General features: G+C 41.8%; 3 protein-coding genes and 2 non-coding genes across 9 annotated transcripts; 3 read left to right on the top strand and 2 right to left on the bottom strand.

Annotated features, from left to right (window-relative positions):
• The first annotated feature begins 18,118 nt into the window (after positions 1 to 18,118).
• On the top strand, positions 18,119 to 150,925 carry MTR (5-methyltetrahydrofolate-homocysteine methyltransferase). Of its 5 annotated transcripts, none has more exons than XM_047824844.1 (34): positions 18,119 to 18,587; positions 21,978 to 22,189; positions 26,018 to 26,107; positions 28,316 to 28,385; positions 30,148 to 30,240; positions 31,688 to 31,794; positions 33,742 to 33,801; positions 34,529 to 34,623; positions 46,941 to 47,041; positions 48,128 to 48,189; positions 49,903 to 49,970; positions 52,870 to 52,949; positions 55,658 to 55,770; positions 59,456 to 59,596; positions 62,098 to 62,283; positions 74,697 to 74,876; positions 77,244 to 77,360; positions 77,639 to 77,779; positions 83,471 to 83,560; positions 84,632 to 84,784; positions 86,767 to 86,874; positions 87,955 to 88,055; positions 96,122 to 96,189; positions 96,770 to 96,890; positions 104,529 to 104,610; positions 109,701 to 109,799; positions 110,864 to 110,939; positions 113,921 to 114,076; positions 115,337 to 115,533; positions 118,259 to 118,459; positions 119,022 to 119,214; positions 120,494 to 120,606; positions 121,053 to 121,135; positions 150,470 to 150,925. In XM_047824844.1, the coding sequence occupies exons 1-34, from the start codon at positions 18,554 to 18,556 to the stop codon at positions 150,546 to 150,548; spliced, it is 3,870 nt and encodes a 1,289-aa protein (XP_047680800.1). In that variant the 5' UTR covers positions 18,119 to 18,553; the 3' UTR covers positions 150,549 to 150,925. The 5 variants fall into 5 exon arrangements, with proteins under 5 accessions (XP_047680800.1, XP_047680799.1, XP_047680803.1 ...); XM_047824843.1 differs by having other exon boundaries at positions 21,975 to 22,189; XM_047824846.1 differs by lacking the exon at positions 18,119 to 18,587 and adding an exon at positions 18,624 to 18,873 and having other exon boundaries at positions 150,470 to 150,922.
• LOC125148511 (U6 spliceosomal RNA) lies at positions 39,105 to 39,211 on the bottom strand. The gene has a single exon (XR_007145594.1). It is a non-coding gene; the product is annotated as a U6 spliceosomal RNA (small nuclear RNA).
• An 86,710-nt stretch (positions 150,926 to 237,635) lies between the features above and the next one.
• Positions 237,636 to 994,438, top strand: RYR2 (ryanodine receptor 2). Its single transcript, XM_047824653.1, has 105 exons — positions 237,636 to 237,683; positions 442,708 to 442,827; positions 506,371 to 506,475; positions 530,415 to 530,435; positions 539,496 to 539,510; positions 547,016 to 547,090; positions 550,531 to 550,609; positions 553,642 to 553,754; positions 561,622 to 561,721; positions 562,423 to 562,519; positions 592,414 to 592,488; positions 598,646 to 598,802; positions 608,736 to 608,900; positions 612,514 to 612,635; positions 617,705 to 617,888; positions 621,061 to 621,196; positions 634,918 to 635,013; positions 657,428 to 657,546; positions 657,895 to 658,028; positions 659,485 to 659,726; positions 665,920 to 666,112; positions 668,028 to 668,244; positions 670,524 to 670,628; positions 673,481 to 673,584; positions 685,270 to 685,353; positions 699,751 to 699,910; positions 703,032 to 703,179; positions 718,412 to 718,620; positions 720,951 to 721,125; positions 741,310 to 741,518; positions 742,517 to 742,869; positions 744,425 to 744,539; positions 746,085 to 746,245; positions 748,137 to 748,296; positions 748,675 to 748,761; positions 751,489 to 751,715; positions 755,059 to 755,863; positions 758,555 to 758,755; positions 765,623 to 765,728; positions 772,439 to 772,582; positions 774,568 to 774,841; positions 779,864 to 779,978; positions 781,324 to 781,456; positions 781,663 to 781,766; positions 786,564 to 786,699; positions 787,243 to 787,429; positions 789,557 to 789,662; positions 792,083 to 792,203; positions 797,312 to 797,481; positions 799,114 to 799,334; positions 800,643 to 800,733; positions 803,171 to 803,311; positions 805,150 to 805,313; positions 807,504 to 807,582; positions 809,121 to 809,210; positions 810,466 to 810,603; positions 817,297 to 817,374; positions 818,610 to 818,685; positions 822,910 to 823,033; positions 823,517 to 823,632; positions 827,021 to 827,085; positions 829,347 to 829,468; positions 836,046 to 836,095; positions 846,708 to 846,768; positions 847,988 to 848,226; positions 849,886 to 849,967; positions 856,920 to 857,050; positions 859,981 to 860,301; positions 861,399 to 861,639; positions 862,237 to 862,324; positions 866,072 to 866,164; positions 875,798 to 875,968; positions 877,069 to 877,128; positions 879,699 to 879,833; positions 883,156 to 883,191; positions 883,964 to 884,076; positions 887,087 to 887,183; positions 889,303 to 889,406; positions 890,933 to 890,984; positions 901,952 to 902,005; positions 914,229 to 914,328; positions 915,761 to 915,840; positions 919,331 to 919,407; positions 920,198 to 920,271; positions 930,137 to 930,217; positions 930,954 to 931,042; positions 932,934 to 933,062; positions 949,259 to 949,363; positions 951,806 to 951,887; positions 954,206 to 955,503; positions 956,237 to 956,304; positions 959,144 to 959,291; positions 962,290 to 962,376; positions 962,990 to 963,208; positions 964,698 to 964,828; positions 966,162 to 966,204; positions 969,293 to 969,426; positions 973,739 to 973,799; positions 977,432 to 977,578; positions 979,315 to 979,449; positions 987,148 to 987,304; positions 989,435 to 989,499; positions 991,138 to 991,238; positions 992,235 to 992,286; positions 993,040 to 994,438. Exons 1-105 carry the CDS (start codon positions 237,636 to 237,638, stop codon positions 993,133 to 993,135), a joined length of 14,904 nt encoding a protein of 4,967 aa, XP_047680609.1. The 3' UTR covers positions 993,136 to 994,438.
• Positions 642,860 to 642,966, top strand: LOC125148502 (U6 spliceosomal RNA). The gene has a single exon (XR_007145586.1). It is a non-coding gene; the product is annotated as a U6 spliceosomal RNA (small nuclear RNA).
• A 51,298-nt stretch (positions 994,439 to 1,045,736) lies between the features above and the next one.
• ZP4 (zona pellucida glycoprotein 4) lies at positions 1,045,737 to 1,054,010 on the bottom strand. The gene is made up of 11 exons (XM_047826042.1): positions 1,053,804 to 1,054,010; positions 1,053,254 to 1,053,541; positions 1,051,883 to 1,052,080; positions 1,050,999 to 1,051,186; positions 1,050,365 to 1,050,462; positions 1,049,366 to 1,049,496; positions 1,048,770 to 1,048,959; positions 1,048,546 to 1,048,693; positions 1,048,136 to 1,048,214; positions 1,046,097 to 1,046,213; positions 1,045,737 to 1,045,879 (listed from the first exon to the last, which is right to left on the bottom strand). Exons 1-11 carry the CDS (start codon positions 1,053,973 to 1,053,975, stop codon positions 1,045,776 to 1,045,778), a joined length of 1,713 nt encoding a protein of 570 aa, XP_047681998.1. The 5' UTR covers positions 1,053,976 to 1,054,010; the 3' UTR covers positions 1,045,737 to 1,045,775.
• Between the last annotated feature and the right edge of the window lie 81,004 nt (positions 1,054,011 to 1,135,014).

Here is a 1,135,014-nt window from a genome sequence, read left to right as displayed (position 1 = left end):
AGCCCCGCGTCGGGCTCTGGGCTGATGGCTCAGAGCCTGGAGCCTGTTTCCGATTCTGTGTCTCCCTCTCTCTCTGCCCCTTCCCCGTTCATGCTCTGTCTCTCTCTGTCCCAATAATAAATAAACGTTGAAAAAAAAATTTAAAAAAAAATTAAATCAAAAAGAAATAAACTTAAAAAAAAATTAAAAAAAATAAACATTTAAAAATAACTGATGCCGGATCCCACCCTAGGCCGCCCAGATCAGAGTTCTGATAGCGGTGGAGGTGGGAGAATCCAGTCCTCTGAACCACTGTTTCCCCTCGATCCATCTAATGTATGTATGCTTGAGGCTGAGAACCACTGCTTTCTCTGGGCCTCAGGACTCTGTGCTCTGCTCGGGTGATGGTCGCCAATGGGATAGGCAAACAAATACAGGGAAATCGATGCGTTAATGTCCGTGAGTGCCCGTAGGGGACCAGCCTTCCCTCTGGCCACTGTTCCCACAGGCACCTCGTACCCACCCATCCCTGAGCAGTGTTATTTCCAAAACCTCAACGATTCTAACAATTGGGTCAAGTGTCTCAGAGGTTGGGGAGGGTCTTTGCTCTTCTCCAGGTGGGGCAAATCCAATCATCCTTCCGGGTCTCTCTCCTCCTTTGTGAGGTGTTCCCTGGGCTAGCCTTAATCTCCTCTACATCCGGAGCTTATTCCTGCTCCCGCTTTGAGTCTGTCACATAGTGCCCTGGGGTGGTGCTGTGCTGAGGTCACCGAAGGGCAGGGACTTGTCTTCCCCGTGCAACCTTTAGCACAGGACCCGGCACAGGGCAGGTAGTAAGCACTGAATGAACAGTTTTGCATGGTTTCGCGAGTTTCCGTGTCGTGGAATAGCATGCACAGGAATGAGAAAAGGTGGAACTAATCAGGCCGGAGAGGGGCAGGAAAGAACTCAAACTGATCAGTGACTTCGAGTAGCAGCCTTCCAGCACAAGTCCCTGTGCGTGTGAAGATGTGTAAGTACTTCGTGGACGTGGGCGCCTTTAATGCATTTCTGGATCTTCAGCTTCCCAGATGTCCTCTTTCCTGACATCACAGGGTCTCCTTTGTCACTTTTGCTTGTAGGACTCTCCTTCTCCCACTTCTCAAAAGGAAAGCACACCCCTCACCTATTCGAAATCTAAGGTGCACCGACCTAAGGTGTAAAAATCTCCAGGGCTCCAAACAACGGGATCATTTGAACCGTTATTTGGGTGTGCTTAGTCAAGTTGCCATACTCCCAGCTGTAAAACTTTTTACCTTTTCTTGTCTTAGTCATTGCTCTGCTGAAGGTGAACTGGGGCTTCAGGCATAGAACGCGCTGGCCCTTGTGGGGACTTTCTGAAATCAGATACGTGTATCATAAAGTATGGGCAGTACCAGTAACGTCGGTTTTCACTTACAGACCTCCCCTCTTCCACTCCTCAGTTACTGCCAAAAGAATGAAGTACTCATGAGGGAGACTGGAGATGGAAAATCAGAGCATCAGTAAGAAAGATTAACCATCTAAATGGCACTTTTGGGGGTCCTGTATTTAAAACATAAGCAATTCATGGGGCGCCTGGGTGGCGCCGTCGGTTAAGCGTCCGACTTCAGCCAGGTCACGATCTCGCGGTCCGGGAGTTCGAGCCCCGCGTCGGGCTCTGGGCTGATGGCTCAGAGCCTGGAGCCTGTTTCCAATTCTGTGTCTCCCTCTCTCTCTGCCCCTCCCCCGTTCATACTGTGTCTCTCTCTGTCCCAAAAATAAATAAACGTTGAAAAAAAAATTAAAAAAAAATAATAAAACATAAGCAATTCTTTTCAGCTACTCTCTAGACCAATCCTTAGAATGAGCTCGCTGGTTTAGAAAAACACCACCCAACAACCAAAGCAGCACAGGTCGGTACAGGAGAGCTTTCTGACTTTTCATGTTTCACCAGACAAAATCTGTGGTAAATTTTTACGTGACTTCTTTGAGATTTGGTATGCATGACACAAGAAGCTATTTAAGACATATTTATCCAGGCATCTAAAATATTCCAGTTACAGTCCTGAACTTAATTCATCTTATGAAATATTTAATATATACTACTTCATGTTAGAAAAAAAATCCAATTTATACTAGATACGAGACCAATTGACTTTGACCAGTCTATATTTACTCTCATTAATCACTTTGAAAAAGTTTGATCAGTGTGTCTAACAAAATTAATGGAATCACTTAATTTTAGACATGATTTGTGTTTATTTCCAGACACCAGAGTTCGGTATGCATATGCGCACACGTGTGCCAAAGGAGTAACATTCCTTTTAGCATCCCCTCTGCTTTATGAATAACCTAAGACTGTAGCTGCATATTATATTGCATAAGTAAATGAGAAAAATTTGCAGAGTGAAAATGTTCTACCACATTGCTGTTCTACAACAGCATTTTAACCTTGACTTAACTGCTTCTACAAGACTTGTTGCATCATTTGTCTCTCGGTAGTTTTTATTCTATTCCTCAAAACACGTTAACAGTTTACTTGAATTGAAAAATAAAGTCACATTTTTTTTTTTTTTAATGACAGAAAGGAAGACTCATTGAGTTAACCGTTTAGCGTGATTTTGGTAATTAGGTTGCATGGGAGACATTTTCCATTTTTTAAATCATCTAAATCTGCAGCTCCAGTGTTTTGATGAAAATATAATTAAAGCACGTAGTAATAGAAATGCATTTTTTACAAAAGATTATTGGCAAAGGTGTGTTAAACGAGTTCCCCCAACACTTCCTGAGTGTAATGGACTGAACAAGGAGTCCTGAGGAAAGAGACAGCAGGCATTACCAACAGTCAGTTGTTAAGTCCGAGGGGTGGAACAGCCACAGCTTAGAAGACATCTGGGTCCTTGTTTGACAGATCTGTGCCTGTGACATGGGCTCCTCACCTCAAGACTGCCATGGAAGGAGACACTTGGATAGTTGACCCTTGAACATACGGGTTTGAACTGCATGGATCCATTTACATGCAGGGTGTTTATATATATATATATATATATATATATATATATGAGCAGAACTGAGCAGAACTAGAAATGTATTTTCCTTATGATTTTCTTAATAACACCTTATTTTCTCTGACTTACTTTATTGTAAGAATACAGTATATAATGCATGTAACATACAAATACGTGTTAATAGACAGTTATCAGTAAAATTCCAGTCAGCAGTTAGCTACTAGTAGTTAAGTTTGCAGGGAATCAAAAGTTATATGTGGACTCTTAGCTGCGAGGGGGGTTGGCACTCTTAACCGCCACGTTGTTCAAGGGTCAACTGTGTATGCTTTAAGCCACTGTATTTAGTGTCTCTGTTTTAGCAGCCTAGCCTTACCCCAAATAATAACATTATGAACTTTTACAAAAATATTTACTGGGGAGAGCACAAGCAGGGGAGGGGCAAAGAGAGGGGGAGAGAGGATGGGAAGTGGGCTTTGGGCTGACAGGCTGACAACAGCAAGCCCAATGTGGGGCTCGAACTCACAAACCAGGAGATCATGACCTGAGCTCGAGTCACATGCTCAACTGACTGAGCCACCCAGATGCCCCATTAACATCATGAACTTTGACAGCTTCCTGACCTGGTTGCACACCTGTGTTAAATATAGCTATATATATATATACTATAATAGTATACATACATATACTGTATTAATATACTTACTAATATCTTTCATATTATGGTATTTTAGATTGTCCTAAACGCTTCCACTTTTTTTTCCCTGTCAACTCATTTTTATAGACGTTTCATAATCGAAGATAGTGACATTTTGTACCAAACTCAACACATCTATTCATTCATTCAATCCATTCATTCATTCATTTGCAACCACTGCATATAATTTAATTTGAAGCACAATTTTCAGACATTCTTTGTTTTCATATGCTTTAGTCCTCTGTTTTTTTTTTTTAATTTTTTTTCAACGTTTTTTATTTATTTTTGGGACAGAGAGAGACAGAGCATGAATGGGGGAGGGGCAGAGAGAGAGGGAGACACAGAACCGGAAACAGGCTCCAGGCTCTGAGCCATCAGCCCAGAGCCTGACGCGGGGCTCGAACTCCCGGACCGCGAGATCGTGACCTGGCTGAAGTCGGATGCCCAACCGACTGCGCCACCCAGGCGCCCCTTTAGTCCTCTGTTTTATATACAGTTTCACCATTCAGCACCCCTCTGACTCTTTGCCATCAGAGTGAATGTCAGCAATTTTGCCGACACAGAATACTTCTATCTCTGGGGGTAAGGTTCTTTGTCTTCTTCCTGTCCCCACTCATCCATTTCTTCTCTTTAAAATAATTTCTGTCCTCTTTTGAGAACATTGTTTGATCAACAGAGACCACGTGATATGGCTCTTGAAGGAGAAGCATGTAGAATGTCTTACCTTCCACCTGGACCTTCCATTATGACATCACTTTCTTACAAGAAGATTCACAGATGGCATCAGGGGGGAAAGGCTCCTGCTCAGCCTTGCCCCCCGCCTTGCCATTTTATGTTTCTGGTCCCTGATCACCACAGCGTTTGGGATGCCGGTTATATGGGGATGTCAAACCATGTACAACTTGGCTGGCCACTCCTGATGCCCTCTTGCTACTGCAGTGCTTCTGAGCCCAAGAAATCAGCCACAGGGTGTTAAGGCTAATGCCTGTTCCCTCCTTATACTGCAGTGGGCCTCCAGGGTCTGGGGTCCACACAGCAGTACCAGACTTAGCTCTCACCCCCTTCCAGCTGAGGGGTCTGTTAGGATTCCTCCAGAAGCTCACATGCTGAATGAGTCTACATGCCCGAATCTCCCAGTGGGCAGTTCTGTGTGCACCAAGTTGTTGCTATGGAATTAAACTTGTATTGCCTCTTCTTCCTATATCCCACGGCCCCCAAACGGTTATAAAACTAACTGTTCATCGCCTCACTTACTTTTGATAATCACGGAAAGCTGTGGGGTAGCGTCTTGAGAGGCAGCTGGGGTTTGTGAGGCCGAGCAAACCTGACTGCAGGCCGCAGGCATATCCCCTTAGCTGTGCCGGCCCTGTTGTCAACTCTACCTTGTCTGCCATAACTATTAAAATATAGGATCTCCTGGGGCACCTGGGTGGCTCAGTTAAGTGTACAACTTCAGCTCAGGTCACGATCTCACAGTTCATGGGTTCGAGCCCCACGTTGGGCTCTGTGCTGACGGCTCAGAGCCTGGAGCCTGCTTCAGATTCTGTGTGTGTGTGTCTCTCTCTCTCTCTGTCCCTCCTCCACTCATGCTCTCTCTCTCTCTCTCAAGAATAAATAAAAATTTTTAAAAATTAAAAAAGTAAGGAATATCCTATCACATTCCCTCCTGAGAAACATATTTTGGGAAATACCGGCTTAAACATATAAACAGGATTTCAGGAAATTATGGCCCAGCGATAATCTCATCCAAATTCCTTCCTTTCATAGAAATGAGGCTCAGAGAAGAAATGTGATAGCCACGATCACAGCTCCTCACAGCATTCCCCTTGAATTCACTATGATCCTCATTCTATAGAAACCTGAGACCACCTTGGCTAAGTGACTATGATCACCCAGCTAGCAGAGTTGGGACTTCCAGAACTGTTCTTACCTGTTACCCTAAGATGAATTTTGAAGGTAGGCAATTCTAAGTCTTATTCTAATACCACACATAGGCCACATTCCATTTCCTTCCACGGTGTAGACTGTAGGAGCCATTCTTCAATATATCAAAAATCGACACTTTTCCCCTCAGGGGCTGGGTGTCTGAATCAACCCAATTCTGTTCTATACATGAAATGTTCCATCCCGAATGGTTCAGGAGAAAATAAGATATTAAATGGAAATATGCATAAAATTTGCAAAACCAAATGAATCCCCAGCCTGCTGGAGTATTTATTTAAGCAATAAACATATAAGAAGCGACTATTTGTTTGCTTCAGATGTATGAAAGCCCTGAAGACTCCGGATTTAAACGTAAAACACTGAATTTACATTTAAGATTTATATTTATGTCCTAACATATGTACTCATTCAATATTATGATGAGGTTAGAAATGAAACAGGTTATTATAGTCTGCAGACAAGGGACAAACCAAATCTTTCATTAAAAGCCCAGTACCCAATGAGATCAACTGAATTAGAAATTCTTTATTCCCGGGGCACCTGGGTGGCTCTGTCGGTTAAGCGCCCGACTTGGGCTCAGGTCATGATCTCACAGTTCATGGGTTTGAGCCCCACATCAGGTTCTCTGCTGTCCGCATGGAGCCTGCTTTGGATCCTCTGTCCCCCTCTTTCTCTGCCCTTCCCTTGTTTGTGCTCTCTCTCTCTCAAAAATAAACATTAAAAAAAATTTTTTTTAAAAGAAATTCTTTATCTAACATGACATAATGAAGCACAATGACAGGAAAACAAAATAAAACAAAACATGATCATCTGAATTGATACAGAAAGAGAATACCATAGGGGTGGTGCCTGGATGGCTCAGTCAGTTGAGCGTCCGGCTCCTGATTTCAGCTCAGGTCATGATATCACGGTTCCTGAGTTTGAGCCCCACATCAGGCTCTGTGCTGATAATGCAGAGCCTGCTTAGGATTCTCTGTCCCCTCTCTCTCTGTCCCTATTCCGCTTACATGCTCTCTCTCTCAAAATAAACTTAAAAAAAATTAAAAGAAAAAGAAAAAATATGGTAACATTCAACACCCTTCCATGATAAAAATGCTCAGTAAATAGTAGGTACTCCCTCAAGATGATAAAGACCACACGAAATACAGAAATACAAAAAAAACCTCACAGCTAACATCACATTCAATGGTGAAAGGCTGAAAGCTTTTTCTCCAAGATCAGGAACAAGGCAAAGATGCCTGCTTTCACCACTTCTATTCAACAGAGTACTGGAAATTCTAGCCAGAGCAATTAGGCAAGAATAACAAGTAAAAGACATCTAAACTGGAAAGAAAGTAAAAGGGTCTCCATTCATAGATGATACGATCTTATATATAGAAAACCCTAAAGTGGGGCGCCTGGGTGGCGCAGTCGGTTAAGCGTCCGACTTCAGCCAGGTCACGATCTCGCGGTCCGTGAGTTCGAGCCCCGCGTCAGGCTCTGGGCTGATGGCTCAGAGCCTGGAGCCTGTTTCTGATTCTGTGTCTCCCTCTCTCTCTGCCCATCCCCCGTTCATGCTCTGTCTCCCTCTGTCCCAAAAATAAATTAAAAAAAAAAAAAAAAAAACCCTAAAGAATTCACACACAAAAAATTTAGATCCAATAAATGAATACAGTGAGGATTCAAATATAAAATCAACACTCCCGAATCAGTTGTATTTCTATACATTTGCGGTGAACAATCTAACAAGGAACTAGTGAAAATGACTTCATTTACGATAGCATTAAGCAGAACAAAATACTTAGGAATAGACTGAATCAAGGAGGTTAAAGACTTGCACACTGAAAACTACCAGACGTTTCCGTGAGTTGAAGAAGACCTAAATAAATGGAAAGATATCCCACATCCGTGAACTGGAATATTGTTAAATGTCAATACTCCCCAAAGCAATGTACAGATTCAATGCAATCTGTATTAAAATCCCAATGGCATTTTTACAGAAACAGAAAAACTCACCCTAAAATTCATATGAGATCTCAAGGAATCTCAAATAGCCAAACTATCTGAAGAAAAAAAGAACAAAGTTGAAAGATTCACACTTCTTCATTTCAAAACTTACTGCAAAGCTAAACAGTGTGTTACTGGCATAAGGAGAGACATATAGGCCAATGGAATAAACTACAGAACCCAAGAATAAACCCTGACATGTATGGTCAATTGATTTTTGACAAGGGTGCCAAGACCATTCAATAGGGAAAGAACAGTCTTTTCAGCAAATGGTGGTGGGAAAATTTGGATTCCACATGCAAAAAATAAATTTGGACCCTTATGTTACACCATATGCAAACATTAACTCAAAATGAATGAGAGACCTAATCTTAACTACAACTACAAAAATCTTGGGAGAAAACATAGGGAACGTAGTGGGAAATGTTTATGACATTAGATTTAGCAATGATGTAGTGGGTATGACACCAAGAGCACAGTTCACAAAATGAAAAAATAGATGAATTGGACTTCAACGAAACTAAGGGCTTTTGTGCCTCAAGGGACACCATCAAGAGAGTGAAAAGACACTCTTCACAAATCGTGTATCTGGAAAGGGGTTGATATCTAGAATACATAAGTAACTCCAATACAACAAAAAATAAATGACCCCATTCAAAAATAGACAAAGGATTTAAGCAGATATTCCTCCAAACAAGATATACAATGGCCAATAAACACAGGAAAGTTGCTGGACATCACTAATCATTAGGGAAATGCAAATCGAAACTGCAAAGAGATATCATGTCATTCCTATTGAGATACCTTTTATCAGTAAAATGAAAAAGTGACAAGTGTGGGCAAAGATGCAGAGAAATTGGAACCCTTGCACGTTGCTGGTCGGAATGTAAAACACTACAGTCACTACAGAAAATAGCTGAGCAGTTCCTCAAGAAGCAATACGTAGAGTTACCAAATGATCCGGCAATTCCAGGTCCTAAGTTTATACACAAAGGATTGAAAGCAGGGGCTGGAGCAAATCCTCGTATGCTAATGTTCATTGTAGCATTATTCACAACGGCTAAAAGGTGGAAACAATCCAAGGGTCCATGAATGAATGAATAGGTAAACAGTATGTGGTATATTCATAAGATGGAATACTATTCAGCCTTAAAAAGGAATGAAGCTCTGATGTATGCTACACATGAGTGAACCATGAAAACATCATGCTGAGATAACTCATGTACAAAAGGACAAATGTTATATAATTCCAATTCTGTGAGGTACCTAAAGTAGTCAAATTCATAGAGACAGAAAGTAGATTATAGGTTACCAGGAACTGGGGCTTAATTGTTACAAAGTTGCTATTTGGGGTGGTGAAAAAGTTTTGGAAATGGATCACGGGGATGGTTGCACAATACTGTGATTGCAATGAATGCCACTAAATTGTATACTTAAAAAAGGTTAAAATGACAAATTTATGTTATATATTATACCACAATTAAAAAAATTAATAATGTGGGACACCTGGGTGGCTCAGTGAGTTAAACGTTTGACTTCAGCTCAGGTCATGATCTCATGGTTCATGGGTTTGAGCTCCACGTCGGGCTCTGTGCTGACAGCTCGAAGCTCGGAGCCTGGAGTCTGCTTCGGATTCTGTGTCTCCCTCTCTCTCTGCCCCTCCCCTGCCCCATGCTCTGTCTGTCTCTCTCTCTCCCTCTTTCTTTCAAAAATAAATAAACATTAAAACATTAAAAAAAATTTAATAATGTAATACACCAAAACCCATTGAATTGTACACCTTAGATGAGTGAATTGCATGGTATGTGAATTATATCTCAGTAGAGCTGTTAGAAAGAAAGACAACACAGCAAACAATTTGGAGGGGAAAAAGCTGTGATTCAAGAATTTCACAGGCAATCAGTCAGTTGTTCAAGCATATGAGCAGTAGAAAGACAAGTTACATATGGCAGAGTTTATAACATCTACGATCTATGTGTCCTTCAAACAATTACTTGCGACCAAGGAATACCCTTTCCAAAGAAGCTGTCTTGGGCCTCTTTTAGAAGAGCCCTATCCCATCCACGAAGGCTCTACTCTCATAACCTAAGCACCTTCCAAAGGCCCCACATCCCACCACCATCACATTGGGCATTAGAATTTCAACATACGAATTCATGTGAGGTGTAGGCATGGCGTAAACATGCATTTTTTTTAAATGTTTTATTTATTTTTGAGAGAGACAGAGACAGAATGCAAGTGGGTTAGGGGCAGAAAGAGAGGGAGACACAGAATTCGAAGCAGGCTCCAGGCTGTGAGCTGTTAGCACAGAGCCCAACGTGGGGCTCGAACTCACGGACCGTGAGATCATGACCTGAGCTGAAGTCGGACGCTCAACTGACTGAGCCACCCAGGTGCCCCATAAACTTTCAGCCCATAAGCACCAATTTTTTACATTGTAGTCCAAACCCATCTCCTTCCTTCAATCCTTCTCAGTTCTTTATATTTTGAATGAACTTCCTCCTTTTCTCTAGTCGGTAGCTTTTCATTTGTACTTCCCTTATTCAATTTCTGCTTTGTCTTCCTCATTTATTATCTCTCTTTGATCTTTGGGGTAGAAATCCTGTTTTGAACATCTCCGCATCCCCCCCAAAGCACCTGACACATTACTTATCTAGTTCAGGTAGTTAATTAGTACTTGTTTTATTGACTTTCTAAAGCTCTGATGTCAATATTTTTAAATTTTATTTGAGAGAGAGAAGAGAAAAAAAAAAAACCTCAAGCAGGCTCCATACTGAGCCCCTGAGGCGGGACTCGAACCCAGGACCCTGGGATCATAATCTGAGATGAAATCAAGAGTTGGACGCTCAACCGACTGAGCCACCCAGGTACCCTTCTGATGTCAATATCAATTATACATTTTGATAATCTGAATAATGCCATGGGTTTCAATTTACTTGAAATTAAATTAGTCCCTAATAAAAACATCCCAAGATTTAACATACTACAGAATTAACCCTGCACTGTAAATTAATAGCGTTTGACCAATGGAATAAGTAATTGGTGATTAAACATTTACTTGAAGAAAAACATACATTATGTAACTTTAATGTCTTCAGGCAATATTTCATTTTTGAGAGCTATCCAAATTAATGGCTTTAATAAGGACTTTATATCAAGGTCCTTAATACCAACCGGCCATCCAAGTATAAAAGGTTTGTCAGATATTATTAGAAGTGCTTGATACTTACACATGGGTATTCTTAATGGTATACCGGTATATTTATGTCCCACTTTAAGTAGAAAGAGCTTACATGTCCCAGTATGGTTGTCTGTCCCCGGAGAAGAACTAGCTGGCCACCCAGGCAACAGCCAGATGACTCTGAAGGCTAGTGGTCTCAAACCCTGATAGCCTGAGGCATGGATCTCCTACTAGTATAGAAACCCACTACACCAGAAACGGTTAAAGATCCCATTAGCCAGTCGGACATTCCTGCGTCCCTTCTCTGTGCCTCCATTCCTAAGCAATATTCAGCTTCACCCAGTGCCCACATTTTCTGAGGAACACAGTGTTTCTTTACCAGGATTAGTACCTTTCATTGAATTACAGTCAGCTTGATCTGGGGATTATTTTGCTTTATTTAATATTAACCTTGTGAGATTTATCTTACCATTGGAAAATGAAAGAATCCTATCTCCAATTTTAGAGAATGATTACAACTTTTAAGTATATCCTTGTAAAAACAAAACTCCTCTCTCTTTTATAGTCTGCTGTGAAATTTGAGCTAGCAGTGTTTATGTGATAAGATCTGAAAAATGGTGACGGCCATATGTCTCCAGTAATTTATTCTTTTTAAAAAAGATTTTATGTTTTATCTATTTTTATTTTTAATATTTAGTTATTTCTGAGAGAGAGAGTGTGTGTGTGCACACACGCGTGCACCAGTGGGGGAGGGGCAGAGAGAAAGGGAGACACAGAATCGGAAGCAGGTTCCAGGTTCTGGGCTGGCAGCACAGAGCCCGACATGGGGCTCAAACTCACGAACCGTGAGATCATGACCTGAGCCGAAGTCGGACCCTTAACCGACTGACCCACCCAGATGGCCCTTAAGGTTTTATTTTTATGTAATCTCTACACCCAATGTGAGGCTCAAACCTACAACCCTGAGATCAAGAATCGCATGCTCTACCGGCTGAGCCAGCCAGGCGCTCCCCAGTAATTTCTTCTTGCAAACATTTATTCACTTGCCACTGTGTGCCAGTAATTAGACGTTGCTGTAGATGTAGTTGAGACCAAGCCAGAAAAAGTCTGTACATGAATAAGACTTTCTTAAACGGAATAAAAGACTAAATACACAAGGCAAAAGGACAGGCAGAGTAGTAGGCAAGGTGCCTGACCTACCAGACCTCAGGAAGGTCTTGTACTAACACCTTGGGGAGGCCGTATGTCGAACATCCTTTGAACATGAAATTTTTGTCTCGCCCCGAATATCTCCCATTGAAAACGTAGCAGAGTAAAATTCCACGGTTTCAGGAATATGAATGGCATTTATTTAACTACTAAGAAAGCAGCAATGTTTTGTAAGCTCATGCTATATTGTAAAGGAGGGCCAGGGATTCTGTGTAACAGCTGACATTACAAGCGATTCGGGATGTCCAGTTTTCTGGGGGAGAGGGCTCTTGCATGAACCGCTCAAAGGAAAGTCTTAGCTTAGTGACAAAGTGCGTGAGTGCTGAAACCAGTTTTCCAGGTTTGAGGACCAGCTGCCAAGTACTGAAAATGTGACCTTGGGTTTAACTCTTCCCTCTTCTTCCTTTTCCTTTTCATTTAGGTTAATCAGTAAAGAGTGCAGGTGCAGAAGGAACAAAGAAATCTGTAACTGGTTGTGATCAACTACATGTAAACAGGACTGCAGTCTCATCAGCCAACTCCTCTTTCCCTTGTTTTTTTTTTCATCCTAAAACAAGGATAATAAGAGCACCATGGCACTAATCTTGCTTTATAATGATATAATTGATTATCATTTTTCCTACATTCTAGGCAGCAGCACCTGGGTCTGTCTCATTATTTTAGCTCCAGTGTCTGGCCAGTGTCAATAAATATTCGCTAACCAAAAGAACAAATAATAATGCCAACAATTCACAGGATTTAAGCAGATTTTTAAATGCCATACACCGAGAGTTCTTATTTTTTTTTTTAATATCTCTGAATTATGTCCCAAATACCGTAGAAATTCTAGATTTCACCCTGATTATCTTACTTGGACCTTGCCTCCCTGCCGCCCAGGCAAAGCCAGAAAACGATGTTTTAAATCATCCCTATTTTATTTTTAATTTTTTTTAATGTTTATTTTTGAGACAGAGAGAGACAGACAGACAGAATGCAAACCAGGGAGGGGCAGAGAGAGAGAGGGAGTCACAGAATCCAAAGGAGGCTCCAAGCTCTGAGCTGTCAGCACAGAGCCTGATGAAGGGCTTGAACTCACGAACCGTAAGATCATGACCTGAGCCAAAGTTGGATGCTCAACCAACTGAACCACCCAGATGCACCCCCCCACCCCATCCCTATTTGAAAATTTGCCCATTAAAGGAAACCAAAACCAAAATAATGGCTTAGATTGCTGAAATCTAAAAAAAAAAAAATTTTTTTATGTTTATTTTTGAGGGAGAGACGGAGACAGAGTGCAAGGAGGGGAGGGGCAGAGAGGGAGGGAGACACAGAATCTGAAGCAGGCTCCAGGCTCTGAGCTGTCAGCACAGAGCCCCATGCAGGGCTCAAATCCATGAACCAGGAGATCATGACCTGAGCTGAAGTCAGATGCTCAACCGACTGAGCCACACAGGGGCCTCTAGATTGTTGAAATTTTTAAGCACTGAATCTTAACCAGTTTCCTTTTGTAGTTATGAAAAAACAATTTGTTCTGGGGTGCCTGGGTAGCTCAGACAGTTAAGCATCTGACTCTGGGTTTTGGCTCAGGTCATGATCTCACCGTTTGTGAGTTTGAGCCCGAGTCAGGCTTGTGCCGACAGCTCAGAGCCTGCTTGGAATTCTGTCTCCCTCTCGCTCTCTGCCCCTCGCCCACTCTCTATCTTGACGTTTATTTATTTTTGAGAGAGAGAGAGAGAGAGAGAGCACAAGCAGGGGAAGGGCAGAGAGAGAGGGAGGCACAGAATCTGAAGCAGGCCCCAGGCTCTGAGTTGTCAGCACAGAGCCTGACTTGGGGCTTGAACCCCAGGAACCGTGAGATCATGACCTGAGCTGAAGTCAGACACCCAACCGACTAAGCCACCCAGGCATCCCTGAAGTTATTTTACTGTCATCAATAGCCCTGAGGAGGCCTCGCTTTTCTCCTGCACTGAGAGAATTAGCATCTCTCTCTAGGCCTTGACACCTGGGGAAATCAGTTGGCTCAGTCTCTGCCGCCTGCTCCACTGACTGCAAAAACAGCCTTAATTATCCAAGGCAGTTCACCCTTGACCTGCCTAATTATGCCAGCACCTGTATGCAGACATCACTTAACTAAAATGCAAACCATGGGCTTGATCTAGTAACATCGGTAAGACTAGCTCTCGTGTGTTGAACTCTTCAGTTCTTATGAGCAAACTCTTATTTTAATTTTCATGCTTATAAAATAGGATGCATATATTTGTTCCTCTTTTAAAGAGGCAGAAATTAAGGAAAAAGGAAGTACCCAAGGGCTCACACAACTAGAGAGCAGTAGAGTGGGGCCCCCAGCAGCCCAACACCAGCATCCGACACTGTAAGTTATGGGTTAGACAAAACTTAATTCCAAACACTGAAAATATCATCATTCAGAAGACAGAGAGGAGAGCATTTATAAATTTAATTGCAAGGATATTTAAAACTTTTTAAGAAAACCCAAAGCGTGGAGGGGGTTGCTCTAAATCTGCTTTGAGTTGGATTTTTGGTTTTGGGTTTTTGGGGAGCTGTCGGTTTGTTTTGATTTGGTTTGATTTTGCCTATGAGTACCAATATTTTTGTTTAATAAACAGGAATGTGGTATTTAATCTACTTAAGATGATGAGCTGAGAGCTAAACTTTTAGCTAACTGCTAAACTTTTACTTTTATCAATGAGATAGAAGGGAAAGTGACCTGATAAACACTTTGTAAAGTCTTATCTTTGAATTCTAGAAATTTCTTTTTTTTTTTTTTTTAACATTTATTCATTTTCAAGAGGGAGAGAGACAGAGCATGAGGGGGTGACGGACAGAGACACAGAATCCGAAGCAGGCTCCAGGCTCCGAGCTGTCAGCACAGGGCCTGACGCGGGGCCTGAACTCATGGACTGTGAGAACAAGACCTGAGCTGAGGTCAGATGCTTAACCGACTGAGCCACCCAGGTGCCCCTGAATTCTAGAAATTTCTATTCTGGACATGAAGGGGAATCAGAAGTAATATTTATTTATTTATTTATTTATTTATTTATTTATTTATTTTATTTTTTTTTTCTTACTTTATTCACAGTTTCCAATTTATGATGAAAGAGGGAGTAGTACCTATTCTTGATCAGTTGTCCTAGCCAGTCAGAGAGAAGTGGGTGCTCTCAGAGCACGCCAGAAATAGTTTTTAAACTGAAAAGTTAATTAAGAACAAATTCTTGGGGCGCCTGGGCGGCTCAGTTGGTTGAGCATCCAACTTCGGCTCAGGTCATGATCTCGCAGTTTGTGAGTTTGAGCCCTGCGTCAGGCTCTGTGCGGATGCCTCGGAGCCTGGAGCCTGCTTCAGAGTCTGTGTCTCCCCCTCTCTCTGCCCCTCCCCTGCTCATGCTCTGTCTCTCTCTGTCTCTCAATAATAAATAAATGTTAAAAAAAATTTAAAAACTTAAAAAAAAAAAACCTTCAGGTTTCGTTTATATTCTTTTTTACTTCCCTGTACTTGGTGACAAGACTGTATATCATAGACTCAGTAAATGCAGCTCAATTAGTGCAATCCGTGTCAGTAATCAAAGTGCTTGTTGACCTCTGTGCCTCTGAGGATGGGTCAAAATCTTGAGATTATGAAAGGATTTGAGGGAGGGAGGACAAAGTCAGGGATCTTCTGGGGAAAGCCGATGATCACCTTGACCACACCCCAGGGCAAGCAATACCTTGTTCCAGAACTGGCTCTCAGTTTACAGGCTCAGGACTCTCGACTGGCAGGACACCAATGCAATCTAATGGGGTTGACATACACAATCAAGCCCATAGAATAACATATAAAGCTGGAATACAGTTTACCCCTGGTGTACGGTGAGATTTGGATATACAGCTTCACCAATCAGAACTTCTTTCTCTGTAAGACAAACCCACTGGGAAAGAAGCCCAAAACTACCAAGGGGAAGTTTGGAGCCTTACTTCTACATAATGGGTATGATGGATGAGCTTAATGAGAGTCGGGGTGAAGATGGGGGGTGGGCTAGCAGACTGTCATCAGAATAAGACAATAGGTTCTTTTCTACAGAGACAGAGAAATTGAGGCTTTGCCTTGGTGGTCTCACCTCATCTAAAGATGTATTTGTATCAGTTTCTTAGGCTTGCTCTAACAAAGTACCACACAATTGGGGGGTGGCGGTTAAAACAACTAAACTATTGTGTGCCCGTCCTGGAAACTACAAGTCTAAAACCAAGGTGTCAGCAGGCTATGCCAACCTCTGCTTTTGCTGTCACATGGCTGTTTTTTCTCTTGTGTGTTTCTCTCCTCTTCTAATAAGGACACCAGTCACATTGGGCTAAGTGTCCCTTCCACTTGGACCTCATCTTAACTTGCCATATGTGCACCAAGCCTATTTCCAAGTAAGTTCATATTCTGAAGTGTTAGCGTTTAGAGGACTTCAACATTTGTGTTGGGGGACACAGGTCAACCCCTGACGGTATCCTTGGAACTTTTCTTAAAGTTGTGTGAGTTTCTGTACTAGTAATTCACTGCCCCTTTAGTCTAATTTGTTACCCCTTTAAGACTAAGAGAACATGGGGGGCGCCTGGGGGGCGCAGTCGGTTAAGCGTCCGACTTCAGCCAGGTCACGATCTCATGGTCCGGGAGTTCAAGCCCCGCGTCAGGCTCTGGGCTGATGGCTCAGAGCCTGGAGCCTGTTTCCGATTCTGTGTCTCCCTCTCTCTCTGCCCCTCCCCCATTCATGTTCTGCCTCTCTCTGTCCCAAAAATAAATAAACGTTGAAAAAAAAAAAAAGAATTAAAAAAAAAAAGACTAAGAGAACACTGGATCTGGTCAGTTTTAGCTGACAAAGCTAGTATCTGATGACTTGTTAAAAATACACACTTGATACACAATTCCTGCAATTTCTAAGACAGAGGATACTAAGTAACTAGGTACCTAAAAGATTATTTTTCAAGGGACTCATCAACAAACTGACAAGGGGAATAATTTAAAACTAGCCCTTACAATCTTAACAAGATCTTCAGCTGTTCAGGGCCATCCTATCCCGCCCACACTCTCCTTTGTTCCATTCACTCCCCACCCCCTCCGATTTTCCCATCTCCAAGTATGACCATTGTTGGTAAAGATGCTATACACATTGTTATAATTTTTACATTAAAAAAATTGAGGTATAATTACACACAGTAAAATGAGAAGGGCAGGCAAACTTGTACTTTAAAAAAAAGCTTTGTGAACTTCACAATTTGGTCTCACTTTTATTTTTCTAGATTCATTTGCTTTCCTCCCATCTACCAGGCTCATCCTTACAGAGCCGTCCTTTATTTTCAAATTCTCTCAAGTGCTGTGTTCCACCCAGGGAGTTTGTCCCAACAGGAATGGCCTTACCTGGCACACACTTCTTACTCTTCAAGACTCAGTTCCTTGAAGCTTCCCCCCAACAGCTTTAGAATACTGCAGCTCTTTTGTATCCATACGTGGTTCTCTTTTTTTCCTGCTCAATTTAGTTTTAAGTAGGTTGTGAGTTCCTTCTCCAAGATGGAAGCATTTCTTTGCATGCCCAATGCATGATACATAATAAGTGCTCAATAAAATTTCACTGTCAATAAGTGACAATTAACATGCCTATACGTACTTTACAGATTTCACAGCGCGTTCACACTATCTCATTTTCTCCCTACTACAACCTTATAAAATAGCAAAATCTATCATTTCATGCTTAGAGAGTGTAGAGTGGTGTTGCCTCAGATTAATTATTTTGCCCAGCGCCAGTCAGTAGCAAAACGTGACTGGTACTTCGTCTTCTGACTCCACGGTCCTGTCTCTTGACACCAAAACACGTTGAAAACCATCGTCAACTTCGCACTACGACCTAAACTTGGAGAGGTCACTCTGGCCGCACTTCTGGATATGGGGCTTGGAGACGAGCAAAGCCTCCTCTGGGCTCTAACCAAACACTGACCGCCTGGGATCCTGAACTACATCTCCCAGAGAACCCTGGGGAGAACCCTCAGGTGATTGGTTCAAACAGATCAGCCAATACAGCCGTGACGTGCTCGTACAGACCAATCACGGGCTGGAGGGGGCGGGACCTCCCACGCAGAGGCTAGATTGAGCGGAGAAACTAACTGCGTTGTAATGTGTCCCACAGCCCAAGGCGGCTGAGAGCTTCGGTACCGCGTCTCGGACGCCACGTTGTCCTCCTCTTCGGTTTCGGTCCGCGCCTTGCCCGCGACCCGGCCTCGGGCCGCCCGTGTCTGGCCGCCAGCCCCGCGCGGAGGACAAGCCGGGTGACCGCGAAGAAAGCACGTGCTCGAGCGTTGTAGCGGCCGAGGGCGCGCGTATCATCCCCGCGCCACGACCAGGTCCTGCGGGGGCACCTCCCGCGCGGCGTGCGGTGCGCGCAAGGCCCGGGGCGCGGCAGGCTCCAGGGCCCTTGGTGCTCCCAGCGACTGGGGCCTCAGGCAGGCTCCCGGGCGCTGGCTGGCGTCGCTCTTGGCCGTCTCCTGTGCAGAGCGCGACTTCCCGGCTTTGCCGCTGGCCTGAGGAGGAGGAGGAGACTCGGCGGCATGTCACCCGCGCTGCCAGAGCTGACGCCTTCCGGTAACGTTGCCACCCGGTCTCAGCGGTTCAGTTGTTTATTGACTCCTGCTGTGGGCTCCTAATCCCTAGGGTGATTCTCCTCCCCAATTGGAGACGCGCGACCAGGTTTCCCCGCGGGCGGGCGGGCGGCACCTTTGAACCTGCGGAGCAGCCCTGAGGTCCCACGTTGTTCTGCTTGGTTCCTTCCATACCTGTACCCCTCGCTCCCCAGACAGACCATCAGCAGCCGCGAAGCACCTCCCTGTCCCCGCGTCCTGTCCCTGAAACACGCTCTTAAAATGTCAAAGTAAGGAAACTTTTGCAGCTTGGTGCACCATATTCCAGCAGGGCGCTTTGGAAGTTTTGCAGGAGTTAACGTTCTTGTTCAGTACTTTTTGAGCATGTGCTCATCCAAAAGAAGTCCACGTGCTGAGACAGAGAGCAAACCCAGAGAACTATTTGAAACTGCAGCCGAACGTTTCTTTTCCACATCAGGGTTAGAGCAAACTCCAGTGTGCACAGAATTATCACTGTGTAAAAAAGCAGATAGAAGGTCTTGATGGGAAGTAGTAATCGCAGCTGATGGTGATGCTGGGGGCTCTGAGATTAACTTTGAGAAAAAAACTAGCTCAAGAACTGAAAATAATTTCAGCTTTATAATGAGCTCTGGGTCTCTAAGGTCGTCCCTGGTTAAAATTTGTGGTCAAATCTACCCATGAAAACATGTGAGCTATGAGGTAGGGAATGTAGCAAGAAGAGAACCAGTGATAAGGACAGAACAGGAGCTGCCTGTGACAGAAAGAGGGTGTTCATCTTGGGCAGGGGTGAATACTGAAGTCCTAACGCAGAAGGAAATTTATCACAGGTGAGCTAGTGAGCCTGTTGACTCTGGGGTTCTGATGTGGGTGTTGAAACCAGTGGAAATGTAACTGAGAAACATTTTGTCACTGATGCTATCAAATAAGATGTACAGAGGCCTATGTTACAGCTCTTTAAATAATATCTCTGCTTCATGACTTTTTTTTTATTAAAATTTTTTTAACGTTTATTTATATTTGAAGGAGAGAGAGACAGAGTGTGAGTCGGAGAAGGGCAGAGAGAGAGGAGACACAGAATCCAAAGCAGGCTCCAGGCTCTGAGCTGTTGGCACAGAGTCTGACCCCCAGGGCTCGAACTCAACACGAGAGCATAACCTGAGCCATAACCTGAGCCGAAGTTGGACGCCCAACTGACTGAACCACCCAGGCGCCCCTCTCTGCTTCATGACTTCTTACTTTCCCCCTTCCCATTTAATTACAAAAGGAAATACGTGCATTCCCTTTCATCTAAATGTATCAACAGCAGAAGGCCTCAGCTAAATGGGGGAAGTGCAAAAACTCGATATTTCTGTTTCCACTGTGAGAGATGTTGGGGAGAATGTGCCCTGTTAAGAACCTGACTAGTCAGGAGTAAAATGTACAGGATGTTCTGTGCATAATGAACGGAACGCAGATAAGCACGAGTGTATTTTGGTTATTGTTGTTCTTCAGGGAAGATCTCAATGACCATTTATCCTTGCAAGGGAAAGGAGAATTCTTTTTTTTATTTAAAAAAAAAAATTTTTTTTTTCAACGTTTATTTATTTTTGGGACAGAGAGAGACAGAGCATGAACGGGGGAGGGGCAGAGAGAGAGGGAGACACAGAATCGGAAACAGGCTCCAGGCTCTGAGCCATCAGCCCAGAGCCTGACACGGGGCTCGAACTCACGGACCGTGAGATCGTGACCTGGCTGAAGTCGGATGCTTAACCGACTGCGCCACCCAGGCGCCCCAAGGAGAATTCTTAAAGTGACTTTTAACTCTTACGAGAAGGTTCTGGAGGGCAAGGTGATTAGAAGCCAGTGAAAGATAATCCTCTACTGGAAAAGCATGAGGATTACAAAAGATAAGAACAGTGAACACTTAAACCCGCAAATCTGGGAGGAAGACCTCTTCAGGTTCTCTCCAGAATGGCTGTCTGTGTTCCAGCAAGCATACTTGAGGGTTCAGATTTTCTTTGACGTTATCCAGTCTTATAATTATTGCTCATCTATTGAGTATAAATATCATCCTTTTTTTTTTTTTAATGTTTGTTTACTTTTGAGAGAGAGAGAGAAAGAAAGAGACAGAGAGTGAGCAGGAGATGGGCAGAGAGAGAGGGAGACACAGAATCCAAAGCAGGCTCCAGGCTCTGATCTGTCAGCACAGAGCTGGACGTGGGGTTCGAACCCACGAATTGTGAGATCATGACCTGAGCCAAAGTCGGACGCCCAACTGACTGAGCCACCCAGGCACCCCTAAGCTTGTTTTAATTCACATCTAATCGCTAATAAGCTTGAGCATTTCTTCAATAGTTGTTGAGTATTATTTTATCCTTCCTTGACTTGACTATTCACATCTTTGTCAGAGTTCCTTGTATGTTATAGATGTTAGTCCCTTTCAGTTTTAGACATTGCCGAACCTTCCTCCAATCCGTAATCTGTTATTTTTGTCTATGGTGACTTTCATTTAATAAGAATCCTTAGTTTTTATGGAATCAAATTCATCGTTTTTAAAAATATTATAGGTTGGGCTTTTGAGCCTGAAGTCGTTCCCTATTCTAAGTAATGAAGATAGCCTATATTTTCTTTTTCCTTACGCAAATATAGTTTTATGGTAGACTATTTAGTGGGCCAAGTAAACTCTACTTTTTCAAAGTTAATTCAGCTTTTTTTCTGGGCTTTTAGTTTTCCACATAAATTATGGAATATGTCAAGTTTCTCATAGAAAATCATGTTTTGTTTAGTTAAAAAAAAACTTTGATCTCTTGCATATATGAAGACTCCTTTAACAAGATCTCAGTTTGTATATGTGGGGGGCAAGGTTGTTTTATGGTAAATAGTAAACTGACTTAAAGACCAAGAACAGTTTGTGTATTTCTGGATTAAAAAGTGAATACAGTAGGGACCCCGTGGAAGAATGCTTAGACTTTTTATGAAGATGGGAGGAGGAGTAGAGGCACACTCTGTGGTCAGATCTGCAGTGAGTGGAGAAGTGCTCCCTCCCTAGATGGAGAGAGAAGGAAAATGGAGTGAGCCAAGCCGTAAGAGGGTTTTGAGGCAGAGGCGGGTGAATTTTGGAGCTCCCAACAGAAGACTTCTTTGGGCAGAATTAGGTAGAATCCCCTACAGAGGGAAAAGGACTTGAAGCTAAAAGCAAGCAGGTTTGGGACAGCAGATACGGGACATGTTGAGGGCCGCCAGGAAAAGATGAACCAAGGAGGCTCAACAGGGAATTTTCAGGGACTCCCATAAGTGTAGTTCTGTGGCTTTTCAGTAGTTCTTAGAAACCTCCTCCCCCTGTCTTTTTCCGCTTTCAGTTTTGAAAGTCAGATTTTCACTTTCTTTAAAGCAGGTGTGAAGAAATCCCTGCGGGATGAGATCGAAGCCCTTCTGCGGGAGAGGATTATGGTGCTGGATGGAGGGATGGGCACCATGATCCAGCGGCATAAGCTAAGTGAAGAAGACTTCCGAGGTCACGAATTTAAAGATCATGCCAGGCCACTGAAAGGCAACAATGACATTTTAAGTGTAACTCAACCCAATGTCATTTACCAAATCCATAAGGTCAAGTATCCCCAGGGTCTTCTGTGTTCATTTGATTATTCTGTAAGTCGTTTCGTGTACGGAGGGCAGACCACTGTCCCCAGTGTCTGGAGGGGACAGAAGAAAGAGGTGGTTTGTTCACAAAGAAGGCTTGTTGGACACCAAATAAAGGTCATGCGCTGTGATGAGCATTCAGGATAAGGAGTTCAGAAAGGTAGTTGTTCTACCTTCGAGGCATTTAAAGTCCAGTGAGAAACCACAAAGATCTTGGACAAATTGGGGTATTCACGTATGCTATCCGACTTAAGTCACCACAACAGCCCTGATGAAGTGAAACCAAAGGTGGTTATTCTCATTTTGTAGATTTGGAAGTTGAGCCTGACGGAGGTTAAGGAACTTATCTGACATTAGGGAGCCTCCCTGACTTGAAATGCCATCCCCTTTCATTCCATTTTTCTGTGTCCAATAAAAATGGTTAGTCAACATAAAGAGATCAGGAGGAGGTAACTGGGTACGATACATTTTTATAACTTATAATTAAACACAGAACGAAATTGTTTTATAGATTATCATAGGAATTACACAGAACTGTGACTAGAAGAGGTATTAAGATGATCAAATCTGTTTGATCAAATCTGTTTTCCTGGTCTGGATTCAGTTAGAAGGACAAAGCGTATTTACCAGTTAAGCGAGAGAGTTTTATTTTCTGGAGAGGGGCATTGTTATAGGTGTTTCAAGCTCTTCTTAAAAAAAAAAAAAATGTCTAAACAAGTGATTAAGTGTTCCAGTGAGTATGGAAGGGATCATTTTATTGCATGGTCAAGACTTTTTTCTAGGTAAGGTGAAGGATAGCATTCATTTGAAGAAAATGCCTTTCCTTTGCTCATAATGGGAATTCTAGGTACCAGAAGATTTAGAATTGGTCCTTGAAAAGGTGTTGGTTCTGCAGGAAGAATGGTACCTAAGTTTTTCTGCTTGGCCTTGAGGCTGTGTAGTTAAATCCCGTCAACTACAGGAATGCCTTCATGGGTATGAATTGCTTGTTATGGTTACAAATACAGTTCTTATAATGCAACTGATAAGATCATATGAACTACCATGCCATGTAGCTTCGTCATATTGTTCGTGTGGATTATCATTAGATTATCAGCTTCTGCAGGACAGGGATTGATGCCTGTTTTTCATTGCCAAATCCCTACTGCCTAGAGCATCTCACACGTAGTAAGTACTCAGTAAATATTTGTTACAGAAAGAATCCTTGCCGTCTGTATTAGGTAGGCATCTAGATAGAACTACAAGGTACCCACAATAGGCACATGAAGGAAAAATGGCTGTAAATACAATAAAGTGTAGGTGGGTGTCCCATTTCTAGGGGTGCATTTTCTAGCTAGAGTTCTTCGAGTGCAGAGAACCTACCACATTTTTGGATGAAGAAAGGAAACACTGGGTTGTTTTCACACTTGGCTGTTTCTAGTGGCGTTAGTGACCACGGATCAGATCCCCTGATGGCTAATTTTAATGGAATGTCTCGGTTATGTTTGTAGTGTAGGTGCCCGACCCAGAAGCTTCTGTGATTGTAATGCAAGTGCCTGACATGAAGCTTTTGGCTGCCAAGATACCCATTTCAAAGACATCCATCTCATATTTAACGTACTACAGCTACCGACTAAACACTTAGATAAGAAACCAGGCTGTTCCCACCCATGAAGTTCTGCTTTTAGAGAGTCCTGGGTGACCCAGACAGCCAGCTATTTGACCCCATTTTTCCCCTTTCCACAGCCTGATTCCCACTCATGTCTTAAATTTGGCAATAAAGAGTGAAACTGCGAAACCCCAGGCACCCCATCCCTATAGCCCGGAAGAGGCAGAACCCCATGCCTGTGCTTCCCCCCCCATCCCCCCCCACCCCATGTGCCCCTCACCCCTTGCAGTGTGGCCCTGGGCATTCCTGTACCCTCCAGGACTTGGGAGTAATATACCTTTTTCTCCCCAAAGTGCCCTGTGGTTGTTGCTGAGATGTGTTTTGCGGTTATAAAGAACCACAATGGCTGGTGTGGCCACAACTTAGGTTCTGCCCAGGGAAAGTTTGTGGGAGCTGGCCACGAGGACTACCCTGCCTTAAGTATCACTGTCACAAAACAGAATTCAACACCTCTGTTAGCCTCTACAAATGCTCTCCTTAAAGTCCTTTAGTCTTGACAGCTTTCTCCAGGAGAAGAGTGAGGAGCAGGGACATTACGCAGCTTGCCCCTGATCACATGATTTCTGTCTAAGGCCCTTGAGTGGGATTCTGAGCCAGGACAAAAGGTGCAGAGAGAGGATGAAGAGCCAGAAGAAACACTTTTTACACTGTGTACAATGGACATTTTCAGATCCACACAAAATTGGAGAAAGCTGCGAAGTTAGAAAACTTTTCCCCCTAATTGTAAAGACAGTACATGTTTATTGCTTAAAAGAAGAAGTAGCTAGAAAATAGAAAACCATAAAAGAGAAAATCAAAACCAGGACACATCAGCACCAATAAATAATTGCTAGTCACATATTTTAATTTATATTTTAATCTAGTTTTTTTATACTGGGATTACTTTATACTGTTTTATAATTTGGATTTTTTTTATCTGTATACATGAGCATTAAATGTTCTTAAACATGGTGTAAGAACTTCATAATATATTCTGTGTATATGTTATTAATGAGTTTATTTATTCCTAGGCATTAATGTTGTTTCCAATTTTTCTTGCTCTTTTTTGAAAAATTAAATACAATTTGCTCTTATAAAACAAAACCCATAGGTAAGAATAAATTTGCTTTGACCACTACTCCAAATTTCTATTTTTTCTCCTGACCTAACCACTTACATTAGTTGGTGTGTGTCTTTCCAGATCACTTTGTTATGCATTTATATGTATGTATATATGTGTGTACATACATGTATGTGTATGCATACATATCGGTAGAAAATTCATACTGCTTGTGTACGTGTATGTTTTAAACTTCATGATGTCATACTTTACACATCAGTCAATTTTGGTTTCTACTCAGTGATACTTTTTGGAGATTTTTCCATGTCGGTATATGCAGATACAATGTTTTTTAGCTGCCACAAAGCATGTTATAAAGTGGATTAATTCTAGCTTATTTAGTTTTTCCCAACTGGTGGATATTTAGGATGTTTGTAACTTATAAATAGGTAAATCTTGGTTTTCATTTCCTAGCTGTTCTGCAAACAGTGTTGATCAGTTTGGGAAGGGTTGTGTTTACTCAGTACTGGGAAGTCAGGGGAGCTGAGAGATTCTCGAGTGTTCATCAGATTGAGGTTGAGAAGGTGTTGTCCAAAGAGTGAAGTGCGGAAGGTAGGTTGAGGAACTGGTTGATGCTGAGACCCTCAGGCTTCTGCAGGAGTGTAGTTCTGGCTCAGAGGGACCGGGAAACTGGGGTGGAGACAGCTCCCGGCAGAACTGGGCTCTCATAGTGTGGTTGTCAGTGGGAGCCAGCTTGTGCTCAGGCCGGAGAGTGCTGTTCGGGCCAGAACTCGATGCTTGTGTTTTCATACAGCCACTGTGAAGAGTTAGATTCTAGTCTAGGGAGGAAACTGGAGTCTAAGGAACTTGATTCAGTTCATACAACTTAGCATGTGAACTGTCAGTTCAGGGTCTGAGTTTGTTTAGAGCACATTCCTTTCTATGACATCCTTATGTCTTTTTGTACCTCTAGCCTCTGGTGTAGTGCCGGCCGCTTAGTAAGTGGTCCCAGGGTGTCTGGTGGTGGTGCCAGTGGAAAGTCCTATTTGTTTCTGGGGGACAGGGGTTCTCAAACTCACAGCATTGACATCACTGTCTCCTGTTGCAGGATTACTTGCTGGCTGGAGCGGATATCATTGAAACGAACACTTTCAGCAGCACTAATGTCGCCCAAGCTGACTATGGCCTCGAACATTTGGTAAGAACTCCATTGTGCCTCAAGTCTGAGACATTTCTGCGCGTTTGCTGCCTTGGTGGTAGTTGCTAGTGAGAAAACCACCAGAAGCGCGGAGTCCAGCCAGTGCCTAGATGCCTACTTTTCGTGGTCAGACTTGGAAAACAGTTTGAATCTCTTCTGCTTCTGAACATGGCAGACCGTTCATTTTGTAACTGGTTTCTTTTATGGGCACGTAATCAAATAAAAATGATACTTATAGTGGCTGCTGATAAAGGCATAATGATCGGCTGTGTGTGCAGTTTGGGGAGGCCTTTTCATGTACTGGGCGGCAGATTTGATTTTCTTTTTTTTTAGTTGTGGGGAAACACGCGTAACCTAAAATTGATGATCTTAGCCATTTTGAGCACGCACTTCGGTGACGTTAAGTACGTTCATGGTGCGCAGGCATCACACCTCCCATCTCTAGACTCTGGTCATCTTGTGGAGCTGAAACTCCGTAACCCCCGTTACCCTCAGGAACTCCCCGTTCTCCTGCCACCCCCCTACATCCCGGAAACCACCACTGTACTTTGTTTATGAATTTGACTCCTCTAGGTGCGTGACGTGAGTAGAATCATAGTGTTTGTCCTTTTACAACTGGCTTATTTCACTCAGTATAATGTTTTCCAAGTTCACTCATGCCGTAGCCTATGTCAGAATTTCCTTCCTTTTTAAGGCCAGATCATGCTCCATATTGTGTGTTCGTTCATTTGTTGGGAACACTTGGGTTGCTCCCACCTTTCAGTTATTGTGAACAATGCTACTACTACGTACCCACGATCTCCTTGCTTCCCTGCTTTTGTTTCCTGAGATTCTGTACGCAGAAGGGGAATTGCTTGCTTCATACGGTAATTGTGTGTTTCATTTTTTGAGAAACCACCATGCTGTTTCCCACAGTGGATGCACCATTTTGTATTCCCACCTACAGTGCACGAGGGTTCTGAGTTTTCTACGGCTCTGTCGACACTTGTTAGCTTCTGTTTTTGGGGTTTTTGAGTTTTGTTTTATGAAAGTAGCCATCCTCATGGGTGTGGGGTGGAGATCTGGTTTCTTTTTGATCAACATGATGCCCCTTTTCCAAATTTTATAAAATGTGGATGATGGGAATACGTAGTAGATGCCTTCGTTCCCCTTTTTGCGTGGGATTTTTCCAGACACATTCCTCTGTTTTCATGCAGGAAGTCCTGGTGCTCCAATACTGATTTTTCTCATGATGTTTTGTGAGATCTTGTGTCTTTTGGGTTATCAAGGGAAAATGATGAGTTTCGTGTGATTATTGGGCAGGAGTTGGCCAACTTTTTCTGTAAAGGGCCAGTTAGGTAGGTATTTTAGGCTTCGTTGGTCATATACAGCAACTCCTCAACTCTGCCATTATAGTGCAAAGGCAGCAATAGACAACATGCAAATGAATGAGCTTGACTGTATTCTAGTAACATTTTATTTATAAAACAGGCTCAGGCTAGATTTGCCCCAGGGGCTATAGTTTGCCACCCCGTATTTTAGGATATTCTGGCTTCGTAATTACTAACTCTGCGGATACATGGCACATAGGATCTTAGAAGGGATCCTGAAGACCACAAGTCTAGGACTTTCTAACCTGTGAAGCGGTGTCTGTGAACCCCTTTGAGGAGGCCTATGAACTTCTTTAAATTGAGGTTTGTGCATACTTTTTATTTCCCAGTGAGAGGGTTCATGGCCCTTTACGAAATTCTAAAGAGGTTAGTGATCTGTAGAAAGTTGGGAACCATTGAGTTCAGCCACCATCCAGTGAAGGAAGTCACGGCCGGAGACACTGCAACAGGAGTGGGCCACACAGGCTCTTGGGACAACCGGTCCTCCAACCCAGGCCTCCTGTCTTTTCCCATCACCATGCTTTTCGCTGATTCGCAGAGTATGTAACTTCATCATCTTACTCGTTGACATACCACATGTCCAGGCATTGCCCTTTTTATCATTTAGCTTACAGTTTAGGGGAAGAAGCTAAAACCAGGTCTCAAAGACTCTTGTCTTTCCTGCTGTCCTCACAGCTGGGGCAGCTGATAGGTCTTCTTGGCTAAGATTTCATTCCAAGCTTCTGTTTATTCCCTCTGTACTTCCTTACTGAATAAAACTGGGTTTTTGAAGGTCAGGAGTTCTTACTCGTATGGGAGGAAAAGAAGAGCGAGCTGACGTTTGCGTTTGATCTGCTAGGCCTACCGGATGAACAAGTGTTCTGCGGCAGTGGCCAGGAAAGCAGCCGAGGAGGTGTCTCTCCAGACAGGTAAGGAACGTCATCCTCCCGGGTTCACGGAGATGCTTCCTTTGAGATTCTGAGTTACAAGGTGCTGTCTTTATGGCCCTTTTCCCCCTGTGACCATCAGCCTGCTGGCCATGCCGCAGACGCTGTTTTGTACTTGTGTACAAGTTACTCTCTGCCCTTCCCTAAGAAGCCGCTCAGTGTCTCTCTGGATTTATTCCATGCCCATGGGCTCAGGCTTGACGCTGTGTTTCCTTTACTGGGGGTTACAGCTTACCTTTGTAGCTAGGACCGTAGCTTCCTTGCGTATTTGCAGCTAAAACGAGTTTTCTCCCTTTGGAAGCATGTCATTAGGTAGTTAAGGTGACAGCTGACTGGTTATCATGGTTAACATTAAGATACCTGATCTTATCCCTTTAAAGCTACCTCATCCCCATGACTGGCTTATTTAGGTAAAGAGATACTGCCTTTTGAGCATTTTCTGCTTCATACCACTGATGTCCTTAAAGGCTTTGTGCTGCACACCCAGGAGTGTGGCATTAGATTTAGTCTTGCTGGGACTTGAAAAGTGGCTCCCTGAAATAACTAACCTTCTGGCTGGCTGCCATTCACATGACTTGGGCGCCAGCTGGTGGGGAGGCTTTGAGGGAGGGAGAGGAATAGAAGAAATATGTGGAGCCCCTAAAGATTTGGAAATGTAAGATTATTGCCAACAGGAGAAAATATAAAGCAGAATTGTTAGGAAGTTAGACACAGCATACTAATGAAGACTGAAGCAATTCACGGGAGCTCTGCTTCTGAGAGATAATGCTTAAATCCAGGGGCACGCACAGACTGTCAGCCCGACAGGGTCGCAGGTCAGAGAATGTTAAACACGCTGAAGCGGGGAAAGAGAAGGACCTTTTTCTTATGTCCTCATTATTGTTCAGCTTTGGGAAAGGTAACCTGTTCATAGATTGGGTTATCCACTGGTCAGTGGTCTTCTCCAGTTAAGTGATACAGCATAACCCAGGTTACTGAGTGGTTACTGTCACCAAAGGCAAGGGGCAGTGCACCCCTTCCTCGGGCTTCTGTCATGACATGTAAATGGACATAACATTGGAGGCTCTTTTAGAAGCACCTGGACTCTAGCCTGGAGGAAAAGTTATTAAAGGATTACTACAAGAGTGGTTAAGATTTGATCTCTCATACTTCAATTTAGGCTTTATAATTGTTAATCCTGACTTAATATCCTCCCACAGTGACGGGCCTGAAGCCCAATGCTGGAGAGCATTTCAAGTTGAATGTTTCCATGAGGAGCTCTCACAGATTCTGTGTCAAGTTCAGGACCTTTGAGATTTCTTAAGAATAAGGGGAGATGATTTATCCAAACACGGCTGTGGTGATAGAAGAGGGGTTACTCACTGAAACACTTTGAAGCCAGATATGCAAGGATTCAGAGTCTTTTGGGTTGGCTTGGCAACAATATGTGCACATCCCCTGTGGCTCATCGTTTTCCTGGTGGGGGCCGCGATAACCAAACGCATGTTTGCAGTAAAATCTATGAATTGTCTCACTAAGTGCGATAAAGACTATAAATAGCCCCTTGTGGTTCAGGAGAGGTCACATCATGTTTTGTCGTCAAATGAATTAAGAACAGAATTTGTGCTTTTGTGCTTTTGTCTTGTAGAGTTGTAGATAAGGGGTTATAGACGTGTGTTGGAGGGAAAAATCTTAGAGCCTGTCGATTCACAACACAAAGTTCAGCCTGTTTAGAGATTTTACGCTTGTTTTTCTTTTCCCAAAGGAATCAAGAGGTTTGTGGCAGGAGCCCTGGGTCCAACTAATAAGACCCTCTCTGTGTCCCCATCTGTGGAAAAACCAGATTACAGGAACATTAGTGAGTATTTCTGGTATATAATCTTTGACCTGCCAGTATGTCTGTGTTTCAGTGATCCTAAAATCTGTAAAATGGGACGAGTAACAGGATCTTCCTCAGGGTTATTGTGACTTAATTGACATAAAGGGCTTACAGTGATCCCCGGAATGTAGTTAACCTCTAAACAAAGAGCTCTTGTTTTTATTACTGTCATCATCATCATTATTATTGTTACTGAGTTTGTTTTCAAATGTACATGGTATTGTGTTGGTGCTTCTTTATCTGCTGAGGAAATAAAACCAATCAAAAAAAAAAAAAAGCTTTAAACGGAACAGTTGGGTAGGTATGGACACCAGGCCTTGGTCTATTACAGAATAACTCACTGAATCTCCGTTTCATGTCAGAAAGCAGCCCAAATCATATGAACATACTAGTACTGTCGACATTATAAACTAGCATATATAAACAGTTACATTGAGATTTTATGAAAAATCTGTAGATCTAGGTCAACTTCTTAAACATCAAGACAATAAAAAAACAAAAAGAATGAAATTTAGCTGAATAATACTGATACTCTGTATGGTAAAGAGTTTTGTATAGATAACAAGTTCAGGCAAGTATAGTTTGTAGGTTTTTGGTTCTACAACTTTCCATGTAGTGATACCATGCTTCTTCACCAGGGATTGCTCTCTCATACTGGGCTTATGCCTGGCGATGCCCTCTTTGGTCTAACATGACAGCAAGGGGCTGAGTTCTCCTTTCTCTTGTGCTGTATACAGCAAGCATAAAGGTACTGTTGAGGTTTCTCTCGGGAATGTCCAAGCTTCTTTCTTGTTTGGTTGGGAGGTGAATGGGGAGAGGGATGACCTCTCAGACAGACATGGACAACTCAAGATGTTTCTAACAGAAATCTTACGCAACAGTGATTGAATTGAACACTTTGGTTACAGGCTGAACTTGCCCTTCAGGCAGGTTTCCTCTCTGGCAGAGTTGGTGTCAGAGGGCAGGAGTGAAGTCCACGGGACTGTGGCCTCTCACCAAGGCAAGTGTGAGGGAACGGGACGAGGCCTGCGATGTCTCCATGTCAGTGTGATATGTTTCTATAGCTGTCCCTCACACTCATCCCTTAACTGTCTGATTAAAACCACCTCTGGAATGAATGATCCACTCTAAAGATGTTGGAAGTAAGGTACGGGGCTCAAGAGACCATATGCCTGCCTACTCACTCACTCATTCTCGGCTCGTATGTGGTGTTTAGTAGGAGCAACTGTGTTCGGTTTACAGGTGTAATTTCCACCACGGCCCTATTCCTTTATTTGGTTTCTCACAAAAGGTGATGTTGTCCTTAAATTAAGCATCATGAACCAGCAATAGTTACTTGACGGTGCAGGCTTGAACACGTGTCCTGGCCACCGAGAGGATTTTGATGACTGAGTCCTGGATGTGATTTATTTATTCTTTTTTGCAGCATTTGACGAGCTTGTTGAAGCATACAAAGAGCAGGCCCAGGGGCTCCTGGATGGTGGGGTTGATATCTTACTCATTGAAACTATTTTTGACACTGCGAACGCCAAGGTGAGTTAAGGGAGATGAAAGGGACGGTGAGTGGGGTGGGGCTGTGATGATCGCCCGGTGTGGCGAGAAGACCGTCACAGCCATTGTCAAAGTTAGATAGAAGTCTTCTGTTCCATTCTCTTCTTGAACATTTCTAATTGCGGCCAGTGGAATGAGAAAAATTTCAAAAGGTTATCTTTTGAAGTTTCAAAAAAAATTTTTTTTAATTATGAAAGTAAATATTTATAGGTACAGCTACTAGGTACATGTATGCAGATGTAGTAAATACACACACATGGTTCTAAATGTGAATGATACGTAAAAATATGGAGTGAAAAGCAATATCCTTCCTTCTATTCCCTGGGATGCAGGTCTTTCCTGGACAGCCACTGTTAACCAGTGTGGGGGCCTGGTAGAGATGCTGTGCAGGTGTAGAAAGTGTGATAACATTCTTTAGATTATCGCGGGACTGGTTTCCTCCATGATGCATCTGGGATTTTTTTTTTTTTGATAAAGTTTTTTGAGATTTATTTATTTCGTTAGGAGGGAGAGTGAGTGTGTGTGTGCATGAGCAGGGGAGGGGGAGAGAGAGAGAGAATGTGGAGCCCGATGCGGGACTTGATCTCACGACTGAGATCATGACCTAAGCTGAAGTCAAGAGTCAGATGCTCAACCGAAATCAAGAGTCAGTGAGATGCTGGCTGAGTCACCCAGGCGCCTCTGGAATTTATTTTGGGGCGAGGAATGTGGTAGAGATGTACCTAGTAGTCTTTTTCTCTAAGGTGTACCTAGTTTTTTCTTAACATCGTCTGTTAAATAACCTGTTAGTTCCCAGTGATAGGAATCATGTGGAATGTCACCCAGACCATCCTAAATTCAGAAGTGCATCTGGGTAGAATCTGTTCCAGTAATCTGTCAGATGTCACGCTCCCATCCTGCTATTTTCTGTACATTATCATTAAAATATGTCTGAGTGACTGGTAGGCTTTTATTCACCTCCTTCCCGGAACCTCTGTTTTTCCCTCAGAATTTTCCTGGCTATTCTTACACATATATTTTCCATGAGATCTTTAGGCTCAACTTGCCTAGTTCTGAAAAAAAAAAAAGAAAAAAGAAATTCTCACATTGTCGATTTAGTAACCTTTTATGCCAGAGAACCTCACCATCACAATGAAGATCTACGTTGAGTACACGTTGCATTCTGATTTCCGAAAATTATGAAAATGTAAACCTCTTAGAATCAAGAGATGTAATGATGAAAAGAAGAAGATCAGTTCCCTGGAACTTAATAAAACACGGGAGTGTACACAGTAACTTGGGATTTGTACCTTTACAGCACATTCCAAGCTCACACTCTTTTGCGGTGATGCACACTGTTAGTTTCTGTACCTACTGTGGATATATGACGGTGTGGAAGGTGGAGGCATTCTTATGTATTTAATTATGTAATTAAAAAAATTTAATGTTTATTTTTGAGAAAGAGAAAACGAACAAGTGGGGGAGGGGCAGAGAAAGAGGGAGACACAGAATCGGAAGCAGGCTCCAGGCTCTGAGCTTCAGCACAGAGCCCGATGCAGGGCTCGAACTCACAAACCATGAGATCATGACCTGAGCCGAAGTTGGACGCTTACCCGACTGAGCCACCCGAGCACCCCGTTCTTCTTTATTTTTAATTTTGATTAGGAGAAGGAAGAAAGTGTAGCTCTTAAGCTCCTCTTTGGAGGGAATATCTGTTCGTAGGTAAACTCTGAGCCAGCATTTGTTTTGTTTTAATGTGTACAGTGTTATACTTGGGAAACGTGTGTCGGGATTGCACCTTGCAGGGCGGACATGCTTCTTCCCCAGAGATTGCGACGTTTATCTTACCTAGCAGGGTTTTGGAAAAGGGAGACTTCTGATGAGCCAGTTAGACTGACCGGGGACACAGTCTCTCAGAAATAAAGATGTTCTTCTTTTTACCCCCAACAGGCAGCCTTGTTCGCACTCCAGCAACTTTTTGAAGAGGAGTATTCCCCCCGACCTATCTTTGTAAGTTCTAAAATTTGCATGATGTATTGTGCCTTTTATTAATACTGTCATCTTGAGGGCAGGGTTTTGCCTTTCCTTGCCCAGGATAACTATCTTTAGTGTCTTTTAGCCTCCTCTGTTCACTTTCCTCCTACCACCAGCTCTAGACCAGTAGCATTCTGGAAATGCTAAGAAAATGAACCTAGAAGTGGTTGGCAGAAGCAGACCATTCCAAGGAAGCATGGCCGAATTGGTCCCCTGGAGTCCAGGGCTTAGGGACTCCTCCTGAGGAGTGGACTTGCATGCTGACTGACAGGGCCAGTGCTGACGACACCAGCCTGGAGTAGGCAGACCCACGGGAGAGGCCGAAGGCTGATGGTGGGAAAAGAATAGAATGAAATCAAGGGGTGTTGGATGAACCAGCTATGTATCAGCCAGGACAGCCAGAGGTCTCTGGGAAGGCCTTCTGCTGTGGGACCGGATGTGTGAACTCAGAAGCTTTGTTGGTCACTGGGTTTGCCTCAGTGACTTTCCCGGTTTTTTTGTTTTTATGGCTTACTAGCTCCTCCCCACAGTCACTTTACCCACGTCCTTTCTGACCACGATGGTAAGTGATTCCTTTTGTTAGAGCTCCACGGTTCCCTTCCTCGTGAAAGAACAAAGTCAGCGTGCTCATTTTATTTCACGTTTGTGACCATATTCTTAATTTGAGCCTCTGTCGTTGACAGAGTTTACTTTGTTAATTCAGATTTCAGGGACAATTATCGATAAAAGTGGGCGAACTCTTTCTGGACAGACGGGAGAGGCATTTGTCATCAGTGTGTCTCATGCAGACCCACTCTGGTAAGTGCTCATTCTTTCCTTGACCCCATTCCTTTTAGGGGTATCTTTTTGGATGGCTACAGAATGGGGCCTGGGAGGGGACTGGTCCTGCGTATTTCCACTGAAAAGCTTGCATGGGACGTTGGCTCTCTGGGAAGTACATTCAGACTTTTCCGACGGGCGTCAGAAGACCACTGTCGGAATGGGTCAGTTGGAGGGGCTGGGCTCGTATCTCCTGGATCGGGCAGATGGTTGCCTGTTTGGCTGTAAGCGTGCCCCTCACAGTTGCAGGCTGTGCTTGGCGCAGTCCTAATTCTGCAAAACTATTACCAGCGCTTACGTTGGTAGGACAGGGCTTTGCAAGGTGTTTTCTCCCCCCAGCTTAGGGAGCAGACGGAAGCAGTTCAGTGTGGGATCAGATGGGAATTCTCTAGCTCAGATTTTTATCTTTAAATAAAGTTAACCTGGCTTTTACGTTCTATTTTAAACTATCTCCCTATTTTTCTTATCAAAATGTTTTAAATTACATACCACAAGTGAAATGGAACCTCCCAGAATATATACTCTTTTCACCTGTGCCTTTTTTCCACACATGCCCTGTTCTTCCTGCCTGGAAGCTGTGCCTGCCGCCTTCTCTCTCTCTCTCCCTCTCTCCCTCTCTCCCTCTCTCCCTCTCTCCCTCTCTCCCTCTCTCCCTCTCCCCATCTCCCCCCCCCCCCCCCCCAACTCTGCTGACTCCTTGTTAGCCTTTACGAATCATCTCCAGAGTCCTCTCCAGGGAACTTTCCCTCTCTGATTAGCTCAGGTTGATGTTTTCAGAGCATTCTGTTTACTTTTATTATAGTCTCTGCCATAAAAATAATAGTAATAGACATTTATTGAGAGTTTTCTGTTTTAAGTGCTTTCTGTGAGTTATTTCTTTTAATTCTAGCAGCACCACCTTGAGGTAGGCACTGCTGTTTGTGTCCTCATTTTAATGAGACTGGAACAGAGACTCAGAGGCTGTAAGTCAGTAGGTGATCTAGGGATAGGAGCAGCTTTTAGCGACTGTGCTTCCACATTTCATCAATTATTTTCTTGTTTTATTCATGTTTTAATGTTTCTAATTTCATGACACGTCTTACAGTTGAGTTAATGTGGCAGTGTGATTTCTTAAAAGCTGCTATTAATTTAGAGTGCATTGTTATACAATTGATTGGGACTGATAGTTAAGAAAGTAACTGTATTGAACTTGACTGTGATTGATTGAACAGCTCATGAGCTTTTCCAGAGCAATCTCTTAATCATCTGCACATCTCTAATGCTTAATAGAGTCCTTGGTGTGTAGAATGGATGCAGTAAATGTTCAACTGAAAAACTGAAGGATAGGAAAATGTAGGGGTCTCTGAAGACAAACTTTATCTAGTTTACTTTTGAATTTTTTGTCTTTCCTTAAATATTTAAAAACCTTTTTTTAAAAATGTTCATATATTTTTGAGGGAGCGAGCGAGCAGGGGAGGGGCAGAGAGAGAGGGAGACAGAGAATCGAAGCAAGCTCTGAGCTGTCAGCACAGAGCCCGACGCAGGGCTGAAACTCGCAAACCGTGAGATCATGACCTGAGCAGAAGTCGGATGCTGAACCAGCAAGCCACCCAAGTGCCCCTGTATTTCCTCAGATATTTTTGAGTATTATTCTATTGCTCTTTTCCCCATCCCCTTTACTCTTAATCATGATCTGGTCGCATCCCTCGATACGTAGGTGAAACCCCTACGTTGGCCCAGGTGTCATCTTGGTCTTTGTTTTGCTGACCGTTCTCAGAGGACACCCTTAGAGGGCGTTCTCCCTGCCCCTGCCTCACCTGCAGGAATCCAAGGAGGATATTTTTATGGAGTTTCGAAAATACATATTTCTCTTCCTTCAGCAAACATGCAGTTAATTCTGACTTTCGACCCACTCAGCGGTTACTTTTTTTTTTTCCATTGTTACCCTATAATTCTTTCTGTGTCTTCAACGTCCATCTATAGCCCACTCACAGAGAGAATAGATCTGGTCTCCAATTTGTTATGAATCGTACAGACCGAAGGGGCGGATGGACAGGTAGAAAGCAGCCCAGGAATTGGAGAGTTTTATCAGATCCTGTTTGTATTGTTCTGGGTTTGGAACTCTGAGTGGTACCCAGCAGTTTGCTTTCTGGTTCAGGACTAAGAGTTGATCTCAGTATTGAGGAGGCTGGTTGACAAATCTATGAGACTTTTTAAAATACACACACCTATACCTGTGTGTATATAAGCAGATAGTATGTAATAAGGTGACTGTAAGAAACCGTTGCTTGCTGATTTTGATCATCACAAACTGTACATGTGTTAACAAAGTACAGTGGGACAGTGTCTTTGTATCATTATTACTATTAATTATTAATTCATTGAGCATTAATGGAAACCCTGTGCCCCGGAATACAGGCAAATGTGAAACAGTCCACAGTAGGAGAAATTCGTAAGTAAATTAAAATATAAAATGTCAACTGCTCTACAAAAGTATGAACAAAAATCTTGGAGTAGATGGGTTGGAGTGATGGTGTTCTCGTGGGATTCAAGGACAGCTTTGTAGAGAAGGTGACGTTGGAACTAATTTTTATTTTTATTTATTTTTTAATTTTTTAATGTTTTTTAATTTATTTTTGAGAGACAGAGTGTGAGCAGGGGAGGGGCAGAGAGAGAGAGAAAGACACAGGATCTGAAGAGGCTCCAGGCTCTGAGCTGTCAGCACAGAGCCCGACATAGGGCTCAAACTCACGAGCCGGCAGATCATGACCTGAGTCGAAGTCAGATGCTTAACCGACTGAGCCACCCAGGCGCCTCTGGAACTAATTTTTAAAGCCTGGGTCAGAGTTGGCCTGGCAGAGGCATATGGAAGTATCAGAATGAGCAAATAGCAATATAAAGACTATTTTTCTGAAACATTTTCATGTATCTTATTTTACTTTAACATTCCTGGGATCCAGATTGCTAGTTAGGCATAACTTTCTCACGCAGCAAATGAGGAACTGGAGCCACCTAACTGTTGAAGAGAGGAGTTAGGATTGGAATGAAGTTTAGAAAAAGTCCAAGGTCCTTTCTTTTTATTTATTTATTTTTTAAAGTTTATTTATTTGTTTTGAGAGAGAGAGTGCACAGTGGTGGAGGGGCAGAGAGAGAGAGAGAGAGAGAGGAGAGAGAATCCTAAGCAGACTCCATGTGCAGTGCAGAGCCCAACGAGGGGCTTGATCTCATGATCAGGAGAACATGACCTGAGCCAGAATCAAAATTTGGACATTTAACTGCCTGAGCCACCCAGGCGCACCAGGCGCCCCAGGCTGGGGTCCTTTCTAATGATAATGTGGTGATGTAAAACATTTTAGTTTATTACCTGGTGTTGAGTGTGGATGACGTAGCATAAGATTAAAAATAGATTAAGAGTGTTCCAAGTGGAGCTGTGTTCAAGGGTTGTGACTTAGCCGGTGCGTAGGACCTAGCAATCTTTTTTTTTTTTTTTTAAGGTACAGTTGACTTAAGATATTATATTAGTTTCAGGTGGATAACATAATGGTTTGACATTTGTGTACATTGTAAGACGATCACCACAGTAAATCCACCATGCAAAGTTGACATATATTACCAACTGTATTTCCCAAGCCTTGCATTCCATCCCAGTGACTTATTCTTTTATAACTGGAAGTTTGTGCTCTTCGATCTCCTGCACCCAAGTCACCACCCCCCACCCCCAAGCCCCTCCCTTCTGGCAGCTATCAGTCTGTTCTGCATTTGTGAGTCTGGGTTTTGTTTGGTTTGGTTTTTAAGTTCTGTGTGTAAGCCAAATCATGTAATATTTGTCTTTCTCTGACTTATTTCACTTAACATGATACCCCCAAGATCCATCCACATTGCTACAAATGGCAAGATTTCATTCTTTTTTATGGCTGAATAATATTCGTGTGTGTGTGTGTGTGTGTGTGTGTGTGTGTGTGTGTGTGACATCTATCCATTCATCCATTGATGGACACTTAGTTGTTTTCATATCTTGGCAATAGTAAACAATGTTGCAATGAACATAGGGATACATACATTTTTTTTGAATGAGTGTTTTTATTTTCTTTGGATAGATACCTGGTGGTAGAACTGCTGGATCATAGGGTAGCTCTAGTTTTAACTTTTTGAGGAACTTCCATGCTGTTTTCCACAGTGGCTGAACCAGTTTATATTCCCACCAACAGTGCACAGGGGTTCCCCTTTCTCCACATCCTTGACAACACTTGTTATTTCTTGTCTTTTTGATATTGTCCATTCTGATTGGTGTGAGGTGGTATCTATTTGTGGGTTTGATTTGTATTTCCCTGATGATGAGTCAGTCGTGTTGAGCATCTTTTCATGTGTCTGTTGGTTATCTGGTTGTCTTCTTTGGAAAAGTATTCAGATCTTCCCATCTTCTAATTGGATGTCTTTCATTGTATTATTGAGTTGTATGAGTTCTTTATATATTTTGGATATTAACCCCTTATCAGATAGATAATTTGCTCATTATCCTTGCTCAGGGGCCATGCTAATGTTCTCTGTATCATTCCAGTTTTAGTATATGTGCTGCCAAAGTGAGCACCAGGTATACCATTTACAGGTACCTTCTCCCGTCCTGTAGGTGCCTTTTTGTTGTGTTGACGGTTTCCTTCACTGTGCGGAAGCTTTACAGTCCGATGTAGTCTCAATTGTTTACTTTCTTTTTTTGTTTCCCTTGACTTTTCAATCTGATCCAAAAACCAACAAACAAACAAAAAACACCGCTAAGTACTCCATTGTGTATATAAACCACAGTTTCTTTATCCATTCATCAGTTGATGGACATTTAGGCTCTTTCCATAATTTGGCTGTTGTTGAGAGTGCTGCTATAAACATTGGGGTACAAGTGCCCCTATGCATCAGTACTCCTGTATCCCGTGGGTAAATTCCTAGCAGTGCTATTGCTGGGTCATAGGGTAGGTCTATTTTTAATTTTCTGAGGAACCTCCACACTGTTTTCCAGAGTGGCTGCACCAATTTTTACTCCCACCAACAGTGCAAGAGGGTTCCTGTTTCTCCACATCCTCGCCAGCATCTATAGTCTTGTGATTTGTTCATTTTGGCCACTCTGACTGGCATGAGGTGATATCTGAGTGTGTTTTTGACACAATGGAGTACTACGTGGCAATGAGAAAGAATGAAATATGGCCCTTTGTAGCAACATGGATGGAACTGGAGAGTGTGATGCTAAGTGAAATAAGCCATACAGAGAAAGACAGATACCATATGGTTTCACTCTTATGTGGATCCTGAGAAACTTAACAGAAACCCCTGGGGAGGAGAAGGAAAAAAAAAAAAAGAGGTTAGAGTGGAAGAGAGCCAAAGCATAAGAGACTCTTAAAAACTGAGAGCAAACTGAGGGTTGATGGGGGGTGGGAGGGAGGGGAGGATGGGTGATGGGTATTGAGGAGGGCACCTTTTGGGATGAGCACTGGGTGTTGTATGTAAACCAATTTGACAATAAACTTCATATATTGAAAAAATAAACAACAAAACAAAACACCACTAAGTTTGATGTCAAGGAGCTTACTGCCTATGTTTTCTTTCAGGAGTTTTATGGTTTCAGGTCTTACATGCAAGTCTTTTTTTTTTTTTTTATGTTTATTTTATTTATTTTGAGAGATAGAGAGTGTGTGTGAGCAGGGGAAGGACAGAGAGAGAGAGGAGGGAGAGAATCCCAAACAGGCTTTGCACTGTCAGCACAGAGCCTGATGCGGAGCTCAATCTCACAAACCATGAGATCATGACCTGAGCCAAAATTGAGAGTAGGATGCTTAAATAACTAACTGAGCCACCCAGACACCCCTTACATGCAAGTCTTTAATCCATTTTGATTGATTTTTGTGTATGGTATAAGAAAGTGGTTCAAGGTCATTCTTTTGCTTGTGGCTGTCCAGTTTTCCCAACACAATTTATTGAAGAGACTGTTCTTCTCTTGGATACTGAGAACAAACTGAGGGTTGATGGGGGGTGGGGGAGACGGGAAAGTGGGTGATGGGCATGGAGGAGGGCACCTGCTGGGATGAGCACTGAGTGTTGTATGGAAACCAATTTGACAATAAATTATGTTAAAAAAAAAAAAAAAAAAGAAGAGACTGTCCTTTCCCAAGTGCATATTCTTGCCCCATTTGTTGTAAATTAATTGACCATGTATGCGTGGGTTTCTTTCTTTCTTTTTTTTTTTTTTTTTTAACGTTTATTTATTTTTGGGACAGAGAAAGACAGAGCATGAACGGGGGAGGGGCAGAGAGAGAGGGAGACACAGAATCGGAAACAGGCTCCAGGCTCTGAGCCATCAGCCCAGAGCCCGACGCGGGGCTCGAACTCACGGACCGCGAGATCGTGACCTGGCTGAAGTCGGACGCTTAACCGACTGCGCCACCCAGGCGCCCCGGGTTTATTTTTTTCTATTGATTTGTATGTCTGTTTCTATGCCAATACCATACTGTTTTGATTACTCTAAGTTTGTAGTATAATTTGAAATCAGGGCATGTGATATCTCTGGGTTCGTATTTCTTTCTCAAGATTGCTTTGACTTCTGAGGGTCTTTTGTGGCTCCATAAAAATTTTAGAATTATTTGTTAGTTCTATGATAAATGCCATTGGAATTTTGATAGGGATTGTCCTGAATCTGTAGATTGCTTTGGGTACTGTGGACATTTTAACAATATTCTTTCATTTCATGAGCATGGATATTTTTCCATTTCTTTGTGTCATCTTCAGTTTTTTTCATCAGCATATTACAGTTTTCAATGTACAGTTCTTTCACCCTCTTGGTTAAATTTATTCCTAGGTATTTTATTTTATTTTTTTATTTTTTTTTAATTTTTAAAAAAATTTTTTTTTTCAACGTTTGTTTTTGGGACAGAGAGAGACAGAGCATGAACGGGGTAGGGGCAGAGAGAGAGGGAGACACAGAATCGGAAACAGGCTCCAGGCTCTGAGCCATCAGCCCAGAGCCTGACGCGGGGCTCGAACCCACGGACCGCGAGATCGTGACCTGTCTGAAGTCGGACGCTTAACCGACTGCGCCACCCAGGCGCCCCTTATTTTTTGATGTAATGTGTGGGATGGTTTTCTTAATTTCTCTTTCCAATAGTTTTAGTGTGTAGAAATGCAACATTTTTTATATTAATTTTGTATCTTGCAACTTTACTTAATTAATTTATTAGTTCTAGCGGTTTTTGGGGGGGAGTCCTTAGAGTTTTCTACATATAGTATCCTATCATCTGCAAATAGTGAGTTTTACTTCTTTCCAATTTGGATGCTTTTTATTTCTTTTTGCCTAGTTGCTGTGGCTAAGACTTCTGATACTGTGTTGAATAAAAGTGGAGAGAGTGGGCGTCCTTGTCTTGTTCCTGATCTTAAGGAAAAGCTTTAGCTTTTCACCGTTGAGAATGCTGTTAGCTATAGGTTTGCTGTATATGGTTTTTATAATGTTGAGGTATGTTCCCTCTGTATTCACTTTGTTGAGAGTTTTTATCGTCAGTGGATGTTGAAATTTGTCAGTTGCTTTATCTGTTGAGATCATAGGATTTTTATTTTTCATTCTGTGCATGTGGTATATTCCATTGGCTGACTTGCAGATGTTGGACCATCCTTGCATCCCTGGGATAAATCCCACTTGATCATGGTGTGTGATCCTTTTAATGTAGTGCTGAATTCTGTTTGCTAATATTTTGTTAAGGATTTTTGCATCTTTGTTCATCAGGGATATTGGCCTGTCATTTTCTTTTTTGGGGGTGTCCTTGCCTGGTTTTGGGTATCAGGGTAATGCCTCGTAAAGTAAGTTTAGAAGCATTTCCTTCTCTTCAATTTTTTGGAAGAGTTTGAGAAGGAAAGATATTAAATCTTCTTTGGATGTTTTGGTAGAATTTACTAGTTAGGCCTTCTGGTCCTGGACTTTTATGCTTCAGTCTCCAAACTAGGACAATAATTGGTCTGTTGAGATCTTCTATTTCTTCATGATTCAGTCTTGGAAGATTGTAAGTTTCTGGGAATTTATCCATTTCTTGTAGGTTCAATTTACTGGCATATAATTGTTCATAATAGTCTCTTATGACTTTTTTGTATTTCTTTGTTATCACTTGTACTTCTCTGCTCTCACTTCTGATTTATTTGAGTCTTCTCCTTTTTTCTTAGGGAGTTTAAAGTTTTGTCAATTGCATTTAATTTATCTTAAAAAATTTTTTTTTTCAACGTTTATTTATTTTTGGGACAGAGAGAGACAGAGCATGAACGGGGGAGGGGCAGAGAGAGAGGGAGACACAGAATCGGAAGCAGGCTCCAGGCTCTGAGCCATCAGCCCAGAGCCTGACGCGGGGCTCGAACTCACGGACCGCGAGATCGTGACCTGGCTGAAGTCGGACGCTTAACCGACTGCGCCACCCAGGCGCCCCGCATTTATCTTTTTAAAAAACCAGCTCTTCGTTCCATTGATCTTTTCTATTTGTCTTTTTAGCCTCTATTTCATTTATTTTTACTCTGAACTTTATTATTCCCTTCCTTTTGCTAACTTTGGGCTTCGTTTATTCTTCTTATTCTAGTTCCTCTGGTGTAAAGTTAAATTACTCATTTGAGATTTCTCTTGTTTTTTTGAGGTTGACCTCTGTTGCTCTGAACTTTCCTCTTATAACTGCTTTAGCTGCATCCCACAGATGTTGGTGTGTCATATTTCTCTTTTCATTCGTCTCTGTAGCTTTTTAATTTCTCCTTTGATTTCTTCTATGACACAGTAGTTGTTCAGTAACATGTTTAATCTTCACATATTTGTAGTTTTTCCAGTTTTCTTCCTGTAATTGATTTCTAGTTTTATATCATTGTGGTTGGAAAAGATGCTTGACACGATTTCAGTCTTCAATTTTTTGAGACTCATTTTGTAGCCTGACATGTGTTCTAGAGGATGTTCCATGTATACTTGAGAAGAACCTGTTTTCTGCTTTTGGGTGGAATGTTCTGTATATATCATTGTTAAGTCTATTGGTCTCATGTATCATATTAAGGCTTCCTTATGGATATCCTGTCTGGATGATCATCATTGATGGAAGTGGTATGTTACAGTCCTGTATTGTTGTATTGCTGTCAATTTCTCCCTTTAGGTCTGTCAATAATTGTTTTATGTTTTTTGTTGCTTTTGTGTTGGGTGCATATGTATTTATTGTTGAATTTTAAGATTTTGTTATCTTTTAATTACCATTCCTTTATCTGATATGTGTTTTGCAAATACTTTCTCCCAGTCTGTGGCTTGTCTTCCCATGATAGTGTCCTCTGCTTAGCAGAAGTTAATTGTTAATTGTAGTAAAGTCTAGCTTGTCAGTTTTTTCTTTCATTGATCCTCCTTTCAGTGTTGCCAAACTGACGACCACCTAAGTCTTCTGTGTTATCTTTTTTTTTTTTCTTTCAAGTTTTAATTTAAATTCCGGTTAGTTAACATACAGTGTAATATTAGTTTCAGGCTGTGTTATCTTCATATATATCTTTATATCTTTAATAGTTTTGTAGTTTACATTTAAGTGTGATCCATTTCGAGTTAATTTTGGTGAAAGTTGTAAGATCTTTGTGTCCTTGAATTCTTTCAAATATGGATGTCTCATCTTTCCAGGACCATTTGTTGAAAAGGAAGTCCTTTCTCCATTGGTTTGCCTTTGCTCCTTCATCAAAGATCACTTGGCTGTATTTGTGTGGTTCTTTTTCTGGACTCTTTTTCATTCCATTGATCTATTTGTCTCTTCTTTCACTGATACCATTGATTACCTTCGCTTGTAGTGAGTCTTGAAGCCAGGTGGTGTCAGTCCTTCCATTTTGTTCTTCTAATTCAGTATTGCACTAGTTATTCTGGGTTGTTCACCTGTCCATGTGAACTTCAGAATCAGTTGATTTGTAAAATAACTGGCTAGGATTTTCATTGGGATTGTGTGAATGAATATATAAATTATATATTATAAATAGGGATGAATTGGTATTTTTTTTTTTTTTTAATTTTTTTTTTTTCTTTTTTTTTTTTTTTTTCAACGTTTTATTTATTTTTGGGACAGAGAGAGACAGAGCATGAACGGGGGAGGGGCAGAGAGAGAGGGAGACACAGAATCGGAAACAGGCTCCAGGCTCTGAGCCATCAGCCCAGAGCCTGACGCGGGGCTCGAACTCACGGACCGCGAGATCGTGACCTGGCTGAAGTCGGACGCTTAACCGACTGCGCCACCCAGGCGCCCCGAATTGGTATTTTAACAATACTGAGTCTTCCTATTCATGTACATGGAATATCTCTCCACCTATTTAGATTTGCTTTGATCTCTTTATTCCAAGGTTTGTAGTTTTCCTCATGTAGATCTTGTACATATTTTGTTAGAATTACACCCAGGTATTTCATTTGTTTTCGTGCTGACGTAAATGGTGTTGTGTTTTAATTTCTTTTTTTTTTTTATGTTTATCTTTATTTTTGAGACACAGACAGAGCATGAGCAGGGGAGAGGCAGAGAGAGAGGGAAACAGAATCAGAAGCAGGCTCTGGGCTCTGAGCTGTCAGCACAGAGCCCGATGCGGGGCTTGAACTCGTCAACTACGAGATCATGACCCGAGCCAAAGTCAGACGCTCAACCGACTGAGCCACCCAGGCGCCCTGTGTTTTTAATTTCTAATATCAGTTGCTCATTGCTGGTATATAGATAAACAGTTGAATTTTGTGTATTAACCTTATATTTTGTGACCTTGCTATATATAATTATGTATTGATTCCAGGAGTTTTTAGTTGATTCTTTGGGATTTTCTACGTCGACAATCTTATCTGTGAACAAAGACAAAGTCTTCCTTCCCAATCTGTATACATTTAATTTCCTTCTCTTCTTGCATTAGCTACGACTTGCAGTATGATGTTGAGTAGGAGATGAAAATGGACATCCTTTGTTTTGTTCCTGATATTAGTTTTACATCATTAAGTATGATGTTAGCTATAGCTCTTTTGTAAATGTTCTTTATCAAGTTGAGGAAGTTTCCCTCTGTTCTTAGTTTCCTGAGAGTTTTTATCATGAATGGGTATCGTGTGTGTTTGTTAAATAAACTTTTTTCGGGGGGTGGTAATTTCAGGTTTATAGAAAAGTTGCAAAGATAGCAGAGAGAATTTCTATATACTCTGCATCTAGTTTTCCTGAATGTTACTATCTTACATAGCTATGGTCCTTTGGTCAAAACTAAGAATAGTATTGCTATTAACTAAACTCCAGACTTTATTTAGCTTTCAAGTGTTTCCACTAATGCCCCCTTTTCTGCCTTAAGATCTAATCTAGTATATACCGCATTGCACTTAGGAATCATAGCAAAAGAAAAAAAAAGTGAAATATGAAAAACTAAAAGTTCTCCTAGACTAGTAGCTTCATAGTTAATTTCTGAATTCCTGAAGGCCTTAGGGGCCCCCGCTGAGAGTGGGATTGGTGGGATTACTTGTTAGAGCAGCTCTGCTTAGATCTGTGTTATTTGAGTCCACAGTAAGTTTCATTTGCAAAATGAAACTTCATTTTATAGTGAAGAAATTAGCTTAATTTATAAGAGGACAAATTATAAGTCCAAGGTCACCTTGCAAGTCGGTTATAGAACAAAGACTAATGAATCTTGGTCTTCTGCACTCCCACAGTGGCTTCTATGTGTCATTAATGTGCCTTCTACCTCCATAATTGTCCTTTTTCTTTCTCTTATGTGTTGATTTCAGATCAGATGTTTATTAGCAGCGGTAGTTTGCAGGCATTTCTGCTTCACAGGATACCATTAACCAAACCGTGAACTTATTCGAGGAGATATCTGAGGCAGGGTCCTTTAGCTGTAACATCACCTGACGTGGGAGACGTAGACAGAAACATTCAGTGCTTCTGGGGACTTTGGTGAAATGGCTTTGTTTATATCTGAATGGAGGTGCTAAAGCTGAAGTGGAGATTTATTATCTGCTTGGTTTTAGATATAGTCCTTTCTTTATTGTGACTCTTTTTTAAAAAAAAATTTTTTTTTTAATGTTTATTTATTTTTGAGACAGAGAGGGACAGAGCATGAACAGGGGAGGGGCAGAGAGAGAGAGGGAGACACAGAATCGGAAACAGGCTCCAGGCTCCGAGCCATCGGCCCAGAGCCCGACGCGGGGCTCGAACTCATGGACCATGAGATCGTGACCTGAGTCGAAGTCAGACGCTTAACCGACTGATCCACCCAGGCGCCCCTATTGTGACTTTTTCTGTATGAAGATATTTTGTGTGCAAGATGATGCTCCTAATATCTTTTTGTTTTTACAGCATTGGATTAAACTGTGCTCTGGGTGCAGCTGAAATGAGACCTTTTATTGAAACAATTGGAAAATGTACAACAGCCTATGTCCTCTGTTACCCCAATGCAGGTGTGTATTTCTAGGGAGTTGCACCTGAGGAAATCCAAATACACAAGACAGGGATAGGTAGGGTTAAAAGAGTTTATTTTGCAGGTCTTGGTATATAGTTGACATTCAGTGGGAATCTTCTAAATGAAAATACAGTGGGTCTAGACCACTGTTTCCCTCTAGACTTGAAGGAACAGTTTGACTCAGCCTGAAAGCCTCGGAATTGGACAGAACTTTGGGGGATGAATCCCAGGTAGCCGAGCAGAGCCTTGCTTTTGGTGACAGTGCTGGCCGAGTGAATGTGGCCAAAGAGAGGAGTGCAAGAAAAAGAGGAGAGGGAGCCCTCCTGTCCATTCCGCTGTATTAACAAGCTGTGTGTTAGATTATTCCTTTCTAAAAGTTAGCTCTTCTAGTTTACTATATGTAAGAAATTTTAAGATATTTATAGGCAGTTCTCAAACTATCCAGTTAGAAACTGGTAACCCATTTTGGATTAACCAGATTTCCTGGTGAATGTTTTTGAGCATTTGCTTAGCTCCTTAGGGGTAGACATCATTTTCCAGCTTTCTTTCCCAAAATATATACATTTTAATGCTTAATAAATTTTCTTTCCCACCAGGAGAAGAAAACTAGAAGGGGATAATAAATAAAACAGGAAATTGGTTAATTAGATGCTAAAGTTTTACTGGAAACTTTTATTTGGAAAAATTTATTTGAGAGGTGATTGGTTGTGTTTTTTTTGTTTTGTTTTTAATTTTATAGCCGGTGCTCTCATCAATTCAAAGGATATGTAGTACTCTCCTAACCCCCGCCCCCAAGCAGCTAGCTGACGAGATTGAGTTTCCTTCGCGGGAAGGGGCTGGGGTGGTGACTCTTCTTTCAGATGGAAGAGAAATAGTCTCTGTTTATTTGCCTCTGTGGTTTTTTGGGGGGCGGGGGTGTGATACCTTTTCATTTACTGTGTTCATTATTAAGAATTATAGTTTGATTTTGCAAACAATCATCATATAATTATAAACTTTTCTCACTTTTAAACCTAAAGCCTTCGGCAACATTAGTCTGCACGTCAAGGCGATTTTCAGTAACGCTTGTAATCTGCTTTCCTAGGTCTTCCCAACACTTTCGGTGACTACGACGAAACTCCGCACATGATGGCCGTGCAACTAAAGGTTAACGATTCTCTTTCCCTTCAGTTTTTAAGAGATAGAGAAATGAAATCTTAGATTTACAGTATCTAGAGAATATTTAGAAAACTTAAAATTTTCTCCTAAAGCAATCCCCGTGTATGTATAACAAAAGCTGAACTACTCTGGGTGCCTGGGTGGTTCATTCTGTTAAGTGTCCGACTCTTGATTTTGGCTCAGGTCATGATCTCACAGTTCATGGGATTGAGCCCTGCATTGGGCTCTGTGCTGACAGCATGGGACCTGCTTGGGATTCTCTGTCTCCCTCTCTCTCTCGCCCCCCCCCCCCCCCCGCTGTCTCTCTCTCTCTCTCCCTCTTTAAAAAAATTTTGTTTTTTAATTTTTATTTCTTTTTGAGAGAGAGAGAGCATGAGCTGTCAGCACAGAGCCCGACGTGGGGCTCAAACTCACAAATCACAAGACTGTGACCTGAGCCGCAGTCGGACGCTTAACCGACTGAGCCACCCAGGCGCCCCTCTCTCTCTCTCAAAATAAATAAATATTAAAAACAACCAAACAAAAAAAGGCTTAACTACTCTGAATTAAGGTGGTGGAGGCAGAGGGAGGGGCTTGACGGCAGCATTTTTCTTCCCATCAGGCACTGGTGTCGCAAAATTCCCAGTCAGGTCCAACCCGAACTACTTGAAACTAGGCTGTTCTCTGCAACGCCCTCACGTGGTGGCTCCCCTCCCCCACTTTGCCTCAAGCATACTGTTGGGGAGCATTGATGTCTTCTTGCTCCCTGTTGTCACAAGGATACCTTCTTGCCCACACACCTCCCACCTTTGAATCCCAGGTCTTGGGACCGTACCACCCACTAACTCCTGGGTCTCTTTTCCTCATTCCTTGAAGTTTTAGCTTCTGGCTCATTAACATTCTCTCCTAAATGATTTCTGACTTAATTCTTGAGACTTCAAGACCTTTCTAGTAGATGATCTTTCCAGTTCTCCGACTTCTCAGTTCCTTGACTTCCTGTTTCAGTTACTGTCCTTCCCTAACTAGCTTGTGGTTAAATTCTACACCACACTGTCCAGTATGCAGCCACTGCCGTGTGCCGAGAGCTTGAGATGTGACTGAGGAGCTGAATTTTTAATTCTTTAAAATTTTAAATTAATTAAAAAAATTTTAAATGTTGATTCATTTTTGAGAGAGAGAGAGCACGAGTGGGGGGTGGTGCAGAGAGAGAGAGGGAGACACAGAATGCGAAGCAGGCTCCAGGCTCCGAGCTGTCAGCACAGAGCCCCACGTGGGGCTCGGACTCCCCAACTGTGAGATCGTGACCTGAGCCAAAGTCGGATGCTTAACTGACTGAGCCACCCAGGCACCCCCATAAAATTTTAAATTAATTTAAATGTAAAAGCTGGTATGTACTTTATGTGTTATTTGATGTGCTATCCAGCTCATCATGTGATTCCACTCAGCATATAGGTAAAAAAAAAAAGGTCTTTATTATGTCCAAGTAGGCAAATGATTACATCTTACATTTTAAATGGTATAAAGGATTTCATAGTTATCTGAGTTATGTTCCCTGCTTTAAACCTATCTAAGGCATGTGAAAGCTTTGTATCTTGGATTATGTTTAACCCTCTTTTTAGTGAAACGTTCATTTATGAAATGTAGATCTCTTTTCCGCTGAAGGGGTGGTGGTGAATTTTGAATTCAGATGGACTCTGAAACTGTTTCTTTTCCTAAATGCAGGGCTTTGCTGTGGATGGCTTGGTCAATATAGTTGGTGGGTGCTGTGGTACGACACCAGATCATATCAGGTGGTAATCATTTCTAAGTATTTTACCTTTTGTTGTGGGATGAATTGTGTCCCCACCCCCCAAAATTCATATGTTGAAGTCCCAACCTCCCAGTTCCTTTGAAGTGACTGTATTTGGAGATAGGATCTTCAAAGAGATGATTCAGGTGAAATGAGATCATATGGGTTGGCCCTAATCCAATATAACTGGTGTCTTTGTAAGAAGGGATAAGGACACAGTTTCACAGAGGAAGGGACCCTGTGAGCACATAGGGAGAAGAAGACATCTGTGAGCCAGAGAGGCGACCAGCTCTGCCAACACCTTCTTCTCAGACTTCTAGCTTCTAGAACTTCGAGAAAAAAATTTCTGCCATTTCAGCTACTCAGTCTGTGGTATTTCATTATGGCAGCCCCAGCAAACTAAGATACCTTTATACTGTGACAAATTTCAAAAACAAAAGAAGATTAATAAAATGAATCCCCATGTGCCTGTCACAGAGTTTCCATAATTTTCAGTATTTTGCTTTTCTTTCTTTTTTTATCTATTTCCCAATTTTTTCCCCTTAGAACATTGTAAAGCAAATTCCATCACGATATTCTATCCATAAATACCTGACTAATATTTGGAAAGTCAAGGAAGGACAGCTCATATTTCCTGTGGGCAAACACACATCCCCATTAGTTCTCTCATGGAAGGAAAAGATGACAAGACAACCAAGCTCCTTGAGGTCAAGAGAAGTCGCCTGGTCATTGGCCTAACCCGTGTTGTTGAGCGAGCATCTGAGGGACAGGGTGTGAAGGAGAGCATGTGTTCAAGTCCTTGCCAGTGTGTGGCTTAAAGAGGCTTGCAGTTCAGTGAGATAGGATACAGTTTAGGACTGTTTGTAACTTGCTTTTTCCCTAGAGTGACGGTCGATTTTGAGCCAGTCATCCCACTGTGCTGAGTCTGTGCACATGATATGTCCGCTGTTCTGATGTATCTAACATTTCACTCTTTTTGTTGGCTTCTGTGATAGACTCTGTTAAGAGCCTATATAATTTTTATTTTTATTTATTTATTTGTTTTTAATGTTTGTATTTATTTTTGAGATAGAGTGAGACAGAGCATTGAGCAGGGGAGGGGCAGAGAAAGAGGGAGACACAGAATCCAAAGCAGGCTCCAGGCTCAGAGCTGTTAGCACAGAGCCTGACGTGGAGCTCGAACTCTCAACCATGAGATCATGACCTGAGCCGAAGTTGGACGCTCATCCTACTGAGCCACCCAGGCATCCCTTGAGCCTCTGTTATTTTTTTTTAAATTTTTTTAAAAAATGTTTTTATTTATTTTTGAGAGAGAGACAGAGCATGAGCAGGGGACAGGCAGAGAGAGAGGGAGGCACAGAATCTGAAGCAGGCTCCAGGCTCCGAGCTGTCAGCATAGAGCCCAACATGGGGCTTGAACCACGAACTGTGAGATGACCCGAGCCGAAGTCGGACGCTTAACTGCTTAACTGACTGAGGCACCCAGGCGCCCCGAGCCTATGTAATTTTTAAAACCTCTTTTAAATAATATCTTAAAGCTATCAGTATCTTTTAAATAATATCTTAAAGCTATCAGTAGTTGAATATAGTATATCTTTCGGTTTCCTTTTGTTTTTAAGGTTATCCTCTCCTTTTTAAAAAGAGTTGTTTTGTTTTTATTCATTTATTTTTTAAAGTTTTATTTAGAGAGCATGAACAGGGGAGGGGCAAGAGAGAGGGGGAGATAGAGAATCCCAAGCAGGCTCCACACTGTCAGCGTGGAGCCTGATGTGGGGCTCAAACTCATGAACTGTGAGATCATGACCTGAGCCAAAGACAGATGCTCAACCGACAGAGTCACCCAGGCACCCCGAAAGAGAGTTGTTTTAAAAATACCTGTGGGGTGGGCCGCCTGGGAGGCTCAGTCAGTTAAGCGTCCAACTTCAGCTTAGGTCAGGATCTCACAGTCTGTGAGTTTGAGTCCCACATCAGGCTCTGTGCTGACAGCCAGGAACCTGGAGCCTGTTTCAGATTCTGTGTCTCCCTCTGTCTCTGCCCCGTTCGCACTCTGTCTCTGTCTCTCTCTCAAAAATAACATTAAAAAAAAAATACCTGTGTGATTGTGTGTATATACATGTAGGCGTATATGTTTCTATCTCTGTCTACTCACCTCTGTGTGTGTGTGTGTGTGTGTGTGTGTGTGTGCACGCACACGCTCTCCTGCTGCTTCTCCTGGGGCATCTGCATACTAATCTAGGTCAGCAGAGTGAGCAGTTCATACAGGTCCTGATAAATTTAGTGGAGTAGCCTGATTTTTCCAAGTTGATCTAAGACATGATTTACTACAGCCAATAAGGTTAAGAAGTGTGTGCACAATCAAAGCAAATTTTTGAGAGTAATTATTTTTGGGGTTTTAAGTGATTTCTTACTATATGCCCTCCCTACTGTGTGCCTATGCTTAGAGAAAACAGACCTAAAACACAGGCCTGCACTCGTGGCTCCCCATCTGCTGTGTGCTCCTCCTCTACGAGGAAGCCTTTTTTCTGTCAAACTACCAGGAAGCAAGCACATGGTTCATGGACGGAAGGCCCCATGTGGGTTTGGGAAAGGAAGGAGGGGATTTGCTGTTGGCATCTGCATAAACCATCCCATCCGTCTCTCAGTTTGTATCTCTGAGCGCAGAAGCTGGTACAGTCAGTGCCCAGCAGACTGGGCAGGTAGAGAGAAGTTCAAGTTTGTACGTTCGTTTTCGGCCTTGCTGAGAGAACTGAAAGGCGTAGCTGCTGCCGCATGTTTGGAATTAGGTACATAATTATGTGCATAATTATGTTAAATAGACTTAATTTCATAGCTGGAAATTAGCTTAATTCAATTTATTTTCTTCTGAATTAATGGATGTAGTGTTTTGTCTTTTAACTCAGGGAAATTGCTGAAGCTGTGAAGAACTGTAAGCCTAGAGTTCCACCTGCCACTGTTTTTGAACAGCATATGTTACTCTCTGGTAAGTGGTGGAGACACGATTGTTAGGATTTCAGAAACCACTTGTGGGTTAATTCCGTACGTTTATTCTGAGCGGTGGTGATACGTGTGCCAAGTAACTTGCTTCTTAGGTCAAGAGGTGTGCGTGTTTTCTGGCATTTAAGTGGCTTCTAGTGGAGAGTAGAGGTGGGAAATGTGCAGAAGGCACAGGTGGTTTGCCCAGGTGGGGTCTCTGCTCAGAATCAGAACTCACACAGTCGCAGCTCTGTTACGCACCGCTTTGAAAACACACTCTCGGCCACAGGCTAACCGTTTGAATCGTCGGATTTGCCGTTAGTTATTGAAAGTTCCAAACCGCCACAAACAGTGGTCTGTAATGACGGCAGCCTCTTCCTAGGAAATCGTTTGCTTCTATGATATTCTTGCCATGATCCTGCATTTGCTGTGTGTTCAGGACTTTACAAAGAGGTGTAGTTACTGTTCTGTTGGGTGCTCATCAGTCCTGTTAGGTGGGCAGCCTCCCTTTTCTGGAATGAGTTTTGATGTTCAAATAAGGAACATCATCAGTAAAGTAGTCCATTATGCCGACTATTAGAGAAATAACTTTAAGTTTTATATTTTCTCCACAATACTAAAATGACATATTCTTAGATGGTATTTTTAAGCAACAACAACAAAAATGTGTGTGTGTATATGTATTTATAGATATACAGATATATGTATACAATAACAGATTCTTAGAGAATCTGCAAATAGTGCACGTGGGAAATTATGCACCCTAATAACTTAGAATTTAACATTTCTCAAAATTGAAATATGTGTGTTCCTTATGTTCCTCTAAGGAAGTTGAAATAAAATCTAAGGACAGCAAAAGCAGCACCTCCTTTTCTCAGTCAGAACATATTTCATAGAATTCATCCCAGTGAGTGAGTGTGAAGTTGGGTTAAAAACCCTCTGCAGTCTTCCTGGCTTTCTGTTCATTTTCCAGAAGACGGAGAGCAGGCCTAGAGGGAGTGGGATTTAGGGGGTGATGGCACACTCCTTACCCCCGAACGTGGCTTCTGCCAGGGAGAGGTGTGGTAGGATAGTTGATTTCATCCTTAAATCTTAAGACTACTGATTGACTTTGCCAAGATTGAAACAAGAGAACCTTTTAGATAGGATTTTTAAAAAGAATTTATGTGGAAGAATCAAAGAAGCCTCTTCTTCCAATTTGAATTTCCAATGCTATTTCTAAATTGCTTTTAAAAATCACCTTCAATCAGATCTTAAAAGAATGACATCCAACACACTCCTTTAAATGGTTCTTTTATAGATTGCAGACGTAAGAAAAATGTAGCTTTTATGTCAGATACCTCACATTGATAATAGTTGAGAAGCACTTTGTATACAATGCTTGTAGGGTGATGACGCAGGGTCCCCCTCAGCACATAAATGTTGGCACCCCTGTTTGCCTGCCCTGCGAACCTTGGCGTCTGCCTCCGGATCAGGGGTACCCCGAGGTTCACGTGGAGAGTCACTACCAGTGGGAAGAAATCAAGACAGAACTGGGAAGGGATGTCTCCCCAGTCTGTTAACCAGTCTGGAAGACCTTCATAATTACTCATCTTGTATTCATTATTTTCCTCTCCCTGATATCTTGTTCCTTTTCAACCAGTGCTTTGGCAAAGGACGCAAAAGCCATTTTCTCTCATTAACAACAACAGCGATGACTGCAGATGCTAATTTTTTGCTTATCAGTATTATCTAGTCTCGTTTTTACAGTATTGCTATGAAATGTATGAAAAAAGTGTGAAAAAACATCCTTTTATGTCTCTCTTTTATAAAATCAGAGGCCACAAAAGAAGCGGCCCTGGTCTGTGTGCTGAAATAGCTGGACGGGGCTTGGAACCCGGGGCTGGCCGTCCCCAGATCCTGCCAGACCCTGTCTCCTCGTGCTTTAAATATCATTAGAACAGAAACAGATAACAGCGTTTTCTGTAGTGATAACTTTGCACCGCCTGTTGCTTTTTACCTCGGTTAATGTGTTCCTAATTGTAAAGCTGGTATTTGCCCCTAACGTGGCCCGTACCAGGGGAGATGTTACGTCCCCTTGGCAAATAAGGCAAGAGGTGCAGACAGCCCGAGTTGCATTTCCCAGAGTCCGCTCACGAGTGGAGGGTGTGCCGTGGCGACTCCGGTCTCCCAGGGCTCATCCTGGGTCCTTCCTGGTGACCCAGTCCGACCTTGCTGGTCCCGGGCTCTTGGCCTCTGGGTCAAAGACAGCAGGTAGAGTTCTGAGCACGCTGCTGGGGGGATGAAGGAAGCTTGCCCCGGCTGGGTTCCCGCTGATCTCCAAGTGGCCAGCTGCGAGCAGTCCTTTGGCTCCTGACCTCCCAGCCTTGGCCCCACACTCTTGGTGAAATAGGGGTATGATGATAATTTTTCCTTGTTTATCAAAGCTGGTATGATGCAGTTCCTTAGAAAAATTTTGAACTGAAAAGCCCTGAAATACTTCTTTTGAGAGTTGTGGTTGTAAGTGCAGCTGTAACATACAGCCTTTGTCATGTTTAAAGATTTCTGGGGGAAGAAGGCCGTGGTCCTTCCTCACCCCGCGTTAGGCGTCCTGTGTAGCCAGATGCGCTGTGCTGCCAAAACTTCTTTTCTTTCTCATGAAAGCACTTGTTTTCTGTCTGTCTCATATCATCATGTGAATTTCCAGAAAATTCTCAAAATGCTTCTCCTTTTAAGGTCTAGAGCCCTTCAGGATCGGACCGTACACCAACTTTGTTAACATTGGAGAGCGCTGTAACGTGGCAGGATCCAGGAGGTTTGCTAAACTCATCATGGCAGGAAACTATGAAGTGAGCATCTTAGTAAGACCCTTGAGGCATCTGCCATGTCGTCGGCTAGACGGCGTGTCAGTGAAACCGCTCTGCCTCTGAGAGAGTGATTTGCAGCGCGGTGGGGACTGTGAGGAGAACGGTCATGCGTGTTAGCAGCGGGCTGGGCAGCTGGGAGGGGAGGCTTCAGGAGACCGAAGCCGTTCTTACTAACGTTGATTGAAAAGAACCTCACTGGGGATGTGAAGTGGGGTGAGATGGGAGGGATCCCGGTTCCCACCTTTTCTGTTAATTGTGAGATAAATTTAAAAATTTGAGGGTACTCTTCATTTTGGCTTCTCACAAATCCTTCTAGAGAAAGAGGAAGCCGAGAAAATTCCTATCCACTTCCTCATAACCACATCAACCAAGTGACTCGTAGTGTTTCTGATTCTGCTGGCTCTGGACTGACACAGACAAGCAAACAGAAAAGAAGGACTAGGCCTCTGTCTTGGAAAGTTTACATGATAGTTTAGCCACAGTATTTTCAGGCTCAGTCATCCCGTGCGTAAGCAAAATCTGATCCCAAAACTGCCTCCCCTAAGCACCTGGATAGATTTTTTTTTTTTCTTATTAAAATCAGAAGTTAAAATTGGAGGAGTTTAGTCTGATTTATCTTATCATCAGCTGTCACTGAGGTTTTGCGTGCTTTAGGAAGTAGGTCTTCCAGAAACCAGTATCAAACCGGACTTGGTTGTACTCACCGAGAAAGGGCCCGTCTGTCATCCTTTGCGGCCCTCCAGCCGAGCCTCTTAGCCGGTTCCTGGCCATCGTGTCAGTCTTTTTCCCTGTGCTCCTGCTGCTGCTCGCTGCCACTGTGTGCTTCTGTCACCCCAGGCCAGAAGCTGCCACAGGGTGACATTTTTTTGCAGATGGGATAAAATCCAAACTCCTTAGGCCACTATTCAGTTCTCTCCATGCAGGCACCAGACCTCCCTCATATCCTGGTCTGTCATTTGAATACTCCAGGAGGCTTGCTTCTGCCCTGCCCCTCCCTCCCCCATGCCGTGCCTTTTTTTTTTTTTACATGTCTGTTCCCCTCTAAAATCCTCATGAGCCTTTGTGGTTCTATGGCGTTCTTCCATTGGCCATGTTTCTATTTATGTTTTGATTCTTAGGGTCATTCTGTAGCATCCCTTTCAGCCCTCAGATTTGACAGATTTGACACGGAGAACAGAGGGCGTTTTAGGAAGATGTAAGCAGATGGGGGTAACAGTGTCTAGCATTTAGGGGCGCCTGGGTGCCCCAGTCGGTTAAGTCTGACTTCAGCTCAGGTCATGATCTCACGGTTCGTGAGTTCGAGCCCTGCATCGGGCTCTGTGCTGACAGCTTGGAGCCTGGAGCCTGCTTTGGATTCTGTGTCTCCCTCTCTCTCTGCCCCTCCCCCGCTTGTGCGCACTTTCTCTGTCTCTCAAAAATAAACAAACATTAAAAAAATTTTTTTTTAAATAGTGTCTAGCATTTAGTAAGGTCTTACTATGGGCCAGTCGTGGTGCTCAGCACTTTACGTCACTGTTGAACCCACACAGACCTGTGAGATGGGTATTATTATTATCCCCATCTTCCCGATGGGCCTTTGGGGCAAGTTAAACTACTTGCCTGTTGTTTTCCGTCAAGTAAGTGATAGACCCCCAGTGTTCTCTGCTGTCTCTGCCTAGAGTCCACAGGACGAGGAGGTGGTGGAGGCTGGAATGGGATCAGTAGGGGTGACTCCTTATTTGATTCTAATTTCCCTTGAAGTAATGATCCCTCAAGGCTTTGCGGTTTGCTGGGAAGAGCACTGGCCTAAAAGAAACCCCAGTGCTGAGTGTTGCTCACCTTGTACACATGACTTCATCATAGTGAGCCCGTGTGGGAGACTCGGACCTCCACGCTCTCACTCCATGACTCTTCTGGAATAGAGAGGCAGGGTGTTGGCATCTCTGCTGTCCGACTCTCTTGATCGCCAGTCTTGCCAGGTTGCCCCCGTCTCCTCTCTGCTTCCCCCAGTCTGTCCCCCAGGGGCCAGCCGAAGACTCTCCCTCTTGGGTGGCTTCCTCCATTTCAGTCCGCAGAGACCTGGCCCTTCCCTGCTGCTCGTGCAGCCTCGGCGCTGGACTCACCCCAAGTGGGGCAGCACTGCCAGCTGTTCTGTGGGCCGGTGTCGTCCGCCCCCGGCCAGGTGCGAGCCCTTCCAGGATAGGGATGGGGACGCGTGCTGGAAAACACTTTTTGGTTTTGATTTTGAATTTTGTTGTCGTCTTTTTCCCGTGTAACCTTGGGTCATCACGAATGGTCTTTCCTCGGGTAATGCCAGAGGCTCCCATGTCTGCTCTATCATAGTGATGGCTTGACAGTTTCTATGTGGCTTGCTTAAGCCAGGGAAAAATTAGGACAACATCAGAAGCTACCGTTGATTTTATCCTTACTTATTTTACTGTGTTATGAAGTGGACTGTGAAGACCCAAAATAAACTCTGTTTTATCAATTAGCATTTATAGAACGTGTATATTTTGCCCAGCATTGTTCAGAGGAGAGCAGGAAAGCAGGACCTTTCTAGAGTCCTAAACACTTAACGCTCTATTTTGAGGAATAAGCTGATACTCCTGAAATCACGAGGACAGGATGATGTTGTAAACCATGCCATAATGATCACAGCTGTCACAGAAGTTGGGAGGCGGCAGAGCGTTGTGGAATAAGCAGTGTTTCCCACCTGAAGGATGTTCTCTGGAACACTGATCCTACAAGATATTCCTTAAATGGTTGTAAATGGGAAATGCCGCGTATTATATCCTGTTCTTGGATATTTGCAGTGCGTAATAGTGTATTACAGGATTTGAAAAGACTTCCAGTATAAAAATCTGCTGAGTTTTATTTAACTCCTATTTCATGTAACTCTTACCAATAGCCGGCAACATGCTTTGCATGTCTTGGCAAACACTGAAGAGTAACAGAAGTTTTGGATGGTGTCTCTGAGGACTTCTTTTGGAGGAGATGGGGCTTGAGCTGGGTCCTAAACGGTATAGAAGGGAAGGAGATTGTATTTCTTTTTTAAAAAAATTTTTTTTTTCAACGTTTATTTATTTTTGGGATAGAGAGAGACAGAGCATGAACGGGGGAAGGGCAGAGAGAGAGGGAGACACAGAATCAGAAACAGGCTCCAGGCTCTGAGCCATCAGCCCAGAGCCCGACACGGGGCTCGAACTCACAGACCGCAAGATCGTGACCTGGCTGAAGACGGACGCTTAACCGACTGCGCCACCCAGGCGCCCCAAGGAGATTGTATTTCAAGCAGGGGGACAATGTGACCTGTGACTCGGAAGTGGAAAAGACGTGGCTGGGTGAAGGGAACCAGGAGGGGAGGAATGGGGAGTTCAGTTAGGTAAGAAGACAGGGCCAGGTCATGGCGGGCCTGGGACACCAGGCTGGGGAGTGTAGCTTCTCTATGGCAGGAAAAACAGCGCCTTGGTGGATTCCGAGTGATGAAATGATGTGATGGAGGAGATGTTAAAGAAGGGTCAGTCGTCCGTCTGTGATGATTGGTGGGAGGAGAGCGGGCCCAGGGTTGGGGTGGCTGGCCAGTCTAGTCTGATTTGGAAGGACTGCCGGGAAGGTAGGGATGACTTTGGCCTGCCTTCTCTCGGGTCGCCCTCTCCTAATGCTGCCTCCTCTGGCATTCTTTCCTCAGGAAGCTCTGAGCATTGCCAAAGTGCAGGTGGAAATGGGAGCCCAGGTGTTGGATATCAACATGGATGATGGGATGCTGGATGGTACAAGTGCAATGACCAGATTTTGCAACTTTATTGCTTCTGAGCCTGACATTGCCAAGGTTGTACAAAATGTTTATTCCCCAAGGGAGTTCACCTGCCCTCACTCTGTCACTCATTTAACCTCGTCAATTGTCCCATGGGTCTGTCCTCTCATACACTGGTTTTCTGGTTTCTTACGGTGAACACCCAACAGTTTCTGATTGTCAGTTTCTCCTTTAATGGCAGCCTTTTGATATAAACCAGAGAGAGCTGTGACCTCAGCTCGGCTGTTTCCAAGGCTTCTGGAATTGCTCACAAGAATTGAGTTTCCTCTGATGTCTGGATGGCCTAGGAACCTGCTTACCGTGTCTCCGAAGGATGCAATTACCCGCTTTTACCAAGTCATTGGTTCCATTTCTAACACAGGGCCGCTCATCAGTTCTTCTTTATTTCAGGAAGAAGAGACCCGTTTGGGCTTATCAGAGTAAACAAAATTATAGAACAAGATTAAATTGAAGCATTCTATGTGAGCTTTTACATTTGTTCTTTAAAAGATGAAAGTTAATTGTGTCCAGTTTTAAAAATATTTTTTAGATGGATTCTAAAATCTTTAAAAATTTTACTTCATTTTCTACCATTGAATTTGTGGTGAGAAGTGATTTGTGAAGTTCTTAAAGGAAACTTCCTAGTGCTTTGAGGGACGAGGCTGTCTGCCTTTCATTAGGCCCATGGCAAACGCTTAAGTTAGACATCTTGTGGTAAGCAGTGAATTACATCGACCCGTCTTTCATTTGTGTCTTAAAACTCCTCAGTCAAAAGCCCTGTCACTCCTCTGGGAGTAAATATTTTGAGAATTTAAGGTGCGGAGAAACCAAATGACTTGTTCCAAGTCCATCAGAATGAGAGGGGGAGCAGCTTTTTATCTGCTGAGCGGTGGGAAGGGGGCCCTACTGGGGTCGGAAGACTCTCCTCACGGTCCCAGGCAAGTCCGCTGACTGTTGACCCGCGTTTCTTTCCGCTGCTTTGTCTGACTCGTGAATCGTGAACATAGGAGTGCCTCAACAAGGAACAGCCTTAAGTAACCGAAGACCTTATGAATCACTGTTCTGATTTCTCCAGTAACTTTGTCTTGATCTCTCCTGGTTTTGACCTCCTACCACAATTTACTTGAGACCAAATTATGAACAACTGGAGTCGAGCATAAAAACGTGTGACTAGCCCATATTTACCAGCACAGCTGGGACACCAAACTTAGCCAGCGGTTTAGAACGTGGGCCTGGTATCGTCACTGGTGCCTGACCCCTTTCCTAGCAAACCTGTCATTGCCAGTGTGGTAAGAAAGAGCAGAGTCGATGGCTCCCTCGTTCCATCATGCTCTGCTTTGGAAGAGTGGCCTACGGACGAGCCGACTGCCCTGGGAACCTTCCCTGCGTCCTCCTGCCCTGCTCTCTCTCTGCCCTAGGTGGGGCGAGGTGCCCCCGAGACATGCTGCTCACCTGCCCCCGCGTTACCCACACTTCATGGCACTGTGTGTCTAGTCGTTTATCTTAACAAGCTTGGGGAAGCCCGGGAGCCTCCTGCTCCATCAGTGCCCCCCAGTCTAGCACGGGGCCTGACGTGGGCGTCACTTTAAGTAATGGAGCTTAGATCAGCTGCCCTCTTTCATTTCTTTGCTTGAAGCTAGTCCTGCCTTGGAACCCTTACCTACTTTTACTTTTCCTGGAACAGAGGCATGAATGCACAGAGACTGTTAAAAATGAACCCGTTCTCATCTGTGCGTTCCAGTTTTGTCCTTTATTTTAGTTATATGCTTTTATTAAATATTACATCTTTCCCTTTCTAATAGTAAAACGCTTCTACTTCTAAAACTCTTCTAGACACCCCCGCCCCCAGTCAGGAAATTGATTTTCTTTTCTTTCTCTTTTTTAAAAAAATTTTAATGTTTATTTATTTGTGAGAATGAGTCAGGGTGTAAGCATGGGAGGGGACGGAGAGAGAGGGAGACACAGAATCCGAAGCAGGCTCCAGGCTCAGAACTGTCATTGCAGAGCCCGATGTGGGGCTCAGACTCAAGGACCATAAGATCATGACCTGAACTGAAGTCAGATGCTTAACCGACTGAGCCACCCGGGCACCCCAAGAACTTGATTTTCTAAAGGGAAGATTGAATTTGAATAACTTGGCTGGAAGGCTGTTCCCAAGGGTGTACAAGGCTGAGCATTAAGCCCAGAGTCAGATCAGGGATGTTCTGAATCCTGTTGGAGATTTAGTTTAGGCACTCGAAAGTGTAACCTGGAAATGAAGCCGGTGAGCTGACCTCAGTGGTTTCATTCCAGTGGTTAGTCGTGATCTTTGATTTATAAATTTCTGGTTCCTACGTGGGGTCTCTTGTAAGACTGGAATTACTCCCAAGTATTTTGGGCTTTAAGAATGAGTACCTTAAAATCCTCTTTCTTCCACACTACTATTATTTGTTTGTTGTTTTCCTAAATAAGAAATAAGGAATATTTGGGAGCCCTTGGGTGGGAGTTTGTAGTGACTTGTAATTTTTCTGTGACTTTTCTTGCCCTTCTGTTCTCAGGTGCCCTTGTGCATCGACTCCTCCAATTTTGCTGTGATTGAAGCCGGGCTGAAATGCTGCCAAGGGAAGTGCATTGTCAATAGCATTAGTCTGAAGGAGGGCGAGGGCGACTTCCTGGAGAAGGCTAGAAAGATTAAGAAGTTTGGAGCTGCTGTGGTGGTCATGGCGTTTGATGAAGAAGGGCAGGTGAGTGAGGACTTTTGACTGAGCTCCATCGCGTTACACGGGCTAGACCAAGCAGCAGAAGACAGTAGAGTCCAGAACACCATAAGTACCATGTGGGTGTGCACGGGTAGATACACATGTCATGCACGTGTACAGATACTCGTCGCTACAAATAGGAAAATCTGATATATTCTGAAGTCATTGTATCAGTTGAGGAAAGTATTATTCAGTGAATGCTATTAGACCGACTGGCTGTGCGTTTGGAAGAAAATAAAGTAGAGCCCTGTTTCCCACCGTATCCTAAAATGCAGCCTACGTCAGTTAACGATCTTAACGGAAAAAACAAAATTCTGAGGAGTATATGGGCAATTACCCATCTAAACTTGGGAAGCCAGGAGGAAAATTAATAGAGGTATCCACCTGAAAATGTTTAACTTTCTGGGGTGAAGGACATGGTACCATCTGCAACATGAGTGGTAGCAGTGGGTTAACATCCCCAACATGCAGCGTTTCTGTAAATTGGAAAATAAAACACCCAAATCAAGCCAAAAGAAGTCTAGACAAAGGAAGTGAAAAGCAGTTTATAGAAAAAGAAAAGCAAAGAGCTAATAAATCTAGGAGAAGATACTATACTTTGTAATGATTAAGGAAATAAAAAATGAAGCATTAATAGGATATTTATTTTTTTAATCAAAGAGAAAAATCTCTTTTGCACTCTTCTGGATTACTTGAATTTTTCTCCTAGTGAAAACATATCTTTTGGACAAAATCAGTAACACTTTAGTCACAAACAATTTTACTCTAAAACTACAAAAAGCAGAGAAAGGAAAGAAAATGAACATATAATTCCACTACTCGTCAGTCATACAAAATAAGAAGTCAGTGTGTCCCGATCTGAAACCACGCCTACCCTCCAGTTAACTGGCGTTTTTTTCCTCAGCTTATACAGGCATACATGTATCCACATAAGTCTTGTTTTATTAAATAAAACCGGGATCATGTTGTCAAATGGCTCCTCTCGTCATGTCCCTGCCACGGTATCAGGGAGGGGCAGTGGCAAACTTGAAACATAATGTCAAGCGAGCAAAGGGTGTGCAGTGATTATGTTGTATTGATGCTTTATACCTCACGTGACTTTTAGAACCATTTTTGTGTCTCTTCAGTATTTTTTATTTTTTTTAATTTTTAAAAAAAAAATTTTTTTCAACGTTTTTTATTTATTTTTGGGACAGAGAGACACAGAGCATGAATGGGGGAGGGGCAGAGAGAGAGGGAGACACAGCATCGGAAACAGGCTCCAGGCTCTGAGCCGTCAGCCCAGAGCCCGACGCGGGGCTCGAACTCAAGGACCGCGAGATCGTGACCTGGCTGAAGTCGGACGCTTAACCGACTGCGCCACCCAGGCGCCCCCCTTCAGTATTTTTTAAAAACAATGAAAAAAAATTCCATCCCTTGTGAGTCAGCCCCCCTCCCCCACCCGACCCCAGGAATGTCATAATAGGTCGATACGTGAAGGTACGTGTTCAGGCTCCTCGTGGTGTTATGGTCGGAGAAACTGGCAAAGAGTCTGACAGTCCATGAATAAAGGATGCCGCACAGAGCACTGTGTACCGGCTAAACAGGAAGAGGTGTGGAACCAGGTCTACAATATATCGAAAAATGGGGAAAAAAGGCAGCATGATCCCGGTTTTATTTAATAAAACAAGACTTACGTGGATACATGTGTGTCTGTATAAGCTGAGGGAAAAAAATGCCAGTTAACTGGAGGGTAGGCATGGTTTCAGATCGGGGCACACTGACTTCTTATTTTGTATGACTGACGAGTAGTGGAATTATATGCCCTTTTTCTTTCCTTTCTCTGCTTTTTGTAGTTTTAGAGTAAAATTGTTTGTGACTAAAGTGTTACTGATTTTGTCCAAAAGATATGTTTTCACTAGGAGAAAAATTCAAATAATCCAGAAGAGTGCAAAAGAGATGATTTTGGTAATGGACATGTATCGAACCTTGACTCCTACCAAGCAGGCATGCTACGCACGTTAAATCAGCTTTTTGCCCCAGCATAGAAGTGTTGGCTACGTTTTATTATTTTTTTCGTATTCCACGTGAGGAAACCAAAGCGCTTGAGTCCCTGTTGTCACACAGGTGGCTGGTGCTAGGATTTGAGCCCGGATCTGGTGTCATTCACCGGCCTCTTTGCTAAATGGTCGGGTGAAAGAACCCAGGGTAAGGCTATCCGGGGAAGAGTTGGCTGTTTTACAAAAAGCCACCTCAGAAAGTCCTTCTGAAGAGGAAACACATTAAAAACCTGAACTAAACGAGAAAGCCATGGGACCATTTAGGGAAAGAGGAGAAGTTCTCGAGAATTAAACATTTTATATAAGTGAATTTACACCTGCCGTTCTGGAACCTTCCCCCGACTCGGCAGAATATCGGCATCTTCCTGTCTTGGTAAATACGAGTTATAACTCCGTCTCTGATGGTTGCGTTAGATTCCAGGATTGTGTGTTTTCCTTAGTCTGATATTGAATGACATTACAGTTGTTTCTAATTTTTTAGTGAAAGGAACGTGGCCGGCAAATTCCCGAATTCATTCAGCTATTTCCTCTGGGAAATGGTTGTCCTCGGATGTGCGGATGTTTAACATTTGGACACGTACCGTTAAGTCATCCTTTTGCAAAGTTGTTATCCAGGCCTCTTCCCCTGCCAGTTCAGTGTGGTGAGACCTTCTGGCATTGTTTTTATTTTTACCTAAGATGTCTATGTAGGTAGTTACAGAGGCAACTACCGCTGTGTGGGTTTTTCTAAAACCCAGAAGCCTCCAGCCCTCTAGCCCCCCAGCGGCAACCATGTCAGCTTTTATCTGAGACTCACAGCAGTTCCCTCCTTGTCTTCAAATCCCAGTTTTAGGTATTATTTATTGCCTCTCTATAGTGGGGATGAGTTTGGCGTTTTTACTATCCTCTGTACCCCCACTTCACACATCTTTACTTGTATCCCCCCCCCCATCCTCCCACTACGGTTAATTTTAGTCGTGACTATTTTCGGTGCTCACATCACTAAGCAACGTACAAGCCCAGACATGTGGTCGTATGCGACAGTTCCTTTTCTTTCCTGCACCCTGTTTGCTTTCCGTGAAATCAGTACTTTCCGTCTGCTTTGTTTCTCATACAGTTTATTTTCAAAATATCCTCTAGTTGTGTAAATTTCCAGTATCCAGTGTATCCAAACACAGTCAGAAGGTGGTCATTTAAATTTATTGAGGAATGCTGTCTTCAGGTCTTCTGACACAGTCTGGGAAGGTCGTAGTCTGACTGACAGCTGGCCCTGTGAAGCGTCCCTCGCCGTCCTCCTGGGTATTCCTCTTACTCCTCCCTTAGATTTTTAGATCTCCTAATTGCCTCATTCTTTTTTTTTTTTTAATTAAGACTTTTTTTAATGTTTATTTATTTTTGAGAGAGAGAGAGAGAGAGAGAGAGTGCGAGCAGGAGAGGGGCAGAAAAAGAGGGAGACACAGAATCCAAAGCAGGCTCCAGGCACGGAGCTGTAAGGACAGAGCCCGATGCGGGGCTCTAACTCACAGACTGGGAGATCATGACCTGAGCCGAAGTTGGACGTTCAACCGACTGAGCCACCTGGGTGCCCCTGCCTCATTCTTGGTTTGAGCTCTCCTGTGGTGAAGTGCATTCTCTGTTACCTTCCTAAGAAAGAAAACATGGCGGTAAAATTTTTTAAACCGTATGTGTCTGAAAATGGTTATATTCTACTTTTATACTAATCGACAGTTGGACGGGGGTATAGGATAGAAGCTTGAAATTCTTTCCCCTTTGCTTTGAAAACATGGTCTTCTGGTTTCCACTAGGGCTGTTCTAACCCTTCGTTCTTTATTGTGAAACCTATTTATTTTCCTACTTTCTGGATGCTTCTTGGATCTTCTCTGTCCATGGTGTTCTGAAATCTCTTGATGATGAGTCATCTCTCATGGGGTGCACCCAGTGGTCTCTTTTGATTTGGGAAACTTGAGGCCACAGTTGCAGCAAGTTTTCTTGAATGTTTTTATCTTCTCTTTTCGCACATGTGGTGTTCAGATATTGCATGTTTTGGAAAGATTGCCTAATTTTCTTTTCTTTCCTGTTTTTTTCAGCCCTAGCATTTTGCTGTGCTCAGTGTGAGATTTCTACACCTGTATTTATTCTCCAGACTCTCTATTGAGTCTTATTTCTAGGAGCTTTTTTTCTTTTTGTTATCTAAGTGTTCTGTAAGAAATTGGTATAGACATCTGTTATTAGTTGATGGAGGCAGATACTGGCTTTAATTCTTTCAAGTGCATCTTGAGGCCCTGGTGTGTGCCAGGCCCTAGGAAGATAGCAGGGCATAAAACCTAGTCCCTGTCCTTGTGCAATGTGTATTTTTAGGGTGCACAAGGAGTAAGAAATAAAAACACAGGTCACACACACCGTTCAACATAAACATGTTGCATGTACAGTACTTGGGAATAATTTGTACATAGGTGGGATTTAAAGCAGGGAGACTGTGTCTCCAAAGGAATGACTGTAGAGCAGAAGTCCCAGGACCAAGTGCATCTTGGAGCTGCAGTGCTCAAGGCTGGGGAGAGGAGGAGACCCCATGAGAAGAGTTCGAGGAGGAACAGCCTGTTTGTAGGAGAGGAACCAGAAGACGGGTTTCACTGGGAAGCCAAGTGAAGAACAAGCAAGAAGGGCCCGATGAGCTATTTTAAAGAGCTGTGGTTAGATCAAGTAGGATGAGACAAAGAATTTGTCACTGGATTTAGAACTGGGGTAGTTGATGATCTTGCTGTACTGTTTCCAAGGAGATGAAAGCTTAATTGGAGTGGGTTCAAGAGAGAATAGGAGAATTGGAGGCAGCAGGTGTAAACAACCTTTTTTGAGGAGTTTTGCTTTAAAGGGGAACAGAGGAATAGTGTGGAAACCAGAGATGGGTAGGGGGTTAAGAAAGGGCGCACGCGTGTGTGTGTGTAGACGGATAATGTGATGATATGTCTTTGCAAGCCGATGGGATTGATCTGGTAGAGAAAGAGAGAGGAATTAATGCACCAGGGAAAGGGGGTGTTTGCTAGCTCTGTGACCTTGTAAGTGGGGAGGGCCAGCAATCAGTGTGCAGGTTGGGGGGGGGTGGCCGTGTGCTCACACTGCGGGAGCGAAGTTGGAAGCGTGCAGATCCAGAGGCACGCTGGGCGGTGTTCTGGGGCGAGTCTGTAACTGCTTGTGTTTTCTCAGTGAAGCAGGCAGCAAGGTCAGCTCAGAATGGGAATGCAGTGTCGTGTGCTTTGCCAGCAGCGTGTCTGTGTGTAGCCAGCAGTGTTTGTAGCCAGTCTGTGTGTAGCCAGCAGCCTCCATGGAGAAGGGGTCTCTGCCGGGGCTTTTAAAAACCATGCACAGCCCTGGACTCCACCCTTTCGGTTCCTGGCTTGTGTGGTCTGGGGTGAGACCTGGGCTAAGTAATTTTTAAAAATTTTAAATTCCAGTATAGTTAACATACGGTGTTACATTCGTGTTAGATGTACCATGTAGTGATTCGGCAATTCCGTACATCACCCTGTGCGCCTCGCCTCGAGTGCCCTCCTTAATCCCCATCACCTGTTTCACCCGTCTCCCCACCCACCTCCCTTCTGGTAACCGTCGGCGTGTTCCCTGTAGTTAACAAGAGTCTGTTTCTTGCTTAGCCTGTCCCTCTCTTGTTTTCCTTCCTTGGCTCATTTGTTTTGTTTCTTAAATCTGGCTTCAGGAATTTTGAGGCCTTAGAGGTGATGTGTATACTGTGATTGGAAACCAGCAACGTGTATCTCGGTCCTCGTAGCACCCACCTGGGGGTAGCTGTCCTCCCATGTTAGAGTGAGTCAAGGTCAGATGGTTAGGACGTGCTGGAGCCAAGTTCGGATCCCTGATCTGCCAGTTTGAATACTGATGCGTGTTTCCAAGTCCTGTGTAACTTACCCCATGCCTTGTCCGTTCGCATTGCACAGTGTTCGGTCTGGTCTGAGAACGAGCTTTCCCAATGTAGATTTGAATGTGACTAGAAGTAAAAAGCAAGTGTAGGGAAAGAATCGTTTTAATCTAGTTATGAAAGAATGCAGATTAGAGCAATATTAAGGTAATGTTTTATCTGTACTAAGTCAGTAAAAGTAAACTTAAAAATGATCAAAGCCCATGCTGGTGTAGCAGTAGAAACAGAAAGCCTTATTCATCCTAGAGCATAGTATCAGGCTGGGACGGTCCTTTTGAAAGATGCCGTAATGCCTGCCAAGACATATAAAAATGTTCATACCCTTTGAGCTAATGATCTCATTTCTGGGAAATTATCCCAATAGAAGAATTCGGCAGCATTAAGAACACTATATACGCAAAGATTTTTCACCAGCTTTGTTGAAGAAAAAGACACGTAAATGCCCAACTGGAGAGAAATCTTTAGCTTAGATTACATCATTCTGTTGGGATATTATTCAGAGTATTCAAATATTAATTACGAAGATTATGGCAGGGTGACAGTGCTTATAAAATGTAAATAAAAACATAAAACCAAAAATTATTTAGACACTGTATACATGACAGCGTAAAAACTACATTTAATAAAGATCAGAAGAAAATGCTGTAAAGGAAAATAATTGTTACTATAAGGCAGTAGAACTAAAGATTCCTTTTAAATACTGCTTTCCCTATTTAAAAATAATTTTTCTGTATGATTGTAGACATATATGTTTACTGAAGAATTATAAGAAATTACAAAGGGGCGCCTGGGTGGCGCAGTCGGTTAAGCGTCCGACTTCAGCCAGGTCACGATCTCGCGGTCCGGGAGTTCGAGCCCCGCGTCGGGCTCTGGGCTGATGGCTCAGAGCCTGGAGCCTGTTTCCGATTCTGTGTCTCCCTCTCTCTCTGCCCCTCGCCCGTTCAAGCTCTGTCTCTCTCTGTCCCAAAAATAAATAAACGTTGAAAAAAAAAAAAAATTAAAAAAAAAAAAAAAGAAATTACAAAGAACAACAAAAAAATTCACGTATTTGCAAAGCTCAGAAGCCAACAATACAGATATTTTGGTTATTCTAAAGGCATGTCTTCTGTCAGTGAATTCTCCTCACACTCTTGGGTGTAGAAACAGTTAAGAACCAAGATTTGCTTTGCTTGGATGACATGGTTGCTTCTAAGGAGAAAGCCGTTCTCTTAAATATTTGTTTTTGAGAGAGAGAGAGAGAGAGAGAGGCAGAGAGAGGGGGAGACAGAATCCCACGCAGGCTCTGCACCATCAGCACAGAGCCCGATGCGGGGCTCGAACCCCCGTGAGATCATGACCTGAGCTGAAATCAAGAGTTGACGCTTAACCAACTGAGCCACCCAGACGCCCCGAAAGCCTCTCTCTTAAATGGAAAAACTGTTGGAACTGAACAGAGGGGGGATCTCAAACCTGCTTTTGTTGCAGTATCTGGCTGCCGTCTTCGGTTTATGTTTGTGATTCATGTTGCACTGAAAACTGCGAGGTCAATGTCGGATGTGGCTGAGGGGGCTCTGGCCCTGAGACTTCTGGAGTAAAAGGCAAATAAGGAAGCGTTTCTTTGTCTTTTGCTGATGTTCATAGTTTTGATTGCCTGTTATTTTAACTCCTTTATCCTTGAAATTTCTATGGGAAAATAATGTTATTACTACTACTAGATTTAATTTTCCTTTTCTAATTGAAATGATTATTTTGATAGAATAATTTTTGATAATGTGAGGTTTCTTAGAAATATAATTATCACCTAAAAGGATGGGCTTATATCATTTTTGTTTGCATGTGTGCAAACTAATTTAAAAGGATCAGTATCCTATAAATGCATCCGTTATATTCACATTTTCCTCTGTTAAATGATTTGAAAATAATTTTCCAACTTATGGAGAAATAAAGCCCCATTGGGATATTGATTAAAATTTAACCCTAACCTAGAGTATGATGATATCTTAGCAATATTCCTAGTTGTCATTTAGGAGCATAGGATGTCTTTCCAGTTATTATTAATGAGGTTTTATAGTTTTTCTTAAATAGAGAATTTCGGGAACCTTCCTAGGTGTTTTGTGTCACTTTGTTGTTGTGATTGGCTTATTTTTTCCTTTCGTAAATATTTCTCCTTTGGTAATTATCTTTTAGATTTTTATTTCATGACAGCTTCTCTGTTGAATTTAGATAAATTGATACCGTTTTTCAGTTGAATGTCTTGTATTTTCCAGGAAGCTATGCGCCATGGTATCGTAAATGGTTCTAGGAAAGGGAAGTAATAGTGAGTTCTCAGTTTTCCCTTTATTTTTACCTTGCTGAAGGTAGTTGACCCACGCCTAGGAGCTCATTCTCAACGTTTTCTCCTCTGATCCTCTCCGAGCTTTGTTAACATCCTACAAGTATTTCTGCATTTCAGAGGCCTCCTATTCAGTGGCTATGGAGAGGTCGCCACTGCCCAGTTAAACTTACGTGATTGGATATTTCTGTTCTTGGGCCTTTCCTTCTCAGGTGGACTATAGGTCTGAAGTCCTTGCAAAGACTTCTCCAGATTGCTTTTGGAGGCGGGAGTTCATGACAGGGATGTGAGGAACAGAAGGCCTCCACGCCTCTCTTGGTCCCCAGGCCTCCACGGAGCCTGGGATGCTCGTTACCTCACAGGAGTAACAGCACAGCTGGGGGACCTCCAGCTCAGGCTCTGGCTTCCCAGCGCGCCTGGCTTTCCTCTTTGTGACGGAGAAGATTTGAATGGGGTCGCTTGGCCCCAGCTAGGAAATGGTGCTGCTTCACCTGGGCCTTAGCATTGGCCTTGCAGAGTACAGTTTTCCAGCATGTGGCTTCTATCTGTAGTTTCTGGAGAAAAGCCACGGGCAGGCTTTGGATCATGATGATGACTACACAAATGAGTCTGGCCTCTGATTTCCTCATCTGCTGTGTCCCCAGTGGTCACATCTGAGACCCTGTCCTCCCTAGTGTTAGCATACTGTGGAGATTGTCTCTGTGTCTCATTGCCCTGTCTCCCATCTTGTCCATTTCCCCTTCAAAGTCTGAGTCCCTGGCATCCAGATTTTTTGCTTTGAGCATGAGCTGTGCCAGGGGCACCCCTCCCTCCCTTCAGGCGAGGGGTGAACCAGGGGCCCTCCAGGTTGGCCTTGCATTTCCAGCGACCCCAGTGCACTCCTCCACCGTGGGCAGGGTCTCCCCGTCTTCACCCCTGGCCTTCACTTCTGCCCTCGTGATGCTGGGTTTCCTAACACCTGCCCGTGGCTGCCTGTGTCCGTCCGCACATTTGCCACCATGCAGAATCCACTCAGAAGGCTTCTGAACTAAGCCCACGCCCTCTGTGGTTTTGGAAAGCCAGAGTGTTTTTCCTTGTAAACTTCTTTCTTCAGGTTTCTTCCTTCTGACTCATCGGTGCCCTGCTGATGGTGGCACCCATGTCCCTATCACTTCTGGTTTGGATTTTGTGGCAGCGGGATGGGCCTCCTGCTCATTCTTAACTAAAGCATCTGCCTACTGATGGCTGTCTGGCTTTCTGCAGCCTAAGAGTAAATCGGGTAGATGGCGAGATCATAAATGGCCTTTATTCCTTCCTTCTCGACCCTGAGATTTGTGGACTCATCCCTGAGGTTTTCTCATCGCTTGACCTGAAAAGGTGCTGCTTCACCGATCCAGGACCCCAGCTTGGCTTTACAGGAGAATTGCCAGGGGCTTCTAAAGATATCGTTGCTTAGCTCTCTTCTCAAGGTCCTGATCTAACCGGTCTAGGGGGAGGTCCAGGTATTAGAAAACAGACAAGGAGCCCCACAGATGACAATGTGTGACCAGAGTGTAGAACCCTTGCGAACAGAGGGAGGCTCCCATTCTCTTCTTTCCCTGGACCTCTCTTCTGGATCCTGTGAGATCCTCTGGCATAACTGCAGCTTGCTAGCGTGTTAATCTCCTAACCCTGGTTGAGGAACATGACAGAAAAAATCCTGGCGAATCTAACATGATATGACTTGCTTCTGGCAAAGGTCTGCACACCGAGCCTCTGTTCATTCTGAGATTCATTTGTTTATTCAATGGCCGGGAGTTGAGTGTCTGTTAATGTGACGGGACTATTCCAGGTGCTACAGGAACAGTTTGACAAGGATGTATCCTTACGAGGCTGAGAGTTGGTGATTCTGTTCTGGCCCGAATAACGAATTCCTGCCCTTTGTGGACCCTCCTGCTTGTTCCGTGGGCAACGCTGCCTGCTGGCACACGGCTGGGCTTCCCTGCTTGCCTGCGCACGACACCCTAAGCCCTCCACACTTGGCCACGTGTCATTCGTGGCTCAGAGAAGTGAGCAGGACCTGGATCTCTTGACCTGCCAATCAAACTAGGCTGTAAGAGACACTGGCAGTGCTGGTAGCCCCAGGCCCCTCTGCCTCTTTTAAGGAGCTTGGCTGGGCCATGAACCTAGAAGCTAGAACCCTTATTGGGCTCACTGGTGAAGGGTGAACCAAAGTCCAAGACTAAAGCCAGCCCTGGATGGCCTGCTCCTGACTGCTTTCTCCAGGCCTACATCTTGGCCTTAACCTTGTCACTCTAACTGAAGGAGTAAGTTGTTGAAGAAATTCATTAGGGAAGAAGAGAGCTTGCCACCTTCCCTAAAGCCTGGAGTGGTGGGGCCACAGAGCCCACTCCTGTCTCCCTTTCCCTTGGCCCTTGGTGCTGCTGAGTCATGGGGGCACTGAACCAGCTGAGGTGACATCTAACCCCACCAGCTGCAGGACGCAGGGAAAGATTGGAAACCAAAGGGAACAGTTGAAAGAATACCAAAGTAGGCAAGCTATTGAAAGCCTGGATCTAAGGGTGAGTTCTTTGTGTAATTCCCGGCCGTGCCTTTTCTGGGGGGTGGGGCCTCTCTAAGTACGCTCATCTGTGTGCTCACCTGGAGAGCTTGCTCTCTGGAGGTCAGGACACTTAGTGCCCACGTCTAGGCAAGGGCGCCCTCCCTCAAAATAGCTTGTAGACTCAACACGTAGTTCAGTGGTGTTGGCCATTTGTCAGTAACATTTTGCACACAGAATTGTGTGTGGCTTATTTTTTTGGATTGTCATGATAGCAAGTGTTCAGTTTTTCTTCAGAGCAGATTTGATTTTTTATGCAAGAAATCACTTGGGGCACCTGGGTGGCTCAGTCAGTTGAATGTCCAACTCTTGTTTTGGCTCAGGTCACGATCTCACTGTTTGTGGGTTTGAGCCCTGCCTTGGGCTGTGTGCTGAAAGTGTGGAGCCTGCTTGGGGTTCTCTCTCTTCCTCCCTCTCTCCCTCCCTCCCTCTCTCTCTCTCTCTCTCTCTGCCCCTCCCCCACTCACACTGTCTCTCAAAAATAAATGTTTTAAAAATATTTAAAATAACTCAGAATGTAATTTGTTGAATAAGCCCTGTGTTGAGGCTGTAAATTTGGTCTGAAGATAGTCTCCATCACAGAGTTCAGAAGGGCTTTGAGTAAAAGCAGTGTTGATTCAGTAAACGGTATCGAGCACATACTTTGGCAGGCACAGCTCTAGGCACAGGGGATACAGCAGGACTGGTATTCTGGCTCATCAAGTTAATAAATAATAAAACATAAGAATAGTAAGTTGCCAAATAAATACAATTTCTAGAAAGAGGTGCCACGAGGGGGATGGGATGGGGGAAACAGGCAGGGTGGCAGAGGGGACGGTAAGGAAGGCCAAACTGGGAAGAGCTGTCTGGGCTGAGACGTGTGTGATGCGAAGCACAGAGCCATGTCCCTGTGTGTCCCCGGCAGTGGCAGCAGTGCATTTCGCTCTAACGTAGAAGCTTGGCAGGTGTCCAGACCATCAGAGGAGCAGGGGGAAGAGTCGAGTAGATGAGAGCAAACGTTAGGAAATAAACCCGGAGATGTGAGCCCTGGCTGTAAGGCTTGAGGGGCAGCAGCTGGGAGTTTTGAGTCTTGCTGGAATCTGTTCCTTGCTTTCTAGTGTCACCGTTCTGAAGAGTAATATGGATTCTATTTACATTTATGATTTAAGGCACACATTAATTAGCCAGTGCATGGGGGGTGGGGAAGAAGGTGGGGATTCTTGGATCTTTGTGGAGTACTGGAGCAGGAAAATGCCAGAAACCTTCAGAAGTGTTGCCTGGGTGATGAGTTAAGGTGCTGCAGGCAGATCTCGACAGGAGGGACGCTGACTCGTTAATTTGTTCCTCAGCAGCGTTTGAGTTTTTACGTGTGTGTATTTTTTAAGAAGCTTATTTATTAGTATACCACATGCGTGTGTGTGAGATTTTATTTTCACGGACTCAGTGTAGCTGTTGTGCTGGCGACAGTCTGTAAAACCCAAGCATTGGTACCCAAGTGCCTTCGACAAGTGAAATGTGCTTCTGTTTTCATAGATAACACTTCATTTTTCTATCTCAAATTACGTCTTTTCCTCCCGTCCCCAGGCGACAGAAACGGATGCCAAAATCAGAGTGTGCATCCGGGCCTACCATCTACTTGTGAAAAAACTGGGCTTTAATCCAAATGACATCATCTTTGACCCTAATATCCTCACGATTGGTACTGGGATGGAAGAACATAACCTGTATGCTGTTAATTTTATCCATGCCACAAAAATCATTAAAGTAAGTATGGATGTTTTCTCTTTCCTCCCCAAGACATCACTCACATTTATCCCATGGCTCCAGTGAGTAGTTTGAGCTACATGATTATTGGCTGGGAATGTCGACATTTTACTCTTAGGTAGTAAATTGGTTTTCGGAAATTTAGGGGCCTTTTTAATTTTTCACGTATGTGTTTTACACTATGGAGTATAACATACCTACTGGAGAAAATATATAAAAGGTACAGAGTATAATAAATAAATATGAATCACGTAGTAGTTTTTACATAGGTCATGAAATAGAACGTGCCTCGTGCTCCCATGACTCTCCCTTTCAGATTACGCTCTCATTCTGAATTCTATGATGTAACCATCATCCTGAATTTTATGATACCACTTTGTTGCTTTTCTTTAGAATTTTATCGCTTATGTACAGTCTGTATTTGCAAATTCACCCACTTGGTAAAATTTATTCGTGACCCCAGAATCAGTACTCATGGTACTTTTGCAGTCGTTCACGGACATGCCCGTGTGCAGAGAGGTGAAAAATTCAAGCGGCCCCACCTACACGTTCCCAGATGAGGTCAACAAGGACATACTCTCCTGCTTTTCTCAGCTATCATCCTGCAAACAAGCGTCCATTTCGTGGTCTATTTAAGTGCTATGTTTTTCACATTTTTGAGCATTTTCTTGGTAACTTCTTTCCCTGTTTCAATGGCCCCCAAGTATAGTGCTGCAGTGGCATCTAATGTGCCTGAGTGTGGGAAGGCTGGACATGCTTTGCAGAGAAAATACTTGCATTAGGTAAGCTTTGTTTAGATGGGACTTGTAGTGCTGTTGGCTGTGAGCTCAGTGTTAGTGAATCAATACTATACGTTAAACAAGATGTCTTTACACAAACACACGTAAGACAAGTTTATATATTGATGAGTAGATGAAAATTGTGTGACTGGAGGTTCACGGGAACAGAACTCTACTTTTCCCTCGGAGCAGTGATTCCGATATTCCTGGATTCATTGTTCACGGTGACTTTATGGAACAAAACTACCACAAATAATCAACTGTGTACCCAGTGCTTTGCCTAGTTTTGAGCTTAATATAAGAATCTTGGGGCCGCTGGGTGGCTCAGTTGGTTAAGTGTCCGACTCGATTTTGGCTCAGCTGACAATCTCATAGTTTGTGAGATTGAGCAAGGAGCCTGCTTGGGATTCTCTCCTTCTCTCTCTCTCTCTCTGTCTCTCCCTAGTATGCACACATGCTCTCTCTCAAAAAATAAACTTTAGGGGAGCCTGGGTGGCTCAGTCAGTTAAGTGTCCGACTTTGGCTCAGGTCACGATCTATCTCACAGTTCATTGAGTTCAAGCCCCACATTGGGCTATGTGCTGACAGCACGGAGCCTGGAGCCTGCTTCGAGTTCTGTGTCTCTTCCTCTTTCTCTGCCCCTCCCCCGTCCCTTCTCACATTCTGTCTCTCTCCTCCCCCCCAAAAATAAATAAACATTAAAAAAAAAACCCTTTAAATAGAATCTTAAGATTTGTATGTCTCTTTTCCTTACCCAGACTTACTTAAAAGATTCTTCTATGTTGTCATTATACTTTGTTCATTTTTATTGATGTATAATATTTTATTGTGTAACTGTTCCACAATCAACTGTTCTGCTGTTGATAGACATTTGGTTTGTTTCCAGTTTTTGGACCATATAAGCAGTGCTGCTGCGAACATTCTTGTACGTGTAACTTGGGTGCACGTGCATGAGTTTCTTTATAGCATACACCCAGAAGTGGGGTGCTTGGGTCACAGCAGTAGATAAGGCGAGCTGTCTCCCTAAGTGCTTGAGCTGGTGTGTACTTTGACCAACGTAAGGAGGGGTTCCTATTGTTTCACATGCATGCTCATGCTTGATATTGTCATCACGTGTGCTAGGAGCCTCAGTTTCACGTTGTGGTATAATCAGCCAAGTTTATGGTGAACTAGGGAGTTGGTTGATTTAGGCTACAGAAGCCTTCGAGTGAATGACAGACTACTCTGTCTCTCTCTGTGTTTTCTGTCTCTGATTGTTTCTTTTCTCTGTGATTTATTCGGCAAGTATTTTATGGCACACTCACCATGTGTTGTGGCCCCATCCGGCTCCCTGTAGAGATGAAACGGATACAGCAGAATCTTTTATCTTCCCATAGGGGATTAGAGCGTAGGAGGAAAGACCGTCTATGAAAGAGCTCCTGCAATGTCGTGGTAGGGCAAGTTGAGTCCATGTCTGGCTCCAAGTAGCTCTGAATTACTTCGAACTTCACGTTTTTTACTTTCCGCTCTTGTATATGTAGCTTGAGGAGTGTGATTGCTACTTTTGGCAAAATAGGGTAATCTTTTCACCTGTTAAATTTTTTGCTAGGAAACATTACCTGGAGCCAGAGTAAGTGGAGGTCTCTCCAACTTGTCCTTCTCCTTCCGCGGAATGGAAGCCATTCGAGAAGCAATGCATGGGGTTTTCCTTTACCATGCCATCAAGGTACAGTACAACACCTGTTTGCACTTGGAGCCAGTTTTTAATCGGGGCAGGGGTTTGCAGATGTGGGGACAGACTCACGCAGCTGGCCTGCTGCAGCTTCTGTGGCTAACGTTTTATCTGTGCTTTATACATCGTCTGTGGCTGCTTTCACGGTACAGTAGCAGAGCTGAGTAGTTGTGATGGACACCGTGGTCTCAAATATTTTCTACAGAAAACGTTTGCTGACCTCTGAATTTCCCTGGAAATTCTCATTTTTTTTTTCTTTGTATTGCCCTTAGTTTGGTATGGACATGGGGATAGTGAATGCCGGAAGCCTCCCTGTCTATGATGATATCCATAAGGAGCTCCTCCAGCTCTGTGAAGATCTCATCTGGAATAAAGACCCCGAGGCCACTGAGAAGCTCTTACGCTATGCGCAGGTAGAGACAAAAGTGTTCTGACAGATGGCTTTTCCTGTCTGAACTCGTCACTCAGGTTCATTAGACCATCGTAGACTAGAAGCAAGTGTCTAATCCAGTCTTTGGATCACTTAATTTCTACAGAGAGTTCCAGAGAAGGTGTCTTAGTTAAGGGTAAGGAAGCAGAAGCAGGCCATACCCAGCCTGCTTCAGTGTTCTGAATTTAGGCTTCTGTACATTTATTTTAAAACGTACAATTAGGGGCACATGGGTGGCTCAGTCAGTTGAGTGCCCGGCTCAGGTCATGATCCCAGGGTTGTGGGATCGAGCCCTACATGAGGCTCTGCACTGAGCTTGGGTTGTGCTTGAGCTTCTCTCTCTCTCTCTCTCTCTCTCTCTCTCTCTCTTTCTCTCTTTCTTTTTCACTCTCTCTCTGTCCCTCTCCCCTATTTGTGCTCTGTCTCTAAAAAAAATTTTTTTTAATTTTTTTTAAAAATCAAAAAAATGGTGTATTTGTAAAAAAAAATAAATAAATGGTAAAATTAGTTTTTTCTCATACCAAAGTCACACATGTTAATTCTAGAAAATTTACAAAATACAGATAAACAAAAGAAGAAAATAAAAATCAGAATCCTACCATCCAAAGTTAACCACTGTTGAGATTTTGTTATAACTTTCTAGTCACGTTTCCATTTTATGAGATATTTTTCTTCCTTGTAATTTAAATTAGCTATTTTGGATTTTCCTGTGCGGCTGTGTTATTTCTGGGTTCCCACTGTGACACGTTTATGTCTGTGTGCCTGTTGATACTAGGGTCTGGTCCACCTGTGGCAGCGTTCTGCATTTGAGGGCTTGTGGTCTGTTCACCTCTGATCTATAGACATGAGAATAATTACAGTGAGTCTGAAAATCGGTTCCTTGTTTCCCCTTATTATGTGTCAGGCAGTCCTGGGTACATTAAGTATGTGTTATGGGTGTGGCTTCCTACAGTTCTAAGAAAGATGAGATCTTTACCTCAAAAAAACTTTCTCATTTATTTCTGAAAGTGAAGGCAAAGGAGGACGTTAATGTCACAAAGCACATTGTGAAGGTGGTAGAGTGCTCTCGCGGATGTTGTCTCCCTCGTTAACGTTTTCTGTGTTAAAATCTGAATTTAACTCTGGCAGAGATGCTCACTTTGAGCTTCCATCAAAGAGTGAGTACTAAAGAGCTCTGGAGGAAGGCTAGGAAGGTTCAGGGTTAACTGCCTCCGTGTCAGCTTACAGGTGACAAGACTTAAGTTTCTGAAATTGCTGTGGGTTCATTGAAGCTCACGGCGTTCAGACTGTGTACCAGTGAGCACAGGCTCCTCCTTCCCGTTCCTTAAACACATTTCCGATTTCTCTCGTGGGCCAAGGCCAGGATGGATCCGGTCTTGATTACCGCAAATATAATCAAGTTGTGCTTCTCACCTCATTGCATACGAAACAGTCTCTGGATCGCCCCCACCCCCCCTTTCCAGGACTGTTTCTGCTCATCTAGACAGAGTGCTTAGCCCTTTAATAGTCTTCAGACATCAAGAACCTGAGTGTGGAACGCTATTCAATTTTCTTCCGAGCCTGTCTTCCGCTGAGTGGGGAGACCTGTCTGTTAGTAACTCGGGGTTCCGGTGAAGCCAAAAGGGCATCCGAGTTTCTATAACCATGAAGTTATACCAGAGTGTTCTCACCCACACAGTGATGTGCTGTTTCAGTTTTTCCTTCACTGTCCAGATGAGCCAGCTCTCACGGAGGATAGGTGGGAATCCTTGTGTGTAAGGCTGTTGTCATTTAAGGTTTTGTTGACTTTGTAGGTGATGTCAGTCCTTCTTTTCCATCTGTGTTTTAGAGTTTGCTTACAGATTTTTGTTTCTGTGTATCCTGCTGAGCTGTAAAGAGGTTTTGCCCCTGGGGCACAGCCAAACTGAGGGAGATCTTAATAGCAATTCCAAGAGCTTAACAATCCATCATATAAGAAATTTCCTCCCTCTTAATGTAGCCACAAGGACTTACTACAAGCCATTGACCCGTCTGTCAAGTAGGCTGTCTACCTTCAAGGTGACTTCTGTTACCATTAAGGGAATTAATAACCAAAACAGGTATACTTTAATAAGTCCCACGAGTTGCCAGCTCTGTAGCGATTTCTCAGGATGTACCAAGTGCAAATGGAGCATAAAAAGCAGTGATATTAAGGGGCAAGTAAAGGTTGAAGATTTTTTTTTTTTTGTAAGAAAATGATTATCTCTTTTTGTTATTAAACGATGCAGTCTGCACTCAAGTCCCTGTGTGATACCTTGTTGAACAGGTGGAAAGCATCTTCTCTCTGATCTCCCTAAGCTCTCTAATCCCACTTTGGGGGAGTTAATGGGTTTGTTGAAAAATAATTCTTTTAATCGGGTGCAGACTGACCTGTGATGAATAAATTATTTTTGGTAATGACATCTGGAGATGGCATGGTACCATGTGATCTTTGAGCAGTTTCCTTACCAAGCAGTACCCTAATGGAGGTCATGACCCCTTTGGGCTGGAAGGATCTCTGTTCTGAACATAGTCATTCCTGAATGACCTTGGATTGTGAGACTGTTCTTGATACTTTTCTGTGAAAAAAGTTATCTGATCCTTCATCTAGCCTTCATCTTCCTCATTGCCATTGGAGGTCGCCTTCTTCTCTGTCTTCCTCTGGAGCAGTTTACTCCCCTTGATGCCAGAAATGAAGCAGCAATCACCGTGAAGACCCTGTGACACAGAAGCTCCCCTAGAGCGGTAGATATGGATATAAGGAACAGCCAGATGGACATGACAGTTGATTGGTCGCTTTACTTGGTAGCTTTGTATTTGCTGAGCTTCCACAGTGGGTCTTGTGTGTGTTTCACCTGTGAGGCATTCTGTGTTTCGCTCGTGGTGAACATCCTGTTGAGTAACTAGTTGGAGAGCAAGGTGGACTCTGCGTGGCATGTTGTGCTTCTGAAATAGCCGCCCTCCAGTGTCCCTCTTGCTTGAAGCACTGATTTTCTGCAGCACGTTCATTGGGTGGGGTAGTTTTCATTTGCTGCAGCCGCCAGCACTTTGGTGAAATCCTCACTGGCCTTCCCTGTGTCCTCATTGGCCTCTGTAATCACGTTCCGTCTGGGCCCCTCCCCACCACGTAAGTGCCGCACACCGTGGGGTTTCTGTGGACACACCAGGTCCTTGTTCCAAGAGTGTTTGCAACACTGCCCTGTTTTCACTCCTCCAAGTCCACCCCGCAGGCAGGAATTGTCTGATGGCTCATAGAGCAAATGGGGTGTTCTGTGTGTCAGGTGACATGAATGTGAGCTTTAGCGGGGCTTTGTCTTTTCTCTTTCTGTTTCTTTCTGCAGTGCCACACAGCTCTGGTTTTGTGGGTTTTGCCATCGTCGTGGCTGGACGGTATGACTTCGTATGCCTCTGCCACATTTTCTGGATCTATCCACCAGCGGACATTTAGTTTGCTTCCGTGTCTCGGCTCCCGTGACTCATGCTGCAAACTATTCTTTTTAAATCGCCATCTTTAGTTTTTCCGATAGGTGAGGAGACCCTTGTGCCATCGTTACTGCAGTGAGCACCCCAGCCCTGCAGTTCTGGGGTTCTCCCAGGTCCTTCCGTCTCTGCTCACACATGGTCTGTCGCTTAATGTCTTTGTGTTTGTCTTCTTCCTTCCTGTTACCAACATTGTAGTCCAGGCCTTTATCCCGGACTGTTAAAACCTCCCCCTTCTGGGCTTCTCTTAAAAATACTGCTTCGTTATTCTGCAGCTTCAGAACTTTGAATTTTGTCCTGCGCCCCCACCCCTTACCCCTGCCCCACAGTTGCCTGTGAGGTTAAATCCAGGCTCCATCACATGGATTTCTGGTGCTCCGTGACTTGGCCTCTACTGTCGTGTATAAACACTGCTGCAGAAATTCTGGTTTTGTTCAGCATTAAACCACTCAGCCAGTATTTACTGAACTCTCGTTCTGTGCTGTGTACCTCACTGTGCCTGGAGGATCCAAGTAGTAAGAGAGACGTGCTCTGCGGTTGAGTGAGACGCACAGAAAGGCACAGGACAGGTGTAATCCAGCGCAGTGAGTGCGGGACGCCGTGAGAATGCATAGGAGGGACACTGAACCTGAAGGCGTACAGGTGGTCAGGGGAGGCCTGGAAGCTAGAGAGGAGCGAGCCGGCGGGCGAGGATTTGGTGTTGGAGTGCGGTGCTAGTGGTCCCCCAGGGAGGGGCATTTGCATGTAGCGGGTGGGGGGCTGGCCCATAGGTGGGTGCTGAGTGAATGCGTGTCAGGTGAAAGACTGTGAAGGCCCAGGGGCAAGGGAGATGATGGGGAGTGTGAGGAGCTGCAGTGTTTGGGTAGCTGGGCTCGCTGGGCCGGCGGGGCAGAAGACGCAGCCGATGCGGTCAGGGGGAGAAAGCCAGATTGGCGCGTGGCACGGCCTGGAGCGGAGCCGTGGCCAGAGGTCCTTGGCCTAGAAAGGGAATATATCCCTTGGCCTAGAAAGGGAATATATCCCTGGAAGAATAGGACACCTACAGTGAATTTTTTCACGGGGGTGGGGGGGAGGTGGGGAACGGGGAGGGGTGCTTCGTGATTTGCATTTTAGACAGGCCCCTCTGGTTCCAGTGCAGAAGGTACACTGGGGTCGGGGCGGCTGTGGGCTGCAGAGACCAGCTCACGGCTCGGACCTTGGAAGCGCGGAAGCACGGCGGGGAGAAATTAAAAAAAAATTTTTTTTTAATTATTATTTCTGAGACAGAGCATGAGTGGGGGAGGGGCAGAGAGACAGGGAGACAGAGAATCTGAGGCAGGCTCCAGGCTCCGAGCTGTCAGCACAGAGCCCGACACGCGGCTTGAACTCATGAACCGTGAGATCACGACCTGAGCCGAAGTCAGTCGCTCAACCTACTGAGCCACCCAGGCGCCCGGCAGGGAGAAATTTTGAGGGCTTGGTGAGTGACCGAAAGAGAGGAAGGGATGAATGTTCACAAATGTACTTAGATTTTTGGTGTGGGCAAGTGATGCCACCACTTGAGATGGAGAAACAGATAAGGCCACGCAATTCACCTCATGGACCACGGTCATTGCGCTTTTTGTCCCTTTGCCGAATCTGTCCGTTTCCTCAAAGTCTCTCTCCCCCCGGGTTTCTGGTGACGACTCATTCCTCGAAACCCTGGGTCTGGTTTGTAGCACGTAGTTGTCTGGATCATCTACTCATCCAGCCCCTGGCACGTGCTTTCTCTGCTGGCTCCCCTTCCGCCTCCTTACAATGTGGTGGGGTCCTTGAGAGCGTGGGCCGTGTCTTGCACCCCTTGGGTGTGCCCGCGTCCTGCGTGCTGTGTGACTCGGCACATGACAGCCTCTCCACACGTATTTGTGGGTAGTGATGCTCCACGTGGAGGCCTTCGGAGGCCCAGCACATGTGGGAACAGCTTCTCTTTCTGCCTGGCCATACTTCGTTTGAAATTGCTCTCTTAGGAAAGGAGGAACGGAGCCTCATTTTGTCCTTCCACCACAAGCTTAAATTCTAAAACACCTCTCCTTGTCTCTGTCCTTCCCTCAAACATTAATTGAGATCTTAATTCATGCTGGACACTCAACTAGGCACCAGCAATATAAAAGTAGAATAAGCCATAGTTTTCTGCTGTGAGGGCTTGTTGTACCCACTCTCTGTCCTAATTTCAACTCAGACTCATGGCAAAGGAGGGAAGAAAGTCGTCCAGACTGACGAGTGGAGGAACGGCCCCATTGAAGAACGCCTCGAGTATGCCCTTGTGAAGGTGAGCTGTGGGAGCACGGGGTGAGTGAGAACAGGCTGGCTGGTGGAGCCTCGCGGTGGTTGCTGGAGGGGAGATTCCCTAGACCACTCCTGAGCAGTTTGGACACTGTCCCCCACCACGGAGCACAGTTGGCGGTGTCTAGAGGTAGTTTTGGTCGTCACAGTAGGGGGTGGGAGGTGTTCCTGGCATCCAGTGGCCGGGGATCCCGTAAACCTCCTCTAGTGTACAGGACGGGCCCGCGTGACAGAGAATTATTCAGCCCAGAATGTCCGTACTGCCAAGGTCGGGAAATGCTGTTCTAGACCAAGTTGCCGTCATTTGATCCACGAGCAAGTCCTGGATCTTCTGCTGATAATTTGGACTTCAGACAACATAAGCTCTTGGCTTCGGTGTCCTCGTTTGTGGTCCGGAGAACTTCCGAGTTCTCTTTTTGGCTCTCGAATTTAACTTTCAACCTCTTGACACTTTTTTGAGTGGTTTGGAATCACTGAGCCACATTCAGGTTGTGGAATCACTGAGCCACATTCAAGGGACCTTGAACTGGGGACACCGAGGATTAGGGCTTGATCAATGAAGGCTGGGTGAGTCAGCGGAGGCTTTGTGGGTTTGGACTTCGCCTAAGGGTCCTGCCCACTGTCATTCCTCCCCAGCCCCAGAACTTTACCTTGACAACACACACTGCTTCCACAGGAGGTCATTAGTAAGGCATACTCTGCTAAACGTTCAGGTAGGACGCAGTGTATTTTATGATGAATTTGGACTTTACTCACAGTATTCCTTCTTTCACTTCTGCATACTTTTAGGGAGTGCTTACCTTGTATCAGTAAAGCCAGCTGAGCACTTTACATAGGTTATTTCATTTAATTCTCAAAACTAACCACATGAGGCAGGTACTGTGTGACAGTTTAGGAAACTGAGGCTTGATAAATTGCTGAGATTAGTGAGCCAGGATTTGAACCCGCGTACTCTAATTCCAAAACCTGTACTCGTAAGCATTTCTATGATTCATTCTTTATTGACTGGCCTTAGGCCAATTTTTAATGTGATTTTTATCCTTTTTTTTTTTAATAGGGTATCGAAAAACATATTATTGAGGATACTGAAGAAGCCAGGTTAAACCAGGAAAAATATCCCCGGCCTCTGAATATAATTGAAGGGCCTCTCATGAACGGCATGAAAGTTGTCGGTGACCTTTTTGGAGCTGGAAAAATGTTTCTGCCTCAGGTTGGCAAAAGATGGGGGTTGTTTTTCACAATTGAAAGAAAAAGACTGTCTTTTAGTAAATAGTAAGTTCAGGTAGATTTCTCAAGTTTGAAGTTTGACAAGAGCTCGTGGGCACTGAGATGTGGTCATTCTTTCTGTAAATGTCCTACGAGTGACGTCCGGGAGGTCCGTCTTCAGGGCGATGTGCAGGCTAGAGGTTAGAGGTCATCTGGAAATCCTTTACTTTGTGAGGAGGAAGTGCCACCACATCTTACTCCCAGCACCTATCTGCTCTTCCCCCAAATTAAAATAAAACCCCTGCTTCATGTAAAGTTAATAACGTCAGCATTTGATTTGACCAGCCAGTATTCATTTTGAAGGATGCGTTTAGAATAGTGATAAACATTAAATTTTATGTTTCGAGAAAACCAGAACTCTTATTTTGATTTATAGGGGATACTAACCATATCAGTTAACAAAACGTCTGTGGGGCCATCAGGGTTGGGGCTGCGAGTCATACGGAACAAGGCCCTTTTTGGTTTTTCTAATTACTCTTCCTGTATTTAACTAAATGCCCACTTTCTTTCATAACATTCACCCTTTCTCTAACAGCTTTTTTTGTTGTATGATTAACATACAATGAAGTGCATGTTTGTGGAGGAGACAGTGTGAAAAGTTTTCACACGTATGCACCAGCCAAACTACCACCACACACGAGACGAGGAACGATTTGTGGTCCGGTCTTCATCTCCTCCAGCCTGTGACAGTTCCTCAGTCTTTGTTTTTCATGACGTTGACTTACTTTTAACTTTGCATTTTTAAGGTGACATTAGACAGACACACTGCAAACATATCTTGAAAAATGGCTTGTATATCCCTCCCCCAGCTTCTTCCCCAAAGGTAAACATTTTTCCTTGACCTGAGTGCAGTTAACAGCGGTGTAATGCTGTTAAATAAAGACCTTGCTCAGATTTAACCAGATTTTTTTTTTTTAATGTTTGTTTATTTTTGAGAGAGAGAGAGGAGGCAGAGCATGAGCTGGGGAGGGGCAGACAAAGAGAGGGAGACACAGAATCCAGAGCAGGCTCCAGGCTCCAGGCTCCGAGCTGTCAGCACAGAGCCCGACTCGGGGCTCCAACCCACCAACCTCGAGATCGTGACCTGAGCTGAAGTCAGATGCTTAACTGGCTGAACCACCCAGCTGCCCCAGATTTCACCAGTTTTCCCACTACTGTTTTCTTTTTATTCTAGGATCCCACACTGCTCTTATCCTGGTCTCTCTGACAGCTCCTCAGTCTTTCCTTATGACCTTGATTTTTGAAGAGTGCAGCACAGTTTTTATATAGCTGCCACTCAGTTTGGGTTTGTCTGATGTTTGCTCATTTTTGGCAAGCATAAGGGTGATGCTGTGCCCTTCTCAGTGGATCCTATGAGGAGGCCAAGAATGTTGCTGTGTCTCATTACTGGTTATATTAACCTTGATCATTTGGCTAATGGTGTCTGCTGGGTTTCTGCTCTGAGAATTCACTTGGAGACGGTGCATCGTACTCCCACCCATGAATATTAGCATACGTTGATGGATTCTGTAAAAGGCCCCGTTCTTGCTTCAGCATAAGCCTTAATTATAAGTGAATTGTAGTGCTGGGGAGCAAGACGGGAAGGCTGAGAACGGGCTCTGGTGAGTGGAAAAGGGCACACAGAACTTGGAGAAGTGATGGGCGGCCTTCTAGGCTGAGAAACAATAGTGTGCAGAGAGGTTCAGAGGACAGGAATCGCAGCACGGGGGTCCTAGCCTTGTTTTCCTTCTGTGCCTCATTCATTGTCTTTCTCCACGAGGAACTCATTCCTCATCCTGTCTGCTGTCAAAAGTGGACTCCGGTGTGGCTGACCCGAGGCCGAAGCTTGCGTTCTTCATTTATGCTAAATTAAGAGGCTACAAGGGGCCAGTAGCAACCGTTCGGGGGGTTTGGTAAAAGATGGTGGACTCTGTGTATTTTTCCTAGGTTATAAAGTCAGCTCGAGTCATGAAGAAGGCCGTTGGCCACCTTATTCCTTTCATGGAAAAAGAAAGAGAAGAAAATAAAACGCATGCTGGCATAGAAGAAGAGGAGGCAAGTCATTTGTCCAGGCCGGTGGGCCCTGGGAGGAATTGGCCTCAGAGACGGTTACTGCGTTGGGGTAGGGACCACGGGGCTTGGCTGTGCCTGTCACTGATTGATAAAATAGAGCCGTGATCTCTTTTACCAGATATCAGAATACCCTGGGATTTTCCTCTGAATGTGGCTCTCTGAATTTTTAATATGAGCGTAGTTTTCCAAACCGAGCCCGTGATTTCAAAACAAAACCACTCTGTTTATCTGTTGACCGTTCACAAGGCTCCTACTGTGTGCCAGATGCTGTGCTAGACACCGTAGCTGTAGAGATCGGTCCCTCCCCTTGAGGTAACTGAGTCAGGATTGGCTTTGGAAAACCTCTTCACTGATTTTTCTCTGTATACTGGTAATGTCCTTGGCACTGCTTCCGGATCCAATTTAAATCTTGTTGGCTGTGCCGCCAGCGTCAGTCATGAAGCTTTGACCTTGTTCAGCTCCCCGAGAAGCTCAGCCAGCTTTGGCCCGTGGGATTCTGAATCCTTAAATTGGTGTGAGCTTGTGAATGACTCCGACAGACCTCCCACTTGCCTTGTGTGCCTTTTCCTTTTCTTTTTAAAAATTAACTAATTAATTGAGGGAGGGGTTGCTGGCAGGGCTTAGGACAATGGTATTGAAGAAACAAAAGATAATTAAATGCTGTTGAGATGGTGGTTCAGATTCTGATGAGGCTTCTCCCTCTGTTCCCCGCCTCTCCCTTTTCTGCTCACAATAAATATTTCTCAGACAGTGTTTTTGCAGTTTAAGATCTGTCATTCAGCTATGGGACCGTGTTGGATTCGAACTTAAACTGTTCTTCGAGGTGATGGAACCCATGCTTGAAGTTCCCTGAGCTCCCCTGCTAGGCAGGCTGCCTTGGAACTGCTCGGGGGCACAGCTTTGTACTTGCGGAGCATGTGATGTGGGTTCTGGGTCAGTCTCTGGGGTTGTCTTTGTTGTATTAGAGTGCTTTCTGTGGCAACACTTGTCTGCTTCTAGAGATTTAAGTTGGTCTGTGCTAAGTGACCACAGCAGCGCTCAGCTGCTTGGTTTGCTCCCCAGGACCCCTACCAGGGCACCATCGTGTTGGCCACCGTGAAAGGGGACGTGCACGACATAGGCAAGAACATAGTTGGCGTTGTCCTTGGCTGCAATAATTTCAGGTGAGTCAAGACCCCCCCCTCTCTCATCCCCTTTCTTATTCAAAAATTAAAGCATTTGGAGCAATGATTCTGTATTGGTTGGGAGGGGTAGGGTCCAGCCGTGGATGTTGGAGGTTATTTTTAATTTCTGTTTCCTGACTGTGTTTTCGCACTTCCACATTGAACACACCTTTTCAAATGAAATAAATGAGTAAGTTTGTCACCTGTTAATCTGGTTGAAAAGGACAAAAGGAACAGTAAAAACTATTCAAGCCAGATCAGAACAACCAAGAGGCTTCTTGAGAATTGACCTTGGGCCGGAGGCTCTAATAACTAGAACACTGGGCTCCTGCCTGCAGCCCGTGGCCTAGAGCGGGTTCTCTTTTTCTCCTCAGTAAACGATGGCAGTCTTAGAGCGGAGATCTTAGAGCTGAGACTTTGGCTAAATGGGGTTTTATAAGAAGGCTTTGACTGTACAATTCTCTCCTTCCTCTGCTTAGAACAGCACTGTGCATGCCTCTTGGAAATGATGAAGCTAGATTTTGGAATGTACAGAAGTAAAATCTCTTGCTGATGTGTCTCTTTATAGTGGATAAATATTCAGCACTAAGTTATTTCCATGTGAGAGCTGAAGACCTATAGTAAGTGTATGTTTTGCTCAGATTTCAACATATTCTTTATGATCCAACGCCTAATACAACTAATGCCTTCTCTGGTCCATGTCCAACCACAGTCCCTGTGAGTCATGGACTTCCTTCCAACGTACTCTGTCCTCTCTGAAGAAGAGAGCCAGGCCTGTGGCGCAGCCGTGGCCCCTCACGGGTCGCTCCGGCTGTCCCGTGACAGTTACCCTTCCAGCCCCTCCCTCCTTTCAACTTGGTTAACCATCTCTGTATTCGAGGCCAATTTAATGCAACCAAGAAGCCCTCAGGGAGGCTGGAGTCAAGGAACGAGAACGGTGTCAGGATGGCACTTTTGCCCCTTTCTTCACAGACATTTCTGTTTTCTGCCCACTCACTGTCAGAACACTTAGTACTGTCTCCCAGTCTTGCAAATGAGGAATTTGGGGATGTATTTATTCTTTTTTAAAAGGTAAATACATTGGAGGTGTTGTCATGAGATTTCAACTATAGAGTAAGTATTTGGATAAGGGGTTTCCTTCCTGAAATCTACAAGATATCTCTGCTCTGGTCTCACCTTTTCAAACCTGATGTCGTTGGTTTCTGTTTGCATTCATCATAATTAGTCAGCATTGAATTCAGCTTACAAGTGTTTATAGATCGTCTGCTATAGGCCACACATTGCACTAGAGACACCAAAATGATTTAGTTGACTTCTCTCAAGAAACTCAAGAAATTTACTATTTATGAGGCTAAATAGCCAGGTACCTATACAGTTGTGATTGTGGTCCAGAAACTGTTGAAAAAAAGCAGCTTGTAGGTAAACTTCTTAAAGCAATTCTTGAGATATTTATTGTCATGAGTTTATAATTTTTTATTTTCAGAAAATGGATAAGTAGCCAAAAGAATCACACTAGGAATGTTTTTTCCTCCAGTTAAAGACGTTTTAAGAGGCCGGGGAGAACTGTGGCATTTCTCCAGGGTGCTGCTCCAGCTGAATGTCAGCATCTGTGAAACCTGCTTATTGAACCCGAGGCTTTCCTCCAGCACATCCAGTTCCTCTGTCCTGTGCATTGAAGGGGTGCTTGTCTTTGCTCATAAGTCTAACTGGAGAAACATCTGCTAGTGAAACTGTAATTATTCCTTTTATAAAAACATGAGTGAACATACAAACCTTTTCTATCACGACACACGCCCTCTTGGGTCTTGTGTCTCTTAACACGTGGCCCCCTGATCAGTTTAATTTTATGGTGTTAGCTAGTAGGCAAGTGCCCCCCCCCCCCCCCCCCCCCCGCCATCTACCTTATGTAGTTAAATGTATACTTTTGCTGAGCCTCCAGGTTCTAGGCTGGATCTGGAGTGAACCACGCAGCTAGTGAGTGAGTCTAGCAAACCATCCAGAACCGAATCTTAAGGCAGCTTTCTAGTTCCAGGCTCTTTGTCATCGATGCAGAAAATCTCATAAGGTGGTAAGGATTTTTTTCTTTTTGAAGGGAAAAGAAGTCAAGAGGACTAAAGATGATAGTTCTGTCCAGACAGAGAACATTTTTATGGGGATGATGCATTAGATTCTGTGATCTAGTAGAACATGTAAATTTGAGAATTTGAATAGACCTGAGGGATAGATCCACCAAGAGGCCACTAATACCTAACATTTGGTTACCACTTCACAAATGAGCTAGTGCTTTTATATCACTGATTTTTCTGTTTTCTGTCTTCTTTTCCTGATGGCTTTCTTTTCCTTTCTTTTCTTTCTTCCTTCCTTCCTTCTTATGGTTTTGATCCTGTTCTGCCTGCTTCAATTATTGTCTTTCTCATTTTACAGACGAGGAAACTGAGGCTTAGAGAAGTTCAGGAGTTTCTTCATGGTCACACAGCCAGCAAGTGGCAAGCCATATACTCAGGGCTTCTGATTCCAAAAGGGAGGACTCTGCTCTCTCAGTTTATCTTCCACTATTGATTATAAAGTTAAACAACTCTAACTGTAATGTTTAATGTTAACATTCTAGTTAAATTCCTCTTAAGTAATATAAAGTATTTAAAAATGTTTTTTGATCAGATAGTACCTGAAAATGGATTTTAAATAGGCTCCTTAATAATTTTTATATAAAAAGAAAATGTGGGAGCACCTGGGTGGCTCATTTGGTTGAGTGTCTGACTCTTGATTTCGGCTCAGGTCATGATCTCACGATTTGTGGGTTCAAGCCCTGCATCAGGCTCTGCGCTGACAGCATGGAGCCTGCTTGGGAGTCTGTCTCTCCCTCTCTCTTTGCCCCTCCCTGCTTGTGCTCCCTCTTTCAAAATAAACAAACATTTTTAAAAAATGCACACTGGTAAAGCACAGGTAAACGCACACTGTAAACACAGTTAATGCACATTGTTTGTGTAAGAAAAAGTAGGATATGCCAGCAGAAAATTTAAAATTAGATATCCTATATTTGGGTGCCTGGATCGCTCAGTCGGTTAAGTGTCCAGCTTCGGCTCAGGTCATGATCTCATGGTTCCTGACTTTGAGCCTCATGTTGGGCTCTGTGCTAGCTGTGTTAGCACAGGTCAGAGCCTGGAGCCTGCTTTGGATTCTGTGTGTCCCCCCTCCCCCCAGCCTGCCCCTCCCCTGCTTGTGCACTGTCTCACTCCGTCTCTCAAAAATAAATAAATGTTAAAAAAAATTAAACATAAAATAAAATTAGATATCCTATATCTAGTACTTTAAAAATATGGATCTGGTGAATCATAATAATAACAGAGGCCTGTTTATATTTAACCAGTTGTTGCTAATCTGTCTAGTATGAGTAAAAATTAAGCAATATACAGATGGCTATAAATGAAATACTTTCAAACTGAATAATATTAGAGTGTTCAGTTGAGTGAGAAAAATGACAAGTCAAGGGCAGACTAGTCCAGTCCTATGCTCCACACATGCTCACTAGATAATTATTCAGAGATTTTCAAGCTGATATGTATATATAGGTGTGGGGGGGGTGTTACACAGTTTTCCTGGTTTATTGAGATGTAATTGACCTAAAACATTGTATAAGTTTAAGGTGTACAACGTATTGGTTTGGTACACTTACATACTGTAGTGTGATTACTGCCATAGTGTTAGCCAACAGCACTTTCACTTCATATAGTTACCGTTTCTGTTTTTATGGTGACAGCATTTCATCCACATCCTGGCCAACACTTGTTACCACGCGGCTTTCTGATAACAGCCATTCTAACACATTTGAGGTGATATCATTTTGGGTTTTATTGGCATTTCTCCGATGATGAGTGATGCTGAGCGTCTTCTGATCTACGCTGTTGGCCCTTCAGATGTCTTCTTTGGAAAAATAGCTATTCGGTTCCTCTGCCCAACTTGTTATATTTGAAAGGGAGACTTTCCAGAATTTGTCTCATTCATTGTTTTAAAAAAGGAGAAATGGAAACAGACACTGTCAGCACCGCGTAAGCACAGATTGGAGACTTTGGCTGGGGACTGCAGAGTGGTTGGGTGCTTCCATCTAGTGGTAGCGTGTGTGAATTGCAGGATCAGAGACAAATGTCATCTTCAGTTCTCTTCAAGAGACAGCAAATGTGAAGCATTTGATGATGGATGCAGGTGCATGGCTTTGATTTTCCTTTTTAATTTCTGTAGAGAGTAAAAGGGACTTCTTATCTATTATAATATCGTATGTATTCTCATCTAGTATTGGATGCCTTTGCTAAAGCATCGAGTGCAGCTTACATTTTTTTTTTTCTGAATTAAAAGCCCAAAGTAAATGCTTGTGTTTAAAGCTCTCTTATAAACACTTTAGAAAGAGGATTCCTAAAATCAGCATTTTCCCATAACATTAATTTTTTATTCTCTGTAGTCTCTCCTGTGGCATAATGTAAGAATGTGGATTAGAAGAGGCCTGTGGACATGGGCACACGGCTCCAATTGAAGAAACCAGGGGAAACCAGGGGGAATGGAGATGTATGTGGGGGAAACAGGAAGTTGCAGTAAAGCAGAGGGACAGTGGAAAGGGATGGCGGGAAGAATGGCAGCAGCCATAGAAGGCCCCCCCCCCCCCCCCCCCCCAACGCTTCAGGTCATTTCCTTCAGCTGAAGTTCCCCAGGGCCAGCTGGTTCATCATTCTGGACCTTTAGTGCCAGTCTCTGTGTAGACTACCCTCTTTTTTCCTTCATTGAGCTAATACCTACTTACTTTTTTCAAGATTCAGCCCAGGTATCCCCCCTCCTCGGATGCTTCTAATGGTCATCAGTTTAGGTGACAACACTCCACGAATGTCACACCGTATGCATATTCCGAACCTGCCAATACTTTCTCAGCCCAGATGTGTGGGGAACATCCCTTTTCCCTTGAGGGTGGGGCTGGGGGCGGCCTCTGTCTGGGCTTGCTTGTCCCTAATGGTGAGCAACCACCTCTATGCATCTCAGGGCTGTAAGTATTACTCTCTGTGCCTGGAAGGTCAGGAAGTACGCCCCCGATGAATGATCTGTTTGACTGTTTCCCAGTATTCTTAAGACGGGCTAATAAATTGGAAGTTGAACTTGTGTCCCAGTCGCCTCGCCCACTGTTTTCAGAACTCTTCTTTCCTCACTCGTCATGGGTTTTCTCTCTTTTCCTGATTTTTTCTTCTCTGTGCGACCCCCAAATAGGGAAGTGCTCCAGGGCTCAGGCTTTGGACCTCTTCTGTGTCCTGCCACCCACAGTGGTGCTTCTCAGACTATCATGTGTCTTCCCCTCCCCTGGGGGTCTTGTTAAAAGACCCGATGAAAGTAGGTCTGGACCCAAGGCTCTGAGTTTCCAGGGGGCACATCCAGGCCAACAAGGCCCGGGACGGCCTTATCTCGTCCAGTCTCGTGACTTTCTAACACCTTGGTGCCAGGTGCCAGGTTCTGTCTCCAGCATGGACCCCTCACCAGAACTCCAGACTCACGTATCCAGTCGGCTACCTGAGAGCTCCATTTGGATATCTAAAGAAATCTCAAACCTGGTATTTTGAAAATTTCACTAGTTGCCCCCTTAAGATGCCCTCTCTGACCTCTGTGCCTACAGTTTCTCCCTTTCCACATTTCTGTCCAGCCACAGGGTCTCCTCAATGTCCTCAAACAAAGCAAGCATGTGTAAGATGTTCCCGAAGGACACACTGATTAAAACAAGAAAAAGGAATGAGAGCAAGTTGATTCTCGCCATCAGACTGATGATTTGTAATTGAATTTTGAAAATACCATATGACGTTGAACACAGCTTTGAAATGTATGCCGTCTTGTCTCGATTTAAAAAGCAGTACGCTATTGTACTTAATTTTGTATGCAACAGTCTATATTTAGTCCTAGTTTAACAAAAGGTGTAGTTACCAGCCTTTCCTAATTTGCTAAAAACAAAAACGTGGCGTCATCTCACTGTTGTTAGGACCTGCCGTCCCACATCAGTAAAACGCAGAGCATTTACTCTCTGCTGGGTTAGTGCCGACAAAGCTGAGCATAGTTACTGTTGATTTGAAATTGTCTTGCTTTTTACTGGGGATTCATATGGGCCAGTTTTTTTCTTTTCTTTTCTTTTCAAGTAACGATGGGAGCAAGCTAGAAAGTGAGTATAAAAAGATACATAGTGAGAAGCAAGACTCCTTCCTGTCAGGCATCCCCTCTGACCAGATGATGGTGTGTCCAGTAGTAGTTCGTTGATTTTCTTTTTTTTTTAAATACTTTGCCTGTTTTATTAAAAAAAATTTTTTTTTAATGTTTATTTTTGAGGGAGACAGAGTGCAAGTAAAGGAGGGGCAGAGAGAGAGGGTGACACAGGATCTGAAGCAGGCTCCAGGCTCTGAGCTGTCGGCACAGAGCCCGACACGGGGCTCGAACTCACGAACTGTGAGATCATGACCTGAGCTGAAGTCAGATGCTTAACCAACTGAGCCATCCAGGTGCCCCCAATTATTTTGCCTATTTTAATTGTTGACATTATGAAAGAGGTGAAAATCATGCTGTGAAATGCATACTCATGATGAAATTAAATTGTAAAAATGACCACCATGATGGGTGCTTTCTAAATCTCGAATAGAGGAGTCGTACATGGAACGTTGTCCAGGGTGGGAATCCTCTTGAGTTCAGAAAGCGCCTCCTCTATCAATTGGAGCCCCTCCAGTCTTACTGTGTTCCCACAAAGCGGGCCCCTGCACTTCTGCTCCGTGCCCGCCCTCCATCTTGTATGTGGCCCTCAAGCCCTCGGGTCAGCTTTTCCTTTGAGTCTCTTACCCTGTCTCCCTCAGTGATTTGCTCCCTGGTTCTGTCTCCCTCTCCCGTGACTCAGTAACCAGATTCTCATATTGTCTGCTTTCCGTGAGCAGGAACCGACCTTCCTGATGGTCCTTCACATTGGCTTCCAGCTAGTCTCTCCTGTTCAGTAGGTGTTTACTGAGTGAACTCGCCCAGTGTTTTTATTGGCCTCAATGGCCAAGAGAATGGGTTTTGGTGTCAGATCGTGGTTCTTGTCCCAAATCTAGTGCTAATTAGTTGTGTGGACAAAGTTGCTTAATGTCTCTGGGCCCTTCTTCAGTAAAATGGAGCCCATGGTGGTACTTGCCTCCTGGAGCCGCTTTGAAGGTAGAATGGGATTGGTGATGCAAAAAGCTCAGCGTGGTGGAGACGGCCCACGTGTCCACTGACCGGCGAGCGAATAGGCACAACGTGTGTGTCCATTGTGCTAAGTGCAATAAGCCAGATATAAGGACAAATGATGTATGAGTCCACTTACACAAATGTCTAGAGTTGGCAGATTCACAGGGACCACTGGGAATGGGCAACTGTTGCCAGATGATTAGAGTTGCTATTTGGGGAGATGACCGGGTATTGTGATGGTTGCACAGCACTGTGACTGACTCTGATTAGGGCCGCTGAATTTTAAACTTAATCGTTAGAAGGGCACATGGTATTTTATGTATTTTACTAGAGCTTAAAAAAAATAATAACGTAGGGGTACCTGGGTGGCTCAGTCGGTTAAGCATCTGACTCTTGATCTCGGCTCAGGTCATGATCTCACAGTCCATGAGTTCAAACTCTGCACTGGGTTCTGTGCTGATGGTGTGGAGCCTGCTTGGGATTCTGTCTCCTTCTCGGTGCCCCTCACCAGCTTGTTGTCTCTCTCTCTCTCTCTCTCTCTCTCTCTCTCTCTCTCTCTCAACATAAATAAATAAACTTAAAAAAATAATGTAGTATGCCAAAAATAACTGAACCATGTATTTTGAATGGGTGAGTTTTATGCTGTATGAATTGTATGTCAATAAAGCTGCTTTAAAAATCTTAGCCTGGCACCCGGCCTGTGGCAAGTACCTAATAAATGGTAGTTGTAGTTGTCATTGTCCACCCTTAGTGAGTCACTGTGATTCCAATTTCCATTAGAGGGGTATTTGATGGCTAAGTAAGGCTTTGTCTCTCTTGGCTTCTCCCCAACTTTCTCACCTCTCATTTCTGTACCTCAGAGTTATTGATTTAGGGGTCATGACTCCCTGCGACAAGATACTGAAGGCTGCCGTCGAGCACAAAGCAGGTACTGTGCCTCGGACTTCTGGGCCCTCCGAGTGTCCTTTCCCCCGTGTCTGTCTGTCAGTAAGTGGTGATGCCCCAGCCTGTCCAACAGGTGCCAGCTCCTGGGGGGGGTGGGGGCCTGCTTTCATTGTCATTGATGGTGGGGGTCGAATCAGTGAATAGGTGACTTTGAAACTCCTTGCAGCTTGGAAGACGGGGAATGAAACGGGCTTCTTATTACAGGGTTGCATTAGATTTTTTTCCTCCACATCTCATCGTCTCATCGTTTTTAATGTTTCTTCAGACACCGTGACACGTCCAAGTCTGGGAAATCATGAACAATGTATTTTATTTGCATGGCTTCCCCCAACTGTGGAAAGTACACTGTTGTAACGTTAAGTTACAAATCCCATTTATTATGCAAAGCAAACAAATAGTAAATCGAAACTCCCCAGTCAGGAGAGATGTCTTAGAAATGGGGAGTCGATGTTAGTTAGGTCTCACGGTCTTTATTACAGAGTTGCTAAAACGAGTCTTCCATACTTCTCTGCTTTTGTCTCATCTTCATTCTCACTGTCCTTTCTTCTTTTTTGAAATACTAGATATAATAGGCCTGTCAGGACTCATCACTCCTTCCCTGGATGAAATGATTTTTGTTGCCAAGGAAATGGAGAGGTTGGCTATAAAGATTCCGTTGTTGATTGGAGGGGCGACCACATCGAGGTAAGTCATGCTAATGAGCTCCTTGCTGTCCTTTAAATTCATTTAAATGCCAGTGTTTACAAACAGTGATGAAACCTGGGTTGTTTTTTATTATGCTTAGCTCATCGGCTCCTTGTTCTATAAGCTCACGAGCTTTCAGTCTTCACTTGGACCAGAGCCTGGGCCAGGACACTTCTGCAGCACGCTGTAGGAAACTTCCTGTGTGATCTCCCCGCCCTTTGCCTTTTTTGGGATTCCTTTGGCTTGTCATTGTCTTTTCCTTAATCCTCTCCCCTCCCATTCAGTTCCTGAGATTTCTGTTAAACTCTCCTCTTGAAATCAAGCCAGGTGGAGAAGGTGTATTTTTTGGCACAAAGACATTTCTTGAACTTTAGCCCACTCTCTGTCTTGAAGCAGGTGTCTGATTGAGTAATTACAGGTTCCCTTGAAGAAACTCCAACCTGGAAATAGTTGAGGCAGAAGGCCAGCCTAGCAAGAACGAATCAGAGAATCACCTTGGGAAGTTGTTTCCGAAAGGGGGAACCTTTTGAGAACCTTTGGATTAAACAGTTTAAAGAGGAGAAAGTTCTAAGTTGGTCACATGGCCATTACAGAGTTTGTCAGATTTTTTTCCTGAGGGTCATGATCATAATGATGTTTGGGGGGAAATATGTTAATTATGGGCACTGTTAGACTTTTTATGACATATTCTTTATGCCCCATACTGTTTACTTTGGCAGGGAATAATGCCCAGGGGGAACACTGAACTTGATCCTACACTAGAAATGACTGTGCACTAAGCCGGGTTTTCCAGAAAAACAGAATCTGTAGGTTGTGTATATATATTTTCTTTATGTAGATTTTAACGTTTATTTATTTTTTGGACAGAGAGAGACAGCATGAACGGGGGAGGGGCAGAGAGAGGGGAAGACACAGAATCGGAAGCAGGCTCCAGGCTCTGAGCCATCAGCACAGAGGCCGACGCGGGGCTCGAACTCACGGACCGCGAGATCGTGACCTGAGCTGAAGTCGGACGCCTAACCGACTGAGCCACCCAGGCGCCCCTATGTAGATTTTATATATCACTTTGTATTATATTAATATAATACGTACACAGAGAGATGTATTTTAAGAAATTGGCTCATGTGATTGGGGGGCCTGGGAAGACTGACATCTGCAGGGAAGGTCAGAGGGCTGGAGTCCAGGCAAGAGCAGATGTTGCAGTCTTGATTCCAAAGGCTATATGGAGGCAGAATTCCTTCTTTCTCAGAGGACGTGAGTCTTTCCTCTTAAGGTCTTCAATTGATTGGACGAGGCCCACCCACATTATGGAGCATAATCTGCTTCACTCAAAGTTTGCTGACTTTTTTTTTTAAGTCTATTTTTATTTATTTTGAAATAAGTAAGTGGGGGAGAGGCAGAGAGAAAGGGTGAGAGAGAAAGAATCCCAAGCAGGCTCTGCACTGTCAGCCCAGAGCCTGATGTGGGGCTTGAACCCACAAACTGTGAGATCATGATCTGAGCCAAAACCAAGAGTCAGACACTTAACTGACTGAGCCACCCAGGCACCCCAAAGCCTGCTGGTTTAAATGTTAATCACATCTAAGAATCATCTTTACAGAAACATCTAGATTGGTGTATGACCAAAAACTAGATCATGTGGCCTGGCCAAATTGACACATAAAGTTAACCATCCTCCCATTTATAATCTGAATGGATTATTTTCACAAGTAGTAACAGTGTTATATGTCATTTATTCACTAAGTACTTTTCATGCTTGAAGGACTTAATAAGGTGGCTGTTGTCGCTCACCTTGGAAAGCTGAGTTTGTTTTTCCCACCAAGGACTTACCCACTAGGATGTGTGGCAGATTATTCTCCAGGCATGTGACCAACCGTTGATAGCTGGAGTTTCAATGAGCATGGTCTTGGGTGATTGATTATTTTAACGTGAATATTCATTAGCTTAGTAAAGAGAATGATAAGAGAACTCACAGACCTTTATGAGCATGAAATGCTTTTGGGATCATGGTTGTAAAACAGAATAAATAAATATTTAAAGAAGCAGATGTAACGAAACGTATTATGAGCTAGGTAAATGTGATGTGCAAATTGGAACATTACAAAATAGTCCATTCTGTTATATCTCTTACCAAGTAAAAGCCACCAGATTAAAGAGGTTTTTTTAAAAAAAAAAATATCCAGAGGCAACATAACTACTTTCCTAAGATCCATCATAAGCAGAATTAGCCATCAGTGCCTCCTCACAGTTATAAGCTGGGATATCAAGTCAGAATTCATCAGATTGGAAGTCACCCACTGTCTCTCTGTGCGGTTGCACAATTTCTGTTCTCGGGGTCTGGGGAAGGGCGCTGGGACAGCTGGGTCCCCTGACCTGCCAGAGTTCCTTCTTCTCTTTACGAGGTCTGCCTTCTCTGGTTCTGTTCTCTTCCATGCCTGTTGCTGTTTCCAGGAAATTACTTGGAAAATAAAAGCTAGTGGCAGTCCTGCCAGATAACCATTCCCTTCTCCATTGCGGTGCCAGAAACGCCTGTGCAGAATAGATTTCCTGTGCAATCTCTCCGAGCCTGGTGTAACCCTCCCCCCTTCTGACTCCGTTCTAAAGTAGTGACAGTGGGTGAGGCCTCACTTAACGGTGCTTAATCAGGCCCTCATATTTGAGTAAGCCCTTTGACTGAAATGTAGCAGGCATACAGAAAAGTGCACAGATCACAGATACACAACTTGATGAACGTTTACAGAAATGAACCCCCGGTAATATTGCACTTTGGGAACTTTGCTGGGTGCCCCCACCCAGTCATCCTTTACGACAGAAGTAACCACTGCCCTGTCACCGTAGGTTGGTTCTGCCCGCATTTCGGCTTCATATAAATGGAGTCCTGTGGCGTGTACTGTCTTGTGTCCAGCTTATTTTGTGCAGTGTTCTACCTGGGAGGCCCAAAGCAGCGGTTACTGTGGTTGCTGTTCCATTGTGGTGCAATATTCCGTCGTATAATACACTGTGGCTTAGTCATCCATGTGACTGTTGGCGGGTATTCGGTTTTTCCAGTTTGGGGCCGTTTGGAAGAATGCCACTTGCTGGGTCATACGCACGTGATCATTGGCGTTAGACGTTGCTGGGTAGTTTTCCAAAGGGATCGTATTAATTTACACTCCCACCGGCAATTATGAGAGTTCCAGTTATTCCACACCTTTTTCAATTTTATCCATTTTAGTAGGTATGTAATAACATCTTGGTATGGTTTTCCTTTGTATTTTCTTGCTGATTAATGATGCTGAGTACCTTTTCATGTGTATGTTGGCTGTTAATCTTTTTTTTGGCTGTAAGTTGGCTTTTTTGTTGGCTGTAAGTCTTTTTTTTTTTTTAATTGGGTATTCTGCCTCTTTTCTTACTGACTTATACATGTTTTTTGTTTATATTGGACGCAAGCCCTTTATTAGAAATATATATTGCAAGTGGATTCTTCCATTATGGCTTGCCTTTTGCTATCTTAGTTGTATTTTTAAATAACAAAGTTTTTAATTTTCATGAAGTCTGATTTATCAGTCTCTTCCTTTACAGTTAGTGCTTTTTGCATCTCTGTAAGATGCCGTCTACTCCTGGGAGAGTCTGCTTTGCTAGAAGGCGTTCAGAGTTTGAATGTCTCAGAAGCCCTCTGAGAGCCCTTATTATTGCCTCCTGTAGACCTGTTGAGAGCTCAGCAGTGTTCAGTTTTTTCCTTTGCTAACTGTTATTTGAGCAGATGGCAGCTCAGGACTTCCAAGTTGTCATGAAAGATGATAAGGAGGTAGAACTCCATGGCTCTTCCAGATCTCAGTGGCCTGTGGTGGCGTGATAGAATTAGAATTGTACTCCCAAGACATTCACAGTGAGCCTTAAGGCTGTCTGATGGATCCTTGGAGAAGCCAAAAGGACTGTACCGATTAGGGGTCATGTGGGCACGGAAATAGGCCCAGAGTTCCCTTTTGAACCCATAGCTGTAAGAGAATGGAAAACCGAACGTTCTCCTGTCTGTAATGCGTATGGTTTTGTATCACAAACTGGAATTGACTTTAATGGCAATCTGGCCCTGTTAGCTACATACCTTCTCAAAGACACAAGTGTGGCAGTTAGCTTTTCTAAGTGGTTTAGAGCCAATAACTGCAAAGTGTCTTTTTCAGTTATTTTTTGTGAGTAATGGAGAATTCAGAAGGAATTCAGTGCCCAGAAATAGAGGTAATTTTCTGAACTTAAATATTTTTTAATTGTTAGGAGGGAAGATGCTGAGTGATATAACTGTACTGTTTTCCTCTTTGAGTTGGCTGCAGGGAAGTTCGAAGCTCAGGCCTGGGTGGTGTAGGATTTCAGGGACCCGACTTCTGCGTCTGACCCACTGCTCAGTGTTCGTGCCTTTATTTCCTCTCTCGTTTTTCTCACCAAATTCTAAGGTTTTATTTCTTATTTATTTGTGTGTGTGTGTGTGTGATGCTGCATTTAGGTAAAACATTTTAATTCTGGAAGGATAAGGCATGAAATAAATGCTTGGAGTACTTGTTCTTTTTCAGTGCTTTTCAAATAGACCTTCTAAAGTTAACCCTGTCATGCCCATTTGGCAAGTATGGGAGGCGACTAACTGGGTCCCCGGCATTGGGGAATGACTTAGCAGAGCCAGATTTGAGACTGAGCCTCAGGGGGCTAGCCCCGTGTTGTTGGTTTGTAGGAGGGCAGGAGGGATTCCAACATTATATATCTTTTCAGACTTCAGACAGAAGTCTGCCTCCAACTGGAGAGGGCCGCATAAATGGAAGCTTAGGAGAAAGTAGAATCAATATCATACCGTTTTATAAGGAAACCAAAAGTACTCTTGATGGCCAAGCAAGCACAGATTTAATGGCTGTCCTCATTTGGCTTTGTCATTTTTTTATTACTATTTTTTTTTTTAATTTTTTTTTTCAACGTTTATTTATTTTTGGGACAGAGAGAGACAGAGCATGAACGGGGGAGGGGCAGAGAGAGAGGGAGACACAGAATCGGAAACAGGCTCCAGGCTCTGAGCCATCAGCCCAGAGCCTGACGCGGGGCTCGAACTCACGGACCGCGAGATCGTGACCTGGCTGAAGTCGGACGCTTAACCGACTGCGCCACCCAGGCGCCCCATGCTTTGTCATTTTTTTTATGCTGGAAAGCAACACTTTGCTTTTATGTGGTGGTGGTAGTGTTTTTAAAAAGTGGAACCCATTAGTTTCTTCTTGGTACCCTTGTCCAGAGATCACCAGTGTGAGAATGGCCGGAATTGCACAGAGAACGCTTGGATGCTTAATAAATATTAATTATGTTGACTTGAAGGTTTAAAACTGTACTGGTTCTCTTCAAGAGAAATGTCAACTAAGTCACATTAGGCTTAGTGTTTCCTAGAGGAACTCCATGCAGAATATACATTGAGGTACATTTGTGTGCTTGAAGAACTGACCACCTAAAGAAGAGGAAGCAAACATAGTCTCACTTATATTCTGTTGTCAAACTGGAAGTAGTTTCTTCTTTAAAATTTCCTGGGGCGCCTGGGTGGCTCAGTCAGTTGAGCATCTGACTTCAGCGCAGGTCATGATCTTGCGGTTTGTGGGTTCGATCCCTACATCGGTCTCTGTGCTGACAGCTCAGAGCTTGGAGCCTATTTCAGATTCCATGTCTCCCTCTCTCTGCCCATCTCCTGCTTGCGTGTGTGCTCTCTCTCTCTCAAAAATAAACATTAAAAAACAATTTTTTTTAAATTAAAAAAACAAAAGTATTCCTACTATTTGAAAATCTACCCCTGGCGTGCCTGGGCAGCTCAGTAGGTTAAGCGTTCAACTTTGTCTCAGGTCCATGAGTTCAAGCCCTGCGTCGGGCTCTGTGCTGACAGCTCAGAGCCTGGAGCCTGTTTCAGATTCTGTGTCTCCCTCTCTCTCTGACCCTCCCCCATTCATGCTCTCTCTCTGTCTCAAAAATAAATAAACATTAAAAAAAAAACTTAAAAAAAAGAAAATCTTCCCTTTGTAGAATACCAAAGATATTTTCAAATCTTTGGTCCCTGGGCATGCAGCGGACACAAAACACTCCCTCCGGACGCAGTGGAGTTGGCGTGGCTGCTTCAGGAGTACGGTCTGGTTCTCCCTGCTGCTCTGCGCCCCAGCGCCCGACTCTGGAAGAGTCTCTTGCACTCAGTGGCTTAAGCCTGCACTTCCATTTGATGGCTCACTTCCTGTGACTTCCGGCTTCTGTCCCTTGCTTCCTGTCTGTGTGTGGAGATACTTGCACAAAGGGGACAGGTGAAATGTCAGTCTTGTCTGTCTCACCGCAAATGAATTTTTAGTCATCCCTCAGAAGTCTATTAAAAACACGCACATACATCAGTCTTCTCATATCCTCTTGGTTTTAAAAATTTCCTCAGTAGTCCACGCTTACTATTAGAACATGTCAGACACTTCAGAGGAACGTAAAGTAAAATTTATTCTCTCCCTTCCCGTCCTCCGTTCCACCTCCAGCCGCTGTGTAACCAGTGTTGACATCTGATGTGTATCTGGTTTTTGCTAAATGTACGGAAACTCCTATGTAAGGTTGGAGGGTTAGGGTGGGTTGAGGGTGGTAGTGTGGTTTTTAAAACACAAACGTACTGTTTGGTATTTTGTTGTTTCCCCACATAGTAGCATAGTCTGGACATTCTTGCCAAATGAAATGCATTTGGGCCGAGGGGGAGAATGTGAAAGCATCTGACGCGGGGAGGAGCTGCCTTGGGGGCGAACGTGGGTCCAGCAAAGACCGACAGGGATGGCCCCCTCCCTGCCCGTCCTGGGGGAAGTATGGCTGCCGCCCTTGACGCGGCACTGCGGCCTGTGCTCAGGGCCCTGGTTTAACCGCAGTCGGGAGGGCACGCGGGTCCATCCTCACCCCTCACATAGTGGGCCGTGTTCTGTGAGGAAAGAGCGGGTGTGTACCCTGTGCGGTAAGACTGAGTCTCCAGAGACGGCTTACCGCGTACTTCAGTCAGGTCGTCTCAAGGACTGAAGCGTGTTCCTCACCGCTGATGTTCCCGAGTCTGGCAGGAGGGGTTTGGGGCCGAGCCGACGTTAGTAGAAGACTGTTGCTGCTTATGCCTCTCGGTTCCTTCGTGCCAAATTTATTCAGGGTCCGGGGCCCCTTATTACAAGTGCGAGGTGGGGTCAGGGCTGAGGAGCGTGGCCGGTGCGTCCTGGGCCCGCCGCCTTGGGTCTGGTTTCCCGGGCGCCCTGGCTGCCACCCCAGCTCATTTGGGGGAGGAAACGCAGTCTGACCTGTATGGCAGCCAAGGGCAGTCACCTGGGCTGGTGAGCTCCCTCGGTTCAGGCAGGCTGATAATGAGTGCGGCGTCACGGTCTCATTCCCAAGGGCAGAGAGCTGAGGACAGGGTCTTCCGTGTTTTGTCAGATTTCTCGTAGCCTGAGCCGACAGACCCATGTCTTCTCCCCTTGGATTCCCCGTCTTAGGGTGGGGAGGAAGTCAGTCTTGTTTTACGAGGGACACGTGAAGTTCGTTCTCTGGAAAGCACCCTGTGGAAACACGTTGTCTCTGATGGTTCCAAATGGGGGTCATGTGGGAGCTGTCAGCACTGATGGATATGTTTTTCTTTCTGACCCCTCTTTTTAGAACCCACACGGCAGTTAAAATAGCTCCAAGATACAGTGCGCCTGTCATCCACGTCCTGGACGCGTCCAAGAGTGTGGTGGTGGTAAGTGTGGGGCCTTCCATTATTTCCGCTACGTAAGGAGAGGAGAAAAGATTGTGTTCTGAATAAGGGGTATTTCCCAAGACGGTCTTTTATTTTTGTCCAGTTCTACTAAAATATGTGAAAGAATGTGTGAGAGCTTGTTAGGATGGTGTCACTGTGGTCGTCTGCACTGCTGGAGGGGGGCCAGGTGAGTGTGTCCTGTGCCTTCAGAGACCGCGTCCGAGTCACCGAGAAGCCCTGCCAGGATCCCTGTGACCTCGACACCAACCCAGAGGGAGAGAGATTTCAGCCACTTACGTATATTTACAAGTGTGAACATACATTGTCTTAACTCCATGCCAAGGCTAGAAGGAATGTGGGATTTTTTAAACGACCTGTTTCCAGATAGAAAGACATTTAATCTGGAATGGGCCGGTTGGCCCTACCCAAAGAGAGAACGTTCTCTAGATGTTCACAATCCAGAATAATAGATTCTTCTTCTCGGTGAATGTAATAAACCACTTTCCTGAGTGGTCTTTTAGGTTTTTCTCTGTCACTGAAGCCTAATGTCCTCTCTCGTTACATGTTTCGTTATTTTCATTGACTAAGAGGACATAATAGCTGGAGGGAATCTGAACGACCATGTGGTCCAGTGGTTTCCAAGTTTGTTTTAGTGACAGAAAGCTTGTCTTCCAGCGATGTCTTACTTGGAAGCTCAGTACAGTATGAGTTAGAGCAGCCCCTCCTATCCGTCACCCCACACCTAGTTCTTGAAAGAGCACAATTTGAAAATTGCTAGTCTCTGGGGGCGCCTGGGTTGGTTGAGTATCTGACTCGCTTTCGGCTCAGGTCGTGATCTCACAGTTTGAACTCGAGCCCCACGTCAGGCTCTGTGCTGACAGTGTGGAGCCTGCTTGGGATTCTCTCTCTGCCCCTCCCCCGCTCATGCTGTCTCTGTCTCTCTCATGTAAATAAATAAAAACTTAAAAAAACACAACCAAACCCGCTAATCTAGTCCAGCCTTCACATTTGTAGGCGAGGAGGGTTACCAAGGAGGGTCTGGGGATTTGTGAAACTATCAGGTGACATGGTGCAGCCCGAAGCTCGGGTGGCCACATTGCCTGAACTGTTTTCCAAAGACATCCTTCCAGATCTGTGAATTTATTTATATGGAGGTTGTACAATAATTGCTAACTTTATTAAAAATCGACAGTGTGCCAGACACTGTGGTGAGTGCTTTCCCTGGATTTTTAATTTAATCTCCATGAAGCAGATACTCTCATTATCCATGTTTAGAGTAGAGGAAACAGGCACAGAGAGGTTAGCACCTGTCTTGAGGCCACACGTCCATCAAGCGGTAGGGTAGGGCATGAAGGCCAGTGGTCTTACTCTCTGCTGCACGAAATGTGCTCCCATTAATGTTCAGTGATTCTTATTAAAAAGAATACAATCATTGGCTCCCAGGCGGCTGAGTCTGTTGAGCATCCAGCCTTTTTTTTTTTTTTTTAAGAGAATTATTGTTGTTTAGTTTCTATTTTTAAATTGTTATAAACTTTAATTATTTAATAATTAGCGTGAATAATTTAATATTCATGCATCCTCTTCTGTGAACTGTCAAATCTTACTGACCTCCTTATGGATATTTATAAACACTCTATATACATGACTCTGTACTTTTAATACTGTATGCTTCTTTTGTAGAAAGAGTTTTCTTTTTCTTTTTCTTTTTATTTCTGTTTTGAATTTACATCCAAACTAGTTAGCATAGAGTGCAACAATGATTTCAGGATTAGATTCCTTAATGCCCCTTACCCAATTAGCCCAGCCCCTCCCACAACCCCTCCAATAACCCTCTGTTTGTTCTCCATATTTAAGAGTCTCTTATGTTTTGTCCCTCTCCCTGTTTTTATAATATTTTTCTTCCCTTCCCTTATGTTCATCTGTTCTGGAGCATCCAAGTCTTGATTTCGGCTCAGGTCATGATCTCGGGGTCGTGGGATTCAGCCCCATGTTGGGCTCTGAGCTGGGCCTGGAATAAGATATATTCTCTCTCACTCTCTTGCTTTCTCTCTCCCCTCCTTCCCCCTGCCCCTCCTCTGCTTGCACTTTCTCTCTCTCAAAAAAGAAAAAAAAAAAGATACGGTTAAATCAGACTGGAATCATAAAGTCACATTTTTATTTACTCTTGACGTAAACTAATGTGTAAATAAAGTAGGTGTCTCCAAGTTAGTTTCAGGACAGTTTTTGTATTTTATATTTGAATTGTGCTTCATAAGGAGCTTGTATGGAGTTCATAGTTGACTAACCAGTGGACCTCTTTTTAAGGCTTGTTGCTATTTTCAAATGCTAATGAATGACTGAACATTTCTCATATGGAGACCAGGCCCTTGGCCCTTTTCAAGTACATGGTGCTAGCATTGCATCAGGGGAGGACTTTGGCTGGGAGGAACCAGCCTCTGGATTCCATTTTGAGTTCCCTCCTTCGCTGTCTAGAAGAGCTAAGCAGTAAGGGCCGAGCTGAGAGCCAGAAGATGAGCACGGCACTGGTGCTCCTTATGGGTCCGTCCAGCTGGACCGCCAGCAGTGGTTAGTGCTTCTTGGGTCCAGAGAAGTGGCCGCCTTCTGAAATTACTCAGACATAAGTCCAACAGTAAGTTGTTTGGGTTGTTGCTAGTGACGCTTTTCAGGATCAGTGGTGCAGTTTGTTTAGGCTGATTGTTGGTTCTGTGTCTTCGGGCTCGGCTGTGAGACACGTGCCAGCAGCCTGTGCTCTGGGTCACTGGCGCAGGTGTTTGAAAGATTCCCAAACATGGCAACGACCTGGTAGTTGGAGCTTTAGACCTCAGGATGCCCCTGCTTTCTTTCCTTTCTTCTTTTTTTTTTTTTAAATTTATTTTTGAGAGAGTGCAAGCGGGGGAGGGGCAGAGAGAGGGGGGCCGAGGATCCGAAGCGGGCTGTGCAGCAGTGAACCCGATGTGGGGCTTGAACCCACACACCGTGAAATCATGACCTGAGCCAAAGTCAGACGCTCAACCGATTGAGCCACCCAGGTGCCCCTTCTTTCTTTTTAAATAAACGAGGTGCCAGTATTTAGTCCTTTCTAAATTATAAAATATATTTTCAACTTATTCCCTCTCGTTCACTGCTATTGTCACCAAGAACAAAGAATAAAAGGAGGAAGAGAGAAACTGTGCTGTGTCCAAATGGTTGGCATGAAGACACGTGACTGGGCTGTGGTTTTATGGTGGAAAGATCATGAAGATTAGCCTGTATAATTGACCACGGACTTGTTTCCATCAAGCAAGTCAGACTGGGCATGGAGGGACTGGCTTGTCCCTTTGGCTCTGGGAACAGGGGGCCCCCCAGGGTGTGTTCTGTCTTCCCAATAGTCGCTGTGGCAGCGTATGGTTAAGTTCTTTGGATGTTTAGAAAAGCAGGCTTTTGCCTTCTCAGAGTCTAAAACCTAGCAGAATGCAATATTTTAAACAATATTTTAAGACACTGGTTGCATGTACTTTGGGGAGCTGTGGAGTAGGCATCCCTTTGCTGTTTTCATTGAGCTCTGCTGGTTTGCCTAAACGGGGACTCCATTGAGCCGAGGTTAATGTAAGGCTGGGAGGTACCCTGTGGTGTGAACACCATTCAGGAGCCTGTTTTTAGGCTCACCGCAAGGGTCTTTTCTGATTAGGTTCCTTAAGAAAGTGGTCTGGCTTTGTACTAACTCTTCGGGGATCGGATTGCTGGTAGAGATGCTTAGAAAAGTCACACAGAATCATAGACACTTAAAGCCGGTGGGTCCTTGAGCCATCGTCCGGCCTGCCTTGCTCAGTTTCACGTCATGGTTCTCGGCTTCCCTGCCCTCGTGTGTGTGTGTGTGTGTGTGTGTGTGTGTGGGTGGGGGGGGGGGGTGGCAGAAGTCCAGCTGGAGGCGCAGGGGTGGGGCGGTGCCTTGTCGTGAAGTGATCGTGATCAGGAGCAGCCATTTCTTGTTTTTGAGCTTTGGTTTTGGCTCTACTTCCACCAGCTTGGTAATGCTGGTCACAAATAATATTTTGCAGATCCTAGCTTTACAGTTTACCGAGTAGCCTCGTATTTGTCAGATGACGGGTTTCTGTTTTTTCTTAGCCAGTCATAGTTGACTGTGAAGATTAGCCTCATTCCTTCAGCAAGCGTTTAGTGAGGAGGCGCCCTGCACGTGCCAGGCACAGAACTAGAAACCAGGGACACGGAGTGGTTAAGGCGCAGCCCTGCCCTCAAAGGGTATGTCCTCTAGTGAGGCAAGGAGGTACGTAGACAGGTACTAAAAGCCTGAGGTAAATGCAGTGATGAAGACGTGAACCGGGTATCTTTGAAACACTGAAGAGAGGCGCCTAGCTAGTGTGCTGTGTGGGTCCCCAAGACCACGCTCCCCTTCAGTGATTTGCCAGAAGGACTCACAGAACTCAGAAACACTGTTATAATCATGGCAGATGGCCACGAGTCAGCAAAGGATGTAAAGGGTGGAATCCAAGCAGGACCAGGCACCAGCTTCCTGGTGTCCTCTCCTAGCGGAGTCACGTGGCCAGTGCTTAATTCTTCCACCAGTGATGAGTGTACGGGGGGCATTGCCAACCAGGGAGGCTCTCTTGAGCCTTAGTGTCCAGGGCTTCTGTTGGGAGTCAGTCACGTAGGAGTGCTTTAATGACCTGACTGACCTTAGTAACCAGAGCCTTAGTTACTCCAGAGGTCAGACGGATACAACATGAACAAGGGGGCCCCCTTCGTCCCTGGTCACGTTGTTAGTTAGCATAGACCATCCAGGGTGGCCCAGGGCTCCATGTAGACGAAGTGTCTCATCAGGCAGGACATTTCAAGGGCTTAGAGCTTATCTCTCAGGAACCATGAAGGGCTTTCTTTTGAATGTGTGAGATTTGGACATCCTAGGTCCTCTGAGGCAGCTCTTAACTGCACACCCTGGCAGGAGTTCACGAAGCTGGTGAAGGGAGAGGGGATGACGTTGACAAGGGAAGCTTCCTGAAGGAGGTGTCGGCAGCACTGACCAGTGTTGTCCATATTTTATTTATCTCCTTTTGCTCCTCTGTGGTTCTTGAACTTTGATCTTGCGTTTTCAGTGCTCTCAGCTATTAGATGAGAATCTCAAGGATGAATATTTTGAGGAGATCTTAGAAGAATATGAAGAGATCAGACAGGACCATTACGAGTCTCTCAGGGTAAGTGACAAATACCTGCTAGTTTGGGTATTAAACCGATCCTGCATTTTTTTTTAAAATGTGACTTCATTGTTTAAAGGAGGGCAACAGGTTTAGCATCATTTTAGAGAAGCCTTGTTTTCATGTTCAGATCAGAATTCTCTGGTGTCTAAGTTCCTGATAACTTGGGGTTATACTAAAATTAATTTCATTTATTCCACCAAACATTTATTGGGTACACAGTAGGTGTTAGGTGCTGTGCTAGACAGCAGAGCTATGAGAATGAATAAAACATATGCAGCGGGAGAATGGGAACTGAAGCAGCGTATAGAAAATGACTCCCACGGATCCTCGTTCTTGAAATAATGGAAGAAAATGACATTAGAGGGGACCGTTGTCCGCCTGTCTCCCTGACTGCCCAGCACGGACTGTGCAGAGCAGTGTCTCAACAACTGCCCTTCTCTAGATAAGCTTCAGGGGTTCCTTGGAAAGGAGGCATAATCACTCTTTAGAAGTCACTGGAATATTTCTTCCCGGTTCATCTGCCTGTTGGGCCTTGTGCGTAGAGGGGTGCATTTGGGGGGTGGCGAGGCAAGCGAAACGAGACAACAAACAGCAGGAAGAAAAGAGGTGTTTGTGAGATGGTGACCAGCCCAAGATACTGTGGCTGGCGTTCCGCCTCTTAGGTTTGCTCACAGTTGAAAATTTCTTAGTTTTGCCCTCTGGTCCAGGGGGCGGTCAACGGCAGGCCAGATAAGCCTGGCCTCAGGTATTCTAGAAGCACCGGCAGGACACCGCTCTGAGAAGGGCACGGGTCAGCTTTGTATCCACCTATCAATATTTAATGGATATTTATTGAATCTTTACTCTCCATTGTTCTGGTGCTGATGTGAAGCCCTCACATTGGGTGGAAAAGGAAGAACTTTTCAGGATATGAATTTTCATTAATGAAAGCATTTGTGGGTTTTTTTTTTTCCCTTTTCCTTTTTTAAATAAAACTCATGTACTAGCTTTTCAGACCTACTTTCATAGTAGCAGCTGAAAAACTAAGAGTCTCTGACTAAATAACTTCTCTTTTTTCATAGGAGAGAAGATACTTAACCTTAAGTCAGGCTAGAAAAAACGGTTTCCATATGGACTGGCTGTCGGAAGCTCCTCCAGGTCTGTTTGACTGTCAGGTGGAGAAAGGCTGTGGGTGATAATGTGACTGGAGAGACGTTTGCATTCAGCTGTCTGGGAATCAGGCAGCTGGAGATGCTTTATCGTGTCTAATAATGGTGATGAAGGACATTGATGATTGAAAATGAAAGGAAACAGGTACCATTTATGGAGGACCAAACTATGTCCTGAGACCGCTTGGAGTGTCTGAGTGCTTGACACAACCCCGTAGTGAATGTGCTGTTATCCCCGCTTAAATGTGAAAACCCCGAATTTCGGGTAAGAGCCTGAAAGGTTATTGGGTTCTATCCCTGGTCTGCCCCTTCTAACCCACACTCCCTCCTCTGTGCTGTGCTCAATTTCCACCCCCCCTCCCCGCCCCCCAAGCCTGACGCAGGTTCTGGGTGGTATAGTCACTGAGCGGCCTGGGTCACAGGCCAGGCCCCAGGGCCGATGTGTAGTTCTGAGATTGAAGATGCCCTCACACTGAACAGACCTTTAGAACATTCCGGCAAAGCTGGAGCTCCTGTTTCTTGTTTGCTCTCTCCCATTCCCTCTCTGAATGCTTCCCTCTTTCTGTTTCTTTTATTTGTTTTTTTTTTTTTTCCCCTTATTTCTAGCCAGCTCTCTTGCCTGATAGAGGTGTTCACGAGGGAGTAAAATATGGAGGATGTTTGACACGCTCAGAGAGGCATGAGATACACACGCACAGCCCAGACAGGGTGAACAGGGGTTGTATTCATTGAATCTGTATCTCCAAGGTAATACCTCAGATCCGCTCTCCTTGCTCACAACATCTGTGTTCCGCGCCTCCTTGGCTGACTTGAGAGCATTAAATTGGAAATGTAGGTGAGCTCGGTTCTGATTTCAGTCCTGCTGAGCCCTCTGTGGTTTAGTAGGAGGAATGCCACGTCAGGAGTCAGGAGGCCTGGTTCTCACCCCAGTTTGCCTCCCGGCTGCAAATCACTGACCTTGAGCATCCTGCATCCATGTTCGACCTCTTCTGATGTGTAAGAAGGAGTCACCCTGTGAAAGGTTGTAAGGATAAGAAAAGATAAACCTTCGAAAAGTGTAAATAACTAGTCTATTATTTTCTCTTTACCTTTCACTGTGAAATTAGAAAAGTCTCATAAGGGAAGTCCATTTTAACCAAGTCAAACATCCAGACACAGTTCAGTGGGGACATTCCTCTGAAGGCCCACGGTGCCAGGCAGCAGTCGAATGGCCACTTGTCCCCAGTGCGGGGCCTCTGTGAGGCTCTGGACCTGCTGCTTGAGAAGATCAAGGCGCTGACGTACAGCCCTCAGAAGTGTTTTTGAGGACACCCCAGTCTTAGACTAGTTGCAGGAAGTCAGGAAAGGGAGACAGAAGGGTTCTGTCAAGGTCGTTGGCGGTAAAATTCAAGACTGACATCCCTCAGTGACTGTGACAGGGCATTTCTCCCTGCCTTTCTAGGCAAGAGGAGACATTCATTAGGAGGAAATCTGTAGTTTCTTTTATCTGTCAAATGAAGCAACATACTGGAATATGATGAAGAAGTGATTATTCTCAATAGTAAAAACACGACCAGGAACAAATGAGAAAGAGCTACTGCGAACATGTGTGAAAAGATAGCGATTTCCAGGCAAGACTAAGCAGCAGCTCGCGCTTTTCCTGTACTCCTGCCTCACGTCCGCCTCTTACTATCTGACCAGACAAAAGTGCTCTTGGGACTTCGGTCCCAAGCACCTGAGATGGGCAGGATGGTGTAAGTTCTCTGACCCGATTTACAGACCAGGAAACTGAGGGCCAGGAAGCTCGTGTGTGGGCATCACTTCCGACTCCGGCCCGACCCCGCTGACCCCGCTGCAGGCAGGGTGCCGGCGTGCTGCTCTTCTTCATTCCTCGTCATTATTTAACTCGGGTCCTGTTTTACACTCACGGGGTGTGAAGCACAATATGTCGAACATCCATGAATACCGCCAGCCACCTCAGAAATAACCTGGTGCCCATTTTAAAAACAAAGCAATGCCGGGGCGCCTGGGCGGCTCAGTTGGTTAAGCGTCAACTCTTGATTTCAGCTCAGGTCATGGTTTCACGGTTCATGGGTTCGAGCCCCATGTGGGGCTCTGCACTGACCGTGTGGAGCCTGCTTTGATCCTCTGTCTCCCTCTCTGCCTCTCCCTTGCTCGTGTGCTCTCTCTATTTCTCAAAAATGAACATTAAAGGGGCGCCTGGGTGGCGCAGTCGGTTAAGCGTCCGACTTCGGCCAGTCACGATCTCGCGGTCCGTGAGTTCGAGCCCCGCATCAGGCTCTGGGCTGATGGCTCAGAGCCTGGAGCCTGCTTCCGATTCTGTGTCTCCTTCTCTCTCTGCCTGTCCCCCATTCATGCTCTGTCTCTCTCTGTCCCAAAAATAAATAAACGCTGAAAAAAAAATTAAAAAATAAAAAAAATAAATAAAAAATAAAAAATAAACATTAAAAAAACCAGTACATAAGTGGTTGAAGCTGCTTGTGTGCCCCTCCCTCCCCTGTACAATCCTGAATTTGATGCCTTGTTTCTGTGCATGTCCTTATACTTTGCCCATATACATATGTATCAGTGGGAAGTAGAGATTGCTGATTCTTATTTTCACACCTCTGGTAAGTGGTTTACCTTATGTGTCTTTCTACAGTGGCATTTACTTTAGTATTGTCTCCATCTGTACAAGTGAAGAGAAACCCAAGTCTTTTCTCTTTGACCAAAGGGCAGAGGGAAGAATTTTTAAGGGCTGGTGTAGACAGCTGTCTGGGAAGGGTAGTTTTATTTAAGATTTACTGCAAAATTTACAGTTCCCCTCCTTGTAAAGCAGCTCCTGTGGGTGACTGCGGGGAGAGAGAGCGTGGGGCCCCCGGAGCAGTACAGAGCTGGCCCAGGAGGCATGGCACAGACCCCTGCCGTGCACGTTAGGCGCTTAGCCGCAGGCTGCGGCATCCGTGTGACATCACTACTTCACTTTTACAGTGAAGCCCACGTTTCTTGGGACTCGGGTCTTTGAAGACTACGATCTGTGGAAGCTGGTGGCCTACATCGACTGGAAGCCTTTCTTTGATGTCTGGCAGCTCCGTGGCAAGTACCCGAATCGGAACTTTCCCAAGATATTTAAGGACAAAACTGTAGGTTCGTTCAGCAGACCCTTCCTTTCTGCACTGATACTCCAGACACAGTGTTGGGACTTTGAAGGGGAGAACAGGTGGAGAGCCGAGAGTTCAGATGCTGTGGGAGATGGTTTCTCGTTGTGGTCTAACGTGTGGGGTGTTGTTTACCTCTTCGGTGGCTTGAAGCTGCTAGATGGGTCTTTATGGACTGTAGTTGGCATTTCATTGATCTCTTCTTTAATAAGCCAGGCTCTTTGTTGGGCCCCGGGAATAAACACACCCCTGCCTTCTGGGATGTGGCCAGTAGCTGGCATAGCCGACGGCGATGGGCGGTTCTCACATGGCATGCCGAGCTCCTGCCGTGGGGCTGAGCCCAGGGCTTCTGTGGACCCAAGATGAGACAGACCTCAGACTGAAAGGTCAGGGGAAGCTTCCTGGGGGAGGTGGTGTTTGAACTGCTTTTGGAAGAGCACATGGGAGTTACTGAGGCTGGGACTGGGGATGTGAGACAGCACCGGAGAAGAGGACGTCCCAGGCAGAGGAGACAGGACGGAAAGGCACAGTCACAGGTGCCCATTTGGGGAAATGCCAGGAGTCCCTTGCGCCTGGAGCACTGGTCAGGGGAGGGGATTTGGGCGATCAGCAAGAGAAGTGGGGGTGAGTGGAGTTGTAGCCCCACCCCTAGAACCTGCCCCCAAAGGCCTGGGTTCACGGTGCCAAGCCAGTCAAAGGATCAGGAAAGAGCCCGATGAGAGCAAGGTGGCAGGTGGCCTCCTGGAAGTGTGGGGTCAGGGCAGTCCCCACTGTACGGGGGACAACCTGTGGGAGGCCCCTGAGCTGGGGCTGCCTGTGTGTGGTGCTGAAGCCACTTAAGAGGGCCTGGGCCACACTTGCCTCTGCAACCTGTCCCACATCCCCAGAGGCCCCTGGGAGGTCGGTGGGGTGATGGGCACACGAGCAAGGTCGGCGAGGAAGGGTCTGGGCTGCCCTGTCTGGCGACTGTGCTGGGAGCCACACGTTAGGCTCTCTGCCTCTTGCCGCCTGGAGGCATGTCAGTGGTTTGTGCTGGGGAGACAGGCGGGGCATGTGGTCAGCAGGAGCCACCAGCCCCCCGCTGCTCCCCTTAAGTCTTGATCCTCACAGGCAGCAGTGCAGTATTTGAGGGGAAAGGAGGGTGACCAGAGACGATGGCTCAGGAGGGGTGGTGGCTTTAGAAAGAAGTGGTTTTCGCTGACGATCATTGGCACTTTTAGGTGAATTCTTAACGGTGTTTTCCTAATAGGTGAAGAGGCCAGAAAAGTCTATGATGATGCCCAAACCATGCTGACGGCGCTGATTGGTCAAAAGAAGCTCCGAGCCAGGGGCGTGGTTGGGTTCTGGCCAGCGCAGAGCGTGGGAGATGACATCCACCTGTACGCGGAGGGTGTGGAGCCCCAGGCTGCAGAGCCCATCGCCACCTTCCACGGGCTCAGGCAGCAGGTACAGAGCCGCACTGACCACCCCGCTGCTGCTGCTTTGGTGGAAGCACTGAAAAAGTGTAAATAAGAATTAAATAAGTCTGAGCTTTGTGCAAATGACAGGGCTGCCCCAGCTCCCCCCCAAATGACCATGCACAGGCCCGAGGCCAAGGCGTTTGTGAGGATGATGGAGAGAAGCAGCCAGTGTGGGTGGAGAGGCTGGCCCCTCGGGCACCGGTGGGACTCATGGGTGAGAAACACAGCCGTTGCCTCGGTCATCACACACAGACACACATCTTGTTCCAAAACCTGGGTTTGCAGGCATGCGTGTTATTTAAAACAGGCTGGGGGCTCCCTTTCTGAAGGGGAAGACGGGTGGGGACAAACATTTGCTGCATGTCTGGGCGGTGCCAGGTGCTCTAGAGGTGCTGGACGGCCCATCGTGTTTCACATCCACATGGTCTTGCTGTGGGCAGTCCGCATCCCCCCCTGCCCCCCCGCCTTGCTGCGGGCAGTCCGCGACCCCTGCCTGCCCTGCTGTGGGCAGTTCGTGTCACCCCCCCACCTGCCATGCTGCGGGCAGTCCGCATCCCCCCTCTGCCCTGCTGTGGGCAGTCCGCGTCCTCCCCCTGCCTTGCCGTGGGCAGTCTGCGTCCCCCTTCCTGCCCTGCTGTGAGCAGTTTGTGTCCCCCCCCCGCCCCCAAGTGCCTTGCTGTGGACAGTTCACGTGCCCCCCACCTGCCTTGCTGTGGGCAGTCCGCATCCCCCCCTGCCTTCCTGTGGGCAGTCCGTGTCCCCCCGCACCCGCCTTGCTGCGGGCAGTCCACATCTCCATCCTGCAGGGGCAGGAACGGAGGCCGATGGGATGGAGCTAAGTGCGTAGCATCCAGAGCGTGAACCCGGCCTGTGCGCACTGGCTTCCCTCGGCACTGCCACTTCTCATGCTCACCCTGTGACAGTACAGATGTCCTGTGCGTGTCCCATAGCTGCTACAAAATACAGTTGTCCCCATCCAGAATTGGAACCAGGATGCACCAGGGTCGTTAACAAAGGGTTGCGGTGAATTACCCTGTGTCACTACCGTTTCGGGTCGTTCAGAAGCAGAGCAGTGTTACTGCTTTTAATCATCACCGCAATGTGTTTCATAACGATAGTGTTTTAACGGTCACCGCATCTGAAGGGCTTCTTAAACTCGGGACGTGAAATGATGCCACGATAGGATCACCAAAGGCAGCTGTACCATTCCTGTGTGCACGGGGTGCCAACACCATAGGCCACAAGGCAGCAGGCTCCACGTTCCCGCCCCTGCTCGCTAGGGAGCTGGTCGCTTGGCTTTCTCGGGTGTGATTCGGCTCGAAGGCCTCCGCCCAGTTTCTCATCCTTCAGGTCCTGCGTCCTCTGATCTCTTGTTACGTCCAACCATTCATGTCCTAACCAGGCAGGATGTGTCAGGGCGTTTAGTGTAATGACTTCTCAATGTGCATTTAGTACCCATTCCGATAGCTCTTTCTTGCAGTGCTCCAGAAGATTCTGGCTGCTCTGGGAGTCTTCTGTCTCAGTGGCTCTGGTGGCTGTCTCTTCTTAAGTGCTGTGGGGCTCTATGACCTGTCTCCCCTTGTGGGGCCGGGAAGCTTTGTGTCTCCCTCTGGCTTTTGTTAGCAGAGAATGTACAGCTGGAAAGCCGCTTCTCCCCGCATAGCCGTCCCCGTCCCAGAGCTTGGTGACATTTCCACAGGCTGTTATCAAACACCTTCTGGCCGGCAACCGTTTAACCACTTCCTGCCCAGCGTCGGTGAAGCTGTGCTTGTTTCCAGGGCCAGCAAGCAAGTGAGCCCTGTAGCTTCTGGTGCCGCCCACCGAGTCCCTGACTGGTCCTGTGCCCTACGGCAGTCAGGGGTATACAGTGCGGTGCCGGACCCCGCACCTGCCGCCATCTGACCCTGGGCTACCGGTCACGCTCTGTCTGCCTCAGCTTCCTGGCTGTGAAATGGAGCTGGTGGCATCACGTATTTCCTTCACACGGTTGTTGACAGCCTTAAATCAGTGAATTCCTGTAAAGCACCAGCCAGGAGTGTAGTGAGCACTCAGTAAATAGCAGTTTCATTGTTTACCTTCTCCGTAAGTATTTGTGGATTGTGAAATGTGTTTGAGACCTGATTTGTCAGTGGGGTGAGAGGCGAGACTCTCAGAAGCCGGTCCGGCTCAGTGCTCAGTTTGGTTCCAGGCTGGCCCAGGTGCGTCCTCGGCCGTCTCCTGAGCCACTGCCACGGTGGGCGGTACGTGGCCCTTGGCTGGTGGCCGGGAGCTTGTCGAGCTGCGTCCGTCAACGTGAAGTAGAGGCTTGTGCATTTGGTGGGTCCCTTTTGGATGCCGCTTCAGGGTCTAGTGTTGATCTGGAATTGGAAACACTTGTGGGGAAATTTTTTCTGATATGAATGCTTGAGGTTCCAGTTTCTAGCACGGTGCCTGGAGGCATTCGGGAAATGTTTGGTCCACGTGTGAGTGAGCAGATTCAGTGGTTTCTTGACCGCATGTCATGTCCTGTCTTGTGCTTTTTCAAAATCTAATTTCATTTGTTTATTCAACAACTATTTGTCGAATACTCACTTTGTATCATGCCCTCTTCTCAGTGCTGGGGGTGTAACCGTGAACAAGACAGACACCCCTGTTTGAAGCTTAGGGCCATCTGCAGAGACCAGACTGCTGTCCCGTGCTAATCACCCATCTGGCCACTGGTTGCTTTTCAGGCCGAGAAGGACGCCGCCAGCACAGACCCCTACTACTGCCTCTCGGACTTCATCGCGCCGCTGCACTCGGGCGTCCGCGACTTCCTGGGCCTGTTCGCCGTTGCCTGCTTCGGGGTGGAGGAGCTGAGCAGGGCCTATGAGCGGGAGTGTGACGACTACAGCAGCATCATGGTCAAGGCCCTGGGAGACCGGCTGGCTGAGGTAGCGCCACAGCGCTGGGTGGGGTGGGGAGCCCCAGTTCCGTGCCGTCGTTTGTAGCCGTCCTCGGACCTGTGACCTCTTTGCTGCGGTTCTTGTCTCTCCCGAGGAGCCTGAAAGATTCAGAACCGCTTCCTGTGTCAGGGCCCCTCGCTGTCACGTTGGCATCCTCTGTGGCTTCCCCATCTTCCTGTGTGTGGTGGGGTCACCTGAGCCATGCAGAGGTCCCCTCCTCTTCCCGAGGCTGACAGCGGAGGACCTGGAAGCAGTAACTGGCTTCTCCTCGTGACCCCTGTCCGCTGTAGACCATCAGGGAAGTGTTTCAGTTCAAGGGCCTGGAGTCCTTGGACCGTTGAATATGATACGTCAGAGCCCAGGCTGAGGCCAAGGCCGGCCACAGAGCAGCCAGTGAAACGACAGGCGAGCCGAGAGCCCAGCCCGTCTGCTCTTGCCTGCTCCGTCCTGGTGGCGGTGCAGGGGGTGGCAGGAGGGGGAGGGGGGCACCGGGGGGCACCGACGTGGGGGTCCCCCGCCTCCGCCCAAGCACGCCTCTCCCTGGCTGCAGGCCTTTGCGGAGGAGCTCCACGAGAGGGTCCGCCGGGAGCTGTGGGCCTACCACAGCCACGAGCAGCTGGACGCCGCCGACCTGCGCAGGCTGCGCTACGAGGGCATCCGCCCGGCTCCTGGCTACCCCAGCCAGCCCGACCACACCGAGAAGCTCACCATGTGGAAACTGGCCGACGTGGAGCGCTGCACGGGTACGTGCCTGGAGCTGGCGAGCGCCGTCCCTTGCCGCCAAGGACACGGGTGTGCGGTCACCCCCGTGACGCACAAATCTGGAAACACAGAACCCCGTCCTTTCTCACTTCCAGCTGTGTGTCATAGTATTTTACGTCCATATCATTATGCCACAGTCTTTAAACATTTTTTTTAATGTTTATTTATTTTTGAAAGACAGAGAGAGAGAGAACAAGTTGGGGAGGGACAGAGAGAGAGGAGACACAGAATCAGCAGCAGGCTCCAGGCTGTCAGCACAGAGCCCAGCATGGGGCCCAAACCCATGAACTACGAGATTATGACCTGAGCTGAAATCAGACACTCAATCGACTGAGCCGCCCAGGCGCCCCGCTCCCCCATCTTTAGGTCGATCACTTTCAGTTGCTTTCTCTCCACCGAGGACAGAGAATTTAGCTCGTCATACTCCCCCTGCATCCCTCCTGCCCTGTTTCCTGTCACAGGACTGTCACTGTTGTTGTCTCCAGTAGCGACCTTCGTGACCTTTAGTACCATAGTCCACACCACCTCCTCCTCCTCCTCCCATCGCTCACAGACTGTGTCTCTGGACACTGGTCTTGCAATAGGCCCAACCCGCCGCTCAGCTCTTTCCTCTCTTGGCTTTCACTCTTTATTGACACAATTCACAGTTTCAGTGCAATTAATCAGTAATCAGAAGCATGCCATCAGTGCCGATGAAGTGACAGGAACGTAGGTTTAGGTGAGGGACGGAGGCATTTGGATGTGGGTTGGCAGGAATGGCATGGACTCCCGGAGCCATAACATATGGATTTGAGTCCTTCCCTGCCATCAGCTACCTGCTGATCTCTGGCAGAGCATTTCCCCTCTGCCGCTCTGTTCCCCGTCCGTGAGATGCATGGCTTAGAGGACGTGGACAGCCCTGGTGTTCCCCCGGAGTTCCCAGCTCCTAGGAAGCGTCTCTTCTGAGTCCTGCCATGGGCTCATTCTCAGCGTGTGGCTGTCCAGGAGCCTGGGGTTCAGATGGAGCTTTCCTCGCGGGGTTGGGGCTCCTCGTCTGGGAGCCCAGGTGGAGGAGCAGACAGAGGCCTCTGTAGTCGATCCTGGAAGATTGAGGGGGGCGGGGTACATCCACTTGGCAGGAATTGCCACATCTTTCATGCTGTGTCATGTGTCCCCCTGGAAGGCATGAGCTCACTTCCATTCACGTGTTCAGCAAGAATGGCTGATAGCTTGCACGGGGCACTGAGGCAGTGACCGTGTTTCCCACATTGCTCTCTCTAGGCATCAGGTTAACAGAATCTTTAGCGATGACACCTGCTTCAGCAGTATCTGGCCTCTACTTCTCCAATTTGAAGTCCAAATACTTTGCAGTGGGGAAAATTTCCAAGGACCAGGTGAGTTAGCTGTTCCATTGTGTACGGCTTCCCTAGATGCCGGTCCTGTTTTAAATGGAACTGTGGAACTGGTTTTATTTCACGTGGGAATGAGAATACTAAGGGGAGAAAGTGTGACGAAATTTACTCCAGTCAACGTCTTAAATTGTTTCAGCCCATTACCCCGATTCTCGCCCTCCCACTTACACATAGACACCCCCACGCCCAGCACTCATACCCACAGTCCAGCCAGCCTCCAAGCACCACATACGCACTGCATGTTGTTTTCTGCCCAGAGAATAAGGCGACTCGGTGAACAGATAGATCTCCATCCCCGTTGAACTCCGGAGATTGCTATTAAGACAAGAAATGGAAGGCATTTAATGTTTCTTGGCAAATCCCCTGGAAACTTCACTTCAGAAGGTCTTATTGTTGTGGTTTGATACGCTGCTTTTAATCTTTTGCAGATTGAGGATTATGCTTTGAGGAAGAACATGTCTGTGGCTGACGTTGAGAAATGGCTGGGACCCATCTTGGGATACGATACAGAGTAACTTCTATTTAAAAATCCTTTTTTGCACTTGATCCTCACGGAAATACAATCTAGAGTGCCTTTAAAAACAACAGTAGCAACAGACAAGCGGGTCTCAGGTCTCTGTCCTGTGACATTTGCTCTGCCTCAGGGTTCGGAAGATTGACTGGTGGGACCGTGTGGAGGATCAGGGCCTTCCTGTGTCCTTGGGAAACCAGGGTCTTTTCCGGAGACCTTGACTGAGGAGCAGTAAGCCGGTGTCTGCGGCGGTGTCCCTGGTCTTTCAGGGACAAGGATAAGCTGGAGATAGAGGTCTTTTGCATTTCAAAGCAAGGCAGTTTGCTTGTTTCATTTTTACTTTGGGTTGAGAAGGCCTCTTATTTTTTTCTTTCTCTTGCTTTCTTAGAAAAGAGCCTGAAGCTTAGCTGAATAGAGAAATGTATAGAAGAATGTGACCCCGGGGCAAAATCACGCTGTGTGAAGTGGGGTGTTTTAATCTAGAAGGGTGCAGCGATGAACTGACAGGGAACGGAGTGCGACCCTGTGCTCTATCAGGAAGACCCCATCTTCGAAAGTCGTGATTACCGTGGGTGCAGAGTCCCCTTGGCAGGAGGCCGTTGACTAGCCGTTTGCCCCTGTGTGGCCAAATATGGTGGGTTCTCCTACCATTTCCGTCTTCTAATTCCTCATTCCCTTGCCCCGAGGGGGAAGAGGAGATAGGGAGAGAGCGGGGCTGCTGAGGGTCCTAACATCTCAGAGCTGTTTTCTGGAGCAGAGCAGGCTTCCTGGCCCAGGCGTCCTGGGTGGAGTTGGATGGGTGAAGAGCATTGTGATCCCTCTCAGTCTGTCTGCACTAACCCAGCTGCAGGTTCCTGCAGTGTAGACCTGGCCCCCCAGGGCTGCTTGCTGAACGGTAGCCTCTGTAGGGTTCAGGGGGTAGTGCCCCGAGCTCGGCACGCAGTGAGTCTTCCTGGAAAGGGTGGCAGACTGACGGAGGTGGAAAGACACTGGGGAGTGCGGGTGGTGATGGCGGTGCTGACTGCACGAGAGGCCCTTTCTGGGATTAGAACCCCATTTACACTGCGGCTGGGACAGAGAGCCTGCCTCCCGGGTCCTGTGAACCTTGGTACCCATTTTCTGTGTGACGGCCACCTCCCTTGCTCTCGGGGGGTGAGCCGGCCCCGCTTCCCAAAGCAGCTCCGTCAGAAGTGCATTCAAGGACCTTGGAGGTGAAGGGGGAACCGTAGGAAACGAGACCCCCATGCGTGTGCAGCGTGCACACGCGGACGCACAGAGCCGCCCCCGTGTCAGCCGTCCCGGGCCCACGAGGCAAAAACAGCCATGGACTTTACGTGCACTTGGTCTCTTGAGTGAGCATGGGACTCAGTTTCCCCAGGCACTTAGCTGGAGGACTTACTTTCGGTTCCATAGCAGGTGTGTCATTCTTGGTACATTCTTCTGTGAGAAACAAGACCTCCTCCGGGTAGTTGAGTGTATTTTGTCAGAGTTACAGTTGTTAAGTCTCCTGATTTCATTCAATATTTGCCATCTCTTCCCTCAGCTAGTTATGTGGTAGAATGGCTTCCTTTTTTGTTGTTGTTGTTGCTGTTAAGTTTATTTATTTATTTCGAGAGAGAGAGGGTGAGTGAGTGTGAGCGAGGAAGGCCGAGAGCATGACCCAAGCTGAAAGACGCTTAACCGACTGCCCTTAGAATGGCTTCCTTAAATGTACTGTTTATATAATCCCATGACGGATGCCTTTTTTCCTAGAGACAGAAACAATTGGTGCGAGTTCGAGTGCCTGTAGGTTCGTGAAAGAATATAAGCTACAAGTTGAAAACCCCTCCCTTCATAAATGTCAGGCGACTTCGAAGGCAGGGAGGTGGCCGTTCTGAATGCAGGGTCTTTTCCGTGTCGGTGCCTGCATGTCCAGAACCTCTTGTCACCATCTGTGGGCGTTGTCATTTCACTGAGGATCCCACCTTATTTTTCCCTCTAAAGAGGCCCTTGCTTGGAATCTTCCCCTCTCTCTGCTGCACTGAGGAGTCTGGTTTGTCAGGTGGTGGTTGAGAGCAGGTTTATGAAACCCCACTTCCTCCTTTGAGATATTCTCCGACATCCTGTCTACATTTATGGTTGACTTCACATAGAGAGTAGTCTGCCTTCTTTCTGGTTCTCTCTGGTATGCGTTCGACATATGGTGTCTCCCACCTTCTCCCCGCTTCTCTCCTGAATCCAGTGAGGTTAGGTTTTTACCTGCCTCTCCTGGCATCAGTGACCTCTCGGGTCAGACCCAGTGGCCTTCCCAGTGATTCTCATCCCTGTGGGCTTGAACAATACAGACCACTTCCTTCAACACCCTCCTTTCCCTGCTTCCCCCCTTGACACCACTCTCTGATTCTCCTTCTGTGTCCCTGATCACTTCTCAGCCATTTTCCTAGTTTTTCTTCCTCTGCCCATTTAAACCCTGGTGTCCTCAAGGGCCAGTCATCAGCGACCTTCTTCGCCGGTATAGTTTCAGTGGACGACCTCACGGACTCAGTATCTCCATCTAAGCTTGTCCTGCGGAGCACAGCATACATCCCACAGCCCCTTCCAGGAGGGCATACAGACACCTCAGACCCAGAGTGTCTCACCTCCTCACAAATGGTGAGATTCAGTCATGAACAATAGTGCTGTCGCTCCAGCAAGAGCCCTCACAGTCAGCCCATATCGCCTTTGGCTTAGACTGTAGCAGGTATCTGAAAAGTTAGCACACAAAAGACGCCGAGCCTACTTTAGTGGGGATGGTGGTAGAGATATCTCGGGAAGGCGATGCTTAGACGAAGGCCTGATCTGGGACCTGTGGGATAAAGGTGAAGACGCAAGGTAGGAACAAGTGAAGAGCCGTCTTTGTTTGTGAACAGGAATATTAATGCGGTATAGGTATCACATCTCTCCATACTGGTCTATAGGTTCAATGCCATTTCCAACAGAAATTACAGTAGTGGTTTTGTCACATGGGACAGGCAGATATTTAAATTTATGTGGAAAAAGCAAAGCACTCAGAATGACTGGATGCTTCTAAACGGGAAGCAGAGTTTACGAGGTAGTGAGTTTTGTGGTATGTGGTGCCAAGATGGGCATGCTGAGCAGTGCCGTGAAATACGGAGCCTGGAAAATAACCCTTCTGTGTGTTGACCTTCGAGACAAGGCGGTGGTGGCTGGGCGCATAAGAGACGGGCAGGATGACTCCATCTGTGGCGCAGAGCTGTGCCTACCGTATGGAAAGAGCGAAATTTGATTTCTGCCTCATGTGTTGTCTAACAACCAATTCCAAATATATTAAGGTCTTAAATACAAAAAAAAAAAAAAAAATAGCGTTTACACGAGCAAACCTTAGGGCAGGAAAGAATCCCCTGAGACATAAAGGACTAATCACAAAAGAGAAGATGATTGTATCAACTTTTTAAAATAAAGACTTACATTAAGCTGATAAACCACTTAAAGTAGGGAAAAGACAAGTCCTGACTAGAGGTGTTTATAATACAATTAATTGACAAAGGATTAGCAAACAGAATATATGGAGGGTGCCTATTTAAGAAACAAACCCAACAGAAAATTAGACGGAAAAGGCATTTCACAGAAGAGGAAGTACGTATTCAGGGAAATACGAATTAAGACCACAGCAAGATCCTGTTTTGCATCCATAACATTTGCAGAACTTGAGCTTGACAGGACCGGGTGCCAGAGAAGTTCTGTGAGAGCTCGCATGGTGTGAGCGCGTGAACACCTCTGCCTCCCAGAGTTGAACCCTTGCATGCCCTAGGATCTGGCTTATGGCTCGGGCTGCCCCTTGGAGATCCAACAAACTCTTACCTGTCCCAGGAGGTGTGTGCAAGAGTGTTCATAGTAACACCTTTGTGGTGGTCAGTAACCAAAAACACCAAAACGTCCATCTGTCTGTAGGAGAATGGTTAAGTAAACTAGGTATAGTCACGCTAAAGGGTATTGTTCAGTAGTAAAAACGGGTGAACTGCAGCTGTACCTGACAATCAGAGTGAATCTCAGGAAATATTACCAAAAAAAAAAAAAAAAAAAAAAAAAAAAAAGCAAGCTCCAGGAGACCATATATGCTATGATGTTATTTTTATTGAGCTCAAAACCAAGCAAAACCAAAGAGTGTATTGTCTAAGCACAGGTAAACAGTAAAACTGTGTTGTAAATGAAGAAAAAACAAAATTCAGCAGAGTAATTAACCCTGAGAGAGGGAAGCCGAGCAGATCTCAGAGGGACACATCGCTGGATGCAGGTTGTTACTCAGATTCTGGTTCTTGGGTTGTATGGTAGTCGATGGCTGTTTGTGATATTCTTTATAATGTAACAGTTTTATATTTGTGAAATGTATTTAATGCATGTATTAAGTGTATTATAAAATAATAAAGACAAAATAATAAATATCTGGAATGGTGACTTTTTACATAATACTGCGTATTTGTTAAAGCTGTTTTTTCAGAAAGGAAGGACCTTTCGGCCAGAGTGAACAGCCATGCAGAGGCAGGGGCAGAGGGGGTTTATGTGCACGCAGTGGTGCCGTGGGGCAAGGGCCAGCGTAGCTTCCCATGGCGGGCTTTGGTGAACAAGTGCACGGCAGCATCATTTGCTGTGGCACAGGATGGAGGGCGGGGGAAACAAATTTGACATTGAACACAGGCACTTGGATGCGTGCCTTTGGAATTTAGGAAGACTGGCCTTAGGATTGGGAGGCTTTGGTATGGAGGTGGAGTTCAGGCTGCAATCGTGGACGGGCAGCTTGTGGAGAATGTGAGGAACCCGAGATAGGGCTGGACCCCAGGACCAGGAGCCACAGGTACAGCTGTGGCATTTTAGGGGCTGCAGGGACCATTGGGGGACCGTGTTGGGTTGATGATTGAATGGGAGGTGAGGAGGCTCTCTGTTATTTAAAGAACATTGGGTGTTGAGTTTGATAAGTTGTTTATAGATTTTAGATACTAACCCTTTATGAGAGATGTCATTCGCAAATATCTTCTTCCATTCCATAGGCTGCCTTTTAGTTTTGTTGATTGTTTCCTTTGCTGTGCAGATGCTTTTTATTTTGATGAAGTCCCAGTAGTTTGTTTTGCTTTTTTTTTTTTTCCCCCCACATACCTCAGGAGACATACTTCTTACTAAAGAAGTTGCTCCGGCCGAGGTCAAAGAGGTTGCTGCTGTGTTCTCCTCTAGGCTTTTGATGGTTTCCTGCCTCACATTTAGGTCTTTCATCCATTTTGGATTAATTTTTACATATGGTGTGAGAAAGTGATCCAGTTTCATTCTTCTGCATGTTGCTCTCCAGTTTTCCCAGCACCACTTGCTGAAACTCAACACCCAAAAAACAAATAGTCCAGCTAAGAAATGGGTAGAAGACATGCATAGACATTTTTCCAAAGAAGACCTACAGATGGCTAACAGACACATAAAAAGTTGCTGAACATCACCCATCATCAGGAAAGTACAGATCAAAACCATGATGAGATACCACCTCACACCTGTCAGAATGGCTAAAATTAACAACACAAGAAACAACAGGTTTGGCAAGGATGTGGAAAAAGGGGAACCCTCTTGCACTGTTGGTGAGAATGCAAACTGGTGCAGCCACTCTGGAAAACAGTATGGAGGTTCTGCAAAAAGTTAAAAAAAAGGATTACCTATGATCCAGCAATTGCAGTACTAGGTGTTTACCCAAAGGATACAAAAATATTATTTCAAAGGGACACATGCACCCCGACGTTTATGCAGCCTTATTAACAGTAGTCAAATTGTGGAAAGAGCCCAGATTTCCATTGACTGATGAGTAGATAAAGAAGATGTGTATAATGAAATCTTGCCATTTGCAACGACATGGATGGAGCTAGAGTGTATTATGCTAAGCAAAATAAGTCAGAGAAAGGTGAATTACCATATGATTTCACTCATGTGGAATTTAAGAAAGGAACCAGTGAACATAGGGGCAAAAAAGGCAAACCATAAAAGACACTCTTAACTACACAGAATAAACTGAGGGGCCTTGGGTGGGGGGATGGGCCAAATGGGGGATGGACATTAAGGAGGACACTTATTGGGATGAGTACTGGGTGTCATATTTAAGGGATGAATCACTGAATTCTACTCGAACTAATATTACACTATATATTAACTAACTGGAATTTAAATAAAAACTTGAAACAAAAAACTAGATTGGAGCAGAAGAAAGAACGGAGATAGTATTTTGATATAGAAAAGGGCTTTCATGCCAAGGGGAAAATACAAATTAAGAGGGTTATAGATAGTGCAGAAGTAAGAAAATACCTATCTTTTAACGTAAGTCCAGAGAGACTTCCATCTCACAGCCCCCCACATTTCAAACCTGGGCGTTGTCCCTGCCCTCTCTTTTTCTGAACCTTCACATCTAGTTGGTTGCCGTACCCTGATGATTTTACCCACTAAATACCTCTCAGTCCCTCTCTCCTCCCCTGCCCAGGCTAAGATTCTTATTTCTCCTCTGGACTCAGAACACCAAGAGGGTATCCTGGACTCGAACAGCTGTTACCATGAGCTCTCGGAACCTTTATGCCCACCTGGCCCTGTTCCCCAGATCAATATGTCCCCCTCACCAAGGATATGTCCAAGCTCCTTACACACTTTCGATAATCATCTCCTGCATGCCCTGTAGGAGGTATCTTCTTACGTGGTCTCCTCCCCCTGACATAACTGACCCCCCCCCCCCCCCGCCCCACTCCATCCATGGGCTTCAGGAAAGCTTTCAACACTCCCTGCTGCAAAGCTACATGACCCCTCTTCCTTCCTGCAGTAGCACCGTGCGTATTTCCCACTGCTGTCATGGTGACAGAATAATCTATGTCCCCATTAGGCTGTGATTCTTAAAGGGCAGGTTGGAATCCTTGTTCATCTTGGTATTAGTGTGTCTCACTAGAGCTTGGTTCCTGATACGTGCTCAGTAAAGGTTGGCTTGAGTTGACGAGCAGACTCTCTCAGGGGGACAGTGTTTTGCAGGGAGAGCATTCTGTGAAGCTCCATGAGGGCGGGGTCCAAGGCTCACTGCCTGGGCTCCGAACCCCCAGAGCCTAGCCCAGCACTGGCCGTGTGGTTCCCTACATGGAGTGTTCTAAGTGAGCAGAGGGAGAACCGTGGTGATTTTCTCTTGCTCAGGAGACTGGGACATAAACAGTCTAGTACCCTCCACACCCACCTTCAGGATTTCGTCATAGCAGAAACAGCCCTGCTGATGCTCTCTTTACTGACCCTTGAAGACAGCACATGGGCAGCCTGCAGAAAAGTCACCTCACTTCAAGCTCACGTCATGGCCACACGTCAACTGTACGTGTTGTCCAATTACAGAACACAGGGTATATTAGAATTCCATATGTGTGTGTCTAAAAAAATGCTAGTATGTGCAGTGAAAATACCTAGAAGGTTACACAAGAAATTCTTAAGTGGTTACTTTTGGGGAATGGGATTGGGGGGCCAGCGGGGAGGGACTCAGGGTTTGGGTATTTCTCATTCTTTCTACACGGCTTCAGTTTTATAACAAGCATCTATTGTTACCCTTTTAAAAAAAGACGAGCGTGGCAACAAAGCCAGCTTGAAATAGATGTGATTTTGAATAATCTGAAAAGTTAGGATTTCAATCAATTCAGCCCTAGACGTGGTCCCATTTCTCAACACATGGAATATCTCATTCCATTTACATACTCCCTTCAAACTGTGATTTTCAAAGATATCTTTTGCCTCATTCTTTGCTTTTAAGTATTATTACAGCCTTTTGGAGACTCACAAAACAAGTGATTTTCTGTAATTATTGCCTAGAAAAGGGTTGGATCAAATGATTTTTGAGAACCTTAAGATTAGATGTTGCACGAAATGGAAGAAACAAAAACCAGACAGATTGATGAATGATGTTTATCACAGTCTCTGCTTTCCGTGATGCAATACATAAGTCAGCCTGTAGAGTGTGAAGCTGTTGGCAGCCGAGGAAGGAACTTTGAACTTTTTACAATCCTGTTTGTTCTTTTACCCAGAGGGAAACTCAGAAGAGAGAAAAGTGACATTTCCTTCTGAATTATCTGAAGGAATTTCAATGCTCACCCATCTATAGTCACGTGGGATTGTTTATTTTATTATAGAAGACCCATGTATTTTGTGCATGTTTTCAGTGAAAACCTGGGAAATCCACTTGTCTTGGTGGATAGTGCTAAATATCATTAATGAAACACAGTTTTCCCTGATGTGATAGATTGTTTTTCAACTGTGTTGAAATGAGCACATCAAAAAAATCTGAGGAATTTCAGTGAGGGGCTCCTGGGTGATGCAGTCAGTTAAGTGTCCAACTTCAGCTCAGGTTATGAACTCGTGGTTTTTGAGTTCGAGCCCCCATTGGGCTCTGTGCTGACAGCTCAGAGCCTGGAGTCTGCTTTAGATTCTGTCTCCCTCTCTCTCTGACCCTCCCCCACTCATGCTCTGTCTGTCTCTCAAAAATAAATAAACTTTAAAAAAAAAAAAAAAAAGAATGTCAGTGGAAAATACCCGAGTGTCAGAAATGCTCGGTTATTTTTTTAAATACTGCAACTCTTTTGAGAAAAGGGAGTAGTTAGCGCCAAGTCCTGTTTCAATGGCGTGTCTCCTCTAAAACTGTTCAGTCATCATCGGTTTTCTCCGTGCATTGCCGTGGGCAGGCTGTAACAGATCTGCTCGAACTGCTCAGGAAGTTGAAGCTAAGTGAGAGTTTGGTCATTAGCAGAGCCAGTGTTGTTTCCTGCTTTGCAGAATCCCATTTCCCCCACAATGTGCCATCAAGTTAATTAAGTTTTGAATACAGTTAGGGATCAAATGTCAACGAGTGAATATATTCCGTCCCACCCCCAAATTGGTGAGTTATAATGGAAGGAGGTTGGTACAGTTAGAAGTTGGGTCCCTCTCAGCTTGGCATAGGGATGGGTTTGGGTACAATTCTCTTCTATAATTAGAAAAATGATCAGTAAATGGAAAATATTCATGTTTCCCACTCTGTGCCTTATTACCCACCAGACTAGATGAGTTGAGAGAAGAACCCTATGAAAACTTACGAGCCCTCCATCTGTCTGCTGTAATTGACCATCATGAAGAAAACAGGCAAAAACAAACCTTTATCAGAAAGTTGGAGGCAAGGAGGCATGGTACCTATTCTGTTTGCTGAGCTACTCAAGGAAGAAGAGTATTTGCAATAGTTAATGCCAGAACCAAAAATTTAGAAATTCCGTCAGGCATGTAGTGGGAACTTAAATATTTCTTGGATGGATGAAATCGTATTAAAAGCTCAAACATCAAGAAACCAGCTAGAAAGGGAGATAAATCAGAGAAAGACAAATAGCATATGATACCATTTGTATGTGGAATTAAAAACAAAGAAATGATACGTGACATGATAAAGGTACGAGCTGAGCTACTGTAAAAATCCTACTGTAACATATAAATGTATCAAGCCACACATGGTGGGTCTTAGACTTCCACAGTGTTACATGTCAGTTATAGCTCAATAATAATAATAATCGTAGCTAGGACTCCCTGGAGCTTTTCCAGACACAGAGGTTTGCTGCACCTGTTCAGTGCAGGGAGACAATTGGGCAGAAACAAAACTGATGCATCCACCGGTGGCCTTTCCAAAATCTACTACTCCGTGATCACTGATCTCCATCACGATGAGTCACAAGTATTGCAATATTCCTGCAGTGCCTTCTGAATCATCAAAGACTTGTTAAAATTCAGTATGACTTCAGTATTAAGTACACTTTAGTGCGAATTACTATATTTGAAGGTTGGCCACCCAAGTGTGAGAAGTGTGATCCTTCTCCCTTAACCAGAATAGACTAAGAAGAATTCTTCCCCCATCATGTCAGATAACAAGAGTATCTTCTTCTGCTATCACTGTGTGGCAAAAGAGCCAAGCCTGACGTTGTTTAGCCCAGAGAAAGGGTTGCTGAAGTGAAGGAGGTTCATCAGGGTGTATGAAAAGATGCAGAAGAAATGTGGTTACAGAGTGAGGGAGTGTGTCGTGACAAGGATGTCAGCACATCCCCTGGAAGCTGAAGAGGCTGGTGCATGGCAAGGTTGAGTCATTTAGTGCCGTTGGCATTGAGGAGGGAGGAAGATGCTAATTTGGGATGGTTTGTATCAGATTAGCAAAAGTAGCTGACTCTTAAGAAAGAGTAATTAATGGGTTTTGTTTAGTGAAAAGTTATTAGCTTTGGATGCCACCTTTAAGTCTGTGCTCAGTGTGTAGGGTTGGAGCGGATGTGGAAAGGTGATATTTCTGGATGTGGGAAGCGAGGGTAAAACTTTCAAAGAGTTGGATAATGGAAGGAGCAAACATTTGTGGGCATATTTGGGAGGGGGCAGGGAAGAGGTAGGAAAGAATAATGACGGCCCAAACAATGGGGAGAGAGCACAAGGGACTTTACCCAAATATTTTCTTACCAGCATTAGAGGGATAAGCCTGCCTTCTATAGGGGAAAAAAAAAGTGGGTGAGGCTGTGTTGCTAATCGCTTTGATGTGAATACAGTCATTTCTATCACTCCTTTCAGATAAAAATATGAAAAACTTCTATTATTTTATAGATGTGATTGGTACCTGGCTCTCAGGGCCCTGCTAAGATTTGCAGCCATTTACGTGTACCTTTTTCTTCTCTCACGAGCTCCAACAGTGCTTACGATCTTACAGAGAGGAGGTGCTGGCTGGGCAAGTGCCCTCTCTTTTGCTTTGGCTGAGATCCCCAAGAGGGGAAATGTATACTGTGAGATGACATTTATGCACTCACGCGTATTCATTCAATTCATCCGTTTATATGCTCATTCATGAGTTTATGTATTGGGCGAGGTCCTGTTCTCGGGCATCATGTACAACAGTAGCAAGTGAGTCAGACTCCCTGGGCTCGGGGAGAGTAACATTGTCTGCAGAGTTTGTAGCAAGTGGACTCCCTCCAGTACCTTGTGTCATTCGCATCTTAAACTCAGAATCTCCACTGCAGATTTAAAAACTGGGGAGCCATCCGTCTCCTGTCTTCGTCTCAAGGGCACGGCTTGGAGGAGTATTGCACCACCCATGTAGGTTTCAGGCCTCTTTCCCAAGATTTTCCTGGTGCTTCTGAGTGCAACTGCTGGCCGTTAGGAAACTTTGACCTTGGGGCACCTGGGTGGCTCAGTCGGTTGAGTCCGACTCTTGGTTTCAGCTCAGGTCGTCATCTTGCGGTTGGTGAGATCGAGCCCCGCATCGGGCTCTGCACTGACAGCTCTCTCTCTGCCCCTCGCCTGCTCATGCTCTTTCTCTCTCTCTCTAAAAAAAAAATAATAAATAAACTTAAAAAAAAAAAAAAAGGCGGGGGGAACTTTGACCTTTTGCTTTGTCCCCTTACCACCCCCAGTTTTAGACCTCATCGAGTAAGCTTGGTTGCCTTTCTAGCTTAACCCAGCTAGAAACCAGTATGCCATGTAGTGCTGTTGAAAACACGGGTGCATTCCCCGGTGACCTGGTTCTGAACATTAATGTCCTTGTTGCTATGCCAGAACCGGGCACGATAAGTGCATGTGGGCACGGCCAAGCGGCCTCCTCCTGTGTTTTAGAGGGACGGGCCTGTGATCAGCCACGAGCACAAATGCAGCTCAGCGAATACAGATCCAAGACCAGCTGTCAGGCTTCCCTCCTCCTCATCACACCACGGCCTCGGGGGAACAAAAGTGCCCAGACATCTCCCCCCAAAGATTAACAAACTGTGCTTCCCAAGAGCATTTACTGATAAACATCTGCCTTCCAAAGAGAAACCACTTATTTAACCAACTGCTCTTTAGAGATTAATGACGCAACCTGCCTTCCTGCCATCGCTCTCAACCACGATTCCCTTTTTTGTCCTCCTCTTTGTCTTTCCTAAAAATTTGCTTTCTGAGCCTCGGTGCAGAGGAGGTAGCAATTGCACAGTAACGTAAATTTTAAAAAGCCCCTGCCTTACTTTACAACATCTTTTTGGTTCTGCCATGAAAGCGTATTTATGGTGAGTAAAATCTGTAGAACCCTGGTTTATCACGCTAAACCACTGTGCCCTCAAAGATAAACGCTCTTAACCAGCAGATCCCCTTCTGTGATGAACGCCAGCCTCAGTTCACGTGTCTTAGCCCTTCATCGGTCACTCGTGTGTGGCTCTTCTGAGATTACATACTGCTTTGTCACTGTATTTACATCACAGGCTGTATGTATTGTCTCCCCAATTAGATTGTGGGGTATTTGAAAGGACAGAACTCTCTCTTCTGCTTTCTTTGTGTGTTTGGAAACTTTGAAGAGAGCAGGTGTTTGTTAATGAATAATCCCCCCAAGATGACCAGTGGTATGAGCAGACTTGGGTTGGACTTTGTCTTCTCAGTGGATAGATGTGTGATGAATTACAGTGTATATTCCGTGTTGCTTCATAAATACCTCCCCCGCCCCCCCTCCCCCCTGCCAACTCATGCTTCCAACAACTACTAGCTTGGGGGTGACTTTGGTCAAGTTACACGACCTCTCCAAGCTGCAGCTTCTCCATCGATAAAACGACCATGATGCCAGTGCAAGAACTTGAATGTGGTACTCTCCAGAAAGCATCCAGCTATATGGGATGTGCCAGAAGGCCCTGAATGCCCATGAATCACGATCTCTGGAGAGTAGAGATCCTGTCTTCCTGCCATATTCCCAGCAAGCAGAATACGTAGAGGGACACGTTGTTCAGCACTCAAGGTCAGAGGCCCCGGGGGTGGTCAGTGTGAAGCATTTCCTTTGCAACGAAGAGTGTGTGGATGGCAGGCCTTGATCTCCTTGGAACACGGGCTGTACCAGGAGGGAGAGGCCAGAGACCGCTGCTGGGGTAGTCGCTGCGCCATCAAAGCTGTCTGCTTGCCGATCCCAGAGCAGGCGCCTCATGCGGTAGGCTGTTCCCAGACCCCCTGGACATAAGCTCCCCCAGTGCACCTGTGTCCTGATGGCTGTCTCTGTGTCTTGTCTTCGTCTCTCTGGACCAACACCTGCCTGTGGCTGAGCGTCTGCTGGGATGTGGTGGCACACTTAGCACAGTGCCTCGCTTCAAAGAAAAGAATCTTCACTAACTGAAGAGTGATGGTGTAGACCCTTGGGGGAGGTTTAATTTTCTCACTTTTTCACCACGCTACCAAAATAATGGATGCAACACCACATCACACATACCTCATTTACAGACAATGTGTATAAATCTAATTATGAATGCTAGTGGCCCAGGAGGAATTCAGGGAGGAGAGACCTGACTGTGGTAAGACTGGAAGATTTCCAGAAGGAGCCATAAATATTACAGACGAGCCAACTGGGTGCAAACCAAGGCCATGCTGGGAATTGAGATCTGGGTTTTGCGAAATGTCTTCTAACTGCAGCATCACATTTGTGTATATTAACCTTCCCTATAGAGGAGTTTTATTTTAATTTTGACTGGATTCATTCCTTTTTTTTTTTTTTTTTTTTTAATTTTTTTTTTCAACGTTTATTTATTTTTGGGACAGAGAGAGACAGAGCATGAACGGGGGAGGGGCAGAGAGAGAGGGAGACACAGAATCGGAAGCAGGCTCCAGGCTCTGAGCCATCAGCCCAGAGCCTGACGCGGGGCTCGAACTCACGGACCGCGAGATCGTGACCTGGCTGAAGTCGGACGCTTAACCGACTGCGCCACCCAGGCGCCCCGTTGACTGGATTCATTCCTGAGCAGAGTCGTAAGTGGGCAACTTATTTTGCTTCTACATTATAGACAACATTCGTGTTAGGGGATTGACATCTACAGATGGGTTACTCTGGTCGTCGGGAGAGTTACACGAGATTTAGTGAAATCCAACCCACAGCTGGAAAAGCACCTCCAACACACTGAGCTATATCTGTATTTTAAAAGCCCTTTTAAAAATAAGTAGTATTCAGGGGTGCCTGGTCAGTTAAGCATCCAGCTTCGCTCAGGTCATGATCTCACAGTTCATAAGTTCGAGCCTTGCGTTGGGCTCTGTGCTGATAGCTCGGAGCCTGGAGCCTGCTTCAAATTCTGTGCCTCCCTCTCTCTCTGTGTGACCCTCCCCTGTGTTTATGCATGCGCGGTCTCCCTCTCGCTCTCTCTCTGTCTCTCAAAAATTAACATTAAAAAGTAGTATTTTTTTTTTATTTTAAAACTTGTTCATTGCAAAAAGCATGTTAGCTATATAAAAGTATACAGAGGAAAACGATTCATGATTTAGCTACTAGTAATGTTTCATGACATTTCCTTCTGTTGTCTTTCTTCTTTCTTTCCATCCATGTGTGAGTAGGCGGAATAATGGCCCCTAAAGACAGCTGTGTTCTATGGCAAAAGGGTGGATGTTACCTTCTGTGGTGAAGGATGACATCAAATTAAGAATCTTGAAATGGGGAGATTATCCTGCATAGTCCAGTGGGGCCGAAATGCAGTCATAGGTGTCCTTAGATGAGGGAAGCAGGGAGAGATGTGATGCAGAACAAGGCAAAGTCACCAGTGAAGCAAAATGCCACTGGCCTTGAAGATGGAGAAAAGGGCCGTGAGCCAAGGAATGCAGGCAGCTTCTAGAAGCTCCAGAAGCCAGGAAATGGATTCTCCCCTAGAGCCTCTGGAGAGACCCCAGCACCTGACACCTTGATTCTGGCTCAGTGATACTGATTCCTGATTTCTGACCCACACAACTGTAAGAAACTATGACTGTAGATACCAAATTTATGGTAATTTGTTATAGCAATAATAGGAATGAATACACCATAAATCTTGACAGTTTTTGTACCTATTAACCTCCTTACCACATACCTTTTTTAATACAATTTATGTTACTATATATGTATACAAATACGTATATAACAATAGATACAATATACATTATGTATGCTATGTGTTAATATGTTTTGTATATATTGTATATATTCATGTATACATTATTTATTGTGATAAAATATATAAGACACAAAATTTACCATTTAAATGTACAGCCCAATGGCATGAAGTACATTAATGTTGTGCAACCACACCCCCATCTATCTCCAGAAGTTTTTCATCTTCCACAGCTGAAACTCTCTCATTTTTTTTTTTAATTTTTTTTTCAACGTTTATTTATTTTTGGGACAGAGACAGACAGAGCATGAACGGGCGAGGGGCAGAGAGAGAGGGAGACACAGAATCGGAAACAGGCTCCAGGCTCTGAGCCATCAGCCCAGAGCCCGACGCGGGGCTCGAACTCACGGACCGCGAGATCGTGACCTGGCTGAAGTCAGACGCTTAACCGACTGCGCCACCCAGGCGCCCCATCCTCATTAAACACTAACTCCCCACTCCCCCTCCCCTGCCCCCCCCCCCAGCCCCTGACAGCCACTGGTCTACTTTCTGTGTTTATTGATTTGACTCCTCTAGGGGCCTCATAGATTTGTAACTCTATGATATTCATCCATTTGTGATCGGCATTTCACGTAATGTCTTCAGGAGTCATTCATTTTGTAGCATGTGTGAAGCATTTCCTTCCTGATTAAGGCTGGATAATATTCCACTGTACTGATAGACCACATTTTGTTTATCCGTTCATTTGTCAACATTCGGGTTGCTTCCACATTTTGGCCATTTTGAATAATACTAACAATATAGATGTACAAATATCTGTTTACATTCCTGCTTTCATTTCTTCTGGGTACATACCCGGGAATGGAATTGCTGAATCATGTGGTAATTCTGTGTCTAGTTTTTTGAGGAACCTCCATACTGTTTTCCACAGTGGCTGCACCAGTTTACATTGTAATCAACAGAGCACAAGATAGTTTCTCCATCTCTTTGCCAACATTTGCTATTTTCTTATTTTTTCTGTAACTGCCATCCTAATGGTGGTTTATACACATATATTTTTATATTACCTTTTTTCCCACTCAGTTTTCTATCAGAGCCTTCAAAGATATTTTTGAGGCTTTATGACAATCTATTCTAACTGTGTACTATAATTTATATAACTATTCCTCCTTGTGGAACATTACGCCGTTTCTAATTTTTTGCCATTTAGATTACAAAAGTGTGAGCCTAATTGAGCACTAAACCTTTGCTCACATCTCTGAGAAGATCCTACGAATGAATTACTCAAGGGAGCATCACATTGAAAACTATTGGTGTGTTTAACAAAATTACTTTCCAAAAGGATGTTCTGATCAGCAGACCATGAGAGTACTGAGTAACCCATTTTTAAAATGTATTTTTTTAGGTGCAGAGTATTTCTACAATACAGATACAGATAAGACTACCTGTGGACTTGAACAATCATACTAGCAGAATCAACTTGTTTATTTGGGGGCAGAAGGCTCAGTTTTCAGTGTTGGAATGTTGAATTTAAAGACAGACCTGGTTTTCCCCCTTAGAATTCTGAAGTGAGAGAAGTACCATATGAAAAAAAGGCTGTTGCTAGAAGAAAATACATAATTTGCAAGCAAGTCATAAGACCTGAGCTCTGTTCTGGCTCAGCCACTGAAAAACCACGTGACTTTGGCAAGTCATTAAAACATCTGGGTTTCGGATGGTTCATTTACGTGTGAGTGGGTTCAGTCCTCACATTTCTTTAAGTATCATATATAATTATGGGTTGTGAGCTCATATCTGGTGGAGTTTTATCTGCTGGAGTCCTTTAGGCTTCGGTTAAAGATGTGTCCCTCTAACTAGTTCTTTCCTTCAGGCATACCAAGGGTATTATCAGCCTGAAATGACTTTTGTATGTGAATCTTGCAACGTAGAAATCCCTACACAAATGTAGTACAAATGTGTGCAAACATAGGATAGAAAAGGTCCATGGACAAACTCTCAAGGTAGTATTGATTTTGAAGACACTTAGACTTGAAGCACAGGATTAAACCAGAAAGCTCTCTTGTTACCTTGCATTGCTGATAGGCCATATTCTTAATTCACGCTTTTACTGGGGACGTCAGCCTGGAGGGTCTGACTCTTGTTGAGAACTTCTGCTGCATTTTCCTACCATGGGTCTAAGTCTTTATTTGTTTATTTTTTTGTCCTAACATGGCTATTAAAATGATAGCTGCTTGGCCATATAGGGGCCAAGGATAGTCCCCCCGCCGACCAAATGTGCCATTTCGATAAATTGATGATTTTAAATTAAGTTACTTAAGAAACAGCTGGTGCAGAAAGGACTCTGAGCCCCCTTTGTCTCCAGAAAGCAGGAAATAAATTTCCCACGGAAAAGGCACTTTCCCTAAAACTGGAAGGTAAAAAGACATCCTAATTACTAGAGGCAGGGAATTCAGAGTAGAGACGGCTGTATAAACAAGTCTTGTTACTTTGATTACTTCCCCTGACCAAATTCTAGGATTCCTTAGTAATTAAAGCACCTGAAGTAAGTCTTCTTTGTCCTACAGTTCTTCACAGATTTATTGTCTGTCTGTCTGTCTAAAAAGTATAAAAACTGTCAGCCTCAGTCATTTCTTTAGGTCTCGTGGGCTGCCATGTGCACTTAATTAATCTTTGGGTTTTTTCCTCCTGTTAATGTCTCGTGTCAATTTAATTTTTAGATGAGCTGGAAAAGTCTTGAAGGATAGAGAAAAAGTCTTCCTTCCCCAACAGCTGTCAAGTCCAGCAGAATTCATGAGAGCTGTCTGAACTTCTGCTTTTTGGTTTTGTTTCTGGCTTTTCCCTTAAGGATTTCCCTTACTTTCTTGCCTGTTTAGTTATATATTTATTTATTATTTTTTTCTCTCTTTTTAAAAATCTGCATCCAAGTCGGTTAGCATATAGTGCAGTAATGACTCAGGAGTGGAATCCAGCGATCTACCCCCTACATATAACACCCAGTGGTCATCCCAACAAGTGTCCTCCTTGCTGCCCCTTGTCCATTTAGCCCATCCCTCCCTGCCCAACACCCCGGCGGCAACCCTCAGTTCTCCGTATTTAAGAGTCTCTTGTGTTTTGTCCCCCTCCCTGTTTTTATATTATTTTTGCTTCCCGTCCCTTATGTTCACCTGTTTTGTATCTTAAATTTAGTTGTATATTTAAAAGGATGTTTATTATATTTTGTGCAACATTTCCAGGCGGGAAGATTCTCAGTTATTGTAATCTACCTTATTGCCAGAAATAGAAGTCGGCTGTTCTATGATTCTGTGGGTGTTAACCACTTTCTCCCATTTAGCTAATTTGGATATTTACCTTATTTCAACTTTATGAATTGAGTGTTGAATCCATCCATCATGAATCCATGATGCGTTGGAACATTCCTGACTCAGTTCTCTTGGAAGCATCTTAGTAAGCGACTGCCTGAATGTCCTAAAAGAGCTGAAAGCTGAGAACTTTAACTTCGATCTGAACTTAGCATAAAGCGATGCAATTGTCCTCCCTCAAACATTTCAGCCAGTGTCACAATATTGGCCATCAAGGTCACTTTTGTTTCAGTGCTAAGCAAGCATGTGTACTGTGTTGGGAAGGAACGAATAGCATTGTGCATCAGCAAAGTCCAGTCAGTTGTTAAGCTAAGGAGACCCGAGTTTCCTCTGTGGCCAGCACTGGGGGAGGTCTGATTGCACTTTGGATTCAGAATACTCTTGGGTTTCTTAGACTCTGGGGATGGAGGCACCTCAAGAACGTAAAAGATGGGCTACTAGTCGGCCTACAGATTATTGAGCCACTAATTGGAAAAATAAAGAATAAGTGACTATGTTTCTATCTAGATTCGGTAGAGTAGTTCACACCAAACTCTATTTTTTCTCTTCCACCGATTTTCTCATTTAAGAAATGGAAATTTTATTCTGGAATATCTCAAACTTAACACAGAAGTGGAATGAATAGTGTAATGACCCCATTGTCATCATCACCCAGTGTTAGGAGCTGAATTGTGTTCCCTCCAAATTCATATGTTCGGAGACATGACCGCAGAATATGAATGTAATTGCAGAAAGGTCCTTTAAAGAAGTGAGTAAACTAAAATGAAATCATACAGGTGGGCTTTAATCCAATATGGTGGTGTCCTTATAAAAGAGGAGATTAAGACAGAGACAATTCATGCACAGAAGAGTGGCCATGTGAGGACACAGGGAGAAGGTGACCACCTGCAAGCCAAGAAAAGAGTCCTCAGAAGAAACAGAACTCGTTGACACCTTGATCTCAGACTTGTAGCCACTGGAACTATGAGGAATTAAATTTCTGAGGTTAATCCATGTTACTTAGTTATGGCCTCTCTAGCAAACTAACATGCTCAACTTCAACAATTGTTAAAACATGGCTAATCTTTCCTTATCTAACTTCATCTAACATGGACTCCATATTGTAACAAGTCCCAGACATTATTTCATCTGTAAATTTTTTAGTATGTACCTCTACAAGGACTCCCCCCCCCCACACACACACAAACATGACCACATGGGAATGCAAACAGGTGCAGCCACTCTGGAAAACAGTATGGAGGTTCCTCAAAAAATTAAAAATAGAACTACCCTACAACCCAGCCATTGCACTGCTAGGTATTTATCCAAGGGATACAGGTGTGCTGTGTTGAAGGGGCACGTGCACCCCGATGTTTATAGCAGCACTGTTGACAATAGCCGCAGTATGGAAAGAGCCCAAATGTCCATCAACGGATGAATGGATAAAGAAGATGTGGTATATATATACAATGGAATATTACTCGGCAATCAAAAAGAATGAAATCTTGCCATTTGCAACTATGTGGATGGAACTAGAGGGTATTATGCTAAGCGAAATTAGTTATAGAAAGACAAATATATGACTTTGCTCATATGAGGACTTTAAGATAGAAAACAGATGAACATAAGGGAAGCAAAAATAATACAAAAATGGGGACAAAACAGAAGAGACTCTTAAATATAGAGAACAAACAGTTGCTGGAGGGGTTGTGGGAGGGGAGATGGGCTAAATGGGTGAGGAGCTTAAGGAATCTACTCCTGAAATCATTGTTGCACCATGTGCTAACTAACTCAGATGTACATTATAAAAAGTAAATAAATTATAGAGAAAAAAAATGACCACAATACCATTATGACACCTAAAATTTAAGAATACCCTAATATCCAGTTGGTATTTACATTTTCCTGATTATCTCGTGCTATTTATATTCTTATGGTTTGTTGAATTGGGATACAGATAAGGCCCATATGTTGTAATTGACTTAATGACTCTGAAATCTTTATTGATTCTCCCTCGTTTTCTTGTGTATTTTTATTGTAATTTTCTTTGAAGAAAGGAAGATGTTTGTCTTACAGATTTTCCTTGGTCTAGATTTGGTCTTTGTCCCCATACTACTGTTCAGCGTGTTCCTCTGTTCCTTTTGTTTCATGTAAATTGTCAGAATCCCTGCGTATTTGAAGATTTTGTTTGTTGTAGTGTTGCACAACCACCAAGTGGGTGGTGTTGGGAATGTCCATCAGGAGGGATATCATGTCTGGAGTCTCTCTTTTTTGTGACGTTACCTGCCATTGATGACCAGCGTCTAGATCTTTTCATTCATTAGGAGCTACAAGAGGGTGATAGTCTCATTCCGTCAGCTCATTATCTCAGCTCAAGTACTAATGCAGATAGAAACTTGTTCTCTTCAATTATTTGGTTACAGTGCAGATAATATAGAAACAGCAAAAATAGATACTTCTTTTACCTTATTTGTCATATTTCAAATGTTTCCAGTCTCCAAAGTTGACCAATGAGGCTTGTTTGATGGCACTATGAACTAACTCATAGACACTAACGTATTTGAAATGATTTCCTCCATTTCGTTTATTGTTTTATTTTGCTGTTCAGATTTTCTTACCTTTGACCAGTGTGGTATTACTCATTCATTCCTGAGTCCCTGTGATAGAAGTATAGTGATCTTTAGTAGTGTCCTTGCTCTTGTGTGATCCAGGCTTATCTTCTACATCTCCTTCCCCTTAGAATCAGCCACTTCTCAAAAATCCCTTGTCCTTTTAGCGGGAAATCGTGTTTAGAAACCACAATCTTGGCTCAGGGGTGCTGATCACTACTGGGATGATGCATTGATTCTTGCTTTATTCAGTGGGAAGAGCAAGGAAATATGATTTTTAAAAGTCTTTCCATTGAAACACAACTTAGATGCAAAAATGGCACAAATATTAAGCATGCAGCTTAGAGAATTGTTACAAATGTATACACCAGTGTAACCATTATTCAAATCCAGGCACAGTAGATCTACAAGCATCCGAGGAGCCTTCCTTTCATTCCTCCCCAGTTACTGTCACTCCCAAATGTACACATTCTAAGTTCTAGCACCATGAATTATTTTTTGTATATAAATGGAATGCTAGTGCGTGGGCTCTGCATTATATTTCTGAGGTTAAAGCATGGTGTGTGTCATAGTCGTTTTTATTTTTCATTGATGTATGCTATTGTTTGAATATACTACAATTTGTTCTTTCTACGGGTTGGTAGACATTTGGGTTGTTTCCAGGTTTTACTGTTACAGTGAAGCTTCTGTGAACATTTTTGTGCCTGCCTTTTGGTGCGCATATGCGCTCATTTACATTGGGTATATTCCTAAGAGTAGTTAGAGGGTATTTTCGGCTTTCATGATTGTTCCAAAAGCATCTTTCAAAGTAATTGCACCAGTTTACACCCCCACGCAGTTTATGAGTTCCAGTCGGTCCATTTAGTAGTCACTCTGGGTTGTAGGGTGACTGACTGACGGACCCTGACTTCTAGCTGCCAGTGTCATCATCTCTCTCCGCTGCGGGACTTTCTCTGAAGGCTGGGGCCTGCTGCGCCCATGCAGATAGCATCCCGGAAATACTCTAAGGTTACTGCCTGCAGGAGTCGCGCTAAACCCATAATTGACAGCAGTTGGTGTATAACTCCTCAGTTCCCTCACTCCTCAAGTAGGATAACTCTGAGGTGAGTGTTCTACAGTGTCTCTCAGAGTTCCCATGGGATTAAGCTTCAGTTACCCCCGGTGGGATGTGATCCCAAATAAATTACCTGCCCTTGAAACCTTGTCTCAGCATCAGCCTTTGGGGGAGCTCAAATACTGGTCTTCCACATCCTTGTCACTCTTGTACTGCCAGGCCTTTAAAATTTTAGCCATTTCGTGTATGATGGTACTATGACATTGTGACTTCAATTTGCTTTAACGTTATGACCATTGATGTTGAGAATCTTTTCATATTCATGATTTTATTTAAGATCATTTCCTCAGCACCCGTAAGTGAAGTTGTTCTTTAGTTTTCTTCTTAAAACAATCTTTATCAGAATTTTGTATCCCTGTGGCTCAGTTGGTTGAGCGTCTGACTCTTGATTTCAGCTCAGGTTGTGATCTCAGGGTTGTGGGATGGAGCCCCATGTGCTTTAGATTCTCTCTCTCTCACACACACACACACACACCCTCTCTCTCTCTCTGCCCCTTCTCCAGTTCACACACTCTCTCAACCTCTCTCTGTAAAATAAATACATTTTAAAAATCACATTAAAAAATTTTGTGTCTATATTATTCTTGCTTCATAAAACAAATTTGGTTTCTGTTCTACAATAATTTAAGTCTAATTGGGAATATTTGAATTTTGAAAGCTTGGTGGACATACCCTGAGAAACCACCTATGTTTGGTTTCTTTATGTTGTGTGTGTGTGCATGCATGTGTATGTGAATAACCATTTTATTTTTTCTATGATAGGTAATCTATTAAGACTTTCTGTATTTACTGGGACCAATTTTTTCAAATTGAAAATTATCCTTTAAAAATTATCCTTTTCATCTAGTTTTGTTTTTTAAGTTTACTTATTTATTTTGAGAGAGAGAAAGAGCACGAACAGGAGAGGGCAGAGAGAGGTTGCAGAGAGAGAGGGAGGAGAAAGAATCCCAAGCAGGCTCCACACCATCAGCATGGAGCCCGATGTGGGGCTGGAACTCACAAACTGGGAAATCATGACCTGAGCTGAAATCAAGAGACAGTTGCTGAACAGACTGAGCCACCCAGATGCCCCTCATCTAGGTTTTAAAATTATTTGTAGAGAGTTGTGCAAAGTAGTCTCATAGGTTTTTCCTTACTTCTTTCTCTTTGTTGGTTATTCCCATTTGTCACAGATACTTTGATATATTTATGTTCTATTACTTTTTGTCTTGATCAGCTTAGCTAGTGTTTTGCCTATTTTGTTGAGTCAGCTTTTTGATTTGTTATTTCTGTTGGTTTTCTGTTTTTTAAATCATTAAGTTTTGTTTGTATATTTCTTCTGTCTTCCACTTTCTTTGGTTTTTCTTTTTTACTTGGGTGTTTAATTCATTTTATTTTAAAATACTTACTGGTATGACATTTAATGCTCTGATAACTGCTTTAGTTTTATCCCACAGATTCTGATATATACTGTTCTTATTATTGTTATTTAAAAAGAATTTTGCTATTTAACTTTATGTTTCACCTTTTACCCAAAAATTAATAGCATTTTTTGCTTGTGACCTAAACTCTGACTAGTATTCTTGACTATTCCATGAGCACTTGAAATGGATGTGTACCCCTTATTAGTAGAGTTCAGAGTTAGGTATATATCTATAAAATCTATCTTGTTGATTGTGTTGCTTAAGTTTTCTATAGTTTTACTGATTTTTTTTTTTTTTTTTTTTTTAATTTTTCAACGTTTATTTATTTTTGGGACAGAGAGAGGCAGAGCATGAACGGGGGAGGGGCAGAGAGAGAGGGAGACACAGAATCGGAAACAGGCTCCAGGCTCCGAGCCATGAGCCCAGAGCCTGACGCGGGGCTCGAACTCACGGACCGCGAGATCGTGACCTGGCTGAAGTCGGACGCTTAACCGACTGCGCCACCCAGGCGCCCCTAGTTTTACTGATTTTTTAATCCATTTGATTGGTCTTGGACTGACAGAAGTATACTAAATTTTCCTATTGTTATTTTATTTCTGTCATTTTTTACTTGCATCTCCTTTGTGAAAATTCTTGCCAAGCATTTGATACATATAACTAATAGTTATTATGTCTTATTACTATAAGTAGTTTTCAAGCTAATGTGGTACTGCCTGCCATAACTGTAAACATACAGAATAATAGAATAGAATTGAGAGTTCAGAAATAAACCTGAACACTTACAGTCAGTTGATTTTCAAGGAGGGTGCTAAGACATTCAGTGGGGGAAAGAATAGTCTCTTCAACACACGGTACCGGGACAAGTGGATATCTTCAAGCAAAACAATGAAGTTGAAAAACCCCTACCGCACACCATATGCATAAATTAACCCAAGATGTATCAAAAGACTATTTTTTAAAAGACCATGTGAAAGTGTTAGAAGAGAAAAGGCATAAATCCTTACAACCTTGGATTAGGGAATGTTACTTAGACATGACATCAAAGGACAAGCACAAAAGGAAAAAAAACCAAGTAAATTTAACAAAATAAGCATTTAAAACTTGTCTGCCTTAAAGGATACCATCAAGAGAATGAAAAGACACCCCACAGAATGGGAAAATTTCTTATAAATCATAGATCTGATAAGGGAGTTGCATGTACAATGTAGAAAGACAATTACAACTCAATAATAAAAGAGCAAATAACCCGGGTGGCTCAGTCGGTTAAGCGTCCGACTTGGGCTCATGTCATTATCTCGCGGTTCATGAGTTCGAGCCCCGCATTGGGCTCTGTGCTGACAGCTCAGAGCCTGGAGCCTGTTTCAGATTCTGTGTCTCCCTCTCTCTCTCTGACCCTCCCCCGTTCATGCTCTGTCTCTCTCTGTCTCAAAAATAAATAAACGTTAAAAAAAAAAATTAAAAAAAGCAAATAACCCAATTTAAGCGTTGGCAAAATATTTGAATAAGCAATTCTCCAACAAAGATATACACATGGGCAACAAGCACATGAAGAGATGCTCAGCATCATTAGCCATTAGAGAAATGCAAATCAAAAGGCACAATGAGATGCTACTTCATATTTACTGGGATGGCGATCCTCAAAAAGACAAATAAAATGAGACAAACTGTAAAATTCCTAGAAGAAAATATGGAAGAAAATCTCCTGGACATTGGCCTTGCTAATGACTTCTTGGAAATGACACCAAAAACACAGGCAACAGAAGCTAAACCAGACAATTGGGACTACATCAAACTAAAAGCTTCTGCACAGCAAAGGAAACAATCAACAAAATGAAAAGGCAGGCTACAGCATGGGAGAAAGTATTTGCAAACATATATCTGATAAAGGGTACATTTCCAAAATATGTAAGAAACACCTACAACTCAATAGCAAAATAACCAACTCATTTTCAAAATGGACAAAGTACTTGAATAAACATTCCTACAAAGAAATTGAAGCATGCTACTGTAAGATTCTTGTGTTATTTGGGAAATGATATGATATTGCTTGAAGGTGGATGGATAAAATAAGGTGTGTACTGTAAACCCTAAAGTAAACGCTAACACAACAAGGAGTTACAGCTAGTAAGACAACAAAGGAGATAAAATTGAATAATAAAAATCCTCAGTGAAAGAAAGACATAAAAAGAGTAAAAAGGGCAACGAACAGATGGAACATACAAAAAATAATAGCTGTATGGAAGATTTAAATCAAAACATATCAGTAATTACATTAAATATAAATTGTATAAATATCCAATTCTCATGCAGAGATTATCAGATTGGAAAAAACAGCAATACCCAGCTGCATGCTGCCAACAAGAAACCCATTGTAAATGTGAAGAAGCAATTCAGTTAAAACCAGACCTGTGCAACCACCATTGCCATCTTTAAAGAATCTCCTCTTCATCTGATTATTATTATTATTATTATTTTCTTTTACGGAGAGGGCACATGAGCAAGGGATGGGGCAGATAGAGAATCTTTTTTTTTTTTTTAATGTCTTTTTATTTTAGAGAGAGAGAGCGTGAGTGGGGCGGGGGAGTGGGGGGGAACAGAGAGAGGGAAACACAGAATCTGAAGCAGGCTCCAGACTCTGAGCTGTCAGCCCAGAGCCCAGCGTGAGGCTTGAACTCACAAACTGTGAAATCATGACCTGAGCTGAAGTTGGATGCTTGGCCAACTGAGCCACCTAGGCACGCTGAGAGAGAATCTTAAGCAGCCTCTGTACGGAGTGTGGACTTGGGGCAATGCGGGGCTCCATCCCATGACCCTGGGATCATGACCTGAGCCAGAATCAAGAGTTGGACGCTCAACCGACCGAGCCACTCAGGGGCCCCTTCATAATCTTATTTTTAAATCTTGTACTATATGCCTCTTTATTAATCTTTTCTCAAATGAGGCAAGCTATACATGTTAAAATATTTATGAGTGATAGGATGAAATATATAGCCTTCACTTATTTTGAAAAGGAAGAAAGGCTAAGTGTCAATAAAATGAAACTGAAGAAAATAAAACAATAGAATACATCCAAAGAATGTGGAAGGAGAGAGAACATAAAAAATAAGAGCAGAAATCAATAATAATTTTAAAAATTACATTAGAAATCATCAATAAAACCAAAATTTTGCCCTAATAAAGTAGTTACTAATAAAGTAGTTACATCTCTGTTGAGATTAATGAAGAAAAAAATAGTAATGTTAGGAAAGAAAAAAGTTATATAACTACAGATCCAACCAAAATTAAAATAAGGAATATATGAACAGGTTTATGCTGATAAATTTGGAAGCTTAGATAAGCTAGACAAGTTCATAGGAAAATATGACCTACTGAAATCGTCTCAAAACAGAAACAGAAAGCCTGAATGACCCAATATCTATAAAGAAATTGAGATAGTAGCTTTAAATTTTTCACACAAAGAAAACACCAAAACCAGAGGACTTTTACAGGTAAATTCTGGCAATTTTTCAAAGAACAAATCATTCTAATCTTAGAAATATTCTTCCAGAGAATAATAAAAGATCAAATAGTCCTCAGTTTTTTCTATGACCTTTGCTTAATCTTGATGGCAAAACCAGACATTCTGTTGAGCAGAAGAACCAGGCATAGAAGAACAAGGGTTTGATGATTCCATTTATATGACGTTCAGGAGTAGGCTGAAAGTAATCTCTGGTGATGGACTTGAGAGCTTTGTTGTCTATGGTGACTGGGATTGACCAGAAGAGGGCACAAGGGCAATTTCTGGAATAATACAAATGGTTTTTTGTTTTTGTTTTGTTTTTTTGTTTGTTTGTTTGTGTTTCTTTTGTATCTTGGTTAGACTGTAGATTTATCAAACCTCAATGAATTGCACATCTAACATGTCTGCATTGCACTTCATGCAAATTGTACCTCAGGGGAGAAAGAAATTTAACGAATACTGAACTCTAGTTAGTAGGCTTGCTTTTTGTGGTGGTCTTGGCTAACAGTTCTAAAACTAGTTTTATTCCCAGCAAAGGAAACAAACCATCAGCAAAATGAAAAGGCAACCTACAGAATGGGGAAAAAAAAATATTTGCAAACCACCTCTTTGATAAAGGGTTAAATATACAAGGAATTCATACACCTCACTAGCAAAAAACCAAACAACCCAACTTAAGAAATGGGCGACAGATCTGAAGATGTTTCCCAAGAAAACATACAGATAGAGATACATGAAAAAGTGGTCAATAACACTAACCATCAGGAAAAACAAAACAAAAGAACCACTAACCATCAGGGACATTCAGGTCAAAACCACAATGAGATATCACTTCACACCTGTTAGGATGTCCACTAGCAAAAAGAGAAGAGATAGCAAACGGTGGTGAGATTGCTAAGTGACATAAGCCAGACAGAGAAAGACAAATTCTGCACGGTATCACTTATGTGTGGAGTCTTACAAAAACAAGTCAAACTCATAGAAACATAGAGTGGAATGGTGGGCAGTGGGGGTAAAGGGGAGAGGTTGATAAAAGGGTACAAACTTTCAGTTATAACACGAATGAGGTCTGAGGATCTAATCTATAACATGGTGACTATAGTTGATACTAGTGTATTGTATAATTGAAATTTGCTACAAGAGAGAACTTAACTATTCTCACCAAAAACAAACAAAAAACCTGCTAAAAAACCTAAAAAAAAAAAAAACCCCAAAAAGCAAATATGTGAGGTGCAGATGTGTTAATTGTGGGATTGTGGGAATTCTTTCATAATGTATACGTCTATCAAATGATCACATGTACACTCACAATATATTATAGTTCTGTCAATTATACCTCAAAAAAGCTGGAAGAAAACTCCTTTTATTAATAAAATGCATGTTTCTCCCGCTGGAGAAAGCAGTCACAAATATGGAAAGGAGGAGAGTTTATTGCCAAAACCAGCACTCTGGTTTCTCTTTTTCAATCTGAATTTTATTTTATTTAATTCATTTACTTATTTAATTTTTTTAATGTACGTATGTTTGTTTGTTTGTTTATTTTGAGAGAGAGAGAGTACGAGCAGGGGAAGGGCAGAAAGAGAGAGAGACACACAGAATCTGAAGTATGCTCCAGGCTCTGAGCTGTCGGCCCAGAGCCCGTCACAGGGCTTGAACCCATGAACTGCAAGATCATGACCTCAGCCAAAGTCGGACATTCAACCGACTGAGCCACCCAGGCATCCCTCAATCTGAATTTTTAAAAAATGTCCCAGAATTTGGAAACATTTTGGATAAATGAAAATTCATCATAAAATCAGGAACTTGATAGTTACAACTTTTGATATGTGTTGATTGTAGCTCAGGGTTATTCTAAGACCACATCTCAGATATCTGATAGATTTTGCTTTGTTTTGGCATTTCCAAAGAAAATTCCTTTTAAAAATTATATCCTGTAAAAAAAAAAAATCCCTTCCTTTCTCTCTGCCCTTCCCCTGCTCACACTCTCTCTCTCTCAAAAATAAACATTAAAAAAAAAGAAAAAAAAAATCTTTTGGGCAAAAAGATACAGTGGCTTTTAAAAATGCAGTTAACTGTTGAACAACAAAGGTTTGAACTGCACAGGCCCATTTATATGTGGATTTTTTTTCGATTTTTCCTTATGGTTTTCTTAATAACATTGTCTTTTCTGTCGTTCACATTAATGTGAGAATACCGTATATAATCCATGCAACATACAAAATATGTGTTGTTTATGTTATTAAGAGCATAAGCCTATTAAGAGTAGGCTATTAGTAAAGTTTCGGGAGAGTCAAAAGTTATATGACTGCACCAGGGTGGGAGTTCTGTTCCCCTAACCCCCACATTGTCCCAGTGTCGACTGTATGGGTGCAGGACACGAGGAATTTCCTGTCAAAAGTAGGCAACATCCTTGGCGAAGCCTGAGTTGTCTGGTGTTTCTACTTCAAGCCTCTTAGCTACATGTCTGGTCCTGTAGAACAAGAGCAGATTCCAGAAAAGTAATTTTTCTTCTTTTGTAGAAACTTCTTTATCTGGCAGAGAACGGTAACTCATCAAACCTGCATCAGAAAGCTACTTTTCAGCTCTCAGTCAATATGACCAACATTAGGCATCCATCAAATGAAGGATTGCGAGCAATAACCTTAAAAAATCCTGCCGGGCGACTAGTTATTGATTCTGTGTTCAGCCTGATGGATGAATGCGTAAAGGCAACAAGTGACTGCAGAGAGCACAGAGCTGGCCGCCTGCCTACTCTGGCAGGCCCCCTGGCGAGGGAGCACCGTCTTTGGCTTTACCAGAAACATGGTTCTGTCGTCATGATCAAGGAGAATTTGATCCTACCCGGAGGTCTGCTCTTCCTCACCTTGCCTTGGAATTTTCAGAACAGCCCAGAGAACAATTTACAATAAAACTTGATTACCTTCCCCCAGGCTGGTTGCATGGTTGAGACTGTTTGTGGGGGATGGGATTTGAGACTGAATACCAAGAAGAAAAAAAAAAAAAAATCGGTATGTTAACAGTATGAAGGAGCTTGGAGGAAGGGCTTAATTTATTTTGGAGATTAAATTCATTTCAGGAACTTTAAAAGCATTGATTCATATTAAGCTAATAAATGTGCTAATTACAGTTTAATCGTTTCACCTCATTAAGCCACGACCACAAGACCTCTCATTAGTCATACCACCTTAGTGGGTAAGAATGATTTCATGTGTTTTCCAAGGACTCCTGGGGTCAGGCAGCTGGCGTATGGCTGAGCTGCCCTTGAACAGAATCGGAAAGTAAGTGATCTCTCTGACGGCATCCTTCTCCCAAAGCCCGCTTTGACAGACTGTCAATGCCCTTAGGTTTTCCACCTTAACACGTCTGAAAGCTTTCCCTGACCAGTTGCCTTAAGAAGGATCAACGAAGGGAACTGTGCTTTATTATGGCCCTTGGAACTTGTATATGGCACTTGCAACGGTTTATTTAGGTTTCTATCCCTACCAGACTATAACTTCTAGTCAATAAGCTTTTATTGAATACATGAATGTATGTCCAAATGTATAAAAATGACTTATAAAATTGCCTGTTTGAAAGTAAAAGTAATTAAAATTTAATGAACTAGTTGGTCAGCTCCTGCTCGGCAAAGAGTAGGTCTTATTTAATCCCGAAGGACAACACGATATCTGGCCCCAAATTGTTGCTTCTCATAAATAATAATGAAAAAGTGATAATCTCTTAACCTCAAAGCAGCAAGTTCTAATGGGAGAATTCTTTTTTTTTTTTTTAGTTCTTTTTAATGTTTATTTTTGAGGGAAAGACAGAGTGTGAGTGGGGGAGTGGCAGAGAGAAAGGGAGACACAGAAGCTAAAGCAGGCTTCAGGCTCCGAGCTGTCAGCACAGAGCTCAAACTCATGAACCATTGAGCTGAAGTTGGACGCTCAACCAGCTGAGCCACCCAGGTGCCTGTCTAATGGGAGAATTCTGATCTTGGATGAGAGCAGACTTGGATTGGCATCTCTCCAGGTGACCCTTGGAATCATGTGTCTCCTTCTGACACTCCCAAAGGGGGAAATGCTTGTGTGAACAACTCCCTTTGACTCAGACCCACCAGAACCACAGCAAACAGCTGCCTGACAGTATTGAGTTGGCGGTCACTGGACGTGTTCAGGGAGCATCAGCATGTGTCAAAGTTGGGGGCCAGAGTCCCTGCTTTGAGAGGATTACGTGATCCCTGAGTTTCTGTGGCTCATGAACCTAGTTACTGCATCATTCACGGAGCGACAACAGGGAACGGTCATTACCTCTTAACGAGGGCTCAGCATTACCGGAGAAGCATGAGAATGTTTTCCAACACTGAGTGTGAAATGCTTGTTGCTGCTAGCTGGGATGCTCCAGCACATAAATCAATTCCTGAGTTAATTAGTCAGCGTCTGCTGAACACCTTGAAAATGGAAAGAGCCATATAACAAAAGTTATATAACAACTCTCCAGCTGCATCCTGTCCCCCCCCCCCCCAAGTCTTTGGAATAACTTTGTTCTGACGATTCATCTTTGCCTGTCTCCGAAATTGTGAACAAACAGATTAAGGTAAACAATTAACAAGAAAACATTTCGAAACCTCTCCTCTGCTAGAGGATGTAATTTGGCTGAGTGTTGTATATTTACTTGAGTTGATTGAAAGAGGGAAAAGAAAAATCATCTAGCACCATGCAAATCAGCCAGTGAAGTGTCGAGAGGGTGTGATATTTTTACAAAACAGTCCAGCTGGCTTACACTGTTGGTTTAGGAAAAAAACGTTCTATCATTTTCATTCCTAAGTTTAAGGTTTGTTTTGGAGATGGAAGGAAACTTCACGACTTGCTCTTGTTCCTGGCTAATGCTGACATGGAAACAGTGGGACGAAGAGAGAAATGGATGGGTGACAAAGGTAAATCGAGAGACTTGTGTCTCATGGGTGAGGGAAAGAGAGTTTGGTGGTGAACAGTCCCACTTCTTCCCCCATGCCCCCCAAATCCTGTGATAATGAAGCATTTTGTGCGTCTGCGGTAGAATTTAAACTCATAATGCGACTTGGTACTGTGAGGAAAAAAATAACGTCCGTCCTGGTTTAAAAATTTAGTCTTATCTGGTCATTTGGTTGTGCCCAGCTTCTCTTGACTAAAAAGGCTCAGCCTCGCAGATATGTTTTCTGTCACTTTCCATCTCAAAGGTGGTATTTGGGGACGCCTGGGTGGCTCAGTCGGTTGGGTGTGCAACTCTTGATTGTGGCTCAGGTCATGATCTCACGGTTCGGGAGTTTGAGCCCCAAGTTGGGCTCCGTGCTGGGTGTGGGGCCTGCTTGGAATTCTTTCTGCTCTCTCTGCCCCTCCCCCGCCTTAGAATAAATAAACATTTTTAAACAAAAGGAAAAAATAAAGATGGTATGTGGAATGGACTGAAGCTTACACACATCTTGCTCGCGTGGTGGGGAATTGGTGGGATGCTTAGCAGTGCTCTGATCTTCAGGGGTGACCTCTCTTGTCCATCCGGAAGCTGCTCGCCTTGCTAGGGTTTGCAGCTGAAGCTTCTGTCTGGTTGGGGCTCAGTCTAGACCAAAGCCGGGCTGTGACTCCCACTGGGCTGGGCCCCCATGGTGGCCCTGGAGAGCCACCACATCACTGCTACTGTGACCTCTGGTTCTCTCCCACCCTTCAGACTCAGTCACTGGGGGTCTTGTATTTTGAAGGAGTGCAAAATACCCCAGGATGTGCCTCTTTGGCCTAAGGATTATCTTGAGTCGGTTATTTTTAAGGAACAGCAGACATAGGAAAATCTCTAAAAAGGGAGTAGAAGTTACCATGTTGTGAGGGACATTAACATTTATAATGGAAGTCTCTGTTTGTAAAGTTGTCTTTCTCTCTCTGTCAGGCAGAAGAGAATAACTAAATCTCCGGAAACTTTTGTCAATGGAGAAGGAACTTAAATCTGCACAACAACCATACCCTGGCCACCCTGCTTTGCCTGGTCACCTCCCATAACCTGCCTTCCTCTACCCCTAACACCTTCTTTTGTCTCTAACTGGAGACGGTATTTAAGGTGGTGGCTTGGGCCACTTTGGGGAGTTACATGTTGTTAAACTTCTGTTTGTTTTTGTCCTGTTAATCTGTCTTATTTGGGGGTGGGTGGGTGTAGTGATGGTGTCACAGCCTAGAAACCCAGATGGGCAGAGGGAAAATTATTTTTCTTCCCCTCCAGTATACCCCATTTGAACTGAGGGAAGCTGTCAAGATGTGCCCAAAGCCTGCTCACCTGACCATCCTCTGTGGCCAAGTTCACTTTGAGTGGCAGCATCCTGGGTTGGCACAGGGAAGCCTATTATTGTGATCTTCTTCCAGAGCCCTAGATGAGGAGAGAGGAAGACACACCTTTCCTCTTCTTTCTATGGCCCCTCAGAGTGGAAAAGAGGGATTTAAATTTGTCTGTCCTCCTCTTTTGGTTACTATATGACTGCCCTAGGGCTGCCATAACAAAGCACCACAAAGTGGGTGGTCTAAACAATGGAAATGTATTGTCTTTCAGTTGTGGGGCTGGGAGTCTGAAATCAAGGTGTTGATAGGGTGGGTTCTTTCTGAGGGCTGTGCGAGAAGACTCTGTCCCAGACCTGTCTCCTTGACTTGTTGATGGCCATCTTTATGTTCATAGGCATTCTGCCTGTATAGCCGTGTCCAAATTTCCCCTTTTTATAAGGACGCCAGTCATGTTGGATTAGGGTCCACCCTAATGACTTCATTTCAGCTTCATTACCGCTGCAAAGACCTACCTTCAAATAAGATCACATTCTGAGGTACTGGGGTTTAGGATTTCAACATATCAATTTGAGAGGGGAACACATTTCAACATATAGTCATATTCTGCCTCTACCATGGAGGAACCCCGGTCATGGTATTCTCTCCATGAAGTGGTTGTTATGGGCAAGTGGGTTACCTCTTCTTCATTGTGTGGATGCCTCTATGACCTGAATCACTCAGGCTTGATAGTTAATATTCCAACGGAGGAGAGAAAGGTGTTTAATCTTTTATTAAAGCTGCAGCCTTATTGCAAGACTATTACTGCCTTTGTAGTTAATCCTACTTTACATGTCAAAAGCTGAGTATTAAGCTGTATTTATCTTTATACTCTTTCTGTGACATGTTTAATCTTCCCCATAAACATCCCCTCCTCCCAATTTGTGCCTTCCCCTAGGAAAATGGATGCCCCAGACCAACTAGGACGAAGGTCATGCAATGAGAAAGGTAAAAATATCAAATATTACTAAGTTTTAAAATATTATCCCCATTCCAATACATTGATGGATGAAGCCAGTATCCTTTGGAAGGAAGTTTGCCAAGCTGATTTTTAATCAAGTATTTATTGAAACCCATGGATCTTGATTGAAGAGAGAATCTGGTGTTCAGTTTGTAAATATGAAATTGGAAAAAAAAAAAATGTAATGCAGGGGAGGAATTGATTCCAGAAGCTGAAGAGGTAAGCTCAACTTAAGACAAAATGTTAAAAGCAAACATAGATGGAACATGAGGTGTTTGTAAGTCTTGATCCCTTTTCTCCCCTCCCCCTCCTTCCTTGATTTTCCTCTCCTAGCCCCTTCTCTCTCTTTAATTTTCCTTCTGCAGAGCCTGTCTGCATGCCCTACAGCTGGGGACGGAACATTTAGTACTGGGATTAACTGCATATGAGCTGAAAGAGCTTTTACGCATTGCTGCAGAGCTAACTAAAATTTGTGTTGCTTTTGGTTTCCGTTTTAATTTTAAAAATATTAAGTGCACCACTGGGGGCACCTGGCTGGTTGAGTCCGTGGAGCGTGCGACTCTCGGTCTCAGGGTTGTGAGTTCCAGCCCTACGCTGGGTGTAGAGATCACTTAAAAATAAAATCTTAAGGGGCGCCTGGGTGGCTCAGTCGGTTAAGCGTCCGACTTCGGCTCAGGTCATGATCTCACGGTCCGTGAGTTCGAGCCCCGCATCGGGCTCTGTGCTGACAGGTCAGAGCCTGGAGCCTGCTTCAGATTCTGTGTCTCCCTCTCTCTCTGACCCTCTCCCATTCATGCTCTGTCTCTCTCTGTCTCAAAAATAAATAAGCATTAAAAAAAATTTTTAAAAATAAATAAAAATAAAATCTTAAAAAATATATAATATTTCACCATCCAGAGAAAACTGTTTCTCCTAATATCCCTTTTACTCCTATTTTAATACAACGCATTTCGTTTTTCTATAACATGCTATTGACATACCCGTATACATAAATATTTCTGTGATATTGTAAGCTTGGGCCGCATACCAGATAGATCTCCTGATTCCCCACTTCTCATTCACTTTCCTATGCGACAGCATAATTGACATCATAATCACTTTTAATATTTGCATCATGTCTCAACACACTGATTTCTTCTCACTTACCATTTTTCTCTGTGGCACAATTTGAGAGTATCTAGTTCGGCAGTTTAATGATGACAGCCTTCCTCGAACATCTTGGGTTTTATCCTCCCACCCCCATTGAGTTGGTGGCTTAGGACATATTCCTTGCAGTGGGATTCTGGGGTCAATAATTATAAACACTCCCCTGGCTTCTGATAATTAATTTAATTGGGAAACGAATACTGAATTTTACAAAGAAATGGTCATGCAGATAAAATCGCACCCATATTGCCGGTTTTGCAATGGCAGACCAGCTATCCTGAATCACGTTCCTGCTATATACACCTAGCCTTCCAAGTACATGTTTGCTAAATGTGTCCTTGGCTTTGGAGAGCTACAGTATTATGCCTGAGGGCAGGATTTCTGCTCTACTTCTGCTCCCTTTCAGTCCCTGGGACATTCATTCTTAGCCGGCTGGGAACTCTGATAAATGCATCCAGCCGGATTCTGGCCGCGTGAGGTGGAGTTTGGGAGGAGAGGTGGTGTCTCTAGTGTACTCGTGTCTTTTTCCAGAATATTTCTGTAGGCGGAAGGAGTAGGTAGTGTTGTCAAGGCCTGAGAAACAGGACGCAGCTGCTTCTCAGAGCTCTGTGAGGAGACTGGAGGTTCACTTGTGAGCTGCTGTCTTTCCTCTTTCAGACGAAGCCAGAGTTGAGATATCTCACTAATGGAGTTCTCTGGAGAAACAGAGGTTGCCTTTCATGCTGCAGCCTGCTGCCGACTCTTAGATACTTGCAGCAGCTGGCAGGGCTGCTGACAAACATGTCCAGAGATAGGTTTGAAAGAGAAGGGAGATAGAAATGACTCTTCCTTGCCGCCCTTCCTTCCTTCCTTCCTTCCTCCCTTCCTCCCTCCCTCCCTCCCTCCCCCACTCCCTTCTTCCTTCCTTCCTTCCTTCCTTCCTTCCTTCCTCCCTCCCTCCCTCCCCCACTCCCTTCTTCCTTCCTTCCTTCCTTCCTTCCTTCCTTCCTTCCTCCCTCCCTCCCTTCCTTCCATCCTCCCTCCCCCACTCCCTTCTTCCTTCCTTCCTTCCTTCCTCCCTCCCTCCCTCCCCCACTCCTTTCTTCCTTCCTTCCTTCCTTCCTTCCTTCCTCCCTCCCTCCCTCCTGCCCTCCCTCCCTTCCTTCCATCCTCCCTCCCCCACTCCCTTCTTCCTTCCTTCCTTCCTTCCTCCCTCCCTCCCTCCCCCACTCCTTTCTTCCTTCCTTCCTTCCTTCCTTCCTTCCTTCCTTCCTCCCTCCCTCCCTCCTGCCCTCCCTCCCTTCCTTCCATCCTCCCTCCCCCACTCCCTTCTTCCTTCCTTCCTTCCTTCCTTCCTTCCTCCCTCCCTCCCTCCCTCCCCCACTCCCTCCTTCCTTCCTTCCTTCCTCCCTCCCTCCCTCCCTCCCTCCCTCCCTTCCTTCCTCCCTCCCTCCCTCCCTCCCTTCCTCCCTCCCCCACTCCCTTCTTCCTTCCTTCCTTCCTTCCTTCCTTCCTCCCTCCCTCCCTCCCTTCCTTCCATCCTCCCTCCCCCACTCCCTTCTTCCTTCCTTCCTTCCTTCCTTCCTGCCTGCCTGCCTGCCTGCCTTCCTTCCTTCCTTCCTTCCTTTCTATTTTATTGTTCTCCTTTTTTAAACATTAAAACACTCAGAACATTTTCTTTCATGGGAAGAGCCAATTCTACGCTGCACACTTGAGAACAAGACACGTAGCTCCATTACAACGAGCAGTGGGAAAATTCCAGCTTCTAGGCCCCTCCCCAAAGCTGGATGCAGGCGGCTCCCCCCCCCCCCCCCCCCCGCCACCCCAGACTTTCCCAGCTGAGATGGACTGAACCCGGAAGCCGGCATGGAGCCAGCAAGTGATGAAGCCAGGTGCTTGGTCTCACAGTATGACACCTGCTTTCTAATCAGCTGTGGAAGGAGAATGCTGTTGTTCATCTTGAAGTGATAGGTGATGAGTGAGGCTGGGCTTGGCTCTATTAAAGAAGCAGCAGTGTCTTATTCCAGAAGTGATTCCAGGTTGGATGGGCATGGCCACATCCCCCGGGTATACTATAAACCCTATGGAAATAGGCTTAGAACAGTGCACATAGGAAGCACCTGATAAAAATGAGGCACAATGGAATACTACTCAACAATAAAAATAATAAACTGCTAATACATGCTGCCTCATGGAGAAGTCTTCAAAACATTATGCTAAGAGGAAAAAAAAGCCACACAGGAAAAACCACATGTTACATGAGATTTCCAAAAAAGGAAAAGATATAAAGATAAAAGCCTATCAATGAGGACCTCAGGCTGGGATGGGAAGATTGACTACGAATGGCCATGACAACTTTTTCAGGTGTTGGAAATGTTCTAGAACTGGATGCTTCTCAATGGTACTGATGTTGCAGCATTCTGTACATTGATTAAGAACAATTGTAGTGCAATCCAAAAAGATATATGCATTCCTATGCTTACTGCAGCATTATTTGTAATAGCCAAGATATGGAAGCAGCCCAAACGTCCACCAGTAGATGGATGGATAAAGAAGATGTGGTATATATACATATGTACCATTATATATATAATATATATATAATATTCCATATATATTATATATAATATATATTATTCCATATATATTATATATATTCCATATATATATTATATGTATATATATATACACACACACACATACACACACAATGGAATGTTATTCAGCCATAAAAAATGATATCTTGCTATTTGCAACAACATGGATGGAGCTAGAGGGGATAATGCTAAGTGAGATAAACTAGACAGAAAAAGACAAATACTGTATGATTTCCCTTATGTGCGGAATCTGAAAACCAAAACAAACAAACAGAAAAAACAGACTCTGGAATACAGAGAACAAACTGGTGGTTGCCAGAAGGAAGGTGGGGGATGGGGAATGGGCGAAAGAGGAGAAGGGGATTGGGAAGCATAAATTTCCAGTTATAAAATAATTAAGTAACGGAGATTAAACGTACAGCATATGGATCATAGTCAATAATAGTATAATGCATGGTGACAGATGGTGACGGCACTCACCGTGCTGAGCACTGTGTAATGTATAGACTTGATCACCATGTTGAACACCTAAAACTACTATAACATTGTATGTCGACCATACTTCAATAGTAAATTTTTAGAAATTGTAGTGTACGATTAGAATGAGTGTATTTTTATGGAATGTACATGATACTTCAATAAAGCATCACAGAAACTAAAAAGAAAAAAGCAAACTTAAAATTCTCGAAGGAACGAAGGAGGGTGTCACATCCATAAAACTGTTGATCATGAAGTGAGGACACGTGACTTTGAAGAAAGCCTATTTGGATACCTTGAAAACAGCACAATTTTGCAAAAGCAATGTATTTTTCATTGGCAACACTGGAAGTCAGAGTATGGGGAAGGAATATGTATAAAGTGCCGAGGCAAAGAATGTGAGCTGTAATTCTATCTCTGGCCAAATAATCACTTAAGAGTTGGAGTAACTGGCAGTTTATGTCATATAAGGTCTTTATAAAGTTGTCACCCATAGATTTTGTATGGTTGTATTCCAGTTAGCAGATAGGAGAGTCCAGCAGCAAGACGTGTTATACAAGGTGTAACAGTGGGAACATGTAAGTAAAGTGTACTTTTTAAAAAAGTTTATGTATTTATTTTGAGAGAGAGAGTGCAAGCAAGGGAGGGGGGCAGAGAGAGAGGGAGAGAGAGAATCCCAAGCAGGTTCCATGCTCAGCGTGGAGCCGGATGCAGGTCTCTTAATGCAGGGCTTGATCTCATGACTGTGAGACGATGATGTGAGCCAAAATCAAGAGGTGGACGCTTAACCAACCGAGTCACCCAGGCACCACTGTACTTTTGTTTCAAATTCAGCCTTATATTAGAAAGACAGACCTCAGTTTTCAGGTTATGCATGTAGTGTGTAGAGATGAAACAAGAGAAAAAGTGTGTTAAGGATCCTGGTTTATCCTGGGGGAGACTGTTGAACTACATAAAACTACCATGTTCTGCAAATAAGAAATGACCCAATATTGGCAATTTTACATGGTTCAACCAAATCAGTACTGATTTACTCTTTAAAAGTATCCACAAAAAGAATAGAAATGGAATAGATATTCAAATCAATAGAGGGAGAAAGGGGGTATTTAAAAAAAATAAGCAGGGATGTTGAAGATCCTTTGGGTTGGAGCCATGCCTGGCTGACTTCAGGACCCCCACTTTCACCATGGGGTGCTAGGAGCCCACCCTAGTGGTCCATGCTGGGTGCTGCAACTTCCTCCCTTCTGACCAGAAATGTATGAAGAGTGCAGATTGAGAAGCTGATACACATTCTAGCCTCTAGGAGACCTTCTGGTTCTCAACTCTCTGCTCTCTAAGGGGTGGAAACTCAAACCTGCATTAGGGATGAAATGGGATCTGTGGTCATGGACCCCTCCTACCCCCATACAATAGGTGGAACTTCTAGTTAGAGGTGCTGAGGGACTCTCAGCCTCTGTCCTGTGCTCTCGGGTGGCTCTGTCTCACAGCCAGTGCTCTGAACAGGTAGAAACAGGCTCTGGTTTGGGAGGAGGGGGCCCTCTAGGCTCCCACCCCCAGCCCAAACAAGGAAGGCCAAATGGAGGCCAGGGTGAGGTCTAGAGAAAAGAGACCCAGGGTGCTGCTGAGGAGGCTTCTGCTCTAGACTAAAAGGGGCTCAAGGGGCTCACCCCATGTTCATTAGCTGGGGCTCTCCAGAGAACCAGAGCCAAGGGGGGATGCAGAGGGAAGAGGGAGAGTCTGAAATTGACTGTAGGGAATTGGCCTGCTTGACCATGGAAGGTGGCAAGTCCGCAGTCTACAGGCTGGAGACCCAGGGAAGCATTCATGCTTGCAGCTGAAGGCTGAAAGCCATCTGGAGGCAGAAGTTCTTCTCCTTCAGGGACCTCTTCTTTGATTGAATGACCTACCTTCATGATAGAGGAGGATCCGCTTAACTCAAAGTCTGCCCACTTAAATGTTAATCTCACCTGAAAAAAATACCTTCATAGTGACATATACACTCATGGCTGACCAAATGTCTGGGAACCGTGGTCTAGCCGAGTTGATACATAAAATCGCCTTAAGGCTGGGGCCAGATCCTCCAGGGACAGGGCAGCTGGAGACTCCACATGTTCCTTGTGACTTTGGGGCTGTGGCAGATGAGAAGATGAGATCCCATGCTTCTGAGTCCTGCTTGGGGGTCCTTATGTGAATACCAAGTACACATGACTCTGCCTCCCTACTCCCTCCCTCCCTGCCTTTTCTGAAATAACATGGGAAATGTTCTCTAACCCTGTTGGTATTAGGAGGTAGTTTGGTGATGTGCAAAGTCCACAGGATTTGGAGACAGGCAGGCGGACCTGGCTTCAAATCCAAGCTCCACCATTTATCAGTCATTGTAGGGCCTTGAGTAAGTAACCAAACCTCTCAGAGAATCAGGTTCTTGAAAATAAATCGAGAAGTTCTAGTGAGATAATGTGGGTAGGCCATGGCAAATAATAGGCAATCAACAAGAACTGGCCTTGCCACTCATCTGTAAGGCAAGAATAGGGGAGCTCTCACAGGCCCAAGCGGGGGACATGAAGATTATTTGGCTGCTTTAAAGCAAAGATAACAAATGGAGTTGTTAACTCAGGTTATATAAACACTGGTCTTTGGCAATGAATACAATTTCTTGGATACTTTCCTTCTGATGGTCTGTGTTTCCATGGGATGTGTACATTAGACACCAGAAAGACTTTGAACGGAGACTTCCAGGTTTATAGGCAAGCTCTGCCTGGAGCTGGCAGTGTAGTCTCAGCTGAGCCATTTCACTCTTTGTGGGGACATCTGTAAAGACGGGATTGGGCCTTGGTCTTAATTTCCTTTTCAGCTGTAATATTCCATGATTCTGCATGCCAGTGTTTGTGTTCTAAGATGTACAATAAGGTGTGCCATTTTATAGTTGGCCTCAAGCTGTGTTTAAGAGAGTTACAGTGCGATGTGACTCAGCCATGGGACTGCATAGCTTACAGGTGGAACATCAATCATTCCCAGGAGCAGATGCCTGGGTTTTAATGAATTTTGCCTCTTAGTTCTCTTTTTTTGTATATTGGCACCCTGTTTTCTCCCTAACTACTTTTAGTCTGGACATATTCAGAGTCTAGATTCTATTGACACAAGGTATACATTCTGAAGTCTTTAGAAATTAATTTTTCAGCTTGTTTGGAAGTTTTGAATGCTAAACTGTTGTTTTTTTTAATCTTGCAGAGTACTTTCCTTCCTTCCCAAAAAACCTTTTCAAATTTTTTAAAGTTTATTTATTTTGAGAGAGAGAGAGAGAGAGAGAGAGAGAGCGAGCATGAGCAGGGGAGGAGCAGAGAGGGAGAGAGAGAGAGAGAGAGAGAGAGAGAGAGAGAGAGAGAATCCAAAGCAGGCTCCACACTGTCAGTGCTGAGCCTGACGTGGGGCTCAGACTCACGAACCATGAGATCATGATCTGAGCTGAAATCAAGAGTCAGATGTTTAACCGACTGAGCCTCCTAGGTACCCGTTAAACCTTTTCGATTTTTCATTTGAAAACATAAATTCAAAATTATGAAACACAGGGTATTTTCTTGGAGGGAAGATACCATGTGTCTAATCTTGTTTTCTACAAGGTTAAAATTCATGGGAATTTGTCTGAGATGTCTCTGCTTTTAAAGTAGCCAGGACTCAGCCTTGATGTCCTGTGGTTTGAGTGGGCTCCATCTGGTAGTGCCACGTTAGGGCAGGTTGTCTGAGAGAAGGATGTGTCCGTGGTTTGAAGGAGAAACTCTCCCTATGCTACTACTGCTCATGTGCTATGCTTCTAAGACACAATCCCTAGGCCACAGAATGAGAAGCATGGACACTTAAATCCATGGGTAAATGAGGTGTAGACTCACAGTTGGATCTATTTCTTCTTTTTTTCTATACTTTATTTATTCCCTCTAAAAAAATACTGAGCTAGTACCCAGAACACGTGACTTCCAGTTTGTACCCTGCTTCTAACTGACTGTGTGGCCTTTAGGATGTCACTCAACTTCTCTAGACATTAGTTTCCTCATGTGTGAATTAGAACAATGGAGTAAATTGGGAACAGCAAATACACTATGCGCACATTACCAGTCACCCAACTCATGCAGGGAGCAGACATCACTAATCAATTGTAGCACTGCCAGCTACATAATGGTTAATTGATCAGCATGGAAAAGGGCATCTGTGTGTTGTCCTTGCATGAAATGTTATCTAAGGTCTGTGAAGGCAGTTTGTTTGAAATGTCAGAGAGTGGAATAGGTTGTCAGTGGGCCAGACTCTCATCTACCTAGAATTAGGAAAGTTGTACTTGAAGTAAGGGGGAGTGGCTAAAATGACCTTCAAACTACCCAACATGTCTCTAATCCTGTAGCAATTGAACTCAACCAAGACAACATCTATTAAACATCTACTTTGATAAAACCCTCTGCAAGTGACAGTGGGGTGCAAAGACAGTTCCTGGCCTCAAAAAAGTCAACTAGAGGAAGCAGGTAGAATGGTCTAAGCATGAATAGCCCTATAAGCAATGTGTGGGAAGTGTTTTCTTGCCCAGTTGTGAATGCTTTAAATACAAAATCTTGTTTAGTCCTCTCAACGACTATGAAAGGAGGTGTTTTTATTATCCCTGTTTTTCAGGAGGAGGAAACTGAGACCCAGCGAGATTCAGAAAACTCCCTAAAGTCACACAACTAGTTAGTAGCAAGCTGGGACTAAAACTCAGGTTCTCAGGCTCCGGAAGGGGATTCTAAGGAGATTAGGCTCATTGTTAGAGAGGGCAACATCTGCCTCAGGAGATGAGAATGATTTTAATAGGCAAGGAAGAGAGTAGGGCCTTTCAGGCTGAAGGAATGGAACCAGCATTGGGTAGAGTCCTGGAAGGGCAAGGAGAGCTCCAGGGCCAGCACTGACCACGTGCTCATGTTCTGTTTACCAACACTCCTGAGCAGATGCGAGTCCCCTGCTGAGTGTAGGGTCAGTAACGTCGGTTCTGTGATGGCTGGTGCAATAAATTGTCAGTGCGTGCAGTGGGTGATGAGGTCGGAGGTACCACTCCTGTGGGACTAAGAAGACCCGTGATTGGCTGACCTGATTTAAGGGTGATAATTCAGGCATTAATGTGATGAGGGCAAGTGGGGCAGGAGGCTGGTAGAGTTGTCTGGGTCAGAGGAAAGGAGGAGACCCCAGATAAAGAAAGTATCTGTGGGACTGAGGGAAGGGTACTGACTTTTAGGGGGAGCCATGAGTGTGGATGGGCAACCTGAAGACTGCTCTTCATGGTCTGGGTGATGGAGATGATGGGACACACACATACGCATGTGGATGTGCACCCACACTCACACTTGTCTGTCCTGGTCTGACACTGTTGTCAAAATCATTCAATGGCTAAGTGAATTATGCCTTAGGGCAATGAGATTTGACTGCATAATATAGTGGCTCATCAGATTCACTACATAGAAAGTGGATCCAACCAAATATGACCCTCCAGTTATTGAGTTATTGAAGCAGATAGCATGTAAAGGGAGGTAGATATGCACAAAAACAAAGCTGGAGGGTATTGCGAACCAGGTATCCCTTCTAGAAGGTGCAGACTGTTGCCTCTGATCCCAGAGTTATTGATCTCAAACAGTGCATTTCCAAAGCATTAGGGAAATATTCTGTCTGTACACACAGTCAAGGCCAGGAAGCAGTGACATGGTGCAGAGATAAAGGTGATGTGAGAAACTGTCAGAATCAGCATCAGGAGCACAGAAAACCTATGGGCTCGGCAGGTCCAGCCCAGTCACCATGACGAAGTCTGGGTGCTTGTCATGGGGAAGCTGCAACCAGGGCCTAGGAGTGGGTTCCTTGCTGGGACTGGTTTTCTCTGACAATAACCTGATGAGGTGGTCAGATGGGCGTGACATGGATAGGAAGTTCTTGCTCCCTTACTTATCGGCTTTGACTTTGGCATCAGCCAAACCCTGGCCTCCATTTCTTCATCTATGACAAGGACATGAAGGATCGTTCCTTGTAAGTGGTGCAATTAGCACATAGTTAGTGCTCAGGAAACATGAGCCATGGTCGTCTAAGCATTAGACTCATTTAGAATTCTCCTGTGTCTACGTAGATTCTGTGCTTTAGATCTCAGGCGATTCCAGGTAGACTTTTTATCTATCAGATTTTGGTTTATTTACAGTCGATTCTGGCAGGAGTCTTAGAAGTCATTTACTCTAACCTCCAGAAAGAATTCAGAGTATAATGCGTGTGCTTTCATTTGTATTTCTTACACCAAGCAAAGCCTCCCCACTGGGAGTAGATGTGTGACCCATACAGAAATCAAACCAACAGCAAGTCCCAACCAGGCGGCAGGTGGACAGTTTTCAAAGTGGCTGCTCACGCCAAGGTGGGTGGCTGTGGTAAGCACAGGGGGCTCTGTGGGGCCCAGGCCTTCTGAGTCATGGGGAGACTTTCCAGTAACATTCAGGCTGCTGTTTATTACCAGTGAGATCTGGGGCAGGAGAGGGAGGGGGTGGGAGCCAGCAGAGAGAAAAAGAGATCTTTTACTCCCCCAGCAGAAACAAGTTTGCAGCACAAACATTGAAGATGGGCCACGCCGCCTCCTCCCCCTCCTCCTCCTCCTCCTCCTCCTCCTCCTCCTCCTTCTTTTAAAGTTTCATCCATTTATTTTGACAGAGAGATAGAGCTGGGGAGGAGCAGAGAGAGAATCTCAAGCAGACTCCACATGGTCAGTGCAGAACCCAACGTGGAGCTCAATCCCACGACCGTGAGATCATGACCTGAGCTGAAGCCAAGAGTCAGACACTCAACTGACTGAGCCACCCAGTCACCCCGAGCCATGCCTTCTTGAAATCTAGGATTTTGACAAAAATTTGCAGCAGATAGGAGCAGGTGGAGCCAGAGCGATGGAGGTAATGATGAAAATTCTAGACGTAGCTTGAAGACCTTCACCTGTTAGGCTCTATTTGCTGGGCTGTTCTAATGCATCCGTCACAGCAGGTTTGGGCGTGTCCCCACTGGTGGCTGGAGGGAGCTAGCCCCGGGGTGGGCAGGCACTATGGGCCACACAGGAAGGGAGGACAGCAGCTTCCCCCCCTCTCTCTCCCTTCCTCTGTATCTGCTAGAACAGTTCATGGCTACCAGTCTCCAGCTCATTTCCCAGACGGGCAGGGGTCCAGCCCCCACCCCGGCCTGGGTGGTTGGGTCCCTGAACTTCTTGGCCAGGTTTCGCGAGCGGCTGCTGCACAGAGTCTGAGCCCTGCTCCCAGCGGTTCCTGCTGCGATGTGGACAGAACTTTCCGGCTTCCGACCCTTGTCTTCTGAGGCATTGACTCCCTGCTGCCGCCTGTCATGTGTCTGCCCTTGGTAGGGCAGGTCCGGGTGTGATTGTCGGTTAGCTGCCGCCCTTGGATTCACTGATGGCAGCTGTCCACCCTGTGTGACAAGGAGGCCCTCCGTGTTCAGGTTGGTGCCCTCCACCCAGCTCTGTCTGGTTCGTCCCCCTCCTCCACTGAGAAATCCCTATCTCCTCTTCTGAATTACTGACCTGGAGCCTGAGAATTTTCTGCAGTTTATACCTTCGCTCTGTGATTTGTGGGGCCCAGCACAAAATGAAAATGCGGAGTCCCTTGTTCAAAAATTCTGAAACATTTCAGGATGGAGAAAACAGCAGTAAACCGAGCACGGGGCCTTTCTCAGCTCCCCGTCCACAAAGCCAGCCCTGGCCTCACTGAACGAGGTGTGACACAGCCGAGGCCAGGGGGCTCATTCAGAGCTGGTGCTGGGCCTACAAAAGGGACCTACCTGTCCCTGTCCTGGGCGGTGGGACAGAATTGGGTCCCACACTGTGGTCGTCTGTTCTCTACCATTGCATGTTGTATATGTGACTGTGCACTTAGGAAAACTTCATTAAATGATACACTGCTCGTTTTATAGTGGGGGGGGGGGCTGTCCTTAGTAAATAGCTTTTACTATTGTTGTCACTCTAAGTCCTATTTTGAAGAACCTCTTCAGGTACTGTTACAGTGAAAAGTCTAAATTGAGTGACTCTGGATGAAGTTGTACCTGAGTTTCTGTTGCGGACGGCCAGCTTGGTGAGTGGCCACCCAAATTCTCGATTAAGACAGAAGGAGCTTGGCCAGATGGATAGCAGTGACCACCTGAGGAGTTTGACCAGGTCGCTCGTGATCCTTGTATATACCTTGGATTAATCCAGACCTGGCTTTGGCAAGCAAAACAAAAACAAAGCAAACGGGATCATACTGACTCAGTCAGCGGATGTTCTGTTCATCTAGATAAGTCTCTCCATCAGGTGTTCTAGGGCTTTGAGGGGGACCAAGATGCAGTTCTGGCCCCCAATCTCTATCCCAGTTGGGGTAGAGATTGCGGTGTGATACCGCTGGGTTAAGGGGTGGTTTGGCCCTGTGTTCCCGAGAAGTCCAGCTCATGCCGGCTGCGGGAGGCTGTGTAGTGGTGGGATGAGCGAGGTGCCCAGGGTGGACCGCAGCAACCCTGGGCGGCCAGAGACATTGTCTTCAGTGGGTCTCGACGGTGTCGGGTCTGAGTCTGGGCTCTGGGGTTGCTGGCCTCTAGCAACGCACGCATCTTTTCTGAGATTCTGGTTCCTCATCCACAAGATGGAGAACTCATCTCCCTCACACAGCTGTCAGGATGAGATGCTGAACGTGAAAGCACTTTGGAGCCACGTAATCCTCCATAAATGGCAGGTGTGAGTGCTGGCATGATCTCCCTCCTCCCTGTTCTGTAGCTCTTCCTTCCAATCCGACACACCATCCTTCCCACGTGCTCAGCTCTCGTAATTCTTTGGGAATCTTCTCCAGACCTTTCCCTTCTTGGGAAGAACCTATTTCTCATCTCTCCTCCAAACTTCGACTAGTCGGCAAAGAGTGGAGAATCAGATAAACTAATTTACGTTAAGGTGTGCATTAGTCTGCTAGTGTTGTCGGGATAGAATACCACAGACCAGGAGGCTGAAACAACAGCTACTTGTTTTCTCATGGTTACGGAGGCTGGATGTCCAAGATCAAGCTGCTGACAGGGTTAGTGTCCTCGGAGGCCCCTCTCCTTGGGGCGCAGATGGCTGCCCTCACATACTCTTTTCTCTGTGCTGGTGTGTCCCTGGCATCTCTTGTGTGGCCACATTTCCTCTTCTCGTGAGGATGTCAGCCGGGTGGACTGAGGCCCACCATATGGTATCATTTAACCTTAATTGCCCCTCTAAAGGTCCCTTCTCAAAACACGGCCACATTCTGAGCTTCTGGAGGTTAGAGCTTCATCATAAGAATTCTGGGAAACACAATTCAGCCCATAACAAAGTGTTAAGGATCAATGATCTCCTTCTAAAGCGCCTTGCATTCATGAAGAGGATGCCGAAGGAGGAATCATAAAGGAAGATTCTAGCATCTCATGACCAGTTGGGTGTGGTGGGGGGTGGGTTTCTGGCCGCGGATTTTCTTATCACCCTTCACAGACCAATATATAGGCAGCCACCTGCTCTGTCCGTGAACACAGCTGACGCCGAGTAGATGGACCGCATTTCATTTTCTTCCTGGATTCCAGCGAAATATGCCACTGTCACCTCCCCGCCTCTAAGGAACACCAGTATTTTTTAAATAGTTCCTTGAATAGCAGCTGTTTCAGCCCTGCCTGGAGGATTGAGCCGTCAGCCTTGCCAACTGTTGAGTACTACAGGGAGAGGCGTTCTGTGACTCTGAGAAAGGAAGAACTCCAGAGTGCCCCCTGGCAGGGCACAGCCGCGAAACAGCCACTTTTCACAGTCACGAAGCCGGCCCTGCTCCAGCCGCAGCGAGTGCTAGAGAGAAATTACTCGCTGTGGTTTTGGGGGGAAGCAACAGAGGGGATTTGTTTCTTTTTTTTCTTTTTCTTTTTTGTTTTTTTTTTTTAGCTTTCTGCAGAAACAGCAGGGTTCTTGCCGTGGGTCATTCAGAGACTCGGCGCACTAGGATCTGGATATATTGTTGGCAGAAAACAGCAAGCTGAGCCCAGCGGCTACCACTGTCCTTTGTAGGGGGTGTTAGGAAGTCCACCTGTTCCCCCAAAGAGATGGGACTTCTTCACATATCTATGACTCCCCCTTTCATTATCCCCTTGCTTGTAGAAAATGGGTATGAGTGAGTGAGTGTGTATGTGTGTGTGTGTGTGCGTGCGTGCGTGCATACACAGGCACGTTTGAATTCAGAGATCTGCTGGAGCTTTTAGAAACAAAATACTCAACAAATGCAAAATAATTTTATCTTGCTAATCAGAAAGGATGTCCTTAGCCCTTGTTAATGTGGGAGGAATGCCCTTTCATGGCTACACACACACACACACACACACACACACACAGCTAATTTTATGCACTAAGAAATTCATGAAATATTCTCCAGCCTCTCTGTCCTTCTTTCACAGAAAATGTGATGCTCGCTGTGGCCTCCAGGCCATCGTCATAAGCATTGCTTTCTCTAGTTTCATCCAGCTCTCAAGCTATCATCCAAAGCCTGTTGTCTGTTTCCATTTGCAGCACTCCGGCAGCCTGCTAGGGGCTGGCCCAGAATCCATAACTAACTGTAGTCTTTGCCAGTAGGAGTCACCGGCTGAATTCCCCGGTCAGACAAGACCTGGGGAAGCTTCTCCATCTGCCTGCAGTGGGGATCGGCCCTGTGCTGGCAGAATGGTGGCAGTTCAGAGAAGACTGGGGCCAGGCAGCTTTCCCCTAGGACGTGATCTGTAGTCATTTGCCAAGAAGCTTCCCTTGCCGTACTGAGCTGCAGCTGTCTGGAACAAAGGAGTAGAGACAAGGTACATTCTCGGGGATAAAGAAGGTCACCACCTTCAGCAAAGATAAATAGGGGATGAGAAAAGGTACAGAAAAGCTAAGGGGAAAGTAACATTCCATCACCCAAGAGACAGAAAGGAAGCAAAGGTCTCCTGGTGCCTGGATTGAAATAGGAAGTAGATGGTGAGAGCAGACTGAACTAGGTCTGCATGGGCCGAGTCCCACGGTGGTTGGTGACAAAGAGCCCCAGTGTTCAAGCGACAGGTTAGTTTCTTGTGCGTGTGGCTTGTTGCTAGTAGATCAGCCAGAAGCTCTGTCTCTTGTGATCATCCAGGAACTGGGCCCATGGAGGCTCCGTCTTGACTTCTAGGCAAGGAGATGAGAACATGTGTTAAGTTTCTATTGAGCGCTGGGTCTTTAAGCTCCCTCACCAAATAGACACATGACACATGTGACTGTCACATGTCACTACTAAGGTGACAGCTGACTCACACCTAACTTCCAGTCCTACCATGCTTAGAAGGAGAACAAGAGGGGCATCTGGGTGGTGCAGTTGATTACGCATCCAAATTTGGCTCAGGTTATGATCTCGCAGTTGGTGGGTTCGAGCCCCACATGAGGCTCTGTGCTGACAGCTCGGAGCCCGGAGGCCGCTTCAGATTCTGTGTCTCCTTCTCTCTATGCCCCTCCCCGACTCATGTTCTAGCTCTCAAAAATAAATAAATATTAAAAGAAGGAGAACCAGAAATTCGGGTGAATAGCACTAATGATGACCGTAGCAAGCATCAGAGAATGAGAGGAGGACAGAGGGAGACACAGTGAGTGGGAACCAGGATCACACGCATCAGCGGAGCTGGGTGGGCTCTGGGTAGGGACACCTGCACGTATCACGGAGGGCAGAAGTCTGGCAGGCAAGTGGTGTTACCATGTTCCTACACATGGAGTCTTGAGGTCAATATAACCTTGCTCCTTTCAGCTGCTACATTGCCATGAGGGGACACACACACACACACACACACACACACACACAGCCATGAAATCTCATCAGCTGAGTAAATTCACCTTTGCCCATTCTCTTTGTGTTTTCCACCTAGGACACCAGTTCAACTATGTCAGAACTTTTCACAATGTCCTATTTGTCTTGTCTCTTCTGTCTCTTTCTGTCTTTTTGTCTCTCTTTTGTCCCTCTATTTTTTTTCTTGCTTAGCTTCCAGTGTACATATTTTCTTTTCTGCTGTATCTAATCTGACACTAAACCCATCCAAAGTGGTCTTGATTTCAGTCGTGTTATTTTTCCACACTAGAATTTCCATTGGCTCATCTTTTCTAGTTTTTAGTAGTAATTTCTTGTTACCCACCGAAATATTTCATATTGTCTTTTCTTTCTCAAACATATTTGTCATGGTTGTTTTGAAGTTTGTGTCTGTTTTATTATCTGGACCTGTTGTGGGTCTGTTTCTGTGGTCTATTTTTGTCTCCATTTTTCATCATGTTTTATCTTTCTGTGCACCAAATTCTCTTCTAATGAGTGCCAGATATTGTATATGAACATCTGCAGAGAGAATTTGAGGCTTTTAATGCTGTGATATTCTTCCAGAGAGGATGCACTTTTGCTTCTGGCAGGCATCTGGGCTACAAACACTCCTAATTCCAAGTTGCCTTAATTCAATCAAGGATTTAGATTATTTGAAATTGAGCTTCAGACCCTGAGGGGGCTGGTCTGTTGGTTCACACTTATTTCAAAGGCAACTGATAGCCTAGGGTATTTTCCTGGGCTCCCCTCCCCAGCAGTCTCTGAAACCCATAGTGTCTCTGTCTCTCTCTGTCTCTTTCTGTTTCGTATTGAAGTATAGCTCGCAAAACGTTATGTTAGTTTCAGGTGTACAACATAGTGATTCGACAACTCTATAGGTTACGCTATTATGATATCATTGACTGTATTCCCTATGCTATAACTTTTATTCCCATGACTTATTCATCCAACTGGAAGCCTGTGTCTTCCCACCCCTCTTCACCCATGTTTGCCCATCCCTCCCCAGCCCCCTCCCCTCTGCCAACCATCGATTTGTTCTCTGTATTTGTAGGTCTGATTCTGCTTTTTGTTTGCTTTTCAGATTCCACCTATAAACGAAATGACGTGTGGAGAACGCTGCTCAGTGTTGCACGCTCTCAGCTTCCACCTGCAGAATTTACCAACGCCTCTAGGGGCAAGTGGTCCCAGATGCCAGACTCACCCCTGGGCCTCCTTTCTTCCTTAGAACTGTGATTCCTCGCTGCTTCGGTGGCTCTCTGATGCCTCCCAACAGATGTAGTTCTAGTTGCACCAGCCTTGCTCGCTGTTCTTGGGGGAAGAACCACTTCCAGAAGTGGAAATTTGGGAGGTGACATTTGGACCAAGACCTGAGTGAGAAAAGGCTGGCATCGTCAGGACCCGGGATCTGGGGAAGAGTGCTAAGGCCAGGAGATATCAAGAACAATAACTTGCAGTGAGTGAAAACGTGGCTATCTGTGTCCAAGGAGTAGAAGGCCATTGTGGGTGAGGATCAGTGAATGAGGAGGAGAACGGTAGGGTGAGAGGCCAGCTAGGTAGCCGGGGGCCAGACCATGTGGGTACTGGAGGTCATGGAAAGGAACACAGGCCCTTCCCTTAAAGAAGATTCAGAGGGATGTGGACACGTGTGTTTGTGGAAAGGGCTCCTTCTTCTTGGAACTGGCATCGTAGAGTGGCTCATGGATTGTGTTCAGTTCCCAAACACTTGCAATAAATGATCCAGTGGTCCTACTTGTAGATCTGGAAACCAACCAGAATTCCTAAGTTTTTGGCTTATTCACAAACCAGGCAGTTTCCCTCCATCAGAGCACATTGCTAGAGGGAGCAAATGGGAATAAACTCAGAAATGCCATTCGTTGGCAGATAGTAGCTGCTGGGATGCTAGGGAAATGGCCAGTTGATTGGATGCTTTTCCATCCTCCTTTTTTCTTTTCCTTCTTCCTCCTTCTTTCTCTCCATTACCTGTTGCTTCCATGCCGTCCAGTGTGCCATCCAAAGTCCCCACAATGTCCAGGCCTTCCAGAAAACTCAAGCTATGCCTCCTGTTCCCTGAGCTTTATGACTCCATTTACTGATGGACCTCTCTGCCTTGGAAGGTAAGAAATACACATTGAGTAAGTGTGTGACTGAGTGTCTAGGTAAAGCAATTCACAAAAAGGTCTAACTATACTTGACTGTCTCTGGACAGCACAGTTTACCTAAATGAACTTATTATTTCTAGATGATATATTAGAGCTGATTTTGAGCAGGATTTCAACATAGTTTTCTTTCCTTAAGAAACCTTCCAGGGAATAGAATGCCTGTTCTCAGCCCAAAACCCTGACAAGTTATCTCCGTTCCTCTCTCACTGTTTGGAAGTGTCTCGGCACCTCACGAAACTTAGGGGACAGAGGTTACTGCTTCTGGGGACACGCCTTGGTGTGGGAAGGAAGGTACTAAAACATTCAAAAATGGAAGTCATGTCTCCATGAATTTGAGGGACTCACATTGTTTTCAGCTCATAGGAACTTGAAATCAAGGACTCAGAGTCCTACTTGTAGATTGAAGATGTTATCCTTGGTTCTGAAGTTTTGGTGTTTTCAGAAACCAGGGAGCTTAGCTACAGAACCTCCTGCAATACGTACCTGGCGGGCCGAACGTGAAAGAGAGAACCTGTGTCCTAAAGTTCCTGCTCCTGTTTAGCCGGTGACACTTAGCAGGGTCGATCTCCTTCTATACTCTTGAGGATCTTAATTTCATATGGTCATATGATTGGTCCGAATCCAGGAATGGATGGCTGCAGGAGTTTTCCACCAAAAAATATCTCTGAAAGAGTGAGGGGGGATAAAGGACAAGAAAAACATCTCTGTTTATATTAACATTTTCTCAAATGGCATTATCTAATAATGTGTCCTTCGGGCTCATCCCACCCATAGTCAAGATTTCTGGGTCTGTGAATGCATCTTGTGCAGGAAATTCCATCCATTCCATTTAAGGGGGTACAGCATGCCCTGTCATGCTCAGCTAGGTGTTTCCTGCCTCCCCTATTTGACTGATGATGTGCCCTTGATACAGCTGTGTGTGCGATCCACTGTCCTTTCTGGAAGCGCTAACTCGTTCTCACTCCAGAGCCCTTCGTAGAAGACATGTCTACTTGTTTCGTTGTTTCCTGCGACATGTCCGATGAGCTGAGCAGCGTTCTGATCGTGTCATTCCAAACTTACCAGGAAGTTATCTCCATACTGAGCTCTTTGACAAGAGAATTCGGTGACAGCAGTATGCAAGAACAACAGCTCTGGGCTCCAGAAATGGCGCTGTTTTCCTTCCCCATAGCCTCAGCTCAGGCAGTTAGGCTCACAGATGGCAGCACAACAGAGGGCCCTCCTGGGGACATTCTTAAATCTGATTCTAGAATCAATACACATAGCACAGGAAGTGCCTGCAAGCAAATGCCTTGCATCCATGAGGATGAGGCTCTGTTCCCCGCCTGACCTGCGTCATCGGAACATGGCCCGTCCATCTGAGCAGAGCTAGGTGAGAAGCGTCTCATGGGAAGGAAGTGAGCAGTGGATGAGGCAAAGTGATTTACTTGAGGCTACTTCACAAATCAGTGCCAGACTTTCCTAAGAGAACCTAACCTCCTCTTCCCCAAGCTCAAGACATGGAAGCCTGCTGCTAGCCAGCACGAAGGGTCTGAGGGGCCAAGAATTGATTCACTGGTACATTGAGTGACTCTTTTGGGAGGGAGGTAGGGGCATCTCTCATGCCAGGAATTGAGAACACAGCTGCCGACAAGCTGATGTGGCCCCGTTGTCACAGAACTTTCATTCTATGGGGAAAGACAGACAACAAATAAAAAACGGACACACAAACAACGTTGTGATCAGTACTGTGAAGGAACCCCACAAGATGAGGCTCGAGAGTTTCAGAGAGTGGTCAGGGAGGTGCCTCTGAGGAAGGAACATTCAGGACTCCAAGATCAAAGGAAGAGCTGGAGCCAGCCAAGCACAGGTCAGAGAAGTAGGGGGACAGCTTGGCATGCTCCAGAAACTGTCACAATATCAGCGAGCCTGACAGTGTGGGGAGCAAAGGGCAGAGTGGCAAAAGATGAATGGAGACAAGGGAGCTGCCAGCCTGGATTCTAGGGGCTAGTTCTAGGTTAGGGGCTTTGATTTTACTCTGGGCACCCACAGAGGCTAGTGAAGCTTTCCAAGCAGGAGTGGCTGGCCACAAGTTGATTTGTCCCTTTAAAAGACCATTCTGGATACATGTGGAAAACTTAGACTTTGAGGGGCCAGAGTGGCAACGGGAACTTCTTGCATCACCGAGAGATGGCGGGGGTGTGGTGGACCAGGTGGTGGGCCATGGGGTGGCGGGAGTGGGCAGAGTCTTGTTATATTTTGGGTGTAGAATTGGCAGGACATCCAGATGGTGGGCTGTTCGGTGGGCAGGATGAGAGGATGGAGGAGCCCAGGGTGTTACCTAGATTCTTGGCATCAGCAACCGTCTGAATCGAGAGAGATAGCAGAGGCCACTCTCAAGGCGGGGAAGACGCGGGGAGGGACGGGTTTGCATCTCCTCTCCAAACGCACAGGTGAAGAAAGCTCTTGAATGTATACATTTGGCGCTGAGAGGCGTTGTCTGGGTTGAAGATAACAATGTGAGAGTCATCGAGATGTAAACGGTATTTAAGGAAATTGGAATCAACTAGACTGCCAGGGAAGAAAGTGTAGCGAGAAAGCAGACACGAACCTGCAGCAAGTCAGAGTTTCAATGTCTTACAGGGGAAGGGAAGCCCATGGGGTGACTAAGCATAGTCTGTTCATTTCCTGTTGTACTGTAAGCAGCACCACAGACATGGTGGAAAGGCATGTGAATGGGAGAAAATATTTGCAAGCCACAAATCTGGTAAGGGGTTCACATCCAAAATGTACAAGGACTCATACAACTCAATAGCAAAGAGAGAGAGAGAGAGAGAGAGAGAGAGAGAGAGAGAGAAAGAAAGACCCAAACGATCCAATTAAAAAATGAGCAGAGGAACTGAAGAGGCATTTTTCAGAAGAAAACCTACAAAGGGTCCAGGAAAAGATTATCAACATCCATGATCGCCGGGGAAACACAGATCGAAACCACAATGAGGTATCACCTCTCACCTGTTAGCACGGCTGTCATAAAAAGACAAGAGGCAACAAGCGTTGGCAAGGGTGTGGAAGGAAGGGAACCTCGTGCACTGGTGGTGGGAATGTGAATTGGTGCAGCCACTATGGAAAACAGTATGGAGGATCCTCGACAAATTAAAAATAGCACTACCATATGGTCCAGCTCTGGGACAAGCCATGTGCCAATGTGACTATGCCAGGTGGAGAGGACCTGGTGAACAGAGCCTCTGAGGTTTGAGAAACTGTAAGAAGGCCAGTATAAGTAAGGGGAATTAGAGAGAGAGAGAGAGAGAGAGAGAGAGAGAGAGAGAGAGAGAAAACGAGGAGATAAGGTCAAAATGAGAGGTTTTCCAGATCACACAGGACCAAGTAGGCCATGATAACGATTTACCCAGGGTGTGATGTGAATTCCATGGGGCTTTTGAGGAGTAAAATACAACTTGTGATTTTTAAATTAAATTTTGAAATTTTGAAATGATTTCAGATTTACAGAGGGATCGTGAGGATAGTAGAGAGAATTCCCGTGCGCTCTCTGCTGGTGTTCAGCCCAGCTTGCTCCTAACGTTGGGGTAATTAAGAGGCACACAGGCATTGCCGTGGTATTGGGACACGGTGATCCAAGGGATAGTTTCATGGAGGACCCCACTAAGTACAGGTCAGGATTTGCAGGTCGATTCCCAAACTACCGTCACCCACTGATCCTTAGTTGGCCCAAATTCCCAACAGGAAGGGGCACATTGCTCAGCAGTGTCTACCCCACCTGCCTTTCTCAGGGACTTTGTGGTCAGAACTCTCTTCCTACACTCCAAGATGCCAAGGTTTCAGAAAAGGAAAATTTTTTCCTGAATCATCAGGATTCTCTGGTTGGTGGCGCCTTGTAAGTAAGAGGTGTCATTCTACTCCGCACTTTTCCTCTTCTGTGCCCAATGCCTCCCTGGGATTCTGGACACGATTCCTTCTTCCTTCTCTGTCTCCTCCCTTCCTCCCGTCCTCCCTCTCTCCTTCCTTCCTTCTTTCCTTCCATCTTCCCTTCCTTCCTTCCTTCTTCCTTCCTTCCTTCCTTCCTTCCTTCTTTCCTCCTTTCCTCCCTTCCTCCCTTCCTCCCTTCCTCTCTCCCTCTCTCCCCCGCTCCTTCCTTTCTTCATTCCTGGGATTCACATGCTCATTGGGATTTTCTCTGCCATCTGCCGTTGTGGGTGAGCAGGAGTGAGCACCCACCCAGCCACTTGTCCGGCTGCCCCACCTTGCTGGCAAACAGGGCCCCTCATGGCACACTGGTGAGGAGAGGTCACGGTGACCACAGGAAGAATTTCATCTTCTAGCATCATCCCCCATCTCACAGCTTGGATCAGTTGCATGCTTTGCTTTCCTGGCTTTTGTCAATCACAAACTTCGAGGGCTCTGTTTCTTGTAGAAGAGGGGGAGGCAGTGGAGGCCGGGAGAAAGACACCCTGCATTCCACAAATATAAAAACGTAAAAATATCTCTCCTCAAGACAGAGTGATAAGAAACTGCAAAACCTGGCGGCAGAATTCCTTTTAGGGAGGAAATGGTTTTTAGCACAGCAGTGTGATAAACCTTTCGGCCTGTGAAATGATAGCTGTCAGAGGTGGCTTGGGTGGGTCAAGGGAGCTGCAAGACATTTGAATACCTCTGAGCGAGGGTTTCAGAGAGCTGGTGGCAGGGAGACAGGGGACATCCGGGGAGAAAGAAGGGCCAAGAACCCACGCAGGAGCTGGCACCTGGGGAGAAGGGGCCACTCATGGTGGGAACAGCTGAAGAGCTCTGAAGGGCAGGGATGTCTAAGGCTCTACTCTACACGATCTGCTAAACTGGCTGACAGTGTAAACACCTGCCCTAACTCCCAGAGTCCTCAGCAAAGTCCACCATGTAAATGGTGTGGGTTGTAAATCAAGGAAAGGGGCTGCTTTTGCTCTCTGCTTCCTCTGTAAAGTTCTCTGCGTGCCATTTTCCTGGTCCTGAGAAAGAGGAGAAGGTCAGCACGCTGATTTGTATCATGCCCCCCAGTGTCTCACTTCTGTGGTAATTCTTCCCATATTAATTTTTTTAATGTTTATTTATTTCTGAAAGAGACAGCATGAGCCGGGGAGTGGCAGAGAGAGAGGGGGACAGAAGATCCCAAGCAGGTTCCGAGATGACAGCAGTGAGCCCGATACAGGGCTCAAACCTGCAAACTGTGAGATTATGACCAGAGCCAAAGTTGGATGCTCAACTGACTGAGACCGGTGCCCCCCATTAATTTATTTTTAATTTTTTAGGTTTGTTTATTTATTTTAAGAGACAGAGACAGCATGAGTGGGGGAGGGGCAGAGAGAGCAGGAGAGAGAGAGAACCTCAAGCAGGCTCTGCACTGCCAGCACAGAACCAGCTGTGGGGCTGGAACTCAGGAAACCATGAGATCATGACCTGAACTGAAACCAAGCGTCAGAAGCTTAACTGACTGAACCACCCAGGTGCCCCATCCCCCTTTTAATTTTAAGATAAGAGCTTTTCCCTTACAGGAGGAAAGCCTACCGTTTCAGGTTGCCATTATTTTTTATATCATTTGGTAAAGAAAGAGTTCAAGCTTCGTTGGTGAGTATAAAATCAGTAAGTTTTATGATCTCATAGTCAGATCTACCAGAGAGCCCCAGGAAAGGGAGAAGGGCTTAGACGTTAGTGATGATTTTCCATCACAACAATCCAGTTAGATAGGAGAAGTGGGAGTCGGGGCAGCGGCTTGGTTCAAAAGAATGAAAATGAGAAATGGATTTTGAGCTGAGTTTAATGAGACTGCTGCAAAGGTTGTCTTTAGGTCTAGGCTAACTTGACATTTTAAGGAAAAAAAATATCTGGGAAGAGAATCAGCAGCAAAGTAGATGTTGGTAGTACTAGATTCCGGGGGGCAGGGGGGGGCACCACTAGGGAGATCAAAGACAGACTACAGAAAGTTAGGATGTTTGGTGGCCATTGGCCAGTAAATAACAAAAGAGGAGGAAACTACAACTAATCTGATTGTAAATTCCGTGTGGAACGAATTAATGCTTCAAAGATCACTGGGGAGGGGTGTGGGCAGGATGATGATAAATTAGTAAATTAGGAAGGTTTGCCTCCAGGTTTGCCTATGGTGGCTCCAGAGAAAATCCTTACCCTTTGTGGGCAGGGGGAGCTGGTCTTGACTTCCTGAGACGGAGTCCTCTGGGAATGGGCTACGATACCTTGAGGGCTCAAGAAAGTGATTCCTATTGCTTTTAATTCCTTTCCCTCTGGAATTTCCAGCAGCTGTGGAAGCAGGGACTGTGATAGGATAGCTTTGTTTTTAAAAATGAGATTTAGATTTAGCTCCAACTCCTGCTTATCAGGATTTTGAGTAATTCAATCTCAATCATGCATTTTGGAGGAGGGGAGGGAAGGAGGTGGGTGGGGAGGGTGACCACCTCCTAAGATCATTCAAGAGTTCTTAGGGTTGGAGATAAATGCTTTCCAGAAAATCTGAAGGGAGACCGTATTAGTTTCTTGTGACTGCTCTAACAAATTAACCCAAACTCGGTGGCTTCAGACAAAAGAAATGTAGTCTCTTACTGTCCTTGTGGCCAGAAGATGTAAAGCAAGGTTGTTGGCAGGGCCACATTCCCTCTGAAGGCTCTAGGGGAGAATCCTTCCTTGCTTTGTCCAGCTTCTGGTGACTGTGGTGTGTGTTCCTTGACGTTTTTTGGCTTGTGATTGCATTGGTTCATCTCTCCCTCTGTCTTCACATCACCTTCTCTGTGACTTCTCTTCTCTGTCTTATTTTCTGTATCTCTCATGACGATATTTATGATGGTGATTAGTGCCCACCAAGATAATCCAGGCTTGTTGCCTCATCCCAAGATCCTTAACCACACCCTCAAAGATCCTTTTTCCAATTAAGGTAACACTCAGAGTTTCTAGGGATTTGAGATGCGTATTTCCTGGGGAGCCACTCTTCAGCCTGCCCCAAGGACCTTCTGGTTTTCAGTCTGCTTTTGCATAATTGAAATGCCACATTGCCCTGGGGCATATGGTTCTTACTAAAGCTGGGGCTCAGAGACCTCTCAAGGAGGCTCCCAAGCCTTGATGTTTGGCCATCTCAGGTCTCTTCAGGCAAGAAAATTCTACTCTATCCCCTACTCAGTCTCAAAGATCTTTCTGTGGACCCTAGACGTGTTGTTGCAAGCCCAGTCTCCATCCTCCAGCCAGCTTACTCCCAAAAAAGAACAGACTGCCAAACAAATTGACTGTTGTCCAGCCACAGACACAGAATCTAGAGGTTGTGGGGGTTTCTGGGGTCAGCCAAGAAAGATGTGAGCTAGGAAGTAACAGTAAAGGTTGGGTTATGGAAAGGCCAAAAGACATAGCAACGATGTGTTGGCCTATGGGTCCTTGAGGGTGTGGAAAACAAGCCAGCATGGAGAGTAATTACTTACAACAGATGGATGGGAGCAATGGAAGGAAGTTCATAATGATCATAGTAATCAATAGTAATAATAATAGCACCCGGCAGGTGTGGACTATTAATTATGACTATACATTATGCTAAGCACTTTACAGGCAGGTACTTTGTTCGTCATCAAAACTTCCCATTTTATAGAAGAGAAAACTAAGACTTAGCAAGACTGGGTAATTTAGTCAAGGTCATCTAGTTAATAAGGCAGGACCAGGATGGCCATTTAGGTTTGTTTAATTCCATAGACTGTACTTGGCTAAGTATAAAGAAAACTGCTTTCCTGTGAAAGCCATTGCTTTGTTCAGAACATATAGCTGAGCAAGCCAAGCACTTTCCTTACTGTTTGGATGGTTTCTGAGTGCCCAGGAAGCCCTGTAATGATGTGATATGGACACAACTCATTCACATTCTGCACCGAAGCTCTGACCTTACCGCTTTTCTGTCCAGAGTTCAAGCTCCTGTGGACAAACAATCAAATCTCCCAACTCACTGAGGAAAGGAGAAACCCACACATACAGAGCTTCTAGAAAATGCTACTGACTCTGTAAGCATCCCTTTCCCTATCAGTATGAGAGTCTAAAGGTCCTCTTATGGCAGAATAAAATAATTGTGCTAAGACTAATACTTAGTCTTAATAAAGATGTAATAAAATGTGATAAAGAAATACATTTATTGGGAAATTACTCACCAGCATCCTATGGCTGAAGTTCTGGAACATATCAACATTTTGTGGTTTTGTCTCTGACGTGCTCCTGTAAAAGATCATGTGGCAGACCTGAGCTTCGAGCTCCTACTTTAACTTTAGTTGTTAGAAAATGCTTTTATTACAGAGTAAAGGGAGGAGTGAGCCTTCACAAATTGCAATCAAGGCACAAGACCTCCGGGGTCCTCACCAAGTCCTACAAGGAAGGCCCTGGATGGTGCTCTTGGCCCCAGCGTCCACGGACCCTGTGTAAAACAGGACCTGCAAGCTGTGTCCCTCCTTTGCTCTGTTTTTCTTCAGGGCACTCCTCTCTTCTGAGCCTAGCACAGAGCCTGGCACAAAGTGCCCACTACAATCTTGTTGACTAAATAAGTGAAGGAAAGGATAATTAACATATATTCACTCTTCATGCTAAAGAGGATCCAGGTTGTGCTGGTGTTTCTTCAGAGAAACACCAGCGTGGACTCATCCTCCACCAGAGAAGACAGAGAAATGGAGCAAGTACTGAATTCTCCAGTCCCGGGGACGACTTTTGCTTAAGTGACCTAGAAAATTGAGATTAGACTCTGTTTTGACCCAAATAGAACAAGAACTGCTTCAAATTACTTCCTCATTTTGTCAGTGACAGCCACGCCCCAGTTTGCTGAGATAAATTAGATTTTATCCCAATGCTGTCGTGGATCGCTGCCTAACTAATGATAAGTAAATGAAGTTTCCAATTTATCTCTTTTAAAAATGAGTCCAACTTACCAATTTTTTAAAACTTAAGACTATGATTTACATGCGGAGTTCTTCAGGTACTCCAAACAGATAACTCTTTATAGGCACCAAATTCTTTCAACAAAGAGCTTTTGTTTTAGGGCTTATATAATCCTATTTATACACTATATGCTTTGTCTAAGTATCAAAAGAGCTCCTGGTCTTTGCTTATTTGTTGTATATGTGATTTAAGGTCTGCCCCTTCCTTATTTGGATGATATTTTTCTTAGTTTTATTTAAAAAGAAGACGTTTGTCTTACGTCCTCACCTGAGTCACCTCCTTAGCAGCTATTTCTTTCTACCTCATGCTCTATTCCTAAAAGAATAGACAACAATAAAATACAACATTCAAAAAATTAACTGGAGAGATCTTTTATGTTCACAGATAGGAAGACACTATTGTTAAGATGTCACTTCTTCCTTGATTCCATGTAATTTTAATCAAAATCCCAATGAGTTCTTTCATGGATATAGACAAACTGATTCTATGGTTTATGTGAAAAGCTAAAAGACCCAGAACAACCAACACAATCCTGAAAAAGAAGACAAAGCTAGAAGGCTGCCTGTTGGACATCAAGACTTACTATAAAGCCACAGTCATTTGGACAGCATGATACTGGTGAAGGAACAGACCGTTGGATCAGTGGAACAGAATAGAGAGCCCAGTAATAGACCACACAAATGTTGTCAACTTATCATTGACATAGGAGCAAGGGCATTGCAATGGAGAAAAGGTATTTCAACAAATAGCACATGACCATATGCAAAAATACACACACACACACACACACACACACACACACACACAAAGCCTACCCATAGACTGTCCAGCTTCCATAGAAATTAACTCAGAATACATCTTGGACTTGATACATAATGGAAAATGAAAAAAGTTCAAGAAGACAACATAGGAAAGAAACCGAGTGACCTTGGGTTTGGCGATAAGCTTTTAGATATGCCAAAAACGTGGGGTGCCTAGGTGGCTCTGTCAGTTAAGCATCCGACTTCATCTCAGGTCATGATCTCATGGTCCGTGAGTTCGAGCCCTGCATCGGGTCTGTGCTGACAGCTCAGAGCCTGGAGCCTGCTTCGGATTCTGTGTCTCCCTCTCTCTCTGCCCCTCCCTCACTCACGCTCGGTCTCTGTCTCTCTCAAAAATAAATAAAGATTAAAAAAAAATCTTTAGATATGCCAAAAACGTGATCCGCAGAAGAAAAACGTTGGTAAATTGGGCTTTATTCAAATTAAAAAAAAAAAAACAACTTTCCTATAAGAGATACTGTCAAGGGAATGAAAAGAGAAGACCCAGCCTGGGAGAAAATACTTGCAAAAATGACTCGTATCCAAGATATACAAAGAAATCTTAAAACTCAACAATAAGAAAACAAAGAACCCAAGTTACAAAAACAATGGGCAGAATATCTGGACACCTCACCGAAGAAGATTCACAGATGGCAAATAAGCATATGAAAAGCTGCTCAACATTATTCGTCATTAGGGAATTGCAAATTAAAACAAGATACTATTGCACACTTACTAAAATGGCCAAACTCCAAAAAGCTGACAATACCAAATACTGAAGTCTTTCTTAATGTGTATTTAGAATATATTGTTTCTCAGAATAATTGTGTATCCTTGCAAGAGAGGAACCAGAGAGGATATTTGCACCACAAAACTAACCAATAAGGTTACTCAAGAATAAGAGAGAATTCTTACATCTCAGTAGGAAAAAGAAAGCAAACCAATATAGAGAACTGGGCAAAAACCATAATAATGTATTTTATCTAAGAAGAACCACATGTGGCCAATAGACACATAAAAAGATGCTAAGCCCCCAGGGGATTGCAAAGCCTGTGCACAAGTAGAACCCTATTTGATACCCATGTGATTATAAAAGTTAAGAAGTCTGACAATGCTAAGTATTAGTGATAACATGGTCATTGGGATCTCGCATATAATGCCAGTGGGAAAAGAAAGTAGCGACTGCTTTGTAAAATAATTTGGCATTATCATGTCCATTTCAATATTTGCACATTGGCAATTCCACTGTAGGTAAATATCCACCAGACCTTTTAGCGCTTGTGCATTAAGACGCACATGCGAGACTGTTCGTGGGAGTCTTGTTCTATACAGTAAAACAATGCAAACAACCGATGTCCTTCGACAAGAGAATAAATTGTGGTATATATGCACACAACGGACTATCACAGCACAGTGAAAAATAGATTAGCTCCAGCCACGTGAGACAACTTGGATGAATTTTAACTACACTTGTTAAGTAGCAAGCAAAATCAAACAGTGTATTGGTGGACAGACATATAGATGGGGTAAAACACAAAAAAGGAAAAAGGCTAAGAATGATAAACACAAAACCCAAGGTGTTAACTTGCTGCAGGAAGCAAGCGGGGAAGTGGGATAGTAGATGAGCATATGGGTGCGTGCGTGTCATTGGGAAATTTTTAAGTCTTTGGTGAGGTTGGCTTGGCAGTTTGTTATATAATAAAAATAAATCTGAAAGCAAGAGGGGTTATGTAAGGACCAGTGATGATTATGCATCAGGAGCCAAGGAAGACACTTGGTACAGGGCCATGCACTTAAGGAGCAAAACTAAACAAAACAAAAAGCTCGTTGATCACTTGTGTGATAACAAAGACACAATGTCCAGCCTACTCGTGGGAATAAGAGCTGCACTTGGGGACAGCCGAGGGGTAGGTGACAGTATTCCAGGGGGAATCCTTTCTCCTCCTCAGAGGGTCTCTTTGAGCCCCAGGATCCCCTCACTTACCCCCACCGGGCCCAGTTCTCTGTCCTAGCCTCCCCGTGTCCGCAGGTCGGTAGACCTGCTGGCCCATTGCCCCCGTGCCCACAGTTCTCCTCATCACATATTTGTCATATTTTCATTCTGTTTCCACTCCCAAATTTATATGATTTTGCTTTTGCCTCCAACGTGTACTAATTATTGTAATTTGAAGAGTGAACCACAACAAAGCAAAGTGGTGGAGGCAGAGGACGAGGGATTAAACATGCCAACCAAAGTGTGCTGACCCCCCTGCATCACCCCATGCATCTCGCCTTTGCACCTTGAAGAGAATAATAACTGGTGCTTTGGGGTGCCTGGGTGGCTCAGTCGGTTAAGCATCCCACTTCAGCTCAGGTCATGATCTCATGGTTGGTGGGTTTGAGCCTCGCGTCGGGCTCTGTGCTGACAGTTCAGAGCCTGGAGCCTGCTTTGGATTCTGTGTCTCTCTCTCTCTGCCTGCCCCCCCCCCCTCTCTCCACCGCTTGTGCTTGTGGGCTCTCTCTCTCAAAAGTAAATAAACATTAAAAAAGAGAGAGAAACAGAGTAACTGTTGTTGGTAGCAAATCGCACAAAACAAGGAATCTGGACATGGGCATTTCCAGATGGTGTTGATGCACTGGTTCAACCAAGTCAGGACCCTGGATCAGCACCCGAGTTGCTCTTGGCTTTCCCTTGCCGGGTGCCAGAGGGCAGCGGTAATGCCCAGCACCGTTGCCTCGAGTGGCGACATCAAGCAGAAAGGAGGAGGGCTCCTCCTCACATGGCTTCCTCCTCATGTCAGGGAGGGCTGTCTTTCCCACCACCCCTCACTGCACCGTGTTCCTGCAGGTGTCATGATTCTGAACCAGATCACATGCTTACTTCAAAGTAGCAAAGAGGGGATAGGATTTCCATGATTCCTGTGGTTCAGTCGTGATCCCCTTGTGCCGAGCACAGAGCCACCCTCCACCTGCACACAACTGGGGTTCAGGGAGGCAGGACTGAGGAGGACATGGCAGTCAAGAAGGTAAAGAATGGTGCCTGTCCCCCTATCGGTCTCTTGTGTACTTCAGAGTTGGTACCGCAGGGGTGACAACAACGCTGTACGTCCACTAACACTTCTCAGTTTGCAAAGTGTTAGCGTACATTGTTTCACTGATTCTCACCATGAGCGGGAGAGATAGGAGAGCCGTTCTTTGTCTTTCACAGAGAGGGGGACTGAGGATCGTAGGTGGTGAGTGATTCACCCATGATCTTGCAGCTTCTGGAAATAGAACAAGGGTTTCCGACACTGGCGTCCAGCGTCTTCCACTATCTTCTCCATGGGGACGTGGCAGGGTAACTGACAACCCACGGATGTGGCTGGACTGTGAGTTCCCTATGAATTTCCTCTAGGAGCCAATGATGCCCCACGTGTGCCCAGCAGATGTCGCGTGATGGGTGCTGGTTTGGGGACAGGCAGTTGCGGAGAAGGAGTGGGTGGGGAAACAGCATTTTTACACAGACACATCTTGTGCAAAGTAAGCGATGCCAGAGCAGAGGATGAGGTCCCGCAACAGAGGAGCAGATGTGTGAAGGCTGTGTTCAGCCCACGTGGTAGGCAAGAGCTCCAAAAAGCGTCCCTGCAGTCCAACTTGCTGTCAGCATCAGCATCAGCGCCTAGCCTCCTCTTAGTGATTTAAACCAAGAAAGATAGAGGTGATGGCTTTCAGGAAGCACTTGGGAACATGCACCGGGGACAAGAAAAGCATCCGGTTACTCTGAAGCCGAGGACCCGAGGCCATGAGATCCCACAGGTGCTCCTAGCTCCACCCCTAGGAATCCGCCAGAAGCTTCTCCAATGATGCGTGCTCAGGACAGGCAGGGGACTGTCTTCCCTGGAAGAGTAATTTGGAAATACATGTCAAGAGGTATAAGAATGTTAAGACCATTTAAACCATAGACAGCCCTCTTGAAACATCATATTAAGGAAATAGCTAAAGGGGAGGAAAGTGGAGGCTGGAGGGGTGGAAAGTGGATACCTATGTTGTTATACATATAGTTTTTCTACATATGTTAGAGAAAAGTTGGAAGCAAACACTCAACGGCAGGAAATAACCATATGATCTACTCAGTGGTATCCAGGCAGCTGTTAAAAAGTATAATTGTAAAATTTAGGTTTATTCAAGAAAAATATTTATTGAATGCTTGCAATATGCCAGACCCTGAAACAGTGAACCAAGCACACTGGGTCCCCTGCTTCTGCTAGTTTCTGCTGTGGTGTGCGTGGCACAGAAGGGCAGATACAGCAAGAAACAGAACTGGAGGTTCGGAATTGAGGGGAAAATACAGAAAAGAAAGATCATAAGTACAACATGGTCCTCTCTATGCGATGTATGTTCCAAGTCTGTGAACAAAGACCGGGAGGAAACAAGGAAAAAAATACATGGCCGATAGAATGATGTGATTGTGAACAAGTTATTTCCTTTATTGTTCCAATGCTTTCAATGCAACACTACAAAAAAAAAAAATCTAAATGGGAACACAAATTATCTGATATTTTTAGCATTCACTCTGGTGTTTCAGAAGAAATGTGTTTATCCAATTGTGTAGAAGTCAAAGAGAAACTATAATAAAAACGTCTTTGAGGAAGGAAGGAAAGAAGTGTCTGGTTTTAAAAAGACCCTCTTTTGTTCATACTTGTCTCTAGGTCCCAGGCCCATGAGAATCAGGCAAAAGATCTAAAATGCCCTTCTGACCTAAATTCTGATTTGCTTGGGCAAATCAGAACCTTCATAATCTTACCACCACAGTGGACCAGTGACATCCAGTAAAGGCACGTTCTCTGAACAACTGCAAAACCAGCAAGCATTTGGTGGCCACCTGTAGCCAGCTACAACGTTGAAGTTGCAAGTCTAATTGTAAATACGGAAACTGTGTTTTCATGCATGTTGCCTGCGTGCCAGCCGCCCAGCCCTCTAGACACAGATGGCTTCAGGTATCGAAGGGTTATAATGTGTTTCTTTAAAATATCTTCCCCCCCCACCCCCTTCTTGTTTTCTAGATCCAGCAATCATCTGTTTCAGGTTTCAGGCATTTGGGGTCATGAAGGAATCCACAGCACTTTGGGTAAAGAAGCCCTTTTTGGCTGCTCTCTTTCTACCATCTGCTCCTTCTGTTCCGGCTACTTGGAATCCCACCTGCTGCTTCACTTGCCGTGTCATTTGTCTTCAGGTCCTGCCCCGGGCTCTTCTGTGCCATTGCCCTGCGCTGCAGAACAGATGCTGTCTTGGAGCAGGCTGCATTTTTGTGAGCTGCAAGATGGTCCTTGCAGGTGTCTGGTGCATGAATTTCCAGCTTGCCAAATGCTTTGAGATAGGAAGCTAAAAATACACATGTGTGTGTGTGTGTGTGTGTGTGATTCTTCTTTGTGATTATGAGCAGCAAGGAAAAAGTGACAAGGGGATAAAGGCTGTGGATGGCTGCATTGTCATCATCATCATCGTCATCAAATAATATTCAGTAAGCTTCTTCTATATGGCTGATGTTAAGGGCAACTGTTGTCATTGTTGGACAAACGCTGTCAGTCACTGGCATCCCAGTTGACACACTGCAACAAGAATCACTGTGAGAAAGAAAGGAAGGGAATCTTCTACTAGATTTACCAAATCAATAGCAAGTGAACAAGTGTCCGCTCTCACAGCTGGGAGACCACTACAAAAAAAGGCCGAGCAGATTTCCAACAGGAGAGGCTAGGGAGCAGATTTTTCAGGATGTTGTGTTTCGATTGCTTCCTCTCTCTCACTTCTTTTTTTTTTTCAACGTTTGTTTTATTTTTGGGGGGACAGAGAGAGACAGAGCATGAACGGGGGAGGGGCAGAGAGATAGGGAGACACAGAATCGGAAACAGGCTCCAGGCTCTGAGCCATCAGCCCAGAGCCCGACGCGGGGCTCGAACTCACGGACCACGAGATGGTGACCTGGCTGAAGTCAGACGCTTAACCGACTGCGCCACCCAGGCGCCCCCTCTCTCTCACTTCTTAAAGAGCATTGGAGGTTGTTTTGCAAAGGTGAGTGATATTTTTGGTGGAGAGACAGTGGCAGTAAAGGAGGCAGGGATCCTTAGGTACGGAACTGGCTCTTCCACTGGGAGAATTTCCTCGGGAAAATCAATTTAGCCCCATGTGGGGAATTTAAAATTTCTTCGTCTAAAAATCGAGAAGGTTGGACGGGGTGGTGCCCTGCTTGTTTTAACACGGACATGCCACGTCAATTTATGGAATTTGAGAGAGCCTTTCGGTCTAACTCTGGCTCTCGGGCTGGAATATTCATGCACGGTGCTCTGTTCCACAGTGGAGTGTCATATACTGTGAGCCTCTGGCTTTGTTCTTATGGGAAGTCAAGAGCAGTGAATAGTATTGGGTTGTCCCAGCACTAAGCTTTCTCAGTCTTTGATCACAGAGAGGACTCTGGATCCTACTCGTACTCCTTGCAAAGAACTCTTCCTTCTGAATTGCTGCAGATCTCATAATTTCCAATAGCCTGTCAGTAGGTATGATTTCTGTGGCAACACATCATACCGTCGGCACCCCTTTTTGTCCACGGAGCTCTCCCATCCTGTGGCTTTTCTGATGCTTTTTCCGCAGAAGCAGACATTTCTCAACCTTCTGCCCTTGGCCTTCTTTCCTCCTTTCCTCATTGTCTCTGTAAGTGAGATTATCCACTCCTGCAACTTCGGCTGCTATCTTTGTGCATTTCTTCCCCAGAACCCATCTATCTGTGCCTCTGACCACTTTCTGGAATTCTCAGTATCTAACTGCCTGGTAACCATTTCACCCAGATGTCCTGCCCATGCATTGAGTTCAACATATTTGAAATGGACCTCATCAAGTCCTCAAATCGGTCCCGGTTCCTAACCAGTGTTCCCCAGGCATTGTGTCCAAATTCCAAAGGCATCTGTCAATTACCCTTGGTGCCTACCTTCCCCTCAGGCCCCACAACCAATTTGGCCTCTGTAGTGTCTTGGCAAGCCTCTAACCTTCTGGACTTTCTGCATACTCACTTAGCTGTGTATCTGCAGGTCTCATCCTTCAGTGTCAGTATTGTAACATCCTTCAAGTTTATGGAGAAAGTGTTGCCTATACTGCCTTTATCAACCTCTTCCTCCTGTCAGTTTCTTAATTGAAATATAATTCACACACCATAAAATTCATCTGTTTAAAGTATACAGTTCAGTGCTTTTTAGTACATTCACAAGGTTGTACAACCATCACCCCTATCTAATTTCAGAACATTTTCATCAACCCGACAAGAAACCATGAACCCTCCAGCAGTTACTCCCTTCTTTCCTTTTCCCAGCTTTTGGCAAACACCCATCTACTTTCTGTCTCTATGGATTTACCCATTCTGGACATTTCACATAAATGCATGGATACAATATGTGGTCCCTGTGAGTGGCTTCTTTTACTTAACACAATGTCATCAAGGTTCTTCTGTGTTGTAGCATGCATTGGGACTTCATTTCTATATTATAGGTGAATAATAACTCCATTGCATGGATATACCATATTGTGTTTATCCTTCTGTTCATTGATGGACATTTGGGTTGTTTCCATCTTTTGAATATTCTGAATAATGCTGCTATAAATATTTGTCTGAACACTTGTTTTCAACTCTCTTGGCTCTCTTGGATATATACCTAGAGTAGGAGTAGAATTGCTGAGTCTACGTTCGACTTTTTGAGAAACTTCCAACTGTTTACCAAACTGGCTGTACTATTTTACATTCTCACCATCAATGATGAGGGTTCTAATTTCTCTACATTCTGCCAATACTTGTTAATGTCTTTTTCGTTCTAGCCATCCCAGTGGATGTGCATTGGTATCTTATTGGGGTTTTGATTTGCTTTTCCCTAATGACTAACAATGTTGAGTATGTTTTCATAGGATCATTGGCTTTTTAGGTATCTTCTTTGGGATAATGTCTAATCAAATTGCCCATTTTTTCCATTAACTATTTTTTGTAAGTACAATGTTTATCTTATATTTTTGTTGGTTTTTCTTTTTTCATTGATACATAACTGACATTTAACATTATATTAACTTCAAAGGTACAATGTAATGATTTTGTTGTTTGTATATATAATGAAGTGATCACTGCAATAAATTTAGTTAGCTCCATTACCGCACACAGTTACATTTTTTTCTTATGATGAGAATTTTTAAGATCTGTCTTAGCAACTTTCAGATATACAGCACATTATTAACTATAGTCACCATGCTGTACGTTATATACCCATATACATATGTTACATACATACCAGTATTTACACCTGTTTTATTCTGGATCATTTTTAAAAATATAAATTCAGGTTTAATGATTTTTCTCCCTCTGCTGTATCCAATAGCCCATCAAAAAATTTGTTCATATCTGATATTATGCTTTCCATTTCTGGCATTTCTATTTGACTTTTTAAAAATAGGGGCGCCTGGGTGGCTCAGTCGGTTAAGTGTCCGACTTCTGCTCAGGTCATGATCTCACAGCTTGTGAGTTCGAGCCCCGCATCGGGCTCTGTGCTGACGGCTCGGAGCCTGGAGCCCGCTTCGGATTCTGTGTCTCCCTCTCTCTCTGCTCCTCCCTTGCTCACACTCTGTCTCTCTCTCTCAACAAACAAACAAACAAACAAACAAACAAACATTGAAAATAGTTTCTGTCTCTCTGCTTACATTAAGTTCATGCACTGGTCCATCTTTTTTTTATTAGATCCTTTAACATTTACATCACAGTTATTTTCAAGTCCCTGTTCCTGTTATAAGATCTGGATCATCTCTGAATCTGATTCTGTTTATTACTTGGTCTCTTGACCATGGGTTGTGTTTTCTTTGCTTTTCTATGTGTCTTGTAATTTGTTATTGAATGATGGGCATCATTGATAGAACAGTAGAGACTTGTGTAAGCAGTATTTACATCTGGAAATAGAAACTCTAGTTCATTTGTTAGGGTGTGTGTGTGTGGGTGGGGGGTGGGAATGAGTCAATCTAGTTGAGCAAGATTTGAGTTTCCTTGCTGTTTGTTACCCTCAGTGTACCATGGCTCCATATTCCTTCAGGGTTGGGCTGCCAGAGGGTTTTCCTCAGTGTTCTCACTCCACTTTCAGCCTTCAGCTATCTTTGCACATCTAAGCAAATGTGGATTCTCTCTCCACATTCATTCCTCTTCTCCATTGGTAAACTGTTACTGTTGATTACTCAGTACTGAATTTATTAGGAAGGGATAGAGAGGTTCTCATGGTCCTATTGGTCCAACTTCAGTTTTAGGCTTAAGGTTTTTGCTTCTTGTGAGAAGAACGTCTGGGGAAACAGATGATGTTTTGTGACTAGCCGCTAAAGGCAGCAGTCACCTGCCACACACCTGTGTCAATGAGAAGAGCTCTCTCAGGTCCCCTGCCCTGCCACCTTCAGTCTTTCATGTGAGTTCCATGTGTAGGTTCATGGAAAAGTCTTGGGATGAGTGCAAATTTTCTGTGTGTCTGGGGCTCCCAGTTCCAAACTGATGGACTAGCCACATGTGGCCTTAAGGAATTTGTTCACTTTTTAGCTGATGTCTATTCCTCCTCCTCCTCCTCCTCCTCCTCCTCCTCCTCCTCCTTCTCCTTCCCCTTCCCCTCCCTCTCTTCCCCCCCCCCCCCTCCTTCTCCTTTTTCTTCTTTTTAAGTAAGCTCCACTCCCAGCATGGGGCTTAAAGTCATGACCCTGAGATCAAAAGTTGGATGCTCTATTGACTGAGCCAGCTGGGCTCCCCTTAGCTGATTTCTTACCCACTTCTATCACAGCCTCTTTTTTGACCCATGTTCCTCCAATTATGTCCCAATATCCTTGGAGGGGCTTGCCACTCTTTGGAATTCAGCTCCTTTGGTTGCCTTGAAACTGCAGCTCTCTGTTGGGTTCAAGACAAGTTAGGATTTTGTAGACTATCCTGCTTTTTCTCCTTGTTGGGATCAGAGCAACATTCTCCTGGAGCTTTGCACAACATAGATAAGGAAAGGACTCCCAGACTCATCTCCTTTTGTCTTCTCCTCTTTACGTCTCTTTGCCTCTTCTCCTCTAAGCCTTACGTTAGCACAACATTCTGTGCTGCTGATACAATGCCATGCCACTTCCTCTGCCAAGGATATCTTGTCCTATCATTACCTTTTGCTTTTATTATTTATTTATTGTTGTTTTATTCAAATTTTTTTTATAAATTTTTTTTTCAACGTTTATTTTTTTTATTTTTGGGACACAGAGAGACAGAGCATGAACGGGGGAGGGGCAGAGAGAGGGAGACACAGAATCGGAAACAGGCTCCAGGCTCTGAGCCATCAGCCCAGAGCCTGACGTGGGGCTCAAACTCACGGACCGCGAGATGGTGACCTGGCTGAAGTCAGACGCTTAAATGACTGTGCCACCCAGGTGCCCCAATTTTTAAATTAAAAACAAATATTTTAAAAGGCTTGCTACTGAAGGCAGACACCCCTTGCTCCTTCTCTCTCCTCTGAGCCCCCTTTCTCAGAAAGAAACACTTTAAATGACACTGCTGGATGATTATTTCTGGATTTTTTTAGTTTTAGATAACATCAATTTATATTCCTCTTCCACCCTTCCCGCCTCACCCCCACCCCAAACATCCACCTGTTTGGTCCTCCTACTCCAACTTCCAAAAATATTTGCCTATATAATAATTTTGGTAAGATCAATATTTAGAGTTTACTTTAATATGACCTTTGAAATGGTATTCCAAACTGAGCCATGGAGTAAACTGTAATCATTTTAACTTTCCTGAAAAATCTTCTGCTTCCTCTAGAGTAATGAATTGTCTTGATTGCTTATTTGCTTAGTTTGTGTACTCATCTGGTACTGGTCATTAATTCAACCCCAAGCTCTGTGTTAATGTCTCCGTTTTCTTCTCCATACATTTGGATGCAGCCAGGTCTTTTATCAATTTCATCTTCTTTCTCATGTGGTTCAGCCTGACCCGACTGGCTGTGTTCTGTGCTTGGTGCCTCATTGATCTTGCTTGAGTCTTGCTTCTCTGTCAGTCAACCTCTTGAATTCCATTTCCTCTGCCATTTTTTTTTTTTCTCTTTTGGTTTATTTCATTGTTTTGATGGAGAATATACTCAGATTGCTTCCTCAGGTAATTATAGTTTCTAAGGTTTTTGTCATGTAAATTAAAGGTAGTAAAGCTACCTTTGAAAAAACTACCTTTACCTTGTCAGAGTGATCATTTGATTGGATGTAGTGCTCTACCTTGACTATAAGGCTCCTTTCAAAAGCTTAAAACATTGTGACATTAGTTTCTGGTGCCATTTTGATCTCTGCTTCATTGTTTGTCTTTGGTATTCCGAAATTTTATGACATTATCCTGGGCACTTCTCGGGCCCTTTCAAATGGAAATTCATGTCATTTGGTTGTAAGAAATTATATTCTTTTATTGACAGTTTCTTCCCTTTTCTCTCTTCCTCTCTGACTTAATCTTTGGGTGTTAGACCTCCTAAATTGGTACTTCAAATTTCTTATCATTTCTCTCTTAAAATGCATCTCTCTTTCTTTCTGTTTCATTTTCTGAGAAAATGCTTCAATTTTATTTTTCATTGCTTCTGCTTAATTTCTCATTTTTGCTCTCATGTTTTTAATTTCCAAGAGTTTTTTTTAATTCTCTGAATATTCCTTTTTGAAAAAGCATCTTGTTTTTGGTTAGTGGAGTAAAATCCTCTTTCTGATAAAGAAATATTTTTGAATTTTCTTCTTATATAGACTTTGTTTCCTCCAAGTTCTTTTTTTTACTATTTAAAAATTTTTTTTTGGATTCTTGCACCTATTTTAGAACTTTTCTTAAATGTCTGGTGATGCTTAGTTGTCTGTTCATATTTCAGAGTGGGATGTTAAGAAGACTATTGGAAGCTCTGAGTTTGTTGATGGGGCATGAGGAATTTTGGGATTCGCTGCAGGGAATGTAGCTGGCTGCTGCATTGGAAAACTCTGCCAGTAGGCATTAATTCTTTCAGAGCTGTCCAGATTCCCCAAAGGTCTTCCAATCTCCCACCTCCCGGCATGCTGAGAGCCGAATTGGGGAAGAAGGCTGGGGATTTCAGCATCTGTAAATAGATGTTCACTTAATCCCCTTGGTTTCAGTATGGCACTTCACCCCCAGCTGGGCCTGCAATCACTAAAGTAGGGACCCTTTTCAGAATAAGCCCTTAGTCTTTCATTGGGCTAGGAAGGGCCATCTACTCATTTGTATGGAGGCAGTTGGTGGAGTAGGTCTCGGGCTCTCCTTTGTAAACAGTTTAGCACCATTTTACTTGGTCTTGGTTCTCTATCAGTCAGCCTGTTGTGATCCCTGTGTCCCATGCCGATCTTTTTCTTTTTTTGATTTATTTCATTGTTTTGATGGTGAATATACTCAAATGATATTTACACTGTCCCTACACACACACACACACACACACACACACACATGCACACACGCACACACGCACACACGCACATCTTCCATAATTCCTCCTATGTGCTTCCATGAGATCACAGTGCTCTCTGCAGGTAGTTCCTTTATCCATCCATTCAGTAAATATTTACTGAGCACCTACTATGGGGCCCATGAGGGCACTAAGGTTACAGCATTGAATTAAGTATGCAGCCTTCACGGAACTTTCATTCTAGGGGGTGAACCAAACAACATGAAGGTAAACATACAAACGAACATGATAATTTCAAGTAATGGTAAGTATTATGAAGAAAATAAAACAGGGTACCAAATAGACGTGGGGTGGGAATGGTAGGACCCTTTTATAATGGGTCTAAGCTGTATTTTCTGAGGTGGTTAATTCACTCTCAATTTGAGAGTGTGCAAAGTAATCAGGGTCCTCATTTAGAGCCCAGAGGCAGATGGATAGTTGAGAGAAGGGTTTGAAGATCTGGAGGAATGTTTTGACCACAGACTATAATTCCCCAAGGGCCCTGGTGGGGGAGGTGGGGAGGGAGGTTGGGTAGGTGAGAAGGGCAGAGGACCAGCAGTGCAGAAGCAGGAGTCAGGTGATGCTGAGAGGAAGGTTTGAGCTGCTTGTGGTGGCTGAGGCGAGCAGGGGGGAAGGGCCCCATGGGGTAGTTCTGCTGACATTTTTAAACGGAAGGTGAGGCAGACATTCATGCTAGAGCCCAGTGTATTTGGCCATGGTTTGTATTGGGATCACCAGCCTCCACTGGAGTCCTCAGGTGGGGACTCAAAAGCAAGCACGTGGGGCTGCACTGTCTTCTTTGAGGGGTTCTCATGAATGTGTGTGGGAGCAAAGGTGGGTCCCCATTATTCGTTATGACTGGTGATAAGGCCTTTGGGAGGCAGAGGTTTGGGGAAGAATATTCTGAAAATTCCAGATTGTGAGAAAGCATCTGTGACCCTTTGGTGTCTTTCTCTCCTCTGTGACTGTCTTTCTGGCCTGGTCGGTCACACTAGTTAGATGATCTCTTGCCCAACATCCTTGAATGGAGACACACAGGGCTGTCAGTGTCAGGAACACCTGGCCAGCCTCTCCTGTGGACGTCACCCTGCTCTGTCCTTTGTCCTCTCCCCTGCCCCTTGCTGACAGGACTGTGCTCACGAGTTTTGGCAAAGCTGGCAGAGAGAATCGCTTTGTGTCATGCTGCTGTTGAGATGGCTTCTGTATAGGGTGGCCTTTTGTCTCCTTGGCTGTGGCCCTTTTGATAGGTCAGTGTCCTCATTTCCCCCATGAGTTTGAGGGTCACTGACATTCTGTGTCACTCAGTGACTTCACATGCCGCCAGAAGGGAAATGGGGTCAGGCACTCTATGTTTGCTCTGATGTCGGGGTTGCCCTTTTACCCCCAGAGCACTTTGTGGAAGGATGGACTTTTCTCCAGACTCGCAGCGGAGGAACAAAGGAGGGACACCCTACCAGTTAAATAAAAAGCCTCAAAAAGCTCCATAAATTCAACACCAAGAGTGAACCCTGATGTGAAAACTATGGGTTCTGGGCAATGATGATGCGTCAACGTAGGTTCGTTGATGGTGATGCACGTGCCGCTCTGGTGGGGGCCATTCATAATGGGGGAGGCCGTGCATGTGTCGGGGCAGGGGGTGTATGGGAACTCTCTGTACCTTCCTCTCTTTTTTGGTGAACCCAAACTGCTCTCAAAAAATAAAGTCTTTAAAAAAAATAAAGCGCTGTGAATTCCCAAAGCAGGATTTTAAAAACATGGTTTAAATTATAGGACGAAATAAGGTTACCTGACCCATGTGCCTAGAAAATTCGACTGACTTCTAAAGAGCTTTGTTTTTATTACCTCATTTGCAAGCCAATTAGCCTGGGCAGGGTCCTGGATGTGCCTTGCTGCCCAGAATGCGTGGGGACTGTTGGTTTAGCGCAGGCTGAGGCTCATTGGCTGTGGTTTCCCCCCAGGCTCTCCCCAGCCACCAGATGGACACTGTGCAGGCGTCCAGTTCTTATTATCTCTGTCGTTACCCCGAAGACAGAGGAAACCAGTGGGCCCAGGGGTCCAGGCAGGGTCAAGGCAGTGGGTGAGCCTGGGTATACTTCTTTCTCTCCATTCCCACTTGGGGATTCTTTTTGAGAGCAAGGAGGTTGGGGTTTCTCTGCACCATGTCACCTCTTGGCCTGTCTCCCCATTACTTTGTGAGGCCAGTGGGATTCCTGATTGTTGACTTGTGTCGGCAAAGCCTGTTCAGAGAGCTGAGTCTGAACCAAGACTCTGCTTACCAACTTGCTATGTTAGTGGCTAAATCACCAGAATTCTGGGCATCCGCTTTCCTCTCTGTACAGTTGGGGGAACTTTCAGAGCCTTACAGCTCCAAATATTCTGTAGTTCTAATGGTTTTCTGGATGTCCATAGGTGATGCACGCTTCTTTTTGCCCTTTACTGGCAGGAGCTGAGGCTTTTATTGATTTGGTTTGGTCTGAGGAGAAAGGAACCCCAGGCACTCATATTCTCCTCATTAATTTTTCATGTTTCACAGGCAGCTCTTACTTCTCCCACCAGGAAAGGCTGAGCAGTGGACCATCTGTAGCTTTTGAGCATCAGCTATAAGCTGAGCTCCCTCACCTAATGGTCACTGAGTCCCAGTGGGTGACTGGGGGTGGAGGCACAATGCTTCCCTTCTGTCTTCTCGGAGGTAGTGTGGCTGAGAGAAACTGGGGAAGGAGAACAGAGACACAGGGGAGAGGCAGGGCGGGGTGGGTGGGGGAAGAGAGAGCAGAGGGGTGGCTTGAATAATTGAATGGCAGTTGCCCTCCCCACAACGAAGCCACACCTGCCCTCCCTGGGCCCAGAGGATGGTGGTCATTTCCCAGCCAACAGCGGCTGGAGCCCAGGGTGGTCCAGTGGCTCTCTCCAAGTAAGAAACGGCAGCATTGCAACTTGAATTCCTACTGGTTTCTTCCCTGAAGCAGAGCTGGCTTCTGTCACCAGGGTACGTTTTGACCTTTCCAAATCGTCACTGAAGATAGTACTGTGTGTGACTGTTTGCTACTGGAGGACTCTTTTTCTCTTATCAGGGAAGTTCTGTGCGTCATGTTCCACAGGGCTATGGAGACCTGGTTGGCCTGGGGCACACAGACATGGGTGACCACAGCGCCCTCTGCACACTGTGTTAAAGCACACATCACAGTATTGGGAATTGCTTGTGTTGAATTCCTTCCCCCTGGATTCTGAATGCTCCGAAGAGAGGTCTTCCTTACTTGTCTGGTTCCTGGGATCTCATCCAGAGACAGACACACAGGAAGTGCCCATCAAATAGTTGTCCAGTGGCTGGGAAATAAATATGACCCTGGCTCGTATCTTCCCCTGGGGGTCCTGAGCTCTGGCATTTGGACTGAATGGTTACGGTTTATGGAAGCAGATTCTGTAGACTGGCATCAGGGAATAAAGGGGGTCAGCTGAATTAAAGTCTTTCCGTGTATTAAATGCCCTGGCTTCATTTCCAGGCTTTTTGATGTAGCTGGGAAAATCCACATTGAAATTCAAAATGATCTCCTTGGAGATCATCTAATGCAATTCCCTCATTCTCTTAAACAAGGAGATTCAGAGAAAATAAATTTATCAAGTTCCCCATTGGTAAGCACCCCTCCTAACTGCCTATTAGAAATCCTGCTTTGCAGTCCTATATTTTGACCAAATTATCTCGACTCCCTGTTTATTCACTTCTTCTAAGAATAGAAATGGCATGGAATTTAAAGAACAGAAATTGGAAAACTAGCGTAGTAAATGCATGGTAAGGAGAATATTTAGGTGGCTTGCTTCAGGATGCAGATACTTATCTTTGTCTTGTTCATTGGCTATCCACAAAGGACTTATTTATAGATGTATTTTCTGGAAAGGACAAAGGAGACCAAAGTCTATATTCTCATATCTCTTCCTTTCTTTCTCTTATGCTTAAGGTTTCCTGGGGGAGTTTTTTGTTTGTTTGCTTCGTTAAGTTTGCTATGTCTATTTTGAAACATAGAAAGTAAGCTAATCCTCTCTGTCTTTTCTCCATTCTTGCCCAGGCTGTGTCTCTGTTCCCAGGTGAAGACTGGCTCTTGAGCTATGTTCTTGGCGGCCTTCCCTTCTTCCTCTGATCACCAGTGAGGACACTGAGGAGGAAGAAGAGGAGAGCAAAGAGGAGGAGGAGGAAAAAGAAGAGAAAGACAAGAAAATCAAGCAGGGTCCAAGTCAGGAAATGAGCCAGCCAGGCTGCCATTGACATTGTGGTGAACGCGGGTGAAACCCTCTGGAGGTGTGCACTGACAGCCGCATACTACGGGGGCCTTAAAGTTAATAATCCTGGACCAAAGGACATTTTTTTCCCGGTAAAGGACCGTGGCCTACCTTCTACAGATACCCACCAACTTGACCTCCTTTTTCTCCTTCTGTGAAGGACTGCGGGAAACTTCATCATGGCCCTGCGTCTGGCGACAGCACCCTCAAAGGAACTGCCGAACTTCAGAATCCAGGAGGACTTGACAGATAAGCTCTCCAGGGGCTTTGGGGATCTGACTCCACCATGATTACTCAGGCCAGTATTAAAGCTGATACTTACTGAATCCTTTCCCTTACTAACCCTTTAACCCTTACGATATCCCCACTTCACAAATGAGGAAACTGAGCCAAAGTCCCCACAGCTGGCAAATCTGATGTGGCTCTATCACAGCCATTTGCTAGGGTGCATGCCTGGCCCCCCCATGGTAAGAGTTCTAGTGGCTGCTGTCTGGTGGACCCCAAACCCCCTTTCTCTCCCTCATTGGCTAGCCCTGGCCTGCTCCCTAGTGCCTGTCCTGATTCCCTCTCAAATCCTTGCTCTTTCCTCCAGCCACAGAGTTTCAGCAACCTGGGGCTATGGGTAGCAGGTTGGAACAGTTTCCTTCAGGAAGGGACTGAGGTTCCTTAACCCTGCTTAGCAGTCGTGCGGTGATGGTCTTGATCTTCTGACACCGATGCTATCCCCTCAGAATGCCTGGGCCCATATAATGTATCCCTCAGCGAGGCCCCGAAGACGTTCTCTCACCAAAGCAAGCGCTGGGGCTGGCCCAGCCTTGTGGTTCTTGCTTTGCCTTCAGGATGCACTTTGGCAAAAACCGTCAGGGACCTTTGAGGAACAAAGTTTATTACTCACAGATCATTACACGGCACATCCGAGGGCCGCACAACAAAGTAGAGAGAGGGGATGGGCCTGGAATTCTGAGGATAGGGTGTCTTGGGTTTCTTGGGTTCACTCTTTCTTGGATCACTTAAGGTCTAAGAGTGGGAATTAAGGCACTGGCAGGAGAAGTGGAGTCGCTCAAACTGTCATATGTAGCTTACCCGGAACCTTCTGAAAGAGGGGACTTTATGGGTTGTGGTGGCCTCATTCCTTATCTGGCTGTTTGGCCAGTAGCTGTGTCTTACAGCTGGTCATGTGTTTATTGGAGGTGGATGTCTTTGCCGTGGCTATCTCGGCAATCAAAAGCTTCACGTCAGGCGCATACATCACAATCAGAAAGCTTGATGTCGTGCCTACGCTGCACGTATTTTTATCAATTATTTTTGATCAAATATTGTGTCTCGCTAGAGACTCAACACACTGGTCGTGTGTAAGGTGGCTTTTTGCTGATGGAGAAAGTGGGAGCATGAGAGGTGGGGGAGGTGAGGGCTGTGCGGTCTCCTGCCTGCCTGTCTCTGGCGCTTTCTCTCCCAGGGATAGACTGAGCTCTGGAGGGACACCTCCTACTCGCTTCCAGCCAGAACGGCAAAGAGGAGCCCTCCGTCCACCACGGACCCCCGAGTTGGAGACAGAAATTCATTTTTTAGCCTAACTGGATGACTGGTCTTAGTTTCTACTTTTTTTTTTTAATTTTTAAATTGTTTATTTATTTTTGAGAGAGAGAGACAGAGCGTGAGTGGGGGGAGGGGGCAGAGAGCGATGGAGACCCAGAATCTGAAGCAGGTTCCAGGCTCTGAGCTGTGAGCACAGACCCCGATGTGGGGTTCAAACTCACCTCGAACTCACGAGATCATGACCTAAGCCAAAGTCGGAGGCTTAACCAACTGAGCCACCTAAGTGCCCCTGGGTGCCCCGGTTTCTACTTTTTAATCTTTTGATGGTTTCTGAATGTTCCTTTCTCTTTCTGCAGCCCTGAAATGCCATGCCATTCTTTAATGTCAAATTGAACCGGTGCACAATAGAATATTTCTTACCATTTGGGTACACATCAGCTCTGAGGGGTAATTTTACGGCTATGCTTTCTGACCAGACATTAGTAATATTCTGAAGCAAAAAGCATAAAAGAGAGCTGTTGCCATTGAGACACTAAATATGCATAAACACATTTTTAGAAGCCAGTGATTTTGTTTCAGGCTTTTGGGAAGTCTGGCTTGTTATTTTCTGATTGTAACACAATGGAGGACTAGGTCTGAAATTATATAAGAATGCCTCAGGAGCGTCATGCCTATGTTATCTGCGTTTTTAATGCCATTACGAGGACTTATCATAAAGATTCGAATTTCTGTCACAATTGAGTTTCCAGTTGCTGAACACGCCTAATCTCCAGTCTTCTCTTGAGTTCAAATCTTTATCTCATGTCTTCCTTAATGTAAATAGTAGTGCTCGGAAAGAAAACATGAACACGATGTTTCACACATAGGACGCTGGTTAGTTCAGCTCTGAGGGGCAGGTAGCATGTCGTCCTGTGCACAGCTCTGTCTCGGCTCTATTTTTATTTTTATTAAAAAAAATTTTTTTTAACGTTTATTTATTTTTGAGACAGAGACAGCATGAACGGGGGAGGGTCAGGGAGAGAGGGACACACAGAATCCGAAACAGGCTCCAGGCTCTGAGCCATCAGCCCAGAGCCTGACGCGGGGCTTGAACTCATGAACCGCGAGTGCATGACCTGAGCCGAAGTCGGATGCTTAACCGACTGAGCCACCCGGGTGCCCCTCGGCTCTATTTTTAAATAAAAAATACCTTTTTCTGTAAGAAGGAAAAGGTACCCGGTGAATATTTGTTGAATGATTAAATAAATTAATGAATGGATGAATACAGTGATGCTGATATGTACCAGTAAATAAGTCACTTAGTCATGAAGCATATTTTTGAGCATCTGCCCATCCCCCCTCGCTAGGATGAGGCCAGAGTTTTGTCTCATGTGTTCACAGGTACATCCCAAGTGCCGAGCACAGTGTCTGGCCCATAGAAGGCACTCAGTAAATATATATATATATATATATATATATATGTATATATATATATATATATATATACATACATACATATATATATAAATATATATATATGTATGTATGTATATAAACATTTTTTAAAATGTTTATTTATTTTTAATTTATTTTTAATTTTTTTTAACATTTATTTATTTTTGAGACAGAGAGAGAGAGAGAGCATGAACAGGGGAGGGTCAGAGAAAGAGGGAGACACAGAATCTGAAACAGGCTCCAGGCTCTGAGCTGTCAGCACAGAGCCCGACGTGGGGCTCGAACCCACAGACTGCAAGATCGTGACCTGAGCCGAAGTCGGACGCTTAACTGACTGAGCCACCCAGGTGCCCCAAAAAATGTTTATTTATTTTGAGAGAGAGAGAGAGGCAGAGTGTGAGTGGAGGAGGGGCAGAGAGATAGAGAGAGAGACAGAATCTGAGCTGTTAGCACAGGGCTCTAATGGGGCTTGAACCCACAAACTGTGAGATCATGATCTGAGCTGAAGTCAGACGCTTAACTGACTGAGCCACCCAGGTGCCCCAGTATTTCTTGAACAATTAGTGAATCTGAGGCTGTCACCCCAGACCACCCTCCCTCATCTCAGCCAGCTGGTTCCTAAATGTATAATTTTGGTCTCAAAGGGAATTGGGAGAAATATTTCAGGTGTGTTAAAGGATCAGAGCAGGGTGCTTGCTGTTCCTGGTGCCGTGACACGAATGTCTGTCCATGGGAGCTCTTGCTCGAAATGTACGGAAGGCAGCTGCAGACAGCAGCCTGAGCTTATTCATGTTTAAGGATTCTTCCAGATGACTTCTAACTTGTTTACTCTACAGTTTCCGACCAGTGATCTTGCACTTTCTGATTCCTCAAAATCGTCAGTTCTGGTGACTGCAAGGGCTCCAACGGATACTTGGCCACCCACGTTCCAAGCAGCGTTCTTTGCAGTAGCCAAAAAGCGGAAGCAGCCCTGGTGTCCACCGACGGATGGAGGGGTAAACGGTGGTATTCACTGTAGTACGGCCATACCCTGAAAAACTCTTCAGCCTCAAAAAGGAAGGGAATTCTGACACAGAGAGCCTAGGTGCTGAGAGCCCCAGATGAGCCCAGCTTTCCAGACGACTCTACCACAGCCCTAGACACGTGATGGAAACCATCCGGGACCCTCCTGAACAGGCCCCCTGCCAAGTGAGTAGCACTGAGAGACCCCCTGGAACAGGAGAGTTGCCTGCTGAGCCCTTGCTGAATTCCTGACCCACATGGCTGTGAGATACAGTAAAATGGCAGTTGTCGTGTTAAGTCACTAGATTTCAGGCAGTTACATTGCGGTAGATGACAGCTTTGCCACTCAAAGTAGCTTCGCTTTTGGAGATTATCTGCTGTCGTTTAAGCTAACAAGGGTCAATTAACTAGGGAAATTCTCCTGCAAGGCTGCTCTGAGTCTTAAGAAATCTCTGGGTGGCTAGATTTCCTCTATCTAAGCCAAGTGAGCACCATTGCAGTTACCAGGACGATTGAGAAAACCCTACCCTTTCTGCTGCTACTGGCCATGCATTTGGGGGTGGTCACAGCCTACTGACGCGGGACCGCACCTTTGCTAGTGGAAAGACCTGAGCAATAACACTAATGGAACTGAAGAAAAAAAAAAGAAAGACATGGAATAAAATGCCTATTGTATCTTGAAAAAAAATTAAGCTCCCGAACCATTTTGTTGTGGTGTTTTGGTTCTTATTTAATCAGAGTAATGTGTTTGTATGTTTCAAAGAAATTCAAGTGCTAAAGGAAGGCATTCAATAAAAAGCATCTCCATCGCCATTGTAGCGCCATGTTGAATAGACATGGTGTGAGTGGGCACACTTGTGTTGTTCCTGGTCTTAGAGGGAAAGCTTTCAACTTTCCTCCATTTAATATGTTAGCTGTGGCTTTATTATATTGAGGTGTTTTTTGAGAGTTTTTATCATGAAAAAATATTGGATTTTGTGAAATGCTTTGTCTGCCTCTATTGAGCTGACCATATGATTTTTGTCTCTCATTCTATTAATGGGTGTTATCACATTTGTTGATTTGCGTGTGTTGAATCTTCGTTGCATCCCAGGGATAAATCCCACTTGATCATGGCGGATGATCCTTTTAATGTGCTGTTGAATTTGGTTTGTTAGTATTTTGTTGAGAATGTTTGCATCTATGTTGATTAGGGATATTGGCCCATAGTTTTCTTTTCTTGCACTGTCCTTGTCAAGCTTTGGTATCAAGGTAATGCTGGCTTCATTAAATCAGTTCAGAAGTGTTCCCTCCTCTTCAATTTTTGGAAAGAGTTTGAGAAGAATTGGTGTTACTTCTTCTTTAAATGTTTGGTGGAATTAATCTGTGAAGCCATTTGATCCTGGAATTTTCCCTGTTGGAAGGTTCTTCCTTACTGACTCAATCTCCTACTTATTATTGATCCGTTCAGATTTTATATTTCTTCATGATTCAGACATGGTAGAAATATCCATGTCTCTAGATATTTATCCACTTCTTCTAGATTGTCAAATTGTTGGCATATAATTTTTTATAAATCTCTTATAATCCTTTGTATGTTTTGTGGTACCACTTATAATGTCTCCTCTTTCATTGATAACTTTGAGTCCCCTCTCTTTTTTCTTGGTAAGTCTAGCTAAAGGTTTGTAAATTTTGTTTATGTCTTCAAAAAAGAACATCACTGCATTTTCTTGATCTTGTCAATTGTTTTTTCTATTCTCTATTTCATTTATTTCTGTTCTAATCTCTCTTCTACTAACTTTGTGCTTAGTTTGTTCTTGTTTTTCCTGGTTCCTTGGGTGCTAAAGTTAGGCGGTTTATTTGATATTTTTCTTTCCATTATTTGTTCAGGAGTGTATTCTCCACATATGTGTGAACTTTCCAGTCTTCCTCCTATTATTGATTTTTAGTGTCATACCATTGTGGTCAGAAAAGTTACCTGGTATGATTTCAATATTTTTAAATTTGCTGACTCTTTTGGTAACCAAATACAGTATATGAATGTATATATTAAGGTAATGTATGAATAAATGTAACTTAATATTCTCTTATTATGGAGAGGTCCATTTAGTCTAAAGTGTAGTTCAAGTCCAATGTTTATTTATTGGTTTTCTGTCTGGATAATTTATGCATTATTGAAAGTGGGGTATTGAAACCCCTGCCATTATTGTATCATGGTCTCTTACTCTCTTCAGGTCTGTTAGTATTTGCTTAATATAATTAGGTGCTCCGATGTTGGTTCCATATAGTTTTATATTTAATTTTTATATAATCTTGATGAATCGGCCCCTTTATCCTCAGAATTATCTTGTCTCATACTACCATTTTTGACTTAAAGTCAGTTTTGTCTTAAAGAAGTATAGCTACATCTGTTCTCTTTTGCATTCCATTTGCATGGAATATCTCTTTCCATCTTTTCTTTTTGAGCCTATGTGTGTCCTTGAAGTTTAAGGGTGCCGCTTATAAGCAGCATATAGTTGAGTCTTCTGTGTGAGTATGTGTGTGTATTTTCTCTATGTTGTTTTAAAAAATACCTATTCCTCCACTGTGGGTGTTTTTTTTTTTCTTTTTTAAGTAGTCTTCATGCCCAGCATGGAGCTCAGTGCAGGGCTTGAACTCATGACCCCGAGATCAAGACCTGAGCTGAGATCAAGAGTCAGATGCTTAACTGCCTGAGCCACCCAGGTGCCCCGCCCTATGCCTTTTGATTGGAAAATTTCATCCATTTATACTAAAAGTAATTATTGGTAGGTAATGACGTACTATTGCTATCTTGTTAATTGTTTTGTAGTTCTTTTGTTCCTTGCTTCCTCTTTTGCCATCTTACTTTGTGAATTGATTTTTCTGTAGTCACAGACTTTGATTCCTCTATCTTGTGTATATCTACTATAGGTTTTTGTTTTGTGGTTACCCTGTGGCTTGCTTGAAACATCTCATAGATGTGATATTCAATTTTAAGCTGATAACAGTTTAATTTTGATCACATACCAAAACTCTATCCTTTGGGGTGCTTGGGTGACTCAGTGAGTTAAGTGTCCAACTCTTGATTTTGGCTCAAGTCATGGTCTCACAGTTGTGAGACTGAGCCCCACATCAGGCTCTGCACTGGGCATGGAGTGTGCTTAAGGTTCTTTCTCTCCCTCTCTGTCTGCCCCTCCCCCACTCATGCATACTCTCTCTCGGAAAACATTTTTAAATATAATTTATTGTCAAGGGGCTCTTAGGTGGCCCAGTCAGTTAAGCCTCCGACTTTGGCTCAGGTCATGATCTCACGGTTTGTGAGTTCAAGCCCTGCATCAGGCTCTGTGCTGACAGCTCAGAGCCTGGAGCCTGCTTCGGATTCTGTGTCTCCCTCTCTCTCTGCCTCTCCCCCACTTGTGCTCTGTCTCTCTCTCTCAAAAATAAATAAAATGTTAAAAAAAATTTTTTTAATATAATTTATTGGCAAGTTAGCTAACATAGAGTATATACAGTGTGCTCTTGACTTCGGGAATAGATTCCCATGATTCATTGCTTGCATACAACACCCAGTGCTCCTCCCAGCAAGTGCCCTCCTCAATGCCCATCACCCTTTTTCCCTCCCCTCCCCTCCCTATCAACCCCCAGTTTGTTCTCTGTATTTAAGTCTCTTATGTTTTGCCTCCCTCTCTGTTTGAAACTATTTTTTTCCTTTCTCTTCTCCCATGGTCTTCTGTTAAGTTTCTCAAATTCCACATGTGAGTGAAAACATATGATATCTTTCTTTCTCTGACTGATTTATTTAACTTAGCATAATATCCTCCAGTTCCACCCATGTTGTTGTAAATGGCAAGATTTCATTCTTTTTCATTGCCAAGTAGTATTCCAGTGTGTGTGTGTGTGTGTGTGTGTGTGTGTGTGTGTGTGTGTGTATCACATCTTTACCCATTCATCAGTTGACAGACATTTGGGCTCTTTCCATAATTTGACTATTGTTGATAGTGCTGTTATAAATGTTGGGGTACATGTACCCCTATGAATCAGTAATCCTGTATCTTTTGGATAAATTCTTAGTAATGCTATTGCTGAGTTGTAAGGTAATTCTGTTTTTAATTTTTTGAGGATCCTCCACACTGTTTTCCAGAGCGGCTGCACCAGTTTTCATTCCCAACAGTGCAAGAGGGTTCCTGTTTCTCCACATCCTCTCTAGCATCTGTTGTTTCCTGAGTTGTTAATTTTAGCCACTCTGACTGGTGTGAGGTGGTATCTCAATGTGGTTTTGATTTGTATTTCCCTGATGATGAGCAGTGTTGAGCATCTTTTCATGTGGCCACCCGGGTGTCTTCTTTGGAAAAGTGTCTATTCATGTCTTTTGCCCATTTCTTCACTGGATTATTTGTTTTTCAGGTGTTGAGTTTGGTAAGTTCTTTATAGATTTGGGATACTATTTATCCTATATGTCATTTGCAAATATCTCCTCCCATTCTGTTGGTTGTCTTTTAGTTTTGTTGATTATTTCCTTTGCAGTGCAGAAGATTTTTATCTTGATGAGGTCCCAATAGTTCATTTTTGCTTTTATTTCCATTGCCTTCAGAGACATGTCAAGTAAGAAGTTGCTGCGGCTGAAGTCAAAGAGGTTGTTGCCTGTTTTCTCCTCTAGGGTTTTGATGCTTTCCTGTCTCACATTTAGGTCTTTCATCCATCTTGAATTTATTTTTGTATGTGGTGTGAGAAAGTGGTCCAGTTTCATCCTTCTGCCTGTTGCTGTCCAGTTCTCCCAGCACCATTTGCTAAAGAGACTGTCGTTTTTCCATTGGATACTCTTTCCTGCTTTGTCAAAGATTAATTGGCCATACATTTGTGGGTCCAATTCTGGGTTCTCTATTCTGTTCCATTGGCTTATGTGTCTGTTGAGTTTTCCGTGTAGAGTATCCTGTCATCCGTAAAAAGCGGAAGTTTGACTTCTTTGCCAGTTTGGTTGCTTTTTATTTCCTTTTGTTGTCTGATTGCTGAGGCTAGGGTTTCCAACACTATGTTAAACAACAGTGGTGAGAGTGGACATCCCTGTCATGTTACTGATCTCAGGTAGAAAGCTCTCAGTTTTTAAAAATTAAAAAAACCCTATCCTTTGATTCCCTCACCCCCATGCTTTGTTTTTCATATGTAAATTTATATATTTTTATATTGTGTAAACATTAGTAAATTTTTGTAGTTATAATTTTTTTGTTTGTTTCAGGTGTACAATGTAATGATTTGATATTTGTATACATTGCAAAATGACCACTGCAATAAATCTGGTCAATATCCATCACCATACACAGTTACATATTTTTCCCCTTGTAATGAGAACTTTCAAGGTCCACTCTCCTAGCTACTTTGAAATATACAATATGGGGGGCACCTGGGTGGCTTAGTCGGTTAAACATCTGACTTCAGCTCAGGTCAGGATCTCACAGCTCGTGAGTTTGAGCCCTGTGTCAGGCTTTGTGCTGATGGCCCAGAGCCCGGAGCCTGATTCAGATTCTGTGTCTCTGTCTCTGTCTGTTCCCCACCTCTACTCATGCTGTGTGTGTGTGTGTGTGTGTGTCTCTGTCTCTCAAAAATAAATAAAAAACATTAAAAAACTTTTTTTTAAAAATGAAATATGTAATATGGTATTATTAACTACAGTCAGTCTGCTATACATTATTTTGTACTTTTGACTCCCTTTACCCATTTTGCCCTCCTCGGGAGCCAGGGCAAGTAGCAAGGGCTGAGGTCAACTGCAGGCTCCCTGGCATCTTCAGGGACCCTGGATATTGGTGTGAATGGCCACGTGTGCTAGTTCTCAGCATGGGTGCATGGCAGTGGAGGCCGGTGTCAGGAGTCAGGCTGGGGGCATGCAGGTACACAGCTGAAGGGGCTGTCCGCAGGTGAGCCTAGCGCTACAGGCCCGCGACAGGAGACAGGGCCAGACCCGGGCCCGCCAGGACTACGGGGGCCCTGGCTGTTGGTGTGTCCTCTGTGACTGAAGGCTCTCTCCATGGGTGTGCACACGGCAGTGGAGGCCCGGGTTGGGCATCACCGGGAACCTCCATTACTTCCATCGTGTGTCTGCTGTTGTCGGCTGCTGCTTTTCTTCCTCGCTCCTAGCCGTCTCTGTTCATCCGAGCTTTGCTTGTCCAGGTGGAGTGAAATCAAAGCAGGACCTTTGCGCTGTGCCCCAAAAGGCTAGAGAAGCTCAGCAGTCACCCCGCTCCCCCTTTCCTGGTGAGGGGAATTCTTTCCAGCTGGAGAGGTTCCTCTTGGTTCGGGGTAATGTTGGCTTTGGGGAGGGGATGATGCAGGCGAAAGGAGGCTGTCTTCTCTTCATGTGCGGTTATTCTTTTTGTTCCATTGTGTTGCTGAAGTCTCTTAAGTGGACTCCAGAGCTGTCTCAGAGCTGTTTTCACTCAGGGGCGGCTATCTAATTATTGACCTTTGTGGGGGGTCAGAGGCTGGGGTCTCCAACTCCATCATCTTGGTGACGTCACCCCCTGCCCCCCAATCCACTCTTGAGTTTGGAGCCTTGACGGTTGGAGCTCCCCTACTGGCATCCCCTGCACTCTTCCCCAATGCAACTTCTGGACAGTACCTTCCTCCACTCTTTTTTTTTTTTTAACTATTAAAATATTCCACATATGTACCATATTCTAGAATTTGTCAGATTTATAAAAAATCTTAATAGCTTACTTTTCCCGTTTCTTGCACTGTTTGGGGTTTAATTCCATTTGTATCTCTTCCCCCCGCCCCTCCTCAGGTGAACAGGATTTGGAAAGAAAAGAGCAGTAGTCATGTATGTTCCATTTGCTCATCATCTTGAACCTAAAACAAATAATACACTTTTGGATGTTGTCTTGGTTGAACCCAGGAGCCAGCATATTAGAGCTGTTTATTCTGGGTTTGGGATAGCTAGTTAGCATTATTCAGGTCCCCACCAAGGAAGGAGAAGTTGAAAAGGTTCATGGAAGCAGAAAGCAAGCAGTTACTATAGATTATAATTATTGTACTATGAAGGCAGTATTGCAGATAGGAAGGAAGTAAATATTTAAGTAGAATACATATATCTATGTACACCATATACCTTCGAGTCTATATATAAATAAGTAGGTGATATATACATTTGATTATTGCTAGCTTTTAGCATGTAAGTTTAGGAAGGCAGGAGTTTTTGTGTCTGTTGTTCATTATTCTATCCCCAGTGCCTGTTATGAATTAGGTGCTCAGTTAACACTGATCAAGTGAATGCATAAGTGAACTTACACACACACACACACACACACACACACACACACACACAGCCATTGCTGCTCTGGCTTGTTGCCAAGAAGTATTATATATATAGAAATTCAAATCTATGGGAACATTTAGCGTTTGATAGGCTTTCCTTCTTCTTGCCAAACCATAACTGTGTACGGTTGGAAATGGTATTTCCACTCATTCTTTGGAAAGTTGTCTTCATTTCTAAACTGTTTCATCATCTAAGTTAATTCTCCCTTTCTACACCGTGTGCATACTTTCAATTTTATGAGCAGGTTGAAGATAAATTTCAAGGATGTTAATGACTATGTTTTGAGGATATAAAGCAGGAGAGCACTGAAATTTTCTTTGTACAGTTTTTAATGCTTGAGGATCCTTAGCAATTTAACAATGACTATTTAAGCAGAATGTAGAAAGTCATGTAGATGTTTTGGATGTAGTAATGCGATAATTGTGGGTATTAGTAATACAAGTTTATTTTTTATTTTTTATTTTTTTTGAAATTTAGTAATACAAGTTTATATGCAACACCAATATTTGTTAAACATTTTGTGATTAATTATGTTCATCCCCTTCGGGTCAGTCCTGTGAGCAATATACGTGACTAAGTATTGCTAATCCTCATAACATTCTTGGGAGCTAAATGCTATAGCCTGAAGGTAACACATGTCTCAGATATTAACTGATTTTGCCATTAAAGAAAAAGGCTAAGAAGTCAGGAAAATGGGAGATTATGGTTCAAATATTATGAATTGATCTGAAAGTACTTGAAATTCTGCACAGTCCGTTTTGTCCAGCAGCCATGCTTTATCTTTTCTAAGCTTTTAGCTTTTCTTTCCTTTTTTTTTTTTTTTTTTTTTTTTAATTTTGGGACAGAGAGAGACAGAGCATGAACGGGGGAGGGGCAGAGAGATAGGGAGACACAGAATCGGAAACAGGCTTCAGGCTCTGAGCCATCAGCCCAGAGCCCAATGCGGGGCTCGAACACACGGACCGCGAGATCGTGACCTGGCTGAAGTCGGACGCTTAACCGACTGCGCCACCCAGGCGCCCCTAGCTTTTCTTTCAAGGCAAAGTCAAGCTAGGTTTTGTTCCCCGCCTTCAGGCAGTGAAGCTCAGCCTCTTTGAGGACAGGGTGCCCGTGCTCAGTTTTAAACAACACGGAGATCTGGCACTTTCTGAAAGCCAAGAGAAAAGAGGGAAAGGCGGAAGTGAGTTCCACCCTTAAATTCCTACTTTAATGCCAAGGCACTTCTTTTTTTAAAAAAAAAATTATTTATTTTGGCGAGAATTCAGGTGGGGGAGGGGCAGAGAGAGGGGGACCCAGGATCCAAAGTGGGCTCTGCTCTGACAGGCTGACTGCAGTGAGCCTGATGTGGGGCTTGAACTCAGGAACTGCGAGATCATGACCTGAGCTGAAGTCGGATGCTCAGCCAGTCGGATGCTCAACCGACTGAGCCACCCAGGTGGCCCCCAAAGGGCCTTCTGAGGGCTCAAGCAGAGAATGAAGAATAAGAATCGGAAATGCTATGGGGAGAAGACAAGAGCTGGATGAGCAGGAAGGAGCTGGTCCCTGTCCCTGATCTCTCTAGTTTCCCTAGTTTCCCAGCACGTTGCTTCTACATCTTCTTACTCCTTGCCCCCGCCCCCCCCCCCCAGCCCCCTGCCATCCCCTCCATCTTTACAGGATCCCTCGGCAACAGGAAAGGGAAGGCAGGGTGGGAGTACCGGTGAGCGCTGAGGCACCACAGTAGGGGAGGCAGAAGAGGAGGGCTTGGTTCTTACTCAAACTATTCAGTTCCTTCTCTCTCTGCTCCTTTTACTGGTCCGTTTCACTTTTGCACACCACCGGTCTTTGCCAATACAGCCCCAGAGACTCTTTAATACAGCATTAAGAATCCAGTTACAGGGGCGCCTGGGTGGCCCAGTCGGTTGAGCGTCCGACTTCGGCTCAGGTCACGAGCTCGCGGTCCGTGAGTTCGAGCCCCGCGTCGGGCTCTGTGCTGACCGCTCAGAGCCTGGAGCCTGTTTCAGATTCTGTGTCTCCCTCTCTCTCTGACCTTCCCCCGTTCATGCTCTGTCTCTCTCTGTCTCAAGAATAAATAAACGTTAAAAAAAATTTTTTTTAAAAAAAGAATCCAGTTACCAAAAAAACATCCCGTTACTAAAAGTGAATTGGCCGGTGCAAAGCAGGTATATCAGATAGAGAGGGTGCTCGGTCTCCAGCTACCGGAGCATGATGAGCAGAAAAAGTGGAAATGCCACGGGGCTGCCCTGACATCCAGTATCCGTCACGCGATGATCCCTGTCCCAGTGGTGAGCGGCAGAATTAGACAGAACAACTTGACGTAGCCAATCAGGATGAGAGAAGCCCTTTTGAGATTAGGAACCCACAAGGCAAAGAGATAAAACTACAAATAGAACATGCTTCACACACAGTAACTGTGGCCTTTGTGCGTAAGCGGTGGGGCTGTGGCTTAAGTGTTGGCATTTATTGTTAATATTTCTAAAAATGGCATAATCTAGAGTCAGAAAGCAACTGTGCATGTCTGAAATGAATAATGAAGACATGAAATCACTCCTAAGAGGACAGCAGCCCACTGATTAGCATACTAAGTGCAACATTTTCTAATTCTATGTGAGATACACATCTTAGATTATTTTTAAAACTATTTCTCACATAATCTTACAATGATCCTGTAAAGTAGGAAGGAAATTCTTCACACCCTCATTTGACCAGTGGGTCAGCTAAGGGCCCTGCCCTGGTCAGCCGACAACTGTTTCTGTCTTCGGCACCAACAATCGCCTGCTCACCCAGTGATTCTGAGTCATTTAAAGTTTGTGCCTCCCATGTCCGGGCAATATCTCTCACTTCTTTTCAGATATCCCACTTTTCTCTTCCATATTCCCTAGATCCTCACCAGTGTAGTATGGAGTCCCCTAGCTGAGCCCACTTGCTTCCTACTGCCTTCCCCCAACCCAACCTCAATTTCACACCACCTTCATGCCTCCTGATGTCAACATCATTTTCCCATGTCCCTGCAGTGCCTGGCCCATGGCAGGTATTGGATGAACCCTTGGGGCACAGACTCCTTCCACACTCTATTGAGACTCCCTGGTCTGGCTAACTAGTTCTCTGTGCGTGGTCCATCCCCGGGGTCTCCCAGAACCCCACGCTGGCTCCCACCCATGCTCCCGTAGGGGGCTCCTGATCCAGAAGGTGCTCTGCATTTGCCCTTTCCCGACCGGCAGTTTCCCTAACAGTCCAGGGCCAGCCTACCATCTGCCCCATGGCGGATGCCATGGGCTCTCTCTTTCCCTCATTCCTCTGAATGGTGCATCACTGTGGAGCCTTCTTGCAAACTGTCTTACTGGTATCACTGTCCTTCGGTTGCAATTTTGTGACACCAGCTAGATGCTAAATCACTCGAGGGAAAGGACCAACCCTCTCTTCTCCCAGAACACTTATTTATTCATAACTGTGCTTTAGCACATTCTCAACACTTCTCGTCATCCAGGGCAGGGGAATAGGACTCAGGTCTCCAATTCTCTCTCCACAAACCCATTGTTCTGGAAGTTACAGCACTTATGCCCTAATTCTCTATTTTCTATGTTCAGCCAGACAACTTGGCAGACAGTTCTATTAGTCAAGGAAAGTCAGAATTGTATCGTTTCACTGGAGACCAGATAAAACCACTTGCCTTTAGTTCTTTTTTTTTTAATATGAAATTTGTTCTCAAATTGGTTTCCATACAACACCCAGTGCTCATCCCAACAGGTGCCCTCCTCAATGCCATCACCCACTTTCCCCTCCCTCCCACCCCCCATCAACCCTCAGTTTATTCTCAGTTTTTAAGAGTCTGTTATGGTTTGCCTCCTTCCCTCTCTGTAACTTTTTTTTCCCCTTCCCCTCTCCCATGGTCTTCTGTTAAGTTTCTCAGGATCCACATAAGAGTGAAAACATATGGTATCTGTCTTTCTCTGTATGACTTATTTCACTTAGCATCACACTCTCCAGTTCCATCCACGTTGCTGCAAATGGCCAGATTTCATTCTTTCTCATTGCCAACTAGTAGTCCATTGTATATATAAACCATTTCTTTTTTATCCATTCGTCAGTTGATGGACATTTAGGCTCTTTCCATCATTTGGCTGTTGTTGAAAGTGCTGTTATAAACATTGGGGTACAAGTGCCCCTATGCATCAGCACTCCTGTATCCCTTGGGTAAATTCCCAGCAGCGCTATTCCTGGGTCATAGGGTAGATCTATATTTAGTTTTTTGAGGCACCTCCACACTGTTTTCCAGAGCGGCTGCACCAATTTGCATTCCCACCAACAGTGCAAGAGGGTTCCCGTTTCTCCGCATCCTCTCCAGCATCTATAGTCTCCTGATTTGCTCATTTTAGCCACTCTGACTGGCATGAGGTGATATCTCAGTGTGGTTTTGAATATAACCAATTTGACCACATTTTGAAAAAGTGATTATTTACATTCAAAATCACTTCATATACTTGTAGCGATTTGAGTTTTTGTTTTTTTAAGAAATTGACAGATGGGAATATTTTTCTCTCATTCTGTGATTAAAAAAAACAATCGAATGTTAGTATTGTCTACTTTCTAGATAGGATAGTCTGAAAGTTGAGGTAATCTGGCCTGGCTTTATGTTATAATTCATATTTTCATTTCAGTGCATGTGGAATATTTTTGAATACTTACGGAGTCACACAGTTCCATAGTTAGCTCTTTGGTATATAAATAGAACACTATCTTAAAAATAATTGTAACTGGGTGACTAATCTAACAGAGAGGTAGAACGACTTCTTGTTCACCCAAGTTGATTTCTCTGAGTTTCAGGGGCCATGGCCAAGGGCAGCCTCCTCACCACGTTTCTCGTCACCCCACGTTTCTTTTGCCCAGCTTCCCACACCTGGGCCCTGGACCATTCTTGTGAAGATCCAATCCAGTTTCTGTTTCTAACTAACCTGCATGAATGGTTCTGCCCCTCCTCTATCAGGATTCATAATGAAGACTGTGAGGTGGGGACCTGAGTGACACCAGGGGCCCCAGAGGAAACCAGCTTCTTCCATGTGTGGTGACTCCTCCCTATACTCCTCACTTTTTTTCCTCCCAACCTCGGAGCATTCCATGGAGTAGCTTTGGCTGACCCCACCCCGGCCATGTTGTCCACCCTCTGACAAGGTATCCAGTGCAGTAGTAGGCACCCAGTAAGTTCCGGGCTAAGTGGTTGGAGCCAGGCACCCTACTGAAGAGGTCCCAGCTGATGACTGAATGTCTAGGTTGTCTCTGACCTTGATGGTCAGATCATTGTGCTTTCTCTCTTCCAGAAGGCTGGGTCTTAGGAGTCAGCTTCCATAGCCTCCTGGTGATCCCAGCTCCTGGTTATTCCTGCCAGCACCATCCTGCTGGCAGCAGGCCACCATACCTGGGCCCATGTCCTAAGTTATGACAAGGGTGGGAGTGAACCTATGAATGATGACAATAGTGACAATTCCATGTATTGAGTATCAGTGATATGCCAAGACATTGTGTTAGTGCCCGTGAAATGCTTTCTCATTTAATCCTCACAATGCCCTCATGAGGTAAGAATTTCCCCCTCCCTTTTGCAATTGAGGAAACAGAGTCAGTAAGTATAGGTGACTTGCAAGGATATATAACAAGTAAGGGCAAGTTGGAATTCAAATCCAGGACCACGCTTAGTGGTCAAGCTCACACGCTTAACTATTAAGACATGTTGACTTCCAACAGGATTTTGGATTTTCTTTCCTTCCCATGATTCCTTTTTTTTTTAGACTTACAGGGTAAAACGTGTGAATCACACAAGCATGAATTTATTGTTCATTTGCATTATATCTTTGTCCAGATTAGGGTAGTTCTTTTTTTTTTTTTAATTGTTATTTATTTATTTTTATTTCCGAGGCCTCTGGTTCAGTGCTGTGCGTGTACTGGGTCCACAGTAGATAGGGACTGACTAATTAACGGTAGAGCCATGTTTCCTAAATGTAGAGATACTAGAGATGGTAGGACCCAGCTCAGACTTTGTCCCAGAATCCAGTACCACTGGTAAAACCAAGTCCTTGACGGGGTGTCCGCCTCTGTGCACTTGGTGACGCGTGTACCTGGTGCCTACAAGTAGCCGGGCTCCCAGTGACTGCCCTTCATGTGCTGACGTCTAGCCCTGTATAAACAGTTCTTTTTTAGAACACGTTCTTAATTCCTACACCCTTTGGTTTATCACTAGTTTCTTGAGAAAGTAATCTGTCCGCATTCTCCAGTCATAGGATGATGATTCAGGCCAGGGATCTGGGCCATTTTCCGGGCAGTAGCTGGACTCCTGGCCTCGTCCTGTGAGGACCAGAGCCAGCACACCACAGAGAGGTGCTCCTTCCACCCTCTGCTACTGATGCCAAGCCTTCTGCTCCCTTCCGCCTGCCCACTCATGCCTCTGTGGTTGCCAGAGCAACCATAAAAATATTACTCCACATGCTCTTGGAACAAAATGTCAGTGCACTTTACTATTGTTTTAATTTAAAAACTGAAGTGTGAAAATAACTCCAGCCTGGAAGAAATTCCCTGTCTGGCAGACAACTCCCTTTGGAAATCAGAGATACAAAATTAGGATGAAGAACTCAAGAGTAACAGCAATACTTAGGTTTATTAAAAGGACCCACACTCCTATGTCTAGTGCAATAGTCAATGTGCAATAAATGCTTGTTCAGTGAGTGAATGACCCACACTCCTACATCTAGTGCAATGGTCAATGTGCAGTAAATGCTTGTTCAGTGAGTGAATGAATGAGTGGAGAATGTGGCAAACTTTGGTGAAAATTTTAGGGAAAAAGTATTTGAAATTTAAAAGTGCTAATCCCCGGATGCTATTATATATTTCAGGATGGTAGGTAGAATCCACCAAGAACCTGAGAATGTGACTTTATTTGAACATAGAATCTTTGCGGATGTAATTAGTTAGAGATGTCACAGTGAATTGTTCTGGTTTTAAGGTAGACCCTAAATCCAATGCCCTTATAAGAAGAGAGGACACCAAGATATCTATATACAGAGAGGAAGGCCATATGAATATCATGTCAAGAGAAGCGGAGATTTGAGCTTTGCTGCCATGAGCCAAGGAACACCAACAGGAACTGGGAAATGCAAGGATGGATTCTTTTCTAGAGACTTTGGAGGGAGCATGGCCTGCTGGCACCTTGATTTCATACTTCTGGCCTCCAGAACTGGGTGAGAATACATTTCTGTTGTTTAGGACACCCAGTTTGATATAATTTGCTATGCAACCCTTAGAAACTAATACAGTGGGATAGATGAGATTAATATTGATGTTTCCTTATTTACTTAGTAGTCAGAGAGCATGTCATGAACTCCCAAGGTGTGTGGAAAAGTGAACTTAGCATAATTATCATGGTAAAGAAAGATAATCTCTTCTCTACCTATTTTCTGTTCTTTGGTACACCTTTTCTCCATACATTTATAGTTGCTCAGTGATACAGATGTAATAGGAAGAAAAACAACGGGAAGTTTTGGCTGACTGGCTAAGGAGGAAGGTGGGATAGTAAGGGAGAGGATCTTATAGGTCATCAAGATTGTGCCTCTGGAGCCTAGTCTGGATAATCAATTTCTTGGCATGAGAAAGTGAGAAGAACTTAGAGTTCTTTTGGTTGGTCCCAAAGAGGACAAGGGTCTTGAAAAAAACAGAGAAAAGGTGACGTATAAAGATGTCAAGGGAGAGAGAGTGGGGAAAAAAGGTGAGGAGACAGAGAAGAGGTGAGGAGAGAAATGGAGGGGAGAGACAGAGTGGAAGAGGTGAGAGAAGGGAGGAGAGAGGAGAAAGTCCTTGGGGGCAGGGGATGGGGGTTGAGGAGAGAGAGAAAGAAAAAGGAGGTGGGAAAAAGGGAGAGGAAGAGGAGTTAGAAAGAAAGGTAATTTTATCCAATCTGCCTTTTAATTGGAATGTTTAGACCATTTATATTTAATGCATTTAGTGACTTGTTTTTAAATCACCATCTTGCTATTTGTATTGTTTGTCCCATTTGTTGTTTCTGCTTTCCTCTTTTTTGCCTTCCTTCCTCTGGATCAGTCAAGGTGTTTTTTTTTGTTTTGTTTTTTCCTCTTTTTTTTTTTTTTTGTTTTTGTTTTTTCCTTTTGAAAGAGAGCAAGTGGGGGAGAGGGGCAGAGGAAGAGAAAGAGGGAGAATCCCAACCAGGCTCATGCTCAGCATGGATCCCCACATGGGGCTCCATACTATGACCCTGGGATCGTGACCTGAGCAAAAATCAAGAGTCAGATGCTTAACTGATTGAGCCACCCAGGTGCCCCAGGAATTTTATTATTGTATTTTGTGTCTTTTTTTTTTTTTTTGGTATATTAGCTATACCTCTGTTTTACTCATTTATTTTCTGTGGTACCTTTACAATTAAAAAGATAAATCTTTAACTTTCACAGTTCAGACTGCAAATAATATCACACCACTTCATATCTAGGGTAGGAATCTTGTATACTTCCATTTCCCCCTCCCATCCATTGTGCTACTGTTGTCAAACATTTTACATAACATTATAACATGTATTATAAACTTCACAACACATGGTTATTAGTTTTGCTTTTAAATAGTTTACCACCTAAAGAAATTTAACAATGAGAACGATAAGAAAAAAATGTGTCTTATTATACAAAAAGATCATATCATGTTACTTTATTGCTTAAAACCTTTCAACAGTTTCCTCTTGTGCCTTGAATTAAATCTAAACTTAACATGTCCCAGAGCTTAAATCTAGCTAGGGGGAAGGAATGTGTTTTTAGCTGGTTCCATGTTCATTTCATGAAAAGTTCTCAAGAAATGATAGCTAGCCTTATTATTATTATTATTATTATTATTATTTTAGAGAGCCAGCACAAGCAGGGGGGAGGGGCAGAGAGAGAGAGAGAGAGAGAGAGAGAGAGAGAGAGAGAGAGAATCTCAAGCAGGCTCCATGCTCAGTGTGGAACTTGCCCCAGGGCTTGATCCCATGAACCATGATATCATGACCTGAGCCACAATCAAGAGTCAGACACCTAACTGTGCCACTCAGGCACCCCAACTAGTTTCATCATTAATTCAATTTCTGTCTCAGTGTAATTTACATAGCCCCAAAGAGGAGTCAACTAACCTAGCTATAAAAGCTCCTTTCTCTCCTTCCCTTCCCTTCCCTTCCCTTCCCTTCCCTTCCCTTCCCTTCCCTTCCCTTTCTTCTCCAGCCCCTTCCCCATCTCATTGGCCATACTCTGCCACCTAGTCACAAAGGATTTTTGTTACAGAATATAACCTTTTGGATTTGTCATGTATCTCTTACATTTACCTTATATTTTTACTAAGATATTTTGAAAATATGAGATTTCTGCTCTAGTTATTTGCTCTTTTGTCAAAGACTGCTTTCTTCACTGTCAGTGCTCTACATTCTGATGGGAGGGACAGGCTTGTTCTCTTCTTCAGAACACTGAATTTAATTGTACTGTGATTACTGTTACACTGGGTTTCTCAGCACCCATTTCTCTTAACACTTTGGTAAACTGTCTGGCAGGTTTCCTTTTCTTGTGGTCTCTAAAATGACTGGTTTTGGGGGGTGCCTGGGTGGCTCAGTCAGTCAAGCACCCGACTCCTGATTTTCACTCAGGTCATGATCTCATGATGGGATAGAGCCTGCTGTCAGCACAGAGCCTGCTTGGGATTCTCTCTCTCCCTCTCTCTCTGCCTCTCACAGCTTGCACTTTGTCTCTCTCAAAACAAATAAATAAACATCAAAAAAATAAAATGACTGGTTCTTATCCCCAAACTCATCTATATCTGTGCGTGGGCTATTGAAGTTCTCCATTATTGCTAACTCACCTAATTTGACATTTCCCCAGGGCTGCTAGCTTTCCCTGCTCAGTCTTGTGGCTGCACTCCTGACATGGTATCACTCCTCATGGTTCTACTTTGTCCCTGTCCCTATCTTTCTCTGTCTTTCTGGCCCTTCTGACTCACCTGCTGAACAGAAGAACACAAATCTTGACACAGAAGACCTCCTCTTCCCAAGTAGCCTCCCCATACTACCATTGCAGGAGAGCTCTTTGTTCACTTAGTAGTTCATTCATTGCTTCTTTCAATCAATGTCCACTGACTCCCTCCTATGGACCAGGCACTGGGAACGAGAGTGCTCTGTGTGCAATGAATTAGGTCAGTCTCAGCGACCTATTGGCTTCTTACGGCTGATAAGTGTTCTAATTAAGAGACTTGGATAAGGAAGTTTGGGCTAGGTCCTTTCCTGATTGTACTGATGACGCTACATGGTAATGATGGGGTTACCTCAAGATTTTTCAGCTCTCACATCAGTCTTCCAACTGGTCCTTGTTTTCCCCAGTACTGCCTGCCCCTCCTTCCCCCGGTGCTTAATGGGCACATTGTTATCAAACAGAAGACACTCTCTTCTTTCAGGTAGAGCTCAAACACAGTGGAGCCAATACTCCTCATGCCGCCTCAAACTCTCTACTTGGACACTTCAGTTCTGTAATATGGTTTGATAATTTGCTCCCTTTATTTCCTTCATTCTTTTCTCTTTTAACTACTATGAGCTAGATGCCATATCGCCTAGCTTGAGACCCCAGGTTTTTCCTCTTTCTCTCCTTTATTTTTTCAATTCTGTCTTTTTATTCCACTTCCAGGAAAGCCCCTCAGTTTTAACATATAACACTTGGTTGAACTTTTAATTTTGGTTAACATTTGAATTACTAGGAATTCTTATGTGTTTTCTTATTATTCCTTTTGCATAGGCACTTGTTCTTGTTTTATGGGCATGATACCCTAAAATGAGTGATGATATTCCTTGTTACTCTTGTTATTATTTAGCTTTATTCTGCACCTTGTATTTTTTGTATCTTGAGGTCATTTTTCCTGTTTTTGCTGGTTTCTTTTTTTCTCAAGGTAGTGGCTTTCCTAAAACATCTGCTTTATCCTTGGCTTTATATTCTTATCTAGCATTAATGTATAGTGTACGTTAGGGGTCAAGCCCAAGCTGCGGTAACACAGAAGTTCCCAAACTACAACCGCCTAAACCAAATAGAGGTTTGTTTATTTCTCTCAGAGAGGAGAGGGGTCCCAATTGGTGAGGGGCTCCACTCTAACGGTCAGTAGAGCCCAGCCAAAGGTGACAGCAGCAGTTAGTAGCGCTGCGGGTTTGGGGAGGTGTGGTAGAGGGAGGAGATAGAGAATAGAGAGCCAGGACATAACAAAAATCTCTGACACAGGATAGAGGGAAGATGAGTAGGGTTGGTGGCAATTACAGACATAGGTGGGAGCAACCCCTGGCCAGTGCATGATTTAGGGACAAAGTTCCTGTGCCTGGGGTGGGACCTGACAAAGGTCAGGCAGACTCTCAGTCTAGAAAGAGACAAGGAGTCAGAATAGGACCCAGGGCAGAGCCTGAGGTGCTGTGCCCAGAGGGACTTAGAACCTTCTCGATTAAAAGTTTGCTTCAGACTGTGAGGCCACAGCTGCAGGGTTTCTTGCCTTAGGCTCTGTGATGGGGCTGAATGTTTGTGTCCTGCCCAAAATTCATACCTGAAATCCTAACCCCCAAGGTGATGGTGTTAGGAGGTGGGGCTTTGGGGACGTGATTAGGTCATGAGGGTGGATGGAGCCCATAAGGGATTAGTACCCTTATGTAAGAGACCTCAGATAGCTTGCTCATTCCTTCTGCCACATGAGGACACAGTAAGACAATGATCGTCTGCAGACCAAGTAGAGGGTGCTCAGAGATCTGCCAGTGCCTTGACCTTAGACTTCTTAGCCTCCTGAACTATGAGAGAGAAATGTTTGTTGCTTAAGCCACTCATTCTCTGGTATTTTTGTTGTAGTGTGGCAGCCCAAATGGACTAAGACAGGCTCAGACTGATTTAGGGACAGAGGGGAGAGACCCAGCATATGTATGGGATCAAGTGACTCCTTCTGTGGTTGCCTAAATAATAGGCTTTTGTTGTTGACGCTCTGGATTGACTTTCAGTGTTTGGAAACAAGAAGGGTCTGGTTTTTTTCCTAAGATATTTTATACTGAACAGACTAAGATTTGTGAACAAATAATTAAAATGCATTTTGGGGTGATTCCAAATCAATGCCTGGGTGATTCCATCAGTTAAGCATCTGACTCTTGATCTCAGCTCAGATCTTGATCTCAGGGTGATAACATCAAGTCCCATGTTGGGCTCTATGCTGGGCCTGAAGCCCGCTTTAAAAAAATGAAAAATATAAAAAATGAAAAAAAATACAATTTAAAGATATACGAATTTGTAGAAACTGAAAATGAAATATAAAATGAAGCCAGAGGAAGAAGACTGGACATTTTTTGCATATACTTTTAAAAGAACAATATAGTAATTTCCATATATGGAAAAACAGAAAAAACATAAAAGGAAAACTAACTGACTAAGCAAAATACTTTATAGGATATGGAATATAAGAGTAATATGGGGCTGAAAGTAGGGCAGTTTACAAGGAGAACCATGAAGAAATACTGCCATTTAGTAGGTAAAATGTTCATAGAGGAAAATTTAAAAAGACTCAATGTCTTAGTAATAAAATATATAAATGAAAGATTTTTGTTCATTAAGCAGACATAGAAATCTGATCTTAAATGATACCTACAGGGTGGAGGCATTTAAAAACAATTTCGTATCCATCCATGTATTCATCTCTATTGGAATAACACTATGTGATTTGACTTAGGAGGTATGAATTGAATCTAAGACTAAGGGGAAAAAAATCTGGGGCATCCGTGTCCACAAGTTTTGCTTATTGACAATTTTATGTATGGGGAAGCATTGGTTTTTCGAGAATTTGTGGAGAAGTTTGAACACTAACAAAAACAGTAAGTTGCCTATTTACAAAAAGAATAATCCAGATGTCTTCAGACTGACAGACACAACCTCCATATCAAGAAAGAAGCTGGAAGAAAATAATTGTGAAACCTTTTGATGAATATTTGAACAAGAGCAGTAGTAAACAGCATGGCTTTGCGAAGAACAAATCCTGTCAGACTAAATTAATCTCCTCCTATGACAGAATGACAAGTCTCTGGTTTGAGGGGGAGGTAAGAGATATTCACTATCATGACTTCAGCAAGGATTTTGATTTCTGCTTGGGAAGCAAGTAAATAGGTTAATTCCAGGCAATGGTGACTAGTTAAGAAGGAAATAGGACAGAATATCGAGAAGAGAGGTCAGGGGGGTTTCTTGGAGAGGATGCTTGAGCAATCACAAGGAGCCAGTCATGCAGCGGTCCAAGGGGGAGAGCCCCATGGAGCGAGCAGCTGGTGGGTGACCTTGCCCTCTTTGGTGGGTAGAAAGAAGTCCAGTGGGGTTGAAGTGTAGTGAACAAAGGCGGAATATGGATGACAAGGGGGCTCAGAAGAAACAGAGGATGCAGGACCTTGAGGGTGGGGGATAGAGGGTACGGATTTTATTTAAGGGCAGTGGGAAGAGGTTTGGAGATTGTAAGCAGGGAATAATATCCATTTTACTTTTGTAAAGGGTCCCCCTGGCTGCTGTGTGGGGTGACAAGAGTGGGTGACAGGGGAAGTAGAGAGAGGCGACAGAAGGAGAGCAGAGGACGAAGCCTTGGACTAGGATGCTGGTAGTGGGCATAGTTCAGAGGGCTAGATCTGGAACACAGTTAGAGGTAGGACTTGCCATGGATTACACATGGGGAGTGAGAAAAGAGAGTTGACCCAAGGGTTATGCCTGGGTCTTTGGCTTGATCAACCGTGCACCACCATTAGCCCAGATGGGAGAAGACTCAAGAAGGAGTGGTTTGGGGCAGAAATTTGGGGAATTGTTAGTTCCGTTAGGGATATGTCATATCTGACTGTCTGCACTCCATCCACATGGTAGTTGGATACTCCCACCAACTACTCTGGAGCTCAAGCAGCAAGGTTAGTGTTGGAGACAGACCGTTTATAAGTCACAGCATAGAGATGATATTGAGATGACCTCATTTGGACTCTCAGGATTTCTCTGTGAGGTAGCTCTACCCAGCAGCAATAGGTGAGTGGTGAGTATGTAGTGGTGCAGGTGTGACCAGATGTGTCTGTAGAACCCAAAGTCCAGGCAGAACAAGAGCAATAAGGAGGACAGGTTACATCAATAAGAGGGATTCCAGAGGCTCCTGGGTGGCTCATTTGGGTAGGCATCCGACTCTTGATTTCGGTTCAGATCACGATCTCAGGGTTCATGGGTTCGAGCCTTGCATTGGGCTGCACATTGAAGGCACAGAGCCTGCTTGGGATTCTCTCTCTTCCTCTCTCTGCCCCTCCCCTGCTCGCTCTCTCACACCCTCTCTCTCAAAATGGATAAATGAACATAAAAAGAGAGAGAGAGAGAGGGCTCCAGGGCCAATCTCTGTCCCACGAGCATAGCTTTACCAGATTTAGCAAATAAAAATATTGCATGGGACAATCTTATACTAACACATTGATTTGTTATTTATCTGAAATTAAAATGTAATTGGATGTTCTGTATTTTATTTGGCAACCCTAGTTGAACATCTAAAAGAGTCTGAAGCCTTCCATATATCTTCCTCTTTCTCCATCACATACGTCCCCCCCCACAGTAGTTCTACTTTTTAGTACGTTGGGTTATAATGCTGTAAACCTCTTTCCCCTCTTGGACTTTGTGTGTTTCCTTCCACAACCTTGTACAACCCTTATACTGGAAGACCAGAGCTAAGTAAAGGACATTCCAACATTCATCTTTTGCTTGTTTGTTTTTTTGTTTGTTTGTTTTCTCCTGTTCCATGAATAAAATCTCAGGCCCCTAATGGGGGCCCCTCTTGTCACTTTTAGTCATAAGATCAGTCTTGGTTCAATACCAGAATGTTTAGGCCAGTTTTATAGTCATGACTTTAAACTTCATCTCCTCTCTTGGAGCTTAGGAGCATCTGGCAGGGAATCCTAAAGGTGGGGATGGTGGGGTCCGCTTCTCTCTTATTTTCCTACCTTATCCCTGTCCTTCTCCCCTCTCTCCTCCTCCAGGCTTGGAAAGTGTCACTGAGAGGGAGAAAGAACTGGAAGGAAGCATGAGTAAAGTTACTCCCATTTGGCAGATCCTTAAAGGTGATTCTTTCTCTCAGAGATGCCTTCAGGGGTTTTTCAGAGGGCCCACCCCGCCTTCCCTCTGCTCCCTATAAGCAGCCATGCCCCTCCCCACTTCCCCCTCCCCTCCTAGTTTATGCTTCCATCTCTAGTCTCTGTGCTGTGGTCGTCTTGCCCTGGTGGGAAGTCCTCTTGGGTCCGGTGCCCTTAAAAAACAACAACAACAAAAAACCCTAACTTGCAGGAAAATGCCTCTGATTGTGCTAAATGCATCAGGCTGCTGGTGTGGCCTTGTCCCTTCCCCAGGGGAAGCCTCTCACTATTTGCCTTTCTCAGGCCGGAATCAGATATGAATCTCTAGGGGACCCACATCACACTTTCTGTATCCCCTCATTGGCTTTGAGTGAGGGATGCACCTGTCCTCTCCTCCCCCCAGACAGGGCGATAGATCCAGGATTTTGGCAGCACTCCACCTTCTCCAAAGACATCAGATCTCTCAGCCACTTCAGACTCGACCCTTTTATATCCACAAGCACTAAGGGCTTCAAGGTCAGTTTCCAGCACCTTCTCTGCAAGTCCTACATGGGTGTTCTGGAACTCCTCTTTATTACGTGGGAGTCTTTGCCACTTATTTTGTTGCTTTTGGCTTGGGTGCCTTAGCTGAAGTGGTAGGTGAAAGATTATCGTCTTACCATCTTTTGTTATATTTGTTTCTTTAGCCCCTAGTTCTGTGCCTAGTGTAGAGTAGACACCCAACAACTGTTTTTCTTTCTTTTTTTTTTTTTTTTAAATTTTTTTCAACGTTTATTTATTTTTGGGAAAGAGAGAGACAGAGCATGAACGGGGGAGGGGCAGAGAGAGAGGGAGACACAGAATCGGAAACAGGCTCCAGGCTCTGAGCCATCAGCCCAGAGCCTGACGCGGGGCTCGAACTCACGGACTGCGAGATCGTGACCTGGCTGAAGTCGGACGCTTAACCGACTGCGCCATCCAGGCGCCCCCCAACAACTGTTTTTCGAACCAATTAATTATTAATACGAAACTACAGTTAGGAAAGGAGGTTGGCAATTCCCAATCCAGACAGTCCATTAGTCTAGCACATGCAATTCCCTGAACCCTGAGATTTCACTATCGAAATGAGATGGGACATGAGGGAATTCAGAGTGTCCGCTCAATTCCTGGCTCCCGTAAGCACAATATGAAAGAACGTCAGTGACGGGCTCTTATGTAATGCGTTGGGCCATTTCAGTTGAAGTGGATCTTACGATGGTGCCACCACTTTTCAGCTTCTTAGGTCCACCCCTGAGACCTCTCCTTCTGCCTTGGTCCTTCCTGTATTCCTCAATCACAAGGACCACTCTTTCTGTGTTCACCGATCCCCCAAATCTGGATGACACCTTCTTACCATTCAGCTTACAAATCACTTCCTCCCTATCATCCTCACAAGCCTGCCCGCCCCCACCACCCCCCAACTCCTCATCCTAAGTACCTGTCACAGCACTTACCTTTCTGCATTGTGTACCCCTGGAAGCTACAGAAAGGCCAGCACTATCTCATTCACTCTGCATTCCAAGAAGAGAGCGCAGAACAAGGCAGTAAGGAATAATGAATAAGTGAGTGAATGAATGAATGAATGAATGGGCACTAGAGTATCAGTTGTAAAGCCTCCTAGGTTGGGTTTCACAGTGGATCTGTCCTGGCCTATAGCCTTCAGCTCTTGTCACACCCCAACATATGTCAAAGGGAGGGTGTTGGCTTGGGCAACCTCATCCTTTATGACTCCCATTGGTGGCACAGTGCACCGGCTAACTCAAGTTTAAGTAGAGAATTGTGCCCAAGTATCACATCACAGAGCTTGATCAATTATTTTCATCTTGAGGTCCATAGATCCTTTTCTCAAACTCATATTCCTTAGTTCCACCATCTTTAGAATGTCACCGTGATCATGGCATCCAATGGCAAATTAAAAAATGTAATTCTGTTTGTATCATAACACTGTTACTCAGTTAGTATGTAGTTGAGCACTGTAGAAGTCAGTGTTCAAATTCTTCTGGACTTTCTACTCTTCCAAAAGTATTACAGCATTGGATGAGCATGTCACCTTCTCTTTTCCCAGCACCACCTGTGCCCCCAGACAAATGGATCTCTTATTGTCAAATCAAGTTGAAGCTAGAATATGGTAAGAACTTGTAGCTTAAAAAAATCAGTATGTTTTGTGTAGAAGAAGTTTAGTATGTGTGACATACTAAACTGAATATTAGCAAAATAGCAAGAGGCTATTTTGGTGAATTACATATTAATTTTCTTAGGTTTTGGTGAATGCCTGAAGTATTTCCATTTGGGAACTAAGCAAATGGATGTCTTGATTTGATGACATAAAATATATTTCTTAAGGGATTGAGGACGTTCTTGAGACCACCCTCTTAACCATAAAGTTGTAAAAGTATGTACTTATCTCACACATAAAGACAATTATAAGGAGGTTGAGGCCAAATATATTGGTTGTCTACCCAATGTTCATGTTCATATACTTTCTTACCAACGGATCCATGATTTTGTAGAGGCTGTAATGTAACCAGCTAAAACCTGTATTTCATAGCCTCTCATATAAAGAAAGACCACATTCTGGTCAATGAGATAGAAATGAAGGTTATTTGTGGGGATTCTAGGAAAACTCCTTACAGGGTGGGTTAACTCATATGGCCTGTGCCCTTTGTCCCACCATACACCCCTTACTCCCATTTGGAATGGTGCTACAGCAGCCATTTGCGACAATGAGGCTTGACTCCGTGACCTAAGGATGATGGAGCTGAAACATACAAGGACGACAGCACACTGATAACATCACAGGAGCCACTGCACCAGTTTTGGATTGCCCAGTTTTAGATTTGTTAGTTTCAGGCATGTTACATGAGAGAAACAATCCCCTGTGTTGCTTAATCTCCTGATTTTTAGGTCTTTGTTCCTTGTAACCAAAAACATTCTAAAAGACAGTGGCATATTTGTGGGAATGTAGTTCATCTACCAAAGAAACTCTTTACATATAAATAAGCATGACAAAATTAGAAAAATTTTTATTTTTGAAGTTGTTGCACTGAACATACCATCTGATTGATTGTATTTCAGAGAATATAAGTAATTTTAGTTCTAAATTTAAATCACGTACACACACACACACTCTTCAGTGACTGTGTCCATATTCCAGGCATTGTGTTCTGCAAATTATATTCATTATCTCACATGATGTTCACAGTAAGCCTGTGAGGTATTATTATTATGATGCTCATCTTATACGTGGGGACACAGAAGTTTAGACTATCAAGTAACTTCATAGTAAGTGGCAAAGAAAGGCCTGGAACTGAGTTTGTTTAGCCTCAAAGCCCACACTTATGATTGCTACCTTGTCCTATTTCCTGGGACGTGAACAGACGAGCATGAGCCCCTTTGTCGGAGACAGTCACCAGCTCAACAGCAAGGGTGATGGAATACAGGATGCCTGTGTGTGTGTGTGTGTGTATGAAATCCATGAAGTTGTACCTCTGGGCAAAATTCAACAGATAAAGATACTCAGATGATTCCTAACACCCCAGAAGTTGGCATGCATAGAGCATGGAGATTCAGGTTAGATGTTAAAGTGTGTAGCCAACTAGGCTTAGTTTAAACCAGACTGAGCGTGTTAGGGCCTTTTCCTGAAAACAACGGTGGGCGTTCCCTCTTGGAATGGGGCAGGATACATAACCATGTTTACTGCCTCCCTGGCCTCATTGCCCACCACTCTCCCGCTCTTTTGCTCTATGTACTACACGGCCCTTCTTGCCATCCTACAAACAAGGCAGCTCACCTCAAAGCTTTGGCACACACCAGTCCTTCTGCATGGAATGCTCAGCCTCTAGAAAGCCACGAGGCACATTTCTTCACTTGATTCAAGTCACTGCCATGTGACTATACCAGCCTTCCCTTGACCACTTTATCTGCAAAATGGTCTCTTCTGTCACTCTCTGTCTCCTTATCTTGCTTTATATTTCTTCATAGCATTGAATGTATCTGACATCTAGATTTATTTATTTAGATCGATCTCCTTCCTTAGAAGAAGCCCCATGATCACGGACCTTATGCATTATTCACTAAGACAAGGCCTGCTCCAGTAAGTATTTGTTGAATGAATGAATTAATGAATGAATGAGTGAAGAGTGAGTTCAAAGAACCTGCTCATGTGTTATGTTATTACATGAAAACTTGGAAGACATTAGGGAGATTGGTCCTATTTGGGGGTAGATTCTAGATTCACAAAGGTTTCTGGGTTACTTTTGTGTTGTGAGCACATCAAGGTGGTTAGTACCTTGCAACTCATGAATGACCTCCGTGTAGGGGAAGAGATAGAAGGAAGAATGGTGTTTCCAAATTTTCTCAAAAGGAAAATAAAGCTGGAAAATTGTGTACAAAGTGGTAGCAGTGACCTGCAGTCTATGACCATGGAGAATAGAGATTCTTAATTACTACATGTGAAGAATGAGCACAATAAGAAGTAGAAGCCTCTAGATGGTTGTTAGTGCATTTGGGGATACTATCCTTAGACATGTGACTAGAATCCTGGACAATATGGGATGAAGGGCCGTGATTCACAGAAGGGAGTTACCATCTCTTGCCAGGGTAATCCAAAACTCAGAAGTGGGCTTTGAATTACTCCTTGGAGGATGGAACAGATCTTGACAAGATTTTGTGGCGCTAGGCAGCAGAAGAAACAGCAAAAGAAAAGGCATGATTGCTTAATGCCCATATTTTATCTGAAGAACAGTAGCTTGGTTTGGGACCAACACCAGAGAGTACTCGAAAGTAAATATTGGAAAGGAATCTGGAAGGCTTTATCATGGAGACCCTCAAACACCAGACTGAGGGGTTTGAATGTAATATGGTAGGTATCTGGAAGTCATTCTTCAATGGCTCCAATTCCTACTGTGCAAGGAAGTGGCTAGTTGTAAGTATTGTTGTAGGAGGTTATTCTGGTAGAGTCTGGAAGATGGCTCACGGTAAAAAGAACAAAACCCAGGAAGACTAGTTAAAAAGTTAGTGAAATAATTGGGGACCTAAGACAAGAATCAGAAAGATGTCTCTTGACCCAGGAAAGGACACTGATGTTAGGTGGCGAAGGTCAGGGAGTGTCTTAGTCTGCTCTGGCTGCCATAACAAAATCCCACAAACTGAGCAGGCTGCCTAACCAATAAAATTTTATTTCTCAAGGTTCTGGAGGTGCTCCCAAGGTAGGTTTCATTCTAAGGGCTCTTTTGGCTTTTAGGTAGCTGCTATCTCACTGTGTGCCCACAGGACCTCTGTATTCTCCTTTCCTCTTTTTATAAGGGCATTAATCCCATCATGGGACCCCCCCCTCTCTCATGACTGTATCCAAACTTCATCACCTCCCAAAGGCCCCACCTCCAATACTGTCATATTCGGGGTTAGGCTTCAATGAATAAATTTGGGATCCCACAAACATTCAGTCTATAGTAGGGAGGAATCAAAGAGGATGATTAGCTTTTGGATCCTAGTTTTGGTACAATAGGCATAGGCAAACCAGGAGGAAGACCCGCCTTAGGGAGTATATGACAGCCATAATGACTACTTGTGCAGGCACTGAGGCAGTTTGTGGTGGAGAGGTCTCTGGGGAGCCCATGGCTCCTCAGGAACCCTTTTTCAGCAGAGAAGGGCTCAATTAGCAAACTTTTAGTCATGTAAGGTCAACCCCCCTCATGGTGTCAGGGGCTCTGCTGACCCCAAGAGATAGATCGTGTTCACTTTTATCATCTGTATGCAGTTTGGTCTTGACCCTGGATAGCAGAATACTAATTATAGTTTGCGGCTTCCAAATGGTAAGCTCAACTTAGGGAACTGATACGATAGTGACGAATAACTTTCAAGTCTTGAAAAACTGATCTCCCCTAAGAACCCAAACTACAGGCCAGGACACAAGTTGGATTTTATTTCTGATCACATAGTAATCCCTGTTTCCTTTTCCAGAACTCATTTGGCATCCCATGAGCTCACAGGACCCCTAGGGTTGGTATGAAATCAGGAATAAATCTCCAGGGGCTGCCAGGACCTTTTTTAGTTTGTGTTAGTCTAGACTCTTCTGTGGTTTCTATGCTGGGTGGGGGAGGGCCAATGGCATGGAGCAGTGACAAAGATCTAAGGTTTGGAGACCCCTGACCTGGCCTCACCACTCAGCAGCTGGATGATCTCAGTCTTTACTTAGCTTTTCTAAGTCTTGCTATAAGTCTAGTCTGCTATAAAGATGGAAAGAAACAATAAAATTAAGTGCCTGGAGCACTTGCTCTGGGAGTAAATGCTCAGTGAATGAGCCTTTGTCATCATCACCATCAATCACCATGACCATGGCCATCACCATTACTATCATCATTTTGATGCCATTCCTGACCACCTTGCATCAATGCAGACCCAGAGATTCAGGCTATGCCCTCCAAGGATTTGCTGGAGTTTGTTTTTAGTTCAGGTCTACATCAGAACTGTACTATTTTAGGATACATGTACTAAAGATGGAAATACAGTGGACATTTTCTAAACTTTTCTTTGTCAACTTCTGAAACAGGATAGGAAGAGATGCTGTGAAAACCTCCTTATTCCCAATTGAAATTGGGAATCTGAGTTGATAAGCAGTAGGCTCACCCTTCAGATCCTGGGTCCTCTCCAGCCCAATTTCATCATGATCTAATGACAATAGCAGAGGCTTTCCCCTCAGCATTAGGGTCTTTAATTTATAACTGAAAGAAGCTGAACTAAAATGATAACACTGAGTATTTTAGCTCATTTTCTGTAGAAATCTTCAGCAAGAAGTTACTTTTTCTAATGCTCATGTATATCATTGGTGAGTTTAGTAAGTTGTGCATGTAAATGAAAAATCTCATTACTTGTCTTAATTTTTTCTTCTTTAAGGATGTCTAGAGTTCTGCCTAGGGAATAGTGGGCTACACTGGCCCACTCTGAGTTGATGATTGTAGAAAAATTCTAATTGAAAACAAAACAGGAAGTGATGGTTTCCCCCCTCACTTGCAGGATATAATATTGATCATAAAGTAAAACACCATTCAGATATGGACTAAAACATATGGAGATAACATCCTCTCAATGATTTTATAATCAATAAAGTCCTAAAATGGAGTGTTATGGGAAACAGGTATGTTTCTACAGAGTACAAAGATTACAATAAAGCAATATTAAGATGACAAATTTCAGTAACAAAAAGCAAAAAAAAATTATATGTAATATTGATATAAAAAAAAGAAACATTTTCATAAGAACTACAAGAACCAGGGGGAACCTGAGTGGCTCTGTCAGTTAAGTGTCCAAATCTTTTTTTTTTTTTTTAATTTTTTAATCTTTATTTATTTTTGAGAGAGAGAGACAGTGTGTGAGCAGGGGAGGGGCAGAGAGAGAGGGAGACACGGAATCCGAAGCAGGCTCCAGGCCCTGAGCTGTCAGCCCAAAGCCCGACTCAGGGCTCAAACTCACGAACCGTGAGATCATGACCTGAGCCGAAGTCGGACGCTCAACCGACTGAGCCACCCAGGCGTTGCAAGTGTCCAACTGTTGATTTCAGCTCAGGTCATGATCCCAGGGTCGTGGGACTGAGCCCCACCCATGTGGGGCTCCGTGCTGAGCATGGAGCCTGCTTAGGATTAACTTTCTCTCTCCCTCGCCCCTCTCCCCTCTCCCCCACTCACTTCTCTCTCTCTCTCAAATAAAAATAAATAAAGCACTATAAAAACCAGAGATATTAAATAGTGTTGGATGCTTATGGAATTTCTAAATAGACAAAATCTTTTTTTCTATTTTATGAAGTATAATTTTGTGTAATATCATTCTATTTTATGAAAATATGTACGAGCTACCCCCAATAGCTTAAGTCTACAATAAGAATTAAAGACATTGAACGTAAATTTTAAGCTGTAACCAAAATAGTTCCTTCTCTCAATTAAAATTATGTTCAAAATGGAGATAAGTTCGCATTCTATCATGCCATGATACTTCCAGTCAAAATCAATTTTTCTTGCCATGGTTGTTCACCAGAAGAAACTAGGAAATCATATCCGAGCTAAACAAACTGAACCCGTCAGCTTTTTTAGTTTTAATTTACATTCCAGTTAGCTATCATACAGTGTTATATTAGTTTCAGGTGTCCAGTTTAGTGATTCAGCACTTGCATACATCACCCTGTGCTCGTCACAACAAGTGCGCTCCTTAATCCCCATCACCTGTTTTACCCATCCCCCTACCCACCTCCTCTCTGGTGACCCATCAGTTTGTTCTCTGTAGTTAAGAGTCTGTTTCTTGGTTTGCCTCTCTTGTTTTTTTTCTCTATGATCGTTTGTTTTGCTTCTTAAATTCCACACATGAATGAGATCATATGATCTGACTGACTTAATTCACTTAGCATAATACTCTCTAGCTCCATCCATGTCAATGCAAATGGTAAGATTTCATTTTTTCATGACTGAATTATATTCCATTATATATATGTATATATACCATATATATACACCATTATATATATACGTATATATATATATATACGTATACGTATATATACGTATATATATATATATATACGTATATATATACACACACCACATCACATACGTATACGTATATATACGTATATATATATATATATATATATATATATATACGTATATATATATACACACACCACATCTTTATCCATTCATCAGTCAGTGGACATTTGGGCTCTTTCCATAATTTGTATTATAGATGATGTTGCTATAAACATTAGGGTGCATTTATCCCTTTGGATTAGTGTTTTTGTATTCTTTGGGTAAATACCTGGGTAACCCAATTGCTGGATTATAGGGTGGTTCTATTTTTAACTTTTTGAGGAAACTTCACACCGTTTTCCACAGTGGCTGCACCAGTTTGCATTCCCACCAACAGTGCAAGAGGGTTCCTTTTTCTCCACATCCTCGCCAACACCTGCTATTTCTTGTGTTGTTGGTTTTAGCCATTCTGACAGGTGTGAGGTGTTATCTCATTGTAGTTTTGATTTGCATTTCCCTGATGATCAGTGGTGTTAAGCATCTTCTCATGTGTTGAGACAGTTTTAAAAAATATTGCAAAAATTCCCCTAGCTTTTAGTAACTTATTAGTGTTCTTGTGAAAATCATCTCAATTTTTATAATTACGAAATATAGAAAACATATCAGAGTACCAAAAATAATATTCATACATATACTTATCACCAATATTAGATCACATGCTGTATTTCCTTTAGTTCTTTAAAAAATGAATATTATGATCATTCTCAAACATGTTTTTATACTTCTAGTACAGATTAGAGATCTATAAACCTCATAGTATTGTATTTTTATGTTCAAGTCCACACAAATGTATGTTTTACAAAAGTTCTCTGCTCGATTTGCTACTGAAGACTTACAATATGGTGAATATTAAGTACTCAGGCCATTTAACATGCTATCACTTGAGAGAATTAAAGAAGTAAATATAACTCTTGGTAGAAAAATGTATAGCTTAGCTAATATGCCAAAACGTAAAACCAGTGAGTTAGAGTTTTTATATTTTACCTACTATGTGGGTAGAATGGAGTAATTCCCAAACATACAATGTGCATGTTCAATTAAGAAATGGTCTATGTAGGCATAGTTATGCATAAAATACAGAAAAATTCAATTTTATGTCATAAATTTGGAAGATCAAACTATTTAATGTGAAATTATGAGCCAATTTCAGAGTATAGTCATCCTTCATGGAGGACTTTTACCTTTAGTGAGGACTCTGCTCATTTAGAGATTCCTAGGAGTAAAAATACACATAAATAGTAATGGTTTAAGATTTAGTTGTCGTGGATCACTGTACAAGAATATGTCAAGCACTTTAGGTGACTAGTATCATTGAACATAACAGAACATTCCTACTCTTACAGGGGAGGGAGAGTATTTATCACACCTGTTCTTTTTGGTATTCATTTTACTAGAAACAGGCAAAACCAGCTTAGCAAGTATAAAGTTGAGGAGAGCTGAAAATAAGATGTACGCTGCACAGAACTTGCTGGTAGGTTTTAGTAACTCATTCGATGCCGCAAAATGTGTAATGTTAGGTAAACTGATGCAAAACCTTAATTTTACTGTTCTTTAATCTTTGTGGGACTGACGTTTGGAAACTTCGCGTATGCTTATTAAGTATCTCAGGTAGCTGCGGTGGGCTAGGGACAAGAGATTAGTGCTTCTTGTCCACATCGTCTCAGACACCCTGCATTTTGTTAAGTCACAGCCCTTTGTCAAATGGCGACGTGGTGAGCTATTGGGTGGATTTGTGCAAGGTAAAGATATTGTGATATATGGTGAGGTGTTCAGATGTTCTGAATTTCTTCAGAAATAAATGGGTACCAAAGTCTATTTAGCTCATCAGCGATTCAAGTTTATTTGATCCCCCCCTTTCCTGCAGTTCCTAGTCGAATCAGTTGTCTGCCTCTGTTGTCTGCCTCGCACTACAGGTGTCTGCCATAGGCACTCCCCACATACTCGCGGAATGAATTTGTTCCAGTTCTGTGCACCGCGCACTTTGTACGGATGGCCTGTGAAAAGCAAGGTACACCGAGACTAGATATTGCAGAATCCCCTTGTCGGTCGGAAGTAGAGGAAATCCAAGTTTTAAAATACCCTGTGTTGGGTGACTTAATTTTCGATTACCCACTCCGTGCGTCCAGCTGAAAGATGATTCTTGCGCGCCGTCCGGGGTGCCGTGCGAGTTACCGCCGCAGCCCCCTCCGGGAGGAGAGAACGCTGAGCCACGGGTTTCACCGAAGGTCAGAGGGGCGGGCGGACCTGCGGAGGTGGAAGGCTGCGCGCTCCTCGGTGCTCGGGGCCCCGATACCCAGGGCAGCCAGTAAGCGGCGCTGGGCCTCGGGTTTGGCGGGCCCGAGCGGCGGGCTGCGGATTACCTGCAGCAGAGGGGAGCCGGCGAGCTCCTCCCCGCCCGCCGCCCCCACTCCCCGCCCCCACCGCGGCACCAGCCGGGGCTCCGCGGGCTGGGCGCACTCGCTCGGAGGAGCCGGGGCCGAGCAGTCGGCCGCCGCGGGCAGGGAGCGCGGGGCCGGCGCGGCTGGGCTGCGGGGTCGCCCTCCTCCCGCACAGTGCGGCGCAGGGAGGCTCCCGCCTCGGCCGCCCCCGCCCGCGCCTCCTCCTCCGCTCTGCAGGCGGGGACCGCCCGGCGCTCGCACCCGGCCGCCGCGGCCCCCTCCGCCCCCGGCTCCGGGCGGCGCAGCGGCAGCGGCGGCAGCAGCAGCAGCGGCCGCGGCGGGAGGCAGCGCGAGGGGCCGCCGCCGGGCTCCGCGGGGCTCGGGAGCCAGCCCCGGCGAGAAGGCGCGGAGCCATGGCCGATGGGGGCGAGGGCGAGGACGAGATCCAGTTCCTGCGAACTGTAAGCGGCACGCAGCCCGCGTTTCCCCCGGGGGCCGGGGCCGGGCAGAGCGGCGGGGGCGCGCGGGCGGGGCGGGGTGCCCCCGGGGCCCCGGGGGAGCCGTGTGGGAGCGACCGGAGGGAAGGGTGCGTGTCCGTGCGCGCGTGGGGGAAGCCGGGGCCGGAGCGCGGCGGGAGCGCTGAGAGCGGGCGGGAGGCGCGCAGCCTCCGGTCCCGGGGCGCCGAGGACCGGCGCCTCGCAGCCGCCGGAGTCCCGGAGGAGGGCCCGTCCGGCCTGACCCGTGGCGGGGCTTGCGCCTTCCGGATCGCCGCTGGGGGTGGTTGGTGGTGCGGGCCGGGGGGCCTGTGGGGCCCCGGGACGAGGGCTGTCGCCGGAATTCCGCCGCGGCGCGGTTTCCCCGGCTTGCGGGCTGGACCCGCGCGCTGTCGCGCAACCCCGGGACTCGCCTACTTGGCGTAGAGCGCGCCGCGGTCGGCTGGTCCCGGAGGAGGTGCGGGACGCGGCCCCCCCCCGCCAATCTCCCCCAAGTCAGGGTGCTGCGGAGGGGAGGAGGAATCGCCCCGGTGGTCACCAAGGTTCCCTGGCACGCGGGCCACGGTGCTGCGACCGTTTGCAGAACGTGGAAGGGACGGGAAGCGAGTGTGTGTGTGTGTGTGTGCGCGCGCGCGCACGCGGGGGTGGCGGGGACATCGTGAACGTGTCGTTCTCTCAATGCTGGCTTATTGAATGCCTAGTGCAGCAAAGTGTGAGCGCGTGTGCGTGTGTAAGGGCAGGGTGACTGCCCGGAATTTCCACACTGGGTGGCAGCAGGGAAAGGTTGGCTCCACACTGATAGAATTTTTTTTCTCCTTAAGTACCTCCTGGCGCTGCTCCTTCCCCTCGCTGATTTGTTCGAACGCTGCAGATACTTCCCAGGCTGAGGCATTGCTCACCTCAGAGCTGGGACTGGAGAGCCTCTTGGCAAAAGAAAATGCCATAACTTCGCGGTAGGAATAACCTAGTTAGCATTTGCAGCATCCTTTCTTTCCGTCGTTCCTTTCCCGGCACTTGTTTCCTCCCCTCCGAAAGATTTTTCCTTCCAGGATTCCCCCCCACCCCCGCCCGAGGACTGCAGCTTCTGCTTCTTTTCCTCAACGGTGCAAAAGAGATCACTTCCCAATTACCTGCACAGTCACGAAAATCATAGATTTAAATTTTGAAATATTAGCCAGACAGTAACTTTTAGGTGTGAAAATAGTGTAGATGATGTATACAGGAGCAGAACAAGTGAAAATGGTCAATTTGTTCAGGAACGTTGTAAGTGGCCATTTTTTTTTTCTTTTGGTCTTCTAATTTTTGAAGGCATTTATTTTTTCCTTAATATTTACGGTGGGGGTGGAAAGCCTTTGTAAAGGATAAGATCCAGGGTCGGCCTCAAATGGGGAATGATCTGAGCTAACGGCTACACGTTATGCACCATTATATATGCTGTTTGAAGTACAACTGGCCCACGACTGGACTCTGAAGAGCCTGTAGACTAAATCCTTGCTCGTGGGGAATGTTTCAAGCCTACTCATAACACAGTTTTTTTTTTTTTAAGTGAAAAACTGTCCATAAGGTTTAAAAAAAATTAATAAAAGACACATGGAAATAAATGTTTCTCCAAACCACAACATCTTTTGTTCAAGTGGACAAAGCATTATTTCCTGTGTAATTTTTAAATTGTTTTTTTTTTCAAACCCCATAGGGTTAAAATCAGCTAGAAAAATTTGGAAGGCTTCACACATTCAAGGGCTTCCTGCAGGCTTAAATGTTAAGCCACGCTGGTGGACGTGGTGTTATCAGAATACTTAATAGAGACCGGGGTAATGTGCGTGCTGATGGGGTTCTGCACATATAAAGTAATGTTAACTCCGTGCCACTCAACAGCTGCCTTTCAGCTGGTGCGACACCTTTGATAAGTGGGTCCTGTGTAGAGATTTGGCAGTCCTAGGCTGGGATTTTTCTTTTAATAAAACATCCGTAGGTTGTGCTGATGATAAATGACCTTGAAGGAGGTGGCACAGTGGAGCAGGGGAATATTTTTGGTATCGCTTAACGTTTAAAAGGAAAACATGCCGGTTCCTCTAAATTTTACAATTTTACGTGGGAATTCTCCAGTCCTTTACCACCAACTCCACTGCCTTCTGCCCTTGCTCCTTTCCATTTTATTCTGTTAACCTGAGACTGTGTTAATGATTCAGAGATGGTAATGGAGTTATTAACAGAGAGAATGTAGTTCTTACCGTAAATTCATCTCTCTCTCTCTCTCTCTCTCTCTCTTTCTCTCTCTCTTTTTTTCCCCCCAGGGCATTTCTCTGTTGTGTGCAATCTTCTCATTATGAGTTATTTCTCCTTCTCCTTCTGTTTTAAAGGAAATGGCCCAGAGAGGGTTAATAATCTGTATATTAGATGAAACAGTTATAGATCACAGTTGAAGCTATTGTGTTTAAAAAAAAAAAACGAATATCAGTCATTAGGAGACCTTAATTGTGTAGTTGATCATTTCATATATGTGATTAGAGCACCTTAAGTATTATCTTGGATTCTTATTTAAACACTGTGGCTCATTGACACATCCTTGGCATCCTTCTGTCCACAGAAAACTTGATTTCTTTTTCTTCTTCTAGAAGACATCGGTGATCACTGTTAAGGGAAGCAAAGGTGAACTTTTTAATGAACTGTGTCCATGAGTTATGTCCACTGCTGTGAATTAATTCGTCATTTGTGAAGGGGAGTTTTGTCACTGGTTAGCCTGTGCCAGGCTTTATCGTTATGCAGTTGTGAGTTTGCTGACATTTCTTGCAAGTGGTTATGTGGATGAACGATCATCTTTGATTCAGTGACTCCCCCACCAGCTGGAAGCTTGCCCACTCTGATGTGTTTATCTTGGAGAGAAAGTGAGAATGTGGACGTGTAAACCCTGGATGTGCTAAGGACCTAATCCTATCATAAAATAAGCCTTCAGCCCGTGATGGATTTGTTCAGTGTCCTATCCAAACATGCCTGTGATTTGGAATGGGTGGTTTATTTTAAAATTCTCAGTGAACTGTAATTTGGTACTAAAACCACGGATCTTTTTAGTAACACTCCTCTTATTTTCCTAGCAATCATAAAATTTTATAGAGGGAATTTCTTGACTTCAAGAAAGCCATGATGGAAGATGACCTTGGTCAGGGGTTAATTTTCCCAAGTACTTTGCTTTTCCTTCCTGTGTGTCGGAAAGTTCAGTTACTCTTTTTTGTGTTTATGCGTAGATCGAGATTGAAAACTTAATCCAAGCTGCAGACATTATTCCTATGGGGGTGTTTTGGCTTTCCTCCGGCCTTCCTTTGCAGAATGAGCAATTTAACTGTAGATTTCTTTGCAGGACGTGTACATCTTGGAGATAATAATAAGAATTTTAGAAAGTACTCCGCAATTAATAGTAAGAATCCTAAAGTATCAGTTCTAGCACCCAACAGTGTGAAGTAGATTGAGCCGGAATGTTTAGCCTCTTTTGTGGAGGTACAGGAAGGTTAATTGTACAAAGTCAGTGACTCAACAGTGCGGAACTAAGACTGAAATTCAGATTTTAGGCTAATGTCCTTTCCAGGAGAGAAAGGCTGCATATCAGCGGTTCAAGTAGGTTTCAGTGTTCCAGCAGACAGGGTACCCAGTGGCTTTTGTCAGCTGTAGGAATGTCATGGAGTACAAAGGAAAAGACTCTGAGTGGGCCGTGGGAATTTGCACCTTTTGTTCACTTGATAACGAAGGCATGACGATAGATGTGCACTGTGGTATTTTGTCAAGGGACGGATAGAAAGTGCACCCAGGCTTACATAATCGGACTTTTTTTTTTTTTTTTTAAATTTGTGTGTACACATTCACAGGTAGGGCAGGATCTGAAACAATTAGGGCACTAATTTATTTGACATTCAGTCTTATTTGTACTTGGGCTTTAGGTAAGTGTTTTTTTTTTTATCAAGGCTGAATTAGCCGAGAGAAGATTACAACTTCTGGGACTGTCCTTGGAGACAGGAGGAAGGCACACATTTGGCTCCTGAAACTGTGACATTACGGGAATTTTATTAATTCAGAAAAACATTTGTTGAGCACCTTCCGCATGCAGGGCGTGATATTCAGCGTGAAGGAAGCATCCAGAATACGGAGAGATGTGGTTTGCAATTATAATTGCAAAGAAGCGACTTAGAGGCTGGCGTGAAATCAGAAGGGAAGAAAACACATGTAAAAATTCTAGGATATTAGGGTAGGAGGAGACCTTTAGAAAACGACATCTCGTCTACCCCCCTTCTCCCCCCCCCCCCCCCCCCCGCGGTCATTTAAATAAGGACTAAAGCTCAGAGAGCTGAGGTGCTTTGGCCCAGTGTCCTACTCCAAATTAGGGGCTGTCTTGGTTCATGCTGTTATAACGAGACCATACAGTGGGGGAGGGGGGCTTAAGCAGATATTAATGGCCACGGTTCTGGAGGTTGGGGAGTCCAAGATCCAGGTGCAGGCAGCTGCCACGTGTGACCTCTTCCTGGTTTGCAGCTGGCCGTCTTGCCGTGTCCTCACAGGGCTGAGAGAGAAAAATCTTCTGCCCTGCGCGTCTTCTTATCAGGACGCTCACTCCATTCCTGAGGGTCCTAGCCTCCTGCCCTAATGACCTGCTAAAGGCCCCACTTCCTGATGCCGTCCCATTTGGAGTTGGCATTTCCCCGTATGAAATTTAGGGGGTTGCAAACATTCGGTCCCTAGCAGTGGCGGAGAGTCAAGCCAGGTGCGGGAAAATCTCTGCGGAACGGTCAGGGGGCTGGTTTTCAGCACGCCATCCTCCACCCACGTGTCCTGTCGTATCCTTCTCTTTCCCCTTCACAGGGTTCCCTGTCCACATCCGCCCCCGGCCTTCCAGCCACTGACAAGGACGCTGCTTTCCTTTTCTCTGAAGCTGCCGTTTCTCGCCCGTCCTAGACCTTGGCCCCTGGCCCCTGGTGCCGGGCGGGAGTCCGCACATACCCCTCCTTTCCCTGCCTCCCTCTCCGCTGTTCTTCTGGTCCACCTTGACGCACTCGGATTTCTCCCGCCCTAAAGTTTCTCCATTTAGCCGCTCAGCTCTTCCAAATGTGGGCTCCACCCACAGCTGGTCTCTGCCTCTCCTTGCAATTGCTACCTAGCTGCTTTTACTCCGAAAACCGCTGAGCTGGATGTTTCCAGGAGCCCCCTCCATGCCCAATCGAGATGTGCCCCTCCGCCCCTGTTCCTGTAGTCTCCACACGCTCTGCTAGACTCACCCTCCCTCCCGAAGTTCCTGTGTGCACTTTTGGAGACCTGGCACATTCGGAGTCATTTTGATATATATTTCTGATCAGGCTGGATCTTTGGAATAATAGAGTTTGAAAAGACTTCACGATGACCTCATCCAACTCTGAGAGCCAGAGCAATTATAGGAACTTTGTCAAAGTCACTCCTTCCTGCAGGAGAAACCCACCTCAGAACTGACCGTGCTCTGCCCCTCGCTGCCAGCTCTCCTGTCCTGAGCTCATGTGTATTCAGCCCCCTAAGTGGCTCTTCCTCCAGTGGCTCTGTGTCGGCCAGTGGCACTGCCATTTTGAGCTCTTAGAAACACCACTGTGGTCCTAACCTTCATAGACCTGCTCTGAGGTCTTTCTCCAACAGTTACCTAGCTTATGTACTTGGGGAATTTTTTTTTTTAATTTCCCTTATGGCATGAAGATAATATTAGGCATCTCGGGGATTTTTGAAGATCATGTGATAGAATTTATCTGCAAACCCTATTCCACTGCCTGGCTCATGTAGGCACTCCATGCATTTGTTGAGTTCTTTTCTCTTCTCTTCCTGTATCTTGTCATCATCTCCTGGGGTGTTTTCCTTGGCATCTGGCTCAGATTTAGATTTCTTTCACACCCCAGTACTTGTTGTGACCCTTCATTGTCCCTCTACCCCACCAGCCAATAGCAACCCACCTTGAATTCTCCTGCCATTTGAATCCTCCTAAAACCCGGTGCCCGTGACGCCACTCCCCAGTTCCACGTTCCTGTCACATGCGGTCTAGTTGCTCTGCCTGGTTCATGACCTTCTATAATCTGATTTTTGACACCTTACTTAAGTTCCCCATCCTCTTGGAGCCCTTGGGTCACTCCAGCCAATTGTGATTTTTACCTTTCTCGAACCATCTCTCGAGTGTCCCTGTTCCACACATTTTATCACTTATGTGTGGCCCTAATTTTGCTCCCCTGAGGCTCTGTGGGGGGGTTTGTGACTGTTGGGGGCATTCATTTCCCATGATGCTTAGCGCAAAGGACAGGTTTGAGAGGAATCGTGGAAATGGAGGACCAGGACAAGAGAAGAGTTCCTCCCTCTCTCCTCCTAATAGTTGTGAAGATCCCGTGAATGTGTTCGAATGCAGAAAGAAGTTATCTGTGATGAGAGAAGTAGACAAACATCGTGGGGATGGGAGAGTGTTAGTAAGATCCCTCCTATGGGCAGAAGAGTAGGAGGTTAGGGCAGGTGTGTGGGTGAGACAGACGAGGTGATGGTGGGCTGTGGGAGGGCTGCGGGGGCTCCTGGGCCATCAGGGGAGGGCATTTGGTGCTAGACATGTGAGGAGCATTCCAGAGAGGGAAGTTACCGAGACAACTGACCTAAGGAGAGAACGAGACTAAATGGAGGCCTGAGTGAGTCTGAGTGAGAGACACTGGGTCCCTGTCAGAATTTGCATTTCAAACGAGATGCTTCTAGATGGTGAGGTGACTCTCAGGGCGTCACAGGCGCTTCTGGTGGGGCAGTTGCGTCCACTTATTTTCATCTCTGTGAATCACGGGAAGACTATTGGAACATGAATGATTGTGTGACTTTGAGGGTGGAGGTGTCCTATGAAAATTCTTCTGGGAAAGGTCAAGTGGGGACTTGGCTCTGAGGGGCCCTCTAAGGTTGCCGTGTTAGGAGTTCCTGGGGTCAGCCAAACTCAAATCATTTAGAAGGATGAGCATAACAAAAAAACCTTACCCTTTTGGGGCACTTGGGTGGCTCAGTCGGTTAAGCTTCCAACTCTTGATTTTGGCTCAGGTCGTGATCTCATGGTTTGTGAGATCGAGCCGTGCGTCGGGCTCTGTGATGACAGGGTCCAGCCTGCTGGGGATTCTCTCTCTCCTTCTCCGTCTGCCCCTCCCCTGCTTGCTCTCTCTCCCTCAAAATAAATATTAATAATAATAAAAAACACCTTACCCTTGTGCTGGGAGTACATACTTTCAGTGACTTTTGAGGTCCTTGGAAATTCCCATCCTGGTAGATCACAGGGTCAGTGACTAAACTCCTAGTGAACCTCCTTTTTAATCTGCTCTCCTGGCTTAGTGAGGACTTCTCTAGCTTCCTGTTCTTACTTGGGTTAGTGAACAAGTGAGCATAGTTCTGGGGTTTCCTAAAACATTACAGTTGGCCTCAAAGCCCAGATGGGAGGTATATTTCCTGGTTCCTGTGGCCCAATGAAAGTTCTGTAGTGATGTTATTTTGCAATTAAACAGAAATCTGAAGTTTTCCACTCACTAGGAGTGTCCAGAGGACCTGCGTGTCGTTGCCTCTGAGCTCGTTAACCAGGCAGAGTTGTCAACAGAGTGAGGGACCAAGAGAGAGCCAGGGCCACCGAGGGCCCCGGTGAGACCTCCGCTAGGTGGCTGTGCACAGCCACTGACCGTTGCCGACTGGAGAGGAGGATTTGCCAGTTTACCTGAAGAAAACCTTAAGTCTAGCTGGGGAGCCAGGCAAATGCAGGGCAAAGTGAGGAACACCGCGGAAAGGGCTCTAGGAACTCACAGGGCGGTGGGGCCTTGTTGGGTCCGAGGGGGGCTGAGGCAGGAGTCACCCAGGGGGCGCCATGAGCACACACTTGTTCACAAGGACGCACACTTATTCATGTGTGTCGGAAGGTCACGTGTGGCTGGCCAGTGAGGGTCACGGGTCCCACATCGTCATCAGCACATCAGGAAGAGCAACCGAGTGTGGTCCACTTAATGTTTCCTTCCACAGCAAACAGTGTTTTCCCCTGTGAAACTCTGTGATTTGAAAAATTCTCTGCACACGTGTTCCCCTTCTAACGAAATTTTTAATTATTTCATTTCTCTCTGAATTTAGAATCTGACTCATAATGGTCACATGAACCCGTGAATTTTACTTGTGTTTTAACACGTAACCAAAGATATAATACATAAACCAAAGATATAAACCAAAGATACGTATATGGTACCTATAAAAGATATGTTTTTGGAGGACAAAAAAAGAAAAATACGGGACAACTCAAATCCTTGAGTGTTGAGTAAATCAGGACATTGTTAAAGTCAGTACTAAATGTCACACTGAGTTTATAGCCATTCAAAGTTGTGTTCGCTTGCTTCCCACAGCAGGTTTCTGATTATCAAATTAAAAGGAATTATGATTTAACATCTTTGAGATTTCGGTGGAGTTTGTATTTCTTTCACATTCAAAGAAATTTTCGTTAAGAAATTTTGGTCTCACACACACATACACACATATAATGCACTCACACGAGAGCAAGATAGTATTCCATATATACTTTTTCATGGGTGGCTTTCAGGGGTGGCTTCTTTTTTATTTTTTAATGTTTATTTATTTTTGAGAGAGGGAGAGGGAGCGAAGGGGAGGGGCAGAGAGAGAAGGAAGACCCAGAATCTGAAGCAGGCTCCAGGCTCCGAGCTGTAGGCACAGAGCCGGACGTGGGGCTCCAACCCACAAATCGCGAGCTCGTGACCTGAGCCAGAGTCGGATGCTCAACCGACTGAGCCACCCAGGGGCCCCACTCCATATTTCTTTTTTTACCAAATTTTGACCCAAAAGTGAAATTCTGTTAAATTAGTTTGGGGTGGCAGTGAAATGTTGTTCTCTGTTCCTGCTTCTCATACTTGAATGTCTCGTTTTTGTTCTTTGAACGCAGTAAGCGACAGGGCCCACGGGTGAGCCGTCTGTGAGAGATGCCATTTTGATGGGGGCAGGGCCAGAGACAAACCAGCATCATCCCATGTGTCTTTTGAGGTTGTCTGGGGGAATTCTTAGGGACATCTGGACAATTCTAGAGACTGACGGAAGTCACTTGAAGTATGGTGGCAGCCCTGAAGGGCCATCATCTCTCTGGTGTGGTCAGGAGACCGGGGCTATTTTACAGAATTATCTACCTACCGCTGTTGGTGACTTAATTTCTCGTAGGTATATTCGTAGTCACTGTCCAGAATGTCTGCTCTGGGTATTTCACTTTTATCTCCTCATGAAATCCATACAAAATCCCTCAGAGACAGGTACAAAGAAGTTCAGTCACTGGCCCCCTATTGCCAGACACAGGCTGTGGAGCTAGGGTTTCAGGCCCAGGCAGGTGGCTCTAGAACTTGCACACTTAAAGACTGTATGGGGTCCCTTTCGGCTGGAGATTAATTTGTTTTAAAACCAGAGGGAAGCTTGATGCCTTGCTTTTCTCTGTGGGAATGTACTTTATAATATCGAGTGTGAATTTCTTAAACTACCAGTGCCTCACAGGGTACATGCCACATGAGAGGCCCTCCTTGGGTGTTTGTGGAATCGAAGTGACTGGATTCTGTGAGACAATATGTTGATAATATGTTGACGATAAATACAGAATAGAGCAGTCATGTGCAAAGTTGACTAGGCTGTCCTAACTCAAGAGGCACACATCGGAAACTGAGTTTGTTCACGGTATAATAATACCAGGTACGTGGGAGACACTTGGCAGGCACAAGCCAGTCCCGTAGAGCTGAGGTGTCGAAACAGCGGAACTTTGTACACGTCACCTGGGGACTGGTAGGCTCGTGGTCCTGGAGGGTTGTGCTCTGTGTAAATTCAGAAGAGACAAAAGGTGAAGAGTGGTGAATGTAGCCATAATGGGAGGGCTCAAAGGCCACCTCCGTGAGGTGGGGTAAATTGCCACGAAAGTAGGTTTGGTTTTATCTAAGATGTGAAAAGAACACACAAAGGGCAGCATCCAGAATGTAGAACAATGTGTTAGGCAGGAGCCGAAGCTCAAAATGCCACATGATCTCTGAAAATGCCCCCGTCCCGATTCCTCTTTAGGGTTTCTGAAAGTTTGGGTTCATTTTATTTTTGGAACAGTGGACATTTGGGGGAATAGGCTGAGGGATGAAAATACATATCGAAGCGTCTTTTTGAAAGGAGAGAATATTTTAAAGAACTGCCCTTCAGGGACATGTACAGTTATGAGCCTATAGGGCAGAACATATTTTCTTTTCTTTCAGAGAAGAGCGTGATGGAAGGATGATTGAGGCACCTGAAAAAGTTAGCAGACATGCACACACGCATGCTCGCACGTCTTTACTGGATTTAATCCCCGATGGCATTTTATTTTTTTCTTATTCTCTCTTAGCGTATCCCTTCCATCCCTTCTGGTCCGGGACACATCTGTCATGATTTGTCTTCACGGACAAGGCTCACGGTTGGGAGTTTTGCTCAGCTTACAGGTTCTGGCTTGTAGGTTCAATGAAACATCAGGAGAACGTTTCTTCCCGAGTCACAGACAAAATGAAAAGCTGAGCTGAATGCTTTCTGATTGATGGCTGTCAAGGAAGCCGGAAGCGTCCAATTCTTCTGCTGTCCTCTCTGTGACAGTAAAGGGGGCCACTGTCTCCCGAAGACGGGGTATCATTATGGAGTATAAAGGTCCCATGACTGCGGCTACGGAGAACAGCATCCTTCAGGAAAGCCTGCACAATTGGCCCAACCTAAGTCCTTTGTACACACGTGAGGATACACGAACTGCAAAGGAGAAGAGAGAGTTGTGGTTTTAGCTCTTCCTTCTCCTGTTTACTGTCTTGTCTCTCCCACCCCGCCTCCCCTGCAAGACCGCTTTGATACGTGCGTATGTATGTAGTTACTTATTTGAGATATAATTGACCCATAGCATTATATTAGTTTCAGGTGTACAACATGATGATTCGATATTTGTATACATTGTGAAATGATCAGCACGGTAAGTCTAGTTAATGTCATCCCCACGCATAGTCACAAAATATTTGTTTCTCCAGATGAGAAATTTTAAGATCTTCTTTCTTAGCAGCTTTCAAATATGCAATACGGTATTATTATCTGTAGTCACCATGCTGTACCTCACATTTCCAAGGCTTAATTATTTTGTGACTGGAAGTTTGCACCTGTTGACCCCCTTCACCCATTTTGCCCCGCCCAGCCCCCAGCTCTGGCGACCACCCATCTGTTCTGTGTATCTGTGAGTTTTTGTTGTGTTCTTGTTTTCAGAGTCTACATACAAGTGAGATGAGACAGTATTTGTTTTTGTCTGGCTTATCTCACTTGGTGTCATGCCCTCGAGGGCCATCTATGCTGTCACAAGGGGCAAGATTTCATTCTTTTTTATGCCCGAGTAACAGTCCATGGTGTGTAAATGTATATACCACGTTTTCTTTCTCCACTCATCCTTCTGTGGACACTTACGTGGCTCCCATGTCTTGGCTGTTGTGGTAATACTGTCGTGGACGTGGAGGGTGCAGGTCTCTTTTGGAATTCGTGTTTTCCTTTCATTCAGTTAAATACCTAGAAGCGGATCCTGTGATAGTTTCTATTTATAATTCCTTGAGGACCCTCCATACTGTTCTGTGTAGTGGCCGCCCAAACTTACATCCCTGTTAATAGGGCACGAGGGCTCCCTTTTCCCTGCATCCTGGTGAACGCTTGTTACTTTTGATCCTTTTGATAATAGCCATTCTGACAGGTGTGAAGTGATAGCTCGTGGTGGCTGTGACCTGTATTTTCTTCTGGTTCATTTTGAAATATTTGTTGACCACCTACTATGTGCCGAGCACCATGCTAGGTGCTGGGACTCAAATCTCTCTGGGCCTGTTCTGCTTCAAGGAGTTTATTGTATCTCTGGTGGGTGGGATGGGGAATAAAGAAACAGCAAATGTCCTACCGTGGATCAGATGCAAGAAGGAGATAACTGCTACGAGCCAGGATGTTGAGGAGGGAAGGATGTGTGTCTGATAATTATGGTTGCCTAAGGCTTCCTGGAGGAGGCATTTATGGTCACAGTGTTTTCAGACTCAAAAGGAACGTCAGGTCCAGCTTAAGGATTTTCTAGTGGAGGAAAATGAAAGTTCCTCAAGAGTTTTGGCTCAGACAGGATAGCCACCATTCATTCATTCAATTCCCCCAGCAATCCATTACGTCCGCAGGGCAGTTGACTGCTTTCATGCAGATCAGAAGATAGATGTAGGGCAGTGACTTGCTCAAGGGCAGCGAGTGAGGACATGATGTGGGTGGTGAGCCCAGGGTCTTTGTGGCACTAGACCCCGTTGTTGTCCTTCCCTCTCTCCCTCCTCCTCCTGTCCTTGCCTTCTTTCTTTCCTTCCAACAGTCGGAAGAGTTGGGCAGGACTGTGGATGTGGCCGATGAAAAAAGAACTGCGGGTGTCCTGTCCGCCTCACTCTCCTATTTGGGTCATCTCTGCCTCTCCTTGGTCTTTTGAGCTATTTTACAATTCCTTAAGTTGTGGGAAACACAGAGCAGTGATTCCTGAGTGTTTGGTTGTCGATCACGGAAAATGCAAAGTGTCTGGTGGAACGTGGGCACTCGGCAGTTTTGCACATTGCTAGCAAGTTCAGGTTCATTTTTCTGGAGGACTTTGATATGCACACGTCCTTCGGATTCTCCTTTGAACCTGCTCTCTTGTCATACTGGTCCTTTATTGCTTAGGAATTCAGTAAAACCTCAGACGTGCGTTCATTTTATGTTTGCTTAAGAGTCGTGTTTTTACCTCTTTAAAAGAAATCTTTGATGTCACCAGTGCCTTTTAAAGATGGGTAGAGAGGGAGGGAGCTAAAACATAAGAGACTCTTAAGAACTGAGAACAAACTGAGGGCTGATGGGGGGTGGGAGGGAGGGGAAAGTGGGTGTGGGCATTGAGGAGGGCACCTGTTGGGATGAGCACTGGGTGTTGTATGGAAACCAATCTGACAATAAATTTCATATTAAAACAAAATAAAGATGGGTAGATTTTGATGAGTTGGGTGAGGCGGGTGGGTAGACAGGATCCCAGGTGAATCGGAACGCGAGTGGAGGCAGGGTGTGGGTTTTCTCTGTCTTCCCCATCCCCGATGCATTTTTACTCCTGTCTGCCCTGCTCCGTGTCCAGGAGGCTCCTGTTCTCCCCGGGCACTGGGAACACGCTCCTCCCTTGCTGCCTCCGGCCCAGGGCTGGTAACAGCTCCCCACCATTGCTGGCCCGGCTCTGTTGGACCCTGTCACCCTCCCTAGCGACTCCTTGCTCCTTTCATTAAACACCTTGCAGTGGAACCTTCTGGAGGGGTCGTCTCTTTTCTTGCAGGACCCTGGACTGTATAGCCGGGAGACACATGGGGCCATGGCCGGCGAAGAGACTGTGTGAGAGTGTGGGCTGTGGTAATCCCAGAAGGCTGGAGAGCCTTGACACCAGCAGGGGCAGGGATTTATCCCGAATTGGGAAGGTCAGAAGTGCCTCTGAAGTTATTCTTCTGTTTTCTTTTTCTTTCTTTTTTTTTTTTTACCCCCTCTCTGGGGAGGGAACTGGGTCAGAGCCTCTGTTAGGAAGATTAATACGGCAGCAATTTATAAGATGAATTGGCGTATGGAGAGATCAGATGGAGACTGCAGGTCGGAAGCCTGTTAGGGGACGGTCGCCGTGGAGTTGGCGTAAGATAATTCGGCCCAAATTTGTGTGCTGGCTGTGGGAACGCCACGGAGGGGAGAGGTTTAAGAGATGCTGTGGAAGAAGGAGAGGAAGAAAAGGAGGAGCTTAGGAGACTCAGCGACACGTGGCCCAAGTGAAGGTTTCAGGGGAGGGCTGTGGGGTTAAGTGCGGACATACTGATTTAGAGGTACGTTGTGGACTACCTTGCGTCCTCCCCGAAGTGATGCACCGGAGTCCTAACCGGTGACTCAGAGCGCGATCTTATTTGGAGACACGGTCAGTTAAAATAAGGTCGTTAGGGTCGGCCCTAATCCAAGGTGATTGGTGTCCTTATAGAAGGGAAGTGTGGGCTCAGACACATACAGAAGGAAGATGATGTGAAGATACACAGGGAGAGTGCCGTGTGCGGACAGGACGGGAGCCGTGTTCCCGCAAGCCAAGGGATGCCCGAGGCCCTCAGAAGGACCCAACCCTGCTGACTGTCTGATCTCGGGCATCTGGCCCGCGAGACGACAGATACTGAACCACCCAGTTGTGGCTCTTTGCCGCGGCGGCCCCAGGAAGCGAATAGTGGGCAACACTGGAAATGTGCATTTAGCGTTTGAAGAGGATGCGCCGGAGGGGGCAGATTTCGACGCCGTTGGCCTGACAGCAAAGGCGGGCAGATGGTGGTGTCCCATCAGGAGCACGAAGGGCGCCTGGTAGCGGAGGCTTGATGCGGTCTCTCCGAGGAAGGTGAAAACAGATGCCGGGTGCAGGAGAGAGGTGAGGGTGGCCGGAGCTGAGGAAGACGGTGCGGATGGACATTTTCATCCCGTACGTTGGTGATGAGGAGGAGGAGGGATGGGGGGGTGGGAGCCTGGCGGGGGGTGGGGGGAGGACGGGAGCTTGGAAGAAGTCATTACTTTTTTCTCATGGGCGAGACCATAATCTAAGTTAAGGAGGATGAGGGATAGTTGCTGGAGCAAGACTGTAGGTGCTGGGCAGGAGAGCGGCCGCCCTCCCCCTGCTGCCGTAACCGGGCACACGGGGACACTGATGCATCATCCCCTTATTGCAAATGCTTCATCGCTGCTTTACCTAATTCGAGAGCACACGCTCTTTTCATTTGGTTTTAGGTTAGCTTTGCACAATTGCATTTTCAGCTGGGGACCTTTTGGTACGCGGTTGAAGTCAGGGCTTCGTTGGCTCTAAACTGGGCGTGTTTCGTTTGGATGTTGCGTGGCGTCATCGGTGACGGAATGAGCCACCTGGGCTTGAAGCAGGCCTGTCTCAGTGGGGTCTGTAGAAGTCCCCAGTGCTGGTGTTTTTCTCTTTCCTTTTTTTCCCCTTTAGCTGCTGACTCAAAAAGATTACAGGGTTTGTACAGGTATTTACAAATAATTTTTTAGCGAATGGACAGCCTAGGAGTATATTAAAACAATTCTCTGACAGTTCGGATCAGGGGAACGTGTTGAAATACCGTAGGAAACAAAAGGATTCTGCTGCTCGCAACTGCCCTTGGCTCTCCTAGTATGATAAATAGCTTAGCCGGCTCAACAAACTTCAGTAATTTTTCAGAAAATTAAGCAATTTACACTTTTGAGATATTTTAATTTCCATAAAAATTACATTTGTATGTAATTGGCACTCTACGGCAGATATAATTTGTAGCTTGCAAAACTCTGTGTTTTGTTGTAAATCTAAGTAGTAAATGCATATAGCATTTAAGCGTGCACATCCCAATTTGTCTCATACTTGAACACCAGGGATATAAAAGTAAAAGCTGTCAGCAGATGTCTGTGCTTAACAACAAAGAATGTATCTTAATCTCTTTATTGCCCTCAATCACTGCCTGCAACACTTTCTTAAAAGGAAGCTGCTTTTGAGATGACGATTATCGTAGGATCTGCCCCACTAGCCAAAGCACAGGCTCGCCACCATGCATCGATACAGAATTAAGATAAAAGTATGTCACCTTTTGCCGCTATTAAATGAGATACATCTGACCTTGTTTAATGTACATAGGTACGTATGTGTAATAAATATGTATATGTAATAAATATGATATGCCACATATCAAACAAAGTTATACACTTTGCAACTTTTTAAGAACCTCTTCAATCAGTAATGTACTAGGTGAAGAATTCAGACACGTCATCTGTCTTTTTGGTCTTGCTGGGATGTGCCTGGGGTGCCAGCATTTGCTACACAAACAAGTTCAAAGACTCTACTTTTCCATGTGCCAGGATTAAATTTTAGAACGAGCCCAGACTCAGACGTAGCAAGCCACGCATACCCAGTTCTCACTCCTTTCTTAGGAAGTGAAACCACTCCGGGTGCCTGGGTGGCTCAGTCGGTTAGGCATCCAACTTCGGCTCAGGTCATGATCTCATGGTTCATGGGTGCGAACCCCGTGTCAGGTTCTGTGCTGACAGCTCGGAGCCTGGAGCCTGCTTCAGATTCTGTGTGTCTCTTTCAGCCCTTCCTCTGCTCGCTTGTGTGCGTTCTCTCTCTCTCTCTCTCTCTCTCTCTCTCTCTCTCTCTCTCTCCCCCTCTCAAAAATAAATATTTTTAAAAAGTTATAAAAAAGAAAAGAAAATGCAATCACTCTTGTGCAAATGTAAAAGAGGGTTTGGGCATGCCATGGGGGGCAAAGAGGAGCTGGACCAAATGATCTAGAGGCTTCTTCCTGTTGTCCCTGGGACTCTGTTGTCATTTCAGCCGGTTGCAGTGCTTATGGATGCTGATCCAGAGAGAAGGGGAGATGAGGACGATGGTAACACTCAAGCACAAACTAGAAGGTGGGAGGGAGGTAGCCACCCAACATTTTTATTTTAAAGTGGTAAGAAACTGCCATATCTACCGTGAGTAGAGCATTTTCTAGTTTTAGTCCTGCCAAGGACATTTTCTGCAGAACAAAATCTTGAATTTTGGATTGGCAGGATCGGCAGAGCAAGAAACAGGGCATAAGTTATATCAAAAAGAAATACTGTTCTGGAACGGCCCAAAGCGAGGACTGATGTCAGTAGGGAGTGGCACCAGTGATCCTATAAATCACGCAGGGGTCATGCAGTCACACAGGAGGGAACAGAGAGACATTTGTCCCTTCCCTCTACAGATGGGCAGCTTGAAGCCCAGAGTTCTGGAAGAGGGGGCATGTATAGAGATAACCCTGATGACTCAGGTTATAGAAATGGGTTTAAAATCTCAGCGTTAGCAATGGTGATGCTGTTGCCCTCTGCTGTGAATAATGGAGCAAACTAGAATCTGACTAAAATGGAGTCTGGTGAATAAATCAAGGAGAAGGGCTTGCAGATCTTTGCATAAGAGAGAAAATGAGTAATGGAACCCTCTTTTGCTTATTCAGGCCATCAGAAGTCAACATAATTTAATAGTACAACTTCCAAGATGGGGGCCAATATTGTGGATAAATGGAGTCTATTTTTTAAGGTTAGATAAATCCAGCCTATTTTTATGGGCAGAGGAAAATTATTGCTGACGTGATTTGATAAGGTTCTTCTGTGCCATAAACTGAACTACTGAGAACATAACAGTTTTTCACATGAAGTAGAGAGAAGAAAAACTACTGTAAATTATAGGAGACTAAGGCTGTGTTTATATTTGGGCGCTGAATTAATATGTTTTGGGGCACTCATTTAACTACACGATTGGCTTTGGGTTCCTTCAGTTCCTTATGAATGCCATCAATATCGGATTGACCATTTTTTAGGTTGATGTTTTCACTGAATGGTGATATTATGAATATACTGGGTGGGAGGGACCATGATTATTTATGTGCGTGTGTTTCTGTTTTCAGCAAGGATGTATTCACTAGCTTCTATGTATCAGGAATTTGTGGGATGCTGGGGGTTACCCTAGAGCTTCTTTCTTCATTTGTATTTTCAAATCGTTTTTATAGAGTCACTAATAAACCTCCTAAATAGCAAAGGGCTGAGGCTAGAACCCAATGCACCAACCTAGTAAGATTTCCTTCTAAGTCTGTGTCACGTCAGTTGTGTATTAGAATCATCCGGTCTGCATTTTCCCATTTTGTCCAAGGGGAGATTAACAAGGATTATCACATGCTGGCTGAAAACCCTCATATTTGTAACAGTGGAAATGGAAAGTACGTGTAAATTTATATATTACTATTGTTATTATTGTATTCTTAGCGTTTCTAAATACCTGTTAGGTATCTGCCAGGCATTCTGCTTGACTCCATGGATATAATGAGATATATAAGACATAGTTCTTGCCTGTAGGCAACTTTTCCTAAGACTGACTTATTGGCCTGCCCTAGACTCTTTTTCCTGTTGAATTTTTCTTAAGTAAATAAAAAAACAAACAAACAAACAAACTTGAATTCACAGTGTAATTAGATTATACCTATAGTAAAGCACGTAAGTTTTGTTAAGTTGGTTTAGTGCATTTTTTATTTGTTTTTAACATTTTTTAAAGTATAGTTGACCCACAGTATTATGTTAGTTTCAGGTCTACAACTCAGAGCTTTGACAAGTTTATACGTTATGCTATGTTTACCACAAGAGTTAACTGCCATCTGTCCCATTATGTTGCTGTTGCAATATCATTGGCCATAAGTCTTAAGTGCACAGCTTGATGAATTTTTTTCAGTATGAACACACCTGTGTAACTACCACTCAGACCGATCTGTAGAATGTTGTGTGCAATTAGAAACCTCTCTCACCCCCCCTCCCGATGGTTACCGCCTCTCCAAAGGTAACCACTGTTGTAACTTTTAGCAAAATAGATTAGTTCTGCCTGTTTTTGCATTTTATGTAAAATGGAATGTTACAACACGTGGTCTTCTGTGTCTGGTTTCTTTGCTTAATATTATGTCTGTGGGATGCGTCCATGTTGTATCGAATGGTGGCTCATTATTGTCATCGTTTTATGCCACAGTTGACTGAATCATTTGGTTGATAGATACCGGCTTATTTCCAGTTTTTACTGTTATGAATAGAGCTGGTATTATGAAAAATGCTGGTGCTCTCAAATGTTGAATGATCACCTGAAATACAGGTATGTGTACATTTCTCTTAGATGTGCACCAATGAGTGGAATTGCTTACTGGGGATACTTGAGGCTCAGGCTCTGAACACTTAACCAAAGTGGTTTCACCAGTCAATGCTCCCACCAACAGGACTTAGTCAATGTTAGTTTTTCTAATAAAAATTAATCCCTATGGCGTATATCATTGTGATTTTAATTTGCATTTCATGATAACTCATAACACCGGACATCTTTTTGTATCTTTAATGGCCATTTGGGTATTCCCTTGTGAAGTACCTATTCAAATGTTAACCCATTTTTTTTTTTTAACGTTTATTTATTTTTGAGACAGAGAGAGAGCAGAGCATGAACGGGGGAGGGTCAGAGAGAGGGAGACACAGAATCCGAAACGGGCTCCAGGCTCTGAGCTGTCAGCACAGAGCCCGACGCGGGGCTCGAACTCACGGACTGCAAGATCATGACCTGAGCCGAAGTCGGCCGCTTAACCGACTGAGCCACCCAGGTGCCCCATGTTAACCCATTTTTAAATAAAATTATCATTTTCTCATTAATTTGTTGACTGTTGTATAAGCTGCCTGTGTCAGGCCTTTTGTCAGGTCTATTGCAGATACCTTTTCCAGCATGGCTGCTTTCCCCCTCTTTTATGGGCATTTTGTTGTGGTAGTTGAACGGTAGTTTTTCCTTTCAGTGAATTTCAAGTGATCAGGTTTTTCGTTCATGATGTGTTCATGTTATACCTTGTTTAAGAAATCTTTGCCTACCCAAAGGCCACAGAGATTTTCTTCCGTGTTTTCTTCTGGAGTTTTATTATTTTAACATTGACCTTGAAGTCTATAATCCACGTAGAATTGATTTTCCATTATAGCTTGAGGTAGAGTTCAGTTTCCCCGCCACACCGCCATGGGTGTCCACTCGATCCAGCACCAGTCATTACAAAGACCACCTTCCCCCCACTTTCTTGCTCTAATCCTGTGACTTTTAACTTGGGCCAGTTTTATATTGACTTGTTATGCGTTGGTGTTAGTCCTCTGACTTTGTTCTAATTCCTCTTTCATTTCAGTTTAAATTTTGGAATCGGCTTGTGAATTCCAACAAAATAAACTGCTGGGACTTTTAATGAGATGACATTGAGTCTATAGACTAATTTGGAAAGAACTGGTATCTTCACGGTATTAAGTCTTAAATTTCTCTCAGGGATAGTACTTAGTTTACTGTGAGAGGCTTTTTGGATCAGATATATTCCTACGTTCGTGAAACTTATTGATGTTAATGTAAATGGTATCATTTAAAAATTATTTTCTAGAACCTAAGAATATAGTTACCTTTACATATTGACCTTGTATCCAGCAACCCTGCCAAGTTTACTTATTAATTCTAATAGACTACCTGTTGATTCTTTTGGATTTTCTCTGTGCCCAATTATGTCATCTGTGCCTAATGACCATTTTATTTTTTGCTTCCCCATTTTATTTCTTGTTCTTGTCCCATTGTACTGGCCAGGACCTCAGTAAATGACAGCTGTAAGGCATGATGGCAGATCTTTGATCCTTTTCCCCAATTTCTGAGGAAACTTAGAGAATTTCATCAACTATGATTGCTGTAGTTTGGTAAGAGGTTTTGTTGTGTTTTATTTTTTTGAGAGAGAGGGAGAGAGCGAGTGAGAGTGCAAGTGGGGGAGGGGCTGAGAGCGAGGGAGACGACAGAATGTGAAGCGGGCTCCAGGCTCCGAGCTGTCAGCACAGAGCCCAATGCGGGAGTCAAACCACGAGTCCAGAGATCATGACCTGAGCCAGAGTTGGATGCTCAACTGAGCCACCCAGGCGCCCCCATATTTTCCTTCTTTTAGATTAATCATGATTGATTTGTAATTATCTTGGTATGTTAAAATCATATTTAACTTTCAGCAGATGAAACCCAATCTTTGAAATGTAGAGATCCATGGTGAATATATATCAATCGAGGATCGTCTGGACTGGGACCAGAGAAGGCAGGGGCAGAGTGGAAAGTAAGGTGGCGGGGCAGTGATCGTCTCCCTGTGTGTGGCCAAGTTCAGAGGTTCCCAGTGGTGGCGGCAACGGTGTCCATCGGGAAATTGGCTATAATCAAGTATTTATTAACACTAGCTTGAGAGTTATATGTTCTTTTATTGCTCTTTCAGTGTTTATGGTAGAGATTATAGCATACATTCTTATTAGTATCTACCGTAAATGAGAACTTTTCTATTGTACTGGACAAAAATAGTGCTGTAAAGACCCCATAACATTTTAACTTCATTTACCCCCTCCTGATTTTTTGTGCTATTGTAGTCATGTATTTTAATTCTCTCTCTCTCTCTCTCTCTCTCTCTCTCTCTCTCTCTATATATATATATATATATATATATATATATATATATATATAAACTCCACAAGACATTTTTTATTGTTCTTTTAATAGTACTCATTTAGATTGATTTGTATGTTAGGCTGCCTTGTATCTCACTTTCCTTCTTGAATCACCATGCTTAAATCTGGGATCGTTATTCTATCTGAAGAACTCCCTTAGGATTTTTTTTTTTTAAATCATAGGTCTATGCAAAATAAATTCTCAGTTTTTGTTTGAAAGCATCTGTATTTCTCCTTGTCTGAGAATAGAATTGGCAGTTGTTGGTGGCTCTTTTTTTTTTTTTTTCAGCATTTGTAGCTTCTGTTTCTGTTTGAAAGGTCAGCTGTAAGTCTTATTTTTTTCTTTTCTTAATGTTTGTTTATTTTTGAGAGAGAGAGACAAAGAACATGAGCTGGGGAGGGGCAGAGAGAGAGAGGGGGACACAGAATCCAAAGCAGACTCCAGGCTCTGAGCTGTCAGCACAGAGCCCCACGGGGGGCTCCCAACTCACCAACTGTGAGATCATGACCTGAGCTGAAGTCAGACACTCAGCCAACTGAGTCACCCAGGTACCTCTGGTTTTATTTTCAAAGATGATATTTGCTTTCTGTTTATTCCTGTTTGGGATTTGTGAAGTATCTCAAATTTGTGGCTTGATATTTTTCATCCATCTTGGCTAGTATTTCTTCAAATATTGCTTCTGCCTCATTTTCTCTCTTCCCTCTTCTTTTGGACTCCAATTACATGTATATTTCTCCTTTTCCCTAAATATGTTTTATATTCTTGTTATGTTTTTACTTTTTTTCCTCTTTGTACTTCAATCTGGATATTGTCTTCTGACCTTTCTACCAGTTCCTTAATGTCTTTTGCTTTGTCTAGTCAAGCTGGTGAGCCTATGTACTGAATTCTTAAATTTGCAGTTATTTTATTTTTTACTAATAAGATTTTGCCTTGATTCATTTCCTACATGCTTACTTTCTTGTCATAGTCTTCCTCTTTTTATCTGTTTTCAAAAATATGTATCACAGCAGTTTCCTAATAGATAATTCCAATGTTGATATCACTTGTAGATTTGTTTTTATTGTCTTTTGGTTTTTCTCTTGGTTTTTATTCATTTGGTCTCAGTTTGTGGCAGCCATGCATTTTTTTTTTTTTGACAGCTGGGCATTATGTAAGGAAAATTGTAGAGGTGTGGGTGATGTTCTCTTTTTCCACATGTATTATTCCACAGAATATTCCCTATTCTTCCATAGATATATTAGTATCTGGGAGGTAGGTAGAGTACGGGCACATCCCGTTAATCTACCTGAGGTTTGTTTGTTTCCAGATTGCTTATATTTATAAGTATCACTCTTCCAGAGTCTTATCTGAATGCCTGAAAAACTCTGACCTGCAGAGACTGGGCTAGTGGTTGGGATCCCACGTACCAATAGGCAAAATTTGTGCCTTGGCCAAAATACTAGTTTTATAGGTCACGATCTATGGACATGGCTTAAGAACAGTTGAGGGTGCTATTGTTACACAAACTCTGTTGAAATCTATTACGGTAGACAGGACTATGTTCACTGTCCACTGTCCCTTACCATTGTGGCTGTTTATGTAAGTGAATTCTCTGTCTTAGTCTCCAGTTCCATATTTTCACAGGTGGATGGATGCTTCCCATTTGTTAATTCAGTGTCATCCAACCTATATTCTTATTAGGATTACATTTGTCCTGAGTTCTGCAAAAATGGGTTTGGGTATGGGAATTTCTTTAAGAAAGTCCTACTCTGTTATGATTGAAGCGAATGTTTAAATGAATTCTTGTTCACCAAAATCCATTTTTACTATGAGCTTAAGTAGTTTCACTGCCTTTGTTTTCTGGCTTTTGATGCATGAAACGAAATTCGTGGGTGTGTCGGTGGCTTAGTCGGTTAAGCATCTGACTTCAGCTCAGGTCATGAGCTCATGGTTCATGGATTCGAGTCCCGCATCAGGGAAGCACAAGGCTTGCTTTGGGTGAACATGAGCCCTGCTTTGGGTGAGCCTCTGCTTCTCTCTCTCTCTCTCTCTCTCTGCCCCTTGCTTACTTTCTCTCTCTCTCTCTCAAAAAAAAAAAAAAAAAAAATCTGTTGCTGTTTTTAGAATCTCCCTCTACTGTGGCCTTTAACTGACCTTGTCTTCCAACCTGCTCCTAGGTGAGCCAGTTGACAAAAAATATATACAATGGAGACATTGTACCGGGGCAAAAATCTCTTCTAGCTCTTAAACTTTGGCATAATCATGGCAACCCCAGGAGAAGTGCCTTTTTTTGAAAAGAGTTTATTTTTTTTTTAAAGTTTATTTATTTGGGGAGGGTTGCGGGGGGTGGGGGGAGAATCCCGAGGACACTCTGTGCCATTGGCGCCGAGCCTGACATGGGGCTCAGACCCACAAACTGAGGTCATGACCTGAGCCCAAACCAAGAGTTGGATGCTCAACTGACTAAGCCACCCAGGCGCCCCTCTGAAAAGAGTTGATTAAAGTAAGCAAAGTTTAATGATGGATGGGGATAAATGGTCCTTTAGAACATGGTGATCTTGAACTGCTGATGTTTTGTAAATGGAATTAAAAATCTTGTCTTTAGAGGTTGCTCTGGAAGAGTGTTAGTGAATGTATTCTAGGCCCTCAAAACCTTGATGTAATATACTTGCAGCTTATCCTTGTTACCCATCGTTTACTGATGATCTGGCTGTCTTTTGTGAGACGGGGAAAAGTGAGGGGAAAGACAAGAAAACCACTCAGATGTTTAGCAATAGAATTTAAAGGGAGTGATTTTAAAAGGCTGATTGATTTTCTCATGTGTATTGGTACATAAACTTACTGTTTATGGGATTTAATCATTCTTGAAATTATTTGTGTCTAGAATAAGTAATACACTTCGAAGTGGGTGCAGCAAGTTGGACATTTATAACTTGCACGATGGGTACACAGTGGACTTTTGTACTGGACTTAATTATTAATGTTTGTCATCTGGATGGCTAAAAGTAGTCCAGAGAAATCGGGAATGTTTATATAACATTTAACTTAAGAGAGAAATATTTCCCAAGGAAAATCCGTGATGATGCTTTTTGTCAGTCACTGCTGTTGCCTTTCACGGTTTTTTTTTTTTTTTTTGAACTTAAGAAAGTACTGAATTATCAGGAGTGAATAATTTTCTTCAAGTATTTTGACAGAGTCCAGTTCTTTCTTGTAAATAGTGTTAGCCAAGAGTTTGGACAGTTATTTATTTATTATTAATTTTTTTTAATATATTTTTTAATGTTTATTTTTGGGAGGGAGGGAGGGAGACAGAGTGTGAGCAGGGAAAGAGCCTTAGAGAGAAGGAGACACAGAATCGGAAGCAGGCTCGAGGCTCCGAGCTGTCAGCACAGAGCCCGATGCGGGGCTCGAACTCACGAGTCGCGAGATCGTGACCTGAGCCGAAGTAGGACGTCCAACCGACTGAGCCTCCCAGGTGTTTTTGTCCTTTTGAATGTTTTATGTCGCATACTGACCTGAAGCAGAGTAGGCCGCACATCCTGTTCACAGTCGGTCAAGAGCAAATCACCCGAGGGAATTAGAAGCAGTGAGATACGCGGGCCCTGCTGTCAGGGACCCTCCGATGTGGGGGAGGGAAAGCTGGCCACTTAACTGTGTTAAGCGGGTATTATCGATGCGGAGAGAACCGTGCAGCTTTTGAGGTCGGGTGGAGTTTGGGACGTTCTTCTTCGCATCAGTCGGGATGGGCTTCCTGACATCCTCGATGAGCAGATAGGGTGAGGGAGAGACCGGTGAGGGGGCACTGCCAGCCGGGGAACAGAGGCGAGGAGGCGTGAGGCGTGACCAGCTGGTGCCCGGCAGCCAGGGCTTCTGAGTATTCCCATCAGTGCGCCAGCTGGCGGGAGGGGAGCACGGGCCAGCAGGAGTGCTTGGACGTTTGCTGCCGTCAGCTTAGAAAAAAAAATTTTTTTTTGTAATATTTACTTTGTTTTTGAAAGAGAGAGGGTGAGCAGGGGACAGGTAGAGGGGGAGGGGGACGGAGGATCTGAGGATCCCTGCTGTCGGCACAGAGCCCGATGCGGGGCTCGAACTCACAAACTGTGGGATCATGACCTGAGCCGAATGAAGTTGGACGCTTGACCGACTGAGCCACCCGGGCAGCCCAGGCTGGTGTCAGTTTTGAAGCTGCGTGCTGTAAGCATGGAATGTATTTGGAGACTTGTATTTACTCTTAACAACCGTTTGGGGTTTTAGTCTTCTCTTGCATTGTATGTCAGAGCATTTCAATATAAAAATATATTTTTTAAGTTTATTTATTTTGAGAGAGAGAGAGGTGCTCCTTAATATAAAAATAATTTAAAATACTCAGCAGGTAGTTTAACTGGTGCTCCAGGAAGATGTAGCGTGTTCACTCTGTGACCTTTTACGACCTCCACCCCCTTGCACTGCTATAGACATCTGGGGCCTGGGGAAGAGGCTTTACAAATAGGAAGGTGGGGCAGTTAAGGAGTTAAAGACTAAACCACAATGTCATTTGAAGGAATTTGGATTTCATCTTGGAGTATTTAATTGATTGACTGTAGAACAAACATTTACCGAATGTCTAATTTGTGGTAGGTGTTGACAGTACAAATATGGCTCCTGCTTTGGGCGGGCCCCTACCTTGAGCGAGTGAGTCAGACCGTGATAGATGGATTAATCCAGCTACAACATGGAACATGGGTGGTAAGAGTGGGTCAGGGCCAGAGAAGAGCTTCAGTGAGAGAACTTTCAGTTGGAGGCCCAGGAAGCAAGTTAGTGGCATGGTCTGTATTCAGGATAATCATTAGAATGATTGCTGTCCAATATGGCAGCCAGTCACCACACACGGCTGTTGAACACTTGAAACATGGCTAGTGGGAACTGAGATGTGTTGTAAAGTGTAAAACACACACCAGGTATCAAAGACTTAGTGGGGCCAAAAAAAAAAAAAAAAGAAAAAGTAAAATGTTAATACTTTTGCAAAAGTGATTGCATGTTGAAAGAATACTTTGGACATATTAGATTATATAAAGTATACAGTTAAAGTTAACTTCACCTTTTTATTTTCACCTTAAAAAATTTTTTTTAACGTTCATTTTTGAGAGACAGAATGTGAGCGGGGGAGGAGCAGAGAGAGGGGGAAACACAGAATTGGAAGCAGGCTCCAGGCTCTGAGCTGTCAGCACAGAGCCCCATGTAGGGCTTGAACCCACCAACCGTGAAATCATGACCTGAGCCGAAGTTGGATGCTTAACCGACTGAGCCACCCAGGTGCCCCATCAAATATCTCATTTTAAACGTAAAGGACACCGAGGGACACAAACAGCTTAGATGCACTGTCCAAAGTCTCGTGGCTGCTCCTCATTCCTTCGGGTGTAATTCGTGCAAGCATCGCCCAGTGCCCGTTGCGTGTCGGGCAGAGTGTAGGACAGTTACCCAGACTTCTTGTCCAGGGCTCTCCTTTTATATTCTTTTAGTTACGTAACTTAGAGGCATCGGCCTGCCTGTCATCTGTATGAGGAGCTCGAAGAGTGAGCGAATCACTTCATAGCAACCTGTGTCTTCTCCCTGAACATGCGAGCATTTGATCAGTTGCAAAATATGGAGAAAATAGTTTGTCCTCCAAAGATGAAGCTCTTGTGAATTTTAGGTTTGCAGCTTTCTTTTTTCATGTTTATTTTTGAGAGAGAAAGAGAGAGAGAGGTAGGGAACAGAGAGAGGGGAGACAGAGGATCTGAAGCAGGCTCTGGGCTAAGAGCAGAGAGCCCAAAGCGGGGCTGAAACTCACGAACTGTGAGATCATGACCTGAGCCATTCAGACGCTTAACTGACTGCGCCACCCAGGTGCCCCTTTTCACCTTTAAAAAAAAAATGTGGCTGTAAGACAACTTAAGATCATACGTGTGGCTTGCGTTACATTTTTCAGACAGTGCTGCCCAGAGCTATGTGATAGTCTCGAGACCAGGAAGAATGGGTGGGTCCTTGGGGAGGCAGATGTAGCAGTGATAGGACACAGATGAGGCTCCTTTAAACCATAGGGGCCTCGAGCAGGATTCACCGTTGGGTCATTTGCATGCATCCTGTGTCACCTGCTCCTTTTCCCATAACCTGTTTCAGATGGTCTGTGTTGCCCCAACTTCTCGCTGCTCAGATGTATTTATGCTGTCGCCCGATGACTAGTCAGTCGCTCACCGTGGGTATAAGGCGTATTCAAATGCAGCATCGGCTGGGACCGGTGTGGAACCAAGGCGCGCACCTTCTGTGTCCTGTGTAGAGTCTGGCCTGTGCCTGGTCACTGAGGATTGGGGAATTAAGTCTTTCAGAGATGACTCAAGAGGTTTTACCCTTGAGATGTGACTAGAGATGTGAATAGAGATGTGGTTGTCTTAATAGAGGTTGCAGGTGATGGTGATGAGTCCTTGACTTCACAGCTGTGGCGTAGCTGGAGTTGTGTGGCTGGGCCTTGGGGGAGGGGTCGGGGTCGATACCACGGTTTGGGAGCCCTGTCCATAGAATGGCGTGTGGGAGTCCCTCCGTCGTTAGAGGATTAGAGCCTCAAGAACTGGACCTGCCCTGGGGCGCCTGGGTGGCTCAGTTGGTTAACCATCTGATTCTTGATTTCAGCTCAGGTCATGATCTCAACAGTGGTGAGATGGAGCCCTGTTTCAGGCTCTGCACAGACAGCACAGAGCCTGCTTGGGATTCTCTCTCTCCCTTTGCCCCTCCCCTGCTTGCGCACGTGCGCTCTCTCTCTCTCTCTCTCTCTCTCTCTCTCTCTCAAAAATAAATAAATATTTTTTTAAAAGCTTAGGAAATGGGGTGCCTGGGTGGATCAGTAGGTTAAGCGTTTGACTTCGGCTCATGTCATAATCTCGCAGTTTGTGGGTTTCGAGCCCCACGTCGGGCTCTGTGCTGACGGCTCGGAGCCTGGACCCTGTTTCAGATTCTGTGTCTCCCTCTCTCTCTCTGCTCCTCCCCTGCTTGTGCTCTGTTTCTCTCTTAAAAATAAATAAATTACAACAAAACAAAACAAAATACATTGTTTAAATAAAAAAACAACTGGACCCTCCCTGATTTAGGTTGCATGCTTAGATGTCGGCACTGTGATCGTAAAATCTGAGGCTCTAAGCAAAATTGTGGAAAGCCTGTTTCATGGTTCTGCTTCTTCAGGGTTTTCCACCTTTTCTGACCTTCTTTTTTTTTTTTTTTTCCCCCTACCTTCGAAAGAGGGTAAAATGTGAGAAGCAAGTTTGTGGGAAAGGAGGTCAACAAAAGTTCTGAGCCACAGATGTGATGTGTCTCCATTGGCATTGGTCCAGGAAGCTCTGGTTTATTCCTTACTCCCTGTGTGTAAGTTATAAAGGGACAACCTGGACCTCTGAGAGGTCTCTCCCTGTGTCCATACCCATATACACACACAGATGCGTCTCCATATGTACATGCACCTACCTACCTACATATGTCTGTGTCCAAATGCACTTGAAGTTACCAGATAAAATTCCTCGTGACAGTTTAGAACTTTCTTGACGAGTTTATGCTAAGATGTGTTACATATGCCACACTTAGGTTGCATGTATGCCCCACACGTCTCTCGCCATACTGTTGTACCCCCAGTGACCCATGCAGATCGAAGGATGGTTTTGTTGGTGATTATCTGGAAACTTGCACTTCCTATTGGCTTCCCTTGCTTACAGCGGTAGGAGACCGCCACCCAAGGGCTAAAGGCACAAAACCGTTACTCCTAAAAAATCGGCCTTTCCTTCTCCCAGTGCAGCTGTTCCTTTCCTGGCTGCCATCACTGGACTCTTGTTTTCTTTTAAATACTCCCTGGAAGGCAGGACTTGTCAGGGCCTTCATGAAGGGAAAAACCAACAGCTACAGAAGTCACTGAATGCTTGACGGGGAGGAAGAAGTGGAGACAAAAACTGACTAGAGGTGAAGCTTTCTGGCCCCATCACACACTGTCTCTGAGGTCACCAGCTGGAATGCTGCCTTGCTAAGATCAGGTTCTCAGAAGCTTTAATTGTTTAACATGGTGGCTAACGTTGTCGAGCACTTAGTAGGGGGCAGGTCCTGTTGTGAGCAGGGTTAGCTCATTTTCTCCTCCTGTGACCACGTGAGGTCTGTACTGTTAGTGTCTCCATTTTAATGGAGGCACAGGGAGATTAAATCACGCGGCTCGTCATTTTGAGCCGGCACTCAGAGCCTGCATGCTCACAGCTTTCCCAGGCCGCTTTAAAACAAAAGGTATGATGGGGCGCCTGGGTGGCGCAGTCGGTTGAGTGTCCAACTTCAGCCAGGTCACGATCTCGCGGTCCGTGAGTTCGAGCCCCGCGTCGGGCTCTGGGCTGACGGCTCGGAGCCTGGAGCCTGTTTCCGATTCTGTGTCTCCCTCTCTCTCTGCCCCTCCCCCGTTCATGCTCTGTCTCTCTCTGTCCCAAAAATAAATTAAAAAACGTTGAAAAAAAAAATTAAAACAAAAGGTATGTTGTAGGGGCCATCTGTGAGCTAAGATGCCACATCTTTCTAGTGGTCTGGAAGTGGAGTATTAAAAATGTTATTGTCGGGGTGTCTTTGTATGTTAATTTGTGGGTGCCATTTTTACGCACGGCCCCATTATCTTGTGGAATTAAAACCCTCGTGTTATGTTTCTTCAAGTATGAAGAAAATTACATAGGTATCATCTGTATGATATATATAATATATATAGATATATCATATTTGTCTATCCGTAGTAAAACCTTGGATTGCAAGTAACTTGTTCTGCGAGCGTTCCACAAGACGAGCAAACATTTCTAATAAATTTTAACTTGATAAATGAGTGACGTCTTGCAATATGAGTAGTGCGTGATGCCCGGTGTCCCATGATCCCAGCGGAGCCGATGGTTCTTGAAATCCGCTCTGACGGACGAGTGCTTCGGTTTACAAGCATGTTTCTGGGACGCATTATGGCCGCAGCCGAGGTTTCACCGTACATATCGCATGCATCTAGTACCCAGGAGAGACTTGCCTCTTCCAGCTGCCCCCTCCTGCAGTCTGTAGTGATACCAAGTTGTTAGTACTAGAGGGTTAACCGCCGAGAGCTCCGATAAGCAGATGTGTGTGGGCCTGTTTCTTCTCTCCGGAAAGAGTGTCAGATTGGACCCTGCTATTGTTACGGTTCATTATTTGAGGACTAAAATAAGGAGGGAAATAAAGGGCAAGTTTATAATTGATTCGGTTCACGTGTGAAAGGCGTGAGAGTCCAGCCACACCTGCATTGTCCGGTGACCTTGATTCTTGTGTCTCCTTGACGTCCTTATAAAATACTAGAGAAACCGCAGGAAGCATGAGTTAAAATCTAGCTGTTCTATGAAGTGAAGACTGGATGTTTCCACAAGTTACCGCATGACTTACCTTCTGTAGCCACTTGTGCTTTTTCTTTTTCCTGTGAGTGTTTACAGTGTTCTGTGGGGATCAGAACGCGAATTTGGGACGCAGCATGTCTGTGTCTTGCTGGGAAAAAAGCAAGGGGGCTGGCACACTGTTTATAAACATTCACAGCTCTTCCCTTTCGTAAACAACAAACAAAATATTTTTGAACCACACTCCATGATTTCCCTGCCAAAAACGTTTGGAGGCAGGAATGCTTTATTTACTCACCGCCCCTGCTGTAGTACGGCTCACCACTCTCCAGGACAGCTGCCTGAAAGATTACTGGTGGCCAAACGCTTTCTCTCAGCATTAGTCACCTTGAACTTCCCTGGTGGAGATGGGACCGTCTATTTAGGCCTCAAAACCCAGTGTATTTCTTATACACAGGACATCTCAGTGTGGACTGGCCACGTTTCATGTGCCCACTAGCCACATGAGATGGGTCATATGGGATAGTGCAGCTCTACGCAGAGATTATCTCACTCTCCAGCCTGGTTTCCTTTGCTTCCCACGCTCCTCCCACTACCCAGACGTGAATGCCTCAGGAGTCTGGTCTTCCCTCATGCGCACACACTTTCTCCCCTTTGACCATCTCATCTGCTGCCGGCCCCCGGCACACAGCATCGAGGATGCTATCTCAGTGGGCCAGGGTGCTCCGTTGTTGCCTCCAGTTCGGCTTGTCCAAAGTCAAAAGCTGGCTTCTCTCCTTTCGTCTGTTTTCCTGGCCTCTGATGTTGCCTCTGATTTTATAAAGCAGTAAGAGAACAATCAGGCCACATAAGCAGACTGAATACTCAGAAGCCGAGGGCTGAGGGCATCGTGGAAATTGAATGGCACTTACAAGAAAGCCCAACATACTGAATGATGTGCATAATTCTTACGGGCAGCAAGGTGACGAGGTATATATAGCTATTCGCGAACATTAAGGTGGTGATTGCTTTTATTCATGGGCAGAGCAAGCATGTTGGGAGCAAATGGGCAAGCGGGGGAGGGAGTGGCTCACGACCCTCTTTTTGGAACCTCCTTGCTGCCGGTGGAGTGGGGAGGGGAGTTGTGGTTGATGCCCTGCTTTCGTCAGTCCACGTCCTGGGAGCTGGTCTCGCCATTTTTGGTCACTCTTCCCAGTTTTAGTGCTTAGGGACTAGTGTTTTGCTTTTCATCAGGCACTTCTGGGATAAAAGAAAATTAAATTAAGAGCTGATCTGGGGTTCATGATAAGGTGAAATTAAGTGCTGGCTTCACCTGCTGCACCCACGCAGGAGGCCGGGGCTGACTTGCTCACAGGCCCTGACCTCTGAGAGCCTGGAATAACCTTGTCACCGGAGCTGTAGCCCCCAAATGCTGAATAGTGACAGGAGAGCTCGGGGTTAATGTGGCCTTTTTATTACTCTGTATTTTAAAAGTAGGTATTTCCCTGAGTTATCTTTCAGTCAAAACTATTCAAGGGTGCTATCGTCATTTTGAGCATGATTTGTAAAATTTGAAGTGAAATTTTAGTTTCTCTACAAGCTCGTGTAGTAGAGAACATCTAATTCATACCATTTTTTAAAAAAGTTTATTTTTGAGAAAGTGTGCATGCACATGGGGAAGGGGGGGGGGGGAGAGAGAGAGAGAGAGAGAGAGAGAGAGAGAGAGAGAGAGAGAGAATATCAATCCCAAGCAGGCTCCACACTTCCAGTGCAGAGCCCGATGCGGAGCTTGAACCCATGAACCACGAGATCGTGACCTGAGCCAAAACCAAGAGTTAGATGCCCAACCGAGTAAGCCACCCAGGTGCCCCTATAGCAGTGTAATAGTGAGCTCTAGGGATATTTGAATACTGTTTACAGTGGCATTTCCACCCCCTCCTCATGTAACTATTTTATAAAACATTCGGCCATCTCAGCTGGGGGAAGGAAACTCTCACATGGTGGAAAAGACAAGGGTTCAATTCCTGCTTCCACTGTTGGAAAAGTGACTTTCATCTCTCCCAGTCCCTTTCCTTTTGCATCAAGTAAAATCTGCCTCAGAAGATAAAATTCTTAACTTGCTCAATAAACGTTAATATCCTCTCTGCTCTTCCTGGGGGCTGGAGGGGGCAGAAGGAAGCCACAGGATGTACAATAGCTGTACTTTGGAAATGGTGTAATTGTGTGTGTGTGTGTGTGTGTGTGTGTGTGTGTGTGTGTGTGTGTGTGTTTAAGCAGATTGCTTTTCTGACATCACGAGCCAGGAGTGTTTGGAGGGAAATGCTCTGTTACTTGATTTTAGGTGGGGGCAGTATGAGGCTGATGGGCTCCTGGGGACTTGACGGGAGAGAACATCAGAGGGCAGGCTGCTGTGTAGACAGGGGCAGGAAGAGCGTAAGGTCCCTCAGACACTTGAAGGCGTGCTCTGTTTCTTTCCGTGGTAGCCTGCCAGGGTGGCCGTAACAAAGGACCACAGGCTGAGGGGCCTAAACAAGTGTCCCACGATTCTGGAGACTGGAAGGCCAAGATCAAGGTGTTGGGACGTCTGGCTTCCCCAGCAGTATCTCTGCTCTGCTTGTCGAGGGCTGACTTCTCACGGCCTCTTCGCACAGTCTTTCCTCCGTGTGTCTGCGGCCTAATTTTCTCTTCTTATAAGGGCACCAGGCAGATTGGATTCGGGCCACCCTAACGGCCTCAGTTTACCTTAATTACCCCATCACAGATTTTGTGTCCAAATACGGTCGCAAGGCTGGTAGGTAGGACTTCAATGTATACATTTTTGCGGAGGACACAGTTTAGTCCATAACACTTCCCATCTTAGCGACCAAGTTTTTTTTTTTTTTTTTAACTCTTCTGTGTTCTGGATTCATCCTTTCCGCCTTCCCCTCTGTCACCTTTATCTTACTAAGGCTCCCTCGGTGGGGAAGGTGGGGAGCCGACCTCAGTTTCAGCCGGGGCTTGCTCATTGGCCATCCTGCAGCGTCCTCGGTATTGAGGATGGCAGGCGGCAGGGGGTGGCCAGGAGCTCTGGTCGGGGCACGTCGCTTGGCTCTGTGAGGCTGGGAATGCTGGGGCCTCGGGAGGACAGGTCACGGGCATTGCTGTGGTTTGAGTGTGTCAAGATACAGGGCCTCCGTTCTCTCGCCGCCGTGGACCCTCGTTGGCCGAAAGCCGTAGACATGATGCTTTTCACTTGGATAGAGCTGATGACAGCGGACGAGTTGACGCTCAGCCTGGAGGACCATGGATCGCCTGTGTCGTGTGTGGACGTGTACCTGCACCTCTCAGATGGCAGTGCTAGGCATGCTGTGGCGTGAGTGCTTCTCTCTCCAGAGGGCACAGTGCATTTGCACGGCCATTGGCCATGAGAAAAGTTCTCAACTTGCACTGGCGAAAGATGGGGGGGAGGGACTTCCACGTTAAAGCTTTAATTTCCCTGCAGGAGGGACTGTTGTAGGAACAACTTACGGATTGCCAACCGGTTGCTGTTACTTTCTAGTAGCACCTGAACTAGCACCTGGGCCGAGAGAAGAATGTACTGACTTAGCTTCATTCACTGGGCTTGGCTTTTGCGGGGTGTATTTGTAGGAGAGCGTACCCTTTCGCTTACTGTCTTGCTTCAGGCGCAATCCTAGGCTTAGGATACACTGCTTTTTTGGCTTCTGTCCTTCCTTCTCTTCCCCTCCTCTCCCTCCTTCCCCACCTTTTTTTTTTTTTTTTTTTTAAACGTTGCTAACGTGATTACCTACCTGTGATGAATCATCCGGTTTTATAGTCTAGCAAAGTCAGGATAAAAAATGTAAATGTTTTTGTCTAAACAGAGATGCAAAGTGTGAGGACTGTAGTGAGTAATGACTCACGCTTTAAGTACCGTGTGTGGATGCAGATTTATTCCTAATACCAGATGCACCAGGACACGTTTTTTTCCCCCCTTCAGCCCACAGAGATGTCAAGAAGCAGAAAATGGGGTTCACACATTTTTTGCGTACAGGGGTGAAACCGGCCAGATCTCACCACATTCTCCGATTTGAGATGTTGACAGAATTGATGTCCCTCTCTGGGTCCGGCTGGCCATCTTCGGTTTCTCTTCTCATATTCCTCCTACCACCGTGGGGCTTGGACGTGTTTCTGAAATGAGCCTTAATAAAAATTTGAGATCTCCATTCAGCTCTCTGTGGTTTTCATCTCAGAGATTCTTCTCGGGGCGCCTGGGTGGCCCTGGGTTGAGTGACCGACTTCGGCTCAGGTCATGATCTCACGGTTCATGAGTTCCAGCCCCGCGTCGGCTCTGTGCTGACAGCTTGGAGCCTGGAGCCTGCTTCGGATTCTCTCTCTCTCTCTCTCTCTCTCTCTCTCTCTCTCTCTCTCTCTGCCCCTCCCCTACTCACACTCTCTCTCTCAAAAATAAACATTAAAGAACAATTACAAAAAAGGAAATTCTTCGCATTATTTAGAATAGAGAAAACACGCTCGACCGCTTTAAAGAGACAGTATTCCCTGCCCTTATTCCTCTGTGAATGCTGCTTTAAGTCACTGGTATGTGCCATCCATTTGGCATCTGCTGACACCAGGGGAGAACTGTGTCCAGTGACACCTTCACATCTAGAAGTGCAATGATGGCCACATTTGCTATTTCTGTCTTTCAGAGAATGCTGGAAATTGATGTAACTAGATGGCAGATGTGATGCTCCCTGAATTTACTCCTCCCAATCCCAGATCGCTTGGGACTAGTTACCTACAGAGACTAGTTACCTACAGAGACGTGCCTGGGATACGTACATTCATGGGTTGGCGGCCTTTGGGGTTTGGTCAAGATGTGGACGGTTAGCGAGGTCCTCCTGGCCACCACCACACTCTTTGTGACCACGACTCATAATAAGTCTCGATGGCTGGTCGGGAGAGATGGGAAGCAAGCTCTCTCTTTTCCTTCTTGTACTTTCCTTGCAAGAGTGGATCCTGTTGGACACACGTGCAAACATATATGACGTGTCTGCTAGGTGCTGGGCAACAGGACATAAATGCTTTTCGTGACCTGTCATCGCAAACACCTGTGCCGTATGAGACCAAACAGAAACAAGAACAAAACCAGGGGTGTGGATGTTGTCCCTGACTTTTCTCAGCTAGTATCATTCCGTGATTTGGGGACCTGTTACTTCGTCAAAGAATAAAACTGGGAACTCACAAATGAGTCTGCGTTGGTTTTATGTTGCAGAAAATACTGAAGGGGTGACGTCACTTTTCTACCCATCAGGTTAATTCTTTCTAGCCTTGTTCCTGTGGTAGGTGGTATTTTCCCCGTAGTACTTGATGTGTTTAGATGAAGCTGTCTTGTGAAGGACACGTTACGTGCGAAAGAGGTGGCAGGTCAGTATTCTGAGACACAGCATTGTATTGGATTTCAGTTAAGTGTTTGTATTATTTATGAAGCCAAAATAACCCTTTCTTGACTGAGTTTTTACTCTAATGGGAAAAACGCTTTAGCTCGTTAATAGCAGCCAAACCTGTATGGTTGCACGAAACTGACTCCCTCATTCTCGGGTTAAACTCGTAGAGAGTCACCGTCTACTTTCTCGACCTTTTCACTGCTGAGTGCTCCCTTTGAAGTATTTCAGACCTCAGGAGGCATCTGCTCAGTCCGTCCTTTTCTTCTGCCTCCATATTAGCCTGTTCCTGATACGGAGCGGCTGTATTCCATCACTGATCTCAGACTAGTGTTTCTTAGGTGTAAATGAAGAAAGCTAACATTTTGGTAGGCATGTCTCAGAATAAGCAGAATCCTTTCTTCCTATCCATCAGATTTTTATGTGCATTTCCAAAGAAGATAGTGGTTGTTAGAATAACCATCTCTTTTCTCTTGAATGCTTTTATTGTTGGAAATCATTTTTTGTTCAGCCCAGTTTACATTTGTCACTAAAAGGTAGTGAATCACTAAGAGGTAACCTAAAGCCACGTGATTTTTAAGAGCTGAGCTCCTGAGCATGAATTAAAACTACAATGTATCATGTCAGGTTTATGTATGACCTCACATTTTATCACCAAAATCTCTCAAAGGATACAACAAAATCCACACTAGCTTTGGCAAATGAATATTACATATTAGTTTCAGAAATAGGGGAAGATAAATAGGCTACAGTCTAGAAAAATAATTCACATGCCTTAACTATTCCCAGTGTATCCCATGTGATAGTGAAATGCATAATACAAACATAAAACTTAAGTTGGTAAGACTATATAATGAATTAAAAAAAATTTTTTTTTTTTACTTCTTTTTGAGAGACAGAGAGAGAGCATGAATGAAGGAGGAGCAGAGAGAGGGGGAAACACAGAATCCAAAGCAGACTCCAGGCTCTGATCTGTCAGCACAGAGCCCGATGTGGGGCTTGAACCCACGAGCTATGAGATCATGACCTGAGCTGAAGTCGGATGCTTAACTGACTGATCCACTAAGGTGCCCCTATAATGAATTTTTAATTAATCCCTGGCACTTCAGAAGATTACTCTTTTTTAAAAAAATAATTTAGAGAGAGAGAGAGGGAGAAAGAAAAGAAAGAGAACGCTGTCCATGCTGTCAGCACAGAGCCCAACTCGGGGCTCAGTCTCACAAACTGTGACATCATGACCTGAGCCGAAATCAAGAGTCAGGTGCTTAACCCACTGAGCCACCCAGGTGCCCCCAGAAGATTACTCTTAATCAGGTGGTTTGCGGAGATAAGTTTATAAGGTTGGTGTGCTAGATAGGAAAATCGCACCCCCTGCCAATATCCTGTCCTAATCTCTGGAACCTGTGAATGTTCCCGTACAGGCCACAGGGATTTAGCAGGTGTGATTCAATTAGGGATCTCTTGATGGGAAGATTATCCTGGATTATTTGGGTGGGTCCAACATTATTACAGGGTTCTGAGAAGAGGGAGGCAGGAAGCGGGGGAGATGCTACGCCACTGGCTTTGAAGCTGGAGGAAGGATGCCACCCAACAGATGGGTGCTCAGAATTTTAAGAAAGAATACAGCCTGGCCAACCCAGTTTAGACTTCCAACCTCCAGAACCGCGTGATAAATTTTAAACTTTAAAGACAACAAAGGGCACAGGGTGTGGCAAGGGTATCTGAAATAAAATTTATAAATCTAATCAGTTTGCCTTTGCAAAGGGAAGCCTTGGCTTCAACTACGAGACTTGGATTACGTAAGCCAGAGTTGGGCACTGCATATTTCTAGAATTTGGTCTTCAAATGGAATCCTATAAATACTCCCAAGTATGTACCGCATACTTCCTCCGCGGCTGCCTCCGTGGGACCGTGCAGCGCTCTTCCAACAAAGCTGATCCAGACGTTACAGGACGGCCACCCTCTGCGTGTCGGAAAAGCGTAACATTTTACTGGGCCCTTGTCTGAAATCACTCTGTAGCCAAAAAGTGCCACACAAAAAAGGGTTATTTTTCATAATTTTAGCTGACCGCAGGTACCACTGACATCTCCTTCTCACTAAAGGGAAACAAATGCCCCCGAGGCACGCCGTAGTGCCTCCCCCTTAGCCTGGTATCTGGAGATCGAGGACTAACAGTGTTCCATCTGCAAGGGGGATTTGCTTTGCTTCTTCGAGGCTTTGGGAAGCATTAACCAGCCACCGCCAAACAGTGCTCCTGGCTGCGGAGAGGTTCCAGGCAAAGGAGATCAACCAGAGAACGAGATGGCATACAATAGGCTTGTTATGAACTACTCATTGTGTGGCTCAACTTGGCTCAGGCAAGAGGAACCAGCAAGTGATAAGGCTATCAGCTGGTGATACGGGAAGGTAGACTTATGGTTGACCTTGAACTCTGGACATTGCATGCAGGAAGGACAGCATGAGCCCTGAGAAAACTGGGTTTCCCTTGAATTGTTCTTTTTTTTAAAAAAAATTTTTTTTCAACGTTTTTTAATTTATTTTTGGGACAGAGAGAGACAGAGCATGAACGGGGGAGGGGCAGAGAGAGAGGGAGACACAGAATCGGAAACAGGCTCCAGGCTCTGAGCCATCAGTCCAGAGCCCGACGTGGGGCTGGAACTCACGGACCGCGAGATCGTGACCTGTGCTGAAGTCGGACGCCCAACCGACTGCGCCACCCAGGCGCCCCTCCCTTGAATTGTTCCACTGGTTTCCCTTTTTTCATGCAGAAGTCTGCGTCTTCGAGTAAATTATTGTGACAAGTTGGACTTCTACACTGTCACAGGAAGATGGTAAAGGTCACGGCCCCCTGCGATCCTGAAAATTGTTTTGTGTTTTCATTGACCTTCACAGTGTTGGATTTATGGGAAGGGGGACTAAAAACTGGATTTGACAGTCTCTTCCTTCAACAGAAGGGACATGCCTTTGAGTTTATGACATTAAACAATGCCCTATTTCAAATACTTTCCACGGGAGAAAGAGTGCCCTGTTTGACTACCAGTCTGGGAAATCTCTCCTTGGACTTGTTTTGTTAGGGATTAAGTCACGTGCAACTCTCTCCTCCCTCTTTTGCCATGTACTCAAGATAATCCTGCTTCCTCCCTATGTGATTTTTTTTTTTTTTTTTTTGTAAACCAGAAATTAACACTTCTAGTTCACGGTTTCTATGAGAGTAGTTTCTTTACAGCACCTTGTGGAAGATAACGAGATTTAAAACTTAAAGTCTTGGGACTACATAGTTCTCAGTTCTCATTTCCCTGAGCAGCTTTGCTTTCTGGCAAACGGGATATACATTGGTGTTCTATTATTCTAACCGTGGTAATTCTATTATACGGTAACCGTATAATAACCATGGTATTTGGGAGTAGTATTGACTCTTAGGCTGGTTACTCTATCATCGGGAACCTGCTTCAGAAAAGAAAATATGGAGATCCTTAACTATAAAATTAAGTAACTATAAAATTACTTGGACTAGAGATGCACATTCCAGAAGAGTACTGAGTGAGCTCTTTGGCAAGTTCGGAACATGTCTTCTGTGACCTAGACGCTAGAGGGCAACAGCTCGTGCCCCCTTTCAATCTGTGGGGGTGTGTTCCAGAAAGCCTTTCTCCTAACAAATCTCTAATTAGGAGTCCTCCACCCCCAAGGAGCTGGAATGGAGGCCTGTCCCACCATCGGCTGTGGGAGGAGAGCCCCAAGTGAAAGCTGTCCAGTCATACTTGTGATTTTAGTCTATTTTTGTCTAGCCTGTTTGTTCAAAACCTTACTAAAATTGGGATAGACTAATGGCCCTCTCTTAAAATTGGATTGATTTTAGCTTGAATATATGTTTTCTTTTCTTTCTCAACTTCTGGATGGCTCCTATTCCAACTGGTATGATTCAAGTATTCCAGTGCAGTCAAGGATCCAAACTATGTCCCTTAGGTAGATAAATAAATAGAGAGTGGAATTCTTTAGAGCTGCCAGACTGACCTTTTCCATCAGCGCTAAACCCTGAAAAAGAGTACAGAGATTTAAAGCCTTGAGTTAAAAGGGGAAGAGATTGAGCTATTTGCGTTAAGGAATCCAGAACTCTCTATCTTGTTGGGTTCTTCATTCTTACGTATCAATTCATTTTCCTTCTGCTCAGCCGGCACGCTTATTAGCATTGAACACAAGACCCCTTGGGACCCCAGGAAACCACACCCACAAGATCCCAAGTCCCCGGAAGCAGGGTCCCTCTGCCCCATTTCTGAACCAAGCTCTCAGGCCTTGGCAGTGGCCGGAGCTGTCCCCAGGGCTGGGAGCCGCAAGGGTCTTTTGGCTCATCATCTCCATGACAGCCTGCTTCACGGCATGCTTCTCCTGCAGAACTCGCTGGGGTTTCTCCATTTGGTTGGTGAGGAAGCCTGTCTTCCTCTCGAAAAAGCCCTTGGCTTCCTCGGCTGTCTGCTCCCCATCGATGAGCATGTGTTCTGCATCATGTAGCTTCCTGGGGACACATGTAGAGCTTGTCGGTGGGGCGAGTCATTCTTACCTCTCTTGCTTGTGTTGGTCGCATTCAGACAGTCCTGGGCTTCCGTATGGTTGGTCTGTACCACCTTGAGCTGGGTGGCGGGCACGGGCAAAGTCTCCACTTCCTGGTCCACTGGGTTCTTGAACATTTCTAGCTGTGGTGGGTTTCTCTTGGTGATGATCACTGACTGTGAATTTTTAATAAGGAAGTGAACCCCAGATGACAGAACCGATTTTCTTTTATAGGGTGACTGTTGAGATCTCTTCTGTTACTTAAATCAGGTTAAATAAGAAAGAATTATGTTTTGGTAAGTCTGGCCTCTGGGTCTCTGGTATATTCACGATTTCTACTTAAAACCTGTTTCTCTTTCTCAGGGATCCTGGTGACACCACCCTCTACTCTAAGAGATTGAAAAGATGAGACAAAAGGAAAGTATCTTTCATAATACAATCAAAGCAACTTTCATTTTTGTCGGCAGGTAGGATATGGGTTTTAGGTAAAATACAAGTGGATGATGGGCATTAAGGAGGTCACTTGTTAGGATGAGCACTGAGTGTTATATATAAGTGATGAATCACTAAATTCTCCTGAAACCGTTATTACACTATATGTTAACTGACTTGGATTTTTTTTTAATGTTTATCTTAGTTTTGAGAGAGAGAGACAGAGAAAGAGAGGGAGAGAGAGAGATTGACAGAGCGTGAGTGACAGAGGGGCAGAGAGAGAGGGAGACGCGGAATCCAAAGCAGGCTCCAGGCTCTGAGCCATCAGCACAGAGCCTGATGTGGGGTTCGAACTCATGAACTGCAAGATCATGACCTGAGCCGAAGTTGGACACTTAACTGATGGAGCCACCCAGGTGCCCCTAACTTGGATTTAATTTAAAAAAAAAAAAGAAAAAATATATAATTCGTATATGTATATATGTAAATTGAGATATATATAAATTTATATATGTAAGATTTACATATATATAATTTATATATGTATAATTTATATGTAAATTTATACATATATAAATTATATATATGTATATATGTATAAGACTTCATCTTACTCCTGGGAATTTATTTTTTTTAACCAAGTATGTACTCCATGTACATCTGTTAGCAGTGATGTTAGTGATCATCACTTGGGCTGGAGACCTGGAGAAACGCAGCCTTACATTCTGTGGTATCTTGGCTGGCAAATGCCCCCCGGCCCATTGGCATTGGTGTTGCTCTGGTTTTGTTGATGCACATTTGTATTTTAGAAAAATAGATTGGGTCATGAATTTCCAAGTGAATTTCCTTTTCCATTTTCTTTCTTAAGATGCACGCATTAAAATTTTTGTACTTCAGATAAAAATCAAGATCAGCTCTGATGGTCTCTTTGGCTCCCTCTTCATTTCCCATAGGAATGGTAAAAATTTAATTATTCATGCATGAAAATGGCATTTGAGACCTTGAAAATGGAGACTATTTGGAAGGGAAAGTCACTTGTGGCATAAGAGCTCTGAACACAGAAGAGGGGTGAGTGGTGTAACCTTGACCATAGGAGAAGTCCAGGAGACCCGGAATGGACCCTGCTCACTAGTCAGCAGGGCCCGAGATAGCCTCTCCCTCCTGCACATCGCCGCCCCTGAGTCACATGCCCTGTGCCGCACGACACGTGATGCAGAAGGGATCCGACGGCCACCAGGGTTCCTTGCCTGCATGGACTCTGAGTCCCGTTACCCATCTGATAAATGAGAAAATAGTGTGGGTGTTAAGGAACAAAGAACTCAGAATATGCAATACCAGTATAAAGACCGTATTTAGGTTAACTCAGCCCAGCTGGTCCACAGACATTGCCGCTCTCTCCACATTCCAGAACCACAGATGGCCAGTCAGCCTCAATGGCTTCCTCTCCAGCCCTGTGCCATCGGTTACGGGATGAGTCCAAGGACAGGGGCATAACGTGTAAGGACAAATGATAAGTTAATACTCCTACTCTGTTTCACATCCCCTGTCAATAGGATCAATAGGATCTTTTGTTCTGATAAACATTGTGTTTGGAAACATATTTAGGTATTTATTGGGGGGAGCAATGAAAGAAAGAAGAGGTGAGTATTTAGTGCCACTCATTATTCTGAGTATTTAATTCTTCCCAAAATACTATAATGTAAGTGCTGTTATTTTTTCTGTTTTACAAATATGGAAACTGAGGCAGAGAGGATTTTTTTTTTTTTTTTTTTTGTAACTTTCCCCAGGCGAAGCAGCCAATTAGAAGCAGAGCTGGCCTCAGAGCCCAGCCCCTAAGCTCAAGTGCAATCCGCTTCTGCCCCGTCTCAGCCTCAGTTCCTGGGGTTAGGGTAGCTGCACATCCATACTTTCCTCCCTGGGCCTCCCACCTGCCCTCGCTACCAGCTTAGGTGAGAAATGGGGTAGTTTCCATTTTCCTTGGGTCCCCATTGGGATCAAGTGTGGAGCTTTTTCAAGGAATGCTTTCTGAAAAAAACCAGGGGCAGGGAGAGGATATGAAATGAGGAAAAGGAAAACGGAAAAGCAGAGAAGGAAATAGATGAGGTTGAGGAGAATGAATTTCTTTCCCTCATCCTGACATTCTGCACTGCGCGTCTCCTGCACACGCCTGGGCTTTCGAGGAGTTTCCCCGATCGATCTAGAATGTAAGTAGGCAGTTGCTGGGTGAACAGAAGCCACAGCAAGAAAGGCATTGTGTACCTGGAATTCTTGGTGTTTTTGAGTCAGCCACTGATTCTTCTCTTTTTGCGTGTGGGGGCTCTTTGGTGTCCCTCTGAAGTTATCCCGGCCCCTGAGGACAGAAGATAGTTCCTCACGTGGCCCTGCCCCACCTCTTCCCTCCCTGCTGCACTGACCTCTTGGTCACCCCTTCCATCCCATCCATCCAGACCCCATAGTGTCCCCTTCCCCCAGAACCCATTCTCTGTCCTGCCTGGTCTGTCCAAAGGGGACTGTCCCCATGGCTTATGTCTGCCACCGCCCCTCCTAAGCTGACAGAAGGCTCTCCTGGGGGCTGCTAACTCATTGCTGCGTGACGGTGCTTCCTTTCAGGGTCCAGAAGCTTCTCTTTCGGTGTCTGGCCGATTGCCTAATGGCCTGTTGTCTGCGGTTCAGCTCTCTCCCTTTCGGCTCACTGGCGTGACTTCCGGGTCCGTGGCTCAGTGAATAAGCAAGTTCAGACGCTTGGCTCTGGCCACTTTGTTCTTGTAGACTCATCCCCTTATTGCCTCCAGGAAAATTACCTGCCGGATTCGACTTAAGACAAACCAATAGGACCTCCCAAACAAAACTCTGTTTCTTTAGGGTTGATGCGACAATACGTGGTCCCAACATTAGCAAGGGAAGCTGTCTCATTTCTATTTTTTTCTTCTTTTGGCTCATCAATTACATATTTATTGAGCACTTACTAGGCTCTGTAGAGGTTGAAGGCAAACATACGGACACAGCGTGCGAGAGAATTCCTGCTCCTATAATGTTTTCAGTCTTGGCTGAAGCACATATACACAGGGGGCCTGAATGGCTCAGTCGGTTAAGCATCCGACTTTGGCTCAGGTCATGATCTCGTGGTCCATGAGTTCAAGCCCCGTGTCAGGCTGTGTGCTGACAACTCAGGGCCTGGAGCCTGTTTCGGATTCTGTGACTCCCTCTCTCTCTGCCCCTCCCCTGGTCACAGTCTGTGTCTCTACCAAAAATAAACATTAAAAATTAAAGCACATCTACACAGAAGGGGCTAGTTAATAGTATAAGGTAAGTGCCAAATGGGCCTCCAGACTGGTTTATAAATACCACAGTCCTTTATTTGCACAGAAGCAAAAGCAATGCCCCATCGTTAATAGAGGAGTTACTGTCCTACACACCCAGGAAGCTCTTAAAGAACTATACAAGAGGCACTTTTCATGTGTTTTTCACTACTTCTGTTTTTTTCACTTCGTTAGTAGCCTGGGGCTGTGGTGAGCCCCCAGAGATAGGATTGAGGCAGGTTGGTGGGGAACGGGACAGCAGGCAGGGAGAATACCCAGAGAGCACACGGAACAGGAGCGGGAATAGATCAGTGTACCCAGAGTCGAGGGTTCGTTTAGGGCCGAAGGTGGTGCTTTCTCGCCTGAGAAACACCCAGAAAGGTCAAAAACAGATTTCTGTCCCCAAACCCCACCCTGCGTGCACACACATACACACACACCAACAGTCCTTCCTCCGTCAGTGCGTCTTCCTTCCAGATACAAATAGAAGTATGTGCACTGCTCATTTAGGAAAGTAGTTACCACACGCAGGGCATTGACCTGACCTCCACACAACCAGGCAGACTCTGGCCTGGGCCTCAGGGCCTGAAGCGAGTGATGTGAGGAGACAGGGGACAGCGGAGAACCCAGTCGGGTGTTGGTGCTGGGGTGCCCTAACTGCTCCCGTGTGGCTCTTGGCTGTGGGCCTCGTTTGGCCCGCAGCTTGCTTGGGTTCCTTCCGGGCCAGGTGTACCATTCTCCCTGTCAGTCCGTGAGCACCCATTGGCACGCCGGCCCCGTTGACCTCTGTGTTGTTTGCAACCAGGAGCTCTGGTCTGGTTGTCCGTCTGTGGTCACCCAGGCCTTTCGTGGCCTACATCATCCCGGTGAAGATCCTCCACAGGTTCCCCATCTCTTGTGGCTGTAACGGACCTTTAGTGCCCGTGCCCTAGGTCTGCTCCTCGTCACTTCTCACCTGGACCCGGACAGGGCTCCCTATCTCCAGCCCATCTCCCACCCTTGTTGCTTGCAGTAGGACCTGGAGGGGCCACAGTGACCTCTCATCCCTGGCAGGTGCCTGCTTGAGGCTTGGCCCGTGGGGATTTGTGTCCGTCTTGCATTACATCTGGTGCTTGGAACTCCCCTCACCTGCGGTCTCCAGCTGTGCAAGCCCTGCGGTGGGGTGGGGGGCAGGTTGCATCATGCTCTGGGCCATTTTCTTCTGTTCCACCAAACTGCATACCTTCCCCCCCCCCCCCCCCCCCCCCCCGCTGCCCCGAGTCTTCCTAGGTGATTGGTGGGATAATTCGGGCTCATAAGTACCTTCGAGGGTCCTCCTTCGTTTCCTCGTTGTTCCTGCCTTGGTTCGAGCATGCCTGGTTTCTCACTGGGGCTCCTGTGACGGCCTTTTCATTCAGGCTCCTCCGGTGAGGTCTCTTCCCTCCACCACCCCCTCCTGCCTGCCCCCGGGTCCCCCCCAAAACTGCCCTGTTCACACACCCCACTGCTTTCCCCAACCTAGAAGGCAGCCAGTGCTTTCTCCCTTCAGTCTCCTCTTTGCTCCTTCCAGGTGATGTTCTAGGGCCGTGAGTTCACCAACATTGTTGTTTACGTGTGCTGTGCCTTTCACAGCTTCGTGGCTTTGCAGGTGCCGTTGCCTCTCCCTCCTTTCTTTGCCAGGCAAATTCTGCTGGTTTGTCAGCCGTCTTTCTCCTCTCACACTTCAGGATGCCGTGCACAACTTGATCGCGTGTTGAACCACAGATGGTGCTTCGGTTGTCTGTGAATGCACCTCTTTCTCTGCCGGGACCCCAGCATCTTGGAGGGTGGGGACGGCGTCTCCTCTAGCGTGAGCCCCGAGTTTTTAAGCACAGCGCTGGCGCACGGCAGGCCCTCTATACATGCTTACTGTTGTAGGATGGATTCTCAAGCAGACTAACCTGTGCCCTGATGGTGACGACTGTCAAGATCTCACCACATTCTCTCCTCTGTGGAGGCCCCATCAGGAGTGTCACAATACGCTGAGAGTTGCGGGCACTCTGGCCAACTGGGGGGAAATGGTGCAGAAGGGCCTTCTGGAACCTTCCAAGTAAGATGTCAGAGAAAGGTTGCTGCTCCCTCCGTGTGGGTCATCCCTTCTCCCGCGAGAAGGTTGCCAGTCTGGCGCACATGGTTGGGGGGAGTGGAGCGGAACCCCGCGCTAGCTCAGAGGCTTGGGGAAGGCTCTGGGGTTTATCAGGCACCTGCTATGCTCTAGGCTTTAGATGACTGAGCTACATTGTTAATAAACACTGTGCCCTCATGGAGCTTAGATTCTGGTGGGGGAGACACAATGAAAGATAAACATATTACGTGAATTGCACGGTATGTTAGAAGGTACTGGGGCGCCTGGGTGGCTCAGTCGGTTAAGCATCTGACTTTGGCTCAGGTCATGATCTCGTGGTTCATGAGTTCGAGCCCCGCGTCGGGCTCTGTGCTGACAGCTCAGAGCCCGGAGCTTGCTTTGGATTCTGTGTCTCCCTCTCTCTCTGCCCCTCCCCCGCTTGTGCTCTGTCTCTCTCTATCAAAAAAATAAATAAAATGTTAAAAAAAAAATTAAAAAAAAAAAAGGTACTGTGGGGAAAAAGTGAGAAGTAGACCAGGATAAGGGGGCTGAAGGAGGGAATAAGTAGGGTTTTAAATAGGCGACAGTCAGGATGGGGCTGCTTTAGATGGTGCCGCTTGGGCAGACTTGGGGGAGGTGAGGCTGTTTGTCCCGGGTCGTCCCGGCGGAAGGGGCAGCCACGCACGGAGACCCAGGTGGGGGTGTGCCCGGGGAGTCTGAGGAGGAGCAGGAGAGCAGGGCAGAGGACCCGGCTTCTGGCTGGCAGCGATCAGGGAATCCCTGCGGGGCTCTGAGCAGAGTGATGACTCCTCTGGCTGCTGTGTTGAGAACAGAGCAGGGGAGGTGAGGCGGTGAGGAACACCAGCTGCCCCAGAGCCCCTCCTGCTGTGCCCCAGGGTCCTGCCGGGCTTGTCCCTGGTGGCAGCAGGTGGAAATGATGCCGAGGGGCAGGACTCGGTGCACTGGGAATCTGGAGGCGGTGCAGGATTTCCTGGTGGTTCCCATGGGCGCTGTGAGGGGAGACGAGGGCTCAGGGTCTCTGAGGTTCTGGCGGGCGGCTGGAGCAGGTGTGGCCAGGAGGTTGGTTCTGGATACGTGGACGTTTTCCACCCCTGCCGGGGAGTCACGTGGAACAGCTCGGAGGTGGTTAGTTCGGGGGTCCAGGAGAGAGGTCTGCAGATACAGACTTGCTCTTGGGGACAAGGATTTCTCAGCACGGGGTATGTAAGGCGTCCCTTCCCCAAATGTGTGGAGGTGAAATCGGAATAAGACATCTGAGAATATGTGGGAAAAATGGGGTTGGAGGACTCACGTCAGGAGTGAACCAGAGGAGTCATATGAACATTCTTATGTTTCTTTATATTATTAAAGTTGTTTTTATTTTTATATTTTTTATTAAGAAAACAAGTGTTTTTAAATGTTTGTTCAGTTTTGAGAGACAGAGCACGAGCGGGGAAGAGGCAGAGAGGGAGGGAGACACAGAATCGGAAGCAGGTTCCAGGCTCCGAGCTGTCAGCACAGAGCCCGACGCAGGGCTTGAACTCATGAACCATGAGATCATGACCTGAGCTGAAGTTGGACGCTCAACCGACTGAGCCACCCAGGCGCTCCTATTAAAATATTTTTTAATGTTTGTTTATTTTTGAGACAGAGAGCACGTGTGTGAATGGGAGGGGGCACATTATGGAATGATATCAAAATGTCAGTGTCAAGGGACCTGACCACACAGTGCTCTGTCCTTCTTAACTTAGAGGTCATGGGTGCTGTGCTGTAAATCCCCCGTTATGATTCCTTGCTTATTAGAAAGCATTCCCTGCAATTGTAGTTTATCTGAGATGCTTATAAACTCACCTTGCCCTGTTACAGGTGATGCGTGCCTCGTTCTGATTTCTGGCTCAGAGCTCGTGGCTTCCTTCCCTGATGTCCTGTTCCTGAGGCACAGTCAGTCTCTGTTATAGTTGTAGAGATGCAGAGGGGAGTGGGGCTTGGGGTGGAAGACACTTCAGTCTGAACTTGACCGTCCTTAGCCTTTTGTGGCTTCCCTGGAGCCATCCCTGGAAAACCTCTCCTCTGCTAGGCTGCTTTACCTCCTGGCAAAAAGGTTCGAGCCCAGAGCTCCCAGTTTCTCTCATTTCCCCCGTGGGAGTGTTTCAGACTGACTTGCTGGATGGTGCTATAAACCTCAGTGCAGCTGCCTTATACATACCCAAATTTTGCATAACCGGGACACGGAACACTAATCATCAGGTTCCGATTAGGATTACTCACCTAAGCAGCACCCCTGGGGAGGCCCCGGGAATCTGCATCATAAGACCACACCCAGGGGAGGTATTCCAAGGGCCGGTGTCCCCTAGTCCTCTTTCCCGCCCAGGTTCTGAGCAAACTGAGAAGAAAAACAATGACTAGGACAAAAGGGAGGTCAAAATGTCATTTCTTCCCTAATAGAGGCTTGGCTGGAGGATGTCAGTTAAGTCAGCCCGCCTAGAGGCTTGCTGATTGAATTCTTGGAATGAGGCTTCTTTGCCTGGAGGCCCCAGCAGGCCCTCCCTTGGGGCAGAGGCCTGGAGCCCCACAGAACCTCACAGGCTGCAGAAGTTCACTTCCAGCGAGAGAAGGGGGCCCGGCTGGGCTGAGCTGAGCAGGGTGGGCGATTCTCCCAGATCTGTCAGTCTGAGAAGTTACTTCTTCCAGCAGGAACGTAGGTAGAGGAGAGACCGGGAGTCCAGGAGTGTGCTGGCGGTGGGGTGGGGGGAAGTCCCTCCTCTTGGCAGTCAGGAGTGAGAAAAGCCTTCTCCCTCCAAATGCCCCAGGTGATTTGCAGGATCTGGAAAATCTAGGAAGCCTGTCCTAGGATTCCTACAATATTGTCTCTGGTCTCTGATTTTTCTCTGGAATGCTTCACTTTTATGCTTTCAGGATCTCTGAGCTAACTCAGTTTCTGTGTTTTGGGGTGATGGCTCCCAAGTGCAGCTACGGTGTGCACCCCATGGTGGTTAGATGGGGACCTGCCTCACTGGGTCATCCATCGCCAGTGGCCATGCTGGTGATGCTGTTGTTTCACACAGACCTGAGCAAACGGGTTTAATTTTGAAATCACCAAAAAGTTTTTGGCTTGTGAGTACTTGCCTGTATGTATGGAACAGAATAATCAGGGGAAAACCTAACTCTCTTTCTCTATAAACTATATATATATATATATATATATATATATACGTATATAGACGTATATATATACGTATATATATATATGTGTGTGTATATATATATATATATACTTGCATTTTAAAATAATTATAGATTCACAGGGGTTGCAAAAATGTGCAGGGAAGTGCCACATGCCCCTCTATTTTTTTAAAATTTTTAAAAAGGAAAAATATATTTTTTTAAGCTGGCAAAAAATACATGCAGTGAAATTCAAAAGAACATGCAGTAACATTCAGGCATGGTTTTACTCAGAAACTGGACTCGAAAAGGAAGACATTTTGTTTTGCATTGATTTTTGTCTGCGATGTTAACTGTATGTTTTGGAAAAATCTGCAAGCAGCATCTGATACCTGTGCTTCACACCCCCCGAACGACCACCACGCCTGTGGATTCTCCAGAAGGGCCTTTGTGGCGGGCCCGGTCAGGGGGGGCAGCAGACAGGATCTCCTGCCTGCAGCAGGGGTGAAACTCATTTAAAAACTATGCGCAAGAGGGGTGCCTGGGTGGCTCAGGTGGTTAAGCACCTGACTCTTGATTTTGGCTCAGGTCATGATCTATCTCAAGGTTTGTGGGTTCAAGCCCCCCGTTGGGCTCTGCACTGACAGTGTGGAGCCTGCTTGGGATTCTCTCTCTCTCTCTCTCTCTCTCTCTCTCTCTCTCTCTCTGTTCCTCTCCCATGCTCTCTCTCAAAAAAAAGAAACCAACAACAACAACAACAACAAAACGTGCTAGGGCAGGTGGGGGAATAGGGAAAGCTAGATGATTGCTAGCCTACCACTATTTTTTGGGGAAGGTTACCTCCCGGAGGACTTCTGCTTTAAATGTCATCTTCGTGGCGTTCAGCGACCTTTATGGGGCATATGACCCAGCTTTGAGCTCCAGGGGAATTGCGCAATATTACAGGTTCCAGAGTTTGGCTCTAAGATACATACGTGGTCAGCTGCCCCCCTTTGCTAAGCTGAGAAAGTCTAGTCCCCCTGCCGTGCTTTCCACGGGTAGCAATGTTGGAGACCCCGTATCCTGTATTTCTTTTCCTTCTAGAGATGGAGAGCCCTAGAACTAAGCGTCCTGTGCTCGCTGATGCTTCTCAAACTTAAGCATGCATTGGAATCTTCTGCAGGGCTTGTTAAAATGTCTGGGGTACATTTCTAGCAAGTTCCCAGGTGATGCTGCTGCTGCTGGTCTGGGGACCCACTTTGTGAAGCGCTGCTGTAGACAAAGCCTGCAAATTCAGTGCACCCCAGGCACACACCTTCTACCTTCTGTCGCTCTGGGTCTTTGCTGCCCTTCCTTCCTCCCTTCCGTGTGGTGCTCAGGAACCTCCTGGTATGTGCAATCTTTCTGTTTTGATTAATTTGAACTGAGATTCCGTGTCAGCACATCTTTACGTTACTGCTGCTGGGCCATCGGCTCTGATGCTCCGTTTGTTATGTGGTCTCTCCCACAACCTCCCGGGGGAACTCTTGTGAGTCTCCCTTCATTGAGACTAGAGTTGGGTGGCTTTATTGAGGTCCAACGAGATCGCGGGTCTCAAATTCACAGCCTCTGTGAACAGTGCTGGGCCCGCTGTTCTCCCTGTCGCTATCATTAAAAAGCACCATTCAACCGGGTATATTTGAAGGTCTAATTGGCTTTATTAAATGATTCATGAGTCGAGCAGCATCCCATTTTGCAAGTAAAGGAGAGCTCCCAGGAGTTGTAAGTTGTACAGAATGGAGGGTTTTGTAAGAAGGAGGGTGGGGAAAGAAAGTATTTGCAAAAGAAAAGACTTGTTCCAGGCCAAGTAGCTTTCCCTTAGCAGCAAGGGCAAGGGGTGTTATCATGCAGATGACCTCATCGTCTTCTAGGGGATGGACAGGGACCCTGTGGCCAACCCATCGGTGCTAATTGGAAATTTCCAGACTGACCTTAAGATTTTGTTTCTGGGGGAGGTTGAAACTGCAGTTAGATTAGGTATTAAGCCCTGGTTTGGGGACTTGGCCTAAGGGACACCATTTTGGGTCTGGGGTTTTCTTCTCAGAGGAGCCCTGGGAAGTCCTTACCTGGAGCATTTGCATCCTGTGTGAGGAATTGGAGGGTGGAGTGTGTGACTGAATATTTACTGTGAACGTGCATTTGGTGAAATTTCTGACACTGTTATGTCAGGCTGCTACAGGGAACAAATTTGGTTAGATGGACATTCACGGCACTGTCCTTGTTGAATCAGTTGTAGGACTGTCTATTCCAGCTGTTAATATGTTGCTGTCCTTTCTGTCAAAAGTAGCAGAGAATGGAGGAGAAGTTATTCTATTTATTTCTGAGAGGAAATGATTATATCTCACTCCTTGCTGGCGACTTCCCACACATAATGCCTTCCACGCATGACAGAGACTTTCAGTGGTCCTGGCCAGTGGCCACTGCTGTGAGGATGTGGCCTGTCAGGCAGTTCTTGAGGGAAAGTAAAAATCTGAAGTCCTGTGTGTGAAGGGTGCTTCAGGGTAGGACTTGGAAATCCAGTGGAAAACATCAGGTAGGAGACCCTGCCACCTTTGGGATTCCCTTTCGCGGTGCTCACTTTTGCCTCTCCATACGGGGTCACAGAAAACTCATGAATTTGAGGTCCTGTAAACCTGCTTGGTCTGTGCCCTGATTCTGCCCCATGAGAGCTCTTCTGTGGGCTGTTGGGTGAGTTGTGGGGTCAGATGTCTCAGCCTGTAAAACTGGGATGATAAAATGTAACTCATGCCACGGTAAGGTCCATGGAAACAGGCACCATGTTTGTTGGTCCCCCGGTGGCATCCCCCTGTCCCACCTAGCGGCCATCAGATGGACATCTCATCGGTCATTTCCGCCAGGGGCTCGCGGGCAGGGGCGGGCCCCAGTGGCTGGTCGGGAGGATTAAGTGAAGTATGAGGAAAACAAGGGTCCCTCTCACTAATTATTTCCTCTTCTTCTCCATCTCTACCCTTTTTGGTTCCTTTAAAAATTTTACCTCCGCTAATATTTTTTGCCACGCTTATGCCTTAGGCAAGCAGAGGTCCAACCCACCTCTTTTACCTAAACTACACCATTTAAAAAAAATTAGTTGATGGCTCAGTCCTTCCAGGCAAATTTCTAGGATTCAGGGACTTAATGTTTTCTTCCTCTGACAACAAACGCTCACCTTTCCAGCCCACGTGTAACAGTCATCGTAGTTTTACGTTTCTGGCGGGGGGGGGGGGGGTGGTTCACGTTTGTTTGATTTATTTCCCTATGAGGATGCGAACCTCTTAGGAATGGGGCCCATGATTGTTTCATGACACGTAGCTGACTTTTAAAATAACAGTTGAGTTTCTGGCTCATGTTTAGTTTATGCTTCTTTGTGTAATTTGCTGTCATTCTTGTGTTTAGCTGGTTTATCCTTAATCCTGTATCTTGGTTGTTTGCTTTTTTATCCCTAAGTGCCCTAAGTCGCGGAGGCTTGGCGTTACATAAATATTTGTTAAATAAGCTTCCTAGAATCTTACCAGGGCTGTGTTCACATATCCCAGCAGTATGCTGCTTCTCACATGTGCTGGGCACTTTCTGCGTCACCGACCCAATACTCGGTAGGATGGAGAACCAGGCTCTGCTCTTGGGGTGTTAAGAATTCCTAAGGTTCAGCTTTTATAAGCCTGGAAAGGGAACTTTCCCCCCTCCCTCTGGTAGTAGGACCTTGCTGGTTCCTCTGTTACAGAACTCTGTCCCATGGTCATTTAAGGATGTGCCTGATGCTTGGAAGTTAGGATCATGTTGTACTAATGCGTCTGCTGGCACCTTGCATAGGTAGTTGCCCGTCTGGAGGAGGGCACTTCCTGAATGTTTGTGGAGTGGAATTGAAACTTCCGTGGAACGGGGTAGAGAAGCACGCAGCACACTTGGGAGGAAAGGAGATAACCGGAACTTTGCAGGCAGAGGAATAGACAGAGCTAGAAGGTGGAATTCAGTAGGCTAACACCTGTTGGCTGGTAGAGTGCTGAATTTCAGTCCCTTTTATTTCGACATCTCAGAGTGCATTATTTTTAAAGATCCCACGAGGATAAACACTTGTTAAAAATACAGTATTGAGGGGCGCCTGGTTGGCTCCGTCGGTGGAGCGTCTGACTTCGGCTCATGATCTCATGGTCTGTGAGTTCGAGCCCCGCGTCGGGCTCTGTGCTGACTGCTCAGAGCCTGGAGCCTGCTTCTGATTCCGTGTCTCCCTCTCTCTGCCCCTCCCCCACTTGCACTCTGTCTCAAAAATAAACAAACATTAAAAAATTAAAAAAAGCAAAAATATAGTATTGACATTCTGGTTCACCCTTCTTTGATGAAGTGAGGGAAATGGAAATGGAAAGCTCGGGAGGGCTCTCAGCTCGGCAGAACAGCTAGCCTTGGCAGGACACCTGCTCTGTGTCATTTCTTGTTGCAGACAGGCACAACCATTTGCTTCTTCCTCTCGAGGCCGTTTGCTCAACCAACACGCGGTCAGCCGGGCACCTTTTTGTGGAGGGAGGAGAGACTTTTATCTCACAAGTAGAGTATTTAAAGAAATACAGATGTCCCCGCGAAACCTCATAATCCAGCTGATCTCAATTCCCATCTAAATTGTACAGAAGTGATTCTTTTTTGGTGAGACATTTTTCACAGGAGTGTGGAGAGAGGGAGAAAAGTCAAGAGGCCGGGGTCCCCCAAGACAGACCTGGTCTATTCACTTTGACTAGGATGGAGCTAGGTTCTAACAGTTCTTTCCTCTTTACTGTGTTTATAGTTTCTTATCAAAAATATTGTCAAATTTAATCTGTAAAACATGATTTCTCTTTAAAATTTTAACCTCTGCAGATGACATTTCCCTGAAAAGTATTTTTTTAAATTTATTTTTATGTTTGTTTATTTTTGAGAGAGAGAGAGAGAGAGAGAGAGAGAGAGAGAGAGACAGAGTGTGAGCGGGGGAGGGGCAGAGAGAGGGAGACACAGAATCCAAAGAAGGCTCCAGGCTCTGAGCTGTCAGCACAGAGCCCGAGGCAGGGCTGGAACCCATGAGCCGCAAGATCATGACCTGAGCCGTAGTCGGACATTTAACAAACTGAGCCACTCAGGCGCCCCTCACTGAAAAGTATTTGAATAACAGAAGATGTTCTACCACGTGAAGGTTTTTGAAATGACATCTGTACCTTTCGCGTGTGATCCTGAATTCTAGAAGTTTCTATCATAGAATGTAAAAGTGTCAAGTGTTTGAGTTTGGACACTGCAGGTCTGTTAGAGCTTGTAAAAAAAAATTACTTTTTTATTTTTTTATTTATTTTTTTAACGTTTATTTATCTTTGAGACAGAGAGCATGAATGGGGGAGGGTCAGAGAGAGAGAGAGACACAGAATGCGAAACAGGCTCCAGGCTCTGAGCGGTCAGCATAGAGCCCGACGCGGGGCTTGAACTCACGGACCGTGAGATGGTGACCTGAACCAAAGTCGGACGCTTAACCGACTGAGCCAGGCGCCCCCCCCCCCCCAAATTTTAAAAGCTGCCACTCTTCTTTTTTAATTATTATTTTTTTAAATTTTATTTTTAATTTTTTAAAATTTACATCCAAATTTGTTAGCGTATAATGCAACGATTTCAGGAGTAGATTCCTTTGTGCCCCTTACCCATTTAGCCCACCCCCCTCCCACAACCCTTTCAGTAACCCTCAGTTTGTTCTCCATATTTATGAGTCTCTTCTGTTTTGTCCCCCTCCCTGTTTTTATATTATTTTCGTTTCCCTTCCCTTATGTTCATCTGTTTTGTCTCTTAAAGTCCTCATAGGAGTGAAGTCATATGATTTTTGTCTTTCTCTGACTAATTTCACTTAGCATGATGCCCTCCAGTTCCATCCACGTAGTTGCAAATGGCAACATTTCATTCTTTTTGATTGCCAAGTAATACTCCATTGTACATATATACCACATCTTCTTTATCCATTCATCCGTCGATGGACATTGGGGCTCTTTCTGCACTTTGTTGATAGAGCCACTCTTCTTCTACATCACTGGAAAATCCTTTTAGAAACCCTGCTTTTAAGGGAAAAACACCTGAGGGTAGATAGAACAGGATTCCACCGAGAGATGCCAGTTTAGGGGAGTAATCGGGGTGAGGGCCGGTCTGCCCTAGAGGGTAACAGCCCATGCTCTGGAGCCAGACTTCCTGGAACCCGCACTGTGGCCTTGAGCAAGTTGCTTGGCCTCTCTGTGCTTTGGTAGCCTCTTACTGTAGAAAGTGGGCACTCAGGAATGGTGTTTGCCCTCAAGGGTTGTCTGGAGGATTATTGGAGCTGATGCCGATCCTTGGGGTTTCTCGGTTTATACGTGCTTAATATTCATGGGGACTAGCGATTGATGCACGATATACATAGTATGTCTTATGCAATATTAATAGATTATTGTACATGCCTAACATTCATGGGGCTGATAATTAATATGCTAGTTTTACATGACATGTTTTATGTAATGGTAATAGGGATTTCGTACATGCCTTGCTACGGGGGAAATGAAGACGTTGGGCAAGCACGGTACGAGAATATGCAATATTTGAATTATGAAAGCTGTGGGGTTAGTTTCTGGTATTAGCAAGGAATAGTGTAAAAAGAATTTCAGCTTTGGGTGCTGAGGGTGGGGCTGTTGCTTCTTCCTTGAAGTCTTAGGGAGGGCATCTATTCTCCTTTTTTGGTTTACAAGACCAAGGTATTTTATACACTACAAGGACTCTTCATTTGAAGAGGCGGTAGGGGTCCTCGGAAGGTAGTGACTGAATGTGTATTCAGCTGTGGGCTCTTTGGTGGCCAAGATCATCCAGGAAAGCAGCAAGGGTAAGGTAGTCACCACCAAGTGGTAGTAGGTGGGGAGGGTGCCCAGACTTGGAGGTCTAAATTCGAAGGGGTTGGGAAGGAAAGGAGGGCCAGCAGGGAAGGCCAGTGAGGACTCTGGAGCGGCTGGCAGCCCTGTCCTCTTGAGGTCCGTCCACTTCCCTGGCACGGTCCACTGTGCAGGAAGCTGGGTTCTCTAACACATGCGGAAACCCTCCAGAGCCCCCAGCTCAGCCCCACCTTAGCGCGAAGGAAGACTCCCCGTGGTGGGTTAAAAAAGCATGGAAAGTGTTGTGGAGGCTTTCTTTAGGAAATGGGATAGATTTTGTTTTTTTCCTTGTGAGGATGAAAGCGTTCTTTTTGTTTTTTTTTTTTTTTTAATTTTTTTTTTTTCAACGTTTATTTATTTTTGGGACAGAGAGAGACAGAGCATGAACGGGAGAGGGGCAGAGAGAGAGGGAGACACAGAATCAGAAACTGGCTCCAGGCTCTGAGCCATCAGCCCAGAGCCTGACGCGGGGCTCGAACTCCCGGACCGCGAGATCGTGACCTGGCTGAAGTCGGACGCTTAACCGACTGCGCCACTCAGGCGCCCCGAAAGCGTTCTTTTTAGAAACGAAGTTGATTTTGTAGTACCTACTCCTAAAGACAAAGGTTCATTTTCCCACAGAAAACCTGAAGCCCCAAACATCAGAACTGGGCTTTGATGACCATCAGAGGTGTGAAGTCTCCTGTCGAGAATCAACTTCCAGGCCTTCACGCTTCCAAAGGTGTGAAATGTTACTCTTCAAAAGCTGTAAAGATAACCTAATAACATCTGAAACTTGCTCCATAGGTTTTTTTTGTTTGTTTTGTTTGTTTTTTGTTTTTATCCTAGTCCGTAGATAGGAAGGTGGAATGAATGGGATATTGATGTTAACCTGTTGCCCTTTTTAGTTTCAGCGTATCAATTAGTTCTGTACTTGGAACAAAACCTGTCTTGTGTTTTCTCGCCTATAGCTGAAAAGTGGAAGAATGAGTGGGCCTAGAAGAAAAGAGGAGAAAACTCTCATTTTGATAGGGTCAAAAGATGATTTCAGTTGATCTTAAAGTCTGCAATTAGGATATCAAAACCTGAATACCTTCTGTTGAAGAATTCGGATTCTTGCCTAGTGACTTTGTAAGCCTTCTGGGTTGACCCTCGCAAGAATCTGCAAAGACAGGTCAGGTGTGATCGTGGTCCTGGTTTCGTAGGGGAAGCTGAGCCCGGCTAAGTGACCCACCCAACAACCCCACCCGCTTTGCATGGACTTGTCACTCAGGGAGAGAGGAGGCAGGTAGGTGGGGAGATATGTTCCAGCACTTTCTTCCCTGGGGACCTGTTCCAAGTCAGGCTTTGGAGAGTGGCAGCCGGCCAGAGCATCCCGCCTGTACTCTGGGAGTCTGGTCTGGTGGAGCAGGCAGACATAATGGGAGACCTTCTGATCTCGTGAAGGTGTGAGCAGATGGTCTGTAGTCCTAGACCATCGAGGCACACATCCGTGTGTGTGAGTCCGGGAAGAGCCGGGTCACGGGAGTCTGCATCTTGAAGGGTAAATAAAAGCTTCTCAAAGAAGGAGATGCTTAAGAAGGAAGAGAGAGTAGCACATGTAAAAGTGGACAGAGAAAATGTAGAACATGAGGTATTGATTGGGCAGGATGGAGGAGTTAGGTCGGGTTCATATCGCAGGAGACCCTCTCTGTTGCACTGAGGGATTTTGACCGACTTCTCCAGGCAGGGGAGGTCAGTGGAGGTTTGTAAATAGAGGAGAAACATCAGGTTGTGTTATTAGGAAGATAAATACGGTAGCACCGGTGGAGGATGGACAGGGTGGGTGGAGGGATTTGTTTTTCTATTCGATTCTCTACTTAAATTGTGTGTGTTTGGATTTCTGCACTGAGGTTAAGGAAGGCTTCATGCTGAGGCTGAGATAGTGGACATCCTCAGGGAGAGCTGGGGTCTGTGACTGATGGGCTATCGTTTCAATCAGTTTTCATTTTTCCAAATTTTTGTTTAAATTCTGGTTAGTTAACATACAGTGCAATACTGGTTTCAGGAGTAGAATTTAATGATTCATTACTTTCATATAACACCCAGTGCTCATCACAAGTGCCCTCCTTAATGCCCATCACCCATTGAGCCCATTCCCTACCCACTTCCCTCCATCAACCTTCAGTTTGTTCCCTGTTGTTAAGAGTCTCTGATGGTTTGTTTCCTTCTCTCTCTTTTTCTCTTCCCATTTGTTTGCTGTTTTGTTTCTTAAATTCCGTATGAGTGATATCATATGGTATTTTCCTTTCTCTGACTTATTTTGCTTAGCATAATACATTCTAGCTCCATCCATGTCATTGCAAATGGCAAGATTTCATTCTTTTTGATCAGCAAGTAATATTCCATTGTGTATGTGTGTGTGTATCATCTTTTTTTTTCAATATTCTTTTTTATTCTACTAATTTTATTTTTTAAATTTCAATCCAAATTAGTTAGCATCTAGTGCAACAATGATTTCAGGAGTAGATTTCTTAATGCCCCTTATCCATTTAGCCCATCCCCCGTCCCACAACCCCTCCAGTAACCCTCTGTTCTCCACATTTGAGTATCTTATGTTTTGTCCCTCTCCCTGATTTTATATTATTTTTGCTTCCCTTTCCTTGTATTCATCTGTTCTATGTCTTAAAGTCTTCATATGAGTGAAGTCATATGATTTTTGTCTTTCTCTGACTGACTAATTTCGCTTAGCATAATACCCTCTAGTTCTATCCACGTAGTTGCAAATGGCAAGATTTCATTCTTTTTGATTGCCGAGTACTGCTCCATTGTATATATATACCACATCGATATCCATTCATCCATCAATGGACATTTGGGCTCTTTCCATACTTTAGCTATTGTTGATAGTGCTGCTATAAACATTGGGGTGCATGTGTCGCTTCGAAACAGCACACCTGTATCCCTTGGATAAATACCTAGTAGTGCAATTGCTGGGTCATAGGGTAGTTCTATTTTTAGTTTTTTGAGGAACCTCCATACTGTTTTCCAGAGGGGCTGTACCAGCTTGCATTCCCACCATCAGTGCAAAAAGCATCCTCTCTCTCCGCATCCTCGCCAACATCTCTTGTTGCCTGAGTTGTTAATGTGAGCCATTCTGACAGGTGTGAGGTGGTATCTCATTGTGGTTTTGATTTGTATTTGCCTGATGATGAGTGATGTTGAGCATTTTTTCATGTGTCGGTTGGCCATCTGGATGTCTTCTTTGGAGAAGTGTCTATTCATGTCTTTTACCCATTTCTTCACTGGATTATTTGTTTTTTGGGTGTTGAGTTTGATAAATTCTTTACAGATTTTGAATACTAACCCTTTATCTGATACGTCGCTTGCAAATATCTTCTCCCATTCTGTCAGTTGCCTTTTAGTTTTGCTGATTGTTTCCTTTGCTGTGCAGAAGCTTTTTATTTTGATGAGGTCCCAATAGTTCATTTTTGCTTTTGTTTCCCTTGCCTCTGGAGATGTGTTGAGTAAGAAGTTGCTGCGGCCAAGGTTAAAGAGGTTTTGCCTGCTTTCTCCTCAAGGATTTTGATGGCTTCCTGTCTTACATTTAGGTCTTTCATCCATTAAAAAAAATTTTTTTTTACTTTTTTTTTTTTTTTTCCTCTGAGAGAGAGACAGAGCACAAGTGGGGGAGGGGCACAGAGGGAGAGGCAGGAAGACACAGAATCTGAAGCAGGCTCCAGGGTCTGAGCTGTCAGCACAGAGCCCGACACGGGGCTCGAACTCACAAACTGCGAGATCATGACCTGAGCTGAAGTCAGGTGCTTAACCAGCTGAGCCACCCAGGTGCCCCTAGGTCTTTCATCCATTTTGAGTTTATTTTTGTGTACCGTGGAAGAAAGTGGTCCGGGTTCATTCTTCCATATGTTGCTGTCCAGTTTTCCCAGCTGAAGAGACTACTTGCTGAAGAGACTGTCTTTATTCCATTGGAGATTCTTTCCTGCTTTGTCAAAGAGTAGTTGGCCATACATTTATGGGTCCATTTCTGGGTTCTCTCTTCTGTTCCGTTGATCTGACTGTCTGGTTTTGTGCCATATCGCATCTTCTTTATCCATGCATCAGTTGATGGACATTTGGGCTCTTTTCATGGTTTGGCCATTGTTGACAGAGCTGCTATAAACATCCAAATCTGTATTTTTGTATCCTTTGGGTAAATACCTAGTAGTGCAATTTCTGGATCATAGGGTATTTCTATTTTTAACTTTTTGAGGAACCTCTGTACCGTTTTCCAGCATGGCTGTACAAGTTCGCATTCCCACCAACAGTGTAAGAGGGTTCTCCTTTCTCCGTATGCTCGCCAACACCTGCTGTTTCCTGAATTGTTAATTTTAGCCACTGACAGTTTTCAACCTTTGTGATTTTCCAGCACACACACAAATACCTGCAAATAACTCTTTCTCCTATTTCTAAAGAATTTAGGGGAATGTGCACACATGTAGGTACATTTCAAAGGGGAGTTGATTGGAATTTATCACCCCCCTCCCCTCCATTTTTTTAAAAGAAATTTCTTGAATTAGATTCCCAGGTGCATGTGAAACTACGGTCGGGAACTGCCACCATGGAGGAAGATAGTTCTTCCTACTGACTTAACACAAAGTGCTTTTCCACATTGTGGGAGCCACATAATGGAAGCCACAGACATTTCCCAGATGTAGCAAAGCGATTGCTGTTTTCATCATTCAGTAATTTGTTTCAGCTACATACTGGATGCTGTGCTGGTCCCTGGGGAAGCAAAAATAAAATTATTCATGGTCACTGCCTCCAAGGGACAGGCTCATTAGTCAAAAATACTTAGCCTGTAGTCAAATTAATAGGTTAGAAAGTAGAATGGAGGTTGCCAGGGGCTGGGGGAGGAGAAAATGGGGAGTTTGTTTAATGGGCGGAGTTTCAGTTCTGCAAGATGATAAGGGTGCCTGAGGTTGGTTGCACAACAGTGTGATATACTTAACACGACTGAACTGTATACTTAGAAGGGGTAAAGAAGGTAAGTTTAATAAGGTGTGGATTTTAACTACAGTTAAAACTAAAATGCTTTTGTGTGTATGTGTGCATGTAGCTTAATTAGTTTCAAAGCTGGTTTTGACTATGTTGGCTAGGAGTATTTCAGAAAGACTTAGTGTCTTCACTTCTTCAATGAGAAAACTTTATGGGGCGCCTGGATGGCTCACTTGGGGTAAGTGGCCGACTTCGGCTCAGGTCATGATCTCACGGTCTGTGAGTTCGAGCCCCGTGTTGGGCTCTGTGCTGACAGCTCAGAGCCTGGAGCCTGCTTTGGATTCTGTGTCTCCCTCTCTTTCTCTGTCCCTCCCCTGCTCACGCTGTGTCTCTCTCTGTCTCTCAAGCACTGAATAAATGTTAAAATGTATGTATATGTGTGTGTGTGTGTGTGTGTGTATATATATATATATATATATATATATATATATATATATATATATATATATAAAATTAGAAAACTTTGTCCCCGAGACCTGGAGTGCCTACATCACTATCACATGGCCAAATGAAAGGAGAAAGATTAAAATTTTTTTATAAGAAAAAAATTTTAAAACGCTAACAAAAGATATTCCCTATAGATATCCCAATAGATATTCCCTAATCCTTCTTGAGAGAATGTTGGTGTGTATGTCTGTGCCTCTTATACTATGTATAAACATACTTTATTTTATTGGTCTCCTTTTGAACACCATCTCATAACTCACCCTTTTTACTTCACGGTAGGTGGTGAATTTTTTCTAAGTCCTAAACCTTCCTCTACTGTATGATTTCTTTATTTTTTTTGTTTTAGAGAGCACGAGTTGGGGAGAGGGGTGGAAGGAAAGCAAGAGGGAGAATCTTAAGCAGACTGTATACTCAGTGAGTAGCCTGACACAGGGTTCGATCCCATGATGTTGGTTTTGTGACCTGAGCCAAAATCAATAGTCGGATGCTCACCCCACTGAGCTACCCAGGTGCTCTTCTACTGCGTGATTTTTAAAGCCCGTATAAGATGCCATAATAAAATGTATTTAGCCAATTATTTAAACGTTTAACATTTTAGGTTGTTTGTATAGTTTGCTAGTACAAAGCATGATAGGATGAGCTTCCTTTTATATAAATATTCAGAATACTTCTATGCAAGTGGCATTGTCGGGTCAAAGGGATGCTATATTTCTAAGGATTTTTTTCTTCTCTATTAACATTATTGAAGTAGTTATGGCTGAATATTTAAAGGAACTTAAGTTAATTTTTTGGACCTAATTCATGTGAAAAAGAAAAAAAAACTTTTATAAAAAATGAATTTGGAATGACATTGTTCTAACTAGTTACAAAGTTTATTTCTAGTGTGGGTACTATGGGTCGAATTATGTGGCCCCAAAATGCACATGTTGAAGTTCTAACACCCGATACCTCAGAATGTGACTGTTTGGAGACGGAGCCTTTAAAGAGGCAGTTAAGTTAGAATGAAGTCATTAGAGTGGGTCCTAATCCAATATGACTGGTGTCCTTGTAGGAAGAGATTAAGATACAGACACAGAGAGGGGCACATGGGTGGCTCAGTCCCTTAAGCGTCTGACTTTGCCTCAGGTCATGATCTCATGGTCCATGAGTTCGAGCCCTGTGTCGGGCTCTGTGCTGACAGCTCCGAGCCTGGAGCCTCCTTCGGATTCTGTGTCTCCCTCTCTCTCTGCCCATCTCCTGCTTGCACTCTGTCTCTCTCTCTCAAAAAAAAAAAAAAAAAAAAAAAATTAAAAATGTAAAAAAAGATACAGAGAGAGGACCATGTGAAAGCATGGGATGAAGACTGCCATCTGCAAACCAAGAAAAGAGGCCTCGGCAGAAACCAGTCCTCTTGACACTTTCATCCCCAGCTTCTGACCTCCAGGACGTAAATCGTTTTTGCCACGTAAGCACGCAGCGTGCACCACTTTGCTGCGGCGGCCCTCGCGAGCCAAGACGGTGGCTGCTTGTTGCCATCACATGCTGCACACATGCGTCGCGGTGCACCTGAGTGAACGCAGTGTGCTGGGCTGGTCGGAACGGACCGGACTCCAGGTGTCCAGAGATGCACCTACAGGTGGTGTGTCGAAGGGGCCATCCAGGCTCCAGCGGGTCCCTCCCTCTCCAAGGATGACTAGTTTGTTGAGGGGGGTCCACATGCATTCGATGAGTGGAAGGAAAGGCTAGGTTGGCCTCTGTGGGTGTGAGGCTATTCTGTTCGTGTCTTATTGGTTGAAGTCGGGGTGAGAAAAATGGACTGTACTCCGTGAAGGTCCTGCAATTTGTGACCCTTCGGTACCAGAGCCACCTGGAGGAAAGCCCCATTCACCTGGATCTCTGAAATCTGTCTGTTGGAACCACCTCTTTGCACTGGATCTCATCTGTGATCACTATTCTTTTTCCATTCATAGTTTTGGGTTTAGTTCGTAGCATGTATGCTATTAAGTGATAAATGATTTCTCCTAACACGGGTTATCCAAGGACTGAGAAGTCCCCTCTCTCTGAGAGTGCAAGCGAATGCTTTAGGCTAACTACCCAGGTGCTTGTTCTTAAAAGCAGAGGTAATACAGTGTGGTATTTATTTTTATGATCTCTGGAGTCAGCCCACTTGGTTTGGACTCTTGTGTCGTCTATTCACTTTGTATCCTTTAGCAGATTTACCAGCTTCTCTGTCCCTCCGTTTCCTCATCTATAAAATGGTTTAATAGTTTTTTAATCACAGGGGCATTGGGAGGATTAATGGGGTGATTTTTCTGTGGTCCGTGTTACATTGCCTGACACACAGTAAAAGGCTGATAATCGTTGGTTACTATTATCCTATTGTTTAAACATCCCATCAGAAAGTACCTTAGGAAGTGCACTTTGAGTTCCAACAATCCCGGACTACTTAGCTCCACGTAAGCGTGTGTCCGAAATCTAGTAGATTTGCCGTAGCTGAGTCATCTTTAAGATGCAGTCGTTAGGAGTCTGAAAAGAGACAGCGTGCGCACAGTGTTGAACACGTGCCTGGAATCTTCTCAGTGCGCAATAAATGGAGGCGGTAAATGTGCAGCGTGGAGTCACGAGGCGGGTCTGGGTTTGATTTGGGTCCACCTCTTCCCCTAAGTAGCTTTGTGACCGGTGAGTCCCTTAAGCTCTTCGAGGCTCATTGGTCTCCTCATTGGTAAAGTGTAAATAGTAGAGCCTACCTTATTAGGTCTATTTGAAGTTAATGTGCTTCATGGAGCTTTGTATTAATGTTTTTGCTGTTGGCATTGCTGTTTTCCCTGATCTGGCTCTCTACGTATATTCTAGCCAAGGAGGGATAAGGGCCTTCCAAAATGGAGTTCTGAGTGGCCGTGACAACCGTCTGTGTGGTGCGTCTGTGGCCCTGCTGGTTGCCAGGTGATCTGGAGATCTGCGAGGCGTTCTTTCCCTTCATGCCTTGCGCATCCCTCCTGAGGCTGTGGGCTCCATCCAAGAAGATGACCTTTCTAGATGGGAGGGCAGCTCTGCGGGTGAAGAAAAAGGAAGGGCTTCCTTCTCCTGTTAGAACCCACAGATCTGTTAGAACTGCAGGTGTGAACTGCAGGGCGTGTGTGTGTGTGCGTGCGTGTGTGCACATTCAGTTAGACCACTAACACACCTGGGTGGTGTGGAGAAGGCGTGGGACCAACTTATAAGGGTCAGAAGAGGAAAATCTCTGAGAGGTGAGGCTCATACAATTTGCAAAGTCCAGACAAACCCACAAACGCCATCCTTTTGGGGTTGTATTTAGGTCAAGGAGAGACATGAAAGGATTACTCGGGCCTCTGGTGAAACAGGGAAAAGAAGATAGCAAATGTTTGAGTACCAGCTTCATGCCAAGTGTTATGGCTGGCATGTTACAAATATTCTCTACTTCAGTTTAAGCGTAACTGAAGCTTACATACTCAACTCCTTTTTTTTTTTTTTTTTTTTGCTTCTGTCATCTCCTTGGTCAAGGAGAAGGCTGTAAAAACTTACTTGTAAGAGAATTGAAGCCCAGGAAAGACAAAGAGAAAGTAAACTCCAAATAAGTTGCTTTCCTGATCCAGACCAATTACCTACTAGAATTTTTTCCACAATTTGTAGGGAAGGTTGCTGAACCCCTGTCATTTGTCACTGAGGTGCTGTAGAAAAAGGAGAGGTCGTGGAGGACCGAGAATGGAATCTTACACACTTCAGATTGGGGTTTTTGATGTTAGTTTCAGATGAAGTTCTGGCTTGATCGTCAAATACGGTAAAACCGTGGATTGCGAGTAACTTGTTCTGCGAGGGCTCCGCAAGAAGAGTGAACATTTCTAATCAATTGTAACTTGATAAACGAGCGATGTCTTGCGATACGAGTGTATGTGACACCAAGTATCACATGATCACAACTGAGCCAGTGTTTCTTCTCTCTCTCTGTCTCTCTGTCTCTGTGGGATTATGGGTAGTTGTCTCCCATGCTTGGTCTCAGGCTTTGGTGTTTGGCAGAAATCAGTGATTTTTCAGAACGTTGAAAGGTGCCCACGACTGATACTAGTGTATTTTTGGTCACTTCAAAGCACCTATGGACAGTCCTTTTTCTGTTCCAGACAAGAGTGAGCTTACGAATGCTTGCTTCATTCTGGGTCAGGCTGCCTGCAGGTAGAGACCCTTTCCTCTGCCGCCCTATTGCCGGTTACACGAAATACAGTGTATGACAAGAGTTTATTAATACTACACTGTAGTCGACATCCATGTGAGCGTATGCAATGGCCTCCATGCAGAAAAAGATTCCACTGAGCGAATAGATAGCAGCGATTCCATTAGTGATAGTGAAGGTCGTCCTACACAATAACCCTCCTCTCTCTTGTCTCCTTCACACCAGCCATGAAACTTTTTGAAGGTAAGTGCAGGTTAATTTGTTTTTTTCTTTATATTTTGTATTTTCTTTGTTATTTTGTATTATATTACAGTATTGTAATCATTTTTATGTGAAGATCTTTGGGTTGTGGAACAGATCATCTGAGTTTCCATTATTTCTTATGGGGAAATTCGCTTTGATATCCAAGTGCTTTGGATTATAAGCATGTTTCCGGAACGAATTATACTCGCAAACTAAGGTTTTCTTGGATGCGTTCTGTGTGAAAGGGAAGCAGTAACCACCAGAGTCCCTCATGGGTTCACGTTCAAGCCACCATAGTGGGTGACCTCGTTGGATTCCTAAATATCACTACGCTGGAAACTGTTTTAACTGTGTGATATATAGATTCAGACATGGTGTCCTTGATAAAGTGTCTCTTGGTATCTTTGTGGGAAAAGGAGTGAGGCATAGGACAAAGTGTAATGGATGATGGCCCATGAATGTGGAGACAAAGCTAGTTCAGTGGCTGTTTTCTCAAAGTGCTAGTTGGTGAGTTGGGGTCCCCCCCTTCCCGCCCCGAGGGAAGCCTGCCTTAGTAGCTTTGGGGTTCAACTGTTCATCAGTGCTGTGAATGATGATAGGCTTCCCAGACCTGTGGAAAATTTGGTGTGAGTTAATGGGAGCTGCCAGAAAAATGGCATTGCACTTGAAGGTCAGGGATGCTGATGGGAATGATCCATCCAGGAGGGAGGTAATTCAGAGGAGAGGGGCACACTTTGAGCAGTGAAGTAGCTTCCCATCCACTTCACTGATTTGAAATGAAAAGTGGGTTCCTAAATAAGGAAAGACTTAAGAGAATCATGACCTTTCCTTTTGCAAAAGCTGAAAGGGGATGTGCACAAAATGACGGCCGGTGTTGGATGAATAAAGGCTTACTCAGCAAATTCTCTGATCCTCATTAAAAGACAGGAGAAGCACTTAGCTAGCTTTCTCGTAGGCATGCCGCCTGATTTTTGTTCGGGATTGCACAAGTACTCATTTTGTCATTGCATACAAGTTGAAGCTATGTGTAAATGTGCTATCGCTTTCTCAGATAATTTTTATTGGAAGTTAACACTTTTTCTCCTTAAACATTTTTTAAAAATGAAAACCTTTATATGTAAGGGCTAACGTGAATTTTCCAGAGACCCAGAGATAGAAAGACATTTATATCTTCTTTGAAGTTAATTAATGAACAGGTGTCCATGCCCTGGCAGTTGGGAATGATGTAGCTCTGTTAAACGTTGTCTTGTAATTTGTGTGTGTGCCTTTTATTTTATTTAAAAAAAATTTAATGTTTACTTTATTTTTGGGAGAGAGAATGAGCAGGGGAGACAGAGGCAGAATCCAAAGCAGGCTCCGGGCTCTGAGCTGTCAGCACAGAGCCCGACGTGGGGCCCGAACTCATGAACCGTGTGACCTGAGCCGAAGTTGGACACTTAACCGACTGAGCCACCCAGGCGCCCCTATCCTATTAATCTTGAAGAATCCTATAAAGGTTGTCAAGTGAGATACTGCTCGATAGCTGGGGACTTCTGTTTTACAGATGAAGGACAATTAGAGTAGTGAGTGGTGAGTGACATTCAGGAAATAAGCTGGAGTCTGGTCATTGGTATATGGCCCATTTTGTGATAACCCAAACCTGTCAGCGACCTTGTGTTTGGAAATTTGGAGAAAATACTAACTTCTGGATTGTTCAAGTTGGAATCGGAGAAAATATTAGCTTCTAGATTGTTAAAATCAGAAGAAGTTGGAGAGGTTCGTTATAGCTTGTCACTCAATTCAGGGGCCACTTCTGTGGTGTCCTCACAGTTGACCAGCATCTGCTTGGTTACCTCCAGGAACGGGCAGCTCACTGCATGTGTTTTCTACCGCTGTTGTAAGAAATCACCACAAATCTGGTGGCTGAAAAACACACACGTATTTACTGTCCTGCTGGTTTGGGATTCAGAGGTCTGGGATGGGTCTCACTGGGCTAAATTCAAGGTGGTGGTAGGGCTGCCTTCTTTGGAAGGTCCTGGGAGAGAATCTCTTTTTCCTGCCTTTCCAGCTTCTGTGGATTGCCTGCATTCCTTGGCCCCGTTCCATCTTCACATCCAGTAGCGGCGAGCTGAATCCCGCAGTCCATCATTCTGACTCTTAGGTCTGCTTTCCTCTTCCACTTTTAAAGGACCCTTGTTGGGGCGCCTGGGTGGCTCAGTGGGTTAAGCGTCCGACTCTTGGTTTCTCCTCCGGTCATGATCTCACGGTTCGTGAGGGCGAGCCCTGCCTCAGGCTGCATGATGACAGTGCAGAGCCTGTTTGGGATATATTCTCTCTCTCTCTCTCTCTCTCTCTCTCTCTCTCTCTCTCTCTCTTTGCTGCTCCCCAGCTTGCTCTCTGTCTCTCTCTTAAAAAATAAACTTAAAAAAAATTAAAAATAAAGGACCCTTGTGATTACATTGGGTCCACTCAGATAACCTAGGATGATTTCATTTTGAGGTGTGCTGATGAATAACCTTAATCCCACCTGCATCCGTGATTCTCCCTTGCCAGGTAAGGCAGCCTGTTCCCAGGTTCTGGGGATTCCACTGTGGGCTTCTTTGGTGGCTGGCCCTTTGCCTGCCATACTCACTGTCTTCTGAGCTAGTCCGTATTGTTGTCTTTTGGTTCTGATTTTGGGAACACCTATGTGCTGACTTAGGACAAGGACTTCTATTTATGCAACAGGTGAATTTTTGTAAGCAGAATCAGGAGGGGCACCTGGGTGGCTCAGTCAATTTGGTGTCAGACTCTTGATTTTGGCTCAGGTCAGCATCTCCCGGTTCGTGAGATCGAGCCCCAGGTTGGGCTCTGCACTGATAGCATGGAGCCTGCTTGGGATTCTCTCGCTCCCTCAGTCTCTGCTCCTCCCTTGCTCTTTCTCTGTCTCTCTCAAAATAAATAAATCAACTTAAAAAAAAAGTAGAATAAGCAAACCTGGGAAATCTTCAACCTTGAGCAAACCCACAGCATTGAATGCCGAGACTGAGAAAAAACTACGGTGGAAATTTAATTCATAGGGAGTAGGGTCTTGTGAGTGAGGTAATTTCTTGGTGTTTCCCAGACACAGGAGAAACTATGAATCTTGAACGAGGAGCACAGAAAAATCTGTAAAACTTTGGGCTGGTGACTTCATCTTAATTGCACTGCTTTACTTAGCTGAGGTTGGAAAGGTATTTTTTTTTAAAAATGTTTATTCTTGAGAGAGGGAGAGAAAGAGAGAGGCAGAGTACGAGCAGGGAGGGGCAAAGAGAGGGGGGAAACAGAATCTGAAGCAGGCTCCAGGCTCCCAGCTGAGCCATCATCATAGAGCCCGACGCGGGGCTCAAACTGACGAACCGCGAGATCATGACCCGAGCCCAAGTTGGCCACGTAAATGGACTGAGCCACTCAGGCGCCTCTGAAAAGGTGTTTTTAAGGTGACTGCCACCAGACCCGGGGGTCGGTTAGTTGTGAGTGATTGTAGGGCACTCTTGGACAGTTCTGACTTTGTTAGAGATTCGAATCTGCTGAGCCATGTGAACTTGGTCTGCTCTCGGTGACTCCCAGCCACAGGGGAAATCACGAAGCAAAGTGATGACTTCATAAAGCCTGTTTAAAAAAACAAGACAAAAATCCCCAAACTTGTAGGTCCTGTGATACTGCTTCATTCTGTTCACGTGGTAATTACAACAGCCGACTAACCCTTTCAGGTGTTCTAGTGTGGTGGGAATGGCTTCATTTGGGGGACATTAAAATGTAATCATAGACCGAAAAGAGACTAATTAAGCAATGATATGGAAGTGTTAGCAACACTGTTCTTACATTAAGTTTGTCAAGTGGCAGGTGGAAAGTTATCAAACCGAAGGAGAAATTGGTTTAGACAGTTTTTCCCACTAAGGCCCTTAGTGAAAAGCAAAATAAACATGTACTAAGTGGAATTTTGCCTTTTCCTTTGGTGCTTCTTTTGGTTGGTCAAGAAGAGACCTTTGTTACTGGTAAATTAAAACCCCTCTTTTCTTTTCTTTTCTTTTTTTTTTTAATTTTTTTTTTCAACGTTTATTTATTTTTGGGACAGAGAGACAGAGCATGAACGGGGGAGGGGCAGAGAGAGAGGGAGACACAGAATCGGAAACAGGCTCCAGGCTCTGAGCCATCAGCCCAGAGCCTGACGTGGGGCTCGAACTCACGGACCGTGAGATCGTGACCTGGCTGAAGTCGGACGCTTAACCGACTGCGCCACCCAGGTGCCCCAAAACCCCTCTTTTCAAAAGGTCACCTTCTCTAATGAACAGAACAAAGTGAACGTTGGCAGAAAGCACGTGGCAGCCATGGGGGGGTCTGCCACTCCCCTCCCCACTGCAAAAGAGTAGGTGGCGACACAGTGTTCAGCAGCTGGACCTTCCTATGTGCTGTAGGTCATGGCCGGCCCACTCTCTCGCTGGCCCGCTTCCACCCAAGGACTGAGTCTGGCAGAGGGAGACCAGGGCTGGGCTGTTCCTGCCCCACGGAGGACTCTTCTAATGGATAGGCTTTGCTGTCCTTCCTCTACCCCCCGGCCTCCTTCCTTCTCTGCCCCACTCGCTCCCCTTTCACAGGTGTCAGATCTGCATCTGGGTCTGAATGTTCTCCCTGCCTTGTCCCGCTTCATATCCCCTTTGTCCTTCATGGGTGTCTCCCCAGAAAATTGCTTGTATGTCTAAATCTTCCTTGGTGTCTGTTCTTTGGAGGACCTGCAGTGTTACACATGTAAAGAATCAGTGAATGAAATAGAAGGTCACTTGAGGATGATGTTGAATTTCCCTTGCCAAGCTTGGGGTACGGTTGACCCAACTCCTCCGGGTCTGCCCGAGACCTTTTGGGTTTTAGCACTGAAAGTCCCATGTTTTGTGAACCTTATCCTGGGTAAGCCTTGACGGTTGTCCACCCCAGTTGTGGGTGCACATGTATCTACTGATTGACATTTCCAGTCTTTTCCCCCAAGGGTTTGGAGTAACTCTCAGTCAAGGACTTACATAAGTTAATGTTAAAAAATTTATAGAATCAGGATGAAGCAAAGGAGGAAGCAAATGTCTTACCATAAGCACTGATCTATTTTGGGGAAACACTGTTTTTCTTGGCATTAAATTTTTAAAGGAATTTCTCACATGGGGCTTCATATAAGGACAATGAGTAATGTAAACATTGTCCTTCTCAGTAATTCTTCAGTAAATCAAAAAATGTTTTTCACATGGTCCTTTCTTTTAGGGTTCTTTTCCAAAACCAAGGGTATGACATTTAGGTGTGCCTTGCACAAATGTTGATTCGTGTTGATTTTATGAAGTTCTGGGCTAATGAAGTGTAAGTATACAGTGTTCTGTTCATCTGGAGTTATCCGAAGGAAAAACTTAGAATTTAGGAGGAGTAGTTGCATAGATGGTCTTATACCTTAGAAAAGTAGCTCTCAGAGAAGAAGCAACGGGCTCAAAATTTGCTCCTACTAAATATATCTGGGTAATGCCCTTAAAATTGACTATAAATGACAAACGCAATAGCAGAATGGTTAAAAACAAATACCTGATTTAGGTAGAAACGGGCTTTTTGTTTTTGTCAGTGCATAAGACCACAGAATGTGGAGAGGATGATTTATGGAGTGCAAGGTAAAAGGTATGGAAGTTTAACGACCACAGCATTGACTCATGCAATGAATCTTGGTTGGATTCTTGTCAGGGTACTGGAGGTATACCAGTGGACACAATCTCTTCTCACGTGGAGCCTGTATCCTGGTGGGGGCGGGGGATGTATGTCAGATGGCAAAAAGTTCTCTGGAGAAAAATAAAGCAAGGAGGGAAGTTTTCAATGGGATCCTTGGGGAAGGCCACATGAAGGAGGTACTGGGAGCACTGGGTACTTAGGAGAAGACCTGGGAGCAAGCCAGATGACCAGGTCTTGCTCTCTGCTTCGTCACATGTTCTGAGGAGAGCCATCTCACCGTGTGATGAAGACACTCAAGCGGTCGTAGAGGGGCCGTGTGAAGAGGAACCAGGGTCTTCTACCAACAACCAGCACTATGTGAGTGAGTCATCTCGGCAGCACATCCTCCTGCTTCAGCCAGTCCCTTCAGATGACTGCGGCTTTGGATGGCAGATCGATAGCAACCTGATGAGAGACCCTGAGCCAGAACTATCGCCTAAGGTGTTTTTAACTCCTGATTCACAGAAACCATGCTTTACGCCACTTAGTGTGGGGTTAATTTATTATATACTCATGGATAGCTAATGTGGATGGGCTTACAAACAGGCTGGACACTTCAGAGGACAGAATCTATGAACTTGAAGACGGATCAAGAAAAGTCAAACCATGGGGCACTTGGGTGACTCTGTCGGTTAAGTGTCTGACTTCGGCTCAGGTCATGATCTCACCGTTCGTGGGTTTGAGCCCCACGTTGGGCTGTATGCTGACAGCTTAGAGCCTGGAGTCTGCTTTGGATTCTGTGTCTCCCTCTCTCTCTGCTCCTCCCCCCACTCACACTCTGTCTCTCTCTCTCAAAAATAAACATTGAAAAAAATTAGAAAAGTCAAACCAGAATGTAAAAAATGAGAAGAATTGGAGAAACAGAACCAAATTAAAGAACAATACATCCGAGGTAATGTGGGGCAAATATCAAATACATGCAGTTGGGTTCGCAGAAGGAAAAGAGATAAACGTACGAGAGAAATGTGTTTAAAAATTATCGGTAAGGACTTTACAAGATGAATGAAAGACAACAAACCTTAGATCCAAGAATTTGAGAACTCCAAGCAGGATAATTACATAGAAAAACATATGTAGGCACATAGTAGTCAAATTGTTGAGAACCGAAGGTAAAGAGAAAAATTTTGAGAGAGTGCAGAGGAAACAGAACTGTTTCGGAGGAATAAAAGTTTAGTGATGTCTGCCTTCTCATAAACTATCCCAGTCAGAGGACACCTGAGTGCGATCTTTAAAGTACTGAAAGACAGAAAAAAAGTCAGCCTAGATGTTTTACCTAGACAAAAAGCTTTCAGAAATGAAGATAAAATAAAGACCTTTTCAGACCAGACAATCTGAGCAAACTCATTATCGACAGACTAAGAGTATATGAGATCTTAGATGAAGTTCATCAGGCAGATGGAAAATAATAACAGATGGAAGATCTACAGAGGAGTGAAGAGTGCTAGAAATGGTAACAATGTGGACAAATAAAAACAGACCTTTTTCTCTAATTTTCGATCTCCTTAAATAATAATTGGCTGGGGAGCTTATAACATGTAGAAGTAAAACGTGTAACGACAATAGCACAAAGGGCAGGAGGGTGCAAACACAAGTAGGCTGTACCTTATGTGAAGTGGAATAATATAGACAGTGATGTTAACAATGTATATTATAGGGGTGCCTGGGTGGCTCAGTCGGTTGAGCGACTGACTTCAGCTCAGGTCATGATCTCGTGGTTTGTGAGTTCGAGCCCTGTGTCGGGCTCTGTGCTGACAGCTGGGAGTCTGGAGCCTGCTTGGGATTCTGTGTCTCCCTCTCTCTGCCTCTCCCCTGCTTGTTCTCTCTCTCTCTAAAAAAATACATAAACATTAAAAAAATGCATATTATAAACTCTGGCGCAATAACAAACAAATTAAGGGATATAGTTAATAGCTAATTCATAGAGGAAAAAGTAAGAATTATCAATAAGAAAACCAGGAAAGGAGAAAAAAGAAGAGAGATAAAACAAGTAAAAAAATGAGTAGCAAAGTGGTAAATATACATTGAGCATATTGATAATTACATGTAGTATAAATAAATACCTCAAAGGCAGAGGTTGTTAGAATGGATAAAAAGCAAGAACCCAACTATATGCTTTCCATGGGAAGCCCACTTTAAATATAACGATACAGATAAGTATTGAAAAAATACTCAAACACTAATTAAACGAAAATTGGAATTCTAGATAAATCTTCATCTAGATTCTAGATAAAGAAGAATTACAAGGGATAAAGAATGATATTACATGATAAAGGCATCAATTCATCAAAAAGACAATTTTAAGTGTACATTCATCTAATAGAACTTCATATGAAGGAAAAACTGATAGACTTGAAAAGATAAATTGACAAAATCACAATTACAGTTGCATAGTTCAACTCTCCTATCTCTGTAATAAACAGGAAAAATTGAAAATCAGTAAGGATATAGAAAATTTCAACAGCATTTTCCATTCACAACATACATAGAACACTCCAACCACTCAATAGTACTTTGTAAATTTTTTTAATGTCTATTTTTGAGAGAGAGAGACACAGAGCATGAGTGGGGGAGGGGCAGAGAGAGTGGGAGACACAGAATCTGAGGCAGGCTCCAGGCTCAGAGCTGTCAGCACAGAGCCTGAGGCAGGGCTCAAACTCACAAGCCATGAAATCATGACCTGAGCCAAAGTTAAACGCTTAACCAGTTGAGGCACCCAGGCTCAATAGTACTTTTCATGGATATTCATCAAGGGTGACCATATTCTGGACCATTAAAAAATTCAAATTTAAGAGGATTGAGATCCCAAAGTAGTTCCTCTATTCAAAATAGAACTAAACTAAAAATGAATACAATAAAAGTATCTATAAGATATCCAATATTTGGAATTAAATAACTTTTTTTTAAACCCATAAAGAAGAAATGACAAGGGAAATTAGAAAATATGAAAAAACTTTTTTTAAATGTTTATTACTGAGAGACAGAGCATGAGCATGGGGGGGGGGGGGGGAGAGGGGTAGACACAAAATCTGAAGCAGGCTCCAGGATCTGAGCTGTTAGCACAGAGCCTGATGAAGGGCTCGAGCTCACAAACTGTGAGATCATGATCTGAGTTGAAGTTGGATGCTTAACTGACCTAGGCACCCAGAAAATATTTTTAACTGAATAAAAATCAAACAATAAAACTTCCAAATCATTTTAAAATAAGACAACAAAGGAAGTAAGTAGAGATGGGACAAATAAAAAACATATGGAAAGATGGTGTATTTAAACCCAAATATATCAGTAATTATATTAAATGAAAAATTTCTAAAATTGCCAATTGAAAGATAAGGATTGCCAGCCTGGATAAACAAATGAAACTCAAGTCTGTACTATTTACAAGAGACATATTTACAACAGAAAGACACAAATATAAGTGGAATACTGACTAAAGCTATATTATGTAAACACTATTTTAAAGATAGGTGGTATAATACAAGGTGAAGCAAATGTTAAGGCACAAAACATTAGTAGAGCTAGGGAGACCTTTTATAATGATAGAAGATTCATTTAATAGTTCTAAACTTGTATGTAACTGATGACATAGACATAAAAAATATAAAGTAAAAATTGGCAGAACTTTGAAGAGTAGTTACCAAATCGACAATCATAGCAGAGTTTAACATATCTCTCTTAATAACTGCTAAATAAACAGACAAAAGTTAGTAGCAATAAAGATGTGAACAATGATAGCAGAATTGACTCAAATGGTACCATGAAAAAACATTTCCATAGTACCAGGAAAAATATTTCCTGTAGATTTTTGTCAGTACTCCTTAGCAGATGGAGTCTGTTCCTTTTTATTCTCAGTGTTTCAGAAGTTTTTTTTTTTTTTTTTTTGTGAATGGATATTGAATTTTATCAAATATTTTCTCATCATCTCTGAGATGTTATAGTTTTTTGTCTTTATCCTGTTAATGTGATGAATAGTACTGATTCTTGAATGTTAAACCAAGCTTGCATTCCTAAAATAAACCCAACTTGTTTGTTACGTGTTATGATTTTTATATATTGCTGATTTTGGCTCGTTCACATTCTGCTTAGTAATTTTGCTCATGACTGAGATTAAGCTGTAGCTTTTAGCTTTTCTTTCTTGTAATGTCCTTGTGGGTTTGGGAGGGAGTTTAGAGAACATTCGCTTAGCTCTTAAGGTTGAAGGTCTGATTCAGTTTACCAGCGAAAGTGCTTGCGCATGTATAGAGAGACATGTAAGAATTTTTGTAGCAGAGTTCTGTGGGTAAGTTGTGGTTTTGCTGCACAATATGATAGCGTATATCAAAGACAACTAACTACAACTGGAGACAACACAATGGAACATGATATGTTGAGTGAAAGAAGCCAGATTTAAAGAATGTGTAGTATAGGTTGCTATTTTTAGATTTAAAAATTAGCAAAAATAAACTAGTGTCAGAGATACATGCTTAGATGTTAAGAGTATAGAGAGAAGCAAGAAAAGGAAGTGAGATTATGCTTCCATTCGTAGAGAAAGATGAGGGATCGTCCTCAAGTTGGGTCATGATGGAATTTTGGGAGTAATATTTTATTTCCTGACCTGGGTTGTGATTTCAAGCGTGTTTCATTGAGGGCTACGTATTTGTTTTGTTACTTTTTTTGCCTGTTTAAAGTGCCTTGAAAAGGTACAAGTCAATTCATGTTACTCCTGTGCATGAAACCTGCACAGGCCTCCACACACCCAGAGAAAAAACCCTTGCAAGTCCTTGCAGTGGCCTGTGACGCATAACAGAGCCTGGTCCCCTTGATACCTGTGGGTACTCCTCTCTTCCTGGCCTTCCCCTCTCACGCTGCTTCAGCCACCCTGGTTCCTCGGTGTCACTCCCCAACAGGCCAGGCCCGGACCTGCCTGAGGGTCATGTTAATGGCATACTCCATCCGAACCATCGCCCTCACTTTCCACAAGGCTCTTCCATACTTCCTGCAGGTCTGGACTCAGCCATGACCTTCTGAGTGAGGCCACCACTGTAATTTCTTCGGTAACTGGAACTCATTCCTCTCCCCGCATACTTTCCCTGGCTCCCTTCCCTGATTATCTTTTTTCTAAGTATCCTCCTTATCTAATCCATTATGTTTTACTTATTTTGCTTATTGTTCATCTTCTTCATTAGCCCAACAGAGCCACGAAGGTGGGATTTTTATGGTTTATCTCTACTGAACCCCCAGTATCTATGCACATGAAATATGTGCTGAAGAATATCATTGAATGCAAACATAGGTGAGATTAATGAATTTGGAGTTCAGAGCAATGGTCTACGCTGGAGCTACACGTTAGGTCATTAGGCTGGATGGAGGGCACCAAGAAGGGGTGAAAAAGACTGGAGGATTAAGGACAGAATCCAGGGAATTGAGGATCTAACAAAGGACTGGAGGAAAAGTAGGAGAATGTGACATTTTGAAAACCTACTGAAGAAAATCTTTCAGGGAGGATGTGACTGATAATAGTAGCCACATATTAGCCAAGTTTCCTGAGCCCTTTAAATATCATTCGTTTCATAAATATTCATTCGTAAATATTATTCCTCCTAACAATAGCTTTTATGAGATAGATACTGTCATTCCCATTTTAAAGAGAATGAAAGTGAGATGTGGCGAGATTAACTGATTTATCCAAGGTCACCAGGAAGTAAGTGGGGATCTAAGATTTGAACTCAGGAAGTCTGGCTCCTAACCAGTTTGCCGTGCTACCTGTCAATTAGGTTAAATGCTGCTGATCTTGTAAGATGGTGATTGGGAATTGGACTTACCACTCTGCAGCTTATTAATGACCTTGACCTAGGGTCATGGGGTAAACTTCTGATGCCAGTGGTGTAGGAACAAATGGAAGGAGGGGAATTGAGTGTGGATAACTCCTTAAAAAATTTGGCTCTGGGGTGCCTGGGTGGCTCAGTCGGTTAAGTATCCTACTCTTGATTTTGGCTCAGGTGATGATCTTACAGTTCATGAGTTTGAGTCCCATGTTGAGCTCTGGGCTGACAGCATGGAGCCTGCTTGGGATTTTCTCACTCCCTCTCTCTCCCTCTTCTGCTCATGCTCTCTCTCAAACATTTCAAAAAATAAAACAATAAAAAATTTGGCTGTGAAGGAAAGGAGAAAACGGAATGATAGCTGGATTGGGAAGCAGGGTCCGAGCGTTTTAATATGGGAGGAACAAAAGCACAGGACTATGTTCATGTAGAGGACCCACCTGAGAAGGAATATATGATGGTGCAGGAGAGAGGGGAGAGCAGTGTCCTTGAATAGGAGAAAGGAAGGGACGGGACCTTGTGTTTCTAGCTAAGGGTTGGCCTTACCTAGGAGCTAAGACAATCATCCATGTAAACAGGAGAGAAGGCAGAGAATATGGGCACAGTTGCACTTAGGTGGGTGAATGGCTGGGAGTTTGTGCAATTTTTCTGATTGCTTCTGCTTTCGTGGTGAGATAGGAGGCACGAGCTTCCACTGACAGTGAGGACTGGGGGAGAAGTTGAGTTTCAAGAAGAGAGGAAAAATGAAATACCCCAGGCTTTTGTGAGATTGAAGAGGGAAAGGTCCAAGCATTCCCTGTGGTCCCACTTAATTTAGGGTTCAGGTGGAGTTGGGCCATTAACCACGGTGGTTTTCTCAGTCAATGTGGAGAGAAGGAAGGGATGACAGGGGATGAGTGTGTTGTGTCAGATGTGCCCTGATGTTTGTGCCCTGATGGTTTGTACTTAACCTGAATGAGGAGGGACAAGAGGACTTTGGAGGAATAGAGATGGGTTTGGGAGGCAGGGGGCTGGTGGCAGGATCAGGGGTTGTAGGGTTAAGGGTATCAGAAAAGTCCTCCAGGCAAAGGACTAGCAAGAATGTGAGGGAGATGCTTAAACGTCGGCTTCTGGGGCACCTGGGTGGCTCAGTTGGTTAAGCGTCCCACTTCGGCTCAGGTCATGATCTGACACTTTGTGGGTTCGAGCCCTGCATCAGGCTTTGTGCTGATGGCTTGGAGCCTGGAGCCTGCTTCCGATTCTGTCTCTCTCTCTCTCTCTCTCTCTCTTCCCCTCCCTTGCATGCTCTTTCTCTCTCTCTCTCTCAAGAACAAATAAACATTAAAAAAAAAGAAAAACAGTGAGCTTCAGGAAGAATTAACCTTAGTAAGGTCTGGGGCATGACCTTAGTTATGAGGGTTGGACATCTGGTGGAGAACCAGATCCTTGGAAGAGAAGACGTTGTGGGCCATTTGCTTAGATGTACCATGAGGCCATTGGTTTAAAATGCATTTCCATGACTGCTTTTCTTACTTGAGATTTGATAGGCATTAGTGGAGAATTTGTTGAGTCTGATGAGGACCAGAATATTTTGCTTGCAACCAGTTGAAAGAAGAGGTACAATGAACCCTCTTATAGAAATGGAGATACCTAATGTGCACACCCATTCAGAATGCCTTCATTTTTAATGTTTTTATTTATTTTTGAGAGAGAGTGAGCGAGCGAGCGCAGGGGAGGGGCAGAGAGAGAGGGAGACACAGAATCCGAAGCAGGCTCCAGGCTCTGAGATGTCAGCACAGAGCCCGACGCGGGGCTCGAACTCAAGAACCACGAGATCCTGACCTGAGCGGAAGTTGAACACTTAGCGGACTGAGCCATGCAGGTGGCCTTTATTGTAATGTAGGCACGAGAAGAAAACGTGTGGAGTTGTGTGTATCTCAGCCTTTTAATACTGTACGTTCAGGCTTGGACTGCCTCTCACAGGGCAAGTAGACTTTCCTCAGTTGTGTGTGGGGAGTGAGTAGGGGGGACCCCCTGTGTAGGCAGTGATCGTCCATTAGTCAGGAAAGGCGAGAAGGGATGTGCTCTGTTGGTCATCCACATTTCCATTTGCAGCTGTTGGGGGCGCTTCCTGGGATTGACTTGTGCACGATCCCTCCGTGGCTTGGACAGAGTCAGCACTTGGGATGCACGAAGGGTATTGGGCTGCTTCTGGGATACCATGGTGGCGGAGGCCTAGGAGGTTCCTGGCTCAGAATACTGCTCTGGATGCCATTGTGCCCCCCTCTGGTTTGGCGGGCCCTGAGCCAGTCCGACCCTGCTGTGGGCACCCTCCCTTGGAGGAACCAACAACTGATTTTTGGTGTCGAGTTGTTTTTCAACAGGGCGATCTGATGTTCTCTTCATAAAGGGTGATGTTCTCTTTATAATGATGTTCTCTTTATAATTTTACCCGGGGTAAAATAGAATTTAATACTTTCAAAGCAAGCGGTCGAGGGGCCGTCAACATTTTTGATCTGTCCTAATGTATACAATCATAAATAGCTGTAAGAAAGTGTCAGGGACTGGAGCGCTTGGGTGGCTCAGTCAGTTAAGCGTCCAGCTTTGGCTCAGGTCATGATCTCACGGTTCATGAGTTTGCATCCCGCATCAGGTTCTCTGCTGTCAGCACAGAGCCTGCTTCAGATCATCTATCTGTCCCTGCCCACCCACTCCTCCGCATCTCCCCTGCTTGTGCTCACTCTCCGTCTCTCTCAAAAATAAATATTAAGAAAAAGCGTCAGGGTCAAGTGTTCTGTTTGTTAACTCCTTTCACCCTTGAAACGCTTTGTTGTTGTTTTCATTCCCATTCTGCAGGTGGGAAAACTGAGTCACGGAGCCAGAAAGTGGCAGGGCTGGGCTTCAAAGCCAGATCGTTGGCCTCTAATCTCTTTGCCCTACTTGCCATCCTGTGCTGTCCTGTGTTCTCACGGCGGCAGGAAACCGGGAAATGATGGAGCACAACCAAGCCAGCAACTTGAAAGTGGAGGCTGAGTCCAGAAAACCAACGACCTGGATCCCTTTTAGTGAACAAGTCAGCCGTCTGTAACATATCTGGTGTGCGAGCTCTCAGAGCTGGATGACTCATGCCGTCGATGCCTTATGTAAGGTTACTCAGTTCCTTTAGTTTATTTTCAGGTGTCTTCAAGAAATCTTAGCAACGGCAACCAAAGATGGGTAGCATCACTTTTGATTTATCTTTTCCATACAGTAGCGTGAGGCAAGTAAAAAAAAAAAAAAAAAGTTCCTATAATAGAATTTCATGGCGGGGGGGGGGGGGGTTCAGTTTTCCCGATATTGTTCTGGGACATTCCAGTCTACGCTCTGACTTCTATCAGGTTCTTCTTGCTGCTTGTGTTTTATGTCAAGTTTTGACATATGACTAATCGAGCCTCCTTAACTTTGATGGCTTTGTCTCTTGTCTCTTGTCCAGCCTTCCATTTCATACATCACATCCCTTTGGATCCCTCAAAGGGTCTTTGCCGTGACCAGCGAAGTCTTTCAAGTTGATAACCGTGCGGCAGAGAGAAAGGGCAGGGCCTCCCCCCGTGGAGGTGGATACGCAGGCATGTTGGCTTGTGGCCCCTCCTCCACTTGGTCACAGGGTCCTGGGGAAGGAGGGAAAGCTGCCCCCCCCCCCCCCCCCCGGCCCGAGGGACAGGGAGCAGAAGTCCCCAGTCAGTTCATGTTCCTGTGCTGCCTGCTGGTTCTTGGGAGAGAAAGACGTGTACGATTGCCTTCCGTAACTTGGGTGTGCGTGACAAACTACCCTTCTGTCTTGACCCAATGGTCAACTTTGCCAACTGAATTTCATTAACGGTCTCTGCCGCACTAACGAAGTAGGAGCAGTCGTCTGCTACGTGCTCAGAATGCAGCTTCCATGTAAAGACAGTAACGTGGAGAATGCTCTCGCTACGGTACAGAGGCTGTTGGAAAGCTATCGAGTGGAGGGCAGGATGGTGGAAGGTGCTAAATAACCTTGGCTCATTCTTACTGTGAACGGTCCCGTCTCCTCTTTCCTGTCGTCACCTGGGCTGTGTGACAGCGTGCGTGCTGGGCAGGAGGGCTTCCAAGAGCTCCAGACGATGAAGGGCCAGATCAAACCTTTCTCTCTTGCCTTTCCCCGCCATCTAGGCCGTGAGACTCCCAACAAGCTTACAAGGAGCACACCCTGCTTCCTGCAGCAGGGGCTCCGGAGGCTTGGCATGTTGCACAGTGGTGATCATTTAGAATGTGTACTCAGTGCCTTGGAACTCTCAAGAGCAGACTGTGTGTGGGAGGGACAAGTACTGAACGGGGGCGGAAGGTTTGCCCGTTCTAATGCACCACGGTGCAAAAGCCAAGTTCTTAGTACATCAGAGGTTATAGAGTGGAAATTAAAAAAGAATACTGGAGGAAATATTGTAGATCCCTCTAGCCGCTGGTCTCCAACTTACCCTTCATGAGCCTGTACTAGGGACCTTGCAAAATTTTACTTTGCCTTGCGAGTCACCAACTGATACAATTGTGTGTGTGTGCGTGCACACCCATTGTAACCATTAATTTCACTTCCCTTAATGAAAGATTCTCTGCCAGTGGTGTCGGTCTGAGTCAGCAAGAGTGGGAAGCATCACTTACCCTGTCATTGTCTAGCAGCTCGTTGCATGCGTTTGTTCTGCTGGGCTGACCTCGAATTCTCCAGCTCTGAAATAATTTGCTAGAGAGCGGGCTCTGGGCTGCCAGACAGTGTAAATATTAAGGCTTTTAGTGTCTAATGTGAGAATGTCCTTGCCACTGCTAATCTTTTCCTGGTGAAGAGGAAGAACAGGTGTGACCCTTGGGTTGTGGGTCGTTGAGGGTTGTCAAGAAAGTCAAGGGTTTTATGAGGTTGCAATCAATGTAATTTTCAGTAAATTGGCAGCGAATGATGTTTAGTAAAGGGCAGTCACTTTGAAAAATGGGTTGTCTTTGAAGGCGATGCTTCTCTTTATCCGTAGAGAATAAATTGAGATGTGCCGTGTGGTCTCCATTCAAATAAGTTTGAAAGACCGAAGGAAGAGAATTCCCTGCCTTTAACTGTCAGCTTTGGATGGATTTTAAGTAGTTTGTTTTGTAAAGGAAAATCTCCCCCTTAACTATCCGTAAGTTTCCATGAGCAGAAATTGATTTTTAAACTTTTTATTGTGAAATACGGTGTCCACACGTCTAGGAACAGTTAAATAAAGAAGCCAGCGCTTGTATAATCCCGACCCAACATAGGACCCTGTCAACACCACAGAAACTTGAGTGTGCTTTGCCCCTTCCAGGATAACCTGACCTTTTTGATAATCGTTTATTTGCTGTGCTTTCTAGTTATATCACTCTTAAACGCCGGTGTTTTTGTTCTTGTTCATCTCATTTTGCTGGAGAGATCTATTGTCTGGGAGATGAGAGACTTATTTACTTATTGCTTGTTTACTTGTTTACTTGTTTTTTCCCCTGGCCTTTCCCCCTCCAGTCCAAGATGGTTTTTTCATTTAGAGTCTCTGGGATTATTTTCTTAGATGTGGAAGAAAAAAAAAAAAAGAGATTTGGTTAGATTAGCAGTTTTGTAGTTTGTTGTTTTTAGGTCACATGATGTTTCTGAAACTGTGATAGAGAAGCAAATAAATTAATCTTATGTAAGCTTAGATTTATAAAACTTAGTCATTATAACATCCATAAGTGAGAACATGTGAGTGGTTGGCAGTATTTAATGTGTTAAATTTGTAATCTGGAGGTCCTCTATTTTGAAATGTTTATTTGTTTTTGAGAGAGAGAGAGAGAGAATGAATGAGTGAGGGAGAAGCAGAGAGAGAGGGAGACACAGAATCTGAAGCAAGCTCCAGACTCCAAGCTGTCAGCACAGAGCCCGATGTGGGGCTTGAACTCACAAGCCGTGAGATCATGACCTGAGCTGAAGTCGGATGCTTTACCGACTGAGCCATCCAGGCACCCCTCGGAGTCCCCTATTTGGAATTAATCCCATAATCCCATGCATAAGGTGTGTAAAGTTGAGTGTGTAATAGCCAATAAGCACATGAAAAGATATTTAACGTCACTAGTTACTAGGGAAATGCAAATCAAAACCACCCTGAGGTACTACTCCATACCTCCTAGGATGACTGTAACAAAAAACACAAGTGTTGGTAAGAATGTGAAGAAATTGGGACCCTCCTACACTGCTGGTCACCATGTACGATCATTTAGTTAGTTGCTTTGGAAAACAGCCTGGCATTCCTTAAATGGTCACACCTAGAGTTGTCATATGACCCAACAGTTCTCCTTTTAGCTGTATACCCAAGCCAAAGGAGAACATATATGCCCACACAAAAACTTGTACACAAATGGTAATCACAGCATTATTCACAACAGCCCCCCAAAAGTAGGAACAAGGCAAGTATCTATCAACTGACATATGGGTAGACAAGACGTATGCACACAATGGATTATGATGTGGTTGTGAGAAGGAAGCCCGTATGATGCATGCTGGGACGTGATGGCTCTTGAATACGGACTGAAAGAAGTCAGACGCTCAAGACCACATGTTGTGTGGTTCCATGCATATGAAGTATCCAGAATAGGCACATCTTTAGAGACAGAAAGTAGATTAGTGGGTGCCAGGGGCTGAGAGTGCTGGGAAGATTTGGAGGGTGCCACCTAAAGGGTGTAGGATTTCTTTTTGGGGTGGTGAAAATATTCTTTTTTTTAAAAAATTTATTTTTGGGGCGCCTGGGTGGCGCAGTCGGTTGAGCGTCCGACTTCAGCCAGGTCACGATCTCGCGGTCCGTGAGTTCGAGCCCCGCGTCAGGCTCTGGGCTGATGGCTCAGAGCCTGGAGCCTGTTTCCGATTCTGTGTCTCCCTCTCTCTCTGCCCCTCCCCCGTTCATGCTCTGTCTCTCTCTGTCCCAAAAATAAATAAACGTTGAAAAAAAAATAAAAAAAAAAATAAAAAAATTTATTTTTGAGAGAGCAAGCAGGGGAGGGGTGGGGGGGCGCAGAGAGAGAATCCCAAGCAGACTCTGCCCTGTCAGTGCTGAGCCTGACATGGGGCTTGACCCCACGAACCGTTAGATCGTGACCTGAGCCGACATCACGAGTTGGCCACTCAACCGACTGAACCACCCAGGCACCCCTGGGAGTGGTGACAATATTCTGAAATAGATTGTGGTGGTGGCTGCACAAGTCTGTGGGTATACGGAAAAGCCCTCAGCTGTATATTGCAAATGGATGAATTGTGTGGCAAATGAATCCTTACTCAATAAAGCCATTGTGAGAAAGTTAAATATGCAAAAGCGAGCTAATGATCTTGCATGATACACAGCAGGGGGTAGAAAAAGGACTCTGTTCCTGAGAGAAAAATACCATGATAAAATCTCTGTGAGCACCGTGTGATCAGTTATCCAGTCAGATACAGGATACCTTTCTATACTGACCATGACTTGGAGTCCTCTCGTCCCGTATTCCTAGTGACTTTGTTTCCATTATCACTGGACATTGCATTTTCCTAACATTTATATTCATTCTTTTTTTTAAATGAATGCCAAGACTGAAATGCATTAACGGTTTCCAGTAATTTCACCAATGCTATGATACTTCGTTTTGTCAGTATGAGGATGTTAACAACACAGCATTGCTGGGAGGCACTGCTTGGGCAAGTGATGGCCCAACATGTGTGGACAGAGATGTGTGCAAGTTCAAACTCAAGAACGAGAAGGCGGGGTGCCTGGGTGGCTCAGTCGGTTAAGCGTCTGACTTTAGCTCAGATCATGATCTCACAGTCTGTGAGATCGAGCCCCGCGTTGGGCTCTATGCTGACAGCTCGGAGCCTGGAGCCAGCTTCAGATTCTGTGTTTCCCTCTCTCTCTCTGCTTGTGTGCGTGCTCTCTCTCAAGAATAAATAAAACAGACAAAAAAGAACGAGAAGGTGATTTTTATATGTAAGTGAGGTTTATTCAAAAGCTGAACACAAAGTTGATGACGGAGGACAGTTTACATTGGAATGCATATATTTCTTTAGCTTTGAAACCTATCAGGAAAAGAAATCAGAATCAAATGTCATGGCACCCTGAAGCACTATTGTGGTACATAGTTTGTAAACCACAATCACTAGATAATATTTTTCAGTTCTCTGATTTTGCTTTTTAGTTCCCACCTGAATATCTATTGACCTCCATCCAAAGGACTCCTTGGACTGATTTTTTTTTTTTACTATGTGCCAACTGAGTAGAATAATCATTTGTGCTTGATTATTTGCATGGTCAAGTTTAAAATTATTTTTAGTGGTATTGCATGACAAACTTTTAAAAAAATGAGCACATGCAAATTTATTATTAAGCCAGTTATCACAGGTTAGATTTTGATTAATTGTTCTCCACACTGCTCTGTTAAACTGAATTTTCTCTGAAAAAAACTGAAAACACTGATGTCCCATCGGAGGGCATCTGAAAACCCCCAGCACAGAAGCCATTTATGTACAGCTTTGTATTCTCATAGGAGACAAGGGAGGCTGTTCGAGATGATCTCGTCCAACTTTCTATTTCCAAACAAACAGTTTGAAATTAGGAACTTCTAGTTGGTGGCATTTCTTGGTGAAGTCTATGGGGTAATAAATGTTAAGAGATTTGAATTCAAGGTGTATTAAAACATTTTAAATAGAAAGCTCTGGAAACCCATGGAATTTCTGGGTCCAGACCATGTCTGTGGCCATGGAAGTAGCTTAATTATTATCAGGTCGCTTTGAACTGTTGTAGCTGAGTTGACTCGCTTTGGACCATCGGATATCTTTGGATTATCTGCATAAAAGCATCCATAGTATCAGGGTTTCGCCTCACCTTTCCCAGCCTCTCTGTGTCCCCTAGATATACAGAGCCAGTCTGAGTCAGCTTTTTCCCTATCAGCAGCTGCAGGTTAAGGAACGCACCTGTTCTGTTTTTATACTCCTTTGTAGAAATATATTGCAATTTTTAAACACATTTTCCTGTTGGTAGACACTTAGACTGTTTCCCTTCTAAAAATTTCTGCTTACAAAACAGTTCTGCAAGGCACAATCTTGTCCATGTCTCATTGTGTACAGTGTGAGAACATCTTCCAGACATAAATTACGAATGGGTTGGCTGAGAAATAGAGCATACACCTATTTTATTTCTGTTTATTGTCTGACTGTGCCTTCTAGAATTTCTGGTACCATGGTGAATGAAACAGTGTTGGTGGATGTCCTTTTCCTGTTCCTGACTTTGAGGGGGATTTCTGATGTTTCACCATTAAGATGTTTGGTGTGGGTTTTTGGTAGACCTCTTTGTCAGGTAAAACAAATTCTCTTATTCCTTGTTTGGAAAGATTTTTTTAAGATTATAAGTGGTGGATGAGTTTTATCAGATACCTTTTTGGCCAACTTTGCTTTAATCCAGTCTCCAAGATGTTTCAAATGGGGCATCCTTCCAGTTTCCTAGTGTCTCCTATTTATGGGCTAATCTGGGGACCTCCAGTGACTTAAATTGAGCCTCTGTGTCTTGGGGAGGAGTCCTATAACTTTCAGTTAGCCACAGTCTGCCAGGAACCCCTGCTCTCCCATTCCCCTAAAGTGTTTGTGGGATTTACCAACAGATTCTTCCTTAAAACCAGCCAGTCAGATGTAGTCTTAAGCTTCTCAGTGGAGGGGTGCCTGGGTGGGTCAATCAGTTAAGCATCTGACTCAGGTCATGAGCTTCTGTTTTTTGAGTTCAAGCCCTGCATTGGGCTTTCTGCTGTCAGCACAGAGCCCGCTTCAGTTCCTCTGTCCCCCTCTCTCTCTGCCCCTCCCCAGATTGTACTCTCTCTCTCTCTCTCTCTCTCAAACAAAGATAAACATTAAAAAAAAATTAAAAACATAAAAGAAGCTTCGCATTGGAGACACCTTCTGACCAGGTAGGGGCCCCACACTGCACTGATGAGTTGGGTCCTGCCCTCAGTCTTTAGGGTATAGGGTGACCTCAACCTCCAGGGGAGGTGTGCACCCTAAGGGGTCTGAGCGCCCCTTTCCTCTATTTGTTGCATTTTTGGGCATTTGGACAGTTTATCAGGTGTTTGTATGAAACCAAAGTGCCAGTATCTGTTATTTATGGACAAAACGGGAAATGCTGTAAATTTCATGACACTTTATGTCCAGTGTCCTATTTGCTCTAAAGGAAAGTCGAGAAAGGCTGGCAGCTGGAGCTGTGAGTTAAGAAAATGACCTCCTGTTCCATTTATCTTAGGTAAATGTGAATAGCATCTCTGGGCATGGAGCCCAGGGAGGGAAGCGATCTGGTAGGATTAAGGCGACCACTCGGTGACGTGGAGTATTCCACAGACACGTGGAGGACAGAGGAGTGCAACACCATTGCTGGTGGCATTGCTAGAGCGAGCTGCAGCCGAGGGGAGCACACCCATATCTTGGGGGCAAAGAGATTTTGCAAGCTGGGGTCTTTGATCTCATCTGCTCAGTGAGCTCAAGGTCAGATGCACGGAAGGGGCTCTGACCCCCAGAGCACAGTGCATTGCTCCCTGTTGACGGCTTATATTATTGTATTTTCTCCTCTCCCTGTGTCACTGGAAGCTGTGAATGGGGAGAGCCCGTCAGGCTTGTCCCGCCTGGTCGTCTCCAGGACAGGGGGAGACCACTGCTGCGGGTGAAGTCTGCTGCCTCTCCTCGCTCCCTGCTGGGGGAGACCCCCGTCAGCTCCAGGTGGCTTGAGACTACATTCCTTCTTTTTTCAGTACCTCCTTGGCATTCTTAAATTTAACGTTCGCAGTTTGTCTTTGGTGAGTAACTCCTAAAGTCTGTGGCAGCACGTTTGTAAATGTGCCGAGGCACAAACATTTCCCTCTTGTTGGGTGGTTCTGATTTGATGGTGCAGAAGTGGAATGACTCTGCAAAATGTAAAATCAGGCCATTCCGTTCAAGTTCTCTGGTGGCTTCCCATGGGAGCCAGGGTCGATCCCAAGCTCCCTCCCAGGGACTCATACCCCAGCCTCACGGTCCTGCCTGGCCCACCAGCTTTCTATAAACCTCACTTTGGAGGGTTTTGCTTCTGAACGCAGACGTCCGCAGCTCTTCCTTGGAAGAGATTCCTTTACCATTGTACGTAGCTGCTTTGTACCAGCGAGTTTATGCCTCTGGTCACCCCCTAGCCCTCTCCATAGTGGTTCAGGATGGAAACAGGAAAGCCCAGCTTCCCGTTGAGGCAGAACGAACACTCCGGAGTTCCCACGTGGAATCAGGAACTTTGGCTGCAACAGCCTTCTTAGCTTGGCTTCCCTCTGCTCCCGGATCCCATCCCCAAACCCCTACCAGCTTCCTGGGAGCATTTCCCTACTGCCCCCCTGCATACAACTCTTCCTCCAAGAGTTGGATCCATGGGAATCCAACCAAAGACCCAAGTTTAGTAGCCTGTCTCCAACCACTCTTGGGGAAATGGAATTAAAAACTCAATCTTCAAAAAAATCTTAAAAAAAAAAAAATAAATGTTCTTCCAGTCCAGAAATCCTCTCCGCAAAGGTAGTAGAGAAAAAAAGCGTTTTATTATTGAATATGCATTAAGCCGGAATGTGATTACACGTGGGCAATCTGCTAAAACAATAAAGACGAAGAAATCTCACTTTCGTATATGGTGACGTAGACCCAGCCCATGGCATGCGTGGTCTCAAGACAGACAATAACTAATCCCCAGGTAAGACGACGTAACCTCACCATTTATTATACACAGTTCATTCTAAATTTACCTGGCCATTGGGGTGATCATCAGTATTAACTGGTTTTATACAAAGAAAAAGTTTATTTTTCCTACCTTTTAAAAGAAATTTTAATGTTTATTTTTGAGAGAGAGGGAGCAGGAGCCAGAGAGCCTGAGTGGGGGAGGAGCAGAGAGAGGGAGATACAGAATCTGAAGCAGGCTCCAGGCTGAGAGCTGTCAGCACAGAGCCTGACGCAGGTCTGGCTCGAACCCAGGACCCGTGAGATCATGACCTGAGCTGAAGTCCGACACTCAACACACTGAGCCACCCAGGTGCCCCTGTTTTTCCTGTTTTTAGGACAGGAGGTAATTTTGCAATTGGAGCCAGGTGCAGCCCACGAAGTGAGGCTCCTCCCCTCCTCCAGAGACTGGGACGGGGGGGGGGGGGGGGGGGGGGGTGCTCCCTCCCTTGGATGTTTATGTTCTGAAGAGATGGTTCTCAGGTCCTTGAGAGAGACCCATGTGGGTCACGTAGCTGGTAGAGCCTTTAATTAGCTGTAAAATAAGTTACATAGATTTCAAAGAGACAAGAAAAAATCTACAATCACTAATTTTCTAAAGCAAATACTCAAAGGGGAGGTGGCACATCACTTCCCATATTTGTAACTGTGGGAATTAAGCTTATTTCAAATTACTTGGTCTTCCATCATGTTTCAGTCCTAGCTGCCTTAGAAACTGTCATATACCTTATGTTACTTTCTTCATAGCTTTCTGAATGTGATATTTGATACATACACGATAGTATATGTAACACCTTGCTAAGTTACAAAGCCTAGTAATAAAGTGAATACTTGTGACCCTAGCACCTGGCTTGAGAACTAAACCATGGGTGTCCTGTTCTACCCTTTTTATTCCCTTCCAGAGACTTCCTAACCTGAATTTTATGTTGATTTTTTCCTTCCTTGTATCACATGTCGCATGTTTCCCTAACGGAAAGTTCTAAACGAAACCACTAATTTAGCTCTGCTTAGTTTCACACTTTAAAAAAAAGGGGGTGGTGCACAGGTACCTGGGTGGCTCAGTCAGTTAGGTGTCTGACTCTTGGTTTCAGCTCAGGTCACGATCTCATAGTTTCATGGGATCGAACACACATCGGGCTCTGCACTGACAGTGAGGAGCCTGTTTGGGATTCTCTGTCTCCCCTCCCTCTGTCCCTCCCCAACCTGTACCATCTCTCTCTAAATAAATAAATAAATAAATACATTAGTAAGTAAGTAAGTAAGTAAATAAAACTGAAAAAGGCACCCTGTGGGTTGTTTTTGGGGACTAGACTTTCACAGTTAGCGTTGTGTTTCTTTTTTATTTTTATTTTTAACATTTATTCATTTTTGAGAGAGAGAGAGCACAAGCAGGGGAAGGGCCGAGAGAGACAGAGACACAGAATCCGAAGCAGGTTCCAGGCTCTGAGCTGTCAGCACAGAGCCCGACGTGGGGCTTGAACTCATGAACCATGAGATCATGACCTGAGCCGAAGTTGGACGCTCAACCGACTGAGCCACCCAGGCGCTCCTATTAAAATATTTTTTAATGTTTGTTTATTTTTGAGACAGAGAGAGACAGAGCATGAATGGGGGAGGGTCAGAGAGAGAGGGAGACACAGAATCCGAAGCAGGTTCCAGGCTCTGAGCTGTCAGCACAGAGCCTGACATGGGGCTCGAACTCACGAACCGTGAGATCATGACCTGAGCAGAAGTCAGACGCTTAACTGACCGAGCCACCCAGGTGCCCCATCAGTTAGCATTGTGTTTCTGACACTCAGCTTATTTTTGCCCGAAGCACGTACATTCATTTTTGCTACAATCTGATACTTGGTGATGTGCACATTTAAGCACTTACATATCCATTCTCCTGTCTGTGGGCAAATGGGTAGTTTTCCTCTTCGGTGAAAATCTATGAACATTCTCGTGTCTCCTGGCACCGTAATCCGGAGTTACCGATGTGCACTAGGGTTGAAATACTAGGCACCTGTTTTTATTTTCCTTACAGCACAGATGCCTCTGAAGATACCTTGTTCATCTGTTTGTTTCCCTGTTTATCGTCCGTCTCCTTCTCTCCTGTTCCAGTGTGAGCTGTCAGAGAGTCCTCTGTGTGTACACATTGGGTCTAGATCTGCTGTACATGGGAACACCAGTGGCCCAAATCCTGAATAGTGGTTTTTCCTAAAAAGACCCTCCAGAGAATACCAACTCTCCATTTTGGTGATGGCAGCAAGGAACAAAAATGAGGGACACTAGGACACTGATGGTTACTAGCCTGAAAATAGAAGTTTTAAGGGAGAAATTATATGCCTTGGCTGTATCTTTGAGTGTAGGGGTTTCTGACCGTCAAGATCTATTATTAAAGTTTGAAAGGGTTTTCTCTTCCAGCTGCCACTGTGTTGGAGTAAACAATCATGGTTAAGGCATTGAGGTCTCGGTCAACAGAGCAATAATGTAAGTATTGGTAAGAGTGTTAGGTTACAGTTTGCCAAGAGGTGGGTATGCTGATAATAGATACTGACTGAAGAGGGGTTTCGGGTTAGCATCCGTTTGGATAACAGATGTGATATGTGGTGCTCTCTTGGGTGTAATGAAAACAGAATCAGGTGCTGAATTTCTCTTGAAAAGCCATCTTTTCAGAAGGAGTGGAAAGACTTCATCAGATGGCAGGGTTTGGAAATTTAGGGAGATGTCCAAGTAGGATTTAAAATCTTCGTGGATTTCCCTATTTTTAACCCCACCTTCTAATCTGGTGGGTGGTATCTATGGACTGTGAGAAAGCTGTCTGAGGAGCACAGCAGTTTTGCAAAGAGGTGCTCCTGGAGTCAGCGTGCGGTTTGTGTCTTTGAGAAGGTTGTTCAGTTGACACAGGAATGCGTGAGAAAACAGTTCCAGGAGTCACTGACACGGCCCTCTTGGGAACCCACTTCAAATATGCAGATAACATGGCGGCCGCATTCCTGGAGGAAACCATTCCCACCGCGGGAAGGGTCCTAGGATTGGTTCCTTCTCAGAGCACTTGGCTGCATTGGCAGCTCTTTTCCCTGACTCGTTCATTGGTGACAGCTTAAATCCTTTTAGAACTCCTTTTCTTTCTTAACCAGTTTCTCTCCACTAGTAAAAATACTTCTTAGGAGTTGGGCTGTTTTGAATTGTCATTTTGCCAGGTTTTTTTTTTTTTTTTCCCTTTCACTCAGAGAATGTGTGAATCTATTTCCAGAATGCATTGCCCTCATTTACTCTAGTGGTTTAATTTTTGAATTTTAAACTACAGATGCATCCTCCTGTTGAATCTTTGAACAAAGAGACGGTAGTTTGCGGACCTACCTTCTTTTGGAGTGTTTGTTTTGTTTTGTTTGTTTGTTTTTTGCAGTTAAAATCTAGAATAATCACCCGTTTATAATTAGGTTATCATTAAACATAACACTTAGCAAAAATCTAAATTTACCCTTAATCTTATGCCAGCTTTAAAATTTGGGGGGGGGGCTGTAAATTCCCTTTATTCTGAACTGGGGATGACTAATGCCTAAACAAATCTCTTAGTAAGAGTCTTGGGGGTCAAGCAGACAACTTGGAAATAGGGATTTTAAATTCCAGGAAACTCCTTTTACCTAAAAAAGAATACTGAGTGCCAGAAAAGATCAAGGATACCATGCTGAATTATATATTTACATAAGAGGCATTGAGAGATCTTTCTTTTTGATTAAAAACTGAAAGGGCTTTTAAAGCATTTTTAGCGTAGCTTAATTATTTTTTTTTAATTTTTTTTTAACATTTATTTATTTTTGAGACAGAGAGAGAGCATGAACGGGGGAGGGGCAGAGAGAGAGGGAGACAGAATCGGAAGCAGGCTCCAGGCTCTGAGCCATCAGCCCAGAGCCCGACGCGGGGCTTGAACTCACGGGCCGCGAGATCGTGACCTGAGCCGAAGTCGGACGCTCAACCGACTGAGCCACCCAGGCGCCCCAAGCGTAGCTTAATTATTAAACAAACAAGCACCTAGTCAGTCTTGCGAATTTTGATACATTTCCCTTTTTCTGTTACCTTAAGAGGGAAGGGGGTCTGTAGCTGTTCTCGTAGCATTAGCAGTATCCAGTGAAATCCAGCATTTCAAGCGGGCAGTGGTGGGACATACACACAGTGACCTGCTGCTGAGGGCATTCTTTCTTCCCTCTTTGCAGCTGAACTTTTCCTCCTCACTGATCAACTTCCTCCTGCACAAGTGATGAGCCTCTTACACCTTCAGCATTTTGAACGTGTCTAGGGGCAGCCATGCGACGTTGAGATTCCTTCGGTGATCGCATTTTCAAATTTTATTGTAGTTGCTGCCTCTTACGTCATGCATAATGTAAAAATAAACTCCTCGACACGAGGAGCCATCTCTTAACCACCTGTACATTCTCCGCTGGTTTATCTGGCACGTAGTCCTTGTGCCCTATTTGCTGAGCTGAATGTTTTGCAATCTTGGAGTGCTGTGGCTGTCAGAGAATCAGTTTTAACTGAATACGGCAAGACCGAACATGCGGTCAGTTATTGCAGAGTCGTCTTATATGGGAGAGTAACCGAGTAAGGCATGTTGGCCAGTTACAGTGGTGTTTTCTTTTTCTTTTTTTAAGTGTGATTTGACTTAACAAAATTTTAAATATTCTATGAAAAAATATTTAATGTTTGTTTTTGAGAGCATGTGTGCACATGTGTGCATGAGGAGGGGAGGGGCAGAGAGGGAGGGAGACACAGAATTGGAAGCAGGCTCTGGGCTCTGAGCTGTCAGCACAGAGCGTGACACGGGGCTCGAACCCACAAACCTTGAGATCATGATCTGACCCTAAGTTGGATGCTTTGCTTAACCAACTGAGCCACCCAAGCGCACCTCAGTGGTGCTTTCTTTTTTTTAATTTTTTTTTTTCAACGTTTATTTATGTTTGGGACAGAGAGAGACAGAGCATGAACGGGGGAGGGGCAGAGAGAGAGGGAGACACAGAATCGGAAACAGGCTCCAGGCTCCGAGCCATCAGCCCAGAGCCTGACGCGGGGCTCGAACTCACGGACCGCGAGATCGTGACCTGGCTGAAGTCGGACGCTTAACCGACTGCGCCACCCAGGCGCCCCTAGTGGTGCTTTCTTAAAAAGACTTCTGCTACCTTGACTTGACCTTGGTCTCCTTACAGTACTCCTGTTTGGTTTCATTCAGGACAGACTTTAGATATTTATTTTTGAGAGAAAGTGCATGAGCAGTGGAGGGGGGGGGGAGAGAGAGACAGTGGGACAGAGGATGTGAAGCAGGCTCTGGGCTAACAGCAGTAAGCCCAATGCGGGGCTCAAACTCACAAGCCGTGAGATCACGACCTGAGCCGAGATGGACGCTCAACCAACTGAGCCACCCAGGTGCCCCAAGGACAGACTTAACCCAGCCACTGGGCTTGTTAACTGTAATTATCTGAAAATTGGATGGCACAGTAGTTCTCTTGTGAACCGTGTTCTATAAGCTGTGGGACAACATGGGTGTGTAAATGGGCTTTGGCTGAAGTGTTCAGGGTCTAATAAACATGAGACTGTGGGATAAATAATTTGAAAAACCCCACCTTTCCTTTCTAATCTCCTTTTCTTTAGGAAATTGCTTTTCGTCTATCTCTGTACGCGATGATCGTGTGGGTATTCTATCTCTACGCAGAAGTGTATTAGAAAAGACAGCGTGCTGTAAGGGGAAGAACATGAGTTTTGAACCCATGCGGGCTTGTGTTTGAATCTAGGTTCTGGCTGTGTGATCCTTGGACAAATTACTCTGAGCTTCATTTCTTTATATAAAATGGTATGAGTTATATCTACCTTGTAGGATTGTTACACTGATGAGAGAGGATGAATGAAGTGACTGGCACACAGTAGGTATGAAATGGTAGTAGTTACTTTCATCGACATTGGAATTGCCCTGCCCTTTAAGATTGCCTAGATAAGATTTGGTCCCACCTCTATCCAGAGGCTTGAATTCCAAGAACCTCCCATCCTGTGACCTCACATCATCATGACATGCTCGTTGGAGGTCAAACCATGGTCCAACACGAAATCAAATGCTCTCTTTCTCTGTATGCTTTTAAATATGAGCGTGTCAGGAGGCCACTGTTACAGAAGGAGAGATACAGTAACAATCAAGAGCACGGGCTCTAAAGTAAGACACATCTTGTTCAAGTTCCAACTTGCTACTTCCGCTGTATCGGGAAAGTGATTCAATGTCTCTAAGCCCTGGGAAAGGTGAGTACCCTACCTGAAATGTTGTGAATTCTTCAGGTTCTTACATTTATGCACTTATTGCTGGCTCCAAGCTCTAGCTTCTTCCAGATTGGGTTTCTCTTTCTAGTAGACAAATCTAGTAGAGGCGCTGTTCAGAGCATCAGTGGAGTGTTCAGAGAGTCCGATGTACTGGGAGATAGTACGTCAAAAACTAAGGCGATAATTGTTTCCAGATGTGGTTGAGGGTGCATTGTTAGATCTGGGGAGTTTATTCAAAAGGTGCCTTTTGCATTATTTTCTATGCCTATATGTACCCTTGAAATATTTGAAACTTAAGAAAGAAATTTAAAGGAGGAAGGATAGGTGTGTAATTAGTACGTGATACGGCTAGCTAGGTTTAGAGATATTTTGGTGAGATTTAGCAGTTAGGTCCCCCCAAACATACTTGCCAATGAAGTGCTATCAGCAAATAAAGTAACTGACTCATTACAGAAGTTCATTTTATAAAGTTCACCATAGGCAACACTCTCTGTGGAGAGTACAAGTAGCAGGGTCCTGTTAGATCTCATTAAGAGTGAGATATGGGATTTCTTATTCTCCTTCAGAATGCAAAGAAGCTCACCCCACATCTGTTACAGACAGCCACAGTATCCTGGATTAATTTAACTTTTGACCTCTCCATGAATTTGATGGGAGCAACAAGATAGCTCATAACTGGTCTTTGGTGATCATATTACTTTGTTTCCTGGTGAAATGAAACCCAGGCTCCCTCAGCGAAGTAGTAAAGTGGGGCCCCTCTGGGAATTTTTATGGAGAGGAAGATCGACACCAGTATTTTCAAATGTAAGAGACAATGCCATCATGATTCACGTGCTGGCCTGTTTTCCACTCAAGAAAGCTCGTTAGTGGGGTTTTGAGGACTTAACGTGTGCTAGGCCCAGTGGCTAAGTATTCTCTGTACATCCTTGCTTATGACAGCCTTGTGAGGTTATGTTCTTTCATTATTTTCCTTTGTTCCTCACCGTTCCCAGGGCTTAGAGACACTGAATCACTTTCCCCATACAGGGGAAGTAGCAAGTTGGAACTTGAAGGTGTGTCTTACTTTAGAGCCCAGTGCTCTTGATGGTTACTGTATCTCTCCTTCTGTAACAGTGGCCTCCTGACACGCTCATATTTAAAAGCATATAGAGAAAGAGAGCATTTGATTTCGTGTTGGGCCATAGTTTGACCTCCTGTGAGCAATGTCATGATGATGTGAGGTCGCAGGATGGGAGGAATTCAAGCCTCTGGATAGAGGTGGGACCAAACCTTTTATTTTTGTGTCTTCGAGCAATTAACACTAGCATGTGGAAAGCCCCTGAATATAGGTTAAGGCAGGTAATTTTCTTGGACTTGTAGTTTGAAAGGTTATTTATTTATTCATTTATTTAATGGCATGGTTCACACAACTGCCTTCTTTTCTATGAAAGAAAATACTACAGGTAGAACTTAGGCTAATGGAAATATTAAACCTATGGTACATTTGACTGATTTTTGATAATATATCTGGGGAATTTGAAAATGCGGGGATGAAGCTCTTGAGTGTTTCAACGGGAAGGTTCTAGAAATCCTTCTAGATTTCATGTCTGGAGGCATTAGTAGGAAATCCCACAGATTTGGGCTTCAGAGGCTTTGAATTTGCTTTTGATTGTCAGGGATCCACTTCCCATGCTTCTGGAAGAAGAAAATTCTGCTTTGCTGGCACGAGAGTCCAGGGTTTAAGTCACAGTGCTTTCAGTTTGGCTCTGATTACTTCTTTTAGATCTCAGGGTCATGATTTTGAAGGTGAAATTTCACAAATAAACAGGAATCGCAGGAGAAAATAGATTGGGTTGATTAGTTTTCCTCTTGAGTTTTAACTTCTGATTAATTTTAGATCTAGGCATCATGATGATGCTGTCAGGAAAACAGTTTTAGGGGCCATTTAATTTTGCATTAGGATTGTACTGTGCTTGACTTTTAATTTTAAGCTTAGTATCAAGACATTAGTATTCACATGCCATTTTTGCAATTGCCAGAATTGTCCAGAGACCAAAGTGTACTTCTTCTTCTGAAAGACATTATTGCTTAAAAACTGGGTCTCTGCCTGTTCCAGTGATGGATATATCACAGTGGAGAAACGACCTTAACAGAGGGAGCCACCCAGACTTTTGGTATTTTGACTGTAAAGACAATGACTTTCAGTGATGCATAGGGCCCCTCTCAAAATGCTCTATGAATGGCTACTTCTAAATGTTACTTAGAAGGAACAAACGAAACGGTGTGTCCTGTTACAATGGATCTTTAAGCAGGGTAGTATATGATTGCAGAGTTCATTCAGAAAGACCTGAGTTCAAATTCTGATACTCTTGCAATCTTTCTGTATTTCCTTGCAAACCCCTATTTTCTCATCTGCTAAGTGAGCATATAAATAGTTTCAAAAATATCCAAGTTTATTGATGTTTAGCTCAGTGTGGGATCATTATTGTTATTGATATTGTATTGTTGCTTATGATAATCGAAGTGTCAAGGCGATTGCTGATGGAGCAGGGCAAGGGCCTTGTAATTGATGCCCTTTGGGAACTTTGGGCTAAGTGTGGAGTCCGAGGTTTTTAAGCAACGGGACATGACCTGTACTGATCTAGCATGTATTTACGAAAGACCTTTACAATAGTCACCGTGCTGGGTGCTGGATCACATTCGCTTTTTAAACAGGTGATTCAAGGGGCACCTGGTTGGCTCAGTCGGTTAAGCATCCGGCTTTGGCTCAGGTCATGATCTCGTGGTCTGTGAGTTCGAGCCCCGTGTTGGGCTCTGTACTGACAGCTCAGAGCCTGGAACCTGCTTCAGATTCTGTGTCTCCCTCTCTCTCTGCCCCTCCTCTGCTCGCACTCTTCTCTCTCTCTCTCAAAAATAAGCATTAAAAAAAATAAATAAAAAAAGGTGATTCAAGGGGCACCTGGTTGGCTCAGTCGGTTAAGCATCCGACTTTGGCTCAGGTCATGAACTCACAGTTCATGAGTTCGAGCCCCGTGTCGGGCTCTGTGCTGACAGCTCAGAGCCTGGAACCTGCTTCGGATTCTGTGTCTCCCTCTCTCTCTGCCCCTCCTCGGCTCGCACTCTTCTCTCTCTCTCTCAAAAATAAACATTAAAAAAAAAGGTGATTCAAGGGATGCCTGGGTGGCTCAGTCTGTTAAGCATCTGGCTCTTTGGTTTTGGCTTAGATGGTGATCTCACAGTTGCTTTGTGGGTTCCAGCCCCGTGTTGGGCTCCACGCTGGCTGCATGGGGCCTGCTTGTGATTCTGTCTCTCCCCTTCTCTCTCTGCCTCTCTCTCAAAATAAATAAACTTCAAAAAAACTTAAAAGGTGATTCAAGGTACAGACGCAGAGAGACTAGAAATAGAATGCTTAGGATGATATTGTGTGGATGCCAGTGGGAGATGATGAAGGCTTGGACAAAGAGTTGATGGATGACAGAGTATTTAGAGCAGAAATGGAAGTGAGGCAGATGAATTGGTCTGAGGAATGCTAGGATGGGAGAAGAATGAATTAGGGATGAATAAAGTGTTGGTACTTGGGCGAACGATGACTTTACTAATGGAGAGGCGACATATAGGAGAATAGAAATAAGTTGATAAGAGTTGGGAAAGGAGACCGTGTCTGTCTTTCCTAGGACTTCTTTAATTGAAATCTAAATTTTTTTTAAAATAACGATGGGTCTTTATTACCCATCATTTTTCTGACAGTTCAAATTAGGTAATAATATTTCTATCAAATAACTCTTGTGCACTGTTGCAGTATATTTGGTTGGATAATGAATTTAATGTTGAGTCAGCTGGCATGAAACAGTTCTAGATAGGACGAGGGATGTGTATGCAGAGCATATTTTTTGTGTAGTTCTTGAAGGTTATAAACTACACCTCAATAAATGTCTTTTAGTTTTTCAATAAGTTTGCAGGCAACCTGCGAAACCATTTTTAGGCCACGGGTAGAAAATGAACATCGTAAATTTAGATGATGCTTCTTTGAGTTGTTACATATTTTTTCATTTAAATCACCCCAAGGCTGTGTTTGTATTAGAAATAAAAATGTAGTCTTCTACTGTAGGAATTCTGTGGGCTGTGGAGTGGTGTTTCAATTCTGCAAAGGACAGATTAAAATAATGTGTCTCTTAAAGTTTTCTGGGTTGGTACTTATTACTTTCAAAAAGTTTCATTCTCCAGGGAAGTAGATTTAAAGGGTGGATGACCCTGGGAAGCACCTTTGTCATAAATTAATAAATGCGATTTAAGGAGAGGAGGACCACACGCACACATTCACACACACACACACACACACACACACACACACACACCCCAAAAAAACTGCAGCCTGGGAGAAGGGCTTTGGGTTGCATTGCTGTCGCCAGATAACATTGGTAACCTCCAATTATAGCCCCCAAAGGGAAGAGGTCACAGGAGCTGTGGATTATGGATGGTGCTCTTTTCTCTGCAAATCTGATTCTCGGCTTCTCTGCACCTTTGGTTTCTGAGAGCGCCTCGTGGGGCTGGCTTGTTCCTTCGTTGTTACTCTCCAGGGACACAAATAAAAGTGCTCACCTACTGATCAGTGAGTGATGCATCGCCTCTCTGAACAAAGTATTACTGGTGGGGCAGTCTGAGATCTGGAGATGTGCAGTGATTTGATGATGAAAATTTCCAGCTATTCTGCGATGAGGTTGTCCCCCTGGACCCTGTGAAGATCTGTGGGCTAGGAAAGTTAGGTGCAGCTTATTTATTTTTGTTTTTTTTTTAAGACAAAGACAAGTGTCCGTGCTGCACTAGTTTCCAGAGTGTTTAGCGTGAATCTACAACTAAGAAAATACAGTGTATGGCTTTTTATACAATTACTTGACTTTTTTTTTTGTTTGGATTTAGGATCTAAAATTTTTATTTTTATTGAGGTATAATTGACATGCAACATTTTATTAGCTTCAGGCGTACAATAAAATGTTTTGATACTTGTATAGATTGTGAAACCATCACCGTGGTAAGTCTGGTTAGCATCTGTCACATACACAGTTACAGATTTTTTTTCTTTTTTTTAAATGTTCAATTTATTGTTGAGAGAGAGGGCACGAGTGGCAGCGGGGGAGGGACAGAGAGAGAGGGGGAACAGAGGATCTGAAGTGGGCTTTGAGCTATCGGCACAGAGCCCAATGTGGGGCTCCAACTCACAAACTGTGTGATCATGACCTGAGCCAAAGTCGGATGCTTAACCAACTGAGCCACCCTGGTGCCCCAGAAGTTTTTTTCTTGCGGTGGGAACCTTCAAGATCCACTCTGTTAGCAACTTCCCAGTGTGGATTACAGTATTACGTTGTGCAGTGCGTTACCATTCCCAGGATGGATTTTATAATTGGAAGTTGGTACCTCTGCATCCCCTTCACCTGTCTCGTCTACCCCCGACCCTCCACCTCTCACAACCACCATCTGTGTTCTGTGTCTACGAGCTTAGCTTTTCTGTTTGTTTGTTTTTAGATTCCACGTGGAAATTATTTTCCGTTTCTGATTGGCCAGTAGAACACTGTTAAACTGCTTACCCAGCTTTCTGAAGATAAAGTAGGATTTAAGCAAAAGAATTCAGTAGTGACCTTTGTGGATTTGGACCTTCTTTGTCTTCCTAAGAGGTTTTATAGACTGCAGTGGGCATAACATACATGGTTTAAAGTATATTATACTTGTATATATTTTTGCTTTTACTCTCTCCCCATTGGTTTCAAGAGTGAAATAGGATTTTTATTTTATTTTCTAAATGTTTATTTTTGAGAGAGAGAGAGAACAAGGGAGGGGCAGAGAGAGATGGGGACAGAGGATCCCAAGCAGGCTCCGTGCTGCCAGCGCAGAGCCCGATGTGGGGCTTGAACTCGTGAACCATGAGATCATGACCTGAGCTGAAGGCAGACGCTCAACCGACTGAGCCATCCAGGTGCTGCAAGAGTGAAATAGGATTTTTAAACGTGTGTGAGTCCCTCTATAACAAGCTCCCATTCTTGTCAGCGGTGAAGATGGATGTGTGCTTCATCACTCTTCATCCTTTCCTCCTGCTTTTGAGAAGTCTCAGGTGCCCCTGGGGCCACTTGGCATTTCATGCTTCAGGGGTCTTTAGGTCTTTGGGGATTAACTTTGGGCAGCGGTCGTCTCTTTCTTTCCTCAGATGAAACTCCCTGATAAAAGAGGGGACCTGAACTAAATCAACACATGAAACTGATAGGCAGGCAGTGGGTTATGAAACTAAAGACAGAGACCAGAATTTGATTTAGGGGGAAGAATAGATGGTTTGATTTGAAACAGAAGGTGGATGTTTGTGGTTTCGTATTGGAAGAGAGCTTAGCGAGTTTTATTTTTCATGTTTACTTGTTTTAAATTTTTAACGTTTATTCATTTTTGAGAGAGGGGGAGAGACAGAGCATGAGTGGGGAGGGGCAGAGAGAGAGGGAGACACAGAATCTGAAGCAGGCTCCAGGCTCGGAGCTGTGGGCACAGAGCCCGACGCGGGGCTCGAACTCAGGAACCGCGAGATCATGAGCGGAGCCGAAGTCGGACGCTTAACCAGCTGAGCCCCCCACGCGCCCCTTAGTGAGTTTTTACTAAGTAAAGTAACTGTCCACCTGCATGTTCCTGTGGTTTCTATGTAAATGATTTAGTAATTCAGGAGCGTGTGCACGGCTGAGTATTTAACGGTCCTTCACGCAGTTCTAGATCTGATTGGGAGGAATAGGAAGGGTTAGTGTTGCTACTACTCTGCAGGGAGAGTGGAAGTTGAATTCTGAGTGTCTAGAAATTATAAAAGTTTGCCATGACCACGACATTGAGGGCAGCAACACAGGCATAAACTAATGCTCTCGTCCAGTCCCCTTGCCACTTGACCAGCTGTTTGCTTATGTGGCACTCCTCTGCCCCTGGGGCCGGTAGGGATCTTCATAGCCCTGATGGTGCCCTGTCACCTCTTCCAGCTGGGCCTTTACACGACTGCTCGTTCTGCCCAGCCTCACATCTGTCTGTTTCGGCTTTTCACCTGCAGGTGTCTGGTTGGACACTTAGGCCTCTGGGTTGGAGAGACCTGCCCTGGTCCTTTACTTAGCAGTGTGGGTCCTGTGTTCTCACAGCGTGTGGGGCACCCCTGCTGCATCCCTGAGCATCGTGTCACAGGTTTATCAAAATGTGTTCTTTGGGACCCTCCTTCCCCCACTGGTGGTACTTTCCACAAAATCTGTGGTCAGAAAGTTCTGGAATGGATGGTAATGATGTTTGCACAGCATTGTGAATGTACTTAAGGCCAGTGAACTGTGCACTAAAAAAATGCTTAAAATTATAAATTTTACCAAACAAAAAAGAAAGAAGTCTGGGAGAATAACTCATTTATACTCACTTCCTGGAGATTTTGCATTAAAGAATCTGAGAAGTCTTAGGGCACCTGGGTGGCTGAGTAGTTTGAGAGTCCAACGTGGGCTCAGGTCATGATCTTGCCATTCATGAGTTCGAGCCCCGCATCTGGCTCGCTGCTGTCAGCACAGACCCCGCTTCGGATCCTCTGTCCCCCTCTGTCTGCCCCTCCCCTGCTTGTGCTTTCTCAAAAAATAAACATTAAAAAAATATGAGAAGTCTTTTTTTAAAAAATGCTTATTCATTTTTGAGAGAGAGAACATGAGCAGGAGAGGGGCAGAGAGAGAGAGAGAGAGAGAGAGAGAGAGAGAGAATCCCAAGCAAGCTCTGTGCTGTCCTCACAGATCCCAGTGTGGGGCTTGGGCTCACAAATCACGAGATCATGACCTGAGCTGAAGTTGGACCCTCAATTGACTGAACCACTCAGGCACCCCAGAATATGATAAGTCTTAAAAACCTGTTTAACTTTGCTTGACTCAGTGTTCCCAATGCTGAGATATTTTTTTTTAAAAAGCGCAATTACCTGTTAATGTCTGCAAATTGATATTGTCATTAATATTATTAATTTTAATATTGATATTAAAATGCATTTTCCCGCTTAACTGTGGCTCTCCCACACTGTTTGGTGATCTTCCTGAGAGTATGGGCAGGACCACTTTTGTAGTCCTAGAATAGAGGCCAGAATAAGCCTTCAATAAGTATATTGTCTATTCAACTATATTGTATATTCAGTTCAGTAAGTATGTTCAACCAGTACACTGACGTATAGAGTGCAGTGGGGTCATGAAAGGAAGGTGGAGGTCTAGACCACTGTCACGTTTACGGTGTGGGTTCCGTGACCCCTTGGACTCTGACCGATTTCTTCACCTATGAAATGCAAGTGAAAAACACCGTATGAAGATTATGAGCGTTTGTGCACTTTGAGTATCTGGCATCGAAGGTAAACGAATGGTAGTCGGTTTCCTCTCCCCGTGGAAACTTAAATCATCATAAAGTACTTATAGACGAAGTGGTTCAGGTGTTCAGGATGAGATTCCTTCCCGTTGTGGGGAGTCAGGGAAGGTTGTATGGTCGTGGGGGGCTCAGCGATTGGCGGAGTTTGGACTGTGGAGATAAAGGGAGGAGACATTAAAGAGAACAAGAGTCAATGTATGGAGAGGAGAGAATGGAACACTCATGGACTCTTGAGAAAAATGTGTCACTTGCACATTATATCCCTCCCAGATACTCTTTCTCCCTCACTCTTAAGGAGGAAATTAGTGATGTTTCTTTCTTTAGACCTGCATCTATCAAGACCGCACAGTTTTGCCTTAGTTTCCTTTGTCTCCCTTTTTTCTTGTCCTCCTGCTCCTAAAAGTGCCTCGGCGTTTGCTTTCTCAACCTTCAACGGGTAGCATTTTGGTATGCTGTGTCTTTGTCCAAAATATTGTCTACTAACAGCTGAACTCATAGGCTGTGAGCTCTTTTAGGGCAATAATCATATTCTTTTTCATCCCTTCAGTGCTTAGAATGGTGCTCAACCCAGAGTAGTTAGGGACTAAATGATTGCCACCTGAATGCATGAACGAATGAATGAATGAAGAAAGAAAGAATGGATCTAGCTCTGTGTGTCTGAGACAGGCTCAGGATCTCTCATGAGTTTATGTGAAGTGCTAGGCGGTAGCCAGAATTGGAGAACAAGGCCTTTCTTTCAGACTTAATGTGATTGGACAGAGCAGCATGCTTGCGATACATAATATATGGTCCAGGTTACTCACTGTTGTTAGAAAGGCGTGAGCCGAATTGAGAAAAGAGAAGTGGAAGCTAATCGGTAGTCATGTTAGGTCCAGGACAGGGCGTGGTCTGTGGGGACCGCACCTAGGGAGGAACAGTGATCAGTAGACAGGAGAGTTCTGTGCAATGTGTGAATTGCTTTTATGACAAATACACATACATATATTAAAAAAATTTTTTTTAATGTTTATTTTTGAGAGAGACAGAACATGAGCAGGGGAGGGGCAGAGAGAGAGGGAGACACAGAAATTGAAGCAGACTCCAGGCTCTGAGCTGTCAGCACAGAGCCTGACGCAGGGCTCGAACCCACGAGCTGTGAGATCATGACCTGAGCCAAAGTTGGACGCCCAGCTGACTGAGCCATCCAGGGGCCCCAATACACTTATATTTTCATGGCCCTTGTGATTTGGCTCATTAAACACTTCATTGTGTACTCTGCAAGGAGCTGGGCATCAGAGGGATACAAAGACCTTATAATAGATTGATCCTTGGGGAAATTTTCAATTTTATAGAGAAAACATACACATTTGAGCTAGCTTTTAAGGCCCAAATCAATCACCATCTCATCCATAACCTCATCCCCAATGAACACACAAGCTTATGAAATTATTAATGTGAGTTGGAAACTTAATTCTGTGTCCTATTATTTACTAATTGCTTCCTATGTGGGGATTAGTTTTATTTTCCTCTCCAGAATGAATATTAGAGGCCAGGGACCATGCCTTACTAATGGGAATGATGAATACACCATGTTAATAGAATAATTTTACAGGATCCTAAAGTCTCTAACAATCAGTACTTGACAAACACATACTGTATTAGTAGCAGAGTATATTATCTTACCAATGAAGAATACCTTAGTATTATGATAAAGCCATTCCATTTATAAAACAAGTTGATTATTCATATTGATTGCATTAGAGTCTGGACTGTGTACACAATAATATATTTTATAAACAAAAGCTTGTCAGTTTTTCAACCAAATATCAAAATAGTTCACTTTTATCATGGTCTTCAACTGCATTTTCTTCCCTATTTTCTTTAATATTGTTTGTAATTCTTAAGTTGTACTGTATGAAGTGATGCTCTTTTCTACTTGGTTAACCAGATTTTGCCACCCTGAAAGACAATGAAATCTTTTCTTTCCCTCTGATCTGAGTCCTTGTTTTGAACTTGAGACAAGTGTTTGTGATTTTTTTTTTTTTTTAATGGAAGGGATGTTTGAGAGTGTAGCCCTGAGTGTCTGAATATATCTTCATCCTGTTGTTAATGGAGTTGTCCATTTTACTAATGTCTACTGACAGCCTGTCATTGATCTTTATAGTTCTTTTCTGGGAAGGTAAGATTTTACAAGCTCAAGGTGATTGGACTATACTTGGGATTTCCACCACCTCCCTGCCTCCCCAGTAGATGATAAAGCAAAACAAGAAACTAAGAATTGATTCTGAAAACTGGTAAGAGAAAGAATTATTCTTTGTAACATTTATAAACCATTATAATTTATATGTTATTATTTGTGCAGGTAGAAACATCATAACACTCCAGGGGACTGATTCACATTCCTGGATGTTAGACTCGTCATGGGGTTTTTGCTTATTTAAAGTTTTATTGCCCAGTGTAGTTGTTTCTATAGAAGCATTTATGAAATCCTATAATTTAAACTTGCTTAGTAGATAACTAAGTTACACATTGAACGGAGTGCTGTATTAAGAGATTCCGGGGGTTGGGGCACCTGGGTGGCTCAGTTGGGTAAGCATCCAACTTCGGCTCAGGTCGTGATCTCACGAGCTTGAGCCCCGGGCATCAGAGCCTGGAGCCCGCTTCAGATTTTGTGTCTCCCTCTCTCCCTGCCCCTCCCCCATTCATGGCCTGTCTCTCTCTGTCTTTCAAAAATAAATAAACGTTGGGGCACCTGGGTGGCTCAGTGGGTTAAGCGTCCGACTTCGGCTCAGGTCATGATCTCACGGTCTGTGAGTTCGAGCCCCACATCGGGCTCTGTGCTGACCGCTCAGAGCCCGGAGCCTGTTTCAAATTCTGTGTCTCCCTCTCTCTCTGACCCTCCCCCGTTCATGCTCTTTCTCTCTCTGTCTCAAAAATAAATAAACGTTAAAAAAAATACAAAAATAAATAAATGTTAAAAATTAAAAAATAAAAAGTAAATTTAAAAAAATTTCAAAAAAAAAGAGATTCTGGGGAACACCTGGGCAGCTCAGTCAGTTAAATATCTGACTCTTGATTTTGGCTCAGGTCATGATTTCGTGATTTGTGGGATCGAGCCCCGAATTGGGATTCTCTCTCTCCGTTTCTATCCCCCTCTCCCAAAATTAATAGAGAAATTTTAAAAACAAAAGAGATCCTGATAATTGTAGATTAGGAATCACCTGTTTGAGCTGTGGACTATGCAAGCAAATATCACGGATAAAAAGAGTAAGTGTCTGAAAACAGCGTGTGACCAGATGAAATTGTGGTTGTACCTCCATTAGGATTTTACTTGTTGTTACAAACCAGATGAATTTGAAGCATCTTCAGAGGCATTGGAGAAGCTTTGGCTATTTTGTTCCTCCTTAGTATCCTTCCGTGTTTGAACTGGTTTTCTGAACTGGTATATAGCTTCCTTTGGGAGGATGAGGTGTGGAAGCAGGTCACCCTGCTTATTCTTTTTGTGGATCATTTATGAGTCTGGCATTGGTAACTAAATACAGTCTGTTAATACGGAATAATCATGCCGTCAGTAATTACGTAATTCATCCAAGAGATCTTTATTGGACTTCCTGTGTGTCCGGTAACACTCCCCCTCCCCCACTGCCACAAATAACCTTAACCTCTGTCATCAGGGAGCTTTAAAAAAGGCTAAATAGAGAGGGACGCCTGGGTGGCACAGTCGGTTAAGCGTCCGACTTCAGCCAGGTCACGATCTCGCGGTCCGTGAGTTCGAGCCCCGCGTCAGGCTCTGGGCTGATGGCTCGGAGCCTGGAGCCTGTTTCCGATTCTGTGTCTCCCTCTCTCTCTGCCCCTCCCCCATTCATGCTCTGTCTCTCTCCCAAAAATAAATAAACGTTGAAAAAATTAAAAAAAAAAAGGCTAAATAGAGAGAATTAGGCATGTGATGACCAAAACCCTCTTTGAATTTAACAAACATAAGTAACTTAAACTTCACAAATATCTGATGGCCACAAGCATGTTAATGAACATTAGTGAGCATTAATGAACATCAGCCAGCCTTTTCTGATCATAAGTTGCTGTTGTTTTCCTTTAATAAAATGCTTGGGTTGCAGGAAAAAAATGTTTGTTGAGTAGTCGAATTTTACTAGGGAGTGAAATCACACATTGTAGGAAAATGCCACCATAACCATTCTCAAATATTTGAAATGTTCAAGTGCCACGATTCGCGATTATCCGAGGATCCTAACCATCTGAATGATGCACAGCATGGATGACTTAATGTTTTTCATATTTAAATCAATGGCATCATCAGTTGCCTTTATTACAAAAATGTCTTAAATGTACTTGGCCCCAGCCTTAACCTTTTAGCTGGGTATGGTACCTGGATTGTGTTAAGTATGGCTTAAAAGTCACTTCACCATTTCAAATACATAACCTCACAAAGACAGAGTTCTTTGAAATCCTTGTTTTATTCTTTTTACTGAAAAGAAGAAGAAAAAAGGAAGGTAAGAAGGAAGGAAACACCAGCGTTTGATGCCCCTCTGTTTTACAGACTCATAGTCTTAAAGACGTAGGAACACCAATAGGCTAATTTTCTGGACCAGAATATGCCAGCGAGCAGGCTTCACTTGGAGTAGAGGTGTTTCCAGTCAGCAGTTCTTAAAGTGCTTCTTTTTTTAATGCTAAGAAATTATTGAGCATTTTGAAGAGCTTCTGTTTATGTGAATTGCACTTATCAAAATATTAAATTTATTAACTTGTAACTTTTTTAATCATTTAAAACAATTATATTAACATAAGTAATGTCTTTTTTTTGTAAGTGTGAGTGCACCTACGAGTGAGGGAGGGGCAGAGAAGAGGGGGAGAGAAAGAATCTTAAGCAGTAGATTCCACACTCAGTGTGGAGCCCTACGTGAGGCTCGATCCCACAACTGTGAGATGGTGACCTGAGCTGAAATCAAGAGTCGGATGCTCAACGGATTGAGCCACCCAGGCGCTCCAGTAACATATTTCTTTTTTGTTTTTTTTTAATTTTTTTAATGTTTATTTGTTTTTTGGGGGGGGAGAGAGAGAGAGACAAAGCATGAGTCGGGGAGGGGCAGAGAGAGAGGGAGACCCAGAATCGAAAGCAGGCTCCAGGCTCTGAGCTGTCAGCACAGAGCCTGTCCACTTCGGGGCTTGAACCCACAAACCTCGAGATGATGATGTGAGCTGAAGTCAGATACCTAACCGACTGAGCCGCCCAGGAGCCTCATCCTAGTAATGTATTTCTTAATGAAATATTAAAAAAAATAGTGGGAAGAATAACACTGTAGATTTTTGCTCATTTCTAATGTTTGGCTTCAGAGAAGACAGCTGGATTCTTCTATCTGCTTTTGTATTCAGTCTCCTGTGGTGTGTTCCTTAAGGTAGTTACTTGCTGGAAGTATTTGAAGAAAATACAGCCTCACGTACATATGTGGTTGGAAAAGAGAGGACTTGTGGAGTCCTGGGGCCCCTCTAGCGGTCCTCGGATCACATGTTGGGAAACCATGATTCTCACCTACGAATTGTTGAATCTTTACGCTGTCTGGTACTTAATTTGACCAAAGATTGCCACCATTAAAGGCTCCGGGCTTGGTGTATCAATAGAACATCATGAATCCATTTAATATTTAGTAGATCTCTGGGGGTAGCTTAGGCTAGAATTCCAGAATACCCTTTTTATTCACATACCTATCAAAGAGGGAGTTAGACGTGTCCTCAGTGTAACTCTGGGGTCCTTTTAAATTAGAGAAACAGGAATATTGAAAAGCAGAAGAATACTCACCCTGCTGTGTAGTGCAACAGTGTTTCAGGAAGATGGTTATGCCAGTTGGAAAAATAAAGCATAGGGGCTCCTGGGTGGCTCAGTTGGTTGAGCGTCCAACTCTTGCTTTTGGCTCAGGTCATGATCTCATGGTCGTGGGATCGAGCCCTGCATCTGGCTCCATGATGAACGTAGAGCCTGCTTTAGGGATTCCCTCTCTCTCCCTCTCCCGTGCTCGCTCTCTCTCTCTCTCTCTCTCTCAAATAAAAAATAAAGTGCAATGAATATCTCATTATATAAAGCATCTGTAGGTAGAGTTACAGTTTTCTCTGGGAGTCTAATCCGGCTGTTACAGGGGGTGGCTGAGACGTGGTTTTAGAATACCCAAGGAGCAGAGGCTTCATCAGGCATAAAGGTTACTTATTTCTCCAGCTGCTACTTCAGTAGAAACGAGGACCAGGCAGAAATGCTTCATCTCCTTTACCCAGAGGTAAATCCAGTGGTATTTGATATTCTTATCTACACATTGTGTTTGATAGAAGTAGAGATTGAACAACAGCAGACTCTGGCCCGAGATAGGTTCCTCTTTCAGCTTTTCGAATGGGAACACACAGGCACCCATACCAACTACCGATGTTGGGAGCCCCCAGGGACTTCTAAGTACTTTCAACCCCGCACCTATGCTCAGAGTTAACCAGTGGTTCCTTCTTTTCAGACACCTAAGGGATATGCCGTACCACACTTCCAACAACAGCATCTCCTTAGAAGTTGCAAAGGATCACAGCTGCAAACTGCCCCCCACCTTCGCCCCTGCCTAGTGTTTTCCAGAATCCACAAGGTGTACATGGGCAAACGCCAGACGCCTTGGGTCTCCCTTAGGAGTTGAGGACGTAAACACTGCAGGTTTTATGACTGTACTTCACTTGATACTTAAGTAATTCTCTTGAATTCCTTTTTTCGTTCTTTTTAAAGCACTTTTTACCCAAGGAAACCCCGTTCTCAAAGTCAGATTCGTGAGTGGTGGTTGGCGAATAGGTCTTTCCTTCTGAAAACCAGAGACAGAAGAGGGAGCTGAGGACAGACTATTGGCTTGTTAGCTGCTGAGTGTATCAGCTTACCGCACAGATTTGGTTCACGTTTGAGAGGTCAGGAGTTTGGTATAGGCTTCAGCCACTGGATGTGAAATATAACCGTTTGTCTGTGTGCACATTGATAGATTGAAACATGGAGGAGGCCAGCTAAGGGGCTGTACTAGCCTGTCACCTGCTCGCCAGGTTGCTGAGGGAGGCAGGTGGGGGTGGGGGTCTGCCTCTGCCCCTTGCAGGATCCGAAAAATAACTTTATAGGAATGTCCTGGAGTGAATCAGATTCACTGTCTCAAATTCAGAAAGCTCGCAAAACTGAGGAATCCCATTAGAGCATGGACTTGTTATTAACTGATGCAGAGAAATGTTGCCATCGACCGGGCTGGAGTTTTGCAAACCCCATGATTCCTTGGTTCATCAGACAATAATTTTAGGCTCTTGGGGTATAGTGTGAACAAGACACCATTGTGTTGGGTGTGTTGGGAGGGAGGCAGGGTGAGGGAGCAGACATAGGCCACAAATAAATACAAGACTGAGAAAGCGATCAGATAATGATGCATGCTGTGCAGAAGGTGACCTTGGGAGGCTGTGGCGGCAAATGGCCTGATTGGTGGCCCACAGCGCACTGGCCAGCCCTTCTGGCAGTTAAACCAACGGGTGCTTGGTGAGGTTGGAATCAAAGACCCCTGGGATTCCCTCCCTTTTTGACAGAAAGACTGTCTGTCATCAGGTTCATAAAGACAATCTAGTTCATGCCAAAGCGCTCTAAGTTGATTTTGCTTATCTTTGTTTATAGCTTTCTTCTACTTTGCATGCGAACTCTCAGAAGGCAATTCCTCACCCCCCCTGCCCCGCCACCTTCCCCCCCCCCCCCCCCCGCCCCGTCCAGAATCCTCTGAGCTCTGTCTAGCTGCTGTCTATACCCCACGTGCCGGTTGTGAGGTATTGAAAATCATGGAATCATCTGGCCCTGTGTAGAAAGGTATTTTAGAGAATTATTTGCAGTGTTCGTGTTTTCAGGTCTCACGTCACTTACTGCTCATTTTGCTTTTTATTCCTGGAATGAACGTACTGATGGGGAGGGCGGACACTAAGGGGAAGCCGGAGATGGTTGAAAATCAGGAACATTATGGCAATGAATTTGTTTTCAGGAGAACATCTTAGGGATGGATTATTAACAAATTCATGTGCACATTCCTGCTGAATAGAGCGGAGACTTCTTGAAATGGATCAGAATCTCTTTGCTTTTGACTCACTTCATTTGAAAGCCCTGTAGAAACAGATCTGTGAATTATACATTTTTGAGACTGTCAAAAATGGGATTTTCTTAAGGTTGGGGTAACCTGTGAACTGCCTGTCCCCAAATTACTTAATATTGTTAATGTATTTTAATTAATATTCTTTCATTTATTATTCAAACTTCAGAATGGGAACCTGAGGGTGATCTTAATGCCCCACCTACCACACAAGGGTGAGTTTCCCTTGGGGGCCCCGGTTGGCTTGTCATGAGCATGTGTTTTTATGGGGCCTGCCCACTCCATCCTGGGGACTTAGCTTCTTAGGGACAGGTTCCAGTCCCCTCACTACCTCACCTAGAACACCTGGATGTTTTGCCATCTTCCCCTTGATTCTCTGATCTAATTTGTGAGCAGTCTTTTGAAAACTATTAGACAACACCAGCAATAAAAACAGATACTTTCTGCATGAATGTTTTTGGAGGCAGAAAGATGAGCCCATTAAGCATTTTGTTTTCTGATTCACATGAAACATTTGTACACATGGATGGTCTTTTTGAAATTTGTGATTTGCTGTTGTGGTTAATGATATTTAGACTGAAGTCTCTCAGGGAGGGAGCCCAGATTTTAAAATTATTTGGAAAATCTTCTTGTGAAATTAGCCATATAGTGAAATTAGCGATATGTTATAAAATCAGTGCACAGAGTGGACTTTTGAGACGCACATACAATCTAACCATGTGTGTGTATTTATTTTTAGACATTGTTCCATCGCTGAGTCATGTGATGTGTATTTAAGAGAACAGTAATTCCATGGAACACTTACATTTCATGTTGCCCATTGGGCAGAAGAGAGCGTTGATGATTCCAGTTATAGATCACACTGCAGTGTGGAAGGTCTCCATGACCTTAGAGCATTTGCTACCTCACATATCCTCCAGTTTGGAGTTGAGAGCATAAAAACATCAGGGCGTACCGATTAGGTTCTAGAGCTTTAGGTCCGATCTCTGGATAGCAAGACAGTGAGAAAATGCGTAGTCACCAGAGACTGTCCTTGGCATGAAATTGCTTGAGATGAAGCTAGATGTTTTTATTTGGGTTTGAACAAAAACATTCAGAAAAGTAACGAAGCAGCAAAGAAACTTAACACACAAAACTAACCTTGTCCTTGCACACTGACTCTTAACACTTAGCATTCTAAGATCGTCCAAGGAAGCTATAACCAAAGCCTTTCTATTCGATTTCCAAAGCCTGCTGTGTTGCATATTTGATGAAACAGACTGCAGATATCTGCAGTGGTGTTTGGGGGAATCCCTGCTGGCAGCTTTAGGAGTCTGTCCTTCTGGAGATTTCCAGGGGGTGGACCCTCTACCTGCAGAATAGGAGAGAGAAGCATGATGATTAACCATCACATAAGTAGGCACCACAATGATGTGTGAACCCTCAGAATTTCCCATCTGCACGTAAAATTCCATGTAGGGTTAGAGTAGGGACCTCCCATCCAACAGAATTGTGGTCCAGCTTTTTGTTTTCTGTTTTTTTCCCAGAGGAACAAAGACTGCTTTAGCAGTTTGTCTCCGGTGAGGACAGTTTTGCTGAGTAATATCTCTGGGCACGATGGTGAGGATCCTTTTGTTTGCTCTAACTTTTCGACTGGATGGATTATGATAGCTTGATCCCTCTTACCTGGAAGACCAGGAGTAAGCAGTGCGGTCTGTCAGTAGTTGTTTTCTGTAAATTAGGGCATTATTGAAGCCCTGTGATGGTTTGCATGTAAGGAGCCCATGGCGATTTCTTTTTGAAAGCTGGGATTTTGTTTGTTTTGTTTTTGTTTGTGCTTTTGAAAGCTGTGATTCTAAGTACAGGATGACTTTCTTTCTCTCAAAACAAAACACAGAAACAAACAGCAAGAATAGTTCCTCATTTTCCTGGATACCCATCCAGCCAAAGGGAACCGAATTTGGTTGGGATACTGACCTCAGGAGACCAGGAGTCCCAGGGTTGTGGCAGGCTGCAGCCAATGGCAGCACGGGCTGTCTTGGGAAAGGTCCAATGTTCCCTCCCTTGACCTGTCGGTGGTCCGTGTGGCTCCCGCCTGGGAGGAAGGGAATGTGGCCAGCTACCACACAGAGGGTGGATGTTAGCCCCACTCTGTGTCAGCGCTGTCCCTCTCAGGTTCCTGGGCATGACTCGTGAAATATTTCATTAGGGATGAAGCTTTAAGCAAAATGGCTTTGATCTTGATAGATTTCCAGGACGTCTCTGCATCGTCTTTTCTTCTTCAGCCTTTCTGGGGGAGGACTGTCAGCGCCTTACGAGGATGGAGGTGGAATGTGTATTGCATAATACTTGCATGTCGTTATGGGGGAAACCTAACATGGGAGAATTTAAAATCTTTAGATTTCATTGACCTGTTTTTGCTGATTTTGTAAACTGACTGCCATTAGGTTTGCCCCCCTTTCCGATGTTGAATGCTCTATATCTAGCTATAGATTTAGTTTGCTGGTTAAAAGGAATTTTGCCTTTTGGTATTTTAGGATGTTAATCTGGATATACTGGGAGTTTGTAAGCCTTTCCAATTCTTTCCCCACCGTGGTGTCCATGCGATTGGAAAAAGCTTGGCTGTTGATGATTCCGTTTTTGTTTTATTCTTTAGTCTTCCAAAAAGAACAGAGGTGATTAAATGTCTCATTTGAGATATTTTACTGTAGGAAAATTTTTTTTTTTTTTTAAATCTTTGGGTCTTCCATAATGGGAATGGGAATTTTGAGTACCTTGGATATGCCATGGTAATTTCTCTTTTCTTTTGATGATGATAGGCTGAGCTGTTTGTTATTCATAAAATATTAAATTGTTATTAAATTATAGTTAGCATGAACATGCATTCATCACTTTCTAAATGTCATCTAATCAAATTTCTAATTTAATTTCCCCCCACACACCGAAAGATCATTTTGTTTTTGTCTTGGCTGCTTATGATACAAATAGGCTTCTGTGTGTGATTGCTTTTTTACCAGGCGAAATATACTTCTAATTTCTTACCGGTTTTTTAGAGTAAATATGGGTGGAGTGTTCCTTTTACATTTCCAAATGCATAATGTAATTGAAATAATGTGAGCAAAAAAATGATAAAGGAGGTCTGCCTGGAAATACTTGTACCATTTTTACCCAGGTAGCTTTTTGGTGTTTGGATAATTCACGTACTCTAGGCATGAATATGCTTTTTAGTGAAAATTGTCAGAGTGGATACTACTTAAAACCCTACCATTGGTGAACTGTTAGACACCGCTGAAAATTTTTATCACTAAACATTGCTCTAAAGTTAGCTTTAGGTATTTAGGTATAGTTTGGACATCCCCCCCCCCCCCTTTATTCATTTGCTGAGTGCTTAATGTGTTAAGTCATTACTCTAGGTGCTGGGGTTAGACTGAATGGTGAACAAAATAGACAAACGCCCTTCTCATGGGAAGCTTCCCTTGGAAGACAGGAAGATTCCCACAATAAACAAAATAAGCGAACCAGATAATGGAAGACCGGGATATCGCTTTGAAGAAGAAAAACAACACAGTAATGAGAGACAGAACAGTAGAGAGTTTGGGGGTAAGAGGAGGAGGGTGTCTTAGGTTGATCGTTGGTTGATTTTTATGGATGTGCTATTTGGGTTGAGTCATGAGTGATGAAAACGAGCCAGCCCTGACAGCATCTAGGGGAAGAGCCTTCCACACAGAGAAGCAGCAAGTGCCAGGCTCTTAGGTGGGAAGAAGCTTGGCAGGTTGGAGGGCACTGTGGTACAAGCAGATCCAGGGTGTAAAGTTGGGGGGGTGGCAGGGCTCACTGGTGGTCTCAGTCTCAGGCAGGTGGTTGGGGATGTCAATGGCTAACAGAAGACTGGTGGGATAATTCTAAAATGTGACTAATACTGGGGCGCCTGGGTGGCTCAGTCGGTCAAGCGTCCGGCTCTTGATTTCGGCTCAGGTTGTGATCTCATGGTTTGTGAGTTTGAGCCCCATGTCGGGCTCTGGACTGACAGAGTGGAGCCTGCTTGGGATTCTCCCTCTCCCTCTCCCTCTCTCCCTCTCCCTCTCCCCCTCTCCCTCTCCCTCTCCCTCTCCCTCTCCCTCTCCCTCTCCCTCCCTCAAAATAATATAAGTAAATTAAAAAAAATGTGACTGAATAGAAACAACTAGAAAGTTTCAATTTAGTTGGAGTATATACTTTCGTTAAACTGTATATTTCTGGGTGGCTCAGTCAGTTAAGCAGCCAGCTTTGGCTCAGGTCATGATCTCATGGTTTGTGAGTTCCAGCCCTGTGTCGGCCTGTGTGCTGACAGCTCAGAGCCTGGAGTCTGCCTTGAATTCTGTTTCTCCCTCTCTCTCTCTGCCTCTCCCCCCCCCCCAATAAATAAACATTAAAAAAAATTTAAAAACCCTATATATTTCATTTCTTTTCACCCTCAGACCTATGTGGGTTTTTTTTTTCAATCTTTGCAATAAATACTTGTTAAGGATACAAGAAAGAAATGAAAAAAATATCTCTGGCTATAGAAAATTTTTCCAAAAACCCTTGAGTAAGTACATGTGACTTACAGGCAGGTGTTGAACTTCTGTGTGGAGGGGTCGGGTGAAGACACAGCTGATGTAAAACACAAAACCCGCCTTTAAAAGTGGTTCTGGAACACAGAGTAGCGTCAGGGCATGTGTGGGGGAGGAGGAGTAGACACAGAAGGAGGTGCGCGTGTGGGTGCTGGAAGAGGAGGGGACATCGGTGGCACCGGCGACTTTAATCTGTACTCTTGCCTAGTTGTGGCATGTCTCGGAGGTTCCTGGTGGGCGGGGCGGGGGGCGTCGGCGGCTATTGGGTATGATGGAGAGGAGAGTGAGGCCAGATGGGCCGACTGTTCTTGAAAATAGGTTGTCCTCGTAAGAAAAAAAAGTTTTCTTAAAAACAGTTTTAAAATACTCTGCCCTAGAATGTCCATCTTTGTCATGAAGTAATAACCATATGAGTGAAGCAGAGAACCATGTTGATGGAGGTCGAGGACTTTTCTCATTTCTAACCATGCATTTGGCCGCATGTTTACAACTCACTAAAACCGTCCTGTGGATGACCAGCTACTTCCAGGGAAAACACGGGAGCGATGGAAACATCTGGGTTTTATCTCCCTTCCGTGGACTCATTTTCCTTACTTGGTGTTAGAAACCTCTGGAGCTCAGTGCCCTAGGTAAGCTGCCAGTTGATATTTTTGGCTGTTAGCCCCTTGCACTGTCCGAATAATATCAGATCTTACCCGGGGGAAATCTCTAAGACTCCTCTGGAACTTCTCATTCAAAGTCTGCTTTCATCAGGGTTTCTCTCTAATCACGCGGTGCAGTGGTTTAGAAAAGGCTGCGGTAGATTCATCTGTCCCTCCCTCCTCGCTTCGCAGTTTTTATATTGTACAAATCAGTAGCGTTGTGCTTTGCTTCCCAGAGCTGATGATCACAGAGCTTGGTTTCCATGCTTTTGCGTCTGGGTTTCTCTGCTTTGCTCCCGTGAGGTTAAACACACTTGGCATTCTTTTCCACATCGTGCGTCCTGTACCTTGGCTACCTTTGCCTCCATATCAACGGCTACTAAGCAGCAGGCTGGCTGGGCTGGGCCCTTCCAAGTATGGAGACCTTAGAAAAGAGCATAGCAGGTTCATCAAAGTCTGAGTTAAATGGTCTCTCTGCCCCTCGCCACTAGTATTTGGGCATAATTAAAGCACTGTTTAATTTGTTCTGGGAGAAGAGATCTCGTTCCTCTTTAAGTTCAAGTATAGCTATAAAAGATGCATTTAATCAGCAGGCTCTTTCACTAGACTTCGGATTTTGTTTGCTGTTGGGTAGGTGAAACTCCTTTTGCTCCCCAGGCACGGATCCAGACACACAGCTTTCCGTCGTTAACCTAGCGTCCATCATGGGAACCAGGTTTAACCAGTTTGGGGTTAGCACCTGTGACAAGCCTTATTTAAGTGATCGCCGGTGAGATCTAGTGGCTTCTAGGTCTCCAGTGGGTGCTGGAAGAGGAGGGGGACATATGTGGCACTGGCGATTTTAATCTGTACTCTTGCATAGTTGTGGCATGTCTTGGAGGTTCCTGGCGGGCGGGGCCGGGTGGGGGTGGTAGCTGTTGGGTATGATGGAGAGGAGGGTGAGGCCAGATGGGCAGACTTTTCTTGAAAATAGGTTGTCCTCGTAAGAAAAAAAGTTTTCTTAAAAAAAAGTTTTAAAATACTGTGCACCCTGCCAGCGTGCACAGGAAGCAAAAAGAGATGATGATTTTTACAACTGCTTTCCTCTTAAATAACCGAATTTGAATTCTCTTTTTAAAGAGGAAGGCCACTGCTGCAATGAGTCTAACATCCTCATAAAGCCAGTGAAGCGAAAATAGAAAACTTTGATTAGGAGGGGTAACAAGAGATGTGAAACACAAATGCTTTCGGAAATTTACCCAGTCTTCCTTTGCCCTGGAGATGTTTTTGGCAAGACCAGTTTTATCGACTTAGGCTCTTTAAGTACTCACTGCGCATAGAATGTTGGGGCAGGAGAGATTGCTGCGTCATCTAGGTGGTAAGTGTGACTTCGGGGCCCCAGGGAGGTTCCCAAGGAATCCACATTTCCCCTTTCTGGGATGGCCGTTTGCATCATGCCATGCTGTTTACACAGCATGATAGGTAGACTGGGGTGCCTGGGTGGCTCAGCCGGCTCAGGTCATGATCTCACAGTTTGTGGGTTCGAGCCCCGCATCGGGTTCCCTGCTGTCGCTGCAGAGCCCGCTTCAGATCCTCTGTTCCCCTCTCCATCCCTCCCCCACTTGTGTTCTCTCTCTCTCTCTCTCTCTCTCTCTCTCTCTCTCAAAAATAAATACACATTGAAAAAAAAAAGGTAGACTTATAGCCTAGGTAAGATTGTTCTCTGTGTTCAAGTACTGGGGGAATCAGATGTCAGAGACCTGCTTAGTGGGCTGTTGGCTGCTTGTTGGGAATCAAAGCAATCCTATTGCCCACTTAATCCTCACCGTAACTCTCTTAAGGTTATTACTACTACTAAGGTGTTGTTGGCCCAACTTTTCAGACGAGGTTCAGGAAGACGAACTTGACACCCGGTGCCTTGTTATAGACGTTACAGGTTCAACTAATGACTCTCTACTTAGCAGCTACGTGTCCCTAGCTGGGGTTCCAAGCGGTTCTGAGAATAAAAAAGGAAGCCTTAACACACTTCGCTGGTGTCTGTCTTGCTTCATAGCTCACTGCTCCCCCCTGGGGTTTGGGCCTAAAGACAATTGGTTTGAGGCCTGGCACTCTTGCTTATCGGCCCTGTGTCCCGGGCACATGACTGAATCTCTCCAAACCTGAGTGGCCTCCTTTGTGAAACAAGAATGGAGAATGGTGGCAGAAGAGAACCCTTCGCACTGGGTTGTGGTGAGTTATAGGAGGTATGTGTAGGATGGGGTCCTGCACAGAGTCAGCTCCCCACGACGGTTAGCTCGTAATGTTATTGTGGTTACTTCATTGAGAAAACACCGAGTGGTAGTCCAGAAGTTGCAGGAGAGAAAAGCAAGGTCAGGTGGTAGTCGTCCTCCTTAGGAGTTACTGGTCTCGTTCTCTGTGCCTTAAATTTTGCACATCGACAGGCTGGGACGTGCCATCCACACAGACTCCTTGTCTGTATAGAAACACAGACACTTTTTATGCATGTTTCTTTTTGTTTTGTTCTAAGTTTGTCTTTAAATTCCAGTTAGTTAACATACAGTTTATATAGACATACAACATACAGTTGTATGTATATATAACATATATATACAACATATAACATACAGTTTATATAAGGTTTAGTTTACAATTATAGGTTACATTTATAACGTTTACAGTATAGTTTCAGGCATACAATACAGAGATTCAACACTTCCATAACCATACCACACCTGGTGCTCATCTCAAGCTCACTCCTCGGTCTCTTTCACCTATTTCACCCTTCCCCCCACCTCCCTTCTGGTACCATCAGTTCTCTATGGCCAAGAGTCTGTTTCTTGGTTTGTCTCTTTCTTTTTTTTTTCCCCTTTGGTCACTTGTTTTATTTCTTAAATTCCACATGGGTGAAATCATGTAATATGTGTCTTTCCTTCTCTGACTTGTTTCACTTAGCATTATACTCTCTGGCTCCGCCCATCCATGCTGTTGCAATGAGCAAAATTTCATTCTTTTTGATGGCTGAGTGATTTTCCATTGTGTATGCGTACCACATCTTCTTTATCCATTCGTCAGCCAGTGGACCCTTGGGCTGTTTCTGTAATTTGGCTCTTGTAGATAATATGCATGATTCTTTTTTTTTTTTAATTTTAATGTTTATTTTTGAGAGAGAGAGAGGCATAATATGAGTGGGGGAGGGGCAGAGAGAGAGACACACACACGCAGAATCTGAAGCAGGCTTCAGGTTCTCAAGCTGTCAGCACAGAGCCCAATGCAGGGCTCGAACCCACAAACCACAAGATCATGACCTGAGCCAAAGTTGGATGCTTAACTGACTGAGCCACCCAGGTGCCCTGATAATATACATGATTCCTAATTGCTGTGTAGGCATTAGAAAATTGGACAGACTCACTGAAAGAGTCTACCTTCGTGATAAAAGATTAACATAGTTAATTTAAGACAGCATTCCAAGGATACTTAATTATGGTAGAGTATTCATGAGAATTTAAAAAAAATGTTTCATTTTTGGGACACCTGCGTGACTCAGTTGGTTAAGTGTTTGACTCTTTCAGCTCAGATCATGATCTCATGGTTCGTGAGTTCAAGCCCTGCATTGGGCTCTGTGCTGACAGTGTGGGGCCTGCTTGGGATTCTCTTTCTCCCTCTCTCTCTGCACCTCCCCCACTTTCTTTCTCTCTTTCTCTCAAAATAAATAAAAATTAAAAAACGTTTCATTTTTCTTCATTCAATATAGTTTAATATTTAAGCAGAAGATATTTAATGGGTTAGACCATGAGTGGTACCTTTATAATAAAGCAGCGTGGCTCGGAGTTGTCCTTGAGTATTTTGAGTTTTAATCTGCCCTGAGGTTAGTGGTAGTATTAAAAAATCATAAACAACCACTATATTCTTGCTTAAATCAAGTTGGGTCATAATTTGTGAGCTGGTTTCTGGCCAGCTCTGAGGCATCACCTTTAGTCACTTGTTCCTAAACGAGGTTCCCTTTGAACCGAACTTGGAGTTCAGATGCATCTACTCTCTCTCGGTGTTGATCTTTCATACTTGTGAACCTGCCTTCCTCATCACCCTCCTGTTGCACCTACCCCTGTCCTCAGCCTGTGCTGACCTCACTGCCCCATTTGGGGTTCACCTCCCCACCTCCTTCTATGATAGCACCTGAGAGAATGAACTGTAGTCACCTACTTAGTTCTGTATTTTAACTTTAGACCAAATCTGAAATTTATTAATCTCATGCTCTTTCTAAAATATACCTGTTGCTGGGGCGCCTGGGTGGTGCAGTCGGTTAAGCGTCCGACTTCAGCCAGGTCACGATCTCGCGGTCCGTGGGTTCGAGCCCCGCGTCAGGCTCTGGGCTGATGGCTCGGAGCCTGGAGCCTGTTTCCGATTCTGTGTCTCCCCCTCTCTCGGCCCCTCCCCCGTTCATGCTCTGTCTCTCTCTGTCCCAAAAATAAATAAACGTTGAAAAAAAAAATTAAAAAAAAAAATAAAATATACCTGTTGCTTTTAGCAGTCAGCAAAGTGGGGAGGATGCACTTAGTTTGTGCTAAATAGTTAGGAGTAATCTCATAATGGAGCTGTTGTAGACCAGGCTGTTAGAAATACCCCAACAATGATACAGGATCACGATTGAGCAGCATTGGTGAAATCTTTTGATGACTTATGAGGGAAAGGTAATCTTTGTGATGGCTTCCACTTTAAAAAGAACCAAGTGACTGACTTACTTAAGTTAATCAATGAAGGCTAAAGAAACAATTAGTTAAGGTTTTCTCTTTGCAACATTTATTAACAAATATTTTCCTCCAGGTTTTAAGTGTATGATCATGAGTCAATCTTTATGATTGCAAAACCTTAGTCTTATTAATAATACATCACTTCTAAATGAATCGTGTGCTTCTGCATAGCTTTTGAATATGTAAGTCTTAGAATACTCCTAATCTGAAGGCTCCTATTTTTCTGTTTATTTAAAAAATGTTACGTCTTGCATTACATTTTATAGATAGGTTGTTTAGTATATATTCTCTGCATACCACATTCAATCTGGATAGTGTCCTCTAGGGCACCTTAACTGTATGCTATAGTTCTTGAATTTTTAATGTACTTTTCAGAAATACTTTTTTTCCCCTCTTTATTTTCCTTATGGTGGATCTTAAAATAGCAAATGGTTGCTCTGGAATCTGCTGTTATGCATGCCAGTCTGCTGGAAGCGTTCCAGGTTTATCTTCTAGTTTGGCCTTCAGAACATTTTGTATTTCTTTAGAGTCGTGCCCGTAACCATGTATGATTTCTCCCTTTCAGCATGTCTCTCTATACCTGCCTGCTTGTATAGGCACATGCTTGTATGTGCATCTATAATACATTTGGAAATTGGCTCTCTTGTACTTCATGTGGTAGAGCTAATGGAACCATTCATGTGAATTCTTTTGGAATCTAAACGTACCGTTCTTAATGCCTATGGCACACTTTATATATAATTTTGAACGCCTTTGAAAAGAGCCTTAAGATCAAAGTTGCTGTTCTATCATGTCCTAAACCACAGAGCAGTTCCAAAGCAGACAGCTGACTTTATCGTGTCGTGACCAATTCAGAAGGACCTGGGCAAAGACATTGGCGGCAAGAGAGCAGAGAAATACTCTGTCACTGACAGTAGAACAAATATTTTGAAGCTAAGAGTATTTCTGATTCCAGGCAGAGTGCCCTGCTAACTAAGACAGTCCTAGCCAGCACAACATCTGTTGGGTTCCAGATTCATCCTGGTCTTTCCCCTGTATTCCTCATTTAGAGACAAAAGGGCTTCTTAATAGGACCTCTTTCCTATCTTGACAGCCGTAATTTGGAAAGCCCGTAGCTGGTCTTCTCCGTCTGCCGTCTGTAGCGTTAATCACTGTCAGTGTTAGGCGCATTGTAGATACGATAGGTTGGAGAGTTAATTTTTAAATTATAATAATTTCCTGTGCACTCAGACAAATGGCGAATGTTATTTCAATCACATTCAGCTTGTAAAGTTTGCTCAGCTAATATTGTCTAACTTCAATGGACAGTGGTTCCTACTTTAAAATATACTATTATATATAAACATTTATGGTCCTTACAAGAATCCCAGAAACGGCTGTGAGGTGATTTTATTGGAGTCTGTCCCTTAGTTGGACTGAGCACTGTTTGAAATAAGTAAACCCTAGGTTTTGTGACATGCAAGTCTTACTATCTAAAAAACCAGACAGAGGCCCAGCAAAAAAAGAGAACTACAGGCCAATATCCCTGATGAATATGGATGCAAAAATACTCAATGAGATACTAGCAAATCGAATTCAACAGCATATAAAAAGAATTATTCACCATGATCAATTCATTCCTGGGCTGCATTCCTGGGATTCATTCCTGGGCTGCAGGGCTGGTTCAACATTCGCAAATCAATCAGTGTGATACATCACATTAATAAAAGAAAAGATAAGAACCATATGATCCTGTCAATCGATGCAGAAAAAAACATTTGACAAAATTGAGCATCCTTTCTTAATAAAAACCCTCGAGAAAGTCGGGATAGAAGGAACATACTTAAACATCATAAAAGCTGTTTATGAAAAGCCCACAGCTATTATCATCCTCAATGGGGAAAAACTGAGAGCTTTCCCCCTGAAATCAGGAACATGACAGGGATGTCCACTCTCACCGCTGTTGTTTAACATAGTGTTGGAAGTTCTAGCATCAGCAATCAGACAACAAAAGGAAATCAAAGGCATCAAAATTGGCAACGATGAAGTCAAGGTTTTACTTTTTGCAGGTGACATGATATTACACATGGAAAACCTGAAAGATTCCACCAGAGTCTGCTAGAACTGATACATGAATTCAGCAAAGTCACAGGATACAAAATTAATGTACAGAAATCAGTTGCATTCTTATACACTACCAATGAAGCAACAGAAAGACAAATAAAGAAACTGATCTCATTCACAATTGCACCAAGAAGCATAAAATACCTAGGAATAACTCTAACCAAAGATGTAAAAGATCTGTATGCTGAAAACTATAGAAAGCTTATGAAGGAAATTGAAGAATATATAAAGAAATGGAAAAACATTCTGTGCTCATGAATTGGAAGAATAAATCTTGTTAAAATGTCAAAACTACCCAAAGCTATCTACACAGTCAGTGAAATCCCAATCAAAATTTCACCAGCGTTCTTCTCAAAGCTAGAACAAGCAATCCTAAAATTTGTATGGAACCACAAAAGGCCCTGAATAGCCAAAGTAATTTTGAAGAAGAAGACCAAAGCAGGAGGCATCGCAATCCCAGACTTTAGCCTCTGCTACAAGGCTGTCATCATCAAGACAGCATGGTATTGGCACCAAAACAGACACATAGACCAATGGAATAGAATAGAAACCCCAGAACTAGACCCACAAAAGTATGGCCAACTCATCTTTGGCAAAGCAGGAAAGAATATCCAATGGAAAAAAGACAGTCTCTTTAACAAATGGTGCTGGGAGAGCTGGACAGCAACATGCAGAAGGATGAAACTAGACCACTTTCTCACACCATTCACAAAAATAAACTCAAAATGGATGAAGGACCTGAATGTGAGACAGGAAACCATCAAAACCCTAGAGGACAAAGCAGGAAAAAACCTCTCTGACCTCAGCCGCAGCAATTTCTTACTTGAAACATCTCCAAAGACAAGGGAATTAAATGCAAAAATGAACTGTTGGGACGTCATGAAGATAAAAAGCTTCTGCACTGCAAAGGAAACAATCAACAAAACTAAAAGGCAACCAACAGGATGGGAGCAGATATTTACAAATGACATATTGGACAAAGGGCTAGTATCCAAAATCTATAAAGCGCTCCCCAAACTCCACACCCAAAAAGCAAATAATCCAGTGAAGAAATGGGCAGAAGACATGAATGGACGCTTCTCTAAAGAAGACATCCAGATGGCCAACAGGCACATGAAAAGAAGCTCAACGTTGCTCCTCATCAGGGAAATACAAATCAAAACCACCCTCAGATATAACCTCACACCAGTCAGAGTGGCTAAAATGAACAAATCAGGAGACTACAGATGCTGGAGAGGATGTGGAGAAACGGGAACCCTCTTGCACTGTTGGTGGGAATGCAAACTGGTGCAGCCACTCTGGAAAACAGTGTGGAGGTTCCTCAAAAAATTAAAAATAGATCTACCCTATGACCCAGCAATGGCACTGCTAGGAATTTACCCAAGGGATACAGGAGTGCTGATGCATAGGGGCACTTGTACCCCAATGTTGATAGCAGCACTTTCAACAATAGCCAAACTATGGAAAGAGCCTAAATGTCCATCAACTGATGAATGGATAAAGAAATTATGGTTTATACACACAATGGAATACTACGTGTCAATGAGAAAGAATGAAATCTGGCCTTTTGTAGCAATGTGGATAGAACTGGAGATTGTTATGCTAAGTGAAATAAGTCATACAGAGAAAGACAGATACCGTATTTTTTCACTCTTATGTGGATCCTGAGAAACCTAACAGAAGACCATGGGAGAGGGGAAGGGAAAAAAGAAAAGGTTAGAGAGGGAGGGAGGCAAACCATAAGAGACTCTTAAATACTGAGAACAAATTAAGGACTGATGGGGGGTGGGAGGGAGGGGAGGGTGGGTGATGGGTATTGAGGAGGGGGCACCTGTTGGGATGAGCACCGGGTGTTGTATGGAAACCAATTTGACAATATCATATTAAAAAAAAAAATAAAAACCAAACTTTGATATCAGATTTATTTTATAGTCTTACTTTAATAATTTCCATTGGCTGTCCAATTTACCCAATTTGTGATCAAACTGTTAGTACTTTGTGTACCTGGAGAACCATGTGTTTTTTAAAGAGTATAAGTCTTTAACATTGCAGGGTGTTGCCTTTTGCTGGGATCTCAGTGAAAATATCCACATTTGATGCAGTTGGTCGCAAACCCTTAATTTGCATTGGACTGCCCTGTGTCTGGTGAAGATGTTCTTGAAGTTGGTACGAAAGCTTAGTAAAAGGTTCAAGAGCACAGTGGTTCAGGAAACTGTGTCTGACACAAGTTAATACTGGGAGGACACGTGTCAGACGTTTCATTAATACGGGAGGAAATAATATCTTGGTATTTACTGAGATTACCGGGGCTTTTCCCAGATGAACTAACTGGATCTTTTCATAAATAAATCGTCTTTAGTATATGTTATGCTGTCCTTCAAAATAATATCTCCTCATCAACCTCATAACGCATGGATCCTGGTTTTGGTGACTGTTAAGAGTATTTCTTTGCTCTCCTACTGGTAGTATCTTTTGCGTGTGTCCTTCTGAATTGGCCACTATGTAATAAACTCAGCTGCCTGCTTTGGAATTGCTCTGTCATTTTGGGACATGATGCGAATAGCAGATTGGATCTTAAAATTCTTTCCAAAATGATCAAGCTTTAGATATTTAAAATAATGTCACAGATACGTAAATTATGAACACTAGCAATACATTGACATTATGTGAGCACACCCCCCAGCTTAAGAACCATTGCCAGCTTCAGTCGTTTCCTGGGATCTTTTTCCTGATAGAAATTCTCATTTCCCAGTAGATAATCTCTATCCTTATTTTTTTTTCTCGTTTTCTTGCTTTCCCATGTAAAGAAAAAAAAAATTTTTTTAACGTTTATTTACTTTTGAGACAGAGTGGGGGAGGGGCAGAGAGAGAGGGAGACAGAGTATCCAAAGCAGGCTCCAGGCTCCAAGCTGCTAGCACAGAGCCGGACGTGGGGCTCCAAGCGGGGCTCCAACTCAGGAGCCTGGAGATTATGACCTGAGCCGAAGTTGGATGCTCAACCTACTGAGTCACCCAGGTGCCCCGCTTTCCCGTTTTTTAAAAACACACACCAGTGTGTTATTTGCTTGTTTCTGAGCTTGAAAAATGATTTCCCTTGCCATCAATGTATTCTGCAACTTGTTAATGTCACTGAACATTATGTTTCTCACTGATTCACACCAGTGCTGGTAGCTGTAGATCATTTATTTGTGCAAGTGTACCGTATTTCACTTTGTAAATAAATAACCATTTATGCAAACTATTATTGGTCATTAGACTCTTCCCTTAAGATTATTATTTTTTTTTAATAGCTTCTAGGAACAGGCTTGTAAATGTCTCCTGAAGTACACGTGCCGGAATTTCTTCAGGATTTACACGGAGGAAGGAATTTACTGGGTTGTAGGGTATGTGTTCGTGTTCACGAGATCATGCCAAGTTGTTTTCCAGCATCCTCTCTTGCCAGGGAAGTGTAAGAATTTGACTTGCTGTATGTCTTTGCCGTACTTGACATTGTCAGACATTAGTTTTTGCCAAGATGAGGGATGTAAAATGAAATCTCACGGTGGCTTTAATTACCATTTCTTTGATTCATCATGTGCTTGAATATCTCTTCGCATGGCTATTGGCTGTTGGTCTTTCTCCTTCCAGCACGGACGTCTTATTTGTCTTTTCAGCCGTAATTTTTCTTACTTTCTTTGCATATTCAGTTCTTTGTTGGTCACATGTGCCATCAACCTTGTCTTTTCCATTCTTCTTTCTGGAGTTTTATAGTGAACAGGCGTTCTTAATTCTTACAGTAGGAGAATTTGTCTAGTTTTCTTCATAGTTAGGACTCTTCTGTGTTTGAAAAAACCCTTCTCTCCTCCAGGGTCATGGTTTTGTTTCTGTTTTAATTTCCTTCTGAAAATCTCAGCATTTTCCTTTCTAACCTTTGGGTTCTTTATTTTTTTTATTTTTTTATTTTTCAATATATGAAGTTTATTGTCAAATTGGTTTCCATACAACACCCAGTGCTCATCCCAAAAGGTGCCCTCCTCAATACCCATCACCCACCCTCTCCTCCCTCCCACCCCCCATCAACCCTCAGTTTGTTTTCAGTTTTTAAGACTCTCTTATGCTTTGGCTCTCTTTCATTCTAACCTCTTTTTTTTTTTTTCCCCTTCCCCTCCCCCATGGATTTCTGTTAAATTTCTCAGGATCCACGTAAGAGTGAAACCATATGGTATCTGTCTTTCTCTGTATGGCTTATTTCACTTAGCATCACACTCTCCAGTTCCATCCACGTTGCTACAAAGGGCCATATTTCATTCTTTCTCATTGCCACGTAGTACTCCATTGTGTATATAAACCACAATTTTTTTATCCATTCATCAGTTGATGGACATTTAGGTTCTTTCCATAATTTGGTTATTGTTGAGAGTGCTGCTATAAACATTGGGGTACAAGTGCCCCTATGCATCAGTACTCCTGTATCCCTTGGGTAAAATTAAAAATAGACCTACCCTATGACCCAGCAATAGCACTGCTAGGAATTTACCCAAGGGATACCTTTGGGTTCTTAATAACCACTTAATGTAGGGCGTATAGTGTGAGGTGCATATCCAAGGTTTTTAAAAATGTACATAAATGATTGTCCTCGTACTGTTTATTTACTAGGCTATCTTTGCCAATTGCTACCTTTGTTGTACGTATGTTTCTGAGTTCTGTGTCCTGTAGATTTGTCTGTCCCTCTGCTAACACTCTCTTCTCTAAACTCTGTCTCTAAATGACAATAGCTATTGTAATAAAATTGATATCTTTTAGGGCAATCTTGCTCTTCTTCTCCAAGAGTGTCCTGATTAGCAAGTTTTATCTCTGCCATGTGACAGGTCACAGTGACACAGAAACAGCAGTGGGACATCTACATTGCTTTTACTCACTTTCAGAAATAATTTCAAATAGTCGAGAGATATACTTGTAGAGCTTGTTGGTCCAAAGATTCACTAAAACTGCCGTCTGCTGATAAGGTTAATCACACTGTGACTCAGCTTTTCCTATTGTAGTTTTTACAGGCAAGCTTGAAGATTTGTCAAGACATTCAGAAGCTGGTATTAGATTCTACTTGTGATCCCCCAGGGATATCTTTTAGGAGCCCTTCAGAATCCTGCAGGACAGTCCTCTAGAAGGGGGAAAGAGGAGGAACAGCTAATATATAGTGGAATCTATGAACTTTAGCTACTCCATTAAGCCCTTTGTCTGTATTATTTCATTTCCCTTCCCAGCACCTCTGTCCTGGGATCATACCTCTTGTCCTACGGCTGAGAGCACAGACTTGGAGGGTTAAGGAACTGCGGGGAAGTCCCATGGCTAACAGGTGTCTGAGTAGGGCTCCGTTCCCCTTGTGTTCCCACCCGGAACCCACACGCGTCTCACTCACGCCACCTGCCCAGCAGCATCTGGGCACTGCCGACCGGGCTCTGGGATGCGACAGAGAGGGATGTACAGAGTTGGGCTGCGTCCTGTGACTGTTCTCGCCGAGCTCCACACTGGCACTGGGTGTTGCTTGACCGACCAAGAGGAACCGAAGAGAATCAAAAGGGTCATCGTGCCCTCTGTGAGCCTGGCGGGCAGAACAAGGTGCCAGAGTGGCCCTGGCTTTCTGACCAAATTTCAGGTCTGTGGTGCCGAGCGATGAGGCTTTGACTGTGGGTCTGCGGATGACGGGAGGTCCAACCTACTGAACCTCGTCCTTGTCGTCCGCGATGGGCACGGTCCAGTGCAAGGGCAGGTCAGGATGCCTGATGGGCGAAGGCTGGTGGGGAGATAGTCTGGGACAGTGGCCAGATGGTGAACGCTGCATTTTGGTCCCCAGGTCTGCAAAGCGAGGCTCCTGGGGGGCAGAGGGGCGGGCACCGCACTGGTGGTGACCGATGGTGGATTCCAGGCTGCCTGTCCCCAGTTTCGGCTGCCCTCCTTCGCCTTTCAGTGGGAGACCCTGGGCTGCTGTGCAGCCTGTGTTTCCCAGTTTTCTCTGTTTGGACCTTGCTTTCTCTGTTGGCTCTCTGGTAACTGACCCTCTGGCCACTTCATTTGTGATACGCCACATGACTGAATGTCGCTCTGAGACTTTGCTGACTTTTGATCTTTCAGAGCGACCTCTGTTTTTATGCTTTGTCTTTCTGGTCAGCTCAGATAACGAATAATAATAATAATAATAATAATGATAATATAATAGTTACATTATTATTATTATAATCATCATCTCTGGTCAGCGCAGGTCATTATTATTATGATATGCTAATCCTCACCGAGCAGATCCAGGCACTGCTGTAGGTGCACTGTCTCATCTAATCCTTAAAACAGCTCAAGTAAGAGGTTCCAATGATTCTTTCCATTTTAAGTCCTTTGCTCAAGGTCAAGCTTCTGGGTGAGTGGGGGAGCCAGGATTTGAACTGAGGGAGCCCTTTGACATGTAAGCGTCCCTCAAGAGACCAGCAGACGTCAGAATGGCCCAGGGTGTGTCGGGTGATGGGGCAGCGCTGGGGACGCCCAAGACTCAAGTTCACGCGGGTTGGCTGTGGCGCGTGTCAGCTAGGAATAAAGTGGGTCATGGGGTACCGAACCAGCCAGCCCACCAGCCTCCGTGTCCTGGGGAAACAGCCACTGCACAACGGCTGCTCCAGGGAATTGCAGGTCCGCTAAACGTGCCGGATGAATGCAGAGTAGGTTCTGTGTGCAAAGGGTTAAGAAAGTACATGATAGGGTTTAGAAAAAGAGAAGGCTTAGCGGTGACATAATTTTATTCAAATTTGCAGTTCCTGTTAACAGCCGACTCGTTGTGGGGCGCTAATCCAGAAGGACTAGGAGCTTGGCAGTGGAGACGGGGACACAGTAAATTGAATTGCAGTTGGGTGCAGGCAGCCGTGGTGTGGCCCAGCAAACTTGGTCTTACATTTCTTCTAAAATTATCGGGGCGCCTGGGCGGCTCATTCGGTTAAGCGTCCGACTTCGGCTCAGGTCATGATCTCACGGTCCGTGAGTTCGAGCCCCGTGTCAGGCTCTGTGCTGACGGCTCAGAGCCTGGAGCCTGCTTCGGATTCTGTGTCTCCCTCTCTCTCTGCCCCTCCCCCGGTCATGCTCTCTCTCTGTTTCAAAAATAAATAAACGTTGAAAAAAATTTTTTTGAAAGAATAAAATTATGAAATACCAGGTGCATATGAAAGAACGCAGGTTATGTATGTATAGAGTATGTGGCTTAAACATAAAATACAACTCCCTGGGGCTTCTGCCTGGCCCCATCCTAGGCTCACCTCCCTCTCCTGGAAACTGCTGCCCTCTTGCCCTTAGTTTCTCCTTCACTTTGTGTCCTTGATTTTTACCACAGGATTCACAACATACTCCTAAATAGCATATTTTTAGATTTGCTTGCTTCTGAATTTTATAAAAACGGTATCCCGTGCCATCACACATATATTCTCTAGTGACTGGAACTGTGCTATTCTGCCGTGTGAACATACACAATGTGATTGGTTCTGGATTTGGAGTTTGGATCCTGGCGGGATCAAGGGACCCTCACAGAAGCCGGGAAGATTTGAAAGGTAGGCAGGGACCAGACATGTAGGCATTGCGGACCAGTGTAAGCGGTGTAGGTTGATTTCTAAATATAGCGAGATTCCATCAAGGTGTTCTAGGTAGGGACCTGAATATGACAGAACTTGTAATGAATAACCTCATATTTATATTTTAGGATATGCCACTTATCTGAGGGAACAGCCAGGAAAACGGATAACTCTGGCATGGTGTGATATGTGAAAACATTAGCGGGACAGCCGGACCGCCATTCCCTTTACCGGGCTCTTGCTTTGCTGGTGGCAAGGCACCGCTCTTCTCTGCCAAGATCCTGACTCTGGTCCTTCTGGATCAACCACTATATCACAAGTCGGTGGTGTGGGAGTTGCAGATTCGAATGAAGTTATAAGGCTCCACTAATCCCTGTCTTTTTCAAAAGCGTATCATCCCCAGTTTTGTAACCCTTTGCACGCGGGACCTCCGTGGCATCCATCTGTATATTTGATAGTGGAATCCTAGAGCGAGCCCTGGTAAAAAGTTTGGTGGAGGGTAAAGACCCTGGGAAGGGACTTGAGGAAGGTCAGTTGGAGGACGAGAGCCAGGAACAGGAGAGAAGAATTGAGGAGAAGCTGGAATTTGCCGTGTGTGAAGGAGGCAGTGGTAGTGACCGGCAGGATCACTGTGGGGGTGACAACTCCCAGTGGATCCACGAGTTAGGGGGCCACCCGTGACCTTTGATGGCAGTTTTAGGAAGGATGAGGGTGTAGAAACCACCAAGTACCTAATGAAGGAAAGTGTATTTAAATGTTAGTATGGCATATTCAGGTTACGAGAAGGAGAGAATTTCCAGATAGGAAAGATAAGGAACATACCTAGACATGAGTTTTGGGGACTCTTCTAAAGTCACCTTAGAAGGAAAGTCAAATGTCAGTTAAAATTTAGGCTAACGGAGAAAGACAGGGATGGGCTTCCCAAATGTGGATACAGTGCGGTCTCAACCTTTGTTCCATTTAGAGACTCCCCTTGGCTAAAATACCAGTGACATGGGACAGGGGTGGAAGAGAAGGGAGCGTTTTCCTCTGCAAATGAGGGCAGCTGGTACTCATTAGATTCTCCATGATCCCTTTGAGGTCCTCTGACGACTGAAGACCCAGCTTCGTGTTGCCTGTTGCTTTTCTGGGAAAGTCCATGGTTAGAACTCTCCAATCCCATTTACTTAAGGGAAGGAGGCTCCAAACACTATAAGATCTTATAGTGAATTGACTGGGCTTCATGACCAATCCTTCCCACGTAACTTGTTGCTTTAGGAAGCCACCTGTGTCCCTGTACCCTTCTGGGAGTTACCTGTGCTGGTGTTGATGCCTAATCCTCGAAGGGGGTGTGCTGGGAACCAAAGTGGCGGAACATCAGAGTCACTGCGGCAGACTGGGCTGGCACAGCCCGTGGGGCCTGTGGGGGCACCCTGCCTCCCCCAGAAGAGCTTATTTCCCAAGCCTCAGAAGGGCTGTGGAGAAGGGTGGTGGGTGCAGAGCCGGGGGAGGGGGCCAGAGTGAGGAGGAGACTGAAGAATGAATTCTCTCACTGCCGTCTTGGGAGGACACGTGGCTCCTGCCCTTTCTCCCGATGATGAGATGAGAAGATGCTGACTAAGCTTTCTCTGCTCTAGATGATGCAAGTTTTCTCAGGTTATGGAATATAATTTACAAGAAAAGAACGACTTTCCAGGAACCATTAATTTAATCAAGAGTGTGTTTTTTTCAGAGGCTTACGTAATTTGTTTTCTGTTAAATAATAGATGTAATTGTATGACTTAGAAGTTCTTGGCAGAATAGATCGCCTTTGACAAAAATAATACATAGTGTGCTCATATTCAAAAGTTAGGTCATGATTGACTCCAACTATCGCTGAAGTGCCATTTGGGGTAGGTGGTAGTCCATAAATGATCTGGGAGATGGGGCGCCTGGGTGGCTCAGTCATTTAAGCATCCGACTCTTGATTTTGGCTTAGGTCATGATTTCACGGTTTGTGCAGTCAAGCCCCACATAGGGCTCTGTGCTGAAAGCTCAGAGCATGCTTGGGATTCTCTGTGTCAGACCTTCCCCTGCTCTCTCTCTCCCAAAATAAATACATAAACAAAAAACCCCAATGATCTGGGATGTTCACTGTTTGTTTATATTTTTTTATTAAAAATGTGCAGAGCCTCCCATAGTCTCCCTGAAAGCAGGGCCAGTTTCTTTTTCAGTTGAGTTGAAGGCTCTCTTTCCTGTCTTTGTATTAAAAAAAACAAAAAACAAAAAACAACAACAAAAACAGTCCCAAGCATCACTGTTCTGTAGGTACAATTAGCATAACATATTTAGATTTCGGCATGTTTTTTCAGATTTACTTTAGTTAGGTGTTGTGCTCAGTTATAGGCTGGATGTTTGTGTCCTTCTCAAAATTCATAGATGGAAGCCTTATTCCTAAGCTGATGGGGTTAGGAGGTGGGGTCTTGGGGAGGTGATCAGGTCGCGAGGGCGGAGCCCTCCCGAATGGGATGCGTGCCCTGAGAAGAGCCCCCAGAGGGCTCACTGTGCTCCCTGCCATGTGAGGACAGAGTGAGAAGTCAGCAGTCTGCACCCTGCCAGAGGTATTCATTTTCACCAGAACCCTACTCTGCTGTGCCCCTTACCTCAGACGGCGACCTCTACAGCTGTGAGGGGCAAATGCCTGCCGTCTACAAGCCACTCAGTCTGTGGCACTTCAGTGTAGCAGCCCCAAGCAGACTAAGAAATGCCCCCTAGGCCTAAAGCAGAACTCCTTGCCTTTCCAGAACAAGGAAATCCACAGATTCCCCGTTACCAGCCCCTTCACCTTTGGGTTTAGAACAGGGGTCTCAGTCCCTCTCTGTCTTCATGCTGTCGGTCCTACAACTCACGGCAGACCTCCAGGCTCATACTAGGGGCAGGGGGGGGGGGGATTCAACGGTGGAGAAGACGGATCCCCTCCCTCTGGAGCCTCACGGTCTGGTTGGGAAGGTCAGTGATGGCACGTGGCTGCGTGTGCTCAGGAGAAAGCGAGTGTAAGTTCCCAGGCAGTTGTCAGGATTGGTTTCTCTGGGGACCGTGAGACTCGTGTGGTTACCACGCGGCTCCAAGGCTACAGAAAACCAAAGAAGCATAAGCGTTTGCTCCTTCTGCTGCCGGTCTGTTTACCGTAGTCGGAACGCAGCACGGCTTCTGGCAGCTCTACAGGACAGCGTTCCGTTTACCTGAAGTGCCTACGCTCGGAAAACCACAGAACGTGTTCACTTAGGGGCCTGGTGAAGGGGCTGTTGTATTGCCGGGATTGTATTGCCACAATCTATCTCTGGGTCCTTGGGTCAGGGGTCTGAGGGCCGGGGCTCCAGGACCTCCTGGGTCTGCAACCCGGGAGCCGTTATCCAGCACCCCAAGAAATGTAAAGCCCTCTTTGGGTAAATGATGCATCGTGATTCATGAGAGGAGGTCTTGTCCTGCAGGGCTTTGGAGTTGGGAACTAGGAAGACCCCTTTCTCTCTCTCCTTCTCTTTCTCTGTGTGCAATTTCCAGACGTAATTACTGCCTGTGGCAAACTCTTCCCATTAGTACAGATAGTCCATTTGGAGCTATTTTAATGCAAGCATTGTGGTTATGTTCGCCTCTTTTATAATCTACGGTTGCATATGCGAGAACAAATATGTGGTCCTCTCAGATCCTTAGGATAGCGATGAGAAGTCTGGAATCTAGCCCCCAAGCCCTTGTGGCGGCATCTAGTTTTAGCTTAAGTGGATCAAACTGAACACGTGAATCTGGATATTGAAGTTGCTTAAACTTTTTTTTGACTTTTAATGTGTCCATGATCCTGAATTTTTGGTCTGGTGCTTTGACTTCTGTTTGTCTCTTTTTCCCACTTGGGATTTACCAAGATCGAAAGGCGTATTCTGGGTGACAATTCTGGGCATCCCTTCTAACAGAAGGACAGAAACATATAAGATCTAGTTGTTTAACAGGGCACATCACCGTGCCTGAAGTGTACGGGCTGTCCTTCCCCATACTTCCCCAGAAATCCCGTTGTCTTGATTTACTGTCGAAACTAGAGAAAGCCTTTAAAAAACAATAATCATTTGCTTCTCCCTGTGGTTGTATCACCGAAGCCTGCAGTTAAGTTTTCAGCATCTGGATGTATTTTTGTCAAACAGCGGCAGTGCTAATAGGCTGCAGAGGACGCAGCCCGCCCCGTGGCTGAGCCTCGTTCCAATGCAGCACTTTGGGCTGTGGTCTGTGCTGGCTGGTGAAGGGAACCCGAGGAAAGGAGACCCGCTTTCTGCCACTTCCAACAGCCAGAGGCGGAGCTCACTGCCGCCTCGCCTAAGGAAGCCTGACTCCTTGCTAAGTTTGCAAAGGAAAATCAGTGGGAGCCTGAATTCCAGTTGGCGATATAGGAGGAATGGAGTGGTAAGGATAGGATAGAGACTGCAACTGTGACAGTGCTCTCTTGGCAAAGGCAGGTGGCAGAAAGGCACAATCGTCTGTGGACCAATAGACAGGGATTGTTTTAGGAACAGCAGGTCCTCCCCAGACCTAGAGGGTCCTCCCCAGAGCAGGGATTGCTCCTACTTGGTTTTTTAGTTGCAGTTTGCTTTTCTGTTATGTCCACAAAAAATCTTCAAGCCCTTTGCTCCGTAGTGTTACGCATACTTGTAAACAATCTCCCTTCATACTTGGATGTAACTTCTTCTTCTCATTGCACTGATCAGTAAGGCCATGTCACCCAGCCAGCAGCCTTAGCTGTGTCTCTCAGTCCTTAGGCCTTGAGCAGCTAGTTTGAGATGAGAAAACTGACAGCGATCTGGTCTCACGGACTGTTCTCAGTGAAGGAATGTAATAATAAATGCCTGCTGTAATTTTGCTGTGCAGGGTTAGGGAATGAGCATGCTTCAGCTGTAAATAGGTTTCCCCAAAGGATGTTTGCTAGCATTTATTTATAAATGTAGGTCAAAAAGAAGGGAACTGAGTGAGGGACTCCTCAGCTGGGGCAACTCTGGGAGGCTCTCTGATAAAAAGGGAAATTGACACGGGCCCCCTCTATTCCGACAATTTCTCAAGCCCACAATCGCTGGTCGGCTATTTATCTCTGTTTAATTAGGAAAAGATGGCATCTGTGGTGAGTTTCACTCTGTGGCGCAGGTTAAGTGTTTAACCAGAGAAGGTACTAGATCATACAACATGCAGCATCCTGCTCAGTGGCACAGGCTGGGAGTCCTGCAGCCCTTACCAGAGTGTGACCTGTCTCAGCCTCGATATGTGTATAAATTGGACATAATCGTTCTGATCTAACTGTTGGGATTGTTAACCAAGAAGATACATGTAAAGCTCTTAGCCCTGAGCCTGGCATCTGTGTTCACTAAATGTTAGCCGTCATCATTATGTTATTTAGAATGGATTCTTACGTGACTTTATTTGGGGAGTCCAACATCGCAGTCTGGTTGAGTAAACTCAATATTATTAAGTTCCTTGGATTTTTTTTAACAGGATTTTTGTTTTATGTCTTTTTTTTTTAAATTACGGTCATAAACACATAGGATTAAAATTTCCATCTTCACCAATTTTTATAACTTTAAAAAAATGTCTATTTATTCTTGAGAGAGACGGAGCATGAGCAGGGGAGGGGCAGAGAGAGAGGGAGACACAGAATCCGAAGCAGGCTCCAGGCTCCGAGCTGTCAGTACAGAGCCTGATGCGGAGCTTGAACACACAAACCGTGAGATCATGACCTGAGCCGAAGTCTGATTGATGCTTAACTGACTGAGCCCCCCAGGCACCCCTCCATCTTCACCATTATTAAGTGTCTAGTTCATTCGTGTTCAGTATATTCACATTGTTGTGCAGACACATCTCTAGAACGTCTTCATCTTGCAAAACTGAAACTCAATAACCATGAAAGCCCTAATTCTTTATTTTCTCTTCCCCCCAGCTCGTGGAAACCGCCTTTATACTTTCTGTGGCTATGATTTTAATGACATTAGAGACTTCCTATGGGTGGAATAATGTAGTATTTGCCCTTTTGAGACTGGCTTATTTTGCTTAGCATAATGTCTGCAGGGCCTCCCTAAATGTAGCATGTGACAGGATTTCCTTCTTTTTTGAGGCCACATGATATTCCATTGTGTGTATAAACCACATTCTATTTATTTGTTGATGGATATTTGGGTTGCTTCCATACTTGTATAGTGAATAATATACTACAATGAATGTAGGTGTGCAAATATCTTTTCAAGATCCTGCTTTGAAATTTTTTTTGGTTACTGAGAAGTGGAATTGCTGAATCATATGGTAATTCTATTTTTAATTCACCGAGGACCCTCCATGCCATTTTTCCATAATGGCGGCACCATTATGGCGGCACCAGCGGTCCACAGGGTTCCAACTTCCTCATATCCTCACCAACACTTGTTATTTTCTATTCTTCTGATAGGGCCCATCCTGATGCGTGTGAGGTGGTATTTCTTCGTGGTCTTGATTTGCTTTCTCCTGTGATTAGTGGTGGTGAGCATCTTTACATATCCTTGTTGACCATTTGCATATCTTCTTTGGAGAATTGTCTGCTCAAGTCCTCGGCCCATTTTAAAATTTTATTTTTATTTTTAAATTTTTGTTTAATTATTTTTTTCAAACTTTATTTAAATCTGAGCTAGTTTGCATACAGTGTGTAATGGTTTCAGGAGTAGAATTTTGTGATTCATCAGGTAAATGTAACAAGTGCCTTCCTTAAATTTTAAATCGGATTATTATTATTATGTTGAGATGTTTAAGCTACTTATATATTCTAGATATTATCCTTTTACATGATACGTGATTTGCAAATATTTTATCCCATGACATAGGTTGTCTCCACAGTCTGTTGATTTTTTTTTTAATGTTTGTTTGTTTTTGAGAGAGATTGCGCACCAATGGGAGGAAGGGCAGAGAGAGAGAGGGAGACACAGTATCTGAAGCAGAGAATCTGAGGCAGGCTCCAGGCTCTGAGCTGTCAGTACAGAGCCCAACTTGGGGCTCAAATTCACGAACAATGAGATCATGACTTGAGCCGAAGTTGGACACTTAACCGACTGAGCCACCCAGGTGTCCCGATTGATTCCTCTGGTGTGGAGAAGTTTTAAAGCCTGATATAGTCCCTTTTATCTGTTTATCCCCCCTTTGGCTGCCTGTGCTTCTGGTATCCTATCCAAGAAATCATGGCTAAATACTATGTCCTTAAGCTTTCCTCCTGTTTTCTTCTAGGAGATTTTTTTAGTTTTAGGTCTTCAGTTTCGGTCTTTAATCCATTTTCAGTTAATTTTGTATACAGTGTAAGGCGGGGGCCTGCTTCCTTCTTCTGCATGGGTTTGTCCAGATTTTCCGACACCATTTGTCGTCCTTTTCCCATGGTGTGGTCTTGGCATTCTTGTGGATAATTGTTTGGCCGTATGGGCAAAGGTTATCTTCTGGACTCCGTTCTGTTTCGCTGGTCTTGAGGCCAGTCCCTCACCGTCTTCGTTACTCCTGCATTTGTAGTAGGTTTTGAAATCAGGAAGTGTGGGGCCTCCAACTTCATTCTTCCTTTTGCAAGCTCGTCCTGAAATGATCTCAAGGGGGCCGGTGAGATTCCATATGAATTTTTGGATGTTTTTCTGTTTCTGCAAAGACTGTTATTGGAATATTGATAGGGATTTCATTGAATCTTGACCACCTTAGGTTTTATCAGACAAAACTTGTCTTGGCAAGAAAACTGAGTTGTCGGTTACAAAACATTTCTTTGGCTGTAGGGTGGCCTGTGTGGCTGAGTTTGAGTTCTGATTGAGGCCAGATGACAGAAAAGAGCAGCAGCATCAAACCAGGCAGACCTGTCTGTATCCAAATGGTTTCTCTCCCTAATTGATGAAAAAACTTTTTTAGCAACTTTTTGATTTAATGATAAAGGCAGTGAGCATTTATTATTCTTTTTTTTTTTAATGTTTGTTTATTTTTGAGAGAGAGAGAGAGAGAGAGGGAGAGGGGAAGGGGCAGAGAGAGAGGGAGACAGAGAATCTGAAGCAGGCTCCACGCTACCAGCTCAAAGCCTGTCGTGGGGCTTGAACCCACATATCAGAGATCATGACTTGAGTCAAAGTCAGACACTCAACTGACTGAGCCGCCCAGGCACCCCAGAGCATTTATTATTCTTGCTGACAAATATGTTTTATGTGAAAAACTCTCAGTTAACTTACTTCGAAGAGCAAATGACTGATGGAAATGTTTTATAGAGGAAAAGGTAGATGATAGTTTTCTCTTGTTGTTGCTGTTGTTACTGTTACTTGCTGAATAATATTTTCCACATTGTTGGGTCACATCTCTTCAGGGAGACGAGGTGGGTTTTGTGTATGTAAGGCCCGTGTCTTTGAATACATTTTTGAATTTCTTCCATGGTCTCATCCCAACACCCACTGTGAGATAGGCAGAACAGAAGCTTCTAGAAAATATTCGGTGTGGGGAGGGAGACAAGACTCGTAGGATTTGGGTGATGTGTCTAAGACCTGGTGGCCCTGAGGGGCAGAGCCAAGACTTGACCCATGCTCCGTGATCCCACGCCTGTCATTTCAGATGGTGTTTGGTGAGTTTAGTTAGTAATCTCAAATTCTGCGAACTCCCTTACATAACGGAAATGATAACAGAAACATGCATTTGACTACTGGGCTGGTTAATTAGCCTTTGGACAGTGCTTTTACATGGAGGTCAAAAGCTCATGGGAGACGTTAATCGTTTTAAAATCTAACAAAGCGAAGAGGCCAGAGGGCAGTAATTTCACCTCCCAAGAACCAGAGACATGACACTTTTAAACATAACTTACTAAAAGCCAATTTTCTTGATTTTTGTTTTACTCCACTTAAATGTGCTTCTTCAAATTAGGAATAACCACATAGCCATTGATAATGCATTACCTGTAACAGTATTCTAGATATGACATGTCGTTAATTTATTCTATGTTACTTAGAACCCAAACATAATGGTAAAGCAGACATGACCATTAAGTACCCTCTCAAATCCTGTGGATACCATGATACCTGTTTGGAGCTTCTCTCAAAATGACCTTTTTCTGCCTTTGAAAAAGATCTTGAATGGTTTTGAGAGGCTTCTAACTGGTTCACATCATCACTGTGACATATTAAAATGATTTATTTAAGGGGAATTCATTGCTCCCCCCCTCCCCCCAAAGATCAGTACCCTTACTCCCTCTGGCACTAGAGGTTCAGTATTGCATTCTGGGGAAGGTGTGGTTGTAAATTATAGATGAATTTGGATCTCATTTTTATATAACTCATTTCTTTTTAAAAACTCTGAGTACTTTGTGGAAATGATATGCACATTTTCTACTGGTGTCAAACTGAGAAGTCCTTATAAAGAGGCACAAAGTTGTTATAAAACTCTACGACAAAATTCTAGGCATCAGGACTTTGACCAAATTCAAGACGGATATATTTGTGACATCTCTGTCATGTTCTTCCTCACTGCGTTTCTAGTAGTTTAATAAAAAACTCGAATGAAGGGGACGTTGTCTTTCTCTTGAGTCAAACATTGCCTCATAACTGCTGTTCCATCTTTAACTTCTCCTTTTTTCCTCAAAACTTTGAGGAAGCAGGATCCTTTTGATGTCTTTGAGCACTTGCCATTGATTGAGCCCTTGAAAAGAAATTCTGCTTGGAAATGTCTTTCTTCTGCATTCCCCAGCATTTCCTTTGCATAAATGCATTTAATTTCTTCTTCTCTTGACCTTGATGTAGTTGCTGGCAGAATACAGATATGATTTCATAGTTCTTTGGCATTCACTGGTTTCCTTTTCTTATCCTAGACACCCTGGCAGGGCTGGCTAGGACCTGGAATAGAAATCCAGAGAAGAGGGTGCCTGGGTGGCTCAGTCGGTTGAGTGTCTGACTTCTGCTCAGGTCATGATCTCGCAGTTCATGAGTTTGGGCCCTGCATTGGGGTCTGTGCTGACAGCTCAGAGCCTGGAGCCTGCTTCGGATTCTGTGTCTCCCTCTCTCTCTCCTCTGCCCCTTCTCCGCTTGTGCTTTGTCTCTTTCTTGGTCTTTCTCTCTTTCTCTCTCAAAAATAAACATTAAAAAAAATTAAAAAGAAATCCAGAGAAGAAAAGAGATTCTGTGGTGATGATTGCAGCTCTTTCAGGCACAAAATCAAGGTCATTAATGAATTGATTATTCCGAAGTACTTTATGGAACCCCACTGTGTACTGTCTGTGAATGAGACATGGCACTGTAGTGCTAATCGTCTAGTCCTGAGATTCTTGCACAGGAGAGGTACCTCTGGAAGCATCGAATGCTGATGGCAAGTTTGGGGTGGGGGGGTAAGGGGTGGCTGGCTGAGCTAGAAAGGTACCGGCAGGGCCCATGGCATCAGGCGGGCAGGTGCTGAGGTCAGAGAGTTAAGGAGATCAGTACTGATCACTGATGCAGACCCCATCCCCTGGCCCAGAGGCCAGCCTGCGCTCATTTCCGGGTTGATATAGGGAGAGAGCAGGGCCCCCAGAATCAAGCTGTTGCTGGAGAGAAGGCTGACAAGGCATCTTTGCCCCTTGGGTCTAAGAGCCGGGAGTCTGGATCGGTGTTAGCGGCTGGTTTGCAGATGTCACGGTTGTCCCCGTTTGACGCTTTCCTTGATACAATGAAAGGCGGCAGAGGACTGGTGGGAAGAGCGGGGAACTCTGCTCCCTTGAGAATCCTCTGAACCCCAATTTCTTCCCGAGGAAAGTGGGGCTCTTCTCGGCAGGCACATAATGAGATGATGTTTGCACAAGGGCCTCACCTAGAGCCTCGTACCTTTCCCGTGGTCAGGAAGCGTTTACTGAATCTGAACTGTGAATAGATATTTTAACATGTACCCTGACTCTTTGAACTTTTTTTAAAAGCTTATTTATTTATTTAGAGGAGAGAGAGAGCATGAGCAAGGGAAGGGCAGAGAGAGAGGGAGAGAGAGAATCCTAAGCAGACTCCATGCCACCAGCACAGACCTCAATGTGGGACTTGATCTCACCATGAGATCATGACCTGAGCCGAAACCAGGAAGTCAGACGTTTAACCAGCTGAGCCACCCAAGTGCCCCAAACTCTTTGAACTCTTAAGCCATTACTCAAGCTGTTAGATTCATGCATGTAGGTATATTTTCTTGTTATTTTTCCGATATGTTTGTTTGTACTACAGAATTTGAACTTGCTTACTGTATAAATTTTGGAAACTACAGGAAAATCAATTAAAAACCTCAGTTATTCAAATTAATTGAATTTGAAATAAACATGAAATCACCCAACATTGTGGCACTTAGAAGAGCCAGTATTGGGATTGAAATCTCTCTCATTGGTTTCCTTTAGTGTTTTCTCTCCGTAATTGGAATGTACTCTCCTGTCTTTTGCACACACAAATCCATATATTGAGGCAATCCTGAATAAGTGCTTAAAAATACCAGATTTGGCACCAAATGGGACCTACCTTCTGGTGCAAGTCTACTATTAGTAATCGCATAACCTTGGGTTAGCCATTTGACCTCTTCGTAGTTGTTTACTCACCTGTGAGAGACCCAGTATTGCCCACCTCATTGTGTAGATTGGAGGAATAAATGAATTAGGCTCTGTGAAGGGCTTAGCATAAGACCCAGGAAATAGCGAGCCATCAGTAAATATGAACTGTGCTGCTTAATAATTATTGAGTAGTGAATATTAATGAGGAAATAAGACAGTTCTTTAGGAAAAGTCCTTCATAATTTTAGTCTTCAAATACCTCATTATTATATTTTTTCTTTTAATGTTTTATTTATTTTTGAGACAGGGCGAGACAGAGCATGAACAGGGGAGGGTCAGAGAGAGGGAGACACAGAATCTGAAACAGGCTCCAGGCTCTGAGCTGTCAGCACAGAGCCTGACACGGGGCTCAAACTCACGGACCGCGAGATCATGACCTGAGTCGAAGTCGGATGCTTAACCGACTGAGCCACCCAGGCACCCCAAGTACCTCATTATTTAATAGTACCCACTTGTCTGGCAGGTTGTGGAAATCCTTGGATACTGAAAGGCATCTGTTCATTTCTTTTCCAATCTCAAGAATCACCTTTTTTCAAGGGCACCATAGAAGTGTTTTTTTTCATAATGCAAAGGTCATGATAAGCTAAGAAATCATTAATTACAAGTGTCAAATAAATGTCAGCTTAAGGAACAACTGAATATATTACGGTTTAAGAATACTTACTGACATGGACTTTTGGTAGGCTACTAATGTTCTAATATTATTTTTACTGGCATTTTATTTATTAAAAAAATTTTTTTTTCTTTAGTGTTTTTATTTATTTTTGAGACAGAGAGAGACAGAGTATGAGCAGGGGAGGGGCAGAGAGAGAGGGAGACACAGAATCTGAAGCAGGCTCCGGGCTCTGAGCTGTCAGCACAGAGCCCGACGTGAAGCTCGAACTCACAGACTGTGAGATCATGATCTGAGCTGAAGTCGGACACTTAACCGACTGAGCCACCCAGGTGCCCCTATTTATTTTTTTAATGTTTATTTATTTTCGAGAGACAGAGCATGAGCAGGGGAGGGGCAGAGAGAGATGGCGACACAGAATCCTAAGCAGGCTCCAGAGTCCAAGCTGTCAGCATAGAGCCTGATGTGGGGCTCGAACCATGAACCGTGTGATCATGACCTGAGCCGAAGTTGGACACTTAGCCGACTGAGCCAATTCTAGACTTAGAAATGAACTCCTGCTTTCTGTTTAAGGATTATTTGCTCTTTTTAGTATTTTAAAAGGTTTTACCTGGTGTGCCTGGGTGACTTAAGTCAATTTAGTAGTCATTTAATCCATATTCTCATAATTTGAACCTGGGGCTCAACTGTCTAAACTTGAGTGGTGTCCCTGTAATTTCATTCCTGCATCTTAGTGGGAGAAGACCCTTTAGCGTTGAGTGAAAGGATGGAGGAGACCTCTGTTCCAGATTAGACCATAGATGATGTGACAAAGCTGTCTCAACAGCAAATGGTGTGAGTTGGAGGGCAGAAGATATCCTTGGGTTGAAAAAAGGGAAAACTGGCTAATTGCATTGTGAAGAACTTACTTTTGATTGGCAGGCAAAGCTGCATCGATAGTATTTCACAGAACAATTTCAGGCCTTTTTATGATCACTTGACTGTTTAAGAGCTCATCCTTTTTTTTTTTTCTTCAATGTTTATTTTTATTATGTATTTTGAGAGAGAGTGAGCATGAGTGCAAGCAGGGGAGGGGCAGGGGGTGGGGAGGGGAAGAGAGAAAGAGAGAGAGAGGGGGGGCAGTGAGAGGGGGTGGGGGGGAAGACTCCCAAGCAGTCTCCATGCTGTCAGCTCAGAGCCTGATGTGGGACTCGATCTCATAAGCCGTGAGATCATGACCTGAGCTGAAATCAAGAGTCAGACACTTAACTGACTGAGCCCCCCAGGCACTCTGCTCAACCTTTTTTATGGCAGTCAGTCTTAAGGAAACTTATGAACCACTTTGATTAAAATTCAGTGAGGGGGTGCCTGGGTGGCTCAGTCGGTTGAGTGTCTGACTTCGGCTCAGGTCATGATCTCACAGTTTGTGAGTTTGAGCCCCGCATCAGGCTCTGTGCTGACAGCTTGGAGCCTGGAGCCTGCTTTGGATTCTGTGTCTCCTTCTCTCTCTGCCCCTCCCTAGCTCACACTCTGTATCTCAAGAGTAAATAAACGTTACAAAAAAAAAATCCAGTGAGGGATAATTAAACATCTTTTCCACCCGATTCTGCTATTGCGGAGATGTTTACATAGGTTTGAATCTGATTCTGTTTTGTAGCGTAAAAGGTAAATAGTTCGCCTTGGTCTGATCGAGAGTATGTCTTCCTTCCTGTCAGCCTGGGCAACTTCTATGTATTCATTTTTAAGATCCAGGTTTTATTTTTAGTGAAATCTTCACTGGTTACTGTAGTCCCCACTTAACATATTTTACCTTCAGATTTGTCCATTTTTTTCAAAGATTTTAAAAAGTAATGAAATATGTTAAGCATACAAAATAGTGTCAAGACTGTTAAAACAAACACTCATGTACCCACTCCCCAGATTAAGGAGATGATTCACAGCTACGGTTGAAATTTACCATGCACTCCTGCCAGATAACGTTCCCTCCTGCCTTCGCAGAGGAAGCCCTTCTCCTAAATTTGATGTTTATCATTCACATGCATGTTTTCCTTACGTATCCATACATTAGCAATATATGGCATTTTGCATGTTTTAAAACATGATAAAATGATATATTTTTTGTATTCTTTTGTAATGTGCTTTTTCTGTTTAATATTGTTGGGAGATTTTTCCAGATTGGTCCAGATATTCCACCTCACTGATTTGTCATTGTGTGGTATTTCTGCAGGTAAGCACATTGCATATATATCACAATTTATTCATCCATTCGCCTGTCTTTGTGTATTTATATTGTTTTCAAGTGTTTTCCTTTTTTCTTCTTGAGACACTGTTCCAGTGAACATCCTTCACGTTTCCTTGGACACAGGTAGAGAGATTCTCTAGGGCATAAGCCCAGTGCAGGAATTACTAAATTTGAGCTTGTGAGTTTTCAGCTTTTCTAGCTGTTTACAAGTTGTTGTCCTGAATGGTTATGCTAATTACTCCCCCATTTATGGTGAATAAGAAAGAATTCCTGATTCTTCACATCTTTGCCCAAAGGTTCTATTACCAGACTTTTAATTATTTTGCCAATCTGAAGGGGTATAATAAAGTTATCTTGAAGTTTTAAATTTATATTTTCCTGACTCTTAGTGACTTCACACATCTTTCTGTATATTTATTTGACGTTGGGTTCCTTCCTTGAGTTTCCCATTTATATTCTTTGTCCATTTACCGTTGGGTTGTTTTCCTTGGTTTATTTCATGCTGTGGATATAAACATTTTTTCTTCCATATTTTGACTGTTTTCTCTCAGTTTCTGGCTTGTCTTTTAACATGGTATCTTTTGATGTATAGACTTTTGCACTTTGAATAAGTCAGGATTCTCAGCCTTTTTATGGTTTGTGTTCTTTTATCTAAGAAATTCTTCTTATCCTTGAATTCATGAAATTTTCTCCTGGGTTCGGTTTTTTTTTTTTTTTTTTTGTTTTGTTTTTAAGTTTCTATGTGTTGCTTATCACAATTACTCATTTAATTCACCTGGAATTTGTTTTAAAGTTTATTTTTTTTCCCGTAGTAATGATTTATTGCTGTTCACCTTTACCCCAATTATTGATACTTCAGCTCTGGTATATTTCAAGTTTCCATCTACTTAGGGGTCTTATTTTGTCCTTCCAAGGCTGTTCCGATTCTTTGCCATTGTCACATTGTCTTAACTATGGTTTTATAATAAGTCCTTTCTTTATCTTTTCATTTTTAACACGTTCTTAACTATTCTGGGTACTTGGCATTTTGATATGGATTTAAGAATCAGGTTGTCAAGGTCTATGAAATATACTGTTGACATTTTAATTAGAATGACATTGAATTTATGGGTCAACTTGGGAACAGTTTTCATCTTTAAAATATTGACCTTTCCTATCCATAAAAATGGTCTCTCTCTCTCCATTTATTTTGTTTCCCTTTAATGTATATCTATCAGGTTTTATAATTCTCTTCATAAAGCCTCATATGTCTTTGGTCACTTTGATTCTTAGATACTTATTATATGTTTTCTTGCTCTTGGAACTTTTAAAGATTCCATTTACATGTTCTGTTTGTTCTAGGTGTGTATGAAGTAAATTGAGTTTTTTTGTCAACTGATGTGATACTAGCCTCTTTGCTGAACTCTTACTCAAATATTTTGAAGATTCTGTAGTCAATTATATTGTCTGTGAACAGTGTGTTTTGTAATTCTCATATATATTTTTTCTTGTCTCATTGCATAGCTTAGATCTTTGGCATAGAGTTCAGTACAAGTGGTATAAAGTGGGTGTTAACTATGATGCTTGCTATAGGATTTTTATAACATTTTCTCAAGTTGAGAAATTCTCATCCATCCCGCTTTCACTAAGAGTTTTTTTTTTAATTGATACTGAATTTTTTAAGTACTTTTTTTTTTTTTTACTTTTATTGATTGACCATACTTTTCTGTCTCTTAATCAAGTCTTACCTCTGTATTTCCTAATTATATAACTACCTAGCCATATTGAGGCCAAGTCTTTTCTTTATGAAAAGGACTGGGCTATTTTTATCCCAACCAGGAAAATGAACAAACATAATTAATCAAGCAGGTTTCTGAAAGTACCTTTGTGTAGGTGTGGGCACAATCGCAGAACTGATGTGGACGGGAGGGGATGTCTTCTTGTGGAAATGAGAATGGTAGGGGTTGAGTGGAGGGCTTGTGGAAATGAGAATGGTAGGGGTTGAGTGGAGGGCTTGTGGAAATGAGAATGGTAGGGGTTGAGTGGAGGGCGGGAAGAAGGGGTGAACTTTTAGACTTGCAGTTGGGGGAACAGGAAATAAAATGAACAGTAGCACACAGCTAAGGTTAAAATTACCTTTTAGTAGCGCTACTCAGCAGTTCTCTGAATTTTTAAAAAAAAATTTTTTTTTCAACGTTTATTTATTTTGGGGACAGAGAGACAGAGCATGAACGGGGGAGGGGCAGAGAGAGAGGGAGACACAGAATCGGAAACAGGCTCCAGGCTCTGAGCCACCAGCCCAGAGCCCGACGCGGGGCTCGAACTCACGGACCGCGAGATCGTGACCTGGCTGAAGTCGGATGCTTAACTGACTGCGCCACCCAGGCACCCCAGCAGTTCTCTGAATTTAATGCCGTAGTGCTCCATAGCTGGAGTTTGGGGGCGGAGTACAGGAATTCAGGTAGCTGGACTGATCTAAAGATGTGGGTGTGCAAAGGGGTTGTCGCATAATGGCACTGGCATGTAGGGAATTAAGGAGGGGATTGTCCAAAAGAGGAGTTGATTTGACTCATCCTGGGCCGGTGGGATCTGCACTAAAGAAGGAAGAGAAGGCGGGAATAGGGTTGACACTCCTGGACAAATTGTTGGTAATGGAGCAGTGGGAAGGATGGAAGGAGGTTGTTATCTGATGGGGAAATTAGAGTATATGACTTAAAAGAGGACTGCTTTCAGGTATTGGCCAAGGCCAGGCTGTGGTCGTGCATTTCAAAGCTGATGATGGAGGGGTTTCCAGAGAGCACTGTAGGTGAGTCTGTTCTGCAGCTTGTCTGCAGAAGGAGTGGCCCACTTGTTCCCATCCAGGATAAAGGCACTTTTATCACCACAGCGCGATTTCGTTCATGTGTCACCTCTTCACAGGTGTCAGGCTGGTTTTCTGTCATCATACAAATGTGTTATCACCTGAACTGTGGTATGTTTTTGTGGAATGGAGTGTGGTGTTAGGCTGTTTAATCTTTGCATTTTTTCTGTTTTTTTTTTTTTTTTTTTTTTAGTTTCTTTATTTTGAGAGAGCGAATGAGTAGGGGAGGGGCAGAGAGGGAGAGAGAGAGAGAGAGAGGAAGAGAGAGAGAGAATATAAGAGTGTGGAGCTCGAAGTAGGGCTTGAACTCACAAACCCGTGAGATCATGACCTGATCCAAAACCAAGAGTCAGACGCTTAACTGACTGAGCCACCCAGGTGCCCCATAATCTTTGCATTTTAAAGGACATAGATTTATAATCTTCTTTATTAAGGATGTTTGGGTACATTTTTGAGTTATATTTTTGCGGAGGGTGGTCTTTTTCCTTAGAATTCTTTGTGTGTTAGTTTGTATACCTTTCATATTTATAAATAAGAAGAAACAAAGATTTCATTTTTTCAAATAGCCTTCTGCTCTGAGAGGTGTCAAAAAAATGCCGGGCACCCGGGTGGCTCAGTCAGTTAAGTGTCTGACTCTTGGTTTCAGCTCAGGTCACAATCTCGTGGTTTCATGAGTTCAAGCCCCATATCAAGCTCTGCACTGACAGCACGGAGTCTGCTTGGGATTCTCTCTCCCCTCCCCTTTTTTTTTTAAATTAAAAAAACGTTTATTTATTTTAGAGAGAAACAGAGGATGAAAAGGGGAGAGGCAGATAGAGAGAAGGAGACACAGAACCTGAAGCAGGCTCCAGACTCTGAGCTGTCAGCACAGAGCCAGATGCGGGGCTCGAACTCATGAACCGTGAGATCATGACCTGAGCGGAAATCAGAAGCTTAACTGACTGAGCCACCCAGGTGCCCCACCCCCCACCTTGCTGCCCCTCCCCTACTCTCACTATCTCTGTCTCCCTCAAAATAAATAAGTAAACTTAAAAAAAATTTTTTTAAGTGTGAAAAGGTTTTCAACTTGGAGGATGGATTTGTTTGTTCCTGGTGTTTTGGAAAGAATCAGTGTCCAGAATTTATTTTGTCATCCACAATTTTTAGGTTCTTGAAAAACTAGAAAAGGATTCAGAAAGTCACCATGGAAGGAATGTTTTTTTTGGAAATATGTTTGCTTTTTTTCTGTGAAGTGATAGTTCATTTATGACTTAAGGAAGATTTTCAACAATTTGAAGGATTATAGTGTAACCAAATTGGCCAGGTTTTCCATATTTACAGTAAGAATTTAACAAACTTAATTAAATTTCAGGCCAGTGCCATAACTGTTAGATTAATCCAATTAGGATTAATCCAGTTAACTTGACAAGTGCCAACTTCGTGCCAGATAGTTTGCAGGGTCCTGCAGAGCATATAAAATGAAAGTCTGACATGGCTTTTGTCTTCAAGGCCATTTTACTTTCGTCATAGAGGCAAGATATTGTTGGATTGGGGCGCCTGGGTGGCGCAGTCGGTTGAGCGTCCAACTTCAGCCAGGTCACGATCTCGCGGTCCGTGAGTTCGAGCCCCGCGTCGGGCTCTGGGCTGATGACTCAGAGCCTGGAGCCTGTTTCCGATTCTGTGTCTCCCTCTCTCTCTGCCCCTCCCCCGTTCATGCTCTGTCTCTCTCTGTCCCAAAAATAAATAAACGTTGAAAAAAAAAAGATATTGTTGGATTAAAAATAATACCCTGGAACAGCATAGGGTTGCATTAAGTTTTAGGCTTCTTTAAACCCTCGATCTATGAAAAATAATATTATGTCTGTAGACATCTCTGATGCATGGAAAAAAACTGTATAGAAGAGTTTCCTAGTAAAAATGAAATGATATATCCATATTTCCATTATAGTAATTAGATTCAAAAATCTGCTAATTTGAATGTATTTCCAAAATTTATATTCACGAACTGATTTTTGTTTATTGCAATAAATATTTTTTAAGTTTATTTATGTATTTTGAGAGAGAGAGTGGGCGTGGGTGCGAGCAAGTGGGGGAGGGGCAGAGAGAGAGAGGGAGAGAGGAAATCCCAAGTAGGCTCCACACTGTTGGCGCAGAGCTAGATGCGGAACTCCAACCCATGAACCATGAGGCCATGATCTGAGCCCAAAGTCAGATGCTTGACCAACTGAGCCACCCAGGCACCCCACAGTAAATATTTCTATAGCACTCATTCTGTATCTGTACTAAGTGCCTTACAACTGATAACTCATTTAACCTGTCAGAGGAACCATAGGTCTGTGGCTGTCCTCTCTCTTTTAAATATAAAGAAACCAGAGAGGTGAAGTAACTTGCCCAAGGTCACAGAGCGAATGTACGTACCGCAGAGCTAGGATTGGAATCCCAGTAGTGGGGCTCCACTGTGCCTCTTTACTTTAGTTTCTTCTGTTTTATTCTTTACCTCCTATTCATGTTGTTATCCTTTAGTGAATGAAGTGATACTCCTCGGAAAAGAAGTGGGAAACTTGAAAGTTTGGGGGGATTACTTTTGCTCTTCTGGACATCTTTTTAATAGTTGCCAGTATGTTGACGCTGTGGGTTTATAACTCTTCCATCCCTCACAAAAACATGCCATAGAAATCAGCGAGTACATTTTATTATATAATGATAATATCAGTTTTGAGTGCTTATTTCTCTGAAGTTGGTTCAAAGGAACCTTGATTTTTCCCATCAGTAGCTGAAGTTATATGTGCCGTGACCATCTCTTTGAGCTTTTACTCTCTGAGCCTGATTGCTTAGGGGTCTTGGCCGATAAGGAATGTGGTGATGGGGCTGGGATGGCAGCCACTAAGGACTGTGACTCTGTCAGTGTGTCATTTATATGAGAGTAAATACTGTAAGCTTCCCAATCTAGTTATTTCTGTCCCTCCTGCCATTCCTTCCCACCTAGATTTTAATGATCCAGGATAGCATTTGTGGGAAGATGATAATTTTAATGATAAACATCACAGTATCATCTTCTTGAGTTATGTTTTTAAAAGACGTCTGTTTCGGCGCGCCTGGGTGGCTCAGTTGGTCGAGCGTCCGACTTCGGCTCAGCTCATGATCTCGCAGTCTGTGGGTTCGAGCCCCGCGTCGGGCTCTGCGCTGGCAGCTCAGAGCCCGGAGCCTGCTTCGGATTCTGTGTCTCTCTCTCTCTCTGCCTCTCCCCACTCATGCTCTGTCTCTCTCTCTCTCTCTCTGTCAAAAATAAATTAACATTAAAAAAAATAAAGAAATAAATAAAAGAAGTGGGTTTCAGCCAGGGATTGAAAATGACTGGCCCAAGACATGTTGGACTTGAGGCTGTCATAGCCTTGCCTGCCAGGCACTGAAGGAAAGAACAAAACCAACCCGACTTGATGGACTTGATGCCTGTTTACTTCTGCTCTCTATTAGTGTCCCTTTGAGGTCCTGGCACTGCCCTGGCTATTCCTCAAGGCCTAGTTTTACTGGGAGAACTGGTCTTGACAGCTGTCATTTCGCTTCCTCCTAACAGTTTTGGACAGATATGTTGATTTGTAGCATCAGATGAGATGCACACCTAAGACAAAAATAGCTTTGTGATTCTTGCTGTGAAATCTCGTTTGTGTTTTTCTGGCTGTTCTAGGGACATTGCAAGCAGACGTTTGCAAGTAGATGTTCTTTTCCTAAAAGCTTGGTGCACTAGGTATGAAATTAATGGTTGGTTGGTGGGTTCATTGTTGATGGGAATCCAGGCCAGCGCCTTCCATAAACTAGCATCAGTATCCTCCTCACCTAGCCCCCCACCCTGTTCTTCATCTTCATCACTGAGGTTTCAAGGAAGGTCCCTTTGCATGTGGAATTCTCAGTGGATGGTATGCCCTGGAGGCTGCTGATGTCTCTCCTCCATTAGCTGTGTGACTCTGGCATTGAACTGTGGGAAAGCTTTATCTGATAAGCCTGTGGTTGCTAACACAATCTGGCAGGTGATGGGCTGAGAGAGAGTATATTCAGAATTTGTTTGATGAGCACCATTTGGTTCTTTCCAAGCTATTTCATCTCATCTATGGATTTGCTGACTTACCTGCCAGATGACAGAAAGACAGGCAATCACGACTTGGCTGGATTTTCTCAGAGAAGGCAGCTCCAAATAAGTGTGAGCGGAAGCTATAAAACATCGATAATACACAAGTTGGGGAAGTAAGCCTGACCTACACAGAAACTCTTATGGTTCTTGTGAATCCTATACACAAGGAGAGCTTTTCATTTTCACGTCATCAAAATCCTGGATTTCCTTATAAACTTCGCTTTATAAAATTTTCCTCAAGATAGACGCGTGCGTGATGTGACGGATACGTTTTTGTGTCTGATACTCGGTTCTCATCTCTTTGTCACTCATTTCTACTTTCAAGACTTCCTCCCACCAGGTTTCGATTCTGAGCATTTCCACATCAGGAGCAGGTTTGATGGGCTCTAAGCATGATTTAAATTTTACCCTGGTCCCTTTCCTTTCTTTGAAGATGACACATGGAGTTTCCTTTAAAAAAAGTTTCCTTTGAAAAAGAACTTGTTGACTGAAAACTTGTTGACTGAACAGTATTCATTCAGAAATTTTGAAGATGGGTGATGACATCTTTTAAGTGCTGCTTCTACTGAAATTTTCTTCTCTGAAATTTGGGGACGGCAGGAGGGTGGCAGGCGGGTGAGGAGGGCCACATTGTGAATGCTCAGCCCTTCTTGATGAAATGTCTACTACAGGACCAACTTTTTAAAGTAAAATAATGAAAGTTTTCTTTAAAGAAAGCTTTTCAGGGGTGCCTGAGTGGCCCTTGGTTTTGGATCAGGTCATGAACTCAGTGTTTGTGAGTTCGAGCCCCAGGTGGAGTTTTGTGCTGACAGCGTGGAGCCTGCTTGGGATTCTCTCTCCCTCCCTCCCTCCCCCCCTTTCTGTCCTCCCCCCACCTCTCAAAATAAATAAATAAACTTAAAAAAAAAAGAACTTGTAGTTAAAAAAAGAAAGCTTTTCATCACCCTTTCATGCTAATACACCAACTACATTTGCATGTGTGTTTAATTATAGTCTATATAGCTACAGTAATAGATGTATTTTCATATATTGACTTGTACACTTAATATCGTGTCATACTATTATGTTCCTCCCATGATTTAAATTCTCAATAAGATCGTATCCCATAGGTGTGCCTTAACTTAGGAAATTATTCCCCTATTGTGAGCTATTTAGATCACGTACGTTCTGTAGCTGTTTCAAACAAGGAAAATTAGTTTATTCAGAAAACGCTTGTCCAAGCAGCCATCCGTCTACTGTTGGACGCTTTCCTGGGCATATTGTATATTTATGGAAGAAGCCAAATATTTGAAAGACCAGTGGTGATGAAGTTGCCGGTGGGATAGCTCTTCTGGGAAAAGTTGTTTTTGTGAAGTATTTTGTTAGTTTGCCTAACTCCATATAATGCCTATTTTTTCTAAATTTTCCTAAGATGAACCAGAGAAAAAAATTCATTTATCCACTGGTAGGATGCAAGACTTTAAAAGGTTTCCATCCACAGGGTGCCTGGGTGGCTCAGTCGGTTAAGTGTCCAACTTCAGCTCAGGTCATGATCTCGTGGTTCACGAGTTCGAGTCCTGCATCGGGTAGCCTGCTTTGGATTCTGTGTTCTCCTTCTCTCTCTGCCCCTCTCCTGCTCATGCTCTGTCTCCTTCAAAGATGAATAAACATTGAAAAAATTTTTTAAAGGTTTCCATCCTTTTTGACTTTGTACATAATTACAAATCTATAGTAGCATATTAATTTTTCTTATTTTGCAACTTAGGATCTTTGAAAATAGTTGAGGTATATGAGGTTCTAGAAAGATTTTAAGGATTCAGATTTGCTCAGTGAGGCCCATGTGGCCATAGCCACATGTGATGCCTCCAGCTTTGTTCTTCTTTTTTGAGGTTGCTTTGGCTATTTAGGGTCTTAAGGTGTTGCATACAAATTTGGATTCTTTGTTCTAGCTCTGTGAAAAAAGCTGCTGGTATTTTGATAGGGATTGCATTGAATATGTAGATTGCTTTTGGTAGAATGGACATTTTAACCATATTTGCTCTTCTAATCCATGAACATGGGATGCATTTCCATTTCTTTGTATCTTTTTTTTTTTTTAATTTTTTTTTCAACGTTTTTTATTTATTTTTGGGACAGAGACAGAGCATGAACGGGGGAGGGGCAGAGAGAGAGGGAGACACAGAATTGGAAATAGGCTCCAGGCTCTGAGCCATCAGCCCAGAGCCTGACACGGGGCTCAAACTCACGGACCGCGAGATCGTGACCTGGCTGAAGTCGGACGCTTAACCGACTGCGCCACCCAGGCGCCCCTCTTTGTATCTTTAAAACATTTTTTTTTAATGTTTATTTAGTTTTGAGAGAGAGGGAAAGAGAGAGAGAGAGACAGAGAAACAAAGTGACAAAGTGACTGGGGGAGAGGCAGAGAGAGAGGGAGACACAGAATCCAAAACAGGCTCCAGGCTCTAAGCTGTCAGCACAGAGCCCGATGAGGTGCTGGAACCCATGAACTGCGAGTTCATGACCTGAGCCAAAGTCGGATGCTTAACGGACTGAGCCACCCAGGTGCCTAGCTCTTTATTCTTGAATGCTCCTAAAACCTCCCCTCAGGTCTAGAGGTCAAATTGATATGCCTAGCCCCGGCTGATTTCTGATATTGAGCGTGTGTGGGTCTGGGGTTGACCTTGGACTGAGTCAGCATTTCCCCTTGATCCTCCTGTGCAGGTGTGACCCTGTTTTTTCCTTGTCTCCACCATGATATGGGGCAAATAGACTTCTGTTCCCCCTGGGTTTGCATTCCTGGGTGCAGAGAGGTTGTGCTGACAGCCAGAGCTGTGAGGAAGGAGGGAACTGCTCCCCCACTTCTGAAAGCAGGCTCTAGGGTCCGTAGTTCCATTCTCTTCCTCCAGGAGGCAGGACGAGGGCACCTGGGCCAAAGGTGGGAGTAATTGCTCAGAGATGGGTAACTACTTAATTGATGTGTTTTTTGTTTTTTGGTTTTGTTTTAATTTGCAGTGCTGTTCTCTCTTGGCAACTCTTATGTGTTGTCATGGATATCTCTGTCGGAAGTTGTGGGAGAGCAAATGAAGCCTAGTGAGTTGGCTCTCGTCACAACAGAGGTGTACCTGCTGGGAGGTGGGTCTGATCCAGCTCAGTGTTCCCTCTCAGCCATGGCCCTGGATACTGCTGGGGCCCTCCGATGGCATTCCTGGATGAAGACACAGATGTGGATGAGTGTGCATTTCTTCCCTGTTGGAACAGGGCAGAGAAACTCTCAACTTTAGCCCCAGTTTCAGGCATGCAGTGCCGTCCCATGGCATGGACTCCAGAGCTTGGGCCACGCCCACACTTTTATTTGATCATATCTATCCAACCAATCAGTTTGCTTGGTGATGATGGTAATGATGCTACAGTTTGTAGGGATTGGTTATGATCTTTGAGTCATGCTTTCTGGCATGATGATTTTTTCATTTGTACCCCAGATAATCCTGATAGTTTTTCAGAGTTCATATTCTTTCAGGCAAGGAGATGAAGCCTAGACATAGGCTTGCAAGAATTCTCCTTGCTAGTCGGTGATCCATTTGGGATGAAAACCTGGTTTTCCCTGTACCAAGTCTAGTGCTCTTTTCTACCATTGTATCGATTCTTAAACCAAATCACTGAATCATTTGCTTTGGGGAAGGCATTTTTCATTGCATTGGATTTATTCTTTGCTTTATCATTTATCCATTTGACAGGTCTCTGAACCATGACTGGCCCACTTTTAAGAAATATCAACAGTGCCATGCTTGATTTACCTGAATGCCAAAGCGCTTTCAGTGTGTAGTGAATAATTGTGGTGTGTGTTTAAGGGTTATTCTTAATATCCTTATTAAGGATACTCACCCCCTCAATTTCACTCCAGCTAGAATGATTTATTGCACCTGAGGAAGGATGATAAGTAGGATACCCATTTGAGGGAAGTGTCACCTTTTTTGTGGGACATACTTAGGATAAAATTGATGATCGAAACAAATGAAGTTAATTAGATGAGGGAAATTAAATTGATAAATAAGATATTTGCAGTCAGATTTGCACAGAGCTATGAAGACATCTACAGATTTTATGATAGTGCCACGTTAAGTCCATTTGGCAGGTAACCAAGCATTAAAATAAATTGCAGACACCTGTCTTGTTTCTGCCTGCTCCTTGCAGTGTTTTTTCTTGCATTGTTGTTTACAAAGAAGTTTCTTTGAAAAAAGTTCAAAAAATATTAAAAATGATAACAGAAAAAAACTAAGCTCACTATGAACCCTATAATCCAGAGAGAAGTACCTCCATGTTTCTTTTTTTATACTATGCATATTAATTTTTTTCTCAATTAAAACTGCATTGTGGACATGTTTCCTGGCTAGATGTTAATAAAATCAGTTACCCACCAACACTTTCTTTTTTTTTTTATTTCTTTTTTATTTAAAAAAATTTTTTTTTTCAACGTTTATTTATTTTTGGGACAGAGAGAGACAGAGCATGAACGGGGGAGGGGCAGAGAGAGAGGGAGACACAGAATCGGAAACAGGCTCCAGGCTCTGAGCCATCAGCCCAGAGCCCGACGCGGGGCTCGAACTCACGGACCGAGAGATTGTGACCTGGCTGAAGTCGGACGCTTAACTGGCTGCGCCACCCAGGTGCCCCTCAACACTTTCAATGAACATTTAGGTTTATAAATAATGTTACAGGGAATATCCTGTTACAGGTACCTTATTAAATTTTTAAGAAAATTTCTAGAAATAGCATTGCCAGACCAGTATGCACATTTAAAAATTTTTTTGAAACATCATGCCAAAAAAAGGAACCTTGATGTGCGGTCCCAGCCAGGTAAAATAATGCTCATTTTCCTTTGTTTTACCCACCATTGGCTATTATTACTCCTTTTCATTTGGCAGCCTGATAGGCTACAAATGGTTTATTCCATAGTTTTGTATTTCGGTAGTGAGGTTGGGCCCTCTCTATTGTTGAGAGTATTGCTTCTTTTGTGAATGTTCTACTTAGTATTCTTTACCCAGTGTTTCTGTTGAGAAACTCTTCAGCGTGTAGAGCTGTTTATATGACAATATTCATCCTCAGTGAATCATATATGACTGCTCTTCCCAGTTTGTAATTTACCTTTAATTGGACTTATGGTGCTGAACTTTTGTTGTATTACTGTGTAGTCACGTTTTTATCTTGTCTACCTTTTCTTAAAATACTTTGTCTTTTCTCCAAGTTTTAGGACTTACATCTTCAATCCATCTGAAATTTATTCGGGGGAAGCTTGAGGTAGAGCTTTATTTTGTTTCCAGATCATTAGTTAGCTGATTGTCCCAATCATCATCTCATTGATTTTCACTGCTTTCATGTCTATGCACAAACTTATAAACTTTTTTCATATTTCTTTAATTAAGTTAACTTTATATTCTGTTTCAGTATGCAGGAGTAGAGCTAGCTTCATTCAAGACAGTTCTTTTTCCAGTATGGTGTTTGGTTCTTTCTTCTTGCTTTCTCGTTAATTTAATCATCCAGATGAACTTTAAGAATAAAAATATTTGGGGCTCCTGGGTGGCTCAGTCAGTTGAGTATCTGGTTCTGGATTCTGGCTCTGGATCTTGGCTTAACTCATGATCCCAGGGTTGTGGGGATTGAGCTCCACACTCTCTCTCTCTCTCTCTCTCGCTCGCTCGCTCTCTCTCTCTCTCTCTCTCTGCCCCTCTATCCCTTCGTGCGTTCTTTCTCTAAAAGTAAATAAATAAATAAAATACTCATTGAATATATTCCCAAAATAAATGTGAGAACTATACTTGGAATTAGACAGTGTTCTTATACTAGAGGCATCTTGGAGCACATGCCTAGCTAGCAGTTTGAAAATGACTTTAGAACTTGGCAAGAGCTTGTGGTTCTTGAGCAGGGAAAAAGAAAATGGCCCAAGGACCGTGCTCCTCACATGAGATGATATCAGCCTGGGGAAGGTGAGGATCCATGCGGTTTAAGTTCTTTCTCTTCTGTCAACAAGAAATGGCGACCGAATTCTGACACCCATGGTACTTTCGTTTGATCCAAGAATTGAGCCGGCAATCCGTGGGTAAAGCGACCTTAAATTTTTTTTTTCCCCCCACAATCATTTGAGAAACTTCCCAGGAGGAAAATCTGTAGCGTTGGCAAGATCTGAGTGAAATACTGCTTTCTCCTTGTAAGGGTGCACATGAAAAGGTAGTATCTCCCATTCATCAGCCTTCAGTGTCAGGGTCTGATTGGTTTCCTAGGCATTCTTAAGTCAGTGCTTGAAAAAGAACATCACGCTTAAAGAAAGGTCTGCTAAGTAATTGCAATTAAGCTAACACCTCTAGTAAGTTACTATCTTGTCAGATCTTCCAACTGCACTTTCTTTCACCTCCTTTTAGGTCCTACTGTTTGTGAAGTTACTGTGAATCCTTTAGTATTTTTTAGCTGCCCTGTCTGACTTTTTTTTTTTAAACACTTTTAGTTTTAAAATATGTTCTAGGTGTTTTGCGTGTAATGTGTAAAAATTTAACTAGAAGTTCATAGATGAGACAACTATTTCTTACTGTCATTCTTTTTCCTTTAGGATTACAATATTTTGCCGGTTAAAATTTTTTCGTATAAATGAAATCAAAACCAGAGAGAGAAAATATGGTAGAATTTAAATTTGGGAAATGAAATAGCAAAGGCTCAGCTCAACCTCAGCCTCACAATTATTTTTGATATTTCATAAGCCTACAAGTCAGAAGCATTTTTGGTATAGAAAACCAACACGTATTTTAGAATCTCGCAGAATCCTAACTTTGCAGCTTCTAAGCTCTTTAAATATTGATTAGCAGCAGTGGTATGACTCTGGGTTTTTACACCTTGTTTTTAGGACGTTGATTTCTTATTTATCATTCTTCCTTTTCTAAAACAAATTGAGATGCTCTACATGAGGATTCTTTTTTATTGGTAGTCCTGGAATCATATGGAGTATTTTTCTTCATGTAGTTATGTGTGTAAATTTCCCTGTATTGTTTCATGTTTCCTTTATATTCTCCTTCTAACTGGGTGTTTTGGCTCAGTGGTAATCATTTTAAACACATCAAAATACTTTTATGGGATTCGCACAAAAATGGGTAAGAAGGGAGGAAACAGACTAGGTTTTGAAGACCAGCGGATGCCAGTTTATTAGTCTTATAACCTTGGAAAGTTGTTATATTCTCATCTGTCTACTGAAGTCCTGTGTTGCCAAAGTTTCATATTTTAATAGATTAACATTTTAGTAGAAGTATGGACGGAATGTTACAGATTATTCATTGAAAGCTGTCCACATATTTTCTATTAAAATCTCGTAATTATATCATTAAAATTGTATTAGGTCGCAAAGCTTAAGGAATTACAAACACAGAACTGTATAATGCCATCTCATGCCAGTGTTACTGACACTTTGGTTTATGTAAGTTAATACATCAATATTTGAAGTTTAGATGACCATGAATAAATGCACGTAGTGAGGGGTATCTGAGTGGCTCAGTCAGTAAGGTGTCCGCCTGTTTGATTTTGGCTCTGGTTATGATCTTACAGTTCGTGAGTTCAAGCCCCACATTGGGCTCTGTACTGACAGCATGGAGCCTGCTTGGGATTCTGTCTCCCTCTCTCCCTGCCCCTCCCCACTTGTGCTCTTTGTCTCTCTCTCAAAAATAAATAGAAATTAAAAAAAGAAAAAGAAAAAGAAAAAACTATGTAGCTAAAGAAGGAACATGTTATATCATTCTCAATATAAATCCTATAATAAAATATGGAATGAAAAATATTTGTCCAATAATATCAAATATTAGAGCCTCTTGCCTTCAAATTTAACTTCAGTTCTGGTTTTTGAAGACTTTTCTGGTTCACAGATGAATTTTAGATTCCATTTGACTGTCTGAGTTTGTAATTCTATTTCTCCTATATATCTGTTTCAGTAGGTACATTAAATGCCAGTCATACTCAGCCTTCAATATTAGATTTTAAAAGAAAAATTTCTATGTTTTAGTAAAAAAATCAATAAAATAATAAAATACCTTAGGAACCTAAAATAAAACCTAGAAAAATGAAGATTCTTAGCCTTATGTTGGGTGCTAAATGATTGTATCTTTCAAAAACTGTAATGTATTCAATACATTATATAGATAGTGCAATTTAAAACATTCAACGTAAGGACACCTGGCTGGCTCAGTCAGTAGAGCATGCAACCCTTGATCTCAGGGTCATGAGTTCGAGCCCCACGTTGGGCATGGAGCCTACTTAAAATAAAAATTAAAAAAAAAATCATTCAGTATAGGGCCCAGTGTACCACATACTCATGAATGGTTAGCGCAGTGCCCTGGGCATTGCAGGTATTCAGTTGATGTTTTCGTAAGTGAAGGACTATTCCCCAAATCTTTCCTGCCCCTCAGGAGTACCTAGAATTCCAACTCCAGGACTGCATAGTATTTGGTTTCTAATAAAAAGTAGGGCTGTGATACATTGGGGGCCAGGCTGATGAGAAAAGACCTTCTGCACTCTGCCCAAGGAGAGGCTAGGGGTGGTTTTCCCCATGGGGACCTTGACTTCCAGGTCACTGAGCCTCCCGGGTGGAGAAGTGGTCTCCAAAAGGGAGGTGAGGTTGGCCCCCCCGTCTGTCACAGTTCTGACATGTGGAATTTACTTGGTCTTTCTTTCAAAGACATCCCTTATGATCCTTTGCTCTGTGTAATGCTAGTTCTGGTGACATTATTATAATAATTTCTTTTCCTTCTGGTGACCCGAGCTTCAGGCGGCTTGTTTATCTACTTGTCCTCTTTATGTTCGAATCCAGAAGACTTTTTTTTTATTGTTGCTGAAGAACATGGGTGGGAGGTGAGATGTACCTGTACCCCAATGTTTATAGCAACGCTTTCTACAATAGCCAAATTATGGAAAGAGCCTAAAGGTCCATCAACTGGTGAATGGATAAAGAAGATGTGGTTTATATATACAATGGAATACTACTTGGCAATGAGAAAGAATGAAATCATGCCATTTGCAGCGATGTGGATGGAACTGGAGAGTGCCGTGCTGAGTGAAATAAGTCAGTCAGAGAAAGACAGAAATCATAGGTTTTCACTCGTGTGGATCCTGAGAAACTTAACAGAAGAACATGGGGGAAGGGAAGGGGAAAAAATTGTTACAAACAGAGAGGGAGGGAGGCCAACTCCTCCCTTCATTTTTAAGAGACGAGACTCTTAAATACACAGAACAAACTGAGGGTTTACGGGGGGTGGGGGAGAGGGGAAAATGGGTGATGGGCATTGAGGAGGGAACTTGCTGGGATGAGCACTGGGTGTTGTATGTAAGCGATGAGCCACAGGACTCTACCCCAAAAACCAAGAGCACACTGTATACACTGTATGTTAGCCAACTTGACAATAAATTATATCAAAAAAAGAAAATAGCCATAGGAATATCTGGGCAAGTTTAGTTTGGATAGCAACTGTTTCCAGGGACTTTTGGTAGTGGCTAGAAGTAGAGACTGGGGACAGAGGGCCTGACTGAATCCTGGCTGCATCCCGCATACACAACCCTGGGCTTGTAACTTCTCTGTGTCTCCGTTTTGTCCTCTGTCAGGTGGGGGAAACAGCAGCACCTCGTGCCCAGGATTGCACACAGAGTACTTAAGCAGAGGCTGGTACCCCCTAAGAATCAGCTCAGTGAATGTTAGTGGGCGTGCCAACGGCAAGGTGTCATGCTGGCTCCAAGCCAAGAGGTTTGTGCCCTGTGATTAAATGGGAGCCATGACTGCTGACCCCCATCCCCTGTGCGCCCCCGAGGGGACCTCCGCGTCTTCCCCTGCACCCTGGGTCCCCACTAGGAGAGAGCAGTGATTTGTACTTAGGATTTGTGGTCTGCATTTGCAGGCTTTGCTGTATTTGTTTTGCCCAAAGGGCTATTGCTGTGGTTTCAGAATGTGAAATAATAGATAATGGGGACAAGGGGATTAATGGCAAGATTTAAAATCACTTAGTGACTAATATCATGGTGGCCTAGGAGATCTGTATCTCCTAGATCGTGGTGGGGCCACTATCCTATTAACATTTCTAAGCTATTTAGAAATCGGCTGGATGCTTTTTGTTCACGTTCATTTTTCATCTTTGCTCTTCCATTCAGGAAATACCAGGAGGGTGTAATAATTCCTTGTCATTTCTGGAAGGATAAATCAGATTATAGATTATTAAGGGTCATTTTTCATCTTGACGGTGGATAAACATTAAGAAGAATCCTTGCTGAATGGAAACTGATGGATTATGATCACAGGATTAACGAGACCACTCAAAATATTTCAGTGCTCAGCGATTGTTTTCTAGCATTACTGGAGGTGGATTCAGGAATATTGTGATTATGTACTGATTATTGAACACCTACTATCTCACCTAAATTTCCCAGAGTAGGTGTTTTATACTTGTGGGAATGCAGGCTAGGAGAGGTGGAATAACTGACTCAGGATGTAATGGATTTCAACTCCTAACTTCACCTTCTTTCTTCCATACTTTGCAAATCAAGGCTCTTGATACAATTGACTGCTTCCCATAAACATTGTTTCTAACTTCAATAAAATCTAGCCTTCCATAGGAGCCCATTCACTGTGGCGAATTTGGCATTTGAGTCCTAGAGGCCAGTGTTGAGCTACAGGGATTAAATTCAATAATGTACAGAAAGTATCCAGGGGGCACCTGCCACATAGTCCCAGTGCTCTATCTTTACCCTGGTCTCTAGCATTGGGAGAGGCTCCTGTGGGACCTTTTGAGGTCTGCTGGAATGCAGCTGCCAAGAAAGCAAGCTGGGGCGTCAGACAGACCTGGGTCTGGGTATGGTATGCTATAACTTTGGGCTGGAGACCACTTGGGGGTGCTTTCGGTTGCAAGTAAGAGACTCTTATTTCTGATTGCCTTCCACCAAAGGGGGTTTATTAACTTAAGTCTAGAGGTAGAGCCTGTCCAGAACTGGATGCTCCAGGAGATACATCTCTCTGCTCTGCTACATCGGATGTTAATCCGTCTATTAACTCAGAGCACGATGGCGCAAGGACTTGAAGTCATGCTGTGCAGATGTGGCACTGTCCAGAGGAAGAAAACACGCTATTTCTTCTGGGAGCCCTCTCCTAGTAGAGAGGAATATTTTTCCAGAAGCCCGGCTTCTCTTGTGTCTCAGTAACTAGAGGTTGGTCCGATGCCCATTTCTGAAATAAATTGCTCACCAAGTAAAAATAACCTCTGCAGCTCAGAGTGGGGTGGGTCCCCTTGGAGCACAGTGCTTTGTGGGGGAGGAGTGGGTAACTGCACAAAGCTAAGATCCTGTTAGACAGGAAGGAGGGAGGGGATACTGATCTGCTAAGTCTCGATTTCCTCATGTGTGAATGAGGGAGGCTAACCTTTACCTCACATGGTTGTCAAGTGAGACCAGCATCAGAACAAGGGATTACCATGAATTTGAAGGTGCGGGAGACCAGGGCCGCCCTCCAGCCTCTACTTAGTCTTGTTTACTGAAAGCTGTGCAATTTTAAATAATCTTGGGCTCTCCTTTTTTTAAAAAAAATTTTAACATTTTGTTATTATTATTATTATTTTTTTTTTGAGAGAGAGAGAGAGAGCACAAGCAGGGGAGGGGCAGAGGGAGAGGGAGACACAGAATCCAAAGCAGGCTCCAGGCTCTGAGCTGTCAGCACAGAGCCCCAGGCGGGGTTCAAACCCATGAATGCAAGATCATGACCTGAATCCAAGTCGGATGCTCAACCAGCTGAACCACCCAGGTGCCCCGGGCTCTCCTTTTTAAAAACTTTCTCAACAGCTATCTTTTGAGAGCCTGCCATGTGGCAGGCATTGTGCATGGAACCACATAGGACTTACCTGCTGTGTGTGTGTGTGTGTGTGTGTGTGTGTGTGTGTGTGTGTGTGTGTGTATGTGTGTACTATTAGCTATGACTATGTGTTACATTGTCTGTATGATGGTTAGTGAACACCTATCATGTCCTACCCTCTGTCACACACGCATCGTATGTATCATCCACGGTCCTCACACCTGCTTCTCAGAGCAGGTGTTTTACAATTGAGGAAATGCATGTGGGGATGTCAAGCTTGTATCATCAGGCGCTGGTTGGGGAACCACCTGAGGGGTCAAAACTACTCATTGTTTTGAAGCAGTCCTGGAAGTTCAAGTCTGCCTGGCTCTCCATTAATAGACATTGGAGATCTGTTTGCTTACCTTGAGAGCGGGTGGCTGAAGTATCTCACACATTTATATCCCTTGAAATGTATTGCTTTTCTGTTAACTTATTATTATGGTTAGTAAAAGACTTGAATGAAAACACGGATTTGGTGAAACGCCGCACCAGCTCATCTTCACTTTTGTGTATTTAAGACATTAAATTTAGCCTCTGCAATATGCCAGAAGCAGAGTGATTTTTCCGCAGAAAGTAGTCCGTGTTAGTGATAATGATTTGATTGACTTTGTTTTGGTCACAAGCATGACATTTCTAACACAGCAGACTTTCCAGGAATTAAGATCTTAGGGAAAGAATTGGTTTTAAAAAGCGAAGGGCATAAGACTATTGGGAGATTTCAGGACCTCTCAGACATTCTGCTGATAGTGCCTGTATTTAATTTAGTCACATGTACTGCCAGCTTTCCAAGAAGATTCTTCTAATATTTGCTTTATTCAGCACATATTCAGAAGTAGAGTTAGTAACTGGTTTCTTAACCTGTTTCTGGATTAAGGCACATTTAAAGCATCTGTCTGATTTAACAAGGAAGGAGGTGTTTCTGTCTCTTTATCAGGTGTCTCACTGAAGTGACATTGTCCAAGCAGTGGTCGGCACAGACATGAATTTTATTTTCCATGCCAGAGGGCCAGTATCAGCCCTGGGCCTAGGGGGAATGTTGCATTGATGTTTTCCATTTTGTCAATGGCATCATAGTCTTTCAATGGGATGGGTAGTGACCCTCCTCTTTTCTTTCTTTCTTTCTTTCTTTCTTTCTTTCTTTCTTTCTCTCTTTCTCTCTTTCTCTCTTTCTTTCTCTCTTTCTTTCTTTTTTTTCCTTTCTTTCTCTTTCTTTTTTCCTTTCTATTTCTTTTCTATTTTCTTTTCTTTTCTTTTCTTTTCTTTTCTTTTCTTTTCTTTTCTTTTCTTTTCTTTTCTTTTCTCTTTTCTTTCTTCTTTCAACAAATGTTTCGACTGTAAGGAACAGCTTTGTCCAGAATAGATGATGTGAGAGGTTTGAGAATAACCGTTAGCAGATACTATGGACAGAGGAAGCCAGTGGGCTTTGGAAAGACCTGTATTATTCCAGGAATATTGCATTTGTGTGATGTTTTCTGTCCTCTTTCAGATGTATGAAAATGGAGGTGTGGGGCCGGTGTTGGGGATATGTTGGTGCATAATAAGTTGGTGTGTAATTAGTAGGCTAGAGAGAAGCTGTCCATAGTATGTCTTCAACCATACTCTAAACTTGTTGGGTTGCCACAGTCCTAGCTTTTTGCTGTTACTGTCCCTTTTTTCCTTGGAGTTTTGGTAGCACACTGGAAAGAAATGTCTCTCTTCTTCCTTGAAGTTTTCAGTCTTTATTTAGGGTTTTGACAGTAGCTGTGATGTAGGTAGAGCCAAGCTGGGGAAAATGTTTTCATAGCCCAGTAGCAGCAGCATTTTCCAACCCCACACTTAACGTTTCTTCTTCATTGTACCATTTTAAGGGTACATGTGAGAGCAGGCTTGCCCTAAGTTAATTGTGCTTTTCTAAAAATGAGGTGCCTCCCCAAGCTTCCATTTTAACAGTGGCCCTTGCCTGTCATAGAGCAGTTTGAGCCCTAAAGGTAGCATGTAGCCTGAACGTGAGTGCTGGGGACTCATCTGAGCCCGTTACCAACGCTCTGTGTGGCTCTGTGATAGGCAGAAGTCACCAGTGTTGCTAAGGTAAGGCATAAAATCAATTTCAGTTACTAATGAGATGAAAGGTCTCTGATAGCCTGGTTAGCCTTTTAGCTGTAGGCATATTTGGTCAGTTAAATGCACTCTGGTATGTCAAATAACAACATTTTCTTCTCTCCTGATTTTTTTTTAGGGTACGTGATAAAGGGGAGAAATAACTGGTTGTGGGTCATAGAAAACCCTGGCAAAAAGAATGCCTGGGTTTTCTTCTGTTACCCAGAAACATTTGATGGGGCCACGGGTTGGCCTCCATTGTTCTGTCATCAGGCAGATTCGTGCACATCAAAAATTTGGAGACCAGGTGATGTATGATTACTGACTGACATGAAGGACAGCAACAGAAACACAAAGATCTTTTGTGTGTGTGTGTGTGTGTGTATGCTTGTGGAGTTTCGTCTTCTTGTTGAAAGGCAAGACCACTTTTTCAGGTGACAGTGCCCACAGTGGGCCAACTGATTCATTTTCCCACAATTTCTCCATTATCGTTAGTTCATCATTCTTGGCGTCCTACTGGAGACATGAATTCATAAAATGGAATCTAACCTAACATGGGCAAGTCTTATCTTGTGCAATGAGGTAATAATAATAGTGATAATAAGAAAAAAATGCTTATATTAGTGACACTAAAATTTGTTTATTATGTCCAAGCATTGTTCTAAGGTCTTTACATATATTAATCGTCCTATGAGTTACTATTATTGTCACTATTTTACAGATGAGAAGACTGAAACCCAGCAAAGTTAAGAATTTTGTGCACGCTCTTGTAGTCGGCAGAGAGGGTTTCAAACATTGTCTCTCCGTGTCAGATTCCCTACTCTTAACCACTGGGCTGTGTTTCCTAAGGTTAGATTTTGTTTGAGTCTTTTCAGAAGGTGGTAATGTTTCAGTCTCTGTGAGCAGGCCCAGCCAATAGACTCCCTTTTCTTGCTTGGGTTCCAAAGACCTTGGGAAAAACAAGAGGAGAGTGGGAGAGACTATGACATCACATTTATTACTGATTGGGTGGCCCATTCTTCTTGTGGGCAGCGTGTTCCCAAGAGGAGGAAAGGCCAGAACTGAGTCCTGAGTGCACCAATCGGCTAGGTTAGGAGGGGACACAAAGAGGCTCGAGAGGATCCTTCCTAATGGAAACAGGGGTGGTAAGAAGGGTCTCCCTCCCTTCTGCCCTCAGAGTTAGGAGTCGAGCAAGTCTGGAATCTAGCAGAAAGTTAACAGTACCTGTAGAGGGGTTGCTGTGATGTCGAGTAATACTTTTGTGGTTTGGTGAAAAAAATTGCACGATGGTATAAATATAGGTGGAATCCTCCTGAGCTCGTATTAAATTGCTGCATATTTCACCTCTCCCTGATTTCTGGAACTACAAGTGTATCCCTCTGGACCCATGTCCTTTCATTTCCTCTGTGGTCCTTGAAGTGCTTTGTCTTTTCCCTTCTGTTTTCAAAGGCATTGCCTACCTGTTTTTTCTTACCGACAACGTGACCGGTTCTTGGGCTTTAGAAGGCATTACTGTCTTAGTGAATGTTAGGATATAAATAGTAATTCTATTCATTTGGAAAAACACCTTAGCTCTCGAGGCACTGTAGAGAACTCAGGAAGCAGCATCTAAATAGATGGTTGTGAGAGAGAACTTAATAGATCATTAGACTTTAACTTGTTCCCCGTTGTCATAACCATTTAGGAGTGTTTAAAACTCCAGTGCTACTTTGCGGTATCGACAAGAAGGGATTCGCGGTGAGATCTGTGTTTCTTCAGAGTGACAAGACAGTGTAGGAGGCCAGATATTAATTTTGTAGGGTGCCCTCTAGAATGGAGTGGGGGAGGCGTGCATGTCACATGGCATTTAGTAATAATTATGTGTAAACAGTGAGGACTGACTTGTACTGTCCAGAACTTCTATAAAATGTTTTCTAAAATGCATCGCAGCCATTCTCTCCCTTTTCATGGTTTTCAAATGCTGTTTGGTGTGGAGCTTGAACGAGAAGCCTGCAGTGATATGAGGGAGGCGGGGGAAAAAAGAACAGTGATAGCTAACATTTATTGCATTTGACAGCGTGCCACGGACTGCTAACCACCTTAATCATTGCTTCCTTGAATTCCAGGAGGCATTTACCCTGCTGCAGATGCAGAATCTCGGGCTTGCAGTAGTGAAGTTAGCTCTGCACGGGCCTGCAGGTGATTGGGGGTAATGCTGTAAGCTGGGCTCAGTCGTGAGCATGCTAGGATTTCATCGGGGTGTTGAATCTGCCTGCATTCTGGTGCTCCAGCACACTGGGTCTAGCATGCCTGCCTGGGGCTGGGGAGGTGGTGTTTTATGCCAGTTAGTTCAGAGAGAGACAGAGAGACAGAGGGAGACACAGAATCGGAAGCAGGCTCCAGGCTCTGAGCTATCAGCACAGAGCCCGACGCGGGGCTCCAACTCATGAACTGTGAGATCATGACCTGGGCTAAAGTCGGACGCCCGGCCGACTGAGCCACCCAGGCGTCCCCATTTAGTTCACTTCTTAAGATTCATGTGCTGAGAGGTTTTTGCTCTAGCTTGGTGGTCAAAACACATTGAAGTAAAAACCAAAAGGCTTTGGACTGAAATTCACCGTGCTCCTAATGTCGACTAACGTGGCTCAGCGCACCTTGGTGGGTTCTAGCTGTGACGAGATTCCCCCACCACCCCTGCATCTGCTCCCAGGGCACTGAAGGGTATCGAAGATCAGCTGCCCCCAGCACCATCCCTGTTGGCCCCTGTAGAAAAACTCCAGCCTACAAAGGCATTCTTGTTCTTTTCAGGGGGAGGGAGGGAGGGAGAATCACAAGCAGGCTCCACACTCAGCATGGAGCCCAACGTGGGGCTTGATCCCATGACCTTGGGATCATGACCTGAGCCCAAATCAAGAGTCAGATGCTCAACCAGCTGAGCCACCCAGGCGAACCAGAAGACATCCTTCCTTTTTTTTTGTTTTGTTTTAAGTTTTTAAGCTTATTTATTTTGAGAGAGAGTGAGAGAGCTTGCACGTGCAAGCAGGGAAAGGGCAGAGAAGGAGGGAGACAGAATCCCGAGCAGACTCCGTGCTGTCAGCTCAAAGCCTGATAGGAGCTCAATCGCACAACCATGAGATCATGACCTGAGCCGAGATCAAGAGTCAGAAGCTTAACTGAGCCACCCAGGTGCTCCCTTCCTTTTTGTATTTCAAAAAATTTTTTAACATGTTTATTTTTGAGACACAGAGAGAGCACTAGCAGGGGAGAGGCAGAGAGAGAGAGAGAGACAGAGATAGAGACATAGAATTTGAAGTAGGCTCCAAGCTCCTAGCTATCAGCACAGAGCCTGATGTGGGGCTCAAACTCATGAACTGTGAGATCATGACCTGAGCCAAGAGCCAAAGTCGGACACTTAACTGACTGGAGCCACCCAGGCAACCCTCCCTTCCTTTTTTACTTTTTTTTTTTTTTAATGTTTATTTATTTTTGAGACAGAGAGAGACAGAGCATGAATGGGGGAGGGGCAGAGAGAGAGGGAGACACAGAATCGGAAGCAGGCTCCAGGCTCCGAGCCATCAGCCCAGAGCCTGACGTGTGGCTCGAACTCACGAACTGTGAGATCGTGACCTGAGTTGAAGTCGGACGCTCAACCGACTGAGCCACCCAGGCGCCCCACCCTTCCTTTTTTAAATAGAACTCTGCCGTCTGCCTCAACCATGTCCTCCAGATGCTTTTCTCTATGTCATGATATCTTGTTAATCTGAAAGGTGAATAAAATGGTGAAATACTACATTACCCTAAGAAAACTACAATTAATTATGAAAAGCAACTATCTTTTATTTATACTGGGGGAACCACTGAATGGAAAAAAAAAACAAATTGTGGCTAACATAAACAGAGAGGGAAAATCAGCCAAGTTTTAGTTTCAATACATCTAAAAATATATATTTCTAATATTATCCCTAAGGCTACTTGACTTATTTAAAAGAGGATGTTGACTTAAACCTCTCTTCTATATGATATGAGTTTGAGACTTGTTATCAAGTCATTTAATGCCAAATAGCTTTAGAAAAGGACAAAACCAGCCAACAATCACTTGACTAATAAGTCTCAAAATTATGTTAATTTTTTTCCAAATGGAGGTATTTTAAAAAATTGTCCTTGAAAGTGGAGACAAATTCAGTTTTTAAAAACATGTCTGTCGACAGCTCTTTCTGCCCATGCGTGCTGTCCTGGTGCTATAATAAAATCACCTTTTTACACCAAAAAAACCCAAAACAAACAAAAAAACAAAACAAAACAAAAAAAACCCTGAAAAGAAACAAACAAACAAATAAAATGCCTGTCTGTTAACCAACTGTAGATTTGTTCTGCTCCTTGATAGATGGCTTAATAGAAGTCAGTTGTATAGTGGGATGTTTTTGTTTTTAAAATGATATTCCTAAAATTATGACTAGTTGTAATTTAAAGTATACTTTTCCTTACATACAAGTTAAATCTGGTGAATTTCAGAAGAACATGATTTTAGCGTAACGAGTGAGGATTATGAGATTTGTTTACATAGCTGATTGTTTTGTCTGTAGCAGCTTTATATCAAAGAAAAAGGTCAACTATATATTTTTATTTTTTGCATCTGTTTCTTCCTGGTTTAAAAAAATTTTTTTTTAATGTTTATTTATTATTGAGAGACAGAGAGAGGAGAAGACACAGAATCCGAAGCAGGCTCCAGGCTCTGAGCTGTCAGCACAGAGCCCGACGTGGGGCTCGAACTCACAAACCATGAGATCATGACCTGAGCCGAAGTCGGATGTTTAACCAACTGAGCCACCCAGGCCCTGTTTTGTTTTGTTTTGTTTTGTTTTGTTTTGTTTTTTAAGCCAGTTAAATGCCTTGCTGAGTAGAGGTGTATAAAGCAAATTAGAGCTTTCTAAAAGTTCATCCACAAATTTAGTTAATGCTGATGATATGTATGTGAATCTATGATGGAGAGCCCAGACTTAGCAGTTCACATGGCTCGTTAAAATATGTATCTACCTCTTCTGTATTGTTTTACTGACATGAATTTCTCCCAAGGCCGAAACTTGGTTAATCTCCGCATAACCCACTACATGGTTATGAATACAGAAGATGCTTTTTCATGTTCCCCAACGAAGGGGATTGTACATGGTGCTAGAAGACTCCGCAGTCGGGCACTCAGGACCTGACCGGCTTCTGGGAGGTTTATGTCTGCAACACTGCGGTTATGGCTTACGTAGGTCATTGTGTGTTGTCCAGCCTTTCCACCTGCCCACGCCCTCCCACCCAATCTTACACTGCTTTGTTTTTTATGTTTTATTTTTTTATTTAAAAATTTAATGTTTATTTTTGAGAGAGACAGAGAGAGAGAGAGAACATATGCGAGAGGGAATGGGGGGGAGCAGAGAGAGAGGAGACACAGAATCTGAAGCAGGCTCCAGGCTCTGAGCTGTCAGCACAGAGCCTGACGCAGGGCTCAAACTTGTGAACTGCAAGATGATGACCTGAGCCCAAGTCGGATGCTTAACTGACTGAGCGACCCAGGTGCCCCTACTTTGTTTTTTAGAAGAGATGCCATAAATACTTATTTTCTTTGCCGTGGATTAGGGTGGTGAAGGACAAATCACTTAGCATCTCTAGGTCTCGCATGGGATTTTGCTCTGAGGGGATGAGGACGCCTGTTTTCCCCACTAGATGCCAAATAAGATGAGGCCTTTTCACTTCTGACCCAGTGTTCTGTAGCTTGTTTCTAATTAATTACAGTTTTTCTAATTTTAGGTAGGTAGCACCTTCTGTATGCTACGTGATGCCTATCTGTTCAGGCTGCTGTAACAGATTACCACAGGCTTATAAGCCCCACAATTTATTTCTCACAGTTCTGGAGGCTGGAAGTCAGAGATCAAGGTGCCCGCACGGTCGAGTGAAGGCCGTCTTGGGGGGTCACAGAGTTCTCACTCTGTCCTCACATAGGGGAAGGGCTAGGGAACTTTGTGGGGTCTCTGTTTTTTTAAAGTTTATTTATTTTTGAGAGAGACAGAAAGAGCATGAACAGGGGACGGGCAGAGAGAGATGGAGAGAGAGAATCCCAAGCAAGCTCCATGCTGCCAGCACAGAGCTCAATAATACGGGGCTCGATCCCGTGAATTGGGAGATTGTGACCTGAGCCGAGACCAAGAGTTGGCCTCTCAACAGACTTAGTCACCCAGGCGCCCCTGTGGGGTCTCTTTTATAAGGGCACTAAACCCATTCATGAGGACTTCATGTTCATGACCTAAGGCCCCACCTTGCACACCATCACTTGAGTGTTAGGATTCCAATGTGTGAATATTGGGAGACCTGAACATTCAGACCCTAGCACGTTATAAAATGTGAATGGAGAAGAGAAAGTTTTGGATGCCAGGATGATAGGAAATTTTGCTTGAATGTATTTCAAGACCGAAGGCTTTTTTGTTAACTGTAGCATCCATAGGACGTTTCAGATAAGCCCTGCGTAACTGATATTTTTATGAGCTTTGCATAGCAGGATAGGATATTGAGAGAGAAATCTGGGAAGCCTATAGGAAAAGGATGTGCAGATTGAAGAAACACCAGTTTGTTGTTAGGCAAGGCATATTTGTTTAGAGGAAGTACTCTGAGATAATTCCTGTATTTCCATGAGTATTGTAAATTCCCCTTTGGTAAGGGTCTCCAAATTTTCATGCCCAAAAGCTTTTAATTCTGAGAACACATTGCTGAATTGGAACCTGGACTGTTCTTAGAGGCTTGCAGATTGCTTTATCCATCTCAACTTCCTCTTTATGGAACCTTAAGCCCATCAGTTGAACAGAATTTTTTGTTCTTTTGGAGAGAGAGGTTTATGGTGTAAATAATCATTTTAGGTATTTAGGTAGCTTTTTATTTTTCTCTTGGTCTTATCCAGTAATTTTGTATTAGTTACTGATGGACCCCTTCTTGGTGACCTTTTATACTCTATTTCCATTGGGTGAATTTCTGATTAACATTTACTGTATTTTTATGCATGTATCGTGGCTAGAAATGGGCCTGTGCATATATTAGTCAAGTGTAGTGGCTATTTGTCTTGCCATTCCCAGCTTTGTATTCTTACACTTATTTATTATTTTTGTTTGTTTATGCATGCCTTGGAGTGTTCCTTAGGAAGGATATGCCCTTTTAATATATCTCATTTAGGAATTCTGAGAATCAAAGCTTCAGTTTATTTATTTATTTATTTTTATTAAAAAATTTTTTTTAAACATTTATTCATTTTTGAGAGACAGAAAGAGACAGAGTATGAGTGGGGAAGGGGCAGAGAGAGAGGGAGACACAGAATTTGAAACAGGCTCCAGGCTCTGAGCTGTCAGCACAGAGCCCCATGCAGGGCTTGAACTCACTGACCATGAGATCATGACCTGAGCCAAAGTCGGACGCTCAACCACCTGGAGCCACCCAGGCGCCCCTCAAAGCTTCAATTTAAATACATGACACAGTTCCTTCTCTATTCACTAGCAAGCAGAGCTGAGATGATGAAGTGAAGCTATTTATTGCCTGGTTATCAAACATTTGGAAGTTTTGGGTTTGTCCACTGCTGTTGCAACATTGATTTGTTCCCCAAGCGTATGTGAAGACAGCAACGTTTTGATCATTCATATCATCTAAGTAACGAGAGATCTAAGAGAAGGATAGATCATTGAGATGCTTTCCCATCATCCCTTAGGGCTAGACACCGTGATCATTAAAATAGTTTTTAGGGCAAAGGTGAGGGTAAAGATGTGCCATCATTTAATAGGCAAATGCTAACTTTCAGCATGTCATGTGTATGTATGTTTGAGGAAAGCATTTCAAACAAACCTTGGTGTTCACTCCATACTTTATCCCACTATTGTTTTGCATTTTGAGTAGGAATTTTATCAAACCTGCATTCACTCCCGCATATTCTGAGTGAATATGGCATGTCTCCGTGCACAAACCTCTCTCTTCCCTTCCGCGGTGTTCTGTCATCCGTTAGCTTTTCAAATTAAGAATAAAACACCAAAGGGGCGCCTGGGTGGCTCAGTTGGTTAAGCGGCCGACTTCGGCTCAGGGCATGATCTCGCGGTCCGTGAGTTCGAGCCCCGCGTCGGGCTCTGTGCTGACAGCTCAGAGCCTGGAGCCTGTTTCGGATTCTGTGTCTCCCTCTCTCTCTGACCCTCCCCCATTCATGCTCTGTCTCTGTCTCAAAAATAAATAAACGTTAAAAAAAATAAAAAATAAATAAATAAACATTAAAAAAATAATAAAAAACCAAAAATGTGATTTACAAATTGGAAAGGTTTATTCCTAATGACCAATTGATGGCTTTCATTAGCTCTGATACAAGGATGTCCCCTCCATGTCTCAGACACTTAGGACTTGCCGTTTCGGCTCACCTCCCATTCATTTGTAGTGGTTATTATAATAGGTCAGTGCAAGACATTGAAATTTTGTTTTGATTTTTTTACTTGCATCGTTATCATTTTTTTTTTCTTGCAAAGTTCCAGGAAAGAATTAGGAATTTAGGAAAAATGCACGTGGGGCACATATTTAAAGAGCTAGAATAGAGTCTAAGAAACCAAGCGAGAGTTACAGGATGAACATCAACTTAGTAAAAGCCTTAGGTATCCACAAGTTTGTTGTGACATTTTAGTTTGCAGAGGAGGAAAGTTAGGTCTAGGAAGATTAAATAGTTTATCCAAGATTGTAAAAGATAGTTATTGGTAAAGAAAGAAAGTCTGAAGTTCTTCTGAGTGTTAAGAATAAGTAACAAAAATTTCTGAAGGTAGCAGGCAGTAAGCTCTTTATCCTTTGAGCAGTAAACTAGAGAAAAAGAACTTACGCTGAATTTAAGTAATTTAATATGGAGTTTTTGATGGTAGAAGTTTTTACTAATAGAATGTGGTGCTTTGAGATATTGTAATAGAAAATGTGTTTGGTACGGTTCTTTCCTGAAGGGTGGGAGGGAAATGATTGGAGGTCTCGTCAGTGTCCTTTATTTATTGTCGTGCTCTCTGAAGGTCCCATAATTCAGCAAAGGAAAATATTGATAATCAGATACTGAGAATTCTAACCTTTCCCTTGGTCCCCTGGCCTTGGCCTCTTTCTCCACTATGTGAAGCCAAGATGAGGTCTGTGGAACCATCCACGAGACCAGTGGTCCTGGAGTTCTGTTCTTTTCATCTGTAGGTGCCTGGTATGTCCAGGTTAATAATCGACCTGCGACTCACTTCAGATCTAGAAGAGATTCACAGTTGACCTTTTGCAGTTAATGGTTTGACTTTGTTTTGAAGTGGATAATGACGTGGTCTATAGCATATTTACCAGCATTTGTAAGCGGGTTGTGAAAAACAGCAGAAAAGGGCACTAAACCAATCAGGGTGACTTGGGAGCATTCAGGTGAATGATCCCTCTACCTGGGTCCACTCAGCCTCAGCGCTTTTCCCAATCAGACTCTCTTCTTGCCTTCTCTTTCAAGTAGACACATATAAACTTAAAAATGCCATAGTTTGAAAGATGGGTCAACTTTTGCCTATAAATGGAAATGTGTGTATTTTTGCTGCTGTTGTTCTTTTGAAAAATGCTTCTGAACCTATGCATTTGGGCGTGCCCAGGTTTTGACGGTCCCAGAGCAGTGCACTTGAGCCAGGCTCGTGATTTTTCTTTCTTAACAGTTGCTGCACTCTGTAACATGTACACCAAGAAAGCATCTCGTTTTTTCATCGGCAGTTTACCCTGCAAGATTGCAAAGACTCTGAGGAATAATTAAGATTTAAATATTCCCAGCAGGGAGGGAGGGAGCTTGGATAAAGAAAATCTTTTTCTTTCTCTTTCAGGATTGTATCGTGAGAGGAGATCATTTGGTTTGCTCATTAAGACTGCCATTAATGCTTAAGCACAACAGAAAGTCATAGGCTTTTGCTGTATGTAGTTGTTTTCTTCTGGATTTAGTTCTCCAGTGTCCTAAAATCATTGAATGCTAGATGTTTTGAAAGGTTTGGAAGTTCTCCTGCTGTTAAGAGGTCCCCGCTGTCATGTTACTATGAAGGGTAAGGGATCAAGAAAATAGAGAACATAGATTCTTACAGAGGAGCAGTAACCTTATGGAAATCACTTTAGTACAAGGTCCCGTGGACATTTCCTACAGAAAATGACCTCCTTTCATTGAAAAGGTTTGAGGTTTGAGGTTCTGTGAATTTGAAGTTCTAATGTCGCCAGTACTGGAGGGATTTACTCAAGTTGCTGGTGGAACTCTTTTGGATGTATGTGGGGAAACCCAACTCCTGTTGGTACCAAGAAATAAATAAAGGAGGGTGTGTGGCTGACTCGTGTGATTGGAAGGTCCAGGGCAGGTCTCAGTTCACGCATGGCCATTTCCAGGGACCCGAGTGATGCTATTAGGACAAGTCGCCTTGGTTCTTGGCTGTGTTTTCTTTAGTATCGGTTTCACATTCAGAGAGGTTTTCCCTCTGACACGGCCGGATGGTCACCAGCAGCTCCAGGCACGCGTTCTACTAACTTGGAAAGAAAGAGAGAGCTTTTCCTTCCTGATAATTCATTGCCGTGATTGAGTCTCATTGCACCAACCTGGGTCATGTCACTAGGATGGAAGCGAGTGGTCACAAGTGGGCCCCTCAGAGGCGTCGGAGTGCATAATTCATTTTGCCCAGATCACCTAGACTGAGAGTCTGGGAGGAGAAGTTTGCTCCAGAGAGGAATATCAAGGTATCTCCCCAGAAGGGGCAGCGACTACTGGGCTATCCAGATGACAGATGGCCACTCCCTTCTGCTTTAAATGTACCGCCCTTTGCATTCATGTGCAAGGTGGTGTTTGAAAATTTAGAAGAAAAAATAACCTTTCCATGTTTAGTGCTTCCAGTCTGATTCCACTAGTTCAAGGTGGGGGGGGGGGGTCCCTCCTTGAAAGCCATCCATAGTGAAGCTTTGGAAGTATGCATTTTTTAAGTTTATTTATTTTGAGAGAGAGGGAGGGAGGGAGAGAGAGTCCTGAGCAGGCTCCACACCATCAGTGCAGAGCCCCGACGTGGGGATTCGAACCCACGAACCGTGAGATGGTGACCTGAGCTGAAACCAAGAGTCAGACACTTAACCGACTGAGCCACCCAGGTGTCCCATATTTTAAACAGTTTTTATTTTTATTTATTTATTAAAAAAATTTTTTTTTCAACGTTTATTTATTTTTGGGACAGAGAGAGACAGAGCATGAACGGGGGAGGGGCAGAGAGAGAGGGAGACACAGAATCGGAAGCAGGCTCCGGGCTCTGAGCCATCAGCCCAGAGCCTGACGCGGGGCTCGAACTCCCGGACCTCGAGATCGTGACCTGGCTGAAGTCGGATGCTTAACCGACTGCAGCACCCAGGCGCCACTAAACAGTTTTTAAATAATTCATTATTTTTATTTATTTATTTATTTATTTAAATTTTTTTTTTTCAACGTTTATTTATTTTTGGGACAGAGAGAGACAGAGCATGAACGGGGGAGGGGCAGAGAGAGAGGGAGACACAGAATCGGAAACTGGCTCCAGGCTCTGAGCCATCAGCCCAGAGCCTGACGCGGGGCTCGAACTCACGGACCGCGAGATCGTGACCTGGCTGAAGTCGGACGCTTAACCGACTGTGCCACCCAGGCGCCCCTAATTCATTATTTTTAGGTTTTATCACCACTAAAGATAATTTATGTATGTTTTATGACGAGGCCATTTAGATACCCTTTTGGTTCTGTTGGAATGCTTCTCTTTGAACTTTGGAGCTTGGAGAGGGCGCAGCTCACCATGCACCGAGGAGCAGCACGGGGCAGTTTCTACATGGGCTTCTGAAGGCAAACACGCTCCTGTTAATGTGGAAGTAAAATTCAGCTGTATTCGCGTACCTGTCAGGAGTGTGGAACAGTAAGGATATAGGCTCCGTTAGCACATGCAGGGAGAGGTTCATTTCCATTAAAACATATAAATAGATGGAGGCCACAGACCGTCCAGAAACCAGACTTTGTACAAATCGAGGCTCAGGTTTGAAGTCAATTGAGGAGTTTTAAGTACTGTGTCGAAGTGGGAGGGAAGACTCAACCAAGAGAATATTGAGAAAGCACGGGGCTGGTTGGACATCGAGCTGATCTTGGATTCTGGATTGGGAAATCCCTGTTTGCTTTCTTCTTGGGGTCTAAACAGGTGTGTCCGTCAACACTGTTGACCATTTGCTTTAATTTTGGAAGCAGCTTTAATCGGAAGTCACATCACACCCGGAGTGTTTTAGTCTGTTTTCCTTCTTTGCCTGCTGTTCTGTCCCTCCAGTTGGCCCCTGTCTGTGCCAGCAGCATTACTGAATTATCTGGACCTTGCCAGTGCTGTTCGTTTTCAGGCGGTTATAATCACTTTCTGGACACCAGTGTTGTTTATGAAGTATTTGAATCCTCGAGAAGAACATTAATGAAAGTAATTGAACCTCACTTTTTTTTTCGGCATGGTTGTTTATAGCTTTTGGCTTATTATATTAGATTTGGTTTTTGCTCAGAAATAGGATTATACATGATAATTATTTTTTATTTTTTAAAAATGTCTTTTGGTGTTTTATTAATTTTTGGGAGAGAGAGAGAGAGAGAGGGAGAGAGAGCGAGTGCAAATGGGGGAGGAGCAGAGAGAGAGGGAGACATAGATCCCGAAGCAGGCTCCAGGCTCTGAGCTGTCAGCATAGAGCCGGACACGGGGCTTGAATTCATGAACCATGAGATCATGACCTGAGCCGAAGTCAGATGCTTACCCAACTGAGCCGCACAGGTACCCTGATAATTCTTACTTTTTAAATGCTATTTGTTTTTAATCGTTTGTTTCCATGATTTAATGACCACTGTTTTTTTTTTTAATTTTTTTTAACATTTATTTATTTTTGAGACAGAGAGAGAGCATGAACAGGGGAGGGTCAGAGAAAGAGGGAGACACAGAATCTGAAACAGGCTCCAGGCTCTGAGCTGTCAGCAAAGAGCCTGATGCAGGGCTCAAACCCACAGACCGCTAGATCATGACCTGAGCCGAAGTTGGACGCTTAACCAACTAAGCCACCCAGGCACCCCTAATGACCACTGGTTTAATTTGTTGATTCAGCCAAGCCATGGAAAATTTAAAATATTTGATTGCCAATTTCAGTGGGAGATGAACTGTGAGATCATGACCTGAGCCGAGATCAAGAGTCAGACACTCAACTGACTGAGCCACCCAGATGCCCTGGAAGAGAAAAATCTTTAAATGATTCACAATTTGTCATAAATAGTTCCACAAAATGTTTTTTTCTGATTTTTCTGTGAGATTTCTTGAGAAGAAGGGAAAAGAAAAAGCCCTCAAAACTATTAAACAGTGCAGGAAGAATAAAGCATTTGGGCTTCTGGAAAAAAAAATAATGGTTTCTTTAAAATGAGCTTTTTAGGTACAGGTTCACTTTTCTTGTCATTTCCATCTGCCATGGAGTTTTAAATTACACAGACTTTCATATTCAGAGTGCCCACTCTTCCTGTTCTGCCCATTTATTGTGGAAGGGCCCCTGTGAGGGGCAATCTTTGAAGAAAGATGTTGTTACAATAACTACTAGGTGAAGGAAACATTAGAAATGGAGCCCACTCAGATGTCACAGACCTTCAAGGTGCTGCTGGGTTGGAAGCTTCATTATTTTCTGTTGCACAAGAGACTTCCTCTTTTCAGAGCTGATTAGGAAAAGGGACTCACATGACAGCTTAATAAGCTGTCCTTGCTGGCCATTGTAGATAAGTCACAAGCGTGCTGCACCATGGGAAGAACACACAAAGGAGAAACATTTTGTAGAACCAAGACTGTGCCACGGGGTGTTGGGGTAGCAGGAGAGAGGTGGATAGAACCTTCTGGTGATGGAGGGGAGAAAAGATAGCTTCAAGAAGAGAGCCTGCTGCTGGTTATGCTAACAGCAAAAGTAAAAGGCAGAGTCCAAGATATCTTAGGTGGGTCTTAGAGTTGACAACTTAAACTGTGATTGACCCACAGAGGGGCAGAGCAAAGGATTCAGAGGTTTCTGTAACCTTGAACTGTCAACTAGAAATCATGATGCTTTGGGTTGTTGCAGAATGATTAGATTAGCACCAAGATGATACATAATTTGGAAAATCCGTTTATTTCAAAAGAGAAATACTGCTTCAGGTTGTATTTCAGTTATTGCTTGGCTAAATCATCTTTTGCCAAGACACCTTCAACATGAACTGGGGGGGACGGTATTTTCTTGGTTTTTATTTTTCCTCATCAGTATAATCCAAAGAATCCCAGGCAGGAAATTCTTTTTCCTTATTCACATGAAATTTATTTTTTGCTTGTAATATGCCCTTGACACCTTTTGATTGCTAGAAAGGACAGAAAAGGATGTTTTAATATATCTATATTTGCTCTAAGGAGCATGCAAAGCAAGAAGGAATGAACCCAATTTTCATGATAAAGAGACTTAAGAAACTAGTCAAGAGACCATCTAAAAAATTCCATTTGGACTTTAATTTTTTAAAAAATATTTTGTAGTGTTATTTTTTTTGAGAGAGAGAAGAAGAGGGAGGGAGAGAGAGAGAGAGAAAGAGAAAGAAAAAGAGAAAGAGAAAGTTGGGGAGGGGCAGAAAGTGAGGGAGAGAGAATCCCAAGCCGGCTCTGCACCGTCAGCTCTGAGCCTGACGCAGGGCTCCAACTCATGAACCGTGAGATCATGACTTGAGCTGAAGTCAGACTCTTAACCCACTGAGCCACCCAGGAGCCCCCCCCTTCCCCCAATTTGGATTTTTTTTTTTTCAACGTTTATTTATTTTTGGGACAGAGAGAGACAGAGCATGAACGGGGGAGGGGCAGAGAGAAAGAGGGAGACACAGAATCGGAAACAGGCTCCAGGCTCCGAGCCATCAGCCCAGAGCCCGACGCGGGGCTCGAACTCCCGGACCGCGAGATCGTGACCTGGCTGAAGTCGGACGCTTAACCGACTGCGCCACCCAGGCGCCCCCCAATTTGGATTTTTAAAAGACATACAAAGGCGGTAGACATCGAACGTCGTCTTAGGCAAGTTTTTAACCTAAATATTTAAAAAAGGTGTTGAATTGAGCATTTTTGATAGTTTTTGATTGAGCATCCTTGACAGGATATCAGAAACCAGCGAAGCTTTAAGTGCCAGGTACCTGTAGATGAAAGTATTGGGGAATACCTTTGGCAGGTTCATAATTTCTTTGTCCAAGCCAAGTGTGGTATTTGTATTCCTCATAATATGGTTTTAATTTGTTGTTAAGCTTTTTTTTTTTTCTCTTAACACCGCGGTCTTTCATGGATGATATTGACCCAGGCTAAGCTCTTACAGGTGATCAGATCTCACCGCTAGTTGGTTTGCCACACTGCTAAAACTGTGCGTGACCTTGTTCATGACCTGTGTTGCTTGTCTGAGTTACCAGTTATGTGGATGTTAGTAATAACCAAGTGTTATATAGTACTTCCCAGTTTACAAAGGGCTTCATGTGTTTAATTTTATCTTTATGATAATCGTTGCAATATAGCAAGGGTAGGGGGTTTTTTTTTTGTATGAATAAGATAATTGAGTCTCATTGAAGGGAATTATTCTAAGATTAAGTAGCTAGAAAGTGAGAGATTTAGTATTTCTTGGTATTTTAACTTATCTCGACTGGACTTCTGTTGATATTTATTTTTTTTTAATGTTTATTTATTTTTGAGAGAGAAAGAACACGAGCAGGGAAAGGGCAGAGAGAGAGGGAGACACAGAATCCGAAGCAGGCTCCAGGCTCTGAGTTGTCAGCACAGAGCCTGACGCGGGGCTCGAACTCACAAACCGTGAGATCATGACCTGAGCTGAAGTCAGACGCTTAACTGACCGAGCCACTCAGGCACCCCTGATTTTTATTTTTATTTTTTAATTTTTATTTAATTTTTTTTAACATTTATTTTTGAGAGATAGAGACAGAGCACAAGTGGGGGAGGCACAGGGAGAGAGGGAGACACCCAATCTGAAGCAGGCTCTCAGCTGTGCTGACAGCTCAGAGCCTGACATGGGGCTTGAACCCATGAACCATGAGATCATGACCTGAGCCAAAGTCGGATGCATAACTGACTGAGCCACCCAGGTGCCCCTGATTTTTATTTTTTATTGACACCTTTTTATTCTATCACTTATTGAGAAAATCTGTAATATTCCAGGTATGACGCGGCAAGAATAAGGCATCGTCCTTGCCCTTGAAGAGTGTAGTCTAGGAAAAGAGAGGCATAGGCCCTTTTGGTGTGATGGATGCTGTGAATCACGGTCCCAGTGAGGACTTCCGTCAGTCTACTTCAAGATTTACATTGTAGTTTATATCTTGACCCTGTGGAGGTACGTTTTTTTTTTAAAGATATTTTTTAATGTTTATTTTTGAGAGAGAGAGACAGAGCATGAGCAGGGGAGGGGCAGAGGGAGAGAGGGAGACACAGAATCTGAGGCAGGCTCCACGCTTTGAGAAAGCTGTCCGCACAGAGCCCGACACAGGGCTCGAACCCACAAACCGTGAGATCATGCCCTGAGCCGAAGTCAGACGCTCAACTGACTGAGCCACCCAGGTGCCCCTAGTTTTGTTTTTTGTTTTTTTTTAATAGGTGAATGTAGCAGCCTTTCCAGCATGCCTCAAGTAGTATTGGGATGAATTAAACTGGATAGCAGGTGTGGAAGGGCTCTACAGAAGTCTATTACACGTGCAGCAGGCCGGGACTACACTCGCAGGTGGCTCACCCCTTTCTGCTCCTCTTCTGTCCTCTTCTTGTTTGGTCATGATGCCCGAGTACAGGTATGCTCCAGTGTAATCACACACCTACCTGTTCTGCCTTCTGTCTCCCCAGTGGACTCTGAGTGCTTTGAGGTTGCTGGCTGCAGACATTGTCAGGATGTTTAACTCCACCTTTGCCCCTGCCTGAGGCCATGACCTCTCCACCTGTGCTCTCGACACGTGGACGTGCGCCTGTGTCCCCTCTCCCCACAAGCTTTTTCCTCTGTTGGGTGTTTTCAGGACTATTCCCACCGTCCTACAAACAGCTGATAATAGAGTTTTCAAACATGTCAACAGTACCTCTCCTAGAACTTTCTCGTAGATATATATCATCGTGGCCTGGCTTCATTCAGACGAATGTCATCACAGAGCTTTTCCCTATATGGCCGTATAAAATATCGACTCCCGTTATATCTTTGTCCTCGCCTGCTTTGTTGTATTCACATCATTTCCCCGACATTACTGACGGACCGCAGGAGTTTTGTCTGTTTTGATCACCTCTCTCCACAGTGCCCAGAAGAATGCCAGAAATATTATAGGAGCCCCAAATATTTCCTTCCTTTATTCCATATTCCCTTTCTGCTGCTGTACCATTTGCTGCTCCCCCCCTTTTTTAAAAAAAAAATTCAGTTTATTTATTTTGAGAAAAGGAGAGACAGAGCAAGCAGGGGAGCAGCAGAGGAAAGAGAGAGAGAATCCCAAGATGGTAATCTTTAGCCTTTTTCTCACTTGGTGCTTGACTTCCACTTTGCAACCCACTTATCCTGCTGAGTCCTGGTGTTCCTCCTCCCCTATAGCCCATGGCCCTGATTCCCTAGGATTCTCTCAAATTCCATCTTCCCACCCTCCTCATGTTCCCCTCTCAAGCTCCTGGTGTTGGCGAGCCCCAGGATTAGGGGTTCATGTTTAAATTTTTTTTTTTAACATTTATTCATTTTTGAAAGGCAGAGAGAGACAGAGCGTGAATGGGGGAGGGGCAGAGAGAGAGGGAGACACAGAATCCAAAGCAGGCTCCAGGCTCCGAGGTGACAGCACAGAGCCTGACGCGGGGCTCGAACCCACGAACCACAAGATCATGACCTGAGCCCAAGTCAGTTGCTTAACCGACTGAGCCACCCGGGCGCCCCTAGCGTCAGGGTCTTTAAATACCTTGTCATACAGGTGACTCTGAAGTGTTTATCTTCAGCTGTCACATAGGACCTGACTTCCAGACTCCTTTCTCCAGCTGCCTGCTTGAAGTCTCATCTGGATAAAGGTCTTCCCAAACCCAATGTGTCCAAAGTTGACTTGACACCCGTCTTCCCTGCTGTCTGGCAGGCTTTCCCCCAGCATTCCCCGGTCAGGCCTAGAAGCTTGTAATTGTTCTTTTCACCGTCTCCATCCCACTTTCTGTCGATGCTACCTTCTTATATTCTGACTGTGGCCACTTCCCACCGTTTACACAGGCAGCACCCTGACCCAGGACGCCATCCTCTTTCGCTTCAGCTTCAGTAATAACTCTCAACTGGTAGTGCTGCTCCCAGCATGGAAGCTGGAGTGCTTCTTTTCAAGCGAAATGAGCCCTGTCACTCCCCGGATCACAGCCCTCCATGGTCCCCGTGCTGCTCGGACTGAACACCGAAGCCCTTCCCATGGCCGGCAAGGCCCTCTGGGTGCTCCGCCTGGTCCCTGTGCTCGTGTCCTCCTCTGTACCCACCGGCCCCCTTGCTCTTCCTGAGCTCACCAAACCCTTTCCCATTGCAGACTTGTTGTATTTGCTGCCCTGGAATCTCTGCCTCGAATATGTCACGAGCTAACTTGCAACTGTCTGATCTTGGTTCAGTGTCCTCTCAGCAGAGAGGCCGATCCCGACCCCCTCTGTTACTCAGGGTGTCAATCCCTGTCCTTCTGTGTTCTTGGCTCTTATCACTGCCTGGTGTTCACTTTTGTGACGGCTCATCTGCTGATTATTCCCTGAGGAGCGTAAGCTTTGCAGGTACAAGAACTTGTTCTGTCTTGTTGACAGAAGCCTGTCTTGAGTGAGTGAACTTAATCCTTACAAAAATAGAAAGGATGAAGCAACAAGTATTTTTTTACGTTTATGTATTTATTTTGAGAGCTGGAGACAGCATAAATGGGGGAGGGGCATAGAGAGAGAGAGAGAGAGAGAGAGGACCCCAAGCAGATTCCATGCTCAGTGCAGAGCCCAATGTGGGACTGGAACCCACAAAGTGCGAAATCATGACCTGAGCTGAAACCAAGAGTTGGACGCTCAATCGACTGAGCCACCCAGGTGCCCCTGACGCAACAATTATTAATTAATAATCTTCTATATTCTGAGTACTCTGTCCTGGGTAGTTTGTAAATATATTTTTGATTAACTTAATGTCTCGCAACAGCCATCTAAGGTGGGTGTTCACTTCATAGATGAAAATACTAGTCACCATGACTAGTAAAGAGAGCTGGTAACTGGCATTTAAACTCTGAGTTTATTTATTTAAAAAAATTTTTAAGTTCATTTATTTATTTTGAGAGAGCAGAAGCAGGGTAGGGGTGGGGGGGGGAGAGAATCCCAAGCAGGCTCTGCACTGTCAGCTACCCAGGCGCCCCTAAACTCTGAGTTTAGCCCAAAAGTAATGCTCCCCCCACTTACATTTTTTATTATTCTAAATTAAATTGTGTGTTTCGGACAACTTATTATAACTAACCATTCGGTAATGTTATTGTTTGCACCTCACAGATGAAAACCATTGAGGATGAAGGGTAGTGAATCGCCGGGAGCCGTGCAGCCAAGAAGTGCTCTGGACAAGGGCTTCCCAGCCTGGGCGTCTGATTAGGGCTCCAGCGGGCTCTTATTGTGCAGCTGGTGTCTGTGACAGGCATTTTGTGTGTCTCCCTTTATCCAGGGAGCATTTGTTTGCCACCTCTCATGCTTGACCCTTTGTAAACTGGCATTTGCGAGTTCAGTGCTAAGCTTCCGAAATCTAGCCCGAAAACTTACATCATGAATTTGCCTCATGTGCACGTTAACCTTTTGCCGATCGGTATGATGCTTGTGTAGACAGCGTGAAAACAACACTGGGGCTGACGTTTGCTACTTCATGCGTACTCAGTCTCTACAGCACGGACGTACTGGACTCTTACCGGGAAGAGGTTCATGCTCAGGTTGAATTTACTGGATCGTTGATTCATTCCCAGGTCAACAAAGAGCTCTCAGCTGAGATATTCACTGATTGCAAGAAAAGTGAGATAAATTACTGGAAGCCTATGAAAATAGAGAGGTCTGGGGGCCTGCTACGCTGGATGGTAATCTCTGTTTTCATTAAAGACTTACATTTATTATAGTCAGCAAGAACAGAATTTAATAGGTTTGCCAATTACCGACATAAATCGGAGGCTGAAACTGTCAACTACTATTTCACTGTTTTCCAAAAGGAATCTATAAATCTGTAGAAAAATGTGATACCTGTACATTTTGCACTATGAGCCCTTGTATAAACGTGCAGGTGGCGAGGTCCATATCAAACAAAACATATCTCAGAAACAAGATTGAGATAGTTTCTATGAATCGTATTATTACATGTTCCGTGATTTTGCTAAAAACTGTCTTGTTTACTCTCCTCTGGGTGGTTTACGTTCAATATATCTGTCCGGCCTGCTGTTAGCTTTTTTTTGATCAGTCTGGAAAATTTGTTCTGGGTTGTGCAGTACAGGAAGAATGCACTTACTGGAGGTCATAGAAATGTGTGTGTAACACCTAAAGAGGGAGGGAGGGAAGGACAGAGAGAGAGAGAGAGCAAGTGATTGCATGCTCACAAGAATGCATAGTGTCTGAAATTTCCTTATCTTGAAATAGTATATTTGTTATTATATAATATATAATTACTATATATACATATATGTGTATATGTATGTATATGTGTGTATATATATGTATGTGTGTGTGTATATTATATATATATATATATATATATATATATATATATATATATATATAGTGGGCATGTAGATTCAGATCTTAAAATTGCCTCTGAAATTACTTCTCCATCTTTTGGTATTCTTCCTTAGTGTTGGGATTATTAGTACCCAGTAGTTGTCTGTCCAGGGTCTTAATGTGGTTTATACAATCCGAGTCTAGTGTGGATCTGTGAGAATCTATACCACTTGCTCACTGTGGCCTCTTCCATTCTTCAGAGAAGAGAAGGTAGACTTTGAATATTCTAAAATATGCACGCAATCTCAACCAGTATATTATGCATGATGTGTACCTATATTTATACTTCTATATGGGTCTCATCTGCTCTGTATAGATACTAAATATTTCAGACCAGTAGGACTGAATAAATATATTTAATTTTTCATAGAGGCATAACGTCTCATCAATGGCTTGTACAGTAGGTAGAACACTCTGGTATAATTGCAGAATGAATCCTAAGGGGTCAGCTCGTGGGGCGCTCTCTTTGGTCTCTTAATACTTTATGCTTCAGCACCAGCCAGGTGACAGGGAGACATTATTAAGTGCTAAATTACTCTGCTTGTCTCCGTGTTTGATTTTTCCTGTTTTAGGTGCAAATAGGGGCTCTCGTTTCTTTAATAGGTCTTTCTTTTATTGTGTTCCACCAAACCCATGTATAGGTGTGACAGAGGATAACATTCTTACACTTAGCACACATATTAAGATGCATTTTAACAGGGATCTTTCTATATGTGGCAGTCTTCAATGCCAAGGAGAAGTTTCAGATCATTTCAGAGCTGAGAACGTAGGCTTCGACTTTATGCATGCTATTTTCTAAGTGGAAAAGAGAAACAGATACATTTCTGTTGACGTTACTGTTGGTGAATATATCTGTCAAACCCAGTCTCTCTCTGGCATGAAACAGACATTGAGAATGTCTGAAATATGTTGCCTTTCCAGATCTAATTTTTTACTTCCAAGTCAGCCTTCTTATGATAAACGTTAAATTAAATGCTAAATTTTTGTGAGCGGTTTCTACTGTTAGGATTCTACATATATGACCTCATATATTTTCCAGGCCATGTTAGACCCTCTTTAATTTCCTTTATCTTTTTTTTTTTTTTAATTTTTTTTTTTCAACGTTTATTTATTTTTGGGACAGAGAGAGACAGAGCATGAACGGGGGACGGGCAGAGAGAGAGGGAGACACAGAATCGGAAACAGGCTCCAGGCTCTGAGCCATCAGCCCAGAGCCTGATGCGGGGCTCGAACTCACGGACCGCAAGATCATGACCTGGCTGAAGTCGGACGCTTAACCGACTGCGCCACCCAGGCGCCCCTCCTTTATCTTTTTTTAATTCCAATTTTTGTTCTATCACAGCTCTGGAAATATTTCAGAGATTTATTTTCAAAGATCTATAACAGGAACAAAGAAATTTCCTTTACCGCATGGTTTCTCAGAAACTCTTATTCTTCTAGGTGATATTCGTAAGGGTAGTTTCAATGTTCCTCCCCCCCCCCCCCCCCACACACACACATTTTGAAACAAAATTTCACCAGAGAATAGAGGGGATACGTCGTATCAGGATACTGGAATGGATTTTTCATGTGGTCTTATGGGTGAATAGGTCCTGACTTACCTCAGTCCTTCTGTAGTTGGGATCTGATTGATGATAGGATTGTATCTGTGTCCATAAATTATTGGTGAGGTGTTCTTGTTGTGCTGTTTAGTATATCAGCCCGTGTGTGTGTGTGTGTGTGTGTGTGTGTGTGTGTGTGTGTTTCCTCTAGTAATTCAGCAGGTCTAATATTCCGTGACCCACCTTGTGCGAGGAGGGAGTGTAGTAGATGGAGCAGTCACCAGGAGGGAGGGAGTGTATCCCCTAACTGTTGAGACTCGCTTATGCAGGGCGATAATAAAAATCAGGCCAACTTTTGCTGGGTTTCATTACAGTGTTGCAGCTCCCTATAGAGAGTACTGCCTTCTTCTCTGCTCCTGGGGCAGACTGTGCCTGTGACCTTCCCCATCTTGGTTTGCCACTGGTGCTATTTCTTTTTTAAAATTTTTGAGGAAGAGAAATATATATATATATATATATATATATATATATATATATATATATATATATATATATATATAGGGAGGGAGGGAGGGAGGGAGGGAGGGAGAAAGGGAGAATCCCAAGCGGGGTCCGTGTTGACAGACAGATCTGTCCCTGTGTAGGGGCTTGATCTCATGAACCGTGAGATCATGACCTGAGCTGAAAGCAAGAGCTGGATGCTTAACCAACTGAGCCACCAGGTGCCCTGCTCCTAGTTCTTACTCCCTCTGCTGGGTGTTAGGATAATGTGGAAACTGAGGCCAGTGATAATTGAAGAGGAAGGGACTCTACTGAGTCCTAAGCCAACAAATTTATTTTGTCATGTATTTTGATGAGTTCCAGAGGATATGGCAAATGTCAGTACATTATTTTTTTTCTACGGTAGCCCAGAAAAAGTGTTAAACTAGTATTATTCCATCTCTGATGTGGAAGTTAAGCGGGTCCATTTTCCTCTTCTGTCCTCCTGGCTTCTACTTTGTTCTTTTCTCTGTCCTTTCTTAAAAATCTAATGGGGCGCCTGGGTGGCGCAGTCGGTTGAGCGTCCGACTTCAGCCAGGTCACGATCTCGCGGTCCGGGAGTTCGAGCCCCGCGTCAGGCTCTGGGCTGATGGCTCAGAGCCTGGAGCCTGTTTCCGATTCTGTGTCTCCCTCTCTCTCTGCCCCTCCCCCATTCATGCTCTGTCTCTCTCTGTCCCAAAAATAAATAAACGTTGAAAAAAAAATTAAAAAAAAATCTATTGAGCAGCATTACTTTAGACTGCCCTTTCTTAGTCTCACTTCTGACTATTGACTGGCTTTTAATTACTTGTTAATGATACATCCAGCCTTCTTTCTCCTCTCACCGCTTCCTGCTACTCCTCCATTCAAACCGTTACTCTCAATACGTTTTTCATTTGGTTTTGTTTCTAACACAGTTCAGTCTGCGTATAATAACTTTGTTCACTTTACCGATAGCCACATCATCGGACGTATATGTTTTTTAAAGTTTATTTATTTTGAGAGAGCGCACAAGCAGGGGAGGGGCAGAGAGAGAGGGAGAGAGAGTCCCAAGCAGGTTCTGCACTGTCCGTGCAGAGCCCGACACGGGGCCTGAACCGAAATCAAGAGTCAGGAGCTCAGCTGACTGAGCCACCCAGGCATCTCCAGACATATTTGATAAAAGGGAAATTGGAGGATTAGGTTCAGTTTCTTGGTAGATTCCTTCCCTTGCCCAGCCAGACTCTTGGTGCGATGATTTTACATCGGTACATGCAGAAGTTTGAGGATAGGCTTTCGAGTCAGGCGGACCCAGATTTTGGCCCCATTCCACCACACCCCAGGGTGGGTAACCGCGGGCAGGCGATTTACCGTCAGGATGCCTTTTTCTTATCCGTAAAGTAGCTGCCTTAATAGCACTTACTCATACTCAGGAGCATAATAATAGTACTTAACTCCTAGAGCTCTTCCTTTTCTCATTGGTTGACTGTGTTCTGAGCCAGATGCTGTGCTCTGTGATGAGTAGAAGTTGCTAAGTAGAACTGACATATGCCTTGCCTTGATGCGTCACTGAGGAATTGCGCGGTACCTGGGATGTAGGTGCTTCACGGTCGTTAGGTGCCCCTCGGGAAGAGGTAGGTAATAGATGGTAGTTCCTTTTCCTTTTGAAGGCATAGAAAGAATCCATTCTTTCTTTTATTCTTCAGATATCCTTTATGAATGCCTACTATGTGCTGGGCCCTGGGGGTCAGTATAAACAAGGTAGGCAGAAGACAATGAGCAAGAAAACAGTTAAATAAGACAATCGCGGAACATGAGTCGTGTGCCTGGGGGTTGGGTAGGAAGGGACGGAGAGGACTCTAAGGTAAGACCTCACTAATGGGAAGGAGCAGGCTTTGTGAAGGTCTGGAGGAAGAACATTGCTGCAAAGGGAAAAACAAGCAAGGCAGAACAGGGCTTTTCATGTCCGAGAAATAGAAGGGAGACGTGTGGCTGGATTGTAATGAGCAACGTGGAGAAAGACATGAGAGAGAGTTGTAGAGGTGGAGAAAATCGAGGGTGCAGGGCGTGAGATCATGAGAATGGGTTGACTTGTGTAAGGCCTGGGTGGTGGGAGGGCAGGTTGGAGGAACACAGGAGTTAGTAGAAGGAAGTTAGATGTCTGCTTTTAATTACTTTGATGGACAGTGCTACTTTCGGAGATGAGAAACAATGGGGGATGGCAAAAACTGGGGGGGGGGGGGATTTAAGAAAGATTTACGTTTTGGGTATGCTAAATTCCAAGGGGCACATAGACCTATTGCAGTGTGCTCATTATTTGTGACTGTTCCTAAGGGTAAAGGCTTACCTATGCCTTGTTTGATGCTTCCGTTGGTTTCTGCGGCATTTAAGAAAGGCATTCAAGAGCTCTGTAGATGATTCCAGCTTTTATTTTTGCTAAGTCATAGTTCGTAGGAGGCTGAAACTTCGTGTCATCAAGGCTTGCTGATGGCCTGTGAGACCAGCAGAGTCTCCATTGGTTACAACAGTGCAGGTCCTGGAGACACTGGATGGTTTCCTTAGAGCTTACTGGTGCACCAGATTTACTCCGCACCGATGGCCGGCTTGCTGTAGTGTATCAGGATGAAAAAGGTAAAGTTCCTCTCCGATAGCAGTGTTTATTTCTACCGAACTGGGACCAGAAAGGCATCGGTGACATATTTATATATTCAGAGGAAACATTCTGCCTTGCGACTTCTGTTTGCATAGTACCCCTAGTGACTCGGAGATGAAGAAAAGGTCTCATGTCTTGACTGTCTCCAGTATCTGGGTGTTTCTGTCCAGCTCTCCTTCAGCTGACATTATCCAGGCACATGCTAACGCCGCCCTCACGGCTCATCAGCTCTGACGTGCCGTTCGATGTATGCACTTTGGCCCGACAGTCATTAGCACTGAGCAACAGACGACTTCTGTAATAGGTCAAAGAGACGAAAAACAAAGCGTCACTGTCATCTTGCATAAAACCACACACGCAGCCTGAACAGTTAAGGATGTTAACAAGGTATCTGTTAGTTTCCTCTACCAAAAAAAGAAAAAGAAAAAAAAAAAAAGAGGAAGCTAGCGATAATTTATGCGGTAAGAGTGTACAAAGTATGCTTCATTTCTGTCTTTGAATTTCGACAAGAGCGGAATTCTCTTTTCTCTGTTTCATCTTTTCCATGGAACCGTAAAGTGTGAGTGCTGGAAGGGGCCTTGAAGGACATTCGGTTCATTTACCCGTAAGGAACGGAGGACCGCGTGGTCATTCTGCAGTGCCAAAGGGCTCCTGTTGCTGCAAATTAAACTATTACTCGGGAGAAGAGATTTTTCCCAAAGCTTCTGAAGCGTTGAGTCATTGGTGCTTCCCACGCCTCATTGGGTTTTGACACACCCTCACGTTCTGCGTGTGTGAGAGATTGTGGGTCTTTAGTTTTGCTTCAGTGACTTCAGTTTTAGTACAAAGCATATGTCTTGTGGCCAGGAATCCGTAACTAGTCGCGTATGGAATCTGGCGTCCTTCAGGAGAATTCGATGTGATGGCTCCTCTCTTTTTCCAAGACTTGTGACCATTTTACTGATGTCCAGCTCAGTGTGGCCCCTTGAGATCGCCATGTTTGCTCCTGAATCGCACGATAGGCCCCACAGAAGAGAGTTTTCCCAGCACACGTGGGCCGTTGATGACCTCGTTCCGAAGAGCCTACCTCAACCCATTCCTTGCGGCTGAATACCTTGGTTTCCCATCTTCTTGCCTCTTCTGTCGAATGTGATGGTTGGTGCCATTTCTCATTCAGGATTCTGGTGCTGTTATGCACATTATTATGCGTGCGTTCTCAGAGGAATAAATAAGGCTCTTCTCTGGGGAATTTATTTAGGAATGGAGCTGCCAGGTTGCAAGGCATGTGTTTCCAACATCAGTGCCAAATTGTTTCCTAAAATGGTTTTTAACCGTTTATTCTCCCACCAGACACGCATAAGAGTTCCCATTTTTCTACATTGTTGCCATCACTTGGTTGAACCTCTTGTCCTGTAATTCACCATTTGTATTTCATCTTCTGAAAGGCTATTCGTGTTTTGGGCCTATTTTTCTCTTTTTTTTCCCTCAGTGATTTTTAGAAGTCCTTTATGTGTGAATTTGTTTCTAGTATGAATTTCCAAAGTCTTCTTATAGCTTTGGGGTTGTTGTTTTTACTTTTATTGAATAGAGGTTCTTAATTTTAATAAAGTTGCGTTTCTTAATGTCTTCTTTTGTGTTATTTTTGTCTTGCTTGAGAAATCCTCATTTATTATAAAATTATACTGATATTCACCTGTATTTTCTTCTTGAAGTCTTAAAGTTTGCCTTCACAATTTAAATCTTAAATCTTGGGGCGCCTGGGTGGCTCAATGGGGTAAGCATCCAACTCTTGATTTCAGCTCGGGTCGTGATCTCACAATTTGCGGGATCGAGGGTCGCGTTGGGCTCTGTGCTGACTGCGCGGAGCCTGCCTGCTGTTCTCTTTCCTCCCACCTGTGCCCCTTCCCTGCTCACACTCTCTCATAAAAAAATAAACTTAAAAAAAGAAATCTTTAGGGGCGCCTGGGTGGCGCAGTCGGTTAAGCGTCCGACTTCAGCCAGGTCACGATCTCACGGTCCGTGAGTTCGAGCCCCACGTCGGGCTCTGGGCTGATGGCTCGGAGCCTGGAGCCTGTTTCCGATTCTGTGTCTCCCTCTCTCTCTGCCCCTCCCCCGTTCATGCTCTGTCTCTCTCTGTCCCAAAAATAAATAAAAATGTTAAAAAAAAAAAAAGAAATCTTTAAATCTTACAACTGATTTTTTTTTGTGTATGACATGATACAGGAATCCAATTTAGTTTTTTAAATAAATTATGTATTTATCTAGGCTTCTCGTCACTCTTATGTTACCACTCTAGCCCTTCTCTAATAAAAGTGCATTATTTTGTATTCTACATTTTCAGTTGCAAAGAATTATTTTCCGATTAACTTAAGTATTTATGATTATGTTTAGTGTTGCGTAAAGGGCGGGAGCCATCTAACTGATCAACAGGGAGGGATTATTAATGGAAAAAATGGCCCATTTTCACTCAGCATATTTTCGTGGTTTATATCAGAATAAAAAGCAACATACTAGGTTTTCAACAACTTTTACTGCCTTCCTAGAGTACCAATTTATTGCGGAGCATGCTTTTAATTGATTATTACTTAATATTATTATAATTTTATTATTATTTGTTACCAAATTCCACACTCAACATTTCTTAGAGCCCTTCGTCTTTATTTTGCATCTTTGCAGTAATATGTCACTCAGCAGTTATTGGTAGAACTGGGTTCTTCATAGAGTGTCTTCCCTGGATGGGTTTTCTGTTGTGAGCTCCAGCTGAAGACTCGATGTTAGGATCAGTGTCTCCTCAGGTGAGATCTTAAATGTTGATTAAGGAACGAAGATTGCTCTTCATTCCTGACACTGAGGTGGTCGTGTGCCTTGCCAGCCCATCCATGTTTTTTTTTTTTTTTTTTAATTTTTTTTTTAACGTTTATTTATTTTTGAGACAGAGAGAGACAGAGCATGAACAGGGGAGGGTCAGAGAGAGGGAGACACAGAATCCGAAACAGGCTCCAGGCTCTGAGCTGTCAGCACAGAGCCCAACGCGGGGCTCGAACTCATGGACCGGGAGATCGTGACCTGAGCCGAAGCCACTCAACCGACTGAGCCACCCAGGAGCCCCAGCCCATCCATGTTTTAGAAGTGTTGCTCTATGAGTAGTGGATTTCAGATGCTTTCTTCACTGAAAGGCTTTTCTTTTCAAAGTTTTTTTGATGTTTACTTATTTTTGAGAGAGAGAGAGAGAGAGAGAGAGATACAGCGAGACAGAGACAGAGTGCAAGCCTGCAGAGAGAGAGGGAGACGCAGAATCCGAAGCAGGCTCCAGGCTCTAAGCTGTCAGCACGGGGCCCGATGCGGGGCTTGAACTCACGAACTATCTGATCATGCCCTGAGCGGAAGGTGGATGCACGACCGACTGAGCCACCCAGGCGCCCCATTGATATGCTTTTCTAGCAGGTATTACCTGGCATTCTCCAAGAGAGTTGCACCTCTTGGTAAACATCATCTTGCCCTCTTTCTTAAAGATTATGATTTTTTGGGGCAATAATCTTGTTTACACCAGGCCTGGAGCTCACCCGAAGGCCCTCTACAGTGATCACAGAGATAGACCTTGTCTCAAGTGCAAATTTGCTCCCTGTTTCTCAATTAAAACCTTTCCACACAGACGAAGGGCACAGAGTTTCTCTGTCATATGAATTCTTTTTTTTTTTTTTAAAGATTTTTAAAATCTTTATCTATTTGAGAGAGCATGCGCACAAGCAGGAGAGGGGCAGAAAGAGGGTAGGGTGGGGGTGAGCAGAGGATCTGAAGCGGGCTCTGTGCTGAGAGCAGAGAGTCTGATGCGGGGCCCAAACTCACAAACTTGTGAGATCATGACCTGAGCCGAAGTCGGATGCTCAGTCGATTGAGCCACCCGGGCACCCCGTCTATCATAGGAATTCTTTAGTGTGAAAAAAGGCTAGCCTTCTGGCTGAAATATTCCCTGTAATCATTATATTCATACAGTTTTTCCCTCTGTGTGGATTCTCTGATGTCCATAGAGATAATCTACTCTGGGTGAGGGCTCTTCCTTATTCACTGCATTTACAACATTGCTCTCCAGTGTGAACTCTCCGATGTTATCTAGGGACAGAGCATGCATTAAAGGCTTTCCCACAGAAAGAAGGTACTCAGTGTGTCTTTTTTTTTTTAAACAAGTGTGGATTAAAAAAATGTACTCTTAAGGGCTGAATGATGACTGAAGGCTCTTATACTAAGAATATAGTCATAGGGTGTTTCTCCATTCGAATTTCCAGATGGGCATAAAGGTTAAATCTGTGGCGAGGGACCCTTCACTTTATTTATAGGGTTTCTCTCCAGTGTGATGATTTTTTTTTTTTTGGTTGTACAGCTATAATTTATTCAATAGTAGCTTTCTGGTTTCTTTTCCTACAATCTGTCAGCAAATTCTGCCAATTCTACCTTGCAAATATACTATGTTCAAGTTGCTATGTCTTTAGTAGGTTCTCAATTAAACATAGGTGGCCTGGGCTTTGCATCCTTGTGATAGGCACCATTTCTGTTGGCATGGCTTAGTTAAACGGCATCCGTACCCCAACATAATGGTTCAGATTTCATTTACCACGATAGCTTATGAGTAACTGTGTCAAATACAGACGTCACTGCTCACTCTTCGGTGTACGAATCCCCATCAGATAGGTAGCAGACGCACAGCATGATCAGTGACCAGTCACGTGGCTTCTTCCCGAGTCCGTGGGGATCGGTCACCACCCGTGTGTTCTTCGTGCTCTGCAAAGACCGTAGGCGTGCAGGTGCGTTAGTTACGTCCTCGTCTCCCTGTCATCAAGGCACGGGACATTTCGCGAACACGGGTGAGTGGGAATTGGCTAACGGAAATGGAGGCGCGGTAAAGAAACGAAAAGTGGGGAGACTGGAAATGAAATCCGCATCGAACAGAAGAGGAGTTGTAGATGCTGAGTCTGAGTGTGGGAGTGCAGACACAGCTGCCACTTGAGAAACCGTGGATGTGCAGCCAGAGGGACCGAGCGGAGGCGAGCTTATCGCCACAAATGAGGAATGTGGTTGTGACACAGAGGATGAAGATTGTTGCCGAGGAAGTAACACTGGCAAAGAAATTCACATCAGAGGAACTCTCAGAGATATTCTAGAGCCCTGAAGATGCTGGAGAATGAGCCAAATGTAGGAGTGCGACAGTTTGCTGAGACATAGAGGGGGGTGCTTGTCCCACAGGGAAAATTACATAACCAGCAGGATAAGGCAGGCCCCGTTCAGACTGCTCCTGATGAGCGTTTTACAAAGAACAAAAATACTTTAATTCTCAGTGTTCTTCATGTTTAAAATTATAGGGAGCTAAATATTTTACTGTTTTTTTTTTTTTCCATTTCTCTGTACTTTTATAACTGGTAGAGTTTTTAATGTTTGGACCAAAATTTTCAAAGGTACAATCGTGAATAGTTTCCCCAAAGATTTGCTTTGCACAGTCATTTTTCTGGTCGTACCATTGTGTGAACTGAGGACTATCTGTATTTTTTAAACAAATGACTGTAAACTCAGTGCAAGACCAGAAATATGGGCTTCTTTTTTTTTTTTTTAATCGTCTCAGCTCGTTTGCTCTGATAACCACATATTTGCTGTAAGAAAAACCAATAGTATAGATAGCATTTTATTTAGCCAATTGCCAGAAAAGCTAGAAGTGATGATGACGTCAAGGAGACAGACCAGTGACCGCTTATCACAGTTCCCGGAACATAGGAAGCACTCGATAAATGTAACATGTATCTAGAATTTGCTCACTTCCGTCCACCTCCACTGCTACACCCTGGTCTGGATCACCTTCATCTCCCTGCATGGCTGAAGTCACTCCCCTTAGATCCTTCTGTTTCTTTCTTGCCTCCCTGTGGTCTGCATTTAGTACAGGACCCAGTGGCCCCCATTCCCTTAGTAGAAGCTAAAGTTCAGACACAAGGCTCAAGGTCTCTCAAGGTGTGGCCCCACCCACTACCTCCCACCATCTTCCCCCTGACTACTCTGCTTCAGCCCCAAGGACATCCCCCTGACTACTCTGCTCCAGCCAGAAGGATGTCCTCTGTTTCCTTGAACATGCTGGGTTCAAGGTCTTTCGTGGTGTGGCCCCACCCAGTACCTCCCACCATCTTCCGGCCACAAGGCCATCCTCTGTTTCCCTGAGCATGCTGGGTGTTCAATGAACATGGCTTTCATTGTCCATCCCCCCAGGCAGTGCTCCTCCCGAAGATAGCCACGCGTCCATTCTTCTTCCCTGCTTCAAGTCTTTGCTCAGAATTCATCCCCTCAACAATACCTGACAGTTGTGTTCATATTTTTATGCTTCCCACCCATAGCAACACTCCTGATGCCCCTTACACAGTTCCATTTTTTTTTTTTTCCCATGGAACTTTTTACCTTTAACACGATTGACAGATTGACTGTGCTTTTGTTTATTGTCCCTCTTCCCCTGCCAAAAGGTAAGCCTAATGAGTGCAGGGATCTTGGATTTATTCAATGATTTATCTCAAGCGCTTAGGGGATATCCTATCACACATATCCTCGGTAAATATTTATTCAGTGACGAATGAATGTTTGAAAGAAGCTATTGATGTTGTTTGGTAATTATTTCCGCACTCTTGGCAGCATTTGTTAGAGAAATCATGTCTTATTTACTCATCACAGAATTGCCTGGAATGCAGCATTCTGGTGCTGGCTCCACCCCCACCCTTCATCCCTGCCTGCCCCAAATGATCTCTGTTCTTTTTTTTTTTATTAAAAAATTTTTTTTTAAAATGTTTATTTTTGAGAGAAGAGAGACAGAGCACGAGCAGGGGAGGGGCAGAGAGAGAGAGGGAGACACAGAATCTGAAGCAGGCTCCAGGCTCTGAGCTGTCAGCACAGAGCCCGACACGGGGTTTGAACTCACAAACTGTGAGATCATGACCTGCGCCGAAGTCGGACACCTAACCGACTGAGCCACCCAGGCGCCCCGAATAATCTCTGTTCTAAAGAGTTGTCAGGTCACAGGAAGACTACAAGAGCATTTAATAAAAGGAATTCAATCCAGCATATACTTATGAGGCATTCACTGTGTCTACATTGGCTGATGCGATTGCCTCTGTTTTCATTAAAGAAGTTATTTGATTGGACACCTGGTTTCTATGAAATTCAGTCTGCCCTGCTTGACTGTAGGATACAAGGCATGTAGTCTTTTGAGTTGGAGCCAGTTGTGGAAAAATTATTAAGACATAACTGAAAAACAAAGACAAGTTACAGAAGGTCTAGACCTGGATAAACATTTCAAGATGACAAGCATTGTTAGCATCTAAGGAAAACACCTGGTGTGATGTGAGGGACTTTTTAATGACCAGTGTCGTGAAGAACATTTTTTTGACTTTTCAAGGGCGCAGTATGTTTGATTTGCTTAGATTGTATATGAAAAGAGTTGTAATTGAAGTTTTATTATGTTTATTTGGAAATGGGGAAATTAGGGACTGGACTGCTTTTTTTTTTTTTTTTTTTAAATCCAGTGATCTTGGGGCGCCTGGGTGGCTCAGTCGGTTAAGCATCCGACTTCGGCTCAGGTCATGATCTCATGGTCTGTGAGTTCGAGCCCCGGGTCGGGCTCTGTGCTGACAGCTCAGCACCTGGAGCCCATTTCAGATTCTGTGTCTCCCTCTCTCTCTGCCCCTCCCCTGTTCATGCTCTGTCTCTCTCTGTCTCAAAAAGAAATAAACGTTAAAAAAAAAAATTAAAAAAAAAATCCAGTGATCTCATTGGGTTTTATATCGATGCTACGAATGATTATGATACATTAACATTTGTCACAGATATAGTAGGATCAGCAGTTTTCCTCAAATATTGCCCTTTTTCCTGGCTGAATATAACCAGAAAATCACCTAATGGAATCCTGTAATGCTGTCTTTAATTGGAAAGGTAGGATCTTATCTTGGCAATTCTAAAAAGCATCCCTATTTGTCAGCATGGTAGCACTTATTCATGAGCTAGTATAAAGTGGATTAAAATGATCATTTATTGAGTATATGTTCCCAGTGCAGTGTTAGATGCTGTAATTTAATAATTACATAAGTGAATGCATAATGACAACTAAAGGGAATACAGTGGTATAGGAGCCCAAAACAAAGGAAGTGACATAGCCTGGTGGGTCGGGGAAGGCTCACCTCAGGAGTGGGTGCTTGAGTTAAGTAAGATTTGAAAGATAAATGTGTCGTAACTAGAGAGAGATAAAGGGTTTAATAGCATGTGCAAACTCCTATAGGAATGAAGGAAGGTTGGCTGGAGGAAGTGTCAGGCTGGCACTCTTCTGTGCAGCGTGGAGCCTTGCACACTAAAAGAGTCTTTAGGTGTTTTTCCTTAGAGCAGCGGGAGGCCATTAATAGATTTGAATCCAGGAAACATTACAGTTGGTTGATGGTTGTGTCCTCAAGTTGAAGCGCCGTTGGATGGGAATTTGCAATGTGGAAAGCTATTCAGTGGGTTTTGAGGATGACTAACCAAGATGGTAGCTGGTGTGGTGAGAAATGGGTGGATTTGACGTAGAATCCATAGGACTTGGGGATTGTAAGCTGGATATCACTCTCACAGAAGCGCCATTTATCTTCATGAAGTTCATGAAGTTGCTCCTAGAATATTTGTTTTTTACAGTTTCATATTTTCAAAATTTGTGAAAAAAGAGGAGTAGTTTTGTTTCTTCAAGTTTGTTTTATATAAAATGGGAAATGGTGTCAGTTCAAGTGTTTCCAGGAACAGGCATGATACTTGTATCTCATTATTATGCTAGACATTCATGGTTAATGAACAGACTTTGAAATTTTAAAAAATGAAATGATAGAATATGAGCAGAATGCACTTTTGTAGTGTTTTGATTATGGAAGATGAGTTGCTGTGAGTTGAATCAAAATTTGTTGCACTAAGTCCTAGGAATGAGACATGGGAACTCAGAAAACCAAAAATACCCAAAGGCAAATACTTAAGGAGGATTTTAGTTGTTATGGGCTCGGGCAGGAAAAGTGATGGTCACAGTGTGCATTTAGGCACTCGGGTACACCAACGGCACATGCAGCTAAAAGGTAAAGGTCAGTGATGAGAGTTAGGAGCCTGGACCTCAGGACCAGGTAGCAAAGACTAATTCCGAAGCCTTATGACACAAGAGACACCCTTTCACTATAGCCTTATTGTTCTGTTACCTTAGCAGTATTAACTTTCTAGATCCCATCAGTATTAGGCTGTGCTTGGTTTGTTCTTGGAAAAGAAAATGGAGTGTGTGTGTGTGTGTGTGCGCGCGCGCGCGTGTGTACCTATATCCTTACGCACACATGTATGTGTCAATAAAAACCAGATTTACTGCACATGGGTTATAATAAATACAAAATAAAGCTACTTATTAAGACTTCTCAAATGCATAGTCAGTAGGCTCTCAAACCACAGTGGTTCTGGAGAAAAATTATGCTTTGAGATGAATGATGGGTAAGTTAAAGGGAACTGGCAGGTATTTATGAATTGGTCTTTGGTCCATCCATGCTCAGTATATTTTACTTTCTGCCAGGAAGGAACCCTGTGCTTACTGGAATATAAAATGGAAACAGCTGCCAGGTAAGCTGGAAAAAGCCTCAAAAGTCAGGCTAGGTTCTGTCATTCAAAGTGGAACCGTGATCTAACGTTGTAGCAACAGCCTCTCTCCTTGGTGGGGTGGCCGAACTCTTTTGAACTTAAGGTTGCTTCGTGGCCAGGCACTCCATCACAGTGTTAAGGCGCTAGGTGGAAGGGAAACTTTGCATGAGTGAGTTAGTTTTATACACTTAGTAGGGTAGTTCATATATTATTTAAGTTGGTTCCTTTCCCTGATATTTTGGTATGGACCACATATTAATGAGCACCTTCACATGTACTCTCATTTCTGGTTCTGTCCAAAGTATATGTACTTGTTTTAATATTCATCTGTTATTGATTGCCTTCAAGCTCTTCTAAGAGACTACTCACATGTCTCCTGGGATTTATATGCCTTCTGGGACCCGTTTGGGATCCTAATTCCTCGGATCCACTAGTTAGAAATATGGGTTCAGCCTCACCCAAGACCGATAGAACCGGAATCTGCATTTCAGCAAGACTCACAGGTGATAAGATGTGCATTAAAGATTGAGAGGTACTTTTTTAGATAATGATTGTAGTAAAAAACCAATTGAGCCTCTAGAAGCAACATGGGGCTGAGGACTTTTAGATTCAGATCAGTTAGGTTTAATGATCAGTTCCTAGAACTAGGTATGATCAGCCCTCTGTCAGCAACAAGTTATTTTGAACCTCATTGTCTTCATCTGTGTATTTGTGGATAATCTTTATATAATGAGATGTGGAGAATAAGTAAGTTAATGCCAGGGCTGACATAGACTGTTCTTTTTGGTAAATATGGTGTGCCTTCTTTTCTTGTGTGGCTTACTGAATAGCACTGTTATTCTCACCTATACCTTTCCATTTTCTTAATTCTCATTCCCAAAGTGTCTTTAATGAGTGCATCAAAGTAATTATTTACTAAATGGTACTTAGATAGACTCCAACTGCCGAAGGAGCCCATTTTACCCAAGAGTGCAGTTTGCATGCTGAAGTTAGTTCCAGCGGGTGTGAGTGGGACCAGATAGCAAAAGGCTATGGGGATTTGGTAAGGCACTGAGCACATCAGCACAATTCAGGTCTTTGTTATTACACTGCCTCTTTGGAAAGCACAATATATCTTTGATTTTGCAGATTATATAACCAACAGAAACACTTCATTATTTTTATTATAGCCATGCTGAGCATGAATTAATATTCAGATGTACTCATTATATGAAAATAATGCTATTTTTTTTAGCAGATGACTTTTAAGTTGTAACAATTGAATGTTCACTGGAAATTAATGGGCACCTGGAGGGATAGTCGGGAGGAAATTATTAAGAAATTGGACTTTGCCTGTGACTAGAGCTGTAGGCCAGTCATTAGATATTGCTTCACCATATAGGAAATAAAGCAAATGCCTAGGATTATGAAGGCTTTAAATGCAAATTAGAGTTGTACTTTTCCAATCGATACAGCAGATTCTCTGGGTTAACCCAAATGGCTTGTCTTCTGCTTTTGAATTTTTATCACAGCTCGTCACCCCCCACTCTGCCATTTTTCCCGGGTGAGGGTCTTCTAGGATATACTTGTTTGTTCCTTTTCTCGGACTCTAATTAAAAGGGTCAGTGAGTATATCCTTTTACTACTCTGTTAAGTGTCTTGTTGCGTTGTGTTTGAAGTGTCAAATGTTAGTGGTTGGACTTGTTAGGTATTTGCTACCTAGAACTTGTTAAGGTGAGATATTTTGTTTAAAAATGACAGTGGTATCAGGCACCTGGGTGGCATAGTTGGTTAAGCGTCCAACCCTTGATTTCAGCTCAGGTCATGATCTTACGGTTTGTGAGATCAAGCCCCGCATCAGGCTCTGTACCGACAGTGCAGAACTTGCTTGGAATTCTCTCTCTCTCCCTCCCTCTCTCTCCCTCTCTCTCCCTCTCTCTCCCTCTCTCTCCCTCTCTCTCCCCCCCCCTCCTCCTCCTCTACCCCACTCCCCTACTCAAGATCTCACTCTGTCTCAAAATAAATAATCTTAAAACAATGACGATGGTATCTCCCATTTATTGTCTATTTAGTGCCTTTTGCAGGTCAGTCATGGTGTGACTCCATTACCTTATCATCTTAGAGATGCAATACTTTGTCTAGGATCTTCTAACCTGTGCATGGCAGAGCTGAGATGGGAATCCAGTCATGGCTAATTCTCAGGCCTGTGTTTCTTGCAGTCCTCATGTTGCCTACACGGAGTCATCCCATTTACCGTCTTCCCCCTTGTATAACTTGTCCTGTAAGGCTGCTTAGTTAATTGGAAGCCAGTGTTGGGTTTCACAGGACTGAACTAGCAAATCCTCTCTCTGCCCATTTCTAAGCAACCAAGGGTCCTTTCGAACGTGGACAAGTAGCCGGTGTGTGGATGAACTGGGGTGACTTTCTGGGTTTGTCCGTTCTTGACCTGTTTTCCTCTGCTGGTTTTGGAGCGATGTGTGTGCCTGCTGTTGGAACCCATGTCGTTCTTGATGATTCGTGATGTCCTAGGCGTGCGTCAGGAAATTTCTTTGTAATTTGGATGATTAAAGCGGCGTGTAAGAGTGCTAACGTGGAAATTTTGTATTTTACCTTTCCTCATGTGGGTTGCCTCTGGAGATCAGCAATGAGAGTGAGAGAACTGTTGGCTGAGTTGAGTGGCTGCACCCTCTTTCTCCTGCCACCCCTTTTTTTACAAGTAGACATTCTCTAGGGATTGACTCGTGGGTCTTTTTGGCGAGTTGTTGTTCCCTTTGTCTCTGCTTTTTAATATGCACTAAAGTAATAGTGTCCAAGATCAGAGTTAGACCGCCTCGTCATGTCAGATCTCTAACTTTTTCTCCTTTTTCTCTTTTTGCAGGACGATGAAGTGGTCCTACAGTGCACCGCGACCATCCACAAAGAACAACAGAAACTGTGCTTGGCAGCGGAAGGGTTTGGCAACAGACTTTGCTTCCTGGAGTCTACTTCGAATTCCAAGGTGGGATAAAGCCCTGGGAGGCTGTTCAGATATTGGGGTTTTACTCATGGCAGTCAAGTTATTGACGGGCCCTCTGTAATTGCCTGTGGAGCAGAATAAACGAGAGGGGGTGTGGAAGATGTTTTGACTCTTCACGAAGCAAGTTTCTAGCTGGACCCCCACTCTTTGTAAGGAAGTCAGATAGGATTGTTGGCAAGAATCAAACAAAGCCCTTGCCCCCATCATGGTGTTTATATCCTCGCGGACAAGTAAACAAGTAAATAAGTGGTGTGATTTCAGAACGAAGCGCTATGGAGAAAGCGGAGTGGTAGGGTAGAGATTAATGGGGCAGGGACTCGCCCTTTCACAAAGGGTGTTTGGGGAAGGCTTGCTGAGGCAGTGACATTTGAGGAGTTTGGAGTGAAGTGAGAGAGTAAGCAGTACTAAGTACTCTGAAACATTCCAGAAAGAGGAACCAGGTGATGCAGGGGCCCCTGGTTAGGAAGAGGAGTTGTCACTGGGGCCCGGTCTTGGAAGGCCTTCCAGGCCACAGCCAGGAGCTGAGGTTTCTCCCTGGGATGAAGGGAGGCCATTGGAGCAGGTGAGTGATGCGATCTGATGTAGACGTTGCCAAGATCGTCCTGGCTCTCGTGGGGTTTGGAGGGTGTTGAGAGAGCAAGCATGGAAGCAGGGAGATGGTTGGAAGGTGTCTGTGGAAGTCTGGACACGAGCTGCTGGGTCTTCGGACCACAGCAATGGTGGGGGATCTGGAGGGGGAGATTGAGAACTTGCTTTCGGGACTCGCACCATGTGCTGAAAGATTAGATTGTGTCGAATGAGGGAAAGAGGAAATGAAGATGTCTCGTGGGTGGGAAGTCAACCAGAAATTGGTCAGTGTAGTCGTTTTTTGCGTAGTACTTCCTGACGTCCAGAACCCTTTGACGGGCAGTCTTACTCCATTGTTGTGGTAAGAGTGTGCATGGCTGTTGCTGTCAAATTCACTGCACAGGGGAGGTTTTGGAAAGCTAACAGAGGCCAGGTCCCATGTCTAAGATGCTCGCCGGGCCTTGACACAACAGTGTCAGGAACGATTCTTCCATGCTTTGACCTTGGCCATTTGAGTTCAAATGCTTCATTCTTTCCTTTATACCACAGCACTTCTCTGGTGAAATAATTATAATTCTGTGAAATGATACTGAGCACTGTGTACACATGATTCATTTATAATAATAATAATAAATTACAATTATTATGATAATATAATTAAATTATAATTGACTTATAATAATTCAATGTTAGTAACTTTACTACCATTTTAATAGTCGGTGGCAAAACGTGATCATGATGCATTTTATAGCTCTCCATAGATTTATTTACTTATTTTTAAATGTTTATTTATTTATTTTTGAGAAAGAGAGAGTGAGCAGGGGAGGGGCGGAGAGAGAGGGAGACAGAATCCTAAGCAGGCTCCATGCTGTCAACACAGAACTGGATGCGGGACTTGAACTCATGAACCATGACACCATGACCTGAGCTGAAACCAAGAGTTGGATGCTTAACCGACTGAGCCACCCAGGTGCCCCTGTTACTTAGATCTGTTTTAATTTTACAAGTGTTTATTCAGCATTCTCTTTGTATTAATGACTGTGACACTTGTCAGTCGTGAAAAATGGTCTTCTTAAAAAGAAAATATTAAGCATTTTTACATTTTTTTTTTCCCAACGTTTATTTATTTTGGGGACAGAGAGAGACAGAGCATGAATGGGGAGGGGCAGAGAGAGAGGGAGACACAGAATCGGAAACAGGCTCCAGGCTCCGAGCCATCAGCCCAGAGCCTGATGTGGGGCTCAAACTCCCGGACCGCGAGATTGTGACCTGGCTGAAGTCGGACGCTTAACCGACTGCGCCACCCAGGCGCCCCAAGCATTTTAACATTTAGGATGTTCCCTGTGGTTTCTGCTATTTTGTAGTGGCTGGAACCAGGCACACCATTTAGTTAGCTGGTTCTTGATTTTTCCCTTGTGTGGAACACAGTACTGGCTATTGTTTTCTTGTTCCTTTAACGTAAGAGCTGGTTTCCAGCACTAAAAATGAATGCTTCCTACTCGGTAGTGGGCATCTCATGTGGCAGTCAGGGCACTAATCCATGTAAACTGGTTACTTCCTCGGAGGCATGCTTAACTATCTCATTGTTAACTGATGACCTAGTGAACTGACCGCCTGAACCTTTTTTTGTTGTCATTTTGTTTTATTCTTCGCTCGTGTATTTGAAAATTTGCCTGAAGGATGAGATACTGAGGTTGTTCATCAAGCATAGAATGAAGTAGCAATTGAAGTCCAATAAACCAATTTGAACTTTTTTCTTTAACTTCTTTTTTTAAAATCTTTCTTAATGTTTATTTATTTTTGACAGAGAGAGAGAGAGAGAGAGAGAGAGAGAGAGAGAGAGAGAGAGAGAGAAACAGAATGTAAGCAGGGGAGGGGCAGAGAGAGGGAGACACAGAATCCGAAGCAGGCCTAGGCTCTGAGCTGTCAGCACAGAGCCTGATGCGGGGCTCAAGCTTACACGCGGTGAGATCATGATCTGAACCAAAGTCAGATACTAAGCCAACTGAGCCACCCAGGCGCCCCTTAAGTTCTTACAACATAAGTACAGTCTTACTTGAAAACCTGCTACAATGTCAGGTTTTTGTTTTGTTTTTTTTCCCCCATGTTTCCATTTGCCTTTGTTCTCGTATATCCTTCCTGTACTTTTCTGCCTGCTGAAATCCTGCTTGTCTTTCAAGAGCTATTTCAAATAGTCTTTATTCTGGGATGCTTTTTCCCAAGTTCCTGAATTCTCTTCTCTGTGCTTCTTAAGTGCTTTGTTTACACTTCGGTTTTGTTGCCCAGTGGGATTCATTCTGTATAATATCTGCACCACTTTCTCTCCCTGACTGTATCCATATGTATGTATGCTCCCAGACACATAGACCAGCTTCTGAATTCCCTGAGGACCAGAGCGTATTGGTTTATTTTCTTAACTCTTACTGCTCGGTAACGAGCACAGTGCCTTGACCTAGTAAGTGATCCACAAAACTTAGTGGACCATTAAGTTTGAGGGGAGACCGCTGATCTTAGGCCAATTATATTTTTTATAGACTTTTAACTTTCAGTAATAACGGAGTCAAAGCTCTGGATCTCCGTTCGTGTTTAAAGTATGTAAGCCTGGGTACAGATGTGGTTTGTGCAGATGTATCTGTTTTTGACTTTTCACTGGTGGAAAATGGGAGATGGTCCTTTTTCCCCCTCTCGAGTTTGTTGTCTCCTGTATTGATTATAAAAGTGGAGAGAACAAAGTTATCATTGGCAGTGAGCAAGGAGTCAGTCACTGTAAATTATATATGCGTTCCTGGAAATGATCCCAGAAATGTCTTAAGCTGCAGAATCTTTTTTTTTTTTTTTTCAACGTTTATTTATTTTTGGGACAGAGAGAGACAAAGCATGAACGGGGGAGGGGCAGAGAGAGAGGGAGACACAGAATCGGAAACAGGCTCCAGGCTCTGAGCCATCAGCCCAGAGCCCGACGCGGGGCTTGAACTCACGGACCGCGAGATCGTGACCTGGCTGAAGTCGGACGCTTAACCGACTGCGCCACCCAGGCGCCCCAAGCTGCAGAATCTTTTAATCAAAGACAGGGCTCTCTTTTCCAGAAGACTGTTTCATGCTGCTAGGATATCTCTCCATGCTGATTTCTGCCTGAGAGAGAATGGCTCGGAACTGCAGCATAGGTTTTCCTGAAGAGCATGCAAACGTCAGATCTGATGCTACCACAGTTTAGTCATTCCTAAATTAGAATCACGGATATTTACTGCACATTCTTTATATGAATGACTTTTCATTTTCTTTGTTTTACGATTGAGAAGTCAGGCTTTTGCTTTTAGGAACCCAGTCACTTTGAGATGGACCCACCTGCCCTCATTCAGTTTGAGGGGAAATGAGAAGCTCTCAGAGAGGCAGAGGGTTTCATCTCTGCGAGTCTTTACGTAAAAGTAGGCAGAGCTTGGAAGAGAGCAGAACTTCACGTACACACACAACACAGTGACACGTTACTAGGTGACACGTTATCCCCACGTATGTGTTGGGACATGAATGACAGGAAGTGGAGGAAAGATAGCACCATTTCTGTCGTGTCCAAAAATCAGTTACAAGTACTCATGGAGAGCATAGTGGGCCAGTGTGGAAACAGCAGCTGAAACCAAGAGGGAGCGAAGGAGATATGGTAAGAACGGGTGTTTCTGGAGCAATCTTGGCCCATGACTTTGGAAGGTAATATAGTAAAACCCCTTCCAGATAGGCCTTATGTTTTTTTTAATAAATATTTTTTTACTGTTTGTTTATTTTTGAGAGACAGGGAAAGACAAGGCACAAGCAGGGAGAGGTAGAAAGAGAGGGAGACCCGGAATCCAAAGCAGGTTCCAGGCTCCAAGCTGTCACCACAGAGCCCGATGCAGGGCTTGAACTCATGGACTGTGAGTTCATGACCTGAGCCGAAGTCGGATGCTTAACCGACTGAGCACCCGGGCACCCTCAGACAAGCCTTCCTTTGAGAATAAGCTTTTGAGAATCAAATATGGATTGAGCAGGGTGATAGGGGCAAAGAACAGACAGGGATCAGGTAAAAGGGAGGGAGGGAAACAGAGCCACCAGATCTCGGAAAAGAAAGGCTGTGTTTTAAATACTGGGTAAAAACAGAAGAACAAGTTGCCTAGAGCCGTGCCGCTAGAGAAGCTGACCATTCTCCTTTTGTCCAAAGAAGCTCCTTCCAGACTTATCTGTTTTTCTGAAATGTTTTTGTTACCTGTAGCCATAATTCTGCTCCTGGTTGGTGTCTCTCTTTTTATTATATATTTATAAATATATAAAAATATTTCTATATGTTATTTATTTCATATATGTTCTTTTATATAGTTATTTTTATATTTAATATAGAAATATATGATACATTGATATATACTATATTCATATATTTAAATATATAAATATTTACATATAAATTATTTTATGTATAAATTGTATATAAATTACATTATTATACATATATGCATAAATGTATATTGCACATATATATTATTTATTTATTTATTTATTTTTAAATTTTTTTTCTCGTTTTTATTTATTTTTGGGACAGAGAGAGACAGAGCATGAATGGGGGAGGGGCAGAGAGAGAGGGAGACACAGAATCGGAAACAGGCTCCAGGCTCCGAGGCATCAGCCCAGAGCCTGACGCAGGGCTCGAACTCCTGGACCGCGAGATCGTGACCTGGCTGAAGTCGGACGCTTAACCGACTGCGCCACCCAGGCGCCCCTGCACATATATATTATATGTGTAATTATACCATTTATGTCATGTACATAAAATTATGCTATATGTAAAACAGTTATATATACACATAATTATATAAATTACATGTAATTTATGTATTTATATATTTATATAAAGATACATGTTATATACATATAACTATACTTTATATAAAACCATATGTGTGTGTATATATATATATAATTATGTGTAATTTATAATAATGGGTGGAGTAATCTAGTTTATATTTATTTAGATAGTTATTTGAAGTTACCTTTTATATATTTTATATATATATATATTTATATATATATATATATTTTTTTATATATATATATATATGCTTTTATATGTTAAAGAGACAGAATAAAGAGCAGAATAATTTTAAGTCAGGTCCACCAGACTTAAAACTGTTACATGATGTTTCAAAATGAACTAAAGAAATTCAGAGACAACAGCATAGATTATAAACTCAGAAAAAAGGTGAGTAGAGAAGAGAAAGATTTGAAAAGAGCTGAAAGATCACAGGACTGAATTGTAAATCACAGACACACTAACTTTAGGAAAGGACACCAGAGCATATAAACCCATGGTAATGCCTTAAGAGTAACAGAAGAGGGAAAAGTGAAAACCTGTTAAAAAAACAAAACAAAACCCCAAAACTAGAGGAAAGAGATGAAAGCACCTGAGAGGCTTCCAGGTTCTTGTCCAGCACGTAAGATGCTTGGAAGTTGCCACTCCGTCCTAACAATAAGTAAAAAGCTGGGCAAACTGAAAAGCCAACAACCCTTCTTAGATCTGTGAGGCAGTGAGGTCACAGGGCAAACTTCTGCCCCCAAATCGGAGAGAGCGACAGGCAGGTGCACATAATCACAGCTCACGTGAGCAGTGACCTCTAAGGAACCGGTGCCTGATGGGACAACCTGAACTGAACTGATGAATCGCCGGGGGCTCCGCGTGGACTGCTCTAAGCATTAGAAAATCCCGGGGCCCCACACTTTTGGGAGTTTTCCCTCCTGGGGCTCCCCCCGGTTCTCACAGTGAATATTGGAGGAAAATTCCCTGGTGCTTCTGCCAGGGAGAGGGAAAAAGAACCGTTTTGAGATATTCCAGAGGATTATGTAAAAACATAATCAAGATATGTCATAATCAAAAACAAGATATGCCCTCTGGAGAACCTGTTTTACCGGCACTCTACCTGCTGCAATTATGTCAGTGACTGACCTACCCAGGGGAAAGGAAATTCCCGACTCCAGCCCACCTTAGCCCTCCCGTGCCACCTAAGAGGGGGGAATACTGAGAAACTTGTGAAATTCACAGTCCAGAAGAACAGGCTCACTGAAAGACTGAGACCTAATAACAGAACCAGAAAACACTTCCTCTTCCCGTACCTTACCAGCACGTTACTAAAGGCCTGTTTACAGCAGTTCCCTTTACCCAGTACCTCATGTGTGGCTATCAAGAAAAAACAAACAAACAAACAAAAAACCCAAGTACTGAAAGGCAGTAAACACATTTGGAAGGGACAGAACAGGGATCAGAACCAGACTCCGATATGGCAGCAGTGTTGGAATTACCAGACCAGGAATTTAAAACAACTATGATTAATATGGTAAAGGCTCCAGTTCATAAAATAGACAGCCTGCAAGAACAGATGGGCAATGCAAGCAGAGAGATGGAATTCAAAGACAGAAAAAAAGAAACGCTGGAGCAGAAAAACACTGACGGAAATTAAGAATGCCTTTGATGGGCTTATTATTAGACTGGACTCGGCTGAGCAAAGAATCTGTGAGTTTGAGGATATCTCCATAGAAACCTCCAAAACTGAAAAGCAAAGAAAAAAGTTGGATTGGAAAAAAACAGGACAGGGGCGCCTGGGTGGCTCAGTGAGTTGAGCATGCAACTTCTCTTCAGGTCATGATCTCACTTTGTGAGTTCAAGCCCCGCATTGGGCTCTGTGCTGACAGCTTGGAGCCTGGAGTCTGCTTCAGATTGTGTGTCTCTTCTCTCTCTCTCTCTTTCTCTCTCTCTCTCTCTCTGCCCCTGCTGCTGTCTGTCTCTGTCTCTCAAAAATAAATAAACGTTAAAAAAAAAAAAGAACAGGACAGAATACCCAAGAACTGTAGGACAACTACCAAAAAATTCTAGAACCATGATGAAAGGAATAGAAGAAATATTTGAAATAATAATGACTGAGAATTTCTGCAAGTTATTCTACAATATCTAACCACAGGTCCAAGAAGTTAAGACAACGCCAAGAAGAGTGAATGCAAAAACCCCACTACACGTAGGCATATCATTTTCAAGGTACAGAAAATTAAAGATAAAGAAAACATCCTGAAAGAAGCCAGAGGAAGAAACACTTTATACCTGTAAAAGGGCAAAGATAAGAATTGCATCCAATTTTTTGGAAACTATGCAAGAAAGAAGGGAATAAAGTGAAATATTTAAAATGTTGGGAGGGAAAAGCTATCAACCTAGAATTCTGTATCCTGCAAAATTGCCCTTTAGAAGTGAAGAAGAAATGACTTTCTCAGACAAAAATTGAAGAAATTTTTTGCCAGTAGACCTGGCTTATAGGAAACACTGAAAGAAATTCTTCAGCAAGAAGGAAGCTCAGAAACTTGAGTTTATATAAAGGAAGGAAGGAAGCATTGGTGAAGGTAAAATTAAAGTTTTTTTTATTTTTCTTATTCTTAATTGATACAATAGATAAAAGTTTGTTCAAAATAGTAACAGCAACACTGTATTTGCCTATGTATGCTTATGTGTAAGTGAAATGAATAATAGCATTTCTACAAAGGATGAGGAATGAATTAGGATTGTTTTGTTAAAAGGTACTTTCACTATCCATGGAATAGCAAATATAATGTTATTTGAAAGTGGACTCAGATTGGTTGTAAATGTATATTGCAAACTCTAAGAAAACCACTTTAAAAAAGTAAAAAGAAAAAAAAGAAGGGGGGGAATGCCTGGGTGGCTCAGTTGGTTGAGCATTTGACTTTTACTTTCAGCTCACGTCATGATCCCAAAGTCATGGGATTGAGCCCCATGTTGGGTTCTGCACTGAGCGTGGAGCCAGCTTAAGATTCTCTCTCTCTCTTTCTGTCTCTCTGTCTCTCTGTCTCTCTGTCTCTCTGTCTCTCTGTCTGTCTCTCTCTCTCTCTCTCTCTCTCTCTCTCTCACCCCTCCCATGCCCCTCTCCTCTGCTCACACTCTCTGTCTAAAAAAGAAAAAAAGTATAACTTATATGTGAAGAATGGAGAGAAAATAAAATCATATGAAATATTCAATTAAAGTCACCGAAGGCAGAAAAAGAATGGAAGACAAAAGTAGAGCAAAGAATAAGGGCAACAAATAGAAAACAGAAACAAATATGTAGATCTTAATCCAACTGTGTCAAGAATTACTTTGAACATCAACGGTCTGAATGCACGAATTAAAAGACTGAGATTGTCAGAGTGGATCAAAGATGACACCCAACTATTTCTTGCCTGCAAGAAACCCACCTTAAATATAAAGACACATAGATTAAAAGTAAGTGGATGGAGAAAGCTATATCATGCTAAAAATAATTGAAAAAGCAGGAATAGCAGCCTTTTGGGTAAGGAAAATTATCAGGGGGAAAGAAGGGCATTATATGATTATAAAGGAATCAATTTTCTAAGAAGACATAACAATCCTTAACATGTATGCGTGTAACAACAGAGCATCAAAGTATGTGAGGAAGAAACTAATAGAACTACAAGGAAAAATAGATGAATCCACTGTAATAGTTGGAGACTTCTGTCCTCCTTTATCAGAAATGGGGAGATCCAAAAGGCAGAAAATTAGTAAGGGCATAGTTGAACCACACAACACTATCCATCAACTGGATGTCATGGGTATGTATGGAATACTTTATCCAACGGTAGCAGAATGCATATATTTCTCAAGCTCATATGGACCCATTGACCAAGATAGACCATATTCTGGGCCATAACGTACAACTTAACAAATTTAAAAGAACAGAGATCATGCAATGTCTGATCTTAGACAACAAGTGAATTAAAACAGAAAGGTTGAAAATCTCAGAATACTTGGAGATTAAGTAACACCTTTAAATAACACTTGGTTAATAAATCTTAAGATAAATTTAAAAATATTTTGAACTAAATTAAAATGAAAACACAACTTACCAAATTTGTGGGATGCAGCAAAAGCAATGTTTAGAAATTTAAAGAAATTTAAAGGACTGGGTGCATCTATTAAAAAAGAGGAAGATCTAAAATCAATAATCTAAACTTCCATGAAAGAGAAGAACAAATTAAATCCAAAGTAAGTGTAAGAAAAGAAATGAAAAGAATTAGAGCAGAAATCAATAAAATTGAAAACAGAAAATCAAAATCAATTTTAAAAAGCTGTATTTATTGAACAGAGCAATAAAATTAGTAAGTTTCTAGCCAGGCTAATTAAGAAAAAAGGAGAATACAAATTACAAATATCAAAAATAAGAGACATCACTATAGATCCCACAGACATTAAATAGATAATAAACAATACTATAATTATCTGCCCCAAAATTTGATATATTGGGGGAATGGACAAATCCCTTGAAAGACACAATCTGCCAAAATTCACACAAGAAGATATAGACTTATATCTTCTTGATATAGAAGAAGATTCACACAAGAAGATATAGACTTATATCTTCTGAATAGGCTTATAGGTATTAAATTGAATCAACAATTAATAACTTTCCATACTAAAAGCAGCAGGCCCAGATGAATGGTGAATTTAAATCATTTAAACCATCAAGCATTTAAAGAAGAAACTAGACCAGTTAACTATAATCTCTTTCAGAAGCAAACGAAATATTTCCTAACTCATTCTCTGAGGCCAAAATTATTCTAAAATCAAAACCAAACACATTACTAGGGAAAAAAACCCTGAAGGTAAATACCTCTCATAAACAAATGCAAAAATCCCTAACAAAATATTATCAAATTGAATCCAACAGCGTATAAAAAGAATTATATGCTATCACCACATAGTATTTATCCCAGTTGAGAAAGGCTGGTTCAGGTTCAAAAATCAACTCGTATAATTTATCACATCAACTGAGAAAAAATGAAAAGTCATACAATCATATTAATAGGCTCAGGAATAGCCTTTGACAAAACCCAACACCTATTCATGATAAAAACTCTCAGTAAACAGGAATAGAGGGAAACTTTCTCAACTTCCCAAGAACTATGTATAGAAAACCTATAGCTAACATCTTAATAGTGAGAAAGCTGAAGTTTTCCCACTAAGATCAGTAACAAGCCAAAGATGTCCCCTCTCACCCCTGATTTTCAACATTATCCTGGAAGTCCTAGCCAATGCAATAAGACAAGAAAGATAAAAAAGGCATACAGCTGGGGAAGGAAGAAATAAAACTGCAGATGATCTTTTCATCTATGTAGAAAATCTGAAAGAATCAACTAAAACCTTCTAGTGTTAATAAATTATAGCAAGGTTGCAGGTTACAATTCTAATATACAAAACTCAGTCGCTTTCCTATGTACCATCAGTGAACAAGTAGAATTTGAAATTTAAACACAATACCATTTATATTAGAATGCAAAAAAAAAGAAAAAAAAGAAAAAAAGAAAAAACCCTAGGTATAAACCTAACAAAATACCATAAGATCCAAAATAAAACTCAGATGAAAGATATCAAGGAAGAACTAAATAAATGGGGAGATATTCTATGTTCATGAATAGGAAGACTCAATGTTATCAAAATGTTAGTTCTGTCTAACTTGATTTATAGATTTAATGCAATCCCTATCAGAATCCTAGCATGTTATTTTGCAGATATTGCCAAACTGTTTTGAAGTTTATTTGGAGAGGCAAAAGACCCAGAATAGCATAATATTGAAGGAGAAAACAAAGTTTCCTTATAAAGCCACAATGTTAAAGACAGTGTGGTATTGGTGAAAGAATATACCAGTAGATCAGTGGAACAGAAGAGAGGGTCCAGGAGTAGACTTACAAACATAGTCAACTGATTTTTGACAAAGGAGCAAAAGTAATACAATGGAGGGAAAATAGTCTTTCCCAATAAGAGGTGCTGGAATAACTGGACATCTTAATTAAAAAAAAAAAGTAAATCTAGACAGAGACATTATACTCTTCACAAAAATTAACTCAAAATGGATCACAGATTTTAAAATGTAAAACTACAAAATCCTAGAAAATGACGTAGTAGAAAACCTAGGGAACGTTGGGTATGGTGATGCCTTTTTCATATAACACCAAAAGCACAACCCATAAAAGAGTAAATTGGTAAGCTGGACTTCATTAAAGTTAGAAACATGTGGTCTGAGGAAAAATAGTGTCATAAGAATGAGAAGATAAGCCTCAGACTGGGAGAAAAAACTTGCAAAAGACACATCTGATGAAGGATTGTTACCTAAAATATCGAAAGAACTCCTAAAAGTCAGAACTAAGAAAGCAAACAAATGGATTAAAAAATGGGCCGAACACCTTAACGGACTCCTCACCAAAGAAGATATCCACATAACAAATAAGCACATGAAAAATTGCTCCAAATGATATGTCATCAGGGCAGTGACAATGAAAACAATGGGGTACCACTAACTCTATTAGATTGGCCAGATTCCAGAACACTGACACCACCAAATGATGGTGGGGATGTGGAGCAACGGGGATTCTCATTTCTGGTTGGTGACGATGGTGAATGATTCAGCCATGTTGAAAGACAGGTTGGCAGTTTCTTACCAAACTAATTACGACCTTACCATGATCCAGGAATGGTACTCCTTGGTATTTTACCCAAAGGAGTTGAAAACTTAATGGCCATGCAAAAAGTTGCACATGGATGTTTATAGAAACTTTATTCATCATTGCCAAAACTTGGAAGCAGTCAAGGTGTGCTTCAGTAAATGAACAGTATAAACTGTGGTATATACAGATGATGGAATAGTATTCATCACTAAAAGAAAATGAACTCTCAAGCCACAAAAGGACATGGTGGAAACTTAAATGCATATTACTGAGTGAAAGAAGCCAATATGAAAACCTACATACTGTAGGATTCCTGCTATATGACATTCTGGAAAAGAGAAAGCTCTAGAGCCAGTGCAAAGTTCAGTAGTTGCCAAGGGTTGGGAAGGAAGAGAGGGATGGATAGGTGGAGCGTGGAGAATTTTTAAAACAGCAAAACTATTCTGTATGATAGTATAGTGATGAATATATGTCATTATACATTTGTCAAAATTCATAAAATTCACAGCACCGAGAGTGGAACCTAGTGTAAACTATGGACTTTGGATGATTAGATGCATCAGTGTGGTTTCATCTGTCATAACAAATGTCCCAAGCACTGTGGTGGGGGATGTTAATAATGGGGGAGGCTATGCAGGCAGAGAGTGTATGGGCAAATCTTTGTACCTTTCATTCAGTTTTGCTGTGAACCTAAATCTGCTGTAAAAAAAATTGTCTATTCAAAAAAGCACAACAGAACATCTTAGAAGAATGTCTAATGTACTAAAAGATCCTGGCAAATACCAAAACTCAGGAATGCTTGCTTGAAACTGCACGTTGCAAAGCATGGTGCATACTTTGGAAAATCAATTTCTTTGTTGTTCAAGACAGATATTCTCATAAAGTATATTAATTAAAGGTAAAGAAGAAAAAATCTGTTGAATCCAGGCAAAAGGATAAGTCACTTTTAAAGGAAAGGAGGTCACGTGTCATCAGATTTGTTAACACCAATGCTTAAGAAACTCAAGGAAAGGAAATAGGAGTCAAGGATTCCAGCCAAACTGACTTTTTGTGGAAAAGCTATAAACAAACTGCTATGAATATGGAAAAAATCAGGGATATTGTTTCCATGAGCCCTTCCTTAGGAATTTACTGGAGAATGAGCTCCAGTAGATACTCCGGCATGAGGACTGGTTGTGAGCAAGCAACGTGCTCAAGAAGCAACTCAAGAAGCCGAGACTCCAGATGGTTTGAAGGAGAGAGCATCACATGTAGTGGTCCCATGCTTGACACTGTGAAGTTGGTATACGACCAAAACATGGGAGAAAAATGGGGAGACTTTATAAAAATTATATTAAACTTCCATATCAATAGCTGTAAGTGGACTTAACCTATTGAAATAAGAAGAACTTAAGATTTTCAGGTTGATTAACATAGCCAAATATGACATTTTGTATACTAAAACAGAGATAAAGAAAGTACAGATAAAAGGTTGGACAGGGGTATACTAAGAAGCACAAGTAAAAATAAAGTGACTTTCTCAACTCTGACCAGGTGTAATTGACACCAAAAACCTTGAAAAGAGACAAAGAAGGCTGTCTAACCAATGTTAAGGGGTATGCTTCACAATGAAGACGAAGTAGGTGTATGCACCCAGTAACAGAAACCACTTCCTGAAACCAGAAACTACAGGTGCCAAGAGGAAAGAGAAACTCAGTACTAAGAGGAGATATGACACACTTCAAGTGGAAAAAATAAGTAAAATGCTTCGTAAAAAAGGTCGATGAGGTCGACCTTATAAAGACTTGTCAAAATCTGAACCTCAGAGAGTATACATTTTAAAAAATTTTATTTATTTTTGAGAGAGAGAGAGAGAGAGGGCACGCACGAGCACGAGTGGAGGAGGGGCAGAGAGAGACGGAGAGAGAGAGTCCCAAGCAGACTTTGCATTGTGGGTGCGCAGCCCAGTGCAGGGCTCCATCCCACGAATCCTGAGATTATGATCTGAGCCAAAGTGGGATGCTTGACTGACTGAGCCACCCAGGTGTCCCGAGAGTATACATTCTCAAAAGGTTCACATAAAACAGTAAAGTATATTGGGGTGCCTGGGTGGCTCAGTCTGTTAAGCATCCGACTTCTTCTCAGGTCATGATCTCATGGTCCATGAGTTCGAGCCCCATGTCGGGCTCTGTGCTGGACAGCTCGGAGCCTGGAGCCTGCTTCAGATTCTGTCTCCCGGTCTCTCTCAGCCCCTCTCCTGCTCATTCTCTGTCTCTGTCTCTCTCTCAAAAAATAAATAAACATAAAAAAAATTAAAAAAAAACACTAAAGAATATTGACCATATCTTAGGTCACATAAAGAGAACCACAGTGAATTGCAAAGAGCAGCAGTAATACAAACATGACTCTACAGAAATAAAACCAGAAGTAATTTTTCAAAGAAAAAGACAAATCCCCACAAAGTCCCTTCTACCTAAGAGTTAAGAAGCCACACTATTAAATAAATGTTGAGTGAAGGTAGGAGCCTCAAATAAAAATTGAAGAATTTCTTGAACATAGTGAAAATGAATACATGATATTGTGACATGTAGAATATGTGAGACACAGCTGAGGAAGTTCTGAGGATAAGAATTTTAGCATTAAATCTATAAATTAATGAAAATGAAAGAAAAGAAACCCACAAATGACTTCAACAACCACCTAAAAACTAGAAAATAAAGTAAGCAAAAGAAAGTGATAGGATGCAATTAACAGAGTAAGAAGGAAATGGATGAGTTAATTTAAAAATTGGTTCTTTGAAAAAATCAACAGGCAAACCGCTAATTAATCCAATCAATACAAAGAAAAAAAGCACAAATATTCAAATATTAAAAGTTACATAAAGGAAGGAGGGGGATAATGATCAAAACAGAGGAAATTAAATCATAAGAGACCATTTGCTCAATTATATGCAGGTGGATTTGAAAATCTTCATGAAATGAATCATTTTCTAGGAAAAAATTAAATTTAGCACAGAAAGTCTGAGCAGACTAATTATTGAATAAAATAAGGCAGTAAAAGAATTTTCTGACAAGAAATGCGCCGAGTCAGATAATCCCTACTTACCTATACTACTTAAATTATTCCAAAACATAAGAAAAGAAAGAAAACTTCCCGTTTATTTCAAGTAAGTATAACACGGATTCCAAAATCTTAAAAAATTATTTTGGAAAACAGTGGATCAATTTCACTTACGAATATTGATACAGAAATCTGAAATAAAATATTTTTTTAAAGAAACCAATGTTGGGACACCTACGTGGCTCAGTCAGCTAAGCGTCTGACTTTGGCTCAGGTCATGATCTTGCAGTCTGTGGGTTTGGGCCCTGCATGAGGCTCTGTGCTGACAGCTCAGGGCCTGGAACCTGTTTTGGATTCTGTGTCTCCCTCTCTCTCTCTGCCCCTCCTCCACTCACACTCTGTATCTCTCTCTTTCTCTCAAAAATAAATAAACAAAAAAACAATAAAAAAATAAAGAAACCAATGTTGCATTAAAATGTGCATTATAACCCAGTGGTTTATTCTAGGAATGCAAGAGTGGCTCAGTACCCTCCCCCCCCCCCCAAAAAAAAAAAATCATTAATAATATTCTTCATGTCAGTTGTCCTAAGGAGAAAAATCCTTTGGATATCTCTGAAGATAGGGAAAAGTCATTAACAAAATTCAGTGTATGTTTCAGAAATTTATAAAGTAAGAATTGATGGATAGCTCACAAACATTATTTACAAACACTTGTGCACATACACAGACTTCAATTAAAAAGTGAGCACTTTATTTACAGGGAAATGCTCATGATCAGAATTAGGTATAAGTTAAAGAAGGATGGTCAGTATCTCCCTTGTGCAAGCGTGTATTGTAGGTTTGAGCCGATGTAATTAGACATAGAAACTTAAGTTTGGATAGGAAGAGATCATTGCCGATGATTGGTGGTAGTCTAAGAATTGCAAGAGAACCAGTGGAAAAACTGCAAGATGGGTGAGGAGAGAAATCCATAAAATAGCTGGTCATAAAATGAAGGTATCAATAGCCTCTCTATATATTGACCCGTTCGAAAGTATACTGAAGCATATACGTACATGTCTGGAGTGATACCTCATATGCACATGCAATCTACACATGTGTGAATACAAATTCAACTTTACCTTAAGTTAGAAAAGGGATCAGTAATAGTTTGGGGCCAGTGTTTTATCAATAAAGTCTCCCAAAAGGGAAAATTCATTAAAAAAAAAGATTCTTGGCAGGCCTGTGTGGCTCAGTTGGTTGATTGTCCGACCTTGGCTCAGGATGTGATCTTGTGGTTTACAAGTTCAAGACCCACGTCGGGCTCTGTGCTGACAGCTCAGAGCCTGGAGCCTGATTCAGATTCTGTGTCTCCCTCTCTCATTCTCTGCCCTTCCCTGACTCATGCTCTTTCTCTCTCTCAAATAAATAAATAAACATTAAAAAAATTAAAAAGAATTCTTATATAATGATCTTATTGCTACAAGCTTAGTTTTCTGGTGTTACTTTTTGTGGACTCAGGAGAGAGAGAAGAATTTTTAAAATCTGTTTCAGCCTAACACTTCAGTGATTCTGGATTTCCAAGACTGGTCCATATCTACTGCATGTATAAAACAACACTGTTTGTTTTTATCAGGCTTCCAAAAAGCAAGTTGAGCCTTGTAGATAGAACAATATCAAGAGCTCTTTCCATTTCTTCCAATTTCTGTGGCATCACTTTAATTAACAGTATTTCTTCCCTTAATGGAACATGATAGAGCAATATTTTATCTTCAGTGACTTCTCATTCCAGGATATTATTCACCATCATAAATAATGCATTAGGATATTAATGATGCATAATAGTTGTGATATTCCAGATGAACTACTCTTCTTATTCAAGTGAGAAATTTTGAATAATAAAAATGTCAGTATGGAATAAATTCTGGATGATGTAAGAAAGATTCACTTTAAAAATAAAGTTTATGAAATATTTAAAAAAATTTTTTTATATGTATTTATTTTTGAGACAAACAGAGCATGAGTTGGGGAGGGGCAGAGAGAGAGAGGGAGACACAGAATCCGAAACAGGCTCCAGGCTCTGAGCTGTCAGCACAGAGCCCGACGCGGGGCTTGAACCCACCAACCGTGAGATCATGACCTGAGCCGAAGTCGGACGCCCAACTGACTGAGCCAGCCAGGCACCCCAAGTTTGTGAAATATTTTAAACATGGTAGTTTGGCAGTTTAAACATGGTAGTTTGGCAATGTGTTTCTTTTAAAATTAATTGAAGTGATACAATTAACACAAGAATTCTCCCTTGATACAAGAATTAAGGGAAAATAAATATTAGCATTATTGTTTTTTTGTTCTATTTACTTTATTGTGATTTTTCATAAAATTTTATTTTGGGCAAGAGGAAGGAAAAAGGCCAGTGTGGTTGGGACGGAATATACATGACCAGTAGTCATACTTGTTTCTCAGAATCATCCTGCTTTGGTCATATAATCATTTCTTTGCCACCACTTTAAGAGGAAAACAAAGGAGATGGTAGGTGTGGCAGAAGGGGAACATCCTCATTTTGAACATCCAGTTCATAAAGAATGAACGGTCAACGATCGCATACTGACACAAAGTTTTGCTGGAACAGAAACATTAGGAGAAGATGCCTAACAGTTTTTGGCAGATCATGGCCAGAGGGGAGCTATCTGTTAACTTATAATTTGTAAGTTGTGTGGAAACAGTTATTCTTAGTGTCTCACATATACATTGACGCTGCCCAGTTAGGAAAGGGTGGTGATACAAAAGGACGAAGATAATGTAATTGAAATCCCTCAAGGAGGCAACATGCTAGGGGACACGTGAATAATACAGTAGTGATGCATTGTCTTATGAGGTAAAGACTCATTCTGGGAATATTTGTAAGTTTTTAAACAATTCTCATTATAGTAAAAAATTCCCATTATGTTTTTTTAAAATTTATTTAAAAAATGTTTAATGTTTATTTGGTTTTGAGAGAGAGGGAGAGGGAGAGGATGAGTGGGGGAGGAGCAGAGAGAGAGAGAGGGAGACACGAATCTGAAGCAGGCTCCAGACTCTGAGCTGTCAGCACAGAGCCCGCCGCGGGGCCTGAACTCATAGTCCATGAGATCGTGATCTGAGCCGAAGTCGGATGCTCAACTGACTGAGCCATCCAAGCGTCCCCCATTGTGTTTCTTGAAATGAAATGAAAACTTGAGAACATATGGACATCTAACACTGGAAAACAGTCTAAAATCTGGGAGAGATATTCACTAATTATAAGGTAGATGGAACCCGTTGGATAAAAACCTGCCTGGAGTTCATGTCTGACACACACAGTTTCACTGCAAACACCGTAGAAAGGTGGGCAGATGCTGTAATCCACCTAAGGAGCCTGTGTGCCTTTGCTCAAGGGGCTGTGCTCACAAGGAAAGTGAAAAGCAATGTTGTGTCCCCTCCAATGACTCCATCACCAAATTCACACTCCTGGCCAAATGGTGTGGGTGTTGGTAGACACGAAGCTGGTGATGACCCATTGCCTTCTTAGTCCTCACGAATGAAGTACCGAAGGCATATGCAGAAGAGGGGAACAGCATGAGCAGACACAGAGCCGAATGAAATGAATGCCTGTGAAGAAACTGGAAACTGCAGTAGGGTCTTGTACACCGTTTTTACCTTCTAGATCTGAAAGTCTGGTTTAGCCATCACTGGAGTGAACACAACTGTAGCAGATGATGATCTCCCCTAGGTGTTGACCCACTTTTTCTGTAAAAAGCCAAATAGTAAATACTTTAGGCTTTGTGGGTTAAAGGATTTTCTTACATCTACTCACCCATGACACTGTAGTGCAAGAACAGCCATAGACAGTATATAACATGGTTGTGTTCCATAAAAACTATACTGACGGGCACTCAAGTTCGAGTTTCTATTAATTTTGTGTCACAAAATGTTATTCTTGTGATTTCTTTTTCAACCATTAGAAAATATTGAAGCCACTTTTTGCTCAAGGGCTGTGCAGAAACAAAAACAGAGCCGCATCTGGTCCATGGCCTGTAGCGTGTCTATGCCTGATGTAACACACGGAAAATATTATATTCCTAACGGAGAAGCTACAACAAATACAACAGCGGTGACAATCAAAGATATGATGGAAGAAAAATGTTCTGTCTGCAGGTTAAATGTCCTCGCACTATCCTACACTTTGGAAAGGGAGTGGTTCTGGCTGGGAGCATGAGCGAAGTTTTATGAAGGCAGAGGCATGGAGTGTGAGTGGACTTCTTGACAGATGGTGATGAGGAGTTAATGAGTATGTTTGACATATGAATAAGGGAACAAAGGAGTAAAATAGGAGTATCCATAAATACAGTGTGATGTGGAAAGAAACATTTCACAAGGAGGATGAGGACAAAGGAAGAGGAGGAGAGGCATTTGTCTGTGAAGAAGAATTCCTAAGTGTTTTTGTGGGGGTTGAGGCAGGCCTTCAAATGCCAAGCGACCTGTGCAACTGTATTTGAAAGATAGAGACCGCTCCTGAAAGCTGTGGAACAATGGACTGTGTTATTCCAAGCTTTGCTACTATCAGAGGCAATCAAAGCCAGACACTGGTTAACATGATAAGGACAGATTTTAATCAGTAAGCTACTACTGCAGTGGGGAAGGAGGTCCAGTGGGAACTGAACTCAATTTTGATTTGTGCAGAGGCCACTTGGTCTGTTACAGGAAGAATGAGGGGGTAAGGAAGGGGGGAAGATGAGGGCTTGGTTGAGTAAAGGGAAGTGAAAAATAATGAACGAATGGTCAAGGTAAATGCTATTTAGTCCAGCTGTATCTACTAGCTGGCAGTTATTGAAGTTAGGATTCTCTTCTGGGGAGACAGGGGAACAGAGGCCCTGTCCTTCCTGATGATTACATTTCAAGGAATGGCTTTCAGGTTTTCAAGAAAGGCACTCTTGAGTTGCGGGAGATATAGGTATATCCCAAAGGGACAGAGGAAGGATTCACAGTTGTAAAGGCTTTTCAGTAAATGCTCTGAGAAAGGGTAGTAGGTCCTAGTGCCAGGTGTCGACTAGAGCAAAATATAAATTCTTTTGAGAGTCTTGAGCTTGCTCAGACAGGCTGTTTAAGGGTGGCAAGGGTCATCCTAGGGGTATTGCCTTGAGCTATTAGAAACTGTGTTAGTGATTAAGTCTTCCAGTGTGGAGGGGAGAGGATGGACAAAATCATTTTTGTTGAGAGTGTAGTTTTTATAGGCCAGTGTTGAGGCCTAGTCGAAAAGAGGGTTCTGAGGGGCCTGTAAGAGTTTGGCCAAGGAGCAACTCTTTGTCACTACTCACCGATGTGTATATTCAGACATGTATAACCTTCCCTGGAGGCATGAACGAGCCTGACTGAGTTTACTGGAAGAAGGCATGCCCTTGTGTATGCTTAGTTCGCTCTGCTCCTGGAACACCCTTGCTCAATGCTTCCCTTGAAGGAAGCCTTTTCATCCTTTAGGCCACTGTCCAAATAGGTCTTCCTTTGTAACACTTTCCTGCGTTTCTGATGCACCCTCCTCCTCCCTGCAAAAGTAACTCTCTCCTCTCATGCTCTCTCCTCTTCCCCTCTTTTCCCCCCATCCTCCTCTCCTTCTTTCTCTGTCAAGCAAAATGAATTCCTTCTACTGTACCTCTTGCTGCTAAATCACATGTCTCTGTACATTTACTTTTTCAAATTACTGTGAAATAATAATCATTAAAACACCTTCAGGCAGAGAGTATCTCCTTTATCTTGTGTTTCAGGCACATAACACATCTCTGAAGGAAGTAGATGATCAATGAATGGTAGTTGATTTTTACTGATTCTGTTCTTTCCTTTGGACCAATGGCTTAAATAATATTGATGTATCTATTTTGACAGTTCACCAGTTTGTTTGGCTTTTTTAGTCCTGCTGTACCTTCTAAAGAATGCATAGACTCTGTCCTCCTGACTTAAGGAATTAATTTAATGGCTTTGATTTACCAGGGTAAATATTCATACTTGTGACTATAATAAAGCTTAATCCTGTACAGATTGATAATGGATTTGGTACAGTGCATTGCAGGAATAATTAATTTACTACTTTATGTGAAGAATGAATCTTTGAACATCTTTGCTCATACAAAGAGCATCTTTGTCAGCATGCTCATACGTAATTAAAAAATATAAATTGTTGTTGACAAAGTTGATACAGAATGAAATGCTAGGATTTTTTTTTTTTTTTTGCCAGAATAACTATCTTGGCATAGAAATTTTTTTATTTCACATATTGTTTTATAGTAAGTGATAAAGAACTTGAGATTATATTTCTATTTATTTTGTTGAAATTATAGGTCAGGCAATATTACTTATAAAATGCTTAGCATGTATTTTACTATTAAAATATCCTCTTTCTTGAAAAATGTAATCAGGCTCCCACTGGAGGGGAAGAAAAGAAACCTAAAATAGCCAGAGAACAACATAAGAGATTTATTTATTTTTTCTTCTCTTTTGTTTTGTTTTGTTTTCTTTTCTTTTGAGAGCACGAGTGGGGGAGAGGGGCAGAGGGAGAAAGAGAGAGACTCTTAATCCACGCTGCATGTGGACAGAGCCTGATGCAGGGATTGATCCCATGACTCCGGGATCATGACCTCAGCCAGAAGTCAACTGACTGAGGCACCCAGGTGCCCCATAAGAGATTTATTTAATCAGATGTACTGTGAATCAGTTAGTAATAGTGGCAGGTTCTATAGAACATCAAATAAGGGAAAGACCAGTATAAGCTGGCTTGTCAGGAAAGATTTCAGAACGGAGATACACTAGAAGCAGGCCCTAGTGTAGTTGTAGGGCTTGGGTTGGTGATGAATATATTTGTGTCCTGTGCAGAAAGGGAAGAATACTGAGCTATGAATGAACTTGAAGATGGTCAAGAAGGGGAGAACAAGGACAACAAGGAGAGTGCTAACAAGAGGACAGGCTAGTTCAGAGTTAAAAGGCCAAGGGAGGAGAGCATTTTTGGTGGGAACAAAGTGACAAACCATATCAAGTGTAGCTGAGGGGCAGAGCAATGGGAAAATCCAACGGGTATGCATAGAACACCTTTGGAGAACTTCAAGTCGTTTAAATGTTGCGCTGAAATTGAAAAACATGTTCATGAAGGAGGCAAGTAAGCACATGAAAAGATGATCAACACCATTAGTTATTAGGGTAGTGCCTATTAAAACCACAGTGGTGTACCACTGCACAACCAGTAAAATGGCTGAAATTGAATGGACACATAATACCAAAAGTTGATGATACCAAGAGCAGTTTTCTCCTTCCAGTGTGGATGACAATGCAAAATGGCACATTTAGGAAGCAGGTTGGCAATTTTAAAGCGTAAATTTATGTACCGTTCCCAGCTATTTATCTGAGTTGTATACCCACGTTTCTGCCCAAACTCTTAGACGCCTGTGTTTGGAGCGGTGTTATTTATAAACAACCCAAATCTCCACGAACTGATAAAGCGTTACCATTTAGCAATACAAAGAATAGAACTTTTAATCTCTGCAACAACACAGGTGCATCTCAAGAGCATTAAGTGTCAGAAGCAAGACACTAAAGACTACATACTGAATGATTCCACTCATATGAAATTATAGGAAGACAAAGCTTCTGTGACAAAAAGCAGATCAGTGGTTGGCAAGGGCTGGAGGAAGGAGGTGGGAATTTATTACGGAGACATGAAGACATTTTTATTCCATGAAATATATGGAAATGATTTTTTTTTATGGTTGAGGTCACAGTTACATGGATGTAGACAAGTATTGAGCTCATTAAATTGTATACTTAGAAGTGGCAAATTTTATTGCACTAAATTATATCTCAGTAAAGCTGGTGTTTTAAAAATCCAAAAAGGCAAAGCCATGAAGCCAGATAAGTATATATTTGATTGCATTAAAATTAAAGACTACTGCATGTCAACAGAAGCCATTTAGAAAAAAGCCTCAGATGGTAGAGATTATTTTTAACATGTTTATATAAAACTGGTAAGACACTACTATTCAGAGTATATAAGGAACTCCTACCAATTAATAAAGAAGAAACAATATTCAAGTACAAAAATGTTCAAAAGGTTTGAAGAAGTAGTTCATGGAAAAGAAAACTCAGATTGCTTCCAAATATTTAAAAAGATGCTGAAGATCATAATCAGGGATGTACAGATTAAGAACATTCCAGTTCTTGTGCATGAAATTGGCAAAAGTTGGTAAAGTTTAGCAGTGTCAAATGCTGGAAAAGATAAGGATCAGTGGAAATTTTCATATAATCCTGTTAGGAGTATAAATGGACACAACCACTTTGGAGAGCAATTTTACAACTAGTTATTTTAGACCTTTTTGTATTAATTAAAATAATTTTACCGACATTAGACCTAAATGTTGGTTTAAGATGATACTATCTAGGACCTGGCAAATACACTCCAAGAAATATACCTGGCCTAGACCAACTCTTGCACATAGCCTCATGAAAATGTGTATACATACATGTTCATTTCAACATTTTTCTAATAACAAAAGCAATCAAAAGACCACCATTCACCTGTTAAAACGGTGAAATCCAAACCCCGAAAACACCAAATGCTGGCAAGGATGTGAAGCAACAGGAATTCTCATTCGTTATGGGTGAAGATGCAAAATGAAAGAGCCAATTTGGAGGACAATTTGTCAGATTCTTGTAAAACGAAACATCCTCTTAACCATACAGTTGAGCAGTTGTGCTCCATGGTATTTACCCAGATGAGCTGAAAATTTATATCCACATGAAAATCTGCACACAGATGTTTGTAGTGGCTTTATTCATCGTTACTGAAACCTGGAAGCAATTCAGTTGTCAGTAGATGAGTAGATATACAAACTGTAGTCCATCCAGAAAATGGAATATTAGCACTAAAAAGAAAGGAGGTATTGAGCCATGAAAAGACATGGAAACCTTACAGACCTATTACTAAGTGGAAAAGCCAATCTGAAAAGGTTACGCACTGTAAGATTCAAACTAGATGACATTCTGCAAATGGCGCAACTGTGGAGGTCATCAAGTTAGTGGTTGCCAAGGTGTTAGGAAACTAGGATGAATAGTTGGAGCACAGAGGATGCTCTGTATGATGCTGTAATGGTGGATCCATGTCACTGGATATTTTTCAAAACCCATGGCATATACAGCAGCAATAGCGAACTCCAATGTAAACTGTGCACTCTGAATGATAACGATATGTCAGTGTGGATTCACCAATTGTAGCAAATGGACAACTGTGGTGTGGGGAGGTTGTCTGTGTTGGTAGGGATGGGGGGGTGGAGGGCCATATGGGAACCTTTTGTACTTGCTGATCCATTTTTTGTGAACCTGAAACTGCTCAAAAAAATTTATTTTAAAAACATACAAACAAAAGGTCTCAGTAGGGAAATTGTCAGTAGGGAAATTGATAATTAAATAGTAGTATATTTAAACGACTTTATATATCTATATATGTATATGTATATATGTATATATATGTATATATGTATATATGTGTATATATATATGTATATATATGTATATATGTATTAATGTGTATATATATATATATATATATATACACACACAGTGAAACTATGAACCTAAATACCAACAAAAATAAACCCCAAGAACATAATGTTGAGCAAAAATGAAAATCAAATTGCAGATAGAGACCCAGAAGAGGATGCCATTTATTCATGTCATGTTACTATATGAAAACGAGTCTGTAATTAGTATTAGAAAATAGACATATGTAGTAAAATTCTAAAAAAAAGGCACTTGAATAATAAACACTAAGTTCAGCCGAATGGTTAGTCCTTCTTCAGGGGAACAAGCAGAATAAAATCAGGGCTGGATTCCTAGCTGGCTTTAACTGTGTATATAATAATTTATTTTTTAGCTGGTTATTGCAACATGGGTGTTTATTATAGTACTTTTTACTATTTTGTACTTCTGAAGTTCTTCATTTGAAAATAGCTTATGGAAGATGATACTTGATTTGTAGCTAGAACATTTTTTTTAAAGTTTTTATTTAAATTCCAGTTAGGTAACATACAGTATAATATTAGTTTTAGGTGTACAATATAGTGATTCAACACTTCTGTGCAACACCGTGTGCTCATCACAGCAAGCACACTTCTTAGTCCACATTGTCTATTTAACCATCCCCCCACCTGTCTCCCCTCTGGTGACCATCACTTTGTTCTCTGTAGTCGAGTCTGTTTCTTGGTTTGCCTCTCTTTTTTCCCCTTTGCTCATTTGTTCTTTTTCTTAAATTCCACATATGAGTGAAATCATATCATATTTGTCTTTCTCTGGCTGACTTATTACACTTAGCATAATACTGTCTAGCTCCATTGACATCATGGAAAGATTTCATTCTTTTTTTTATGGTTGAATAATATTCCCGTGTGTGTGTGTGTGTGTGTGTGTGTGTGTGTGTGTGTGTGTGTGTGTCTTTATCTTTTCTTTTTTATCCATTCATCAGTCAGTGGACGCTTGGGCTGTTTCCATAATTTGGCTCTTGTTGCTAATGCTGCTGTAAACATTGGGGTACATATATCCTTTGAATTAGGATTTTTGTGTTCTTTGGTAAACAACTAGTAGTGCAATTGCTTGATCACGGGGTAGTTCTGTTTTTAACTTTTGAGGAACCTCCGTATTGTGTTCCATAGTGGCTGTACCAGTTTACATTCCCACCAACAGTACAAGAGGGTTCTCCTTTGCCCACCTCCTTGCCAACACCTGTTCTTGTATTGTTGATTTTAGCCATTCTGACAGGTGTAAGGTGATATCTCATTATAGTTTTGATTTGCGTTTCCCTGATGATAAGTGATGTTGGGCATCTTTTCATGTGTCTGTTGACTATTGCCATCTCTGTGTCCTCTTTGGAAAATGTCTTCATGTTTTCTGCCTGCTTTTTTAATTGAATTATTAGAACATTTAAAAAATAAACAGTAAACCCTCAAGTAATTAATCTGGAAAGTTTCGATGTTATGAATAATAACTTTTTGCCTTTTTACATTTACATTTTAAAGGTTATGCCTTAAGGGGTACCTGGGTGGCTCAGTTAGTTAAATGCCTGACTTTGGCTCAGGTCATGATTAATTTGCGGTCCGTGAGTTTGAGCCCCACATCAGGCTCTGTGCCGACAGCTCAGAGCCTGGAGCCTGCTTCAGGTTCTGTGTCTCCCTCTCTGTCTGCTCCTCCCCCACTCACACTCTGTCTCTCTGAAAAATAAAGTAAAATTGTAAAAAAAGAAAAAGGTCATGCCTTAAAAGCCTCCAGTAGAAGTTGATTTACTGGAAATTAATTGTAATTGAGGGTTTAGTATTGGGGTAAGATAGTCAACTTGGTGAATAGAAATACAGGGATGGACAAGAGCTAAGGATATTTGCACTAAAGAACCGTACTGCAACTGTTAGTTTTGCCAGACTACTGCTTGGACTTAGTGTTCAGGCCACTAATAACTAAAGTTTACCACCAGTCTTTTAGTTCATAAGCTTCAATTTGCATAAAACATATGACCTAAAATAAGGTTCCAGATTTCATCCAGTCTCTTGTAGTCCTGGAGTTGTTGACTGTGCATAGGATTCTTTTCTAATTTTCCCAGATGTAGCTTCTTAATATATTTAAGATCTATGATTTTAGGGAGCTATTACCAATTAGTTGTACCTGAAGTGAAACTGATTTGCCCTCCTGGGTTAATCAAAATAGGCTAAATTATGCTTAATGAGAAAAAAAAAACCAGGAACCCCCAAATCTCAGTGGCTTTCTGTACATGGAGGGTTTAATTCACACACATGTTACATGTCCAACACTGATTAGAGGGCTCTTCTCCAGATGGTCGCTCAGGAACCCCGGGTAACTAACACTTCACATCTAGAATGACTTCATTTGTCAAAGTAAAGTAGTAGGAGAGAAGAGTGTGGAGAACTAACTTCCTTTTCTTGGTGGGGGGCGGGATTTGGTCCCAAGAAGACACACATCATCTCTGCTTATAGCTAATTGCTCAGACCTAAGGGTCTGACACAATTACAAGGGAGCTGGGAAATTTGAGGGATCTCATGTCTGTTCAGTAAGTATTAGGTATTTCTGTCACTTGGGATTACTTGAAGAGGAGTAGGCTTACTGTGTTTAGAAGGGCTCAGTCAAAAGGAACTGCATTGAAATTGCTGGGTTGTAAGTAGTTCTGTTTTTAATTTTATGAGGAACCTCCAAATTATTCTCCAGAGTGACTGCAGCAGTTTGCATTCCCACCAACAGTGCAAGAGGGTTTCCCTTTCTTTGCATCCTTGCCAACATCTGTTGTTTCTTGTGTTGTTAATTTTAGCCATTCTATAGGTGTGAGGTGGTATCCCATCATAGTTTTGATTTGTGTTTCCCTGATGATAAAAAATATGTATATATACACAATGGAATATTACTAAGCCATCAAAAAGAATGAAGTCTTGCTGTTTGCAACCATGTGGATGGGACTAGAGTATACTATGCTAAGCAAAATAAGTCAGTCAAGAGAAAGACAGATGCCATATGATTTCATTCATATGTGGAATTTAAGAAACAAAACAGATGAACATATGGGAGAGGAGAAAAGAGGGAGTAAAACAAACCATAAGAGACTCTTATTTTTTATTTTAAAATTTTTTTAACGTTTATTTATTTTTGAGACAGAGAGAGACAGAGCATGAACAGGGGAGGGGCAGAGAGAGAGGGAGACACAGAATCTGAAACGGGCTCCAGGCTCTGAGCTGTCAGCACAGAGCCCGACGTGGGGCTCCAACTCATGGATCATGAGATCATGACCTGAGCCGAAGTCAGACACTTAACTGACTGAGCCACCCAGGTGCCCCCATAAGAGACTCTTAAAGATAGAGGACAAACTGTGGGTTGCTGGAGGGAGTGGTAGGGGATGGGCTAGATGAGTGATGGGTTTTAAGTAGGGCCCTTGTTATGATAGGCCCTGGGTGTTGTAGGTAACTGATGAATTGCTGAATTCTGTTCCTGAAACAAATGTTGTACTGTATGTTAACTAACTAGAATTTAAAAAAATTTTGGAGAAAAAGGAACTGCATCGGATGAAGATCAGGACAGAATATAACATGGTGTTGTATGTGTATATAATATAATTTAGGGAATTTAGAATAATGAACACTTAAAAAATTTACCTGGGTCAGTCATTTCATTTTATAAATGAATAAAATAAATCCTAGTCACTTGCTCAAGATCACATAGATAGTGGCAGTGTTGGGACTAAGTTGAAAAAGAAACCAAACTGTCTTAATATATATAGACAATATTATTATCTAAAGGGAAAATATAAGAGAATCTCTAGATTAATTAGGACAAGTAAGATCATTCAGCAAAGTTGCTGGATATATGATAAATATATAGTAACGTTACTATATTCTAGCAATAACAAAATAGAAAATGCATTAGAAAATGTGAATGCATTATTCACAAAAGGCCATATTTCATTCTTTCTCATTGCCAAGTAGTATTCCATTGTATATATAAACCAGTTTCTTTATCCATTCGTCAGTTGATGGACATTTAGGCTCTTTCCATCATTTGGCTATTGTTCAAAGTGCTGCTATAAATATTGGGGTACAAGTGCCCCTATGCATCAGCACTCCTGTATCCCTTGGGTAAATTCCTAGCAGTGCTATTGCTGGGTCATAAGGTTGATCTAGTTTTAATTTTTTGAGGAGCCTCCACACTGTTTTCCAGAGCGGCTGCACCAGTTTGCATTCCCACCAACAGTGCAAGAGGGTTCCCGTTTCTCCACGTCCTCTCCAGCATCTATAGTCTCCTGTTTTGTTCATTTTAGCCACTCTGACTGGCATGAGGTGATATCTCTGTGGTTTTGATTTGTATTTCCCTGATAAGGAGCGACATTGAGCATTTTTTCATGTGCCTGTTGGCGAAATCACTGGAAAGGACATCTGGATGTCTTCTTTAGAGAAGTGTCTATTCATGTCTTCTGCCCATTCCTTCACTGGATTATTTGTTTTTTGGGTGTGGAGTTTGGGGAGTTCTTTATAGATTTTGGATACTAGCCCTTTGTCCGATCTGTCATTTGCAAATATCTTTTCCCATTCTGTCTGTTGCCTTTTTGTTTTGTTGATTGTTTCCTTTGCTGTGCAGAAGCTTTTTATCTTCATGAAGTCCCAATAGTTCATTTTTACATTTAATTCCCTTGTCTTTGGAGATGTTTCAAGTAAGAAATTGCTGCGGCTGAGGTCAGAGAGGTTTTTTCCTGCTTTGTCCTCTAGGGTTTTGATGGTTTCCTGTCTCACATTCAGGTCCTTCATCCATTTTGAGTTTATTTTTGTGAATGTTGTAAGAAAGTGGTCCAACGTGGATGGAACTGGGGAGTGTGATGCTAAGTGAAATAAGCCATACAGAGAAAGACAGATACCATATGTTTTCACTCTTATGTGGATCCTGAGAAACTTAACAGAAGACCATGGGGGAGGGGAAGGGGAAAAAAAGAGAGAGGGAGGGAGCCAAACCATAAGAGACTCTTAAAAACTGAGAATAAACTGAGGATTGATGGGGGGTGGGAGGGAGAGGAAAGTGGGGGAAGGGCATTGAGGAGGGCACCTTTTGGGATGAGCACTGGGTGTTGTATGGAAACCAATTTGACAATAAATTTCATATTAAAATAAATAACCTATGATTTAAAAGTCTCAAAAAAAAAAGACAAAAGTTATTCACAGTAACACCAGAAATAATAAGACATATGAAAGCAAATGTTACAAGGATGTTTGAGACCTCTGGTGAAAATGTCATTCTTATCGACAGATGTGAGGGAAGAACAGAATAAAAAAGATTGTATTCTTTAGGCAAACACGTAGATCATCATAGAAATTGTTAACAACACTTATAAATAAAACATATGTAAAGATGTTAGAGATTTGTAGAGAATGATTACCTCATCATTGAATATGTATTGTCAGTGTTAGGCTAGTATTTTGAAAAAGGAAATAATTTTTTTAGGATGTGTTAACCTGAATATGATGTTTTAGAACTGCATAATCCTTTGTATGTAGTCTTTATTTGCTAGCATTATATCAATCAAAAAAATAACCAGAGGATATGAAAATGATTAAAAGAAAATCGACTCTACTAATAGGTCTCATAGAAAAAGAGATAGAAGTTTTGAGTGTGCCTTGTTTGTCCAAGAAAATCAACTTATTAGCATTAAAAATACGAAGTGGTATTTATACTTCTGTGGCACTTATAAGGTTTGTGGCCATGGACAATTATTAGCACAAGTCCTGTTTCTCAATGTCTTCAGCTGTGAAGTAATTGTCCTTCCCTTATGCTATTATTATAATGACTATATGAAATAAATTAAAAGTGCTTTGAACAGTGTGCTTTTTAAGTGTGCAGTAAATGTAACCAGTGGTTTGTAGCAACTATTTTTATTTCTCTTACTGTAAGAGATGCTAATTGTTTTCCATTATTGCATAAAATGAAATGTGCATATATTCTAAAAATTAGTTTGGATAGATTTACTGAACGCTTTATCATAAAGTTAGTTAAGAGTCAAAACAACCCCTGTAACCCGTATTGTACATTTTATTATTTTTCAAAGTAACAAAGCATGTCTTGGATAGTTGCGAAATCACTGGAAAGGACATCCTTTCCCCCTTTAAAATTTCATCTGTGTTCTGTGACTTTTTGAACAGTTTGTTAGTTAATTCAAGAAACATTTATTGAGCATTTAATAAGTTTTAGACTCTAAGGATATGGGGTGCCTGGGTGGCTCAGTCGGTTGAGCGTCCGACTTTGGCTCAGGTCATGATCTCACAGCTCATGAGGTTTTTTTTTTTTGTTTTTTTTTTTTCAACGTTTTATTTTTATTTTTGGGACAGAGAGAGACAGAGCATGAACAGGGGAGGGGCAGAGAGAGAGGGAGACACAGAATCGGAAACAGGCTCCAGGCTCCGAGCCATCAGCCCAGAGCCTGACGCGGGGCTCGAACTCCCGGACCGCGAGATCGTGACCTGGCTGAAGTCGGACGCTTAACCGACTGCGCCACCCAGGCGCCCCTCACAGCTCATGAGTTTGAGCCCCACGTCGGGCTCTGTGCTGACAGCTCGGAGCCTGGAGCTGGCTTTGGATTCTGTGTCTCCCTCTCTCTGCCTCTAACCCACTTGCATTCTGTCTCTGTCTCAAAAATAAACATAAAAAAATTTTTTGTTTAGAATCTAAGGATAAAGTTGTGAATCGCTTAACATGAAAACAGCATCCCTTTAACATGAAGACAACAGGATCCTTACTGTTGTTGAGCTTTTATGATTGCTATGGGGATGGGAGGTAAATATTTGTTTACATATGGTAAGTGCTATCCAGGGTCCAGAATAAGATACCAATGGAGCCTATAGGAAGGTCATCTTGCTCAATCTTAGCATTTTGGATAAACTGATGCCTAAGTCAAGCCCTAAAGAATACAGGAGCTTCTTTGGGGAAGAACCTATAGATTAGTAGACCATGGCTATACAGAAAGCTTCTTATAGCCACACAGAGGGTAGGTCAGCCCCTCAGAAGGGAATAAAACTTACTTACGTTTTAGTTGTCTTTCGGTGTGCACTTTTTTGGCAAACACAGAAATTTCTCATAAATATGGAGCTTACCTACTATGTAAGATGCACTTTAAATTTTATTCATTTGTTTGTTTGTTTGTTTGTTTGTTTATGAGTGCAAGCAGGGGAGGGGCAGAGAGAGGGGGACAGAGGATCTGAAGCCGGGCTCTGTGCTGGCAGGCTGACAGCAGCAAGCCCGATGTGGGGCTCAAACTCACAAACTGAGAGATCATGACCTGAGCTGGAGTCGGGTTCAATTGACTGAGCCACCTAGGTGCCCCTGAGGATGCACTTTTAAGGTTTAAATAAGCTTTTTATATATTTGGAAAGATTTTTGAATGGAGTTGACTTTTGAGAATGGTTTTTAAAATATTGACATTTTATATCCATTGAATATATTACATTTCATTATTATTTACTCAGTGAGTTGACTGCTTGCATTGAGTGATTTTTATTTATGATGAATAAAGATAAATTGGTAATAGGTTAATAAACAATAAGTAGTTTAACATGAACAAGTTGATACATTTACTATGGTATGTTGATGGTTTTTCTTATATATCTAAGGGTAAAAAAGGATCAGCCTTGAGTTCTAAAAAATTGTGTTTCATTTCATGTTTAAATTTTTTTGTTCATTTTTGGTTTAGAGATCCTCTCGAGTAATTTTCCATCAGTGTTAATGAGAATAGTATTGGCAGTTTCCAGGCTTATCATGGTAAAGCAATAGAGGTTTTTAGAAATATCCTTAGTACTTTTTCTAACTGTTTAATATTTGATGAGTAAATGGTGCGTCTAGTTAAAATATAAAAATTATTTCCCTTAATTGGATCAAATTGATGGCCCAGTAATGATTAAATTGCCTAATGGGCTGATGGTTAGAAAAGCTTACTTTATGGGGCACCCAGGTGGCTCAGTTCGTTAAGCGTCTGACTTTGGCTCAGGTCATGATCTCCTGGTTCATGAGTCTGAGCCCCGCATTGGGCTCTGTGCTGACAGTTCAGAGCCTGGAGCCTGCTTCGGATGTGTGTCTCCCCTTCTCTCTGCCCCTCCCCTGCTCATGCTGTGTCTCTCTCTGTTTCTCAATAATAAATAAACATTAAAACAAAAGTTTTTTTTTTTTTTTTTAAAGAAAAGCTTAGTTTATGAAGGGGGATTTCTAAGTGCAATATACATTGATATTGCTTTGGAGTAGGAGGCACATAGGTTGGAAATAGAGTGTATTTTAAGTTCAGTTAAAGAAAAAGAATGTGAGAGAACTTCTTAAAATATGAAGCCCTATCTAATATCAAAAGCTTTTAGGACTTTAAAGGCATTGTAGTTCTATATTTGATGTCCATTTATTGAGAAAATGGGGCATGACTGAAAATACTATGAATTCAGAAACACTACTACCTATTTAAGTAAAATGTCTTATTGGATTAAGCAAATACATTTTGATTTTTTTAATGTTTATTTATTTTCTGAGAGAGAGTGAGAGTGAGCAGGTGAGAGACAGATAAAGAGGGAGACACAGAACCCAAAGCAGGCTCCAAGAGCAAAGCTGTCAGCACAGCTGGAACCCATGAACCACGAGATCATGACCTGAGCCAAAGTCAGATGCTTAACTGACTGAGCCACCCAGGAGCCCCTAAGCAAATACATTTTAAAATAGCATATGCAGTTGCAAATATGTGTGTATGTATTTACACACATACCTATACATATGTATACAAAGACATACATTTTAAAATGTGTAAATTATTCAGTATACAGACAGTGCTTTTAGAATGTTTGGTGCTTTTCCTGATTTCTTCCTGTAATCCATAATATTTGGCTTGCAGATTGGTAACCACTGAATTATGTGTTGGGAATTTCAGGGGGAATTCTTAGAGCATGGAGTCTTTGTGAGAAGAGTTAGTGAAATAATATTAATGAATGTGAGTCACTCTTTCTCTCTCTCTCTCTTTCTCTCTCTCTCACTGTGTGTGTCTCTCTTTCTTGACAAGGGAGTGGCCTAAATAAAATGCTTTATAAATTGTACTTGAAGTGTTGTGAATAAAAATGGAGTGAAGGACATCAAAATAAGGCAGGGAGGATTACTTCTTGTAGTGTTATGTATAAGGTAGTGAAAAACTGATTTGCATTGACATATATGGAAAGGGGTCCAAAAATTTGGAGAGAAAGCCATAGCAGGCCTTGGTGATGATATATTTCACATTGCCAGTAAAAGTCTTATAACATTGAGATTAAGTTCCTTAAACCTGGAGAAACATGGGTATTTTGGATAACTTAAAGAGACATTGAGGTTTTGGGCTATCAGCGTTTCCTTTTTTTTTTTTTTAAGTTTATTTATTTTAAGAGAGCAAGAGAGCATTCAGGGAGGAGCAGAGAGAGAGAGACGGAGAGAGAGAATCCCAAGTAGGCTCTGCAGTGTCAGCGCCGAGCCCAGTGTGGGGCTCGACCCTGTGATCCATACGATCATGACCTGAGCTGAAATCAAGAGTCAGCTGCCCAACTGACCGAGTCACCCAGGCTTCCCTGGGCTATCTATATTTCTACTAGTTATTGAAAGTTAGTAATTTAGAATGTATAATTAACATCATGTAGGATTTGGAGGTACCATAGTTTCTAGAATATTTTAAACACTGTAATGTAATATTTTAATATTCTTTATTGGCTAAAATTTCCACAAAAATTATCTAATATGAAGAAACTTAATTGAGATATTTTAGTATATGTCATAACTTTGTATCAAAAGGAAAAAAAAACAGTGCCATGAAATTCATACAGTGTGGTTTGTGTTTAAAATAAATTCCTAAAACTCATTCATTCTATAAATACTTTGAGTTACCTACCTCCTATATTCCAAGCAGTGTCCAAAATCATGGAGACAGGGTAGTGATTGAGACAGAGTTCATCATCTCATGGATCTTTCATTTTAGTGGACAAAGACAATAATTTTGTTACATTGGTGATACACGCTATAGAGAATGTGAAAATAGGTAAGGTGATAGTAAATGACACGATAGTTCCATTAGATTGGTTTGATTGTAAAGGCCTGTCTGATTGCTGAGTCACAAGAAGGAGCGAGCCATCAGATGTGTAGAGGAAGGACCGGTGTAGGCAGACAGAAGAGACGGTGTGAACACTCTCAGTTGGGGATGAGCGTAGACAGTTCAAGAAAGAGGCTGACATGGTTGGAGTCTAGCACATGAGGGTGTTGAGACGAGATGAGATCAGAGAGATAGGCAGGGGCCAAATCATCAAGGGCCTTGCAAACTAGAGTAAGAGATTTGGTTTGTATTTTAAGTTCAGTGGAAAGCCATCCGACGGTTGTGAACAAGCGTGTTACGTGATTTCTGTTTCTAATTTTTGTGCTGGTTGCTGCAGGGAGAGGAGATGGGAGAGGACAAGAGAGGACAGTAGCTTGAACTGGGGTGGTAGTAAAGTCAATCAAAGTGGCTGAATTCAGGTTCTTTGCCAGATGGAGGGCAAGAGCGGAATTAAAGCTTTTGGATTTGAGTGTATTGTTGAGATGAGGAAGGTTGGTGGAGAGCACTGAGAAAGGAAGGTATTAATATTGAATTCTATTCTGAGGAAGGTTGGTGGAGAGCACCGAGAAAGGAAGGTATTAATATTGAATTCTATTTTGACTGTCCAGGTTTGTGACATCTGAGTAGGGATGTCAAATATGTGGCTTAATGTTAGCCTGGAGTACCATGGAGACATCAGGTTCAGCGACATAGACTTGAGAGTCATTGGGTGGTGTCACAGTCACAGGTTTGGGTAAGAATCACCAGGGGAATTTGCAGTTATAGAAGACAAGGGGTCTCCAATCAAGCACTTCCTGCATTTAGAGGTTATGCATGGGGGAGCATGACTCAGCAAAGGTGACAATTCTTTTGTCTTCCAAGAATATCAGAATCTTTCTTAGAATCCTTATTGTCCGAAAAACTGGAAGAATGGGCTGGGTTTAATATTTCAGAAGGCGTATCAGAGATTATAAAATGTGCACACTTCATCTGGTTGCATTTAAGTGGTAAAAGTTGAAAAGTACAGGATGAGCCCCAAAATAAAATCATACTTTTGGAAACTATTTAACAGATGATTGTATTTGGGAAAAGTAAGGAATGTGAAAGGAACAAAATAGTTGTCAAAAGTACGAACGATGAAAGCAAAGATATAATTATAGTCATATTTCTTTTGTGGGAGAGGAACAAAAAATGAAACTAATGGAAAACTCCATCCTAGAAATAGAAATACTTGAGAGGGAGAAGAAGATTGATTTGTAAAGAAAAGGAGGGTAAAGAACAAAGAAGACAAAGCCACGAGGCTCTTGCATGGATTTAAATAATTAGAGGGAAAGGCTGAACTTAATCCTTGTGCTCTGCCTTAACAAACTGCAGGAATAGGTAAGACATAAGCTCATTAGTGTGTTTTAACACAGAGTGATGACTTCCACAAAGGTCAAAACCACCATCCTCCATGTGTACAACAGCCTACCTACTGAAAAGCAAGGTTAAGGTGGCTGTTTGACTTAAAGACTTCAGTGCACTGGTAAAACCCCGGAGGAATAACAATTTCAAACAGTTTAAAAGTATTTTCAGTAGAATCAAGTCCCTGGGGAGTATAAAGTGATGGCTTGGTTCCGAAGAAGTTGAGAGCAATGTAGTACCTTTAAATTCCAATAACCTCAGTTTTGAAGCTAGTTTTTAGTTTTAAAAAAGTACTCTGATCAAAATAACACCAGCATTCTTCACAGAGCTAGAACAAACAATCCTAAAATTTGTGTGGAACCAGAAAAGACCCCAAATAGCCAAAGCGATCTTGAAAAAGAAAAGCAAAGCAGGAGGCATCACAATCCCAGACTGCAAGCTATACTACAAAGCTGAAATCATCAAGACAGTATGGTACGGGCACAAGAACAGACACTCAGATCAATGGGACAGAATAGAGAACCCAGAAATGGACCCACAAACGTATGGCCGACTCATCTTTGACAAAGCAGGAAAGAATATCCAATGGAATAAAGACAGTCTCCTCAGCAAGTGGTGCTGGGAAAACTGGACAGCGACATGCAGAAGAATGAATCTGGACCACTTTCTTACACCATACCCAAAAATAAACTCAAAATAGATGAAAGACCTAAATGTGAGACAGGAAGCCATCAAAATCCTCAAGGAGAAAGCAGGCAAAAACGTCTTTGATCTTGGCCGCAGCAACTTCTTACTCGACACGTCTCTGGAGGCAAGGGAAACAAGAGCAAAAATGAACTACTGGGACCTCATCAAAATAAAAACCTTCTGCACAGTGAAGGAAACAACCAGCAAAACTAAAAGGCAACCAACAGAATAGGAGAAGATATTTGCAAACAACATATCAGATAAAGGGTTAGTATTCAAAACCTATCAAGAACTTATCAAACTCAACACCCAAAAAAACAAATAATCCAGTGAAGAAATGGGCAAAACACATGAATAGACACTTCTCCAAAGAAGACATCCAGATGGCCAACCGACACATGAAGAAATGCTCCACATCACTCATCATCAGGGAAATACAAATCAAAACCACAATGAGATACCACCTGACACTAGTCAGAATGGCTAACATTAACAACTCAGGCAACAACAGATGCTGGCGAGGATGCAGAGAAAGAGGATCTGTTTTGCATTTCTGGTGAGAATGCAAGCTGGTGCCACCACTCTGTAAAACAGTATGGAGGTTCCTCGAAAAACTAAAAATAGAAGTACCCTACGACCCAGCAATTGCACTACTAGGCATTTATCCACGGGATACAAGTATGCTGTCTCAAAGGGGCACATGCACCCCAATGTTTATAGCAGCAGTATCAACAATAGCCAAAGTATGGAAAGAGCCCAAATGTCCATCGATGGATGAATGGATAAAGAAGATGTGGTATATATATATAATGGAGTATTACTCGGCAATCAAAAAGAATGAAATGTTGCCATTTGCAACTACATAGATGGAACTGGAGGGTATGATGCTAAGTGAAATTCGTCAGTCAGAGAAAGACAAAAATCATATGACTTCACTCATATGAGGACTTTAAGATACAAAACAGATGAACATAAGGGAAGGGAAACAAAAATAATATAAAAACAGGGAGGGGGACAAAACAGAAGAGACTCATAAATATGGAGAACAAACAGAGGGTTACTGGAGGGGTTGTGGGAGGGGGAATGAGCTAAATGGGTAAGGGGCACTAAGGCATCTACTCCTGAAATCATTGTTGCACTATACGCTAACTAATTTGGATGTAAATTTTAAAAAATAAAAAATAAAGCTAAAACAAAAAATAAATAAAAAATATTCTGGAACTCATGGTGAGAATTTCAGTGTGAAGAGAGTATTCAGAAGCTATTGGGACCACTCAAGTATAAATTTAGTAATTGCTTCCTTTCAAAAGGCAGAGATTTTTCTTTATATATATATATTTTTATATATTACAATGATGCTACTAATGCATTTAAGTCATTCATTTCTTCAGGAGCAAGCTGTATCATTTCCTTAACCAATCAGATTATTCTTTGCGGTAATCATTCATCCATCCCTTGACCTTGGACACACGTTCCCTTATCAACTCTGCCACCCTCTGGACACAGGCTTAGTGCTGGGTGCTGGCATAGAAGGATGAAGAGGAGAATCCTGATCTCAGGAGCTCATGGTTTCTTACAGTGACCTAATGGTTCAAAGATATTATAGAGGATTCACACTCCTTTGAAGTTGTGTCCTCAGTTATGACTGTGTGCTTTTTTCCATCAGATTAACAGTGAGGTCTGTGATCAAAAAGAAAAAAAAGAAGGAGTAATAATGGTTGACCTAGGCTCTCAAATAATACTGTGTAACTGGGAGACCTAGTGTCGTTCTTGGTTTTGTTTTCTTCTTAAGGAATCGAAATTCTTAACCTTAACCTTGACATCATTAGTTCCTTTGTATTTGCTTTGGGGTTTCCATCAGCCCGAGAGGTCAGTGCCACTGCAGCAACGTAACAGGGTGAATGAGGCTAATTTATATATATATATATATATATATATATATATATATATATATATATATATAAGAAAAAAATTATTTTGTGACATTCACTATTCTCTTGTTTTTGTACCATAGGTGAACCTCTGATTGTTAAACTGTTCAACGTTTATATGAATGCACTTAGAGGTATTTTTCCTGATTAAAATTATGACTGCTTAAAGTACAATTCTTAGAGGGTTTTTTTTTATTTGCATAGATCTACATAGATTTTGCTCTAACCTCAGGATTAGTCTTGGCTTAAATTCTTAAAATGCTATCGCCTTTTCTGTTTCCCCCTCTTTATTCGGCTGCTGGAACTGAGAATTCCCATTGATCAGAGTGGTTTTATCCTAATGTGGCTCCTAGAAGGTGACCTTCTGCTAGAGAGAAGGGGGATGATGAAACTTGCCCAAATTTGAGTATGGAAGAAGGAAAGTGTAAGATGTGAGCCACAGAAGGTTCATAATAAAGAGAAGGAGTGGTACAAAATAAGGTCATTAGGCTGGGGTCTGTGAGCATGCAGCGTCCTTCAGAACTGCAGTGGAAAATTCTCAGCCCTGCGATGACACTTTGGTGTGGTGGAGTTCTGGGGGTGTGGTGGAATTCTGGGCCAGAAGAGATTTTCTGAGGCACCCGTGATTCTTTTCCCACTTCCATTAGTTCACAGTCATAAACAGTACTGGCTGGATCTAAGTATAGTATCCCTGAGTGGTGAGTTACACCATCTGCTAATAAAAAGTTTTACTCTTTGACATGTTCTGCTAAGTTTTTATTGTGGGTTGTGAATGTTTAATGTCCTCCTAGGGGCTTTTAGGAGAATATGTTTTCACAGCACATGTGGTGCCATTATCCTGTGAACCAAACTAATGGGTTTTAATTATGCCAAGGCTGTGGATCCTGGGGCTGCTGACAAATCCATAATGTGTTTGAAAATTGCTAGGATGGAAAGCACAGACCAAAGATTTAACCCGGAACAATGTCTGGAAAATAATTTCCTTTGCAGAGATGCTGCCTATTATTTTTATTTCTCAAGTTGAAGAATATGGTTGACTCAGGCGGCATTCACATCTACATGGTGGGGGGAGAAAGGGGATTCTCTGGATTTCGGGAGACCCAGATTGTAGGCCAGGCTTTTCACTTCACTTTCTGTTTGGGTCTGAACAAGTCACTTGACGTTAAGTACTTCGTGGAGCCTTGGCTGTAACACAGGTAAGAGCTGTAACCTAGGGACTTCCTGAAGACTATTGACGGAACCCAATAATTCAGTAATTCACGGACAAACAGTGGAAATTTGAGAAAGCACCTCGGTGTTTGTTTTGGGCAAGGGGGTTTACGTGAAAACAAACAGAGTCGTTAAGGGTTCTCTGCCTGGTTGGGACTCTGGTTGATTTTGTTAATATTTTCCCCTTTGATTACTATAACAGCCCTCTCATATTCTGTATTCCCTTAGTCTGTTAAACATGGCTGCCTGGAGGGGTGTAAGTTGCGCCTTGTTTTGCATCCCATTTGACATATATGTAATTTTGGCCTTTATCTGATCTCTTAGTTCTAAGGATGGGAGAGGATGAAACATTACCCTTGTTGCTGAAGTACTGAATAGAGCTCTGTTCTGCTACAAACTTTTCAGCGGTCATATATGTTTGCTGCCTGTCATGGGTTGCTAACAACTCACAAAACAGAGGTCTTGGAGGCCGACTTAGGCAAAACACTTCTATCCTAATTTTCCTGGTAATGCTCCTATAATTTGTCATGGGATGGTTATGCTGATGGTAGGGAATTAATTGGTGCCAGCAGGGCTATATGTTGACTTTTCCATTTTTTAATAAAATACTTCTAAACTTTCTGGAGAGTCCCAGCCTAGCTCCCTCGGTGCTGACAGGGCATCATGCCATCCATGAGGTCTATTGAGTTTTCTGCCTGTCAGTCCTAGGTGTAACTGAGTCTTTGTAACTGTCTTATAATAATTGAAGTGAATTTAATGGAAAAGTACTCATTAAATGTTTTTGGAATTGAATTGATAAGGACTCTGTTCCCTAAGGGGAAGGGAGGGGGTATGCTGTAAGTGTTACAGGAAATGTGGATGTTGTGTCATATGGCTTTGATTTAAATATATGCCAACTTTGTACTGACCAGTCGATTGCCTTACATACTTTAAACACCAATAAATAGAATCAAATAATTAACGGATTAAAAAAAACCCCTATAATCTCAATTAAAATTCTACTTGGAGCCTGAAGAAAAGACCTCTGCTTTTCTCTACCTTATACGTAGCTGAGAGCTTCCACCATTGAATACATACTTCTTATCTCTGTAAAACTCAAGCCTGCAGATATTTAGAATTTGTAGTTTCTTGTCCTCTCAAAAGAGATATACATATTGTTTATAGCATACTGTTTGTTAAAGAATTCAAGACAAAATGTTGTGGTAAAGCTATTGCAGGAACTCTATTTAATATGGATGGTAGAAAAGATATTACCAGTCACCATGGGAAACAATTTGTAATCTTCATAATTCCAGAACTCGCCAAGTAGTTGATATGTGCTAAAAAAGTTAAGTAGCCCTCTCTGCTAAGATCAGAGCTTCCTTGTTACAATTAGAAATGTTCTTATTTAGGATTTTTCCCTCGTATTTTTAAACAGTACTGATTTCTTAGTAATGAGGTTGGTATTTTCTTCTAGAATTTTCTTAGTTTCTTATGTTTCTCATCTTTATGGAATTAATTTTGATATGAGATGGGAGAGTTTTGTATTGTATTTTTTTCTTTGAATAGGCAGTATAATTGCCTGGTACAGAATTTAGAAGATACAGTGACAGTCTCCTTCCTACCTCTGAGTATCACTATATTAAAGTTCCCGAGAGTTTAATTATTTAGTAATTAAAAATATTATGTAGTCATTTGAAAATGGCTCTGTGGTTGTCCTTTTAAATTTTATTTTTATTTTTTATTTTTATTAAGTTTCTTTTATTTATTTTGAGAGAGACAGAGGCAACGTGAGTGGGGAAGGAGCAGAGAGGGAGGGAGGGAGAATCCCAAGCAGGTTCTACTCTGTCAGCACGGTGTCCAGTTCAGGGCTTGATCTCACAAAACATGAGATCATGACTTGAGCCCAAATCAAGACTCGAACACTCAACCGACTGAGCCATCCAGGTGCCCCTAAATTTTATTTTTAGAAGAAAACTTGTGTTTATGTGACCTGAAAACTTTATGCGTTCATGGTATCAAATGCACGCATGTACCTAATCCTTGCTTTTTCCCACCAGACATATAAATTAGGATAGTATTTGCAGTCATAGGGAGTGTAGAGGTTTTGTCCAGTTTTTAAAGCTGCCTCAGGGATGATTCGGATACATTTGGTGTGTGCTCTACTTTATATGACTGACATATTGCTTGAGAACATAGACTCCCGAAGCCGACTCCATGTATCTTTTATCCAGCTAGATATTCATACCCCATGGCCATTTTTTCTGTGTGTGTGTAAACCTTATGCGAGGGGTAAGAGATCTGTGTTTAGGGAAAATCTTGACTTAACAGAGTGTTAGTGGTGTGGGAGGGATATAGATTGTGCCAGTTCTATCTCTGTACCTATAATGGACCTCACTTTACAATACAGTTCTGAGTACAATATAATCCCTTTATAAGAAGTAGCTACAAGTGCATTACATGGATGAGTCGCGCTTTCAAAACATGCCCTCTCTCCTGCTTTGGCAGCGTTCATTCCTTACGGGGAAGATAATACGATGTTGAGGAAGGCATGGTGGACTGGAGGTCAGGAGACTTGGACTTGCCTCCACCCTCTTTGCATTTTGGGCACATCCCTTCATCAACTTATTTTCTTAGGTGTAAAATGCCAGTGATCGTTCATTTTCCTCATCCATCACAATTGTTTTGAGCATCACATAAAGTACCTAAAGTACGTTGACAATACGTACAGGACCACACAGATGTAAATTGCTGTTAGGGAAAGAGGAAAACTCCACTCTGCTGCGTATGTGTTCTGTCACTTGGGCTTTCTGATTCCAAGGCTATTTATTATTAGATCATTCTGTGCATCCCCAAGGTCATTTGGCTATCATCTTAGGGCTTCTTCCATTTCTATGTGTGGGGAACAGACCACGAAAGGAAAACCCAATTTTACTATTTGGTTTGCTGTGTGCCGAAACGTAAAATTTAAGACCTAGAAGTGTCCAGAATACATTGAGTACTGCTGCTAATCAATATGAGAATGACAAATACCCTAATAGAAAAAAAAAAAAAAGATGCACAGGAATAGGGGTTTCATAGAACGGGAAGTACAGATGAACCATGATACTACGAACACATTATCAGCCGTATTAATAACTGGGGACCTGAAAATTAAAAGCACAGTAAAGTACCATTTTACAGATTGGCAGTATCATTGTGGGCAAGAATTTGGAGTGGCAGGAATTTTCGCCCACTGCTGGCAGGAATGTATACGGGAAAACTGTAACTAGTAAACTCGAATATGTAGGAACACTGTAATTTATTTCACTCTTAGGTACATACTTCAGGAAAATGTGTGAGCACAAGGAAGCACATATAAGAATATCTGTTGTAGTATTGTTGATATGAAAATAATTGGAAATAGCATCAGAGTAAACAAATTGAGCTATAGTTATAAGCAGATTAGAGCAATAAAAAATGGATGAACAACATGTATTGCCATCAACATGGATGGATCCCAAAAATGTACTATTGCACCACCAAAAAATTATGAAAGAATATATAATACATGTTTTTAATTATTTAAAGCGCAAATGCCAGCAACCAAATTTAAACAATATATTGTGTAGGTTACAGAAATTTGTGATAATCTTATTAAAAAAAGCAAGGGAATGCTATTGGGTAAAGGTACACAGGGACCTCGAAAATCACTCATAATGTGTATTTTGTTTTTTAGTTTTTTTATTTCAGAGAGACACAGACAGCATGAGTGGGGGGCGGGGGAGAGAGAAGGAGAGAGAGAATCCCAAGCAGGTTCAGTGCTGCCAGAGCAGAGCCCCACACAAGGCTCAAACTCACGAAACCATGAGATCATGACCTGAGCCAAAACCAGAGTCAGCCGCTTAACCAACTGAGCCACCCAGGCGCCCCACTCATAATGCGTATTTGAACCTACTTGATGGATTCATGGGTTGGGTATTTATTTTATTTAAAACGTATTTCTTTACATATGTTCTTTTGAGGATATGCTACTTATTCAGTAAAACTATGAGGGCCCAGAAGATAATGGTGGGAGTCTAGTCTGCAGACTTTGGCCATAGAGGAAATGTTAGCAATAAATAAAAAAATTTTCTTGACTATTTTACTAATGCTGCCCTCATAAATGGAGGAGCAAGTGTGTGGATGAAGACACTAATGACTCACAATTAAACCGAGGCAAGAAACTTAAAATATTTATAAGACTGGACTATGGAGTAGTCAGTTATAATCACCTATAGTAGTGGATAGGATTAAAAGCCATTTTACTAATTTTCTGGTCATCTGTTTACATCTATCAAGACTAAAATGTGGGCCTTCTGAGTTCTAACACATTGTTTCCTCTGTATCCATCATGCCTAAATATGATGATTCATTACAATAAAAATATATAATTTAATGAGTGGAGAGGTAATTTTGACTTCTTTGAGATATACGGTTTTACCCCAACACTTTCATTAACTTGAACCTAAGAAAATAGCAATCCTTTGGGAGCCATGTTGAGTTGAATTTCTCTATAGTTTTTTCCTTATGATAAGATACCATTTGTCTACTGTACTTGAATCCAGCCAGTATTTTCTTTTCTACCTTAAAAGCTTTAAAATAGGGGCGCCTGGGTGGCTCAGTTAAGCGTTTGACTTCAGTTCAGGTCATGATCTCACAGTTAGTGAGTTAGAGCCCCATGTTAGGCTCTGTGCTGACAGCTCAGAGCCCGGAACCTGCTTCAGATTCTGTGTCTCCCTCTTTCTCTACCCCCTCCCCTGCTCATGTTGTGTCTCGCTGTGTCTCAAAAAATAACTAATAAAAAAATTTTTTAAGCTTTAGACTAATAACATTATTATTACTTGCTGCATCACTTGGTATATCGGGAGTTCTGTATTCTTTCACTTAGTGTTTACATCGTGAGGAAGTATCCGAAGTTCAGAGGGTTTTGGTGATTTACCCAAGATCCCACAGTAGCTGAGTTGAAGAGCTAGAATTCTAATCCATTTCTAACTACAACACAATGAATTGTCTTTAGCAGGAACTAAATGGTCAACTCAACAGTGAATGTATCTTGTGTTCTTCAGTGGAAAAGCAATGTGGAATGCTGGTCTAGATTTTCATAGTGTAATGGTGGCAAGGTCACATGGAACAGAGGTAGAACTTCCACAGAAATTCTGAAATTGCAGTCATGAATATGTTCAATATGGTTTTAGTTTGTGTGTATATTTATTGGTTTATTTACTTATAGAACTTTGTCATCTACCTTATTTATTAAGCTCATTTGTCCTTTGTTCCTGTTTTCCATCTGGGAGCATTCTGTCAAATTTCATGGCTCCTGAAATATTGCGTGCTTTAACCCTAGAGTCTGCTTTGTTCCTTCTGATATTTATACACATTCTGAGAACTCCTGATCCCAGTACTACTTACAGTGTAATACCACATTATATATTATATGTAATATATAATATTTGTAAAATAATATATGTATAAGGTAATATAAATAGATATATTTGCAAGTTATATTTGTACTATTAATAGTTACGTTGAAGTATGAGCCTTCTGTCAGCTGTACTGTCTGCTCAGTATTATTTGTCCCTTATTGTGGTCTGTAGAATAATAGACTTTTACTACTATCTCTGGTAGTGGTCTCCACTCTAAAATGTTGCCTCTGGGAGGTACAGGCAATTCAGTGAGTGTGGGAAGATAATATAACATGTTTTTGTATTTATTCAAAAACAAGAAAGAAACCAGATTTTATCAACAAACATGGCACAGTTTGAAAGTCTTGCAAGATTAATCCTGAAGATGAACAGGAGTTCCACAGTTAGGATTTGTTTGATTTTAGTGAATCATAACACAGTATCAGTTTAGTAGTTACCTATCTTATACGAGTTCCTAGATGAATTGGCTTAATAAATCTAGGGAAGCAAAAATAAGATAAAAACAGAGAGGGAGGGATGCCTGGGTGACTCAGTCGGCTAAGTGTCCAACTTTGGCTCAGGTTGTGATCTCACTGCTTGTGAGTTCGAGCCCTGCATTGGGCTCTGTGCAGTCAGCTCAGAGCCTGGAGCCTGCTTCGGATTCTGTGTCTCCCTGTCTTTCTGCCCCTCCCCCGCTCATGCTCTGTCTCTCTCTGTCTCTCTCAAAAATAAACGTTAAAAAAATTAAAGAAAAAAACAGGGAGACAAACCATAAGAGACTCCTTAAATACAGGGAAGGTGGGTGGGGCATGGGCGAACTGGGGGATGGGCATTCAGAAGGGCACTTGTTGGGATGAGCACTGGGCATTCTATGTGATGAATCACTAAATTCTATTCCTGAAATCATTAATAAAATAAATAAATGTCAGATGCTTACAGCAGCAACAGGCACAGAGTAGGGGCTAGCTGAGTATTAGCCATGATGATTATTTATTATAATTACTATTAAATATTCTAGTTCTAAGTTAGCTCAAAAAGTGAACAGTTGTCGTTTTGATTTTCTGTAGAATACAAATTGAAAACTATCCTCGCAATGTAGGCACAAATAAAAAGATGAAAATAAGAGTTGGTATTTTCACTTCCACCAACTCTTTAGCTTCCACAAACGCTTTGCCAGCTAGCTGCATTATGAAGTAAAACAACAGTAATTAGATCTGATAAGAAAACGGTCAAAAACACTCAAGTCTATCAGAACATTTATTTTAATTACAAATCTTATCCTGTGGTTTACTTGTTCCTTGAGCCATATAAACTAGTCAGAGTGTATAGTCATCAGAGTGAGACTTTTCAGAACTGAACTATTTATTTAAAGATTTTTTTAATGTTTATTTTTGAGAGAGAGAGAGAGAGAGAGAGAGAGCGAGAGAGAGAGCACACGCAAGTGAGAGAGGGGCAGAGAGAAAGGGAGAGAGAGAATCTGAAGCAGGCTCCAGGCTCCGAGCTGTCAGCACAGAGCCCAAAACAGGTCCTGAACCCACACACTGCGAGTTCATGACCTGAGCCAAAGTCAGACAAACTTCAACTGACTGAGCCACCCAGGCACCCCTCTTTTTCAGCTTTAAAAGCCTTTAAACAAATTACTTTTGAGATTAAACTTCACTTGAAACCAGTCTTTCATAGTATTGTATTACAAATTTTTAATCCATGATTTAAAAAACCATGAACCATATTCAGCCGTAATTTGTTCTGTTCAAGTAAAGTAAGTTATAGAAAATGTTTTAGCTTGATTTGTAATATTTTATAATGTATATTAGTACTGGAGTTCAGATGTATGATGAAAACAGTATTTTAATACGTTCTGTTTTGTAATTTATGTTCAAAATATTTGCTTATGGAGTTTGTGGTAGGCTCCATTGATGCCACAGGTACCTGGGTCCTTATCCCTGTAACCTGTAAAGGCATTATATGGCAAAGGGGATTTTACAGATGTGGCTAAACTGAGCATCTTGACATGAGGAGATTGTCCTGGATTAGTTGGGTAAGTTCTGATTGGAATTAGAAGTATCCTTCTTTTCTTTTTTTTTTCAATGTTTATTTTTATTTTTTTTGGGACAGAGAGAGACAGAGCATGAACGGGGGAGGGGCAGAGAGAGAGGGAGACACAGAATCGGAAGCAGGCTCCAGGCTCCGAGCCATCAGCCCAGAGCCTGACGCGGGGCTCGAACTCACGGACCGCGAGATCGTGACCTGGCTGAAGTCGGACGCTTAACCGACTGCGCCACCCAGGCGCCCCTAGGAGTATCCTTCTAAGAGGGAGGGTCAGAGAGATTTGACTACGGAATGGGAGAAGAGGTTGTGGTGAATGAAGATTGGTATTGGAAGGATATGCTTTGAAGGTGAAGTCAAGGAATACAGGTGATGTGTAGCCCCCGAAAAAGGCAGGGAACCCTCCCTTCGGCGCCAGGAATACAACGTTGCTCATATGTTTTTGTTTTTGTTTTTTTTTAATGTTTAGTTTTTGAGAGAGAGAAAGAGCACGAGCAGGGAAAGGGTGCAGGGAGAGAGAGAGGCAGAATCTGAAGCAGACTCCAGGTTCAGAGCTGTCAGTACAGAGCCTGATGCAGCTCGAACTCATGAACTGTGAGATCATGACCTGAGCTGAAGTCAGATGCTTAACTGACTGAGCCACCCAGGCACCCCCACCGTTGCTCGGATCTTGATGTTAGCCTAATGAAACAGATTTCAGGCTTCTGACCTCTATAGCTGGAAGAGGATAAGTTTGTGTTGCTACTGAATTCGTAGTACTTGGTTAAGCAACATTAGGGAAGTCATCCAGGGTATACAGTGAGAGAGGTTTGGAGACCAGTAATCTCTACTCCAGTTTCCAACTTGATGAAATGCTCTTGCTTGAGGTTACAGAAATTAGGTGTTTTACACCATCGTGTTTTAATTCATTTTTCTTCCTTCAATGGCCTCATATTGTTGATTTTTATGAGATCCCGATATTCCACTTTTAACACAATTTTCAGAAGTTCTTTTGAGAGGTGTCTGGGTGGCTCAGTTGGTTGAGCATCCAACTCTTGATTTCAGCTCAGGTCATGATCCTGAGGTAGTGGGATCGAACCCTGCATCTGGCTCTGTGCTGAGTGTGAAGTCGGCTTAAGATTCTCTCCCTCTCTCCTCCTGAACTTTTTTAAAAAGTTTAGTTCTTTTGAAAGATGATAATGAATAATTTAATAGGAAAAACCAAATTTAAAAATCAAATTGAGAAAGCAAAAATGTATTTCATATTTCAGCATGAATTTTCAAAGGCAAAAATATGTTCAAACAGGCATCCTGGAAAAATAAATCGTAGTTTAAGGAGCTGAGTTTTTACACTGTTTTTTGAAATGTGTTCATGGCTAAAGTTATATATGTAAAAAGGAGTGCTAGCTTTGCGGGTGCTCAGATTCCCAATTTGAATTTGAGTATTCTGTGATAATTGAATTGTTAGTCTATTGAGCATGCATCAATTCAGTGTGAGCTGTTTAAGTTGGTTAGTGTTTCAGGCGTATCATAGACTGGAAAGGTTTGAGTAGTTTCACGCTTAAAGATGAGAATGTTTTCTTCAACAGAGATGGAGACTTTCCTCAAGTCCTGATAAATTATGTGCTTACTTTTCACTGGTGATTATGGCCTGGTGCTCTGCAGGAAATGAGATCAGTCTAACGAAGATGTATTTCAGCAGGCACCGAAAACTTAACTAGATCATTCATTCTTTAAGCAATTATGGGTATAAACATAAAGTGTGGTTAATGGGGGTGAAATTAATATAAAACTGGGATTAGCTTGTAGAAAATAGATGGATGGTTATTTTAATGGACATTTTTATCATTAAATCTTTTTACTAGGAGTAAACGTGTCCTCATTCGTTCAATTTTATTATGTCATTTGCCAAACAAAAGATTTACAAGTGTGTAATTTTATCACCAAAGAATTTACTTCTGTAAAGATCCAACAAATTTTTCAGGTTAGTAACCTACCTATGAATGGAGTAGGTGTGTATGAATCCATCTAATTTCCTGCAATAAAGCGTCCTGAAATAACGTAATTAAATTCTGTGCAGAAAATGTTGATTTTTTTAAGTGTTCTTCAATCTTAAAAACATTATTTTTAAAATCAGCATGGGGGCGCCTGGGTGGCGCAGTCGGTTAAGCGTCCGACTTCAGCCAGGTCACGATCTCGCAGTCCGTGAGTTCGAGCCCCGTGTCAGGCTCTGGGCTGATGGCTCAGAGCCTGGAGCCTGTTTCCGATTCTGTGTCTCCCTCTCTCTCTGCCCCTCCCCCGTTCATGCTCTGTCTCTCTCTGTCCCAAAAATAAATAAACGTTGAAAAAAAAAATTAAAAAAAAAAATAAAATAAAATCAGCATGAATTAGAATTTTTAAGGCTTCACAGAAATGTTAGATTTTGCATTGTTTTAACATATTTACCTTGGAAAGATCACATCTACCTTATTTAAAAATCTTTAGTTAAAAATTTAAAAGTAATATAATTTAAAAATATTTCTAGGGCTTATTTATAATTTTTTTCCAGTGGTTCATTTGCAATGAGATGGTATATGTATCACAGAATTGTTTTTCTTTAATGGGCCTTGCCCATGGAGCACAGACAGTACTATTCAGACTTTTCAACAATATATATCACAAGTAAAGCATAGTGGAGGGTAAGGAAGTCTCTAGGTTACTAAAAAGTGAGAAAAGATGTGTTGCATACAAATATGCATCATACAAGGCAGTTTGAGTCAGAAGGAGATGCTGCACGGACGTACTACTTGAGCTTGGCATTGAAGGATGAGTAGAAATTGGACAAAGGACAAAGATGGGAATAGGAAATAGGTTTATGAAGAGTAGAGAGTTATCCAATGTAGCCCAATCATAGTAAGCATTAAATATAGGCTGGAAACTTAGGTTGGATCTAGAATATGGACACCAGGCAGGGAGCTTGGATGTAATTTACTAGGCAGTGGGATTTACCCCCTAGTTGTATTGAGGTTGTAATTGACAAATTAAAATTGTATATATTTAAGGTATAAAATATATACGTATAAAAAATATATATATACACATATATATCTCACATATATGCACACACACGTACACACACACATTGTGAAATAATTACCACAGTCAAGCCGTTTAACACGTCTCTCACCTCTCACAGTTAAAATTGTTTTTTATGTGGTGTGAACCCTTAAGATGAACTCTCAGCAAATTTCAAACAGGCAATACAGTATTGTTAGTAGCAGTTACTGTGCTATACATTAGATCTGCAGAATTACTCATCTTGCAAAACTGAAATGTGGTGCCCCTTGACCAAGAGCTCCCCATTTCCCCCTTTTCCCTAGCCCCCAGCCACAGTCATTCTGCTACATGCTTCTGTGGGTTTGACGATTAGAGATTTTACCCGTAGATGAAATCATGCAGTGTTTGTCTGAATCCAACTGATTTCACGTGACATAATGCCAGGTTCACTGATGTTGTCACAAACCACAGGATTTCCTTCCCTTAAAAAAATATTTTATCAAAATTATTTTTGATAGAGAGTGAGAGTGCACGAGCAAGTGGGGAAGAGGCAGAGAGAGAGAGAGAGAGAGAGAGAGAGAGAGAGAGAATCCCAAGCAGGCTCCAAGCTGTCACTGCAGAGTCCAATGTGGGGCTCAAACCCACAAACCGTGAGATCGTGACCTGTGTGGAAACCAAGAGTTGGACACTTAACCGACTGAGCCACCCAGGTGCTTCCCTTTTTTTTAAAGGCTGAATAATATTCCTCTGTTATTCCTCTGTTTGTATTTTATATATTATTAATTTTTTATTCAAGTATAATTTATAATATCCATCCCAATAATAATATTCTATTTTGTGTGTGTGTATGTATATACATCATATTTTCCTTGAAAAGTATACAGGGAATGGTTACTTTGATTTTTTGTCATTTTATTTTTTGTTTTATGCCTCCTCTTTTTTGTTGTTGTTTTTGTTCTTTTGTTCCTTAGTCATTTCCTTCTTTTGTGTAAAATGGTTAGTATGCCATTTTGAAACCTCTTTTGCTTATTTTTTGCTATGTATTTGTTTTTTAATTTTTTTTTAATGTTTATTTATTTTTGAGACAGAGAGAGACAGAGCATGAATGGGGGAGGGTCAGAGAGAGAGGGAGACACAGAATCTGAAACAGGCTCCAGGCTCTGAGCGGTCAGCACGGAGCCCGACGTGGGGTTCGAACTCACGGACCACGAGATCATGACCTGAGCCGAAGTCGGACGCTCAACCGACTGAGCCACCCAGGCGCCCCTGCTGTGCTCTAGGAATTGAAATATGCATTATTTTAATTTATTGTAACTCATCATTGTAACTTCACAACATACTTAAGGTTAATACTAATTTAATTCCAATAAAATAAAGAAACTTTGTTTCACATAGCTCCATTCTTTTTGTACTATTTTAAAATCATATATGAGTGTTGTAAATCCAATTATACAGTTTTATAACTGTTTTTTTATATAAGCTTATGTCTTTTTCCACCTTTATTGAGGTATAATTGACATAACACTGTTGTGTAAATTTAAGGTGTACAGGATGTTGATTTGATACACTTATATATTGCCAAAAGATTGCCACCGTAGCATTACCTAACACCTGCATCACATCACATAATTACCCTTACGTTTTTGTGGTGAGAACATTTAAGATCGTCTCTCTTAGCAACTTCCAAGTATATAATGCAGCATTATTAACTATAATCACTGTGCTGTAGATTCGAGCCTCAGAATTTATTCATCTTAAACTGGAAGTTTGTACTCATTGATCAGTGTATTATCTTTTCCCCACCCCCTTGTCCCTGATAAGCACCATTCTGGTCTCTGAGTTTGGCTTTTTTAGATTCGACATATAAGTGATACGCCGTATTTGTCTTTGTTTGACTTAGCTCACTTAGCATAAGGCCTCAGGTTCAATCCGTGTTGTTGCAAATGGCAGGATTTCCTTCTTTCTTACGGCTGAATACTCCATTGTGTCTGCCCCACATCTTCCTTATCCATCCATTCATCGATAAACACTTAGATCGTCCCCATATCTTAAATATCTTGATAAATGCTGCAATGACTATGGGAGTGCAGATCCTGTTTTCATTTCTGTTGCGTATACACCCAGAAGTGGAATTGCTGGATTGTAGGGGATTTCTATTTTTAATTTTTTGAGAAATCTCCATACTCTTTTTCATAGTGGCTGCACCAATTTATGTTTCCATCACATGTAAACATATTCCCTTTTCTCCACAATGTTGCCAATATTTGTTATTTCTTGTCTTCTTCATAATAACCATTCTATCAGGTGTGAGGTGATATCTCATTATGGTTTTTTTTTTTTTTTCTACTTTCTTTTTTTGTTTGTTTGTTTTTTTTAAATTTTTTTTTTTCAACGTTTATTTATTTTTGGGACAGAGAGAGACAGAGCATGAACGGGGGAGGGTCAGAGAGAGAGGGAGACACAGAATCGGAAACAGGCTCCAGGCTCTGAGCCATCAGCCCAGAGCCTGACGCGGGGCTCGAACTCACGGACCATGAGATCGTGACCTGGCTGAAGTCGGACGCTTAACCGACTGCGCCACCCAGGCGCCCCTCATTATGGTTTTTATTTGCATTTTCCTGACAGTGATGTAGAACACCTCTTTATGTACCTTTTGGCCATTTGTGTTCTTTGGAAAAGTATTCAAGTCCTCTTACCCATTTTTCTTAAAATTTTTTTTCAATGTTTATATTTATTTTTGAGACAGAGCATGAACGGGGGAGGGGCAGAGAGAGAGGGGGACACAGAATCCGAAGCAGGCTCCAGGCCCTGAGCCGTCAGCCCAGAGCCCGACGCGGGGCTTGAACTTGTCACCCGCAAGATCGTGACCTGAGCCGAAGTCGGCGCTTAACCGACTGAGCCACCCAGGTGCCCCTCGTCCATTTTTAAATTGGATTGTTTGTTTGCTGTTGAGTTGTATGCGTTCTTCATACATTTTGGGTATAAATCCCTTATCATAAATGTTTTGTCTTTTCATTTTGTTGATGGTTTCCTTTGATGTGTAGAAGCATTTTAGTTTGATGTAGCCCCGTTTATTTTTACTTTTGTTGCCTTTGCTTCTGGTGTCAAATCCAAAATCTCATCACCAAGACTGATGTCAGGTTTTCTTCTAGGAGTATTCTGGTCTCAGGTCTTGCCTTCATGGATTTAATACATTTTGAGTTAGTTTTTGTGTGTGGTGCAAGAGGGTGGTCCAGTTACATTCTTTTACATGTGGCCATCTGATTTTCCCTGTATAGCTTATTGTTTACCCATTGTATGTTCTTGGCTCCGTTGCTGTAAAGTAATTGACCATATATGCATGGGCTTATTTCTGGGTCTCCGTTCCATTCTATTGACCTACGTGCCTTTTTTTTTTTTTTTTTTAATGCCAATCCTGTCCTGCTTTGATTAGTACCTTTGTCATCTAGTTTGAAACCAGGAAGCACGATGCCTCTAGCTTTGTTATTCTTTCTCCAGATTGCTTTGGCTTTTTGGGGTCTTTTGTGGTTCCATACAAATTTTACGATTGTTTGCTCTCTTTCTGTGAAAAATGCCATTGGAATTGTGCGCCCAGCGTGGGATTGGATCCCACAACCCGTGAGATCATGATCTGAGTGGAAACCAAGAATCAGATGCTTAAACGACTGAGCCACCCAGTTGCCCCAGAAGAACACATTCTGATTTCCCCATTTCAAGGTTGTGTTACTTTTCTGCGTTTGGCTTTTCTTTTTTTAGGAACTTGCCTGGACTAAATCTGGGTAATATGTCTCCTCCGTGGTGTTTTAACACTGATGTCAGTGCTCAAATTTTTCTTTTCATTCTTATTTTTATTTCAGCCTGGATTCCTGTAGGTTGCCCTGTTCGTGTGTAGCATTGAGTGAGGGCAATGGTTGCACATGCATACTTTGAACAGTAAGGTTTCTGTCCTCAGCACATGGACTTGTGTGGGGTGGAGAAGTGCGTGCGAAGTTCAGGCCATTTGAACCCTGCTTCAGATTTACTTTCTGCTGGGTCCTTTGTGTCTCTTTGTGCGCGCACTACTCAGGGTTAGCCAGGAGTCTCTGAAGAGCTTGGGACTATTTTGCATGCTGGCAACCTCACTCAGGAATGTATGGAGTCAGACTAGAAGGGCTGTTGGGTCTTCCTGGAAAGGGTCACTTTTACAGACAACGTAGGGTATGTGACATCTGCTCCAAATCAGATGAGCTCCCTTCTGTGATGTGGCACAGCTTCTCGTCCTTACAGAGGACAGATGCTTGGGCCACACATTATTTTTGTTTTAGTTATCAGTGTATACTTGCTATCGTGACAATGCCACATGCTTTCTACATATGTGATGAACATATATGTATTTTGCTAATCCTTAAGAATATCTCTTTGGTGCAAAGTGAAACTTTGCTCCAAAATAATTTATGGTGACTTTCTTCTTGGGCTTGTATATTCATCCATTTACTTATGTAACTCCAGCTGTAAACTCTGAATTTAGTGGGGACCCTAGAGTTTTTTAATGGATTTCTCAAATTGGAGCCCAACTTCGTGGAACATCATTGTGTATTTATAGGACTAGAAACTATATGCTTTAAATTCAAATAACATAGTGGGCCATTACCTAGAGTCTGGAGAGTTAGGCTTTGATAAAGATTGTGACTGATAGGTGTTTGACTTAGCAGTGTTTAGAAGTAGGGGGCTATATCCAGTGAACCCTTAACAGCATGTATGGTTTTTTTTTTTTTTTTTAATTTTTTTTTTCTTTGAACGTTTTTTTATTTATTTTTGAGACAGAGAGAGACACAGCATGAACGGGGGAGGGGCAGAGAGAGAGGGAGACACAGAATCGGAAGCAGGCTCCAGGCTCTGAGCCATCAGCCCAGAGCCCGACGCGGGGCTCGAACTCGCAGACCGCGAGATCATGACCTGAGCTGAAGTCGGACGCTTAACCGACTGAGCCACCCAGGCGCCCCCAGCATGTATGGTTTTTAAGATACCTTCATATTGAATCTTAATTCATAGCGGAAATCTCTCTTTTGGTTTCTTTTTGAGTGTTTTGCTTTCAAAATATCATGTACTTGTGTTCTGCCCAACTATGGCTCCCACTCAAGATGTGAGAGCAGATTCGACCTGAGATCATATTCCTGGGTGTTATTAGAATGGGAGAGGTAATGTGTGATGGAATGTCAAACTAGTGTACCTCTCTATTTGCACTGACGCCTTTGAGTCATCTGAATGTTAAAGTAATTGTACAAATAAGATAGGTTGGCGTATCTACTTAATATTGTGTTTAAAGGACATTGTATAAAAAGATATGTGCCAGTGGGTGAAATGAACACGCGAGCAAATCATATGAAACCCTATGAAGTCACTCGGGATTTTCGTGATAAACTGCTGAATTGGTAGAGCTATGGCTCTTTGTAGTGGTGATTTACACTAATTACCAGTCATTTAAACCTCCTAAAAGATCCTTCTCCACCTGGACCCATGTTGTCAAGAACGCCAAGTGGAATGGCTTGAGTTTTTCTGAAGAGATTCAAAGCCTTTAGACCCCGGGAAACCCAGACATAATCAGTTTTATCTGTTACGATCGCATTTAGCCTTGTCTGTTACAAAGCTGAAAATGAGTTTACATAGGATAAATGTTTCTTTCTCTAAGGCAGTTTCATGTTAATCTTTGGTGCAAAGTGGGATGAAGGGAAAAAGAATATGACAAGAAAAACTACCCAGACCTGTGAACTCTCATAGAAAGGTGTGAAAGTCTTGTAATAACCACATTGCCAGGCTGGGCATATAGTGAAGTGTTATGATTGGAGTTTTGAAGACATATAAAGAGGAAAAAGTGAACCAGGATTTTTCTTATATCCTGCTTGATAATACCTTTTACAGTACTTCATGTAAGTCAATGGGATACAACACCATAATTTTATTGGAATGGTGGAATATGTAAACATTTTAAAGAATATTATTCCCCATCTGGTAGGTGAAATTTTGTCTGTTTCCTGTTTCTACTTGGCAGCTTAAAAAAAAAAAAACAACTTTATTTTTTGGAGAAGATACATTTTGGTACCTCCATAGTTCATGGAGAAGTTGACCCTCCGTGGTTACAGTCCCTTGCCAAAGGCCACTCAGCAGATGGGTAGCTGAGCAAAAACAAATCTGTCTCAACTTCAGACCATCTGCTCCACTCTAAAATATACTGTCTTCACATTTCTTGATAGAACATTGGTTCTTCTCTTAATTTACATCTCTGCGATTCTGAGCTTTCTATCTGATTTAGGTTTTTCTTAAATTAGGCAGATAAAAATGATATTTTATTGGCACTTTTCGGTTTATAATGCACTGATTTTCTTATTTGAACCTCAGAACAATTCTCTGAAATATGAAAAGCATTTTGCCACTTACACAGATGGGAGAGCTCAGACTGATTTACCTACAGTCCCTTGGCTAGCTACGCCCTGGGTCTGAGCGCCATGTCCTCTGATACACTGTCTTGCTCTTTTTCTTATGCTGTCAAACTGCCATGAGCTAACATCTCATTGATTTTCAAAATACATTTTGTGATATCTGAGTTACCCCACAGGTTATGTGGAGCACACTTGGAAGTCACTGCATAAAGGTGAAGCAACCTGTCTTTGTATCAGAAGCACTGAAACAGAAGCAAAAGTAGAGATCTGTCATTTGGGCTATGACTACCTACATCCCTGTAGGCAGAAACACTTGGAATCAGAGGTTGAGGTCAACTCATTGAACAGTGAACACTGTGTGTTGTAAGCTACCACATCAGGCTGGTCAAGCGGTGGCTGGGAGGGTGAGGGTCCAAGTTGAGTAACCGTGTTACATGGCAGAGAACTTGAACCAGTCTTCAGAAGGAATATGATACATGTAGATTCTCTAGCAGTCTGGGAGGAGCCTATATGGATAGGCTCATAGACAATGATCTCTAAGACATATTAGTAATTTAAAATACGTAATTTGGACAAAGGGAGCCCGTTAATGGGAAAAGCCATTCTGTACGCTTCTATGTGAGCATATGTGTAAGTGCACAACAAAAGACCTGGAAAGGGGCACAGCCAGAAGGTCATCAAGCTCCATGTGATGACACCTGGGAGGAAGGATAAGGGAGAATGAGTATAATTAAATTTGGGAAGAGAGAGCTTTCAGTTTTTTAGTATTGTTTGAATTTTCAATAAGGAAAATGTTTTCATATGTAATTCTATTTATGTGTGATTCAAAAACATGAAATAGTTTTCATAGGTGGAGACCTGGAAATGGATATTTTAGGCTAAAGGAGGAAAAGCATGAGCAGAGGTATGAGGATGCTAAAATGGAGTGATTAAGGGGCTCCTGGGTGGCTCAGTCATTTAAAGCGTTCGACCTCGGCTCAGGTCACGATCTCACGGCTCGTGAGTTCCACACCTGCATCAGGCTCTGTGCTGACAGTTCAGAGCCTGGAGTCTGCTTCAGATTCTGTGTCTCCCTCTCTCTGCCGCTCCCCTGCTCACGCTCTGTCTCTTTCAAAAATAAATAATAAAACCTTAAAATTTTTTTTTTTTTAAATGGAGTGGTTAGTTGCTATGCAGCTTTTATACAGCGATAAGAGATGAGCTGTGACTTACGTAGTCCCAAATAACCGGTTGCAGTTCAGTTAAGGTAATGGCATGTTTCAATAGGTTTTTTAAGTGGGTTAGGCAGATATATCTGTGGAAGCCAAGTGGTTTGATGGGTACCTCAGTTGGAAACCTAATTGATTTCACACAGACTCTCCAGTGCCAACAAAGCCAGATGCTGTATGTGGTTATTCTGGAGAATTTTCTTCCCTTAAGGCCAGGTAGCTGTTAGGCAGAGGAGAACAGTGACCAATTTGTATTTTAAAAAGAAGAAAAGATACCCAACCATGCTGCTAGCTTATTTGTTATTCTTGTGAACGTACACATATCCTCATCGAATTGGGGTTGTCTCTACGTGAAGAGTATTGCTAACCTTTCGCCTGCCCGCTTGGGGTACTGTTCTGGGCAGCCCAGGTAGACATTCAGACAGAAGCACTTTCTCTGAGTTGATTTCGCATGGAAAAGAAATGTGTGTGTGATGTGTAAGAGGTAGACAGACGTACATGCTGTGCTGTCCTCCTTAGTGTTACATTCTGACGTGGTCTCTTTCGAAGTCCTTATAATGGAAAGCATACAACATAAGGGTGGCTTCCACGATTTAGGAGCACACTCATTGTAAGGACAGCAGAGTCCCTTGTTTCAAAATATTTACTTACTTTGGGGAGAACGCAAGTCGGGGAGGGGCAGAGGTGGGGGCAGAGGATCCAAAGTGGGCTCCGTGCTGACAGCAGCGAGCCCGACGCGGGGCTCCAGCTCAGGAACCACGAGATCATGACCAGAGCTGAAGTTGGATGGTCAACCGACTGAGCCACCCAGGTCCCCTGTGAAGTTTTCTCATATTGCAGTTTGAAAACTCAGATTTCTTGGTAACAGGACTTTAAAAAATAAGAGATGGAGGACAAGATGATAGCTTGCAGATGTTTGTGGGTTGAGACTCTCACGCCTGAGGTTTCTAGAACATAATACTTTATTTCTTGTGCCTCCTGTTAGGAGTCACTTTGATTTCCAGCCATTTAGTTGGTTTGTAACTAAAGAACAAGACCCTTTATTTTTCACTGACTTAACTTTATTTTTGGGAAGTGGGAACAAAGGCTTAACATAAATACCATGTTATGGTTTAGCTATTATAAAACATTCAAGGTTATTTGAAGAAACATTCATCTACATTAAGGAATACTTTTGGTGGTTCACTTAAATTTTCTTTTTACATTTATTTATTTTTGAGGGACACAGAGAGATAGAGCACAAGCGGGGGAGGGGCAGAGAGAGAAGGGAAGACACAGAAACAGAAGCAGGCTCCAGGCTCTGAGCTGTCAGCACAGAGCCCGACGCGGGGCTCAAACTCACAAACCGCGAGATCATGACCTGAACTGAAGTCGGATGCTTAACTGACCGAGCCACCCAGGCGCCCCTTGGTGGTTCACAAGTTTGGGCACCTGGGTGGCTCAGTCAGTTAAGCAGCCAGCTTCGCTCAGGTCATGATCTCACGGCTTGTGGGTTCGAGCCCCGCATCAGCCTCTGCAATGACAATGCAGAGCCTGCATGGGATTCTCTCTCTCCCTCCCTCCCTCCCTCCCTCTCTGCCTCTCTTCCACTCACACTCTCTTTCTCTGTCTCAAAATAAAATAAACTTTAAAAAATAAAAATAAAAGATAACAAGTTATAGTAATGACTCTGTTGCGCAAAATAACCAGATGATTTTTCCTCAGAATGAAACAAACATGATACTACAGAGCTTTGATTTGTATCGTTTCACATTTTTGCGAAAGGGGTAAACAATATTTTCTTCTCAGCTTTTCTATTACATCTATGTGTATTTTGAGGAGGAGAGGGGCAAAGAGAGAGAGAGAGGGAGAAGAGAAAGATGGGTCGGAAGAAAGTGGGTTGAGTCTGAGAGAGAACTACTTTTGTGGATTGTCTGTTCCTTACTCCTGCTAACTCCTACTGTCTAGAAAAACGTGTGTAACAGGCATGTCATGCTGTGGCAAGATGAAGTTAGTATGGCAAGATGAACACATTCCAAATTCATGTTTTTTTCAAGGGTCTTTAAAATAAATGCAAGCTGTTGTAGTGATCCATACTTTTAACATTTTGATCAAATGAAGCATGAAACAATTTAATAAATACATCCAGTGTATAAACTTTTGAATGTTACCAGAAACTACCTTTTCTTGAAAATACTAGAACATTTTGGATATTATGAACAGGTGCATAATTAATGATTTTTTAAGTGTCTTTATTTTGAGAGAGAGAGCATGAGTGGGGCAGAGAGGGGGGGGGGAGAGAGAGAGAGAGAGAGAGAGAGAGAGATAGGGAGGGAGAGAGAGAGAATCCCAAGTAGGGATTCTCTGACTGTGCAGAACCTGATGCAGGGCTTGAACTCACACTATGAGATCATGACATGAGATGAAGTCAGACACGTAGCCGATGGAGCCACCCAGGCACCCCTGATTTGTGATTTCAAACACTGTTTCTCCAAAGCAGACTCCATCCAAGAGTCAGCTTTAAGACATGAGTGGTACTCCTGAGTGCCACAGAGAGAAAGGACAGTAATCAAAACTAATGACCATGGCTTCCTTATTTTGAGCTCTTGTTCTGTTCTTGACATTGTGATAAGCCTTTTTACTTACTTCTGTTTCACAGGAACTCCATGGGGATGGTGTAGTTGTTATAATTCCTAAACCATTTTCCAGGGAAGGAAACCAAAGATTAGAAAAGTTAGCAGCTAGTAAGTAGTGAGGCCAGGATTATTGCTTAGGTGACTGTGTATAGAATCCAAGCTCTTAACTGTTTTAATATAGTCATTCTTTTTTTTTTTTTTAATTTTTTTTTTCAACGTTTATTTATTTTTGGGACAGAGAGAGACAGCATGAACGGGGGAGGGGCAGAGAGAGAGGGAGACACAGAATCGGAAACAGGCTCCAGGCTCCGAGCCATCAGCCCAGAGCCCGACGCGGGGCTCGAACTCCCGGACCGCGAGATCGTGACCTGGCTGAAGTCGGATGCTTAACCGACTGCGCCACCCAGGCGCCCCTTAATATAGTCATTCTAAAGCAACTAATGGATGTGGGTCTGAAATCAGTCCAATGGTACATTGGGAACAGTTCTTGTAGATTCCTGAGAGCTATGTGTTACATATTTAGAAATTTTATTAGCTGATTTATAAACTTTGACTTCGAGATCAGCAATTATTAAAGTATTTGTGTCACAGAAATGGGCAAATGCTACCCATCAAGGCATTTTTCCCCCCAAGAAATTGGTTTACTAGCACACCATTTAATAACATGGTAGTCTACCCGCCATGTTGGTATAGCTTCCAAACTCTCACAATTAAATGGATAGGAATGGAATAAATGCTTTGAGTAACAGATTTTTTCCCCCATTGGCCTTTGTCTTGGTCCGATAAATTGCAGTTAATATAGTTAGAGCCGAGAAAGTTAAATTTAAAAGAATTTTTCCTAATGTCATAGTAAAAGAGAAGTTCTTGCCTAGGCTCTAGTCTTTCATCTGGGGGTTTTGGAAAGGGAGCCCTTGTCCAGCTGACTGCAGACTGTGAAAGCAGTAGCTATGCCCAGATCTGGGTGTTTGCTTTGATGACTACTTGAGGTAGTCTGAGAAGGAATGGAAGGAAATTTGGGGGCGTCAGAAGCCCTGAATAGGAGAATAGAGGAATCCAACGAAGGGAATTTCATTGAAAAAATAAAGAACAGTTGGGATGAGCACTGGGTGTTGTATGGAAACCAATTTGACAATAAATTTCATATTAAACAAAGAAAAAATAAAGAACAGGGCTATGTGGGTGACTCAGTTAAGCATCTGACTCTTGATTTCAGCTCAGGCCATGATCTCACAGTTCACGGGATTGAGCCCCATGTCAGGCTCTAGGCAAACGGTGTGGAGCCTGCTTGGGATTCTCTTTCTCTCACTCTCTCTCTACCCCTCCCCTACTGTGTCTTTCTTTCTCTTTCTCAAAAATGAATACATAATCTTAAAAGAAGATAAGTAATAGGGAGGCCTGGGTGGCTCAGTTGGTTTGGTGTCCAACTTTGGCTCAGGTCATGATCTCACGGTTCATGAGTTGGAGCCCCTCATTGGGCTCTCTGCTGTGAGTGCAGACCCCACTTTGGATCCTCTGTTTCTCTTTCTCTCTCTCTGCCTCTCTCTCTCTCTCTCTCTCAAAAATAGATTAACATTAAAAAAAAAGATTTAGGGAGGAAGGAAGGAAAGATAGATAGATACATACATACATATATACATACATGGGTGCCAGGAAGGTTTGTGGGGTATGAGTAACCTTAGTGACCAAGATTATATGTTCATTTCATCCACAAAAGAATTTTAATTCTGGAACCCTGGTTCTCCATTTTCCTTGAAACCATCAAGTATCATTCTCTGATGATAAGAATCGTTTTAATGGTAGTGATTCAATTTAATAAATATTTAGACATGAAAAATTGTAATTTTGATTCATTACATCAAGTTAGAATTGTGTTCCTAATGTTCGTTTTGTGAAGAAGACATTGTGTCACTTGCATGTACTGTGTAATGTATTCATAATGGTCTTCTGTTAGGAAAATCCTCCTTTGAGCCTCTTTCCAGACCCTGTTGGATTGCCCACTGGATCCTGCTTATCTAAAGCAAAAAGCATTCATGAACGATAATATACTTGCTCCTGATTGGGATAGTTGTGTCTAACTCACCAGTCAGTTCTTACCCTGTTTTCTTCACCACCTTGATAGTTAACCTTTTGGGATTTTCACAATTTATGGAGTTATTGATTGGAGTGGAAGTTTTAAAGGAAGGAAAGAGAAAGGGAAAATACACAGTCCCCACCCCACTCCAAGACAGAGCAGAAGTCAAATTGCCACGTCTCTGGTTAGAGGCCAAATACATATCCAACTTGAGTAAAACAAAGTAACTATCTTTTTTCTGGATGAAGAGAAGCCTGTGTAAATGGCTATTTTGTATCAATTCAGTTTTATATTTATTAACTTGGATAGTTTGAAGCAAGTATTATTCTGTGGTTTGTGTTTTTTATCAGCTGACTGCTCGGTAGGTTAGGAGAATGCTTGGAAGTCCAAGAAATCAGGATTTTTAATACTGCCTTGAAAAACTTAGTTATTGTGACTTTGGAAAAGTAACCTAACGTCTCTGTTTTTTTATCCGCATAACAATAGTAATCATCCTTACCATGGATGACCACACAGGTTTCTGATAAAGCTCTGAGTGCAGTGCCCAAGTGAGTAGGCACTCGGTACACCGTGGCTGTTGTTATCCATAAATTAAAATGTGGATTAAGTGTGAGCAGATTAGATAATGTATTTCAGTGATTGAGGAGCTGATAATAGAGAATTTATAAGTAATCTTTTTTTTTTTATGAAAGAAACTGAAGTTTAATAAAGTAAATTGGGTCCGACTGCTTGATGATGATGACGACAATGACAATGAAGATGATGACAACGGCTTCTCTCCCTCTTTCCACACAGAATGTTCCCCCAGACCTCTCCATCTGCACTTTTGTGCTGGAACAGTCTCTCTCTGTCCGGGCCCTACAGGAGATGCTGGCTAACACAGTGGAGAAATCAGAAGGGGCAAGTACTTAATTTATGTATACTTACGGTATTTTAATGAGTGGTTTCTTTCATAGGTATTGGATATCTTCTTTTTGCTAAAATAAGCCAATGTGTTTTACTTGTGATTTCCTTAAGTTTGACTTCCTGCTTTATCCAGCAGTCCTGTGATGTCTTAACGTAAAAAAAAAAATCCAACCTCAAGATGATGTGTGTCATTGAACCTCATGCTTATGTCTGTGGTTTAAAACAGAATCTTTCTTTTAGCATTTGTGTGTTTTCGTACATTTTCAGAGCTGTTATTGTTACCATTTTAATTAGTTGCTTTATGCATGGCTATTTGTCACTAATCTTCATGTCATTTTCAAATGCCCCTAACCATGTTGACTATGTTCCAAGCTTCTTTATGGCAAGTAAAATTTCATGGCACTCTTCTATACTTTAAGAAATAAAATTAGGGTGATAGGGCTTTAGTCGGAGTTTTGCAAGAAGCTAATAATTTTCTTCTGAATATTGGAAATCTTATTCTGTCCCCTAATGAAGACATTTTTCTTTGTAGCATATTTGGCAATTTAAATTTTTTTTCCATGCTATAACTTGCTACGACTGATTTCTGCACTGCTTTCAATTCTTAACCAATTCATTAAAGTTTAAAATTAAGCCAGAGGATGGATGGCCAAATTTTGGTTTCTTGTGGTTTTTTTGTTTGTTCATTTATTTCTTTATGGTGCTATAATTACTGCAGTGTATAGTTTAAGAAAGTACACCATTTCCAGGACTGAAACTGAAAATTTTCTCTTGCCATTACTGTTCTGTGTGTTACTGCTATTGTTTTTTTAATCATTGTTCCAGTTTAGATGAGTAAGAGCGTTGAAAAATAACACCTAGTTCTACAGAAAATGAGTTACGATGTGATGCATTTTCATTAGCCTTGTAATTTTTAAAAATTTAGTATTACACAAAATTGAATTGGTTTGTGCATCAATTCTAAATTTGTTTTAAATGTTAATAGTATACCAGTAACTATGGAGGAGAAGCTTTAGTGATTTGTATTTGATGGTAGAATAAACACTTACTTTACAAAAGGTCCAAGTATATTATGTGTGTTTTAACTTTTTTGAGTTCATTTTTGGTTACAAAAGTTTGAAATTACTGTATTAAACTATATAAAGTTTTTTTTTTTTTAATTCTGCTCTTTATTGCAAAGGTTTTAAAATAGGCTTACAGAGGAGCAAACCATTTCTCAGTTCAGCTAGGTTTGTTTCTACCTGGAATAACCTCTTCTGATTTTTAAACAGCACTGAAGCATGTCAGCTTGGAAATTCAAGTCTATTTTTAAATTTTTTTTTTTTTCAACGTTTTTTATTTATTTTTTTGGGACAGAGAGAGACAGAGCATGAACGGGGGAGGGGCAGAGAGAGAGGGAGACACAGAATCAGAAACAGGCTCCAGGCTCCGAGCCATCCGCCCAGAGCCTGACGCGGGGCTCGAACTCACGGACCGCGAGATCGTGACCTGGCTGAAGTCGGACGCTTAACCGACTGCGCCACCCAGGCGCCCCTCAAGTCTATTTTTAAAAGGAAAAATCATTTTTCTTTTGCCCCAGCATCTAGGAAAGTGTATTTTTATATTTTTACTTATATATTATATATGTAGTATATTATCTTTTTACTTATCTTTGTAGATACCAGCTTATATATATTGTATATAATTAATTATATGTATAATTAATATAATATAGTATAGTATATTTTTACTTATCTTTGTAGATACCAGCTTATGATGAAAGGGTCATAAATTTAAATTTTATGTTGCTAAACTCACTTTTCTAAATTTAACATATTTGAAACGATGTCTTATCCCTCCCAAATCATGGGGTTAGACTAGGTTAGCCCTAAATTTTCTGCGTGTATAGGAAGTACTGGAACTACCATTTTAGAAGTTATGTTTTTAAGATATTTATTAGAATTTCTGTACCCCCACCTAATCGTTTTATTTAGCTGTATTTTATTTTGAATTGTTCCCCCTCTGCAGGTTTCTCCCTGTTTCTAAGGTAGCAATTTATGTGATTTGTGAAACACCATGTTTTAAAGATCAGCATAGGGGCGCCTGGGTGGCTCAGTCGGTTAAGCGTCCGACTTCGGCTCAGGTCACGATCTCGCGGTCCGTGAGTTCGAGCCCCACGTCGGGCTCTGTGCTGATGGCTCAGAGCCTGGAGCCTGTTTCGGATTCTGTGTCTCCCTCTCTCTCTGACCCTCCCCCATTCATGCTCTGTCTCTCTCTGTCTCAAAAATAAATAAACGTTAAAAAAATTAAAAAAAAAAAAAAGATCAGCATAGCTGCCATAAGGCGTTAATTCAAAAGTATAAATTGAGAAAAATTTGCTATAGGAAAGGGACCCATTTCATTGACCTGAGTGTCAATTTTAGATGAGCAACTTCTAGGAGGAAACCACTGTCCTCCCCTCAAGGGGATCCTATATTTTGTAGGAAGAAAGACTCTTCCAGACCACAGAGAAGTTTTGATGATACCCTGAAGTGATACTCAGAATGTTTAACAAGTAATTTGGCACAGGTATCATTTTATCAGAGTGGGCCCCAGCTATAATGCTAGAGGCTAAGTCCTGGAGAGACTTGGGCATGGTCCCAGTGATTTGGGGGTATTCTGAGGTAGCCCTGGAATTTTCAGAGTTAGGGAACACTCAGGATTTGGTACCATGACTATTTACCAAGAAAGATAGAAATTCTCCATGTTATCAACCATCTAATGATAATAATACAAGCTAAATGGCATGTCTGATTGATCACATTTGATAGGTGGATGTTTCTGGCACTTGTAGGAATCAAGTCTTTTGGATTCCAAGGGTACCCATAGCCTCATAACTAACTAGTTCTACTTCGAATTCAATATAGGAATCTATGGCAAATCCTTTTGTCAAGCAAATTATCATCTCCAGCTTCATAAACTGTGCAGATTTGCTTAAGGAAAGACCCACTGCTACCAGGAGGAAGTATGTCAACAGAGTAATGCTGATTTTTCTCTTAATCAACAGAGCCTTGTTCTTCTTCTAAAAAATAATTCTTTCTAAATTCCTTATGTGATTCAGTAAATTGCATAATACCATTTAATGTCCAAAATGCTGTCATACGCACATAGCAATCTGAACACACTTGCAGATAAGGAAAAAAATTTCCATCTAAAGCCATCCTTTTTCATTTTTGCTCATGTTCTTGAATCTCTCTGAATAAATGCCTGGTTCTCATAAAGCTTCAGGAAACTAGCAAGAAATTCCCAACATCATTTGTGCCAAAGCAAATCATGAAAATTACTGATAGCAAAAGGGTATGTGTGAGATGAAACAGGGCAAAAATATTACCTAACTTGTGAAGTTTTTATTCCACAGAGTTGCTTATTGTGACTATTCGTAAAAGAAGTAACATTTTTGTGGCACAAGAGCATTCTGAGGGATTTTATCTAAAGGGATTTTCTGAAGTATCTGTTTAATAAAAAAAATGTGTAGTAAGACAGATCTAGATCATGTATTTATCCATTGACTATCATTCAGCTTTTTATTCTTATTCAAAGCATATCGATATTAAATAAACTAAGACCTGTTGATCTGAGTAGCTGCTCATAGAGCCTTTAACATTTTGAGGGTGGAGATAAAATATGTAAAACAAGAAAAGGAAAATGATCGCTGGAGCAGTGCCCATCCCTGGGCTTCTGTACATATACATCCTCGCTTCTGTTGCTCCTTCTGTCCTTCTCCTGGGTCTATAACTTGTCTGTTTGTGAATCCACATCTGTCAATGTCTTCTCACAGTTCAGATTTATTTTGCAGGCTGGTGGTATATAGCACAGGGCCAGTAGCAGGGCTTTATAGAATTAGAGAAATATTTGAGAATACGAGCTCCACTACGTATTCTTCTGTGGCTTTGGGGAAGGTAAGTCTTTGCCATCAGGTTTGGTGGTTATTACATTATGGTGCGTGTAGACTGCTTAGCGTACATTTAACAGTGGCTGTTGATATTCTTTTACTTATTCTTTTTCTCATCCCTGTATACTCCCTTGGGAGAACTGGTACTAATTTCTTACTGCCTTTTCCCTGGACTTGGCCTATTCTTTGCAATCGTGGTTAGTCTGGCTCTGGGTCCCTCTTCCTCCGACATTCCAACCCCCCATAGTTCTGCCAGTATACTGATGGCACAATTATGTTAAACTGTAGAGACTGTGATAGCATTCCCTATGTGTGTTGTGGTTAGTACAGTTTAATGAGTTAGGTGATCTTACACTTTTCGCTATGTTATTATGCCGTTGTTAATTCACAAACATTTTTAATGAATACTTTCTCCATACAGTTGTACTTGTTTAATGTATACTTTAAGGATTCCATTTCACAGGAGAACAGACAGGAACTTTCCGTATAGAATAGTGGAAAGAGAAAAAAACAAACAAACACAAAAAACAACTAAGAACAACCCCGAGATGATCTTACCAGTCAAAGGTTTAAAGTAGTTATTACAACTATGTTCAATGAAATAGAAGTTTCAAATACTTAACATTGAAGAATTATTCAAAGGAACCAACTGGAATGTCCAGACCTGAAAACCACAATATCTGAAAAGATCACCTGGCTAGCATGTGGAGGGGCTGGGGTACAAATCTCTATCCTTTGGGCTCTGAAGTCTATGCTTTTAAGCTCTTTACTATGGAATATCCATGTAATAAGAGCAGTGGCAGAGCCCGAGGTGGCATCACTGTTAAATCAGCGGGAAGAAGAAGGATGGACCCCATGGAAGGCTCTGGGAAGATAGAGTCTGAGAGATGAGGAGAACCGGGAGAAAACAGTCGCAGAAGCCACGTATATTGGTTTCTGTGGCTGCGGTGACAAATTACCACGCACCGGATGGCTGGAGACACCGTAAATTTATTCCAGTTCTTGAGGTCACACATCTACATTTATTCTCAGCGGGCTGCAGTCAAGGTGTCGGCAGGACTGGAGTCCCTGTAGGACTCTGGGGAAGAATCTGTTTCCTTGCCTTTTCTAGTTCACGTTTTTCATCTGTGGCCAATCCTCTGTCTTCAAAACCAGCCACGTGTATCATGTAACATACTTACAGATTCTGGGGATTAGGACGTGGATGTCTTTGGGGTACCATTATTCAGCCTGCTACTTCTGTGATGTCGTTGGAAGATGTTGTTGACAAGATCAGATGAAAATCAGAGAAATCGAGTTGGATAAGGACTGAAAAATATCCTTTTTTGCAAACCGATCAGTGTCAATTTCAGTCTATCTTATATATACGTACCAATTCACATTTAAGACATATTTAAAATATTTAAGACATATTTAAAAGACTGTATTCTCTGAAGAGTTTTTTGAGTTTTTAAGATTAATTGGGCATTCCAAAAGTGGATCTTAATGTTTCTTTTATATCCTTATTCTTGTATTTTGGTATATGCTCAGTGCACTGCATATAAAAGACTTATTTTTTCAAACTATCGGGCAGGTCAGAAATTAAAAGAGCTCATGTTGTGTCCACCCTGGTTGAGTTTTATTTCCATATTGATTTTTTTCCTTTTGCTTTCCTCTTCATTAAAGTGGTTTAGGATAGTGTGGTGGAAAGATGAAGGGTTAACAAACCATGCTTATGGTTCATATGAGATAGGTTGTGTTCTGTACATTTTTAAAAATGAGTTTCTCAGATTGCTAAGCTAGTGACTCATTGGAAAAAAAGTGAAGTTGACTTAAACCCTTGATGTTCATTAATTTTTAAATATGTTACTGCTCTGCATGTCCTAAGTCTTTATTAAAACACAGAATGAAATGGATGATTAGTATTACACTTTTAAATAGTGTCATGGCAGTAGATGCTGAAGAGACCAGATCCAAAGACTGGACCAAGATACTTTTCAGTAAAGAAAAATAATACCACACTCACAATTTTTATTTTTCTTATTTTTAATTTTTTTAATGTTTATTTGTTTTTGAGAGAGAGAGAGAGAGAGACAGAGTGTGAGCAGGAGGGTGGGGGGAAGCTGACAGAGGGAGACATAGAATCCAAAGCAGGTTCCAGGCTCTGAGCTGTCAGCACAGAGCCTGACACGGGGCTCAAACTCACAGACTGCAAAATCATGACCTGAGCCGAAGTCGGACTCTTAAACAGCTGAGCCATCCAGGCGCCCCACAATTTTTATTTTTGCTTCAGCATGATGCCTGCCTGGAATATGGTAGGGAATAAATAAATTTTATAAATATAGATAAATATATATGTCTTCATTTGTTTATTTACTTGCTTGATTAATGGTATGTTAAAAGTAACTTCTTTGACATTAGCTATAGCAACTTCTTTCTAGATATGTCTCCTGAGGCTAGGGAAGCAAAAGTGAAACTAAACTGTCGGGACTACATCAAAATAAAAAGCTTCTGCACAGCAAAGGAAACAATCAACAAAACTTAAAGGCAAGCTATGGAAATGGAAAAGATATTTGCAAATGCCATATCCAGTAAAGGGCTAGTTTCCAAAATGTATAAAGAACTTATATGACTCCACACCTAAAAAACAAATAATCCAATTAAAAAATGGGCAGAAGACATGAACAGACATTTCTCCAAAGAAGACATACAGATGGCTAAATGTATAAAAGATGAAAAGGTAATCACCATCATTTATCATCAGAGAAATGCTAACCAAAACCACAATGAGATATATCACCTCACACCTGTCAGAATGGCTAAAATCAAAAACTCAAGAAACAAGTGTTGGCAAGAATGTGGAACAAAAGGAACCCTTGTGTACCTGCTGGTGGGAATACCAACTGGTATAGCCAGTAAGGAAAATAGTGTGGAGATTCTTTCAAAAGTTAAAAATAGATCTACCTGTTATCCAGCAATCACACTACTGGGTATGTACCCAAAGAATGCAAAAACACCAATTCAAAGGGATACATGCACCCCTCTGTGTTTGTAGCAACATTATTTACAGTAGCCAAGATATGGAAACAGTCTAAGTGTCCATCAATACATGAATAGATAAAGACGATGTGATACATACACACACACTCACACACACACAAACAGTGTGGTGGAAAGATGAAGGGTTAACAAACCATGCTTGGGATTCATATGATATAGATTGTGTTCTGTACATTGTGTGTGTGTGTGTGTGTGTGTGTGTGTGTGTGTGTGTGTAAAGGAATATTATTTAGCCATAAAAAAGAATGAAATCTTGCCATTACAGTGACAGGGATGGAGCCTAGAGCCAAATAAGAAGACATGCAGATGGCCAACAAGCACATGGAAAGAGGCTCAACATCACTGGTCATTCAGGAAATACAAATAATCAAAACCACAATGAGATACCATTGCATGCCCGTTAAGATGTCCACCATCAAAAAGACAAGAGATCACAAACGCTGGTGAAAATGTGGAGAAAAGGAAATTCTTGTATGCTGTTGGCGGGATTGTAACTTGGTGCAACCACTGTGGAAGAAAGTGTGGAGAGTCCTCTAAAGATAGAACTACCATATGATTTAGCAGTTCACCTTCTGAGAATATATCCAAAGGTAACAAACACAATAACTTGAAAAGATATCGGCACCCATTTTCACTGCAGCATTATCTACAACAGCCAAGACATGAAAACAACCTAAGTAAGCATCCATTGATGGATGAATAGGTAAAGAAGTTGTGGTACGTGTGAGTGTGTGTGTATGTGTATAGTAGAATATTATTCATCCATAAAAAAGAATGAAATCTTGCCATTTGCAACAGCATGGATGGAAGTTGAGGACGTTAAGTGAGATAAGTCAGACAGAGACAAATACTGTATGACTCACTCATATGTGGAATCTACAAAAACAAAATAAAAACACAGTCATCGAAAAAGATCAGACTTGTGTTTTCCAGAGATGGGATGAGGGAGAACTGGAGGAAGGTGGTCAAAGGATAACAATTTCCGGGGAGTCCTGGGGAGCTTAATTGGTTGAATCCAACTCTTGATTTCGGATTAGGTCATGATCTCACGATTGTGAGTTCAGACCCAAAGTTGGGCTTCTTGTTGGACTCACTGCTGGGCATGGAGCCTGCCTAGAGATTCTCTTTCTCCCTTTCACTCTGCCCTTCCCCTGCTCACGCACACACGCTCTCTTTCTCTCTTAAAAAATTACATTTTTCGGGCCATCACCACATATACACGTACACACAACACATATATACATACACACACCACACACACAGACACCCACACACAATTTCTAGTGATAAGATAAATAGGTCCTGGGGCTGTAATGTGCCGTATGGTGACTAGTTAACTGTGCAACTATGGTGTATAGGAAAGTTGTTAAGAGAGTAAATCCTAAGGGTTGTCATCACACAGAAATTTTTTTTTCTTTTTTTACTTTGTTTTGTTATTGTATCTATGTTGAGGTGATGAATGCTAACTAAACTTATTGCAATAACCATTTCATAATTTGTGTAAATCAAACCATTGTGCTGAACACCTAAAACTTCTACTACAGTGATGTATATCAATTAATATCTCAATAAAGCCAGGAAGGGGGAAAATGTAATTAGTGCCTGCCCATGCATGCAATATAAAAATACACTTAAAATTTTTTTTGGATGTTTATTTATTTTTGAGACAAAACACAAGTGGGGGAAGGACAGAGAGAGAGGGAGACACAGAATTTGAAGCAGGCTCCAGGCTCTGAACTGTCAGCACAGAGCCTGACATAGGGCTTGAACTCATGACCCGTGAGATCACGATCTGAGCTGAAGCCGGACGCTTAACTGACTGAGCCACCCAGGTGCCCCCAAATACACTTAAATTTAAGTTAAAATTTAAATTGCAGCACCATTTCAACCTTTTATTCTCATAACAGTAATATAGAAGAGTATTGAGTGCGAATATTCTCTTCATAACCCTCCTTTGCCCTGAAGATCACTTTGCTCTAAGATTGGTTTATAGCCATCTGGAATGTCACGTATAAATATATTTTTCCATAAACTGGATCACATTACAGACTATTGTGTCACCTTTTACAACTGAATCATATATGGTTTTGAAAAAAATGACACACCAAAAAAATGACACACGGGCCTATGGTCCAGTTGTAATTGATCAGGGCTCTGGCTCAGGTTTTCTGTTGTTCTCTCCCTTTGTTGTCTCTGTTTGCTTGGTTCTTAGATTAGTTTCCCTTGGGATTACAACACGGCTGTAGCGACTTCAGACATGATATCTCTAACATCTTCCTTAGGCAGGCAAATGAGCTGGCTTTCTGTATTTTTGTGTATGACAATGAAGAAACCTCCCAGTAGACTTTCTCTCATGCACATTGCTGCATGCTTATGACTGTGGTATTTATTGGGGAACTGTGGTCAGCACAACTGGTTCCAAGCATAGGGAGGGAGAGAAGAAAGGTACATCCTATAAAATTAGGTTCTGTTTTTGGAAGAAGGAAGACAATCACATGTGTAAATAAACATTGGATAATTTCTAACGTTGTTTGCTACAGCACATGGCAGACACGGAGTTAGCATCCTTATGGCTTCATTGGAAATATTTACTTATAGTTGAGGTTCTCCAGAATCTAGAGCCAAGCAAGTTAAATCTTTATCTAGGAAAAGAGATCAAAGTCTATGCTTCATTTGTATCCAGAGGTCAGAAATGGAAAAGCCATATCCTTTTCTGCCCAACTGATTCACGCTGCATTCATTCCATGAAAGGGTAATGAGTTGCTGTCGGGAATTCTGGGCTGCAGATTCAGAGATAAATAAGAATGACTCTTTGCTCTCGAGAAATTTAGTGATCTAATAGTGACGAGAACATTTTCTCAATGAGTACAGAGGAAGGAGCCTCTACTCCCTTTTCCAGCACTGTTCCCCTATACATAATCCTATATTACACCATAAATGGCTGATGTCCTCAACAGGTAAAAACTGTGGAAAGCTTAGTGGATTGGTCTGTTTATATTGAAGACAATTTGATGTTATTATTTGCATTGAAACTTCAATTCCCAAATAGCTACTATAACTTAACATTTTCTTTCAAGCGGCTGACTTCTTTTTATCTTGCTGTCTGGGAACATCCATTTGTTCGGGAACAAATACTGTTTTGGGAATGGAGTTATAATGCAAATAAATGAACAAATCACCAGCTTTTTGTGGTCATTAGCCAGCATCTTGTCTAAAGCCTCTGTACATAGCCATGTACCTGTCTTTTATCTGTGAACTTGGTGCAGTGATTTAAAAGATGAATATGATTATAATCTAAAGGGCTGAGCCACAATTATTTATCTGTCACTTTTGTGAATGTGGATGTTTGTCTGTGGTTAAAATGTGCATCTTTTTTCTGTAGACATTTTCTGTTCTACTGTCTTTCTGTATCAAGAAAGACTACTTTCTACTCCAAAGCTAAGGATACTACATATTTCTATGTATTTGAATGATGTGGTTTCCAAAGACTCCAGCATCAAACTCAATAAGGAGGCCAATTTAATCCACATATAATTGAATCACAGTGGCTCAGTTCTGCACTGTTTTAGATTATGAATCTTGAATGTATAGATTATTTTATTTGATTACTCTCATTCAATTTGGGCATCTTCCTCAATTTTTTGTGCGTTTAAAAGTTTAAAAATATTTTTCACATGGAAACATGTGATAGCAGATGAATCAGATAATAAATTCACAGGACAAACTATTCCTGAATTGACCAGCGATTTAAAGGTATTCATAAACTATCAAGCCAGCTCTCCCTTAGTTTTTATTCTCTTAAAGTTCGACCTTATTTTCTTAAAACATTCTAGTCTAATTTGATAGAATACTTCTTTCTCTCACTGCTCCTTATCAGACTATACTGCCTGTTCCTCTCCTCATTCCATAGCTAATTCTTTTCCTTCCCTTGCTTGAGTGTTCTCCAAAGAACTGTTACCTTTTGACATACTATATACTTCTGTTTTTTTCTTTTCCTTTCTTTTCTCTTTTCTTTTCTTTTTTTAAAATTTATACCCATGTTAGTTAACATACAGTGTAGTCTTGGCTTCAGGAGTAGAATCCAATGATTCATCTCTTACATATGACACCCACTGCTCATCCCAACAAGTGCCCTCCTAAATCCCCATCCCCCATTTAGCCCATCCCCCCACCCTTCACTCCCTTCACTCCCTTCAACCCTCAGTTTGTTCTCTGTATTTAAGAGTCGCTTATGGTTGGTTCCCCTCTCTGTTTTTATCTTAATGTTTCCTACCCTTCCCCTACGATCATCTGTGGTGTGTCTTAAATTACACATATGAGTGAAATCATGGGATATCGGTCTTTGTGTGGCTCGTTTCACTTTTATTTTCATTTCTATTGTGTTTCAAGACCACCTGTCCCTACTAGATAGTAAACCCCATTGGTCTGTTGTGTTCACTTGCTCTATCATTAACACCTAGGATGCGTGTTACAAACCAGATGTTCAGGAATATTGCCAGCTTGAGGAAGGGCAAGATAGACTTTGTAAACCAAAAATTAGGGGGCTGAAAAGTGCCAAAAATTCTGTTCTTGCAGCTATTGTAATGGTTTTGAACAAAAGGTAGGACTTTTGCCTGTGAGGTCCCGCCTTTTGTCCCCTTGCCCCTCTCTGTTGTGGAAGAAAAGGGATGTTTTCAGAAGGGAAAATGAGAAAATAACCTTTGGAGTCAGGTACCCACACATTCTTGTTGGCCTGGCACAATCCAGGTTAAGCTCTCTTGTCACCACTCACTTTCTGCCAGTTCCCCTTTTTCCTGTCCACAGTGCCTCAGTCCGGGTGGGACGTTATATGGCCATCCCCAGGCATGGTGCCTTTGTGAACCAGATAGAAGGTCTAGAACCTTTCACCAGATGAAAATACAGATAAAATGTGTGCATACAAAATCTCTCACACAGTTTCAGATTTGAGGATTTAAATTTTTTTAATGTTTATTTTTGAGAGACAGAGAGACACAGAGCCCAAGCAGGGGAGGGGCAGAGAGAGGGAGACACAGAAGCCGAAGCAGGCTCCAGGCTCTGAGCTGTCAGCACAGAACCCAACGTGGGGCTCAAAGTCATGAGCTGCGAGATCATGACCTGAGCCGAAGTTGGACACTCAACCGACTGAGCCATCCAGGCACTCCCTCAGATTTAAAGATTTAGAAGGAGGCCAAGTGGCTCGCCTGAGTTGCAGCCACATACTCTCATAAGCTGTCTTTTGTTGTGATGGTGGTGATGGTTTTGTTTTTATTTTTGTTTTTTTGAGGGTGGGAGGGGTAGAGGGAGAGAGAGAGAGAGAGAGGGACTCTTAATCAGGCTCCACACTGAGCATGGAGACTGACACAGGGCTTGATCTCATGACCGTGACATCATGACCTGAGCCAAAATCCAGAGTTGGATGGTTAGCTGACTGAGCCACCCAGACGCCCCAGAAGCTGCCCTCGTTTGCAGCTAATCTCAGAGCTGTGGGAGAAAGACAAAGACCAGTGGGACCTGAGGATTTGAGAGATCAGGTGGAACGTTTAAGCCAGGTCTGGGGGTACAACCAGATTATGCTCATGTGGCTTCTCAGGTCATGGTGAAGCCAGTATCTCCAAGACTGTGTGGAGCCATGGGAGAGTTCTCTACTGGACCAGAAACCCTCGTAAACGCCCCTAGACCATTCACAAAGCGTCAAGAGAAGCACCCAAGGGTGTGCAGTATGGGCTCCATATTGTAGTGCACTGATTCCCATAGTTCTGGAGAAAGTGTGCCTGGTGAGAGACAGGAGGAACATATTGTAAACACTGCATTTTCTCGCATGAGAGAAAAGTGTCCTGACAAGATTAGACCATGCAAAGAGAAAGAGAAATGGTAGGTAAGTAACAGAAGGAGCCACAGTGAGCCAGGAAAATTGACTACTTTGTAAGCTGGGATCGGTTGCCTTTGCTTACTCTATGGATGAGTAACTATGGTCCAGGCTCTCTGCAGAGTAGATGGTGAGAGAGAGCCTGAGGAGCTAGGATTGTTTCTTCCAGGACAGGATGTGAGTGGAATGTGTGAATTGCAAACACCCAGCAAATGCTTTTTTAGGGAGTGTAGGGATAAAAACCAGGTTTCGGGGTCAAAGATTAAAACAGGATTGTCTGCACCCACCCCGTGACCTGGAAATTTCATCTTGTTTCTTACGGTTTACACGATAGAAGTATTAGTGTGTATGGCAATTATAACGAGTAGGGAAATGAATTATGTCGTTTATTCATTCACGAGCTCTGGTTGCTATACTTCCAGGATGGTTTTGAGGTGGATGCTACGAGATACTTAAATATGGCTGATTGGTTGGTAGTTTCCCCACAAGGAGTTTTTGGTTCCTCTGAGCATTGAGTAGGAAGGAGTCTGTGCCCTTGAATGGATCAAGCCAATAAGTAGGTCACCCTCATGCTGCTTTGTCAAGGATTGCTTTCACTATGTCCTCTTTCTAGTCCTTTAACTGGCTTATCAATGTTGTACAACGGTCCCCTGCCCGGACCGCTCCTAATGTAATTGTTACCATGTGACCTTGGTGCTTGTGAAGGAATGTAAGGCTCCAGTTTTCCTTTCTTTCTGCCCTTAGTTCTTCATTCTGTCCATTTTCTATCCAAACCGGACTCGCTCCCTGAATATGCTCTATTTTCCGCAGACACCTATTCTTTTTTTTTTTTTTTAATGTTTTATTTACTTTTGACAGAGAGCACATGAGCACGGGAGGGGCAGAGAGAGAGGGGGCAGAGGATCTGAAGCAGGCTGTACCCTGACAGCAGCGAGCCCAGCATGGGGCTCGAACTCGCGAACCGTGAGATCATGACCTGAGGCGAAGTCGGACACTCAACCGACTGAGCCACCCAGGTGCCGCCTGCAGATACCTGTTCTCATGTACTTAGCATACACATGCCTCCACGTACAGTCCTGGGCCTTTCACCCCACCCTTCTATGCACACGTTCAAGGTGTCATCCTCCTTGAGCCCTCTCCTAATCCTCCCAGCCAGAAGTAATATTTCTCTCCGCGGAGTCCCCTATCACTGGGCTTTCGTGTTTTCTTACATTGCTCTCCTTTTAGATTACATAGCAAATATTTAGTGTGTGTTATTTACAATTTATATACACACAATATGGTTTCATGTCTGAAATGTTTGTATTTCACTTATTTTTTTAATTGTTTTTTTCATGCTTTTTAAATTTTTTTTTAAATTTTTTTTTTTTAACATTTATTTATTTTTGAGACAGAGAGAGAGAGAGCATGAACAGGGGAGGGTCAGAGAAAGAGGGAGACACAGGATCTGAAACAGGCTCCAGGCTCTGAGCTGTCAGCAAAGAGCCCGACGCGGGGCTCGAACCCACGGACCGCGAGATCATGACCTGAGCCGAAGTCGGATGCTTAACCAACTGAGCCACCCAGGCACCCCTCATGTTTATTTTTGAGAGAGAGAGAGAGAGAGAGAGAGAGCAAGCAGGGGAGGGGCAGAGAGAGAGGGAGACACAGAATCTGAAGCAGGCCCCAGGCTCTGAGCTGTCAGCACAGAGCCTGACGCGGGGCTTGAACTCACAAGCTGTGAGATCAGATCTAAGCCGAAGCTGGAAGCTTAACCGACTGAGCCACCCAGGCACCCCCTCCCCCACCTTTTAAAATAATTTTTCTTTATTTTTTTTATGTTTATTTATTTTTGAGAAGCAGAGAGAGACAGAGCGCGTGTGGGGGAGGGGCAGAGAAAGAGGGAGACACAGGATCTGAAACAGGCTCCAGGCTCTGAGCTGTCAGCAAAGAGCCCGACGCGGGGCTCGAACCCACGGACCGCGAGATCATGACCTGAGCCGAAGTCGGACGCTTAACCGACTGAGCCACCCAGGCACCCCTCATGTTTATTTTTGAGAGAGAGAGAGAGAGAGAGAGAGAGCAAGCAGGGGAGGGGCAGAGAGAGAGGGAGACACAGAATCTGAAGCAGGCCCCAGGCTCTGAGCTGTCAGCACAGAGCCTGATGCGGGGCTTGAACTCACAAGCTGTGAGATCAGATCTGAGCCAAAGCTGGAAGCTTAACCGACTGAGCCACCCAGGCACCCCCTTCCCCACCTTTTAAAATAATTTTTCTTTATTTTTTTTTATGTTTATTTATTTTTGAGAAGCAGAGAGAGACAGAGCGCGTGTGGGGGAGGGGCAGAGAGAGAGGGAGGCACAGAATCTAAAGTGGGCTCCAGGCTCTGGGTTGTCAGCACAGAGTCCGATACAGGGCTTGAACCCACAAACTGTGAGAAATGACCTGAGCTGAATTTTGCTGCCTAACCGAATGAGCCCCCCAGGCGCCCCTCTCTTGTTTTTTTATAGAGCAGTTTTAGGTATAGAGGAAACCGTTGAGAAAGTGTTCATACTCTTTGCCCCCAATTCATCTATTATTACTGTCTTGCATTCATGTGGTACATTTGGTATAATTCATGAGCCACTGCTGATGCACCACGATCTCTCAGGGCCCAGAGTTTACTTGACGCTTCACTCTTCATGCTGTACATTCTGTGGGTTTTGACAGATGTATGATGTCATGTATGTACCACGATTATGTCATACAGAATGGTTTTACGGCCCTAAAAACCCCCTGTGCTTCCCTCCCTCCCCCAGCCACTGGAAACCACTGATATGTACTGTCTCCATAGTTTTGCCTTTTCCATGATTTTGATTAGTTGGACTCATACGGTACCTAGTCTTTTCATACTAGCAATATGCGTTTAACACTCTTCTGTGTCTGCTCCCAGCTTGATAACTCATTTCTTTTTATTGCTGCATAATATTCCATTTTGTGGGTGTCCAGCAATTTATCCACACACCTATTGAAGAACATCGTGGTTGCTTCCAAGTTTTGTCGACGACGTATAAAGTTGCCGTAAATCTCGGGCTCCACTTTCCATGTAGGCATGAGTTTTAAACTCCTCTGGGTAAATACTAAGGAACGTGATTTCTGGATCATAATGTTAGCATGTGTTTCTCGTAGCATCCACCTCAAATCCATCCTGGAAGAAACCCTATGTTTCTTTTTTGTAAGAGACTCTCTTCCAACGTGGCTGTACCATGCTGCATTCCGAGTAACAGTGAATGAGAGTTCCTGTTGCTGTCCCTCCTCGTTGGCCTTTGCTCTTGTCAGTTTTTGGATTTTAGGCATTCTAATAGATGTGCGGTGGTATCTCATTATCACTTCAATTTGCAATTCCCCGATAGCATATGATGTTGGGCGTCTTTTCCTGTGGTTGTCGCCGTATATCTTCTTTGATGAGGTGCCTGTGAGATCTTTTGCTAAGTTTTCAAGTGGGCTGTTTGTTTTCCTATTGTTGAGTTTTAAGAGTTCTTTGTATATTCCAGTGCTTGATGGTGTATGTATCTTGTGAAGATTTTCTCCCATTTGTGGCTCGTCTTTCCATTTGGCTAACAGTATCTTTCACAGAGCAAAAGATTTCATTTTAATGAAGCCCATCTTAGCTTTTTTTCCCCCCATGGATCAGGCTTTGGTGTTGTTATCTGAATAGTCATGGTCAAACCCCAGGTCAGGCAGATTTTTGCCCGTGTTGCCTTTTAGGGGTTTTATTGTCTTATGTTTTATATTTAAGTCTGTGATACACTTTGAATTAATTTTTCCCAAGAGTTTAAGGTGTGCATCTAGATTCATTGTTCCAGCATTGTTTGGTGAAAAGAGCATCTTTTTTCCATTGAATTACCTTTGTACCTTTGTCAAAGATCAATTGACTATGTATGTATGAGTCTGTCTCTGGGCCTTCTGTTCTGTTCTAGTGATCTGTTTGTTCTTTAGCCAGTCCTATATTGTCTTAATCGCTATCAGTTTAGAGTAAGTCTTGATGTTGGGTCGTGTCAGGCTTCTCAATGTTTCTCTTTCAATGTCTCGTTGGCTCTTGTGGGCTTTTTTCGCATTCCCGTAAAAGCTTTAGAATCAGTTTGTCAGTACCCACAAAATAACTTGTTGGGATTTTGATGGGAATTGCGTTGAATTGTTTTGTTAAAATCAGGGCATCCCTCTTTGCATCCCTCACTTTTTTTATAATAAATGGATCTGGAATTTATTTATGAGCTTATTGTTACATGGAGCTTATTATTACTCAGTGTAGATTCATCTGGAATTTACTTAAATTAGTATGGAAGTTGATTTTTTTCCCCCTGTAGCTAAGCAAAACTTCCATCATTGTTCATGACTGATGATTCCCTTTTTTATTGATTGTGAAGCCTTTTTAGTCATACATTAAATTCATACATTCCCAAATGTGTTACTCTGAATTATGTATTTTGTCATACATGTCTGTCCGTTATTATGCCCAAACAGCACCGATTTGATCACTGTATTTTGGAAATGTTTTAATATTTAATAGGACTAGTTTCACCTCACTACTTTCTTCCCCTCAAAAATTGTTCATACTCTTCTTAATTATTTATTTTCCCAAATGAATGTACTTGTGGCATTTAATTGAACATTATAATTCTCATAAGAACCTACCTGGAAGAGAGCCACTCTGTTATTTCTTAGCACCTATCTTGTTTAAATCATGTTAATATTAAAGTTTATGCAAGAGTCATTTTGACATATTCTGGCTTCGAGAAAGTAGGTGTTCCTAAGGATTTGGACAAATTCAGAAAGCAATTTAAACAGTATTACAGGAACTGTTCCTTTTCTAAAATGGGAATAATTCAGAGGCAGTAAATCTTAGTCCTCTATTATCTAGTTTAAATTTTAGAAGAAAAACAAATTAAACTTCAAGTAGGTTTTCTAAACTCTTTCCTGGAATTAAGTTAAATGTGTTAGTGTAGGAAATTGCTAAGTTTACTGTATTGTGTTAAGTCCGTTTCATTGTTTCACAGACTCCCCAGAATGTGAAGCTTCTGCCTGATTAATACAAAAATCAGAATAAAGCCAGGAAATTTGACTAAAGTGTAATACAGTGAATTTTACTGGATTTTTGTGACTTCATTTGCTTAACTAAATTTATGGTGAATTTTTTTTGCCCTTAAACTAACGGTAGAAAGGACTTCAGGGTCTCGTGTGGTTTAAAATACAAATCATGGGGTGCCTGGGTGATTCAGTCGGTTAAGCGTCTGACTTCGGCTCAGGTCATGATCTCACGGGGGTCCATGAGTATGAGCCCCGCGTCGGGCTCTGTGCTGATGGCTCGGAGCCTGGAGCCTGCTTCGGATTCTGTGTCTCCCTCTCTCTCTGCCCCTAACCCACTCGCATTCGGTCTCTCAAAAGTAAATAAACATTAAAAATTTTTTTTAATTAAAAAAGTTAAATACAAATCACATTCCATATTGAACTGTGGAGACATACTTCTTTTTATTTATAACTTATATACGTATGATTTATATATGTATAATTTATTTTTTATTTATTTATAATTTCCTTAACATTAGCACCACATCTATTTGTTCTAATTTAATACTTTGTATTTTCCATTTTAATATTATGTGGCTTGCTCCTGAGAGCGTTTAAGTAAACACCTCAGTTTGAGGTCCAGCAAATCTGCAGTTCTATTATTTATTTATTTATTTATTTATTTAACATTTATTTATTTTTGAGACAGAGAGAGGCAAAGCATGAACAGGGGAGGGGCAGAGAGAGAGGGACACGTAGAATCTGAAAAGGGCCCCAGGCTCTGAGCCGTCAGCACAGAGCCCGACGTGGGGCTCGAACTCACAGACGGTGAGATCATGACCTGAGCCGAAGTCGGACGCTTAACCGACTGAGCCCCCCAGCCCCCCATGCAATTCTATTATTTATAAATATGTATGAAAATTAAAAAGAAAAGAAAAAAATCCTTTCTGTTGAGACTAATATTTATAGGAGAGAAAGTGAGTATAAATATAATATAAAATATAAAAATATAAATATAAAAATACCTAGTACAGGTAGTAGGTTCTTAATGATATTAGTATCTTTCCCCTCCTGCTGCCAAGGGATGAGCTCATTGCTTGTTGAGATGTGATTGACCTACCTATATGCCGATATTTAATAAAAGCATATAATGTGGCTTTCTTTTAATTCCTTATTAAATGGCAGTCTGGTAACTTATTCAATTAATAACTAGGCACCAAGGAATCCATGTTTTGTGTGGGGAGGCAGAGGAAGGAAACATGTAAGCCAAAACAAAGCAGTTTTAATTTATTTTGAATCTTCTATTGTTTGCGTGAGGTCTTGTTGAAAAATGAGAGAAAATTTCGTTAGTTCCCTTTCCAAGTTGCAGTAGACCACTAATTGCTCCTTCAGCTGTTGAATAGATATGCAAATTGTGATATATTCATACAAAAGGGTGTTACAAAGCCAGGAAAATGAATTAATTCCTACTACCCACAACAGTGTGATGAGTTTTACAAACTTAATGTCCACTAAGAGAACATAGTCTATATTTTCAAAATAAGAAAAGTAAAACTTGGGTGCCTGGCTGGCTCAGTCGGTTAAGCGTTGAAGTCTTGATCTCAGCTCAGGTCATGATCTCACACGTTCCTGAGATCAAGCCCTGTATCTCACACCACTGACAGTGTGGAGCCTGCTTGGGATTCTCTGTCTCCCCCTTTCTCTTCCCTTACCCTGCTCATCCATCCTCTCTCTCTCTCTCTCTCTCTCTCAAAAATAAAATAAGTAGGGGCCCCTGGGTGGCGCAGTCTGTTAAGCGTCCGACTTCAGCCAGGTCACGATCTCGCGGTCCGGGAGTTCGAGCCCCGCGTCAGGCTCTGGGCTGATGGCTCAGAGCCTGGAGCCTGTTTCCGATTCTGTGTCTCCCTCTCTCTCTGCCCCTCCCCCGTTCATGCTCTGTCTCTCTCTGTCCCCCCAAAAATAAATAAACGTTGAAAAAAAATTAAAAAAAAATAAGTAAATATTTAAATTAATATTGATAGAATAATTGCTATCTTTGGGGAGGGTGTGAAGGAAGTTTCTAGGTCATGGTCGTGTCCTCTGTTTAGATCTGGAGCTGATTACATGGGCTCATTTACTCAGTAAAATTTCAGCAAACTCTATACTCATGGCTTGCATATTTTTCTGAACTGAATATATTCATTATTCAATATATTCAGAATTCAGTATATTCTGAAATGAATATATTCATTAAAAACATGGCCTCTCCAAATCATAATTTGCTTTAAAAAATCTAGATGACTTCATTGTGTTTTGAATGCTGGAACACAGTGTGCGAATTTTCATGTCCCTGCTCCCCTATTCCAATCTTAATAATAAACAGCCTGTGTGGTAGAGAATTATTTGTAGGGTAGAGAATTTCTTTTTCACTTTTCTCTAATTTATTACTCAAAAAAATTTAACAGCAGGGTAGTGGATTGTCGGCATGCATTAAAGATTTTGATTATTTGTTTGTGTTATGCCTTGATATTAAAAATTCTTGGGGCACCTGGGTGGCTCAGTCAGTTAAGTGTCAGACTTCAGTTCAGGTCATGATCTCATGGTTCTTGAGTTTGAGCCCCGTATTGGGCTCTGTGCTGACAGCTCGGAGCCTAGAGCCTGCTTTGGATTTTGTGTCTCCCTCTCTACCCCTCCCCTGCTTGCTCTCTCTCTCTCTCTCTCAACAATAAACAAACACTGTAAATGTATCTATGCAAAAAACCAAACATGCTTTGAACAAGTGATACTAAATAACATGTTTGATGTTATAGGTGCATTTTTCTTTCTCTTATCTTGATGTTAACATATTATACTGGGCGGCACTTAACTAACAAATAGGCTGTTGAGTCAGATTCTTGATTTCAGCTTGGGCCATGATCTCATGGTTCCTGGGTTTGAGCCCTTTATTGGGCTCTGTGCTGACAGTGCAGAGCCTGCCTGGGATTCTCTCTGTCTGTCTGTCTGTCTGTCTCTCTCTCTCTCTCTCTGCCTCTCCCCCACTTGTGCACCGGTGCGCTCTCTTTCTCTGTCTCTCAAAATGAATAAACTTGAAGAAATAGGCTGTTGAGCAATTTCAAATTGAATGCAGAATAAAAATTTGAGACAAGGAAAAAAAAAGATGATGTAACTTGAATATGGTGTACCAAGTAGTGGCATGAGAGTGTGGGGCTTTGCCGTTAGAGACACAATGTCAAGGTTAAGTTCCATTGTTTAATAACTAAGTGACATTTTTTCATTGTGGAGGATTTGTAACACCTTTATATGTCATTTTTATCTTCATATATAAAATGCAGATAAGAAGATTACATGTAAAACATTTAGTTCAAAGCCTGGCACATAGTAACTGCTTAATATGTGACTTACAGATTTAATGATAATAAAATTCTTCACCTTACACAGTAAGGCTTAACTCAACCAATTTGAATTTTTTTTTTCAACGTTTATTTATTTTTGGAACAGAGAGAGACAGAGCATGAACGGGGGAGGGGCAGAGAGAGAGGGAGACACAGAATCGGAAACAGGCTCCAGGCTCTGAGCCATCAGCCCAGAACCTGACGCGGGGCTCGAACTCCCGGACCGCGAGATCGTGACCTGGCTGAAGTCGGACGCTTAACCGACTGCGCCACCCAGGCGCCCCATTAACTCAAGCAATTTGAAAGAAACAACCAAAATTCATACTTTATAAACAATTTATATATCCTGAAAGTATTAATTAAAATATGAATACAAAGAGATGTCATATGAATATTTTATCTTTCATATAATGATACAATTTAGAATTAATTGCTTTTATACTATATTTTTAACTTCTGTCCTTTGCTAAATCAACTTGGAATTTAAACTACTCTTTTATTTTCCTTAATGGCAGTTTTGTTTTCTTTGAAAAATGAGGTTGCCATTTTTTTTAGTCTTATTATGATAGAATACTTAATGTAATTTCCTAGAGATGTTAATATATTTATTTTCTCTAATGTAATTTCTGCACATTTTAAAAATCCCAAATATTTGGATAATAAATGATTAGAATAAATGTTCATTTGTCTTATATGCTTTATGGATTTGGTAATTATTTAAACTATAAAATTAATCAAGGTTATTGTGAACTTTATATTTCCCTTCCTCAATTATCTCCACAGAAATCATTCTCCTCTTCACCTTTTGCAGGCATTTAATGAAATGGTTCTTGTTAACATTAGTAAGAGATGTGTCATGAAATCGCTCTGCCTTGCTTATGCATAATTACAACTTTATTGCCGTTTAGTCTTTTAAATCTGTGGGCCATTTGTCTTGTCTTTTGTGTTGATGTGATAATTCACCTCCAGCACATGCTGTTGCTAAGCCTTTCTTTGGGTATTGGGATACTGAGTTTGTTATATTGCTACTAATTCTTGCTACTTTTAAGAAATTGTTTCTCCTTGTAACTATAGATCAGTAGAGAGCTTCTATTACTAATATTAGTTACTGACTTTTGATTACAAGTTCTTTCTTCTAGAAAAATCCTACAACACTTTATCTTTGCAGTGATGCAAATGCGTGTGTGTGTGTGTGTGTGTGTGTGTGTGTGTGTGAGAGAGAGAGAGAGAGAGAGAGAGAGAGAGAGAGAGAGAGAATGTTTAACATTTAGAAGTGAAAATGATGGATTAATAAACTGTCTTTGCTCATCAACGGAGTCATTGCAAATATGGCATATTTTGTTTTCCCGACAACTATTTAAAGGAAATCATTTCACATTTTCTTGAATTACTGCTCTTGAAAGAGAACAAATACAAGGATTTGTCCTTGGGAGGTAGAAAAGTAAATGGTAACTATATTACAACTAGTCACGATTAAATTGTTTCCCTCTTCCCCAGTATCTGAAGAAACAAAGTCATCCCGTTGTAATGAGGACTTGAACTTTATATCACAGCCAAGTATCTTAAAAATTTAGAGTGAAAACCAGGTCTTTCCATTCAGTAAGTTGTTCTCAAAAAGCAATTGTGTGTTTTTAAAACTTATAACAGATTTTTCAGAGGACTAAATAAATTATTAAATAAACCAAAATGCTGTCTTGTAAGTAGCCTCCTGGGGCTTCAAAACAATTCCACCTGTGTACTTAAGTTGATATTTTTATATCACTGTCTAATATTTTAAAAATAACCACTGTGTGTTACATCTGTGCACATTTCCTTCCACAAGCTTGCTTACTAAGGGATGCAGATTCCTGGCCATGGCCCAAGATTTCTGCCTAACTAGCCTGAGATCTTCCCCAATTAATGAGTTGCCTAAGGAAAAAAGTTACAAATAAACTTAGTGTATGAAGAGTCTGAAACAAACCTCAAGTCTCACAAGTCAAACAACTCTGAGACTTAAAGTTGACTTTTATTTTTTTTTTCTGATCGATTTGCTAGGAACTGAGGGCATTGTAGAGACAGACAGTCTTTGTTGACATATGGGTTTTTTTTTTAATTCTATTTTATACTTTGGAATATAATTTTATTCACCGATATTTTTAAGGAATCTCATAATGATTATGAGACTAACATGCATTCATTAATAAATGCAATAAAAAAATTTGATGCTGATACAATTTCAGGATTTTTTGGCAAGGCATGCCTTTTGTTATATTGTGACATTTTATACAATGTGAGGAAGATTGGGGTAAGAGAAAGTTTACTTTTATTTCATGAAAGATTTTTATGGTTAGATGCTGTATTTCTAAATTGACCGCTATATTTCTATTTTCATTAAATAGATACTTACAGTTAGAGGAGAAGACTGGTCCCTAAATCTGGAAGCCTATTAGGTTTGAGAATCAGATCAGTGTTCATGTTTGGTTTTGAATATGTTGGATTGTTATGATTTCGTGTACCTGGTGCTTTTCCAGCTTAATAACTTTAAAAATTCCGATTAGTAAGTTAATTGACTTTTTCTGGTTTGTTTGAGATTAAATGTTATTAATTACAATTTGAGTACTTTCATTTTCCATTAGAAATGGAAGATTTTGGTGCAGGGACCATTTATTTAAATGACAGTAATTGAAACTTTGCCAGGCATTTATTTGTTTGCTTGTTATTTATTTTGGCTTTTTCTTTCCCCAGCAAGTTGATGTGGAAAAATGGGTATGTGTTTCCATGTATTTACAAAGAAACTGTGATCTTAAACAAGTGCATGTTTCCTATTGCCTCTAATCTTTCTGTCTTGCTTCCGAGTGTGGCTTGTACTATGAGTATTCAAACTAACTGCTATCTTGTAATGAACACATATTGTACTGGTCTCTACGTAGAACCTTACGAAGTTTTGGTTTTGCTTCTTCTGAAATGAGGTAGATTGGAAAACTCTCCCTACCTAGAAGTATATGCTTTCTATATAATTTGTAATTATGATAGGCTTCTGATCAACAGGAATCAGAATTGTTTATCTCTTATCCAACAAATCTCGACTACTTACTCTTAAAGCCCTCCTGCTTAGCTCTTATGTTTTCCATGCTCTATAGACAGTCTGTTATCTGTATTAATGGAATCTTTAAAAGTACAGGTGTTGTCAGTATTGTGAGGAAAGATGCAGGTGACAGGGTTCTGGAGGCAAAGTGTGGACCAACATTGTGACAAATCATGTAAGGTGGCCATGTTACTACTCCGATGTCACTTTCCTCATCTGCTGAAAGGAGAGAAGAATCTTTACAGTCCTGAACACCCTGAATACCTTTAATTCTGAATGGAAATTAGAGTCTCACCAACACTTTTTTTCCCGAGCATGCAAAACAGGGAAGCATGTTTTATTATTTTTGTTGTATTATTTTGTTTTTATTTGCTTTGTGACTTAATATATTGACTTAAAATTTTTTTTTTAATATTTGTTTATTTTTGAGAGAGAGAGAGACAGAGCAAGAGCAGGGGAGGGGCAGAGAGAGAGGGAGACACAGAATCCGAAACAGGCTCCAGGCTCTGAGCTGTCAGCCCAGAGCCCGATGTGGGGCTTGAACTCATGAAGCCTGAGATCATGACCTGAGCCGAAGTCAGAACCTTAACCGACTGAGCCACCCAGGCGCCCCAAATATTGACTTCTAAAGATTGGCTTGACCGATGGCTTCATTCTATATTTATTATTTTCCCTGATCCTGGGATATGAGTCTCTTGATATTCACAATATTTTTGAGCATTTTGCTACCTGATTTTCAGTAGCCTTTCAGTGGTGTTTCTACCAGTGAAACGAATGCATGTTCACTTGGCTTTTTGTGAATCTTGGCTCTTTTTCACTTACTGCATCCCTTTATATTGATGGAAAGCTTTTTTGTGTTTTTTAATTGCCATTTCCATGATGATGATACCCATAGAATTTTGAGACCTGCTACTTCTATATTATATTTCTGGCGAGAATGTAAACTCATCATCTGTCTCTTCATAGCTAAACGATTACTAATTCTGTTCAACTTTTTTGTTGTTGTTGTTTTGAAATTTCATGTCTTCTGTTCCTATAGTTAGAGTTCTGGTCCAAGCTTTACACTCTTCTTGTCTTGGGAATAAAGGCCTGTCTCTACGAACATGTTGGTCGTCTTTTGGTGGCTCCCTGCCAATGTCTGCTGTCCTAAAATGAGTCTGTCTTTTCTCATTTTGGTGCCCCTTTACTTCCATTAGTCAACTTAGGTGCTGTACCCAGAGATCACTTTTTCTTGAACCAACCAGTCAAGCCACTTTCAAATCTGGAAATAGAATTCATGAACAAATGGGAACCCTCTTTTCCTTTGTCTGTAAGTGTTTCCCTCTCTTCCTCCCTGTGTCTGGTTACTCTTGACCTACCTCACCGTGTGGCTTTTCTTTCTCTCATTTTCGTAACAATTTCACATCTCAGACTTCATTCTTACCAAGTTTATTCGTAAATCTTCGCAGCCGAGGTTGCTTTCTGGATCTGAGAAAGAAAAGGAAGAAACATTGAGCTGAAAATCATGCAGTTCAGCTTTGCAAGTAACTAGCTTTATAACCTTATGTAGGCTATCTGTCGACTGTTATCTCCTCATCTATAGGATTAGAATCTGGACCAGTCCTTTCTTGTTCTAAGATAGTACCATTATATTAACAATAAAACATTGATGCTGAAATATGCTGCCATTTAGATATCATATAATGAAAATTCCTGCTGGCATGTTTTGAGGAAACTGGTAATCATTATGAGTATATGACTCGGTAAATTTTTGGTTTGAGCTCTTCCTTTCTTTGAAGACTCATGTAGTTCAAATCTTACATATTTTCCATTAGAAGTTTGAAATTCGACTGTAACCGGTACCTTGAAGGGTAACAGAAAAGCAGTTTAACCCCCTGCCTACCCACCTGCTCTATGGGGCCTCTACTCCTTTGTCCCATTCCTTAAATTAGGATGGGTCCCATGACCTCTCTTATATTCAGACAGTAAGAACCCCTCCCCCAGTCATTTCAAGTCACAAAAGTCTCATTTTGGTAACCAAATCATGCAATCCTGTGTAATTGGGGGGGGGGGGGGTCTGAAGTTCATGTAGGTTGACCTGTGTTGGAGCTCGGGCCACCCTAGGCTGGAACCCAGGAGGGGAGGGGGGAAGGGGTGGGAAGCTGCCTCTTACTTCGCTCTGCCAGGGTCCTCACACCCTTGCCCGTTGCCCAGCGCTCCTGCCCCTGTCAGGGTGCAGCAGGAACATGGAAGAAGAGGGAAGTTGGCAGGAAGTCTTTTTTAAAAAAAATGTTAATGTTTATTTTTGTGAGAGAGAGCGAGTGAGCTAGCAGGGGAGGGGCAGAGAGAGGGAGACACAGAATCCAAAGCAGGCTCCAGGCTCTGAGTTGTCTGCACAGAGCCTGACCCGGGGCTCCGACCCACAAACTGCGAGATTATGACCTGAGCCAAAGTCGGATGCTTAACTGCTTAACCAACCGAGCCACCCACGTGCCCCTGGCAGGAAGTCTTTCTTGATGACAGTGACCTTCATTGGGCTTGTCAGGTGTTAAGGTGAGCACTCTCTGGGGCACTTGGGACAGTTTTCTGGGGAATGCCCGTCACCAGAAATCTGACCTATGGTTCTCTTGCCTCAGCCAGTGATCCCCCAGCTGGTCGGTGGTGACGACTGCCTTGTCCCAAGGCCTCTTGGGGGCATTACGGACATCCCCAGGCCAGCTCTTTCTGGAGCAGCCTGTCTCTAACAGCAAGCCCCCTCCTTGCCCTCTGCTGCCACAGCCTGCCTAGCCCGTCCCTTTGTCTTCATCTCCAGGCACAGTCGGACACCGGTCTCTTGTGTTCCACCTCCTGGGGGACACAGGTGTCCCCGAAGCCACTCTCTCTAGGCTTGAGGTGAGGGCAGGCTTGGGTGGGCAAGAGCAGGACTCAGAAGCTCCCAAAACCTCCTTCCAAGAACCATCCTTTTGCTCCCCGACCGCTTCTGGAAGACCAGAGCTGGGGGTCAGCCAAGGGCAGCAGGCCGATTTTCATCCGCCCCTTTTGGTGGTATAACAGTAAGTTTGGAATATGGTACTCTTTGCCATCACTTTGTTCTGAGACAGGTGTCCCATTTTAACAATTATACTTGCTTAACTACACAGGGCATTTACCAACCGCAGATTAAGACCTTTAGGAGCCCTGTAAAATTTACATATATATGGAAAGGCAAATGGCTCCTTTGTAAATTTTCTGATAGTATAATTCCGGATAGCTTCATCAAAGGTCAATCAGTCTTAATCAGTCTCTTCCTCCCCCCTTCCCGCCCTTCCTCTCTCCACTGGTTTCCCAGTGTCTCTTTGAGCATCTTTGAGTATTTTGCATTTAATCATAAGCCCATTGAGTAATCAAATGTCGCTCTTCACACACGAAGGGAGAATAACATTGGTGGGTCTGGAGTAGCAGGTGATAGATTGCCTGTTATTTCTGTCTACTGCACCCCAGCCTTCTGGCACCCCTAACCCATAGCATCGGCCTCTGGCGTGGTGCCTGGGGTTGCAGGCCTCTAGCCTCGTGCGTGGGGTTGGGCGGAGCTGGGACGAAGGGATGGAAAACAGTGTGATATTTGTCAGATGTGGAGCAGTGTCTGTAGTCCGAATGAGGTCTCGTACATATACTTGCTCTTTTCAGGAATACGTTGATGCTGTTGTAATTGGTAAGATACAAAATTCTTTCAAATGTTCCTAACTGAATAGCAGTTTAAAAACAGTAATGTGTTTTCATGTGCATGTACTGCCATGTGAGGGCCTGTGAAATGCTTTCATGTTTTCAAGGTTCATACGTGTTTGAAATGGTTTGGAAAAAAATAGAATGTTCTATACTTTGATATACACAATTAAAAAAATTTTTTTAACGTTAATTCATTTTTGAGAGACAGAGAGAGATTATGAGCTGGGGAGGGGCAGAGAGAGAGAGAGAGGGAGGCACAGAATCTGAAGCAGGCTCCAGGCTCTGAGCTGTCAGCACAGAGTCCGACATGGGGTTTGAACTCGTGAACCATGAGCTCATGACCTGAGCCAAAGTAAGACACCCTGGTATACATAATTTTTTATATGTAGGTGGTGATCTGAGTATAGGTGAGGCTTTATGTATCTTCGGGTCATTATGATCCATATGTTTTGTGCAGAGATCAATTTGTTGGTTTTGATTTAGAGAAATTTTTTTCACGAGACAAGCTACAAAAAGAGGAAAGCCCTAAATAGCTCTTTTACTTCATATTTTAGGCGTTCATGCAGCTCAGTGATTTATAAACCTGTGTCAGCGAGCCAAAATGGGAGGATTTATGGTAGCCTTTCAGAAGCATTTATTTTTCTTCGCCCTTCAAAAGAAGAAGTGGATAATTACACACATATATATTGTCAAATTCATGACACTCAAAAGAAAAGGCAGTTCATGTAAATCCTTTCTGTACAGAATTGTCAATCGGTTGAAAATGACAAAAGTGATGACCAATCTGCCCCCCAAATATAGTGAATTATTTAAAAGATACGAGCATGCACCTGTAACCAGATAGTTATTATTATGAGCCATGTGAGAGCATAGCCACAGGCTCAGTGATTACAGGTATCACTGCTCCTTCATGGTAATGAAAGCCGTGCCCCTTTTAGATGATCTCTGGGCCTGCAGTCAACATGCCTGTCAATCAGTTCAGTTTTGGATATTTTCAGTGGAGAATCCCTAGAAAGTTAAGTATTTACATACAGTATTTTTATCATAAGAGAAATAGTTGAGGGTTTTGTTATTACAAATATGCATACATATATCCTATTAGATAGTATATATTGATATACACTTGGACCTTGGAGTTGTTACTTTTAAACTTCTTTTGGTCCCTCAAATATATTGGGAACATTATTAATTTAAAATAACCACCAACATGGATGGACCTAGAGGGAATTATGATAAGTGAAGTCAGACAGAGAAAGATAAATACCAGGTCATTTCACTTACATGTAGAATCTAAAAAACAAATGAAGAAACAAAAAAACAGAAACAGACTCATACATACAACAAACTAGTGGTCGCCAGAGGGAACGTGGCGGTGGGGCGGGGGCGATGGTCAAAATGGGTGAAGCGGATTAAGAGGTACACACTTCCAGTTATAAAATAAGCCACCGAGATGAAAAGTACAGCATAGGGAATATAGTCAATAATATTGTCATAATGTTTGGTGACTGCACTTACAGTGGGGAGCTTTACGTAATCTATACGTTGGTGAAGCAATGTCATACACCTGAAACTAATAAAACATTGCCTGTCACTTATACTTCAGTTAAACAGATAGTCACCAATAACCTCAAGTCTTTGGTGGTGAGAGGTCTTTTTCTTTTTTCAACATCGTGAAATTTACCAGATGTATATCCCCACTTGCAAAGTAGAGGTTACCAGTTGGGGGATTATGGAGAAATCCTAGCATCTTGCTACATGCAAGAGAAAAGATGGCAAATAAGAAATTCAGTGGATAGCCTGTGTGCAAAGTAGGACTTTTCCTGCCCTCAGTGGAAACTTCATTTTAAAAGGTCCTCCTGCATCAAAATTTTGCCCTAGCCTTTCAGATTGTTGGATTGGATGATTCTTTTTAGTGACAAGCCCCCAAATGTTTATTTTGTGCTAATTCCAGATCTATATAATTTTTGAGAAGATTATTTCAGTAAAGGTTCTTTTAAAACTCTAAGGTCCATGTATAGAAGTATTACATTTTTAAATCAGTTGTCATTTCATAAAACTGAAATAACAGCTTGTTTTAGTTTATTTTATTTAAAATTTTTTAATTTTTATTTTTGAGAGAGAGGGAGAGAGGGAGAGAGAGAACGCAAGCAGGGAAGGGGCACAGAGAGAGAGACGGAGACACAGAATCTGAAGGAGGCTCCAGGCTCTGAGCTGTCAGCACAGAGCCCGACATGGGGCTTGAACTCACAAACTTGTGAGATCATGACCTGAAATGAAGTCTGATGCTTAACCGACTGAGCTACCCAGGCACCACTGAAATAACAGTTTAAAAAATTCAAAGTTGAACTGAAAGGCCTAGCTATGGTAGAGGAGCTTTTTCGGTCTCCCGAATCACGGTTTCTTTCTTTATACCAGCAATGGATTGAGTGTAATTATGCATTCTCTTGATGTCCCGTGTTTGATTACAATTTTCCTAAAGGAGTATTGCTATTTGATTTGTTTTCCTACTCATAATCATTTGCATATGCCAAGAAAGCCCTTCAGGTCTCTCAGCTGTGCCAGATCAAATGACATAAACTTACAGACCAAAGACTATTCTGCTTCCGTTTGCCATCCATTGGCCCCCTTCATGGCCATCTATCTGTGAGTTACAGCTCAAGGATGTCTAATTCTCTTCCTGGTTCATGTGAACGTAGCGTAATGGGGGCTCTGCCTCCAGCTCTTGCTCACGTTTGAAGCTTCATCGGACCTACCAATTCGGAAGTCATTTACACTAACCCTTGAACACTGGGTTACTGCCACTTGCCCTTTACCCGAAAGAACTAAAATCTCCCCCTTGTGTTTCATCCTCCACCAGTTTCTTCTAGACAGAAAGCAGCGTCAATTCACCTTGGTGCCTGGACTCTTCCTTTGTTTATAGTCCTCTGTTTCTGTATCTTGTCTAATAGAATTTTAGCTTTTATCTAATGACCTTTGCATGAGGGAAATAAATAATTCTTTCAGTAAAGTGGAAGCATAAGGTGATACTCTCTAACCTAAATCAAGCATATTCTCTTCAATATTTATCTTTAGGCATGAGTTTCTTCTTTTAATCATGTCAGCACCTTTTAAAGGATTTTGTTACTCTTTTTTCTGTTGCTTTTTATCATATCTAGGCAGTGTTTACATTGAGATTAAATTGCATATATATCCTTTTTGTTTTAATGTATCTTGCTTGCTTTTTCATTCCCCAGTGATCCCCTTTGAACTTGTCATAATGTTATCACTTGGTTATCAGTTGTGCTTGAGCCAAACGGACCAACCAGTGGTTTGCACAGAAGGTTAATGTCAGTAATGCCACAAGTAATCTTTCATGTTTTTGATTATCTTTTGGTAATGTGTGTCTGGTACATGAGCTGTTCTTTCTCATGCTGCAGATGGATATTTTGGCCTTTGCTAATTTTCAGTATTTGTTTTCTTTTATCCTATATCAGGATTACTCTCCCCAGTGACTTGCCCTTCTTGTAGTTAAGACACTACTTAGGAATTGTAAATAGCAGCCCTCTGTTCTGACTCTCCTGACCGTTCTTTTCTCTATTTATTACAGTTCTGATGTAGTTTAACCTAGAAAACAGAAAATCAGCCTGAGAACATTTCTCAAGGAAAAATCTCCGAAACTGAGCTCAATTAAAAAAAAAAAAACAACAACCAAAAACTCATGAATAAAGTATCTGTTATAAGCTATGATCTGTACCAAAAGTTTGGAATTGTGTTTTTCTTTTAATTAAGGCTTTAAAAAGGATTTTTCCTAATTCCTCATCTAGTGATATTTACATCACTAGAGATCTCATAATAGGATCTGATTGGCCAGTTTCATCATGGAAAATAAATTTTCTGATGTCATTTACCATTGATATCACTTACAAAATTGTAACCAAACAGCCTATATTTTTAAAGCTAAGAATGAAATGGTTCTTTACACATTTTCCTTAAATTTTTGATATTAAAGAGTCACCTGTCCGTCTCACTCAGAACAGCATGCAACTCTTGATCGGGGTTGTGAGTTTGAGTCCCATGTTGGGTGTACAGATTACTTAAAAACAACATTAAAAAATATAATATTAAAAATGAAAAAAAAAACCCCAAAGTAGAGTTTCCATTTAGTAACATGTAAATTACTATGCATGTATGTTTCAGGAAAATAACTGTGGTATTTACAAATACTATGTTAGATAACTTCCCCTTGCTGTTGTCTTTAAAATGAATGTGAACGTGTGTATCTTTTCTCTTTAGGACTTAAACACTGTGACAGCTAAATTTAACCCTAAGTTTGGAAATATATTGTTATTTTTCCTTCTTAGCTCTTTGGCATCTGTGAACCTCTTCTAAGAGGAGGCAGTCAAATTTTATGGGTCTAAAGAAAAATGAAGAAATGTATGTACAAATTAGGTTTTGCAGAAGTAAAATGAGCTATTATATATGCAAATCATAAGAAGAGAAATGTTTTAAGGGAAAAAGAGAAAAGTTTTTGTGGTTTTTCTTTGAAATACACATCTCGGAATATGTAGTATCTAGAACCTGCTTATTGTTGTTTGCATGACCTGTAAACAGCTTATCGCAGCCTCTTAATTTACAATCCACCTTACCTGTTTCTAATCCACTATCTTTACTAAACTTTGTTGGGTTGCTGTTTTATATCACTGCATTTTTATGCAAGAGATAAAAAAAAGTTATAAAGCATTTTTGAGTATCATTTTCAGAATATACCTTTGGTTCTTTTGGTGCTTAGTGGCTATGTTATAAATCGAATCATGCATTAAAGTACAGCAGCATGTTTTCACAGAAGTAGGAAAAACTGATATAAAGACAATTTCAAAGAGAGTTTTGCCTGCTACAGCTTTCCTCTAGCATGCAGTTGATACTAAGTTTTCTTGTGATCTCACAGTGAGGGTGGTAGTTTTTTTATTGTTCACATTAACTCTATTTTGAGCAGTGGAATCTTTATAAATAAGAGATATTTTTAAGAAGTCTTTGCAAAAATGTATAACATTTTCTCTCTTTTCCTTCTGCCCCTACAGAAATTCATGATGAAGGTAAGACATTGGATCATCTGGTCTATATGTAATACTTGATGCGTTTTAAATTTGGTTACATGGATTTGTTTTTTAATTCGTGGCACTTTTCTTCACATTGTCAAGTTTTTAAAAATTAAATCAAACTTTGGAACTTGTAAATTTAAATAAATCACACATTTAAATTTGACGTCTTAATGAACAACGTTTGACATTTTAGGTCATATTGTACGACATTAAGTTTTATTTAGCCGATGTTAGGAATTTCTCCTATCAAAACTTATTTTTTTTCACAGCTTTCCATTTAGAATTTTCACTCTGGGGATCATATTGGCTGTTTTGCTTTTAAAGCTGTCTTGCATGAATACAATATGAAATTTATACTCTGGGAAATTGGAAGAGGCACCATGAAGCTGCTACAGGAGAAGTGAAAATAATTTAACCCCCTTTCATTTCTTAACCAAATTACAAAAGTGGAAAGATCTTAAAAGACAAGTTGAAAGGGGAGAGAAAAATACATGACGTGTTATTGAAGGAAATATGAGGAAGAAGAGCAGAATGTCATTCTTTCGAGATATAAACTAGAAGTTTTTTGTTTTCTTTTTATGTACCTACCATTTTTTCTCATATAGCATTCATGAAATTTAATTTTTATTTGAAAAGCCAAGAAACAATGTGTAGAGAAATTTATTGTATTCACTCAGTGAAGGCTTAATATAATTTAAAAATCCAAAAGAATGTCATTTCTTTTTAAATTTATTTTTAATATTTACTTAATTTTGAGAGAGAGAGAGACAGGGTGTGAGTGGGTGAGGGGCAGAGAGAGGGGAGACACAGAATCCCAAGCAGGCTCCAGGCTCCGAGCTGTCAGCACAGAGCCCGACGTGGGGCTCAAACCCCACTGTGAGATCACGACCTGACCTTGAGATCACTTAACCAACTGCACCACTCAGGCACCCCAAAAGAATGTCATTTCAAAAGATATAAACTATGAAACCTATTAAGTCATAATTCTGGATGTAGATTTAAAAGGTCGCATGGAAGAAAAGGAAGCAAAGTGTCCATGGTAGAGTGTCTCTTGAGTCTATGTCTGTCATTCATATTTTCCAAAACTCTGTACTATGAGTGTTGTGGGGTCCCCACAACTGGACCTATTCATTAACGTTAAGAATTTGACAGTTGGGGTGTCAGAGCAGATGACTTCTTTGAAGCCATCTATCATCAAGGACACAAAACATTTTCCTAAATTTCAAATAACAGAAGATACTACTATAACCTTAACATTGGGAAGAGAGGACATTAACCACTTAATTAAACATCATGAAACAAGCATTGTAGTTGGGAAATGGTATAAATAGCAGCAAAACATGAGTATGTCCTCTCCTTGCAGATATGAATACGTACCTAATGAAATGGGGTTTGAAAAATTCAGTTTTTTCTTGCCAAATCTGCATTTACACTGCTCTTTTTTCCATCTTGCCGTTTTATCATACCAGTCTCTTATCCAATGTCATATCTACTTCCCCTTGGAAGAGGATGAATGGGATGGTTACCTTAAACTTCTCTTTCAAGCGTTTTCATGAGAGCAGGTTCATAGAAAACTCAGTGCAAACAGAAAGATGATGTAGAATGGAGGAGGGCACGTGTGGGGAGCACTGCGTGTAGGAGACGAGTAGTGACCAGACAAGTTCTACTTCTGAAACCAATATTGCACGGTACGTTAACTACCTAAAATGTAACTTAAAAAAAATAAAGATGATGTAGAATCAATTCAAACCAAGTAGCATACCTGGAATGATTTGATTAGGGTCTAATTCCCTTTAACTGCAAAGCCAGAAGCCCGATGGCTTATTTTTGTACCTGCAGTGGATGATCCAGAGAGGTTAGAATCTAAGCAGAGGGTATATGTGTGAAGTTACAGCAATTTAAGCCACTTAAACGGGAAAAGATGCCGAATTTTCTTTAGCTTTCATCTTCCAATCGTGATTTGCTTTGGGTTTCATACCTGGACAGGCATTGTTTAACCTCCTAGAACCAGACAGATGTTTCCTTGTGGTGAGAGCCCATTTCTACTCTTGGCGCAGTGGTTGGTTCATAGACCTTCGGTCTGTTTCCCCAGGAGACCTTTAGGTTAAGACACCCATCAGAGGTACACCATCCAATGCGAAATGGCCATCTTGACAGCGTTCAACTGGCTTCGTCAGACACACTTACTCTGCACCGAAGACAGATTTCTCATCAGTTGTTATAATCATCTTGTGAATCTATTACGTAATTCCCTATTAAAGAAGGCAGGACTGCGAGTGTCTGTGTCCTGCTGCTGGGGACCCGTAGGTTGACCGGAATACCAGGCCCCCCAATTCTGTGTGATTCCTCTTTGATCTTGTGCCGTTCACATTTGCATTTTTTAGGTCATTGTCAGATGATTTAAAAATTTAAGCATGGAGATATTTTTCCATTTTTCTCCCTGGAACACCTCATTTCCCAAATTTGTTAGGATTTGAAGGTAAACTTAAAAGCTTCTCTGCTTAAATATCTGAGCACAATGAAAGAAGTTCTCTAATACAAATTTCTTGTTCTTCTCTGTTGTTTCATATTTTGGCATGCACTCAAGGATCACCTGCAGTAATAAATTTCTTTTAAGATTTCATTGTTTTACTTCTAACATGGCATGTTATGTCATAGCAGTCAAGGAATACAGAAAAATGCTGTGGTCTGACTCATTACAAAAACAACCTTTTTGCATAATAAGGGCCTGGAATGATGATGTCCTACATTTATTAACATAGCATTTTTATACAGAAAAAAATAGAAAAACAGAAAACTTAAAGTATTTAGATATTACACAGTTAGTAAATTAGATAGTGTTAAAGAGTAATAATAGGGGAGACATGCTAATAAGCCAATATATAATACAAACACATATTTAAAGAACACAGAGCCAAAACAACAACAACAACAACAACACCAAAACAACAGAAACACAGTGCCAGTAATTTTTTGTGTGTATAAACCTCTTCAGTATCTTAGTCATTGCTATTATGATTTTATGTTTCATGCTTTTCTGCTCTTATACATCAAATGTAGTTACAATGATCCAATTTGTCCCTCTTCCCACAGAGGGTAGCATGAATAAATTATACCCCGTGATGGCATATTGTTCTAAATAAATGTAAACATAGAAGCATGTACACCAAAGCTTTTACTTACAATATGGGTCCCCTAATTGGACATCTTTAGTAAGATCCTGGCAAGCCAGAAGCATAGGAATGCCTAATAATACTAAATTGATATTAAGATAATTTGTATAAAACTTGAAGTGAGGCTGGTTTAGAACACATACAGCAGTGTTGATTAGATTTTGTTTGAATGTACTCTGGACTCTTTTATCCACTTATAGCTCATGAGGTCATGTTTTTTACACTGTTGTGGAACATTAACCGTGTCAGTCATTTCAGGGATAATGGGCCCAAACCCACACACAGAACTGAAAACATGCTTTCTTTGTTTTTGTTTTTGTTTAATTTGAGAGAGAGAGAGCATGAATAGGGGGAGAGAAGTAGAGAGAGAGAGAGAGCACGAATAGGGGAAGAGAAGTAAAGGGAGAGAGAGAGAGAGAGAGAGAGAGAGAGAGAGAGAGAGAGAGAATCTCCATGCTGAGTGTGGAGTCAGACATGGGGCTCAATCCCGTGACCCTGGGATCATGACCAGAGCCAAAGTCAAGAGTCCGGTACCCAACTGACTGAGCCACACAGGCGCCCCTGAAAACATGTTTTTAGCTGATATTTTCAGAAAGTCAAATTTTACCTTTTAATACCTGATAGTTAGCTCTCCAACATCAGAAGTACTGAGAGAGTTTGGAAATGATAGTCGTTGATGTTTTTGTTATTTTTTCCACCTCAAATGGCAGTAGCACCTTAACATAGACCCTCATCGTCTACAGGAGACCACAGTAGTCTAGTGGGAGCCGATTTCCAGATCCTGGTTCTGCTGGGGGGGCCCATGAAGGGCTGATGACCAGCAGCTCACTAAATACATCACAGACTCAACCAACCTTAGAGGCAGGGCTAGGGTACCAGCAGCTGCATTTTCAGGGACAGGTAGAACCTAAGTCATGCTTGGAAATGTATTCAAGGACTTGTAAGTTCCAGGTAATATTTTTATGAAAAGGATCTGATGATAATGCATCCCATAGTTGGAGGCATTAAGAATCATACAAAGAATTAGCTCCTTAAAAAAAAAAGCTTTAAGGTTTATTTATTTTTGAGAGCACAAGAGAGAGACAGAGCGCGAGCAGGGGAGGGGCAGGGAGAGAGGGAGACACAGAATCTGATGCAGGCTCCAGGCTCTGAGCTGTCAGCACAGAGCCTGATGCGGGACCTGAACTCACTGACTGCGAGATCATGACCTGAGCCGAAGTTGGATGCTTAACGGGCTAAGCCACCTAGGCACCCCCCCAAAGAAGTAACTCTCAAACTTGTTTTCTTTGTTGTTAGTGTGCAAATATTTGAAGGAAACTACGTGGGATCCAATATATAGTTGTTGAGTAAATGAATAATTAGAGCTTTCAGTTCTTATTGAAAATAAGAAAATATTATGCGTGATACCCTTGGCATTAAGTGCACTGTGCCTCTCAGACAGTAGTCTTCCAACACATAGGACAGAGTGTTTCTTTCGTGCGATACTTACTGGAGAATTAGCAGGACTAGTTAGAGTATAGATGGCTTTCGTGGGAACTAAAAGTCTATTTGTCTCACATAAAATGCCATTTTTCTACTTCTTTTCTAAATTGGGACAATTGAAAGCAATGCTTACTTTGCCCATATGTCAGAGTCCAAAAAACGGTTACCAGGTTAACTTCAAAAACCACTGAGATTATTTTTTTCCTGTGTATGTTCTTGAAAGGGGGCCAGCCTTGAACTACATTAGCTTGATTGACTCTTAACCTAGTTGGTCCTGGCGGGATTCCCAAAGCATAATATGGTTATACAGCTGAGTCCTTATAGGTTTAGGTTTGGGAGGCTAAAGGGAAAATGGACCTTTGTTCTGGGGTCCTGATACATCACCCAGCAGTGATGATCTTTTTCTCATTGAAATTCTCAAGGGAGGTCCAACAGTCTACCTGAAGCACAGTGTTGTAGAGTGTTGAAGGAAGAACTCTAGAACTGGCTAGTATTCGGTATAGCCGCTTCATAAAGTACCAGAAGTTCCCAATAGCAGAGGAAGTCCCTAAATATTTGTTCACTTAAATTAAAGCAGGGACCAGGCCAAATTTAACAAAAATATTGACACAACTAACCAAATCAAAAAACAAAATAAAAAAACACGGAACCAAGGTACCTCTTTGAATCAATGTCACATACATAATTGTTTTCATATATGTTTGTTGAATGAACAATTATCCAATATATGCTCAAGTGTGGAAATTACACATTTTATTTTTTTCTGATTTAGAGGCAATTGGAGTAGTACCATTTAAAATGACACATTAGAGGGGTGCCTAGCTGGCTCCTTCTGAAGAGAATGCCACTCTTGATCTCGGGGTCGTGAGTTCAAGCCCTATATTGGGGATAGAGATGACTTAAATAAATATAAAAAATAAAATGAGACATGAGAGAAAAAGTAGTGTGGACCATGTGACAGAAATTGCATTCACTTTGTGTTAATTGTGCTCTCTTAAGTAACAAAGTTAATTTAGTGTGGGTTATTTGCATACTTTTTCAGTTCTATTAAAACTAAATCTGCAGCATCAATTTGTATTTAAGTGGTGAGGAAATCTATAGCGTAAAATCTATAATTGCCTAGTTGTATAAAATCTGTAATTGGAATATCTCCCTTAACCAATTTGAACATTTACATATATGTGTGTGTGTGTGCGCGCGTGTGTGTGTGTGTGTATATATTATATATAAGTGAACTAAAGCAAAGTGTTAGAGTAAAAGGATCATTTGCCACTTATGGGTTAAATCTAAGGCCTTATCGTTCATTTTTAAAAAGTCTTATTTTGATTGGTGTGACTGTTACTCAAGGTCAGTTGTATTTTGTGGCTGTGGAACCTGTGTGTGGTATGAAAAAGTAAGCTCCTATCAGAGTGATCCACATCAGGCAAGGTGAATAAAATGGTTCTTGGCGACACGAATCAAACATTATGGTAAAAGAAATGAATACTTTTCAAAGAGTGCCTCGTTCTGAGAAGGAATATGAGTTTGCAAAGTGGATTTTTCCCTTTTGCTCTCAGTGTATGAAAAAAGCGATTCTCCTTTTTTTAAAGCAGGTTTTCTTATTTGAATCCCTTTCAAGACCTGTTTTAAGAATGGTTCTGGGGGCGCCTGGGTGGCGCAGTCGGTTGAGCGTCCGACTTCAGCCAGGTCACGATCTCGCGGTCCGTGAGTTCGAGCCCCGCGTCAGGCTCTGGGCTGATGGCTCGGAGCCTGGAGCCTGTTTCTGATTCTGTGTCTCCCTCTCTCTCTGCCCCTCCCCCGTTCATGCTCTGTCTCTCTCTGTCCCAAAAATAAATAAACGTTGAAAAAAAAAAAATTTAAAAAAGAATGGTTCTGAGGTCTTTTGAGCATAACATGTAAAGAAAAAAAAAGTTATCCTAAGGAGTTGTACGGAACAGTAGGAAGCGGGTATCTTTTGAGTGAAAAGAGCTATAGTAGTATAATATATTAACGTACTTTCTTGGGGCACCTGGGTGGCTCAGTTGGTTAAGCGTCCAACTCTTGATCTTGGCTGAGGCCATGATCTCATGGTTCATGAGATCAAGCCCCGCAATGGACTGTGCCTTGACAGCATGGAGCCTGCTTTGGATTCTCTCTCTCTCCCCCTCCCCCACCTGTGCACATTCTGTCTCTTTCTCTAAATAAATAAATAAACTTTAAAAAAGATACTAATGTACTTTCTTCACTTCTTAAAGTATAAATAAGTCAGTATCCTCACTCCTTATCCTAGAAGCTTTCCCAGTGATTTGTAAGTATGCTAAAACTTGAGAAGCATTTCTCTATTTCATATTAAAAAATTTGGACTCTTAAAAAAAAACAGTTGGAAGGCATGAAACAATTTCAAACCTGTAGATGATTTGATCCATTCTGTGCTTTAGGAATTCTCTTTCATTGAACAGATATTTATTTAGTCCTTATTGTGTGCCAGGCACTTTGCCAGCAACCTGGGGTACGGTGGGTGACCAAGGTACCGTAGTCCCTACCTAGTGCAGCTCACAGTGTAATGGGAAATAGAGACAATAAATAACTATAAATAAGTAATTACAAATTCTGGTAAGTACTTACAGTTACCAAAATCAAGTTCATTCTTCAAGAACTAGATCAACTGTCAGACTCTCAGTAGAGATTTTTCTTGGTAGCCTTATTCCAACTTAAACATTCTCATCACAGCACTTTGCTTACTTTTATTTTATTCCTTCCTATTAAATGTTTTCCTTGATAGCAAGAGAGTATTTTATTGACGTAGTTAAGTTTACTCTTTTTTCTTTCTTTTTTTCTTGTCGACCCTTTCTTCTTTCTATGTAGACTGCTCAAGGTGGTGGTCATCGAACACTCCTGTACGGACATGCCATATTGCTACGCCATTCCTATAGTGGCATGGTGAGTACGCATTTTGATTTCATCTCTTACAGGGCTCATTTAGATATACATCAGCAGGAAGTGTTGGTAATAGCATTTCATTGATGGTATTAATAAATTGGGATGGATGCATTCTTTAATACCTTTGTACCTTACTTATTTCATCTCATTTAAAAAATGAGAGTTAGCTTAGATGATCTGTAAAGTCCTTCAATTCTATCATTTACGACTCCTATTTCTTATTATCTTAATTTTTGATAGACTGGTTTTAAGAAGACAGAGGTGTAAGAGTCAAATAAATATTTCTCATTTCTGTTTTTGTTTTAAACAGTTCATTTATTAGAAAATTAAACTTTATAATTAAAGAAATTAAACAGTTCATTTATTAGAAAATTACTGAAGGATAACATTGAAAAAGTCTATATCCACTGTGTTATCCATATAGGTGTAGATACTCATATACAGATCTGTCTATCTAGATACATACTTGATATACTTCTATACATATCTATCTGTCTATCTAGATATATACTTGATATACTTCTATATACTTTTATGTTATATAATATGCATTATTATTTTATATATTTTGTAAAATGCATAAAAGTTTTATCCTACTCTTGTAAAAGCTTTATTAGGTTGTAAAAGCAATACATATTTATTTTATAAGATTTGGAAATTACAGATGACACAATTCTTCATGATCATGTTAATGGGAGAAGAATGTGTAGGGACTTGAAAAAAATTTAATCCTTTCTGTTCTTATTAATTTTTTACATAATTGAGATCTTACTATAGAACCAAATTTATATCCTGATTTTCTAAACATATTATTGTAGCATAAGCATTTTCCACATTATTTAAATTCTTCATCAATATAATTTTCATGAATACATGATGGTCCAACATTTAGAAGTATAATATAATTGATTGTTTCTTTCATGAAGAAAATCTGTTTTAGAGATTTACATAATTCTGATATTATGTAAATCACTTCAGAACAGGTGACCGAGCATAGCCTCAATATCAGTACCCAAAAACATATAAAAAATTGTCAGTCAGGGCACGTGGGTGGCTCAGTTGGTTAAGCGTCAAATCATGATCTCACAGTTCATTGTGTTTGAGCCCTGCACTGACAGCGCAGAACCTTCTTAGGATTCTCTCTCTCTGCCTCTCTCTGCCCCTCCCTGCTCATGCTCTTTTTCTCTCTCTCTCAAAATAAACTTAAAATTTTGAGTCTTATTCATGATTACCGGTGTGAAAATCTGACCTAAAGTTCTGGTGAATGGAATTCAAAAGTATAGGAAGAGAAGTATAGGAAAACTGTAGATACCATTTTAATGATGACTTAATAATATCATTTCTATTAATGTGCTACATCATATAAATAGGCCAGATAAGAAAAATTGTGATCATCTTAACAGGTATTGAAAAAGGTTTTAATAAAACTCGACACCCATTTCTAATAAAAACTAAGCATTGATGATTAATTTCTCAGTGATAAAATATAAACATCAATTCAATAACCAACATCAATCTTAACTGTCAAACACTAAGGTGGTTCTTGACAAAACCAAGTCAAACAAATAAACAAAACCAAAAGTACATTAACATGGTTCTGGATCTCTTGGCTAACACAGCAATATAAGGAATAAAATTTAGGAAAATACTCTAGTAAAGTGGCTGGATACTAGATAAATACATAAATACAACCTATTTGCATACAGCCATCATGCATTAAAACTTCATGGAAAGAATTCTATTCCAGAACTTGGTCAGTCAGTCTGGGTTCAGACTCACTTTCTCAAGTGTGCTAGGTACTGTTTTAGGTGCTGGGTATAGTAGTGAATAAGATCATATCCTTGTCCTCATGGAACTTAATGAAAATTTAGTGGAATAATTATATTACCTACCTCATAGTTGCTGTGAATATTATTGGAAGAGAGAATTTATGGTAATATTTATAGTACCCAGTACTGTAATTATTGCAGGATGTAACAGAAGACTTTAATAAGATAAAGGAAGACACTTAATATATTTAGAGCTAAAGTCTGTGAACCTCAGGTATCACCGTGGGCAGCCTTTCTCAAGGTGAAACTCACAGTCCTACACTGGCTCAGAACATTTTTGAGGACCCTCAAAGCAACTTTTCTATAATTTTGGGAGCCAGTGTTTTGTAGACAAAAGGCAGAATTGGAATCTCCATGTTAATTTCATTTTACATCCCCATGGCACTGACTTCCACTTAATGTGCCGGCACATCTGTCCCAATTGATTCACTTCCCGCCTCTTCACAGTTACTGACTCCCAATGAGGTGGGTGGATCCTATTTCACGGAAGGAATTTTCTAGGCTTTGCCTTATTTGTTCGGTAACTCTGAGAGGTCTGGACTTGCTCCATCCCCAGAATCGTCTCTGAGTACTCTTTGCAGGGCTCCTGGTCTTACTGGCAGTGCGCTTGTTACGTAGATGATAGTGTATCTTGACCTTATACTACGTTCATCCTTGTGTCCTCATTCTTATACCAGTTTGCAAGATTTCTGAGGTTGGGGTACGGTTCAGGAAGGTGGACTGAAAAATTATGCTAGACTTTATGTTCAAGCATATACAGTTAGGGAAACTTAAGGAGGGGGGGAGATGGAAGGAGATGGAAGGAGATGATGGTGTTGCAAGAGTTCAGTTACTCATAGGGAATCACACACAGGTATACACGTGATAGAACCTCACTTCAGGGAGGTGACATGCTGCACACCAAAATGAATTCAGATGAATTTCAGAGAGTGAAAATTTTATTTTATTTAAAAAAAATTTTTTTAATGTTTGTTCGTTCATTCATTCATTCATTCATTCTTTTGAGAGAGAGAAGTAGGGAGACAAGGGCAGGGAGAGAGGGAGACACAGAATCCGAAGCGGGCTCCAGGCTCTGAGCTGTCAGCACAGAGTCCGACGCGGGGCTCGAACTGACAGACTGTGAGATCATGACCTAAGCCGAAGTTGGACACTCAACCGACTGAGCCACCTAGGTTCCCCGAGAGTTAAAATTTCAAAAATGAAACCAGAACTAGAAGATGAGAGTGAATAGTTTTCAAATTTCTGTTTGGGAGAAAGATTTCTGTCAGATCAGGTTGTACTTTTGCTTATGATCATGAATATCACATGAAGGGAGATGTACAAACATATCCCCAGTTATGTGTTTTCTTTTACTGACAGAACACATTTCCTAAGTCTTTTCGTGAGGAGAAAAAGGACTGCTTCTCCCTTAGAGCATTGCTCCTAATGAATGCCATATGAGTGTTGTTTTCCCTCACAATGAAAAATCGGGGCCATGCACAGAAGCATCCAGATGTGAAGGAGAAGACTGATAGAGCAGAGATAGACTGATGATAGCAAATGACGCGTCAGAATTAAACTCCCACAGGACCGTAAATGTTTAGCGACAACTACTGACTCTGTGTCTTTCAGTACCTGTGCTGTCTGTCCACCTCCCGGTCTTCAACTGATAAACTGGCCTTTGATGTTGGCTTGCAAGAGGACACAACAGGTGAGCGCCTTGGGCCCCATTGAGGCCGTGCTCAGAGAGAGCATGGCAGGGATTGGACTGGGAGAAGTTGTAAGCCGTGGAGATCCATTAGATAAATGTTCTTATGGATGGAGTCAAGAAAAAAACGAATGACTTTCTAAGGAAGATTTTTAGTAGAAGGAGGAAGTGTATATTGTTTCTACTGGTTGGTCGTTCCCCCATAATTAACTGGTTACTCAAACTGTACCTCAAACATTCTTCTTCGGGATTTGGATACAAATACAATATTTACTACCTTTTAAGTCTAAAAAATGTAGCATGCTTCATGTCAAGATTCCAACAAAAAGGTCAAAAATGAAAGTCTGCCTCATTTCTCCGTCCATAGGGCTACATATCTGTCCAAATACACATATATTTTTATATTTTGAAACAGAAAATGCATACATTAACACAATTTACCCTTGGAGAGAATCAGAGTAGGAGAACATAGACTCTGTTGGTGTTTCTGTTCTCAGTGCTGTGAGGACTTTACGCTTTATATGCCTCTGTACAATTTGATTATCTTATCTTTTACAATGAGCATGCATTAAAAATTAAAAAAAATTAAAATTAAATTAAAAATAAGCCAATTATAACTTTATGGAATTAAATGAAAAATTGGAATTAAAAATAAAAATAAAGACCAAGTAGAAAACAAAGGAAGGAAACAGACCAAGTCTTATTGAGTACTTTCTTTCAGGGGAGGGATCAAGCTATCCCCTCACACCTCTCCCCTTTCCTCCTTTTTAAATAATTCCCCAGGGGCACCTGCATGGCTCAGTCAGTTAAGCCACTGACTCTTGATTTCAGCTCAGGTCATGATCTCACAGTTTGTGGGTTTGAGCCCCACATTGGGCTCTGCGTGGACAGTGTGGAGCCTGCTTAGGATTCTCTTGCTCACTCTCTCTCTCCCCTCTCCCCCTCAAAATAAATAAATAAAATAAATTTTAAAAAATAAAATAAAATACCACCTTCTAAAATTTTCACAGACAACCAGTGGATAAAGATAAATATTCACCAACCTAATTAACTTTTCATAGACCAACACATCACCACGCATGACAGATTCCAGAACCCCAGGCACCAAAACGAGGAATATTACTTTTATTTTTAGAAGCTTGATCATTTCTCTGCATTTTTGCTAGTTTTGAAATGTTTCCTCATTTTAATTTACTTCAGCAACATTGACATGAAAAAGTCTTTAGTTCTGTCTCTCTCAGAAAGGGTCAAAGACATGTACGATCTAGAATTTGTTTTCATACACTGAGATGATTATATAATCGTCAAAACAACAAAATAAGGCAGTCCCTTTGCCAGTGTGTGATCCCTTTATGGTGTACTGTGTTCCCGTAGCTTTTTACATCATCTGAATTGCTGAATTATTATATTTATTGCTTGTTGCCTGCCTGCCTTGTGAGAATTAAACTCACAAGGCAGATAACTTTTCATTCCTTGTTTACTGTGTATCCCCAACTTCTAAAGCAGTGATTGACAGAGTGTGGTTGCTTTATAAACATTTGAGTGAATGAATGAAAAACTCCCTGCAACCCTAAAAATGTGAATTGAGTGAATAAAGATAAAGAACGCTGCAAGGTGACATTCAAGTAAGACTGTGGTCCATATAAGGAAAGCATCTCAGGGCACATGACATGTTGGCTGTAAGAATGCTTAAGAAGTGGTATTTGATGATTAATTTACACATTTATGCAAAGTGAATTTTTATTTAGTGCCTACAATATGCTAGTAGCAGCTGGGGAAACCCCGGTGAACAAAAACACAAAGCCCCTGCTGTTATGGAACTTATTCTGGCATTGGGGAATTGGTGAAGAAGAAAAAATAAGTGTTCTGAAAAATAATAAAGCTGGTCAAAGGGGCAGAATGAGTATTAGATAACAGAGATCACTAAAACCCTACTTCAATTTTGGATAGAACTTAGATTTAGATTTTAAAAGGAACTTTAAACACATTGAAGGATTGTTTGCTTAAGTTTATATTTTGGCTAATGGGACTGAAGAATGGATTGATGTGTGGCTCAGGAGGCTTATGCTTGACTTGTTCTGGAAGAAATTATTTGAGTTAATGTGTACCCAGATATTTTTAAGATGTATCCTTCTATAGTAGGATTCTCTTATATTTTATCCTTAGATAAGTAGAAACTACCACATTTGAAAATAAAAAATAAGGGGCTCCTGGGTGGCTCAGTTGGTTAAGCATCCAACTTCAGCTCAAGTCCTGATCTCATGATTCGTGAGTTCAAGCCCCACATCGGGCTCTGTGCTGACAGCTCAGGGCTTGCAGCCTGCTTCGGATTCTGTGTCTCCCTCTCTTTCTGTTCCTCCTGTGCTCACTCTGTCTCAACCTCTCTCTCAAAAATAAATATTAAAAATTTTTTTAAAAAGTAAAATAAAAAAGAAAACAAGGCACAGGATAGTAACATTTCAGTGACAACACTTTGCATCTACTTTTAATTAGCATCCCCCCAAAGTACAGAGTTTTTAAAATGCTGTAATGCAACTGTCACATTACAAACGCCAAGTCCTTTTGAAAATCATGTGCCAGAAAACTAGAGGTTATTACAGAGAGCAAGGAACATGTGATTATAGAAGGAATGCAGTAAGACCAGCGTGATTGGTAGATTTGACCATATGGTAATGTAAATAAATACCTTGTAAGCAATTCTCAGTGTGGGGGGCGGCGGGGTGGGGAGGGAGACACCAAACTTCCCAAAATGTCACAACCGGGTTCCATTGCATTTGACCATGTCTTTACCCTAAGCTAATTTGGCCTCGGTCTTTGGAGTTCCGTGGTCTACCAGATGAACTTGCAGTAAACTGCAAGTGAACTTTCAAACTTCTGAAAGCTGGGTGAGAAGAACCATTTTATTTATTTATCGGGAGACCGACTTGAAGACTTATTTTATGAAAGACTCTTTCATTTTGGAGGCGCTGGCAGACAAAATCGATTTTAAAATAAGAGGCATCTCTTCGTGTTTCCCCTTTCCAATCGTCCTGCAGGTGAGGCTTGTTGGTGGACTATTCATCCTGCCTCCAAGCAGAGGTCGGAAGGAGAAAAGGTGCGCGTTGGAGATGACCTCATCCTAGTCAGTGTGTCCTCTGAGAGGTACCTGGTAAGTGTGGCAGGAGGGGTCGGGTGTTGGGTGTTGGGTCCATGAAGTTTTCACCGTAAACCCAAGACTGCAAATTCCCTAACGAAATTGCTTAGAGACAAGGCTGTATCTCTCTTTGATGAGTTATAAATAACTTTAAGTAAGGGGATAATGTGACCTGTGTGCAAGTGTGGCTTCCCCGGGTTTATTTAGACAGGCTTCCCTTGTGCCCTTAGTTTGTGTGTTCATGATACTGACAGCACCTGTTCTCAGGTTATTTTATTAATGACATGCAAATGCAGTTTAATCAGGAATTCAAAATTCCACGGACTTTATTTTGTGCCCACCGAAGGCTGTGTTAAGGGGATTGTGATTACCTATTTTGACATGTACGAAAGCAAATTAGTACATGAGGAACTTGTGCCATGTTGACAAAGGAGAAATAGATGAAATAAAAACCAGTTCCGGTCTCTCATTGCCACGGCATGGTTTCAGAGGGTGGGGGTTAGAAATGGGAGTGTGAAAAAAGAAGTTCGTATTGTATCATTGAAGGTGTATTTTATTTTTGTGGCGAGGCCGTTATATATTTAATTTAACTTACTTAGTAAATTGTATTTTTGCTGCACCCAAGTTTTCAGAAGAGTGAAATCAATGGAAGTGTGAAGGATGCCAGTGCAAAGTATTCTTTTTATTTTGAGGTTGAAAAAGGAACGCAACAGAGGCACCTGGCTGGCTTAGTCGGTGCGCCATGTGGCTCTTGATCTTGGGGTTTGTGAGTTCGAGCCCCGCGCTAGCTGTAGGGATTACTTAAATAAATAAATAAATCTTAAAAAAAAAGTAAGTATAAATTATAAACTTTCCATGAATATTTACATAAAAAACTTCCAAACATCACAGTGGATGATGATAGAAATAAAAATCAGAAATGGAACATTGTAGCAGTTAAGCAGACGCTGATTTATAGAAAGTGTATTCCCACTGCCATAAATGAAAAGAAACTCTTTTTGCGCAGTTGATTTAAGATCAAGAAGGTAGCTGGTGCCCCTTGCTCTGGGAACATGGAAATAGGGTGGGTTTGGGCTGTTGGGAGTCAGATTGTGCTTATCAACACATTTCGTTCCAGTTTTGAGACGTATCTCGGAAGAACGGTTTTGTTTCACTTGCTGTGTGGAAAGAGGTAATGATAAAGACCAGGAAATGATGGAACAGTGATGGTCTAACTCACAGGACTGTTACGTTAAGTGGAACATCTAATGTTGAACAGCCAAAGGGAGGCCTGGAGTGTTTCTCTCCTTTTGTCTCTTGACCAGTGTGGGTGGAAGCGGGCACCATCCATGCTTCTGGGATAATACAGACCTGTCAGCTTGTCAAAGAAGCATTTATTAAGCCCTTGCTGTATGCACATGCTGTGTCTGTGAAGGTGCTGTACATCTTGATCAGGAGATAGATCTTTGGAGTTGTAATTTTACTTGGAAACCAGTAGCAGCTAAAAATAATCATTGCATGCTTTTAAATGTATACATATCTTATTTTGATTTGGACATAACTGTGCATGTTTTTGCTGTACAATTTGTACTTCCCACGACATAGCAGAGTTTACCTGGTGGGATGCCATTGTTAGGTACTGAAGGAGTAGAAAACTCAGACTCTCACTGGGGACAATGCTTCTAGCATCCTTTCTGCCACTAATTCCCTGAACTCCCTGAATTCTGGCTTTCCCACTAGCAAAATGCTGGTGCTTATATTTAACACAAGTTTACTAGGATGAACCAATCAGATAATGAATGTGAATAAGGTATGATTTCAAAAGCCCTTAGACGAATAGTATCAATAACCATAATGCATGAGGTTCACCTTCTCTTGCCTTTAGAAATAAATCTCATGATAAATGAAATTCACGAATTATTTTCCAGCTACAGTTTAGCCAATTCACCCAGGTTCCTTTTCTGGTATGCTTTTAGCGAGCTACAAACAGTGGTCACCCGGACTGTTCAGATTTCGCTTTTGTTTGGGCACGAAGTCAGTGCTTTTAGTGTTCATCTCTGTGTACCTAGCGTGTCGTAAAAACTGCAGGAAAGACCAAGGGCACACTGCGCCTGGTTTCTGCCCTCAAAGCATTAGTGGAAGAAGTGAACCAAATACATAGGGAACTGTAGAAGAGTATTGTAAGGCAGTAAGTATGTGTTACAGTTTGGGTTTTGGGTATAGGGCATCGGGATGGTTAATTATTTCACACTCTTGCTGTCGTTGATTACAAGAATCTGGAGAAAGTGTGATAAGGGTAAATAGTGAGGGAGCAAAAGGATTTTGGAATAGCAGCAGCTGGAATAACCCGTATACTGCACCTAAATAACTAAAAATGGGCTCTGTGTATAAATATCTGTTTATTAGTGTAGGGTCTGGTAAGTATGAGCCTGGGCCAATCATGGAACTTCTTAAAACCCTCACTTTCCTCACCTGCAATATGGTGATAATAAAGAACGTAATTCACAGGGGTGTTAAAAAGATGAAATTCTTTGATCCAAACCAGAGAGTTGCTTAGTGAGTTACTATCACTGTTTACTTGGGAGATTTGTCCTTGTGGAGAATGGCTAACGACGCTGCAGATACTTAACCAGAAGAAGAAGAAGTTGGGAAGGCAGGAGTAAAGGGAGTAATATAGCTGATTTTAAATAGAGGTCTACCGTGGAAAGCCAGGTGCACATTCTGAGAAGTTGCTGATGTGTTTAAAAGTAAATAATTTAATAACTTTGGCTGAAAACACATTCGTTGAAAATACCTACTTAAAATAAACTTTTCCAGCCATTGATTTTATAACTTTCTAGTCATTAGTGCCTGTGGACCTTTGATCTAGTTTTCCTCCACTAACAGAGATGGTTAAGCTGCATTGGGCTTTAGGTACTCTAATAAAGCTTACAACTGCTGGGGTGCTAATGGGTAAAATTGACTTTACATGATTGATTTTCACCCTGTCCTCTGCAGCCGTGCCCCGTGGACAGAAGAGGGCGCTGTGTTGGACACCAAGCAGCCCAGGCCGTGCCCTCTACTCCGTATGTTGCTTCTCTGCACATGATTTCCAAGGAATAAGGGGCCTTATTTCTAGAAATAAGTTGTTGCAAACCGCTCATCCAAATATGGTCTTTTCTCACCTTGCTGTTTCATATTCTCATACGGAATGATACCTTCATCCTCTTTTCAGGATATGCAAGAAGAAAAACAAAATCCCTGTGTCTCTATTGGAACTGTTTACTTTTTTTCTTTTAAGAAGAATTGACAAAGCAGCTTAAATATAAGACAGATACACAACTGAAAATAGAGAAAACATGGCCGTGTAGGTAGTGCTGACTGTGAATCTATTTCAAACTGAACAAAGTAAAGCATACACAACAACTTTTATTGGTTTAGAAAGACATCAGATCACCCTGGTACACACAGAAGTCTTCAATCCATGGATTGGATTACTTGCATTGGAAACATTGATTTTTTGACTAATTTTTTCTTAATTAGGTCACCTGTAGAAACATACAGATTTTTTAAAGATCCATGAAAACGTTGCCATTGTCTGAAAGTAATTAGGCAAAGCTGAACCCCACAATCTAAAGAGTGGTCGGCAGATGCTTAAATAAGGCATTCTCGGGTTCATAAGAATTTCCCCACCATTCCCCTACCCATCTCTGAATTTCTCATAAGAAGTACAAGGTGTTTTGACTACATAAGAAGTTGCTGAATTTCCTCAAGTTGCATAAAATACTGATAACTAAAAAGGACAGCGATCATAAATCTTTTCAAGCTAATTATTTTGCAGCAACCGTTTTTATTTACTTTGAGCCTTTTTTCTCTCTCTCTCTCTCTGTGGCTCCAATGATGGAATCATAGACTATTCCTTTCGGAAAGAGTGTCTATTCTGTGCCCCTCATTTTTTCTCAGACGGAGAAAATGAAGCCCGAGGGGTGATATGTCTTATGTACTTGTGTTTCCTGTCACTGGATGCTAATGTATCCAGAATGTTGCTCACCAGGACCCAGGTGCCTGACACTTAAGAGAGAAATATTTGTGTTGAATGAATGCATCCCATAAGGGTTGAATTCAGATATTCCTAAAAATTTAGGGGCCGTAGACCCCTTTGGTAATCTGATGAAGCTTATTGACCGCTTGTCATCAATATTTTAAAATACATGAAACATATACATAGGATTACAAGGAAAACTAGATGTTCTCTAAGTGGAATTTTGGTTAAGAACTCCCATAGGGGAGTGTGGGTGGCTCAGTCGGTTAAATGTCCAACTTCAGCTCAGGTCATGATCTCATGGTTTATAGGTTTGAGCCCCATGTTGGGCTCTGTACTGACAGCTCAGAACCTGGAGCCTGCTTCAGATTCTGTGTCTCCCTTGCTCTCTGCCCCTCCCCTACTCAGGCTCTGTCTGTGTCTCTCTCTCTCAAAAATAAGTAAATATTAAAAAAAAAAAAAAAAGAACTCCCATAAGATGACTTATAATACCCTCTCTTACTTCTGAGATTTTGTGATTCTATCATACAATGTCCTGTTACTCAAAACACCGTTTTGGGGCCAGCAGCCTTGGTTGGCCCCTCCACACTTCCTGGGTTCAAATATGCATGTTTGGACAAGATCCTCAGCTGACTCCTGTGTGTATTCGATCTGAAGAGTCACTAACACAAAGGTCACGGTGACATGAAGGAGTGGAGTAGGCCCCAGGCCCCTCCACTTTTGCTGGTGGGTTGATGCTACTGTAAGCATGTAAATTCTAGAATAGTTACATGTTTCAGCCTAAGGCCAACTTTGCTTTCAACCTCTGACAACATCTGTTTTGCTTTAAGGACAACTCGTCTTAGTTTCAGTAATTGCAACTGTTACTGCTTTCTGAATATTTCATCCGACAGGTCTGACGATGTTGTGTGTCTTTAGATTTCCCTTAGCTGTTTAAGCAGCAAAATTAATTAGAGACATCCAGAATAATTATGACCAGAGAATATTTTCTTGAGAAGAGTGGGCATTATTAAGTAAGTTTATGTGCTGCAATATGACCTTAAGGACATTTTTTGGACTTTATTCAGCAGACTGAAACTTTCATATTTTTATGGTCCTCTCGTATGTATTATTTATCTTTAGGTTTAGATAGGATTTGAAAATTGCATCTTAACCCTCCTCCCCACCCCCATTATTTTTCACTACAGCAGCTCCTTACTATTATTTTTTTAATGCTTATTTTATTTTTGAAAGAGAGAGAGAGAGAGAGAGAGACAGAGACAGAGACAGAGAGAGACAGAGAATGTGGGGGATGGGCAGAGAGAGAGGGAGACACAGAATCTGAAGCAGGTTCCTGGCTCTGAGCTGTCAGCACAGAGCCTGACGCAGGGCTCGAACCCACAGACCATGAGATCATGACCTGAGCTGAAGTTGGATGCTTAACCGACTGAGCCACCCAGGTGCCCCCAGCAGCTCCTTATTGTCTGAAGCATAAGGTGCTCCCATGTTCTGGTACCTGTTTATCTGCTGATCCATATCTCACTGTATTACTAAGTATATGGTCTCAGCCCCCAACATGGAACTCTGCTGTATCCTGTGTTCCCATATGTCTGTCCCTTTGGGTACCCCCGTCTCTGTGTCATAACATTCCCCTTATCAGAGCCTCTTAGAGGAACAAAGAGGTCCAGGCCACTTCCATTTATGAGGTTTCTGGCATATTAAAAATGAAAACCTCCAAACTGGCTTACAAAATGTAAATTGTTTCATAGAAAATGTTGGCATGTTTTACATATTTACTTTAGCACATTAACCTTACTAATATACATACCCGCATCCGATGTATGTACAAAATTACTCGGAGACAGCATCTCTAAACCCAGAAATGTGAGGCCCAGACCAAGAAGTCCTACTGGCCCCTCACGCTCTCATCCCATGTGGAATGCCTTCTCTCTTGTGCAAGTGCTGTCTGTCGTCAAGGCTCAGTGCAGCGAGCTCTGTTCCGGTTACGTTGGCCAAGGTGCTGTCTCGTTTCAATTCCTGGACCGCTTCAATTACAGTTCACCTAACATTGAAACGTATATTTATTTTACCTTAAAGTATTACCTCAAAATATGCACGTACTTTACCTTCCCTTCCATGTTACAAGTGTACTTAGGGTACAGCATGTGACCTACTGATATTTAACACAGTGCTTGATACGTAGCGTATTCAGTGAAACGTGATGTGTTGACAGACGACGATAATTTATCATCATATGGTGTGAGCTTTCACTTCAATTCAAATAAAGATATAGGCATTGGTATTTTGAGTCATCTTCTCATGGTTTGGTAAAATCCACATGGATGTGTGTGCGTGTGTGTGTGTGTGTGTGTGTGTGCGCGCTGTTACTTTGACTCAGGTCATTGAAATGGGAATATTCATAGAATAACTTCAGATTTTTTTTTTGTTTGATGCTACTTTGATTTTAAAGGTTTGGGTGACTTCTTCACATTCTTGCTCAGTGAACAATGCTGCTTGATATGAGGTATACAGTTGTGAACCTGTGTCTAATAGCTTATGAGATGGGGAAAGAAAATACACAGAACAGTTACATCACTGTGACTGCCCTGAAGGAAAATATGGCTTCCTTAGTTATGGAAGCAGAGCATGTACGAATTTATCTGTAAGTAGTTAAAGGAGTCTCATATTGGGGAAGAAATTCAGTAACGAATGTCCACTGGGATTTGGTGTCCAAAGGACAGGCTGAGGTGACAAGGTTGTAAAAAGGCAGATGGTGAGCCAAGACGAGAAGATCAGAGCAAGTTATTGCTAAGTATGATGCATCGACAGGGAAACTTTGAATCTTATTGATTGGAAAGATTATTGATAAGATGACCACCTAAGTGTCAAATGTCAAAATTTTCTTTGATTTTGTTCCCAAGAGAAAGATAGTGACTTACCTGTTTTTGCCGGTGACTTGAGAGTCTGTTTAGGATATTCAATGCCCCGTGGATCACGGGAACGCCCCGTGACTGCTTCGTGATTGTCCTTCATTTAACGAAGAGGGTCAGATTTCTGGGAAAAATTTGGCACAATTAAAGACCTTAAAGGCTTAGGCTGTCATCAGCATTGGAAAAGTGTTGCAGAAACATTACAGGAGTATTGGTGATGTTTACCCGAAATGACTCTAAGGAAAAAGTGGTTGTTCTATGAGTGTTTGAAAATCTAGAATCAGCCAAGTAGTGATCAGTAAAATGAGCAAGGTTACTCATAATTTTGTTTTTCTTTACTAATTATTTGAAAACTCATATATTATGACTCTTCAGTGGGAAATACGATATTATTTTAGTACATTTCTGTTTTTAAGAAGGGAAATCTGAAATTTGTAGTATCTGAATTTTGGAGGAAATGGAGTGTGCTGGTTAGCTACCTATTAGGAAATATTGCCACTTACTGGCTGTCATATCAAATTGCAGATAAAAGTTCTCCAAGGACCCTGTGAAAGTCCCTTAGAATTTACCTATTTCACCGTCCAAAAACTGTCACAGTGTGATATGTAGAAAACTTAATTATAATTTCGATGGTGAGTGACCTCTCTCTGTCAAGTTTTGTCCATCAGTGAACTGCAAAGCAAAATGGTCTGTTTTAATGCATGAATTGATTTTAGTAGTTTTGTGTGTGTGTTTCTGGTTAGTGGCTTCTGTTAGTCACTCTTAGAATGAAGCTCAAAAATACCTAAAGTCAAATAGGAGCTCTAACTTTTTTTTTCCTACTAGTCTCTTAATGCCTGAGTGACAGGATCGAAATAGATGTTCTCAGTGGACATTCCCAAATCGGCAGTGTTAAGTTCGAGCTTCCGGAAGCCCTTACGTAGTAAGACTTTCGAAAAGCCTGAAGAGATGCCCTCTTTTGCCTCTCCCACAGCATTTGTCTTACGGCAATGGCAGCTTACACGTGGATGCCGCTTTCCAGCAGACTCTCTGGAGCGTGGCCCCAATCAGCTCAGGAAGTGAAGCCGCCCAAGGTAAAAACAACAACAACAACAACAACAAAAAACTCCACTTCAATTAGAGGGCTTGTCCTTGATCCATGGTTGACAGTCATCCCTGGAATTGTGATAATGAGCAGATTGTTAATCAGGGCATTTTGTGTCAAAATATTCTGGAATGCAGATACGTGACATTTAAGAATCTTGTTTCGATTGCTATTTAAAAGTGAAGTTTGTGTTAAGATTGATTTTCTTTTTTTTGTGCTGCCACCTTTCACTTATTTGTGTGTGCTGTATGTGCTTGCTCTCTAGATGTTGTTTTCTCCAGTGTTTTAGCCTCAGAGTATTGTTCAGTGAGGCTAATAGGGAGGCTTCTCACCTTCCAGGGTTGGGGGGCTTAGAGCCAGACCACGGCAGTGTTTATGCGTCAGGTTAATCTCTGCATCTGTTCTGATCATCCTCGTTTACATAGGTTCAGATCTGAGCCTCTCCATGTTTGTATGCGGAACGGAGGCTTTTCTGGGATCGAGGTCATGTTTTCTAGCAGGAACATCACGGACAGTGGGACTTGGGAACCCTGCGCTCAGAGGCGGCAGGCAGATTTTGGCTAGATACTTAAGCCTCACTGAACTTCTGTTTCTCTGTCTGTGCAAATAGAAGATTGGACCAGATGATCTGCCTGGCTATCGGCATCTGACCACGACAGTTCAAATGTGCCTGAATTTCAATCCTTACAGGGTATCTAATTGGTGGTGACGTCCTCAGGTTGTTGCACGGACACATGGATGAATGCCTCACTGTCCCTTCGGGAGAACACGGTGAAGAGCAGCGGAGGTTGGTACCAAGCTGGTGTATCTGAGTCTTGCCTTGATGCAATTTTTATTTTTTTAATTTATTATTTTAAAAAGTTTTTTTTTTTAACATTTATTTATTTTTGAGAGACAGAGTGAGACAGAACACAAGCAAGGAAGGGGCAAAGAAATGGGACATAGAATCCGAAGCAGGTTGTAGACTCTGAGCTGTCAGCACAGAGCCTGATGGGGGGCTTGAACTTACAAACCATGAGATCATGACCTGAGCTGAAGTTGGACGCTCAACCGACTGAGCCGCCCAGGCGCCCCCTTGTACAGTTTTCAAATTAAGACCATTCGCTTAATAGAAAATGGGCCACTAACACTCCTCTGTCCACTGAAGCAATCCATGTGTTGGCCTCTATAGAAGTTTTTTTCTTATGTTTTATTTTTTATTACCTATTGGTAGAATTGCTGAAAATTTTGATATAAATAAAACATGGTCAGAAGTATGGACTAAAATACACTGAGTGGGAGGAGTGAACACATTAAACTACTTAAAGCTTCATTACGTGTTCCTTACTTTTGATTTCTTTCTGGCATGTTTAGTCTCAAATTCACTTTTAAAGTCAGAGTTCTCAAATTGCACAAAAGTTTGGGACCTTTTCCTATTACTTCCCACTTACTGACATACATGATAAAATCGACCACTCTCCCTAATATTTTATGTGATTATAACACCTCTCTGATGGTAATATTTGTTGGTACTGGGCTGAGACTGAAGTCCTCTGGGGAGTCACTGGGGAAAGTGCATAAATAATCCAAAACCATAGAATATTTAGGATGGTTTGAATGTCGTGCTTTGCTTTATGAATTAATGGATCCATAGTGAGTTGAACACACATTTATGAGAGTACTATGAGAGAAGACGTTGTGTGGATGGTTTATTATGTGTTTTTAAGTCTTTGGACATTTCTCATAATATGAACCTATATAGTGAGGCGACTATTATTTAATACATGTTCAGTTTTGTAACTTTGATATAGAGAACATTTAGAAAGTTAACACTCACTTTTTCTTTTTAGTTTATTTATTGGGAAAGAGAGAGAGGGGTGGGGAGGGAGAGAGAGCAACTTGGGGAGGGAGAGAGAGCAACTTGGGGAGGGGCAGAGAGAAAGAGAATCCCAAGCAGGCTGCCCAAAGCTGGTGCAGAGCCCTACACAGGGCTCGATCCCACCATCCACAAGATCATGACCTGAGCCGAAATTGAGAGTCAGATGCTCAACCAACTGAGGCACCCAGGCACGCTGAAAGTTAATACTCATTTAACTAGCTGTTTAACCTTGGGAAAAGTCACTTTGAGGCCTCGGTTGTAGTTGTACCTCTCTTACCAGGAAGACCTGGCTTATGGTGAAGAGTGGCATGCACAGCCTGGAAAATTCCCTAAATGAAAAATGCCACTGGTAGTAAGTTGGGAAGAAGATGTTGATGGTGTTGATAGGGTTTGTCTACAAGATGAGAGGGAATTCAAAAGGCACTTGGTTTGAGGAATTAATTCCAAACAGAAGAAAACACAGAAGACTCAAAGGGATGTATTGTGGAAATAGCTGCTCTTCCAGAGTGACCGGGAGCAGGATGGAATCGGAGGTACAGACCAGACAAGAGAGAGCAGTGTGGTCAGCTTTTGAAGGATCCTTGGTACCATTACCATGGGCTCGTTTTTACTCTGAGGTAGTTAGGAAGGAGCGTGGGGTGGGGGTGAAATGGTCAGGTCTCTTGTAAAGGAATAGTAGGTCTTAACGGGCAGGAGGAGGTTGGGTCACCCATGAGGAGAGTCCAAATCAGGGAAACCAGGAGAAGGCTGTTGTAGGCACTCGTGCAAGAGGAAGGGAGAAGCTTTACCTGGAGGGTGGCCATCAGAATGGAGAGCTCTATCTGGAACAGAGACATTTTAGGTCACGTTGACTGGTTTAGAGATAAACCAGTGTGGAGCATGAGGGAGTGTATCTGATCCAGGGTGTCCTGCTGTTTCTGGCTTGAGTAAAGAGAGATGGTGGTAAAGATTATTAGGAGACATTCAGTTTTCATAGTAAGGCTAGAGTAAAGTTTGGATACTGGTAACTACAGAGGGTCCGTGGGACATTAAGCAGGAAGTTGGAATTTTTGAGTCATTTACTTAGAGCTTGACCTGGATGTAAAGTCCAAGTGCCCAGGGGATAGTTGAAGGAATGAGGGTCCTACATAGGGAGGGCAGAGCTGGAATTAGGGGGATGTGTTGATCAGTTTGGGGCATTGCTTTAAAAAGGCCGCAAAGCCTTGGAATAGGCCTCTCCTCCAGAGAGGAGGCCAAGGATGGTATCCCAGAGCACGCTGACATTTGGGATGTGGACAGGCAAAGAAGAGTCTGCATGGTAGCCAGGTAGAGAACCAGGGAGGCTAGTCATGGAAGCCAAGGGAAGATTGGGAGGCAGGTGTGTTAAATGCGGTGATATGTTTATATAAACTTAGGAGCAAAAAGAGGTCCTGTCCTAGTCATTGGGGAATTTATTCTCTGATTTGTTAAAGGAAGCACTTAGAGCAAGTGATGCTTCTTAGAGCCCTTCTATTGTTTCTACAGACACGAGAGATTGGTAGTTAAGCCTCTGGAGCTACACACACCTGGGTTTGGGCCTCACCTCTGCCACTTCCTAATTGGGTGACTTGTGCAGGTGACTTAATTTCTTTAAGAATTGCTTTTCTCCACTGTGAAATGCAGCTTAAGTATGAGCTGGGAAGATTCAGTGGGACAATGCGTGGAAAATACTTGATGCGCAATAAGAGATCAGCAGATTTCGCTGTCGCTGTCATTATTATTTAGATGGAAGAGCAGGATTTAGTCAGATATGGGAGAATCTGAGGGACCCTGGGCATGTGGATGAAAGCTTACTAGAGCATAGGCTTTGGAGGAAGCGAGGCTAAACTATATCGAGAAAAATCCTCTGTTCTTTGAATTGAATGGAGTAGGTGTGGGTGAGGAAGGACTCCTGATTCTTGCTAAGGTTCAGAAGCCAGAAATGGATGAGCAGAGTTTTTGTTTGAATAGTTGAATATTTTCATCCTCCGATGAGAATATTCAGTGGCAGAGAGACCCCAGAGTTCCTCAGCTAAGCTCACTGGCAATGACTACAGTTTTCCAGTTCTCCTGGACACTAGAGAACCTGTAGGTTAAATAGGTGTGTGTTTGTTTTTTTATTTAAGTTTATTTATTTATTTGAGAGAGACTGAGACAGCACAATGGGGGAGGGGCAGAGAGTGGGAGACAGAATCCGAAGCAGGCTCCAGGCCCCGAGCCATCAGCACAGAGCCCGACGCGGGGCTCGAACTCACAAACCGCGAGATCATGACCTGAGCCAAAGTCGGCCGCTCAACGGACTGAGCCACCCACGCGCCCCTAAATAGGTGTTTTCTTGAGCGGGGCATTTATAGGGTGGGTTTTCTACTGATTGTGTAGGTAGCTGGTTATTACTGCAGGGAAAACTAGCGGGCATTTCAAAGATATTTTATTATTGTTCTGGATCTGCTGTCCCATTGCATACATGTTGACATCTGTCCTTTCTCATATCATTCTTGAGTTAATGTTGTTAATGTCTGTGTCAAATTACTCTCAATATGTATTCAGTTCGGCAAATCACTGCTCTTTCTAGGGAGTGATGTCAGTAAGAACACATCCGTTTGTGCCCTGTGCACAGTATGTTTATGCGGGTGAAATTAGATTTAAAGAGATGTCAGATCATGGCTTGAGGGAGAAAATGAGTCAGAAATAGGCAGCAGCAACCTAAGGGGTGTTGCTTAAGGAAGGATAGTTAGACTTGTCTTGGTGAAATAGTGAGATTGGGCATTTAGTTGCATGTCACAAGAAAAATGATTTCTTAAATTTTACATTCGCACTGCACTCAAGTCTTGTTACTATCATTGTGTCGACATGTCTTTATCCCCCTTTGTTCTGACCCGGAGTCATTTCAGTCTCTTCAGTGACCCAGGGGGCAGGGGGCGGGGGGCAAAGGGCAACTCAGTCTGGAGACAGTAGCTCTTTAATTGATTTGAATCTCTGCTGGGGGAGAAATGCATCATGATAACCGAAGAATATATATTTTGATTCGTTTTAAAAAAAAAGAAGTGGAAATAATTTGATTTTTGGACAGCCACTTGAAACCTGGAGGAATTCTAGGGAAATATGTGAAAGAATTCTTTTACCTCACAGCTCTGTGCCATACTTGTGATCTGCTTACGCTCAGTACTCGCGTCACGTTGTGAAAGTCAAAGAACTGAGGTCAAACCAGATTTGTCATAAGAAGTGGAAGTAAGGAGATGGCCAGAAGCGACATTTACTTTCGAGTAATTTAGGAACGTGCCGGTCATCAGTGCCTTGTTCCCGAATGGATACGTCGTCCTGCCTGTGCCCCAATCCGTTGACGGTTGTTGAATAGACACAGCTATAATTATAGCAATTGAACATGCAGTTTGGGGATGGGTTCTGTAATACCAGAGACCAATGGAGTTATCTTTAGTTTCCTCTTCACATTTAGGCTTGTATGTGGAAGTAATTACCTAGGCATTCTCATGAGGGTATTAATAAAAACTCTTAGAACGAAGAGCAGACAGTGGCCCATACAGTTAAGTGGAACTGAATGGCGGACTGAGCTCCTACTCAAGCTAAACTAAATTCATAGGTTTTCTTCATTCTTCTTGCTCATCTTATGTTTATGGATTGAATTCTGACATTACTCATGAAATATAGCATCACGATAGTTTTATTTTAAATTTCTTTAAAAAAGATTGTTTTGTTTATTTTTTGAGAGAGAGAGAGAGAGAGAGTGTGTGTGTGTGAGTGAGGGAAGGGCAGGGAGAGGGGGAGACACAGAACCCGAAGCAGGCTCCAGGCTCCAAGCTGTCAGTACAGAGCCTGATGCAGGGCTTGAACTCACGAACCCTGAGATCATAACCTGAGCCCAAGTTGGGGGCTTAACCGACTGAGCCACCTAGGTGCCCCTTAAATTTCTTGAGATTTTTCCAGGAAGACCCTGTGGTTCTAAAGTCACAGGTATGCGAGTTGTCTAAATAACAGTAAAAATATAATCTATAGAGGTTGTGAGCATTTGGGCCAAAGGGGGATACTTTGAGTATCAGCTTTAAATTGTAATTTTTTAGTTCTGACCCAGACTCTTTAGATAGTGAGAATATATTAAGGAGAGATGGGGATTTGTCAGAGCAATATCGTGGTTTAATTATTTACTTAAAAATAAGCTTTCATTCTGGAAGCTTGAAATCTGATTATCAGTTTTCATTTTGAGCATGACATATTTTACATGGGGAGTATTTTCTGCCCTAGATTCTATCACTGGATTGCATCCTATTCAGTCCATTTTTATGTGAAGCGTAATAAAATATCAGCGAAGGCATTTCCTTTATGTGCACATACACTTACTTATGCATGAAATACGCACTATCTGAATTAAGTATGCCATACTTTGAAGTATTCTAATACTTAAATTCTTAATTCTTAATACTTAATACTTAATTCTAATTTTAGAATTTTCTTTGAGTTTTATTTACTTTGAGAGAGAGAGAGAGAGAGAGAGAGAGCATGAGCACAGGAGGGGCAGAGAGAGGGAGAGAGAGAGTCCCGAGTAGGCTCCACGCTGTCATTGCAGAGCCCGACATGGGGCTCTGACTCCTAGACCATGAGATCATGACCTGAGCTGAAATCAGGAGTCAGACGCTGACTGAGCCACCCACGTGCTTAAGTTAGTGAATTTTAAAGTGGAAAAATTGGGGGAATATTATTGGGAACTATTATTTGGGATCTCTGACTTGGATACCGGTTATTAGAGGAACGTTTTTTTAAAAGCACCATTTGTATGTTAAAACCGGTTATGCTGTGTCGTTCATGGGTAGTTTTATTCATTCAGTAACGATTTGTGGAATGACTATCATGTTCTGGGTGCTGGGGTTATAGCAGTGTATAAAAAGATGCGATGTCTCTTTTCTCAAGGAGGTTACATTCTAGTGGGGATATGAGGCAACGAAACCATAAATGCACTTATTTCTAAATGCACCCACATACGCATACACCCACAGATAATATACAAGGTGATGAGAAGGGCTTTGGAGAAAAATAAAGGAGACAAAGGAGCGGAGAGGGTTTGTGTTTGTGTGTGTGTTCGAGGGAGGGAGAGAGGGAAGAAGGGCGGGAGAGAGGGAGAGAGGGAGAGAGCGGGAGGGAGAGCTTGATCCGCAGAGAGAGGTGGTTCTGTTTCTGTTTTATCAGGCATTACTGTTGCGTATGCTTGCTCTGTCTTCCTACTTGCCAGTGGAGGACAATTAAGTTATTGTTTCTGACAGTATCTGGAAATAAATGCTGCATTTGCTTTCCAGCATGTGACTCAGCAGGCAAAAGCTGTGCCATATGTATGCATGACAATATTTTTTGCCTCCTTGCCCCTTTTGTGATATTTTGGTGATTTAATGAGCTTTAGTTGTAAATAATTGATAAGAAGTGAGATGGGTTTGATACCATGAATTAAGTGTCTCGCAGTCTGGTTTGGAAAGAGATGCATGGTTTATGTCTGTGTACACAATCGGATGACTAATATCCTTGCCGGGTTGGTACGCCCTCGGTCACCACCTCGGAGGAAGCTTATAAAGCTGCCTTCTGTGCTCCTAAATGTTCAAAGAGATAAAGTTATCTGATGAGGGCTTCTCAGGCACCTGTTCCCCTTCACGACCCGTATGTACCTTGGCAGCCTGGCTATGGGAGCTGGATGGCTTTGCTAAGCAGTTTTGATGAAAGAGTAAACACATATCGGGAGAGCTATTTTCTCTTCTGTGCCTCTTCTCCCTTGAGAGAGGTTCACTCTTTTCCCCAAATTTAAACTCCCTGCAGACTGCAGACAGCACAGGGCCTTATTTCAGCCTGCCCTCATTTAGCAGCCTGACTCGGTCTATAACCCACATGCTCAAGGAATGACGGGGCTAGAATGCACTATTTGAAAAAGTATAGGTCTTGAAGGCAAAAGATTAAAAATATTCACAGGAATTGAAACGATTGGATTTCAGGAAAAATTAAAAACAACAACAACAATAATTGAAGTGTTCTATACACTTAAGTGAATTAAAAAAGAGACAATAGAATTTAAAAAAATCAACATTAAAAAAGAAATATCCTCAGGGGTGCCTGGGTGACTCAGTGGGTTAAGCATCTGACTTTGGCTCAGGTCATGAGTTCGAGCCCTGCATCGGGCTCTGTGCTGACAGCTCAGAGCCTGGAGCCTGCTTCGGATTATGTGTCTCCCTCTCTCTCTGCCCCTCCTCTGCTCATGCTGTCTCAAAAATAAATTAAACAAAACATTAAAAAAATACTCCAGTTAAAGAAATTGTGGTTTATATACACAATGGAGTACTACATGGCAATGAGAACAAAATATGGCCCTTTGTAGCAACGTGGATGGAACTGGAGAGTGTGATGCTAAGTGAAATAAGCCGTACAGAGCAAGACAGATACCGTATGTTTTCACTCTTATGTGGATCCTGAGAAACTTAACAGAAACCCATGGAGGAGGGGAAGAAAAAAAAAAAAAAAAGAGGTTAGAGTGCAAGAGAGCCAAAGCATAAGAGACTCTTAAAAACTGAGAACAAACTGAAGGTTGATGAGGGGGTGGGAGGGAGGGGAGGGTGGGTGATGGGTATTGAGGAGGGCACCTTTTGGGATGAGCACTGGGTGTTGTATGGAAACCAATTTGACAACAAATTTCATATATTGAAAAAATAAAAATAAAAAAATACTCCAGTTATTTTCTCGATGAAATTCAAGACGATTTTTCACTTGGCCCTGTTTTGTTTCTTCACTTAATCTGAATGTTAGCAGTATCTTTCAAGAAAAAAAAGAAAGAAAGAAGGAAAGAAAGGAAAGCTTCTCCTTTTTCACTTCCAGATGACTTTGTGGTTGTATTTTGGGTGGAGTGAAAGGTAAGAGCAGCGACATATTTTTGCTGTTTTCCTGCTCTAGTCCTATTTACATGCTTCTCTATAGTATCTATGCTGTTTTTAATTTGCGGTGATTCATGTGCATTTATTCTGATGTATCCTCTCAAAACATCCCTGTTTTCTCTTGGACAGCAACTTGAATAGACATATCGTCACAGACTCAGCCCCCAAGTGGAGACATAATGTTACTCTCAACACCGGGTAGATGTGTACTTCTTGAGGTCACTGTTGCTGTGTAGACACTTTTGACAGTTTGCTTTAGCACCTGCGGCCGAGGCAAACGCCCTCATAGGCATGGAGGAGACTGCAGCCAACGCCCAAATTCTACTGTGAAAAATTCGTAAACTCCAACACTTAGGATTTTATTCTGAAATCACCTTTTAATCCTGGGCCTGCTTTTCAGTCCCTTCCACTCAATGCCATGAATGCTTATTAAGGGACTTTTATGTTGTTGGCATTTGAATGAGAGCCAGCCTGTGTCTTTAAGGAATTCACTGTCTGGTGAGATCTCAATACTACATTCAGGAAGAAGTGAGTGTTAATCTGGGAAAGGCCAACACAATCTTTTCAAAAATTGCATCGTAGAAAGCATCTCTTACCATTCTGCCCTTGGAGGAAGGTTACCAGTCTTCCTCAAGGAAGGAAGGAATCTCTCTCCATCTCTGATTTTGAAGCAATAAGCTTGTTAGCCTGTACGAGCTAGTCAAACATTCTTCTCTTTGCACTAATCGGTTTGAATCTGCTATTCGGTATCAACTGTCAGTAGAAGCTCTGTGTGAGTAATGTTTTGGTGAACCTAATTATTTTGCAGAGGATTCATAGAAGAAGCCTCAGTCTCCAGGGTCTGGTAATGCATTAACACAGCTGAACTTAATTTGGTTGAGGCCATGCTGGTGGTGGGACTGTCTTTAACTGCCCCATACAAATAATGACGCTCGTCACATACTGCCATTTATTATCTTTATTGGCGATCGGTGTCTCCTATTGTTCGTCTCTTCTATTTACTTTTCAGCCAGGGTAGCATCCTGCATTCTTGTACACCTTTTAGATAGTGCCATGTATGTGGGCATCTGCACACAAATGCTTATTCTTTTGCATTTGTGAAAGAAATAAATGGAGAAAAAACAAGTCGTGTGCTTTGGGTTGTTTAAGGAGAGCAGTGGGGTGCCTGCATTGACTCCCACTCTGGCTAACTCAGCAGGGTCAGAGGTCCCCCACTTGTGTTATTTTGGTGACTCTTGAAAGACTGTTACCTGCTTTGCTTTGGGGAGGGGAAGAAAAGGTGTCTTAACTAAACCAGCTTACCAACCTGAATGAGCAGAATACTGTTTCGGGGCCTGGGAGTCCCACATCCTTGGCTCAGTCTTCTCTACCGGAAGCACCTTGACTTCAAATCAGTCCATGGAAGGGGTCCCCGTTCTTGTAGCGGGCATCTGAGCCTTGAAAACCATGATTTTCAAAACATAATTGGGTGGTTGTGGGTATCTTTGACAATCTGATGCACATTACAGATTCTTCCTGGAAAATTCACACACTTGACAATGTGGAAAGATTTTGTCTGTGGGGTGATTTCTGTGATGTTAATTTTTTTTTGAAGTATGTTCCCTTATTCTTCCCCACATAAGCAATCAGTGGTGCCTGTGTTTTTTTTCCCCCAAAGGGGAGGTTTGTGACTTCCCAGAAAGCTTAAGCTTTGTACAAGGCACTTCGCTTTCTGACTTGTATTCCCTAAAGACTAAGTTCAAGGAAGTTGTTGTGCTTTAGTGTCTTAGAAGGGAGAGAGATTGTTTCTGAAAGAAAAGAAAATGAGAAGGGATTTTTCAACTTAAAAGACATTTGGATGAAGCAAATGGATGCCCAAGGGGGAAAAATAATAATAATAATAATAATAATAATAATAATAAAAAATAGCCTTGGCCCAAACCTCACACTTGACACAAAAAAAGAACTCCAAGTGGATCAAAGACAGAAATGTAAGACATAAAACCATGAAACTTTCAGAAAAAATAGAAAAAAAATCTTGAGGATCATGGACTTTTAAAACTTAACATTGAAACCACAACTTCATGAAAAGAAAACATTGATAAACTGGACCTCATCGAAATGAGAAACTTTGTGTTCGTTCTATAAATGCCCATGTGGAGAAGATGAAAAGACACGTTCTAGAGGGGCAGAAAATATTGGCAGGTCCTAATTCCAATGAAGGACTAACATCTAAAAATACATAAAGAACTCTCAAAGCTTGGCAGTAAAAAACAAAACAACAACAACAACAAAACAACGTCATTAAAAAATGGGCAAAATACAAGAGCTGCTATTTCACGAAGAGGGCATATAGATTGCAAGTAAGCGCATGAGAAAATGTATAGCATCATTAGTCATTGTGGCAAATGGCTAATAATCATTAGGCATCATCAATATACAGATTGACCAAAACCAACAAAAATATTGATAGCCAAGTGCTGGTGAGGATGCAGAGAAACTGAACCACTCATAAATGGCTTGCAGAGTGGTACCCCTATTCTGGAAAACATTTTGACACTTGCTTTAAAAACTAAGCATACACTACCACGTGACCTAGCAATTTGACCCCTGGGAGTTTATCCCAAAGAAATGAAAACTGTATTCACACACACACACACACACACACACACACACACACACGTGTGTGTGTATATATACACATATATATGTGTATATATATGTATGTATGTACACATATATATATATTTACATACAGTATTGTGTATAAATGTAATATACAGAAATATTTAGTGTGAAGTAGCTTTTTTGTAACAGCCAAAAACTGGAATCACCCCAAATGTCCTTCAGCTCATGAATTATTGAACCATCAGTGGTATAACCATAGCAGAGAATATTACTCAGCAATTAAGAGCAGTGCCCTGTCAATATAGCAACTTGGATGAATCTTCAGGCAATTATGCTGAGTGAAAAATATCAATCCAAGCATCTTACATACTCTAAGATTCCATTTTTATAACATTTTTGAAATGTTGAAGCTTAGAAATGGAAGGGAGTGGTTGTCCAGAGTTAGGGAAGCGAGAGCGGGGAGAGAGGAGGAAGAGCATGTAGTTATAAAACGGAATATGAGGATTCTTTGTGGCACAGGACCTTCCCACTGATGAGGATCAGGAACTAACACAAATGACAACATGGTGTAGAATGTAATAAAAGCAGAACTGGGTAAATATAAGATTGGGGATTGTATCAAAGCCAATATATATATATTTTAAAATTTTTTAATGTTTATTTTTGAGAAAGAAAGAGACAGAGCGTGAGCTGGGGAGGGGGAGAAGAAGGAGACACAGAATCCGAAGCAGGCTCCAGGCTCCGAGCTGTCAGCACAGAGCCTGATGTGGGGCTCAAACTCACGAATGTTGAGATCATGAGATCATGAGCTGAAGTCAGACGCTTAACCAATGGAGCCACCCCGGCACCCCTCAAAGCCAATATTCTTGATGAGAGACTTCTATATTTTTAAAAACATTATTGTTAGGAGAAACTAGACAAGTTCAAGAACAAAATGTTCAGAAATACTTTTCTCTATTCTTTCAACGGCATGTGAATCTACAGGTATCTTCCAGCAAAGTTTTTTTCACCCATCCCCTCATCCATATCCCATCTGGCAAGCACCAATTTGTTCTCTGTATTTAAGAGTCAGTCTTTTGTGTGTGTGTGTGTGTGTGTGTGTGTGTGTGTGTGTCTTTTCTTTGTTCATTTGTTTTGTTTCTTAAAGTGTGTGTGTTTGTCTCTCTTTTCTTTGTTCATTTGTTTTGTTTCTTAAAGTCTATACGAGTGAAATCATATGGTATTTGTTTTTCTCTGACTGACTTATTTCTCTTAGCATAAAACACTCTATCCATCACATGGTTAGAAATGACAAGATTTCTTTTTTAAGGTTGAGTAAGATTCCATTGTGTATATGTATCGCATCTTTATTCATTCATCTGTGGATGAACAATCACAGATGCTTCAGGATCTTGGCTATCATAAATAATCCTGCAATAAACAGAGAGGTACATATATCATTTCAAATTATATTTTGGGTTTTTTTTTTGTAAATACCAAGTAGTGGAATTACTGGACCATATGATAATTTTATTTTTAACTTCTTGAGGCACCTTCATACTGTTTTCTACAGTTACTGAACCAGTTTGCACTTCCCCCAACATCACACAAGGGTTCCTTTTACCCTGTATCCTCACCAACACTTGTCATTTCTTGTCTTTTTTGGTTCTAGCCCTTCTGACAGGTGTATGGTGATATGTGATTGTGGTCTTGATTTGCATTCCCATGCTGATGAGTGATGTTGAGCATCTTTTCATGTGTCTGTTGGCCATTTGTATATTGTCTTCGGAAAAATATGTGTTTACTTCCTCTGCCTATTTTTTAATTGGATTGTTTGTGGTTTTTTTGGTGTTGAGTTGTACAAGTTCTTTAAATATTTTAGATAGTAACCCCTTATCAGATATATCATTTGCAAATATCTTTTCCCATTTAGTAGGTTGCCTTTGTCATTTTGTTGATGATTCCTTTCACCGTGTGAAAGGTTTTTATTTTGATATAGACCCAATAGTTTAATTTTACTTTGGCTTCCCTTGCCTTAGGAGACATATGTAGAAAAATGTTTCTTTGGTTGGTGTCAACGAAATTACTGCCTATGTTTTCTTCTAGGATTTTGATGGTTTCAGGTCTTAGATTTATGGCTTTTTAAATTTTTTTTCAAGTTTATTTATTTTGAGAGAGACAGGGACAGCATGAGTAGGGGAGGGGCAGAGAGAGAGGGAAAGGGAGAGACAGAATCTTAAGCAGGCTCCACACCATCAGTGCACAGCCCGATGTGGGGCTCGAACTCATGAAACCGTGAGATCATGATCTGAACTGAAACTGAGGGTCAGATGCTTAACTGACTGAGCCACCCAGGTGCCCCTTACATTTATGTCTTTATTCCATTTTGAGTTTGCTTTTGTGTATGGTATAAGAAAGTGGTCTAGTTTCATTCTTCTGCATGTTGTTGTCCCATTTTCCCAGCAGCATTTGTTAAAGAGACTGTATTTTTCCCATTGGATATTCTTTTCTGCTTTGTCACAGATTAATTGACCATATAATTGCAGGATCATTTCTGGGTTTTTTATTGTTTTGTTGATCGATGTGTTTGTTTTTGTGCCAGTACCATACTGTTTTGATTACTACAGCATTGTGATGTAACTTGAAATCTGGGATTGTGATACCTCCAGCTTTGTTCTTTTTCCAGATTGCTTTGGCTATTCAGGGTCGTTTGTGGTTCCATACACATTTTAGGATGGTTTGTTCTTGTTCTGTGTTGGTGTTTTTTTTTTTTAATTTTTTTTTAACGTTTATTTATTTTTGAGACAGGGAGAGACAGAGCATGAACGGGGGAGGGTCACAGAGAGAGGGAGACACAGAATCTGAAACAGGCTCCAGGCTCTGAGCTGTCAGCACAGAGCCTGACGCGGGGCTCGAACTCACGGACCGTGAGATTATGACCTGAGCTGAAGTCGGACGCTTAACCGACTGAGCCACCCAGGCGCCCCTGTGTTGGTGTTTTGATAGCAATTGCATTGAGTCTGTAGATTGCTTTGGGTAGTGTGGGCATTTTAACAATATTTGTTCTCCTAGTCCATGAGCATGGAATATCTTTCCATTTGTCTGTGTCATCATAAATTGCTATCATCATTGTTTTATTGTTTTCAGAGTATAATTCTTTCACTCTTTTGGTATTTTATTATTTTTGGTATGATTTAAAAAATTTTTTAATGTTTACTTACTTTTGAGAGAGAGGGAGACAGAGCACAAGTTGGGGGGCAGTGCAGAGAGAGAGAGAGGGAGACTCAGAATCTGAAACAGGCTCCAGACTCCGAGCTGTCAGCACAGAGCCCGACACGGGGCTCCAACTCATGAACCGTGAGATCGTGACCTGAGCCAAAGATGGAGGCTTAATCGACTGAGCCACCCAGGTGCCCTATTTTTGGTATAATTTAAATGGGATTGTTAATTTCTCTTTTTGTTTCTTTATTATTAGTGTATAGAAATGCAACATGGGGTGCCTCCATGGTTCACAGTCACTTAAGCGACTGACTCTTGATTTCAGTTCAGGTCATGATTTTAGTCATGGGATGGAGCCCTGCTTCGGGCTTCTCAGTGAGCATGGAGCCTGCTTGGGGCTCTCTCTGCCTCTTCCCTTCTCCCCCTCTCCTCTGCTTACATATGTGCTCTCTCTCTAAAATTTAAAAAAAAAATGGAAAAAATGCAAAATATTTCTGTATGTCAATTTTGTATCCTGTGACTTCGTTGAATTCATTTATCAGTTCTAGTGGCTTTTTTTTTTAATGGAATCTTTAGTTTGCTGCATCGTGTCTTTTGAAAATAGTTCTACCTCTTTCTTACCAATTTGGATGCATTTTATTTCTTTTTCTTGACTGATTGCTGCAGTTAAGACTTTCAGTACTATATCAAATAAAAATGATGAGAATGTGCATCCTTGTCTTGTTCTTCATCTAGGAGAAAAAGATCTTAGTTTTTCCCCATCAAGTATGATGTCAGCTGTGGGTTTTTTATATATGGTCTTTATTATGTTGAGGTGTGTTCCCTCCATATCTACTTCATTGAGTTTTTATCGTGGATGTTGTACTTTGTTAGATACTTTTTCTGCATCTGTTGTGCTGACCATATGGCTTTTATCCTTTCACTTCTTAATGTGATGGATCATATTGATTGATTTGTAAATATTGAATCACCCTTGGCATTTTTGGATTAAATCCCACTTGTTCATGGTGAATGAATTTTTAAATGTGTTGTTGAATTTGACTTGCTACTATTTTGTTGATGATTTTTGCATCTATGTTCATCAGAGATATTGTTATCCTTTAGTTTTCTTCCTTTGTTTTTCTTTGTAGTGTCTTTGTCTGATTTGGTAGGAGGGTAATGCTGACCTTTTAGAAGGAATTTGGAAGCTTTCCTTCGTCTGCTATTTTTTTTGGAATAGTTTGAGAAGAACAGATATCAACTCTCCTTTGAATGTTTGGTAGAAGTTACCTGTGAAGCAATCTGGTCCTAGACTTTTGTTGGTTTGGAGGGGTTTTTTTAATTTTTTGTTTTTTTAATTTTTTTTAAGTTTATTTATTTTGAGAGAGAGAGAGGAAGTAAGCAGGGAAGAAGCAGACAGAGAGGGAGAAAGAGAATCTCAAGGAGACTCTGTGCTGACAGCACAGAGCGTGATGTGGGGCTTCAACTCACAAACCATGAGATCATGACCTGAGCTGAAACCAAGACTTGCACGCTTAACTGATTGAACCACCCAGGTGCCCCAGTTTGGAGTTTTTTTAATTACTGATTTCAATTTTGTTGCTGATAATTGTGGTCTGTTCAAAATTTCTATTTGTTCCTAATTCAGTTTTGGAGGGTTGTAGGTTTCTAGGAATTTATCCACTTTTTCTAGGTTGTCCAGCTTGTTGTCTTACAGTTTTTTAATAATGTTTTCTTATAATCAAATGATTATATTTGATTATATTGAATAAATGAATATATTTGATTATATATTTCTGTGGTGTTAGTTCAAAACAAATTTTGAAGACATCTGCAGAGACTGGGGAGGGAGTATTTTTACTGGGTTCCACTTTCAGGATGACCAGCCGTCTACTACCTGATAGCTTTCTACTTCCCATTTTGTCTTAGCTCATAAGGAGATGGCAAGAAGTCAGAGGGGAATGGCTCTGGGTTTTTTTTTCACTTTGGCAAAATGTCATGCCTCTTCAGTGAATAGAAATCAGTAGCCCTCAGGCTGGAAGGGAGCATGTGTGTATAGGAGATCTAACAAGTGAACCGGTCTTACCCCATGTCTGAAATTGCTGCACCACTCTAGCAAGAATAATGAGCTCTTGAATTCCCCATTGGCCGGATGGACTCAAAGTTGAAAATAATTGTATTTTAAAGAAAATTTTTAAAAGTGAAATTGGTAATAATAGTAGATAGGTTATTTCAAACCAAGGTCCTCCTGAGAAAAACTAAAAAAGGTAAACCATCCCCTAAAATCTGTTTGAAGATAACTCAGAGCAAAAAAAAAAAAAAAAAAAAAAAAAAAAAAAAAAAAAAAAGCAGTCAAAATGTGAGGGCCAGTGTCCCAAAATACAAGGAGACCAGAGAACTGAGTTTATAGCATTTGGAGCAACCTCGTCTCTCCAGGGGGTTTCAGTGGCTGAGGAGCTGGGAAGAGGAGCAGGGCTGTGGGAAGAATCAGAGTAGAGGAGGATGAAAGCCCCAAGACCCTCCGCCCACCCCCGTCCCCCCCACCGAGGAGAGGCACTTTCAGAGGTATAGGTATAGCTTCCAGAGCTGTGCCCTTGAAGGTGAACCAGAAATAGACCAGCCCTCACAAGTATTCAAGACTCAGCCTCAAATAATATTAGTTGCTATTTGGATTAAGATGATGTGAGATTGCTGGTAACCCTAGATCATTTTACCTGCCAGAAGCAAAAAAAAGTACATCTTTTGGGAGAAAGTAACACATAGAACTCAAATGACCTCTATAATTTTACATAACGTCTGATAGTGAAAATTAAACTAGCTCTTTTGTCTCCACCCCAGCTGGTAGACTACAGTGAATTTCTGGTACTGACTACTCAGAGTTAGCAGGTCATACAAGTTAAGAGCTTAGTTCTGTACAAAACTACCCTTATCTCAGACTCTAGACACAAATTGGGGGTGGTATCCTCACATCACCTGTGCTTCTAACCAACTGGCTACAAATTTGAGGGTTCCCCTCAGCCAACTCCTTTAGATTCAGGAAATCAAGAAAATGCTATAATTATTACTGCACGATTTTTTTTTTTTACAATACCCGGGATTCGTTGTCTCATCCCCTCTGAAGAATGAAGAAGTGGACACAGAATAAAATGAGCAGCAGGCAAATGTTTATTCGCGTATGAGATCAGAAAGTAAGAACAGTAGGAAAGCTCTCTTTACGTGGAGTGGGGGGGGGCATTCAAAAGTGAATGCTCGTGACTGCAGGCAAAGGTCTTTGTTTAATAAGGTTCTGGTTAGTCCCTTCCATTCCCCCTTGTTCCTTCAGAGGTTCTACCCTTATTGGCTAGATACCTCTAAATGCCTAGTCATTCCCTTTTGATTGGCTCATTTCCATTGTATGAGGGGTGGTCTATGGCCATACCGTTCCTTGTGGGTCATATGTTTTATGAGGGACTGCTTATTTTTAATTAGGTCTCTTGTCAAATTCTTGAGGGAAACCTGAGAGGGGTGGGTGGTGTCTATTGCATTTTTAGGAGGACCCTTACACCCGAGGGGGTTTGCTGTGGTCACGCTCCCAGCATTGTTCTAAAATATGTGTTTTCCCCCCAGGGATGTCAGGTCCTAACCTTTCCCTCTCTATTTTATCCTGTCTTTCCCTATCATATTATGATGCCAGTCCTATTGTAAAGCATACACATGATACCAGCCAGCTAAAGGGATGCATAAGGTGAGGTCTGGGAGGGCATGATTGCACAGCTGCTCTGCCCTTTCTCTATGGGTCAACATATCTAAAATTGATGTGTCCACTGTCCAGGAATCTCCACTAGGCTTTGGTTCCAAAGTGTTTTTATCAGGGTTTTATTATGTAGCAATGATTGATTAAATATTCGATGGCATGATTGAATTCAGTCTCCAGCACCTGTCACTCCCCACAGGGGTCAGGCTGGATTCATCCTCCAGCTTTTCGTCCTCTCATTGGTCTTTCCAGCATGGCCAACCCCACAGTGAAGCTATTGAGGGGCTGCTATGAGTGCACTTGGTAGCCTAAATTGAGTTGTAATCTGAGGGGCTCATGAATAACAAAGCCACTTCTGTCACTTGGGAAATTCCAGGGGTTTAGGGTCTCTCTCCTAGGAACAGGGACATAGGTCAGCCAAATTTTTTGTTATACACAACACAGGTGTATAAGATGGGAGTTGACCAAGGTGCGAGAGCAAACACACACTGTAGAAAAAGGCACACGGTTCGTGGATACATAGATAATAGAATGATCACAAATAGAATTTAAACTATTTACAGGCACCTGGGTGGCTCCGTTGGTTAAGTGTCCAACTTTGGCTAAGGTCATGATCTCACAGTTCGTGAATTCAAGCCTTGCGTCAGGCTCTGTGCTGACAGCTCAGACCCTGGAGCCTGTTTCAGATTCTGTCTTCCTCTCTCTCTGCCCCTCTTCCGCTTACACTCTGCCTCTCTCTTTCAAAAATAAAATAAACATTAAATATTTTAAAAAATGAAATAAAATATTTATGATTATTATGGCCTAAGAATTAAAAGAGAAGATGAAGAAATTTGGTAGAGAACTGAAAACTATAAAAAGGGATCCTTTAGGCATTCTAAAAATGAAAATTAACTGATATTAGACACTCATAGATGGATTTAACATCAGCTTAGAAGTAGCTGAAAAGATGGGGTGCCTGGGTGGCGCAGTCGGTTAAGCGTCCGACTTCAGCCAGGTCACGATCTCGCGGTCCGTAAGTTCGAGCCCCGCGTCAGGCTCTGGGCTGATGGCTCGGAGCCTGGAGCCTGTTTCCGATTCTGTGTCTCCCTCTCTCTCTGCCCCTCCCCCGTTCATGCTCTGTCTCTCTCTGTCCCAAAAATAAATAAAAGTTGAAAAAAAAATTAAAAAAAAAAAAGAAGTAGCTGAAAAGAGAATTAGTGAATTGGAAATCAGGTCAGAAGAATCCAGACGGAAACACTGATGGCTAAAAGACTAGGAAATATATAAGAGAATAAGAAATAGATAGGAAATAAAGAATGTTCTCTCATACATGTAATTGGAGTCCCAAAACAAAAGGGCATAAAAGGGAAGGGCAGCAGGAGAAGGTGAGAGGGAGACAGAGGAAGAAGAAGAGAGCTTACAAATACACAGTGCACAGGCAATATTTAATACAACTTGCTTAAGGATTCTCCACAACTGATTAGGTATGTTAAGCCACGTTTTTTTTTTTAATATATATTTTAAAAGTTTATTTTATTTTGAGAGAGAGAGAGAGGCAGAGAGAGGGGGGAGAGGAAGACTCTCAAACAGGCTCTGTACCGTCAGTGCAGAGGCTGATGTTGGGCTCAAACTCTAGAACCATGAGATCATGACTTGAGCTGAAACCAAGAGTTAGCCGCTCAACTGGCTAAGCCACCCAGCCTCCCCTCAGCCACAGGTTTAAGAAGGACTGTGAACCCTAAGTAAGACAGATAAAAAGTAAAAATACTTAGGACGACAAAAGTAAAACTGCTGGAAAGTAAACGCAAATTGAAAAACTTTTTAAAAATGTAGAAAAAAGGTATAGTACCTTTGAAGTGACAACAGTAAGATTTACAGCTCACTTCATATAAGAAACATTCAGAGACGTTGGATAGAAACGTAAAAGTGCTGAAAGAAAATGACTACCCGCCTGACAACCATTTTATCTAGTAAAATGGTGATTTTTTTTTAAAAAGGACTGAGCGAGGGGCGCCTGGGGTGGCACAGTCGGTTAAGCGTCCGACTTCAGCCAGGTCACGATCTCGCGGTCCGGGAGTTCGAGCCCCGCGTCGGGCTCTGGGCTGATGGCTCAGAGCCTGGAGCCTGTTTCCGATTCTGTGTCTCCCTCTCTCTCTGCCCCTCCCCCGTTCAAGCTCTGTCTCTCTCTGTCCCAAAAATAAATAAACGTTGAAAAAAAAATTAAAAAAAAAAAAAAGACTGAGCGAAGGGAATTCGTTATCAGTAGACCCACAGTCAAGGACATATTATTAAATGGTGTCCTTCAAGTAGAAGAAAATTATCTCAGAAATAATTTTGGAGATACAGAAAGGGAGAAAAAAAGAGCAGAAGGAAGGCAAATATGAGGAAAACTTATAAAGACCATCAGTTAAGCAAAATGTTGATGATGCCAGCTATATATAAATCTTGGATTTAAAAACTATAGTGAACAAAATTCATTGTAAAAGTAGCACACAAGTCAGGAGAATAGAACTAAATGACAATTCTCGTGTTGTCTAGGAAGTAGTAAAATTAGTAATTAAATAATTGTTTTTAATTTTTTTTTCACATTTTATTTATTTTTGAGAGAAATAGAGACAGAGCGCAAATGGGGGAGGGGCAGAGAGAGAAGGAGACACTGAATCCAAAGCAGGCTCCAGGCTCTAAGCTGTCAGCACAGAACCTGATGCCGGGCTTGAACCCATGAACTGTGACATCATGACCTGAGCCGAAGTCAGTTGCTTAACCGACTGAGCCACCCAGGCGCCCCATAATTAAATAATTTTTAATAAGCAAGAACACTTATTGTAATCTTTATAGTAATCACGGAAAACATAGTAAAAGAATGTAAAATATTAAAGAGAAGCTAGAATGACAATAATGAAAAAATGTTTAACTCAAAAGAAAGGAGGAAAATTTTGAAGGAGAGGACAAATAGAAGATTGAATTCTGAGGTGGCCCCTAAGATTCCTGCCCTCCTGCTGTATACACTCTGTAATATCCCCTCCTTTTTTGTGTGTGTGGTGGGACTATGAATATGGTGGGCTTTACTCCCACGCTGAGGTTACATTGTATAAAAACCTGGAAAATGTGTTGCAAATATATTTTCTCAATGGGCTGACCTTGACTTAATCAAAGGATGGATTTTCCTCGGTGGGCCTGACCTAATCAGGTGAGTCTTTAATGGAAGGGACTGAGCCCTGTTGAAGTCAGCGATTAAAAGTGTGAAAAAAAAAATTCTCCTGTCAGCCTTGAACAAGTAAGCTGAGATATTGTGAGAGGGTTGATGGAGCGGGCTATGTGCCCAGGATCTAAGGGCAGACTTTAGTTGTTGAAAGAAATGGAGACCTGGCAAGAAAATGGACCTTGGTCATACAGCTGCGAGTAACGACTTTTACCAACCAACCACCAGGGAGCTTAGATGGAGGCTCAGATGGAGGAGCATGCAACTCTTGATCTCGGGGTTGTGAGTTTGAGCCCCACGTTGGACATAGAGATTACTAAAAGAAATAAAATAAAATCTTACGATATAGAGAGACAGAGAGAGAGAGAGAGAGAGAGAGAGAGAGAGAGAGAATACCCTGAGCTGCAGGCAAGAATACAGCTCCAGCCGACATTTTCGTTTCAGCCTGTGAGGCCCTGAGCTGGAAACCCAGCTATGCTTCCCCCAGACTTCCAGCCTGCAGACCACGGGATTGATAAATGCATATTGTTTTCAACTAGTAAGTCCGTGGTCAGTTGTTACACAATAATAGAAAACAAAGAATTCCTGAATAGTATCATTTTAGGAATGAGGATCACAAAAGAAAAGAAAGACAAGCAGATATTGAAAATAATTATTCTTTTTGTAATTCAGATATAAGACTTATAAGTATATAAGATATAAGTATATAAGATAAAATACAGATATATCTGTAATTCAGATATAAGTATTGCTCATACTTCACTGATCAAACTCAAGTGTTTGGGGATGAGTCATGTGCTCTGAAACCCTGAATTTATCTGTAATTACCTTGTGAAGAAGAAGAATCACTCACAATGTAGACGTTAGTTCCAGACTTAGTAATGTGACTCAGGATTGGGGCACCCTGGTGGCTCAGTCTGTTAACTGCTTTCAGAGTTAAGTAATATGACTTCAGCTCAGGTCATGATCTTGCAGTTTGTGAGTTCGAGCCCCGCATGGGGCTGTGTGCTGACAGCTCAGAGCCTGGAGCCTGCTTCCGATTCTGTGTCTCCCTCTCTCTCTGCCCCTCCCTCCCTCACGTACTGTCTTTCAAAAACAAGCAAGCGGTAACAAAAGTTAAATGAAAAAGAAATGTGATTCAAGATAGTTTGGATTTTCTCTCAATTCCTTATTTTGTTGTTTAATTTTATGTGTCAACTTGACTGGGCCACAGAGTGCACAGATATTTGGTCACACATTATTCTGGGTGTTTCTGTGAGGGTTTTTGGGGATGAGTTTAATATTTTTTTTAAATTTTTTTAACATTTATTTATTTTTGAGACAGACAGAGCATGAACGGGGGAGGGTCAGAGAGAGGGAGACGCAGAATCTGAAACAGGCTCCAGGCTCTGAGCTGTCAGCACAGAGCCCGATGCGGGGCTTGAGCTCACGGACCGTGAGATCATGACCTGAATCAAAGTTGGATGCTTAACCGACTGAGCCACCCAGGCGCCCCAAGTTTAATATTTAAGTTGATAGACTGAGTGAAGCAGAAAACTGAACTATCAGGTCTTCTTGGGCCTTGAACCTGGCACTCTCTGGAGTGGAACTATGCAGTTGGCTCTCCTCATTCTCAGCCCTTTGGACATGGACTAGAACTTATACCATACAGCTCTCCTGGGTTTCCAGCTACCAGCTGTAGATCTCTGGGCTTGGCAGCTCGAGCCAACTCCTCATATAAAAATTCTTTCTACATAATTAGATATTTATAATATTCTATTTATTTTCATACTAATGGTTACTATATCACATTTATTTATTATGCATGTGTTATATATAAGCATAATATATATAAAAATAAGCCCTATGTATATATTAGGAGTTATCTATATCCTATTGGTTCTTTTTCTCTGAAGAACCCTAACACAGTGATGAAAATCTCCAGACCTCAGATTTCATCTAGCTGGCTCTCTCAGAGGTTAAAATTGCCAATAATGTGGGCAGGATCTTTTAGATCAGGCTTTGTAAACTATGGTGTGTGGGTCAAATCCAGCCCACTGCTGGAGTGCCCAGGTGACTCAGTTGGTTGAGAGTCCGACTCTTGATTTCAGCTCAGGTCATGATCTCATGGTTCATGAGTTTGAGCCCCACATTGGGCTCTGCACTGACAGTACAGAGCCTACTTGGGAGTCTCTCTCTCTCTGTTCCTCCCCTGCTCTTTTTCTCAAAACAAATAAAACTGGAAAAAGAAAATCCAGCCCCTTGCCTGTTCTTCTAAATAAAATTTTATTGGAACATAGACATGCACATTTTTTGACATATTACCCATACTGCTTTCAGAGTTAAGTAATATGAAAGAAACCTTAAGACCCATTTACCCCCAAGTATTTACAGTCTAGCCCTTTACAGAAAAGTTTGCCAGACCCTGTTCTAGAATTCCTTTCGATGGTGGAGGTGAAAGTGTCAGATGGGCTGTCAGCCCCAGCAGTCCTGGGAATCCTGTGTGGAGAGCCAAAGTTAGGATGCCAGAGTGGGTGCCTTCAGAAGTAGATCTTTGTGGGGTGCCTGGGGGGCTCAGTCAGCTAAGCATCCGACTCTTGACTCGGCTCAGGTCACGATCTCAAAGTTTATGGGTTGGAGCCTCACATTGGACTCTGTGCCCATAGCACGGAGCCTGCTTGGGGTTCTCTCTCTCCCTCTCTCTCTCTCTCTCTGCCTCTCCTCTACTCACTCTGTTTCTCAAAATAAAAAAAAAGAAGTAGGTTTTTGCAAGAGGGAGAAGGTAGCTAGGGCAAAAAAAAGCATCTCTTTGATCTGCGTAATGTATATTTGATTTTCAGAGCTTGACTTTTCTATAGGATCCTACAGCAGATGCCAAAAAAAGTCCTACAGAGTTGTTTGTGAATTTCTTTGCTTCTTATCTTGTTCTGAGCAGTTTCATAACTTAGGACTTATTATACCTTTGCATATAAACCAGTATATGGTCCTACGGCAGTTCAATTCAACAAGCAATATTGAGTCTTTAACACCTTACTTAGAAACAGTAAACACAGCGCCATATTCCTCGTCTTCCTGCAAACCCCCAGAGCTACATTTGCTGGGCAAAGGCTCCTCCATGATGTCTAGGTGGGTTCTGTCTTTCATTCCTTTCTCACCAACCCAATGACCCTTAGCTTCATTTTGCATGTGAAGACAGGAGGCACGGAGAAGTTCAGTGACTTTGCATCCTCACACAAGTTCACACAAAGAAGAGACGTCTTCAGAAAGTTAGTTACAGTCCAGCCTGAGAGCGATTTGTCAACTTCTCGGGGCCTTGTCATAGACGTGAGCTAGTGACTGTGATGTCACCGAGTGAAGACACTCCGGGACAGCGCTCACAGGGAGAAAAAGTAGTTTCCTTGTAGGGTGAAGCCTTCTCTTTACCGCGTAGAATCTTTTACTGATCGTGTTTTACGATTCTATGCTAAAGTCCACTGATTGGAATTGTGTATCTTATAAAATCCTTATAAATAAATGCCAATATATGCCAAACTGTTACACAGTGCAGAGCTTGGAGGGGCTGTGCTTTTATTACTGTGCTAATGCTCGTTTTTTTCCGGGCCTCGGATGGACCCATCCTGGCTGTCAAAGGGCGTGCGTTCTACTGAGAAAGAAATGGTCCAACAGTTGAGATTAGACTTACATTGTATTTTATCGCTGAAAACACAAAAATAGCTGACTACTTTTATTTCAGTGACACTGTGATACTACTGATGAAAAGTGGAATTGATGACATAATAGGGAAAGTTTGTACTTATTACAAGAATAACCTTACAGGGCCTCTCCAGGCAGTTTATGTGATCAACCTGAAATATGAGCTCCTTAATGAAGCGTGTTATACTGGGAGATAATGTGTTATGTAGGCATAGCTTGCAGTCTGCAGCCTGGAATTTTTCAAAGTATTGTCAAATAAGGCACACACGGTCGGTTATTAGGTGCACATTTTCTTTTAATGTTTATTTATTTTTGAAAGAGAGAGAGAGGGAGAGAGAGAGACAGAGCATGAGCAGGGGAGGGGCAGAGAGAGAGAGGGAGACACAGAATCCAAAGCAGGCTCCAGGCTCTGAACTGTCCGCACAGAGCCTGATGCGCGGCTCGAACCCACAAACTGTGAGATCATGACCTGAGCTGAAGTCAGACACTTAACTAATTGACTGAGCCACCCAGACGCCCCTGTTAGGTGCACTAAAAATTCATAGTCAGTGAAATTACAGTGACTTTGAAGTTTTTTTAAAGACTTTTTAAAATGTTTTATTTATTTGAGAGAGAGAGAGAGAGAAAGAGAGAGAGAGAAAGAATACAAGCAGGGGAGGGGCAGAGAGAAGGGAGACAGAATCCACAAAGCGAGCTCCAGGCTCTGAGCTATCAGAACAGAGCCTGACACAGGGCTTGAACCTGTGAACCACAAGATCATGACCTGAGCTGAAGTTGGACGCTTAACCGACTGAGCCACCCAGGCACCCTGAGTGACTTGGAGTTTTACTGAATCATGAGGTGGAAGATTCTTTGGAAAAAAAAAAAAAATTCTGTTACAAGGGATACCAATGGCCAGTTATATTAACACATGTTTTTCTTATCAGCTGTAACATTGTTTTGGTTCATTGCAAAGATAGTCTTTCAGTGAACAGAGAGTTGCACAAGCACCTTGTTGTTTCATATCCGCATGACCTTCCCTTGCATTTTCGTGTCATTGACGCTGTTTGCATTGAAATCTCATGTGATGCTGACTGAGCCCATAGGTGCTGTTGCTATAGGTCTGTTCGCTTTCTTAGAGAATCTTTCTCTTTTCTTAGTCTTCCTGTTGACAGAAACACTTGCTATGAAGATGATCATTTAGTTGTATGAGTTTAAATATGGTCTCTAATACCATTTGGTAAACTTGTGGATCTTTAAACTTGATACTTGAGACATATTGCAGGGAAAAGGGATGATCGCTTCATAGAACAGGTGGATTTCTCCAAGTGGACCAGTTTTTAAATAAGTTTACATGTCCTTAGTGTCATTTATGATGGACTGAGATCCTTACTACATTTAGGATTTTGATATTGTAAGGTTACTTTTCAGTCTGAAATAGCCAATGCCTACTTGATATGACAACCAGTGACATTCAGCACTTGGCATGTATTTATATGGCAGACTCTGTATAAAAGCAAAGATTTCCCCAGTTGTCATTGAAGAATTGCAGGTCATTGGATTTTCTACACTTGCTGATGAATCATTTAAAAAAAATAGAAATAATGAAAGGCAAGAAGTCCCTTCAGGAGACAAATATCCAGAAAGGAGGTTCCAACTTTCCTTTTGACTTTATATTTGTGTTTTAAGTGTTAATTTCCCCCCAAATTAAAATATCATTAGATTTCTACTTATACAAATAATAAAAGGTCATTGTTAAATTCAGTTAATAAAGGAGAAGTGATGGGAGTAAAACATTTGAAGGATAATTCTTCCTATACCTTGTTATATATGATATATACAATTGTACGTAAACATTACTTAATACTGTTTTTATCTTCGAGTACATTTTAGTTTCAAGCTTAGTTCCTACATAACTTTTATTATGTGATTAACATTACTGTTTTGGTGTTCATTATTCAAGAACTTTCTCCATGTTCATATAGATAATACCTCTGCATAGATACGTATATACATACATACATGCAATAGATTTATTATGATTTATTGTTGTACAGAAAATTTATATCATTTGCTTTCTTGCATTTTACTTATCTTAAAAATACATCATAGAATCCCTTCTTTATTTTCTGTTGGTTTATTTTGTTCACTATTTAATTTCTTCAGACAACTCTTAAGGTTTTTTTGTTTTTTTTTTTTTTTTTTTTGGTCATTACTTCTTTAATAATCCAGGGATTTCAGGCCTAAATTTTTCAAAGTTTACCTGTGAATCATAGATTTGTTCTGAAGTACTCTTGTCCTCATTACATCCTAGATAAGGTCTAATTTCTATTTCCTCTCTAACCCATGAATTATTTATAAGAGTTACTGAGTTTTCCAAGTTGTTAGATTTTAAAAATCTTTTTAGTATTTATTTCCAATTTTCGTTGGTTATAATTAGAAAATAGGATGAGTACATGGCTTTACTTTTAAAAAAATCTGATAAAGGTTTTTTTTATGGCCAAGTACAAGATCTTTATTAAAGGTCGTGATTGAGTTAAAAATCTGTGTATCTATATACATATATATACACATTACATCTATATTTTATTATTTGTTATTTTTAAGTATATATCCAGAGATGCTGATTTGAGAATTGTCTATGCGTTGGAGTTTGTAAAGCTTTTCAGATTATTCTAGTATACAACCGAGGCCAAGAATCACTGCCCTAATAAAATAATGATTCTAGTCCAGTGATTCTCAGAATGTGGACCAGTTGCATCAATGTCACCTGGGAACTTATTAGAAATACAAATTCTTCTCCTTACCATAGATCTACTAAATCGGGAACTTGGGGGTAGCAACAGATTGGTTCCAGCAATCTGTATTTTAAAAAGCCTGCAATATAATTCTAATACTACAGATTGAGAGCCACTAATCTAAACCAGTAGCTTGACAGTGGGGATGGTTTTGTCCCCCAGAAGACATTTTGGTAATATCTTGGGAACATTTTTGGTTGTTACAACTGGGGAGGGGGAGTAGAAGAGACAAGTACTATTGGCATTTGGTTGGTAGGGTCCAGGAATCAGTGAATATCCTAAGTGCACTGGACAGCCACCCACAGCAAAGAATTAGCTGGCCCAAAATGTCAATAGTGCTGCTGTGTAGAAACTGATCTGAACCATGATTTCCACACTTTAGCTTCTGATTACCACCAGTTGGAGAACTTTTAAAAAATCCTGACTCCAGGGGCGCCTGGGTGACTCAGTCAGTTAATCATCTGACTCTTGATCTTGATTCAGGTCACCGTCTCACAGTCTGTGAGTTTGAGCCCCATATCAGGCTCTGCACTTACAGTGTGGAGCCTGCTTGGGATTCCTGTCTCTCCTTCTCTCTCCCCCTCCCCAGCTACTGCACTCCCTCTCTCTCTTTCTCTCTCTGTCAAAATAAAAATAAACTTAAAAAAAAAAATCCGGACTCCAGATTTGGTTTAATTGGTCATTGGTGAGGGCATAGCATCATGTTTTAAAAAGCTATCCACATAATTGTATCTGCAGCCATGATTGAAAATCCTTGCTATGGCACTGTTTGTAGGTATACCTAAAACTCTTACGATAGATGGATCAAGGTGATTCTAAACCTACTGATCAATTTTAATATTAAAAAGGTAGACCAAGTAATCATTATTACCACCTGATGTGATGTATTAGGAAGTATAAAACACTAGACCTAGAAATCCAACGACCATTTTAGAAGTACATGTCAACACTATGAGCATGTCATCAGAAAAATCCAGAATGTAGAAACTCCAAGACAAATGGTACAGATTTTTGTCAAGAGATAATGCCAACAAGGAAAAAAGAAGGGAAAACTGTTAGTAATAGAAATTTAAGATATTTAACCAATTTGTGCATCTTGTTTATATCTTGATTTGAAAGAGCAACAGAAAAACAAAACATTTTTGAGAAAATGGAAAATATGAACAGAATGGATATTTCATAAAAGCAGATTTTACATAGGAGTGTGTGTGTGTGTGTGTGTGTGTCTGTATATCTACATATCTATATCTACATATGTATGTATGTATTTTGGGGGGGGGGTTGTATGTGAATGGGTTACTAGAGGTTATAGGTAAAACAAGGCTGGCCCTGTGTTGATTGTTGTTGACACTGTGTGCTGGGCATATTGAGATTTATCATAATACTTTCTCTACTTTTGTGTCTATTTGAAAATTTCCACAATAAAAACAATGAGAAGGAATATCTCAGTAAGTGAGAAGAAAAGTAGGTGAGAATGGTGTTAGAAAAACTGTCAAGAAGGGGCACCTGGGTGGCTCAGTCGGTTAAGCAGCCGACTCCGGCTCAGGTCACGATCTCGCGGTCCGTGGGTTTGAGCCCCGCGTCGGGCTCTGTGCTGACAGCTCAGAGCCTGGAGCCTGTTTCCGATTCTGTGTCTCCCTCTCTCTGACCCTCCCCCGTTCATGCTCTGTCTCTCTCTGTCTCAAAAATAAATAAACGTTAAAAAAAATAAAAAAAAAAACTGTCAAGATATAGGTATTTCTCCAGTGTAAAAAACCATCAATAGTCCATTGGATTTTGGACCACGGATGGCATATGATGGCCTTAGCAAATGTGTTTCATTGGAGAGGTGGATCAGGAAGCAAGTGGAGGCACAGAGATCTGACAGGAGGTGATCCATGAGACAGATATGGGGGCAAGCAGGAGAGGAGAATATGGTCAATGGTCTTATTATGTTTGAGACAGGACAGGGTTATGTGTGTTTGAATGATTGCAAACATTCAGTAGACAGAGAGAGTGCGTCTCAAGGAAGAAACAAGGAGCACATATAAGCATTGGTTTCCTTAAAACCATCTCAACAGGTTGGCACAGAGCTCAAGTTGGATAACATATGTAAATTACCTAGCATTACTTCTGTCATAATTATCGTTATGAGAGCTTTGGAATTTGGGTGTGTGTGATGTGCATTCAAAGATAATTCTCTCCTTCTGTGTGAGACTTTTTTGGTTGATGTTTATATTTTTGGTGATACTTTTCTATCTTTAGAAATTTTGCAGATTGTTATAATAAAACATTAAAATTAATGTGTTCTTATATTTCTTTACAGTGTTTGATGTATCTAGAACAGAATATAAACTGCAAATAATTATATGCATGTGTTGAAATAATAAGATATTAAACTACACATAAACTCATAGCTGAGTACTTTTATGGACCTAAGTTAAATAAGTAAGGTGAATGTGTTCACTGGAGGAGAGGGAGAGAGAGCGAGAGTGAGAGAGGAGGAGAGGTGGGCTGGGGAGAGGGAGGGGGAATAAATGGGAGTAGAGGGAGAAAATGATGTCAGAATATGTTTAAGTTAAATGTTTATTCAGGGCAAACTTAAATTGATCACTTACTGTTACTTTTGTTATTTTTATTTCCAGCTGTATCGTCTCGTGCCAGAAAGTATGACCTTATCCAAAGGCTTTCCCTTGGCTTTTTTTCTTGTAATTGCCTTGAGAAAATAGAGTCCAAGAATGACACTTGTTGAAACTGGGCTTTTTTTTTCTTTTTTTAACCAGAACTGTTCACTATGAAGGCGGTGCTGTATCTGTCCATGCACGTTCCCTGTGGAGACTAGAGACACTAAGAGTTGCGTAAGTAGAAGCCGTAAATACAGCCGAGTGCTCCAAGTGTACAAAATCCTGTGGACCTGTGCTTTTATGGAAAATACTCATGCTAACTACAGTAAACAAGCAAATGAAACACTGAGGAAGTGGTGGAGAGTTTCTACTCTTTCCCGTCTGCCTACCTTTCTTTGGCTTTCTTTGGCCTAAATTCACCAGGCAGTACACAATAATTCTATATAGTCTGCTCTTGTCTTTAGCCTTATTTGTTTTGGTGACATCATGTCATCTCAGTCTGTGAATCTCCTGGCAGAAGATGCTCCTAGGAGAGGGTGACATAAGGTTTGGAAACAGGACAGATGGTTTGCGAGCCTGTTACACATTTCAGGTCTCATGGACTCTGGATTTAACCTTCTAAAGGCACATGTAAAACAGGAAACTTGAACTTGAACGGGAGTACAGGGTTCTTACTGTCAGTCACTGCCTTTATTTACAGACATCTTGATAGCTGAGTGAGAAATTTGGACTGTAATACAAAGTCACTGTGTATTTGTTTTTTATTGAAACAAATATATATATATATATATACACACACACACATATATATATATAGGTATATATTCTAGACCTATATATATATATATATATATATAGGTATATAGGTATATATATATATATATATATAGGTATATCTTCTTTTTTTCCCTTTCTGGTGACTTCAAAAAGTTGTTCAGAGATTGACTTTCAGTTCCTTTATATAAATTCAATATTGATGATAAAGGTGTCATTTTGAACTATTTTAAATAGAATATTAGTCAGATTTTTTTTTAATGATTGGAAGGTTCAGTCCTTTGCCTAAAAAGTGCTAAGTTTTCATGTATTTTTTCCCTATTTTATTATACTTTGGAAATTATTGATTTAAGATTATAGCTTCCATGGAGGGGTATAGGGAACTGTCTTGGTACAGAGTAACTACCTTTGAAGACCTAATATTTTGAGATTAATGCTTATCTAATGATGATTAAGATAGTTTAGTAGTCTTGAAGTGCCTGGGTGGCTCAGGTGGTTATCCCTCTGACTCTTGGTTTCAGCTCAGGTCATGATCTCACGGCTCATGAGTTCGAGCCCTGCATCAGGCTCCATGCTGGCAATACAGAGACTGCTTGGGATTCTCTCTCTTTTCCTCTCTCTCTGCCCCTTTATGTATGCTCTCACTCTCTCTTAAACTTAATAAATAAACTTTAATAATAATAACAAAAGATAGTTTGGTGATCTTTAGTTGTTTTTTCTTATATATCCTATACATTAATTTTGAAAAAATTTGAAAATGTATCCTTGAACATTGTAAGTTTTGACATAGACAGTTTCTACTGTCAGTTTAAATAGATGTGTAGAATATAACTTATAGTGTGTTATAAGTAGGGACGTCTTAAAACAAAATGGGCATACCATTTTTTTAAAGTATCTTATTGATTACAAATACTGATGTGATTTAATACCCATCTTTGTTTATTGAAAACACTTGAACATAGTCTTTATTAACAGTAAAAATTATTTAAAAAATTATTAAATCATTATTTTTGTTACTCTGTTATGACCATTTTTTTTTATCCCAGTCATATTTTTTTTATGATTGAAAGACTTTTTTTTAACTCATGCTATCATACACCTATGCAACAAAAATATGTATGTAAATTAAATTGATTTTTTATATTTCTTTTCTTTAAATGTTTGTTTATTTTGAGAGAGAGAGAGTATGCAAGCAGGGGAGGGCAGAGAGAGAGAGAGAGAGAGAGAGAGAGAGAGAAAATCCCAAGCAGGCTCCTGATGTGGGGCTCGAACCCACGAACCATGAGATCATGACCTGAGCTGAAACCAAGAGTCAGATGCTTAACCCACTGAGCCACCCAGGTGTCCCTTATTTTTTACATTACTTATGATAGTAAGTCTAAAACTTCAAAAAGTTCTTCTCTATTAACCTCATTAATTATTAATTAACTGAGGATATGTTTCTTCTAAATAAATACCTACTCGATGAAATCCACCTAAATATTAAAGCTTTTGGTAAATATTGAAATTCAATGTAAAATTTTATTGGAAATGCATCTCTTAATGAGATGGAAAAAGGAGTGTCATCCTCATAAAACAAAGGGAGAGAGACTGAGCTTTCATGTGCTTTATAGGTTTTTCAGAGAATTTAGGGAAAGAGATTTTAAATATGTGTATGTATTTCCTTTACTTTGTGTTTTATAAAAATGCAGCTTAATTAGAGAAGTGAAATAGTTGATAGAAATGAAGCTTAGAGAGGTGGCATTGCCATTGGAAAACAGATTCCAGATGGGTTTTCAAATTCATAGATATCCGTACCCTTCGTGATTGTGTGCTTAAAGAAATGGAATTTTTTTTTTTTGAGCAAACGAGGCCCTAAATCTGTCTCATTTTATAGATTAAACAAAACAGAAAACAAAAGGAAGGATGTGAATTCCTGAAAACCAGACAGGGCTTCCTTTTTACATTGTCAGCCTTGTAATTGATGAACTGTAATTACATAATTCCAGATCGTTCTGGACATCTGGTCTGGATTCTGTGTCTCTACTGTTGCCGAATGTTTGAAGTTTGAAATGGGAAGCGTGGGCTTTGTTTTTAACTTTGAATTCGGATGACTGATAATGTAGAAGGAGCCTGGTCTTGTGGTCAGCCAGAGGTGAAAGGGGGCGCTTCCGAGCCTCAGGTATGCGGCTGTGCGGATTGTTTGAGAGTCCAAATGGCAGCAAGGGGTGCCTGACGCCAGAAGGCAGAGCAAGTAGCTTTTCAACCACTTAAAAGATGGAAGAGAGATGTTTTTTTTGTACCGTGTGACCCTCGATTTATACCATGTCATCTTCTTGTCGACGGTAGGAAAGCAGGTTCACTTGGAATGAATGTCATTATGTTAAAGTGTTTCTTCACGTTCTGTTGGATTTTTGAACTACTTTGACTTCACTGTTAATGTGACCGCATTTAGTTTCCGTGCCTTATTGCGTACCTTGGCCATGCAAATACTCATTTTTTCTTTATACTTAGGAAATGAGAGTCAACGATTCTCCTTATGCGTATAATGGAATTTTGCACCCAAAAGTCATTATTATGTTACAATATTTGGGGTGTTCTTTTTTTTCCTCTATAGAAGAAGGTCTCCAACTATGTATTTGTTGTAATTTATACAGCCTAGTACTTAGATATTTTGTATCACATACTCAGTAATGTTGTCATAAGTTTTTCAGTATCATGAACATTTTAATAAGGTAAGTTTCAGTTTTGGGAGTTAAATAAGATGGAACACACTTTGCTGTATTTTACCCCAACGTGAAGTTGTAGGAACATTGTAAGTACGATATGTGCTGGTTTCTGTAGTGGGAATGATCACTGCAATGAAAAATATGCCTTATGTGTCCTTCACATTTACCTTTCTTGTATGTCACAAAAAACCCACAAAAATCAAAGATGGATGTGTCGTGAGGAATGACCAAATACTCCCCATTCCTTTGAAGTCATTTCAGGTAAATGTAGATAAGACATAGGGAACAGGTTTCTGCTATGTTACCATAGGAAATTGCTTTAATGTTACTATTCCTGTTTTCAGTTTTTACTAAATATTGTCTTGCCCCCTTGATTCTCGTAGGTTTTCCTCTTTTCTTCTGGGCCATGGGCATTGCAGGCCAGCTAATTTGAGTGGCTTTAAGCTAAAGAAAATGTGCTTAGATTTTACAGAGTTTTGCCAGTGATTGTCCCAGTTCATTCCATCCCTGACATAATCCTCTTGGTGACTTGAAAGGAGTGCTTGTAAATATGTGCCCTAGTCAGTAGATTCGCACATAATATTCAGAATACCTTCTACAAGTTCTGTTGCAGAGGATTACTTTGTCAAAATTTGGGACTATTTTGAAAATGAATTTTTTATGGTAATTAAGATGAGTCATTGCTTAGAAAAGCATTCAGATGCTTCTTCAAATAATGGAAATGAATATTAAAAATAATTGTGTTTTCCAAAGCATCTGCCAAGGATATACTTAATTTTATAAGAAGGGAATGAACAGAGCTGGTCTATTTACCAGACTAGAAATGATTTAATATTCTGTTGTTGGTAACCGAACTTTAATTGCATTTAAAAAAAATGTTTATTTTTGAGAGTCAGAACATGAGAGAGGGAGGGGCAGAGAGAGAGAGAGGGAGACACAGAATCTGAAGCAGGCTCCAGGGTCCGAGCTCTCAGCACAGAGCCCAGCGCAGGGCTTAAACTCACAGCTGTGAGATGGTGACCTGAGCGGAAGTCGGACACTTAACCGACTGAGCCACCCAGGCGCCCCTAATTTCATTTTTAACAATACTGTGTTATTAGTAGGATTTGTTGGTACATGGTTATTAATTTAGTTGGTGGATTGTCCAAATTCTCTTTATAAACAAATCTGTGTAATAATGACCTTATCACAATATCTTTCTACTGTTAGTTTTCCCTGCCAATATTTGAAGCCAAAAAATCTAGGTTAGAAAAAACAGCATAAAATCGACTTAGAGTTTACTAAGATTGGCAAATTTGAAAAAAGTATTCTCAATTTGTAGAATAGGAAAAAACCTTATAATTTTTGGTGACCTTTGTAATGACCCTATATTAAAGTAAGCTTATTGATTAATTCAATCATATAGAAATCCTTCATTTCTGTAATTTTTATCTTTTCAACTTAATACATAGTGATAAAAAGCTTCCAGTGTAATTGTCTTTATAAGTCATTATCTCTGTTTCTTTTGTTTTCTTTTTTCCATTGACATGGGAAGCTTCATGACATACATTTTATGTATATATGTATGTATTTTAATGTTTTTATTTATTTTGTTTTTGAAAGAGAGGGAGAGTACTAGCAGGGTCGGGGCAGAGAGAGAGGGAGAAACAGAATCCGAAGCAGGTTTTGGGCTCTGAGCTGTCAGCACGGAACCCAACATGGGGCTCAAACTCGTGAACTGCAAGATCACGATCCGAGCCGAAGTCGGACGCTCAACCAACTGAGCCACCCAGGCGCCCCACAGACATTCTTTTTAGAGTTACATTTTTTCTCTTTATAAAGTACGTGACGGTATCCCCTTTATGTTTTTTGCCTTAAGTTCTAACTTGTTTAATAGCAACTTTACCATCACTATCTCCTTTTGAATTTATATGCATGGTAATTGCTGTCGTCCGTTTACTTTTAGTTCTTTAAAACATTATTTGATTGTCAGCATACTTCTTGTCAATGATAAGACACTGTCTTCCTTTGCACATCACCGAATTCACTGAACGTCTTGCGTATCAGAGCCTCGTTTCCCTACCTGACTTTCGTGAGTCCAAGGTTCAGATACACACGACTCAGCTGACACAGCACTGTGCCAAACAAGGATGGTCTGCATCTTGAGTTTTCTTTTCGACCCTGCCTGAAAGTTATTTCGGAAAGCAGGTTTTAACGATCATAACTTTGCTTTTTACCTTTTTTTCTGCAACCTTCGTTTGCATGTTCCGATTATTGTGTTTTGCTTTTTTCTCTCTTGACCCTTTTAGAATTCTTTTCTCGGTTTGTCCTTTTTGCTGATGAGTTTTTAGTGATATAACTGTTTCACATTATTAAAATCCAATGCCTAGGAATAGGTTTCTTTTTTCAGGTGTGTACTTTGTATATATGAGCTCCAATTAATCAGACTTAAGCGTTGACTAAATTACCACTGTTTTTCAAGTCTGTGCGAATCCAACCAAAGTTTTATTTTTCCAACAAAAGTTTTTGAGCTAGCGAATCTAAAGTATTATTTAAACTTAAAATTTCTATCATAATTTCTGTATCTGTGACTCACGATTAGATGTTAACTTGGAACATAAGTCCTTAGTCATCTTTGCATAGAGTAGTAGGTAGTGTGGTTGGTGTTCTATTTACTTAAAGGTGAAGTCCTAGAGTTAAATTTCACTCCTATTTACTTTTAGGTATGTGACATTGACTGTTAGTTAATCATTCTGGATAACCATTTTGTTATTTGTGTAATGAAATTAATACCACCAACATCCTAAGAGTTTTGAGAACATTAGGCAATATATTCAAAGCAAATTTCAATGTCCGACACATACATTTTAATTGCTTTTTCTCCTGTGATTGTGGATGCTGTTGGATCAAGTCTTAACTGTGTTTGTCAGGTGGAGTGGAAGCCACATAAGATGGGGCCAGCCCTTCCGACTACGCCATGTCACAACAGGAAAGTACCTGAGTCTCATGGAAGACAAAAGCCTTCTACTCATGGACAAAGAAAAGGCTGATGTAAAGTCAACAGCATTTACCTTCCGGTCTTCCAAGGTAAGACAGAAAATTTAATTTCGGGTTACGTGTCAGTATATTCCCATCACGTTTCTTTCAGTGTTAGAAATGCAAAAAAAGAAATGATGTAAGAACATTTTACATGTCTTTCTAAATTTCCAGTTCCTCTTCTGTCCATTCCTTTCAGTAAAACTCTGCTCACGTGTCTCACCTGGTTTATAGTTCTTTGGTTGTTTACAGAAAACGCATTCATCGGGCTTGTTTGTTTTCTTAGACTTAGGCACAGTTAGCACAAACCTCGTGCTGTTGTCATGTAACAATATGATGGGAAAACACATCAAAACTTTTTCCTCAAAGACACATTTATTTACACATCTGCTCTTCTATGCGGATCTTTCTTCTTATGTCTTTTGAATCATTTGTAGGAACAAGACGTCCTAGAAAACTCTTTAGATCTCTAATGAGAATCCCTTTGAACCAGGTGATGAGTAAAATAGAAAAAAAATACATGTGCATCAAAGTCAAGGTGGAATGCTGGTGCTCCAGCACAACTGGGCCCCTCAGTACCTCATGGCTGGTCCCCAACTGTTCAGCCCCACAATGCAGTGGATTCCCAGTCATGGTTCAGCAAAAGAGCAAATGTCCTGAACAGTGAGGAGTCTCAGGAATGGGTGAAAAATCACATGTTCAATTGACCAATGCCGAGCACCTATTGTATTCATTTTTATCATATATTTCTGTCCTTCAGTGAATGAAGGATGAAACTTGACCATAATGGTAGGAATGGGGCTGATTACTGGTTAGTTTTGTTGCAGAGATATAGAACCTGATGCCCCTGTTGTAGCTAGGAGAGACAGGAGTGTAGATAGCTATTCCGTGTGGTGAAAAATAGACAAAACTGCTAAACCTGACTGGACAGTCTCAGACAGGACCCGCGTCTGTGTATTTGTTGTATGGGCCCCACAAAGGGCTCTGAAAACTGTGTCTTGTGGACCTCTGGTGGACAGTTGCTCCTTGTCTCCCTAGTTGGGAAGCACAGTTGATCTCATTTTGAATGAGCTTGGTGTTGAGGGGCTTCTTCCTCAAGCCTACCTCAGCAGAAGAGGGGGAGGGTGCTGGTTTATCCACTGATCACACCACAGTCAGAAAAAGACAAAAAGTCAGCTCACTAAAGAGGGATCAGTTATCTGATGGTAGAAGCTCTTTTTAAGTAAAAAAAAGATGGTACCTATTACAGTGACATACAGCTTTATTGTAGAAAATGAGAAAAACTAAAGGGAACACATGACATGCTAGCAAAATATAATTTAGCAAAATAAAATCCTAGAGAAGTAGAAGAACCTGAGCAGTCATATCGCAGTGAAAGACACTGGAAAAGTTTTCCACACTGTAGCATTTGCAAAGCAAAAATCGAACAAAAATTAGAGGCAAAAGAGAAAAAGTGAAAAAGAGGCACGCTGATTGCCTCCCGTAACACATAAGGGCAAAGAATTTTTTTTTTTAATTTTTTTTTTCAACATTTATTTATTTTTTGGGACAGAGAGAGACAGAGCATGAACGGGGGAGGGGCAGAGAGAGAGGGAGACACAGAATCGGAAGCAGGTTCCATCCAGGCTCTGAGCCATCAGCCCAGAGCCCGACGCGGGGCTCGAACTCACAGACCACGAGATCGTGACCTGGCTGAAGTCGGACGCTTAACCGACTGCGCCACCCAGGCGCCCCCAAAGAATATTTTTTTTAATTGAAAAATCAGGTAATGGAAGTATAAGATATTTAACCAGGGAAAAGGCAAACACTAAAGTATAATGAAATTTACTAAAATAAGGTGGTGGAAAAGAGGGAATTTGGTGAAAAAAAAAAAAAAAGAGGAAAATACTACCATTCTTATTGTGCACAGACCAGTCCAGTAGAAAGAGGACAAGGCAGGGGCGCTTGGATGGCTCAGTTGGGTAGGCATCCAGCTTCAGATCAAGTCATGATTTCACGGTTCATGAGTTGGAGCCCCACATAGGCTCTCTGCTGACAGCAGAGAGCCTGCTCTGGATCCTCTGTCCCCTTGTCTTTCTCTGCCTCTCCCCAGCATCGCACACACACTCTCTCTCTCTCTCTGAAAAATGAATAGACACTTAAAAAAATTAAAAAAAGAAAGAGGACAAGGCAAAAAGAATAGGCTGTGCATAGCCACAGAAACCCACAGTCGACAAAAACCATAGGCCATGTAGCAAACAATTAGAAAACAAATAAATGTAAAAATAGAAAATCTAAAATGTTGACAGGTGGAGACTCAGTGTATTTGCCTTATCATTACATAAAAATGGGCTAAAATTACAATTTAAAACAATTTCATATTGGATCATGAAGTATAAATAATGCTGACATAATGAGACACTTCTAGAACAATTTTATCTGGAAAGTTTGTAAATTACAAGATGGTTAATTGAATGTCTGATTTAATATCAGATGAGGAGAAATTCAGGCAATGAAAGCATTGAGTGAAAAAAAGAAGGATGCTTCCTAGTATCAAAGAGCAGAATTCACTGAGGATGTAAACGGTTACCAAATCTTTATACCAAATAAAATGGCATAGTATTAATATTCAGTAAGCAAAACCTATAGGAGATACAAGAGGAAATAAAGAGAAAAACCACTGGTAGGATACATGAAGTCTGTAATTTAATTGTTTTTAGTGGGGGGATTGTTTTACTGAAATAAAATAGAACCTGTGAAGGTAAGTTTCATCATTCTTTGTTATGGCAAAAGCTTGGAAAAGACTCAGATATTCAACAAATATAGTTGATAGGTAAGTGGTATTAGCTCTTAGAATATACAGATCTGGAAAAATATCCATCATAATATTGTTGAGTTAAAATAAAAAGCAAATCGTAATGTAACTTTAAAAAATTATTTATTTATTTATTTTTACTTAAAGAAATCCTTGGGGTGCCTGAGTGGCTCACTTGTTTAGGCATCTGACTTCGGCTCAGGTCATGATCTCGCAGTTCATGAGTTCGAGCCCCATGTTGGGCTCTGTGCTGACAGCTCAGAGCCTACATTCTGCTTTGGATTCTGTGGCTGTCTCTCTCCCTGCCCCTCCCCTGCTCACACTCTGTTTTCTCACTTCTTCAAAAATAAATAAACATTAAAAAAATGAAAAAGTAATTAAAATCTATGATGAAAATTGTCGTGCATTTACATGATAAAGAAGCATTGAATTTACAACCAACTAAAACAGAATAAAAAGTCTTTAATTATAGATGAAATTATTTTTAAAATATTTTTTATATTGTCAAGATTTTAGAGAAAATAGTGTAAATTGATTCTCTCATCCCTGTGTTCATTTCTACATTTGAACATGGCCCCTGGTCTTTGAAATAAAGACACTTAAAGGTGTATATATGATGGAATACTAACCTCAAATAAGGCTGCCATTGAGATTAATGATTATGGATCAAATGGCAGAAATAGAAAGAACAAAACATTTTCGGGATGTAGTTTTTATTATGTCATTTTTACTTGGAATTTTTTATTCTTAGTTCAAAAAATTTTTAAGATGTTTTAAAACATGCACACTTGTGCAATGAAAATAAGTATAACAGCTAATAACTTATTATATGCCAAGTAGTGTACTAAGCACCTTAAGTGAATTATCTTGTTTAATCCTAGATCAAGCCTATGAAGCTTAGATACTTTTTTCATTTTAATTTTTCATTTTAATTTTTTAATTAATGTCTTATTTAGAGAGAGAGAGAGCAAGAGCAGGGGAGAGGGGGTAGGGGGAGAGGGGCAGGGGGAAAGATAGAGAGCATCTCTCTTGGGGGAGTTGATCCCACGACCCTGAGATCACGACCTGAGCTGAAATCAAGAACCTGATGCTCAATCAACTGAGCCACCCACCCAGGAACCCCATTATTTTTAATCTTCATTATGCAGATGGGAACCAGTGGCTTGGGTGAGTTGTGTGACAGCTCCAGATTTTGGATGCAAATACTAAAACTAAAACCCTCTTTAATAAGAAAATTAAAGATATAATAATAATAATAATAATAATAATAATAATAATAATAATGGCAGGTAGAAAATATATGTTGCTCACTTGGAATAGTCTGACTATTATGGTTGTTTAGGGATTGATTAAATACCTAAAATATAAAAACAAAGTGGAGAATTTTTTTTCTTGTCAAAATAGTTATGCAAAGTTATGGAGATGGATTTTGTATCTAATCAGGATTAAATTCAAAATAAACTTTTTCAGTTACCTTTTTTCAACAATGTTTGATAGCATAATAGAAAATAATGCCAACTCTAATTTTACAGAAAATAGAGAAATTCAGTAATAGTTTTTATGCTGATTCTTTCTAGTGGCAATCTGCACAAGAATGAGCTCACTGAAACCTTTTGTGGTTAAGATAAGGTGTAGCAGTCAAAGTTCAACCAGAGAAGCAGAGCCAGCGTGAGACATGTATATATTAAGGGATTTTTATTATGTGGATTTGCTTTATGAGATTGTGAGGGCTGGCCAAGTAAGCCTAGAGTCCGTAACGCAAGTGGCTGGAAAGAAAGGTCATGATTGGGATGGAACGCCATGGGCCCTAGCTGCTTAGGGAAAGCCTAAGCCTTCTTTAAAGGGTTCGCCTGATTGACTGTCACTCACCCATAGTATTTGTTCACAGTCAATTCAATACAGACTTTAGTTACATCTGCAAGATCGTCTCACCTATGCCATAGAACATAATCTGATCACAAGTGCTATCCCATCATACACACTGGCCCAGCCCACCCTCAAGGGGTGGGGTTTATCCAAGATATTAGAGGACTTCTAAGGCACTGTGACCTTGTTTGCCACGAGGGAAACCCCTCAAAGATCCTTCCAGCACAAGAAATGTTTTAAGGCCTTTCTCTCTACAAACACACCCACCAGTGTATCTTCGTGAGATTTCTAAACAAACGCCAGGGACAAAGAAAGCTATGTATTTTTTATACACCTGCCTTGGATGGACCGAGCTTGGCCTGGCATATCGGTTCCAGTAATTTCTCTGACCCCGTTACATTTTTAGATTCACATTTTTCAGTGACCAACCCTTTTATGTTTAAGTACGGCACCATATAAAAGCAAAAGGGTATATATATATTTTGACGTTGAGCTTTTAGTTTCCCTAACTTTAACGATTATTTAACGGAGAACTGGCTATTACAAAAACAAACACACCGTCCTCTAAGGATAAAGGCCTTTTTTTTTTCCTTCCTATCAGCCACTTGGTAGAATAATTTGGATCGATTTAAGGATGGTGTAATTGGAAGAATCTCACTGAACTACCTGGTTCATATAATGAGAACATAATCCTGCATGACTAGCTTAAATTTCTTAATGGGCCTCATTTGGTATATGTAATGCCTGTATATCACTTCATATGGACAGTTGATCACAAATAGTTTTGGCCTTACTAGTCAATTTCATATGCCCAATGCCAAAATGTCACTTAATATTTTTCACGCTGATCTTTTTTACTTCTAAAACTCTTTTGGTATTCATCAGGAAATCACGTTTTCTAAGCATTCGTAAGTGGAATTATTTGAATGTTAGACTTGGGAATAGTTTCTGAGGGGGTATGCGATTTTTTTCCCCAAAAATTCATTTATTAATTTAGTAAATCTTTGTTGAGAATCTAGGATTTGCAGGGACTGTTCTGCTCCTGGGATATGGGCCACTGAGGTGAAGGAACCAGACATATGATTCATGCCCTTGAAAAACTAATTAATAGTCAATGGGAAAGAAGGCAGTTGAGAAGTAATTTCAGTGAAGTGCCAGTATCTCTGTCTGGTTAAAGTATTGTGAGTTATGGTTGTCCATGAATCACAAGAGAAAATGTCCAAAAGATCAACTAACAGTAAAAATAGAATCCTTTTCAATAACTCTAGACTGTGTCAAAAAAGTTGTTTTCTTTCTGAGCATTTTTTTATGGTCCTCAGATCTCAAGATTATTCTTTATAGGATGGAAAATGAGACTATTTAAAAATGTATGGATGTTAATGAATGCTAAAATAATAGGATCTAAACACTTCCTCAATTAAATGCAGAAGGTATGAGAATTAAATCTTTATCTGGTCTTTTGAGGAAAGTTTTTACCTAATGGCAAAGTACTTATTATGTCAGAGTGCTTTTAAAAGCATTCTGATATTGGGGTGCCTGGGTAGCTCAGTTGATTGAGCACCCACCATTGGCCTAGGTCATGATCTCACGGTTCATGAGTTTGAACCCCACATGAGGCTCGCTGCAGTCAGCCTGTCAGTGTAGAGCCACAGAGCCTGCTTTGAATCCTCTGTCCCCCTCTCTCTCCCCTGTCCCTGCTTGTGTTCTCCCCAAAATAAATAAATATTTAAAACATACATACATACATACATACATACATACATAAATAAATGCAATCTGATCTTGAGATTGGAAAATTTCTACTGACCTACTTTCAACTTCATTGTCTCCTTAGTAATTCCAATTTGATGTTAAGCTGATCCAATTAATTTTAAATTTCAGTTATTGTTTTCATTTTGCTATTACATTTCATTTTATGTAGTTTATACTTCTTCACCTGAGAGTCCCATCATTTTATTCATTATGTGTATATTTTCCTTTATGTCACTGAACATATTTTATACTTACAATGGTCACTTTGAAGAGTTTGTCTGCTGGGTTGCCTTGGTGGCTCAGTAGGTTGAGCATCTGAGTCTTGATTTCGACTCAGGTCATGATCTCACGATGGTGGGGTCGAGCCCTGCATTGGGCTCCCGCGCTGAGCGGGGAGCCTGCTTAAGATTCTCTCTCTCTCCCTCTGCCTCCTTCCCCCTAAAATAAATTAACAAAAAATAAAGTCCTTGTCTGCTAATTGTAAGGGCTATCTGTGCGTCATTTCTATTCCCTATCGTTATTCTGTTTTCTTTGGTATGGGTCACAGTGGTTTTGTTTTCTTAATTTAGTATGATCACTTTTTCTTGTGTTTCACATATACTAATTTTTGACAGTATCTATTGGGTATTAGAAATGGTAGGTTATAGAGACTCTGAATTTTGTTAAGGTTTTTTTCCCCCCCTGAAGAGTGATTTTAGTTTCAGCAGGCGGTTAACCCTGTTGGACTGAAACTCCAGTTTTGTTCTCTGTTTTGCAGTGGGCAGTTGCTTGTATTTTTGCACAGTTACGTCAGCTTTCATCTGCTTTTATTCCGCAGGGCATAGTTTAGTGGTCAGCAAGAATTTGGGTGAATTTTATAAGCAGACTTCGCAGATACCTTTTCACTACAGGATTTCGCTCATCTAATTTTCCAGCTGCTTGTGAGCCTTATGGTGTGTTCTCTGATATCTCAAGCCAGTAAGGCAGCAGATTCCTTCTGCATGAGCCGCAAGCAGATTGGGCAGGGTATGTCCCAAGGCAAAAGGCAGCCTTTAAAGTTTATTTATTTTTGAGAGAGAGAGAGAGAGAGAGAGAGAGAGAGAGAGAATCCCAAGAAGGCTCTATGCTCTCAGCATGGAGCCCTATGCGGGACTGCCCTACACAGGGCTTGATCTCAATTGTGAGATCATGACCTGGACCAAAATCAAGGGTCAGATGCTTAATCAGAGGAGCCACCCAGGCATCCCAAAAGGCAGCTTTAAAAAAATCACATGGGCACTATTTTTCTTTAGAGAGAAAAATATTCTCCGATTTCTCCCTGCTTTTGATCCCTCTTAAGGATCTTCAGATAGATTCTGGAAAGTATGTCTTCTAAATTTTACAATTGTTCTCTCTGGGAGGAGTAGTCCAACTCCACTACTCTATCATTTCCCAAAGCCAGAATAATTAAAAAAAAAATAACATGTGTTGAGTGAATGCAGAGTATTAGTAAAATTATTACTTGTCTAACCTGGATACCTTATTTCTAGTAAAACAGGCTAGTTTTATGTTAGGTGCTTTTAGTAGCTGTCATATTCTTGACTCATGTTTTGCCTCTGCTTATAGTTGTTCAAAGCATCTGGATTATTTTTACCTGAATTTCTCCTTCCCCCTAAGTCTGAGTTACAGAAAATGACAGGAAAGAAAAGAAAGAAGGAGCATCAATGGCCTTTATTCTTTCATACAGCAAATAATCACTTTACTTTTTTCTAATGTTATTTTAGCCATTGTTGCCTGACCTGAGGCTCAGAGATAGTCACTAAGACACTCTACATGACGTACCATGGTTAAAACTAATTCAGAGAGAGATGTGAACTATTTAATAAAAAGCAAGCGAAGCATAACTTTACAATTAGTAATTGTGACTTCTCAAAACACAATCCACAGTCTGTAAAAGTAGGCTACCAACTAACTCCCTTGGATAAAAAACAAAAAAACAAAACAACAAGAAAAAACAAGAAAGTTAGAATGTTAGAGGCTCATTGTTTTATTTTGAGGAGATAATTACATTGTTATATTTTCCCCTAGAATTTAATTTTCCCATTGATAGGGTTGGAGCAAGTAGATTAGTAGTTTATCTTGTTTGATAGAATGAAATTGGAATAGCTTAATTATCTGTTTTATTGCAGATTCTTGGAATAGTGTTTCAAGTTATTTGCATAATGGTTAAATCAACTTAACATATAATTGTATTCATTTTCTTACATGACCTTGACCTTTTGTATTAAGAATTTCAATTCATTTTAATTTCCAATTGTTGGAGTGTTCATAATCATCTTAGAGTTATTAGTATTAGTACAATGTGCAGATCACATGAAAAAATCTTATTAGAACTTTGTTTTGAATTATTTTTATTTGAAGTATTCCTTTCTGTATAACAGCCATAAAGGTTACTCCAACCTAATGTTCAAAAACATTTGTGTAACTATTAGTAATTTTCAACTAATTGTGTAACTGTTACCTCAAACTAGTCTCCAAAAACATTTGTGTAACTATTTTGAAAGTTGAATAAGGAAAGGCATAGATGAAAGTTAAATTTATCAACAAAAGTTAGACCAAAGAGAAGAATAAGGAACGACAAAAGGAGATCCAGCAACCAAAAGAGGATTAGATTATTTTGCTGTTATTTTAAGGACTAGACAGAACTTCAAGACCTCACATGTGCCTGAAGACCAGAATTCAGCATGGGAGGGAAAACTGAAAGTGCATGGTGAAGAAGGAAGCATTAAAAGAAATAGGGACTTGTATATTTAGTTGGTGTCAGAGGATCGGCTGTTCCTTCATGGCACAGGGCGCTTACCCACGTAGCCCTACAGGAGTGAATACTTCCATGGTCCACGTTGGAAGTGGCCCTTGTGGAAACTGAATTATAGCTTTGATCAGTTCAAAAGAAGCCATCACTGGTATTAACATCCTCAGCAATATCCGTGTCAGCATTATCAATACCATTTTCATGGTCAGAATCATTAAAATTTAGGTAAGTGTTTATTTTATCCCAGGAACTGGGCTGAAAACTTTACATGCATTAGCTCGTGCTGTCTGATACTGTGGTGCGGGGGAGATACTTTTGTTGTCTTTCTTTACAGATGAGAAACCCAAGGCTTATAATGTTTAAGTTATCCTAAGGTCACAGAGGTAGTAAGTAGCAGAGATTGAACTCAAAACAGGATTTTCTGTTCTTCTAAATATATGCTGTTAACCATCAATGATGAAAAAATAGTCTGGAAAGAACATGAAGCCTAAGCTACTAATTTTAAGATCTCTGGTTTGGAGTTTGCCATTAAGCAATATAAAATGTTATAGCCAAAATAATGTTCTATTATTATGAATAATTCAGGGTATGTTTATCTTTATAACTTCCTACTTCAATTTTCAGTACAGCTTGAACTGCTGGAATGGAATATTTGACCATTAGTATTTTAAAGGATGTCAGAGGGCTGAATATTTCAAGGGACATATTTACAGTAAGGCAAAGTTCTTTCGATATAAACTAGTATTTTTACAACATTTGCTTATCTTCTTTTTTTTTTTTCTCTCTCTCTCTCTCTCCATAGGAAAAATTGGATGTAGGGGTGAGAAAAGAAGTCGATGGCATGGGAACATCAGAAATAAAATATGGAGACTCAGTATGCTATATTCAACATATAAATACAGGCCTGTGGCTTACTTACCAGTCTGTGGATGTGAAATCAGTGAGAATGGGATCCATACAACGTAAGGTAAGATTACATAAAAACGCGATTTATAGCCATCGTTTTTTGTGACGATAAAACACCAACAGAAAGTAAGAGGTAGCTAACACTGTGGGCCACCTGCAAAACACTATTTACATGCAAAAGGTCAAATCCCACCGTAATAATCTCTTTGGTTTTTGTGGGGTGAACAATGCCAGATGTTACATAACGACTTTAAATATCAAGTGAAGAAATACACTCTTTTCTGGATTCTAGCATAGTCTACCTACTTCACTCTGTTCTCCCTGTTTCTGCCTGAGTTGTATTTCTAGAAAGCAGGAGAGCTCATACACTGTTACGGTTTAGTCCTCTGCTGACAGTCTGTTTCTCATAAGACAAGTACTATACTTCTTGGTAGTGATATGATACCCTTCCTGACCTGCCTCTTATCTCATCCGTGCCCCATTCACCTATTCATTGTCCAATCTCTGGGCATCGTCTTTGGTTTTCTCAGCCCACCAGTTGTACCACATTCCTTGTTTCTCAAAGAATCATGGCTTTGGAAAAAAAACGTCAATTCAGATCCTCTACCCATTTTTTGAATCAGATTATATTTTTGTTGTTGTTGCTATTGCTTTGTATGAGCTCTTTATGTATACAGGATATTAATCCCTTGTCAGTTATATGATTTGCAAATACCTTCTTCCATCCAGAAGGTGACTTTCATTTTGTACACATGAAATTGATATGCTATGGTTGTCAACTATACTTCAATAAAAAGCCAACAAACACACACAATGTGGGTTATACACAACTGTGCTTTTGCAAACACAGTTGACCCTTGAGCGACATGGGACTAGGGGCACCAACCCACAGTCAAAGTCTGTGTTTAACTTTTGACTCCCCCTAAAACTTTACTAGTAGCCTACTGTTGATGGGAAGGTTCACCAATAACATAAATAATTAACATATTTTGTGTGTTAGATGTATTATATACTGTATTCTTACAATAAAATAAGCTAGAGAAAAGAAAATATTAAGAAAATCCTAAGAGACAACATATTTACAGTACTGTACTGTATTTATTGAAAAAAAGCCATGTGTAAGCGGACCTGCGTAGCTCAAACCTATGTTGTTCAAGCGTCAACTACGGTTGGAATGCCCTTTAAAACTTTTTTTCTCCACCCAATTTCTATCTGTCCTGCAGGGGTTAAGTTTAAAGATTTTAAAAGTTCTTCTTGAAAGTCTCAGTTTATCTCCTGTGCCTTCCTTTATGTTTTCATAGTATTTATGTATAACTTAGTAAATTTTATATGTAGTCCTGTGCTATTTCATTTACTAGGGTACCTCTCCCTTCCCCTCCTCTCCCTTCCTCTATCCACCCCTCCCCTCTCCTCTCTCCTCCTCTCCCCTCCCCTATCCTCTTCTCTCTCTGTCTTTCTGTCCTTCCTCTCACCCTCCAGCTCTCCATCCCACACTATTTGTGAGCTCCTTTAGTACTATAGTACTAAATTGTTCATATGGCATAATTTTACACAGAACCAAATAACACCACAAATATTATTTCTACCGATGTGAGATGTTGGAAAGACTGTAGTGGGGCAGAAATCTTTATTTCCAATAGACTTACTAATCATAACATATCTACATTCCAGAATGGATTTTTTTAGGGTTATTGTGATCTCTTTGGAGTGACCAGTGAGGTTGGAGGCTGATTCTGCTTTGATTGAGTTGGGCTTAAGTCATCTCTCTCCTAACTTAGAGCTTTGGATGGAAAGCCAGGGACAACTCTCTTGTAGACCCATATGATCTTTGTGATGAGATCATCTCTTGTCTTTGAGGTCTTTGAGCGAGGCTCATAAATTTAAATGCATTTATTCATATGCATATGTGTATGTATACATATAGACACACACAAACACACACACAGACACATCAGTAATACCACTCTTGTACCTAATAAATAATGAGAATTCCATTATATCATCTAATATCCTGTTTGTATTCATATTTCTTCTCTTGTCCCAGAATGTCTTTTATATCTCATTTCATATCAGGATCCAATCAATGTTCATGCATTTTTTTGTACTTCCTCTCTTGTTTTTATCATTGACTAAGAACCTAGGCCAGTTGTAGAATGTCCCGTGTTCTAAATGTCTCTGAATTATTTTTTCCCATTGCCTTTGTCCCTTGTAATTGCCATAAATTTGAAATACGGTCTGGGGCTATGCTGTCCAAGTCAGCAGTTCTTAGCCACATGTGGCTATTTGGTACTTGAATGTGGCTAGAGCTACAGGAACTGAATTTTTCGTTTTGATTTTAATTAATTTAAATTTAAAAGCTTATGCTTAATTAAGTTATTAGAGAATTTTTGTGCATGTTTGGAATAGCTTAGGTATGTGGATGTGCTCTTCCAACTGTAAATGTCATCAATTCTAAAACAAATCAAGTATTTTCACTAACAGTTTGGTATCTAAATCAGGATACTCTAAGTATCCTGGATTTTGAAGGCAAAGAAGAATGTTAAATACTTCGTGAACAGGTTTGTTCTGTTTATTACATATTGACATGATATTTTGGATACATTGGGGTAAATCAAATATATAATTAAAATTTTACTTTAAAAAAAACTCTTAATGTGGGTTCTTGAAAACTCAAAGCTACAGATTTTAGGAACACTTTCTGCCACCCCTCCCCCCCTCCCCCATGCTTCCTTCTAATTACTACTACTCTTAAGGATAAATACTACACTGCTTGTGATACTGGAGATGAGTTTTATGCAGGGCTTTTTATTTTAATTTATAATAGTGATTTTACCGGATTTGCTCCACTGCATCCTGTATTATTTATACCACAACATTCACCAGAAAGGTTAAAGTTCAAAATATGATTGCACAAATCATCAGGAACAGAGTGAATGAAGCAAAATTCTTAACTCAGATATTACTTTCTAAGAGTTCTAGTCTAGTATCAGATTTTCCTTGTACCTTTTCTTAACAGTTGAATATGATATAGGGTTATGGGAAAAATATGGGTAGAAATGATAACATGTAGACACATTTTTGTAAAGACAGAAATAAGTTTCCATCAGGAAATCAGTAGAAACTTCAGGTATTATTTTTCCATTCTAAATACTTAAGTGGTAAATGCAAAAAAAAAAAGTGTTCGTATATATAAGTATATGTATAAGTATGTATATAAGTATATATATATATAATATTAAAAAAGTATATACCACTTGAATGAGTTATTATAAATCATGCAACTCAAGGGGCACCTGGGTGGCCCAGTCAGGTAAGCATCCACTTCTTGATTTTGGCTCAGGTCACGATGCGACAGTTTGTGAGTTCGAGTCCCGCCTCCGACTCTGTGCTGATAACATGGAGCCTGCTTGGGACTCTCTCTCCCTCTCTCTCTGTCTACCCCTCCCCCACTTGCTCTCTCTCTCAAAATAAATAAAAATAAACTTAAAAAAAAACACCTCACAGCATAGTTTTCATTAGAAATCTGAATAGTTGCACATAAAACCATGTCTGGCTCACTGTAAGTATGAACCGTTATTGTTACGGCTCACCTTTGAAGTGTGCATCTTCTTAGATGGAGATGTTTAGAACGGAGATGGTGGGAGTAATGGCAGGGTTCTTTTGCATTTGTACAGGCTATTATGCATCATGAAGGTCACATGGATGACGGCTTAAATCTCTCTAGATCTCAGCATGAAGAATCACGGACCGCACGAGTCATCCGGAGCACTGTCTTCCTTTTCAATAGATTTATAAGGTACGTTTCCTTTTGTTGTGGTAGTTTGATGTTTTATCTCAACTTCTTTATTGGCTTTACAAATACACAAGTCTAAAATACACTACAGTGGTAAACCTACAATTTGGTGGGTTGGCAATACGGGAGCTAGGTGGTTTTATGTCTTTATTTTAAATACACTTTTAAAAAGGGAATATAATTTTATTTTTTTTTTAATTTGAGAGACGGCATGCGAGCAAGTGGGGGAGGGGAGGGGCAGAGAGAGAGAGAGAGAGAGGGAGAGAGAGAGAATCCCAGGCAGGTCCTGTACTGTCAATGGCAGAGCCCAACACAGAGCTCGATCCCACAAACCATGAGATCATGACCTGAGCCACCCAGGTGCCCGTGCAATGTGATTTTAGAAATTGTGTGTGTAACTTGTGTTTGATAGCTACAGGTTAGGATTATTCTATAACATACCCTTGTTCTGGACCTGTTTATATTCCTTTCACACTGAGGGTGATGAAGCCTACATACTTTGTGAGTTTTGATTCCTACAGTAATTAAGTTTCATAGCTTCTAATGGAAACAGTTATATATCTTCAAACTAAATCAAGCTTTTGCTCAGAGTGTTTTCTGTAACATTATACCAATATACAGTCTGGCTTGTGATGGGTATCATACATCTCTTTAAACTTGCCAATTTGAGGGGCATTTGGGTTGCTCAGCTGGTTAAGTGTGTGACTTTTGGTTTCGACTCAGGTCATGATCTCATGGTTTGTGGGTTCGAGCCCTACATCAGGCTCTACACTATGCCTGGGATTCTCTCTCTCCCTCTGCCCTTTCCCTGCTTGCTTGCTTGTGCTCTCTCTCAAAATAAACAAACATTTAAAAAAAGAAAATAGAGGCACCTGAGTGGCTCAGGCAGTTAAGCGTCCAACTTTGGCTCAGGTCATGATCTCACTGTTCATGAGTTTGATCCCTGCGTCAGGCTCTGTGCTGACAGCTCAGAGCCTGAAGCCTGCTTTGGATTCTGTGTCTCCCTCTCCTCTGCCCCTCCCCTGCTTGTGCTCTGCCTCTCTCTCTCTCTCTCTCTCTCTCAAAAATGAAAAACATTAAAAAAATTTTTTAAGAAGAAAATAATTTTTTTTTTAATTTTTTTTTCAACTTTTTTATTTTATTTTTGGGACAGAGAGAGACAGAGAGCATGAATGGGGGAGGGGCAGAGAGAGAGGGAGACACAGAATCGGAACCAGGCTCCAGGCTCTTAGCCATCAGCCCAGAGCCTGACGCGGGGCTCGAACTCACAGACCGCGAGATCGTGACCTGGCTGAAGTCGGACGCTTAACCGACTGCGCCACCCAGGCGCCCCAAGAAGAAAATAATTTTTAAAAAATAAGTAAACTTGCCACTTTGATGGAAAAGTTTATGTATGTATATACACACATGTATGTATATACATATATGTGTATGTATTTACAATAATTTTTAAGTCGAATTTATTCAAGGATTGTGAAAATAGGTATATTTCATGTTTGTTGACCATGTATTTTTTTTAAAGGTTCAGTCCTCTTTTTTCTTAATTTTTAAAAAATGTTTATTTAGTTTTGAGAGAGAGAGAGCATGAGCAGGGGAGGGTCAGAGAGAGAGGGAGACACAGATTCCAAAGCAGGCTCCAGGCTCTGAGCTGTCAGCACAAAGCCCGACATGGGGCTTGAATGCATGAACTGAGAGATCATGATCTGAGAATTCAGAGGCTCAACTGACTGAGCTACCCAGCACCCCCTGTTGACCATATTTCTCTTTCTTTCTTTCTTTCTTTCTTTCTTTCTTTCTTTCTTTCTTTCTTTTTAATTTTTTTAACATTTATTTTGGAGACAGAGCATGAACAGGGGAGGGTCAGAGAGAGAGGGAGACACAGAATTTGAAACAGGCTCCAGGCTCTGAGCGGTCAGCACAGAGCCCGACGCAGGGCTCGAACTCACAGACCATGAGATCATGACCTGAGCTGAAGTCAGACGCTTAGCCGACTGAGCCACCCAGGCGCCCCTTTTTAATTTCTCTTTGTGATTTACCCATTAGTTAATTACTTAATTATTTTAATATTATTTAATTCATCACATTCATGTATTTTTTATATATGTGGGTTTTACTTATATGCTCATTAGTATTAGCTGAACCTTTAGACTTCCTGAATTTGTACAGTTCTTAAATATATCTCAGAAACTTTGGAATGTTTTACATAATTACAGAATATTATACAGGGTACATTATTTTAAGTAAAATAATTTGATTCTTCTGTAATAGTCATGAAAGCACTAAAATTCTTTAAAATCTCCAGGACTTTATAATATTGGCACCTGTGTGCTTTCCAAAGTAAATTATTTTTAAGTATTCATTTTATTAATGTAGATTTATTTACTATTAAGAACCTCATTTTTAAAAATGCAAGGACAGACTTCTCTTTTTCACTGCTTACAGTGAAGGTCAAGGCCATTTAATGTATCTTCATTTTTGTGTCTTACGCAGTTTATTTTCTGTGACCCTTCTGTTCCTTGTTTTCCAGGTCAGGATAGCGGTGGTGGTGATGGTAGAAGGGTGTGTGTGTGTGTGTGTGTGTGTGTGTGTGTGTGTGTCGTGAGAGGGAGTCTATTCTTCTGGAATGTACATAATACATATGAAGCTTTCTTTTCCATTAGGTATATTAATGAATGTATTCTTTTTTTATTAAAAAAACTTAGCGTTTATTTTTGAGAGATAGGGAGAGACAAAGCATGAGCAAGGGAGAGGCAGAGAGAGAGGGAGACACAGAATCTGAAACAGGCTCCAGGCTCTGAGCCATCAGCACAGAGCCCAATGAGGGGCTCGAACCCACGAACATGAGATCATGACCCGAGCCGAAGTTGGACGCTTAACTGACTAAGCCACCCAGAAGCCCCATGTTAATGATGTATTCTTAAAGGAAATTATATAAGGGAGGAATCTGTGGTAGTAATATTGTTTAATCTTCAAATTAACAAAATATAGATATGAATTTAAGGCTTTATGGTTTCTCTGGCATAGTATAATTCTACTACCTTTGGATTTCCCCAGTTATCTTTTTCCCTTCATTTTTTTGTTATTGATAAATTAAGATGGTAAATGTCTTTGTAGAGATGGAAGTTATAAACCTTAACATAATTAACAATTTTAGGGTCTTGGATTGTATTTGTCTGACAGGAGGCTTCTGGAAAGTAATTAAATGGTTAAATTTCTGATAGTGAATATATTCAACTTAATAACCTAAAAGCTGACATTTATTATTGCTCCTTTTTGGGTTTAAAAATGTAGATGTTATATTTAAATCACCTTTGAATTTCATTTACTTCAGTATGATGAAGTTGAGTTTCACTTTATTATCAATATATTTATGATTCAACTAAAGTTTAATAGACAACAGGTTTAGAACAGGAATACTTCATTGCATATAAATTTTTATTTTAAAAGAGGAGAAATAATTTTCTTATGACAAGTTATTTCTATTACTTTTTGGGCATAGAAAGACTTATCGAGATAATAAAACTAGGTAATAGATAAGGCTGAAGTCAGCTCTTCAAAGATTATTTGTAATCCTTATATAATTGATGATACATTTTAAATTATATTTTTGAGCATTGTAAATTTAAAGAAAAGCTAATTCTCTTACGAGGCTCTTATTGTTTTTAAAATGTGAAGTCTAAAATACATAGCTAGCTAGAAATGTTTCCTTGTAATAACATATTGCCATTTGATTTGGCTTATGCAGAGAGCAGGAAAGGAAGTATAATATTGTATGCATTAAATTTTGTCTTGACTAATATGAATATTACTATACCAACTATAGTACAGGCATTCTCACATTCTTTTATGGTGTCTGTTGTGTCTTTTTAAAAATAAACTTATTTTGGAAAGATGTGGTTTACAAATAGTATATTTTAAAGTCCTTTCCAGATACATTCAGAACTAGGAATTTTAAAAGTCTGAATGTCAGGAAGCTTAACAAATTAACCCATTTATATGCCAGTAATATGTTTTTCTTCAAAGCTTAGAAAATGCAATGTTTCTTAATCCGATTTTAAATACTTTTTTTTCAGATAAAAGCATTTTAATTTCTTGTTTTCTGATTAATAAGAAAATTTTTCAAGTTAAAATCATTGGAATATATTTTTAAACAGGCAGGAATTTACAAAATGACAGTGAGGGTCAGTGATGTAGCAGGTAACAGTTCCCTCTCTAAAAACAAAAAGTAGAACAATTAAAGCCCAGAATTATGAATCTGGGAAGTTGCATCTTAGACCTTGAAGTATGTGGTGATTTAAAATGTGTATCAGTTAGTTTCTAAATATTGGGACCATTGGCTTTGTAGGAATTGGTTCTTGAGCCCTTCAGTGTTTTGTCTAGACTAGTTTCTCTTGATACTGGTGTTTTTTTTTTTAAGTTTTCATTCATTTTGAGATAGAAATTATGAATGAGAGAGGGGCAGAGAGAGAGAGAGAGAGAGAGAGAGAGAGAGAGAGAGAGAATCACAAACAGGCTCTGCACTGAGCAGGCTCTACACTGTCAGCATAGAGCCTGATGCGGGGCTCGAGCTCACAAACCGTGAGATCATGACCTGAGCCGAAGTCGGACACTTAACCCTATTTTTTAGGGCGCCCCTATATTTTATTTTTTAAACATATATTTATTTACTTTCTGGGAGAACACAAGCAGGGGAAGGGCAGATAGAGGGGGACAGAGGATCCAAAGTGGGCTCTGTGCTGACAGCAGAGAGCCCAATGTGGGACTCGAACTCAGGAGCCCTGAGATCATGACCTGAGCTGAAGTCAGACATTCAACCAACTGAGCCACCCAGGCACCCCCCCCCCACCCCCAATACTGGTGTATTTAATATAGCATCATATATAGTTGGCGAAATTTAGAATTTTTTATTGGAATATATTAATTATTGCTGTTTGAGGAAAACTAGGACCTTTCTTATGGGTTCCTTTTACAGGGGTGTGGGGGGAGAAGGTAAAGCTTTAACTCATCCGTGGTCTAAAAAACAGTAAGATTGCAGATCGCTGATGTCGAGAAATGTTTGCTGTGTATTTTAGGGGCCTTGATGCGCTCAGCAAAAAAGTGAAGGCTTCCACAGTAGACCTCCCTATAGAATCTGTGAGTCTGAGTCTGCAGGACCTGATTGGTTACTTCCATCCCCCCGACGAGCACTTAGAGCATGAAGACAAACAGAACAGATTACGGGCTCTAAAGAACCGTCAGAATCTCTTCCAGGAAGAGGTGAGTTTCCACCAACATTCATTTCCTTTATGCTGCTGTCTTCGGAAAACCGCTGCTCTGGGGGGAGATTCTCTGACAAGGTTTGCATTTGGAGTTGGATGAGCAGGTAAACAGTGGCATAAGGGAACCGGGCCTTGGAGGAACCCTGCGATCATTTTGGTGTCTCTGTCAGCGAGTGCTAATTTGAAACAGTGAAACTCTTCACTCCCCTGGCAAAGGCATTTTATTTTACTGTCGGCTCAGCCTTCTGCACTGATCATTCACTGCACTGCAGTTCGCTTCCTGTTTGTTACAGACACACAGTATCTCAAAGTGTCTGAACGAACACAGGCTTTGAAAAGCTGGAGGGTTTTTAGACTCGTCAGCAGGTTCTCGAGGCTCTTGGGAGGTGCCTGGTCCCCAGGGAGCCTGGTGTTGAGAGAGAGAAACTGCCCAGGGGAGGTCAGGCCGCCTGTGGAGAGACAGAGCTCCAGCCTCTCTGCTTGGACAGAGCAGATGCACTTCTTACTTTTACATGGACTGAATTTTCGCGTGTGATTTTATTTCACGCACCTTCCAGTAAAAAAGGAGTTCACGTGCCATATTTTATAGACAGAATTACAGAAGGACCAAGCGATACGTCTAATGCTCCTTTGAAAAGAGTGTCGGAATTACTGCCATAGAGAAGAATTTCGGTGGGAGGATGGCAGAGGTGAGCTGGCAAATGCCACCGGCTCAGTCCGTGCTCCCCTTCCTCTGAGTGCCCCCCGTGTGTGGAATAATGAATGTTTCAGAGTAAAAGTGTCGAAGAAAGAAAGGTTAGAGAATATTGACGAGTACCCACAATCCCTACCTCTACCTTCTTCTAGTTTGAAAACTGTTTCCTAATTTGCCATCAACAGCCTTGGAAATTAACATTAATTTTTGAGGACTTTTTAGTGTGTATACAAAAAAAAAAGTGGGTCTAGAGGCTATAGTGGTATGAAAGCACGGAGACCTGTGAACGTGAGCCAGTGACAACATGGGCTAGTTTGATGGGACATTTTCTTTTTTTCTTTTTAAGTTTAGAAAGTTTTTACTTATTTATTTTTGAGAGAGAGGCAGAGAGAGCAGGGAAGGGGCAGAGAGAGAGGGACAGAGAGAGAATCCCAAGCAGGCTCGGCACTGTCAGAGCAGAGCCCGATGCGAGGCGCGAACTCACAAACCGTGAGATCGAGACCAAGAGCCGGATACTTAACCAACTGAGCCACCCAGGGGCCCCTGTTGAGACCTTTTCATCCTGCATCTGCCAAAATATTAGACCATGCTGAAATACTGGGCTATGAAAAATCGAAGGATTGATTTTGGATTTTTTTTTCAATTTCTCACCTAAGACAATCCGGACGGGAACCGACAAATGTACTTAGGGCCGTGGTCCCTCTTACAACTCTGCGTGAAGTAGGTTCCCTTGATTAATCAACTCTTCCTTTTGTGTGTTTTGCCTCATTTTGGCACCCTTGATCTAGAAATACTAATAAAAGCTTAATTTCAAATTTAGATAGCATCTTTTTTTAAGTTTATTTATTTATTTTGAGAGAGACAGAGATGGCACAAGTGACAGAGGGGCAGAGAGAGAGGGAGACAGAATCCCAAGCAGGGCTTTGCTTGGAGCACAGAGCCCGGTGAGGAGCTCGAACCCAGAAAACCATGAGATCATGACCTGAGCCAAAACCAAGAGTCAGACGCTCAACCTGCTGAGCCCTCCAGGAGCCCCAGATTTAGAGAGCATCTTGCACAGTGGTATAACGCATTTTTGATTTGCTTCAAAGCTATCTTTTCATGAGCTTGTCTTTATTCATTTATTAGATCTTTAGCTTAATATTAAAAATGATGATGACAGTGCCTACCCTAAGAACTAGGATTCATTCATGCTGTTACAGGGGAGGAAAAGAAATATTTTTCCTCCACTCATCTCAGGTTTGTTGGTCGAGGCCCTGCAGATCAGAGTGACAAAAGACAGCTATGTAAGAGAAAACACGTGGAGGTTTATTAACTGGTGAACCCTGCATATCCATGGAGCACTCTGTGATGAGCAACTCAAAGGAGTGGTTAGAACTTGGGCTTGTACAGCCTCCTAACAAAAGGACAGTAAGTTTGTAGAAACCGAAGAGACAAAGGAAAGGAATTTTGAGTGTCTGGGGCAGCAAGTTGTGGGAAGGTAAATACAGATGGAAACTAATGGAAGGTGAGGGTGAGTTAGTAAAGTTTCTTAGGTAGATTCCTCTGTGAAGCCTCTGGGCTGATAAGGGTTGGGCATTGTTTCTTGTGATTAAACATCTCCCGCCCTTCCTGGTGGAGAAGAAAAAGAGAATGTTTTCTTAGTTGCCTTCAGCTCAAAATAATCCTTATGCTAGGGACACCTGAGTGACTCAGTCGGTTAGGTGACGTACTCTTGATTTTGGCTCAGGTTCATGAGTTCAAGCCCCATATCGGGCTCTGTGCCAGTGTAGGGATTCCAGTGGTTGGGATTCTGTCTCCCTCTTTCTGTCCCCCTCCCCCACTTGGTCTCTGTCTCTCAACATAAATAAAAATCAACTTAAAAAAATAATCCTTGGGGTGCCTGGTTGGCTTAGTTGGTTAAGTGTCCAACTTGGGCTCAGATCACGGTTTCGCAGTTACTGAGTTCGAGTCCCACGTTGAGCTCTGTGCGGACAGCTCAGAGCCTGGAGCTTCGGATTCTGGGTCTCCCTTTCTCTCTGCCCGTCCTCCTCCTGTGCTCGCTCGCTCTCTCGTTCTCTCTCAAAAATAAATAAACATTAAAAAGTTAAAAAAAAAATAATCCTTATGTCAACGTGGAATATTTTTTAGTGAACCTCTTTGTTTACTCATGGTAGAATACAGTTGTGATCAATTCCTTAATCTAGCAGTAAACCTTGCCCGTGCAAATATGAAGCACATATTTTGATTTTGTTCTTCTGCTTCTGAGAACAGCCCGCAGGATTTAGAAGCCACTTGCATTACTTCAAGAACGTTTTATTTCCCATGCAAATGTGTTTCTTCCTGTCATGTAAATACATGGCCTCAATTTTCTTTATGATTAACAGGCTTACTTCAAGCCAGGCATTTTTTTTTTTTTTAATTAATCAACTGAGCATCATTTCTCATCTGTGAGCAGCATCGCTGTTTCTCAGGGTAATTCTTGTTAACTTTCCAGGGCATGATCAACCTCGTGCTCGAGTGCATCGACAGGCTGCATGTCTATAGCAGTGCGGCGCATTTTGCGGACGTGGCGGGGAGAGAAGGAGGCGAGGCTTGGAAGTCGATTCTGAATTCTCTCTATGAGTTGCTAGGTAAGACGTCTGATGGTTTTCGAGGCAGCCAACGCACGCCCGTGTAGAATGATCCATAAGTTTTATGACCTGCTTCTTAATCGAGGCTCAATGTGTTTCCTGTTGTTGCACTAAATCCTAGTGATGTTTGGTATTTACATCCATCCCTGAATGTGTACCGTGCCCAGAGCAATAGATTTGTCTTCAGCATGTGGAGGGGAGACGTCAAGGGTGTAATTTGGGGGGTGAGGGGCCCCTGCATATATTTGTCAGCATATGCAGGAGATATTTCCTTTGTGATTCTGAAGTTAGTCCCCCAAGACTCCTCTTTCTCCCTCACCAGAGTCTCGTCAAGGACCTTCATCTTCCTTCCGTCCTTTTGAGATTTGTGTTTGCAACTTACATTTTTTTTAATTGTTTTTTTAACATTCATTTATTTTTGAGAGAGAGAGAGACAGATTGCAAGCCGGGGAGAGGGAGACACAGAAACCAAAGCAGGCTCTAGGCTCCGAGCTGTCAGCACAGAGCCTGATGCGGGGCTCGAACTCATGAACCATGAGGTCATGACCTGAGCCGAAGTCAGATGCTTAATTGACTGAGCCACCCAGGCTCTCCATGCGTTTGCAGCTTCTAAGTGTGCTTGACGTATGTTAAGCAACACTTGTGGTTTAGGAGCATTCCTGTCAACTGTATGCAAACATACATCCTTATTGGTTTTGGTCTGGGCTATTCCAATAGCTTCTCCATGTCTGTTGTCATGAACTATGAACTTGGAAGCTACTGAGCTGGCCTCGAATTAAGATAAAGAGGGATAGTTTGTTTCTCAAAGCAATGGACGAAGCCAAAATATCAGCATCTGGGGGCCAGTTCCCCAAACCCCACTTCTCAACAGGATAATATGAAGGGGATATTTGACATGCAGTGCGTTGAGTTACCGGTAAGGGATTGTGACTCCCAGTCAGTCATGTTGGAAATACGCTTGCCTGCCCTTTGCTTTGGGTGGAGACACCATCTCTCTCTTCCAAGGCTGCTTGCTACAAACATCTGTGAAAAGATGGCCCAAAATAAAGGTTTCAGTGGCTCATTTGTGAGACACGCAAGAGCAGGAGACCTGTGAAGAATTACCTCCCTCTCCACTCACCCTCACCCCCCACAATCCCACAGTCATCTGGTGAACTGTAGCTACTCGTCTCTTCTGTTGAGAAAATTCTCAGCTTCTCCCCTCGTTCCAGAAGGCCAAGTTTAACTTGCTTTGCCTGGTACTTGAGGCCCCGGTGAACCCTTTTAGGCTTGCCCTTGACTCTGTCCTTCCCCTTTCTCTGGCCATACCCACTTTCTCAGTATCCTGGCCACATCCACGCTTCAGGGACATTTTCCTACTCTCACCTTTCCCCAAATTCCTGTATATTCTTTGAGGCCCAGTTCACGCGTGACTTTTTTGAAGTTAATCTTGACATTTTTTTCTAAGTTTCAAGCATGATTGAACAGTTCCCTCGCCCTCTCTCTCTCCCTCTGTCTCTGCTTTCTTGGAACTCAGTATTTACTTGTTTGTAGCACTTACCACATTAGTTACAAATGTGACCATGATCTCCAGGGCAAGAAGGGCACCTTTTCTGATTTGGCCATCTCTGTCATCGTGTCTGGCACATGGCAGATACTCAGTAAATGTTGACTAATGAAACAAATCGAGTTCTGATACAGTAGGAAAGTGTGTGCGCTAAGTGGAGAAAAGAAGTCTCAAGGCATTTTTTTTCAGCAAAAAATGGGAAAGTTGTCAAAATATTTAGATATTATCTATAATCTAATTGAAACTCGCTAAAATTTAATAATACTATTTAGCAAATAGAATTCTCGTGCCTGTTCCCTTCAGGTGGCCTGTGTTCTTTGCCATAACAATTAAACACATACGGTTTGGTATTTTCAGAATAAGGGGTAATGCTGGCTAGCGTGTCTTTGAACAGGACCCAGGATATTGAGGCTTCCTAGGATTGTGGATTTATTATTTTTGGGAGACAGAGAGAGACACAGCATGATCAGGGGAGGGGAAGAGAGAGAGGGAGACACAGAATCCGAAGCAGGCTCCAGGTTCTGAGCCGTCAGCCCGGAGCCCGACGTGGGGCTTGAACTCTTGCACCACGAGATCATGACCTGAGCCGGAGTTGGACGCTTAACCGACTGAGCCACCCAGGCGCCCCCTGGGTTGATTATTTTACCCACGAAATCATTAGGGTAAGGATTTTATGGTGCCCAAACCCCTTGCAAAGTATTTCTTTGTCAGTGAAGAAATTAGAGCACGACTTTCTGCATTTGGTAGAGTCTGGAGTATGGTAGTGGTTTTGCTACCACAGTTTGACCTCTTCACTGGGTACAACGCTGGCTTTGTTTCTGTGACAAACTAGGTGTTGAGGGTGAAGAGGGGTCTAGACCTCTGTGTGTGTTTGAGGGTAGAAAGGGTTATGTGCAGAAAGGGTGCTATTGCAGACAAATCTAGGTGATGCACATCTTACTTACAGTTTCACATCAGCTCTCTCCATAGTCTGTTAGTTTTCTCTTTTCACTGGGTCCATGCGTTCCTGTATCCGTAAGTAATACAGATGGACAGAGAGAAATATAATGCATTTTTCTAAAATCATAGAAAAAGTGTCATCCGGCAAAGTCGACATTGCAGTTTTATCCTTTTGGGCCACATATCCCTCAAGCCTGTCTTCCTTTTACTTGACAGAGTTCATTGGGGATTAAGTTGGATTCTTTTAGAACCTACTGAAGGAGTAGTAATAAACTCTACAAAATGCTGGGTGGGAGCACACTCTTCGTCGGAAGTGGTTTTATGACTTAATTTTTTTTTTAATTTATTAAAAAATTTTTTAATGGTTATTATTGAGAGAGAGAGAGTCAGAGTGTGAGCAGGGGCGGGGCAGAGAGAGGGGGAGACACAGAATCTGAAGCAGGCTCCAGGCTCTGAGCTGTCAGCACAGAGCCCAATGCACGGCTGGAACCCATGAACCGTGAGATCATGACCTGAACTGAAGTCAGATTAGTTTATTTATATCAGAGGTTTGATAGGCAGTAAATATTATCTATGTTATAGATTAATATGGAGACATGAAGTATACATTTCTTAAATGTATGTATCTGTTTCCTTAATTATTTACATCCCATTTGATTAAGAAATGATTTGAGGGAGCTATTACTTAAAATTGATGTAATTAGAATTCTCTAAAACTCACATCTAAAGGAAGTTAACAGTATAGTAATCATGTATGTCGTAAGGTAATACACACTGATTTCAGACATGTGCATGTTTTCGTGGCTTTTAAACTAATTTTTTCTTGCAACAAGAGATATAAGTTCTGAATATACTTTCCCAATACACACACACACACACACACGTTCTTTTTTTTTTTTTTTAATGTTTAGTTTTGAGAGAGACTGAGACAGAACACGAGCAGGGGAGGGGCAGAGAGAGAGGGAGACACAGAATCCGAAGCAGGCTCCAGGCTCCAAGCTGTCAGCACAGAGCCCGACATGGGGCTCAAACTCACAAACTGCAAGATCATGACCTGAGCCAAAGTCAGATGCTCAACCGACTGAGCCACCCAGGCACCCCTCTCTCTCTCTTTTTTAATCTCTCTCTCCAGGGAAGCTTCTTTTTCCATTTGTTTTTCCCAAGTGTTTTGGTTTTTTTTAATTTTTTTTTTCAACGTTTATTTATTTTTGCGACAGAGAGAGACAGAGCATGAACGGGGGAGGGGCAGAGAGAGAGGGAGACACAGAATCGGAAACAGGCTCCAGGCTCTGAGCCATCAGCCCAGAGCCCGACGCGGGGCTCGAACTCTCGGACCGCGAGATCGTGACCTGGCTGAAGTCGGACGCTTAACCCACTGCGCCACCCAGGCGCCCCTTTCCCAAGTGTTTTGAATCTCTTTCCTTTTACAGTCTTCTGAAGAGGCATCCTCTGTAACAGAGACTGTGTCGTGTTGGGAAAACGTGGACTTTGAGTCCAATGGGCCTGCATTTGAATAAGATTCTCATCCGTTCAGAAAGATTAATTGAATACCTGTTATGGGAGATGCCCTAATCTGGGCAGTGAGGGACAGCTATGACCAGGATCCAATCCCTGCTCTCATGGAGTTAATGGTTGAGTAAGAGACAGAGTAAATAATAAAGCTAGCCTAGCCATGGTGCTGTGCAGCTACTGACTTTGCTGCCTTGACCATCCCAATACGTGTTGTTGTCAAATCCTATTAGTAAGTGATTAATAAAAGACTGATAAACTTGACTACGCAAAAATCAAAATGTTTATGGTGAATGATATAATTACAAAATAGAAAAAAAAACAGGTGGGGATTTTATAAAATATGCCACCTGTGTGAAAGACAAAGGCCCAGTTCCTATCATGTGTAGAGCTTTCATAAATCCATAAGGAAAGGACATACCGCTTAATAGAAAAACAGACAAAAGATGGGGACAGGTAGTTGCCAGAGCAATAAATAAAATAATAAAAGATATTCAACGTGACAAATAACTGCAAATGAAAATGATAAAGATCATTTTTCACTTAGGAGATGAGCACAGATAAACAATTTGATAATACTCATTATTGGGGGAAATGTTGGGTAGTGTGTTTCTTTCTGGTGGGGGTGCAAATTGATGGAATTTAAAAAACCAAACAAACTCCGGTTGGCAGTATACATAAAACTTTAAATGTATTTCCTTTTACTCTAGGAATTCTACTTTAAGAAATGTATTCTAGAGATATATTTGTACAAGTGTGGAAAGGAGGTCCACTGCAAAATTGTTTATAAATTGCATAAAATTGAGAGCAATTTTTCTATCAACAGGGGATTGGTTCCATAAGTAATAGTGTAGTACTGTGTTATTGAAAATTGAGATAAACGTATCATCAGGAAAACCATATAAAATACGCCAGATGGCTGTTCTTTTTTAGCATGGCCATCTAGGATATGGTATTGAGTGAAAAAAAGCGAGATGCTTGCTGTAGTAAGAATAAGATTACTGTATTAACATTAAGATTCCAACTGCCTTGCATTAGAGATATGTAGAGAAAGATACATTCTTGTACACACTGGACACTTAAGGAAGGATGCACAGAGAAGGGCTAGGTGGCTGCTTCTCAGGAGACAGGACTTCTGCTTTCCTGCGTGTTCCATTGGATATTTATTCTATTTACACACATTACTTTTATAACTGAAAAGAGTCGTTAATGTAAATGGCACAGTCCTACACAACTGAGGATGAAAGGGAAAGCTAGTAAATTAATTCCAGTCGAGTGAAGAAACAGACTATTTACGTTAGTGCATGCATCTAAAGGGGCTCTCTCTCTCTTTTTTTTTAATGTTTATTTATTTTTGAGAGATAGAGCGTGAGTGGGGGAGGGGCAGAGAGGGGCAGAGAGAGGACGACACAGACTCAGAAGGAGGCTCCAGGCTCCGAGCTGTCAGCACAGAGCCCGATGCGGGGCTTGAATCCATAAACCGTGAGATCATGACCTGAGCTGAAGTTGGACGCTTAACCAACTGAGCCACCCAGAGACTCTCTTTCTTTTTTAATGTTTATTTATTTTTAAGAGAGAGAGGGAGACAGAGCACAAGTGTGGGAGGGGCAGAGAGAGAGGGAGACGCAGAATCCGAAGCAGGCTCCAGACTCTGAGCTGTCAGCACAGAGCCCGACATGGGGCTTGAACTCACGAACCGCGAAATCATGACCTGAGTCGAAGTCGGATGCCCAACCGACTGAGCCACCCAGGCGCCCAAGAGGCTCTTTTTCAATATACACATGGTAGGTTCTCTGGTGGGTGTTCGGGGTACACAGAGCGATGAGAGATTTTGTGGTTTAACTGTCCCTTTGACTACTCTTGATTTTCTGTTTTTGTTGTCATGAACACTGATTCCATGATTAGAAAAAAATATATAATCTCATGTTGACTTAAGAACCATCTGCTGCCAGTAATTTTCACTGAAGTCAGTGTAATCAGAAGATAAGTGGCCGTCTGTATGTGAGTGGATACTTCAGTGTGGCTGTGAAAGCCTCAGATCTGTAGCAGTATCTGGAGGTGATAAGATATTTACATCTCAGTGTTCTTTTTTTTTTTTTAAGTTCATTTATTTATTTTGAGAGAGAGAGAGAGAGAGAGTGAGCGAGCGAGCAAACAGAGGCTGGGTGGGCAGAGGGAGACAGAGGGGGAGACCAAGCAGGCTCTGTACTGTCAGCGTAGATCCCAGTGCGGGGTTTGAACTCACGAACCCTGAGATCTTGACCTGAGCCGAAACCAAGAGTCAGACTGACTGAGCCACCCAGGTGCCCCTCACTGTCCTTCTTTACCCAGGTATCAGGAAGTGTGGCCCAAGTGTCATTAACTCCAAGTCTGTTAAGCTTCCTTCCCATGCTTCCAGCTAGGTAGACACTAGGTCCCGTCGTAGACTTTGGTGTGAAATAAGCCACCTTCTTTTTCTTCAGCAGGTTTATTTAGCATGGAGAGAGCAGGTGGGAATGATAATCTATAACAATTTTAAAATTTGACACACATACTTAATATGCGTTGTAGGTGGAGAACGACAGAGGCAGACTGATGAGCCCGCCTCCTGGAGGGAGTGGAGTGTTCCAGAAACACCAATATTCATAGTTTGAAAGCATTGCCATGGCTGGCTTTCATACGTCTTTTCTGAAATCCACACAATTAATCTGCAGGAGGCTTGCAAGCCAGGATGATTTTCTAAAGATGTTTGAGAAATGGCTCTTTGGCAAACCCTCCCAATGAATACTCATTTAACGAAGGTTCAAAGTATGAAACAAATAGGATAGGCTGCAGCCCGTTTAGGGAGGCAGAAGTTACCAGCTTTTCAAAGCCTTTAACACTTGGAAAGGGCACAGAGATCAAGGATTTTGGCACACCCAGAGCATTTTCCCGGTGTCGTAATGAGGCAGATCTTCCTAAATGTCGTAAAACACTGGGGGAAGGTAGTCAAGAGTTGGAAAAGGAGGGCATCGGTTTCAAACATGCTCATACTGGGTAGTATTCTGGCATCTGTGCATACGGGTGTTCCTGTGTCATCCTCCAGGAAATCCTGAAAGACATTTTATAAACAACATTTTCTACTCTGTAATAATCTCGTGTCTATGAAATGACAATGAGAATTCCATTGCCATTTTTAATGGAAATTCATTTTGTAACCTATTTTGTGAGATACTTACTTGTTTTTTATTAAAAAAATTTTTTTTAATGTTCATTGTATTTTTGAGGGAGAGAGAGCGAGCGAGCGAGCAGGAGTGGGGGAAGAGCAGAGAGAGGGAGAGAGAAAGAGCGAGACACGGAATCCGAAACAGGCTCCAGGCTCTGAGCTGTTGGCACGGAGCTTGACTCGGGGCTCGAACTCACAAACCGCGAGATCACGACCTGAGCAGAAGTCAGAGCTTAGCTGACTGAGCCTCTCAGGCACCCCGAGATACTTTCTAATCTGTTGATGTTGACCGAGACCCCTCCTCCTAATCTCTTCTAGAGCAGGGGTTCAGGCAGAAAGAGACTGGTGGGGAGCAGCATCGACTGGCCCTGAGCGTGGACTCTGGAACTGAAATTGCCTGTGAGGCATTGGCCCCAGTATGAGCTGTGCCAGCAGGAACACACGGCTGTCTCCCCTCTCCGTGTCTTCCACCAGCCAGCTGTTCGACTGCCTCCTGATGAGGGTAGAGAGGGAGGAGAGAACATAGCCTAGTTTTTCTTGGTTGTGTGGCTGCCCGATCTCTGGCTCTGGCCAGAAGGTTAAAGCTGTCCTCCTTGGTGGGGGGGGAGTGGAACAGCTGGCAGGGGGTGGGAGCTGCCTTTCTCTGGGGGGCATGTCAGATGCCTTTAGCCAAGGCCCTGCTCACGGGACAGGACAGCTGCAACTCTGTTCTCAGGTGGCTGTTTGCGGCTCCTTGCTCGGCCATGCGTGTCTAGTAGCCTGCCTCCAGCCTCTTTCTCCTGAAGTCTTCCTGCTGCTCCTGATGGCTGTACTGAGTAGACTCAGAATGAGTCCACAGAGATGCTCTTCCCCCAGGATCCATGAGAAGTGCTCACGCATTCTTGGCCCAACACAGTCATCGAGACCCATCCATGCAAAACACTGGGTCAGTGCCTCTCCCACCTCGTCCACTTCCTAGGCAGGCGGTCTTCAAACCTGAGTTCGCACGGTCCCCCAATGGCAGGGATGCCTCCTTAGGCTCTCCAAGAAGTTTCTGTGGCACAGCACTCTGAGATTTGTCAACGGCATTCTCGAGTTTTTGTGTGTTTGTGTATTTTTGTTTTTTAGGCTTTTCAGGATTTAGGAGCAACCACTTGTTAATCTGAAAATTTTAAATATCTTTGTGGATTCTAGTTCTTTGGTCCCTCGTTTGCCTATGTTATTAACCGTTCACTTGGTATTTCCATACTTTGCATGTAAGCTCCAAAAGAGAACCTCATTTGATTTCCTGCTATATCTCTTACTCCCAGAACAGCACCCGATGCAAAGTAGGTAATCACTGTTTGTTCAGTAAATTTTAAAAGTGAGAGCACTCTTGGAAGATCTTTGCATCTTAACCTGTCTGTAGTTTTCTGATTCTCCAAGTATTTTGAGAAGTTGAGTCTTAGAGTTTAAAGACACTAAAGCATGGGGACACAGCGATGTTACAAAACGAATAAGAGATGCAGAATGGAGTCTCTTTGACATCAATCATTTTTCGGTGGATGGCCAATATTACTTGCATTTCATATTCTGGCTGCATAAAAGTTGAGAGGTTTAGTTAGTTATTCAACATGAAAAAATGTGATAAAAGAAAAAAAGGTAGAAACTACGTTTAAAACATAACCACCCATTTTAGCATATAACCTTTTCAAAATATTTCTTTGGGCACCTGGGTGGCTCAGTCGGTTGAGCGTTCGACTCTTGATTTCAGCTCAGGTCATGACCTCCCGGTCGTGAGATCGAGTCCTGCGTTGGGCATGGAGCCTGCTTTGGATTCTCCCTCTCTTTCTCCCTCGACCCCTCCCCCATTCATGTTCGCTCTTGCTCTCTCTCTCTCTTTCTTTTTCTCTAAAATTAAAAAAAATTAGGAGCTCGGTTGGCTAAGCGTCAGACTTCGGCTCGGGTCATGATCTCACGGTGTGTGAGTTCGAGCCCTGTATCAGGCTCTGTGCTGACAGCACCAAGCCTACTTTGGTGTCTCTCTCCCTCTCTTTCTGCCCCTCCCCAACTCGTGCTTTCGCTCTGTCTCAAAAATAAATAAAAACATCAAAAAAATTAAAGATAAATAAAAACATTTCTGTGAATCTCTATAACATTATACACATATAAAACACCTCACACACCCACATGCACACACATACAATAATAGCATGATGTGTTCACACCCATGCACATCCCGCATCACTGTGACATCAGTTGTGGCCCTCTGCTCCTGAAGGCTTAGGTAGCTCAGTCCAAATTCCAATTTTGGGGATTGAGACAAGCTCAAGGCTTCGGTCTGATGTCTCTACGTTTTGGGGGATTATTTGGATACGTTGTTTTCCATTTCATGCTTCTTCATTATCATCTGTTGTCTCTCCAGGGTTATGTAGTACCTTGGCGTGCTGAACTTCACCTCCTTACAGGTGCATGCAAACTGCCATTCGTATTGACCGTTTGTGATTGTTTTGGGATGGAAGTTGTTGTGACTCCAGAGGGAGTCCTTGTGAAGGAAAACGTCACGGAGCATGATCCTTTCTTCCTCCTGGCTCCATTCATGTTCCTTTCTGTTTTAAAATAAGAAAATGTCCCCTTTGGATGCAGGATAGCAGTCCTACCCTTATCAATGTTCCTTAAGGTCTCTGTTTTCTGTCTCAGGAACTTATCAGGATATAGTTCTCAAAGAAGCAGCTCTCATTTTCCAAGAAATATTCTGAAAAAAACACCATTTTTCCATGCTTTGCACATACTTATACATGTATACATATACATTGAATATACGCACTTCTCAAAAATGAGATCATACGACCAATATTCTATAGCATTTGTTTGCACCTGTCTTCTGTATTGGGGCATCTCTTCTTGGCAGTAGCTGTAACCCTTCACCAGGTTTTAGTGGACATATACTACCCTACTGAAGGGTAGGGTAGTGCACCCTCAGACTGTTTCCAGTATTTTGCTCTTATAAACTGTATCATGACGAACTTTCCTATAATTCTCAGCACGGCTTTCAATTACTTTGGAAACTCACTTAACTGATTTCTTCTTAACTAACTTGATGAACTGTAAGATTTTACCCTCCGTTTATCTGTAAGCCATGTTACATACCTGCACACATGCACCTACCCACACACTGATAATGTTCAGGAGGCACTTGATTTTATGGAGTTTAATTGTTTTCATTAGAAATATATATATTTTTTCAGAGTCTATTGAGATCATCACATTTCATCTTGGACTTATTGACAGACATCCTAACACATTTCTGTCTCATTGGAGGAATGAACCCCTACTTGAGTTAATGTTGCTAATGCATTGCTGAATATGATTTGGAAATACTATCCTTATAGAAGATATTTGGATTTGTATTTGTAATTAAGAGTTCCCTCTAGTTTTCTTATATGCATACTTTCCTTGTTGGGTCTTGATATCAAAGTTATACTGTCTTTATAAAATAATTAGGGAGGCTTCCTTAGTTTCTTTAAAATAGTGTAGTTTAGAAATCACTTTTTTTTCTTGAATACAGAAAAAAGTTTTTGGTCTTTGACATACTTCTCAATATCAATCATGCTTTATTTTTCAATTTAGATTTTTCTTCTTTGGGTCAGTTTTGGTGGAAAAAAAGTATACATATGCATAATTGGAAACCATTCTTTTTCCTAGATGTTTCAGAGTTCTGGTACAGAGATACAGTGACTGTGTTTATAATTCCTGTTTATTCTTAATTTTTTTCTTTTTCCTTCATGATTAAAGCAGTTGATATTTAGCTTATATTCAAAAAAAATTCCTGGCAGTGCCTGGGTGGCTCAGTCGGTTAAGTGTCTGACTTTGGCTCAGGTCCTGATCTCATGGTTCATGAGTTCGAGCCCTGCATCAGGCTCTGTGCTGACAGCTCGGAGCCTGGAGCCTGCTTCGGATTCTGTGTCTCCCTCTCACTCTGCCTCTCCCCTGTTCACGCTCTGTCTCTCTCAAAAATAAATAATCATTAAAAAAAAAAATCTTGATGTTGTGGATTAATTTTACCATTTTAATTTATTACATAGATCACATTTTCTATTTCTAATATTCTTTTTGGCTATTTATTTCTTTTTCCTATTTTACTTATATTTTTTGATGTTCTCTCTTACATTTTGAAAGGCTGTTTAATTAACACGTTTCACCCTGCTGCTTACCAGTGGCAGTGGTTAATTTTTGAGTACAGTTTTGACCATAGACCACTGATTTTATTAGGTAACATTTCTGTTTTTGCTATTTACTAGATATTCTGTAATTGTGGTATTGATTTGTTACTGACTCAAAAATTATCAATGAGAGAGTTTAAATTATTAAGTGGCTGAGTTTTATTTTTGTTTCTACTTTTCTTACTAATTTCTAGTTTTGTTACGTTGTTGTCAATGGGCTATACCAACATGGGATATGCCATTTCTGTTTGCAGTAAATGTTTTTAAGTTTACTTATTTACTTTGAGAGAGTGTGAGCAGGACAAGGGTGGAGAGAGAGGGAGAGAGAGAGAATCCCCACCGTCGCCAGTGCAGAGGCTGATGCAGGGCTCAAACTCACGAACCGTGAGATCAGACCTGAGCCCACATCTGACACTTAACCGACTGAGCCACGCAGTCACTCAGCTGCCCTGTGAGCCACGCAGCCACTGCTGCCCTGTGTGTGCAGCAAATTTAATGAAGGTTTTTTTCTGTGTGTGGCTTTATGATTTTCTTTGATGTTTCATGGTTTATTAAAAGGGCTGATTTTTATGTTGTAGCTTCTTCAAGAATCACCTTATCTCTAACATCTGTCTTTTAAAGAAAACATTTACTATCTTCAGGTTTAAAAACCAGAGGTAAAATTAAAAGAGTGAGTTAAATTTTAAACAAATGAGACTCTGTAAAGATTCAGAAACCTTACCCTATACCCTCCCTCAGTGGCTGTTGTTGTAAGTCATGAACAGATATCCTAATGGGTTAAAATTAGAAATCCTGCTGAGCACATTGGACTCCTTACTTTTTATGACACCTCATCCTTGACACTTGTCCCTGGCACTTGTCACTTGTGTGTGTGTGTGTGTGTGTGTGTGTGTGTGTGTGTGTGTGTTGGCTCTTGCTGGGCCTCTGGTCCCAGAGCGAGAGAGGAGTCTAAGTAATTAAGCGCATCATTGTTTACTCTTTGTGCAAATGTCCTGCGGCTCTGTGCATAGAGCTCTTCTCCTACAGTTGTAAGAATAGACCTTCCTGTCTTTGCTGTCACTGTTTCTTTTCTTACTCTCAGGTCAGGTACCAACTTTTAGTTTATGTGACAGAAGTCTAACATTAATTATGCTCTGTCACCACAGGGGCTCTGAAACTTGTGTTCTTCAGACTGCTTCCTGGCACTAGCAGAGTTTAAATAGTGATTGTTGGGGCGCCTGGGTGGCTCGGTCGGTTAAGCGGCCGACTTCGGCTCAGGTCATGATCTCACGGACCGTGAGTTTGAGCCCCGCGTCGGGCTCTGTGCTGACAGCTCAGAGCCTGGAGCCCGTTTCAGATTCTGTGTCTCCCTCTCTCTCTGCCCCTCCCCTGGTCATGCTCTGTCTCTCTCTGTCTCAAAAATAAATAAACGTTAAAAAAAATAAAAAAATAAATAAATAGTGATTGTTTTCTTATGGCGACATCTTTTTCCCATTAAATGTCCTATTCTGTCACCATCTCACCGACCATTTGTAGACAACTGTAGTTTCTGAACAATCTCATTAATTAACCTAAAATATTCACCAGATTTGCTTTGAAAGAATGGCATAATTTTGAATCATTGGAAGTTTTAAATGGATTACGTACATTGGATTGAAGGAGATCCTCAAGGTCGCGTAGGAGTTTCATAGAAGATGGTTTCTTTTGTCAAAGGTGTGTCAGAAACAGTAGGTTAAACACAGTTAGGACAGGCAATTTGATGGCATGTCAGAATCCTTCAAATGCACGGTGGTGAATCTTTTTTAAAGGAGAAGTGGAGATACAGGGGGAAAGCAGAAGGTTTCAGACTTACTAGTCATCTACCCTCCCATCCTTTTCTCCAGGTAACTTTTTAATTAATTGTATCTGTCTATGTCCCTATTACAGTTACCGAGTTGTATCTCCTAGTATTTTGTGCTCCATTTTCAGGAAAACTGGTGTGCTCTTAACTTCTTCATTATAGAGGTGAGAATGTTGAGCTCTAGGGAAATTAAATGATTTAATCTCCTGGCTAATTAAATGCAAAGAGTATTAGAGCCCAGGTGAGGCAACTCCCAGGACACTGGTTTTTCCATTATCCTTTATTATTTCCTCCCAATATGAAATGTAACTTTCTTCAAGATGTAGTCTTTCTAATGAGCTGTGTTTTGTTTCAGTCCCTATTAATAAATATCAATTCTTTTAAAAAAATATCTGTTTTGTCCATGTAGGTGTGTCTATATATTTATGTTTTAAGCCAAAGCATTTTCTTCTTGATCCACCATTTTAGGGCCACTAGCAACTTCCCTTGCATTTTAACCTGGAAAATCACATAACTGTGAAGTCTGCCCTTTTTCTCTTGCAGCGGCTCTAATTAGAGGAAATCGTAAAAACTGTGCCCAATTTTCTGGCTCCCTGGACTGGTTGATCAGCCGATTGGAAAGACTGGAAGCTTCTTCTGGTATGTTTTCTGATTATCTCCTTGTCATGATATATCATTCCTATTTTCTCCTGTTTTATGTCCTTTAAGACATAAAAGAAAATTGAAGATAAAAACAGAGCATCGGGTGCAATGTAAGTGTTTTCCTTTTAGTAGGTTGAAGGTTTTACTTATTGATAAAATCGTTTTTTTTTAAAAGTTTATTTATTTTGAGAGAGAGAGAGAAAGAGAGAGTCAGCAGCAACAGCCAGGGAGGGGCAGAGAGAGAGGGAAAAAGAGAATCCCCAAATAGGCTCTGTGCTGTCAGCACACAGAACCCAGCGTGGGGCTCGATCTCGTGACCATCAGATCGTGACCTGAGCTGACATCAAGAGTCGGACACTTAGCCAGCTGAAACACCCAGGTGCTCCAGTCGTTGGTATTTTTCTTAGTTATTTCTGAAAAGCAATTTTACGATATCTTGTTCATTTACATTAAAAAAAAAAAGAAGCCCTGAAAGCTTCTAAAGAGCCAGAATTCTCATTCTTTTTCAAATCATTCATTCCAAATGTACTGTACAAACAAACAAACAAACAAAAAAGTGGTTTGGAACTTCTATTTTTGGCTTGTGTTCAAAGGATTATTTGTACAGATTTGGAAAAAAAATTAGTTTTCCAAATCACACAGCATAATATTTTATTTTAAAATGTTTCAGTGGGGGCGCCTGGGTGGCTCAGTCGGTTGAGTGTTTTGTTTGACTTTGGCTCGGGTCATGATCTCACTGTTCATGAGTTCAAGCCCCGCATCGGGCTCTGTGCTGACAGCTCGGAGCCTGGAGCCTGCTTTGGATTCTGTGTCTCCCTCTCTCTCTGCCCCTCCCTAATCTCTCTCTCTCTCTCTCTCTCTCTCTCTCTCTCAAATAAATAAACTTAAAAAAAATTTTAATGTTTCAGTAGATACTAATAAACTGTCTATATAATCATAAAATAGTTATAAGCACTCAACCTGATTTCTCCCTCTCTAACATAGTAAGTATGTTATTCTTATTTTGGTGTTGTAGAAACTTAACTCTGATAACCAGCGCTTCCTGAACTTATCCAACACCACAGTTTGTATCAGCAACACCCCAGACTGAAATTGGTTGCTTCTTCCTCTCTCTGCACAGTATTTTATTAGCGGCCCTTCTATACCACTGATGCCCCTTTACGTTGCTTATTTTTTTTCTCTCAGTCTCCTACACTAGCAATGAACTCCTTGAAGCTGTAGACACGATTTCATTCATCTTTGGGTTTACCATCCCATCTGGCACCTAGTAGATGTTTGACAGTTTTTATTAAACAAGTGAAGAAATGAATGGACAAATGGATGTTTGGATTCACTTAAGAAAATACCTGTCAGTACAGAAACAATTTCATGACTCTTGCATGAGAAAGACCCACTCAAGGATAGGTTTGTTTGTTGGAATGGAATGAATCGAAGAACAGATGGTTGTGGTCAAAGGGGGTAATTTTCAGTCTCCGAGTGAAGTTTTAATGATGAAGATGTAGGAGGAACAGACATTTGAGTCACAGACTTTGAGTTTTAAGGCATTGCTGGCTTCTTGGGTGGCAGATATAAAGAAGGAGGTTGTTGAGCTAAAGTAGGTGCAAGAATCGTCAATGAGAGTTTTCATGGTATCACAGCACCAATGGCATGACTGTGGACCAAGACAGAATATATCTTGAATAAGGAGAAAACTGAATAACTCTCAGGAGTATGATCAATTGATGGTTAACAAGGTGATGGCATCACAACTGGGTGGCTCAGTTGGTTGAGCATCTGACTTTGGCTCAGGTCATGACCTCGCAGTTGACAGGTTCGAGCCCCGCATCGGGTTCTGTGCTGACAGCTCAGAGCCTGGAGCCTGCTTCAGATTCTGCGTCTCCCTCTCTCTGCCCCTCCCCCACTCATGCTCTGTCTCGATCTCAAAAATAAATAAACACTAAAAAAAAAAAAAAGGTGATGGCATGATTGCATAAATGGATAGGTTCTTGGGTCAACATGTCCAGAATTGTTGGCAATCTTCAGTCGATACATAAAGGTATGCTGACCCCTTTTTCTAGCCATGGGGAGGATCTGGAAAGAGAGAGAGCCCAGCAACTTTCAGGACAGTATTAATGCTCAGGTCATGATCTCACAGTTCATGAGTTTGAGTCCTGCATCAGGCTATGCGCTCACAGTGTGGAGCCTGCTTGGGATTCCCCCTCTCTCTGTCTCTCTCTCTCTCTCTCTCTCTCTCTCTCTCACAAAATAAAGAAGCTTTTAAAACACACACACACACACCCACACACACACACACGCACAGAAAAAAAAGTGCTCAGCAAAAAAGGAGAGAGACAAGGAAAGAACAGAATGGAGCATCCTTTAAACTGAGCTAAGTAGAGCCCAGTGTCTGGAGTCTTCTGTTTGGTTGTTTATAGGCACATTCCCACTGGATGCAAATCACTATTTGCTGTTGTCTTTGTCCAATCCAGCTGTTGGTCACAGGCATTTCCACTTCACGTAGAAGCCCCCATGCTCTCAGAAAGCACAGTGAAAGTCAGGAGTAGGAAGGACCCTTGGAAAATGCTGAACCTAACATGTCACCTTAAAGGAAAGGAAATTGAGGGGTGCCTGGGTGGCTCAGTCGGCTGAGCGTCTGACTTTGGCTCAGGTCATGATCACGGTTCATGGTTTCGAGCCCTGTGTTAGGGTCTCTGCTGACAGCTCAGAGCCTGGAGCCTGCTTCAGATTCTGTGTCTCCCTTTCTCTCTACCCCTCCCCCACTTGCTCTCTCTCTCTGTCTCTCAAAAGTGAATAAATATTAAAAAAAATAAATAAAAATGCTCTCTCCCTCTATCTCTCCCTCTCTTTCAAAAATAAACATCAAAAAAATTAAGGGAAAGGAAATTGAGGCATAGAACATTTAAATGAATGATTGGAGATACTAGAATTAGTTACAGCAAAGATGAAACCCTAGCTCATAATCATGCGTCAGACTTGAAGTATGTTCACTATGCTTTGTAGCCTCCTAGTTTGTACATCTCTGAAATATTTTTCACTAAACCAAATTTTCTCTACTGTCCTTACAGTTATACTTTTAATGAACTACTTTTTTTCTTAGAGGAGGTACAATGTTGCTTAGTTTTTAGAGACAGTAACAGTAACGATATGCATATCATTAGATCGTATCATATACACACATGCATAAGATACATTTATTTCATCCGTTCGTAACTGTTTCCTGAGTGCTCATATATGCATCATCTTACTCTCGGAGACTGCTGAACATGATCACCTCAGCTGATCTGTTTCCAGCTGCACTGCTGGTCTCTGTGTCTGTATGTGAACAGTAGAGCAGAGCGAGGGGTAACCCTAGGAACTTCAGTTTTCCTTTAGAAGAGGTCAGTGGACAGGGGTGCCTGGGCGGCCCAGTTGGTTGAGGGTCCAACTTTTCATTTTGGCTCAGGTCATGATCCCAGCGTCGTGGGATCAAGCCCCGTGTTGGGTTCCATGTTGAGAGTGGAGCCTGCTTAGGATTCTCTCTCCCACTCTGGCCCCGCCACCTCCCCAGAGCTCATGTGTGAGCATGCTCTCTCTCCTCTCTCTCTCTTTCTCCAAAAAAGGAGGGAAAAAAGTCCAGTGGACAAAAGTCAAATTGGTACAGATTTAAATGGAAATCTGATGAAGATCTGGAAAGGCCAGCCAAAGGTTGTGTTAGTGAAGTACCTTTGTCTGGTGCCACCAGACGCAGACCGTGAGAAAAGGACTGGAGGTTTATTTGGGAAGGGAGGTCACCGTGAGACTCGGTAGAGAAGGGGTCAGAGAGGGTGTGTTGACAAGCGAGTTACCACCATGTGTAGCTGGAGCTTTTCCCTTGGGGAATTCTGGGAAACTGAGCCGTACAGTTCTCCCACCTGAGGGCTGAGACAAGGTGTTTACAACCAACTTTTCTCTGTCACTGAGCAGTGCTGCTCCCAGGGGGCGTTAATTCTGTGGCTTTTCCAGCTGCCGCTGTGATCAGAGCAAATCCTTAAGCAAAGAAATGTAGAACTTGGCTGCTGGAATTTCACTGAATGCAGAGCGTGAGGGTTTGATCCAGGCCCTGGCAGTGTCTGCTCCCCAGCCAACCACTATTTATCTCCTTATATGTTAGCAAGGCTCAGAAAGAGCGGTGGACACAACCTCTTGTACACATTGTGCGTCATCAAAAGTTGACTAGTATCTCTAGTGCCTAAGGCTCTATCGGAGCATCAGTAAGAACAGCCACTATGAGTTTCTTCAGAGAACAAGAGATAAAGTAGACCTTTCCCCAGGCTTCATGTGTGACTATGTCTCTGGGCCAAATTTAATTGAAAAGACAAAAGATTTGCACGAGCAAGTCCAGTTGATTGAGTTGATGTATTTCTGAAGGCTGGGTTCTCCTTAGGATGTTCTTAGCACTTGGAACGCTATTTGGGAACTTCAAGGAATAGTTGACTGAAATGGTCTGCCGGTCAGGGGGCTGCATAGTTTCTCTGAGTCTTTCTTTTGTACAGTGTATCCCACAGATAGCTTTGCAGGGATGAAAGTGGTCTTCTTTGAGATTCCTGCCCATTGTTCTCCACTCTGAGTAAGTCCCATGAAGGAAGGTTCCTCTGGGTTTCAGCAGAAGAAGGAATCTTTCAGGGGTCTTGATCACGTACCATACAGCATGTGGTACCTAGGAATATGATAGTTTATTTTTTTAGCTTATTTATTTATTTTGAGAGAGAGCGAGCTCGAGCATGTCAGCACAAGTGGAGGAGGGGCGCAGAGAGAAGGAGAGAGAGAATCCCAAGCGGGCTCCGTGCTGTCAGCGCAGAGCCCAACATGGGGCTCTATCTCAGGATCATGACCTGAGCCGAAATCAAGAGTCGGATACTTAATGGGCTGAGCCATCCAGGCATCCCGAAATACAATAGTTTAAAGCTTCCAAAGATGTCACAATTATTTCTTGGAGAGCATAAGCTCATCATTTCTCAAAGGGAAAAATGTGTAACCTGTGAATAATCTGTCCCAGAATCTTGTGTGCCAGGGTCCTCCCCCTAAACACGTACTTAGGTATGACCAATCGAGTTAGAAAATGCAGGAGGTCACAGGATATTGTACTCCACTGTTGGCAGTGCAGAAATCATAGCTAACCTTTTGGAATGATACCAACCGTTTAGGCAACACTTAATGATATCACCGAAAGGGACGGTTTTCCAGGAGGTAGCTTTGAAGAAGGCAACTTCAGCCGTTGGTCAATTCAGATCTTTCAATTGTGCAGAAAGCCAGCTATGGGTGTAGCCGGGACATTGTGCACCTGACTCTTATAAGAAACATCAAATAAGAATCACCATGATATTGCAGACTGTGTAAAGACAACCTTTTGTGATAGCTGTTGGGGTCGGTCCCCATTGACCCTGCCACTCCTTCATAACTTATTCATTCATTTACTTCTGTGGCTTCGTCTAGAGCTCATTATAATGACTGGTGTTTTTAATAATGACCTGGGTCATTACAATATGTAAAATCATGTTTGATGCCAATGGGTCATTTAAGACAGGGAAACTGAGTGTACATTTCCAAAGATATTCACTCAATGTTTGAAATAACGTATTAGCGGTTAAAGGTTACTAATTTAATAGTTAGCTAAGTCCCTGGTCAAAATTACTCCTTTTTGAAGGATGCTGAAAACGTCCACATACAGCCTTCCTACTTCCTTTCCCAGCAAAGCATTAAGTTATGGCTGGAAAGAAAAGGAGGACAGAGAGCAGAGAATCTAGATTTGGAGGGCTTTTTTTTTTAATCTATTTTACCAGCATTGTGAAAAGTGGGGGGAAAGTCCCTCAAAGTAAAGTCCAAATGAAACAGAACATTCCTTTCTGAATGAGACAGGCGATCAAAGTTGCTGGGTTACCCAGAATCTCTATCCGTTTCAGAATGCGTTTCTAAAAGCCTGTGTGTGGGATCGATGGCAAATTGTGTTTTCAGAAAATGGTTTTTTAGAGATGGAAAAAAAAAAATCTTCAACTGTCTCACATTTGGGAAGAACACTGTAGTGCTTTGTGGCATAGCGCTGATTGATTTTATTATCTCTTCCCACTTATGCTCATTTAACCATATGACTCATTTCTGGCACCTGGTGTTTTAGTTTGAAGGAGGCTGGAAGGGACCGGCCTCAGGATTTCATAGACAGGTGGGGTCTGGTGGCCTTGTTCCCGGGTGGTGGCTCTCCAGGTTGTGCAACGGATCTGCAATCCTCTCCTGTGTTTTGACACTAAATAGGAAGTTCGGATTCACGGTGGGCTTTTAATTCTTAGATCTGTTTGCCATGCTTAATTTACCTTTTTGGTCTGTTTGACAATTCTGCCTCAGTGGTCCATGAACGTGTGTTGTCCTCGGAGCGTCAGCTTCTCAGATAGGTCCTGTGGCGGGGAGTATCAAAGGCAGGCTCAGTCTTTGTCACCCGGTCTGTTTAAGGAGTGGGGAGAAGGAGAGCCTCGGTCCAAGAGTCACAGGTGCCATAGTGCTGCTCACTCCGTTTCTGCCAACATGGCGGGGATGCCGGCCAGGGCTTTCCACCGCAGACAGGAGTGTAACTTAACAGAGATCATCTCCCCAGGCTCTGACTAACCAGCCTCCTAAGGATTTGGGTAAGGAAGGTATGAAAGATTGAAAGCCCAAAGTCAAAGTCAGTTGGTACCTATATTGGACACTTGCCTGCCCTTGGGGGTGTCTATTGCTCTCCCAACATTCCATACTGACCCCAGTGGCCAGCAAAGGGCAAGGAATTGTCCTAAGGCGATGGGGAGAGGGGTTTATAAGTGAAGCTTGCCCACATCTGTCCCGTGGACGTGCTCTCTCTCCAGTCTACATCCCCCCATCCAGCCTCCCACCAATTCACGAGAGCTTTTGTCCCCTGGGGGTGTTTTTGGACAGTTCCTGGAATCCACACTCCCATCCTGCTTCCTTAGATCCCCCGGGGTTGCTGTGCACGTAGGAGCATTGGCCCCTTTTGCTGATGTTATTTCTTCCCACACACAGCTGGTTAGATGCCATCCTCTAAATGTCTGCTTAGCTGGAGGAAGAGAAGAGAAACTATGTTATCTGGGAAGGGCTCGCTTGAGGAAAACCTCTTATTAAAAGCAAAATCACAGCCAGTGATTTCTGCCTTTGACCTTGACTGTTTCTTGTCCTGTCTGGGTACTAAACTTATGTTTTACTGTCATGGACAAAAGTGAAGGTTCAGCTCGTATGTGGTGCTACCAACAGATGGCTGCTTAATGCCAGTGTCTGCTCTGATAGGGTTTCGTTCCTACCATGCTGGATATTAAATACTTTTAGCATCATCTTTGGTGAAATAATTGTGCTGTGTCACTTGCTTTCCGTCATGCTTGAAGTCCGGGGACCCTATCATGGCTTAAGGACTTCATCTGGAACTGAGTTCATTAAAGTTTCTTTGCATTGTGTATGACTTAGCTCAGTTTTCTCAAGTCAGCGTGCCTCTTGATTGAATCAAGCTTTTTGTTTTAGTGCCTTGGCTTCTAAGGTGGGTTCTACTCACTCGGGCATGGTAGTCAAAAGAAAGAAGCCAGTCACTACCCACCTGAGGGGTTTATCTTCAGTGTCAAGGCAGGATGCATCACAGGTGTCCTCCCTTAGCGTTGATGTGATACAGGAAACGTAATCTTGATGGGCCGTGAGCTCAGCCGCCTGGGTGCCCGCCGGAGGCAGCTGCACTGGAGAAGGGAAGTGGTGTTAGGTCTCAGGGTATAGTTGATGCAGTGGGAACAGCTCAGGCTCTCTCATGCCTCTGGTCTCCTAAATGGGTTTCCTACCATTTCATCAGCAAAGACAGGGTTGAGTGCTCACTTTGGCATCACACAAACTAAACGTAGAAAGATACAGAGAAGATTAGCGTGGCGCCTGTGCAAGGGTGACGTGCAAATTCATGATGCATTCCATATTTTTATGGGTTAAATGGGCAATGGGCATTAAGGAGGGCACTTTTGGGGATGAGCGCTGGGGTATCATTTGTAAGAGTCAAATGACTGTGTCCTACTCCATAAGCCATGACAATTCTGTATGTCAGCTAACTTGAATTTAAGTTAAGGGGCGCCTGCGTGGCTCAGTCAGTTGAGCGTCTGACTTCAGCTCAGGTCATGATCTCAGGGTTCATGAGTTCAAGCCCCACGTCAGGCCCTGTGCTGACAGCTCAGAGCCTGGAGCCCGCTTCGGATTCTTTGTGTGTGTGTGTCTCAAAATAAGTAAACATTAAATTCAAAACAAAACAAAAACAAAAAACAGGGTTGAACTCTGCCAAGACTACCTCATCGGAAATGGCAGCTCACTTTTTAATCACCTCTTGTTTTCCACTTACTTTTATACTGTGTTAAGGAGAAGCAGAGCACTTTTAAGATTGATTACACGGATGGATTCTGAAATGGACTGCTTAAGTTCCAAGCCCAGCTTCATCCTTTACAGCTGCATGACTCTAAAACCCTTTGTGCCTCATATTTTTGCCTGTAAAATGGACATTGCCCAAAGGACTGTTAGTCAACACATTTCATTGCATTAAATGAATAAAAATGTCACAATAAGAACCTAACACCTTTTTTTTAAATAAGTAGCAGTTGTTAATAACTACAAGATTATTTGCGTTCTCTTAAAAGAGCATTTGCATTATAGAAACAAACTAGACAGGTGTTCTATGTTCGGCAATAAAACTAGGGAAAACTGTTGAAAAGTCCAGATGAAAAGTGTGCCTCCAGCATGCCCCACGGGTTGCTGTGGGATTGGGGGGGGCAGTTAGAAATTTGATGCCAAATGTGTACATGAACGTACTCTGTGCACCATGCAAAGACCTTCAGCCAAGAGCTTCTTACAAAAAAAAAAAAAAAAAAACTTGTGCAAACCAATGAAACATACAAGGAGTCAAGTGATAAAAGATGTGCTAGATCATACGCTGGATTCTTTGGATCAGACAAGATCTGAAACTAGAGAGCCTGACTGATGTATGACCACAGGCAGTGTCAAAGCTCCCTGATAAAACTGCACAATTCAGTTTAGAGAAATAAGGCTTTTTTGTTCTGGTTTTGTTTTTTCCCATGTTGAGATGGCTCCGACTCAGTATGAAGAATTGGCAGGTGGAAAAACTTAATATTAGCAAGCACTTACCTTTTTTTTTTTTTAACGTTTATTTATTTTTGAGACAGAGAGAGACAGAGCATGAACGGGGAAGGTCAGAGAGAGGGAGACACAGAATCTGAAACAGGCTCCAGGCTCTGAGCTGTCAGCACAGAGCCTGACGTGGGGCTCGAACTCACGGACCGCGAGATCATGACCTGAGCCAAAGTCGGCCACTTAACCGACTGAGCCACCCAGGTGCCCCATCAAGCACTTACCTTTACTGTACCAGATGGTGTTCTGAGCCCCTTAAGTATGTTAACTCATGGGCCGCCTGGGTGGCTCGGTCCGTTGTGTCCAACTCTTGGTTTCATCTCAGGTCATGGGTCTCAGGGCTGTGGGATTGAGCCCCATGTCGGGCCATGTACTGAGCAGGGGGCCTGCTTGAGATCCTTTCTCTCTCTCTCTCTCTCTCTCTCTCTCTCTCTCTCTCTCTCTCTCTCTTTCTCTTCCTCCTTCACTCCCTCCCTCTCCCTCTGTCCCTCTCCCCTGCTCACATTCTCTCTCTCAAAAGAAAATAATAAATATATTAAGTCTCTAAATCCCCACAATAACTCTATGAGGTGGATAGCCTCAGTATTCCCATTTCACAGATGGGGAAATGAGACACAGTGCAGCTATTTTTTCAAGGTCATACAGTGTGGAAGCAGCCAAGGCAGAACTCAAACTTTGGCCTTCTGGCTCTGAACTTCATCCCCTCTATCCCTTCACGCTATATGCTGCTCAGGTGCAGGGAAGCAAAGGACTGAGTGTGCCCTGCTGTGTTCTTCCAAGGTCATGAGGGAGAATATCTCCTGCATGTAAACAGGTAAGCTCTACTGACCTACGTCCTAGAGTGTCTGAGCTGCGAGTGACTTCTGGAGTATTCCACCCCAGCCAGCCCCTCTTGGCCATCACAGCACCGTGTCTCCCCTCTCTCTCGTTTGTTCTCTTGAACCACACTATGTAATGCAGGTTTAGACACACATGATTTAAAATACTAGTCTTGGGGCACCTGGGTTTCCATCACTTGAGCACCCGACTTCAGCTCAGGTCATGACCTCGCTCGCGGTTCATGAGTTCGAGCCCCACATCAGGCTCACTGCTCTCAGCACAAAGTTTGCTTCAGATCCTCTGTCCACCTCTCTCTCTGCCCCCACCCCTGCTTACGTTCTCTCTCTCTCTCTTTCTCTCTCTCTCTCATTCTGTCCCTCCCTCAAAAGTAAGTAAACATTGGGGCGCCCGGGTGGCTCAGTCGGTTAAGCGTCCGACTTCAGCCCAGGTCACGATCTCGCGGTCTGTGAGTTTGAGCCCTGCGTCGGGCTCTGGGCTGATGGCTCAGAGCCTGGAGCCTGTTTCCGATTCTGTGTCTCCCTCTCTCTCTGCCCCTCCCCCGTTCATGCTCTGTCTCTCTCTGTCTCAAAAATAAATAAACATTTAAAAAAAAAAAGTAAGTAAACATTAAAAAAATGTTACTCTTCACCACATGGCAAAGTACGTTCACGTCTTTGGGGAGTATTTTCTGATGTTTTCAGGCTTGGAACAAGTTGCTCAGTTTCTAAAATTGCATCCATCTTTAAATGCATCTCAAGGTGGACTCTTCTCTGCACATACTGTTTCACGTCAGGACCACAGACCATTCTGCACATAATGCCCTGTGAGAAATTGGTGCGTCTTGGGGCGCCTGGCTGGCTCAGTCAGTAGAGCGTGTGACTGTGAAGTTCAAGCCCCACATTTGGTGTAGAGATTACTTTTAAAAACATCTTTAAAAATAAATAAATAACTAAATAGGATTTGTAAGTTTTGTTAAACAATGTGAAACTTTTCTCTTCCCCCTCTTCCACACGGACCAAGTACCAGAATTAGGTTATTCTGTGCACATTTATTTCTTTTGTGCTTATTGGAAATGATGCCCCTGGGTTGTTGTCGTCGTCGTCTTCTTCTTCTTCTTCTTCTTCTTCTTCTTCTTCTTCTTCTTCTTCTTCTTTTTACGTTTATTCATCTTTGAGAGAGACAGAGCGTCAGCAGGGGAAGGGCAGAGAGAGGGAGAGGGAGACACAGAATCTGAAGCAGACTCTAGGCTCCACACTGTCAGCATAGAGCCTGACGCAGGACTCAGACTCACAAACTACGAGATCATGACTTGAGCTGAAGTCGGACGCTTAACCGACTGAGCCACCCAGGTGCCTCAACCCCTGAGTTGTGTTCGTACAGCAGGAGACCTCCCCCCACCCAATTGTATAGAGATACAGTTGATACACTTGTGGTGTAACTTTAAGGTATACAGCACGATGGTTTGGCTTAGGTGATTGTGAAATTTGTACTCCAAACAGTCAGTTAGTTTGCATCCATCATCATATATATATATAATATATAATATATATATATAATATATATATTATATTATATTATATTATATTATATATATAATATATATAATATATAATATATATATGTATATATTTTTTTAAGTAAAAGGAACTGAACCCAAAAGAACTCCCCTTGTGATGAAAACTCTTAGGATTTGCCCTCTTACCCACTACCCTGTGTAGCACAGGGCAGAGTTGGCTTATCCTCAGCACGTGGTAGCTTATGCGACCAGTGCGCACCGATCTTTATCCGATCCTCTGCCGCCACTCCTTGCCTCTGGAAATCACAGGTCTGATCTCTTTTCCTGTGGGGTTTTTGGGTTTTTTGTTGTTGTTGGTGTTTGTTTTTGTTTTAGTTTGAGATCAGACAGTAGTTGTCTTTCTCTGGCTGACTTACTTCACTCAGCGTAATCTTCTTTATCCCCTCATCCATCAGTGGACACTCAGGTTGTTTCTGTGTCTCAACTCCTGTAAATAATGCTGCTGTGAATGTGGGGGTGCAGATGTCTTTTTGAGTTAGTGTTTTCATTTTCTTGGGGTGTATTCTCAGAAGTGGAATTACTGCATCAGGTAGTGGTTCCATTTTTAATTTTTTGAAGGTCCTCCATCCGGTTTTCCAATAGCAGCTGTACCAGTTTACAACCCCAGCAACGGTGCATGAGGGTTCTGTTTTCTTCACATCCACCCAGCATTTGTTGCCTCTTGCCTTTTTGATGACGGTCACTCTAATGGGCGGGAGGTGATATCTCATTGAGGGTTTGATTTACTTCTCCCTGATGACTAGCAATGTTGAGCATCTCTTTATGTATCTGTTGGCCATTCATATATCTTCTTTGGGAAAGTTGTCTATTTCCCAAAAAGCCCCACTTTTGCCCATTTTAATTGGATTGGTTTTTTTTCTCCCTAATGGGTTCTTTGTATATCTTGGATATATACCCTTTATTAGATACACGGTTTACAATTTTTCCCCATTTTGTAAGTTGTCTTCTTTTTTTAAACATTATTGATGGTTTCTTTTGTTGCGCAGAAGCTTTTTAGTTTGGTTTAGTCACACTTGTTTATTTTTTATTCTGTTGCTTATGCTTTAGGTATCATATCTGGAAGATCATTACCAATTCGTGGGTCAAGAAGTTCTTTTTCTAGGAATTTCCTGGTTTCATTTGAGTTAAGTCCTTAATTCATTTTGAGTTAATTTTTGTGAGTGTTGTAGAGTAGGGGTCTAGTTTCATTGTTTCACTTGTGAATATCCAATTTCTCTAGCACCATTTCTTGAAAAGACTGCCTTTTAAAAATTTATACAAAGCTTAGGCAGATGCTATGATCATTTTACATTTCTGCCCAAAATAATAGTTCTCAATAAATATTTGCTGCTTTGAGGTGTCTTTTTGAAGAGCTCATTAATCTGTGTTTCTCTTGCCCTGGAGGATTTATTTTAAAAGTACTCAGATGTATGTATCTTTGAACATTTTATTTAAAGGCCTTTAGAGCAATTAATTGCATCTGCCAGCATGTTTGTAGGGACTAATATTTCACAGAGAGGCACACCTTTCTTGTTTCTTGAACACTATAATGAGCACATTGTGTGGCCAAGGGAATATTTCTTTATTTATTTTGAGAGAAAAAAAAAAAAAGAGAGAAACAAACAGCAGTGGAGGGGCAGAGAAAGAGAGAGAATCCCAGCAGGCTTCATACTGTCAGCCAGAACCTGATGCAGCGGCTCAAATTCAGGAGCCGTTAAGATCATGACCTGGGTCAAAAATCAAGAGCTGGACGCTAAGGGGCTCCTGAGTAGGTCAGTTGGGTCACGATCTCACAGTTTCTGGGTTCGAGCCTTGCGTCAGTGTGGAGCCTGCTTGAGATTCTCTCTCTCCCCCTCCTCTCTCTGCCCTTCCCCTCCCCGGGCTCTTTCTCTCTCTCAAAAGAAATAAACTTTAAAAAAAAAAAAAAAAGGAGTGGGACGAGTGAGTTTAGGGCACTGTGATGAGATGTCATTTGTATTACCTCAGTGGATTCCCAGGTACTTTGTGAGGTCAGTTCCATTATAATTTCCATTTTACCAAAGTCCTCATTGGTAGCTAGGAAGCTAAGAGGTATGATCTTTGCAAGGCCAAAGGAAAGTAATGCAGCCAGGACTGAAGTTTCGCGGTCTGGAAAGTTCATAAGAGCGGGAATGACGTCAAGTTTTGTCCCTCTTTTTACTCCTATCTAGAACCTCACACGGCAGATAGCCCATTTAATGAACTAAGTGATAATTGAACAAATAAATGGGGGGGAAACACCCAACAGTAACCAGCAAGATAAGAATATCTTCAAATTATTTGTGATTCATGTCTGGTGCTCAGCACTCTGTGGGTTTTGAGATATAGCAATTTATACAATTATTTTGCTAATGCATTCCTGATATTCTGCCCTTCTGTATATGAGTAACAATGTGGTGTACCTTTATCTTCACGAACTTCCACTTTTATTTTCCTAATTTTGTCAAATTGTGTTATATTTCAATCCTTGTCCCTTTTTCTCTCCCTTCTCAACTTCATGTTAGCTCAAGATTTAATGAGCTTATTTTCTTCTGAAGCCTCAAAACCATTATAAAACTTTGAAGTGTAGAAAATGATGTGTTTTCTCAACTTGGCTTGAGGCCGCATCTCTTGGCATTGTTATTTTCAAGACATGATATTTTCAGATTAAAAAAAAAAAACTTTAATGTTTATTTTTGAGAGGGACACAGAGTATGAGTCAGGGAGGAGCAGAGAGAGAGGGAGACACAAGAGTATGAAGCAGGCTCCAGGCTCTGAGCTGTCAGCCCAGAGCCGGACGTGGGCTCAAAGTCACAAACCGGGAGATCATGACCTGAGCTGAAGTCAGAAGCTTAACTGAGCCACTCAGGCACCCACCCCCTGCCCATGCCTCTATATATTTTCATATTGAAATCAACTCGGTCCATTTTTTTTTTTTTGGAGGGGGGTGAGATATGGAAACCCTATTTAGTGTTTTTCCTTTACAAGTTAGTGCTGTGTTATAGAAAGAAAGCAAAACGTACATTGCTTCTTTTGTCCCTTTCTATTTGCTTACAAAAGTTAAAAAGCACATTCATCAGTTTGTCTCACCCTGAAACTCAAATAGTTTCTTGACTTCAAGTTTGTACCCATTTTATTTATTATTATTTAATTCTTTTAATGTTTATTTATTTTTGAGAGACAGAGAGAGACCGCGTGAGCGGGGAGGGGCAGAGAAAGAGGGAGACACAGAATTGGAAGCAGGTTCTAGGCTCTGAGAACAACGAGATCATGACCTGAGCCGAAGTTGGACGCTTAGCTAAGCCACCCAGGTGCCCCAATTATTATTATTTTTTTATGTTTACTTATTTTTGAGAGGGAGAGAGAGAGCAGAGGAGGGGCAGAGAGAGAGGGAGACACAGAATCTGAAGCAGGCTCCAGGCTCCGAGCCGTCAGCACAGAGCCTGACACGGGGCTCGAACCCACGAACTGTGAGATCATGACCTGAGCTGAAGTCTGACGCTTAACTGACTGAGCCCACCCAGGTGCTCCAAGTTTATACTCATTTTCAACAAACCACAGATGACTCTTACTTCTCTCAGTGCTTCAATCTGTGACATGCAGAATTCACTGTTAACATTAAGAAAGATGTGTTGTAATTATGGTCTGTTTTTATTGGTCGCTCACCTCCTGCTATTTGTTCGGCACGGGCCTAACACTGATTAGGGAGAGCAAACTAACCTCTCCACTGGCTCAAACTAGAAGTTTCTGCTACTTCTAGGTCCACATTCATGCCCAACCACCAAAGAAGGACAGCTTGGTTGCAGTACATGATTATATCACTCATTGGCAGTTCCGTTTAAATGAATGGAACAAGGGATGCCTGGGTGGCTCAGTCGGTTAGGCCTCTGACTTCGGCTCAGGTCATGATCTCATGGTCCGTGGGTTCGAGCCCCGCGTCGGGCTCTGTGCTGACAGCTCAGGGCCTGGAGCCTGCTTCCGATTCTGTCTCTTTCTCTCTTTCTCCACCCCTCCCCTGCCCATGCACTGTCTCTCTCTGTCTCTCAAGAATAAATAAACCTTAAAAAACAATTAAATGAGTGGAACAGAATAACAGAGACATGCCTTTACAGGACTCCCTCAAGTGCACGGGCCCAGGAACAAGTTAATATGTTTGTACATAACTCAGATTCTTTCTCTTCTGGCCTCACCTTTGGTATGTTGCAAAACTCCTCCCAAACTACTTAGACCTTCTGTCAACATGGAGCTAGCTGAACTTTTCTTCTGCCTTCTCCAACCGCTGCCCACTTTATTTTCATGTGTTTTTCTTTTTCATAATCTTAATACCCAGAGAAGGGGTTCCTGTCAAAGGAGTGCTTTCTGCCTTTTTGAACATTGATTAGACAGTAAGTCTACTTGGTGTAATCTTTCATGGTATTTTTGGCTCAGCAATCCTGTTGTCCCCAGAATGTAGAGCTGTCTTACAGTTCTGTCTTTGCCCTAGTTGTGTCTGCCTATCTTTCCCTCAGTGTCTAACAGACCAGTCTAATTTCCCCTGGATTTCCTAATTTAACTGTTTTATTTTAAAATCTAGCATCGATTTCATTTCTTCATGCTGATCAATAAATATATTCCCTGAACTTTGCTTGTGATCAGTGTTGACCATTCAGTATTTCCCTACCTTTCCCTGATTTAAAGTTTTTCATCTCTGTTTCAAAAGAAGCATATTTCTAATGTTTCCTTGATGATCCTTTTTCTAAATTTCATTTCTCATTTATGTTATTTTGTTGCAACCATAAAATAATTGCAGATGCTTATATAGCTTTCTAAAAGCTTTCCATGTGTTACTCCTTAAAACAGTCCCCCACCTCCTCCCTCCAGAGTGGGTACCATTATTCTAATTCTATTTCAGAGATGGGGGCTCTGGGTAGCTCCTGGGAAGCTCAGGCGGTTAAGCATCCAACTTCAGCTCAGGTCATGATCTCATGGTTTGTGAGTTCCAGCCCTGTGTCGGGCTCTGTGCTGACAGCTCAGAGCCTGGAGCCTGCTTCGGATTCTGTGTCCCCCTCTGTCTCTGTCCCTCTCCTACTCGTACTCGGTGGCTATCTCTCAAAAATAAAAATAAAAAGTAAAAAGTTAAAAGTTAAAAAAGAAAGAAAGAAAGAAAGAAATGGTGACTCTGGAACACAGAGAGGTTAAGTAACTTGCCTAAAAATTTGCCAGGACTCAACTGTGGCACATTGGCTGGAGTCCATGGTTATAACCACTATGTAATATGACAGGATAATAGTAATACCTCTTACTATTATAATTCTTCATTAAGCCTAGTAAATATCCAGTGCTCCAGTCCCCTTATCAAAGGATAACTGTCCATAACATACGTCGTTACTGCATGCAGGAACAGTCTCCTATAACCCCTATAGACAGCTCTGGCTTGTGTGTTTCATGTTCTGTGTTGCCATGTTATTTCCCAGTGTCTTTCCCCCACGTCTTTTTACTTGAGTCACTTTGTTTACATTTAATTATCCAAGGTGGAAAATACAACTTCCCTTATTTCCATTTGCCCTCATTGAGCCTTGGGGATATTACTAATAAGGTCTGACCAAAAAGTTACAAAGGATTTTTTGGGGCACCTGGGTGGCTCAGTTGGTGAAGCAACTGACTTCAGCTCAGGTCATGATCTCGCCTTTTCTGAGTTCAAGCCCTGCGTCGGGCTGTCTGCTGATAGCTCAGAGCCTGGAGCCGGTTTCAGATTCTGTGCCTCCCTCTCTCTCTCTGCCCCTTCCCCACTCCTGCTTTGTCTTGCTCTCTCAAAAATAAATAAACATTAAAAAAAATTTTTTAAATGTTACAGAGAATTTTAACTCCTAGGTAGGGAAAAAAATAGAAAAGCAACCTATGATTTGAATAATGTGGAATCTGTGGTTTCTCTAATCGTGACTGTTGCTGACCCTGCAAGTGGATATTGCAGTTCTGTGTGCGTTACCTGTGCTGTGTCCCCAGTGTTTCTGTCACAGAGGGACAGTCTGATTCATACTGATTAGCACCCAGGTTGAAGCCTTCTCTTTGCTCGCCTCTTAGACTAAGAGGCTTCGTGTAGAAATTGTCAGGTGAGGCCATGTGCTCTGTCAGAAAGCTGTCCGGGATCCTTACCCATGCGTAGAGCAGAGATGTAAAAGAGAAGTCCTTTCCCAAAGCTGAATAGTGCCCACATGTGCAGTGAGAACTAGGTTCCCTCTAAACCCACATACGCCTCGGTGTTCTGAGATTATAATTTTTATTTTCGCAAAACACGCGTGACTGTGGTTGAGAAAACACTTTCTGTAGAGGGCGTGTCGGCATCGTCTCTCCATTCTTCACTGGTCTTCCTTGCCCCACACCAGCCCCCTGTGCCTGAGCGGCTGCCGGTCTGGTTCTGTATATATTTTGCTCAAATGTGCAAGACTTACCATGAACTCGTGCCTACCGAGGATGGGGCGAGATCCCTAGGCTCGATTCTTCCTGGTATGTGAAGTCAGGCCAAATATAGCACTTCTGTTCCGTGGTTTGTTTCCGTACAGACGCTCAACAAGTTTTGTTCAACCTTGGACCACCCTGCACGTGACCCATTGTTGCACTCGGATGCTTCCAGTACCATGAGGTTATTTCCAGACATTTTATTACACCCTCAGAGATCTTTCTTTCTCATGAACCCTATAAAGAAAAGTTACAGCCACAAAAGTTTTAAGGCAAATAGCTAAATATTTCATGTATATTACATATAGGACTTACACCATTAATTTTGAATTTTGTGTATGACCCCCACAGAAATAGACTAAAGCCCACAAAAATTCTTGTTAGTCAGTAAGTCACAATTTTCCCTATTGAAATTAAAGCACAAGTAAAGTAATCCTGGAACTAAGAAATCTACATTTTCCATCTGTGTTCCATCATCTGTCTTCCCTACCTTAAAAAATGTATTTTAATATTAAAGTTTCCAGATGTAAAATATGCCAAAGTAGCTATCTTATATACTCTTCACAATAATGACTCTTGTTTTATATATATATATATATATATATATATATATGTATATATATATATATATACACACACACACACACACACACACACACACACACACACACACACACACCTAGCATAGGCTTATTTAGTTTAAACTGAAGGTATATACTAATAGTCCGTTTATATTCATTCACTTATTCAGTTGGCAAACATGAGATGGGGCTCCCTGGGCCAGAGTGTGATGGGTGGCCAGGAAGCAGATTTCAACACATGTCTGCTCTCCAGAGCTCGTTCTCCAGTGGGAGATTGAAATGAGCATAAATAATTTTAATACAGTGTGATCAATCCTACAAAGAAAGAATAATTCATTCTAGGGTGTTGGTAAAATCCCACTGAATGAGGTGACTTTCTGACTTTGCAAGATGATTCCCATTTTGCAGCCCCAGAAGAAGGGGAGTGTATTTTAGTCTTGAGGATAACATGTGAAAACACGGAAGGTGGAGCAGAGCCGACAGGCTCCCCCTGAGCCTGACAGGCCTTGATTGCCAATGATCTTACTGCCTAGAACAGTGCCTGGTAGCTACAAAATAAATGTTTATAACGTGCAAATGTACTGTAAATATATGAGCACCTAAGCATATTTATAGTATGCACTTTGAAGTAAGAGTGTACTTGAACCGTCCTTTGTAGGAGGAGTTGGTAGGAGTTGAGGCAGTAGAGGAGGGTTGGGTCATCGAGGGAAGGAGCTGGCATACAGGGGAATGGGCTTTGACCTTAGATGGAACTGGAAGCCAGAAATTCAGAAATGACGGAATTTTTTAGCTTGGACTTAGACTTGGCTTTTAGAATGGGCCGTGGACCAGAGAAGCAGTTACATGTATAGATACAAAAACGGTATTGTATATTCAGTTTGGGAAGAGTTGAGGTGGAGGCACGTGGAGACCATTCTGGATGAAATGTCCACGAGATGATTAGGAAGCGGTACTTGAAGTCAACTGGGAATAGTTAACCTGAATTCTTGTTGCCCCTCACTAAGCCATACCATACATAGCCCTTACAGAAACTCTTATAATTCGGGTGCTCTGTGTGTGGGAAAGGGTAGGTTTGTTTATGCTTATTCTAAATTTATGAAATGAGGGACACCTGGGTGGCTCAGTCGGTTAAGCGTCCAACTTCAGGTCAGGTCATGATCTCACAGTTTGGAGTTCAAGCCCTGCATCGGGCTCAGTGCTGACATAACATATTTGACATAGTTGCAGTCATAATGCATATCCCATTGGGTGTCTACCCTTGCAAGTTTACATTATACGTTATGTATTTTGCATGTTCTTAAAATTTTCACTAAAATCATTTCTGTAAACTTACTAAAACTTACAAATTCAGATTGCTTTTTCTTATTAGTTTGCATATGTGTATCTTTGACAATGTATTGTATATTCTGGTAATATGGTTATGATCTACCAAGCTTTAAATTTTTTCCTTGAGAATCTGGCAATAAGTGTTATGCACTGTTCCCATTTCTGGGTCTTATTCAGTGTGTTTAGAATTCAGTCGTCAAATCATCTTTAGGAAAGTGTTGCCATTATAATATTTGTTAAGCCTTGTTCCTCTGTCTCTTTTTTCCAGACATATATTGGCATGATTTACATATACACCCAATAGAGTCCTTATAGCTGGTCTCTTTTTTTTTTTTTTTTTGAAAATGAATCTTTTGCTATTTCCAAATTGTTATCTTTTAGGAATTTCTTACCACAAAAAATAAAATTTTTTATTTTTACTTCATAAAACATTTGCTGTTAATTCCAACAGTTGAAAATAAAAGTCGTTTCCTCTGACCTTTCACTATCAGACTTGAGGTAGTCAGTCCTTTTCGACTAAGTAGATTATTTGTTGGATATGATGTAGCAGCATTAAAGAAACATATTTGATTGAATGTTAAGCCCCAAACTCTGGAAGCCTTCTATTAAAGTCTGCAGAATATGAGAAGAATCAGATTTATTTTCGTGTGGCCATTCCTGCCTTTTGTGATATGTGCTGTGCATTTTCAAACTCTAGTCTTAAATCTTTTCTCATATATTCAAGGTTTTGAATGCTGTTGGCTTTCACGCGTATTTACTGACAAAGAGAATTTATTTTTCTTGGTCTTTTACTTGCCAGTAAATATATGATGCTCTATGGATCGTAGGGCTCTGACTTTGCAGCCTCAGCTCTACCTCTTTAATGCAAAAGCAGCCATTGAGGAAATGTGAATAGATGAGTGTGGAGACACAGCACAACTTTCTTTTTTTTTAAATTTTTTTTTAATGTTTATTTATTTTTGAGAGAGACAGAGTGCGAACAGGGAAGGGGCAGAGAGAGAGGGAGACACAGAATCTGAAGCAAGCTCCAGGCTCTGAGCTGTCAGCACAGAGCCTGACACGGGGCTTGAACTTCCAAGCTGCGAGGTCATGACCAGAGCTGAAGTCGGATGCTTAACTGAATGAGCCCATTTGCAAATACGGGCAGCTGCCATGGGTTCTGCAGTAATAGGTAACAGGGAACAAAGACGTCAGGCTAAAATATGACCAATCTGCTAAAAACGCTCTTCCCTCTCTATTATTTTAGTTTATTTTAGCTCAGAATGAATAAGTTTTATTGCTCCATTTTTGATACCAGAAACTTTCAATTTAAGTACACTTACAGAAACATCTTCTTTAACTACCCATCAGCTTGTATTATTTTCTCCTATCTTGGATTTTTAACTGGCATGGATTGTTGGAACACAGAAGTCGATTTCGAACTACACCAAAAAATGAACTCATATTTGGGTATTTTTTTTTAACTGAACATACGTTCATACCTCAACAAATTAAGTCATTAGTGTAGAAATTAGCATCGATAGCCCTTGTCCGATAATGGATTGGGGTTTGGATCAAGTATAAGTTGTGACAGCCACGTTCTAACCATTACTTCCACATTCTGCCATTTGTAAGCCTGCGTGCTTTTCTTTTCCAAGAAAGTGAACTCCGCCGGAGATGTATACACCTTTCTGCGGATTTCCCTTGGGCCCTTCGTGACACCTTGTATCTCTCAGATCACATTTTCTCAGTGTTCTATCTAATTACTACAGGTGGCCTGCACTCTCATTAGCGACAAAGCAAGCTTGCTCGGAAACCATGAATACGTATGTACACATTCAGCTTTCCAAATTCACACGAAACATTCCGATCCAAAACTTATTTTCTATTCTCTTTCTTCAATTTTAAGATAAGAAAGGGTAAATTCCATTTTATCTTCTCTGATGGCTAACACTTTAAAATACCGACATCCTTAATCAGGTTTTGTATGTCGTATAGTTCTCTGTATTTTTGTATGCTGTTGTTTTGCAAACTAAGAAACGTTTTCTGCCATTTACCTCCGGGGGAATGTAATGATCTGTGTGGGTTGGAATGCATTGTTGTAGGGTTCTATTTTCAATGCTGAGAAACTTCATAAGCTGGTCCTAACCTACCATCTACGTGTACTGTCCTCTACTTGCTCTGTACTCCAGGCACCCCAGGTATGCCCACCATTCAAGAATTCACCCAGCCTTGTACCACCTTAACCTTCCTGTCTGGAAAATGGTCATGAAGGTGTTCTCTGAGGCTCGACTTAAGGATGCTTTCTTTTGTACCTCCCCAGGCAGAGTTACCTGCTTACTCTGCTAACACTGGCTTTTCCTCATTCAACTAGGACTTCATCATCTTCAGTGATCAGTCCCCTGTCACAAACATCACCTGTCCCTTATCACAGTGCCTTGTGACAAGCACATTGAGTGCGTAATGGTTACATTTTGCAGAATGAACACATGAAGGAAAGGCAAGACACTGATCATCGCAGACTCTTTAATCATATTTTCTTTCTTGATTTTCTCTTTAGGTATTCTTGAAGTTTTGCACTGTGTGTTAGTAGAAAGTCCAGAAGCCCTAAATATTATCAAAGAAGGACACATTAAATCCATAATCTCCCTTTTAGACAAGCATGGAAGAAACCACAAGGTAAGGGAAGCATTTTACTGCCATGAATGAACTCTGGCAGACTTTTAAATACATTTTTAAAATAAGAGAACTTATAGAAGGCGTTTCAAGTGATTCATGAGTATTTTTCATTTCTTAATTGCAATCATAATATTATTTAGCGCTTTTTTTTTTTTTTTTAGCACCAATGGGGCACCGTGCAATTCTCAGTTGGTATCTAAGAGAAACTTGTAAAGTCCACTTGTGAGTGGACTCATGGCTGCCATGCTCAAACGGCTGGGTCAGAGGGAATGTGTTTGTGTTCACAAAGAGTGCTGGGATACTTGAATCTGAGAAGGGACTTAGCTGGAAGTGATTGCTCTTTTTCAGGTTCTGGACGTCTTGTGCTCTCTCTGCGTCTGCCATGGAGTAGCGGTCCGTTCCAACCAGCATCTCATCTGCGACAATCTGCTGCCGGGAAGAGACCTACTTCTGCAGACACGTCTTGTAAACCACGTTAGCAGGTAGATTCACAAGGACAACGTCACCAAATAGGCGGCATAACAGAGCGATTCATGTTCTGGCTCTATAGCTAAGGCATCATACGGTCCGTTTGTTTTATTAGGATATTTTATGTATTCCCCCAGCGAATAGTGCAGTTTTTTCTATTAGTCAGATGGTATAATAATCATAATCATAATCATAATAGGTGAACCAAGCAGAATATGCATATATCCCAAAGATGTAAGCTTTCATCCACTCTCATGGTTCTCACTGATGTCCTCGGGAGCGGGCTGGCCTTTATACAGGGACAGAGTTGTATATACTTACGTTTTGTGCTTTCTTAGAATATGAACAAAAGCACTACACTTCAATACCAGGGTTGAAGTGGCCACTGTGTATAATAAAAAAGTTGAATCAGGATGTCCAACATATGATAAATACCATAAAAAAAAAATAAAGCTGCGTTTTTGGTTAGACATTCCCTCCAGGGTTATCACACATCCCTTGACTGCTGTATGCCAGCAGTCCATGGACTATTCCATGGACTTTCTGTGTATTCGACACCGTGTTTGTACTAGGTTCAACTAGTCCAGCGGGGTACCATTGTGTGCATTTCGTAGATTAAAATGTTGAACTGGAAATGGAGCTCAAGTCTAACTCTGGAGACTGAGCTTTTAAACACTGAGACATGCTGCCTTCCTTATACGAAGTATTATAATAATAATAATAATAATACAGATTACAATTAAGAAAATAGTATGTGTGATATTAATAATTTTGATATACTGTATCTAGCAGCTATCTGGGAACTATCCCCCACCTTACCCTGTTTGAAACAAAAATGTAGGGTTTGTTGTATATTTCTATATTGTGTTTTTTAACACAAGTGATTTAAGAACTTCCTGAGTGGCTGTTTGTATAGTAGACGTGCTGTTATTGAGAGGTATTTCCTGAGATTGTCGCTAATCTTTACCGTTCACATAGGGTCTAAGTCCCTCAGGAAGCAGAATTAAATGCAACTCCCTAGAAATTCCTCTGCCCTCAGCGAGGCATAGAGAACAACAAAGCTGATTATCACTCTGGTTCCTTTACCAACAACATGGCTTGCTTCAGCCTCGTTCCTTATCTGACACAGAGCTTAGTTAGGGAAAATGTCTAAGTGTCCTGAATTAATAATGCCATGGATCCAAAAGGCCTGTGATACTGAGTTTCCCATCTTGAACATGATCAGTGATATGAAATATGCAGAAGAGCAATGAAGAAACAATAATCTTAGACTCCTGAGCGATATTTCCAAGTAATACGAAAAGCAAACACCAGTTACCGACTGTTAACTCTAAGGCTGGCTGTCACCGCCTACCGCATCAGTGACTTAGTAATTTTGTAGTACTGAAGGAAAACATATATTTAATATATTGCATCTTGGAGAAAGGTTTGTCCGGAGTTTCTCATGTGCTGTTTGTCTCTCTTTAAAAGCATGAGACCCAATATTTTTCTGGGCGTCAGTGAAGGGTCCGCGCAGTACAAGAAGTGGTACTATGAGCTGATGGTGGATCATACGGAGCCGTTCGTGACTGCCGAAGCCACTCACCTGAGGGTGGGCTGGGCGTCCACCGAAGGGTACTCTCCCTACCCTGGAGGCGGTGAGGAGTGGGGTGGCAATGGAGTTGGAGATGATCTCTTTTCCTACGGATTTGATGGCCTTCACCTGTGGTCAGGTCAGCACCCTCTGTGTCTTCCCCCCGCATCCGCATGAGAAATCTGTTGCCCTTGCTCTGTGTTTCCAAAAGCCATCGGTGCTGTGTGTATAATCAAATACGTTTATTATTCAGAAATTTAACATGGAGGGGTGCCTGGGAGTGGCTCAGGCGGTTAAGCGTCCGACTTCGGCTCAGGTCAAGATCTTAGGGTTTGTGGGTTTGAGCCCCGTACCAGGTTCCATGCTGACAGCTCGGAGCCTGGAGCCTGCTTCGGATTCTGTGTGTCTCTCTGTCTCTGCCCCTCCCCCATTCACAGCCTCTCTCTGTGTCTCAAAAATGAATAAATGTTAAAAAAAATTAAAAAGAAAAAGAAATTTAACATGGAAACAATGAGTGAGAACGTTAAATAAAAGTCACAGGGAGAGAAAGAAAACTCTTACAATTATAGTACATTTCCGAAAGACTGTACTGTTGATGAACAGTATGTTAGAAAAGTGGCGTTTTGAGTCACACATCAAGTGCAAAAAAGAAAAAAAAAAACAAATGTATGTGTTTCCTACTTGCTTTAGCAGGTGTGTGCAAAGCTTCAGCTTCCAGTACAAAAGCCAAAGAACAGATCCCAGAAAATAATTGGGAGAAAGAGACTAAGTTCTACCTCCTGGTAAATAATTTTATGTCAGGAATCCATCATCTGTGAAGTGTATTGTGAGGAGTCGGTTTATTTTTATTATTTTATTTATTTATTTTTAGCATTTATTTATTTATTTATTTATTTATTTATTTATTAAAAAAAATTTTTTTTCAACGTTTATTTATTTTTGGGACAGAGAGAGACAGAGCATGGACGGGGGAGGGGCAGAGAGAGAGGGAGACACAGAATCGGAAGCAGGCTCCAGGCTCTGAGCCATCAGCCCAGAGCCTGACGCGGGGCTCGAACTCACGGACCGCGAGATCGTGACCTGGCTGAAGTCGGACGCTTAACCGACTGTGCCACCCAGGCGCCCCAGCATTTATTTATTTTTGAGAGAGAAAGAAAGAGCATGAGCGGGGGAGGGTCAGGGAGCAAATGTGGGACAGAGGATCTGAAGTTGACTCCGGGCTGAGAGCAGAGAGCCCAATGTGGGACTCAAACTCATGAACTGTGAGATCGTGACCTGAGCCAAAGTCAGAAGTTTAATAGACTGAACCAGCCAGGTGCCCCAAGGAGTCAGTTTATAATCAAATGACACTTTGTGTGGAACTGTTTAAAAATAAATATATAGTTCATTTCACCAGCTGTCAACCTGAACTTGGATGGTTGAGTGTACATTAAAAATGATATTCATTTATTAATGCTTTAGAGTTCTAATCGCTTATAAAAACTTAAAAGTTGAATTAAATCTAAGAGTTTATGGTAATGGGTTTGTGAATCAAAGCACTTTGTGCAGCTGTAGTTTGTCATGAATACTTACTGATTTTTTCCTTTATTCAGTGCCAGTAGCTTAGTAGTCTGGAAGACCTGATGCTGCATTTCAGATATTTTTTGGGGGGAGTCTTTAAGATTTAGTATAAAATTAATACATGATCAAAAACTCAAATAGTACAGAAGTGAAAAGTCCCTAATATCTCCTTCCCTTCACATCTACTTCCTAAAGGCGTCCCCCGTTAAATTTTGAAATACCTTTCTGAATTTCTCTATTTGTAAACAAGCATATGTCTATAAGTGGCAGGCATGATTATTTTCAGGACACCACATTTAGGAGTGCAAAAATATAACTGAAGAAAAAGAACATCTTAAGCAACAACAAGGAAAAAAATAACATCTTAGTCTTTGAGTACTAGTTATATCAAGTGGCAGAAAATATTTGTCAATGCAAGGCAAATGCAGGCATTTCAGGGTTCTCTCTGTCAAGTAAGGAGCTTGGCTGAGATTTTTCATCCTAACATGGGGGCCTGTAGTTGGGGCCCAGGGAGCAGTGCGCCTGTCTTAACACGCAGTGGATTGTTCTGGCCCGACTGTAGTCGGAGCTTCTGTTCCGGTAGTATGCTTTTCCTGCTGACCACACGAAGGCAATGACCACTAAGTTCATAAGGCCGAACAAACATAAAATAGGGGTAATGTCTCTCTCATAATACATTTTCACTCTCACCCTTCAGTTTTCCTATCTTCTCTCTTTACTTCCTGGTATGCTTCCGCATGACTTGGGTACTCGGGTGAATGAATGAAACGTGTTAACTTGTTTTCCCAGTACACAGAGATTAGGGGAGAGGGGAGATTACTCTGATAAAACAATGGTGAGTTGGTTCTAATTATTTTAGCCGTATAATGCCACCTTAACCATTTTCATTTTTGCATTTAGCTTGAAGCTTTTTCTTTCAACACACAAAAAGAACCCAGTGCTCATGGAATTGACCTGTAATGCATTATACTTTTTATTATGCAGTCTCTGTTAAATAAAGCAGCAGCAACAACAACAACAAAAATATTCAGTGCACCTGTGAACATACATCACTGAAAGGAGGATAGGTTGTGGAAGTTCAGGAGAAAATCATTTGAAGCTTTATATCAGGAGAAAACATTCAATTGCTTTTTATTTTTTTTTATTTTTTTATTTTTTTTAATTTTTTTTCAACATTTATTTATTTTTGGGACAGAGAGAGACACAGCATGAACAGGGGAGGGGCAGAGAGAGAGGGAGACACAGAATCGGAAACAGGCTCCAGGCTCCGAGCCATCAGCCCAGAGCCCGATGCGGGGCTCGAACTCCCGGACCGCGAGATCGTGGCCTGGCTGAAGTCGGACGCCTAACCGACTGCGCCACCCAGGCGCCCCTCAATTGCTTTTTAAATGGCAAGGAAGTACGCACTGTGTCTTGCCTGTAGTTGAAAGGTGTGGGTTTTTTTCAGCTACTGGGATCTGTCAGTCAACAACAAAAAGAAATAAAAGGCATCCACCTTAGTAAGGAAGAAGTCCAACTTTCACTGTTTGCCGATGACATAATACTATATATAGAAAACCTGAAACATTCCACCAGAAAAAATACTAGGACTGATACATGAATTAAGTAAAGTCACAGGATACAAAATCAATGTGCAGAAATCTGTTGCATTTCTGCACACCAATAATGAAGCCGCAGAAAGAGAAATGAAGAAAACAGTCCCATTTACAATTGCACCAAAAGCAGTAAGATAAAGCTAACCAAAGAAATAAAAGACCTGTACTCTGCAAACTGTAAAAAATATGAAATAAATTTAAGATGACACAAATGGAGAGACATTCTATGCTCATGGAATGGAAGAGCGGATATTGTTAAAATATCTGTGCAACCCAAAGCAATCGCATTTGGTGATATCTCTATCAAAATACCAATAGCATTTTTTCCACAGAACTAGAAGAAAAAAAATCCTGGCATGTGTATGGAATCAGGAAAGACTCCAAATTGCCAAAACCATCGTGGAAAAGCAAAGCAAAGCTGGAGATACCACAGTTCCAGACTTCAAGCCATATTACAAAACTGTAGTGATCAAAACTATATGGCACTGGCACGAAAATAGACACATAGATCAGTGGAACAGAAGAGAACACCCAGAAATAAACCCATAATTATATGGTCACTTAATCTTCAACAAAGCAGGGAAGAATATGCAATGGGAAAAAGCCTCTTCAACAAATAGTGTTGGGAAAACCACACAGCTACGTGCAAAAGAGTGAAACTAAACCACTTTCTTTCACCAGACACAAAATAAATTCAACATGGGTTAACGAACTACATGTGAAACTTGACACATCAAAAATCCTAGAAGAGAGCACAGGCAGAAATTTCTCTGACACCAGCCATATTAAATGCTTCCTTTTTTAATTTTTTTTTAACATTTATTCATCTTTGAGAGACAGAGAGAGACAGAGTGTAAGTGGGGGAGGAGCAGAGAGAGAGGGGAGACACAGAATCCGAAGCAGGCTCCAGGCTCTGAGCCATTAGCACAGAGCCTGATGCGGGACCTGAACTCACTAACTGCGAGATCATGACCTGAGCCGAAGTCGGATGCTTAACCGACTGAGCCACCCAGGCGTCCTTTAAATGCTTTCTTAATTTTAAATTCAGAGTCAACAAAGACAAAACTAAATCAGTCGGCTTCTGACTGATTTATTAAGGTCAGAGTCATTCAGATCATTTTCTTGGGGTTACGCTCCTATTCTTTTTAATAGTGAAAGTAGAATTAAATCTGTGATTTCTGGTATAGAGCATGTTCTCTACCACTCAACTTTCTGTAATTAAAGACTGGTGATGTTTTCTGGAATGAGAATCGGGCTCATCAGCAAAAGTTTGGAGCTGTGTCTTCACTTATTCTTTTCCAATTTAAACTTTGCACAGAGTTGCTACATTCTGTGAATGCAGAGCTGGATTTTTGGCATCCAAGTCCCACGTGTTTGTAAGGGAGGGCCAAAAGTGAGATGAGTCGCAGAGCATTTAAATACAGAAGTGTGGAGGAATGTCATAGAAGAGTGGAGGAGAAAGATGGGTACAGATTTCTAATCCAGGACCGGTAAATCACACTGCTGCTGTCTTCCTTTGTGGCTAATGCGGAGGACAGGAATGTAGTTCTAATATGGATATGCTAGGTTTGCTTACACGAAACCTGAAAATGCTTCCCAGTGGATTCAACAGTGTGAGTGCCATTTAAATTGTGGACCTCAGGTTGTGCACCAGTGATCCTCTCTATCTTTCCTTTTTGTTTCAGGCATCACAAGAGGGTTTGCCATGGTGACTTTTAGTCCTCAGCATTAGCATAATAATATCCCTCAGTCTGAGCAGTATATTTGGTGTATAGTAAATATCTGTGTAATAACATTTCACCTTGATGCAAAGAAGGGTATAGATCTTTTGACGTGAGTTACATTGCTTTTATATGATGTTTTTAAAAACCTCCCTTGGGGCACCTGGGCGGCTCAGTTGGTTAAGCATCCAGCTTCGGTTCAGATCATGATCTCACAGTTTGGGAGTTCAAGCCCTGCATCGGGCTCTGTGCTGACATCTTGGAGCCTGGAGCCTGCTTTGGATTCTGTGTCTCCCTCTCTCTCTGCCCCTCCCGTGCTCACGCTCTCTCTCTGTCACTCTCTTTCAAAAATAAATAAACATTGAAAAGCTCTCTTTATTTAGGGAATTCTAAAAGTACCACTTGATAATGAATTTATTGCTTGCAGATTTGATTACTGTTAAAAGTCAAAACTTACACAAAATTTAAAAAGTCTATGTCTTCTGCCAGTGGCATTTCAGATATGCTGCTGGTAAAAAATTTGGCATGCTGGAAATTCAAAAAAGGTCTTATAAAAATGCAAATCTTGTATCATGACATCTATTTTTGTCTTTGCTCAAATTGGGAAATTTTGTATGCATTTGTGAGCATGTGTATTTGAGAAAGCCTCACCTTCTTGTCTGCCTGTGTGCCCACGGAGACTAATTAGCAAAGGAGTTTTGACATAGTCAAGAATGAGCGTAGGCCACAGGTTGGCTGGGGCAGGAAATGACGTTTATCAAATAATCATTTCACGCCTCAACTTGCATCCTGCTGTATTTAGGAAGCCAACCAAGATCTTGTGTGAAATCAATTATAAAAACAAACCAGTTGGCATATGCTTGCCTCTCAGCAAACAGTGCACGAATGAACACATTTTCTGCTTTCATTATCCTTATATACTTTTATTTTATAAAACAAAGGGGATTTAATATTTGGCAAGGGGACTGACATGCAAGTCCTGGTGTTCTTTTAAACCATTGATTTAATCATTATTACAACTCTGCAAGGTTATGGCATTTGGCTTTATAAGAAATCAGGGTCTACAGAGGTTATGTAATGGGCTGATGGTCGTACAGATGGTAGTTTGTAAAACATCTTTTTGAACTCAGATCTCTCCCTGGAGCTTTTTCTCTGACATCATCACGTTATCAGCTCTGAGATGATTTGTGCATCAAATGCCATCCAGCTCCACGCAGAATTCTCTGCATATGAGGAGGCCCATTTTATAGTAAAGATAGCAGCATGGCTCCCCACAAAAAGCAACAGCCTTTGGACAAAAGATTTAATATATAACGTTAATATGCATTCAAGACTTACTCTCTTCCAGTATTGTGCATTGATTTGTCACTACCGATTCAGATCTTTGGCTCTGAAGATGATGCTGTGAGGAAAAAAAAAAAAAAAAGTCACCTCTGTTACTGTTTTTCCTCCATAGGTTGTATTGCACGTACTGTAAGCTCACCGAATCAACATCTCTTGAGAACCGATGATGTCATCAGTTGCTGTTTAGATCTGAGCGCCCCAAGCATCTCATTCCGAATTAACGGGCAACCTGTTCAAGGAATGTTTGAGAATTTCAACATCGATGGCCTCTTCTTTCCAGTTGTTAGTTTCTCTGCAGGAATAAAGTTAGTACTTCTGTGTGTTTTTTGGTCTGTGTCCCTTTTGACTTCTCATTCTTTCACAGAAGACTCTGTACTGCCATCACCCACGCTTCCCTAACCTTCTCTCTCTCACCCCCGGGGCATCTGTCCCCGGGGCATGTTGCTAGTGCCTTGGAAGAAGAGGTAAGATTCACCCCAGAGGGGCATCTCGAGGGGCTGAATGCTCTGTCCACCTGTTCTGCCATTTAGACGGAGCCATCTGCTCAACCTCTCCCAAATAGTGTTCTGGAATATTTCAAGCCAATTTAAGTTTACTTTTTATTTAATAAAGGAAAATGAACTATATTATGTAAGAAAGTACCACTTATTTCCTTATATTTATTTTCATCAGTTTTTCTTTTCTTGTCATCATCTTCCCCCACCCTACTCCAAACCCCCTCATTCTACAGAAACTAAATGGATTTTTTTTTGTTCATCAGGTTGAGATACCTCCTCTGTGTTACCCTCTACCTGTTACACTTGTAAATTATCTGCCTGTGATCAGCTGGGTCAAGGTGGTTTCTTCTAACTTTCTGCCTTCTTGCTATTACCAGATGGAAAGAGATAAATGATAGTTCTTTGGAGTTCTACAAAGAAAACTTTAACAAGCGTCGGTCTGTTGTGATAAGGGGCCACGTTGTCACCTATTAATATATGCATATAGCTAACTAATGAGAATGGCTCCCTTATTACAACTGGCCATCGACTTATTCTGGTTATTCTTTCCATTTGAATTCTATCCACGTGAATAATTCATGGTTACAGAAGCACCATATTGAAGAGGGGACAGAGAAAGCATGAATTATTAGCTATCCACGCACCAGTGACCTTTGCTGGTGTATTCATACAAATTGTATTTCTTTTTATAATTTTTAAAATTTAAAAATTTTAGTTTTAAAATTTTAGTTGTCCTCATTTTTTGCTCTTTGCTTTTTATTTTACTTACTAATTTATTATTCCTGTTATTTGTGGCCTATAACTGAAGCAGAGAAATTAGAAAAAAAATTGCAAGGAAAAGGAAATTTTGATTTTCCTTTTTTTTTTTTAAAATTAATGTTTATTTATTTTTGAGAGAAAGAGAGACAAAGCATAAGCAGGGGAGGGGAAGAGAGACAGAGGGAGACACAGAATCTGAAGCAGGTTCCAGGCTCTGAGCTGTCAGCACAGAGCCGGATGCAGGGCTCGAACTCATCAACTTTGAGATCATGACCTGGACCAAAGTCGGATGCTTACCTGACTGAGCCACCCAGGCACCCCTGATTTTATTTTGTAAGCTGAGCACCCCATCATTTAGCTGTGTTTCGAAAAGTGTTGTTCAATGGAAGTTGGATTAAATTATTTCTGATATAATCATTTCGATGTATAAAAGATTTTAGTAAGACTTTTTTGTCGTCGAATAAGAAATCAGGTTACCTTCTTTCTTTTACAAATGAAATATCATTTGAGTTCCCTTTAAGGAATTTCACTGAGAAGTTGGACACTGGAAAGTGACTTTTTTTTTTTTTTTAAATCAGACCTCACCCAGTCCTGTAATTGAAAATACATAGATATTTAAATAATGTCTCCTCTTTCTCAGTCGACTGTTTTGGCCCCTTGAGACATTCAGTGACCCATTACTGTGTACAGGCATTTCATTCCCAAAGGAGTCTGTTGTGTGTGATTTTGCTGTTTCTCCAGTGAATGATAGTTTTCCCTGACCCAGCAACATCATTTAATCCATTTTTTCCTCTGATCCCTTAGAGGATCTTAGACTCTATGGCACCCACATTATGGCTTGGGGGAAAAGTGTGGTGTCTGATAAAGTTAATTTTGTGCTGAGAATTTACTCTTCGTCTTTTGTTGATGAGGTGATTTGCTATACACCAGAGCTGTCACTGACCCTGGCCCGCATCCTTTTTAGGGTACGCTTTCTGCTTGGGGGGAGACACGGAGAATTTAAATTCCTTCCTCCACCTGGGTATGCTCCTTGTTATGAAGCTGTTCTCCCAAAAGAGAAGTTGAAAGTGGAACACAGCAGAGAATACAAGCAAGAAAGAACTTACACCCGAGACCTGCTGGGCCCCACGGTTTCCCTGACGCAGGCCGCCTTCACACCAATCCCTGTGGATACCAGCCAGGTATGCGGAGCAGGCGTAATGGCGGCCACTGGTACCGCCACACTGTTGTACTGTTCTCATGTGCCATGGTTTTCTGACGCTTTTATCCGCAACCCTCAGGAATGCACCTGACAGTCCTAGGATTCATGTATATAATTGAAGCACATTTCATAAAAACAATGCTTACCTTTACCACTTCCTCTCATCTCTTTTCTGTTTGATTTGATTCTATTTTTTTTAAGGGTGGTCTCAAGCCACTACATTGATTTCCTGATGCGCTAATGTGGGTCACACCTGGAGGTAATGGATGCTAATTTTAGGGTGTAGTTTTTTTAAATTTCTCCTCCCATCTCGATACACTATTATTTTAAAGCAATTTTTAAAGCAATTTTTCTTAGGACAAGATTGAGATTGTGGGCTTTGGAGTGAGTCATAGCATCCAGGGTCAAATGCTTTCTTTGGGACCTTGAGGAAGTTACTCCCCTCGTCGATTAGGATCCTAAGGGTATGGTTAATAAATAACACATTAGCACAATACTTTGCAAACAGGCACCCAAGAAATATTAGCCTTCATTCTTGCTTTTCTGTTTCATACATGTGTACATATCCCGACACAGACAATGAATTAACTAAATATGGCTCTATCTTGACACTGAAGTAACTTCAATAAGGTTGGTTAGATATTCAAAGTTTGTATTACTTTCGAAGATCCAAGGGATTGCTTCTAGCTCCTGAAGTAGAATCAATACCAGGCCTCAGAGGGTCCAGTTGTTTGGCGAACGCTTGCTTAGCTCCTGGCATCCTCTTTTCTGTCTCGTCATGCTGAATTTTTATATTATTTAGTAAAAGGAGCAAGCTTTGTTCATGCCTAAAACTTCCTGTGTGTTGTTTCTGGCTGCACGGTGGCAGGATAGGTGTGGTGCTTCCAAAGTGTGGTAGTAAACACGATTAGGAGGATGGAACTGGGCCGGGAGGGACGGTTGGATTCTGCGGTGAGAACACATTGAGGATTTCCCGAGACCTAGAGTATCTCTACCGTTGTGGGGACAGGGAGCAGTGACAGCCTGCATTTCTGGGGCAACTGCCTCATCAGCGAACGTTGTGGGCAATCGCCTGCCCTCTCTTTGTGGAGGGGACTGGCTGTGGGGTGACACGTAAGTGCGTCACCAGACGTGAGCAACCAAGCCCTCGCCTTGAAAACCATTTGTGTTCTTTGTGAAGAGGTCATTAAACTTTCTCTTTTTAAAATATTTATTTTTGATAGAGAAAGTGGGGGAAGGGGAGAGAATGGGAGACAGAGGATCTGAAGCAGGCGCTGTGCTGATAGCCAAGGGCCCAGTGGGGGCTTGAACTCATGAAACGTGAGGTGATGATCTCAGCTGAAGGGTGCTTAACTGACTGAGCCACCCAGGCACCCCTAAACTCCCTCATTTTTTTTTTAATTTTTTTTTCAACGTTTATTTATTTTTGGGACAGAGAGAGACAGAGCATTAACGGGGGAGGGGCAGAGAGAGAGGGAGACACAGAATCGGAAACAGGCTCCAGGCTCTGAGCCATCAGCCCAGAGCCCGACGCGGGGCTCGAACTCCCGGACCGCGAGATCGTGACCCGGCTGAAGTCGGACGCTCAACCGACTGCGCCACCCAGGCGCCCCTAAACTCCCTCATTTTAATGAGAGCATGTAAAGATAGTTTTCCCTTAGAAGCTCATACTTGGAAACCAATGAGAGTGGTAGAGTAGAGTTAAGGGAAAACATACGTCACTACAATCAGATATTTACAGACTCAGAGAGCCTATGGATTATCCTTTGGCCACTGAATCGCCTTCATTCTGGCCTATGGGGAATGGCCAGGTTGGTTTAAGAACTTTGAGGTGATTTCTCTTTTAAGTGATGCACACTTTGGTAGCTATATCCCACGCCCATGAAGGCATCTTTCTTAATGCTGACTGCCCCCACCAACACTCTCTTTTCCTTCTTCCCAACTTTTCATATATTCCCTTGGAAACATAAGCTGTCCCACCCAAAGTCTCCAAATTACCTAAAAAATGTTTAGCTGTACCTAATTATATTTTAATAACTACATTAGAATGTTTAGAACCTCATTATATTAGTTTTGATGGTTTATGATGATTTTATTTGGTTCAGCTCACTGTGAGGATAGTTAGCTCTGTTTTATTGCATTTGTTTCTGATGTCTTTCTTTCTTTCTCTCTCTCTCTCTCTCTCTCTCTCTCTCTCTCTCTCTCTCTCTGTCTTTCTCTCTCTCTCCCTCTCTTTCCTTTCTTTTCTTGTAATTTTAGATTGTGTTACCTCCTCACCTGGAGAGAATAAGAGAAAAACTGGCAGAGAATATCCATGAACTCTGGGTTATGAATAAAATTGAACTTGGCTGGCAGTATGGTCCAGTAAGTAATTTTGAAATTTATTTTCAGATTTGTTAATACATCTTTCTGACAACCTAACTTTTTCTCACTCATCCTGCTATGTGGCAACATGAATCGATTAGATTGATTTTTCCCCTTACATATTAGTTTTTGTCCAGTTTTTCATTACGAGAGGGGACAACATTATTGGTGTGTCTGTTGAAGGATGGCTTGGTTGCATAGACCATTGAAAAGTTGTCATTCTTTAGGCTGAAAGTTATATTTTTAAATCAAGGTTAACATATACAGACAATAAGCATTGATTTCTAAGCCACTTGGAAAAAAAAAAACCTCATTGAAATTGAGAGTGAAAGCTGAAAATGAAAAGAAATCAGTCATTTTTCTTTTCCCCTCCCTGGTGTTTTATTTCTTTTGGTCTTAACTGTGTGTAGCAGTCAGTACGGAGCCTGTGGGCAGAGGGTCATAGTTGATTTCATAGGTGGAAAATAGGCTGAGATACAATGATTGAATATATTTCCAACTTCGTATTTAAAGATCTCCGTTTATAGTTTGTCAGTAAAATTTAGATTTAGGAGAAAAAGCACTTCCTATGCGATTCCATGTATCCTAGACTTATTTTTAGCAGGACTGTGACAACACTTTTATTTGTATAATGTTATTAGTCTAAATATCCCAAAGATTGTACTTTCTCATATTTGACTGAATATAGAAATGGGTGTATTCATTCTGTCGTAATTTATCGCATTGAGCTTTATTTTTTTTAATTTTTTTTAATAATTTTTTTAACGTTTATGTATTTTTGAGACAGAGAGAGACAAAGCATGAATGGGGGAGGGGCAGAGAGAGAGGGAGACACAGAATCGGAAGCAGCCTCCAGGCTCCGAGTCGGCAGCCCAGAGCCCGACGCGGGGCTCAAACTCACAGACCGCGAGATCGTGACCTGAGCTGAAGTCGGACGCTTAACCGACTGAGCCACCCAGGCGCCCCTATCGCATTGAGCTTTAAATAAAGAACATTTAGGATTAGCGTTAGTGGTGATACCGCATGATACCCCATGTTAGCAGTAATACTGTAAGATACTCTACTTACTTCCTCACATTTATGTATTATTTAGATAAATGCATTTTCACTTTCCATTTTCACATACAATCTCACAGGTTCCTGGATTAAATTTTCACAACAGTGCGCTGGGCTATGTGTTATTTCAGTTTTACGGGTGATGATGTCTCCTCTGAGAGTCCTCACAGAGGGAAGGGCCTTGAGAGCAGTCACAGGGATCGTCAGGAGCTAGGACTGGGATCCAGATTTTCTAGCTTCTAGTCTGGAACTGTTTGCGCTGTAAGATCTGCCGAGGCTCTTAACAGTCCCTGAGGTAGGAGGTGGTGAGTTTCACAACCGTGTGCCTGGCAGTGGGGAAGGAGAGACATGATTGCAAGACGTGTTTTGGAGTTCAAGTATCGGATATGGATAAGAGAGGGAGGGAAGTCTGGGCAGATTTTTGGTTTTAGCTTGGACCTTTGAGAGGACAGTAGTGTTATTCTCTGGTATAGATAATAGAGGGGAAGAGGACATAACATGAATGGGGAGTAGAGTATCAGGACTTGGACACATGCACTTCCACTTTTATGTTTAGAATTCATGTAAAATCCTGTGATTCTAGATTTCATTTCCAGAGTCACACATTTAGTCAAGTACATACTGTATATGCTTTTGCCTAAGTCCTGTTCATTTGTAAAGATCACTAGGAAGAAAAAACAATACGTTATTTTTAACATAGTGATGCCTGAAGAGTTTTTTAAAAAAATCTTTGCTCACGTTCGCACACTTTTTATGTGGCGTTTCTAGAACCTGGTAATTATTCCCATGGAGTAATTTGTACCCTAACAGCATATGACTGTCATCTATTGCTACCAGGGACCAATGCCCGTGTCACTTGGGTCTCCAAGAAGATTAAAAAAAAAAGTATTTAGTAATGTAAGGATCTAGAACAGATTTCTTACTAATCGATTCCTAAAGTCTTGAATTTTGTTTACTCTTATTGCTAATATACACTTTTAAGGATTAATGCGAAAAGTGCCTGTATTAGGCTGATTTTGTTAAGGTGAAGGAATGATTTGTGTTATCCGGAGGTTGCAGCGGGTGAGATCAACAACTGGAACCATCTCAAAGATCAGTCATGCTGCTGATTGACGTCTCCAGTCCGCTTGGCTCTAAACACATAAAATGACTATACGTGAAAACTAAATCATCACTGCACCTTCTTGCATAGAATTCATTTCACTTTACAAAACATTTGTTAAGTGCCTGTCACGTGTCAGGCATGTTCTAGGTGCTGGGAATACAGCAAAGAACAAAAGAGAACAAAATCCCTGTTTCTTTGGTCTTACTTTCTAGTGCCAGGAGATAGACAATACAGTAAAGTATCCGGTCCGGCAGACCAGAATTTGTTAGCAGGTGGAATTTGTTATGGAAGAAAAAGAAAGTGTAGTGTGAGCGGGCAGATGGCCACATTGGGAAGGTGGATAGGATAAACCTGGTTGAGAAAATAAGATTTAAACAAATGCGGGAGGGGGCTGAGGGGGCGAGCCGTGGGTGTCCGGGTAGAGCAGGCATGGGACCTGGGGCCAGGAACTGTGACAAACAGAACAGGGGGCCCAGAGAACGCCAAGTTTTACCACTGACCTCAAACATTAATGTGCCAGGGGCGTTCCAGGGCGAATTTGCTAGGGTGATGAGCTGGGGCTTCCTTGTTGCTTTCCCCCTCCACTTTCCCCCTCCACTTTCCCCCTCCACTTTCCACCACACAGATGGCTTGCCGTTGCTAGTGTCTGATATTGGAGACTCTTACATGAGGATTTTCTGCCCTGTTTCAGGTTAGAGATGACAATAAGAGACAGCATCCGTGTCTGGTGGAGTTCTCCAAGCTACCGGAGCAGGAACGCAATTACAATTTACAGATGTCGCTTGAGACCCTGAAGTGAGTTTGTTAACTTTTCCTGTTTTCCTATCTGCCTTACGTGGAACAAACAAGGTATCGATATAGTTTATAATTCAGCGTTGAAGTTAGAACTTTTCACAATGCACAGGTGGATTGGATCAATATTTGTTGGGAATTAGACTTTTACCTTGTCATTTTATGTCTTTATAAAGTATTTCCCAAAGAGCATCCTACACATGGGTGTTACGGAACACAAGGGCTCTGTGATCAGATATAGTGCTGCTCAGAGTATGGGCCATGGACCAGGTCAGTCACAAATTGTTATTGATTTGTGACAAGATAAGAAAAGCTACTAACAATAAGTGTTTAGAAACTTTTATACCATTTCAAGGGAGCAATTTTATGTCTTACTGAATAATTTATAAACAGTAATTTATAAATAATTTACAAAATGTAAGCTTGTATTTTATGTCTTCATTTAAAAAATTTAATTTTCTCAGGGTACCTGGGTGGCTCAGTCAGTTCAGCGTCCGACTCTTGATTTCGGCTCAGGTCATAATTTCATGGCTTGTGAGTTCGAGCCACATTCAAGCACTGCATCAGGGTCTGAACTGACAGAACAGAGCCTGCTTGGGATTCATCCTCTCTCTCTCTCTCTCTCTCTCTCTCTCTCTCCTTTTCAAAATACATACATACCTACATACATACATTTTAAATTTAAAAAAACACATGGTTTTCTCTGACAAGTTTTTTTGTATTTTATCAGAGAATCAGACCACTACAGGCTAGAAATTAAAAGAAAATTGGCCCTTCATCACAGATAGTTTGAGAAACACTGCTCTAACACATTTTAAAGATGCTGAGTTAAAATAGTTAAATAAGTTTTTATTTTTTACTGATGGATTTTCCAGTACTATGAATCTTTAAATTGGGGTGGAATCCATTTATATTTCTCCAGATTATTGAGCTATACTGTCTTTTTTTCAGAGGATACCTCAGGACCATTTGCCACACTTTGAGAAAGGCTACTGTAGACTGTTTGCTGCCATCTTAAAAAAAAATTAATGTTTATTCATTTTTGGGAGACAGAGAGCGAGTGATGGAGGGGAAGAGAGAGAGAGGGAGACACCAAATCTGAAGCCTGAAGCAGGCTCCAGGCTCTGAGCTGTCAGCACAGAGCCCAATGCAGGGCTCCAACCCATGAACCATGAGATCATGGCCTGAGCTGAAGTCGGACACTTAACTGACTGAGTCACCCAGGCACCCCTTGCATGTCATCTTTAACGGCAGATGTGCTTTTCAGTGACTCTGCCAATTGCTGTCATGAAATGTGCCACTTAACCATTGCAAACGAAAGAATGAGGTGGTATAAAATAAAGGAGGGAGAATAATGTTACATTTTAATACAGCAAAGTTCAGAAAATATTTTTGAAAGCACTATCATGTTTCTTTTATTCCTTTTCTGTCCTTGATGACCCTCTAGGACTACATTTGTTCAAATGGGTCACTTATTCTAATTCATGCTTATAGTAGGCTTATACGCTGCGTCCGTTTTTATTTGTTTCAGTTTTGTGAAGGGTAAGGAGTTACTTCCGTGGAACCGATTTTACCAAGGATTCAGAACATAAAACTTAACCACCTTGTCACACTCTAGGTTTCGCGTTCAAGTATATTTCTTCAAAGATGTGATAGTAATTAACATTATGGAAATTAACATATTGGGCATAGAATGAGTTTAGGTTCTACTATTGATTTAAAAAGAAAGGGAAATATATACAAATCAAGTAAGTTGAGAACCTACCAAAGATAAAAATTCGCAGCGTGTGCCAGTGATAAAGAATGCATAATGCATGGCTGTGACCTGTGTACCCCGTGTTTGGGATGCCCTGCCTTCCTTTGTGTTCTTGATGAGAGGCTTGTACATTTCAATAAGTAATTCACAGCAGCTCACCATTTGCCCATCTTTGACAACAAAATGTTTTATTGAAAGGTCATGGTCGAAGATAATTTAGTTAAATTTGCAGTACACTCCCTATAATTTTAGTGATTGGCAACTCGGCCAGCTATTGCAAAGGGCGAATCCTGGGAAGCAGTGAGGTGGAGAAATCTCTGTATTTGCATTTAGTGTGTTGAGTTTGACTGCATGTAATCTGATCTCATTCCTAAGAGCCATTGGTGGCTGGTTTGATTAATCATCAGAGTGCATGTACCATGGTGCTGTTGCCCATGGTGAATGCTAATGACCTTTTTCATGAGCCAATTCTCAATAGTTTATGGTTTTACAATGAGCTGATTTAATCTATTTCTTTAAAAACTTTTTTTTGAGTGTGTTTATTTATTTTTGAGTGAGAGAGATACAGAATGTGAGCTGGGGAGGGGCAGAGAGAGAGGGAGACACAGAATCTGAAGCAGGCTCCAGGCCCCGAGCTGTCGGCACAGAGCCCAACACAGGGCTCAAACTCGCAAACTGCGAGCCCATAAACCGCAAGATCATGACCTGAGCCGAAGTCAGATGCTTAACTGACTGAGCCACCCAGGTGCCCCTAACCTATTTCTTTAAAAATTTACCTTAGCACCGGAAGAGACCCCACCTCTCCAAAGTTTGGCCCAATCTCAGTAGTTTAGAGAAAGCACAGTAGTTTCTTCCTGTATTTTCTTTAGTCCTTTGTTTGAAAGTCTCCAGAGCAAAGAAGGAGAGAACAACTTTGACTTTGGTTGGTATAGGTTCAAGCACTTGCTGTTCTAAAGGAATCTTAGATTTTTCTGAACCTTAGATTTTCTTCCCTCATTGAAATGGGGGTCATAGTGAATCTACCTTGTGGAACTGTGGGGACTAAATCGTAGAATACTGATGAAGCCTTGAGCACTACATGTCTGACACGCCATAAGAATATCATGGGGGTGATTAACACTTTATTCATTTGAATTCTGAGAAGTGCCAAGTAACAGAGAAGCAAAAGATTACTCCAGCATATCCCTTATTTGGGGTTAAAGGGTTATTTTAAGTGAATTTGAATTTTGGATGCTCTTCTGTGAATTTTTTGTTGTTGTTGTGCCAATTGTTGAGAAAAGACAACGTCAGATTTGATAGTCGTCTGTGTACTGTAGAGTTCTGCAGACTTCTGGCACCTTCTCTCAGGACGGCACAGTGGTTACAGCATGCCTGCCAAGCCCTGTCCCCAATTTAACCAGTGTTCCTAAAATCTTAGTTTCTGATTTATTCCCAGTATTTTCTGAATTCCAGATATTAAAATTTTTTTAAGCTTATGTATTTATTTTGAGAGAGATGCATGGGTCGGGGACAGGTAGAGAGAGAGGGAGAAAGAGAATCCCAAGCAGGCTCTGCACCATCAGCATGGAGCCCGATGTGGAACTTGAGCCCATGAAACCGTGAGATCATGACCTGAGCCAAAACCACCAATCAGATGCTAAACTGACCAAGTCACCCAGGCACCCCGATCTTAATTATTGAATAAATGACTTATGTTTGGGAAGTGAAAGTTATAATGATTTTTAGTCAACATAGTGTATACTTGCATAGAATCTTTCTTTGGAAGGGGCGCCTGCGTGGCTCATTTGGTTAAGCGGCTGACTTCGGCTCAGGTCATGATCTCGTGGTCCGTGAGTTTGAGCCCCGCGTCCGGCTCTGTGCTGACAGCTCAGAGCCTGGAGCCTGTTTCAGATTCTGTGTCTCCCTCTCTCTGACCCTCCCCCATTCATGCTCTGTCTCTGTCTCAAAAATAAATAAACGTTAAAAAAATTTTTTAAAAATAAAAAAAAAGAATCTTTCTTTGGAAGTTAATAAAAATTGAGGAAGACTATGACAGTGTTTTTCTTCTGGTCAAGTAGTTTTTTCCTTAAAATGATTTTTGGGAAATGTGATTTGTTTGCATATGTATGTAGGGAGGGATGAGATGAGGAATCGGGACACAGGGACACCAAGGGGAGCAATATGGAACCAGGGGAGAAAAGTAGCAGTTAAGAGAAGAGGAGTGATTTTTGTTTAAAAGAGCATGTTTCCTGGGCGCCTGGGTGGCTCAGTCAGTTAAGCATCTGACTTCAGCTCAGGTCATGATCTTGTGGTTTTTGAGTTTGAGCCCCGCATTGGGCTCTGTGCTGACCGCTCAGAGCCTGGAGCCTGCTTCAGATTCTGTGTCTCCCTCTCTCTCTGCCCCTCCCCCACTTGTGCTCTGTCTCTGTCTATCAAACATAAATAAAATGTAAAAGAGCAGGTTTCCCTTCTAGTTTTGTATCTTATTTTAGTTCAGTCTCTTGCTGGCAACAGTTTTCCCCATCTCTAAATATTGTGACTCTTCTTACCGTTTATTTATTTATTTATATTTGAGAGAGAGGGAGCACAAGCAGACAAAGACAGAGAAGGAGGCACAGAATCTGAAGGAGGCTCCAGGCTCCAAGCTGTCAGCACAGAGCCCAACATAGGGCTCGAACGCACGAAGCGTGGGATCATGACCTGAGCTGAAGTCGGACCTCACCGACTAAGCCACCCAGGTGCCCCTAAATATTGTGATTCTTTCTGTTCAGTCCTGGGCTCAGTCTTCTCTCTGTTGCAAAGTCTTCGGGCATTCTCCTCCCAGTAGATACCACACAGGTGCGGACAACTCCCTAGATGTACATCTGTACCCCGGACACCTGCCCTGTGTGTCTCCCGTTCTTCAATGGTATTTTCCCTGTTTGCGTCTGAGGCACCTTGACCTACAGACTTTCGTCCCCTGTGAATGGCATCTCCACTCATCCTGCTGCATAGACTAGAAGCTTAGGAGTCATCCTGGACTCCTCCTTTTGTTTGATCCCTGCATCCAACCCATCATCAGGTCCTCCCAAGTGTATCTCCAGTCTTTCCCCTTCCCCGATTTCCACAGCACTCCTCTCAGTCTGAGCCATCATCACGTGTCACCTAGACTGTCACGGGAATCTCCTCACTGCCCCCCCCCCCCCACTTGGCTTCTTCCAGTTCATTCTGTGCACGGCAGCAGGTCTCGGCTGCCCGGATGCAGTCATATACATGTTGCTTAGAACTGTTCGGTGGCTCCCCACTGCACTTAATCAAACGTCCCAGCCTCATGGGTCTGTATAAGCCCTGGGCGATCTGACACCTCCCACTTCTCAGTGTACCTAATTCCTGCCCTTGTTCCAGCCCCGTGGTTTCTTCCCTCCACTGATTCACATTTTGTCCTGCCTCCTATATGCCGTTCCTTTGGCCTGGAAAGTTCTTTGCCTTACTCCTAGATAGGCCCCTCCCTACCCATTCCTCACCGTTAGGCTTAAATGTACTTCCTCGATGAGACCTTCCCCATGACCTCCCCACTCTCTCTTATAACACCTTGTAGTATTTTTTATAGCTCTCAACACAATTTTTAGTATTACTTTCTGAGTTATTTAATACGTTAATATTTACTATTGGACCGGAAGCTCTATGAAGGTAGGGGCCGTGATGTTTTGTTTTGTTTTGTTTCGTTTTCATTCACCATCATAATACCCGGTTCCAGCAAAGCATCCAGCACAGAAAATTTACTCTGTTGCCAAATTGCTTGGATATTGCAGGTGTACCTCAAACTTTGTGATGTGTTTAACCCCTCCAATCTCAGGCTTTTAAAAAGCGTTCTTCCCCTCGAATGGTGAACACACACCAGCTATCTCAGAGTCGCTTCCGAAGCTTCTCTTTCCCCTCACCCAGGGCCTTCTAATGATCCTCTAGTCCATCCACTTAATTCTTTTCTTCCATCGCTAATGATGCGATTAGCCCTCCAGCCCCTCCCGTGCTACCGGCGTCTCGTACCACATTAACCTAGGCTACCGTTATTAAGCATCTGAAAGTGGCATGCACTCCCCACGGGTCCAGCGGAAATGTATACATTCTCCTCTCTTCTCCTTCCGTGCTGGGTAGCCAGCTGGTCGTTTCGGAACACTTAGGTCTCCACATCATTCTCCCAATTTACATTCTTTTTTTTTTTTAATGTTTATTTATTTTTGAGAGTGAGAGAGAGGATGATGAGCAGAGAGAGAGGGAGACACAGAATCCGAAGCAGGCTCCAGGCTCTGAGCTGTCAGCACAGAGCCCGACGGGGGGGGGGGGGGGGGGGGGGCTCAAACCCATGAACCGTGAGATCATCACATGAGCTGAAGTCGAGGCCCAACTGACTGAGCCACCCGGGCACCCCCACAATTGACATTCTTTTAAAGCAGCTTTCCACCGATGTTTAGATGAAGACAGTGCCTTAATTTGTATAAAAGTCTACAAAGTCTGGCCTCCCGTCTAACCAGCTTCATCCTATGGGAGGGCTACTCTCTCTCTGTCTTGCCATCACACTAGCCTTTTCTGACTCACCTGTTTGCATATTTCTTTCCAGCACAGGGCTTTCTATGTGTCCTCTTCCTGGGAGGTTCCTCTCTGGGCCCTGTTCTCATCCCTTACATCTCCGATCACTCCCTCAGGAAACATTTGCGGTTTCAGTAAACATTCCCTGACGCAGTAAGGCCCCCTTTCGTGGACACACGCCCCTTCTGTATCTCTCAGCGTAGACACTTCCTCTCCTGGTTTGTGTAATCACAGGATGGCCTCTCCACCAGACCCTGCATTTCTTGGGGGCGGGCTTCTCATTTACCCACCATTTTTCAGACTTTACCCAGAACCTGGTAAATGTTCTTTGAATGAGTGAAGCAGTGAATAGGCAATAAAGCTCAGTCTCTAACCAGGCTTTTCCATACCAAGTGCTCGTCATCTGCAGGGTGCCTCGTGTTCCCTCCGTGGCTCTATGCCAGTCTGTTTACCTGTTTCCTGTGGCTGTCTGCTGTAAGTACTACAGGGCCCCATGGACCAGTTTCGGCTGTTTAACCTAGTAGTATTTACTGAAGACATGTGCAAGTTACTGCAGATATCTGCGGTTACTAAGACAGAGACAGGGAACCTACCGTCGGGTAGTCTGTTTCTGACCCGTTATTCTGTTCTTCTCTGCCGTGGACTAGGACACCTAGCCTCGCCCAGGCTTCCCTGGGCACGCTTTGTAGTGTGCTCGTCTCTCCTCATTCCTCAGCAGACTCTTTTTTTTTTTTTTTAATATTTTGATAATGCATTCCAATATAATCCTTTTATTTGTTTTTAAATGTTTATTATTTTTGAGGGAGAGTGGGAGCGGGGGAGGGGGAGGGGAGGGGGCACAGAGGATCTGAATTGGGCTCTGCGCTGACAGGGGCGAGCCCAGTGTGGGACTCAAACTCAGGAACCATGAGATCATGACCTGAGCCAAAGTCAGACGCTCAATTGACTGAGTCACCCAGGTGCCCCTACTCCTCAGCAGACTTTTAAATGTCTTAAACATGTGAGTTAAACAGCATTAAACCAGATACAGTGGTTTTAATACAGATAATACAGAGACCAATTCAAAGAACTTGGGGTGGTTGATAATTTCACTAAATAGATTTTTTAAATGATCTGTTGCTCTCATTTTAAAACCTCCTTGGATTAGGTATAGAATTCTTAGATATAAAGCCAAAACACATGATCAATAAATTGCATTTTATATACAGCAAAACCTTTTGTACTTCAGAAGAAACTGTGAAGAAACTTTTGACGAGAAAAGCCACAGACTGGGAGAAAATACTTATCTGTCATACAAATTATGTCATGTCATACATATCATACATTATATTTGTAGACTTTGTAGAAAATAAGGGGAAGTCCTGCTAAAGGATTTGTATTCAGAATATATAAAGAGTTCTTACAACTCAACAATAAGAGTACATACAGCCCAGTTAAAAATAAACAAAGCATTTGAGCATGTATTTTACCAAAGAAGATCTATGAATGACCAGCAAGCACATTTATAAAATGCTTAACATCATAGCTCATTAGGAAAATGCAAGTGAAATCATAATGAAATACTTCACACACATTCGAAGGGCTATGACATAAAAGACAGACTGGAAAACCCCCATTAATTTACCAAACAACCTAGCAATTCTACTCCTACACGTGTAACTAAGAGAAATGAAACCTTATATCCATGGAAAGACTTTTGTATGAAGGTCTGCAGAAGCATCTTCATAGAAGCATTATATGTAATAGTCAAAAGGTTGAAACCATGCAAATGTTCATAAACTTATGAATGGAGAGACAAAATGTGATGTAGCCCCACAATGGGATACTTTTCAGCAATAAAAGGAGAAAAGCTACAGATAAACATTATAACATTCATAAACCTAAAAAACATTAATCTGAGTCAAAAAAGCCTGGCACAAAAGATCCTAATTTATATGATTCTTTAAAAAAAAATTTTTTTTAACGTTTATTTATCATTGAGAGACAGAGAGAGACAGAGCATGAGCATGGGAGGGGCAGAGAGAGGAGGAGACGCAGAATGTGAAGCGGGTTCCAGGCTCCGAGCTGTCAGCACAGAGCCCGACGCGGGCTTGAACTCACAAACTGCGAGATCATGACCTGAGCCAAAGTCAGACGCCCAGCCGACTGAGCCACCCAGGCGCCCCCGTATGATTCTTTTTATAGATAATTTTTAGAAAAGGCAGATCTACGGAGACGGAATATAGATTAGTGGTTGCCTGGGGGAGGTGGGGTCGGAGTGAGGAATGAGTCAAACAGGCATGAGGAACTTGGTGAGATGAGATATTCTAAAACTGGATTGGAGTGATGGTCATACAACTTTGCAGGTTTATTAAAACAGTAATAAATTAACCTTTTCGAGGTACATTTCTGACCTGACAGCTTCTAATTCTATCTTTCTGAGCATAATCCTCAGTAACCTGTCTGTTGTCGATCCACCTAAGTGTGAGTCCCTCAGTGTGGCATTCAAGGCCCTCACTTAATGTACAGTCAAGTTCTCCATTCATTGTAATCAGAAGATTTCTCAGTGGGTGTGCCCTCAAAGATCGAATTGTCAGAGTTTAAGATAGATCCTAATATTATTGCCACCTTGAGTTCCCTCAGAGCTGGGTCTGGCATCCTCCTGATGGTTTCATAGCTTTCTACGTATCTCATTGGACACAGGACACTGAATTGTAATTAACAATTGCTGTAGTCCCCACTGACCAGTAAGCTTATCCCCAGAATTTAGGACAGGGCCTGCCACTAGTGATGTTCAGGAGATATTTATTGAATAGTTAAATGAATGAAGGAATAATGACAAAAAACTTCCTGTCCTATGGACACTGATTGAATACGTGTAACCCATGTTTGTTCTCTGAGTGTGTTTTCTATTCTTCTATTAATGATCAGCCTCATTTTTTAAAATTGTTTTTAAGTTTATTTATTTTTGAGAGACAGACAGAGAGAGTGAGTGGGGGAGGGACAGAGAGAGACAGAGAGACAGAATCCCAAGCAGGCTCCATACTGTTAGCACAGAGCCCGGTGTGTGGCTTGAACTCACAAACCGTGAGATCATGACCTGAGCCGAAACCAAGAGTCAGACGCTTAACTGACTGAACCGCCCAGGTGCCCCATGCTCGATCTCATTTTAATTGGCACATTCTCTAGGTAATTTTTATAGCTTCAGTCAGTTCTTGATCTGTCCATACTTATGCAGGTTAACACTTGAAGGGTAACTTCACAGGATCATCTGAATTTCACCACGTTTAACCTAAAATTTAACTTGGTGACAGTTGATGTGTAAATATACATAGCTGTACCTATCTATGCCATCTATCTATCTCCAGATTTTCATTTTTAAGATGTTGTGGAGGATAAGTGTGAATGAATTGTAGATGTTTGCCACATCCCTTCTTGAACTGACTAGAACCTAGAAATTCTGTAATTCAAAAAGGATTAGCCATTGTCTCTTATTCTGTTGGGATAGGAGAAACCACTCATTGTCATGGCTACTAAAGGCGCATTGTTCCATATAAACCTGGGGGACTTTAAAGGTTGAGTTCTACATGTGAATGGTAAGGATATTTCTCAGGAAAAGCAATGAAAGGTCATTCAGGGGAGGAAAAGATAGAGTATCTTAAAAAAAAAATGGATAAACCCTTCCTGGCAAACAGGGACCCCTGATAGACATTTGCAAACAAGATTTTTTTTCTAGATAGAAAGTTCAGTAAAGGATTAAAAACATATGGGCATTTGTGTCTACTAAAGGTTGCGTTTCAAACCAGTGGTAAAAGGTGAATTATTTGGTAAATATTTTATGAAGAATTAGGTATCCATCTGGAAAAAAAAATAAAGTTAAGCTCTGCCTGAAGCTAATAGACCCCCCTGACCATCACCCCCACACAGGAAAGCATGGACATTTTTCTTCAAATGACTTTACAAATGGGGTATCTCTAAGTGCCACATAAAATTCAGAAGCTATAAGAAAAGATGGTAAGTTTCAGTTATATAAAAACATATTTGAGATTCTGCATATAAATAGCACTAAATAAAGGAAAAAGACAGACTAGAGAAAAACATTTGCAACTCCTATCTCAGACATAGGAAGAGCTTCTAAAATGCAATAAAAAACCCAAATCTAATGGAAAAGTGAACAAATAATATTTTCAAAGAAAAAAAAGTACAGGTACTCTTAAGAATATGAAAACAGCACTCAGATACACTTAGAATATGAAAAATACAGGAGCGCCTGGCTGGCTCTGCTGGTAGAGCATATGACTGTTGGTCTTGGGGTTGTAAGTTTGAGCACCATGTTGGGTGTAGAGGTTACTTAAAAGTATAATCTTAAAAAAGCAAATCAAAATGGTAATGAGATACCCTTTTAACCTACTAATTGGCAAAGCATAAGCGGTTTGGTAACTGTGTATGGGAAACAGGCGATGTTGTAGACTGCTGGTGGGAATGTAAGTTAGTAGCGACTCTATAGACATTTGATACTATTTATGAATCCTTATTTTATCTGGTTTATTTTGAGAGCTAGAGAGAGAACCAGTGGAGGAGGGGGAGAGAGAGAGGGGGACAGAGGATCTGGAGCAGGCTCTGCACTGAAAGCAGAGAGCCTTACGTGGGGCTCAAACCCACGAGCTGTGAGATCATGACCTGAGCCGCAGTTGGATGCTCAACTGACTGAGCCACCCAAGAGTCCTATAAATCTTTAAAATGCATATACCCTGTGACTCAGTAATCCCATGTCTAGGAATTTTTAACCTACAGATGAAGGATACAGTACATGTACTAAATGTATGAGGTTGTTCATTGTGGCATTGTTTGTAATAACAAAAGACTAGGTATGAACAGAGAACTGGGTAAAAACATTCTGATACATCCAACTAATGGAGAACTTCAAAGTTGTTGAAAAATAAGCCAGCTTTATATGAAAGAACCGTATATCAAAGTTATAGTGCCAAGTCAAGATAGAAAATTGCAGAGAACTATACTCATTGTGTAAAAGGGAACAAAGAAACAATACACATGCACACACACACACACACACACACACCCATACATGTGTGTTAGAGACTGCACAGACTAGAGCAGGATATTCAAGAATTGGAAGCAATCAGTGCCTTTAGGGAAAGAAACAGGACCACAGGGAGGGGTTTGGAGAAAGACATACTATTCACTTGTTTTTTTGTAATGTTTCAATTTTCAATGTCTTACTCATTACTCAAAACTAAATACTTTATAAGCGTTTTTCCTTTGCATTAACAATTTCTTGTCTGCTTTCAAGGTTGACTGCCCTACCTTATTCCCATCCGCTATTGTGTTGGGTTATTCCAGACATAGAGAGGGAGTTCTTACAGCTCATCTCTGGTTTTGTTTTCCAGGACTTTGTTGGCATTAGGATGTCATGTGGGAATAGCAGATGAACATGCTGAAGAAAAGGTGAAAAAAATGAAGCTGCCCAAGAAGTAAGTTGAACGTCTAAACAATATAAGTCTATGCATCAATTTAGTGCACCCAAATAACTCTTTTTTTAATTGTATTTAAATCCAAGTTAGTTATCAAATAGTGTAGTAACAGTTTCAGGAGTAGAATTTAGTGATTCATCACTTACATATAACACCCAGTGCTCATCTCAACAAGTGCCTGCCTAATGCCCATTCCCCATTTAGCCCATCCCCCTACCCAGCAGCCCTCAGTTTATTCTCTGTATTTAAGAATCTCTTATGTTTTATCCCCTTTCCTGTTTTTATATTATTTTTGCTTCCCTTCCCCTATGTTCATCTGTTTGGCTTCTTAAATTCCACATATGAGTAAAATCATGTATCTGTCTTTCTCTGACTTACTTCGCTTAGCATAATAGCCTCTAGTTCCTTTCATGTTATTGCAAATAGCAATATTTCATTTTTTTAAATCACTGAGTAATATTCCATTGTATACATACCATATATACACATTGTTTTTAACCATTCACCAGATGATGGACATATGAGCTCTTTCCATAATTTAGCTATGGTTGATAGCTATAAACATTGGGGTGATGTGCCCCTTTGATTTAGCATTTAAAAAATTTTTTCTTTAATATTTATTTGCTTTTGAGAGAGAGAGAGAGACAGAGTGCAAGCGGGGGAGGGAGGGGCAGAGAGAGAGACACAGAATCCGAAGCAGGTTCCAGGCCCTGAGCTGTCAGCACAGAGCCCAACGCGGGGTTCGAGCCCATGAACTGTGAGATCATGACCTGAGCTGAAGTCAGATGCCTAATCGACTGAGCCACCCAGGCGCCCCTTGAATCAGCATTTTTGTATCCTCTGGATAAATACCAAGCAGTGCAATTTCTGGGTAGTAGGGTAGCTCTATTTTTAATTTTTTGAGGAACCTCCATGCTGTTTTCCAGAGTGGCCGCACCAGTTTATATTCCCACCAGCAGTGCAAAAGTGTTCCCCTTTCAACTCAGCCTCACCCACATCTGTTGTTTCCTGAGTTGTTAAGTTTAGCCGTTCTGACAGCATCCAGATAACTCCTGATGGATACCTGGGTGACTTCCTCAGTAAGGAAACAAAGCTCAGGAAATATTTGGGAGTATGTTATAAAAAGTATGTTATTTTCTCTGTGTGTAGGTGTGCGTGTATACACCTGTGCCTATATTCCTAACTGTTTATCTGTGGTTTTCTACTTTCTACAAAAAATATTCGTATAATTTAACTTGGTTTTTACTAAAAGAATATATATTTTTTTAAATGTTTTTTAAGGTTTATTCATTTTTCAGAGACAGAGAGAAAGAGTGGGAGTGGAGGTGGGGCAGAAAGAGAGGGAGACACGGAATCTGAAACAGGCTCCAGGCTCTGAGCTGTCCGCACAGAGCCCGATGCGGGGCTCAAACTCATGGACCGTGAGATCGTGACCTGAGCCGAAGTTGGACGCTTAACCGACTGTAACACCCAGGTGCCCCATTAAAAGAATATATTTTAGGAATAGTTATAAAGTTGACATTATTATCGACATTTTACGATGAGAATCTGAGACTATGAATGCTATAGGGGTGATTTTACCTGCTGGGCTACAGCCTCTATTCCGTGATCCTGTTTAACTTCTCTAAACCTCACCTTTCTCAGCTGCTAACAGGTGATACCTTCTTCTTAAGGATATTTGGGTATTAAGTGAGGAAGTGTTAAAGAAATGATTGCTATATCCTGTTATTGTTTTTGCTTTATTTCAGTTTCCAGGAGGTACACACATTGTAGATAGGAGGTCTGGAAATGTGTTCAGTAATATCATGAAGATTAAAGCAAAGCAGCCACCCCGTAATCTCCATCAGTCACCCTGGCTTTGTGTTACCCCAGATAAACACAAAATCAAAATAGAAATAGTGTGGGAAGCCTGAGTGACTCAGTGGGTTAAGCATCTGACTCTTGATTTCTGCTCAGGTTGTGATCCCAGGGTGGTGGGATGGAGCCCGTGTTGTGCTCCACTCTGAGCTTGGAGCCTGCTTAAGGTGCTGTCTCTCTGCTTTTGCCCCTTTCCCCTGCTTGCACGCTCTCTTCCTTAAACAAACAAACAAGCAAACAAATAAATAAATAATTTTTTTAAAAGGGGGATAAAAAGAAGGAACATCAGGCGAGTCATGTTGCTGATGTCACGCTTGTACCCGGCATTTTAGAAACTAGGAGCATTGTGGGGCGCCTGGGTGGCGCAGTCGGTTAAGCGTCCGACTTCAGCCAGGTCACGATCTCGCGGTCCGTGAGTTCGAGCCCCGCGTCGGGCTCTGGGCAGATGGCTCAGAGCCTGGAGCCTTTTTACCCAATCTGTGTCTCCCTCTCTCTCTGCCCCTTGCCCGTTCATGCTCTGTCTCTCTCTGTCCCAAAAATAAATAAACGTTGAAAAAAAAAAGTTTAAAAAAAATAAAAAAAATAAAATAAGAAATAAAAAAAAAGAAACTAGGAGCATTGTAATAAACAAAGCCCCAGCCTTATTGAGTGTACATCTACAGAAGTCTGTTCCTCTTCTGTTAGGTTTATTCCTATGTGTCTCATCTATCTTAGATATTAAGGATTTCTTTCTTTTTGTCATTGCACATGATCTCTAAATGATATTTTAAAAGATATAAATCTAGCAATATTACTAAATTTATTGTTAACAAATAACTCTGCAGATTCTTGGCGTTTTCCATGTAATAATAATATTACCTGATATTGATGGCAGTTTGTTTTCTTCCTTTCCAATATGCCTACTGTTTTTCTTGTGTCATTGCATTGGCTATGTTGAATATCTCAGGTAATAGTAGCTTATAGTGTCTCATTCCTGAATCTTAAAAAAAAAGAAAAAAAAACTTTGGGTTTTAAGTACCTTGTAGATTATTAATGGATCCCATTATTATTATTATTGTTTATTTGAGAGAAAGAGAGAGAGTGCTAGTGGGGAAGGAGCAGAGAGAGAGGGAGAGAGAGAAGCCTAAGCAGGCTCAGCACTGTCAGTGCAGAGCCCGATGCAGGGGTGAATTCTGGGAACCATGATGTCATGACCTGAGCCAAAATCAAGAGTCGGATTCTCAATTGACTGAGCCACTCAGGCACCCCTTATCCCTCCTTTTAATCAACAAATTAGACATTCATACAGAAACGAGAGCATCTTTGTGGAGGTTTCCGGATTTTGCACCTTACTCCAAGAGACCCAGCAGGAATCTCACTCACCAGTTCAAATGGTAGGAGACAGACAGACCCCAAAGAAACCTTAGAACCTGATTAACAGGTGCAACTGCCCAGATCCCTCTTGTGGCTGTTTGGGCAAGAATTGGGTGAGTGCTGCACTGAGCAGACTCTCACCCACTACAGAGAGCTTGCAGAAATCTAGCCCTTCAAAAGGGAGATTCCAATACACCATTGAAGAAGAAAGGAAAAGGAGGGGTGCCTGAGTGGCTCAGTTGGTTAAGCGGTTAAGTGTCCGACTATGGCTCAGGTCATGATCTCATAGTTCATGAGTTCGAGCCCCATGTCAGGCTCTGTGCTGACAGCTCAGACCCTGGAGCCTGCTTTGGAGTCTATGTCTCCCTCACTCTCTGCCTCTCCTCTACTCATGCTCTGCCTCTGTCTCTCTGCGTCTCTCTTTTTCTCTCTCTCTCTCTTTCTCTCAAAAATAAATAAACATTAAAATAAAAAGAAAGGAAAAAGGAAAAAATGAGTTTAGTCATGGTGAAGTGGTAGGAGAAATTTTCTGGACACTGCCCTACCTCCAAGAAGGTGCCTTTTGGGACTGATTTATCTAATGAAGGTGACCTGTCCCACAGGAAAAGAGGAAGATGGTGAGAGAGGACCCAGCTTCCCCAGCTGGCAAGATGCAGCTTGAGATACCCATTTCCGTCCATCAGCACCCAGTGTACTAATGTGGGAGCTTAGTGGGTAGAAGCTTAGGGAGGATTTGGGGAAAGAGGAAGATAATATTTGCAGACATTGAATCTGGTCAGCAGAAAGTCCATCTAGAAGCCTTTGGGAATGACATGCCCTACCCCATCTCCCTACCCAGGCCATGGGCCTCCCCAGCTCACTAAGTGCTAAACCCATACTTCTCCCCCACTCTGCTGCTGGCTTTGTGAGTGTGCTCCCAGGTAACTCCAGGAGACAGGGAGTATGCTCAGAGAACAGGCCACACATGGTGGGCAGGGAAGTAACCATAAACTTGAAATATAACACTCCCCTCTGCAAATCAAAAAAAGAGGTTTCTAATTACCCGCCTGGCCAACTCTATGAACCAGAGAAGACACAAGAGCTGGTTAAGAGGGTCTTGGCAATTTCAAATGCAAAAGCAAAAATGCATACCTATAAGCAACGTGAAAAATCAAGAAGTGTAGAGTCACAAAAGGAAAATAATTCTCCAGCAACCAAGCTCAAAGACATAGAGTATTAGGAGCTGATAAAGAATTTAAAGTCACCGCTCTGAAGAAATTCAGCACGTTAAGAGGAAACTCAGAAAGGCAATCCGGTGAAATCAGGAGTAACGTTAATAAACAAAAGGAGATCTTTACCAAGGCAATTGAGATTCTAAAAAAGAACTAAAGGGAAATACTAGACCTGAATAAGTCAGGGAATGAGATTAAGAATGCAGAGGAGAAAATCTGTCACAAGGCAGACCAGGGGTAAGAAGGACACGTGGCTTGGAGGACATGAACAAAGAATTAATATAGTTAGAAGAAGAGCGGGACCTGAGTTTAAAAAGAGTGAAGAAAGCCTAAGAGACCTCTCAGATTCTATCAGAAAAGCAAATATCTGAGTGATCAGGCTCCAGAAGGAGAAGGGAAGGTGAAGGGGACAAAGTTTATTTAAAGAAATAATAGCCAAGAACTTCCCAAACCTGGAGAATGACTTGGATGTACAAGTCCATGAAACTAATAGCACATGCTATTATCTGGGTGTAAAAGACCCTCTCCAAGACACATTAAAAAAAATTTTTTTTAACGTTTATTCATTTTTGAGAGACAGAGCACCAGTGGGGGAGGGGCAGAGAGAGGGAGACACAGAATCCGAAGCAGGCTCCAGGCTGTGAGCTGTCAGCACAGAGCCCGATTCGGGGCTCGAACCCACGAACTGCAAGATCATGACCTGAGCCGAAGTCAGATGCTCAACCGACTGAGCCACTCAGGTGCCCCTCCAAGACACATCTTAATGAAACTGTCAAAAATCAACCATAAAGAAGGAATCTTGAAGCCAAGGAAAAAAGAAAGCAACTGACAAAGGAAGCCCCATTAGGCTACCTGCTGATTTCTCAACAGAAACTCTGACAGGCCAGGAAAGCGTGGAATGATGTATTCAAAGCATTGAAAGATAAAAATTGCCGGCCAGGAATATGCTGTATGGCAAAGGTATCCTTCAGATACGAAAGAGAAATAAAGGCTTTCCCAGACAAAAGCTGAGGGAGTTTACTGTCTCTAGACTGGCGTTACAAGAGATGCTGAAAGGAATTCTTTGTGCCGAAATGGGAAGACGCTATCCCAGAAACATAGGGTGTGAAAGCTCACAGCACGCTGGTCATGGGAAAGAACAGTCACACTTAGAGAACTGTAACTCTACATTCGGATGGTGTGTTAACCATGCAACCATAGTATGAAAGTCAAAGGAGACGAGTAATAAGAACTATAGCTGCTATAAATTGTTAACAAATGCAGGACACAAAAGGAGATAAATTATAACATCAGTAATATGTAATGGGGAGTAAAGGTGGAGCCTTTTTAGGTGTTCAAAGATAAGTTGCTATCAGCCTAAAATGGACTGTTTTATCTGTGAGATGTTTTATTGTAATTCACAAGGTAACCACCAGAGACCTTGAGCGGATCCTCAAAAGACAAAGGGAAACAGAACATACCTCCATGGAGTATAACCAATTACAGAAGTAGGCATAAACAGAGCCGGGGGGGGGGGGGGGGGGGGGACAATGGAAATGCAAAAGGACCAGAAGGCAATGAATAAGATGGCATTACTAAGTCCTTACATATCAATAATTACTCTAAATGTACATTGATTGAATTTACCCATCAAAAGGCACAGAGTGGCTGAATGGGGAAAACCTAACTCCTACAGGCTGCCTACAAGAGACTCATTTCAGATTTAAGGATGCACACAGACTCAAGTGTCATTTGCATTACATGCTACATTTCCTCTTCGAAAATAGGCCATTTGAGTGTGAGTGTTTTCTGATACATAATACACACCATTTCACTAAAAATCCTTAAGGACTTTTGTAGAATGTGTGATTCATGGTAGTTCTTTTCTCCCTTTCTCCTTATTCCTCCACAGAACAAACAAGCAGACAGCTGAAGAGTGTAACACATTATATTATCGTCAATTCTTAAATTCACAAATCTTTGTACATTTATTGTAAAGTGAAGCTCTGGACCCACTGCATAGTTTGATGAACGTAGAGTCCATTTACTGTAGGAATAAAGAAAAAACGCAGTAGAAATAATCCACTCGGAGAGTTTATGATTGCCGATTTCTAATATGCCCGAGTAATCGAGATTTAAAAGCAAAACTATAGGTTTACTTTATATTTATTTATTAAAAAATTTTTAACTTTTTTATAGAAAGAGATTGCCGATTTCTAATATGCCCGAGTAATCGAGATTTAAAAGCAAAACTATAGGTTTACTTTATATTTATTTATTAAAAAATTTTTAACTTTTTTATAGAAAGAGAGAGAGTGACAGAGTGGGAGTGGGAGAGGGACACAGAGAGAGGGAGACAGAACCTGAAGCAGGCTCCAGGCTCTGAGCTGTCAGCACAGAGCCTGATGTGGGGCTCAAACTCATGAACCGTAAGATCATGACCTGAGTCGAAGTCGGATGCTTAACTGACTGAGCTACCCAGGTGCCCCCAAAACTATAGGTTTAAGTGAAAAGAAAATCCTTGTCTAAATACCAATGCCATTTATTAAAACTTTTCTTTAGCACTCATGTGTGTTAATAAATCAGCACAGAACATAGGACCAGGAACTGGTTGTCTGACTGTATCACTGGGAACAATAGGTAATGTTGAATTATGAATTGGTAGTGTTTAGATTGTCTGAGCAGTCTTTAAATCCAGTGACAAATCCCTTCCATACCCCACTACCTTCTTACCACTAATGCTAATGAAGCCCCTGGTGGTGATGGGAAATGGAGGGGTAAGTGGTGTCTCAGGCATATTGAGCCACATAAAAGGCTAAGAATGATAATCTAAGGCTAAGAATGCATGTATATAGATACAAATGACTTCTTGAGATGAAGGCTTGGATGCTGAATGTGTGGACCCATGACATAGTACATGTACCAAATTCAGTTTGTGTAAATAGTTACCTAAGTGAAAGGCAGTGTTACAAATACCATTGGATTTTTTCTGTCATGGTGAGGCACTGTGATCACGAAAAAACAAAACCGGTTTATAGACTTCTTTTCTGTATAAGGAGTAAATTTCACAAACCACAAATCAAAAAATGCGCTAGCGTGCAATGTTCTTTATTTTCTCTGATCAGGTTTAATCTTGCATTCAAGCCCAATGGGCCTTGCACCAGAATGAAGCTTAGTATTAGAAACTTAATCCTAGTCTTTTCAGGGAAAACTCTGTTAAAATCGTTGTTTTCTGTGTTTATTCTCACCTTTAAATTTTTGATTGAAATGTCATATTCTCCAAGCGGTTTTTCTTGACATCTTAAACAAAATAAAAGAAAATAGTTCCCTATGTAAAATTGCACTTTTCCCCATGTCCCCTCTTCTACTTTATTTTTCCCCGTAGCACTTACATCTTCTAACATACTATTGTTTTACACTTTGTTTACTGCCTACTTGCATCCGAATATAATTCCTATAGACTTTTTTGTCCATATTGTTCAGTGATATATCATTAGTTCTTGGAATAGGGCCTAAAACATTCTACCGCCAAATGAATATTCGTTGTTGAATTTGAATTGAAGGTCTACCCTCCTCTTACTCCCAGGACCACCTGTGTTTAGGACACTCACCCAGTGGGGAGCGAACACTGGATCCATCGTCCACCTCATTTGACTGTGCTGCCAGGACTGATTTATGTCAAAGAAAACCAGAGCTGGACAGGAGTTAAAACCATAAAGGCAAATTGTATTCAGGAACTTTTGCAAATAGGGAAGAGAGACCTATGTATGGAACTGGACTTCATTCTGAATACAACAGTGATAAGTGGGGATTTATAACCAAGGAGCAGCAGGGCTGCAGGTCAGTAGATAGAAAATTACTTAGGAAGACACATCAAGAAGGGGGATTCTGCAAGATGAACTTGATAGGATTCTTGCTGAAGGCAGATCAGGTGATGGGATAACAAGGTAGGGGATGAGGGATGCCATCCGATAGGAAGGTTGGAGGATTTTCCTTAAACTGATTGATCAGTAGGATTCTTGCTAAAATGGAACTAATTGGAACATGACAGAGCCCAAGGTCAGAGTCCTAGACAGAAAGAGGATTCAGAGGAGCCTGACTCGAGTTTGGTCTGAGTGTCTTTGTCTTTTGTCTTCATTCACCTCTGCTGGCATCTTATGGGGTGCCTGTTTTCTGCACTGGTCTTGGTAATGAGTCCACACAGTGGGTTTCTCCTTCTCATTTCTGTGAGTCCTCCAGGTCACTGCTCTTCTTTTTGCCTCTTCATTGCTAGAAACCTGAGAATATTCTCTCTGGCAACTTGGGGATTGCAGTCAGTTGGTGGAGGGAGGTGGGAGACTTGGCTGGCTGCCATATCTGTTTTTCTGTAGTCGTGCTGCACGATGAAGGGCTTGGGTATGAGAGATTCTAGGACCTGGCCATTATCCTTGGTACACTCTGGGGACAAGACAGAAGTTCACTTTGGCCGCGGGATCTACCTGGTCTCTTCCTGGGTGGGGGTTGGAGAACTCTGGCTTCCCTCTAAATCCTCCTGTTCTTCTAGGGTCTGTGGAACCTATTTGCGCAGGGCGTAAGAAGTCTTTATCGGGTCTTCCTTCTGTCCCAAGGCATCTGGGCCTTGCTCTTTTGATACTCAAAAACCTAACTTTTACTGTCAGAAGGCCTTTATCTAAAAGACTATGGTCTCTGCAGTGAATTTTCAAAGTCTATTTTAAAAATCCAAACCAAGAATGGCTTTCTTTGGTCTCTCTCTTGAGATGACCCCTTCTTGGGGCACTGGATACCTTGTGGTTTTGTTTCAAAGGGGCTTTGGGGTAGGGGAAGGCCTTGGAGTAAAAAGAAATTGATAAAAGGGAGTTGGGTGGTGGGGGCAGGTCTCCAGGGCACTTCATCATATCACCTTTACTTAAAAACAAAGAAGTGAAGTAATAGAAGAAACCTATCCCTTGTCCATTTCCCTCCTAATTTGTACATTGAAATTAATTCTCCTGTATTTGTGCTCTGGAGGAGTTTTGAATTCTCTTTCTGTTCTTTCTGTGAAAATGTCAGCCCAGTATGCATTTTTAGTAGATGTGCTTCCAGCAAAAACTTGTCCTGAATATCTCTGATGTGCAGTCATCTGAGATTTTCCCATTTGTTCCAAGGTACTTGAAGGGCGGATTTGGTTTTGAAATTTACACCTCACATCCACTGAACTTGGACATAATCTTTTCATGTTTACTGTGCATCTTTCACAGCATAATGACTTCCAAGCTTCATTTAACCTGATTCATCCTAAACAAGGAAGCTTGAGAGGTGGGAGAGGCTAGAAAAAAAAAAAAAAAAAGAAAAGGTTTTTCTCTTTAGTGTTTTTGGAATTCTGCCATGTTTTTGATGCCACCACTTTAATTGCCCCTTTAGTGATATTATACTGAGCACTTTATTCAGAGGCTTATTTAGAATACCTGCTTCAGAAAAATGCGGGTCAGGTGGGAATGAAGCCCAAAGTGAAATTGCTATTTCACGTGACAACTCCTCAGTGGGGTCAAGTGCTGTCATTTTTTGTTTACATCTTCGATAATTTGGTGCAGATGACACTGGCAGTTTGCCAGTTTTGTTTCATTTTTGTTTTATTTCTCCAGGCACAAGGGTGTTTTAGAAAAGAAACTGAAGCCCTATACACGTAGTTTATTAATCTCACTGTTTTCTTTTTTAAATTACTGGATTTTATGCCACGTCAAAATAAATTAATAAATATTTATTATTAAATAAATACATTCAATATACTGACCTTCCAAGGTATCAAAATTCTTTTGTAGTTATTATCTCTCAAGATAATAACTACAAAAGAATTTTGATACCTTGGAAGGTCAGTATATTGAATGTATTTATTTAATTCCATATATATTCCTCATCGGCTGCATTTCAGGATGATTGATGGAGCAGGGACTTTGCATATAAAAGTAAAGGAAGTAAAAGGATACCTACCAACCGGACTGCAGGAGAAAGAGATCTATTGACTGATTCTGGCAGAATTTTCCCAGGAAGGTCAAAAAGGGGGAATGTAACACATCAACATCTACATCTTTAACATGAGACATTTTGTATTTGATGCATATGATGATGTATTTTGAATGAATAGAATTACTATTGATACAACCTTTCCCTATTATTTGAGCTACGAAATTCTACTCCCCAAGAATTATAATGGTAATCTTTCTTTCCTTTATTTCTTTTAAATTTCTGGAAATTAATCTGAAACTTTACTTGAAACCACTTAGTTTCCAGTTTACATGCAGTACAGGAAAAGCTTTGCTTTTTGTTCTTTTTCAACCACGAGAAGAGAATATTTCATATAAGCAGTTGGTTGATCTTTATGTACCTACTAAAACTACATTAATAAGGTGAAATGGACAGTATTTACCAAAGTTCATTTATTCTCCTTTAAAAAAAAAATCCTATTTTTATATAATGATTCGATTCTTACTTTCTCAACATGTACTCCAAACAAAAATAGTTTTAAAAATCATTGTGATACTACTAATTCATATTGGTTAAGCATTCATGATGTCACCATTTTTGTTAAGTCTGTGAATTTCAAAAATATCTGTATTTGTTTTTACTATAGGTGATTTGAAGTACAACAGTATGGAAGTAAGGGTCAGGGGGAATGGGAGTCAGTAACTTTAATTTCGATGGGATTATTAGCCATTTAAAAGAATCACTTTATTATTTTTTTTAATGTTTATTTATTTTTAAGAGAGAAAGCATGCACAGGAAGGGCAGAGGGAGAGAGAGACAGACAGAGAATCTGAAGCAGGCTCCACATAGAGAGTCAGGTATCACAAGATCATGACCTGAGCCAAAGTCGGATGCTTAACCGACTGAGCCATCCAGGTGCCTCTAAAAGAATCTCTTGAAGCTTCAAATCCTTTCTTGCACAGGGTTATGAAGAAAAGTAAAATAAATTATAGTCTACATCTGAAAATGAGCATAAACCAATTATTGTGCCATGTTAAATCAGCGGATGCAAATACATCTCCAAGGGTTTTCATTATGACCACAGATTGAAGCCAGTCTAGTAGATATTCCTTGTAGGAAGAGGAAATTTTAGAAGATAAACACTTATGTCACATATTATCCAGCTTTATACATTAGTAGAATTTATCTGTAATTTTTGACATGGAAGGACCTCCTTCCCATCTTCCACCTTTCAAACATCCCTCCCCATTCCGTACGAGATATTGCTGGAAAGCCTACCATTAGAATTGGTTGTCAGGGGAAGGATTTTTTTCACTTCACATGCACATACCCCTCATTAAGATGGCTTAGGCTCTAATCGATTTTTCATAGATTAGTTTCCAAACTGTATCCGGTATGTCTCCTGTCTGACAGTTAGGAGGTCTCAGGGCCATTACAAAATGGGAGGAGAAAGACTTGTGTGCTGTTATGCTACCTCCTGCTGGGCGATGGTGGGGAAGCCAGGAGGAGGGTGTCAAGCAGAGGTGGGAAGACTGGGCGATAGAGAGGACTGAGTTCTTGATCACTGATTCTAACACTGCCTCCAGCTAGTCACGTTAAACTTGGAAATTAAACTGTGCTAGCTTGATCATATGTTGGTACTTGGAAAATAAACTCTGTTAGCTTGATCATCTGTTGGTACGTTGGAAATCTATTAGGAGCTCTTTCTCGAAGAAAATATTTTTTGAATGAGTGGCACCTGGCTGGCTCAGTCAGACGAGCATGTGACTGTGGATCTGAGGGTTGTGAGCGCAAGCCCCTCGTTGAGTGTAGAGAAAATCTTTAAATGTACATATTTTCTGAAAAAAAGAACTTGTATGTAGACTGTGCTTCTAGTTTACAGATTTATCTATTTATAACCAGAATTCTATAACATACAATGATTTGTATGAGTGGTTAAAAAATCCCATGTGATTTCTTTATACAAAAAAAAGACAGGGAAAAAAAAATATTGTTAATTACCTAAACCTGCAGAGTGCTGATTTAAAACAATGAAATTTCTTGTCTATACTTATAGCTCGTGACTATAAATTGAATGACATAAGGCAGGAATTAACCTTAACTGTAACAGTTGCCAGACCAATCTAATCCACTTAAACAAAACAAAACAAAATATTTCTCATACTTTTGTCTATAGGTAAATGACTTATAAAATACTAGAGTCTCCTAAGGAAATAGAAGTAACTAAGGCAAAGTCAACTGTATTCAACCTTAAAATTATTTATTGCTGTAACACATCAATTCATTCAACATATTTTTATTGAATGCTTACCATGTATCTGGTACTATTCTCCGTTTGACAGATAGTGAGGAATACGGCAGTCAAACTCTCTGCTCCAAAGAAGGTTGCCTGCTAATTCTGAGAGCCATAGCCCAGAATACTTAAAAGAAAAATGACGACATAGTTTTATCTCAAAGAGCATTTTCTCATGTTCTAATAATTTTTTTTTTTTAACTTGGTATAGTTAGCTGGTTTTCTTTGTACAAAGGAGAATCTTTGAGATGAAGCCGCATGTACTGGGGTGCCTGGGTGCCTCGGTCTGTTAAGCATCCAACTTTGGCTCAGGTCATGATCTTGCAGTTCATGGGTTTGAGCCCCGCATGGGGTCTGTGCTGACAGCTCAGATCCTGGAGCCTGCTTCGGATTCTGTGTCTCCTCTGTCTCTGCCCCTCTCCACTCATGCTCTGTGTCTCCCTCTCAAAGATAAACAAACATTAAATAAAAATGATGCATGTACCTTTATATTCAGTATATAAAGTTAATTCTTGCAAACACTACAGATCATCAAAAGGCTGCTTATCTGCCATGCCCTGTTTCAAGTATAAAGACAGTTAGAAAAATGGATTAGAAACAGATCCTGACCTCAAGGCATAGTTGATTATAGGGAATAGAACAATGACAGAAGAATGGCAGGGAGGCAGCTATAAAATAGGCTTTGTTCAAATCTCAGTAGTTAAAAAAGAGAATGAGGCAGCTGTGTGTGTGTCTGTACAGAGAAGTAGGGCAGTATTATTGCCCTAATACGTGCATGTTTAAATTTTTATATTTTCTGGGCGCCTGGGTGGCTCAGTCGGTTAGGCGTCCAACTTCAGCTCAGGTCGCGATCTCGCGATCTCACGGTCCGTGAGTTCGAGCCCCGCCTCGGGCTCTGGGCTGATGGCTCAGAGCCTGGAGCCTGCTTCCGATTCTGTGTCTCCCTCTCTCTCTTTGCTCCTCCCCCGTTCATGCTCTGTCTCTCTCTCTGTCTCAAAAATAAATAAACATTAAAAAAAATTAAAAAAAATAAATTTTTATATTTTCAATTTTATATTTCTTCTGAAACATGAAGACTTATGCTTGTTTTAGTACTTTCTTTCCATTTCAGAGTATGGAAGTAGTCTCTGGTAAGAATTCCCTAAAATCCAGGCCTTCCTAATATTTTAGATGATTATGCACCTGGGATTTCCTACTCTCTGTCTTATCCAGAGGCTTCCTAAATTATATAACCAGGGAAGTCAAAAAGGGGGAATGAATTCATAAATGCATTAAAATCTCCCTATGCAATAATGAACAGCTAGTATCTGAAAGGACCCACAGGTTTATTAAATAAATATATGAATTTAATATAACATTTGAAAATTGAAGAAAATATAAACGGGAAATCTATCACATGTTTTCATTGGTAACCAGTATTTTCGTTAATACTATAAAAAAGCCTCAAATATTAGGAACTCAGAAACACTAAGTCCTTCTCAACTTTGAGAGATAGGTAAGGTGTCTTATTTTAGTTTTATTGACATAAAAATGAAAACAAAGATCGCGTGGCCTTTGTGCCTAATGAGTTATTAGCGTGCATGAAGGGCTCCAGGCTTGCTGACCGACCGGCCAGCGGTCCCCAGTGTGGTGTCTGGAATCATTAGAAGTGGGTGGGGCCATAAAAAGACCCTTAGAGGGATTTCTAAGCCTGGACTTGTTTTTGAAAGGCCAATTACATATCTCTTTTGTGTTGCTTTGTAGTTACCAGCTGACAAGTGGGTATAAGCCTGCCCCGATGGACCTGAGCTTCATTAAACTCACGCCGTCTCAGGAAGCGATGGTGGACAAGCTGGCGGAGAACGCTCACAACGTGTGGGCCCGGGATCGAATCCGGCAGGGCTGGACTTACGGCATCCAGCAGGTACGTGGGCGTTGAGCTTTACGGCACGTGGGCTGCGATTTACGGCAGCAACAGGTACGTGGGAATTTAGCTTCATGGCGTGGGGGCTGAGATTTACTTAAGTGGTGATCAGCATGATTCCCAACAGGAGGGATTAAATAATGACCATTTTGAAACTCATATACATTTCTTAATGTGACTGTGCACCAAGGCCCCTCTTCAATGCTCGACTCAAGAAATCAGATGACCATAGCTCTGAGTGTTGCCGTGAGGCACTCAGTGAATGTTAACCAGAACAGAGATTTATAAGGCAGTTTTGTGGCATTTGTCTCTCTGAGGTTGTGTTTAAGGAGAAACCTTTGAAACAATGAGAAGATGGGGATAAGATAATAATAAAAGAGGTCCACAATTCCTTATTCGAATCCCCTGGGGCCAGATGAATTCCAGAATCGAGATTTTTTTTGGGTTTCTGGGACGTTGATGTGGTGACATATTACGTGTTACTTAGCACTCCCAGCAGGGCAGCAAAATGCTGCTACTAATTGTTCAGCACAGCGTAGGCATGATAATACCAGGAGGGATAAATAAAGACTATAAACAGGCTCGCATCAATTCAGATCGTGTTTTACCACCAACCGAGTTTTTGTTAAACTTTGGTAAAAACTGAGTTTTCAGCGCTTTATGGATTTCAGAGCCATGGATCTCCATTAATGGGTGGCCCCCGTGGGAGTGACTGTCATTGAGTACATATTGGAATAAACATGGCAGAGGGGTGAAGAGCAAATTTTAGCTTTACCTCCTTGTCACCATGTGACCTTGGGAAGGCTACTTAAATTCTCTGTGCCACTGAGAATTTAAGGCTACTTAAATTCTTAAATTCTCTGCGCCACTGTTTGCCTCATCAGTAAGTGATTTAACTTCATTATATAACTTCTGTCTGAGAAAGGCTGATAACAGTGCCTGCCTTCTAACGCACACAGAGAACAGTTTGCTATTATATTAGGTGCCATTCACCACGCCCAGACGTTTACATGTATTCTTTTTAACTCGCAACAACAGTTATGTGAGGGAGAATGGTTTTTATTCCCGGTTCACGTGTGTACAGGGGGCCTTATTGAGAGCACTGCACTCAGTGCTGCACAGCTAGCAGGTGGCAGACACAGCTTGGGATCAAGGCTTCTGACTCCAGAGCCAAAAATTCTTCACTTCCTTGTTCCTTGTTGCCTCCAGCCAGCTCGTTTTGGGGCTGCCGTGACTTAAAAATTTTTCGGGAATAAAATGGATTCTTACTTATAGGCTTAGACTGTGGTTTGATATACAGCCTCAGTGTTGACTTGAAAAAATGAATTTCCCAAATCCTTCTAAGCTGGTGACTTTTTGCCATTGGGAAGGCTAAAGAAAACTTGAATAGCCTTGAGTGGCCTCATAAAATATAGGTTTATATTGAATTAAGCTGGCTATAACAGAGGAGAATGTCGGCACTAAATCTGCTTAAGCATTTTGTGTGTGAGAGAGAGAGAGACAGAGAGAGAGAGACAGAGAGACCCTGATTCTTACACCCCAGAGGGCTAAGGGGTCCACACTGGCTCTCTGCAAAAGGAGGGCTTACTTGCCTTGAAGGCCACATGGCGGTGTCAGACAAACCAGGATTTCCCTGATGTCCGTCTCTTCCTCGAGGGATGTTCTTTCCTGTTCATGCATTTCCTCCTACACGCCTAAGGCTCTGTTTGAGCTGGCCAGAGCTCTCATTGAAATCCTTTCCCCATTCCCTCTCCCAGCTCCCACCCCTTCCCTCCACCGAATTCCCCACTGACATAACTCATGTTTGCTGGATTATTTGAACAAGCATTGTCTTGAATTTTCCATCACCTTCTTGTTAGCGTAATCTAGTTCAGACCTATAGTGAAAGTCCTTGAAAACAGCTTCATTGAATTACCTCCTCTCTGTCTGACTCTAGCACAGCTGGTCTCAAACCTGAGTGTGTGTGGAATCCCCTGGGGAGCTCCTGTGAACACTCAGAATCTCAGGACGTCTCTAGAGAGGATGATTCATTGAAGGCTTCAGAATTTCTGTAGAAAGTTTGGGGACAAAAACCATGTTGAAAAACAGGGGTGCTGGGTGGTGCATCTCACAGCTGGGCTGGCAGTGTAGGCGCTCTGTTTACACTGCTGGTTTATTTGGGGGTGGCTTTGGAGTGGTGCCCCCCACCAAGCAACCTAGGTGCTCTTGACCCTAATGGAGCAGGTATTGGTACGAATTTGCTAGAGCGAGGGGAGAAGAAAGTAGGAAAGGCTTTCCTTGCTCCTACCCACCCAGAACAGACCCACCACAGAACTCATTTTTCTCGAGAAGGTTTGGGAGGAATCACAGCCTCCTAATTCTTCATCATGCTGGGGTTATAGTGAGAGTTGAGTATGCTGCCCGAAATATGGAGAGTCTGACAAAAACTGCAGCGGAATCTCCGTGAGTGGATGGAAGGGAGTAATTTCTTTGCCAGGACGGTAGGATAGCCCACTTTCTGGCTTTACTGATACCGGTTTCATCACATTTTTCAACTTGGAGGCTCTTTTGTAAGAGCCAAATTGTGAGTTTTATAGTTCTTTCCGTATTTCTGTTATTAACCGGTCTCACAGGTTAATGGAGTCACTTGAGTGCATATTTTTCAAGCTAGTTGAGTTCATAGAATGGCTGCCTATATCACACTGAATTTTTCTGAGAAAGGGACCACAGCCTTATGTTGTTTGTAGACCGATGTCACTGAGAGGTGACCAGTGATCATTTGACTTTTCTTGGAACAAAGACTTATCAGTCAACCGTGCAAGGAAATGCTGCGTGCTCCAAATTAGCCCATTGCCCTGTGACCCCAGCAGATGAAAGATGGTTACAGAGATCCTTCCAGTTGGCTTTTGTTACTGCTGTTTTTACTTTCTGTTACTGCTTTGAATGGATGCAGTTATTCATTGGATTGAATCTTTTGTATTGATAGTGGTTCAGTAACTTACCTGAGAAGACAAAGAAGGTGGGGGAGAGGCAGCTTTTAACTCAGGGACTTTACTTTTCTGTTGTATCTGATGGCTGTCTCATTTCCAAAATGATTGCTTCAGCACTGCTTTGATGACCAACACCTTTTCTCTTCCCGTAGGATGTAAAGAACAGAAGAAACCCTCGCCTGGTTCCCTACACCCTTCTAGATGACCGCACCAAGAAGTCCAACAAGGACAGCCTCCGTGAGGCCGTGCGCACGCTGCTGGGATATGGCTACCATCTGGAGGCGCCAGATCAAGATCACGGTATTTGGGTTTTCCTTTCTTCCTCTTGGGTTGCAAAATTGTGTAGTAGTTCTTTAAAGCCAAATAATTGACTGAAAGGGGGGGAACGTACGAGATGGAGTCCTTCAGGATGTAATTTAGTTTGTAATTTAGGCCAGTAGTTGGAGCATTTTTTTCCCTGAGGACACGAAGGATTAGGCTCATCTCTCAGTAGAATGTCTTAGGACCACAGTGATTCTGCAAGGGGAAGAAATGGGTTTACCTTCCCAGAGAGTCTGAGGTTAATTAACCCTGAGATTGCCCCTGTTTCCATCCCACAGGCTTTCCTTCAGCTCTCCTTGTTTAGTTTGTGGGAGTAAACCCATAGCTACTGTCTTCGGAACCTTCATTATTTTTACTCATACCTATAGACACTATTCATTAATGAGTGCAACATTTTGCTTTAAGGTGAGCACATTAGAGTAAGCACTCAAGAAATATGTGTTGAAGAAATAGATTTCAGAGGTTTTATAAAGAACACATTCCCCTTAAATAATACCTTTTAAGAATACGGTTTAAAATGATTAGTTCCTTAAAGCTTTGCCTGAAGTCTGAGTTGGTGTGAATATCCTTATTTTAAAATTGGCAGAAATGAAGTAAACTGTGAGTTTCCTTATAGTGGCTATATTTTTTGGTAGAAAGTTTTTAAAAATGCATCCTAAATATTCTCTGATGACTACTATTTTCAGTGTAATAGCTGTGCAAAGATGTCCAGACCATAAATAGTAATAATAGCTAATGATTTTACAGTGCTTATCAGGTACAGCAAATGTTTCTAAGACCTTAGGCAATTACTTACTCCTCACAGTAGTAATCCTGTGTGGATGGTTTCTCCCACATCCTGGCCAAGAATTGGTAGTGAATCTTTCTGATTTTAACCATTCTGATAGGTACAAAATAGGATCTTATTAATAGTTTTAATTCTCATTTTCCTCAGAGTAATAGTGTTGAAATTTTTTCTTGCACTTATGGGCCACTGGGATAAGTGTTTTTTCAAATCTATATCCATTTTTAAAAATTGGGTTGTTTTGTCTTTTTATTGAATTGTAACTATATGTCATTGTAAATATTTGTACATACATGTAGATTTTCTGGATATGGAGACTGTGTCAGATATTGGAAATAACTCCTCCCAGGACCTGAGTTGTGCTTCCATTTTCTCAGTGAAATCTTTCAAAGAGCAGAACATTCTTAATTTTGATGAGGTCCATTTATGATTTTCCCTTCATGGTTATATGTTGAAATCTTGAATAGGTTGAAATCTTGGCCTGTGCAAAAACAAATATTTTCTCTGGTGCTTTCTTCCAGAAGTTTTATGATTGTAACGTTTTCATTTAGGTCTATAATCTGAATTGATTGAGTGTTATTTGTGATGGGAGACTAAGGTCGAGGTTCATTTTTGTCCAGATCGATCTTCAGCTGTCTCAGCACCATCGGTTACAACAAATTACCCTTTCCCATTAAGTCACCTTGCCACCTTAGTCAAATCTCTATTGACCATTGTGTTCTATTCATCCATATGTCTGTCTTTAAGTCAGTACCACACTGCTATCTTTGTTATTACCACCTTATAACAAATCTTAACATCAGGTAGGGTAGGTCCTCTAACTTCTTCTTTAAGAGGTTTTTCGGGCTCCTTTTTTTCCTTTGCATTTCTTTATAAATTTTAGATTCCAGTTGTCAATTTGGTTTTGTTGGGATATAGTTGGCTTTATAGGTCAGTTAGGGGAGAATTGACATTTTAATAATATTTAGTCTATCAGTTCATGAACGAGACCTATCCTTCCATTTATGTCGGTCCTCTAGTTTATCTACTACTTTCAGAGTAGAGGGATTGCCCATTATTTTTAGAGGTATCTGATATTTTGGAAACTATTATAAATGAAATTAATTTTCATTCATCTCATCTTCCAGTTGAAAGATGAATATGTTGAATATGAGAAACACAAATGTTATGTATATGTTGATATTACATCCTGTGGTCTGGCAGAATTTATCTTACTTTTTTTTCTTTCTTTCTTTCTTTCTTTCTCTCTCTCTTTCTTTCTTTCTTTCAGGATTTTCTACCTTAACCATGAGGTCTCCCCCCAACGCCCCCAAAAGTTTTACTTTTTCCTTTATAATTATCATGCCTTTTTGTCTTTTGACTTATTGAACTGGGAAAGAATTACAATGTTTAATAAAGTGGCAAGGGAGATTATCCTGCCTTATTCCCAGTCGTAAGGGAAGAATTTTTATTGTTTCATCATGAAGTATGATGTTAACTGCTCTTATCACCACGAAGAAGTTCTCTTCTCTTCCTAGTTTTCTGGGAGCTTTTATCATGAATGGGATATTAAATTTTACCAAATAATTTTTTTGCCATTTATTGAGAAGATTATATATTCTTCTCCTTTATTCTGAAAATACTGTGAATAACACTGATTTTTGAATGTTAAAACAAGGTTGCATTTCTAATACAACTCTGCTTAGTCAAGGTGTGTTATCCATCTTTATATATACCTGGATTCTCTTTGCTATTCTATGAAGGATTTTTATATCTAATTTCATAAGCAATACTGGTATGTCATTTCCTTTTCTTGCAACATCTCTTTGTCAGCTTTCGTTATGAGGGTAGTCCTGGCTTTGTGATACAAAGTAGGAAATGTTCCCACTGTTCTCTGCATTTGAGATAGTTTTGTATTATGTTTTACTGAAATGTATAGAATTTATCATTAAAACCATCTGGACCTATGGTTTTATATTTTAGGAAAGGTATTTGATCATGAATTCAAATGTCTTTAATAGCTATGGGAGATACTTAGATTTTGTTTCTTCTTATGTCAGTTTTGATAAGTTATGTTTTTTTCAGTAAGTTAGTCAATTCACAAATTTCATGAATTCAGTAAATTCATTTAAGTTGCCGTATTTATTGGCATAAAATTGTTCTAATGTCCCTTATTATTCCTTTAATGTTTGGAGGGTCTGTAGTGCCACTTCTTTCCATTTTTGGTATTCACAGTTTATGTTTCTCTTTTTCTGTCATGGTCAGTCTTCTTAGGGAGGTACTGACTTTACAAACCTTTCAAAGAGTGAATCAATCTTAAATGTATTTTTTGGAGGTTAAACTTTTTGACATTTGCTTATTTTCCCACATCACCAATCTTGGATTATTATGAGTCACTTGTCACAATTATGAGTGGCTTTGCATCACGTCTCCTCAGAAAGATGGCACTGTTGAATGACTGTGACGTCCTGTGGACAACTTCATTCTTTGATCAGTGTTAGAGCTCCTGGTTTCACAGCCCCGTGAGCCCCCTTTGAAGTGATCTATTAAATGTAATTAAAAAATATTTTTGATGTTTATTTATTTTTTGAGAGAGACAGAGAGACAGAGAGACAGAGCATGAGCAGGGGAGGGGCAGAGAGAAGGGGAGACCCAGAATCTGAAGCAGGCTCCAGGCTCTGAGCTGTCAGCACAGAGACCAACATGGGACTTGAACCCACGGACCTGAGCTGAAGTCAGACACTTAACCCACTGGGCTACCCAGGTGCCCCTAAGTGTAATTTTTAATGAACAACTAGGTATATCAGGCATCTAAATTTTTACTAATAACATAGCACTATGTTAACTAGACTTGTAGTGATCATTTTGCAATATATATAAATATTAGATCATTCTGTTGTAATATGAAAATAATACAATGGTATATATCAGTTACCTTAATAAAAAATAGACAAATAGGCAATATATGTAAATAGTAAGGGAAACTGCATCGATTTAAAAACACATGAAGATGTTTCAGATCTCCCTGATCATTAGAGAAATGCAAAATAAAATATTTATAGGTTTATATCCAACAAATTAAAATAATTAGAAAGCTATATGATACCATGTGTTGACATGGATGTGACACAATGGGAACCCTGTGCATCTCAGTTGAAAGTATAACTTGGCAAATTTGTTGCGTGAAAAGCTTGTATTATGTAGAAACCATGATTATGACCCAGCAAATGACACACTTGGGTGTAGAAACACTCATGTGTAGGTCTAGACACAGGTGTGGAGGAATGTGTTTATTATAGCACTATTTGTGATTGTGAAAGCTGAAAGTATCCTAGATAAAAATAATAGAAATGTTAAAACCTAGCATGCAGCAATTCAGAAGCAGTGATCATGAAGTACGGAATAGAGCAGGGATGTAATACAATTAATATAATTTCTGAGTACCTTACTGCTTACAAAAACACAAACCTGTCCAAGGCAAAACAGCATACACATTGGAGTGATGTCAGTGGTGGACACGGAGTGAGGAAATGCATTTCAGGATCACGGAATAGGGAAAAGGAAAAAAGTAATAGAGGAGACTTACACAGTCCAACAGAAAAATATAAATGACATGAATAGTGTAGTATCTTAGCTCCCCAACACATCCACATCCACATACACACACACACACACACACACACACACACACACACCATAAAGTAAAACAAAGCACCAGATTAGACAACACTCTGGCGCATGGGAGCTGGTTAAAAATATCATGGTACATTCATACAATGGAATATTATGAAGTTCTTAAATATAATGAAGTGCCGATAGGAAGCAATCTCAGATGTATCATATTAAGGTAAAGTAGCAAAGTCCTGAGCTCTGTGAAGAACATGGTACTATTTGCATTATAAAAAAGAACATATGTAAATGCTTGCATATGCACAGTCTGACTCTGGAAAGACACAGAAAACAATGGTAACAGTGATTGCTTCCAGGAAAGATAACCAGATAGCTGACAGACAGCTGTGGGAGGGGAGATTTACATTTTGCCGCATATCATTTTAAAAAAAATTTTGTACTCTATTTGCATTACCCATTCAAACAAACAAAAGAATTGCACTGTTTAAAAAACTATATATGGTTGGTATCCAAGAGGGGGAGTCCGTTTTACCCTGTACAAGATGTGCAGTATATGCCACAAAAAAATAATCAGTGATGATTATATTTTAAAGACATTATCAGTCAAGGGCATAGTCTGTGTCAGTTCCATCTGTTGTATTCACTTTTACGGATAACTTTTTTTGGATACTGCATAAGATGTTATCTTTATGACATATAGTTTTACACTATTTACAACCATAATATAATTTTATCTTCTTAACACCCTTGTGAGGCAATGTATTGCTACCTTACAGTTACCTACTTTCTTGTGAATTATGTGAATTTCAAGGAGAAAGGGAAGGAGTTCATGTTTCTAAAATCCATGTTTGGGTTTCATGTTACTTCCATATTTCAAGTCATCTTCATGTCCACTTGACTCTAATACATAGTTATTGAACATCTACTCTGCCCAGGTCTGGGATTCAAAAATGAATAAAACAGTTTTTGCCCACAGGTAGCTCTCAGGGTAGGCAAGGAAGATAGACTGAATTGTCCACACTACTATATGGTGTAAGTGTTAACGCTCAAGTATCATAGCACAGAGGGTTTAACTCAGCTTAGTGATGTCAGAGCAGTCTTCATAGAGGAAGTGTATTTGTTATCTATTGCTGTGTAACAAATGTCCCCCTAAAATTTAACAATGCAGCGAACATTTGTTATCTCTGTGGTTAGGAATTTGTGAGTGGGTTAGTCAGATAGTTCTGGATCATGGCCTTTTTTTGAGGTTGCTGTCGAGTTGGTCAGGGCTACAGTCATCTGAAGACTTCAGTGGGGCTGGAAGATTTGCTTCTAAGAGCTCATTTGCATAATTATTGGCCAAAGGACTCAGTTTCTCTCTGGCTGTTGGCCAGAGACCTAAGTTCCTTGCCAGCAGACCTCCTCAGAGAGATGCTTGAGTGTTTTCACAGAGCAGATGACTTCCCCCCGCATGGATAAGACATAGCATGACGGGGAGACCTCAATGCCCATTACATTTACTTCTATCGTATTCTGTTTGTTAGATGTGAGTCACTTAAAGAGCCCACACTCAAGCCCACACTTTTTGAAAGGAAATATGGCAAAATATTTGTAGACATGTTTTAAAACCACCTACTTTACCTACTTAAAAGTAGGCAAAGCAAGGGGAATATTTAGAAGGATGCATAGGAATCAACCAAGTCCCGTGTATTCCAGGCCAAGAGTATGGTATGTAGAAGAGCCTGGAGCCACAAAAGAGCATTACACATGGGGACTTCAGTGTTGCATAGCTGAATTTTGAGTTTGAGAAGTGGCAGGAAATGAAGTAGAGGAGGCAGAGATTGAAAAAAAAAGATTTTTCTATTAAAAAAAAATAAGTGACTCTTGGGAGAATGGGTTGAATGTGAACAAAAGTGGAGGTGAGGACAACAGTTGGGCGGCTGCACAAGTGATGTTGAGGAGTATTGACGGCCCGAGCTTAGGCAATACTGTGAATAGAGACAATAGGGCAGAATCATTTGACATTTAGAAGTAGAATCAGCAGAAGGACAAAGCGGGTGGCAGGGATGGTTTCTGGGTCGGTAGATGCCAAGTACATCCACATTCACAGGGAACACAGGATTCAGAGCAAATAGAGGTGGGATTTTGGGGGAGATTCCAAGTTTAATTGTAAACACTTTGAGTTTGAAATGCCTGAGAGACACTAGACACCACCACGACTCAGTTCTGGATATAAACGTAAAGCTGAGGCTACTGCAAGAGAGGAAGAAAGGACTAAAGATTAAATATTTCTTTTTTTTTTAAAGGGAGGCAATTGGACATTTTTATATGCTAAGGGAAAGGACCAGCAGAAAGTGGGAGGTTGAAAATAAAGGAGAAGAGCTGGATCAAGTGTAGTCTCTGCAAGGGTTGGGGTGAAACCAGAGCACGGATGGAGGGACCAATCTAATATAATAGGGAGAACACCTGCTCCCCTAAATTTAGTGTGAAAGAGGTAAGGATTAAAGAGAAGGTAGAAACCTATGTTCATGGAAAATTAGGATGAAACACAGGGAATTGTTTTGTGCTTACTGTTTTCTGTTGAAATAGAAAATGAGCTTATTTGCTAAGGGGCAAGAGTGAGAAAGGGCTGGACTGTGTCAGAAGACTTGCAGAGAACAATGAAGATTTGCTGGAGGTAGAATTCTAGGCTGGCTTTTTCTTTTTCCTTCAGCACTATGTATATGGCCTCCCGTTGCCTTCTGGCCCCCATGTTTTCTGATGCGACACTGGCTGTTACTCTTATTGAAGATCCTTGCATGTGATGTGTTTCTTCTCTCGGTGCTTTCAAGACTTTTTGTCTTTCAGTAATTTGATTATGATGTGCCTAGTTTAGATTTCTTTGAGTTTATCCTACTTAGATCTTGTAGAGCTTCTCAGAACTGTAAATGAATGTCATCAAATTTGAAGAGTGGTCAGTGTTTCTTTAAATATTCTTTCTGCCCTATTCCTCTCTTCTCTTGCTGAAATGCCCATTAGACCTGGGTTGTCACACTTGATTGTATCCCAAGGGTCTCTGAGGCTGTTTATTTTTCTTCATTCCTTTCCCATGCTGTTTTCCATACTTGATAATCTTGGTGGATCTATCCTTAAATTCTTTGATTATGTCTTCTGCTAGTTTAAACCTACAGTTGAGTCCCTCTAGTGGATTTTAACTTCACTTATTTTACTTTTCAGGAATTTCTGTTTTTTTGGTTTTTTTTTTTAATAATCTCTCTTTATTGATAGGTTCTTTTTGGTGAGGCATTGTTCTCATAATTTCCTTTTGTTCTTCAGACATGGTTTCTTTTAGTTCTTTGGACATATTTAAATGAGCTAATTTATGGGGTGCGTAGGTGGCTCAGTTGATTAAAGCGTCTGACCTTGGCTCAGGTCATGATCTCATAGCTCATAGATTTGAGACCCGTGTCGGGCTCTGTGCTGACAGCTCAGAGCCTGGAGCCTGCTTCAGATTCTTTGTCTGCCTCTTTCTCTCTCTGCCCTTCCCCTGATTGCTCTCTCTTTCTCCTCTCTGAGAAATAAACATAAAAAAAATTAAAAAAAATAATAAAATAAAATAGCTAATTTAAAATCTTTGTCTAATAAGTCCAGTATCTGGGCTTTCTCAGGGACAATTTCTGACTCCTTTATTGTCCCTGTAGGAGACATACTTCCTTGTCTGTTTGCATGTCTCCCTATTTTTGTTGAGAATCAGATATTTTAAATAACATAATATAGCAACTCTGGAATCTCCCCTCCCCCATGGTTTGTTATTGTACTTGTAATTGTCGTTTGTTTGTTCATCAGCTTTCTTAACTAGCCTTGTATATTTTGTTTTCTTTGTCATTTGTAGTCCCAGGAGCCTCTGTTTCATTAGCCTCATGGTCAGCTAGTGATTGGACAGAGACTTTCCCAAATGCTTGGCGCTTACAAGTCTCCCAGTCTTTGTTGAGGGAGGGGCTCTGTGTGCATGTTGAGACATAACTCCAACATGCACACATTAGCCTTCACTTACCGCTTGTGTGGAACCTGAAGGTGTCCCAGAGGTCAAAACTTAGGACCTTCTCAGGTCTTTCTGAACACGAACACACACACACACACACACACACACACACACACACACACACAGAGCCCTGGGTGTGAGTGTGGCTTTCTGGATTCCCAGGATTACACTGGAAGTTTTCACAACCTACTAAGGACATCTCATTCCTCAGCTCTTCTTCTGAAATTTTCGGTCAGCGTGTCGGTTGCCTCACTGTTATTGCCACGTCACGCAGCTGCAGTGTTAAAAAATTGCCTCTGATTATTTTCAACAAATGCCTTTTGGGAAATGATGGTTTGCATTGGGCCAACAAAGTCAGACCAGATAAAGATAAGCCTTGCAGTGGGATTTTCTGACAAACTACTGTGAAGGGAAAATAATGACAGTTATCTGTGAATTGGGCTTTGGAGGGTTTCCAGCTCCATTCTGTTCCCTCTAGAAGCTTCTAGGTTACTGATTTACACTGTAATTGAGAGGCTGTTGATTTCCACTGTGCCACATACCTAGCAAGAAGGGGATATCACTAACATAAGTTAAAATACCAGTAAGCCTGGGGCGCCTGGGTGGCTCAGTCGGTTAAGCGTTCGACTTCAGCTCAGGTCACGATCTCACAGACCGTGAGTTCGAGCCCCGCGTCGAGCTCTGGGCTGATGGCTCAGAGTCTGGAGCCTGCTTCCGGTTCTGTGTCTCCCTCTCTGTCTGCCCCTCCCCCGTTCATGCTCTGTCTCTCTCTGTCTCAAAAATAAACGTAAAAAAAAAAAATTAAAAACAAACAAACAAAAAATACGAGTAAGCCTGCTGCTGTCCTTACAAACTTTCATCCATTTTGATTGAGTAACACTACCCAGATTTTTGCCAGACTTTGGTTAATTTCCAGAGCTCTGAAAAAAACTTGATTTGGACGGTTTTTTCCAGTGTTGTCACTGCTTTTATGGAAGAGGATTTTTAGAGATCGTTACTCGGCCATTCCTGCTGATGTCACACAGCAATAAAGATGAGACATAGCTGTTTTGTGGGATGGAAAAGAGAGCTAGCTGAAAACAGATGAAACAATTGCAGAGAAACATTAATGATCCAGTTGAGATTGGAGACTATGAGGTGGTAGTGGTGCCTGCCAATCTCTTGTTTGCCAGCAAGGTCAACAGAGCACGTATAGATGTTGAGAAGAATGAAGAACCCGAAACCAGACAAAGATTGGGGTGAACGGCAAATAAGAAGAGAAATAGGGCCAGGAAACCTAGAAACCTATGCAGATAGGGGCACCTGGGTGGCTCAGTCGGTTGAGTGCCCGATTTCAGCTCAGGTCATGATGTCACAGCTCATGAGTTCGAGTCCCATGCCAGGCTCTGTGCTGACAGCTTGGAGCCTGGAGCCTGCTTCAGATTCTGTGTCTCCTTCTCTCTCTGCTCCTCCCCTGCTCACACTCTGTCTCTCTCTCTCTCTCTCTCTCTCTCTCTCTCTCTCAAAAATAAATAATAAAACATTCAAAAAAATGTAGAAAGTTATGCAGATAAGGAAGGGAAGCCCAGGAAGAAGTTAATGTGTTTAAAAAGTGAATATGTTTGCAAAGGAAATGAGAAAACCAGGAGGAAAAAGTGGTGATCAGAGGATGGTGTGGTTTCTGAACATTAGGAATTTAGAGAGAACCGTTGATCGTTGATGGACAAGGTTGTCCCCCTGAAGTTACATGAGCAAGGAACAGTGAGGCTAGGATAGTACACTCCGCGGTGGAGGCTGAGACCCTGTTTCCTGCTCACCAGTGTGTCCCAGTGCCCAACAGCATGCCTGCTTCATAGTAGGGATTCGACTGATCTTTATAGAAAATACCTAAGACAGATTTGTTTTCTAATTGAAGGAATCAATAAGGGGAGAAAATGACATCTGAGTTAGGTGTTGAAGGGATCAAAATGTCCACAAGTAGAGAGTAGGTGCGACAGGGCATTTCTGCCAGAGGGAAAGCGTATCGGATATAACCATGCATAGAAAGAGTTGACGGATGATTGGTAGTCTAGTTAGGCTAAATCAGAGGGTATAAGTAGGTAGAAAACACTGTTGGTCGCAGGTGAAGGATTAGGACAAAATATGGAATATCTTGAAAGCCCAGATTAAAAAAAAAAAATGTGGGTAGATGTGTGCAAGGAGTTCCAGCCCCAGGAAGTTTTAAAGCAAAAGCTTGATGTGTGATCACAATTTACAATAGCAATGTAACTATGGCAACAGTGGGAAGGAACAGATTGGAGGGGGAGAGTGCTCAGAGATAGAGAGACCAGTTGGGAGGCTTTGGAAAATTTGTGATGTTCAGAACAAGGGTGGGGGAAATGGAAATTAAAAGATAGATGGGAGAGATTGTGTGGAATAAAGCAAAATAAAACTGGTGATCACTGAGATAAGATTAAAAACGTAACTGGCTATATACTGCCCTAGCTGGTATTAAAAAAAAAGTTAAGGGCATAAAAATTTAGATAAAATGGAATCTAACCCTATGCAGTTTTTCATTTAAGTTTATTTACTTATTGTGAGAGAGACTGAGAGCGCTCATGAGTGGGGCAGGGGCAGAAAGAGAGCAACAGAAATTATCCCACGCGGGTTCCATGATGTCAGCGCACAGCCTGAAGCATGGCTGGATCCCAGGAGCCATGAGGTCATGACCTGATTCCAAGTCACACGCTTAACCGACTGAGCCACCCAGGTGCCCCTAACCCTATGTAATTAAATCAGGGCTACAATTTATTTTCCACTCATCAGCAGAATGCTTACGTATTCCAGATTGAATATGAACTCAGTGGTGTCTTTGGAGTATTGTTCTACAATAACATTTTAAAACATTTGAAAAACTAAGTTATTCTTATTGCAAGGTTTTATCAAGGTTTAAATTGTTTGATTAAACATAATACCAGGAGGCTACAAGGATGACTGGTTAATCTCAATCATTTTAGAAGTTATTATATGAGCACACTTGAAGGATTTTAGGTACATGTGAACATTTTAAAGACACTAGCCTGCCTGCCTTCATAGCATATGGTAAATAACTTACATTTTCAATACATAATTAGACCTTGACTGCCCTCTAGCGTAAGAATCTTCAAAAAGTACAGTTTGGAGTACAGCACGTATGGGTGCTTAGGCTCCGTTTGATCAGTCACTGCTGTGTGGCCTCTCTGTGCTAGGATCTGTGGGGTACTGGGAACACAGGATTTTCCCAGACCTTACCCTTTATCTTGAGGTCACTTGTTAAAGGCATAATCCCTTAATTTCTTCTTCTCTGGGTATCGCTATTCTTGGTAAAATTCGCTGGGAATACATCTGCTCACTGCGCCTGTTTTTAATACCAATTATCATTATGTTCATTGTGACAATATAAGAAAATCACATATACACACTTACATGAGCTAGAATTACCTACCAAGCTTCTACGAATGTCGAGTGTTGAACATGAAGTAAAGCATAAGAATTGCGTATTTGGAGGAACGCTCTTTGCCTTTGAGACTGGTGCTTGCCCATTGGATATTTGCCTGGATTCCTGTGTCCAGGGCTTGGAATAGTCTTTGTTCCTAGATTCAATTTCGCAGGCCCGTGAAGAGCATCCTTTGTGTCCAGGTGATCGATGCCCCAGAATATGCAAAAGAAATTTCTTGCAGATTGCCTGGATCTTTTTTCTTTAAACTTCTGTAGATCCAGATTTTCATTAAATATTGGAATTTCGTCAAGAAACAGAATGCTGAACCATTGCTTCAATAAACCCTGGTTGTCAGCTGCCCTACACTAATGTGAGAAATACCGAATAGGAGCTATGGATCACACAGGCATTCAGAGGAAGATCCATGGAGGTTACAAGTCCCGTGCATAATGGTGTCTGTGAATAGCATGTGTGTTTCCATTTCAGATTGAGTCTCATCGGGGAAGTGTAGGTGCAGTAGCTAAGGTCAGGGGAAATAAAATACCAGGACTAAGAAATTCTGCATTGTTACCGTGATTGCCACGTATTTTCCATATACTGTTCCCTATTTTCACTACCTGTACTAGCGGAAAGGATTCAGTGTTATTACCAAGGGTAATTTGTAGTGGGCTTTTAAGGAAATTATCTGTTACAGTTTTTATATCAAATTTGCCTTCCAACCTATTTAAGCTGATAAGAAAATTTGTTTTCATTCCTTGATTATACAGTGTGCATATGAGTGTGGTCCAATGTCCTGGAAACATAAAAAGGAAAAAAGAACGTGTGAGTTTTCTAGTAGCTTAGTTTTCTAAAGAATGGAATATTTTATGCTTAGAAAATTGGGAGTTTATTTGTGCATACTGGAACATAATGTATGATTTTATTTGAAAATATGACATAACGAAAAATAAGGATAACTACGGGATGGCTTTTTTGTTTCATGAAAATTAATTTCCAAATGTTTGTATGGATCATGGCTCATGTTCTGTATGTCTTAGATTAGTTCAGGGAGGGTTGTAACCACAATTTAAGGAAGTCATGGATCAGTGTGCTGTTTCTTCAGGAAATACTAAGTCTGAAAATCTGACTTCCATCTTTTTAGTACTGCAATATTTAGAACTATTTTCTTTTCTTATTTTTTTTTAAGTAGGCTCCACACCCAGTGTGGGGCTTGAACTCACAACCTCGAGATCAAGAGTCACATGCTGTACCGAATGAGCCAGACAGGTGCCCATAGAACTAGTTTCTTTATACCAGTAACTGCCTTCAAGTGTAAAATCTGATGATTTTTTTTCCCTCAAAAAGTAGTTTGCTGTCCTGTCTTTCAAAAACCATTGTTACTAAGTAACAGACATGAGAATTTTTTATCTTTCACCATAGAGATGTTTCTCTCTCATTCAGGCTCCTGTCCACCCCCAACTTGAATGCATTAGAAGCAAACATTTTCCTCTTCAGAGGATTTTGTACGTGCAGTGTCCTCCATATGTTATTTTAAATGTCTGACTTTTAAACTCTATTAATGCATTTATTCTTCAGTAAGATGTTTGAATGTAGTGCATGACGTGTGTGTGCACGTGTGTGTGTGTGCACATGTGAGGGTACATACGTAAGCACTCGTGTAAGGTCGCATTTCGAATTTGAGGCTCTCGCTGCTGGAGGCACGACCCTTGCTTGGAGCCAACAAAGTCGTTAGGTATATGCGTATGGGTGTGTTTGTGGGGAAAAGATGAAACAACAAAGCATTGCTCATTCAGAAACTTAAAAAGCTTTTGAAAGCTTTGTCAATAGATACAGTTCACCTCTATGTCCTGCAATCGATGAAAATATCTTAGTCCATTGTCTCTTTATGCCAGTCTTATCTTCAGTAGACAGTCTAGCTGTGTGTTTACTGGTGCCCTTTAAAGCTTATGTGGATCATGTTTATGGTTGTTGTTTGTTCCTATCAAATCCGTGGCTAAGCTGGTATTAAACTTCTGTTATTTACGATGTCTTTCCCGACTCTTAAGAGGACAACAGATGAGCACCTGGGTGGCTCAGTCCATTAAGTGTCTGACTTTGGCTCAGGTCATGGCCTCAGGGTTCATGGGTTTGAGCCCTGTGTCAAGCTCTGTGATGACAGATCAGAGCCTGGAGCCTGCTTCAGATTCTGTGTCTCCCTTTCTCTCTCTCTACCCCTCCCTTGCTCTCTCTCTCTCTCTCTCCAAAATAAGTAAATACATAAACATAAAAAAAAAAAAAGAACAGGTGAGAACAACTACTTAAGCAGTACCTACTGACTGCCAGCTACTGGAGGCAGGGTGGAAAGAACACAGGCTGCAGCATTAGGCGGCTCCGGAATTCTGCCATTTGTCACTTGTGTGACTTTGGTCAATGTCACTTAAATGTCGTCTTCCATCTAACCCAGGTCTTAGCTGAGCTGATGGTTTATCCTTTGACTTATCAGTTCAGTGGACCCTTGTCTCCATGCCCCATTGATTTCCTAGGGACTTATGTTTTCATGGCTGTCCTGTACTCCTGGCATTTTCAATCTATGTGTATCTTATTTTTACACACACACACACACACACACACATATATATATAGATATAGACATAGATATAGGTATATAGATAGATATATCTAAATATATATATATATATATATATATATGAAGTATATATATGTATATATTTGCCCCACTGATCCTGATGTTGGACTTGACCCTTTTGTTTCCCCTCAAAACTTAAACACAGCATTTGTATGTGTAGCACATTATGATGAAAATGTGAGATACTGGAAGAGTTTTGTCCTTAACCATCTTGTCTGGGAAATCTGTCAATGGTTACCCTTCTGTGCCATTTATCTCTTTACCTTGCGGCTTTCTCTCTGTCTTCCTCACCTCCTGGCAGCTTCTTCCTTCTCTCACATCCACAAGTGTCTACTCATTTCTTGTGCACAGCAGTTCAGATCTCTTTTATTGGCTTCTTTCCGGCCATGTCGTCAAGTTCATCTCAGATTCTGTTGGCAAACCACCAAGAGGCTGGTAGGTGTTTTTCCTGCAGAAAGATAATTCCCTGCTGAACAGGGGCTGAGGGAGGAAGCATCACCCACCTTGCATTGTAACTGAGGTTTGATAACCCATCTCTCCATTGGAAGCCCCTTGTCTTTTCCCCTTCTCGAAGCTGGTTCCTTGTGACAGTGGCCGATCATATGTATAAAAACACTTCATACAATGTGAACCAGAGTAAGAGAGATGGTATTATTACCAACTTCACGGTAAGTTTAGTTACTGATGTTGTGTGGTGTCCTGTCTCCTCTTGCAATGTCCTATCCAGTGGTCACCGGAATCTCTTTCCATTCACAGCTGCCCGAGCCGAAGTGTGTAGCGGCACCGGGGAGAGGTTCCGAATCTTCCGCGCGGAGAAAACCTATGCCGTCAAGGCAGGAAGGTGGTATTTTGAATTTGAGGCTGTCACTGCTGGAGACATGAGAGTCGGATGGAGCAGGCCAGGTTGTCAACCTGACCAAGAGCTGGGCTCAGACGAACGTGCCTTTGCTTTTGATGGCTTCAAGGTGAGCAGACATTGCTGAGCACCAGACACCGAAATTTGTAGGCTCCGGGTATTGTAGGCTGCTGTGTCCCAGGCATCTACATACTGTGTGTATGTGTGTGTGTGTGTGTGTGTGTGTGTGTGTGAGAGAGAGAGAGAGAGAGAGAGAGAGAGAGATTTCCGCTGCCATTCCTTTGGGTAGGGCAGTAAAATCAGAACTTTCTGGAGCACCCACTTAGGAGAAATAGTTCCCAAGAAAATTTTGTCCTTGTAATCTCAAAACATTTCCCCCACAGGGAAATTCAAGAAGTAACACATTGCTACCCAAAAAATGAATCATCCTTATCTATCAGAAGTGTTAAAATGCATATGCTAATTAAAAATACATATACTTTGGAGCACCTGGGTGGCTCAGTGGGATAAGCTTCTGACTCTAGATTTCAGCTCAGGTCGTCATCTCACAGTTCATGAGCTCCAGCCCCGTATCAGGTTCTGTGCTGATGGCTGGAGCCTGCTTGGGATTCTCTCTCTCCCTGTCTCTGCCCCTGCTTGCACTCGCTCTCCCTCTCTCCCCAAAATAAATAAACATTAAAAAAAAACTATTAAAAATGCATACACTTTGACTTAGCAATTCCATAGAAGAAATTTATCAATGATAGGTAAACACATTTAATAGCCACAAGAATTCTGGAGACTGTTGTTTATAATGACAAAAAGTTTTCATTTTCAGCATTATTAGTAATATTTCTTAAGGTGGATGGAAGCTGGTCAGGTGCTTATTTTATTATTTACTTACACATTATATAAATGTTTAAATATTATTTTATGTACATAAATTATTTAAAAATTAAAAAATAATATGTATATGAACCTAGCCACAATAGAATGATAGTCATTTTTTGATTGATAAAATTATAGAAATTTTAGTCTTTTCTATTCTGTGATTTTCTTTCATGAATTTACATTCCTTTCATATGAAGGGGAAAAGCTATTTTTAATTAAAAGGAAAGTTAGAGTAAATAAGCAATCATGAGGAGATTTGACATTTGAGTACTGAGGTAGGCATGAGTGGGACAGCATTTCTAGGCTAGAAATTAATAATGTGTCTTCCAGGGGACAACAGACCCACTTTGTTGTGAAACACCACATTTCCTGAACCTGTTTTTTATTTCAGATAGAAAATCTAACACTTATTGAAAGCTAACACTTTCTGAAATAAAGTTTTTAAAAGTAGAGTGTATTAGGGGCACCTGGGTGGCGCAGTCGGTTAAGCGTCCGACTTCAGCCAGGTCACGATCTCGCGGTCCGGGAGTTCGAGCCCCGCGTCGGGCTCTGGGCTGATGGCTCAGAGCCTGAAGCCTGTTTCCGATTCTGTGTCTCCCTCTCTCTCTGCCCCTCCCCCGTTCATGCTCTGTCTCTCTCTGTCCCAAAAATAAATAAACGTTGAAAAAAAATTAAAAAAACAAAAGTAGAGTGTATTATACTTGAAAATAATCATATCATTACTTTACATTGGTGACTATACCCCCTGACATATCAGTTTGCAATGAAGGGGATGATTGAGGGGAAAATGGGACTTATCTGACAAAATAATTGATGTAACTAATTTTGATCCCATAAATCATTGGAATGTACTTATAGATTCATAAGTCACATTTATCAAAAATGTGTTTGAATTGTATTTATAATGTGAAATTTCGCCTCTGTATACAAAACATTGTTGGCACATTTAATTTTTGGTGTATTATTTCAGTAAACATCCTAAGAATATTTTTAGGTTTGATTTGGAGCTTTTGAAGTTTTAGTATATCTTGAAATGCTTCAAGATGTCTGTTTTGTTAAAGTATCCATGCCATTGGTTCCAAGGAATGGAATTTTATTTTGAAGTAGACGAAAACTAGAATGTCATTTTCAGTGATAAATTCTCAGCTTTATTCTCTACTCATAATTCTTTGCATTTTGGAGGAATGGAGAAAAACAACCCAAATCCTGAGAAGCATTCATTTTAGTGAGAAAAAATAACCTCTAAAGACACAGAGGTTTGTTTGTTTGTTTGTTTTAAATAGAAAGTGTGTCGGGTTTGATTTTTAAAGTCATCGTTCCTCAAAGTAATGACATAGCATTTGGGTTGTTCTCCAAGATTCCATAGCATACAGTGTTAATCAAAGGGACGTAGAATTCCCAGGCACCTCCACATCGCTTAGGGTGTGTGACCCGCTGGTGCGTGGGGTGGCACTGAGCCCTTCCTCCTGCTGTGTTACTAGAAGAAGCTGCTGCGAGTCGTACCAGTAGTGGTGGGTGGGTGCTGTTCTCCCGGCTTTGTCTGTGACAAGAGACTCTTCTGTCCCTTAGGCCCAGCGGTGGCACCAGGGCAACGAACACTATGGGCGGTCTTGGCAAGCGGGCGATGTTGTGGGATGCATGGTGGACATGACGGAGCACACCATGATGTTCACACTGAATGGCGAAATCCTTCTGGATGACTCAGGCTCAGAACTGGCGTTCAAGGACTTTGATGTTGGTGATGGTAAGTGGCCTTCGGGTTCGCAGCACAGCGAAGCCGATTGTTCTAACGTTTCATAAGCAGCCATCTTCGACGGTGAGTGAGCAGATGAGTTGCAGCTGTAAATTGCCAGGGTACCATATGGCTTATTTGATCAGACACCCTTGAAATTACTTTAGCAGAAACACTACCTCTCCTGCTTAGGTAGGATTTCAATAAGGCAGAAATGGCTTTTATGCATGTGAATCAGAAAATAAATGGCAGGCAAAAGGATAGTTTTCCACAAACGTTAAATTTTCATTTAGAACTTCCCTGTTTAATCAGCTGCTTATAGCTTCTTTCTGTTCATTCATTTCACAAAAGTGTAATGAGGACCTGCCACATGTCAGTCCCTCCGCTGGATGCTGAGATGACAAAGATTAATAAAACGCTGTCCTATTTTTATGTAGATTACAGTATACCAGGGAAGTCAATACTGGAATAATTTCTGTTCAGTGGGGAAGCTCTAAATTGAAGAAACGCAGAATGTTCCATGGAAGCACAGTGCAGGGCTTTGAGGTGACCTTGAGCAAGGTTGTGAAGGAAAAGTGAAAGCCCTTTGGAAATAAATGAAAAATTCATTCTTCAGAGCTGCCCTTCCAGGAAGTTGGCCACTGGCCGCATGGGGTTATTTGAATTCACGTTAATTTAAATGAAATAAAGTTACAATTGAGTTTCCCAGAGGCATTTGCTCCATTTCAAGTACTCAGTACCCCCCTGTGGCTAATTGGTGCCTCTCCTGAACAGCTCAGACTTAGAGCCTTTACATCATCACAGAAAGTTCTTTTGCATAGTGTTGCTCTAGAGCATGTAAGCAAGACAGTACTTAACAAAATACTATACAAATATCTCATTTTAAAATGAGTAAACACATTTTTCTTTCAAAATGGCTTTGGGATATAACTTATTATTTGAATATATATATATATATATATATATAGTCATGGATTTTAAGAGATATACCTCAGTCGGTATTTTTAGTATTTATAAACCGGTCCCTGATCCTCAAAAGTTATCCAGTTCATTCCTTGATTTAAACTCTATATTCATTCATTCAACAAGCTTTTAATTAAAAAAAAAAAACCTTTTTTTAATGTTTATTTGTTTTTGAAAGAGAGAGAGAGAGAGAGACAGAGTGTGACAGGGGAAGAGGCAGAGAAAGAGGGAGACACAGAATCCAAAGCAGGCTCCGGGCTCTGAGCTGTCAGCACAGAGCCTGATGCTGGGCTCAAACTCATGAACCGTGAGATTATGACCTGAGCCGAAGTCAGATGCTTAACCGAATGACCCACCCAGGTGCCCCTTAAATTTTTTTTAATGTTTAGTTATTTTTTGGGGGGAGGGGAAAGGCAGAGAGAGAGACAGGCAGAGAGAGAGAGAGAGACACAGAATCCAAAGCAGGCTTCAGGCTCCAGACTCTGAGCTGTCAGCACAGAGCCCAATGCGGGGCTCAAACCCATGAACTGCGAGATCGTGACCTGAGCCGAAGTCTGACGCTTAACTGACGGCCACCCAGACACCCCATCATTCAACAAGCTTTGATCAGCACGTCCATCATTTTTCAAACACAGATTTGTAAAAGTAAGAGGAATCTTATTATTTTATAACTTAATTTCTGTTTTGCACACGTGTATCTCTGGGTGGAGAAACTGGTACTCTACCGACCCATCACCCATCTCCTTTTCTCTGGGATTATGTTTATGACTGCTAATGTATCTGGGGGCCAGGTGGGAGAGGGGCTTCTTCTGTGTTCTGTGTCTGTACTGGCCAGTACCATGGGTATGACCTGAGATCTTATTGTTTAATTGGTTGCTATTTAATAATTGTTGCATACTATGCCTTCCTTCATTGGAAGTAAATGCCTCTTTGAATTCTTTTGTTAAATTTATGCCACGTAAATCTATGTGTAATGTTAGAGTTATAAACCATGTGGAATGCTCATCCATACTGTTTAAGCATGTAACAAATGTTCATGCCACAGCACCGTTGCAAAGACCAATCACCATCGTGGTGATGAACTGGACTGAGTGAGTCTGGCTGGCACAGTCGTGTAAACAGCATTTTTGATTTTACACCTCATAGCATTTCAAATTTTTTTTAAATGACTTGAACCCTATATTGGTACGTCTTCTGTAGAGTTAATACAACATTCTGATGGATTATCTGGAAAATTTATGGTGCATATTGTTGGGCTTTTGTTGGAGGTGTTGGGGAGGTATCTTTTGGTCTCTAAGGCATGTTGTAAGTTTCATGTAGCCGTGATCATTAACGATTAACATTAACAATTAGCAAGTGGTCATAATTCTAGACTTTCTTCCATAAAATGGAGTTTTATGCCTATGACTTTAAAATACTTTTTAGAGTGGAATTTTCCATTTCTCTCTCAATTATCTTTACATAGCTTACTAAAAAAATAGGAAATTCGATGGGTATGCTCTGGGTATAACTATAACGGGAGACCCTGAGATGGGCTCCTTAATTGACCCACTCACTTAATTGACTAAGAGATAGCCCTTGAGACAACCAGGGTTCAAAAGAGCAAGTTTGAAAAACCATTTATTTAGTTCAACAGATTTTTTTAGCACAGGAATATGTTGTAGTTGCTAAAGCACTACGGAGGCCATCCTTGGATCCTGTCTACTCAGAAGGATAGAGGAGGGGAACTCTAACGTGTGCAGGGCATCCCCAAGCATTCCTCTTCATCGGGCATCATTAGATGTATATGTAATTCTCCCCGTGTGTATGCAGTTAACCCATCAGGAGTCATTTTTATCACAAACCATGTTGTGTATAGTGTGAATGTTGATATTCACGCTTTTACACACAGAGTTCCGGTAGCCAGACACCTGCCCCTTTGCAAGAACCTGAAAGGAGTTTTGACTAATCCAGTCCATCTTCGTAAAGCCAGAGATTATTATCCCATATCAACTTTAGGACTCAAGCTTTTTTTTTTTTTTGAGTAATCATTTTTTATATGGAGTGTATATACTTCCTCTTGATATACTTCCTCAAGAGCCTAGTGGAGGTGATTCTTACCATGTTAGGTAGGGGACAAGAACAGGGCTAGTAGAAATTTGAAATATATGTATTTATATTATTTATATATTTATAATTTAGATTTATGATTTATAATTAATATATATTATATTATACAATATATAATACATTACATGTATATATAATTTATATAACACATAATATATTTATAATTTATATTTATGTTATATATTACAAATACATATAATTTATATTATTTGTATATTATTAATACGTAATTTTTCATTTATCTTACCACATAGTTCTTTTGATTGCCTTAATAATCACTATATATGTATCTAAGCTCACTGTCTCTGTACCAATAAGGAGGAATTAGGATAATGGTAAAACATGCCAAAACAAGCATGGCACAGATATAAAGGCAGGTTGTAAGAAGAATGTAAACCTAAAACACTTACAAAATCTTTCAGCACTTTAGCAGCCATGGTACCTTCCTGCACTAAGAAGTCTGTTGTCATAAATGGTTTTCGAACTTGTGATATGGCAAGAAATGAAATTGGAAATGATGAGAATGAGAATAAAGGGAACAACAAATCTATCATTATTTGCCGATAATACAGTTACTTGTCAGACAGTAATAGGAATCATTTAGTAAGGTAGCTAAATTTCCATGCTAGATGCAAATGTGAAACTGAATTAAAAAGAAGATACCATTTACAGTAACATCAGGTATTTTCAGTAACTAATTTTCACTCTAACCTAAGGTGTACAATACCTTTACAGAGAAAAATCACTGAGCTTTATTGAGAGATTAACTGTATTAAGAGATTTATCATATATAGTCAGCTGATCTTTGACAAGGATACCAAGACTACATAATGGGGAAAGGTTAGCATCTTCAATAACAAGTGCTGGGAAAACTGGATATTCACATGTAAAAAATAAAATTGGATCCTTCATCCAATTCTGGACCATACACAAAATGTTCTTGTGGCTATACACAGAATGATATTGGACCAGACACAAAATCAACTCAAAATGGACTAAAGACTTAACTCTAGGACCTGAAACTGTAAAATTCCAAGAAGAAACATATGGGAATAGGTATTTGGCAGTGGCCTTGGCAATGATTTTTTTGGATATGATACCAAAAGCAGTAAAAAAAAAATGGATAAATGGAGTTATATCAAATTAAAAACCTTTTGCACAAGAAAGGATGCCATCAACACAATGAAAAGGCAACTTATGCAATGGGAAAAACATATTTTCAGCTGTATATCTGATAAATGGTAATTTTTTAAATTTATAAGAAGCACCTGCAACTCATTGGCAAAAACAACAACAAATGACCCTTTTAAAAAATGGACAAAGGAACATAATAGATATTTCTCCAAAGAAGACATACAAATGGCCCTCAGTCATATGAAAAGGTGCTCAACATCACTAATCACCATGGAAATGCAAATCAAAACCAGAGTGAGATATCACTTCATACCTATGAGCAAAAAAACTAAAGATAGCAAATGTTGGTGAGGGTGTGGAGAAAAGGAAACCCTCATGCACTGTTGGTGAGAAGGTCCACTGGTACAGTCACTACAGAAAACTATATGGGGATTCTTCAAAAAATTAAAAATAGAACTGTGTCATCCAGCAATCTTCCTTCTGGGTATTTATCCAAAGGAATTGAAATTAGGATCTCAAAGAAATCTCTGCAATCCCACATTCATTGAAGGATTATTCACAATAGGCAAGGTAAGGAAACAACCTAAGTGTTGACAGATAAATGAAGAAAATGTGAAATGTACATACAATGGAGTATTATTCAGCCTTAAAAAAGATGTAAATTCTGCCATTTGTGACAACATGGATACCTGGAGGACATTATACTAAGTGAAATAAGCCAGATACAGAAGGACAGATCCTAAGTACTACATGATACCATTTACATGATGAATCCAAAATAGTCAAACTCCTAGAAACAGAGAGTGGAATGGTGGCTGCCAGGGGCTAGGGAAAGGGAGAAATGGGGAAGTGTTAGCCAAAGGATAGAGACTTCCAGTTATACAAGATGAGTACGTCCTAGAGAGCTTCTTCCTTTAGTTAACTATAGGCCTGAATTATATGCCTAAAACTTTGCAAAGAAGGTAGGTCTTATGTTAAGTGTTCTTACCTCACACCACACACGTGCGCGCGCATGCACACACACACACACACACGTTGATGATGATGATGATAAAAATAAGAGAGCAGGAGGAAGCTTTTGGAGATGACTGATATGTCTGTGGCATAGATTGTGATGATTTCATGGATGTATACTTATCTCAAAACTCATCAAATTGTGTACATTAAGTATGTATAGCCTTTGATATATCAATCATACCTTAGTAAAGTAGTTTTAAAAAGAGATTTATTACTGAATAAATGAGAGCTGTATTATGTTCATGGAGGAGACAACAGCCTTAAGGTATTAATTCTTCAAAATTGATGTATGGATTCAATCCAAACATCATGCTTCATTGATCAAAGTCTCAACAAGTTTTTCACGGAGCTTGACATGATGTTTCCCAAATGTATATAGAAGAATAAAGGGCTCCAGTATCTATATCATCATGATAAAGAAGAGCAAGGATAGGGTGTATGTCCTACTATATTTATTTTAAAGGATAAAATAAATATGGATTTATTTTGAAGCTATCATCATTGAGACAGAGTAGTATTAGTGCAGGGATAAGCAAGTTAATCAGTAGAGTATAATAGAGATGACAGAACACGAGCACATGTATGGAACCTTCTATTTATTTTATTTTATTTTTATTTTATTTTATTTTATTTTATTTTATTATTTTATTTTAACATTTATTTTTGAGACAGAGAGCACGAGCAGGGGAGGGGCAGCGAAAGAGGGAGACACAGAATCTGAAGTAGATTCCAGGCTCCGAGCTGTCAGCACAGAGTCCATCGTGGGGCTCGAACTCGCAGATCGCGAGGTCATGACCTGAGCCCAAGTTGGATGCTCAACTGACTGAGCCACCCGGGCACCTAAACTTTGTATGGAGCCTTCTAATGTGATGGGTGGAATGTCACAATGGTGGGGAAAGGAAGATTGTGAAAAAGGGGATCTGATGGAAAAGATGAGATCAGAGAATTTCCTCACACCATATATGTGACAGCCAGCCCCAAATGGATTGAGGTCTTAAATGCCAAAAGGAAAACTTTGCACTCCTAGTAGGAAATATAGACAAATCTTCTAGACTATGGGGATAGGAAACCTTTCCTTTAGAGTAGAACAAACAAATATAAATAAAAACCAGTGACTATAAATGACTGGTAAATCTGTACAAATTTAAGAACTTTCATTAAAGGAACAATAAGAAAACCTTAAAGAAAATGGAAACACAATTTATTAGTGGGGTAGAGAGACTCAAATGCAATGTAAACAGCTGAAAAAAAATGTTAGTATTAAGAGAACATGAAGAACTGAAATCTGTTAAAAAAAAAAAAAGATGAAAAGCCATGAGTTGACATCTCATAGAGGAAATTCAGGTGGACAATAAACATTTGAGGAAATGTTTGTTATTATTAATGATCAGGGAACTGCAACCCCATAATTAGATGCTGTTTTATGTCTGTTTTCTCTTGACAGTACACATTGGTGCCCTTGCTGAAAAAAAAAAAGTTTGACAGAATCACTGCAAGTTGAGTATTTACATACCCATGACCCAGAAATTCTATTCCAGTTGTCCCAGTGACATTTATACATGTCTACAGCAGGAAACATGAACAAGAATGTGCATAGGAACACTGCTCACAGTAGCCAAAGCCAGGGACCCATCAGGTGTGCACCTGTAGGAGAGCGGATGAGTAACCTGGGAAACTGTAGTGATAGATAACAAGAGGAATATTTCAAGGAATGAAGTAAGTCATGAAAGAGAACTATGGCAGGCAAAGACAGTGCCCTGCAAAGACGTCCATGTTCTACTCCCTAAAACCTCTCAATAGATTACCTTGCCTGGAAAAAGGGATTTTACAGAAGTGATTAAGGTAAGAATCTTAAGATTGGAGGATTATCCTCGATTATCTGGGTGGCTCCAATGTAATCACTTGAAGGTTTTTGAAGAGGGAGGCAGAAGTTGGGGGTGGGCAGGAAAGAGAGAAAGAGTGAAGAGATTTGAAGATCTTGGCTCTGAAGAAGGAGTAAAGAGCCAGGCATCAGGGGCAGTAGGAAGCCTCTAGAAGCTAGAAAGGGCAGGGAACAGATTCTCCCCCAGAGTCTGGAGTCCCCAGAATGAACACAAGCCCTGTGGACAGTTTGTAGCCCAGTTAAAATCCACTTTGGACTTCTGGTCTTCAGAAATATAAGCTAATACTTAATTGGTTTTATTTTAAGCCACTAAATTTGTCGTGTTTTGTTAAAAAAGCAATCGGAAATGAATACAAGAATAATATAGCATGTTACCATTTTTAGTAAAATTTTAAGCAACCAAAACTTTCTAAGTCTATTTTAAAAGTACATATAAAGAAAATAACAGAGTGATAATTTTAGGATTTAAGGTGATAATGGTTTCCTCAGGTGGAGGGAGGCAGGGAGATGGGAACATCAGCATGATATGGTTGATGTAGGCTATTGTTAAGGCTTTAGTTTCTCCATTGGGCAGTGGGTTAGCAGACACTTATTACAGTATTTTTTTGAATGTTTATTTATTTTTGAGAGAGAGACACACACAGAGCACGAGCTGCGGAGGTGCAGAGAGAGACAGAGACACAGAATCTGAAGCAGGCTTCAGGCTCTGAGCGTCAGCCCAGGGCCCGACGCAGAGCTTGAACCCATGAACCACGAGATCATGACCTGAGCGGAAGTCAGACTCTTAACCGACTAAGCCACCCACGCACCCCACTTAATTACAGTGTTTTAAAAAGTCCAACTAAAGAAGCAAAAGCAGGTCATGACAAGAGTGCCTCAAGAACAACAGTTTGTAATTAATCCACCTTCCACTTCTGTGCACTTGAGATTCTTAAAGAAATACGAGATTCATGAGCATGTCCATAGAGCTTTGGGGAATGACCTAGTAGAGGGAGAAATGGATGGTAAAAGTCTGAGAGACAATATTAACTGAAATGAAGTTCCTGATAAGGTGAAGAGGGGTGTGATCTCCAGCACAAGAAATCAGGAAGAATCTTTCTTTTTACAGCAGAGAAACTATGGGTATGAGTATAAGGAATAGTAATGGCCTGTGTCTGAAGAGTGTGGTGCCTGTGTTTATGGGGGGGCCCTCTGGGCAAAATGAATGGCTTCATGTTTCCCACAGCCCCAACTTTTGTTCTCTGTTTTTTCCATCTTCTTCAGCTTTCTCGTATTTGATCGCCTTGTGTCCCACATGTTACCTTGGTCCCTCTTGTTGCTTCCTTCTCTGGAATCCTGTCTCGGGGAGAGGTCTCCCTGTCCACATTCCAACATAACATCTACACAAGAGAATTCTTTTGAAAAGATTTCTGAATTCTAATGGTGCACCAGCCCTTTTGGGGAGGTGCATCTCATTGGAATCTCTTCTCCCAGTCTGCAGTTATGATGAGGTAGTGGGAATGGTCTTCAATGGCCATGTTCTTTCCCCTTCAGTGTTTTCCATCCTTAGGGTCAATCTGAGGCCACCTCAGGGAGGGAAGAGCCCTTCATCGAATACCTGTAGCCGTTCCAGGCCTCAGGGAGGAATGACGTTTTCCTCCGTAAGCTTTTGGATTGGGTTTATCTCTTGCTTTTTGGTGTCAGCAGAATGCAAAATCTCAAAGGCTGAGATCTGTTTATTAGCCTAGAGAAAAGAAGCCAGGAAGACTACTAACCAATGGCTTTTTCTCTAGGTCTCTGGAGGGACTGAAGGAAATCTTGTGGTTCACACATTATCTAACCAAGTGCCCCAATTAAAAAAAAACAGAATCTGGGGCGCCTGGGTGGCGCAGTCAGTTAAGCGTCCGGCTTCAGCCAGGTCACGATCTCGCGGTCCGTGAGTTCGAGCCCCGCGTCGGGCTCTGGGCTGATGGCTCAGAGCCTGGAGCCTGTTTCCGATTCTGTGTCTCCCTCTCTCTCTGCCCCTCCCCTGTTCATGCTCTGTCTCTCTCTGTCCCAAAAATAAATAAACGTTGAAAAAAAAAATTAAAAAAAAAAAAAAAAACAGAATCTTAGTCCCAAGTACCAGCTCCTCGCAAATTGTACTTTTATTTTGCTCTTTGCCCTCTTCCCTGCCTTATGAGGATATTTTATTACTTAAAGCACACTCATAGGGCAAATTTCCATAGGTCAAAAACTAATCATCACTAATTTCAATAGGAAAAATAAGGGTGCATCCCCGAGCCTCCCAATTAAAGCTCGTTTAGACTTAAGAAATACCAGATCCCCCTAAAATTATGTCAGTATTGAACATGGTTATGCCCTAACTTAAAAGACATTCCCTCCTTTATTCGTTCTCTGATTTGGTTGTTTATGGCTCTCAGTCTTTCTCTTAACTCTCAAGTAGTATAAACTTCAGATTCCCTCACAAAATACAAATGTAAAGAAAAATGTAAATGTAAGAAAATAAGGGGCACCTGGGTGGCTCAGGTGGTTAAGGATCTGACTCTTGATTTCTGCTCAGGTCATGATCTCATGGTTCCTGAGTTTGAGCCCTGCATCAGGCCCTGCACTGGCAGTGGGGAGCCTGCTTGGGATCCTCTCTCTCCCTCTCTCTCTTTAAAAATAAATAAACTTAAAAAAAAAAGAAAAAGGAAAGAAAAACAAAATAGTGACAGTAAAGCAAAAAAGAAAATAGACAAAGGTATGTTGGTGAAAACATGGGAATAGTATGACGTTTACCTGGCACATTGAGGTCACAGGGACGATGGTGCACAGAATTTTCTGGAAACATAATGTGTGTCCCACACTTCTTTCAAGAATGCATGCAGTATGAGCCAGTTCTTACTACTATGAAGATGAATGCACATCTTCTGCTGGGGCTTGCTATCTCCCGAAGTGTGTGAAAAATCAGTTTTGCTTCCTTACACAAAAAGAAGAAAAAATGCCTTGTGAGAGTATTAAATGAAATTCCTCCTAGAAGTCAGATTCTTCTAATCCACAGATTCCTTCAGGGTCCCTTGGGACTCAGCAGGCACGGCTTCAGAGAAGATGTGTCTGCTGGTGAATACAGCATTCTGAATGCAACCACGTCTGTGTCCCTGTTATGGACTGAATTGTGCCTCACCCCCATCCAAATTCATATGTTGAGCCCTTAACCCCCTAATGTGACTATATTTGGGCCTTTAAAATAATAATTAAGGGGCACCTTGGTGACTCAGTCGGTCAAGCATCAGACTTTGGCTCAGGTCATGATCTCATGGTTTGTGAGTTTGAGCCCTGCACCGGGCTCTGCACTGACAGCTCAGATCCTGGAGCTTACTTCAGACTCTATGTCTCCCTCTCTCTCTGCCCTTCCCCCACTCGCAGTCTGTGTGTGTGTCTCTCTCTTTCTCTTAAAAACAAACAAAACATTTAAAAAAATTTAATATTTAAAAAAAAAATAAAGAACTAATTAAGGTTAGATGAGGTCATAAGGGTCAGGCCCTACTCCACGATGACTGGTCCTTATAAGAAAACAAGGAGACGGCGGGGGCAGCGGGGGGGTGGGGGGGGGTGGGGTGGTGCCCATGCACAGAGGAAAGGCCATGGATGGTGGCCATCCGCAAGCCAAGGAGAGAGACCTCAGGAGAAACCAGACCTGCGGACACCTTGATCTTGGACTTGTGAGAATCAGTTTCTGTTGTTTAAGCCGCCTAGTCCGTGCTATTTTGTTATGGCAGCCCCAACAAACTTCTACGCTGCCCCCCTCTACACGTAGCCCCTGCTCACCTAGTACCACTCTTGATTTACTCCTGAGTGCCGAGCCTCCTGTTATCCATAGTTTGAAGACTTCATCGTACCCTTAATTTAAAGCAAGAGTCATTTAAAGTCTTGCCATATGGTGAAAGAGCAGTTATTTTGTCAGATTACCTGCATTTTACCAAGTTGGCTGTAGGTGCCTATCTTGTGTTGTGTAAGTGGCTCATCACACTGGAGCTTTTTCAACCTCGTCGGCTCTTCTGTAACTAAAGATCAGTTCGGAGTCCTCGGGGTCTGCATCTGTAATCATTATAATCAAATCCAGAAGTGAGGCTTTCCATGTCATATCTGCCACCTGGGAGGACAGTGAGCAGAATTCCTGGTGCTGAGTCTGCATGGGGTTTAGACTCGTTTAGACTAAAGAAATATTGTCGGAAGCAAAAGAGAAGACTATTGTCGGAATTGAAATAATCACATAGCTTTCGGTTGAGAAGACCTCTAAGGAGAGGGAAGGAAAACTTTCCATTACTGATGATACCATGCTACCTTTAAAAAAGAGGAAGAATATAGAACTGTTGGACTGTACTTACAATATTTTCACACAGTGGAAATATTACAACAGATTAACTGCTCAGTGGAATCATGTGGCTCATTAAGAAGATTTTCAACATGACACAAGAGTACAAGGATTGCACCATCCCAGATCCCAGCCTTCTGGCTCCCCCATAAGTCCTTTCTGTCACTAGTGTCACTCTGAAAAACCTGCCATTGATAACAGACCTGAGATGCATGTCTGTTATCAGACCTGGGACAGTAACTTACGAAGGATCTCCCTGATTAAAAATCAGTACTCATGGGTAGAAGTCAGGACTTTGAGTCACTGCCGTGGGGCCGTCCAAACAGCCAAAGAATTGTGTTGGGACATTGGATATTTGGAGTGAAGATAAAAGCATCAGTTATAAAGTGGTGGACAAATTCTAGAGTATGAAGATGTCAGGAACTAGCATAATTGGTTTCATAGTTTTGTCTAGAATCAGGAAAGAGAGATCCTCGAATTCTCTGGACGTGTCCAGGAATAAAACTCTTCACTGTGCGCTACATTAACAAATGAGGAGAATGTTTATTTTGATTGCCTAGCGTTAAATTTCAGATGATCTAATTTCTGTCTTTTGAGTTTACATGACTATTTTCTGTACATGTTATATGGGGCATCGGGAAATGATTGGTGAGCTCAGTGAAAACCAAACTCTCCTTAAACTGGGCAGTTAATTGACAGTGACATTGTATACATTGGTGAAGAGGGACACTTGCTAGTATTCAGGGTCAAAAATAAAATTCCTAATGACCTTGATGATCCAAAGTGAACCAAGAACCAGGAAGAAAGTATGGGGGTGTCCCTTTTATGCCAAAGCTGATATTACGAAGTCTGCACACTAAAGAGCTTAAAACATAGTAAATTCCCTATGGAATTTTAGTGTATTTGTTAATACACTTATTTGTTAATTCATTTTCCAAGCCAACGTGGAATAGAAGCGGCAGATTTCATGTCTGAAGCCCTGGATTCTAGACCCAGTTCTGAAAATAATAATTCTTGTGTGACGTTGGGCACATGGCTTCTCTGTTTTCATTTCCCTAAAATAAAAAGCTCTGACTGGAAGTGATCGGTTTATGCCCCTTCCAGTTCTTAAGATCCCAGAAATCTAAGGCAAGTGTGTCTTGTTTTTATTTTGCCCTCCCTCCTGCATTCTTGATTCCAATTCTCACTTCCCATTTTACTTGCTGTAGGGCCTGAGACAAATGTTTTAACGTCTTACTTGGTTCCTCATCTTGAAAAATGGGGTTAATATTTAATAATAAATGGAAAAGTGTTTATATATTACCTGGCACATACTAAGGTGCTATTAAGTGTTATCCTTTCTTCTGACCAAATAATTCAAACTCACATTTTGGTGTAATGTCGGCCATTTTTACTGGTTTTGGCCATTTGGTTAGGTTATAAATGAGGATCCGTATCTGTAGTCCAGAAATTTCAAAGTCTGAAACCATATGTTCTTACAACAAGCTGGTATGCTTGTGATCTGCTTTATCTTCTTTCATTTTAGCCCCCGCCACAGATTTCACGCCTGCGTCACACCCCCACATCCTTGTGACTGCCAGTGCCTTGGTGGACATGCACACTCATCACACACCCCTCTGCTCCGGCGCAGGGTGGCTCGTCAACGGAGAAAGTTAAAATTTGCTGAAGCCATCTGTCTTTTGTTGGAGGAAACAGTTGAACCATACGTCGTAGCTGCTGTTTTAACAAATTTACAAATGGTTAGGGTGGGTCTGGCACAGCCCCAGGAAACCAGTTGGACTCATGGGTACTAATTTAAGATCCCCGGCCAGGAAGAAAAGTTCCCTTAGATATCATGAGGCTTTGTTACTCGCAAGATGTCAGTTAAGGTGACTGGAATAGAAGATTGGGAACATAAAACATAGGAAGGTAGGACCAAACTTTACATCTGCCTGAGTGTGTGCTGGCATATGTAACTGCGTGGACGTCTGTTTTATTGTGTTGGGATATTTGTGTGTTCAGCTTATTTCAAACTAACAAAGAACTGAACCTCAATCATCATGTTTTGCTATGGGCAGTTATTAAGAGTGATGTCATTTATCAACGCATCTTGTTTAATTTATGGCAAGCATTCAGTCAGTCTTGATTGCGTTTGTCATTTCCTGACATTATATTATGTATGATATTATATTATATTATATTATATCATATCATATCATATCATATCATATCATATCATATCATATATACGTTATATATACTTTGTATTATATACTTTGTGTGTGTATATGTGTTTGTGTGCATAGTTATATCTATATATAAATATATACTTTATAGATATAGATATAACTATTTACTTGTTATGCCTACACAAAGGTAAGCTCCAGAGGGTTAGGGACTCTTTCCAGTCTGCTCACAGCTATATCTCCAGCCAAGAACAGATCTTGGCACATGCCAGGTATTCATTAAATATTTGCTGAATGGTAAGACCTGATACTAAATGGAGACAGGGTTGAATAGTGACTTAGAGCAGGGGTTGGCATACTAAGGCCTGAGAACCAGATCCAGCCTGCCACCTGTTTCTGTAAATAAAGTTTTATTGGAATACAGTCATGCTTATTCATTTATATACTGTCTGTGGCCACTTTTACACTTCAACTGAGGTTTGAGTAGTTTGGCCCACAAAACCTAATATCTCTTCTCTCTGCTTATTTATGGCCCTGGCTTAAAGTGTGGATCGTAGGATCTGGCAGGCCTGGGTTTCCTTTCCGGCCACCCAGTTGTGAGCAAGTGATTTCAGCTAAAATGTGGGCTGCCTTGTCTAGAAAGTGGTAACGATTCCTGTCTCACCAAATGGTTGTTCGTGTTCAGTGAGATGCACATCAGATAAACACTCAGGGAACATTAGTCACTACTAGGGAGCCTCGTGTGATGGCCATGTCATCCATTGTCTTCACCTTTATTTACGGTGCCCTTTGCCAAGTACTGGCCAACTGGAAGTGACTGAGCTCTGGCCCTTTTGTCCCGTGACCAAAAAGTACCTGTAGTTTTCTTCCACTCTTTGTTCTCTGATGTCATTGCTGTCTAGTTGTTCTTGCTGTATGTATACTAATGTAAAAACATATAATTTATAGAAATATTGGTTCTTATTATCACAGAAGTTACTAAAACTCCATCTTCAGAAGTCACAGTATGATTTAATTTTTATTCAGTTCAGCTTCATCTAAATTAAAAAGAAAAAAAAATTTCTAATTCTGGATATACTTTCTTAATACCTTCCTTTAAAGAGGACTAAGATAGCAAAGTAGTAAAAATATCATCTACAAGTCTACATCTACCATAAATTAATGAAAAATTATATCTGTTTATTAAAAAGTAACAAATTCTTGTCAAATATTTGGAAAATACAAAGAAGTGTAACAAAAATGGCTAAAAGCTGTATATATCCCCACTACCCAGAGAGAAATTTGGCTTTCATGTATTTTTTTCCCCATTTAAAGCATTGATATGGAAAAATAAATTTCCACAGCCACCTTTTTAACTTAATATTATATATGTTGTTCCAAGATATAAAAACATTTTACGTAGCTTGAAAAAAAATTTTTTTAAGTTTATTTAATTTTGAGAGAGAGAGAGAGAGAGAGAGACAGAGCACAAGCAGGGGAGGGGCAGAAAAAAAGGGAGACACAGAATCCGAAGCAGGATCCAGGCTCGGAGCTGTCAGCACAGAGCCCGATGCGGGGGCTTGAACCCACAGACTGTGAGATCATGACCTGAACTGAAGTTGGATGCTTAACCAACTGAGCCACCCAGGTGCCCCAAATATGGCTTTTGATTTTTTTTTAACCAACTTTACATTTTGAGAAATAGCCTTTCAGAAAAGGGCAAGAATAGTGCAATGGACACCTGTTTACCCTTCACATGAATCACCACGTGTTATTATTTCCCCGTTTGGTTTTCTTCTCTCCCTACAGTTTCCTCTTGATGAGTCCTGTACATACTTAACTTTGTGTATGTATCAAAATTATCCATTCTCTTATTATGAGTAGTTTCTTTAACCTTTTCTTTTTTTTCCAATTTAATTTTGTTCACCGAGCATCCATGTTTTAAGCACTGCTCATAGAGGATCTCATTTTTAAAACTGGAATCTATGGCGGGAGGGGGCGGTGCCTGGTGGCTCAGTCGCCTAAGCATCCAACTTCAGCATAAGTCGTGAACTCACGGTTTGTGAGTTTGAGACCCGTGTCAACCTCTGTGCTGACAGCTCAGAGCCCGGAGCCTGCTTCGGATTCTGTGTCTCCCTCTCTCTCTGCCCCTCCCACACTCACATTCTATCTCTCAAAAATAAACAAACTTAAAAAAAAAAACGAAACCTGTAATCTATGGGGTAGACGTTATAGAAGAAAGGATTAAAGTTTAGAGAATTTAAGTAACCCGTCAAAGGGCAAATAGCTGAGAAGTGCTGGAACTAAGATTTTAATGCAGGTCTCTCAGACTTGAAACTGTGATCTAAGTCATTTCCTAGTATCTAGGCCTGTCTACCATCTTAGGTGAGAACTCCTCTAAGAAACCTTCCTGAATTTTCTCTCTCTCCTTTTCCTCTGCTCTTAGCACCCCATCTCCAGAGATGGGTCGAGAGGTATGATGTCTTTCCTTGTCTTCCCACCTCATTAGGCTGTGAGAACCTTTGGGCTGATGTCTGTGTGTCAGTGAGCTATTGTCCCCAGTTTCTAGAACATGGTAGCTGCTCATAAATATTTATTGGATAAGGAAATGAATGGTTGAAAGTGTCTTAATGCACATTACTAAATTGCTCTATATAAATCTTGGACCAGTTTAATTTTATTGGCAAGATTTCCGGTAACTCACTGGACACTCACCAGCATTGAGACTTTGCGCTTTAGCAGGCTGCCCTTGTTGTTGGACCATCCACACTACCCACACGATTGTACACGTTTCTGTATGAGGAAGATGTAGGTATATTCCAGTTTTCCAGTTTATTAAATGAATAGTTTATTTTCACAAAATCTGTCAGTTGTTTTTATAGTAAAATGCATATTCATTGAAGAAAATCTGTTGAGAGACAGAAAAAGAACAAAGAGTGTTAAAAATTCCACCATTTTATAACATTTTGTTAAGGTTTATTTATTTTGATAGAGGGGGAGGGAGAGGGGCAGAGAAAGAGGCAGAGAGAGAATCCAAAGCAGGCTCCACACTGTCAGCCTGGAGCCCAAGATGGGGCTCGATCCCAGGAACCATGGGATCATGACCTGAGCCGAGATCAAGAGTTGGACACCCAACCGACTGAGCCACCCAGGTGCCCCTCTATAACTTCTTTTAATTAAAAAACTTCTAGGGGCGCCTGGGTGGCGCAGTCGGTTAAGCGTCCGACTTCAGCCAGGTCACGATCTCGCGGTCCGTGAGTTTGAGCCCCGCGTCGGGCTCTGGGCTGATGGCTCAGAGCCTGGAGCCTGTTTCCGATTCTGTGTCTCCCTCTCTCTGCCCCTCCCCCGTTCATGCTCTGTCTCTCTCTGTCCCAAAAATAAATAAACGTTGGAAAAAAAAAATTAAAAAAAAAAAACTTCTAGTGCTTTCCCATCTATTTTTAAAATAATTTTTTACTGTTTATTATTTTTGAGAGAGAGAGACAGAGAGAGCATGAGTGGGGAAGGGGCAGAGAGAGAGAGAGGGAGACACAGAATCCCAAGCAGGCTCCAGGCTCTGAGCTGTCAGCACAGAGTCCAACATGGGGCTTGAACCCAGGAAACCATAAGATCATGACCTGAGCCGAAATCAGATGCCCAACCAAGTGAGCCACCCAGGCGCCCCTTGCCTTTCCATCTTTAAAAACTAATCATATGCTATATCTTTCTTTCTTAAAATAATATGTACTATGAATATTTTTGTATATAATAATCATTTGAAAACCAGATTTGAAAGCTAAATAGTATTACATATCAATGGAAAAACATATTTAGTGTGCAAAATATTTTCTGTGATCATAAATGTAGCCATAGTGAGCAGTTTGGGACATAAATCGTTGTGTGCAACCCTAGTTACTTGGTTTTTTAAATGAAAAGATTTCCTGGGGCTCCTGGGTGGCTCAGTCAGTTGAGCATCTGGCTCTTGATTTTGGCTCAGGTCATGATCTCACGTTTTGTGGGATCATGTCCCGAATTGGGCTTCCCACTGACAGCATAGGGCCTGCTTAGGTTTCTCCCTCCCTCTCTCTGCCCCTCCCCTGCTCGTGCTCTCTCTCTCTCTCTCTCTCTCTCTCTCTCTCTCTCTGTCTCAAAATGAATAAAATGAACTTAAAAAAATAAATGAAAATATTTCAAACATGCGGAAAAGTTGAGATATTAATATAACAAACACCCAGAGATCTATGTGGGTATTTATAACTTCACTTATAGGGTAGGGATTCCTTCTACATATAATGTGGCTAGAAAGACATGCGTATTTACAATCGGAGATGTTTCTGTCTTGGTATCCCCCAGTTTATGTCGAATGGATGTTAGATGTGCCAGTTTGTGCAAATGTATTTCAACCTGTCTCAGATCGATTGTATTTCTGCAGTCATTTTCTTTGATTCCTTTCTAGACACTTATTGAAAACAATTTCCCTTGACTGACACTTCAAGAGCTGTCACAGCTGTACGCACAGCTGTGGGCTTTAGTTTTAACTAGAAACTCATCATTCACGCTTCCTTGAACACAGCTGGATGTGTTCTTGCTTCCTGGCCGGTAACACTGTTATACAACTGTTTATTTGAGTATATATTGATGAATACAAACTGCGTGAAATCATTATGAATGATAGGATGTAATTTTTATTGTCTTGTGCTATTTTGAGGATTATATATTGCTTTTATATTCACTAATTTAAAAAAATTAATGTTTATTTTTGAGAGAGAGAGAGAGAGAGAGAGAGAGAGAGAGAGAGAGAGAATGAGTGGGGGAGGGGCAGAGAGGGAGGGAGACACAGAACCCCAAGCAGGCTCCAGGCTCTGAGCTGTCAGCACAGACCTGATGCAGGGCTTGAATTCACAAGTCATGAGATCATGACTTGAACCAAAGATGGATGCTTAGCAATCTGAGCAACCCAGGGGCCCCTACATTGGCTAATTTTAACGGAGGAGGAAGCGTAAGTCATCATGGTAGACAGTTGCTGGCTTATTCGTAGGATCCACTGCTTCTTTGATCTGTAAGTTACATCATCCTCTGCTCTGTAGTCTCCGTTCCAGTACTGACCTTGTTTATTATGCTACTTGAATTTCTGTGTAAAATACTATAGAAGGAAAGGAAGAGTACCTAAGCAGCCCCCCAACACTGAAAATGATCATCACAGCCCTTTGCTAAAGACCGTTGTTTCCAAAGAATTCAAAAAAACAATTAACAATGTTAATATGTTTTCCCCTGTTTATTCAGTAGCAGGAAGATGTACTAACCTTGCAACTCATTAGATTAGCTGATGAAATATTTTGGTTTTCTCCCGTCGCTTATTGCTGTTGCTTTTGATTTCGTTTCTTGTTTACTTTAACTTACATTTGAAATTTCATGTCTTAATTATTTGGGTTAGGTGTGGATTGCCCTGCTTAATCTGTCTGTAATGGCAGTGACATCAAAGGGTAAGGGACAGATGGAGGAGTTTCAGTGGGATTTTTACCAACTAAATCTGAAAATTTATTTACTTATTTATTTATTTTTATTTTTATTTTCTACGCTTAGGTGTAGTGTACCCCAGAAAAAAGGGGGGACACAGTTTTCTTCATAGATCAAAATCAGCTACAAGCAAATGAAAACCTTTAAAAATGTTGCTTCCCAGGGGTACCTGGGTGGCTCAGTCGGTTAAGCGTCCGACTTCAGCCAAGGTCACGATCTCATGGTTCATGAGTCCGAGCCCAGCGTCGGGCTCTGTGCTGACAGCTCAGAGCCTGGAGCCTGCTTCGGATTCTGTCTCCCTCTCTCTCTCTGCCACGCCCCCGCTCGCACGCACATGCTCTCTCACTCTCAAAAATAAACATTAAAAAAAGATTTAAGGGGTGCCTGGGTGGTGCAGTCTGACTTCGGCTCAGGTCATGATCTCACGGTTTGTGGGTTCAAGCCCTGTGTTGGGCTCTGTGCTGACAGCTTGGAGCCTGGAGCCTGCTTCAGATTCTGTGTCTCCCTCTCTCTCTGCCCCTCCCCCACTGTCTCTCTCTCTCTCTCTCATTCTCTCTCTCTCTCTCTCTCTCTCAAAAATAAATATCAAAAAAATTTTTTTAATTTGTTGCTTCCAATCCTTTTCCCCTTGAGTTATGTGCAAAGAAATCTGTGGCTTAGGCTGTGTTTGGTAGTTGCACGTTTTCAAGTGCTTGTGCTAGATCGAAGGACAAACCCACTTGGGCCTTTCCCTCCTTCTCACCTTCCTTCTGAGAGAGTCCCGTGCACTCCTGAGCTAAGAGGCCGTGTGTTGGCGACATCCTTCCATTGCTGTACACCCTAAGATCCCTGGAGGACGAGGGGCTGCTGAGCACCTAACCTTCTTCACAGGAGTCCAGGGTAAAAGAAGAGCCTTATCTAGGGGCCACGTTCAGTGAACCATGAGCAAACACTGGTCTTTTGACCCTTACATGTAATACTTAATAACAGTGGTCTCTCTCTCGAACTACTGTTTTACTTTATGCCGACGACTCTCTCAGAGACGAGAGTTCCAGAGCGGTGCTTTTGGAAATTCCAAACAGACAGGCTCTTATACCAATGATACGGAACGTTTTGTTTTTTTCTTTTCTTCCCAGGATTCATTCCTGTCTGTAGCCTTGGAGTGGCTCAGGTGGGCAGGATGAACTTTGGAAAGGATGTCAGCACCTTGAAATATTTCACCATCTGTGGCTTACAAGAGGGTTACGAACCGTTTGCTGTGAACACAAACAGGGATATTACCATGTGGCTAAGCAAGAGGCTTCCTCAGTTTCTCCAGGTCCCTTCAAACCATGAGCATATCGAGGTTTGCTTTTTCTTTAAAATTCATACCGTTGCCAAAAGCCAGGGGTGGAATGTCTTTACACTTGGGAATTCCCACTTGGACAATTATTGCCACTTACTTAGAAAGGTGGCCCTACTGTGTTACACAGTAATGGAGTCTGAGCACAGCACGAGGCTCTGATTATAGGTACTTTATGAGCACCTGATTAGACTGATTAACAATAATTAATTCTGTTTTTATATAAGCAACACCAGGCTCAGTCTGAATGAATGTAATTTTAACATGAATTTTCCAGACTATCTTCTGAGTTAGAAACAACAGATGAACATGGGGGAAGGGAAGGAAAAATAAGATAAAAACGGAGAGGGAGGCAAACCATAGAGACTCTTTTTTATGAAAAATTTTTTGTTTTAATATTTATTTTTGAGCAGAGAGAGAGAGAGAGAGAGTGAGTGAGCACATGAATGAGGGAGGAGCAGAGAGAGACAGAGACACAGAATCCAAAGCAGGCTCCAGGTTCTGACCTTTGAGCACAGAGCCTGACTCGGGGCTCAAACCCACAAGCCATGAGATCATGACCTGAGCCGAAGTCGGATGCTTAAGCGACTAAGCCACCCAAGCACTCCAAACCATAAGAGACTCTTAAATAAAGAGAACAGACTGAGGGTTGTTGGAGGGGCAGTGGTGGGGGGACGGGCTAAATAGGTGATGGGCATTAAGGAGGGCATTTGCTGGGATGAGCAGTGGGTGTCATATGTAAGTGATGAATCACTGAATTCTATTCCTGAAATCATTATTACACTACATGTTAACTAAATTGAATTAAAAAGAGAAAAAGGCAGAGCTATGAGTCTATCTGGAACACAGTACTCGCTGTGTTTAATCTCGTCATTTACAAAATTATGCCAAGTGTGGGCCGTGTTTGGGGTTTTAAAGACGTGATGTGTGTTAGCAATCTTTAGCATCAGGAGGTTGACTGTGTTGATTTGAATTTGAGCTATCACTTCTTCATTCGCTAGGTGACCAGAATAGACGGCACCATCGACAGTTCTCCGTGTTTAAAAGTCACCCAGAAGTCCTTTGGCGCTCAGAACAGCACTGCCGACATCATGTTCTATCGCCTGAGCATGCCAATCGAGTGTGCCGAGGTTTTCTCCAAGACGGTGGCAGGCGGGCTCCCAGGCGCAGGCCTCTTTGGGCCCAAGAATGATCTGGAGGATTACGATGCAGATTCTGACTTTGAGGTTCTAATGAAGACAGCTCATGGCCATCTGGTGCCAGACCGTGTTGACAAAGACAAGGAAGCCACAAAACCAGAGTTTAATAACCACAAAGACTATGCTCAGGAAAAGCCCTCTCGTCTGAAACAAAGGTCATTGATACGTGGAACATAATTTCAAATATGCAGTTATTTTGTGGGGAGGAGTACAGAGCGAGGGATTTCCCAGGGTCCATTTGTCCTTCCCTCTCCTTCTCCTTTACGCATAAAGGATTGGACAGGAGACAGGAACGCAACCTGTTTGTCATCGAATTTGTTACCACAGACATAATCTATCCCAGAAGTTACTTATTTAAGGCACTTTTTGTATCGTGGTGAGAAACACCTAACAAAATCTACCATTTAAACCATTTTTTTAAGTGTATGGTTGCATAGTGTTAAGCATGTTCACATAGTCATGAAACAGGTCTTCAGAACTTTCTCAGCTTGCAAAATTGAAACTCTGTACCCATTAGACAACTCTCCTTTTCCACCTCCCCCTAGCCTCTTGTAATACCCATTCTCCTTTTTATTTCTATGAATTTGACCACTTTATAAATGTGGATTCATACTGTGTTTTTCTCTTCTGTGTGGGATTGGCTTAACTCAGCCTAATATCCTCAAGGTTCACCATGTCACTGCACGTGCCAGAATTTCCTTCCTTTGTAAGGCTGAGTAATACCCCACTCTGTATGTACGTATTTTGCTTATCCATCTGTCCGTTGATGGACATTGGGGTTGATTCTTCCTCTTAGCTATTGTGAATAGTGCCCATGTGAATGGCGTGTGCACATGTATTTTTGAGGCCCTGCTTTAAATTACTTTTGATACATACCCAGAAGTGTGGTTGCTGCTAGTTCTGTGTTTAAGTTTGTGAGGAACCTTCATGCTGTTTCCCACAGCAGCTGCACCATTTTACATTCCCACCAACACTGCACGAGGGTTCAATTTCTCCACATTCTCGTCAACACTTGTTACTTTCTGTCTTTTTGATGATGGCCCTCCTAATGGCTGTGAATTAGTGTCTTCTTGTGGTTTTGATTTGCATTTTCCTGATGTTCAGTGATCTTGAACATCTTTTCATATACTTCTAGGCCACTTGTATATCATCTTTGGAGAAACGTCTTTTCAGGTTCTTTGCCCATTTTTTTTTATTGGGTTATTTGCTTCTTTGTTTTTGAGTTGTAGGATTTCTTTAGATACTCTGGATATTAACCCCTTGTATATAATTTACAAGTATTTTCTCCAAAGAGTTTTTAAGATGTTTATATTTACGTTCTTGGTTGAAACTTAAAGTATTCTTTCTAAATAGTATTTTTTATAGACACAAGGCAAGTTATTTTAGCATCCTTTTTTGCACTAAATCTTAATTTCTCCAGATCAGTGTGATTGACACTGTAGTTCAGATAATTATTTGTTGTGAGAGTCTGCCATGTTAATTGAAGGATATTTAGTCACATCCCTGGCCTCCACCCCCTAAATGCCAGTGGCACACCCCCACCCCCAATGTGTCAACTAAAAGTATCTCCAGCTGGGAGATAAAGGCATAGTTTAGGGAACAAAAATAGCCCTGGTTGTGAACCACTCTACTAAATTGATGATATGCACATGTTTTAAGTAGGCAGAGATTTTTAATGTTGCTGATCCCCAGTCCTGTACTATATTTCAGATTTTTGCTTAGAAGAACAAAGCCAGATTATAGCACGAGCCATTCTGCAAGGCTCACGGAAGATGTCCTTGCAGATGATCGGGATGATTATGACTACTTGATGCAAACGTCCACGGTATGAGGTTGAAGCTTTTGTCACTTATTTCTCAGTTATTGTGTGTTTCATGTCAAAGAGTTCCTTTTCATTCATCCTCTGTAGCCGACTTATTTTAAAATAAATCTTTGCTTCTATTTTGGGGACTGAAAGTTGAAGAAAATACAGGTATATTCTGAGGTGTATTATGTGGTAAGAGAAGTGTTTTAGGCAAAATAACTTTATGACATGCTTAATCCTGATTTTGCTGTCGTGTTTCCTGGGAAAATTTTAATTTCCACTTAATTCTTCCAAGTGCATATAATTTCCTTCATCTTAGTGATATGTCTAAAGGAAGATCATTTATCATACTTTGTTGGAGGTCATGTTTTGCTCTCTGCCAATTCATGTTTAAACCGGGGTGCCTGTCTGACTCGGTAGATGGAGCATGCCACTCTTGGTCTCAGGGTGGTGAGTTCAAGCCCCATGTTAGGTGTAGAGCCTACTTACTAAATAAATAAAAATTTAAAAATTAAAAGAAAATAGGGGAACCTGAATGGTTCGTTCAGTTAAGTGTCTAACTTTGGCTCAGGTCATGATATTGCAGTTCATGAGTTCGAGCCCCGTGTCCAGCTCTGTGCTGATAGTGCAGAGCCTGGTTGGGATTCTCCCTTCCTCTCATTCTGTGCCCCTCCCCCACTCGCACGCATGTGCGTGCAGTCTCTCTCAAATAAATAAATAAAACTTTAAAAATAAATAAATAAACAAACAAACAATGCTTCAAAAAACAAATTTTTCAAAACAACTTTTCGTAAAACACCAAATGGGAAAAAAATGTATAATTACATCCCTTGTAGAGTGCCACCATGTTTGAGCTAGATTTTTACATATTAAATCTGAGCTATTTCAAAGTGATTTTTTTAAATATTTATTTTGATAGAGAGAAAGAGAGAGAGATTTGGGGGGAGGGGAGGAGAGCGAGGAAGAGAGAGAATCCCAAGCATGTTCCACGCTTTCAGCACAGAGCCCGACCTGGGGCTCAGTCTTCTGAATCGTGAGATCATGACCTGAGCCGAAATCAAGAGTTGGATGCTTAATCAGCTGAGCTACACGGGCGCCCCTCAAAGTGATTTTAAGGTGTCAAAGTATTATTGATAGGAAAGGCAAAGCATATTCAAAAAGGTGGGTGACAGGTATAAAACACTAGCATAAATTAGTGTGCTTGTATAAGTTTCCAGAATTTGAAGTTTATCTGCCTGAATGGATTGGTGATTTTGTTACATAAATATGCTATGTATGTGCACATACAGTTGTACCCATATTTTAGGAGTATAAAAGACCTCAAATTATTTAGTGTGTTTGCTCCGACAAGGTCATTTCTCTTCTTCCCGTTATTTCTGATTTCCTTTCCATTATCTCTGCTTTAAGACTTATCTTCTTCCAGTGTCCGCTCTTTGTTCTTGTTACATTTTAATTAGGCCAAATGATTTTAAACAAAGAAATGCAGTCAGGCAATTCAAAGGCATTACGTATCAAAGTTTTGTTTCTTTTTAACTTTGCCAACATTTGCTTTTGCTGTCTTGACAGTACTATTACTCAGTGAGAATCTTTCCCGGCCAAGAACCTGCTAACGTCTGGGTGGGCTGGATTACATCAGATTTCCATCAGTATGATACAGGCTTTGACTTGGACAGAGTTCGTACAGTAACCGTTACTCTAGGAGATGAAAAGGGAAAAGTACATGAAAGGTCGGTTTTTCTCAATTTTTTTTTTCCTATGTGAATGACATCTGATAAACATGTTGATAAACCTAGGTGTTTTTTTGTTTTTTTGGGTTTTTCCCCCCTTGGATTTCCTGTCCAGGATCATGTTGTATTTATAGGAACAATATCATGAAACCGTTCATGTCAGTGTCCGTTTTGTTATGCATACAAGCCAGTAAGGAATCTGAATACATTAAAAGTGAAAAACATTATAAAGTAAGAGCAGTGCATCCTTTGTGGCTAATAGTCTACATTCCTTCAGGTGACCTCGTACGTGACTAACAGCTTGGGTTGCCAGTACTAAGCCTTTGTTTGAGGGATTAGAGATGGGTGGATTCGAGGCTTTTATGGTCTGAAATGTATCTTTGGGAACGGTTTATGCGGTGGGGAGAAAACTGTGGAGACAGTGTGGGCTAGTAGTTTAGACCAGGTGGACGCATTTTAACTCAGACTGAGGAGAAGTGGGTTCTTTCCTCAGCTTTGCCATTGACTCGCTGTGTGGCTTTGGGTAAGTCAGTTACACTTTCTGTGCCATCCTTTTTTCATTTGTAAAACAAACCAAACTCAAACCAAACCTTCAAAAAAGTGAAGAAGGCTATCTTCCTTGTGGAATAAGACAAGAGAAGATCTGGCCATTTGCATCTGTCTTTTGTGCCCATGCATCCTCTCCGATCTGCTGTGACAGGTGTCATAGAGGGAGTCCGCCATAATGTTGCTTTTCTTATATACCTGCATCATCATTTTTGGTGACCAGAAGCTCACTCTCCTGCCTTCGGGTTGTAACACTTAAAACTGTGGAACTTAGCCCTTGAGACCATGGGCCAAGCCAGAATGTCCAGGAAAGAGTGCTTTCTTTACAACAGTACGGGAGCCCCATACCCACCTGTCTCTGGGAACATTCTTGAAGGACCCATTTGATTTTCAAAGATGGCAACGATACAAGGAAATAACCCAACAGAGGGACGGGATACCTGGATAGATGATCTTAGTGTAAGAAATAGAGGGCAGGGAAGGGTTGTTGAATGTTTTGTAAGGAGTGCAAAGAAACACAGCCAACCTGATTATTCCAAAACTGATTTTTATCTCAGCCACCTTTTTCTTTTCCTCCTACTTGCCTGCCTTTGACTTTTTTTTTTTTTTTTGCTAGTTTCATTAACATTTTCACTCTGCTGTGGCAGAGAAAGGGAAGGAGGCAAAACTCAAGTCACTTTAGGTTTATTACCATCTCTGGGAAAGGTTTCGGTGGGGGTGAAACTCAGGTGGTTGTTTGTTGTTAACGTCAGTGATGTTATGCATATTCTAGCTAATTCTTTCTCTCGTAACAGATCACCAGGAATTGTCCACAAAGGGGCATAATGTTAGCCAAATTTTAAATATGTTGAATCACTGATGGCTCAGGTAGAATTTGCCTAAGGACTTTGATAGTGTTCAGAAATGACTGCTTCTCATCTCAGAACAAGTGATTAAAAAAAAAAAAACATGAGAATGAGGAGAATGAAAATTGCAAATTTGGATGATTATTAGTTAAACTTTTTTGAACCTCAGAACAAGGTCCAGTTTGGTTTGAGTCTTTGGAGGGGAAGGCGCAGGTCAGTTTTTACTTGTTTCCGACTTGTTGACCTGTCTCCATTAGGTGCAAAATTTAGAAACATGTAAGACCGGATTGAGAATATCCACGACGTCAGTGGAGTTTTTGCTCCGAATCACAGAATCGGCCCATTGTGCACCTCTCCCATTACAGCATGAGCTTGTTGCTTGCACAGCATAATTTAGGTTTAGTTTGCAAGACTTTCTATTGTATCTGTGGTCGTACAAAGATAAAAATGTGTTTTGTTTTTTGTGTTGTTTTTTTTTTTTTTTTTTTTTTGAAATCCAGCATCAAACGCAGCAACTGCTATATGGTGTGCGCGGGCGAGAGCATGAGCCCAGGGCAAGGACGCAACAATAATGGCCTGGAGATCGGGTGCGTGGTGGATGCTGCCAGTGGGCTTCTCACGTTCACCGCCAACGGCAAGGAGCTGAGCACCTACTACCAGGTCCGTGGGCAGGGATGGTGGCGTGCTTCTGGGAAGAAAGCGTTTTGTCCCCATGCACAAAAAGCACATTCTAGAAGATCAAAAAATACCTTAGAAAAGAGACGAAAATGAAAACCGAAATGAGCCTAATTGGGCCTTTTTAGTTCTCTTTGAATAATAACATTGCCCTTCGGGGGAAACAGTACAGGCCTCCAAAAATGTTCGCATAATAACGAAATGAAATACCCTGAATATTTGTTAAAAGAGGAGATCCAGCTGAAAGAACACAAAAGTGTCTGGGCCCCTTTTGTCAAGTGTTCCTTGGTCATTATAAAGAAAATATTTTTTCTTGGTGTTCCTTCTTTGACTAATACTTCCAAATTCATTTCTTTATCTAAGGTGGAGCCAAGTACAAAGTTATTTCCTGCAGCTTTTGCCCAAGCTACAAGTCCCAATGTTTTCCAGTTTGAGCTGGGAAGAATCAAGGTAAGAAAGATTCATTGCTGGTATTCTGTTTGGGGTCTTCCTGTTAGGGAATAGCAGCTACTTCTCCTTAAATAAATTCAGTATTTTTTTTTTTTTTAGCAGCAATGTTAGTGACAGAAGTGACTCTTTTAAAAAAAGGTAGGCCATGCTTGAAAGTTCTATAATTTCCTTCAGGTGGCTAGGGCCATGTTAATTTATTAGAAAGGGTTTGTGCCACAATTTAAATTACTTATTAAATATTCTGTAAGAAGAAGAACAAAAAAGGCTTTCTCTGTGGTCATCAAAAATATATTACTCAGTGAAACTAGGCTTATTTGGAACAAAAATGCCAAATAACATACCACTTGATTATCTGGAACTCACAGGTGAGCTAGTAAATGGGCTTAACGACACGAAACTGGTACGTTGTGGTAAGTGCTAGAATAGTGCACATATAGAATACTCCAGGAACAAATGGAAGAACAAGGTGGAGGTTGGAGGGGGATGGATCGGGTAAAGCAAAGAGAAGAGGAGACATTTAGGTTGACTCATAACTGTTGAATAAGAGATCTCAGAATACACTTAGTAGGAGAGGACATCCTAGGCCGAGGAAGGGCAAGAGAAAGCAAAAATATCTGAGTCAAAGTGCTGAAGGTTAAAGAATTCAATATGGCTGTAACAAAAGGTGACTTCCAGGATGTGGCTGGAGATTAACATTGATAGAAGGTGGACTGAAGCCAACCTGGAAAGGCCTCGAGTGCCTCTCTAAGAGGTTGGTACCTACTGTATAGGCAGTGTTGATCCCATTGGAAACTCGAAGCTGGGGACTGAGCATAAGCAAACCTGTTTTGGAAAAATACATTGGCAGTAATGTGGAGGTGGCAATGTGGAGAAGTATCCGTTCTCACAAGAATGAGAAGAGGCAGTAGTGCTGAGTTATTGATGATTTGATGCCATCCGCATGGGAGATGATGAGAGCCTGAGAAGTCATGTTGGAGAGAGAGAGGGGTAAATGAGAAGATGTTTTAGAGGAGAAATGAATAGAATTTGACAGTGAATTGGACAGATAGTATTCGTTGATGAATTGGATTCAGGTACTCAAGGAGAATGAAGAATCAAGGATTAAATTAATTTTTTGAGTTTGGACAAACTGAGGGATGCTAAGACAACAAGCGGAAGAGCTTGCTGAAATTCAGGAAAAGGAACTGAATTGAATTTTGCTGTTGTACAAGTTGAGATGCCAGGTGCATGTCGGGGCGGAGTGCGGTGGGAGGTTTTACGGTGCTGGCTCGGTGACTTTGGACATGCTCCTTAAACTGTGTGAGCTAAATGTCTACCTTTGTAAAATGAGATGCTCAGCAACCACAGAAAGGCAAACATAATATGGATGAAAGGAATCCATGACTCCTGTTGCTTAGGAGGGCTTCTGACCTTGCCAGAAGAATTTGGGCAAAGTGATGGATGAAGCTATACAATAGTGAATTCAAGGTTGAAAATTAGAGAAAGACAGCAAATTTGGATGAATAAATATATAGACAGAAAGATCAATTGATCGATTGATCTGGCCTCCAGTTCTTCCTCAGACTTGCCAGGCAGACTTCCTCCTTGGGTCCTTTGCATTGACTGTCCCTTCTGCATGGAAGGGACGTCACCTTCTCAGCCGTACCCATTATGATCATCCTCCTTATTATTGCTGCCCTGCATTCTGCTTCCTCTCTCCTGGGTCCCCACCGTGACCTCTTTTGTCATATGCTATTTAATTTGCTTTTTGACTTTGTCTACTTTATGTTTCCAGTTAAAAAAAAAAATGGAAGCTGGATGAGAGGAGGGGTTTTGTGTGTTTTGTTCACTCAGGGCCCAAAGCAGTATCTGGCTTTCCTCCCCGCCCTCTCCATTATCAGAAGAGAATAGGAAGGTAGCTGGAGGATGAGATAGTCTGAAAGTACGCAGTAGACAAGACTTTATGGGAGAGGGAGACACTGAAGGTAATGGGAGAGGTGAGAGCGTTGTTTCCATATGGCCCATGACGGGCAGGCAGAGGGGGTGTCAGGGTCATGAGTGAATGAATAAGCTTCGGCCAAGTAGAGACCTATGTTGCCCTGAGACCAGACTGAAGGCACTAGGAAGGCTGAAGGTGATCCATACTGAAGCTGGAGCAGCGTGAAGAACAATTAGATTGTGTTAATGTCTGATGAACTCTGTTGTCTTGTGTGATGGTGCTGTTTGTCTGTTGAGCTGTCTCCGGTATAGAACTGGCTGCTGAAACCTGACAAACCTGACTTGTGAGTGAGGGAGCCAGTGAGTGAGCACTTGAAGGATAAGGTGGGCGACAGAGGACAGACCAGGAGAGAGAGCCAAGTGCGTGCAACTCTTCCTGGAGTTTGGTAGCACAGACAGTCGCAGGCTTGCCGGATTTGGCGAGGGCCCAGCTTGGTAAAAAAAATACGCAGATTACATGGTTCCACTTGGTTGTAGCTGCATTCTCAGCGTACCAGGGAGTGTTTGCGAAAGAAATCTAGCTCCCCAAGCCTGTTTGCCAGCCCTGAAGTTTTAGGTATGTTCTCTCAGGATATTTTTGCCTCTTGACCTTTCAGGAGCCATTCATCCCAAGTTCTGTTATTTCTTGTATTAACGTTGTCGGACACAGAGGGTATCTCGCTTCCAGGATCTCTTTCCTGTGCAGAACTGTGGTCATTAAGTTATTAACCCCACGGATTGTTACAAATTCGTTCTTTTTCTGCTCCCTAGAATGTGATGCCTCTCTCCGCGGGATTATTCAAGAGTGAGCACAAAAACCCTGTGCCACAGTGTCCCCCGCGTCTCCACGTGCAGTTTCTGTCCCACGTCCTGTGGAGCAGAATGCCCAACCAGTTCCTGAAGGTAGATGTGTCTCGAATAAGTGAGCGCCAAGGCTGGCTGGTGCAGTGTTTGGATCCTCTGCAGTTCATGTCTCTCCATATCCCAGAGGAGAACAGGTCAGCCCTGTGTGCCCTTTACCGTCTGATTAGGACCCTTTGAATTAGACCATTGGCCAGGGGCTCAGGTGTGCTGCTGGGGAAAGAAAATGAAGCTTAAAAATATCTTATTTCTGGGGTGCCTGGGTGGCTCAGTCGGTGAAATGTCCCACTTCAGCTCAGGTCATGATCTCCTGGTTCGTGAGTTCGAGCCCCGCATCAGGCTGTGTGCTGACAGCTCAAAGCCTGGAGCCTGCTTTAGATTCTGTGTGTCCCTCTCCCTCTGCCCCTTTCCTACTCATGCTCTTTCTCTCTCTCTTCCTCAAAAATAAATAAACATTAAATAAATAAGTAAATAAATAAACTCTCACTATAGATCATGAAGAGTTTGTGTCATTTTCCCAAAATGTATGAAATACAAATGCACAAAAAAGAGTCACTAGAACCAGATATGCAGGCAAGGTGAGGACAGGAAAATAACAAAGCCCAGGGCGAGACTGGCACGGGGTCACTCACACCACATCATTCTGTGTGGTTGGTAAAGTCCCACAGTGGCTTCAGGCTTCCTAGAAGCCAAAGAAAAATCTGATGAGTTCCCAAATTCAGAATAACAAAGGGATGTGCCAACTAGTGGCTGAGTAGAAGCTTTTTCTCATGCCCCAGTGACATGGCCAATAATTAATACTTAACAATTTGGGATGGCACTACATATATGTTAGTTCTCTGGTTCCTTCGTGACACATATCACTGTTCATAATTTACCTACTTTTTGGTTAAGATTTCCCTCCTCAGCTAGATGGTCAGCTCCCTTAGGGCAGGAATTGTGTCGATGTTGTTCACCATCGTATCACCAGTGCACAGTGCTTCATCCATAGTAGACCCTCTGTGTAATATTTGATGTATAAAAGAATGATACTGACTTATGAAAAATATTTCTCCATTGAGGACTGTTAAAGAGTGTAAGGTATTATATTAGCTTTTAATGCAATAACACCCCCACGTCTCAGTGGCTTGTGAACAGGCATGAATCTTTTGCTCACGTTACGCGAGGTTGTTGGTCCGCTGTAGCTCTGCTCCAGGCTGTGGTGGGCTATGAGTGCAGACTTCCTCCTTCTTACCCTGAGACCCAAATTGATGGGGCAGCTCCGATCTGGGACATACAGTTTCCACGGCCAATGGTGGATGTACAGGAGGGTTAACAGACACTTCAGTTCTCTTAGAACTTCTTTTTGCTTGTGGCAGATGTTACATTCACTCACATTTTATTTATTTTATTTATGACTTGCCTAAGCAAGTCATATAGTTAAGCCCAAGCTAAGTAGGGCAGATCAGACTACCCCATATACAGGACAGACAGAAGAAGAGGGAGCATATTTACCAACAACAGTATGGCGTGTGCTAAGGAGGTGTTATATTTTATATTTAAACAGATAAAATAATGTCCTTGTAACAGATAGAATAACAAGTTATTTCTTTTGCTATCCTCCCAAGTAAATCCATAGCTTATTAAAGTATGAATATTGCTATAAGGAGTTGGTGTGGAAAGACAGATTAAAGTAGTTGAGGTATATGCTTTGGTTTGCCCTGACCTAAGTGTAGAGTCATGAGATGGAGACTATAGATCCTTCCAGAATTCTCTTATTCATTCATTCCAGACATATATTAGTTCTCATTGTGTCCCTGGCATTGGATACTAAATGGTATACAAAACAGATGGGACCCTTACCTTAAAAGATTTCATGGTCTAGTCGGGAAGAGAGGTGCTTTAAAGGAAGTAACAGGGTGCCCTAAAGTGAATAATAGGAGGTGGGTTGGAAGGGGCAGTAGCTAATATAAATTGTGGAGTCCTTAGTTGTTTTTTCTAGAAACTGGCAGTCTGAGAGGAATTAGATGGTAGGCTAAGTTGTGCTCTTCACTAAGAAGCTAGAATGCAGAGGTTCTTTGTTGCTACAGTGAACAGGTTTATATATTTTGACCATCAGCCAGGCTCATAGTCTTCTTGAGAGCCTGGAGGGCCTAGGTAAGACATGGGAATCATTGTCCGCTATACTTTGAGAGAGAAGGCCTGCTCAGTTATACCTTCCCAAGAATTGGGTGCTAGCAGCCGGGCCCCACAGTTGTGTGGTTTCCCGGAGGCCTAGGTGAGTCATCATTTGCTTTGAGTTTCCGACTCGGAATGCTTCTGATGCTGAGATTTGGGCGGTAGGGTCTGGAATAATTTTGCACCATCAAGCCACAGTGGCTTTTCATAGAATACCTGTGACCCGGGAAGCATAGACACAGTGGATGGGCATGGACAGGATGATCGAGTATGAAGGACGGTGACAGAGCTTAACAACAAATAATCACAAGTAATTACTCAGCTTCTACTGTGTATGAGGTTAACTGCTAGACGAATATTAATGAAGTCATATAATAACCTGTGTTCTGATGAGTTTATATTATAGTCACCAAGGACACTTTTCTAGATGAATGAGTCATTCCTTTTATTGTGAATATATCAAGTTTCTACTTTTAATTCTACAGTGTCACCCATGAGCAATCTTAATAATTTAAATAAATAGTGTAGAAACATTAGCACATCGAAAGGAATTACGTCCTCTTAAAATTGACTTCATTTTGAAAGGAATGGCTTTACTTTAGGCATATTCTGGCCATTTTAAGTTTTTTATGGGTTGGAAGGGCATGATACATTCTAGAAGCAAAATGGCCCAGCGTAGACTCAGCTTCCCAGTAGAAACTTTGCTACGTGAAATATCACAAATAGTATTTTTTTCACAAGCCATACATGCCCGATGGAAACCAGGGCTGCACTGGTCTAAGTCTGGGGCCGTGAGGGATGTGTAAGGAGGTACATCACTTCAGAAGCATTAGTCCTCCATTCTCTTACTTCCGACTGGTCAGGCGAATCACTAATCATAGGTCAGAGACAGGGACAACTTAGCCTAAGGAAAAGGTCTCTGGCTTTCTGGGGCAGCTTAGCCACGTTGGAAAAGGAGATTCAAGATTTTCTGAGGAGTGGCCAAATTCTGAAAGGAAAGGAGACACGGGTGCAGATCGAGACTCAGTGTCTACAAGAGGTGCCCCAAACCTGAGGGTGATTGATGGAGGATGAGGCAGCTTCAACCACTAGTGGTTAGAAATTTCCCACGTAAAATTGCATACGGAGGAAAACTTGTAGAATACCTAGTACTGACGGAGAAAAAAAAATACACCATCATGAAACCTGTCATAGAAAATCGGGAACAAAAATATGTTTCCGTAACTTTTTGAAATTTATGAGGTACTTCGATCTCTCCTGTGATGCAGAGTTTTTAGAACTTTTCCCCACCTGACCTTGCTACCACTCTCCTCCTTTGTACAGATCTGTTGACATACTGGAGCTGACAGAGCAGGAAGAGCTGCTGAAGTTCCACTACCACACGCTCCGGCTTTACTCCGCTGTCTGCGCCCTCGGGAACCACCGGGTGGCGCATGCGTTGTGCAGCCACGTGGACGAACCCCAGCTGCTCTACGCCATCGAGAACAAGTACATGCCCGGTTTGCTGCGGGCCGGCTACTATGACCTGCTGATTGACATCCACTTGAGCTCCTACGCCACTGCCAGGCTCATGATGAACAGTGAGTTCATCGTGCCCATGACGGAGGAGACCAAGAGCATCACCCTCTTCCCTGATGAGAACAAAAAGCATGGCCTCCCGGGGATTGGCCTCAGCACCTCCCTCAGGCCACGGATACAGTTTTCTTCCCCCAGTTTTGTGAGCATCAATAACGACTGCTACCAATACAGTCCAGAGTTCCCGCTGGACATCCTGAAGGCCAAAACCATTCAGATGCTGACAGAAGCTGTTAAGGAGGGCAGCCTGCATGCCCGGGACCCCGTGGGGGGCACCACTGAATTTCTCTTTGTACCTCTCATCAAGCTTTTCTATACTCTGCTCATCATGGGGATCTTCCACAATGAGGACTTAAAACACATCTTGCAGCTGATAGAGCCCAGTGTGTTCAAGGAAGCCGCCACTCCGGAAGAAGACACTGAGGCTCTGGAGAAAGAGCCCTCCATGGAAGACTCCAAGCCAGAAGGAGCTGGAGAAGAAGAAGCCAAAGGGGGTAAGAGGCCCAAGGAAGGACTGCTCCAAATGAAACTGCCTGAGCCAGTTAAATTGCAGGTAATCAGAAAACAAAACAAAATGAAAAAACAACAACAACAAAATTTTTTTTAGTGAATTTCAGGGTTACTAACTATTACGGTATTGATATTTGCCTTTGTCTCTTTTCCTCTTGGTGGTGGGGGAGGGGTGTGTGTGTATTTTTGTGTTCGTGTATAATGATCGTTTTTCATAAAATTAACCAACTTCCTGTTGTGTTTTGGGATGTGCCAGTATAATTTTCTTGCATTTAGAATGGAATTCATGAATGGGGCGCCTGGGTGTCTCAGTCAGTTAAGCATCCGACTTCAGCTCAGGTCATAATCTCATGGTTTGTGGGTTCCAGCCCTGCACTGGGCTCTATGCTGACATCTCAGAGCCTGGAGCCTGCTTTGTATTCTGTGTCTCGCTCTCTCTCTGTCTCTGTCTCTGTCTCTCTCAAAAATAAATAAGCATTTAAAAAAATTAGAATGCAATTCATGAATTTTCCAATGGTGTCAGTTGACAATAGTTGATAAGAAATACATTTAGTGATTTGAGTGTGTGTGTCTAGCACTTTTTCTCCTCCTCTTCATTAGCAATTTCTCTTTCCTCTTATTTCTGCAGATGCATTCCACCAACCATTTGTTGGAACGCCTGAAACAGAAGGGACCCCTTACCCCCTTCCTACCCTGCCCCCACTCTCACTAGCCATAGAACACTTTGTTACCAGTAGGTGTGCCCATTCTCACACAGCAAGATTTTGCTTCCTGCATGTATGTTTCTAAGGAATTAAAGACATTGCCTGTTTCTTGTGCTTATCAAGATGTCTGAAAGATCCTTTCTTAACATGTCTTCAGTCCGTAAGAGTCCATTTGATGTTTGCATCATTGACAGGCTCTTTTACTTTTCAGTCCTCAGTCAACATTGATTGAGGTCTTCCTTTGAGCCAGACGTGTGGTTCTGGGTGGAGGAAAAACTTGCCAGCTGTACCTTCCAGACATTCACAGTCTCTAAGGGAAATATACATGTATTTATCTATTTCTGTTAAAATATTTTATTGATAATTGCATTGAATGATCTGAAGGAAAAGAATGAATTACTAGAAAAAAGACAATCTCAACTGGATTACCGTGAGAAAGGTGAGGGAGTCCTCTGTGAGATGGTGACTTTTAATTGGAGTTCAGATGGATGAGCTGGAGTCCAGTAGATGTAAAGAAGGAGTAGGAAGAGTGTTCTAGGAGCTTTTAGCACAGAGCACAACAAAGGTTCTGAGGCAGAAAAAGGCCATTTAACCTAATTAGCTAAGGAAAGAGGGTGAGATAGGCAGGAGGCAGGTAACATAGAATCCAGGCATTTGACAGACTTTAACTTTTTTTAATGTTTATTTATTTTGAAAGAGAGAGACAGAGCATGAGCAGGGGAGGGGCAGAGAGAGAGGGAGACACAGAATCAGAAGCAGGCTCCAGGCTCTGAGCCGTCAGCACAGAGCCTGATGCTGGGCTTGAACCCGCGAGGGAGATCATGACCTGAGCTGAAGTTGAATGCTCAACCGACTGAGCTACCCAGGCGGCCCAACCATTGAATAATTTTAACAAGGGAATTTGATTCGAAAAATTTAATTGTAGCTGCTGTGATGAAAACTGATAAGGAGAAGAGCGAGTCCTCCAGAGTCCACTCAGTTGAGAGGCTGTCACGCTGGTCCAGACCCAAGGGGACGGGGCTTGCACTGGGGTGGGGTGAAGGAGATGAAGAGGGGAGTGGAGGCTAGGGCTACCTCAGAGCTGGCATTGGCAGAAATGTCCCTGTTGTGGTTTTAAAGTTCCCTTTAACACTGCTTTGTATTTATATCACAATTGGTATTAAGTATATTTAAATGCTTTCCGAAACATGGGCAGAGTGTTCTCTTGTAGGCATATTTCTACCAACATATTCTCTCAGTTAAAAATCCTTTTAGCTGAGGTGCCTGGGTGGCTAGTTGGTTAGGCATCTGACTTTGGGTTTCATCTCAGGTCTTGATCTTGCACTTTATGTGTTCAAGCCCTGTGTCGGGCTTCACACAGCGTAGAGCCTGCTTGGGATTCCCTGTCTCTCTCCCTCTCTCTCCGTCCTTACCTTGCTTGTGCCGTCTTTCTCTTTCTCTCCAAATAAATAAATACGCTTAAATCCTTTTGACTTCCGGTTGGAGAATACCCAACTCGGCATTTAATGAATGAACAGTGAAACCACTTAATTAATTTACATGCAGAGTCTGGAGGTGCAGAGTTCTAGAATTAGTATAGGAGCTCAATAATGTCCTCAGGAAGCCAGCTCTTAATATTTTCCTGTGCTCCTCAGTCTGCGGTTTTCATCCTAAAGTGAAACAATCATGTCACTCATTACCCAGTTAAACCCAATTTGAAAAGAGAGTGTTCTAGTCTGTTATTATTGGTGTGAAATGTTTCCCACAAGACTCCTCCTCACTGAGTTCGCCTTATATATCTCATTTGCCATAGCCCCGGTAGCTGCCGAGGAGGCCAGGGCAGTAAGTGTCCACCAACGGGGCATGCATTTACCCTTTTAAGCTTAGAAAAATTGTAGGTTTTATCCCCTGGGACCAAGCACAGTGCTGCCTGCACAGAATCAGAATTCTGTTCATAGAAGAGTTGATACTAAGCGTGTCTGCCACAGGTACACATTAACTACTTAAGATTCCTGAATTCACCCCTGATGTCTTGTTCATCATCTTTTCAGATGTGTCTGCTGCTCCAGTACCTCTGTGACTGCCAGGTCCGACACCGGATAGAAGCCATCGTGGCCTTTTCAGATGACTTTGTAGCCAAGCTCCAAGACAATCAACGCTTCCGTTACAATGAAGTTATGCAAGCTTTAAACATGTCGGCCGCGCTCACTGCCAGGAAGACAAAGGAATTTCGATCCCCACCTCAGGAACAGGTACAAGAATGAAATGGAAATTCTTCCCTTTTTACTTTGGGCTTTAGTTCATTCAGGATCCGTACATCGTGAAATTACAGTATAAATGACAAGTGTTTTTTTTTTTTTCCCCTGTTCTCCTTAAACTGGCCAAGTGGATTTAGTAATTCTTAGTTTCACCAAAAGGAAAAGAAAAATCTTCTCAGTTTAAACAAATGAGAGATTTATTAAAAGGTATCATGTGTACCATAGACTCTTCGAGGAGACCTGTGTGCCAGACTCTGAAGTTCCACATGTAGAGACAGTACCCAGGGGCTCCTGGGTGGCTCAGTCGGTTAAGTGTCTGACTTCGACTCAGGTCGTGAGGTCACAGTGGGTTTGAGCCTCATGTCGGGCTCCGTGCTGACAGCTCAGAGCCGGGAACCTGCCTCGGATTCTGTGTCTCCCTGTCTCTCTGCTCACACTCTGTCTGTCTGTCTCTCTCTCAAAAATAAGTAAACATTAAAAAAATTAATTAAAAAAGAAACCATATCCAACCACAAGTGGATCTTCTTTGGCTGACCTGGCACCACCCAGTGAAAAAGAACCCTTCACTTCTGTGACTCAATGTCAGACCTTTTCTGTTTGGTCTCTCCTGAAAGACCAAATGTCACTACTGCTGCCAGGCTTGCTGAGAGATTGATCACCTGTTTATGATATCCACACCCAGATCTGCCTAGGTACAGCAGAATCAAGGGCACATGCCTGAACTAAACAATTAGCTGGTCTAGAATCTACTTCCAGATGGGATGCACACTATCTTCAGTATCTTACCCTGACCTTTTCTCTATGTATCAAGATATTTCCAAATGAAAATGTTTGTGGACTAATTGAAGAATTTGTTTTCTCACCAGAATGTAATTTCTTTGAGGGAAGGGACATGGAATTTTGTTTATTGCCACAAATAGCATTTATGGAGCAGAAAACAAGACCAGGCTCCCCCAAATCCACTCCATTCGTTAAACCGCTATTGGGAGCTCCTGCTTCTAGAAAAATGGAGTACATGTGCCTTTCCCTGTTCTTCTAAGTACAACTGTCACCCTGGAAATTACATAAAAGACAACATACAAAGACTCTGAAAGATAGAAAACAGGAGACTGACTATGGAACTTGGGACTTGAGAAACAACATGGTGGCGAGTCCCCTGGATTTTCTTTTCCCCTCATCTATGCCAGACTTGGAGCTAAAGAAGCTGGCAACCCAGAAATGCTGATGGGCACCGACAGGAAAAGCCCCGACAAAAGCCTTCTTTGTCCAGCCAGAAGACCAAGCAAACCATCTCTCTAGCAAAACTGAAAGCTTTTAGGTACTAACCGTACTACATCAGCCAAACACCAGTCCAAACTGCCCCACCCAGCGAAGACTGAGTGGGAGCCTAGCCTGCCACCCTCATCAGGCTGTAATGAGGCGCCCCGGCTGGAACTGTGAGGAGCTGAGACTTTTCCCAGCTGGGTGGTAATGAGGCTTGCGTCTTCCAAAGTGTCATTTGAGGCTAGGGAGGGAGAAGTACCAAGGCACTCTTGCCCTTTCCAGCCGGGGTTGTGTGGGTACAGGTCTAGGGGGAACTGGTCTCCCAAACTGCCCAGTGGGAACAAGACCTTCTTTCCTCAAGTGCTCGTGGAGGCCGAGTGGGGAAATGGTCTTCCGCTCCCACCTGGAAGTAACAAGGAACAGGGCAGGTTAAACTCTTCTCCTGCTAGCTACTGTCAGAAGAAGCCAGAAATTTAAGATCGAGAAGTCTCATAGTGCCAAAATGCCCAGGTTTCAGTTAAAAAAAAAAAAATCACTCATCATATCAAGAACCAAGAAAACCTTGAATGAAAAAAGACAATCACTAGATACCAACTCGGATGATCTCCAGCTCATGAAGATTTCAGTTTCTCTGACAAGGCTTTTAAATTTTTTTTTCAACGTTTTTTTATTTATTTTTGGGACAGAGCGAGACAGAGCATGAACAGGGGAGGGGCAGAGAGAGAGGAAGACACAGAATCAGAAACAGGCTCCAGGCTCTGAGCCATCAGCCCAGAGCCCGACGCGGGGCTCGAACCCACGGACCGTAAGATCGTGACCTGGCTGAAGTCGGACACTTAACCGACTGCGCCACGCAGGCGCCCCTCTGACAAGGCTTTTAAAGCAGCCATCATAAAGCTTCCAAATGGAAAAAAAAAAAAAAAAGTCTTCACAAAGAAAGAAAGATAGGAACAAGAACCAAATGGAAATTTTAGAAATGAAAAATAGCCAAAATAAAGAAACCTTTAATGGATACACTGAACAGCAGAAAGGAGACAGAGAAAAGAATCATTGAACTAAAGAGGGAATAATAAGAATCACCTACCCAGTCTGAAGAACAGAAAACAAACTGGAAAAGAAAATAAAGCTTTAAGAACCAGTGAAAATATAACAAAACATCAAACGTTTGTGACACTGGAGTCCTAGGAATAGGAGAAAGAGGGGGAACTGAAAAAAAAAAAAACCTTGGAAAAAATAAAAGTTGAAACTTTTCAAGTTTGGCAAAAGATACAAAGAAAAAGACTCAAGGGGCACCTGGGTGGCCCAGCTGGTTACGTGTCTGACTCTTGATTTCAGCTCAGGTTGTGATTTCAAGTTTGTGAGTTTGTGAGTTCAAGCCTTGAGTCGGGCTCTGTGCTGTCAGCGCAGAGCCTGCTTGGGATTCTCTCTCTCTGCCCATCCCCCACTATTTGTCTTTCTCAAAAATAAATAAAGAAACTTATAAAGAGAGAGAGAGAGAGAGAGAGACTCAAGAAGCTGAATAAACCCTAAACAGAATACCCAAAGATATCTAAATCAAGATATACCATAGTCCAACTTCTGAAAACGAGAGACACAGAAAAAAATCTCACAAGCAGTGAGAAAGAAATGACACCTAGAGGGAAAAAACAATGTGAGTGACCGAGATTTCAGATCACAAATCATGTAGGCCAGATGGAGGCAGCACACTGGTTTTCAACTGAAAAAAAGACTGAAAACCCAGAACTCTATAGGCAATGAAAATATCCTTCAGGAATGCAGGGGAAATCAAGACATTCTCAAATGGAGGCAAAGAATGAGATTTGGACTACAGCAGGCCAACCCTGAAGGAAAGCCTAAATGAAGTCCTTTAAATGGAGAGAAAATGACAATAGAAGAAAATTTGGAAAATCAGGAATGAAGAAAGAACAATGGAAGGTATTAAAATAGGAATAAATACAATGTATCTTCCCTTTTGTTTTGGGTTCTCTGTTTTTAAAAAATTTTTTAATGTTTATTTATTCATTTATTTATTTATTTATTTTGAGAGACAGACAGACATGAGCCGGGGAAGGGGCACAGAGAGAGGGAGACACAGAATCTGAAGCAGGTTCCAGGCTCCGAGCTGTCAGCCCAGAGCTCGACATGGGGCCCGAATGCAAGAACTGTGAGATTATGACCTGAGCTGAAGTTGGACGCTTAACCGACTGAGCCACCCAGGCCCCCCAAGTTTCTCTCTCTTTTTTTTAAAATGTTTATTTTTGAGAGAGAGAGAGAGAGGGGGAAACAGAGGATCTGAAGTAGGCCCTGCGCTGACAGTACAGAGCCTGATGAGGGGCTCAGACTCGCAAACTATGAGATCATGACCTGAGCCAAAACCAAAAGTTGGACGCTTAACCAACTGAGCCACCCAGGCGCCCCTCCTTTTGAGTTTTCTAAATTGTATTTGATGGATGAAGCAAAAATGATAAAGCTCTCTGCTGTGTTCTAGATGTATTTATAGGTAATATTTAAGACATTTGTATTTTAAATGAAGGAGGATAAGGGGTATAAAAGGGAGATGAGTTTTCTGTGCTTCAAACTGGTAAAATGTTGATGCCAGTAGGCTGTGATGAATTATGTACGTATATTGTTATATCCAGAGCAACCACTAAAAAAAACTATGCATAGAGATATACTAAAAAAAATGCCAGGGATAATTCAAAACGAGATCCTAAAAATAGTTCAAGGAACCCACAGCAAGTTGGGAAAAATAAAGCAGAACAAAAAACATGAAATTACAGACTTAAGTCATATCAATAAAGGCTTGAACATTACTTCAATGAAAAGAGATTGGCCGAGTGGATTATATAAAACTTGGCCTAACCATCTGCTGTTAGGTTACGTCTATGAGATGTTTCTCTGATGAGGTATTTCTAGGAGCAGTTTATGTCACATAGAATGATGTAGATAGGTTGAAAGTGAAAGGTTGAAAAAAGATATATTATGAAACACTGAAAGAAAGTAAGAGCGACTCTATCAGAGTAAAGAAATTACCAGAGGCAGACAGGATCATTACACAATGCTATAAGAACCTACCAAGAAGGCAAATGCACAGGTACTGCCTACAGCCGAAAAATATGTGAAGTCCACACAGAACCGAAAGAAGTAGATAAATACACAATGATAGTTGGAGACCTCAGCACTCCTCTTTCAGTAATCGTTAGAAAAGCTAGGCAAAAGTCAGCAAGAACATAGGAAAATGCGACTCTGTCATCACCAAACAGGGTCTTTGGATATTTGTATAACACTCCACCCAACAACATCATACATATTTTTTTTTTCAAGTGTCCATGAAACATTCTCAAAGATGGACTGTATCCTGGGCCTTAAACAGCCTAAACGGATTTAAAAGCGTTTAAATTTTTTCATACAGAGTCTTTTTCCTGACCACGGTAGAGTCAACTTAGAAATCAATAAAAGACAGAAAACAGAAAAATCTCCAAATACTTGGAAACTAAACAACACAATTGTAAATAACTCATAGTGTAAGGAGGAAGTCTTAAGGAAAATTTAAAAATCATTCAACTGAGGGGCGCCTGGGTGGGTCCGTTGGTGAAGTGTCTGACTTCGGCTCAGGTCATGATCTCGCAGTTCATGAGTTGGGCTCTGTGCTGACAGCTCAGAGTCTGGAGCCTGCTTGGGATTCTGTGTATCCCCTCTTTCTCTGACCCTCCCCCTCTTGCTCTATCTCTCTCTCTCTCTCTCAGGTAAATAATAAAACATTAAAAAAATGTTTAAATCAATGAACTGAAAAAAATGAAAGTAATCCCATATCAAAATTTATGGGAACAGCTAACACAGTGCTGAGAGGATAATTTATGACATTAAATATTTACATTTAAAAAGAGAAAAACACTCAGTAATCTCAGTTGACATCACAAGCATTTGGGAAAAAAAAAAAGAGTAGGGGTGCCTGTGTGGTCCAGTTGGTTGAGTGTCCGACTTTGGCTCAGGTCATGATCCTGTGGTTCGTGAGTTTGAGCCCCACGTCGGGCTGACTCCAGTTCAGAGCCTGGAGCCTGCTTCAGATTCTGGGTCTCCCTCTCTCTCTACCCTTCCCCCAACACCCTCTCAAAAATAAATAAACATTAAATTTTTTTTTTTTTTAATTTTTTTTTTCAACGTTTATTTATTTTTGGGACAGAGAGAGACAGAGCATGAATGGGGGAGGGTCAGAAAGAGGGAGACACAGAATCGGAAACAGGCTCCAGGCTCTGAGCCATCAGCCCAGAGCCTGACGCGGGGCTTGAACTCACAGACCGCGAGATCATGACCTGGCTGCAGTCGGACGCTTAACCGACTGCGCCACCCAGGCGCCCCTAAATTTTTTTTTTAAAAAAGAGTGAAATAATCCCAAAGCAAGCAGAAGGAAGGCAATAACATAAAGGCAGAAATCAATGAAAATGAAAACAGGACAACAATTGAAAAAAAAATTAATGAATCCAAAAACTGGTTATTTAAAAATATCAACAAAATCTACAAAACACTGAAAAGACTGACAAAGGTAAAAGACACAAATTATCAGAAATGAAATGAGGGATCACTACAGACCCTGAAGACATCAGAAGGATCATATAGGAATATATGCATGATTCTGTGTGATTCCATTTATGTAACGTTCTTGAAATGACAGTAATACAGAAATGGATAACAGTCAGTTAGTGATTGACAGGAATAAGGGATGAGGAGCAAATAGGAGGGAAGTGGATGTGGTTATAATGGTATAGCAGGAAGGATCCTTGAGGTGGTAGAATTGTTCTCTATCTTAACTATCAATGTCAGTCTCCTGGTTGTGATTCTGTACTACTGTTTTGTAAGATGTTACCTTTGGGGGGATTGAGTAAATGGTATATGTTATCTCTTTGTGTTATTTCTTAAAATAGCATAGGAATCTACAGTTCTCTCCAAATAAATGTTAAACAAAAAATTCATGTAAAAAATTCTAAAAAGAAAACAGTTGTTTCTTCGGGGGAATTTGTGAAACAGCAACATTCCTTTCTTTTCTTCGTTCAGAAGTGTAATAGTTCTATGTCTGAAGCTAACCAATTGAGGATTGTTTCTTGAATTTGGTTAATTGAACTATTAATGTTATTAAAAAGCAAGTTATCCATTATATTACTTTTCTATCGTATTTAGAATTTTTTTGCCTTTGCTACTATATCCTTCTCAAAAAAAATTCTTTAAAATATTCAGTAAAGTTTAGAAATTAGCTAGAAAGAAGGAAATCTAGGAAAAGCACAATAAAATATTTTTAAAAATAACATTTAGATTTTAGTTGATTTAAGAACCGTAAGTATACAAGGGTCTAACATATTGTGGATTTGAAAAAGAGGAAGCAAATTATATAACTGTGTTGCAACAAGCGAGGCTTTGAATAGTTCTATTTATTTTGTGGTATTTGTTATACTGAGTGATAATGACTTTTCATCTTTTGGACTGCAGTTTATGAATATTCAAAGATTGAACATCTTTGGTGTTTATGATCTTTGCTGTGTCTTTCCTGATTTCACTTTTCTTTTACTCTTGTTCTTCCTCTTTCTTGTTTGTCCAAACTTTCAGATCAATATGCTTCTCAATTTTAAGGATGACAAAAGTGAATGTCCATGTCCTGAAGAAATCCGAGACCAGCTCTTAGATTTTCACGAAGATTTGATGACACATTGTGGTAATGTCTTCGTGACTTACAACTCTTTTTAAATGTGTTATTGATTGATTAATTGATAATTGACATACCACCACTATATAATTTTAGAATATACGGTGTGATGGTTTGATTTGCATATCTTATGAAATGATTGCCATAATAGGTTCTGCTAAGCTTCCATCTTCTCATATAGATGCATTAAAAGTTTAGAAGGAAGAATAATGGGAAAAATTTTTTTCCTTGTGATGAAAACTCTTAGGATTTACCTTCTTAACAATTTTCCTGTATTTCATACAACAGGTTTAGCTATAGTCATCATGCTGTATATTGCATACCTAGTACTTATTTAACCTATAACTGGGAGTTTGTACCTTTTGACCAGTTGCCTTCAATTCCTCTCTCCCCACTCCCCACTTCTGATAACGAGTCTGCTTTCTTTTTCTCTGAGTTTGTTGTTTGCTTATGTGTTTGTTTTGGTTTTTAGGTTTTATACATAAGTGAGATCATACAATATTTCTCTTTTTCTGTCTGGCTTATTTCTCTTAGCATAATGCCTTCATGTTCTGTCTTTGTTATCACAGATGGCAGTATTTCCCGGTTTTCTGGCTAAATAATATTCCATAGTATGTATATACCACAACTTCTTTATCCATTCATTTCCAGATGGACACTTACATTGTTTCCATGTCTTGGCTATCGTAAACACTGCTCCTATGAGCATGGAGGTGCAGATTCTTTTTCCAAATTAGTGTTTTTGTTTCATTTGGATATGTTTTAAGAAGTGGGTTACTGGATCACATGGTAGTTCTATTTTTAAAATTTTTTGAGGATCCTCTATACTGTTTTCCACAATAGCTGTACCAATTTACAATTCATCAGCAGTGTGCAAGGTGTTCTGTTCTCCACATGCTCACCAGCATTTTGTTAATCTTTTGCCTTTTCAGTGGTGGCCATTCTAATAGGTGTGAGGTGCTTTGCTACCTGATTATGGTTTTGATTTACTTCTCTCTAATGACCAGTGATGATGTTGAGCATCTTTTCATGTACCATTTGGCCTTTCATATGTCTTTTTTGGAGCTGAAGAAACGTCTATTCAAGTCCTTTGCCCATTTTTTAATTGAGTTGGGTTTTTTTGTTTTGTTTTGTTTGCTATTGAGTTATAGAAGTTCTTTATATGTTTTGGGTATCAACTCCTTATCAGATATATAGTTTGAAAACATTTTTCCCCATTCTGTAGGTTTGTCTTTTCACTTGGTTAGTAGTTAATTTGATGTAGTCCCATGTGTTTATTTTTGATATTGTTGCTTGTGGTTTAGGTGTTATATCCAAAAAATTATTACCGAGACCCATATCAAGGAGCTTTGTTGCTATGTTTTTTTTCTAGAAGTTTCATGATTTGGGGTCAAACATTTAAGTCTTTAATCCATTTGTAGTTAATTTTCATGAGTGGTTAAGATATGGGTCCAGTTTCATTCTTTTAAATGTGAATATCTGATTTTCCCAGCACCATTTATTGAAGACTGTCTTTTTTTCCATTGGGTATTCTTGGCACCCCTGTCAACTAACAGTAAACCATGTATGCTTGGGTTAATTTCCAGGCTCTCGATTCTTTTCCATTTATCTATTTTTTCATTTTTATGCCAGTTCCATGCTGTTTTGATGACTCTAGTGAAATCAGGAAGTGTGATACTTCTTGATTTACCCTTCTTTCTCAGAATTTCTTTGGCTATTGGAGGATTTTGTGATTTAATATAAATTTTAGAAAGGTTTTTTTCTACTTCTGTAAAAAATGCCTTTGAAATCTTGAGAGGGATTGCATTGAATCTAAGATAGCTTCTGATAATATTACCATTTCAACAATATTCTTCCAAATCCATTAACAGAAGATACCTTGCCAGTATTTGTGCCTTCTTTTCACCAATGTATTGTAATTTTCAGCATAGAAATCTTTTGCCTCCTTAGTTAAACCTCTTCCTAAGTATTTTATTGTTCTTGATGCTATTGTAAATGGGAATGATGTTTTTAAATTTCTTTTTCAAAAATTTCATTTTCGGTTTATAGAAACACTACATATTGTTCTGCAACTTTAGTGAATTCAATGATTAGATCAAACAGTTTTTTTTTTTTTGGTTGAATCTTTAGGATTTTCTATATAAAAATCATGTTGTCTGCAAATAGAAACCATTTCATTTATTCCTTTCCAATTCATGTACCTTTTATTTCTTTTTCTTCCCTAATTGTTCTAGCTAGGACTTTCAGTACTGTGTTGAATAGGAATGGTGAGAGTGGGTAACTTTGTTCTGTTCCTAATCTTAGAGGGAACATTTTTAATATTTCACCATTGAGAAATAAAAGCTATGGGTTTGTCATATTGGCCTTTGTTATGTTGAGATATATTTCTTCTGTGCCTAATTTGTTAAGAGTTTTTGTCATGAATGCATGTTAAATTTGGTTGAGTGTTCTTTCCAACATGCCTACAGAAATGATCATATGATTCTTTTCTTTCATTCTATTATTGTGGTGTATCACGTTGATTGTTTTGCATATGTTGAACTATCCTTGAATCCCAGGGATAAATCATGCTTGATCATGGAGAATGGTCCTTTAAATATGCTGTTGAATTCAATTTCCTGGTATTGAGAAATTTTGCATCTCTATTTGTCAGGGATAATGTCTTGTGGCTTTCTTTTCTGGTAGTGTTCTTTGCAGTTTTGGTGTCAGGATAATGCTGGCCTAGTAAAATGAGTTTGGGAGTGTTTCCTCCTTTTTGATTTCTTTGGAAGAGTTTAAGAATTGCTGTTAATTCTTCTTTAAATGTTTGGTAAAATTCACCAGTAAAGCCTTTCTTCATTGTGAGATATTTGAGTACGGATTCATTTTCCTTAAATTGCTCTATTCAGAGTTTCCATTTCTGTCTTGGTAAGGTGTATGTTTCTAAGAACTTTTCCATTTCTTCTAGGTTGTCCACTTTGTTTGCTTATAATCTTCATCGTAACCTTTTATAATCTTTAGAATTTCTGTGGTATCTTTTTCATTTTTTCATTTACAGTGTCTCCTTTATCATTTATATTGTTGTTAACTTTAGTCCTGTTTCCTCCCCCCCGCCTTGGTTAGTCTACCTAAACGTTTGTCAATTTTGTTGGTTTTTTTTAAAGAAATAACTTTTATTTTGGTTAATCTTTTCTATTGTTTTTTGATCTATACGTCATTTATTTCTTCTCTAATCGTTAATATTTCCTTTCTTCTGCTAACTTTAGGCTCTGTTCATTCCTCTTTTTCTCGTTCCTTAAGGTTACACCGGTTTATTTGGGATCTTTCTTGCTTCTTAATGTAAGCACTTACGTATTGCTATGAACTTCCCTCATAGAACTGCTTTAGTTGCCCCCATAAATTCTGGCATGTTGTGTTTCCAGTTTTATTTGTCTCATTAAATTTATTTCCCCTTTAACTTATTCTTGGATTCATTGGTTATTCAAGAGAATGCTGTTTAATTTCCCTGTGTTCATGAATTTTCCAGGTTTCCCCCTGTCATTGATTTCTGATTTCATGCCTTGTGGTCAGAGAAGATAACCAGTATAATCAGCCCTCTTGAATTTACTAAGACTTGTTTTATGGCCTAGCATGTATTCTATCCTAGAAAATGTTCCATGTGCACTTGAGAAGAATGTGTATTCTGCTGTTGTTTAGTAGGATGTTTTCTATATGTCCTCTAGGTCATTTGATCTGTACTGTTGTTAAAATCCATGCTTTCCGTATTGATTCTGTCCTGGATGATCTATTCATTGTAGAGAGTGGGGTATTAAAGTCCCCACCTATTATTGTATTACTCCTTATTTCCCCATTTAGTTTTGTTTTTATTTTTGTTTTTGTTTTTTACCTTTTCCTTTATACATTTAAGTACTCCAGTGTTGGGTGCATAAATATTTATAGTTGTTATATCTTATTGATGTATTGACCTCTTTATCATTATTTAATGACCCTCTTTGCCTCATTTTACCATTTTTAGTTTAAAGTCTCTTTTATCTGATGAATGTATAGCTTCCTGTGGTATTTTATTTTGGTTTGATTATGTTTTGGTGGGAGTTGTTGGGTTTTTTTAATTATTATTATTATTATTATTATTATTATCATTATTATTATTTTTAGTTATTTGTTTGAAATGCCATTTTTCATCCCTTTCACTCTTGGTCTTTGTCTTTAAGGTTAAAGTGAATCTCTTATGGGCAGCATATGGTTGGATCTTATTTTTATTCAGCTATTCTGGGTCTTTTGGTTGGAGAATTTTATACATTTACATTTAAAGTAATTATATTGCAAATAAGGACTTACTATTACTATTTCATTATTTTTTTGGGTTGTTTTGTAAATCAACTTTTCCTTTTTATGTATCCTGCTGTATTTTGTGTTTTTGTGTTGATATCTTTTGTTATAAGTATGCTTGCCTTTTTTCTTGTGTTCTTTTGTATAATTATTATAAAATTTTCCCTTGTGGTTACCATGAGGTTTATGTAAAATACCGTAAAGTTATAACAACATATTTTAATTCATTAAAAAAAGCTAATTTTAAAGAAGAATCATGAGTTATGCACCACTATTACCTTACTGTAAAATCTCATTTTGATTATATGCTTACCATTACTGGTAATATTTATGCTACCTTTTTGTGTTATTATGATCTTAATTAGAGTTTTTTGACTTCCATTCAAAGAACTCCCTCTGACATTCCCTATAAGGCAGATTTGGTGGTAATGAACTTCCTTAGCTTTTGTTTATTGGGGAAAGTGTCTATCCCTCCTCTTTTTCTGAAGGACAGTGTTGCTGGGTGTGGAATTCTTGGCCGATAGTTATTTTCTTTCAGTGTTTTGAAGAAGTGGTCCCTTTCTCTCCTGTCCTGACAAGTTTCTGATGAGAAATTTGCCAGTGTTCTTATGGGAGATCCCTTTTACATAACTTCTCCCTTTTGCTGCTTTTAAAATTCTTTTCTTGCCTTTGCTTTTTGACATTTTAATCATAATGTGTCTCAGTGTAGCCTTCTACAGGTTCAACACCTTTGGGGTCTTTTGGGCCACATGGATCTGCATGTCCATTTCTCTCCCCATTTGGGAACTTTTCAGCCATTATTTAAATATACTTTCTGGCCCTTGTGTTTTCTCCTTTTGGAATTCCCACAATGTGAATATTGTTTCTTTCCATTTTGTCCCATAAATCTCATAGGTTTTCGTCACACTGCATGATTTCAATCGACCTGTTATTCAGGTTTTTGATTCTTCTTCTGGATATTGAGTCTACTTTTGAAACTCTCAAATTCTTCAGTTACTGTATTTTTCAACTCTAGGATTTCTGTTTATTCGTTTTAATGATTACTGTTTCCTTGTCAAACTTCTTGTTTTGAACTGTTTTCCTAATTTTGTTGAGCCGTCAATGTGTATTTTTCATACACATGTACTGATACCAAAGTTAATATAAATGTAAATAGGCTCAGAAATATACATGATGCCTGTTAGGAGTCCATATAAGAATATTTACTATGCCAAAATGGTTAACTGACCCTGTGTGGGAAGTCATAAAAAGTAGAGAGATCACAAAGGCTTTAGTACTAAGCAGGAAATAACCAACATCTTATTTTTATTTTTTCTTTTTTCTTCAGTGGCAGGGAATGGGAAGGGGGGATTGGGACATGTAACCAGATGCTTCTGGCAAAGAGATAAGAGTTAGGTTGATTTAGTCTAAAGATATTTGATCACAAATAGTTGTATTTAAACCAGTTGTGGGGCACTTTTTAGGACTGGCCTAAGAAATGTGGCACATATCTTTTGAAATTAATTGATGCTTAAGGAAATCCTTTGTTAAGTTACATGTCAGTAGCCCAAATCTATTAAGGGAGCTTTCCCCACCTTTCATTCTAAGAACTTTTAAAATAGAATTGACTTGTTCTCAACATGTGGTGCTTTTTCCCTTTAAGCAGTGATACAAACAAACTGTCCCAGTGAAAGAAAATTAATTAGTCATTTATTAGTCATTTGTTAAGTGATATATAGCACCAGTGGCATTATTTTTATTTTAGTTTAGTGAAGAGAATACAAGCATCACCTTGCATATTAATTTAACTTATGAATGAAGAAGACTAAATGAGTGCCAGAAAAGTTATACTATATATCTGTTATAAACAAAGGGATGCTCTAAAATGATAGGATTATTGCTTAAGACGTAAAGCATTTCGCTGGGTTAGGATAGCTAATTATGCCTACCATCTTTTCTCTCAATTTGTTAAAATACCACTGTGATTTTTAGAGGCAACTGAGGTGGCTGACAGTTCAGGAGATTTTCTTGGGAGGGCAAAGCTGTAAGTTTGTGCAGATAGCACCTGAGGTCAGACATGCCTGAGGGTCAGCCTAAGGGTCAGAGTAAATAGCAGAATTGATCTGGACTCTTAAGAGTGTTTTTTTTTTTTTGTTCTCTGTCTCATTTTATAATTTGTCTCAGCTGCTAATAGCCCTGAGCCCATTGGAACAGGAGAAAAAGAGAAAGGAGGACGTAGAGGCCAGTGTGTGGATTTTACCTGAGAGCTGGTGAAAGAGTGCTTAACTCTGTCTTGTCAAATGTTCTTGACATGACAGCATTGCTTTAAGCTATGCGTGGATAAGTTGCAAAACCAGAGCATTTTTCTCCTAAATGTATTTCTTTCAAACACGTTTTTCTTTTCTTCGTTCTCTTTGCTTTTCTCACACCAGGAATTGAGCTGGATGAAGATGGGTCTCTTGATGGAAACAGTGACTTAACAATTAGAGGACGCCTGCTGTCCTTGGTAGAAAAGGTGACATACCTGAAGAAGAAACAAGCCGAAAAACCAGTTGAGAGTGGCTCCAAGAAGTCCTGTAAGCAGTATGGAAGGAAACTGGCAAAGCAACCCAACTGCTGACATTTATTTCTCCTTTGAGCTAACATCATACTAGATGAGCCAGTGAGAAAATTGAGTTTGCAGCTTCTCAGAATCAGATTCTTTTTCTTAAAGTTTATTTACTAATTTTGAGAGGAAGAGAGAGACAGAGAGCAGGGGAGGGGCAGAGAGAAGGACAGATGATCTGAAGCAGGCTCCAGGATAACAGCAGAGAACCCAATGTGGGGCTCGAACTCACGAACCGTGAGATCATGACCTGAGCTGATCTGAGCTGAAGTCAGGTGCTTTAACCAACTGAGCCCCCCGGGCACTGCTAAGAATCACATTCTCAAGTAGATGTCTATGGCCGCCAGAAGTAGATAGGAGCATCCAACTGTATTTGTAGGAACAGATGGAGAGGTAGCAAGCAGTATTATAAGGATGGATGGGCTCCCTAGAGGACCAAAAATTTAGGTATTTGATCAGGGACTATCAAGAGAAGGTACAAAGTGGGTAATTTAGCTTTCATGTCTAAATATTATGCTATTGACTTTCAAATGTTCTTGCACCAAGTTAAGCTTTTTTGTTAAAGTTTAGGTAGTATCTGTAACTATATTTTGGTTCTTTGATATTTCCTGAACCGTTACGCGTTTCTGATGTATTTTTATCCTATTTAACTGAAGAGTAACAGCCTATACTCAGAAAATGAATAAGCACACGAGGCTGTGAGTCTCAGGCATGGCACTCGCCCAGGAGGGGTTCAAGTAGTGGGTTGATGAGATCCTTCTTACTTGCTACCTCATATCGAAGTCTCTGTTCATTCTGTGAGGCAGCACTGGTTTATGAACAGTTTTTACTGAAAGAAGAGAAATAAACTCATGAAGATTTTAGTTGTTTTTCGTTTCCATTAACTTACAGTGAAAATCCTTCATCCATACAACTACTTCTAAATGTACTGTTCAGTGTCACACGCAGATCTGAATCATACCTTCTTCCAAATAAGAGTTCAAGATTTCCTATGAAACGCTTTTTGTTATTATCTGGTTTATGGTTCTGACGTGCTAAAATTATCAGCCTGGTTTTGAGACATGTGGAAGTATACTGGCTATTTATCTACATTTTCTGTTTGGTTAAAATTGGTAGGTTTTGTTTTTCCTTTACTTCCTGTGTAGATTAAAGCAGGTAAAACAGCTTCTTTTGAAAATCTGCCAGTGTGTTAATGATAGGAATTGAGTACCTCTTTGTGTCTAAGTTGGTCGCATCTTTCTACTTAGCTTTGATATTTTTATTATTTATTTTTAGGAGGTTTGGAAGTTCTATTGCTTTTGTCTGTATTACACTGTATGTTACATTGCAAATTTACATTAGAATAACTTTTCACTTGACTACAGCTTTACAATCAAATCCTTTGAAGACATTTTAACTGACAATTAGGGATCCAAATTATAGTAAAAATATAATTATATGAGGTCACTATTACAAATGGCTCAAATGAGGAGATAGAAAAATAGTTCCTTGAGTGCACATGACTGACTTTATAAGGATGTATGGTGATGTCACATCTGGGAGGAAAATAATGCAACAAAGGAAATAAAAGTGGAAGTAATAGTTCATATTGATTACCCTATGGATTGCCAACAATAGTTTTGAAAAAGTGGCCATAGTTCTGAAACAGCTTAAATTCTTTAATTATAAGAATGAGTGTTAAGGAAAAGCTTGTGTGTTTTTGCCTTTTCATGTTCATAACTCATTTTTATTGACATATATATATGACATATATATATGACTGACATATATATATATATATTATATATATATAGCGTTTAAATGAAGTTTTTCTTCAAAGAATGTTCCTAGCCTTTTCATTTCTGGTATTAGGCTGGGGCTATGAGAGGTACAGCTGAAATGCCCAACTCATTTGTCTTCTCTCGTTTTTTTTTTTTTTTTTTTTCCTTTTAAAAAATATCCGTAATGACTGTGCAGCCACTCTTCAGCAGTTGATTTCTGAGACCATGGTCCGATGGGCGCAAGAGTCTGTCATTGAAGACCCTGAACTGGTGAGGGCCATGTTTGTGTTGCTCCATCGACAGTACGATGGCATTGGGGGTCTGGTCCGGGCTCTGCCAAAGACCTACACTATAAATGGTGTCTCCGTGGAGGATACCATCAACCTGCTGGCATCTCTCGGTCAGATTCGTTCTCTGCTGAGTGTAAGAATGGGCAAAGAAGAAGAGAAGCTTATGATTCGTGGATTAGGGTAATTTATTTAACTACTACAACCTCTGTCTTATAAATGTCTTCCTTCTAATGGTTTATTCCAGTAAGTGCACTGTACGTTTATTAATATAGATACACTGCTTAGATTACAGGCACACCGCATCGTATTGTGCCTTGCTTTATTGCACTTTGCAGGTAGTGTGTTTTTCACAAACGGAAAGTTTATGACCACCTTGCATCGAGCAAGTCTATGGGCAACTTTTTTTTTTTTTTTAACATCATTTGCTCACTTTGTGTCTCTTTGTGTCACGTTTTGGCAATTCTCACAATATTTCAGGCTTTGTTATTATTATTATATTTGTTATGATGGCCTGTGATCAGTGGTTACGACTCACCAAAAGCTCAGGAAATGTTAGTATTTTCAGCAATAAAGTATTTTTTAATTGAGGTACATATGCTGTTTTGTAAAACATAATTTTCCTATGCTTTTAATCGACCATAGCATATTATAAACATAACTGTTGTATGCACTGGGAAACCAAAAAATTTATTTGATTTGCTTTATTGCAATATTTTGCTTTATTGCAGTGATCTGGAACCAAATCTGCAATATTTGTGAGATACACCTGTAATATGATTATTAAATGAGATTGTTGCTTTTCTAGAAATTATATTTTACAGCTCACTAGAAAAACGACTAATTTTACAACTAGATGCTAAGGTGGCAATGATACAGCATATATCTTAGAGGGTTTTTTAAATTAATTTTTCAGTAATGTACAATCATATATAAAAATACAGGTTAATAAAAACACATTAAACTCTGTGGGGAGACAAACACTCACCACAGGAATGAGGAATTTTGTCTGTATTTACTGGGCCTTGAAAAAAGAATGGGGAGAGAATTCAACATTATAGGTGCGCTTTGTGTGAATTTGGGGATTAACGTTTATACCTCATGTGTAGCCTAAGGATCCCAAAACTGAGAACATAAAAATTGGCCTCAAATCACTGTGAAATTTTGAAGGAAAAACCTACATACTACCAGTGGTTAACTTACAATCGAAAATTGCAAAGTACATAAGGAAACAGTCTGCCTTAAGCAAGGGTCTGCAGATACAATACTGGTGGAGTCAGAACACCTATTTCAAAACTTCAGATAATACAGTGCCAGAAAGAGAACATAAAGTTACTGTATTTAAAATGGTAAAAATACAAAGGATAAATCAATTCTCCAAAAATAAATCATGGAAAAATGTCCATGAAAATTTGAAAAGGATCCAAAGATCTCTCTCTGCCCTCCCCTGCTTGCACTCTTGTCTTTCTCCCTCTATCTCAGAAATAAATAAACATTAAAAAAAAAAGAAAAATTATTTAAAAAAGAGGGGAGGTGTGCCTGGATGGCTCAGTCAGGTTAGCTTCCAACTTCGGCTCAGATCTGATCTCACAGCTTATGAGTTCAAGTCCCATATCAGTCTCTGTGCTGACAGCTAAGAACCTGGAGCCTGCTTCAGATTCTGTCTCCCTCTCTCTCTGCCCCGCCCCCTCTCTCTCAAAAATAAACAAAGAATAAAAGAAAATATAAAAAGGAAAAGATCAAAAGAGAACTTCTAGAAATGAAAAATACATTAAATGACATTAAAAACAGTGAATTGGTTAAATTAGGAAAGATATAGCTGAAGAGAAAATTGGTAAGTGGGATCATAGATCTGAGGAAATTACTTAGTACTGTAGCACTGAGAGGTAAAGATAAGAAAATGCAAAAGAGCAGTTTTGAGACCTAGAGGATAGTATAAGAAGGTCTACAATATGGTGAACAGGATTTCTGGAAAAGACAGAATAGATAATCTAGAAAATGGGGACATTTGAAGAGCTAGCTGTTGGCTTGAGTTTTTCAGAATCAATGAAGAACACAAGTTCACAGATTATCCTCAAGTACAGGTAGTTCCATATACCCACCTGGATAGAATGTAGGGAAACTGCATAAAACCAGTGATAGACTATCTTAAAACTAAGTTGAAAGAAAAGCCAGAATACTTACCAAAAACAGAAGAAAACAAAAACAAACAATGACAACAACAACAGCAACAAAAAAACAGTATTTGGAATTCTCAATGGCAAAACTAAAGATCATTACTCAATGAGAAACCATAGTCAAAATTCTGACAGAAAATAACCATCAATTTACAATGTGTTACTCAGTTGAGAATTCTTCACAATGAACTTGTGCTTCAAGGAGATTTGGAGATCAGAGTTTATAGCCCATATTTAAGAGTGAGGGCAATACAAAGATATTTCAGAATATTTACTTACAGTTCCTCATCGAAAGACCTTCTAAAGGCTGTGCATTAGAGAAAAGGAAATGGAATTCAGAGAGAAAGAATGAGAAGCAGTAAGTTTTATTGAGTGTGTAACTGATGTATACATGCGTAAATATAGGAATCACTCACAAGATTGCATAATTCTGGAATATGAAAATACAAAAATAAAAGTTTAAGCTTTATCACATTTGCAAGAATAATATCTAAACATTGGATGTAGAAATTGAATGTAAAATGTTGAAAAATGATAGAGAATACAAACATTCTGCCAAAACAGTTAACCTAGTTAGAGAAATATTAAAGAGGAGAATGAAAATAACTACTGACATGGATAAAATAGGGTATAAAGAAACAATAAAAGGGTTAAAGAAACCTAGAGTTCTTAAAACAAAACAAAACAAAACACTAATGGAATGGAATGACTACTGTTTTCTTTGACCTAAAAAATAACATTGTGGGTAGAAAAATTATAGAAAGACTCAGATTGTGTAGTATTATTTACGTGCGTTCTAAGTTCAGAACATGATACTGTATATTGGTCTTGGAACTATCAAGTATTTGAAATCATTAAAATAATGCTGGAAGGTTCTATTCCAAAATCATTATCACGGCACACTAAAAATAAGTATACTAACAGGACAAAAGAAGGAGAACAGAAAAACCGAAACAACAAAAGCAAATTCGATGGTCCTTGTAATCATATGAACATGAATCTTATTTTTTGATCGTTTATTTATTTATTTATTTTGAGAGCGAAAGAGACAATGTGTGAATGGGAGGGGCTGAGAGGGGGAGGCAGAATCCCAAGCAGGCTCCCAACTCAGCACAGAGCCCAACATGGGGCTCAGTCTCACAACCGTGAGATCACGACCTGAGCTGAAATCAAGAGTTGGACGCTCAACTGACTGAGACACCCAGGTGCCCCTGAATCTTGTTTTGAATACTAATACTTATATCTAACCCAAAAGGGCCTTGCACATAAATGATCTTACTTAACCAAATGAAAAAGGAAGCCTTCTAGGAAATGAACTCTTTCTTGTCAAATGAACATATAGTGATAATATATGCTGTTAACACATAAATCAGTAGTGATAAAACAAAATATTTCTGAAACAGAAAGTTACGTCTTTGTGGTATGAGACATACTTCTCACGGGACACGTTTAATGAGTGACAACCTGCCTACTGATTGGTAGAATTATAAATCCACTCAATTTACTTGGAACTAAAGGCAAACAAGAGTTTTCAATTAAATATTTTCCAAAGTTCGGTCATGCAAAACGATTTCAATTAATGAAAGAACACAGCCTGTGATTGATTACAAGTGTGGTTTGAAAATGGAAGGTTCTCCTGCTACATGTGTTGCTGTCTTCCGTGAAGGAAAAGGAGTCCTTTCTTTACCCCATATGTTCTTGCACGGAATAGATCTGGCCTATTTTAGTCTTTGGCCCCCACGTCATTTTTGTGAGTTGTGCTATCTAAAGACTCTTGTTATTGAAGATGAACTAAACCCAACTAAAAGTGAAAAACTAGGAGCACTTGAGTGGTTCAGTTGGTTAAGTGTCGAACTCTTGATTTCGGCTCAGGTTGCAATCTCACGGTTCGTGGGTTCAAGCCCCACGTCGGGCTCTGCGCTGAGAGCACAGAGCCTGCTTGGGATTCTCTCCCTCTCTCTCTGCCCCTGTCTCACTTGCTCTCTAGCTCTCTCAAAATAAACATTAAAAAACAAAAGTGAAAAACTAAAACTAAAAAAAAAAAAAAAAAAAAAAGGCAAAAGAAAATCATTATACAAGATTCATACTATTTCATTGTCTTGATATGCCTGGAGTACCTATAAGTTAGCATATGACTAAATCAAGAGGTGCGTGAGTCAAAGGAGATCAGATATGAAGGGAAAGTTTGTTTCCCTGCAGGCTGTGCAATATAATTTTCTTGTTACATCCATGACAGGAGTGTTTTGTAGAAAAAATCATATTGGTTTAATTTACGTTCAAATAAAAATCAAGGGTTATTTATTTTTAATGTCTACTAAACATTAATATCCTTAGGAATGCCTTTACATACATATTATAAAAATATGTAATGGAATAGTAATAATGGGAAACATTTTGGATATCATCTGCTTTTTTTTTTTTTTTCAAATTGTCCATTTTAATTTGCTGGATTTAGATTAGTTGAACCTGGCCTTGATGTGTATTCAGTTTCTCTTTGAGAATATGTTTCCTTTAAAAAAGCATTTCTCTGGAATGATAACACAAAATGTTATTAAACATACAAATATTGAATATAGTGTGAAAAATAACCTACATGAAAAGCATAGATGTTTTTATATCAATAATTTATATGGGAATTTTCATAGAAACATGGTATAACAGTGACTCATATTTCTATACTAAAGAAGGTTGAACAGATGTTTGGATATATATAAAATTAGGAATAAGTGTCCAAAAGTATATTTCATATAGATGAATGTTTACATATTTAGTACCTTTCTTGTAATGGAAAAAAAATAGATAACTTGTATACTATTTTTGAGAGGCTATCATTATTTTTTGAGGAAAACTCAATTAATTATGCTTATTAGCTTTTGCTTTTATTAACTTTAATCATGATTGTGCTTACTTTTTTGTTCATGCCAGGAATTATTTCCAAAAGATTTATCAGGACCTCAGATAAATTGTCATTTAAATTTTTCTCTGACCTTTGTGCTCCCCTCCCCCCTACCTATATTGTCCTTTCTAGGGATATCATGAATAATAAAGTATTTTACCAGCACCCTAATCTCATGAGGGCACTTGGGATGCACGAGACGGTGATGGAGGTCATGGTGAATGTCCTTGGAGGTGGAGAGTCCAAGGTAAAGGAAAACCTTTGATTCTTAAGATGCGAAGAAATATGACTCCTGAGGGCATCCATTACATATTCTTAATGAGGATTTCTTAAATCTTCTTAGGAGGACTATTTTTTAAAGAATAGCTTTCGAAAAAAAACCATAATAAAACCTTATAGATTGAGAATTGAATATGCTAGTTATTTTTTTCCTTTGATATTGGCAACAGTTTCTATCTTATACCGTGTAATTTTCTGTCTCCTAAACTATTCCCATTTAGTGGTTATTTAGAAACTTTAAACGTTAATACTATGCTAACTTTTCAAAATTCTGAATTATAAATTAATGTCCATTACATAAAAAGTCCAAAATACAAAACATGTTCTTCAGACCCAGACATTCCCCTTGATTTAGACAACAGTGAGTTCCACTAAATTCCTGATCCAGGCCACGTTTTGAAGATGGTGCTCTGGAGTATTTGTTTTAAGACTATAAAGTTAATTTTTTAAGTGATTCAAAATTAAAATAAAGTTCTTTAAAACCAAATGAACAAGAGTAATAAAACAGGCAACTTCATGTGAATCAGTGTAATTTCATGACCTACGATTTGCAAAATATATTTCAGTATTTTTGGAAATGTTAAGATATATTCTTCAAAATATGGAAAGGAGTCCATATTTCTCATGTTCAGTTAGACAGACTTACAAAGATATTTATAAAGTATTCTGTTAGGGAGGGACTCAAGGGATTCATCTGGGGTATATTAGAACAAGATTTGGCCCTCAGGGGAGATGTATTTGATGGGATCTAGCATGCAGACCTTCTGGTCAAGGGGCTCATCACAGTGACAAGTCGGGCAAATCAGGGAAGGTGTGAATCCTGGAAACTTAAAAACAACAACAATAACACCTATGGTAAGAACGCCCTTCTGTGGTTCCAGGTAGTGGAACTTTTCACAAGTGGTCTCATTGAACTTTCCCTATGTTACCTCAAGTAAGTATTATCATTCATTTTAATCCAGTTTTACAGAACTGAATCATTGAGACGGAATATCATCCCGAGGAAGCACAGCTAACGGGTAGTCAGGACTCACAACTGAGTCTGCCTGAATGCTAACTAGGTTTGTGCTGCCTGTAGATTAGTTCCAGATCAATTCATTGATGATAATGAGGTTTATAAATTAGTGCTGGGCTTGTTCTTCAATGGCTCAAAGACTAGGTGAGTTAAAGTCGAGACAAATGATGGTCTTCAGTCTCGAAGGCTTGGCACCCATGGGCACCCATGGAATGACAGTGTGATTGGATCTCAGCTTCTGAACTCAGTTTTCTGAAGACCATTGGCTCTCACCGCTAACTAAATGCTCTTTATGTAGGAAATCACTTTTCCCAAGATGGTGGCCAACTGTTGCCGTTTTCTTTGTTACTTCTGTCGTATAAGTCGGCAGAATCAAAAAGCTATGTTTGACCATCTCAGCTATTTATTGGAGAACAGCAGTGTTGGTCTTGGTAAGTAAATTCGTGGCTTTTATTTCATCTTTGAGATAAAAAGAATATATTATAGTTAAAAATTAAACTTTAATGGAAATTAATTTTAGATTAGTGCAGTATGTGTTGTATTTAGAAATGAAATTTTGAGGGAAAGTATGTTTTTATATAGCCTTCATGGTTGCCGCACAATCTGGGTTTTGTCTCAACGTTGTTTGAATTAACAGCCTCACCAGCAATGAGAGGTTCAACACCCCTGGATGTGGCAGCCGCATCAGTGATGGATAATAATGAACTGGCCTTAGCTCTGCGTGAGCCAGATTTGGAAAAGGTAAGCAACATCCACACCCCTGTGTGTGTGTGATGCTTGTTTGTAGTTGTTTCTCAAGATTATTTAAATATAACTGTAATGGAGTCATAGTTACATTGATACAGTCACATCTATTGCGTACTATAAACATGTTACATATATTACCTATAGCATATAATTGTAAATTACAAAGAACAAGAAACTTGAGATAAAGTGTTTCCTCTGATCACATGCATTTTTCTCTGGAAAGGGAATGAACAAAAAGTATCTGTTGTTACTTTTGTTTTAGTCATACAGTTTCAATTTCTTCCAAGGTTGTTTTAACATCCCAGAGTACATTTCGTATCCTATAGACATATATTCCAGGGCAAGGCATCCGTGACATATTAAGACCTTGCACTGTAACCAAGCACTTGAAACCCCATACACGTTTGCCGGAACATAGATAAGTCCCCCCCCCCCCCCCAGTGTTGTCGTTGTGATTGCACTCTAAGTAGTCTCCCCGGTCCCTCCCTTGCTCCCCTATTTAGCAGCCAGAGTGAGCCTCCTGAAAGGATCTTGTTAATCCTGTCTACAATTCTTCCAGAGACTTCCTGCCTCGCTTCAAGTAAAGGCATTGTGATAGCTTCTGACCCATCTGATTTTGCATATCCGTCTTATCTCATTTCCTGCAATTCTCCTCATCTTTTCTGTTTGCTCCAGCCGATTGCGTTCCTGCCTCAGGGACCCTGTGCTCACTGCTCCCTCCATCTGCAGTATTCTTCTGCCTTATGTCTTCCTGGCTCTTTTCCTGACACCCTTCCACTCACTCCAAGTCACCTTTTAGTCTAGCCCTTCATGCTCATGCCATTTAAGATTGAAACCTCTTCTCTGTTTCCTTTCTTGTCTTTGCTGCTTTCTTTCCAACAGTTGAAAAAAAACACATTTGTAGGGGCACCTGGGTGGCTCGGTCAGTTGAGCATCCAACTCTTGATTTCAGCTCAGGTCAGTGATCCCAGGGTCTGAAACGCCCAGAGTCTAAGAGACCCCCAAAAACGAACCACCAGAGTCCAGAGTCAAAGCTAAGCAGCAAGGGTCATTTATTGCAGGTTCGAACCTGGACCTCTGCGCCCCCGTTGCCGGTGACGCCAAGAGGCCCTGAGAGAGGTTTTTACACCCCTTTTATAGACAGGTACAAACAAGTCATGGGGAAATCAGGAATTTTCCACAGTTACAGAGCTGCAATTGGTTGGTGTTTAAAGTTGGACACTTAACAGTATTCGATTGGTTCCTGCCTTTAGGTCAGACCACAACCGGGGGTACGGGTGTCACAATGATTGATCAGGAACACACGGATGTGCCAAGCAACAATGATTGATCAGGAGTACACGGATGTGCCAAGTAACAATGGTTGATCAAGAATATATGGATGTGCCAGGCAATAATGATTGATCAGGAATACATGGGCGCGCCAAGCAATTGTACAGAAGCGGAACAAGCTGGTTAAGCTTGGTTAGGTTTCAGTTTCCCATAACTTAAGCTTTTAAGTTTCAATTTTCTCAGGCCTCTCAGGTCCTGGGATCGAGCCCCACGTCAGACTCCACACGGAGCGTGGAAACTGCTTAACATTCTCTCTCTCTCCCTCTGCCCTTCTCCCCTGCTCACTCTCTCTCTCCAAAGGAAAACAAAAACCACACAACAAAAACATATTTGTATATTATAGAGATGAATACACATTTTCATATTATTTATATTTCTGTAAATACAGTTTAATATTTATAGTCTAAAATCATATTTTAAAGCAAATATATTTTACTAAAATCTGTATGTTTGCATATTTTTAGAAACCAACTCCTTACCATAGCAATAAGGTCAGTGAGTCGTGCACGCTCTCTCATTTTTTTGTTTTTTTTTTTATTTTTAAAAAATATTTTTTAATGTTTATTTATTTTTGAGAGATAGAGGACAAGCAGGGGAGGGGCAGAGAGAGGGAGACACAGAATCGGAAGCAGGCTTCAGGCTCTAAGCTGTCAGCACAGAGCCCGACATGGGGCTCGAACCCATGAACTGTGAGCTCATGACCTGAGCTGAAGTTGGGTGCTTAATCGACTGAGCCACCCAGGCGTCCCTAAAATCTTTTTATCTACACACGCATTCAATTGGCTACTATTTAAAAAGTTGACCATACCAAATGTTGTGGAAGATACAGAGCACCTGGAACTCTTACCTGTTGCTGTTGAGATGAACAATGGTGGAGTCAGTTTGGAAAGCAGGTTGGCAGTTTCTTCACAAATTAAATGTATCCCCGTCCTAAACGCACACCTAGCCCTCTCACTCATAGGTACTTGCTCATTAGAAATAGGAATGTATGTCCACACAAAGGTGTGGACATTGCTGACAACATTGTTCATCTTAGCCAAAAACTAGAAACCATGTCCATCAGGTGATGAATGGATAAGGAAACACAGACTATTTCCATATGCGGTGGAAGGCTGTTATGAAGCAAAGGGAAGGAATGAAGTCTTGACATGTGTTGCAACGTAAATGACTCTAAAAATCAGTATTCTGAGTGAAATAAGCCAGGCACAGAACGACATACATATCTTTATATACATATATATACAATTATATACTTATATGCATTTATACATTTACATACTATATATATGTGTGTGTGTGTATATATATATATATATATATATACACACACATGCATGTACATTATATCTTTATACATGGATTGCATGTTCTAGAATAGACCAGTTAATTTGTAGTGACACCAAGCAGATTGTCAAGGCATCCACATGCAGGGAGGGATGGATGGGTCCTGAAGAGTGATGGAAATGTTCTATTTTTTTCTTAAGTTTATTTATTTATTTTGAGAAAGAAAGCGGGAGAGGCAGAGAGAGGGAGAGACAGAATCTCAAGCAGGTTCCATGCTCTCAGCACAGAGCCCAACATAGGGCTCGAACTCACAAACTGTGAAATCATGACCTGAGCTGAGATCAAGAGTTGGATGCTCAACCAACTGAGCCCCACAGGCTCCCTGTGATAGAAATGTTCTGCATCTTGACTGTGCTGTGTTTTTACCAATGCATAAATCTCTCAAAGATCACTGAACTTGTACTTGAAATAGATGAGTTTGTTGTACATAAATTATACTTAAATTTGGTACAAAATATTTTTAGCTAGATTGTTTATTTCTTTTTCAAGCCGATTTAACTTGATCTGGGTTAATTTGATAAGTTGCTTGACTGGCAGTCTACTGCCATTGATAATAACACAGGGATTTCTTTTAAAACTGGACCAGTTATGAAATTTGCCAAGGATCAACATTCACTTAAAACAGTAATTTAAGGGGCGCCTGGGTGGCGCAGTCGGTTGGGCGTCCGACTTCAGCCAGGTCACGATCTCCCCGTCTGGGAGTTCGAGCCCCGCGTCGGGCTCTGGGCTGATGGCTCGGAGCCTGGAGCCTGTTTCCGATTCTGTGTCTCCCTCTCTCTCTGCCCCTCCCCCGTTCATGCTCTGTCTCTCTCTGTCCCAAAAATAAAATAAAAAACGTTGAAAAAAAAAATTAAAAAAAAACAGTAATTTAAAAGGCAACGATAAGCAGAAAATTCAATGTGTTAAAATCAGTAATACTGAAAGGTAGGTAATACTTGCTCAAATTTTATAGAGAGTGAAACCATGGCTCAGAAGGATCCAGTAAATAATGCAGAAAAGATTTGAACCCAAGGTATTTGAATACAAACTTAAATTGATAATACCATGTTGAAAGTGAATTCACTTTTCTAAATATCACTGTATCTCAGATGGGTCTTTCAGTATCTCCAATGGATTCAGGTTTTATACTGGGTGAGGGGTCTTTAGACATTTTTGAAGTTTATCAAATATATCATAATATATTTATGTATATATATGTGATTTATATATAATGTATAATACATATATGATATATAATATAAATGTGTGTATATATATATATATATATACACACACACACATATATATGCACACACAATTTTTTAAACATAAGTTCTACATCCAATTTGGGGCTTATCTCACAACTGCAAGATCAGGAGTTGCATGGTTTACCGACTGAGCCAGCCAGGTGGCACAAATATGTTTATAGATAAAAGTCTCAAATTAAATGATGTGAAACTTAGGAACATTTTCTTTCATAGAGTTGATTTATAAATATTTTTATGATGATAGCACTTTGTTATGATTTATAAATATTTCTTAATTCTAACGTTTTGCTAAAGAGAGTTCATGTGTTGTCATGAGGTTAAAAACAACTTGCAGGGGCACCTGGGTGGTCACTCGGTTAAGCTGCCTACTCTTGATTTCGGCTTAGGTCATTAGGTCACAGTTCATGAGGTCGAACACCGAGTTGGGCTCTGCACTGGCCGCTCGGAGCTTTCTTGGGATTCTCTCTCCTCTCTCTGCCCCTCCTCCCCCAAAATAAATAAACAAACACTTAAAAAAACAAAAACTTGCAAAACCACATTCTTTTTTTTTTAACTGTTTTATTCTCTTTTGAGAGAGAGGAGAAACAGAGCACCAGCAGGGGAGGCACAGAGAGAGGGAGACACAGAATCTGAAACAGGCTCCAGGCTCTGAGCTGTCAGCACAGAGCCCAATGCACGGCTGGAACCCATGAACCGTGAGATCATGACCTGAACTGAAGTCAGATGCTTAACCGACTGAGCCACCCAGGCACCCCAAAACCACATTTGTTTTAAACTGTCCTTTGAGAATATCATTTATTATGTATCGTATTAGCATCTAATGACTTCCGACCCACAGGATAACACATTTGCTTATCCTTGTTTGTAGGTAGTTCGATATTTGGCTGGTTGTGGACTGCAGAGTTGCCCGATGCTGGTATCTAAGGGTTACCCAGATATTGGGTGGAATCCAGTTGAAGGAGAGAGATACCTTGACTTTCTCCGATTTGCTGTCTTCTGTAATGGTAAGACTAATTGCTTTGGGTCTTTTTTTGGTCATGATTAAAACTGCATAAAAATAGATGCATAAAATAATAATATATCCTAGCATTTTCATCTAAGAAGCAAATATTAGTAAAGAAAAAGTAAAATATTTTATAATCAGTAGTTTGTTCACAGTAATAATTTAATTTCTAATATTTTTTTGAATGCGATGGTTTTATTATTAAACTAACATTTTTAGGCAGTTACAAGTTCTTGTAAATTTGAATAATTGGGTCCTAATTAATAGGTAGGCTTATGGCTTCATTTCCTATAATGAATTAACAAGGGTGAAAAAACTATGCATCTGTAATGCTTTTTACTTTCCAAATTTTAAGTACAAGAAGCTTTCTGAGTCTTGTGTACATAAAACTAGTGATTTAAGTCGAATTCTAGCTTTATTAGTGACTATGTCCTTTGGTTTTAGTGATTTTTCTTTAAATCTAAATGAACTAATATAACATCTATTGGCTCAGAATGTCCATGTAACCAATGTTTGTTTGTTCTTGTTCCTCATTTGATTTTAGGGGAGAGCGTGGAAGAGAATGCTAATGTTGTGGTGAGGTTGCTCATCCGGAGGCCTGAGTGTTTCGGTCCTGCTTTGAGAGGGGAAGGTGGGAACGGTCTTCTTGCAGCAATGGAAGAAGCCATAAAAATAGCCGAGGATCCCTCTCGAGATGGTCCCTCACCAACTAGCGGATCCAGTAAAACACTGTAGGTCTAATATATATACTCTTAGGAGCAAATTATACTCCTTGTCTTGAAATTTTACAAAATATGATTTGTATTCTGTCAATTGCAATAGAATCCTCTGGTACCCATGATTTCTGACCTTGAAAATCCAATGTGTTAGACTTGGAAGAACAGATGCAGGGTGCCTGGGTGGCTCCATTGGTTAAGCATCCGACTTTGGCTCAGGTCATGATCTCAGAGTTTGTGACTTCGAGCCCTGCATCAGGCTCTGTGCTGACAGCTCAGAGCCTCGAGCCTGCTTTGCATTCTGCCTCCCTCTCTCTGCCCCTCCCCCATTCACACTTGTTCTCTCTCAAAAATAAACAAACATTTAAAAAAATTAATGAAAAAAGAAGAAAGGATGGAATTTGCTGTGGGAATAGCTTGAATAAAGAGAAAATAAGGAAGATGGGGTGAATGTAGCAGGGAGAAGTTTAGGTTGTTTGGAGGAGATGTATTTTGTGAATTTTTTCCCGGGGGGGTAGGGTGGTATGGCAAAGCGAGTCATTACAAACCATGGCAGACAAGATTCTGAAATTGTAGTAGGGTTTGGTGGGAAGCTAGCTGGAATGAGTTTTCAAGATGAAAGTAAGAAATTAAGACCTTTAGCAAGAGAATGGGGGACTTAACTGGCATAGTGGTAAAGCCCAGAAAAGGGGGCGTTGTCATTCTGAGGAGCAAAATGTTTGATTATGTACAATGGCTGATATGGGAGGCAGTAGCTACCTTACATTTCTACATAGTAGACATTATTAATACTTGATTCCAGCAACGGACATGAGTCAACCCAGGCATGTTGCTTCACAGTTTTTATCTGTGGCGGTGAGTGTCCTGCTAACAGATCCTACTCCCATGCTACTGACCCCCCTGGAAAAGATAGAATGTAGGGCTTACTGGAGGCAAATTTCCAAGCAGAGTAGTCCTGCAGACCCTCATTCTTGTATACACAGACTAGGCCTAGATGTCCATGTCAAGTCCAAGGTGGTTTCAGACTGGGAGTCTTCCCAGATCATGTTACATGTTTATCAATTAGCCACAGAGGAGCTAGGTGGCCCTCAGTTTCTCTAAGTAGTGGAAAATATATCAAGAGATCTCTGGCCCAGGACCACACCAGTGAGTGGGCACACAGCGCCCTGGGAGCAGCATTGCATGCCAAGAGGATGTGGTCAACAAGGCCTTGCTGTCACCCTGCAGACTGCTAGGTCCAGCTGAGCCACCTACCAAGGGAGGGGTGAATGATGTGATCTTCCAAGGCCATCTAGATTGGTCCCTCATTAGCAAGATAATGAAGTCTTTGTTTTTCTCACAGAGATGGGGAGGGAGGCATGTTGGATTATTTGGGAGTGGCTGGGTGGGGTAGAGTACATGGTAAAGAGGTAGTAAGTGAAAGATAACACATTTCTAAGTACTTTCTCTGAGCCAAGCACTGTCCTAGGTGCTTTACATTTGCTATCTTATAGGACAGATCTTTGTCACCTTTTTTGTAGATGTAAGCTATTCATAAAAGTCTTCTAAACAGCACCTGGCTGGCTCAGTCCATTAAGCTTCCCACTCTTGGTTTCAGCTTAGATCTCACAGCTCATGATGTCACAGTTTGTGAGTTTGGGCCCCATATTGGACTCTGTGAGGACAGTGCAGAGCCTGTTTCGGATTCTTTCTCACTCTCCTTCTCTTTCTGCCCCTCCCCTGCTTGTATGCGCGCTCTCTCTCTCTCTCTCTCTCTGTAAATAAATAAATAAATAAGCTTAAAAAAAAGTAAGTTTAAACTTACCAAGTCTTTCCATTAGTTATTTTCTTTGTTAAAACAAAGGTTGTCTGCCTCTAGAAATAAGCAGATTCCATCAAATTAGCAATTCTTTTTTTCGTTTGAGGGATTCTCAGTATTAAAGTTCCCACAAATGTATTCTTGGTGTCTGGTCTTTAACTCGTTGTTACTTCCCTTTAAAAATGTCAAGCTACAAATTAATCACATACATGAAAAGTAGCAGAAGAGGCAGAATGAATTACCTTGGGGATCCCTTTTCTCCAAGAAGTATGTAATAAACGTGAAGTGTCATTTTATCATCATGTTTCCTTTGCTTTCTGTTTCTTTTGAACAATCTACAAAAGTGAGACAGAAGAGGAGGAGGATGACACTATCCACATGGGGAATGCCATCATGACGTTTTATGCGGCTTTGATTGACCTCTTAGGACGCTGTGCTCCTGAAATGCATGTAAGTGCTTTGGGGCCCAAGAACAGCGATCCTGGCTTATCCGTCTATGTGAAGAATCCACAGGGCCACCTGGCTGGCTCAGTCGGTCAAGTGTCCGACTCTTGGTTTTGACTCAGGTCATGATCTCACGGTTCATGATTTCGAGCCCTGCGTTGGGCTCTGTGCTGGAAGCAGGGAGCCTGCTTGGGATTCTCTCTCTCTCCCTTCCCCACTCATGCTTGTCTCTGTCTCTCCCAAAATAAATAAATAAAAACAGAAAACAATCCATAGCCAGCAAACATCATAACGGCATCCAAAACCAATAATCTCCACGCTCCATTAAAAATAATAGCAGCCGCCTAATTGCTGAACAAGTGTTTATTTAGTTGGAAATGCCTTGGTTGTAAAATTAGTAATGAGATTTCAGTACAAGTCATTAGTGGAATAGCCAGTTACATCTATATCTCTCAAACGCATTCAGCCTCCCTGTACTTGAAGAAGAAAAGAATACATTTTTCCTATAAATTTCCTCTGCTAATTTAGTGCATGCAGAGAGAGAGAGAGCAACAGCTCCCAACAAGAGTCATTTTCTTGGTGCACAGTATCTCGTCTCTGAGGGAGCTGCCATATGCCCGTCACTGGTTTAGGGGAAAGTGGGAGTGCGGGTGGTTACAGAGATGGAAACAGCTATTCAGGCTCTATGGATTGGTGTTTTCTAAAATGTTCTGACGGAGAAGAAATTAGAAGTCTCCTGGAATGGTACTTACTTTTACTCCATAATACATTCGATGTTTTGTACTTTATTTTACCCTAACCGGCTTTGTTTTATTCTGTCGTATTCATTTTAAAAGTGCTAGCTTTTAAAGGCTCATAAAATTAGCTTCATGGCCTGGGAATGGGAAAGACCACAGAGATCGAAACACAGTGAACAGTGCTGGGGCATATGGCAGATACACGTCTAAACGGAAAAGCCCATGGGACTGTTGCTTACAGATCACATCTTTCTACATATGCTTAGGATCTGTGGGGGTTTTGTGCGGTTTTTTTTCGTGTTGTGTTTTATTTTTCTCTACTTGTTTTTTCTTTCTTTTTCTTTTTTTGTTTTTTCGTTTTTTGTTTTGGTCTCCTTCTCTCATGGCTGTAGGTTAAAACCTTCGTGTTTTCTTGGGGCACCTGGGCAGCTCAATCGGTTCAGCGTCCAACTTTGGCTCAGGTCATGATCTTGCAGTTCCTGAGTTCAAGTCCTGCATCTGGCTCTCTACTGAGAGCTCAGAGCCTGGAGTCTGCTTCGGATCCTGTGTCTCCCTCTCTCTCTGCCCGTAACCCCCACCCTCACACTCGGTCTCTCTCGAAAATAAACATTAAGAAAAATAAAATCAGAGAAAGCCTTTAAAAGAAAAAAAAAAAAACTTTCATGTTTTCTTGACATAACTTTTTGTTGTGAACAGAGAGGAATCCCAGCGTGGAGAAATGTCAGAATGTTAGAAGGACTTGGAGCCTGTTTGTATGCTGGAGGTGATTGCATACAAAAAACTTCATGCTCCCAGTATCTGTTCTTTTCTCAGTTGACATGAAAGATCAAAGGAACCAGGAAATTATGCCAATAAATGGAAATTTTGTGCTCTATTAAACTAGGAGGAAAAAAACCAAGCTACTCAGTAAGGCGCTAAAGTTGGCACTTCTGAAATTTATTCATCTTCTGTATCGATTGGTTGAAGACCTCCTATGTGACAGAGATTGTACTTGTGTTTCTCACCTTGTGGGGAAGGAAACAGGTGCCCCCCCCCCACCCCCCAGTCTGAAAGCCCGTGGTCTGTTCCAGAGCCTTGCTGAGGTTCTTGACATATCGCATCCAGTCTTTACAGGTCGTCCATTAGCCAGTGACAGCCTCAAAAACCTGTTATGATTCATATTCACGTTTCCCCCACTACATCCTAAACCCTTCCTTGGGAGAAATCAGTATGGAATATGGATAAGGATACACTTACATTTTCATCCCAAAGCAAGAAAGAGGCTAAATCAATCATAAATATTACTATGTGTTCTGGGTCCAAAGATAATGATTTCATTGTATTTATTCATGTTACAATAGGTATTTATATGTAATTTTGCAAGGTAAGCCTTTGTAGCCTTATCAGATTTTCAGTGTATTTTAGTACCCTGCAGAGGATAAAAACTACTGTTTTGATGGTTAAACCAGTGGGCCTATGCTGTAGTACATGATTTGGCGTATGCTGATGTCAGCAGTACTGTGTGGACGAGTAAATATCTGTCTCTAAGCCTAAAATAACAAATTCTGTGAGAGGTCTAAGTTTATACGTATAATTAATTTGCAGAAAATTATTTTAGATGGGGAGACCCATTCTTCAGATTTTCTGGATGGAATTGTAACACTGATTTCATGAAGTTGTTCTAACGTTCCTTTGTTTTCCTTCATGTAGTTGATTCATGCTGGTAAGGGGGAAGCCATCAGAATCCGGTCAATTCTGAGATCCCTAATTCCACTGGGAGATTTGGTGGGAGTAATCAGCATTGCTTTTCAGATGCCAACGATAGCCAAAGGTAAGGCCAGCTTCTTTGTAATTCAGTGGGGCATTGGAGGACATGATGTTTTAAATGCTACCATCAGCACTCGACATTCCCCCCAACACCTCTCCCCCAGTCCCCACTGCCATGCAGCATAGTTACTGGGTTTACGTTTCTTCAAGAAAAGTAAAAAAAAACTTGGGGCACCTGATTGGTTTAGTGGGTTCGGCGTCTGACTCTTGATTTCGGCTGAGGTCATGATCTCACGGTTTATGGGATAGAGCCCTGCATCGGGTTCTGCGCTGGCAGCACGGAGCCTGCTTGGGATTCTCTCTCTCCCTCTCTCTCTCTCTCTCTCTCTCTCTCTGCCTCCTGCTGGCTCTCTCTCCCTGTCAAAATTAATAAATAAACATTAAAAAAAGTTAAAAAGGGAAAAGCTATAAAGTACATCTTTTTCATTGAATTAAGAAAAAGCTCTATTGCCATATTCTTCTACACAGACATTTACAAACACACGTATATAAATGAAAAAGATGTTACTATTTTGTAAAGTATTTTCCAGCCTCATTGTTTTTAAACGGCTGTTTTCCATGAGATTTTTGTACATGACATTTCAGACAGTTTCCAGAGAAGAGCAAATATGTACCTCATCTAATTTCTTTCCACTTTTTTTGGTTTTTTTTTTGTTTTGTTTTTTTGGGTTTTTTTTTTTTTGTTTTTTTTGGCCCTCATTCTTCTCTGTCTTTCTTGCCTGCAATTCCTTTCTTCACTCTTTTGGATAGTTTTCATTGTCATTTCCTTATAATATTTTTTTTTTCCCCAGAAATGACCATAGCTTCTGACTTAGACATTTATAAATTCCCAGTGTGTTGAAAGAAGTGCTCTTACCAAGACAAAGGAGAGAATTAAAAAAAGTTTTTTTACCATTTTGATGAAATGTTTATTGCCGTTCCTACAGTATGTCATTTTGGTTTAGCAACTGCTTGTGATTAGTTTTTAATATTAACCCAAAAGCATGGAAAATAAAGGTATAACCTACTCTGTACATAAACCTTTGTCCAACAGCTGTGGCCCCTCCCCTGGGGCCAGATTGGGTTGGGGAACAGGGAGGGCTCAGGCATTGCTGGATGAAGCACAGATGCCTCACAGTTTGGGTGGTTTACACACACACCGATCCCCCGCAGTGCCCCCAAACCACAGCAGAAATAGCGCATGGTGTCGGCCCGAGGCCAATTCCCTGTTGGTGGTTCACTCTGCCTACCATGGAGAAAAAGATTTAAGAGTTATTGAAGATTTGGAGCTCTCGGGTGGCTCAGTTGTTTAAGCATCCAACTCTTGATTTCATCACAGGTCGTGATCTCACTGTTTGTGAGTTCAAGCCCCACATTGGGCTCTCTGCCAACAGCACAGAGCCTGCTTGGGATTCTCTGTCTTACTGTCTCTCTGCCCCTCCCCTGCTCGTTCTCTCTCTCTCTCTCTCTCTCTCTCTCAAAATAAATAAATAAACATTTTTTTAAAAGTTATTCAAGACCACTAAGGGACAAATTAGATTCCAAATTATACTTAGATTTCCTTTTTCCAGTTTCAATTTTGTTCAGTTTTCAATTTTTTATTGGATATTCTTACATATGTCATTTTTACATAAACTTCTAATTTTAGAAGGAAATGTAGTCCAGAATGAAGGGACCACTGTGTAACTGAACGTGACTTACCCTCCTAGCCAGCCTTCTGATGAAGAGAAAGTAGTTTCATATGTGCCCAGCTTATAAACCCAGATCTTCCAGCCATAAGAGTTGAATATTCTTTGTGATTTTTGAGAAAGCATGGACTGAATAATTGTCTGTGGCTTTTCATCTTCTCCACTTGAGGCAACTTCTTTTTTTTTTGTATACATACAGACTGTTCTCACCTGCCTTCTTTCCACTTCTCTTTCTAACTCATGTTCATTTACTTAAGTACATTGTCCTTTCTTTTCCCTATATTTTGAGGCATAAAATTGGTGTTGTCAGAAGAAAGATAATAATACCAGTGTTACCCAGATTAGGAAAGAGAGAAGAAGTGCTACATTTTTAGAAAAAATCAGTTATCATGAAAAACCAAGAACATAACCCCTAAGAATATCCAGATGTCTCATTCAGAATTCCCCCAAAGTAAATATCATTTTGCTCCAGTTATCTGCCATTAGCCTTCAAGATTTTTCAAGGTGGTTTCTTTCCTGTTCTATTTAGTTGTGCTGTAATGATATTTGGTGGTGTTTTCCTTTATAAATATGCACTATATTTTCTACCTTGGGGTTCAAAGGATTTTTTTGTGAACTCTCACAATCACGATGAAAGTTAATTTTTAAAACCCAATCCATTGGTTATTATTAAATTTCTACTTTTTTATTACCACTTTCCTTTCATGGAAAATATATACAGAAAACTGTATGTTTTTATTTTGAGTGGTACGCATTTAAGTCAACTTTAAAAGCTAAACTTTTAGCTGTACTTTTCTGTATGTTTCCGTGACAAGTCAGTTGCCCATTTAAGCATCACCCATTATCAACAATAATTGTTACTGTATGTTATATATTTAGGATGTGAAGTTTGCCTCTAATGATTAGTTCTTCCTCCCTTAGTGATGGCTGAGGCCTTTCTCAGAAATTTTTTATCATACATCTTTTAGAACTACAGCATGGCCCAGAATAATAATGAAAGAGGGAGGGGTTCAGAAAACTTGAGGGACAAACACACAGTCTCAAAAGTTGATATTCATGGTTTGTGAGATCGAGCCCCACATCAGGCTCTGTGCTGACAGCATGGAGCCTGCTTGGGCTTCTCTCTCTCTCTCTCTCTCTCTGTCTTTCTGCCCCTTCCTGGTGCGCTCTCTCCGCCCCCCCCCCCAAAATAAATAAATAAATTTTAAAAAGTTCATGTTCAGTCCCTGCAGCACTTGGCCCCAGCAGATTTGGACAGACTATCTAAGGCAATAATTGTAATTGTAGGCAGATGAATATTGCAGGGACCACAAAGTAAGGCCAGTATACATGGCCTTCCTTCTTCTAGTTCAAAAGCCAGAAATTTGACAGGAGGCAGTCTGTCAGCTTTATTGTCTCCACTGTGTTTGAGGAGATGGTAAAAGTGAAACAGCAACTGTAGCAACTCGATGAGTCTTGAATCCCAGGTATGTGTAGCTGTAACATTCCTTAACATGAATGTCTACCTGATTGAGTGTTTAAAACACAGATCTTATTTTAGGATCAGCAGGTTGCTTAACACTTCATTAGTCACGACTGTATATTAAAATCTTAGAATCTTAGGGCACCTGGGTGGCTCCATTGGTTAAGCATCTGACTTCAGCTCAGGTCATGATCTCACAGTTCGTGAGTTCGAGCCCCGTGTCGGGCTCTGTGCTGACAGCTCAGAGCCTGGAGCCTGCTTCGGATTCTGTGTCTCCCTCTCTCTCTCTGACCCTCCCCTGCACATGTTCTGTCTGTCTGTCTCTCAAAAATAAATAAACATTAAAAGAATTTTTTAAAAAAATCATAGAATCTTATAAATTTGAATTCCCTATCATGCAGTTTTTAGGAGAATTAAACCGGACTGGAATTTCATATAGATTTTTAATTAAAAAATATAACATACTGATTTAACATTAAGGATTAAATCAGTTTTGGTTGGATTTGAAAGCTGATTTTCTTGGTTTAAATCTAACTTTGCCAGTTACTAGGTGTACAACCCTGGGCAAGTTATTTAACTTCCTTAAAGGTCAGTGGTCATCTGTTAAATGTAGCTAAGAATACCAGCCTCACAGTGTGCTTGTGAAAATTGTTATCGAATGGTGTCTGTAACTTTCCTGGCACAGCACCTAACACCACAAACAAGCTGTTATTCCCATTATTTTAATGATAGGAAGGAAAGTAGTGGGTATATGGGTATTATTATCATTTAATAAGGAATGGAAGCTATTTGGTATTAGCCTTTAATATAATGTCCCTGAAAACATTGTTACTTGTTTATTGTCACGATTCAGATATGAAATCCATTCATTAATTACGAATGAAAACAAACAAGTTGGTGACTTTATTTTTTCAGGATGATTGTGGTCAGGTAACCTCTTCCCTGGATCCTTCTTTTTTCAACATTGTATCAATATTAATGATTCTGTGATAGTCTTTGTAGATTCTCATAGTGTATTATCAGTAGCAGGATGTTATTTGGCATAATTACCACATGGCCAAACAGGAAACAGATCTGTCCTCCAGTTTTTTAAATTGGCACATAATCCCCTAATTCCATATCTCTGTGATTCCCAATGTGTGGATCTATGGAATTCTAATGAGATTCCCTGATCTATACAAGCATCAAATAGTGACTATTAATAGAGAAAATAATCTGATTCTCAAATATGTCTTAAGTGTTGTTAAATGCTATTATGATTCATGAAACGTATTTCATTTGACAGTCCAACTGATTCATAGAGTTGCATCATTTTGTCCAAGCCATAAATATGTAAATGAACCATGATTATCATATAGGGATGCATGAGTGTTATTAGTGTTTTTGAAAACACTGATTTTGGGGCGCCTGGGTGGCGCAGTCGGTTAAGCGTCCGACTTCAGCCAGGTCACGATCTCGCGGTCCGTGAGTTCGAGCCCCGCGTCGGGCTCTGGGCTGATGGCTCAGAGCCTGGAGCCTGTTTCCGATTCTGTGTCTCCCTCTCTCTCTGCCCCTCCCCCGTTCATGCTCTGTCTCTCTCTGTCCCAAAAATAAATAAACGTAGAAAAAAAAAATTAAAAAAAAAAAAAAAAAAGAAAACACTGATTTTTTGAAAACAGTGAAACTTTGCAGTTTAACTTCTTATGGTATTTACTAGTTTTCACAATGTAGATTTGGGATGCCTTTTTGTTTCGCATTGTCTAGCATAATGCTGTGTATTGAATCAAATACGCAGCTAACAAACGGATATGCCCAAATCACATTTCGAATGACCTTGAATTTACATTGCCCTGTGGTAATTCTTAGGCCAGTTCCTAGCACTTGCCTGTGGGTAAAGGACAAAAAAAACATTCAACTGATAATTTTACTTGAATGTGAGAAGGCTGGAGAGAAGCCATTTGTAATCTGTCCATTAACAACAACATGTTACCTTCTGTCTTTTAGATGGGAATGTGGTGGAGCCTGACATGTCTGCGGGGTTTTGCCCAGATCACAAGGCAGCCATGGTTTTGTTCCTTGACAGGGTCTATGGCATTGAGGTTCAAGATTTCCTCCTCCATCTTCTCGAGGTTGGCTTTCTGCCTGATCTCCGGGCTGCTGCTTCTTTAGATACGGTAATGATTTTAACAATGAACATTCTCAATTCCTGACATTTCCTCCTCTGGCCTGTTCTCCATAGATGTATTCATTCGTTTATGTATTGTCACCAAATGTCTAGTCAGTACCAATTATATTTTTAGGCAGGCAGTGGGTAAACATAAAATAGACTGTATCCTAAGGAATTCATTGAACAGTGGAGAGCACTTACAACCTCAGGATTAAGATAAGAATTCTGATCAGGTACCACGGAAGATAGTAAGTTCATTTAACCCTAATTTGGGAGGTTGGCTGAAACAATCATGCTTCTCGATGAAAGCAGTTACAGTATTAAGAATATTTAATGGACACTGTTGAGTTGTGCCAATAACAGTATCATCCTTATAATACTTATAAGGATACTATATTATAATATAATATCATCATTATAACATAATGTCATCATTAGAATATAGTATCATTGTAATATAATATCATCTTATCATCATTGCAATACAATATCATTATAACATAATATCATCATTATAATATCATCATTATAATATAATATCGTTACAATATAATATCATCATTATAATATAATATCATCATTATAATATTTAAAGCATAGATAAGGCTGTAATATTCCCTGTGCCTCCTGTGGCCCGCACTGAGAATCTGTCATTCCTGGTGTAAATACTCTCCTGTTTGAAGCATTGTAGAGTAAGCTGAAGCTCTAAATGTCATTTCGATAGTTATAATACCTCCTTTTCTCAATTAAGTGGGTCTTTTTGATTCCAGAGAAAACCAGATCTTGAGGTGGTAACAGCTTTTTCATGAAAGTCTTGAGAGGAGACTCCTAAAAATACACTGAATTTTCTTTTTTCTTTGTTGGGGGTGTTCACATGTAATTCTGAACCTAATAGGATAGTCGAGAACACAAGAAGACAATGAACCTTTGACTGTCGATTCCGATAGACGGGAGCAAAACTGTAAACGTTATTAAGTAGAATTATGGAAGAATTTTTGAACATGAGATTTGTTATGGGAATAAGCTTCTTTCTCTTTTTCCTCCCCTAGTAAAGTACTCACATTCTTGGATATCATTAGTGTCTTCAACTCACACTCATCCTACCATTGATATTTTATTATAGAATGTGAGCCTCTTGGGCTTCTTGGGGAGGTAGAGATCACTATTGACATCACTTCATTTTTATCTATTTGTGAGCAATCGAAAGTTGATTGTTACTAGTGGTAAAAAAAAATCACATGGACCACATTTAAAGGTATAACTGAGGAATACATCTTCACTTTTCATATACTGGAACACCTTGGATTGCAAGTAACTTGTTCTATGAGTGTTCTGCAAGATGAGCAAACATTTCTAATGAGTTTTAACTTGATCAGTGAGCGATGTCTTCTAATACGAGTCGCACATGACGCCAGACGTCACAGGATCCCAACTGAGCCAATGGGTCTTGAAATTTGGTTTGATATATGAGTGCTTTGGATTACAAGCATGTTTCCAGAATGAATTATGCTCACAAACCCAGGTTTCACTGTATTTGTCATTTTCTAGATAATGAAATTACACGTCAACATGTTCATCCCTTTGAGAGTTGTCTACTGCCAAACACAAATGACTTTCTACTCTCACGATTTCTTTTTAGGCTGCTTTGAGTGCCACAGACATGGCCCTGGCCCTCAATCGGTACCTCTGCACAGCCGTGTTGCCTTTATTAACAAGATGTGCCCCTCTTTTCGCGGGCACAGAACACCATGCTTCTCTCATTGACTCGTTACTGCACACTGTGTACAGACTTTCGAAGGGCTGCTCACTTACCAAAGCTCAGCGGGATTCCATAGAAGTTTGTTTGCTCTCTATTTGTGGGTAAGTGGGAAGCCAACTCCGAATCCAGTTTCTTCTCCTTTAAGGAAGAGCATTTACTATATGGCCCTTGACAAATAGTTATGAATTTTGGAAACAATTTCTGTATCAAAAAATTAATTCACTTTAGGTAGTCCCCTGTACCCAAGGTCTGAGTCTTATCAGAGCACCCATGCTCCTCGTCAAGTTCTGGAGTGTCCCTCCAAGCCTCTCTAGGGTATCTGGCCATTGGATATAATGCTGGATCAATTTTACTATTCTGGATGTTGGTGGGTAGGGTGACTGTGTGAGGAGTCTCTGGCCGCCGTAGTGTAAGATTAATAGATTCTCCCCTTTTGACTATGTGTGATGATTTTAACTCCTCTTCCAGAAGAGAAAAGAAAAAAGAGACTTCATAAATATAGAAAATGATATAGTATAATATTAAAGCATTACTTATGTGTGGCAATCATGAAGGCTGACTTTATTTCCTCCAGCCTAGAAAACCACTTCCCGTAAATGGAAGTGTTCAAATGTCTTACTGTGAAAACCAGAGCATACCTTCTCCTGTTGGAGCTCTGACAGCTAGCATGACAATTTCTCAAGCTCCCTAGTTGGGGTGATGGCTCCTTTCTGATTTCAAGAGTGGGTGAAAGCACGTGGCTCGGCAGTCCACTGATGAAGAAAAGTTTGCACTCACAGTAAAGTGTATGTATGGCTTAGAAGCCAGATGGGACTGAAGGAGGTGAAAAATTAGGAGGTTCTGTCTGTAGCCCCACTGGCCCTCAAATTCTGTAAAAATGAAATCAAAATACCTACCTCATAGAGTTTATCTAAATATTAAACAAGGTGAAACATTCAGGATGACCCCACATAGTAGACGTTCACTGTATGTTGATTTTTGTTCCCTTCCACCTCTGGCAAAATTTGTCTCAGCCTTTTTTTTCTCCCTCCTGTTGGGATACTTCTTCTTCTTTTTGCTTCTAATTCAGTCACTGAAGACCATTCCCACCCAGTAGAGTGGAGAAAGAAGTTATTTCTGGAGGAAGGGTCTCAGGAAGCATTAGGGTCTGCCACTGTGAATGGTGGGAAAGTGAAGGAGGAGAAAAGAGGGCCATCTCTAAGGAATGCTCTTCAGGTCTAGGGAGTAGAGATGAGTTGGGATGTAACCTTTTATATAGTTGTGTAGCCTTTTGTTGATCTTTGGATTGGGGCACCTAATTAACCACCATCTGAAGAGAGGTTCTTGGCATATATAATTTAGTCTGATGAACTATTTACTTAGTTTAGACACATTTCCCTTCATTATTTAAATGAACTTTGTTCCACCAGCCAATTGAGACCTTCTATGATGCAGCACTTGCTCCGAAGATTAGTGTTTGATGTCCCATTATTAAATGAACATGCGAAGATGCCTCTTAAGGTAAGGATAGGAAATGTTTGCAGTTAGTTGATTACTGAGTCCTCTGACTTTGCTTCTCTTACAATATGCACAGCTCTTAGAAACGCCATGTTTGATTTTTGACGAGGAAATTTTCTTCCAATTCTTGAAAAGGGACATATAAATTTGAGAAATGTGTATATCACAATAAAATAAGTAATAAAAGATCATAGAATTTTCAAGATTGATTTCCTTTAGGTGAATGGAAATAGAAATCACTGGGAAAAAAGATGGGCAACAAGGAAACGATGCACTAAGGTATCGTTAAGTCTGGAAAACATGGTGGTAGATATGGCCTAAAATCTTAGCAACCTCAAGGGATAAAGAGCAGACTTTTGAAACATTTTCTAAGTTGGTAATTTCATGACAGTTTCCAAGTGTAATTTCATAGAGTTCAAAGACAACTTCTGTATGTAGTTAGAGTTTGTCACCAAGTATGGAAAAATCACTGACACTTTCTCTGCCCAGCTTCATGATTCTGTTCATGAATGATCTAGTCTCATAGTGTGTTACTGACTTGGGAACATTTTTCTGTCATCTAGTATCTCAGTCAAGACTTAGCATTAGAATATTTGATGTGTCCTAGTACGTCTAATAGCATGGTCTATGGGTAGAGGTCATAATCACGTAATGGACTGTTTTATAGGGAACCACTCTGCACTGTCATCTGGTTTTTCCTTGTGGCCACCCAGTAAGAGTGGTGGAAAAAGAAGTTTGAAATATTAATACGTCTATTTTTTGAATGCTGTTACTCTGACCATCCCTAGATATTTAGCAAATACAGTCTTTCTCCATGAAAAATTGATTTTGGTTTAATAAATTTATATAAATTAATTAATTATGTAAAATAAATTGTATCCTTGCCCCCAATCCCATTTTTACATTTTTATCATCTAGAGACCCTTAGCCATGCAAAATTTTCTTGATATAAATGAGCTGGAAGGTACCTGAAAAAAGAGACAGTATTACTTTATGTGATAAACTCTTTTACCTTATAGATATTTCCAAGTTAATCCGAACACATTAGATCTCAATATTTCATCATTTGAGATTTCTAAATTGTATGTGTGTGTATTTTGTAATTGAAGGGGAGACCATAATAGAATTATCTCTGTAGTAAGAGATGTCATTTTTTGTTTGTTTTTTAAGTTTTTTTTATTTTTAAAAAATATGTTTTAATGTTTATTTATTTATTTTTTTTGAGAGATAGAGCACAAGCAGGGGAGGGGCAGAGAGAGAGGAAGACACAGAATCCGAAGTAGGCTCCAGGCTCCTAGCTGTCAGCCCAGAGCCCGATGCAGGGCTTGAACTCATAGGCCATGAGATCATGACCTGAACCAAAGTCGGACTCTTAACCGACTGAGCCACCCAGGCACCCCTTAAGTTTTTTTTTTAGAAAGAGAGAGCGCATGCAGGAGAGGGGCAGAGGGAGACACAGAGAATCTTAAGGATGCTCCATACCCAGCATTGAGCCCACTACAGGGCTCGATCCCATGACCCTAGGATCATGACCTGAGCCGAAATTAAGAGTTGGCCGCTCATCCAACTGAGCCACCCAGATGCCCCAACATGTAGTTTGTTTTAATAACAATAATCCTTATCAATCTGTTTCCCTTCTTAGTTACAGAAAAGAGTCCAACAACTTATTGTTGATTCATAAAGATCATTTCATTAATTCAGCAAGTAGTTGTGAATATTTGTTAGTTTATAGATCAAAAATGAACTATCCAAAGAGCTACCAAATAATTTGAAGATTCTATCCTTGTCTTTAAATTCAGTTTAGTCCTAAACAAACAAAATATGCATAGATGAAAATGTAAGAAGCAACACAGATACTCAGAAAGATAATACGTTGCATCCATAACCACCAGAGAAATATAGATAAGGAGATTACTGAAATGGAGTAGTTTGGGATGTTCAAGCTTGAAGCAAAGCCTGAAGTGTGGTGATGAAGGATTGGCAAAAGGAAGCAAAAATATTGAGAGGTAGATTTCCCTTAGAATGTACATTTCTGGTGCTGTATCCTAGAGATATTTACTTGTGCCTCTGGGTTACCCTGAGGTCAGTCCTGTCACTAAGTGTAGATGTGCACATCCAGGGGATGGTGATTCATGAAACTGTGAGTAAATGATACCATCTAATAGATAGGACTCAAGGATACATTAGTAACCAAACACTCTCATAAAGACTACTGTTCTAGATGGTTTGTTCGTAAACCTGGGTATTTGGTCCTCATACTGTGATTAGTGTTAGATTTTAAAGAGGCATAGTATAGTATTCTCCAGAAGAATTCATAGGAGATTGAGCAGTTTTGACCTTATTACTTGGCCTTTGGGTCAAATCACATGGGTGGAAATGGGAAAAATCCAAATGGTACCTTTAAGTCATCACTTTTATAATTAATTGTTTCCTCACATAGTTGCTGACAAATCATTATGAAAGATGCTGGAAATATTACTGCCTGCCTGGAGGGTGGGGGAACTTCGGAGCTGCCTCAGAAGAAGAACTTCATTTATCAAGAAAGTTGTTTTGGGGCATTTTTGACGCCCTGTCTCAAAAGGTGATTCAATATTTTGTGGGCTTTGTGTGACAAAATAATTTAAAAGTTGTAAATATTCCTAGTAGAATATCATCTTTACTTATTAAGACTTGTGTAGGTTTTTTTTTCGTTTTTCTAACATACAACATATTTTGAGAATGTAATTGATATCGAGTTTTCATAATTATTATGGTAGCATGGTCCTTGTGACCATAACACCATCAGAATTTAAAATGGCTAAGCATTTTAGGAAATTATGAACATGGTTGAGTTTTGGTGCATTTAAAAAAAATGTTTATTTTTGAGAGAGAAAGAGAGCACGCGCACAAGCACGGGAGGGGCAGAGAGAGAGGGAGACAGAGGGTCCAAAGTGGGCTCTGTACTGAGACCCGAGAGCCTTATGCAGAACTCAGACTCACAGACCGTGAGATCATGACCTGAGCTGAAATCAAGAATTGGCCACTTAACCGACTGAGCCACCCAGGCGCTCCAAGTTTTGGTGCATTTGGACTTACCTGGACTCAAACCCTCCCTAGTCACCCTGATCTTAAAACCTGACAAAATCTTATCACATATAAAAATATGCAGCCTCATAAAATTATAATATTCCAGTGGCCTTCCTGACTTTTCCCACTTTGCTGCTATGGAAATTAAAGTCCCTCCATTCAGTGTTGCTTTCTATATGTGACATTCCCTAACACTTGGCATATTTATAACGGATAGTTCAGATATTTTCAGAAGGCTGGAAGGGGATAGTATTTTGGAGAAAAATCAGAACAGCATGCTTTGTATGCTTCTGCTAAAATTATTAATCGAAATCAGCTTGAATTCCCAGGTGGACATTATTAGACAACCAGAGCAGGATATCCAGAAGTTTGCTACATAATAGAGTCAAGTTCATCTGTGATTACAGTTGGAAGCTACATCTTGATGCTTTCTGTTACCGAATTACAAATGTTGAAGGTATTTTTAGAGGAACTTACAGCATTAATTTAAAATTGAACACTTGAAGTGAGATAATTTTTAAATAATTATTATTTTCTACTTTTTGAAACATCTATAAATACTGGGGTGCCTGGGTGACTCAGTCAGTTGAGCGTCCAACTTCAGCTCAGGTCATGATCTCACAGTTTGCGAGTTCGAGCCCCACATGGAGCTCTCTGCTGTCAGCGTAGAGCCCGTTTCAGATCCTCTGCACCCCCTCTCTCTGCACCTCCCCTGCTCACACTCTCTCTCTCAAAATAATAACAATAATAATAAACTTTAAAAAATTAAAAATTCATAAATACAAATTTAATTAGTTATGTGATTAATATACAAATACCTCTTCCCAGAAATTTTGACTCTGCATATTCCCTATAGAATTTCTTTCTCGGTTTAGAATTTTATTTTTCATACCTTTGTATATGATACAGATCAGTTAAAATTTCTTACTCTCTGGAATGTTCCTTTATTTTTCAAGTATAGCCTTTATAATATGGTATGGCAGTATTCTATAGTTATGCTATTCATCTACTGAATTTATGTTTCAGTTGTAAAGACATGTTATACATTTAGAATATCCGAGTATATTTCATTTCAAATATTGGAGAAAACCTCTTAGAGAAGCAGAGTTTTTATTCTTCTTAAGCAGCAACTCAGTAACTCTGACTTCAGCCCGTCTCATGTTTGATGGGATTTCAGGCTACATATACTTTCCATTTGCTAGAGAAAGAGTCTGCGAGGGAGTTACGTTAGCCTGGGGGTAATTCCGATCTTTTCTGACAGCGCTGTGCCAGCCACAGCGATCATTCTGACAACTTTTGCTCAACAGTAACCCAGGCTTTTGGTGTTTTGTTTTGGTCCTCCATTTCTTCCAGAAATATGAACAAGAACTTTTCAAACTGGCACTGCCTTGCCTGAGTGCCGTTGCGGGAGCTTTGCCTCCAGACTACATGGAGTCAAATTATGTCAGTATGATGGAAAAACAGTCATCAATGGATTCTGAAGGGAACTTTAACCCACAACCTGTTGATACCTCAAAGTATGGACTCTTTCTATTGCAGCAGATTTTTATTGTAAATGATGTGTGAAGTCTGAAATTGAATAAGGTACTAATGTGAACTTTCTCTAATCCATGCCCCCTTTGAATTGGTATCCTTTTGGTAGGGGTCCCTTTACTTGACAGAATGAACAGTGGTGATAATAATGATCATACACGTGTCAGAAGTAGATAACGATGTACCTTCTAGGCTACGTCACATAACCCGGATTCTGTGTGTGTGACCACATGATAGTATCTACGGTAATGAGAATCAAGAAAGGATATCAGCTATATTTGTAGCTGAAAATTTACCCCAAGTATTTATTAATTGCAGCCAGCCTCTGTAGCGCATCTTTGACTGGGGGTGATCCCGGCAGGGCAGAGCTGTTCTGTCAGCTGCAGAGAGTCACCGCTACATGTCAGCAACGTCTAAGGGGTAGCACCTGGTGTTCAGCATCATAAAGCACAGCATGAGATTCCAGGGAATATCAAATGAGAATATTTGTGGAAAATGTAGCATGCTGTTAGAATGCAACGTGACAGCCTTAACCACAGATCAAATGTTCCGTCACATAAAACTGCTTACCCATACTTAGTTGCGTAAATTGTTTTTACAAATGGGATGTCTCAGTACTTCAGGTGTTTGGAGTCTCAGCATTTTTGTTGTTACTGTCTTTGAGTAGGACCATGGTTTCCCATTTGCGAGGAAAGCTGACTCTTCATGCCACATTATCTTATCGATTCCTTGGTGACTCCGCAAGATTATGGTGTTAGCAAGGCAGTCAGTGGTAGTTCTCATCCACGGCATCCGAATTTGCTTGGGAGTTCAACTTTCAGGCTTCTGGGTGGCCCCCCAGCTGGTTTAGCTTCCATAACCGATCAAAAATTCAACCCAAGTGGTATGCCATTAGTTTGATAATGCCTTAAATTTGCATGTTTGGTATTTGATGACAGTCCCGTGAGAAAAGACTCTACCCCCCAGTATTTGGCTTATGTGATTGATCCTTTGTTTCTCTTCCAATGTAAGTAAACCAAAATATCACATATTCAGTTCCTACATGGGTAAGTTTGTGGTTTGCTAACGTGATATAATCCACGATTTTAAAATAACATCAGAACATGTGGTGGTCTTGGTGTTGATTTATTAGATCTAACTGATTAACAGCTGTCGGGCATGTGTATTCATTTACCTAGGCTTACCCCTTTGGGGCCTTCTTACCAGAGTAGGTTTACTTAGTGATATCAATCATTGCTACATCTTTGTGATCTTTATATATTGTTTCTTAAGTATTTCTGGGTCATATAGTTCAATTCCTGACTGATAACATTGTTGCACAAGAACAGTAAACCATCTCACTATGCTAGGTTTTATTTAGAAGTCAGTTATCAATGGTAGTTGTGTTAATAAGTTATATGCATGAGTGAATGGAATTATATATATTTGATTTTCCGTTCATTGATCTATTTGATATTCCCAAGTCTCATAGTTGGACTTGGTCATCAGTTGCATGCACTTATCATCTGTTGAAGAGATCAAATATTAATTAAATATGAAAGGAATCGAGAATAAATTTTATCAAGATCACAGAGCATGAGTAGCTACTTTTCGCTATAGTCCATATTAATAGTAGAATGTTATATGTAGACCATAAAATTTAAAATCATTAACACATCTCTAGTTGTATGACATTAATTTAAAACTTTAGTACATTGAAAAAGTGTCACCGGTCAGATTTCAGGAGATCTTTTACCTACTTATAGTTGTTGCAGAAGAGACTTAAGTCAAAAAGGGAGAATAACTTAAAAGAATGAATATGGAAGGGAAGTATGTCTTTAAGCTCATTAAATCTAACCATATCTTGATTCAGGTTTAAAAAAATTTTTTTTGTATGATTGATTATCCTCGTCTTGCAATATATTTTAATTATATTATATATAATTTTTAATATATACAACTTCTATGAAGACATAATAAGTTATGAATTAATACAAGATGAGCAGATAAGAACATTACCGGCTTGATTTATATATTATTCCTGCACTAGGGAAAAGCAATACTATGTTAAAATGATTTTTTAACAGTTATGCATCAAGTGGGATTTAAGCAATCATAAGCTGTGAGTAAATTACTGGTATGATTTCCTATAAATCCTGTAAAAATCAAGCTTTTTTTCTTTATTTTTCTCATAGCATTACAATTCCTGAGAAGTTGGAATACTTCATTAACAAATATGCTGAACATTCTCATGACAAATGGTCAATGGACAAGGTAAAAGCCAGAGTATCACATTCTCATTCAGTACTGAATGTACCCAATGAGTGGCCACCACCCAAATATTTCTGACCATGACTATTTTCTACCTTAAAGTGAGAGCTGTATCTAGATTAAGAAAGAATATTTAATTATGATTTGCTAATACATTATTTGGTTCTGCCATTAATACGTGTAATCCAATATGAATGAGAATATTTGTTTATCAAAAGCACAGTTTTAGGAATAAAAATTCTATTAGTGAAATAATAAATACAGTTTCTAAACACATATTGTTTGTGAGATAATCATCATCAGGGTCTTTAGGAAGAAAAGGTGACTGTAGGTCAGAAATCTTTTAAAGAAACTTTTGCTTCAAGAGTAATTTTATATTAGAGAAATCTTGAAATTATTAATCGGAAATAGTGATTGTTTATACCTTCCAGTCTTCTGTAATAGGTCTTACTGCTAAGTAGATCTGCAGGTGGCTAAAAATAAACTGCATGGCAAGTTGACATATTTTATTTGGATTCTCAGAAAAATGCAAGCTGATGAGTTAAGTGACACATGTCCTACGTATCATGAAATTCTCTAAAAGGAACCTTATGGCTGTGTAGTCACATTATGTTGAGCCTGGTTAAACTTGAGAGATGTGAAATAGATTTGTCAGAGAAATTGAGCTGAGATGATGCAGGAATCTAAAATAAGCATGTACTGTTGGCGAAGTGAAAATCAAACATCAAAGGTTCCAAGGTGTTTGTGTTTATGGAGCAGCTCTGTATCATCCTGTTAGACTTTATATTAAATTTCAGTTCTTGCCTTCGCCAATCAGTCCCTTTCTCCTAAGAAACCCTCTTTTTGTTTTGATGAATGTGTGGTTCTTTGTTCACTAATTTATTTACTAGGTGAGTCAGTCCGAGATAAGTGTCTGTTTTATGTAAAGACTCTATTAGGTACCGAGCTGGTGGTGATGGAGAGGAAATTTACAAGAAGGCTGTCCTGAGCTATTGCAGTCTAGTTACTCAGATTCCATGGGCAGATATGAAATGAGATAGGGAAACGGTGACACATACAGAACTGCAAGGGCAAAATCATGTGGAACGAACCTGTTGAGAGTTAATTGAATACTGGAGTGGACCAAACAGTTAGCATTATTCAGAGAAGCTTCCCAATAAAAACAGCACACTCCAGTTTTCCTGCTTGAACGAGCATTTCGCATACACATCTCAGATGGAGGGTCCCGAGATGTCGCAGAATCAACATCATGGGGGCCGCGCACCCCGTAGTTTGCTCAGCGGGGGAGTGCTTACTGACATAACTATAGACCTGGATCTGTTCAGGGTGTGTTTAATCTTTGGATAGAAAGATTTGTTCTCGGTAATTATTCAAAATAATATTGGTTAGGATGGAAATCTTTATATTGACTTATGCTGGGTGGAATTCAAACCTTAGCCCATATCTTGATTTATTTTTATTTTACTAGTACACACTTCAACACATACATACCTACATTCTCAAAAATTAATGCATGTAAAATAATTTTGATTTTTTTTAAGTTGGCAAATGGATGGATTTATGGAGAAATATATTCAGACTCGTCTAAAGTTCAGCCGTTAATGAAGCCATATAAACTATTATCTGAAAAGGTGAGGTTTCTTTCTTTTTTGTTATACAGTTTCAATTTATTTTGAATTTTTTTCTTTATTATGTAATTTCTTATTAAGATGTTTTCTTTACATATGCTTTTTAATTTTTTTTTTCAACGTTTATTTATTTTTTGGGGGACAGAGACAGAGCATGAACGGGGGAGGGGCAGAGAGAGAGGGAGACACAGAATCGGAAACAGGCTCCAGGCTCTGAGCCATCAGCCCAGAGCCTGACGAGGGGCTCGAACTCACGGACCGCGAGATCGTGACCTGGCTGAAGTCGGACGCTTAACCGGCTGCGCCACCCAGGCGCCCCTACATATGCTTTTTAAAAAACCTTTATTTAAAGGTTGCCATTTTTAATTTTAATCTTTTGTCTTTTTTTCTCTATTCCTATTTCTATCAGCATTTAATAGGTTCTTCTCTACTTAATATTCTTCTGTTCCTTTTTGATATTTTTTCCTCCCCAATATTTTTAAGGTCTTTAGAAAATATTCTTACGTGCTAAGGAGTTTCTTGATGAGGGATAAAGAAGTAATATTTACAATGATTATTACTTATAATTTTTCATGTATTTTACTTCTTTGTGGGGGGAATCAATATCTTGACAAATGAAGTGAAAAGGACTTTTTTAGCTTGGTGCTTACGGAGGAAGAGTTTTTCTCATCTGTGTTTTCAGATGGTAGAAAAGCCTGCGCTCATGGTTCGTATAATCTGGCACTGTCTCTCCTTTTTTAGTTTCTATCTAAAGTATCAGAAGCTGGGAAACTGAAGAAAACTAACCTCCAATGAAATAATAAGCTGAAATCCCTCTTTGTAGCATTAGCCAACTTAGATCTTAGCTCACCCTGTACTTCTCAGAATTTCTACTTTCCTTTTTCATTTCTAAATAAATAATGCCAGTCTTCTTTTTTTTATTTTTATTTTTTTTTATTTTTTTTTTTCAATGTTTATTTATTTTTGGGATAGAGTGAGACAGAGCATGAACGGGGGAGGGGCAGAGAGAGAGGGAGACACAGAATCAGAAACAGGCTCCAGGCTCTGAGCCATCAGCCCAGAGCCTGACGCGGGGCTCGAACTCACAGAGCGTGAGATCGTGACCTGGCTGAAGTCGGACGCTTAACCGACTGCGCCACCCAGGCGCCCCAGTCTTCTTTTTTTTAAAGTGAAGTGAAGGTAGTCTATTTCAGATTTTTTATTTGGATTCCATGCACCTCCCCTTTTTTTTTTTTTTTCTCTTCCTTTTTGTCTCTAGGAAAAAGAAATTTATCGCTGGCCAATCAAAGAATCTTTAAAAACCATGCTGGCGTGGGGTTGGAGGGTTGAGAGAACACGGGAGGGAGACAGCATGGCCCTCTACAACCGTTCTCGTCGTATTTCTCAGACAAGCCAGGTAAGAACACATCGGTGAATGCACAGCTTATGTTGTTTCACAATCATTTGAATCTTTTATTTAATTAGTGGGTTTTCCAAAACAAATAATTGGAAAATTACGAAGACTAACAGAATGTTTAGAAGAGGAAAAACCATATTTCTTTTTAAGTGAATTAAGTCTTGGTTAAAACTGGAGTTTAGGGGCACCTGGGTGGCTCGGTCGGTTAAGCATCTGACTTCGGCTCAGGTCATGATCTCACAGTCCGTGAGTTTGAGCCCCACATCGGGCTCTGTGCTGACAGCTCAGAGCCTGGAGCCTGTTTCCGATTCTGTGTCTCCCTCTCTCTCTGCCCCTCCCCTGATCATGCTCTGTCTCTCTCTGTCTCAAAAATAAATAATAAAAAATGTTAAAAAAAAAGATTAAAAAAAAACAACTGGAGTTTATCAGGTGATGCTTCTCCTGGTTAGTCTCTAAAGGAGTGCCCAGTGGTGAGGTCTTGACGTTTTACTGATGAAGCCTTATGTACAGTGAGATTGTCTGCAGAGTTTTCTTCTCCTTTCGAGAAAGAACCAAAGGTTGGTTTCTTAGGGAACAGTGGGATCGTCAGACAGTGATCCCGATCTAGAACCCACACGAATGGTCCACACAGTGAGCTTGACCACCTGTCCGCTTTTCAAAGGCAATATATGCAACCATACAGGCAGAGCAAGAATTCAGAGAGGGGCACCTGCGTGGCTCAGTCGGTTAAGCATCCTACTTCAGCTCTGGTCATGATCTCATGGTTCATGAGTTCAAGACCCGCATCAGGCTCCGTGCTGACCGTGCAGAACCTGCTATGGATTCTCTATCTCCCTCTCTCTCTGCACCTCCCCTGCTCACACCCTCTCTCTCTCTCAAAAATAAATAAATAGACATAAAAAAAAAAAAAAGAATTCAGAGAGCACCTTGCTAGTGAGTCACATCAAGGAAATCCAGTGAACTTAGCAAGGTGCTGGCTGTGGGGCATCAGTGCTCAAGATGCTGCACAGCCTCAGCCTGAAGAACCTGGAGTTCAAGGTGGGGAGCAAATGCTAACAATTACCTGTGGCCCTTTCATCTCTCCTGGGAGCCAAACCTGTCATTTCCCTTTTCCAGACTGCTAGGGCTACTGTGTTCGGTTTGCACAAAATATCATGGGTATTATTGCCTTTTTTTTTTTAAAGAAAATAAGGGCATTCATAGCATGCGTTTCCCATGTTTCATATTTGAGATAGATTGAGTTCTGATTTGGGCATGTTGTGCATTAAATTCTCTTAAGTAAGTATCATGTGGGTGGAAGCCGTAAAAGCATACCTTACCTTTTTATCATGTACGCACACATTTCTGACTAGGTTACATTTTGTTTTAATCTGTTTCAGCACATACTGAGCACAAACCCTCCGGTAGATGATAGGAACATGAAGATGATAAGGGCCAAAGACTCACAATGTGGTGTCAGAGACAGGCAGGTTAGACCTACTTCAACGTAGTACAGGCAGTTTTCGACTCGTGGTGTGTACCAGGTGGTGCAGAGTGCAGAGGGTGGAATTATTCTTTTTTCCCCTCTAAATTGGACAGGAAATCCAAAAAAATTACTATCTAATGGGGGTGATTTAAGCTGTGCCCAGAACAAGAAGGTAGATTCTCCCACTGCCCATAGCAGCAAGATTGTGTCCCCTGACTTAAAATTGTATGTGTTGTATTTATTCCCTGTCTTCCTTACTCCTTGCTTATCTCGTAATATTGTTCTCTGGGGACTTTAAGCTCTCGATAGATTCTATCAACTGAGACTCATAGAACCATGTCTTAGGTCTTACTGGTTTTAGAGGGATGTCGTACATGTGTGACATATGATGTGCGTTGTTATGTCTCCTATGTGATTTCAGTATGCCAGAGGCACAGTGCATAGATGAAGGACGAAATATCTGGAGGTAGACTGAGACTTTTTATTTTTATTTATTTTTATTTTATTTATTTATTTTTTTTTTATGAAATTTATTGACAAATTGGTTTCCATACAACACCCAGTGCTCATCCCAAAAGGTGCCCTCCTCAATACCCATCACCCACCCTCTCCTCCCTCCCACCCCCCATCAACCCTCAGTCTGTTCTCAGTTTTTAACAGTGACTGAGACTTTTTAGAAATGTACCATCAGGCATGTTACTTGGTCTGTTTGAATAAATGTTAACACCCCCATTTTTTTTTCTTTTTAGTAAATGATAACTCTTATTGTTACTGCTATTATTTAAATATTTTTAATGCCAGAGAGGATTTCATGGTAGATAAGAGTGTTTTTGCGTTTGTAGTGCTTTGACCTATTAGTAGTAAAGAAAGAATATTTCTCTCAGTATCAGAAATGGAGAGCAAATTCCAGTCGATGCCACCAATATATTTATAATCTTATCATTATTTTATTCAAAGATTCTTTAAGCAGAAAGCAACATTACTTGAAATGTTAAAATATATTATTCCTTAATCACTAATCTTGTAGTTCTATCATCTTTTTCAGGTATCATCTTGCCAAGCTTTTTAATGTCTTTTCTTTTCTCTCCATTGCTGGTTTCCCATAAAGCTTATAAAGATATTTTCTATTATGCAATAGATAGGCTCTTCTGGATAAATTAAGGAACGCTTTTTATAGCATCAGTTTATAGTAAGGAATATAAATGGGTGAATTGAGAGAGGTCACTTGTCGATGTGATTTTGGAGCTGAATTGTCTCAGCTTCCTTTCACATGGGGCTCAGCTCTCCCTCTGCAAGGCAGAAGCAGCCTGGATTTAACTGAGCGAGGTCTGGCATAGCTCACCTACGTTGAAATCCTGGCCTTACCACCAGGTAGCTGTGTGAGCTCGGCAAACTGGTTAACTTCTCTGTGTTACGGTTTTCTCATCTTTAAAATGAAGCAAATGAAGCATCTATTTTAAAAGATTATTCTGAGGGCTCATGAGTCACTTAAAAGAGTAACTGGCCTATATTTCAATAAATATTATACTTAATTATTACCATTATTATTTTATGTGGATCAATAACAATTTTAATGTTTTTTGTTTGCTTTGAACACCACAGGAAGACATGAGTCCTGATTTTAGGAAATTTACTGCTCCATTAGGGTTTTGTAATTTGCATATGCAAGATACCGTAAGGGATTGGGCGTGGCCAATAACAACTTAATAGGATATAGAATATATAGAAGTGCAGATAGGAAAAAGTGAGGAGATACTGATTAGAGAGGGGGCCTAAGTAGGCCTCTTGGCAAAGACAGCATGGAAGGAGGGCGTTTCTGACAATTTCAGGCACATTCCACAAGTTCTTAACAATTACTTACTTGTCCCCAAATTGCAAGTTCCTATTTTTCTGTTTTTCAGTATTGCAAATATAGGATATAAACTATTGAAACAAATGAAAAATAATTTTATAACCTGGGATGAAGAGAGAGATGGGAATGAAACTTTTGGGAAGTGTGACCACCTAGAACTAAAATGCAGGCTAGGACAAAACCAAATTCCATTCATTCCTTCAACGGATTCTTTATTGAGCACCTATTGTGTTCCAGTCATTATTCTTAGCTTTTCAGGCAGATCAGTGGACAAAATAGACAAAGCTTTGTGCTCTCATGGAGATTACATTCTTGTAGGGAAAGTAAGCAGCAGATATGAGGAAATTATGTACTACGTAAAAATATGATTCATACTACAGAAACAAGAAAACAGCATGGAAAGGCAGACTGGGAGTGCAGAGGGAAGGGGTTGGATAACATTTGTGGATGAGTTGCAGTTTTATACACGGTTGTCAGAGTGGATTTCACTGAGAAGACGAATAGAGATTTGAAAAAGGTGAGGGAATTACACAGAGTTGGGGGAAGAATGTCCCCAGGAGTGCAGCAGCAGTAAGTTGGGAGTGACGCCTGATACATATCAGGGAGATGAAGGAAGTGTGTGTATATATTGGTGCTGAGTGAGTTGGAGCTGGGTAGCCAGGAGAAAGGTGGGGGTGTCTCAGAAATCAAATCACATGGAATGTTGGGAAAAATTTTGAGAAATTAGTGAAGTTCTTTGGACTCTGACAGAATTACTTTCAAAACTTGATGCTGCCATTTTCTATGACTTTTGAAATAATTCTTTTGAAATTTTCTTCTCCTTTTGAAATGGTGAAAAGTGACCTCTACCTTTTAGAGTTGTTCTAAAGAACAAAAGACATAATCTGCCTGCCTTGCGCATAACCATGCACGTGGTGGCCGTTACTGTTGCTAAAACCACTGGAGTTAATTACATTAATGTTCAAGCCCCTCGTTCAGAAATGGCGCATGTTTTGGGCAACTTGAAATTATAGCAGCCTTGGCCGCTCTTTTGATTTCTCTGTATATGAAGGAGAGAAATAGGTAATGAAAAATATAAATAGAATCTGTCCCTGACCAAACAGGCATCAACTTCACATTCTTTAACCCAGCCTCAGTAACTTAATCTAAAGCTAAAAGGATAAATAGTTAGACATAGTCCAAGAGGGTATGAAATACTGAGAATTTTATTTTAGGAACAAATAAAGTTATTGATACCAACTCCATTTTATTCATTTAATCAATTTCCAGAGAGTCTAATATTGTTTGTTTATCAGTTTTAAGACATAGGTTTGCCATCATGTCTGTGAGATTAGGAATCACTTTATCATTGTAGTGTTGGCGAAGTCTGGCTTGTGCCACAGCCTCTGGGAACATTACCACCAATAAGGCTCAGCCCATGCCCACAGATTTTTCCCATACAGTGGAAGAGTTTAGAGAATAACAAAATAAATATTTTGGAAATTCAGTTCTGACAACAGAGTGGAGAATGAATTAGAGAAGGAGGGTATGGAAGACAGAAAGACAGATTCCTTGGGAGGACACCATAGACATCCCTCAAAACAAGACAAATATTAAATATCTGAATTAGAATGGAGAGAGTGGAGATGGAGGGAAGTGGACGTATCCCAGAGGGATTTTTAAAGTAGAAAAGACAGAGTTCTGTGACTGCCTGATATATGATTGCAGAGGAGGAGGAGTAATCAAAGGTGGTCACCATGGATCCGGGCTGGACTGCCAGGTGGATGTTTATATTAGGAAAGGTAGGGAGCACTGAGATGGCTACTTGCTCAGAGATGGCAAGGAGGGAACAATGAATTTGATTATAGATGTTGTGTTAGGCAGAATTACGGCTTTCAGAGATGATCCCCAGTAGCTGGAATCTGTGGAAATGTGACTTTACTTGGGCTTGGCCAGTGTGATCAAGGCTTAAGACCTTGAGATGGGGGAGATTATACTGAATTATCAGTGAGTCCAGTATAATCTCAAAAATCCTTAAGAGTGGAATAACTGCTCTGGCTTTGGGTAAGTGAAATGTGACTTCCAAAAAATGGCCAAAGAGATGCAGTGTTGCTGGCTTTGAAGATGGAGGAAAGGGGCCATGAGCCAACAAATGTGGGAGATCTTCAGGTAATGGATAGAAGAGTTGCCAAAGAAGGAATCTGAGGAAATGGAGTCAAGAGAAGTTGAGCACAGAGACAGGAGGGTGGTTTCCTGGAGTTCATGAAATGAAGGGCTGGAGAGCAGTGATTCCTGGTGTCAAATCTAGATGGACTGGCTTGATGGCAGCTGGAAAGAAGCCTTGTGTAGCAGCTTGGAAACTGATAACATTTGAGAGGACAGTTATATTAGATTTGTGGGGAAAGAAATACACTGCAACATGTTGAGGCCATAAGAGGTGATAGGGAGAGAGAAGTGGCCAAGGCATCAGATAGCTTGAATTGGAATCCTGCCAGCTCAGATTTTTAGCTCTTATTCTTCCTCATGCAAACAGTAATTAATCAAAGAGGGCAATATTTATCAATGTCTCAATGGGCCAAATGTGAAGATAAAATACAACCAACTCTTCCAAAGTACACCATACAGTAGCCAATTAGAGTCTGTAAGAAACTGAAGAATACAGCGAGCCTTTGACTAAGGTAATGTTTCAGAATCCTGGATACAGGGGCACCTGGGTGATTCAGTTGGTTGAGCTTCCAACTCTTGATTTTGGCTCAGGTCATGATCTCACAGTTTGTGGGATCGAGCCCCATGTTGGGCTCCGTGCTGCCAGCATGGAACCTGCTTGGGATTCTCTCTCTTTCTTCCCATCTCCACTCATGTTTTCTGTCTCTCCAAATGAATAAGTAGGGGTACCTGGATGGTCAGTCGGGTAAGCATTTGACTTCAATTCTGGTCATGATGTTGCTGCTCATGGGTCAGGCTCTATGCTGACAGCTCAGAACCTGGAGCCTGCTTTGGGTTCTTTGTCTCCCTGTCTCTTTCTGCCCCTCCCTGACTCTCACTCTGTCTCTCAAAAATAAATAAACATTACAACAAATGAACAAACAAACATAAAGAAAAAAAAAGAGTCTTGGATCCATTGCACAATATGTTGAATTCTGACCATTAGTTTTTGGGAGGGGCAGTTCCTGAAATGTTGGGATGTATTATTCAGTCATAAACTGAAATTATCAGATACCCAAATACAATTTAATTTATATGCTCGTGAAGTATGTACGTACAGATACTTGCCAGTTTCATCTGAGGAAACATTATGTTTGGAAGTTTACTTGTCCTGTATTTCTAAAATTTGTCTTAAGTCTCTCTCCCCTGGGTTTTTTAATTAAACTCTATCATTTTCACATAAATTATTTAGGTTTCTGTTGATGCTGCGCATGGTTATAGCCCCCGAGCCATTGATATGAGCAATGTCACACTGTCCAGAGACCTGCACGTAAGTATTACTTTTTTAAAGTATTCTGAAAATTCCATTTTTAAAAAGCATATTGTAACACTTTCCTGCATACATTTCTCTTCATGAATTGCTTGAATATGTTGATCATGTAAAGGGTCCATGGAATTTATAGATTATGGACCCTAGCTTTTTAATGCTCTGAAAGTTGATACAACTTTTTCTAGGATGCGTCTTCCAGATAACATATTTTCCTTAGAGATAATGTGCATTAAAAAAATCCTACTATAATTGAATAGCTATGAGTGAGAAGAGAATAAATCAGGAATTAGAAATGCTCTGCTCAAGGGTAACTTCAGTTACCCAGTAAAGAATATGAAATTTAAGTCATTTATCCAGGGAAACGGGTAGGATTTTGCCTGCTGCATCCATAGTTGTATCTGTTCACCTTTGTGCCTAAGGAATGTACTTTGAAATGGCTGATTGGAGCAAACGAAAATTTGTTGCCTTGGAACAGAAATTGATAGGTCAGTATCCTGATCAAACAGCGATATTGACATTATTAGTATTATTCCACGAGAAATAAATTTATAAAGACAAACCCTATGTAGTAGGTCATGTCAGTTATGTTAAATTGTTTGACTTGCCCGTTGTCTTTGCTCCCGTATGGATGCCTTAAGAATGAGATAGTAATCTTGAAACTCAAAAGGGAAAAGAGAATCTTAGAGGCAATCTTACCAAAAAGCTAATGGCCACAAAAAGGTTAATGTGGCTTGTCCAAGTCTCTCCCTGAGTGTGGGGTAGGCATTGAATCTAGACTTTCCATCTAAGCTTCTTTGCATTCATTGTTTAATAAGATTTAGATTGCCTTTTAAAGCTTTGGAAATTGCAATAAGAACCTGCAAATAAATAGATTTTTTTTTTGTTAAAGTCCATAGCTAATTTGAAGTTTCATTATTGAATTAATAAAACCTTTGTCTTTAGACATTACAAATAACTAGACAAAAACCATTACAAATAACAATAATCATTCCCATCAAATCATCTCTGCTGTTTACTACCGCACAATTTCACAGATTGTTTCTGGGTTTCACATGTTGAATCTGGGTTTCAGATTCCAAGTAAGATCATTGTGTTTGATAATCTTGAGATAGTTTAGCCTGGACACACTATGATTTATTAATTTAAAGCATGTTTTGATATTACCTATTGGCAAGTGAGGTCTTTTTCTACCCATTAAATTATAACTTATTTTCTAAATGTTTCATTCACTTAAGGCTATGGCAGAAATGATGGCTGAAAACTACCATAATATATGGGCAAAGAAAAAGAAAATGGAGCTGGAGTCCAAAGGTAATGTTTTGCAAAAATCCTGATTAAAAAACAGAGTGCAACTCTGTGAATATATGGTATGGATAAAACCATCTTTTTAAAATAAGAGCTTATTACACCTTTATTTTCTTAGAATGGTTCAGATACGCCTATAACAGTTGCAGGGTGGGAATTTTATAATTTCCTGCCTGTGACTGTACATTTCTTCATGTCTGGGAATTCTACGACTCTCTTCCCCATTTTAGCATGTAGATATCAATATGCCTCATCCAAACATTCGAGGTGTTCTGTGAATTCCTTACACTTCTCCCCCTGACTTCTAACCCTAACTTAAATATTTCTCTCATGTCATCCCTTCCCCATTTCCATCTCAACCCCTCTGCTTTGTCCAGTCTAGTTATGTTCTTATCTCTTACATGCTTTTGCTTGGTCTTTGCTGCTGGTATTCTTAAATACTAAAATGACATAATATTCTCGTAGTTGTTTCTCAGATGTTCTCTTAACTTACTTGCATGTTTTCTGCAGTTTGATGCATCCTACATGGATGGGTGATCTCTTTCATTGTTATTTATTCACTCCTAGTCTATAAACATACTGGTGTGTGTGTGTGTGTGTGTGTGTGTGTGTGTGTGTGTGTGTTCACGCATGTGCTCTCTCTACAATTACTTCCTAGAGGGACTTCTTTCCCCCGGTGAAGCAATAATTGTCTCCAGGTCAGGGCCCCAACTTCTGTTACTCTTATAATTCTTACTGTATAGTTCTAGGCATCAGGAAACTCTCTGTTTCTTATTTATTGGCCTAGGTAAAAATATATGGGAGATAGTTTTGAAGGGTGGGGATATTTCATGGTGGAAAGTACAGCTGGGGTCTTGAAGGATGGTAGCAACACCACACACTCGTGATCAGACTAGTCTTTGTCTTAAGTCGTGATCAGACTAGTCGTGATCAGACTAGTACAAGTGAGAATCCATCGCAGAAATGAACAGAGAGGATCCCTTACACCAAAATTGCCTGTTCCAAAGTTTGACTCAGGGCTAGGCCTGTTTTTCTAGAACCATTTTATAAATGTTTGTTAAATGAATGAGCACTTGTCTGGCTGACAGATAGTTGAGCAGATGGCTGGCTGGCTAGCTGAGCCATAGAGGCATTGAGTTTTGCTTAGTGAAGTTCTTGAAGGGGCATCGTCCACATGAATAGTAAACAAAATGCCTATTTCCTGCGTAAGCAGATAGCATGAAAAACGTCAACTCTCAGGGTGCCTGGGTGGCTCGGTCAGTTAAGTGTCTGAGTAGGCTCAGGTCGTGACCTCACGGTTCACGAGTTTGAGCCCCGCGAGGGGCTCTGCGCTGACAGCTTTGAGCCGGGAGCCTGCTTCGGATTCTGTCTCCCTCTCTCTCTGCCCCTCCCCTGCTCACGCGCTGTCTTTCTCAAAAATAAATAGACATTTAAAAAGTCTAGTCTCTCTTTTTCCAAGTATGTTTTAGTCACTGTGGCTTGGCCATTCAGTGTCCTACGGTCAGTGTTTTCTTTGAAGTAGGCCACCTGTTAATGAGACGTCCCAACCCCTGCATCCCGTGTGTATGGGTCCAGATTCATACTTTGTAGTTGGGAGACCGGCATGGTCGCAGCAGGCTAGATGGTGAGGTGGTGGTATTAGTCCTCAAAACCTTAATCCTTCTTCTTCCTCCACGCGTGCTTCCCCTTTTGAAAGAAAAAGGGAGTGGCTTAGGGTCAGAACAGCAGTCCAGTAGGAAAGGTGTTAGAATATGCAGCCCTGGCTTCTTTGGGTTTTGAAACGAGCAAAAAGCAAGAAATGAGTCTTAGAAAGAAGACGGGCCAGAGGCTGTGGACAGTTTTTGGAAGGAAACTACTTGTGTCTTTTCACAAACTTGTTCTCTCACCCAGGGACTTTGACACCAACTTGTGTGCTGACAACTCTGCTTCACTTCTGAGTTCTGGGCTGGCGTGTGGGAGGTACCAGTAACCTCCCTCGCTTGGTGCCCGTGGTGTGTGTGTGTGTGCGTGTGTGTGTGGGCGGGGGGGGGGGGGGGGGAGGGCAGAAAGGAGAGAGGGAGGGAGGGAGAAACACCAGGAGTGAAGTATAGGAAGTAAGGAACAAGGAAACAACTATAAACAGAAAGTCATTTAGAGTCACACACCTAAAAGCTGCATACCTCAGTTTCTACCCCGTCCTGGGCTCGTTACTTTCTCTCCCTCCCATAATAACCTATTGGTGTCTGCCCCCCAAATCATTGTGGTTGCCAAATTAGTATATTTACTAGGAATAAAGGACTAAACGCAAAAACAGCAGATGATAGCAGGATGACAAATTAGACGTTTGATCTACACATTTTTTTCATAAAACATCTCCACAGATCTCTGCTGATGGCAGAAGTCAAATTTGATCCTTGTGTGCTTAATATCGTATTCTGTATCCTTCTTGCTTTTCACAAAATACCGGTTTCTGTTGTCTTCTGATTATTCTGTATTATACTTGATACTATGAGTACTAAAGTATAAAATGACTGATGGCTCCTTAAAATGCTTAGCATTTGTTGGCTTTGTAGCTGTGGTCTGTCCCTTTGCATTTATGATCGTATAGTGTCACCTAATGGTCAGAAAGCTCAGTGCGTGATCACATTTTTGTAGATGGCGCTCTCAGTCCAGGCAAACTCCAGGCAGACATGGCATTTTCTCCTTTGCCTTTTTGTTTGCTTTTTTTGTGTGTAGGGCAAATTCAGTAGGATTGTTTTAGTAGCTCCCGGCCACATCATATTGGACACTGATATTATAGGCTCTGTGTTGCACCAACGTTCAAACCAAATATTAATTTTTAAGTATTTTTTTTCTGGAATTTCCATAGTAGTTGCGTTTCAGGGAATTTCAGGATTCCGTTCCAAAAATATTCCCATACGTGTCTTATAAGGTTGAAATCTGGGGTACACCATGCTAGTCACACTGATGCTGATCGTGAGATCTCTACATCTGGAATTACCAGGGCATTTCCTGAAACTTTTATAACTTTTACAAAAATTTTTACAAAATCTCTACTTTTATTAATACTTTATTATTAGTTTTTTTTTTTTTTTTAATTTTTTTTTTTTCAACGTTTATTTATTTTTGGGACAGAGAGAGAGACAGAGCATGAACGGGGGAGGGGCAGAGAGAGAGGGAGACACAGAATCGGAAACAGGCTCCAGGCTCTGAGCCATCAGCCCAGAGCCCGACGCGGGGCTCGAACTCACGGACCGCAAGATCGTGGCCTGGCTGAAGTCGGACGCCCAACCGACTGCGCCACCCAGGCGCCCCTTATTATTAGTTTTTTAAAGTTTAAATATTTTCTAGAATTTTTAAATCTAGAAGGTTACTCTTTGATATTTTTCACCAAAATAGGTTAACCGGAAACCTAGGTGCCTGCCACAATTTTTAGTCAGTCACTTACGTATGTTACTCTTATGAGATGTTTAAGAGAGAGCAGCTTTGAACTTAGCAACCCAAGTATGGGTTTTGCGTAGAATATATGGCTATAAAGTACTGTTTGATCTGGGAGGCTTACTAAAAATTCCATATTTAAGACACTTTTTTTCTCCTCTCTCTGTGAAGTGGAAAGTGAAGCTTAGCCCTTACAATTGCCTTATAATTTCACTAGCTCGAGCTGTGCAAGTTTTAGTGTGTATTTACATGCTCCACATCCAGAGTTCATTTGAATGGAGAGGGTAATACGGCTTCTTCTCCCTTCTTCTGTGATTGCAGGTGTTATCGGCCCTGGATGTCACAAATGTCTACGTGTCCCTGTGTTTTTTTGTTTGTTTTTAATGTGTGTGTGTGTGTGTGTTTTTAATATGAGAGGGATAGAATGCATGAGCAGGGAAGGGGCAGAGAGAGAATCCCCAGCAGGCTCCATGCCTAGTGTGGAGCCTGACGTGGGGCTCAGTCCCACGACCCTGGGATCATGACCTGAGCTGAAACTAGAGTTGGATGCTCAACCAACTGAAGCACCCAGGTGCCCCATTAATTGCCTCTTAGAAGACATATGTACAGTGTTTCTTTGAACAGGTTTGCTAAATTAATTGGAACATAAAAGGTGCTGGAGAGTCAAGAGCCATATATGATTTATGTATACTCCATGTATAACTAGAAGATACCAGAAGTTCTGTAGTGTGGTCCTATTATGCACGTCACTCTGTCATATTTCAGATTATTTGCTAATCGCGATGCTGTGTTCTTGTCTTGACATGCTCTTAGGAGGTGGAAACCATCCCCTGCTGGTACCCTATGATACACTGACAGCCAAAGAGAAAGCCAAGGATAGGGAAAAAGCACAGGACATCCTCAAGTTCTTACAGATCAATGGATATGCTGTATCCAGGTAAAAGCACACGTACCAGTATATACCCTTGTTATAAAGACTGACCGTTTAAATATCCCCATCATATTTAATGTTGCAAATGATTCAGGACCCATTTAAATCTTAGTGCTACTATTTAGTATGTTCAAAATAAACACATCAGAAACATAAATGCCCTTGACTGTTTACCACCTACCTGATTCCTTTCACTACTTAGGTTAAATCCCATCCATCATTTAGGCAAAAATTGGGGGCAGAAATGACCCACCGTTTCTCTAAAGTGACTCTTTTTTTTTTTTTTGCATAGTAATAGAGTTACTCACTACAGTTTTATATCATATGCCAAGTATTCCTTACAAATTAAATCTCACTTTTGCCTGTAGCTACAAGAATATTAGGTAATGTTCCATATTTGTATATATCATTTATACTTTTTAAGCAAAATTTTACCTTCCAGTAGTCTCTGTAGAAACTGATTTCCATGTTTCATTTTTGCTGCTCTAGGGGATTCAAGGACCTGGAATTGGACACACCTTCCATTGAGAAACGATTTGCCTATAGTTTCCTTCAGCAACTCATTCGCTATGTGGATGAAGCCCATCAGTATATCCTGGAGTTTGGTAGGTACCTACATCAGGGTGTAGAACAGCACAGTCTCCTGGACTGTTTATGGTCTGTTCCCTGGTGGTATAAACACTTTCTATCCAACCTAGTACTAAACAGAATCTAGCAGTCAGTAGGCAAACACATTTTTAGGGATGGCATAATTTACAGAACTTAAAAAAAACCGAACACACCATTCTTTTCTCCTTACAATGTTTATTGGCATTGATTTTTTATTTTGAAAGACACGTTGGATGGATATCTCAATCTAAGGTACAGTTAAATCTTCCCTTTTGAAATTAATTGCCCTGCTCTTGAAAAAACGGAAACTCTGTGCATCCCCAAACTTTCCAGGCAATGTGAAGCCCTCAAGTTTATCCTGTGTAGGGATACACATTTATAGTAGAATATCTGCAATGCAGAACACTTTACTTAGGGTCCTGTTAGAGTAAAATGAAAGACCTCCTCCCCCCACGTGGCCCACCAAGTATGAAAAGAATTCCTTGTTTTAACTCTTAGATTCAGATTTTCAAGACAGCCTCCTCTCACTTCTGTTATTTCATGATTGTCCTGAGTACCATTGACTTGAAATTCAAGTTGTTAGTTACCCAGCTTCATGTCGGGTCGTCTTCCAGCCACCAGTTGGCATTAAGATAGAAGGAAGAATCTGGCCCCTTTGGAAGAACAGAGTGTTCTGGTGGTTATCTTTTCAATTTCTTTTTCATGCTTTTTTTTTTCTGTTTTTATTTTTGTTTTTTAATCCTCATCTTTCTCCTTTTCAATACTTTCCCCCAGCCCGTCATCCTCGCCTTAGCAATAAACACATCCTCAACAAACCCATCCTGACGAAGGAGTCTTCTTTACTACTGTTTTCTTAGAATTTAGGACTTAGTTTTTGGCACAGTGTCAGATTAAAGTTCATAGAAATTTGAGCTCTGGAATTTACTTGTTCCTGGTCTCCCGTTTCCCAAATGCGATTAAAGATTTTCCAGTTGAGTGTCCTTCTCTTAAAGAACTTCCCCTCTCCATCTGTTCTTTATCTGCAGTGTGGATGCTGTGCCTTGGCACTCTTCTTAACTACCTTTTTTCACAAGAGCCAACCGTGCAAACTAATTTACAGTATGTAATCTTTTTGTAGGTCCTGCAATGATTTTTTAAATTTTTTTAATGATTTTTTTAATATGATTTATGAATCATTCTGAAAAGTAGCCACATTAGTCTCAGTTAATGAAATTTGATCCAAAAAACAAAAATGAAGCTATGGTGAATTTTTAAAGCTCTTATGCACGCAAATTAAATATTGAAATTTCTCAGGCACATTTAAGTGTATCCGAGATGAGTGGCAACTCAAGTTTACTCTTCTTTTTGGCAAGAGAGAAGAGAGAAAGCAAAATCAAGGGATTAAGGAAAAAAAACTTTTTTTTTTAAATTTTTTTTTTTTTAACATTTATTTATTTTTGAGACAGAGAGAGACAGAGCATGAACAGGGGAGGGGCAGAGAGAGGGAGACACAGAATCCGAAACAGGCTCCAGACTCTGAGCTGTCAGCACAGAGCCCGACGCGGGGCTCGAACTCACAGACCGTGAGATCATGACCTGAGCCAAAGTCGGATGCTTAACCGACCGAGCCACCCAGGCACCCCAAGGAAAAAAAACTTTTTAAGCTCGACATGGATAACAGAAACAGAAATTCAGAGGGTAAAATGTGTTTTGGTTTTCTCCCCACTGTGTTCAAGTTTCTGAATAAAGAAGTGTTTGTGCAGAGGGAGTGTTAAGAACCTTACTTTAAATTCACCCAGTTAGGGCACTTCTTTATTTCCACAGGATAAAGGGTGTGGGCAGAAAGTGAGGCTAGATCCATAGAAAGCTCAAGAAATTAAGGTGTTGTTTTACCCAAGAAATTAAGGAGCCGAGGTCACAGGCTCCTTTTTCAGACGGCTGTGACAGAGAAAATGCAAGAATTCTGTTAGAGGAGCAGAGTTGGGACCCTTTACATTTATTTTAATTGCCAGTTTTCATTGTCACTGCAAGGAAAACTTCTAGATGTCTTCTTTTGTCTTTAAATTTACTGCCTTTGCAACACATTGGAGGCTAATGGCCGTAGTAAGAATATGCATATGCCTTTTTCTGATTTTTGTATTCCATCTAGACCACAGTTCTCTCCATCAGCATTTTGCGCAGAGGCATTTTTGTTAAAATGTGTAATGTAAATGCATAATGTAAAAAGGGAAGATATTTCCAATCTAATTCCTTGAACTGTTAACGTATTTTGTGATGTGCAGAATTCCGTCTAGACGTAGCTTATATGGGAAAGTCCCCTACGTGGATCCAGCCACTTGGCACAATATTCTTGAGAGTAATATTCTTAATGTAAAAGTGATGCCTGCGAGTGTACAAAAGCCGTGCTTTTCTTTTATTCATTCGCTGGAAAGAGCATTGTTCTGATACTACAAAATATTACCTCAATTTCCTAAAAGTCATCCCAAACTTAATGTTTCAGATTTTACAAAATCTGTCTCAAATTGCTTTTATTTCTATTTGCAAAAGAACTTTTTTCAAGCAACAGTCAGTTTGCTTCTTACACAATAAGAAATCCCTGCTTACAAATGTTACTAAAACTGTATATCCAGTTGTGGATATATTTTGCTCTCCCGTGTGTCTGCATATCATCCTGGTTATTAGAGTTGATGTCACCTCCTGTGGATGTGTGAAGGAGGCACAGAAGGGCCACTTCAAAGCCCAGTGCATTCGGTCGATCAGTTCTTAACCTTTTGAGCCATGGGGAAAACTCGGGTGTCTTTGCTTTGCTCATGGAAATTATCTTGTGACATAAGTGAACTTCTTTACTCCTGAGCAGAATGTTAATTTGCCAACCGAATATTACGGTCGTGGTCCTCCCGCTCATCCCAGGCTGGCTTCCTGCAATTTTTCACTTGGCATATTAATATTGTAACTTCTAGTCCCAGCAAGAAGCAACTATTTTTATTAGAGGCTCACCAATCTAACAATCTAACCAATTTTTGTTTACTGAGTTTATACTCACTGTTGTCATCTCTGGCGAGCTTCTTTCTTACTGAAAGAAGATGCGGGGTTTTTATGTGACTCTATTCCACTTTTCCCGCTACGTGTCAAGAAGCTTGTAAAGCTACGCCAGCGTGTGTGTAGGCTGTCCTCGATAGATTTTTTTATTACGATTTGGGTACTTTTGAAAATCCCTTGTAAAAAATTGTCATACTGCTGAATGAAGTTAGCCTTGATATTTCGGATGGGTTTCTATGTTCGCTTTCCTGGGATGACACGTTCAGCGATGTTACAGTGATGTGTTCTACATGTTGCTTTTTGGGTGGAAGCTCTTGTAATGTTTCAAGTAAACAAAACATGTTCAACAACTCTTCATTTCTACAGATGGTGGCAGCAGAAGCAAGGCGGAACATTTTCCTTACGAGCAAGAAATCAAGTTCTTTGCTAAAGTACAGTATACACTCCATCTTGTTTTTCACTCCCTGTGTTTGTCGACCGAATATACCCTTTAGATCTTTGCCTCTTTACGGAGCGTACTGGTCTACCAGTGTGAGTTCTACTACAAGTAAATATTTTGTGGCACAGGAATAAGTGCATGAGTCATGTAGGATGAATTTGCGCCTAGAATACCCGGTCTTATTTTCACTCCCTGCTCTTCCTGCCGTAATTCACAAATCACTTCAATCTGTAGGAATCAAAGTTCTCCTTGCTGGGCTTTATCAAATGACAAAGAGGAAAAATAATCTACTTCTTCAGTTTGGTTGTTAGGATTTAAAAATGTACGAGCATTTCTTTTATAAAGGGGAAAAGAATTCATTTATAAATTATAAATTCAGGAAGTTGTACATGATAAGAAGCTTTACTGTGTAAGCTTTATTGTGGGACTCGCGTCCTACTGTTTACAGCAGAGGAAGCTGAGGATCAGAGAGGGTGAATTGTTTATATGTAAAGTCTACCCAAATAGCGCTCTTCATTCCATTTAAGACGAATTTATCAAGAGTTTGCCCTAGGCCATGAACATTCATGACTTCCTTTCAGCCAGACTCCCTGTCTCCAGTCAGGAGACAAAGTGTTGCAGATTCTCCTCATTGGGTCCATTCACTGGCATAGCATGTGCTGCGTGTGTCCAGTCTCTGTCAGGGGTTAGACTACGCCCCGGGGATTCCTGTCGCGAAGACAGAATATGCCCTTGGGAAGCGTTCCTGTTCATACGATGTTGCACTTAGCCTGAGGACGTAATGCTTTCTGTCAATTTATTTTCGAAGTCCTTGCATTTGCTGGTTCCTAGAGATCATTTGCAAAATGGCTTGTTGTTTTGATTGATTCATGTTTGGCCTCTTTTATATGTTTTCAGATTTGTGCCCTTTACTGTAAGGGAGATTTCTCTCGTCTTTTCTTTCCACTCAGTATAGCACTCAAAATCCGTATCAAGCATCCCAAGTTTATCCTGGGATGCGTATTGTTAGTTATCTATCATACTGCATTGTAATCCCCCCCCCCTTGATAGCCAATTATTACAAATGCTGTATCCATGGCCTCTAATCATACATTTAAAATACATTCTTGTATTGCCCTGTGTACCCCTAGTGATTTTGTTTGCAGACGCCTAATGTGGTTTAATTTCCTCTGAGTCTGTAATCCATTCATTCACATATTTATTGAGTAGCTATTATGTGCCAATCAAAATCCAGGCAATGTCACAAGTTTCAAGGAAGATCACAAAAAATTTGTATGTTGCTGTTATATATAAATATGCCATATACCACATTGTAGGAAAAATGTAGTTAGACAGACTTGAGTCTAAATACTGATAATGCCAGTTATTTTTTTTTTCATTTATTTATTTAACAAATATTTATCTAGCGCTTGCTGTAGGTCCCATAAAGTCCTAAGTACTGGTGACCCAGGGGTAAACAAAGCAGAGCAAAGAGTTGTTCTAGAAGCCAGGAGAGCACAGTAATGGGAAACAGACCCAGAAATGTGTATTGTTCTTGTGTATTTTATCGACTCTTATGGAGAAAGACTAATTCAGAATCACACGTATTAAATGCAAAATTGCAAATGATGTTCTAAGACCAGAGAATATGGGGATTTTACCTAGTTGAGGAGATCAGTGGACAGTTATCTGATGAAGCACTGAGCTGAGGTCTGCAGGAAGAGTGGAGTGGACGGGTTACGGGGTGTGGGAAGAGCATTTCAGACATAGGGAATGGCATGTGCAGAGCCTTGTGATGTGAGCACACAGGGCAAAGAAGAGGAATTCGCCAAAGGGCAGCAGGATTAGCATGCGGGAAAGGCCAGGCGGCTCTGAGAGAGGCCAGGTGAGAACACTGTGGAGGTAGGTAAGCAGCAGTGTGACTTTGAGTAGGTCACTCACTTTCTGCACCTCAGTTTAATACCTGTAAAACGGATGATGACGCTTGCCACACAGAGTAGTTACTAGGAGCAGTGAATTGACAGTGTGGAGTTGCAGTTCTCACACACACACACGCACGCACGTGTGCACACACACACACCCTCCAACCCTCCCCCCCCCCCCCCCCCCCCGGGACTAGAGATAGCAGGGTAAGATTTGAGAGAGGCATACTCTAAAATCGTGCCAACTGGCAGGGCTATGGATACTGGGGGACCTGCTGCAGGTGGACGGAAGTCTGGCTGCCCCAGAGTCTCCGTCCACCATGTAGATCTGTTTTCTTTTCCTTTCTTTCAGGTTGTGCTTCCTTTAATTGATCAGTATTTCAAAAACCATCGTTTATACTTCTTATCTGCAGCAAGCAGACCCCTCTGTTCTGGAGGACATGCGTCAAACAAGGAGAAAGAAATGGTGACGAGGTAAAGAGCTACACAAAATAAAGACTGTTGTTGAGCGAAGTGTATTTGCATTTGAGGAAGAGCATCTGGGGACCTTGAGGTGGGAGCATGCAGTGTCTACCTGGCTTCCCTGACCCTTGGCCCCTTGGGATCAAACACGGAGGAGGATGCTCTCTACAAGTTAATACGTGTGTTCTAAACGTTGAGTTTTCTTCCATTTTGCTGCTAAATATCATGCTGAATAGAAGGAATAAGACCCCCATCACAGAATCCACAGAGTCATCACCACATTAGTATTTGTGATAAATGGTGCTTTTTCTAAATTTTTTTTTTAACGTTTATTCATTCTTGCTAGAGAGAGAGCGCGAGTAGGGGAGGGGCAGAGAGAGGGAGACACAGAATCCGAAGCAGGCTCCAGGCTCTGAGCTGTCAGCACAGAGCCCCATGTGGGGCTCAAACCCACGGAACCATGAAATCACGACCTAAGCCGAAATCAGACACTTAACCAACTGAGCCACCCAGGTGCCCCAATAAATGGTGCTTTTAACATTACTTCCTCTAAGATTTCTGAGTCTACTATATTTGCCACAATTTTGAAAAATAAAGGAGTTTTTCTGGAGGGCAAAATCCCATTTACAGAAATCAAATTTTTCAACGTTTGTGTGTAAATAATGACCTATCTTGGAAGAAAATGATGTAAAAATATGTACCTTTCTGAAGATTTGCACCACTCAAGTTGGCAATTTAGCAATGCTTTCTCATTTCTGTTTAAACCCAAGTATTCCTCATAGATTTATTTGTGATTCTGCTGGGTATTTCAAGTCTGATTTTTCAAAATATGCCAAAATTTAGTACATATGTGATCGATTACAGAGCAAATCTATTTCTGTATTATCAAATTACACAGGAGTCCATACCAAGCTTCTAGATTGTATTTGAAAGAAGTTTCTATAAAAATGAGTAACCGAGATAAAGCAGGCTACAAGCTTTCCTTGGACTTGACTTTAATGATATGAGATGTCATGTGATGTAAGATTGCAACCGCGTTAAAAACGGCCCCAAACTTCTTCAAATAATAGTCTTCCTGTGAAGTTGTTATAACTGATTATAGTTAAAGTAACAGAGAATCCATCCAGTGACGCACTTTGTTTCCACCACCTTTGTTACCAGAAAAAAGGGGGTGAGGGGCTACTTTCCAAGGTATGAATCTCCTCCTGACTTTGGAGTGGTCTTCTTTCCGCTTTCCCTGGGAAAGAGAGGTCCGGCTCTCTGCATTTCACTAGTGCCCTAATCGCTTCACAGGCCCACCATCCCCTGTGGCTAGAAAATGCCAAGGCATCAAGTTACCTTTCAATCCCAGAGAGCCCAGGCTATTGCAGTCTCCTCACCCCCACCCCCTTCCCCCATCAGAGTAGGATTTTGTAACAGCAGCTTTGTTCCCAGAGTTGGGAACTTGGGTATCAGTCAATTATGTAAACCAAGAGAAATACAATCAAAGAATATAGGAAAGAATACAAATAAAAGTATGCAAATTCTATTCTCCGCCCCCCCCCCCCATCATGTTTGTATCTCCATTCCATTTTCATTCTTACTCTGAGAGCTGTTCACTGACCACAGAGGTAACTAATTTTCCTTTGCCCACTGCCCCTCATAGAAGAAATTGGAAGAGCATCGCTATTCTGTGCGAGCCTCAGTTGATGTGGTTTGGGGGCCTGAGACGCCCCCTCTTTATTAACGCCTCACCAGAAGGTTTTCTGTAATTTCATCTTCAGATTTTCTCCACCTCAGGCAACAAGGACCGGCACATTTTATTTCTCCCGTTACCGTTTCCAAAAGAGAAAAATGGTCTCACATTCCAACATATAAGAATGAGATGCACACTGATAGAAGTACCTTATTTCATCACAGCCCTTGAGTACCAAACATAGGTAGATTTTAGCCTCAGAAAAATTCTGGGACGAAAAATGAATAAAGTTAATGATAAAGAAATTACGGCACATGGAAAATGCTGTCTGGCCATTAACATGATGGATGCAAATATGTCACATCTTAGGACAATGGTTATTTAAAAAGTAAAAAATATATATATATTTATTTAAATAATATGGATCAAGATCTTTAAAAAAAACCTCTAAATTTGGATGTGTAGAAGAATATTGGTAGGGAAGAAACTTGATTTTAATAGTTGTTTCCCTTGGGTAGCATAGTAGAGGTGCTTTTCTTACCATTTTTATATATTTTTAAAGTGGAAAAAGTCTTACTTTTCTGATCATAAATCTATGTCTTAAAACAACCCAAATCACCGTCACACTAACAAAAACCAACTACAAATTTTTAGACATGTTACAATGGGATCACTGAAGTTTTATAAATGTGATTTCTTACCACTTCAGTTAAATATTACTTTGGCAGGGAAAATAGGTTAAAAAGAAAAAAGGATCAAATACAAAGAAAAAAACCCCACTGTCCCTGCTACTGTGAATAAGAAGTCATGCCTTCACACCCATGTCGAACACTGCAGGAGTAGTTTTAATTCGTATTTAACAGTTGCATGTAGCAGTACGGCATGGGTCTAAATTAACCTCCACATTTGAGAATGGGTTGTCGCCATTAGATGTTTGGATACTTCTTGGCACTAGAAATCATATGGCGAGCATGTACTGTGTCTAAAGTCAGCACCATCATGTCTGTGGAAAAGAGTAAGGTGTGCTCTCTGCTCTCTGTGAGCGTAGCTGGCACTACCTGAGTATGTGGGTAAAAATATAATTCTAGTAGAAGAAAGCCATGCAGTGCTGTGGGATTCAAGGACAAGGAAGACCACATTGGGTGGGTATGGACAGGCTAGAGATATACAGAAGACACGATAATTCAGAATTGACTGTCAAGAATCTGTAGGTTGTAGATTAAGAAGGGGGACTATTTTCTACGTGTCGATAACGTATAGAGTGTAGAACATAGCAATTTAGGGTAAGTGTGGGTGACATAGATTCATTTGATAGAACCCTGTCATTGATATTAACTGCTGGAACGAGGCACCTTCTTCCTTTTTTCTTTTCAATTTTTATAATTAATCTTTTTTACTTAATTCCTGAGCCCTATGAAGCCATTGGGATAAAGGGCAGTCTGGCCACAAAAGTGGGATTGAGAAGTGTGAGCTTGCTAAGAGGCCATGACAGCAATGCAGGCTGTCGTGAGGGAAGGGCTACCTTAAAGAGGTGGTTCTCCCCACAGATCCATTCAGCACGTGTTTCTGAATGCCCGCCATGCCGTGTATAAGGTGCTGTCCCAGGACTGAGGATGATACACACACACACATGACGATGCAGTCCCAATTAAGTGCACTTAAAAGTGCATCTGAGTACCTGCATACATGTAGCGCTAACCACTTAACAACTTGTGACGAGTGCAATGGAAACATATATGAAGTACTGGGAATACGGAGGAGATGTACGTGGAGAGAGGGGTTGGATGTGGGAAGCACGGACGAGAGAACATCACAGACCTTGGCAGTGGGTCATATGGCAGGCCCCCACGGTGCTGGAGTTTCAGTGCTGAGTGGTTGGAACAATATTGCTGGCAACGGTAAAAAAAAGAAATGACGGAGACCTGGTTTTGAGAAGAAGGGGTTCAGTTTGGTTAGGTAATTACTGAAGCATGGCAGGTTATTCAGCCGGAAATGGCATATTTGGAGATTATCTGTACCCATGTTATGCTCACAGTTCTGGAAGCAGATGAAGGGAGAGTAGACAGAGAAGCAAAAAGGTCTGAATTCCAAACCTTAGAGACTCATTACATCTGAAGGGTTTTCAGAAATGGTTCTTTGAAGAACACTGAGGATGATTTATTAGAGAAGAAGGGGAAACATATCGCCGTAAAACAGAACTGAGAGTTTCCCAGATTGAAGTAGTCAGTGATGCCAAGTACCATAGGCAGCTTTCCAGGACCGAGATTGAAAAAGTATTATTTGATTTACTGATCAGCAAGCACCGAGAATTTCTAGGGAGTGTTTCTGTAGAGCAGTGAGACATCAAAGCCAAGGAATTGTAGGTGCGTTATGAATTCTTTTTCTTAATTATTTTACTGTTTACTTTTGAGAGAGAGTGTGTGCATGTGTGAGCAAGCGAGCGTGGTGGGGCAGAGAGAGACGGAGACACAGAATCCAAAGCAGGCTCCAGGCTCTGAGTGATCAGCGCAGAGCAGAACCCGATACAGGGCTCGAACTCACAGACCCTGAGATCATGACCTGAGCCAAAGTTGGATGCTTGACCCACTGAGCCACCCAGGCGCCCCAATGAATTATAATTTCTTAAGAATGTTAGTAATGGAGGGATATACATACAGAAAGAGAAGACAGTATTATGGAGAATATTTTTAGAGAAACTATAGGCCAAAGCTTATAGTAATAAAACCTTATAGTTGATATACAAACTCCACTCTAAAAGTGGATGATAGCACAGGAAGAGAAATAGATACAGTTTGTCCTTTGTGAGAACCTGGTTTTCTACATATCTACATATTTCTATTTCTACATATCGGCTACTGATTAGGAACAACCAAAGTTAAGAAGCATTGCTATCTTAAGAAGTCATTTTTTTTCAAACAGGTTCTCAGACATTCACTATAATCCAACAGAATCGGACACAGAATAATGCTGTGTTTTTCATCCCAGGAAAATGTCCTAGGTCTGGATGAATTGGGTTCAAACATGATCCTAGCATTACAAATTCAACATCATCTCAGAATGTTTCACACTGATACGACAGAGTCTCAGTTGGTAAGAAGTAAAACGAGATCACTTAAAACAGGTTCATAAACATACAGGGATCCAAAATACGTACGACTCTGACAAGCGCTCAGTCTCTAGAGATGGAGACAGATGGTCGTTGAATTAGCATAAGGCTCAGTGGGTCAGAGCACCTGGAGAACGTTGCCTATTTTATTATCTCTTTTTTTGTTTACATTATAACACAGAGACAGTGCAGCTCAGGAGGCTAATATCTCATTTTAAATATAATATCTGCTTGAATAGATCATTGTTTTAAAAACTTTTAGCACTGCTAGGAGACGACTCAAGACCTCAAATTCCCTGAGAGATTTGCCGATGCTTGTTCTCTCAGAAAAGCTGTACGATACCCTTTATAGTTATTTTTCATTAATACATTATTCTGCATTGTTACAGAAATGAGAGATGATAGCCAAAACTTACTGTTAAAAAAGTCAGTGTCACAGACGTGATTCTCCGTCTCCTTTCTCCAGTCCTGCCGTGAGCTCGTGACTCCATTTTTTTTCCATGGCATCGTCCATATCCCCAGTCTTGGGGAGGGCATGTCTACACACTGTGTTTATGGGAGAGCTTTGCGAGACAGAATGGGGCACTCAGGATCTAGCTGGGACAGTCAAGCTGGGTGTGGGTGGTGCGGTACACATGGGTCATCAAGGCTAGAGCTTCCATCAAGTTCTGGCTACGCAGAGCCTCTATCTGAGAGCTCAGAAGTGTTTGGGTAGATGTGAAAATAGTATCATTTGCAATATGGAAGGTTACATGTCATGGTAGAGATTTGCACATGACCCCTAGGAGAGGCTGGAAGGAACCCTTTCAGCTTGGACTGGGAGTGGTGAAGGAGCACTGGATGTTAGCAAAGGCTTGTTGGAGTAGACATGTCTGTTGCTGAATCCTGAGGGATGGATAGAAGGGAGTATAGCAGGGAAGGGAGTGAAGGGTATTCCTGAGAAGACCTGGAAGGAGCCCGCCAGACTGCAGCCTGGGGACAAGCTGGGACAATGGCAGGTCTTTCCCAGGTTCTGATGTGAGAGTTAGTACATATATCAGTGCTGTCCTGCTGAATGCAGGCCACCCTTATTTGGGATCTCCCACTGCCGATCCCCAGGAACACAGTGGCTCCGAAACTCGCTCTGGAGGAGATAAGAAATAGGCTTACGTCAAGCATTAGAATGAAGAGCCCTTGAACTTACTGCATCTGCAACATTTTTCTGAGTGATTATCAGTTGTTCAAATTCTATCTCTACCTCACTGTGTTCAAATTCACTGGATGCTTTGGTGTATACGGAAGGGGTATGCTCACGGTTGGAAAGAAGGAAAGTTCAAATGATAAACATACTAAACCTTAAAGTGACATTTCATGCCCCAAGTGCCATACTTCTGATTTTAAATAATAATGCATAACAACAACAAAAATTCTAGAATTTCAGTGGTGCATTTGGGCAGATAAAATTTTAAGCGTTTTCCTTGTGCTATTTGAGTAGTCATATTCTTAAGGGGTTCATATAGATTGCTTTTATATTAATTAGCTTTGCTTTCAAATTTTTTTTGGTTTCTTTACTTATAATATGTGCTTTTTTAACCATGTTTGTTAAAGATATGCACTCAAAGATTCTTTCTTTAATACCTCTACTCCACATTCTGCTCAGAAAATTGATTCTTTCTGCGTGACATCATGTTGCTTTTTTCCTGCTCATATATCAGCTGTTTATTTTTCTTTTTTCTTCTTTTTTTTTAATTGTATTTTAATTTCTCCCTGTCTTTTCTATCTTCCCTCCCCCTTCCCCCCTTTCTCTTTTGTTTTTCTTTTGTCTTCAGCCTATTCTGCAAACTTGGAGTTCTTGTCAGGCATAGGATTTCACTATTTGGTAAGGAGACCCTTGCAACCAATACTAGCATGGCCATCACTTGGTTTTCTTTGCCAATTTTGCACTGTGTTGTGTGCTGCTATGTTGCATGAATGCATGTTTGCATGGCTGCATGCATGGTTGTCATAGGCCAAGATAAGGTCCTCGAGGTCATTTGTAAGTAGCATTCTCTATGGTGAAATTGAAGACTGTAACTTTTTTATGCTGGTCCAAAGCACATTTGAAAATCAAAAGGTTATATTATGAAAGAGAAAATGAATGGACATGGCGGCTTCTGCCATCTTTTGTTTCGGAGGGGTGAAGTGCAACTGGGCCCTTGAATTCATTTGTCTGTTTCTGATAGATTAAAGAATGAGCTGTCATAAGTCAGAAAAAAATTTTTAACTGCACTTCTTCTTCTTCTTCTTTTTTTTTTTTTTAATGCTCTTGACTACAGATTTGCATGTTGACTGCATTCCAGACATTGGAGCTTCATGGTAGAGGCAGTGAGGCAAGGACCTCACGTGGCAGAAGTGACTTTTCTAGCATCACCCACCCCATAGTTAGCTTTTGTTTGTGTCTGAGAATTCGCGTGACTGAAGTCCACACACCGTGCACCTGCTTTTGGACAGCCATGCAGGGCGGTCACCCACATGCCACAGATTCTCCTTGCCGTGGGGCTTTAGGACTCCAGAGCAGCTGGCAGAATTTGTGTTTTCATTTCCTGCATCTGCTTTTGTAAAGCACGAAAGCAAACTTTAGCTCTGTGCACTGTCGGTTTTGAGACAGTGTTGGGGTGATTTTAGTAATGAAATATTTAGTGTACTGATACAGATGTAAGTTCAGTTCCATTCACAGGAAACGCTAAGGGTTAAGTCATTTCTATATAAGACACAGTGAATATTTTTTAAAGTTTATTATTTATTTTGAAAGAGAGAGAGAGAGAGAGAGAGAGAGAGAGAGAGAATCCCAAGCAGGGTCTGCACAGTCAACACAAAGCCCAACGCAGGGCTCAAACTTAGGAATCGTGAGATCATGACCCAAGCTGAAACTAAGAGTCAGACGCCTAACCAACTGAGCCTCCCAGGCGCCCCTGTATTTCATTTAAATTGCCTGAGTTTTTGCATTCCTATTTAAGTTGTGCCACATCATTGGGCAAAATCTCTTCAAAGTAATTTCTAGTTGACTGATTTTTGTTTGACTTTTCCTCGACATAGAAAAATTTGTATGAACATTGTGCAGACAGAATTGTTAGAAACTCTTCAACTTTCTCGTAATAACAGTGGATTCAAGTGTCCTCCATTTGTGTTCCGAGAGTGCTGTCTTATTCTGTATCGCTCTGATGGGGACCCCTTTTCTCAAGAGCAGTGTTTGCATTCTTACTGATGAGCATGGTAATATTTCTGTTGTGCTGTTTCTAAGTTCTTACTGTAAATTCTTGGCTTCTTAGTTTATATTTCACTATAATTTCTTTTAAAAATTTTCTGAGGTGTTCCATATATGGAGCAAAGTACACAAATCTTGAAGACAGCTTGATGATACAGTTTGTTGAAATTTTCCATCCACGCATACATGTCCGTTTGCTCAGATCAAGACATAAAACATTTCCAGCACCCCAGAAGCCTCCCTTGTGCCATTTCCGGTTTATAACCTCTGCAAAGGCACTACATATAGACTTCTTTTACTGTGGATAAATTTTGCCTGTTCTTTAACCTCCTGTGTTTCTTAAGGGACTAGTAATTGAAGATAAATGCATTGATGAAACTTGTACTACCTCTCCATGGAGACAAGCCAGACTTTAACATTCATACCATCCCTACATGATGCTGATACTCCATTTAGGCATTGCATTTTAAATCCTGTAGCCTTTAAATACTATTATTTTTATTTTTAACAGGAATTTACTGGAGAGCTACTTTACCTCAAAAGCGTACTTGTGTGTGTCTTCTTTATATTATTCTAGCATCTCTTGTTTTCAGGGTTTCAAATTTGTTTTGGCATTTGCCTATACAATAATACGAACTTCAGGAGGCCTTTGTTAATCAAACATTTTCTAATACAGTCTTGTCAAGTTATTAGAATCTTTAAGTCTTATCCATATCACGTTTACACATGACAGTTACAACCTGGCTTTAGACTCTAGTAGGTTGTCCCAGAAAAATAGTGGGCTTCAAATCGGAAAACCTAGATATAAATGCTTTATTTGTAACTAGACCAGCTGAATGATTTGGATGAGAGACTTGATTTCTCTGAACCTTTGTTTTTGTTTTTGTTTTTCCATTTAAAAAGAAAAAATTAACGTTTGTTTATTTTTGAGACAGAGACAGAGCGTGAGCAGGGGAGGGGCAGAGACAGAGGGAGACACAGAATCTGAAACAGGCTCCAGGCTCTGAGCTGTCAGCACAGAGCCCGACGCGGGGCTCAAACCCACAAACTGTGAGATCTTGACCTAAGCCAAAGTCAGCTGCTTAACCAACTGAGCCACCCAGGCACCCCATGTTTTTCCATTTTTAAACTGGGTCACAATAAATACTAATCTTAGAGATCAGTTGCGCATAGCTGATCGAATATAAGATAATGAACATTGAAGGATTATGTAAACTGCAGTCTTAACAGCTTTCAAACCTAAGGGATTCCTAGGGGAACCTAGAGGACTTAGCTCTTTAAAGTACATGCATAATTAAGCCTTTATAATTTACCCATTTCCAGAATGAAGTCGAAGTGGTATATCAACGATTTATTTTTGATATATCCGTTCTGCCATTGTGGATTTCCCTAAAGAGAGAGACCTAATGTACACACACACACACACACACACACACACACACACACACACAAATACATACATAGTGGTCCTTTATAGTCATATTATCTGTGATTTTTTCCTTTCTCCCTTCTCTAACATACCATTTTTTTTCCAAATTCTGATAGACAATACACTGATGATCAAAGTGGTTTTTACTGTACTGCTTTAAATTTACAAACTGTTTATGACTTAAGCTAAGGACAGATTAAGACAGTTAAAAGTTGAGGTTGACAAAGGAATGCCCGGGCTTTGTGTCTTAGGAGCAATGACCAGAAGTAAAGATTTAGAAAGACACACCCTCAACATGTCAGGAAGGTGCGATTGGAGACACAAGGGGAATATTCATACCAAGAGACAAAATATTCGTCGTGGTGGTAGTAATTGTGGTGAGTTCAGGATCTGATGAGTAAGGGACTCTTTATTCCAAGCTGGCTGCCAAATTAAATTCTTGTTATGCTTCCAGACTTCATCTGTAGTTGAAGGACTTTTCTGATTAATTGAAGATTCCCCACATTTGGACTTCTATATTTGTGTATGTCTTTTATCGACTTAAAAATGCATTCTCTACATTGAGGCACACTATTTAAGAACTAAAGAGACCATCAGTACAAAACGTTTTATGCTTCATATATTTTTTTGAGGCATTTAAACCGTTTCATTTTATATTTGAAAAAGCTAAGTCTTTTAAAAGCAGAAACAGGCCCTATTCCCCACAGAACAGTAGTTCTGATGAATCCATTAGAATGCTTTATGGAAAAATATAACAGTGAAGAAATTAGTATCTTCATTATACATATATATATAGAGACCTATATATATATATAGGCTTCCTGTTTGAATTCTGACATCCTCGTTAGTGATTATAAGTTGGTGTACTCTTGTATTTAAGAAAATTGGTTAGGACATGGACGGGACCCAGGCAAGTTGAGAAGTGATGGGAATCCCATTTGCCGTTTTCAAGGATCCATTGGCAACTAATGAAATATTGCTTTTTAATCCCACCATTTTTGCTCACTTTTGCTAAGTGGAAATTCCGATTACAAATGCCAACGATGGTAGAAAATACATAAGCCCTCCTGCTACAGCCTGTTTAAGCCTTTTGGTCAGTTGGAAAGGAAGCAGAATCTGGTAACTAAGCCTCCAACAGGGACAGCCGTGGTGCCACAGGTGTATGCAAATCAGGACTTCATAAGGGCTTTATTTTTATATGTGAAATAAATAATAATAAAATATAATCTAATGCCTTAATAGCATTCATTTGATGCATTCATTCAATATTTATTTTTAACTTTTATTAAAAATTTTTTTAATGTTTAATTATTTTTGAGAGAGACAGGGACAGAGAATGAGCAGGGGAGGGGCAGAGAGAGGGAGACACAGAATCGGAAACAGGCTCCAGGCTCTGACAGCTCAGAGCCTGACGCGGGGCTCGAGCTCATGAACCAGGAGATCACGACCTGAGCCGAAGTCAGACACTTAACTGACCGAGCCCCGCCAGGCACTCCATCAATCAACATTTATTGTGCTCTGCTGTGTGGGGTCATCCTTTCAGGGTGTGAGAATAGGAAAATGAAGATTTCTGCACTTCTCCACTGTGACCATCGGAGGCCGGTCGAGGCATCGGTCATCTGTCCTCTTGGAACAAACTGACCATTCTCCCTGAATCCCCTCTTGCTCTTCCAGAGTGTTCTCCACAGCAGTTGGATCTTCCCACAATCCTGTCTTTCCTATCACTCTCCTGCAGGTTCAGTGGCTTCCCTTTTCTTGAGAAGAAAATTTCTGAATCTGGCCACATTAGTGTTTCATAGACTATCCCCTAAGTACCCCTCCATCCACCTTCCCTGCCATGTTCTGGCCTGCTGTCTATGCTTCAGCTTAAGTGGCCTTCTCTCTGCTTCTTCAAAGTACCATATCCCTTTCTGTGCAGGGTCTTTCCACCTGCTGTAATTGCCTACTAGAATGGGGTCCCCAGACATAAGTCTCCTCTCCAGTCCTTCACACTCAGTGGAGTAAACTGCACACCTCACCCTTCAGATTTCAACCCAAATATTACATACTCTGTCAGGAAAACCTTCCCCAACCTCCCTGATTTTAGTCCCTCCCCCTACTCTTAGAACATTCTGTTCACTCGAGTACCTGTCCTCCATGATGTCCCCAGAGTCACGTCCCTGTCTGGCACAAATCTCTCGGCTCACTGAGGGCTTGTTGTATCTGAAGCCTGGCACATAGTAGGTCTTTTATCCATGTCAGGTGACTGAAGGAATGAACCAACTAGATCTTGCCTTTAGGAAGCCTACATTCCAAAAGAGAAGAGCAGACGCTTAGAACAAAGAGATAAGGGCTCTTGATTTGGAATTTTCTTACATTCAGAATAACTGAAATTGTACCTTTTTTTTTTGGCTTATGAGATGATCAAGAAAAATGTATCCAATTATCCCACATTTCATTAGAATCACATATATATATATTTTTATTTCTTAAGGTGTCCAAGAAACCACTTAGGGCACTTACACTGAAGAGGAAGTAACGCATAATTAATGACTATTCAAACAAGATCATTAAACCCAGCCAACCGTGATCCTTTCACCTAGAGGAACTATATGAGAAGGCACAAAATAGTTATCATTCGAAGGCCTTTTCTACTTTCACACTTTCTGATAAATTGTTCACGTATTAGTGAGATAGCAGATTGTCCAGAGAGCTGGAGAGTTTCCTAATCTGATAGCAGAGACATTTTTGGGAATGCCTGGAATCAAGCAAACACTCCAAAATTGAGCATAGTACTCCAGAATTTCTTCTGGTTTGTCCTCAGTGACCCTAGAACCCAACGTGGCACGTCTTTAATTTGACTCCAGTATTAGCCGCAGGGATATTAAATAGGGTAAGTATTGCCACATATTTATTTTTTTTTTAATTTTTTTTTAACGTTTATTTATTTTTGAGACAGAGAGAGACAGAGCATGAATGGGGGAGGGTCAGAGAGAGAGGGAGACACAGAATCTGAAACAGGCTCCAGGCTCCGAGCGGTCAGCACAGAGCCCGTCGCGGGGCTCGAACTCACAGACTGCGAGATCGTGACTTGAGCCGAGGTCGGCCACTTAACCGACTGAGCCACCCAGGCGCCCCAGTATTGTCACATATTTAAAAGAAGCAGTAGTTCTTGTTAAAATGTTGGGTTTTCTCCCCCCAGGAAGAGATGCCTGATTTAAACTGCCGTGTAAATCTTAATGTTATGTTTGCAGAGTTTCAGTAGTAAAGTGATACAGTAGATTCTACCAGTTGGTATCTCTCCCTGATTAACAAATTAATGTGTTAAATTTACGTTGACCCATCTGTTATCTCCCCACCCCCAAAATCCATTCGTGTTTAAAATGAGGGCTGCTATCTTGTATCAGGAGATATTAGAAAACTAGTACATGTACGTATTATCCCTAAGAAGGTTCAGATCGTGCTTGTGTTTAATGGGACACATAATGAAAGGAAAATTACTTAAAGCACTCAGGGTCTCTGAGGATAGTGCATATCTGAAAATTGGACATGTCATTATGCTGGGAATTTAATAGTTCACTTATGTGCAATGTGCTGCTTTTGCTGAGTATTGTTGAAATCACTAAAATATTGTTAAGGTCTTTCCCTAGAGTAACAGTTCTGTTGTTTCATGACAGTATACATAGCAAAGGCAAGAGTTTCCTGGATTTAACTTGTTTTATGAGCTATGTAAAAAATAACGCATTTCTTGTGAAGAAATAGGTGAGAAACGACAGAATTAGAGACCTATCATGAAAATAGTATCAGAAAATAGTATTAGAGTGATAACAGATATTTCTTTCCTTTGAACATACCACTTTGAGAGAATGTACTTACTTCGGGGTAAATAAATAGAATATGTAATTATCTAAAATATATTTTCAGTTTAACTAAAACTTCTCACTAGGTTAAAGTTTCAATAATTTTATTCTGTTCAGTGTCACAGACTTTGGAAGTAATGAAGTTATTGGCCCTTTTCAATCTCTTTTTATCCCCTCTTAATTTTGAGAGAAATTTGTGCTTCTAGCATAGTTTTATTTCACATTATTAATGAGGATTCTGCCAAGATTAATCGTTTCTTCAAAGGAGCGAACGCAATGGGGTATTGTGTCAAGAGCCATGGGAGACAAGTGAGGATGAAGAAAAAAAATTAGAAAGTCTGTCACTGCTTTCCCAGTGACTCGAAACATCACATTACAGAACAGAAGCAGGACATCACACGTCAGATTTTGAATAACATTGAAAACTCGTGATTTACAGGAACCTTATATTAAAAACCACAAAACAAATTGAGATTAAGATACAAAAGGAATATTTTGACTCTAACGCCTTTTAACTTTGTTGTTTTTATTTAGAGAGTTGTCATGTTTTATGAGTTGGTACAATCATTGTAAAAACCAAACGCTTGCTGTCTCTTGCTGTCAGATTCAGGGATAGGTTATGATTTTAATTATGTACCTTTCATGCTTACGCACTGATGGGAACACACAACCTCAGAGACAAGTAGGCAACTAACTCATGGGTGTTTCCTTAAGTGTTGGTCAGTTATGTTTAAGACAAGGGAAGCAGTTTGGACCTTGAAAGAGCATAAGCTGGAAAGTATCAAACTTTTGGTTTTTATTCTAGTCCGAGTAGTGAAGAAATTACATGTAGTTAAATACATGAAAATACAATCATCGCTTTAGAATGTTATCATCTTACTCCACTGTCACTAGCCTTTCCTGTCCTTACCGATAGTGTGATTGGCATTTCTGGTGATGGCGATCCAGAGAGCCTTCAGAAGGGCGGGGTGCACGGGGTTCTTATATTATTTAAAGTTCTTGCTACATGCTTTATCTCTTCAAAACTAATCATAAGCTAGGCCGCTACCCCTGCTGGTAGAATTGATGCTTTTGCTTGGTCTGCCCAACAAGATGTTGAAGATTCAATTTGTACTTTTTCTACATTCCTTAGGGGCCTCCCCCTACCGTTTTTTTTTTTTTTTACACGGAGATGTTTCCATTCAGAGTTATACTGCATCTAATGTGGAGTATACCAAAATGTGACGATTCCCAGAGCTTATGGTGGGTTACTCTACAATCACAGAAATCTCCCATACGCCCTATGCATTTTCCTCTGACCCCCAGAACTTGTCTGGCCACTGGTACTAATTCCTATTCTTCACAGCCCACAAGATTTAACCGAATACCTGCTGTTTGCCGGACACTATTCTCGGGGCTGGCCTACACCAGGCAGAGAAATCCCGCCTCACGAGTTCATAATGAATGGAGGTTTACGATACCCCAGCCATTTCTTTGGAGAAGGCTCAAAGTACAAACACTGGTCCTCTATACGAGGAGACAGCAGACTGGAAGGGAAAGGGAAAAAGAGCTGAGTTTTAGGACAAAGAGTGAGGGGCCAGCCTCTCTGACTTGGGGCTAACTAATAACTTCCATTAGAGTCTCACACGTTGCCTTGTGTCCCCTCTCCCTCCTGGGCCTTCTCTTTCTCATTTTCTGGGCCGTCTCCTCCTTATCTTTCACACTTCCAAACATTGGAGGCCCTGAGACCTTTTTTTTCTTCTGTATTTATGCACATGCTGGCCAATTTCATTCAGGCCCATGATTTTTCAAAGTATCTGTATGCTTATGGGGCCCAAATGTGTAGCTCCAACCCAGCTGTGTTCTCTGCACTCCAGATGTGTGCACCGGCAGCCTATTCTGCTTCTCTACCTGACATTAATAGGCCCATCACGCTGAACCTACCTGAAGCAGATTGAGCTGCCCCCAGCTCCCTCATCCCGCTCCTGTCTTGTGCTCTCTCTACATCAGTAAATCTTACCACCGTTCACCCAATTGCTCATACAAGTGCTCACCCAATTTTGGAGTTGTCCCTGATTCCTATCCGTCTCATTTCACGTTCAGTCCATAAGCGAAGGCTTAAAATGAATTCTTAACTTCTTCACTGCTGGTATCCTAATGCAAATTCAGTGTCATTGACTGTAGCAGCTTCCTAACCACTTGCACTCTTGCCCTTCCAGAGTTTCACACAGTGTGAATTAGTCCTTTTAAAATAGAAACCAGAACCCTTCCTGTTCAAAACCTAAAGATATTTACTGTTGCACCTGAAAAAAAAAAAAAATCAGACTTCTTGCTCTAATTGCAAAACCTGGCCAGTCCCCTCCTCTCTACCTCATACCCCCCTTCTTTCCCCTGAATCTTGATCACACATCAGCCACCTTCACTGCCTTACGTGGAACACCAGCTTCATTTTCTGCCTCAGAGCCTTTGCACGTGCTGTTCCCTCTGCCTGGGCCCTTCTCCCAGATATAGGCATGATTTGTTCATTCAAATCTCTGCTCAAATGCCACCTTCTTAGAGCCTTGTGACCACTCACCTTATTACCCTACCCAGTTGCTCTTATCCCTATTCTCTGATATACGTATGTGTGTGTGTGTAACTATATATATATAGTTATATAATTAATATATATAAATATATAGTTTTTACTGTAGCCTGGTATTAGGTTCATATTGATTTTTTTCTTAATATTTTATTAACTGTGTCCTCCATTAAAATGCAAGTACCATGAGAACTCTGTTTCACTTATAACTGGAAGTTTCAGAATGCCTGGTATTTGACATGTATTTATTGAGTGAATGAATAATTAAATGAGTAATACTTCCATGGGCTGCAGTGAAAGCCCTACGAATCAATAGACAGGGACATAACAAATTCTGCCTTTCTGCTGATTTTGTCTTCATTATTACCAGAAATTCTGAGAATCAAAGCACGAGATGAATGGGACATTTTATCAAAGAACTCAGTCTAGCAATGAACAACTTAGTTTTCTTTTTTCTTATGTATATCATATCACTAAACTGTCTTATCCAGATTCTAAGGCAGTTGTTAATTTTCATATAAAGATTTTTTTTTTTTGCCAAAAGAATGTAACATACTCAAATGTTATTAAAAATGTACATATAGACCTCAGGACCCGGGAAATGACTCTATGTATTATAAATAGGGAACTATAAAATGAGGAAGCAATAATGGCAAGCTGTATTGTGAGTGGCCAAATTACTTTGTAACTTTGGATTCATCATTTTATTTATTTGCTATTACGTATCTTCATCACAAAGTCAAATAGGTACAGTAATTCATCATTGCTATTTCTGTACTTTCTGATAAAATACACAGTTAAAATGGGTGAATGTCATCTTTCAAGAAAAGCCATCCCCATTTCAAATATCTGAGAAGGGTAGGATTTAACCTCTTCAGCTTCTGATGCTTATTTACGTGATAGTTTGGTGGCTCGTTTTCACCGAAGGCCAAAAACACTTGGGCAAAATAATTCATCCTAATGCAGTTGAATGGAATAAGAAAGCAGAGACGCTTGGGTAATTGCAAAGGAATTCAATTTATTTATGGGACTTTTGGCCCATCTCGTTTCATAAAGGATATGAGCTGATTTTAAAAAGTTGCTACACATTATGACTTAGGAGGAAGATGAGCCAATATGGGGAGGTGAATATATTTGAAGAGTTCAGTTAAAACACTTCAGCCTGGCACAGTGCTTTGAATGCTTCTTGAGTATGTCAGCTGTTTGATGAAACATGCTTTATTGCTTTTCTACTTACATTTGCATAACCACTTTCGAGCAGAAAAACCGCATGATTTTGAACTTGATTATCAAAAAATCTTGTTAATTGAGTTACTGTCGGGTTGTACTGTTGACTAATTTTTGGTACACAAATATTACCAGAAGAGGTCGCTGAGAAATCCTCCGGGCAATTTATATAGCATTTTGTTTGCTCTTTAGGAAATGATGCCACATCAATTGTCAACTGTCTTCATATTTTGGGTCAGACTTTGGATGCAAGGTAAATGGATACGTTTTTGTCTAAGTGAGCATAGTAGTGCTACACTTAAAAGAATGTTAAGACATTCCTTGTCTCTTGATTTCAGTGTTTGGAATTGTAATAAACACTTGTGGGTGAAAACGTATTTTGTAAATTACTAATAAATGGCATTCTGTTATTTTTGTGATCATATATATATATATATATATCGTTATTTAAATTTCAAGCAATGTCTGTAGCAGCTAGGTATGTAACTGAAGGTTGAAGCGGGAATGTATCATGTCCAGTAAAGATGATGGTAAGCTGCAACTTCAGAGGTCTCAGTAGCTTCGAGGTGTGGTAACTTGTGTTCCACACTTGTGGTAACGTTTAGCTTTATAAGGACATGAGCTTTATTCTTATTTTACAGATGAGCGAAGTGAAGCTTAAGATTGCATAGTAAGTGTGGGAGTAGGCCAGTTCCCAAGTCCGTGTACTTTCTACTCTGCCCTCCCAGCCACAGGACTGGAAACCCAATCGTTTGCCTAAATACCAAATCCGTGTATCTCGCAGGATTGATTCAGCCTTTAAGTCATACATTTATTTCACGTATTATCCAGGATAGATCTAAATAAAAATTCCTCCTACAGAGAATATCCCATGATACTCTCGGGTTCTTTATCTTTGCCTTTAAAATTTTACTCGAGGTGTTTTGTATAATAAATGAAAAAAGTAGATGCTATTAGATCCCTTCATTTCCTACTAGAAATAGTGGCATTTGGGGGTCACTTCTGTACAAAGTTCAGCCTTTAGAGGCTCATTTAGCTCATGGCTATACTTCACTCCTAAGACATTTACATCATTTAATGACTTGGTGTAGCAGGGATTCAACGTTTCGTTCACAGCCGTTGCCTCAGAAACCGTTTCGGTTGTGTTGGATTTGGGGATTAGCTGGCTCAAAACCTGTGTTTTGCTCATTATGAAACAAATACTCAAAATTGCCAGAAAATACAGAGCATGAGCGCTGCCTCTTGATCTGGGCCCTCATTAAGTTGACGGTGAAGACATTTGGGAAAGGTTATGCATTCGCAGAGCAATATATTACTGTAAATTCAAGTACGTTGAAAAAGTTTATTGAGGGTGAATTAAAGTAATTGGCTGAGTGAAAGTCACGGATAAGTAACCAAAGTAGAAGCATGTGTTATTTCTATTCCACTTGGTCCTTTTGCAAGGTGTCTGTTCTCCCTTCTCTAATTGCTAGGACTGTCATGAAGACTGGCCTGGAGAGTGTTAAAAGTGCGCTCAGAACGTTTCTGGACAATGCGGCGGAGGATCTGGAGAAGACGATGGAGAATCTCAAGCAGGGCCAGTTCACGCACACCCGAAACCAACCCAAAGGTGTTACTCAGATTATCAATTATACCACGGTGGCTCTGTTGCCAATGCTGTCATCATTATTTGAGCATATTGGCCAGCATCAGTTCGGAGAAGATCTAATATGTATGTAAACCTATTACTTAGACTTTCACTATCTAATAGTACAATGAGAAATTGTAAAAGCCCCATCAAGCGCTGCTTATCCATTGAAATGCACTCTTTTTTTTTGCCCCCAGAACATTCGGTTGACATTTGAGTTACAGAAACCATTCTTAGAGAGGTAGATCACTGAATCACATGCGTTCACAGAAGGGACCAGGAAGGTAGTGGTGGTGGGCAGTCATTTCCACCTTGTTCAAGTGCAGGTTCCAAATTTTGCTGCTTCTCTGTTCCCTCTTTCCATGGAATTTTTCTAATGCAGTTTGATCACGGGATGTGCAACATTGTTTTCCAATTACGTCTGAGTCAGTGCACATTGTTCTACAAGCTGTAATTCTGACAAAGTCCGTGGCTAAACAATTGGCCTACTACAGTGGCTCACACGCTTTCTATTTGTAGGTTTTGGTCTGTTTTTATGGATTTAATCGGCTATTTTTGCATAGATTTCCATAATTGTTAAAAATATCCACAGAATGCTAATAGCAATGCGAAACACAATGATACGTGACCTGTCCCAATTTCCGACTCTCCTACTGATGTTGAGCGTGAGAGATGTAAGCCCTTGTTAAGTGGGTCTTAATGACATGCCTACTCAGACTCTCCACCTTGTAGGTCTCCCAGTGAAGTACGGCTGTGTGTGAAAACCACTGTGTTACTCAGTGGATAACACAGCCGCTATTTCGCGGCACATGTCCTTGAACCATTGTAGGAGCACTGCAGTGCAGTGTGGACACGGAACCAGGTCCGGAGGACAAGGATGATTTCTCCATTCATGTCATGGTACATTCTCCAGGAAATACTAGAAGAGTTGGGATTAGAAATCCCAGGTTCTTAGATTTTCTTCCTTGCCTTTTAAACATGCCTTATCGGATCATAGATCACCTATAAGGTTTTATTTTAGTTTCTGGCTTCTCTATAAGATTGGCTTCCCGATGCCTCGAATGTCAGGTCAAAAACAAGTAACTCACCACCTCCTCCAGCACTGTCATTATTGTTCACTTAGGTGTTAAAATCAAAGACACAGTCTTTATATACCTTCAAAACAGGAGACACAATCTGCCTGATGTTCCCAAATATTCTTGTGCTTAATTTTATTCTTGAAATCCTTTTTTCCTCCATCTACAGAAAAATTATTTTTAAAATGTTCCTGAGAATGTTCCGAATAATTATAGTCCATTCCATAGAATGCTTTCAGCTCCTTAAAGAAACAAATTTTGTTTGAGAAATAATTTTTTATTTCATTTTACATATGTGTTTGTTCTAATTTTGCTTTAAAAACAATTTTTTTTAATGTCTGTTTATTTTTGAGAGAGAGAGACACAGAGCATGAGCAGGGGTAGGGCAGAGACAGAGGGAGACACAGACTCGGAAGCAGGCCCCAGGCTCCAAGCTGTCAGCACAGAGCCCGACGTGGGGCTCAAACTCACGAACTGCGAGATCATGACCTGAGCTGAAGTCGGACATTTAACCGACTGAGCCAACCAGGCACCCCTAATTTTGATTTTTTTAAAAAATGCTAAAACATAAGTATGCCCTTAATATGGAATTTTGGTTTTATTCTAAAATTTCTTACGACAGTGTATAAATAACAAGTGTTTTTGTTCTGTTTTTATTTTTCCTTAGTGGAAGATGTACAGGTGTCATGTTATAGAATTCTGACTAGCTTATATGCTTTGGGAACCAGCAAAAGTATTTATGTGGAAAGGTAAGATTTTAAAACTAACTTTGTGTCAATATCTGTTTCCGGTGTTACAACCATTTATTTCAAGTCTTTGCTTTATCATTTTTTCCTTAGTTACACACTAAACAACGAGATCAACATCTTGAATTCCTTGGAAGTAATTGAACAATCTTTAAGCTAAATTTGAATTGATACAATAAAAGTCGATCAAGTTATGTAAAAAAAAAAAAAAAGTAAAGCAATAATGGTAAAGACCATATTCAATGTAAAGATTAAACAGAGCATTTATGAGTCCAGTTTATGAAGGAATCTGCTAGAAGAGTTCCTCATATGTATCTGAAAAGCAAATTAAGCATGAATATAGGCAGTTATTAAAACCAGCTTTCTTGGGGCGCCTGGGTGACGCAGTCGGTTAAGCGTCCGACTTCAGCCAGGTCACGATCTCGCGGTCTGTGAGTTCGAGCCCCGCGTCAGGCTCTGGGCTGATGGCTCAGAGCCTGGAGCCTGTTTCCGATTCTGTGTCTCCCTCTCTCTCTGCCCCTCCCCCGTTCATGCTCTGTCTCTCTCTGTCCCAAAAATAAATAAACGTTGAAAAAAAAAAAAAATTAAAAAAAAAAAAAAAACCAGCTTTCTTTTTCATGTTTTCGCATTCAAGATGAAGAGATCTTCAGATGATGTGGACAGGTCAAGTTCAGGTGTCCCACTGAATTTTAAAATAAGAGGTCACTCGCAACTTCAGTAAAAAGATTTCTGTGAAAAAGAGAAGAAAAAGACGGCAGTTTTTTTAAAGGCTAGACTAAAGAAAATGACATTCGGCAAGAAGACTGATGAAATAAATCAGTGAAAGGATATCCTAATGGAATAATACTAAAAAGTTGTAAATTCTCCCCTAGTTAATCTACTACGATACAGTTTCAAGCAGAAATTTGGGTTTTGGGGTGCCTGGATGGCTCAGTCAGTTAAGCATCTGACTTCCTCTCAGGTCATGATCTCATGGTTCATGAGTTCAAGCCCTGCATCGGGCTGTGTGCTGACAGCTCGGAGCCTGGAGCCTGCTTCGGATTCTGTGTCTCCCTCTCTCTGCCCCTCCTCTACTCGCATTCTGTCTCTTTCTCTCTCAAAAATAAACATTTAAAAAAAGTTTTTCTTTCTTAAAGTTTTTTAAGAAATTTGTTTTTTATTGAAATTTGGGAAATTCATTTGAAAGTTCATTTGAAAGAATGACTCACAAGACTAGCCAATAAAATTTTGAGAGAGGAAAAGGTAATGTGAGAGTACTCACTCATCTGGCCTACCAACTGTTAAAACTTACAAAGCATCAATACGTAGGGGTGCCTGTTGGCTTCGTCAATTAAGGGTCTGACTCTGGGTTGTGATGTCACCACTCCCGAGATTGAGCTGACAGTGCAGAGCCTGCGTGGGAGTCTGTCTCTCCCTCTCTCTCTGCTCCTCCCCTGCTCATGCTGTCTCTCTCTCTCTCTCTCTCTCTCTCAAGATAAATATTTTTTTAAAAATAATAAAAAATAAAGCATCAATAATTAAAATAGGGTGGCAACTACATAGAGCCAGAACAATTAATCCATAAAGAGGACAACTGAGTTCACTCTGAATATTTTTTACCTGTATTTTCTTTAACACATATTTTATTAACTTTATTTTTTTTTATTTTGAGAGAGAGAAAGAAACAGAGCACACAAGCAGGGAAGGGGTAGAGGGAGAGGAAGAGAGAATCCAAGCAGGCTATGTGCTGCCAGCGCAGAGACTGATAGGGAGCTCAAATCGCAGACCATGAGATCTTGACCTGAGCCAAAGTCAAGAGCTGGACGCTTAACCGACTGAACCACCCAGGCGCCCCTACCTATATTTTCAGTTAATCTCTTTTCATATGATTTTTAGGGCTTCAAATATTTTATACTGAGGGAGTTTTATAATTTATTGTTACCTCATTTTTGAAAAATGAATGTTTTTTTCATTTCCATAAATAATGTTAATCTCTGTTCATATTTTTCTATTTATTTATGTATATATATTTAAATATATATAAAACCTATATATATTTAATTTTATTTGTTTCAGTTATAGTTATAGTTTAGTTATAGTCTCAGTTTGGTTATAGTTCAGTTTAGTTATTTATTTTAGTTACAGATTAAAGAATAGGCATATATTAAAGGATCATGATAACATCTCACTGTCTTTCCAGAAAATTGATTCACTTGACACTGTCAAGTTTTACAAGAAAAGCCTGTTTCCTCACGTTTTCCTCATTTCTGATTATTATTCTTTTTACTATTTAAAAATACAATAGTTAAAAAATGGGATCCAATGTTAATTTCAAAAAAAAAATTTTTTTTTAATGTTTATTTATTTTTGAGACAGAGAGAGACAGAGCATGAGCAGGGAAGGGGCAGAGAGAGAGAGGGAAACACAGAATCGGAAGCAGGCCCCAGGCTCCGAGCCATCAGCACAGAGCCTGATGCGGGGCTGGAACTCGTCAACTGCCAAGATGGTGACCTGAGGTGAAGTCGGACGCTTAACCGACTGAGCCACCCAGGCGTCCCTCCAATGCTAATTTCAAATGCACTTCCGTAACTCCCACTTCTCAGCCATTGTTTTGTGTTTACTCTGCCATTTTTCTTTATTTTATGAATTGCCTTTCATATCTCTTGTCCATTTTTCTATTAATGCGTTATTTTACTGATTAGTAATGAATTTTATCTATTAAAACCATTTTATTTATAGCAAATATTAATCTCTTGCCTGTTCTTTTTCCCATCTTTGTGACTTATAGCATTTTTATAACTTTATAGTGCTTCTATATGAAACTATGCAAAGATAATATCTTATGACCTGGGAATTTTTTTTTATAGAATCTGTCAATTTCTTCATGTGTGTTTATTCTTCTTAGTTTAATGTTTTTAGAAAAGTGATACCACACTCATAACAGCTAGAAGTTAAAATATTTATCTCTGGGGCACTTGAGTGGCTCAGTCTGTTGAGCCTCCGACTTCAGCTCAGGTCATGATCCCGCAGTTAGTGAGTTCGAGCCCCGGATCAGGCTCTGTGCTGGCAGCTCAGAGCCTGGAGCCTGCTTCGGATTCTGTGTCTCCCTCTCTCTGACCCTCCCCTGTTCATGCTCTGTCTCTCTCTGTCTCAAAAATAAATAAACGTTAAAAAAAAAAACTTATTCTTTTAGGTTTTTCATTCTTTTTGCTGTTTACATTTAGCTTTTTAATCCTTTACTCATTCAATAAAAATTTAGTAAGCACCAGGTTCTGTGATAACAACCGTAATAAGCAAGATAGATCCCTACTCTCAAAGACCTTAGACCTAATGAGGAACAAAAAACAAAACAAGTGAAGAATGTAATATTGGCAGCTTATCATGGGTCAGTAAGCACACAATAAAGAGAATGACATGGGGTGTTCGGAAATGTATGTTTTAGAACGTTTGGCAACGCAGAACTTTCCTCCATTCAACAGAAAGCAGATAGTAGGTAAGTCAGGTATAAATAGGTGTGTGTCTCCTGGCTTCCATTTTTCTGAATGAAATATGCCTCAGCCAAGTGATGGTTCAGAAAAGAAATGTAAGAAGTTCGAGGAAAGTAATGAATGTCCGGAATGATCATCTCTGGAGTAAGGGGAATTTACTGGAAATGAATCTGAATTTCATGTTTCTTTTTAGGTGTTATGTAGAATTCAAATTAAAATTTTAAAACCATCCTCCATGTGGCAAGTATTTATCTTTAAGTGAAATGTCGTTGACATACAATGTTATATTAGTTTCAGGTGCACAGCTTAGTGACCGGACAGTTCCCTATATTACACCATGTTGACCACTCTGAGGGTAGTTACCATCTGTCGCAGCACAACATTATTACAATATTATTGACTGTATTCCTTGTGCTGCACTTTTCATCTCTGTGATCTATTTTATATCTAGAAGTTTATTCCTCTTGATCTCCTTTACCTATTTCACCCATCCCCCAACCTCCTCCCAAAGGAATGATTTATTAAATATTTCTTTTATCTACTGATTTAAAATAAGACCTTCATTCTATACTGTGGTATAGATTAAATAGGTTATATTTCTAGAATCTCTATTTTGTTCTGTTATTTGACTTTTTAAATAATTAGATCGGTACCATGTAGCCTGAACTGTTAGTACTTTATGATACATTGTAGTATCTGGTAATCCAAACTCTCTCATAACCTCAGCAGTGCTCTCATTGTTACTCTTTTTACCTCTGGTTTTTCCTTGATAAACTTTGGGAGTCTTTTGTTAGGATCTAAAAAAGATACATTTTTTTTTTTTCTTGCAGTTATAAAGTCATTTGGGGAGAGTATAAAAATGAAAATTGGGAGGGGTGCCTGGTGGCTCAGTCAGTTGAGCGTCCAACTTCAGCTCAGGTCATGATCTCGTGGTCCGTGAGTTCGAGCCCCGCGTCGGGCTCTGTGCTGACAGCTTGGAGCCTGGAGCCTGGAGCCTGGTTCGGATTCTGTGTCTCCCTCCCTCTGCACCTCCCCCTCTCACACTCTGTCTCTCTCTCTTAAAAATAAATAAACATTAAAAAAAATTGTAATGAAAATTGGAAGATGAGTAAAAGATATCTTGGAAAAAATGAAAGAGTGTCACTGTACTAAGAAAAATGTAGGTATCTTAATAAGCATCATATAAAAAACCTGCTATTTCCAAAATACAAATACTCACAGTTGGTCTGAGAATTACTAATTGAATCAAAATTTTAAAGTAAATTATTAAATAGTTCACATGTATTATTAATAAAATAAAAGGACTTGTCCAGTCAGATGTAAGAGAATTCATTACTTTGGGGTCATATATGAAACATTTTAGGCTATTAAATTCTTAAATAAGTATATTCTCATTATTTTCAAACTTTTATTGAACTCCTATTATGTGTCAGAAATTTTGCAATTCTTCATCCCAGTTTTTAGGTAAGGAAAGCAAAACAGAAAGAATGAGTAATTTTCCTAAAGTGATGCAAGTATCAGGAATAAGTTTGGGACTCAGGTCTGTCTGAATCAAAGCCTGTTCCCTTTGTGATTTCTTGCTGTCCTAAATTATTTTTAGTAATAAAATGTTATTCAGTGTTTGAATTAAACTCTGTGTTATTCAGTTATTCAGTGTCATTCTAGGAAGAGGTATTTTCTCCTAGCTGACTAAATGTCTAGTCATTTTTAATTAAAATATTAAACTATTAGGCGTTGTTAATTTTATGTAGTCATATATTTTTCCATTAGGAATTTAAAGCTACCAAAGAGAATTGTATGATCTTTTCTTAATTAGATAGATTTTATGGACTCCTAAAGTAAAATATTTATGTGAAGTAATTTCAGGGGTTCATAATATGCTGAAATAACTCATATTGTCCTACATTTAATAAACATGTGCCAGCGAATCCTTGGATTATGTAGTTAGCTAAGGGAAAGAGAGAATTTTTTTTTTAACGTTTATTTATTTTTGAGACAGAGAGAGAGAGACAGAGCATGAATGGGGAGGGTCAGAGAGAGGGAGACACAGAATCTGAAACAGGCTCCAGGCTCTGAGCTGTCAGCACAGAGCCCGACGCGGGGCTCGAACTCACGGACCGCGAGATCATGACCAAGCTGAAGTCGGCCACTCAACCAACTGAGCCACCCAAGCACCCCAGGAAAGTGAGAATTTATGTCACTGGCAGGGGAAGCCATGGGTCATGAACTGCCCTGAGTCAATTGATCCCAGAATGATTCCTTAAACCTCTTCCTTTCCTTAAAAACGATGAATCAATTTTATGTGTTATTAAGAGTTTTTGGTATATATTATGTCTTAATATTTCATAGCTACCTTGAAATTACTTAGTAAATTTTCAGAAAATTATATTAGTGTGTTGGTATCACTACTTTTTTTTTTTAATGTTTATTAGTGCATTTATTCACCTAATAAGAATTCTTCCTCAGTAGGTCATTATGTTTTAAAAAAGAAGAAGATGTAAAGAAAGGAAGCAAAGCAAAAGAAATGTCCAGACTCATGGGGGGGATTTGACAGGGTTTTTCTTGTTATTTTGGTCTATAATGTTTTAACTTATTTTTTAATGTTTTATGTATTTTTTTAAATGTCTCAAAAATATGGATGTATTTATTTTTGAGAGAGAGACAGAGCACAAGCAGGGGAGGGGCAGAGAGAGAGGGAGACACAGAATCAGAAGCAGGCTCCAGGCTCTGAGGGGTCAGCACAGAGCCCGATGCAGGGGTGGAGCTCACAAACCATGAGATCGTGATCTGAGCTGAAATCAGACACTTAACTGGCTGAGCCACCCAGATGCCCCAGTGTTTTATTTATTTTAGAGAGACAGAGACCACAAGCAGGGAGGGGCAGAGAGAGAGGGTGCAGAGGATTTGGAGCGGGCTCTGAGCTGACAGCAGCAAGCCTGATGCAGGGCTCAAACCCACGAACTGTGAGATCATGACCTGAGCCAAAGTCAGATGCTCCCCCAACTGAGCCACCCACGCACCCCTTAACTTCTTTTTAAACTAACGGATAATTTAGCTGTTTTTAAATGGTGGAGACTTTGCTATTGAAAGCAGATGATGTTTCGCAATGTAGAAATTGGATTTGGGGGTTACTTTTATTATTTGCGTGATTATTATCCCTCTAATGTTAGTTTTTTTGTTTTTAATTTTTTTTAATGTTTTTTATTTTTATTTTTGAGACAGAGAGAGACAGAGCACGAGCAGGGGAGGGGCAGAGAGAGAGGGAGGCACAGAACCCGAAGCAGGTTCCAGGCTCTGAGCTGTCAGCACAGAGCCTGACGCGGGGCTCGAACTCATGGACTGTGACATCATGATCTGAGCCAAAATCGGTCGCTTAACTGACTGAGCCACCCAGGCGCCCCTCTAATGTTAGTTTTAAACTTGTTGCCTTTAGTGTAACTTCTTCATTCACTTGGAAGACCTAAAAAACAAACATTTTGCACTTGTAGGCAACGCTCTGCGTTAGGAGAATGTCTTGCTGCTTTTGCTGGTGCCTTTCCTGTCGCATTTTTGGAAACTCATCTTGACAAACATAACATCTACTCTATCTACAATACCAAGTCATCGCGAGAAAGAGCAGGTAATGCAGAAGAAGCATGTTCAGTATTTGAGATATGACCTTGAAACGTAATGACATCTACTGTATTTTCCTACAGTGATTTTTTTCATGGACCATTTCAATTTATTATCTCCAATGCTATTTGTTTTTAAATGTTATGATTTGGTCTCTGGAATGTTATATACTATCCCCATAGTGTCTCTACAAGAAAAGTCGTTTAATTTCTTCAAATTAGCCCTCCTAAGAATAAGACAAAATAATTGGCAGAAATGGAAGTAAATGGGTCAGTCTAATTTCTGATTCAGTTCTCTCTCATAGGTACAGCGAGCAGAGGGTGTTACTCATTATATTTATGGATTTGTACCCTTCAGATTGGGTTTTGTTTTGTTTTGTTTGGGTTCACCAGATGTGTCTGTCTTCTTGGGACAGATTAATTCCATGTGATTTTTTTCTCACAGTTTAGTCCAATTTTTATCATTTAAAAAACTTATAAATCTGAAACACAATCAGTGACTCAAATTTGAATCTGACCTTAGCATGTGTATTCTTTTTTTTTTTTTTTAACATTTATTTATTTTTGAGACAGAGAGAGACAGAGCATGAACGGGGGAGGGTCAGAGAGAGGGAGACACAGAATCTGAAACAGGCTCCAGGCTCTGAGCTGTCAGCCCAGAGCCCGACGCGGGGCTCGAACTCACGGACCGCGAGATCATGACCCGAGCTGAAGTCGGCCGCTCAACCGACTGAGCCACCCAAGCGCCCCTTAGCATGTGTATTCTTAAGATTTTTATGTACGTCTGTATGCATACTAGGTATCTGTAAACAGTCATGCCCCGCATCGTCTTTCACTCGGGAAAATCTATTTTTCTGGGTTGGTAGGCTCATTTTTCCCACTGTCCCAGTTGAAAAGCTTTTAGGACCATTGCTGATGATTTCAAGGATCGGTCTGTGAGAACCTGTTCGAATTATTTACTAGGATTTGAAATGAGTTGGATGACCAATAGTTAACATAGCAGAAACGACTTATTTCTCCAATCAGCCATTGAAAGCGATCAAAACAGAGTTCTCATGGCTTAAACATTATGTAGGTGTCCTCTCATATTACTTTTTTGTTTGATTTCTTCTAAGTCTGATACCGTATACTGCATTTCATTTGCTTTCCAGTAGCCCTAAAGAGTTCTCAAAACTTAGGCAAGAACTATTTGTTGTCCACAAGTGCATCCCTCTCTGTTAATGAGATCATTTCTCTGTGTAACTCCTCTTTTGAGGGGATCTGCTGGTTATACTTGTTTTATAATGCCTTTTATCAAGTAAGGAATCTCTTAAAAACTTGAATCGTCATTATTTAATTTGCCCATTTTATAATTCTGATTTCCTATAACAGAGGAAGCTAAGGCAAAATATGTTGAATGTGAGTTAGCAATATTTCTCTGCATAATTGCCACAATATATTTGTAAATAGTAAAACATGGTTGAATTTGAGCTACTAGGCTTCTGTGTAAACCTGTTTTACTAAGTTGTCTTAGTTAGGATTTTTGACTGATTAATCCTTTTGCTGTGAATCCAGAATGAAGCAGATTTGTTATTTATTGCAGAAAAGGAAACACACAGAGCAGATAATTTACCTGCTTTTGTTTCTGTAACACATCATTTGCATAACAAAGTAAAGGAATTGAACGATCCCCTTTCATTCAGGTTTTAGCCATCCCACAAGTAATTGTTTGCAACATACACTGAGGGAAATGGGGGAGATTTGACACAAGAAAGTATTAGACTTGGATTCTTTCTTTCAGGGGGGTTTTAGTTGCAGTATGGGAGAGACCAGTAGATACATGTGATAGAATTCAGAATAAAGAACACTAAGGACACAAAAATGCAGTGTTCATTGAGGATACCAGAACGGCTTAACTGAGTTGGTTCAAGAGGAATCTTGAAGGGCCCCTGGATGGCTCAGTCAGTTAAGTGTCTGACTTTGGCTCAGGTCATGATCTCATGGTTGGTGAGTTCAAGCCCTGCATCAGGCTCTCTGCTAACAGCTCTGAGCCTGGAGCCTGCTTTGGATTCTGTGTCTCCCTCTCTCTCTGCCCTTACCCCACTCGTGGTCAGTCTCTCTCTCTCTCACTCTCTCTCTCAAAAATAAACGCTTAAAAAAATTTTTTTAAAAAAGTTCTTCAAGGAGAAAATAGCCAGTAAAGGAGCCTGACAAAGTTCAGGAGGGAGTCCGGAAAGACTGAATACATTGAGATTAAGGAAAAGGGAATCTGGTCAGTGATGGGAAATGCCACTGTAACGGTTAGCCACGTAAGGGTTTGTGAAAAGGGGCGATCAGTTAAGTGGTGGGAAGCACTCTATGGAAAGTTAACTTTATAGAAAGCATTTATGGAAAGTTAAACAATCCAGGGGAGATTCGAAGCATCGCGGCAGGCTGCTGGGGAGGAGGCGCTACAGAGTATAATTATATGTTGTATGTTATATATATAATGCATAGATATTATGCTGTGTACAGAGCATATATAAGTGGCTCAACATAGGGCCTAAGCATGGCCTCTGTAGTGGGGCATTGAGAACACAGGCCGAGCCCTGAACAGGGACCTCAGAGCTCCTTGCTCTGAAAATAGGTGATGGTCGCAGAAGGATAGACCACACAGAAGGCCTGTAGGCAGAGACCTTTGATATTCTGGTTTGCTCTGAAGTAGAAGAAATGGTCATTTTCTGATCTTAAAGGAGTGAGGCGTGGTGGTAAGATAGGAACTTGGGGAAAAGAGAGAACTTTGGATATAGCTGCCACCAGCAAAGAGAGGGAGCCGGTGGAAGGCCCGCCGGGTCTTGCCGAGCTCTGAAGCCCAGAGCGAGATGGCTGCTTGTGGCTGCCATACACAGTGGAAGTGTGGCCGTCCTCGTAAGTCCGTCCTTTCACTGAACGCGGTTCACTCTTACGTGTGTTTCTCTAGCTCTGAATTTGCCAACTAACGTGGAGGATGTGTGCCCAAATATACCGTCTTTGGAGAAACTCATGGAAGAAATTGTGGAATTAGCTGAGTCCGGCATTCGCTACACACAGATGCCACACGTCATGGAAGTCATACTGCCCATGCTTTGCAGCTACATGTCTCGTTGGTGGGAGCACGGACCTGAAAATAATCCAGAAAGGGCTGAAATGTGCTGTACCGCCCTGAACTCCGAGCACATGAACACGCTCTTGGGGAATATATTGAAAATCATATATAATAACCTGGGAATTGATGAGGGAGCCTGGATGAAGAGGTTAGCAGGTAAGAATTGGAGAGAGACACATCACGTGAATTTGTTTCATTTCCAAAAGTCTGTGAAATAACAGAAGACTAGGGACACCTGACCGGCTTGGTCAGTAAAGCATTCGGCCCTTGATCCTCGCAGGTCATGAGTTTGAGCCCCACGTTAGGTGTAGAGATTTCCTAAGTAAAAGAACGTTTTAAAATGAAAAGAAATACAGAACTACTAGAATTTTCCTATCTTGGGCCTCATTAATATTTTCTTCTGTGCTCAAAAAATCTTTAAAAATATTGTTTCTGTCACGCTGTTCTTTAAATAATAAAAAAAAAATGTAGATTTGATCAGGCATCAGGTGACTTGTCATATTGATACAACTTTTAAATAAGTAAACATTTTCCTGATTGGACGGTCTCTGTAAGACTGATCAGGAAGTGCAGCAGCAAAAACTAATGGTTCTGTAGACAGAGACGAAAATAAAACTGGATTTTGAAACAACCCCCTTTTAGCGATTCATCTTATCAGGAGTGGGGAGAGGATAACCAAAACAGAGTCAAGAATTTACATTTGTCTGTCTTTGCACCTCCCACCTCGGACAATGTGGACCAGCTTCAAGGATGGACAAGATGGGTGTTTAAAAAATTCAGAAATAAATAAATGACCTGTGCAGTCTGAGTCTCCCACTGGGACAAGGCTGGGGAAGCCAACGTGGGATGGCTGTATGTAGGCTCGTGATTATTCAGTGGTGCCTACTCCTTATAAAGAAAGAGCCAGAAGAATGTTTTCCATTTGGGGATTTTTTCTTCTTTTTGTGAAAATAATTGATTTCCAAAGTGAATGAACATTTTTCCCCCCATTCCAAATTAGCTGCCAATTAAAAAAAAAAAAAAAACAAGAAAGCACATCAAATTCAATTCAGTAATCATTTTTGAACAGCAACTGTGTAATTAGGTTTGGGACTAGAAAAACGCCTGAGGCATGGGCTGAATCCTGAAAGAAGCCTTGTGCTGGGGGAGGGGAGGCGGGCGGGGCGAAATCATGCTACAGTTGTAATTATAATCTGTCTTCTTTTTAATGCCTGTTGATGCAGAACAGAATATTAATGTCTGTCTTCAAACAGTATTTTCACAGCCCATTATAAATAAAGTGAAACCTCAGCTCCTGAAAACTCATTTCTTGCCATTAATGGAGAAACTCAAGAAAAAAGCAGCGATGGTGGTGTCGGAGGAGGACCATCTGAAAGCTGAGGCCAGGGGGGATATGTCCGAGGCAGAGCTTCTCATTCTCGATGAGTTCACCACTCTGGCCAGAGATCTGTATGCCTTCTACCCGCTCTTGATTAGATTTGTGGACTATAACAGGTACACTGTTCCCAAGGGATTCATTTCTCCGATTCAGTCATGACCTTGCTGGGTTCATGTGTCCTGATGAATGGCTTCATTCGCTCGGTGATGAGCTGGTGCGTGATTGTGACCTAACCAGATGTGTATAAGACAAGGTGATTTTCACCAAGCGTCTCGAGATGACAAAGGGGGATCTCATTAGTAGTCTGCCTTCTGCAAAAGTTAGCAGTTTGATAGTTACAGTGTTTAAATTGCTTTAAGTGTAAAACAGATGTACTCAAGTGGCCAGCTAGGGCCTCTGTGGACAGCACACTTGCCCTTAGTTTGCTTGGTTTGAAATTTAACTTAACGGGTGATTTTTTTTTTAAGTTTATTTATTGTGAGAGCGAGAGAGAGAAAACAGCATGAGTAGGGGAGGGAGAAAGAGAATCCCAGCTCAGAGACCAATGTGGGGGAGCAATGTGGCTCAAGTAATGAGATCATTAGTTGAGCCAAAATCAAGGGTCGGATGAGTAACCAGCTAAGCCCCTCAGGCGCCCCTGAGTGGGTGATTTAAAAAAAGAAAATCAAGTGGAAGGAATAACTGAGACACCACTTTATTTATATGTGATCCAGGGCAAAGTGGCTAAAAGAACCTAACCCAGAAGCAGAGGACCTTTTCCGCATGGTGGCCGAAGTGTTCATCTACTGGTCAAAATCCCACGTAAGTAGAAAAATATTGCTTCCGGTTTGGTTTATTTTAAGGGCTTTCAAGTTTTCTTTTTTGTTTTGTTTTTTTTTTTTTTTAATGTTTGTTTATTTTTGAGAGAGGGGTAGACAGAGTACAAGCTAGGGAGGGGCAGAGAGAGAGAGGGAGATACGGAATCCGAAGCAGGCTCCAGGCTCTGAGCTGTCCGCACAGAGCCCGACGTGGGGCTCACTCGAACTCACAGACCGCGAGATCGTGACCTGAGCCGAAGTTGGACGCTCAACCGACTGAGCCACCCAGGCGCCCCAGGGCTTTCAAGTTTTCAACTAATTTTCCAGTCCCTTTAGTAAATGCCTGTGACGGTGTTTCTCAAGCTAGCCTCCTAGGTATCCCTTAACTGGTGTGGAGACAGGACACATTCCCCGTGGTAGTTTGAAGCACTATAAACCTTCATTTGGAGTTTGGTAATTTGTATTAAAAAAAAAATTACTGAGGGGTTTTTAGTTGCACTCCATAAATGCTTTTTTCTGTTTGCCTCTAAATCTTAGGGTAACGGGGACACAGGGACGTGGCATTTTCTCCTCTAGGCTTCCCTCCTGTAGGTGTTTTGCTGAGCCCCCAGGAGCACGCGTGATGCCTAGTTTGAGAAATGCTAGGATGGACTTGTGGTTTTCACTCACAAGATACATTTGTTTACTTGTTAAAGATACTACTTCTTTACATTTGTTTCACACACTCTTGTTTCTACAGGAGTTTAGTTTCACGTACACGTTAGAATAAAATACAGTCCCTGCTCGGAATCCTGTTGAAAAGAAATTATAAAGTACATCTTTAGTGAATATTTTCACTATTTTGTATGCTGCAAGTGGAACTATATGTTTTTCAGTCTGAAAAAGGTTTTTTTTTTGTTTTGTTTTGTTTTTTAATTTTTTTTTTCAACGTTTATTTATTTTTGGGACAGAGAGAGACAGAGCATGAACGGGGGAGGGGCAGAGAGAGAGGGAGACACAGAATCGGAAACAGGCTCCAGGCTCCGAGCCATCAGCCCAGAGCCCGACGCGGGGCTCGAACCCACGGACCGTGAGATCGTGACCTGGCTGAAGTCGGACGCTTAACCGACTGCGCCACCCAGGCACCCCTGAAAAAGGTTTTAATAATAAGAACTCGAGAGCATTCTATAATTATTTTGAATAACTCGCAGAAAATGGGTTAAGTGAACATTGATTATTGTCCCAGATTATTTCAAAATCTTAGAATTTTTGTCTCAGTTACGAATCTGTGGCACTTTGTAAATGTGAGACTCCAAGAAAGGAAATCCTCAACCTCAGTTCCATTCTTTGAGAAAACTTCCTTGTTTATTTCGTCAGATTGTTATCCAAATCCCGTTATTTTGGAAATGTCATATTTTTTTTTTGAAAATTTTTTTTTTCAACGTTTATTTATTTTTGGGACAGAGAGAGACAGAGCATGAACGGGGGAGGGGCAGAGAGAGAGGGAGACACAGAATTGGAAACAGGCTCCAGGCTCCAAGCCATTAGCCCAGAGCCCGACGCGGGGCTCGAACTCACGGACCGCGAGATCGCGACCTGGCTGAAGTCGGACACTTAACCGACTGCGCCACCCAGGCGCCCCAGGAAATGTCATATTTTTAAAAAAATTAAAATTTCCCACTTCATGTCTAGAATAATGCATAATATTTGTTGCCTGCCTCTGAGGAGTCTGTCAAATTTGTATCAAAATGTATGTAAAAACATACATCAAAAAATATAAGCACACTGAAATAATATATGAAATAATGGCCTTTTTAATATATGCTTTTGTATTTCACATTGACTTTCATTTTCTGTGGTGCCTAAAATTCATTTAGGTCTTTATGTTCCTCTAGATAAAAAGCAAATGATTTCTCATCCTATGTAACTCATGTTGAGGGGTGCATTAGATGGTTCAGGGTGCTTTTCAAGGAATATTTGAAATCCAGAGCCCAGGACTGAATCACTTAAGAAAACTAAAACCTGCATATTTTCCCTTGAAGAACTGAGACTCTTCAACTTCATTAATCACCAAAATACCAAAAAAAGGCTTCTTTAAATTTATATGCAAGACATAATTTTGGAACAAGTATTTGGAGGAGTATTTATCATCATCAGTAGAATTTTAGATGAATGTCTAATGGTAATTTCAAGAGTAAGAAAAAAATCTGAATATGTACTTTTGAATCTCATGGGATTTTTTTCTTTATTAAAATTTTTTTTTTAATATGTATTTATTTTTGAGAGAGAGAGAGAGACAGAGCATGAGCGGGGTTGGGGCAGAGAGAAAGGGAGACACAGAATCCGAAACAGCTCTAGGCTTCAAACTGTCAGCACAGAGCCCAATGCCGGGCTCGAACTCACGAGTCATGAGATCATGACCTGGGCTGAAGTCGGACTCTTAACTGACTGAGCCACCCAGGCACCCTTTGAATCTCATGGGTATATTTAAAACACAAATCTGTTAGTGTGTGTCATATATATTCTTACCCAAATATTTAAAGATGAAACTCATGAGCAACCATGTTGTTATGAATAGGAAGATTAGAAGGTTAACGTGAGCCGAAGGAAAGTCGAAGCTTGGTCTTTTCACTGTCCTTCACACAAAATATGTTATTACTCATCAATTGTTAACATTTTGGATGCTTACTAGGAAATTGTTTTATTTGAGTTTTGCTCATCCAAAAGAGGAAGAAGCTGAGGCATCTGGGTGGCTCAGTGGGTTAAGCGTCCGATTTCAGCTCAGGTCATGATCTCACAGTTCGTGGGTTTGAGCCCCGCGTTGGGCTCTGTGTTGACAGCTCAGAGCCTGGAGCCTGCTTCGGATTCTGTGTCTCCCTGTTTCTCTGTCCCACCCCCGCTTGTGGTCTGTCTCTTTCTCTCTCTCTCAAAAATAAATAGGGGCGCCTGGGTGGCGCAGTCGGTTAAGCGTCCGACTTCAGCCAGGTCACGATCTCGCAGTCCGTGAGTTCAAGCCCCGCATCGGGCTCTGGGCTGATGGCTCGGAGCCTGGAGCCTGTTTCCGATTCTGTGACTCCCTCTCTCTCTGCCCCTCCCCCGTTCATGCTCTGTCTCTCTCTGTCCCAAAAATAAATAAACGTTGAAAAATAAATAAATAAATAAATAAATAAATAAATAAACAAACAAACAAACATTAAAAAAAAAAGAGGAAGAAGGCATGTGCTTAGATTGTTAATTTCTGTTTTAAACCTCTGATTATTTCTACTTTCATTTTTTGTTTGCTTTCTTCACTACCACTCCTCAAACAGTTGACTTTGACTGTGTTCTCACACTCCTGAATTGAACATGAATAAAATAACGTCAATAGTATTTGAAAAAGTAGATAAAATATCTGGCAGAATGGAAAGCCACATCATAGTTGTGCACGCCCCGTGTTTCTTCCAAGAAGCAATCTGTGCCTCTCGCCAGCTACATTGGGATTTGAGTACTGATTCTATCCCTTGGTAGGTGTGTGACTTTGGTGCTTAAAATATTCTGGATCTTAGTGTTCCCGCCTTTGAAACATTACATATTTGTATCTAGTTCCCAGAAATGTTGCCCCACGCCAAGCACTCTCATTATATACATAACAAATATTTGCTCCCTTTCTTATTAAATCTGTATCAAACTACTACTTCTCTTTGTCAAGACTTTTGGGTCCTGTGTAACCTCTTGATTACATGGGCTTCTTACCTGTGTGGTTTTAACTGAAAATTTCTTTGCACCTTCTCAGAATTTCAAAAGAGAAGAGCAGAACTTTGTGGTACAGAACGAAATCAACAATATGTCTTTCCTTATTACGGACACCAAGTCAAAGATGTCGAAGGTATTAGTATAATGCGTTGTACTGTTCTAGAAAATGTCTGAATGTAACTTTCATTCGCTGATTTTCTTTTAGATCTTTTGAGGATGTATAACTGAGATTTTATAGATGTTGTAATATTATTTACCGATTAAACACATATGCATACACACAGTTTTAAGGAAACCTAGGATGTGAGTAGGTATGGTTAGACAGACCCAGAAATGACTTTCATGAAGGAAGAGGTTTTTACTCACAGTTTCCTAGAAACAGAAGGCGTGTCATATGGGGGGGACATGTGGCAAAGCACCGTTGGTCTTGTGGCAGAGGGAACAAGGGGAAAAGGTGGGCAGGAACCTGTATTACGGTTTTTGTGGGACTGGACGGGCAAAGCAGAGTTGGCTAGTTTGCATAATTTCAGTGGTCTCTGGGGTGTAAGGAGTGTCCCTAGTTGGGGTACGTAGCCCTGGGGCGATTAGGGCAAGTGGATGGAGGCCCAGGTAAAGGAGGCGGTTGGGGAATATAGGACTCTGGGTTGGTCGGTCAATCTATGAAAGGCATGCTTGCAGGAAAGTCATTTATTATCTGTAGGAAATGACTAGCTTTGGGAGGGGCGATCAAGGATCATCAAGACCCCAAGACATCAAAGTCTCAGAATGAAAAGGCATGCTTAACATACTCACCCACCCACCTGCACACACACACACACACACACACACACACACACACACACATACACACACTTGGACATCAGAATAATTAGCCACATTGTTTAAGAACCACATGGATGGGGCGCCTGGGTGGCTTGGTCGGTTAAGCATCCGACTTCAGCTCAGGTCATGATCTCACGGTCCGTGAGTTCGAGCCCCGCGTCGGGCTCTGGGCTGACAGCTCAGAGCCTGGAGCCTGCTTCGGATTCTGTGTCTCCCTCTCTCTCTGCCCCTCCCCTGTTCATCCTCTGTCTCTCTCTGTCTCAAAAATAAATAAACGTTAAAAAAAATAATAAAAAAAAAAAAGAGAACCACATGGATGGATTCCAGGTTCTCACATAGGAGATATGGGGGGATGCCTCTAAATTTTTGTCTTCTGTGTCACTCATGTTAGGGAGGGGAGGACCTCTCCAAACACTTAAAGATCCATGCCTTTGTTATTTGAATTACCACTAAATAAGAAAATGAACAGATTACAGACACAGAGAGTATGTAACACCGAAAGTATGCTGCCAGATGGCCAGAGATGCAGCATAGTGTGAGTCTGGCCAAGGAAATCAGTCTCTAACTCCATAAGTTATGGGGTGGCGTTTCCTTGGCAGGGACACCTGTTCCCCTGAACCCTAGGAGTGACTCGTGCCTGTCACCTGCTTTGTTGGTGATCACTGGGACGATTGAATAGCATCCCTCAACGCTCCTAGTCTTTTTTAGGGTTTTAAACGCATGCATTTGGCACGATTACAGAGGAACTAAAAGCTAAGGGTAACTGAAGCTTTGCATGCCCGCAATGTCTGTCCCCAACTACAGTAGGCTATTTGCGTGACCGTGCTCTTGCCACACACGTAAAAGATGAGAACTTTTCTCCCCTCTGGACTGTCAGCAAGCCTGGAGAGTGAGCTGATGCTCTGTCAGGAGATGCTGTGCTAAAAGCACATGTCTCACGGATGTTTTGAGCTGAAAACCATTAGTGAATTTCTCTGCTTTGACAGCATGTTGTCGATATAGGACGCTGTTAACAAAGGCATAGAGAGAGGGCCCAAGGAGTCAGTGTTAAGTTTGGGAGGATGACGGTGATTGTGGTGTATCATGAAACTTGAGATAAACGAAAAGTCGTAAGATCAGAGGTCTGCACACCCTTACAAAGACATCTTCTTCCCTCCTTTTCCTCATTGTAGTCCAGTGATTCTGAAAGCATACGCTCAGTGTGCTGCACATCCTATAAGCCACACTGGGGCATCTGTACACACTGACGAAGAGTAACATTTACTCCCATTTGCAGGGGAAAACAATGCAAAAATGGATAGAAGCATCTTAATGCCCGCACCCCACCCCCTAAGTTTTCTCAAGCCTTTCAGTCTTTTTACCATATGACTGCTAACGCTGTGAAACAAGATATATAACAAATGACAGCAATATTGATGAAGTACTTAGAAATGAGTGATCATGCTTTCCCTTCTTGTTCTTATGTCTCGTCGTTTTTGTCTATATGTGTGCTTGAGCTTTTGTATCACATACATACCATAAACATTTTTCCTAGAAGTAATGTTTCTAGTTTCTTTTTTAAATGTGTATTTATTAATTTTGAGAGAGAGAGAGAGTGCATGCATGTGTGTGCATGAGCAGGGTTGGGGCAGAGAGAGAAGGAGAGAGAAAATCCCAAGCAGGCTCCACGCTGTCAGCTCAGAGCCCTATGCGGGTCTTGATCTCACAAACCATGAGATCATGACCTGAACTGAGATCAAGAGTCAGACGCTTAACCAAGTAAGCCACCCAGGCTGGTTTAAGACATGATTGTTTCGCCAAAAGAATCATGATGTCTTTGTGTTTCAGCGTTTGCACAGATTTGAGAGTCACTGTGTTGGCCAAAGTAGCATCATAATTCTACTTCCATCATATCATTGAGGTGCTCTGCTAACCCCATATGGCAGGAAGGGCCCAAAAGCAGGATGTAGCAAAGGGATGAGTAACATCTTTCCCAAAAGCTGCGCTGTTCAGGTCTAGTGCCAGGAATGGGTAACAGGAAGGTAGCCGTAGGTCTTACATCTGAAGCTGAAATGGACAGAGACATGTTCCCCCATGCAGAGCTGGGAACAGAAGGATCCAGAAGGCTTCAGGGATTCCTCTGACAAAGCCTCAAACTGTCTGCCTGAGACATCACCATGGCCCATAGATCCACTCCCCTGGAGTGCAGAAGGAGAAAGAAACTCTTTTGAATGGAGATTCAGACCCAAACACAAACCAAACAACATATTGTTATGTATCAGTCTTCAAGCAGACATCCAAACAGGAACGATTGCTATTTGTATGGAGTACCATTTCTTTTTTTTTTTTTTAAGTTTATTTATTTTGAGAGAAGAGAGAGAGAGAGAGTAGGACACAGAGAGAGAGAGAGAGAGAGAGAGAGAGAGAGAGAACCCCAAGCAGGCTCTGCAGCACCAGCATAGAGCCTGATGCAAGGTCAAACCATGAACTATGAGATCATGACCACAGCCCAAATCAAGAGTCAGATGCTCAACCAACTGAACCACCAACACACCCCTGGAGTACCATTTCTAAAATTAGAAGATAATATAGAAAGCGGGTAATTATAGATAAAAAATGGAAATATGATTGAAGCCAGCAGACCAATTTGGATTATGGTAATCTGGGATTGAGGACCTCATTTTGAATTAAAATGTGTGTAGCCCGTCAGGCACAGAGAGGCCAGTGCATATGAAATTGGCCGTAATGCTCTAAGGAGGGGGTGACCACCTGTGTGGGACACGGAAGCCCTGCTGTGCCTTTGTCTGAAGCTTGGGAAGTGGTGTTGTCTACAGCAAGTGCATATTAATGTACTTCACCCAGTTGTTAACGTGTAGGGTGGTGAATGCTCCCCTCCGGCGAAGCCGGTCTCCTCCTGCCCCCTTCTCTTACTCTTAGCCCTCGGTGACAGCCTGGCCCTGAGCACTCTGGGCCGTAGCCCCTGTGACTTCTTTAAGACCCAACATTCTGCAGGGGCGGGGAACATATTTTATTCACATGGTAACTTGAAAGCTCAATGCAGCGCTTGGTGCATGGTGGCTACTTAATTAATATGGATAAATCTAAGATTTGACTTTAAAAAGTTTGAAATTTGGTCCTTAACCTGGGCATGTGTAGGTGTCGTATTTTACTGTTGATTTTCCAGACTCACTGTTGCATTGGTACCACTGTTGCATCATTGTATTGCCAGCATTGCTGAAGTTTTTAATGGCATGACTTGTTTTAAAAACATATGCAGGGGCGCCTGGGTGGCTCGGTCGGTTCAGCGTCTGACTTTGGCTCAGGTCATAATCTCGCAGTTGGTGAGTTCGAGCCCCATGTTGCGCTCTGTGCTGGCAGTGGAGCCAGGGTGGGATTCTCTCTCTCTCTCTCTCTCTCTCTCTCTCTCTCTCTCTTCTGCCCCCTCCCCCACTTGTGCTCCCTCTGTCTCTCAAAATAAATAAATAACCTTAAGAAACAAAAACACCAAAAAAACCCGTATACAGAAAGCATCCATGGGTCTGGGTGTCTCAGTTGGTTGAGCAGCTGACTTTAGCTCAAGTCGTGATCTCACAGTTCCTGAGTTCAAGCCCTGCGTCGGGCTCTGTGCTGACAGCTCAGAGCCTGGAGCCTGCTTTGGATTCTGTGTCTCCCTCTCTCTCTGCCCCTCTCCCGCTCACACTCTGTCTCTCTCTCTCAAAAATAAATAAAGATTATAATTTTTTTTTTAAAGAAAGCATCTATTACAAACTCTTGTTAGTTTGTTGATGTGAGAAAAAAATAGTGGGTTTTACCTATTGCGTTATAGAATTCTGTCCTATTTTTTCTTAAGATTTCAGTTCCTGTTGAAATGTAGCACCTGGCCTTATTTATTTAAAGCTAGGCTCACTATCTTTTCCAGCTTTATTAACATACAGTTGGCATATAACAGTGTGCAGTGTCAGGTGAACAAATCAACAACAGATTGACTTGATACACTTCTGTATTGCAACCTGATTATCACCGTAGCATTGGTTAACATCATGTCATATAATTACCATTTGTTCCTGTGGTGAGGACACTTAAGATCTACTCTCTTAGAAACTTTGAAGTAGACAACACAGGATCATTAGCTACAATCAATCTGCTGTATGTTAGATCCCCAGAACTTATATTTATCTTATAATGGGAGATGTGTCCACTTTGATTAGCATGTCCCTGTTGTCCCCACCTCCCGGCCCCTGGTAACCACCACTCTTCTCTCTGTTTTTATCAGTTTGGCTTTTTCAGATTCCACATATAGGTGGTATCATATGGTATTTGTCTTTCTCTAACTTATCTACTTAGCATAATGCCCTCAGGGTTCATCCGTGTTGTTGCAAAAAAGCAGTCCAGGGTCTGCTTGGGATTCTCTCTCTCCCTTTCTCTCTGCCCCTCCTCTGCTTACATTCTCTCTCACTCTCTCAAAATAAATAAATTTAAAAAAAAATCTTTTGGGGCTCCTGGGTGGCTCAGTTAGTTAAGCGGCTGACTTCGGCTCAGGTCGTGATCTCATGGTTCAAGCCCCGTGTTGGGCTCTGTGCTGACAGCCCAGAGCCTGGAGCCTGCTTCAGATTCTGTGTTTCTGTCTGTCTCTGCCCCTCCCCTGCTCATACTCTCTTTCTCTCTCAAAAATAAATTTAAAAAAACATGAAAAAAACTCTTTAAAATAAATAATGAGTATGTGAGTGAATGAATGAAGAGTGAATGAATCAATGAATGAATAGAAAGGAGCAGACCAAGTTTGGCCCCTGCCCTGATGGAGCTCATAGTCTGCTGAGAAAACAGCCACCAAACAAACAAACAAACAAAGAAACCCAATTGATAGGGGTGCCTGGGTGGCTCAGTCACTTGAGCGTCCGACTTCGGCTCAGGTCATGATCTCGCGGTTGACAAGTTCGAGCCCCGCATCGGACTCTGTACTGACAGCTCAGAGTCTGGAGCCTGCTTCAGATTCTGTGTCTCCCTCTCTCTCTGCCCCTCCCCTGCTCATGCTCTGTCTCTCTCTGTCTCAAAAATAAATAAACATCAAAAAAATTAAAAAAAAACCCGATTGATACAGTCGTTCATAAGCATATTTGATTGTAGATTTCATTTCTTTATAGTGGAAGTGGACTATATCATCACTGGAAGTGTTCAAAGATGTGTTAATTTCTCTTTTCAGTTTATAGATTTCCTGTGGTATACAATGCAAGATTATTATTTGAGCATAAGGAGGAGTTCATTTATCTAAGTGTTTCTCAAAATGGAGCAGTTTATAATTGCCCTTAGTGTTGATTTCAATTAGTCTTATTGTAGGGTCACTTGAATATTTATAAATATCAAACCAGGTATAAGCCCCTTGTACTTATACAACCATAAAACCAAAAATCTTTACAAGTTAGGGTCAAGAAAACCATAACACCAACCTAATTCAGACATTAATGTATTGTATGATATTGTTTTGCTGAAGCTAAATTACCAGAATTGGATAGAAATATGTTTGCAATCATTTGTATCAATTTGTTTAATTTTTAGGATGTTGGTTCCTCATTTGGATAATTATTTTTATCACTGTGGTTACATTTCCTTCATTTTTAAATGAGCAAAGAGCTCATTTAAAACCACTGATCCATTATTTTTATGAGTTAATTTAATAGCACAAATAATTATTCATAGGGGTTTTTTTCCCACCAAATTTACTGAAAATAATCTCTTATGAATTGGTACAGATAAGAACAGGGTCCATGCAGTAAGTCCATTTCGTTGGAAACTGAATACAATTCTTACTGCTGTGGTTCAAATATTATAGGTTTGATATATCAACATATACTCTCTGTACAATATGTGTCATAGTAAATATATCACATAATATAATTAACAATATATAAGGCACCATTACTTCATGATGACTCAATTATTTTACTACATAATGTGAAAAAATTCTTTTAACAGCATGTTGTGATAGCAACATAGGGAAAGCATATTGTTTGTGTGTTAAGTTCTCTTCTGTTTTTTTTCTCAGTAGACCGAAACTATTACAGTGTGTCACTGTCATGAAGATATCTGCAGTGTTATTGCTACAAAGAAATTTAACAAGCACAAAGCAGTGGATATGGGACAATTATTTTCGTTTTGACATTAGCATATGCCCTGTTAATAGAAAGCACGACACTTACTACCCAGTGAAAATTAGATTCGGCATTGAAAGTGACCCTGACACATGAACATAAAGTTCAACAAAATCCCAAAAGAACCCTGAGGTAGCATGGCACTACTCAGATGTGAACAGGCCGTCCAGAGATATAATCCTGAATATTTATGTTATACAAGTTAGTATATTACATCTGTTTGCACTAGAGAGGGGTTAATGCTCTAGGGAGACGTGTTTGAAGACTGCATAAAAGGCTAATATATTTTATAATAGTCTTATATACACTGTGTTCATGTGTGTGAGAGTGAGAGCATGTGTATATTTCAAACCAAGCATCTATCAAACAAAAATAAGCTATATATTCCTTTTTTTTTTTAACAATAAGATAGGAGTTTATTCATCAGATTCTATGTATGAGTCTTCCTTACTTGTTAAATATGACCCTATACGTTATAATTCTCTTGAGCTTCAGTTTGAACAAACCCACTGCCTGAGAGGCATCGGCAGTTAAACTGAACAGACAGACAAGGTGGCTTGAGAGGAGTGACAGGAACATCTCTAGCTGGTTTGGATCCATAGGAGGAGGTTCTTCTGAAGGCCACGTGGGATTGCATGGATTTCAATTCATCCTGCAGTGACAGCCTTCTTGGGCACAGAGGGATTGCCCCCAGCTCTCCTGCCCTGCCCCCAGCCTTTGGCATGACCCATGAGTTCCAGGAAGGTCCTAGGGGATAGAGTTGGGGGATGGGCACCGACTGGAGTTTCTTGGGATTCTTTTTTATTTTTATTTACTTAAAAAAAATTTTTTTTTAACATTTATTAATTGTTGAGACAGAGAGAGACAGAGCACAAACAAGGAAGGGGCAGAGAGAGAGGAAGACACAGAATCCGAAGCAGGCTCCAGGCTCTGAGCTGTCCTCACAGAGCCCATCGTGGGGCTCAAACCCACGAACTACGAGATCATGACCTGAGCCAAAATCAGGTGCTTAGCTGACTGAGCCACCCAGGCACCCCTAAAATCATTTTTATTATTTATTTTTTGGTTAGATTTCTTTTTTTAAATTTTAACTTATTTTTAAAATTTATATCCAAGTTAGCATATAGTGCAACAATGATTTCAGTAGATTCCTTAATGCCCCTTACCCATTTAGCCCATCCCCCCCTTCCACAAACCCTCCAGTAACCCTCTGTTCTCCATATTTAACAGTCTCTTATGTTTTGTCCCCCTCCCTGTTTTTATATTATTTTTGCTTCCCTTCCCTTGTGTACATTTGTTCTCTGTCTTAAAGTCCTCATATGAGTGAAGTCATATGATATTTGTCTTTCTCTAATTTCGCTTAGCATAATACCCTCTGGTTCCATCCATGTACTTGCAAATGGCAAGATTTCATTCTTTTTGATTGCTGGGTAATATTCCATTGAATATATATACCACATCTTCTTTATCCATTCATCCATCGATAGACATTTGGGCTCTTTACATACTTTGCCTATTGTTGATAGTGCTTCTATAAACAAGGGGATGCATGTGTCCCTTTGAAACAGCATACTTGTATCCCTTGGATAAATGCCTAGTAGTACAATTGCTGGGTGGTAGAGTAGTTCTATTTTTAGTTTTTTGAGGAACCTCCGTACTGTTTCCCAGAGCGGCTGTACCAGTTTGCATTCCCACCAACAGTGCAAAAGAGATCCTCTTTCTCCGCATCCTCACCAACATCTGTTGTTACCTGAGTTGTTAGTGTTAGCCATTCTGACAGGTGTAAGGTGGTATCTCCTTGTGGTTTTGATTTGTATTTGCCTGATGATGAGTGATGTTGAGCATTTTTTCATGTGTCTGTTAGCCATCTGGATGTCTTCTTTTGAGAAGTGTCTATTCATGTCTTTTGCCCATTTCTTCACCGGATTATTTGTTTTTTGGGTGTTGAGTTTGATAAGTTCTTGATAGATTTTGGATACTAACCCTTTATCTGATATGTTGTTTGCAAATATCTTCTCCTATCCCATCAGTTGACTTTTAGTTCTGCTGATTGTTGCTTTCGCTGTGCAGAAGTTTTTATTTTGATGAGGTCCCAATAGTTCATTTTTGCCTTAATTTCCCTTGCCTCTGGAGACGTGTCAAGTAAGAAGTTGCTGCAGCCAAGGTCAAAGAGGTTTATGCCTGCTTTCTCCTTGAGGATTTTGATGGCTTCCTGTCTTACGTTTAGGTCTTTCATTAAACCATATATTCTTAAATTTTTCCTCTTAAGCATTGAAAACTATTAAACATATAATATCAGAAATTACTATGGACTTTTCATATATCCATCTGCTTCTCTAAAATCACAATTTGCATTTTCCTTCTAAAAGCATGTAGAAAGCACACCAGTGAATTGTAATGACCTGGGAATAGGAGAGTAGGACTTAAAATTAGCAAGAGATGCTAAGAAGGAGAGAGGAAAAGTATTCTCAGAAATAGGGACCAAAGAAAAAAGGAAGTTGGAACCACTATCACGTTAGAAGAGCCTCCAATTTTTTTTTAAATTTTGTTTAACGTTTATTTATTTTTGAGAGAGACAGAGACAGAGCATGAGCAGGGGAGGGGCAGAGAGAGAGGAAGACACAGAATCCAAAGCAGGCTCCAGGCTCCCAGCTGTCAGCGCAGAGCCTGATGCGGGGCTCGAACCCACAAACTGTGAGATCATGGCCCGAGTAGAGGTCAGACCCTTAACACACTGAGCCATACAGGCGCCCCAAGGCTCCTAGTTCTGAGTGTGGGAAAAGCAGTCACCGACTCCAAAACTTGTCTTTGTTCCCCAGGCCGCTGTCTCTGATCAGGAAAGGAAGAAGATGAAGCGCAAAGGAGATCGGTACTCCACGCAGACCTCTCTCATTGTGGCAGCTCTGAAGCGGTTACTGCCCATTGGGTTGAACATCTGTGCCCCTGGGGACCAGGAGCTCATCGCTCTGGCCAAAAACCGATTTAGTATGGTAACTTTCCTGTTCATACCGGTGGTAATGATCACTTGACCTCCAGACTCAAATGTTTAGACTCCCTTTTTCTCACTGGTCTGTGTCAGGATTTCATTTCCATTAGCTGTTTTAGTAAGCAGTTTTTCTGTGTATGCAAAGACTGCCCATTTTTTTTTGGGGGGGGGGTGCTATTTTTATTTCTAAATTATGTTGATCACCTCCAGGGAATATTCTGAAACCCAGTAGAAAAGATGCAAACAAGTTGCTGGTAGCGGAGAAAAAAATGGATTTCATATGAACTCCTATATAAAATTTGTTATGAAAAATGTATTCAAATTTAGGAGGGATAATTTTTCAGTGTGAGAAGCATCATGGACTGTGCTTATCATGGTTAGATAAGGTGTTGACTTTCTAAGTCAACCAAGTTGACTCTTCGACTTGGCAAGCATCAACATTTCAGTTCTCAAGATTTCTTTATGACCTCTGTTTTTTCTCTTGGTGGCTACCTAGACGCACTTTTTCAAGAATATACAGCGGGATCATTATTTTATATTTATGTAAATGGGAGGACATTTTCTTTTACCCCCATTCCCATGCGGAAGCACCTCTCTGAATATCCAGAATTGGATACCCTGAGATAAGCAAATTGAGGGGACATTGTGTCACCATGGGCTGCACAGATGCAATTCTGGTGGTGGTCACTCTAGTATTTGATTCTCAGGGTATTTCCTTGTTGTTACTGGATCAGAGGGGGGTAGTATTAAATGCCAAAATTACTTTCTGGAGAGTTCAGAGAATGATGGAGATATACCCCTGTTTGATCACAAGGGAACACACCTCTGCCCCCACTTTTTGTGAACCAGAAATTCCATTCCAGTGAGTCTTAAGACACTTCCTGTAGAGTCGATGTAAGCTGGTACCTTGTTTCCAGTTCACAGCAGTATCAAGAAATAGTCTGAAAAAGAACCCCCCGCATTTGTGGTGTGTTTTGAAACCCTATACGTAGGTTTGGGCAGACATACACTATTTCAAAAGAGGCTGGAGTTACTTCTATTGACTTTTGACAGTTGATGCATTAATGGTAAGACTTCTTTTAGGTAACATTTATTTCTTGACAGAAAGACACTGAGGATGAAGTACGAGATATAATCCGCAGTAATATTCATTTACAAGGCAAGGTAAGCCAAATTTAAGTACATAGTATTTATGAATTTAGTGAATCTCTCTTTAGAATAGTATCACAAGTAATGTCACTTTAGCAATTCAAATAGTGAAAATATATTATTTTAATCAGTCTTTATTCTACTTGCAAAACTCTTGGTATTAAAGACTCTCAAGATAAGTAATGTATTTTATTTACTTTCAAAAGTCAACGTAGATCACCAAAGATTTTTAGACTTTGAAAAAAAATATGTCACCATTTGAAATAAAGGTCGGGAATTTCCTTCATTAGCTGAGTTTGAGGACTTTTGGGACATGGAGATAGGTGTCCATAAGAATTTGAACTTTTTCATCTAGTGCCCAGAAATTAAATATATGTCATTAGAAGTCATTAGTACATAGGAGATATTAAGACTTGCTGTAATAGAAATAGATGAATAAAGAATTTACCTAGGGAGGTAAAGGAAAACATAAATGTGGGTAAAAAAAATTGCTAGAAGTACTTTTTGTACTGCTTTGTAGTACAATTATTTGGAAATTTTTCATACTAGGGGATAAATTGTTCATTTGTTTACAGAACCTGTTATGCAACGTAACAAGTCTAGCAATTTGTTATTTTGATTCAGCCTATTTTTCTTCTATTCTGGTGTCCCTTCTGGGAAATTTTTTCAATTATGACAGTATCCAAATGTCAACAAATAGTGACCACAGCATAACGTTTGCTTTTCTGGGTATTAAAATGTTTCTTTCCAAGATCAAAACCGTATTCTTCTTTTAACACTTACGAGCACAATATGATAAAGGTGAGACATACCTTTCCAGTATTCACAAGGCACAGACACTGATTTAGAGCCCATTTCGTGTGCACTTTGATGTGTAGGTACTCGTATTATTTAGTAATAACTTGGCCAGAATGGGAGATGAATGCCTTTTAGAGTTCAGTCTCTTCTCAGATTGCAAAACGATTATGAGCATTTTAAAATGTACTAATAAAGCCTCTGCCTGAACCTCAAGGGAAGGGTTTATGCTTCATATATGGGTGTTTGAGGAGATCCTGTAGTCCATGCAAAGGTCTCAGGATCCCCTGGACTCAACACCACACTTTGAGAAACATGGTCTAGGACAACCATTACTGGGTAGAGACAGGAGATGTTCAGTACCTCTAAACGAAGGTTCTATGCTCTTCTCAGGAAATAAATAAAAAAGGATGTCTTGAAGAAGCAGAAGGAAATCCAATTATATTCTAGAAGTTTTTTATAGTAGCACTGAGGGCAATTTATGTTGTGTCTTGGGGAGTCAGAAAGAGAGAGGAGAGCAGAGAAGGAAACACATTTATGATCAGCATTTCACTTCCAACTGAATGAGACCTGAAAATAAAGCAGTAATGAATGCATATTCTTTTTGATATTTCAGTCTATACTTGTTTTGTGAAGAGTCAGGCACATATATTATGGAGACACACAGACTTACAGAAGATGAATTCTTTTATTCCTAGCACCTTCTTGAATGTATTGTCTTAAAATTGTAGGATGGGTCATCCTGGGGCCAAAAGAAGTAACTTTATATGAGAAAGAATAAAGATGCTGCTTATTTTACCAAATATAAGTAAAAAATGTGTATTTCTGTCTGGAAGCACCTGGCACAGTCCTCAAATGAAAAAAAGTATGTGGAGGAAAAAAATTTTGTTTTATCAAAGGACAGATGGTGTCTACAAGCCATTCAGTGTATAAAATCCTGTGTTTGCCCCTAGATGAGTTATTTTTCACATGTCAAACTATGCTTTCTTGGGCTGGGAGTTGTGAAGTTTTAGATTTGTCCATTTACTTCTGCTTCATTACCCTCAGTCCCCCAGTTTTCATGGAGACTTGAAAAGGGAAGAGAAACATACAGGGATGACTTTGCCTATTTTCAATAATGTAGTTATTCTATATTCTTTTTTTGAAGTAATGTGATCTTTTCCCTATAAAGATGTTTATATTTGTCAATTTCTACGATTTTATGATAATCTTTCTCAAAAACATACAGAATTCAGTTGTATCTCCCACTCAGGAAATTTGACAATTTTAAAAAGACTCCTTTATTATAAGAATATGATTTTATATTCCTCCATTGTTTTATATTTGATATCTTTGTTTCAATGAGACTAAACTCAGTTGCAGATTCCCTGTATTTATAGATAAATGAGATCCTGTATCATTGCCTGTAAAAGTAAGTATGTAAATCTTTCAGTATTTGACCGTGAAAGGGGAAGAGAAAGATCACTTTGTCTGCTTCCTTGCCTTGATCATATCCAGCTCATCCTTACATTCTAGGTAAAACTTCACTTGTTCAGGGGAATCTTAACAGCCACCAGCAGGTTAGGTCCAAGCTCATGATACCTTGTCTTTCTCTTGAGTAGCTCTCCTCGCAACTGCACATATTTAATTTCTGTCTTCCCCACTGGATGGTAAATTTCATGAATACAAGGTCTTTCTCTGTGTTGATCTCTTCATGGTGTTTTGACACTGGGCTACACCCAGTAAAGTAGGTCTTCCCTTCCTTACATCGTAACCTTGTATTTTTGAAACTTTTTTCCTTTTTCATGCAGTTGGAGGATCCTGCTATCAGATGGCAAATGGCTCTTTACAAAGATTTACCGAACAGGACTGAAGATACATCAGATCCAGAGAAGACCGTAGAGAGAGTATTAGATATAGCAAATGTGCTTTTTCATCTTGAGCAGGTTAGATTCAGCATGGATTCCATGGTATTTGCCTTAACCATGTAAAAACATTTCAAAGGTGGTGTGTGTTAATTTGTTAGCTATGGGTGGGCCAAAAACATGTGTGTTCAGCTTACTCATTATAAATAATATATGATTCAGGAGTGCTTATACCTAATAAGCAAATTTCCAAGCTTGTAATTTTTGTTCCAATATATAGGTAATATATTTTGAGATATCACGGCCTTTGTTTTATTGTCTTTTCTCAAAATATTTCTTTTTTAAAAATTTTACTGATTTATCTTGAGAGAGAGTATGTGCGTGTGCAAGCAGGGGTGAGGCAGAGAGAGAGAGAGAGAGAGAGAGAGAGAGAGAGAGAGAATTCCAAGCAGGCTCCATGCTGTCAGTGTAGAGCCCAAAGCAGTCCTCGATCTCACAACCATTAGATCATGACCTGAGCCAAAATCAAGAGTCAGATGCTTAACTGACTGAGCCCCCCAGGTGCCCCAAAATATTTCTATATTTATACAGATAAATAGGATTATACACTTAATTTTAAGTCATTCTGACAAAAATATCAGGAGTTACCTGATTTCATGTTCTGTGTATCATTTTTTTATTACTGCTCATAACAACATGTTTGAGATGCTTTCACTAGTTTAATATTTGAATTTTTTTGGTTACTTGCTTCAACTTTCCTTTTATTAGAGATATTTTTGAGTTAATTTTCTCCAAGATCAGCAATAAATATATTTAGATAAGAGCTAAGGCATCGATATTAAAACTGTGTGAGAATAGTGGTTTTATATAATTTTTCAGTTGTGTCCTATTTTAAACTACAAAGTTTACTATGTGTTTGATTTCTGTATTCATTACCTTTGTTTAACAATTCTCAAATTGATAGTATTCGAAAAATTATCCATCAGTGGGTTACGTTTCTGTGTAAGGAATCTTCTGGCCTAGGTAAGATATTTGCAATAGAGGGACATTGTCCCTGTGTCTCATGAGGTCCATTCGGCAAAATGACACCAGAGTGAGGGAGTTCAGTGTGAACCCAACAGTGTGATCTGTCACTGGGCTTTCATGACAGCCTTTACCTGATGTGGCAGATCTCACATTTTTACAGTACACATAAAATCATAACATGGCCTGTGTCATCTCAGGAACTTTGTCACGTAAATGTTTTGCAGAATATCTTAGCATAACAATGACAAAGATTTTTCTTTGATTTCTATTTTTTCTTATCTGGTGATCTTTCATCCCTGCCTTGACCAGTTAAGTCACATACAGATATCACCTAACGTAATATCCTTTTAATTTCCTTGTTTGCTTGTTTATGTGACCCTCAATCATTAATAACTTCTCCAGTGTCATGCGCTCTGTCACTATACCTGATGAGATATAGCTAGGATACTCTCAAACCATATGGCTATGGACATGTACTCACATTGTGTAACACCACAATATTTATAATATATAACATATGTAATATACATATGTAATATGTACTATATAATGAACTTAATATTTCCCTCAATATCTCCATGAAATATTAAGTAAGTACAAATTATCACTCAACAGAAGACAAAACTTAAGGTAATGAAATTTTAAGTGATATATAAAGTCCTAGAATTGTTTTTCCAGAGTTTATACATATTTAGGAAAGCTACTGGGGAGACTGGTTGGCTCAGTCAGTTAAGCATCTGACTTCGGCTCAGGTCATGATCTCACGGTTCGTGAGTTCATGAGTTCAAGCCCCGCGTCGGGCTCTGCACTGACAGCTCAAGCCTGGAGCCTTCTTCAAATTCGGTGTCTCCTTCTCTCTCTGCCCTCCGCCGCTCATGCTCTGTCCGTCTCTCTCTCTCTCTTTCTCTCTCTCTCAAAAATAAATAAACATTTAAAAAAAGAAGAAAGAAACACACATTTAAGAAGGCTGTTAAATGTCTACCAGAGAGCTATTCCTGGCAGCATTGTTCTACCATAAGGTTTTAACTCTTCCTGGTTTTTATGCATATACCTGGATTTGCTTGAATGAGTATTAGATACATGAAATGAAGCTTATTGAAATCTGATAGTTTTATTATATTCACATATTACGTATTGACACATGTATTCAATCATAATGGATGAAGTCATTTGTAAAGTAGTGAGATTCATTTTCTGAAGCAGTCATTCCTTCCTCGAACATTTTTTGAGTGCACGACCGTATGGCAGCATTATACTTCGCAGGTTCAGGGAATTGAACGTGGTCTGTCTACTCAAGTGAGTCATCCTCTAGTACAGCATGTGGATAGATAAATATATAATAATACAGATATGCTAGGATACAAAAAGTGCTGAAGAGGCTATAAAAGGAGTCCAGTCTTGATCTAGTTATGAAGTAGGTGATCCCCATAATCTTAAAGGAGAAGTAGGAGTTTTCTAGGAAAAGGTAAGGGGGGTCAGATTTTAGTGAAGGCCAACTATTCTACAGATGGTTAAGAACATGAGTAAAAAGAAATCATCAATTATCAAAGAATAGAAAAGAGCAGAGGATGTACCACAAGAGGAATTCATGCCTTCAATACCTCTATTCTAATGTTTATTTGTAACTCAGTCATAGAGTAGCTTGTGATGAGTATCTTCACCTGCCAAACTCAGTGCATAAACAGCGGGCGCACAGCAAATACTTAATTTATCGTAGGTATCAGCGACCTTTGCAATTATATATTTTGTGCTGTACATCCGGTAACTTTTGTCCATGAGGGTAACCTGTCTCTTGGAATTTCCTAACACATAAACTCGAGCCAAGCTAACACAGCAGCACCTCCCAGCATTTGGACAGTGAGAAGAGAGGTATTAAGCACTTCTCACATATAGTAAAATGCTCTGCCAAGTGATAAGCTTCCTGATGGCAGACACCTTTTCTACCATGGTCACTACCGTATCCTCAGTGCCTCACTATTTCAATGTGTTTGTTGACCATCACCCATACCCATCAGAATACCTTATTCCCAGAAAAAACTACCTCATACAGCCTGAATATCAGAATGGCACTGTAATGCATTGAGTCTAGTTGAACGATACCAGCCTTGATTCACTTAACACAGCCACCAAGAAGAAAATCGAAGTGGACAATTGTCACAAACCGTTTACTGATCCTGTGGAGGGAGGACCATCATGGATATAAATAAGTGCTTTCCAAAGACAAGTTGCTTCATTAAAATTTCTAAACCACTCTAGTCCAGACGCTCTTAATGTTTTCTTCAGGCATTATAAAATTCATAATTTGACCCTTTACTGCAAAGGATAATAGACTTTAGATTTATTTTTTTAGCTAATGCAACATTTTTATTTCTTCCAGAAATCTACATCTCTGCACCGGAGATATTACAGTCTGGGAAGTACAGTGCTCAATTACCTAGAGACTACTAATTAATTTAGAATTACATGTTGTTTTCTTTTCCTCTCTAATACTTATAATTAATCTCTTTTTCCTCTTGGAGCTCCAAACACCATTAGCTAAATAAATAGCTTGCTTGCCTCATTTACTGCAACTTTGAATTCTCATTTGTCCCTATCTAACAAAATAATAATGTATTTTAACATTTTTGCAAAATTAAATTCTTTTCCTCACTCCTAGTAATGTGTTCCTGAAGCCTTGTCATTTTCTCCCCATCCTGTTATAGTAAGGAATAGTTGAAATTTCGGTAGAATTTTCTATGTCTGCCTCTATTCGTGTTTACTGCTGTAACTCTCATGATAAAATTGGTCGAAATGGATACATAAATAAGAATAGGTTAATTTTTTTGCGTAGGCAGAAAACATGTTTTAGAACCATAACCAGATTCTGAAATGGCTGCAAAATGATTTTATGTAGAATGGTTTTATATTTCTTTGATTTTACAGATGACATAGCTTCTTAAGTACACACTACTGGGGAGATACTCTGTTTTGACTAAAGAAAATACGTAGCATTCAAAACCATTTCCAATTTAGCATTGGGTGACTTCTAGGACACAGGCTTTCCCATAATAATTGCAGGGGTACTTTGGGAATTGTAATTCCAGACGTTTTTAATGTAAAAGGCACAGCTGTTTAATACGGTATTGTTGAGGGTTAAGTCGGAGTTAAACATATTTAATGTTTTGTTTGTATCGTTTTTACCTCAGGTGGAGCACCCACAGAGATCGAAGAAAGCTGTATGGCACAAACTTCTGTCCAAGCAGAGGAAGAGGGCAGTGGTGGCCTGCTTCCGAATGGCTCCTTTATATAATCTGCCAAGGTCAGAATTTTTTTAATGTCGGCAATAGATAAAAGTTCTTTTTTCCCTAGTAAGCTGGAGGAGCATCGCGTCTACCTTAACAGGAGTGCAGTAGTCTGAGAGAAGAATGCAAAACAAGTCTTGGCTCTTTTGTGTAATGCCTGAGCTTGTTTTTCTTTGTTGGGTGATCTCAGAGAACTGTGATGCGCAGTGTAGTTATTCAGTCACTTCTGAATACCGAGGAAGTTGTGCTCACGTATGTAAGGCAGGGTAGGGTAATTAGGAACTCTCTCTTTGGAGTCAGACTGCCTTGATTTGAACCCTGGCATGTCAGCTGATGGCTGCATGACCATTGGTCAAGTTTCTTACCTGACTTTGTTATAGTTTCCTCATTTGTGCCATGATGGGATTTGCCCCATGGAGTAGTTCAGATTATTTAATGGATTGAGGTATAGAGGGTGCTTAGAACCAAATTTAGCACTATTAATGTCCATTGCTGTTTATTATTTCTTGTGGTTTTTGGTCTTGGGGCAAAGAACTGGTATGGATCTAGTTTATGGGAACAGCAGAAAGGTGTTTAACAGTCCCTCAACCTTCTCTTAGAGCTACAGCTGGCACACTCGTTAACAGAGAAACTGGTACATTTGAGTCTGACTCGGTGGCCCAGCTACCATTTCAGCCTCCTTGCAGTTTTCCTAAGAAACTGTGCTCTTTCCTCTCTGAGCTTTGTACAAGTGGCATCGTCCCCACATCTGGTAAACAGGACTCAGCTCAGCTGTGTCTCTTTTTTTGGAATATCTCTGACCAAATCATGCCCTTCAACTCCTTGCAAACGGAACACTTCCTCCTCTTTGTTTCCAGAACACTCTTACAGACCTCTCGTTGTAGGCACGATCCTGTATGGTTGGGCCTAGTTGTCTCTCTGATTCAGACTTTGAGATCCTTTATTTTGGTTCTTTTTTTTTAAGTTTATTTATTTATTTTGAGAGAGAACATGCACGCTGAGCAGGGGAGGGCCCAGAGAGAGAGAGAATCCCAAGCAGTCAGAACTTGTCAGCGTGGAGCCCAATGCGGGGCTGGAACCCATGAACTATGAGATGATGACCTGAGCCTAAACCAAGAGTCAGTTGCTTAACCGACTGAGCCACCCATGCACCCCTGGACTTTGAGATCCTTTAGAGTTTTATTCAATTTTATATCCTTAGTACCTGGAACACTGACCTTCAGAACATCTTTGAATAAATAAATGAGTCAGGGAATAACAACACAAAATACAAACCCCTCCCCCAGCCCTCAAACAAAGCAAACAAAGAAACTTCACACTTTCCCCTTTCAGTGAGACAGCTGGATTCCTTGCCAAGGCACGTTCACTGAGTATAAAATACATTAATTTCCCCCTCAGACCATGTGCTACTTTAAATTCTCTAACTCAGTTATGGTGTCACCAGTTAGTCAATAGAACATTAACCTTGAATCCATAGTTTTACTCCCTTTCTGGTCCGTCCTGTGCAGTCATTCTCCAGATTCCATCAGATTTTTCTTAGATCTCTTTTCACATTGCTATCCTTCCTTTTATGGCCACCCCTCCGGCTCACGTGTTTATTGCTTCATACCAGGTTGATGGCAGCAGATTCTGAGGTGATTTCCCTGATGTTATGGAATCTGCTGTTCCACTCTCTCACGTAACCTTCTCAAAATTGTATCCTTTATTGCAGTGGTGCTCAGACCTGGCGCTTTTGGGAAATACATTCAAATTCATTTAAGAAATATCCAAGCCTCAGCCTATTGGATGAGAATTTCTGTGAGGGCTTAGCAAGTGTATCGTTTAAAAGCCGCTCAGGGGGCGCCTGGGTGGCTCAGTCGGTTGAGCATCCGACTTCAGCTCAGGTCACGATCTCACGGTTTGTGAGTTCGAGCCCCGCGTTGGGCTCTGGGCTGATGGCTCAGAGCCTGGAGCCTGCTTCCGATCTGTGTCTCCCTCTCTCTCTGCCCCTCCGCCATTCATGCTCTGTCTCTCTCTGTCTCAAAAATAAATAAACACTAAAAAAAAAAAATTTAAAAAAATAAATAAATAAAAGCCGCTCAGATGATTCTCTTGTACCAATATTGTCGAGCCTGTCCTTTGTCATGTCTGGCCCGTGCACAGGACTTCATGGTGAATTCTATCATTCTAGATGCACTGTCAATTCCTCTCCTTGGTTTTCCAGGCCCTTCATAAATCTATCTAACCATGTGTCTCATGACTCCGTAACTCACCATTAGTTCCATTGGGCTCAGCTTTCTTTCCATCCCGTAATGACACGTCTCCTTTTAACACTTCTGATAGTTTCTTATGATGTTCCCTTATGGTCATGACTTTCTCTTATCCTTTTCCATGGTGGTGTCTTATCCATACCTCTCATCGGCCTCATGATGAGTTTACTTATTCTTTTAGTCCTCGCTATTTTTTTTATTTTTTTATTTCTTAGGCCACCGTTTATCATCAGTATTCCAGTATTTAATCTTTGGATGTATACTCTATTAAGTTCATGCAATACGTTTTGTTTTGTCATCCTCAGGGCCTGTATCTAATGTTAACCACTGACTACTTCCTTATTAATCCTTATTCTATTGTTTTGCCAAAGCCACTTGATGTCATACTAGCTACCACTTAATGACCATCCATATACCCCATGTGCTTTACATGGTTTATCTCATTTTAAGTCTCTGCAAACTGAAGTGCAGATGGGGTTTTCCTAGTTTTATCAATGAACAAAAAGTGAATGTTGGTAAAGTGAATAGTTGACCAGCATTATGAAGCTTAGAAATGGCAGAGCCAGAATTTAAATGCAAGTCGGAAGGTGCTACGAGAAGCCTTGCCTTATTTACTACCATGTCTTGCCTGTGCAATCAAGAGTGGGAAGTTTATTTTTATCTTATGTCTTTGAGCGCACCGAGAGTCTAGTGATAAAGCACCTTTCCAATTTATTTAACAAAAAACAAAAACAAAAACAAAAAAAACTCCTTGTTTGAAATTATGCTTCTTTTTTAGGCACCGGGCCGTTAACCTCTTTCTTCAGGGATATGAAAAGTCTTGGATTGAAACAGAAGAACACTACTTTGAAGATAAGCTGATAGAAGATTTAGCAGTATGTCTTAATGGGGCTATAAGTTCAAAGAGGGCTTGGGTCTGGTGGAGTCACGCTGGCGTGACCAGGTTATCCTATCACAGCGGAGAGAAAGCACCATTGCAGTGTTGGTCCTAGGAAGCTTTCTATTCTTGACTGCTACTGCATTCAGTGTTCAGGGAACATCTTATTCTTCTTACTTCAGAGATCTCATCAGCACCCAGCAATTCCGAATTTCAGGTGAATGATAGAAGTTTATTATAACCAGGCTTTGACTCGATTATTCTTTTAAATTCTTCTGCAGAGCACCTTTAAACACCTTAGAACCTAGCATAGAACTATAAAAGCTGAACCGTATAGAAGTTGTCCACCGAAAATAAGTTGAGGGTTAACAAAAGCCAATGAAAAGTAGCTGGTTTTTAAAAATATATGAGGCAGAGAATGATGGGACTAGACGCAAGAAGAACAGGAAGTCATGGTAAAATGCATTAGATGGAGACTAGATTTTTGGTCCTGCCATTTTGGACAGGTAAAGGTGCTCTCATACTGAGAGGAGAGCAGTCTTCATCTTTTTTTTTAAATCTTTTTTTTAATGTTTATTTCTTTTGAGGGGCACACTGTGCAAGTGGGGAAGGGGCAGGGAGAGAGAGGAGAGAGACAATCCCAGACAGGCTCCACCCTATCAGCACAGAGCCCCATGTAGGGCTCAAACTCACGAAGCCATGAGATCATGACCTGAGCCAAGATCAAGAGTCAGCTGCTTAACTGACTGAGCCACCCAGGCGCCCCAGTCTTAATGTTTTATAAGTCGCGGACCTGATTAAATATCTGATGAACCAGGGTGCTCTCAGTTGGTTAAGTGTCCGACTTCAGCTCAGGTCATGATCTCGCGGTTCATGAGTTTGAGCCCTGCATCCTGCTCTGTGCTGACAGCATGGATCCTGGAGCCTGCTTCGGATTCTGTGTGTGTGTGTGGCTCTCTCTCTCTCTGCCCCTCCCCACTCATGCTCGCTTGCTCTCTCTCTCAAAAATAAATAAACCTAAAGTTATTTTTAAAAAATATCTGATGAAAACTATCTTCTCAGGAAAATTTCCAGGCATATGGTCCTCTGGAATTTTGCAGACTAGTTGGAGGTTTCTTGATTCTCAAGTTAAAGACCTCATCTGTAAACATTATTTTTTAACTCCCAAGTTATCAGAGAATATTGGATAAACTGATATAATTCATGAAAGCCTGACCCTGACTATCCCTATATATTTTAAATGAATTCTAGTTTGGCTTTAGAACCAAAACAACCAATAGAATTTTGGGTATCTTACAGACGTGTACCCAGTATCTACAATATTAACCTTTAAATCCAGGAAAGAACATCATTTATGTAGAGAGAAAATCAGTCTAAATGGGTAAGGCCTTGGAGATACAAAAGTCATTAAACCATTCAACAGACAGTCAAGATTAACTAACTGTACAGTCAAGTAAAAATGCTTTATAATTTTCCTCATGTTAAAAGTTCTAATAGTACAAAACTATTCTTTGTGAGTTTAAAGTAACTGAAAATAAAAAATGTAGAAGTGGTTCACACATTAACTTTTAGCATTCTTTCCCTGTCATTGCTTGTGTAGGCAAAGACAATGCTATGTTTAATAATCAATTTTCGGTGTTGTGTGGACTAAACTTTTATACTTGGAACAACCTAGGATATTATTGTAATTCTTTATAAATTGAGCCCTCCATAAAGCTGACATCTCTGTACCAAATACACCCCCAGTTGTGAATCTGCTTCCAAGAATGGCAGTCAGAATTTGTAAGTGATGTGACTCATCCTTGCCCATAGTGTTTTTTGGTCCAATTATTAAATAACTTTTTTTAAGCTGCATAATTTTGCATTGATTATGTAACCCACACACATATGCACAGTGTATATAAAACACACACGTGCACGCACAATGCCTCTAAAGCATGCGTGCACACGTGTGCGCGCACGCACACAAACACACACACACACACAAACACACATACGCCAGAGCAGGAAGAAAATAGCTTTCCTTTTATTCATTGTTCCTGACCCTCACACTGCTCCTGAGTTTGAGCGAACATTTCATTTCAGTGTGAAATTTTATCAATTTGGTTTTTTTGTAGAAACCTGGAGCAGACCCTCCAGAGGAAGAGGAAGGCACGAAGAGAGTTGATCCCCTCCATCAGCTCATCCTTCTGTTTAGTCGAACAGCTTTAACGGAGAAATGGTATGGTTGGGACGGTTCGTGTGAGCATAGGAAGAACAGATAAAGAAACCCATGTCTCAGTATCCCGTGTGTCACATATTCATGTTTCAATTTCATCTGACTCTTGTTAGGAGAGAGAATTGTTCCAAGATAAGACCAGTCTGCCATACACCTGTGGGCCAACATTCATGCAAGTGCAGGCTTTGATGTCTACCTGTGAGCTCCAGTTTTTCCTAACAACTTAGTCATCAGCGGATTTACTTGATCCTGAATCTTATAAAATGAGTTTTTTCTTCATCGCAAATGGCCTTCATAAATAAAAAAAGGAACCCAAGGCAAATTCCAGTACACAAAAAAATGTGGGCACCCAAATTTCCTGGGTAGATTGTGCAGTGGGTCTTAAGAAACCTTAGAAGGTGGGTGAACCATCATCTCCACAGGAAGTTTCTTTGAGGTCTATTTTGAGGGCATTCTCCATTTTCCTTGGCTTTTGCAGCCTGGTTCATATGAATTCCCCAGAGCCACAAAGGCTGACCCTCTGTGTAGTTAAATAAGCTTTGCACTCAGATGCCCAGTAATCAAAATGGGCTCAGCGTCTGCTCCTCCTAGGGAGCACTACATAGATTCGCTCTTTGGAGGAAACCTTGGAGAGGTTATAAAACATTTATCTGCATCCCTGCCATACAAAAGGAATCCTCCTTTGCCCAAGGCCTCCCTCTGGTTCATGCAGAAGCCAGAAGATAATTTAATTATCGATCCTTCCCGCCCGAGTCTTTTCAGAGTCTAGATAAATTCATGTGACCTCTATGCATGCCATAATAATGCACATTTCTCCCCCTTAGCCAATGTGATCCATTCTTCTCTCACGATGTCTCTCTCTCTCTCTTATTATTTCCTAACTAACAAAATCATCTCATTCCTAAGCATAGAGCAACCCTCTGTCTGGCCTTGTCAGGTAATGAGGTATTTTCATAAGTGAATTTTTCTGATGGCTGAAGCTTTGAACTGCTGAAATAGCTTTGCAAATATTAGGTAATTTTTGATGGAAACCTTTCTTCATGAATTAATGATTTCCATACGCTGTAAGAAAAGGATTAGTAAACATATTTCTTAATTTTTGAGAATCACTATGACCATTGTATTTTTGGGGCAATATAGTAGCATAAGAATTTGGGGAGTCTTTCCATCCAATGTCAAGTATCGCTTCTGCTGTCAAAGCCCCTACCTCATTTAAATTTGCTTGTTTCAGCTTCTGTAGTTTCAAGAAAATGAAAGCTATACATTGTGTGTAAGTCAATAGACCATTTATTTTGTGAGATTTGAAGGCCTCTTCTGGAAGGTAAGGCGGGACAGGGACAGCCGTGTAGGTCTGAGATCTTTGCTGATTCTACAATATTTCTGAATGATGACTTTGCCTAGGTTTTGTGTTTATTTCATTTTAAAAGGGCATACTGGTTGAAAACTAAAGGTTATTTTACCATGATGGTAGTTCTGCTCATGACAAGCCTCCCACTTAAAAACTCATGTGTTGTTCTTGTTTTTCATAGCAAACTGGAGGAAGATTTTTTATATATGGCTTATGCAGATATTATGGCAAAGGTAAATGAATCCATCTTGACTTTAATGTTTAATTTGAATAAAGAGAAATCACTTTCATCTGACATAAGGATAAAAATCTATGTATTTTGGGGTCTAGATAAAATACTGTTAAATCCTGAAGCCTGAAGAGGCATTAATCTTAATTTTCCACTTGCTGAATGAATCTCTGTTCAAACTTCCTTGACAGGTAACCATTGTTTCCCTGTTCACATTTTATTTACCGGGAGCTAATTTTCCAAACATTCACTCATTCATTCATTCATTCATTCATTCATTCAACAAATATTCACTGGGCATCAAGGTATTGTCGATGACATGGCCAATAAGAAGAAAATGCATACACCCTTCCTGAAGTTGATAGTCTGAGGGAGAGAAAACAAAATGCAAGCAAGTGATCGCAAAAAGCTGTGTCGAGTTCAGTGGTAGCAGAGCTGTTAGTGGTACAGGAGCTGGTTGTGTAGTTGGGAGGCCCGCTTAGTCTAAGGTTTAAGGGAGTCCGTGATTGTCCAGTGACAAGTGGATCATGTGAAAATAGTAACAGTATTTACTGAGTCTTTGTTTCATTTATATCTCACAGTAGGAGGGTGAATGAAGGGGTGAATTAAAAGAGGAGTCAGAGTGTCTGTGAAGCTTCTCACGTGGGCAGTTGGGTAGATGGTGGTACCCGATACTGAGATGGGGAGCCCCGAAGAATTGCGGGCCTGGAGTGAAGAGGAAAGATGACCTATTACATTGTGGACTTGTTAGTTAAAAATGCTTGTGTACTGAGAACAAACTGAGGGTTGATGGGGGGTGGGAGGGAGGGGAAGGTAGGTGATGGGTATTGAGGAAGGCACCTTTTGGGATGAGCACTGGGTGTTGTATGGAAACCAATTTGACAATAAATTTCATATATTGAAAAAAAATGCCTGTGAGACAGCCACGTGGAGATGTCAGACATGTGATGAGGCATTCGTGCCTGACATTCAGTATATCAGGGATGGCTTATACATACAGATTTGGGATTTACCAGCATTCGAAGGGAATTGAGGTCATAGACATGGATGGTCTTGCCCAGAAAGAGAAGGCGTCTCTTCCCCTCTGTAGAGGGGAAGGCCTGCGGCTGCGCCTCTAAAGACATGGGTTTATGTTTCTCCTTTTATTTATTTATTTATTTATTTATTTATTTATTTATTTATCTATCAATCAACGTTTATTTATTCTTGGGACAGAGAGAGACAGAGCATGAACGAGGGAGGGGCAGAGAGAGAGAGGGAGACACAGAATTGGAAACAGGCTCCAGGCTCCGAGCCATCAGCCCAGAGCCCGACGCGGGGCTCGAACTCATGGACCGCGAGATCGTGACCTGGCTGAAGTCGGACGCTTACCCGACTGCGCCACCCAGGCGCCCCGTGTTTCTCCTTTTAGAAGAAAAGAAACCCGTTATAAAAAAGGCAGGTGGAGAATCTTAAGCATGAGCATATGTAGGAGCTGTGGACCTAAGGGAGTAGTCAACAGGATCATATGCTGCTAGGAATAGGGACGAATAAGGTAAGAATTGAATCTTCTCTAGGATTTATTGCATGGGCATCATGTGACCGTGGTGAGAACAGTTCCAGAAGATTATTGTGAGGGGCCATGGGTGGTGCTAGCACCATATTATGGAGAACTAAGGTAGAGAGAGAGAGAGACAGAGAGAGAGACAGAGTATGAACAGGGGAGGAGCAGCGTTAGGGAGACACGGAATCAGAAGCAGGTTCCAGGCTCCGAGCTGTCAGCACAGAGCTTGATGCGGGGCTCGAACTCACAAATGGTGCAATCGTGACCTGAGTTGAAGTTGGACACTTAACTGACTGAGCCACCCAAGAGCCCCTGACATTTGATGTATTTTTAATTCTTATAATTTTTTAAGTTATTTTGAGAGAGAGAGGGGGGAGGGGCAGAGAGAGAGGGAGAGAGAGACAGAATCCCAAGCAGGCTCTGCACTGACAGATGCAGGGATCAAACCCATAAACTGCGAGATCATGACCTGAGCCAAAATCAAGAGTTAGAGGCTTATTTGACTGAGCCACCCAGGCACCCCTAAATTTTATAATTTTTAACATACGTGATCATTTCTTTAATTAGAGTCAGACCATAGTCCAAAGCCAAAATATTTTTAAAGTTCAGCTCTATCATTCAGTGTTAAATAGCTCTTTGCAAGCATGCCGGCCACAAGCTTGTTAAATGTGGTTTCCCTGTGTTTATCTTAGTGGCTAGTTTTGATGATTCATATCAAACTGGAGTCTCTGGAGGTTGCCTTTCTTCATTTTGAAAATCCTCATCCCAGAAACTGAGGTAACCTCTGTGGAAAACAGTATGGAGGCCCCTCAAAAAATTAAAAATAAGGTACTATGATCCAGGAATTATGCTACTAGATATTTACCAAAAAAAATGAAAATAATAATTCAAAGGGATACATGCATCCTTATGTGTATATATAGCAGCATTATTTACAACAGTCAAAGTATGGAAGCAGCCCAAGTGTCCATCGATAGATGATTGGATAAAGAAGATGTGGTGTATATACACAATGGAATATTGTTCAGCCATAAAAGACAGTGAAATCTTGCCATTTGCGACAACATGGATGAAGTTATAGACTATAATCCTAAGTGAAATAAGTCAGACAAAGATAAATACCATATGATTTCACTCATATGTGGAATTTAAGAAACTAAACAAAGAAACAAAGGAAAAAAGAGACAGACAAACCAAGAAACAGACTCTTAACTATAGAAAACAAACTGATGCTTACCAGAGGGGAGGTGGGTGACAGGAATGGGTGAAATGGGTGATGGGGATTAAGGAGTGCACTTATCATGATGAAAAAAAATGGAATAAACAGATGACTATTAGTTCAATCAGCATTATGAAGTACAAATGTAGAGTCACTTTACTCATAATCCCTCTGAAAATTGTGCATGTGCATGTAGGGAATAGTTCAAAGAGAAGACTATTTTTTTAAGTGCTGTGAATTTGCCTATTTTTTGCAGAAAGCAGTATATCTTTAGGCTTTGCTGTTATGGGCATTATGGTCATTATTCCTTTCTATTTTTAGCTATGTGGTTAATAAAAGTATTTTTATTTTTTTATTTTTATTTTTAATTTTTTTAATATGAAATTTATTGTCAAATTGGTTTCCATACAACCCCCAGTACTCATCCCAACAGGTGCCCTCCTCAATGCCCATCACTGACTTTCGCCTCCCTCCTGCCCCCCATCAACCCTCAGTTTATTCTCAGTTTTTAAGAGTCTCCCTCTCTAACTTTTTTTTCCTTCCCCTCCCTCATGGTCTTCTGTTAAGTTTCTCAGGATCCACATGAGAGTGAAACCATATGGTATCTGTCTTTCTCTGTATGGCTTATTTCACTTAGCATCACACTCTCCAGTTCCATCCACGTTGCTGCAAATGGCCAGATTTCATTCTTTCTCATTGCCACGTAGTATTCCATTGTGTATATAAACCACAATTTCTTTATCCATTCATCAGTTGATGGACATTTAGGCTCTTTCCATAGTTTGGCTATTGTTGAAAGTGCTACTATCAACATTGGGGTACAAGTGCCCCTATGCATCAGCACTCCTGTATCCCTTGGGTAAATTCCAAGCAGTGCTATTGCTGGGTCATAGGGTAGATCTGTTTTTAATTTTTTGAGGAACCTCCACACTGTTTTCCAGAGCGGCTGCACCAGTTTGCATTCCCACCAACAGTGCAAGAGGGTTCCTGTTTCTCCACGTCCTCTCCAGCATCTATAGTCTCCTGATTTGTTCATTTTGGCCACTCTGACTGGCGTGAGGTGATATCTCTGTGGTTTTGATTTGTATTTCCCTGATGAGGAGCAACATTGAGCATCTTTTCATGTGCCTGTGGGCATCTGGATGTCTTCTTTAGAGAAGTGTCTATTCATGTCTTCTACCCATTTCTTCACTGGATTATTTGTTTTTCGGGTGTGGAGTTTGGTGAGTTCTTTATAGATTTAGGATACTAGCCCTTTGTCCGATATGTCATTTGCAAATATCTTTTCCCATCCTGTGGGTTGCCTTTTAGTTTTGTTGATTGTTTCCTTTGCAGTGCAGAAGCTTTTTATCTTCATGAGGTCCCAATAGTTCATTTTTGCATTTAATTCCCTTGTCTTTGGAGATGTTTCAAGTAAGAAATTGCTGCGGCTGAGGTCAGAGAGGTTTTTTCCTGCTTTGTCCTCTAGGGTTTTGATGGTTTCCTGTCTCACATTCAGGTCCTTTATCCATTTTGAGTTTATTTTTGTGAATGGTGTAAGAAAGTGGTCTAGTTTCATTCTTCTGCATGTTGCTGTCCAGCTCTCCCAGCATCATTTGTTAAAGAGACTGTCTTTTTTCCATTGGATATTCTTTCCTGCTTTGTCAAAGATTAGTTGGCCATACTTTTGTGGGTCCAGTTCTGGAGTCTCTATTCTATTCCACTGGTCTATGTGTCTGTTTTTGTGCCAATACCATGCTGTCTTGATGATGACAGCTTTGTAGTAGAGGCTAAAGTCTGGGATTGTGATGCCTCCCGCTTTGGTCTTCTCCTTCAATATTACTTTGGCTGTTCAGGGTCTTTTGTGGTTCCACACACATTTTAGGATTGCTTGTTCTAGCTTCGAGAAGAATGCTGGTGCAATTTTGATTGGGATTGCACTGAATGTGTAGATAGCTTTGGGTAGTATTGACATTTTAACAGTATTTATTCTTCCAATCCATGAGCATGGAATGTTTTTCCATTTCTTTGTATCTTCTTCAATTTCCTTCACAAGCTTTCTATAGTTTGAGCATACAGATCTTTTACATCTTTGGTTAGGTTTATTCCTAGGTATTTTATGATTCTTGGTGCAGTTGTGAATGGGATCAGTTTCTTTATTTGTCTCTCTGTTGCTTCATTATTAGTGTATAAGAATGCAACTGATTTCTCTACATTAATTTTGTATCCTGCGACTTTGCTGAATTCATGTATCAGTTCTAGCAGACTTTTGGTGGAGTCTGTCGGGTTTTCCATGTATAATATCATGTCATCTGCGAAAAGTAAAAGCTTGACTTCATCATTTTTAGATACATTCACAGGTATAGACCAAAAATTGAGAATTAAGGAATTAGTCCTTTGGGGAGACTGCTTTTGGGGGAAAATCCAATGACCACAAAGTCCCTAAACTAAATATGAAAACATGAGGAGAGAATTTCTAAAGTGAGCCAAATACAGACCTTGGAATTATCAAGTTTTCTTAATTTGAATACTTATTTGCTCTTCATATTTAATTTCCCCACTGCAACCTCATTAAGATAAAGAAATAGGGTAATATGTTTATTTTTTTTCATGATTTGAGGAAGCATTAAGAAGATTGTCTTGGTTTTTTTTTTTTGTTTTTTTTTTTTTGTTTGTTTGTTTTTTAATAAAGGGGCACCTTGGTGGCTCAGTAGGTTAAGCGTCCAACTCTTGATTTCAGCTCAGGTCATGACCTCAGAGTCATGGGATCAAATCCCATGTCAGGGCTCCATGCTAAATATGGAGCCTGAAAAAAAGAAAAAAGAAAAGGAAAGAGAAGAAAAGAAAAGAAAAATAAATCAGCATCCCAGAGTCCAAAACTTCCTCTTGGCCTTCATGGTTTCTTAGAGTTTACCAGTAATCATTTTGCATTCACATAATGTCTATTTTTGCCTTGAGTCTTAAAAGTTGAACTCACCTTAAGAGACTTATGCCTTCATGTCTTCTTTCACCATTGCAGGATCTTTTGAAGGCACTGCTTACATATCAATTAGGTTTTTATTTTCAGTTTTGATATTTTAACCATAGGAACACAGAACTGGGTTAATCGTAACAATGGATTCCATGTTAGACCCTTACCATTGGCCCATTATAGTGGCCTACTTTTACTGAGTTAGTTACGTAGTCATTTCTAGTAATGTAGCAAATACCCATAAATGCACCACACGCAAGAAAAGTTAAGACCTTCATACTAACTTACACGTAGTCATGTGATCTTCCCCCTTAACCCATACCTTGTTCCCACATACAAGGAAACCATCATCCTGAATTTTGTGTTCCAGTACCCTTGCTCTCCTTTTATGTCATTTTCCCTTATCATACCTATTTGTTAATACATACACATCACATGTATGCAAATGTGTATATATTATAATTATACATATAATTATATGTGTTTTTAATTTTAGTTGTTTTTAACTTTTAAAAGGGCAGTATGCTATATATAATTTCTTGGTACTTGTTTTCCTTAATACTGTTTTCTAAGATTCATCAACCCTTCTATGTGTTGCCGGAGTTCATTTGATTTTACTATTTCATTATATTCCATTGGGCAATTACACCCTAGCTTATTTATTTACTTTTCTGTTGATAACCTTTTATGTTGAATCTATGTTTTTGCTAACATGAAAAGGGCTCAAAATGGCCTCTTTTTATTCATTTATATGTTTTTTAATTTTTGTTTATTTTTGAGAGAGTGAGTGAGCATGGGGGAGGAACAGAGAGAGAGGAAGAGAATCCCAGGCAGGCTCCCTGCCATCAGCACAGAGCCTGACAGAGGGCTTGATCCCAGAGGGCTTGATTTTGACCTGAGCCAAAATCAAGAGTCAGACACTTAACCAACTGAGCCACCCAGGTGCCCCCATTTCTTCTCTTGTACAAGGGATGTAGGGTATAGGGTATAAGAATGTTCAGCTTAAGGAAAAAATGGCAAACTCTTTTTCAAAGTTTATTGCATGAAATTACATTCTTACCATCAATGTTTAAGAGACATTCTGATGATCCATATCTTTCTAGTATTTGATATTATAGGATTTCTCAATTTTTGCCAACCAAATGGGAATAAAATGGTCTTTCATTGGGGTCTTAATTGTCATTTCTCTTGGCTAGATAATGTCTGTATTTAAAAATCACTTCTCTTTCATGGTATAATCTGAAGCAAATAGCTGATGAATAGCTCTACTCTTCTTTTTTATTATTATTATTACATCTGCTCTAAATCCTGTTCTTACTGTCCCTTATTCTCTTTGCTTCCTCTAGATCTTAAAAAAATCATTTTAAATCTTTGTATTGTTTTCAAGCCACACTTTATTTTAAACTTGAGATTAATATCCTTTTCCTGTGTCTCCAACCGTCTACTTCTGTCATGTATAGCACCCCTTTAAAAGCGTGTCAGAGAATTTCTAGTGCATCCACATTAGCTTACTGTTGCCATCCCCATTGTCGTCATCATGACCACCCCTGCTTGAGTCTCAGAATGCTTCTTTACTACCCAGTCTCTCTCTGCAACAGTCTGAAGCTGTTTCATTCTAATGGGATGCCCCTACCAATTTGAACAAGATAACAATATGGAAGTATCTAGAATGATGCCATCATAAGTTATTTACTCAACAGTGTTTCCACTATTTTGGCTTCAGGCTGAGAAAATCGTTTTCTCGTCCTTCTCTTACTAACATAATAAAATATTTAGGATACTAGTTATGCCCAATGTTCTATCCTTTGTAGGTTAAAATTATCAAAGGCCAGGGTCACTTTCTTAGGAGATTTCTCTCACTTTGATCTCAGTCATTGGCTTTAAAAATTTTTTTTTTAATTTTTTTTTCAACATTTTTATTTATTTTTGGGACAGAGAGAGACAGAGCATGAACGGGGCAGGGGCAGAGAGAGAGGGAGACACAGAATCGGAAACAGGCTCCAGGCTCCGAGCCATCAGCCCAGAGCCTGACGCGGGGCTCGAACTCCCGGACCGCGAGATCGTGACCTGGCTGAAGTCGGATGCTTAACCGACTGCGCCACCCAGGCGCCCCTAAAATTTTTTTGTTTTAATGTTTATTTGTTTTTGAGACAGAGAGTGGAGGGGAGGGGACGGTTAGAGAGAGAGAGGGGAGACACAGAATCTGAAGCAGACTCCAGTCTTTGAGCTGGCAGCACAGTGCCCAACATGGGGCTCGAACTCATGAGCCGTGAGATCATGACCTGAGCTGAAGTCGGACGCTTAACTGACTGAGCCCCCCAGGCACCCCTCACCCATTAGCTTTTAGATTTACATGCATGCTAAAAATTTCTGGTTTTTGCCTCCTCCATCTTCTGAGGCATGACACAGTCAGAAGGGCAACTTAACAATGTGTGAAATATACTTGCTTTGCAGAAAGAAATTCCCAGCAGATGCTGGCCATGTGAAGTGCCCTACTTACTGCTTATGCATTCTCATCACCAATTGTGAATTTCGATCTGGTTGCTGGAATGGCCCAAAGTATCCTCCAGTTTAGTTTTCTCTCTTTTTTTTTTTTTTAATTCCAAAGTCCCTTATTCCACACTTCTGCTCCTTTATGTATGGATTTTATTCACTGTTTCCTTCCTGGCATATGGTATCACTCCTTGCCTAGAATTTGTCATTTTGGTGCAGAAAGCTAAATCCTGTGTGTTAGGACCATCTAATAGAACTCTATTTACTTACCCTATATTCACACAGATGCCATTTGCTACTGAAAAATGTATCTCGTATACATGTGAATCCTTTGTTTTCTTCCCAATACATTAAAAAATTGCAGATCTGTTGTAGTTTTCTTGTGGTCTCAGCATACCCTCAACGTATGCAATCAATAGAAGTTCAAAGTCGTTTATAGGTTTGATGTATATTCCAATTTGAGGCTTAATAGGTCCTAAAAATCACAAATTTTAACCTGATTGGAGCAAATCTCACTAAATTTTCATGGAAAGATTTATTAAGTAGCTATTTTACTTAAAAACTTTTGTAAAAAAAAATCTGTCACCTAGAGCTCTAAATTCCTGAAGGAATTCTAAAAGCAAGCATATCCTATGACATTTATAGCTTAAAAGCATATATCATTATAACCTAAAATGACGATTTTTCTGAATATATTCTTGATTTCAAGGGGCACTTGGGTGGCTCAGTCGGTTGAATGTCTGACTCTTGGTGTCGGCCCAAGTCATGATCTCACGGGGTGTGGGTTCGAGCCCTACATTGGGCTCTGGGCTGGCGGTACAGAGCCTGCTTGGGATACCTCTCTCCCTTGCTCTCTGACCCTCCCATGCTCACTTGCACTCTCTCTCTCTCAAAATAAATAAGTAAATAAATAAATAACCTTTTTTTTTGTAACTTGTTTCTTCTTGCTATTTTTTTTTCTTCTTGCTATTTTTAAAGGTAATAAAACATATAGGAGATAATTTAAAATTATCCATTAGGAGACATTTCATATTAGTGTTCTAATTTGCTTAAATAGTAAACATGCTTGTTACTTGCTAAAATCCCTGTGCTTCACTTCTCTTTTTTTTTTTTTAATTTTTTAATGTTTATTTATTTTTGAGAGAGAGACAGAGTGCAAGTGGGGGAGAGGCACAGAGACAAGGAGGTACAGAATCCAAAGCAGGCTCCAGGCTTTGAGCTGTCAGCACAGAGCCCCGCGTGGGGCTCAGACCCACGGGCTGCGAGATCATGATCTGAGCTGAAGTCAGACACTTAACTGACTGAGCCACCCAGGCACCCCATGCTTCACTTCTAATTAATGCAGAAGAGTGAAATATTACATTGGTAATCTTAGAGGGCAGATAGGCCAAAAGTCCTCTGTATTTAACATGAGATACATAGTAGTTATGGATGACCACAGATTTGCCTTGCAGATATGTTTTGCTAAAGTCATCATGGGTTCTTATTTTTAAAATTCCTGGTGAACTGATTACCTGGGAGCCAAGGTGGCATTAGCACCTAGCAGATAATCCCCCACCCTCTGAATAAATAATTCACTTCTTTGTTTCTGGGGGCAGCACACTACTGAACACCTTTTCCAAAGAGCAAAATTGTCACAGGTCTGTGTGCCCTTTATTTTCTCCTTGGCAAAGCATGTTGTCAGTCTTATTCTGAATTGGAAAGGGTGAGAGTCAATATTTGTTGAATGAACAACAGAATATTATTGTGTGGGTAGGAGGATCACATTCTATGCCTTCTCTCCCACCCCCTCTTCATCTCTCTACTCAAAATACAGGCAATCATTGAATTGAAAGCATTTTTCTGATTTGTAGCTTATATTTAATTACTTGCCACCATTCACTTCACTGATACACTGAGTGCTTGCCGACCGTAAGGAATCTTTAGAAAGGCTGGAACGATCTAACATTGAAGAACTCAAGGTTTTTCACCTGCCATAGTTATTGGCTAGTGACAGCTTCCTTTGGTCAACCATAATAATAGTAGCAGTTGAGATGTATTAAATGCTTATTATTTTCAGACACTTATTTCTAAGTGGGAAACCATTAGCATATGTTAATTCGTATAATCTTCTCAGGAACTCTGGTCGTCTTTTTCTTATTCCCATCTTAAATATGAGGAAAGGGAGACCCAGAGAGGTAAGGGAACTTGCCCTAAGCTAAACAGCTAATAATTGGCAGCATTAGGATTTGAAGCATACACGCTGTGTCCTCACACAGTTTATCAAACAAAAATTTTAGCTGTGGGAATTAGATTAAAATGTATGCATGGATTACTGTACCTCCTTTATCATTTCTGGGGAAATAACTCAAAATAATAGAATAGTTTACTTATTTTTCTATTAAAGAGTAATATTAGTAGCAGCTAAAATTTCATTTCCTCTTTTGGATCAATTACAATAAAAATGAATTTAAAGGATTACAAGATGCACTTTGATAATGGACATGTTTTCTGTTAATTTTATTCACAATTATTGCATGTATCTGTATTACTTAAATTGGCAATTTAATATTTTGATTTTGTAAAAGCACAGTATCATTTTCTTGTAGGTCATGAATTCATTGGTCATGCCGTCCACGTTTACTGTATCTGACACATCCATTTAAAAACAATGTCAATGATAAATTAATACCAGTGATTTGGTGTTCTACACAACATTCTTTTGTACCTCCTGCCTCAACATATTCTAATCCTGCTGACTTTTTTTTAATGTTTTCCATGTATCAGAGTTGTCATGATGAGGAAGATGATGATGGTGAAGAAGAAGTGAAGAGTTTTGAAGTAAGATGGATCTTTCTAGATTTGTCTTTTTTTTTCTACTTTGAAACATTGTTTCATAGCTTATAACTGACATTTATGTTTCTTGCTTCATGGCTTATTGCAGCTTATTGTGTCAAGGAACTGCATGTCAGAAGCTGGATAGACAGATCTGAGTCCTAACATTTGCTAAAGTTAAGACCAAGGAACGTAGAGTAATGAAATAATCCAATAAAACCCATATGTTCAGAATGAGTGTTCCTGAGAACCTTCCGAGATGAGATCACTTCAAATTGTTCTCATCTCAGTGAATGTTGGGATCTGAAATTTCCAACGGACATGTGAGGAAAATACTCACTGAAGAGCAACATGACATCGAGTTTTTAATTAAACCCTTGGTTTGATATTTTCTTCTGAATTGAAGAACTCCTAAAAGATTCAGCCTCTTTTGACTTCAACCCAATTAGGTCACTCATTTCCTGATCATATGTAGATGGTGGTGCAGAACGCAGTTTGCTTGCATGAGGTAGGAATGCGTATATTCCTAGGGCTACGTTCTATTCTATGATTATTTTCTCAATGTTCTCAGCTTGTAAATATCCAGAAAATTAGAAAGACTGCTCAATATCAGTTAGCCAGAAGGGAAGTCAGTATTATTTTCCCCCTTTATTTAGACTTGACTTTTGTGTTCTATGGAAAAAAAAAAAGGAGTTGTTGCTAACCACCCCTTCTCTTTGTTTCTTTTTTTTTTCTTTTTCTTTTTTTTTTCTTTATAGAATTTTCAAAAAAAAAAATGAAGTGGAAAGAAACAGATTACATTATTTGTTTTTTCCTATTACATACCTGGATTTCGAGCCAGAAGTCTGTAAACAGATTAGTAGCCAGCAGTCGGTCCTTAATTACAGTGGTCCCATAAAAAGGTAGAGGTTGAGGGGTGGACAAAGAGTAGTGTCCCTTCCAGAAACAATTCGGTACAGCATCTCTGCAGCATTGAAGTCAATGTGTAGAAAGTACGAAAACTAATCTGAGAATACCCTGTGACTGTTGCTGACTAAGATGCTGTAAGATTAATTTTCCTACATGACACTATAATCTTTTCTAAAGTATGTGTGTTCTGTTCTCAAATCCATCTTTATTGATAAGAAACTGAGGTAAATTCGAATGAGCTCTGAGCAGCAAATAATACTGTTTTTTTCTGAAGTGCACACCATTTATGGTCTATCAGTTGTCTTCCGAGCAATTGTTTATTGCTATTTTGCTTCTTGTCCTCATCCTTCCTTAAGGTCACAGGATCCCAACGCAGCAAGGTAAAACTATATATATATGTGTGTATTTGTCTGGGTCTGAGTTTCGGTTTCTTGTGACATTTACCTTTGTTAGACCCAACATCTTGGATTCTTTTGTAATAAAAGGTCTTGCAATCTTTCTACGAGTTTGTAGCTCTAATGCAATTGGTCCCTTCGGTGCCCGTTCCTTGATGCAGATTTGTTCTTGCCATTCCAATGACTCATAATTGAAATGTTATCCTACATGTGAACCCTGGGCTGCATGCTGGGCTGGGGTCAAAGGCCAGCCGTTTAGCTGATTACCTTTCAGCTAAGGGTCTTTCAGTACAGCATTCTGGCCTCATCCCTCTTGATGTTTCTTGAATACGAGTCTTGTTACTCGAAAAGAGACACGACAAATGGCATTGCTGATGAGATTGGAAGGAAGCCTGCTTTCCCATTGTGCTCGTAATACCCCTAGTTAGTAATCAGAGAGGCTGTTCCACAATTTTAATGTCGATTTCAGCATTTCATTACAGGGAACAACTTGATGATTACTTCTATCTCTTAATGTTTTGAATAACTGAGCACTTGGAACGTTGTCTAACAAAAAAACCCATCTTGATCTAGCATTACAACCATTTTCCTTTGTTATGAACCCTGTTAAGCTTAGATATTATTTTCATGACACTAGTTCATAGGAAAATTGATTAGAACATCCCAGGGAAAAAATACCCATCATGGCTTTAGTTAAAAAAAAATTACTGTTAAAATGAATTTATAATGTCATGAAGAATCTATTTAGAAGAAACAAATGATAATACTTTAACTCACTGTTATATTTGGAAGAATATATTATTCGTACATTATGATCCTTATAAATTTAAAAATTTGAGTTCATACAGCTGTCAGATTTAACTCTAATTGGATGGATATAATATAGTTAATGACATGTAAGATATGACAATAATATATCCTGGGCTTAAGTAGTAGGTAATAATGAGTGTGATACTAAGCTGGTATTTATGTTTTTATCACTGATTATCTCAGGTATAATTCTTGTGAATTATTGAGAGTTGAAAACATGAAGGGACCTCCTAGCAGAAACCAAAGATTTGATTTCCTAGCACTAAAGTTCATGCCCCAAGAGTATATTGATATCTGTGGGATACGGGTAGATAAGGAAGATCAGGAATGTGTTGCTGGTTAAGAAAACCATCTTACTTTGAGAGAGGAATACAGTTTCAGGGAGATCTAAAAGCAAATCCAGTTTGGTAAATAGGGTCGAATCTGGTGGTTCCTTATTCAAAAAAGAAAAGTTCCCTATTCAAAACAGAAGTCTAGGAATGGCTAGTGGTGGAATCTGTCTAGGATTCAGGTCAGACCGAAGACAAGAGATCAGGTGAGGCATGGAGCCTGACCTGAGGGAAGAGGTTACGTGCCCTGGACTAAGAATGACTGGCAGGACACTCAAATACTGGTGAAGCCTGGCAATTAACCACAGGAAAGAAGATGTCAACCCCCAGGTATAACTGCCCTTCCCCCCCGAAACAGGATTTTAAAGTTGCTTATGATTGCCATTTATTCATGTTCATAACCATAGACAAGATGTGGGAATGTTCACCTCTTAACCAGCTTTTTTACTGTATTTCCATGTGATTCAGGACTGTAATTTATTATATATGCCTAATTTTCATAGCATGCTACTTTTCACAAAATACGTACTCCATGAGTAAGCAATGTGAACTCTTAACCAGTTTGAAAAAGAGACATGAGAGCAGTTGCCTATGAAGATACTCTTGTCTGAGGTTGACTCTGTGATACTAACAGAACCACTGAACATTGACCAGACAACTGGATTATTACTTTTTCTTTATGAATTTAGTAATCTCCCAGACTTTTTACATTGAAGTGTCTGGTTGTTTAACATCACTTAGAGATAGTCTAAGAGTGGAAGTTTTCATCCAAGATATAATAAATATGAAAGCTTATTTGGCTGTTTCAATAATTCTTAAAACGAATGATGTTAAACAAATTTGGGAATAACCTAAAGTGGGTGGTAGTTTAATTTTATCCCCATAACTGACTAATTATTAACATTTGGTGTATTTCTACTTAAATTCCTCATCTGTAAGTATTCAGTGAAGATACTGAGAAGAAACTAGGTCTTTTTAAAAGATGGCATTATAGGGAAAATTTCCATGCAGGGGTGAAGTCAAGTTTAAGAAATGTTAAACACAGGAGGTGGGGACTAAAATGCTGAGTATTTGACAGTTCTTTTCTTTTTCCATCACATGTGTGTTTTGCTGATACGATTATGTTAAAACTTGCTTGATTTAACTTGATAATTCCATTCCCTGCTTCATCAATAATATACGTAAATATTCTCTTCCTGTAACTATTTAATAATTTTGTTGCATATTTAGTTTATTATATATAGCTCTTTTTAGATTTGGGACTACTTCAATACTAAAACTACACAAAAGGACAGTTAAATCTTAAGAAGAGGCCAAGAGTAACTGAAAGGGAAGAAATGTTTTAGCAATTACTTGAGATGTTTATTACTATAGTTGAACACTTTGTTTAGCTTTGGATTTTTCACGTACCAAAGCAAATAATAATAATAACAAATTAATAATGTTGCAGGTCAAATAACTTCATTTCTCTTGAGCATGATGGGTTTTTTTCACCTAGATGAACAAAGAGATTTGGTACCAGAGTAAACCACATTTTTAAACTATGATTTTGCAAAAGACACAGAAACATCCCCCAGATGGCTGCTGCTTTTCTAATGCTGTTCTCTAAACTCTGAGCGTGTGGCATTAAATGCTAATTCACTGGAAGGATTTCTGTGGAATATTAAGGTACTATAATATAGATTTATTTCTTAATAAAACTCCAAATTAATGACAGTGGAGCTTAAGTAAGCCAGAGGAATGGAGCATTAACTTGCCTTCTAAACCATCTTTCTCAAATATTAGGCAAGTTGCATCATCCTTTGGCAAATGCCCAATTTCAAATTCACAGATGAATTCTCTGCTGAGTCCCTGAGGTCCTATTATTCTGTACTATTGATTAAAGAGAACTGCTACTCTCTTAAATGCTAAAAATGCCTATTCCAGAGTTGATATTCTGTATTAAAAAGCTTTAGGATACTAACTTGTATTCTGTCCCAGATGGGCCTCAGGCATAACCAAAATATCATCGTACCTGCTAAAGAATTCAGACCAGTACCCAGCCCATATTCCAAAATATGCATCACTGAGTGTGGAAGAATCCATTTAGGCCCAAATGTCTTTAAGGTCTGATGCTATATAGCTGTACCCAGTGATAAAATTGCCTTTGTCTGGCCTCTCCAATGATCTAATTTTGAATAGAATTCCATTCTTTGGCAATCCTGCAAGAATGAATTGGCTATAAGATGTACCCTCCAGCAGCTATATAATTCGATCTTTGAATGGGTTCATTTAATTCTGTCCGTAGGAACAAAGCAATTTAAATTAGAAGGGTTCCCCAAGTCTTACCAAAGACAACCCTTAAATATAAAAAGTCAAAGATACAGCTTTGGATCTAGAACATTGAAACAATGGTTCTTTTTATCAGGTAAACTTATAGTTGCTTTGTTTCTTCTGCAGAAGCACCATGGTACCCAAAACGCAGGCTAAAGTGTTGAGTTGCTTTTTGTACTATTGAATCATAGAGAAGGGATAAGGAATTTTGATGGCCACTGTTCTCATGTCTCTGGCCGCATTCCACTAATGGCACTATTATATACTGAAGTCATCGATCTCAAGTAATACCCCCATGTCTTCTCCCAGGTTCCTTGGAAAACAGGGCAAAGAGATTATGTGCTAACACTTTATTGGGGTTGAGGGGTGTTACAATCCCAGGGAAGGTAAGAGTGAGGGCAAAAGAGAATGGATGATCTAAGGAAGGAGAGAGAGCAAATACAAGATAGTGCATTCTTGAGCTGACCACAGCTATTCAACAGTGGTGTCAGATGACCCTAGAATGACCATATGCATCTTGGAACAGTGCCTAATGGGGACAAAGGATGAGCACTGGTTCTGTCCCACCTCCTACCTGTTATTGGTTACAGGGGCTTAATTTCTTCATACTTCCTGATGTTAAGCAGATTTTCCATGCACCCTTTGGGGAATCCAAAGCCAGCGTGGGTCCAGCCGTGTTCAGGCACTACAGTCTCTGTATACATGGGCTTGGGGCCTCCTTAGTGGGTAGTAGTGATGACAGGAGCCAGGTTTCATAACCACAGGAATGCTGTGAGCCATTTCTAGGGCCCACTGTCTCAGAAGTATGGCAAATTGCCAAGTCTTGGAGAGAAAGGGGTATGGGGCAGGATGGAGTACAGTCCTGGTAGGAGGAAAGTTCCTAGAAAGCACAGTCCTCTATATTGTATATGGTGACTCGTGCATATTGGGTGTGTGCACCTAAATAGCAAACTGTATGGAATATACATTTACACATATAATTGTGCATTTTTGCTTCACATGACAGTTTGACTTCATGTGCTGGTGTTTTAAAAATAATCTCAGTTGAGGTTTATGCTTGACTGCATTATGTACAGCAGATACGTAACAGCAGGATCAGTTGAATGAACCACCTGTATTTGAATCCCAGCTCTACCAGCTACCTGTGTGATCTTAAGCTTCAATTATCCTGTGTATAAAATGGGGCTGATTATAGATTCTATTTCATGGGACTGTGGCGAGGATCAAATTAGTTCATACATATAATACACTCAGAACATTGACTATCACATAACAAACTCTATAGGTATTCGTTGTTACTATTACTTTTAATCAATTCTACCTTCGTATAAAATCAAGCCGAGGAAGCCCTTAGAGAAACTTTCCCAGGAGGGTGAACACAGAACTACACAGGACAGGAGACCTGGGTTCTCATCCAGGTGACCTTCAGGGGTCATATTTAAATTACTCTGTGCCTCAGCTTTTTGTGTTTTGAACTAGATGTTCTCAGGGGTCACACCCAGCTTTAAAAGTGTTGATTTGCTTTTCATGGGTGAGTTCTTTTAATTTTTCAGGGAAATCTCATAATTCATCTAAATGCAAGAATATTGATAGAAGCACGCAAACTTTTGTTACTTTTTCTTCCAATCTTTTGTGGAGGAGTGGAAAAAAAATAAACTTCATAGTTTTTAGAATAGAAATGTCACATTAAAAATGTTTTGTAGAAAATAGCTTAACTTCTGTACATATATACCTGTCTCTACCTTTTTGGTATTTTTTGTTTGTTTCAAGTTTGTATTTAAATTCTAGTTAGTTGGTATTCAAAGTATCACACAATTATACCTGATACAGTTAGATAAAAAAGGGAAAAGTGTTGAGGGATAACAGGGGTTCAGGGACACATGGAGCCTTCTAAGAATGAGATTAATCCAGAAACCCATGCCTTAGAGTCTTGCTAATTTGCTGGAGTTGGTCAGCATTACTGATTACGATCAGCTTTCCAGGAGTCCACATTCTATCACATAAGTTTCACAGTTCACTATATCAATAAAATAAACATAGTCATCTTCTTTGGGAGAAACAAAAATTCCTGAGGATCTTCGTGAAAAGGACAGCATGTGATATAATGATAAAGGTCTTCAGAAATTCAGTATGAGTAATTATTTGAGAACATATACAATAAAGTCCAGATGTACAGGTGACGTCTGAAGGTGGCTGAGCACAGGATAAGTACCCAGAGTCTGGAATAACAGAAGGACTGTGTATCCTTAAGACAGTCTCCAGAAAAAGCCCTCTCTCAGCTGAACAGGTAATATTCAAGACTGTATCGAGTACATCTGTTTCTCAAGAGTTGATCTGGGGAAGGATCAGTAATCATTTGTGAAAACTTAGAATTATAGACCCTTAAAACAACTAGCACTGAGAGAAGTCAAAACCCAGATAATGAGTTGTCATGATCCATTCAATGATAAAATGTATTCTAACTTCTCCCTTTTCCCATGAATTTTTCCAACACTCTGGGACCTTCATGATCTAACCATACCTCCATATTATTAGAGACCGCCAATCACCTTATTTTTCTGGTTCTCTCTTTCATCAGGCTAGTGGGACTGCATAGCATTTCCTTCTGTATTCAAGGCACTATTTGATGCTTTTAAGGCTTAAGCAACCAAATGGGTAAATGAACGCTGTTCTAAATCAATTTTGTGCTCAGGACAAACCACATTCCCTCTCATGATAACTTAATCTAACATTGCTAATTTGATACCTTCTGATTTTAGAATTGCTCATTCTCCCCACCCACCCCCCACACCACTTTATATTTTGTTCATGGAGATTTTGTGTGTGTGTGTGTGAGATGTAGTATACATTTTGCCAACAGGTCCCTGAAATAGATAATTATTTCAATGCGGCTGGGTTTTATTGCTTCAGCATCATAGTGGTTAGTTCTAAATATGCTGAATCCAAGGGAAATAATATTTCAACAAGTATGGGAGTATAAATGCTAAAGGAAGAAGTAAGCCATAATCATACCATATAGCACATCTAAACTTCAGACCTCCAACACATTAACTGAACGACATTTCTCTGTTTTAGTGTTTCTGTCATCTCTGATCATCTATTAGTAAAAAATGTGGCATTTAAAGTTTGCTTTGGGTGAAACCATAATTTTCTTTTTCTTCATTTTTTTTTTTTGTTGTTAAAGAGGAAACATTAGAAACTATGCCCATCCTATTGAAAAGCAGAACTTTGGAAGATTATTATACTATTCGATATTCAGCAACAAAGAGAATGGGTAATAAAGGTACAGACAGCAAATGAAATGAGCTAAAAACCACAATTTGAGAATGAGTATTTGTACGTGTATAATTCTTTGACCAGGTACCGAAAATGGACGAAAAGAGACGTCCACGTTGTACTAGCTTTGTAGCTCTTCGCATGAAAAGATAGCATTTGTAAAATTTCAGATCAGTTGTACGTGCTACCTGACACCACATTGTTTAGTTCTGCAATTCATTCCACACATTTTCTTGAACACCTGTGATGTGCAGGGAACGTTACTGGATCTGTAGTATATGAATCCTTGTGGTTAAAACAGGCAGACAAGTCTCTTAGCCCCTGGTCTCATGGAGATTTTCTTCTAGGAAACTCCATATACATTCATTTACTTTTTAAGAAATTAAATTTAAAATTTATAAATGTGGGGGGCCATTGTTATTAGACAGAGTTATAATCTAAAGTGTTTTCCTAGGACTGCAAGTCGACTCTTTATAAATGTGGCCAACCTACAGTTTCAGAAACTGGAATACTGAACAAAAATAATTGAAGTGTAGAACGTGACTCCCAGCTAGATTTTTGTTTTCCCTTAGTCGGAGTCGGCCTGTTTGTGTTGTAAACCAAAGGGTTACCATCTCACTGCCTTTTGCTCTTGCCCCCATAGTCACCCAATTGAGTCTTCTAAATTTCCTTCTTCTTTTTCTTATAATATTGAGATTCAACATCACCTTGTAGGTTGTGACTACTTCTAAGGTGCCAAATAAGAATAGGTAAGGTTGACATTATGAAATTATGGGAAATATTTATAGAAAGAGTTCAGCTCCTAGAAAACTCAGAACTAGCCTCTACATGCAGCTGAAGAGGAAAACATTATGAAAACCTTTTCAGCAGTTGCTGAATGCTTGGAAATGCAAAGAGAAAAAACAAAAAAAGGCAAGCCAACTGGGCTTCTGTGGCGTTATGTACTGACTGTAGCTGGGATGTCCACGCGGCCCCAAATGCCCACATAACCGAAGAGGGTCCGTCAGTTTCAGTGTAAAAGTTTTGCTCTCAAAAGGCTGACCTACTTTAAAATATCTTTCATCTCCATCATAGGGATAAACTATTTTCTCCATCAAGAAGCAAGGGGCAGTTGTAATTTTTTTTTTTTAAGTTCCATATTTTTCTCCTATAAGACAAGTTGTTGAAGAACTGAATGGATGATTTTTTTCTTCAGGCCTTTCAATTCCTCTCCCCTCCCCCCCATCAAATGCTAAACGCAAGGCACTCTAGGAAAAAATGGAAGAATCTTAATATTTTATTACAAACTTCAGTCATACTAAATGCAGTCATGCTGTTGAATACTTTCATTCAATGCCTACTATTTGATCATGGGTCTGATTTATTACCACTATTAACCTTGAAAAGGTTCATAACAATCTTCTGAGGAAAACAGCTGGTAATTCCTGGTTGCTCTTGGTAATCAGAATTTTTTGCCTAGGGGAAGATTGAAACTTTGGACCTCCTCCTCCCCTCAACCTTCTTTTGTAACCTTAGAATGAATGATTTAGAGACTGAACTTAAAGTAGAAGGTATAATGTTTATTTAAGACTCAGTGGCCGTTTAGGCAGAATCTGGGATGGGACAGGACGCTACTCTTAAAAAGATGCTTTAAAAAGCTACTTTTAGGGTACTGTTTCCCTGAGTAAAATTCTTTAAAAAGACCTATCTTCAGTTTTCTTAGAAAAACTAATCTGCAGTGAGATTGAAATGAAATAATTTTCTTTCTTTCCACATAATCCATCATTTTATTGGCTGCAAACTTTCGGGTTTAGCTTTCAAGGTTTTATTTTATTACACTGTGATAAAATTTCCAATGGAGGGATTAAATTACATACCCAGGAAGCACTTCTCAAAGGACAGAGTTCCAGAAAGAAATAATATTAAATATCTTCCGAAGAGAAAGCCTCCAACTCAATCTGACAAAGAAGAAATTCAAGCCTAGAGGTTGACCTGATCCCTCCTTATGAAGTATGGCTTTCCTGTTTCTAGATCAGTATATCTTTTTTAGGTCAGTAGTTTTATCAGATGAATCATCATCTCCCCTGAAGTATTTATTAATATTGAAATTTAGATGCTGTGTGAGAAAAATGAGGGTGATCTCTGCCCAGGGAGTTTTTTTTGTTTTGTTTTGTTTTGTTTTTTTAAGAAGGCAATTGAATATTCTCTGTCTCTTGATCCTCTGACCTTCATCCATCAGGCGCGATTTCAGTTACTGCAGAGGATACCAGGATCTAGAATGTATTGTGCAAACTGTTCTGGCAGATCTTCGAGCTGGTCCACCTACTTTTGTAGCACAAACAGCAAAGGGTTTTCTATTTTTTGTTCATTTGTTTTTTCCCCCCTCAAGAATATACGGCATGCTGCTATCTTCTGTCTTCTTTGGGTTTTTCCTGATGACTGTCTTCATACATTTTATTGGGTTAGTAGAAGAATCAGTCTTTCTAACTCCCTTGCCTCTTTAGTAGATGAAAACGCTAGGGTGGTTCCTTAGGCCAATAATGTCTTACCGCTGTCTTACTGAAAAAGTCTTCCACGAAAGGAATTGGTTACACTGGGAAGCACAAGTGCAGAGTTCGGGAAGAACGTGAAAGATTGTTGGGTCTAAAAGGAGGGATCAAATGTTGCTGTGACCAATTTTAGACCACACCTGAAGAGCAGGCGAAAGGGTCTTTCAGTTTTTCTGAAACTGTGTTGTAATGACAATATGGTTTTGTGTGTCTGTGTGGTTTTGTTTTCGTTTTGTTCTTGACTTTGCAGGAAGAGGTTTAAACATGAAGGCAACCCTTTTAGATGTTAGCATGGCTATACATATGAAGCAAAGCTGCCTTTTTTTTTTCTTTTCTCTGCTTCCATTTAGACCTATCACATAATTTAAGAAAAAAAATAAAACGTTAACCACAGGAGCTCTAACTATAGTGTGAAAAAAAACCCTGATCAATTTTGTTTTCGCAGCACGATATTATCAAAGATTTAAGAAACAAATTTGCCAGCCTCGGCGAGAACTCTCTGGTAACAGCATAAATGTCTGTGTTGGTTGCTTTTGATTTGAAGGTTTCTTTTTTTTTCATTTGTTTGAGCCCATTTCTTCCCCCCCTCCTCCTTTTAGTTTACTTTCTTTTTCATATTCTGTAACTAGCAAGCCTTCATTTTTTAAACCTCTTCCATCTTCCTGTGTCTATTTTCCGTACTTTGGATGGAAAGTTTATGGCAGCAAACTGTCACTCTGGCTACTTCTGCTGCGGCTCTTCCTGCTCTTAGGTCATATATGTTTTGGCCGTTGTGTTTATGGACATGATACTAATTGACCGTTTCATGTCCCATTGACTAAGCTTCTCTACCACGCCATTTGATGGACTCGCTGTCCTAGGGCTCTATGCAACTTCCATTTTGCAACTTATACTGCTTAGTTCCGTCTCAATTCTCCAGCGAACTGGATAGCTCAAGTGAATGATCCTACCAGTCTTGAACTTGCTGTGCCTTTATATTTTATTTTTATTTTCTTCTTTATGTTTTCAGTGGTAGTCTCAGTGGAAAAGAACCAAACCCCAGCCATTGCTCGAGCAGCACCATGCAGTATCGTTTGTTACCACCCGAGAATACAAAATATAAAGGCACATTGCTTCTTTTATTCTTGGGGGGGGTGACCGGGGAGATGCGTATCATAAGTCCGCTACTTAGTTGAAGCCTACCTTTTTTATTCATATCCGCTTTCAATTTCGCTTAAACTCCAACACGTCTCAGTTCATGTTTTCCTGTCATTTAGTGATAACTTGCAACTCGAGCCATTTGCTGAGCAGTATCAAGTTATGGCCATGGCATGGGAGATGATTAAAAACGTGACAGACTTCTGCACAAATGTATCGTTCAGAAAGTGCACGTTTCAGTGATGAAGTTCAGTACTTCAAAACTGTGATACAGGCTTTGGACTAATCAAACAATTAAAATTGAGAAAATCCATCCGGATAAGCCAGTACCAAAAGTATACCAAGAAAAATATAAAGGGCAAAACCGAGAGTTGAATATTGTTAACATCTGTTGAATAACATTGCTGGTGTTGAAATGGTCCATGATGTTGTCATAGAGCCCATACATGAAGAGATGACTGAAAATATGGTCTGTAGAAAGCTGCTGTGCTTCATGACAGCCGCAACATAAATGGTTGGGATTTGTGTTCAGGAAAAAGAAATGGAGAAGCAGAAGCTTCTGTACCAGCAAGCCAGGCTCCATGACCGCGGGGCTGCTGAGATGGTGCTACAGACCATCAGTGCCAGCAAAGGTGAGGCTCGCTGCTCCCCTCACACCCCTTCAGTCTCTCGGAGCACCCCTCTTTAACTCCTCCTGACTTATCTAGTCCCTGAATCTCTTGTTCATCCCTAGGTCAGGTGACTTCAGAAATGCAGGCTCTCATTAACCCAGTCCAATGTGGAGTTTTTTTTTTTCAGAATCTTATTCAAATATTTATTTTATTCCTGGTCCTTAAGTTTTGGAAATTCTGTCGTGACACAATAAATCAGGGGTGGGTCAGTGTTTTCTGTGAGAGGCCAGATAGTAAATATTTTCGGCTTTCCTGGCCGTGGGTCTCTTTACAACCCTTCGACTCTGCCATAGTAGCATGGAAGCAGCCAGAGACAATATGTAAACAAGCCGTGTGGCTGAGTTCTAATAAAACTTTATTAAACACCCCTCTCCCAGATCACTAAGGTATTTATTTCTATTATTCTATTATTATTTCTATTTCTGTTATTTTTATTATTGTATTTCTAAGATAAGTAGAGGTGGATAATGTAAAAGTAAAATAGACTAAGGGTAGACAACTGGTTGGATTTAAATTTTTTATCGTTATTGGGGCACCTGGCTGTCTCAGTCCATAGAGCATGTGACTCTTGATCTCAGGATTATGAGTTTGAGCCCCATGTTGGGTGTAGAGATTACTAAAAATATAAATGAATAAATTTTGTCATTATTATTTGAGTGACTTACTTCAAATTAGGCAGTCATCCTAATAAAGCAATACTATAAACATAGTAAGATAAAAAGTGCTAAAATGAAAATTATAAAAGTTATTCAAACATAATATGGAGGGGAGAGGGGGTGCCTGGGAGGCTCAGTCAGTTGAGCACCTGACTCTTGATTTTGGCTTAGGTCATGATCCCAAGGTTGTGGGATTGAGCCCTGCATTGGAGCCTACTTGGGATTCATTCATTCATTCATTTCTCTCTCTCTCTCTCTCTCTCTCTTCTTTTGCCCCTCTCCTCTGCTTGTGTGAGCTCTCTCTCAAATAATATATATATATATATATATATATAGAGAGAGAGAGAGAGAGAGAGAGAGGAGAGAAGGAGAGAGAGGATTTTCCTTAAAATTCTAGGTAGCCCTTATTTTTTCAATATTACTTTAATATGCACAATTAGTTTTAAATCTTGACAGTTTTAGGTGTATTTAAAAATAAGTTGTTTCTGTTTTTTTCTTCAATGTCCTCATCTAGTTTCAATTCTTGGATAAATTCCACAAGATGAGTTAAAACACTGCTGGCAAAATAAGCATTATTACTCGTTCAGTATTTTTTGACTTGTAAGTCAGTCTGTCCTACTCCATTATACAGATTTGTAGGGGGGGTGATAATAATTTTAAAAGTATACGTTTTGAGACAGAAATGGTAATGAAGTGGGTGAAATGATATAAGGAACGCCATTTTTTATATTTTGAAGGTGATACTGGACCAATGGTAGCGGCGACTTTGAAACTTGGAATTGCAATCTTAAATGGCGGGAACTCCACAGTTCAGCAGGTAAGATCTTGAAGCCATCCACAGAATGTACTCTTCAAACAGAGGGACCCTCTTGTCATCCCAATGAGTTATTTTAGTCATCCTAAAAGCAATACTGGTTGTACAATTTTTCATTTCTGTGTAAAATAATGCCTTTATTTCATGGCCATCAGTCCCAGAATTCAAACATGTAGATAGCACCTTGCCATGTGGGGCACTGACTCTCTTGAGAAGTCCTATCACATGGTGTGCAACCTGCATTTCAAGTGAATAGCATAAAATGGTTTGTTTTAATAGTGGGGGGAAAAGGTAATATTCTTACCTCAGGAGCCTTGTTTGGTGATACGTTTTACAGTGTTACGTGTCTTACAAGTTGATTCTCAGGATTTTGTCGTATATTTGGTGAGAAGCCTATGTCTTGGTTAACATGGAAACAGAATACACTGTTTAAAATATTTTTTAGTTGTAATTACAGTCTCCCAGGGCATGAAAAAAACCTGTTCCCAGCCAAGTTTTGTAGCTATGCCCCTGTTAAGAAGCTGAATTTTAATGACTTCAACCAGTTACGACAAAGGATATAATTTCTATATCCTACTGAAGGCCAAGGTCTGTGAGTTTGTTAGAATCAGAATGTTTGAGTGATTTAAAAAACTCTCAGAAACAGACTGTCACAGGCTCTGTACTGCACACCCCTGGGGACACTACTCACATGGCCTACAGTTGTGGCCATGAGCTCAGAAAGAATTCTTACGCTAATTGAAGAACAGCAAAACAAAACATGAGTTAAGCAGACTGTATTATTCTAAAACTAACATTGATCTCATATTTTTCTATACTGGCTTCTGTATGAGAAAAAACAGTTTATGAACACGGAACTAATAATTATTCTTTCTTGGGTAAGTTTTGGCGAGGCAGGGAAAGTGCTACCCTGTTGGAAGGAAAGAAGGCTAGTGAAAACCTTGGAATCTTTGACTTCAGGTTTCTGGGAGCCCCAGAAACATGACAGTGGGACAAAGCCCTGTATATGTTCCCAGAAGATCTTTGAGTCTAAGGAAAGCAGAGAAAATTTGAAGGTTGCCTTTTGGGTTGGTGAAGTTTGGGACTAGGTTAAGTTGGCAACCCAGAATAGCTAAAAAATTCATTTGTACACTTTCCTCAAATTGTGTACTCTATTTTTTTTCCTCCTGCAAATATAATCATTATATTTTTGGACTGGAGGAGTACATAATGTCATAACTTTTTCTTTTTAATGCCTCTGACAGCTTAGTGAAGCGTCTGGGCTCCTCTTGGTTTGACTTTTTTAAATCACAAAGTAAAACTGCACCGTTTCTAAGAGAAACCAAAAATACTGAAATGTGGTTTTCAGAGCATTATAAACACATTTTTTAGCAAATTTCATTTGTGCTTCTTTATGAACTCTTTAAATGAAAGATGTAGTACTTGGTCTAATTATTGAGAAGAAATGGTTCGTCCAGGTGATGTGAGATGAAAATCTCTGGAATTTCTATTGGTGACACCGTCAGAGTTACTGCTAATCTGACCTGTGTTTGTTGCTTACATTAATAGTTGAATGGAATGCTAAGTTTCCATCACAACTTCATGAAAATAACGATGTCTTTTTTTCCCCCATCCAATTTACAGATGTCCCGTTTTCATTTCTATAGTAAATGACTACATGATGTGAAAAAAAAGAAAATCTAAAGAAAATCTATTTAATCTATTTAATCTCCCCATAATAGTTAACAAATACCCCTTGCTTTATGTTTTACTTTAAAAGTTCTTAATGATGTAGCATTTAGATTCAGAAATCCTTGGAGTCAGAAGTAGCCGTGAGAAATCATGTAATATATGCACTTCCTGTCTACCCAGGCCTTTTCTTTTTTTCTGTAAACCTTCAGGTACATATTCTACCGCCCCGCTTTAATTCTCTGAGCTACATTGCTTGTGTTTAAAAGATCCAGGAATTAATAAGTGCTACATGTTTTATTAGACCAGTAAGTTATCACACTCCCCACAAAATGGCTAGGTGTTTCGTGTTCCTATTTTTATGTATGTGTACATATATACATACATATGCATATACTGTGTGTATGTGTGTGTGTGTGTGCGTGTGCACAGCCTTGACGTATTTGGTAGCTGTTAGTCAAATCTTGGGGGGAAAATGACTACCAAAACTTACTGTTCGGCTAAGTCCCGTTCAGACAACACTGGTGATAGCAGTTATTCACATCTATTCAAGATTCAGAGAAGAGCAGTATCTTTGTTTTCTTGAAACCTTTGGTGTGCCTTCTATCATTTTATCATCTTGTATGTACTTCTTGTTTGAAACTTCCAACACTTACTTCATCCACATTGAAAATAGCTGTTTCATTTTAGTATATAATAATAAGTTAAGGGGCACCTGGGTGGCTCAGTTGCTTAAGCGTCTGACTTTGGCCCAGGTCATGATCTCAGGGTTCATGGGTTCAAGCCCCAGGTAGGGCTCTGTGCTGACAGCTCAGAGCCTGGAGCCTGCTTCCGACTCTCTGTCTCCCTCCCTCTGCCCCTCCTCTACTCGTGCTCTGTCTCTGTCTGTCAAAAGGAAATAAATGTTAAAACAAAAAACAAAACAACAGCAACAAGAGTTAGGAGGGTGGAGCCATGTACTGCTTTAGCATTTTTTACGTTTGTGTTTCATCAAAATTTTGGGCACAGAGACTGGACATCATTCTGACAAGAGAAGAGACATTTAGTGGTCAGATGATTGCTACCATTGCTTGGGTTTAGAGACCATGAAAATGGAAACTAAATTTCTGTCTTATACACATAGGTCTACATTGACAAATAATGTCTTATAGACAGTAGCATATGGTAGTCACACCACATGGATTATAATGCCCTTTAAGAAACTCAGCTTTTGGGGCACCTGGATGGCTCAGTCGGTTAAGCAGCCGACTTCCGTTCGGGTCATGATCTCGCGGTCCGTGAGTTCGAGCCCCACGTTGGGCTCTGTGCTGACAGCTCAGAGCCTGGAGCCTGTTTCGGATTCTGTGTCTCCCTCTCTCTCTGACCCTCCCCCATTCATGCTCTGTCTCTCTCTCTGTCTCAAAAATAAATAAACATTAAAAAAAAAAATAAGGAACTCAGCTTTTGTATGGCAATCTCTGACTAGCATCCAGGTGGGCCTTCTTCCCAGTAAACTTGAACTAAGTGTCTACATCTTCACATCCTTAAAGATTGACTAGAAGAGTTGAGAGTATTATTTCCATGGATATTTATGGTGCTTATGATGTTTATGTAAAGCAGCTGTCTTGTTCCAAGCCACCTGTATATACTGCTGACATTGAAACGTGCAGCTATCTCGTTTTGACGTTCCGGTCACCATGTCGTGGTAAAGATGACAGTCGTTTTTGTAGGCACTAATTTTTTAAAGTCTTTATTCCAGAACAAAAAGCATGTTTTTGATGTTTCTTGCTTAACAAAAAATAAGCTTTGTGTTCAGTGGCCGTGTGGTTTGTATATTTACCCCTAGAAAATGCTTGACTATCTCAAGGAGAAGAAGGACGTGGGTTTCTTTCAGAGCCTTGCCGGCCTGATGCAGTCGTGCAGGTAAGCCCACTCCTTCCTTGTTCCGGCTCTACTAAGTGGTTGTGTCTTTCAAGGTGTTTGTTTAACATTACTGACAGTAATTCTACACAGAATATTTTTTAGTGATTCAGTACACGTCAAAGTAGGACAATTGATGGTGCCTTCTTTCCTGCCTTGTTGTTAGGTGTTAGTAATGTCGTAATTGCTAACTTACTCAGCGTTAGTAATGTCTTTTAATAGTCTTCCCTATTCTTAAATAGGGACCTTGGAGAATTAACGTATATGCTGCACACTTGAAAATGAGCAGTGTGTGCATTTTAAAAGAGAAAAAGGGAAATTCTAATTAGTTTTCTTTGGGAGCTTGTGGACCACTTCTCATTTTCCCTAAACAAATGATCCCTAACCTCATTTGTGGTCATCATTTTCTATTTTTTGCAGTATTTAAAATCACTCAGACAGCACCTGACAAAGGAATCTGACAGATAGTTAGTGTAATAAGCTATTCCTTCTGGGAAAACATGATTATTATAATTACATTTCAGTGTGTCTGCTAACATCACAATGTACTCCCAAAGTTGAAACCCATTAATGCCTTCTGTTTGCCTCGCCCACGGATCATTTCATTGCAGGCCCTGGGGAGGGACTGGGCTGCTCCTGGGAAAATATGGTTGGTAGACATTGAATTGGGGTATGTCTTCAGGGTATGTTAATATTTGGTTCACATTTCATGATATAGAACTTGTACACATTTGCTCTCCTGAAGAAAGAAAATTTTCTCGTCCTCTAAGCGTTTTTCTCCCTGCTATTGTAGCGTCCTCGACCTCAATGCATTTGAGCGGCAGAACAAAGCTGAAGGACTTGGAATGGTCACCGAAGAAGGATCAGGTATCAGTCACTTAAACTAAAAGGGTCACCTGTCCCCTCTCCCCCCCTTTCCCGAGATGAGTCAGTTACCAATTATCTTTGCAAAACAGAGAGATGTAGGGTTATTTTTACATGGCCAAAATGCTTATGTGACTCATTTAAAAGTTCACAATCGGGCACTCACTCAAATCATACCCAAAACCCAACTTTCCCAGTTGACTGTTAACTCCTTTTTTGTTCCAGACCTATTATAATTGGCCTTTCCCCTAGTTGGTTACTAGATCAAGATCCCTTACAAGAGAATCATCTGTGAAATTATAAAGCATATGGATGAACCAAATTAGAGGATATTGGACTTTTTTTGGCCACTTTGGCAAACTGCCAAACCTTCAGGTTCCTTGGTCTCCTTAGGAAAGTGACACTTTGAGATCCTCCGATGGACCACTATTCCGACAGTCTCCTCCCTTATAGCACAGATATCTTTGTATCTCATGCATCGCTATGTCTTCACAAGTCCAAATTTGATGAAAGAAATTAAGGAGTAATTCTTAATGTTAAAATAATTCTGATCACTTAATTTACATGCACACAAATATAATGACTCACATAATCTTAGACTTTTTTCTCTGTAAATAGATGTGTGTATAAACTAGAAAAATTAGTATATACTATAGTGAAAGCAGAAATAACTATTGCTGCACATTCGTTTTTAGTATTAGGAAAAAAATCTTCAATATTTTTTGTCTCGATTTGTTTTTGTTCTTTTGTGTTTGACATTTTTTCAATTAATTTAGTTTCAATGAGGCCCTGTGTGTTGATCTGTTTTTGTTTGTTTGGTCTAGTTTGCAGTGGTCATATTATCAATGCATTAGTTTTGGCACATCGGATCTTTGATAAAACTAATCTTGTTGCAAAAACTAAATTTTTCTTTTTGCAAAAACTAAATTTTATCCTATCTGCCATTTGCAGTCTGCTTACCTTTCTGAAATATTTTAGAATTAACTAATCTCTCTTATTTCTGCATATTTTTGTTTTCACATTAGGTAAAAGGATTAGCTGCATATTTCTTACTGTTTTTTAAGAATTATCAATGATAGGGGCGCCTGAGTGGCTCAGTTAGTTGGTTAAGCGTCCGACTTCGGCTCACGTCATGATCTCACGGTTCGTGAGTTCGAGCCCCATGTCAGGCTCTGTGCTGAAAACTCAGACCCTGGAGCCTGCTTCAGATTCCTGCCTTCCTATGTCTGTCCCTCCCCCGCTTGCACTCTCTCTCTCTCTCTCTCTCTCAAAAGTAAAGAAACCCTGAAAAAAATTAAAAATATCAGTTATACATAGTCTAATGCTGCTGCTACACTACAGCTCCTGTGTGCTTTTATTTTCTTGTTGACATTTGAATGTATAGATTCCACCACCCAGAATTAGTCCTACAGTTACCTGTGTAAGCTACTTTTAAGAAAAAATTGCCAGCAGCACTGTAAACTTATTTAAATTTTCTGAAATGAATATCCAGCCAAATCTCTTGATGACTTAGGTTTATGTCAACAGTGAAAACACTGGCCCGAGGGCCCCATCCAGAGAGCTCAGAGCCCCTACAAATCTCAGAGCCCATTACCTGCCTGCCTCTAGAGTCTCCAGGAAGCCTGGGCATCTCCCATTAGCTGTAAAGTGCCTAAAAGGGATGAATTCTCTGTCCAAAGTGGAACTTCCTGTCTCGGAGTTAGAAATCAGTTTCATTTTTCCCTGCAATTATTACCTGATGTTCCAGAGGCTCTGAACACAATTGCATTCATCATTCTTTGCCATTGTTCATATCCGCGCAGGAATAGTGGCTGTGCAAGGTTAGCTTTACAGGGTCTCCTACCCTTCGTCAACCAGCTACGGATTGGAATGACATTCGTGAGTCCCGAATCAGAAATAGCTGGGTGAGAATGACCATTCTGACGTGAGAATTAGTCACATTTGTCAGTAGGAGGTTGATTTGATTTGTTTATTCTTTTTCAACACACACAAATAATTGCCCAAACTGATTAACACGTTTTCTATTGTATTTCCTTACAAACAGCAAGACAAAACCAACATCTCAACTTATTTTTTCCCCGTTTCCTTTTCTTTCACCTGTAAATGTACTGTCCTCCTTTCCTCAGCCATCACACATGAGCGTGGTAATTATTACAAATGATCTGCCTTTTATTTATTTGCTCCTTCATTTGTTTTTAGCTTTGTGTACAGTCTTGACAGTGAAAGTTTTTTTGTGCATTGTTTTCCCTTTGGTAGACTGTTGAACGAATAGATGATTTAATTTCCATCATTATGCATCCTTTTATTTATAGAACTTATATACCAAGCTTTCCTTTTTCTCTCCATGAGGATGTTCAGTTATGAACATATTAGACAAAAAGGGTCAAGAATTTAAGTTACGTTTTTGGATTCATTTCGTTCTGTTTCGTTCGTTTAAAAAAAATTCTGATGGACCCAGTGTTTGCAACTGTCATGTAAACGAATGAACCATAGATGTGTGCAGTGGTCTCTCTGTGGCGTTTCTGTCTCGGACGTTCTGTGGCTTTATGGCTGCACCAATGGGTGCATGGGAAATCAGTGGTGATCCGGGGGCACTGTGTCCTGCTGAGTCTCCTCTTGGCCAGCGGGTTCTGCCAGTTCCCTTCCAATTACTGAGAGATCTACAGAGTTTTTTTCTATTCCTTTGAAAACATCACACATTAAAAACCTTCCTAACGTAAAAACTGTGTTTTCATTCTTGAGACCCAGTTTGAAGAAGCAGTAGCAAACTAATAACAAAGATGGCATTAGTAGTTCAAAGTAGTTTCTAAAAGACATTATGGGCAGTGGTAATAAAAGAGGGATGAGATTTTTGAGGAGTACCTAGAACGTCAGCACGGCTTCAGAGATTAAATTGTGTTTTCTCAGTACACACTCTTGCCTTAATCAGGACGCCTATTAGAACACACGACGGCAATTCATTCACTCTATGAATAATTATACTACCACCCAGATTAAGAATACCTATAGCAACTCTATCTTTTGGCATATTTAAACAATTTCTGTGACATGCCCATTTTTTTACGGGTCTACAGAAGTCAAGAAAAGTTTGTACCCTCATAAGGAGAGGGAAAATCAATCATCCCTCTCAGAATTCATAGAGAAAGCCGAAAACTCCCCATCTGTTAGTGATGTTGTAGCTTTAAAGCCTGAGACCCATGCAGTATAATAAACTCAACACTGAGAAGACAATCTGATGAGTAAAATTTTCTGCATCCCAACCACCTGTCTCTAATAGGCTAAACCTCTTCCTGATGATGATAAAATGGCTGTAAATTATATAGCCATGGAAAATGTCTAACTTAAATGCAACTTTTTGAAACCTACAACCACCAGTAAGGTACTGTCCCCAGTTTATAGGTATGGAGACTGAGGGGTGGAAAGGCTACATGGTTTGTCCAGGATCACACAGTGAAGTGACAGGGTCAAGACTGAAATGCAGGCTCTCTGCCTCCCACTGTTACCAATTTCATGAGCCAGTCCCTTAGCCCCATCTTTTAATACCTTCTGGGGGCTTATTTTGTATTCACCGTATCAGCTTAGGTGGTATTTTTTGCTTCTTATTGCTTTTTACTCTCTTTAAAGACACAAATCTCTTGCCAGTCTTTACATTTACTGTTGAAGTTTTAAAATCACTTTGGAACTTTTATGGTTTTATATGATATTCCTAAACCGGTATTGAGATACCATTAGGAAATATGTGCCTTTTTGAGGTTTGTATATAAGGATTTCATACAATTTAATATTAATTCCTGTTCCTACCATTGTTACTGCCATGAAAGTTTGCCAGTATTTCTGTCCCTTCTTAGTAAATTTCCCCCTTTCCTGCAAAAGCCTGGACTTCCCATCTGTTAAAAAAAAACAAACAAAAAAACACAGTTTTCTTTGGCAAGTGTGTTGTTAGACTTGTGATGTGTTCAATGTTGTCTTCTCTGCATAATTTTTTAATCACGTGTTTTCTTTTAACGTATAATGAAGTTCAAAACCAAAAACCTTATGAATATTTAAAATTTCATTCCATCCTTGGATTTTTTTTTTTCTCAGAACCATTTAACCTCATTACTAAGTCATTATGAGCTTGAAAGTGCATTTTTTCTTCTTTCCCACTTCTTGGAGTGTTGTAGAAGATACTTCATTTTATTTTTTCATCATTTTGTAGCAACCCTAGACTACATCACCAAGATGAAATTTTGAAGCTGATACAGTCCTCAGAATTTTTTTTTTATTTTTTTGAACATTTTATATAAAACAACTAACATTTCACCTTTCTAAATTTCCATCTGCACTTGGTAATGTGCTGAATTGAGGTTCTTACTCGGGATATTTATACTGACCTCATCAAATTTGTATGAAAATGCAGCAAAAGAATTAATTGTTAATTAGTCAAAATGATAATTTACACAATCTCTAAGCATTGGCTATCCTAATTTTTTGTTAGTATCTTAGTGCTTAATTGTTTACTGTCTATCTCCCACCCCAGATTTGCAAAGTCTGACTCAAGTGTAGTTCAGCTTAGCTCTCAGTTCTGACTACACTGCTCCGCCATTCCTCTGGATCAACCTTCTTTTTGAGGAAAGCATGTGATACTAGTTCATGGCACGAAATAAATTTTCCTAACATCCTTGTACAGTTTTTAAACATTGAAGCACTAATTGAAATTTGAGTGGCTATTATGTGCTAGACCTTGTCCTAGGCATTGGCATTCTTTACGGACTCAGTGTTATGTAGATAGACTTGTAAACAAATAACTTCAGAACCCATGAGCTATGTGTTATGAGTGAACTGAGTTGAAGTACTTGTCTGCCAGGCTGATGGGTTAAGTTTCACAACAGAAGTAACATATGGCCTGAGGTAGGCATTTACCTGGTAGATGTGAAAGGCGCTGGATATGCCAATGAAAGGGAACCGCATATGCAAAGCTTAAGATACAAAGCATGACGAAGAACATTACTGACCTAGGGTGGTTGAAGAGACATGAACAGACTAGAGGCTGGAAAGATAGTTGGTGGGAGGCTGTAAAAGGCCTTTTGTGCCATGCCAAAGAATTCATACTTTCTTTCTGAGGCCATGAAGAGCCACTACGTAAGTAACACTTCAGTAGTGTTGTGTGTTGTGTGATGGTGTACCTGGCATTAAGTCCTAACGTACATTGTTCAAGCCAGTAACATTAAAGCGAACAGATTTCTCATTTCTCAGTAATGCTAGTATGCTAACTAAACACTGAGTCCTCTAACATTAGCAGCATGATTTCCTTCATGGAAGTTGGGGAGCTCTGTGGTTATATCTGATGATAGATTGAGGGGATTTTGAGAGTAGATTTTTCTCAACTGCTGTTAAAGGAGTCCATCTTTTTGTTGGGAGTGTTTTATGATTGGACTGCCGGCAACTGTCGTTGTAGGCAACAGTGTTTAAGATGGGCATTGCAGCCTGAAGGGAGGGAGATCAGTTAGGATGTTGGTTAATGGAATGGATAAAGAACAGTAAGGATTTCAGTTAGAGTAATGGGAGCTCAAAGGCATTAAGACGTTATAAGAGAAATAATCTGAGGATCACATTTGAATGCAAAGGTATGTTTCCCTCCATAACTAACATGTGCTTTAATTCTGTTATCCATGGGACATACCTAATTTATGTCACACATTGGTCATTTTTATTGTCTTGGGATCTGAAATAGGAATGCATTTTATGCACTCATGTCACATTGAGTACATGGAATATGTGGATTATTTATCACACCCCACAGCCCATTGAAAGTCTTTATTTTAGAAACCTAGGTCTTTTGAACCTGTGCCTTCCTATCATTGAAAATTCACTTTTATTCCTATTGTGCTTTGCATGTTTCAAAGCAAATGTACTTGTCTGAGCCAATTTTATTCTCCCAATGACCCTTTGAAAGTAAGGGGGTGAGGAGATCGTTAATTCCCATATCAAAGTGATGCAACAAAGCCTCACGAAGGTGAATTGACTTTCCCAAAGCCACATATCTAGAAAATGGTTTTCTTTGGGTTCTAAAATTGATAAAAAACAAGTAGGAGTTCACAGTTTAACTAACATATAGTACATGTAGTCGGAGGTTGTTAGCCAAAGATCTGATCAGTTACTGATGTGAACTTTGTGATCCAGAAAGACCATTTGGTATTGAAATTACCTTTTTATTGCCTGTCTTTTCCATTAGACTATGAACTTCTTTGAGTTAGGGCTTGTGTCCATTAGTCATAATTATATGCCCAGGATCTTACAAGGTGCCTTCCATGTAGGAGACACTTAATGAATGTTCATCGAAGTTTATTGGACTCAAATCCTTTACTAGTAAATTGCTATAGGACCTCAGTCAAGCTACTTAATTTCTCAATTGTATCCCACAGAATGGGATTCATGTCACCTGATTCATAGGATTATTATAAACCTAAAATGAAATGATAAGAAAATATATCTAGCACAATGCCTAGCACACTGTAGTCACTAACTAAATGTTAATTGTGAATCCATTTTAAAAATTGTATCCGTTGTTGGTTGAATAGTAGTATAATTTAAGTGGCCACTTAAACCATTTAAGCAGTGACATTAAAATTACCCACATGGAACCAAATACCTGACTTCTCACTATTTAAAAATATTTTTAGCCTTAATCTTTCAGTTTTGCCATTATACAAAATAGGTATTTGAGTCCTCTAAAGATCACTGAGCAGAACTATTTCTTCCATGGCAGGGGCAGGGGGAAAACACTCTTGAGTTCCATGTCACAAGCTTTTGTAGGGAGTTCTTTGATGCAACCAGTGTTAACATTTCATGCCACTCATCCTTTTAGCTTTCCGTTACTGGGGATATTGCCATGAAAAGACATTACGACAAAGAGCATCTTAGTCTTCTGATCTGTGTGTCCTAAATCAGTTGTTTCTATATATCTACTCGGCATTTCACTTATTGCCTTCATTTTATCAACAATTATTGATAATTCTTAGCAAATAATAACAATTCAACCAAGCTTTGTCTCAAGATAAGGTTATAAATGCCGAGCTAAGACCATGGGTGTTTTAGGTAGTCAATAAAAACAAACACTTAAGCAAACATTATATACTTGTTAATGCCAATTGTGAGTAGAACAGTGGCCTTTAAAAGTGTCTTAACTTGATTAGATTTTTAAAATAGGAATTGATTTTACTGGTACCTTGCACAAATAAGGTCTAATATTATTTCCAAGTGAAATGGAGGTTTTTGAGACTCTTTTGGTCCCTTAAAATTAAGATGGCTTTTTGGAAATAGAAACACTTTTGGTAAATATGTCCAAATGACTGTATTCATCACGTAGGCGTGTTGTTCCCATGTTTATTTGGTGGTGTTGCCACTGCTACTGATAATGTTGACCTCTCCACAATATCTAAAAATGGTCACATCAATTATGAAGAGCTAGTGAGGTAGACAGTGCCCATGTTCCCCTCGTTTCATAGATGAGAAAACTAAGGCACGAAGAACTGTCTCATCAGCAGCAGCAATATTGAAACAACTCTCCCTATATTACAGTATTAGAAATCATTAGCCCCTTATAATTAAAAATGAAACCCAAGGAATGTCCTTTACAGTATTATTCGACCATCATGCAGCTATTACAAATAGTAATTTTAAGAACATCAGAGCACTTTCAACTACATTTTACTCCATTTCGTTGTTATTAATCTTAGTTTCCATCTTGCAATGGAATGTCTTTTGCGTACATCACAAAATAGACCGTGCATCCTGTGCCTTCTGCAGACATAAAGCCACCACCCATCTCTGTTACTGTACCACTTACATGCAGCATGGGGAATGGCAGCATTTTAATCAGATAGTAACGTGTTCATTCAGCAATAGCACCCCAGTTTATACCTCGTTGTCACCTGATGGTAAAGGAAGGCTTGACCCGCCCCCTCCCACGCTCCTCCCCTATTGTTCTGCTGTGTGCAGCGTGTCCTTTTGTAAGTTAAGTTACTTGTATGTGTTTTGGTATACAGTCGAGAAAATACCGTGCATGCCGACAGTAAATCCTTACGTTATAAATCAGTGTGCATTGCGCAGGGCATTTTCAGGAACACAGGTAGACTGTATGATATTTATTTCCTTGTTAACTTTTCTGAATACTTTCTATCAATTGTTACTTATTCCACATGGAGTATGTGAACATTGAAAGTACATGGTTTATTGATTCAGTTTTCTAGAGAAAAGCATTTTAGATGGGCTCGCAAGGAAAGAATCAGGAAGACTGTGTAACTCATAATATTATGTTTTAAATATCATTTTAAAGACTCGTCTGATTCAAACAGTTCATGGAAAGATACTAAGTATCATAAGTGAAGAGTTTGGTTTATTAGCCTAGACTCTTCTCCCTTTCTTTCCTATCCCGTCATGAACGGAGACACTGAGGAATGGGCTTATCAGCCATGTACTGAGAGTCAAAGCAATGTGCACTTAAACTTGAATTTGCCACACAACTGATCTATATGCATGGTGATTTTAGTTTGGTCACCAAATATCATATCTTACAGGGAAACCAGTACAGTGATTTTATGTACTTTTTTTAATGTTTATATTAGTTTTCAAAATGGTTTTGCTTCCTAACCCTCCCATTATATGAAGCCTCTCACTTTGAAAGTCACAGACTGCAGACTGGTAAGTCCATCAGCTCTCTGTCATTATAATCATTCATAATTTTAGTTAAAGTAAACACATGGTCATTGCATAGTTTTCTTTCTCGGCCCAAAGTATTTCCAGTCTGAAAAGTTATTATCATTTTTTTTAAATACATAAGTACATTCATTCACTTGCCAAACGACATTTTTGTGTCATTTTGATTTCTAAGCAACAAATTTAGATTCCAGAACATACACTCATAACGTTGACAGTTTTTCCACTGACACTCTATGCTTTCAAAATCAACTTTCATTTGTGTGGTGCTGTTTTTTCGTTTGTTTCTTTCTTTGTGTTTTTGCTTTCCAAGTAACTTGTGACCAAGATACATTTTGATTAAAATGTAGGTAAAATATCTGAACCCTTTTCTGAGGTGTTTACCCCACAAATATATTAGTTTTTAATGATTCCGAGTAACTTCTATGGCTATGAGATAACCTTCTTTTCACCTTTTGGTTGGAGTGACTCATACAGCATGAGCCACCAAAGCCTTTCATTTGGTTTGATATGTAGAATTAGGTCTGTTCGCTAGTTCTGTCTCCTCTGAAAGTAAAGTTCCAACTAGTGGCATGTCTGTATCGGATTTCTGAAGTCTTTACTTTTTTAAATCCCTTAGGCAAGCTACCGAGATAGTTAATTGAAATGAATCAAACATTTTCTAGTCATTTACAATTTTCACAAGATCCTTTAATTATCCATTAAATAGAAGAAGCTCTCGGTCCTGTTTTATATATGCAATGAATGCCTTTGCACTGAAATAATTGGTGGTTCTCTGGGAGCAAAGTAGATTTCACCTTGGCATTTGTAAGAGATGTGGACATCATTCCTATACACACCTTACAAAAAAACAAACAAAAAAACAAAAACCAAAAAAAGGAAGTTTAAATCTTCAGGTTGTTTCTAAAATGTTGCCAAACCCATGCTGCTACTTTTAACAGAGAGAAATATGAGTTTTAAGATTCACATGTTCTTTTCTGACAAAGAAAAAGTGCATCTATCTGCCAAGCGCATGATCGTACAAGCTTCAGATAGACGAGTGGCTATGATTTGTGACTGTTTTTGGTTCAGAACGATGCTAGATCAACATGCAAGTTTTCTGGAGGTGGGGAAAGAGAGGGCGGGACCAGCGAGGATAGTTGATCATGTCTGATCTCTGGATTTTCTGCAGGAGAAAAGGTTCTCCAAGATGACGAGTTCACGTGTGACCTCTTCCGTTTCCTCCAGCTGCTTTGTGAGGGACACAACTCAGGTTCGTGAGACCCCAGACTCTATGACGGTACCAAGGAGGAAGTAGTTTGAAGCCAGTAGTGACAGGGGCCCGCTCACTCCAATTACGCCTTGTCCCTGAGTCCACAAACATTCTAGAGTATTGCTCCGTATGCTCAGTATACACTGTGACATTTTATGCATTGCATCCCTACCCTCAAAGTCCTTTGCTGGCCGCACCACTTAATTCCTAACACTTGTTTTTCTGTTAAATCAGGTGAAAAAAGATACGAGGTCTACAGAGAGCTGTATGGGTTTATTCCTTCCTACCCCTTCTCTTTAACTGGGGAATCAACTTCCTAGTATCACTTAGCATAACATATTTCCCTTTGTTGTTTATATAACAAGCTCTCTCCCAGACTTGTGCATCTGTGAAGGTAGGAACTGTTATCTTAATTTTATCTTTGTTTCCCCAGCACTCAGGAACAAATGATTACTGAATGCATAGTTCAATTACTCTTTCCTAAACGGCAAAACTCCTTCCGGGGATGCCCAGGGCTGTAGGGCTAGCAGTCAGGAAACAGACGTCAGCAACCACTTAGACAGAAATTGGAAATTGGTACTCTCTGAAGCACCGAGATGTTTTGGGGGTGCTCCCTTGAAGCACTACTCTTAGCCACAGCAATTTTGCCGGAGGCCTCAGTTGCTTTTGGAGTTATTCGGATAACTCATTCAAAACTTTTGACTCAGCTTTAGTAACTCCTTTTGATCTTCCATAGATTTTCAAAATTATCTGAGAACTCAGACTGGCAATAACACAACTGTCAACATCATCATCTCTACCGTAGACTACCTACTCAGAGTCCAGGTATGTCGGCTTCTCTTAGTGACGAGTGAAGGGGGTTGGTGAGTGGATGTGATGTGGTGGAGCTATTAAACCGACATGTTTTAATGCGTCGTGATTGTTGACCAAACAGAATTTTTTGAGATCTTTTGTCTTTGATCACAATCTTTCACCAAGTTTTAGAGGGGACCTGCCTCTGTTGTCTTTGCCCCCGATCCTGACTCCCACTTTGCTCATGATTTTCTTTCTATAAGTGGCAATTTTTCCCCCTTATGTTTTTTAGCTTGATGGCACTTTAAATTCATGTCGTTTTGGAAAGTACTTACATACTCTGCTCCTTCTTCTAAAGTTGATAGAGAAATTAGGAAGAATACTTGAAATATTTTTAGGAATGCGAAAGAAAGGCTTTCAAAGTACCCACAGTGTACTTACATTTGACAGGTAGTTCTTTTTAGCTGTCCCAATACTTGAATTAATTTTAAAATCCAGCTTAACACTCCATCAGGTAAAAATCTCTGTGATATTGTAGTCATCTTTCACACATTGGTGAAACTGAATCTGAAGGTGTAGGCCTACCTAGGTAATGAGAGCTCTGTACAATTTTTATTTCCCTCATCTTATTTATAAGAGTATCCAGATAGAGTACTTTAAAACCTACATGTTCAAACTTACAGTTTCTCCCTTAATCTTTTGAGTATGTAAAAGCACAACCCTTTTTTTTTTTTAACTGAGAGCTTCCATTTTTGAAGCAAATACAAGAAATATTGCTGAAAACCTATTTGTGATTTTTAAAATCATGTCTTGAAATCCAGATGCAATTTACATGCTAGACTAAACTGTGTTATTCCTGGGGCCTTTGGTGGCTCAGTCGGTTAAGCGTCTGACTTTGGCTCAGGTCATGATCTCATGGTTGTGAGTTTGAGCCCCACATCAGGCTTTATGCTGTCAGCGCAGAGCCTGCTTCGGATCCTCTGTCCGCCACTCTCTCTGCTTCTCCCATCCGTACTGGTTCTCAGAATAAAATAAATAAACAAAAAAAAAATAAGTTTTATTATTCCTTTAGCCAACTAAAATTCCTTCCAAATGTAAGTTATTATTGAAAACATCCTGTTCAGAAAGATTGATCTTGTTTAAGGGCGCCTAGGCGGTTCAGTTGGTTAAGCATCTGACTTCAGCTCAGGTCATGATCCCATGGTTCAAGAGTTCGATCCCCGTATCAGGTTCTGGGCTGACAGTTCAGAGCCTGCAGCCTGCTTTGGATTCTGTGTCTCCCTCTCTCTCTCTGTCCTTCACCTGCTCGTGCTCTGCCTTTCTGTCTCTCTGTCTGTCTCTCAAAAATAAACATTAAAAAAAAAATTAAAAAAAAAGAAGATTGATCTTGTTTAGATGTTTATTTATATCTGTCATATCTGTGTTTGTAAGTAGTCCAACCAGTTTCTTGAGGGGCATTTATAAGAGCAAGGAACATTTTGGAGTTCTCATGAGGAAACGTTAGTGAACTTTGTTGGAAAAAAAAAGGAGGTCAGATGTCTGTAACCCCAAAAACATCCAGGACTTGTCTAATGTTTGTACTTACATAAAATTATATAAAATTAATTTATCTTTGCTCAGTAGATAAATATGCATTAATCTTATGACTCCTTATGTCTGTGAAATTCAAAGTCATCAAAGACAGAGAGTCATTATTTCAAGCTAAGTTTTCTGCTTTTTATCTCTAGTTGTTATCTCTGTCTCGGGAAGACATTGCCACATTTTCTGTTTAGGAAAATCATTGAGAATAGTATTTACTTCACAGATATTTTTGTTTGCTTCCAAATCTTGTTATTTAAAATGATTTCCTATTCTAGATTTCAAAGCCAGGCAGGTCAGTGGTAGCTTTAGAACGTGTCTTAATCCTATCATCCCTCTTTTGCAGGAATCCATTAGTGATTTCTATTGGTATTACTCTGGGAAAGATGTTATCGATGAACAAGGACAACGGAATTTCTCCAAAGCAATTCAAGTAGCAAAACAAGTCTTTAACACGCTCACAGAGTATATTCAGGTAAACATTTAAATATTTCTGCTGTTTCAAGAAAAAAAAAGAGTCAACTTGTCACCATTAAATTCCATGGAGAAATGCAATATGCCAATTTTCCTGCTGTCATTCACGTTCGCTATTGACCTTTCACATAGATTCTTAACCAATGACAATTAAATATCAGGTTGAGGTGTGAATTTATATGGCATGAACTTGCCTTACCATTCGGCAGATTGAGTTATTATTAACTCCTTTCAGGGGTGAACCAGGATGGGGACTCTGTGGTATCTCTAGGGCCTGGTGTATATTAAGCACTCAATAAATATTAAAGAAGGGAGGGAGAAAGGACAGAGCAATAAACTACTCTTTATTGTATTCCAACAAAAATGAGGAAAGGCTTTCATAGAAACCTTATATAAAAGAGAATGTGTTTTAGACTTCACTATGGAAGGAGTCCAAACGTCCATCATCACACAAAGGGATAAAGAAGATGTGGTATATATCAGATATACTACCCGGTAATGAAAAAGAATGAAATCTCACCATTTGCAACAATATGGATGGAACTAGAGGGTATTATGCTAAGTGAAATAAGTCAGAGAAAGATAAATATCATATGATTTCACTCATATGTGGAATTTGAGAAAAACAACAGGTAAACATAGGGGAAGGGAAGGAAAAATAAGATAAAAACAGAGAGGGAGACAAACCATAAAAGACTCTTAAATACAGAGAACAAACTGAGGGTTGCTGGAGGGGGACAGTATGTGGGGGAAAGGGTTAAATGGGTGACAGACATTAAGGGGGGCACTTTTCGGGATGAGCGCTGGTATCCTATGTAAGAGATGAATCACTGGGTTCTACTCTTAGCATATTGTATGTTAACTAACTTGAATTTAGAAAAAAAGAAAAAAGAAAAAAAATTTAAAAAGAAACCATTCAAAAAAGCCAACAGCTTCATTTTAGTACATATGTATGTGTGTGTGAAGGCACATACACACACATACATATAAAATCATATAATAATGTATGTTACAGGTAGAATTCCAATAACCATGAAGAAAATACCTTTTTGGGAGGGCACCTGGGTGGCTCAGTCGGTTGAGCATACGACTTTGGCTCAGGTCATGATCTCACAGTTTTGTGGGTTCGAGCCTCGCGTCAGGCTCTGTGCTGACAGCTCAGAGCCTGGAGCCTGCTTCGGATTCTGTGTCTCCTTCTCTCTCTGCCCCTCCCCCACTTTGTCTCACTCTGTTTCTTAAAAATAAATAAATGTTAAAAAAAATTTTTTTTAGATACCTTTTTTTTTTTAAACCAATTCATTTTATGTTCTTCTTAGGCTAAATTTCTAGTCTTGACCTGCAGATTTTTAAAAGATTTTATAAAATTTGGTTTTTTTCAACCAGGGGAAACTTTATTATTATCTAGGGGACCAGTCAGTCATCTTTCCTTTCAGTGTTCTGTCTCCATGGCCAGTTTGACTCTGAATCAGTCAGGCTGTTTGAAGTACCATGTGCCAAGGATAAATCAGGAGGAATAAACTTAGGTTGTGTCATTAGACTAAACGTAATCTTGCGACAGAAAGAAGTTAAGTGAAAATGACAGATGGTACCCCAGAGCCTTGCATGGCTACCGGTGTTTATAGAATGACTGAGTACAAGAACACGGGGGGCCAAGTGAAGCCAACCGAGCTAATGTCGGACACAACCGACTGAGCCACCCAGGCACCCCCAAAAGCAAAATTTTAAATCTGTTTCAGCCCCTCACATTCTCATTCCCTTGTCTTCCCTGGCTTCCACTATTGCCTTCATATTCTCATTATTCTCATCCACGCCTAGAAAAGTATCAATACAGCATTCCGTGTCAGTTCTCTTGATTAAAATATAATAGTTATCTGATAACACGAGCAAGCCAAGGGACTTTTTAGGAAGCTAATAAATGGTTTCTAAGTAACATATGGAACTTAAATGCCTTTTAGGTGGAGAGTGAGTGTTTCCTGGTTTCCAATATAGGTGAGATTCCTGAATTTATATAAAACAAGAAGAATCCATTAACCTCTCAGTATGTGCAAAACTGTGTTTTTTAATTGAGCTAGACTTGACAAAACATTAAGTTGGTTTCAGGCATACAACATAATAATTTGGTATCTGTATATATTGCAAAATGATCGCTGCAATAAGTCTGGTTAACATCTGGCACCATGCATAGTCCTAGCGTTTCTTTCCTTATGAGGAGAAAATTTAAGATTTACTCTCATAGCAACTTTTGGATATGTAATACAGCATTGTTAACTATTGTCGCCGTGTTGGACATTCCAGTCCCTAGATTTATTTATTTTATAACTGAAGATTTGTACCTCTTGGCTCCCTGTACCCATTTCATGTCTCCCCACCACCACCACCACCTCTGCCAACTAGCAGTCTGTTCTGTGTGTTTATGAGCATGTTCTTTTGTTTATTTTTACGTTCTACATGTAAATGAGATCATACGTGAATTGCCTTTCTCGGTCTGACTGACTTCACTCAGCGCAATGCCCTCAAGGTCCATCCGTGTTGCAAATGGCAAGTTTCTTTTTTTAATGGCTGAATAATATTCCATTATGTGTGTCTGTGTATGTGTGTGTATCTCATATCACATTTTCTGTCTCCATTCATCCATCAGTAGACACTTAGGTTGTTTCCATATCTTGGCTGTTGTCAGTAATGCCGCAGTGGACATAGGATGGCATGTATGTTTTGGAGTTAGTGCTTTCATTTTCTATGGGCAAATACCCAGAAGTGGAATTACTGGATTACCTGGTAATTCTGTTTTAATTTTTTGAGGAAGGTCCGTAGTGTTGTCTGTAGTGACTGCACCAATCCCACTAACAATATACAAGGAGTCTCTTTTCTCGACACCCTTCCCGATGCTTGGTATTTCTTATATTTTTTATAATAGCCGTCCTAAAGGGTGTGAGGTAGTATTGCATTGTGGTTTCTATTTACATTTCCCTGATGATTAATGATGTTGAGCATCTTTTAATGTACCTGCTGGCCATCTGTATGTCTTTTTTAAAAAAATGTTTTTAAAAACATTAAAAAAAATTTTTTTTAACATTTATTTATTTTTGAGACAGAGAGAGACAGAGAATGAGTGGGGGAGGGCCAGAGAGAGAGGGAGACACAGAATCTGAAGCAGGCTCCAGGCTCTGAGCTGTCGGCACAGAGCCTGATGCGGGGCTCGAACTCATGGACCGTGAGATCGTGACCTGAGCGAAGTCGGACGCTCAACCGACTGAGCCACCCAGGCGCCCCTTAAAAACATTTTTAAATCTGCTCACGTTTTAATCAGGTTATTTTTTACTGTTGTATGAGTTTTTATATATTTTGGTCATTAACCCCTGATTTACATATATTTTCTCCCATTCATTATGTCCTTGCCTTTTCATTTTGTTGATAATTCCCTTTGCTGTGGTGAAGCCGTTTAGCTTGATGTAGTCCCATTTGTTTCTTTTTGCTTTCGTTGCCTTTATATTTGGTGTCAAATCCAGAAAAATTATTGCCACTATTTTTTATTTAAAGAGTTTTATGATTTTCAGGTCTTCCATTCAAGTCTTTAATGCATTTTGACTTAAGTCTTGTATATGGTGTAGGAAGGTAGTCCAATTTCATTCTTCTATAGGTGGCATATGTTGTTTTCGCAACACAATGTATGGAAGAGGTTGTCCTTTCCCATTGTATATTTTGGCTTTTTTATCATAAATTAATTGACCACATATGTGTGGGTTTATTTCTGGGCTCTCTTCTGTTCTCTTGATCTATAGGTCTGTTTTTATGCCAGTACAATCCTGGTTTTATTACTATAGCTTGTAGTATAGTTTGAAACAGGGAGCGTGATGCCCCCTGATTTCACAAGATGGCTTTGGCTAGTCAGGATCTTTTATGGTTCTGTGCAAATTTTAGGATTACTCTCTTTCATGAAAAATGCCACTGGAATTTTGATAGGCATTGCATTGAATCAATAGATTGCTTTGGGTAGTATGGACATTTTAACAATATTAATTCTTTCAATCCATGAGCATGGAATATCTTTGCATCTATTTGTGTCCTATTCACTTTCTTTCATCAGCGTATTCTAGTTATCACTGTACAAGTCTTTTACCTGCTTGGTTAAATTTATTCCAAGGTATTTTATTCTTTTGATGCAATTGTAAATGGGATTGTTTCTCTAATTTCTCTTTCTGGTAGTTTATTATTAGTTGATACGAATACAAAATTTCTGTATACTGATTTTGTATCCTGCAGCTTTCCTGAATTGATTTATTAGTTCTAACCATATTTTGGTGGACTATTTAGGATTTTCTATATCCAGTATCCTGTCCCCATGCAAATAGTAATAGTTTTACTTCTTTCTTTTTAATTTGGCTGTCTTTTATTTCTCTTGCATAATTGCTTTGTCTGAGGCTTCCAATACTACATTGAATAAAGATGTTGAGAGTGGGGCACCTGGCTGGCCGGTTGGTTAAGTGCCCAACTCTTGATTTCAGCTCAGGTCATGATCTTGCAGTTCATGCGTTCTAGCCCTACATCAGGCTCAGTGCTGACAGTGCAGAGCCTGCTTGGGATTCTTTCTCTCCCCTCTTTCTCTCTGCCCTTACCTTCCTTATGCTGCCTCTCAAAATAAATAAGCTCAAGAACTTTTTAAAAAGTGGTGAGAATGGGCATTCTTGACTTATTTCTGACCTTAGAAGAAAAGCTTTCTGGTTTTCATCATTAAAAAAATATTTGCTGTGACCTTGTCATCTTTGACCTTTATTAAGGCACATTCCTTCTATACCCACTTTGTTGAGAACTTTTATCATAAGTGGATGTTGAAGTCCATCAAATACTTTTTCTGCATCTGTTTAGATGATCATATGATTTTTATCCTTCATGTTATTAATGTGGTGTATCACATTGAATGATATACAGATGTTCAAACATCCATTGCATCCTGGGAATAAATCCTTCTTCATCACAGTGTATGATCTTTTCAATGTATCGTTGAACTCAAATTGCTTAAATTTGTTGAGGACCTTTGCATCTATGTTCATTGGGGATATTGGCCTGTAATTTTCTTTTCTTGCTGTGTCCCTGTATGGTTATGTTATCAGGGTAATTCTGGCTTCATAAAATGATTTTGGAAGTATTCCTTCCTCTTCTATTTTTTTTGGAAGAGTTTCAGAAAAATTAGTGTTAATTCTTCTTTGAATATTTGGTAGAATTACCAAGGAAGCCATCTGGTCCTGGACTTTCATTTATAGGGAGTTTTCAAATAACTGATTCAATCTCCTTATTGTTAATATGTCTATTCATATTTTATATTTTTTCATGATTTCGTCTTGCAAGGTTGTTTGCTTCTACAGCCATTTTATCCATTTCTTCTAGGTTGTCTGGTTTGTTGGAGAATAATTGTTCATAGTAGGCTTACTGTCTTTTGTATTTCTGGGGTATCAGTTCTAACATCTTCTCTTTCATTTCTTATTTTATGTGAGTCTTCTCTCTTTTCTTCTTAGTAAGTATAGCTAAAGGTGTGCCATTTTGTATATATTTTCAAAGAACCAGTTCTTGTCTCCATTGATCATTTTTATTGTCTTTTTAGTCTCTATTTCATTTCTTTTTGCTCTGATCTTTGTTATTTACTTCTACTAACTTTGGGCTTCAGTTGTTCTATTTCTTGTTCAACGAGATGTAAAATTTCGTTGTTTATTTGAGATTTTTCTTGTCTTGAAGTAGGCATCTATCACGATAAATTTCCCCCTTAGAACTGCTTTTTCTAGGGGTGCCTGCGTGGGTTAGTCAGTTAAGCATCCTACTCAGTTTTGACTCAGGTCATGATCTCATGGTTGTGAGATCAAGACCCACGTCAGGTTCTGTGCTGACAGTGCAGAGCCTTCTTGGGATTCTCTCTCTCCCTCTCTCTCAGCCCTTCTCCTGCTTGAGATCTCTCTTAAAATAAATAAATAAACTTTAAAAAAAGAACTGCTTTTCTTCTGTACTCCGTAATTTTTGTTACTATATTACTATTTTCTATTTTCTAAAGATATTTTTTAATTTATCTCTTATTTATTCATTGGCTCATTGATTTTTCAGAAGCATGTTGTTTAATCTCCACATATTTATGAATTTTCCAGTTCTCTTCTTGTAATTGATTTCTCGTTTCATACCATTGTGGTCAGGAAATATGCTTGATACATTTCAGTATTCAGTCTTTCTTAAATTTGTTAAGACTTGTTTTGTGACCTAATAAATATATGATCTATCCTGGAGAACTCCATGTACAAGTAAGAAAAATATACATTCTGTTGCTTTTAGAGAAAATTTTTTGTACATATTTGTCAAAGTGGTCTGTTTTAATGTGTTGTTTCAAGCTGATGTTTCCTTATGGATTTTATATATGGGTAATCTATTGATATAAATGTGATATTAAAGTTCCTTACTATTATTATACTGCTGTCTATTTCTTAACTTAAATCTGTTATTATTTTCTCTATTTAATTTTTTTTTTCTTTTCCAACGTTTTTTTTATTTTATTTTTGGGACAGAGAGAGACAGAGCATGAACGGGGGAGGGGCAGAGAGAGAGGGACACAGAATCGGAAACAGGCTCCAGACTCTGAGCCATCAGCCCAGAGCCTGACGCGGGGCTCGAACTCACGGACCGCGAGATCGTGACCTGGCTGAAGTCGGACGCTTAACCGACTGCGCCACCCAGGCGCCCCAATTATTTTCTCTGTTTAGATGTTCCTATGTTGGGTGAATAAATATTTACAAATATTATATCCCCTTGTTGAATTGACCCCTTTATCATTATATAATGACCCTTTTCTCTTTACAGTCTTTGTTTCAAAGTCTGTTTTTCTAATATAGACATAGATACCAAGCTTTCTTTTGGTTTCCATTTGCAAGAAATATCTTTTTCCATCCCGTCATTTTCCATCTGTGTGTCTATATGTCTGAAGTAAGTCTCTTGTAGGCAATATATGAGTGGGTCTTGTTTATTAATCCATTCATCAATTTATGTGCTTTGATTAGATATTTTGATTCAATTATGTGCTTAGATAATTTAGTACATTTACATTTAAAGTAATTGCTGATAGGTATGTAGTGATTGCTATTTCATTCATTGTTTCTTGGCTTTTTAATTTTTTTTTCTTCTTCTTTTCTTCCTCCTTTGTTTATTGTTGTTTCATGACTTTCTTTAGTGGTATGCTTTGATTCCTTCCTCATTATCTTTTTTACATATTTACTATAGGTTTTGCTGGGTGGTTACCATGAAGCTTACATATAGCAACTTCTATTTATAGCAGTGTATTATCTTTTTTTTTTTTTTTTTTTTTTTTTTTTTTAGTGTTTATATTTGAGAGAGAGAGAGGGAGACACAGAATTCAAAGCAGGTTCCAGGCTCTGAGCTATCAGTACAGAGTTCGATGTAGGGTTCAAACCCACACACCATGAGATCATGACCAGAGTCGAAGTTGGATACTTAACCAACTGAACCACTCAGGTGCCCCAACAGTTTATTACTTTAAGTTTATTTATTTATTTTGAGAGAGAGTGTGCACATGCAAAAGTGGGGGAGGGACAGAGAGTCAGGGAGAGAGAGAGAATTCCAAGCTGTGTCACTGTTGGAGTCACTGTCAATGTGGAGCCCAACATGGGGCTTGAACTCATGAACCACAAGATACGACCTGAGCTGGAGTCAGATGCTTAACTGACTGAGTCACCCAGGCGCCCCATAATAGTCTATTTTAAGTTGATAACAACTTAAGTTTGAGCACATTATGGAGCTCTACGTTTTCATTCTCCCCACCCCTCATGCTTTAAGTTCTTGACATCACAATTTACATCTTTTTATCTTGTGTATCCCTTAACTGATTATTGTCATTACAGTTATTTTTACTACTTTTGTCTTTAAAAGTTTATACTAGCTTTATAAGCGATTAATCCACGATGTTTGCTCTGTATTTACCTTTACTAGTGAGATTGATACTCGTATATGATTTTTTTTTATTGCTAATTAGCACCCTTTCTTTTCAGCCCAAAGCAGTCCCTTTAACATTTACTGGAAGGCTAGTTTAGTGTTGATTATTTCCTTAAGCTTTTGCTTGTTTGGAAAACTCTTGATCTGTCCTTCAATTCTGGATGACAGCTTGACCAGATAGAGTATTCTTGGTTGAAATTCCTTCTGGTCTGTGAAGTTTCTGCTGAAAAAATTTGCTGATAGTTTGGGAGTTTCCTTTTATGTAACAAGTTGTTATTCTGTTGCTACTTTTAAGAGTCTCTCCTTGGCTTTAACTTTTGACATTTTAATTATAATGTGTCTAGGTCTCTTTGGGCATTTATTTGGTTACTTTCCCAAGGCTATGGAAGTTACCTGCAATTATTTCTTCAAATAAGTTTTCTGCCCTTTCTCTTCTGCTTCTGGGACCCCTGAGATGCAAATAATATTTGGCCTGCTATTGTCCCAGAAGTCCCTTAAGCTTTCTTCACTCTTTTTCATTCTTTTTCATTTTTGTTATCCTGGAGTTTGCTCCACCTGGTCCCCTGTTGAACGCCTCTTGTGTATTTTTCAGCTGGGTGAGTGTATTCTTCAGCTCTGTGATTTCTGTTTGGAACTTTCTTACATTTTCTTTCTTTGTGGAATTTCTCACTCTGTTTGTCCATTTTTCCCCCTTGATTTTGGGGAGCATCTTTATCACCATTCCTTTGACCACTATATTGTTTCATTAATTTTTTTTTCTGAGGTTTTAGCTTGTTTTTCATTTGGAATATATTCCTCTGTTTCTTCATTTTTCTTGATTGTGTTGGTTTCTGTGCATCAGGTGAAACAGCCATCCCTCCCAGTCTTGAAGGAATGGCCCCCCCTTAGGAGATGAACTTTATCGTTCAACCTTACGCTAGCTCTTGGTTGTGTCTCAAACCATTTTAATTGTCCAAGCAGTCTATTCTGTCTGAATAACTTATAGTAGTTGAGGGTGTGCAAGACCAGTCAGTGTCCCAAAGGGGAAGATCTTAGCCCCTGGAGTCAGGCTGATTGGAAGCTAGACCCTCAGGCAGCAGCTTTAAAAAAAAATGCAAATATATACAGTCCTATGGGATTATAAACATAAACCCTGCTGGCCCCAGAGCAAGGCAACCTGGGAGCAAGGCAGTTGTAAAACTCGGGGTACCAGATGAGTGTACGTGTTCCTTTCTGGGAGATACCAGTGAGCTGTAGTGAGGCAGAGGGCGGGGGACACAGTGATGGCATCCCTCAGCCTGTGTTCCCTGAGAATAGCTTCATGGCCCCTAGATGCGTGCGAAACCTGAAGCATGCCCCTAAGGTGAAAGCTCCAGGACTAGCAAGTAGGTGTTTCTCACAGAAGGACTGGAGGTATGTTTCTGTCCACTCTCTGCAGTACTTGGGGGTCATGGCCTGGCCAGAACTGTTTCCCCACTTACTACGGTCCCAGGGGACCCAGGAACATAAGCCACCCTGCTCCCCAGAGCCTAGTAATCCAGGGGTGTCCCGTGGGAAGCAGGTCACACAAACCAGGTACCCCACATAGAAATTAGGGTGTGAGGCATATATAAGATCTCCCCTCTGAGAGACGCTGGTGCCCTGGAATATGGCAGAAGGAGAATGTGAAAGTAATGCCTGCTTTTCGAGGTCTCTGGAGGGATTTACCTTCAGTCTTTAGTTTGTTAATGGGAAGCCTGCCCCCTCAGGCTGCAGCTGTGCTGAGAAGCTGATAGACCTCTTTCACAGAAGGATTGAGCTCCTGGGTCTATCCCAGCTTGCTGTGGCGGCTTCTAAGAACTCTTACATCTTTGGTTACAGTCCCGTGGACTGTGAGCTTAAGCCTCACTGGCCGCCAGAGCCAGGCAATGTAGACTTGTTCCCTGCCAGCAGCCACAAAAATCAGGGCACCAGAGAAGACCATAAGCTTCTTTACATAAGATACCAGTTTGCTGGATGGAGCGAGGGAGAGGGAGAGCACAAAGTGTGTGTTCACTGGCCGTCCTTCCCAGAGAGGAGCTCCATAGGCCCCTGTCCGTGCGCCACACCAGAAACCTGCCCCCAGGCCCCAACACCTGCACAAACGAGTAAGCCTCTTTCTCAGAAAGACGGATGGAGTGCTTGGCTGGCTCAGTCAGTTGTACGTCTGACTGTTGCTCGCAGCTCAGGCCATGATCTCCGCTTGCATGGATTTGAGCCCTGGGTCAGGCTCTGCGCTGAGAGTGTGGAGCCTGCTTGGGATTCTCTCTCCCTCCCTCTCTCTCTCTGCCTATTCCCTGCTCACACACTCTCTCAAAATAAATAAATAAACATTGAAAAAATAAATAAAAGAAAGACCAGGGGTGTATTTCTATCTGATGTCTGTGCGGTACCCTAGGAGTGATGGGTGGTGGTCTGCTAAGAACCGCCTGTGTGATTGTTACAGTCTCAGGGGACCCAGGCTCACAAGTCTACAGATGTGTGCAGAAGCTCCCTTCTGGAGATACTGCTGCTCCCAAGCACAGCAAAGGAAAAACACATAGGCCTCAGTGGCTGGAGTGAGGCGGAGGGGGAATGTAAATATGGCACACGCCAAAAAAAAAAAAAAAACAAAACAAAAGAAAAAAAAAAAACAGGAGAAGGAGAAGAAAAAGAAAAATGGAGCTGACTGGCTTTAGTCAAGCACTGGGAGAGCATGGAAGAGCCCACAAAGCGGAGAACAGAGATGGTGCCTGCTGGCATTAGTGAGACAGCGGAAAAACAGGAAGACGGCACCCAGCAGCCTCCACCCCTGGAGAATATCCCAGCGGGCCCCTGCCCCTCAGACCCACGCTTTAAAATCAGGAAATGCATCTCTGTCACCTGAAGTCTGGATGCTTTACAAAGGGCACCTTCTGCGCTGGGCGCTGGGGTGGGTGAGTCGACACAAGGGCACTTTATGAGCCTTTCTTTCCTTAAGTTCACCACAGCCCCATAGGTCTGGCATGCGGGAAACCCATTGGTCTTAAAAGCCAGATGTTTGTGGGGCTCGTTTCTCAGGTATTGGTCCTAATTGGGCTGCCCCACGTGGGGTACAATCGCTTTGTTCCTCAGGGAGAACCTCCAGGGTTTGAGATTTCTTCCAGTTGTTGGGTGTCCTACCTGGGGTGGAGTTTGTGACGAGATCGCTCAGACTTTCCTGCCTCCTACCACGTGCTTTCTTTTTCTTTTTTAAATTAAAAAAAATTTTTTTTAATGTTTTAATTTTATTTTTGAAGGGAGAAAGAGAGAGTGTGTGTGTGTTGGGGGGGGGAGGGACAGAGAGAGAGGGAGACACAGAACCTGAAGCAGGCTCCAGGCTCTGAGCTGTCAGTACAGAGCCCTACGCGGGGCTCGAACTCATGGACCGCGAGATCATGACCTGAACCGAAGTTGGATGCTCAACCAACTGAGCCACCCAGGCGCCCCCTCTTATGTCACATCTTCACAGAACCCCAAACTTCATTCTAATTTGTTCATGTCACAGAGAACATTCTATTTGAGCATTTCAGAGATAAAGTAGCTTGGTTTATTATGGCTTGTTCATTTTTTGATTTCTTATTACTCCTAGTTTACGTGGCATTTTTATATAATTTAATCATTTCTGAATTATATGTTTTAGTAAAAGTTATTTTGTAATACTTCTGGATATACAGAAAAGTTGCAAAGGAAAAGTGGAGAGTGGGGTGCCTGGGTGGCTCAGTTGGTGAAGCGTTCAACTCTTGATCTCCGCTCAGGTCATGATTTCACAGTTCATGGGATCGATCCCCGTGTCTGGCTCTGCACTGACAGGGCAGACCCTGCTTGGTATTCTCTCTCTCTCTCTCTCTCTCTCTCTCTCTCTCTCTGCCCCTCCCCTGGTCGCACCCTCTCTCAAAAATAAATACATAAGTAAACATCAAAAAACAAAAATAGAGTCTGCACGTAAGATTCACCTGCCTCTCCCTAACATTGACATTTTATATAACTATGACACATTTATCAAAAACAAGAAATTGAAATCACAGTCTTCTGAACTAAATTATAGACTTTACTGACTTTATCCATTTTTCCATGCATGTCCTTTTTCTGTTCCAGGAGCCAGTCCAAGCCACCCCATTGAATTTAATGAAATATATTTTGAAGAAGCTTGCATTCGCATCATATTTATGACTGTTATTAATACTGGGAATAAAAGCTCATCACTAGCTTCGTGCTTATTTTGGACTCCCTTTTAGATTACACTATTGTATACTGCTTTTGATTCAAATTTTTGCTAACTATAGAGAATTATATAAGAGGGAGATCCAAAACCAATGAAGTCAAAGTAATCATCTATAGGATTTCATTGCAGTTTTAATAAAGGGGAAAGAATAAGAATTGCTTGAATAAGAGGACATTACATTGTCTAAGTTCCTAAATTAGGACCACAAAGTGGTGAGAGAAGAGAAAGTTTTATTTGTTATTGCCAGAAGAAATTCAATCTGCAAGTAAGACCATCTTGCCCTCGGGCAGTCAGCAAAGGTTTTGTATGATGCAGACACCGGGTAGATGTGAGAAATAAGACAGTTACGTGGCGGGGTGCCTGGATGGCTCACTGGGTCAAGCATGTGACTTCAGCTCAGGTCGTGATCTTGCGGTTCATGGGTTCGAGCTCCGTGTCAGGCTCTGTGCTGACAGCTCGGAGCCTGGAGCCTGCTTCAGATGCTGTGTCTCTCTCTCTGCCCCTCCCCTGTTTTCGCTCTGTCTCTCTCTGTCTCTCAAAAATGAATAAATGTTAAAAAAATTTTTTTTTAAAAAGAAGGTTACGCCGTAAGGGAGGTGCAGGTTCCATCCAGATCGGTTATCATTTCCCGGAAGTGCAAGAGTAAAGGTTGAGCAGGTTCCAGAAAGTTCATTAAGTTTTGTTTGTTTCGGCTTTCGAAGGAAAGATGGGTACCTGGGCCTTCAGTCTCCAGCTCTGTCACATCAAATTTGCAAAACTAAGTCTTGGTCACCTAGAGCTTGCAGAAGATCTTAGTCCTGTGTCATTTATAAAGATTAAAATAGTAAATACCACATGGAGAAAGTGTCCTGTGGCTTGAGGAAACATCCAGGCTGTTTTCTTGGAAATGGCATTTTAGGGCTCACGTAGTGGCCTCCTGCCCCTTGCACCCTCCCAGGTTTTTGCACCACGAGGCACGATGCAGACACCGACTCGAGCCCCGGTGGAATCCTGAAGACCCGTCGCCTTGAACCCAGAGTTGTAACAGCCAGGACTGAAATACACTGTAAAAGCACTATAGCCCGGTCCCTGAATTTATTTATTGATTATTTTTTAAGTTTATTTATTTATTCTGAGAGAGAGAAAGAGAGAGCAAAAGAGGGGCAGAGAGGGAGAGAGAGAATCCCAAGCAGACGCCGTACTGTCAGCGCAGAGCCTGATGCAGGGCTCAAACTTGTGAACTGTGAGATCATGACCCGAGCTGAAACCAAGTCAGATGCTTAACCAGCTGATCCACCCAGGCGCCCCTGGTCCCTGAATTTATTAACATGCAGGTGAAAATAACCGGGGTCCTCCTCACCACCGTCTCGCACTTAGTTCTCTGGGCCATTTCTTTACCACTCTTTCAATGGGTCTTGTGCACTGGCCGCTCTCAGGTAAGTACAACTCCTTCAGTCACTTTGTCACAGTGATAGCACTGTGGCACACTCAACTCTTACCCTATTTGAAACCTCCCCTCGCCGTCAGGCTGGAAATGCCTCCCATCTGACAGAGGGTGGAGTACGAGAGGTCCGATCTGGGATTTTCTACTGTCGTCCACAGGATTCTTCTCTTCTTTCCTTCCCTCCTTCCCTTCAGCCTCTGGCATCCTCAGGGTCAGAACTGCACAAGAGGAAGAAGGGAAGGAGTGGTGGGGGGGGGGGTGCGGGGGGAGGTCTTCCTTCCTCCTTGATTCAGGAGTGCACAGTGGAGCATGGCCTGTGGCATCTCGTGTTCATTCGTGGGCTCAGCCCGCTGACTGCTGCCAGCGCCTGGACACGCCTCTTTGCCCACGCAGTTTCAAATTACTCCCGAGACCCTGTGCGTCCGGTGGCCTCTGTCTGTCTGCCTTGGAACCACATCACTCTTCCAGACAGTCTTGTTGGACAAGATTCCAGTCTCATTGGACGGACGGGAACTCTTCCTCCTTAGTAGCCCATATGAGAAAGACAAATTTTTTTTTTTTTGGTCACTTTGTGCCTTTCACATTTTTTTATAAGTTTATTTATTTATTTTGAGAGAGAGGGGGAGAAAAAGCAAGCATGTGAGTCAGGGACGGGCAGAGAGAGAGAATCCCAAAGAGGCTCTGTGCTGTCAGAGCAGGTTATAACCTGAACCGAAATCAAGAGTCGGATGCTTCACCGACTGAGCCACCCAGGTGCCCCTGTGCCTTTCACACTTTCTGGTACCCAGCTTCCGGAGACAGACACCAGGCACACCGGGTGGCTCTCTTAACGGCTCCTGGCTCGAGGGGTGTGTCTGCCCTTGCAACACAGCAGAGGTGGAAGGGGGAGACGCCCAGCGCGCAGAGAGCTCTCCCAAGTCTCTCCCTTTTCAACTTCGTCCCCTTTATATCCTTAGGGTTGAAAGGTCTATTTAGTCTCCTCTTTGCATGAACTTCGTCTAGCCCCTTGCTTTGGAAATGTGGAGGTACCTGGCACTTACTGTCTTTTACTGTCAGTTTTAGGAGAGAAGAGACGCTGACACAGGACAGAGTTCCGTGTCAACATCTCATCAGCATCTTCATTGTGGGCATCTCCCCTGGTCACTTGATCTAGAGTGAAATCTGAAACATGTTTTAATGTTCTCTCAAATTGAAACTCATTATGAGTCATTTGTCAAAAGGAACGAATGAATTGAAAGTTAAGAAATGTGTGTATGTGTGTGTGTGTGTATATACACACATTTTTTAAAAAAATAAAATCCCTGGGGGCACCTGGGTGGCACAGTTAAGTGTCCGACTTCAGCTCACGTCATGATCTCACAGTTTGTGAGTTTGAGGCCCGAGTTGGGCTCTGCACTGACAGCTCAGAGCCTGGAGCCTGCTTTGGATTGTGTTTCCCTCTCTCTCTGCCCCTCCCCTGCTTGAGTTCTGTCTCTCTGTCTCTCAAAAATAAATAAATAAATAAATAAATAAATAAATAAATAAATGTGAAAAAAATTTTTAAGAAATAGACAAAATCCCTGTTATTTATTCCCCTGGTTGATGTAGGTATGTTTGCAAAACTTGGTGATTGTAGAATCTTTCTTTGGAAATAAAAATAGAAACTGTCTCCATTCAAGCATTGTGCCTGCTACAACACGTGCTCCCTAGTATCACATGAAGATCACTTCCAAAGTATGAGCTAAGACAGCAAAGTTAGGTTCCGTGTGCCCTGGATTCCGGGTTGGGGAATGCAATGATCAACTAATAATCTTTTAAAATCTCAGTGGTTGTGCGATTGGTAAAATAGCCGTACACTTAACGAAAGCATTGAAGAGGAGTTTTCCTCAATAGGGATGCTTTGTCCAGGTTACTATTTAGCGATAAGAAATAATTGCCTCTTGGGGCGCCTGGGTGGCGCAGTCGGTTAAGCGTCTGACTTCAGCCAGGTCACGATCTCGCAGTCCGTGAGTTCGAGCCCCGCGTCGGGCTCTGGGCTGATGGCTCGGAGCCTGGAGCCTGTTTCCGATTCTGTGTCTCCCTCTCTCTCTGCCCCTCCCCTGCTCATGCTCTGTCTCTCTCTGTCCCAAAAATAAAAAAAAAAAAAGAAATAATTGCCTCTTATCTGAAGCTGAATCGCAGACCCTTTTCACACCAGGTAGTAAGTCTGATTGCTTTCATCTAATAACCCAAAGACCTGGACCTTACCCTCTTCCTCTAAGTCAAAGAAACTAAAAGCCAGACAAAAATGAAAGAATTCATCATTCTTTTTTTTTTCTGTCTATGTTTTATTGTGCATGCAGAAACAGAACATGAATGTCTCTGAGGAACTGTCTTTGGATTTATTACACTAAACATTTCAAAGGAGAATATACTTACCCCCTGAGGGTACTCTGCCATTATCACCACTGTCGATCTTTTATTTGGGTTCCTGTTTTTCCAGATACCATGTTGGTGATATGTAAACGCTAAGTTAATTTTGTTCCTCCCTATTGTTGTAAAGTTGATTTGGCAGTTCGGTTACCCGGGGATGATCGCTGTGTGTCTGTCTCCGGTCCAGGGTCCTTGCACTGGGAATCAGCAGAGCTTGGCCCACAGCAGGCTATGGGACGCAGTTGTGGGCTTCCTTCACGTATTCGCCCACATGCAGATGAAGCTGTCTCAGGTAAACTCTCTTCCCCATCCCAACGCGCAAGGGACGGTAGTCATCTGTATACTCAACCTGCTTTCCTTTGTTTGAATATGATCTTTCTTAGGTCACTTCTTTATATACCTTTCGCTCCATATTTTAAAAAAAAGTTTTCAATAGAATAATTTTATGCAAGCTGAAAATATATGGGAGCCATTATCCAAATTTGAGAACAAAAGATATTAAGGAGTTGACTATAATGGAGAAATAGAATCGTTCCCAAACACTGTCTATTTTACAATCCTTCATAGACCCACTTCTTGGTGATTACTCACTAGAATTTTCCTCCTTCCTCCAGGTAATTGAAAAAGGATTTGTAATCTGCAAATCCCTGGTGAAAGAGAGACAGTTTCCTTGCTGAGTCATTAACAAGCAGCTGTTCTCAACAGATGACGTTCATTCATTAACAGGACATTTAACTTCATGAAAGTCAAAGAGAAAAAGTATCTGAGGACAAGCACATAAAGAATAGACAGATTGTCCACCTGTGTTTTAATGTTAACTTAGGAGTGCATATTGAAAATATCAGCATATTGTTTCCTCACTACTGTATTTATTTCATTCGAAGCTAAGAGATACACGAATGGAAAAATTCTCGATATAAATCTTGAGTAAATGTGTCCCTTTGATAGGGTGAACTTTGATGATCTGTCCTGACATCTGATGTACCTGCCTGGATGTGGGTGTTCGCAGGTGTCAGGGGGAAGAAAGAATGATGGAGTTAAGACCAGAAGACATTCGTGTGTCCTGTTAGTGTGTGCCAGCTCCCTTTCCTCCAGCGAAGTGAGGACACTTGGTCTTGCCCCCCGCCCCCCTCCACCGCGGCCTATAAGCAGGAGCGTATTGTCAAAGAGCAACAAAGCCAGGCACCGGTTGAAGCAATGAGGACAGGTTTTAATCAGAAATAACTATCGCAGTAGGGAAAAGAGTCCAGCGTGACCTGAGCTCCACTTGGATTTGTATGGAGGTGACTGGGTATTTTTAAGGGAGATTGAGGGAGTAGGCAGAAGGTCAGTAGAGGCTGTAAGGGAGAAATTACAAAGGGTTGATCGGTACAGACGCGATGGGGCCAGCTTGTCTGCAGGCTGGCAGTTGCCCTCACACAGATACTGGGAGAGGAGACCCTGCCCCCGGGTGTCAGCTGGCACAGACAGGAGTTTTTTTTGGCAGCCTTGAGTTTTTCCAGGCAGGCCATCTAAGGTGGGCTAGGGTCATGCTAGGGATGCGGCCTTGAGCCATTTAACCCCTATTAGGGTTTTGTTCAGGTCTTTAAAGCTCAAGTTTGGAGTCTAGTTGGGAAGAGGATTCAGAGAAGCTTGGCTAGAGTTTTGTCAACAGCTGGTTATTGGTGACTTCCCCCATATATAAGGGAATAACGTGATTCTTTCATCTAATCACTTACGGCACTTTAGTAAGTAAAGGAAACCAGCAGGAACCAAATTTATACACTCAGAAGAGAGTTCTCGTTCTGGTGTATTTCCATCACTTTATTAACATCTGGTGCTACCTAGTAGTTGTTCAGTTTGTAAACCTAGTCAAGGGGACACTATGTAGAAAGAAATAACCTTATGTAGAGCAAAATCTAAATGATCAAAACGATACCTTGTATAATCTTTTACAAGGAAACAAGGCATAGTTTAAAAGTAAAATTTGATGACCCATAATGTTGTAATGTCAACATAAGTATGTTCTGTGTTGTTTGGACACAGCATACCTTTGTAAAAGAATTTTCCATGGTGAAAAATCAAAGGCAAACATAAACAAAGAAAAAATCCAGAAAATCTTAACCAGAGAAATATCAAGGAGTTTAATAAAACTGGTAGATAAGATACATTATACATTATTCCTGTAGGTGGTACTTGAGTACATTTTTGTTAGATTTATATAAAATAAATTTATGTCCCTATCACTGTTAGGCATGTTTTTCCAGAATAAGTTAATTTTTATAAAACATACAGCATTTCTGTGTAATAAGTTAGGAGGAAAGAAAGACGAGTATAGCCTTCAAGTAAATGAAACCTGTCTAATGCCCAGAGGCGCCTGAGTCTTCCCTGGCCCTGGAGAACCCGCTGCTGCTTTCGTCCTTCTGTGCCCATGTTAGACTCGTTTGTTGTCCTCACACATACTTTAATAAAATGAGATAGAATCAGTAGTAAGTACTAATTCTGAATTGTATCTGTTTACAATTTTACAATTTACAGTTGTATCTGTTTATAATACGCTGCATATTTATGCTTGACCTTTCTTTAGTTCTACACTTCTGAAAAGTGTTTACAATTGGCAAAGCACTTCTCTTTGTGAGAACAAGTACAATGTTCTTGCTACATAGTCTTCTCATATTATCTAAAATGCAATGTACACGTTATGTATTATGTCATGTATTATATGTTATACGTTAATATATATTAATATTTTCAGGATTCCAGTCAAATCGAGCTATTAAAAGAATTAATGGATCTTCAGAAGGATATGGTGGTCATGTTGCTGTCCATGCTAGAAGGTAGTTTTGATTTACATTTTCAAGTTCCCATTAGCCTTCGATTTCAAGGATCAGTATGTGCTTGCTTATAGAGTCAGCGTACTGCAAAGCATAAAATATCAACGCTGAGATGTGACGGATACCTTGGATTTATTGCTGGCTTTATTACTGTTTTCTCAAGGTTATTTTTTAAGAGATATCTTGCATATCTCAGCTTATATAGCTGGGAGATGAAGCCAGTGGTAACTTACAGGGACACTTGTCATTTCCTAGTGATACCCTAGAGAACATGCTCTCCAGACATAGTATATATGAAGACGTTATTTGTTTTGTCCATTGGTTTGTAATCCTTGGGCATTACAGGCATGTGGATAAAGCCCGACAGTATAAACCACTGCCTTGAGCTGGCTGCATGGTGACTCCCGTGGGTCCTTCGTGGCCTACAAGAGAAGAAGAGAGGACATCATCCCCCACGGTGGCTGCTGGCGGCAGTCTTGTTCTCCCACGGCATGCCTGTATCAACTCTCGTTCTCTTCTCTCTTTCCAACTTGTCTTGCTTTCCTGCCCCATGTCTCTTCTGGGTCAGGCAGTAAACGTGGTGCTCGAGAGCTTGCGTTCAAGTCCCCGCTTTCCCGCGTGCTAGCAGTGTGACCCTTGCTAGCGCCGGTTCCATCTCCGTTTTCAAGTTCCTTCCTCTGTGACACGGGGGTACCGATAGACCGATGGGCAAAATTGGTGAAATCACGTGAAAATGACCAAACCCACCTAAAACACGTTTGCTGTTGCTACCTCCCCTTTCTTCTTGAACCCCTCCTAATTTTTCTCTCCCTGTTTCTTAGTCCACTGTGCTTTGCATAACTGCACTTTGATTAACTGAGGCAGGAGGTGTGCCTTGTGCTAGGACTTCAAAGATGCCACATTTGCAGAAACCCTTACGTGCCAGCCACTGTATGCCCTCTGAGCACAGGACTCTTTTTACCATGACTTCATATCAAATTTTAACCTAGAAAATAGTAACGACACTCATAACTGCAGGAGCAGCTGTGACTGCATCCGTGACAACTTAAAATCACCCATTATAATAAACTTTAAAAAATTTTGTTAATGTTTATTTTTGAAGCAGAGAGAGATGCACAGAATGTGAGCAGGGGAGGGGGAGAGAGAGGGAGACACAGAATCCGAAGCAGGCTCCAGGCTCTGAGCTGTCAGCACAGAGCCCAACATGGGGCTTGAACCCATTAACTGTGAGGCCATGACCTGAACCAAAGTCAGGTGCTTAACCGACTGATCCACCCAGATGCCCCAAATTCACCCACTTTACTATACCAGCTACTCATTTAATCCTAATACCAAGGTTATGGCTTTGGTAGTATTACCACTGTTTGGCAGATGAGGAAACCAAGGCACCGAGAGGCTAAGAAATCTGCCCACATTGCTCAGCTTGTAGATGAGCCTGGATTCCAACCTAACGGTGTGGCTCCTGAGCCCACGTTCTCGGCCACGGTGTTTATTGCTGCGCAAATGGACTCAGCAGACCTCACCACGTGTCTTTTTTCTGATGTCTGTCTTTATGTTACATAGCACATTCTGTTCAATGGATAAAAGCTTTCTGTGACTCTATAATTTAGGATAATATCTAATTTTCTCACGCTTATCAATGATCTTCCATTTTCCTACAATAAATATTCTCGACCATGAAGAAATGCCGGGAGATGCTTTACATTGTAAATCAGAAAGAGCATATAATTTGCTTTCAGAGGATCACATTGATGTCCTGGCACTCACCCCCAATAATCATGTCACAACGGGCACATTCATTTAGCCTTGCTAAACCTCAGTTTCCTCAATAGTAAAATCAGAATTAATAAAAAGTATCTGCCTCACAAACATATGAACATTAAATCCCATATTTTCTATGAATAGTGATTCTTCAGTCCTAAAATGCTGTCCAAATGCTCATTTTTATTATTAACATGAAACTGGACTTCAGTTTCTGGCTTTAGGATATAAATGTTTCCCCCATTTTCTCTATCCTAAAATATATTGCCTCCTTGATCAACTTGAGGGGGAAAAAAACCCAGCTTTTTTTCAAATCTTGATTTACTCCCGTTAGTCTGACTACTTTGTAAATATGGTTTTGACGTGTTTATGTAATCACTCTTTTAAAGTAGGGTTTACAAATAACCATCCATCGTTTCCTGAGACTTCATGTGGTAGATGATAACCAAGGAGGCGTCCTTGATTCAGATGTCATTTGAGGCTTCTATGGTCATTTCCTCTCCAGACACTGGTTTTATCAGTAATGTTCATTCTGAACACGTGCCATTCTTTACCACCAGGTAATGTTGTCAATGGAACCATTGGCAAACAGATGGTCGATATGCTTGTGGAGTCTTCCAACAACGTGGAGATGATTCTCAAGTTTTTTGACATGTTCTTAAAACTAAAGGATTTGACCTCTTCTGACACATTTAAAGAATACGACCCTGACGGCAAGGGAGTCATTTCCAAGAGGGACTTCCATAAAGCGATGGAGAGCCATAAACACTACACGCAATCAGAAACCGAGTTTCTTCTGTCCTGTGCAGAGACGGATGAAAACGAAACCCTGGACTATGAAGAGTTTGTCAAAAGGTTTCACGAGCCCGCAAAGGACATCGGCTTCAATGTGGCCGTTCTTCTGACCAACCTTTCGGAGCACATGCCCAATGATACGCGACTGCAGACTTTCCTGGAGTTGGCAGAGAGCGTGCTGAATTACTTCCAGCCTTTTCTGGGCCGCATCGAGATCATGGGAAGTGCCAAACGCATCGAGAGGGTGTATTTTGAAATCAGTGAGTCCAGCCGAACCCAGTGGGAGAAGCCCCAGGTCAAGGAGTCCAAAAGGCAGTTCATATTTGACGTGGTCAACGAAGGGGGAGAAAAGGAGAAAATGGAACTTTTTGTCAACTTCTGTGAGGACACCATATTCGAAATGCAGCTGGCAGCGCAGATCTCAGAGTCGGATTTGAATGAGAGGTCAGCGAATAAAGAAGAGAGTGAGAAGGAGAAGCCGGAAGAGCAGGGGCCCAGAATGGGTTTCTTTTCCATCGTGACGGTCAAGTCGGCCCTGTTTGCTCTCAGGTATAATATCTTGACCCTCATGAGAATGCTCAGCCTGAAGAGCCTGAAGAAACAGATGAAAAAAGTGAAGAAGATGACGATGAAGGATATGGTCACGGCCGCCTTTTCGTCCTACTGGAGTATTTTCATGAGCCTCCTGCACTTTGTGGCCAGCGTTTCCAGAGGCTTCTTCCGCATCATTTGCAGCCTGCTGCTTGGGGGGAGCCTAGTAGAAGGAGCAAAAAAGATCCGAGTGGCCGAGCTCTTAGCCAACATGCCAGACCCCACTCAGGATGAGGTGAGAGGGGATGGAGAAGAGGGGGACAGGAGGCCCATGGAGGCCGCCCTGCCCTCGGAAGATCTGACAGACCTGAAGGAACTGACAGAGGAAAGCGACCTTCTTTCGGACATATTTGGCTTGGATCTGAAGAGAGAAGGAGGACAGTACAAACTTATTCCTCATAATCCAAACGCTGGCCTCAGCGACCTAATGAGCAACCCGGTCCCTATCCCTGACGTGCAAGAAAAATTTCAGGTAATTGACTCTCTGGACTTCTCTAGGCATGATAAACGAAGTCTACATCAGCTTTCGTGCTAGTGCCAGAGTGGTGTTAAATACGCGAGTTGGGTTTCCAAAGGGAAATGGCTCTTGGTAGGCAAAGCTTGCCTTATGATGATACTTGGCAAATTACTGAATTATCTTAAATTGTTAGGGCGTAAGCTCAAGTCCTCACCCTAATGACAGGAGTCAGCTGGGCAGTCATTCCATCCACAGATATTTTATGAGTGTTTACCAGGTGCCTAATGCCGCTGGGTATCATAGGACATTAAAGGAGATAGAGGATGTGGTCATTGCTTTCAAATTGCCTGAAACAGTTTATTAGGAAGATATAACCAACACTCATGAAGGAACTAGGAAATTATGAAGTGTTAAATGGTGTGGGCACTAGATAGTAGAGGTCATGTATGTTGACAAAACGGAAACATCACTTTGGTTTGGAGTAGCTCAGTGCAACTTAAGAGGGGGGCACTTAAGTTTGCCTTGAAGGGTGAGTAAGGATCGAGTAGGTGGATATGGGAGGTGTGAGTGAAGAAGAAGGGGCAAGAGTTTAGACTAGAATGAAGGGTGTGCCTGGCACCTTCATCTCCGTGAAGGCGAGAGGGTATCCTTGGTAGGTTGTGATTTGTCACGGGGTCACGGGGTTCCCTAAATTCACTCAGAGGTGATGTGTAACCCCGATTTCTTTCTCCCCCTTGGCCCATTCAAGGAACAGAAGGTGAAAGAGGAAGAAAAGGAGGAGAAAGAAGAAAGCAAATCTGAACCTGAAAAGGCCGAGTATGTGTAATTTCTGTATATGTGCCTTTGTTTCAGTAAGTCTGATTTACCTGCACTCTCCCTTTCTTTGGGGGACAGTCTGTCTTGCTCCCTGATGAAGTCTGCCATTCTTGAGGTGAAGCTCTGGGGGGAGGACCCCCCCCAGCTGCCACTCCATTTCTTCCTCCTTGTTCCATGAGGATTCTGTTTGTGCATTTCCCTTTCAGCAGAAATGGCTCCAGCGATTCCATGGGATGCTCTCCTCAAGGTCACTCAGTGCTGCAGTTCTGTGCTCAAAATCAGGCAGGACTTCTGTCCTTATGAGCCAGGGAGGAGACAAACGTTCTGAATGCCATTGCCCAGAATCCCAGCAGTGACCATCCCCCCAAAGCATAGCCCCAGAGCCACATGCACAGTGGCGAGTTTATTAGGAACAAAGATCCACAGGGATGCTGATTCAGCATGTCTGGTGTGGAACCCAGAAGTCTTCAGTTTTACCCACACTCCTGCTGCGGGGCACAGTTGCCTTTGTGGCAGTAAGAAAGAAAGAGCTGGGTGTGGAGCCATAAAAATGGGTCACTTCCCCATAACACTGGCTTTCTGTTAATCATGGAAACCTCTGTTAATCATGGAAACCTCTAGCTTTCACCCAGTTTAAATAATTTCATAGGCACACTTTTAAAAATCAACGAAGTAAAATTTTAAGTACCTCTAAGTGCTACTATGCTCACACAGCATTTTTACTTTCCCCTCCATTGTTTTCTTTGGCGTGTTTTCGTGGGCTCTTCCTTACAGTCATCTCTGTTTATTGTCGAAGAAGCCTGCACAGTTGGGTCGGTTATAAAAACGGCCACGTAGATGATTTGTTATAGTGAAATGTAACGTCACAACCGTTGTTTCTGTGGCAATTCTTTCATGTTAAAAATAATGTTAGATATATGTCATCCAGGTTGGGGTTATGTTTATGTGACAACGCGTATATATGTTTATATGACTACCCATAAATATGCTTTCATGAAGGATTGGTATTTTGCACCTAGAAGGGGTAGACTGTCAAATTTCAGTACTTCTGATTCCATCATTAATATGTTGACATGCTTTATGTATGTGAACCACCAAATGCATATGCCTCTGATTTTAAGTCCTATTGGCTGGTCAGTGTTAAAACTGAACATTAACATCACAATTTAAAAATAAGGTTATTGGGAAGTCACAGCAAAAAAAAAAAGTGTCTTCATTGTCATTCTGTTTTCAGTTAAATGTTTTTATTGCACATTTGGAAGGGAATGTGGTACATAGAGCCGTAAAGACACTTCAAACCTGTAAGATGCCCTGTATTTATTTATTTTTTAATTTATTGTCAAGTTAGCTACCATACAGCCTCGTCTTGGCTTCAGGAGTAGATGCCCGTGATTCATCACTTACATACGACACCCAGTGCTCATCCCAACAGGTGCCCTCCTCAGTGCCCATCACCCACCTCCCCTACTCTCTCAGCCCTCCACCCCCACAACCCTCAGTTTGTTCTCTGTCTTTAAGAGTCTCTTGTGGTTTGTCTCCCTCTCTGTTTGGAACTTATTTTTCCTTCCCTTCCCCTATGGTCTTCTGTTTAGTTTCTCAAATTCCACATGTGAGTGAAGTCATATGATACCTGTCTTTCTCTAACTAGTTTATTTCAGGTAGCATAATACCCTCCAGTTCTGCAAATGGCAAGATTTCATTCTTTTTCACTGTTGAGTAGTATCCCATTATACTGGAATACCAAGCAGTGTTCCATACACACACACACACACCATATCTTCTTCATCCATTCATCAGTTGATGGACATTTGGGCTCTTTCCACAATTTGACTATTGTTGATTGTGCTGCTATAAGCGTTGGGGTACACGTGCCCGAATGAATTAGCACTCCTGTATCCTTTGGATAAATTCCAAGTAATGCTATTGCCGGGTCATAGGGTAGTTCTGTTTTTCATTTTTTGAGGAACCTCCACACTGTTTTCCAGAGCGGCTGCACCAGTTTGCATTCCCACCAACAGTGCAAGCGGGTTCCCCTTTCTCCACATCCTTGCCAACATCTATTGTTTCCTGAGTTGTTGTGAGGTGGTATCTCACTGTGGTTTTGGTTTGTATTTCCCTGATGAAGAACGATGCTGAACAAACATCCCTTTAGATTTGAATGTCACAGAATTATCCATCAATGGGAGCCTATGATAGGCAAGGAATCCAACCCCTCATTCTAAAATTCTGGATATTATAATGCACTGGAAGAGAAACTAGTTTTCTTTTTTTTTTTTTTTTAATTTTTTTTTCAACGTTTATTTATTTTTGGGACAGAGAGAGACAGAGCATGAATGGGCGAGGGGCAGAGAGAGAGGGAGACACAGAATCGGAAGCAGGCTCCAGACTCCGAGCCATCAGCACAGAGCCCGACGCGGGGCTCGAACTCACGGACCGCGAGATCGTGACCTGGCTGAAGTCGGACGCTTAACCGACTGCGCCACCCAGGCGCCCCGAGAAACTAGTTTTCAACAGCAGTGCTGTGATTTAAATTTTTTGTTAATGTTTATTTATTTTTGAGAGAGAGACAGAATGTGAGTGGGTCAGGGCAGAGAGAGAGGGAGACACAGAATCCAAAGCAGGCTCCATGCTCCGAGCCATCAGCACGGAGCCCAACACGGGGCTTGAACCCACAAGCTGCGAGATCATGACCTGAATCGAAGTCAGGCTCAACAGACTGAGCCACCCAGGCGCCCCAAGCGATGCCATGATTTAAATATCCATTTACATAATTTGGCACAAAACCTGTTTATATCTGTAGCTCCTGGATGGCTTGTATTTCATTCATTTGTGTTCACAGGGGAGAAGATGGAGAAAAAGAAGAAAAAGCCAAAGAAGATAAGGGTAAACAGAAGTTGAGGCAGCTCCACACACACAGATACGGAGAGCCAGAAGTTCCCGAGTCGGCATTCTGGAAGAAAATCATCGCATATCAACAGAAACTTCTAGTAAGATGTTTTACAATGAATATTGTTATTGATATATTGTGAGACCCTAATCATTCAGGCCCAGTAAACATTCACCGACCTCTCCTTGGGTGGCAATCAGGGGACGAGTCAGCCCCGCAAGTATGTTTTCTTTGCTCGCCTGAGCGTGTTTATATTTTCTAATAAATGCCTTTGGCCCACTGCTCCCTGTCCTCAAACCATAACCTCCACCACATCCACCTTCCCTGAAGCCATGTGATTTAGTGACTGCCAGCACAGTGCATCCAGAGTGTTCCCAGTAAGACTTTAGGGCAAGTTAGTAAATACCCCATGAAGCTCCACTCTGCAGGACACTGTTCCAGGGTCTGCAGGCCATTAAAGCAAAAACATACCTGGGGTATAAGTAATTCGGATTGCAGTTCCAGAGCTGGATTCATCGATTTTTCTAGAACATCATCTTTTTATTAAAAATCCAGCTATGAAAGTATTAATGCAACGAGTGAACTCTCCATTGATACTAAGAAGGTCTGTTCAGAATTATTCTTTAAGTAAAAACAAGTAAAAACCAACGAATGAAAAGAGAGAAGGCAGTTCTTTACGTAGTATCCTATGCATTTTGCAGAAATGCTCCCCAAATTAATTAAATGCATGTTCATATTTGAAAAACAAAGAAAGAAGGTATAGTTCTCTATCTTTATTCATATTTACAGAAGATGGCATTCTTAAAAATTTTGGTTGAAAGGCCTTTTTTATATATGTATGTATAATTACAGTATATATGGTTTTTTGAAGAAGAGCATGTAGATTCAACCTCTAAAAGGTACTGACCAATAATATCAGACCTAGAAACGAAGACCAGTGCTGCTCCTAATAAAGCCATTTGAAAGTCAAAATCATATTTAGTGTTTTACAGCCTTTGAGAAATCAAAAGTAGATAAGAAACTCAGTATACTACGGCACTCTGTCTATAAGGGACGTGAATTGTCCTCGGTAATTATGTATTCTAACTGCCTATGTAGAAATAAATATTACGCATTTTTATATAATTTATGCGAACATATATTTTAATTAATAGTTTCAACGATGTTTTCTTCAACTATCTTGCCTTTTCCCTACGTTGTGGGAAAGTGTGTTAAATGTAAATGATTTGTAGATCACTCTGGATAATCGCTGATTCGCTATGTTGTAATAGTTGCCATAGCTGCAGACGTAGCCAGTGTAGATGGTATTGGGCATGAGGTTGAACGGGCCCCAATAACCTGCCATAGCCCTAGTGAATTCCTGAAGACTCTGTTTCACTACAGTTGTGTAGAGCAAGTCAGTGAGGGTTGTCTTCCACCTGTCCGCCATGTTCTCTTATCTCTCTGCAGTCCCATTTTCCTGCTTCTGTTTCCTATATATGACTTTCTCTGTTCACCAGTTTGCATGCACAAGGCTAGTCATGGCCACATCAGGCCACCACAGGCCCCTTGTCCCTCAAGTCTTTGTGACCTCCCAGCTCAGATAAACAAGGTCACTAATTCAGCCTCCGTGACCCGACTCTAGCCTTCCACAAGGACAACCAATGTGACTGGGCCGGTTTGGGTGTGGCAGCCTGCCTTCGTCCAATAAGCCACGGCAGTAAAGTCAGGGTCTCGTGTGGGAGATGACACCACCCAAATGGAGTGTGTCATGGAGACCAACAATGGCGCGTGTTGGTCATTTTGACATGACCTATTCTGCTAAAGCCCCTGGCATATCCACTTGGATACCTCGTAGACCTCTCCCACCTAATATTAAAACAAATACTTTATATTTCCTATAGTCTTTTTCCTTAAACCTACTTCCCCTCCTACTTTTTTCCAGCCAGTAAATGGTACCAACCACTTACTGAGTTACTCGGACCCCAAAATCCAGAAGTTACCATCCCTGAGTCCTCTCTCTCTTTCCTGCCTCAAATCCAACCCAGTGGTAATTCTTCCCAGTTCTGTCTTCCAAGTATATCTGGAGTCTGCTCAGTATCACTATCTCCACAGTCCCTTCCTGAGCCAACCCACCACCATCCATAACATCCCTTTCTGCTGTCCTTTGGTAACTCTTAACTAGTCCCCTTGTTTCCACTCTTGCCTCCTATCTGTTTCCCACACAGCGGTGGGAGTAATCTTTCCAGATCATAATCTAGTGGTATCAAGCCCTCTTCAGATCCTCCACTAGATTACCATCCCACCTGGAATAAAATAATAATTCCCATAATAATAATAAGAGTAATAACTAACGTTCCCTCAGTGAACTTACCTAATCCTCAGAGCAAACCTCTGAGAAAGGTTTCTGTCGTTCTGCCCACTTTACAGATGAGAAAAGTGATTCTGCAGGACTGGTTAATTGCTTGTCTACACCTGCAACGACTGAGTGGTGATGGTGGGCTTCACAGCTGGGCAGCATGGCCCCAGAGGTCATACCCCATCCCACAGCACTGGAAGGGACGTCACAGACTTCTGTCAGAAGCCTGTAAACCTGTGCCCCTCACCTCTCTGACCTCATTCCTTCCCATGCCCTTGTCTCCTCCCTGCTTTTCTCTTACTATCCCTCAAGCACATCGTCACTCCGAACTCAGAACCTTCGTCCCCTTCCACGCACTGTCTCTCTCTGACACATGTGCCCCCCTCCCAGTTGTTCACTTGACCTCTTCCCTATGTATTTAGGCCTCTGCTTATACATAACCTCCTAAAATAAACCTTCCCTGACCACCTATCTAAAATAGCAGCCCTGTTCCCCAAGCCTGTAACCTGATGGATTTTTCTTCATAGCATTTAGCATCCTCTGAAATTAGATTTTGTTTTGTCTTTCATCTGCGGATGTGTACCTCCTCCGTGGTGGCCCAAACGTACTCCCTCACTGTTGCGTCTACAGCTCCAAGAACGTTACTGGATGCAGAGTAGGCTCTCAAGAAGTAGTTTGGGGCAGATGAATGAATGCTTTAAATCGTCTGCACGTGTCAGTCTCTTCATTCAGTGACCTTAATTTTCATCGTTTTTTTCAGAACTATTTTGCTCGCAACTTTTACAACATGAGAATGTTAGCCTTATTCGTCGCGTTTGCAATCAATTTCATCTTGCTCTTTTATAAGGTACGTACATCTTTATGTTTCAGGAACCAGTACGAAACCACAGATGGGTTGGATTGTGTGTGCAGAATTCACACATTCGCCAATGAGCACATGTAAATCTCTTTCAAGATATGTTTTGATGAAAGGAAAAAACCTAGAGCTCAGGCACATCACTGACGGTCTAGTAAGGCAGGAGCAGACTTGTTCCTCCAAACTAAGCAGGAAATACCTCAACTAAAGAGTGTTTGATGTAGTACAGGGTTTACCCAGTGTCCCTAGCCTGATTTGGCTGCGTACCCCCCTTGGTACCATATCTGGGTGTGGCACACCCTCATTACGTTAAACTCATTTGGTACCTGAGAAGGCAGCCTAGCCATCTGATTTTTCTCCTGCATGCATTAGACTCCTCGTAACTCTTGCTCAGATTAGGAGGTGTTTTAAAGGGTGTGCTCGTTATAGGCCATCAGCTTCCGAAAAGCTATCTTTTTATTTTTAGCCTTTGCTTTTAGTCTTTTCATGGTACCTGAGCCTCATATCTGGCTCTCTGCTGAGAAGGCTGGGTTTCCATTGTTTCTTGTGTGTGCCGGTCCCTTAGAGGGAGTGAACTGACTCTACTTTAAATGGTTTGAATCAGGTCTCCACTTCTTCTGTGGTTGAAGGAAAGGAGCCCCCCACTCGCAGTTCAAGTGGAAATGCCAAAGTTAGCAGCCTGGACAGTGGCTCGCCTAGAATCATCGCGGTTCACTACGTCCTGGAGGAGAGCAGCGGCTACATGGAGCCCACGCTGCGGATCTTAGCCATTCTTCACACGGTCATTTCTTTCTTCTGCATCATCGGCTACTACTGCTTGAAAGTAAGATAGTAAGGCACCAAGGTGTGTGTGTGTGTGTCCGTGTTTGCGCATGTCTTTTGCAGGTTGGACTCCTGGGGGAGCAAACTCTGAGATGGGAATTTCCTGCACAGAGATTATTAGGGAATGTTCCACGAATCAACACCCGTGGGGCAAGAAGAAGCAGAAGACAAAGTGGGGCTGTGGTTCAGATACAACAGGGCACACACACAAGCCTCAGTCCCTGAAGCTGGGATGCCCCTGCAGGGCTGTCTTGGGCTGGGGCACTGGAGCCTGGCCTTCAGAGCTCCATGTTGACCAGTCGTTGACTGCAGGCTGTCCTGGGAAGGGCCTGTGGCCCTGGGCTGTCTTGTTATAGCTCCCTGTCACATATTGGCAATTATTTACATAATGACCCTTTTCATCAAAACTCGGCCCCACAGAAATAACCTACCAGGTCCCCTAGCAATGCTCCACTGTTTTAGAGTTATATAATACATCATATGGAACCTATGAGTCATTAGGCACCTACCTAATGCCATCATTGGCAGAAAGACCACAGTTTGTCAACCTTCACCCAGAGAATAATGCAGCTCTATCCCCAGAGCCCTACCAAGAGAATAATATAACTTGGTGAACAGAACTCAAGATGGTCTCCGAATGCCCAGGGCTGCCCATTACCTTTGCAAACCTCTTTATTTTTTCCTAGCGAGACACCTTTTCTTGGTAATGCCTTTATCTCATTGTCTCCTACCTCAGATTGTGAAGCTTCCAGAAGACTTTTGAAAAGCCAGAGCCCAGGGTGAAAGACTAGAATGTAAAATTTTCTTCAGAAATTCTTTTCCCTTCCCTGTCTTTCCTTTGTTTTATTAAGAGGGGACAGGGGAAGTATTCTTGGATTTTTCTAGAACGTCTGCCTCTTTTTTGTATCCGTGCCTTCTGTAAAATCTGTCCATATGAAAAGAGAAGCCAATATGTTCTGGAAACATTTTGGCTAGCTGACAAAGATTTTCGCTGATGCTGGAATTAAAATTTATTTCAAAATAGCATATGGGCATGCTGAGTGTGGAATAATTAAAGAGATTTCTCAAATAACACTGCACTTTTTAGAAGCATGCATTTTGGAACATTAGTAACATCGCTGTATTTTATTGTATCCGTTCATGTTTCACATTATAAAGATGTATGTTAAGTATATCATAATAAAAGATATAATACATCTTTTTCTCTTTAATACATAAAAGTGATTTCTTCAGTGTAGTTATCTGTGAACTTCTATGTGTTTAAAAACATATGATTATAAACTATATCTATTCTATCTTCTTTTTTTCCTAAACCTCTAGATGTTTCTTTCTGCCTAAATATAACCAATTCATTTTCACTCAATTTTACCTTCCTGGAAGTAACATGGGAAATACTTCTTTTTCCAGAAGCTGTTTTGTAAAGATAGCAACCACAGGAGATGCCAGTAAATCTAAACTAATTTTAACGTGTTTATTTTTTTCAAATGTAGGTCCCATTGGTTATTTTTAAGCGAGAAAAGGAAGTAGCTCGAAAATTGGAGTTTGATGGGCTTTATATTACAGAACAGCCTTCAGAAGATGATATTAAAGGCCAGTGGGATAGACTCGTAATCAACACACAGTGAGTAAAGAATTATATGAGACATTACTGTGCTCAAAAATTTCAAGACAAAAAACAAACAAACAAACAAACACTTTGCTGGAGTTCCTGCAGATTTGTCAAAAGTTTAGCAGAGGTGAATAATAGTTATATTTTCGGCCAAGAAAATCAAAAGACTAAGCACTGTCAGCCTCTTAATGGATGCTATCAATTTTTTTCCCATCTGTGTTCCGAATTCCTTAATCAAAAATGGCTTTGGGTCCATTTCCACAGCCCTGATGGAACTTAACATCCATTACTCAATGTTCAGAGAAGTGTGTAGCTAGAGGGGCATAACCTGCAGTGTGGGGTTATCTCATCCAAAAGACCAGACGAAGCAAAAATGATTCATTAAGGAAAGAGTTGTAGCATTGAAGGCAAAAATATTGAATTTCATACTTTCAATGTATCTAAGTTGTAAACTTTCAGCAGCCCAGCATAAAACTAGTTAAACGTTATGACATGTAAAATATAAGGCAGGGAGACAAATGCTTTTTCTATACATTAATTATTTACCCTTGTGAGATCAAGACCCAGACTCCTAGCAGCTGTTCCAGGTCAATCCATCACAAAAGTAGAACTTGCCACCACTAAAGGTATTAGTGATACACTATTTTTTGAGTAGTTTCTACTACTCTAGTGTGTCAAGTGTGAAATATCTTTTTATTGTGATCAGTTTTGCTTGTTCTTAAGAAGTTAAAATTGCTAATAAGCTGAGTTTTCAAATGAGGATGATGTGTTTGTGCATTAAAAATGTTTACTCTAAATGCTCAATGTTTTATTTGTCAACTCTGGCTGTTAATACTAAGTCAAATTAGATCTGTCCCTTTAGGTGAAGTCCATATTAGTACAGGTGCCACGGTCAGTTTCTTCGAGGATAACGTGGGAATGAGATTTTTTAACTTTATAAGAAAAAAAATGACAGATTTTTAGATACCTTAATTTTTAAAGATAATTGACAGAGAAACGTATGTCATTTGACATGTTACAAATGACATGTGTCAGCATGTAAATAAATACAACAAGCTACTTATTAATAAATATGCTCATATTCTTCCCTGTTAAAATATTAGCCTGGAGTCTTTTTGTGATTTGCATGTATATATTGATATATTAACGCTTACATAATATTTAATGTACCTCTGATATAGGAAAATTATGGGATAAGATGGGACAAAATTGATTATAATTTTTGTGAATGCAACAATATGTGTTTACATATTATTTTAAGTATTTTGTTTATTCCAAACAACATATTGTTATTTATCATTTTTTAAATGATATTATTTTACTTTTATGCTTTTATATTTTTTAGGTCATTTCCCAACAACTACTGGGACAAATTTGTTAAAAGAAAGGTAATACCTCTCAGAAGGAATGCATTCTCTATTTGTTTCCTAGAGTGCAGTTCAGATTTGAATTTGATATGGCTCGTGTGGAGAATGAAATGCTGAGGTGTGCTTTTATCGGTCTTTTAATGTCATTTCAAAGTGGCAATAGAATTCAGTATGAATTTCAAAAATTGCACGTAAAGAAGAACCCATACTCTGCAGCTATAAAATGAATAATAAGCATTGCTTCATCCACCTGTCCTCTGACTCAGGTGAATAATCGGTGCTCAGTCCGCACAGTAATAGGAATTGGTGAGAATTTTCTCCGAGCTTCTTTGGGTCCCCTGAATTGGCTAACGACCATTTTCTGATAAGACAGCTGTATATCACTGGGGCTGGAATCCTGCTTCACCCTGTAGGAGCAGAGTCGTCGCATGAGAACAAAGGATCGAGTTTTGTTTATTTCACATGAACTTCGGAGATCTTTTTATTTTCATAAAGTTTTATTCTTCTGATGCATACTGCGTCATAGTGTAGTAGAAAGAACAATGATAGGGCATCAGTGATGAACTGTGGCACCTGCTAACTGCTCTGATCTTGAAAGTCAAGGATCTTCTCTGCTCTTCTCACCACATAGCATTTTAATGTCAGATCTCTCTTAATGAAATAATGTATGTACCGGTACTCGTAGATCATGAAATACTATTGCTTTATGTGAAGACTAAAGCGATTCACATAAAGCGTTACATTGTAGCTCCTACTTATTCTTTGAACCTTTCTGATTGCCACCCTGACTCAACTCACCTCCTTAATGAGTTCTAGCTCCAACGGGTACCGTCTGGAGTAGCCAGAAACATCTGCCAGATGAAGTGCTCTTGTTCCCTTTGATTCTGTGTTACTCAGGAGGATTGGCGACCAGCAGATTTTTTGTTAGCAATCTGAGGGGAGATAGAGGGCTTGCACCAAGAACTGAAATCAGGTACACGAGGAAGCACATTGACCTTTTTTAAAAAATCTATTTAATAACAAGACTTTCTAGTTGAGAGAAGTCGTGTGTTTGTAGATTTTATTCTGGCACTAGAGTTTTGTCTCCTGGTGTGACGTGAAATTCTGAGCAGCACTGCCCTCCTGCGTACGAGCACATCCACATTGGGCCAGGGCTTTGAAAGACTTATTTTTAAACAATTTTAAATAGGTAACTTGAACATTTTATTCTCATTAGCTACTTAAGAAAGAAGCTTTGAATTGTTAAAGCACAGATTTCTCTGAAGGAAACTGCATATTCAGAGTCAAATAAATACGTTGTCATTGCAGGGGCGCCTGGGTGGCTCAGTCAGTTAAGCATCCGATTTCAGCTCAGGTCATGATCTTGAGGTTCATGGGATCAAACCCCATGTGGGGCTCTGCGCTGACAGTGTGGAGCCTGCTTGGGATTCTCTGTCCCCCCTCTCCTTTGCTCCTCCCCCCACTCTTGTGCTCCCTTTCTCTCAAATAAATAAACTTAAAAAAGTAAAACTAAACTGTAATTGCAGCAGGGACTATTGGTGGCATTCCTACTATACTTAGTGCTGATTTGTTGTCCTGGGAGTGAGGTGAGAACACAGCCCAGAGGGAACCCCCATGCAGGCCACCCCAGCCCGTTTTTAGCACCGTGAGAATAACACAGAACAGACCTTTGTGGGTGATGTTCATGGGCTTTTTAACTACGACTTCTCTTTCATGTTTTCATTTACCTTGACTGTATACATTCAGAAGAGGCTTATTTTTATTTTTGCTAATCCCTTCTTCCTTTCCATTAATGTATTTCTTCCTTCGTTCTCTCTCTTCTTTCCCTGGGGAACCCCCTTCCTCCTTTCCCTCACGTGCTCATTTCCTTCTGCATTCCTCGTCCTCTGCTCTCCTACCTTCTTTTCCCCTTAGTGGCCCATTCTCTCTCCTACTTTTCATTCATTGCTTTTCCCATTGTCTCCATTTTCATTGTGTGTGGGACTCTCATGGAAGCATTAGGCCAAGAGTGGCTGTGTCACGGGGCTGTGCTTCCTGGGCTCAAGGGAAAGCTGTGGGCCCACGTCTACACCGGTCTGAAAACGGGACATGTGGGCAAAGCCAGGAAGATGTGGCAGAGGGAGAGGGGGGCCAGGAAGTGGAGGACAGTTGCTCAGAAGGGATTCTGGTGGTGTAAAGGGGTCTATGCAAGGATTGCCCTGAAGACAGGGGGAGGTGACAAGGTTCCAGGGATTACTGAAGGACTGACAGCTTAAGTCAGGAAACTAGGGGAGAGTTGAACGGTTGTAACTGAGAGCCCAGGGAGGATGCTGTCACAAGTGGCCAGCCCATGGCTGGCAATGGTCAGTGCAGATCTTTCCCGAGAGTCAGATCTCGCTTGGTGGTTTCCTTATTTCATCTCTTGCCAAGCTTAGCAAGCTTGGACATGTTATGTTTTCTTATTTTTTTTTTTTTTAATATTTATTTATTTTGTGAGAGAACACAAGCAGGGGAGGAGCAGAGAGAGGAAGAGAGAGAATCCCAAGCAGGCTCCAGGCTGTCAGCACAGAGCTCAGTGAGGGGCTTGGTCTCATGAACCATGAGATCATGCCCTGAGCCAAAACTAAGAGTCGGATGCTCAATAGACTGAGCCACCCAGGTGCCCCAAGGGCATGTTATGTTTTCTAAGACATAACTTCTTTATCTGCAGAATAGGATGCTGATAACATAGTGTGACTTACATAATGTGACAGTCCCTTGAGGGAGAGCAAGTCAAATTTCTTTACATAATTCCTGGCGCAGAGGATGAATTTGGTCAAAGTTCCTTTCATTCCATTTTTTCCACTTCTTGACTTATTTCCTTGGCCCCCCCCTCTTCCTTTTGCATGCATCCCTCTCTTGACTAAGACATCTTGTTCCTCGGATGGGTATTACATACAGTGCTGTAAGTTTGCTTTGACCTTAAGCATTGCGATCACAGAAGAAGAGCCAGAAATGAGATTTTTAAGTGAACTCGAACATAAGACCAATATATAGTAAGTGTCAAAATAATTAGATGTTGGTATGCGCATGCATACGAGGGGTTACTGAGTGGTTGAGGCCAGTAAAATGTTTTATTTCCTGTGTCCAGGTTATGGATAAATATGGGGAGTTCTATGGCCGGGACAGAATCAGTGAGCTCCTTGGTATGGACAAAGCCGCCCTAGATTTCAGCGATGCCCGGGAAAAGAAGAAGCCAAAGAAAGACAGCTCCCTGTCAGCCGTGTGAGTATTACCTCTTCCCAATGGCTCTAGACCCAACGGAGAAGAAATTAATACAATTCTGAACTTGATAATGCCTCGACTTCCTTTCCCTCAGAGTCTGGGGGAATAGAGATGAGGGAAACAGAGAATGTACCTAAGGGTCTACTTCTATGCTTCTGGGTATTTTTGGGTGTGGAATGATTGGATTTTTTCCTATTATTTTGGAAGGCGACTTTTTTGTTATTTACATAAAGCAAAAATTATGTAAATAAAGATGTATGTTCTTAACTTAATTTGCCTTTTCTATCCCTAAATGCCATTTAAGTCAAACATATACAAAAGCACAATATTTGACTACCTTTTCTGATGCTGTCTGAAAAGAGGTTAATCTTTCTTAGGTTTTGGAAGAGGGCACTATGGAGCCCTTTTATTAGGAAAGTTCAAAGTTCATATTCTTTTATTATAATTCTTGAGTTTTGTTTAAATAGCAAAGACTTCACAAGCCAGAAGTACTATGCTGTCATGCTGTTACTCAGGAATTTAACTTTAAAATGAGGTGTTCCTGGAGCGCCGGGGTGGCTCAGTCGGTTAAGTGTCTGACTTTGGCTCAGGTCATGATCTCATGGTTCATGGGGTTGAGCCCCGTGTTGGGTTCTGGGCTGACAGCTCAGAGCCTGGAGCCTGCTTCGGATTCTGTGTCTCCCTCTCTGTCTCTGCCCCTCCCATGCTCATGCTCTGTCTCTCTCTCTCTCTCTCAAAAATAAACATTAAAAAAAATTTTTTTTAAATGAGGTGTTCTTGATATAGTGCTTTACTGGAATAATAGGTTATAATACAGCTAGAAAGATGTGAATCAGTTGAATTGAATTTGCCTCAGGTTGAATTTCACACACACACACACACACACACACACACACACACACATACATATACTGCAAATATATATTTCATCAACTGTAATTCTGGATTAAGTGTAAAGCATACATGTTTTAAAAAATGTAATTTCTCATTGTAGCCACTTAACGATCTTAGAAGAAACATAAGAGTTACTTTCCCTTAAGAACATGTCCACTTTTCTTGTAAATTTATGGTCTCAGTCAGTTAGGGATGTGACTACTTTCGAAATACAGATACTTGAGGCTCTGTAGGGTGGTATTATTTTGTGTCAGATAAATATTTTAGCTAGCATTAAAAAAACATGTTGGCTGACCTCATTGGTAATATAGTTTTTTATCTATCTGAAAACTTACTGGAGCTACATGGTTTTTAAAAATAATGTGAACTCAGTTTAAAAGTAGTTAGTTCTATGGACAAATACATGACAGAAACTGTGGATTTAGATCCAAAATATCACCTGGGTACTTTAAGAAAACCCATGTGGTACATAATGAATATATCACTGTATAGAAGATGAAACACCTTGCCAGTGCTTAGGAATTAAGACCTTTATGTTAGAATATCATATAAAAACAAGGACCATAGAGCAGTGCTGAGCTTTCTACTAATATTTTCAGATCTCTGACAAACAGTGTAGAATCAAATTGTTTTACTGAATTATGCTCTTTCCATGGTAATATTTATGATCCTAAAAAGTCTGAAAAGAATAGAAGGAAAGTTTAGACTATTTTATAAACAAAAAGGTGTTTTATTTTTACTGTGACCAAAAAGTTATTTGTTTTTTTTAAATTTTTTTTTCAATGTTTATTTTTGAGAGAGAGAAAGACAGAGTATGATGGGGGAGGGGCAGAGAGAAAGAGACATAGAATCCAAAGCAGGCTCCAGGCTCTGAGCTCAACTCACGAGCCTGATGTGGGGCTCAACTCACGAACTGTGAGATCATGGCCTGAGCCAAAGTTGGACACTCAACCGACTGAGCCACCCAGGTGTCCCTGAACAAATAGTTTTAAATTAGTGGAATTTTCCACTTTTTTACACAGGAAATGTTTGCGAGTTTGACCCCTAGCAAAGTGCCAAGAAATTAATATGGCATTAATACCTTTAAATATGAAGGTGCACCTGGGTGGCTCAGTCATTTGAGTATTCGAATGTTGCTTTCGGCTCAAGTCATGATCCCAGAGTTGTGGGATTGAGCCCCTCATTGGACTCTGTGCTGAGTGTGGAGCCAGCTTAAGATTTTCTCTCTCTCTCTCAGAAAAAAAATTAAAATAAAAAATAAATATGGATAATAAAATTAGAAGAATAAATTTCTAGTAAATAATGTCCATAACTAGGAAAAAGAATTACATATATTGTTCCTTTATTTAAAACATTTACAAAGATCAAATTTTAAAACATCTGGTTTGCATATTAATATTATCTTAATGTGAATGTTTGGGTGCAAGGATGATTCATCTATTTGTGCATGTTTTATTTGTCAATCAGATATGTAGGGCTTGTCAAACAAACAGGTGGCCAGATTACCTCCTGGGGATAGAATGGCTGCCAGGACCTACAAAACCTGCATCTTTTTCATTTGTGTCCTTATGGGAAAAGAGGAGGGATTTGTATCTCAAAACCATCTAGCAAAACTCTTCAGCTTCTGGCTTACAGTCTGCCCCTGAACCAAGCCCTGTGGCCAGGTGAATGCGTGCCCAGTTGGCCTAGATCAGCTTTGGCCCATCCCTAGGGGTTGGGTCAGCTCCACCCAAACAGGAGTACTGTCCTGATTGGTGAGAAAAGAGTGTCCTACACCACCAAAAGGGTATGCTGCTTCACGATGTTGACAGCAAACTTGTCACCCTAATGTTTGATAGGAATGAAAAATAATAACCATTTTTTAAATAAAGTAAGAAACTGCCATGGGGCAGTCAGTCATCCTGATAGAAACACTTATTTTGTTTTAGATTGCTTTCATGGGAAATAATCATGCTCTCATGCAAATTACCCCATTATTTATTTTTTCTCTGTCTTTGGCTTTTTAAATTTAAGATAAAATAGTCTTGGGGTGCCTGGATGGCTCAGTCGGTTGAGCATCTGACTCTTGATTTTGGTTCAGGTCATGATCTCACAGTTTTGCGAGTTTGAGCCCCAAATAGGACTCTGTGTTGACAGCATGGAGCCTTTTTGAGATTCTCCCTCTCTCTCTCTGCCCCTCCTTTCCACACACTCTCTCTCAAAATAAATAAATATACTTTAAAAAACAAAAAGAAAAAAAAATAGCCTTGTATTGAAACCCATTTTAAATATTCACAGAACTTTAAAAAATGATCTCTAGTAACAGGATTCTAGCTCAAAGATAACTTTATTTCCTTAAGATAAAAACTCCTAGGCTAAGGTAAATTAAAACGTAATCTTTGGGGGAGAAGTCTCTAAGAAGTCCATTTTGATTAGCGATTACTGATCCTACCACTTGAAATTTAAGATTGGCCTTCCTAAAAAAAATGACTAAAGAAATAACGTGTAAAACAGTAAATATAGAGAAGCCCTTTTGAAAAGAATACTCATATTTTATATCCTATCATATCAATTACCTAGAGTATTAGATAGGCTAACAAAGTTATAATTTCTAGCATATGAATCAGTGGGCAGCTCTAAAAAAAAACTAAAGTTAGAAAGTATGTTTTACTATGTATGTATTTAATCTACAAAGATCAGGAATATTTATGCTAAGATTTACTCATCCAGCACATTTATTGAGAGATACTCCATGTATGATACAAGGTGCTTGGTGTTAGGGAGTTTGCAGACTAGGGAGAAAGGCATAAATGTACGTAGATACCTGCACACCCGCAACTACAAAACAAATGGGAAATTGTAGTAAGTCTACAAGGTAATTTGGGAACCAAGGGGAAAAGGTGAATGCCTTCTTGGGTAGAGATTTTTTTTTTTTTTTTTAAACAAGAGGAAACACAAACAAGATGAAAGAGCCCTTTCACTGGCAAATTTAGTTGTAAAGTGAATGTGGATGTTTATGCAAGTTTTTATTAGCCTAAGTAAAAATTATTCTGTCAGAATGCAATTACAAATGTATAATGAAAGCGAGGAAACTTGGGATGCACACATGTTGGTTAATGTAGTAGCATAGTTTCCAGAAATCATTCTCACATAACAAGTGGCTTTACCTTATATTGAATGCAGGAAAAGAAAGTGCTAATCTTAAATAATAGAAGTTGCATCTTTGTTTTGTTTTCCAAGATCCCACTAAAAAAGCATTACAGAATTCTGGAACACATCATCCAGATGTTCCAGATTCCCTTGACGCTTTGGATGGAACTAATTTCCTGAGATGGTTGCCAGTTTCATCCCACGGAAAGAATGCCAGCAGGCTCTTGCAAGCCTCCGAGTCTTTGCTTCACATGCATATCCACAAATCCTTCTTTTTTTGTCTTTCCAGACTGAACTCTATTGATGTGAAGTATCAGATGTGGAAACTAGGAGTCGTCTTTACGGACAACGTAAGCCCACTTCATTACCACAAAGTACAGTGCGCTCTGATTAGACAAGTCTGTTGGGATCCGGCAGGCGGACAGTCAGTGATTTAAGGAAGTCAGTCAGACAGCAATTGATTTAATACAGACCATTATCTAAGAATGACCCAAGGAAGTATGTGATTAATTAGCCCCCATCTCTCAATCCATTTCTTTCAATAGCTGAAAGATTAACATGAAAATATATTTATTGCAAGAAAAAGAAACGGAGATGAAAATTCACATGTATTTTCATTTAGGTTTTAGTTGGGTAATGAGTTCAAAGTTTCCTAGATGTTAAAATAAATGGAAGTTCTAAATAAATAAAGTTTTAAAACATTAATTGTGATAAATTTAAGTTTCCCCCAAATTAAGTGCATTAAATTATTGTGGTTTTTGTTCTTGATTGATCCTTCTTTTCTCAAAGAGCCTAACAGCCCAAGTCTATATCCAAATATAATGAAAAAAATTCACCTGGTACTAAAAGCCACCAACTGTCAGGTCGGACGATCACGTTGTACTACCCTGGCTTGCTCAATAGTTTGACATTTTTGACTCTTAGAATTTTCAGTTTAAAAAATCATTATTATCAATTGTTTTCATGCTCCCATGTGCTCTCTATGGGAAGTTGCTAGGGACAGTCATGAAACTGCTGAATGGATCAACTACAAACGTTTGTCTCCTCCTGCTGGTTCAGAATCCTCCTACCATCCTCACGCACCTCTTGCGAAGAGTCACTTACAAGCAAATCCAAAGGCTTAGTCCTAGACCCTCCTCTGGTTTTGTCTCCCTTGCATATCTCACTTAGTCTCAAAATCACACTCTAATTAGCAGTGACTTTTACAGTGAGTGGTAATTCTGTTCTCCTAAAGACCTGCGACACCCCCCAAATTCTCCTGTCTCTATCCCCACCCCTATCGTACCCAGTCACGGGCCCGGAATACTGGGTCTTTTAGAGAACTCTCCAAAGATCTCAAAAACAAGTCTTTTAAGTATCTTTTAGAATTGTCAACTGTTAATGCCTTCAGCAAATTTCTCTTCTAATAATGGAAGCAACTCCCTCAAATTAAAAGGAAACCACCTCATCTCTAGCACTGATGTTTTCTGTTCAGGTAGCCCGGCCATCTTGGCTTTTGCTAGTTAAGGTCAATCCTCCTTGACCTCCTTATATGCCGCAGTACTTGTGTCATGCAGGATACGTATCTTGCTCTAGTTTTCTTGCCTCCAGAGCATTTGGGCGTGGACAGACTTCTTCAGACTTGTTTCTGTTATATTATTCATCCACCTGTAGTTTCATGGCTGTTTGGCCAGCTACTTCTCAACATGTCTTCAGTCCTCAATAGTGTGGTTTCTGTCTGAAACACAGCTAGACTTACCAGATGAAGTACAGAGGAGTTCAAGCCGCGCGTTGGGCTCTGCGCTGACAGCTCAGGGCCTGGAGCCTGCTTCAGATGCTGTCTCTCTCTCTCTCTCTGCCCCTCCTCTGCTTCTGCTGTCTCTCTCAAAACTAACTAAATAAAAAACATTATAAAAAATTTTTAATTAGAGATAACTAAATATTTACATATTATATTTACATTTTTATATAGGTATGTATACATGCCTATACATAAATATAGGTAGTTTTATATCTATAACAATGTACAATATACATACTTATATATTTATATGTGAGTATATCCCAAATGTTGCATGGAACATACTTAATCTAAAAATTATTTATTCTTTACCTAACGTTTATCTGTAACTGGGCAGCCTGTGTTTTTATTTGCGAAATCCAGCTATCTAAGGACAGCACCTGTGTCGTCTATACATGTATCCTTGGCTCCTCTGATCACCTAGATTAGTCTCCTGATTCATCTTGTGTCCACACACTTGTCCTTTCTCCTCAGCCTTTTCATTTCTTAATAGCCTGCTGGGTGTGTCCATCCAAATGTCCTGTGACAAATGCATCTTCTCCTCTCCTCACTCTTCCCTGCTAAACGCAGTCCCCCTGTCCACCATTTCCTCTTTCTGTTAGTGTTTTTGTTCTTCTTGCTACCTATGTCCAGATGACCAGCTTGGACTCCTTTTCCTTCTCCTTCTAATATATACATTCAATTATGTGCCCAATTGGATCCTTTTCCTGCCCTCTGTCATTCTCTGGCCAGTTCCGCTGATAGTCGTGCCTCTTATAACCTCCCCCGTGGGGTTGGCCAGTAGTGTCCTAACGCAATAGCTCTGCCACTTACATCTTCTTTAAGAAAGTAGCTTGACCGGAGTGAGCTCACTTTCCTCATTTGTCAATTTGGGGCTAAGATTGCCTACTTATCAAGAGTCTGGCTAGAATAAAAAGAGAGACTGTATGTGCAAATATACAAGACGGTATTTTCATAAAATGCTGCTTTTCACATACCATTATTCCGTATGATGCTCCAGGGGTTCTCCCGTGCCTGTGGGATGTGCCCATATCCCTTAACTTGGCTTGAAGGCCTTCCAACCCCACCGTACATTTCCAGCCTCATCTTCTGAAACAGAAGCCCACTCTCAAACCAAGCTGTCACTCCTCAGCACATTCTGCGTAGGCTTATCTCGGTGTCTATTTTCAAGTACTGCTTTCTTCCACCTGATGTCTAACCTCAGCCCTGAACTGCCCATAAAGATGATTTATACCACCTCAGCCCCCTTTGTCTTGTTTGTGTTCTCTGTTAAAGCTTAAGATATATTCTAGTCAAAATGAAGTTTTCCTCCCTTTCCCAAAATGGGTAGCTCTTGACTCCAATGGCAAAACATTTCTTATGCTCAAGGACCCTAATCCAGAAAGCAAGCATGATCTCAGTATCTTTTATTCTACTTTTTTTATTCTCCTCCCCTCAAAAAGTATATCCGCTTTTACATCTAACCTCTGTAAAGCGAATCTCTTACATTGATTATAAACAAGATTCCTACAGATAGTACCAATTGTATTAGGTTTATTATAGCCTTCGGTGACATTAAGTAGTATTTGCATTTTCTCCTAGACTTGTTTTGGCTCACATAAAGTGAGATGCTTGGTTAATAAAATACCGCACGTGATTTCTTACAACTAGTAGGTCTCCACATACACTGATTTAGAGAGTGAGTAAATGAAAAACGAAAGAGGGAAGGACAGTTGGTTGGTTCTTTGATTGAGTGTAGAGCAGGGCTCTCAAGGGGGGAAATTTTGTCCTCCAGGTGACTTTTGGCAATGTCTAGAGACATCTTTGGTGGTCACGGCTGGCATCTGGTGAGTGGAGATCAGGGTCACTGCTGGTCATCCTATGGTGCATCAGAGAGCCTCCAAAACAGAGAATTATCCAGTCTAAACTCTCAGTAGTGCCAAGGTGAAAACACCTTGCTATCGAGTATTAGGTCAGTAAAATTCTCTCTATAGAAAGATACATAAGAACAGCCTATCTGATATAAAGGAGAGAAAGACATTGAGCCTCTGAGGACAAGCTAAATAACAATAAAATACATAAACCAATATAACTGATTCGAATTAAATAGACTAAGAAGGTAAAGTAAATGAAGTGATTATAATGGAATGAAATCAGAGTAGCTTTGGACAACAGTCACTCCTTCTGGTTTCTGATATGCTTCCCTCTCGTTTGTCTTCTCAGTCTTTCCTCTACCTGGCCTGGTATATGACTATGTCCGTTCTGGGACACTATAACAACTTTTTTTTTGCTGCTCATCTTCTTGACATTGCTATGGGATTCAAGACACTGAGAACCATCTTGTCATCGGTAACTCACAATGGCAAGCAGGTAAAAGTTGATTTTTTTTTGACTCCCTACAAAAAACAAAACAAAACAAAAAAAACCACCAAATACACCAATAAAAATAAAACCCAACCTCCAATGGCAACATATAGTTTTAAAGATTTTTGTGAATGGAGGATATGCACTTTTTTTATTTTTAAATTTTTTTTACAAACCATGAGGAATATTGGTTCAAGAGTCCCCTACACCTACATTCAAGTCTTGGCTTGACCGATACACTGTGTGACCTTGGATAACTGATTTAACATTTTTAAATCTCAATTCATTGTGTAAAATGAATACAATAAAAGTACCTACCTTTTAGAGTTTCTGAGAAAATGAAATAAGAACATAAACGTGGAGGTGTTAGCACAGGCCCCGGCACATACAAAACACTGCAGAAAATAGTTAAATTTTTCCTAATATGATATTTACTCCATTTGATACCAGAGGGAACTGAAATGTGTTTCAGAATCCTGATGCACTAGTTACAATAGTAATAAAACACAAGATGCTGCGTTCTTAATTTGATGTGATATTTAAAAATTGGATATCGTGTGGTCTTTTATAATGTTTCATACTTGACAAGGTCATACTCCAAGGACTTACATACTGGCCTAGTTCCAGATGATCAGTTTATGTTTTAATGGAGCCCAGTTGTAATGTGAAAACTTTAATTATTCATAAACTCATTATAGAAGCATATATTTATTGATTCATTCTCTATCACCTGTCTACTGGGAGTAACACATTCTATATTCGTTATTTGGTTTAACAGAGTCCTTCTTTTCCAGAATTTTATAATTCAGCATATTTTTAAATCCATGTCCCCCCAAACACGTGAACTATGTCCATAGTTAAGTTCATATGAACAGTTATCATGATTTTTAGTTTCCTAAATTTCAACATTGTTGTTCTATATGTGACTCTAATTTTTGAATGTGACTATGACATCAGCAAAAAGTGTTTATTCATTCATAGTATTGAGCCCCTGACATATTTAAAGAACTGGAGATTCTGAATCTCTTGTGTATTTTCACACAAAAGGTTTGGCTTGCTTTCAATTCACTTCTAAAATTTTGCGAGGATTATTCCTTCTTTTTGAGATATCAATTTTTGACTTACAGAAATATAGAGAGCTTAATAGTCCTCATAATAAGATGTGCAGAAATTATAGTGGCATTGTACTTCGTTTACAGAAGTGAATTAAGCCCTCTATTCAGATAACATATTTTCTCCAGATAATTGTAAAATTATTTTTGAAGGACTTAATATATGCTGCCACGGTCAGGAACATAGGGATTCATTGTAATTAGAGAAGTAGACACAAAAAATAATGCATTTTAGTGTGTTTAGATTTTCTGTGATACAACCAGAAATATATTTTCACCAACTTGGTGAAATTCTTATTTTCAGCACATACATATTATGATCAATTTGGATGTGAAAGTCAATCAGAGTTTATTCATATTCCAGCTGTAGTATGCATTCATTAACCAATTAAGTATCCAACTTTTGCATAAAACAGTCTGACCACTTGATAAAATAAAGAGCATATGGAAATAAATTTCCCCACGGAGGGGGGTAAGAAAGGTATGGTGTGAGGTATGGATCCCATTACTTTCTAGTCAATAAATCCAGGTATGTGCTCATAGAATTCTCCCCTCCCACACTGATGTTAACATGCCAGTCATATATGCCTTGCATTTCTAATGCATGTTCTGTGTCACGTTGCTTTCCAGCTTGTATTAACTGTTGGCTTGTTAGCTGTTGTTGTATACCTATATACTGTTGTGGCATTCAACTTTTTCCGAAAATTCTACAATAAAAGTGAAGATGGTGACACACCGGATATGAAATGTGATGATATGCTAACGGTAAGTTCATACACTTTGATCTCATATGAGTGAAAAATTCTCCTGCTTCTTCAGTATGAGTGGTTGTGTAGTTACTCTTTAACCTTGCAGAATAGAAAATAGCGTACCCAGTAAAAAGTTGTGTGGCTCTTTAAAGAATCCACAGTTTTCATTCTTTTGCAGAATGTAAAGGACCGTTTCTGCCATTTTTTTACATCTGCTGTACCAGCCTGATAATCAGATTTTTTGCATAAAGGACTTAGAGCTGGAAGGATTAATATAAACGCTTTAGCTGAATTGGTTCATAGATTCCAGGACAGCGGTTAAAATTATTTCCTTGGAGAATATTTTGAACCCTTAGTTATCTGTTTACTTTCATATTAACTGAGATCACCGAAGTCCAAAAATCGATCTTTTACTAGAACTCTTAGGTTTTGCTTAAATATTCAGTATTTTAGCTTAAATTACCTTTTTGGTCTTGGTTTTAAAATCAATGGATGTTCAAGCTTTCATATTGCTCTACCCCTGTTCCTTAACCTGCCCGTCTAATATTGGCAAATCTGAAGTTATTACAGGTGAGATCTTAGATTGGAAATATGTACCTCTAGCTGAAAGGAGATGAATTCTTCATTGAGCACCAAATCAAAATACCTACATAGCTGGGGTTAGTGGTGTAAGAGACCAACAAAGTGACAGTAAAATTACTCTAGAAAAAATAAACATCCCAAAAGAGTAATGAGAGGGAACTACTAATGTTATAAAAACTAATACTTAAGGCAGGTTTTGTACTAGAGAATGACACATGTGTGGGACAGAATAGAGAGTCTAGAAATACATGCAGATACACTTGGAAATTAAAAGTGTGATAAAACGTGGCTTTTGAAATCATGAAATGAAAAAGAATTCAGTAAATGGTATTGGTACCATGGATATGCTTTTGGGGAAATTTTGACAAAAATTGATACCAACCTAGTTCTTTAAATCAAAATAAATTCCGAATGGGACACATATTTTAATGCAAAAAGAAAATAAAAATTATAACAGAATTTGACTTTTGAAATAAACATTTTTTTAAATTTTACTTATTTTCTTTAAAAAAATTTTTTTAATGCTTATTTATTTTTGAGACAGAGAGACAGAGCACAAGCAGGGGAGGGGCAGAGAGAGAGGGAGACACAGAATCCAAAGCAAGCTCCAGGCTCTGAGCTGTCAGCACAGATCCTGATGCGAGATGAATCATGGGAGATCATGACCTGAGCCAAAGTCGGAGGCTTAACTGACTGAGCCACCCAGGCGTCCTTGAAATAATAATAATTTTTAAATGGGGAAAGGTCTTTCTAAGTGTGTCATAAAACCTAAGATGCATGGGGTCCTAAACAATTACTTTAAAGGGGAACAACACTAAGCGATGTCTTAAAGACAAATGAAAAACTAGGAAAAATATTAACATAGGGCCAGTGTTCTTAATTTACTAAGTACTTATCACTAGGAAGTAAACCAATAGGAAAAGGAACAATCAGCTCGTGGTAAAATTCAGTCAGCTTACAAATTGACAAAGATTAAAGAATTGCAAATCAAAGCAATCAACTGCCACTTCTTAACTATTAGGTTTGCAGAATATTAAAGTTTGTTAATACCCACAGTTGAATCGATGGAAAAACTGGCACTTTCATGAACACTTGTAGGGAATTCAAATTAAGACAATGACTTTACAGAAAGTTTGCAACATCTGTCACATTTTTCATTGTACTTACCCTTTGACTTGTCAGTTCCACTGATTGTATTGATTTAAATGTTTGTTTACAAATATGCTCCTGTGGGTTTAAGGATACTTGCTACTATCACAAATTGGAAATAATCTAAATTATATCAATAGAGTCCCGATGAAACCAACTATGGCAAATCCATATCATGGAAAAGTAGGTTGTTGTTTAAAAATAAGACAAATCTGCACGTGCTGATATAGAAAGACATACAGATTGCATTTCAGTGGGGAAGGAGGGGCAAGATCTTGAACAGTGTTATGGTAAGATCCTGATTGTGTGCACACATACACATGCTGGAATGTACATATTAGATACACTAGAATATGTACACGGTGTTTCTGGAAGAATACATGGGACACTGTTAACAAGGGTTCCTACAGGGAGTAGGACTACAGATTAGGGAGAGAAGAAACTTACACAGTAAGGGATTCGTCACTGGTAGTGACGTCCCCCAGAGTCACTAAACATGTGACACTTTACGACCAGTAAGGATCCTTCATCTCGTCTTGTGAGAGGTGCCTTTAATACCCGCGTTGCCTCTCTACCCGGTGACTTCAAGACGGGGTAGCAGCTGGCTAGAGGCAGGGAGGGGAGCAGACAGCTGGAGGAGTCGACAAGGCACAAAAGGGAGTCAGTCATTACTAACAGCAGACAGTTGTGACTCCAGGGAGATTCATTTCTCTTCCAGAAGCACCCCCCCCCCCCCCCCATGGTTCTAAATCTCAAAGTCCACCTTGGTTGAGTCAGAAAGTTTAGCGAGGTGATTCACTGCCAGAGGGTGTGGTGCCCGCTGAATCGCTGAAGATTGCTGGAAAGTCAGGATGACTTCAGGTAGTGCTCTTGAGTTGGCATTGGGAATGGCGGGGCCTCACTTGCCCCCCTCCTACCACAATAAGACCCCTGAAACATCCAGGTGTCTCCTTCTAATGTCATGAGTCATATTTGACCCTATTCAATTATCCTGATAGTATCCTTGGATGACTACATTTCGAACATCACTCTTGGTATGAGTTTCCATTGCTTTTGTAAATTTTCCCAACGAACTTATGAGAGGAATCCAGGCATGGTTTGAACAAGTGAGTTAGGAAGACAACCAACTGCCTTTACCTGGTTGGCATGACCCAGTTGCATGGGATGTGTAGGGAAGAGGTAGAGAAGTTTGCCTCACTTTAGGGTGAGGAAATAAGGCTTCTTGATGTTTCGACCATGGCCTCAGGACTGAGCTACAGCCTGGGTTTTGTCCAGTTTAAGGGATTTCTGCCCCTACCAGTGAGACTACCTACAACCAGGTCTGTTCTGGGTGTTTCTATCTCTACACATCACGGTAAGCTTTGTACCTTGCCTTTGGGTGGGGTGAGGTTGGGGGCATCATGAGGCTGTACCTTAGATGTGTCTTCCTGCAAAAGAGAAAACTCAATTCCAAGCCACAAACAACATCTCAGCTCCCATACTGCTGCCAGGTGGATCAGGCACACAGGAGTCTGTGTAGCTTTGCACATGCTCGTATCCAGCTGATTGTTCTTAAAAACGATCACATCAGAGGCCACATCACCTAGATTTACCTTACAATAGTTGGTCTCAAAACCCCTTTTAATTTGCCTCTTATTAATACTTGTGCAGCAAGGTTTGAACAAGCCAACAACATTTAAAATGTAACTGCTCACTTGTAGTAGTGCTCGTTAAAAGTCAAGGCTTAGCAAAACCTAGCAGCTAGCAAGACAGAAGTACGGCGTAGGAAGTGGTCACGCTTAGTATCTTGCGTGTATCTCTCAAAAGAGAATCTTTTGTTTACATCCGTCTCTAACAATTAGTCTTCACAGGGTGAGGTCGAGGATTGTTTGCTTGAGATGGGTTTTCTTCACTCATGCCCTGTTTTCTCGCCAACATCCGAGTTTCCAGTGCCTTCATTGCTTCTGGTAGTTTCCTGGCATATGTAGGAACATTTTAGGTTTTCACAGCGATGTGGTTCACCTGCCAGTGTTTCATGCCTAACAGCAGGTGGCGCCGTAGCTACAGTTTTACAGACTGTGATGCTTCATGCCTGCCTGCCCACCTACCACCTGCCTCCTTCCTTCCTCCCTCCCTCCCCCTCCTTCCTTCTTCCCTCCCTCCCTCCTCCCCTCCCTTCCTTCCTTCCCTCCCTCCCTTTTCTTTCTTCCTTCCTACACTTTCCTTCCTTTCCTTCTTTACTTATTTATTTAGGATCATGGTGTTTTAAGCCTGAGAATCTAATTAAACCATCAGTATCCTGAGAGAATTTGAACCTCTTCTCCAAGAATGTACAAGGAGAAAGTGCAAAATGATCCAAAGTTCCAAAGCCCCAGGCAAAAAGATGATTGTAGCTAACTAGCCAGGGAGACTGACTTGGCCTATATAAAGACATTCATCTCAAAAGGGGCGGTCCTTTCACCAAGACTCACCAGGGCATCCCTTTATGAACCGCAGCTCAATGAGGCCACCCTCATATCCCAAGTCAGAAACTGCAGGGAAGGTGTCCAGACCTGTTGTTTTTTGGAAAAAACTTACCAGGTGGTTGAGAGAATGAGTTACTCCTAGGGAAGTACAATCCCCAGCTCAGGGTATTGTTCTAAATTACTTATTTTACCCTACCCTCCCAACAAGTAATCTCTGCCAGTCTCTGTCTCTTTCTCTTTCCACTTTTATTTCTCCCCCTATTTTGGGGGGGGGGGGGTCAGGATAAAGATCTCGTAAAGATCTTCATTACTCTGCCAGAAACTGTCCCTCCTCAGTATTTCCTAAAGCTGTCATAAATAGTGATTAACTCTGGAATGAATCCACTCGGGAGATGAGTGGGTAGGGGAGAAACCATAGAATATTAAATTTGGAGAATAACTGCGTATTCCCAGTGTTGGTAGCACCAGGCACCTTCCTTCCTCATGACTCAGATTCTCTGAACAAAGTATATCGGTTTGTGTCCCAGAATTACTGCTTTCCATTCTCCAACTCTTATGTTCAGGTTTAAGCTGCTCCTGTGAAAAGGAAGGTGAATGAGAGATTTTCCATTTTCAGGAGCAGAATGATCATCTGACAACTAAAAGCCTGACAGCCCTACGTAGGTGGATGTTCACCACCCTACCGCATATTCTAGCCACCCACCTGCTATATCTGGGGATAACCAGGTAGTGTAGATTAAGGTTGGGAAAATCAGTATCAAAATCCCACAGGTAAACCTGGAATTTTATACTTTTAAAATCTGGTATCTTACTAAGCCTAAACAATCAAATGCATAAGACTGCCTATCTTTTCAGCATGGCCAGAGTCTATTATTGAAATATGGTGGGAGGCCTTTTGTCAGCATCAGAGCTTTCACGGAATGAAGGTGAGCAGAGACATGGATGTTGCTAGATGGCTGACAGGAGACCTGAGAAGTAGGAGACATTTGCTTTGGTAATTTAGCCTCATTCCATGGTCCTACCTTCAACTGTGCATGTCTAGAAACTAAACATCCTCTTGAGGACAGACTCACATTAACCAGGCTCCTAAGAGTCACATGTATGAGTCAGAACACCAACATCCTACTCATTAAGAGTTCATGCCGCAGGAGAATGCATTCTCTTCCCTAGAGAAAAACTCTATGGGCACCTGGGTGGCTCTGTCAGTTAAGCGTCCAACTTCTGCTCAGGTCATGATCTCGCGATCTGTGAGTTTGAGCCCCGCGTCGGCCTCTGTGCTGACAGCTCAGAGCCTGGAGCCTGCTTCACAGTCGGCGTCTCCCTCTTTCTCTGTCCCTCCCCCGCTCACACTCTCTCTCAAAAATAAATGAACATTACAAAAATGACTTTTCTGGCCTGTGAGAGAGACCCCTTACCTGAGCCCCAGACGGTTCTTGGTTGGGCAGTGACAGAGCCGCCCTCTGATCCTCTTTGTTCACTGTGTGCCAGACTGACAAACCTCCTTCCTGAGTGACCCAGTCGTTATTCGGTTCTGATCACTAGATTCCAGGCATCTGCTCCAGGACACTCTCTGTGTGCTGCATCTATCACTATATTAGCTGTTGAACTATGAGCATTTTGGGGTCAACTTGCTGCCTGTCCTTTGTGCTCTTTGGGGTCATCTGAGAATTTGAGGTTCATGGGCTGAGACAGTGAAGTCTCCATGAGAACACTGATCAGTCATGACTTTTCACTCTTCATTCACCGCCCCCCCTCCGCCCCAGTGATGTGTAAGTTCCTCTCATGTGCTGGACATTATTTTAGGCCCTGATAATACAGCAGTAACCAAAGTCATTCTTCTTGTAATGAAGCCAGTTCAGTGCAGTGAGACAGATCACGAAGCATCAAAATTAGGTAAGTGGTAGGTACAGGTTTGGAATTCCGGAAAGAGACCCAAGGTGTAAACAGAAAAAAATTGTACGTCATTGGCACAGAGATGGTACTTAACTGTGAAAGTGGGGACATTCCTCTAGGAAGAACTGGCCAAGGAGGCTGAGAAAGGATGGCCAGAAATGTAGAAGATGACCAGGGGATTGTGGTGTCTCCCCAAGTGAAGACACTGTGTGTGTCAAAGCCTTTGCCCCTTTCGTTAAGGCAGATGGTGGGTAAATGTGTTTTGTACTCATGGATGACATCAGTTGGGTAAGTCGGAGTGTCTGGAGCAGTCTAAGAAGGCCTCATGGAGGAAGGCTTGTTACCTGAGGGTGAAAAGGAATGGGATAAGAAAGGGAAATAATTGTTTAAGATGGGAAGGAAATGCAAACCAAGAACTAGAATAGGGAGTTGTTTATCTGACAGGCGTGGATAGAGTGCAGGGTGGTATTCGGGAGCAGTAGCCCATCAGTGGAGAGGGATGAAGCATCCCTGAATCTGGAGGCCCCGACCTGGATCAGGTCTGCCCTTATCCTGAAAACAGATAAAACACTGACGCTTGAAGCCAGTGGCTCTCAACTGTTGTGATTTTGCCCTCCCGGGGACGCTTGGCAATGTCTGCAGACGTTTTTGGTTATCTACAATGAGGTGCTATTGGCATTGAGTGGGTAGAGGCCAGGGATCCTCCTAAAACATCCTACAATGCACGAGACAGATCCTATCCAAAGAATTATCCGGCCCTAAATGTCAACGGCATTGAGGCTGAGAAACCCTACCCTCTTCTGCAGTGGGCACTTGGAGCTCTCCTTCTAATTGGTTGCTTTAATGTTTCAGATTCTTAACAATGAGCTGTTATTTCCTCCTTGCTTCTCCCCTCTGTCTTCTTTCTTGTACACATTAGAGTAGAAACATTTCAGCATCGTATTCCATACATGACGGATGAGGGGATGGCGTTATTGGGTCCGGTGTTTTCCTAGCTTAATTTCTGAGATTCCGTCTTATTAAATATTGAGGTTTTCCTTCCTCTCTCCTATGTCTGTTCTGATCAAAGAAAAAGAAAAAAAGAGCAGTGTGATTAAATATAGCTTTGTGGGCCTTAATGTGATCTTAAATTTTTTTTAACGTTTATTTTTGAGACAGACAGAGACAGAGCATGAACGGGGGAGGGGCAGAGAGAGAGGGAGACACAGAACCGGAAGCAGGCTCCAGGATCTGAGCCATCAGCCCAGAGCCCGACGCGGGGCTCGAACTCACGGACCGCGAGATCGTGACCTGAGCTGAAGTCGGACGCTTAACCGACTGAGCCACCCAGGCGCCCCAAGGGCCTTAATGTGATCTTAATGGGATTACCTTATGCCAGATGCTAGTGAGGTATTTTTCATCCCCTGCAAAGTGTGACAGAAGGTGCGAGGCAGAGTGTCGTGTCGAGTTTTGTTCAAAGGACAGCAGAGTGTAAGAGCCACGTGTTTGCATCATAATCACAAACACTGAAACAAAAAGAGGCAATGTAGAAGGCAGAGATGGTCAGTTTCCAGAGTGAGGATTAGCAACTACAGAGAGAGCCTCAACTTTGTTCAATGTGCAGATGGGCAGCGTCTCCAGGAAGTAACTGTGTCTGTCTTTTCCAGTGCTACATGTTCCACATGTACGTCGGGGTACGTGCCGGAGGGGGTATCGGCGATGAAATCGAAGACCCAGCAGGCGACGAATATGAGATCTATCGAATCATCTTTGACATCACCTTCTTCTTCTTCGTGATTGTTATTCTCTTGGCCATAATTCAAGGTGAGCATCCTCCTTACTGGAGTTCAAGAGGATCTAGAATTTGAGCCATTTATTGTTCAAGTTAACACTTAAGGGCAGGTCAGAATGTCAAGTACTATCTGTAAAAAGGCAACGAGAACTTTTCTGTTCAGTGTTTCTCCATTAGAAATCTATAGAGGGGGGATCAAAGGGGGCCCTGGTAAAGGGGAAGACGGATACAGATTTCTTTGGACTCTTTTCCCATTACCTAATGTTAAGAGCACTTTCTTCGCTGTGACTTTCTGCCCTGCCACTTATTAACTTTATAATGTTGGGTGGGTGAGCCATTTAACTCCTTTTGAGGGGCGCCTGGGTGGCTCAGTCGGTTAAGCGGCCGACGTCAGCTCAGGTCATGATCTCGCGGTCCGTGAGTTCGAGCCCCGCGTCAGGCTCTGTGCTGACAGCTCAGAGCCTGGAGCCTGCTTCAGATTCTATGTCTCCCTCTCTCTGCCCCTCCTTTGCTCGCACTCTGTCGCTCTCAAAAATAAACATTGGGGCGCCTGGGTGGCTCAGTCAGTTAAGTGTCCGACTTCGGCTCAGGTCACGATCTTGCGGTCCGTGAGTTTGAGCCCCGCGTCAGGCTCTGTGCTGACAGCTCAGAGCCTGGAGCCTGTTTCGGATTCTGTGTCTCCCTCTCTCTCTGACCCTCCCCCATTCATGCTCTGTCTCTTTCTGTCTCAAAAATAAAACATTAAAAAAAATTTTTTAAATAAACATTAAAAATTTTTTAATTTTTTTTTTAAAAAAGAAGCGATGTACATATGAGTACTCAGCACAGTATCTGATGCCTCATAAAGAATCCTAAGGCTATCATTGTTGAGTACCTGCTATGTGCCTGGCACATGTTATTAACTCATTTTACCTTCATACACCCGTGAAAATAGTGGTGTTATTTACATTTGAAGAAACTGAGCCATAATACGTCTAAGTAACTTGGCCAAAGTGCACAGTCAAGAAGTGTCAGGGCTGGAATCCAAACTCAGGTTTTTGGACCCAGAGCCCTCAGTTGAAACCAGAGAGCCATCAGGGGGCCTGGGTGGCATGGTCGGCTGAGTGTCCAACCCTTGGTTTTGGCTCAGGTCATGGTCTCATGGTTTCCTGAGTTTGAGCTCTATTGGGCTCTGGGCTGACAGCACAGAGCCTGCTTGGGATATTCTCTCTGTCTCTCTGTCTCTGTCTCTCTCTGCTCCTCCCCCACTAATGCTGTCTCTGTCTCTCTCAAAAATAAAGAAGTTAAACTTAAAAAAAAAAAAAAAACCAGAGAGCCATATTAACGTACCAGTTCTTCCCTTTACCCTAAGGAAACTTGGAATGTGGTGTTCTTCTCCCTCAGAAAAATCACTCTTGTTACCTTTTTCTGCTCATACGTTTATCCTGGCTTGAATTAAATGTCTATAAATGTGTTATTATCCTCTAAGCTCTGCAGGCACAAAACGGTACTTTTTGTTTCCAGTAAAGTACATGAACAAGTCGACAAGATTCATAATCCATCCTTTTGTCTTTACTGAGTGTAACAGTAACATATTTTATAAGAGAGCAAACTCATAAAACACTCGGAAAAAGATGTGCAGCCAGTAAGTCACAGGAGGAAAACGAGCTGAGAGGAAACAACGTGGTGCAGTTAGCTCCTGGCTGACACAGTTAATAACAGGCCGGCAAGTTTACTTGTGAGGAACGCGTAACGAGAATGAGTGGAGGCAGATTCCCCAGTTCATATGGTAACGTTTGATTTCCAAATCAGTACTTGAAAATGTTATCAGTAGACTTTCCTGCGCTTCGCCACCAGAAATCTCTATTGCTCTTTCTTGGAACAACGTGGCGGCTAACATACCAGGTGCATGTGCCGCGGTAACGAGCGGTTTTTCCTGCCCTGTCACTTCGTTTTGAAACCCCCTTCTCAGGGACGGTGTAAGCACAGTACCCGCTGTGCTTCTGCCCCCCGAGAGATAACGCTGCTGCCCTAGGAGGAGTATCAAGTGTGTGCCCACTCACGACTTCTCCCAACCTGGCTGTACATTTTCTCTTTCCTTGGGAGGACTAACCACAGGGCTGTGAGCTTCATTATTATTCTCTGGTTGATAAAGATTCGAGTGTGTTTTTATTTAACACCAGGTTTAATTATTGATGCTTTTGGAGAGCTAAGAGACCAACAGGAGCAAGTCAAAGAAGACATGGAGGTGAGTCTTGCCGCGTCTGACTCAGCTGTGTTGTTGTTGTTGTGGGCACTCATTTTTCCTACTGTCTTTATCAAAGAATCACGGCCGTGGGAGAAAGTAGGAAAAGGGCATGAGCAATGTGTGGCTTCCCCGGCCCGTTTTCCATCTGCGCAACGCATATCGTGTGGTAGGCAGGAAACATGGCGGACACCAGGGGCGTGCAAACAGTAATGTCTCCTGCTCCCTGAGGAGAACCACCCATTCAGAATGATGGATTCACTGACAAATAAGTAAACAGGAAGTTGCAGAGCGGTGTGTTGAACCCTTTATAATAACTCATTGGAGAGATGTATAGTGTAACGTACAGCCTGTGGAAAATCAGAAACGGGTTTTAAGTAAGGTGATGGGGTTTGGCAGTGCATTAGCAACTAACAAGATCAGGGGCAGGGAAGTGGGCTGGGAGCATGTTTTAGGCAGGAGATGGTGAGGCTCTTGCGAAAGACGTCCACCGAAGATGTAGGAACCAGATGGATTCAAGCAGTACTTAGGCGCTGGCATGACAAGCAGCGGGTGATTGTCCATATGCAGAGGTGAGGTGTTTGGAGCAAGCGGGGACGCTACCCAGGTTTCCAGAGTCACAGCGATAAGTAACACAGAGGAGGGGCAGGTTCGTGGGTGAAGCTGCGAAGCATGAGCCTGTTTAGTCAAGACATCAAATGGTATAAAGACCTGTTGCCTTTCTGAATGCGGCCTTCCTGCTGTCCACAGTTGTTGATCAATAAGGCAGGGGGAATTGAATAAATTATCTTAATCATCTTGAGTCCAGGCCCTAGAATCTAAGGCATCATAAATATGCCTCCGATGGCATTAAACAGTTGCTAATTTGCAAGCAGGATGAGCATCTGGAGCCACACAAGGGCAATAACTATCACATTTGCTTGAGTTGATACATGTGAAATTCTCATAATGAAACGGGAGGCCTGCTTCTCCTTAGCTTTTGTGTGCTGGTCCTGCACACCACGGACCTAAGTAGGTGCTGCTCTGAGAGATCTGGTTAGAACAAGCAAGGGGCACAAAGAGCAGGCACCTCATTCCTGGAGTAGAAAGTTCTGATGATGAATGTTCATTGGTTAATTCTGCACCCGTGGCGGACCCTCTCTCAGTCATTGATCGAACACCCCACAGCTTGATATTTGATTTGGCTCTCTCCAGATGGGAGTAATCTGGACCTTCCCCCCCCCCCCCCCCCCGGGTCATCAGACTTTGTTCCAGTAGGTACCAAGCTGGTGGTTTCAGCTGAGGGCACATTGAGTCCCGTCTACATAACTTGAGTTAATGTCATGAACAAGACTGATGGCTAAGTCTGGGCACTCTCACTTAAGCTGGAGGAAATAAGGAAAAGACAGTGCTTTTCAGCCATCGTGATCCTGTACGCTTCTTCCTACATGTGAACTTGTTGCTGGTACCTATGTCATTTAAACCTCCAGCCAGATATAGTTGTGGCAACAGTTAAATTAGCGTTCGTTTGGCACAGCCTTCTGTCGTGATCTTCTACAAACATCGAGTAAGCATAGCAGCTGCCCCCTAAGTGGCGAGTTGTGTGTTCCTTTGTTTTGCTTTCTGAAATCTGACATGTAAATATTTCCCTTTGTCTTCTAGACCAAATGTTTCATCTGCGGGATAGGCAACGATTACTTCGACACAGTGCCACATGGCTTTGAAACCCACACTTTACAGGAACACAACCTGGCCAATTACCTGTGAGTGTGCCTGACTCAGACTCTCCAGCCCCTCCTTATACCCGCCAGTGAGTGCCCCCCTGTTAGCAAGCTTGAGAGGCAGAAGAGACATAGCTTCCTTTCTTTATACTGTTGAACTCAGGCTTCGTCTGTCTCTTTGAGAGAAAGACCCACAGCTAGCGGTCCCCTTGTCCTCAGGAGGTATGTGTATCTGGTATGCGGTGTGGTATCAGACGGGTATGTGATAAGAAAAGAACTTGCAGCCCTTCATGTGAATGATACCTTCTAGAACACGAAATGGAAAGGTGGAAAATGATAAGTGAAATACATCCTCAGCCTCTCAGAGAGCCTTGGCCGTGTTTCCCATTTCAAGAAGGCAGACTCCAGATGCCTCCTAGGGACTCGGGAATCTCCATCTTCATTTTCTGAGGACGTACAGATCTCTTTAGGCCCAATTATCCTCTTTAGGCACTGTGTTCTAACATGATTCAAAGTTGCATTTTTTTTAACACATAGAAATCTGGCTGTTGCTGTAGGACTAGCCCAAGCTGCAGTTTGCTAAAAAATTATTCTTGGTTTCTAACCCAATTTTGCTATCAAACAGAAGAGAGGCAGAGTAGCACTGTAGCAAAAAGAAAAGAAAAAAGCAGGCTTCGGCATTCACAACTGTGGGACATTAGGCAAGTTATTTAAACTTTTTAATCCCTGCTTTTCTAAATGGGGATTGTGATTCCTGCCCCATGAGTGGCTAAGTGCGATCTGACACGAAACCTGATGTACAGCAGCTCCCGAGAGGTATAACTTGATCTGTGCACGCCCACATTGTAGCTACTTTGAAAACGTACTTTTTAAAAATGGTTAAGCTTTTGGTTCCCGTGGTGTCTTTTGCCTTGCAGTTTTGATACGTTTCTCTGCTCTGCCAACAGTGTGCAGTTAGCCCGTAGCCAGATCAGAAGTATCTGTGAACGCTGACATTTCCATACAACCCATTTCTGATTCGTCTCTCTGTATCTGTAGGTTTTTTCTGATGTATCTCATAAACAAAGATGAAACAGAGCACACGGGACAGGTAGGTAAACAGCGACCATACACTGTCTTCTGAAAGAAGTGACAGAGAATATGGACATGGTGGGGAAAATGTGTGCATTAAACTTGAAGAGTTGGGATTACTTTCAGATATAGTATCTTAACAAAAAATTCCTGTTATCCCAGACGAGCGTGCAAAGATTGCCTTTGTCAAGAAAGTAAAATCGTAAGTTCACATAAAAAATGTAAGCTTTTAATTAGCTAAAAACGCAAGGCTTTGTGTTCTGATAAGTATAATGTCCTTGATTGCTTAATCAGATAGCAGATGGTTTCAGATGAGTTCCAGCCCACAATATTAGGATCAATTAAAAATAATTGTGTATGAAATATCTACGGTTCTCCTTAAGTATTTGAAATTCTCCCTCCACAAATATTCACCTCCGATTGTTAGCAGTTTGAATTTGAAGGATACAATTAATAATAATTTCCTTAAGAGAACCCATCAAATCATATGCCACAAATAGTGTTTTTAATCATCACTGTATTATGGTCCAGATGAAGATGGATTATTAATAGAAATATGAGGTCTGGTATAGCTAGGCACTCTCGATGAATTTGGGCTTTTCGAATCATGTAATTATGTGTACTTACACAGTTACATGGGTATGTGAGATATATATATATATATATATATATATATATATGCAACAAATGTGTGTTTTTATCTTGTATTTTGTGGTAATGCACAGATCCTGGGGAAACACATGATGTTAATACATTTCCTTTACGTTGACAGGAATCTTATGTCTGGAAGATGTATCAAGAAAGGTGCTGGGAATTCTTCCCAGCAGGGGATTGTTTCCGGAAACAGTATGAAGACCAGCTAAATTAAACTCAGACTCCGGTCACCTCTGAAAACCAAAACATACACATTCACTCTTTCTGTCTGTTTCGGTCTCTGTCTCTCTCTGACTCTCTCTCTCTCTCTGCTCTCTTGGAGACATCCTGCTGAATTTGTGAATTGCCAGCATTATATGCTTTCTGGGAGCAGTGAACTCGGTTTCTGAAGACCCGACTGTGCTTTTCCCCCCCACCTTGTGTATTTTCTTTGAGAATAAAGACTGAAGAATATTCTAGATTCATACACAGACAACATAGGAACTCTGGAAAGGACACCATTTCGGACACTCTCGGTCATAACGCAAATGGACCGATTTCCTTCTGAGACTCCTGGAAGTCCCCTTGAGCTATGGGACAGTCACAGAGACGCGTGACAGCCACACTCATCCGGCCCCTTTATTTCGCCATCCTGAGAGGAACTCTCTAATGGTCACAGAGCACTGTAGCACTTAAGAGATTGCCGTGGACACCACTTACGAAGGGAAATAGTGCCTTACTATATGTGGGTTGAGCTATGCAGAAGATGTGTGCATGAAAAAGAAATCTTTATTTTCTTCATGTCGATCTTTTTTTCCTCAGATTGATTTTGTGTGTGTTTTTTTTTTTCCTTTATTCTTTTCTCTGGTGGGGGAGGGTGAGAAAAGCAGTTTGCGTGCACCTTTAAAAAAAAAAAAAGACGGGTGGCCTGTCTCAGGACGAGAGGAGGCTCTTCTCATTCACTAAATTCACATTTACCCTCCCCATGTGATCGTGCTCTTATTTTGGTAATGCTCTGGTGCAACACTGCGACTTTATGAAATCTTTGTATGAAAACACAAAGACTGCAAAAAAAAATACACTTTCAAAAGAAAAAATTCATTGCATGTTCATTATGCAAGTTTAAAAGAACAAAGAAAACCTCCAGAAGCAAGTTGATGAACGTGAGAGACCTTTCATGATAATTCTACTCATAGTAATAAAGTGTCGTGGGCTTAATTGTATATTTGGAGCCAGTGTCATCCACCAACAATGTGATACGTTATGAACTTGACAGTAGTTTTGGGTTTTTCTCTTTCTTTTGGCCACCTGTGATCAGTTGCTGATTAAGGACTTCTCGTCCGGCCATTTTTTTAATATCAAAGCTGAAGCAATATCCATTCAGGGAGTTCATCAGATGCATCAAAAACCACGGGTGATAATTACCAGTCACTCCATTTTGAGTCCTTTTAAATGTAATGCTTATCTTTACAAATAAAAAGACAGATTCAGAATGGAAGCAAGATCATTTTGCAAACATTGGAGCTCTTTTATTACAAGTCTGCTTGTTAATTTTAGAATTGGAAAACTGCTCTGATTAAACTATTTAACTAACTTTCTCACTCTCTTCTTTCTCCATTTCATGTATAGTTGGGAGGCATTATAAAACCTTGAGCTGTTAACTTGAGAGGGGTCTGGGGCAATGCAAACCCTGCCCTATGGCCTTTAATGCCTTCAGATTTCCTTGTGGCCCAGCAAGCTTGCTGCCTTTATGATGACGGAAACTCAGAGTCAGCAGGCAGTTTGAACCACCTAGCCTCACCCCTGCCCTTTCCCTGACTCGGGGACATCAGGAGTTCGTTAAAACCACCAATGACAGAAGGATCACTGTCTCCCAAATCATTTAATTTTTATACAGCTTTCATTCTAGAAGGTTCTTCCTTGCTCAGGGCAGTTTTTTCCCCCTGTAATAGTACGGATTCATTTTCTGCCTTCATATGAAAGAGAACTGGTACACTAACTAGCAAGTGGTGTTATTAGATACTCAGACACTAATCGAACATTCGCCGTGTTCCAAGCCCTGGGCTGGGTATCACCTGTCATTTTTCAACTTGTTGACGCAACATGAGAGCTATGGTACCTAGAGTTTGCATTTGTCTTTTGGGATCATTTTTATTTGGGAGAAGGAATAGAGTCAATTCAACCACACCATGGGAATTCCCAAGCCTGCCCAGGGACGTGATCTTATGTTCTGAGGTGTCTGAATAAAATAAATCAGATCAGCTCCATAAAACATCAAAAAGCATGTTCCCCTTTGCCACAAAACTGCAGAGGAAGCATACAGTGAAAAGGAATACATATTTCTCCAGGACATAAAATCTGATAGATTTGGGTCTTCATGCATAAAGCAAAGTCAGATTTGATGTGAAACAACAGTACAGGTGAGAGGTGAGAGAACAAATCCCTAGTCATCTCCTGGCCTGGATTTTGCAGACTTGTTGACTCTCCTAATCACTCCTGGCTTTAGTGCCTGGGAAGGTGACAGTGCTCACAGAGAAACAGAAAAAGGCTGAATTCTGGAAAAAGAGCTTCCTCCACCCTTGAACTTTGGGCATCGGCATTGGAGGAAGAGTAAGGGAGCAAAGCCAGTCACTTTAGAAAGCCACCCACTGCCCAGCCTTATTGTGGCTGACACTTAGAGGAGATCACCTCTCTATTCCCTTCTCGAGTCCTCAAGAGAAGAGGGGCTTTTATGTATCAGCATTATTAATTCTCCCAGGAAATGTCACATGAATCTCAAACAACGTGGCTCACCCACTTCTCTGATTAAACTCTGGACTGATTGACTCAAACTCAAGAAATGCCATCCCTTTCGAGATTTTGTATTAGACAATCATTCAAACATTCACAAAATAATGTCTGCGTATTTCTGTTTTAACACAGACATTTTTCTGCCATTCTTATTTCCCCTCTCTCTGTCTCTCTCTTCCCAGAAATCTCTCTTGATCCTACTCCATTAAATACATTTAGAATCATGGTTGAAGATTTCCAGATGCACTAAATGGTACTTAGTCCTTGGACTGATCGTCATTTTTCTCACATAGAAGAGGCAGTTCTTAGTTCCTCAAAACCTTATTTAAAAGTCATATTGTAATGAAAATTACATTCTTCGCCATTGCAAAGGCATAGCTGTGAAAATGATTTTTTTTTTCACTACGTTGCTTTACTGGGGAAGTGTTCCTGTTTTCTTAAACTCCAATTTTCTGGGTGAATATACCAATATGGCCTCCCTCCCCTTTGCTAAAAAGGGCTTTAGGTGGCCATCAGTGTGGCCAGTGCCTCGTTTACTCAGGACACAGTAAAGGAGAACTTTAAACAAATGTGTTTAGTACATTTACCAAGCATGGAATTCATGTAAACTTGACATGGATACTTTTGGACAGTTAGACATTCTCCAAATTATTTTATAAATATTGTATGGTGAAGAGGATGACCTCCCTATCACCTTACTGGTGATGTTTCTATCCAACATTCTGAAATAGCTGTGACAAAACCTGGAAAATATCATCTCACATTGGTACAAGTGCATGGATGGCACCTGGGTTTTTTAATAGCCATAAATGTAACACATTTTTAATAGTTATTTATTTTGAAAGAGAGCAGGGAAGAGGGAGAGAGAGAATCCCAAGCAGGCTCTGTGCTGTTAGCACGGAACCCAACATGAAGCTCAGTCTCATGAACTGTGAGATCACGACCTGAGCTGGAATAGAGTCGGGTGCTTAACCAACTGAGCCACCCTGCCCCTGATTACACATTTCTCTTTTTTAAGTTTATTTTGAGAGTGTGAGAAAGAGTGTGCATGTGCAGGGGAGGGGCACAGAGAGAGAGAGAGAGAGAGAGAGAGAGAGAGAGAGAGAGAGAGAGAGAATCCCAAGCAGGCCCCACAATGTCAGCACAGAACCCAATTCCGGGCTCAAACTCACAAACCCTGAGATCATGACCTGAGCCAAAATCAAGAGTCAGATGCCAAACAGACTGAGCCACCCAGGCGCCCCAACACATTTCTTAATAGGACAAGGTCAGAACCCATCATATCATCTAGACTTCTAGTATTCAACTGTGTAGCTAATATGAGTGCTAAACAGCTGAGTAAGTCCTTAAAGTTCCATGTTCCCCAAATGGCAGAGTATTTATAATGTCACAACTCAGTATAGTGAGCAGAAGCACTATTCTCTTCGTATGTATGACATTCAAGGCCTTCTAGAACGTTCGCGCTGGAAAGGATTTGAGCAATCATGTTTTGGATGAGCAATCTAGGCAGGTTAAATGCCTTTGCAGAACTGCCCGGTTCAGTGGGAGAGCTGGAGCTTTCTCTAAAAAGCCAAGTTTCTGTTTAAACTTTTTCCTATTGTGGTCAGATTGGCTTGAAAAGTTAACAGGCATTTTATGACCCAGCAGAAATGAAACAGGAAAGCAGGTAGTTACAAAAGCTTTGATGAAATGTCACTGGTACTCACCTTCTGTGCCTTTGATAAGGGGACTTCTGGAAGTGATTATCAAATGAAGAGCTGGTGTCAAAATGCACTATTTCTGAAAAAAACAAACAGCATTTAATCCAAGACAGGAGGTGAAGTTTCATTCACCTCGATATTTTATTTCAGTATCTACCTCACTTCTTGATGGAGTTCTACTGAATGTTTCCTTGGTTTTCCTAATGGTCCATAAGTTACTTAATTGTGGCTAAAAGATCTGGACCCAGTTGTAATATTCATCATGATTAAAATACTTTGGATTCATGGGCACCTGGGTGACTCAGTTGGTTAAGCATGTGATTTCGGCTCAGGTCATGATCTCACACTCCATGAGTTTGAGCCCCAAGTCGGGCTCTGCGCTGACAGCTCAGAGCCTGGAGCCTGCTTTGGATTCTGAGTCTCCCTCTCTCTCTGCCCCTCCCCCACTCACACTCTGTCCCTCTCTCTGTCCAAAATAAAAATAAACATTAAAAATTTTTTTAAAAATAATTTAGATTCATATTTTCTTAAACATTTTGGATATCCTCAGTTGAGGAAAGTTTTAGGGAATCAAAGAATCGTACGTGTTAGCACGTCAACAGTGTTTTAATGGCAAAAGTGTTTTAATGGCAAAGGAGCAACGGATTTCCCTGTCTTGTCCACCATCTCCCACACACCCACAGTGTTCCAATTCCTACCACACATCATAAAATTTATTTTTCAAGAAATTTGTGTGATCTATGTGTCCTCCCTTTGCATTAAGTGTGGCTAAATGGGCCTTTCAATTTTTGTCTGTCGAGAAAAAATTTATAGAGACCTGGCTAACATTACTATTATAAAGTGTAATGCTTCTAACATGAACAATACTATATTAACACACAAGTAGAAACACTAGCATTAATAACTTTTTTCAAAAGATCACCAGACCTGGAAGTTATTGTACATTGTAGTTTGAATCACCTGCAGTTTTCAACCTAATTTCCAAAATCGTGTTAACATTAGGTAGACCTAATATTTTATATGCAAATTCAGAAATATAGGAAGATATAATGTCACGAAGAAAAGTAATGGATGATCTTAAGATGTCATATTCTTTACTCGCAGAAAGAGAAATTGGAGATATCTATTTAGCTTTTTATATTAGGACCAAGCTAAGGGCCTTCCTCCCACATAAAATAAAGATGAATAGAGCAGAAGCCTAGGCAAGATATTATATTATAAATAAAAATTCATAGCCAGATAATTGTCATTTTATTCTTTATTTTTATATATACAGAAGAGAAAAAATTACTTAAGCAGTTTTTCACCAGTGAGATAAACTGCTAGAAACTCTTTATCATTTCGTTTGAAGAGTATAAATCGTGAAATGACTGCCTGCATATAAAATGTCATGAAGGCTAAGTTTAGAATGAGCTGTGGAAGAATGCTACACACAAAAAATAATTTATATTCTATACTAGGCATAATGTCAGGAAAGGAACGACATTATTTATGCTGGCTAGTGACTACATGGTATTGTCATAGCCTGGGTTCTCCAGAATGCAGCCGGCAGCAAGGATGGAGGTGATTCTGCTTTATCAGGAGAGCCAAGCAACAAGGTTGAGTCAGGGAAGGATGTGTAGCAATGCAAACTAATGCATGCAGGCAATGGCTGTGCCCCATCACAAGCAAGGAAGAGAAAAAGGTACCACACAGGTGTATCCAGTTGTCATGCTGGGACCTCCCATGACATTCTGTGAAAACAAATTGTATGTTACAATAGTCCAAGGGAAGGAGATAGGGCAGGGAGTGAATCTGTCATTTCTCCTCATCTCTTGTTTCCCACTGGTCAGAATTCACCTCGAGGTGTATCAAGTACCCTTCCATCTGCCAGACTGAATCCTCTGGCCTGTAAGACCCCACCCTGAATATCAGATCCATACACTGTAGTGGGCAGGTGGATCCAAGCTGGCAGGTAGGAAGTGGGGCCGCTTAGCTCGAGTGTGGGAGGACCCAAGGTGTCAAGAGCAAGAGGTTGGTCAGCCTTTGACCAAGGAGAAAGCAGAACTGTGAGGGCCCAAAAATGTTTTCTGGTGCAGGAGGCTGAGGCAGAACCAAAGGCTGGAGACCCCAGAAGCAAGTAGCATGAAAGAAATCTGAACATGTGCATGAGGTTTGAGTCTGATACAAGTGTCTACCACGTAAGTTTTCATTTGATTCTTGGACACTTGAAATATTTAATAATCAAAAACGAAAGACAAGGAAAAAGTAGCTTCGAGGCGTGGTTAAACATGGCCTCATGCTAACAGGTCACAGAAAAAGAACAAAGCTTTCTTAACATTTACGTTACTTTCATGTTCTCCAACAAGGAGAATGGTTCAGTTAATTATTGAATGAAAGCATAGATGGTCTGCTCATCAAATCTGAAAAATACAAGTCTTTAAGATGTGAGAGGAAAAAGAAACCTTTTTTGTTCCTAAAAGTTAATGACCACTTTTCAGAAGTAATATATAGAGGTATTTCTTTCTAATGGCCTTTTTAAAAAAGGTTTTCTTTGAGAGACAGAGACAGAGAGAGAGAGAGAGAGAGGCAGAGAGAATCCCAAGCAGGCTCTGCACTGTTAGCGCGCACACAGCCCAACGCGGGGCTCGATCTCACAAACTGTGAGGTCATGACCTGAGCCGAAATGAAAAGTCGGACGCCTAACTGAGCCACCCAGGCACTCCACTGGATGGCCTTTTAATACTTCTGCCCAACAGTGATTTGGGCAAACTGGGAAGGTGTTACTCCCCTGAGAAGTATTTAAGTAGAGACTATATGGCAATTTTTCAGTCTTCCTAGGAAAGATTTTCTCAGTATAGGAGCATAAATCATCTGGGAATTGGTAAGTATTTCAGATTCCTCAGCCATGCCCCCAAATATTCTGATTTGGAAGGTCTGATAAGGCCAGGGAGTCTGTATCTCGAATCAGTATCCAGTCTTCACTAATACACAGTACTTGCGGTAAGTGGTTCACTGACTACAGTTTAAGGGAACGTTGCATTAATGATCTTGAAGCCCCTAAGGTCATATGACTATTTGACAAGGACATGATGCGTTGGCCTTCAGTGTGATGTGTTAGAGCACAAACCTGAGAGTCAGGTGATCTGGATTTGAGCCCCAGCTCTAGAACTTACCAGCCATATATATTTGATAAATTTATTAACTTGCATTGATGAATTCATTTAACCTGGCTAAGGCTTGATTACTTTTTCTGATATTAATGGCAGAATTCTGAGGATGAAAGTTTATGCAAAGATTAAGAATTGAATAACACGATTCAAAGCAAGGGACTTGACATTATTAACTTGTGCAATGTAACAAAATGAGATTTGTGCAAGAGATAACCACTCCTAAACCTAAAGTTTTCCTAAGACTAAGGGAAATTTTTATCAGTTCAGTGTATTCATAATTGTACAATTCAGTGCCTTAACTTTTGAATAGTTGCCTCGTTGAGCAATCTAGAATGGTGCATTTTCTCTGTAATTCTGATAGTTTAGTTGTTTCTACTTTATTCTCTGTGCTTGTAAAAGAGAATATTTAGATTTTATGTTTATTATCTTTTTTAATTATTTAATGTTTAGTTTTTGAGAAAGAGTGTCAGTGGAGGAGGGGAAGGGAGAGAGGGAGACACAGAAGCTGAAGCAGGCTCCAGGCTCTGAGCTGTTGTGACAGCACAGAGCCTGATGTGGGGCTCTAACTCACACACCACGAGATCATGACCTGAGCTGAAGTCGGACACTCAACAAACTGAGCCACCCAGGCACCTCTCATTTCATGTCTGTTTATAGGATTCCGGTTGTTTCTCTGAGAAAGTACTAAAAGGGTAAGTAATATTAGGTTTCCAGGGAACCTGAGTCCATCCAGGTCCAAGATCAAAAAGCAGTCAATTATTGACCACTTACTTTGAATTTCATTTTTGGCTGTAATACTGGATAAAGGGACCACTAAGGAAAAAGGAATCAGCAAGTCCTTTGTTAAAGGTCATAAGTTGGAAGGAAGGTGAGCAGATGGGAATGATGACCCTGTTTCTTCCCAACCCTGATATAAAAATCAAAAGGCTAAAAGCTGATTAGGAACTAGAGAATAGGGACCATGATTATAAGGACTTTTCCACTTTTGCACATTTGTCATTATTGTTAGCCCTGTCTGCCATTTTGCCAGTTGAAACAAAAATTCTTGTAAAAGTTGGAAATATTTCAAAAAGAATAAGTAAAATTGAACATAGCAAAATTTATGGATGTAGCTAAAGCAATAAGTAGAGGCACATTTATAGCTTAAATGCCTGTGTATTTATAAGATTTAAAATCAATTGTGCAGGTTTCTATATTTAGAAATTAGAATAGAAATAAGAAATTAAACCCAAAGTAAGTAGAAGAAAGATGTGAGATGAAATCAATAAAATTTAAAAAAAAAATAAAGAGTAATGAGGCCAACATTGGTTCTTTGAAGGGGATAAAAAAAAAAAAAGGTTGATAAATCCATAGCAACACTGTTTAAGCATGAAAAAAGGGGAAGAGAAAAGCATGATTTATTAGTATCAGGAATGAAAGAAAGGATATCACTCTGGATACTGTAGATGTCCATAGGACATTATGTACTATCAACAACTATCTGACAATAAACTTGACACTTTAGTTTTTCTAAAATGAAATGGACAGATTCCTGAAAAACACAATACCATACTGACAAAATAGTTAAAAAATGTAAGTAGCCCTAAATTTACTGAAGTCATTGGATCTGTTATAAAAATTATTCCTTAAAAAGTGGTTGTACTGGTTAATTCTACCCAACTGTGTGTCTTCCTTACTATTTCAAGTGTCCTTTTGTTCTAGTTTCAATTATTCTTGCATAAGAAGAGCCTTTCTATATAGTTCAAAGATGGTCAGCAATGAAGTAACCATGTCCTTGACTTTGTGATTGTTACAGAGGTAGATAGTTGACTAAAGATGGTCCATCAGAAGTAAGCTTGGGACTCTTATTGTATAGTTATGGGACTTGATATGATATATCCCCTTGGCTATGAATCCCCTTGTATCTGAATGACAAGCACTGAGCTCTCACGGTTCAGACAGACATTTTGCTACTGCAAGAGAAGGCAGTCCAAGAATGATGCTGACAGAAGGGGAAGGCAGAAGGAAGAAGCACAGAGAAATGGAGCTATGTTCCTAATACCATCATGAACATCTAGACTACACTGTCATCAGAAGCCTGCCATACATTTCTTCATTTACAGAAAACACTAACATTTTCATTACTGCTTAACCTGGTTTGAACTAATTTTCTGTTCCTTGCAGTAAGAAGTGTTGAACAAATCCTACATTTGGACCATGTTTAAATCACTAAAACTTCAAAATATTTTAATCTATAATACAGCAAGCCCCCCATCCTCATTTATTATCTTTCCCCAAACTCCCAATTTCTCTAATGCTTTAATTCTTTTCAGATAAGACCTAAATCATTTTCATGAGTTCCAAAAAATAATGCCTATTGGAGTTTTGATTATAATTGTGCTAAAGTTATTGATTATAGAAAATTGACATCCTTATAGTTATCAACTAGAAACATGTTGGATGTTCAGTTTGTTTATTTTGTCTTCAAACTGAGTGGCTTAAACAGAAATTTATCGTGTCAGTTCATTCTGAAATCACACTTCCCCTTAAAGCTGTGAGGGACAGTGCCCTATGCCTGTCCCATGCCTCTCTCACCCAGCTGCCCATGGTTGCTGGCGATCTTTGATATGGCATCACTATGTCAATGCAACTTTAACCTCCACATAGCATTCTCACAGTGTGCATGTCCATATTTCCTTTTTATTATAAGGTCACCTGTCATTCTGGATTAGGGCCCACCCACTATAATGATCTCATTGTAATTTGATTACCTCCTTAAAGGCCCCATCTCGAAAAAAGGCCACATTATGAGGTACTGGGGGCTAGGGTACCAACATATCTTTTGTTATAGGAACACAATTTAACCCAAAACAGTCCTGAAATAATGATTTTTGATTTCTTCATCTAGATCAGTATTTCTCAAACTGATCTTCAAGAATATAATTGTTGGTGTCAGTGAATTCTTTATAAAAATTTAAATTTTAATATTTCATTTCAAACTCAATATAAATCAACTATTTAAGATAGTGCTGGTTAACTTCCCTTACTCAAAACAATAGCATCACCTTGTCTAAGTTAACTACATGTTGCCAGGAGTCCAAGGGGGCCTTTGGTGGTTAGTGTTCTGTGCAAAGAGAACCAGAGAAGGAGGAAAGCTGCAGAGAAAGAAAGCTCTGAAGGTGCATGGAGGGTCCCCTCCAGTCTTTAACTGGGTAAGGATCAACAGAGGCCCGTGATGAAAATACCTGAGGTCAGGAAAAGAAACGTCTGAAAGAATTTCCTCAGGCTGAAGGCAGAAAAGAGACTCATCAGAAGAGAATGTTTAGAGAGATCGAAAGTATGGCAAGAATTTAAACCAGTGGTGCTGGCTTTTAAAATTTTTCTTCTATGTTTACTTTTGAGAGAGGGAGGGAGAGAGGGAGAGGGAGAGGGAGAGGGAGAGGGAGAGGGAGAGGGAGAGAGAGAGAGAGAGAGAGAGAGCGCTCGCGCAAGTGAGCAGGGGAGGAGCAGAGAAAGAGGGAGACAGAGGATCTGAAGTGCGCTGCTCCCAGAGAGTGGAGAGCCTGATGCAGGGCTCAAACCAGGACATCATGACCCGAACCAAAGTCAGACGCTTAACCGGCTCAGTCCCCCATGGGTGCCCCAGTGCTGGCTTTAAACATAGAGAATACCTGGGACAGGAAATGCAAGGGCCCTCCAGAAGCTGAGAATGACCCTGACCAATCGCCAGAAAGGAAATAGGAACGTTAACCTATAGCTGCACAGAAGTAAATTCTGCGGTGTCCTGACTGAGCTTGGAAGTGTATTCCTCCCCAGGGACTCCACAGAGGAAGGCATCCCTGCCAACACCTGGAGTTCAACGTGTGAGACGCAAAGTTTGTTTATTATTTTAATATGAAATTTATTGTCAAATTGGTTATCATACAATACCCAATGCTCATCCCAACAGGTGCCCTCCTCAATGCCCAACACCCACCCTCCCCTCCCTCCAACCTCCCATCAACCCTCAGTTTATTCTGTTTTTAAGAGTCTCTTATGGTTTGGCTACCTCCCTCTCTTTTTTTTTCCTTCCCCTCCCCCCTGGTCTTCTGTTAAGTTTCTCAGGATCCACATGTGAATGAAAACATATGGTATCTGTCTTTCTCTGTAGGACTTATTTCACTTAGCATAACACTCTCCAGTTCCAGCCATGTTGCTACAAAAGGCCATATTTCATTCTTTCTCATTGCCAAGTAGTATTCCATTGTATATATAAACCACAATTTCTGTGTCCATTCGTCAGTTGATTGACATTTAGGCTCTTTCCATAATTTGGCTATTGTTGAAAGTGCTGCTGTAAACATTGGGGTACAAGTGCCCCTATGCATCAGCACTCCCATATTCCTTGGGTAAATTCCTAGCAGTGCTATTGCTGGGTCACAGGGTAGACCTGTTTTTAATTTTTTGAGGAAACTCCACAGTTTTCCAGAGCGGCTGCACCAGTTTACATTCCCACCAACAGTGCAGGAGGGTTCCCGTTTCTCCACGTCCTCTCCAGCATCTATAGTCTCCTGATTTGTTCATTTTAGCCACTCTGACTGGCATGAGGTGATATCTCAGTGTGGTTTTGATTTGTATTTCCCTGATGAGGAGCGACATTGAGCATCTTTTCATGTGCCTGTTGGTCATCCGGATGTCTTCTTTAGAGGAGTGTCTATTCATGTTTTCTGCCCATTTCTTCACTGGATTATTTGTTTTTCGGGTGTGGAGTTTGGTGAGCTCTTTATAGATTTTGGATACTAGCCCTTTGTCCGATATGTCATTTGCAAATATCTTTTCCCATTCTGTTGGTTGCCTTTTAGTTTTGTTGGTTGCTTCCTTTACAGTGCAGAAGATTTTTATCTTCATAAGATCCCAATAGTTCATTTTTGCTTTTAATTCCCTTGCCTTTGGAGATGTGTCAAGTCAGAAATTGCTGAGAGAGGCAAAGTTTAAAATCCCTGAATCAGGGGATGCCAGGACTTCTGACCAACGGAAGTTTGAGGTAATAAATGAGTGTTGTTTAAAATGCCAAATCTGTAGTAATTTGTTCTGATACCAAGAGAAAACAAGTACCAGGAGAGACACAGTAAAGTAATAATACAGTGTCTGAGATGACGAGTAGGTGAGATGGAATTAATGAAAGCTTAGACTATAAAAGAAAAGATTAGTGAACTTGAAGAAATCACAGCAAAAAATACTGAAAGTAAGTCATGGAGAGAGAAGAGACTGAAAATGGGGACTTTATTTAAAAAATGAATAGGGACACCTGGGTGGCTCAGCTGGTTAAGTGTCCAACTTCAGCTCAGGTCATGATCTCGTGGTTTGTGAGTTTGAGCCCCATGTTGGGCTCTGTGCTGATAGCTCAGAGCTTGGAGCCTGCTTTGGATTCTGTGTCTCCCTCTCTCTCTGCCCCTCCCCCACTCATGCTCTGTCTCTCTAAAAAAATAAATAAAATAAAATTTAAAAAAAATTAAAAAAAAAACAGAAAATGAGTAAATCACACAAAAAATACACAATCTCTCTGTAAAAAAATAAGTAAAATTAAAAAAAAATTTTTAAAAAACAGAAAATGAGTGAAGCACACAAAAAATACACAATCATCTCAATAGATGCAGAAAAACCATTTAGCAAAATCCAATACGGTTTCATGATAAAAACACTTAACAAACAAGAAATAGGAATTTCCTCAACCTGATAACAACATCTTCAAAAACCTCTCAATTAACATCATAATTAGTGGTGGAAGACAGAATGCTTTGCCCCTAATATCAAGAACAAAATTAAAATGTCCATTCTCACCACCATTTCTATTCAACTTTCTATTAGAGGACCTAGCCAGAGAAACTAGGCAAGAAAAAGAAATAAAAGGCAACCAGACTGAAAAGGAAGGAGTAAAACTATCCATATTCACAGTGGCCAAACCTAGGGGATATATGTATGTTTACACACACACACACACGCACACTTACATCCACATCTACATTTCTATATTTCTACATATTGAAAATGATGAATTCAACTGATATCTCCAACTCCAGTCCAACACCACAGAGTTAATTCTAGAATGTCCCCTGTCATATTTGTAAGTTTGTTGTCCAACAGTTCAAAACCTGGGTCCCTTTATTCTGAATTTATTTGTTAGATTAATAATAATGTGTAACCAATCTTCCATTGCCACACCATCCTCCATTTGGCCACTCTTGTCACTCAGGCTGGGATATCCCTAGAATGCTGTTCTTTCCTATGCAGCCATCCCCATGTCCACTCACTGCTGCTACGAGGCTGGCTACTTTCCTCCAATCTGGACACCTTTCTCATCCCTCAACAGCCCTCTCTGGTCTGCTCCCACCCCTCCCAATCCCCCAGACTTAACTCTCACTCTCCCATGAAGCTGTCCTCACTTCTTTGGGATTCCTACCGCCCACACAGGGATGCTACCACTGCCCTCTCCTCACCCAGATGCCATACCTAATGGTTCTGAGGCTGAATTAAGAAAAGATAGGTAGAAGAAAGGAAGGGAAGAAGGTAAGTAGGAAGGAAGGAAATAAGAAGGACTCTGTTACCCAACTATTCCTTACTTTCTTGCCAATTCATCAAGGCTGTTTAATAAGATGAATTTTATGCATTAATGATATCTATAAAGGTGATCACATGCATTCTCTGTAAACCAGAAATTCCCTTACTAGGCATATACTCAACGGTACATATGGGGGAAAACATATACAATAGTTTTCATAGAAGTATAGTCTGTAATATCTAAACGCCGCAGAGAAATGTCCGTCCACAATTAAGTCAATTCTATCTTTAGGTTCTATATTCACACAATGGAATACTACACCCCAATGAAAATGAATGAACTACTGCACACGAATAATATGGATGAATCTCAGTCGAGTGAAAGAAGCTAGATCTGAAAACAATAAACACTGCATGATTCGCAATGGGCAAAAGTAATCTATGGTTTTAAAGTCTACTGGAGGGAAGAAGAGAGGGTTTGTGGCTCAGAGGGAGCACAGCCTGGCTTTGGAAATGCAAGTGGGGTTACAGATGTTGATATGGGTGTTTATTATCCACATGTGTTCCTTTAGGCTAATTAACTATATACTTACTGGACTGTTTTTCTCCATGCATGATAAACTTTAATGAAAATGTTTATTTAAGCCAAAATCGATTTTTATATTTCATTCAGGGTTTTTATTTGTCTTACCAGGGACAGATGGTGACAATGGGTAGCCTACTTCATTGCCAGAAATGAAGTCCCCTCCCTGTACTTACCACTTGACTGAAACATTTTTACAAGGCAAGATGTAATCAGACCTAGGAAACGGCGATTGAACCAGGGGAACTACGTGCAATTTCTCTTAGCGCCGAGTTCCAGGCTGGATGTCTGTCTCCTGGGGATCACAGACAGAGGACACCAGCAAGGAGCAGCGGCGAAGTCTCCTGCCAAGCGTGTTTGACTCCACCTCCACTTTGCATGCATATACCGTGTTCAGCTCCTCATAAAATTATCGTGCGATCATGGGTGCACCAAGTGGAGACAATTTGACTGCTTAACTGAAGAAGATACATAAGTGAACGTGGGACAGGACTTCTCCTTGCTGTGGCGAGCATGGCATACATCACCTATGTTGCACCAATTCTGATTTTTTTCTTTCTCAGTTCATATTTTGAAATTTTTCTGAAGGGTCCTCACTCCTGACTCCTATAGGCACGGTTTCTTTTTCTCCCCGCCTCACCACCGCTTTTAAAAAAGACTGTGATGACTCCCTGATTGTTGAGTACTCTGGGGTTTAATTTATTTGTAAGGATGGGGTTTTGCAGGCACTTTGTTATTATGCTTCCCCCCCTAGTCGTTTTTTAAGCCTATCTTGAATGTAGGCACTAATTTTTGGTTTGGAAAATGAAGGAGGGGCTAAACACCTATTTTCTCCATAGGTGTTAGGATTGGTTTGGTAGATATCCCATTGGATTAGTCATCCAAGTGTCCAAGAAAGGATGTAACTTATTTGTCTTGGTGGCTGCTTCAAGTATTAATATTATGAAACTCTCATTTCAAACTGTGTGTCACAGTCCTGTTAGTTACAAGCAATAGAGAAGAGGTTTTAAAGATTTGACATTAGGCAGTCCAAGCTGTGAATGTAGGCCTCATTATTCTGTTCATTCATTCGTTCATTTAAGCATCATTCATTTGTTCAGTACATAGTTACTAAATATCTTTATTTGCCAAGCATTAGACTAGGTACTATGAACATGGGGTGAATGAAACTGAATATGATACATTTCCCAACCTTTTAAATCTGTTTTCTCCTCTGTAGAATGAAAATAACAATGTCTGACTTCCTTGCATTGTCAGAAGACTTACATGAGATAAAACATCCAACATTACTGTGTGCCTGAACAATGCTCAGTAAATATTACTCTTTATCATACCTGTTAATAATCTGTATCCATGCTTCAAGCAGGTGGTAAATCAAATGTACTGAATCCTCCTTGCTGTTTTTTGTTGTTTCTATACTTTAAAATACTGAAACATCTAATGTGGTTAGGGTCTCTGATTACATTATAACAATCTTCACAATGAGACTGTCATAAATTGTGTGTGCCTCAGCTTTTCTTGGTATTTAAGAGAAAGTTTATGGTCTTTCTATTCATTTATTATTTTATTGGCTTACTGGAAGCTGATAACCTCTAAAAGTTTCTCTTGTGTTCCTTGATTAAAATTTGTCTTCTATATGATCTGCATCTGATGTTCCCAAGTCAATTATAAAGCATTGTGTATTTTTAAAATTTATCTTTTTAATCCCCTTGATAAGAATTTAAAGAAGTTGATCAGATATATAAACATGTTGGCAGGCTGGTTTCAAGTGGAAGCCTCCTACAGCGTCTCTCTCTCTCTCTCTCACACCCCAATCTTACTTTTCCTGTTATTACCAAGCTCAGTCTGCACTTTTTGCCATGCCTTCATTCCAGAACAGCAAATGTGAATCTTCTCAATTATTATTGAAGCAGGAGAGGAAAGTCATAACTTTCTTTTCTTATCCTTAATCATTTTTTTGAGTTATAGCCAAACGGATCTATAGCTTACCGCTAAATCCCTCATTCACACAGACATGCCTTTAGCATAACCCCCTTATCATTATCTTGCGTGCAGCTTCTAAAATAAACTTCTAAATAGCCTTTGTTTCTTAAGGCCTTGACCTTGTCTATCTCTCTCTGGACACATTGTCTTCTGTCTTTACTCCCCATACTATATAAAGATGACTAATCTTACAAATGTTCCTTTCTACTTTCTGTCCTACCTCCAACATTCTGCCTCCACCATACACACCTGCTTCACTCAATCATTCTCTCGCTGGGTCTCCCTTCTGCCTTTCTCTTTCTCCACAGTGTCATCTGGGATATCGACTTTGCTCAAATTCCCATTGTCTCAGAGCAGAAATAGCAAAGACAAATACCATAGCATCTGTTCTCCTCCAGAAATTGTAACGCACTTGCAAGACTTTTAAGGGTTACAGGCTGACTCTTCTAAGGCAAATATCCTACTATCGCATCCTAAGGTCAGGCTCTCTTCCTGAAAACAACCTCAGAATGAGAAATTGCAGCTGATGAAAACTACAAGCACGTGTCTACAGTTTATATAGTTAAATAGCTCACTTTTCTGTGAGCTAGAGGATTGTTGTTTTTCTTCAGGGCAACGCAAAGTGTTCTTTCATTAACTTAGAAGGTGAAGGTCATGTTTTCTCTACAGATCTGAATGTAAACCTCTCCTGTCAGTTATCATGCGTGTGACTTTTAACCAGAGTCTAGTAATTGATTTCTGAAGACACTCTGGCCTTTACATATTTGCCTGCTTTACTTAGTGTAATTTCCCCTTGTTCTTCAAATACATGATTAGCCACAATGTGATAAGTATATAAATCAACTCCCTGCCCTCTGGAATCGTGCACATTTAAATTTAGACTCTAAATTACTTTTGTTACGCCGAAGAAATATAAAAATGCTCTGAATCACAAGTAAGCCACTTCAGAAGCAGACAACGGTCTCCTTCATTGTCAGAAGAAAATATTTCCCCCAGGACTTTCTGGTTTGTAAGGCAGCATTCTCTCTGTGCCTCCATCATCTCAGGTTTGAAATCATCCCACTCCCTACTCTAAAGGGGATTCAGAATCCGCGGCAGAAGCTTTCCAACCAGCCACGAGCTTCCACTGGACAGTGTCAAGGTGCTTTAAGCAAACTCCTAATGCTTTGGGGAGTGGGGACATCTCATTGCTCCTTGACTTGACTCCATGCCTCCTTCCCCAACTCAACACTCCCCTTAAATGTGTTCTGCGATATGTTCGCGTGCAGGTTCAAATGATTTGAGAGTTTTACAATGTTATTTGAAATAATCGATACACCAAGAGTGTCGTTGAGAATCACTTTTGATGTTCCTTCTAGCCTTTAGTTCAAAATGAGTAGCACCAGATATAGGGTTTGAGAAAGGGCTGTATCCTTTGTGAAATTAGACTGGAAGGAGAATTAAAAGGGCTGATGATTCACATGCCAATTTGATCTCTAATGCGCTGGTCCCCTCCGCTCCTACTCAGGTGTCTACCAGCTTCAGGCTGCTACTTCTGACAGTGCAGTGCCTGGATTACGCCATCTACCTGGTGCTTCCTGCTCTGGGCTTTTCTGGCTCTGCAGCATGACATGCCTGAGGTTTCTATCGCCTACAAGGTTACTCATACACCTCCTACCCCAAGGTGCAACCCGAGAGCCAAGTCCTATGACTGATAGGGAACCACAGTCAATGGATGCACGCTGTCTCCTACTTCCCCGGGGAGGACATTCAGAGTCCTGTGTTGGCAAGATCCTCAGAAAATGCCACAGTGTTGCCAAACCCTGAAATCAGATTCGTGTGTCCGATGCACAGTAAGCAAATCTCTGAAACATCAAGTTTGAAGCAGAGAAAGCTTTATTACTGGAAGGGCAGCCAATGAGAAGGCAGGGGATTGGCCCCAAATCTGCCTTGTCCTGTTGAGCCTAGGAACGCTTTATGTATGATCTGCAATGTACGTGGAGGTTAGGGAAGGACCTGGAAAGGCTTCGAAAGTTCTTGAGATTATAGGCTATTTTTGGCACCCTAGCACTCTCTGGGGGTCCTGGTTTATCACTTGTCAACCTCATGTCTGATATGGGTCTTGCAAGATAGATATTATCAATGGCATCCCAACCCTGGTCCCCGTAATTTACTGCAGGAAAAAGAGAAGGAGAAGATTAATAATTCTTGCAAGGTGGTGGAGAAATGTGCCTGTGTGCAGCACATGAAGTTACTATGGAGAGAGAGCGCAGGAAAGGTTTAAGTGAATGAAGAAACATAGACCCAGGCTCAGTAGGTGGAACGCCTGTGCACCAGAACAGTGGTGAACTTGGCAACATGCCCGTGCATTACCTCTCACTCCATCCTTTTATCCTCACCTTGGTGTCTTACTCTTGTCCCTGGGTTTACATGTCCCGCCAACAGGCAAACTACCTGCCCAGCAGATTTTGTCTCAGTCTTAGCTTATAGAGGAACCGTGCCTAAGACACCAATGGTTTACCCAGTCCAAAAATTGCTCGTTTAGACCAACTGTATACTTTGGACTTCTCTTTCTACCAGTTCTCTTCTTTGGAGAGAAAAGGGAAGAAGGACTCGACTAGCATCGGCACAGAAGGAGCCACGAGACCACCCCGCCACATAGACACGTTAGCGGAACAAAAGATTCACCAACTAATCATACTCTCATGAAGGAAAGCAAATCAGTAATTAGGATAAAATCTCCAGAGAGTGGGGGAGGGGGGAGGGAGGAGAGAAGGGAAAGGACTTTAACAAATGCATATTTAATGACTTAGCAAGATAAGATAATTAGGCATAGTCAACTGAACTGTGGGTAGGAGGGAGGGTGGAAAGCCTGTCACAACTGAGAGATCAAAGCTCATTTATAAAGTAATTAAGTCTCAAGTGCTGTTGTGGCCCAAAGAGATTTAACTTTAAAAAAACAAAAATTTAATCTTTGACTCAACTTTTGAAAAGCTGGTTATGTCTAAGCCTTAAGGCAAGTTAGCCAAGAGAGGTTCAGGTAGAAATCCCCATGGAGTAGGGTGTGGGCACTTGGCAGGAATTGGGCTCTCCCTGAGCTTGCAACCAGGTGGATAAGAAAGTGAACTTGGGGCAGGCTCTCTGCTAGATGTTTGAAATACATTCTCTGTTTATTCCCACAACAACCCCTGGAAGCAGATGGACCTACCTCCACTGCAGAAACAAGCTGGAAGCTGGTTGGATTATTTGAACTCGGATATGTTTCACTTTGAGACTTGGGTCCCAGGGTGCCCAGCACACGTTGACATCAGCTCAACTTTAATCATTCCTTGCTGAAACAGGAAGAGGATATGAAGGAAGCACTGATGTGTTTTGTATCCTCATGTTCAAATGGCACCGGGTGTATGCAAACTGGGGGAGATATTTTTAAGCCCACAGACTGAGGTAGGACTATGGTATCGAGTTTTCTAGAGACAATCATAGATTTTATGGAAAATTAAGGAATTAATGTTCTAGTTTTCTCCCCAGAGCCTTTTGGGTTTATTTTATTTGAGTTTCTGTCAGTTCCTGAGAGATGAATCAAGTCAGAAGCACCAGATATAACGTTTCTGGATCGTTTGTGGACCCGGAAGTGGCAGAAAGCCCCGGGTTCTTTCAACAATTCCGGGCCTGGTCAGCTGGCCATTGCCTGTCAGGCCCTCACCACAGAGGCAGCCTAGCCTGGAGTCTCCAAGGCCATGCAAATGGTGAGCAATGTGGTGGGGAAGCCCCACCAGCATAGATGGTAAGATTCTGACACAGTTATCATATCATTTTAAATTGTAAGTCCTGTTCAGTCACATATCAATCAACGCCATGAGGAAACTATTGATTCAAAAATTTATTACATGGTATATATATTCTGATTGCTATATACACACAGATTAGTATTAATAATAAAAGGAATAATAGTTGGGAGCCTGGATGGCTCAGTTGGCTAAGCTTCTTGGTTTAGGCCAGGTCATGATCTTGCTGTCTTGGGATTCAGCCCCACATGGGGCTCCCTGCTGACAGCGCGGAGCCTGCTTGGGATTCTCTCTCTCCCTCTCTTTCTGCCCACTCTCCCACTTGTGCTCTCTCTCAAAAAATAAATAAATAAATAAACTTAAAAAAAAAAAAAAGTCACTTTCTGGGGTGCCTGGGGCTCAGTCAGCTGGGCATCTGACTCTTGATTTTGGCTTAGGTCATGCTCTCATGTTTCATGAATTTGAGCCCCATATCAGGCTCTGTACTGACAACACGGAGCCTGCGTGGGATTCTCTGTAAACCTCTCTCTCTCTGCTCCTCCCCCAAGTGCTCTCTCTTTCTCGTTCCCTCTCAAAAATAAACAAACATGGGCGCCTGGGTGGCGCAGTCGGTTAAGCGTCCGACTTCAGCCAGGTCACGATCTCACAGTCCGTGAGTTCGAGCCCCGCATCAGGCTCTGGGCTGATGGCTCGGAGCCTGGAGCCTGTTTCCGATTCTGTGTCTCCCTCTCTCTCTGCCCCTCCCCCGTTCATGCTCTGTCTCTCTCTGTCCCCAAAATAAATAAATGTTGAAAAAAAATATATTTAAAAATAAACATTAAAAAAACTAAATGAAAGAAATGTCCCTTTCAGTAAATAAATAAGTAAAAAGAATAATAGCTAAAATGTATACAGTGTATACTGTGTGTCAGGTACTATTTCTAAATATATGTATTCTAATATATATATAAAATATATTCTAAATATATACATAATCTCTATATTCTAAATATACATATATATTCTAAATGTATTTAATCTATTTAATTCTCGCAACTCTCTCATCTTCATTTTACAGACAAGGAAATGTAGATAAAAAGAGTTTAGATAACTCAGCAGAGAGTAAGACATCCTGAAAGAGTTCACCATGACAAAGAATACAGAGACCAAGGAACCACCCAATAATGGGATGGTGCTATTATAGAAACCTATAGGAAGGATGCTAGGAAGAGAGTGTGGTATGATTTATACTATCTTGGGGAGCTTGAAGGTTGTCAGTCCAGTGACATCTCAGTAGCTCTTGAAAAATGAAAAGCAACTTTCAAAATAGGACAGGCTGGCCATCGGAGAAAGAGGTCATACAATCTATAGCAGCTCTATTCATTATTGGAAGTAACCAAGATGTCCTCCTGTAGGTGAATGGATAAACAAACCGTGGTACATCCAGACAATGGTATTTAGCAATAAAAGGAAATGAGCTATTCGACCATGAGAAATCATAGAGGAAATTTTAATGCATATTACAAAGTGAAAGCAGCCAATCTGAAAAGACTACATACTGTATGCTTTCAACTATATGGACGTTCTAGAAAAGGCAAACAATGGAGACAGCAAACATTATCAGTGGTTACCAGGGGTTGAGAGGGGGAGAGGAATGAACAGGTGGAGCACAGGGAATTTTGAGGGCTGTGAAAATATTCTGTGTGGAACTGTAATGACGGATACACAACATTATGCATTTGTCAAAACCCGCAGAATGCATAATGTCATAAAGAGTGAACCATAATGTAAACTATGGATTTATATTAATTATTACTATTGGTTCATCAATTGTGATAAATGTACCTCACTAATGCAAGATGTTAATAACAGGGCAAATTGTTGAGGGAACGGACAAGGGATACAGGGGGAAATATGTACTTTCTGCTTGATTTTCTATAAACCTAAAACTGCTCTTAAAAAATGAACCCTGTTAATAGGGGCACCTGGGTGACTCAGCCAGTTAAGTGTCTGGTGCTTGCTTTCAGCTCAGGTCATGATCTCAAGGTTTGTGGGATCAAGCCCCACATCGAATTCCACGCTGACAGCATGGATCCTGCTTGGGATTCTCTCTCTCTCTCTGCCTCTCCCCTGCTTGTTCTCTAAGTAAACATTTTAAAAATGAAAAATAAAAATTAACGTTGTTAATAAAAGAAGAGTGAGGAAAAGAACAAAAAAGCAAATACTACAGAGTGTTATGGGAAGAGGGTATCAACTTTTCAGTGTACCTTCAAAAATCTGAATTAAACTTGGGTGAGTAAATGAAATATTAAGCCATGAGTAATTTACAACTTAGTATAAATTAATTATGAGATAATTTTCTTCTCTCTCATTAGCTGGCTTCAAGATGTGGAGAAAAGGAAGATTTCTCTCACTGCAAGTGAAATAAACCTAAACTAGACTCCTTCAAGCAAAAGGAAATGTACTAAGTGTTTACAAAGGTGGTATTTCTGGAGCAGGTGAACAAGTGGTACAAAGGAAGTCACGTTAATGCTTCTCTCTTCTGACTTCTTTCTTCTCTCTCTCTCTCTCTCTCTCTCTGTCTGTGTGTGTGTGTGTGTGTGTGTGTGTGTGTGTGTGTGTGTGTGTGTAGTCCTCTGATTTGATGCAATTTTCTATCAGGTTCTTTCTACTTCGCTATAGTGATAGCCACTAGCAAAACAGGCTAGTATGATTCTTAGTGCTTCTGTTCTCTGAAAACAAAATATCTTCTCTCTGTGCCTACCTACCTCAGTCACAGAAAAGGGGTAGTGGCCCCTCTGGAGTCAGAGCAATCTGTGTCTAGGAGAATGGGATCATTTCTTTTAGTGTAGGCTGCATGTCTAACCCAATGGTGTGGCAAGACGTAGAGCTTTGTGTGGGAGGGAAGTAAGTGAAAGGAAACTGAGAAGCAAGTTGAGTTTCTTCTGGCAGAAGAAGGAGGAGCCACTAACAGGTCCAAACTAAACCAGACCAATATAAACAAAAATGGTTTTGAAGAATAAAAATGGAAGCATAGGGATGCCTGGCTGGCTCAGTCTGAACAGTATGTGACTCTTTTTTTTTGGTTTGAGAGAGAACACAAGTGATTGAGGGGCAGAGAGAGACAGAGAGAGAGAGAGAAAGAGAGAGAGAGAGAGAGAGGAGAGGAGCTCACTCATGGCTTGTGTTTTGCCCAAAGTGGGACTTGTGCTCACCCGCAGCAGGGCTCGACCTCACAAACTGTGAGATCACGACCTGAACCAAAAATCACATGCTTAACCACTGAGCTGACTGAGCCACCCAGGTGCCCAAAGAACATGTGACTCTTGATTGAGGTCATGAGTTTGAGTCCTCTTTGGGTGCAGGAATTAGTTAAATAAATAAAACTTAAAAAAACAAATGGAAGTGTATTTCAGCCATGGCTCTGCCTTGCAAACCATTTATAATGCATCAGTCTGTCCATCTAAGGAAATCAGTTTATGAGCAGGATCTTGGGGGCTCCTGGGAAGATGTGAGGCTGGAGAATTAGACTGGCAAATAGTCAGGAACCAAGGAAGGCCCCAAGGATGAAAGACCAAAGGTCACACCACAGGAACCTGCTAGTTCCCCAGCCACTCACTGCTGCTGTGTGCGGAATATCAGTGCCCAGGTGCTTAGTGTTAGGAAGGGGACGGCCCTCTCGCCAGCGCGCCGGAAGAAACCGCAGGGCAACCAATCACCGAGCGCCAGCACAACCCAAGGGAAAGCCCCCAGCGGCTCTCCAGAACAACTGAAGGTCAACCAATTACCAAGCAACAACACAACACGGCAGCAGAGAAAAGACCCACCCGAGCCCAAACCCGGAACTGCTACAGCTTAAAAACCCTACCCCACCACACCCGGGCGTGACTTTCCTGACTCCCTCCTTGAGTCACGGAACCTCGCCCGGAACCTTAGTTCCCAATAAAGCTTTCAACTGCAAAAATTCTTTTTGACTCTTAACTCCTATCTTTACGCCGCACAACGCCTGACACTAACATTTGGTGCCTAAACCCGGGAGGGAGGTGGTAGCTCGCCTCCCTCGGCTGAACTCCCCCCTCCTCACCAAGCCAGATGCCAACCACCCTACTCTCAAGAGCCTACAGGAGCCGGTAAGTAGGACAGACCCCCTCCTTCCCCCCTTCCAACTACGGCTGACACCCACGAGAGACGTCTTGCAAGTCAGTCTCCTCTCCTCCGCACGCCGAAAGGCCCCTTATCGCAACGCGAGGGACGCCTCGCCTTGCCACGCCAATGGGGAGTAACGAGTCTAAACAGCCTCGATCTCTTACCCCCCTCCAATGTCTGTTAAAAAACTTCCGGCTCCTAGGCTTACAAGGCGAACTCCGTGGTAAAGGACTCGTCCGCCTTTGCACTGTAGTCTGGCCTCAGTACCAATTAGATAATGATCCTCAATGGCCACCTGAGGGGTCTTTACAATACCAAATCTTAACCGATCCGGACAACTTCTGCCATCGGCTGGGAAGATGCTGTGGCCTTTTGGGACCTCAGGTCTCGCCCTCACCTATGTTCCTCCTGCCCCTCTGCATGCGTGCTCCTTGCCGGCCCACAACCCCCGAGGACCCCACCTCACCAACTTCCCCGTTCTCCAACTCGTTAGAGGATCTAGCCACCCCGCCCACCGGCCCTCGCCCCCCTCCGTACTCCCAACCCCCAGCCGTCCCGCCCTCGCCTCCCATGCCTCCCCGATCATCCCGAACTCGTGCTCAGGCCCCTCCCAGCGAACAGACCCCAGTGGCCATCTTACCTCTCCGTGAGGTGGCAAGGCCTGAAGGCCTGGTTCACGTTCACGTCCCTTTCTCCCTCCAAGACTTCTCCGCCATTGAAAAGCGGCTAGGGTCATTCTCGCTGACGCCACCCCATACATTAAGGAATTCCAATACCTCGCCCAAGCCCACAGTCTCACAATGACATTCATGTGATCCTCACCTCTACCCTCACCCCTGAGGAGAGGGAGCGCATCCAGGCCGCAGCCAGAGAGCATGCAGACCAAACCCACATGACCGACCCCACTATGCCCGTAGGAGCCGATGCTGTTCCGGCGGCCGATCCCAATTGGAACTACCAACATGCAGGCAATGGTCACCGGTGCCGGGACCAGATGATCCAGTGCCTACTAGCAAGCATGGGGGCAACCTCAAACAAATCAGTAAATTTTAACAAACTTCAAGAACTAATACAAGACCCCCACGAAAACCCCGCAGCCTTCCTTAGCCGGCTCACAGAGGCACTTACCCAATATACCAGACTAGACCCTATCACCCCCGCCGGGGCCACAGTATTGGCCACTATTTTATTTCCCAATCAGCCCCTGATATTCAAAGAAAACTAAAAAGGGCCGAAGACAGCCCTCAAACCCCTATGGCCGACCTGGTAAAGATGGCTTTTAAAGTTTTTAATGGCCGAGAGGAAGCTCAAGAACAACAGCGACAGGTCCGTCTCCAACAAAGGGTACAATTACAAACCCAAGCCTTGGTAGCTGCCCTGAGGCCAGCCGCAGTAAAGCCGTCTGGACCACGGCCCCCTCTGGGGCCTTGTTTTAAATGTGGCCAAGAAGGCCATTGGTTTCATCAGTGTCCCCATCCCAAAAAGCCTACCAGCCCATGCCCATTGTGCCAGCAAATGGGCCACTGGAAATCCGATTGTCCTAACCCAAGGGACGAGAGACTCGCAACGCCTCCACGTGGCGAGGCTTCACCCGGATTGGACTCTGCCTTCCAACTCCTGGAGATGGAGGATGACGACTGACGAGGCCCAGACTCAGAAACTCTGGTGATCCACTCTGGGTAAAACTCCAGGTAGTGGGTAATCCATCTCCTTTCTGCTGGACACGGGGGCTACCTATTCTGTCCTGCCGAGCTATTCCGGCCCCACCACGCCGTCCTCGGTTTCTGTCACGGGCATAAATGGCACCCCCTCCATTCCCCCATGCACACCTGTATTCACCTGCTGTCTGGATGGCCTCCACTTCTCCCACTCCTTCCTAGTTATCCCCTCCTGCCCCTTCCCCCTTTGGGCCAAGACATCCTCAGTAAATTAGGAGCCTCTATACATTTACCAGCTATTTGCTCCTCTCCCTCCCTGACTCATCTCCTACTGGCTGTTATCATGGACGACACAGACCACAGCCTTAACCCACACCTGGACCTCCCAATAGACCCAATCGTATGGGATACATCCACCCCAACAATCGCCACCCATCACCAACCTGTCCTCATTAGACTCAAAAATCCATCACAATTCCCGTCTAGACCCCAATACTCAATCTCCCACACCCACCGACTAGGCCTGAAGCCCATCATCGATCGCCTACTCAAGGAGGGCCTCCTAATCCCATGTCATTCCCCCTGCAACACCCCAATCTTGCCTGTAAAAAAGCCAAATGGCTCATACAGACTAGTTCAAGACCTCCGAATAATCAATGAAGCTGTAATTCCCATCCATCCAGTAGTGCCCAACCCATATACCCTCCTCTCCCAAATCCCCCCATCCACGACCCATTTTACAGTGCTTGATCTCAAAGATGCCTTTTTCACCATTCCCTTACATTCTGAGTCCCAATTCCTCTTCGCCTTCACATGGCAAGATCCAGTCACTTCTCTGGCCTGCCAACTCACAGGGACGGTACCTCCCCAAGGATTTCATGATAGTCCCCATCTCTTTGGGCAGGCCTTGGCCAGGGATCTCCTCAAAGCCCCACTCTCCAGTCACTGTACTCTACTACAGTACGTAGATGACCTTCTATTATGTGGAACCTCTTTCGACCACACCAAACAAGATACAGTCTAAATCCTAAATTTCCTGGCTAATCTGGGGTATCGAGTCTCCCCACACAAAGCCCAAATCTGTACTAATGCAGTCACATTCCTGGGAGTCTCACTCACACCTACTACCAAGGCCCTAACCCAAGATCGCCTCCAAGCCCTCCAAGCCCTCCAGACCCTGTCCTCAACTACCAATGCAGATGAAATCCTCTCCTTCCTGGGTCTAGTAGGCTTCTTCCGACACTGGATCCCTAACTTTGCTATACATGCAGCTCCCCTATACAAAGCAGCCAAAGAAACCCCCCAAGGCCCACTCTCCAGCCCGGGAGCGGTCGCAAGGGCCTTCCAATGCCTGGTCACATCTCTAGCCACTCAACCAGTCCTTTCCCTCCCTAATGTTTCAAAGCCTTTCCTCTTATACACAGATGAGAGGGCTGGAATTGCAACAGGTCTCCTAACCCAACCGTGTGGCCGTAAGTTACAAGCTGTCGCCTACCTTTCTAAACAACTGGACCCTACGATCAGGGGGTGGCAACCCTTCCTTAGAGCACTTGCAGCAGCAGCCACTCTAACCCAAGACGCACTCAAACTCACCCTACATTGCCTCCTAATGGTACTTTCATCGCACCGTCTATCTGATCTCCTTACACATAAGGCCCTGGCACACCTCTCCCCATCACGCATACAATTGTTCCATCTGCTCTTTATTGCAAATCCTGAAATATCTCTCCAACTCTCCCCCAGACTCAATCCTGCCACGCCACTTCCACAAATCAACCCCAAAGATACTTCACAGCCATCCTTCCACTCCTGCACTGAACTTATAGATATTCTCTCCAAACCTCCATCTAACTTAAAGGACCTTCCCCTCACTTCCCCTGATCTCACCCTGTTTGTAGACGGCAGCTCACTAGTTGACTGCAAGGGCCACCGACGAGCAGCGTACGCTGTAGTTACATTTTACCAAACTCTAGAGACCTAGACACTACCCACAGGAACCCAGAAGGCTGAACTCACAGCCCTCATGAGGGCTCTCCAATTGTCCCGAAACAAAAGGGTCACAATATACACAGACTCAAAATACGCTTTCCTTATTGCACATACACACTCCCACTTAGGGGAAGAAAGAGGATTCCTCACAACTAAGGGTACCCCCATCATCAACGGGCCACTCATAGCAAAACTCCTTGAGGCCCTCAAACTCCCACAGGAAGTGGCCATTGTCCACTGCAAGGGCCACCAACCCCTAACCACAGAGACAGCTGTAGGAAATCACAAGGCTGACAACACTGCCAGACAAACAGCTCTCTCTCTCTCGACCCAGTTCCTATGGGCATCCTCACCGAAGATACAACTCACGATTGTACCCCAGATGAACAAAAACAATACATGGCCCATCCCGATGCCCACGCCAACGCAGGCTGGATCATGCTGGGCCCCCGACTGGCCCTCCCTACCAACAAAAATCCACAAAACCCTACACACTGCGCCGGAGGCCACCTTCCGCTTCCTTGAGCCCATTACGTACCATCCCCACCTACAACAACTGGTCGCCAAAACACACCCACAATGCACCACATGCACCGCAGTCAGTTCCCAAGGGAGGATGAGGCACCCAGGCCCCACTCCTCAGCTGCGGGGCCAGACTGGCAAGACTGGCAAATAGATTTCATTCACATGCCAAAACACAAAAAATTACGGTATCTCCTTACTATAATTGACACCTTTACAGGGTGGAAAGAAAGAAGTCTTCCCCACCTCATCTGAAGGGGCCTCCACAGTGGCTGAGATCCTACTCAAGGAGGTCATTCCCCGCTTTGGTCCACCAAGAAGGATACAGTCTGACAATGGGCCTGCTTTCATCTCAGCAGTCACCCAACAGGTCTCCAAAGGTGTTGCCTGGAAACTCTACATACCATACCACCCCCAGTCCTCGGGTAAGGTTGAAAGGGCCAGTGGCCTCATAAAAGACCATCTCACTAAACTCTCCATAGAGACTTGGCTTTCTTGGCCTCAACTCCTACCTATAGCACTCACCCGACTCCGAGCCGGTCCCCAAGGACCCACAGGCCTCAGCCCACTTGGGCTGAGCAATGGATGATGTCATGCAAGTGTGTATGCCAGAAGAAGGGTTTAAAGGTACTGGTCTACTTGGACATTAATCTTTTGGACACTTGCCGACTTCTGAGAAATGACCAGAAGGGAAGAGAGGCGTTTCACATGTTAGGGCATTAACGAAAAGATGGATTTAAGAATTAAACCATTCTGTGACTCTTCCAAAAGGCAGAAAACTATTCTGAAGTGACTGTCCCAAATGCCTTATGTCAAATAAAGCAGATTGCACTGACGGACATCAGACTTGAAGGAAATGTTTCAAATTTGATATTTAAGAGAGGGTGGCGGGCAGGCGGGGCAAGTAAAGATGGAACCGGTTTAGTAGCAGTAACAGTAAATCATGTTTACATATGAGATTTATAGTCACGGGAGGGAATAAAGTTCTGTTATATTTCCCTGCTCGCACTTCATGCCAGATGCATTGGTCCATAAAGGATTTGTATCACAGTAGATGGGACAACATTCTGCTCTGAACTAAAAAGTAATTCTTTAGAGACATAACCTGCTTACCAATACCTGTCTTTGATTCATATTTTACTTTGAATAAAGCATGAAAGTGAAGAAAAAAAACAAAGGGTCTCGGGCGACCCTTCCTGTTACCCCAACCCCTACCAAAAGATCCTCCTCCTTTGGCTGCCTATCTCCCTTACCTCAGCCTGCTCCAACACCTGATTCGACAGTATGCTGACCTCACTCCACCAGCTCCCATCGATCTCTCCTCTCCCTCACTATCCGTAAACCCAGGAGACTCAGTGCTCCTTCGAGTAAGACAAAAACCAACCCTTGCCCCCCCGGTGGGAGGGTCCCTACACAGTCATACTCACAACCCCCATGGCTGCTAAATTACTGGGCCACACCCTGTGGGTTCACATCTCCGACCTCAAATGGGCCCCCCCTTTACCCCCTATGCCAGAAGAGTCGTGGACCTCCCAACCAACAAACCAACCCTCAAACCAACCAACCAACCCTCAAACTAACCCGACAGGCCCCTTCATGACGGACCCTTCCCCTCGGTTTTCCACCTTCACATCACAATATTACACGAGCTACAACTCTCCCACTCATCCGACCCCATCACCGTCCCCTTATTTCTCTCCTGGGTCTCCGACTGTTGGCTTCAGGGAACTCTCTCCGATTTCTCCCCCGTCGAAATCTCCTTCTTTACCTTTTTACTAACCATACTTATAGATCATGATACTTCCCTTGTTAACATCATCCCCCTTATGCCCTCACAACCCTCCTATAGGTGGGTTTTTTACCTATCCGAAACTTTCAATGGACACACCTCTATCATACCCTCTACCCCTTGCCCCATTGTTGGGTGCCAAAATCAAGTCACCTTTAAATTCCCCTCTTTCGGGGCGCCTGGGTGGCGCAGTCGGTTAAGCGTCCGACTTCAGCCAGGTCACGATCTCGCGGTCCGGGAGTTCGAGCCCCGCGTCAGGCTCTGGGCTGATGGTTCAGAGCCTGGAGCCTGTTTCCGATTCTGTGTCTCCCTCTCTCTCTGCCCCTCCCCCGTTCATGCTCTGTCTCTCTCTGTCCCAAAAAAATAAATAAAACGTTGAAAAAAAAAATTTTTTTTAAATTCCCCTCTTTCAACACCCTCCAAGCCTCTACGCGGATTACTCCCGCCATTTGCTTTTTATATGACCAAACTGACGAAATATGCTCCCAAACCTCCCCCAACCAATATGGAGGATGCCCCTATCACTATTGTAACATACACTGGCTCAACCTATACTGCTTCACAGGACCAAGGACGGGCCGCTTCTGCTTAAAAAACGGCAACTTTACCCTTACTGTCCCTGATCCATGGGATCCCCGCTGGCAAACCGGAATAAAGGGCAAACTGTATCAGAACGGCCATTTCTCTAACCCCATCTCCTCTTTAACCATCTATCGGACCTATGAGCCCTCTATGTCTCCTTCCCTCTCCAACCTTAAAGATCTTACCCAAGTAATCCCGGACCAAGAAGACCACCTCAACACACAACTACAGACACCCCCTGCACAACACCCCTTCTCATGGCTTACATTAATCAGACAAGGAGCGATCCTGCTTAACCACTCAGGCTTAACCAAGCTGTCACACTGCTTTCTTTGTGCGTCCCTTCAGCGGGATCCAGTAATAGCCGTCCCATTACCCACCCCCTTTCCCAACACCACTAACTCCATCAACCACCCCAGAAGTCAAATCTCCCTACAGATTCCCATCCTCACTGAGACCCCTCAAAGCAACACTCTCACCCAATATGCTACTCCTCTCATGCCTCCCCACCTTGCCCCTCCCCCCTGCCTATGCCTAGCCACGACCCTCCCCCAGGGGGATTCTATTGGTGTAATGGCACAGCTTATAAACAAATGCCCAAAAATGCTTTTATCTGTCTCCCAGTCACCATTATCCCCCAACTCACCCTATAGGGACAGGAAGAACTCCATCAAGTCCTCGAATTCCGTCTCCAAAAACGAGCCGTTTTCCTCCCACTAATGGTCGGACTATCCCTAGCCACGTCCCTCTTGGCCGCCGGGGTTGACACCGGCTCCCTTGCACACTCCATTACCTCCTCCAGGGACCTGTCAGGCTCCAAATCACAATAGAAGCCTCAGCAACCGCCCTATCCACCTTACAAAGGCCGATCAACTCCCTAGCACAGGTCACTCTACAAAACCGACGAGACAGCTCTCCTAACAGCAGAAAAAGGGGGAACATGCCTGTTCCTGAGGGAAGAATGTTGCTACTAACTACCTCAGTAAATCAGGCTTAGTTGAAACCAATATAGAACCCCTAAAGGAAATCCAAAAAACTCTATCCGCCCGCCCAGGATCCTCAGACCCCCTAACCTCCTGGTGGCAATCACCCCTCTTAACTTGGCTCCTCCCCATAGTCACCCCACTAGTTGCTGTCTGTATAATACTTATGCTCTTACCTTGTTTTCTCCGTTTCGTAGGGAAACGAATTCATGAAGTTTCCCAGGTGGCATTTCACCAGACGGCGGTCTGGCGCCGTTCGCACATTCCAACCTCAGACCCCACATACTATGGCGCCTCCCTTATATCTGCTGGAAGCAGCCAGATCAGATCCCTCGCCCATTATCACCAATAAGGGGTTGGAATGTTAGGAAGGGGACGGCCCTCTCGCCAGCGCGCCGGAAGAAACCGCAGGGCAACCAATCACCGAGCGCCAGCACGACCCAACGGAGAGCCCCGAGCAGCGCGCGGGAGCAAACTGAAGGGCAACCAATCACCGAGCGCCAGCACAACCCAAGGGAAAGCCCCGAGGCTCTGTAGAATGAATTGAAGGTCAACCAATTACCGAGCAATAGCACATGGCACGAGAGAAAGACCCACCTGAGCCCAAACCCGGAACTGCTACAGCTTAAAAACCCTACCCCACCACACCTGGGCGCGATTTTCCTGACTTCCTTCTTGAGTCACGGAACCTCGCCCGGAACCTTAGTTCCCAATAAAGCCTTAAACTGCAAAAATTCTTTTTGACTCTAACTCCTATCTTTATCCCGCACAACGCCTGACACTAACACGTAGTAAACGGCATCTCTGGTAATTTTGTGTCCAGCAAATATGAATAAAGACAGGAGAGGCAATAGGACCCTGACCTATTTTATTGTTTTCTTATCATGCTCAGACCAAACACTGTGCTTCTAATGTGTGCATCATGCTTCAAAACCACTTTTTTGAGGGTCACTCTGACAGAGCAGACAATGGAACCCCTGTTGGCACATAGACCCAATCTCACGGCTTTGACTGTGTGGCTTTTCTGACAGCAACAGAAAAACTCATATTCTCATTTTCCCTCTTGTGTATCTGTAGATTTTCTTGCTGATCCCCAAATCATCGACCAGGCTACAGCTTAGCAAACAGTCTGCCTATGTGAGAAAGTGATGGCTGATGGGGTGTCACTTAGCTGCCTTATGGCCCTCAGCAAGTACATGAGGAAAATTGGATGTCTTTTGCCTATCATATTTCTCCAAAGCCTCACTCTAAGAATCTAGGTTGTAAGATCAAGATAGACAACAAGCTGATGAAAGAATTTTCTTTCCCTGTCATCTTTCATATTTAAGAAGTGCTAGAGATACCTAATTTTGTAAAGGCCAGAACATTCTACAATGATGGAAAATGTCCTATATCTGTGCAATTTAATGTAGTACCCATTGGTCACGTGCGGTTGCCGAGCACCTGAAATGTGTTGAGTGTAAATGAGGAACTGGGTTTTTACATATTTATTTCAATGAACTTGAATTTAGATTCCCATCATCTGTGGCATTTAATAACTCTACTAGAATTATCTATTACTTAGAGGCCAGTGCTATTCAACAGAACTTTCTACAAGGAAGGAAATGTTCCATATCTATATCTGTGCAATTCAGTGTCACATGAACACCTGAACTAGTCACGTGAAATGTGGATAGTGCAAATGAGGAACTAGGTTTTTTTTTTTTTCAACGTTTATTTATTTTTGAGACAGAGAGAGACAGAGCATGAACGGGGGAGGGGCAGAGAGAGAGGGAGACACAGAATCGGAAACAGGCTCCAGGCTCTGAGCCATCAGCTCAGAGCCCGACGCGGGGCTCGAACCCACGGACCGCGAGATCGTGACCTGGCTGAAGTCGGACGCTTAACCGACTGCGCCACCCAGGCGCCCCAGGAACTAGGTTTTTTAATTTAACTTTATTTCAATCAATTTTAATTTAAATGCTGCAGGTGCCTAGTTTTAGTGGCTACGGAGTTAGCACAGAACTACACTCGGACGCTAACCCCGGCTAAGGGACTCTGCCCCACCCACAGTTCAGCAGTGGTGGTTTCTGTCACTTGACCTTTCCCATCCACCCGCAGCTGATTGGAGCAGAGGTGGTCACGTGCTGCAAGGACAGCCATTCAGGGGCTGCTAGTGATTAGTGAGGCCCGACTCCAAAGATGAGCTGCTCCAATCATATTTCTCTCCACCGAGTTTGGAATGGGGAAATAGTGCATTGGCTCTGGGAGGTGAGCGTGAAGTTCTCGCAGCAGCGTCAGACTCCGGGTCGCCTCTAGGAGCTGTGCGGACACAGCGATCCCGGGGGTCTAACAGGGAAAGCAGCTCCCGCCCCCGCCCGGGAAGAGGGGACAGTGGGGCTGATGTGGTCAGGGGAGAAGCCACCAGGGGTGCTCAGCCGCCTAGAGCGCGAGGCCACATCAGAGAGCTCGTGATGGCTCTCGTCCCATTTCTTTCCAGGAGGCCTGGGTGAATTTAAGCCTGTGTCCCTGGCTTCTCCTGAGATTCCCTTCTTCACGCCTCCTGTCCTGACAACAGACGCCCGAAATATGAGCCAGTGTGAGCGCGACTCTGTTCCCTGTGTCTTAAACCACTTTTAATAAAGTCATGACAATTCTTATAAAATTGTCAAACACATTCTAGAGATAAGCATCTTATGCACCCCCCAGGAGTAAATACAGTATTCCTGAGCTGGGAGGAAATTTAGGAATCAGGAAGTTCACTCTTGTCATTTTGAACCGTGAGCAAAACTGAGCCATGAACTGCTACCGTCTGAGATCACACGGCTTGTTTCTGACGAAATTTCATATGTTAATTTTAGTTCTGGAAGTTTATTCAAACAAACAAACCAACAAAAACCAAAGAAAAATCCTGTCAATGTTTACTTTTAGTGAGACCAAAAATCAAATAGATTGAATATATCAGTTTTAAGCCTAATTGAACTTTTCCCAGCCTTGTTATTTTAAGGAGGTTACAGTCACAGTTATAATCCAAGTTTTGTTGGCGTTTGCCCCGCATGAATATTGTGGGTCCTCTGTTTTCTGTAAATAGCCTCCTCCCACCCAGGTGTCTCTGATCTATGCTCCCTGCGTCCCCGAGATGCTGTCTTCTGCTTCCCGACCACTTGGGGGCGCTGCTTTATCACTGCCTTGTCTGCACACTTAAAGGAGAGTTTTGACCTTTGGGTCAAGGCCGCTGTTTCTGGCCTCTTCCCAAAGCACAGCTGGCCTATTTGAGGTTCCTGATTAACCAAAGCCACGTGGAAGATGCACGTGTCATCAGGGCTTCCCAGTGCCAAGGTGTGGCTGGGCAGGGGCGAGTGAGGCCGGGACCACACCAGGGGGCATGTGTGTGTGAGGGTGGGTGTATGTGCGCTTGAAGATGGGAACCTGTGTTGCTTAATTTGTAGGCAATGAAGGAATGATGAATATTTAAAGTCCTGGGTTTCTGGCCTGGGAAATGCATGCATGTTGGTGCCACCCACCAAGATTGGAAGAGGGTCAGAACAGGGCAATCTTGGTCTAATTACCTGTGGTGTTTATGCTTTTTTATATTAATGGGCACATGCTTGACTCAAGCTGTGATTTTATACTCACGGTGTCTTCTTTTTTCCCATTAAAGATTGTTTTTAGGGGCGCCTGGGTGGCTCGGTCTGGTAAGCGCCCGACTTAATTTCAGCTCAGGTCTGATCTCAAGGTTCCTGGGCTCGAGTCCTGAATCGGGCTCTGTGTTGATAGTTTGGAGCCTGCTTGGGATTCTCTCTCTCCCCCCCCCTCTCTGCCCCTCCCCTGCTTTCTCTCTCTCTCTCTCTCTTTCCCTCCCAAAGTAAATAAATCAACTTAAAAAAAAAGAGATTTTTAATGATAAAGTAACCCGTACTAATATTTTGTTTTTTTCATAAACATATTTAATATCTTTCATTTACGATTTGTCAGATAAGTCTGGACGCTTTTTGAGGCCACTCATGGGTTTTGAGAATGACATGGGGTGGGTGAAAGAGGTTGCTTACCTTCCTGTCTGCTGAAGGCAGGGGGCGCTTCCAGTGCGTATGATTGCTGAAACACAGTGTGTTTGATTTTGATTAAAGGCTGCCTAGGCTCCAATGGCAACTGGACCTCCTTGCGGCTGCCGCTCGTTCATCAGCGAGCACCTGTGTGAAGCTGCTGTCCCAGCAGCTGTGCTTGGAGACTTAAAACAGACTGACAGCACCTGTTTCCCTGTTTGTACGTGGCTGACGGTCCAGGACGGGAACGACTCCTGATGAACAACTGGGATCCTCGCTGTGATGGAGGCTTATCAAACACTCATTCTTTTTTTTTTTTAATTTTTTTTTAATCTTTATTTATTTTTGAGAGACAGAGAGAGAGCATGAGCAGGGGAGGGGCAGAGAGAGAGGGAGACACAGAATCGGAAGCAGGCTCCAGGCTCTGAGCTGTCAGCACAGAGCCCGACGTGGGGCTCGAACTCATGGACCGCGAGATCGTGACCTGAGCCGAAGTCGGACGCTTCACCGACTGAGCCACCCAGGCGCCCCACAAACACTCATTCTTCAGTCATCAGCTGTCCATCCATTACCAGTGCCGGGTAGACCCTGTGCCGCTGAGTCAGTAAGAAAACGCTGTGGTGCCTGCCGTTGTCGGCCTGTCCATCCTGCCTGGGAGTCATTTGGCCCTAGCAGCTTCTTCCTTCTCTCGCTTTTCCTCGGTAGAGATGAATTCAACCGGTGGAGTAGCTGGCTAGCAGTTTAAAATAGGACAATGAATAAAACAAGCATTTGCCCCATGGGAACTCAGCCAGGGCTCCAGGATTGGACTCTTATCTCCCAGTACCAGATCCTGCCCCAGGTAACCCAGAGACTGTCAGCTTTTCCAGTCGTTTCTGTTCTTTAGTAGCTTGAAGTTTGTTTGCTGTCCCTTTGTTTGAAAGTGAGGAACTATTTATGTAAATTGGCCTCAATCACGTAAAGAAGATTTAATTGGTCACTTAAAGAGTCTAAGCTTTTTCCTCAATTCAGATATTGGAACTGGCTTGCTCTGGTCTGGACCCAAACTGCCTCCTCTTAGGAGTGCTAACTGAAGTGAGGCTAATCCCTTTTTTGCTAGAACCAGGGAGCCAGGTGTTTGGGTCTTTTCCTATTGTGCTCATCCACCCTTAGAGGATTGTGTTGCCTCTTTACTGAGAGATGGAGAAAGGACTAAGATTTTCTTTCCCATTCCTCCCCTGGAGGGCAGAAGAGAAGGAAATAATAGGATTGCATGCTGAAGGGGAAAACGCTAATTCTAAGCGATTCCATTAGTTAGCATAGGACTATGTACTTGGACCCTCCAGGAATGGGGGAGACAGGGCTGGGGGTTGGCCGGGAGACTGGGTTCTAGTGAGACTGAGAAGGAAGCAATCTGGGCCCACATTTTAGTTTGGGGATTGGCAGTCTGATAACACTGATTCCTTTTACTTTTCCTGTTTGGAGCTTTGTCTTGTTATTACTTGCCTTTAATTTTGAAGTATTGTTTCTTTCAAAATCTTTATCCAATTTTCCTACATTTTGTTCTTGCATTTCTTCTTTCTTTTCTTTTCTTTTTTTTTTTTTTTTGAGAAAATGGGCTACATACCATTTGATCCAGCAATTCCACTTGTAGGAATTTATCCCAAAGAATTGAAAGAGAACTTGCAATTGCCTCCATTTTGACCTTAGTCTGGTACTTTCTAACTGATTAAGGTCTTTCCAGCTTAACTGGGGCAAAAGACCTGGTGGGAACTGAAACTTTCCACTCCAGCAATAAGACTGCCCTGCAGGGCTGACCCCAAAGGACTGACCCCAGACAAAGACTGACCTGACACTTACTAACCACCTGCATGCGCCTGTTACCTACACAATAGAAATTGACTAGAGGCCAAACCGGGAAGTTCCAGCCAAGTTTTCATAGGGGCTCATGCTCAAGCACAAGCGGAACAGCACAAAAGAAAGGACCCTTCCTGCTGGGCCCCAGAACAAAGTCCAGGGAAGGATTTTAAAGACACCGACGCGGGAAGGGAATGACGTCTAAACCTCAAACCAGCAAGGAGAGAGAGAGACAGGAAGTTGGGCGCGCAGGCGCAATAAGCAAACCCTGTACCGGGTCTCATTCATTACGTGAAATCTGCACTCCTGGGCGTGCTTGTTAGTATTATAATGAGGGCGAAAGTCAGGGAAAGGTCAGCCCTGGGGTGCACCTCAGAGCAGACTGGTTTGGTTCTGTCTTCGCTGGTCTTGGTGGTGGAGTCGCCTTTTGGTAAACATCCTGCCCCGGGTTCCTGCAAGGCGTGCTACTCTGGCGCTTGGATTCAGGTCTGCGGGAACGCTGCGGTTTTTGGTCAGGATTGAGGGGACCCCTGTCCAGCCCCGGCTTTGTCTCATACCCACCAACCTTTGTCCCACATTCGCCTCATATAGACGTAGAAGTATTTTCAATACTTTGGAGGTAGTTGAAATGCTAGTCCCCTGTCTATCTGATGTGGGGCCCTCAGCGAAAGACCAAGAAAGAATCCTTGAGATATTTTTTGTGCAAAAAAGGTGCTTTATGAGAGCACGGGGACAAAATCCATGGGCAGAAAGAGCTGCACCGGGATTAATGCTTTATCCCAGTAAGGATAACTGATGATATACATTTGAGGAATAACGGATTATATACATTTTACTTGGGGTTAGGGATAGCTGAGTCTCTGAGGAATTCGTGCTTGTTAAAAACAAGGTCTCCAGGAACCTGGAGGGCTACCTGTTGTTGAGGTTGGTTTCATTGTTGTAGAGTTGAACCTAGTGGTGAGACCCTTCAGATGTATGTCATTGGGCGTATGTTTGAAAGATGATCTCTGACATATATGGGGGTGGGGTGGGGGCGGTGTTTATGATTATGGGAGTGAAGTTACACTCGCCAGATCAAAAAGGAAGTTCTTGAGGGAGCTGTAGGAGTTAGTCTGCATGCCTGAGGAATCCTGCCTGCAGACTAGGAGCCACAACAACGTCTGGCCTTTGTTCCTTTTTCTCCCATCATTCCCAGCATCGGCCTTTCTGAACTCAGTTCCTTTTCTTGTGTTACTACCACTCAGCTCTCACCTTTTGGATTTTGTCAGCGTCAGGTGACCACAGCTGGTCTGTTTGGGACCCCCAGAGTCAGGTGCTCCTGCTGCTTGGACCCCGGTTGCAGAATAATTAGAAAAGGACACGGAATGTGTATGTTAAGGGCACTCATCTTTGAATTGTTTATAAAAGGAACAAATCGGCCATGACATAAGTGTTTATTAAATGAATATGATTTGCAAAAGTCTGGCATAGCCACACATTGGAATGCTGTGGAGTTGTTTGCCATGACGTCTGTTACTTGCTTTAAAATATTTCGGGGCGCCTGGGTGGCTCAGTCAGTTAAACGTCTGACTTTGACTCAGGTCATGATCTCCCAGTTTGTGAGTTTGAGCCCCGCATGGAGCTCTGTGCTGACAGCTCAGAACCTGGAGCCTGCTTTGGATTCTGGGTCTCCCTCTCTCTCTGCCCCTCCCCCATTCATGCTCTGTCTCTCTGTGTCTCAAAAATAAATAAACATTAAAACAAAAAAGATTAAAAACATATTTCACCATAGGCAGTGTTTTAAGTTATACCCTATGGGCACGTGGCTGGCTCAGTCAATAGAGCATGTGACTCTTGATCTCGGGGTTGTGAGTTTGAACCGCGAGTTGACTGTAGAGATTATTTAAAAAGATAAAATCTTAATCTGGGTATAGTTATTTATTGTCTCGGAAATTTGAGCTCCTGCACGGGTAGTTAACATTCTTTTTTTTTTTTTAATGTTTATTTATTTTGAGAGATAGAGTTAGAGTGAGCTGGGGGGTGGGGGGACGGACAGAGAGGGAGACAGAGAGAGAATCCTAAGCAGGATCCATACTGTCAGCCAGCTGTGGGGCTCGAACTCATGAGCAATGACATCGTGGCCTGAGCTAACACCAAGAGTCAGACGCTTAACCAATGGAGACACCCAGGCTACCCCTCACGTTCTGGTTAGGAAGCCCCCAATTGGTGTGACCACAGCCAGGGTTCCTGTCTCCCATTGCTTCTCAGCCCCACAGACTGTGCTAATTACCATAATGATTGTTAGAGGTGGGCCTTATTGGAGGAATCAGTGGTATTTAAGATCATGGGTTGAATTCATTATTTGAAATACTCCCTACCTTTGCCTGAAAAGGGTGCAAGAATTTAGCAAGGCCTGTGGCCCACACCCTAAGGGGTGACACCTTGAGGCTTGATCTTAAGAATCCAGTGGCTGATTGATGCTGGTCTTTCAACAGGGCTCCATTTGGGTCTGGACTCTGGTTTCTGGTTGCTCTAGCTGCCTGAATTCTAGGATATACTGTGCTGCCTGACTGAAGCTTTCACTCAAGACTTAACCAACATGAGTTTGCTCCTCGGTGAGTCACAAATAGAAACTTCACACAAAGGAAACTTTATATGCTGCAAATAAGGAGATGGGGGGAATAACTTCGAAAGCCATGACTCCCCAAGCAAGGGTGACTGGGTTCCTCTTCTTTAGGGTTAGGATGAATATTCAGAAAGCAGAGACTTGTCATGGTGTCTAGAAATGGGATAAGGTTGCACATGGACCTTAAGGAAACATACCTATACACACATCGCATGCTGTGTAAATGAGGCTGAGGGTCCTCCTTGGGTGGAGATTTTAGTATCATAATTAGGTAAAGGTAATTGTCGGTCATTCTAGAGGTCACCCCATGGTCCGTCTGTGCAGATGTGAGTCGGGGGTTGAGCTCAAGCTGTTCTGGGTGGACTGGCCGCCACAGCTCTTCCTCTGGGCAGTCATTATTGCTTGAGTGGTCGTTTCTGTTTCCATCATGGGATATGATGCCCATTGGGCCATTGGGTCCTTTGCCTCAGTTAAGAGAGAAGCTGAGTTAAGAGAGAAGTTAAGAAGAGCTTAAGGAAAAATGTGGTACAAAGGTCAGTGGGCACAAGCAGGGAAGCAGTTAAGGTCAGGTCTTGGGGGTCCACCTCATGGCAAAGTTGGTAAAAACAACAAAAACCCACAGAGCTGGGCTTTCACATACCTCACCGAACAGATGGCATTGCTTTTCTGTGTGTGTGTGTGTGTGTGTGTGTGTGTGTGTGGTGTGAATTTCGACTGAGGCTTACTTTCATTTGTGATGGGGAAAAAATTCACTCTCAATTACCTAAATGTTCTGTGGCTACCATCATCTACCAAAAAAGAACTTGAGATTTATACAAGGTCAGATTGGCTAATCTGACCCCTTTAATAACAATGTAGATTTACATATATTAACATTAAGGTGTTGATGATATAGTGGCGTATGTGTTACTTTTTGCTAGAGAACAGCATCACAGAAGACAGAAGCAATATCTTTTTTATAACCTGACCTTAGAATTTATAGCCTGTCCTTCCTACATAGTCTATTGGTTAAGAAGTCAGCCACCAAGCCTGACCCACATTCAGGGGAAAGAATAAGGCTCTACCTCTTAGTGGGAGAAATGTCAAAGAGATATTTTAAAACAACCACAATGGGGGGAGGGTAAAAGGGGAACACAGGACATAGATTATAATCCTATTTTGGTGAAAAGAAAAATAATGTGTAAGAATTTTGGAAGAGTATATCCCCAAGGGTAATGTTTGTTATCTCTTTATGTGTTTTCTGAATGTTTAATGCATATGTCTACTTTTATAGTCATGAAAAGGAATAAATGATTGCTATTTTCATTAAACATAAATAAGATATAAATATGTTGTAAAGAATTCAAACAATACAGAGATAGAGTGAAAAGTTGGAAATGCTACCTTTTCCATATACAAAATTCACTGATAGAATTGGTTTTCTTTCAGCTCTCTTCTTGGTTCTCTTGATGCGTTTGTCCATTCTAGAACCATTTTCACAGTGTTTGCAGATCGATAGCTTTATCATGTGCTTTGGTACCTGTTAGACACATCCAGCTGTTTCTCACCTCTCCCTGACTTTGTTCATGCTTTTTCTTCTGCTGGGAATGTCTCCCTTTCTCTCCTTCTAAGCCCCCATTTCTCTCTCTGTCCCTCCTACCCCAATAATACGCCAATATAACCCCCAGGTTTTTAAGCCCTTACATGTGGTCCCTACACATGGCCACAGCCAAGACCCTTCCTTGGCTCTCTCTCTGTATTTCACTTACCTCAGGCAGTTATTCTTTAGACTGTGAATTCTGATCCTCAAATCTTACCTCACACAGTGCCTGAAAGATAGAGTATTTTTTTTTGAATTTTTTAGAGAGAGAGAGAGAGAGAGAGAGAGAGAGCGCGCGCGCACAAGCAGGGGAAGGGCAGAGAGAGAGGGAGAGAGAGAATCCCAAGCAGGTTCTGCACTGTCAGTGCAGGGCTTGAACTCACAAACTGGGAGATCATGAGCTGAAACCGAGAGTCCAGATGCTTGACGGACTGAGCCTCCCAGGTGCCCCGAGACAAAGAGTGTTTAAGAGAATCTCTTGGAGCAATGAATTTTACTTTGGCTTCTATGAAGGAATGGGTCCCTCATTCTCACCAAGAAAAGACCAGGTGGGTGGGAAACCAGAAACAGTGTTATGCAACCTCCCATGATAAACTCAAAAGAGCCCTTTGAGTACCTAAGTAAGAGTTTGCTTTCCTGTGATGATCTAATCTTCTGCAGGATGGCAGAAAACTATATTCAGCACATTTTTCTGCTTTTGCCTCTGTGTCTATATTTAACAGCTGTGGTATATTGCAGGGGGTGTTGATCTTAACCAGAAAGGACATTTACTACCACATAGAAGTACAAGTCCAGAGATAGGTTGATTGCACGGCTCAAGGATGTCCTCAGGAATGCAAGTAGTTTTCTCTGCCTTTACTCTGTCCTCTTAGGTACAGCCTTTGAATGTAGAGACCAAGCCCACAGGCTGCAGCCACACTAGGTGGCACAGCCGTACCCACAATTCCCTGCAAGAAGAGGGTATCCCTTCTAGCTCTCTCTTAGGAGTGAGATTTCTCCAAGTTCCCCCAGGAGGAATTCTCCAGTCACAGAACCAAGTGTGGTCACATATTCACTCCACAACCAGCTGTGAATAAAGGGAGATGGGATTCCTCTTAGAACGAAGAGGCCACCTGCTAAAGCAGGGGTGGGTTCAGCCTTCCTGAGCTGAAGTTGGACACTCAACTGACTGAGTCACCCAGGTGCCCCTCTTTCTCTTTTCTTAAGATGTTGATAATATTGCCTACTTCATAGGTCATTGTGAGCATTACATAAAATAATCCATGGAGATTGCTTACACAGTGTTTGGCATATTGTATGTGCTAAAAAATGGTAATGATTACTTTATGCTTTCTAAACATTTATTTCAGGGGTTAAAATGCACAAATTAATATTTTCCTTTCAATGCCATCTGTTTCATAGAATAACCTTGCACTTGGATAAGTTCATCAGGGTAGACTCATGATTAATTCTGCATCTCATTTTGTTTTTAATCTCACCCAGTGCATCGTGAACATGAAGTAAATAGTTATTGCACTCCTAATATTGAAATAACACTGTTTTGTGCTCTGTCCACTTTGTCATGAATCTATTCTGGTGTAGTTTTCATCAGGCCTCAGCCGGGGAAGCCCTTCCATTGTGCTACCATGTTTCAGTCACTCAGATTTCCATATTGTATTTTTCTTTTGTGGCCAGAAGAAGAAGGTTCCTGAGGTACCAGAGATTAAAAAAAAAAAAAAAGGCAAAAAGAGAATTTAGGGAATTGTAATGTAGCCATCAGGGTGAAATGAGGGGAAGGACTCATTCACAGGCAACACAGAACATTAAGTCAGTTGGCCCCAAACCAAGGGCACCGAGTCACCCCGGAGGTGTCTCAGGGCTTCGGTGTCATCTTATGGAGGCCGCTCCCATAGATTATATTAAGCTTGGCTGCTGGGTAATTGCGAAAAGGGTTGACTCATCGAATTTAAATGTGACTTTGACAGAGGGCTTCTTCCTAGGCCTTCATTATGAACGGACTTACTTACGAGTACTTTCCCATCACTTGTCTCTGTAGCTTCCTGGGTAACAGCAAATGCCAGAAACTGCACGCTCGCAGGTATAAACCATTGGAAGGAGACAGGGAAGGTAATGTGCAAAGTGTTATCAAGAGCATGGAGCCCGGCCTAATGGCCTGATGTAGAATATGATACAGGTGCCTAAAAGCACCATTGACCGTGGCTTCCACCTTCCCAAGGCCCGGGATTTACTTTTTGGAGCACTGGGCAAAAAAGCCAACACACACACTGCTTCTTCACACCATGGTCAAATAAAAGTGGTCTTGTATGCTGGCTTTCCTCTATGCACAGAGCTTTCCTAGGCCCGTGGAAAGACCTGGAGGGAACAGATTACTTTGCCCTTCGGGACTCCTGCTGGGCATGCTGGTCTTCCCGTGTCCTTATTTTTTGGAGGCTACAGGCCTTCTGGACAAGAGGCAGATAACACCTACCATAGGGAGGAGTAAATGTGACACTGCGCACAGGAGGGCAGGAAGTGGGTTGTCACTTTTGTGTAAACCAAAACACGTGCGCACATGACGCTTGTTTCTGGACTGACCTGTAAGACGCCATTGAAGACAGTTGCTTTCAGGAAGAGCAACTGGGGGTGAGGGGTGGGAGTTCTTTTCTTTTCTTTAAAAAAATATTTTTTTAATGTTTATTTATTTTTGAGAAAGGGGGAGAGAGAGAGAGAGAGAGCGAGCAGGGGAGAGGCAGAGAGAGAGGGAGACACAGAATCCGAAGCAGGCTCCAGGCTCTGAGCGGTCAGCACAGAGCCCAACATGGGGCTCCAACTCACAACCCGTGAGATCACGACCTGAGCCAAAGTCTGACGCTTAACTGACTGAGCCACCCGGGTGCCCTGGCTGTTCTTGTCTTTTCATCTGGCTTTTCAATATGGTTTGGATTCTTTTTGATCATACCCTTTAGTATTTTTATTGGTAGGATTATGGGCCTTTTCATTGTCTTTATACTTTTTTTTAATTTAAAAATAGTTTATAAATGTTACCTTGTAGTGATAAGACAAAAAGACAGATAACAAGTGTGGTGAGGATATGGAGAAACGGGACGCTCATATGTTCCTGGTTGGAATATAAAATGTAAATTTCTAACAAATAGAAATTTATCCAGAAAGTATGTTCCAGATAAATTCAGCCATTCTCTGGGAATTTTCTAGGCTCCTTTAAATCTGGTCAAATTATGTCATAGTTTGGTGTGATTCATTCAGCAAATGTTCTGTGAGCTCCAGGTGTGTGCCAGGCCCTTTGTCCTGGACAAGGACAAGGGAATTTTTAGGATGAAAGTCTGACTTTGATGAGTGTGGGTAGCACCACCAGCTGTGAAGACTACTGGCACCAGAAACGACACTTCCCAGCAACCTCTTTGTCAGTCTCCGGGCACTTCCTTGGGGCAGCCTTTGCCATTTTGAGGAAATAGTGGCTGGTGGACAATGGGTTTCTCTCTTTAGGATGGTGCTGGTCTCCTCCTCTGTCCTCTCCCTGCCAACACCCCTAGTATTTAGCCTGCAGAACCCAATAAGGCTGAATAATTATGAGGGTAAGAGAAGACGCTTCTTTGAAAACTAAACTCAGATACTTTTGACCCGTGCAAAATACAGTCAACATCCTGAGAGAGCCTGATGAAGGGATAATTGATCAGACAGGCGGCACATAGGAAGAACATCTTGTAAACATGAAGGTAGTTCTTATAATCCAGCCCCTTACTCCAATGTTGAGATTGGTCAAAACTTGGTGGGTAGAGTTCATTTTGTCCAATATCATTGAAGCCTGTTCTTTATTTTACCGCCATAAATCTTTATTTATTTATTTATTTATTTATTTATTTAGAGAATGGGAGAGAGAGAAAGTGCAAGTCAGGGAGGGTCAGACAGAGTGGGGGAGAGAGAGAGTCCCAAGCAGGCTTGCACTGTCAGCACAGAGCCGGATACAGGGCTCGAACCCACGAACTGTGAGACCATGACCCAAGCTGAAGTCAGGTGCTCAACTGATTGAGCCACCCAGGTGCTCCTACCACCATAAATCTTTGTACTGTCAGCCCTTTGCCCCTTACTTTCTCCCCTCCCAACTGCTTTATTCAAGACGCTTCACTGGGTTTGGCCATTTCTTACCACCTAACTTAGCTATTGAGGGGGCTGGGGAAGGTGACTTATTTCTCTTGGTCATTGTCTTCAGTTCCATGTCAGCAAGACCGAAAGAACAGTACTTCTTGGGAGAAGTGGGAAGAGAAGAGGTTGGTAAGTGGCAGAATCTCCTTATTTCTGCTCCCCCCAGGCCTGTGGCCATCGCAGTAAGGCTTGCTCAGACTTTTATTGAAAAACAGCAAGGCTTTAGCTCTCAGAAGGCAGAAATGTGCGATGGCGTAGGACAAAAGCACATTGCCAGCTCACTGCATGAAAATCCTGAGCCAGGAATTAAGAAAGTAGAATTTCCCAGCGATAGCCGGGAATCAAAACCAATGAAAATGACTAAAGGAGATTCAGGATATTCCAAGAGCCAAGGATTTAAAGTCAGAAAGATAGAAATAATTTAGTCCTTATTTCAGATGTGAGAAAGTGGAGATTGACAAGGTTAAATGTTTTACAAACAGTCATGTAGCTAGTATCCTGGTGTGAATATTTTGGGTGAAGGTGAGGGTGGCAGGAACCAACAATTTCTACTAAAAAGAATAGGTTTCCTCCAGAATGTCCACTGTGATATCAGGTTCAACTTCTGGTTTTCTACCTTTTCTCCCGTTCTCAGACCATGTAAGTTCTGTGTTGGTTGTTGAAATAGATTGCTCTAATTTCAATTCCTAATACAAAAGGGAGTTTATTTAGTTGAACATGAAGATCCAAACCAGTAATTTCAAGACATAGGGCTCAAGTCAAGATGCCGTTTCCAGTCATCTGCCAACTACTTTGGGTTTTTCTTAGATTTGTCCTAAAGTGAAATTCTATTTCCCTGGAAAGTGACAGAATGAAGGAGTCTTACCCCTTCGTAGATCCCTAAGTGGTTGATGACAAACAGATCTCAATCCTTGCTGACTGTGAAAACGTTAATTTTTTTGTCTTTCAATTTTATGGGTTTTATGAATCTTTAGATATTTCGTTGGCTTATTTGAAAGCTCCCTTGCTTGTGGGCTGATTAGACCGGCAGCAAGAATCCCCGAGCTTGCTAACACTGGGGATCTAGCGGTCTATGTCCTCTGTGGGCCCCTGTAGTATACCTCTAGGTATACTCTAAGGAGGAGAGGCTGACCCTGGATCAAAGCAGATCTTCCCTCTGAAGATAGGTTTCTATACTAACGGGATTTAGATTAATTGGAACTCTTTTACACAGCTAATAGCTATGTGAGTATAAAAATAGAAATACTTTGGAAAACAGTTTGACGGTTGCTGATGAAGTATACACTGAGCAATTCTTTCTCATTCAAGAGGAGACATCTCCACACAAACAAAAAAAACCCCTTAAGTATTTATTAGTTACTTATTGTGCCTTAAGATGTCACCCCAAAACGTAGTGCCTTTTAAGAGCAATAATCCTTCATTTCTCATGGTTGTGGTAGAGCAGGTATTCAGAATCGGCTCAGGTGGTGGGGCTAGGTCATGGGCTTTTAGAAGGTTGCAAGCAGATGTGGACGGGGCTGGAGGACTCACTTCCAAGGAGGCACTCCCAGGGCTGTTGGCTGGGAGGGCCACTTCCGCTCCCTTACTGTGTGGCATGACAGCTGGCTTCTCCAGAGACCAGGCAGAAGCTGCACTGTCTTTTGTAACCTATGCTCAGTCACACTGTCACTTTTACTGTGTTCTGTCGTCATAGGACCAGTTTGGTTCAGGTAGGAGGAGATTGCCTAACACTGTTGGAACCAGCCTCCTTCCTAGGGTACCAGTGTTTACTGAAAGTTTGTTACTAGTAACCCCAAACTGGAAACAACTCAAATGCCCACCAATAAGAGAAAGAATAAACTGATGTATTTTTTGAAGTTTATTTATTTTGAAAGAGACAGTGCATGAGGGGGAGGGCCAGAGAGAGTGAGATGGAGAATCCCCAAGTAGGCTCTGCCCTGTAGAGCCTGATGAGGGGCTTGAACTCACCAAACCATGAGATCGTGAAAACCAAGCTTGAAACCAAGAGTCGGACGCTTAGCCCTCTGAGCCACCCAGGTGCCCCAAGCTGATACTTTTATGTAATGTAGTACATAAAAACTATTCCAACTTGCAGTATAGGTCTCAGACACTAGATCAAAGAGTCTAAACACCGAAGACTGTATAGGATTCCGTTTATATGAAGTTCAAGAACAAGTAAAACTAATCTCTGGTGCTAGAATAGTTATCACCTGAAGAAGTGTTGACTGGGAATAAAAATGAAGGAACTTTCTAAGGATGCTTTTTTTTTTTTTTTAATCTTTTACCAAGGTGGTAGTTAGATAGAAATATTCAGCAAACTTTCTACAACATTGGTACACCTTATATGCTTTGTTGTATGTGTTGGGACTCGGTGAGTTAGAAAAAGAAGTAGGAGTTGTTAAAAATCTTATCTTTTTGTGATAGGACTAGGAGATCTGCTTTTTCCCATCCTGACAGTGAGCAGATTGACCTGGGATTCTTGGAATTTAGGGACGTTAGACACCCTGGAAAGCAGAATCTGGTGTTTTAAACTCTTTCAATATTACTTTGAACAATAGACACATAAATGGAAAAGAAACCTGAACACTAGTAATTTTTGGTCCAGTGTTTGAACTTCATCATCTTCAGTCACACAGAGCCTCCGGTTGGCTTTTGTACCATGTGAATAGACAGGATTCATATTTGAAAACATACTATCAAGAAAAAAGATCTCAGCAGACCATGCAGGATAAACAAACTTGTATTTGAAAAGTCAGAATATACGAGATCTCTATAAGGCTCAAATCATGTGCCAAAACTCAAGACAAATCAAGGAAATGGAGAGGCAATTTCAGAACATTTCATCTGGAAATGAAGCGAGGGGATGGAGACAAGATGGAAGGGAATAAATCAGAAATGAGAATTTTTCCTTGACTTAAAAGCTGTGTACTCTATAGATTAAAAAATTTCCATCAACTAATCACAGAAGACCAGAGAAGACTTAGAATGGTGATAGAGAATATTGTAAGTTCTAAAGCATATGGAATAGCCCAAGGTAGGACACTTTGCAAAAGATCAGAAGTCAGAATAACAGGTTACAACACAAACATAGAAGCCAATAGAGCGATACCTTCAAAGTAGAGTATAGGCCACTGCACATCTATACTTTGGTACCTAGCGAACGGTCAAGAGCCAGTTTGGGGATGGGCAGGGAGAAAGATAGTGTCAGGCATCTAAGTTCTTAGAGTTTGTCTTATACATCATTCTTTCTCAATATGCTGCCCGCGCTAGGTAACAAACTCAAATATGACCTAGGAGTTATCCCCTGAGAAAGGGAAGACATCACAGGGAAATCTTAGGCTGGCAGCTGTGCAGCAGGCCTGGGCGAGCCCCTAGAAGGGCTATGTGATTACGTGACTACCCTGCAAGATAAGTTAATGATAGCCACACAGAGGAATTAACAATCAGCACTGATTTTATCCAGGAAAACCCTAAAGTATATAAGGGCAAATTACATTATTCTGACTAGATTTGAACAATCCTTTAATCCATGGGTAAAAGTTGTTACCTAGAAATCAGTGTCATTAAATTTGGAAGCTATGGTGAAGGTAGGGAAGAGGCTTGGGTGGCAATCTAAGTTCATGAGAAGTTACCAGAAAAAGCCTACTTAGAATGAGACAAACACCAAAGTAGTAGAGGTTTAAGAATGTTTAATAATGATCCCACGGTGGGGGTGCCTGGGTGGCTCAGTCGGTTAAGCGTCCGACTTCGGCTCAGGTCATGATCTCACGGTTCGTGAGTTTGAGCCCCGCATTGGGCTCTGTGCTGACAGCTCAGAGCCTGGAGCCTGCTTCGGATTCTGTGTCTCCCTCCCTCTCTCTCTCCCCCTCCTCTGCTCATGCTCTGTCTCTCTCTCGTTCTCAAAAATAAAACATTAAAAAAATGATTCCACTGTGGATAATGAAGTTTCTAATTTAGTGAAGAGACTATGCATTAATAAGCTACTCCACTTAAAGTTCCCAGGTGATATTTCACTTCAGAGCAGTGATTTAACTTTAAGCTAGGTAGTTTTGGCCAGGGGCTTTTCACTTCAGAGGCACGTTGTAATTTCTCCCTGCAATATTCCTTTCTCCCTGTTGAGCAGGCCAAATTCCAATAAGGATTCCATGGTTAGGAAAGCAGAAACACCCTAGATCTACAGTAGTGTTGATCACTACTCCTGGAAGATTCTCTGAAGAGTTTCCATGGTCAACTCTATTTAGGAAATCGTGTTTAGCTTCCTTTGGAGGCTAAGGACAATCAGTCTGAGAAGCCCTGCTAGAGAGAATCTGGCAGGTTCTAGGTCAAAGCTTAAGCACCAGGATTTTCTCTTTGGTTGGATCTAGAATTAGCATAGATGTTTTTTGGTTTTTTTTTTTTTTTGAGGGAGGGTAGTAACATCAATACTGAGTAGATAACCTACATTCCAGGTGCTCTACTAGAAGACTCTCCTCTCGTAAATCCAAATACTTGAAATAAGCAAATTAGTTTCATTTACAGAACCCCACATACCTGCTTTGTTTTAGTGGGATAAGCCTGGAACTCATATCCCCTTGGTTTTATCACGGAGAGAGCAGGATGGGACTTTGGAATCCCGTTCTCCCTGCCTGTCTTTTCTTGACTTTTCCCCTCACTTACCATCCAACATTTGTCCATCCTTGTTGATGGGGCATCTTTCCTGGTGGTTGTTGCTTGGTTTCCTGGTTGTTGTAGAATGCCTGTCACATCGTGGATCTCCAATACGTGTTTGAATTTAGTGGACTCTAGTCATGCTGTAGCTCCTAGCTTGAGCAGCTCCTAGCCAAATGTGGCTATAGTCCCACAAAGTAGGGCTAAGAAATTTAATGAAATTTAGAAACCGCTAGTGTATTTCGATAATCAGAAACTTAATGTTTGGAACAATTTGGCTATGTGAACCTATTTACATACCTATTTGGGTATGTAAACATTCTAAGACCTAAATAATGGTACTTCTGGCTAATGTTTAACCTGCAAATTAAGGTGTACTATAAATATACATGGATGTAAAACTAGAGCTTAAATTAGGTTTTACAGAAGTGATAGGATTTGGATGCATTACATCTATTCATGGTTAAACTAAATTACATCTATTCATGGTTTCCCAGGTCAACTACAGTTCTACTTAGTGAACAAGTTAACTGCCATCTCCACTGCAATCCAAGACCATTGCCCTTCCCCTTTAGCACAGAAGGTAGTCGGTACTCCCGGCCCTTTTCTCTAGGCATCTATTTTAGCCACATCCCCCAAGCAAGCATCAGGCCAACAGGCAAGCTTTAGAAAACCTTGTCAAGCTGAATCTATGTGCCACTGGAAATTAGTCCTATGGGGGAGCAGAGGGTTTTTAGTAGGAGATGGAGTTAAAAGCAGAATATCTGAAATGACACTAGATCTCAGACTAAAACAGGCATCCCTAATTCCAAATTCATGTTTCTGCCCTCCCAGTTCAAGTTGTGTTGCCTTGGTCCTCATTTGGAGTAGGAGTTTACAAAGCACGGTGGGTGCGTGCTACCTCATGTTTTCGTGAGGCTCAAGCGTGTTATCAGGCATCTAGGATAGTTCCTGTCACGTAAGCATGTAGTGTCCCTGTTGGTTGAATAAGGAAATATACAGTCTGCTTAGCAGTTTGAAGTGAGGTTGACTTGCCTACAAAGCGGGTATTTCAGTACCAAGTTTAATGCCTTTTACTTTGCCGAAATATAAAGCAATCTAGAAGTTACTCCCTGAAGACAAACGGGGAAACTTTGTTAACCAGGATTAATTTCAGAAATCCCCCCTGGAGAGATTAGAGACTGCCAGATTATGGCCAACAGTCCTAGGGAGTCCTTGGAGCAGGATGTTTATTTCCCTGGAGAAGTCACCATGCTTTTCTGTTAGTCTTAAGACTGGTTCTGGCTCAAAACTAAGCTTCTTCTGATCAAACTACTTGCGGTTGACAAACCCATGATCAGATGCTTCCTTTTAGTCACTGTTAATAGACACTGGATTTCAGTGTGGGATGATTAGAATAATATCAGGGTCACTTGAGAAGTGGTTAGAAGTGTAAATTCTTAAGCCTCAGCCCAGACCCACTTAAACTCTGGGGGTAGGGCCTATTATGGTTTTTTTAGCAGCCTTCTTTCAGAGAACTTGAGGTCTAGAAGATTTCACACTAGGTCTAGATTAGTTCTGCCTTAGTTTGGTCTTTTGGAAGAGTTTTTTTCTACACCCCCTCTTGAGCTTGAAACCATCTCTGCTATATCTGATGTGTTTAGTTCTTGTATCCACTGCTTAGGTGGTCATCCAACTATGAGTCTACTGCAACGTTATTCTATTTGGAAGCTGGAAAGGCTGGCTGGAGTCAAAACCTAGGGTATCATTGTTTTTCTTCTACAGTCATGCAAAATAATGCCCCACGCTGGAGAGAGGAGATGCCCAGAGCAGATAGAGGACTTTATTTACAATAGTGCTTTACCTTTCGAATGAGAGGCTGGGCACAGGCTGGTAATGCAATCTAGTTTTATTAACACAACTGGAATAATTCACCTCCGTTTCCTGATAGCCAAGTAGGACACTAACAAGAATCCAAAGATTAGGGTCCCAGAAAGGCCTGCCATCCACAGAGCTTGGGAGTCTATAGGAGAACCTGTAGGATGGACAAGGAAGTTAGCGGATGCCAAAACCAAGTGATACCATAGCCTGAAAAATACGCATGCTCTTTAGCAAAACCAAGCTGGTCAACTGGAGATTCACACTGGTCATATTAGCACGGGATAAGAAGTGGGGATGAGGAAGTAGCTTTCGTTTGACTAGTGGTTCAGGTATGAGGCTTCAAATAGCTAGTTAGGTCTCTTCCCACTCACTTGAGTTTTTGTGGAGCTTCTCTGCAGAGTCCATAGTGGCTTGGAGTAGAATCATGGGACCCTTGCTAGAGATGCTCGCAGTACTGCTGTGAAGATGGAGGTCAGAGCGTCTTCTTCCTGTTGGAGAGAAGACAGCTAGGGATTAGTCAGACTCTTTTGCACACGGAGGGGGTGGGAGTTGGAGAGTTAAGTCCCTCAATATGTACAGCTCCATTCCATGCCTTCAGAAAACCTTGTTAAAAACAGAAACAACACGGGGCGCCTGGGTGGCGCAGTCGGTTAAGCGTCCGACTTCAGCCAGGTCACGATCTCACGGTCCGTGAGTTCGAGCCCCGCGTCAGGCTCTGGGCTGATGGCTCAGAGCCTGGAGCCTGTTTCGGATTCTGTGTCTCCCTCTCTCTCTGCCCCTCCCCCGTTCATGCTCTGTCTCTCTGTCCCCCCCAAAAAATAAATAAACGTTGAAAAAAAAATTTTTAAAACAGAAACAACATTGGGGTACCTACGTGGCTCAGTTGGTTAGGCATCTGACTCTTGATTTCAGCTCAGGTCATGATCTCACGAAGTTCGAGCCCCACATCAGGTTCAGCCCTGACAGTGCAGAGCCTGCTTGGGATCTTGCTTGTCCTTTCTCTGCCCCCTGCTCTCACTCTCTCAAAGTAAATTAACTTAAAACAATAAGGAAAACACAGAACCTCCTTAAGGTGTTAGATATAAAGTCTTGTCTGAGTTTATATTAACACTGCTACCTCAGTTTCACCAGAATTTGGTAATAGAGATTAGGATATTAGCCTTTCCCCAAACTGCCATCCTCCTCTAGAAGAGTCATTTGGACAGTAACCTGTTAATACCAACACCCTTTCCTAAGCTACAAAGGTAACTGGTAGCTTATGAATCCCATTTCTTTTTTTTTTTTTTTTAAATTTTTTTCAACATTTATTTATTTTTGGGACAGAGAGAGAGACAGAGCATGAACGGGGGTGGGGCAGAGAGAGAGGGAGACACAGAATCGGAAACAGGCTCCAGGCTCCGAGCCATCAGCCCAGAGCCTGACGCGGGGCTCGAACTCACGGACCGTGAGATCGTGACCTGGCTGAAGTCGGACGCTTAACCGACTGCACCACCCAGGTGCCCCATGAATCCCATTTCTTTTTTTTCAACGTTTATTTTTATTTTTTGGGGGACAGAGAGAGACAGAGCATGAACGGAGGAGGGACAGAGAGAGAGGGAGACACAGAATCAGAAACAGGCTCCAGGCTCCGAGCCACCAGCCCAGAGCCTGACGCGGGGCTCGAACTCACGGACCGTGAGATCGTGACCTGGCTGAAGTCGGACGCTTAACCGACTGCGCCACCCAGGCGCCCCAATGAATCCCATTTCTATTACCAGTTATAGGACTTTGGAAAAGTCCATCTAAGTTTTAGTTTCTTTAGGAGTATACAGAATATTTTTCAAGTTAGATCCTAAGTATTTAATGCAGTATTTCATGACTCTCATTACATTACCAGGAATATATTTTTGCCAGAAGGTGCTCACGAATCCCAAGTAATTCAGGGGCTAGACAGGTAAAAGTTAGTGGACCAGGTAGGAATACAGACATGTAACAAGAGTATTGGCTCTGACCAACTCAAGTAGATACTCTGTCGGCAATCATATGCCACCTATAAATCTTCAGGTCATGTTGCCAGACCTGCCTTCAAGCAGGGGTAAACATCTAGATTTGTGAACTAGCTGGATAACAAGGGTTTTGTTAGACTGAGCCATATGTAGGTCATGAGCCAGTTTGATTCCTGGCTTAATCATAATGTATATGGAAAAAGCAAAGACTGAGAGTTACTGGAGGATTGATAGCTCCTATTTAACAGGCTTGGAATTCTAGGAAGCTGCTTGTCTGTTCTATTGCCTCAAAATACTTGAAGCAGCCTCATTAAGAAAAATCAATCTTCACTTGGAATCATTTGCCCACAGGGCAAAAGAGGTTAGCCGTGGGACTCCAGATTATTTCGAGTTTGTCCTCCAGTATAGACAGTGTGGATACTCACGCCTGGCAACAGGACAGGTTATCCTACAGGAGGAGGTCCCAGCAGGCTGGCAGATGGATACATTACAGTGCAGATACACCTGGGAGCCAACAGAATGGAGATCATGGAGGAGAACCACATCAGAAGTCCTAAAACTTACCTCCCCGGGAAGAGGTTGAAAGAAACTTAACAGCAAATCTGGACACCCCAAGCTAATATCACAATAGCACTGAAGAACTAGAGTCTAGAGGGCAGATGACACTTGTGTCATTGGGATCAGTGATCACTTTGAGGAAGTACCAACAAGCCAAAATCAAAGGGCAGCCTTGGCCAAGGACTGGTGGGATGTGGAAAGGATTCCAAGTTGGCGGTTGGGGAGGGGGCATTCGGAGCCCTGCTGAGGAACACACAGGGCAGAATACACATCATACCGGTCCCCTGAGTGCCCACTTTGCCATGGTGTCCACAAAGCTGAAGGTGAAAATACTGAAGCGCTTGTAGTAAGATGGAAATGGTGTATCCAGGGCCTTCTGGACAGGGATCAGCTGGGTTTGATAGTTGTCTCCAACGTAGGGGCATCTAAGCAAAGATATTCAGCAGTCAGGATGGGCTTCCATGGGGGACCCCAGCACAGGTACACGGAGAAGCCACTTACCCTTTCACCAGAATGGGCCACTGGGACAAACTCTGGGAGTTCTTGCCGGGTGTGGCCCAACAGTTATGGAGGAGCAGCCCCAGGGAGGGGTCTGTTCTGTGGCGGATAGAGACCTCCACATAAATGGGATCCCGAAGTAACTTTACCACTGGGTAGTCACCAATAGTGTAGTAGGAGCCATAGTGCTTATCTGCAAGAGGCCAAAGTGGGTTGGAGCACTAAGGACAGAGCTAGAACTCTCTAGATGGCCTGAGACAGACCATCGCCCATATGAGCACCTCTAGCAAGTATCTTGTTACCAATTTGGTCTATTTAAATATTTTTAGTATTTATTTTGAGAGCGAAAGAGCTAGACAGAGCAAGTACACAAGTGGGAGGTGGGGCAGAAAGGGAAGAGAGAATCCCAAGCATGGTTGGGGCCATCAGCCTGGAGCCTGATGCAGGGGGCTGCAAACCAGGAGATCATGACCTGAGCCAAAACCAAGATTTCGATGCTTAACCAACTGAACCACCCAGGTGCCCCAAACAAGTTGGTCTCCTAATGCCAAGAGAAGTAATAAGGCTTTAAGACTTTAGGCTAGCCAGGAGGGTCTCACCTTTGGCAATCTTGAGTTCCAGAGTGAGGGGTCCATGCTGGGTTTTCAGATGGGGTGGTGGCATGGTAAACACCTGAACGCTAAGCGGGAAGGCATTGCTCCTTACAGAGTAGCTGCAGCTAACTCGAAGCCTATGGAAAAACATGATCTTTGTTAGCTCTCGTGGGTGATAGGATGGGCCCCCACCTTTCAGGTTTTAAAGGTTTTTAGGAACCATCATACGCTAGGCATGGGACAAGTTTGTCAACAGGATGGGTATGGTTTCAGAGCTTGTGGGAACTAGATCTTAGCTGGGGAGACTAAGACCTAGACAGGATCAGTGTTTGAGCGTTGGAGATCTAAGAACCAGGCAAGACCTAGACGTGATACTGTGAGAAACACGTGCCTTTTGTAGAGAAGGTAGTTAGGGAAGATCCTGCAGGGAGTGGCTATGAAGGAAGATAAGTAGTAACAGAGGTAAGAGGAGGGAGAGAAACAGCAGAGAACAGAGGCTAGATAGAGTTGGTCCTTCTAGTCTCCTGAGACCACAGTCCAGGGTTGGAAACAGGGAGAGAGAGATGGCATTTCACAGAAGATGGGTTAAGACTGGGAAGTAGGCAGTGTTTCATGCAAGGTCCTACAAATTACCTTCATATCAAGTTTAAGCTATGTCAGGACAAGGAGGAAGCTTTGAGTGTAAAATCTTATCTAAGGTGTTAAGGGATTCTTTTTGCTCCAGGGTGGACTGTGCAGGCAGAAGGGAGAAGGCCAAAATGAACACAAGGAAATCCCGGTCAGTGAAATAGGAGTCCGGGGGAGTTGGAGGCTTAAATGAAGTCAGTGGCAACGATGCAGGGAGATCTGATCCGATATGGTCAGTAAGATCAGACAGCCAAGGCAGTAGATGGGTCTCTGGTCATGACCAGAGGTTCTGTGGATTCAGGGCTTTACCCTAGAATCCTGTTTTATGGAAGGGAAGTCATTCTGGTCCAGCAGGGTGAGGTTAACTCAGACCTTTACCTGAAGATACTGTCACGGGTAATAGAACCATGGCTCCAAGTTCTCACATCTCTAGCTGCCACCAGCTCATTTTCATATACTGCCTGGTCTCCCGTGACCTAGAAGTATGGGCAAAGAAGTGTGGCCATTCCTGCTAGCCAGGTGCCCTTTCACTCAGAATTTGCTCTGATTTAGCAGTCAGCAAGACTACCCCATCATAGGCTGCATTTTCTTCCCCTTGAGCAGAGGCAACAGCAGGTGGATTAACTGACCTGGGACCTTCTCACCTCACTTAGCTCAGCATAAGAGAATAGGGCTTTGAGCACTCCGATGAGGCAGCCAGGAACATGACCACCAAGGTCAGCCAATTTCCCTGCTTGCTTCCCAGGGCAGTGTGGCAAGAAGAACCTGTTACTTGTCCTCATGTGTGGCTCGGTAGAAGTGCTCAGGCACAATTAGGATCTTAGCTGAACACCCAGGGAAGTTTTCTGCTTTCTCAGCCATGAGGCATTTCTTCTGTCCTAGAGACCATCCTCCGGACCAAGAGGTGGTCAGCTGTATCCTTCCTGGCTAAGAGACTCCACCACTCCTGCCCTGTCACTAGGACATTTCTGACTTTGAGTTAGGAACAGGGCCAAAACTCAGCTGTTCTTACCCATCTCGTGGTGCCACAGGAATTAAATGGAAAAAAGAACAGGGCAAAGGCACGTGTTGCTTTCACAGGGTTACATTCGTGGTCCTTCCCGAAGGCCAAGCGCAGAGAATTTAAGAGCAGTGGGGGTGAGGTCACGTTCCGAGACACGGCGATGGAGAAGTGGCCGTCTTGGGTACAGCGTGAGGTCACTGAGAAATCAGAGTTGCTGTGCTGAAAGCAGGTCCTCCCTCCCGGTATTGAGCCAGCTAGACATTTAGCTACTTTTGATCCCTCCTCCCCAGGAAGCTGCCAGTCCCAGCTAGCGACCTTGCTGCATGTTCAGGTGTCTGAGCCTAATTAAAGCACTGAATGAGCATCCTCAGGAGCCCCTGGGTTTGAATGTTGCCTCCACTACTTGAGCAACTCGAGGCAAAGCATGTAACCTCCTAACTCTAGCTTCCTCCGTACAATGAGACAAAGTACTATTATACCTATCAGTCAGTATTCAGAGCTTAGAATAGAGGGCTGCCTGTACGTGTTTTGCATTAGAAAACCTTAGAGTAGGATTTGGGACACACAGGGAGTCTTGAGAGGAGGCTCTGTGGACACTTAACCTATTTATTCCCAAGGTGGCTCATAATCTTCAATTTCTGTCAACTGGCTTTTTTGCTTCTGGAGCTCATTGAATATTTTGGTTTCTAGGAGAATTGGCAAGGGAAGGCTGTAGGAAGTGAGCGCATAGGGTCAAGTATTCTAGGATGCGTTCATAGCTTATACATTCAACTTCTGGTCATCTTTAAACATTGGTTTTCTGGTGGGGGTAAGGGGGAGGGAAGATCACCCTTCTCTGGGTTTAGTTGCGAGTAATCCAGATTTTAACCGGTTTCAGAGATGCAAGAACTCACCTGTGTTTCCATAGTAACAGGAATTTGCCTCTGATTTGTAGCAGCAACCAAGCTTATTGCAGTCTTCCTGAGTGATGGGTGAAGAAGCACATGGTAGCCTGTCCCACTTTGGGACAGAGTCACACAATTCAGCGTTTGGAGCTTCTAGTGCTACGTTTTGAAGAGGAGAGGGACTTAAGCTCGATACCAAAGCTTGGTCTTTCGAGGAAAAAAAAAAAAAAGATAATTACAAAGTATCAAAATTTGGGGCACCTGGATGACTCTTTATTTCAGCTCAGTTCATGATCTCCTGGTTTGGAAGTTCGAATCTCACATGAGGCTCTGAGCTGTGCTAGCATGGGACCTGCTTGGAATTCTCTCTCCCCTCTCTGCCCCTACCCCGTTTATGCGGTCTCTAAATCAATAATATGCAACTTAAGAACAACTAAGTATCAAAATTCCCACAGATGCCCCGATGATCAGGGTGGATCCATATTACATACTAGCAATTACATTTCAGGAAGTTAAGTCAATATTAAGTCCCCTGGGAAGAGTCCCCTGAAACTAGTACATTTTGAAAGAAGAGAGTCCCAGCAAGACCTGTAGGTGCAGTGGGGCCCTTTATGCTTTGCTTCAAGCAAGATATCCTTCCTTCCGTTCTGCTGAGATGCTACTCCATCTTTGAGAGCTAGGAATTACCAGGGGATTGTTCTGAAATGCAGGTTCTGGCACCGTAGGGCTGGTACAGGGACCGGGATCCTGCATTTTCATCAGTGCTATCCCTCTGGATTACATTTTGGGTACAAGGTGGGGTAGAAGAGGGGACTACAGGTTGGAATCCACTAGGACTTTGAGGGAGGGCTCGGAGAGGACAAGGCAAGATTCACCGAAGCCTAGTACGAGTCACATTTCCTGCTAATTCCCCAGCTGAATGATCCAGTTGCCTCCAGCTGAAATGGTGGAGTTCTATTTTCAGGGCACAGTTGCTCCTGGAAGGCATCTGCCAGGTGTCCTTGGTAGCTTCAGTTTTCTCCTGAAGCGGCTCAATGTTGAGGAGCTCCAGGTTCTGGGCTAATTCTGGTTTGAATCCCAGCCCCGGCACCCACTGGGAGGGGCCCTTGGCCAAGCTTGCTGCTGGGGGCAGCGATAGATAGCGTGTAAGGCACCGGTTAGGACAAGGGAGGGGACAGCGAAGCACTCTCCACAGGGCCTCGTGCTGAATAGTTGCTCTAGTGGCGGTTATCCTAAGGGCTGCGTGCGCAGGGCAGCTGGAGGGGAGTCCTTCAGGAGTGGCAGGGGTCACTATCGCTGCACAGAGCTGGTAGAAGAGGCCCAAGAACACATTCCAGGCAGCTCAGCACCACCGAGAACCCGAGAGTTTCCAGCCCTTACCTGGGGGATTCCTAGGACACCTGAGCACCTTGGTGTTGGTAACCCTGCGCCCAGCCGCATCTGTGCCTTCAACTCCGACTATCATGACGTAGTGGGAGGCCTGGGGAGTCACCCTGGATGCTGGGGTGGGGGGCCTCGACGTTCCTGGGGATTGGGTGGTGCTCACCCACTCGGTGACATAGCAGCTGCTGTAAGACGCTTCTAACAGCACGGAGCCCCCCGGGCTCCCCCTTACCCAGGTACCGCAGCCGGAGTTGTTCTGCAGCCTGTGTGGCAGCCCGCGATTGTCTGGGGGGTGAAGGGGAGCAAAAAGCATAGGTGGTCAGTCTCCACACTCACCAGGACGGGGAAAGGACCGCCAACTTTGCCCATTGGACCCTGAGGGGCAGCAGCGAAAAGAGAGAGGGACAAGAGGGGGCTCGGATTCAGAAGAGAAGTTACATTTTAGGGGGTTTGATCTGTAGGAGTACCTGCAGAGGTCACCAAAGGGGGAAAGTGTTAGGAGGGTGAGAGCGTTAAGCCCCGAAGCCGGGGGAGTTGTCCAACTTACCCCAGGCTATGAGTGCAGGAGTCGCTTTCCCGGGGCTCGGGTTTATGGCAAACCGAAGGCTTTGGAGCCCACAATGGAGTTCACCGGGATAATCTGGTACCTGGGGCTTCTGCTGGCCACGCACAGCAAGAGACAAGGGAACACAGAGCAAGAGGGGCTGCAGCAGCCACATGATGCCATCAGGAGCCCCCACTGGCTGCGAGACCTGTACTTAGTTTCCCACGAACTAGAGCTCCCCTTGCCCCGTGAGGTGGCTTTAAATACAGAAGGAAACCGCTGTCAGGTGCACACCTGGGTGACATGCAGGTGAAGCTCCTTTGGAAAGGGTGGCTCTTCAGCCTCATTCACTTTAGGCCAAGGTCTGCAGCTGCATCGTGTTAAACACTGCAATCCAGGCAATTCTGAGCTCAGGAAAAATGTGGTACCTTATAGCTCAAAGAGGCTTCTCCAAGATGGCTCCCGTGTAGCACTTTATTCTAGCAGCTTACTGACTTCAGGAGACCGTCTTCTAGAATTTCGCGTATTTGGGTACGAATCGAGCCCCGCTGCTTATGAGCTATGTGATCTGGGTAAGTTACAACTTTTTGGAATCTCAAGTTTTCTCTTCTGTAAAATGGGAATAATATCTCCTGGTTGGAGTATGCTTGAGGGTTACGTGAGCTATTCTACGTCACGTGTCTGGCACGGTGCTCAGCCAACACTGTTGGGGCCTTGAAGGACCCCCATCACCTTCATGGTTCTAGGCTCTCACAAGAAGTTACTGCACAATTGGAACCTGGCTTAAATCTCAGAAAAACGTAACCTTGATTCAAAAAAAAAAAAAAAAAAAAAAAAAAGCTGACTTAAAACCCTTCCCTGGCTCTAAGAGAGAATTCCACCACTGGAGTCTTTTCTTGACAAATTCCAAAAACTGTGTTTGCCATAGTGTCCTATTGGGCTCCCTAATAAGACCTAGGTGAAAATGTGGGTCGTGGCATAAATTTCCCAAACAAATTCTGCCTCTTATATGGATATTTTTAAATCTCTTACCATTCGCCTAGGTTTTAGCCATATTTTCATAAATACGTGGGAGTTTGCTATTTGCATGCTTTCCACGTTGGTGTTCTCATCCTTATGAGCTGTGGTTTGCATGATCTGGGCACTGTTTAGGCCCTAGCACCAGACCAGGTTTTAGAGGCATTCTGAGAGCTTGAGGAATGGATGGATATACTCCTCACTGCTGAGGCAAGAACTTGAAAACTGGCTTCTGATCTTCCACCAATTTCCCCCAAATGGCCTTCTGATTCTGTTTAGCCCAATATTTATCATATGGAAACTTTTCCCAGGTCAACAAAAAGTCTCAGCCAAAGCACTGAGAATGCATAACAGGTCTTTACTTCTCGTCAACTAATGGAGAAGAACAAATATATCTTCCTGGGGAAATTGGGTAACTCATGTAACCATGTGGTAACAGCCAACACTGAGGGAATGCAGAACTCTGCCCTCCTGGGTGGGATGTGGCTTCCTCACCTCCTCTGCACTGGGTTTGGCCACTGGCCTGACACATCCCATTTCCTTACCCACAGGACTTACCTAGTTGGATTCCAGTGGCCTCTTACTTATTTTTTATTGCATCCTGAATGCCTCAGACAGTGTGTACTCAGTGTTGACTGAGTAAAGAATGAATCAACGAATGTGCTTTCAGTAGTGGCCATGGCCTGAGGCTGAACCCCATTGAAAATGTGGCTCAAACTCATAATGTTTAGGTATTTTTCCTTTGAGTAACTATACACGTGATTGCAAGTACAAGAAAGAAGGTGACGTGTGTTATGTCTCGGGCTTAAAGGCCGGTCTCCCCGCTAGACTTATGAAGGCTGTTCTCTAAAGCAGTGAAGGATTGAGGAGGGTTGCTCGTTTTGCTAATGCTTGGGAGGCAGTATAGCGTAGTGGTTATTTGGATTTTGGCCGTGAAGGAACCTGGGAACAAATGCTACATCATAACTTCCTGGCTCTGTGACCTCTGTCAGCGAGTTGCAACTTTTGCATCTGGGAAGTGAGGATACCTCCCTCACGTGGGAGCTATTAGTACGACTGACAGGTATCGTTTCATGAAGCAAGAGAACGCGTGTACAGTGCTTCTGACGAAACTTGCTGCATAATTGTTAGTGGCAGGAGTGTCAACAAGACCAGCGCAGTGCTTGGGAGACACAGGTGAGATGGGAGGCACTGAGAAAGCAGGTGCCATGCAGTGGCCTCCTTGGACTGGGGGCGGGGGGGGGGGGGGTCTGAGGAACAGCTTATCCTGGGGAGACCTCTAGTCAGGCTCTGTGTTTACACAGTTAACACATGCACATATAAATCTGAAGCCGGGGAAGACATCTGAAAGTCCACCCAGGCTCATACCAGTCACTCTGATGCCACAGGATTAAGGACGCATCCTAGGAGAATATGCCAGCAGGGCTGGGATTAGGTGATTTCATGCTTGCTGCCGTGCTAAATCCCCTGAGGACATGTTCATTCGGCTACACCGCTCAGTTTCAGGAGAGAAAATGCACTGATAGTGTGTGATCCACCTCGAGGAGCCCCACGTTTAACTTGTAAAATAACCTCTCCCCCTATTCTCTCAAAAATACTGCTCTGCTCTTTGAGTTTGGAAGGGCAAGTGCTGTTTTAGGTCAGAATCACTCAATCACTTAGAAATAATTTTAGTGGATTTACATACAGATTACAAATCCCTATAACCTGTAGAGACTTACCGAAAGCCCTGTAATCATTGTACCATTTGTTTGATTCCTATTTTATACATAGATTGAAGGATCCCTCTTGGGACACCTACCAGGGTACTGGGGAGTCCCACATGGGAAGCTATGTTGCCTGTAATGGTTAATTTCATGTGTCAACTTGATCGTGACGTGGAGCCCACATTAGACATTATTTCTGGGTGTGTCCATGAGGGTGTTTCTGGATGGCATTAGCAGTTGAATCCGTGGACTCAGGATGGCTCTCCCGGGGATGGGTTGGCACATCTGTTGTTCTAAAAAGAACGACAGATGAGGAAGGAGGAATCCTCTCCTGTCCAATTCCTGCCTGCATGCTTCAGCTGGGGTACTGCTCTTACCCTGCTCTTCCACTAGAGTTTACACTACTGACTCCCTGGCTTCTCAGGACTTCGGACTCGGGCTGGAGTTATGCCACTGGCTTTCCAAAGGGTCCAGCTTACAGACAGCAACTCATGGGACTTCTCAGCCTTCATAAACACATGAGTCAATTCCTCATGGTAAATCTCCATAGAGATATGTAAACATGCATGCAAATATCTATCACTCTTTCTGTTTCTCTGGAGAACCTTGACAAAGACGCTGCCCATTCCTCATTTGTTGTCTGGCCACGGAGGGGTCTCTGTAAGGGGGGAGGACAGAGTAGTTTCTGACAATGGGGCAAGGCACACTGTACTTTTCAAAAACCTTGTTCAGTCGGGGCATATTTTTTCCTGAACCACCTTTGCATGTTTCCGTTTAAACGAGAGAACAAAGGGAGCACCTGGGTGGCTCAGTTGGTTGAGCATCTGACTTCGGCTTAGGTCATGATCTCATAGTTTGTGAGTTCAAGCCCCGCATCGGGCTCTATGCTGACAGCTCAGAGCCTGGGGCCTGCAGCCTGCTTTGGATTCTGTGTCTCCCTCTCTCTCTGCCCCTCCCCTGCTCACTTTGTCTCTGTCTCTCTCAAAAATAAATAAACATTTAAAAAATGTGTTTAAACTAGAGAACAAGGGTACATCTATGCCGTTTACTAATGTTCCCTTTATTGGAATACGGGCACACACAGCGATTTCTCCAGAGAGTGGTTGCATTCTGATAGCACCAGGATTGTTATAAAGCTTATGGCCGTCCCTTGGGATAGGCATTTACTGTGGTTCTCTTGCTGTGACTAGAGTGTGTCTTCCTGACTGGAGGGTGAGGTATATTGGGTAAACAAAGCCCAGGAAACCCTCTCCGAGTCTGATAAGGCAATAATCAAAATTACCCCCAAGTATGGAGGAGCGATTAGGCCATTGTGTGTGCTAATCAGTAATTAGGGAGCAGTGAGGGAGCACCCAGCTGTTCTCGGCATGTGGTGGAAATTAGGACACTTCTCTTCTGAAGGAAGATGGCAAACTGAATTTACTGTAAGTACTTACATGGTTTGTCTTTTCAACAAGCAAGAATGAGATGTAAGCCTGAGTCAGTCGTGAGGTGATGGGTCCCGTTGCTGGGTCTCTCCTTTCAACCTCCTGTCTCCATCCTGGGCCACGCAACCCACCTCCCCTACACCCACCCTGCTCTGAGGTGGTCTCGCCTCTCCTGCTCCACCATTTCCGTTGCCACCAGAACTGATGGCCACCAGTGGGGAGGATGATCCTTCTCCTCTCACGGGCAGGAAGACCCAACTGAATAGCTTTTTGGACTTTGAGAGGAACGTCAATACATTGGTGGCTCCTTCCTCTTGAAGTAGAAGGGGAGTTTAAGGAAGGTAGGAGAATAAGTTGCTAAAGAGAGAAAAAGAGCTAAAACTAAGGACTTCGGGGTGGGGATTCACAGAAAAAGTTGCTGTTTCTGGTCCACACGGGATGTCTATTAAAATGTTGCCTCTCCTCCTCCATTATGCTCACTTCCTTAAGAGCAGGGCACCAGACGTATTGGATTAAAGCCCACACTGATGACCTCATTTTAACTTCATTACCTCCGTAAAGACCCTATCTTCAACATGTCTTTGTTAGGCATAATTCAGCTCAAACACCTTGCAAGCCATTGTCAAGCTGCATCAGTCAAACCGATCTTTGTTTGGGCTTTTTTTTTTTTTTTTTTTTTTGGTTGACATGAGAACTGTGTGCATGTGGATGCCTCTATTTCTTTACTTTTTAAGTTTATTTATTTTGAGAGAGAGAGAGAGAGAGAGAGAGACCATGAGTGGGGGAGGGGCAGAGAGAGAGAGAGAGAGAGAGAGAGAGAGAGAGAGAGAGAGAGAATCCCAAGCAGGCTCCACGCCGTCAGCACTGAGCCTGGTGCAGAACTCCAACTCATGAACTGTGAGATCAAGACCTGAGCCACAATCAAGAGTTGGATGCTTAACTGACTAAGCCACCCAGGTGCCTCTGTTTCTTGACTTTTATAATTTTCATTTACTTGTTAAAATTCTTTTTAAAAATTCCCAAACGTGCTTTGGCAAAACTAAAGGGATTTTTATTTATTGTTTTATCTGTCTATTTTTTTAAGTTTTAAATTTTATTTCCAGTTAGTTTAACATCCAGTGTAATATTTGTAGCAGGTGTACAATACAGTGATTCAGCACTTCCATACATCATCGGGGACTCATCACAAGTGCCCTCCTTAATCCCCATCACCTACTTTACCCCCCACCCACCTCCCCTCTGGTAATCATCAGTTTATTCTATATAATTAAGAATTGTTTCTTCATTTGTCTCTCTCTCTCTCTCTCTTTCTCCTTTGCTCCTTTGTTTCTTCCACATATGAATGAAGTCATAAGTTATCTGTCTTTCTCTGGCCAGCTGATTTCACTCAACACGATACTTTCGAGGTCCATCCACGTCATTGCAAATGGCAAATGTGATCTGCAAATAATGAGGGTTTGACTTCTTCCTTATCAATTTGGGTGCATCTTATTTCTTTTTGTTGTCTGTCTGCTGTGGCCAGGACTTCCAGTACTGTGTTGAATAACAGTGGTGAGAGTGGACATCCTTGTCTTATTTCTGCCCTTAGGGGAAATGCTCTCAGTTTTCCCCCATTAAGGATGATGTTAGCTGTGGGTTTTTCATAGATGGCCTTTAATATGTTGAGATATATTCCCTCTAAACCTACTTTGTTGAGGGTTTTTATCATGAATAGTTATTATACTTTATCAAATGCCCTTTCTGAGTCTATTGAAATGGCCATACGGATCCTCTCCTTTTTCTTATTGACTTGATGTATCACATTGATTTGTGAATACTGAACCACCCTTGCATCCCAGGAAGAAATCCCATCTGATCATGGTGAGTGATTTCCTTAATGTGTTATTGGAATCGGATTGCTAGTGTATCTTTGAAGAGTTTTGCGTCTATGTTCATCAGGGATATTGGCCTGTTGTTCTCTTGTTTAGTGGTGTCTTTATCTGGTTTTGGTATCAGGGTAATGCTTGTCTCATAGAATGAATTTAAAGTTTTCCTTCTAAACTAAAAGGATTTTTAAATTCCTTTTTGTTTAGAGGAAAGGGATCAGTAATGCACACTGTGGCTGAGTGGTTGGTACTAATTGGATTGTTTTGGTTTAGAGAGCAGGCGGACCTGGTAAGACAGGACGGCTGAAGGATAGAAAATTCAGGAGGAAAGATTCAGGCCACATGGAAGCCAGGCTCACTTTGGTCATTGCCTTATGCTTGGTAACTCTTGTAGTTCAATGGCTCTCAGCTGACTGGAGTTGATTGGGTAATTAATTTACAAATGTTGTGTCTGATTCTATTGTGTATACTCATGTTTCTTATGTTCTCTCCTCAACCGGGATATAGCCTTGCTTTTCTAACCACATGCCTTTACATACATGGCTTCCTCTTCATGTGATGCATAGGGTCCCCTCTCTGTTGGCCCAATTCCCTATGTTCACTTGGGCAAAGGTTCTCCAAAGACCCGTCCCCGGACCAGCGATGTCAGCCTTGGCTGGGGACTTAACAGAAGTATAAATTTGGGAGCTTTACAACAGACTTGATGAATCAGAAACTCTGGGGTGGGGACCCACAGAGTTAAGTCGTCTTCCAGCGGGTTCTGACACATACTCAAGCTTGAGGACCAGGGCTTTTGGGTGGTGTTTTTCAGGTCCTCTTTCCCATGAAGCATTTCGTGATCCCCCATCTGGAGGCAATTTCCTCTTGATTTGGTTTCCAGCTGTCTTTGTGTTGCTCTTGGGACAGTTACAATCCAGGACTCTACTTCCCCTCCTGGTTTGTAAGGTCCTTGAAGTCCGTGTCGTACTCACCTTTGAATTCCCCCACATGATTTGCCCACGTCCTCAGACAGCATTTTTGAGACGAATGAACACTTATTATTTATTTTGAGAGCGTGCATGAGCAAGCGCAGGGGAAGGGGAAAGGGACAGGGAGAGAGAGAATCCCAAGCAGTCTCCCTGCTGTCAGCACAGGGCCAGACGTGGGGCTCGATTTCATGAAATGTGAGATCACGACCTGAGCCGAAATGAAGAGTAGGGTTAGGTTGGGGCGCCAAGGTGGCTCAGTCAGTTAAGCATCCGACTCTCGGTTTTGGCTCTGGCTTAGGTCATGATCTCATTGTTCGTGAGTTCCAGCCCCACATCAGGCTCTGCACTGACAGCGTGGAGCCTGCTGGGGATTCTCTTTCTCCCTGTCTCTCTGCTCCACCCCTGCTTGTGCTCTGTCTCTCTCAAAAGAAAAAAACAAAAAAAGGATGCTTAATTGACTGAACCACCCAGAGGCCCCAGAACTCTGTTATTTAAATGGTTTGCATCATGCTTCAGAGGGGGACTGTTTTGCAAGTCCTACTTCCTATTTGCCACCAGCCTGTGTTTTTGTGCTTAACTCACCATGTAAGTGAAGCTTCCTGTTCTCTTGAGGCTAAGATGCAGACTCCTTGGCATGGGCCCCAAGTCCTCCCCGATCGTGTCCCTGCCCGCTGGTCCAGGGAAGCCTCTTGCCTCCCGGTGGCTGGTCCAACGGTTTCCCAGACCCAATCCTTTGTCTCTCACACTGTGCTGTGGCCTGTGCTGTTTTCTCTTCTGGAACACCCTCTCCTGCTTTGTCTGTTCTTTGCTCCTGCCTGGCTTATGCTAACTTACGTCATTGCATCTTATTCTTTAAAAGGTCTGGCTGAGGCATCACCTCCTCTGGAAATCCTTCTCTGGCCACTGGCCCCCAGGGTTGGGCTGGGGGATTTCCTGGGGACTTGTGCCTCCTCCAGCCCTTCTTGGTGCGTCTTAACTGTTACTTACTGGGTCCGGGCCCTTTTTGGCCACAGAGTCTTTGAGGGCAGGCTGTGTCACTTCTAGCTTAATGCCTTCACCATAGCAAGGCCTCAGTAAATAATTACAGAATAGGAGTGCCTGGGTGACTCAGTCGGTTGAATATCTGACTCTTGATCCCAGCTCAGGTCTTGATGTCAGGGTCGTGAGTTCAGGCCCTATGGTGGGCTTCCGCCTCGGCATGAAGCCTATTTAAAAAAAAAAAAAAGAAAGAAAGAAATGGGCAGATAAGGTTCTGGGAATGCAGCTTAAACAAAATTTTTTTTTTTAATTTTTTTTTTCAACGTTTATTTATTTTTGGGACAGAGAGAGACAGAGCATGAATGGGGGAGGGGCAGAGAGAGAGGGAGACACAGAATCGGAAACAGGCTCCAGGCTCTGAGCCATCAGCCCAGAGCCCGACGCGGGGCTCGAACTCACGGACCGTGAGATCGTAACCTGGCTGAAGTCGGACGCTTAACCGACTGCGCCACCCAGGCGCCCTGCTTAAACAAAATTTAAATAACCCATTGAACACCCCTCCTACCCTCTTGCCTGTCTGTCCTGCATGTCCCACTCCTGACTAGCAGTCCTGTTTGCATTCAGTTAAACAGAGTTTTCTTAACTTCCCAACCTTCCCTAGAAGTGGGACCAGTTCAGTGATTTTACCAAAGCATATTTGTGCATCTACAAAGATATATCTTGGAGAAGGGTAGCTGCTACCTGGCTTCCTTTTACTCTAAGCAAATTATCAATGGAAGCATCACATGTTTGTGTTAAGATCTTTTTATCCAGCCTGAGCACAAGTAACTTGAGTCATACAGTTAGTGAATGCTTTGGGTGTCAGTTATGTTAATTCCACTCTCCGCATAAACAACAACTACAGTTCACTAAACCTCTACTCTGGATCAGAGACTTTTCCTAGATCCTGGGGATAAAACTCTGCTTTCTCCTGTCCTCATTTTCTCGTTCTCTCCTTCTATCCCAGTATCTCTTTCATCGGACATACTCTGCCGTGTACTATGCTAGGCTCGGGGGTCTAGTAGTAGATAGGGGGTGCTCGATCTCATGGGATTTACAGATGAGATGCTTTTGAACGATAGCTAAATACACATGGACTCCTATGCCTAGCCCAGTATCTGGCAATGGATACTTGGAAAGTGAATAAATGAATAAAACTATACTCTCATAGGCTAAACCAATTTCAAATGTCTACATTTCACTTAAGAACAACCAGCGGCTGGTTGTGTCAGGGCATGTGATTTGGGGGCTGTCCTTTGAGACAAGGTGCCAAGCATTACAGAGAATCCTTCCAATATTCGCCTTCTCCATGTATTTATTTCTCACTCTCCTCCTTTTCCTTTCTTTCTTCACGTGGCGCAGGAGTTAAAGGTTAGAATCGGAGCTAGAACACCTATTCAAGGTTGCTGTTTTTCTTTCCCTTCAATCTTCAAAGGCTTCATTTTACGGAGCCTTCTCATTTACTCAGTGCTGATAGAATTTGAAGTAAGATTCCTGCAAATTCAGCAGGAGCCTCCGAACAACTAGCTTTGGGGCTGGTGTCCATGACTGGGGGACCCACAGGTCCCAAAGGCCAAGGGGGATGCCCCTGGGCGTCTCCCCCTGGAAGCTGAACCGCAATCCCTCCTCACCTCTTCCCTCTGCCCCTAGTGATACTTTGCACAGCTTTATCACAAAAATTTCTCCAGAAGTGATGAAAATTGTTGCAAGGACAAATGGAGGTAACAGCTGGAGAAAGATTGCTTGTGGATTGGAGATGCAAATTGGCCACGGCACCGGGTAATAAATGAGTCCAATCTGTGTAAGAGGCTAGGGTCATGCTTGTTACAGCTCCACGCACCTACACCGGCGAGAGCTAGACTCTGGCAGGGATTTATCACGGAGTGTATTAAAAGTGTCATTAGTGAAAAATTAATATTACAAAACATTTTAGGAGGGCTGAAGCAATCATCCCTCTTTAATAACACAGGACAGTTCCCATAAATACCCTTTATTTTTTCCTCAAGCAGAAAATGAGGAGTCTGCCAGGATTGTCTGATCTCACCCTCTCTCTCCAAATTGCCAACTGAAACGGGTGATCATTTCATTTCTTTCTTCTTCAAATGGGTCACGTTGTTGGCTTGTTGTGTGACAGGCCATGCCTTTCCCTTTATTTAAAAACACAGAAGCCTCGTGGCCTTTGGAGGTAAAGGAATTGCTTCTCATCGGTTGAAAATTATAAGCTTTGAAGATGGATTTTTAGGGAGACTTTTTCTTGCAGTAAGTACTGAGCCGTGTTTATATCATCCTCTCCATGCCTTGACGGGGGTAGAAAGACCTTTTGTTGACACTCATAGCTTTGTAGCAAAAGCCTTAGGAATTGAGGGACACTTCCAAACACCCCTCTTTCAACCGTTGGAATTCTGGCATGTCCACAGAATAGCCAGGGAGATGATCTCACTGTCCTCATTTCAACGTTCTCCTTGATTAAGCATCTACCGTTGACCTTTGAACTATGTGAGAATTAGGAGTGCTGACCCTGTTCGCAGTCAAAAATCCATGTATAATTTTCCACTCCCTCAAAACTTAACTATTAATAGCCTATTGTTGACCGGAAACCTTACCAATGACATGAACAGTCAATTAATGCATATTTTAAATGCTCCATACTGTATTCTTAAATAAAGTAAGCTAGAGAAAATAATATATTAAGAAAATGATAAGAGAAAATACATTTACATTATTGTACTCTAAAAAAATCTTCATGTAAGTGGACCCGTGTAGTTCAAACCACTTGTTGTCCAAGGGACAACTGTATGATATGCCATAATTGTGCTAGGAATTAAAGGAATGGTAATAATAATAAAACTCAAAGGAAAAAAATCTGATTTTTTTGAGAAAGAGAGAGAAAGAAAGGCAGCATGTGTGTGAGTGGAGGAGGGAGGGGCAGAGAGAGAGAGAGAGAGAGAGAAGGAGGGAGAGAGAATCCTAAGCAGTCTCCACCCTCAGTACAGATCCCAATGCTGGGCTTGATCTCATGACTGTGAGATCATGACCTCAGCCAGAAACAAGAGTTGGATGCTTAACCAACTGAGCTACCCAGGAACCCCAAATCTGAATTTTTAAACAGTAAAGAAAATCTCAGACGTACATACTATTAGAGCTGGAAGCAATTTTAAAGATCTTATGTTTTATGTAAGAAAATGGAAGATTGTTGGTTTTGCTCAGAGTAGTTGAGAATTGGAATGAGAAACTAGGAAAAATAAAAAGAAACTAGGAGTTTTGATTATATGGAGTAAAAGTTCAAAACTCAGATGGGAGCCAAGGCAAACACAGTGAAGCAATGAATAAGTAATGCAGAAAATTCCAAACCAATAACATGAGACATTATATAACCAAGTGAAAAACATGCGATACAAACAAAAGGGGCTAGGACTTCAGAGCAGGGCAAGGCCAAAGACATCGGAGTTGAAGCTATCCAGAGGTGGAATTTGAGTTCTTGTTGAGGATGGTCAGGTGGGAAAGGATAGATGATAAGGAAGGAGGCTAGTCTAGATTGGATGGATGAATGACCAGTGAGAATTCAGTGACTGAAGCCATGAATGAACACGTAGAACAAGGAATCAACAGGATATAGTTGGGAGACAGTGAAGGGTCTTGCCCAGTGGAGAAGGTCTGGGTTGGGAGATGAATGTGATAGGAGACACGGCTTCCGCTCTTCTTATGTGCCTTGCATTGGGAGCAAATGTACAAGGTGAGTCATTTAGATCTGGACATGTTTACATTTGAATGCCAGAGCTGGAACCAGAATCCAGCTCTCCTAAACCTAAGCCTAAAGACTTTTCCATGGAAGCAAATTTTGTCTCAGCATGGGAAAACATTGATCAATTAGAAAAAAGGAAATTTAAAAGGGAAACACCATTGGGGCGCCTGAGTGGCTCAGTCAGTTGAATGTCCGACTTCGGCTCAGGTCATGATCTCGTGGTTCCTGAGTTCGAGCCCCATGTCGGGCTCTGTGCTGACAGCTCAGAGCCTGGAGCCTGCTATGGATTTTGTGTCTTCCTCTCTCTCTGCCCCTCCCCTGCGTGTGCGCTCTCTCTCTCTCAAATATAAATAAACATGAAAAAATTTTTAAAAGAATTACAAGGGAAACACCAAGATGACAGGCATGTTGTAGATGGCCTGAAGGGGGCAGTGTGTGGGAGAGAATTAGGAGCAAATACAATCCAAATAAAATCTGAGATGATCTGGGAAGAGGAGGCAAGTCTTCAGGCCTCCTATTTTATCTACATGCTAATGATACCTTTTCCTGAAATTGTAAGGAATTCACTTCGGTCAGAAATTCCAAGTTTTCTCCCAAGTGATCAGGCTGATTGCTCATGCTTCCCCTATTCCATCTGTAGCTTGCTCCTTGGCTGCTAAATGATGTGGCAAATTGACATTTCTGCAACGGCACAGGAAAAAAAAAACCCAACAACCTGTTTTTGATTTATGCACTGCATTTTCATGCTCTGGGGCCTAGATAATTTAGCAGAGGCTTGAAATGAAGGAGAAAGCATTCAAAGTCATGTGGGGATTTGATAATACCATTGGATTCAAAGTTATTTGTATGATATTTGGAAATAATTAGTTTTCCAAACCTTCTTTATTTTCAAACACAGGTTATTCATCTACAGGTGCACAGGTGACCCCCTTGATGGTAAGTGAAACCATCAGAGTGTGGGGACATTGCGTATTTGCTAATGCAACCAGGCATTAAATGCCATTCCATTTCAATGTCCTGAAGGAAGCAGAGGCCATTACAACAGCCTGTCTTCCAGGGAAAGAAAGAGCTTTGGCCTGGGATTGAGGAGATGTGGGTCCTAGTTCCGGTAGATTTTTCTATCCTTGGACCTCCCATCCTAGGGTTCACGTGTAAGAATTGTCAACTAGCATGTTGCCGAATGCATGACAAGCTAGTTGTGGGATTTTGCACACTTGCCTCTCTGGATGTCCGTGTCCTCTGCTGGGAAATAACAGCATCCTCGTTGGGCATCTTTGCGCTAAAATCCCATGACTTGGGTCTTGTGAGATGTGAGCTTATTTATCACTTTGACTCCAATAAAAATGTTAGCTGTGGCCTGTGATGTATGAATTGAAAAGTCTTGCTAATGATTTTGCTCAAGATGAAAATTCTGATTAAGGCAACCTCCATTTTTTCTAAATTATATATAGATAGTTATGAATTAAGCATAAGACATCATACCAATACCAGTGCAATAACATTATTTTAAAAGCGAACAGTTTCCTATGACCCAGCAATAGCACTTCTAGGAATTTACCCAAGGGATACAAGAGTGCTGATGCGTAGGGGCACTTGTACCCCAATGTTGATAGCAGCACTTTCAACAATAGCCAAATTATGGAGAGACCCTAAATGTCCATCAACTGACAAATGGATAAAGAAGTTGTGGTTTACATACACAATGGAATACTACTTGGCAATGAGAAAGAATGAAATCTGGCCATTTGCAGCAACGTGGATGGAACTGGAGAGTGTGATGCTAAGTGAAATAAGTCATACAGAGAAAGACAAGTACCATATGTTTTCATTCACATGTGGATCCTGAGAAACTTAACAGAAGACCAGGGGGGAGGGGAAGGGGGAAAAGAAAAGTTACAGAGAGGGAAGGAGGCAAACCATAACAGACTCTTAAATACTGAGAACAAACTGAAGGTTGATGGAGGGGGTGGGGGGTGGAGGGGAAAGTGGGTGATGGGCATTGAGGAGGGCACCTGCTGGGATGAATGTTGGGTGTTGTATGGAAACCAATTTGACAATAAATTTCATATAAAAAAATAAAATAAAAATGAACAGTTTCCTGTTAACTGTATCAGGAACACATTGCCTTGATCCATTCAGCTTAATTTCTAATTCTAATAATTATTCCGAATGGGGAATCTTACCATTATAAATAAAGGTAATGAAAGAAAAGCTTTGTCTGACATAAGGGCTTAAGAAACCCATAGCGAGTCCATTGGTGAATGGTGAGATGCGGGCTCAGAATGCTTTATGTTATTTTTGTGTATTCTCTACGGGTACACTGGGATGCTCTTCTTACATTTGTACCTTTTTTTCTCTGCTGAAAGAAGAGCCAGGGAAGGGCTTTGGAACCCCAGAGGGGAATTGCCTATTTCTCCAGTATGGGTGTTGGTCTCCCTGGAATCCCTGCTGGGGCTCCGCTGGAAAGGGTAGGAGTAACTGGGATCTTGAAGAAGCTTCTTTTCCACGGGTATTGCTGAGTAGTGACCCTGTGTGTAGAGACAAGTGAGTGTACTCAGATTCTTTGTTTTGTGCATGTATGTATGTATGTATGTATGTATTTTTAAATGTTTATTAATTTATTTTGAGAGAGAGGGAAATAGAGCATGAGCAGGGGAGGGACAGAGAGAGAAAGCGAGAGAGAATTCCAAGCAGACTCCATGCTGTCATCATGGGAACCTCTCTTGGGGCTTGATCCCACGAACCGAGAGATCATGACCTGAGCAGAAATCAAGAGTCAGACGCTTAACCCACTGAGCCTGTGTTTTGTGTATTTAAAAGGAACAGCTGGGGGCCCCTAAAGCATGGATTCCCAGGAAGGGAGGGAGGGCAGTGGCCAAGAGATCAAGGTGCACGCAGTGGTTCTGGACCAGTGAGAGGCGAGGTGAGTGAACACACCAGAACCAGCCCCGAGTCCGCCTGAGAACACCAGCTGGTCCCCTGGGAGGTGTCCAGGTGTGGCAATGGAACATTCAAATCCTATAGTCTGCAGCCTCAGGTACGCATTGGATTATTGAAAAAGTGGGTGGGCCCTGCTGTAGAGAGCCCCTGGGCAGGAAGCCCTTTCCTCGAGGCTCAGATCCTACTGTTGGCGCGGGCACAGGACCCACCTCACACGGGGGTGAGCCTTCAAGACATGGGGAGTAGGTTCAGGCACTAGCCCTGCTTCAGTGGTGAGATCTCTGCCCTCTCCCCTAACGATCACCCCCACCTGCTTTGGGACTGCTAAAGTGCCCAGACAATTCTGGAGGTAAGGGGCATCTCAGCTGTAGATGATGGAGATCCTGTTAATGGTACAGATCAGGGCTTGAATCATTAACTTAAAAAGTGACTGTATGGCATCTTGAGTTTATGGAACATACTGGTTTTATAAGTACTACACATTTAGTACACATTTAGAAGATATGGAAAATGCAGAGAAGCAGGAAAAGGAATAAAATCATTCAAACTCCCAAACCCAATGACAATCTCACTGTTACAATTTTGGTGTGACTATTCTCCTAAGAAACGAATATTCTAACAAGGAGAATGCAAGCAAATATTTGAGACCAACTGTATACCTTCTGACAGGGACCCAGTGGTGGGTTGGGGCCACTCCCCAGGCAGTGGAGCCTGCCGGATTTTACAGGCACCTAGATTTGGTTTTCATTATGGACTAAAAGCTTGGTGAGGGGTTTTTGTTGCGTTCGCTCCTGAGACTTAGCAGCTAAAAGAGAGACTGGCTCACAGTTGGCACTCGGTATATACTTGCTGAATGAATGAATGAGTGAATGAATGAGTGGACTCTAGTCAGGGTTATCTGATTCAGCAAATAAATATACAGCACACCCAGCCAATCTGAATTTCCAATACGTGAATACTTTATAGTATCCTTCTATCTAAATATTGCATGGCCATACTTCTATTGCAAGTTATTTGTTGTTTTCCTGAAATTCAGATTTGAGTGAGTGCCCTATATTTGATCTGGCATTATTTTGGTGAGGCTCACTATTCCAGCTGGATTTCTTGCTGCCTTGTTATTGAGAGATTTAAGCTGTCCTTTCTAGGAGAAGGGAGGGAGATGACTGGCGTGTGACTTTCAGAAAGCAGAGGAGGCTTGTCGCAGCCTCTTCACCCAAGCGGGTCCTTTACCCACACTTCGACCGGCCTCTCAGACAACGAAGACTTTGCACCTGGCAGATACGTGTGTGACACACCTGTGCTGCCAGTTCCTGAGGGAGCCATGCCTTGGGGGCCTATGGAGGAAATTCGATGATTATTGTTCTATTGCACGTCAGTGACAACAAGTGAAGTTGGTACTTATGTTACCTCGGGCTATAAGGCAAGTCTCTGCTCCACAGGGAAAGGATGACCGTATATCCACGAGGAATTTCATATTCTGTTCCGTTAGCAATTCAGGAGAAACGGGTAGAACTGGGGCGAAAATAAGCTATGCTAGGGAAGTACCTCTCCAGAGCTACTTAAAATATGCCATATTGGCGTAATTTCCTGCAACCGTAACTATCCCACACGTTCTTCCTTGGGTACCCATGAACGGCAGCTCTTTCAGGATGCTTTCTTGGATCTACTAATTCAGATATGCATCCAATAGATGTGCGAGGAACACCAGCTCTGTGTGAGCAAGATGCTGAGCGATAATTTTAAAAACCATTTTTTGGAGGAGACAGATAAATAAAATATGCAAAATAAATGTGTAATAAATAAATATGGAAAACTGAGGATAAATGCAGTGAGGAAAAAATAGAGCATGCTATTAGACTGGCTGAGATAATGAAAGAAGGCTGGTGTGGCCAGTGTGGGAAGCGAGGAGGCAGAAGTGCTTTGAAGCCATGTCTGGGCCAGGTCACGTGGAGCCTTGGAAAACACATCAGTGTGTTCTTCCTTGTCATGAGAGCAATGGGAGTACATCATGAAGTTTTAAGCTAGAGAATGAAATAAGCGGATCGCAGTTTGAAAAGCTTACTCGGGTTGGTGTGTGAAAACAGACTGAAGGTCAATGGTGGGTATGGGCAGGGTGAGTTAGAAGGCTTGAGCAGTGGTTCAGGTCAAACAAGATGGTAGTTTGGTCCAAGGGTGGTAGTAGAAACGACAGAGCGAAGGATATGCAAATTAGGTAAGCAGTCAATGGGGCTCGTGGAGAAGGGAGTGTGGTGTCAGGACTGGCTCTTGGGTTTCTCATGGGCACAGCCTGATGGCGTTAGTACCATTCTCTAAGATATGGAAGACTAGATGGAGGGAGACTAGGTTTTGCAGGAAGATCCTGAGTTTGGTTTGGGACCTGCTGAATTTAATGTGCCTTTGGCGCTTCATTTACATTGAGTAGGTATTTGGATGCATTGGCGCTGGAATTCCAAGAAAAGGTCTGGGTTACATATTTAAATTGGAACTCATTGACAAATGGATGGCGTTTGCCTAAACAAAGGGTATAAAGTGAAAATAGAGGGTGAACTTATGGCTAATTTCTGAGAAGCCCCCTTTATTTAAAAGGGTATTCAGAAGGGCGCCCGGGTGGTTCAGTCAGTTACGTGTCTGACTCTTTTTTTAAAATTTTTTTTTTTTCAACGTTTATTTATTTTTGGGACAGAGAGAGACAGAGCATGAATGGGGGAGGGGCAGAGAGAGAGGGAGACACAGAATCGGAAACAGGCTCCAGGCTCCGAGCCATCAGCCCAGAGCCTGACGCGGGGCTCGAACTCACGGAGCGCGAGATCGTGACCTGGCTGAAGTCGGATGCTTCACCGACTGCGCCACCCAGGCGCCCCACGTGTCTGACTCTTGATTTTGGCTCACGGTTGTGAGACGGAGCCCCACGTCGGGCTCCACTTTGAGCGTGAGGCCTGATTGAGATTCTCTCTGTCTGTCTCTCTCTCTCTCTCTGCCCCTCCCCAACTTGCGTGTGCACTCTCTCTCTCTCTCTCAAAAACAATAATAAAGGTTATTCAGAGAAGGATAAATTAACCAAGGGGATTGGAGAATAGCCAGAGGAAGCCAAAAGTGTGTAGAGCCACGAGAGCTGGTAGAAGAGAGCATTTTAAGAAGGAGGATCAACAGAGTCTCTTGAAAGATTAAGTGAGATAGAGACTAGACAATTCCATGGCAAAGAGTTGGGGGGAGGTGAGAGGTAGACATAGGGAGTTGAGACAACACAACAATTATTTGGACGTTTTTGTGTCAAGTAGAAGAGACAGGGCAGTAGCTGGAAGAGTAAGTGGTAATGGTAGAAGGAATTTTATTTTAGGATGGAGGAGACTCCAGACAGTTTAAAAAACTGATGAGATGAAATCGTTCACTAGAAAGAGAAGAAAACAATGCAGGAAGAGAAGAGGTCATTGCTAGTGTAAGTAAGAACCCAGCAAAGACCAGAGGAAATGGGCCCACAGCGTAAGCTGAGGAACTGAGCCTCCAGTGGAGAAGGGGCATAGTAATAGGAAGAAACAGACACGTTTCACCTCCAAAAAGTGTGTAAGTTTGATATTAGAGAATTGAGATCTCTATTCTTGTGACGTAGGAGATGAGGCTATTCATCTACTGAGAGTAAAGGGAACTGGGTAGTTCTGGTTCCTAAGTGAATGAATGCCACTAGTGTTTGCCATGGGCATCCAATGAGAGGGGTAAATTGGAACCCACACCGAACTGGAGTTCTTTTGTTGGATAATTAGCACAGAGTCTGTGCAAATACTTCTTTTGAAAAGCTTTCTGACATGTACACCATTCGTGTTTTATTACTCCCAACATTTTTTTAGCATATAACAACCTATTTCTATAAGTAACATAGCCATCTAATACAAAAAGTTAGAACTCCCCTCAAGTATAATTAATTTTATCACAAAGCTGGAAAATCAGATCAGAAAAGTTATTTGCATTATATAATGTGGTGATGGCGTAAAAACTGCCTGCACATGCCTCACATTTATGCTTAAAGCAGGTTAGTAATTATTATCAACAACTAAAACTCTTCTGAAACCACCGAACTGGAATTAACTTTTCAATGGCGTATGCAATGTTAAGAATGTGATTAATGTTAATGAACAAAATATAACTTATTTGGACTTTTTTCTTAAAACGATGCCTTTCTTTTAAAAGTACAAAGAAAAGTAATTATAAATGCCCATGTTTGAGGGAAAAGTAAAAGTTGAGGCATTCATTGAATACAAATAAAGTGTCTCAGAAAGGTTAGTTTTTCTTGTACTGTGTATTCGATGAAGCAGGAATTATATGAGAATTTTTTTTTCTTATTTAGCAATTGGCCATTCATGCAGAATATGTGTATTAGGACTTTAAAACTACTATTGCCATTTGCCTTCATGTGAATGCTCTGAAGTTAAACTGGGGACTGAAAAACGTTTTGTTAACCTTGTCCAAACTCATGTCAATACTGAATTACTGTTTGGCCAATAGAATAACTCCATGAAGACTTTTCAGCTATTTTGCTGAGATCTGTGCACCAATTCTTTTCTTCAGTGTTCTGATGGTTTTTGTTTGTGTGTTTTGTGAGTTTTCTTTTTCTTTTGTTTTTTTTGGTTTTTGTTTTTTTGAGGCCTTTAATGGCTGTCAGTCAAATGTGAATGTGAATTTGTTTTAATCATGCTGCCAGAGCCTGGTTTTTTTTTTTTTTTTTTTTTTTCTTTTTTACCTCAGAGAAATGAGTATGCGTCTTCACAGCTGGGACCGCATCAAATAAGATGGCGATGGCAGAAAAATGATGAGATTAAGTAACACTGTGATACATACTGAAGCATGCCATTGAAAAATTAAGAATGTAGAAGTTTTTCACTACAGATGGTCACCAAGATTCATCAAATAATTATTTATTGAGCATGTACTAAATTCTGGGCACCGAGCCAGAAGCTAGGGAAGACGGACACATTCTTTGCCCTTAAAAATCTAGAGATCCAGTAGATTGCTTGGCAGAGCAGATGGCTCGTCAAATCTGATAATTTGAGAAGACACAAAGTAGGATATGTTGTTAGCTCAATTCATTAAGCAAATCGTCTAGTGAGAAGAAACTTTGGAAATCCAGTCCTCCTTCCCTTCACAAGGAGATCTGGAAATTTCCTTGTTTCTCTCTTCTTAAAAGTTGCGCAATCCTCTTCCTCACCTTTAGCGCTTTCCTTCATTCTTATGCCTTCATGAAGTCTTTCCTGGATGGTGGGATGAGGTTCTAGCTCCATATGCATGTTCCACAGCTGCCCACAGATGTTCCACACTTTTACCTTCCCTCCTACAGATTGATGGGTTTGTCCAATCCATTGTTCAGTTCATAAGTTTCGTCAGTGGGCAGTTGTCTGTGCTTTCTACTTTGAACTTGAGAGCAGCATTAACGGTTTCAGACTCTAAGATGTCTGTGTGTGAACACCATGCTTGTCTGTTTTTTGTTTGTAGGGCCTTCAGTATACCATTATAAGATAAATAATAGTTGATATTTATTTACTATTGACATGAGGCTCACATTCTGAATAGAGCTCAGAACAGTACTAATGAACCACAAGTTGTAGCTACTTACTACTTTTTTAGACACAATGCTAAGTGCTTTCAATGTATGATCCCATTTAATTATTCTGACAATGCTGTGAGAGAATCAACTCCACTTTACGGATGATAATAGAACTTAGGCCACACAACTAAGGCAGAAATGCTTGGATTTGAGTTCAAGTTTTGCTGACTCTTCCTCAATGCATGGCCACTAAATATGGGAAGTTATTAGCACGATGCAGAAGAGCAGAGACTCTGGGGTCAGGCCATCTGACTCTGTCTCTACAGCAACTGTGTGACCCAAATCACTTAAACTCAGTTTCTCTACCTGCAAAAAGTGGATAATAATAGTACTTGTTGTATGGAGGCTTTTACAAGAGATACATGAGTTCAAATATGTAATAAAATTCCTTAAATAGGGGAGCCTGGGTGACTCAGTCGGTTGATCATGACATCACTTTAGGTCATGATCTCACAGTTCATGAGTTTGAGCCCCACATTGGGCTCACTGCTGTCAGTGCAGAACCTGCTTCGTATCCTCTGCCCCCCCCCCATACCTCCCCCGCTCATGCTCTCTGTCTCTCTCTCTGTCTCTCTCTCAAAAATAAATGTTTTTGAAAATTCCTTAAATAGTGCCTGGTACATGGTAAGTAAGTACTATTGAAGTCAGCCAGGATATGATATCGTTACTATCAATCTTGTTATATAGCTTTTCTGATGCTAGAGTGGTAGCAACAGAAGAAAGAAGCAGATAGATCTATAATGCTCTTGCCAGCATGGTCTGAAATCACACAGTACATATATAAATGGGAGAACAATAGACTATTAATACAGGGCTGATGAAAGTATCAAAAGGATGAGCAGATTGAATGAAAGGAGAGGGTTGTGTCCCTGTCTTGGGTACACTAGGATGGAAGTCTTTGGCTCAGTGATACTTTATCGAAGTAGAGAAGGAAACAAAACCCAAGAACCCTTCAAGAGTCACACACAGAAGCCATGGAGAGGAATCCCAAATACTCGTGTAACTTGTCCTAATCTGCAGCTTAATTCTGTGCAGAGAAGCCAGAAGAGGTTCTCGGTACACATGTTGAATACCACATGAAGCAGCAGTCATTGGCATAACTGGTTGGATTGAGGATAAGTCCTGGACCCAAAGGAAGTCCATATTTGATAGGCTGGGCTTCAGGAGGGTTGGCAGCTTGTGAGAAATCCTACTGTGAGCACCGTTCCTGACAGATGACCTCTGTGTGGAGTGGGGTCATCATATCTCCTCTCACTCAGAATTTGTGCATAAACACTTCAAAGAGGGACACCCAGAAAAGCAAGAATGGAGAAGTCTCATGTGAGTCAGGAGAAACCACAGAGCAGCAGAACCCATGAGCTCAAAGGAGGAGGATATAGGGCAACCATGGTGCAGGCGAAACTCACACAGACTGCGGCCCTGGAGTGAATCATTCCAGGGATAGTTTTAGAGCAGAAGTTGGTTTGTGGATCTCTACCTGACATCCCAGGCCTTCCAGAGGCCTGACTGAACTTGGAGCTGAGACCTTGATCTTGATTCTGTGCCTTGTGATCCCTGGTTCCCTAACACCTGTGACGGGCTCACAAACACACTGGACCTTTCATTCTGTCTAAAACACAAATGGCTTGTTGTGATTTCCAGTTGTTTTTTTTTCCTTCTGGGACTCTGCTTAAAAGTATGCTATCGCAGGGGCACTTGGGTGGCTCAGTCAGTTAGGCATCTGACTCTTGGTTTCCAGCTCAGGTCAAGACCTCAAGGTTCATGGGATCAAGCCCCTTGTTGGGCTCTGTGCTGACAGGGCAGAGCCTGCTTGGGATTCTCATTTTCTCTCTCTCTCTGTCTCTCTCTCTCTCTCTCTCTCTCTCTCTCAAATGTTAAAAAAAAAGTATATTATTGCAATCACTTCTGGTACCAAGTAGCCAGAGACAGGCCAAATGTCACAAGTGAAGGGCACAGTCTATCTGTTTCTGACACCAGCCACAAGCTCAGGGATCCTAGGCCTCCTGCACTTCTAACCAACCGGCTCCAAATTCAGCAGTTCTCACTACCTTCTCAGGTTCCATAATTCACTAGAATGACTCCTACAGCTCAGGAACAAGTTATACTTACTGTTACAGTTTTATTACAGAAGAAAGAATACAGATCAGCACCAGCCAAAAAGAGAAATGGTTGGAGTGAGGTCTGAAGGGATAGATGTAGAACATCTATCTGTGTCCTTTCCTTGGGAGGTCAGGATAAGTCCTCTTCCTAGCACATCATTGTATAAGAATATGCACAGAATATTGTTAACCAGGGAAGCTTATTCGGGTTTCAGCATCGAAGCACGATCAATTGAATCAGTGGCCAATCTCCAGCCCCTTTTCCGCTCTGGATATTGGGCAGATATCACATGGCTCAAAATCCCCACTGACCTAACAAGGTTAGTCTTGGGGTGGGGCCGGCCCCCTTGTGAGTCTCCCGTTAGTATAAACTATGTAGGGACCCACCTCCAGCCACCATGATAATGTAAGCTATCAGAGCACACCCTAAAAACAAAGACACCCCCATCACTAGGGAAATTCCAAAGATTAGAGACTTCTTGCCAGGAACTGGGGACAAATGGCAGCCAAAGTCTTTATTATGTAACAGATTTCTCATTCTGTTTTTCTAACAAAAAAATGTTTTTTAACATTTATTTTTGAGAGACAGACTGAGATGGAGTGTAAGCAGGGGAGGGGCAGAGAGAGGGAGACAGAATCCTAAGCAGGCTCCGGGCTCTGACCTGTCAGTACAGAGCCCAATGCTGGGGGCTCAAACTCACAGACCTCGAGATCATGACCTGAGCCAAAGTCTGACGCTTAACTGACTGAGCCATCCAGGTGCCCCAATCTGTTTTTCTAATATTTTAACCCCTCTTTCACATTTTGTATCTTCAGTCTCTCTGAGCTTCAATTTAAGTCATTATTTCACGTCTGTCTTCCCATTGACTAATCCCCAGTTTTTTCCTTGGGTGTGGCTCATGTACTTTTTAACCTCTCTGCTGTGTTTTTAGTTCCAAAGATTATGTTTTTCATTTGTAATAGTTATATTTAAGTTGTTTTAATATGTGCCTTCTCATTTTTTAATAGTATGTTCTTTCTTGCTCTTTACTTTTATCCTATTTTATTTTTTTTAATGTTTATTTATTTTTGAAGGAGAGAGAGACCGAGTGTGAGTGCAGGAGGGGCAGAGAGAGGGAGACACAGAATCTGAAGCAGGTTCTGGGCTCTGAGCTGTCGACACAGAGCCCGACTTAGAGCTCGAGCTCACAAACCGTGAGACCATGACGTGAGCCGAAGTCGGATGCTTAACCAGTTGAGCCAACCAGGTGCCCTATACTTTTATCTTATTTTAATTATTTTATTTTTTAATGTTTCCTACATGGTCACTTTCTGTTCTGTATCCAATCGTTTTGTTGACCGTGGTTCTAGAGGCTCTAAATATATTGTCAGCTGTTTGTCCCCATCAGATCTGTTTCCCTGCAAATTTGGGGATCTTCAGTTTTGAGTTCCTGTTTAGCTAACCCTCACCTGTGGGGTCAGGAGGGCTTAAGGTGGGGGTGCTTTCCCTCCAGTCCTTTGCCCCTTGTTCTCCCATTGTCCCCACTGGTCAGGACTGATTATAAGTAATTGATACTGTCCTACTCTTCGTACTATGACATTAAAGAATAATATGAATTAAACACAAGAAGTTTAGAAGAAAACATTTTATTTTATTTACTTATTTATTTTAAATGTTTCTTTATTTTTGAGAGAGAGAAAGTGAGCACAGCTGAGGAGGGGCAGAGAGAGAGGGAAATACAGAATCTGAAGCAGCTCCAGGTTCTGAGCTGTCAGCACAGAGCCCGATGTGGGGCTCGAGCTCACGGACCACGAGATCATGACCTGAGCTGAAGTCAGATGCTTAACTGACTGGGCCACCCAGGTTCCCCTAGAAGAAAACATTTTAAAACCTTAGGAATGCATCTCCATGAGAAATTTGGAAAGAGGCTCCTGGGTGACTCAGTCAGTTAAGCCTCTGACTCTTCATTTCAGTTCAGGTCATGATCTCATGGTTAATAGGATTGAGCCCTGCATCGGGCTCCATGCTGACAGTGTGGAGCCTGCTTGGGAGTCTTTCTCTCTCCCTCTGTGCCTCCTTGGCTCATGTGCATGCTCTCACTCTCTCTAAATAAATAAACTTAAAAAAAGAAAAATCTGTGAGGAGCACCTGGGTGGCTCAGTTGGTTAAATGTCCCACATTAGCTCAGATCATGATCTCACACTTCGTGAGTTCAAGCCCTGTGTCGGGCTCTGTGCTGACAGCTCAGAGCCTGGGACCTGCTTTGGATTCTGTGTCTCCCTCTCTCTCTGCCCCTCCCCTGCTCACACTTCGTCTCTCTCTCTCTCTCTCTCTCTTTCAAAAATAAACATTAAAAGAAAAAATAAAATTCTGTGAAAAACATACAGAATAGGGAAGGTGAGGAATGCCAATTAAGTAGAGAAATTGTTCTTCCTACCAAGTGGGGCCCTTGGAAAGTATCTGAACACAGTGTAGGTGAGGGGATGTTGAGCAGGAGGGAACCCCTCTCTCCCAGAACAGAGGACCAGACCTCGTCAAGAGCTGGCTTGATGGGCAGTGTATACAAGCATAGGCCACAGACAATGAAATCCAAGAAGCACTGAAGTACATAGGGTGGCCTCGTTCGTTCATTGGAGGTGGAGAGGGGACTGTGCTGAGCTGATGTCTCAGACTTGGGCCTGAATTGCTGATGCATTAGTCCCATGACCTTGAGAAAGCCACTGCCTCTTTCCCAAGAAGGTCTCAGTACACTCCTCCATTAAAAAGGGAATTCCACCACTGCCATTATTATTGCTATTAAATACCTTGCAGGGTTATTCCATTTTGCAGAGCAAATGCAATGACAGGTAGAAATGGCTTTGAAAAAAAAAACAGATGCTAATTATTATTAATTCATTGGAGAGAATTCCATCTTTGACATCACCCGATTGATTCCTTTTGGCCTAAGTGTCGAAGATTCCAAATGTCAGTGTTAACTTGTTAAAGCCTCAGCCCAAATGCGCTTGCTCAGTTAGCTTCTGCAGGGTTCTGTCACATGGCATCAGGCCCAATGGTCATTAATGCAAGTGGGCATGGAAGGTGGTCTTGGAGCTTGAAAGTAGGAAGCCAGGGGCACTAAGCACCTAGCTGTGGACATTAAGAGTTCCTGTTTAGCTCACCCTCACTCAGGAGGGCTGAAGGTGGGGTGCTTTCCCTCTGGGCCTTTGCCCACCTGGCCTTAGCTGAGCCCTGAATACAGATAGCCCTTACCAAATTTGCAGTTTAAAAGTAAATGGAGTAGCAACTTTTTCTGGTTACCATGCTTCCATTTCATCCCTCACTTGCCTGTTTATTTAGTTTCATTGGCTTTTAGTCAAAGATGAGTCTGTAAAGTATTTAGAAAGTAAAGTAGAACAGTGAGAATTCAAAGGGACAGAATATAAAGAGTGAACATAATTTCCCTGGTCAATTATTTCTTGTTGCCTTTGTTTCTTTATCAAAGGCACATTCTCAGAGGCCTGAGCAAGTCCTCCTTGTGGTCCTTAAACCTCGATGAAGTCACAGTCCTCCATTTGTGGGATCTTTGTTACCAGGGAAATGAAAACTGGGCCAAAAATATAAATGATGCCCATTTGCAGAATCCTAAAGGAAACGGAGAAGCTGGCAACAATGGACAAGCCATTCTCACAGGCTTGTTTTTCCCTGATACACATGTTTTAATTTAAGAACCATCCTTGTTATAATATTAATTGCTTGAGTAAGATGATCAAATTTACATAAACATTAGTTAAATTTGATTAGGCAATGCTTAGAATGGGCAGATTTTTTTCCCCATTTAATTAAGCAGCAAAAATGCCAGACTAATTATTAAACAAATTAATGGAAAGGTCAGAGGATTTATGTTGCAAATTTAATATATTTGACTATCTCCCCTCTAAGAACTCATTCTTGGGATTATTTTGTTCAAACACCCATAAGATGTTTTTCTTTGCAAAAATGCTTTCCTTTCATATCAGTGGAATCTGTTGTTTCCAGCCTGGTGGGAAGGTTGCAGAAAGCAAGAGTTTGGAGAGACTTTATTTTTCAGCTTCTTGGGGAATGTTGGCAACTGATCCTGTTAACGTAGGATGAGTCCATGCCATTCTGACTATGCCAACGGGGAGAAAAAGTGGGATTAAAGAAGAAAGAAAGAAAAAAGAATTGAGGCACTTTGGTTGCCCAGAAATGGCACTAGGGTGTGTGTTTGCTGACATTGACACCTTCCAATCCTCTCAGTGTTGGAAAGGGAATTTCCAATGACTGTTTTGAAATGACCCAGAAAATGTTTTTCACCACCATTAAGTCTATTTTTTAAAATTTTATTTATTTTTGAGAGAGAGAGAGCGAGAGAGCGTGCACAAGCAGGGGAGGGGCAGAGAGAGAGGGAGACACAGAATCCGAAGCAGGCCCCTGGCTTTGAGCCATCAGCACAGAGCCCGATGCGGGTCCCTAACTCACAAACCAGGAGATCATGACCAGAGCTGAAGTCGGACACTCAACCGGAGCCACCAAGGCGTCCCATCATTACATCTATTTTTACTATGCCAGGAACCCAAAACAAGATGAGGCAAGACAACACGACACAACACTACACAATGAACTACTTTTTCAGTTGTAGAGTGCATCCTTTAGCCTAAAATGCAGACCTCTAAATCCCTCCCTCCATGTGAGAACAGCACAAAGACTGTATTCTGGGTTATATATGACTTGTTCTTTGAAACGGAATTGAGGTGATCATTGCGCTGCTAGCAATTTTGTGATGTCCAGGCTAGTGGCAGAACAGGGGGAACCCACTAAGGAAACAGAATATTATTTTGTGTTTATAAAAAGTGCTGCTCGTCAGTATAACAAGGTGTTGTGGGACTTCTCAGATCTGGAAGACATTTGTTGGGAGCCACTCACTCTCTGGCCTGATCCACCCACACACGTAACCCTGTTCGAGCGCAGGTTCGGTGAGCAATGTCGGTGGAGGGTGGCACTTCTGGGCTTGCGTCCTGCGGGGAGACAGCTGGCATTGATCTTCGTACAAACTCTGTGACCTCAGATAGGTTATATAACCTGAGTCTCGGTTTTCTCATCTTTAAAATGGAGATAACAGTACATACTTAATGGGTTTGCTGCCTGTATGAGACGATGTATGGACAAGACACTTCGAATACTGATGTTTGCAGTGATAATGATAGTAGTTATTATAGTCATTATTTTGTCTCTTCATCAATGGTTGGACAGAGATATTGCTTCTTTCTGTGTACCGAGAAACAAGAGTGGGTGATATGGCAGATCATTCCAGGTAATGAGGAGTGGGTGGATAGCACATCATTGAAATCTAGTCTTCTTGTCACAGGACATTTCTGGACCAATATTATGAAGCATTATCCTAAAGCTGGTTGTAATTTCCCATGGGAACACTATTAGAATTTAATTCCACAAATGTGAATTGGGCACCATTATGTCCCAGGCATTGTGCCAGCGGCTGACAAGGGAGAAGGAGGAATATGATGATGCTTTTCCACCCCAGTCCCCACCCCTCATCCGCAGATTCATGGTCAAATAAGAGCAGGCCATCCAGAAACTAGTAACCTGAAGACAGGTAGGATTCTGGCCAGTGGGATCAAGAGCCCAGGGTTTTGAGTCCCAACTCTACCTCTTATGACAGCTATCTTCCTAATGTTTCTACATCTGTTTTTTCTCTGTAAAATTGGGATTAATAAAACCTTCATTGTGTGGGATATTGGAAAGGGTAAACAAGGTGATCTCTGTGTTGGTTTGTAACCCTATCTGGAGCTTCCAGGATGAAATCTGAAACTTCCCCCTGTACATGGAGGGCAAGGAGAGACTGAAGAAAGAGGTAGGTCACTCCAAATGGTAGGTGGTGGTTTTAATAAGCTAAGGGGACTTACATAGGAGGCTTGTTTGGGGAGGCAGCAAGACAGGTGGATCCCCACACCTGCCCACCAAATCTTACAAGTTTATAGTCTTTAACTGGGTTTAGTCATATATACCATGTAGGTGTTTTCAATATCACATCGCTATCTCAAATCAAGGCTGTGTCCTTGGAGCAGCCTCTGGCAGTGGAAAAGGCAAGAGGTACCCACATTTCAAGAACAGGGGAAGGGGTGAAGAGCCTCTGCGTGCCTAGGTACAGCTCATGGGTCAGTTGGCAGTCATGTCTTTTTGATGACTTTCCCTAACACTCTGTAGTGTTTAGCATCAGAGTCTGCCACACGGTAAGCCCTCGATATGTTAGATTTACCATTTTTATTCAGCTGGAACACAGAGAAAGTACCCATTCATTATGATGGAGGGAATAAGAAAGAAATTTCCTTTAGATTTTGTTGCTGTTGTTTTTTAAGTTAGATATGGTAGGACTTTGAATAGTGGATGGAGAGGGAGCAAAGGAGAGAGGGAAGGGAGGGATGGAGTGGAGGAGAGAGAGAGGGGGGAGAAGAGGAAGAAGAAAGAAGGAGAAGGAGAAAAAGAATGAAGAAGGAAGAGGAAGAAGAAAGAACGAGAAGAAAAAGGAAGAAGGAGAGAAGAAGGAGAGGAGGAGAAGAAGGAGGTGAAGGAGAAAGAGAAGGAGAAAAAGAAGAGGAAGAGGATGAGAGGGAGTAACAGGCAGAGGGAACTGTCCAGAATGGAGGAGACTGTCCTGCCTATTGAGGGAACAGCACGTATATTGGACTGGAGGGTAGAGGGGCTGGACAGCCTGTGTAGTTTAGGTCAGAATACAGAGACTTATCTCAATGTACACACTGAGGTTGCTTTCCTGTCCAGGGGTTCAACTTCAATAAAGGAGAGCTTTGTGTTGGACAAAAGAAAGACGGCACAACTGAAAACCTGTGATTGTTTAAAATGCCAGAATACAGTGCCAAGTCTATCACATGGGTGTGAATATACATCGACTATGTAACAGGACATCAAATATTAGGATACACTGAATAGGCAGAACAATACCAACAACAAATGGAACTAACACTAGTGTTCATATTGGTAAGGATATAATGAGAGTTTGCCTGTGTAGAATTTACAAGGACTTCACCAAGTATGGTTTGCACATGGGTGTAAAAGTGGTCTTTGACATTTTAATGGAAGAATTCATAACATTCCTTTGATTTGATACATATCCTCAAAGATGGGATCTCTGATCATTTACTTCAAAGTGGCCGCTACAGAGCGAAATTGATGGGTCATAGGAAAATTCTATTTTGAGTAATTGCCTCACTATTTTCTAAAGTGGCTGCACCATTTTACACCCCAGCAGCAGTGCATGAGGGTTCCAATGTCTCCACATCCTTACCAGCATTAGTAATTGTATATCTTTTTGATTATATCCACCCTTGTGGGTATGAGGTGGTATCTCTTAATGGTTCCTATTTACATTTCCCTAATGACTAATGATGTTGAACATCTTTTCATGGTCTTATTGGCCTTTTCCATATCTTATTTAGAGAAAGGTCTACTCATGTCTTTTGGCCATTTTAAAATTGGGTCATTTGTCTTTTTATGGTTAAAGAGTAAGTTAAAAAAATATATTGTGGATATATGTCTCTTCAGTGACACGTGATTCGAAAATGTTCTTTCTCCCATTTTGTGAGGTCTTTTCACTTTCTTGATGGTGCTGTCATTTGAAGCAAAAAAAAATTTCATTGTTGATAATGCCGGATTTATTTTTTTCTCTTCCTCCCTCCCTCCTTCTTTCTCTTTTTTCTTTCTTTTTCTTCCTCTTTCTTTCTTCTTTCCTTTCCCCTTCTTCTTCCCTCTCTTTTTCTCTTTTTCTTTCTTTCTTTCTTTCTTTCTTTCTTTCTTTCTTTCTTTCTTTCTTTCTTTCTTTCTTTCTTTCTCTTTCATCACTTGTGCTTCTCATGTCCTATCTAGAAAACCTTTGCCCAATCCACAGTCATGATTATGCTATGCTTTTTTCTAAGTGTTTTATAGTTCTCACATTTAGGTCTACATATATTGAGTTAATTTTTGCATATGATGTGAGGTAGGAGTCCAACTTCATTCTTTTACATGTGAATATCCAGTTGTCCCAGTACCATTTGTTGAAAAGAATTGTCTGGGTACCTTTGTCAAAAGTCAGTTGACCATATGGGAGGTTTTATTTCTGGTCTCTCTATTCTGTTCCATAGATCCATATATCTACCCAATGCCAGAACCACTTGGTCTTGATTAGTATATCTTTGTAGTAAAATTTGAGACCAGTAAATGTGAGTCTTCACTCTTTGTTTTTCTTTTTCAAGACTATTTTGGTTATTTGAGTCCCTTGCATTTCTACATGAATTTTAGTATTAACTTGTCAATTTATGCAAAAAAGCAAGCTGAAACTTTGACAGGGATTGTATTGATCTGTAGATCAATTTGGAGGCACTGTTATATTTACAATATTGAATCTCCCAAACTATGAAATTTATTCCTAAGTATTATATTCTTTTGAATATTATTGTAAATGGAATTATTTTCTTACTTTAGTATTTTGGACCTTTCAATGCTATTATATATAAATTGAATTGATTTTTCTAAATTGATCTTATATTCTGCAATCTTGTTAAACTTGCTTATTATTTTTAATAGTTCTTTAAAATTCATTCCTTGGAATTACCAATATTTAGGATCATGTCCTCTGTAAATAGAGATAGTTTTACTTCTTCTTTTCCAATTTGGATACCTTTTATTTCTTTTACTAATTGTTTGGCAAAAATCAATTAGATATAATTTTGACCAGATCTATACTTGTCTCTGATAACATCCATTTACTTTCATCTTTAGTATTTTGTATTTCTAGACCTTATTTTAGCTGATGCCTTCAGATAACAGAAATATGTGTTAGTCAAGCTGCAGAAAGGTAACCCTGCCAGAGATTTCCATGCAGAAGTAGACTGGGACAAATGGAATGACAATTTGTTCCTCTCCCCCCAACTTTTTACTTTGAAGATTAGATAAAAGAGCAAATAAAGAACAACTAATATTTACTATTTGCAATGCACTAAGCTAAGAGCTTTAGATTGATGATCTTATTTAAGTCTCAAATCAGTGAGGATGCTATAAATAATATCTCCATTTAATAAAGAAAACCAAGTTTAGAGAGGTCCATTGGTTTATTTCAAGTCATATGGCTTGGATATTGTGGCTGCATAAGTGGAAAAATTGATGGATGATGGTATTTTCCAAAGAGAACAATGATATCACCTAAGAGGAATCTTCCACACTTGGAAAATCTAGGATTTTCCATAAGAAATCTGAAGCTGTCTTATCTAGGTACATGGATCTATTTTATTTATTTATTTATTTATTTATTTATTTATTTATTATTTTATTATTTTATTTTTTATTTTTTTCAATATATGAAATTTATTGTCAAATTGGTTTCCATACAACACCCAGTGCTCATCCCAAAAGGTGCCCTCCTCAATACCCATCACCCACCCTCTCCTCCCTCCCACCCCCCATCAACCCTCAGTTTGTTCTCAGTTTTTAAGAGTCTCTTATGCTTTGGCTCTCTCCCACTCTAACCTCTTTTTTTTTTTTCTTCCCCTCCCCCATGGGTTTCTGTTAAGTTTCTCAGGATCCACATAAGAGTGAAACCATATGGTATCTGTCTTTCTCTGTATGGCTTATTTCACTTAGCATCACACTCTCCAGTTCCATCCATGTTGCTACAAAGGGCCATATTTCGTTCTTTCTCATTGCCATGTAGTACTCCATTGTGTATATAAACCACAATTTCTTTATCCATTCATCAGTTGATGGACATTTAGGCTCTTTCCATAATTTGGCTATTGTTGAGAGTGCTGCTATAAACATTGGGGTACGAGTGCCCCTATGCATCAGTACTCCTGTATCCCTTGGGTAAATTCCTAGCAGTGCTACTATTTCTGGGTCATAGGGTAGGTCTATTTTTAATTTTCTGAGGAACCTCGTGGCTGCACCAATTTGCATTCCCACCAACAGTGCAAGAGGGTTCCTGTTTCTCCACATCCTCTCCAGCATCTATAGTCTCCTGATTTGTTCATTTTGGGCACTCTGACTGGCATGAGGTGATATCTGAGTGTGGTTTTGATTTGTATTTCCCTGATGAGGAGCGACGTTGAGCATCTTTTCATGTGCCTGTTGGCCATCCGGATGTCTTCTTTAGAGAAGTGTCTATTCATGTTTTCTGCCCATTTCTTCACCGGGTTATTTGTTTTTCCAGTGTAGAGTTTGGTGAGCTCTTTGTAGATTTTGGATACTAGCCCTTTGTCCGATATGTCATTTGCAAATATCTTTTCCCATTCCATTGGTTGCCTTTTAGTTTTGTTGGTTGCTTCCTTTGCTGTACAGAAGCTTTTTATCTTCATAAGGTCCCAGTAATTCATTTTTGCTTTTAATTCCCTTGCCTTTGGGGATGTGTCGAGTAAGAGATTGCTACGGCTGAGGTCAGAGAGGTCTTTTCCTGCTTTCTCCTCTAGGGTTTTGATGGTTTCCTGTCTCACATTCAGGTCCTTTATCCATTTTGAGTTTATTTTTGTGAATGGTGTGAGAAAGTGGTCCTGTTTCAACCTTCTGCATGTTGCTGTCCAGTTCTCCCAGCAGCATTTGTTAAAGAGACTGTCTTTTTTCCATTGGATGTTCTTTCCTGCTTTGTCAAAGATGAGTTGGCCATACGTTTGTGGGTCTAGTTCTGGGGTTTCTATTCTATTCCATTGGTCTATGTGTCTGTTTTTGTGCCAATACCATGCTGTCTTGATGATGACAGCTTTGTAGTAGAGGCTAAAGTCTGGGATTGTGATGCCTCCTGCTTTGGTCTTCTTCTTCAAAATTCCTTTGGCTATTCGGGGCCTTTTGTGGTTCAATATGAATTTTAGAATTGCTTGTTCTAGTTTCGAGAAGAATGCTGGTGCAATTTTGATTGGGATTGCATTGAATGTGTAGATAGCTTTGGGTAGTATTGATATTTTGACAATATTTATTCTTCCAATCCATGAGCAGGGAATGTCTTTCCATTTCTTTATATCTTCTTCAATTACCTTTATAAGCTTTCTATAGTTTTCAGCATACAGATCTTTTACATCTTTGGTTAGATTTATTCCTAGGTAACATGGATCTATTTTAAAGATACACTCATGGTGTCACTATTATGGGATGGTGATGTCCTTAAAAATAAAGATTTCTGCATGAATTAGTCTCTAAAAAGTGGGTTGTGAGGAAAATTAAAAATGTGACATTGCCTGTAAGTTCAATGCAGTTCTTTAAATGTCTCTATCCTATTTAAGTTATCTGATCTTTGTGTAGATATTATGTATATTTTGCTGGATTTATGCTTAAGTATTTCATTTTTCTTTTGGTGCTAATATAAATGGCTTCTTTATTTAATGGTATATTTGTTTTTAACTTCATATTCCAAGTGTTCATTGCTGGTGTATAAAAATGTGACTGACTTTTGTATATTAATGTTGTATCCTGCAACCTTGTATAATCACTTATTAGTTCCATTTTTTTTGCTGTTTTGTTGTAGATTCTTGGGATTTTTCTACACAATTATATCATCTGAGAACAAAGACAGTTTTACTTCTTCATTCCAAGTCTGTATACCTTTTATTTCTTATCTTATTGCATTAACTAGGACTTCTAATGCAATGTTGAACAGGGGTGGTGAGAAGGGAAATCCTTGCCTTTTCCTGATCTTAGTGGAAAAAAATCTAGGGGTGCTTGGGTAGTTCATTCAGTTGAACCTCCAACTCTTAATTTCAGCTCAGGTCATGATTTCGTGGTCTCGAGATCAAGCACCCTATATCAGGCCTGCACTGGGTGTGAAGCCTGTTTAAGATTCTTTCTTTCCCCCTCTCTCTGCCCCTCCTCTGCTCGTTCTCTCTCTCTCTCTCTCTCTCTCTCTCAAAAAATCTAGTTTCTCTTCATTAAATATATTAACTGTAGGTTTTTCTGTAGATATACTTTATCAAGTTGAGGAAGTTCACCTCTATTCCTAGTTTTGTGTGAGAGTTTTTATCATATATTAGTGTTAGATTTTGTCAAATGCTTTTCCTGCTTCTATTAATTTGATAATATAAATTTTCTTCTTTAGCTTGTTAATGTGGATTAATTGATACCATTTGTTAATAACGTGTATAATTCTTCGTATACATTGTTCAATTTGACTTCCTAATATTTTGTTGAGGAATTTTTACGTCTGTGTTCATAAGAGATATTGGTCTGTCATTTTCCTTTCTTGTAATGTCTTTTTCTAGTTTTGGTATTAGGTAATTCGGGCCTCACAGAATGAAGAAAGTGTTCCTTCTACTTTTATTTTCTAGAAGAGATTGTAGAGAATTGTTATTATTCCTTCCTAAAATATTTGGTAGAATTCACTAAGGAAACCATCTGGGCCTGATGCTCTCTGTTTTGGAAGATGGTTAATTATTGATTCAATTTCTTTAATAGGTTTAGGTCTTAAAATTCACATTATCTGTTTCTTCTTGTGTGAGTTTTGGTAGACTTCATCTTTCAGGCAATTGATCCATTTCATCTAAGTTATGAAACTTGTGGGCATAGAGTTGTTCATAATATTCTCTTATCATCCTTTTAATGTCCATGGTATGAGTAGTGAAAGCCTTCTTATATTTTATAATAAAAGGACATTTTAGGTTATAAAAATTGCTTTAGAGTAATAGGATCTTCCATTTCAAATAATGATAAAGTATCAGTTATCCAGTCGACAAATATTTATTGAGCTCTCACAATATACCAGGCATGGCTTTACATAGCCATGAGCAAATCGATGTTCCTGTACTCACTGTGCCACCTTCAGTCTGTTGGGAAAGAGGGACAATAAGGGATGCTTATATTTGAATTTTTTAAAAGTTCGTCATAATTAAGATGCTAAACACTTGTGCACATTGCATTTCAAACTTAGGATAACCATGTAACGTATGTAGTACTTAAAACAAAAATTAAACCCAGACAAAATGAGTAGTACCCTAGGTCTCACAGCCACTGATTGAAAAAGTAAAAATTTTAACCAAATACGATTTCAGAACCCTGAAAATTCTGATGTTCATATCGGTTTTTCAGACGTTAACATTAGATATTTTAAATAATAAAATTATGTTTTTCTGAGAAAGACCTCTTCAGCTTTTTCTTATAAATTAGAAACTCAAGATTTTTCAAACAGAAAATACTTTGAACCTTTCAAGAAGCTTTACTTTTGTCTAACAATATATAAATTTATTAGATGTATTATTTAGAATGATCGGAGCTGTAGGAGCACTCTTCGCAAATCCTTTGAAACTGATAAAAATATATGCTCTAATCTGACAGCGACCATCACTTTGTTACATCATCCAAAATTCCCTGTTATTTTCTGTGACATTTCCCAAATCACCTAGAGAATTCAAGCTGTTAGAGCAGTGTCTTTTATCAGCTATCTCCAGTGGCTCACCCAGCTGAGACTTGTATAATTTTGGGGGAATCTATATGGACCTTGCCAGAGATAGACCTTTTGGAAGATGATAGTGCTAATGTCTAGTAAGATCAACACTTGCTGGGTGATTTTTATATTCATAAAAGCAGCTAGCTTAATGCTAAGTCTTTGTTCTTTAAAGAGTAAAGAGGATTTTCTTAGAACTGGAGTAACCACACATGGGATATTATCAACTGGTATTCTTTAATGTGAAAATTCAGTGATGACTGCACTTTTTTTTTTTTTATTTTTGAGAGAGTGCAAGTGGGGGAGGGCAGAGAGAGGGAGGCAGAGTATCTGAAGCAGGCTCTGCACTGACAAACAAGGAGCCCTGTATGGGCTCATGACCTGAAATTAAATTTGGTGGTGCCTGGGTGTATCAGTCAATAAGCATCTGACTCTTGATTTCAGCTCAGGTCATGATCTCACAGTTTGAGGGTTTGAGCCCTGCATGTCAGCATGGAGCCTGCTTGGAATTCTCTCTCTCTCCCTCTCTCTCTGCCCACACCCCCCTCCCAAATAAATGAATTAAAAAAATAAAATAAATTCATTCCTGGAGCACCTGGGTGGCTTAGTTGGTTAAGCATCCAACTTTTGATTTCGGCTCAGGTCATGATCTCACAAGCCCTGCTTTGGGCTCTGCTCTGGCAGTGTGGAGAAGCCTGCTTGGGATTCTGTCTCTTTCTCCTTCTCTTTCTCTCTCTCTCACTCTAAATAAATACATACATACATACATACATCTGAAAAAATATAATTAAGTTTATTCCTCATATGCTATTACCCAAATCTGTACTTTGTAATTATTTATAATTCCATGTGCTTTTACATTGACTCAGATATCTTCACATGCATCCAATATACATATTTTTTTTAAAAAGTTATGTTTTATTTAAACATTTTTTCCTGTACGTTTGCAAAGAAATAATTAATATTACTCAGAAGACCACTTCTTTATGGTGTCTACTGTTGTTCTTTATAAGCTAAATAAAGAAATGAGAGGTTTTTTAATGGCAAATTATCAGCATTGTTAAAGAATATTCAGTAAAACGTAGGTAACAACTTTCTGAAAACCGTCGCGAATCCCGACAAATCCCAGCCTGATCAACTTTATATGTATGTCGATGTATGTTTCTAGACCTAATATTTATTATGCTGGTGGAACCAGAAGTATTGGTTTCTAGGGATTTCCAATTTTTAAAGTACTCTGTAATATGCCTCTTACACTGTTTGCATGTGCTTGTGAAAACTGGGAAAGTATAATTACTTGTCTTCTATATGCCTACTACATTTTCCCTATGCTTTTTCTTTCTTTCTTTTATTTTCTTGTAAGCGAGACAGGATGTCAGGCCAGGTATGTTTCTGAGAGGTCTGTTGTCTCTTAAGTTGTACCTGATACCTGTTGGTGAGCGGTGTTTTTTGTTGACATCTGGAGAATCACTTCCTTACCTGATTACAGAACAACAGCGTGACTGGGGCCCAGAGTCTGATGCCGCCAGGCCCCATTCCAGCTGTGCCATTTACTGGTTACACAGTTGCAAGCAGGTCACTTAACCTTTCTGCTCATCGGTCTTCTCACCCAAATGGGGATGGAAGTACTATCCACATCAGGCACCTAGGAGAATATCAGTAAATATTAGTGTTTATCATTATCATTAGTATTTATTCTCAACACATCAGTAGGACTTAGACTATGTCCCTGCTTCAGCTGATAGAAAATTTTGTTTCTCTGGGATCACATAGCAGGGTAGGATCATGACTGTGACTTACTCTTTTAAGATTTCTAAAGCTCGTTCGTTAAAATTCTTCAGCATTTACTTTACAGGAGGGCGTAAGGATCCAATTTTTAGAAAATTAGTTTCATAGTGTTACTTGACTCAGGAAAGTAAAATATTTTCAGAGTAATGAAATCTAAGTAAAAAAATATAGCATCGGGCTTCTTGAAAACCAAGGCCATGCCTCCAAAACATTTGGTAAATTTTCTTCACTTGCTCAGGAAGGAATGTGCCAACCTCAATTGTTTCTAGGCAGGTGATTTAAGTTAAGGGAATGTGATTCCTCCAAAGGAATTGTGGTCAAAACAAATAATCCGTACTTGTACAAAAAGTGCCAGTGGATCTACTTTGGATATTATTTTTCAGGAGCTGAGTGAAGTGACTTTAGGAGAGTAGGAAATACGGATCTGACTTGCCCGGTCTAACATAGAAGCCTCTGAGTGGCCGCATGAACACAAATTATCCATTCTGAGCTAGAGTTTAACCATAGATGCATCCAAAGTGAACTTCTCTCCAGGTCCCTTTGCTTTGATTTATCTAGGTGGTCCCTCCAAAAGCATCAGTTTAAAATCACTCTTCCAGGGGCGCCTGGGTGGCCAGTCGGTTAAACGTCCGACTTCAACCAGGTCACGATCTCGTGGTCCATGAGTTCGAGCCCCGCGTCGGGCTCTGGGCTGATGGCTCAGACCCTGGAGCCTGTTTCCGATTCTGTGTCTCCCCCTCTCTCTGCCCCTCCCCCGTTCATGCTCTATCTCTCTCTGTCCCAAAAATAAATAAACGTTTGAAAAAAAAATTTTTAAATCACTCTTCCATAAAAGTAGCTTATAGAGCTGCTGGCATTAAATACAATGCCTGCACTTCTTGCCTCAAGAGTCATTTCCGGATAAAGCATTACAAAGGTGATATATAGGTAACGGAAGTTTCAGGAAAGCACCTTGATTATTTGCAGCTGTGAAAATTACGTGCTTCATGTGAGACTTTCTGCATTGGCAGGAGAAATACTGAAATAGAATGGGGATATAAGTTAAAATACTACAAAATTTGGCTACCCTCTATCAGCCAGAAAAGGATAACACCAGCTTTCTGTGCCTTACAGTATTTTGGGGGAAATAGAATATCATCTTAAATAAAATTTAAGGTCATGCAAAGCGAGACTCAGAGAGAGGCAAACCAGAAGTGTTCGTTGCATATTTATTACATGTTTCCTGGGAGCTGTGGCAGGTGCGAACAGGTATATATGCCGTTTAAGCTTCACGCTAACTCTAAGGAATAGAAAGGCTAAGTAATAAACCCAATGTGACAGCGCTAGAGGCGAGGTAAGACTGGAGTAGATGAATAATAAGCATTAAATAAATAGGAGAGACATTAAGGCTGTACAATTCAGGTAAATTATATCTAGTTGGGGGGGATGAATTCCAGGCTCTACATCAATGAGAAGACGGGGCTTTATTTTGATTTTTAAGGATGTAAACATTTTGACTAGAAAGGTAGAGGGGGGAGGATGAGAAAGAGAATGAATCGTAGGAGGGTGGTGAACAATGAAAGACAGATTTCAAAGGTAGGACGACCTGAGCTGCATTCAGAGGATGCCGAATGAAGGACTTTCAACCCTGAGTTGATGCAAGCTGAAAAACCTGGGAAGGGGCATCTTGTGGCTGGGCAATTGGGGTCCTTAAGGAACTGAACCTTTAGAAGGTTTTACGGGGGTAGTTTTTAAATATTCTCAGGAGTGAAGTGAATTTAGGAGGTTAGGGGATATGGATTTGAATTGCCTGGTCTAATCTTGTACTCTGCACATTGAAGGACTTTTTTAGGATTATTAACCTGTGTATGTGACAGATTAGAGGAAGGCTGGTTATGAGCCTGTGGCTGAAAACGGTGTGAGCACGGTTGGTATGGTGGTGATTGCTAATTGTGTGCCTCGGCATCCATCATCCCCTTGCTGCCTAGGAACAGAAACCTGGTTTTCCACCAGGCACAGGTCCTGCCAGCTAAGATATGAATTTGTCAACCTCCTTGCAGTTGTGTATGGCACACACCTAAGTTACATCCAGAGAGATGGAAGAAAAGCATATGCAGATGTCCAGGAAGGGATGGCCTCCTCTTTATTGCCTTCCTCCTGTTGGCTTAGGAGAACCATATGATGATGGCAGGAAGGTCACCTGCTGTACTGGACCACGAAGTGTGTCTGCAGGCAGTAGAGGTGCGCAGGGATGGTGGAGCGGGAAGCAAGGTAGGTACATGGTCCCTGATCACCTCCAGGGGCTGCCCCACCAGCCCTGGATGCCTAATTCAGGACTCCTTCCTTTTTTCTCTCTTTCTTCTTTCTCCTTCTCCTGATTGTGCTCCTCTTCCTCTTCCTCCTCTTCCTTCTCTTCCTCTTCCTCCTCTTCCTCCTTCTCCTCCTCCTCCTCCTGTTCCTCATCCTCCTCTTCCTTCTTTTTTAATGGGAGAAGGAAATAAACTCTTATCTTGTTTAGGCCACTCTTAGTTGGAATTTTTCTGTTTTATGAAACCAAACTTGATGCCAGCTAAGGAAATTGTTGGAGAAGGAAAAGAAATGGTAGATGTTGGGGTGCCTGGGTGGCTCTGTTGGTTTAGTGTCCAACTTCAGCTCAGGTCATGATCTTGTGGTTCCTGGATTTGAGCCCCACATTGGGCTCTCTGCTGTCAGCACAGAGCCCACTTCGGATCCTCTGTCTCCCTCTCTCTTTGCCCACCACCCCCCATCAAAAGTAAACAGTAAAAAATGGTAGATGCAAAAATTAATCATTAGTCTTAGTTGGAGGACTGGTGAGTTGTTAGCAACCGCAGCCTGGCAGACTGGTTGCCTCCTGCAGCTGCCCAGAATTGCCCTCTATGGCTGGGTACTCCATCTGAGGTGACTTTGGTACTCAATCCATGTTTATTGATAAGGTAATGCCTATTCTAGATTTAAGTGTTGGGCGCCTTTCCCCTTCTAAAAATTCTATTTATTTAATATTCCTTTTATTCTAGAGGAAGGAAATTGGCATTAACTGAGCACTTACTATGAGCCAAATGGTGTAACGTATTTTATGTATTTTGTCTTCCTAGAATCCTTGTAAAAGCCTACAGAGAGAGTTATTAACTCCATTTTATGAAGGAGAAACTGAGATTTAATGCAGACTATGTTTACAGAGGTGCGATCTAGACCGTGGCCCATAGGAGCTCACAGTCTATGACTTTTCATCACAAGAACTAATTTGAGGGGCTTGAAAAATCCATGTGACCTCATAACCAAGTGTGAAATATGGTATGCTTGTGTACACATGTGTGCAATACAGTTTTAAAAGAAAACCAATTTTTCACATCAAAGTTCTGCTACCAAATTCTCTCTTTTAAAAATAATTACAAATAAGCAGATTTGTATCCGTTTCATCTGATAGAGTCAGTGTAAATTAAATACTACTATTTTATAGTGGACACATTTCTCAAGATAATTGAATGTCCTTTGAATTAATAAGGTGAAAATAAAAAAAAAATTGTGTTTAAGGGAGAATTTCCCTGAAGCAGTAACCACAACCCCTGCATTTCATAATTGGCAATGGGAGGTTGTGACTCTTGGTGGTGCGGATTGTCCATGGGTCACTGATTGCCTTTTCTGGGGATGAATGCCTGTCTTCACCACTGATCCAAAGGGTAGTCTTCTGCATCTCTTGACCCAATTTCCCTAAATACAGTTCAGGCTCAGTGTGGACACCCAACCCAGGCTGGGCCACTTAGCTTCTTTCCCAGAAATTTGGAATTGGGACTGAGAGCCAGCCCGTCAGTTTCTTTAGAGATATGGGATGCCCACCTTCTATTCTAGGGACTGAAGCAAAGCCCAAAACGCCCTGTTGGCCAAAAGAAAATGAGACAGGAGTGCAGACAGAAGCAGAGACGGAGAAATGTGGATGCAAAACCTTTGGGAGCTTTGCTGGTTCTGGTTCCAGGCTTCCTGAGACCCAGAAGAATTTCTCCTCTGTGGTTCTATGAAACATCCCTCTTTTCTCGTAATCAAACCTTTATGGCTTAAGCCAGCTTGATTTGGTTTCACTTAACTTGCCATCAGATGGCCTTTACGAAGAACACACAGAGCATCCATCTCCCCTGGCAGGGGTCACAAAGATCCCCCGCTGGAATGTGAAATCTGGAGCACGGTGGCATTTTTTCCAGGAAACATGGTACCCCCAGGATTTAACTGTCCCTTCCTGTGCACTGTCAGCCCCCAGCAAAGCCTTGGGAATGGGGCCATCCCCAGAGGACAGGTTTCTGAGCTCTTCACGTCTACTTCGGCATCATAGATGGCTAAATGTGGGTCCGTTTGGATGTTAAACCTGGTATTTTTGTTGTGATAGATCTCAAGTAGGAAATTGGAAAGCACGCTTACCATGAGTAGGGTAACCAGGCAGCACTTAAATGGTGGCAGGTTCCACAAGGGGAATGTGCTGCCACTCCTGACACTCACCGATTTAAGAGCAAATACCGAAACAGGCATTCTGTTTCTCCCATTATTACCATGCACTTACAGCTGTGTTCGCACATGCACTGAAAACGCATGGATAGGCAAGGGTTTATTTTTGCAAATTTGGGGATGAGCTAGCAGATTCTTTTCTGTTTTTAAGCATGACTTGAACTTTGTTCGCTGCTTTCTATAAACCATCAATGAGTTTTGATTTTTTTTTTTAACTTTGAGATGGATAGGATTTAAAATGTTTTGTGATTTGTGTTGTGCTTAAAATGTAGGCAGGCTGCCAAAACACTGCAGGACCCATCAAGTTTTTAAGTTTCTACTCCCCTGCCAAACACCCCTCGAACCACTAGGGGTAAGACATGGGGAAGGAGATTGCTCAAATGTTTTGTAGTTCTGTAGCCAGGAGTGAGGCAGTGAAATATATCGCAGTGAGAAATGGAATTAAGATGTTTCCTTGGTCATTCATTGTAAAAAAACTGATGATTATTCTGCCAGAAGCGCGCATTTAAAAATATTTTATGTATAATAAATTGCTTGTCGTGAAGACAGGAAGTGTAAACATGTCAGTATTTCCAAGAGATGAATATTAATACTGGACACAGCCTTTGTTCACATGTGTTGTCAAACCAGGAAATTCTTAGTTTGCTGGTAGTGTAGTTTAGGTGGAAAGTGATTAATGGTTATTCCTCCTTATTTAAAAAAAATGGTCTTTGGCTTCATTGGGCTGTTGGAAGCATCCGAGGGCCACCATGATAAAAGAGCATCATTTTGGGTTGATTTAGACTTCTTTGCATGCTGCTGCCTTTCTGCATTGTAGCACATTGTTCTGCCTTAGAAAAATTTTGAAAGTTTCCCCTGTGTCAGAAGGAGACGAATGAAATTGCTAGTATTCTCCGTTGGTGTGTTTGGCTGAGGCCAGGAGAAAGGGAATGGGCAGGGGCAGCTGCCTCACGGACCACCGACGTTTGGAGAGAGTAGCATTTAGATACCCAGATGTTCACCTCAAATAATTGGCGCAAGACCTGGGTCATAAATTGGGCTGGTGGATTTATTGTCGAATTTGTTTTTCTTCCCTCTTTGTTTTTGTTTACAATTCGGGAAAGAAGGTTCCATTCAGTACCCGATTAAACATAAAACTGCTATTTTCTTAGATTGCCTCTTACCAAAGGTAGGTATTAAACTAGCTGTTAAGTGTTTGAAATTACTCAAGTTCTATAAGCACTATAGTTTTATGGATATTCACAGTTCTTAAAATTAAAAGACATGTGGGGCGCCTGGGTGGCTCAGTTGGTTAAGCGGCCGATTTCAGCTCAGGTCATGATCTCGCGGTCCGTGAGTTCGAGCCCCGCGTCGGGCTCTGTGCTGACAGCTCAGAGCCTGGAGCCTGTTTCAGATTCGGTGTCTCCCTCTCTCTCTGACCCTTCCCCGTTCATGCTCTGTCTCTCTCTGTCTCAAAAATAAATAAATGTTGAAAAAAAAAAAAGACATGGAAGGACTCATTCTTGTGGAGCCTGGAACAGATCTGGGACAAGGGGAAATGTTAGTTATTCAGGGACAGATTTTTTTTTTAAATGCTAACTATACATACATACCTATCTGCAAAAAAAAAATAACTTTTTAAGTTAAAAATGGTATGTTTTTATAGTTAAATTATGCACTCAAAAGCACATTGAGTATGTTAATTTTGTTCTCAGCTTAGTTCCCGTTTCCTCATTTGGGAGAGTTGCATAGCATATGCAATATATGGTTTTCCACCAAATAGTATAAAATAAGTTGATGAAAGTTGGTCCAAGGGACAGCGAGATGCTCCATGAAAGATGGGGTTCTACAGTTTGAGAAGTTTGTGAAAAGTTTGATTTGTGCTCTCCCTTTGGGATTTACGAAGAGAAGTCTTTTAATAAACAAAGGGGTTTAAACTGGGACTTAACAAGCAAGACCACTTTTCTAAGTATTATTTGTTTAGAACTGTTATTCTGTTATCTCACAGAGCTCTCTGGGAAGCCCCGGTGGAAGTTGTGCTAATTTGATCTATTGCGCTGGGAGGGATCCTTGTAGGGCTCCAACTGTTGATGGGCCGTCTTGGTGATGAGTCCATTCCAATGGCACTTTTGCAGTATCCCAGTAGTCGGATTGCTGGGTTTAGTTGTTTTCCAGCTTTTTAGGTCCTGGGATTAGGTCACTATCGCTGCTCTGTAACCAAAGCCTTAACCGATACCCTGACCCTTTTAGAAATATGATTATTTTCTTTGAGCCCTTGTGCTCTTGGGACCAGGTCTCTAAGGAGGACCACTGGCTATGCTAACAGATTGCTGAGGGATTGCCTACCATGTGCCTCTCTGCTCGTTGCTGGCTACTCAGACTGCCAGTCATAGCCTGGTTTCCTTCTCTTTGCACAGAATCCTGGATATTGGATGTTACTCACTGAACAAATGTTTATTGAATGCCTACTTTATGCAAGACATTCTTCTTGAGTCTGAGTACAGCAGAGAACGTATCAGAGAATTTCTTCTTTCTAATGGAGCTGAGATTGGGGGCAGCAGGCAAAAACAAACACAGACATAAGTAAACAATGATGTGTGCTCTGAATAGAAATAAAACAGGGGAAGAGGGTTGAAAATCTAGAGTGACAGAACACACGGTCATTTTCGATGGTGTGGATTAACCAAATCTTCCTGAGAATCTGTTCTACAGCCCGGCTGTCTGTTTCTCCAGTGATCTGATATGGGTAACAATGCCAACTTTGTTATTAAGCAAACTTACTTGTAATACAAACGATACCATGTTGGTAAATAGCCTCTGAGCTAGGAGGTACCACAAATAAACTCAAAGCATCTGATAGAGGTGCCATACTTTGGACTTCTGAGTCCGTGAATCCTATAGCTGGCATGTTGGTTTTGGGGACTCCATAAAATATGCCCATTAATTTCTTGTAAGAGTTATTGGCTCCTGTGGGACAGGAGGCTTGTATGCCTGGCCAGCTCCCACACCACCCGAGCGGCTCTCTTCTCCCTGCCCTGGTGTGGAGTGTGGCCCCTGACTCACTCCAGTATCCCCACTGCTGAAGAGAAACACCTGAGACTATGGGTTGGCAGGTTTGATTTTATTCCCGTCAAATAGCCTTCGCAGGAAACTGGTGTCACGGGTGGCTATGGCTGGGACTGTCTCCTGAGACTGCATGTTTGGTCTCTTGGTGGGCATGGCAGAAGGGGAGATCCTTCTGAGCAGAAGAGGAAGGATGAAGTGAGACAGGGGAAAAGCATTTTAGGCAAGGGAACAGCAAGTCAGGAGGCTCTGAAGCAGGAACAAGTTTAGTATGATTGACGAAAAGCAACAAGGCTAGAGTAACCTGGGCAAAGATTCTAGAGAATTTTTATACCCATGGTTTCATTCACATGCCTAAACTTTTGAAGAAGTCAGTATATTCAGGAAACAGCCTTCAAAAGCAGTGTCCTCAAAGTTCCATTGTTTTTTCTTTCCTTTTAATACATGTTAATAAAAAAGGGGGGGCACCTGAGTAGCTCAGTCGGTTGAGTGTCTGACTCTCGATTTTGGGTCATGATCCCAGGGTCGTGGGATTGAATCCTGTATTGGGCTCCATGCTGGGTGTGGAGACTGCTTAGGATTCTCTCTCTCCCTCTTTCTTTCTCTGCCCCCCTCTCCTGCTTGCGTGCTCTCTCTCTCTCTCTCTCTCAAGAAAAAACGTGCACCCATGATTCAAAAAAATGTACTTTTCTGTTGTTTTGAAGCAACTGAAGTGTGACTTGTGTTTAATAATGAACACACCTGCTTTCTATGCTTTCGTGGTTAATATCCCATTCCCTATAGCTACACATTTTTCCCCAAAAGGGAAATTGGGGGAGATTGAGATCTCTCGGGGGAGATTCTGCCTCTTCTATTACCCTCTCTTTCTGCAACTTTCCCCTCTCCCCCATATGTTTTATATAACTGACACAATCCTGAACAAGATCAGCATCACTGTCTATAGTTTACAGATGTAAAAGTTAATGACATAACTAGAGTGGAGACAGGAACTCAGATCTTTTCACGGCACCCTGGTGGTTGGATTTTTGACCAATGAGATTTGTATCTGACTGGCTCACTCTTTTACTATATAGTCTGTAGGTGGATTTCTTGGCTTTGAATCTTCCTGTGGTTCCCCTCTGCCTCCCTCTGAATCTTCTATTTAGACCCTAATAGCAATCTGACTTTCTCTGGCTGCTCCTAGTTGTGGCCTCAGATGTTCCACTTCTGCTACTGCTTCTCACACTGACCGTTGATAAGCTATCATTGGCCTGGATTGCCTACTTCTGATGCTTTACTCATCATCCGTTGGTGGAATTCTCTGAGCTGGTGTATTCCAACAGAAGGTATGCTCCTAGACAGCAGACAAAGAGATTTGGGGACCTTCCCACTTTCCCATTCCAAATTTGATCTCTTGACATGCATCTCTAGGAGAACTCATCAGAAACTAAGGTTTCTGGAAGTGGATGGGGTTTGGCCAGAGGAACTGAAGTCCAGCTCAGGGTTCAGGGGTTTCCTGGCAACAGCAGCGGGTGGGAGAGAGTCATTGCAGAGGGGAGACTATGGCAGACGGAGAGAAGGAATAGCTTCTCTGCCACATGAAAGCCAGATGCAGGCTGTGGCCCAGAGCCAGCAACTAAAGATGGAGGGCCATCCAGACTTGAACAGGAAGCCAGGCAGAAGCAGGGAAGACAGAAGAACTAAAGGTGGAAACCTCCTTTATGGCTGTGGTATCTAATAACAATACAGTGCAAGCCACGGGCATGAACTGCAGGTGTGTTTACATTTTCTAGTAGCTACACTACAAAAAAGGAAAAAGAAACACATGAAACTAATTTTAACTGTATATATTTTAAAAATCTTTATTTTTTTAAGTGATCTCTATGCCCAACATGGGACTCAAACTCATGATCCTGAGATCAAGAGTCATATGATCTTCCGACTGAGCCAGCCAGATGCCCGACAATATATTCTATTTAAATCAATTGTATCCAAAATATTATGCTGTCAGGATGTGACCAACATAAAAAAAATATGAATGAGATACTTTCTCTTCTTCATACCATATCTTCAAAATCTAAAGAATATTTTATACTTAAAGTACATTTCAGTTAGAACTCGTTCATAATTCATGTGGATTCATGTGGATGGTGCTACCATATCATACAGGGCAGCTGTAAGATCAGGGAGGGAGGCTGGGTGCTGGGGACACAGACAAGCCCTACCTGGTGGCAATTGGACTCTTTTGATAAAGTGACATCGCGAAGCTCCGTTGTCCAACTAGGACTTTGCCTTTTCTAATTTATTACATGAAAATTATAATAAAATTTTATTTAAATTTATTTAAGACTTTTACTCTCAAAAATTATTTTTATAGTAACACTCTTTTATGGGTATGAATTATAGACCGAGTTGGAAAGTGTCTTGAAGGGGTGCATGGGCAGCTCAGTCAGTTAAGCATCCGACTCTTGATTACGGCTCAGGTCATGATCTCACGGTTCATGGGATGGAGCCCCGCATCTCCCTCCATGCTGACGGTGTGACGCCTGCTTGGGATTCTCTCTCTCCTCCCTCTCTGCCTCTCCCCTGCTCAGTCTCTCTCTCTCTCTCTCTCTCTCTCTCTCTCTCTCTCTCTCTCTCTCTCTTTCTCTCTCTCTCTCTCTGTCTCTTTCAAAATAAATAAATAAACTTAAAGTGTTTTGGAGACTATATGCTGAATTTCAAGGGTTGAAATTTATTTTCAACTCCTGAATGAACTATGATCAGTTGGTTGAAGCTGCCCAGACCACTGTGTTGAGTGGGATTCTGAGGTTATGTCTTGTCTCAGTAGGAAAGAGCACGATGATAGTCTGCCGGGGAGGTGGCACATAGTTACCATCCCTGATGTAGTAAAAGGATCTCCAGGTTCTAGAGACCTAGGGAAATGCTTTGCGAATTGTTGAACATCACTGAGTTCCGTTTTCTTCTTTTGCAACAAAGGAGTAACTGCCAGTGCTGTTCAGCATACCAATAAATGCTGGTTTCCTTCTCAATTTCTGTTTTAGTATTTAATCAATATTGGTTGAGGGGCCAGTTTGCACTTGGTATTGTCTGTTAATCTGGGGGTTATGATAGCCAAAACACTGTCCTTACCTGTAAGGATCCAGGTTAAAAAATTATGACATATTAAATAGTGAATAGTCAACTATAATATGTATTTACACGCTTTATTATGTTTCAGAATGTGTTACTACTGTTAAAAGGGAAAGAAAAGGAAAGTCAGGGAAGGCTTTCTGAAGAATGCAGGTCTTGGGTTAAACAGATATATAACCACTCATGATATTCACAAGAAATAGACTATTTTAAAGGACACAGACTAAGAACTGACTAATTAAATCCCAAAGTGAATTCTTAAGCCTTTCAGTTCAAACCCTGCCAATCTACGATCACATTTTTGAGTTGTGGCTCATGTCGGGTTACTGGAATTAATACTGTATCTTACAGTCAGCTGTGGATATCATGTGATATCCTTAGTGTCCTGTTTCATAAAATTGTTAAGTGTCAGAAGTCAAAACAGAAACTTTCTACTGTATCCGAAATTTACTGATGCTGTGAGGAGCTGGCATGGTTCCAACACCAGTTGTCGCCTCTGATTATCTCCTCTCGTGGAGACTGGTTGGACGGGCAGAGATTTGTATGAGAGCAGTGGCTGAGCCATTTCACATGTCACCTGCTTCAGTTCCTTCGTCTTTAATTCCAAATCATTTTATTTCCTGTGGCCAAAACGAGTCTTTGAACTTTGCGGTCTTTAATCAGAAGATTCATTATTCCAGAAACATGCCCAGTTTTATGATTAAAATAAGTCAGGCTGCACACATTTCATTTTCCCTGCAAGAACCCAGCAGCAGGCAGTAAAGAATCTGTCAAAGGTTTGCTTTTAACAAATATGGAAGCCAGCTACTTTGAGCCCTGAAGCTGTTGGAGGAATACCAGACTTAATGGATTTATGCATCAAACTTACTTTTTCTTTCTTTCTTTCTTTCTTTCTTTCTTTCTTTCTTTCTTTCTTTCTTTCTTTCCTTTTCTTTCTTTTCTTTTCTTCTTCTTCTTCTTCTTCTTCTTCTTCTTCTTCTTGAGTACAGGGGGATTTTAGGGGAACTTTGGAATTCTGATTGTTCTAAAGGCACCTTTCTCTCGATTACTTGTTTTCAATTTTACAATTTGTGTCCATTTTACCGTGTGATCCAAGTCAACCTATAGGCACATAACTGAAAGTTGAGTCTCATGATCCAACACGTGTAATTACTTTGTGATGTACTTGTTATTTTTCTATTCCTTTCTCTTCTAATACGTTCCCTGGAAAATGAAATGGATTGCACAATACACTAAGGGGTTGCGGCCTACAGTCTGAAGTTGGGGTCCTGTCTAGATGTAATGGCTTTCCAAGGATGTGAAGTCCTTGTACTTAGGAGGAAACTAGGTCAAAAGTTGAAATTTACCACTAGTTGGCAGCAAAGGAGCATCATAGCTTCTAACCCTTAAAGGTAGGGGTCTGGATAGGGCCTCTGAAGGAAAATCAAGGCAGGAATGTTGCTTGGCCCAAGCCTCAAAGCTTTGGCAGTGCTATAGATTTTAGTTTCTGAAGGTCAGGAAGACTTTCTGCTGGTCACACCTGCTTCAGATGACTTCATACAATGTATTATTAGGCATATTTTATTTTATTTTATTTTATTTTATTTTATTTTATTTTATTTATTTTTTAATATGAAACTTATTGTCAAATTGGCTTCCATATAACACCCAGTGCTCATCCCAAAAGGTGCCCTCCTCAATACCCATCACCCACCCTCCCCTCCCTCCCACCCCCCATCAGCTCTCAGTTTGTTCTCAGTTTTTAAGAGTCTCTTATGACTTGGCTCTCTGATTTTTATGACATATCAATAAAGGAAAAAAACCTCATAACAAAATAGTATATATAGGGTGATCCTGTATAAAAATATTTGTATTTTTGTGTGTATATATGTACATACATATATGTGTGTATTTGAGATTGTTGGGCTATAAGTTTTATTACCTTCTTTCCAATGAGAAAAATTATTATTAAAATACACGTTTAAATGTTATTATAACTCCACCAACTAGCCTCAAGCTCTTAGTGCCATGTGATGTTCTGTAGGGAATACAAAAGTGGCCTAGATTGTCTAGATGGTTCCACTGTTCTATCTTCAACAGAGCATGCGGCAAGGCATAGTGGAAAGAGGAACAGAGTTGTGGTCCTGGCTTTACATGTGACTGGTTTTGACTTGTGTAAAATATGGGCCTCACTCCTCCTCCACCAACCTTGCTCACCGGTAGAAGAAATTGGCCCTTTCCTATTTGGTCCCCTGGTGCCCGGAGAATGCTTGGAGCCCCAGGAGAATGGCTGTTCACACTTGGGTGTTTTATCTCCAGTCACAGACTTAGGTGAAACTCAGTGGCACACGTGGGGTAGGATCTTGACCGTGGCTCCTTAGCATCTCGTACCACCCATGGATTTAATAGCTCATGTGAAATCTAAAAGTTGGTGGTAACGCTCTGTGCACAAACTAGTGCAGGCTGCTCACTGATCTTCATTTTTGCTTTCGTGTTAGACTCTGTGAAGACTGCAGTGGAACCGCTCAATTCAAAACACCGAGGGGTTTGACAAGGTTATTATAATCTACAGACTAGACTTAGTTGAATTTCAACACACCTAATCTATGTTCACTCTGGTTTTTTCTGCAACAGCTTATCACATTGGCTCAGATGATTGGCACAGCAAGGGGCTGCTAATATATTCTTGTCGTGTCTCTATCTATTTAGAGAGTCTTTAACATACAGCTGTTTGACACAATACAAGTCAGCACCTTCATTGAAACTATGAGACTGTGGCTTAACAGTATCTACCCAGGGAATCTTTCATGCTATGCTCTTGATGTAATGTGCCATATTGGTTCCTTGGGTGCAGTTAGGGTTTATTTTGCCAATTTGTATGTAGGAATCACATAACATACTGATCCATATGAACAGAGTAATAACAAGTACTAATGACTCCCAGGGACTTTGCTGAGTGCAGAGAGTCAATGGATGCACTTTAGGAAAGTGGCAGTGTGTGGAACTGGAATGACCCACACCCTTCCCCCCCTACCACCCCCCCCCCCAGCTGTCCTGTGACAACAGAGGCGTCTCATCTCTGAGTCCATGTCCTCTTGCCAGTGCTCATCAGCAGGCTCCCCTTTGGCCACGTGCAGTGTCTCTACCGCTTTGACTTAAATACATACTGATGCATTTATTACGTTTTTACTTTTGGAAGTTTATAGCAAAAACATAGCTTATCCAGTCATAAAATTAAATGAGAATACATATGTTAGCATCAGAGAAATGTGATATAAAGTAGGAATTTAAATCACAAGGAGGGGAGTGCCTGGGTGGCTCAGTGGGTTAAGCGTCGGACTCTTGATTTCGACCCAGGTCATGATCTCACGGTTTGTGGGTTCAAGCCCCACATTGGGTTCTGCACTGACAGCACAGAGCCTGTTTGGGATTCTCTCTCTCTCTCTCTCTCTCTCTCTCTCTCTCTCTCTCTCTCTCTGCCTCTACCCTGCTGATGCTCTCTCTCTCTCTCTCAAAATAAATAAACTTAAAATAAAATTACAAGGAGTATTTTCTCTCCCAGAAACCTCTAACCTTTCTGGTTTTAAACCACTTTCAAATCTAATAATAGCTAGAGAACTTCTGCCAAAAAAAAAGATGTATGTACACACACACACACACACACACACACAGCAATTGTTGCCAACAATTCTAAAATTTCAGTTCTTCTTGCCTTCTCTGAAGTCCAAGCCTGAACCAGTAGAGGTGCACTAGACTCATGTTAAGACCCTTGCTTAGGACTTGCAGGATATTAGCTGACATGAGAACACCTGTCCCAGAGAGTACCTGTCCCACAGCAACTTTTGTCAGGACGTATGTAGGGTTCTGGTGCTAAGGGGGACTGAACTTTCATGCTAAGGAATTCATGCAGTGACCTAGACCCAGAGTCAAGGTGAAGACATGTAATTTCTGGAATTGGGGGCAGATATCTTAACTGTTGCCTTGATGATTTATGTACTGAATTGAGTCAGTGGTACTTCACTGATGAACCCCGACAGAGGTGATGGATGTCTGTGTGTGGATGGTGTGAATACTTACACATACTGTACTTTTCTTCCCCTGGTTCTTAATATACCACAGACCCACCTTTTTCTTTCTCCATGATTACTGATTTCCCTAAGTTGTCATGAAGCCATTTAATATATTTCTTTGTATATTGAGAGACAGAGAGCAGGGGAGAGGCAGAGTGGAGGGAGGGAGGGAGGGAGGGAGGGAGGGAGAGAGAGAGAGCGAGCGAGAGAGAGAGAGAAAGGAAGGAAGGAAGGAAGGAAGGAAGGAAGAAAGAATGAATGTTAAGCTGGGCATGGAGCCTATGTGGGGCTCGATCTCATGACCGTGGGATTAGGATCTGAGCCAAAATCAAGAACTGGATGCTTAACTGACTGGGCCACCCAGCCGCTCTGTGTTCAAGACATTTCAATTGCAAGTCCTCCAACATTCAGCCTCCCGTTTGGGATGAGAAACTTTCACTTCCTATTCTCTCTTCTGAATTCTCCCTCCCTAAAGGGAGAGATATATATAGGCCTACACACTGTAAAGCAAGCATAAAGTAAAAGGTATTGGGATAGCAGAAAGATCACTGGCTTTAACGCCAGACAGAATTAGTTTTAAAACCCAACCTCACTGTGTACTAGCCGTGTGACCTTGGTCAATGTCATGGAACAGCTCTGAACCGTATGAAGTAATAGATGTGAACAAATGTGTACTTGGTGCCCAATAGGATAGAATAGAATAGTTTGCCAGCCTTCCTAGTCTTTCTTAACCCTTCCCCTTTGAAGGCTTAGGGCAGTTCACCAATGTCAAGGGAAAAGGATTGATTAATTCGTTTGTTCATCTGTTTATTCTTTCTTTCGTGTGTTCATTCAATTCTGGAAACAGGCTTTGAGTCTTTATAGGTGTTAGGTACTAAACAGAAGAGAGTAATTATCATGTCTGTTCTCAAAGGAATTACGGCTTGGGAAACATATTAATGAGTGCCTAACTGTAGTAGGGATGTGATTCTTCCCTAAATTCCCAGATGTGGATCTGGTAAGGAAGCCCTTCCTTCCCTCTGGGGAGGTCCTTCCTACATTTTAATAGCTAGGGTTTAAGACGAAAGGAACAGGGGGACTTTCAAATTGTATCTCAGTCCTGCCATGTGGAGTAGGAGAAGCACAGGCCAAATCCCTCAGATGGAAGGCCTGAGCTGTGAAGACGCTGCGTTGTGCCCAACAGTCTGGCCAGCGACTAAGACAGCTAATCATAAAATAATTCAAATTATCAGTTTAGTCTAATCATTTATGGACCTAAATAATGGGTAAGTTGAGTCTACACTATTTGGTCTGAAATCCTACTTCATATAAATATGCAAGTCCTTGGCGATAAATACAAAATATATAACTAAGTAACCATTAGTGACTTTGGTTCTCAAAACTCTTTCAATTTTAAAAGACCTTCCTTTTGTTCAGATGGCTTCCTGGTAAGCAATTAGATACAAGTGGAAGAACATTAATGTAGCCCTCAGGGTTTGCCTTTTAGTCTATGTTAGTTTCTTTAGGCATTTCACTTCAAAGAAATTATATATGTTCCAGGGAGAATAGAGTACATTATTTTTAAAGACTTTAGTTGCTACTCTCTACATTTTTTTTCTTAAAAAAGTCTCACAAGTAATAGTTTCCTATTTTCAAATGTTAATAAACTCAATTCCTATTCCTTGCATTTAAAATGAGAAAATTATAAAAACCCTCAAGTTGCCCCAGAGAACATGAAGTTTAAAATGTCAATGGAAATTAATGGAGATGGTTTGATTTTTAATTGTGGTAAAGCAAAAACATCTGGTATCTCAAAAAAAAATGAAAAAGAAAGAAAAAGCCCTCTAGATTTTGGAGTTCAGAAGCTCTTAGAGAAAAATTGTGACTATTGAAAAGAGCTTCACTAATTTTACTGAAACTTTCTGAAATAGAGGACCAGAATTAACATCTTTTTATCCCTCTAAAATATTCTCCATATGAAGAGGGAGCTTTTAATGTCAAAACAATCTCTGCATGGGAACTAAAGTGTGGTTATAACATCATCAGATTTTTGTTATTAAATGTAGTAAGGAGGCAAAAAGAGGGGAACTTAACATTCAAGAATTTGTGGGGATGCCTGGGTGGCTCAGTTGGTTGAGCATCTGACTCTTGGTTTTGGCTCAGGTCATGATTCCAGGATCACAGGATCAAGCCCACATCAGGCCCTGCACTGAGCGTGCAGGTTGCTTAAGATTCATTCTCATTCATATTCCCTCTCTCTCTCTCTCTCCCCCTTTGCCCCTCTCCCTGCCTTGCGCACATGCAGTCTCTCAAATTAAAAGAAAAAAAAAAAAAAAAAAGGAAAACAACCCTAAAGGAAAAAAAAAAAAAAGAATTTGTGACCATTTTTGAGCTCAAGAAAAAAAATGTTCACCAGTTCCTAATTTCTAGTTTAGTGATTCTTTAATGACTGGCCCTTTGGACAAAGTCTCAAAGCTCAGTTTATGGGAATTTTTTTCTCACTAATATTTGATGGAGTTCTCACAATGCTCCCCTCCAGGACATATTTTTTTCTTTCTGAGATAATAGAATGCTTTGCTATCTAGGAAAACACATCATTTTTTTGTTGAGAAAAGGACAGAACTTCTGTGCTTGGCAAGAGAAAGCAATTTGAAATCCTAAGATTTTTCCTGATGAGGCCAATTTAAAGGGAGGGCATTTATACTAAATGCAAGCAGTTGACATTGCCAGTAAAAATGATAGATCACCCCTGCTGTTGTTATTGCTGCTGCTGCTGTTTGAAGGAAAGTTATTCTGGTCACTATCCATCTTCCTTGTTTAGCAAAAAAGGATCCAGTGTCTATATAGCAAGAGTCGAAGCACCCTGCTAGAGAAGGTAGTTTTGTGCCAAATAATTTCAGCCTCAAAGGGAGGTGAGGGATCCATTGTAGCTCCAATCACAAGTGTTCCTATGAGGCTAAAAGATTTTCATAAATATATACAGATCTTCCTTGACTTGCGATACGGTTATGTCCCCATAAACTCATTGTAAATTGAAAATATCCTAAGTCAAAAATGCATTTGATACACCTATCCTACCGAATGCCATAGATCAGCCTAGCCTACCTTAAATGTACTCAGAACACTTACGTTAGCCTACAGTTGGGCAAAATCATCTAACAGAAAGCATGTTTTCATAAAGTGCTGATTATCTCATGTAATTTATTGAATACCATACCACAAGGGAAAAACAGAATGGCTGTGTGGGCACAGAATGGTGGTAAATGTATCATTGCAACTGCATGGCTTCCTAGGAGCTGCTGGTTGCCACTGCCCTCATGGAGAGCGTCATATCACAGATCTCGTGTTAAGTCTGCCTACCACAAAACAAACACACAAAGGGACACAAGGAACCTTTGGGAGGTGGTGGGTATGTCTATTGCCTTCCTTGTAATGACGGCACCCTGAGCGTTCGCGTATATCCAGACTCCTCAAGTTGTGCACATTAAATATGGGCGGTTCTTTATATATCCATCACATCTCAATATAGCTGTTGAAGTGTTAATTAACTAGGAGAAGTAAAGTACTATTACTAACAGCGACAGTGGCCAATGTAAAGGGAAGAAAATCAAGATATAAATAGCATTTCAGTACACTCCAAAGATGAAAATGTATGGAATCCAACAGGATAGAGAAAAACAAATTTTCACCAATATTCACTTTAGAGAAGGAACTATACCTATTGGTAAAATCTCCCTAGTGAGTACGTGGGATAAAAGAAGGGACTCCTGGGTGTGTGTAGAGTTGATTAGCACGTGGCCAATAAGAGGCAGCCCTTCCAAGGCTTCTGGAAGGAAGGATGGGTGATGGCAGAGAAAGAGAAGGCTGGTGGAGATTGAGTCAGAGACATGGCCAGTTCCATCCCTTCCTGCGGATCCCACATTATTAGTGAATCTGAAACATTTCTTGTGTTGCTGGTGATGGTAAACACATAGCACCAGGTATATATGGCATGGGGGGGGTGCAGACAGAAGCAGAGGGACTCACAGACTCAGAGTGGAACTCTTGGTGTCCAGCTGTGAGCAGTCACTGGCCAAGGAATTGAATTCAGGGCAACTCTCAGAAGTTTCTTCAAGGGCAGCTAACATCTGGCTTACATGATAAACCCGACTCACGTCTCCTCTCCTCTCCCTGCCCCTGAAAATTTCTGGCTTTCACTTCTGCCAGGAGCATCACAGAATTTCATGGTTTTCTTCTCTTGCCTCCGATCCAGCCAGTGCTGGAGCCCTGGCAATTTTTTTTGTTTCAACTATCAGCAGAAGTTATACACAATATGCACAAATTGGTCATTTCTAACCCTGACATGTTTTTCCTTGCCAATTTAAATTGGTTTCTGGGGAGTCTTGACTACATTCAACATTTCGAGTTATTAAATATAGCCCAGTCATGATCTTACTAGCATCCCAGCTATTTAAGAAATATCTCTGTCATTTCATGCAGAATTATAGATACTTTGTCCACTGTTTGTTGAGGACAAACAGTGTCATTTTAATAGGCAGTCATTAGTTTTGCCTTCAGGGAAGGCTTTGTTTTATTTACCCATGCAACTGTGAGAAAAATGAGGTTGTATGGGGTCAGGGGATTGATGAGGGAGTGCCTGGGCACAGAGATCCCCAACAGAATAACCTGAGTTCTGCATAGGGGTTCAATGTCAACTCAAGGTTGTTCATAGACTAAACGACAGCCCTGGTTTTCATCAGTTGTTGGATCCTTTTATTATTGTTGTTTGCTTGTGTTGGTAGGAGACATTCTGCTTTCTTTCCTGCCTTTGTTTTAATCAGGCTGCCCAGAGAAGGGGAGGGATTAGTCAGGAGATTCTGAGGCGGTGAGTTGAACAACTAATTGCTCCATAGATTCACCACTAATTTTCCATAAAAGGTGACAGTAACAGAACCAGATTCCCCGTCTTTCCCATCTGCTAGTTATCCTTTAAAATATCTCCAAGGAATTTGTCATTGATATGTTGATGAGTCTCCCATAACTTCTTGTTATTTAGAAAATTTAAAAATGTTCTCATAGTCATTAATAGTATCTAGTCTCTTTTTTTTAATGTTTTATTTTTTTTATTTTTTTTATTTTGAGAGAGAGAAAAAGCATGAGCAGGGGAGGGGCAGAGACAGGGAGAGAGAGAATCCCAAGCAGGCTCTGTGCTCTGCACGGGACCCGACATGAGGCTTGATCTCATGACCACAAGATCATGACCCGAGCTCAGATCAAGAGTTGGAGGCTTAGCTGACTGAGCCACCCAGGTGCCCCCAAATCATCTAGGTCCTTATAAATATATTCTAAAGGATGATTTGGATCAATATAAATGATTTAGTTATTCTGCCTGATTGATACTAAGTTTATATTTTCTAATTTGGACATTTACATTAATAAAATTCATTACGAGTCAAGTAATGATATTTGTTTATTTATTTTAATTAATTTTTTTTTTAGAGAGACTGAGCAGGAGAGAGGGGGCAGAGAGAGAAAGAGGAAAGAGAGAGACTCTTAAGCAGGCTCCATGCTCAGTGTGGAGCCTGATGTGGGGCTCGACCCCACAACCCTGGGATCATGACCTGATCTGAAATCAAGAGAGACGCTCACCTGGCTGAGCCACCCAGGCACTCCTCAAGTAATGATGTTGAAAGCAGAGGAAAATGGTGGAACGGAAAACAGAAAATAGTAGGGAGGGGAACAAATTAGTGAGAGTATGGAACAGGACGGCAATGTGGCAGTGGGAAGTCCAAAGTAGCTCAAGTTGCACCAGGAGGAGTCTTGAGGGGGCAGGACCAGCATTGTCTGTGGAAGATGGGGGAACATTGGTCGTGGTCACACCGTCGAGCAGGGGGTAGAAACAGGATCAGGGGATGGATTGGCAGAGATGTGACAACAGGGGTGGGTCTGAGATCAACAGATCACATCTCGAAGAGGAGAGCAGTCAGACTCATCACCTTAGCCAAAGAAACAGACCAAACCCGGACCCCAATGCCTCCATCCAAGAAGGGACCGAGGGAGAGTTGTGAGTCTAAAGATTCAAAGAGCAAGCGACCGGTGAAGGCTCAGGCGGGCAGATGAGCAGCTTGAGAAAGACGAACCGCAGTTTGACAGAAACAGCAGCCTGGTTTATGGAGACGCCAGGCAGCCTCGGGCAACCAGACAAAGGTGTGTTAGCAAAGAATTGAGGGACCAGTTAAATATTGCAGCTACTGTATGATGCTTTGTCCGTGTTCAGTCTTGGATTACTTGTCTCCCCTGTACCACCCCATTTTGAGAGCAAGGCTATCTTATCCCCCCCCTTTCTTTTTTACCCCTTAGGAACAATTCTTGGCACAGGTAGGTATGTGGGAAATGTAATTAAATGGACTCAATCAGGGACTGATTCAGGGGCACAAACCAGGGGCTTGAAGAAGCAGAAGTCCTAAATCAGGGGAAGACCAGTGGCAAGTTTGACGGAAGTTGGCCACATGTGTAATTGCCCTGGGGTTATGTCACCATTTAGGTTCAGAAGCAGGCCTGGATTTGGAGGTACGCTCCACTTCCACATATGTGGTGAAGAACCTCCTACCTGGATTCGAAGAGTGTTGCCAGTGGGAATCTGGTCATTAAATATAAAGGGTTTTTTTGGAATGACTATCTCGGGATAAAAACCAGAAAAGACGGTTGTATCTGTTAACTTCTGTTGCATAATGATCTATCCCCAAAGTTAGTGACTCGAAGGAACAAACATGTACTATTTCCCATGATTCTGTGGGTTTGTCCACCGGTTCTTTTACTGTGGGCTGGCCCTGCTGGGGCTGGGCCCTGCATGTGTGGCCTCACCCACATGTGTGACGTTTGGCCCACTGGTTGGTCTGGGAGGGGCCTCAGAGCAGACAGTTTATCTCTGTTCCACGTGGCTCCCATCTTTCGGCAGCCTCACTTGGACTTTTCACGTGGCTCTCTCCAAGTCCCAAGTCTCTGCTTGCATTTCCTATTGCCCCATTGGCTGAGGTACCGTCATGGGCAAGTCTCGACGTAGGGTAAGAGAAATGGAATCCGACCCTTGAGGAGAGAAACTTCAGACGTCACACAGCAAAGAAGGGAGCATGCAGGAGTGGGAAGCACATGGGGCCGTGCTCCGTAATCTCCTGCAGTCATTTCCTAGATGTTGTCTGTGTTTTCGTTCTACAGGATTCCGGGAGTAAAAGAGAAAGAAAAACTAAGAAGCGGAGATATCAAAGCAAAGCCTCTTCTTGTAGGAAGCAAATTAAAAATCTGAAAAAATATGTTTGCCATAGAGAGAGAGGCATGGTCTTTGAATCTCTTCTTGGCTAAGTAGCAGATTTGTGTTAACCTGTGAATTATTTTTATAATTTTGGACTAATTACCAGGCTTCTCCACTGTCAAATTACTTCTTTCCCTTTTCATACTCTGTTCTTTGGAATCAAGTCAGTAAGTCCTGCTCACAGTCAAGGGGAAGGGAATTAAGGTCCATCTTTTATGGGAGTACTATCTGAATATGTTATATGGATTCTTCTACAATGAAGAGTTGTCCTCATTTCTTCTTATTTTTTAAATGTCGTTGGGGTGGGGCACCTGGGTGGTGCAGTCATTTGAGCATCTAGCTCTTGATTTTGGCTCAGGTCATGATCTCACAGTTTGTGAGACTGAGTCCCGCGTTGGGTTCTGTGCCAACACCGCAGATCTGCTTGGGATTCTCTCTCCCTCTCTCTCTCTCTGCCCCTCCTTCTTTCTGTCTCTGTCTCTGTCTCAGTCTTTCTCCCTCTCTCAAAAAGAAATAAATAAACATTAAAAAAATAAATGTCTTTAGTGTTACTAACATCTCTCTTATCATTCCTAATACTGATTTTTTGTACTTTCTTTTTCTTGATTTGTCCTGTTTGGGTTTATACATTTTATAAATACTTTCAAAGAAGCTACTTCTAGTTTTAAGGAAACTACTTTTATAATTTTCTCTGTTGTAGGCTTTCCATTTCGACTTCTTTCCTTTCTTGTTTTCTTAATTCTACATTCTTTGCTTCTAATTTGCTGTTTGTTTTACAGCTTTTGGAGTTGGATCATGAGTATGTTGTTTTGTTTTTTTCCATCTTTCTTCTTTGCAAATATATTTATCCAAGTTGACATCTTTTCCATAAGTACGGGTTCCGCTTCAGACCACAGCTTTAGTATGTATCTTCTTTGTATTAGCGTTCAGTTGAAAATATTTTCTAATTTTCGTGGTGATTTTTCCTTTGACCCATGGGTTATTTGAGATCATTAGTTGTTAAATATTTGGAAAATTTCTAGCTTTTTGTTACTGTGTTCCAGTTTATTCCACCCTGGCTGAAACACATAATCTGTGGGATTTCAATATTCTGAAATGTTTTGAGACTTTCTCCAGGTCTAGTTAATGGCCCAAATGTGCCATGTGCAGGTTAAAAGGGCATGTATTTTACACCTACTGGCTATTCTGCTCTCTGTTTGCCAGTTTGTTAACTGTGTTCAGTGTTTCTGTGTCTCTTCTGATTTATTGTCTATTTTGTTATCAAGTTATCAAGAGAGGCATGTTAGCATCTCCATAAATCTGGATTTTTCCACTTCTTGTAGTTTTGCTGTTTGACTTTATATACTTTTAGGCTATGTTATTAGGTGAATATAAATTTCAGATTATTGCATCTGTGTTTAGAACTGACCTCTCCTCTTTAGGCAATGCGCCTTTTTTAACCCAGTGATTGCATCTTCCTTTAAAGTCTAAATATGTCCACGTCAGCTTTCTTTTTGTGAATATTTATATTAATATACCTTCTGGTTTGTTTGTTTTTGCTTTCACACTTTCTGTGTCTCTCTTGTGGGCAGCATGTAGTGAAACTGAAAAATTATCTGGTCTGAGAGTCTTTTTAATTGGGATATGTAAACATTTCTATTTAACAAACACACTGATGCATTTGGGTTTCTATTGTATGCTTCTCTATTTGTTGTATTGTATTTCTTCCCTATTTGTCCCATCTGTTTTTGTTCTCTGCCCCCCCCCCTTGTTTCTTGACTTCTTTTTGTTTAATTAATTAATTGATTGTTAAAGATTGTTTTTTAATGTAATCTCTATACCCAACATGGACTCGAACTCACAGCTCCGAGATCAAGAGTCATACACTCCACTGAGTGAGCCAGCCCAGCACCCCTTGGTTTACTTTTATATTAATCAAATTTTTATTTAAAAAAATTTTTTTTAATGTTTACTTATTTTTGACAGAGACAGACAGAGCATGAGCGGGGGAGGGGCAGAGAGAGAGGGAGACACAGAATCTGAAACAGGCTCCAGGCTCTGAGCTGTCAGCACAGCGCCCGACACGGGGCTCAGACTCACAGACCGCGAGATCATGACCTGAGCCAAAGTCAGACGCTCAACCGACTGAGCCACCCAGGTGCCCCAGATTAATCAAATTTTTAAAAATCATTCCATTTCACCTTTTATTTGCTTCATAGGTATACATGCTTTTATTATACTTCTAATGCTTACAACAGAAAATAAAATACACATCTCCAGAAGGATTTTTGGTCCTATTTGGGACTACATGTGATATATTTACAAGTGGGGTGATTGTGTAACTTATTGTTCAAACCTGTAGCAAAGAGGACACTCTTCATTTTTAATTTTTTAAGTGTCTATTTATTTATTTTGAGAGGGGAGAGAGAGAGAGATCGAGAGAGAGAGAGATCGAGAGAGAGAGAGAGAGAGAGGAAGGGAGAATGAATCCCAAGTAAGCTTCATGCTGTCAGCACAGCTGAGGCCAGGATTGATCCCTCAAACCATGAGATCATGATCTGAGCTGATATCAAGAGTCAGGCGTTTAACAGGCTGAGCCACCCAGGCACCCCTATTTTTGTGAGTGAGAGGGAAACTCTTCATGATCATGTCGGGACAACAGACGCTAACAAGGCTTTTCCTGGGCCAGCTCCTTCATATGTTATTCTCTGAACAAGAGGCCCATTGATAAAGTCACCAGATAAAATCACTGAGTGTTTATTTTAATTAAGAGGTGGTTCTAGGTGTTGGACAATCAAACAAGATATTGTTAATCAGGCACCTGTGTGGCTCAGTTGATTAAGCATCCCACAAATGATTTGGGCTCATGGTTTATGGGTTCAAGCCCTGCATTGGGCTCCCCACTGATAGCATGGAGCCTGCTTGGGATTCTCTGTCTCTGTCTCTCCCCTGCTGGTGTGCCTGTTTCTCTCTCTCTCTCTCTCTCTCTCTCTCTCTCTCAATAAATACACTTAAAAAAAGAGGTATTGTTTCTCCCTGCATAATTTTGCATTATGCTTTTCAACCTTGAAGTCCATATATCTGAGTCTTTCCCTCATGTCCTTAAAACAAGTGTGTGGGTTGGACAGGTGGGGAGAGAAAAAGAGTGTTAGTGTAGACAAAGGACAGAATGTGGGACAAGGGTCAATCAAAGGATAAGGAACCCCATACATTAGTGCACATTTCAAGCACTTTGAAAATCCGGATGGGAAAAAAATGCATCAAAGATAGGTGAAAGATTTTATAAGCTGAGGGAGATGCTATCTAGAAGGAAAAACGAAAGAAGCTACTGGAGTGGGAAGCATTTAGGATGCTCCTGGGGTGGGGAGAGAGAAGGGCTGCGAGTAAGATTATGATCCTTTAGGGAGAGAGGGGTGGACATCAGCACTCTGAAGGAGCCCCACAGTCCGTTCAAACACAGATGATGCCTTCTCTTTGGGGTGACGCACAGCAGGAAGACTATGGACATCTTCAGAAACACTGTTTTCCTTCTGCAAATCATTATTTGAACCAGTTGGTTATGAGAGATGCTTTATTCATTACACTGGGGATAGCAAATAAGCTGTATCAATTTACAAAACTCTTGTCTGCCTCAGGGAGCATAAAGAACTTGTGATCAATGTTCAGTGTAAACAGATTGGGAAGGAGGCCTTGAGCAATGTGGTATGTTTTCAGAGTTGTAAACTGTCAGTGAGTTTTTAGTGTGTGTGTGTGTGTGTGTGTGTGTTTGTGTGTATGTATGTAATGGATTTTTTTTTTAAGTTTTTGCTTCTTTCCATTCCCTATATGTCCATGCTGCTGAGGAATTCATAACAGCATTGGTTTTTTAATTTTTAATTTAATTTTAATTTTTTTATTTTAGAGAAAGAATGAGGGGGGATGGGGACTGAGAGAGAAGAGAGAGAAGAGAGGGAGACAGAGATAGAGAATATCCCAAGCAGTCTCCATGCTCAGCACAGATCCTAATGTGGGACTCGATCCCAGGAACTATGAGATCATGACCTCAGCCAAAATCAAGAGTCAGACACTCAACTGACTCTTGTATCAGTTTTTATGTGTATTTAATAACATTCTGAAAAGCCCTGTTAGCTAAGCGAGATAAAACTCAAGTTATAATCCTTCTGATTCCACCCTGATCCCCACCTGCCACCAGCCAGAAGGCAAAGCACTATAGTCATCCCAGTTTCTTTTGAGAAAATCCACTTTGATATCAGTACCCAGTTGAACTTAGCTTTTCTTCTCCCCCAGAAAAACTTTTGTCAGGTGTTAGAAAAATGCAATAGTCTGTAACAAATGGCTTTGTGTCAGCTCCTAGGAGGTCTGCTTGCTGCTTCAGTTCAGCCAGCTGGCAGTCTTACCTGAAGCCGGAGATGGGTGGGAGAAGGCAGAGCTAAATGGTTTTGCTCTGTCTCGAGGCGCAGAGTCCCCTGGGAGGGTTCATGAGAGTTGCTCTGGGAGATTTATACTGATGCCCACAGGCCAGGTCTGAGGACCAAGAGGAGGCCCCGCAGGACCGCCCAGGAGGGTCCCTGACCGCACATAAGATTGAAATCAAACGTGAGCCAGCAGGAGGTGAGAGCAGTTTATTGAAGGCATAGGGAGAGAGCAGGTACAGACAGAAAGTAGAAAGGAAAGTGGAGAGTCTAATCTTTGCTTGGGGTCTGGCGTTTTGTAGTGAGGATCGAGGTCTGGTGCTCACGTCCCCTCAGGCATCTGGGAACCGGTTAGAAGAAAGATGGGGGCCCAGGAGTTATTCCTCGGGACCAGGGAGGTATGGTGTCAAGATGTCAAGCCCCGGTGGTCTGGAATACACATATGATAGCTTCATCTGGTCCTTCTCCCCTAGAAAATCATTGACTCCTTGTCCCTTATGAGGAGGACATACACCGTTTGCACTGTGCCACACGTATAAAGTGGGGGTACAGGTCCCAGGAAGAGTAGAAGCAGGAACAGGAGCACAAAGCAGGTTTTTATGGAATCCTTCGGTTTTGCCATCTCCATACGGCTAAGATTCTCTCTCTCCGTTCAGATGAAATCACCTCCTGGTTCCTTTCATCTGCATTAAAGCCACTGAAATCTTAGTTCCCTCGGAAACGGTGCCACACAGAAAAGAAAGAGAAACTCCAGTTGTCCACGTTTCCGTCTTCCATTTGTCTCTGAAGGCGGCTGGTGTCACGGAGAGTGGGGCGTCGGGGGGAGGAGGGGAGAGGATGGCAAAGAGCAGATGGTCTGTCAAAGCTTATGGATGCCAAGCTATAAAAATTGTACAGCTTATTTTTTCATGGCGGTATTAATTCCTTGACGGAATCCATGAGCCTCGATGTTGGCAGCTGTGGAAGTCCCTCGGGGGCTGTCACATGAGCGGCTGTTACCAGGAAGGCCCAACTGTCTCGCCTTCTCCTTCCTGATGGACACACACAGGGTTCTGTTATGTAACCTGTGGTTCACAGGGACCAGCGTCCTTTTCACCTTGGCAACTAAGCCCTCCCCCCAGAATTCTCAGCTAGGAAGCAAGGCCTAGCTAAGTCTGAAATAGGCTAAGCAAGTTCCAAAATTCACTCCTTTCTTGAAATAATTTTGAAGTGACTAGAATGTGTGTTTCTGTGTATTTTGTGGTTCCTCAAACAACATGAGTGCTTATTTATAGACAGTTTAGTGAGTACAGAAAAACTGGGCCCAAAGAAAGCATAACCTGAGAGTCTGGTTTTGAAATACTTTGCTGTTTCCAGCTTTCTGAGGGACTCTTTATCAGGAACATTTGTGATAATATTACTTTGACAGCGTGCAGGACTTATGTAGGAAAAAAGATTACAATAGGTCACTTTTCTCTTTTTTTTTCTTTTTAAGTTTATTTATTTATTTTGAGAGAGACAGAGCACAAGCAGGGGAGGAGCAGAGAGAGAGAATCCGAAGCAGGCTCCACACATAATCTGTGTGCAAAGCCCGGCATGGGGCTCAAACCCATGAAGCCATGAGATCATGACCTGAGCCGAAACCAAGAGTCAGTCGTTTAACTGACTGAACCACCCAGGTGCCCCCATAGGTTGCTTTTTTTATAATGGAGTTCTCTCTTGAGGATCATACATTTTGCCTGGACACTTGAACTGTTAAAAAAGTGTGCTGTAAATTCAATATTTTATCACAAACATTGTGTATAGTGAGGTATGAGAATACTCACATTGTAGTCCTTGTACTATTATGATAATTTTTATTCCCAATGATAAATCTCAACTCAAAACTTTGAAAAAGAGATGAATTTCTTGCAAGCCTATGTGACTATTTCATGTATTTGAATGAAGAGTTGAACCACGATGTAATGAAATATTGAGATGTAGCTGGACTTTCGGAGTATCTGAAGCCAGAGGTTTGAACACCTCCAGAAAATTCTGTCATCTGTATTTTCTTCTGTTTCTCTCGTTTTGCTGAGTTCTCATCTGCTGAACCAGTTTCCTTCAGATGGTGGGAAGAATGGCGATAATAAGTTCTGATGTTCACATCTTGTAGTTCTTACCACCAGAGAAGGTGGTCCTGTGTTTATAAGTCCCAGGGAAGGGACCCATTCGTCCCACTGGGCAAGGTGTCCAACCCTACACCAATCAACAATGGTTAAGAAAATGAAGTTCTAGAGGGGTCCAGTTCATGTGTGCACCCTCGAACCAATGGATGTGGTTGGGGACAGAACTGGCAAGAACCTGGGAGCTCTATGGACATGAAGGTTGATACAGACGAGAGGTCCCACAAGAAGAAAGGATGCGTGAGGAAACACTATCCTAAGTGCTCCCTAAGGTCCCGTGGTATTCGAAATAGTCGAAAGATAGTGAATCACACTGAAGGAAAGGGTAAAGTGTAGTTTCTTTGACCTTATTCATAGAACTTCAGATCTTCACATTCTGTTCATATAGGCTCATGACTAGAGTTTCTAAACTTTGCACCACAGGAAAAAATTTCATTTTATAGTTCCCCTTTCAAGGGAAGACTGGGAGGATGGGCATTTCTACCTGTTTCTTCTGCCCTGAACCCTAGGATGATAGCCAGTTAAGGACCTTTTCTTTGTTTGCTATTGTCCTGTTGAACCTGTAAACACAAACTCCACTAGCAACTGGAGCCAGGCTGTGGAGGGATGTGTCCTCTGAGTGGTAGCCACCAAAGCCAAGTTGCCAGACCATGTACACAAGCTCCTTTCTTGGAGATGCTGATGACCTGGAATGGGATAGCAGAGAGTGCAAAGATGGTACCCCCCTTGCCTCCCTGATTTCTGGAGGGGATTGTAGTCTGCCCTTATATATGTCTTTAGTTGGAAACCTGCCACTCTGGTCACCACTATTAAGATAAGGTAATATGGGGTACCTGGGTGGCTCAGTCGGTTGAGCATCTGACTTTGGCTCAGGTCATGATCTCACGGTTCGTGGGTTCGAGCCCTGTATCAGGCTCTGTGCTGACAGCTCAGGGTCTGGAGCCTGCTTCGGATTCTGTGTCTCCCTCTCTCTGTGCCCTTCTCCTGCTCATGCTCTGTCTCTCTCTGTCTCTCAAAAATAAATAAACGTCAAAAAATATTTTAAGAAAAGGTAAGGTAATATGCCCCTTTCAAGGAAAGGCATGAGTTTCAGTTTGTTGTCTTCTCAGTGTGCCCAGGGGCAGAGGGGCAGTAGCTGGTTGAGAACTGTTTCTTCCATTTGTTAAAGTCCTGTGGGGCCCATGAATATAAGCCCCACTGGCCACCAGAGCCAGGCAATCAAGTGGTGTCCCCTGCATAGCAGCCACAACCATTGGGACGCCTTGTGGGGGAAACCAGTGACCTGGAGTGAGGCAGAGGTTGCAAAAATAGCACCTGCTGGCTTCTGTCCCTGGAGAGTATCTTGGTAAACCCCTAGATGCATGTTAGATTAGACGCCTGCCCCTCAGCCCAAGCCTCTTTCACAGAAAGATTAGGTGGCTCTCTCTGCTGGGTCCTGGGGTGGGTGAGCATGTGTGAACCTTTCAGGAATTGTTTCTCATATCAATAATACCATTATGGATCTTGTGGATGTAAGACCTATTGGATTTATTTATTTATTTATTTATTTATTTATTTATTTATTTATTTATTTATTATTTCGTTTATTCATTTTTGAGAGAGACAGTGCAAATGGGAGAGGGGGCAGAGAGAGAGGGAGACACAGAATCTGAAGCAGGCTCCAGGCTCTGAGCTGTTAGCCCAGAGCCTGATGTGGGCCTCGAGCTCATGAACCATTAGATCATGACCTGAGCTGAAGTTGGACGCTTAACCGACTGAGCCACCCAGGTGCCCTACCCCTATCGGTTTTCAAAGCCAGATGTTTCAGGAGCTCATCTCTCAGTTATAGATCTTAAAGGTTGGTGTGCCAGATGGGAGTTCAAACCTTAGGCTCAGAGTTGTGAGTCCCTCCCGATTGTGGGTTTGCAGCAGCAGGGGTGGGGTGGTTCCATAGGAGGGGGTGAGTTCAGAAACCTTGTATGTTGTCATTTTGAACTGGACTGATGTTTCTGATTTTAAGTGTTAGAGAAAGTAAACATTTAATGGAATGAAAAAAGATGGGTATAAATTCTAAGTCAGCTGTGGATTATTGTCCCAATAATGTCAAGTAACATTTAGGCAACCATGTCAAATAATATATTGGCAAATAAGGTCAGGTAACAAAATAAGGACAGTAATCAATATAAAGTAAGACGGAAATAATGAAATCAGATAATTAAGACCAAGTGTGAATTCTTCAATTGAAAGAAGAATCGATAGGATAGTTAAGAGGAACTAAAGAAAGCCTCCACTCCCTGTAATGGGTGTAATGGGTGTAATGGGTCCACTATTAGGATAAATAAGCCTGTGGGGGTAGTCTTAGATCAGTTCGCAAGATAATGCAACATGATTCTTTTCTTTTTCCATTGTGTCTCCTTTCAGTCCAGATAAGTTCACCTCCATTTGACTGTCCTGGACCTTGTCTTTTTCTACTCTTCTTCCTTTTCTTTCATCCTCACCCATAGTCCCCTCAATCTTGCCCCCCAGGGTCTTGGCTTTGTCCTCAGTGCAGGACCAGCTACATAATTTGCAGGACCCAGTGAAAACAAAAATGCAAGTCCCCTAATTTAAACAAACAAAAAAGTAAGAATTTCAAGTTGATGATATCAGAGGCATTAAACTCAATGCAGGGTCCATGGGAGTTGGGGCTCGGTGCGATTGCGCAGATTGCTTGCCCAAGAAGCTGGACCTGCTTCCAGGTTGTGAGCACTTTCCCTACTCCATCCTTTGGGACAAACAGTAGGGTCTTCCCATGCATCTTAGTCTCTGAGACCAACCCAAGAAAGAGACAACTCCCTGACTCTGGCTGCCTCTCTTCCTGTAACTCACTTGCATTATTATGCTGACAGTGTCTCCACAAAAGAACTGCCTCCTCACCAGGGTTGAGGGAGGAAGAAAGGAAATATTACAGTGGAGTCATAATTTTGGTTTAGTGAAAAACAATGAAATTGGAGACTAAATTACAGAAAACCTTAAGCATTGCATTCTCCATTTCCTGGGGGGTTGTTAAATGAGCCATTGGAGGATGAGTCAAGTTCACTTTGATGATGATGTGTTTGGCTATTACAAATGAGATCTTATTTAGATTGTAGCAGGTGCTCACTGAGGTGAAGAAAGTACATTTCAGGTTTATAAAATAATTTTATGTCAATTGCCTTATCACTGATTAGAGATATTCCATAAAACCAATCACAACACCTGATTACATTATTTATCCTGTACACACTTCACAGATGAAAAGCTCAATATTTAAACCCATCACAGAGAAACTTTGCTGGCAATGCCTCAAAGTAACTAATCAACTATCAAAATCTATGCTAACGCCGCCTCACTGTAGCTCTTGGCTGTATGGCAATCAGCATCCTTCAGATACTTATTTCAGTAGATTAAGAAGTGCCTGATGGCTGTCCTATGTGTTGAATCACCAAGAAGCATGCTCTTTTGCCCTACAGGTCCCAGGCAATTTTCCCTTCCTCCAGGATTTCCTGCCACGTGGCCCGATTGTCCAATAAGTGTATCACACGGTCACAGGTGGGACTGGTTTCTGTGGCAGAGGAATTATTTACAGGTCAGTCCTGCTGTGCCGACAGTGGGGTGGAGTGTAAAAACATGAACTTTAGAGTTCTATGAAATTGGCTCTGCCAAGTAACTTTCTTCTCCTCCTTTTTTATTATAAAACCAATTAGGAATTTGGCGAAAATCCAAATATCTTAGCAAATTATAAAATAAAATAGCAAAAATCACCTGTCCCCATCCTAGTCATATTGCACAGAGATGATCATCTTCAGTATTTCTTGGCTTACTTCTACCAGTTTCCTCCAGGACCCTAAATACTATTATTATATATTTAAGTCTTCATTTGTCAGTTTTGAACATTGTCTCTTGATTACCCCACAAGACCACTCTCCCCTGATTGTTATTAATTACATGATTACATTAGTTCTCTGGGTCAACTTAAGTAGGCTTCCTTCCCATCGCAGCAGTAACTATCTGCCATATAGAGTTGCTGTAAGAATTAAATGAGACAAGCTGTGCAGAACATTTAGCACATTTAGTATCTGGTACAGAGCAAGTATGCAAATAAACACCAGTAGTTGTGCCAGCTCGGGCCCTGGCTGTCCCGAGACCCTTCGTCACTCTCCCCTTTGAGGCTCTGCCAAACCCTTCAGGCTGTGCTCCCGGGGCTGTGGGTCTTGCTGGTTTCTGGCTGGAGTGAGAAGCCAGGTGTGTCTTCTCCTCCCCTTCTGCCTTAGGTGCACATCTGACAATTTTCTTTGTCTTTCCATACCCTTCAGCCCCAAAGGTGATGTCTGCTGTACTTTCAGATTCTTCTGGGTAAGGAGACGCCCTCAGGCTCCAATAACACTGCCTCATCTTTTTGTAGGTGGCCATGGCTTCCTGCGATTGCTAATTTGCTAGTTGCCTGATTATTCCTCTGTTGCCCATTCAGCCTCTTCCGTCTCCTGTGAAACCAATTCCCTGATAAAAAGCTCAGATGGTTTTGTTTCTCTGGTTGGATGCTGACTAATAAGGTGGTAAGTGTAGAAGCCTCTTCTCTGTTTTGTATGGAGAAGCTTCTATTAGAGTAACGTATCTGGGCTATTCCCCCCAAGGGGGGGCAGTGACTAATCTGATCGGTGACTTTGTTAGGAGGGACAGTGATACATAGTTCATCTTCTTCCTTTCTCTCCATTCTCTGGGGCCAGCCAACCTGGAGAGAGTATACATTTTGCTCTGCACTCTGGGAAAACTGGGAACTGGGTTGGTAGACCTTCCTAAGCTATGGGGTGTGGCACTGCAAACCCATTGCTGCTGGAGACATAATTCAGCTTTTCCAGTTGCTTTTTTTATTAATCAAGTTAATGTTTTACCCTCTGGTCAGACTGACTCTGTTTTCTATCCCCCAAGTGGTTCCACAATCAGGCAGAAACAGAGGTACCACTTCTGTAGCTTCTACACACAAAAGATTTTCGATGTCGTTTGATTATAGTGATGAGGATGATGGTGATAGTGAAGACTCAGCCCTTCAGCCCACCACACCCTTCCAAGAGACTGGTGGGATTATCAAGAATTCTGTGCGTGTGTGCGTCGGATGACAAACAGGCTCCACTTGAGAGCACACGGGTGGAGAGCAGGCAGGCTGAAGCAGCCCCAGCAGGTTGGCCACATGGCAGAGGAAAGAGGGGCCCAGATACCTACAAGAGAGACACCAACCCTCCCCTAGAAAATCATTCAGTTGCTTCGGAAGGCAGACTCCCAGGAGTCACGTGTGATAAATGTCACCTTTGCCGGGTGGTTCACATGTATGGCAGTGGGTGAGGTTTCTGGGTGGTTTGACTGTCAAAGCTCTTCCATAGACTCATCTGCAATGAGTCATGCTGCTCTCTGTCATTCTTTCCACTCCCACGTCCAATCCTGAGTATTCAGAATTGAGATCTAACTCCACAGGAGCCCTCCCGCTTTGTTTTTTTGGTTCTTCTTTTGTTTGAGAAACGTATCGAATGTCTCTTCCACAATCTCTCTCTCCTTTTCATTGTCTTGTTGTAAATTTATCATCTTTTGTTCTCTCCTTTCATCTCAAAGACTTTAGAAGTGATAGAAGCTAAATGCGTGTTCTTGATATACAATCACCTCTTAAGAGATGGTAAGGAATATCAGTTACATTTTATTTGGGCCACAGAGATCTGGTTTACATACTCCTAACATTTGCTTGGAAGTTTTATCTTTATAGCTACTTTGGGTTATATTTTATCAATATTTATAACTTAAATGGATCTGATATTAGAGATAAATGATGTTCTGGCAGGTTTAATGTGCTTTGTCCTTATATCATGTGGCCAAAGAGTTGCCACGTTTAATGGACAGTTACAGATACATTTCAGTAAAAGAGAGAGGGAGAGAGAAAATGAGATAGAATGAAAGAGAAAGAGATAGAGGGGAGATAAGGGGGGGGGACAAATAGAGATTTATTTGATTCTATGGATATAGATTATAGGTGAGAATGGAAACCCTTCTTACTGTTGTTATAATGAGGATGTGGTTCTTTGTGTCCACCATTAGAATGCATCTGAAATTATCTGGACTCGTAGCTTGACTGTGAAAACATAGCTTTTTAGATTGGTAGAAGAAAGTCCCAATGCTATATGTCAACAGAACATACTAATTTGCTTAGCATTGTGTACAAAGTTCTCTTGAATACTGCATGTGCTGTTTCCTTCCCTAGATGATAAAACAATTGATCATGATGTCCTTCAAATCAATGAACTTCTGAAAGTGTTCATTAATAAGTCAGTATAAAAGGGACTAATAGGACATCCATTAATAGGGCATTCTAAAATAAAATGCACAAGATCAACATTACCTTCTTAAGGAAAAACCTCTATGTGATACTTAATATGTCTTTTTGCAGAACAAAAGTAAATAACTTCGAAGGAATTTTTGAAAATAATCAAATCATAGCCTCTTTTCTTTCTTTCATCCACTCCCCCTGCCTGTCACTTATTTTCACAAAATGTATATTTCTTGCTAGGTTACTTTAGTTATTTTGTATTAATACATGTTAAATATTAAATGTATTGAGCCTGTACCAAAGCTTGGTTAATTTTATTTACATTTTCTTCATTTTGATCCCTTTTTATTTTGAAGATGCTTAAGCAGAAATACAGTAAAGGGTTTTGGATAAAGCAAAAGTAAAATATTTTGGTTTTACTGGTATTAATATGAACAGATTGAAACTGGAAGGAAAAGGAAAGGGAAGAATACAATGGTAGAAAAAAAGGACAAGAGTCTTTTGGTTCAAAATGGCATAGTGAAAAACTGTTGGAATTAATAAGCAATTATAGTAAGGTAGTAGGATACAGGATTGGTATACAAAAGTCAATCAGTTTCCTAAATACCAACAATAAACATGTGGAATTGAGATTTAAAAAATACCGTTTACATCAGAACCTCCCAAATTGAAGTACTTAAGTACAAATCTAACAAGATATGTACAAAATCTATATGAGGAAAGTTAACCTCTAACGAAAGAAGTCTAAAAATAAATAAATGGAGAGATGCTCCATGTTCATGGATAGGAACACTCAATATTTTCAATATGTCAGTTCTTCCCAACTTGATCTATTGACACACTACAAGCCTAATCATAATCCCCTAAAATATGGATATTAATAAACTGATTCTAAAATTTATATGGAGAGGCAAAAGACCTGGAACAGCCAACATATGATTGAAGGAGCAAAATGAAACGAGGACTTCAGGATTTACTGTACAGTTACTGTAAAGTAATTGAGACAGTTTGGTCTTGGCAAGAGAATAGGCAAATATGCCAATGGAACAGAATAGAGAGTCTGGAAATAGACCCACATAAATATAGTCCAAGGCTTCTTTTGACAAAGAAGAAAAGGCAATACGATGGAGAAGAGATAGTCTTTCTAACATATGGTATTGGAACAGCTGGATATCCATATGCAGGAAAATAAAACAAAACAGAACAAAAATACAATCTTGACACAGACCTTATACCCTTCACAAAGACTAACTTAAAATGGATCATGGGCCTTAATGCAAAATGCAAAACTATAAAGCTCCTAAAAGACAACACAGGTGAAAACTTAGATGATGTGTTGGGTATGGCAATACCTTTTTAGCTACAACACCAAACACATTCGTAAAAGAAATATTGGTTAAGCTGTACTCCATTAAAATTAAAAATGGCTCTGCAAAAGGGAATATCAAGAGAATTAGGAGACAAGACATAGATTGGGGGAAAATATTTGCAAAAGACACATCTGATAAAGGACGGTTACACAAAATATATAAAGAATTCTTAAAGGTCAATGATAAGAAAACAACTCAGCTGAAAAATGGGCCAAGGATTTCAATAGATACCTCACCAAAGAAGAGATACTGATGGTAAATAAGCATATGGAAAGATGTTCCGCGTCGTATGTCAGCAGAGAAATACAAATTCAAGCAATAAGATACCACTACATGTGTATTAGAATGGCCAAAATCTAGAACATTGACAACACCAAATGCTGACAAATATGTGGAGCAGTAGGAACTCTTATTCATTACTGGAGGGAATGTGAAATGTTGCACCCACTTAGAAACACAGTATGGTGGTTTCTTAAAAAAAAAGTTAATATATTCTTACTATATGATCTAGTAATTGTGCTCCTTCATATTTACACAAAGCAGATGAAAACTTAGGTTCACAAAAAACTGACATATGGGCATTTATAGCAACTTTATTTGTAATTGTTAAATTCTAGAAGCAGTGAATGGGGAATGGGTAAGTAAACTGTGGTCCATCCAGACAATGGAATATTATTTGGTGCTAGAAAAAATGCTCTATCTAGCCATGAAAAAAACATGGAGGAAACTTAAATGCATACTGCTAAATGAGAGAAGCCAATCTGAAAAGGCTTCATAGGGTATAATTCCAACCGTAGGACTTTCTGGAAAAGGCAAAACTATGGAGACAATAAAAAGATCGATGGTGGGGAGAGAAGAATAGACAGAACACAGAGGATTCTTAGGGTAGTAAACATAGTCTGCATGATATTATAATGATAAATATTTGTCATATGCCCAAACCCCTGGAATTACAATACAAAGAGTGAACTCTAAGGCAAACTATGAACTTCGGGCGATTATGAAATGTCAGTGTAGGCTCATCCTTGATAAAAAAGAAAAATTGTACCATTCTGGTGAACAGTGTTCATAATGGGAGATGCCATGCATGTGTTAGGGTAGGAAGTATACAAGAAATAAGAAATCTCTGCACTTTGCTCTCAATTTTGTTGTAAACCTACAACTACTCTTAAAAAAAAACGTCTTTCAAAAAATGTCAGGCTAAGAACAGCTGTGACTCTCCTTCCTTCTTAAGCAAACAATAAGATGGCTTAATGAATTGACCCATGCAGTGAAGAGAACAAATGGCAGATTATGAATTTCTGGAAGGCTGAGGCAGATGGCAGCTTGTTGGATGCAAGAAAGCAAAGAAACTGCAGCCAAGAGTAAGCAGGATGGGGAACAGAATAAAAGACAAATCTGCCCGGTGGAATTGTGGGAGGCTCCAGATCACGGCAGAGGTGGAGACAGGAGAGGCTGGAGAAGTGTGTGTGTGTTGGGGGGGAGGGGTGGGCAGCTGTGCTCCCTTGGTACCATGTCGCTCTGCAAACAAGTAACTGGAGAACTCAATTATCTTGCTAAGTTTAGTGACTTGTCTTGGGAAAAGTAGAACAGCTAAGGCTGGTACAGGAACCCCAGCTAAAATTCTCCTCATTTAGATATATGGAGCCCACAATATGAAGACACACTCCTGGGGCGCCTGTTTGGCTCAGTAGGTTGAGTGTCCGACTTCAGCTCAGGTCATGATCTCACAGTCAATGGGTTCGAACCCCTCGTTGGGCTCTGGTGTCAGCTCAGAGACTGGAGCCTGCTTGGGATTCTGTGTCTCCCTCTCTCTCTGCCTCTCCCCCACTCATGCTCTGTCTGTCTTTCTCTCTCAAAAATAAACATTGAAAAAAAGAAAGACATTCTACCCAGGTGTACACAGCTCCAAGCTGACTTCTTCAGAGAAAGCAGGACCTAGACAGGAAGTAGGCTTTCTGCACAGGTGTTAGCTCCTCACACCTGCTCCGGGGCTGTGACTTCTCTCAAACCGAGAGCAGAGTGCCTGGTGTCCTCTTTAGAGAAACATACCTGGTTGCTGGTTCTAGAGTAGTATTGGCCTGTTGATGACTCGGAGTGGGTGGCATTCAAACCTGTAGATTTCTCAGGGTTACAGTCTGAATCTGTGTGAAGTCTTCTGCTAGAAATTGAGGCTTGTTTTCAATAATAAAATTATTAATCAGGTTTTGTGGGAAATGTACGATTCATTGAAACAGCATTACATAAAATAGCTCTGCCTTTATCCTGAGGATAAATCTAATCAAGTGATGCAAATTAGCTTAACTAAAGAATATTGGTATCAAAATCTTCATGCTAAGCTATTCACTGATATTACCATTGGGGAAATTTTCTGAAAGCTCCAACATGATGAGATAATGTCACTAATAACAATCTGACAGCATGGAATTAATTGTAGTTAGGCAATAAGAGTGAAATGTAAATGTTAAATTGATAATATATTCATTATGACGTCAGTGATATAACTGTACATAGTGATTTTACAGCTGTTGTAAAGCATTTACTAACATTAAATACGTGTATTTCTCTGAAAATCATCTAATGCAACATTTTTGTAAGGAAGTAATAGTTTGAAAATTATTTGATTTTCATTTTTTTCTGTATCATTAGTTCAAGGTGCTATAGAGGAGTGATATTCATCTTTTGGCTTTTATAAATAGGATCTGCTACAGGAACATAAGAGGGACAGTTATTCATCTGGGAGAGAACTAATTTTCTAAATTCCTTTATCTCTACCTCAGCATCTCACCATCAACCCTAGGGGACCTTACACTTAGGGCCCTCCGTAAGAGTTGTGTGCAGAATAAATTTTTTGTCTCACTACATTTTGCGTCACAAAAGCAGATGTAATTTACCTTTGGAAAGTCATTGGTATGCAATCAATGACAAGACAGTACATTGACCCTTGAACAACATGGGTTTGAACTTCACAGGTCCCCTTATCCTCAGATTATTTTTGATAAGTACAGCACAACAGTACTATAAATGTATTTTCTTTCCCTTATGGTTTTCTTAGTAATATTTTCCTTTCTCTTGCTTTATTGTAGAAATACAGTATACAACACATATAATATGCAAAATATGTGTTAATCAATGAATAATGTTACCAGGAAGACTTCTGGTCAACAGTAGGCTATTAGTAGTGAAGTTTTGGGGGAGTCAAGAGTTATGAATGGATTTTTGACAGCATGGGGATCGGTGGCCCTAAGACCTGCATTGTTCAAGGGTCAACTGTAGTTGTTATTTAGTTTCAGTGCTTTGCTATACATGAATCACAATAAACATCATCAACTTCCATTGTCCAGAAAATTGTAAAGCTTCTAGGTTCCCCAGCATCAAGTTTCCACCAGTTGTCAGGATGAAGAAGACAGAGTTCTACTTTTGGGCTTTAATAAGGAGAGTATAAATTGGGGCCCCCAAATACTGTGTGGAGGGTTTGAATTGGATTCTAATCACAGATGAGAACTTCGCGTTAATTTATCTTACAAAAGGAGATGCCACACTAATTATGAAAATCTACAAGCTAGTCGTTTCCTTATTAAGCGAAGTTAATGGAATTTTCTTTACTGGCTTCTCATCAGGGTCAACTTTTCAAATTATAGCTGAATTCCATCAGTTTCTCTTTTCAACATTTCCTTCTTTCCTGCCTCTCAGAACCAAGCTCTTGTGTTTATTACCCATCAACCATTCAGCTAATGGTTTTAACATCAGTTTTTGCCTTCATCAGTAATTTCCTTGGAATTTGAAAAAGTGATATCATTTCTTACACATTTAACTGGAATTCTTGTAAAGAGCTTTTTCTTGTCAACAGGGGCATTTGGTTATCCTGAAATTCAGTTGTTACTGAATAACTGGTTACTTCTTTCCCTTCAGTTGCCAATTTTCAGATCAAGGAGTTGATTTAATAGTTTACTGAATGGTGAAAGAATAGATTTTTCTGGCCCTTGTGAGTATCTTCACAGACTCACACATAGACATAGATGCAATGTGTTACATTCACCTCTTCATTCTCATGTTCGAATTGTCATTGCAGTCACTGAGCATGTCTTCAGGCTGGCCACCATGTCCTGTTGAGACAGCATTTAAAGCTTCTTTGTTTTCTGATCTACCAAGATGTCCTAAGCCCATCTTTGGCCTTCTCTGTCCTAGGCATGCAATTGGCCATTTATCCAAGAAAACTCGTCCTGTGTAGTGTGAATATTATTAGGGAGAAACATCTGCTTGAAGGAAGCTCACTGCTGCTGAGGTGATATTGCTTAGCTACAATATCATGGAACATAGTCAGAAAAGAGATCGTTTAGAAATTTGAGTTCATACTGGTAATTTCTAGTTTCATTTGACTTAACAGTGTTCTAATTCTTCCTTGATTTCACAGTTGTACCAAAAGCTTGTTTTTGACATTAACCAAATTAATTATTTTGCTTACTTTTCTTTTTAACATTTTTTATTTTTAGAGAAAGAGAGAAAGAGTGCACACACGAGCAGGGGTGGGGTCAGACAGAAAGGGAGAGAATCCAAAGCATGGTCCACGCTGTTAGCACAAAGCCTGAGATAGGGCTCAAACCCACAAACCATGAGATCATCACTTGAGCTGGAGTTTGATGCTCAACCAGCCGAGCCACCCAAGCACTCCTTATTTTGCTTATTTTATATAATATAAAAGAATAGTATAAAAATGACAAGAGATATTATTACTAACAATAACTCTATAAGATTTACTTTAGTGAAACACTAGTGAAATTTGAAAACTTTGGATAGTTTTTTTAATCCTAGACAACAACCCACTAAATATGTATAAGGTACAAAAAAAAAAAAAAAGAAAAAGAAAAAATCTCTAACATTAACAATTAGATATATGCTTATATTCATTTGTTTTGGGTTGTTTTTAGTTTTTAGTTTTTTTTTAGAAGGTAAATTTTTTGTTAACTTTATTTTGAAATAATTTCAGACTTACAGAAGACATTTATAAATACAGGGGTGCCTGGGTGGCTTAGTTGGTTAAGCATCGACTTTGGCTCAGGTCACGATCTCACAGTCCGTGGGTTTGAGCCCCACATACAACTCTGTGCTGACAGCTCAGAGCCTGGAGCCTGCTTCAGATTCTGTGTCTTCCTCTCTCTCTGCTCCTCCCCATTCATGCTCTGTCTCTCTCTCTCAAAAAATGAATAAACATTAAAAATTAAAAAAAAATACTGCAAAGAGTTCTCATATATCCTTTACTCCCATTCCTTAAATATTAAGAATTCATCACTTTTGGGTCACTGGAGTGGCTCAGTTGGTTGAATGCCTGACTCTAGCTTTCAGCTCAGGTCATGATCTCACTATTATGGGATTGAGCCCAGCATCAGGCTTTGTTCTGACATCCGCAGAGCCTGCTTGGGATTCTCTCTCCTGATCTCTCTTCCCCTCCCCTACTTGCATGCACTTGCTCTCTCTCTCTCTCTCTCTCTCTCTCTTTCTCAAAATAAATAAACATTTTTAAAAAGAATTCATCACTTTCGCTTTATTATTTTAAGAATTCTCTCTGTACATACATTTAGACATTTTTTCCCCTGACCCATATGAGATGTAATGCCACTCTAACACTAAATATTTCCATGTTTATTTCCTAAGAATAAGGACATTCTCATTCTGGGTCATGTTCACCTGTGGATCCCATCATGCCTCTGTAGTCTTCTTTCATCTGTGACAATTCCTCATTGTTTTCTTACCTCCATGACCTTGGCAGTTTTGAAGAGTAAGGTCATTTATTTTGTAGAACATCATTCATGTTTCCTCATGAACTGATGCACGTTATGTATTAAAACAAAACAAAACAAAACAAAAAACAAAACAAAACAAAGAAGTACCATACAAGTGCTGTTGTATCCTTCCAGTGTATGTTGTCAGGAGGAACATGATGGTTTTTATCCCATCACAGGTGGTGCTAACTTCAGTCGCTTGGTAAGGGTTAAATCTGCTAGGTGTCTCTACCACAAATTGACAACGTTTTCCCTTTTGTGATTAAGAAATATATTGTGAAAAGATACCTCAAGGCAGCCTAAAGATCCTGTTTGACGTTGAATTTTTATTTACTAGTTTTTGCAAATATTGCTGATTCTTGCCTAAAATAATTGTTTATTATTTGCTTGATAGTGATTTTATAATTTGATCATTCTTTCTACATTAATTAGTTAGCACTCTACTCTAAACAAGGTATTTTTCTTTTTCTCCATTTGGTTATTTATTCACAGGTTCTTATTTTCTTCCATGTGTCAAACTGTGTTGTCACCATTACTTATTTTGAGGACCAGGTGGTCCTAGACGGGTTAGTGAGAGAGAGCTCCTGCTCCCTGACATCTGTGACTTTCTGCATACCCCCATTACCTTTTAGCTTTTTCCCTTAGGTTTAGCTTTTCAGCATATCTTTGTTTTGAGTGTGTTTCTTTTACATCACATGGAGTTGGATCTTACTTTGAAAGTTAAAAAAAGAAAACATTTTTCTTGTAACAGGTTGAGCCCATTGATATTTATTGATATGACTGATTCACCTTGTCTCAATCCTGTCCTATATTTTATGTTAGAGTTATTATGGTATAATTGCTATGTTTCATTGTGTGATTCATTTTCATTGATCTTTATTTTAAGAATTCTTTGGGTATTCAGGAGAATGTTTGTATTTTTGTTTTAATGATTCTCCTTGTGCTTATATAGTTTTTAGTGCCCTTGGTCCCATGTTTTGTTTTGTTTTTTTAATTTCACTTTCTGCTATCTGATTTGTAAATCTTTCATATAATGCTTAACTCCCTCCTCTTGTCTGTATAAATTTTTTCGTTTGAACTTCTTTGAACATAATAACCAAAATGTCCATAATATCATAGTTTGCTGCAGAAAATACACCTCTTGAAAATTTATTCATTATTCTTTTTTTTTGCAGATATTTATTGATGGCTCAGTGTATAGCAGCCATTTTTATTTGATCCCTTTTGACGTCCGTATTTTATTAGTCAATAAAAGTCTTTACCATTTTAGATATTACACATGAAGGAGGTAGTAACTTTATTGCAGAATTGGCCAGGATATGCTTTGTCTCTTTCTGCTCCTTGAGTTTGCTCATAAGAAATCATATTGAGACCTGTAATTGTCCTTTCTTTCTCTATGAAAGATTAAAATAAGATTAAAATGATTTAATATGATCACACTTATCATGCCTAATAGCAATGGGTAAAAGCACTGAATGAATGGCTCAAGGATAAGGAAGAAAGAATTTCATGAGGTTTAAAGCTGGCTCTTTGTTTTTAATAACTTGTGATACAAGGCTAAAACACTCAATATTATTCAGCCATGTTGAGCTTTTGGTTTTATTGAAATTATTGATGTAGCATGCAGCAAAGCCCAGGGAGAACAAAAAGCCTAATGAAGGCAGAATTCTGTTAGGATTGTCACTTACCTCGACTATTATAAT

This window comes from Prionailurus viverrinus, chromosome D2 (assembly GCF_022837055.1).
Source record: "Prionailurus viverrinus isolate Anna chromosome D2, UM_Priviv_1.0, whole genome shotgun sequence".
Classification (NCBI taxonomy): Eukaryota; Metazoa; Chordata; class Mammalia; order Carnivora; family Felidae; genus Prionailurus; species Prionailurus viverrinus.
Note: the sequence above shows the minus strand (reverse complement) of the source record. Positions and strands in the feature narration are given on the sequence as shown.

Bases quoted from the DNA above. Each gene is read 5' to 3' on its own strand.
- ZP4 (XM_047826042.1), bottom strand. From the start codon at position 1,053,975: ATGTGGCTGCTGCAGCCCCTCTTGCTCTGTGTTCCCTTGTCTCTTGCT. The intron at 1,049,497-1,050,364 runs GTAAAGGTCTGA...GTTTTTCCATAG, and splicing joins ACCCGTGACAGTATCTTCAG to GCTTCGAGTTAGCTGCAGCT. The intron at 1,048,215-1,048,545 runs GTATGATGTGTA...GTTGGCTCCCAG, and splicing joins AGTGGGCACTCAGGGGACCG to GTGTATCTGCACTGTAATGT.
- RYR2 (XM_047824653.1), top strand. From the start codon at position 237,636: ATGGCCGATGGGGGCGAGGGCGAGGACGAGATCCAGTTCCTGCGAACT. The intron at 817,375-818,609 runs GTAAGTATTACT...CATTCACTTAAG, and splicing joins CACTGTCCAGAGACCTGCAC to GCTATGGCAGAAATGATGGC. The intron at 989,500-991,137 runs GTGAGTCTTGCC...TTTGTCTTCTAG, and splicing joins AAGTCAAAGAAGACATGGAG to ACCAAATGTTTCATCTGCGG.
- MTR (XM_047824843.1), top strand. From the start codon at position 18,554: ATGTCACCCGCGCTGCCAGAGCTGACGCCTTCCG. The intron at 48,190-49,902 runs GTTAACGATTCT...TCCTAAATGCAG, and splicing joins TGATGGCCGTGCAACTAAAG to GGCTTTGCTGTGGATGGCTT. The intron at 49,971-52,869 runs GTGGTAATCATT...CTTTTAACTCAG, and splicing joins ACGACACCAGATCATATCAG to GGAAATTGCTGAAGCTGTGA.